Genomic DNA, 1,153,433 nt, shown 5'->3' with positions numbered 1-1,153,433 from the left:
CATTTTATTACATATTTTAAAACATTAAAAAACATTTTAAAACATTTAAAACATTTCACATTTTATTACATAAAGTGATGCTTTATATTTTGAGTTAAAATAATTATTTTTTGTAGTATAGAGTGTATGTGTATGTGTATGTGTGTAAGTAGGACTATGTTTGCCATAAACAATATTTAAATGTATGGACTGGAAAGACAGTACAGTGGGTAGGGCATTTGCCATGCACATGGCCAACCCGGGTTTGACTCCTGGCATTCCATATTGTCCCCTGAGCACTTCCAGGACTAATTCCCGGGTCAGAGACAGGAGTAACCCCTGAGCATCACAAACCCCAAAAAAGGGAGAAAAAAGGAAAGAAAAAGGAACAAAAAATTTAGATGTAAAGGAAAAAATCACTAATTACTATGAATATGTTATTACTTCTGATTAATCTTTTAAATTTTATTTAAAATACTTAAAAATATATCTTTTAAATTTTGTAAATAAAAATTAAAGTCATGCAAGATTTTTCATGCAAGAAAGTCATTTAGTTTTTCATTTTCTTTTTTAACTTTAGTTAGTATGATTTATCTTCCATCTAAGTAGTAATGTTCTTCTCCCAACTTAATTTAAAAAGGCATTTGGTTAATATTTTTCTTCAATGAAATTAGAGGATCATTAGTCTATTTCATTAGCTAAGTGTCATCAATTCGAGTCTTGACATCCTGGAAATCATAGGTGGCCTTTCCAAACCTCTTTCCTCCCCCGTAAAATGGAGAGGATAAGAAAAACAATATCAACATTATAAGAATTATGAGAAGGTATACTCCAAAATTACCAGTGTGATAAATGTACTTTCTAAACAATTTACTATTTTAGAGCCAAAGTAACCCCAGATAAAATAAATAGAAGGCATCAGGTTTCTAAACTATACTACAAACTGATTATAATAAAATTGTATTGCATTAGAAGAAACTGATTATATATAGATCAAAAGAGAGAATTGAGAACCCACCCTCCAACCCCCACAATCCACGTGTGCAGGGACACTTAATTTATTGGAAAGGAATTAAGAACATACAATACAATGCAATTTTTCAGGAAGTGTGCTGGGGAGACTTCACATTCAGTTGCAGAATAATTAAACTGGACTACTACTTAACACCACAAGCCAAAATTAAATTCAAAGTGGATTAATGACTTGTGTAATACACCTGAAACAATAAAATACGCGAAGAAAAGACATAGGCAAAACACTTCTTGATGTTCGCTTCAGACATGTCCCTGAGAACTCAACTCCAACGTCAACAGTAACAAAAGTAAAAATGGACAGGGTGGAACTAAGCCTAAAAAGTTTCAGCACCACAAAATAATCAGTAAAACAAAAAGAAAATTTTCATAGTTGAATAAAATATTTGCAACTCATATATCCAAGAAGGAGCACTAATATCCAAGATATTTAAAGAACCCATAAAACACAACAACAAAAAACAAATGATTCCACCAAAGAAATGGGCGTGTAAAATGAAATAATTTGCCAGAAAAGATTTATAAATGTCCAATAGCCACAGGAAAAAAATGTTTTATTATCACTTATTTTCAGGGCTGGAGTGATAGCACAGCGGGTAGGGTGTTCGCCTTACAAGCGGCCAACATGGCCAACCCGAGTTCGATTCCTCTGCCCCTCTCGGAGAGCCCGGCAAGCTACCGAGAGTATTAGATATGCCAGACACAGTAACAACAAAGTCTCCAATGGAGACGTTACTGGGCCCGCTCGAGCAAATCGATGATCAACGGGAGGGCCTTTACCTTTTACCTTTTTATTTTCAGGAAATGTAGACGAAAACTAATTAGATACCAATACACACCAATGAGAAAAGCCTATATCACAAAGATTAGAAACAAGTGTTGGGAGAGAGTCTACAGAAAAAGGTAACTTCATACATTGTGGAAGGGAATAAAAACTGGCCCACTCATCTTTCAAAACTGAGATGTAGGTTTTGCAAGATACTGAAAATAGATGTATTCAATACAGCAATCTATTTTCTGGGTAAAAGAATATAAAGCATATTCTCAGGGCTACAGAGAAGACTATTCAGCAGTCAGGGGTTATGATATGATATATGCGATGATATGCGATGGATGTTCAGGGTACCAAGTTCAAATTCAATCATTACATATATCCGGCAGAGGAACAAAGGCACACGGGTCCCGGGGCTGAGACCTTCAAGCCTACTTGGATCGGGGCTGAGCATCCTCCACCCAGATCCTCCAAATTCCAGTAGGCGGGGGTCACACCCACCAACTAGCGTCCTGGAGCCGTGTAATCCCATCAACAGCCAAGACTCAGAGACTATAAAACCCAGTTTCCGGAAGTGCGTGGTGGCATTCGCAGCAGTGTGACATCTTATCATCTCATTCCTACTTTGGACAAACTGGCAGGCTACCGAATGTAACCTGCCCACACGGCAGAGTCTGGCAAACTCCCGTGGCATAACCAATATGCCAAATACCAGTAACAATGAAGGGTCTCATTCTCCTAACTCTGAAAGAGCATTGAATATGGCACTTTTTAAAAAAAAAAAATCTCAGGGTAGGACGAAGGAGACGTTACTGGGGCCTGCTCGAGGCAATCGACGAATAACAGGATGGTCGTTGAGGCAATCGACATATATCCTTAGAACCTTTGGGTGTATGTAGCCTTGATGAGCCAAGCATCACTCCACTAGGGTGGCCCTAGTGCTCTCCAAGAACTCAAAGATGCAACTGCTACTGCATCACCAGGTCCAAGCATTGAACCAACCAGCCTGGTAGAGTAGACCAAGTATTGTTGTGCATAGATGCCAAGTGTCTGAGCACTTCTTTAGAGTCCCCTCCACGTCCCCAAAAAAGAAAACCACCTAGTTTTTGAAAGTGATATGTACAGTAGTCAAGGTGTAAATAATACAAGTGCCCATCAACAGAGGAATGAGTAAACATATGGAATGCAACACATGCCATTGCCTATATTCACAATGAACTGCTACTCAACTATAAAAAGCAGGAAATCCTGCCATTTATGGAACATGAATGGAATTGGAAGGCCAAATTATATGTTTCACAGTAGGGCATAAAGAAGCAAGCAAAGACAATGAATAGAGAAAAACAACCCAAAACTACTCTTGCATCTGGACCACAGAACTGAAGGGGCAAGCACTAAGTACACGGGTGAAGAGAGACCAAAGGGAGGAATTTCAGCACCTTAGTGGAAGAAATGGCTTCACAACTGGCTTTTGAAGAGGTGTGAAAAAGCACTCCTGAGACAAAAAATGATATTAACACCCTTACCTCAATAATAAAAAGGGAGAGAACAACATTTAAATAAAATACATTGTAATTTGATATTCAGATATATTTTTGTTTCATAAACCAAATCTCATTCTGAAATAAAATGTGCCAGGTTAAAAAAAAATCCTACAAATATCTGGTTTCTGCATTTTATTAAAAGTTGGCAGATGTAAAACAGGTGTCTGAAGAATTGAAATGAGATGAGGAAAAAGAATCTCCTAAAAGTGACTCTCTTATTTTTAAAAAAATCCAGTCTGGTTTGAGATCCAAATCAACTCTTATTGAGCATCAATGATCCCATACATATGTGTACAATATCTATTTCCTTAGATTGTCATATTATTAGTATCATATAAATTAACCATAATATTCTATAACACATATTTGTCAATAGATGTTTATTTAGTTCTCATCCTTAACTATCTTAATTGAAATATAATTGGCACATAACATATTAGCTCCAGGTGTACAATATAATGACTCAATAGCTTTATATATTGCAAAACGATCACTACAATAATTCTAGCTAAACATCAGTTATTATACATAATCTTTTTCTAATGATGAGAACTAACAACTTAAAAATATGCTACATATTACAGTCAAATACAGGCAGTATTCTATTTGTAATAGCCTCATGACATTTTAAAATTAGTGAACATCTTCACCTTTTTGCAGTATTGGGGCTCCTTCCAAGTTTAGGGAGTCTGAGGGTCACCTCTGGTGATACCTGATCAGTCAGACCAGAGAGCTCAATTGAAGGTCCAGAGAATGTGCTTCAGCTTGGGTCATAGTACCAGGAACCTCCTGGGCCACTGACACAGGCTCAAGGGCCATTAGCGCTCCCCTCAGCAAAGCTCAGGAAGGGCATCTGATGCTGAGGAGCAAAGTGGAGCTTATCTATCCTAAACTGACAAGCTAAAAATATTGACCCATTCTATTCCTCTTACTCTGCCTTATGTTCTTCATAATATTTTTATTTTTAAACATTCTATATAATTCACTTGATTACCATACATCTGTCTACACTGGCTAAGATGTAAACTCCTAAGACTTCTGTTTCTCCACAGCTCGGTGCCTGTCAGTCATTCAAAATATTTATTGAATGAGTAAATATTTAGCATGATGTGTAGCACACAGTAAATGCATAATAAATATTATGGCATTGCCATTATACTTTTTAAATTTATTTTTTCTCTCAAAATAGAATTTTTTTGAGGATGGTAATATTGAGAATAATGAAGATCTTCCTTTTCCTCTCTAGGAAAAAGAAACTAACTTATTATATCAACCTCCAAAAAAGATTTATACATAAATAAAACCTTACAGCAGATATTCCATAAACTAATCCATTATATTATCCATTAGATTATTTGGTCAACTAACTTAGTTGTTAAACAACTATACTCAATTACCCACATCAAATAATAATTTTCTAAGTTTGTCCCATATTTACCTATTTCAAGTATTTTATATAAATTTTTTTATTTTAAAGACTTACTTTTTACAATGATCAAATACCCATCCCTCCACCAGTGCCCATTTCCCACCACCACGGATCCCAGTACCTCATGGTGTCTCACTAATAAAAATTTTTTTAAAAAAGCGTAAACCAAAAAAGATGCCCACACACATAGAAAAAAAATCTAATAAAAATCAAGATAAAAATTTAAAAAAGACTTACTTTTTATTTCTCAAACTAAATAATTTTAAAGGTAATTTCTGCTATATAATAACCCTGACACTGAGTTGCTTACCCTGGAGTAGGCACACATCTTAACTGATTTGTTATCATTTAGAAATTTAGGGAGGAAATTAATGATGATAGTAAGTGTGATTAAGTCTAATTTATCTCAGCCAGTGCAGTAAACATAAATTCTCCCCAGTCAAAGTCAACATTTGTCATGCTGACCTACCTTGTCTTAGTTTCTGTGTGCTTCAGAAGCAAAGATATAGGAGTAATTTGTTGAGCAATAATGTAGTTAGTGAAGTACTAAACAGGACTTATGATCTTCTTAATGATAGAAGATACAGGTGGTAAAAACAAGGGGGAAGGATCATTACCTATATCTTATGAAAAATGGAAAAAACAACCACTTGGAGGAGAGCGCTCCCAGCACTGGGTGACATGATCAAGATCACACGTTAAAGTTAGGGAAATGAGGGCACCATAAACAAGTGAGTGGACTCCTGATAGTAGTTATTCCTTTGTAACTCTTTCTAACCAAAAGAATGTGCAGAATTTATCATCATGCACAAATTATGCTACTGCCAAGCTTGGCCATAAAGCTCTCCCTTCCCCCAAACAGCTCTCTGAGGTTCTTCCTTTTATGTCTGCAGAGGAATTATGAGAATCTTAGATATCATGCATTGATGATGGGATAATTATCCTCTACCTGCTTCTCCAATGACATCCAGTCACTCAACAAATACACACTGAGTGCTTCATTTATCCTAGGTGCTAAATGCTTCTAAGAACTTATAAAACTAAATTCCTTAATCAACCAAATGATAAAATATTAATTTAGCAGTGAATCATGCTACCTAATATGTGACTTCATAGCACATTTGATGATAGAGGAAATAAATACTATATAACTTAGGGGAGGCCACCAGCAAGGTTCAGGGGGGCAACGGGTTATCCATCTAACTCGGGCAACCAGTTCTGATGGTTTAATGCTAAGACCCAGTGATAAGGTGTGACTCAAGGCCAGTGTCATCAGAGCTTCCAGGCCTATACCTAGAGACCTCCATGGGCATATGTGCTCCCAGAAATAGGACTTGGATCCCTGTACATGAAACACATGTGACCCCTAACCCAAAACTATTTTCTGGGCCCTGAATGTGACATAATTCAAACTAAAAAATGCAAGACATAAAATGTTTCTATGGTTAAACCTAATTTGTCTGACAGTCTATGAACTATATAGGACCATTTTAACACTCCAACCATCTTCCACTGTAAAGATTAAAAATCTAAAAGTGGTATTCTTTAGTTCATACCCAGGTAAAAATCTTGAGTTCTTTCTTTGTTTTTGCAGAGACAGTGGGAGAGAGGAAGAGAGAGAAGTACACATCCTGATTACTGGTACAGATTAGGGCACTGCAGCAAGAAGTCACAGGGTAGAGCCATAGTCATAGAAAATCCCTGATCATGGCAACAGAGGAGTATTCTTGATCTTCTGTACTTTCAAGAAAACATTTTCAACTGAAGCTAATCAAAATTGTGTAGGTATACGTGTGTGAGTATATAACATTAGTTATGAATCCTCGGAGGAAAGATTTTTTTAAACAACGTTGGAGTTTAATTCATAAGCTCTTGTCAATTATGTAGATTTAACATAGGAAGCTTATTAAGCGTTCTGAAAATCAAGAGGCATGTGCTCAAGTAGCACTTACCGATGGTGCTTGGGAAGCCCTTGGGTATAAAAGATGGAATCCAAAAGCTCCCAAGCACCACTGGGAGTGATACAGGTATGACATCCACAACCATAAAAAAAAATCAGATGTTTTTAAGCCAGAGAAATGGCTCAAGGGTTAAACTACATACCTATTATATGGGAAGCCCTGAATTTAATTGCCACCACAGCAACCCTAAGCCACTACCAGTACCATCAGGAGCAGACCTCCTGGTCCCTAAGAACCATGGCTCAAGTACTGCACTGTCATCACTGAGCACCAAACCACGATGCTTTGTAAATGAAGCATCGCTGGGAGTCATCCCTATAACGACATTAATAAAAATAATGTAAGAATCAATTTAATAGAGGAAATTGCTATAATTCATGACACATAAATAGAACTAGAGTTGCATCTATCTACTACAATTCCTTTGCACTTGTTTAATATTCTAATATGGAGTATTATTTAGTTTGAACCCATCATTTTGCCGAGTACAATAGATTGCATGGTGGTGAGGGTGGTAAAAATTAGAGACCAAAGGACGAAGGGGGAGAAATATAATAAATAAGCAACAAGCAAATAAATATCCACTTGAAAGCTCAAATGCAGAAAGGATTTTGTAATAAAAAATAAAATGTTGGGGGCCAGAAAGATAGTGTAGGAGGCAAGGTGCTTTCCTGGCACATGGCTGACCTGGGTTCTAACCCTCTCCACCAATATGGTGTTCTAAGGCTGCCAGGAGTAAACTCTGAGCACAGTCGGGTGTGGCCCACAAATCAAAAAAAGCACTGTAGTACTGTAGCACTGTCCTCCCGTTGCTCATCGCCTTGCTCGAGCGGGCACCAGTAACACCTCCATTGTGAGATCTATTGTTACTGTTTTTGGCATATCGAATACACCACAGGGAACTTTCTAGGCTCTGCCATGCGGGTGGGATATACTCGGTAGCTTGCCAGGCTCTCCGAGAAGGATGGAGGAATCGAACCCAGGTCGGCCATGTGCAAGGCAAACGCCCAACCAGCTGTGCTATCAAAAAATGATAATTAAAAAATAAAAAATAAAAATACTGTGGTCTAGGAAGAGGGCTCAAAGGACTGGAGAATGTATTGTGCATACAAAAGCCTGAGTTCGATCCCTGGCACTGCCTGCTGCACTCAGAATTACCAGGTTAAAGCCAAAGGGGAGAAAAGATGTCAAGATAACCTCGAGTGTCAAGCACTGACTCTTGAGGGAAAATCCATCCAAGCAGAGACTTCTCAATGGGCAGGCAGCAATAGCACAAATATAAAAGGAAGCCCCACAAAAAGAATTGACCTTGAAGATGGTGGTGGTGCAGCAGAAACACTGGAGGAGCGGCAGCACTCTGAACAGCCGAGGGGGCCACAAAAGTTCTGCATAAGTGAACATGGGTGACCCTTGGATATTCTGGCTCGGGGAGCGTTCCATTAAACAAACTGGCTAGTAGCCCACTGTGGAACACAGGTCCAGCATGGGATACGTGCGAATGGCCCACAGCTCTCAGTGCTATGGGCAGCAGCAGAGTTTTGGTTTTTTTTTTCCTTTTAATTTTTTTGGGGGGGCTGGAGCAATAGCACAGCAGGTAGGGCATTTGCCTTGTACATGGCCAACCCAGGTTCGATTCCCAGCATGCCATATGGTCCTCCGAGCACTGACAGGAAAGATTCCTGAGTGCATGAACCAGGAGTAACTCCTGTGCATCACCGGGTGTGACCCAAAAAAATTTTTTTTATTTTATTGAATCACTGGGTTGGAGTGATAGCACAGAGGGTAGGGTATTTGCCTTGCATGCAACCGACCCAGGCTCAATTCCTCTGTCCCTCTTGGAGAGCCTGGCAAGCTACTGAGAATATCCTGCCCACAATGGAGAGCCTGAAAAGCTCCCCGTGGCATACTCAATATGCAAAAAAACAGTAACAATAAGTCTCGCGATGGAGACGTTACTGGTGCCCACTCGAACAAATCAATGAACAACGAGAGGACAGTGCTACAGTGCTATTGAATCATCATGAGATAGAGCATTGAAATTTGCCTATAATGCTGAGTGAAGTAAGCCAGGAGAGGGACAGACATAGAATGACCACATTCATTTGTGGGACATATAAAATATAGAATATGAAACTCATACTTAAGACCAGGGAAAATGGGCAAGAAGGACTGGTCAGAGGTTGTAAATTACCACAAAGGGCGTGAGGGGTAGAGGGTAGTCAAGACAGAGGAGGGTCCATTATGACTACATTAGTTGGAAATAATCACTCTGGGCAAGATATGAGTGTTGAAGGTAGGCAAAGTAGAGTTTTAAGGGGTCTGAACAGATTCTGCAGGTCCAGCTCAGCAATACTGCAGAGCACAGGTATTGAGGTCCCAGAGTTGAAGAAGCGCTCAGGGTCCCTACCACAGTCCTGAGAATTCATCATCAGTGGGACAACCACATCAATGTTTCCTCCTGGACCATCCTGCCCCACCCGCAACATATTATGGAAGAAAACTTCCCTGAGCACCAACTGTCCGGAGACCAAAGATGGGGGCATGTGCCCCTGGTCAGGTTCTGCTGGACTGGTGGCTGCAGCCCGCCCAGAGTGCCCAGGCCACATACTGTAGCAGCCCTGGACCCGGTCCTGGTCCCTGCCTGGTCCACTCCTGCTGTCACTACTGGGGCCCAGGAGATGTGACCCTTCCGGCAGGTCAACCTGGACCTATGGGGCAAGTACATCAGCAGCTTGAAGGTGCCTTCAGGCTTACTGACACCCCAAAATCAGCACTGTGCCTCTGACCAGACTCCAGTAACTCAGAATCAATTTTCCTGAGAAATTAAATCCTCCAAAGTTAAGTCTGTGGGAATCACACCCACAAACCACCTCTCGCTCAACCATACAAGCTCTTCCACTGGCCTTGCTTGAGAGACCCACACATCTCGAAAGAGATCAGAAGCTGCAATTAATCTTGGACCCGTGCAAGGCTGTACAAACAGGGTACATCCAATGCAGAGTGGGTCAGCGTGGTGCCTACCTAAGCAGATCCCTCCACACAGCCATTGCTTCCAAAATTGCTGCCATGCCCCTGGCCGCATGACACTGTTTTAGGACAGACCTCACCAAGATATTAATATGCTGAAAATTTGAGAATGCAGGTTTTGTGACTGAAATCTCCAGATTCGATCAGGGTTGGGATGGACTACCTCTCCCCACCTCCCTGTACTTCTGGAAACCCTAGGGTCACGTTCACAACCCAAAGTCAACATCCAGTTGCAAACAATAATGCAGAAAGAGAGAGAGAGAGAGAAAGAGAGAGAGAGAGAGAGAGCCTGCCATAAAGGCAGATGGGGAGAAAAGGGGGTGGGAGAGGAAACTGGGGATATTGGTGTTGGAACATTATATGACTAAAACTCGATCATGAATATCTTTATGATGTTCTATTTCATGGTGATTCAAAGCAAAAAAAGAATCAACCTCATGAAGTTTGTCAAATAAAATAGCTTGAAAATAAGATATTATTACTAAATCAGATTGGCATACGTGGCTATATATATATAGGTACATACATATATGGTTTAATATAGTTATTATAAAATTGATAATATGAACTACAATTTTTTCCAATTCAAACTGTTTAGCCTGCAAGAGGAAAGTAATTTTCCTTTTGCTTGTTTATAAGCTTACAGGATAGACTAGATAATATTCTAGTTGAAAACCAAAGCAAATTCTGCAGTTTGGCTTCTGACTCATGTACATGTTTCTGAGTGGAGAATGGGGCAGGCTAGTAGGAGCAGCAGAGGGACAAGATTCTTGATTTCCCTCACTCCAGCATCCAGGCAGTGAATGTTATCAGGAAGATGGTGTGGTGCATTGCATCCTGGCTCTGGAAAATTCCATGTAGAAGGACACAAGACACTTTTGCTCACATTTGTTTGATCACCAAAGGTAGTATGGTACAACTAATTCCATGTACCCTGTGAGAGAACAGAAAAAGCTTGGTGGTGAACTTGAATGAGACCAAATAATGAGAAAGGGAGAGGGTAGAAGTGAAAGGTAAAGGAACAGGATAGAAACTGATTCTGACTATCAGAAAAATCACACTTCAAAATATAATTCTAGGTATTTAATCCTAATGAGGATATACACATATATAGTTATATATATAGTTATAAAATACGATTAATGAAACTTCTCAGTACATTTCTGAAATCTTACTTTGCCAAATTCTTTAATAGCAATGATCTCATTTAATTGTGGATTAGCAAAGTTTATTTCACAGTAACTTCTCTTTCTGGACTCTTAAAAACTTCAGATAAGAGCAAATCAACATTGATACCATCTAATTAAAACTGCCTTTTTTCACTCAGTCTATACTTGCATTATGTTTTTGCCAAGGACCAATACTGTAATGCCTGTGATAGATTTACAGTGACTACTAATCCAAACATTTTCAGTGTATGCTAGGATAGTTGGAGCGGAGAGATAGCACAGTGGGCAGAGTGTTTGCCTTGCATGGGGCTGACACGAGTTCGATTCTTCCGTCCTTTACGGGGAGCCCGGCAAGCTATCAGGAGAGTATCCCGCCCGCATGGCAGAGCCTGGCAAGCTTCCCGTGGCATATTAAACATGCCCAAACCAGTAACAACAATTCTCACAATGGAGATATTACTGGTGCCCACTCGAGCAAAATGATGAACAACGGGAGGACAGTGCTACACTGCAGTGCTACAGTGCTAGGATAGTCACACACAGGTTTCATACAACACATAATTGTTTTCAGCACAATTTCCTTTTATTGTTCATTCCATATTCCACTTCTTGCTTTGATCAGAGCTGGTAAAAAATAACAAAGATAAGTCACTGATAGGTGAGTCTGTTTGTGCTCCACATCCATGACTGCTTTCAAGTACCCACTGTGTGGTCCAAGTACCCTGGGTGTCACGTGTTGTCTGCCAGCAGTCCCCAATCCAGAAGCCTCTGACTGAGGTCCACTTGCTCTGCTTCCCACCACTGCACTTTAGCCTGTCTCCTGAAACCTTTGTACGCTGTCATGAATGCATATATAAATGTCAGTAAAAATGAGTAAAAATATAACAATAGTGCATTTATAATGAACAATCTAAATTCATTTAGAATATAATTCAGTATCAGTGGGTTGTTTTTCTTTTACTATAGTAAGAAATTAAAAACTTTGTTGATCAATTAAATGGTGATAAATTTTTTTAAAGTGAAAATGTCTCTCTCTACATTTTTGTGATTGAGTATTTATTCTATTTGTTACAGAAAGAAATAAGCTCCCAGTACAATTATATTGCCCAGTTTTAATCAGAGTAAATGAAATAGTATAAACAGGTTTTCTAGACAATTCTCTATTAATAAAATATGTATATATTTTAATAAATAATTGTGACGTACTACTCATATTATTGTCATCACTTTTACGATTTAAAAAAGATTTAGTGGTGAAATTATTTCAGTACATATAGATGTTGGTGAATAATTATGCATGCACTAAATTTAAACTTATAGAAAATTATAATTCAATGTTATTTTAGTTAATTTTAGTTAAAATTTGGTTAGATTAATTAAAATGTCACATGCATAATTTAGGAAATTGAGATCAGTCAAGAGGATATGTTACAAGTTTTCCATTAGGTATCTAGTGTTATCTCTTTTTAATTTCCTTTATTAGGAAAAAAATCTCCAGTAAGAACCAATGATGGATTCCCCTTCTCTACCCTGCCCCAAAAAGAAGGCCAAGAGAGTACAAGTGGCATGTTTTTTTATACCACTACTTTTTTGCAGAGTAATGCAGCTGTGTAAATCTAATTTATTCAAATTGTCCAAGGGTCTATATATAGATTGACAAAGAGAACTTCATAAAACAGTCATAGTTGATGCACACAAGATAATATGGATGCAAGAAACACTAAAAGCCCCGAGTTTGTACAAGTACATAAATAACAACCTAAATCCAATTGCACAGCACCTGGGTTCACCTCAAGTATTCTTTATCCAAAAGAGAGAAGAAAGGAGTTTACAGGTGTGAGACACAGATTTAAAAAAAAAAAAAAGAAGTTCGCAGAAAAGGAATATTCTACTTCAGATGAGGAGATGAGGAAATACAAAAATGACGCTGAAATCTGGTACACCAGAGTATCCCTCACTGGAAAATCAAAAGAAAGGAGAGAAAGTGCATAAGGCCAAAAAGAGTAGCACTCTTGGGAAGTAAAACTTCTGTAATGACAAGTCCTGTTTACAACGGCCTGGGGTCAAGGAAAAGAAGGAAGCAAGATATTGAAGTCAAAATGCCTTTACAAATATAAGAGAAACACAGACTGAGAAAACACTGTACTCCACTTCCCCAAGAGGAAGAAACAAATGCAATCAATAAAAGAAAATTAATGCAACTATAAAAAACGAAATACTTGAATAAAGAAACTTAGTAAGTTACCCAAATCTATCATATTTGCTAAAATTTATCTTTGATTTAAGGAAAAATATAAAAAATTTAAATCCATCCATACAGCGCCATTGAATAGGGAGGTTAAAAATATTTTAACTAAAAGCTTCCTCTACAGTTTTTATTAAAAACTATAATAAAGAGAAGAAAACTGAATTAAAATTTCTTAAATGAGAATTTGCAAATAATTTTTCAACTTCAATAATAATTTTCAAACTCCAAAACAGAAATGTACAAAAGTATATCCAAAATATAGAAAACGGGGCTGGAGTGATAGCGCAGCGGGTAGGGCGTTTGCCTTGCACGCGGCTGACCCAGGTTCGATTCCCAGCATCCCATATGATCCCCTGAGCACTGCCAGGGGTGATTCCGGAGTGCAAAGCCAGGAGTAACCCCTGAGAATAGCCAGGTACAACCCGAAAAGCAAAATAAATTAATTAATTAATTAAATTAAATTAAATTTTAAAAAAAACAAAATATAGAAAACAAGATGGAAGGACTCAAACAAAAAGGCGTTTATAAGAGAACAAAAACTACTGTAATTGAAGGACTAATTCACAAGCTTCTTAGGAAGAACAAATTCAAGCACACTGTATCCTGCATTTCGCATACCCCCTTTATCTAGGGGTGGTGACCTTCTAACTTCGTCTTCACCAGGAAAATAAGAACAAAGAAGTGAACATGACTTCGTAACCTGCCACAAAAGTGCTTTGTACATCCTTGCTTGATTTTCATGAATCACAGTCATAAAGTGCAAACCACCCATTCTGGAAATCACAGAATAAAGAAGGGACCCAAATTGAATTTTTTACTAAAAAGGTAAAATTCACCACAAGTGACATGATAATGAATCACGTTCATGTAAATGATTTCAAAAGTGGGTGATCACGGTGTGTTAGACCCTCTATGTCACCACATCCCCTCCCCAGCCACAACAGTGTGTGATTCCTGACACCCCAACCAGTGTAACCCAAGCACTGTGCCAATAACACTAATAATTTCCTGGCTTACCATGTTACTGCTACAATGTTATTATAACATTCCGTATAAAATTTATTATGTCATTTTTAAAGCTTTTTAAGTAGACCTTATTTGGCCTTTTATTTTTAAGTTGTCTCAAATTTTTATAGTTTAAATATGGGTTAAAATTTATTATAAAATATAATATTTATTATAAAAATATTATAGAACCAAAATGAGACCAGAAAGCAAAGGCTGACAGGAGAATGACAAGTCTGACTTTTAAAACAATTTTGGAAGAAAGGATCTGCAGTACTCTTTTTAGCGGTATCAATATGAATGGCCAAACAGGATCATCTTAAAAGAAGAAATAATATTTGCTATGTACATTTCATAGATTGTTTTAAATAACTAGAGGAACTCCTAAGCAGTTCTCAGAGGGCCTGGGGACCACTACCAGTGATCCTCTGTCTAGTTGGTACAACGCATAGGCCCAGGCATTCTAGGAGTCAGCAGGGCCAGACCTAATGCTAATGGGAGGACTATATGCTGCCTGAGCTAAAACTCAGGGTCTCCATGTGCTAGGCATATTCTCCAGCTTCTTGAGCTATCTTCCTGGTCTCACTTACAATCTTTAAAGTAAGAAAAAGAACAAAAATAACAGCTTAAAAACATAATAAGAGGGGCCACAAAGATACCTCAGCAGGCTGCAGAGCATGTTTTGCATATGGGAGGTCCTTGGGTTGGTCCCAGTGACAGAGGTGACCCAATCACTGCTGGATGTGCCTCTCCCCAAGCTCCACCCCACACTCATCCTGCCCCCAACCACCACCACCAAAGAAAACACATCACGGTTACATTCACCAAAAAAAAAAAAAAAAGTACAGCTATGAATATAACTAAAAAGAGACTACTCTCGGATTTTTGGTTTCAATTTTTTTTTTTTTTTGCTATGCAAGTCTAGTATGGTTAGTTGATTGATCAAATGTATTGAAAGTCTAAGAGGAAAGCAATGAAAAAAATTTTAATGGACTTCTTCACACAGTCTATATTTCTTAGGGAGAGAGTATATACTATATTGGCTATCATACGGGAAACATAGGCATACACCTAACGTCTAGAGTAAAGAGAAGGGACCTATAGTTCTTAAATAGGTCACGATCATGATCACGATCATCCTGTTGTTTGTTGATTGCCTCGAGCAGGCACCAGTAATGTCTCCATCTTCCTAGTCCTGAGATTTTAAAAGAGCCATATTAAATGCTCTTTCAGGGCTAGGAAAATGAGACCTATCATTGTTACTGGTATTTGGCATATTGAGTACGACACGGGAAGTTTGCCAGACTCTGCCATGCAGGCAGGATACTTTTGGTAGTCTGCCAGGTTCTCCAAAGAACCAGATAATAAGATGTCACGCGGCCACTTGCTTCTGGGCGCTGGGTTTTATAGTCTCTGGGTCTTGGCCATTGATGGGACCACCTGGAGCCAGCAGCAGCTGATGGGTGCAATGCCTACCTACTGGAAGATGGGGAATCTGGTTGGAGAAGGCCGAGTCCCGGTCTGAGCAGCTTGGAGATCTCAGCCCTGGGACTCGCATGCCTGGGTTCCTCTGCCAGTTCCTTCATGCGTGAGGCTTGTCCAGACGTGTGGAGAGTGGTCTCAGCATGGCTGTGGCTAATTCTGGAGGTCTTCAGCTGCTGGGGCTCTGCTCGGGGCGGGGAGGGAAACTCAACCTGCCCCCCTCCAAGGGGCCCCGTTGAGGACAGCCAGGCATAGGGGCAGAAGACTCTGACTCTTTAAATAGGTAAAGTGTCATAAATGCTAAAACTAAAAGAGAAAGTTCAGTGTAACAGGAGAGGACAGGGTGATTGCTTTAATGCTTTTCTGAGGACAGTCAATAACAGAGATGAAAATTGTTTCATAGATGAGGTAAAGATTGGAAGTGAGAGAAGGATTATCAATTGAAGTGAGAGAATTTCCAAGCACATTAGAGAAAGGTAGCCAGAAAATATATATATATATATATATATATATATATATATATATAATGAGACTGAAAGAAAGAATACAAAAAATGCAAAGCACAGCACCCAGAACCATTGAAAAAAATTGAGCTCAATAAAAAAACATTTGAGTACCCAGCATGGAAAGCTTTGATGGACATGCTCGGGATTTTGACGTTTCTCTTTAGTGTTGAGAGCTTTGAGCAGAGAGTTATGGAACTGATTCATCAGTTCTGGTGACGCGATTCATCACGTGGTAGTTGAGGACATGGTGTCATTTCAACCTTAGGCATCATACTTTGCATTGACTTAGCACACTTGATGTCTAACTGGAAAATTTATCATACCTGTGAAAACATCTGAAAATGAAAGTCATAAATGTACTCTTACTGGATACAAGTATCCCTCATCATTTATCTGAGTACCCCAAGGTTCAGCAGAGCCTGGCAAGCTCCCCATGGTGTATTCAATATGCCAAAAACAGTAACAACAAGTCTCACAATGAAGACGTTACTGGCACCCCCTCGCACAAATCGATGAACAATGGAAGAACAGTGCTACAGTGCTACCCCACGGTTATCCAAGGCAATTATATGTATAATACATACTATACAACAATGATCGCAAAATCAACTCAAAGCATTATCAAACTAAATGTACAAATCAATGCTGAACAAAGAACCCAATTATTTTCTAAACAAATGTTGGCATAGCATAGATTAATTATAGGCATATAAATGAATCAGAAATCTTTTTATTATTAATGTCTGAATACAAAATAATCTCAGTCCAAAGTATTCTCAAGGTTCCAAAAATATTTTTGATAAGCCTAGCAAAGATATTCATTTCTCTGATGCTCCTTTGTCCTTTTCACTCACAGAGCTAAAGATAGAGTACTACATCAATAATCATAACTTTATTTGAAGCAAATGTGATTTTCTAGGACTTCTGGAAAGTATTGTACATTTAGTTGTTGTGTTTATAGGATTTCAATTTGAAACCCACATTTAAACGAATCTCCTTTGGTTGAACTGCTTTTAGCTTAAACCTTCTTTGCTTTATACAGAAAAAAAATCATGCGCTTAAGAAAGAGCCAAAGTCTCTGCACACAGTAGAGAAGTTGCACTATTGCTCCTGAGGACTAAGTTATAAGCTACCACAAACAGTGGATCTTGACTGAAGAGTAGTTGAGTTCTAGTCTCAATTTTGCCAGATTCAAACATTCATTCATCCATTCCTTTATTTACTCAATAAATATTTGTTGATTCTCCAAAGTGACAAATACTGTTCTAGATTTTTAAAGAAAAAGAGGTCAAGAATCTCACTAACTGCACCAGAGGAGAGAATCTAACGTACTTGAACTCAGCCTTCTCGAAAAATTTCTATGACTGACTACCTGCAGTCATAAACTCAAAATGCTTTAAGGGAACAAGTAAGGAATGATGAGAGTACAGTAAGCATGGTGAAAGATTGTTGTACTGTACAATCTATGCACTCACCCACTTGAAAGTATTCAAATTTCATCATTCAAAATAAAGCATATGGAAAGGAAACAATAAGACCTAGAAGGCTTTAGTTTCCTAGTAAATGGCTGGGGATAAGGCATTTGCCTTGCCTGTAACTGATTTACGTTCAATCTCTTTTACTGCATGATTCCCTAAGTACCACTAGGTGATCCCTGACCAAGTATAGAACCAGGAGTAAGCTCTGAGCAATGCCAGAGGTGCCCACTAATCCCCTATCAAGTACAAATAAATGTCATGGTGAATGCACAATGAATGTATTCTTTTTTTTTTTACAAATTGATTTCTGTTCAATTTTCTAGATGCACTCAAATTTTGGCCTGCAAATCTTCTAAAGGTTTTCTTAATAGAGAATGAAAAATCGACTTGCAGAAAGAGTACGTAAACAGAAAGGAAAAAGCACTGAGCTTATGTAGTATTTCTTCTTTAGGTTGACTATTCCTACATACTCTTCTATTTCTATATTCCTCAGAGCCAATAAAAGCCTTTTAATTTTTTCTCTCAGATAAAGGAATAGCTTATTTCAACTTGGTGCAAAATCAGATCCATTTTAAACCATATAAATTACTAAATAGTGTCTTGAACTTGGTAAGTATTCAGCAAATAAGATCTGTTAGTAGCCACATAGTATGTTTAAAGAGCTTACTGCAAAAGTCAGAATTTAGTTTGAAAATAGAATCCCCTTTTTATTAAATGGCTCAACCAGACATTCAGTTACCAAAAGTTTCATTTGCTCAAAGTACCTCCATATGCAATGTCATAAGATACAATAAGGTAAAATATGACACATATCCAGAATTTAGTAAATAATTTAAGGATCATTGGTCATTTTTTCATAATTCAGAGGAAAATCTATTTAAAACTTCTTATTTATATTTTTAGAATTTGATATGTGACTATCGACTTGGCTCAGGAGTAGAGGATATTCTCTGTATTTGTGGGGTTATGGGTTTGATCCCCAGAACCACAAAAAAATATTCTCAAAAAAGAAACCCCTTTATTTCAGCTGCTGGTATGATAAAGAGTTAAATCAACACTTGAAGTTTTATAAATCTAGTGAAAATCAAATGGTGAAAAAATCAATATCAAACTTAAGAAATTTTTTTTCAGAAGAAAGATCTACTTCAGGCACATTTTACACATCAGTGAAAATTCCAATCAATATTTCTGAAACTTGTTGGCTGACATAGATTTTCTTTATAGCTAGAAAACTACTCAATTAAATTGCGAACTGCTTAAACAAGGTAACAAAAGTCCTGCTTATATAAAAATAAATATTCACAACTTCAAAGTTGATCACTAACCTAAGGCCCTCATCGTTACTTTTATCTGAATCTAGAGAAATGAATTGCATCACTGTGAGTCCTATTCAAGTGCATGGAAAATTCACGTACTATTCATTTCAGAAATCAAGAACCATTTATTTTTCTGTATGTTGGCTAATGTTTTTACAAACACCTATTCAAAATAAAATTCTCTATTTTTAAACTGTACTTTCATTACTTAGAGACTTTTTAAAGCAAGACTGTACTTTATTCTTTGAACTGAGGTTTTTACAATAACACCGAGACTGGATTATCCTTTCCTCCACCCATATCCACAGCAATCATTTCTGTCCTTCAAAGCTATTTCTTTCATCAGTAGCATCTCTTCAACATACTATTTATCTGAACCTTAAAACTAAGCACTGGCACTAAAAATAATCCCTCAACTTTGAAAAAGAAAGATGCCATAATTCTGAGGGAAAAACCTTGATTCACCATGAATTTTATTTAACAACTATTCAGGGATATCTCTTTTCAAAACCAGAAATATTTCTCATTTGGCAATATTGTAACTAATGACTTTATATCAATTACATAATCCAGAAATAAACAAAAATAAATGAGATTAATGGGGGATAATACAACTGAATGACAGTCATTAACTATAGTTTTGCCGTATTAAGAAACCTCGCTCTGACTTTCATTCCACCAAGACACTTTTCTAATTACCTCAGTCTCATGTTGCAATTAATAACCTTATTTTCTTGTAAATAGTACTGAGTTTTAAATCGTAATTTCCAAGGAAAGAGTACAATCAAGAAAGGGGACCCCGTGTAGAATTTGTGGAAATGTGAGTGGAATAATCATGTTTCCTAAATGGTCTTGCAAATCAGACTTCCACAATGTTGTACCCCATTATAAGGGACGGGGAAAAATGAATGTTGGAGTTCAAATTCATATAATAATTAGAAGGGACATTTATTTCAAAATGTGGAGGGCTTGACAGTGAGAAAATGACAGAAATTCAGCTTCACAGTGAATTATAAATGTCAAATTACTGGTATGCATGTAAAAAAGTATGTAGCTATTAGAAATCCGATTCTGTATTCATGTGTAGTGCTTCTGCTTTTATCAGCTTCTTATATTCCTCTAAGGTGTTCTGTCATTCACTGTCAAATTTTTAGTGTAAGATTATAAGACATATGTCAGATCAGTGTCCAAAGCTTTCCAGGTTCTGGACACATCGATGCAGTCCTGTATTTTACACCATATTAAGTATATTAAATGGAAAAAGCTGCTCAGTTATTAGAAGTCAGTTATGGAGTGTACTCTAGCATGTGATATCATCTACTCTGAGAGATGTGAAGTGTGGGAGGTGGGAGCAGCATGGTTTTGTATTGTATGTGGACTCATGATGCTGTCAGAGTGTCAGCAGGATGAACAATGAAAAGGATGTTAACTAAATTTTGATGTGCAAGAACATGTGTTTAATTTGCAAGATGCTTTGTTTAATTAAAAGGTAAATACCATTTACAATTCCTCTTGCAGACAAATTTAGAGCGGGAACAACACCTACGGAGTGTTCAAATTGCCAGCAGAATTTCTTGGATGCATATGATCAATTAAAAGGGTACACATTAGGAGGAAAATAATTATTTTTTCCCATTTGTTTTCAAATAAAAATGGCTTTATTTTCCACAAACAGGTTATTCCTACAGTTTAATACCTAGCTAAGTATGGACTTAAAGACACAAAATTATATTATTATATACCCCATGCAGAGAAAATAAACCTGAAAACTAAGTTTCTCTCTATACTCAACCCAAGTATAGATAATTTTTTTCTTTCCTCTTTTTTCCTTTCTAAATTTCCCCTCTCACTCTCCTCCTCCTCTCTCCCTTCCTTACTTCCTTTTTTTTCAGTCTTCTATAGAAGATTAACAAGCAAAACAATGTCATTCACAAAGACCTTTCACCCCTCCAGAAAGATAATCTTAGTCATGTCTCCTGAAATTGTCAACACAATTGCTTGCTCAAATGTTTAACCATATCAAAAAGATCTCCCATTTCAAATTTTTCTCTTTTTCAGATTGGTACTTTTTCCAGTGATCATGGAGATGGGCATATGCTACATCAGCTCTACTGCAGGCCTGTGGCAGAAACCAAGTTGAAGGAGACACCAACTTATTTTAACTTCTCATCTTGGCACAGATAATAATTTCTTTTGGCTTTGCCCCCAGTTCAATACTTTGTGTAGTTGCAGTTTGCTTTCAGTTATGCTAAAAGACAGTACATCAAATCAAAGATTCTCCAAAAATGTAAGCGAAACTTGTCTTTGCTTGATACCAACTCAGAACATCCAGGAAACATGAAAGAGAAATTCTATAAGAGTTTGTCAAATAATTTACAATGCAGTGAATAAGACTTGGATAAGTCCCACTAAGAAATAGCCATCAAATGGTTTGTGTTAATCAATCCTACCAATCACATGAAAAAGATGTAGAATATTGCAATCTAAAATTATTTTATCATATACAGTTAGCTAATCTATATACCATTATACTAAGTTATTTATTGTAACTATTACATTCTTTTGTTGAATTTCTGGAACTCTGAATAAAGTACATTGGCAGTAAAGGAAACAAAAGAAATTTCAATGGGAAAGTGCAATTTCTCCCCTTCTTTTATTATATGTATGTGTGTGTATATCTACATATATACACTGTCTTTCTGTCCTCCCATTGTTCATCGATTTGCTCAAGCGGGCCCAGTAATGTCTCCATTTTGAGACTTCTTGGTACTGTGTTTGGCATATTGAATACAACACGGGTAACTTGCCAGCTTTGCCATGTGGTCGATATACTCTTGGTAGCTTGTCAGGCTCTCTGAGAGGGTGGAGGAGGAATCGAACCCGCTCGGCCGGGCTGGCTGCATGCAAGACAAACGCCCTATCGCTGTGCTATCACGCCAGCCCTCATATAGATAGATAGATAGATAGATAGATAGATAGATAGATAGATAGATAGATATAGATATATGTGTGTGTGTGTGTGTGTGTGTGTGTGTGTTCTTTATGACAGGAGATAGTAAAGGGAGTAAGGCTCTTGCCCTAACCCAGTTTGATCCCAGCACCACCAGAAGAGATCCCTAAGCACAGAGACAGGAGTAAATCACAGTTGAGTGCCCTCCCCAAATATATATAATCCCGACTTACACTCTCTTTCCTCCCTAGTTAACTGAAAATCCACTCTTTATATTTGTCAAGAGAGCTTCATTTCATTCCTAAGTTAGATACAGTAAAATGCTGCACAAAAGTTGCCTTTCACTAGTTTCAAATGTAGACCTAAGACAACTGGTCATTGGTCATCATTGTCCAAGCACTAACAGGCAAACATTCTGTGGGAGAAACAGCAGGGGAATTTTTTTTAGGAAGTTGCTGCAACCTAATCATTTGTTAGCTTTACACATCCAAGTCTAGTATGTGCTGTGTTGGTAACAGCCAGGTCCATTTTATGAAAAATAGTCTTTTTGATGACTCTAACATAATGAAACCTAAGATTTTAGAGAATAGAACTTTTTATACCTTTATTACCCAGTTATTCCATGGAGGTGAGGAGCACTTCCTGTGTAATATATTCTTAATGGGGCAGGTTGAATTACTCTTAAAAACCAATTGTAAGGGCCAGAGTGATAATACGGTGGACAGGGCATTTTTCTAGCATGAGGCCAATGAAGTTTCACTCTCCAGCCTCCCATATGGTCTCCCAAGCACCACCTCCATATGGTCTCCCAAGCACCACTCCTGAGTGCAGAGTCAGAATAACACCCTAAGCATTGCTGAGTGTGGCCCCAAACAAAAATCAACTATAACAGCCTGAGACTCCCACCTTAAACTTCAGTCTCCTGCTCTCCTTGCTCTCCAGGCCCTTTCATTCAGCTGTTAAGTCAATGTAATAAACATTCGAAATGTGTCCTTTTAAAAAAAAATCTTTTAAATAATTTCCTCCTTGTACTATTTATTCTTTATCTCAGCTCCTACATAAACCTGTGATTTCTTTTTACAGATGTTGAATTCCTATGTCACAAAAAAAAAAGATGGGAAAGAACTATCTCTGACCCACAAATGAGTCAACTGAAATAGGCCCTATTTACCTATTAAATTTTGCCAGGTTCATTTACTAATTTCCCATGAACATACTCATCAAATGGATATAGATTTGCCCAAATTTCTTTAAGAGGGAAGGTGATTGGGGAACAATATTAAGTCTTTACCTGCTCTGCTTGTTGTTTGTTTGTTTTTAGAAAAATGTCTTTATAACCACTTTTAAGACAGTATTTGATTTTTGTGTCCCACTAAAATGTAAGTTCCTACAGATTCAGGCTTTTCTCTAAATTGGTGTTTTTTTCTCTTTTGAAGTCGAAGATTCTTAGGATAGCTGTCAACTGATGAGTGAATGATTGAATTTGAGACAATCAAATGAATTTTAAAAAACATAATACTGTGGGAACATTGACCTTGGAACTTGAATACTGGAAATCTGGGTTCTATTCACATTTTTCCCCTAACTGGAAGGTGACCTTGAGAATTTCATATTATCCATCAGGACATCAGACTATTCATCAGAAAAAGAAAAGAAGAAAAGGAGAAAAGTCAATAAGCTCAAAGCACCCACCACATCTAAAAAGTCTAAGAAAATTTTTATAGTAGAAATTTACACAGACAAGCAAGTTCCATTGTACAACATAATAGTTCCAAACTGACATTGATAATAAGAGTTTTAATGAGAGGTAGGAGGGAGAAAATTCCAAACTTGACATCAACAATCATATTCAACTAAATTAAACCTTTGGAAAAATCACAGATCCCCAACATAACAGGAGGCCATGTGGACAAATGATCTGCACACAAATGACTGAGAAAGCAGAGACATAATGGGCTGCAGTCCAATCAGCAACTTAAGGCAGCTCATCTGGCTTTTCCGGAGAGTTAAGGGTCCTAATGAAAATGCAGAATTCTAAGTCCATTTTATGAATCACTTACTGTACCTGTTCCGACTTTACAACAGATTCAAGTCAGTTCTGCACAGTATACCTCAGTGTATTCTAAGTGTGCAGTAAAATATGGAGGGTTAGTCAAAAATCTTTTGCCAATTAATATTGCATATTTTTGCCATTAGTGTGGAGACTCCAGAAATGCCCTGACATTTTTACCATAACCATTCTTGTATGACCAAAAAAATGTAAAAATACAGGTGAAGAGAGATAAAAAGCACCAAGCTTTCTGAGTATTAAAACCCTTAGTAAAAAAAAAAAGCTAGATAAATGTAATTTCCTTCCTGGGATAAAGTAGGATGGGTCTTGGTGATGAGGCCTAAAATTTTACTGACCAGGCCTTTCATATATATTTTTTAACTGCTTTAACTACATTCTCAGTAAAGCTGATGTAGTTACTTTACTTTTGTCATTTTTATGCCACATAATTCAGCACTGAGATCATCACTATTTCAACATTTGCAGTTTTTCAGTCCAAAAAGATATTCACAGTTAAGATAAAAGGGAACGTTCTCACTGAAAAATACACACTCTACTATGCTATTAATGATTTGCTGTTTAGCATGTTGAGGAAATAAAATCAAAGATTGTTTTACATTTGGACATGATGGTTAATAAGAATGATTAGAAGAGCTGAAATGAGAAAATCTGGTATTAAACTTTGGCTCTGCACCTTGCTATGGTAACTGAATTGATTCACACTGGCAGTTGTAGCATCTGTAAAATGAAAATCAAAAATTGATAACAAGCATTTTTCTAAGCAAAAAGCCCCACTTTGTGAAATGTTTTCTTTTCAGAAAAAAAGGTATCTTTTCATTTTTCTGGGAAAGACTGAAAAAACACAGACCTGAAGTATTATTAGCTTACTATCCATCTGAATTCAGACAATCAGCATGATTTCTCCAGGCATCTTTTCTTACTGTCTACTTGCAGAACATCCTTGCTCATCTGCTTGCCAGCTGTAAATAAACATTTTTAAACTTCACTTTTCCATTCTATAACACGAGAAATTATAATCCTATCTTATCCGAAGGACTGCAATGAGAATTAAATGAGATAATGAAGGTAGCAAACACCTGGCAGTGAGTAAACACGAAATAGATGTTAGTTGTCATTATTTATAGCTGTTATTGTTATCGCCTAGAGGTTTACTCTCTCTGAGATCTCAGATCTCTGGATGGGTAAATACAAAAAAGAGATATATCAGATCCCACCCCATTTCCTTTCCTATAAAGAGTTCAAATATTCTGTCATCCACTTGAAAATATCAAATAAGAAAATATTGTAAGAACTGATACTATTGGAAACCTTGCCTACTAGAATCTGGGGCACTCAAAATCCCTTAGCTTCTTCCCCAGAAGGTCATGAGAAAAAGTAGAAGTAAAAGTAGAAGAAATAACTTACCAGATTCATTTGCCTAAATCTATTATAAACGATTTTAACTATGCTTCTTTTCTGGAGACAGTAAAGACAGACAGAAGCAAACGACATCACAAAAAGTTACAATAGTCAGATATTATGCCCATCTCTAACTCAAGGTCGCCTGCATAGAAAAAAAAACTGTGATTTCTAATAACCTTTACCTAAGCGCGGTGGGGGGAAAAAAATCCTGCCACTCAAAGCATATAGCCTACTTCAAGGTTAAACTAATTTGAAAGCGCCATACAGAACTAAACCATGAATTGACTAGATAAACAAAACAATCCTTTCTCCTGTTCTCTGGTAAAGAACTGGAGGAGGGGCACAGGTTCCTCATCCACGACCACCAGAATGGTTGAATCTCTCGCATCCTTCTCGGTATTGAGTATGAGAACTTTTCTTCCCCACTGGGACATCAGAACTGAAAGTGCGTGTCCTGTCCAGGTAGAGGCGGAAGGACTAAACTAAAAAGAATCTTCCTCTTCCCTCCCTTTTTCCCAAGCTACAGGATGATTGCTGTTGCCTACAACCTGACATATTAGTAAACATTTCCTCCCATAGCTTCTGAAATCCTTCCAAGTCTGTGCATCAGCAGTCCTGTTGGTAAGTGTGGGTTTGGTCCAGGAGGGTGGGGTGTGTGTGAGTGTGTGTGTGTGTGTGTGGTGTGTTTGTGTGTGTGTGTGTGTGCCTGTGCTCAAAGTGTGCATGTGTGTTCTTTCGTTCATTCTTCATGCTTGCAAAACGTGCTTTCAAAAGCAGCCATGATTTCTTTCTTTCTTTCTTTTTGGTGGGGGGTCCCTTTGTCTCCCCCAGACCTCAGCCCACAGGACCAGAGGGTCACAGAGGGCCATGGGAAAGGCTTACCTTTGAGCTGTAGACGGCGTGAGAGTGGATTTTGGAGCTGGCTTTGTTTTGTTTTGTTTTCTGTTAACGAGCCCCCAGGTGGGGATGCGGGAGGGTCCAGGTGGGTCCCGCGGGGCCGCGCCCCGGAGCGGAGGGAGCAGCGGGGAGCCGGGCCGGCGGCTGCCGCGTGCGGCCAGCAGGGGGCTCCTTCGCTCTGCCGAAGCCGCGCTCCGGCGGGCTCTGCGGGCTCTGCGGGCTCTCCCGGTTCTGCGGGCTCTGCGGGCCGGGCGCAGGCGGGGATCGGAGGGGGCGGACCGGGACGGCGCGCACTGCAGTGACCCCCGGGGCCGAGCCGCGCCGCCGGCGCCCACGCAGTCCTGGACGAGTCCCACGTCGGCAGGAGCCGGGGCCGAGCCTGCGTCTCACTCGGGCTGTCGGGGGCGCTCCGGGGAGAGGCGACGCCCCCGCGCCCGGGGGGCCTTTGCAGCCGTGCCGCGCTCTGACTGCCCCTCCCGACCGTCCCGGACGAGGCCCGCGTGCAGCAGCGCGGACGGGCGGAACGAAAGTCCCTGCGGCTCTCAAAGGAGATGGCTGGGCCGGGCTCCGGGGGTCCGAGTGAGGAGCCGCGGGGGCCCCGGGCCCAGCCCTCCGGACCCCGGCTGCAGCGGGCCTGGCGGGGCGCGACGCGCGACACTGCCCTCGACAGCTGGTCCCGCGCGCAGGCGACCCTCCGAGGGCTTCAGGAGACCCCGGCTTCCGAGGGTGGCTCACACCCAGGCTGCTCTGAATTGCCAGGGTGGTGCCGGCCTTGAAATTGTAGTTAATGCCCGAAACACCCTCTCCCCAAATCCCCCCTCCCTTGCACACACAGCTCCCACACAATTTGCATTTGAAAACCCCTGGAAACAGGCTTCAGGGATGAACCTACACACACACACACACCCTAACACATACACACTTACATATACCATGACCTGCCAAGTGGGAAGTGAATCTCACACACACACACAGACATACAGCCAGACATACAACCACACATACACACCCCTCAGCACACACTAGTAAACACACACACATACCACATACACACATCAGGACCTGCCAAAGAGGAAATGTGTTGAGTCACAAACACACAAATACACACCTTACCAAAGGCACACACATAACACCACACACACCAGGGCCTACCAAGTGAGAAATGAGTTGAGTCATAGGATCTGAATGAATAAAATTGGCCTTTCACTTCCGACGATAAGAATGTCTAATAAACAGGATCCCGGCAGGCAATCACAGAATTACAAGATTTCTGGAACCCAGTCTGGATCCTTTGAAAACAATTAAAACAAAGTGAAAGTAAAAGAAAGTGACCTGTATTTTCCAAGGCACTTGCCGACAACGTGCTGCAGAGTATATAAGAACTTTTAAAGTGTTTTCCTTAATTCAAACACACAAGTCAAAAAAGACACCATATCTCATGTTTGAGTGCTAAGTAAAACAACACTAGCAACGCATATTTATATCAAAATTGTTGAAATTTTATATTCAATAGCAATGTACTCATATACGTGAATAGCAATGTACTCATATACATGAATTGTGTGTCATCTTTTCACATGCATGATATATAAACTTGAAAGAGAGGTGAATTGTCTTGCATTTTAAAATGCTGTTCAAAGCCAAATGCCATTCGAAGGCACCTAGTCACTCTCTGCTACCATGATTGTGTAATTAATAGTTCTGCAACACAGCCCAAAGTCTCTCTTTGCTTAGAACAAGTGTCCTTTTGAAATTTAACAGCTTTACAAATGTCATAAGGCAAGGATAGGCATTCAGATTTTTATTGCCGTTCAGTTTTGATTTTCAAAATTTTTGAAAAATAGCCATACACAGTTCTTCTCCTATGCTTCTTTTCTGATAGATTTGAAAAAAGCATCAGTAGGGAAGGGTGAAAAGTTCTCACCCTTTTAGAGAAAGCCTGAAGTCTTGCGACTATCCTTTAGATAAGCCTTTTGTGAGCTGTTCAGAATAGTTCTAACAAAGCAAAAATGCATTTCTTTTTTCTAATTCTTTCAACACAATAAGAAAATAGTAACTTTAACACGTGACTGGGTAAAATTCCTATTGATTGCCAATTTGGCATTAGAATGAATGGGATTTTACATAACAATAGACCACTCCTCAGTGAGATGTATATTTAAATTACAGGGAAATACCACTCTAAGTTTCTTTACAACTTCACTCTGAGAAACCCTATTGACTTCTAAACTATGAAAGAATTTTCCCTTTAAAGTTTCCAAATTATTTCCATGAACCTTCTCTACTTTCTAATACTACAGAAAAGTTAATGTAATTCAATTTTCATCCTGTCAACAATAAATTTATTTAGGCTTGGCAAGGTGCCTCTTAGGAAAAGTTGATTGTAGCAAAGGATGAGATGGCAGGAGCACGGAGGTTAAAATAATGTTTCATTTTATAATCAAGAAAAATTGTACTATTTTCTCCCATCATATCAGCAGTAGGAAGAATCTGAGAGGGTTTGATTTGAATGTACTTTATTGAATCTACCAAGAGCACACTGACATCAAGTAGTAAATTACCCAGGATTATGTCTTTATTATTGAGAGATCATAATTCCAATTGAGTTGCGTTCATTTCTTGAGTTCTGATAGAGTTGGTAAAAGAAGGGCAAGAGAGGGTGGAAAAATTACAGTTAAGTATGTCACGGTAGCTCTCGCCTGACTATGGTGTCACATCCTGCTCTCTCCTGCAAAATTTTCAGAAGGAAAACTTAAAATCACCTATCTCCAAATCTCATTTTTAGGCCATTATTATCAATACGTAAATAAATCATTTAAATTTGAACATAAACAGACTGAAAGTTTAAAATCAACTCTACTTACATATTGGAGGAAACTCAAAAAGTATGACTACAGAAATTTCCTAGGGACTTGGCCAAATTCAGCCTGCACTTTCAGCCTAACCTGCAGGGGGCAATAGCTTGACACAAATGACAACAAAGGCTGCTGAGCTGTTAGACTTGGATTTCTGACTACGACCCTGGAATGTTGTGGAGGTTGGAAAGGGTGCTTAATTAATGTATATTGAAACAAAAGATCAGGTAAATTGTTTGATTTGTCTTCAAGCTACATTTTTAGACTAATCTAATTTATAACTGTTAGGTGGCTTTTTTTTCCTTGAAGCAATTATTAAAGTTTCAGGAGACATTCAGCTAGCTCAAGAATTATCCTAAATACTAATTGTTTACTATGAATATGTGTAATTTATATTCTCAGAAAAAGAAGTTTAAATGGACAGTTTTTGACATTCAAAAAGAAGGAAAAATCCAAAGAAATATAGATTATTAGAGAGAGAATAAAAGAAAGTCATATATCTGGCTAGTATTCTTTTTATCTAAAAATTAAAAATGGGTGCGGGGCAGCCACTTTATTCTTGTAACACATTTTATTTCCATCTATAAAACATTACTTTTGATATACTAATTTGCATTTTAAATATTATTGATGATTAGTAAATGGTCTCTTTTGTCACAGGATTCTACTTATTGCAGCTGGAGTAGTATTATCAATTAGCTATTGATAATCTAACCCCCCTTCCCCCACACCCTGTATCTCCACTGCCTCCCCATGCCTATTCCAGACCTATCAGTTGATCAGGAAAAACTGGAAATAGACCAAAAGGATTTGGGATAGAAGGAATAATTGTAGAATAAAAAGGAAAAATATAAAGCAAAAGAAAAAAATCACCATCATCTCACTGCAATCATGTTTAATGTTCATTATGTCAATTTTCAATGATGCAAAATGTCTTGCCCAAGAGGCACCCAGATTTCAGAAGTTAAAGGGTACCTGGCATTAAACATCCTGGAGTCAATCCTAGTGGGATTAACTGAGCTGAGTTTGTATATACAGCACATGCTGTGGGTCTACTTTGATCACTATAAAAAAATGAGAAAATAATAGATTTTTTTTACAATTGCTGTACTAGAGTGCTCTGTTTCATATATATGACAGACTTTAATCTTGATTTTTTTTAAAAAAAAAACCTTTTTAAAAGCATCCTTTTCCTCCCCCACTGTAAAGATACGGTATCTATTTTTGCTTTTCTTTAAGGAAAAAAGATGGGGATTGCTTACACACAGAAAGAAAATTTTATTCTCCAACACCCCCCCCCCATTCTACTAAACCGTTTTAGTCGACATATGTTTGTTATCAGAGAGAGGTGCTGTGAACACACAGCCATTTTCTTAGCAGCTTTTTGACTGTATGTTACCATAGTCCCACAAGGCATTGGTCCTTTCCCATTGGGAAGTCATGAATAAGAGACTATGAAGCTTGCACGTCAGATCTTCCTCAATTAATCCACCATTAGCATGTTTGGGATCCACTACTGGATGGTTAACAGCAGCTTTTGTAACTGTACGCCGACCATACCCAATTATGCTCTGCTAAAAATGAACTCTTTGCAGACCAACCCTCCCGGGCTGTCAGTGTTTTCCGTTTTCCTATTTTAACGTTTGTGTATAGTGGCAGGCGACAGATGGTGTAGATCAGATCGATTTGATTGCATTAGATGATTTTCCCCCTTCCCCACTCCTTTCTGGAAGCTCGCATCAGCTGAAGGCTATCGCCTGGGACTCCTTGGAAGCGTGAGCAAGCCGCCACCACGCGAAGGCACTGGGGTACAGCCAGCGCGAGGCACCGCGAGGTCCCTTCCCAGGGCTTGTTAACACTGTAACCCGGCACTCGGAGGGAAGCAGCTCCACTGCCCAGAGCCTACCTCTCCGTTCGTCAGAGGACTCCCTGGCTTCTACACACAGTTGGAGTTCCGCTTGAAACCTGGATTTAGAGGGTAAGCACTTCAATCGAGATGGATTTGTGACAGTTACTTTGCTATACCGAGAGCCAAATCTCAGCAAACGTAAAGGCTGTGAAACGCGTGGACGAGGGAGACTATGTTTACATCGAGAAATGTGTTTCTTTTTGTCTGAGAATGAGAGTATTATTTAGTAAAGATGTGTATAGTGTTTTTCCATTGATTGTAAGAGTCAACTACCACCCTCCTCCCGATTTTTTCCCTCTCCTTGGTGTTTCCCCTTTTCTACTTGAGAGGGAAGGAGAGAGGGAGCAGGAGGGAGGGAAGGGGAGGGAGGGAAGGGGAGAGAGGGAAGAGAGAGAGAGGGAGAGAGAGAGAGAGGGAGAGAGAGAGAGGGAGAGAGAGGGAGGGGGAAGGGGGAGGGGGAAGCATTTCTGCTTTAGCTTAATTGGCTTATTTCCTCAAACCGATCGCTTTGTCGCGTTTCTTTATGTATATCTGGTTGCAAATTACCAAGCATTTGACTGGGATGGGTGTTGGAGCATGGGGTACAGGGTAAGAAAGTAGTGGGGATTACAGTCAGTCGCGGTGGCCTTGAAAGATCAAAAGGTGCTGAAAGACCCCTGCCCACCAAACACTAGAATAACCTCTAGTTATTGGGGCGCGAGAGAAATGTAGATTCTAATAAACATGGCTTGCAGGAGTCGATGAACAAAGGTACTTAATGCGGACCTAAGCCTCGGTTGATATTGCTCCGCTAGCAGTATCTAAATATTCAAAAGCAAAGTGTAAGTTGATCAACAAACGCCCTGACGGTATTGGGCTTTTTGCCTTTTCTGTTTTTGTGTAGAGGGTGGAGAAGGGGGGAGGGTGGAAGGGTGGGGGAAATCCGACAGCTTAAGGAGGTTTGAATTGAATATGCACCCAGCGGCAGTGGTCTCGTAGGAAATGGTGTTCTCGTAAGTCAGGCTGCCCCGCTGAAGCATGAGAGAGCTTTGGTTAGAGCTCAGAGCGTCAGTTCTGCTGCGAGTGCTGCGGGCAGTCAGCCTGAGCTGAGCTGTCCACTGGTCCAGGTGCTGAAGCTGGTGCAACATTTGGGTAGGTAGGAAGAGGGCTGGCATTGGCTACTTGGTTAGAAAGCAAGCATATCAACTGCGTTGTTATAGTTTCTTAAAAGATGGGAGTCTGTGGGTCAGTGTGTGTGGTGTGTGTGTTTGTGATTTTAATTGTGAGAAGCAAAACTAAAGGCTGTTGAGAAGCTGTATGGATTTTTATTCTGGGGGTGTGATTTTGACATGCTGTGCATTGTTGTGTGTGTGTGTGTGTGTGTGTGTGTGTGTGTGCATGTCTTGATGATCCTATTTTAATTCAAAAGGAACATTACACTTACTAAATCAAAATCTATGGATAATGTATTTCTTGTTTTACTTCTAATGTTTGTTGAAATTTAAATGGAAGAGTTGAGGAGCAAATGTACACTTTGCTCATAGACTATTGCATTACTTTCCCTAAGGGCTTTTGTTTCTAGGAGTTCAGGCTGAAGAGAACCTGTCAGTTTTCTGTGTATGTGTGTGTATGTGTGTGTGAGTGTGTGTGCGCACGTGTGGTTGTAGCATCACCAGAGAAAATCTTCACTTTATAGCTATGTTAGGTAATGGCAGAAAATAGTGTTTGCTAATTTGTTTAATTGGCATGTCTTTTGTGAAAGGTGTACTTAAGAGTCATCTGAAAATACTGTGAAATAAGCTAATAATTTGGCAACACTCCCATTCTTTTGAGTTATTTTAGACATCAGACATTATATATTAAACAACTATTCATTAAAATCTAGAATTCATGTTGATTTTTCTATTTGTAAGTAGCATGTCAGAAAAGTGATGAGTTGGTGTATGTAGTGAAGTGATATATGTGTGTATATAAATATATATACACACACATCTTAAAAATAAGAACAAGCACATCATCCAAAGTGCCTTAAATTGCAACCAGGTCAGTTAAAGATGAGTTGTGGTAGTGGGAGAGATTCTGTTATATAATTACTGCTTGATGAAGAGCTATTTGCACTTACATAATTTGAGGAATCATAATGTCTATTGCTATGTTTCCACATCCTCTACCTAATTTCACTCACATAGATGTACTCCCATGTATAGGGAGTTAAAAAAAAAAGAAGCAAATTGAGAACTTTCTAATGGAGCCATATGTCTTGGGTGGTGATGTTGCACTTGCCCATTTTATTTCATGAACAATAAACCCCTATTATTAGAATATCATTCCAGGATCTTAAGACAAAGCTTTTCCAGTAAGAGCCATATTGATCATCAAAGAAACACAGAGATTCTCTCTGAAAGCCAAATTACAGTCACTTTGCACATTAGTTTTGGGCTTTTTTTATCTTCATGAAATAATTTTCATGAAGATAGAGCTTCAAGTTGTTTCTGTAAAGGTGTTCATGACTGCACAGTAGTGCAATTAGACTGTATGTTCAAAAGATGGACAACAGATTGCATGTTGTGTTACTACAAAACAATACCTAAATCATAAAAAAAATCCACCAGCTTGTCAAGTTAGTCAGTTCCGAATCTATGGAAAGCGAGTTTAATTATTTTGTGCTTTTTTCCCCCCTTTTAAAAAAATCATTGTGTCGTATAGCTCTAAGGCCTTCAATGGAGAGATGCCTATTTTTGTAGATCTATAAGTATTTGATTTCAAGTAGTAAATTGAATGAGTGTTTATTTTCTGTGATCTTGGGCTTGAGGAAATGCATTTCCAAACACACTGTTGAAAATTTCACCCATGCATGACCCTATCTTTATTTGAGTCTCACTACTTCTTAAAGCCGTCTAGGCAAATACATTTGTAATATTTGTGTGCTTAACTATGCATGTCTCTTACAGGGCTCTCGCACCGCCACGATACTCAATCAAAGCACCTACAGTGGGCTGACCGAGCCCAGAAGGTGTTGGATGCAGAGCAACTCCAGAGGAAGGCACCACGGAAAAAACACCAGGTAAAGTCGAGATTCCGTGTCACGCCCACCCCGTGCCTGAGGAGGCTTGCCACATCTTCCTTCCTCGAGAACACCCCACTCCGACGTTAAGTGCATGGTTTTGTGATTTGTCTTTCAGAACTGGAAGTAGAGCAGCCATTTGGATTTGGGCAGGAAGCAGCCGAGCACAGCTTTGGATCTTTCTTTAGGGAAATCGAGTTATGGATTTATAGTCCCGGTCAAGCTCAGCCCAGCCCCAGCCAGGGGCGGGCTCAGCAGCAAGAGTTCTGGTGGCGGCGGCGGCACAGCAGCGGCAGCGGTCGCAGCGGCAGCAGCAGCTTGGTCCTCTGACTCTCTTCGGTGACGGGTATTCTTGGGTGGATAATACGGATTACGTTGTTATTGCTTAAGAATACGCGTAGTCGAGGAGAGTACCAGCGGCAGGCGGGCAGCGGCCGCCCCTCCCAGCCCACCAACTGGCCTCTAAACGCCTGTGGTTGCCAAGGTAGCACTTTTTTTTTTAATCGTCTCTTTTCCTTGTCGTTTTCACTCTGGGTCGCGCGTGCTTTGCTTAGGTGCCTGCAAGACCAGCCCGGGGCGAGGCTGCGGGCGCCGCGCCTCTGCGACCCCGCCTGCAGAATGGGTGCGCGCCGGGGGCCGCGGGCGCAGGGCGGGGGCGCGGCGGAGTGGGGGTGGGGGGACGGGCACTGGGGTCTGGGCTCGGCTGAGCGGCTCTGACTTGCGTCTTTCCGACTCCTCTCCGCGGTGGGGTGCGGCGGAGGGGAGCGTCCTGGCAAGTTGGCCAGGCCGGGCGGGTCCCGCGCGCGGGCAGCTGCGACCCGGCGGAGAGGGGTCGCTGGGTGCTGCGTCTGCGGAAAGGGCGTGTCCGAGGGCCAAGGGGGCCCCCTCCAGCCTCAGGAGCTCGTGACTCCGCGCATGCCGGGGCGGGGCGGCTGGGCTGCGGGACCTGGCGGGCCGGACCCGGAGGGACCGGGAGGGGCGGGGGCCCGGGGTGGAGGGAGGATGGGGAGGGGCGCTCGGTCCCTTCGGAACTTCCTAGTACAAAGTGCGGCGGGTCTCTCCGGGACGCGTCTCTGCTCATCGGATGTTCGGCGGAGGGGAGGAGAAGCAGGCTGGGCAGCGGATTGGGAGCGGTGTGGCACACAACTGGAACCTTGGCTGAAAGTATTTGGGGCGGCCAGTGACTGGTGCGTGGTCCAATTTCTTTGGGGACATCGCGGCCGTGTCTTGCCTGAGTCTGCCTGGAGGACCATTCTCAAACAGCAGCGAACCCGGACCCTCACCTCCCCCTTGCCCCCCAGACACACCCCGCTGCAGATCTGCTGCGATGGGACCAGAGGAAGCGCGAGTCTTTCCTGCCGTCTATTTCCAGGTTTCTGAGTGTTTCCAATGAGATCGGATGATTAAAAAAAAAAAAAACCTACTGCAGCAAAACCCAAACAAACCCCAAACCAAAACAACAACTACAAACGCACAATGCGGATTTGCCCCTGCTAGCGAAGGGAGAGCGAGCAGTCACCCAGCCCCGGAGCACCTAGCACAGCAGAGCGCGCGCGAGGACCCCGGGACGTAGCCCGGAGCGGAGAGGCCCGAGGGGATGCTGGAAGAGATGACCCACCGTGGACGACGCGGGTCGATGCTCGTATGGGTGGCAGAGCACGTAGTTCTGCCAGGTGCTTCTGCCCCTTGCGGGACGCTAGGACCCGCCCCGTGGTCGCTTTTCCTACATGCACGGAGGAAATGCTGGAGATCAGAGCTTAGTACCAGATGCCCAGAAGGTTCCATCTGGCAAGAGATTCCTGAGATCCGGAGACCAACTAGGACCACAATTCCCCCCTGCGTGGTGACCATTAGTGGTGCACCTCCGAAGACTCAATTTCTAAGTGAAAGCTGCAGGAAAAGAGACAGGAGGGGTAAAAGCCCCCCCACCAAGCCACCCCTGTGGTGTCCAGAGCAGCTCTGTGCTGAGTTGTGCCCCAGACACCTTCTCCTTTAGAGGATGGCCCAGGGAGGACAGTCACCCAGGCTCTGGATTCTTGCTGCAGGAGCAGTTTGTAGTCCTGGTGGTGCCTTGAAGGAGGCGCGCACATTCCAAGTTTTCCGGTCTAGGTCTAGAGACTTATTTCTCCCCCCTCCCCTCCCCCGCCCCCGTAAATTGGAAATCTAGGGAAGGTACCGCCGCTGCTGTTCTCTCTCTTCCTCTGTCCATTGCTGTTCTCGGGGTATCAAGACACTCATAGTTTGGGGCGCCCAAGGAAAGTTTGCACAGGAAAAGTGTGGTCCCTTCTCAGAAACGCTCAGGACTGCGTCCATTTTAAGAATGAGTAGAAGTAGAGAAAAATCAGATGCTGTCTTTGTACTCAACATCCTCTCACCTAAAGAGAGACTATGTAACTACTGAGCGTTTCTTCTTTTTATCACGAATCACCTCTTCTCTCAAGGGATCTACCAGTTGGTGATTGAGGGATTTTAGGTACTGCACCTGTAATGAATTTAGCAAAATACAATATGTCTATCGGTGGCGTTGTTTTATTGAGAGAGTTTTTAAAAATAGAGAGAAGCTACCTACTCAAGGAAGTAGGTGAGCGTTGGTAGGCTGGTAGGCTCCACGAGTATATAAGGTTTGAAATACAGAAAGGGAATTTTGGGCCTAGTGATAGGGTTTGTGAGAAATGAACAATATGATACTCTGGTGTTCGTTAAAAGGGGAAGAACTTTAGAAATGTCAGCGATTTTATTCAGTTTTTTGCCTCTGGTACTTCCACTTATGGCTGCAGTTGCTTCATAAATGAATAATAATACATTTGATAGTGGAATAATTGTAATGCTCTTGATGAGATCCACAAAAACCTTTTCTCATGTCCTCGCCAACCAAAAAAAAAAAAGGTTTTTCTTGTTTTAAGTGGTTTAAATGCTTTCATTGCTTTCTTTTTCTTTGCAGAATTATTCTTTGCAGAATTATTTTCTTATAAAAGTTTCCATTAGGTGTCAGTCTGACTGAGCTAGTTTGTATTCACGTTTGAAAAAAAAAAGTGAGGGGGTGTTACTAGAGTGGGTCTTTTTCCACATGAAGGAGGATAAAAATCACCAGAACCTTAGCAAATTGAAATCACTGTAGTTAGTTGCTGATTTTATAACACAGACTTTCCTCAAAAATTATAATTTTGAATTACATCACTACTAGTCACTTATCTCTTCTGCCCTATCATTAACTAGAGAAAAGATTAAATAAGTGCGAAGTGATTGTTTGCATTTTTCACACTGAATTCAAGTTATATTAAGCAGTCATAATAGATTGCTTTTTAATTGTCCACATACAAGAATTGTACACATCCTTTTTCTAATATTTGCTTTGTTTTTCAAAAGTGATAAAATTTCTGAGAAAAACTGATGGATACAGATTCATTTGATAGTAATCTCAAATCAGAGTGGTGGAAAAGGAAGAAAACTTAGGAAAATTCTTTTTGTCTACTTTTTTTAAACTTTCTTTAAGCTTGCCTTAATACTTACTCTTTATAAAACCTTGTGGTTTATATATGGACGATTTTAAGTTTGTCATAGAAATCTTCTGTATCCATGAACACTCAACTTTGTACAGTGATATTTATTAATAGGTGTAAGAAATATCATCTAGTTTGATGGGTTGCTACTGAGTTTCAGGTAAGAAACTTAATGTAAATGATGTTTCACAAAGAATTGCCTAATTTTATGCTTTGTGTTTGTGAATCATGTGTTTTGACACTTTTGCTTGAAAAGAATTGCAGGGATGTTCAAGATTAAAGATCCACGAATCTGTAAGGATTGTGATACCTTCTACAGAAAATAGTGTTGGAATGATGAGTCTGAACTAAAGCCCTTTTTAATGTATAATCTTGTCCTGAATCTCCCTCTATATTAACTCTTAAATATACATATATTATATGTACATATCTTAAATACATATATATATATTTCAAGTAATGTGGTTACAATAGTGTTAAAGGTTATGGTTTTGATGTACAACATTACTGCACCCCACATTATCAAAGTGCCCCCGATCTGCCTCTATTCAAGTTTACTCTTAGGATTAGAATGATATGGTTGTTGATGTCACTGAGAACCAGAATCCAAGAGACATTCAATAAAAGCCCAGACAAAGAGACGAGCAAAGATGAGATAGCATTTTGATAGAAGGAAATACTATAAACCATATTATAATTTTTTTACTATAATCCACATATGATTCTTAAATATAAAATGCACATTTTAATGTGAAAGTGATGGTTATATTGAGGAATATTTTTACTTTTAAATAAATCAGAGAAGAGCCAAGGACATTGAAAAAAAGTATGATTATTCAGCTTTTCAATATGTGCAGTTTCAACTATCATCACTGAAATGATAGTAATGATATTATAGAAGAAGAAAATAGTGAAATCTGGATATAAAACTTACAATTTTAAAGTAAATTTCTTTTGATAAAATTTATAAATAAAGTGAGAGATAATATTAATGACATTAAGATACTTGGACTTTTTTATTATGAACTTGATCTAGTCTACTTAGTTATTGGTCATTATGTGCCTATAAATTTGATTGCAAGTACATTTTAAACAAATTATCTTTTAGTAAAGTTCATCTTCTTTTAATGTTTCAAAGATAGCACTACACATTTAACACTTTGTTATGACTTAGAACTCTTGAATTTCAAGTTACAAAACATTTTACACAAGTTTTATAATTCAGAAAAAGTTGCAATTTGACTCCAAATGGTAACTTAAAAGGTGTTTTGAAAATTTCCTATTATATTTACTACCTGATGATCACTTGAGTTTGTTGAGTGCAGTTTAGCAATAGAAACAACATATCCCTTTTTCTATTGTTCAGGTCACTATTATTGTGATTGCCTTCATCTTTTAAATTCTGAGTTCTGTTGTATTTTGGTTAAAAATACAAACAGTTAAGCAAGATAAAATCAGCAAAGTGTATTATATTATTATTCATACAAGTTTAAGGACAACTCTTTTTGCTAAAATGTCCTTTGAAACTAGTAATCCACAAGTAATCTACAATATCTCAGAATTTATACATATTCCAGTGAAAGCTAGAGTAAAAGTTTTTAAAAACTAAAAACAAACTTTGAACTTTAAAACTTTCCAAAGACACCAGAATCATAAAGGTAGTTTCTCAGGGAGGGACTCTCATTATCTTTACTGTATCCTAAGCCCTGAAATCCTCCCCAAAGTGTGGAGGATTTTACTGCATAATTTTTTTAAATTAAACATTCAATATAATTTCCAAAAATAAAACATTCAAAATGATTTTAAATAAGGTTAATAAATAATTTTATAAACAAGTCAGTACTAAATATTCAAATAAATTTATAACTAAAATATTTATATTCTTGTCATCTATTTTACTAATTTCTGTCTGATTAAAAGATGACTTAGATCATAGTATACTTATAAAAATCTTTTCACTTTTGAAGAACTATATTACGATTCATGTAATTGTATATTTTGAGCATAGTATCCTTTTAAGAAAAAAAATATTTTTCCTTAAGATAATGTTTCAAAGAAATTATTTTGTAACAATGATAGCTGCAAAATTAACATTTCTAGAAATTTGCTAGTAAATGTATACCCAACATTTACATATGTGAATTTATAAATAAAAGTGAATTTTTTTCACTTTTAATAGAATTCTTTTTAAATCTATTTTTATCTTTGTGCTGTTTAAGCTAATTCTTTTGAAATCTACTTTTAAGTTTAAGTGAATTCTTTTGAAATATATTTTTATCTTTGTGAAAAAATATAGCCAATAATTTCCAGGATAAGTTATTTACTTAAAATAATTTTTACCTGCTGAGATTCTCCAATAATTTTTAGTCTCCAAGCAGAATAAATGAATGCCGTGGTCAATCTTCTCTCAGAACATTCATGTAAAATAGATGTTTTCCTTTATTATGTATAGTATGGATTAGAATTAGCATTATAAAAATTACAGATTCTATGCAAGGGGATTGTATTTAGAGAACTATTACTATATGAGATCAATTTATGCATAATTATTTTCAAGGCTATTAATTTAAGTTTTCTTGGTGTGATGCCAGGGATCAAACCTAGGGTCTTACGCATGCAGGCCAAGGTCTCTACTGCTGAGCTACATGACTGTAATTTAAATGACAGACTATCATTTATGAAAATGGAGCAAATGAAACAACTGAGGCAGTTACATAGAAAAAAATTCAAATCTGATCTTTTCATTAACTGATACTTAAGGAAACGGTATATAACATATGGCCAAAATAATTTTGTAATAAAAGCCAGAAAATCTGACTTAAAAAACTGGACCCTAACCAACGATGACAATGAACCAACCACAGAATTCCTCTGACCCTTAGTTTTGTTCACTACAAACAAAGCTGGATTTACATTCTCTCAATCCTCTTGTCCACCTGTTTAGGATTCTATTTAAATAAATTCCCCACACCCTTTTCAAAAGGATCTGAATTCTATTCATTTCAGACAGAGATGGCATACAAATGGATGCCATAACTATGAAAGCAAGTTGTAAAAAGACCTAAAACTTTCAAAGTCTGATAGATTTTGACTTCAGATTTCTTAATTTCAAGCAAGAAACTGATTATTATATTTAATTAAAATATCATATATGGAAACATTTGTCACTTTTTGCCTTTTGCTTTTACTAGAGATTTTAATTTAAAAAAATTCCAAAAGTATGATGCACAGATTGTCTGGGAGATCTTCAAACCAGGAATCTATCTCAAAAGCATTTCCATTTAGAAAGACCAAATCATGAAAAATTCTTTTATAAAACATAGTATACGGTAGGAGTGGACAAAGAATATGCACTGGGGCTGGAATTGTGTTACAAGTGGTAGAGCACTTGCCCTGAATATTTGCGACACTGGGTTCTATCCCAAGTGCCACATGTCCCCAATCTAGAAAGTACCAAGTATGATCCACAACAATAAATAGTAATAAAATGCTTAAAAAAAAAGATGAAACACTGGGCCTTTTAAGGATGTTTAGATATTTTTTCTCTATGCAAATATTTATGTTACTATATTTGGTTACAATTTTCAGAGGAGTCAGAAATCACTAATTTTGTGATTAAGAAAAAAATGTGACTTTTACCTAGGATGTTAAATTCTAAACTAGCATAGCAATTACAACGCTCTTTAAAAACATTTTATCCAGGAGTCAGTGAGATAGTATAGTGGGGCAGGAGCTTGCCTTATACACAGCTGACCCAAGTTCAGTCTCTAGCAACACATTTTCTCTGACCTCTGCTAGGAGTGATCTCTTCTCATAGACCTAAGAACAAGTCCTAAGCACCACTGGGTGTGGCCCTAACTCCCCCAATCCTAAAAATAATAATAATAATAATAATCTTAAACAGAGTACAGGGAAAAGGTGCTTTGCTTGCATGCTGCAGACCCCGATTCAATACCCAGTATTGCAAATGGTCCCCAGAGCATCATCAGCAGTGACTGCTGAGCACAGAATGAGAAGCAGCCCTGAACACCCACTGGGTTCAAAAACAAAACTAAAATATATAAGATGAAATTAACTACTACTGTCAGAGACATGACAGGTCCTGAAAAATATTTATCAATTTAGTTAAAATGATATATTCAGGATATACGTGAATACATCATTTTATTTGTTTCCATATTAACTTTTCAAAAGTAGATATTATATAAAATTTATGTAGAATTACATATATTTAAGTTAAATTTTATGATAGTCTATTTTAATTCTAAATTTATTATAAGTAGTAGAGTTGATTCACTTTCTGATTCTCAGCTATAAAAATAGTTAAAAATTTGAGAGTTTAATTTCTTTATGCTGGAATTTTTGTAATCACAAGTAATTGAACTTAAATCTACAGGAATGTTTGATGTAGAAAATGTATCTGAACATTAAATTTACCAATCTTTTTAAAAGTTCATAATTTTACACAGGAAATCAATAGAAATGCATTTTATCAAATATAATAATTTCTGTGAGAAATATATTTTTTGAACTCAAGAGCCTGTGTAATGTTTTCATTTCTTATTAGCAGAGTAACCAGTTATGAAAATAATTAGATTTGCTTGCTTATAATCAAATTTAAACAATAAGCAAGATCAAATTATAATTTTATTTGAAAAGAATGATGCTTTTAGATGTTCCAAGTATAGTAAATATAATTTGACCCTTTAATCACAAAGAAATAGCCTCATTTTCTAAAAATTAAAATAGTATGGTGGACTATTGCTACATTCAGATAATTTGCATAATCTTTTATCCACAACCTAATGGTAGGTAAGATACATTATAACCATTTAAAACTTTGTGAATAGGTACAATACAACTTTCATAAATATTTCAAAGGCAATTGATTTCAAACATATTTCTAACAGTAGTACATGAGATTTGAAAGCCATTTATCTACTTATTTACTTATAAAAATATAATTTTTCTGTTGCTGAGTGTAATTTTTTGAAAGAGTTCTGAAGATATTTAATACTATATATTAGGAGAGAAGCAATATATGAGGATTTTTTTCCTTACTACTAATAACTGTGTTAATTGTGCTACAATACTAAAATGTGGGGTCAACGTCACAATTATTAGATGTATTCACATTTAGATCCAATGATTTGTGCAAAGTGAAGTTGGATTTGACAGAAGGGAAGGGAAATTATATCAAGTAACAGTATCACAGTATTACAGAGTGGACTTTTAAAGGACTCTCATTAGAGAGAGGAAAGAGAGCAGGGGGGAAGGTGTAATTCTTGTCATCGACCAGGTTGCACCACATATTCAGAATCTTGCATTGAACTGCTGGGCTGGGTGGCAGCAAAATGCAGAGAGAGTCCCCAGTGTGTCCTAAAGACATTTCCAGAGGATCCACACACACATATAAATAATAAATAAGAATTTTTATTTCTGTTAAAAACACAATAATGGCATATTTTAATGAGTATTTTATTGGCAGATCAGATAGCTAGTACTGACACAGATTGAGTAAACATCAATTTCAGGAAATTGGTAGAAAATATCAGAAAATACTCTGTTCTTTTTGTGGTGCGCTGTGTTCTAATTGTGATGGGAAAATATCACTACTGACTTTATATTCCTGTCTAGATAAGCAGAATTCTATTACCGTATACAAAAATGCTTGCTTTAATTTATGTCGAAAGTTAGACTTAAGTATAGAATTTTGAATCAAGTAGAAATAGTGAATGAGAAAATGGCCTAGCCTTTAGACAGAAAGTTTACAGACTTGAAATCTGTATGTTCCTCAAGACAAAGGAAAGATCATCTGTCTGAAAATAATTTTGTAAAATACTAAGCTTAAAGGGAACATGGTATAAAACTATCTTTCTTCGCATTTGGATATATGCTATATTTGAATTTTATACTTTTGAAATAAAGTAACCTAGGAGGATTTGTTTAACACTGTATCAGAAGTACTTTCCAATATACAGTACTGACACCTAAGAGTTTCGTTGTTGTTTTTCTGTTTTTTACTTATTCACAATAATAACTTAGATTTTAGAGCAGTGCACTATTTTTTAATTAACATGATAAAGATAAGAAGATTGACCTACTTGTTCTCTGACACAGTCTTTTTGTCAGAGCAAGATTCTCTACTTCATTGTTTGCTTTCTGCTGTTGGAATTATTTTCCAGTTTATTATTTTCATTGAATATATATTTTCATGCCTTTTCTTAATCTCATACTAAATTGATATATTTAATTGTCATGATTATTTTCTAGCTACAATTCAGTTATTTGATATATGTCCAGGACCTGCGCTTTATGTATAAAATCTTCAAAACTAAAGCCAATTAACTTCCCCATCTACATTCAGAAAATATCTAAAACCCATTTTATATGTTTCCCTTTTGATGTTTTCTAACACATCACATTTAAACTAAACTAAATATTGACTTTTCTTACAACTTGACTATGATTTCTGAAAATGATTCTTATGTTCTTAATATACAGTGATTCATCCAATTTTTAACCTTTATTAAGTTTGAATATTGTATATACAGATATGAATGTGTACAGTTATGTAATGTGCTTATAATTTGGGTTCTCCTTTAAATCTAGAGAAATGTTCTAGACCAAATTAACGTTAACGTAGAAATTAGCAAAACTCATAATTAAAGGAATAATTTGAATTGTCTACACAAACTACAAATAGTTTAGTAAAACAAGAAACAGTTTAAATTTGATAAACTCAATAAGCTATCAAATGAAAATTTTGGGTAAAATCTTGGAGTAAGAAATATTTATCATGCTGTATTTTCAATGGAAAAATTTAGAATGAGGAACTTAGACCCAATGATATTCATTCCACAAAACAGAAACAAAACCACAATTTAATATACCAATTTAAATTACATTTACCCCTCTTTAAAAAAAAAAGATTTTTAAAAACAACAATTAGCTCATATTATTACAGAGTCAAAATTTCAAAATTAAATCCTTAGCTTTCCTCAGCTTTCCCATGTTTGAAGTGCTGTTTATGAAAATGACCCGGTGGTCAGTCACCGGTGCGTTTGGGTCACTGTGAGAGACTGAGGGTGATTTCTCATGGTGTGATAAACCAACTTATCGATCAAAGCAACAGGCTTCTTATACTTGAAAGATTATAGTTCCCGATCAGACTTCTGTCAACAGAGACAAGGCATTAGAAAAACAGTTAGTTCATTAGAAAAAGAGATCTATCATTGTTCTATAATTCTCCAAACTACAAAAAATATTCTCCTTATCCGTTTTGACTCCATTAAAAACTACTTTTTTATTAACTGTAAACTACAGCTATTAAAGAAATTATACTCATTATTTCACTGTTTTAAAACAAAGTGTGTATATAATTCCAAGATAAATATGGATAGATAGGGAGAGTAGGGAGGGAGCAAAGGGACAGAGTGAAGAGGTGTGTGTGTGTGTGTGTGTGTGTGTGTGTGTGTGTGTGTGTGTGTGTGTGTTTGAGAGAGAGAGAGAGAGAGAGAGAGAGAGTTTCTTATCAGTTATTTTTGTGTTCAACTGAAGGTAATACAGTGACAAAAAGTGAGAAACCATGCCTAGAATAAATCGTTTTGTCCAGGAAAGATGACTTACAGATTCACATAATTTGATCAAGAGCAGAAGGCTTGAAAATGTATAAAGGATAGATTTTAATCCTCAAACCAGCTAATTAAACTTGTTCTGTACAGCATACAGTTTTAAGTTAACAGTAATTAATACAGCCAGCTTGGAACCTCAGGAAGCTAAAGCCAGCAAGTGCTTTTTGGTTCACTCGAGAGGATGCAGTTTGATTGCTGGCGCCAGAATACAGGTTGGGAATTGTCAACATTGTAATTAGCAGCAAGTTTCTGGATTCTCAGCCTGCCAGACTAGTGGGCTGATGCTTGGAGCAGTTGCCCCAGGGGGGAGAGGGAAAAACAAAGGAAGGGAATTTGAGCAACCTTGCAATGCTCTGCCAGCATATGCCACTGGACCAATGTTTTTCTTGGCAAGGGTCTATTTTAAGACATCTAGCAGTGATTTCTACAAAATATGAAACTCACCATAGCAACCAAAATGGCAAGCGTCTCTAGGAACCTTTCTTTGATTGGATATCAGATCAAATGGTGTTCATAGCTTTATTGCCTTGTGTACAGAGCACACTGTACTCTGTACAATGTGGTTATTAGCAGTCTGATTAAAATGGTTAAAATCTGGTTTTGGCAGCAACCCTAAAATACTCTGCTGAAAAGCTGTCAAAGAAAGGTTATGCAAACCTTATTAACCCTTAATGTAGTGCAAACAAAAAAGAAATGTCAACCATAATAGCACGAAGAATCCAATCTTCAGTTCTTAAATGATAATTTAAATGTAGTTTTCTTCATTTAATGGCATGTGATAGTTATAGAGAAAGGTTGTGATAAATTTTATTTAGAGACATTATTTACAAGGAACAGAGAGATAATATAGCAGATAAGGTGCTTATCTTGCATGTGACTGACCTGAAACCCCTCCGGGAATGGTCCTTGAGCAAAAAGACAAGAATAGGTCCAGAGCATTGGAGGGTGTGGCCCCCAAACCAACCAAACAAAAACAAACAAGAATTGCCTGCGATGCTTTTAAGAGTAAGGCTAACTAACAAAGTTGACCAGTAGTTGTAACACAACTGAACAAAAACTAGACTAGTATTTGGAACGTAGTAATAAATGTTTGTGCATGTAATATTATACCAATATTATACCAAAATTTGATCTGAAAACATAATACAGATACTCTGATTAGTTAAGAAACAACTACTAATTCCACTCACCTGGTGGTAAAAGAATAAAAAGGAAACACGTTATTGAAAGCAGCCCTGCAGTAAATTTATTTACCTTCTAGTCTAAAAGGTTGCTGAGCAAGGCAAAAAATATATATGTTAATTTTTCCCAAAAAAGTGCTTGGAGTTCTGTCAGGGATCTTCTTACTTTGTCTCTATCATTGCAAAAATTGGGGAAGGTTTCAAGAAGATAAACATGCAGAGAGACAAATAAATAACTTTCTTTACTATAAAAATACAAGTTTTCAAGTGAGCCTATTTGTTATATGAAGCAATTGCCATGTGATCATTTCTGCAGGTTAATTATCCAAAAAGTTGCCCCCCACCCCACCCCCTGACCACAAACAACGGCTGTGTAGATCTGGCACCCAGGTGTCTGCTGTTGCAGTTAGCAGACTCTTTTGTGGAGAAAAGGATTACTAATATTTGTTGGAGAGAATACAGTTCTCTAATCCTCCTCCACAACAGAATACATGTTGGAGGGGAGCAGCATCCTTCGCATCCATTCTCCTCTCCTTGGTGCTGAGGAATTCTTCTGAGTTATTGATTTTTTCACTAGAATGAGGTGGGTACAGGTGGCCTTATAATGTGCCTCCAGACGTACAACCTGCTGTAAATTTTTAAGTTCCATTAATTCAGCAGTCTGTTGTCTTATAGAAACTGTTAAGTTTATATGCGATGGTCCTTTTTACCATTATAGGCTTTTCTCTGCCCTTCTCTTTCTCTGATGTAAGTGCGCGATATTCGGTAGAAGCAGAGATGCTGGTGTGCTATCACGGCTGTGCCTTTTTATAGAATCAATGTCGGGTAGAGCAGCCAAAAGGCCTCAAAGTTGTGTGTCAGTGATTGGACTGGTATATTCAGTAACAACATTACAAATGGATAAAGAGCAGTAGTACTTCTCTTTATTTTCATTTCTTCCTTTTTATTTGTTTCATATAGAAGCCACACCAGGAATGCTCAGGGTCAGTTTCTCAGAGACCATCATCACTATACTCAACGAGAACAGAGGGTGATCATGGAACCACATAATGTGCAATGCAAGAGACCAACTTCAGGATTTTAAATATGCTAGGCCTGTGCTTCACCACTGGAGTTTTCCTTCTTTCCTTCCCTCTCTCTCTCCTCCCCCCTCATCTCTCTCTCTCATCTCTCTCCCTTCCTCTCTCTCTCACTCTCTTCTGTGTTAAAGTGTTTTATCTTTAATGTTTTTTTACAATATATTTGAAAATAAAGTCAGTCTTATAGAGACATTTTAGATTCATAAAACATTGTTGTAATTTCTCCCCTGAAACACACACACACATCCTATGTGCTATTATTATTTTTTCTGTTTTTCCTGGACGTTTTGGCTACCAGTCTGTGAAGAAAAAGAGGAAAATTCCTTTTTAAGTTTTGTCATTGGATTTCATTTTCTTCTTTTCTTTGATAATGGTAGAGTTTTCACTGATGTATGTAGGACTTCTTCGTTTATATTTTGGGGTAAAATGTTCAGAACTGATATAAAAAACAATGATAATATCTGAGTTAGCATACTTAGGGACAGAAATAAGATTACCATATTAGGGACATCAAAAAGATTTGTTTTAACTTCAGAATGTGACCATCACATATAAACTTAACCTAGTGATCGGTTATCAAGTTCTAAAAAACAACAAAAAAGGAAAATCAGGTTTCTACACTTCTAGTCTCATTAAAGCTAAAGTTCATACTGAAAATATCCAATGCACATATTTTAAATATATTATTTATGAGCTCAAAAACATATCTACATTATCAAAGCACAATAACTTTTTAATGTACTCATTTCGATTTAAATTTTATGTGTGATTTTGTTTTGGGACTATATACCAGAGGTACTCAGATATTACTCTTGATTCTGCCATTGGGGATCACTTCTGGTGTTGCTCAAACCATCATGTGCAGGGGATCCATCTACGGTTGCCTCTGTGACGAGCAAGCACCTTAACGTCTGTACTGGATCTATGGCCCCTAAATTTCTGGTGTTTTTAGGCCACACCTAGTTGTGCTCAGGGCTTAGTGTTGGTTCTGTGCACAGAGATTTCTTTTTTTTTTTTTTAATTTTTTCCCTTTATTATTTTTTTTTTTACAGTTGTAGATTTATAATTTTTTGTGCTTGGGTTTCGATTATACAATGATCAGATACCCATCCCTCCACCAGTGCCCATTTTCCACCACCATGGATAATAGCACAGAGATTTCTTATGGTAGTCTCGGAGGATCATATTAGGTACCAAGTTTGAACTGGAGTCAGATGCTTACAAGGTGAGCACTTCACTTGCTATACTCTCTCTGGCCCCGACCTCTAATTGTTTTGTTTTGTTTTGTTTTGTTTTTTGTTTTTTGTAGGAGACTTCCCTAGTAGTGCTGGGGACTATACTCAGTAACATTCAGGATCTGTACTATATATACAAGACTTTGTACATGTGTTTAATCCATGGCCACAGCATATTGGCTAGTTCTCTCAGCCATCTCTTCAGCCTGATACCTGCTTATATTGTAAATGCCCATAGCACAGACATGGAAAAATTGGTGGCCCAAGATCACTTTGACACATGAAATTATCTGCCTAATTGAGATATTTTTGCATATTCAAAAGACTTACTCAAAAATACCTATTATGCACACCCTCATATACTTTCATGAGGCTTGTATTCAGGTAAGTTAGGGGTTTTGGGGGGAGAGGGTGAGAGGGGTAAGGATATATACCAGCAGTGTTTTGAGGACTCAGAGGTCACCACCAGTCTATTTTGCCAACCAATCCAGCGCAGTTCAATAATAGGACCTGTTTGTGCAGTAGTGCATGGATTTATAGCTGCTGGAGGCCACGCAGGACCACTCTCAGAAATGCTCAAGGGCTTTCAGGGCTACACCAGTTGGTGCTCAAGGCAGTCACTATTTATTTTTCACTTGCTATACTTTTTTTTTGTGGGAAGCAAACCTAGCAATGCATGTGAATCACTCCTGAGTCTGAACTCAGGGATCGTTCCTGGTGGTGCTGAAGTACCATATGCCTGCCATAGATAAAACTGGGGTTGGCCACCTGCAGTGCAAGTGAGCTACCTCCTGTACTACCTCTCAAACTTGAACCACGACTGTATACTGAATGTTTTTCTTAATGCTCTAATGAAAAATTTTCTTAACATTCTCCTTCAAGCAGTCATACTCTGTAGTGCAGGCTATTATAAACTCAGTGGGAGATTCAAAAGAATATAAAGCAGCACCTCCCTGTCCACAGCCTTACTTTGTTCTATACCAGGTGACACCATATGAATAGAGCAAATAGTAAAATATTAAATTGTGTAAAAGAGAATGTTTACACAAACCACTATTGTTTTATCTGCTCCTCTGAAGATATTGACAAATCATGAATACAATAAAGTCTTTTCTACAAATGAATTTGCTACCCCTCCCCATATTGGAGTAGAAACAATCTTGGATATTCCAAAATAAAGCCCCTAATGGGAAAAAAATTAAATGCACATTTTTAATGTTTTAGCATAAGGCAAGGTGACTAAGCAATACCATTTCTAGGTTGCAAAAATCAGTAATAATTATACATAATTATATTAACTTAGGAAAATTTTTGTATTAGTGGTTATCAGAAACTTAATCTTAGTAACTGGAAAATGATACAAAATTCACAAAATTCCAAAATTTATTAATAATATTAGGTTACAGAATCCGTCTAAAGCGATAGCACAATGGGTAAGATGTTTGCCTTGCACAGGGGTGAGCCGGCCAACGCAGATTCGATTCCTCCACCCTTCTTGGAGAGCCCGGCAAGCTACCAAGAGTATCTTGTCCCCTTGGTAAAGCCTGGCAAGCTACCCATGACATATTCGATATGCCAAACACAGTAACAAGAAGTCTCACAATGGAGGCATTTCTGGGCCCACTTGAGCAAATCGATGAACAACGGGAAGACAGTGACAGGACAGTGACAGTGACAGGTTACATAGTCAACTCTGGATTATATGATCTAGAATAGTCCTCTGATCCAAGAAAATTGGCTGTTGTATTTAATAAACAACAATAATCTCAAGCCACCTTTAATTTTATCTTAGGGTAACAAATTGACAGTATAACCAACATTGTTCTGTCTAAAGTTTCCTAAGTAACATACATTATAAAATGTCAGAAAAGGTATGTCACTGCCACTGTCTTCCCGTTGTTCATTGATTTGCTCCATTGGGCCCAGTAACATTGTGAAACTTGTTACTGTGTTTGGCATATCGAATACATCACGGGTAGCTTGCCAGGCTTTGCCGCAGGGTCCAGATATTCTCAGTAGCTTGCCAGGCTCTCTGAAAGGGGCGGAGGAATCAAACTCGGGTTGGCCATGTTGGCTGCATGCAAGGCAAATGCCCTACCTGCTGTACTATTGCTCCAGTCCATTAGAAAAGGTAATAATGAATAATTATACTTCCTGGTAAAAAGATGTCACTGTCACTGTCACTGTCATCCCGTTAATCATCGATTACTCAAGCGGGTGCCAGTAGCATCTCCATTTGTCCCAGCCCTGAGAGTTTAGCATCATAAACTTTATACTCTCTCTTGGTGGATGCAGCACGCCAGCTGGAAGTCCTTGGGCATAATGGTGATGCACTTGGCGGGGAATGTGCAGAGGTTGGTGTCCTCAAAGAGCCCCACCAGGTAGGCCTCGCCCGCCTCCTGTAGCGCCATGACAGCCGAGCTCTGGGAGCGTAGGTCAGTCTTGAAGTCATGCATGATCTCTTGAACCAGTCGCTGGAACGGTAGCTAGCAGATCTCGCGTAGCACCATGGTATCGGGCCAGTAGCGGTGCGGCTTCTTCACACCACTCATGGCTGGTGTTGCTCTTGTGGGTCACCTTGGTGGCCAGCTGCTTGCAGGGCACCTTTCTGCCTGTTGACATGAGTGTCATTTGCTTAGTACAAACCCTCTTGTTCTTCCCAACTCAGCTGGAGACTCCTTCAGGGTTAGGGAAATGAGGTCGATTTTAGCCACTCTTATTGGCATATTTGGAACATCACTGGTGGCTTGTCAGGCTCTGCCGTGTGGGCTGGATACCCTCGGTAGCTTGCCAGGTTCTCCAGGGGGAAGATGAAGATTTTTGGGGGTAAAAAGATAACTTTTACTAATACATAAAAATGGAAGGTGATGGCCTGAGTATATTAAAAAAAAAAACCTAATAAAGAAAACGTGTACCAGTAACTTTGATTCATTAATGTATTCTATAAATTTTTTTCAATTATTGTCTTTTTCATAGCTGTTCCATTGCTTGAGACAATAATAGAATTTCTCTGAAAATATATTCTGACTAGAAGCACAGTACTGTAAATCCACTTTGGGATATATTTATTTTGTTTTTATTGTAGAGATAAGCAACACTGTCTGTACTTAAATATTAAAGTGAAGAGAGAGTCTCAGAGGCTGGAGAGATAGTATGATAAGGTGCTTGCCTTGTTTACAGCTGACTTGGGTTCAGTTTATCATATCGCATATGAAGCCCAGCCAGGAGTAGGCACTGAAATCTGGGTTTGGCCAAAATATGAGAAGAGAGAGAGAGAGAGAGAGAGAGAGAGAGAGAGAGAGAGAGAGACAGTGAGAGGCAGAGACAGAGACAAGAGAGGCAGAGACAGAGACAAGAGAGACAGAAAGGGAAACGAAGAAGGAGACTGTGCTGTGGAATAATTTATGAACATTCAGTTTAAGTACAATGACTGACAAAAGATATGTAGGAAATCTGTAATTTTCTTATGTAGAAAAATAAAAACCAGTTGTTTATTTTAACTGCTAGCATTTTTAAGATTAAGAATTTAATATTAACCAGAAAGAATAAGTGGAATCATTTCGGTAGACTTGTGTAGTTTGATGGATTTAATTATTTAATTAAATCAAACCTAATTTAAAGGTTGGCATTTCAAACCTCAAAGAACTTTGGACTATAAAAATGATGCAAAATAAGTACAAGATAGCATATACTTCGCAGAGATGCTTATACAAGGCAGAGAATGCACTTAAAATATAGAGATTTCAAATGTGTTTCTTTTACTTTTGCACTTCTATTATACACTTTTGTTTACTAATAGTGGTAGATAATAGGTTACATGGTGGAGTCATAGGTTTTCAGTTATTGTGCTTGATATGGCATATTCCTTTTAAGTAACAAATGTTACTTTAAAGATTTTATAAAGGATAAGTTTGAAGAAATAAATCATAGATAGCACAAATTTCAATATAGTATTTTTAAAAATAAGAACACAGATTTATTTGTAGCCACATCTAATTTATCTTAATGTGGTTGTATTTTTCAGATAGTATCACAGTCATGAGTTTATACTTAAATATACATTTGGATGTTGATAACTGGAAAAGTGTTCGGATGTCAGCCTATCAACATTAAAGCAGTTTAAACTTCTCACTTCTAGAATCCATGTGCTGCATAAGGACTGTCAATTATGTTGACCATTTTATTTGCAAGTTATGCTACTTAGAAACTTTTCCAACGTGCTTTAAAAATGGATCTATAAAGAGTATATTAAAAAATAATACACCTAAAATGTCATTTTATTATTTTGAAGTCCAATCTTAAACATAAAATTTATAGTACATAAAAGTTTACATTTAGGACAAATATCCTATTTACTTAAAATATTATTGAAAACATGGATTTTACAAGGAACTATTATCTAGATTATTATTTATAAAAGAAACTGTTGCAATTATAATTATATGGTAACAATACTCAAATTATCAATTATAACGTTAAAAATAATAGTAGGGGGTGGGGATGTGGCTCAGTAGTAGAGCAGTTGCATTGCATGCGATTAAATTTCTTGCCACTTCCATATAATAATTTTTTTATTTTTTAGACATAAATCTACTTAATTTTCTGGTTAAGTTTAGTTTCCTGGTTTGTGGCACAGAAGTTCACAAGCTTCCCTAATCTTAGATTATATTTTTTCTTAAAGCTCTCAATATATATGTAACATATATTTTACTCTAAAAAAGAAAACTTGAACACCTGGTTATACAGGGATATTTTATTGGAAATTGTGTTAAGAAAGTTAGAGTGAAAACATATATTGGTCAGGTATGAAATTCAGATTTTTAAAATGAGCATTCTCAGAAAATAATAGGTGCAGCATTGTTATTAAATAAAAGCACTTTTCTATACTTACTATTCTACTTTTTTGATACAAATCAGCATTTAATACCATTACTGTTTCACTAGTAAATATCAGGCAAGTTTATATTTAGCACCTTCCTCAAATTAAATGAAAATAAAATCCAAAAATGGCATTCTTTGACAAGCCCTGTTTTGTTGGATGAAAATGGATTGTTGCACATTATAAATGATAATCCCTGATGTTTTTGTAATGATTCATAAAACAATGGAGCTGACATTCTAGTGCAAAGATTTTCATTAAGTGCTAATAAGGCAGGAAAACTAATTTCACTATACTTCAAATCTATTTCTTTAGTTCTACTGCTGTCTTTAATGCTTTAAAATCTATAAAATTCTACCCAAAATTCCAAGTTAATGAGAATAGCACAGCGGGTAGGGCGTTTGCCTTGCACGCGGCCAACATGGCCGACCCGAGTTTGATTCCTCCACCCCTCTCGGAGAGCCCGGCAAGCTACCGAGAGTATTCGATATGCCAGACACGGTAACAACAAAGTCTCCAATGGAGACGTTACTGGGCCCGCTCAAGCAAATCGATGATCAACGGGAGGGCCAATGAGAATAAGTGTTATGAGTCAAAATTTATCCATGGCAAAAAAATTCACATAATAAATTTTTCCTTTTACATTTCTTAGAAAAATTTCACCATTGACAATGTATCTAGTCTTCTGGATAATTCAATATCTTAGCACATTGTAGAAAAATAATAAGACATAAAATTATATTTTACATCCTATTTAGATTATTATCTATTTTAATGAACCATATCAAATTTTAAATTTTGTTATTATTAAGTTTTATCCTAGCTAATCTGCTTCTTAGCCTTTCAAAAAAACAAACTAAAACTGTAAAAAAGAAAAAAACAGGAAAATACATATCACATATTTCATAGGCATATTATGAGTTATTTAATACTATTTCAATATATTTAAAATGTTAAATATTTTAATTAATTCTAACTTGTTAGCTGAATTGTTTTATTTGAAAAAAAAAACACAATTAGACCTGTTATGTCAAGGAAGTTGTACTCATTTTCAATCAAGAGATAAAAAACCAGTTAAACTTGAAAGATTTTTAAGTGATTTTCTATAATGAGGTTTAGTACATGGTGATTACTGTTTCATTTTCTTCTCTTTAGCATTACACGTTTATCAGCATAAGAGAACAATTATGTTAAAAGTCTTATAAAAATGGTTTTAAAAGAATTGGTCTCATTTTGAGATCTCTCAATTTTTCAGTAGAAGTATATTTGTCTGAATTAATTCTTTCACATTTATTATAATATGAAGTTACATTAATTTAAGTAATAAAGCTTATATTTAAACTAGGCATTTTGAGATAAGTATATAGTTAAGCAGTAGAGCATAAGTTTTTCATGTATGGGCTGCTGGGCTCAACACCAAACCTCCAGCACCAAAATACCTTTCCCCCCCCCCCCCTACAGTGCTAAAAAAGTGCAGGGGACACTCCCTTTGATATTTGTCCAACCTGATCAGGATGATGCAATACAAGGGCCTGTCTATATGGTATTGTTTGGGTCCAGTGGTGCTCAAAGGGCCATGTAATTCCAGGCATGGAATTTAGATTCTTGTGTGCTTTTGTCTGTTTTAGCTATCTCCCCAGTCATGAAAAGACTTTTTCTCTTCCCCTTCCCTCCCTTTCTCTTCCCTCCCCTTCTTTCCTTTCCCTCTCCCCTCTTTTCCTTTCCTTCCCCCCTCCTTTCCCTTCCCTCTCTTCCTTCTTCTTTTCTTCTTTTCTTCTTTTTCTTTTTTCCCTTTCATTTTCTCCTTCCTTCCTTCCCTGATATATATATATATGTGTATATATATGTATATATATATATATATATATATATATATATATATATCTTTTCGTTTTGTGTCCAGACTTACATGTCTGTATTTATTTCTGTATTTAAGTTGCTCAGTTGGTGTTTTTGGGGGAGGCCACACTCAGTGATGCTCAGCGGTTATTCCTGACTCTACACTCAGAAATAATTCCTGGTGGTGCTTTGGGGGACCATATGGGATATCATGGCATCCAGGTTGGCCACATGTAAGACAAGCACTCTACCTGCTGTAATATTTCTCAGGCCCAAAGGTCAATTTTTTTTAAAGCTATGTTTGTATATAGCAGCAACTGTTAAATGTACATAGCTACATTCCTATATATTTTATATAGGGCATTTATAATGTTCTTGATATGCCCGTACTATGATTATTATCATTTTCTCCAAGGTATCTAACATTAAATAAAACTCTAATCTGCCAGTGTGAATCTCTCGCCATAGCAATTTGAATTTTAATCTACACATAGAGGTAAATTAGAATACTCCTATTTAGTATTTAATATGATCTCAAATTCTGTGAATTTCATGCTCACTTATCCCTGTCATCACTTTAGCAAGTAGTGACTTCCTCATATGTTTTAACTGTAGGAGGATGAGAAAGTCTGCGAGTGCCCACCATCAGCATAAAGAGAGGCATTTTGAGCTCTACTGTGAAAAATGAAAGCATAATATTCACTCTAAAGGAGATTTAGAATTCTATTATCCTGTCAGTTTTAAAGGTTCTTTGACTTCTGGGTTAGGTTAAACAAAGGAAATTTGGAATGGAAGTCTCTTTAAAATTTTGCAAAATTGAAATCAAATCTTGAGAGTTGATGACCACTGAATGCTTTCACCTTCTGTTCCACATGATGCACTGATGGAGGATAATTTGTGATGTAATAACTCTTAAGTGTTAAGATCTATGTGCACTGAAAAGTTGACTGTATAATTTCGTTTACAGAACAGACACCAAGGGGGTGGGTGAGCACAGTGCAAATGATTTTTCCATCACTGGAAAATAGTGCAATTTTGCCTCTAGCCCTGAATTTGGGACTTCCTTTCGAAGTCAAAACAAGGTTTATGCTGTCCTGAAAGGTCAGGAACAAAATACTTTCTGATTATGAATGCAAACTTTCTCTGTTCAAGCCTAAATACTCTGATACTCTTAGTTGTTGAGTTTATCCATACATAGAACCACACAGGATGGCCTCTCTCCCCTCAAACTTCAGTCTTGGTGTATTCTTGGTTCATATAAAGAAGTAAGACTCTACCTTTAAATTGATAATATAATTGTTTTCAGTTCAATATTAGAAGAGACTTAAATGGCCATTTTTTATAATCCTTTGAATTTTAAACATAAAATCTTAGCTTTAAAGATATTATAATTTCCACTCTTCCTATGAGAGTGTTTTCCCCAGTAAAAGTCTTATGGATGGTAATAACTCCGAAGTCATTTAATTCACATCAAATTAAACACAATGTGGTTTATACATCAAGTTTCTGACATTATCATCACTATATTTATATAAAATTTATTATTACAAAAATATTTTTCCTCACACACAATTAATCCTGAGTGATACCAGAGCAGGTGATGCACATGGCCGACCTGGCTTCGATTCCTCCGCCCCTTTCAGAGAGCTCGGCAAGCTACCGCAAGTATCTTGCCCACATGGCAGAGCCTGGAAAGCTCCCCATGACGTATTTGATATGCCAAAAACAGTAACAACAAGTCTCACAATTTGTTGTGAGACGTTACTGATGCCTGCTTGAGAAAATCGATGAACAATGGGAGGACAGTGCTACAATGCTACAATTAATACTAATGTTCTCATTCTTTGCTCGCTTTATAATCTTATAAAAGTTAATTGACTTCCAAGATATATTTGAATGCATTAATTTGAAGTAGAAATATTGTTCAAACATTACATGATTAATTCTTCTCTGCCTCATAAAAGACACATAGAGATGGAAAAGGGCATATTTATGTCCAGAGAATATTGCTGTAAATATTTACGTTGACATAAAAAAGAATTGATTTTTATATTTAAATATCTTTTTATTGGTATTCACACAGTGGCACAAATCTCCTCCTTTTCTGTGTAAATCAGATTAAAGGGTTGTCCCAACCATCATTTTGCACACAAACTTTCTATTCCGTTTTGACAACAATCCTATTTATACAAGATCCTCAGGGTTGAACATTGGAAGTACCTAACCATTCCTGGGTATTCAATTATTTTTCTCCTCATAAAATTACAAATATGCCCCGAGAGCCAATTTCAGATTACCTTGGTTGAGTAGGACTAATTACTTCTAAACTGGGTACAGCCACCATCTGCCAAAACAATTCAGGATTCTTCCAATGTCAGCTTAGCTCTCCCACCCAGAGATTGTCTCATACTGTAGAATACCGTCAGTTTACTCATGCTTATAGTAGTGATTAACTCTAAGAAATGCTAATCACAGATCCTCCTAATGTGATACTTAAACATTATTTGAATGACTTCCATGTAGCAGAAACTATATGTAGTATCTTATTTCTGAAAATCATTTTATGTAACAGGTATTATTGTTGCAATAAATTAGAAAAACGACTTTCATGGGGTTGTCACATGCCCAGAGTCACACAAATGAAAATCACAAGGGCTTACAACCCCTTTGTATTAAAGCCCTTACTCAGTTCTTCCCTTTACACTGACACTTTCATGTTTTCTTAAAGCAATCAGTGAAGATGACTGAAAGCTGAGAACATAGTCTGGGAACTAGTAGAATTGGGTTCTATTCCTACTTGTACCACTAGCTAAAATGTGACCTGAGGCCAGCATTTTGCAGCTCATTTCCTTCATCTGCAGAATTTGATAGTAGGTCTCTGCGATTTTAAGTAATCTCTGAAAATGGTTTTTTTTTTGAGAAAGAAAATTGAAAAAAAATCTTTCACTGTAATAATAGCTTTGGACAATATTTCTCTAGTATTTCCAAGTTATCATCTGATTTCATGGCTTCAATCAAAGAACAGAATCACATAAAAGGGAGTCCATATTCTGACCAGACCAGTGAAGCATAGAGAAAAATGTGAAATTGACAGACCCTTACAAAGTTTGGATTTAGTGTTGTGACTTTATTATAATGCATATATGAAAAAAATTAAATGGATGATGTGAAGCAAGGTTGGAATAAAGTACAAAATGAAAAGATATTTACAATATGTGTGATGAAGCATAAAAATACATTTACCTCCTCAAAAAGCAAAATGTTGGGTATATTCAAATGAAATAACACCGTTGACTATATCAAGAACTCTGTACTCAAAATACACTTATGTGTCATTCATGTAAATATATTGACTTAATTGCAGCAGATCATGATTCATGAGAACCTGAAAATGGTCTATAGTAGATAAGCAAGTGATACTTTAATATAGAATAAAAGATACTTTAACACACTAACAATTTTAGATACACATACATACCATTTTGAAAATGTGTGCTTTTGAAATGCTATAGTTTCTTATGCATTTCTCATAGTGACACATCCATATTACATATACACTTTCCCAAACATATTGTATTTTTCTTAGAACATCAAACACCATTATGTCCTATGTCAATTTTGTAATATTTTGAAAGAACAAAATATGGTATAGCAAGCTAACATATTTTCCTTCTCTGAAATATTCTTTTGTGTGTAAACTCTTTACAGATTTTTCTCACCATTTTTTCCTTTTCTAAAGTTGACAAAAATGTAAATGATGGCAAAGTAAAAAGAACTATCACTTCTTTTAGCAGTTATTACTGTACTCTCACATTGCTACTGCATCAGTATTGGCATAATTCATTAATTATACTAACAATAATAAATAATTGTGCTATGTAATTTCCAAGTACATGGGGTACCTTAATAGAATATATTATTTTCATGCAAAAACAAATATCACACTAGGTTAATTGGAGCCGGTTGAAATTCTAAAACATGCACAAAAGTATACTTAAGTTTGATTTTACTCATTTATGTAATAAATATGTATTTATTGAATCCTAATGTTAAGTCAAACACTATTCAAGGCATTGGATTTCTGTCGCCAAAAATATAAAGTTGGAGCTTATCTGATATTCTTTTTAGAATGATAAAAGGAACCAAAAGCGATTAGACAGTCAAATAAAAATAATTACAAATTGAAGAAAAGTCTATAGATAACAGAAGATTTTATGAGTACAGTGAGATGAACTGTTGAGGCCAGTTAGGTGGAATAGGGTCTTTCTGAATCCTGAAAAATAGAATGAAATCAGTGCTTAATAAAAAGTATTTTGAACCAAGGCAATATATAGTGCAGAGAAATTTAGATGTATAAAAATATTCTAGAAAGGTATTGTCTTCTTTAGTTTTAAGTTTCACTGACTAGCATGAGTTTTAAGGAATAAGTAAGTCTGTGTACAAAGATTTGAGGATGAGAAAGGCATTTTTGAAAGTAGTAATTATAAAAGTAAGTAACTCTGATAAAACTACCTTAAGAGTGGGGATGGGTGAATTAATACTATTTTTTATGAATTATAATGCTATTCCTTACCACATAATGAATTATTTTGGAAAATAATATTTCAGAATAATGAATAGTGATCTTTTCATGATCTTCGAAAGGAAAAATTACATTTCTTATGGAATATAATACTATGAAAGTTTTTTCTACTTGGAATAGTAACTGCTTCTTATAATTTGTCTTTACCATGAATGCATTTAATTCTTTAAACATACATCATATATGGACAAAGAGAAAAACCTGAAAGTTTTCCAAACTAACAATATTTCCTATAAACTCAGAATTTCAGAATATATGTGACTTACTCAAATATTGATTTATTAAACTATACTGTAATCTATTAAATTATACATGGGGAGAGTTAGGAAGGTTTTTTCTTTCAATTATTTATCAGGAAACTCGTATTATAAGATGTGATGATCTAACAGGAGACTAAAGCTTGAAAGTCAAAACTTAATTCTGGTCCCATTCTAAAGGTTGTGAAATAAAGCTCTGAGGACCTACAGTGGGTACAGTATTGCACTGTTCAAGGCCAACCCAAGTTTGATCCCAGCATCCTAAATGGTGCCTTAAGCACCATCAAGAGTGAAATCTGAGCACAGAGCCAGGAGTGAATTCTGAGCATCGCTAGATAATAGCCCCCAAACCAAACAAACAAACAAACAAACAATTAAAATAAAGATTTGTTCGAGGATGAATAGATACCAAGTAAAAATCATGACATGCTTTCCATTTTTTTGTTTTTAGTATTTAAAAAGAGGGAATGATTAAAAATAAATTCGTCGTGTGAACACAGATATGGTCAATTAATGGTATGTTTCATTTAATTTAAGGATTTGCCTGTGAAGGTGTTAAGCCAGCCACAAATATTTCCAATTATACAATAAAAGGTGTCATTAAATAGCACTGTAGCACTGTCCTCCCTTTGTTCATCGATTTGCTTGAGCAGGCATCAGTTGCATCTCCATTGTGAGACTTGTTGTTATGGTTTTGACATATCGAATACACCACGGGGTGTTTACCAGGCTCCGCCGTGTGTGTAGGATACTATCAGTAGCTTCCCGGGCTTTCCGCAAGGGACAGAGGAATTGAACCCTGGTTAGATGTGTGCAAGGCAAACGCCCTACCTGCTGTGCTATTGCTCCAGCCCATATGGATAGTAATACAGTAAAATCTATCTTTCTGTATATTTTATGACATTCATTTATATTGTTTAAAAATTATTTATTAGTATCAAAATCATACATCGAGAAGCAGATTTTATTTTCCTCCATTCAGTTTTAAATGTCTAGGGTGGGATCAGGACGCCCCTGGCCATGCACAGAGCTTCCACCTGACTCTTCTCAGGAATGGTGCTCGACATGGCACAAGGTTCCATAGGAGGATAAAGCAAATATTTATGTTCAGATAATCATCCAGGAATGCAAAAAGCTATATTAATCTGAAATTTGCCTGGAAGTTAGGCACATTTCTGAATTTTCATATTTCCTTTTGAACAACTTATAATATTTGTCATACTTCAGTGCAATTATTGGTGTACATATCTCTCCCTTCTCATTTTGAGTTTCTGGAGTACATTTTGGTCCTCTACAAATTTCTTAATTTTTTTTTCTGGACCTCCAATATAAGCTCACAGAGAAATGAAGAAATAAGAAATAAATGAATGAGTGGAGATATTAGGTAATCAAGATAAAATTAAAATCAACTAAACATAAAAAAGATATAGTTTGGAGTCAACAAACTTATATTCCCATCCTATTTATAAAACCAGGATTAAAATGGAGAATGTTCAATGACAGAGTAAGAAATCATAAATTTTGGGTGCTCCAGAATTAATCTGAGTTGGCATATTTAGGTAGAAAAGGAAGTAGAACAGGTGCTAAATAAGCATGATATCCTTGAGGCATATTTATATTCTTATGCACTATAATGAACATTTTTTTATCACTAAACCTTTGCCTCATCTTTTCATCATTGTGGGTTACTATGATCTCATTTTATTTTAACAGATTAGTCCTTATTACTCTGTTGGTCTGCCTCATGGTTCTCAAAAAATTCAGTCTCATTTGCTTTTTTATTTCAATAGCCGTCCCTCAAGAAACAAAGTGGGTTTTGTATGTAAGAATGCTGTTCCCACTGAAATGTCATCTTAGCCAGTAGAAAAGCATAAAAATGGAAACAATTTTGAAAAACTAACACTATAAGAGTAGCCATCTGCTTCTCAGAAGATGTGAATATGTTTTCTTGTTTCTCTCCTTAAACTAATCCAAAGATTTCATCCCTAAAATTTAAGATTATGGTATTTCTCTAAATAAAATCTCTATTATTTATGACCAAGTAAACAACACAAAAACACCTTGGATGAACTTTAAATAACCCATCAAATGTTTTTGATGGATACTACGTAGAATGATCCAGCAGCCATCTGGAGACCCATTGGCCAATCAAGCTACCATTTTGCAGATTGAGAAAGCAATCAAAATGAGGAAAATGGGAAGAGTACCACACCAGATGGTATTCCAGCTGAACTATACAAGTGTGGGTACACAGCAAATAGTGAATATTTTCACTACTTGTTCAAAACCATATGGACATAGAAAGATGCAGATATTTAAGGGACACCTATTCCTAAAGGGAAAAAAAGAGAAACTAAATCAGGATACCAAAAACTACTGAGTTTACAGACTTAATTTTTGATAACCGAAATTTTGCTGTGATTTAAATATTGCAACTTTTTGTTACAGAAAAACATTTACTTTAGGATAGTATAATGATGACAATGTCCTTGAATATCAAAAATATCATTAATGACATAACAGAGTACGAATTCTTTGATCAATTTGAAATTGAGTTCATTTTATTTTTATTTACTTATTTTTGTTTTGGCATCCACACCCAATGATGTTCTGTCCTTACTTTTGCCTCTGAACGCGGGATCACTCTTAATGGGTTTGGGGAACAATATGTGATACTGAAGATAGAACCCAGTGTAAGCCAAATGCCCTAACCAGCTGTATTGTTTGTTGTTCTGACAGTTACAATTGTATTGATTTTAGCTGAATTAATTTTTCAACTCAAAGTTAATACAGATTTCATATTTCTTTATGATAAAGTTCTGCAACTTTAATCTCTTTGTGGTCATAGGTATTTATAAAAATTTCAATAAATAAAGCACCTTAAGGTCTGTAGACATAATACAGCTGGTAAAGTGCTTGTTTTGCGTGTGGCTGACCAGATTTTAATCCTCAGCATTCCATATCCCTGAGTACCTCAAGGAGTGATTCTTGAGCACTGCTGGTTAATGTCCCCAAACAAAACAAATAAAGCAACTTAAACAATTTAATATCTAGAATTATTTGTATCATCATATGAGATCACAGTTATATTCTATCACCAAGAATAATTTTCATCTGTAATACCAATTTACAGAGGGGATTTGAGATGGAGGGTCTGTGTGAAATAGATTGATTAATTAATTTTCTACCTATCACAGACTATCTCATGCCATTTATGACTAAGTAAACAACTGTATTCTGTATAGTTTTGATTTCTGTGTCATATCTCAACTCAAAAATTCACTGATTTTTCATCTAGCACAAATATTGGAAAGCATAGCCAGAACAATAGAATTCTGAAATAAATGTAAGTATAAATAGAAGATATAAGAGCATTTAAAAATTTTTCCTTATCTGTTTGATACTTTCCTATATATTTCTTTATTATAAAGCAGCTTGGAATGCTTACTCTCAATGGCGCATAAACAGAGATAATGACAATGATAATTGAAGCAATGCAACTGTTTAAATCCATGCTGACTTCTGCACACTATTTTAGATGTAATACTATACTTTATCACATCTACATTGGTATGGCATACAAGCTACAGGAAAAAGATAAGAGGCTTCTAGAGGTAATTTTAAAGATAGTATCTTAGAAACATGAATAAATAGAGGTTCAAATGCTATGTAAACAGCTGAAGTTACACATTCATGTATGCAGGGAAGTCAGAAATATATTCTCTCATAAACATTGCCAACATTTCTTAAAGCAATGCTTATTTGTAAATTGTAAGTAAATATTTCAATCTACACAGGCTTAAAACATACTAATTTATTCTTAAATACAACTACCTCATGTATAATGAAATCATTATTACTATATTAAAACAGTATTTTAAACATATTTAAAACATATTTTCTATGTCCCAGGTACAATGCTTAGCTTAAATGTGTTATTTTAGTTAGTTCTTACAATCAGGCATTATTATTTTTTGTGTTTTATGGATAGAATAGGGGCACAGATAGGTTAGGTCAACTGTCCAGCACAGAACACTAGCAATATCTGAGCAGGGTTTCTAAAAAAAACAACTTAACCGAAGAGCCTTTTTTTTAAAAAAAAAATTTATCCCTGTGTTACTTTGCTTCCTCAAGAATTTTCTACATAAAACATTTTGTTTCTTGTTATTTTTATAAATGAAGAAAAATCATATTTAAAGTAAGTAATAACTCTATTTGATAACTAACATTAATATTTAGTTGCTTCTAGATGAAATGTGATGTAACTTATTTTTTCTCTGTGTGTTTCATGTTGGCCGCATGCAAGGTAAACGGAGCGATAGCACAGCAGTAGGGTGTTTGCCTTGCACGCAGCCAACATGGACAACCCGAGTTCGATTCCTCCGCCCCTCTCCAAGAGCCCGGCAAGCTACTGAGAATATTTCACCCGCATGGCAGAGCCTGGCAAGCTACCCGTGATGTATTCGATATGCCAAACACAGTAACAACAAAGTCTCCAATGGACACGTCACTGGGCCCGCTCGAGCAATTCGATGAACAACGGGAGGATAGTGACAGTGACAGTGTTTCATGTAAGTAAAAATGCTAAGAATTCTTGATATATGTAAAATAATTTTGCCATTTCATTAATTAACTTTATTGTTATATTTACTTATAAACTGACCAGGGCTGGAGCGATAGCACAGTGGGTAAGGTGTTTGCCTTGTACACGGCCGACATGGCCGACCCGGCTACAATTTCTCCTCCCCTCTCGAAGAGCCCGTCAAGCTACTGAGAGTATCTTGCCTGCATGGCAAAACCTGACAAGCTCCCCGTGACATATTCCATACACCAAAAAACAGTAACAACAAATTTCACAATTTGTTGTAAGACGTTATTGGTGCCTGCTCGAGCAAAATCAATGAACAACTGGAGGACAGTGCTACAGTGCTACAAACTGACCCATAAGTCCTGAGCTATTTTTCCTTCACAGTAGTCTCTATTTATGTAAGCAATATTGATATCACTGAATTCTATGTGAATAACCCCTGTTAAAGATCTGGAAAAAGTTACTTCAAGCACAGATCCATTGAAGTCATGAATATTAATACAAGTAATAGCAATCTGACATGGTCTGAAAACAAAGCAGAATAAAGTGCCTCAGGAAAAATTCTCCTTAACACACATCCAGAAACAACTAAATACCTCATGCTACTTGCATTGGCTTATCACCAGAGAGATGCCTTATCAGTCTATACATCTACATATTGGAAGGTAGGTGGCCAGCAGCCTGTGGTGTTGGCATAATTAGGATAAAGAGGTTTGAAACCATATTCACTGCGATGGCAAAGTGGAAAATTCCCCCAGCAGAAAATGTGGTTTGTAGCCCAAACAAGGAGAGGGACAGGGAACACCCATAATTCCAGGATACCAGTAACCAGAAAGTGACACCCACATGGCTTCCCAAAGCTCTGTGCTGTGACCAGACACTGAATTGCAGTGATTTTTTTGTGTGTGTATGAAATTATTAAATAGGTCACTTAAGGTTTTTTCATACCCAAATGTCATAAAAATTGAAAAGTATATCTTTTGGATTTTATTAAAATCCCTTGAAATCACTTTTATATTTAACATAAGTCCTTCCTAATATCTTTCTTTAGAATGTGTTTTTCAGGGAGCCACAGATAACTCAGTGATATTTTAGCAGGGATGGCATTGAAAGCTGAGCTATATCCCCCTGACCCTAGTGACACAGACATGTGGTACGTGCCACCTCTGCCCGCAGTGACTACAGAAACCTGCTCTGCTGTTCAGACACCGCCCCGGAATTGCTATGAGGGAATAATTTGCAGGCCAATAGGGTAAGGGATCTTTGTAACACCTAAATCTTCAGGTCTCCAAAGAGCTCTTTGCAGAGAAGGATAAGAGCCAAAATTGTGCACACCAGACTCAAAATATTAGTGATTTTAGTCTGCATGACATAGCATGCCCCCCCAACCCCCCCGAATCCTTGGAAATGTAGGAAACTGTCTTTGAAGCAAATTGCTTCTGGCTGCAGATACCTGGAACTGAGCTGGAGGAGTGATCTGTAACCAAGATTTCTGTCTTGAGATTAGGAATAGCTTCAGTCATGAGAGGGCAAAAGCCAGTAAGAGACTTGTTACATAGGCCAGCCCTCCCTCCAAGCACCCCTTATTTCTAGAATGGTGATTGAGAACAGCCCCCTCTCTCCTCACAGACATGAGATCCTGGTGGAAAAAGATACAGAGAGGCCAGGGAGATTTTTCAGGGTCAGTGGTACATGCCCGTCAACATCAGGAGGTTGACCTTCATCACTCAGTACCCTTGAGTACCTCAGGGTCCAATCAACACCTCATCACTGGGGCCTGACATCAAACCATCTAACCTGCAGAACTGCAGATCTCTAAGAGTGACCCACCAGCTCTGCACTATAAGAAATATTGAAAGGTGAAGCTGGAGCAATAGAATAGCAGGTAGGGTGTTTGTCTTGCAACCTAGGTTCAACCCCTGGCATCCCATATCTGCTCTGAGCACAATAGGAGCAATTTCTGAGTGCTGTGGAGAGTAACCCCCGAGGGGCTGGAGTGAGAGCACAGCAGGTAGGGCGTTTGCCTTGCATGCTGCTGAGCCGGGTTCGATTCCTAACATCCCATATGGTCCCCCAAGCACTGCCAAGAGTAATTCTTGAGTGCATGAGCCAGGAGTAACCCTGTGCATCGCCGGGTGTGTCCCAAAAAGCAAAACAACAACCACAACGAATAAACAAGGGAAACCCCTGAACAGCACAAGGTGTGGCCCTCAAAAAAAACACAAACAGAACCAAGAAATATTGGTAGGTGGTTTTCTGCTTGTCCTTTGTTTTATTTAAGGGATGTGCATAGCTGGCTGGATTTAGGGTTTCTTCCAGCAGGGTGATCAGGCCTACAAGCAATGTCATAGATCAAAACAACTCCCCTCCCCTGCCCTAAATAAAGATATTATTCTTTTAAAAAAGTTTTTTTTTTTATGGGGCGCCATCTGGCAGTGCTCAGGGACTGCTCTTGGAGCATTGCTCTGGAGTCACCCTGGTGGTTCTGGTAGCAAAGGGGAAGGATGGAGAGCCAGGAATTAAACCTGGGATTCCTCCAGGCAAGGCTTTTGCACTAGCTGACTGAGCTATCTCTGGGTCCCTGAAAGGAATATTTTACACATGAAAAGGGGAAAAAAAACCAACATTAACAGGATCAGCAAGGTGAAAGATAAAATAGTAATACATAATCAGAAAGTAGAAAAGGAAAATAAGTAAAATAAATCTTAAATATTAAAGGAGAGGAAGAAAATACCGTCAACATTGGAATTTTTATCTAATGATGATGAGTTGATGTTTGTACAAGAAAATGATCTTAAACCCAGAAAGTCTGAAAAAATGTCTTAGTATTTATCCAATAAATAAAAATACTAATTCAAAATCCTATGTGCACTCCAGTATCATAGTATTACATATGTATGTGTGTCTGTATGTATACATAGCATTGTTTACACTAATAAAGAAATGGAGACAACCTAGTTTTCCAGTCACTGATGACTGAATAAACATATTGTAGTATAGATATTCAGTGGAATATTCACTACTAAGTTTAGTACTAGTACTAGCACTATCCTTCCATTGTTCATCGATTTGCTCGAGCAGGCCTAGCAACGTTTCCATTGTGAGACTTGTTACGTATTTGGCATATCTAATACATCTCGGGTAGCTTGCCAGGCTTTGCTGTGCTGGCGAGATACTAAGCTTATTTTTAAAAATGATAAAAATTTGTCTTTTGAATGAAAGTTTAGAGAAGAAGCAAAGTCAGAAAAGTAAAGGCAATTACCAGATGGTTTCTCACATATGTAGAATTTTTTTTATAAACTACTAAACCCAAAGAGCTAACAAATTATAGGGAAATTGCTCTTATATCCTGATGGTTACAAGAGTTGGAGGAGATGTGGGCTGAGAGGAAGAGTTGAGGAGGTCTATTTGATCATGGGGGTTGGTACTAGAACTTAGACAATGGATATGATGAGGAACGTATTCATATGCAGGCATGAAGCTATATTCCCAAAATTTATGTAGTGTTTTAAACTGATAGTAGATTAATAAAATATCAACTTAAATACTTTTAATCATGACTACATAAACCTTGAATTTGCTCTAAGTTTCTGAGATGTGACTCATATGATAGAAAAAAGTGCAAGGCTCCGGATTCAATCCTTAGGACCAAACCAAACCATACCTACCAATGGCTGTGGATGTTACAACAATAAAACATTAAAAAACAATAACTTATTCAAGTACCAGCTCTACTCTTTCACATACAGAACTAAGTACCAGCTGGTAGACATAAGTTGGATAAATTAAAATTAGTATTTTTTTTATTCTAGCATGGGCTGGAGCGATAGCACAGCAGGTAAGGTGTTTGCCTTACACGCAGCCAACACTGCCTACCCAAGTTTGATTCCTCCGCCCCTCTCTGTGAGCCCAGCAAGCTACCGAGAGTCTCTCACCTGCATGACAAAGCCTGGCAAGCTATGGTATATTCGATATGCCAAACACAGTAACAAGTCTCACAGTGTTACTGGGCCCACTCAAGCAAATAGATGAACAATGGGAGGACAGTGACAATGACAGTGACTCTGCTCACTGTAATCATATAATCACGTATTATTCTAGCATGATTTTATGCCACATAGAGTTGAAAAATTGACTTATAAGTGCCAGCTATGAAGGAATACATTTTTATTCATTTACAGAACCTCTCATAAGTTAAAAAAATTAGAACCACTTTTCTGTCATATCTAAAAATTTTGCTTAGGGATGTCAAAGGTCTGATACGTACTCATTTCAATTTGTGTGTGTATGTATATCCGCCATAGTCATTCATTGCAATTATTGCAAAGATGTTAGGCCTAATTTTTGCCTTATAACCTACAACCAATTAATTATCAGCAGGTAAAGTTACATAATAGTTACATTTAGGACATTTTCTCTCTCCCTTTTCTGATTTTTAAGCTTTTATTGTATATGAAAAGTATTTCACAAGATTCCATTGGAAAAAAATTCTTACATATTCTATGTTTATTTAATGATCTATTTTCCCTAATCTATATAAAAATTAAAAAAACTGCTTCCACGTAGGCAGTTCTTTCTTCCACTTCCCCATTATAAGGTAATAAAATTATCTTGTTAGTTACATAAATTATACACTATAAATTATTCTTGGCACCTATTTCCCTTCATGATTAACAAATAAATGTCTTTGTGATGCTTGACTGCTCTGTCTGATGGTATATAAATGCTTAACATGTACTGTCTACACTATCGATAAAGATTATGAATACACACAATCAACATCTGCCAGCGTCATGTAGATATACTTTGAAAAATTCTGAAACACATAGACTTAATGAAAGATTTACCAGTTTTCGATAAGTACACATTTCCTATTTCTAATCATTTAGCCTTAGAAGCCATTTCTGTGTCTAGTTTCCAATAATCCTCTTCTTCATTCTTCTATAATTTTGATTTAAAATAAATGACAAATTGCTTCAAACAATGTAAGTAAAGTAAAAAGTAAAAGCATATTATATTTAAAAAATAAAAGCAAAATAAAATTTGGGGGGTTGTTATTATTGGTTTTTGAGCCACCACAGCTGGCTTGTGTTTTGAACTGATTCCTGGTTTTTCCTCAGGGATCCTTCCTAGAGATGCTTAGAACTCCACATGTGGTTCCAGGGGTTAAAACTGGGTGGGGTATATCTGACATTCGGGTATTTTTGACAACTCACTGTTTAAAAAATGTTTAAACTATATGGCAAAATGCTTTTTTAAAATATAATATCATCATAATATATACAAATTTACTAGACTTGTCAACATATGATACAATATCATTAAATATAGAGACAATGTTAATAGAATTTATTACTCTTACATAGTGAAGTTTTATGCTTATTAATTAGCAATTCATCCTTTCTCCCTACCCCTAGCCTTTGGTAACCATTACAATGTTATGTGTTTCTAAGAGTTTCGCTGTTTTAGATAAATAAGATAAATAAAATTATGCGGAACTTGTCCTTGTATAGCTGCTAATATATATTGAATATACATCTATATCTCTATGTACTTTAGATTTATCCATTCTTGCATGTTACAAGAAAACTTGAAAACATTTTGTTGTGACATTTCCTTTATTCACTATTCTGGCCACTTATGTATTCTTAGATTGTCTGCATACTTTGGCTTTTGTGAATAGGGTTGTGTGTAAAAGCAGAAGTGATAACACTTCTTTGAGATCCTGACTTTTAATCTTTTTTGGTAGATACCCAGAGATGTCTGGATATTTCTGAGCCATATGATAATTTAACTTTAACATTTTTGAACCTGCATACTAATTTCCATATTGGGGTGTACCATATGAATTCCTATCACCAATACAGGAATTTTAATTTCTTCATATCTTCACTAACACTTTGTATTTTTTTAAGTAGCCATTCTAACAGATATTATTATAGATAACAATAATATGAGTTAGGATGGCTATTTTAATGAAATAGATGGAAGTAATGTGACTTTGATTTATATTCTCCTGATTATTTTTGAGATTGAGCTCCTTTAATAGACTTGTTATCCATTTCTATGTCTCTTTTGGAGAAATATTTATTCAAGGCCTCAACCCATTTTTAAAAATCAAGTAATGGTGCCAGAGCGATTGTACATTGGGTAGGACATTTGCCTTGCACGTGACTGATCCTGGTTCAATCCCCAGAACTCTATAGAGTCTCTTGAGCCCACCAGGATTGATCCCTGAGTGCAGAGCCAGGAGTCAGCCCTAAGCACTGCAAGATGTGACACAAAAACAAAGCAAAACAACCAACAACAACAATAAAAAAAATCAAGTTATTAGGTACATAGTAAACATAAGAGTTTCTTGTATTTATAAAATTAACCTCATAAGATTTACATTTGCCACAATGCAAAAACTTATGTAGAGGTAGTCTAGAGGGTGGGAAGCAAATGGGAGAAGGAGGGAGAGTTGGCGGAGGAAGGTAGACACTGGCTAACGGATAGGTGTGTGCCTGAAGCCTAATCATAAATCATTTTGTAATCTCACGGTGACTAAAAATTAAGAAAATAATTAATTTAAAAAAGGTTTATGTTTGCGAATACTTTATACTATCTAATAAATCATCTATTTACATTGTTAATTGTTGTTGCCTAAAGAGCACACTTATATACAACTAATAATGCTAATAAATAAATTAGCAAAGCTTTGAGAAACAAGATCAGCATATGGAAATTAATTGTGATTCAGTATGCTAACAATGAGTCATTGGTAAAAAAAAATTAGGAAAAGATTAATTTACTGTAGCACAAAAAAAGAGTGAAATACTAGGCCAGGGGGATGGTAGAGCAGGTAGAGCACTTGCCTGGGGCCGATCTACATCTGATTCCAGGCATACATATGGTGCCTCAGCCCACAAGAAGTGAATCCTGAGTGCAGAGCCAGCAGTAAGTCCTGAGCACCACAGGGTGTGACCCAAGAATTAAAACAACAACAAAAACAAACACAACCTTAGGACTCAGCATCATCTACTATGCATTCATCAAACATTCAATCTGACACAAATGCCTTTCCTTCTCTGCTGTCATGCAGTGTGCACAGACCTCTATATTTTATTGTGTGTGTGTGTGTGTGTGTCCATGTTTTTTGAGTCACACTCTGCGATGCACAGGGGTTACTCCTGGCATTGCACTCAGAAATTACTCCCAGTGGTGCCATATGAGATGTTGGGAATTGATCCTGGGTCAGCCGTGTGCAAGGCAAATGCCCTATCCGCTGTGCTATTACTCCAGCGCCAGACCTCTGTTTTTTAGGTGTTGCCATTTCCTGTGCTTGAGATAATCTTCGCTACTTACTAGATATAGAAGCCTGGGCATAGTAAATTATGGTTGTGTGACAGCCTTGTATTTTTCTCAGGATGTTATAGTACTTAACAATAGTATTTGGCATAAAATAATGTTATGTAAGCGATTAAATTTTATTTCCTTGGGTGGGTTATAGTTAAAAAATCTTAATTTATGTTAAATATATATCCTCAGATAAAGAAGAATATCTATACTCTTATTTATTTATTTTGTGATTTGTCATTGCAGAAGTTTCCTAATTTTAATATACAGTGTCTCCCTGGAAATTATTTTTAAAAAAAAATTAAAGAAACTTAGATCAAATTAAGTAAACATTTGTAGCACTGTAGCACTGTCCTCCCGTTGTTCATTGATTTGCTCAAGCGGGCGCCAATAATGTCTCCATTGTGAGACTTGTTGTTACTGTTTTTGGCATATCAAATATGCCACGGGGAGCTTGCCAGGCTCTGCCATGTGGGCGGGATACTCTTGGTAGCTTGCTGGGCTCTCCGAGAGGGACGAAGGAAACAAACCCAGGTTGGCCAGGTGCAAGGATTGTTTGTATCAGAAGACAGAAAATTAAATTTTTTCTGTGTTTTGTTTTTTTGAGGGGTGGGGGACGGTAGGGCACACCACATGATGCTCAGGACTTACTCGTGGTTTTCTGCTCAGGCATTACTCCTAGCAGTACTTGGAAGCACATGTTGCCCTATACCTGTCCAATCTAGGTATTGAACTGGTGTCAGACATGTACAAGGCAAGTACCTAAACCCTTTTATTATCTCTTTGATCATTAATACAAATATTTTAAAGTTGAATCAAAAGAGTAGAACTAGTCTGGGTTGGAGAGACTCGTGTAGCAGGTAGAGTGCTTGCCTTGCATGCAGCCTACTTAAATTCAACTCCTGGTTCCCTGGCATACCAGGATTAATCCCTGAGCAAGGAGTCAAGAATAAGCCCTGAATAGAGCAAAAACAAACAAATAAAATCCCAAACAAAAATAATAAAAAGAACAAGTCTAAATTTAATGTTTACTTTATTGTTTCATAAGATTTTCATAATTAGAGTAGCTTTCAAACTTTAAAGCTTTCAAGTTACATGATGTATCTCTTATTCAGTATTTAATAAAAGTACCCAAGAGCATTAAGATAATTACAAAGATCATAAGTAAACAGTAAACAGTCTCTCTTTTTGGCTCTACAGACACAATCAAAATGACATGTGGTTGCTTTGATATCACTCAAGAAGTGATTTTACTTGCATTTTTTAAAGTTTGAAACATTACTGGGTTATTCTGAATGTTTTGTTTCCTCTGGCTATAAAGCACATCTGTTTGGATCATTTTGACAAACACTGCCTGGTAGGCTCAGAATCAAATCCAATCTTCTGATCATTGAACAAATGGTCACTGTATTTCTTATATTTTATGCAGGCTTGTTCTGCAGTATAGGAAATCTTTTCTCATTTGGCAGTGTTCAGTCACCTCCCAATCCAGTGTGCTGGTGCCTGTTTATATTAAATACTACGGCACGTAGCATTTTCTTTCTACCAGGACATATTCATCTCATTGGATCATCTCATTTTCAGTTGTTTCTCCATAGCTCTCTTAAATGTATAGGAAGTTATGTCAGTTTACTAGGCACTTTGTTATATATTGGGGATACATGTTAATGAAAAGAGACAAACATATTAATCCATTTATAAATCAGTTATAGTGATGAAGTTGAGACAAACACTGAATGGAGATTGTTCGAAGAGGCTGGTCTAGAGAAGTGAGTAAATTCAAAGAAAGTTTCTAACTCTTCTCAGAAATATTTCTTGGAGAAACCTGAGCTCAATTTGGTAAAAACATAGTACTTAGGCATTGTGCCAAATTAAGAATAAAGAAAATGCATATGCGAAGTTATATCAGATTAAAAATGAGTATGAGTAATCAGAGGAACATCTGATCAGAAAAAGAAATGTCTTCAAATTGAGAGGGAAGAGATTTCATGGAAAGAGCTTCACCTGTAACAAAGCTTTGTTTTAATATCTGCAAATCAGAAAAAAAATGGAGAAGTTCTTATTGATTAAATTAAAAAAACTAAGGTTGCCTCTTAACAAACTCAAAACTGTTTATTGTGGTAAAGAATTAGTATTAAAGAGTTTACTGAAAGAATAGTTAATATTTTCTATTTAATTTCTGAAATATAAGTTTCTAATTTTTCAATCAGCAATATGCAGTGTCAGGCTGTTCTATGGACAATTTTTTTCACAAAAAGTTGATCACTTTTGTTCATGACTCAAAATGCTTCTCTGCTTTCAACAAAGAGACAGTTGTGATTTTTCAACACTTTGGAGAGTGTTTTGTATGCAGAAATTATTAGAGGACATCAGATAGCAAGACGCCTAGTGAATGACTTTCCAAATCACAAAAGTTGAAAAGAAAATAAATTTTGTTTCAGATAAAACAATTATTTTTATGCCATATATTTGGGAACTGTTTGTGAGTTGTCAAATTCCAAATTGTAAATCCACAAATGGAAAAGATCTGTATAAATGGTAACACATCTCTAGATTCATCCTAGGTTTGGTTCCCCAGTTACCTGCCTGGCAGACTGTTAAATTTTTAGTCTTAAAGATGGTTGAACCAGAAACCAAAGTCCTGAATCAGTCACCCTCTTTTTTGAGCTACCTTTGTTCAAGCTTCCATTAGGCTAAATATCCTAAATTTGACTTAATTGCAGTACCTAAAGGCAAGTTTCCAGTATGTGAAAGTGCTTTGGAAAAAATGAAGTGCTCTAATATTAGCAGGGCTGCTGAAAGATGAGTGACACATCAAAGAAATTTAAGCTGGCTTTTCCATGATAATTTTTAGGACTCAGAGTCCTCCTAATCAAATCAGTTTTCTAGTATATATTTTAGTCTAAGATTCAGCAAAATAGTAGGGATAGGAACTTAGTATTATATTTATTAACCAACACAATTAAACCCAAATATAGTTCGTTTTTCTTTCTCAGGAGGAAGTTTCTTTCTAAAGCTCTTATAGTACTGTATGGATTTAGTGTCACTAGGAATACGATAGCTTTCAGGCCATTTAATAATATTGTATCAACATCATTATCTTCACTTGACAGAAAATACTAGAATACCAGGAATAATAAAATGTGATAAGGTAAAATCCTTAAGCATTGATGATTTCTAGCTTATATTATTATTTCCAGTTAGTAAAAGAGTGATCCCTGAGAGCAGAGCCAGGAGTAATTCCTGAACACTGTAAGGTGTGGCAGTAAAACAAAAACAAAAGATGTTGGAGAGGTCCTATCTTAAAAAAAGTACTGTACTGTATAAATGGGCTGGACCGATAGCACAGCGGGTAGGGTGGTTGCCTTGCACATGGCTGACCTGCGTTCAATTCCTCTGCCCCTCTTAGAGAGCCCGGCAAGCTACCGAGAGCATCTCGCCCGCACTGCAAAGCCTGGCAAGCTACCGGTGAGGTATTTGCTATGCCAAACACAATAACAAGTCTCACAATGGAGACATTACTGGGCCCACTTGAGCAAACTGATGAACAACGGGAGGACAGTGACAGTGACAGTAACACATCAAAGGAAAATTGTGGGGCTGGGAATGTGGTTTTCCAATGGGATGCTTGTCTTTCATGGGTGATACTCAAGGTATAAACACTCAAAACAACACCATATGCCCCTACCCCAAGGAAAATTCATCCCAATACCATTCCCATGCTTCATCTTCCTTATGTTAATAAATACTTAAAATCACTTTTAATGTGGAAGCCTTATTCACTGAGAGAAAATCATGTTACTGAGTTTTATTTGTATAACCACAAAATACCTGAATTCTATGCTACTTTCTTACTAATATGGAACATATTTGTCTTGGACCAGTAGGACAGAATTTTACTCTTTTATTTATTCATTGTTAAACTGGTACAAATCCAAATGATTAATATGATATCTCCCACTTGCATAATTTCTTGGGAATACAAGCAGCCTCATTGACTATAGAGTAGTCCAGATGTCTATTCTGTACCATGTAAGAGATGTTTTTGTTGTCTTACATCGTAGCACATTTAAACTAAAAGTTTCCTATAAACTCTTCAGATAGCCAGGGTTACGAGTGCTAAGGGGAACTGGCAAGAACACTAACTATGTGAAACTGTTTGCTGGGAACTGTACTTAACTAAAAAGTACAAGTCTTGTGTAGAGGGAACAGCTGTGCTTCAGTTCTAGCCAATAGTTGCCTCATGAGATTACATGCCCAGTGTTGATAGCGCTTCCAGATTTTTGAGGAAGATGGAAACCTAGAAATTCATGTAAAATACAAATATCCTGGTATTTAAAAGCTGGCTTAAAATTAAAAAAAATATTATGCAAGAAACAGCACATTTATGGTCCAAATTCAGTCTGCTGGCTGACAAGTTGCAATTTCTGCTACCCATATATAATCACAATTCTGTTCATTTTATCTGCCGATTAGTTTATAGTTCACATGCTTCAGCATTGATTCAAATGTAACTACAAGTAGTCGCAGTCTGGATTAACACACTTCCATTTGTGTCAGCGATTTGCCATTGCTGCTGAGTGCTGGAAAAGTAATTTCCCCTTCATACCTTTGTTGTGGAGACATGCTTTATATTTATTTCAAATCCTAGCCTCACTTTGTTCAGATAAAGACTTCGTTGTCCAAATAATTCTTTTTTAAAGACTGACGATGGGATTCAATGATTAACTAAATTTATAAATCTTGATCTCCAGCATTAGGTAAATAAACCCTATCTGAGAAAATTAACACATCACTACCTTAACTCTGTTTTTCAGTTTTGATCAGTGAATCTAAAGCATTTGAAGTTGCTAGAAGCAGTATCATGTAGATCACTAAATGTTGTCAATTCAAATGTGGATACAATTTTCAAAAGCCAAAGTTTGAGTATTATTGGATATAAAATTATATAATAAAAGTTTTGTCTGTAAAGAGAACCTTGTCTTAAGATAGATGTATTTATGTGTCCATAGAATTATTTCAGATGATTCTTGATCTACCAAACAGACAAATATTTCTGCAAATAACACATTTTTTATTATTTTTGTCCTATTCTCAATATATTGTAAATCAATATAGTAGTGAAAATAAAACATTGTAGGTATTCAAATTATGGATTCTGATTAGATTCAGATTAGATCTGTACAGATAGATATTTTAAATGGAACAAGTTGTACACTTTTGAGGCCTCAGTTTGCTTACCTGTGAAATGAGAATGAAAATAGCATCTGCTCTATTATGCTCTCATGAGGTTTAGCCGAGACAAGCAACCTAAATGGTTATTGGCAGTTATTGGCTTTAGAAAACTAAGAAATATAGGGAAAGCAACAAGAGATTAGCATGCTATTTTATCTATTGGCAAAGTAATAGAAAACTTTTGGAGACAGAGTGATTCTTTGTACTTGAAAATGAATCAGGAAAAAAAAGAAAATGAATCAGGATAGATTCCCAAAGTTACTCCATTTCATCAGTGTCTTGAAGATAAGTAATTTTACCAAAAGAGGAGATAGAGAAGAACTTTTCAAAGTGCTACAGTAAGAATATGGGTAAAATTAAAGTGTGTCCGGCAAGCTTCGGAGAGCCCGGCAAGCTACCGAGAGTATTCGATATGCCAAACACAGTAACAACAAAGTCTCCAATGGAGACGTTACTGGGCCCGCTTGAGCAAATCGACGATCAACGGGAGGGCCTTTACCTTTACCTTTTTAAAGTGTGTTCAGAGAGTGGATGAGTCGTCAGTGGTTTGTGCAGTCTAATTCAATGGGGAGATTTGGGAATACATCTTTTGATGATGTGCTGGGAGCCAATCTATATAAGGCAAGTTTCCAAATTCACAATTTAACAACATAACTACTTGTAAAGAATTAATGTAAGCAATTAATCATCTGAGTTTTATTATAGGTGTATTTTGTGTGCTTCTTATAAAAAGGCTGTGTGTATATTATAAGGAATAGATAAAACAGTATATTGTGATTCTTTAGTAACATGAATTCTCAAACCCAGACATCTGAGAATGCATTTATTTGCCTAGATTTCAAGTTTTTCAGATCTATTAATATCTCACAATAAAAATATAAAAATGAAATATTGACCACTCTGGAAAAAATAAGTTATAAGTTGTTTGATATTTTTGTTTTTATGTTTCTCTACTTTCAGTCTTGTTTCTTTTTGTGACAGTCATTTAGAAATTGTTTCTAATAAAAATCAGCATGTGCTTGGAAAATAAAAGATTCATATATACTATGCTTTTCTCTAATTCAAGCCCTTCCTTTTTTGTAATCAGGTGGATTTTTAGATAATCAATGTTTATAAATTTAATTATATACTCTCTAATGCTTCTATAATACTCTATTTAGAAAATTTTTGAGATACTAAACTCTAGTAACAGTTGCTTTTGAATAGACTTGTTAAAAAATATAGGAAAGCAAGTGAAGTTTCTTCACAAAAATCAGAGGCTCTCAAGGCAGTAGATACATAACTGATTTCTCATTTTATTTAGATTATTACTTATAAAGCTCAGAAATAGAAACCTAGATTCTTTTTCTAACCCACCAGAGTCTGACACTTCTGAATTACTAAGCAATCATTGATCAAGATCTAGCAGGCATCTTAAAGCCTGTAATAGCTAGCAGGAAGTATAGCTATAGGCTATAGAGTTAGGGATTTAAAAATGTCAGCAACACTAATAATTCATGCATCCTGGGACCATAAAGCCAGCGGCATGTCAATAATAATGGCAGGCTCTTTTGGAAACAGGTAAAATTAGCATGCTAGAGTTGAAAGTTAAGAGAATATTATAAAATGATTTCTTTCACATGAAGGTATGTTACTTGATTATGCCTCCTTAGACATATAACCCAACACAGGACCACACGTATTGTCAGTTAACAAAGGGTCTGATGTAGCCTAATAGCAAAATTCATACGCAATAAAAAAAAAGAAAGAAATGTGCAAAATAAATATCAATATCTGAGTAAGTCAAGTGGGATAAAAAATTTTGACATTTCATAGGTAGGAAACATTTTTAAAAAGAGATAACAAAATTACAGAGTACCTTTGGAAAACAACACTTTTGTTAAAATAAATAAATTTTGTTAAGATTTATTATTGTTATTTTTTATTGTTTTTATGTAATCTGTTTTAGAAATAAGACTTCAATCTAATTTTTGAAAAGTTACCAGGTCTTTCAGAAACTCTTTTTCTTTTTTCTCTTTTTTTTTTTTTGTTCATGGTCTTTACTTTTGAAAGAGTTTTAAGAAACAGCTGCATTATAAGAGCAAGGGAAAGGGAATACTGGACACAGGAGGAAAAGGAAATGGAGTTTTATTGAGTGATTTTTTAATTACTATTCTGGGAACCAAAAAGAGTGACTATAGCTATTAAAATAAGTCTCCCTCAAAAAAATATCTTTAGATCAATCTTTAATGAGAAAGAAAGGGTGAAAAATATATTCATCCAGATCGTTCTTTTTTTATGCAAACAGCAGTGTTTCTTTTCCTAACCCTTCAATATACTCACGGTTCTTAAATTTAGTATTTGAATTAAATGCCCAGGAGCCTTGAATGACATTCATCCACCCATTAAAAGATATATAGATCAATTATATGCTGTTGATGAAATCCTTGATATGATTTGTGACCCTTTAACTAACCACATTTCCTCTAAAGTGACAAAATCACAACAAAACATAAAAAACAGTTCCTCATTACAAAGGAACCTGCCATACATTATTTAAATCTTTCCCTCTGAGAGAGCAAGAGCTAGAATGCATACTGAGTAACTGCTAGTCCAAAAAAAAATTCTTTTTTCATGTAACTCAGGATACTGATTTCTGACCAGTCACTGTGAAATAAACAAATCCCATCTGCAAATAATAATTAGAATGTAATACTGTTTAAGCTACTGAAAGCATAACATGTGTATATAGAAGCTCTGAAGCTAATAAAACTATAATGTAGATTACTTCAAAGCTTTTCACATTCGTATTGCTCAAACACTAATAAAATGAAACAGTGTCAAATTTTCACTTTCCTAAGTTCTATTTAAAAAAATCTCTTAGTTGAACCAAGAATGGTTCAGCTCACTTGAACTTACAGTCTAATTTTGGAAAATTGCATTTTTATGGCTTTTCTATTGACTTTTAGAAAATTTAAAACTGTCACTATCTGCCGATTTTACATGTCTGTGAATTTAAAAATTTCCATCGTATTTACATAGCATTGAGAAAATACTGTTTTGGTGTATTTTATTTTTAATACAGCTCTCCTTTTGAGGTTTATATTACTAGGTTGTTATCAGGAGGACACTTTGATGTCAGGCTCCATTGTAAAATACAATAAAATCTCATATTTAATTTTAATCAGCAATCACATACTGACTGAGAAATAGAACTATTTTTCATTTTCCTCCTTGTCCGCTTTCCTAAAAAAAAATTCAGTATTTCAATTTTTTTTGTGTGTTTTTGTTTTTCAACAAAATCCCCATATAGTATTCCTAGAAGTTTAATACTTTAAAAATATTTTCAAATAAATGCAGCATTATCTTCAAATTAGCTCAAGATCTAATTTCTTGCTTAACTTACTGGTAAAACTCCCACCAAAAGATTAGCATGTTTTTCATTTACTGCCATCCATAAAATCATGTATAAAATGCACATAAAATTCAAATCACGAGGCATTTGTTGAATGCAATACCATCAATTGTACTTTATTTCCCTATGATTTTAAAAATGATTTATTCAAAAGTAGGCTTAAGGAATATCAACACATATTGGTAAACATTAGTATGCCATATATTGTATCCATTAATATAAAAATAAGATTATTTTCTAACTCCTGTTGAATGTGATTTTTTTACTCAAATAGATATTCCAAACAAGAGCCATTTTAGTTTCAGTTGCTAAGCATTCATTAAATATGTAATAGTCACATGTGATGAAAGTCACATCACTATGGTAAAAATGAAATATGTATTCTTCATGCAAATTTTTCATGATTTCAGCTCTCCGTAGCCCAACATCAGTGGTCTATGTTTAATTTTATTGCAATATTGAAAAAACATTATAGCATTATTATTTAGGCATATAAGAATATTTCACTTTCCCGAGACTTGAATTATCTAAGTCCATTGCATTTTTCCTTTTATTTTCATTTACACAATTCCAAGTTTTTATTATATTGTTAAAATAAATCTTATATTATTTGTTTACGACTTAATGGTGGACTTTTAATTTCATTTTGTTTGTTTTGTATTACTTTTAATGCAAGATCTTTTAAGAAAAGTATATACTTTAATATTCAGTTTAGTTATCAGTTAAGGAAGCAAAAGTAATGAAGACAAGGTATCGGGCTTCTTAATACCTATTTTTTTTTCCTTATTCAGTATTCTTTTCAACTTGTTACTGTTATGTACAGAAAATTGTACTACTCTGACTCTGCTCCTGAATAAATATCATATGCACTAATTCAACTCAAGTAATGCCTAAACATTATCATCCATACAATAACACTATTATCAGTACATTAATGCACTGTTAGCACTGTTAGCACTGTCCTCCCGTTGTTCATAGATTTGCTCGAGTGTAGGCTAGAGTGAGCACATTGGGTAGGGCGTTTGCCTTGCACACAGCCCACCAGAGTTCGATTTCTCTGTCCCTCTCGGAGTACATTAATATCTATGCTTATGCTTATCTAATGATGCAATAATGGTGTCAGCTATGGTATTTATTTTAAAAATCATCTATCACCATTGTTTTTCCAAAAACTTTTATTATTGGGGCAAAAAAGCATTTATGTTGTTATTCTTGTCCTAAAGTAAAACATATATATATATATACATATATAGGTATATATATACTTACTAGTGTTGTAGAAAATGAGCAAAGTATAATTATTACTAGTACTAAGGCAACGGTCCTTTAACAAGTCCAAGACATGGCTCTGAACTACCTTAAATGAACTGATAAACTTCTGTTGGTTTAGAAACATTACGGATTCAAGATTTCTAATTCAAAATTGTTTTAAAAAACATACTTAAAGTATATACAGAAGCCATGTTTATAAGAAAATTGATTTTATAGTATATTTTTGAAGCTATAAGGATTTTTCTCTATGATTTTGTAGTTATTTCTTACTAGTTTCTATCATGGATTTAAAAACTCAACTTTTTGTTTTTCACTTGGAATAAAGGAAAAACTGAAATGTTACTATATATTCAGCCCACTTCCTCAATTCATAATAATTATGTGAAGCAAATTGTCAAGTATGTCTCAATTTGTCACCCACATATATATGATAAAGTTGATGGTGGTTTTTGTACTTGACCATGACACATAAGCTGATGAAGGACACTCATTCTGCTTTTATTAGCTGAGTCTTTTAAACTAACGTTTTGTGATTATAAAAATAATTTGATTTAAATTTCCTCAAATTATAGGAAGGTAAAAAATGAACAAAAAATGACCATTTTATTGTTTTCTGGAATATTGTTTTTTAGTTTGGCTTGGTTTTTATTCTGGGGGCCATTTCCGGTGGTACTCAGGGCACCATGCAGCATGGGGCTGGTTTCAGGGCCTTATTCACACAGGTAAGAGCTACGTCTATGACCTTTGAGATGCCTTTTAAATAAAACTAGGTAGAAATATGCATAACTCTACGCATTACATATGCAGATATGTTTCCTCACATATTTCTATAACGTTATTGTTTGTTCTTGAGCCACGTTCAAAAGTGCTCAGGGCTTATGCTGGTTATTCACTCAGAGTTCATTTCCGGTCACAGGTGCCAAAGATCAAACCCCAGCTGGCCTCCAGCAATACAATCACCTTAATCGCTGTACTATCTCTCTGCCTCCTGTGTAGCATTTTTCAAAGGTTATTTTTCTATCACCAATTTTTATTTTCGGTGTTTCTCAGATCATGAACAAAATTAAATCTAGGTTTACTTGTTTAAAATTCCTTTTCCTCATTTAGGTGTCTAGAACTCATTTACCTAGTTTCATTTTGTGGGTTATTTAAGTAATACTTTCGTATTTCCATATTACAAATATCATTATCATACAGTAAAATATTTAATTAATTCAATTTAGCATTCTACTTTTTTGGTTTTGTTTTGTTTTTGGGTCACACCTGGCTATGCACAGGGATTACTCCTGGCTCATGCACTCAGGAATTGCTCCTGGTGTGCTTGGGGGACCATATGGCATGCTGGGAATCGAACCAGGGTTGGCCACATACAAGGCAAATACCCTACCCATTGTGCTATCGCTCCAGCCCCTATTCTACTTTTCTTTATGACAAATTGCCAGAAACAAAATTTACTGCTTCATATGGTATATTTAAAGTCCCAAATTGATCTACCAAATTGATTTCCCTAGGGATTATCCATTATTCTCACTCTCTGTGTTCCCACTGTACTTAATATCATTTGTGTGTTTTAATTTCAGTAAGATGTTGTTAATTTTCTAACTTTGAAGTGGCCTCACGTATTGTTTGACTCGGTAGGGCGTTTGCCTTGCACGCAGCCAACCCAGGCCGAGCCGGAGTCGATTCCTTCGCTCCTGTTAAGAGAGCCCGGCAAGCTACCGAGAGTATCTCGATCAACAATGGGAGGACAGTGTTTTCTATTTACTGAAGAATCCAGAAATTCATTAAAGATATTACTCACAGCAGATGGTGGGCTCACACAAGTGATCCAACCTGCTAGAGTTCTCACAAATAAATGTGCAACTAAACTTTCAGGTGAAGTTCTGTCCCAGAGAACACTTCGAATATTCTACAGCACATTCTATGGCCTTGTTTTCCAAACAAATGATCTTGGGATAGAAAGAAAATTATTTCCCAAGCCCATAGTCCAATATAGCACACCTTGTTAAAAGCACCTTAGGTGTGACCCTAATGGACCCCAGAGCACTGCCAGACTAAAAGAAAATTACTTAAGGGAGAAAGTATGATAAAGTCCAAAAAGTATTTCAGTAAGTTCTTCAGAAAGATTTGACGTTCAACAGTTTTCTCTAAGTCATTTCAAGCACAAGAGCCATCATTAAGAAGCCTGAGACAAATAGTTATTGCCTGGGTATTTTTCTGTAATTGTAATTCACTTTCACTCTGGTTTTAAGGTTACAGAAGCTCAAAGGGTATTCCTGATCTATGATCTCAATCTCCAACAGATGAGACAAGCCCTGATGAGTATATGGTGCAATGATACTATCTTAAAAATTGAAGTGATCGTATGGAAGTATGAGGAGTATAATGTGTCGGGAAATATATGAAGGATTATTAATAAACCAAAATATGCATAGGAATCAATTGCTTAAGTTTCACAGTTTACTGACGTCATAATGATAATATACAACTTCATTTAGATTTTATTTTTGTTTTTAAAAGGTTTGAAAGAAATAAAAATTGACCTAATCTATCATGGATAGAGAGACACATGATCCTTTCGTCTGGAAAATAAGGCAGAAAAATTTTTTCTTTTTAATTTTCCACTATTGAACACAATTTCCAAAGTTTAAGGGTTGTAGAACAAGTGGAATAACTTTCATTTTATAGTTGTGTCAACACTACCCTATCTTGGTTGTAGAGTTAGTTATCCTTTAACTTCTCTTACACTCTTGGGCCCCTCTGCCCTCCAAGACATAAAAAGAAAAAATGAAGTTATATTGCAGTAGAAGAGATTAAACCTACATGGAACAATTTATAGACAGGAAAAATTGTTAAATTTTGAACACCCTAAGGGAGACTGATCAATTTCAATCTCTGTCCCTTCTCTATTCCCTTTAAAGACATTTATTTCTAAAGTTAAACTGGTTGGTATGCTTCTTTTAAAGACTGTCTTATTATTCCCAAGTTAAATAACTAACATAATTTAACTAAAAAGTAAGTTTGAAATAAAATAATTTAAAATTTATTTAAAATAAATTTGGAATAAAATAATCATAATATGAAATTTTATTTCCTCATAAAAATTAATAATCATTTCACTTAAGAAAAAGCGATGAGATCTTAATTTTCTACTTTACACCCAAATTTCTAAATAGAAGATTTTAGGGAAAATGGACAATCCTGCCTGGAGAGAGTTCAATGGGCTGAGAGGATTCTTCGCATGTAACAGGCCTTGATTCTCTCCCCACAACTGTATGGTGTGGCCTTGGAGCCCCAAGGGAAAGGTAGACCCCAAAGCAAACAAGCAAAATTCATTTTTTTCTTTTAAAAACAAATACAAGTTACTGTAAATAGATTTAGTTCTTTTTCTTCACTTGAGACATAAAGTAAAAATGTTTACCTAGCTTCATCACTTGGGACATCAAAAAAAAAAACTTTTAAAAAATTTCAACTGAAAACCAATGTATGAAATTCAGAAATGCATAGTGAGGTTTGAAGTTTAGGTTTGAAGATATTGTAGGATACAGCCCTGAAAGTCTCTTAAAACCACCGGGTGTGGCCCTGAGGTCCCCTATATTGCTGGGATTGCCTGGGTAATCTCCAGTACCACAGAGTTTGCAGCTCCGCAGTCTTGGGGCTGTTGCATTGAACTGCCAGCCTGGCTGGCAGAGAATCACAGTCGAGCCCAAGGCCTTTTGAATACTGCTTGAGTGACCCTCAAAATGAAATGAAATGAAATAAGCAAGTAGAATTTAGGATCACCCAGACTTTCCCTTTCTTTTAATTTCTGCAGGAAGACTATTTTTATCCTACGGTGCTAAACAAATAATATTTTCAATGAGTGCTATTGATATAGAAAATTTTAAGAAGCTCTGATGTACAATATACCATCTACTAGGTATATTGTACATAAGTGGGATTGTTGGGAATTATCATGCTTACAATGATAAATACACTAGTATGAGGCTTATAATACCCTAGAAAGAAGGGAGATATCTCCTTTTAAAAATTGCCAGTTTTTTAAACATATATATGTGTTTATATATGTTTATATATAATATATTTCAATATACATATATTGAAACACACACACATATATGTATATGTGTATATATATATATACATATATTTGAGCTGTCTTCAAAAGACCACAGGAAAGATGAATGGTAAAAACTTGGCTCTAAAAATTATAAGTTAATGATCAGTTAAACCTTATTCTGTCAGGTAAATAACATAAAATTTATGTTGACAACCTGATTTTCTATTTTCATAGTCCAATAGCATCATTCCTTGGATATGTAAAGCATTGTTAATGAACAGCATTTTTTTAGGTTGTATTTTTTGCAACTACAAGTGGAATTTTAGTATCCAAAGAATGGTAGTCCATTTGTTTTTTTTTTTTGAGGGTCTGTTATCTTTATGAGTTATATTTCTTCATTTCTGTTTAATGATGAATTTTTTTTTATTAGTGAAGCACCATGGGGTACAGTTGTAGATTTACAAATCTTTGTGCTTGGGTTTCGGTCATACAATGATCAAATACCCATCCTTCCACCAGTGCCCATTTTCCACCACCATGGATAATATCCCTCCCATCCCCCCCCACCCTGCCTCTGTGGCAATCCCTTGTGTTCTCTCTCTTCTTTTGGGTGTTGTGGTCTGCAAAAGAGGCATTGAGTGGCAAACATGTTCAGTCCATAGTCTACTTTCAACATGCATCTCCCCTCCTGGGAGGATCCTCCAAACACCCTTTATTTGGTGCTCCCTTCTCTATCTAAACTGCCCTTTCCCCTATAATACCCGGCTGGCCTCTAAGCTATGGAGTAATCCTCCTGGTGTTGATCTCAGCTATTCTTGGGTATTAATCTCATATTTTGTTACTTTATATTCCCCAGATGAATGCAATCTTTCTATTTCTATCCCTCTCTTTCTGACTCATTTCGCTTAGCATGATACTTTCCATATTGTACCAGTTGTATGTAAATTTCATGACTTCAATGATGAATTTTTTTTCTCCTGGATTTTGTACACATACCCATGCAAAAATTACCATGACATTCATAGGTTTTGATGAAAATTTTCCATTTCCCAGGCATTCATAAATTTTTAGTTTTTGTTATATATTTTTTAAATGTTTATATATCTTATTAGGTGAGGATAATATTTCATGCATGTGAAGATCAAATTTCATACATGCAAAGCATGTAATCATCTAGGCTCTATCTGCAGACCCTTGATTTCAGTTTTCATATGTACGTAGTTTGTTTTTAAATTAAAATTAATTTAATATTTTCTTTTAGTGTTATATTTAATCTAGCTCTATCAGATTTCATCTTTGAAAGAATTTTCTTGTGAAAATGTAGTAATTTAACTGTACATATCGTAATATGGTCTTGAAATGCAATAGTACAATAGAAAGATGAGATACCAAGAAGCTTAATCCTTGACTGCTAAATAGGATCTATGAGAAAACAGTAGTAGTAGAAAACATTTCTTGTATGTGGTTAATCATTTTAACTCACTGCATTGTACAAAAACATTGAATAATTTTAAAAAGTTGACAATATTTAAAAACACCTTCCAAATCCAGAAATAATTGTTTGCAAGACTTTTTATCCAACTCAAATCTATTTCTAACTATCCTATAAATGCAGGTAACTTACACACTAATTTTAATGCGCTATATATTTAGTGATAGTCTCTTAGTTTTGCATCTCACTTAATTCTACCACTTGTGATGTAGAAAGTATTCTCCCCATTTCATTATTGTGTCTGTATAGTTTGGATTACTAATGAAATTTCCCAAGTGGGCAGAAAAATATCAGTTTCAAAAGATAAAAATAAATGCTTCAGATTAATTTTTCTGCACTATGGAATTCATAGCAGAACCTTAAAACTTTTAAATTGATCAAATTTATATTTCCATGAAGCAACTCCAAAATCATGGGACCCAGATTACAATAGTAAAACTTAAAAATCTGTCAAAGAAGCAGGTTGGGGTGTGGGAGAAAATCTAGTGTCATTGGTAGAGAAATGTGCACTGGAGTTGGAGCAATGTGTGCCTGAGTCTCTATTGCCAACAGCTTTGTAAGTCGTGATGCTTAAAAAAAATGTAATAAGTATTTCTAATTGAAATGATAGGGTATTTAGTGATCTGAGACTCAGGACCTTGTTCCGGTGGAATTATCTCCTGGGACAGGATATAAATGGTATAAATGGGTTACATATTACGATAAGTGATGTCTGAGAACCTAAAATCAACTACTGTATCTTCAGAAGATATGACAACTTTGGGGAGAGTTTTCTGTCAGATTGGAAAACCTGGACACATTTTTTTAAATTTTTTTTTAAATTTTGGCACTATGATTTACAAAGGTATCCATAATAGAGCCTCAAAGCATGCAATGTTTAATTATTGAATATTGGGTCCTTTGCTTGTAATGTTGTTGATTCTGTGCTTTAAGTATACACACACTTCACATCTCCACAATGTGCACCAATGTATATACATGTGTTTTAGCAAAGATAATGATGGGCCTTTGAGCATGATCATTTGCAATTTGTCTGAGATCCAAGTGATTAGAAATAACTAGAGAGTTATAGAGGTTAACAGTGGTTGTGACAAATCCGCAAGAAGGGTGCAAAGATTGCCAAGTGTTCTGGTATTATCAGGAACACTAAACTTAAAATAGGAATTGGCACCCACTTGTTGATGGAAGAATCACATAATGAATAAACGAACTTGGAGATTAGAGCAGGATTTCCCTATAAACATTGAAAATAGGCCATGGCTGTTGATCTGGTGACTCTTGAATTCTGCTGCAGAATTGTCCAATTTGGATTACAAGAGTCATATTCATTTGTTCAATGGTGAGAAATTTATTTTCTTATATAAAATTTTATAGATGTTCAGAGATATACAGAGATTTTCAGCTCTATGGAACTATACCTATTTTTTCCTTCCTTTCTTTATGCTGTTTTTTTGTTTCAACAATGGGGTTAACACCCATGCCTGGTTATGTTACTTGCACATTTTATAGTGGTGCACATGTTGGGGGGGGGGAGTAAATTCTTGGTTATAGCAGGCTCACTTAGCTGCAGTGCTATTCACTGCAGGGCACATTCCTGGCCCCAATGCTTGAACAACATTTCAGTTGTAGTACTCACTGGGGGTCACGAGCACTTTTGTTATGGTATTAGCACACACCTGACAGTGTTTGCTGCCATGATTCTATACTCTGGTGATTCTGCTCTTAGAATGGAACCGGTGGGACCATGCTTGGCACATGAGGTCAGCACCAGATAGTGAACTTTTAGCCCACACTTTCGAGGTAGGTAGGTACTTTTATCCCCTGTGTCATCCCTGGGCAAATTGGAAGTGTTTTAAAGAAATATTTAATGAGAACCATTTATGGGTGCACGGAATGAGGGGTGGATAAAATTAGATGTCTCATCATATACTCCAGGAATGAAGTCTGTTTAAAACAATGTTGGAAAGGGCCAGGGTGATAGTTCAAGGGGCTGGAGAACATGTTTTACAAGCTGAAGCTCTAGATTCAAAACCTGGCAATACATGTACTCTGAGCACTGCCAGACAAGAACACTTGAGCATTAAGCTGGAAGTATCTCCTGCGTATTTCCTGGCATGGATCCATTACCAAAATCCATCATTCCTAGAAAAAAGAATAATATTGGAGGGCAGATTCATTGTAGACTGAAAGGCAAACATTGAAGAATTCTGGACAGGAATATGACATAATCAGATTTTTATGTTAAAAAGTTCACTCTGGGACTAAAGTGGGGTGGTGACATTTTCTTATGTCAAGTAAGCAGAAAACGATTTTGTGATCCAAATGAGAGCAATAATAGCATTCACTAGACAACCTTATAAAGCCTTAAATGAGGGAGGGTATTTGCATAAGATGATTTTCATTCAATTTTATTAAGAAATATTAGACTAAGACAATTACATTGGAAACAATATTAAAAAATAAATAGCAGGGTTTTGGTACAGATAAGGCAAGAAATTAAATTGTTTCAATATGCTAATTAAACCCTTGAAAATTTATAGTTGTGTTGGAGGTTCAAAAATATATAGAAAGAATAGGATAAAAATCCTGTTCTCAAGGACTTACTGTAAGCAAAAGAACCACAACTTTGCAGAGACAACTGCAATAATATAGTGTTTTAAATAAGGGTGATAATGTCACTGTTAAAAAATAGTGACATCACATTAGGGAGGAGACGCATTTAACATTTTAGAGTATTTTTATGTAGGAACATAATGAATAAACATTCCTTTCAAAAAGAGGCATTTCTTGCTTAGTCTTCTGTAAACCATAAAATGGTTTTACACATCTACGTACAACCCTCTTTATTTGAAGAGGAATGATAGATGGCAGGCTGACAGTGCTGGCAACAATAGACAGAGAGACATACAATCACAACAGTAAAATTAAATCCCTGAAAATCATAGAACTTCCCAGAATATTATTTACAAAAATCTACATGCTGTGAATCATGCTTCTATTTAAAATTGCTTTTTCATATTACTCTATTGAGGCTTCATACTTAATGAGATATCTGGCAGGAAAGATTCGGGGAACATTAATCCAAAATACAAGAATTGTTCTCCATTTTGCTAAAATTCTAGCAAGAGGCTTTGAATGTGGCAGCACATTTGGAAACATCATTGTCAAATTTCCCCTAAAGGAACAATGTGACTAGATAGTAAGAGAACAGTGAACCAGACTGTCAATTCTGAGTGTATGCTCCTGAGTTTCCACAAACTCAGTCCTCGTTTGGCAGTCATTTATCCAGTTTAGTGTTGAATTGCACTTTCCCAAATATTTCTCATGGGTTTTTAATATCATGGGCCTCTTTATCCAATCATTTATCATATTCTAACATTCATCTGATTCCTAAATAAGAAATTTAATTATTTTAACTTTTAACCAACCCAACATAAATGCTGAAAGTGAATTTTGGGGTGACTGGAAAGAGAGTAAAGCAGATGGAGTGTTTACCTTACATTGACCTAGATTGACCTAGGCTTGATCCTGCCATCCCTATGCACTGCCAAGAGTAACTCCTGAATGCAGAACTAGGAGCAACCCCTGATAATCACATTTGTGTCCTCCAACAAAAAATAAAATAAAAATAAAATAAAATAATAATTTTTTGGGAAAAAATCAAGATTTATTTGAAATTGAAGCAGAGATAATATGCATTATCTAACAGATTGGATTATCCATTAGATTAGGTGTTCACTAATGAATTGTCTCTACAGTGCTCTATCTGACCACATTGTATTTGTGTTCATTTATTACAACATCCAAACCATTTATCTTTTTTTGTGAAGGCAGGGATCCCCTAACTTATTTAGCCTATCAACCTTCAACAACAAGAAGAAAAATTACTTAACTTCCCCTGCCCCAGAAATCTAACTTTAAGTGATCAAAGAGAAAGCAGCTCCTAATTGCACTTGAGGTTATCCCCCTCTGCATGCCTCTCACCGGCCATTTGCCCTGCCCCAAACTTGCAGTACCTTGGGAAACACTGTGTCAAAGTGTATGTTTTTGGAGGAAACTTGCTATGTGTTAGTAATACTTTTCACCTTTGTATCTAAAGAAATTCCTGGCATAAAGTTAGGCTGTCTATAATTGTGTGATGGATGACGTATCGATCACCTAAGTGAATTACTGGAGGTCTCTGTTCTACTGCGATGTTGGGTCTTTGAGGATCTTTTTACGTTGCATAAATTATTCAGGATTTGTGTTAGAATCATACAATTGGATTGAAATTCTTTAAAATTATAGATGAGAGCTATAGAAAGAGATTGCAGCAGGGAAGGGACTTGCCTTGAATGTGTCACCACATATGGTCCTCCATGCGCCTCCAAGGGTGATCCCTAACTATAGAGCCAGGAGTAAGCCCTGATCTCAACGGGGCCTGATCCACCTCCCCTAAAATAATAACAATAAACTTACATATGAACTTAAAGCTAGGATATACAGCTAGTGTATGATTTTTTTCTATTATACATCATGAACAAATATATTAGCAGGTTCTTAAATTCATGAGTTTTGAATAGGTAACATTTATCTGAGTGCTTGAATACTCACGGAATATATTAAGCAGGACCAAAAAAATAATAAGCTTTTAGTTTGAAAAATTGTCATTAAAAATAGTAACCTAGAAGAAAAATATGTGAAGGTAAGAAAACAGTCACTGAGACTTCCATAAATAACATAATTATTCACTAATCCCTTTCATCCATTATTCCATTTGTTCAAATGCTTTGTCTTCCAATGTTCTCTGAAGGGCAATTAGGTAAATACTTAGCATTCTTATAATAATAATAATAATAATAAAGGTATTCTGTCACTCAGAGAAAATAAACAACCTAGCAAGGGAAAAATACTAAAGAAAATAATAGTCATGCCAGATCTAAAGGGAAAATGAGCATGAAAGGGCAGATAACATAACAAACTAAGATGTCAGAATATAAATAAGTGGAAAACAAAATTGTATTTTAATCTATAAATAAGACATATTTTAATCTATAAATAATCTATAATAAGCTCAGGAGAATTTTTTATTGTCTCCTCATTATCTCTGTTCCCATTTACAATGAATGTAGTGTAGTGCCATATGAAATGTCATTTGTATATGAAAGTGGCCCTATGACCCATCAGTAACAAATCTACAGAACGGTTTTTCCATGGTTGTTTCTAGAAGGAAAGTACAAGGAAGGGGGAACTACGGGGTGAAGGAACAATTGTGATGGTATGAGAAGCCATAACCCCAAACAATTACAATATTGTAGTCATGGTAAATAAAAGAATAGGTAAAGCATTATGTTGGGGGTGGAAAAGGGTTTGCAGTGAATTTATTTATGCTCCCTCATCTGCTGTTCTTGTGGATAATAATGTACACAGCCCGGCTTAAGTTAGTTACTGTCAGTAAGCTTAGCAATACAGGAAACCAAACCAAACCAAATCATCAAGTGAAAAAATCATTTTGGTCTTAATAATTGGTATATGGCAGCACTCAATGCTCTGATGTGACATCTTAGACAAAATTCAGACCAACTTAGTTAAATGATCCATACGAATATGTTTAATTAAAGGGTGCATCTATAATAATCTAGTTTTTACTTACTTTTTATAAATGTATGGGGTGGGTGTTTAAACCTCATCCAGAGGTCTTTAGGAGTTCTGTGCCAGGAGTCATTTCTAGCCATTCTTGAACACCATATAGGTGCAAGGGGTCTAACTCGGTTCAGCTCCATAAAAATGTTGTGCCCAAGTTTCAGATCCCCAACCTCAGAGAGACCCAGTTCCACTCACGATAACGCAAAAGCAAAGAAACTTTATTACTAGCCCGAGACAGCGCTAGCTCGAGCTAGGGTCCAAGTCTCATCCAACACAGAGGAGTCTTGACAGGGACCCCGACTCCAAATCACAAGCAGGTTCAGAGTTAAGTAACAATTTATATACTGGTCTATTTTTAGCATCGGCCCTATTACAATGGTGGTCAATGTAGGTCAATGATTAGTAACAGTTTCTAAGGAGGGTACAGTGACCCCTTCATGGCTGGCCAGACCCAACTGCCCAGTTCCTTATCTCGGCAAATTACTCAGGTGGGAATTTACCAAAAACTGCAAGTCCAGTTCCAGGGAAACAGAAACTGAGGCCTAGTTGAGACTTACTGTTAGCTGCAGCTTGTCATGACATTAGTTTTGCTGTCACAAAAAGTAGCTGCCTTAACTCCTGCACTTCTTACTCCTTAGCTTAATTTTTGAAAAAGGTGGTTGTATTATTATATCTTAATGAATCCTAAAAGCAGCTCAATTACTCCTCAGTTTATAGGTGTCTTTGTGTGCTTTATAAATAAAATGGCAGGCATCACTTTACACTATAATCATAAAAAATTAGTTAAAAAACCAAAACCTCTTTCACTGAAAAATCACAGTCCACATAGAATATAGAATATAGCACTGCTCTAAGGATGTATGCCGAGCATGTTCCAAATTGGGTTAAATTCTTGGCACTGAGACATGAGTAATAGTACAGTGGGCAGGTCACTTGCTTTTTACATGGTTCACCTGGATTCAATTCCCAGCACAACATATGGACCCCCGAAACCTCCAGAAGTGATCCCTGAGTGCAAGATCCAGGAGTAAGCCCTGGTCACTTCTGGGTGTGATGGGAATACTCTAATTCCTGGCACTGCATGTTGCCCTGAGTATTGCTGGATTGCAGCCTTGGGGGTCTTGAACTCCATCTGGGGCAGCCCTAAATGACTCCTGAGCACTGCCAAGTGTGATTGTGGAGGTTACCAGCACCTTCAGGGCGACCCCGGATGTCTCCAGTTCTGCAAGACCTAAGCAGCATCCTTGGACCCTTGCACTGAACTGACATCCCAGTTGGCTTTACATGGTGAAATTTATTCAATTCATTTTTTTATAGAAATTGGATATAACTACTTGACCTAAAAACTACAGTTTTAGGACATAGATTTTTGGATGACCATAATTTTCAATCAAGAGTTTTATAGATGCTGGATATGTTGACAGAAATGTCTTTATTTTATCAGTTATTTTAGTTGTTGTTTTCAAATAATCTTATTAGCCCAGTAAAATTCTTGAGTAGTTTCAGCTTTCCAGTGAGTCTAGTGTTTTAAGAGAGTGTTTATAACCCAGAAACAAAACATCTGTTCAGCTAAAAATAAAAGCAACTTTTTCATTAATTTTCTCTGAACGTTAAAGAATGTCATTATCACCATGGCCTGTCAAGATCCCTATAAAAGTATATAGCTTGACATTCTTTGTTTAAAGCCATGTATCCCGATTCTAGTCAATGTGATTTTAATTGCCATCCTCGGTGAGGATTTTATTTTTGAACAGACTTCAGAACTTCGTAGAAATTCAGGGGCCGGAAGATAGTGCAACAGTTAGAGCGCATGTGAAGCATGTCATCCCCACACTTTTTGAACCCCAGAATCCCATGGCCTCCTAAACATTGCTGGCTCAGTCCTGGAGGTGCCTCCAACACAGCCAGGTAGGTCACAGACTCCAGTGGGGCCAGAGTGACATCTCATTAGCAGGTCCTAGCAATGAACTCGGCTAGTTGGCCACGCCACATATCACAGGAGTATCCCAGAGCCTCCTTCCAGAGTACCACTCAGAATACTCCTCCCACTCCCACCCCCCCCCAAATGTTAGAAATTCAGAAAGAATAAACTGCCTACTACATATCTCTGTGTCTGCATGCAAACTATCACTAGGGGCATGTGCAAATGATTCACAGTGAGACAATCATTTTAAAACATTTTTGCAGGGTTTGTTTAATGATTTTTCTGCAGAACTCCCATGACTTACCTTTGGTTCTATTAAAATGATTACTATATTTCTTTGTACATCCTTTTTTTTCTCCATCCAGAGTGGAAAGAAATGTTGTAAGATCAGGGTCTTTTTTTCTTTGTTTGTGACCCTGGTGCATAACACAGTGCTGGGTTAATTGATTACTACCCAAATAAATAAACAAAATATCAGGTTGCCTGATAAAATCATCAATTCCAATCCAAGGCCGGGTATATGACTCTGTGATACAGTCCATTGTGGGCCTGCAGGAGCTCTGGTTAAACCCTAGCATGGCAGAAAAATTAAAATTAAAAATAGCTTTAATTCATGTTTGCAACTTTGAACAGATCTGCTTGCTTTCTACATAGCCTTGAGTCTTTGAAAATACATCTTTAGTTGATCCAGGCATAGTTTTTAGAGAAGAAAGTTCTATTTAATCAGGTATAGATGAAATGGAATTATTACTCAAAAGCAACAGGAGTCACCTCTAGTGCCCATGACAGAGGCTGAGAGGAAAGGACTGGCCTTGAATTCTAAGCCATTGTTGCATGCGGCTCCCTAGACAATAATACAAAGCTGGTAAAGTTTGTATTTAAGATGAACTTCAACCTCCAGGTTTTCAACTTCTTTGACCTTCTGCCTCTGTTCTCAGGCACCCAGAAGCTTTGGAAATGTGTTCTGACTGTCAAACTCTGGGGCTGTGGAACGCTTTGCCTCCATTCAAGCTAGGTAACAGACTTAGGTATGAGTTAATTCCTCTGACACAGTCCCTTTGGTGCAAATTAAATTTTCCCTGAAAAATTGCATGACATTACTATAATGTTCCTCAGGAAGAAATGGTGTAGGCCTCTATGAAAGAATTCAAATGAAACTGTTCTGTAAACTATAAAATAATAAACATATTTTATGTCGTTTGAAGCAATTGAGAAAACATTAAAATTCTCTTTGTCCTAAACTACCTTTGACCTAACTAACAATATTCTTTGCCCTGTTTAAGCTCCTATTTTTTTTTTATCAACTGTTGGATCTTAAACACATTATGATTGCTGCCTAAGTGTTTACATTAAGCTAAAGTATTTGAGAAATGTAAAACTTGCCTTAGATGAATGATTTCAGGGATGGAATTGTAAATCCATTTTTTAATGGAAATTGTTGGAGACAATCATTCATTTTCTAATCTGACTGCTAATCCCTAGCCTAAGAAATAAAGGAAGGCAGAAACCCTCAAAGAAATGATCATGCACCTAAATTTTAAGGATCCAACACATTAAGGGTGGTAATTTAATTCCCCCTAAATTAGCTCATATGAAAGAGTAATTAAAAGAAATGAAGACATAAAAATAGTTTTTATATCAAATATATAGAATGGTGATACTTAACTACTAGATGACTTATGTTTCCATAGTGATTGCTAAAACTATATTTATAGAAGAATTCAAGTGTAACCATTTTTGCAATATAGAAAGATATACTCTGAAAGGTAAAATTAAAATTAGGGGGGAAGGACCATTTATATTGGGTCATTATGACTCTGAATAAAAAAGATTATTGGTTCTGGTTAATAAAGCTGTCATCTAACATAAAATAGACATTAAGCTAAATTATATCACATTATCATTCTGTCATGCTAAAGAACTACTTAAAAATATATCCATTTGAAAATACAGTATTAAATTTTTCTACCTATTTTCAGGTACTTTTAATTAATAACCCAAAGAAGGAGTAAAAATAATATGATACAAAACACTGCTATTTCATAGTCTTTATGATCAAATACAAATTTCACATATTTTTAATGATCTAACTTTGATATCATTATTAATGAGGTCAGGATTAACCTTTCTCAAACTTTTACCTTATTATTCAGCTTTAGCTCATTATTACAAAATCTATTTTTGCCTACTGCTCCCTCTGCTTATTAAATCAAATACAATAATCAGACATATGTTTATCACTCCCATTTTTAAATGCAGTTACACTCAAGCAGTGTTTTCACAGTTATTTCTTTTAAATTTTTTTTATTAAAAACTGTTTTATTTGAAAGTTTTGGGGAAGGGAGGGAAAGAGAAAGTAAGAGAGAGTAACAAGCTCAAGAGAGAACACAGACTTCTCCAAAGACAGGGAGAGCCACAAGGTGGCTTCTTGTACTTTCAGAATTAAAATAACATATGTTGCAAAAATAGAGGTTTCTGGTTCTGAATCTGAAACTCTGTGACAGAGCCTGTCAATCAGCATTTTTATGTTCTTTTGAGGTGCCTCCTAATGAGTTTGGTTTGAGAAGAGTTGTTTGAACTAGTGGTGATTAAAACAAAATTGTATAGCACAGCGGGTAGGGCATTCGCCTTACAAGCGGCCAACATGGCCGACCCGAGTTCGATTCCTCCGCCCCTCTCGGAGAGCCCGGCAAGCTACCGAGAGTATTCGATATGCCAGACACAGTAACAACAAAATCTCCAATGGAGACGTTACTGGGCCCGCTCAAGCAAATCGACGATCAACGGGAGGGCCTTTACCTTTACCTTAAAATATAATGTTGCTGAGAGAGAGGACAGTGGTTAGGACACATGTCTAGCATCCACCCAACCGAGGGTCAGTTCTCAGCAACACCAGAGTGTAGCTCTGGAAGACCTCAGCACCACTGGAGTGCCCAGGTGTTCCCCAACATCTTCAGGCCGACCTGGTGACTGAGAATCCCTAGTGAGGCCCAGGTTCCCAAGAACCACTTGGGAGTCCCTTTCCAAAGTATAATAAAGTAGAATTTGGTTGCATTAATTTTTGATCCCAGTTAATACTATAAAAACTTCTTGGGGCTGGAAAGATAGCACAGCGGGTAGGGTGTTTGCCTTGCACGCGGCCAACACGGGTTCGATTCCCAGCATCCCATATGGTCACCTGAGTACCGCCAGGAGTGCAGAGTCAGGAGTAACCCCTGTGCATCGCCAGGTGTGACCCAATAAGCAAAAAAAAAAAAAAAATTCTCAAGAATTTACTATTTTCCTGGCTTCTTACTTGGGGAACATCTTTTCTTTCATGTATCTTTTAGCCTATATAGGCGGGTTCTCTGTGAAATTAGTAGCCCTGCACTGTAGTACCGTCCTCCCGTTGTTCATTGATTTCCTTGAACAGGCCCAACAACATCTCCATTGTGAGACTTGTTGCTATTGTGTTTAGCATATCGAATATGTCACAGGTACCTTGTCAGGCTTTGCTGTGTGGGTGAGATACTCCTGGTGGCTTGCTGGGCTCTCCAAGAGGGATGGAGGAATCGAACCTGGGTTGGCTGGGCGGGTCACATGCAAGGCAAATGCCCTACCGCTGTGCTATTGCTCCAGCCTATGAAATTAGTGCTATCGCAGCTGGAGCGATAGCACAGCGGGTAGGGCGTTCGCCTTACAAGCAGCCAACATGGCCGACCCGAGTTCGATTCCTCCGCCCCTCTCGGAGAGCCCGGCAAGCTACCGAGAGTATCTCGCCCGCACGGCAGAGCCTGGCAAGCTCCCCTTGACGTATTCGATATGCCAGACACAGTAACAACAAAGTCTCCAATGGAGACGTTACTGGGCCTGCTCGAGCAAATCGATGATCAACAGGAGGGCCTTTACCTTTACCTTTTATGAAATTAGTACATTATATTATAACATTGAGCTGGAGTGATAGCACAGTGGGTAGGGCGTTTGCCTTGCACGCAGCTGACCCGGGTTCGATTCCTCTGCCCCTCTTGGAGAGCCAGGCAAGCTACCGAGAGTATTCCGCCCACACGGCAAAACCTGGCAAGCTCCCAGTGACGTATTAGATATGCCAAAAACAAGTCTCACAATGAAGACATTACTGGGCCCACTCGAGCAAATCGATGAACAACGGGAGGACAGTGCTACAGTGCTATTATATATTTTTTCAATATATAAGACTCCTGAGTTCTCTGCACTCACAAGTATATACAAAAATGACTTGAATTAGCTAATGCGCTCACTGAAGTAATAAGGCAGATAAGACACATGTTCAAAACAGATGAAAAAAAATGAGCAAACTGGAATAGTGAAGAATCAAAAATATTTCACAAATAGGTTAAGAGAATTATTAAGTGGAACTCCAGCTATCTGGGGAAAAAAGAAATAAAAAATATTTCATATATGTCTAGTAAAAAATCCAGTAGGAAATAAAAGTCGTCATAGGAAAACAGAATATTTGAAATGAGGGCTGAAATTTTCTTAAATGGAAGACTTTGAGGCCTCAGAAAAGTTAGATTTTAGGGACTGGAGTACAACCGTTACAGCACTTGCCTTGCACGCTGCTAGCCCAATTTCCTTCCCTAACCCCCTATAAGGCCTTCAGAGCACTGCCAGGAAGAACAGCCAGACTGAAAGCAGATCTCAATGTTATTAGGAGAAGTTAAAAGAAAGGCGAGTCATGGCTTCGAAGTGCTGAGGAAATAACATTCAAAGTAATGTCAAATAGATAAGAAAATGTATAATAATAGAGATTAAAGCATATTTTATTATTAAATTCAGAAGAGTTTAATTCAGGATGAAACTGTACAAACAAATCTTTAAAATACATTTAAAGTGTAGGGTTTTAGATATAAATGACAATAATTTTTATAATTGCCTAATAAAAACCAAGCCCAAATTATAGCTAATGCAAATATTTTCATGACATAAATAGATTGTCAACAGGCAATTTTATAGATGACACTAATTTGAAGATTTATCAAGAGGCCCTTGAATTAACATTAAATGTGTAATCAAAATCACTTTATTTTCTTGCTCATTATCAATTTAACAGCAAGTTAACTCTATTTAAAATAAGATTTTAGTTTCACCAGTTTTATCTCGAAGAATTCTTTGTTTTTGATAACAATATCATGTAAATTTTGAACACATGAAATATGTCAAGCATATTCATTGTTGGGTGACCCTTCACAAAGAATAAAGTCCTCCATCTTAAAGCTATTTAAGTTACCAGAGATTTTCTGCTATTTCCAGTTACAGAAATTCAGAAGCATTAATGTTGTATTGATAAAGAGAAGGGCCATATGTGGCAGGAGAATAAAACAACTTGCTCATTATGTAATTTAGGATATTTCCTGTGGTGTGGGATTAATGTTCTGCAGATTAATAATTCACTTATTATTAAGCTGTACTTTTAAAATAATATTATTCCATTTCATCATTGACTATTCGTGTAGAATATTCCCCTAAATGTTTCAAAAGAAAAAAAATACTTGTTTTGAGTAACATAGTTCTTGTTAAAGTAAAGGAAGTAAAATTTTTTAATCTAAGATGCATTTGGCCTGTTTGCAAGATTATTTTCAAAAGAACAAAAATAAAATAAATATGTAACTTTATTTTTAATGAGAAATCCAAAGGACAGTCTTAGACTGGTATTTATTTTTCAAAATGTACTGGCATTACTGATATCAATACATCATTAGCTTAACTAGATATTATAAAATATTTGATTCACATAACCAAGAAAAATAGTCACTTCATTTGAAAAAACTCAAACACTTTTGGTACAAATAATGCTCCTAATCTTTTTGAATATGAATATAAAAATAAATAGCTGATTGATTAGTTTTTTTTTTGCTAAATGTTACAGGAATACAATTTTTATTTTCCCTTTTTTCTAAATTTTCTTACTACATTTCCATGTAATTAAGAAAATGATCCCCCTCACTTTTTTTCGCCACAATTAATGGGTGTGTTCCTCTCTCAGACTCCCTAATCTTCTATGCGTGATAAGCAACTCCTGGGTTATGCCACCATGACTTCCATTCTTAAGTGCAGGTTGTAATTATGAAACACGAAGATAGAAGTGTCCCTTTTATCCCTCATGCTGCAGTATTTGAGAATTCCCCCCACCCCAACAATTAAGGAGCTAGAAATACACTAAAAATGTCAACATGATTCAAAGAAAAACTACTATGAAAATATAAACATTTCACGCATAAAATTTAGAAAACAGAAACAAAAAATATTGGGGTTATTGAATTCTTTTTGCAGAACTAAAGGTTCACATTAAATAGTTTATATAAATAATCTAATTTAATAAAATAAATTGTGGGGAATTTTAGTGTGGTATAGGGTTTTATTTTGTGGGAGTAGCTAGATAAAGAACTATTGAAGAGAAACATTAGAAGGTTAGAGAACATAAAGCGAAAGTTAATAAAATGAATAGGTAAAGAAGCCAATGGTGATTTAAAAAAAATCTACTTAACTATGTATTTACATGATTACTTCTGCAGTGACTGAATTTATTAAACCTGTGACTTCCAAAATAAAATATTGGTATGTTTTTTTAAAAGAGTATTTCTTTAGATTTGAAATATTATTCTTTTTAATGTTACCACCACTTGTTAAATCTTGTATTCATGTATTTAATGTAAAACTAAAATCAAAGTCTACCACAGTCATATGGGGTGGAGCATGGGATTTTGGGGACACATCTAGCAGTGTTCAGGGAATATTTCTGGATCTTTGCTCAAGATTGACCTCAGAAGTTTTCGAAGGGAGTATATGTGGTATAAGAGATTTGAATATGTGTTGATAAAATGCGAAGAAGGCATCTTTTAACCCTGTACTATTTCTCTGGCCCAATATAATCATATTTTAAAAAGAAAATTTCAACAAATGTAATCAAATTTTTAGTTATTTATTTTTTATAGGAGTTTAATAGGATACTACCTTAGTAGAGGAAGCCTAGAAAGTATTCTAAAAGCCTTGACAAGAACTCTGTATGAATTTAAAAATTTTACATGAGCATGACTCATATTCTAGTCTGCTTTGGGGAAGTGGAGCACATTGGGTGATAGTAATGAATGACACTTGTTTTTCTGCAGAAGGATAATATTTGGTTGTCTCAGGAAACCATTGAGGGTGCTGGAGATAGAACAAAGGTTGTCTGTATGCCAGTTACCCTACCCACTGTGCTGTCTCTTGGGCCCTATCCTAGACAACTTAAATTGTTATGTTATTCTCATACTGAGATAAAAGGGAGAGAAGCCCTACATTTTTTTTTATTAGTGAAACACCATGAGGTACAGTTGTAGACTTACAGATTTTTGTGCTTGGGTTTCAGTTATACAATGAGTGCCCATCCCTCCACCAGTGCCCATTCCCCACCTCCAACGCTCCCGGAATCCCTCCCAGCCCCCCACCCTCCCATCCCACCTCACCCCTGTGGCAGGGCATTCCATTTTGTTCTCTCTCTCCTTTTGGGTGCTGTGGTTTGCAAAAGAGGCACTGAATATATCCTGTAGAGGCAAAAAAGTACAGTCGAAATGACATCTGCACCTCTATGTTCATTGCTGCACTATTCACAATAGCCAAAATCTGGAAAAAACCCAAGTGCCTGAGAACAGATGACTGGTTAAAGAAACTTTGGTCCATCTGCACAATGGAGTACTATGCAGCTGTTAGAAAAGATGAAGTCATGAAACTTACAAACAAGTGGTACTACATGCAAAGTATCATGCTAAGGGAAGCCCTACATTTTAAGCACTAAATTAGAAATATGTTTTGTGAACTTTCATTTATTTTGGTTTATGGGTCATACTAAGCTATGCCCAGACCTTCTCCTGTCTCTTCTGGCTCTGCACACAGGGATCACTCCTGGCAATGCTTACAGACCTTACGTGGTTCTAGTGATTGAACCTAGGTCAGCTGCATGCAAGGCCTATGTATAATATCATCTCTCTAGTCCCCTTTATTATAATAAAATAATAATAACTAATGATAGTAGTTAAAAATAATTAAACTAATAATTATAATAAAAACTGTTTCTTTTATTTAAAAATGCAGATACTAATTTTAGCATGAATTAAAAATGGTTTCTTCTGAAATACAAATCTAAAATACAGCAATGAGATATCACACAAGTAAGAATGGCACATATAAAATGGTCTAAAAACAGTCAATATTGGCGTTGTTATGGTAAGAAAGGAACCTTCATCCACTGTTGGTAGCAATGGCATCTGGTTAAGAATCTCTGGAAAGTAATATGAAGATATCTGCAAAAAGAAATAAAAGTACCATACAAACTGGGGATACCACTTCTTGGCATTTAGCCCTAAAGCAGAAAAACATTCATTCTATAGTATATGTATTCACCTATGTTTATTACCACACTTACTACAATAGCCAAGATATGGTAACAACCCAAATGCCCAAATAATGATGAATGGATCAAGAAATAGTAGTATATACTACACAATGGATACTATGCAGCTTGAAGAGAGAACAAATAATGCGATTTTCAGCAATAGGAATGAAACTAGAGGATATCATGCTGAGTGAAGTCAGTCAGAAAAAGTAAGGATAGAGAATGACCTCTTTCTCTCTTAAGAAAAATTTCTCTTGTATTTGGGATTTAAAGATTCACAGCAAGGTAGCAATAGTGTCCAAAAGCAACAAAGCAAGAGAAATGATCCACACAACTGAATTGTTCGTGGGAGGTGGGGTGGTCAAAATGAAGGGGTGGTGGGTCCTTGGGTCCTTGGATGAGGGAGGTGAGTAAACGGGTGATGCGTGTGGTGTTGGTATCATGTGATTGAGAAATATTTAAGGAAAATAATTAATGAAAAATTAATAAATTAATTAAAATAATACCAATAATGGCATTTAAATCACAAAAATCTTAATTATTAAGAATTGATTTTTAAAATTTTATTTGTTTGAAATGTTCCCTTATAAAAGAAGGTTTTGAATATGTATTCTTAGATCAATTTTAATTCAATGATTATGTATCTGACAAGTTCTCAGCATTTTTTATTAAATAATAAAAAATTTTGATGATGATTATAGTCAAATTTATTGACTTGTATTAACCCACTTTATTAGTCCCACAGTCAGAATAGGTGTTAATTTTTTTTGTCTGCCAGAGATGGAACCTAAATCCTCATACACTCAAGGGAAGCATCATTCCAATGAGCCATGTCTCTGGTTGCTTTTTATCAAACTGGAAATAGTATATTTATTAATTTGAAAATGTTTTTTGTACTTTGTACTAACTTTGCACCAAATTGTTTACTTCTGTAAGACTTTCCATTTTGATTTATGGGTACATGCTTTGAATCACTTCTTTTCTAGTCACATGCAAAATTTAATACTTTAAACAAGGTCAGATCAGAGTGAATGGTTGTGCAGGTTGTTCACTGCACGAGCCTGCATTTAAATATTTATTACAGCACATTTCTAGCAGATGACAGTAGAGTTTCTTGTTCTAATAAAATTAATTGATTTATAACAAATTACCTACAGGTGGGCATAAGTGTCATGGAGAAGTGTACCTTCTCCAAATTGCACAAAGATGTCATATGAATTAGTTATTGCTGGCCTTGTTAGATTGTTAAATCTGATCATCCAGATAATTTGGCAACAGATTCAGCAACAAAAATACTTTATATTTGTTATATAAATTATATGTAATATGTAGGTCTTTCACTATGACTAATATGAAATAAGCCCACTAAATAGAAAGAGACTTAATTAAGTGTAACAATACTAATTTAAAAATTAAGTCAATGAATACCTTGAAGATATTTGACACTTGTTTGTACTACTGTTACTGTGTCTGGCATATCGAATACTCTCAGTAGCTTGCCAGGCTCTCCGAGAGGGGCGGAGGAATCGAACTCGGGTCGGCCATGTTGGCCGCTTGTAAGGCGAACGCCCTACCCGCTGTGCTATCGCTCCAGCCCTAATTCATATTAATAAATATTCAGGTAAAATATGAATTTTCTCCTTACATCTAATTTTCAGGATAAATGCAGAAGTTACCATGTGCAGTTTGCTAAAAACAGGATATTGGTTTGATAATTCACAGCGGTAGGGCGTTTGCCTTGCACACAGCCAACATGGCCGACCCGAGTTCGATTCCTCCGCCCCTCTCAGAGAGCCCTGCAAGCTACCAAGAGTATCTCGCCAGCACAGCAGGGCCTGGAAAGCTTTCCGCAATGTATTCGATATGCCAAACACAGTAACAACAAGTCTCATGATGGAGACGTTACTGGGCCCGCTCGAGCAAATCGATGATCAACGGGAGGGCCTTTACTTTTACTTTACTTTTACTATGAGAAAACAGAAAAATTTCTTAGGAATCAGGGCATTAGTTCAAACTACAGGAGCACATGCCTTGTATCCATGAGGTCCTGAGTTCCATCCATGTCACCCCATGATCCCCATCTCTTGGGTGTTTCCTTGGAGTTCCCTGAGCACCGCTGGAGTGGCTCTAGTGGGCCCAGCACCACTGTACCTGAATAGCATTGCACTGCGAGACCCTAGCATTGGACAGTCCAGTCAGGTTGGCAGAGAATTGCTGGAACCGATTAGCGCTGAGCATTGCTAGGGAAACCCCGAACTTCCAAAAGAGAAATTTGAGAGTTTTAAGGTGACACTCACACTCAGCTCCCGGGAGAGAACAAGGCAGAGTCTCCTACCCTGTGCCTGACTGTCTCCACCAGGGCCCAACAGCTGAAGACCTCCAGGCCCCAGCCAAGGTCATGCTGGGACCACTCTCCACACACTTGGATGAGCCTCACGCATAAAAGAACTGGCAGAGGAACCCAGGTGTGTGGGACCCGGGGCTGAGATCTCCAAGCCTGCACGTTTTGGGACTGGACCTGCCAGTAGCTAGACAGTTACATCCACCAACTGCCGTGTAACCCCAACAACGGCCAGGATCCAGAGATTATCACACTCAGCTCCTGGAAGCTGAGACATCTTATCATCTCATTCCTACTTTGGACAAACTGGCAGGCTACCGAATGTAACCTGCCCACACGGCAGAGTCTGGCAAACTCCCTGTGGTATACCCAATATGCCAAATACCAGTAACAATGATGGGTCTCATTCTCCTAACCCTGAAAGAGCCTTGAATTTGGCACTTTTAAAAAAAAATCTCAGGGCTAGGACGAAGGAGACATTACTGGGGCCTGCTCGAGGCAATTGACAAACAACAGGATGCTCGTGATCGTGACTGTTCAATATGACATGATATGTTTGAAGGAAAAGTAAACTCCAGAATTTGAAATAACTGAGATAGAACTTGTTTTGTGTGTATGAAAATCTGAAGCAATCAAAATGCAGCTGAATATGGGTTAAATGAATAGATAAGTGCATAAGTAAATAGTAAATATAAATCTCAGGCACAGATTAAGATGATTTACTTCCTAACACTGTACATGCTCATTTTGAATAATTCAATCTCATATAATTATATATATATAAATTCTAAAAGTCTAATTTTCTATTAGTTCATTCTTATTTCTGTGTACAATTTTCATTAGCCATATATATATATATATATATATATATATATATTTTGCTTTTTGGGTCACACCCGGCAATGCACAGGGATTACTCCTGGCTCATACACTCAGGAATTACCCCTAGTGGTGCCCGGGGGACCATATGGGATGCTGGGAATCGAAGCCAGGTTGGCTGCGTGCAAGGCAAACGCCCTACCCGCTGTGCTATCACTCCAGCCCCATTAGCCATATATCTTTTAAGTTTAAATTCTTATACATAAATACTGTGAAAGCATTTATTTGAGTGTATTTGATTTTAATGTAAATATAGCCCGGCAAGCTACTGAGAGTATCTCGCCCACACAGCAAAGCCTGGCAAGCTATCTGTGACGTATTTGATATGTCAAACAGAGTAACAAGTCTCACAATGTTACTGGGCCTGCTCAAGCAAATCGATGAACAACGGGAGGACAGGACAGTGACAGTGATAGTATATAAAAATTAATATTATACCAAACTCAAAATTGAAATTTTCCTAGCCTATACTTAGCTTGTTTGATTCCTCTGCCCCTCTTGGAGAGCCCAGCAAGCTACCGAGAGTATCTCGCACGCATGGCAAAGCCTGGCAAGCTACTCGTGATGTATTCAATATGCCAAACACAGTAACAAGTCTCAAGAAAAATAGAGACGTTACTGGGCCTACTCGAGCAAATCGATGAATAACAGGAGTACAGTGCAATGCAGTACACTTAGCTCAAAAGTTTTCCTATTGGAAGCCACTGAATTATCTTAACTACTATGCTCTTTTTAGCAAACTACAATGATTACTTCAACATTTACTCTGGAAATTAGAGGTAAGAAGAAAGTTCATATTTTACTAAAACGTTTATTAATATGAGTTAGTACAAATGAGTGTAAATATCTTCTGGGTGTCCGTCAGATTATCTGGGAATTTTCAAAGTATTCATTGAAGCTCACCCAGGACTATCAGAGTGAAGAATTTGTATTACACAAACATTTTTCAGTAATTTCAACTGTAAAGTTTTCCTCAGGAGAATTATATTGCTATTCTGACATGTTCAAACTTTATGCCAAAAACTGTTTTTTTAAATTTTATTGAATCACCATGAGATAGTTACAAGCTTTCATGTTTGGGTTACAATCACACATATAACAGCATAACATGAGGCTGACACCTAAGTATAGTAGATACACTGGACAGATAGATTGCTCCATAGCTGGAAGCGTGCCTCATGAGCAAAGGAGAGAAGGCAGCTGGAATAGAGAAGGTATCACAAAGAAAATGATGGTTGGAGGAATCAGTTGGGATGGGAGATGTGTGAAGAAAGTAAATTGTCTTTCTTTAGTTTTGTTTGTGTGGGGAGAGGCAGGGAGAGTTGAGGGGTTGGGGATAGCAGTCACACACCCAGTAGTACCCAGAATTTACTGCTGGTTCTGTGCTCAGGAATCACTCCTAGTGGGACTCAGGGGATTGTATGTAGTATGAGATCAAATATGGAAAATGTGGGTCGATTGCATGCAAAGCAGAGATGCACCTGCTGTGCGGTTCCACGTTTGAAATTTAAAGAGGAAAAGATGGTGATCCAGAGATACTTCGTTTATTCAGCACAGAAACATATATTGTGATTCTTTTTTTTTCTTTCTCAGTCACACCCGGTGATTCACAGGTGTTACTCCTGGCTCTGTACTCAGGAATTCTGGCAGTTCCCAGGGAACTGTACGGGATGCCGGGGCTCGAACCCAGGTCAGCCGCGAGCAAGGCAAACGCCCTACCTGCCGCGCTATCTCTCCGGCCCTATACTGTGATCTTAAAACAAAGTGTTGGTGAACACCTGGGAAAACAAAGACAAATAATACAAGTTCTAGTTTCCAAGAACCTTTTCCTCTTATGAGTGAAAAAACACAAAGGGACTATATCTTAAAATATTCAGGATAAGAAAATAAGACTAGAGCAGGAGGAATAGCACGGGGGCCGAGCACTGCCTACTTCAAGAGCTCAAATCCCCACTTTCCCACCTGCACTGAGCATGGGTCTGTCAGTTCTGCTGTTTGATTCCAGCAGTTCTAAGCCCCATGCAAGCTGTTCCCACACAAGACAAGCGACACCTGGAAAGCCCTGTTCCTAAAAAGGTGTTTGTGCGTGATGGGCAAAATGTGCAACCTTTGATGTGCGGCTGCATAAGCAACACAGTGACCCTGCCAAGCACCATACTTTGCCTGATTCAAGTAGGACCTGTGACAAATCAGGTGTGCAAGCACCACAGCTACAGGAGTACAAATCACAGTGAACACTGCTGCCGAGTGTGAAAACACCACAATTGCTATGTGACCTTCCTATTCTAGTAAGCACTCCAGCTCAAATATAGGACAGTGCCTCAGCCTGGTATTTGTGCAACCCTGGTCATCTCAATAAATCCAGTGATACTATCAGGAAATCAGAATGCATTAGTTAGTTTTAAAGGCATAAAAAAGATCAAGCAGGTTTGGTCAACTAATGGTGTTTATAAATTTTTTTTTTAAATTGCAGTTCTCATAAAATGTTGGAGGTTTCTAAACATGTTTTTTTTGCAAGACAAATGGATAGTGTGCCAAGTTTTTTCATTATTTTGACACTTTGTATTGAAGTTAAATGAGAGAGTAAAACAGCAAATGAGAATACAGGAGAGATAACAGATGTTAGGAGTTGGTAATGTGGACTTAAAATCCACGTAATTTGCAATTTCAAGACATGTAGAAAGGAAGGTGGTGTTAGGAGTTATACATTAATCTGAGATTCAAGTCAGCTTTTCTAGGATTATGGTCCAACTATCCAAGCAGAAAATGGAGAGAGTGGAGAGTGATACTTCTGACATGTAGGATTTGAGGCTCATGTGAGCCGTGAGTCAGACTGATGTTCTGTAGGCAGCATGTGAGAGATAACATTTGGGGATTGAAGAGATTGAAGTTGGAGGGACAAGAGCTAAGTTGAGAGAAGTTTAACAAAACAAGAGTAGAAATTTATCCTTGGAATATATTTGCATTCTACAACCTAAAAACAGGGATTGTATCAGGAGAGTTACCTGAATTAATGGAAACAGATTAACACTTGGAAGATTTAAGATGACAGCAATTAATATAAGTTATTTTTACTAATAATGATAACAGGCATGGAACTATATTGTTATTTTTATTACTAATAATTCTAAAATGTGATACAGAATTATTTGGATAAACATAAATATGTTTGATAACTGAAGAATCTTATGAGTTTTAACAGAAAAGTTTGGATAGAGAGATAGTTCTAGGGCACTTTTGCTTGAGTGCTACCAACTGGTCCTTAGCACCATGGCATGGTAATGGATGCTGGCTATCTTTGAAGAAATGTACTCTTAAAAGGAAAAACTTTTTACAAATAATGTATATCATAGAACTATAATATGCTTTTTAATGGTATGAATAAAGCACATTTTTTTGGCAGAGGAATTGTGGAAAGGAGTAAGTGAAAAGAATAAGCTAGGAAAATCTAGCTGGCTGACAAAAATCACTTGTGAAGCATTTTCTCATCCTATCTGTTTCTTTAGAATCTTCAGTTAAAAATCAATTAATATTCTTTTAAAGATAAATACTTTAATTGGGCAGAGAATTAATAGTATGATAAGATGATAAGGTTGATTCTTTGGGTAGTTTATTTTAATATTGCTGAATAGAAATGGAAGGGGACAGCAGGAGAGATAGCAGAGCAGGTAGGGCTCTTGGCTTACTCATGGTCCACCTGGGTTCAACTTCTCGTGACACATATGGTGCACTGAGCACTGCCAGAACTGAAACCTGAGCACAGAGCCTGAAGACCTGAGTACCACCAGGTATGGCCACAAAGCAAACAACTATGACAAAAGCAAAGTTAAATATCCTGTACATTTCAAATGTGTATAGAAATATGTTAATAAGATATATAAAAACATTTTAAGTAAATTTAGGCTAAGTTCATATAACTCATTTTAATATCAATTACTAATCTATTTGATTAATAAAATTGGTCTTGTTAAAAAATGCTGGGAGACAGGTGTTAAAGCGTCTCTAAACCATGAGAAATGAGGAAATGAAGAAAACTTAATCACAAGACAAATTTAAGGCAAAATAATTTTTTGTTTGGTTTGCGATAGCACAGCAGTAGAGTGTTTGCCTTGCACGCAGCCAACATGGCCGACCCGAGTTCGATTCCTCCGCCCCTCTCAGAGTGCCTGGCAAGCTACCGAGAGTATTTGATATGCCAACACAGTAACAACAAAGTCTCCAATGGAGACGTTACTGGGCCCGCTCGAGCAAATCGATGATCAACGGGAGGGCCTTTATTATTTATTTATTGTGACATTAAGTGACAAAATGCCATTCAATTGTTCTAATGCAATGCTTCTAATTGCTGGATGAACTTTTCCATGTAGAATGATGGGTGAAGTTATATGTATTTCTACATATTCTATCTCAACTAATGCTAATTATTCTGATGATTTTAAGATTTATTTTGGGTTGGGGTACAGTTTAGCAGTAGAGCACAGACTATATGTGTGTGTCCCTGGGTTCAATCCTTGGCATTGCAAATAAAAGAAAGAAAGAAAAGGAAAAGCTAAAATAACTTAGAATCTCTTTGTTCCACTTTTGGAGGAGGAGGGAGGGAAACACTTTAAAAATATATTCAGGTTATAGTTTGGACTTCTCTTTTGTTTAAATATTTCTAGTTTGCCTTTTCCATCTTTAATTTTTGTTTGCCTTCCTGGGGAATCCTATACACACTTACCTCTCTCACTCTCAAATCTGTCTTATTTATATGACACCAGTGTAGGATTATTCTTGCAATTCAAGTTTATGGCACCATAGCGTGTTGGTTTATTATGTTAGGCAGTTATCTCCTTAGAATTATAAGGCATATTTTAGGTTTCTGTTTTGCACATATTAAACAATTAAATTGTAGATTTTAATTTTATTATGCAAAAATTTTCAGAGTAAAAACTAATATAATATTGTACCAATAAATTACTAGGAATTCATCACTTCATAGAGAGGTATGTGGAATCCAAAAATATTTTATTTAAATAATTAAACTATACTCTAAATGATATCATAGTTTTCATGTCTTAAAATAATGCATTTGCATTATATTGACTATTTTAAGTGAGGAATTATATGTGTGCTAGTTCAGTTTTACATAACACTAATATTCTACAGCTTAATTATTATGATGATATTGTAAGTAATAAAGTGGTGAATGTTATAAAATTTCTCATTAAGGGAGGCAGTTTTCCTGTCATTTGATGTTTTGTTCTTTACATTAGACGGTGGTACCATATGGCCACAGAAACGTATACTAATGTTTCTATAATTTTATTTGTATTCATTAATTGCTTTTGGTTTTTTATTTTGTTTTGCTTTTGTGTCACACCAGTGGTGCTTAGGGCTTACTCCTAGCTCTGCATTCAGGTATCCTGAGGGTCAAACCTAGGTTGGTCACATTCAAGACCTGCCCACTGTACTATCATTCAGGCCTCTATTGAATAGTATTTTTTTAGTTTTTATTTTATTTTATAGAATCGCCACCTAAGTACTATGATTTAGTTAAGGATTTCATTTGTTAAATTATTTCTAATTTGTAGCATTTCCATGAAATATATATGACTAATAATAAATGCCATATTTATCAAAAAAAATAATATATTGAGTCCCAGTTTAATCATTTTTAGTGCTGAGGATGGAATTCAGTGTTCCCACAGGCTAGGATGTGCTCTCTAATCACAAACTGAACTATATCCTTGGCCATATAATCCCTTGTGATTCTGATGATAAAATATACAAATGAAATATTGTTAGCTGTAATTTAATTTTTAGGATATTAATTTTTATTGATTTTCTGTTAATAATTTTGTTTTCTAACACCATTTTTTCTCTGCTTTCTCCTTCAATTTCTATTGAAATACTCACAAATAGTCACATAAATAGACATAGATGTTCTTACTCTGCACCTCTTCATAGTTTTGCTTTGCCTAAAATAAACTACCCTTTCCAAAAATCAATCAGTATTCAAGATATTGTGCAAATTTAAGCTCTTCTAAAATCCTCTCTATATAATTACCATAACCACCATAACATAAAATGAGTCCTCTATATCCTTTGAATTCTTCAGTTAATTATCACCAATTAATTCATTATCATTAATTAATTCTGGGGCTTGTCCCAAGTAGTGCTTAGGAGGCCCTGGAGAATGCAAATTCTCTTGAGGGCCAATGATACAATCCTGTTAGCTGTCCATAGTGCTAGAGACTTTTCCAAGCCTACACAGCTATGCTAGGGATCTCCAGAGCCACACTCCGGCAGTATTGGGGCACCAGAAACTGGATATGGGTCTGTACGTGCCTAGTTATACTATCTCCTAGCTTCTAATTTATCAAATATAATTGTATGGAGACGTTACTGGGCCCGCTCAAGTAAATCGATGAACAACGGGGGGACAGTACTACAGTGCTACAGTTCATGCATTCTATCATAGTTATCAGAATATCCTAATGCAGAAATGTTTTATTGAACTTTCATACATAATCAGCTAAGTTGTAAAATTGAGGTGCTTGTTCAGTAAGTCATTACCAATATGATCTCTATTTGCTTTTTGGCCAAAATTAACAAATACAATAATAATATTATCTATAGTTGCATTTAATATGGGAAATTAATGAACCAGAATTGATTTATTGAGGACACATTCCTCAACCTCCCAGACAATGTGTGTGTTGGTAGAGAAAGATTTTAATAATAGTGAAATACAGAAATTCTGATTAGCCTATTTTATCTTTTCACAACATATTCTTGAGTGCTATCTTTTGATTAATAATAAATTGGGAAGAAGAATGACAGCAATTATAGTCTCTTTGGTTTAGGAGCATTATAATTTGTCTATAAACATTTGGTCATTATTGCTTAGGGAAACACAGTGAGATTCGAGGAGTTAAGGCAGTCACTTTCATTTATCTGCAGTGAGAGACCCCACCTATTCCCAATCGGCCATTAACTGTTATTATCGGTTTTTGACCACATGCAGTAGTGTTGGGGCCTATTCCTGACCTCATTCTGGGAACCAAATGGGATTGAGGGGATTTAAGTGAGGTCAGCTGCATGCAAGGTATTCTTGACCCCCTCTACTATCTCTCTAGTCCAAATCTCTCAATGCCCTTTTCTTTCTTTCTTTCTTTCTTTCTTTCTTTCTTTCTTTCTTTCTTTCTTTCTTTCTTTCTTTCCTTCCTTCCTCCCTTCCTCCCTCCCTCCCTTCCTTCCTTCCGTCCTTTTTTTTGAGGCGGGTGGGGATGGGTGGGGGGTGAACACACCAGGGTGTGCTCAGGGCTTTTTCCTTACTCTTGTCTTCATGTTTAGAGATCACTTATGGCAATGCTCAGAGTCACTCATACGTGGCATAAATCTAAGCCAGCAGCATACAAGAAAAGTACCTTACCTGCTCTGTCTGCTTAACCCTTTTTTGACTCCTTTTTTTGGGGGGGGGGTCATATCCAGCAGAGGCAGAGATTACTTACTACTGGATTTGCGCCCAGGATCACTCCTGGTGAGGCTTGGGGGACCATATGAGGTTTCCTGGATAATCCGCATGCAAGGCAAGCACTTAACCTGCTACATTAACTCTCTGGCTGTTATTATTGCTTTAATTTTGAACCACACTCTGAGGTGCTATGGTGAGGGTAACACTGTCAGTGAGGTGCCTGGTGCTTGGAGCAACTACTGGAAATGCTCAAGAGACCTACTGTGTTAGGGTTTGAACCTGTTTGGACCATTGAGAAATCTTGACTCCTACTTTTTCTATAATTATTTATTGGAAATAGAATTTTATGAAAAATGGTGTATATAACACAAATCTAACTTTATTATATGATTCAATATGTATCAAATGACTTTATTAGTAATTTAGTAATTGTAAGAATTTTGAAAGGATTTTTGTCAATGGCTTTCTCAGTTTGGATAGGTAGCAAATAGTATATGGACCACCTCCATTGTCCGAACTATTCTTTGAATGTTGTGTTGGTCCTGATATCATCCTTCAAAGAGAATCAATCTCATCCGGAACATCTGTCAGTTAAGTAGCCCCCACTAGTCACATGTCTCTGCCTTCCACCGTTCACAGCTGATAGAACTGGGACCAACAAACTGGTCAACAGGCAATGAACTATGAACTATGAACTTGTTTGTTTTTTTCTTCTGGATTTAGAGCTAAAAAGTGAGGAAATAATTCTCTATTATATTTCAAAGGTTTGTAGTTCTTAAACTATGAGTTTGCAAATACCCAAGTTGAGTAAGTTGAACTGAGGCAGATAAATAAGTTGTGAAATAAAGCTGAATCATGTTAATAGTGGATCACTAAGAATTCAAAAACTGCTGATACCAAAATACGAAAAACTGCCTTATCACTAGAATTACCTTTTGACTTCAATATCCCTTAGCCTCAGGCAGGAAAAAAGCATTTTCTGTAAATCTCACACTTCTTGTACATAGATATATATATTTTTTTTATCTGACATAAATGTACCTCTGAATTATTCAAGAAATTTAGCTTATCTAAGACACAGTGCAAGGTTTTCCCTATTATATCAAATGAGGTTTTTTTCCCTTAAACAATAAATGCCATATTTGAAAAATGATTATTTATTAGCATTCACCTCTCGCATCTGCAATGACATCGTGAGACACACTGTTAGATTGGGCTAGTGGAACTATTTGTTATCTGTACTAGATGCATAATTGTTTGCTAGCTATGCATCTACTTTTTCATTTTTGATTTCAGTATACTCCCCTCTCTGAAGTTTTATTGCCACATTTCCCATAATTAGCTATATATGATTTTATCTGTGTTGCCTTAAAATTCCTAAATTTTTTCACTAGTAATTGAGTTCTCACAATTCACCTCTCTGTCCTCTCTAGATCTTTTACATATTGTCTAATAGGTATTTTTAGAACCAGCGCTTTTAGGCTGCTGTCTGCTACACTGGACCGATGCTGTTTGCAGTAATCCAGATAGAAATCATATGCTAGTGGTTTCTGTGATCACCTCAGAAATCAAAGGTGCAAGTTTGAGATGGATTAAAGGATAATTCATAAAACACGTTAGATCTGATGCTTGTTTTGTTATTTTATTTTTGAGTAAAAGTGTTTGGATTAGTTTAACTCCTAAAGTATTATAAATTAAAATGCCTTCTCAGTCGTTGAGAAGTATCTTTTAGTAGAAAGAAGTATCTTTTAGTAGAAGAATGTAAACATAACTCATATTATTCTCCAGCAAATTGTACATTTTAAATTATTGATAAATTAAATAGTTAATGTCAGAGGTTAGCAATATGGGGTCTTAGATTAAAACAAATTCCTTGTAATCTTATTGAACCAGTAGGTCACAGGAATGAGAAAATGTGTTTGAAACATAGGACAGAAGGGATACTGAATGAATCTGTGAAATACTTTATGTTTTAGTGTCTGCTGATTGATAGCAGAGATTCTCAGAAGGGTTCCAATATTATGCTTTTTAAAAGCTGGAGATTAGTGCAACCATGGTGAACAGCACAGCGACATTCTGGCAAAGAAAAAGGGTCAGGGCTGGCAAAGTGTGGCAGGTGTCAAAATAAAAGGTTAGGCTCTGTGCCTGGGGACCCATCTGTCAGATAGAAGTATGATAAGGTAATTAATGTATTTATTTATATTGCTCATGACAAACTGCACATTCTACAAAAGTGGTCAATTTAAGCATTCTCCATTGTTCTTTAGAAATCAGAATTAATGAAAATAAAATGTTCAAGATAAAAAAAATCAAGGTCTAAAAATTTAGGTTGATTATTAAAATAAAGATTTATGGAATTATAGTAGTCTATATTGAAGCTAATGAATATCACATATTGACAATTAATGCTTTTGTTAATTATCTACGAAATCAGTGTTTATGTTGCAAAATAATTATGTAACATTCCCTGTAAGTTCAAAATGCTTTATATTCAGAAGATTTTATAATTAGTAATAAAATGAAGCCACAAAAATTATAAGAAAAAAGACATTGAGAATTCCAGTGTTTGTATCTTGCATTTTCTTTAAACGTTTTGTTCACAATGTTGTCATTATTAGAGATTTCATTTTCACTTTGTGACTAATCCTCACTCCTTTTTATTTATTAGTCTGCTCATCACTTATTATTTAGTCTGCTCATCACTTCTGCTTTACAATATAATTGAACTAGAGGATATTTAGATTTAGTATCAATAATCATGCTTTTATTATATAATAAATTATCATAATATTTGTAAAGCATTATTCTATTGGTGAAAATTCATTTTAAAATTATGAGAAAAATGAGATTTACTACTTTCTTAAGTTTTCCCTAAAGAAACAGGTCCCTGTATTTTCGTTTCAATAAAGTTACAATTCTCAACTATCATTTCTTAATCAATGAAGCTGACTCCTAAATACCAAAATTTGAAAAGAATAAAGTGTTGGTGTGTAGTGTACTGTGCTATTCAGAGAGAAAATTCAAGTCCCTTCCTATTGTAGGGGAGAAAAAGCCAACGTAACTATGTTATGCGAAGCAGAACATTCTTTCTGCATTGAGATGAAACTTAATAATTAAAGCCTCTGGAATAATAAAGAGAACCATTTAGCTTTGAAAATAATAGAGATACTATGTTCAACGAATTTGTTTGCTTTATGTTGAAGAGCAAGTGATTTTCATCTATTACGAAGATATTGGTTAAACTTTAAGTCAAATTTTTCCCCCAATTCCCTATCAACACTGACATTATTACAGTTGCACACTATTACATCTGCTGTGTATTCCTATCTATTACAAAGATATTGGTTAAACTTTAAGTCAATTTTTTCTCCCCAGAATTCCCTTCTAATCCTGACAGTTTTATAGCCGCACATTGTCTTTTAGTGGTCATATGAAATAATTTTTTCTCAGTTTAAAACAATGTAGGAATTAAGAAAGGAAAAGTAAATAAAAATATACAAAATCCAAACGTTGTTGTATGTTCTTTTTACATGATTTGCAAATTATGCTGAAACTTAATTACAATTAACCACTATTTAAAGTCAAATTCACTCACGATTTTATTCAGAGTTCTCTGTATTCCTTTGGCTCATTTCATTTCATTAGAACTAGAATCTTCTGAATTAGCTCTGTTTTCCCTCTATTCATTTTCATTGCCCATTTCATTGTACATGAAATGCATCAGAAAGAAACAAAACTTAAAAATCCAAACCCTTTATTATACCATTCTATGTAATTCTACAAAACTCTGGGACATGCTACATAATAAATAATAATTTCAACAGAAATTCAAGATGTCATTCAATTTAGCTATGGATGTACCAAAATAAAACATCAAACATAAGGTAAGACTTTTGTTCTATTTCTTGATCTTGAAAATTAGTCATTGCATGTTAATGGTTTTGAAACATTTACTCTATCTTTTGTGGGAATAAGATATACAATGGTACTCATTTTACAGCAAGAAAAATATACTAAATTTTTACTTTTATTTTTCTACAGAAGTATATGAAAAAGATTTTTGTGGGTGTCCACTACTTCAACTATAAGGAGAAATTATAAAAATTCTGATGCATTTAAAAACTCATTAACTCTGGATAATGCAAACATGCACTGATTTATACCTACAGGTATGCTTTTTATAAATCTCCCATTATACAAGTTGATAACATTTAAATATACCATTTAATTTTATTTTAAAGTTTAACACAGGTAAGATTATTTTATAATTAACTTTTCATTTGTTAGTATTTCAATCCATGGTTATAATATATTTTAAGTACATTTCAGCAAAAGATTAAAAACATCATGAAGTTTGTGACAGGAAGAAAGTGCCCCAATACAATGTTATCACTTTCAAAAATTCTATTGTTTATAAGTATTTAAGATGTGTTGCTATCAAACACCAAATAATATTTTTGTTAATGTAAAATGATATTGGACAATATCAATGATCAAGGCATCATCTGTACTGCCATTTTAAGCACTCCATATTCATATATTTTATTTCTGAAGTGATACTTTTATCTTTTGAAATGATAAACCATTTGTACAACCCACAGTAAGTACTATGCTTTTATATTTATGGGAGAAAATACTCTGGCACTGGGAAGTTACAGTTTTTAAATTTTGATTTTTTTTTAAAATGATTAGTCTCCTAATCCTTGATTTACTTGCTCAAAGAATGCTAGAATTTGAACAAGAAGAATGGAAGTGTGAAAAATCGTGCCATAAGGTAAGAAGAAAAGACAACCCATTTGAAAATAGAATGCAAAACAAATGTAGCTGACAATCTGAAACAGCAAGAGAGTTTATTGGTGATCAAGCATAGAAATGTTTTAATTAAAAATTGCAATACAATATAAATAAGTAGTATGATAAGCAAATAGTATAAAAACTAATTGCTGCAAGGGCAGAGTAAAGAAAATGGTGAATGAAGAAAGATAGTTTTCCTCATCCATAACATACGGTTACATGCAGAATTTACTGATATTTGTTATTTTCAGACTCTTTTTAAACTATTTCCTGTAATCTTTTAAATGGAATGAAGAGATATGTATTTATCTAGAATAAAAAATGTTATTGACATTCATGTTTGTGACTTGTCAGAAGAATAACTTGTTATTTCAGAAGGAATTACAGAATGATGGTTTAAAGGATGGACTTTGTAGATAACCTGGCACTCAATCTCCATGCTCTCCTAATTCTTATTTTGTCTATGATCTTGGCAGTGGTATGTCAGAGCTATGTCCTACATGCGTGCAATGTTTCTGTGCATCTCCGCAAACACATGTTCAGTGACTTCACACTGGTTACTTGCAAACAACCCAGCTGACACATTTTGTAAGCCCCAAATTCACACACTATAAATTAGGGCTTATTCCCCATTACAAATAACATTGCATTGCACCATAAGGCTTGGACAAATTCCTAAGCATGGTGAGCTGTACTTAGCTAAGATTTTAATTTTTTAATCTAAAAATATATATATTTCAGGTTCATATAGGTTCTGCAGATCTTACGTGTATTTTTTACATGTATTTTACACGAAGCTTAGTACACATCAATAATGTTACCTACTCAAGTAACATGATTTAGAATATTACACAAAACACAAAACACGTTTCTTTTCTCCACACCAAAGAGCATTGCAATTCATTTATCAAAAGTCTAGGAGAGGATGATTTGTAAAAATTATTTAGTGACTTCACGGGTGAAATTATTTCTTCTATAGATTATTGGATTTTTATAAATAGGACAAACAATTACTACATAAAAGATTTTTTTTCTGTGTGGTTAGTTTAGAAAAACTTGTGTTTTCCACAGAGACTCACATTTATAGAATTAGATTAAATTCATGGCTTCAGTTCTTCAAAAATTCTTGATAAGTTAATACAAGAATTGATGCCGGCTATATACCCTACTGTTTATAAAGCTCTAGCAGAAAATGCTGAGCCCGAGGCAACTATGTCTATTACGATGACAGGCAGTATGTATATCTTGAAACTTTAATGGTAAGCACTGCAGGAAGTAAGGAATTTAAGACAGTCTGGAGATAACCTTGATGAGTTGCCTAGCTAACAGTTCTCTAATGCCGATAGTCTTCAATATAGATTATTTTATCTTGAGAATATTGAGATCCTTGGTTTTATTTACTTGACCAGAAATATAACAGTTGATAATATTTTAAAATACATGATACAAGTGTAATTTCCATTGTAGTTCCCTGAAAATAAAGATGAGTTAATCATTAAAATATTTTTGAAATTCATTTGAATAATGTTGCAGTAGTATGGAAAAAAATTCTAAAACTGACTTCAATTTTAAGTTATAATGCTTTGGCCTTCTGTTTCTTTCTTTCTTTTTTTTTAAATCAAAGATGACTGGATTTACTTTCCTCTGTCCCTGTGTGCTTTCACCTTATGGCCTTGCTATTTTTCTCATAAAGTAGTTTATTTCTCTACTCATTCGATCTTGATTTTATCAAGTAGCTAGTTTTGGCTAAAAGAACATTGACATATAAAGTGATAGCGGAGGTTCGACAAGCACTTTGAATATCAGATCTTGCTATTTTTGCTAGCCTAGACCACAATATGGAGAAGCTTGTACTAGCATCCTGGACTATGAAAGACCCCCCACTTGCAATGGAGGTGAATCATCAGCATTTGGATCAAGCTCCCTACCAAACTTCAGGCATAGAAGCAAAACCATTTTTGATGACTTACTCTCAGATTTCCTGCTGCTAATGATACAATTAATTTACCACCCCTTAGAATCATAAAGAAAATTTAAAGCATTTTTAAAACTAATGCTTCTAGGTTAAATCTAAGCCACCACATGCTTTTGAAAATCAAGACTATTACAACCACTGAAAGTTTGTAATATGACTGTCAAGTTGAAAGGCAGAGGTGGAGTGGGGGTTGGGATTGGGAGGAAATCTGGGAATACTGATGGAGGGAAGTTGACATTGGTGGAGGAATTGGTGTTGAATTATTATATGCTTAAAATGCAACTATCAGTAACTTTGTAAATCATGGCTCCTATTGTTCTTACATATTATTTTTTTTTTTTGGCTTTTTGGATCACAGCCGGCAATGCACAGGGCTTACTCCTGGCTCTTCACTCAGTAATTACTCCTGGCGGTGCTCGGGGGACCATAAGGGATGCTGGGAATCGAACTCGGGTCGGCCGTGTGCAAGGCAAATGCCCTACCCACTGTACTATCGCTCCAGCTAACATAACATTTTTAAAAAAGAAATCAAATCTATTAAAAATGACAATTCTGAAGTAGTAACTTCTATGAAGTGAATTTAAAGTTTAGTAAGAGGGAAAAATTGGGGGGGGGGCACAACTGACAATGCTCAAGGGTTACTCCTAACTCTGTGCTCAGGAATTACTCCTGGTAGTGCTTGGGGAACCACAAAGGGGTGCTGAGGATTGAACCTGGGTTGACCACATTCAAGGCAAATGCTGTACCAGCTGTACTATTACTCTGGCCCCAGAAGCAAATTAAAGCAACATAGGTCCAGAAAACAGTTAACAGTCTCATTGAATCAATAAATTAAACTCATTCTTTATAACTTAAAAGAAATCCCTTCATCTTACAGAGCTAATTTAGTGGGTGCTGTCTGTGTTTGGGAAGATGTAAAGAACAGAGGTTGTTTGAATCCTTATGCTAAAAGCACCATTATAGACCTGGAGGCAAAGTCAGGTCATTATCAGAACTTTCTTCTTTAAACAAGTAGCACACAAGTCAGGTGTGGGCTCCCCTGGTATACTCTCCTGACATTTTTTGCTTCCTCCTTTCTACAGGATCTATCACAACAGTCCCTGTCTTGTTTGAATCAGCACCTGGTTAGGGAGGAGGTAGACATTTTTCAACTGTAAAATGTCAAATTTTCTTTTGTGATTTATAAAGACACATACATTTGTTGGTGTATTATCTATTGTGCTTTCACACTTTAATGACATCATTTAATAGGAAACTATATGGCCTGCACATATGAATGGACTGTAAAATATTTACTATCTCTTTTACAGAAAACGTCTGATGATTCCTATTTTAAGTCACTAAATTCTAGGTGACTTGTTGAGTAGCAGTAGAAAAATGACACTCTTTTTTAAAATGTTTAGGGACGAGGAAGATAGCTAAAGTGGTAGAACATATGCCCAGCATGTGGAAGACTTTGAGAACAATCCTTGAGACCTTATGACCTCTGAGGCATTGCCAAGTGCAGCCCAAGCACCATAAACCAGTTGGGGCCAAACTCTACAGGATGTGGTCCCTCTTAAATAAAGCCACACACTGAAGTCCTAGATTAGGTTGCTAGCTCAAAGTGCTGAATGCATGCTTCACATATGGGTAACCTGCATTTGATCACTGGCACTGTGCTGTTCCCTCAATTCCTTTGGGAGTGACAAATCCCATGTGCAGAGTTCTGCAAATCACCCCCCCCCAAAAAAAAACCCTGAGTATGACACAAAGCAAACAAAATAGCAGCTAAATCCTATGTTGATATATAAAAAAAAAACTGTATGTATTTTTTCCCCAGAGTCTTCCATCTCTTTTATGAAAAAAGCAATACAATTCAACTTACATTTCTGTGCAGTTCTGGACACTGATAATAATACACCTATCTCTGTTCTTCCCTTTATTTTTATTAAAACAATTTGGTCTGAGCATCTCACCCGCTGCAGTCAGAGATTATGTTTCTGAGCCTTGTTCTCAATTATTTCTGAACACAGGACTGTCACTGTCACTGTCCTCCTGTTGTTCATCAATTTGCTCGAGCGGGCCCAGTAACATCTCCATTGGAGGCTTTCTTGTTACTGGGTTTGGCATATCGAATACATCATGGGTAGCTTGCCAGGCTCTGCCATGCGGGCGAGATACTCTCCGTAGCTTGCTGGGCTCTCTGAGAGAGGCTGAGAAATCGATCTCGGGTCGGCCATGTTGTCTGCGTACAAGGCAAACGCCCTACCGCTGTGCTATCGCTCTAGCCCTCTATACTATAATGCAAGAGATGCCTGCGTTTTTGGACCTTCTCCATACTCCTGTGACCTTCCTTACTAACTGCAATTTATAGCAACCTGATTTGTTGTGCAGAGAAGTAGAACTAACTGGAGAATGAAGGAGTTTACAATGGCAGGAGTCTTCATCATTTAAAAGCTACATGGAACAGAGCCACTCCCCCCCTCCCCCTTGGGGCAGACATCTGGGACTATTAATAATAAAGTTAATTTGAAGAATTATCAGTAGATTTTTTTTGGTGAAAGTTTACTCTTATCCTTTAACTAGAGTAGGAATTTATACATTATGCCATAAAATTATTGTTGGAAGAACATGGGATCTCAGATCAGAATTTCTAAGTACCTTGAGTAACTGCCCTAGTTCTATGAATTGGCCAGAGGCTAGTCACTTAGATAGTAGCTGGGAAATTGTTTCCCTGGATAAAAAATTAAGTGTTGTATAGATAGGCATGGATTTCTGGCCCTTCTAATTCCTACTTTCACCTTGTCACAGTGCCAAAATTGCTGGTGATTGCCCTAGGCATGTGTCATCGTTATCTTTCAAATTGCTTGTATACCAACAGTACCTGGAGTAATATAATGGGAAATAATCAAGGTGAATATTTGGCACTTGGATATCAAGGGATAATTTTGCCTTGAAAAGACACATACGTTCCACTTGAGGCAATTAGAAGAAAATTGAAGGAGAGAGTTTCAGCTACATTCTGTGGAGGCAGATGTGATAACTACTACACTATGGGGGAAAGTTTAGTTATATTTGAGTATTCTCTCAGTGATGGCAGTCACTAAATCTCAAGCTTTATTGTGCCAACAGGAAATTGCTTTAGCCTGCAAATTTGAGTTCTTTGTATTCCTCTCCCTACATGACCTGAGATGATATTTTCCTAGGACTTGAGTGGTTCCCTGTAATCTCCAAGGAAGCTACCTTAAGTGATTTTAAGATAGGGGGGTCAGTGACTCTTTGAGAAATGGCAGAAGTTAAATTCAGATATTAAGACTCAATTCTAGGAAGTACTAAAATAAGTATGTGGCAAATTCTGGAGAAAATGTTAAATAAATGTTTCCAACTGAAAAGCCGAGGAATTTTAAAATACTTTTGTTTCGTTCACAAATGATTTTCAGTCTAGTAAGGAAGAATTCCTGAGCAAGAATAAAAACAAGTTCATCTATTTTTCTCATGAGCTTTTCATTTAGCATTCAGTGTCCATTTTAAAAGCAAGTTCTGTAGGAATTTCTGTTACCTATCTATAGTACATAACGCTCTCAGGTTTTGAAATATGTGTGTTCCTTATTTGACTAAATGTGTTGCAGGAAATAGTCTCTTGCTCACCAATGTATTGTTAGAGTTTATTAGGATGCCACATTCATATCCAAGTGTTGAAGAAATGAACTCTGAATAAAATGTGCAGTTGATTTTCCAGCATAAGTAAGAGTCATGAACAATACTGAGCACAGGTATAAACTGCCTAAAGAATTTCTTATATCAAATAATAACGAATAGTATAGACCCAACAGGGGTATATCGAAAATATAATTTTACTATTCTATTTTTAAATTTTACTATTTTTGCTTTCGGGGCACACCCAGCAGTGTTCAGGTCTTCAATCTGGTTCTGTGCTGAGAGATCACTGCTGGCAGTGCTTGAAGTCTCATAATGATGCCAACAATCAAACCCGGGTCAGGTGTGTGCCAAGCAAGCACTTTACTAGCTGTAATACCTCTCTAGACCCAGAAGATTATTTTAAACCATACTCACTTCACAGTATTCTAGTTTGGAAAAAAGAGGGTGAAGGCATTGATTTTAGTATAGGACCAAGGATAAGAGATAAAAAATGCAAGACTAGAGAGATAGAACCGTGTGTAATACACTTTACTTGCAAATGACTGACCCTGTGTGAATCCCCAGCACCACCTATGGTCCCCTGAGCACCACCAGTGTCTTCCCCACTCCCCCGGCTTAACCCCCCCCCCCAAAAAAAAAACTCTTGTAAAGATCTATGTCTTTACAGGAACTATACAGAGCTTTGGGGAAAGGACTTTAAACCATTCTGACAATCTACTCTTCACTCTTCTCACAATTACTATGGCCGTTCTCACAATTACTATGGCCATTCTATGTTAATAAATATGCTTTTAGATAACATTAAGGATAGAGTATTTGGGGCTGGAATGGTAGTGCAATGAGTAAGGCACTTCCTTGCATGCAACTGACCAGGGTTCAATACCTGTCATCCCATATGGTCCCTTGTGCCCTGCCAAAAGTAAGCTCTGAGCACAGGGCCAAGAGAAATCCCTGAACACTATATGAGTATGGCCCCCAAACAAAAATCAAAACAACAACAAAACTTTAATGTAGGGTGTTTATAAGGAACTGAGTTGGTGCTTAAATTTCTTTACCATCAGGGAAGTGATAATTCCAGATATTTTTGCCTAAATTTGAGCAAATAAAAGCAAAACTCATATGTTGAATTCAAAAGTCACTCATAGTCCTAAGGAAAGGGGGTGTGTTTGTCAAATAATACAAATTTTCTATGTCAAATTACTTCAGCATGATGACAAAAGTTAGTAACACTGCATTATATACTTGAAATTTGCAGATCATGCATTCTCACTAATAAAAATAAATACTAGCAGTAATTCTATAATGATAGGTGCATTAATAACCTTGATTGTAGGGATTCACTCACAAAGTATATGTCACGATCACGGTCACGGTCCTCCCGTTGTTCATCGATTTGCTCGAGCGGGCCCAGTAACGTCTCCATCATGAGACTTGTTGTTACTGTGTTTGGCATATCGGATACATCATGGGTAGCTTGCCAGGCTCTGCCGTGCAGGCGAGATACTCTCGGTAGCTTGCCGGGCTCTCCGAGAGGAGCGGAGGAATCGAACTCGGGTAGGCCATGTTGGCCGCGCAAACGCCATACAATATTCCTTAACTATATCCAGGTTTTACCTGTCAATTATATAAAAAATAACTGAAGAAAAACAGGATATCTAACTTGAAATACAATTTGTTTCTCCATGGTTTTATTACTGATAGAATTATTTTAATGTAAAACATCATTTGCATCTATTAGATTTTAAAATATTTTAAAATTTTAAGCATCAAGAGTGAGTGGCAGAGTATCAGGATCAGAAATATTAATGCACTAAAAGAGGAAATGGAAAAACTTCTTGAAAAGCACAAATGCAGGCCAAAAGTTTGAGATCCAATCCTAGAAGCAGGTGGTCAGCAATGTAAGCTGGGAAAAATCACTTAACCTCTTTTTCTACCTGTATCTCATTAGTAAAATTAGGAAGAATGATGAAATAATTTATAAGGTTGCTATTAGTTTTAAAAATTTTATGAGTTCAGAGCCTTTAAAAACATGGTGTCTTCAGCAGAATACACCACAGTAATTTTTTTTTTTTGCATTCCTTTTACCTATAATGGAAACAAGTTAAAAATAATAGGCCTAATGTTTAAAAGTTCATTAAATATTTATAGGTTACTCTCTCAATGACCATTTTGATTCATGCATGGTATGTATAAATCATCAATATTTTCAATGTTCAAATATGTGCAGGAAGAAATTTTAGAGCATCTGTGATGACTTTAACTAAAGCATGATATACTTTTTGTTTGTGTAAGTGTTTTTGTGCTTGCCATTTGTAAGTCAAAATTCTAAGAATAATATTATAATTACATGCCAAGTGCTTAGTTTATCATAATTCTCCTAAAGTGGTATATACAAATCACCTATCCCTATGAAGATTTAGGTTAAATTATGTAACCTTTCTAAGGTTAGATTATATTATATAATTTACTTCAACATGTGCTCCTCATTTATTTCTTTCCCGTTTATTTATTTTTAATAAAATAATATTGCAATTTTTAATTATAATTTTTACAATTTTATGGCTACACCTAGATGTTCTCAGGGGCTGCTACCAGCTCTGTGCTTGGGGCTCACTCCCTATGGTGCTCAAAGAACCATGTAGTGCTGGGGATCAAATTGTGTCCTCTGGCATGAAAAAGCATGCACTCAGCCTTTTGAGTTCTCTCTCTCTCTCTCTCTCTCTCTCTCTCTCACACACACACACACACACACACACACACACACCCTGCCCCCCCCCCATTTATCTTTTAAATGTTAGTCTTATGGAAATAACCAAAAAGAAGCAACTTCTCCAACCATGTAGTATGCTAAAAACAGAAATGAAATGAGTGTTATTTTCCTTGAGGGAAATATAATTAAGTATAAAGAAGACATATGTATAGAATGAGGATATTTGCTCATATCTAAATAATGCATTAGGACTATATAACTCTGTACATTATTTTTCCTTGACTGGATTCAATGCTCCTACTATTTTTTAATATAATCACTCAAGCCTGGGGCCACTGCTGCCAAGGTTTGGCCTGGCAGTGCAGACCTGAGAGTCCAGTTCCCACGAGACAGCCAGCGCTGTTCAGGCAAATGTGTTCTGGGCCTTTGACACTGCAGCAAACTGAGCAGGGGATTAGAACAGAGGCTGAGAACTGAAATCAGGAATTTGCATGTGATAGTTATGTGTTCTACCACTTAAGTGATCTCATGGCCCCACAGTATTTCTGTTTTTTAAATTAAAAAATTACCTTTTTTTTCTTTATAATGATATACCACAATGATTGTATGTAAGTTTCCCAAATATTCATGAATGGTTCTTTGGGGATAAACATTGTCAGTGAATGTTAACTTATTCATCTTCTCCATATTTCTTCAACAGTTACCTTCCATCTCCACTGTGACAAATATTGGCAGTTGTCTATATTAACAGCCTTTCACTTCCAGTTCTTCTAGGAAGGGGCAGTGATGCAGTTGTGGCCAGTAAGACACAAGACAACATCTTCTAGGAAGATTTTTCCATATTCTTTAGATGAAGGAAGAGTTGCCATTTTTGCAATCTTTGAGAACTCCTGGGAGAAGCCTTCTAAGCCACCACAACTATCTAGGAAGACTGGGGAAAGTAATAGATGATGTGACTGGAAGATAAGAGATGTGAAAAACTTGGAGTTTGATTAAATTTATGAACTCCTGAATTAACCAATATTGTATCAGACCACATCTTTTCATTATGGAGAAGGAGTGTTAGGGCCATACTCAGTGGTGCTCAGGGCTTACTCGTGACTCTGTGCTCTGTACTCAGTCCTGGCTCCTGATATTGATTATGGGATCATATGTAATAGGGCACCTGTTTTGCATGTGATTGACTTCGGTTTGATCCTGACACTCCATATAGTCTCTGTTTTTTACTTTTTGGGTCACACCCAGCCATGCACAGGGGTTACTCCTGGCTCTGCACTCAGGAATTTTTCCTGGAGGTGCTTGGGGGACCATATGGGATTCTGGGAATCAAACTCTGGTTGATCACATGCAAGGCAAATGCCCTACCCGCTGTGCTATCACTCCAGCCACCTTATGGTCTCTCGAGCACTGCCTAGAGTGATCTCTGTGCACAGAGTTTGTAGTAAATCCTGAATCCTACTAAGTGTGATCCACAAACAAAAAATAAGATCTGTTTTGAATTGAAAGCCTTCATTTACCCTGGCCAGTTGCTGTGAACAGTCCGATTTTTTACTGCCCCATCCTACATTTTTTACTTCCTGAAAATTTCTGAGCTCTTTCTGATAAACAGAGTTAACAAATGTCCAACATAAAAATTCTGCCCCAGAATTTAGGCTCACTTAGAGGCAAAGATCATAAGAAATACCCGATGATGGCCAGACAAGGATCTTTTGAATCTTTACTTTATCTGTAACATTTGTGTCAACTGATAAATAGAAAAAGTCCTATTTTCATTAAAAGGCCCTACACAACAAACCCTTATCTTTAACTTCCCTGTATTCTCTGTAACACAAAGACCCAGTGTTCTTATAAAAAAAAGTCCACGAAAAAAAGCCATAGTTAACCAAGTCCTACATTAAATACTTCCCCACTCAGGGAGTTACTTTTCCTCTGTCTTCTACTTTCCAGTAGTTTTCTACTTTCTGAGTCTGAGCATTTTTATTACTCAATATTTTCATTATTAAAAATATTGAAGAACCTGAAGCCTTGGATGAACAGAGACCTGCCATCACCACTCCTGCATGAGAACTAGGTAGAAATCATTATTATATCTTAATATCTTTCATATTTAAGATAATAAATTACATAGGTATCTTTGGTAGCTAGCAGAAGTAAAATACAAACTAGTACATTCATATTTGTGTTATCTAACCTTATTACTTATATTATAGTTCTGTGCACCAATGACCTGTAGGTTTGAGAGTGGTTATATAGCAGCTATCTATACATATGCATATATATTCTTCATATCTGCACATAGCATAGATAACATATATATATATATCTTTGTATATGTACACAATATAGTAGCTAAAAAAAGAACATATAAATGATAGCCATCAGTGTTGGTATTTAACATTAAGACATTTTAAGGGTATGCATCAGTATTGTATTCTTTTATGTTGAGACTTTTTTAGGGGATTGGAGGCAGTATTGCAGGTAAGGCAATTGTCTTGCAAGCAAGGGACCCAATTTTGATGCCTGGTTTACGGTTCAGTTCCCAGAGCCCAATCAGGAGTGATCCCTGAGTTCATAGCTGGGCGTAAGCCCTGGATGCAGTTATGGTATGACCCCAAACAAACAAAAATATATATGGTATAAGACTTGCTTTTCTCACTGAAAACAATACTTCTTAAATTAATTATGTTGTTTGTGTAGTTATAATTTGTTAATTTTCATAGTTAAATATTTTGCTAACTTTGCAGCAGTTAATAAATTAAGTCAACTAAATAGTTTTGTCCAATCCAATTTTTTAGATTTCTTTTAGAAACATGGCAATTGTGTGTTCAAAATAATATAATTTTTCAAGGTTTTATTTTGTTTGTTTAATGTATTAATAACTGAAATAGGCAATCTTATTATGCTTGGGAATTTTTTACTTTGTTTCAGTCCTTTTGCTGTGTTTACTTTATAGGGTGTACACACTTTATAATTACTATATATTTTTAATAGATTTACTATTGCATCTTTACATATTTAGTCATTTTATTCCTAATTATTCTATCTAATTACTAACGTTTAGATGAAACTGTAATAAATTTTAATTAGTGTTAAATATTTTTCATTCATTGTAAAGCATCGCATGATAGTTTTCTACATTTCTTTCAACTTTTTCATCTCCATAGGTTTTCATGTTGTCCATTAATAAAAGGGAAACTAAAATTTCTTTTTTAGCTCATGTTAGTAAGTCTTAAATAAGCATTCCTAGAAAATAGAAATTAAGGAGAAATATTATATGCTGTGACTATGACATTCCAATCCCAAAGACATAGGCATAAATGAAAAACTAAGGTAAATAAGGAGTATACTTCTGACTGGTTCACAGTTTCTTATCACAGTTGATTATTAATTTCACAGAGAGCTATTTGAAACTGTCTGGAATGTTCCGTTGAGGAGAAGGAAACGCAAATAATCATTTGCTCCTTTTGTTGCCTACCTCTTTATAATTTGCCCTAGGCAGCGTTAGCTAACTAAATTTGGGGGTAAGATTAGCTGGCCCTTCCAGATTGATGGAGAGAAGCCAGAGTATATGTATATGTAAAATAGCTCATGTTTTATGATACGCAGTGTTTATGTTCATCAGCGCACTCGTTCAGGCACTAAATCTGTGATGATGGTGACTGCAGCACTATGAATTTGTCGGCTAAGGAGAGCATGTCTAGGCTCAAGCTTGTTTCTCTTCACTATATCACCAGTGAGAAACAGACACAACTGGTTTCAAGCATAACTCAGTTAAGCATGAATTAGATCAGAACTATGCATCCCTCCATCATTGTGATACAGTTGTGTTCCATGTCACCCAAGGATAAGTGTCCATGCCTTTTTCCCAAGATTCCAGGAGCATGTGCACTATATTTCGGAGTTAATAAAATAGAAGACATGGAACTCTTAGAGTGTTTCAACAAATCATGATTATAGTCTTATCCACTACAGGGCTATCGATCAAAGATTTAGATATGTAGTTCAGAGATCTAACAGATGAAGTAAGAGAAATTCAGAAAGTAAACGTAAGGATTGTGGCAGATTTAGAATATTTAAAACCTATGCAGGATATCAAATTCAGGGTGTTTGCTCACCCCTTGAAGGCCAGCGTTCAAAAGAAAAAAATGGTAGTGAGAGAAACAGTCTTAGGAGTCTAAGGAACAGTCTTAGGAATCTAAAATCCGTAGGTGACGGATTACTGATTCTACCCTCCATCCCTCACTCCACAATGGCTGGTTGGGAAAGTTAATAGAAAATTGTTTAAAGTGGGTCCCTGGGAGGAAGGACTCAGGAATCTTTTCAAAGAGCCTACTGGTCGCTCTTCTTTTCTCTTCCTGAGGCATCATCTGTAACTAAATCTAATTGACCTTCAAATACAGAATGCACATGAGCAGCCTTTAATATTGGGAGCCAGAAAGAAATCCAGAGAGTGAGAGATGATAAGTAACACACTGGGAGGAGCAGGATGGAGTCTCTAATGTTTGCTCGCTTGCATAAGACTCAGAAATGATATCATCTCTACTTTTTCTTTTATTTTCGTTATGCTTCCCACTAGCCAGATGTCAAAATCTTTTGCTTATTATGGAAGAGATCTTGTAGCTATGTGCCCCTTCATTAATATTTTTAGAATGGAGTATATATAATGGATTTATTCTGGGTCTCTCCAGCTCTGTTCAGGGTTTGGGGGCTACTCCTGCCAAACTTGGTCTGCACACATGGACTTGATGGTTCAGTTCAGTGTCACGTCCTGCTGAGGCAGAGTTGCCCAGACAGATGATATTGAGGGCCTCCAGGGCCACACCTGGGGAAAAAATATTTTTAAGTTCTCCCAAATATAGTGAGAATAGATTTTCTACTTTATTTTTTATTGCTTAGAAAGGTCACACCCAGTAGTGCTCAAAGAGTTATGTAGGGGCTGGAGCGATAGCAAAGTGGGTAGGGCGTTTGCCTTGCATGTGGCCGACCTGGGTTCGATTTCCAGCATTCCGTATGGTCCCCCAAACACTGCCAGGAGTGATTCCTGAGTTCAGAGCCAGGAGTGATTCCTGAGCATCTCCAGGTGTGACCAAAAAGAGCAAAAAAAAAAAAAAGAGTTATGCAGCAATGGGGATATAACTCAGGGAAGTATAGGTGCCAGACATGGGATTTATTGCTTAAACCATGTTCCTGGACCTTATAGTGAAATTGTCAAATTGATTCTACATCAGGGAAGTCAGCATGGCACCAAAATTTCAGGTAGATAAAGACAGTTGTTCTCTCCTCTGTTAGAAATGCTGTAAAATTAAAGCCACCATAAAATATGTAAAAACAACAAATAGCTCATTTTTGTAGATTTACCTACACTCTAGGTCACAGTTAGGGTGCGGGTTGGGACATACCTGGCAGTGCTCTTGGCTTCCTGCTCAGGGATCATTTTTGGCAGGACTCTGCAGGACATGCAGTGCTGGACTAGAACAAGGGTCGCTGCCTTCAAGGCAAACACTTTATCCTCTGTATCCTCTGTACTAGCTCTCTTGCACAAGATAACATATGTTTAGTTAAAAACAAAACAACTGCATAATTAACCAGAGTATGTTTTCTGGAGACAATTTGTTGGGACAGAAACAATTTATATCATAAGAGGGAAAAGAAAGCTAAATGAATTATAGAGTGAATTTAGTAGGAGAGGTGAGCACAGCATAGTAAGACAGAAATATAGCCACATATGTGGAAATATTTAAAGATTTGAATGCAATGAAGGAAGAAAGGAGATAGTAAAGGGGGAATAAAGCAAAACCTTGGGAGGATTTTGTCAAGTTTTTGGATGACACTCTACTGAGAAGCGTTGCAACACTGACTTGGAGGCAAGGTGTAGGCTTGAAAAGAAGGCTTCCAGTATCCAAACTTCTTCTCATCAGTGTCTAAAACATGTTAATTATGTTGACAATAAGGCATACTCAGAAGGAAATCAGGAAAATGATGAGTATATCTAGGATTAATTTTTGTAAATGAGGAAACTATCAGTGATAACAAAACTGACAGGACACTTAAAAAAGCAGTGCCCAAGCAATTAATATTACTCATTTCTTTGCCAGTTTACTATCAGCTCACTGAAGCCTTTATCCTGAGGGTAATTTCCTGATTGAAGTACTCTGATACTTACCTTCTAAGAATCAGGTGAAATTCATTCACAAACGGTATGATGCAGAGTTGAGAAAAATTTAGATTAAGATCCAAGTCCAAAGCAACTGTGATCAAGAAAAGTAATCAATTACCAACTCTTCAGGAATGATAGAACAAGATGTTGAAACTGAACCAAAACACAGATGAAGAATCTGGGAATAATGTGGAAAGGTTAATGAGAGCGTTTCTGGAATCAATGAACTGGGAAAATTTGCTTTAGGACTGAAGGTAGCTATTGGTTCAGAAGTCACGTAGCAAGTAAATAGTACTTTTAAATATTTTATTCTTTCCCAGTTAAGAAAGAAAGAAAAGGAAGGAAAAGAAAATTAAAGAATAGAAAAAGAAAAGAAAGGAAAGGAAAGAAAGGAAAGAAAAGAAAAGAGAAAAGAAAGAAAAGGAAAGGAAAGAAAAGAAAGAAAAAAAGAAAAGAAAAGAAAAGAAAAGAAAAGAAAAGAAAAAAATAATTCCTTCAGTGATTTTTTTTCTCTCTCTTTTTCTGGAGTTTTGTTTTTGGGCCACACCCAGAGATGCTCAGAGGATAGTCCTGGCTATCAGGACTTACTGGCTATCAGGAATTACTCCTGGCAGTGAACAGGGACCAAATGGGATACCAGGGAGTATTTTAGTATCTTCTCAGCACCAATTTTTCTAACGTTTTATCCTGATGTGTCTCAATGTTCTCTTTCTTTTTTCTTTTTTCTTTTTTTAATTTTATTGAATCACAGTGAGATAGTTACAAGCTTTCATGTTTGGGTTACAATCACACAATGATCAAACATCCATCTCTCCACCAGTGCACATTCCCCACCACCAATATCCCCGGTATACCCCCCCTTCCCCACCTTTCCCCTGCCTCCATGGCAGACATGATTCCCCATAAACTCTCTCTACTTTGGGGCATTATGATAGAGATTACACCTGGCAGTGCTCAGGGGTTACTTGTGGTGTGGTGCTCAGATATTACTCCTAGCTCTGTACTCCGGAATTACTTCTGACAGTGCCAGCGCCTTGGGGACCAAGGGGATAGGGGATGCTGAACATCAAATTCAGATCAGCTGCAAGGCAAATGCCCTCCTCGCTGTACTATTCAGGCCTCAGTTTGTCTCAAATTTTTATCTGTAGCCTCATCATAGCACAGCAGTAGGGTGTTTGCCTTGCATGCAGCCAACATGGCTGACCCGAGTTCGATTCCTCCGCCCCTCTCACAGAGCCCGGCAAGCTACCGAAAGTATCTCGCCCACAAGGCAAAGCCTGGCAAGCTACCCGTGACGCATTCGATATGCCAGACACAATAACAACAAAGTCTCCAATGGAGACATTACTGGGCCCATTCGAGCAAATCAATGAACAACAGGACAGTGACAGTGACAGCCTCATCATTGATTCTAAATTCCAGGTAGTTTTTCCATTTATATACCTAACATTTAATTTAGAGACACAGACTAAAAATAATAGTCATTTGGTGAAACACTAATAAAAATATAAAAAAATCCATCATCCTAAAAAAAATAATAATAGTCATTTGAACCAGAGAGACGAAACAGTAAGTAGGATATTTCCTTGCATGTGACTGACCCATATGGGACCCAGCATGACCAGTAGTGATTTCTGAGCACAGAATGAGGAATTAGTAATGAGTAATGTCAGGTATGACCTTCAGACAGTAATTTTTATAAAATTATGCATGTATATTACCGCAATAAAATGTATATCACTGCATATAAAGATATACATATATGTACATTAAATATATCTTTATATTATATATTAGATATACCTTTTACTATAGTCTTGGTTTTCATTCTATAATGTTGTTATTGATCAGCACATTCTTAATTTTAATGTAGTAAACCATGTTCCATATACATATTGTCATTTCTCATATTTCCCTTATGTAAAATTAATTATATCTTTATAGTAAATATTATTATAAATATTCATTATAATATACCTCTACCTCTTTATTTATTAATAAATCTTTACCTCTTTATTAATAAACCTTTACCTCATTCAACAGTAGATTGTATTTTCTGTATGTAAAATAAAATGTCTTAATATATTTTTATGATGCAGTACCTTACTGTACTTTTAAGCTTTTTTAACTTTTCTCAGCTGTAATATTTTGGTCTAAATTTCTCTGAAATTTACTTTTCTCGGTGGCAAAAGGAAGTTGTTGCATTTCTGTATACTAATAATGAAACATGAAAAATAAAAAAACTACCTCATACACAATGGGAGCAAAACAATAAAACATTTAAGAATAAATATGACTGAGATGTAAAAGATCTCTACCAACTATGAGTTTTGATAAAGAGAAATTGAGAAAGGCAGAAACAAATGAAAAACAGCCTGTGTCATGTGTAAGACAGTGTGTTTCAAAAGTTGCACTTTCACAAGCCAACTATTAATTCAACAAAATCGTTATCAAATCCATTGTTTTTTTTTACAGAAATCCAACAAATTATAGAATGTTAATGAATCGCAGAAGATCCCACAAAACCAAGAAATTCTGAGAAAAAAGAACCAGAGCAGATTCATGATAATTCTAGTTTTCAGACTTGTACAAGCTATAGTTATCAAAACATTATGGCACTATCATGAAACATACACATAGATGGAACAGATTCAGTAGGCCACAAATATATATTTACATGTACTATCAACTAATATTTGACAGGAAGACCAAGTATACTTAGTGAGAAAATGATATTGGGAGAGGTTGGAGTGATAGTACAATGGGTAGAGCATTTACCTTTTGCACAACTGACCCAGGTTTGATCCCCGATATTGCACATGATTCTTCAAGGCCCAGCAGAAATGATTCCTGAGCTTAGAGTAAGAATTAAGCCTTGAGCACTGCTGGCTTTCATCCAAAAACAAACCAACCAAATAAAAACAGTGATGCTGGGAAAGCTACATGACCACATACTGAAGATGAACTTAGACTTCACACTGAGATAACTTAAAAGAATTAACTCAAAATGGATGATTGACCCATAATATTCAAAAAAAATAATTAATTTAACCACAATATCCACTGTAAAACTTCTAAAAGAAAGCATGGAGGGAAATGTACTAGAGGTTGGACATGGAACATTTGTTTGGATATGATAGCAAAGTGCAACAAAATAAAAACAAATTAATAAGTGGAACTAAGGCAAATTAAGTTTTCTATGGATCAAACTAATCAACAAAATGTAGAATATTAAAGGAACATTTTAATTATACATTTTATGAGCTTTTAAGATCAAAATGAATGAAGAACTTACATGACTCATGAAAAAACAGTCCAATTTAAAAATGGATAGAGAAACTGAATGAATTCTTACAACACAGCCACACATACAAATAGGCAACAGATACTTGAACAGATTCTCAATATCACTAATCACTGGTTAAATGCAAATACAAATCACAGAGATATCAACTCAATCCCCTTAGAATTGCTATCATTAAATAGGTAAGAGATAATGAGTGTTGATGAGGCTGTGGAAAAATTGGAACTTGTGCATTGTCATTTAGAATGTAAATTCCAAATGGAAACCACTATGGCAACATATGGAGAACCCTCAAAAAATAAAACTTACCATCTAGAACTACAAGCTCACTTCTGAGTATACAAAGAGTAAAATCAGTATAAAACACATAATTCTTCTATCCCACAATGTTCATTTACAGAATTAATCCCAAGAACCCAAGTGCCTTTAAGTAGATGAATGGATCAAGAAAACGTGGTCAGTGTGATAAAGTGTTCAGTTTCAAGAAAGAAAGAAATCCTGTCATTTGTTAAAACATGGATGGATCTTGAGGCTATTTTTCTGCTTAAAAGAAGTCAGTTATAAGAAAGCAAATTTTTATGATTGATCTAACAGTGATATATGAGTGTCTAAAAATGGCAACCTCATAGAAACCCAGGGAAAAATGGTGACATGGCAGTCAAAAGGTATAAACTTACTTATGGTTATGAGTGATTATGATCTGAGATTTCATAAGTAGCATGGTGACTATGGCTAATAATACTTGAAAGTTTCTAAGAAACTTTCTGCAAAACTCTCATCTTAATATGAAATGGGAACTTTCTGATTTGATGGAGGTGTTAGCTATAGTGTCAGTCATCTTTCAGTTTTCAAGTGTATCAAATCAATAGGATGTACACCTTAAACATATGGAACATAATATCAAAGCTGAGGGCTGGAACTATAGCACAGGAGGAAGGGTATTTGCCTTGCACGTGGCCGACCCAGGCGACTTGGCTTTGATTCTTCTGCCCCTCTTGGAGAGCCCGTCAAGCTACCAAGAATATATCGCCTGCAAGGCAAAGCCTGGCAAGCTACCCGTGACATATTTGATATGCCAGACACAGTAACAAGTGTCATAATAGAGACATTACTGGGCCTGCTTGAGCAAATCGATGAACAACAGGAGGACGGTGACAGTGATCAAAGCTGAGGGGAAAATTATTATTTGTATGCATGAATATTCAAAATTGTCAGTATTTTTTTAATCCCCCAAACCTGTCACAAATAAAATTACCCCATGAGTGTAAATATGGTTTTGGCTTATCTATTATTTTGCCATATCATACAGTCTAAATTGCTTTAGTTTGGTAATAATACATAACTAATACTTGAAAGTTCTTTTATTTCATTATTTTATAAGATGTTATGAACAATAGTGTTTCTACATAAATTTTAGGAGAAGTTATTCAATTCCCAATAGGAAAAAAAAACTGCTACATGGACTTTGATTCAGAAAAATCAGTAGATTATCTTGGAGAGAATGTCAATATTCTAGAATATTATCTCATCAATTAATTTAGCATTAGAATTCTTTGTGTCATATCATTTATTATCTCTTTACTATATCACAACAACGTTTTGTAGTTTTCAGGATATAGTGGTTACATTTTATTTTTCTTATTTCTGGATTGCCTTATGCTATTGTTAAATTTATCTTTAAATTTTTATTGCATAATTTCTGATATATAATTAGTATATAGCTCTTTTATTTTAGTATATTGCCCTTATAATTGGTGATCTTATAAATCATTTAGTGTTTTAATAAATTTTAATGTTTAAATATGCTTTTTAGTTCACTATGTATATAATTACATAAGTTATAAGTAGCCTTTTCCCTTTAATTTGTCCCTTTCATATCTTTTCTTATTACTGGTATTTCCAGACTCGCTTGTTCCATTCCCAATTTCTGAAGAAAGATTTCAATAATTCCCCATTAACTACTATTTCTTGTGGATGCTTCATCAAAATTTCCGATCTTCAGCTGATTACATTCGTTACTAGCTCACCAAAAGTTTTTCTTAATTCAGTGGTATTTAGTTTTTTGTTATCTCTTGATATGATGATGTTTTTGTTCTTTCTGCTTGTCAGTTATATTTCTCAATTTTTTTTAAAACACAATTATAATGCACTAAAAATATTTACCCATTTTATAGATGTACCAAAGTTTCTTTAACCAGTCATCTGTTCTTGGGCATTCAGGTTTTCTCCAGTTTCTGGCTATTGTAAAGAGTGCTGCAATGAACAAACAAGTGCAGATGTCACTTCGACTATACATTTTTGCCTCTCTGGGATATATTCCCAGGAGTGGTATTGCTGGGTCAAATGGGAGCTCAATTTCTAATTTTTTGAGAATCGTCCATACTGTTTTCCAGAAGGGCTGAACCAGTGGACATTCCCACCAACAGTGAAGGAGTGTCCCTTTCTCGCCACATCCACGCCAGCATCGGTTGCTTTTGTTCTTTTGAATGTAGGCCAGTCTCTGAGGTGTGAGATGGTATCTCATTGTGGTTTTGATCTGCATCTCCCTGATGATTAATGATGAGAAAACCTGAATGCCCAAGAACAGATGACTGGTTAAAGAAACTTTGGTACATCTACACAATGGAGTACTATGTAGCTCTTAGAAAAGATGAAGTCATGAAATTTACATACAAGTGGTACAATATGGAAAGTATCATGCTAAGCGAAATGAGTCAGAAAGAGAGGGATAGACATAGAAAGATTGCATTCATCTGGGGGATATAAAGTAACAAAGTATGAGATTAATACCCAAGAATAGCTGAGATCAGCACCAGGAGGATTACTCCATAACTTAGAGGCCAGCCGGGTATCCTAGAGGAAAGGGCAGTTCAGAAAGAGAAGGGAGCACCAAATAAAGGATGTTTGGAGGATCCTCCCAGGAGGGGAGATGCATGTCGAAAGTAGACTATGGACTGAACATGTTTGCCACTCAATGCCTCTTTTGCAGACCACAACACCCAAAAGGAGAGAGAGAACACAGGGGATTGCCCTGCCACAGAGACAGGGGGGATGGAGGGATGGGGATGGGAGGGATATTATCCATGGTGGTGGAAAATGGGCACTGGTGGAGGGATGGGTATCTGATCATTGTATAATTGAAATCAAAGCACAAAAAATTGTAAATCTACAACTTTAAAAAAAATCAAATAAAATAAAGGGAAAAAAATATTTACCCATTTTAGGGGTCAGAGTTGCAGTTCAGTGAATTTATAGCAGACATGAATTGTGTCAGACCTAAGTTTCATGATTGTAACTACTAAACAAAAGAAAAGAAAAAGAAACATAACTTCCATGCTTCCTCCCCACATCTGTGACCAAAACCAAAAGCAAACAAAAATGCTCTTTTAAAATATGTTTTGATTTAGGATTTGTTCATCTGTTTTCTTTGGGGTTTTTGTTATTTAACTTTTTTTAATAATATAACCAGATTTTGTATCAAACTTATCAAGGCATCATTAAAGTAACTGTGAAGTGCTATAAATGTATTGTAGGATTGGCATTATTTCTTCCTAAATACTTAAAAAAATTCACCTTAAGCCAACTTGACATGTATCCATCCAATTTGGATATTATCCTTCTGTAAAATTTTGAGTAATGAGTTCAATTTTTAAAATAGAGATTATTCATTTTTTATGTTTTCTTGACAAGTTTGACGAGTTCTACATTTCCAAGTATTTGTCAATTTCACTTAAATTGTCAAACAAATCATGTTAAGTCATTCAAAATATTCTTTATTGTCTTTGAAACATCAGTAGTATCTATAGCGATGTGTTCATTTTGTTCCTGATATGTGTAATCTCTTTTACTTTTACCTGACTAGCCCTGACTTTATTCAAAATGAAAAAGAAAAAATTTCAGCGTATTTGTTTACTATGTCATTTATGCCTGTTTTATCTTTGACATTCAATAATATTTTTTGTATTTAATGTCTTTTTCTCTAGATTTTTATTTCAATCTACTCTTTTGGCACTTAGTATATTCTAACATGTTTTTGAGATAGAAACTTAGTTACTGAATATCAGTTTTTTTAAAGCAAGACTTTAGTGCTGATAATTGTCTCAGAAACTGATGTCACAGGAATGGAGCAAAAGCACAGTGGGTGGGGCATTTGCCTTGCACATGGCCAACCCAGGGTGATTCAGTATCCACCAGGGGTAATTCCTGAGTGCAGAACCAGAGATATCCCCTGTGCATCAAAAACAAGAAATTGATGTCACTACAATTTAAAATGTTTTACATGAAGTATTTTATCATTTATTTCATAAGATTTTGTAGTTCTTATTGCGATTTTTTACCTTTTAATTATGTATATTAAATTCATTGTATATATTATTATTAAATTATAATGGAAAATTTATATTATAGATGAAATATATACTTCAATTTATGACATGTATTTATTCTAATACTCTAGTCTACCTGTGTTATCAGGTTCAGCTGATGGTGAGATAAACTCCTTATTTTACTTTTGGATTTTTTAATATTTTATTCTTGTTTATTTTTCAATGTGTCACCTTTTCTTTTCTGTACTGTTAATGTATAGATGCAATAATAGTATGTGTAAGCAGTCATAACTATATTTTGTTATTGGTTTGATAGTTTATTCGTATGATATATAATATTTTCTTTAGAAAAACTTTCAGCTTAAAATTTTTATAATTTTAATAGAAATTTCACTTTACATTTGAATGATAACTGTTTTGTGAGGTTTTTTCATATGTTTAGTAATTTCTCTCTCTGTGTCCATACTTTGAAGGTGTACCTCTAGTTAAGCTAAATAAAAAATAAGCAAAATTTAAAAATCTTTTAGTAAGAATATTTAATTTTTAAGTCATGCATTAAGAATATGAAATATTCCAATATATAATATAATAAAAACTTGGGGTTAGTTGGCATTATAATACTATTTGTTTTCTATATAACTGTCCTGTATTATATCTTTGCCCATTTTAAATTTCTTTAGGATTAACTACCTTTTGTTATTTTATCTCCCCATGCCTTCAGTTTTATGCATATTATTTCCTTCTTTTTGTGATCACCATACATATTAAAACATGTATACTTAATATTAAGTTATTTCTTTCTTTATTACTTAGACAATACAAAGATCAAAAGATTTTACTCACTTATTCCATTCTTCCATTCAATGTGATTATTAACTTTTTACAGTATATTCCAGTAAATTGATTGCAATTATAATATATTTAATGCATATCACATATTTATTGTATAACGGTTTCAAGTTAATTATGATGTTACCTATGATGCATTTAATTTTAACTTGTAAATTTACCAAGATATTACTATTACTTTAGTACTACTGTCATCTGGTATCAAAATCCATTTATGATTACATATATACTAAACTGTTTTTTCTTTTTGGGTCACACCCCGCAATGCTCAGGGGTTATTCTTGGCTTTGCACTCAGGAATTACTCCTGGCAGTGCTTGGGGGACCATATGAGATGCCAGGGATTGAACCCGGGTGGGCCGCATACACTATCGCTCTGGTCCCTGTTTTGTTTTTTAATACTGGGGATTGTACCCAAGGCCTATGTACATATGCTCTACCACTAAGCCACATATCAGCCCCCAAAACTTTTCCTATTAAACATTTACCTCTGAGATTATTCTTTATCACTGTATCACTTTCATCCTGTTGTTCGTCAATTTACTTGAGCAGGAGCCAGTAACGTCTCTATCCCACCCAGCCCTGAGATTTTAGCAGCCTCTCTTTACTCAGCTTTCCCAACGATTGGAGGCTCTTTCAGGGTCAGAGGAATGAGACCTATTGTTACTGTTTTTGGCATATCTAATATGCCACGGGTTGGGTAGCTTGCCAGGCTCTGCCCGTGGAGGCGGGATACTCTCGGTAGCTTGCCAGGCTCTCTGATATATATATATATATATATATATATATAGATAGATAGATAGATAGATAGATATAGATATAGATATATCTGAACCCCATCATATCTGGTGTGGTAATTATGGAAAATGGGTAGAAGTGTCTTATGATGTGTCCGGAAAGCCACCTGGAGCATGGCGGCCATTGGGTAGTGGAGGTCGACTGTCGGGACTGGGTCCCTTGGGGCAGGGAGGGCTCTCACTAGCCCCACTCTGTGGCACCTGGAGTGAAAACAGCCTGGTGCAGATTTCTTTATAAAGACTCTCAATAGTATTTATTTGTCCAAAATATTTATTTGTGTGTCTAAAGGTTTGTTTCATTATATCATTTGGGGGAATTTTTCCTCTTGGCATGAAATTTTCTTTAGAACAAAAACTAAGATAGTTTCCTTTAATTTTTCTGGGTTTTATTATTTATTTTAATAATGCACTTTTGATTTTGCTCCTCTTGCTATAAAATAATATAGGGTTAAGGCATTTTTGCCTCATACATAGTTGACCCCCATTTCAATTTTTGGCACTTCCAGGAGTGATCCCTGAGTCCAGAGGCAGAAGTAAATCTTGCTTTTCTTATAAAGACAATGTTTCAATTATCTTGACTGCCTTTGTAATTTTTGTCTTTAAATTACGGCAGTTTTTAATTTGCTCTTCCTGGATGCCCTTTTGTTGTTCTGCACCCTTCCCTGATTTGGCAAAACTCTAAAGTCTATTCTAGATGTGTTCCATCATTTAAAAATGTTTTTAATAATATACTCAAACATTGCTGTTTATTTTTCTGCTACTCTTATGAGATCTAATTACCCATCAGTAAAATCATTTAGGGCGTTCGCCTTACAAGCGGCCAACATGGGCGACCCGAGTTCGATTCCTCCACCCCTCTCGGAGAGCCTGGCAAGCTACCGAGAGTATCTCGTTCCCACGGCAGAGCCTGGCAAGCTCCCCATGACGTATTCGATATGCCAAACACAGTAACAACAAAGTCTCCAATGGAGACGTTACTGGGCCTGCTCGAGTAAATCAACGAACAACGGGAGGGCCTTTACTTTAGGACTGGAGTGATAGCACAGCGGTAGGGCGTTTGCCTTGCACGCAGCCAACATGGCCGACCCGAGTTCGATTCCTCCGCCCCTCTCGGAGAGCCCGGCAAGCTACCAAGAGTATCTCGTCCACACGGCAGAGCCTGGCAAGCTCCCCGTGACGTATTCGATATGCCAAACACAGTAACAACAAAGTCTCCAATGGAGACGTTACTGGGCCCACTCGAGCAAATTGACAATCAATGGGAGGGCCTTTACCTTACCTTTACCTTATACATTTCTCTTATGTTTTTCTGATTTTTATATTCTTCTGTGATTTAGTTTGCATGATTGCATTAACTCATTTTGCAGTTTATTGGTCTCTATTATGTTGTATTTAGTCTCATAAAAGTTCTCTATCTTGAGTTCTAAAATTGTTATTTGTTTCTTTTCATTTTGCTGGGGATAAAGCCCAGGTATTGTACATGCCACATATTATCTTTATTGTTGAACCATATCCCTGGCATGAATTTTTTTGCATTTTATAATTCACTGGTGAAATGCTTAATATTTTGTCCACCTTTCTACTATTGATTTTTTCAACTATTAATTTTACAATATTGATAATTTTTACTTAAAATCTTGCCTCATCACTTCTAATACATTATCTGTTGTTCTTTTTCTCAGTTTTTCTTATACTTGCTCTTATTTTTACTTTTCTTTTTGTTCAATGGTACTCAGGGTTTATTCATTGCTCTGTGCTCAGGGATTACTCCTTATAGTGCTCAGGGGATCATATGCTATGCAAGGGATCACACCGGAGATTATCCACTTCCAAAACAAGTGTTTTAAACCTTATAATATAGTATAGCCTCTTTAATCAGTTTTTAAGCTTTTAAATTTTGATGTATATTGTCTTATATTTTCACATCAATAATTTATAATCGTATATTCTGGTACTGTAGAGTCACTATGTGATACTATTTTCCTGAAACAAGTTGCATATTTCTTTTTCCAGGAATATTAATAAATAATATATTTAATTAAGAGAGAACTGACTCAAATTGGATTGAAGTTTGGTAATGATTTTTTTCTCTTTGCTGCAATGCTTCCAGTGAGAGTATATATCTACTACTTTCGAACCAGAACTTATTTATAACTTATTTATAACTTATTTATTCACTTGGGTTGCTTTCCCTTGTATCTTGAAGTCTTATTTTTGTCTACCCATTTGGACAAGAATATCAATGCTGCCATTTCAGTTTTAATAAACTATTTAGCTTTTCAGCTCTTACCCATGCTGCTTAAGAATCTGATAAATGAGGAAAAGTTCTGTTGCAAATGTTAGCTTTCTACCCCTTCCTTCCATGAGAAACTCAATGCACATCATTTTCTGTATCTGTGTTCATTTTTGCAGGAGTAAAATCCTAAATTTCTTTTTTAGATCATTACCCTGACTTCAATATTGACAAATACCCTCTGGAAAAAAAATTCAAGTCTATGAACTTCTGACTTTAAATTTTCCCTCTGTCCAAAATCCTGTTTCTCTTATGATTCTGTTTGATTTTGCAGTTCTCTAGTGCCTTTTGATACATCTATTTTTAATGAAATTTATTTTTAGAGCAATTTTAGGTTTACAGAAAATTGAGCAAAAGTGCACAGAGGCCATATGCATTTTTAAATTTTAATTTTATTGTTGCTTTCAAGTGGAATGTAGATGTACTACCAGATATTCTAGCATACGAACAAGTAGATATTTCTTGAAGTAATCAATATAGTTAAAAGGGATATTTATTTAACAATACATGAAAAATCTTTAAATTATATACATGAATATGCATATATATGTATACATATATTGGGAGAGGGTTGAGCCATGCCCAGAAATGCTCAGGGCTTACTCCTGCTTCTGTGCCCATGGATTGTTCTTGGCAGTGCTCAAGAACCACATGCGATGGCAGGAATCTAACAGAAGCTGGCTGCCTGAAAAGCAACTGCTCAATCCTTGTACAATCTCTCGAGCCTTATATTTACATATTTAAATAGAAGGCCTGGGGAAAATCTTTAGCAACTGTTAAAAGAAAGGGTGACCACATTGGACAAAGAGCTTGTGGTAGTTGATAATTAAATAGAATAAAATTTATAAAAGGTTTTGTGGGATGGTAGATTTAATAGAACAATGGGAAAAGAGTTTCACTTTCAAAAATATAAATGAAAGTGGATGTGCCCATTAAATCAGTTCTGATTTCTGTTCGAAATTGCTTCCTAATAAATGCTGTTAAGTTTGATTTTGTCTTATGCTGAAAAATAGTGCCTTTAAAGGCTGCTAGTCCTACTTCAAGTACTGCTTGAAACTCCTGCGGCTCTACTCTGACCCACTAATGCATACCATGATTTTATTGTTAGAATTAGGCAAGTCTACGTTTACCACATCCTCTTCATACATATTGGGTTTCCTCACTGCTAGACTTGGCATTGGTCCTATAATCAAATCAATTCCCTTCTGCTTTAGCTTTGCATTCCTGACTTTATCCCACTCTTAGTCAAAGTCCTATTATTTCTAATATTTAATGACATATGGGTGCTTAAAGTCAAAGAAAGGTATTAGACTATGGTAGGAAAGCTGAAAAATTTAAAGAAAGCTCTTGCTCACACTTAGCAGTTTATATATTGTGACACATTCAATACCTTAGTGTATGTATATATATATATATATATATATGTACTATCACAAATTATTTAGAAAACTTGGAATGTGGTGTGTAAAATAAACAATTAAATTTTATTAACTTTATTATAATTGTTAGGTAATGTAAAATTTATAAATAATATTACAATAAAAACATGCAAGGATTTGAAAGGGTGTTGGAGAAAACTGATTTCTGCTTTTGGAATATGTTCCCTGCAAATATGAAAAGGAAGTATAGTCATCGTGATACTTTAAAAAATCTGAAAGATTTTTTTATTTGTTTAGTTTGGGGATTTGGGGGCTATGGCCAACTATTTTCAGGGCTTACTCCTGGCTCTGTGCTCATGGATCGCTCTTGGCAGTGCTCAGGGAACCATAAGATGTCTTGGGAATAAAACCCAGGTCACTGATGCAATGTAGGTGCCTTACCCCTTACTATATCTTCATCCTGTTAAAGAATTTTTTAAGTCAGTTGAAATAAGAGCAAAGTGACTTTCCTGAGATATAAAAAAAAATTATACCAAGTTATGTCTCCTTACACCAACCTGAATTCATCAAAAATAATCATTTTTGCATTCATCTGGGGGATATAAAGTAACAAAGTATGAGATTAATACCCAAGAATAGCTGAGATCAGCACCAGGAGGATTACTCCATAACTTAGAGGCCAGCCGGGTATCCTAGAGGAAAGGGCAGTTCAGATAGAGAAGGGAGCACCAAATAAAGAATGTTTGGAGGATCCTCCCAGTAGGGGAGATGCATGTCGAAAGTAGACTATGGACTGAACATGTTTGCCACTCAATGCCTCTTTTGCAGACCACAACACCCAAAAGGAGAGAGAGAACACAGGGGATTGCCCTGCCACAGAGACAGGGGGGATGGGGGGATGGGGGTGGGGGATATTATCCATGGTGGTGGAAAATGGGCACTGGTGGAGGGATGGGTATCTGATCATTGTATAATCGAAACCCAAGCACAAAAAATTGTAAATCTACAACTGTAAAAAAAAATAAAGGGAAAAAATTTAAAAAAAATAATCATTTTTATAGCAAACTGCTTTTCCAAAGAAGTAAAATATAACTATTGAGGACAATAAAATATGCAAAACAAATTTATTCAAATATATTCACTTTCATAAGATTCTTACAATAAAGTCTATCTGTTTTTATAATATTTTCAAAATAAGGACCTATTCTATAAAAATTAAAAAAGTGAAAATTAGTGACAAGAACATTAATTTTCAGAGGAGGCTGGCTAGCCCATCACCCTGTCATTTCCAACATGAGACTGAATAAACCTCTCGGAATCTCAGATTTGTTAACTTTTTCATGCAGCAATCCATCCATGTGGGATCATGAAGCTTCACAAAATGATAAAAAGTATTTAAGGTGCCTGGGTTTATAGCATGTGTTACAGTAACATCAGTTCCCTCCCCCCTTTTTTTGCAGATTTTGTTTTGTATTCCATCTTCTGAAATGAATTTTGCTGTTAAAACAGATTTATATATCAATTACTTCACATAAAAGAATCTTTTGTGGACCAGGGCCTATTAACTAATTAATAATTAAGATTTTGATCCTTTTATCAGATGCTTTACTAGTAACTGCTTTAGGTGATGGCATGTGTCTGTGATTGTTAATCTTCTTTCTATCTGTGCTTATAATCTCTCTTTCATACATAATGTAAGGGTTTGCATCTTCTTTTTTATTTACTGTATTTCCTGCAGTTTATCTCTTTTAATGATCTTTTGAAGAGATAGTAGTTACATTCATCATTCTACTATTTTTCCATTTATAAATTATTAATCTCTAATTCTTTTTATTAATTCTTCCATGCTTTATACTCATTTTTAAGAATTATTGTTAGCTTCTTCACATGAATGGTTAATTTATTTATGTTCATTCTATCTTGCTTAATATAATACAAGTTTTGCATTAAATTTTCCTCTAGTGTAGGTTTCACAGCATCCCACTAATTTTAAACCTTCTGTAACTGTATAATTTTTTGCATCTTTTGTTTGAATTAAGAATTTTTCCTTTTACATAGTTTAAGCTACGAGTTACTCCAGCATCTTAACAGATGTTAGCCTTTCCTTTTGGGTAATGCATTTTTTTAAGCTGAGTACTGAAGAATGAATCTGAACACTATTGCATCCTCGAATGCTTGTACTTACTTGTTGCCATGTAACTTAGTTTGATGAAATATCAAAGTGATGAAATGATAATGTAATGCAGACTCTCACTCTGAAAACGAAAGAGATTTTCTCCTTCTCAGTGCTTGAAATGTAGACATGAAGGAGTCAGAGCAGCTATTTTGCACCAGAATGAAAGCAAGACTGAGATGTGTGGAACAAATAAAAGACTCTGGATGCCTCATGCTGAGGAAATGCTTTACCTAATCTGATGATCAGTACAGAATTGTTTAGTGAGACTGTAATAAATTATTAAGTGAATACTAAAAACTGTTAAAATATGTTAAAAAAACTTCTGAAGGACTGTACACACAGCTTTAATTTTGTTACGAATAATAATATCTTGATATATGTCTATTTCTTTTGCATTCTTACAAAACTTCAAAATGTACCATTTTGTTCAGGAGTATGTTGGAATCACTCAGTTGTTTAATGTGATCAAATTTTATATGTTCTATGTTTTGTTGCTTTCAAAAGTGTCTATGTGTGTATTGTTATATTATACTTATATTCAACTTACCTAATAAATCTTATTATCACTGTCTATACTATGCTCTGTAAAATACTTTTCTATGAGACTTTTATAGGCTTACCTCAAAATAAAAAGTTTAATGGTCCCCATATACTCTGCCTTATGTCATTATTGTAGTGGTTAATAACATACATTCCAGACCTGGTTGTTTGTATCCAAGTTGCTCTAATTTTTATTATGGTGAACTTGGACAAAATATTTAACCCTATTTTTCCACAGTTTCTAAGTCAACTAAGTATAGGCAAGTCTTACACTTTCGATAGGATTATTAACAGAATTGCAAGATTGACATGCAGCACACTTATAAAAGAGCTTGGCAAAGCATTTTTGAAACAGCAAAGTATATATTGCACATAAAAAAGCTCTAAGAAGTAATGAACTCTGCTTAAGATTGTTTATCCTATCTGTTCCACGTTTACTTGAATGTGAGACACTTTTGTAACAAGCAGCTGTGGCAGAGAGAGGGATACCTTCCATGAAATACTATTTTTGAAAGTATTGAACTAAATTACTTAGATCTTTTGTATATTGAAAATTATTTACCTTAATTTTCAGAAAATGAATGCCATTTGGAAAGTCTATGAAGCTCCTGAAATTCAATTTGGTATGCATATACCTGTGTACAAATTTCTTGACAAAAAGACCTTATTCCCCAATATATTCCATATATATTTATGTTCGAACATAAATAGAACACAAAGTAACACAAAGAGATTCAAATATTAATTAATCCTATTTCATTATTTCCCTCTCTTACTGATCTTAATCTTACCCTCTGTATCCTCAATAAGTATACTTGAGCAACAATTGTTTTCTATCTTTCAATATAATTTTTAATTTCTTTACCAACTTTTTTGCTATTTCACCTAAACACTGTGTCTCTAAAAGACCACTCCTTGAATAAAATTTGCAATTCCTAGTATAAGAAATACTAGAAATTAGTAGAAATACTAGAAATATTGATATTGCTATTTTTTTGTATAATTTCCATCTGGCTCCTGCTGCATTTATTTTCAGTAAATAAAAAACATTTTGCTAGATAAATTCAAGTACTATATTCTTTCTATGCCTTTCTTTGTTACTTCATCTATTCAGATATGGTCTTTAAATTTTTTTATTATTGTTCTTTCCAGTTTTTTATTGAATCACCATGAGATACACAGTTACAAAGTTGTTCACCATTGGGTTTCAGACACAAAGTTTCAATATCCCTTTGCCAGTGTACTTTTCCCTCACCAATGCCCCCAGTTTCCCTCTATTTTTTGTTATTCTTAAACAAAATTAACACACTTAAAAGTGAGTTCATTTAGATAGGAAATATTCTTTTCCTGGCACAATATCTATAAATTTTCTAATATAAAGAAGTAGATAGAAATATATATTCATTTATATATATGCATGTAGAGACATACATGTACATAGATATATCAATATATTCATATATAATTTTATTCATTTCAAAATGTCTATTAACCTTTGCCTAAGTCCATGACTGATTCTCCAATACCCAAATATACCATGAATAGCTTAGTATGTTGCGATTAATCTCCTTATTCGTTGAAAGAAAGAAAATATTAGATAATATATCTTAAAAATATTGACTTACAAATCTGTAACAAGTGCAGGAAGGTTGTTTCATAATCTTGCTCCATTGTTCTAATATTAATTAATGTTGAATTTTTTGTTTGTTTTTTGTATTTTGCTTTTTGGGTCACGCCCTGCGATGCACAAGGGTTACTCCTGGTTCATGCACTCATGAATTACTCCTGGCAGTTCTCAAGGGACCATATGGTATAGCTGGGAATCAAACCCGGGTTGGCCTCATGCAAGGCAAATGCTGTGCTATCACTCCAGTCACATCATTAATGTTTTTTTAAAGGGGACACATTCCCAGTGGTGTTTGTGGTGCCAGGGTACATGGTGCAAGTGCTCCAAGTAGGACATGCTTGCACATGTATACACAACATAGTACCATGGTTGGTATGTGTGCTATGGTTTGTACATGCTTGTATATATGTACGTCATACCCCCAACTCCACTAACATTAGTAATTTTGCTTTGCAGTTCTCTCTAGATAGTTTTTTTTTTGCGTGTTTGTCTTTTGTGTTTGAGCCAAAAGCAGTTGTGCTCAGGGCTTACTCCTGTCTAAGCACTCAGGGATCACTCCTGGTGGACCATATGGGGTCCTTGGAATCAAAGCGTGGCCTCTTCCATGCAAGATAACAGCCTTCCCAGCATACTCTATATCTCTGGCTCCTCTAGATGAAATCTCACCTTGCTAAAATGTCATTTCTTTCTCCCCAGCTTGAATCTCCCTTCCTTGTAGCTCACATGCCTTTATGTTTCTAACACTGATTATATTTCTTTCTTCTATCATAACTCATTACAGCATTTATTGCTACATGCATTTGAGATACAACTAAATTGATAAGTTCTATTTTACTTCAGTAAGTTTCCTGAGGCTTTCTTGTAAAACTGTTATCAAACCCAAGAAATCGTCAAAGGGCCAAGGCCAGGAGATAGGATGCAGGGTGCTTGCCTTTCCCATAGCCAATCCAAGCTTGATCCTCAGAACCCCAGATGGTCCCCTGAGCGCTGTGGTGTGAGATGTTGTCTCATTGCTGTTTTTATTTTAATCTCTCTGATGGCCAGCATTATAGGGCATTTTTTTTGTCGATTTGGATTTTTTTTTTTTGAGGACGTTTCTCTTTGGATTTTTTTTCTTGTAGAGTTCTACCAGTCCCTTATATATCTTTGATATTAACCCCTTACCATTTGAGTATTGGGTAAATAATTTCCCCATAATATGTGTGGTTTTTTATACACCCCAAGTTCTGTAATTTTCTTGTCCAGTGAATAATAAAAGTATTTTTAAACTTTGGGTTAGTTCATAACTAACCTTACTTTCATTCCTGTTATCTGAGAACTATCTCCTTGCCCAACTCCAGACTGTAAGCAGCGACTCTTCTTACAGTAGAAGAATTGCTTCAATTTATACAACTATGTGGCAATTTTGAATCTTTAATAATAGTTTCTCAGGGCTAAGGTGGTAGCTCAATTGGTAAAGAAAAGGTCCAGTGTGTGCAAGATCCTGGGTTTAATTCTGGCATACTGTTTTCCAGGGTGCAGCCCTGGAGGTGCTTCCCAGAAGTGCAAAAGTTTAAAACAAACTGTTTAAAGAATTGTTCATTTAGTATATACACAACTCAGGACACTGGAAATATCTCTAAATTATGAGAAATATAATTTATTTTTTCACTTATTGCAAAAAAATGTGCAACACTAATTCAAATATATTTCAACTTATATAGACAGAAGCAAAAATACTTTTGCCTAATTTCTTATGCTGACCAGAAAATACTTGCCTTTAATTTGAGCTAATGTACCTTAAGAAATACCATTCTCAATATTTTGTTTAATATGTGCATTTTAACTCTTATTGTTCAGGATTGTTTTTAAAGACATCTCTTTAAACATAAAATTTTGTATACAAAACCAAAATTTTTAATACTTCCTGTGAAATGAAATATTATTTTTTCACTAGAAATAAAATGGTGAGTCATAATGCTACAAATTACAAATCTGCTTAATAAAATTATCAAGAATAGTCTCAGTATCTTTAATTCTCATAGCAGAGCGGGTAAGGCGTTTGCCTTGCACGCAGCCAACATGGCCGACCCGATTTTGATTCTTCCGCCCCTCTCGGAGAGCCAGGCAAGCTACCTAGAGTATCTCGCCCGCACGGCAGAGCCTGGCAAGCTCCCCGTGACGTATTCGATATGCCAAACACAGTAACAACAAAGTCTCCAATGGAGATATTACTGGGCCCGCTCGAGCAAATTGATGATCAATGGGAGGGCCTTTACTTTACTTACTTTACTTATAATCTATATGATAAAAAATTAAACTATAACTTTTATTAAATTCAAAAAGATGTTCAGACAATAAATTATCAATAAAAATAAATTAATTGAGCATAAATTTAAAAACTTTATTGGGTACCTACTATGTGCCAACCATTTTGCCATAGGATAGTGTTTTCTTGGTAAAATGTGCCAACAATTTCAGTTTAATTTTTTTTAAGTTTAATTTTAAAGAGAATACTATACTGTGAAAATGTAATCAATAATTTGTCTCTCAACCTCAGAACAATTAAGTTGTCCCTGTTTCCAAATACCCAATTGGAGAGTTTCCAACTTTCCTACATCTCTATTGTATTATGAATAATGTTTCTAGCTCACTAATTTTGCTGCTAATCAAACACTAAAAAGAGACTCTTTATAATTTCGGATATGCTTTTAAAAAAATCCTCCCAACATGTGCACAAGAGAATTAGAAGTTCATTAGTATACAGTTTTTCAAATCTTAGATTCATGGTTCATTATATTACCTTAGAGAGAAAACTACAATTTTATACTTATGTGGCAGTAAAAATAATTAGGATTAACATCTGATTGTGTTTTAATTTTGAAACTAATCTACACACTTCTCTAATATAAATCAGAAACTATCTTTAATGCATTATCACAAAAAATACTTAAAACAAAATCTGATCAATTTAATGTTTTCAAAGATGTAGTATTTCCAGATTTCAAAGAAACGTTGATAGTATAAAATGAGTTCTTAATGTAGAGAAACCTATAAAAGATGCAGACTCTGAATTTTAGAAATATAATGCTTTTTAGTTGATTCATTCTCTACTTAGTTAAAGTTTGTAGTTGACATGTCAAAAACAATTGCCAAGAAACCAGTGCTGTCGTATAACACTAAGTTGCAGAAGCACAAATCACATCAATTCTGGCCATAGAAAATGTCTTGTGCTGTTGTACTATGTCATCAAAGCCTAAATTAGCTGAGACAAATCCAGGAGTTTTAGCCAAACACTAAACCATCCTTTAAAAAGCTCTACCTAAATTGGAAATAGTTTAACTCATTTCTACAGTGTTGTACAGGACAGAATATATTGCTTTTCCTAGAAGAAATCCTAATTCAGTGCATTCTTCTGGGAATATAAATAGACAACATTTATAGAGCTACCTTTTCAGCACTAACATTGGCATAACTGGATACTGACAAGAGCTGCCACTGAATGGGATTGGTACAAACAAATTGTTTAGATGCAACATTTGCTAAAGTAGTAAGTTTTAAAAAATATATTTTTGTCTCTTTTTCTGTGATACTATATATATATAATTACAAATAAAAATATAAAAGTTTAGGTATATTTAACTATAGGATATTTTAAGAGATGCTTTGAATTGATTAGAGGCGATATTTTTCATTTTAATCTTTCCCCCTTTTTTCACTTTAGCCACTGTGTTTCATAAACCACACTATTACAATATTATCAGTGAGGCCCTAATGCACACAAGGTTCCTACACCACTTTGCCCGCCATGCTGTCTTTTTACATCCATCATTGTCTCAGGGTCTCCTCTATAGCCCTGCTGCCCTCTAACCCATCTCCCACCATGGTAAGCTTAGTTCTAAGACTGGTCTTGGATATTAGCTTTTGGCTTTTTTTTATTCCCTTACTATGATATTTTAGATATTCTGAATTATCCCTCTCCTTCTGGTTGGGTCCACTCAGTATAATCCCCTCCAGTTACATCCACATAGCTGTAAATTGCATGATTTCATTTTTTTTAAATTTGCAGCTATTTGGGTTGTCTCCAGATTTGGGCTACTGTAAAAATGCTGCAGTGAACACATGAGAGCAAATGTCCTTTCTAGATAGAGTTTGGGGACCCTTAAAGTAGATGTCAAGAAGTGGAAGGTCTGGATCATTTGAAAATCTAATTTTTTTTCCATATTGTTTTCCAAAAGAGTTGAGCCTGTCAATTGTTCCATCAGTCTCAGATTAGGTTTCATTTATTCTCACATCAACTCCAACATTGGTTGTTTTTGTTCTTTATGATGTATGCTACTCTAATTGGTATATATGATATCTCACTGTTGTTCTGTATAACTGATTTGCATTTGCTTATCAGTTATGCAGGGCATTTATTAATATGCCTATTGGCCATTTACAAATCTTCTTTGTGGAAGATTTTATTCATCTCTTTTCATTTTTTTGATGAGATTGATAGTTTTTCTTTTTATTAATTTTATTTTGCATCCTGACATAATTATAAATTTGTGCCTAATTCTTTGAACAGTATTTATCATCACAGGGAAACAGATTCATATTCATATTAGTAACATTTAAATATGCAAGAAAATTCTAAGCTACTAATGTTCACTTAAATTATTTTTAAAATTTCCATTTCTATGCTCTACATTAGACTGTAAGAATAAAAAGAGAAAAATACATAAATACATAATAAAAAGAGAAAAATACATAAATATATAATAAAATTGATGAGGAAAATTATTATAATTTATTCCAGATGCTAAAAGTTATGCTTGCAAACACTATACAAATCTTTATTTGAAATCATATAGGACATCCAAAGAGAGTCCTCAAAGTTATATAGTTTGAGAATTAAACTGTGAATCAAATATTTATGATAGTCTTTTAACAAGAAAGTGTTTGATTAGACTGTAAAAGGACATGGTCATTTATTGCAATTAATTTGTATTTTGTTTTTTAAAACCTCTTGAATATGGCTGAGAATACCAGATGCAACTAAGATAAGATTTCTCATGATATTTTGAAATCTCCACCTCTGGGGCTGGAGCAGTAGCACAGCAGATAGGGTGTTTGCCTTACACACCGCCAACCCTGGTTCGATTTATTTGTCCCTCTCGGAGAGTCCGACAAGCTATCGAGAGTATGCTACCTGCACGGCATAGCCTGGCAAGCTTCCCGTGGTGTATTCGATATGCCAAAAACAGTAACAATAAGTCTCACAATGGAGACATTACTGTTGCCTGCTCAAGTAAATCAATGAACAATGGGAAGACAGTGCTGCAGTGCTACAGTGCTCTCCACCTCGACTTTGTCCTGGCAATTGCTGCTAGATTCATGCTTCTAAACAATAGCTTAATCATAGGATTTTCTGGTTAAGCTACCTTTGGGCAAAATCTTTAAAATCCTCTTTACCCATCCAGGATAATTGCCAAGTTATACCAAATTCATATATACCCTTCTAAGATGGCAGTTTCCCCTCTGCTGCTGTGCTCTGAAGATATTGCATCTCATTTAGAAAGTATGTCCTGTTCTTCTTTGCCTGGATTATTCTAACTCTTTCCTTCTCATCAGTTGCTGATACCACAGTGCTTGTGTCTTTCTTGAATCACTCAGGCAGATCCAAATTTATCCCTTGCCTGAGTTACTGCAATAATTGGAAATTATACCTTGAAGGCTTGCTTGTGATGATATGGGTAACATCCAGTAAATTAATATGTTCAAAAGTTCATTTATGAGTTACATATTAAAAGCTAAAATTTCATTTTTGCACAAAAGTATAAGTTTAATTAATATTCACCTAAGTATAATTAATATTCCATCCTACCTTTTGGATTGTTTAAGTTGCAGCTAAAACATTACTAAAAAACATTTTTCCAAAAAAAATTCAGCGAGAAAATATATGCTATACTTCAGCTCAAACACTGGAACTTAGGTAAAATGAAATATCTCAAATAGCCAAATGTGGAGAACTAGAATGGAATGGCAGATATCAGGGATGTAAGAGTAATCAATAAACCCAAAGTTTCAGTTAGGCTAGATGACTAAGTTCAGAGATAAGATGCACAGTTTGTCTTCAATAATACAGCAAAGTATAATTTAAGAGTTCACATTTGATTATATTTCCTACCACCAAAACATTTGTTTTTAAACCTGGAAGTTAAACATACCCTACTCCATCTTCTAGTCTTTGTACTTCCTTGGCAAGCTGTGCTACGCCAGATATTCAATGGAAGCATTTTCTGGTAATTTAAAGTCTTGGCTAGCTTTAGGTTCTGATTCTTCTGCTGATGTCACCACTGGTAATTATTCTTGGACAATTCAGCCATTATGTCAGCTGTGGCTATCAGGGACGCTGCCAAAGCAATTCATTTCCCATGTCATCACAGGCCCTCTCTCCTGGCTACCTCTTCAAGTGTTCTTCCTAGAAACATAGTTTAACTTTTGTTTGGATGCTCAAGACTTCTTTAAGCAGAGAGTGAATGCTATTCTGCTTTCATTGATGTTTGATTGTTTTCTTAGTAGTGCCAGGTATTGAACCCAGATGTGCAAGACCAGTGCTCCATGGCTGAGCTACATCACTGAGTAGCTGTCAAACATTTTAAAGTATGAAGCTGGACCTGGAGGAGTGTCATTTTTTACTTACCCACATAATTTCTCCAGCCCAGATTCACGGGTGAGGAATGTATAAGAGAACAAACTCCAGGAGCCAGATTCATCACGGGTCATTAATAGAAGAAACTATCATATGACTTAATGACTATGTATTGAGTCGGCTGTCAGTTATACAGAACAATGTAATCTAGTCTCTAATCACTAAGGGGGAAATGACTTTAGCATTTTGGCAACCTGAAAATTTCAAGCATATGAAAATTGAATGCTTAGTATGTTCAGATTATAACTTAGTTTTACCTTTGACAAATTTCCACTTTACTACAATAGCAATCATAATTCCTACCAATGTAAATTGAAGAGAAAAGCTTTCAGTTTTTCAGTTAATATCTGGCTTATTATCTTTAATTCATTAGTGAAATATTAAGCACTTTGAAATAATGGACTATACAGTTTGAGCCAATTTGCAAAATATTCCTTCCCTCCACCACATATTTGATTTGAACGTTTTCATTTAATAATTTTAGGTGTCCTCAAAAGTCAGTTATTTGCAGTACATATAAAAATTTCATATAAAATTATTGAAAATAATTAGCATGTCAAGTTAATAGTGATACTAATTAGTTGTAATGTTTTCACTGCAGTGTAAATATTAAGTTAGCAGCTCATGAGTTCGAAGTAAACTTTAATTATCTTCTTCCAATTCTGCCCTCTCCATAACTTTAAAGAGGGAAAAAAATGCTATTTAATATCTGGATTTTACCCCCCACAGCTGGGTATTAAACCCAGGGTCTCATAAATGCGAGGCATGCACTCTGACAAAACTTTACCTAACTGAAACCCAAGCACAAAATTTGTAAGCCTATAACTGTACCTCATGGTTTTTCACTAATAAAAAAAAGAAAAAAAAACAAAACAAAAAAAAAAACTTTACCTACCAGAGAGAATTTGTTAGAATCTATCAATAGAAGAAAAGAGACACTATTAAATGTTAGGTAGTCAGAATTCACATGTTAGTATAAATAAAGAACACAGGAAACTCAAGAAACTCAGACTTCCTCCTATAAGGACTCTAGTACACATAGATCCAGAGATAACTGAAGTATCAAGACAGCCTTAGGGAAAAGATCTCACCACCTCTTAGTTTTCAGTTAACCATTATTTTCATTCCAAATTTGCTCTATTCACTTGTAGATTTCAAACTCTGCCCTTTACTTTTTTCAGTATTTTGGTTTTGCTGATTCAAATGCCTGGTTATGAGTACACAGTTGATACCTAAAACAAGGCAATGCTTAATTGTGCAACTCTTTCATGCAGTGCATAAGATTATGGGCCACTGATAAAATAAATGCCTGCAAGCACACACTGATTACTGTGACAACCAAAAGTACCCCAACACTTTGCCAAACTCCCCTAGAGGGCGATATCTCTCCTCCCCAGCTCAGGAGAAATAGGACAAGGCAATTGACTTTGCTTTTTCCTCTCCAGCAAAGGAGAGTACTTAACAAAGTTGTTGCATAAATTCCAGTTGCAATTTCTATCATTTATTATGACTAAATTATACTAATAAGATTATAGTTTTCTAGATATTTGCCAAATTGATTTCTAAACTGTGTTCATACAAAAAATCTCCACATGAAGCATGTGGAAAGATAAAATTTCCATTAGTTAATAGAAAGATGAAAATCTAGAAGTTGATAAGATATGACATGTTACATCTATAAGATGACCATAATTAAAAATAGTTAAAAGTATTAACGAGGTTGTGGAGAAAGCAAAGCTTTCAAATATTTCTGCTGGGAATTCAATGGGGGTATATCTGCTTTGAAGAAGTTTGGCAGTACCTCAAAGAGTTAAATATAGATTTACCACTTAATCCAGAAATTATAATCCTGGGCATATATCCAAGAGAAATGATTGTGTATGCTTATTAATTAAAGAAATGATAAGATAAAATGTATTATAGTCATATAATGCAATGTTAGTTAGATATGAAGATGAACTAATCGTGATCCATTCTAGAACATGATGGACTTTAAAAGTACTGTATATTATAAAGGCAGATGCAAAAGGAAATGTATTATATGATTTCACTTATTCGTAATCTCCAGAGAGGAAAATTTAGAGACAGAAATTAGATTGAAGGTTGTGAGGAATTGCATGCATCCCTGTATTCAGTAATTAAAGAGAAAAAAACTGACAAGCTATAGGAAAGTATATATGCATATTGCTAACTGAAGATGTCAGTATTAGAAGGATGCATATTCTCTGATTTCATTTGTATGATATCAGTATGATTTCATCTGTATGGCACTCTGAGAAAGGCAACCTATGGATTTGGCAAAGAGAATGGTAATTTCCAGAGGTTCTAGAAAAAGAAATACTTAGTAAATAAAATGTAGGAGATATTTTGTGGTAATTAAGTTATTATCCATAATGTGCTGGGGCTGATTGTTCATGCATGACAACATGAACTGGTATAACCTCTAGAAATTATTAGTGCAAATAATAATACATAAATATATTTAGAGTATATCATTTATAAAGCCAGAAGCCCCAGAAAGAAATACAAGCTTTGACAAAGGAACAGAAATATAACAGATAAAATGGCACAAGTTAAAAGAATAGAGGAAAAGTGGTTGAAAATTATAGTGTCAGTAATACTAAAGATAAAAGTAAATCTACACGAGCATCATAGAGTTGTTGATAAAGTTGCTTCCCACAGGGTTATAGATTAACAAGCTGGTACTTCTATTCATGTGCACTGAAACTGACCAATTAAGTAAATTGATGGTGGATCCTGGGAATCAGATTTCTCACTGTTGGAATAGGAAGTTACAAAACACAAAGAAAGGAGTTAAAATGATCAATGTGGTAATGGATTAAAGTTGGAGACATCTATATGAGCTCAGTATAGTGCAATATAGTAATAGGTGGATCTAAATGGAGACATTTATAAATAAGATGTATACTGGAGAGAGTATATAAAATATATTTTTATTCTATTAGTCTAGAAGATCTAGAAGTCATAGTAGTTCTAATCATACCTAATATTCTCTTTTTTTCTCTCATTTGCCTTTTTCTCTCAATATAGCAAGAAAATGGCCATTTATAAGCCAAGAATAAAATTCCTACTGAGTAGGTTAATGAGCTAGCCTTATGATTTTGGAATTCCCAGTCAAAAACTATAAAAACTGAAACATTAATTCATATTTTAAGCCATTCAGTCTATGCTGTTCTGTTATACAGCCGGAGCTGATCAATATTCAAAAATAATGCAATAATTTAGATTGATGAAATAAATATCTAAGCATATATAATTATTAATAAGTAATAATATAATTAAATAAATTGGGAGAATAAAATAAAGATCTCAAGCACAGTAGCTCCAAATAATTGTTTATAAAATACTCAACTTTTAAGAAGAAGTGTAATTTCGATCCACTGTTCCTTCAGACTGTCTAAATTTACTTCTATTTCAAATCACAAGTCAACCCCTACTTTTTTTATTTGGGGAGGGGGAAAGGGAGACATTACTGGCATTGTTCAAGTGGGACTAGGATAATTCAGTGATGTTCAGTCAAGTGGGCCAGAAGCGTGAAACGTCAATGATCTGGCTGTGCTTGGGGATCTACAGGGCTACACTTGGATTTGCTAAGAGCACCAGGCAAAACCAAAGTGAGAACTCAGGTCTCTACATTTGCAAGATACAGACTCCTCACCCTGGAGCCAGATCCTTAGCTCCAGAAACCACTTCTTTTTTGTCTTTTTCATGTGTTCTACAACTATTGATCTTTCAGTTTTCTTACTATTAAGTGCAGGATTTCTCATAGTGTCATATATATATATATATATACATATATATATAATGGGAGAGAGAGCATAAAAAGTAACTTCACAGTGGGGGAAGTTGGCTAACACTATCATACTCAAATGATCAGGTTTAATATCAGAACAGAAGTTGTGCTTTACTTACTATCAACACTCAGTTCTTGTCCAGAACGATCATTTCTAACTATTATTGTCATACTGAGTGTTAAAAGGGGGTAAAGGGATATACATGATAACCTTTCAGTATCTGTATTGCAAACCATAATGCCCAAACGGAAAGAGAGAGAGAGAGAGAGAGAGAGAGAGAGAGAGAGAGAGAGAGAGAGAGAGAGATATTGAGAGACAGAGACAGAAAGACAGAGACAGAGACAGAGGGGAGAGAGAGAAGTACCTGCCATAAAGGCAGGAAGTGTGGGGCTGGCGGGAGGGAAACTTAGGACATTGCTGGTGGGACGTGTACACTGGAGAAGATCCAGGTGTTGAAACAGATGTATGAATGAAATCCAACCATGATCAAATTTGTAACTATGTATCTCACTGAGATTCAATTTAAAAAATAAACAAAAATTGAAACAAACAGTAATGTTAGGGGTACTGTGATTGGAGAACATGCCTTGCATATTCCCATCCTTGGTTCAGTGTCTGGCACACATGGCCTCCTAAGCATAGCTAGGTGTGGTCTTAAAGACCTCCAAGCACCATCAGGTGGTGGTTATGGCCCCTACAACACAAAGTCCTACTGCATCCTCAAGCCCTGGCACTGAGTCACCAGCCCAGAAGGCTGTGCATTACTGAGAGGGACTCCCATGCCCTTTAGCACCACTTGGGATGTGCCCTAAGTGATATCATGTTGACAGTGTAAACTCTTGATATGATCCAGTGAAAATGGAACTTTATTTTTGCAATCTTTCTCCCAAATATTTACCCCGGAAAAGAAGCCGAGTAACATCAGAAAAATATTAAAGGATATTCTACAAAGTATCTGACCAATAGTCCTCAAAGTCATTGCATATTTTTAAAAAAATGAAATCTGAGAAACTACCAGAGCCAAGATGATTCCAGAGAGATGTGACAATCATTGTGGAATATTAGATAATGTTCTGCCAATACAGTACATTAAGGGAAACTAGGGAAATCTGGCCAGAATGAAATCCAAACACAGACCACTTGTTTTGCAAATATGAGTCACGGGATTCAATCTCCAGCATCATTAAAAACAAAACCAACAAAAATTACCTAGGGAAATCTGAATAAAGTATGCACTTTTGTTAATAGTAGTTGGTCTGTGATAGTTTATTAATTGTAGATGGGGCTGGAGCGATAGCACAGCGGTAGGGCGTTTGCCTTGCACGCAGCCAACATGGCCTACCCGAGTTCGATTCCTCCGCCCCTCTCGGAGAGCCCAGCAAGCTACTGAGAGTATCTCGCCCGCACGGCAGAGCCTGGCAAGCCACCCGTGACGTATTCGATATGCCAAACACAGTAACAATAAAGTCTCCAATGGAGACGTTACTGGGCCCGCTTGAGCAAATCGATGATCAACGGGAGGGCCTTTACTTTTTTACTTACTTTAGATGTGTATTTATCCTACTCATAAAAAGTTAGTAATGCAAAATAGATGTGAGATAGATGACAACTGTCTTTACTATCTTCCCACTTTCTATAAAATAAAATTATTGTAACATTTAAAAATTGAGAAAAAATAATTAGATCTAGGGAAATAGCAAAGAAATTAAGGCATTTGCTTTGCATTGGCGAACTCCAATTTTATCTCTATTCCACTTATGGTCCTCCGAGCACTTCCAGAAGTGATTCTTTAACACTGTCAGGTGTACACTCCTCAAAAAATGAAAGAAAAAGAAATTACTTAGAGTCTAGATAATGCCACTATTATGCTTTAAGTTCCTACCTTATGCTCTATACAATTATCATCAGGGTTCTTGTCAAGAAAGCCCAGTATCTTTTATCACTGAAACATTGACATCTACTGCTGGCTTGGTTGAGAGTGACCCATGCCATGGTCCTCAGCAAAGTGAAACTTCAAGCCCAGTCTGTTGCAGACTCCTGAAATCTCATTCTCCTCTTGTATCTCTCTCATGTCTAAAAATACATACAATAAATTCATAGAAATACATGAATTTTAATTAAAGTTATTATGGGAAAATTTGGACACAAAAATATAAAATAATTATTGGGAAGTCAGCTGTTATTAGGTAAAACAAATGCATGATGTAGGGTCTTGAGATAAAGCTCAGTGATAGTGTTTTTGCCTTCTATGTGTGAGGTCCTGGGTTCAATATCCAGCATCACAAAAGCAAAACGGATTGCCACCATCATTCATAAGCAAGAATTGGCCTGTAATATCACATAAATATAACTTTTCTGTCTTTCCACCATTTTGTTAAATAAAGTCTGAGTTGAATACTGAAGCATGGTACTTTGTTAGGGCAAACAATACATTGTGGTAGAATCTCAGGCAAATCTTTAGGTATGTAAGTAGAATGATCTAATCATAAAATGGTAGGGTTTGAAGCTTAAGAAAATAAACTATGAGGGCTAGAGTGATAATATAGTGGGTAGGGCACTTGCCTTGCATATGGCAGACCCGGGTTCAATTTCTGGCACTACTTATGGTCTCTTATTTCTCAATAAACAGTAGTTTCATTTTTTTACTAATAACTACCATTTAATACTCAAAACAGAAAGGGTATATAAGCTCAAGGTTTAGGGATCAGTGCAAAGTCATAGAGCTACATCAATTATTAGTAAACTTGAAAAATATTATTTGTGATAAGTACTTCACCAAGTACATGAAAATACAATCTATAGGAAAGTAGACCTTGAGAAGTAATCATTACTCAATTTTCCAAACAGGAATCCAGATGTACCTTTCGATCTCCATTTATGGCTGACAATTTTCATTACTTTGTCTTTTATCATTCAAGTGGATGAGAACCTTCCTGGTTATAAGTTTTGTGTTGACGACAGATAACAAAAGCTACCATAGAGAGGAGCATAAAAAGCATGTCAGTAGGTGATGTTTCTAGGTTATAGCATTAGGTAAGATATTGAATAAGGATATATATCCATATTAAATAACTGTACTAGAAGCTGGGGAAGGAGAAAATGAAAAGAAAGAGGGAAGACAGAGGAGTTCAAAAGAAATATCAGGAGACTGAAATTTGTTTCTCCATACTACAATTCAGGTAATTAGATATCAAATTCAGCAGTACTGTAGTAGCACTGTAGCACTATCCTCCCATTGTTCATTTATTTGCTCAAGCGGGCACCAGTAATGTCTCCATTGTGAGACTTGTTGTTACTGTTTTTGGCATATCGAAAATGCCATGGGGAGCTTGCCAGACTTTGCCATGTGGATGGGATACTCTTGGTAGCTTACCAGGCTCTCTGAGAGAAATGGAAGAATTGAACCCGGGTCAGTCGCGTGTGAGGCAAACACCCTACCTGCTGTGCTATCACTCCGCCCATCAAATTCAGTAATGAAAGAAAAGAAAAAGAAAATAGACTAAATCCAGGCATTGTTGGGAAGAGTATCAAGGAGAGTGAGAATAAATGAATTGAATGGTTTGAAGAACAAAGTTAGGCAATTACCAAAATAAAGGACAATCCTGGTGGAGGCAGTAGCATGAAACAATGAAGACTGAAATAAAAGAAGTCTGATTTGCATTTGTAATGATTATGCTATACTAATTTTGTCCTTATTAGTCTTATTCTCCCCTAGGCTTTTATACAGTGGGCGACTGAGAGTAACAGAAATAGCTGTGATGTGATAAATGGGTCTGACCACAAAGAAATGAGCTGGGGACCACAGACACAGTTCACATATGCTACAAACAACCGTCTCTAGCCAGTAAAGTAACCCTTCCGTGCCAGACTCAAACCGATAACCTTGAGGTGAAAGGTCCCATTATCATATTTCTGATCATCACGGTTTTTCATGTTTCCTAAACTCTTTCTTTAATATTCTACAGTGTATTTATTTTCATGGCAATAAAGCCATCCTCAGATTCGCAATGATATTTACTACTATATTGCAGAGTATTTTAACTGATGTTAGTTCAAATCAATTCTGGAGAAACTTTCCAGCCAAGGGAATTGCATGCTAGTTGGTTGACATTGGAGGTCAAATACTCCAGGGTATGGGTCTCAAATCACTTAATTCTTCACAGCAAATTAGAAATGGGACTCCAGCTGGTGCTAAAGAATAAGACAGACCCGCTATATAAGAACAAGCTGCTGCTTGGATTTAGAGTCTTTTTCACTCCTAAAATAAAAAATATGAGACTCCATTTCCCTCCCCCACCTCATCCTTTCAGAGCCAAAGCTTTCTTAACAACAGCAAAAATCTGGCCACCTGATTTCAATACATAAATCCTGCCAAAGTATAAAAATAAAATATGATTTAAACAGCAACCTGTAATCTCCTGTTGACGACCAGCTGTGCCTCCTATTAGTATTAATGGAAGTTACACAGGCATAATAAGAAGGAGGGGAAAATGCCACCTTATGCTTTTTGCACACCTTAACATTTTTACAGCAAGTCTGATTACAAGGGTTTACTTGAGCAGCAATTAAAGACTGATTGATTACTAAGTACAATTTGTATTCCAGGCAAAATGCAAATGGCAATGAAATTCTCAGATAGGGAATGGAATAAATTCTGCTCCCATTACAGAGGCTCATTTTTTAAACAAAATGTATTCTTATAGAGATAACAGAAGTTCACTCTTAGTTTTGTTAATAATTATTTTTTTACCCAAAGAGAATAAGTCTTGATTCATGTGATGAAGAATAAATGAAGTGACTTCTGCAAATTATACTTACATGTCATCTTCAGACTATATAGCTCTGTTCCCATGATAACAAACCATATAGGGCAAAGACTAATATTCAGTCACAAATATGCTTACTGTGGCTATAGTCACACCTATAAACAATATTTTTTCCATCAGATTTTGGCATTGCAGAAATAGAGTCAACTTTTAAATTAAAGTGGAGTGAAAGGTCAGTTTATCAAATGTCTATCATGTGCCAGACACAGTTTTGGGTGCAGGTAATATAGCAGGGAAGAAGAAAGCAAAAAAGCGCTTTATCACAGTATTCATGATATAGAAAGAGAAGCTGATAATAAACCTGCAGAGAAACACTGATAAAGGCTGGAGAGAAGGCTTAATGGACTGCAGCATATGCTTTGCACGAGGAAGCCTGGGTTCTCTCCCAGGCACTGTTTGGTCAACTCAAAACTGCTGGAAGAGACCCCCCAAAATAGGAAGTAGCCCCTAAGGATTGTCACACGTAGCCCCCAAACCAAAAATCAAACCAAAACAAAACAAAATCCGCCAGATGAAATGTCAGTGTAAGAAAATATCAAGGCAGGGTTGATAGTTCAAAGGGCTTTGGCACATTCCTGATTTGAGGAGGCCCATAACTAATAGCTCATGGTCTCAAGAGTACCACTGGGGTCATCTTGAAGCACTAGGAAGTGCTGGACACAAGCAGCACTGGGCTGAGCATCATTGGCAGAGGCCTCAGGAGCTCCTGAGCACTGCTGTGGAGAGGCCCTCCCCTCTCCCACCACTGCCAATGAGAGAAGATGTTGAGGAGAAAGAAGTAGAAATTGCTTTGAATATCTATGCATGTTCAGGAAAAAAATGGAGAAGCTATTTTTCTCTTTGTTTTGTAGAATATCTTTAACCAAGAGGATTGAGTGGCCATTTGCTCCACCTCATTTTGTTATTAATCCAAGGGCAAAAAATCTAAAGAGGCAAAAGGGATAATTCTTCTTGCTTGTCCGTTTTGAGGCCTCTTAAGTACTCAGAGGACCAGAGGATCACTTCCAGTGAACCTTGATGTTCAGTTACCGGATTAGACTGTTTTAAATTCAGTTCTTTGACCTGCGTGTGGCAGGGCAGTGGAGCCTGTTGTTGCAGGAGGCCACCTAGACTGACTACACCCAGCAGAGCTGAGGTGGGCACAAGATACTATGAGGCCCAAAAACAGGCTCCTCAGAAGCCATGATAGGCTGCAGATAACATTAAGTTTCAACTAGGTCAGTTTCTGTTCCCCCAGAGCTGGACTGCAGTTTCTGGTAAACTCCCAGTAGAGTAATTCACCTAGATAAGAAACTGGGCAGTTGGATCTAGTCAGTCATGAGGGATCGCTGCACCCTTCTTGGAAAGAACCCCAAACTGTTACTGGTACCTGCTGTCTAATTTCTGACCACTGTTGTAATAGGGCAGTGCTAAAATTATAACAGTATATAAACCGCTTCTTAACTGAACCCTATATAAACAGCTTGTGAGTTGGAGTCGGGATCCTTGTCATAACTCCACTACATTGGATGCGACTTGGACCCTATCTCGGGTTAGCGCTGGCTTGAGCTAGTAATAAAGTTCCTTTGCTTTTGCATTATTGTGTGCGGACTTGGTCTCTGCGAAATTGGGGATCTGAAACTTGGGTACAACAGTACTGGGTTCAAACACAGTGCCAAGATGTGCCATGCATGTGTCCCTGAAAGCTGAGCCACCTCTCAGCCCCTAAATTGGGTGAATATTGAGGTCAGCATGGTGGTGTCCTGGAGTGTGGCGATGGCTGGGTAGTGGAAGTGGTGTAGTAGCCACCACCATGCTGAGACCACTCTCCGCACACATGAAGGTACTGGCAGAGGGTCAAAGCCACGCGGGTTCCGGGGCCGAGATCTCCAAGCCTACTCGGATTGGAGTCGAGCATCCTCCACCCAGATCCTCCAAATTCCAGTAGGCGGGGGTCACACCCACCACCTGGCCCCCTGGCGCCGTGTAATCCCATCAATGGCCAAGACTCAGAGACTATAAAATCCAGCTCCCGGAACATCTTATCAGGACATCTCTTTATGACATCTTATTATCTCATTCCTACTTTGGACAAACTTGCAGGCTATCGAATGTACCCTGCCCACAGGGCAGAGTCTGGCAAACTCCCCGTGGCGTACCAAATATGCCAAATACCAGTAACATTGATGTGTCTCATTCTCCAAAAGAGCCTTGAATATAATCTCAGGGCTAGGATGAAAGAGACGTTACTGGGGCCTGCTCGAGGCAATCGACGATTGAGGTCAGAGTGTCTGAAAAGGCATGAACTGGAGAACAATTAGGAGACAACAGACTTTAGAGACTGGTGTTAGATTCCACCTTGTGCCTACGAAACTGAGACAGTCACTTTAATTCTAATAAGAAGCTATTGATAGTTTTATAGCATGGAACACTGTGGTTAAGAAGGTTTCAACTAATTATCTAAGAGCTGCACGTACATTAAAAGTTATATTATAAATGTGTTCTACCTTGGATCACATCTTTTTCTGGAAACACAGGCTGGTGTATCACTATTTTCCTTTACACAGAGGAACTGCAGTGAATAATCTTATTATCAATTTTATTTAAAAATAAATTCCATCAAATGTTGTTGCTCTTTAAGGTATTGTTTCATGAATGGCAAAAAAAAAAAAGAAAAGAAAAGAAAAGTAAAGAAAAAGTAACAGTGTCTATAAAACAAAATAATTAGAAAAGACTTCTTCAGAACCCCTTGTCCACGGATTCCTCACTTTTGGGCAGGGATAAATGGTTTGTTTATTTCTTTGTGCAGATTCTAGGTACAAAGGTTTCATATCTTCTTTAGTAGTCCAAGCTAATATTTTATCACATTGACAGAGGTTATTTTTCTTACAAACAATTAAATTCTCTCATAATTTGTTAAACCTGTTTCCTGATCTGATGTCAAAACAGAAAACAACTACTCATCATTCTTATAAATAGTCCATTTAAATACGTTCATTTATTCAAAAAATGACTGGCTTTACTTTTTCTAGAATAAAAGACCTTAATTTTTAAACTTGTATCTGTTTCTACTTTTCTACCCTAATTCTCACAGCCACATTTTAAAAATATGAATTGCATCATATAGCAATGTATTATTTGAGTTATTCGCAAATGTCATATATTTAATAGTTTATCTTAATTCGAACCATACGACGAGAACAACATAATAGTTAACATGATGCTTCCATGAAAATTTTTGATCCAAATCATTGTCAAGGTATGGATTTATTATATGTGTCAACCACAAATAGGATGCAGTCATGAATATTATTTACTACCATGTATTATTTACACATGTACACATTTATTTATAGTTGCACAACAGAAAAGTCATGATGTATGTATATATTATTACTCCCCCAACCTCAAGATCATGTGGGGTCACAAATATAGGACAAAGAAGCTAACAGTAGGTAGGAGATCACTCACTGCTGACACATCTGCTGACCCTGGAACCCTGGCTCGAACCTGTGTCATCTCTAGCATGGTCATCAGTAACAGCATGTGAATCTTACTTCCTGAACATCAAGTTCAGGGGTCCAGGACAGGAGGTGGATGTGTGGCAGCGACCAGGTGGGGCGCCACACCTCCCTGATGCTGGGGCAGGGGCTTGGTTGCTTTTGCTGTTGTTACTGCTATTGACTTAAGGACCACTGCTAGCTCTGTGATCTGAGGTCACTCCTAACAATTCTTGGGGACCCTGCAGTGCCAGAGATGAAAGCAAAGCCTAGGATGAGCCCAACAGTCCATCTGTCCTACCCCTGCTCAGGACACTCTCTGAAGGAAGAATCTGGGGTGAATGGAGACGATGCATCTACTTAGCGGACGGAGCCAGCCAGGGCTCACTGACTTGTGCTTGCCTGAGGCTGGGGTGTGGGCAGAGAAGGGGCCACAAACTGCTCAGCTGCCCCAATTGGTGATGCGTGACTTTGAGCAGAAGGAATAGCACAGCGTCCAGGCTTGAGCAGGATGAGCAGAGCAATGGAGGCTTGAGGTAGAGTCACAGGAAGAAGGAGTTAGCATCCCATTTAGGCCATAAAACCAGGTCTTTCGTAGAGAGTACCTGGGGACTGGTGTGGGGAGTCAGAGCCACTGTCTGGGCAGGAGGTAAAGCACGTCAGTGTGGAAAGATGGGGAGGGAGGTGGGCAGGGAGAAAAGGCAGGTGGGGGGGGGAGTCACCAAAAATTTGGCAACACTAAAAAGTTGTTGGGTGCACACTGCTCAAAAAAATAAAAAATAAAATGCATAATGAATCTGAGGTGTTTCTGGCAGGGATTGCCTGTTTTACTTCTCAGGTGAAAAGGGGAAGTGAGGGGCCAGTGCAATAGTACAGAAGGTAGGGCGTTTTCTTGCATGCAAGCAGCCTGGTTCAAACTCTGGCATCCCATACAGTCCCCTGAGCACTGCCAAGAGTGACTCCTTGAATGCAGAGTCAGGAGTAACCCCTGAGCACCACTGGGTATGGCCCCCAAACAAACAAAAAGAAAAGAAAAAGAGAGTAGAAAACATTTAAGGAACCCTGCCTAGCCCAGGGTTCCCCATACTGTGCTCTGCCATCTGCCACTACTCTGGGGTTTCACTGAGGTGACGTTAGGAGATTTTGGGCTTGTAGAACCTTGGCACAACTGGGGCTAGGAGAATTTTCATTTATCTGCTTAAATAAGATACATTTCCATTGAGCCTTGAGTGATTTCTTTTCTGAAAAGAGGTGGTAAGCTGGATAAATTTGGGACCCTCTAGTCTAAAGGAAGGTTACTTAGTGAAGGGTCACATGTTCTTGATACTCCTGATGTGTTGAAGAGTTCACCAAAACTGGAATGATTTCCTAGTCCTGAGTGCCTAGAGCTGCCAAGAACAGTTTCTCATGAATCGTTTCTGTCTGCAGAAACATCTTCCTTGACTTCAAAGTGCAGCAGGCTGAGTGTATGTAAGGTGATATTGAAGGGGTATGTGACTGCCAACGAATGGTTACTTAATATGCATCAAGTTGGAAATGAACTCATCCAGGAATCTCAGTCCATATCTAGCTCTAGAAAAAAGCCTTTATGCATGATGTTGCACAATCAAATCTGGGTTCTTTTCATCTGCAGTGGAATACCACTGTCACTGTCACTGCCCTCCGTTTTTCAGTCATTGATTTGCTAGAGTGGGCACAGTAACATTATGAGACTTGTTGTTACTGTGTTTGGCATATTGAATACATCATGGGTAGCTTGCCAGGCTTCGCTGTGCGGGCGAGATACTCTCAATAGCTTTCTGGGCTCTCCGAGAGGGGCGGAGGAATTGAACTTGGGTCGACAAGGTTGACCTCATGCAAGGCAAATGCCCTACCCGCTGTGCTATCGCTCCAGCCCAGTGGAATCTCACACATTCTAGAATTTGTTCTCAGTTGTCCAATCAACTTGAACCCTTGGCTGAACCCCTAGCCCAGATTCTCATTCATATGGTCGTATTCCTTGTATTCTTCAAACCTCCCAGTAGAGTGTTTACTAGACTCAGTATAGGGATCTCATGACTTATCTCTTATTTTATTAAAGTACCTGAAAAATCAAAGAAGAGGTGGGGAGATTGAAATTGGAAATTAAATATTTGACTACTCTGGGTTGTTTGGCACAGAAGTGCTCTTACAATCTTCCAGTAGATTTCAAATATTTCTTGAATTGAAAAAAAAAAGTTCAGCTTCCATTTTCCCTTTTCATCTACCTGAAAATTTGCAAAGTATCTTTGTTGTGACTCTAATTCTAGAGAAGTTCTACCTGATTTCAGATCAGTTTTCTCAGACATAACTCTTGAAGTAGGACTACTGTAGCTAAGCAAGAGCAATTTTCCTTTGAATTTTGATAGTTGAGGCTGGAGCAAGAGTACAACTAGTAAGGTAACTTGCCTTGCATGTTGTTGACCAGGGTTTGATCCCCAGCACCACATATAGTCCTGTGAATCCCACTGGGAGTAATGTGTGAGCACAGAGCAAAGAGTAAGTCCCAAGCACCACCAGATGTGGCCATAAAAACCACACACACACAAACCACGAGGTTCAGGCGGGTGTCACCAACTGTGGCTTCATTTTGGACAGTGCAATAAGGAAGGGCTAGCCACAGCAACTAGAATATTCCTTAAGTCTCTCAGAGGCAGGTGTATTCCAACATATGGATCATTCCTCAAGAATCACCCACCTTAAACAGTCCTAGCATTTAAGAAAGGATGTCCCAAGCATTTATAACATGTGAGTTCCTTTCTTTACACTCTGGGTTTTCAACCTCTCCCTTTTCTAGATGATTCTATTTTCTAGCTCCTTACCTTGTCTGACTCTACCTTAGTTTCTGAGGCATCAATGAACATCAGGATGCAGGCAAACAGATGAACAGTTCAAAAGGAACTTGGTCTTCAGACATGTGTCTGGCGAATAGCTGAGGATTTTTACTGTCTGATCAAACACTGGGATGAGTCTCCTGGATAAGCTTATCCTATTAAAGGATGATCTAGTTATTGCTCATGGTGATAAACTTCTTGTTGTATTGAAGAGAGATGAGTTAAAGCAAGCCAACTTGTTTAAAGGATTGGAATGTTGTGTTTGGAGGGCAGTGTTTTAGCATTGATCTTTAAACTTTTTTTTAACTTAAGCACTGTGTTTACAACACTGTCACTGTCACCAATAGCGGTTTAAGCTTACAATGTTCTACCTCCAATCTCACGATCAGTGTCAGCATCCCTTCACCAATGTTGCCAGGTTCCTTCCCAACTCCCCTCCCACCCAGATCCCCTTCTGTAGTTTTGTTCCCATGCTTACAGTTGTGTTGATACTAGTGGTCCTCTATGGTTCAGCCTCTATGTCAAATAGTACAGTACATTTCTTTAAATATGTAAAAAAGGAGTTTCCATATCATTCAGCAATTTCACTTCTTCATATCTAACTCTAAAATTAAAAAAAAATTACTCCATAAGACATAGGCTCACCTTTGTTCTTTGTTTCATTCTCTTTTTTAAAAAATTTTATTAGTGAAACATGAGGTACAGTTGTAGAGTTACAAATTTTTGTGCTTGGGTTTCAGTTATACAATGATCAAGTACCCATCCCTCCACCAGTGCCATTTTCCACAACCACGGATCCCAGTATCCCTCCCACTCCCCATCCCCTCCCATCCCACTCTGCCTCTGTGGCAGGGCATTTCCTTATGTTCTCTCTCTCCTTTTGGGTGTTGTGGTCTGCAAAAGTGGCATTGAGTGGCAATCATGTTCAGTCCATAGTCTACTTTCAACATGCATGTCCCATCCTGGGAGGATCCTCCAAACATCCTTTATTTGGTGCTCCTTTCTCTATCTGAGCTGCCCTTTCCCCTAGGATGCCTGGCTGGCCTCTAAGCCATGGAGTAATCCTCTTGGCATTGATCTCGGCTATTCTTGGGTATTAGTCTCCTAATTTGTTACTTTATGTCCCCCAGATGAATGCAATCTTTTTAAGTCTATCCCTCCCTCTCTGACTCATTTCGCTTAGCATGATACTTTCCATGTAGTACCACTTGTATGTAAATTTCGTGACTTCATCTTTTCTAAGAGCTACATAGTACTCCATTGTGTAGATGTACCAAAGTTTCTTTAACCAGTCATCTGTTCTTGGGCACCCAGGTTTTTTCCAGATTCTGGCTATTGTAAACAGTAATGAACAAACAAATGCAGATGTCACTTTGACAATATTTGTTTGCCTCTCTGGAATATATTCCCAGGAGTGGTATTGCTGGGTCAAATGGGAGCTCAATTTCTAATTTTTGGAGACTCGTCCATATTGTTTTCCAAAATGAACCAATCAGTTTTGCAAAATAAACCAATGATTTCCACCAGCAGTGAAGGAGGGTCCCTTTCTCGTCACCTCCGCGCCAGCACTGGTTGCTTTTGGTTTTTGAATGTGGGCCACTCTCTGTGGTATGCGATGATATCTCATTGTGGTTTTGATCTGCATCTTACTGATGATTAATGATGTAGAGCATTTTCTCATGTGCCTTTTTGCTATTCAAATTCTTCTTTGAGAAAGTTTCTGTTCATTTCATCAAGGAAACTGAAATGGTAATAAAAAGTCTCCCCAAGCACAAAAGTCCTGGCCCAGATGTATTCACTAGTGAATTCTTCTAAATCTTTAAAGAGGACTTACTCCCAATCCTCTTTAAGCTTTTCCATGAAATTGAAATATCAAATACACTTCTGAACAGTTTCTATCAAGCAAATATCACCCTGATACCAAAAGCAGACAGATACCACAAAGAAAGAGAATTACAGGCCAATATCCCTGATGAACGCAAACGCAAAGATCCTCAACAAACTATTAGCCAATAGAATCCAACGACTCATCAAAAAGATCAACCATGGCCAAGTAGGATTCATCCCTGGGATGCAAAGATGGTTTAACATTTGGAAATCGATCAACATAATCCATCACATCAACAAAAGAAAAGATAAAAAGCATATGATCATATCAGTAGATGGAGAGAAAGCATTTGACAAGATCCAGCACCCGTTTATGATGAAAACCCTTGCCAAAATGGGTATAGAGGGGACTTTTCTCAATATAGTTAAAGCTATCTACCACAAGCCTTTGTTTCATTATTAAAGGTTAACTTATTTTTAAGATTATAGGTAAAATCCTAAGACTCTAGGCAAGTTCTCCTCCCCCAACCAGCTCCAATTAGCTAACCACCCTCTTTAAATCTTGCTGGAAAATGAGAGTAACTACCTGTAGGGCCAGAATATGGTTAGGAAGGTAGATTACTGTGTTTGCTAGTAAAGATATCCAGAATATGCCTCCTGGGGTAGCCATTATCTTGAGCTGAAGACATTCAGATGGCTGACATAGCTGAAAGTAGATTTCCTGCTTTCAATTTACTTTCTGAAAGCAGATTCTTGTCCCCCAAATTCAATATTTAGAAATCCCCATTATTGATCTGAGAGACAGGTCAATATGTTGAGCATATGAATTGGCTTTGCATGCCAAAGGCAGGGGTTCAATTCCTGTCATTACAAAGCCTCCAGAGCACTAGGAGTTCTGCCTGAGCACTAATCTAGGAGTTACCCTTGAGCACCAGTGAGAATGACCCCATTGAGAAAGAAAGAGAGAGACATAGACAGAGAGAGAGAAAGAGAGAGAGAGAGAGAGAGAGAGAGAGATCCCCTTATTAGAGACTGTGTGTTTCCAAAGAAAAAGCATGGGCGAACAGGACTCAAGAGTGTGGTGGCCAAGAACTGTTCCCCACTGGCTGGCCCATCGTAATGGACAGACAAAGGATGGGGGAACAGAGAAACAGGGACTGGGCCCCAGGAAGATCACTTTTTTCTCTCTCTCCTCAGGATAGTTCGATCTCTCCCTCACTGCACAATTTTAGTCATAGTTTTGGTCTTAGTCCCAGTCATCATAGTTCCATCATCCTAGTCTCCTCATAGACCTTAAAGCCCTCTACTTGCTAGTTCTTCTCTTCATCATAGTCATGGTCATCATAGTCCCCAAAGTCTTAGTTCTCATAGTCACCTCTTTCCCCTTACAACATAGAGCAAAGTAATACATATATATATATATGTATATATGTATATATATATATATATATATATATATATATATATGAATCATGAAGGGTGAGGGTACACATAGGTGAGGCTGAACATTGTAATAACAACAAACAGTGGTAAAGCCTTCAGGGGATATTCTAGGGGATTAACTCAAGGACTAATTCTCATCTAAGGGTTCAGCACTCCAGATTACTACAAGATCTGCTCAAGAGTAAGATTCCATCCAGGATATATTGCTTTATCCTGTCCTCAGCTAGTAATCCATTTAAATAATAATAGCAAATTTACTTCTTATAATATTTCTAGTCATTTTGTATGAACACAGTAATGATATATTAAGCTTAAAGTTTGGCTCTTCCTGGGGACATCTCACTCTCTATTCCAGACTATGGTCCTCAGGTCAGGTTAATCTTTCCTAACCCCAGCAGGGTCCTTATTCAGTTTCTTATTCAGTTACTCATGACAGAGTTTGTCCCATGACCATGCTCTTAACTTACTATACTTAGTTTGTCCCCTTTAGATGCCAGGGTAGCTTAAAGCTTGCCCTGGGTCCATCCAGTCCCTTCTTCGGGACCCTCCTTTTGAGGGTGTTAGGAAGTAAGGGCAATTGTGGCTTAAGTAAAATAAATATGATGGATACCTAGGAGTAAATATTATTTGGAGTCAATTAACTCCCAAGTTACAAAAGCATAGCATCAACTGTCTGCCTGTGTCTATACAAAAAGGACATTGCTAAACCATGAAAATGACATAAACGAAAGAGAAAAGCAATATAGGATTATTAGTGCTTGATGGAATTGGATGTGCCTCAAGGGCACTGTTGTGGGAATAGCTCAATAAACCTAAGATCCTGTGGGAGGAGCAAGGACAACCCAATGTTATTCAACAAGGGACAGAGTAGGTAAGGCAAGTACTATCTAACCCAGGTTTGAGCCACAGACCACATATGGTCCCCTGAGCATTACCAGAAGTTATTCCTGGGAGCACAGCTAGAAGCCCTGAGCACCACCAGATGTGGCTCAAAAAAAAATTTAACCAAACAAAAAATTGAAAAAAGTACTTCCCTTTTAAAGTTTCCCAGAGCAGGGAACAAGGATGATTCCTGTCATCAGATATGAAAAACTAGATAAAGAGATTTTAATAAAATAAACCTCACCTTGCAGTCAAGAAAAAAAGGTTAGTACATTTTTTATGAAGAAATCTAAAATGCACCTGAGCATGATATAAATTACAATGCACTTAAGATAGAATCCACAATTTTATAGCATTGTTTTCAAAATTCCTACCACCAAAAAATCAGAAATCTCAATAAAATACAAAGGCATCAGTTTCTATATCTTTAATTTCATATTATTGTGATGATTAAGTCTGAAATTATATATGTGTCCTAGACATAAAATAGGTGATCAATAAGGCTGAGTATTTTTATTAGTTCTAAGTGAAATTAATGATTAAGCATGCATCCTTTGACAGAGGACACAACACAGCAATCGATGGTAGTTAAGACTAGTACAGATGGGCGGGTAGCTCTGTCCATATACTCAAGTCATTCATTATCTAGCTGCAAAGTGTGGGCCAGGAATATCTTTTCCTAGAACAATAGTAAATGCCAAGATCCTAACTGCTCAATACAGCCTCGCAGAAAGAAACATTTGGTGGCCTTTAAATAGATAGTATGGTGCCAAAGGAACATTTTTTATTCCATATTTTTTAATCTCCAAATTAAAATACTTATGTTAAAAATGTTTCTTGATTGAAAGATGTATTATATTCTTTAAGGGGCCAATGTCAATCCTGAAATATGTTAATGGTGTTCTATCCTAAAGGTTGGTGCTGAAGCGGACAAAAAAAATCATAAAACCCGTAAGAAACAAACGTGAGTGTGACACAGATGGTTGGAATAAATTATGGGACTAAATAAAAAGCAGTTCAATTTACTTAGTTTTAAACTCCATTTGGACACTTATCAAAGATCACATTGTGAAATGTGTTTGTGTTACTTGGAAGAGTCGTAGTAATCAATTTCCCACAGCCCCTATCTTCCCACCCTCCTTAGAAACAGAAATGGAAAAGCAAAATTCTTAAAGTTCTTTCAACTAAAGCTTAAAATAAATGAATTAAATTCCTAAGTTCAGTGATGACTCATCTTAAGAAATACATCGAAAAAAGTATACAGAATGATCCCACACACATACCCCAGAGAGTGTCACAAATGTTTGGATCATTTATTCTAAAAGAATGTTAAACCACTTTAGCAATGATTATTGAAGATGCAAACAAGGAAATGTTTCATTGCTTTCTGCAAATAGGATGCGATGGGGCGGGGTACAGGAGAAGAAAAGAAGAGAACATGGGCTGAGGATGTAGTTCAAGTGCTGGCACCACCTTCTCTATTAGATACTCTGGGTTCTATCTCACATACCCACATACCCACATATGTTAGCCCAACTGGAGTATCACAGTGGCCCTGAGCACAAGACAAAAATCATGCTCTAATAATTTCATATAAGATGGAGAAATCATTGATTTAAAATACTCGAAAAATTGAATGAAAATCTTTTATTGCGCTTAGGACATAATATAAGGAAATTAAAAAATATATTTCCAATTCATCATAAATACTAGCAGCTTCTTTAAATGAACCATTGTATTTAGAAATATCACCAAGAAATGGGAAACATGTTTCAGAATAAGGTCCTACAATAGTTTCTATGAATGACATCACACCTACAAATATAATACCAAATTAAAAAATGAAGTGTGCTGAGTGCTACTAAAAAAACTATACAAACTTATTTTTAATAGACTTATTAATAAAGTCAACATGTAAAAAAGTGTCCCAAAGATTCTGATGATATTGATACTTCAACTTGCTAGTTTCAATATAGCTTTATGTTTCATCCAGGCCTATATCAAAAATTATTTTCATAACATGGAAATGACTTTAAAAACTAAGAATAGAATGTATACTTAGGGTCTGCTTATTGCCCTGTGATCCCAATTATTGGCTTCTATCAGAAAAATACTCAGTTTTTGGCATCTACTCCCAAAACACAAAAAAGTCGAATAGATGTATGAACACCTGTGCTTATTGGTACTCAAAGGACAATGGCTATGGAAACAATAGAAAGTTATGGGAGTAAATAAATAGATATGTGAAAACCCAAAAGTCCATCAACAAATAAAAAGTTGTGGCATCTATACACAGTGGAATACTTTGCAGTTCTAAGGAAACATAAAATCTTGGATTTTATTTCAACTTGGATAGAACTTAAGGGTACCATATTAAGGGAAGTAAGTCAGGAGGAGAATAACAAATGACAAATGATCACACTCACCTCCGATATATATGGAAACGAAACAAAGGACTACAGAATATTGAGCAAGAACAAACCCTTTTGATTGTTAAACTGAGATTACCAAACACTGGGTGGAAGAGGAACGGAGGCAGGGAGGGGTGAAATAGAAGAGACATATGCACAAAGGTGGAGAGTTTAAGGTACTTTGGGTGTGGGAAAGATGCAATTACTTTGTTCATCAAAACCAGGAACAGCAACATCATTGTAACCAGGCTACAAAAGCTAAAATTTAAAAAAGTACATAAATGGTGCTGTGCAATATTATACATAATTTTGATCTTCAGTTTTCACATAAAATGCTTCATATAAATTACGGAATGTCTAACATATGCTGAGGAAGTAGGAGTAATAATCTTGCATGCATGTATATGTTTGTTTATGATTATAAAACTTATTTGTCTTTGGTATTTACTGAAATGCAATGGAGTTTTTAAAATGTGCACTTTTTCTATAATTAACAGATAGATTTTTGTTACCTATCCACGTGTATTTGCTCCCCAAAGATTTACATGTTTCTTGATACATTGTCAATATCTTTCTACAGCATTAAAGTTCTTTAACTTCATTTTTAAGCATATTTAAAGTTATATTAACTCAACATTGTAATAAGGTTTATAGAACATTTATTTGATACCTTTGTATTTTCACATAAACACTTGAATTAGTCATTTTTAGATAAATTGTACATGGATGCATAAATAAGACTAGTTTAAAAACTGTATTGTCTTCAGATATACAGATTCTAATCTCAACAACTGTGTGTTCACACTCTGTACACTATCAACTATCCAACCACTGTGCACAACCCACAAACCACCCTCTCCTAGATATTTCTGTCTCCAGCTTCCCCTTTGATAAGCACCATTCTGATGACAGACTATAAAGGGTTACTTCTCTTTCTGCTTTATTAGGCCATTTGATTTTTTCCTTGATATTTCATAAATAAGTGAAATAATTTTATTTCACTCAGTATTCTTGGACTTCTCCCCATTCCGACTTATTTCACTTAGCATAAACTCCTTATGATCTACCTACATTGTTGCAACTGGTCAAAACTATCAGACTAATAGTCCATTCTGTAAAATATATATCAGATCTTCTTTACCCAGTTATTTGCTGTAATAATTGTTAGTTTTTCCCATATTCTGTTGTGGTTTCCTATTTGTGAATAGGCATGCAATGAATATGGGGTTCACTACCAGGATCTCACCATTCTACAAAGAAGTGATCGTTGATGTCAAGAGAAGGGTACGGCAGGGTGATACCATTTCACCGAAATTCTTCAGTGCCACCCTCGAGAACATCATGCGACGACTGGAATGGGAAGGAATGGGAGTGAAGATAGATGGTCAGCAATTACACCACCTCCGCTTTGCTGATGACATTGTTTTAATAACACCAAACAACAGCCAAGCGGCACAAATGCTGGCCGACTTTGACCGTGAGTGTGGAAAGGTAGGACTACAGCTGAATCTTACGAAGACAATGTTTATGAAAAACAGCCTCGTTTCTGACGCCCCATTCGCTCTCAATGGAACGACCATCTCCGAATGCAACAGCTATGTGTACTTAGGTTGAGAAGTCAACATGACAAATGACCTGGCACCCGAGCTGCGCAGGAGGAAGAGAGCGGCTTGGAACGCCTTCAAGAACGTCAAAGAAATAGCTAAGAGGACGAAGAACCTCCGGCTCTGGGCACATCTCTTTGATTCCACTGTTCTTCTTGCATTAACATATGCCTCAGAGACCTGGGCCCTACGCAAACAAGATGAGAACGCCATTCAGGTCTCCCAAAGAAGAATAGAAAGAGCTATGCTTGGAATATCACGTTTCACTCAAATGAGAGAAAGAATCCGGAGTTCTGACATCCGTCGACGATCAAGAATCTGGAACGCTGTCTCATTTGCCAAGGTGTCGAAAATCAGATGGGCTGGTCACGTAATGAGATTTAAAGACGACCGCTGGACTAGAGCTGTTACTGACTGGATTCCACGGGATGTCAAAAGACCGTGTGGCCGCCCACCTACCAGATGGTCAGACTTCTTTGTCAAGATCATGAACGATGGGTTTGAGGCTCTTCATGTTCCCAGAGCGAACAGATGCCATTGGGCTACACTAGCACGCGACAGGGACAAATGGAGACGTTACTGGCGCCTGCTCGAGCAAATCGATGACTAACGGGAAGTTAAGTGATTAAGTGATACCTTTAAAAATCGCCCTCCATTCTCCCTCCCTTTCTCCCTCCCTCATCCATCCTTCCTTCCTTCCTTCCTTCCTTCCTTCCTTCCTTCCTTCCTTCCTTCCTTCCTTCCTTCCTTTCTTCCTCCCTCCCTCTCTCCCTCCTTTCCTTCCTTCTTCCTATCTTCCTTCCCTTCCTTCTTTATTTTTTTCCCCCTTGCTTTAGATTTTGGGCCATACTTGACTGTGTCCAAGGTTTACTTGAGGTTCTGTGCACAGGGATCACTCCTGGTGCTACTGAGAGTTCTCTGTCTGGTGCCAGGGACCTTCTAAATCATCCCCTTGCAGGGCAAGGACTTAAATCTCTGTAGTATCTCTATAACCCTTTCATTAGTTTTCTTACATTCTTCAGATAAATACTCAGAAGTCAGATTACTGGATCAGAGGATAGCTCTATTATTAACTTCTAAAATGCATTTCTACTTCTCCGGCCCAGATGAGACCCCGAGTTGCTGCCCACGAACTGCTCCTCGGCTCCTGAACGGCCATGGTCCTAGAAGCACACAAACCAATCTCTGAACCCAGCAGCTTTTGGCAGAAATTCCTCTGGACTTAATTACCAAAATACCAGATATCATATGCTCTCCATTATGAGCAATCGAAAACAAATGATCTAATAATGCCTTTTGGGCAGGTCTGATTGTTTGGGGGAAATTCCAAATAATATTAGTGCTCTTCTGTCGAAAAATTGAATGTAATGAAAGCAAAGAGAGAGTAAAGTGAAAATCACCTTCCACACAGATAGGGGGAGGGGTGGGATGGAGGTATACTGGGGTTCTTGGTGGTGGAACATGTGCACTGATGAAGGGATGGGTGTTTGATCATTGTATGACTGAGGCTTAAACCCGAAAGCTTTGTAACTGTTCTCATGGTGATTCAATAAAAAAATGCATTTCTATACTATTTTACACAGAAAAATGCATCATTACCACAATTATTGTCTTAGAACAAAGATGTAAGAAATGAAAATGTTGGGTTAAAGAAAACACATATTTGAAATTTTGCCATGTATTGCTAAACTGTTCTGCCTATGTATTTACCAAGTATTTATTCATCATCAAATTTTATGAGTCTGTTAATTTTCTTACTTGTTGATCACTCTTAAAATATTTTTTCCAGTTTAAGAAAAAACCTTACCTAATCACTTGATTAATAGTTTTTGATTACTAGTTTACTGAGTATAATTTTCCTTTTTCAGTCAACCACTCAATTTTTTGAAGCAGGGAAATAGATTATTATTGTCATTTATCAACTCATATTATCAATTATTTTTTCCTTAGGCTTCTATTCTCAATTTAATGTTTAGAAATAGATTATTTACCACAAATATTTATCTACTTATGATGAGGCACTGTGTTAGACATGAAGGGTGAGAGAATAAGATCAACTCAATGGGGTTGAGAGGTAGTTTAAATGTCTGGAATTCATGCCTAGCCTGCAGAGTGGCCTGAATTAATCTCTGCTGCCCCATGTTCTCTTACACATTGGTGTGAGTAACTGGGTAGATCCCAGATACGATGGAAGGTTCTAAACAGAAAAAAAAAGTCTGAAAAATGTGAGGACCTGCTCAAAAGCACAAAGAATCTCACAGTCTAGGAGAGGTGACCATTATAATAACAAACTAGAGTGAAATAATAGTAGATCACTCTTTATTCAAATGACTAAAATTGGATCATCATAGTAATGTATTGAAAAACAGAAGGAGAGTGGCTGATTGAAAAACAGAAAATTTTTTTTGGATTATAGGTTGCTGTTGTTTTCCCAGACAATAATGAAAAATACAGAGCTCTGCTTCCTAAGTTTTATAAAACACTAAGGGACTATAGCATTGATAAATGTTAGAAAATTTACTATTTTGGTTTCCAAAGATAATTAAAAATACAACCCAGGATAGCATGTGGAAATAACAACTAGGCCCATTCTCAGAAATCACTTGCTTTGGATAATTTTCACAGTTCGCACAAGAGAGTCTATGAATATGCAATCATACACACATTGCAATCAGAGTAAACTTCAAAACACGTATCATACCATTCCCCTGTTTAAAAAGAAGAAGCCAAGCTGGAGTGATAGTAGAATGGATGGTACACTTGCTTTGAACACTGCCAACCTGGGTTCCATCCACTACATAACACATAGTCCCCTGAGACCCACCTGGAGTGATCCCTAAGCACTGCTGTGTGTGCCCTGAAAGCAAATCAAATATAGAAAAAGAAAAAAAAGTCTTCATAGGTTTTCATATCTTATAGGATAAAATAAAATAACCTAATCTAAGATACCTCCATAACCTCACTCTGGATTACTGTTGCCCCATCTGTTTTAACTCTAAGAAGCTAGAAAAGCCTCTTTTCCATTCTATCAAGACATTGCAGGCTTTAAGCCTGTGAGAAGATTACATACTTATATAGAATGCCCTTCTTCTTTGCCTTCTTTACTTCTTTTGTCCTTTATATATGAACATCAAAGTCACTTCCTCTAAAAACCCTTCACTGATTTTTCAGGCCTCTTTGGTATAAAGAGTCTTAGTTTTCCTAGATCTGTTCTTCATAGCAAATAATTTTGTGTGTGATTATATGATGAATTTTGATCTCCCTAACTCATCTGCCAGCTTCCTGAACATAGAGTTAACTTCTGTTTTGTTTACCATGATACCTCTAGCAGTTTAAATTAACAGGAACACCATTAATTCTGATGTAAACAAATAAATGAAAGAAACCTAAGTATGTCTCAATCGAAGTGATGAGAATTTATTTTTAAAAATTATTTTATGACAATACATGAGGAAAACTAAATTCATTTCACATGTCATTGACCCTAAATGCACTGGTTTTACATGCCTGGGATTAACCAACTATAGTTAGAAAATACTTGTTTTGAGACTTGTTATACTTGTATATGCAGTGAGCATGCACAGACTTTGTTTTCTTGCATCATTATTTCCTAGGCAATACTGCATAACAATAGTTTACATGCCATTTACATTGTATTAAACTTTAGGAATAATGTGTAGGTCAGAGAAGGTCATGGTTGGTAAAAGGTTGAGAAATACCGATTTAAATTATATGAGAAGATGTACATTGGTTATATACAAATGTTACACTAAATGGTGATGAAACATTATATCCTCTGGAAAGTAGATTTTGTTATAGAATATGCACATTTTGGCATTTTACTTATTGGGAAATGCCATTTGGAAGCAGATGTGTGTGTGTGTGTGTGTGTGTGTGTGTGTGTGTGTAAAGTCGAATGAACATATGGAGATGTTCACACTATTGCAATTCTAAGGAGTGTTTCAGATTATTTCTTCAAAGACTTTTGAAGTTGGGATGACCCTTTCAAGATGCTTTAAAATGTGTAAATATTCTTGTAGCCCTATATTAACCAGTCATTGAATGTTCTTACCATTATTATGAATGGCTCTCTTTAGCTAAGAGTAATTTCCAGAGAAGGATTCAGAGTTGTTACCCACCAACAATTTCAGCAGCTTTGGGAAATGAATATGTCAGTCTTGAATGGACAGTGGAGAAGCCGGAATTCTGTGAAGCACAATACGGCACACTGCAGACGAACAAAGCTACTTATGACTTTATAGCAAGTTTCTGCTTCAATCCCAAATATACACACACTCAAAACTTTGAAAGAGCAAAATTCCAGCAGGAAGAGTTTTTAATGCCAGCTGTTAAAATTATGGTAATCTCTGATGGTTAGAGAGAAGCAACAACCCCCATGGGAAACAGAAAAGAAAAAGAAAACAAGGCCTTTAGATAACGAGGGGAATTTGGTGAATATTTCTTCTAAAGAATATATTTCTTTTGATGTTAAGTCAGGTAAGTCTACAAATATATTCACTACATCTTACCCAAAATGATTCATAGGTAATAAAAAATCAATAGCATATTTCTAGAGTATTAGCATTGGAGAATATATCTCTATTCTGCTCTCTCATATTACAAGGTAGTATATTTTTAACAAAATACTATCACTACATTTTGACATTTAACTCTCAAAGCCCGGCAAGCTACCGAGAGTATTCGATATGCCAGACACAGTAACAACAAATTCTCCAATGGAGACGTTACTGGGCCCGCTCGAGCAAATCGACGATCAACGGGAGGGCCTTTACCTTTACCTTAACTCTCAAAGTAATTCCATTTACTTGAACCATTACTCAAAATCGTTTTCTGATAGTGGGATTTAGAGTCAGTTTTTATGAACTAAAGATATATTCAAATTTATTGATTAGTTTAATTTCATCATTCTTAGTTACTTTAAACTTACTAGAGAGGTGGTATGGAGGGTAAGACACTTGCCTTTCAAGTGGCTGACCTCAATTTGATTTCTTAGCACCATATATGGTCCCCTGACTCCTCCCAGGAGAGATCCCCTGGGCACAGAAACTAAGGAGTAATTCCTGAGCATTGCTGGATGTGGCCCCAAGACAAAAAAACAAAGATGAGTACTTTAAAAGTTTAACTGACTTTTAAATACAATATTATATCATGAGGCTTACTAATGCCTAATTAATATCACTACCACTATCACTATCACTGTCATTATCACCCTATTGTTCATTGATTTGCTCGGGCAGGTGCCAGTAACATCTCCATTTGTCCCTGTCACGTGCTAGTATAGCCCGATGGCATATTGGGGGCTCTTTCAGGGTCAGGGGAATAAGGGCCATTCATTGTTACTGTTTCTGGCATATCGATCAAGTATGCCACGGGTAGCTTGCCAGGCTCTGCCAGGCAGGCGGGATACTTTCGGTAGCTTGCCAGGCTCTCCAAGAGGGATGGAGGTTTTTGTGGCAGCCTCTAATCACCTTTACAGGTATTCCCAGTCAGGAATATATGCAGGCAGGATACTCTCAGTAGCCTGCTGGGTTCTCTGAGAGTGAGAACTAGAGAATAAGCTTCCGGGAGCTTGGTTTTATAGTCTCTGGATCCTGGCCGTTGATGGGGTTACATGGCAGTTGGTGGGTGTAACTGTCTAGCTACTGGAAGATGGGGGATCTGGGTGGAGGAGGCTCAGTCCCAAGCAGAGCAGGAAGATCTCATTCATGGGTCCCGCACACCTGGGTTCCTCTGCTGGATCCTTCATGCGTGAGGCTCGTCCAAGTGTGGGGTAAATATAAATGCCTAATATTACCTGATATAAAGGCATTCAATAAATAATTGTTGCTTAAAGTTCCAAGAAGGCTTGGTAGTCTCTGTGTTATCTGTACTATTTATGACATTACATTGCATGCATATGCATAGCATCAATGACATATGTGTGCACTTAAATGGAATAATATGTAAATATATGATGTATAAGTATATATAAATATATATTCAAGCAAACTATAACAAGTTTATTCCATAATATGGACTATGCAGTATGATGTTTTGTGTAAAAGTACTGTAACTATTTGGATCAAACTGATTTTTAGTCATTATTTGCTTCATTAACGTATGAGTTTATCTGGCGTTAGAAAACCAGAAGAGGCAAAATCAGTTTTATAATCAATGAAATTCTCTGACCTTTTCTGGGAGAAAATCACCTTCCAAGGAGAGTTTGAAAAAAAATTGCTTAATGTTAAAATACAGAAAAAAAATGAAAACATATGGAAGTCTAAATTTTTGTTTCTAAATTTGTGATTCTAAGTGATTTTTCCGAAATGAAAGATGACTCATAAGTTTCAATCTAACAGTGATGGTAATCATCATCATAATAATAAAGTAATGTAAACTACATAATTGAAATACATTTTGGCAAATACTTATGATATTAGATGAGCTCTCTCTCAAGCCTACAAAAAACTGAAGTGGAGCACCTGATATTTGACTATGCTTCCAGATGGAGGGACAGCTTGACAAATGCCATCATAATTTACAACTTTTAAAAAGTGTGGTGCGAATGCATCTGCAGTAAGCTTTAAACAGCTTGGATTATTTACAGGTACAACTGTGTGTAACGTGGAATTTCAATGGATTGAAAATATTATTAGATTCAATCACTGATCACAGAGTAGAGGTGTGGCATATGAGCAATGTGCTTAGAAACCTTAATTAAATATCTTAGAATATTGCACCCGTGTTCTCCTAAACTCAAGGAGCGCCCCAGGAGCCAAGTAGGAGAGAAAGACAAGAAGCTCTATTTGCTCTCCCTGTACAGGGCGCAGTGGGTTGCGGCCTTAACCCTCAACAAATGCCTCGAGGACCACAATCACATGTATACCTGAACACTCCATTCTGGTGTGCCAATTAAGAGTATACAAGATTAACTGCAGTCTGTAGTCGAACAACGCATGACCCCAATCCTGTTGAGATGTGAGGGGACAAAGTTTGGCCTGGAATGTTCAGGGTCAGAGCTCATGCTCCCACAACTAAACAGGGAGTTAAGAGTGAGCATGGATGGGTGCCCATAAATCTCTGGGACAAACTTTGAACTTTTACTTGGCTATAGATTTTTTTTTACCAATTCAATATTACTGCAGTATCTAATTGGTTGGGGTATAATAAGAACAGGTGAATTCAGGAGATTTTAAGATGGCATTTGGATTTTATATTTGATGATTTACTTATTTTTTTAAATTTTCAGTGCAGTTTAAGATATACGGCACAATAGTGTTGTTAATGTTCATGCCTAGATGTACATAGTTACTGCACCTTTCCCGCCATATAAGCTGTCCAAGACCTCACACCATTGTCTTTATAGTTACTTCCTATTGGCTTCTTCCTTCTTCATGCCCTAATTTCACCTAGTACCCCACAGTTTGGTTATCTTTGTGTGTGTGCTGGTTGGGGGTAGCACCCATAGTGCTATACGTTCTTCCTTGCTCTGCACTCCAGGATCAGTCATGGTGGGCTCAGGGTGACATATGGGGTTCCAGTCTGCTGTCCAAGTGTTATGCAAAGGTCCTATTCACTATGTTATCTCTCTATCCCTGCCAAGAAAAGGTTGGAAATGAAGGCAAGGGCAAGTCAATCAGAGGTCACATAGTTTGTATTTTACCCTGTCTACAGTGATGAGTGGGTGCCTATGAAAAAATTACAGTCTGTTTGAATGTATGAAAGTCCACTAAAGACTATTTAATACTCAATAAATAGTTGGGAGTGCTGACGGGCAACAGTAGAAGCTGGAATGCTGGCATCTTAGTAGATGCAGTGAACATGGAAAGATAAACATTTCAACGTGTTTGAATCCAGAGAACTTGGGGTTGGATTAAATGTGGGGAAAAGGGGTAATCTAGAGTGATCTGAAATTTTCTAAGTATCTTTTTAGCTTGTCTGGATAACTACAGTTGATTCAAGACATGTATCCACATCTTGCTAAATTCTAGGATCAGGAGGACAATTTGATGTTTAGTTTAAAGAAGTCTTCTCCAGACACTCAGGGCACCTAACCCACACTCCTGGAACTGTCACTCCTATTCCTATTCAAAAAGGCACCACAGTCTGCTACTAGTAAAATTCATCAGAGGGGTGTCTGATGAACTTGTCCAAAAAAGACAAGTTTTGGGCACATTGAGAACGTTCAACACATATTTGCTGAATGAACTGATGAATTTACTTAATGAGAGACAAAAGGGAAAAGTGCTCACAATATAGCCAAGGGGGGATGAAAAGTGTGAAAGGGCCTGAATAGGGTAAACACAGTGTTGTGAGAGCCTGGGAGTAGTAGGTCTGGAGTACAGACCTACTCAAAGCCCACAAATACACACAAATTATACAGAAACTTTTTTGTTTTTATGGATTCCATCTTTTGATGAAATCATGATGGCTCCCCAAGCAGTTCTAGAACAAAGGATTAAAAAACCTTCTTCAACCGAGTTGCACCATTTAGAATAAGAATCTAGTAGAAAATCCGTGAGAAGGAACGGATTGTCCTGCAAAAGTACCGGATCCTACATAAAGTTCGGTATTTACTACTGGACGTTTCTGGGTGTGGACTTTCTTGTTGTTATTGTTTTTCTGGCCTCTCTACTCCCTCCGGATTTCCTTCTGGAACCGGCTGGTCGGGCCGGCTCCTGTCTGAGCCCCGCACCCCGAGTCGGGCCCGCAGCCCTGAGCTCCGGCGCGCTGCTCGCCTGGAGACGCGTCCACGCCGGGTTCCCGACTCCCGTGCCTGGAGATGGAGTTGCGGGAAAGGCGCGTTTGTGCCCCGCGCGGGTGCGTCGGGAGGCTGGGGAAAGCAACAAGGTGTCGGGGAGTCCCCGAGCGGGCCTGACTTGCATTGTTCCCCCTTCAGTCCTGGGCGTCCTCGGAGGCTCCGGGCCCACCGCGGCCCCCCCCCCTCCCCCCTCCCCCCGCAGCTCAGGGCGAGTGCCCCCCTCAGGCGAGCGCACCCTCTCCTGAGCGGGTGGGTCTCGGCGGGCGCGGGGGCGCGGGGGCGCGGGGGCGCGGGGCCGGGGAGGGCGCGGGGGGGCGCGGGGAGCGGGGACGCGCGGGAGGTGCGGGGGTCGGGGCGGCCGCGGTGGGCACGGGGCGCGGGAGGCGCGGGGCCGAGCGCGCAGCCCCGCCCCGGGGGCGTCTCCGCCCGCGCCCGCCCCGCCCCCGCGGGCCCCGCTCCCGCTAACTCCCCCCGCGCTCGGGCTGCCCGTCACTCGGCCGCGGGGCTGGCGCCGGAGGACGCGGGCACAGGCCGTCTCGGAGTGAGTCCAGCGCTCGCAGCCACCATGGCCCCGGTGCTCAGCAAGGACGCGGCGGACATCGAGGTACCCCGGGCGCCCCGGGAGGGCTGGCGGGGGGCCGTGGCCGAGGGGCGACGTGGGAAACTTTGCCGCGGCCGGACGGCTGCGGGGGTCGGCGGGGGCGCTAGGCTGCCGCGCGGGGGGCGTCCGGGGTGCACCCGGGGCTGAGCGCTCTGTTCGCTTCGGAGGGGATTAAGAAAGCCCGTCTTGGCCCGTCCGATTGGCAAGAGTGGAGGAGCGGAGTTCCGAGAGGTGCATTCTTGGAGCTGGTGCTTCTGCCAGCGTCCCCTTTCAACCCGCTGGGAGCCTTTCGGGACACCTGCCCGCTGGCCTCCGGTGGTTGAGTGTAGGGTATTTGCCAAGGAGGAATAGAGAAGTCAAGACCTGTGTGTCCGCTGCAGCAGACCACTCTGGTCGTAGGACTGTTGAAGGAGTAACTTGGCGCAGGGACGCATAGAGCCAAGTCTTGAGAACGTGAAAAAATGCAACGGGGCCCGGAAAGCCTCAACTATTTTTGGACTCCTCTCAATAGTTTTTAATTTCCTCTTGCACGTCTTTTCTGTCAAAAACAAAGTGTCCTCTTGTGAATAAGCTTCTGCCTAAAATGAACATTTCCTTAGAACTCTCCCCTGGACATTAATGCATGAGATGAGAAAGGTTTGATTTTAAGCTGTGATTTTTTTTTTCAGACAAAGTAACTCAAAGTCAGTATACTTATGAGCTAAAACAAATAAAATTGCCTTTTACTTTTGTTTGGGTTTCGGTTAGAGCATGCATATACGTAGGAATGCTTTCCTTTAATTTTTTTTTTTGTGATACTTTTCTTTCCTCTGTCTTTTCAGTGGCTTAAAACTTTAAAACCACCTGTTTGCAGAAAAGCCGTTTGTGCCACTTTTTGCCTCTGTCATCTATAGAGGAAATTTTGTGTTCTGTTTAAGGGATGGTAATTTTCTTCAGCTTCTATACATTGACTTTAAAAATCAATTTTAGTAACAAGAGCCGAAGTATATATGTGAAAACCTCCAGTTAATTTCTCGTGGTTTCTTTTGTGACTAATTCACTCTTTTTCATATTGATTAGTATGATGCATGTAACCCAGCATACATTCATGACTGAGCAAGATAACAGACATTTTATGCCTATCCCGTTTAATTTGGTCCTTGTGATTTTGCTTTTTGGGTCACACCCGGTGATGAACAGGGCTTACTCCTGGTTTACGCACTCAGGAATTACTCCTGGCAGTGCTCAGGGGACTATATGGGATGCTGGGAATCGAACCCGGGTCGGCCACGTGCAAGGCAAACAAACTACCAGCTGTGCTATGGCTCCAGTCCTGATCCTTGTGATTTTTGACATAAAAATTTATCCTCTCTATCTCTGTCTTTCTGTCTCACTGTCTCTGTCTCTGTTCTCTCTCTCTCTCTCTCTCTCTCTCTCTCTCTCTCTCTCTCTCTCTCTCTCATAGGTTAAATAGCATATTTTCCCAAAAGTCTTTAGGCAGTACTGATTTCAGAGATTCCGAGTGTTAGTAAGTATGTGATTTCTGGGTTCCCAAGTAGAACACCACTTCATTAGCTGAATGTCTTTCTGTATATTTCTCTCAAAATCAGTTTTTAACCATATTGAACTAAGGAAAAGCATGCCAGTGAATCATTGTCTGATTCCTGTTACTTGAAGAGGTTGTTTCAATATGATGATTTAAGATATCTCAATGTGCACACCTCCTCAACTCACTTTAACTTATCATATTAATGATAACCTGGAAAAGTAAGATTCAAACTTTTCAGCTATTATGCTGCTTGTATGTGCAACCTGAACTCCATTTACATCGGTAACATCTTTCATCACACACAGTACTGTACTTTTCTCTGAAAGTAATACCCATGATTCATGAGCTGGAGTACCATGAAAGAGCGTGAAATTAATCATTAAAATATAACGCAGTGAGAAAAAATACATTAAGCCTAGAGCAACACATTCAAGCCTAGATGTCTCAGCTGATCCTATTGACGCCAAAGTTCAATTTTGTTTGAAGAATCAGAATGAATTATGAAAGCTCCATTTTCTATAAAATTCAAATGCATACATTAGCTTTGCCTTCCTTGAATGAGTTCATTAAAACCATTGTCTAGAGATTTTTCTACTTGTGATTCTTGCCTTAGTGTCAAATACATGGAGAAGCAACTAGGCTTTAAAAATTCATTTGCGTGTTCACTTGATGAATGTGAAAAGAACAGAGATGTTATGGTGATATAGTATGGTGATATTCCACTATGATAGTAGTTTAATTTTCCTCATCAACTCTCTGTAGAGTGGCAGGTTTCAGGGAGGCAGCCATGAAATAGATTTTATTTTTTTCCTGAGGAAAAGTGTTATTGTTGTATGCAATTTTGTGTAATCCCACCGTTATTTTTAGTCTTAGTCCAGAATCATGTCCTTACTGGAAGGCTTAGGAGCATGAAAAGTAAGCTGAAAGTTACCAGGTCACCAAAGTTAGAATATTCCTGGAATGGTAGACAGACATAGCAAGAATGCTCTACTAGGTATAGATACAAGACGATAGAATTAGCTCATCTACTCAAACACTGTCCCCATTGTAATGGTAGAAGTTGCATGTGAAGTCAAGATTTGTTCTAGGTACATTAGTGTAGGTCAGAGTTGGGGTTCCTAGTTGTAGGTGAGGGTCTGAGTTTGAAGTCTAGGTTGACCCCTTTCATCTACTGAGTAATAATAACAATAATGATAATGAATAGGTGTTACAAGTTGACATCTTTTTTTTCCAGAAAAAAGTAAAACTATGTTAGATATTGAAAAAAAAAGTAAAAAAAAGAACCAGTTTAAAAATTAGTACTATGAGGTTTATCAGTGGTAGCTATAAACTATAAATTTTAGAAAAAAATTCTGTGGGCTTTTTGGATTGAACTGAATTTTCTCAAGTGGCTTTTAAAGACTTACACTTCTGAGAATATTTCAAAAATGGTGACTATCAGACATTGTTCCCTTTGCCTGAACTTCGCCATACATTAATAGGATTTGCTTTAGTCAGCATTGATAACTTGTAAATGTCAATGTTTTTACTTTTAAAAACAAATAAGAATGATTTTGGAAAAGTTCACTTTTGCTCATTTTCTGGTTCCCCCTGCCCCTCCCCCATAGGGCTGATTGTTAATAGACTCCAGAGGCCTAGCTAAATGGGCCATGGAAAGGATGCTCTACAACAGATGCGGGGAGATTCTATTACTAGTAATGTGATCAATATTTGCAGCCAGACGAAACTGTTGCCTACCATGCCTACTACTTCTACAATCAAAAGATTAGGTTCATCTTTAAATAATAAGCAATTAATGATAAGGGGTTCTAAGCTAATTTCAAATTTACCCTGAATTAAAAAAAAATATTTTAAGTCAGTGTCCACAAAATCATAATGTACTTTGAGACCAATAAAAGTTACTGTTGCAATCTTTATACTTGGAGAAGATAATAAAAAGAACCCTTTCCTTATAATTGGAGAAAATAAGATAAGAAAATAAGATAATGATGGAATTTGAAAATGGGAAGGAACATTTGAAAAATAAAAGGCATGGTACAGATGAAGATGAAGTTTTCAAGCACTCTTTATCTTAAGTAATTTCAACCCTGGGAAGGCACTTGGTCATGGATCCAAAACTCAAGAATGAGGATTCAGTTTTGCGGGTTATTTATTTATTTAACTCTATTAATCTTTTATGGAATGTGTCAATGATAACCACTACTTACCACCTTTTATTGGCTGGGCACTGCAGATTTAGAGTAATGTTATTTTCACTTGCTAATAAATATTTTTTTCTTTAATTTTGTTTCACTTTAAACTTGTGAGTTTTGATTTTTCTTCTTTAAACTCATAAGTTTGGGTTATGCAAAAATGCTCTCCTTCTGTGTTTTAATGCTTATACTAAGTTTTATATCAAATACTCAAGAGCTTTTCTCTTTTAAAAACTTGTTGTGCATTAGAAATGAGTCTGATTATATGACTTGGAGAGCAACTTATTTCCAGTGATAACTGGAATGTGATGCTAAAAATGAATTTATAGGTAGAAAATTTCTGTAGTTAAACTTCTGTTACCTTATAGTACATTTAAAACAAATTAGACCCCTTGTCCATGAAGTCAGAAAACCGGTTTTAGTTGTTTAATTAAAAACAGTGAGATTAATGTCTAATTATGAATTCATCACTGGGGAGAATTTTAGATTGGATCTGCTTTAATCTTAATCATAGCAGATAGTGTTGACTGATTGCCTCATTGTAGAAATGAGCTCGAATTCAGTAACCTCCTTATTTCAGTCTGAAAGAAAAACTCAGTTTTGGAACATTAAACATTAACAGTAAGGAACTCACACTGAGAAAATCTAATGTCAAAAAGATTTGATAATTGGATGGTCTTTAGCAATCATTATAAATTCTATGCATTAACAAGGAATACACAGAAACTGTAAAAAACAAAAAAAGAAAAAAATCACTTCCAATAAGGTCAATGTACCTGGCCAATGGGTGAGAATTTTAAGGAATACAAACTTAAATCAGAAAATTAGAAAAGCAAAAGTCAAAGAAACTAAAAAAATTAACTCGCAAAATTATGACTTAGAAAAATTTGACAAGACTTGATAGAGTTCAGTCCTCAAGTTAGCTAAAGAAGGGGCTTGACCAGTTAATTTTTCTTCCTTCTAGAAGTTGGAACATAGTGACAAATTTTGAGCTAAAACCTTCCCTTCCTAAAACTTCCTAAATTCAATAAGATCTAAGAAGACATTCTGAAATCTTGAATTTAACTATAGTCACAATTTTGGTTTTTATATGTGATGTGTTTATCTTCCGGGCTTCATTTGCTCTAATCCTACGCATCTAGGTAGAAGGTATTTCTTGTCCTCAAACATCAATAGTACAGGTATTTACAGATATCCTGGAACCAATTATACTACTGAGATAACTCTTAATAGGATTATGTCTTTTCGTGGTCTATAATTACTTCTCCTTTCAATGTTTTTAATGAAAATGTTACACTGGTATAAAGGAAGCATCTGTGTTCAACTCAACATATAATGTTTCTCTTAGTTTTTCCCAGATACTTTCCTTCTTTCTCTTTCTCTCTTTTTTTGGGGGGGGGGAGTGGGAGGGGAGGATGTTAGTGTTCAGGGCTTGCTTTTTCTGTACTCAGGAATTGTTCTTGGCAGAGCTTGGGGTACCATATGAGGTGCCAGGGATCAAACCCAGATTGATTGTGTGCAGAGCAAGTGCCCCACCCACCATACTATCTCCCTTCTGGTTACTTATTTGGTATTAAGAATTGCTTTTCTAGACTGGCCCACATCCAAAAGAACAAAAGCAACCGATGCTGGCGTGGATATGGCGAGAAAGGGAGAAAGGGACACTCCTTCACTGTTGGTGGGAATGCTGACTGGTTCAGCCCTTTTGGAAAACAATATGGACGATTCTCAAAAAAATTAGAACTTGAGCTCCCATTTGACCCAGCAATACCACTCCTGGGAATATATCCCAGAGAAGCAAAAATATATAGTCCAAGTGACATCTGCACTTGTTTGTTCATTGCAGCACTCTTTACATTAGCCTGAATCTGGAAAAAACCTGAGTACCCAACAACAGATGACTGGTTAAAGAAACTTTGGTACATCTACACAATGGAGTACTATGTAGCTCTTAGAAAATATGAAGTCATGAAATTTACATACAAGTGGTACTACATGGAAAGTATCATGCTTAGCGAAATGAATCAGAAAGGGAGGGATAGACTTAAAAAGATTGCATTCATCTGGGGGACATAAAGTAACAAAATAGGAGATTAATACAAAAGAATAGCCGAGATCAGTACCAGGAGGATTACTCCATGGCTTAGAGGCCAGCCAGGCATTCTAGGGGAAAGGGCAGCTCAGATAGAGAAGGGAGCACCAAATAAAGGGTGTTTGGAGGATCCTCCCAGGATGGGAGATGCATGTTGAAAGTAGACTATGGACTGAACATGATTGCCACTCAATGCCTCTTTTGCAGACCACAACACACAAAAGGGGAGAGAGAACAAAAGGGAATGCCCTGCCACAGAGGCAGGGTGGGATGGAGGGGGGTGTGGGAGTGGGTGGGATACTGGAATCCATGGTGGTGGAAAATGGGCACTTGTGGAGGGATGGGTATTTGATCATTGTATAATCGAAACCCAAGCACAAAAATTTGTAAGTCTACAACTGTACCTCATGGTGTTTCACTAATAAAAATCATAAAAAAAAGAATTGCTTTTCTATAAGGTTGCTCATTTTATATTACATAAAATTAAAAATGGTTAGTTGTTTATAAATTGTATTAAAATGGATGTGAATTTAAATCATAGACCTTATTATTATCATATTACTATATATTTTTGTGATTTGTCATTCCTGGAGTATTTATCCGTCCTCTTTAAATTAGAATAATTTTGATTTTTGAGTGCAGTAACTGTAAAAATTCATTGGAATCCTGTATATGTCTCAGAAAACATCTGTTACATAAAACAATGCCTTTCAAGAGGTAGTAGTTACTTAAAATTTTATTATTGCATATATCGTGTGTTATGTATCAAAATCTGCTAAAAATGTGAGAGGTAGAAGAGCTAATAAAATTTAAGAATTATAAGGAGGATTCTTACAGAGTAAAAAATGTTTCAAGTTTTAAGGCTGTAGAGACAGTCAAGAGGTCCAGGTTGGGCACAGATTTGATCCCAGGCATCACATATGTTTTCTTTGAGCTTGAGCACAGAGCCAGGAATAAGCCCCGACCACTGCTGGCTGTAGCCCCAGCACCCCCACCCCTGCAAATGAAAATAAAAATGCTGCATGTATTGCACATTGAGGTCATGGGTTCCATCCTTGGTAATAAAAGCAAAAATTGTAGATATGATTTATGATTTGTATGTAGATATTTAGATATGTAGATTTATATGTAGATATGATATATTATTTACTAATTGATATTTCATTAATATGGGGGAAGTTACTAACCTTTAGAATTAATGACACTTCGTTTCACTCTTTAACCTTAATATAGGGTTCACTCCTGTTTTCAATAATATTTAATAATATTTAGAATGAATTCATTATTATTTTTGAAAAAGAAATATTCATAGAGTAATAAAAAGAAAGTTGAACTCGGTGATCTTTTTGTACAAATGGGTCTAAGTTCATAATTTCTCTGAACAAACCTATTAATCCCAAAGTAGTTTTTTGAGATTAATAGTTTTTTCCCCCAAACCTCTAAGCACACTGCATTGTTTCATGAGTAGCTATTTTAATTCCAAGGAAATTAGGAAATCAGCCTGATTTGCATCAGGAAAAGGTAAAGGGTGACCTTTCTAAAACATGACTCGGATTATCGCATTTTCATCCTGGGCTATAGCTATTTTATTTCTTTGAGAAATTCATTGTGGTTGTACAATAGCATTCATGCCATCCTCTACCTCTGCTCATAATAATTAAAGAGACAGTCTGTGTCCCTACCTCCCAGGTGCTTGGAAATTGATATTATGAGTGCTTATGAATGTCCCCTTGGGGCACTCATGACTGGGCCACTTTGAAGAAAAATCTCTTCATCAATAATGAAGCCCTGAGGGCCGCTTCTCAGGGGACACACGCAAAATTACATGTCAACTCCAGACCTGATTTATACAGATGGCGCTCATGGATAGAGGCCCGACTACATCTGCCTTTCCCGCGTATACTTTATTACTCCGCACGATCTCCTGATCCCTTCCCCCAACTTCTGCCTCTTCCCCCAAACTTCATCCACCAAAGTTCAGCTTGTTTTGCTTTCTTAGGATTGATCATTTAAATTTATGCTTTCATTAATCCTTGTAAAATCATTTGAGTGATACTTTTTTTTAAAAAAAAACGGATGTTTGGATGTTTAAAATGTGTGTCTTATGTAAGGACCATATGAAAATCCTTAGGAAAAAAGTAGAAAATTAGATTACGTTAAATTTAATCCATGGAACTGGGGACAGATCTGTGAGCATGCTTATTTGATTCCTTGACAATGTATTAGGGTTCCCTGATCTCTGACTCCTGTGATATCTTTCATCTATGTGAAGAGTCTGCTGATTCCTTTGTGAGCATCTCGTTAATCAGTCTTTTAAGGATGTTTCATAATAAAATCATGGCAGTAGCAAACTTATTTGGAAATGGGATCTTTGGAACAACCAGATTAAGGAAATGCAGAGGTGGTAGTATCTTAGCTACTCTGATTTACGTGCTACATATGAGCAGATGTATTATGCACATTAGCTTTTTGGATTTTATATTTTTTGCTTTTTGGGTCACACTCGGCGATACACAGGGTTACTTCTGGCTCTGCACTCAGGATTTACTCCTGGCGGTGGTCAGGGGACCATATGGGATGCTGAGAACCGAACCCAGGCCAGTTGCATGCAAGGCAAATGCCCTATGCGCTGTGCTACCGGTCCAGCATCAGCTTTTTGGATTTTTATCTATGTTTTCTACTGATAACTTTTAAACTTTCTTTGTGCTGGTCAATCTCTTTGACTGCTTTTGTATAGCAAATGAGCATGCAAAATCTCCATCTTACACAGAAAAAAAGTTGATTCTTTTTTTTTTTATGACTGGAGTTCTGGAAGTGTGATCTAAAAGTAATACATAAATAATGTTCCATTTCATTTTTTGGATAAAGCAGAGTTTAACTGAAAATTCAGAGCAGAGTTTCCAAAGAGAAGATGGCCCTTTCCTCAGTTTCTACATGAGCTATGTCCGTCCGTGAATACCAGAATGCATATGGCAGGATCCCCAGCCCAATAAAGTCCCCAACCCAATAAAACAAGTTACTTTTCTGTCTCCTTGCTCTAAAAGCTCTACCATAGAAACTGGATAACCCTTAGACTTTTGTATACTCTTCTTTGACAAATGCGTTGAGTACAAAAGTTGAAATCCTTCATAATACAAAGAAAGACTTTTAGTTTACTTCATATGTCCTTGAGGTTCCTAGTATTTATCAGAGTGGGCCATTTACCCCCCACCAGGATGGGGACACAGGAGGAAAAGATGGCAATCTTGAGTGACTCTAGCTTCAGGTGCACTTGGAAGATGCTCTCTATTTGTTCCCTTAAAGAATGTAGATTTCCAAGGAGCATTGAGTATTTTTTTTCATGAAAAGAAAGCAGTAGGCTAGATACATTTAGGAACCTCTTGTTTAAAGTATGGAAACTTGCACAACAGTAAGTGTGTGTGTGTGTGTGTGTGTGTGTGTGTGTGTGTATCTGAAGATAATTTTTATTAAATGTTTTGTCTGCTTTATTTATTTATTTGTCCCACACTGGAAGTGCACAGGGCTTACTCCTAGTGGGGTGCTCTGCCTACTGGTTACTTCCTGCTCTGCTCAAGGGTTGCTCTCGGCTGTACTTGGAGGACCACACTGTGCCAGAGATTGAACACAGGCCTCCTGTGTTCAGTGGAAATTGTTTGCGCAACCTACTGAACTATCTCTCTGGCAAACAAAACATTACATGACTGAACTGAAAAAATATTTTTCACGATCCTTTCAGAAAATTTAAAATTAAAACCAAATGTAAAATATATTCGTCAATTGCCTCGAGCAGGCCCCAGTAACGTCTCTTTCATCCTAGCCCTGAGATTATATTCAAGGCTCTTTAGGAGAATGAGACCCATCATTGTTACTGGTATTTGGCATATTTGGTACGCCACGGGGAGTTTGCCAGACTCTGCCCTGTGGGCAGGGTACATTCGATAGCCTGCAAGTTTGTCCAAAGTAGGAATGAGATAATAAGATGTCATAAAAAGATGTCCTGATAAGATGTTCCGGGAGCTGGATTTTATAGTTTCTGAGTCTTGGCCGTTGATGGGATTACACGGCGCCAGGGGGCCAGGTGGTGGGTGTGACCCCCGCCTACTGGAATTTGGAGGATCTGGGTGGAGGATGCTCGACTCCAATCCGAGTAGGTTTGGAGATCTCGGCCCTGGAACCCGCGTGGCTTTGTCCCTCTGCCAGTACCTTTATGTGTGTGGAGAGTGGTCTCAGCATGGTGGTGGCTGGTCCTGGAGGTCTTCAGCTGCCGGAGCCCTGGTCGGGGCAGGGAGGAAAGCTCAACCCACTTCCCTCCAAGGGACCCCGGCGAGGAACAGCCAGGCGCAGGGGTAGGAGCCTACTCGGATTGGAGTCGAGCATCCTCCACCCAGATCCTTCAAATTCCAGTAGGCGGGGGGGTCACACCCACCACCTGGCCCCCTGGCGCCGTGTAATCCCATCAATCGCCAAGACTCAGAGACTATGAAATCCAGCTCCCGGACGAGACCAGTGCAGTAAAATATATATCAAATATCAAATGACTTTATTCACATAGCTATGTTGTTTGCATTTCAGACTTTCCTTTTATATGTATATATCCCCACTGGATAGTATACGTATGTTTCCCCACCGGATAGTTCTTTTTTGTTATTGGTCCACATCTAGCTTTGCTCAGGCATTGTTCCTGACTCTATATTTAGAAATCACACCTGTCAGTTCTTGGGACAATAATGATGTTCCAGGTATCTGAATCTGGGCTGGTAGTGTAGAAGGCCTGTGCTTTACCTGCTCTAGTATCTCTATAACCTACAGCTTCCCACCAAATACAATAAAACTTTCTATTATATTGACTTACATATCTTTTCAGAATGTAAGATACTTATATATCTTATATATTTCTCCCATTCTTAGGTACTTTTAAAAATAATTTGAAATGACTACATGGGTTCCAGAATCATGAAGATTAAATTGATCCAAGTCTGCCTTGTCTTAGTATATTCTTTGTTTTTAGTAGCAGTTTTAAGAATAATGCTTTAATCTTTTTTTTAATATATTGTAAGTTTAGAGTGTTGGCTTCACAGGTATAAAGTATATTTTAATTCTGCTCCTTCCAGCGATAGATTTCACCTGAATTCAGCATTTTAAAAGTGATGTTTAACTTGAGAAAAATTCTTTGCCTCCCAAGCGGTGCTCAGGACTTTGATTCATTCAGTGCCAGATCCAAAGATGCCTGCTTCTCAGCCCTGCAGTGCCCGGGATACTGGAACACCTGGTGTTGATGGGGGCTTCCGGGGCTACACCAGTGGTGATTAGGGCTTCTCTGGTGGCATTCAAAAGTGTTAGGGGGACCAGATGGTGGAGGGAATCAAGTAGACTTGGGTCTGTGCTAGCCTTGAGCTCTAACTAGTGTTCTATCTGCTGGCCTTTGAATGTATGTTTTGAGACTTTGAGGATGAGACTGATGGAAGAGCACATGTCTTGTGAGACCTTGGATTTGATCTATTCCCCTTATGCAGACAGTGACTACCATCACCACAATAACCATGTTAAAAGGCAAGGGAAAGGAGGGGAAACATGCAATCTGCAGCAACATGAATGCAACTAGAGGATATCATATTGAGTGAAGTCAGTCAGAATGAAAGGGATAGATACAGAATGATCTCTCTCATATATGGGACAGAAAGATTCACGGTAAAGTGACAACTAGGACCCGAAGGCAACGTGATCGAACTGATCCGCACAGTAGAGTTAGGGATGGGTGAGAGGCAGGAGGTGTGGTGTTCTTCGGCCTGGAGATAGGTGCGCTGGTGATGGGTGTGCACTGGGATTGTTGATAATTGTCAGTAATAGTTGGAATTATTGAAAAACCATTATTAATAGTACTGTAAGCCATAAGATAATTTTAGTAAGTGCAATAGACCTGTTATTGGGTGGAAGGAAAAAGAGGAACAAAATAAAATTGCAGCCAATTATCCACCTTTTTCATTGTCTTGCCACGTATTTTTCTTCCCTTATGCCTCTACCAATAGTGATCCATTTAATAAGGCAAAACATTCTTCTCTCTGAGGTGTGTTAATCAAAATATCCTTTAGTTCATTCTGTATTTTAAAAATTATTGCCAGGAAATACCAGAATTTTGAAGGGATAATGAAAGAGTCTCCTTTATAGGTTTCAGAGGGAATATGGTCCCTCCAATACTTTCAGAGGAAGTAGGAACACTGATACTTGTAGACTTCCAGCCTCAAGAACTTAGAATATTTCCTGGTGTTTTCAACCACCTGTTTGTGGTACATTTTTTATATAGCTCTAACAAAGGAATATAGATTTTTGTACAAATTGCAAAGAAGCTGTGATATTTGAGGATAGAAGGAAGGATGGAAGGAAGGAGGAAGGAAGGCTGGAAGATAATTTGGAAGTAGAGATAATGAGGCTCAGGCTATTTAATCTTCGTGAGAGATAGAATCTTCATTAAATTAGTAGTTTAAGGAAGTCATTAGGATTGAATTTTATACTATAAAGAGATCTAAATATAATTAAATCCTAGTTCTGTCATTTTTTTTCAATTTTGAGAGCATAATTTCCCCTTTCATTAAGATGGAGATCATGATACTTGTTCTCCTTCATTGTGTCAACAGAGAGAATAAAAGCAATTGCATGTGTTATATCATGAATCTATTTAACTTATAGGCATGTACAGCCAACACATAAGGGGAAATTGTTATTATCAAATATAACAAAAAGCAAAGTTTTCAAAATGAACACTCAAAACGAAATATAATTTCCCAGACTTTTACTTGTGAACATAATATATTCTACCTTAATTCAATTTGTAGGTAACTTTTAAGTAATATGTTCAAGGTATTACTTTAAGTGCTATGTTAGAACTGGTTAGAAAGATAAAAGCACCTCTCTTAAATGAGCTTATGATACCAGAATGGGGGATGCAGCAAATCTGTTAATTTATAGATAACTGTAAATCAAGACAGAAAGAGAAAATGCTTATGGGGTGTTGATTTAAAATCATGCTGTTAAAATTAAAATTATTTTAAATTCACATTCATGCAATCTAATGGTTTAGTTTTATATACTGACTTTGATTATATTTAATAAATATTAATAAATTCAAGTAACCTTTCTTACACTTTCCTCTCTTCTTCACTCTTAACTCCAAATAGTTTAGGGACCAAAAATGAGATACGTGTCCTTCAGAGAGGGTTGTCTTGGCTGATGGGGCTGAAATATAAGACAGGTGTTAATTTAGGAGCTGGCAAAGTTAGAGTTAACAAGAGTTAGTGTAAGTCTGTATATTTAACATTATACCTTTTTTTTTTTACTCTGCTGTCTTTCTTAAAAATATGTTTCCGGCTTTGTAAGGATGAATCAGTTTTAGAAATTGTGAAGCCAAGGGCATAGAAAAGTTAAATGGTTGATTAAAATCAGTTGTGAATTTGAAACTAAATTCCATGAATATGAGTCCAATTTTAAATTACTTTTTATTCAGACATTAAAATACATGGAAACAAGGAAACATGAAAATGAGAAATCAAATATAGAAATAGGAAGTCCTTCAAATATTATATATATATTTTTTCTCACTGTATGCACAGAATTTTTCATGAAGATATTAGATACTTGTTTCTTCAAGAAGCCTTTATAGGGAAAATGAAGCAAATTTTGAATGGGTTCTAAACCACAGGCCAGATGGCCACTGTGGAGGGGGCTGATGAGACACCATCAATCACTGCACAACATGGTGGCAACTGACTAGCATTGGTCTTGCCAGGATACTTTGACCTGGGACAGGATAGATTTTGTTGTTGTTGTTGTTGGGAAAATTAGTAAATACAGATAAGCCAAATGGCTTGAAAGATTTGAATTGGTTAGGAAATTCTGTGCATTCCTCTCCCACATTTATAGTAATATTTTAAAAAAAATTTTTATTAGTGAATCACCGTTAGGTACAATTACAGATTTACAAACTTTCATGCTTGTGTTTCAGTCATACAATGATCGAGTACCCGTCCCTCCACCAGTGCCCATTTTCCACCACCAATGGTCCCAGCATCCCTCCCACCACCCCACCCCACCTCCTCCACCTCAACCTGCCTCTGTGGCAGGTCATTTTAAGTTTTATATCACATTTAAACATATATTATAAACTGGTTCACTGTGCTTTTTGACTGAAGGGCATTTTCTTTTGTGTTCTACTTTAAAACATAAATGATGTCATTCTCAAGGCAATGAACCAAAAAAAAATTTTGAGGAATTACGCACACACAATTATGAGTTGAAGTCTAATTTGCTGTTAGAATACCTTTTGCACTTTTGGGGTGCTGTGCTTCAAGCTCCATGCAGAAAATAATGTTATTACAAGAGTATGTTCTATGGTTAATGTATAGTAGTATCATTCTTGCCCCTTTTGCAGCTTTAAAAACTGTAATATTTTTATTTATTTATTTATTATTTTTTGCTTTTTGGGTCATACCTGGCAATGCACAGGGGTTACTCCTGGCTCTGCACACAGGAATTACTCCCGGCGGTGCTCAGGGGACCATATGGGATGCTGGGAATCGAACCTGGGTCAGCCGCGTTCAAGGCAAACACCCAACCTGCTGTGCTATCGTTCCAGCTCCAAAACTGTAATAGTTTTAAATTATGCTTCATTATCAATATTTAGAGGCAGAATGACAAGTCTCAAAATGGAGACGTTACTGGGCCCGCTTGAGCAAATGAACGAACAAAGGGAGGATAGTGACAGTGACAATGACTCTGTAACTATATGCAGTAAATGTTGTAAAACTCAATGATTCTCAGTGATCTACATTAGAAATAAATCATGCATCCATCTTTAATTGCTAAGTTTTTCACGATCACGACCACCCTGTTGTTCGTCGATTGCCTCGAGCAGGTGCCAGTAACGTCTTCTTCGTCCTAGCCCTGAGATTTTTTTTTTTAAGTGCCATATTCAAGGCTTTTTCAGGGTTAGGAGAATGAGACCCATCATTGTTACTGGTATTTGGCATATTGGGTATACCACGGGGAGTTTGCCAGACTCTGCCGTGTGGGCATGTTACATTTGGTAGCCTGCCAGTTTGACCAAATTAGGAATGAGATGATAAGATGTCGCACGGCCGCGAATGCTTCCGGGAGCTGAGTGTGATGATCTCTGGATCCTGGCCGTTGTTGGAGTTACACGGCAGTTGGTGGGTGTAACTGTCTAGTTACTGGCAGGTCCAGTCCCAAACTGTGCAGGCTTGGAGATCTCAGCCCCGGGTCCCACACACCTGGGTTCCTCTGTCAGTTCTTTTATGCGTGAGGCTCATCCAAGTGTGTGGAGAGTGGTCCCAGCATGGCCTTGGCTGGGCCTTGGTGGTCTTCAGCTGTTGGGCCCAACTTTAAAATAATGTACTTTTATACAACTATGGTTTAAAAATAAATAAAAAACTTAGGTTGATAACTTTGATCCTTTGGGCCTTTTTGCTCTGGGGAAATTAAATTCCGTTGGCTTGCCTGTAAGTTCTCATGCTACCACTCAGACTCAGTGGAGCCTTTTAATACAAGGGAACTTGTGAGTTTACATGGAATTTTGTGTTTCTCCTATTATTTGTTAGTCTACTAATTGAAATATTATGATTAACTTGATGCTCAGTGAATGTGATGATGCAATCTCTGAATTGTCGTGTTATTTAATAATGGAATCGAAAAATAAATTTTAATCAGTATAATGAATTTACAAATTAAAAATAAGATAAAAAAATAAATATGTTTCCTCTGCTATTCCTTGCAGCCATAGGGGGAAGAAATTAAGAAAGTAGGAAAGATCTAATTTGTAGCATTTGCTCATGGGCATGGTTACATGTATCCTTTATGCAGCCTTCAAACCACACAGTGTGGCACTGCCAAAGTTCTTAGGGTCTGGGTCTGCATACTACTGACTTTGTGGGTCTCTTCCATTGTCTAGCTACATTTATAATTCCCCCCAGCACTCCAGAAATTTAAGCTATTTTTTGTTTTGAATTCATCTAGCAATAAGACTCAAATTCTATGCATTCATCAAGTTTTTGGACTTCCTTTGTCATTGACTTTTTGCTTGAAAGCTTCAGAAAAAAATTTGTTTAAAAGTATTATCTAAAACTTTATTTATTTTTATTTATTTATTTATTTTGCTTTTTGGGTCACACCCAGCTATGCACAGAGGTTACTCCTGGCTCATGCACTCAGGCATTACACCTGGCAGTGCTTGGGGGACCGTATGGGATGCTGGGAATCGAACCTGGGTCGGCCGCGTGCAAGGCAAATGCCCTACCCGCTGTGCTATTGCTCCAGCCCTATTATCTAAAATTTTAAATTAAAAATACTAGATACTTAGATTTCTGTGTTACATTAATTAATGCAGTTAGAACCAAATTAAGTGACCAAATCAAATTAAGTGACCAAATCAAATGTATGAAAGTTTAAATAGAAAATTTTTTTTTTTTGCTTTTTGGGTCACACCCAGCGATGTACAGGGGTTACTCCTGGTTCTGCACTCAGGAATTACCCCTGGCGGTGCTCAGGGGACCATATGGGATGCTGGGAATCGAACCTGGGTTGACCGCATGCAAGGCAAACGCCCTACCCACTGTGCTATTGCTCCAGCCCCTAAATAGAAAATTTTAATAGAATTTTAAGATAGTGTCAAGAGGGGAAGCAGGGTGATAGTATAATAGGAAGGGAACTTTCTTTTTATGCAGCTAGCCTTAATTTGATCCCTGGCATTCATGTGGTCCCCAGAGCTCTGCCACACATGATCATTGAGTATAGAGCCAGGAATAAACCTTGAAAACCAGCAGGTGTGGCCCCCCAAAACAAGTGCAGCATCCCCACCCCACAAGTAGTAGCAAGAAGTTTCCAATTTTTGAAAATATTAAAAAAATTTTAAATTATAAGCATATTACTATGTTAATACCAGACTTGTTTAAATTATGTCATTTGGTACCACTCCACAGTCTTGCCGTGCTAGTTAACTGCTTTTCTAGACTAATGTGTATTGCCTCTTTTATGATTTTGATTTTGACAGAAGCTCTACCTTGGAAAAGTTTCTATCTCATTGAAAGTGATGCTGATAATTTACTCATCTTGAGGTGAAGAGTATATAAGCATATATATATGTTTAAGTATTTATACATGTAAGTATATATATATATACACATGTACACACATACATATGTATCAAGTCATCAAATAATTCATCCTGTTCTATTTTTAAATAGTTCAATTTTTGGCTGTTGGGCTGGGAGTGACACACACTCAGAGACCAAGGCCACACTGAGTGATGCTCAGGGATCCAGGCTTTGCAGGGGTGGACACTCAGTGCCAGCAAAAGCCACTATGTCTCACGCAAAACCATGTGCTCTCCCACTTTGAGCCACATTCCTGACCCTTACATTTTACTTATTTTACTCTAATGAAACATTTCTGTCAATTTCATGAAAATATAGGGTATTTTGTAAGACTTGTTTTACTTTTGTAAAAGGGCAACCCATATTAAAGATAATGAAATATGGGATAGTGCATTCTTAGTGATATTGTTAAATGAAGTGTGTCTAGTCCTTTAAGTTTTAATTTTAATTCATAGTCAATACTACAAGAGATGTATTAATCATCTAACCTTTGCTTCCTTATGTTTTAACAAATGTGTAAATAGTTCAAAATGTTCACAATCAATCCACGTATGTAATTATATAGCAACCTTGTTAATTTCCATCACAGAGAGTCTTCCATTAAGTCAAATTCCCTTCTATGTCAGCACAATAACCTTAATTACAAACTAATATCCGTCATCCTTGAGAAAAATGTTTATACCTTTGAATAAGTTTAAGTGCTAGGGAGGCTTATAGAAACTGTAGTGATGGGAAGTGCCTTTTTCAGGCACCTGGAAATTATTACAGTTATTTAGATTGAAATGGAGAATAATAGCCGATTGTTACCTAGTGGTAGACCCAATTTAAGAAAAACCTTAAAGGGTAAATGGTTCTGTTTAGTACACCCCATTTACAAAGTATTCTATGAATAGAAGAATGAAGAACTCTCACTAGAAGCTGAATGCTGCTAATTTGATGAAATTATTACTCATTACACAGCACAGTAACTGTGCTTTAAACTTATTTTCAATTTGATCTGTAAAATGACAGCTGAAGTGTAAGAATCTTTCTTTTTATTTATTGAAAGTGATGGTGATAATTTACTTATCTTGAGGTGAAGAGTATATTAATGGCAACAGAAAACTTTTAAAAATTAAAAATATTTTAAATATATGAATCATGTCCTCTTTCCTGTAGAAATAAAGGAAATGTAGCTTCATCCAGTATATATCTAATCCTGAACTCATGACCCATTATGACTCTTTCTCAGGTCTTATTATTTGTTTATCTCTTGATTCTTGCTCTCATTCTACTTTGATACATGATTCTCTCAGAAATAGGATCACAGACAATATAAAATACTGGATAATCCTAAATATTTGAGATCATCTTTGTTGTAATGTTTTTTGCGTGAATGTAATAGAATGGAATTAGGAGACTTGTTCTGATCTTGACTGCCCAACTTGGGGTATTTGCATTACTAGGCTTATCTTCAAATGCACGTCCATTATGACACTTAACACTTTCAAGAAGTAGAATTAAATTAATTCGAAGCCTCCTTTATAGTATGACCTATACAAGATATTCAGGATACTGAGATGAATTTAACCAACCATTTTATTCAACAAACTCAAAATCTAGTGGGGCCGAGGGCACAAAAGTTGAAATTTTTAGACTGTGTGAATTAAATTTGTGTTATGTGATCTAATAATGTATGTAAATTTTGTAAGTTGGAAGTGTTAAACATATAACTTCTATTATAATAAAGTTGTGTTACTTGGCATTTCTAAGTTGTAAATTACATTTTTGGTAACAGAGCATCTGCGATTTCTTCACAATTAAGGAAAAATCTTAGCTTTTAAGATAAGATGTCTGGACCTAATTCAAATACAACCACTGAAAGGCTCTGGAAACATGCTATATTTTTCTGTCATATTTTTAAAGTCTCGATGTCACTTGTAAGATGACACCAATATTCAAATAATATGTTAAAATAAATGAACACTCTTTTTCTAAGTTAGTTCTCTTTTTTCCCCAAGGTTGTGTATTTGCAAAGAGTAATAGGTATCTAAACTATTACTTTTGGTGGTTATCATTCCCTTTGTAATCCTGAATTGTTGACATGGGATGTTTAGTTAATATTTTTTCTCTTTACAAACTATATTCATTGTTGTCAAGTCTGTTGAAGCTTAACAGTATTTCTAAGCTTTGTCTTTTTCTTGTCAATTAAACCAACACCAGATAAACATTGCTTGCCACACAGTTTGTTAGATGCTGCAGCTACATAGGCAGATGACAGACTTTTTTTAATTTCAGGTTTTGTTTACATTGTTATCTGCTCCAGGGCAAAACTGATTCCATTATTCACAAAGAATATACAGATATCCTGGTATTACGTACTTTAAAAAATGTATAAGATGCTAATATTATTGCTAGTTCTGAAGGAAGTACAGAGTAATGATTATCAGTAGAATTTGGGTTAATTACCTGTCACTTCCTGGGTAAGTTACTCAACCTTCTCAACTTCCTTGTCTGTAAACTAGTAATAACAGTATAAATATCTTTTTAGGATAGTTGTGAGAATGAACTTAGAAGCACATAGAAAGTTGCTTTTCATTCTACAATCCAGCCTTTCTCGTCAACTGTTGTAAACTGTCTTATGCTGCAAAAACTTGAAAAACATGTTTAATTTTTTTCTAACAAGATGGAGAATACGTTTTTGAGAAAGAGGAGTTCAAGTGCTGTGTATAGGGGATGTTTCCAGAAAATAGTTTAGAAAGAAACATTGGTAATTTGGGGTAATTTTTTATTCACATCATTGTGTCATATTGTAAAAAATTCATGTCAGTTAAATGGAGAAACCTATTAGCAGTCAATCAATGGAGATTAAAATGAATCATTTTTTTTCTGTGCTGGCACAACAAAATTTCCATTGATCATTTTTTGAAATGAGTAATTTTTGGTTTAGTATTTTTGACATCTTGATGGATTTCAAGAAAAAAACTAACTTATGCTGATATGATTTCCCATTTGTCATTTACGTACATAAGCCAAATGCTTTCATTTTGATGTTTATATATACTCTGGCTCTGAATACTTTCCCTTTTTGATTGGACTATCAGAGTTTCCCCCAGCCCGTCCCACATGGTTGCTGGAATCACATTGGAAGAACCAGATTGTGAGACATAGTTTAGGAAAAAAATCATTTGCACAAGAGACTAATGTTCTCTTGTTGTAAAGAAGTCAGATATGTTTATTACGAGACATACAGCACCTATTTTGGGGGTAATTAGCTTATGTCTTCCCATGTATGTCCTCAAGTCTACCTATTTTTCAGTTTGGAAACTTGAGCACCAAAAGTTGGGAAAGAAATGGAATAAAAAGGGCCCATGCGCCCCGTTATTAAGACTTCCTCAAAAGGGAACCCTTAAACAGGTGTTACTGGCTGGTATTTAGTTGAATAGAAATGTGAATGGGAAAATCACTTTACTGTCACTTTGAGAACTTTCCTTTATTTTTATTGTCAAAGTGTCAAAGTGCTAGACAAAAATTAAGCTGATTGAAAGGGAGTAGCTGTTAATAGAGACTGTTATTTCTAAATCCACTTGGGTTAATGGATTATATTTGTTTTTCCTGTCAGGCATATTGCTCTTCAGTTGCTCTTCACTCTTAAGCTCTTCAGTTCACTGCAAATGGTCAACCAAAAAGTTGTTATGTTCATGGTTATGTTTATTGCACTGAAAGAGCAATTGGAATCTATCAAGGAAATAAGAAAATCTGGAGAAAACCATGAACAAGCCTCCAATTGCTTTTCTTTCAGTGGATTGATATGAATTTTCCTATTTCCTCCAGTGAAAAACTATTGCCAACTCAAGGGTGCTTTACTTAAGAATTAATGTCAGGTTTTTTACTGGGCATTTTTCATAAAGGCATACAGTACTGCATAGTTTATTTAGTTACTCAAGTCCAAACCACAGGAGAAAACAGCAAATGTTCATCAGTAACCATATTTGAGGTTGAAGTGATCCAAGCTGGTAGAACCTGGTCAGTCCTGTAGCCTAAAGATTTCCACATTTATTAGGCCTCCGCCTCACTTTCAGGAAAACAAAATAAAACAAAATAAAAAATTACTCAGTGCCTTCCCTGTAAATTAACTTTTCTTCCTTTTTTTCTTTTTATTTTTTAAGGAACCATGATTGACAAGGTGATTCCTAGTTGAGTTTTTGGCATACTAAAACATTTTTTGACAGGCATGTTTTTGAGTTTGGTTGTTGTAGTTTGGATCTCTTGCTTTCACTGTTACTGACTCTTGAGATTTGGATCTATGGCAATACACCAACCACGTACTGAAGTTGTGACCCCTGCCCCCATGTGCTCTTCCCAGTTACTTTCATCTATCTCTTACTTCCTCCCTGAATTCCTTTCCTTTATTATCCCTCTCCTTCCTGTACTCTGGGATCAAGGGTGATCTAGGCATTGCCCCCTTCTGTATTGCATTTCTTCATCCACTTATTCTACCTGCCACATATAAGTGAGATCAACCTGTGTTTATATTTTTTCTGATTACCTTCACTTGTACAGTAGAACCTGGCAAGGTCTCCATGTTGTATTTGATATGCCAAAAACAGTAACAATAACGGGTCTCATTCCACTGACCCTGAAAGAGCCCCCAATACACCATTGGGCTACACTATCTCACAATAGGGACAAATGAAGACGTTACTGGTGCCTGCTTGAGCAAATCGATGAACAGGATGACAAGTGGACAAGTGACAAGTGACCTTCACTTGACCTACTATCTTCCAATGCCATACAAGATAACTTTCTTAAGCAAGTAGAAGAGTCTCCAGTTACACTTGAGGTGACTACTTTGTCAGTTACCAAAGTGGTTCCAGTAACACCTGGGGAGCAGTATGTTCCATTTTGGGAAACGCTGCTTTAGGCATTCAGAAACTTTCTTGTGAGACAGAGCATTCACAGCTTGTTTTCCAGCAATGAGTTAAGGGTATTTTGTGAAACCTAGCCATTTTTTAAATTTTGGGGGGGGAATGTGCAAGATTTTAGAAACTCAGGCATACTGGCAGATAAATCCTATTCTAACTTGAAATAAATCAAATAATGAATTTTAAGACTCTTACCACTGAAGCAATGAAAGATAGTGCCTGCAGAGAGATGGTGAACAAATGAGGAGACCAGTAGTATTTCCTCAAATTACTACCTGAAGGGAGTTTAGAGACTTATTCTTAGGATATGGGAACTGAGGTTGAGTCCAGCAAATCCTCTCAAGACAGAGCTGAGAGACCAAGAGATTAAGGCTGCTAGAATTTGTAGAAGAGTAAAAGGAGAGAGCTGCTGAGAGAAAAGTTCTGTGATTGTTTCATAGAGTAATAATGTGCATATGAATGTGAAGAAAACAACTTACCGGCGGTGAAGAAGAATCTGAGAGTTCTAGAAGCAATAGCACTGGGCATTCACACAGATGTGGGATGCTGTCTGGTCCCTCGATTAGACTGGAAAGTTAACTGAATTCCAGAGCTTCACATATTTAGAAGTTATTTGTTGCAGTTGGGGGAAATAGTTATCTTTTTTAGACAAAATGTTGTTTGCACACTAACAAATTATAAAACAAGCCTTGAAAGGGTCAGACTCTTTACATGTAACTCAATAAGTCATGAATATTTGTAAGAATATGAAAACATCCTATACCCCACAAGGTGAAAGACTGACATAGAATTAAATACTGCCAGTTGAATTAAAAAAACTAGGGAATTATTACCCATAATGAGGATAAAAACCAACAAATTGAAATAAATATCAATATAATCTCAAAACTGACACTGATGTTATTAGTAAAAGACATATAAATAGATTTTGTAACTATATTCTATGTGTTCAAAAATATTACTTAGAAGATGTAAATTGGACTTCTTCCATAAGTGGAAATATCCCATTTAATAAAATGTACTGGATGGTATTCAAAACAAATTATATTTGGCAGAAGACAAGAGAATGAGCTTGAAACAGCATTCATAAACATGCAAAATAAAACAAATGGGGAAAATCAGTTTTAGTAAGTTTTGTGACAACTTAAGGTGACCATAAATACATATAAAGATAATTCTCCAAAGAAAGGAGAGGTGGAGGGTGGAAAGACAAAAAAAAAAAATCCCATAAGTTCAAGAGGCCTAATGAAACCTAGTTAAGACAAATAGGAAGAAAGTATACCATGGCATATTATAATAAAAGTATTCAAAAACTCTAATAAGTCAGAAAGAGAGGGATAGACATAGAAAGATTGCATTCATCTGGGGGATATAAAGTAACAAAATAGGAGACTAACACCCAAGAATGGCCGAGATTAGTACCAGGAATTTTGCTCTATGGCTTAGAGGCCAGCTACACATGCTAGGGGAAAGGGGAGCTCAGATAGAGAAAGGAGCACCAAATAAAGGGTGTTGGGAGGATCCTCCTCCCAGGATGGGAGAAGCATGCTGAAAGTAGACTCTAGATTAAACATGATTGCCACTCAATGCCTCTTTTGCAAGCCACAACACCCAAAAGGGGAGAGAGAACAAAAGGGAATGCCCTGCCACAGAGGCAGGGTGGGATGGGGGGGATGGGGGGTGGGAGGGATACTGGGATCCATGGTGGTGGGAAATGGGCACTGGTGGAGGGATGGGTATTTGGTCATTGTATAATTGAAACCCAAGCACAAAAATTTGTAAGTCTACAACTGTGCCTCATGGTGAATCACTAATAAAAAATATAAAAAAAAACCTCTTGTAATTTTTAAGTAGAACCTATTTTTGTCAGTTACGTCTCAGTGGATCTAGCTTAAAATAATAGAAAACTTATAGAATCCAAGAGTAGATTGTGGATTTCCTGGATCTTGAAAATGGAGAAATCATAACTGATTGGTCACGAGTACATTTTTTTAAGAATTGAAATTTTCTCAAATTTATGATGATAAAAGGATATAGTAAAATTGGTGATGATGAAGATGATGATGATGATGATGATGATGATGATGATGATGATAATGATGTTGGTAGAGCTCTGAGAATAGTCATTTAATCATGCACTAATGGGTAAATAAAGAGAATTCTATCACATTAAAGCTATTATAACAGTTGATTAACAAGAAAAAGAAAAAAAACAAAATATATAAAAAAAAGTATATGACAGTAATAAAATAATGATTTGGGCAATGTGTTCATGAAAGACATGATAGAGCATTTCTGGTGTTGCTGGCAGTGGAAGCTTATTTGCAGTGACCGACTTATTTTAGTGGCAGAACATTTCTCTCTCTCTCTCTCTTTTTTTTTTTTTTTTTGCTTTTTGGGTCACACCCGGCGATGCTCAGGGGTTACTCCAGGCTCATGCACTCAGAAATTACTCCTGGCAGTGCTCAGGAGACCATATGGGATGCTGGGAATTGGACCTGGGTCGGCCATGTTGGCTGCGAGCAAGGCAAACGCCCTACATGCTGTGCTATCGCTCCAGCCCCACATTTCTCTTTTTACATTTTAATGGACATGGATTCCTTTCTCACTTGTCCACTCCCATTTCCTTTTTATTTTCTTTTATTACTCAGTCTGATCTCTCTAAGTAGAAATCCTTGACACTACTTTTTTTTTCATAAATTTGATACAATTGCCTTAGTGTTCAGAGTAGGGTTCCTGAATTAAGATAGGAGGAAAAAAAATCTCTAAAGTCCATTACAACTCCAGAATCTAAACCCAAGGACTAAGATCATCCCTATGAGGAAACTGGTTTAGGTCAAGCAGTCTTCGATGGTAATCAATTAATTTAATTATGACTGAAGATTAATAAGAGGCACCGATGCTTTATGTTTTGGTTTAGGTTATTTTAATATTGGCAAAGCCTGGCAAGCTCCCCATGATGTACTCAGTATGCCAAAAACAGTAACAACAAGTTTCACAATTTGTTGTGAGATTCTACTGGTGTCTGCTTGAGCAAATCGATGAACACCGGGAAGACAGTGCTACTGTGCTATTTTAATATAAAATTTAACTACATTTTTAATGAAATTTAAATAAGTTATTTTTAATAAATTAAAAATTAATTGAGGTTATTTGAAATTGAGATATTTGTCCCCCTAAATTGGAATTGCTGGGTCATGCTTGTTACAATATATTAACAAAAATTATCATATAATATATTGCATATTTTCTATTATTTTAACCTATTTAAAAATAGTGACCACGAGAACAGATAACTGGTTAAAGAAACTTTGGTACATATACACAATGGAGTATTTGTAGCTGTTAGAAAAGATGAAGTCATGAAATTTACATACAAATGGTAATACATGGAAAGTATAATGCTAAGTGAAATGAATCAGAAAGAGAGGGATAGACATAGAAAGATTGCATTCATCTGGGGGATATAAAGTAACAAAATAGGAGATTAATACCCAAGAATAGCAGAGATCAGTACCAGGAGGATTACTCCATGGCTTAGAGGCCAGCCGGGCATTCTAGGGGAAAGGGCAGCTCAGATAGAGAAGGGAGCACCAAATCAAGAGTGTTTGGAGGATCCTCCCAGGAGGGGAGATGCATGTGGAAAGTAGATGATGGACTGAACATGATTGCCACTCAATGCCTCTTTTGCAGACAACACCCAAAAGGAGAGAGAGAACAAAAGGAAATGCCCTGCCACAGAGGCAGAGTGGGATGGAGGGAGGTGGGGTGGGAGGGATACTGGGATCCGTGGTGGTGGATAATGGGCACTGGTGGAGGGATGGGTATTTGATCATTGTATAACTGAAACCCAGGCACAAGAATTTGTAAATCTACAACTGTACCTCATGGTGTTTCACTAATAAAAAAAAGGAAAAAAATAGTGACCATTTTATTGATGGCACTCAAACGGAAGCATTAAGAATACATGATACTGGGAACTGGGGAGAAAGTTCAAGGATATAACTCACTTCTGGCACAGCCAACCCATGTTCAAACCTGAGGACTACTAAAAGTGATCCCTGAGCACAGAGCAAGAAGTAAGCTCTGACCAGAGACGTGTGACCTCAGACCCGCCTAAAAAGATAAAGATAAAACAATAATTAACAGGAGAATGGTGGTTGAAACTTGGTGGCTATCAACTTGAGGTATATGATTTACAAAGATTTAATATACAAAACTGTACCGTTCTAATATAATTTTCCTTATTTCATATATAGATTTGATTTTTATCCTCTAAATGTTTTTTGTAACGATACTGTCTCTATATGTGTATATACATATATACATATATTTTTATACATGATTTTTGTTTGTTTTTGTGCCAGATCAAGTAAAGGAGTGCTTGGAACCTGCTCTTGCTTCGTTGCTCAGAAGTTTCCCCCTGTGTTTTTAGGGGGACTGTGCAGGGTGCCGATTTGAACCAGACCTTCTTTATATAGAGAATGCACACTATTCCTCTCAGCTGTTTCTGCAGCTATCAGCGTACTATGAAGATTTACTTATAAAAGAATGTAACATGTTACTTTCTGTGGATTAGCTTAGTGTAAGGATATAGGGCTAAGGAGATAGTCCAAAGGCCTGGAATGCTTATTTGGCAAGGAAAGGCCCTTAGTTCAACCCCCAGGACTGCATGCTCCCCAGACCACCTCTGGGTATATCCCTGGAGGCTCCTAAGCACTATGGGGTAGTTCCCTCCCACAACTATATAGTATACGTAATGAAATTTTGAAATTTTATAAAATATGTGGCATGTGATTGTGTAAGATTTCCAGTCAACATCAGGTTAATGTGCAGAGTTAAAAAGTATTGCTTAGTTTTTTGTTTAAAAAGGTTAGGTTTCAAGTCCAGCAGATAGGACACAGCCAACCTGGGTTCCGTCCCCGGTACCCCATATACCCCAAGATCCCCAGGATTGATCCCTGAGCACAGAGTCAGGGGTAAGACCTGCTCACCTCTGGGTGTTGCCACCAAAAAAAGTTTCTATTGATTGAAAACTGATGTAGTTTACAATAGTATTGATAATGGTTTTTCATGTACATAATTCCAATACCATGCCCATCAATAGTTGTACACCAGGAGTGCCCGCTACTCCTCAATCACATATTAGATGTCAACTGTATGTACATAAATCAAGACTAGATACATGAATTACCTACTGTATTTCAAGTTAAAAACTATAAATGTGCTTACAGTCTAGTCATTCCCAATCTCTCTCTCTTCAGATGTGCATTGCTCATGCACATGCATAAACAAAGTATTTTTGTATATTTTGAGTTGGTTTTCTCCAGTGGTGAGTGTTTTCTGTTTGAGGTTGGGATTGTCTTTTATGACTTGACAGTTGTGAAATAAAATCATGAGATTTCACCCTAGAACATTTTCAGCTCAGAGAGCAAGAGGTAAATCATTTAACTTGTCAGAACTTGTTGCTAACATCATATTGCCACAGATTGCAAAGTTCAGTCCAAAGGGTATCTGTTGTGGGTTGGTTTCATGATTAAACCTTAAGTGACTGACCTGCTATTTGGGAGTAGTTAAAGATTAAATGCATTAAAGCCATTTAACTGCTGACAAGTACTGAATGGTGTTGTACTTGTCCCCTGCAATAAAATGAACATCAAGAAGAAACAATTGTGTTTCTGGCATTAAATTTTTCCAGTTTTTAGTAGAAGTTTCTTGCTGCCTTTTGGAACCTTTTGTAAAGGATGTTTTTTTTTGTTTTTGTTTTTTGGTGTGTGCATTCACTACGGTAGTGTTACTCTGCTTTTAAGAGAGTAGATATAAGATATGTTTTTGACTTTGTAGATTTTACTGATCAAATTGTAGGAGAGTTATTAGATGTACCAAGGCACTGACAGTGACAGTAGATTCTCTTGATCAGGAATTCTTTTTTTTCACTTTTTTATATTTTTTTCCTGAGAACTTTTTTTTGTGTATGTATGTCCCCACAGATGGATCCTCACATATGTAAAATAGGTATAGCAATCAACATTTACTAAGACTAAATCATGAAGAAATAATGTATTTCAAATAAATTTTTCACAATATCTGCATTTATTTTTTTGACTCTATATGGGGTTTCCACAAGAGTCTTTACTCTAGAAGTTCTTGATTATAGTTTAACATACAGGAAGAGGCAGATCTTAGCAGGGTGGGGTCGGGGAGAGAGAAACAGAGAGAGAGAGAGAGAGAGAGAGAGAGAAAGAGAGAGACAGAGAGAGACAGAGGGAGACAGTGAGAGAGTGAGAGAGTTGACCCACACCACACCCTGGCTCCAAAGAGGAGTCTTAATGCTATGATATCAAGGAAATTAAAGCACATGCTTTAATGTGTAGAAGGAAAAATTAGAGTCATTGATTACCACATATAATTCATGAAGAGTTGAGAACTAAATTAAAGCTTATAGAACTTTAATAAAAATGATCCAATATTTCACTTTCCCAATGTACCATGTTCTCTTTACCACCACTTTGATCTCCCTTAAAAGAAAAAGCATATTATGATGCTTTCATCAATAATTAATATTAATAGGGTCTAAAAAGTTATAGGTCAGTTTTGTCATTTACATTTTTATTTATGATACACATCACTTTTTATCCTGTATATGGTTTCTGAAAGCAGTTAACCGTATATGTGAATAGCAAGTGTTAATATTTTATTTATTGCAATTTATGAAACTGGCTATTTGCTTAATGCATTTTTAACTTAAAAGTAATGTATTAAAATTATTGAAAAAACATTGGTTTACAAGAGTATTAAATTAATTAATTAATAAATGCCTTAAATTAAATGCCTTAGGGTTGTCATACACACCATCAAAATGCCAATATTCCTTCACTGCAGTCCATTGGACCATTTTCTTCTCCTTCCCTCTGTCTATTAAATACCTACAGTCCTGTCCTTGGTGTTTAAGTGTTTTTATTGGCCATTATATATGCCCTTGCTTTGCTTACAACCAAGGAGTGAGATCATTTGGTGCATCTGGTGGATCATCATTTTTCTCTCTTTTTCTGGATCTTTTTTGTTTAACATAATCTCCTATAGTACTATCCACATTGTAGCAGAAAGCAAGACTTCATCTTTTCATTCTTTTTGTATCTTACTGTACCTTTTTTAACCATTTATCTTTTGTTGGAAACTTGGATTGTTTCTAAATCTTGTCTCAAAAATAGCCCTACAATGAACATATGTTGCATATATCTTTTCTGAATTCTTGTTTTCTTGGGATAGATACCTAGAAGTGGAATCTATAGGTAATACTATAGTGATATTTTTAATTTGTTGAGAATTCTCAGTTTTATTTTCCATAGAAGTTGAATGTGCTTCCATTCCAACAACAATAAATGATAGTTTCTTTTTCTCTCTTTTCCTGTTACTATTTCTTCATGTGTTACATTTTATTTATTTTTTGATTTGAGTCATTCCCACTGGTTTTATCTAATAGCTTATTCTCACTTTGATTTGCATTTCCTGATAATTGATGATGACGAACAATTTTTCATGTGCCTGTTAGTCATCAGTGTTTCATTTTTGGAAAAGTTTCTGGTTAGTGCTTCTTCCATTTTTTCATGGGATTATTTGTCTAAATTGAGCCTAGGTCCTGCTTTCTTCTGTCACTTCAAGTATTATTTTCCAGATTTTCTGTTTATTGGAAAGTATTGCTTTACTGCTGTGATATATGTTTAAAATGACCCTTGACTTTGTGAACACAACTCTTTTGTGAGTTAACATAAATTTATACACAAAAGTTAGAGGGTTGAAGGTTAAAAAATATTATGACTTTATATATATATACACATATATATATATAGTAAAGCTCTCTAAGACCAATTTCACTTTGAGGTCAGTTTCTATAAAGTAAAATTTTAGATAAAATGACTTTTTTGAATGAATAAAGCATAAATTGTAGAATAATTTTAATTTTTTTTTAATAAATAAGGCATACATTCTATAATAAAAATTTTCTTAATTACTTAGGTAACTGGTGAATTTTTAGAGAGGTAATATATATCATTAGTTCTCTTCATAATTTTATTTTCTTTACGTAGAATTATACATAAATTCAACTCATGTTAATAAGTAGTCATCTTAATCCAAAGGTCAGGTTTTATTTCAATACATAATACAAGTAAAGGTAAAGGTATTATCTGCAATATTATATTAAATATAATTAAAGTAGTGAAAATTTGAAATAAGAACTGTATTGGTCTCTCATTTTATAATTAGGTATTATTTTAAAGTATATTTGATTCCTTTAAGAAATGAAGACAGCACTTAGGATAGAATAAATTTATGCTTGTCTATTGAAAGGGCCTCAAATATAAAAGAAGATATATAAGCAACTATTATTGTAATTTTATTGAGAATATTTCTATTTTTAAAATGTTAGTGACTATGATAAGTTATTTTGTTATTCTTGTTTCTTTTTAATAAAGTAAAAGTATCGCTCAGTTTTACACCATTAGCAGTAAAGTTTGAATTTTTTTTTAAATCATTATTTCCCCAAATGGGGAAATAATGTGCCTAGGTGATGTTGTAGGTCTGAAATGATCCAGAACAGAAACAGTAGCCTAGGGTACAATTGGGAGGCTATTTTATTCAATTCAGGAAAGTACATTTCCAGGGGAGTACAGGGTAAAATATTTTTCAGAAAATATTTAGCAGACCAAGTAAGATTGTAAATCTTTATTTTGAATGAATGCCAAATGTTAACATTTACATGGTTCCCAGAAAATTAGAATTCTTTTTCACAACTGTTATGAACTAAATATTTTTGTTCTTCAAAATTCACACATTGAAACTGTGATCTTGATGTGATGGTACTGCGAGATTGGATCTTTGAAAGTTACTGGGTTTAGATGATATCAAAAGCTTGGGACCCTCATGGTAGATTAGTGCCTTTATATGAAGAGACATGACAGTGTGAGGACATAGCTCTTTGCATTAGGGGTGCATCAGAGATGGTCTCACACTACACAATCAGTAGCACAGCACCTTTCTTTGGAATTCATAGTCACTGAAGCTATGAGAAGGAAATGTCTGCTGTTTAACTCAGTCTATGATATTGTATTTAGCAGCCATACTGATTTATTCATGAAGATTTATTTCTCACCTTTGGCTTCTGCTGTTCTATATTTATAATTGTGATGTTAGTGTTAGATGTAGAAGTTATGAGTCCTGCTTTTGAATTTTCAGTGCTCCTTGAAAGACAGTAATAAAACTTTTCCAGATTCAGAGCACTTAGATATCTGGTGAATGGTTTTATTCTAAAAATTGAAGGAGAGTCATACTTGACTTTGCAATTCCAGACAAAAATTGTTACAGCAGACTTTCACCTGTTGATCAGGGAAGTTCTGTGATGTAAAAAATTTAATTTTATTAGCTATTTTTTCCAATAGTGAGGGATCATACAGCCTAGACAGTCTGACTACATTACAAGGGGTTCCTTCATGTTCAGTTGTTAATTTTGAAAAAAAAAATTATAAATCACTTTAGTCTGATTCCTCTTTCTTAGGAAGGAGGTGAAATACAAATTAACCTAAACATATTAAGGTTAAAGATCTGTGAGTCACATATGATTGTATATATGAAAGAATAGTATCCAAGGGTTGCAGAATATCTCAATGGTTTTTAGTTCATGCTACAAACATACATACAGAATGCCTGATTCTGATCTTGGTTCCCGACCCACTGCTCCCGGTGTAGCCCTTGAGAACCAAGAGTTATGTCTTTTTGTCTCCTCCCCACAAATTATACCTAAATTGTTATTCTTGTCTCTTAGTATTGATGAGTTCTGCATTGGAAGGTTCGACCAACTCTGCATTCAACCAACTACAAATTTTAGGCTTATGGTAGATTTGTCCATACTGACCTGTATGAACCTTTCTTATTCTCTAAATAATACCAGGTAACAATAATTTTGAATTTACATTCTATTAGACACTGCAAATAATCTAGAGGTGTATTAAAATACAGGGTATGATGGAAGGGATAGGGCCAGAATTTCAAATTAGATATTATGTTTATGTTTTCTATGATGACGGCAAATCTCTAATCACACTTGGATTAATCAAAATAGAAACTCAGCTCAAGCCATGAGGAACAGAGAATTACCAGTGAGGGACCAAAGGACAGCCAGATGGGTTGAAGACAGAGACAACCTCACCAAGAAAGGACTGTCTTCAAATTACCGAACCCCCAGCCCCTTGCACCAGTGGAGCAAGAAAGTGCAGTTAGGAAGAAATTTCTGAAGAATAGAACATTGCCCCGGGGAGAAACAAAGTTTTGCACATAACAATTCTGTAATTCTATACCTATAATATTGCAACTGTTGATAAGAAACTATAGGGTGTAAAGATGTACGTACTGGAGTAACTGGCAGGCAATGTTAGAGCAACCTTTTCCATTTTTTGCTGCTAGTAGCACTGGTACCTGTTATATTAGGTATCACTTTCCATAGTAATAGACCTGAGAGTAAAGCAGGCTCTTAGCTCACCTGGTCTACCAGGAAAGTAGACCCAGCCTCTACTGGTCCTCATCTGGGTACTAGAAGTAAGCAAGCCATATATGCACCTCCCAAAACACACTCACTTAGCCAGACAGTCCCATTCCCTACTGTGCTTCCTTGGCTTCTCACAGCCAGTCTGATCCTAACAAGCCCTGTGACTTGTCTTCAATCTCCTCCTGATTCTGAGGCCTGCGCTTTCTTTTAAGTCCACCATGGCCCAGGGTTACCAGCTCTTGGTGTGGTTTATGTGACCGACGTAGCCTGGTGACTGCTGGGTACTAGCAACCTTGACCCCTGATAGTTGTTCAGGTCTTTCTAAACTCACAAATTCACAAAGGCAGTTTCAGTCTCAAACCTGCAGGCACTGGGACTATTTGAACTCGTTTGTCAAAGCAGGAGTTAGACGTTTGTGACTAAAAGTCCCAATTGCAAGGCAGGCATGCTTGGTGAATTCAGAGCCACAGGCCAGCGCCAGCCCCTATGACTGAATTCCTGTTCACTGCTCAGGCCCTTAGACCCAACCCAGGTCGGAAGAGAGCATCAGGCGTAGTGGGGAGGAGAAATCTCACCCACACTGATGGATTAAGGTTATAGCCAAGAAATAACTCCTTACATGACAGAGCCATTCAAGCTTCCTGAAGTAGGCATCAAAGCGGCTTTCCTCCAGCGGTGATAAATGGGAGTGAAATTTAATAAAGACAAAGTATGAGACAAAATATGAGAAACACCCCACAGAAATCATAAAGCTGAGAATAAAGTATCTGAAATGAAAAAACTCAATAGATGAGCTCTGTAAGCAGAATGGAGAAAGCCAAAAATGAAATAGTGAGCTTGAAGATAAAGTAGTACAAGCCATCCAAAACAAACAATTGAAAATAGTACTAAAAACCATCCAAAAATGCCAGGAAACAAAAACAGACAATAAAATAATTCTCTGACAAGTTTGAGGGATTCCTTCTGAATCTGGGTGTTTTTGCTTGGCTGCTGACTTCAGTGAGGCCCAAAGTTCATCAGTTTATCATTAACATTTTAAAAATAAATATGAAATATTTTGAAGAATTAAGAACTATATGGGACAGTGTCAAGATGAAGAATATTTTCATCTTTGGGGTTCCAATTGGGTAAGAGAGGAAAAGAGATCAAATTCTTAATTAAAAATGCAACAGCCAAGCACTTCATATGCCAAGAAAGGAGTTAGATATTCAGATTCGTAAACTTCCAGAATTATAAGCAAACTCAAATAGTTATACTCTAACACATTACCATTACAGCACTAAAAATTAAAGGTTGAGGGGTTGGAGTGATAGCACAGCCGGTAGGGCATTTGCCTTGCATGTGTCCAACCTGAGTTCGAGTCCCAGCATTCCATATGGTCCCTCAAGCACCACCAGGAGTAATTCCTGAGAGCAAAGCCAGGAGTGACCCCTGTGCATCGCTGGATGTGATAAAAAAAATTAAAGGTTGAGAATTCCAAATGCAGAGAGAAAAGAAAAAAATACTCACATATAAGGAACCCTTATAAGATCACAGACAGATTTCTCTAGAACCTTGATAGGTCAGGAAAAAGTGGCATGTAGTATCCTGAGTGCTAAATGGGAAAGACCAAACATTTTACCCGGATAGGCTATCACTGTGTGTTCCATTAGTCCCAGTGCCTGCAGGTTTGAGATTGCAACTGCCTTTGTGAATTTGTGAGTTTAAAAAGACCTAAACAACTATCAGGGGTCAAGGTTGCTAGTACCCAGCAGTCACCAGGCTATGTCAGTCACATAAACCACACCAAGAGCTGGTAACCCTGGGACATGGTGGACTTAAAAGAAAGCGCAGGCCTCAGAATCAGGAGGAGATTGAAGACAAGTCACAGGGCTTGCTAGGATCAGACTGGCTGTAAGAAGCCAAGGAAGCACAGTAGGGAATGGGACTGTCTGGCTAAGTGAGTGTGTTTTGGGAGGTGCATATATGACTTGCTTACTTCTAGTACCCAGATGAGGACCAGTAGAGGCTTTGTGTGTGTGTGTGTGTGTGTGTGTGTGTGTGTGTGTGTGTGTGTGTATTGAAGGTGAAATTCTCTTCTTTGCTCCCAGTCTAGAGAGAGATTGGTTATACCAGTTTTCAGGTTTTCCAAAATTGGCTAAGTTTGTAAATTCCTAATATTCTTAAGTCTTCCTGCACCATAATTAATGTATTCAGAGGGAAAAGTTGGATAAGTCACTGAAATTGGGACTTATAGGCATAAAACTATTAGGCAAATAACTACTGAAGAGTCCAACTCTCCATCAATTATGAAAGAGTGAGAAAAGCTTTAAGTACTTGCTTTTCAGTGATACAATGAACATAGGAGAGGGCTCAAAGATGATCCAGGATAAATTATCAAAGACAAAATTTAGGCCTATTTTAAAAAAAGACTGGAGCTGGGCTGGAGCGATAGCACAGCGGGTAGGGCATTCGCCTTACAAGCGGCCAACATGGCCGACCCGAGTTCGATTCCTCCGCCCCTCTCGGAGAGCCTGGCAAGCTACCGAGAGTATTTGATTATGCCAAACACAGTAACAACAAAGTCTCCAATGGAGACGTTACTGGGCCCGCTCGAGCAAATCGACGATCAACGGGAGGGCCTTTACCTTTACCTTTACCTTATTTTTAAAAAAGACAAATTTTATCAAGTTCAGGCAATATATATACATGTCAGTGTATATGTATTATTTAATGGTTCAGAATCATAATATAGTTCCCAGTATTATTTCTTTAGAACTTATTTATATTTTGAAATGCAGATGATGAAGGAACCTTGCTGGTGCGTTATGTTTGATAATAAAGTGATATAATCTTTAGACACATTTTTAGAAAGAGGTCTTATAAGCTGAATGGTTTTCTGCAGTTAGAACTCATGCTCTTATATAATACAATGCATTCGATATTTCAGGGTTAATCTTTAGTACTCTTATTTGTGTATTCAGGGACTGTGAGTGTAGTCAACCTGAATTCCTTTTGTACAGAAAGACCCAGATAATGTCTTTCTATCTATTTTGCATGTTATGGCATTTAAACTATTTCCCAGAAAAGTGACACACAGTACAATGGCGACATGTTAATTCCGATTTGATCTCATATATCCTTAACTCTGGATCATATGTCAGTATTTCTCAAACAAAATAAAATTAGTACACGAAAATGTGTTCAAATTATATTTTTCTGCCTCTGGAATAACCGGGACATTTTTATTGTGTAACTGAAAATGATTGGGAAAGCCAAAGGTCAATTTCTCTGCATGAGAGAAAATCTTCCTGGATAAGTAATACACCCTGTATCTGAAAGAGTTAACAGGCCTCTCAAACTGCTCAATTTATCCAGAGAGGACCCCTATGACCCCGTCAGGACCTGGCTTTGGTCATTTCTTGGGAAGAATGCAATTTAGAACCCTCCTGTATTATTCTGCCAGCTGCTTAGTTATTGATGATATTGACTTTTAGTTTTGAAAAGTCTTGCTTTTGAAAATTGTTTTTAACAGCTCTCAACCACTCATGTCCTGTATTTTTTATTTTATATCACTTTTCATTTGGGATATTATTAAGTCAAATCCTTGGTAACTGTTCTCTGCAATCCAATTTATTTTTACCCAAGATCCATTGAATTCTACTCACTGCCTTTTTTCAAAAGGTTAACCCAATATTTCATGTTGTGTTATACTTTCTACTTATGCTATGTAAAAGAAAAGTTACTGTGATAAGCAGCCAATAAATTGCATTCAGAATGTTTATTCTCAAAAGTTGCATTACTATGCCGGCATAGATAAACATAATCATTTATCACAATATGGTTTGTGGAAGGAAAAAATAAAATGCAGCCATAATTCTTGCAGGTTATCCAGATTGTATTATTTATTACTCTAAATTTTGGCCACAATAACGACAATTAGAAGATGCCACCTTCATTTTAAAAAAGGTTTTAATTAATGTGTGAAATCTAGTATTAGTTAATGATCGAATAGCTTGACAAAATATGGATTCATTTATAAGAAAATACTTTTAAATTTTTACAGCAAGTGAAAATTGGATGACATATTTTCTAATGTTGCTTCTGTTGTTGGTTTGCTATGTAATTATTTCTTCATAAGAAATAGATCATTTAGAAATTCCTTTATGGTGTTTGTTTTCCAGTAGACACAGACATCTAAGTTGATAGATTAAAGAAATATTATGTTTGTCATATATAAAAATTACTAACAATGACCTTTACATTGAATTTAATAATCCATAATATCTATTTAACTATTACTTAGACTTTTTCTAAATAAACAATGTAAATTTGAAAAAATGTTTATGTGTCTTTTTAATTTAAGGTGGGCTTCAGAGCCGTACCCTGTAGTCATCAGGACTTTACTTGTGGCTCTGTGGTCAGAGATCATTCCTGGTGGTGCTTAGGGGAACATATGTGGTTCTGGGATTGAACCAGGGTCATCCACATTCATGACAAGTTCCTTAAACTCTTTACTGTCTCTCCAGCCCTGAAATGTAATATTTTATTATTATTATTATTTATTTTTTATTAGTGAAACACCATGAGGTACAGTTGTAGACTTACAAATTTTTGTGCTTGGGTTTCATTTATACAATGATCAAATACCCATCCCTCCACCAGTGCCCATTTTCAACTACCGCGGGTCCCATAATCCCTCCCATCCCCTTCCCCGCCATCCCACCCTGCCTTTGTGGCAGGGCATTCCCTTTTGTTCTCTCTCCTTTTGGGTGTTTTGGTTTGCAAAAGAAACATTGAGTGGCAATAATGTTCGCTCTATAGTCTACTTTCAGCATGCTTCCCCCATCCTGGGAGGATTCTCCCAACACCCTTTATTTGGTGCTCCCTTCTCTATCTGAGTTGCCTTTTCCCCTAGCATGTGTGGCTGGCCTCCAAGCCATGGAGCAAACTTCCTGGTACTAATCTCGGCCACACTGGGGTGTTAGTCTCCTATTTTGTACTTTATGTTCCCCAGATGAATGCAATCTTTCTATGTCTATCCCTCTCTTTCTGACTCGTTTCTCTTAGCTTGATACTTTCCCTGTGGTACCACTTGTATGTAAATTTCATGATTTCATTTTTTCTAACTGCTACATAGTACTCCATTGTGTAAATGTACCAAAGTTTCTTTAACCAGTCATCTGTTCTCAGGCACTCAGGTTTTTTCCAGATTCTGGCTATTGTAAACAGTGCTGCAGTGAACAAACAAGTGCAGATGTCACTTCGGCTATACATTTTTGCCTCTCTGGGATATATTTCCAGGAGTGGTATTGCTGGGTCAAATGGGAGCTCAATTTCTAATTTTTGGAGAATCGTCCATACTGTTTTCCAAAAGGGTTGAACCAGTCGGCATTCCCATCAGCAGTGAAGGAGGGTTCCTTTCTCACCACATCTGTGCTAGTACAAGTTGCTTTTGTTCTTTTGGATGTGGGCCAGTCTCTGTGGTGTGAAATGATATCTCATTGTGGTTTTGATCTGCATCTCCCTGATGATTAATGATTTGGAGCATTTTCTCATGTGCCTTTTTGCCATTCAGATTTCTTCTTTGAGAAAGTTTATGTTCATTTCGTCGCTCCAGTTTTTGATGGGGTTGGATGTTTTCTTCTTGTGGAGTTCAACCAGTACTTTGTATATCCTTGATATCAAACCCTTGTCAGATATGTATTTGGTGAATATCCTTTCCCATTCTGTAGACTGTCTTTGTATTTTGGTCATTGTTTCCTTTGAGGTGCAGAAGCTTCTTAGTTTAAGATAGTCCCATTTGTCTATCTCTGTTTTCACTTGCTTGGCCAGTGACGTGACATCTTTGAAGATACCATTAGTTTCAATATCATGGAGGGTTTTGCCAACTTTGTCCTGAAATGTAATATTTTAAAGTAAAAGTTCCGGTGTGAGGTTTGCCATCATCAGTCAGCTTAGTTGACTTTTATCACCACTGAAAAAAACCCCATTTCTCCTTTAGCAGTCTCTTTCAATTTTCCCTGCCTCTGGAAACCACTAATTTACATTATATTTCTGGAGAATTGCCTATTCTGGATATTTTGTGTAAATGGAATAATATCTTATTCACAACTGACTTATTCAGCATAATGTTTCCTTTAGTCATGTATTGTGAATGTCTCAAATTCCTTTGTTATTAATATCTAACTTTATTTGATTATAGTTGGTGACCTACTCTGTATAATTTTGATCCCTTAAAATTGAGACTTTACAGAAGCATCAGGTATACAAAAAACATCGTGGAGAATATTTTATTTACTTGAGAAGTTATTCTCTGCTTTTGAGGCAGAATTGTCCTATAGGTGCCTGTTAGTTCTAGCTAGCTTACAATATTGGAGGCTTATGACAGCATTTCTAAACTTGGGGCCATGTAGTTTCCTTTCGGGACCCCAGAATATTTCTTGGGGGCCATAAGTGAAAAGTGTGTAAATAGCAGAGGGAGCACAGCAAGATACTGGGGTGTGAACTGGTAGTATGAGGGGACCACAAAAAAGAAAACAGTCCCAATGGTTACACTAGAAATAAAGGCCGAGAAACACAGGTTTATAGTGTTCAGACGTTTCTATTTTTTTATTATGTTTTTGCCAAGTGAAAAGGATTCTATATTGGCAAGTGTTTCTTGTAGAACTTTGAAAATCTTATCCTACTACTTCCTTGACACCTTTTGTTCCTGAGAAGTTAAACTTGTTGGTCTTCTCTTGTTCATGAGTCATTTTACTACTTAGAAGATTTTTCTCCTAAGTGTTGACTTTAAGAGTTTTTACTAATATATTTATCTTTCTTCACAGTTTTTGAGCATAATTGAGGCATAATTTAATTTATTTTTCTGTGTTAAAAATCAAGTTTGATAGGGTTTTATCCATTTTTCTTTTTATATATTTTCCTCATCTTTTCTTCTACTTCAAATATTTCTTCACAGTATTTTTATTGATAATGTGCCATTTGTCTTTGAGATGTTACTCTTATTTTATTCTTTATTGTCTCTTTGATAGCTCTTGATCTCTGTAGGTCTAAAATCTTTTTCTCTTTTGTTATTGAATCCCTCTAGCAATTTCAAATTTTCTGTTATTATAGTTTAAGTTCCAGAATGTGTGGTTTCTTTTTTCTATAATTTCTTTTTCTGTGAATAATCTCTATTTAATTGCTGTGATGACCATATCTAATTTGCAATGGCTCTTTTCAATACTTTTGTAAATTTGACATCTTGACTTCTGAAAACAAATTTCTGTGATTTCCTTTTTCTATTCATGGGTTACAAAATCCTGTTTTTTTTTAATTGAAAACTGAATAATTTAGAAATCATTGTGCTGATTCTGGATACTAATATTCCTCTTCCAGGCTTATTGTTTGCCTGTTTCTTTAGTGAATTGAGGAACTACTTTAGGTCGTATGTTTCCTCCACAGTGTGAACCTCTGAGAATAATTATATAGGGTGGAACCTTGAACTCAATGATCCTGGGGTAAAGGTTGGTTTATCAAAGCTCTTTAAGTCCCCGCTTTTCCTCCCTACCCCTGTTTTCTCTGTTGATTATCTATATGTGTTGGCACAATATCCAACTCAGACTCCACTTAGTGCTGGCCACGTTATTTCTGATAATGTCCTAGGCTGTAAATTACTCCACATTATGATGCTATTAAAGTAGAACCCGTTTTCTGGGTAGGTTTTAAGTTAATTATTGTTTTTGGGGCACACTCAGGCAGTATTCAGGGTTTACTCCTGGCTCTGTGCTCAGGTGGAGCTCAGGAGAAAGTATGTGGTGAAGGAATTGAACCTAGTGGGCTGCATGGAGGGTTGATGTCCAACCTCTCTGGCCCAACCAGGGTGATTTTTGATGTCAGTCACTGAATTTATTGATTTATGTTTTTGTGTGTGTAGGTGGAAACTGTTCTCAGTTGTCCTTGATTCTCTCTGGGAAAGAATATACTTTATAGTTTATTTAGTGTTGCTCTCCTGAAGTTTTCAAACTCCTCTTATGTGTCTTCTGAATCCATGTTGTAGGATGAGGGATGTGATTCGGAGGCAACCTGTATGCCTTGCATGCATGAGATCTGAATTTGATCTTTAGCACCACATGAAAATGGACAAACCAACCAATAAAACCCAACAGTTTTACAGTCTTTGACATTGTCTTTAGGCTTGAATTTCCCCCTGCATAAAAATTAATGTATAGTCAGTTCCTTGGGAGAGCTGCAGCCTCAACTGGAAATTGGGAACTAAGGATACTCTTGAGTGGACTCACTTAACAGCATTTCTGTCCCACTGTGCTGGTGTGGTGTGTGGGATAGGGTGGATTGTTGGTTCTTTAGATGCTTCAGTTCCATGTCACTTTACCACATTATAAAATATTTTTGATGGTCAGTATAAATTTATTTATGTAAGGTTAGATAGTTCTTGGGTGTACTGTGTCATATTTGAAAACAGTTTTCTTGTTTGTTATTTTCTTAAAATATTTTAGTTCTTCTCTCTCTTTCTTTATGTGAATTTTATTTTTGGTACCAGGATTTTCCCACACCAGATTTGGTTTATCACCAAGTCTATGATTTTTTAATTTGCCTACTTTAAAATCCCATCTTCACATTTTAGGATCATATGCCTAATTTGCTTAGCTCACATTAAATCATGTTTCTCATGTTCCCAAGGAGTTTTCTCTCCTACCTAAGTCTTTCTGTGAATTGTATATGGGGAATCATATGTAAAAATACTAATATATTTACATATACTTACATGTTATTTTCACCGTCTTTAGAGTATCCTGGCTTTAAACCCTCGAACACAAACTCATGCTACTTTACGTTCTACTTCGGCCAAGAAATTGGACAAGAAACATTGGAAAAGAAATCCTGATAAGAACTGTTTTGTAAGTAGCACTGATGCAAAATTTCATTATGAAAGTTATCTCATTTTACACATTTTAAGATAAAATTTTATATGCTTATAAAAAGAGTAAAGATGCAGATAACATGGCTGTATGTTTTTTATACTTTCAATAATTCACATTTGAATTAATCTAAAAGTGTATTATATTTTACAGATTCTAAATGATTAAAAATTAGCTTTAGTTTCATGCCAATTTTTGTTTTTTCTTCAAGAATCTGTAAAATTGCTCTTAGGTAGTGGGTGTGTTGTGATAACAAACATTTGAAGAGTTGTGAACCTTTACTCAAAAAACATATACAGTGTTGCTAATCATGATTACCTCAATACTTTTTTTGCCGTAACAATTTTTATGTAATGATATGATGGTACAGAAGTTTCCACATTTTTATATAAATAACTCAATTGAAGAATAATTTGGGATATATAAATTATGAAAATACATGTTTTGAAAATATGCATTTCAGATGCCCAATGTTCTTTTTGTTTGTTTGTTTTTTGCTTTTTGGGTCACACCTGGCAATGCTCAGGGTTGACTCCTGGCTCATATGTTCAGGAATTACTCCTGGCAGTGCTCGGGGTACCATATGGGATGCTGGGAATCGAGCCTGGGTTGGCCATGTGCAGGGCAAATGCTACCCCCTACCGCTCCAGCCCAAGATGCCCAGTATTAACATCTAATATTTCCAGGTTGGAGTGAAACACTATTTTTCTTAAATTGCTAAATTGATAAACTCTCCATTAAACTAGACCTATAATTTTTTTTGCAGAGCAGAACTCTGAGGTCTTACAAGGAGAATGAATATAATATAGGACCCAATGTTTAATTGGTGATCAAAAAGAGATAAAAATCTTAAAATTTAGTGGCCAACGAGATAGTTCAGTGGGCAGGACACTTACATTGCATATTTATGACTTAAGTTCGACCCTGGCACCCCATATGGTCTCCTGAGCCTCTCAGGGCTGCTCCCTGAGAGGAGATACAGGAGTAAGCCCTGAATCCAGACAGATATGGCCTCAAAACAATAATAAAATTCTTTGAATTTGAAGAGTAGTATTTTTTATTTAATGTATCAAAATTAATTTTGCAAAATTAATCAGTGAGATAATAGCATTAACATGTTTAATCTTAGCTTTCTCAAACATTTTGTATATATTGTCCAATATGATTTTTATATTAAAAATTTGAAATTCTTTGTGCTTTATTGCATATGACATTTTGGAGGAAGGGAATTGAGCATATTTATGTATTTGTATCTATGTTTATTTTATTTTTATTTTAATGATTCATTTATGAATTTATTTATTTACTTTTTGGGTCGCATTTGGTTCTGCTCATGGGTCATTCCTGGGTATGTGTTCAGGGACTATATATGGCACTTCTTGGGGACCATATATAGTACTTGGATTTGAATTCTGGTCTGCCTTGTGCAAGGCAATTGTCTTACCTATGTTCTATCTTCCTGGCCCTTGTTTTTTAACTTTTCTATCAGTGTAAACCCAGTAAATTTTTTGGAATGGGAAAAGCAAAACAAGTATGACTTGAGATGATCACACGTTTAATCACAGTAATGTCAGTAAGTTCAGTTATCTTGTTCCAGTTCTGATTTTTGTTTTTCACTATGACTCTTATAGTCGATACCTTTGGAAGGCCAGTCATGTTCAAACCAGATCAAGAAGGGACTGAAATTCAGAACCCTTAATAAGAAAACAATGAAACATATTGAATAAAGATACAACTAACTTAGAACTTGAAAAGCTCTTCTTAAGATCAAGTCTAAACTTTTCATCTGAAAGTATAAGAAGTGGTACCTTTGTGCTTTATTGCACAGTATAGCAGGTAGGGCACTTGTCTGGCACATGGCTAACCTGGATTCAATCCCCAGCACCCTGAAGGTGGTCCAGGAGCACTGCCAGGAGTGATCCCTGAGCACAGAGCCAGGAATAAGCCCTGTACACCACTGTACATGACCCCAGAACAAAACAAAAAGTGTGAGAAGGACCAGGGATGTGGTTCAGTGGTGTGCATTCATGAATCTAGGGGTTCAGGTCAGGTACCACAATCAAACAAAACAAGACAAAATAAAACAAAACATTGCGTGAAAACTATGATCCAAGTAAGTTAGGTACATTTGTGAAGGTCTTAGTTATAGATTATAAAACCATTTTTGGTAAAAAAAAAGTGTAGAGAAACTTTGATTGTTACAATTTTTGCTATTTTATTATTATTTTATGGACATTGATTTCTATGATGGTCTTCCCCAGTGATGCTGGGGGCTGGGGGCACCAGGACTGTACCTCCAGGGCTAAGAGGTCATGCGGCTGGAGATTAGACTCAGGTCCTGCCAGACATTGCTCCAACCCCTTGAACTATCTTCCTGAACTCTGGAAATCAGCATTTTAAACTCTGTAATATTATTCTGTAAATTGTCTTTATAATCATTTGCATTTTTGTAATTGTCAAATATCTGGTAAGAGAAATTGTCTTGGCATCAATTCCTACAAAAGCAATTTGACAATGTTTTTGAAGGCACTCATTAACAACACTTGTTAGTTTTATAGGGTTGCAATAACAGTGTACTGTGATTGAACAGACTTGAAAAAGTGAATTTGTTGTGGAGGGTTGCTTTCTTTTGTGGCCTCAGCCTCTGTATGACTGTACTATGTTTTCAATGAGCCTATCCATTATATGCCTGTGTTCAAATTTCTGCTTCTTACACTGATACTTCATTAGCGCCTCACCCATTATCTTTGTTTAATCTTAATGCTTCTTTTTGGTACTACTTCATTTTTATTAATAACAGAGTCTCCTCAAAGTAATGTCTGCCTTGGAAGTATTACATCATTATCACAGAATAGCTTTATGGTAAATTTATTTTTTTCTGTGTAGTCTTTATATTTCCTGGCATTAAAAGAAAGGCAATTATTATTATCATCAGAAGATGATGGAATGATTAATACTATGCAACTTTAAAAATGTGAAAATGAATTTTAGTTAATTATTTTGACTCAAGTGTAGGCAGCATGTTTACAATAATGTTAGAGTTTATGCTTATGGTGTATGAAGTTACACCGTAAGTCTGGAAAATGATTTGGGGAGTGGAAGTGCTGGCTCTGCAAACGTGAGGTGGCGAGTTCAAGTTCCACTGCACACGGTGAAAGGCAAGTCAATCCTGACACCCCAACTGTATGGCACCCCTGGGGAGGGAATGATTCAGAATGGTCAAAAGGTCACCTGCATCTTTCCCTTGGCTGGAGAGAGAGCTGGAGCACATGCTTCCATGCAGGAAATTTGGGCTCAGCACCATGTGATCCCGAGGGTACTGAAGGTGTAACACTTCTTTAAATGCCTCTGAGCACTGCTGGGGGAATACTCAAAGCCAAAAGTAAACCAACCCACCCCAAAACACCACCAAATCTTGCTCTTATCATCAGTACTTATTATTTGCAGTCTTTTTGTCCTTCCTGAAATATTTTTCATCTGACTTTTAGTAGACTAGATTCCTTACTTTTCTTTATTTCTCATTTACATCTCTTTCGTAGTTCCTTTGCTATTCCCCATTTATTATCCTTAAGTATTAGAATGTAGTATTCGATGATCTTATTCTGTTATGCCAAGTTTCAGATTCCCAGTTGCGGAGAGACCAGGTCCACACACGATAAGGCAAAAGCGAAGGAACTTTATTATTACTAGCCTGAGCCAGCGCTAGCTCAAGCTAGGGTCCAAGTCTCATCCAATACAGTGGAGTCTTGACAGGAACCCCGACTCCAAATCACAAGCAGTTTATATAGGGTTCAGTTAAGAAGATATTTATATAATGGTCTATTTTTAGCCTTGCTCTATTACAACAATGGTCAGCAATTAGACGGCAGTACAAGTAACGGTTTGGGGTTCTTTCCAAGAAGGTTGCGGCGACCCCGACCCCTCATGACTTGCCAGATCCAACTGCCCAGTTTTTTTTTTATCTAGGTGAATTACTCAATTGGGAGTTTACCAGAAATTGCAAGTTCAGCTCTTAGGAAACAGAAACTGAAGCCTAGTTGGGACCTAATGTTAGTTGCAGCCTGTTGTGACATCAGTTTTGCCCTCACAATTCTATCTCTCTCCTTTGTGGGAAAAGCTCCCCTGTGACTGAACCAATTCTTAAATTCTAGCTGTATATAGAGATCTCCCCAAGTGTCTACACATAGATGTCTAATCAACACCTCGGAATAAAAACATCAGATAAGTCAAGATACTGGGAAACATGTAATTTTTGGCATTGGTTCTCAGATTTGTATTGGCAGTCTTGTATCATTTTTGAAGATAGTCAAAGATGGTTTATTTTTTCCCCCAGCCAAGTCTTAGGCTACCAAATAAGAAGATGATTTCTGAAAATTTGCATTTATTTAGTTTGATTCTTTATTTTGCTTGGTTGCAATTTTCAGTTTTGATATGATGCAGTTAATCACTGTCATCGTTTTTACATATGAGGGAGGGGACTTTTCTTTGAAGTTTGAAAGTGTTTCTTTGGTAACTTTTCTTCCTCTTCATTTTTGAGGCTTTTAGGCACATCGTTCTTCATATTTTAAGCACTATATTAGATACTCAGAGATGAAATTCAACCTGCAAAATAACTGGTATAAATGATCTATTAAAATACGAAAAGATTGTATTATTTTATATGGTTTTGGGACACACATGGCAGTACCCCAGGCTTACTCCTGGCTCTGCACTCAGATATCACTTCTTGCAGAACTAGGGCATCTTATGTGGTACTGGTGATCAAACCTGTTCTGCTGCATGCAAGGTAAGCACTGTACCTGCTGTACTATTGCTCCAGCCCTCAAATATTAAAATTTGAAAGATAGACTTAGTATTGTTTATACTCTAAGAAGACTATACTTAGTTTATTAAAACCAAATCTTAATTTTTGGTTTTAATAGATTTAGAGTGGTCTTAAAAAGTAAGCATCAGGTTGACCTGTGAAGATGTCCTAAGGATGGCAGTTGTGAAATTTTCTATCCAAGGAATTTTTCTGTTGGCATTTTACACCATTATAGTACTAATTGGGAATTCTAAATTCTGTAGGGTATTTAAACTGGCAAATGTGTTTATACTGGTTAATGAAGCACGAAGCAGTTATTTCCAGTATTTTTTAAGCAGGTGTTCTATAACTGTTGTTTATTTTTGCCAGTCTTGAAAATGTTGAACTGTCCTAATTACATAAATATTTTGTACTCATTTGCTGTTAGCAGTTTTTTTAAGTTAAAAAAATGTTGCAAATCAGAAAATATAATCAGTAGAAAATTTGTTTTGGGCAATAAAATTAAAGACCCTCAATTACTAGATGTGATTTAAATAATTTTAGCACATTTTTTTAAGTTTTGTCCACAGAGTAGATCCTTACAGTAAAAAAAAAATAAATCGAAGTCATAGTGCAAATAGGAATTTACTAACGAGGGGTTGGAGTTAGTACAGCAGGTAGGACTCTTGCCATGCAGGTGGCTGACTCAGGACCAATCCTTGGCACCCCACACCCTGAGAATTTCTAGAAGTGATCCCTGGAAGCAGATCCAGGAGTAAGTCCCAAACACTGCCAGGTGTGGCCCTAAAACATAACAGGTTTTGTTGAACTATAGTTATATTTTGAATTGCCTTTTTTTTTTAAAAAAATGAAGTAGTTCATTTAAGTTTCAGAAGCACCTCCTATGGTAAATGTTCTGACTCCATTCCCAAATGAGGAAACAGCTTAGAAACATGTCAAAGTTTCCATAACTGGATAGTGGATTTAGAGGTCAAACCTATGCAATCTGGTACTGGAACTCTTTAAGTAAAACTTTAAGTTATTAAGTAAAACAAGCTATAGATTTTTTCTTCTGGCCAACAGAGAATGGTTGTATAATATACATAGTTATATATATATATAATTTATATATAATTTTTAATTTTTTTTTGTTTACTCTTGGGCAGTTTCTGGTGTACATGGGGGGTGACACCTGGCTCTGTGCTCAGGTGTCATTTTCCGTGAAGCTTAGGATAGTCACTCTGCAGTATCAGTAATCAGACCCAGGTCTCCTTCACACAAGCATGTTTGCATTTGGACTTGGATCCATGACCATTTTCTTCTCTGGTGTGAGCAACAGTATCAGCCACTACTTTGTTTTTGTATGTTGTGGTCTGTTTATCAATATCCAGACATGACTTCTCACACTGAAGAAAAGGTTAATACGATCCAGGCTTTTCAGTGAAGTTCTCAAAATCTCTTTTGAGGAAAGCAGAAATATCACTATAAAACTTCCTGAGGAAGTTACTTGAAAGAGTTGATCATCATGTGAAATGTTGAGATTTGGCATTAACTGAAGCAGACTGCATGGAATACTGATTGAGCAAGGTTGCTGGGAGACAGAGACTCAGGAGCTATCGCAGAAGACTGGAAGATAAATCAAGACCAGGAGCACCAAGGATGCCGGAAAGAGAGGCTTCATGTATATTTAGGAAGTATCTTAGTCTGTTTGGTTTACTATAACAAAAGTTCAGGGACTGGCTGTCTAAACAGTCACTTGTCATTTCTTGTCCCATTGTTCATCTATTTGCTCGAGCGGATGTCAGTAACGTCTCAATTCGTCCCTGTTGCATGATAGTGTAACCCAGTAGCATACTGGGAGCTCTTTCAGGATCAGGGGAATGAGACCCATTATGTTACTATTCGTGGTATATCAAATATGCCACAGGGAGCTTGCCAGTCTCTGCCACACTGGCAGGATACTCTTGGTAGCTTGCTGGGATCTCCAAGAGAGCCAGGAAATACTGTCTAAACAGTAAACATTCATTTGTCACAGTTCTCTTAGTGAAAATTTCCCATGCTAGTGGGTGGTTGTCCATGGGTTTGAAAAACCCAGGGGTCAGGATTGGAACTAATAAGAACAGGTTTATTTCTGTAAAACAAGCTAGAGAATCTGGAACACAAGTGTTGGTAACCATGGACTCTCAAGGTGAATGTTTGAAACTTTCTTGTTTCCAAACTAGGCAAAGACACTGAGGTTGGTCCTTGTTCGGCACCTTAGCCTTGTAAGGTAAACTGTGGGAGAGAGAGGATTAGTTTTGGTTCCGGAGTACTACACTGTCCAGAGTGGTGGAAAATGTTTAGAATTGGAAAAGCCTTTGTTGGCTTTTCTGCCCTGAAATTCCAGCCTGACTGTAGCACTGCACTGTAGAATTGTCCTCCCATTGTTCATCGATTTGCTTGAGCGGGCACCAGTAATGTCTCCATTGTGAGACTTGTTGTTACTATTTTTGGCATATCGAATACACCACAGGGAGCTTGCCAAGCTCTGCCGTGTGGGCAGGATACTCTCAGTAGCTTGTCGGGCTCTCCGAGAGGGCTGGAGGAATCGAACCCGAGTCAGCCCTGTGCAAGGCAAATGCCCTACCCGCTGTGCTATTGCTCCAGCCCGCCAGTCTGACTGATAGAGCTAAATGCCATGGTAGGAGTTGCTGCTCCAATCCAAAGAAGAAATTTTTCACTGACTTGATAAATGACTAAAGATATACAAAATGCGAATACTCAAAATTCTACAGAGTGGGAGTAGAAGAACCAGGCTCTGACAGACTTGGTGGATGTTCAAGACTGGCATTCTGGGTCACAAATAGATGATCTTTTGCTCTGTCCTCAGATGGTTACCTTACATGGTTTAGGTGCTTGCCTTTCACCTGCCGTCTCTGGCAGTGTACAATCCCTGGCAGTACATATGGTTTCTTGAGGGCCATCGGGATCACTCATAAGCACAGAACCAGGTATAATCTCCAAGAACCTCAGGATGTGACCCCAAAATCCAAAAAGCAAAAAGAAAAGAAAGAAAATTCTATGGAGCCCTGTGTAATGCACTAATGCCATTCATGCCGGAGTCAGATTCATGACCTGATTATCTCTGAGTATCATCACACTGCGTAATAGGATTTCAGCATGTGAATTTTGTGGGACATGAGCATTTTCTGCCTAGAAGAAGGTGAAATATAACTTAGAAGTTGACTTGAAGTGTGAAATCTGTTGTTGATAGTGATCCAGAGAAGTAGTGAATTCATTTTGGGATCTTTTGAATTTCTTTTACCTGTGGACTCTCTTTAATCACTAAAGTTGTAACTCAGTAAAGTGGTCATGTAGATGAAGAATTCTGGGCCACATATGTTATTAGAATTTACACACACACACACACATTGGTGAGAGAGCCCATACATATAAGGGCTCTCACCTGTGTCCATGCTACCTCAATGCCTGATCTCTGATGTCTCTACATGCCTAGATTCAGACCGGATTCTTTGCTTGCTCATTTATCTCACAGGTGAGGCTGACCTCCTAGCCCCAGGGCCTTTGAGGAGCAGGAAGCTGATTCCTCTCCCTCCCAGCTGGGTACCAGCCACCTCCACATCCCACTGCTGCCATTATCTGTGGGCCCACATCCAGACCCCAGGCCCTTTGCTTGCTCTTTCATCTACCAGTCCCAGATCCACATTCTGTGGACATAACTCTGTTCATTATTGCTTGTACCCTGAACCCTGTGTCCCTTTATGTGATTATATAATGCTTTACTTTCTCCATCTCACACTGTGTACTCTTGTACTTCCTGTCACCATCCCTGTGTGAGGCCGGGGTGGCGGGGGGGCGGGAGGGGGAGAGCATCATTCAGCCAAATCCTTCAGACAGGTCCCAATGGAGAGAAGTACAAATATTTACTTCAGATCACAGCAAACGCAGTAAGGAAGCTCTGTAGAAACCCACCATCCCAGTAAATGAAAATAATAGTAGGAAAAATCTCTACTAGTATCAACTGGCTTTGTAAATTCTCATAAAATGACCATAGAGGAGCCAGGATGATGCCAAGTGAGTTCCAAATAATGATAGTGCCGGCAGTCAGTAAAGCACAGAAAATTTGAGAAAAAAGGTGAGAAAACTACAATAAAAAGTGACTGACTGGACTTCAGGATATGGTAGGTGCAATAAAAAAAGAGGCTTAGGGAACTATCAGAGAGCTCCAAGAAGAGATGCAGAAAACTTCTAGAAACCAGCATCCGACAGAAAAAAAATCTGGAATGAAATGAACAAACACCAGAGGATTATTGGTTGAGGCCATGAAGAACAATATGAGAGTAATTCGAGTTTCTGAGAAATTGGAAAGTGTTTTTGACAAACAACTAATAGTCAGTGAAATCACCTCTAAGAATTGATCAGAATTGAAGAGTACAGGTCAACTGAGATCCAAGACATTTGAGGGGTTCTAGCAAAAACAGAACCACATAGAAAAAACTTCAAAACAAATTATAATCAGAATGACAAAAGCCAAAGACACTATAAACACACTGTCCTCCCATTGTTCATGTATTTACTTGAGTGGTAACATCTCCATTTTGAGACTTGTTACTGTGTTTGGCATATTGAATACATCACAGGTAGCTTGCCATGCTTTGCCACGTGGCCGAGATACTCTCGGTAGCTTGCTGGGCTCTTCGTGAGGGGCGGAGGAATCGAACCCGGCTTGGCCAGGCTGGCTGCGTGCAAGGCAAATGCCCTACCACTGTGCTATTGCTCCATCCCAAAAGCCAAAGACAAAGACTGAATATTGAAAGCGGCAATACCAAAGAGGAAACTTATGTATAAAGGAACTCTCATAAGAATCACAATAGATGTTTCACGTGAGACTCTATTGTCCAAAAGAGAATGGTGGCATATAGGAAACAAAATATTCGTGGAATAAACACCTCACAAGAATATTCTATCCAGTTTGATTACTATTCAGATTTGAAGAAATTATACAAAGCTTCATAGACAAATACGTTTATACAGTTCGCAGCCTTGAAACCAGTTTTTATGAAGCTATCTTTTATTTTACTTTTATTTGTCTGATACCAGTAGGGTGGGTCTTCTGGGTATAATCTCTGGGTTGCTGGAGATTGGTGGAAGCAGGCAGGGCAGGGTAGGGTGGGGCTTCTGGGTTTAATCCCTGGGTCACCAGAGATTGGTGGGAGCAGGCAGAGGATCTCTGTTCCCAGGTCCCATTGAGCCTGGATTCCAAGGTTGCAGAGTTCCGCTTACCTGGTTCTGTGGGGCTTCAGTTGTGTGTGTCTCGGCCCGAGCATCCAGAAAGTGTCCTGGAGCATGGCAGCGGCTGGGTAGTGGAGGTAGTGGAGGCAGAGCCTGGTAAGCTCCCCGTGGCGTATTCGATATGCCAAACATAGTAACAATAAGTCTCATGATGAAGACATTACTGGTGCCCACTCGAGCAAATTGATGAACAATGGGGCAACAGTGATAGTGACAGTGACATTTATTTATTTATTTATTTATTATTTCTTTTGCAGCACACTTTGTGGTGCTCAGGGCTTATATCTAGTTCTGCACTCAGGAATCACTCCTGGTGGGGTTCTGGGAACCATATGGATGCCAAAGTTTGAACTTGAGCTAGCCATGTATGAGGCAAATGTCCTACCCACTTTACTATTGCCCTGGCACCTATAATATTATTTTTCTAAAATATAAAACAAATCTTATATTTTCAGGCTAAAACACACCTTTGTACTTTTCTAGACTTATTCAGATTTTTCTTTAGATTTGTTTTACTTCTCTATTTCTCTCTCTGGCTAAATTGTATATTTGTAGGATTTATCTTTTTCATATACAGTTTAAAATGCATTAGCATAGAATTATCCATGGAACTAATTTAAAAATTTTTATGTTTATAATAAAATGATATACTATTTTTGGAAATTGTTTTATTAATTTACCATTAGTTTATAAAGCTGTGGAATGTCAGGAGTTTAGCTTTATTTATCTATATGTATGTAGTTTTCTCCTGTCTGCACAGTTAAAAAATAAAAGAAGATATAAAGAAGATGTGAGATATAAAGAAACATAGCGAGGTAACAGTAAATGGTGACAAAAGGCATCGGAACTGGAGAATTTATACAGAACTGGCTTGGTGGGGTTGGGGATTGAATGGGAAGTGTCTTTGGAATATTGGAGGGATGCAAGCACTCTGATAGTAGTAAGTGGTTTTAGAACAGTGTATGCATGAAACTACTATTAATAATATTGTAAATCATGGTACCTCAGTAAAAATGGAAAAGGAAAACAAAATAATTTACTAGCAATTGAAGGTGTGCAGATAGAGTTTCCCAGGAAGTGGGGAGAGAGTTGAGGTTAGACCTGGGGATTCTAGTGTAATGGTTAGGGAGGGGCTAGTGAGACACTGATCCCAGGCAAAAAATAATAATGGTGGGCCAGAAGCCACAGTAACACTGTAGCACTGTAGCTCCCGTTATTTATCGATTTGCTCGAGCAGGCCCAGTAACGTCTCATTGTAAGACTTGTTACTGTTTTTGGCATATTGAATACGTCACGCGTAGCTTGCCAGGCTTTGCCGTGCAGGCAAGATACTCTCGGTAGCTTGCTGGGCTCTTCGAGAGGGGCGGAGGAATCCAACCTGGGTCGGCCGGGTCAGCTGTGTGTAAGGCAAACGCCATACCCGCTGTGCTATCACTCTCACCCAAAAGCCATAGTAATCAAGATAAATGAAATAGAAATACATAAAGCATATGCATTCAGGCTCAATATCTTCTTTTCCTTTTTGGTGGTGGAGGTTCCCAGGCACTGCTCAGGAGGCCTGGGTGCCTACCAGTGATTCTTGGGCAACTAGTTGGCAGTTCAGTGTCGCTGCCTGAAGATGCCATGATGCAGAGGTCCGGAGGTTTGCGGATTACCTGGGCCAATCCAGAGATTCTAGGGAATACCGAGACTACCCAGCAATGCTCAGAGTACCAAGTGGTGCCAGGAATTAAAGTTGGTTGGGTATATGTCTACCATATACCCTAATCTTAGTACTATTTCCTGGGTCCCAACATATATTTTTCTTTTGGCATTAGATTTTAGTGCAGCTAATGATACTCTTGAGCACCAGCATGGCAAAGGTACAGAGAGGAGAATTTAGCTGAGAAACACATTGCAATGAGATAAGAAACCCAAGAGCATAGTGAGATATTGCCTACCAACAAGAGCTTTTCTTCTAATGCATAATTCCTAGTGTGGCAAATGTGGTACTTTTGTTCTTTGGAACATAGAGTGTGCCGTGGCTACTATATCTATTTTTTCCTTCTAAAATTTAATTGGCTACTAGATCTATTTTTTTCTTCTAAGGTTTAATTGGCCATTAATGAATGAGTCATTACTCATACACAGCAATAGCACTGTAGCACTGTCCTCCCCTTGTTCACTGACTTGCTAGAATGAGGCAGAGTCTCCTACCTGTGCACCAGGCTGTCTTCACCAGGGCCCCTCGGCAAGGGGCAGGTTGAGTTCGCCCCCTGCCCCTAGCAGAACCTTGGCAGCTGAAGACCTCCAGAACCCAGCCACAGCCATGCTCAAGGCCACTCTCCACACGCTTGAATGAGCCTCATGCATGAAGGAACCAGCAGAGGAACCCAGGTGTGCGGGACCTGGGGCTGAGATCTCCAAGCCTGCTCAGATCGGGACTGGGCCTCCTCCACCCAGATCCCCCATTTTCCAGTAGCTAGGCAGTTACACCCACAAACTGCCCCAGGCCGTGTAATCCCATCAATGGCCATGATCCAGTGACTATAAAACAAAGCTTCCAGAAGCTCCCTGCTGATTATAGTCTAGTTCTTCTTCTTGAGAACCCAGCAAGCTACTAAGAGTATCCTGCCTGCAAGGCAGAGCCTGTCAAGCTCCCGTAGCATATTTGATATTGCCAAAAAGAGTAACAATGATGTGTCTTACTCCCCTCACCCTGAAAGAGCCTCCATTGCAGCATTGTTGGGAAGGATGAGTAAAGAGAGGCTGGTAAAACCTCAGGGCTAGGACAAATGCAGACATTACTTGAGCAAATTGATGAATAACGGGATGACTGACAGTGATATACAGTGATTAATGATTGAGACCTACAAAGTTGGTCTCAGTCTTATTCAGAAACAGAATAAGGAGTCCCCCTGTGAAGACACTTGAACAATTACCCTGATTACACTTGAAAAAGATATTGGGCAAGTTCTAGCATAGGTACATAGAAAATTTATAGTTTGTAAGCCCAGTTTTAAATTCTAAAGCTAAAATAAGTATTTGACCAAGTTCACAGTAATAAAAGCAGCCACTCCTTTCCTTACACAGTGTATTTGAAAACAGTTTCTCTGTATTAATCTCACTTTCCTGATTGCATACAATGACTTTCTTCTGAAAAAAAAAAAACAACAACTCAGAGTTGTTTTGTATCTATGAGAAAAAAAATAAAGATGATTCAACTTAAAACAAATCCCTGACAAACAAAAAAACCCATCATGATGAAGATTATTTTCAACTAAATGCTTTATTTTCTGTGGATGAAATACCTATTAATTTGGTAGAGAGTATAAATATTAGACTAGAAACTCAAATACATATGGAATATGAGCTTAGTTTTTCCACAACTGAACTTAATTTTTATTTTGAGCTTCACCCTGAGAGGTAACTTGTCTTCGATTTTCAAATTATTTTTTTCCATGATTGCTATCTCAAAGCCACCGTTTCTTAGCACTAACATCTAAGTTTCTGTTGTTAGTGAGTTCCACTTTCCAAATTATTTTTTTTCCTAAGGTTGCTACCCTAGACCAATTTCTCTGCGCTAAATCCTGAGTTCCTGAGGATTTGGTTGTGTCAGGGGTGGTATGTGAGGTGATTTTAGGTGATCATGACATTTGTCCATTAACAAACATCCTGAGGGTTTGAACTCATCCTGAGTCCTGTTCTCCAGAGCCCTGCTTGCTCTCCATTTCTCTCCTACTGTGAAGGCATTCTTGACTGTCTGACAGTTCTCCTGTTCTAATCTACACTGGGGCTCAGTACACATCACAGTTCATTTGTCTCCTCCAGAAAGGAGTGTTCTCCATTTGGTGATTGATTATGTGCTTAGTAAGTAGCATGTTCTCCATTCGGTGATTTTTTGGGGTGTAGGACTCTAAAAAGTGATAAGGATGGGCCCCTGGCAACAGTTGGTCAAACACATAGTGGTTTAATGCTGTGGCTTGATGTTGGTTCCCAAGGATGTGGTCTGCTTAGGCTCTGTGTTACACAGATCTACCTAGATCCAGCCATGCTCAGGGAACTCATCTAGCAGTATTTAGAGCATCTAGTGATTTCTAGGTACTTGCTCAGTGTTTTCTATCTTTTATGTCTATCTCAAGAAGCTGGGTATTGGTCCTCTTTTTCTGTGATCCGCCAGTGTTGTCAAGGGGCTGGATTTGTGGAGCTGGGGAGGCAGCAGGAATTAGGGAGGACTTGGTAAGTTCCCGCTTGGTGCATGTGACTATCCTACTAGCAATACCAGGACAGAACTCAATCCACACTAAAGTCTGTTTGATCTTGGTAGCTAGTCCCAGGCACCCTGGATCCTGAGACTCAGGGAAGCTGCAGTAGATGAGTTGAGATTTTATGTTTTGGGGTCCTACATGAAAGAAGCAGTTGGCTTCAATTTAGAACCAAGTTCTTGGCTTTGTTGAGATGAATGTTCTTTATAAAGAAAAAAGATTTATTAAAGTAAAAGTACACACAGAATGAGTGAGCATGAGTGATCAAGATGTGCCTGCAGGGTTTAAATGATTTAAGTAAAAAAAATAATTTAAGTAAAGCATGAAATATTATTTATGAAATGGTTGGGTTGACATAGCATGATCTGCGTGATATTGAGGTTGGACATGTTATGGGATTACATGTTTGTTCATACAGTGAATGTAACTATCATCTCATTAGACAGCATGGGGATGTATCAATTGCTATGCATTTGTCTTAATGACAAAATGGTGCATATTCCAAGCCTGGTTCCATTTCAGTGCCTATCTTTATCACTGTCCAAAACTGTATCTTTGCAGAAACTCTTATCAGAGATTGTAGAGACCATTAAAATGTTTTATTTAAAGCACAAGAATTCTCACTCAGGGGATCAGCATGTCTCCCTGTTCAGGAAGTAGTATGAGTATTAGCAACAGTGAAAGTGATGATGTGCTTGTTAAGTTTATTGAAGTGTGTATTCTGGTTATCACTGTATCACTGTTTTACCGTCATTCCCGTTGATCATCGATTTGCTCAAGTGGGTGCCAGTAATGTCTCCTATCGTCGCAGCCCTGAGATTTTAGCAGCCTCTCCTTTCTCATCCTTCCCTACGCTGCCTTATTGGAGACTCTTTCGATTCTTTCAGGGCCAGGGGAATGAGACCCATTATTGTTACTGTTTTGGGCATGATGAATACGTCATGGGTAGCTTGCCAGGCTCTGCCGTGCAGGCAGGATACCCTCTATACCTTGTCAGGCTCTCTGAGAGGGACGGGGGTTTTTGAGGTGAATATATATTCAGATTATATTCTGGTTATACATTGAGAAACTTCTGTTATCTGATTAAGAGGTAGAACTTTTTCTACATGTCTTAGTTTTGTATATAATGTTTTCTGCTTTGAAGGTTCATGTTTTCAGGGGCTGAGGAGAAAGCACAGTTAAGGAAGGTGCTGGCTTTACATATGTTCAACACCTATTTGTATCCTTGGCACCTCTTTAGGTTTCTTTAGTAACACCATGGGGCACCTTTGAGTGCAGAGCCTAGTGTAGCTCCCAAGAACTCATGGGTCCTTCCCTCCCCCACCAGAAAAAAATTTCAGACAGCAAAAGAAAAGTATTTGTTTTCTTTTTTGCTTTATTCCACACATAGAATAGAGTTGTCAAGAGATTTATTCTCCAGGCAGAAATATGTAATAAAATGCTAATTGAGTAAGAGGAAGAAAAGTGTTAACTCTTGATTTCCTGAGGCTGTTGCAAAAAGCTTTGTATTAATTATTTATTTCAGACTGATCACAACTTTTTCCCTATTCCATGTGTCTCTCAAATTAAACTCATTTGTAATTGTCAGTTGTCAGCCCTTTAACTTTAATTTTGTTCTTTATTTAAAAAAAATACTGTAGTTAACTGGATGCTCTGGTGCTTGTGTTTATTTACCAAGTTTATTAGTTATTAGGAAGACTATAGTTTTAAATTAGGATTTAAGTGGAATCAGTAAAAAATTCCTCTCAGTAAGATGTGTTTCAGGTACATAGAAAAAGAAGTAATCATTTGTTAACTAAAATACCACTACAGCGTGGAGAAAGTGGGAAAAAAAAATTTTTATTTAGTCGTGAGTGATAGTACAGGGGGTAAGGCACTTATCTTGCATGAAACTGACCCATGTTCAACCCCAGTTTGATCCCAGTTAACACTACGATCCTGCAAGCACCTCTAGGAGTGATTCCTGATCACAGAACAGGAGTCAGCTCTGAGCACTGCAGAATGTGACTCCCAACTCCCTCTCTGTGTATATACATGTTCATATACAATAAATAAATATCTTTATATAATAACGTCAAATACCAAAAAATTTAAAAATCTCTGTATTTTAGTGTGTACATTGTGGGATGCTTGGTAGAAAAAGTCAACTTAGTTTATTTTGTTACTTCCCAGCCAGGCAGGTTCCAACTAATTGCAATGGATTTTTTCTTTTTTTTAATTATATTTTTAATGAATCACCATGAGTTACAAAGCTTTTGTGACCGAGTCCATCCCTCAACTGGTGTAAGTTTCCCAACACCAATATTCCTCATATCCTATCCCTCCTGTTATTTCTCTCCTCACCACACACACACACACACACACACACACACACACACACACACACACATACTCCAGCCTGCCTCTATGGTAGGCACATTTCTTCTCTCTCTCTCTCTCTCTCTCTCTCTCTCTCTCTCTTTCTCTCCCCTTTTTTGGGCATAATTGGCAATATAGATACTAAGAGGCCATGTTTGGTCCTTTACCCATTTTCAGCACACATGTCCCATCAGAGCAATCCCTTCCAACCATCATTGTCATAATGGTCTCTTCTTTATCCCAAATAACCTCTCCCCCAGCCCTTGAGGCAGGCTTCAAACCATGGACCATTTGTCCTAGCCTTTGTTTCTACTGTCCTTGGTGGCAGTCCATACTATGTTCTTTTTATACCCCATACATGATTGCAGTCATTATATATTTGTCCCTCTCCTTTTGACTTATTTCACTCACCATACTTTTCATGTCCATCCATTTATAAGTGAATTTCATGACTTCATTATTTTCTAACAGCTGTATAGTATTCCATTGTGTGGATGTACCATATTTTCTTTAACTAGTTGTCTGTGTTTGGACACTCAGGTTATTTCCAGTTTCTGGCTATTGTGAACAGTGCTACAATAAACGTGCAAGTGTAGATGTCATTTGTACCTATGTGTCTTTGTACCCTGGGGTTTTTTCCCAAGAAGTGGCATTGCAGGATCATGTGGAAGCTCAATTTCTAGGTTTTGAGAAGTGTCCATATTTTTTCCAAAAAGGCTGTACCAGTTGGCATTCCCACCAACAATGAATGAAAGTCTCTTTCTCCCGCATCAACACTGACACTGGTTTTCCTTGTTCCTTTAGAAGTGTGCCAGTCTCTATGTATGAGATGATATCTCACTGTTGTTTTGATTTTGTCTTCGTGATGATTAGTGATATAGAGCATATTTTCTTGTTCTTTTTGACTATTTGTATTTCTTTTTTGAGGAAGCTTCTATTTATTTCTTCTCCCTTTCTTTTGGTGGGATTGGTGTTTTTTTTCTTATAAAGTTCTACCAGTGACTTATGTATCTTGGATATTAACCCCATATCTAATGGGTATTGGGTGAATAAATTTTCCCATTCTGTGGGCTGTCTCTGTTTCTTTTGAGATGCAGAATCTTCTTAGCTTAATGTAGTCCCATTGTTAATTATTGCTTCCACTTGCTTGGTCAGTGATGTTAGATTTTTAGATGCCTTTAACTTCAGTGTCATGGAGGGTACTGCCTACGTAGTCCTGCATGTACCTGATGGGTACATGCAGTTCTGATAGTGAGGCCTTTAATTCATTTTGATCTGACTTTTATGCCTGGCATTAGACAGAGGTCTGAGTTCATTTTTTTTGCATGTGTCTGTCCAGTTTTCCCAGCACCACTTGTTGAAGAGACTTTCCTAACTCCACTTTACATTTCTTGCTCCATTGTCAAAGATTAAGTGATCATATATTTGAGAGTTTGTGTCAGGATATTCAACTCTATTCCATTGATCTGAGGGTCTGTCTCTATTCCAGTACCATTCTCTTTTAATATACTACAGCTTTGTAGTACAGTTCTGAAGTTGGAGAAGGTGATGCCACCCATCTTCTTTTTTGCAAGGATTGATTTGTCTGTTCATGGGGTTTATTGTTCCATATGAATTTCAGGAGTGTTTTGTCTATTTCTTTGAAAAATGTCATGGGTGTCCTTATAGGGACTTCATTAAATCTGTACAACGCTTTGGGGAATATTGCCATTTTGACAATGTTAATATTCCCAATCCATGAACAGGGGATGTATATGTATTTCCTTGTGTCCTCTTTTATTTCCTGAAGTAATGTTTTGTAGATTTCTTTGTACAGATCCTTCACCTCGGTAGTCAAGCTTATTCCAAGGTACTTGATTTTTTGAGGCACAATTGTGAATGGGATTGTTTTTAATATCACTTTCTTCTCTTTCATTGTTTGTAAATAGGAAAGCCATGGACTTTTGGGTATTGATTTTATAATCTACCACTTTACTAGACAAACCTATTGTTTGTAGGAGATTTTCTGGTAGAGTCTTGAAGATTTTCTACATATAGTATCATGGCATCTGCAAATAGTGATAACTTGACTTCTTCCTTTCCTATCTGGACATCCTTGATTATCTTTTTTTCTTGTTCAACTTTTGTGGCAAGTAATTCCAGTACTATATTGAATAGATGTGGCAAGAGTGGGCAACCTTTTCTTATCCCCAATCTTAGAGAGAAGGCTTTTAGATTTTTCCCGTTGGGGATAATTCTTGCTGGGGCTTGTGATAGATGGCTTTGACTATACCCAGGGAAGTTCCTTCCACTCCCATTTTGCTGAGAGCTTTAACCATAAATGGGTACTGAAGCTTGTCAAATGCCTTCTCTGCATCTATTGATATAATCATATGATTTTTATCATTTATTGATATGGTATATTATGTTGATTGAATTATGAGTGTTAAACCATCCTTACATCCCTGGGATGAATCTTACGTGGTTGTGATGTATGATATTTTTAAGGGATATTGGATTTTATTTAATAGAATTTTGCGAAGATTTTTGTGTCTATGTTCATCAGGAATATCAGTCTATAATTCTCTCTCTCTTTTTTTTGTGGTGTCAACTGTTCGGTATCAGGGTGATATTTGCCTCATAGAAACTGGATGTTTTTCTCTTTCTTCAATATCCTGGTTGAACAGGATTGGGAATAGATTATCTTTAAATGTTTAAAACAATTCACTGGTGAATCCATCTGGGCCAAGACTTTTGTGTTGGGGGAGACTTTTGATTACTGTTTCAATTTCCTTGATAGTGGTAGGTCTATTCAGATATTCCAAATCTTCTTGGATCAGCCTTGGGAGGTTATAAGAGTTCCAGGAATTTATCCATTTCTTTGAGGTTGTCTTGTTTTCATGGCATAAAGATTCTCTGATCCTTTGAATTATTGTGGTTTCTGTTGTGATCTTCCCTCTTTCATTTCTGATTCTGTTTATTAGGATTCTTTATTTTCTTTTTTTTTTTGGTGAGTCTTGCTAGTGGTTTATTCATCTTATTTTCCCAAAGAGCCATCTATTGATTTCATTAACTATCAAATTGTTCTTTGGGCTTCCAGAGCATTAATTCCTGCTCTAAGTTTTAATATTTCCTTTCTCTTTTCGTAATTTTGGCTCCTTTTGTAGGTCATTTTCCAAGATCTTAAACTGTGAGGTTAAATTCCTTATTTGGGTTCTTTCTTCCTTTCAGATGAATATTTGCAGAACTATAAATTTTCCTCTTAAGACTGCTTTTGCAATCCCCCAATAGTTCTGGTAACTCATGTCTTCATTCTCATTTGTTTCCAGGAATCTTTTGATTTCCTCTCCAAACCATGATTATTCAATAGTGAGCTATTTAATTTCTAGGTGTTTGATTTGATTCTTCATTTCTGTGTGTGATTGACTTCTGTTTTCATTGCATCTTGGTCTGAAAAGATTGTTGATACAATTTCTGTCCTCTTAATATGGAGGTATGTTTTGGGCCCAGCATGTTGTCTATCTTGGAGAAGGTCCCATGTGCACTGTGGAAGAGTATGTAATCAGCTTTTCAGAGATAAAATGACATATATGTTGTGTATAATATGTATTATATATGTATATGTGTATATATATGTGTGTATATATATGTGTATATATGTATGTGTATATATATGTATGTGTATATATATATATTAGCCTCGTCTCTTCCATTTATTCCCTCAGATATCCTTGCTGAACTTTAGTCTGTTTGATCTGTTGAGTTGTTATAAAGTAAAATCTTCAGCTATCATTGTGTTGCTCTCGTGTCTTTCTTCATGTCTATGAGCAGTTGTTTTAAGTATTTTACTGATTCCTCATTAGGTGCTTATATATTTAGGAGTATGAGTTCTTACTGATGTACAGATCCCTTGATCATTAAGAAATGACCTTCACTGTCTCTTAGAGTCTTTTTCAGTATCAAGTCTATGTGATCTGATACTAGTATGGCCATCCCAGCCTTTTGGAGGGAGTTTTTTGTTTGTAGAATTCCTTTTTTAAAGGCTTTTCACAACCAAAAGGCAAAGCTAAACTTTACTTTTTTCTTTATAAATATCTAACCTATCTCTGCTTTGTCCAATTTTATTCCAACACTTGGAAGTTATTTTTCTTATTCAAAGTTTTTATAGAGTTTTATGAAACGTGATTGAAAGACTGAAAGTTTGGTTAAACATGAGGTTCATAGATAAAAGAAATGGGCCTTGTAATTGGTTCTGCCACTTGGTCCTAGCAGCGTGACCATGAGTAAATATACTTATTCCATCTGGCTTCCAGTTTCTCTTCTATAGTCAAAATATTGTCTACCTATACACTTGTTGCCTGGATTGACTCAGCCAGTTTACATTCTAAAAACAATACCTGGCATAAATATATATGTAATCTCTGTTACCTTCTGTTTATCATTATTGATTGGTCGGTCCTTTAGAATATTTCTGTTACTTTTTTCTGTTAATATGTATTGCATGTGTGTATATATGTGTTCTGTTTTGTGTGTCTATGTGCATGCGCGTCCATTATGACACTGTATACCAACAAAGTAATTAAACATAAAAAGAACAAAATAATCATAGTAAAAACATTTCTCTATTGCCCAGAAATTTTGAGGCAACAAATTTTTCACGTGATGGATAGACAGAAGTAGAGGCAGAAAAACACTACAATGTTATTCTTTATTGTTTCATTAGCTCTAAAGCTGAAGTTTACCTTCATGTCTTTATCCACTCTAAAAAGTTCAGCAAGCTGCCTGGGCCCTCCCCTTTCATCAGTGTCTGTTGCTCTGTGTTTCACTAGGATTCTACCCTGGCTGTTACTCTTTCCTGTGAATCTCTACAGGGTACTAAGTGCCATCTTGCAATTCACTTAGATTGGCCAAAGTGAATCAATCCCTTGCATGTTTGGCAAAGAAATAAATCTTTGGAGAAGTTGTTCATATTGATTATATATTAATCCAATACTGTTGAGATGGAACTCAGAAGATCTGGAACCAAACTGATTTGATTTGTTTATACAGGAATGTTTTGCATAGTCATAAGTATTAGATTGGAATTGTGAGATGTATTGTAGGTTGATAAGTACTATATAATAAAACAGATGTGTGTTCAGACTATGTCTATATTAACAGAATGTGTGTATTTTAAAAGATATTAATGAAGCATATTACAGTATTTGCAAATAAGAAATATCTTTGCATGTGAAAAAATAAAATGCTGTGAACAAAAGAAATCAGTTAAATTGTTTTTAGCATCAAATGGTATATTTTACCTTTGCAAAACATTTATTTGGTGCTCATGGCAAATAAATATGCGAGTTTTGCTGTTTTCCGAATGGGTATACAATGGCAGCTGTCTCTCTAATTGCTCTCCTATTCAAGCACTAATCGGTGGAACCCACGTAGAATGCTAGAAGCCTGAATAGGTAGACAATGGCAGCAGCATTTTTAATCACAGTCCTATTCAAGTACTAATCAGAGTGATGATTAAAGGACATTAGTGGGAGCACTTTGACATCTGATCCTTTGAACTGATGTCTGTGCAGGCTGCACTCCACAGATCTCACTTGGCCAGACTGATTTCTTAAATAAAGTGCCATGATTTCCAGTGTAGGAAATATTATATTAAAGCCTGTTGAAATGATTAGGAATTGAGGAACATTTCTTTTAGTGAGTATTTGGTGTGTGCCTTGTGCTCAGAAAACTGAGAACATTAATATTTCATGCATTACTCTGAGTACCAGGGACTATAGAGAAATAGCATGAAAAAAAGAAGCTCCCATAGCCATGCATTGAATATGACAGAAAGGTGGAACTGTTGCTCTAATAAACCTCTGTTCCAGAAGTTTTTATTGCAAAAGTTTTGTTATTAATCTAATTTTCCCAAGAAATCCTTCATTGTGTTTTTATTTTGTTTTATTTTCTTTAAACTAGGATATTTTCAGTGTTATTCTTTCTTGAGTCATTTTAAGTTAAGAAAACGTTTTACCCTATTTACAGGGTCTTGTTTTGATTTAGTACTATTGACGAAGACAGGATGGACTCATTCATTTATTTTCCCTCTTAAAGTTTCTAATTGTTATTTAGACTTTACTGACCGATTTTCCAAAGCATGTTATGGAATTGGTCCTAAAAACAGATGTATCTGCATATGTATATGTGTATATATATGTGTAAAAACACATATATGTCTATATATGCACATACATACTCAACTTCAGCATAGAAAATCAGTATTTAACATTTAATTAACAACTTTTGAGGATATAGTTATCTTTCTTTCATCTATTATTTGCTTTCATCATCATCATCTATTTACTGCCTACTTACCTGTGTGCATTGTTGACAGATCTAAATGTCATTGCTATATAAAAGCAAAGGAGGAACTTTATAATCCAGAGTTAAGGTTGTGGGAGAGCTTGAGAAAAGCAAGCCAGTGCAAAGAGAGAGTTCTGGTTAGCTGCCTCTCCTGACTCACAATGTAAATACATGTCTGTATTTTGTTGTAACAGACAGCTGATCTTAATAGAATAAAAATGCACAGTATATAAACATTTTTAACTACTAAAGCATTTGCTGTGGAGTGCATGAGCTAATTTAAAAATATTTGCTGAACAAGAAAATTAATATTATTTTTATTATTATATTATAATTATTACAATTAATATCAGACATTGGGCTGGAGTGATAGCACAGCTGGTAGGGTTTTTGCCTTGCATGCGACCCACCTGGGTTTGATTACTCCGTTCCTCTCAGAGAGCCCGGCAAGCTACTGAGAGTATCCCGCTCGCATTGCAGAGCCTGGCAAGCAACCAGTGGTGTATTCGATATGCCAAAAACAGTAACAGTAAGTCTCACAATAGAGACGTTACTGGTGCCCGCTCGAGCAAATCAATGAACAACTGGAGGACAGTGCTACAGACAGTCGACAGTGCAATATCAGATATTAATTTTGAACTCAGAAAGTTGTTTTCTCTGAGGCAGAAAACTTTTTAGGTGTGGGGATGCAAACTAAGAGATAGCCCCATCACAGGAATTTTTTTATTGCATAGGTGTATGTTTGGCTCCATTCTTTATAGAGGCTCTGGATGGTAACTTGATTTTGATGCAGGAGGAACTGGGATATAGATGGGTGGGGAAGGAAGAGCTCTTCACGGCTGAAAGGGAAGGATCCGGTTCAGTTCATTCCCATAACTTCGTGAAAACCTCTGCAAAATTATTTCCTCTGTGCCTTGCCTTGCCAGTTTTGTTTTACAGTATTTATATGTAAAGGAGAAAAGAAGCATCATTTCTTTTAATCCTCCTGTGTTTGCAACCAAAGCCTTTGATTTAAATTGGAAATATATGTTAATGAGACAAAAGCACACCCATTTTATTTGATATTAGTGTTCTGATTTTCATTTAAACAGAGGCTTTCACAAACAGCAGAAAGAAGCAGTTTGAATTTGGGGCCATATGCCATTTTAACATAAGATGATAAATTTTGAAAAAGTTTTTACTGAACCCTGGTCAGTTTCTAATACTTATTTTAGATTTTACTGACCTTTGGAGTATTAAGTGCACAATATCAAAGGATTTGAGAAAAAAAAATTGGTAGGTGCTAGAAACCTAAAAAGGAAGTAGATCTTTTGCCCCCCCTCCCTCGCAAGCCCCCCCCCCCCCACCCATTTTTACTCCCAGGGTAGGAACAGGGATTAATATAGGACTGGTTTGGGAAAGTAAGTTATAAGAAATTTATGGTCATGAGCAGGGCAGAAGAGAGTCTTTCTAGAGAGAGCCCTTGCCAGTCTTGACTTCATTGGTTAATGAATTCTGGGAGATGGTGGTCATTTCCCAGTAAAACTTTAAGATAACTTGGCAAGCATCAGTCTCTCTGTAGCGGAGGCATGATAATTGTCAAGAATCTTTCCAAAGAACCTGGTGTTTACTCTTCCTCCCACATCCTTAATTGGATCTGGTTTATCATTATACATACAATGCAGGAGAAAATCTCTTAGGATTAAGAGGCAGGGCAAAGACCAAGACGAATTAAGAGTGTTCTAATAAGTAGGTATGTGAGTAACAAGGTGGAGTTTCTACTGCTTGTTCACTTACAAAGTGACCTAAAGGAAAATATATTAGAACTTAAAAGGGTAGTTAATTGTGGAGGTATAGACATATGGGGAAAGCTAATCCAATATAAAATGTTTTGTTTGTACGTAAGTCTAACAGTGTTACTTGGCCCACTTGAGCAAATCGATGAACAACGCGAGGACAGTGAAGTGACAGTGATCTTGCTGTTGTTTCTTTATGGTGAAAAGGGTATTTTCTTCCTGGTAAAGGAAAGGGGAACATCTTTATAAAGGAAAGTTTTGATTTATGGTTAGGCAAAAAGAGAAGAACAAAGAAGTATTTCTTGTGTTGACTACTTTTAATTCCCCTCCAGATCCAAATAATCTTTATGCCAATGGAGCACTTTTTCTAGCACGTTCTGATACCTTTCTTGTGGAACTTAGAATAAAGTTCCCTGTATTTTGTTTCTTAATTATATAATCGAACTCGGGTTGGCCATGTTGGCCGAGAGTATTCGATATGCCAAACACAGTAACAACAAAGTCTCCAATGGAGACGTTACTGGGCCCGCTCGAGCAAATCGACGATCAATGGGAGGGCCTTTACCTTTACGTTACCAGTTATATAATTCTTCTCTGCAGGGGAAAATATTTGATATTTAGGCAGAATAGAACTAAGGTGTATATATTTGGAATTGTCTTCCATCCCAAAGCAAAGGTGTAGATGTATGGGCCCTTGAAATTGTATTTGTACTGCCTTACTTTGATCCCAATTCTGGATATTTTAAAATCTGATTGAGAAAACTGATGCAAGCTGGGAAAATTATATTCTCTCACAGAACTCTGGGACAAGAGATTCTATGCAAAGAAAAATGAAATCTGTATACTCTGGCTAGTCTTTTTACACCTGACATTTATGTTAAAAAGCAGAAAAGTCGATGTGAGAAAAGAGAGGATTTAGGTAGCATGAGAAAAGAAATCTTACCATAGGAAGGGTCTTCCAACTTTGTCTGAGTCTTTTATTCAAATATAATTTTCCCTTTTGGGGGGTTGGCGGTGGGGGGGATGGGGAATAAAACAATTAAAGCAGGTTTTAGGCTTATATATAGAAAACTTAAATCTTGAAGAATATAGTGCCTTGAAATATTATTGGCATAGAAAATATGTTAGAAGTATAATTAAAAATGTAAATAAGGGGACCAAGGAGATCAAAGGTTTTCTGGATCCCTGGGTCTCTGACACTGAATGTCCCACTTGGAATTGGAACTTGGAATTGCTAGAACAAAAGCAGATTTTCCTCTGCTGGTGGGTTCTTGAGAACCATATGAAAGATTTGTGTACAAAACTCTCGGTAGATGAAAAGTTAATTATGCAGATTAAGGTAGAGAGTCCCAGTCCCTCCGCATATGTCCAAGCCTCTCCTTTACTCAGAATTGGCTTCCCTGTACTGTCCCATGCAATCTACTCACCTCCCGTGAAGGAAGTCACTGATCCTGTCCCATGCTGTGCTGTCCCATGAACGACTTCCCTGTGTAGTCCCTGATTCGCTCTCTCAATACTGTGTGAGCTTTCCTTATCTCCATCCACAGCTATGTGTGTGGGGGTGAGACTTCTGTGCTCAGTACCTTATCAGTACCTGGGCATCATATCCCTGCCTGAACCTGAACTTTCCTTTCCTGGCATCTGAGCCCTGATTGTACCTGCCCCTGTCTGGCCCTGAGTGGCCCCTGAACTAGGCCTCTCCTGTCTGGGAGTGCTGCTGCCCTACCTGATCCTGGAGGCTCTGGAAGGAGGAAGGGAAGGAAGGAGGGAGAGAGGAGAGAGAGAGAGAGACACTTTTTTTTTTCTGCTGTCAGATCCCACTCCCACACCTACCATTATCTATTCTGATTGCTACCTCTTCCATGTGGGGCTATTTAAAGTGAGCTGATGCTCCACACCTCAGCTTCTGGTGTATATCAGGATGATCTCTAGCACCTAGCTGAGTATCCCTGAGCACTGAAGGTGTGGTTCCCCCCCAAAAAAATGGGAATTAAGAAGAGAGAAGAGTAGGGATGTTTTAATTCTGTTTTCCAGTTGGCAGTAAGGTGTAATGTAATCAGTTCACACTTAGGCAGACTGCCTTTCACAAATCATGTTTCTACATTTACTAACTTGACCTTGGCTAAGGCTCTTCACCCAGAACAACTAGCTCCAAGTTCCTTTGTGAAAACGAAATGTTAATAACAGCAATCTCATTTTTATTCTATAATAATACAATTTTAAATTAATTTTCAATGGATATAGAACAAGGCTCTGGTAAATGCTCATGACATGGTATTTTATTATTTTTTTCCCAAGTGTAGAAAATAGTCATAGTTTGGTTGATGAAGTTATCTATATAGGATTTATTTTCCTACAGTCCGAGGACTTGAACCCAGAGCCTCGCTCATACAAGACACACATTCTAAAGCTGAGCTAATTCCCAGTTCTATACAGGATATTTTTTTGGGTGTGAATTTAAGGTATTAAAATTGAGGCAAATGCTAATGAATTTATTTATCTTGGTATGAATTTTTGTCATTCCATATACTTTTGATTTTAAAATTGAGTCAGTACAAAGTGATATATGCTTACATAATCATGACTGGATAGACCAGAAGTTTCAAAATTTGTTTGGTGTGCTGTTCCTTTTGGGAAAAATAAATCACTCATTGTTTTTATGGGAATCTACCTTCTTTAAACAATCTGAACTTGATCCTCAGTTGCACTGAAGGCAACAGTTTCCCTCTAGGTGATATACACAATTTGAGAAACACTGCAATAGACCTATTATTATAGTGTTCTTTCTTTCTATAAAACTTGGTTGGAATCTACAATTTTGTAATATTTCCAGTTAGCTTTATGTGAAACAACTATAGTTGATTATCTTGGAGTCCTTCCTTTTCATTCAGCTTAACTACATGAAGAATTCAGCTATGATTTCATCGCTTTATAATTTATGGTTCATTTTGTTTGTCAGTTTATGATTTATTATGTTTTCTTTTAATTTGCATTTAATGCTTCTGTAAAACAAAATCTATATACACATATACTAGATTTATCTATCTTTATGTCTTAATCTCAATATCTGAATCTATATGTCTTCATTGTTTCAGTGGTATCTTCCAGATTTATAGCTATCAGCTCTGTGACCTGTAAAAAATCTAATCTACCTAAATAATTTCCCCTACAACAATAAGAAAATTTGACAGTATTTCTGTTTTCTTTGTACAAAGTTGGAATAACCTTTCTATCATATTTAATACTTCTCATATTTTGTTTGATATATTTCAAGAGGTGAATTTTGTTTTGTGTTTATTTGTTTTTTGGACCACACCTGACATTGCTCAGAACTTACTCCTGGCTCTGCACTCAAATCTGTGCTGCAGAGATCATATGGGGTGCTGGGGATGGATGGAACCTGGGTCTGCCGCATACAAGTTTACTACCCATTGTACTGCTTCTCCAGGTCCTGAAGGGATAGATTTTAAAAGGTGAATAGAAGGAAGAAGACCAACATGGCTCTCTAGCAGAAGAATTTGTTTGAATGTGTTTGTTTGCAAACACACACACACACACATAAATATATATATGTTTGCAAGGAGAAATGTAGTAGATAATTCAGATTTGAGAAGGTTTTATTGTCTGAGAGCAATAGAAGAGATGTTGGGGTTCTGTGTTGTGCTTAAGGGACCACACGGTACCACACATTGAGCTTCCATAAATGGAGCATGTTCTCCAGCCCTTAGAACCATGTCCCTTGGTGCTGGAATGATAATACAATGGGTGAGGCATTTGACTTGCATATGGCCAACCAGGGGTTGATTCTTGTCACCCCATATGGTCCCTTGACCGCTGCCAGGAGTAATCCCTGAGCACAGAGCCAGGAGTAAGCTCTGAGCACTGCCGAATGTTCCCTGCTGTCACACACACACACACACACATGCACACACACACACACACACACACACACACACACGGACCATCTTCCTTGTCCAAAAAGAAAGTTGTTTTTTTTTAAAAGGAATTGATATTGAATTATGTAGATAATAAGACTATATTCATATTTTGAAATACATATGTAGGTCTCTTTGGGATTTCTGATTATAACAGTAAACTCATGATTTTGTTAAGAGTTATGCCATCAAAAATCAATATTTTTGAAGGAATGAATAGTTTTTTGAATATTGCTTTTGAAAGGACTTGTTTTTAGGGACAGCCATAAAAATGTTAGTTAAGAGCATGGTAAGAATGGGATGAAGAATTCTTCAGACATTGTAACAAATATTTATGAGAAATGGATAGTGCACTCTGTGGAGGAAAGAAATAAGAAAATAAAACAATGAACCATCACTTACCATTCAGTGAACATATATTGAGTACATAGTAATGCACCATCCTGATCTTTGCGGGAGAAGCAGACAACCATGGAATGAAATGCAGCTTTGACTGTCACAGAAAACTCGAGCTGTGTTGCCACGGTGGCCTGTTGTTCCCATAGCTGACATAAGTTCCTGAAAATGGTAACCACTCAAAAATCATTGGTGGGTATTAAGTTTGTGCTTGATATATATATCTGGTTACATTGCTGTTAGTATTTATTTTGTGCTATTATTGTTTTATTACAGACACAGGGCAACAGGATACTTAATATTTTTAAAAATTTTTATTAGTGAGACACCATGAGGTACAGTTGTAGACTTACAAGTTTTTGTGCTTTGGTTTCAATTATACAATGATCAAATACCCATCCCTCAACCAGTGCCCATTTCCCACCACCACGGATCCCAGTATCCCTCCCACCTCCCATCCCTCCCCATCCCACCTTGCCTCTGTGGCAGGGCATTGCCTTTTATTCTCTTTCTCCTTTTGGGTGCTGTGGTTTGCAAAAGAGGCATTGAGTGGCAATCATGTTTGATCTATAGTCTACTTTCAGCATGTTTCTCCCATCCTGGGAAGACAGGATACTTAATTTTTAAAATTCCTAGTATTATTTTAACTTCTGAGCTTCTGATTCTGACTACCAGAATTGCATCTATGCTGAGGTGAAAGATCAGCTAGTGAAAGGGAATCAGAAACAGACATTATTTTCATTTGTGGTTTCTTCATTTCTGCGCTCATATCCTCTTTTATTTTAGTGGCTATGCATTTCATTGTTTATTTGCACTCCTTATGCATCCTCAACGATTTCATTCTCAATTCCTTGAGAGCTAGATAGCTCATAACTCTGGGTTAGCCTCTCCGCTCACTAAGCTTGGTAGGTTTCTGCATTGCTTTCCCATTGTGACCTTTGTAGTTTGGATTTGTGTCATTGTGCTGTCAAGACCTACAGTTAGGATGTCTTTGTATATTTAATTTGACTTATGGAGAGGTGATGAAATGTGAAACTGTGGAATGCTGCTCTTCTCTGGCAGTGTTCAAACCTTACCTGGAGAGCAGAACAGGGCTCTTGAATTCAATTCCGAGAAACAGACTGAATTTAACACACCTCCAACTTCAGGATATATACATTGTAAAAGTTACTTATGTTATCAGATCTACTAAACTTTATTAGGTTTAAGATCATAACTGTGCAATATTTTCACTGCAGGGGTTTTTAAGAACAATCATATTCATTTGTAAAGCAATGCTATATTTTCCGCAACATTCATTTCATACATTCTGGTCAGGGGGGTGAGGACATAGTACACTTTATCCAGCACCAAAACAGTTTTATTTTAAATTAATTTCATCATAGTACCCCGCTTTTACTATTTTTCATGGAAATAGTACAAACCATTGAATAAATATTTTTTCAAGGAAAGCAGTAATGGAAATGAGGAAATATTAGATGTATTTTAAATTATTAAACAAATGATTAGATCTGATGATTAAAAAGATGAAAAGTAAAGACCAAGATAGACACTGTCAAACTTTTAAGATCACTACTTGATTATATGGGCTGGAGTGATAGCACAGCTGGTAAGGTGTTTGCCTTGCACGCAGCCCACCTGGCCCATCCAAGTTCGATTCCTCCACCTTCGATTCTTCCACCCCTCCCGGAGAGCCCGGTGAGCTACCAAGAGTATCTCACCCTCAGGGCAAAGCCTAGCAATCTACCCATGACATATACAATATGCCAAACACAGTGACAACCAGTTTCACAATGTTACTGGGAGCGATAGCACAGCGGGTAGGGCGTTCGCCTTACAAGCGGCCAACATGGCCGACCCGAGTTCGATTCCTCTGCCCCTCTCGGAGAGCCCGGCAAGCTACCGAGAGTATTCGATATGCCAGACACAGTAACAACAAAGTCTCCAATGGAGACGTTACTGGGCCCGCTCGAGCAAATCGACGATCAACGGGAGGGCCTTTACCTTTACCTTTACTGGGCCTGCTCGAGCAAATCGATGAACAACGGGAGGACAGTGACAGTGACAGTGACTTGATTAGATAATTCTAGAACATTGGATAATGCTGGATGTTTGATGTTTATTAAATAACTGACTGGTGTGCTAGGAGAGAATGAAGCTGATTCTTTGAGTGGATGATAGGTAATTGCATCATTTAGATGCAGCAGGACTTTAGCAGTAGGGAATGAAGTCAGAGGAACAGAGTAGAATAGCAGCTGCAGTCACAGTTTCCATGGACTGCTTGGAGCCCAGTATTATCAGAATAAATAGGATTAAAAGAACTAGCTCATGAAAGTCTAACTCCAAGTTTGTTTTATTTTGTGTTTTTGGAGTGCTCAGAGATGTTCCTAGCAGTGCTTGGCGACCATGCAATTCTGGGATAAAATCTAGGGTTCTTATCTGCAAAGCCAGAGCTTTATCTAGTATGCTGATCCATCTGCTCAGCCTCATTAGCCAGACTTTTAAAGTAGAAATTATGCAACGTTTATTTTATTTTCACAATAATTCAGTGATACAAATACCCATGCTAGCCCTTTTTTTTTGTTAAAAAAAAAAGTGATAGACTAGAAGAATAGTAAAGTTTGTTGTTCAAATCGTTCAGCTAGTGAGTGATATATTAACATCTGGGAAGAATTTTAGACTTTTGAAAATCCTATTGCATTTCAGCATACATAACATGTATTTATACAGGAACAAATAATAATGCTGATGAAAAAATTCCTGCTGAGACTTGCATTTATTTGAGTCTAACATTGGCCCTTTAACTCTACTTTTCTGTCAGTTAACACAAAGTTGGATTAGGAGAGAGCCTAGACAGACTGTGCTCTAAGAAATCCACTGAAAACAATCATAAATGTAATATCACGATTGCAATTCCAGTTTGCATTAATAGAATACTTTCCTACAAGGAACTCAAAACACTTGACATTCATCTTATCATCTTGGTGAAATATTTCTATGGTAGATATTATTGTTCTGTCATTCCTCTTAAGAGAAAATACCTGAAAAATGTCAGCAGTTGTTTTTCTTTTTTCAAACAGATACCTACACTTTTTTAAACAGCAACTAAGACTCAAAGGCAACTTGGTGAAGTTCATTCCTCTGGACTAAAACATTGAATACATGATCTCTCATTTTTCTCATTCAATATACCCAATCTACACTGTCTTTCTGGTCCCCAAAGAAATATTTAAATAATGCTTGAGTTTACATCAAACTTTTGAAATTATCAAATATTGGCATTTTTGGTCTTTTGCGCCACAGCTCGTCATTCTCAGGTCTTACTCATGTCTCTGGGCTTAGGTCATGCTTTGGGAGCCATATGTGGTGCAAACCCATGCCATACTTACTGTTCTGTCTGTCCCAGATATTAGATTTTTAACAAATTAGCTTATTTGCATATTACTTTTAGTTTTTACTTAAATAGTAAGGTAAAGATTCCTTAAGGTAAAACATGAATCTTTATCTTACTAGATATTCCAACAAATTTAATCTATATATGCAAACAAATTTTTAGACTAATATGGATTATCTAATTTTATTTTATGTGCAAACTTCGTGGTGATTATAAGTATTTTGGAATTATACATTAGAAAATAGAAGAAATGAGAGAATGTAATTTTGGCACTACTGGGATACGATACAAGAGGTCTTTAAACTATCAACAGAGAAATATTTTGAGTTTTTGTTGTGTATTTAGTAGCTTCTTAAGATCAAATACTTTTTTTATTCCAAAGCAGTTTTATCTCCTATGTGAGTAGGGACATAACTCACAATTATTCATGTGTGTCTACCTGTTTTGATATATAGGATAGGGGCAGCAAAAGTTTTAACACCAGAATGATTGGTTAAGATATTTAAATAGTTATGTTTACAGTACTGTCAATTCTTAGCACTAGTTTCAGAATGCAAGTAGCTGGAATTAGTTCTTTAATAATTTTTTATTCATATGTCTTTTTAAAATGTGGGAGATTTCCTTAGTGACACAAGTCTAAGAAAAATATTGAGCTTCATTATTTCTTGGATCTTCCTGTTTTTATACTTGTTTCCAGACATTAATAAAGTATTATTTTGTGTTGTTAAATAGAACATATCTTTTCATTGTCTTCCCATGTAATTCAGAATATAGGTTGGTCCTTATACCATCTACAACACTGTACATTATCTCCTGTTGCACCTCTAACCCAAGATTTATTGTCCTCTCAATAGTTTACTCTGTTCCGAACTCCTTAGTTATGAAGGCTATTAACATTTTAAAATTATTTTTGACATGCAAAATGATAATTTGATAAAAATAGGAAACCATTTAAGTGAAGAATTGGGATCAGAAATATACGGAAGAGAAAAAGGCAAGCTGTATTATCTCTAGGGCAGCTCTCCCTCTCGTTGCCCCCGTTCGGTGGGCTCGGGCTGCTCCCCCACCTGGGGAGGCCCAGTCCATGGGGCAGACAAAGGAGGAAACGAGGGCCACCAGGCTGGTTGATGATCAGTTGCCATTTTTTCCATTCTCCCCATGCGCCTGCTCCAGTCTCACTAAGCTCCCCATTCTAGTCTCACACTGCCCCTCATCCCCGTCTCCCGTCTCCTCCTGTCTCTCCCGCTCATCTCTCCACACTCCATCTTGCAGATTGGGTTCTCTCTCTTTCTCCACATGCCTGCTCCTGTATTCTTCTACATTCTTCTCCCTCTGCCCCCCTTGCTAGTCTGTCCGTGCTCCATCTTGTTGCCCTACTCTCTCTCACTCTCTCATCTCTCCCCACCTCCCCAGCACTGGGGGTAGAAGCTACACCCAGTCAGGTAGCAAAATCAACTTAAGAAAGCCCTTCCATTGCTCACAGGCAAAATACCACTTAAGGTGTTTTTCTCCTTTCCTTAGTCCAATAACTTAATTAACATCTTATTTCTACTTCTTAATAGTTATTTTGCATGGACACAGTAAGAGAGATGCTGAGTTTGTAGGTTGGGACATCTCGCCACAGACTCAGACTACAGTGCTCAGGCCAGATTAATCTTTCCTAACCCTAACAGGGTCCAAATCTAGTTATTACTATTTGGATCATGGCAGAATTTTTCCATGACCATGCTCTTAACTTTTAGTTAAGTATTATGGTGCTTTGGCCAGGCCCATTTTGATGCCAGGGTACATAGCTCACAGCTTGCCCTGGGTCCATCCAGTCCCTTGTTAGGACCCTGCTTTTGGGTGCTAGGATGTAAGGGCAACTGAGGCTTAAGTTGAGAAAACTGTCCAGCAGGTAAATATCACTCGGAGTCAGTTAACTCCCAAATTACAAAAGCATAGCATTAATTGTCTTCTTGTGCCCATAGGAAAAGGACATTGCTCTGAAGTAATTATGCAAAGGACTTAGGGAGAAGAGAAAAACAATATTTACAAGTCAACAGAACACAAAGAAAGAAGTTACAAATAAACACAGAGAAATGGGAGCATTGTGATGAGAGTAACCCAATAAAGGGTTAAGCTCCTGCCACAAAGCAGAAAGGACAAACTAATGTTATCCTACAGCAAGCAAAAGGAATTCAAGAACTGCTTGAGAATGTTCATGGAATGCTAGTGTGGTTAGTGAGTTATGAGAAAATCGAGAATGGAACAAACTGATCTAAAAGGTAGGAAAGAGTCAGCTTCTGTTAGTTATTAATAAAGTATTAGGAAGGATTTGTATTTTAATTGAATGCACCACTTCAAGATGAAATCCGTTCATTTTGAATTAGTAGTATTGCTGAACGACTATAAGCTGTACAAAGGTAAACCAAAACTACAACAAATGGAGGTCATTGTAGTGTGAAGAAATTCAGTTTGAAAAGATGTTAGGAATCAGAAGACAAAGTGGTACAGAGTAAGATTTCTGTTTGATGATTCCTGAGGGCTGGACACATTTAGCACATGTAAGTAATGGTGCTATGATGCTTTGGGTTCAGTGGTGTTGGGGGCTGCTTCAGGGTTGCTTATGCCAGGCCTGTGGTTCTCCCCTTTCTTTGGTCAATATCTCTGGCAACAGTATACTTTTAAGTAACATTATCTTTCCTCCAAGGTAGACGAGTACCATGGAATAATAAAACAAACTGCATATTTCCTTCTTGTTCTGTAAAGGTCTTGATATGATCTAACAAAATCACTTTGTGGAGAAAAGGATTCTTAGGTTATAAAAGCTGAAATAGAGGTATAGATCCGTACTGGGCTTTTGAATAAAAGAATGATCTTAGATCATTAAAATAAAATAATCTGATAGTTTAGTAGGTTGATGTGGCCTGTTATGGTGGGTGACTTTGATTTCGAATGGATTTATCTATTATATTTTTGATGAAGAACATGATATTTAAAAATGAATTTGTTTTGGAGGTAGGACACAGCCAACCATGTCTGGGTGTACTCCTAGCTGTGCACTGAGGGATCACTTCTCTTTGTGCCCTGCAGATCGTAGTTAGTGTTAGGGATTTCATTGGGGTCAGCCACATGCAAAGCTAGTGCTTTAAGCCCTGTACTACCTCACCAGATTTTTTAGGATGGAGCCCAAATGAAACTTGTAATAATGTTTGTTAAACTGATATACATGTGTTGGACATTTCCTGAAATTGTGAGGTCCTTGGATGCATTACTTATCATTTGGTTAATTTGGTTTCCATTAACCAAATAATAAATAATCATTAAAATTTTACAAGTAAAATAAATTTCTAATAAGAACACTGATTTTATTGCAAAAAATGGTTTTTCACTGCAAATTAACAAATTATTTAGTGAGGCACTTTCCAATTTTCCATCTTTTTTTGTTTTATAACAACAAGGCACATATAGAAATTAATAAGATTTTAATCCCATGCTGAGTTGCAAGGGGCATTTAGAAATTTACTCGAGTTTTATGAATTGTATCATTTAGTTTCCTTATATATGCGCATTTTGGAATATTTTTGGAATTATTTGATCAGAAAAATACAAGTATCTCTACATAAAGTATTCAGTTATAGGCTTTTTAAATTTTGACTTCTCACTAGTTGTCTTGTTATAGTTTACAATGTTATGGAATTTCAGAGGTCTGATTTCATACCCTCTCTATGTCACATGTCACTAGTCCTGTGACCAGAATCCTCAGTGTTAGTCCACCAACACCTACATTCCTTTTCTGTTTCTTCTGCGAATTGCCATTGTTTTCACAAGTCTAGCTTTGTTGTTTGCGGCTAATTTGTTTATTTTGTAATTTATATTCTACCTATGCTTAAAACCAGATAAATATCTTCAACTTCTTATTCCACTTAGCAAAATCACTGCAGTTTCTATAAATTTTTTCCCCAAAGACACAATTTTATCTTTTATTAGTGGCAGGTCAGATATGCCATTGCTTCTTTATCTGGCTATTGCTTGCTGAAGAGTTATGTCATATCCTACACCTGTTTATTGTAAACAATGCTGCTTTGAACACAGGAGTACAAATTTTCATTTATGTTTGTGTTATTGTAGGTTGGTAAATGCCTTGAAGTGGTGTTGAAAATCATATTGAAAACAATTTTCTCTGCCCCCACCCCCTTTGTTTTGGGTTTTGGGTAACACTGGACTGTGCTCAGGTTTCTTCTGGCTCTATGCTCAGGAATTATTTCTGGCAGGCTTGGGGGACCATACTGGGATACTGGGATCCTGGAATTGAACCTGGGCCTGCTATGTGCAAGCAATTGCCCTACCTTCTGTACTATCCCTTCAATCTGAAGCATTTTCATTTTTTAAGGATTTTCCATCCATTTTTGAATTTTGTTAATTTTGAATAAACCTTCATCAATTTTTATCATTCAGTATCTTCTGTACAACTCTAAAGCATTGTCAGAAGAATTAAGAGACTCTATTTGAGGGTCAGAAATCTAGTACAGTAGGCAAGGCACTTGACTTGCATGCAGCAGATCCATATTTGATTCTGGTACCTCATAGGTTCCCCTGAAAAGATTGCTAGGAATGCACCCCCACCACAAGCCACAGCAAGCCCTGAACACTACTACGCGTGGCCCCCAAACAGAAAAAAGAGTATGAAAAAGAAAAGAAAAAATTTGAACTTTAGAGTCATATGAATGATATAAATAAAGGTTTATTTGACATGTGATTTTGGAACTACTTCTTGAGGATTCCTCCCAGCTTTGAGTAAGGAAGTTCTCTGTGTGTCTGTATAATTGCAGTGACTGTTATCTCTTCTGTTATTATGTAAGAGGGGATTTGTACTTCTGGAAGTTGGGGATTATATCTTTGTCCTAGCTATCTCTATGACCATTTATAGTTCGATACTGGACACTACAGATGTTAACAGTTATTAACACATTTTAAATGTGTATCAATTATAATTATATTTATGCAAAACAATAGTTGTATATAATTTATGTAAATAATTTATAATTGTGTATATACAATTATCCCGCATGGCAAAGCCTGGCAAGCTACCCCTGACATATTCGATATATCAAACACAGTAACAAGTATCACAATGGAGACGTTTACTGGGCCTGCTTGAGCAAATTGATGAATAAAGGGAGGACAGTGACAGTGATATACAATTATGTTAATTGTTTTCTTGTATTAGAGTTCTTTAAAAGTCTGAAATTTGGGCGAAAGATGAGGGACATTTTGCTTGACTGTTTGACTGGAATAGCTGTTGCATACTTGCTTTGGTCTGACCTTAAAACCTCCTCTTCCTGGGCCAGAGCAACAGGTAGGGGGTTATCTTGCATAAGACTGACCCAGATTTGATCTCCGGCATCCCATATAGTCCCCCGAACACCATCAGCAGCAATTCCTGAGTGAAGAGCCAGGAATAACCCCTGTGTGTCACTGGGTGTGACCCCAAATCCAAAGCAACCCCTTCTCTTTATTATACTTGTTTTAGTATTGACACTTAATTGTATTTCTTTATAACAAGAGTGTCAATTACATTATAATAGTGAAATGTTTTACAATTAAAAGCTAGTTCTAAAGGTAAAAATGGTATATGCTTGTAGTTCAAGTGAGTTTTCTGCATTGATTTTTGTATTATGTATAAATTATAATGAAGTTAATATAATGCCATTTGACATACTAATTTTAATCTGTTTTAAAAAAATAAATATATTGTCTTTGAGTTAGCACATACTTAATGGATATTGGGGAAATGATGTAACTTTGTCAGTAATCTGAGTGATGAGAAAGACTCCAAGAAATCAGGACTAAGAGAATAGAATAAAAAAAAAAACCTGTGATAGAAATTCATTGGTAATTTTTCATCATATGAATGAATGAATGAATGCCCAGTTATCAATAAATTATGAATTTTACACCTAAATATTTCATATTCTTTCATATACATATTTTCAAATATTCCCCCAAAATATTTTGATACTTTCACAAATATTGCTCTACAGCAACCAAAAGCACAAAGTACATACAAGCTTGAGTACACCTGTGGAGAGAAAAACTAAATGCATTTCATGTGGCTCAGTGAACAGGCTTACTCTGCTTGTTAAAGCTGTTTATTTTTCTTTTCCTTTCAAATCCAAATAATAGACAGGCAAATCATTACCCCCACCAACTGGCATAAGTAATCTTATACTGTTTGATTCTCAAAGCTCCTAGTGAAAAAACCTGTAGGAGAAGCTGAGAAGCTGACAGGTACTGCACAGTACACATTTCCCCCTTCTTTAAGAGTTCCAAAGCCATATTTCCTCTTCCACATGAAAATATGTAGCTTAATTTTCTTGCTTGATGAAAATTCTTAAGCATACATGTTGAAACTTGGGGTACTAGTAGATATAACCAGATTGATTTCCTTCTCTCATCCAGACGTAGCCTCAAAACGTTGTCCGTTCTCTGGAAGTATCAAGGTCTTAACTCCTAAAGCCAACACTTACTTGTTCGTACCTCCCCTGCTTCATTGCAGCCACTCCAATCAGAATCACAAATGACCTTCATGTGGCTTAATATAGTCAACATATTTCCGCTTATTTTTCCCCATAGAACTCTCTGTATGATTTAAAATATATGAGAATCTCTGTAACAGTATATTCCTTCCATCTTACCTTCCTTCTCTCCTCCCTTTCTTTCTTTTTCATTCTTTTATTTATCATGTACTGAACCCTGCATAACCTCCAAGTACAGTAATTGCAAAACCAGACAATAATTTTTATAGAAATCAATTACACTTATATCTGTTTAAGCCATCTCTGTTCGTCCTCTGACCCAAACCATCTGGCAGCATATAAATATATCCACTCAATCTAATCTTGCCTTTTGGGTTTTAGCAAAAGTTTTATATCTTCTGAAAACCCTTTTTTAAAAATTATTTCTCTGCTCCACAGAGTCCTATACTTGTCTGTAATGTAATTTACCCTCCTTCTGTTCTGCTTTTTTCCTTTTTTAAAAATTCTTCTTTTTCTTTTTTAAATTAACCAACCAGTCTCTCCTAAGTACTTGTGCTTGACACTCTTAAAAGGAATGCAATTAAATTAATATTTGGGGTGGGAGGTGTTGCATTTGAAATGCTTTATCAGTTAGCAAAAATATTTCCTTCAAGGAGATAAAATTTACAAATAAGACCAAAGAGATAGTGCAGGGGACAAGGCACTTGCACTGCATGCTTACAACCCAGATTGAATCCCTGGCATCAACTATGGTTCCATGAGCACAGCCAGGAGTGATCCCTGAGCATAAGGCCGGAAGTAAGTACTAAGCACTGCAAGAGTGGGTATGGTCTAACCCACCCCACAATTTACAAAGAACTTATATCACCATTTAAAATGTTACCTTGTTAATCATTACAATATTTTTATTTTGAGGTTTTTTTTTTAGGGAATATTACTTGCTTAGTGACCAGGGGTTACTCCAGATGGTACTGATGGGGTGTTGGGGATCAAAGTTAGGTTGGCCACATGCAAAGCAAATGCCTTGTTCTACCTCCCTAGCCTCTGTTGTCTGTTGTATTATTTTTTTCCTCTTCTCAGTAATACTGTGTTTATTTACCTACTAAGTTCCTAGTATTTTATTCAGGTTTTAGATATTTTGAATCTGGAATGCACCTTTCTCACTAATTGGTATATATTCTTTCCAAATTAGACCAGTGTGCATTTTTATATTCCAGTCTTTTTTATAAATTATTCTTAGGCTAAGGCCATCATTATGAATTTCTAGGAATGTAAAGAGAAATTCTTACTGAACAGTTCCAAATTATTGTATTAGTTATATTGCTTTCTTTTTGTCTCAGTTTGGGGTTTTATCCTCTTATTGATTACTCTTCAGAAACTAATTACATATAATTGAATGCAATAGTGTAACATAATATTATAAAAATTCCTCATCAGGTTACAAGTTTTTAAAAGAGCCTGCTATTAGTTGCAACATATTATTACTGGACAGTACATATGACATATTTCATTCATTTTTATGGCTTCATAATATTCTGTTGCATGCATAAGTCATTATATATTTAATCATCGTTTTATTGCCGGGAAAAGAGTCCCTTCCACCTCTACCTAATGATGATTAAATATATAATATACTCAGAGATCATTTCTTATCATTTACCTTATTATTTACATGATAAGTTTTCAACTCTTACATGTAAAATGTATTGCATTAAATTTTATGCAATTGGTCCTTGTTGTAGTAATAATTACATTTTCCCTGTTTAGAACTTTAAAAAATTTTGTGCTAATATATTTTGGAGTTTATGAAGTAGATAAAGCCTGGAAATAAAAAACATTCAATGTAAATGAGACATTAATTAATTATGGAAATCCCTTTGCTAGTTAGGAGTAAACATACCTTTCTTTTCTTTTTCTTTTTGGGTCACACCCAGCAATGCTCAAGGGTTAGTCCTGGCTCTGCATTCAGAAATTACTCCTGGTGGTACTGGGGGGACCGTATGGGATGCTGGGAATTGAACCAAGTCGGCCATGTGCAAGGCAAACACCCTACCCTCTGTGCTATTGCTCCAGCATACCTTTCTTAATTTTGTAGAAGGAAACCATAAAAACCATGAGTGAGTGTCATACTAACTGGCACTTGCTGGGAATTTTGTCCTGTTCTTTAAAGAGGGACAAACTCAAAATTACAAAATGACATTACATGTCTTTTAATGTTTCTTATAAAACTGGTCACAGGGCTCTAAACTGTTGCAAGTCTATGGAACTCTTTCTAGTTCCCTCAAATCTGAATGATAATTAGCTGGTATTTTTGGTGAGGTGTTTATTTTGTTAAGCTTTTGTACTGTATTTCTCCATTTTCTTCTGGAACACAGGGTCTTATTTGAGAGATTTGCTGTGAAACTTATGGACTGCCCTTTGCATGCATGTTCCTTTCTTTATAGTCCTGCTTTTGATATTCTGCCTTTATTTTTGAATTTTGTAGTTTTGAGTTTTGGAGTTTTTCTAATTGAGTCTGTTTTTGCTAGAACCTATTGGTCTTTTGAATCAGTGACTGCATTCTTCAATCTGGGAAATTCTTATTTATGTGTTCTTTAATTGTTGTTTCTTCATCAAATTTATCTTCTTGTTCTTCAGGGACTCTGATGGTTCTTACATTGTGCCTTTTGAATACATTCCATAGTTGTGTGGTGTGCTGTTCATTTCCTTTCAGAATAATTTTCATCTTCTGTTGTTTTCTGTTGGTACTTTCCAGTAAAAATACTTCAGCATCTTAAATAAACAGTAAATAACATTTTAAATATGATTTTCCTAAAATATTTAAAATTTTGCACTCTCACACAGTTGAAGTCTAAAGCTATGTCATTAAATCAATTTTAAGAACATTGAAAAAAATTTAATTGTCACAGATATTGGTCTTGTAGAGCATACCTTTCTCATTTTTTTTAATACTTACCAAATAGAAGTTGAAGAGTTCCTAAAAAGTATATACATACCAGTGTGCAAACAAAGCTAATGGGTAGAATTCTTTATGCTGCTCTCTGGAAAAGTGAATGTTGTTGTTAGACAGTAAAGTAATACTTGACAGAATATTTTCTTTTAAGCTTTTTAGTTTTTGGTTCAGAAAGTGTCATTTGTTTAGTAATAATAAGTCCATATAAAACCAAATAATAAAATTATAATAGGATAATTAAATCACTTGATGTTTTATGAATAAAAAATTAATAGTCCAAAAGGGAAAATGATTAAAATTTACTGACAGAAAATAAACATAAGAATTAAATTAAGTTTAAAATATAAATAAAACCAGACATTATATATAAACCTTTATAAATTTATAGAACAATAGCAGAGCCTATTGTATTGTATCAAAGTTAAGAATAGTGCCACATAAATTTGTCAGATATGGTCTGCCTTGGGAATTAGTTGTACGTGTTCATTAAACATGCATTTGTTAGTATTGAAAGTATTTTGACAGCAGTGTAGCTTTTATAATTCTCAATTGTACTACTTCATAGTTATTTTTTTTTCTTTTGGGACCTCAGTGATACTTGGTGACTCCTGGCTTTGTAGTCTAGGTCACTTAAGGGGAATCAGGGGACCATAACTGTGTGGGGAACCTAACCTGAGTCATCTATGGTCAAGGCAAGTGCCCTATCTGCTGTATCTCTCTGATCCATTTATATGTATCTGCTGTATCTCTCTGGCCCACTTATATGTATTATTATTACCCCAACTCCTATATGCTTAGCTAGCTAAATTTTATTAAATCAAAAGTTTAAAAATAATCATTAATTTTATTGAAGCAACGATCATTTCAAGAGTGTAAATGATTTTAAGCTTTAGGGATAGATGTTAACCATCACATACCCATCACCAAACTTATGGTATCTCTGTGTTCTGCCCATAGGACTCTTGGTTATCTCAGTCCTATTGTTAAAGTCTAAAGTTTAAAACCAAAGTTTATTTTGGTAAACATATCAGTAACTTGGGGTTGGAGAGAAAGTACAATGGTAATTTATACTTGCAAGGCGCTGACCAGGGTACGGATCTGAGGAACATCACATATGGTCCCCTAAGCCTTGGAGCCAGGAGAAAGCTCCTCAGCCCCACCTTGCACACAAAAAAGAGACAACAAAAGAAGTACCACTCTCTTTAATATGTTCAGTTTTTTCATTAGTTACAGAAATAAAATTTGACTTTCAGTGGTCTCAAATGCAGTCTTTCCATAGTAAAAGTCTAACTATAATGTTTTAGAAGACTCGTTAAAATTGCAATATGGAAATACTTGTATGCTTAGAAACAAAAGAACAAAAAGCTTATACAGAATTAACTTTAAATTAACTACATTCATAAAAATCAGTCTCTTTAGGTTTGTAATCCTCTCAGATTTTTATAGTCACTTAAAAAGTCATCATGCCTGAGAACTCTGGATTCAGTGGACTGGGAACAGAGATCCTCTGCCGTATTCCCCCTCAGTCCCGCCCCACCAAATTACACCCCCGCCGCCCCCCCCCCCCCCACACACACTCACTCAGCACTCACGCCCATAAGCCACCCTTGGCTGGTGCTAGATATCTCATCATCTGTCACAATCCAGATAACTTATCCTCTCCTAGAAGGGAGCAACATGACGCTTGCTATAATCATAACCCACGCCAGGCTCTTTCACTCAGTGTGCCCCAGAGGGGGGCGGGTGAGACCTCCTCTCTGCCCCCAGGGACCCAGCCCCTGCAGCCCAAAACCTCCAGAAATCAACCACTGCCACGTTCACAGCCATCCTCCATATTCTTGGGCAGAGCCTTACCCATGAGTGAGCCTTTCCCTGGACTGAGCTGCCATGGGACACTTCATAGGACACACCCTACCCATAGACAAAGGGTACTGCACCACATTCGATGGAATTCAAAGTACAAGGCAACCAACTTTACAGGAAAATATTATATTATTTTGGTTCTGTTTTGGGGCAGGAATTGGGGCTCAGGATGGAAACACCCAAAGTATGGTGGTGAGAAATTATAATAGTGGTAGGATTGGTGTTTGAAAATTAAATGTAATCAAATTGTGTACTACTTTATAAAATAAAAAATTAAAAAAGAAGTTGTCATGAAACAAAAGAAAAGCAACTATTTTTGAAGGGCAAAAATACTTTTAAGTTTTCCTAAATTTTAGTGAATTTCACAACAAAAATTATGATACACTCAAAATCAAGATGGAAGCAATTTACATACACCATTCACACTTTAGTTATAAAATATTTTCATAGAACCCCGTTAAATCTGAATTTGCATCAGTATAAAGACCCTAGTGAAGAAATAAAGGTTTAGGAGAGAAAGCAAAAAAATGTTAGCTAGGGGGTCAGGGTCTCACCTTTTGGAAGGTGTATCAATTAAGAAATTAACTCACTTCATTTTCAGGCAGAATGGTTTGAAGATCATTTGGACCTGTGATAGAGAAATTTGTATTGCTTTTAAAAGATTCTATGTAAAGTCATCACGATTAACAAAATTGTTAAGGGTAGGATTTCATAATACAATATTTCTGCCCCACACCCTACAGCAGAGTATCTCTTCCGTCCACTGTTGCCCAGTGTTTATGCCACACACACTAACCCCTGTAAGCTTCCTTCAGTTTGTTTGCTTTTGGAATTTGTTGTTTCCTTACTGTGTTTCTTTATCTCACATATAGACTATTGTCATATAACAATATCGTCATATTGTTGTGTATGAGAATGATATCTCATTCTGTGTCTATCTTTCTTTCCTGACATTCTTCAGCATGACACCCCAGATATATCTAAGAAGCATGACTTCATCTTTTCGTATAGTTGAGTAATATTCCATGGTGAATATTTACCATATTTTGTTTATCCAGTCATCTTCTTGGACACTTGGGTGATTTTCAGTTTTTTGTTATAGTGCTGCAATGAACATAGGAGTGCAAATGTTTTTTCTGAAAATTTTTTTTTGGACTATTGAGGTAGATGTCAAGAAATAAAATTGCTGGGTCATATATGGAAGCTCAGTTCTAAGGATTTTTGTTTGTTTTGTTTTGGGCCACATCTTCTTGATGCTTAGACATGAACTCTTGGCTCTGCACTCAGAAATTACTCCTCAAGGTTCATGAGGGACCATATGCACCATAGATGCCATAAATCTAACCCAGGTCAGCCACATGCAAGGCAAACACTCACCCATTTCTCTAGACTCCCAATTCTTAGTTTTTGACCATCTTTTGTCTTCCTTGGGGAAATTTCTATTCATCAGTTTCCTCTATTTTTTTTTTTTTGATGGGACTGTCAGGGGATGCTCTGCCAGTACTCGCCCTTTGGACCTTTGTTACATTTAGCCTTCGATAAAACCATTGTTGTGCCCAACTTTCAGATACCCAATTGCAGAGAAACCAGGTACACACAAAGTAATGCAAACGCAAAGCAACTTTATTACTAGCCTGAGCCTGTGCTAGCCCGAGCTAGGGTCCAAGTCTGATCCAGCACAGTGTACACTTGACAAGGACCTCGAATTCAAAACACAAGCAGTTTTATATAGGGTTCAGTTAAGAAGCGGTTTATATACTGGTCTAATTTTAGCATTGCCCTATTACAACAGTGGTCAGCAATTAGATAGCAGGTACCAATAATGGTTTGGGCTTCTTTCCAAGAAAGATGCAGCGACCCCTCATGACTAGCCAGATCCAACCGCCCAGTTTCTTATCTAGGTGAATTACTCAGCTGGTAGTTTGCCAGAAACTGCACGTCCTGCTTCGGAAATGGAAACTGAGGCCTAGGGGAGACTTAATGTTAGCTGCACCTTGTCATGGCTTCTGAGGAGCCTGCTTTTGGACCTCATACTATAGGTTAGTCTCAGAGCAAGCAACCTCACATTAAATGGAAGACTTGAGTCCAAGAAAGTCCCAAAACATCTATCAACTCAGGAGCCCACCAGGGCAAGTTCACTTTAACTCCTCTGAGGATATTCTCAGAAATAGGTTGGCCTGAAGACAAGCATGGTTTCTTGTGACTCTATCTTAGGAGATTTGATACTGCACTTACACACACATTGATGTCCATCCTTCCTCCAAGGACTGATTTTCCAGAGGGTTTCCCAGTATATCTCTCTCATCTCTGGTGTGTTATTCTACTCAGAATAGCAAGGATAGCAAACAGCATTCAAAATATTTTCCTTCTTTCTCTTTATCTGGTGTCAGGGATTGATCCCAGGACTTCACAAATGAAAAACAAGTGTTGTACTGCCCAGCTACATCCCTGTTCCTGTAGCACTGTAGCAAGGTCCTCCCGTTGTTCATCGATTTGCTCAAGCGGGCACCAGTAATGTTTCCATTGTCAGACTTGTTGTTAATTGTTTTTGGGATATTAAATACGCCACAGGGAGCTTGCCAGGCTCTGCAGTGTGGGTGAGATACTCTCGTAGCTTCTTCAGCTCTCCAAGAGGGACGGAATAATCAAACCCGGGTAGGCCACGTACAAGGCAAATTCCCTACCCTCTGTGCTATCGCTCCAGCCCATCCCAGTTCCTATAAAACTAAAATTCTAAGTCTTTCTTCTGTTGTGTAGAAGTTTTGTTATCTTACATAATCAGGATTTCTCTTAAGTGGCAGAGCTTTCAAGATGTTATCTGACCTTTTTTTCTCATGAGAATTAGGCTGGTTTTGATAATAGCCAATTTTTTTCCAATTATTTCTAAAAGATTTGGTGATGATTTTATAGGTGGTCATTACTTCTCATGCATGACTAATATTTTTATCCTCTGTGGGAAGATTCTCCTCTCTCCAATATGCGGTGAATTCACTCTAAATTGGATATTTTATGAAAATATATTCAACTTTTAAAATTTTTATTCAGGAAGAATTTCGATTTTGTACCAGCACTTTTATCATCCTTTCTTGTGTGTGTGTGTGTGTGTGTGTGTGTGTGTGTGTGTGTGTGTCTGTGCATGCGCACAAGTTTGTTTCATTTACTGTTACAAGTCTTTCTGTCTTCTTTGAAGACATTTGGTATTATTTTTAATTCATTAATTTTCATTCTTCAGTTTATATAGGTTGGCTTTTTTGATTTTGGCTATAAAGAGTTTTCAAATAAGTAACTCAGTTCATCAGTTAGTTTCTTCCCAATGAGTTTTAATTCATTTTTCTGTGCACTTTCTTTTAAAAATGCATTATTTATAACAAGTTCATTTATATCATCCTGTCTAATTGCAATATCCCAATCTCTCATCTTTTTATAATGCTCACTTGAGGCTTCATCTGATACTCTTTATGGCTTACAATTTGTTTAGACACTCTTGTGTTTTCTGACATTTTACTCTTTGAATAATATTACTGCTTCTTGTGAATGAAGCCTTATTTCTCCTTGAAGACTGAACATTTTCCACCAGACAGGCTCAGGGCTTATTCCTGGATCTCTTTTCAGCGGTTATACTTGGGCAGGGGCAAACCATATGTGGTGCCTGAATCCAATACGGGTCAGCTGTTTGCAAGGCAAGCACCTTATTTGCTGTACTGTAAAGGCTTGAAGACTGCTTTTTATGCAATTCATCTTTCAGGGCTCTCAATGTAGTTAAAGACTGGGTTGTAGCCATGTGGAACTAATTTTGTTTTGGTTTGTCTTATAGAGAGTGAAATTTCCTCTAACTTAAACCACCAACTTAACTAATTTTAGATATTTTTAATAGTCTCTCACTAAGCCCAAGTAAAATGTTGGACATTTAAAGCTCTTTATTGAAGACCTCCTATGCATATTTTTGATGATGCTTTATATCTGATTTTTTGTAAAGTTTAATTAATGTCCTCCAAAATTTTTAGTAAAATTTGTTTTATAATTTAATTAGGATGAGGCAATGCACTCAGAAAAGTCATTCATCTTGATTTTTTCTCATTTATTATTATTTTTAATTATCATTTTTCAAAGACAGATTTGCATCAATTACGATCACGGTCACGACCATCCTGTTGTTTGTTGATTGCCTCGAGCAGGCTCCAGTAACGTCTCCTTCGTCCTAGCCCTGATATTTTTTAAAAAGTGCCATATTAAAGGTTCTTCCAGGGTTAGGAGAATGAGACCCATCATTGTTACTGGTATTTGGCATATTGGGTACATCACGGGGAGTTTGCCAGACTCTGCCGTTTGGGCAGGTTACATTCGGTAGCCTGCCATTTTGTCCAAAGTAAGAATGAGATAATAAGGTGTCGCGGCTGTGCGCTTCTAGGAGCTGGGTTTTATAGTCTCTGGGTTCTTGGCCGTTGATGGGATTACACGGCACCAGGGGGCCAGTTGGTGGGTGTGACCTCTGCCTACTGGAATTTGGAAGATCTGGGTGGAGGATGCTCAGCCCTGATCCGAGCAGGCTTGGAGATCTCAGCCCCAGGACCCGCATGCCTTTGTTCCTCTGCTGGCACCTTCATGCATGTGGAGAGTCTCATGTCCCCTTGCCTGTCTCTCCTCTCCGGGACCCCTTGGAGGGGAGCGGATTGAGTTTCCCTCCCCGCCCCAACCAGGGCTCCAGCAGCCGAAGACCTCCAGAACCAGCCACCACCGTTTGCATCAATATGGAATATTTATTAAACTATTATTGTAGAGTTTGTCCAATTAAAACAAAACAATATGACGCTGTAATGATAGTACCGTGTGTAGGGCACTTTCCTTCCACATATTTGGGTTTGACTCTGGGCCCACCAAGGAGTGATCTCTGAGCATAGAACTAGCAGTAAGTCCTGAGCACAGCCAGGTTCTGCACCAACCCCAATAAAACCAAACAAACAAAACCCAGAACAATACTGGAAATTGAAAGGGAACTATTCTAGTCATTTGACATTTGTTTGTAATCTAGTAATCACTTTTGTAATAATGGTGTCAATATGCACATAATTGAAGATGATTTGTAAAAAACTACTAAGTATTAAATCATGGTTTTCATTTACTTCCAGAGTTTAGTTTATTAACTATCATTTTCATTTGGTTGATATCTAAGTTATAAACTCTCTGCCATGTGTAATATTATATTATCATGTTTAAATAGGAAAAGTCATCAAACTTTTAGGTAATACTGAGTAACTCCATAAATGCTGTTGCTAATGTATATAGTCTTATATTTGGCAGCAGATTTTAAATTATTATTGTGAGAGTGGGTTATGCCATTCAGAAATAAGTATGAAGACTCAAAGAGTTCAGTTAGTCAAGATATTTAAATGGTTCATATAGAGAACAGCACAGATGTTTCTGGAGAGTAGATTTAAGATTAAGACAATTAGTGCAAGAGATAATATAAAGAGATATTGAATACCGACTCTGGACAAAGCTCTGCTGCTATCCACCAGCATTTTGCACTGGGTAGAATGTTTAGAATGGAGGATAAACCCTTCAATGGAGAACTTCAGGGCACTAAGGAAATAATCTGACAGGCAGTTATCAAGTACCAGTGAGTAATTTGTTGCAATCTTTAACCTAGAACAATTTTACAGGTATCAATAAGGGAAAACTCTTCTTTGAAGTGATGTGAAGGACACTTGGGATTTGGGTATTGGCAGCCAATCAGTTTTTATTAATAAATTGCTGAAGTTTTTCTGGGTGTACTATATCTTATGGTTCCTGTAAAAATAGCTTTCACTGTGTCCCCTCATTAATTCTTTATGAGTAAAGTAACTCTTTCATACAGAATACTTTCTTAGCTCTAAAAGCCATTTGTTGCCTGCATTTTTGTGTTTGAGTGAAATGAGTTATCAAATAAGCATCAGGCATCAGACATATGTCCTTTATTTAACCTGAAAATCAAAACCACAGGCAAATGAAACCCACTGAAAGTCAAATCATAATCAGGAGGTTTCTATATAAGTACTAAATTAGTCAAACTTGAGTAAGATCAGTTGAAAGTTGGCAATATACAAAGCAACTCGACAGTACAAATTATTTTAATATGAAAATGGTTCCATGCTCATTGACAGAATTCCAATTTTATAATTTGAATAACACTATAATGAATACAAAATAATTGTTATATTACTGTATTATCTGTGCTTCATTTGAAACAGATGAAATGAAGCTTAAAAATTACTAGTTGTTATCAGGCCATTTCAACTTCTAATGCTATTTCCTTCTCTACAAAAAGATAATACTGCTACAATTCATGTATTAGGGTGTATAATAATAAATAACTAAATATAATTTAACCTTTATTATGTATTCTATATGCTTATTTGATATATAACACAAATAAACTAAAATGTATACTTATATAATATGTAAACACAGTAGATTCTTACATAAGTATACATAAATTTAAGTACTAGTATGCATGTACAGTAAGAATATAGCTTGGCGCATAATAAACACATGTAAACTATAGCTAAAAAAATTGGCATTTTTTACAACTAAAAGTGAAGATTTATGAATTTAAGAATCTCACTAATGAAAGTTCAGTTAACTGAAATTCCCTAAAGCTTGTCTTTGAATTGTTAAAAAATAGCCTAATTTCCATTTATTTCTTCTGCTTCTTAATTTTTTCTTCTTCAATAATCATCTTAACAATATCTCTAGACTAGTTTAATGGTGAAAGCTTTAACAACTCAGCTTCTTTCTGACTAACTTGTATTAAATTTGGGCATACACTTTTCTTTATTCATAAATTCTTTGCAATTATAAAAACAGTTCATGTTTGTTTTTTTACTGTCCTCCTTTATATTTTATAATCTCCTGACGGCAGCATTAGGCACTATAGAAATCACAAAATTTAATGTGATCTGGTTGTGCTAGTTGCAGAGTTTTGAGGACTAGGAATATATTAAATATTCTAAACTAAAATTACCTACCTAATTTTAATTTAGTCATGAGTATTCAGTAGAATATTAATTGAAATCTTAATAAGACAACGTAAGGGAGATCCTAACAAATTGAAATATTTAATTTATACTTATTAGTTTTAAATTTACATATGTTAACTGATTCTCTTTCTTAACCTTTATTTATATGTAATATCTATATGTATATATAGTTCATATGCATTATCTAGATAGAATATTTAATTTACGAGAAAGTAGATAGTAAATTGATATACTGATTTGAAAATAGCGACCAGAGTTGTAATACAGGGTGTTAACACTTACTTGCTTGCTTGTGGGCCACTCTGCTTCACTCTTGGGCACTGCATATGGTACCCCAAACTCCGCTAGGAGTGCCAAGAACAGACCAGGAGTGAACCCTGTGCTGCTGGTGTGGGCCTTGCCCTCACAATAAGATGTTTCTTAATATAACTTCATAATTACCAGTGCTAAATAGGAATGTTAAGTAAAGTCAAAGAAATTATATATATTTAATTATATATATATTCCTATATATATGTTGGAATTAAGCAAATGAGCATTTGTGCTCAAAATGTAACAATATTTTAAAAAATATTAATTAATATGTCATCCAAGGGGCTGGAGAGACAGTGTGCTTGCCTTGCAGATGCCCCACTTGGGTTAGATCCCAATATCCCATGTTTCTCCTAAATTCCTGAGTGCAGAGCCAGGAGTGACCATTGAGCATTGTTGGTTGTGGCCCAAAAACTAAAAAAAAAAAAAATTATTGTCAACCCTTACACATCTTTCATAACACCGTGGATGCAGCTGTGTCCTTGCTATGTAAATGATAAAAAATACTGATACTTAGGAATCACCTAGTTTGTTTTTTAGTCAGTATTTTGCATAAAAAACTAAGAAAAATTCACTTTAATTCTTTAGGTTATATTATTGTTAATTTTATTGTTGCTGTGATCTCATGTGCTTTTTGATCTCTCATTATTGCATAATGCCCTTCATGTTATTCTTTTCTAATTTTTCTTCCTATTCAGTCACTAGTATTCTGCAGCTGAATTTTTAGGAATTTAGAACCTCATTCTGGTATAGAAAATCCATTTTCTCATAAAGAATTCATATGAAATACAAGAACTATTGAATCAGAGCACAAAAATAATTTGTTAAGGATTGTTGTAGAAGTGAATAGTGTTTTAATAAAGAAATTTGGACCTCATTTTCATAACTTTGAATTTAGTTAAGCATACCTTAATTTATTTCCTTAATTAATATCTTCTTTGGAAGTAACAGAAAGCTGGAAATATAACCTGTATTTTACATTTGTAAGCGGTGCAAAAATATTCTATACTAGTTGTAATTGTGCATGACTTTAATCAGATATTTGGAGACCTATTTCAATTGCCTCCAGTGTTAGCTATTCATACTTAAAATATTCTGTAAGATTTTCTTATAACTGGAAAACCAGATGACTCATTTCCCTTAGACAACTCAGCTTATGCAATTTTAGCTGTGGAGAATGAGCTGTCCATTACTCTTTATCACATTCTCTATTGAATGCAGTTGCACTTTCTTACTTTTAATTCTTGTGTTTGCTTATCTAATTTGGATTATTAGCATGCCATAATATTCTAAATTTTTTCCTTTTATTTATTTACTTTTCAGACAGGAAATTTCTAAGTGTTCCTAGGGATGACAACAACATGTGATTATTATTATTATTTTTCTCTTAGAGGAAAGTCACAAAATTAAAAGTTTGGAAGAGACCCAAGTCTTAGGAAAAGTCTTATTCAACATCGATGCATAATATTCACTCATGTTTTCCTGTATCCTGGCATAAAAGGAGATAAACTAATCTTTGTTTTAAATGTCAGGCATGGTAGATCTTAACTTCATCAAAATTTTTTAATTAAAAAAAATTGCCCACACCCTGTGATGCTTAGAGCTTACTCCTGGCTCTGTAATCAGATTATTCCTGTCAGGGTAGGGGGACCATACTTGGTGCTAGCTGTTGAACCCAAGGACAACCATGTGAAAGGCAAGTTCCCTACCCACTGTTCTATATCTTTGGGTTCATTTCCTTAATTTTTACTATTTAGCTATCACAGTTAAAATTGTTTAAAATTATATAAAAAAAAGCCCTTTAAGAAGATATGATTGCCAATAGAAACCTGAAAAAATTTTGTGCATCACTTACCAACAATGTAAATGTAAACAAAACAATAATGAGATACCATCTCACAAAAATGAAACTGGCACACATCACAAATAACAAAAATAAAAAAATGTTGGATAGGATGTGGGGAAAAGGAAACCCTATCCATAGCTGTGAGGATTTAACTGGCTCAATTGTACTGGGAAAAAATTTGAACACTTCTCAAAAAACTAAGAATTTAGTTTCCATATGACTCAGCAATTCCAATTTTTGCCATCTACCCTGAGGGCCCAAAAACCACCCAGAAAGGACATTGTGTTCCTAGGTTCATTGCAACACTATTCACAGTAGTCAAAATTTGGAAACAACCCAAATGTTGATGAATAGATGACTTGATAAAAAGACTGGTACATATAAACAGTCAATTTGGTTGGCAGAAAAGATGAAGTCATGAAATTTGTACCTACATGGATGAAAGGGGATCATGCTGAATGCAGTTAGTATTAAGGAGAGGAATAATTATGGAACTCTCTGTCTCTCTGTTTTTTTGTCGCTGTCTCTGTCTCTTGTCTCTGTCTATGTCTCTATCTCTGTCTCTCTTTCTCTCTCTCTCTGTCTCTCTCTCTCTCTGTTATGTGTGGTATAAAGAGGCATGGTAGAGAAATAACAAATGAACAAAAGCAACAGAACCTGAGAACTAAGCTGCATAACTAGTTTATCAGGATGAGATTTTAGGGCAAGGCTGTTGGATAAGGAGGAATCAGTGATAACGGTTTGTTTCAGACAGCCCGTGGGTAGTGTTGCAACACTGTATGTGTGGAGTTCTTTCATTGACAGTATTGTAAGTCACACAGCTAAAATAGCAGAGGGAGAGAATGGAGGGAGAAAGGAAGGAGGGAGAGAAGGAAGGTGGGGTGGAAGGAAGAAAGGAAGGAAGGAGGAATTCATTTATTTCTCAAGTGTTTAGAGGCTTTTGCTGGTCCTGGCAACAACCTAGAAATAGTCAAATCTAGGGTCCATCAGCTTCTACTCAAACAACCTTAGGAAAGTTGTATAAGTGTTGTGCCTCAGTTTCCTTCCCTTAAAATGACTGTAGTAATGATTTCTTATAGGATGACGGTAGAGTTTTGATGAATTCATAAAAAAGTATTTAGAACAATGAGTGATACATAGGAAGAATTCACCAAGATAGCTATTAAAGGCCTTCTTTTGTGATAATTTTAGCAAATATGTATAGGTACAAGAGAGAAAATGAAATCGTTTGTAAACCTACCATTCAGAAATGATTTACTAACAATCTGAAATGTTTTATTTCAATGAGCATCTGTGTTTTTATTACTGATGAAAAATTATAGAGTATATCTTACTTTGTAATCTCATTTTGTTCACTTAAATAGTATGCAGATATTTTATGTAACCACATGTTATACTACCTGTTCTTAAAGATCTTTTACATCAGGGTGAAATTTTTATGCGGAGTGCTTTTAGATTACTATTGTTGTAACATTTTATGTATTTTATCATTAAACGTCATGAAAGTCATCATTACATGTATCTGACAGTTCTTTGAATGTTAATTTGTCACTGAAGTTATAGGTATATATTATAATTTTGTCAGTTTTGAATAGAAACTATCATTTAATAAAGAATGTCACAATTTTATGTTCACTTTAAGTTGATCTATCTTAATGCCCATTGAACTCATGGGCCTCTGCTGTTTCATGTGTTTTCTTTCATTTTCCCTTAAATTACTTTATCCTTTTTATGAAAAAGTTATACACTGTATTTTGATTCTGTACTATGTAGCAGTATTCAGATTATTTGAATCAGATGATTTCTTTAATAAAACCAATAAATACCAGAGTAAATATCCTGTTTTGTTGTATATCTTAATTTTTATTTATTTGGTTTGGGGGCGATAGCACAGTGGTAGGGCGTTTGCCTTGCACATGACCGACCCAACTGGGTGACCCGGATTCAATTCCTCTGCCCCTCTGGGAGAGTCCGGCAAGCTACCGAGAGTATCTTGACCACATGGCAAAGCCTGACAAGCTACCTATGATGTATTTGTATGCAAAACACAGTAACAAGTCTCACAATGGAGATGTTACTGGGCCCGCTCAAGCAAATCGATGAACAACGGGAGGACAGTGACAGTGACAATGGTTTGGGAGGCACACCCAGTGGTGCTTAGGGCTTATTCCTGGCTCTGCACTCAGGTATCACTCTTGATGGGAATTGGGGGATCCTATGGGATGCTGGGGATTGAACCCAGTCAGTTGTGTACAAGTCAAGAGCCTTACCCTCAGTACGATCACCCCAGGTGATGCACCTTCATTTTATTTTATTTTTATTGAATCAGCATGAGATAGGTACAAAGCATTCATGATTGAGTTTCAATCATATAATGATCAAAAACTCATCCCTCCACCAGTGTACATTTCCCACCACCAATGTCCCCACTTCCCACCACCTGTACCCCACCCCACCCACTCCCTTTATGGCGGACACTTCCCTTTTCACTTTCTGTACTTTTGGCATTATATGTACCTTTTTAAAACTAAACATTTAGCTTCCACTTTTGCTGTCAAGCAGTCTATTCAGATGTCACTGTATTTCAAAAGTATTATATTGTTCTTTAGAGTAAACAAGTAGTAGTTAATAAAGAACAAAAAGTAATGTGATGTTTTTCCTAGTGATTTTTAAGAGCTTGATGCTAAATAATCATTTCCCTATGTAATTTGGACAAATAGAAAATTGCTTATCATATACAATCCACACTATATTATTATTTTATAGGTTTAATAGACTATTTCATAGTCTTGCATATTTAATTATATACCAAGCATATTCAGTATGATCTATTATATTAATACCAAGGTCCAAGTATACTAATTTTTGAGATGTTGAGATGTCTACCTTTTTAGTTTATCTTCCCTTTATGTGCTTTAATTATCATACTTTAGGTGCGCTCACATTCTTACTATCTTGTAATTAGTTCAGATCCTAGTAGTTATCTCAGGGTTTTTGCAATCCCTTTCTCCATTATCTTGACCTTAGAAAGACCAATACCTTGAGTGTATTGTTTTTAGGAGACCAACATCTTTCTCACTGTCATTCATTTATCATTCCACCACATCCCCAAAGGACTTAACACTAATAGAATATCATTGTTAAATGTTGGCATTGGAGTCTCTATATATTTGTCATACCTTACAGCACTGTAGGACTGTAGCACTGTCCTCCTGTTGTTTATCGATTTTGCTCTAGCAGGCCCAGTAACGTCTCCATTGTGAGACTTGTCACTGTGTTTGGCATATCGAATATGTCACGGGTAGCTTGCCAGTCTTTGTTGTGCAGATGAGAACATTTGAGTAGCTTGCCGGGCTCTCTGAGAGGGGCAGAGGAATCGAACCCAGGTCAGCCAGGTCGGCCACGTGCAAGGCAGACTCCCTACCCGAGGTATTTTAAAAATATATTTGTATCATATCTGTCTTTTCCATTAAACTAGAAGCTGTAGAAGGACATAGAGTTAAATTATTTAGAATAAATTATAAAACTATTACTAATTTATCTCTAGCAAATACATACAGATAAAATTCTTGTAAATGATTTATGTATGCAAATATTGTGGGGTGTCCATTTTAGTTATGGTTTACTCAATTAATGAACAGCTGACTTCTTAAGTAAAGAAATGTGATCATCATTTAATCTAGGTATTACACTAAGCAAAGTCAACTTAATTATAGGCTATACTAAGTATTTTAAAATCAAATTTACATTCATAGTTTGATTAAGAAACGAAAAGTGCTCAAGCAGAGCTAGTACATTGTTCTTTGGGAGTTGTCAGAAAGCTTCATAGACAATAGATTTTGGACCAAATGATAGATTTATTCACATGCACCTTATAATGGTATATGAATTGTTTTTCTGCTTTCTTTTGCTTAAATTCAGTTTATGTGCAATCAAATTATAAGGAAAATTACAATAAAATCTCCCTGACTATACTGAAGAAAAATCAGTTATCTGTTATTGAAGGAAAATAATTTTTGTCAATAAAGCTGGCTATTTTAGTGAGTCAAAGTGTCATTTAATTCCTAAGGACATCTAGAGGAGGGTTTGGGAAGGGAGTTTCTGCAATAGTGAGAAGTTATAAAAGTGCTTTTTGTGGTTAAAATTGGTTAAATGTATAGAAAAAAATTGATCAGATTCAATAGAAGGGAAGTTGATAAGCTGAAGTGGATTCATGAGATAATCATATGTATAAACTGAGAGTGAAAAACAAATCAGATGAAGAGACTAGATTTTTTAGGCTAGAGACTGGGAGAGTGAGAAGTTAATAACAGTGTTTAAAGATGAAGGATTCTTACAAAAGAATGATGACTATCTGTTTTCCATCTCTAGTGAGTATAGAACAAGAGGGTGGTATTTAACAAATATTTATTGAACATCTCCATTGAGTGGAGAACGAGAGGATGAGAATTGTAAAGACTACAGATTAAAATGAAAGAATATCCTGAGAGAACATATTAATTCCTTGAGAGGTTGTGAATTTGGCATTTTGGAAGTCTGTTAAACAGTATAGATTTTCACTTCATAACTCCCATCAATAGGCAGTAGTGTCAATTCAATTCAGCTAACATTTACTGCCTCTTTCAACCCCCTCCAGTTCAATGATTGTGGTAATCTGTCAATGAAAATACTTCTGACAGATCTTTGTAGTAGTAGTCAACATTTAAGCTATTCAAGATAATAACTATAATTTGTGTTAATTATAACAGCAATTGAGTAAAATTAATAAATTATGAATGTGAAAATATTAATAGTAGTATTTAGTAAGGAATCATATGAAGTGTTTCTACATGAAATGCAGGGCACATTAAATATTAGAACTTTTTAAATATATAGTTATCTCTTGATAAAATATATAGTAGTGAGAGAGAAATGATTGTTCTTTAAATATTTCCATTTGAAATTTAAGATGTAGAAGATTTTTTTCCTCTCTGCAGTATATCATACTGACAATTTAATTCTTTTTATACTTACTATTCTATTAATGGTTGCAGACATTATTTAATTATTATAACAAGGGTGTTAAGATAGCTGCCCACTTGATCAAGTTGAAATATTTAGTATGTTTAATAAAAATATTACTTGATATATAATTAATGGACATTAAAAATAAAATTAAGATTTGCTTATCATTGTTCACTCTAGGTCAATTTTAAAATACTGTATCAATAAAATAGTGCTTGTCAAAGAAGCTACTGAATGCAAGAAGGCCTCTATCATAATTGCTACAGAAAATGTGAAGTCTTTTTTTTAATCTGGAGATTGGATTAAATTATGAGGTTCTTCTGTCATATAATCATTTCAGCAGCAAAATGTGGTAGTATTTTGTGCTTTCTTTAGCCTTCACTTCTCACTTCACAACAGTGAGCTCTGTGGAGAAAGATACCTCGTTTCCTTTTTATTATTTACTAAGTTCAATGAAATAATTATAAATAAAAGATGTTTGTCTAATCATAGGCAGAATATAATATTTCTGGACTTCTTTGATGGAAATTTTCATAAGTTTGTTCATTAATGACAAGTAAAGCTACTTATACCTTATGATGGGTTCAAATAAATGTAGGAGCCAGTGATTTTTTGTTTAGTATTCTCTCTGTTTTTTTTTCTTTTCTCCTTGGGGGTGGGATGAGGTGGGGCAGGCCAGGGATTGCTCCTGACTCTTAGGTATCTTAGGTTCTTAGGTATCACTCATGTTGAGCTGGGGAGACTATAAGTGGTGCTGGGGATTGAGCCTGGGTTGTTCTTGTTCAAGGCAAGATTCCTTCTGTACTAGATAGCTGTAGTATCTTTGCTGCCCTTGATTAGTGTTATTTTGTCTCTGTGATAATCTCATAAAAGAATTAATTCACAGAATAAGGAAGGATGGTAGTATCATTAATTTAAAAACTGATAATGTGCTTTCTTCCTATGTAAATTAGCTGAGCCTTGCAATCTATATAATAAACTCTTCTTTCAATTTTCAAATTACAGTGTTTGACTAGGTATCCTAAATACAGTTTTCTTTCATTCTTTTTTGGGCCTCACCCTGTTAGGCTCAGGATTTAATAGTCCCTCTGTGCTCAGGGATCACTCCTGGAGGGGCTTGGGGGCCTGTTGGGGTGTCGGAAATGGAACCCAGGTCAGCCACATGCAAGGCCAGCTCCTGATCCACTGTAATATCTCTCCAACCACTGGTTCCTTTCTTATTTTCTTATTTGTTTTTTTTGTTACTGTGTCAGACACAGTAACAACAAAGTCTCCAATGGAGACGTTACTGGGCCTGCTCGAGCAAATCGACGATCAACGGGAGGACCTTTACCTTACCTTTACCTTTATTTATTTTTTTACAAATTATGTCCAAACTTGCAAAAATATTTAAGTTGCTATAATTTGCATATCTAATAATTTGAATATTAAGGTGAGCAGTAACTTTATATTGTTTTTCTTCATTTTAGTTTGCAATCTTTTTGGGTTACACCTGGCGATGCACAGGGATTACTCTGGCTCTGTACTCAGAAATTACTCCAGGCGGTGCTCAGGGACCTTATGGGATGCTGGGAATTGAACTCGGGTTGGCCGCCTGCAAGGCTAACACCCTACCCACTGTGCTATAGCTCCAGCCCCAGGACTTGTGCTTTTAATGACAAGCACACTAGAATAAGATTATATTAGGTTAGGTTTCTATCCTAATTTCCCAATTATTAAACCTTTACATAGCTTTTTAAAATATATTTATTTAATATAGTATCAGCTTTAATTTGAACACTTATTTAAAAAACATGATTTTGAATAAATATTCAAATTAAAAATACCAATCAGTTTATACTATGTGTAAATTTTAACATGTTTTTACTTGGGGGGGTGTATGTGAAGGAAGGGATACTTTATGATATTTATTACTACTGAAATATTTTTAAGCAAGTTGTGGAAAGATGCTGATGTATTTGAAGGAGAGTATTTGATCTGCTGACTGGTTTAACCAAATTAAAAAAAAATCCTGGTTTCTAAGACTACAAACATATTTTTCACTTTAGATTCCAAGAAGTTGCTGATTTCAGCTCTGCATCCTTTTGCCCAGGAAGAGTCTGTTAATTCGATGTGACTGAAGTTAATAATGTTAAATTCAGCAAAAATACTCATTTCTGTTGTTTATCTCTTAAATAGATAATTTTATTTTCTTTCAGATTTCAGGGAAAGGATAAATATTGACATCAATGATAAAAGTCCCCTAAATGGTTATTGTTGATAGAAATTTGAAATCTATTCTTAAAATGACTTTCATAAAAAGAGCTTTCACAGGAAAATTATTTTTTTCATTAGTTTTTTAATACTCAAAACTCTGAGCCGCGTACCTTTAACTAATATAAACATCCTCTAATGTGGATAAATTCAGAGTTGAAGTTTTTTATCTTTGCTAATTATGAAATGCTTTGTATGATGAAAAATGTATCAAATGAAGTGCTCTCTGACATAGGTATAGATTATTGTTTTTAGTATGGTTTAGAGTTTTGATTTTGATCATAATCACTGTATTTATGTCAAAATTTCACCTTTGTTATAATTTACTTAATCAGAATAATGACATCATTTATGATTAGTAGAAGAGAAAAGTGTGACAGAAATAGCATATATGTTGATAAAGAATTTGATATATTATTTAAACACATGAATTATTATATTTCATATGTCTCTGGTGTTGGAAATAAGTATGTTAAAAATTCTCTTCAAATATATACTTTCATGTGTCTACCACACTTTGTATTAGATTTACTTATTCAGTATGAAAAAATCTTTTAACCTCACTTAATAAGTAGGTTCCTTATCATGGAATGATATAAAACATGAATGCTGAATCTATGCATTCCATATTGATCTACTTATTATTAATACTTAAAATTTTAGAACTGATGATCACTTATTATTCTAGGGAATATGAATTATTTAATCACTTCCAAACTTTTGAAATAACTGTCTTGTGTTTTAGAAACCAGAAACAAAAATTTATAATAGGAATTTAGACTATAATATATTGCTGCAAGGATAATTATTAAGGGAAAACACAGCTGACATTTCTGATTTATGCACACAATCAGAGATGGAGTCCAAGGACTGTGACATAATTATCTTCATGCTAACAATTTTTGTAAATCTCTTGACAGAATTTTAGCTAATTTTAAAATGCCTTCTGAAGATTAGCACTTAAAATTGTTGGGGAAAATAGCACAATTTATTAGCAAGGGTATAATTGTAAACCTTCTAAATACTCATTGTGAATATCATTTAGACAGTAACTCCTGCTTTAGCAGCTGGTATATAAGACACCAGTTTATGGAGTCTTGAAACAACAGAGAGTGGAATCTAATTAAAGAGGATTACATGCCAAAGAAAAATTATTAAAAACAGACTAATAGACAATTGTTATGAATTTAGAAGCCTCTGCCAACTTCTCTTTTTGATACAAATTTATGTAGTAACTGTCAAGTACAAGTCTTTATCTTTTAACTTAAAAATGATGGCCTTTCTGAATTTTAACTTAACACAGGAACTTGAATGCTTCTTTCAATCTTTAGTTCCATAATGAAAACATGTATTTTTAAGGATAAATTATTATAAACACTGTTTTGTGTGTTCTTTTTAGGATTGTTGTTTTATGTCTTTCTAGTATCAAGCATTTTATAACTGTATTATTGAGGATATAGACATATGTTTCCTTTATAAACAGGAATCATCAGTGTTTAGATTATGTTTATTGAGTTTATAGTTTACATGTGTTTCTTTGTAATGTACATTTAAATTTTATAATGTAACTTAGTAATTCAAAATCTATTTGATTTTAGTATCATAGTTTCCTAAAATTTCTCTTTTATGCTTGAATGGACTCAGCCTTGCTTTAAATATCACACCCCTCCTGTCAAGGTATTCTGATCTGAACAAGAGAATTGGGAAAAATTAAAATTATGCATAGACTATAGCAAGATTTTACTTTTTAAAATAAAGTTTAAATACATTAAAATAGAAATAAAAATCTGTTCTTCCAGGGCCAGAGAAAAGATTATGCTCACAACTCTGAGGATACTTGGTTTCTAATTTTACATCACATAATATGTTGTGTTGTTGTCTGCATTTCATTATGTAGTCATACGTTCAAAGCTGGAGCGATAGCACAGCGGGTAGGGCATTTGCCTTGCAAGAAGCCAACAGTTTGCTGACTCGAGTTCGATTCCTCCGCTCCTCTTAGAGAGCCCGGCAAGCTACCCAGAGTATTTCGCCCACAGGGCAAAGCCTGGCAAGCTCCCCCGGATATGCCAAACACAGTAACAATTGTCACAATGGAGACATTACTGGGCCTGCTGGAGCAAATTGATGAAGGAGGACAGTGACAGTGAAACACATTAAAATTAATTGCTACATATTAAGGAAAGTGTGATTTTTATGTAATTAGTAAATATGTAAACATTCACATTGGATTTAATAAGTGAGATATTTGTTTGTTATTAAGTGTCCTAAAATAATTTTTGTATGAAAGTTTAACTAGCTAAAATTGTATTTGAGAGGTAGAGAAATATTACCTGTGCTAAGCATGGTAATAGTAGGATTATCTGAGCAGGACCTACATATTTTCCTCGTATGCTTTAGTTAGCATTTACTCCAGAAACATTTCATGCTGCTTCAGAGAGCAGCTCACTAAGTACACCAGATTATTTTAAGTTTAAAGCCTTCCAATTATATGCAGATGGAAAAAAATGGAATAGGCTTAAGATCCTGGAGAACAACTATGTACCTGTTATTTTCTAACAGTAGCAATTATTTTAGGGACTATAAGATTGATGCTAGTAAAAACAGTTAGCAAATAGCTTCTTTTTCCTTTTTCATTTGTGCAGAACCAGAGATAGAGCCAAGGGCTTCTTCACAGTGTGAGGCGGCCACTCTACTACTGAGTTCCAGGAGTTTCTTTTGAAGTTTCACATGATAAAGACAAATAGCTGTTGGATCATGTTTTTGATGGCCACTTGAATACAGATTTCTCATTACTGGGATCAGTCCTTCCTGTAATGAAAATGTCAGTCATTAAAGGACTTGGTCCAATGAATGTTATGAGTGTTAAGTAATAGAATTTAAGGACTGGAAAGATTGAATCTGACTGAAGATGCTTGCCTTGCATGTAACCAAACCCAATTCTTTTCCCAGCAAGAAATTTAATCTTCCAAAGAGCATCTAGAGTGATCACTAATCAAAGAGACAGAAAAAAGCCCTTAGCACCACAAGACGTGTCCTACATGCCCTCTTGCCACCCCCCCCGGCAGAAAAGAAAAAGAAAAAATATTAGGGGCCGGGAAGCTAACATGTGAGAGACCAGAATTTTGTCTGTAGAACTGCATGATTACCTGAGTACTGCCAAGCAATCCCTGAACACCAAGTTTGGAGTAGTTTTAAGCATTGCCACACCAAAAAAAAAAAAATAAAAACAAAACAAGAAAATAAAAAGAAAATTAATTTTACATTTCATTTTGATAAAAAAATTAATTTACATAGAAGTGATATATAATGCATGAAACTTTGTATTGTAGTTAAGTTCTAATCCTGGTATTAACTTTTCCCTATTGCCCTAATTTAGCACATCAGGGCTCAATCTATTCACAGAAGGGTCTTTGAGATACTGAAGTCCTCTCATTTATTTGAGGATTATATCAATCAATGAACTGCTTAGCAGGGTCTAAGCTGATGTACTGAAATCTCCCTTTCAACTGCTAACAGAAGTTCAGGGTGGGTTGGGTGGGTGAGGGATGGGAAATCCTATGGACAGTGATGGAGGAATACTGAGACTTTAGCAGGAGGTGTGAGTAGTAACATTGTGTTCCTAAAATTTAAATATTCATACTCTTGTAAACCATTGTTACCTTAATAAGGAAAAAATCATAAATTTTATAAAAATGATATAAATAAAAATTATAGCACTTCATGAGTTAGGATATTGAGTTATAGACTTTTAAATAATTCATAAGTCAAGTGATTAATTACCATGAAAACTCAAAATATTTTGATTACCTGAAAGATCATGAAAATAACTAATATGCCATGTTTTATTGCCTTAATTAAGGGTTGGGAACATGAACGTGCCTTTGTGACTAACCATTGAAAACTATAGATGTTTGTTTTGTGTGTTTTCTCTGTGCTTGTGTTGCACTTATAATAAAATCCAGAGGAATAAAATAAAGAATTTAAATGTAAGTGTACACATGTAAGCATTGGAGATGAATAAAATGGACAGAGCTTCCATTCCTTCAGTTACTTATGTCTGACTTTCACCAGGTCATTGAACATAAGAAGGTGAGTTTACTCAGTGGGTTTTTGCCATTCATAGAAAAAAAATAAGTATAAACATACTGTTTAGGGAATATCTAAAAACTGAACTGGAATGAGAGCGCTTAAATGAACTAGGAATTTAAGCAAAGTCTTAAGCACAGGATATGAATCTAAATTATTCTTTAAATCCAATTTCCTCTGGCATTTTTTTCTTATCAGGTAATATATATGTATATATACATCTATATTTACATATATCAGTACCATCAGGTTAGCTTCTGACTTTTTCATGTATTTATGTTAGCTTATTTTCCTTCATCCTTTTAGCAATTCATTTACACTAAGTGTTAAGTATAAGGAAATCTTTCTCTTGGAGTCAAAGAAATAGTGCAGCGAGTAGATCACTTTCCTTTCACATGGCCAACCTGGGTTTGATCCCGCGGTATCCAGTATTGTCCCCAAGCCCCTCCATGAGTGGTCCTTGAGCACAGAACTGGGAATAAGCCCTGATCGCCACTACAAAAGGTTTCTTTTCTCCCTATATGAGACTCACAAAGATTTTTCTCTTTGATTCACCATTTTTTCTTTGCATCCTAAAAATATTTCTTCATAGTCAGTGAGTTATATGATAAAAAATAGATTAAATAGATTAAAAGTATATGTAAAGGTTTTGGGAGATTAAACTAACACAGCTAGATTTGTTTGGGCTGTAAAATGTCCATCAGGAAGGCTTAGCTTTTTGGGTCACACCCAGCAATGCTCAGGGGTTACTCCTGGCTCATGCACTCAGGAATCACTCCTGGCGGTGCTTGGGGGACCAAATGGGATGCTGGGAATCGAACCTATATCGCCATGTTGGCTGTGTGCAAGGCAAACGCCCTACCCGCTGTGCTATTGCTCCAGCCCCAGGAAGGCTTATCTTTAGTCTCTTGGAGAGGATGAATTAGAGATCAACAATGACAGTGATTTTTTTTTTGAATGATGAAATGACCTCTCACTGAAGTGCACGAATGCTCTATGATGTCTTTTTTGAAGTAAACTTTTCAAAATCTTCTGATTTCTTTTGCTTATAAACTTTGTTCATTCATCAGCTTTTTATTTCATTAGATCTTCCACGTAGAGTTTTCTAAAATTTAAATGTTACTGATTATGTTATGATTTGCTCGAGCGGGCCCAGTAACGTCTCCATTGGAGACTTTGTTGTTACTGTGTCTGGCATATCCAATACTCTCGGTAGCTTGCCGGGCTCTCCGAGAGGGGCGGAGGAATCGAACTCGGGTCGGCCATGTTGGCCGCTTGTAAGGCGAACGCCCTACCCGCTGTGCTATCGCTCCAATAATAGGTTGGCCCATGTAATGGTTTCATCTAATGCATGAGTACATTTTCATTTTAGTTTTGTACATTTGTTTCCATTATCTTGAATATTGTCAGCCAGAACATGATAGACCCAGTCCTTGTCAGAAACTGATTTTGTTAACTTTTTTGGCAAGATAAAGGTACCAGATATGGACATCTGATATTATATTTACATTAAAATAAAGCTAAATGGAAGATATTTTGGAGCAAAGTTATCTAGCCTTTATTTTTTACTCTTAGTTGAAGTTAAAATCTGACTAAATATGTGACTAAGTGTGTGTAAAATTCTCTAGAACATTCATTCAATGACCTTCAAAGCTCAACTAGTATATAGCAGGAAATCCAGTAGTAAATAAAATAAAAAGCTTCTGACTTCATGGAATTTAGCACTGAATATATGATATACTGTAATATATGATATACAGTTAAATATCATACATGTTATGAAGAATGATAGTAAAGCAGAGCAAACGGGCAGAGAGTAGTGGTGTATACATTTTCAGTCACAAGATGAAAAAGTTGCAGTTAAATAGAGATCTAATGAGATGACAGAGTAAGTCTTATGAATATTGCAGGAACAGTATTTCAGGCAGAGGGAACAACCTGGGCAACGTTCCTGAGGAGAACAGGCTCTTCGTGTACAAGGAATAGTGAGTGGACCTTTTTGTAAAGAAACAGTAAGGAAACTGAGATAGGAAGATTGGTTAGAATGATACAGATTAGAACATACAGAGATTGAAGATGAGAGGACTTCCTCCATTAAAATAGGACATTGTAATTACTCATATTCTTTTCAAGTTCAATTGTGCTATTTAACTTTTGGGGGCACCTTCCAAGCTATGCTTTGGGGCCACCACCAGTGTTCAGCTGAAGTCCTCATATACACCAGCTGTGTTCCAGCCCTTCTATGCATCTCTCTGGCTTCTGGCTCTATATTCAACCTTCCTTAAGTCAAGAGTAAGTGAATAATTGAAAAAGCAAATAACAATGGTTTAAAAATATATTAAGGATTTCATAGTAATTAAATATTTGTAGTGCCTAGCATACACTACTATTTGTTAAAATAATGATGCTGTGTTTAATCTGATTATTCTATAAATTTATTTGGCCCACTGTTTCCTTTTCAGAAAAAAATCACTTGATGACTCCCTGTAAATATATAGACCTGCTTTAAACAAACAGAAAGTGACCCCTTCAGATTTGCACAGTGGTAAATTTCCTCAGATTGTGCCAAGGCCTGCCCTGCCCTGAGGATGCCACACTTGGAGCAACGTCGTTTCAAATGATGGGAGACTGAGTTAAAAATCTTTATCCATGTAAAAATATCCATTTTTAGTTAGAAATTAAGATCAAAGAGTAAATATCTAATCTTGAATTTTACTGAACTCCTTAGATAAGAAAGAATAACAGGCAGGATTCTGCAGATTTTATTTTGTGTGTGGGGAGGTGTGGGGGTCTAGGGATGGTGGTGGAGTGGGTGGCGTGGCTGTACTTAGGGGTTATTCCAGACTCTGTGTTCAGTGACCGCACCTGACAGTGCTCAGGGACTGTATGTGGTCCTGGAGATTGAACCCCTGTGGGCTGCTTGCAAGGCAAGTGCCTTAGTTGCTGTGCTGTCTCACTGACTCCAGAAAAATTGCTTTCAATTTTAATTTTTGCTCATATTGGAAAAGTAATAAAATACCACTGAATTCTTAACTTGAATAGAGTTGAAATATGAAATACTTCAAGGTAAATATAACTAAAATATATTTGAATTTACTATGAAACAGGGCATGAAATTTTTTCTTTTCACTTAAAATGTGTCTGTCCCTCTCTTTCTGACTCACTTCACTTAGCATGATACTTTCCATGTTGGGAGACAAACACCCAAGAATAGTTGAGATAAGTACTAGAAGGTCTGCTCCACAGCATGGAAGCTGGCTGCATGTGCTGGGGGAAAACGCAGCTCAGATAGAGAAGGGAATACCAAGGAAAGGGTGTTTGGAGGACTCGTCCGGGATGTGAGACACATGCTGAAAGTAGACTATAGACCGAACACAATGGCCACTCAATACCTCTATTGCAAACCACGACACCCTAAAGGAAAGAGAGAGCAAAAGGGAATGCACTGCCATAGAAGTGGGGCAGGGTGGAGGGGGTGGGGGAGTGGGATGGTTACTGGGTTCATTGGTGGTTTAGAATGGGCACTGGTGGAGATGGATGGGTACTTGATCATTGTATAATTGAAACACAAACACAAAAACATGTAAGTCTACAACTGTACCTCATGGTGTTTCACTAATAAAAAAATAAAAGTAAAAAAATAAAATGTATAATAGGATTTCAGCAGTGCTTTCTTGTTTATAATATATTTATATATATATAATCTCATTTAATGTGTCCTCATAACTCTTCATTACTATCTACATCTTTTTGAACACATTCATAATTACTTTGATCACCTTATCTGTATCTTCACATGATGAGGAATTATTTCTAGATTGAGATATTAAGCATTATTCATGGACTATCCTAGGAAGACAGACATTTAAGTTGCAAAGCTGGAACTTAACATTTCCTGTCTCTGTATCTCCTACTTCTCCTTCTAAATTATATTTCACTGTGAGTCATGTAAGATTCTCCCAGACAGGGCCTTATTGTAAGCTGGCCACCATTAGCGAAATGACATTAGTCAAATATGATTATGTCTTAATGTTCCCTGAAAGGATTAGACTAGTTAAGACATACCGAAGGGAAAAGCAATTATCTATTGAAATATAAACCTCATGATTAGAACTGGAAATTGTATTATTGGTATTAGAATGTTCGTCTGGAATTCTAAAAAAATTCTAAAATAATTATAGCCAATATTGCTTGATTTGTAAGGAACTTTGGTGGGGCTAGTTTTGAGGCTTTTTGTTGAATGCCTAGGTTAAGAAAATAATATCTTAATAAAAACGTTACTTAAGGAGTCATTATTTGGAGATATCCAAACCTTAGGAATTTTCTAATTACATGAAAAATAAATTCAATCTTTCTATTTTTTTCCCAAATTACTTATGGCCTAAAGTAAACATTTAATCAACATCAAATCACCATAGAGTAAGAGTTATAATTTGTAGTGTGCTATTTTATTTAAATTATTCACATCTTAAAATGTGAAATTTGCCTGAGCACAGGAGCTTAAGTAAGCTTTAAGCCCATATGAGGCCCCCAGACCAATAAATAAAATAAATGTGTAAAATGTGAATTGTTTTCCCTGAAATGTGTGTTCTACTTGATGATTTTCCCCAAGGATCTATTAAAATAGAGTGTGCAACAGATTTCTAACCACCTGAGGTTTGTAATGATTGTTATTAAATGACTAATATATGGCAAGTGGTTCTCCAATTGGACATGGAATATACTTGCCTAATAGAAATTCCCTCATGTATTGAATTTTTGTGTTTTTTTTAAATGAATCTTTAAAAAAAAAACACATCACTGCCATGATATTAAGCATAGTTCCTGACACTCATTGGATGTAAATAGATGTTAAATTAGTAAATGAGCGAATGAAATGACTTTCATTCCAAATTTGGCAACAGGATTGGCTTTATTGGTTTTGAGGCTATATCTAATGATGTTCAGGGTTGTTATCTGAACTTGTTTCTGCTGGCTTGTTACTGCTAGCTTGTTACTCTGGAGAACAAAATGAAATTTTATATGATACTTTAATAAGTAATTTGAAAGGTTCATCTTCAGCATCATGATAAAACAGCAGTTGAAATTTTCCAAATATTTTATCCCTTGTTTTTTTTTTTTAATTTTTAAAAAATATAGCACAGTGGGTAGGACGTTTGCCTTGCATGCAGCCAACATGGCTGACCCGAGTTCGATTCCTCCACCCCTCTCGGAGAGCCTGGCAAGCTACCCAGAGTATTTCGCCCCCGCGGCAGAGCCTGGCAAGCTCCCCGTGACGTATTCGATATGCCAGACACAGTAACAACAAAGTCTCCAATGGAGACGTTACTGGGCCCGCTGGAGCAAATCGATGAACAACGGGAGGACCGTGACTGTGATAGAACGCTTCACGAATTTGTGTGTCATCCTTGCGCAGGGACCATGCTAATCTTCTCTGTATCGTTCCAATTTTAGTATATGTGCTGCCAAAGCGAGCATTATCCCTTGCTTTTTGAACTGATTATATTTATAACTTCTACTTCTTTGCAAACTTGCTCCTTTCTTACCTTTTGTGATATTAAAGGTAAGAATAGAAATTGTGTCAAATATAGATTTCAGGGGTCCGCTAACCCATTTAAAGTACATATGAAAGTATATAATATGTTTTGTGATTTATTGTTTAAGAGGAAAACATCGCGATGTTCATTATATTATTAGTGGGAGCTTACAAACAAAAGGTTCAAAAAAATCTTTTTTTGCACAATAGTATGTTTTACTTTTGAATTCTTAGGCATCATCTAGATAGAATACAAAAATGACCTTTCTTTCCTCACTTCATAAAGTTGGACCCATCAAAATTGTGGTGGGTACTCTTCCTCTTCTTCCTCTTTAATTGTTCTGCTCTTGCAAAATTTATTGAAAACCTTCTGTAGATTCAATATACTAAGTGATTTACACATATTTTCTCATTTATTTCTGCTGACAGCCCTGGAAGGTAAGAATATTTCACTTAGAGGAAATTGGATTAAGTAACCTGCTTAAGGACACCTAGCTAGTAGGCATTCACTCTGATTCAGAGAATTTTTTTTCTACCTTAGCCTTTCCCCTCCTTAATCTGGAAAAATGTGACTCATTTTAAAGTCATTTGCAGAAGTAACAAACTCATAGGCCTCTCAGTTCTTGAAGAATTAATTCTACCCTCTTCTTGGTATACTGTAGATTTTGGTTAAGTTGGAGTCTTATCTTAATCACCTTTATTTCTCTAATCCTTAGTGTAAGGCCTGTAAATAACCTACAGGTGATCCTTGATTTTTTTTTCTGAATTTAAAATTTAAGTGATTAAATTGTATTTTAGTTATTTTATGATTCTGAAGCTTGTTCTATAGCTGTGCAGTTTACTTTCTGTGCCCTTAATAATATAGAATTGAATATACTTATTTATTATAGCACTGCACTGTCCTCCCATTGTTCATTGATTTGCTCAAGCAGTCCCAGTAATGTCTCTATTGTGAGACTTTTTGTTACTGTGTCTGAGAGGGACTCCATAAACACTCGTGTCACTACGATACCATAGTTTGGAATTCCTTCAAACAAATGCATGATAAAGTGAATATAATAATTCGATACTGTGTATCGAATACATCTCGGTAGCTTGCCTGGCATTGCCGTGCGGGCGAGATACTCTCAGTAGCTTGCCTGGCTCTCCAAGGGGGCGGAGGAATCGAACCTGGCTCAGCCAGGCCGGCGGCTTGCAAGGCAAATGCCCTATGGGTGTGCTATCGCTCCAGCCCTATTTATTATTGCTTTCCAAATTACTACATTTAGTCTAGTATATAAAATTTAGATTCACCCTATTTGGCTCTAACTTTAGGATTATCTCATAAAGATTTATTTTTTTCATTCAGTCCTATGGTAGTATTATGAATTCTTATATTTAATTTTGAAGTTTTCTAATGTTTTTGCTTCTTTCAAGCTTCATCTAGCATATGAATCAGTACAGTCGCTATTTGATAGAATATGAGATTGCCTGGTATAGTTAAGCAAAGATATCTCAGTGACATTACTTAAAATTCTTAGCATTCAGAATTCTCATGTTATTTTGCTCCCACATTGCGATTGATATTCTCCTCATTTGTTTTATTATACTTTTATTCAATCTGTAGCACAGATGAGATAAAAAAATATACTGTAAAATCTATCACAGTTAGAAATCTAGACCTTCCTTCAACCCGTGGGATTATATTTGGCAAGAGGCCACCAAAATCAGTTCTTTTTTTGATGCTTAGTTACTAGTTTGTACTTTAATTGCTGCCAAAATCAGAGCACTTGGGATTTTAATTGCTCATTATATTTGTCACGGTAGTGTCACAGACCCAAATAAAGACTGCTGCATGCAAAATATTTATGGATATTAACTTGGTCTAAACATATGCATATTGGATTCTTTATTTTTCTGCATTGTGATGTATAGTTTATCTAAATACAAATACAGGAGAACTCGGCAAGAATGTGTTCCTCTTTAGTACTTTATTACTTAACTATTATACATCCTTCTCATATCTAAATTTAATGACAAACACCTTGAGAAGGTTTAATTTTTTTAAAAAAAATTATTATATTCACTTTATCATGCATTTGTTTGAAGGAATTCCAAACTATGGGTATCGTAGTGACACGAGTGTTTATGGAGCCCCTCTCAAAGTTGACTTTTGGTTTCAGTTTACTCTGTCACACTCTGATAGGCAGCAACTGGATGTTTGTTATGTCTAACTTTTGTCACAGATTTGGGCGTATTTCTCTAGTTTGTGCAAGGACTTTATTTTTTTGCTTCTTGACTTATAAAAGTTTAATTTTTTTTTATTGAATCACCGAGATAAACAGTTACAAGTTGTTCATGATTATGTTTCGGTCATACAATGTTCCAACATCCATCCCTTTACCAATGTACATTTCCACCACCAATACACGCATTTCCCTCCCACAACGTGTCCCCACCACAGCCTGCCTCTATGGCAGGTGCTTCTCTCTCTCTCTCTCTCTCTCTCTCTCTCTCTCTTTTCTCTCTCACTTTCTCCCCCCCTCTTCCTTTCGCTCTCACTATCTACTCTTTGGGTATTTTTATGGTGCCCTGTATCTCAATGGTATTAAATAATTTGAGTAGCATCTGTTAAAATTAAGCTATATTGAAGGCTGAATGTAACAACTTACTGTATTTCATTTTGATTTTGTTAAATGTCTTTAATTTATTTTATTGCTTTATATTCATCCTTAGACCTATCTTTTGATATTCAATGGGAAAATAAACTGATAACAAAATTTTGTTGGACTCTTTGAAATGTGCATGAAAATATTCATGAATGAATTGACAGCTAATCAGAGTAGGTAGAACTCTTAATCACTAAAATACGGGTTATTAAAAAAATTAAGAAATATTGGAAAGGTAAGTCAGTTGACTGGCATGTCCTGACCTGGATTTCATCTCAGGCACCACATGTGGCTCCCACTGGAGTGATCCCAGAGAACAGAGACAGAAGGAAGCACCGTTGGGTGTGGTCGCAAAAACAATAAATGCAATATAATTGACATTGTGAAAAACCAAATTCGTCCCAAACTTAAAAAGATCTAGTTTATTTGTGAGTTATATTATGACAGTAATAGACATTAAATAGACATTAAAAGAAACTCAATTTGGGGGCTGGAGTGATAGCACAGCAGAAAGGGTGTTTGCTTTGCATGTGGCCGACTCAGGTTCGATTCCCAGCGTCCCATCTGGTCCCCTGAGCACCGCTAGGAGTAATCCCTGTGCATCACCGGGTGTGACCCCCCCCTCAAAGAAAATGAAGCTCAATTTATAATAAAAAATTGAAAGATCCTGGGGCTGGAGTGATAGCATAGCAGGTAGGGCTTTTGCCTTGCACACGGCCCAACCTGGTTTCGATTCCCAGCATCCCATATGGTTTCCCGAGCATGGCCAGGACTAATTCCTGAGTTCATGAACTAGGAGTAACCCCTGTATATCTCTGGGTGTGACCCCCCAAAAAGCAAGAACAAAACAAAACAAAAATTTAAAAGATCCTGAAAAATTGAAAAAGACACACCTTGTTTATGTAACATTTTGAGGCAATCTGAGTTATTATTTCTTTTCTAGTTTTTTTTTCACCAGGGCTGAACTCGCCAGTTTATTTATTTATTCATTTATTTTTTATTAGCAAAACACCATGTGGTACAGTTGTTGACCTTACAAGTTTTTGTCCTTGGGTTTTGGTCATACAGTGATCGAATACCCATCCCTCCACCAGTGCCCATTCTCAACTACCAATTGTCCCAGTAACCCTCCCGCCCCTTCCATACCCCCATCCCATCCCGCCTCTGTGGCAGGGCATTCCCCCTTGCTCTTTCTCTCATTTTGGATGCTAAGGTTTGCAAAAGAGGCATTGAGTGGCAAACATGTTCGGTCTATAGTCTACTTTCAACATGCATCTCCCATCCTGGGAAATCCTCCCAATACCCTTTGCTTGGTGTTCCCTTCGCCATTTAAGCTACCCTTTCCCATAGCACGTGCGGTTGGCCTTCAAGCCATGGAGTCAACCTCCTATAATTTATCTCGACTATTCTAGGATGTTTATCTCCTATTTTGTTATTTTATATTCCCCAGATGGATGCAATCTTTCTATGTCTGTCCCTCTCTGCTGGCATAACTGGACACCACATGCAAAAAAAATGGGCTTAGACCTTGACCTAACACCATGCACAAAATTCAGAACAAAATGGATTAAATATCTCAACATCAGGCCAAAATCCATAAGATACATCAAAGACAAGGTCGGCAAAACCCTCCAGGATATTGAGGCTAATGGCATCTTCAAAGACGACACTCCACTGACCAACCAACCAAGTGGAAACAGAGATAAACAAATGGGACTATCTTAAATTTTCTAGTTTTTTTTTTTATAAATTTGTTTTTTTCCTAATTGTGATCGTTTTGTACAATATATTCAGTTTTATAGTGTTCAAAAATATGATAAATGTTGTCTTTTTAAAAGATGTTCTCTCTGAAAAATTGGGATTTTCACTAAATATTTCATTAACATGAAAATGGTTGGAGTTACATTTACGAGCCTAAAAGGGAAATATATTTTGGTATAGATATGTGAAAGTTTTTAGTTATCTAAAGTGCAATACTATCTTTTACCCTACTTTGTCTGATTGTCATTAGTGTTCAGAAGGCAGGGCACCCTAGCAGTAATTCTCAGCAGGTCAGCATGCCAGGGTTGAAAGCAAGTTCTCTAGGATGCAATGCTGCCCAGGCCCTGGGGATACGCAGCTTACCCTGGTAATGCTGGGTGCCTTTATGACCACTCCCAGCAGTGCTCAGGAGGCATCCAGGACGGACTGCACTTGGTGACACTTGAGGGACCATGTGTTGGAATTGAAACCAGGTCTGTCGGGAACAGACTGATCATCTGTAACTGCTGTACTATATCCCACACCCAAAATTCATTTTACTTTAAAGGCTTAGACTAATTTTTAGTTTTTTTTTTTGTTTTTGGGGCCACTCTCAACAGTGCTTTGGGTTTATTCCTGGCTCTGCGTTTACGGATCACTGCTGGCAAGGCTGGGACCACTTGTGGGGCAGGAGATCAGAACCTGGGCTACCCAGGAGTAATGCAAGCGCATTATCTCCTGTACTATCTTTCCATCCCCTGAACTTACTTTTTGTTCCACAAGTAATGGAGAAGTGCTTTAAAAAGGTGCATGCAATTAAAATAATTTAGTCACTCATCATTGCAATTATAATGATATGTGATTCTTTAAGATTATTCTCTATATAGAGAAATGTTCATAATTTACTTAATGAAATATCAAAGGCTTATGGGAATAAGATGCAGTCACAAGAATTGGAATTTCTAACAGATATTATAATAATAAAATAGGGTCTTTTTCCTGTTAGTGTGAAGCTATCATTTACCATATCAACTTCTTTATATTCACTCTTAATTTTAATTGGTTGAAATTTGATAAAAATGGAATTCTTCTAAAATGTTTTCTTGCAGTGTATTTATACATGGAAAGAAAATGTCTTAAATAAACAGTTCCATGATTTTTCACAAAACGAATTAAAACAGTGATCTTGAAAGACCTTAAGAACCTTCTGAAGTCTGCAACATTATAAGATTTTAAAAGTAGTTACTTTTTGAGACATAGTTCACACACAATTCTTGGGTAATGTATATTTTATGAGACAAGATTCTGACATGAATCTTTAGTTTGTGACTATTCGGTTATTCCATTGTGGTTTGTTTAAAGTCTTGAATTGTCTTGACACCTTGTTAAAATTAAACTGACCACATGTGTTAAGTCTTTCTTTTATTCTTGATTTCTTTCTGTTGCTGCCTTCCCTTCTTACCCCACCCAATCTGGATTACTATAGGGTTGAATGAAGTATTGAAGTGTGGAAACCAGGGATCCATAATTTTTTTGCGGGGAAGGGCTCACACTAGCTCTGCTCAAAGTTTACTCCTGGCTTTGTGCTTAGGGATCACCATTAGTGGGAGCCAGGGATTCTGGAGTTCTAACCCTGAGGGATACAAGTAAGGAAAGTACCTTATCTTGTTTAGGCAATCTCTCTCAGGTCCCAGAATTCTTTTTTTTTTTTTTGTTCAAGGTTGTATTGTGGATTCTTGGCCCTTTGTATTTGTTCATAAATTTTACTCATTAGGTTTGTCAAATTTTTTAAAGAAAATAGTCGGAATTTTGATGAGAATTGTGTTGATTTTCAGTTCAGCCTGGCAGAATATCACTCAAACAAGATTAAGTCTTGCATGTACCTGATTCAAGTTCAATTCTGTTTACTGTGTTTGGTCCCTGGAACACTGCTCAGAGTACTTCTTTTGTTAAAGTATTCAACTGAATTTCACTGAATTTTTTTGTGTCTATACATGGGATTGCTTTTTTAATTTTAATTTTTGGGTTATTTATTTTAGCATTGTCTTGAATAGCATGTGAATGTGATATTTATTCATATGTACCCTTTTCTGTCAGATGAGCTCTATACTGTGTATTTGTGAGATGTGCTCCTTACTCCATGTAGTTGTATTAGTTGTGGTTTATTGTCACTGGCATGTAGTGTTTTCCTTGTCCTATATACTAAAATTTATGTAGTCCATGTTGTGTATTTGGGTTGTTTCTAGTTTTCAGCTTATTTCATGACTTTGCCTGGCTTTCTCCTTGGGGATTTCCTCCCAGCAGTGTCAAGAAACCATGTGATTATGGGGATTGAACCTGATCTTTGGTATCCAGAGCAGGCATTATAGCCCTCTGAGTTATCTTCCTGGGCCACTAGTTTGAACAGATTTTACTATGAACATTTCTGTATTTAACTTCTGGTGAACATGTACGTCTTTTCTATGTATATTTCTAGAGATACTGCTTAGGTCTTTGTTTGTTTTGGGTAACATCTGGCTGTGCTCAGTCATGATTCCTCGCTCTGTGCTGAGGGATCAATCCTGATGATGCTCAGGGGACCACCTGCCCTGCCAGGAATTGAACCTGGATTAGTCACGTGCAAAGCAAGAGCATTAACAACTGTACTCTTCCTCTGCCCACAGCTGTTCAGCTTTAGAAGTTTCTGTCAGATGTTCATGTTGAGCATCTTTTGCTTGAAAATGAATATTTGAATATTATTTCCATTCAGTGCTGATATATGGCTTTGTTCTCTTTTCATTCTTTTATATTTATTTGTCGAATTTATTTACTATTAATGTAAGTAAAGTTTACTATGATGTTGTATGGGAAATTAGATGTTTCCTATACTAGAATGAACATAGGCTCCTTTTATCAGATCATTGAATTTGTGAAACTGATTCATTTTCAGTGGAAAAATGATAATCTTCAAGTTGTACTAATTTATCTACCTATATACTGATTTTCTATATCATACTATGAATAAATATACTTTTCAAATAGATGTCCTGACTTTAGATTAAATGTAAAAAAGTAAATATTTGTGATTGAAGACAGGCAAAATTCATAATTATCTTGAGGAGCTCAAAGATTTCTTAAAGTAAACACAGAGAGCAATACTCTTCTAAACCAGCAGTTGTACTGAACCTTGTTATTTTCATGAAAAAAATTATAAAAATAAGACAAGTCATAAAAATAAGACAAGACATGGAACATGATATGATATTTGTAATGTACATTTCTGAAAGAGGATTTCAATTCAAGTTTTAATTCACAATTGAAATTTTATAGATACGTTATAGTTATTTTAAATATTATATTTTAATAGTATAATTATGCAGTTATGTTAAGGAGAATCTTTAAGTCCTTAATTTAATTTTACACTAAGTACTTAATGTGAAATATTACAGGTATTAATAAAATTTAATTCAATTACTTCTTGTACATGGACATTACCATAGGTTTTTATTCTCTGGCATATGTATTTATAATTAAATATGGAAATACATCAATATTTAAGATTATTAGTTGTTTTATTTGTTAAATTTACAGTTATCTACTTGTATATCCAGGATATACAAGACACTACTAGAATTGTGCAAGAAAAAAACCTCCAACCCCATCAAAAAATGGGGAGAAGAAATGAACAGAGGCTTCATCAAAAAAGAAATACAACTGGCCAAAAGCACATGAAAACATACTTGATATTGCTAATCATCAGGGAGATTGTTGCAAGTCAGAGCAACAATCTTACACCACAGAGACTGGCACATATCAAAAAGAACAAGAACAACCAGTGCTGGCACAGATGTGGAGAGAAAGGGACTCTCTTTCAATGTTGGTGAGAATGCCAACTGAGTCAGCCTTTTTGGAAAAGAATCTGGGCATTTTTTAAAAAACTAGAAATTGAGCTTCCATATGGCCCCACAATGCCACTTCTGGAACTATACATTGAGGGTACAAAAAAGCACAGCAGAAATGGCATCTGCACCTGTATGTTCATCGTGACTCTGTTCACAATAGCCAGAATCTGGAAACAACCTGAGTGCCCAAAAACAGATGACTGGTTTAAGAAACTTTGGATCATCTGCAGAATGGAATACTATGCAGCTGTTAGGAAAGATGAAATCATGAAATTTGCTTACAAGTGGATGGACATGGAGAGTCTTATGCTACGTGAAATGAGTCAGAAATAGAGGGACAGACATTGAATGACTGCACTCATTTATGAATATAAAATAACATTTTATGAGATTGACACCCAACGACAGTATACACAAGGGCTTGAAAGATTGCTCCATAGTTAGAAGCCGGCCTCATGAGCTGGGGGAGAAGGCAGCTGGAATAGAGAAGGGATCACTAAGTCAGTGATGATTGGAGGGATTGTTCGGGATGGGAGATAATGTGCTGAAAGTAGATAAAGGACCAAATATGATAGTCTTTCAGTATCTATATTGTAAACCATAATGCTCAAGAGTAGAGAACGAATATGGGGGAAATTGTGTACCACTGAGGCAGGTGGAGGGCTGGCATCTGGAGGTGGATACTGGGGACTTTAGTGGTGGAAAATGTGCACTGTTGGAGAGATAGGTGTTTGATCATTTTATGACTGAAATTCAAACATGAAAGCTTTGTAACTAACTGTATCTTACGGTGATTCATGTAAAAACATAAAATAAAAAAGAGCAGCTATTTGTATAAAAGTAGAACATAAAATGGTTTAAAGACAAAAAAAAAAGTAATACAGGTCTATGGGAAAAAAATTACGGTTATCACTAAAATGCCACTACACTATAAGAAATATAATTTGTCAAATATGGAAACCTCTTTGGGTTCATCTTTTAAAGTGTATTGAAGTAACATTGGTTCACAATAGTGTAAATGTTTGTATGTAAACGTTTGAAGGGCATCAACTTCCCGCAGCACCCCGTTTCCTCTGCTGCTCCTCCCAGCATTGCCCAATGGACCCCTTCCATTCCATTCCTTCCACAATTGAGTCCAAAATATTATATGTAATATTCTCAAAATTTATTAGCATTCCATAAGTTTAAGTTAGTTTTCATATATATAAAGTATAGTTACATTGTTGTAAAATTAATACTCTTAGCTAAGAAAATTTAGCCATGCTTAGAATCTGATATGATGTCACTTAGATATTGGAACTAGACTTATGCATTTTAAGATTTTTTTAGGACTCAATATTTTCACAGTTCATTTTAATTTCAAACTTATTTTCAGATATTTTTCTTTTGAATTTAAACTGGCTTTGATAGATTTGAAACTGTTTTAGAGAACTAATATCCCTCTCAAACTCTCCAAGTTGTACTACTTTAATATAAAATTCATTTCTTCCTTCTGCCTAATTTTGAAAAATTGATAAAAAAGACTTCTGAGACAGCAGTATCATCAGACGTTTTTATTTTGTTACTGTTGAATTCCCACTGTCAATTTTAATGAATCCTACCCAATTAAAGTGAGGTGCCTAGATTCCATGAGTACATAATCAATATAATCGATTCTATTTTTACATCATTGCATAGATATAATTTCATTTTAGGATGATGGAGGATTAATGTCTTTTTAAAAATAATATCTTGCAGAACTGCGAGAAGCTGGAAAATAATTTTGATGACATCAAGCACACGACTCTTGGTGAGCGAGGAGCTCTCCGAGAAGCAATGAGGTAAGTCTGAGTCACCATAGCAACAGTCACAGATGTGGTAAAGAAAAAGTCATTCTTCATTATTGGGGGAACAAATGAGTTCATTGCCACCATTCAGCTCTGTTCTCTAAGGTATTAATTTGTCAGTGGAGAGACTTCCCTTGAGGCTGTACTTTGGTTTTGAAGCTGCATAAATGTTAAGCCTCAGTGCACAGTAAAAAATGTAAATGTTTAATTTGTTACTTAAAATGCTTAAGGGGTGTCTTGTTTTATATTTATACTAAACTGTGTGATTTAATGGAAATATTGTTCATCTGAATTCTGCCTGTATATTAAAAATAAACAATACAATGGTGCTTATACTGAGTATTAGTTCTCCTAATTAATATTTAATTAAAAATGAGGTACTTGCAATTTCACATTCTATTAGATTTTATAAGATCATATCGGAGTATTTTAATACTGATTTACATCTTCACATTATTGCAAAGCATATAGAGGAACTTTCTTCAAATACAGTAGTTTATAATAAGCCTAATGTTTTCTTTTTTTCTTTTCCCCCCACATTTTAACACTACTGCTGTTTCTGAATATTTCACTAATATCTCCCCAAAGTTGATGCCTTTTAAAAAACTTTTAGGAGGCGTTCCTTAAATACATCCGGTCAGGATCAGGAATAAATTTTTGCTAGATAACAAATGTGTAAGGAATAAAAATTATCTTTATGATTAGAATAAGACAACATATTATTTTAATCTTAGAAGTTCTAGGTTTGAATCTTCAAGTGGGATACTTTTCACCGTCTTTGCACAGAGACATTTTATTTATTTAACCCATGAAGCTAAATTGATTTTTAAGATACCTTTTCTTCTAACAGTGATCATTTTTATGCAGCTTTAATCAAGACAGAAAACATCTTTAAAGAATAAACATGAGGTTTCCTAGAAGGGTAGTTGGATATGATTTTGTTATTGCTAGAACACAGTTACCATATACTTTAGTTTAGAAGCTTCTCTCATTTAGTAACCTCCCTTTTACCATGCAAGCAGCAGGGGAAAGTAATTAAATTTAATAGAAGCTGCCCTCATTTTGAAGCCACTTCTATTTAAAACCACAGGGGGAGGTAATTAAATTTAATGGAAACAGTAGCTTCTACACAAAGATACATGGTACTTCTGTATAGATGATTATGATGTCACAAAAAGAGGAATAATATATTACTAGTTCTGAGAAATTACCAGCTGGAGCAAGTGAGCCTATTTTATTGTTAATGTCTTTACTAATAAAAATAGGAGAAAAAAATGAAATAGAGCACACAATAGAGAATTTGAATCTTTATAAAAAGTTATTGAAAATAATGGTAAATTAACAATGAAGTATAAAGTATCCCATGGAAAAGACTGGTGCAAAAATTATGAATAAACTTCTTTTCCGGCATGGTCTTGCTTCTTTACCTTAAGCACCCTAAGTGATAGTTGAATACATCATTTTTATAGGTTTATTGTATTAATTTTAAATAGATCAATAATGTACTCCAATGTTTGTTTATAAACTACAGCTAGTCTTGGAATATATTTATTAAGTTTTAAGTAAACATGAAGATTCACCAGAAAACAAAGAGAATGCTAGCTCTCAAGTTTTTGGATAAAAGAACTGAAGGCCACCGCCATAGACAGAATTGCAAAGGGGCAATGTGAATGAAAATGAATGGGAGCGAGGGAACTGTAATGAACAAGGAAAGGACATGTAATTAGTATAGGGAATTCATCAAGAAAAAAATGAGTTTTGGGAGAACTGTGTCTGAAGAGATTATTATAATCTGTCAAATTTTGTAATACTTGTCATTTTAGAAAATACTAGGGAGTTGTTTATTTTTAAGAAAAGAGAGAACTACTAAGAAAAGCAAGTATTTTCTATGTAGTCACTTCTCAATCACCAATGCTGCAAAATAAAGCAGTATTGTAGATAATTTCAGCTAAATTAAATTATATGACTGTATATACTTTGTTGACATTGGCTACATATTTTACACACATTCACATATGCACATTCCTTGTAATGTTCAGATTCATTAACAATTAAAGCAGTCAATGACTAAAACCATTTAACTATCTTATATACTGTGGGCACATCACATTTTTGTTTTATGTATGCCTTTAGAAAATGGAGCAAAGGCTTATACTGTGTATGTGTGAAACAGAAAACCAAATGTGATAACGCCATGGGACTGAAAGAGTCAGAGAAAACACGGAGGGATAAAAGTAATTATTCGTTCAACTGCGGTCAAATTTTGCCCAAATTGAAGGATGTCTGGATCTAGGAGAACCTGGAGATGTGAGATCAGATCTTGTTTTGCATGTGGAGAGACTAGTTTTGAGTAAAGGCATGGAGACCTGTAATTGCATAGGCTGTTTCAAGAGCATGAAGTGGTCTGACATAGGACAAACATTTTCAAGTATCTATCAACATATGTTTTCTTACCAAACTTACACAGGCAGAATTTTTCAGCCAGTAATATCTCTTTTCAGTAATCCTTGCATAGAAATAGAGCAGTATAAGGTTGGCAGGTATGATAGAAACAGTTTAGAATGTCAACATGGAAGGGGATGGGATACAGAAAGACACACAGAAAAATTTCAGTTGGTCCAGTAATTGGTGTCTGAAGAGCTGGAAATATATATATATATATATATATATATATATATATATATATACAGATAGCACAGCGGTAGGGCGTTCGCCTTATAAGAGGCCAACATGGCCGAACCGAGTTCGATTCCTCCGCCCCTCTCGGAGAACCCGGCAAGCTATGGAGAGTATTCGATATGCCAGACACAGTAACAACAAAGTCTCCAATGGAGATGTTACTGGGCCCACTCGAGCAAATCGACGATCAACGGGAGGGCCTTTACCTTTACCTTTATATATAAATTATATATATATATATATATATATATATATATATATATGGGCTGGAGCAATAGCACAGCTGGTAGGGCATTTGCCTTGCATGCAGCCTACCTGGATTCAATTCCTCTATTCCTCTCAGAGAGCCTGGCAATCTACCAAGAGTATTGTGCCCACACAGCAGAGCCTGGCAAGCTACCCATGGCATATTCAATATGCCATGGACAGTAACAACAAGTTTCACAATGGAGATGTTACTGGCGCCCACTCAAGCAAATTCATAAACAACGGGAGGACAGTGCTGCAGTACTACAGTATGCATATATATGTTTACATACATACATACATACATACACACATATACACATATATACATACATATGTATGTGTATCTCTGGAGCAAGTAACAGGGACGAATGGAGACATTATTGGCTCATGCTCGAGCTTCGATGAGGAATGGGATGACAAGTGAGACAAGTGATATACATATTTTCTAGATATACGTATTTTCTAGAGGCTGGTTTCATAGAATATAGCTCACTTTGATAAAGAATTGAAATTATTTTAGGGAGACATTGAAGGTTTTGTAAAAGAAGAGGGTAACAAGTTTATATATAAAACAAAGAACTTTGTAGAATTCTAGCAGAAGATATAAGTCTATAGTTATCCATTTATTTAATAAACATTTACCGAGTTTCTCTAATATGCCAAGTGTGGAATCACAAACACCAGTGAATTGCAGTTGCTGCCCTCAAGGAGCTAACCTTCTACTCGGAGAGACAAGTAACAGAAACCAGCTGTTGAATGTGGAAATTCAGTGAACTTTTTCCCTGGGCCCAGAGCTCGTGGGCATTTTTCCTTGGGCCCACACTCCAAACTGTTGTTTATCAATGGGAACATCCTCTACTTTCTCAGGCTTCACCTCTGTAGCCTTCAGGTGGGCCCTGGCAACTTCATGGGTGATTCCACCCTGAGCCTGTGCAGGTAGGAGAAGCTGGAGCAGAAATGAGTCTCAATATTGACATTTGGTGATTGCTGTGTTTTGGGCCTGTTAACAAACTGGTCCTATGCCCTTGTTTACAAAGGGTTCACTATTTCTGTGAGCTTAGAATGCAAAAGAGAAGATTGCATCCTCGCTTTACCCTGTATGCCACATCTAGTTCCTTTATGTGGGCTGTTTTTTCAGAAGTCTCAAAGCTGTTCAAGAACTAAACTTGGGATTCGTTTTAGACCCCTCTGTGCTGCCCCTGATTTCCAGATTTGAGTCCATGACGCCAGAGATATAAAACAACGAGGAAGTTCAGCTTCTTCTGGAATCTGCTGGCTAAAAAATGCAGATATTTAATTAGGTTTTAGTTCACACCCATGATGGGGGAAAAAAGCAAGTACTTGTTTTGATAGCAGAGTAGAGGGTTCTAGTGAAAGAAATGAGAGTGCTAGAGCGATCAGTGACCCGTCAAGACAGAGGTCGGATGGTTGCAAATGTCAGTCGTGGTGTGTGCAGAAATTGAGAAATTTGCAAGTATTTTGAGTATAGATTTGAGGACACTTTGTAACTTAATAGCCTCAATAAATCATTCACTTGATTTATGTGTGATGTTCTGTTTAAAACCTTTTTAAAGTTTCTTATGCTTTTGAAATAAAATCTAATTTATATGTGTGTTCTCCTAGCTAGTAAATCCTGCCTAGGGCAGGATGACTGTGACTTGGAGCTTCTTCGTATCCTTAACTTTCCCTCAGATGTTCTCAGTAACTCTTTTTCCAATTATTGATGAAGGGAAAGGTAAGAAGAAGGAGAGCAGATAGGGCAGAGATGCCTCCAGACCCTGTGCCAGGGTGTGTCTCATATCTGGGGCACATCAGAATGGAGGGTTGAGCCTTCCACCCACCCAAACCGAGCCCTGACAGCCAAAAACTTCCAGAACCTAATCACGACCATGCTCATGGCCTTACTCCACAGGCTGGGATGAGCCTTATCTAGGGATGGATCTGTTGAAAACCTCGGGTATGCAGATTTTGTGACTGAAATCTCCAGTCTCTTATGGAGCTGGGGATGGGTGACCTCTTCCCATCCTCTTGTTCTTCCAGGAGCCTGGCAGTTATGCCCATGAACTGCCTCTGGCTCCATAGAAGCTCGTTAAGTGGCCATGATCCAGAGACTCATAAATAAATTTCAAAAGAAATCAGCAAGCCTTAGAGATGCTTCTGAACACCAAAATCACCATCTAGTTAAAAATTTAACTCCAGCTGTATGACCCAATCAAAATTTAAGAATTCTTGTAGCACACTACTACAGGACATCTCATACTATCCACCACTGATATATCAGGAATAGCACACCACATTGGATGGGATGTAAAGTAGTAGGCAACCAATCTCTATTAAGAAAAATATTAATACACAATGCTTAACCTGTAACTCCATGCTAGTAATCTCTTATACAAGGGCTTAATGGCTCTAGGGATACAACAATCTGCACATGCTTTCTTCTAAAAGATATCTTTCTTTGATCATTTTAGTGAAATTATTATAACAAGCAATACAAAATAAATTAATTAAGGCCTGTTATTGGGGCAGGCTTGGGTGGTGATTGGGAAAATATAATGTTGGTGGGAAGGTGAAACGGTGGTGTGATTGGTGTTGGAATGTAATCTTCATGAATAACTATAGAAAGAAATAAAATTCAAAAACAGAAGAAGGAGATCTATTCAATGTAATACGAAATTTTTATTTGAATATTTAACTCTAATCGAACTCGGTTTGGCCATATTGGCTGTGTGCAAGGCAAACGCCCTACTGTTGTGCTATCGCTCCTCCGCCCCTCTCGGAGAGTCCGGCAAGCTACCGGGAGTATCTCGCCCTCACGGCAGAGCCTGGCAAGCTCCCCGTGACGTATGCGTTATGCCAGACACAGTAACAACAACAACTCTAATAAGTTCTCACTGAAAATCCTCAAGAGTTCTTGGAAACTGTCACATTAAAGAAATTACTACAGTGGAACTGAATAGGCAAACTTAAACAAACATTTGTTAAATTACTACTACAGGGTCAGAGCAATAATACAGCTGGTAGGGCAGACACTTATCTTGTGCATGGCCCAGCCAAATTCAATCCTGGCATTCCATATGGTCCCCAGAGCACCATCAGGAATTATTCCTGAGTGCAGAACCAGGAGTAACCCTTGAGCATCACCAAACCCATTATAAAAGATTCAGATCACTTCTGATATCAGGTGGTAATTTGTGCTCATATTCTCATTCTGCTTATTCTGGTTCATGATGTTGATTCACCAGTCAATTCTAGTAGATAAGGTTTCAGAGCAGAAACAGACTATGGACTGGAAGGATCCCCTCCCGCTGCACCATATCTCACAGACACACTCACTTAGATGGGCTTTCTGGAGTGCCAGTGAACCTTAACATGCATATCTTTTGGATGTGGGAGAAAACCCAAGGAGAATACCAGGAGCAAACTCAGGCAGTGCAAACTTCACAGAGACACTGACTCCAACCCGGAGTTGGTCCTTTTGATCTCATCAATGTTACAATGAAACTATATTGAATTAAAGGAGTGTGAACAAAACAGTATTTGAAGACCTTCTGTAGACTGAGTGACATAGGGGGAGAGAGCAAAGAAGAGGATGAAGGTAGACGATTTTGATTTTCAATGAATTTTACATAATTATGGCGTACTTGTGTAAATTTGCAATAGAGGGTGGAAAATACAATTCTAAAACTGGGGAAAGGACTGGACTTGATGTGCACATTTGGGACTTGTTAGCATTTTGATACTTAGAACTAAAGGGAAACTTGTGATACCCTAGTTAGTGCCTGGAATCAGCAAGGAGAATCTAACCAGATACCTAAGAAAATATTGGGTTTAGAAAAATGTGTGTCATGGAGAAACCTTTTTGAGAATTTAAAGTTTTGCTATAGCTCTGTCCTATAGAGTAAGTTAGGAATATAGCATGTTTTACCAAGGAAGGAAGGAATCAATGGCTTTCTTGTCTAGGGCTCAGAGACACATGGACATATACAGTAGTATTGCCTATGGGAGAACTTCTTCGATAATAGAATGTTCTGTATCTGTGCTGTTCATTATGATACCCACTGGTCATATGTGGTTACTGAATGTGGCTAGTGTAACTGAAGATTGAATGTTTAATTTAATTTTTAATTTAAATGTAAATAGTTGCATGTGGTTAGTGGCTATGGTTTGGACAACTCACCCTAGAGGGATGTTTTTGAGTTGCTAATGTGACTTTCAACAGCCTCTCACTGAAGGAATTCTTTTTTAATGGAACCAGGAGGGAAAAGCTAAATTATGTTCACACACAGCACATATACTGTACATACATACTATTCAATAAATGTATGTAAAAAGTGGATTTATGAGATAATAATACATATAAAACCCAAAGTCCAAGCGATTTTTATATGCAGGACTTTTTTTCTCTAAAGTTGTGATGGAAATAAAGACCAAGAGAATTAACAACAGAAATACTAGTATTAATGAGAACTTCAGGAGCCAGAGAGATAATACAGAGTTAATGTACCTGCCTTGCATGTGACTAACCCTGGTTCTATATCTCCCCTGTCACCCCTGAACCACATATGTCCCCTGGCTACCTCCAGGACACTAGGAGTGATCCCTGAGTGCAGAGCAAGAGTAATCACAGGACACACATGAGGGAGAAAGATAGAGGGGGGGAAAGGAGGTCACATTGAATGTCAAGATCGAAATTCATGCAATTTTTTAATGTTTGGGGACGACATCCAGCAGAGCTTAGGACTTACTCCTCGCTCTGCCTTCAGGAATCACTCCTGGAAGCCTTGGGGAACCAATTGTGATGCTGGGGATCAAACCTGGCTTGGCCCCATGCAAGGCAAGTTCCCTGCCTGCAGTACTCTCACTCCAGTCCACGGTTTTATGGTTGTAATTGAGATTAAGTTCTATGAAGACCCTATGAATCTATTATGCAATAAAATACCTTCACTCATGCAGGAATGTTCACTTATTCACTATAATATTTAAATAGTTGTTTTTCTATTTGACCACATTAGATAAATGAGAAATAGTCTACTAGTTTTCAGAAATGACTTCTCAACGTTTGGATAGGTAAAAAATTATAAGTTAAAAGATAGTTGGAGAAAACACTTAACTTAGGCTTCCTAAAATATTTTACACATGGTAAAAAAGTATATGTATTGGAGCGATAGCACAGCAGTGGGGCGTTTGCCTCACGTGCAGCCAGCCCGGCCGAGCTGGGTTCTATTCCTCCGCCCCTCTCGGAGAGCCTGGCAAGCTACTGAGAGTATCTCGCCCTCACAGCAAAGCCTGGTAAGCTACCCGTAACATATTCAATGTGCCAAACACAGTAACAAGAAGTCTCAAAATGGAGATGTTACTGGACCCGCTCGAGCAAATAGATGGACAATGGGAGGACAGCGGTAAAAAAAAAAATCCAACATCAAAAGACAAATTTTGCATAATGAACTACAGTGTTTATGAAAGCATTAAAAATATTATGGGCTCAAAGAATAATTGGCCTAGTTGATTGAAAATATTCTTGTAAATAGTCAACTCTGATGGCCAACAAAATGTAAATTAAATAAAAACATACTCATTTCTTTTTAGTGGCATTATTTCAATTTAGTGAGAAGAAAATTCTTTTTTATTTTTGAAAGCAGTATGATTTACTCTTACTGATATATGTAAAAATCTCATCAAATTATGAGAGGAGCCATATAGGATATGGTTCATTAAGAAAAATAAAAAAACGCTATTTGAATTTTTCAGACAGTGATTTACTCTAGGAAAAGATACATTTACTTAGATTTGTGAATATACCTCTATGATTAGAACCTAAATTACAATTTCAGAGTTGCTGCTTTGTCAATAAAGGGTTAACATTTCCCTTTCACCTTGGGTTAACATTTTATATTCAGGGACATACCTTTGTATGGAGAATGTTATTGTTTACAGAAATGGATCACTGGGCATGTAGCTGAAATCCATTCTTTTTGTTTGACTTGTCACGTGTTAGGAATTCTGCCACTAGATGGCGATGTTGAGTTGCACAGTTTGTGTTTCTGACTTTTTTTCCGGTGTCTGTAGTAGTTATTGGTAGAAGTACTATAAACCCAGACTTTTGTACAGAGTTAAAAATTAAACTACTGTTGTATTCACTTGGAAAATAGTTTTAAGTTAAACAACAAAACTTGGAAAAGTTAAGCAACACCTTCTAAAACACTGAGCGAACATGGAAAATTTCTGTTTAAAAATGCTTGTTTCTTCATAGACTTAGCGTGGTAGCAGGATTATAAACAACACTCTAAATTTTCATTGAAATACTAAGTTCTGAAGAGACATAAAGATATTAAAAGAGGTCTTTTATTTTTCAGTTTCTCCCTTATAAATATAGTTTAAAATGTACGGCTTTAATCTGATTTCTCTCTTGACATTCATTGCTAAAATATCTGCCATCTGATTTAAAGACTGCGTTACCCTGGTATGTAGATTCTGTTACTTGTGGTATTTAGAGACTTTTAATGTATCATTGCCATAGTTGTGTTATTGTGTCCTCTGTTACAGTTGACTTACATAGTTATTTCTTTAACATTAGACTATCACAGTGGAGATTGTGTCCACTGAGTGACACTTGGATTAGGAATTTGGGGGCAGGGAACTTCCTGAGTAGTGTTTAAGGGGTTCAGGGATACATCTCTGCAGATCTTGGCCAGACTGCTGGCTTGTGTGAGGCCTGAGAGTATGATGCTGCTGGGCCCTGTGCTGCTAAGGAGTCCCTGGACCACCCTGGCAGTGCTAAGGGACCTCCAGCCTCATATCCAAGATTCTCCAGAACCACACAGTAGCTGGGATCAAAAGGGGATTAGCTGTGTACAAGGCATGCACCATAATACTTGGACTCATACTCCAGCCCCAAGAATTTTTATTATTTATTTTTAATATTTATTATATTTATTTTTATTATTCTACTTAATTTTGTTCTTGTAGATAAATGTGTCTGCATAGATTTTTATATGCAAATATATTTGTGTGTGTGTGTGTGTGTGTGTGTGTTTTCCTCCTTTCCTCTCTTGTCCCTTTCCCCTTTCTCATTAAAAAAAAAAAATCTTGCATTGGCTGGAGGTATAGTACAAGAATTAAGGTGCTTGTGCAGTCAGAGCAGTAGGATGGCCCCGTTAATGGTGTCTGCCTTGCTTGCTGCTAATCGGATCAATTCTGGCACCACCTATGGTCTCCTAGGTCCACCAGGAGTGCTCCCTGAGCACAAACCCTTTCTAGAAGTCCTGAACACTGATGGTTTGGCCCCAGAACTACAAACTAAACAATCAAACAACAACAATATAAAAAGAGTGAAGGTTTGCCTTGCATATGTCTGGGCTGAGTCCTGGGCTTGCATCTGACACTCCACAGGTCCATCCTAAGCACCACCATTAATCACTCCTGAGCAAAGTCAGGAAGAACCTCTGAGCACTGCTGGTTATGGTCCCTTGGAAAGAAGAGAAAATCGTGCAAAACACAATCAGCGTTGGAAATTTGGAAATCTGTTTCTAATGATGCAAATTTAATATCATAAAAACTATTAAAAAGGCTTGGTAGAATTCTTTTATAATAGTAAAAAAGCAGGGCAAGGTAACAAATATTTATGACTATTGAACTGATTAGCTTAAAATTGAATATAAAGCTATAAGAAAACTTAAAGTGAAAAAGCAATATAAAAGCATTGAAATACAAGACAAATAAACGAGTTGTTTAATAGTATAGAAAGTGATACTGTTAAAATATGCTGTTCTGTGTGATGAAATAAATCTTACATACACGTTAACTTTCGTAACATTTTTTAACATTTTATATTTTAAAATTTAAAAAAATGAACATACATTGATTTAAATAAATAATAAATGTATACACCTGCATATGTGTCTGTTTCCTCCTTTTTCCAGGGCTTGGGGGTTCGAATGGCAGTGCTCCGAGGCCTGGGGGCTAGTCTCAGTGATGAGAGAGCAGAGCGTGGGTCATTGCTGGGGCCTACCCCTGACAACGCTAGCACAGTGCTGCTGCAGAGGAGGGGTCTGAGGCCACACTGTGTGGTTCTTAGGCTCACTCAGGGTCTCTGTCTCCGTCGGGCTGGACGTGGGGGGCATGCGAGGCCATAGGGCCTTGGGTGTTTGAGGTGTGTGCCCGCTAGCCCTTACTGGAATGCGCTTGGGTGGACATGAGCTCAAAGGGATAACTTAAAGCCTTTGTCTGTTCTTTGCATGCTTTGCCTAAGTTTGTTTTGAGGGTCTTACCTAAAAACATGTGGTGCTCAGGACTTCCTCTTGGCTCTGTGCTCGGTTTTCTGACTCCTGACTCCGTGGTCACTCCTGCGGGGTGCTCAGGGAACATACGCAGTGCTAGGGACTTGAACTGGGGTCAATTGTAAGTGAGAAGAGTGCTTTAATGCCAGTACTATCTTCCAAGTCCCTTTCTGTGTGCTTTTCAGCATGCAATGTTTACTGTGAAACTGGATTCAGAAGAAATCTCTTACCTTTCTACTACAGTCAGATTTCTTCATTCTCTTATAATGATATTTCTTCCGATTTTCTTTCATGAGCTATATCAGCAGGGATCCCCTGATTCAGACTTTCCTTCCGCAGTCAGCAGATGACAACATTAAACTCTTTGCTGTTGTATAGAGAATAGTCATCTTACCTTTCCTGTTATAGAGAGACACATAAACAGAAACTCAGCCTTGCCTGCAGTATGTTCCCAGGCTGTTTTATGTGGTCTGATAGACATGCAACTGAGTATCTTTAGATTCCTGAAATCTGGAAACAAAAGTTCACCATCGCTTTTTTCTAGGCAGTGATGATTAGGCAGTTATTCTAGTAAACATATTTAGGATGGGCAAGATGCATCGGAGATAATTTAATTTTTATCATTCACTGGGAAGTCCATATTAATTCCTACTAATTTTTAATAGAAACCAAATATATGTTTTGCAAACAGTTCTGAATTGTTTGGTATTATATATTTGGTAGCAGTGGACATATGCGAATTTGGAACAAAGTCATGTATAGTCATTTCTATTAAATTTTAATTTAAACTTTAATGAAAGAAATATTGATTACTTATAAATTATATATTTTGTGAAAAATATCACAAATGATTTCAGGCATAAGGTTAATATAGTTATATTTTTATAAGTTTGCTAGATAGGAGATTAATCTAAGCACTGATTCATTCAGTTTGGTAGCTATAATGATTATTTAAAAGCAGTATTAAAATGAAAAATTAAATTGTCATGTCATGTCACTGTCCTCCCGTTGTTCCTCGATTTGCTCGAGCGGGCCCAGTAACTCTCCATCGGGACAATTGTTACTGTGTTTGGCATATCGAATACGTCACGGGTAGCTTGCCAGGCTTTTCCATGCAGGTGAGATACTCTCAGCAGCTTGCCAGGCTCTCTGAGAGGGGCAGAGGAATCGAACTCCTGTCGGCCATGTTGGCTGCTTGCAAGGCAAACGCCCTACCTGCTGTGCTATTGCTCCAGCCCGAAAAATAAAATTAATATTGTGAATGCAATTTTATCATAATTTGATACTTTAAATGATCAAAAAAGGAAAGCAAGTTTTAATTATTGGTATACAGGTATTGTTTAAAATAAGGTTGACAGCATTAATAGCACTTAGCTAAGTACTAATAAAATGAAATTTTTCCTTCAGTGACCAAATGTGTGTTGTTAAAGAATAGATAGAAAGGGATACAGCTTTTGTTTGACTAAGAAAGAGAAGTGCAGAGCTAAATCTTACTTTAGAATGCTTATCATTTTAGATACAGACTTTGAATGAGCAGCTAATAGCTAAAATTATTTAGGAGGGAAAAATTGGTACTGTGAGGATTAGCTTTAATTTTAAGTATCCATAATTGAAGTGCCACATTATGATTTTAATGTTATGATAATCTTGTTAACAAGCTGTTGTGTATATACTATCATATTTTAATGTAGTTGCAAAGCTTAAGTAAACCATAAAGTAAATTGCTTTTTGAATTAGGCTTTTACAAGTGGAAAATTAGTGGTTCACATGTTTTGAATACTTATTTTATAATTATATTTGTCATTTTCTACAACTTAAGAATAATAGAATAGGTTTATAGATAATACTATATTGTGTATAAGAAAATTGGCCTTTTTTGTTTTGCTATTCCTAATTAATTTGGGCTCATTCCATATCTACTGCAATATAATAGATTATTCTGTTTCTTCGGTAGTAATTTTCTAGAACATATACATTGTATCATAGTTATGACATTTTTCATCTTTACAATTATCAAGACATTATGTTTAAAAGAAAATTTGTAGTTTGTTTTCCAGCATTTTTATTATTTATTATGTCAAATACTAATTTCTACCCATTGAGAGAGATAGAGTTTGAGTGTGTGTGTGTGTGTGTGTGTATGTATGTATGTATATATGTATGTATGCATGTATGTACTATTTCTGGGAATGAGTGTCCCACTGATGGTTGAAAAAATAGTGAGTAAGTTTGATTACTTTTTTTTTCTAAATTTGTTGCTTCAGTTAATGTTTGATAATTCATTTATTTGTTTAGTTGTATTTATTTGTGGGTGGGGGGAGGTAGGTACACTTGGCAGTGTTCTGGAGGACTTGCTTCTGACTCTGTGCTCAGGCATCTCTCATGATAGTGTTTGTGGGACTATATTTGGTGCCAGGGATTGAACCTGGGTCAGCAGCCTATAGGGCAAATGCCCTACCTTGCTATACTGTCACTGAGGTCTAGTAATATGACAGTTCAATTTTTTTTTATGTAAGAGGCCAGATGATAGTGCTATTTAGCTTTCTACATAATATGAGGCCTGCACCAGAATGACCAAGTGGTTAAGTCATTGGACTTAAGATTGAATGGACCTATATGTCCATGGCCAACTCGGCTTCAATTCCTCTGTCCCTCGTGGAGAGCCCGACAAGCTGCCAAAAGTATCCTGCCTGCATGCCAGAGCCTATCAAGGTCCCTGTGGTGTATTTGATATACCAAAAACAGTAACAAGTCTCACAATGGAGACATTACTGGTGCCCGCTCTAGCAAATCAATGAACAACTGGAGGACAGTGCTACAGTTCTACAGTGCATATGATTTGCCTGTTACAGTTACTTCGTTGTGGAGATATGGTGAAAAACTCACAAGTAAACAAAATGTGAGTAAGTGGATGTTATTGCGTCCATGTTGATCTCTCTCCTTATGATTTTTATTAATGGAAATAGGTTGCTAGTTGGGTGACATCCTTTACTAAACGGAGTTCAAGAGCAAAACAGACTTGAGATAAGGGAGGTTAGGAAATTACATCTGAAATGATTATTTTATTATATATTATGAATTTGTGATTGTTTCAGAATATTAACATTTAAGATTTTAATGAACTTCTTCCAGTCATTTAATAAACACAATTGTAGAACATTTACTGGGATTCTTATCTCCCAGTATCCAGTGGTAATGTGTTAATTTCCTAAATTATTTGTTCAAGTAAGCAAGCATGATTTAGAATTAAATGACTAGTTGCAATAATAAAATTGCCAATATGCAACCAACATGAGGTATTGCTATCAATGTCACTGAGCTGATTAGCATTAATTTGTTAGATTCATAGCTTATAGTTAAAATACAGACTAACCACTGAAAACTCATCTATGTTATAAATATAATGCTAATCGTCAGGGTTTTTACCTATTAACCACAATAGACTGCAATAAAAATAAAAATGTCATTTTTAATCATTATTTGATAAAGAGTTAAAGAATAGTGGCATTTCTTAAGATACATGCTTAATGTCTGTTGTTGATTTAAAAGTGTTGTGATATTTTCTCTGGCCCACTATTTTAACTCCTTTAGAAGAATGTACCTGTAAGATTTTTAAAGGAATTCTTTGAATTAAAAAGGTAATCAATTAGTATTTAACAAATTATTAGATAATGGTTAAGTTTTCTTTGAGTCTAGAACGATTTTTTAAAAAAAATTTATTAGTGAAACACCATGAGGTACAGTTATAGACTTACAAATTTTTGTGTTTGGGTTTCAGTTATACAGTGATCGAATACCCATCCCTCCACCAGTGTCCATTCTACACCACCACTGATCCCAGTATCCCTCCCACCTCAGTATCCCTCCCACCCGCATACCCCCCATCCCACCTTTCCTCTGTGGCAGGGCATTCCCTTTTGTTGTCTCTCTCCTTTTGGGTGCTGTGGTTTGAAAAAGAGGCATTGAGTGTCAATTATTTTCGGTCCATAGTCTACTTTCAACATGCATCTCCCATCATGGAAGGATCTTCCCAACACCCTTTATTTGGTGCCTGTTTCTCTATCTGAGCTGCCTTTTCCCCTAGCATGTGCGGCAGGCCTCCAAGCCATGGAGTAAACCTCCTGGTACTTATGTCGGCTATTCTTGGATGTTAGTCTCCTATTTTGTTACTTTATGTTCCCCAGATGAATGCAATCTTTCTAAGTCTGTCCCTCTATTTCTGACTCATTTCGCTTAGCATGATACTTTCCATGTAGTACCACTTGTATGTAAATTTCATGACTTCATCTTTTCTAACAGCTGCATGGTAATCCATTGTGTAGATACACTAAGGTTTCTTTAACCAGTCATCTGTTCTCGGGCACTCAGGTTTTTTTTTTTCCAGATTCTAGCTATTGTAAAGAGTGCTGCAATGAAAAAACAAGTGCAGATGTCACTTTGACTATACTTTTTTGCCTCTTTGGGATATATTCCTTGGAGTGGTATTGCTGGGTCAAATGGGACCTCAATTTCTATTTTTTCGAGAATCATCCACACTGTTTTCCGAAAGGGCTGAACCATTTGGCATTTCCGCCAGCAATGAAGAAGGGTCCCTTTCTCGCCACATCCGCGCCAACACAGGTTGTTTTTGTTCTTGTGGGTGTGGGCCAGTCTCTGTGGTGTGAGATGATATCTCATTGTTGTTTTGATCTGCTTCTCCCTGATGATTAGTGATGTACAGTATTTTCTCATGTGCCTTTTAGCCATTCAGATTTCTTCTTTGAGAAAGTTTCTGTTCCTAGTGTCACTCCATTTTTTTTCATTTTTTTGAAATGTTATTGAAACAGCATGAAATAGTCACAAGCTTTCATGTTTGGGTTAAAATCACACAATTATTACCCCATTTTTTGATGAGGTTGGATGTTTTTTTCTTGTGGAGTTCAACCAGTACTTTACATATCCTTGATATCAACCCCTTGTCGGATGTGTATTGGGCGAATATCCTTCCCATTCCTTAGATTGGAAACACGATTTTTTTAAGGAGTGAATAAATGCCATGTAGTGATTCTCTGTACTCATTTTTAAAATTTCTTTGGTAATTTAATGTTTAATTTTCCAATGTCTTCTAAGAAACCTAAGAAATTTAGTTTAATTGAGTACATGTTATTTTAACCTGATCTAAGTGCCATTACTTTTACTGCAAAATTTAAAAAAAAAGTAGTTACTCTATTTAGTGAACTTTCATAACTAGACCAGAGAAGTAGTACTTTTACTTGATATCTGTGCTATGTTTACAAACTCTTATCTTTGAAAGTATCTTTTCTTTCAGGAGTTATCTTTTTTCTTTTTTGGATGGGAAAGAAAAATGATTTACAATAAGGTTAAATTACTTACTGGTATTATATTTGTCATTGTCATATTTTTCCTTCATATTTCATTTCTTCCTTCATCCCCTTAGATGTTGTTCTTAATTTCATATTCTGTGAAGGAATGTTGCTAGAGACATTTCTCACCCAGAGGTAAGAATTGTGTTGAAATTTAAACAGTTTGGATGCAAAAACTGTTTAGGGAATCCAACTTTTTTTTCTTTATAGTAAGACAAGGCTAAGAAATCTTTTCACTGTAAGGAACACAATTACTCTTTGATACTTAATTAAAATTAAATAAATTTCGCACATGGCTAAAACATATTAAATATTTTTAAACACATTGGTGGCTAGTTTTAGTTAGCCACCAGCAGTAACTGAAGCCCAAGAATCATTCCTAGAGTTGGGTCATTCCATTGAAATGAAAGACTTGTAATTTATTATTAATACAAGATGAGCCCTTCAGTTCTTATTGATATAGGATGAATTTACATGCCAGATATTGTTAGAAATGTGTTTTTCTTTCAGAAATTCAAACAAAATATATGCCGATTTTTACGGGGCATGACAAATATCTTTGTCACATTTACTTATTGAGATGTTGATGAATAAGTTATAGTTATCCCATAAATATCTTTATTATATAAATAGTAATTCTATTTGTAATCCTTGATTATGAGCAAGCAGATATTTCAACATGTCTAAATCACTGCATGCCTCTGAGCATTCTTTTTTCCATATATAACAACAAAATCATCTTATATTTGGTCACACATAGAAACAGTTTATGTAAACAACATTACATTTTGTTTAATTGTAGCTCAGAATAAATTTCTGTAAGGCAAGTTTTGGATATTATATCCTTATACGTATAGAACAGGGCAGATTAATTGGACTTAGCTAAATTCTGGTTATTATTATATTACTGTTAGACTGCTGAGTCTTTACAGTGCTTTTTAAAGAAAATAATGACACCTAATTTGCACCTGCTTGCGAATATTAAAATATTAAGCAAGCACATTAATTGCTATATATATTTATGTTGTATGATTATATATTCATGTATATCATGTGTATGATATATACTACACCCATTCCTTATAGTATGATTCAAATAAAATATCTATCTCCTAATGTTATATAGTATTCGAGATTTATCTTAATGCTATAGAAAGTGATTGCAGTTACCAAACCTGTTTACTAAAAACAAAAGGCAGTCAGCAAGTACTGTTTCTGTGTTTTATTTTTCAGTGTTCTCAGTTAGGGGGCCTGCCAAATATTCGACCCAAGGCTTGTGCAAGAGTGGCCTAGTGAGCTCTGCTTTCAAAGGGTCATGCCCAGGGTTGAATTTATTGGTTAAAGACTTGCCATTCTAAAATTGTTTAGATGTAAACTAGTGATGTCTGTAGAACTTTTCAGTCAATATTATGCTTTTAATAATTTTAAAAATTATGACAAAGGATGAATACAAAACGGATGGTGAGGAGCAATGGATGAAGTTGAAATCCTTGATAGAGTAATGGGGTAATTGACAAAGAAATAGGATATCTTGGAAAGGATGATTCCTTTATTTAAAATTTTTAACAAGTACTACTGATATACAAGGCTTTATTTTTAGAAATACAAATTTTCACATTTTCAAAATGTATGTTACTGTACCATTTCCAGTGCCAAAGATCTCCCATTAAAATAGGAGGAATAGCTGAAAGAGGACCTTTATCCAAGTGGTCAGCAGGCAAATAAAAAACTTCTCATTATCATTTATATCAGATAAATATAATTTAAAAAAGGTTGTGTGCTTATATTCATTGGAGTATCCTTTATTGTAGTGAAGTAATGAAACAATACAAGTCCTCAATAATAGATAAGTGAGTACAGAAGTTGTGCTATCTTATGCAGTAAAATTCTACTCAATTATATGATGAAATCTTGCCCTTTGCAGTAACATGGATGGAAGTGGATGCTATCATGCTAAGTAAAAAAAAAAATAGAAGAATAAAAGTCAAATTCTGAGTGGTCTCAGCCTTACGTGAAAAATAGAGAAAAAAGCATGGGAGTAGATACAATGAATTTTTGGTCTCTGTATTTTTTTAACTTCACTTTGTACTTAGTGATTTTTAAATATTAATATCATTTTATATCTATACATTAGGTTTTTGCTTGTTTTGGGGTTACACCCAGTGGTGCTGAAGGCTAACTGCTGACTCTCTGTTCTTAGGGGACAATATGTGATCCTGGGGAATCAGTCAAACTAAGCCATATGCAAGAAAAGTGCCCTTACCCATGTACTATCAATCCTGAGCAGTGTTTTATTTTTCTGAATGCAAGTAGCATTTCTGTCTAAAAGGATGACTCACACAATGGGTATAATAGAAAGTCACTGAAAACAAAGTGACATTGAAAGTTTGTGGAGATAGCCACTCTTCTACATTTTTATTCTCCAAATATTTATTGAGTTTTGAAATGTATAAATTTTAAGTCTGCACTAGAAGAGTATAGTTATGTGCATTTTTTAATGATTTTTACCCTCATAGTCTAATGGGAGTGAAGGTGAACATTTATCAGAAAACCATACAAATATATATATATACACAGTACATAATTTGTATATAACTTTGAATAGTTCTGTGTCACTAGTGTCATTGTACATACATACTATATCACATATAATTATAGATATATATAACATAAACCTTCTATGTAACATACCTATATAAAAACACTTTCTATATAACATATGCATCAATCAATTCTCCAAAGGATAGAAAATGTTGCTAAGAAGTGCTAAAATATCATGTTGCATTAAATAATGATTGAAGGTTTCCTAGGACCTTAATTGAACTGAGATCTCAAAGAAGACAGGAGGCTAAAGGCTAGAGACGAATCTATTGAGACACGTAGTTCTTGGTGAATGAATGTGGTATATGAAAGGAATCTCAGTCATCTACAACTACCTCATTACCCTTATTCACTTTTTAGAAGTTAGCCTAGATGAGACTTGGCCTTTTTTTTATTAGTGAAACACCATGAGGTACAAATGTAGACTTTCAAACTTTTGTGCTTGGGGCTCAGTTATACAATGATCAAGTACCCATCCCTCAATGAGTGCCAATTCTCCACCACCAATGATCCTAGTAGCCCACCCATCCCCAACCATTCCCCCCAGTCCCAACCCCACCTCTGTGGCAGGGTAGAACCTTTTGTTCAGTCTTTGCTTCAGGGTCTTGTAGTTCGCAATAGAGGTATTGAGTGGCCATAGTGTTCGGTCTGTGGTCTACTTTCAACATGCACCTTGCACCCCGAGCGAGTCTCCAAACATCCTTTACATCCAAACATCCTTGGTGTTCCATTCTCTATCTGAGCTGCCTTTTCCCCTAACATGTGCGGCAGGCTTCCAAGCCCTGGAGCACACCTCCTGGCACTTATCTCAAATATTTTTCCATGTTTGTCTCCCACTCTGTTACTTTATATTCCCCAGATGAGTGCAGTATTTCTATGTCTGTCCCTCTCTTTCTGGCTCATTTCACTTAGCATGATACCTTCCATGTAGTACCACTTTTATGTAAATTTCATAACTTCATCTTTTCTAACAGCTGCATAGTATTCCATTGTGTAGATGTACCAAAGTTTCTTTAACCAGTCATCTGTTCTCGGGCACTGAGTTTTTTTTTCCCAAATTTTGGCTATTGTGAAAAGTGCAGCAATGAACATAGAAGTACAGATGTCATTTCAACTGTACTTTTTTGCCTCTCCGGGATATATTCCTAGGAGTGGTATTGCTGGGTCAGATGGGAGCTCAATTTCTAATTTTTTGAGAATTGTCCATACCGTTTTCCAAAAGGGCTGAACCATTCGGCATTCCCACCAAAAGTGAAGGATGGTCCCTTTTTCGTGACATCTGTGCCAACACCACTTGTTTTTGTTGTTTTGGATGTGGGCCAGTCTCTGTGGTGTGAGATGATATCTCGTTGTTGTTTTGATCTACATCTCCCTGATGATTAGTGATGTAGAGCATTTTCTCATGTGCCTTTTTTCCATTCGGGTTTCTACTTTGAGAAAGTTTCTGTTAATTTCGTTGCCCCATTTTTTGATGGGGTTGTATGTTTTCTTATTGTAGAGTTTAATCAGTACTTTGTGTATCCTTGATATCAGCCCCTTGTCGGATGTGTATTGGGCGAATATCCTTTCCCATTCTGTAGACTGTCTTTGTATCTTGGTCACTGTTTCTTTTGAGGTGCAGAAGCTTCCCAATTTAAGATAATCCCATTTGTCTATCTCTGCTTTTACTTGCTTCACCAGTGGCTTGTCATCTTTGAAGATACCGTTAGTTTCAATGTCATGGAGGGTTTTGGCAACCTTGTCTTAAATGTGCCTTATAGATTCCGATCTGATGTTGAAGTTTTTAATCCATTTTGGTCTTACTTTTGTACATGGTATTAGATATAGATCTGAACCCATTTTTTTTGCATGTAGCTATTCAGTTTTGCCAGTACAATTTGTTATGAGGATTTCCTTGCTCCACTTCAAATTTCTTGCTCCCTTATCAAAGATTAGATGATCATATGTTTGGGGGGAGATGTCAGTATATTCAACTCTGTTTCATTGCTCTGCGGCTCTCCCTTTGTTATAATACCAGGCTGTTTTAATTATTACTGCTTTGTAGTAGAGTTTGAGTTTGGGGAGGTTGATTCCTCCCATTTTCTTTTTCCTAAGAATTGCTTTAGCTATTCTTTGGGGCTTATTTTTCCATATGAATTTCAGGAGAGTTTGCGCCATTTCTTTGAAGAGTGTCATGGGTATAGTTAATAGGGATTGCATTGAATTTGTACAATGCTTTGGAAAATATTGCCATTTTGACAATGTTAATACTCTTGATCCATTAGCAGGGGATATCTTTCCATTTTCTCGTGTTCTGTTTTATTTCCTGAAGTAGCATTTTGTAGTTTTCTTGTACAGGTCTTTTACATCCTTAGTTAAGCTGATTCCTAGGTACTTGGTTTTCTGGGGCTCAATTGTGAATGGGATTGTTTGTTTCATGTCACTTTCTTCTCTCTCATTATTTGAGTATAGGAAAGCCCCCCAATAAAACAAACAAAAACCATTTGCCTACAAGGTGAAATCCATTTTCTAGGACTGAATTAAATTAGTTATAGTAGGGAAAAGTTATGCACTGGAGTGCATAAGAAATAATTCTATATTCCTTCGCTTTATTCAAAGATGCAAAACTAGGGGTCAGAGTGATAGTACAGCGAGGCGGGTGTTTACCTTGAATGCGGCCAACCTGGGTTCGATCCATGGTATCTCATATGGTCCTCCAAGCACTGCCAGGAATAATTCCTGAGTGCAGAGCCAAGAATAACCCCTGAGCATCACTAGATGTGACCCCAGAAGCAAAATAAAAACAAAAATAAAACACCAAAAATTAAAAAAAAGAAGGGCAAATATTAAAGCAAGCATCAGCCATTTTTATGAGTAAAATAAATATTAAGAGCAAGTCCACATCTTAATCATATTGAAGAGACTCAGAAAACTCAGAAAAACTAAGTAATTTACAATTTACAATAAGGTTTCAGAACTGACAGAGATCCAAAACCTTTAACTAGGGTCCTGAAAGGTACATAAGTGCTGGGGCACAGACTCTGCACGTGAAAGCCCCTGGTTGAGAGATTTCCCCCCATGCAGCACCAGCACCAACTGTTGTGGGCTTTCTGATGCCAAACCAAACCAAACCACCCCGAATTCTATCCTAAAACTAAGGTTTATGTAAAAAGAGGAAAGACTTTTAGGGTAGCTAACATAGAAATGTAAATCAGAGATTTATGCAGGTTTAAATTTTGTCTTTAAATTTAAATTTAAATTTTGTCCAGATCCCCCCAGTGATGCCCTTAAAGATGGAGCTTCTGCTTAGAATCTGTTAATATCTTTTTCAAAAGCAAACTCACCAATAACTTCCTTGAAAAACTTTCTAAGAAATGTTTTCCACACCAGTTTTTTTTCTTAGTTTCAAACACCTATTGCAGTAAAGAAAATATGCAACTATCTTTAGTTCACTTAACATCAGAATTAACTAGTCTAACAATGGGTGATACTTTGGACTAGAAGTTCTCATTACAAAGCTATAAGGGGAAGCTCTACGGAACATTGGTTGTGATACAGTGACTTTACAATATGCACTGAAACCACAATTCTATCAGTTAACAAACAGTGGATAGAGGGGTGTAAGAAAATCCCTGTAGAGTTGACATAAAGCCATGGGTGCATGGGCACTTCTCTAGTGTGATGTGCAATATCTTTGTATGGGATAATATAAAGTTTAACTCTATTATAGCCTACTTAAACTGTACTTAATAATAATTAAAAAATAAGTAATTACTCTAATACTGATTTTCAGAACAATTGAGAATTTCTCCCAGTCATAACATTTTGCCAAAGATGTATTTCAGCTGTTTGATCTTTGTTTTCACACATATGCCTTTGAAATGTAATCTACATATTTTCCTTATAGTCAGTTTGTATACTAGTATTTCCTAATTCTGTTTTATCTTTCACATCACTTCCTTGTGTCCCCATGCTCATATTCTAAATGCTTACTTGTCATTTGAATATTCTGTGGTTCAGTCAGAACCAACTTGTGAAACCAGTTAATTTGCTTTATTTTACTAGGTTTTCAACATACTTAGAGCTAAATTTTGACCATGAAAAGTGACTAACACTTTTAGTAATCTGTTTAGTTTCTACAGGCCTCTATTTAAATCATTTTGCAATATATTTTAATTTAAGTGAATCAAAATGGAAGTCGGCCATTACTCAAAATTTTTATAAAAATATCAAATATTGAATTGGTGTTTATTTTTAAAACAAAATAGAATGCATTCCTTTAGCCACATTTCAATGATAAAATTCAGTACTTTGATAAGAATTAGTTTTTAATTGGTTTCCGTAATTGCTTCAAGCAATTAAGGAAAACTTTGTCCTCTCAACTCAGCTCAATGCTCAAAGGCATATAAGTTTACATATCCTGAGAGACAAATCTAAATTAGTTTTAATTGAGCTTTTTATATGACTATTTAAGCACTTACCTTTCCTAAACTATCTTATTTTATGTGTAAAATATTCAGTACATTATCATCTAGTATCGTGAGTTCTCTCTTCTTTTCTCAGAAGAAAATTCTATATCATTGAGTATACCACACCTGTTCCAATAAAATCAGAAGATATATATTTTGGTGTAAGATAAATATCAGTGAGATCTATAAGGGTAGACAATTTCAAATATACATTGTAAGAGGTATGTAATTAAAATGTTATGAAATGAATTATGCTTTTTAATCTTTGCTAATGAACTTCTAAAACATGAACACCTTTACAAAGATTTATTGGATCACGTATTAGGACTCGTGATAGGTTACAACTTGCAAAATTATACTTAATTCTTTTCTATATGCAGTTCTGTCATTCACAAATGGGTCGCTCAAAGAAAGTATGTGCTTTATTATGTGATATAAATTTTCTAGAATTCTTACAATCTTAACTTCAATAAATGCTTGTACTATCTAAGGAATGGGCGCTATTGTTTTAAACTTCAAATTAGATGTAATAATTCATTATAAAAACTCTTCTTGTTTCTTGAAAGATGCCTGTATTATATCACCATTAGGATTAAAAACCATTAAAATATTAACTATTTTCTCTAAATAGTTTGACAATATTTTAATTTCTAGAAATAAAATTTCATTCTTATGTAGCACAGTTTTTATAACATTACTCCAACTTAAAAACTCTTTATATAAATTTTACTACTTCAGTGACACTAACTTCATTAAAAATTATATCGTCTTTCAATATGGTCCTAATTGTGGGGTACAACATGACGTGGGATGTAGTTAGTTATCATATATTTTGAATTCATTTATGATATTTTTAGCACTTTCATAAAAGTTGTTTGTTGAAAGTTGTTTGTTGTGGTAAAATTAGCCATTGAACACATAATGCTACTCTGTTAGCGTAATGAATTTTAATGAGAGTGTTCAGATAGAAATATCCAGGTCACTTTGTATGTGATAACACATTATTCCCGGGGCTGGAGCAATAGCACAGTGGTTAGGGAGGGTGTTTGCTTTGCATGTGGTTGACCTGGGTTTTATTCCCAGCATCTCAATATGGTCCCTAGAACATGACCAGGAGTGATTCCTGAGTGCAGAGCCAGGAGCAACCCCTGTGCATCGCCGGATATGACCCAAAAAGAAAACAAAAATAAATAAATAAAAAGAACACATTATTCCCAGGTTGCACTTAAATAATTAAAAGGGGGGATATAAGAACTTATTAATGATAATACATTGATTATTAATCCATTAAAATAATTGTTGAAGATAGACTTCTAAAACTGTTTTATTTCTACTTATTTATTTTTGTTTTTTTGGGCCATACCCAGAGATGCTCAGGGTAACCCCTGGCTCTGCACTCAGGAATTCCTTCCTGGTGGTGCACAGTGGAGTTTCGGGAATGTCAGGAATCAAACCCAGTGTGGTCACATGCAAGGCAAACACCCTACCCACTGTACTATCTCTCCAGCCTCCAATATTTTTATTTCTACTTTTATATAGTTCAATTTCATAAGTATGTATCTGTACTATTGCTCCATCCCCTTCACAGATATTCTAATTATATCTGTCTGTCTGTCTGTCTATCTGTCTATCTATCTATCTATGTTTTTAAGTATGTATCCCTTATTGTTAGGAGCAATTGCTTCTTACAAGTTGCCCTAAAAGATCTGCCAATTAATCATAAATTTTAATGACTTAAATATTTTCTGCCATAATATATCATCCTGAATGTAAAATAATAATTCATAAATCCTTATAGATTTCTTAAGGAGGAGCACGAGGCAGGATTATTATAGAAATTCAGCATATTTTACAAAGGGGCATATTTCCTGTAGAGTAGTCCAATTACAAAATAATAAAACAGGAGCAAAACACAATAAAGTGTTTTTTTTTTCTTATTTGTTTCAGTAAGTTTAGCACAGCAGGAATGTGACATTTTCTCTTGCTGGTGTGTCAGATCTGCAGTTTGAAATGTAACTGCAAATGGGAGTTATTTTAAAGACATCATATATGAGCTAATAACCTTAACCATATAAATGAGATAATTATACAGCTTTTAATTTTTTAATTTGTTTTATTGTAATAATTCCATACCTCCAGTTTGGGAAAATAATGCATTTATTTGAAAATATTTAAAAAATGTATGTTTGAAAACATGTATTATATAAACTTTGAATCATTTCTCTGCTATATTTGCCTATATGGCTTTTTGCAGTTGTCTGTTTTCTTGATTATGTTTTGATGAATAGGTTCAATTTTACTTGAGCAAGAAATAGTACTGGTGGTTTAAATTTTTAAAAAATTAACAAAAGATACAGATTCCAATATAATTTTTTAAAAGTAATCAGAAATTATAACATTGAAGTCTTGCCTTGGATTATTGCACAAGAGAACAAAATATGTTCCTATATAGATGTGTTGAAATTTAAGTCATCAATATTTCATTTTAAGTGTTAAGAGGTCTAGCTTTGGAACTGTCAGCTAAGGTAAAATGGATACATAGGGGAGTTGATTCTCTAAACCCAAGCCTTTTAAATTGTGGTCTTCAACCTCATCTAGGTTCACTTCAAAATTTCATTTTAAAGTAAGTGTATTTATGGCTGGGAGGAGGGGTAGTGAGAAGATAGTACAGCAGGTAGGGTGTTTGGCTTGCTAGGTTCAATCTCTCTGTCCTCCCGTTGTTCATCGATTTGCTCGAGCGGGCCCAATAACATCTCCATTGGAGATTTTGTTGTTACTGTGTTTGGCATATCAAATACTTCACGGGTGGCTTGCCAGGCTCTGCCGTGCGGGCGAGATACTCTCGGTAGCTTGCCGGGCTCTCCAAGAGGGGCGGAGGAATCGAACTCGGGTTGGCCATGTTGGCTGCGTGCAAGGCAAACGCCCTACCGCTGTGCTATCGATAGTACCCCATATAGTCCTCAAGCCTACCAGGACTGATCCATGAACTCAGAGCCAGGAATAATCCTTGAACACTGCTGGGTGTGACTGAAAATCCAAACCCCTTTAAAAAATAATTATTGTTTGTTATCAGTAAATAATTGGTTTGTAGACCTGTGATATCCTTGGTGTCACAAAATTCTTGGGTGATGGAACTCGAGATAATCCAGCTCTTGTCTTTCATTCAGCCTACCTGGATTTAATTCTCAATGCACATATTAACTCCTCGAACCCCCTCAGCTATTATCTCTTAGCACAGAGCCAAGAATAAGCTTTATGCACCTCTGGATGTGGCCCCCAAGTCAAGCAAAATAAAAAATTCTTGGGTGAAAATGTTAAGATCCCTTTTCTAAACTTAGGAGAGTAAGATCGTAAGAGCCAGGGAACTGCAGTGACTCCAGCAAGGTCTAGCTAGGTTCTCGGAACAGAACTTTCTGAAGAAAAAGGTAGCGTTCTCAAGGGAAGTGGTTCTTTGAATAGTAATTATTGCTTCTGACTCATTGGTTCCCTATTGCAATATAAAGTTCTTGCTGGAGCAGAGGTAACTGCATCTATGTGAGAACTTGCTTGGCCATACCTAGTAGTACAGGGCATTGTAGAGTCTGAAAATGCAAAAACTGTGAAATGCATCAGGCAGAAACTTTTAGTCTTGCCCTCTGACATACTGGGAGTTCTTATTCAGGAAGAAGAACAATTTGTCTTAATTAAGACTGTGTTCATATGTTCATAATTAAATAGTTTTAAAAACCTGAAAGAATTCACTGAGAGCCAACTGTCAGAATTGTGCTATATCCAACTACAAATTTATCTGGAAGGCATTTTACTGCCAAGCTTTTGGAATATGTATTCTGAACAGCGTGACTCCATGCCTTTACCTCGCAGTCATACCTCAACCCACTACAATCTGGCTTTTTCGCATCCTCTTACTTTTTTTAAAGTCCTATTATTGCCCTTCATAAAGTAAAAACTCAGTTGTCATATTGGTTTACTTGAAATTGATTAATTTTACTACTCACCATAAATGCCCTGCTTACTTCCAAAAGAAATGGAAGGGGTATTAAATTAAGTTTGCCAGGAGATTGGACACTACCAGTGAAATCATAAAATAATCTTAACCCAATTAAAAAATAGGATGGTGGTTTGAAGAGATACTTACCCAAAGAGGACATACAGATGGCTGATAGGGATATGGAGAAAGACTCATCATTACTGACCATATGGGAAATGCAAATGATGACCATAATGAGATTCTGCCTTACACCTGGGAGAACGACTTACATCAGAAGCAGTCAGTAATGATTGTTGGAGAGTTTGTTGTGGACAAGAAACTCTCATGCTCCACTGATGGTAATGTAAATAGGTGCAACCATTTTGGAAAGTGCAGTAGACTTTCCTTGAGAAAATAAAGAACTACTGTCTGATCCAATAGCCTCACTTTCTGTCAACTATTTGAAAAATGTCAGTGCATTTACCTAATAATCTATTTTCATTGGAATGTTTATTGTAGAATTATTCACAATAGCTAACACATGAAATTCCTATTGCTAGTTGATTGGATAAAGAAGATGTGCTAAATTTGTAAAATGGAGTGCTAGGAAAGAGATAAAATTTTGCCATTCTCAACATAATGGAAAGAGCTTGAGGTAATCGTATGAAGCAACTAAATTAAGTCAGAAGTAAAAAGGACAGATACCGGATCATTTAATCCTATAAAATAGACGAATAAAGCAAATCAAAAAGAGAAACCATGGGCCCTGACGATAGCTCAAAGCACATGTTTTGCACTTGGACACCCCTCTTTTGATTCCAACAGCATGATCTCCCAAGCACTACCTCGTGTAGCTCACTGTCAGAACAAAAATGAAACATTAAAAAAAAAACAAAAGATTGTATATTACAATTGGAACCTCCAGAGCTACATCTAGAACTTATGCTTGTTCCTGGGATCAATTTCAGAGCCCTTCACAGGCAATGGAAGTATGCTTGATTTTGAGCTGTTCTTCTAGCCCTTCTTCTTCTGATTCTTTGACCAGTTTACATCACAGAGTATTCAGTGGTCTTCACAGTGTGATGTTAAATACCGAGAAGGGAATTTATCCAGCAAAACAGGATGCTAAGAGACTTGTCTTTGGAGTGTGAGATGTTTGAATTTAGTAAATTCTGAAGGAATGCACCTGAAGAAGACAATGGGGTTCTGGCCTTGGCATGTGAACACTTATTTTTCCCTGATCTACTCCATTGGAATAGTTTAACGCTGCAGGTATAAAATGCTCACACCTGCTGAAAATTATGTTTATCATATATCATTTTTAAAACATAGGAGTTTGGATAAGTCATTGACATCCTATGTATTTGTTATGGATTTTAAAGACACTGGATTAAAGTATTCTCAGTGAAAACTCCATAGGAGGCCATCCTGAGGTAACAATCTCAGTAAATGGGTCAGACTGAGATAAAAAATCAAAATCACAGAGTATCAACACAGTTTATTTTCACGTCATGATGGAGTACATAGTTTGTAGTTCACCTTTGTCATTTTAGATCACTATCATGGACTTTCAGAAACTGATCTTTTTCTCAGGGTGAGAACTTACTCATATGTATGCATTCACCTCTAGAAATTGGTGACATTTAGTAACTTCCATGAACATTTGCTGATTAATTCCACAGACAGAGCCATTTTATTTTTTTAGGCAAAGATAATCTTTATGTTTCCTAAAATTTATGAAAATTACTAATATTGTCAAACTTTGTGGGAACTTCATATTGATTCATGTAATGGAACAGAATAACCACTGTGTAAATTTTTGGTGCTCCTATATATCTTATCATGGATGAGGGAAAGTGTGTCACTGTGCAAAGTGTTTGTGATTCCATACATGCCATGACTAAAGAGTAGGAGGGATGTTTAAGGACTCTGGAGAATGCAGTGTGTGTATGGTTTGTGAAGGAATATTATTTCTCAGACAGTATAAGATCTTTTAAGCATGGGAAGAAATATATATCTTAACTTTGGGAGGGAGAGGTGGTGGTGGTGTGTGTTTTTAGCCACATCCAATGGTGTTCAGGAGCTATTCTTGGCTCAGTGCTCAGAGGTCACTCGTGGCAGTGCTGGGGGGACCATATGTGGTACCAGATATCAGATCAGAATCAGCTGCATGGAAGATAAGTACCTAACCTCTTGTACTATCTTACTGGTGCAGTCACATATTTTATTTTCTAAACATAGAGTAACCAAGTGCAGATATAAATATGCACTTGTTTGTAGATAATTAAAATTCACAAGTGTTCAGTCATTTGCAGGTGTCATCTGTTTTGGGATAGCTGTAACTTATTTGCTTGTCCACCTGATACTACATGTTGTTATTTTTTTAGTACTACCATTAGTTTCATGTCCATAGAAAATAATTTACCATTAAGGTTTTGAAACATATGTGGGCTATATGACAGAGCAGATATTGAAGTACATACTCAAGCTAATTTGAATGTTTTAGTTTGATAAGTGCAGTTGTTTATAGCCATCTTTCAGTTTTTCATTGTTTTCCTAATGATCATTGAGGGCAGTACCACTATTCCTATTTTTATGTGTAAAGAAACTAAGTTGCAGGCAAGTCAGGAACCTTGCATATGGACAGATAGTGAACAAGAAGTCAGTTCATAATAATAGAAACCAATTCACTACATCTTTGACCTCCCAAAAATTATTAAGTGTGGTTATTAGTGTAGCTTGTGGTTAGTTTAGGGGTAGTTAATAAAGTAGGACAACTTATAGTATTATGTAAATCACATTATCTGTGATTCTTTCCAATATAATTACAGAGAAACTATCCAAAAAACTAAATGAGGGAAGTGATTTTGGAGAAGCTTGGGATCCATCATGGATTAAGAATTCTTTACTATTTCATATTGTTATGTTTCTCATTTAAGTGTTTGCTTTCTACAATTTAATGCTGAAAAATAAATATAAATGTAACCTATTATCTTTTTTTGCCAGGTGTTCAGTGTTTAACTTATGTGACTTAACAGGTAGAACATTGTCTATAGATATAACAAATTTTCCTTCCTAAATAGATATCCTTAAGGAAAATTCGTTTTACAATATCACTTGTTCTTTTTCTGATACCTCAGGGTTGATTTGTTATAAGCTGCATGCATGAATTTTATTGAAATATATATTTTATATGTTTGTGCACTTTGTATTGCTTCTAATATCATAGCAGTAATTTCATAGAGAAAAGAAAGCAAGACAAATGTATTTCATTTTTAATTCTGTCTCCATGCAGTTTCAAAGATAAAGAAGTTTCTGATGCTAAATATAAACTAGTAATTTTATCATTATTTGCTATTTATTTGAATGACTATAGTCAACAGATAATGGACAGAGAACATTTGGTTAGCCATGTAGTTTTTCCAAGTGTGATTGCTATGCCCTGTGTATTTAGATAGAAGCTTTTGCCTGTATAATCAGCTTGCTACTGCCCATTTTACTGCCAAACATTCCTTCTCAATGGTAGCATAATACTGTTACCAAGGGAACAGCTATGGCCGACACTTACAGTAGTCCCACAAATTAATTTCACAGTTATCAGGATATAGGATGATAAGAGTAACATGAGCTACTGTGAAATTACCATTGTTCCCACAGAGTTGCAGTGTAATTATTACTTTTGTGGCAACTAAGCAAATAATTCACATCATTACAGCTGGGTGTTTATTCTGTCTTAGCTGTTTCTTCATCACTTTCTCCATCTTTTTGTGTTTCCCCTTCCTTTTCAATATGGGAAATGATTTTTCAGTTGGCATTGTGGGGATTCACTGAATGGGGGTGAAGAATTATTAGAGAAAATCATGTCCGTAATTAGGGTGTTCATTTACATCAAAAAATATATAAGCACTAAAACATTCTCCTGGTGAATTGATAATTAGGGGAATGAGAAATTACAACCCTGTTGTCATGGAAAGTCATATTGATAGTGGTTCTATTTAGTAATGTCTGAAAAAACAAAGTGAATGATACCAAATTTTATTATTAGTGATTTGACAAAAACAACTTCCTTCAGCCTCATTTCTGCCATAAATAAAATGGAGGTATAATATCTATTTACTATTATTTTTATATAAATTAAAAGGGTGGGCTGGAGTCATAGCACAGCAGTTAGGGCCTTTGCCTTGCATGTGACCAACCTGGGTTTGATTCCTCTGTCCCTCTTGGTGAGCCCAGCAAGCTACCGAGAGGATCCTGCCCGCACGGCAGAGCCTGGCAAGCTCCCCGTGGCGTATTCAATATGCCAAAAAGAGTAACAAGTCTCACAATGGAGATGTTACTGGTGCTCGCTTGAGCAAGTCAATGAACAACGGGAGGACAGTGCAGTGCTATAGAAATTAAAAGGGTTGTGAGGGATCTGAGATGTAGAACCGTAGAAAGCTCACTTGACTTGCATGTTGTTTTCTTGATTCTATTCCTGGAACTGCATATATTCTCCAGAAAGGCCAGGGTCATTCCTGAGAAAAGGGTGAGGGATAGCATCTGAGTACTGCTGGATGTGACCCCCAAACCCAAGATAAAATAAAGAACAAAATGGATATCACATTCACTGTCACTGTCACTGTCTTCCTATTGTTCATCGATTTGCTCGAGTGGGTCTGGTAACATTGTGAGGCTTATTACTGTGTTTGGCATATCGAATACGTCACCGGGAGCTTGCCAGGCTTTGCCGAAATACTGTCAGTAGCTTACCGGGCACTCCGAGAGGGGTGGAGTAATCGAACCCGGCTCGGCCAGGCTGGCTGCGCATAAAGCAAATGCCCTACCACTGTGCTGTCGCTCCAGCCCGGATACCACATTAAAAAATAAAAATATATATAATTAGATATAGTATATATAGTATTAAAAAGGATTTTCAGTTGTACAATACAATGAAATTTTAAACACGTTATCTTCATTCATGTCAAATAATGACATTTTTGTTAAATTATTGTCTTAGTAAGTGAAGATTTAGCGAGAAACTTTAATAGAAAAAAGTTAGTAGTTGTTTTTCATTACATTTTGTTAGAAAGGTAAATGATATTTAGTTATATCTATAGTCCCTCAAAATGAGACATGCAGTGATTATAATAGTAATTTTTAACTCATCTAGTACTTGAGAAATGCATTTTTATTTTGGCTTTTGAGCAGATATATGTTCAAGTTAAGCATTGAAGCAAATAATAACAAAGGAGTGAATATAAATTATTTATTATCATTATTATTATTATTTTGGTTTTTTGGGTCACACCTAGGGATGCTTAAGGGTTACTTCTGTCTCTACACTCAGGAATCACTCCTTGTGATACTTGGGGACAATATAGGATGCTGGGAATCGAACTGGAGTCAGCTGCATGCAAGGCAAACGCCCTAACCACTTTATTATTGCTCAGGACCTGCTTATTATTTTTTAAAAAATCTTCATGGGAGTCTTACACCCAAGAATAGTACAGATGAGTACCAGGAGGATTGCTCCATGGCTTGGAAGCCGGCCTCACATGCTGGGGGGAAAAGGCAACTCAGATAGAGAAGGGACCACCAAATAAAGGGTGCTTGGAGGGCCCACTCAGGATGGGGGATGCAAGCTGAAAGTAGTTTATAGACCGAACATGATGGACACTCAATACTTCTGCTGCAAGCCACATGTTGAGAGAGCAAAGGGGAATGCCCTGCCACAGAGGTGTGGTGGGGGGGATAGGGTGGGGGTGGTGGGAGGGATACTGGGATTATTGGTGGTGAAGAATGGGAACTGGTGGAGAGATGGGTACTCGATCATTGTAAGCCTGTAATGTAAACACGAAAGCTAGTAAGTCTGTATCTGTACCTCACGGTGATTCATTTAAAAATAAAAAAGTTAAATATTCAAAAAATAATAATAATAAAAATAAAAAAATAAAAAATCTTCAGAAAGCCAGAAACATAGGCCCTTGCTTTCCACAGGGCCACCGGGCTCTATTCCAGGTACTGCTAGGAGTAATCAGAGATTACCAGAGTCAGGGTTGTAAAACCTAAACTCAGCTGTGTGTGGCCACAAAGCAAACAGACAAATAAAAACCTCCCCCCAAGACACACCAGGGCCAGCATTTGGCTAAGGGGAAACACCTTGTATGTGTGAGCTGCTCATCCCAGCACTGGTTGGCTACCACCTGTGACCCTGGTTTCTGAGCACTATTGGCTGTGGTCCTGATAGCTGATAAGAGATAAAACCCACTGCAGTATATATGTGCATGATTTTAAATTGTTCACCCTTGTCAAAAAATGTAATTAAAAGTAATTGTATAAGTGAAAGTCAAATTTATGCAAAATGGTTTACAGAAATTTTACGTACATTAAGAATTTTATTTTCTTGTTTGCTGTGTAATATATTTTATATTGTATTACTAGGCTCCACAAAGGCTAAAGATAACATTTTATGAAATGTTCAGTAGTTTATTCCATACTAATTTATTATTTAAACCCTATAAATTATGCAGCCCAGGCACTGAGAAATTAATACGTAATAGAATAAATAACCTCAAAATTTATTTAAGTATATGTATAAGTGAATCAATGAATGATGGCATGCACATAATTGTTTCCAGATACTAGTCTATTATTTTCTATAATCTATATTTTAAGATATCCTTCTATAGAAAAATAAGTAGTTACAAATGGGAGCATTTGTTCTGCTGATACTCATTTTGAAGTTATCCAGCACTGGAAATTTATCCAAAAAAGCAGAACGTTAACTGACTTTTCTGCTTATCTCCTGCCTCATCACTGCTTTTTTGTATTGTTTTGAATGTTTCTTATGAGTGGTCTTCCGTTTATTATTACTGCCTATTGTTGTCATTAGTAAAGTGGAGATATTACTGCTGAAATGCTAGGAAGACCAGCACAATGTTATTTGTAAAGTATTTAGCAAATAAAGATCTGATACAGACTAACGACTTCTCCCTTTGTCTCTGGATGCCGGGCAAGGTTATATAACTAAATTGGTGACATTGCAGTATCTATGTATAGAATCTCACATTACAGATTTAACCTTAGAGTTCACAATTCCTGTGTCTAATGGGTATATAAACAAGTGTTAATGGACATATGTTCATTCTGAACTACATCACAAATAGCAGAGGTTAGCAAACGAAGGTTCTGTCTGAAATAGCCATTAAGAAACTTGAATCTATCCCCTCACTACATTTTATATTAGTAAGTTTTGTAAATCAGTTTTTTTAAACTCATAATAGCCGAGAATTGAGTTTTTTTTCTATTTTTGGTCCTCATTCAGTAGTGCTCAGGGTTTTACTATTGGCTCAGTGCTCAGGGAGTTCAGGCTCCATATGAGGTTCCAAGAATTGAACCCTGGTCATGCAAGGCAAACACTTTACCTACTATACTATCTCTCTTTCCCCCATTTTTCCTCTTTTTCAATTAGTAACTACCCTATATCCCAGCTTCTTTCTACACAATTTATTAAGACAAAGAAATATATCCTAAAATATTGGGGTGACTATACACCCCAATTTTAGTAGACACACAAATTGCATTGATAAGAATAAATATGAACAAATTGATAAAATACTTTTCCTATTATTCATAAATGTGGAATTCTGTAGGCACTTTGTGGTTGTCACAATGACAGGTTAATGCTTTGGCATTTGATAGAAAGATATCAGAGATACCAGACAACCCATAAAGGAGTTGTTTCTTGCCAAACAAAAGGGATATCTATTGAGAAATTTTTGTTATTATTGATCTAGTGTATCCAAAGTAACCAGAATTTATACATATAAAAATTCTGATTATAATATGTATAATACAAACTTACATATAAATATAATGTAGCACTGTCCTCCTGTTCATCGATTTGCTCGAGCAGGCCCAGTAATGTCTCCATTGTGAGACTCATTCTTATTGTGTTTGGCATATTGAGTACGTCACGGGTATCTTGCCAGGTTTTGCTATGTGGGTGAGATACTCTCAGTAGCTTGCCGGGCTCTCCGAGAGGGGTGGAAAAATCGCAGAGAAATCAAACTTGGCTCGACCGGCCGGCTGGCCACGCACAAGGCAAACACCCTACCGCTGTGCTATCATTCCAGCCCATAAATATAATATATATAAATAATTCTCGTTGCTCTGAATACATGTGTGTATATATATGTATATACATACATACATACATACATGTACTCCGAATGCATATATTTATGTGTATTTATATAGGACCAAAGAGGTAATGATACAGTAGGTATGGTGCTTGTGTTGCATGCAACCAGCCTGTGTTTGATCCCTGGCACTATTTATGGTTCCCCAAGTCCTGATAGGAATGATTCTTGAGCACAGAGCTAGGAAAAAGATCTGAGCATAGCTGGTGTGCTCCAAGTGCCAAAGAACAAAATAAAATAAATCAGATTAATTTTTTATTTAGTTGTACTTTAACGAAACAACCACCTATTTCTTGTTGAGTACGTACATATTAATAAAGTAACTCAAATTCATAGTAACTCAAAGTAGCTTACCTACCTGAAATATAATTTATAGATCACTACAAGTCTTTGCAGAATATACTAAAGAAAAGGAGATTTATAATGTGATAATTATAGATAACCATGCCTAAAACTGTGATTAAGTCTTTTACTGATACATTTTTTATTAAATATTTGAAGGCAAAACATCTTTTGTAGTAATTTAATTTTTTTCCTTATAATGACCTTACAATGAACCTAATCTTTCGAGGAACTCTAAAGAAAACATGAGGTATAAAGAGAGTAACAAAAAAATTCAAATGATAGAACATAGAATATAATCACTGTTTTATTTCCCAGTGTATGTTATTATCAACATTTTGCAGTTTAAATAGAAGGCAAGCTCTCTGAAACAATTGTCAAAAAAGTAAGCAAGTCATATAAATCACATTGTTGCAGAAATAGTTTTATTTGAAATGCACGGAATCTGTAGAAATTTCATTCTGCTAAATTATTATAAATGTATATTGAAATATATGTGTATACATAAGTTGTTGATATCAAATTTCTCCTGGCATTGTGCCACCCTTTCAATATGTTTACGAACAGATTTTCTTTTTTTTTTTTTTTTTTTTTTTTTTTTTTTTTTTTTATTTTTTTAATTTATTTATTGAATCACTGTGGGAAAGGTTACAAAGTTTTCAGGTTTATGTCTCAGTCATGCAAATATCAAACACATTTCCCTTTACCAATACTTATTTTTTCCCATGAAGAACCCCAATAAAACCCCACCCCCCACCCCTCCCCGTCCCTGTGAGGCAGATGAATTCTAGTTAACACTCTATCCGCTTTGATTAGATTGTTTCAATAAAAGATTCACCACTATTATTTAGAGTTTACCCCCCCCCCCCAAATCAGACATGCTGAAAAAGCATTGTGAAGTGATTTGCTTTCTCCAGCTGGGTTCAAGAATTAAATGTTGGTTTTGGATTTCTGCTATTTTACTTATTGACCCTGGAAGTATTTCTACTGAAAGTCAGATAGTTAAGAAATTGGTTTCTGTGTTCTGGAGTCGTGGCCGTGCTGGAGAGCCGCTCGTGGGGGGCAACTGGTGGCCTCGGTAGGGCGTGAAGGGCGGAGCGAAACGCCCCCCTTCCCATGAGGTTTTAGTCGCCCCCACACTCCCGGCTCATACCTGCTGTCCACAAGGCTCCCATGTGGCCGCCATCTTTCTTTCCAGAGAGGAGAGGGCGAATGGGGCAACACCCTTTCCCCTCCGGCAGACTTGATGGGCTGGGTCAATGCATAGTCCGTTCACTTTTCTGCTCCAAGCTGCTGGGTTCTGCATTAAGTCCTTGTGCTTCTGGGGCCATGGCCGTGCTGGAGAGCCGCTCGTGGGGGGCAACTGGTGACCTCGGTAGGGCGTGAAGGACGGACCGGAACGCCCCCCTTCCCATGAGGTTTTAGTCGCCCCCACTCCCCCGGCTCATACCTGCTGTCCACAAGGCTCCCATGTGGCCGCCATCTTTCTTTCCAGAGAGGAGAGGGCGAATGGGGCAACACCCTTTCCCCTCCGGCAGACTTGATGGCCTGGATCAATGCATAGTCCGTTCACTTTTCTGCTCCAAGCTGCTGGGTTCTGCATTAAGTCCTTGTGCTTCTGGGGCCGTGGCTGTGCTGGAGAGCCGCTCGTGGGGGGTGACTGGTGACCTCGGTAGGGCGTGAAGGACGGACCGGAACGCCCCCCTTCCCATGAGGTTTTTGTCGCCCCCACACCCCCGGCTCATACCTGCTGTCCACAAGGCTCCCATGTGGCCGCCATCTTTCTTTCCAGAGGGAGGAGGGCGGAAGGGAGCAACACCCTTTCCCCTCTGGGCAGAAATGATTGCCTGGATTAACGCATAGTCCTTTCACTTTTCTGCTCCAAGCTGCTGGGTTCTGCATTAAGCCCTTGTGCTTCTGGGGCTGTGGCCGTGCTGGAGAGCCGCTCGTGGGGGGCAACTGGTGACCTCGGTAGGGCGTGAAGGACGGACCGGAACGCCCCCCTTCCCATGAGGTTTTAGTCGCCCCCACACCCCCCGGCTCATACCTGCTGTCCACAAGGCTCCCATGTGGCCGCCATCTTTCTTTCCAGAGAGGAGAGGGCGAATGGGGCAACACCCTTTCCCCTCCGGCAGACTTGATGGCCTGGGTCAATGCATAGTCCGTTCACTTTTCTGCTCCAAGCTGCTGGGTTCTGCATTAAGTCCTTGTGCTTCTGGGGCCGTGGCTGTGCTGGAGAGCCGCTCGTGGGGGGTGACTGGTGACCTCGGTAGGGCGTGAAGGACGGACCGGATTGCCCCCCTTCCCATGAGGTTTTTGTCGCCCCCACACCCCCGGCTCATACCTGCTGTCCACAAGGCTCCCATGTGGCCGCCATCTTTCTTTCCAGAGGGAGGAGGGCGGAAGGGAGCAACACCCTTTCCCCTCTGGGCAGAAATGATTGCCTGGATTAACGCATAGTCCTTTCACTTTTCTGCTCCAAGCTGCTGGGTTCTGCATTAAGCCCTTGTGCTTCTGGGGCTGTGGCCGTGCTGGAGAGCCGCTCGTGGGGGGCAACTGGTGACCTCGGTAGGGCGTGAAGGACGGACCGGAACGCCCCCCTTCCCATGAGGTTTTAGTCGCCCCCACACCCCCGGCTCATACCTGCTGTCCACAAGGCTCCCATGTGGCCGCCATCCTTCTTTCCAGAGAAGAGAGGGCGAATGGGGCAACACCCTTTCCCCTCCGGCAGACTTGATGGCCTGGATTAACGCATAGTCCTTTCACTTTTCTGCTCTAAGCTGCTGGGTTCTGCATTAAGTCCTTGTGTTTCTGGGCTGTGGCCGTGCTCCAAACTTAACTCTGACTTTCAGGGAGAGAGATTGGGTGGTTTACTTCTCATTGATCACTTTGTATATAGAGAGATGTCGCGCGGCCGCGTAAGCGGCCGCGCGGTTTTGAGAAAAAGTCCTCGTTCCCGCATACTCGAGCTGTGTTTGTAGAGGCTTCTGGTCACCGGGGTTCCATCTGGGGAAGGCGAGATGCGGCGCCTACTCCATCTGGAACTTGCGGGTGAACTTGGCTCTTTTTGGAACCTGTTTTTTCTTTTTTTTTTTCCTCCGGGATCCCGCACGCTCCATGTGTTCTTTCTCTTATGCTTAAGGCTTCAAAGATGGCGCTGGGGGGCGGGCTGTGGGCATGACTTCCGGAATCAGAGGTTACCTGGGAGGTGTAGTTCGGCAGATTTGAGAAAAAGTCCTCGTTCCCGCATACTCGAGCTGTGTTTGTAGAGGCTTCTGGTCACCGGGGTTCCATCTGGGGAAGGCGAGATGCGGCGCCTACTCCATCTGGAACTTGCGGGTGAACTTGGCTCTTTTTGGAACCTGTTTTTTCTTTTTTTTTTTCCTCCGGGATCCCGCACGCTCCATGTGTTCTTTCTCTTATGCTTAAGGCTTCAAAGATGGCGCTGGGGGGCGGGCTGTGGGCATGACTTCCGGAATCAGAGGTTACCTGGGAGGTGTAGTTCGGCAGATTTGAGAAAAAGTCCTCGTTCCCGCATACTCGAGCTGTGTTTGTAGAGGCTTCTGGTCACCGGGGTTCCATCTGGGGAAGGCGAGATGCGGCGCCTACTCCATCTGGAACTTGCGGGTGAACTTGGCTCTTTTTGGAACCTGTTTTTTCTTTTTTTTTTTCCTCCGGGATCCCGCACGCTCCATGTGTTCTTTCTCTTATCAACGAACAGATTTTCAATCTACATTACTAATATCATTTCTCTCTTTCTTATGCAAGAGGAGTGACCTCTTCCTGCAACAACTTTTCTGTTTGTAAAGATCGTAATCTGAAAGTGCTGAGTCTACGAGTAATGTCCGGTGCCTGGGCCAACTCTGAGACAGAATACATCACTTATTTCTTTTGTTAGAAAGATTCCACTTGTAGAAATTGTTAGCTGGCAGAAATTGCTATAGATTTCCTAGGGCAGGTAATTGACACATTTGCAATGTAGGCTCTAACTTTCCGTTAGTTTTGTTGCGTATTCAAAGCTAACTACTACTTCCCATACATGCTCTTGCATGCTCTTTTGGTGTGGTCCTTCTCAGCTCTTTGATTTGATGTTTTCCTTGCCAACATGAAAGCCAGTCTTTAATCTGCAAATTCAACCATCTTTCAGGCAATGAAGTTAGAAGTGAAACTTTCTATCTTAAAGCTTTCTTGATAATAACTAGCTACTATCACTTCTACTCAGACCAACGATGTATTGCTTCTGGGAAAAGGAATTGAGTCATTTGTAGACTCAAAGACCTTTGGGATGTATCTGAGAAGCCCTCCCAGAGACTTTATGTTATATAGTATTTTGCATTTTAATGCAGGTTCCTAAGCATCATTTATAATATTTTCTAACATAGGAGTTGAAGTGATAGTACAGTGTATTGGAACCATGCTTTAACATGTTCTGTGTTATATCCTTTGGCACCCCATATTGTCCCCTGAGCAATGCCAGGAGGGCTCCCTCAGCACATAGTCAGGAGTAAGCTCTGAGCACTGCAGAGTGTGGTCCCAAAACCAAAAATTATTTTTTCTAACATAAAGTTAATAAATAATAAATAAATAAAGGCCCTCCCGTTGATCATCAATTTGCTCGAGCGAGCCCAGTAACGTCTCCATTGCAGACTTTGTTGTTACTGTGTTTGGCATATCGAATACGTCACGGGGAGCTTGCCAGGCTCTGCCGTGCGGGCGAGATACTATCGGTAGCTTGCCGGGCTCTCCGAGAGGGGCAGAGGAATCGAACTTGGGTCGGCCATGTTGGCTGCGTGCATGGCAAACGCCCTACCACTGTGCTATCGCTCTAGCCCTATAAAGTTAATATTCTCATTTTTAGGATAAAGCACACCTTTACACTTTTATAAGACTATTAGATTTTTCCTTTAAACATTTATTCAATTTTCCTTTCTTACACTTATTAACATATATTTGTACAACATATCTATTTCATGTAAATTTGTTAGCATAGAATTAGTCATACTATTTTAAAAATAATATACTTGTAAAGAATTTATATACTTGTTTAAAAGAATTTTTGCCAACAAATTTACAATTTTGTAAAATTTCGGGAGTTTAGCTTTATCTTTTTATAGGCACATTAAAATACAACAAAAAATAATAACAACAAAGACCTCTCATATGTAGGATATACAAAACTTAGTAAACCATAGTCATTGGGGCTGGAGATTTTGTCAATAGAACTGAGGTTAGGGGCTGGAATGATAACACAGCAGATAGGGCATTTGCCTTGAATGCGGCTGACCCGTGTTCGATCCCCAGAATCCCATATGGTCCCCTGAGCACTGCCAGGAGTAATTCCTGAATGCATGAGCCAGGAGTAACCCCTGTGCACTGTGCATCGCCGGGTGTGACCCAAAAAGAAAAAAAATAGAACTGAGGTTACATGAGGTCAGGCTGTTGGGGTCCTTGGTAAACTGATGGAGGGAAGTGGGTTCTGTGATTGTCAGTGTGATATTGGAAGTACGTATGCAGGGAAAATATAATTAACAGTACTGTAAATCCCACTACCTCAATAAAAATGCTGATTAAAAAATACTGTTTATACATGGCTTTTCTGGGGATTCAGAAAATTATAAAATGGTGAAAGGAACTCAGAGCAGCTCAAGATTTCATGGACTGAGAAAGAAGTGTAGGAGGAGAGAGAATTACAAAGAAAACAATGATGCTTTTAAAAACTTCTTAACATCTGTAATAGAGAAAATATAATTTATGGTTTTGGAAGAAAAATCTAAGCTTATAGTCATGCAGCATTTCTCAGAAATTAGATGGCCACAATTTACCTCATAAGGTTTTGTATCCTAGTGATTAAGAGTAGGCATGTGAGTAATAACTAATGCAGTTTTAAGAAAGAAGAAATGCAGTTCAGTGAAAGGTGCTCCCAGTATTGCGAGAAAGCATTTAAACCATCTTTCAGATAAAACACTTCTGCCAGAGGTCAGCTCAGATGGTCCAGTTGTATTTTTCTTGGAAATGTAATATACACATAGTACATTAAAAATCTTAGTACTAGAGCAAATTAATTGTATTATCTCCAATCAAAGTTATGATACTGGATCACTATGAATTTGTTACTGAATGTGAGTATGTATGTGCTCTACCAAATGGAGGTCATCTTTCGTGTGACTAAGTGAAGTTATATTCCAAGAATTGGTGCTATACTGGTACTGGAAATACGAGCTGTTTTCACTCATGTTTCTGGCAGTTGGGGCTGGCTATGGGTTGAGATGCTTTCATTCTTCCCTGATAACATCTCTTTGATTCCAACAGGGTCAAGTAACATCGTATAGCTGTTGTATTTTAAGAGAGCAAAAATGAAAATTGCCACGCTTCTTAGCCTGGTTTAAAACTGATGCAGCCTCACTTTAGCATCTATTTGTTTTATAGGTTAACTGGAAATCAACAAAATATATCAAGATTAAAAGTCAGAGGAAAGAGATTTATCTTATAATGTGGTATCCAATCCGAGGTTGGGAGGCGTAATTGTAATCTTTGGTAAAAATACTCCACATGTGGCAATAAAATAGTTGATATGGGTATTGCAGTTCTTATGCTCATTATTATTATATTTACCCATGTTATGTCATTTCCTTAGTGAAACTATTGTTAAACTTTGTCTCTCACTGAGGGCCAGATGATAGCCCAGTGGGTAGGGTGTTTGCCATACACAGAGTTAACCTGGCTTTGATCCCTAATATCCCATTTGGTTTCCCCTTGCACCGCCAGGAGTAATTCCTAAGTGCAGAGTCAGGAATAACTTCTGAGCATCGCTGGGTGTGATCCAAAAAGTCAACCCTCCCTCCAATAAAACTAACTTTGTCTCTCACATGTGTGAAAGTAGGTGACCAATAATTGTCTGTGGAAGAGTAGATATTGTGCAGATCCTACTGACAATTATAATACTAATGTTAATATTATAGCTTTATTCAACTGATGTGTTTGTTCACAATGCTCCCTAAGTCTTAGCACATTATTTAATTAATTGGGGAGGGCACACTTGGTGGTGCTCAGTGGTTAATTCTGGCTCTACACTCAGGAATCCCTCCAATGTGCGCTCAGGGACCAACCCAAGATGGGCCTTGTGCAAGGCAAACCTGCTATACTATCTATCCAGTTCAGCAGTTTTTTTAAAAGTAAAAAGCATCATAAAAATTACAGAATGATCATTATTTTGAACTTTATATCTTACTGTTTGAGTATTTGTCAAGAATTGTTCATTGAAGTGTTTGTTACTTCTCTGCCTAAGGATAGGTTGGACATTGTAAATAGACCTTTTTACTTAACTTCTTGAGTTTCAGACTAGCAGGGGAGCTTTGCCATGGAAGACTGCACTGCTGTAAATGAAGACTAGAAATTTAAGTTGCCAATTTAAGGCAGCAATTATGATAGAGTTTCATGGGACTTCTTTCTTTCCAAAGTGTCATCATTATGCTCATTTTCATTGTTTGGGATGAAACTCATGTATTCCATTTTACTTTACATATGAATATAGTTATGGGTTAGTGAGGTGTGGTCTGAAATATTTTCACTGTCTACATGAAGTATCCTACTGGGAAATCTGTGAAATGATAGGGAAGGCTTTATTTTCATCTAGAACTAGGTATTAATTTGTGTGTATTTATAACTTAAAAATTTTAGCAGTCTTTTCTGTAATTGAACAGAATGTACAATTTTCACATTTTGTTGTATGAAGAATAGAAGATGGCATGAATATTTTAAGAACTGCTCTTAGATCTCAGTGACCTGCATGTTTACCTCCCAAATTAAGGGAAATAAAGCATAAAAAATGAAGCTATGATGTAGTCCACAAGTTAGAAACTTTAATGCAGAAGGAGAATGTTTTATATAATTTTCTATCTCAGTACTTATGTTAGCATTAGCTTTAATTTTTATTTCTATTCCAGTACTTCTATATGTACTATAGTTTAATAAAAATTTTTCTCTGCAAAGTTTTGATAGTAAGGTAAAATAAATGGTAAATGCTTGATTCCAAGATGAATAAATTAGCTTATTGGTTTCAGAATGAGTATATTAATAGCATTCCTCAGAAATTAAAATGTTCAACCCAAAAAGAGTGCCACATTTTAGGTATAAACTTCAGGTATCTATTCTGTTTCATTCAAAGAGGAACTAAAATGACTAATATTAATATCTCCTCAGGTAGAGCCCTTATCTTGTCTGTGAGTACATTTCCAGGATAAGGAGGATGAATATTTAATGGATGTTCCTTCAGTATAAAATAAGATAATCTCTGGCAGATGGTGGTTTTAAATTAGGACATTACAATAATTCAGAGTGGACTGAGCTCGTTTTATTTTTATGCTTTATAAAAATCATTTACAAGGGTTATATTTTTTATATAAAAATAAAAGCTAATTATAATCACAGATGTACCTTTTTTCATATTTTATCCTGCTTTTCTTATTTGTATATTAAGAGAAGGCAAGGTTTCCTTAGAGACTTGATTAAAACATTTTAAATATCAAATATCTAGTTATTATTTGTAAATAGTTATTAACAATGAAAAAAAGAATGTTTTAAAAAAGGATTGATTTTATTAATTTTAAAATAATAAACTTAAAATGCCACTTCTATTTTGATTTTTGAAAATTAGGTATTTTTGTTGAAATGTTGAGTATTTTTTCAAATTTTTATTTTGTCTAAGGCATCACTTTGACCTAAGATTTAAAAGCTGAATTGGTACACATAATTTCAGTCAGGAGGCAGTGACCTATACAGAAAGGTCATCGTTCTTTTCAACTAACATAAGGATCTATTAATAAATACAGAGGGATGTGAAGTGCTTGGAACTTTCTGCGTGTTTAGGTTCTTTTAGTATTTAGAGAATTGCTGTAAAAGACATATGATATGAAAGATTGTTGAAGGACAGACAAGTGTCACTGCCTAAATGAATGATCTGAATCACAAATATGCATATTTATTTTCATCATTTGTAAACAACTAATCTAAATATTCAAACTGAATAGCATACTTAGCATAGACCACTGGTCCAAACCACTTTCTAGTAGTGAAAACATGTACTACTTATGTTGTTTACCAAAATGATGAACTTTGATCTTTACTATAAAAAGATCAGTGAATAAGAGAAAGAACACATGGAGCGTGCGGGATCCCGGAGGAAAAAAAAAAAGAAAAAACAGGTTCCAAAAAGAGCCAAGTTCACCCGCAAGTTCCAGATGGAGTAGGCGCCGCATCTCGCCTTCCCCAGATGGAACCCCGGTGACCAGAAGCCTCTACAAACACAGCTCGAGTATGCGGGAACGAGGACTTTTTCTCAAATCTGCCGAACTACACCTCCCAGGTAACCTCTGATTCCGGAAGTCATGCCCACAGCCCGCCCCCCAGCGCCATCTTTGAAGCCTTAAGCATAAGAGAAAGAACACATGGAGCGTGCGGGATCCCGGAGGAAAAAAAAAAAGAAAAAACAGGTTCCAAAAAGAGCCAAGTTCACCCGCAAGTTCCAGATGGAGTAGGCGCCGCATCTCGCCTTCCCCAGATGGAACCCCGGTGACCAGAAGCCTCTACAAACACAGCTCGAGTATGCGGGAACGAGGACTTTTTCTCAAATCTGCCGAACTACACCTCCCAGGTAACCTCTGATTCCGGAAGTCATGCCCACAGCCCGCCCCCCAGCGCCATCTTTGAAGCCTTAAGCATAAGAGAAAGAACACATGGAGCGTGCGGGATCCCGGAGGAAAAAAAAAAAGAAAAAACAGGTTCCAAAAAGAGCCAAGTTCACCCGCAAGTTCCAGATGGAGTAGGCGCCGCATCTCGCCTTCCCCAGATGGAACCCCGGTGACCAGAAGCCTCTACAAACACAGCTCGAGTATGCGGGAACGAGGACTTTTTCTCAAAACCGCGCGGCCGCTTACGCGGCCGCGCGACATCTCTCTATATACAAAGTGATCAATGAGAAGTAAACCACCCAATCTCTCTCCCTGAAAGTCAGAGTTAAGTTTGGAGCACGGCCACAGCCCAGAAACACAAGGACTTAATGCAGAACCCAGCAGCTTAGAGCAGAAAAGTGAAAGGACTATGCGTTAATCCAGGCCATCAAGTCTGCCGGAGGGGAAAGGGTGTTGCCCCATTCGCCCTCTCTTCTCTGGAAAGAAGGATGGCGGCCGCATGGGAGCCGTGTGGACAGCAGGTATGAGCCGGGGGTGTGGGGGCGACTAAAACCTCATGGGAAGGGGGGCGTTCCGGTCCGTCCTTCACGCCCTACCGAGGTCACCAGTTGCCCCCCACGAGCGGCTCTCCAGCACGGCCACAGCCCCAGAAGCACAAGGGCTTAATGCAGAACCCAGCAGCTTGGAGCAGAAAAGTGAAAGGACTATGCGTTAATCCAGGCAATCATTTCTGCCCAGAGGGGAAAGGGTGTTGCTCCCTTCCGCCCTCCTCCCTCTGGAAAGAAAGATGGCGGCCACATGGGAGCCTTGTGGACAGCAGGTATGAGCCGGGGGTGTGGGGACGACAAAAACCTCATGGGAAGGGGGGCGTTCCGGTCCGTCCTTCACGCCCTACCGAGGTCACCAGTCACCCCCCACGAGCGGCTCTCCAGCACAGCCACGGCCCCAGCCAGGCCATCAAGTCTGCCGGAGGGGAAAGGGTGTTGCCCCATTCGCCCTCTCCTCTCTGGAAAGAAAGATGGCGGCCACATGGGAGCCTTGTGGACAGCAGGTATGAGCCGGGGGAGTGGGGGCGACTAAAACCTCATGGGTCGGGGGGCGTTCCGGTCCGTCCTTCACGCCCTACCGAGGTCACCAGTTGCCCCCCACGAGCGGCTCTCCAGCACGGCCATGGCCCCAGAAGCACAAGGACTTAATGCAGAACCCAGCAGCTTGGAGCAGAAAAGTGAATGGACTATGCATTGATCCAGCCCATCAAGTCTGCCGGAGGGGAAAGGGTGTTGCCCCATTCGCCCTCTCCTCTCTGGAAAGAAAGATGGCGGCCACATGGGAGCCTTGTGGACAGCAGGTATGAGCCGGGAGTGTGGGGGCGACTAAAACCTCATGGGAAGGGGGGCGTTTCGCTCCGCCCTTCACGCCCTACCGAGGCCACCAGTTGCCCCCCACGAGCGGCTCTCCAGCACGGCCACGACTCCAGAACACAGAAACCAATTTCTTAACTATCTGACTTTCAGTAGAAATACTTCCAGGGTCAATAAGTAAAATAGCAGAAATCCAAAACCAACATTTAATTCTTGAACCCAGCTGGAGAAAGCAAATCACTTCACAATGCTTTTTCAGCATGTCTGATTTGTGGGGGGGGGGGTAAACTCTAAATAATAGTGGTGAATCTTTTATTGAAACAATCTAATCAAAGCGGATAGAGTGTTAACTAGAATTCATCTGCCTCACAGGGACGGGGAGGGGTGGGGGGTGGGGTTTTATTGGGGTTCTTCATGGGAAAAAATAAGTATTGGTAAAGGGAAATGTGTTTGATATTTGCATGACTGAGACATAAACCTGAAAGCTTTGTAACCTTTCCCACAGTGATTCAATAAATAAATAAAAAAAAAAAAAAAAAAAAAAAAAAAAAAAAGATCAGTGAAACCTTTTAAAATAGAAATGTTATCACAGTGATCAAAACATGAATATTCATTAGGGCTCTTAGTAGTCTTTACTGTTTTGAAAGTTGTGGGAAAGGATAATAATTTTGGTTGTCCTTGCTATTAATTACATTGAGTTTGCTGTATTCTCTTTAATGAATTTGCCAAACACATTGTAAATCTAATTTCTATTCAGCAACAGAAAAATTAATAAATGTGTTTGTATTTACTAAAATCAGAACACCACAAAATTATAAGCCATTATATTTTACAGAGGCCTTGTTGCTTTTGAACATAGTTATATATTGTTTTCTAACACAAAAGTTTCCAACATGGGTACCATTTTCAAGCTACTGTTTGTTGTTAAAATTCAAACCACAGCACAGAAAAGGAAAGAGAGAACAAAAGGGAATGCCCTGCCACAGAGGAAGAGTGGGATAGGGAGATGGGGGGTGGGAGGGATACTGGGATCAATGGTGGTGGAGAATGGGGACTGGTGGAGGGATGGATACTCAATCATTGTATAACTAAAACCCAAGCACAAAAATTTCTAAGTCTACAACTGTACCTTATGTTGTTTCACTAATAAAAATTAAAAAAATTTCCTCTGGGCATGCATTGTCTGTACTGGTTTCTTTTGTTGGTATGTACTTAGCACTAAGAGAAACAGAAACTCCTGTTTAGGTTACATGCCTCAGTCTAGTTAGTCTGATAATAAGAATTCCTCAGGAGTTTTTTTTCCTTCAGAAGTATTTAGAAAGATCATTCTGAAAGAGAAACTAAGGGAGGCTTGTTGTTTGAACATGGACACTGGGTAGGAATGCTTGTTTCCCTAGTCTCTCTCCCTTTTGAGGGGGATGGTTAGGGAGATGCCTGGCATAATTCAGCCTTACTCTTTGTTCTGTGCTCAGGGCTCACTTCTGGTAGTGCTTGGGGACCATAAGAGGTGCCAGGGAATGAACTCAGGTCAGTCCCATATAAGGATAGCATCTTACCCACTGTGCTATACCTCTGGTCCAATTCCTGGGTCCTTATGAAAAGCAAAAAATAAAATCGGGTGTTTTCTTACTTAATAGCCTATTTATTAGACAATTGTGTACTGCATTTCTTGTAGACAGTATGTTAGTTTGGTGAAATTGTATACATGTGCATTTCTCTTAAAATCTTCAACTTAAATACATTTTCTTGTTCTGTATTTTCTTAACTCAAAACTGATTTCACATCTTCCCTGGAAATTTTTTTCCAGGGAAATAGTTAACTGTAATTATACATATTAGTATGTAGAGCTGAAAACTTGGTTTTATTTATAAAATGGCAGTGCTAATTTTTTGAAGACAGTGCATGAACATATCTAGGAAAACATTAATGTTTGGAGATATCATGGTCATAGGAGTAAAGAGAAGACCAGTTGTACTATAACATGATTCATACCTCTTGCAAAATCTTCGTACAAAAGAGTGTACAGTTTAAAGAGATAATAATGTCAGCGAAGCCACACTGTTTATTGTTTCTACTCTGATTGTGGATCTCTTCAGATAACATTTGTTGCTGTAAGAAACATGATTTTACTGAAAGTTTGAAGGCGTATGGGGAAAAGCTGGTGTTTCCTATAGCCACAATATTTGAGGCCAGACTTAAAATTCAGAATATCTTACTATCATAGGACAGTTGTAATATTTCCCATCTATTTAAGAGTTGTGTTTTCAGAATCAAAAATTGCAACTGTGCTTTTATGTTGTGTAGCCTTGATTCTGTAAGAATTAAGAAGAGGCTCATTATTGCAAGATGGTTAGTATGAAAATTATATTAGTTGACATTTTATTAACATTTTGGGGTACTTCCAACAAATTCCTGGACCCCACACTCTGAGACATCTTCAGTACTTTCTGCGCCATTACACTTCTTTTGGACTGTGACTTCAGATGTTAACTCACCTTTTGTAATTTTTGAGTAGCAAAGAACACTGATGGTGCTGCCAGTTGATGTTCAGGGAATGTTTTATTAGTTTTATTTAATACAGACAAGTGTAGAAAAGGAGTTTTGTCCTTTATTCTGTTTTCCAGTTGTAGCAAAGAAAAAATTCTTATATTTACAAAGGACTTATGGCATTGGGATTAATTGTATTAATGGTTGAATATTTGTATATCAGTAGCGTGATCTGTTTCTGAGTGGTCCTTCCCCCCGTCCCCCACACACCACAACTCATCTTGCCTTTTCTCACCTTTGTTCTTTCTGTACTTTTGTTTGAAACTTAAAATGCAAAAGGCAAGTAAATAAAATTCATGTGTAGCTTATAGTGTGGGAGTGTGGGAGGGAAAGTGAATGTGTATAGGCATTGTACATGTGTCTAAAAATTTCCAGTGCAGGTATTATACCTACAGATGGTCAAGATATTGCTGGCAATTTCCAGAGATGAGAAGTCCCTGGAGACCATGCTCCCAGTAAGCTGTTGTGAATGCAGTCTTGTGTGTTGTGAACCATAAGAGCTATCCAGGGCCACAAAGGAAAATGGAATGGTAGATAGTTTAGGCAATTTATAGGGATAAGAGTTACCCATAGGACATTTCCTCACCAGTCTGTGGTGATTGCAGTCTTGTGTGTTGGGAGCCACAGGAGATTCCAAGGCTACAAAAGATAAAGGGATGGTAGGAAGTTTGAAAAGAAAGATGAAGTAAAATGATCTGTAGAGAAGCAAGGACTGCAGAGATAGTAGAGCTGCAGTTACATCTCCCACGAGAAGTTCTGTAAATCTCAGAAACCAAGCAATATGAGCAATGCCTCCTGTGTATTGTATGGATTACTGTGGCTTAATTGCATATTCATTAATAGGACAAAATGAGGAAAGGAATAAATAAGAAAACAGTGGTTGGATTTCCAACATGAAAAACTTAAATTTATTTTTTAATGTTTCTCTTACCCATGCAAAGTAAGACTTTTAAGTGATATTTTTTTCTGCCTAACATCCTTAGCAAGGAATTAAAGGCTAGAATGAGAGATAAATTTGATACAAACATGAGTCAGTTAGGTGTAAACACAATATCTCATTTGCTTATGATCTTATATCGCTTTGTTAACTTTTGCGAGGCTCAGCTTACTTAAGTGAAGTATTATGGAGTATCATGCGTCACTCAAGAGAGAGAAAGAATCCAGAGTTCTGACCTCCATTGACAATAGAGAATCAGGGATGCTGTGTCATTTACCAAGGCATCGAAAATCAGATGCGCTGGGCACATAATTTGATTTGGAGATGACCGCTGGACTAGAGCCATTACTGTCTGGATACCACGAGACATCAAAAGATTGCATGGCTGCCCACGTACAAGATGGTCAGACTTTTTCATCAAGACCCTGAACAATCAATTTAAGGCTCTTCATGTTCCTGGAGCAAGCAGATGCCATCAGGCTACACTAGCACGCAACAGGGATGAATGGAGATATTACTGGCTTCCGCTTGAGCAAATAGATGAGTAGCAGGATGTCAAGTGACCAAGTGATCAGTTGACTTAAATGTAGTATAAATATAAAGATAGCTATTTTAAATTTTTCTCACTTACATATTTTCTTATGATATTTATCTAAAAGTGGCTACCCATGATGAATTCAGTATGCAGCAAGTCTCACAACGTTACAGGGTCCGCTCGAGTAAATTGTTAAACAATGAGAGGACAGTGACAGTGACATTGACAGTGACAATGATCTACAATAAAACTGTTACAAAGCATATGTTCCTTTTATTAGGTATATTATCAGAAATAAATAAAAAGTGAATATGCAGGATCAAGTAAGTTTATTTTGTCTAATAAGCAATTCCCCCTAATATAAGTAAAAATTCTGTATGTCATAGAAAATATTAATATTCTGACACTTGATGGAAAAATTTGGTAATAGAAAACAAAAGCAGATGCAATAAAGGGAACTGTGTAGTCCAGTGAATAATATGGCCGTTGAATTAAAATTTTATGTGAAAATGTGAACATTTCAAAAGTGGGTAATGTTGATAAAATATTATTTAGTTTATTATCACATGAAGAAGTGTTATTGCTGGTATAGAAAATGGGAGTGACTTGTTAAATACATTTATGTAATCCTTGGGCTTTCTTTAGAATAGAAGCCAACGAATGTATTATTAGGAAATTTTTGGAAGAGAATTTGTAAGAAATATTATAAATGCTCATGTGTACTTTCTATACCAACTTTATTGGTAATTTCTCATATGTCACCATTAGAATATGGTATTTAAAGGAGAAAATTTGTGATGTAATTTAGGCTTTTGATACAAATCAAAATTTTCCTTCAGAAATGTTTAGACTTTTTTTCTAGACATATGCAAGACTCCATCTGTAAATGAGATGTTTAGTGATGTTGAAGGGATTATATCAGGTAAATAGAAATGCATGATTTATCTAGAAGTTATTCAACAAAAGTTATTCAACTTAAGGATTGATTAAAAGAGGATCACAATTTCAGTGCCCCCCTCAGAGAGAGAAAAGCTTGCACTTTAAATATGCAATAATTACCTAGGTCTAATATCATGAGAAGCTTAGAATTATAAGTAATATTTCATAGCAAAAATTCAAAGCAGAATTATCCATTTTTTATTTTTTATTAAATCTTGCCACAATGTATTGAGAATCATGGTAATTTCCCACAATGGATTGAAATAGAAGTGCTATAGGTTTTGGTTCAGCCATACTGGCACAGCTAGGACTGCTGTATCATGAATAATACAGCTTGTTTTCCATTTTTCTGTTGCTGTGTGCTCCAAGCAGATTGCACCATTAACTGTTGTGAGAGAACAGTAATCATGCTGTGGTCATCGTCATTCTGGACGTCATTAAGCTTCTAGAATTTTATTTTATTTCTTCATTCTGATACTCTGTTAAAGGAGCTATATATTCAATTTGTCTTGATTTTATTTTATTAAAGATGTGATATTATTGTTCCTTGGAATAGTGTAGCGAGCATCTTTTGTTTGCTTAAAATGCCAGTATAGTTATTCTGAAAATGGAGCAACCACATATTTAAAGCTTGAAGATACCGAGATCCACACAATACGATTTATAGTAATTCTTCATTTGCAATTTGACAAGTTGTATGTTTCCATCTGGCTTCTTTTCAGTTAAAAGAAGGGACAGAATGAGGTTTTGTGGAGTACCACTTGCTTGGGAGAACTTAGAATATACCTCCTTCTGAGTTGACAGCTGTTGCAGTATGTTCAAGAAGTATCCATGATTTCTTCCCTGTGGCGTCACCAGGTGCTTTAATGCCTAAAGGAGTTAAATGTGGCACTAACTTTTACAGATGTCTCCATTGTTATCCACATGTAAGAACTCTCTTGATTAAAACTTTGGGCAAACAGCAAATCAGTAATTAAACTAAGCAATATGTTAGTGTGAACCAATCTTTTTCTTATTGTGTTTCTTTAGTCTTGTGGCTTAAACAGTGAGAAAAAATTTAGAGAATAATCATTTTTTTGTTTGTTTTAATGCACCATTGTGTTTATTGCATTCTTTATTTTTAACCTTGTTTCTAATTGTTCTCCATTTATGATGAATTTCAGTAATCATTTCATTGAGATGTTTTTGTTAATCTGTCAGGTTCAAAAATAATGTAAGTAGACTGGAGAAATAGTGCAGCAGGTAAGGTGCTTGCCTTGCATGTAGCTAAGGCGGGCTCACTTACCACCACCACTGGGAATTGGCGTAAGTGGATAAGGAAGAAGCCCTGAGCACCTCCAGATGTGGTCCGCAACAAAAACTAAAAATAAATAAAACAAATAAAAATAGAATAAGTGATTATAAAGTACAATGTAACAGGTATAATTTTCCCCCCAATTTCAAATATATCACTAACTTAAAAACTGCTTTTGTGGGTGAGAACTACTACATTTAATAGAACTGAAAAGTAACAATTTGAGATGCCTTATAAATTAAAAAAAAAAAAAAGGACTGGAGCTATAGTACAGAGGGTAGAGTGTTTGCCTTGCAAAATGTTGTCTTGGATTTGATCCCTGGCAACCCATTTGGTCCCCTGTGCCCCACCAGAAGTGATCACTGAGTGCAGAGCAAGGAGAAACCATTGGGTGTGACCCCAAACACAAAAATAAGTAAGTGAAACAAAAATAAATAATAGTAAAAAGCTCAGGAATTAAATTCTGTAGGTAATCATTTTACGTATGTGTGCATTCAGTTCAAATCAAATGTTCGACATTCTGATGTTTTTTATCTAATCCTTTATAATTATTATGAAAGGAATACATTATTAGCCCCAATTAGTAGATGGCAGTGCCCGGCAAGCTACCGAGAGTATTCGATATGCCAGACACAGTAACAACAAAGTCTCCAATGGAGACGTTACTGGGCCTGCTTGAGCAAATCGATGATCAACGGATGGGCCTTTACTTTACTTACTTTACTAGTAGATGGCAGTGATAGCACAGCGGGTAGGGCGTTTGCCTTGCACGCGGCCGACCTGGTCAACCTGAGTTTGATTCCTCCGCCCCTCTCAGAGAGCCCGGCAAACTACCGAGAATATCTCGCCCGCATGGAAAAGCCTGGCAAGCTACCCGTGACATATTCGATATGCCAAACACAATAACAACAAGTTTCACAATGTTACTGGGCCCGCTTGAGCTAATCGATGAACAACGGGATGACAGTGACAGTGACAGTAGTAGATGGCAAAACTATTGTAATCCTCGAGATGAAGTAATCTGCCTGTATAGTTAGTAAAAATTTGGGCTGGTTCTTGTTCCACTTTCAAAATCCGTATTCTGTTTACAAAGTTTATACATACAAATGATAATAAATGGGGCTATTATAACAAAGCTAAGATAAGGTAAATAAATATGATGCGGGCAAAAGTGATAGTAAAGTACAAAATGCATGCAAGTGATTTCTTATATACTTGATAAATATGAAACATAAATTCATATGTAAATGCTTTAGCAACTAATGAAAAAAAAGGAAATGTAACCCATTAAAAACATAAATCACTGAATACATAGAAAAAAATAAACCATCTGCTGCATAAAAGCTTGATGTTTTCTGATACAGTAAAAATTTCTTTTATGGATACTCAAAAATATTTATGTATGTTATTACATACATTTTTAGAGTAGTAATTGTACTTGCAATATTTTATTAAAGTATTTGGTTTTTGATTCTATACAATTCACAGATTAACGTGCTTATTCATGTGTACAGTATTTTCTTAATTTTAATTTTTCTTTTCCGTTCCTTCCTTCCAATTTGATTCACTGCATTAGTAAAATTGTTAGGCTTTTTGTGTGCAAAAAGGGCAAATACTTTGGCTACACCATCTAAAACCATGATAGAAAAATAAGCTAAAAACATTAGGTCCATTGTCAACACATATTGGTTATAACTTTACTTCTTGAATTTAAAAATGCTTATCATCATGATATCAGCATTTTTTGTGTTACTAAAAATATAAAAATATTTTTGTGAATACGGTATTTTTCTCTAGGCAGCATTCAATAGAGCTAGTAATTTTAGTTATTTTTCAAATTTAGATAATTTTCTATTTTTATGGTCATATACTTGGAAAGCATTTATTTTGATATATTTCTCTGAAAATTAAGACATAAAAGGAATTGTCATAAGGTGGCAGTATATTTCAAAGATAATCATCAGTATAGAATGTCTCTATGTTACATCAAGTGGTTCCTTAGCCAGAGTTGAGCTGTGCATTGGATTTCACTGCCTTCAAGGTTTGTTGAGGAAAATTGAGCAGCTATATCTTAGCAGCTATTTGGAAATTTATCCAAATAGTACTCGTTAGTAATTAGCAAGATCATTAGGAAATAGATTTACTAATTATTCATTGCTACTCAAAGGAGAACTTTCCCTTCGGCTTTTCTGTGTTTACATACTGACTTGGCAGTGAAAAAAATGTCTTCTGTGATAATCATTGGCATGTGTTAGGGAGAAGTGATTTTTAAAAGTTTACATGTTTTAAGAACTAGATTGAGGCAATAGTCATTTTAAATAAACATGATAATAATTGTCTGTTGGCATTGAATATGAGAGTTTTTAGACATTTTATGTCGTAGGCAGCCTGTACAAAAGTACTAGAAAAAAATTAAGTTTTGAATAAAATGGACTTTAATTTTCTTGCCTTCCCATTCCTGCCTTAGCTTTAGAGCATGGAGCCTGTTACTTTACCACTTTTTTTGTATTAAAAAACATTTTTATTTTTAACGAACTGTGAGTGATTTCCAACGTTATTGACAGTTGAGTCTAAAGATAGAATGTTTTAGCACCAATAATACCACTAGTCTCAAATTCCCTTCATCTATGTTCCCAAGTTGGCTTCCACGTCCTCACCCTCCCCTCCCCACCCCTTCAGTTCCCACCTGCCACTTTGATAGTTTAGAGTTTGGTGGTTGTAGCTTGACTCTCATGTTTTCGGTGTTGTTCAGTCTGTGGTTTGGATATCTGGCACACCACTTCCTCATCTTACCAATGTACCAGGACTTTGATACAATGGTAATGTGGGAAAGACAGTTTACTGAATGGGAGAAGCTAAAGGACAGCTTACTAAATGGGGAAAAAAATATTTTCATTCAACACATCAGATAAAGAGTTGACATCCAGGATATGTAAGGCATTCAGAAAGATCTACCAAAACCAAAAATCTGTCCAAAAATGGCAAGAAGAAAAGAACAGTCACTTTTCAGATGAGAACAGGCAGATGGCCAGTAGGCACATGAAAAAAAAATGCTTATCATTTATCATTATGTGTGAGTGTCAAAAGAAAGGCGTGGGCACATAAGCATTTGGTGGCCAAGAGCTGTTACCCTGGCCGGCTCACAGAGATGGGGGGAATGGAGAAATGGGGGAAATGGGCCCCAGACTGGTTGGTAGTCAGGTTTTTTTCTTTCTCCCCAGCATAGTCCGATCTCTCCCCTTATAGCGCAATTGTAGTCGTAGTTTTGGTCATAGTTCCAGTCATCATAGTTCCCTCATCATTGTGCTCTTCCTCATAGTCATCCTCTTTCTAGTCTGATCCTTTTCTTTCTCCATACCGCATAGATATATAGGAATCATGAAGGGTGGGGGTACACATAGGTGGGGTTGCATGTTATCATAACAGTGTAAAGCCACTCCTTCAGGAGAAGTTCTTGGATAATTCAAGGACAAAATCTCGTCTGAGGGTTCAGCACTCTAGGTTACTAGGAGATCTGCTCAAGGGTAGGATTCCATCTAGGGTATATTGCTTTCTCCTTTCCTCAACTAGTAATCCATTTAAACAATCATAGTAAATTTACTTCTTACTATAATATTTCTGGTCATTTTGAGTAAACACAATAAGATATATACTAAACTTAAACGTTCTTCCTGGGGACATCTTGTTGTATATCCCAGACTACAGTTCTCAGGCCAGTTTAGTCTTTCCTAACCCATGAAGGATCCTTATTCAGTTACTTCTTTTTGGGTCATGACAGAGTTATATGAAAGTGCTCTTAACTTATTATATTTCTTATGGCACTTAGCTTGCCCCTTTCTTGATGCCAGGATAGCTTATATCTTGCCCTGGGTCCCTCTACTCCCTTCTTCTGGACCCTCCTTTTGGGGGTGTTAGGAAGTAAGACAACTGAAGTTTAAGTCAGGTAAATCTGATGGATGCTCAAGAGTAAATATTATCTGGAGTCAGTTAACTTCCATGTTACAAAGCATAACATGAACTCTCTTCCTGTGTCTATACAAAAAGGACATTGCTAAACTGTGCACATAATATAAAGAAAAGAGAAAAGCAACATAGGATTATTAGTGCTTGATGGAATTTGGTGTGCCTCAGGGGCATTGTTGTGGGATTGTGAGAGTAACACAATAAGCCTAAGCTCCTGTGGGAGGAGCAAGGACAGCCCAGTGTTATCCAGCAATTAGAGAAATCCAAATCAAGACAACAATGAGATATTAGCTCACACCAGGGAAAATGGCACATATCAAAAATAGGTGGAACAGTCTTTGTTGGTATTGATTAGGTGGGTTTTTAAATTATTAATATAAATGGATTGGAGTGATAGCACAGCAGCTAGGGCATTTGCCTTGCACCTAGTCAATATGGCCGATCCGAGTTCGATTCCTCCGCTCCTCTCGGAGAACCTGGCAAGCTACCGACAGTATCTTGCCCGCACAGCAAAGCCTGGCAAGCTCCCCGTGAGGTATTTGATATGCCAGACACAGTAACAAGTTTCACAATGTTACTGGGCCTGCTCGAGCAAATTGATGAGCAATGGGAGGATCGTGATCGTGATCATGATTAATATAAATTCTTACTAAATAAGACTACCGAAAGAGTAAATGAAATCTTATGATGTGCTAACTAAACAGATATTTTTAATTATTGGGAAATACCCATTTTTATATTTTTCATGTTACCTTATTTTGAGAGAAAAATGGGGTTTGTCACATTTACTTATTACATTATGTGCTATGATGCATAAGTTCTACTTAACCATGCAACCAAATTGTTGGACCAAACTCAAAACATGTCTTGCTTGTATAGTTCATATACAGTTTAAGGACTTTTCACTTCCAGGCAATACTATGAATGTGGAGGAAGTTGCTGTCATATAGCCTGCGTCCATATGTACCTTTACATTTAGCTATAAAATAAAACTGGAAAAGAAATGGGAAAACCTGAGTTCTAGTCTCAGGATTTCATTAGTTATCTTTGCAAGTTTGAATTTCTTTTTTATTTTCTGCTTCTTTTTTGGGTCACACCTGACAGTGCACTGGGGTTACTCCCAATAATTAAAAATATCTGTTTAGTTAGCACATCAGGAAGTTAATTGCCTCCAGATATATTTACTCTTGAGCATCCATCCAAGATATAAGCGGTCTGGAATTACTCCTGGCAGTGCTCAGGGGGCCATATGGGATGCTGGGAATAGAATCCGGGTCAGCCGCATGCAAGGCAAATGCCCTACCCGCTGTGCTATCACTCCAGCCCCTAAAACTTTGAATTCTTTATAATTCTTTACTCTCATTTGTAAATTGAACCTGAAAATTTGTTAAGTCCCTTCTGACAATTTTATCCAGTAATATATCAATTTTATACTGTGAATTTATGAATATTCAAGGACTATATTGCATCTTGGTGTGGGGCCATGCAATAGTTCTTCAATTAGAGGATAAATTAGCCTACATTTGAGTATTTGCAATATCTTTGATGCTGTTTTCAAAGAAGCCTTTGATTTGCTCAGAAACCAAAGGAAAATGACTTTACTGAATAAATTATTTTGCTATATATTGTTGGTGATAAAGCATACATCTGAAACAACAAAAAATTCCTGACTTTTTTTAATTACAAAATTACTTATGATTTAAATATTCTGAAAGAATGAAACAGATCATATTGGATTCTTGTGACCAGCTGGTAGGGGGCAAATAATGAGTATTGAGAATAAAAAACATTCAAGTAAATAATTGTAAAGTGAAGTTATGAACATTTTAAACATGGTAAATGGTATTCATACTTTACAAGATACTAATTAGGTCATTGCATATATGTATATCTATCCAAAACATCTTCAATAATTGTCTGATTAAAATATATGTGCAGCTTTTCTAACCTTTCTAAATTCTTAAGAAGATACACTTAAAACTTCAAACTATAAAAATAGTGACAGGCTGATGTAGTATTCAGTAATTGAAGAACTATATCCTATTTATGGGCTGGAGCGATAGCACAGCGGTAGGGCGTTTGCCTTGCACGCAGCCAACATGGCCGACCCGAGTTCGATTCCTCCGCCCCTCTCGGAGAGCCCGGCAAGCTACTGAGAGTATCTCGCCCGCACGGCAGAGCCTGGCAAGCTCCTCGTGACGTATTGGATATGCCAGACACAGTAACAACAAAGTCTCCAATGGAGACGTTACTGGGCCCGCTCGAGCAAATCGACGAACAACGGGAGGGCCTTTACCTTTACCTTTATCCTATTTATAAATCAAAGGGATTCTCCTAGGAAGATTTCAACCAGATTTCATTTTTTACTTTTGCATCATATTGGCATATAGATGTTATTGTATAATAAATTAAGACTGCCCTATACCTAGGGTGGAGGAAACTCTATGGATCTATCTCTGGCTTCTGTGTCAATGGCAGATGGAATTCGGTATCTGTACCCTTCTGGAATATAGAAGCCTTCTTGTTCAAGTATTCAATTCTGCATGTAGACAGGATTTGGAAACTGAGAAACTGGACAGAAAGTTGGTGGAAATGGAATGGGAGATAATCCAACAGTAACATTCCTAGCATGTGACCTGGGTTCTATCCCTGACACAGGATGGTTCCACTAGCATCTCTGGGTGTCCTTGGGTGCCCTGAATGCTGCTTGGATGGCCGGGGTAATTCAAGGATTTACAGGGCCTGCGTGGCACCATGTACCCAAGTCCTTGTATTGAATCAGTGGTTCAGTTGGTTGAGAACTGCAGAGGAGGGTGATAGCTCTCCCTCACACCCAGATAATAGTTTTTGGAAATGAATCAAGTCATAGTAATTTTTTGAAAGATCATCTAGGAATGAGGACCATGTGAATCCTGACAGAAATGCCTGTAACTGCTCCCTACTACCACATGAGTATGTAGTATACTATGAAAAGTATGTCTCAAGATTCCCGGTATATCCTATGGTCCCCTACGCATCCCCCAGGAGTGATTTCTGAGTGCAAAGCCGGGAGTTACCTCTGAACATTGCTTCATGTGGCTCAAAAACAAACAAACAAACAAAGATAATAGAGATTTTTTTCCCATAGTATTTTAACAAAACACATTGCTTTATATCAAGCTAAGATAATTCTCTCCGTACTTATGGATGCTATTCTTAAAAATTCACGTGTTCAGAATATATTTTACTTATCTAGTCTATAAGAAAAAACTTACATGGAAACAAAACTAAATGACAGAAATTGGGAAAACATAAATGGGGAATAAATATATTTTGTAAAATATAAAGTGCAAATACTCTTGCAAGAATAGATTATAAAATAAGTATGCCAATATAAATATTACAATCTCTATGTAAAACCTAGATAACTGATGAAGAATGAATAATCATAGATTGAGAGATTAAAGAAAGTAAACATATAAAAAAGTTACATCAAAGTCAAAATATCTAATTTTACTATTAACTGTCAGTGAAATGTAACATACTCTTTTATTATTTATGTTTTGTTAAAAAATAGCTAAAATGTTAATCTCAGATTACATGCTTGTAAAATTTTGGGGCAAAAAAGAAATTAATGTCCTGGGGCCAGAGTGATAGTACAGTGTGTATGATATTTGCCTTTCACGTGGCTGACCTGGGTTCAATCCTCAGAGTCCCATCATTGCCTGGTGTGACCCAAAAACAAACAAGAAAAAAAATGTTTTATGTACAAATTAACAGGCACTGCTATTTATGAGAAAAAATGGTAAAATGTGTGACAGGAACTCAATAGCATTGAATGGGATAGTAGTAGATGATAATCAGATTCTTTAGAAGCAGGTACACTATTAGCATTTATTAATTCACACATATATTTGCCATTTTCCCCTTTGTATGTAAATTGCTTTCATATATAACTAGTATGTAGTTAATATTCTTAGATATATGTGTACACACATGCACATTTAGATGTTAGCTGTATGTAGGATACAGTTATTTTTATCTATATAGTTCACTGCTGACTATATCGCAAATACTATTGTAAGGCTTCTGCCTTATGATTTTATCAATACCTTTATGAAATAGTGATTAGTATCATACACTTTACTGATCATAATGTGCATTGGTAATATGCATGATGATAATAGTTAAGCAACTTGCAAAGGTTCAAAATTATAAAATTTAAATTTATCAAAAACTTTGAAATAGAAAGCTAAGAATAAATTATGTTAGCCTAAAAAAATAGTAAAACATTTCAGAAAGCTATGCAATTTTAACAGAAGACTTGTAGAAATAGCATTTAATGGAACAGAATCAAAGATGCATATTTTGTGTTAGAAAATTATCAAAGGAAACTCCGAAAGGTGGAATATTCCATATTCAATTATGTATTGAAAGGTCCTTTTTGCTTAATTTTTTACAGTACTAAAACTGAACAAAGATTCGATTCACATGTTTAGTAGTTGAAAATTGTTCAAATCTTAATAAAATCATAAAAATAGGGTGAAGTGAGTTAGTATAGCAGGTAAGGTGCTTGCCATGCATAAAGTTGACTCGGATTTGGTTCCTGCCACTACGCGTGAGTCCTGAACCCTGTCAGGAGCGATCCTTCACTTAAGAAACAGTAGTAAGTCTGAGCACTGCTGGATGTAGTCCAAACTAAACTAAACTAAACGGAACTAAAATAAACAATGAACAAACAAGAAAGTTATAGAAATAATAAGTAACCTTAGAAAACGATAACATATATTCGTTACTGATCTGTAAAATATCCCGCTATACTGTGAGATATAGAAAGTCGATTTCAAAGCAGGAAAGATCATGCCTTTTTAAAATATAGATTTCTCACTACTTCCATTGGTTCTACTTGTAATTTTTCTTCATTATGATACTGAGGAAATTATCGGCATTCAGTGAAACCATACTTTAAGTTTTGAATCATCATCTTTTTCTGAGTTAGTGACCTATGATGTGAGAGTATCCCATGCTACTGTCTCCAGGTACCAGTAGCCCATGTGATAGAAAGGGTAAATATCATTGGTTTTTTTCAACTTTTTTTTTCAACATAGTATTCAGCAAGTGACATGAGATACTAAATAGTTTATTAAAAAACAGACTTGTCTTAGATGACTTTGCCCAAGTATAGACTAATGTAGGTATTCTGAACTGTCAAAGTAGGATAGCATCGCTGTGATGTTGTAGGTTAGCAGATATTAAGTGCATTTTCTGTGCAGTTAATTTTTTATTTACAGTTTTTTTTCACAAGAATGTAAATGTTTAAAAGTTGCAGGGTTAAGAGCCTTACTGAGTTATGATAGCTTTGTTTTGATGTAACTCCATGTTAAGTCAAGGAGGACTTGTCTATATGTATGTGACTAAGCTTTTAGTCAAACAGTAGAAAATGTGTACACAAGAACTCTGGCAAACATTAAGAATGATAACCAATGTAATGCTTCTTTGTGTCATTCTTATTTAAAGTGGCTGCAACTCTCTTTCTATAAAAATGGGGAGATGATTCAGCATGAGACTGACCCAGTTTGATTTCCAGCTGAATTCCTGGCCCTGCGTATGGCATCCTAGGCCCTACCAGTAGTCTGCCCTGAGCATAGAACTAAGAGTGAGCCTTGAGCACAGCTATGTGTAACACTAAAACAAAACTAAACAAACAAAAAAATTTAAAAAGCAACAACAGACCTAAAAACTTTTTTTGATTGTGCTTTTTAATTTTTTATTTTATTTTATTTTTGCTTTTTGGGTCACACCTGTTGATGGTCAGGGATTACTCCCGGCTTTGCACTCAGGAATTACTCCAGGCAGTGCTCGGGGGACCATATAGGATGGTGGGAATTGAACCTGGGCTGGTCGCGTGCAAGGCAAATGCTCTACCCGCTGTACAATCGCTCCAGCCCCACCCCCCTTATATGGCGGGGGGAGGGTAGTCACACCAACCGTGTCCAAGGCTTGCTACTGGCTCTGTGCATAGGAATCACTGCAGTCAGCACCTTGTAGGGTGCTTGAGATTGAACCCAGATTTTCTATGTGCAAAGAAAGTGCCCGGCAGTTCTCAGGACTTACTCCTGTTTCTATGCTCAAGGATCACTCCTGGCAAGACTTGAAGGACCATGCAGGGTGCCAGGGATCAAACCTGGATGGTCACATGCAGGACAAGCAGTCTCCCTGATATACTATCACTCTGGCTCCTGTAATGTTTTTAGAACAAAACCACTAATGGAGTCTCAAGTTTCAGTGTTTTGTCTTCATTTTTCCACTATACCTTGTGAAAAAGTGCTCAGTGGAGATTATCTATTTGTGATTAAGTCTGTGAGTTCTAGATTTAAATTTAAGTTATCCCGCTTGCTGGCTCAGTTGCCTTAGATGTTAAATGAAGTGATTCTGGTTCCAGCTGCCCAGGACTATTGTAAGAACATAGGTGATTCTCTATAAAGAAGGCACAGAATGAATGGGACAAATGAAAACTTAGTGTATATTTGTTTCATTCTTTTTGTGTACATATGTGCATGGGGTGGGTGTGGGGATGTGTGTTTGGGACCACATCCAGTGCTGCTCAGGGCTTACTCCTGGCTCTGTGTGCAGGGATCACTCCTGAGGGCACCAGTTGCAGAGCCAGCTATAGAATGCAGGTTAATTGCATTTAAGGCAAGCGCTTCTACCTGCTTTGGCCTCCAAAACAGATCTCGCCCTTTTTTATTTTTAAGTTTGTTTGTTTTGCCATACCTGACTCAGGGGTCAAGCCCAGGTCCACTGCATTCGAGGCAAATGCCATACCTCCTTTAGTGTCTTTCCTGCTCTTGGATGATGTTCTAGAGCTACCTTTTGGGTCAGAATAGATCCTTTCACTAGATTTTGGGGAAATTTTCAAAAGATAGCTAAAAATTCAAACAAACTATTTTACTAATTAGATTACTGGTTTCCCTATTGTCTTTGAAAAAGGATGTTCATTCTCCAAGAAAGTCTTCTTTGTAGGTAATAAACAATTTACTCAGGACCTCCTTATGCAAAGACCAGTCAATATTTTCAGAAAAATCAGTTCCCTCATCTGTTGCTATTACCTTAGTCAAAGAAATATTGATCTCTTTTCTGAATTTGATTTTTACAGTGCTTTCATAATTTTACCTTTAGGATCTAGAGCCTATCAATCAATCATGCTTTTCTGGTATTGTGGTTACATGTAATCCTCTTTCCCTTGTACTTACCAGTTTTCTTCCATTTAGAAACATGTGAATATATTATCTACTGAGAGTGTAATAGCTTGGCCATGCTTCATTCCTTTGTACTTGTCCTATTGATTGTCTGACAAGACAGAATATTTTTAATGAAGCTGTGTAAAGGCACCACATTTATTTCTTCATCAAATACTTCTTAGATCTAAAATTGCTCTTTTGCTTTCACATCTCTATTAAAATTATACTTTTGAAGATCAAAAGTTCTTTAAATTCAAGTAGCATTTCTGTCTCTATAGACACATGATGTTATAAAAGACAGAATACTGTTGGTATTAACTCTGAGTAGGCCAGCTGACAAACTTTTGTCTTCTTTTTTCTTTCCAATTTTTCCATATTTTATTGAGACACTGTGATTTACAATACTCTTAATGAATGTCAAGTATAGCAGGTACTGATACAACCCACTACTAGAGTATCAGTTTCTCTCCATAAGTTCTCCCTGGTCTCCACCAGTCCATCCACTAGTATACCCCTGCCACTTTATAAATTCAGTTCTGGATGCCAATTCTCAGGTTCTTTCACATTTGATTACTTGTTATTCCATTACTAAAGTCTTCTCTCCTAATAAAACCCAAAGGGATTGAACGTCTAAATTCTATTAAGTCAAATGTTGATTCATCTCTTTCAGTTCTGTGTGCCTAGACCTTTTGTTATTTTGAGCTTATGATAAAAACTTCCAAGAGGAATTTCCAGAACACTTTACTTCTCACATTTTCTTTAAATTTGTTAGTAAGAATGAAGACATGTAAAACTAGTTGAGAAACCTGTTGTATTTGCAGTTCTTGCAAATATTCTTTCTCCATCTTTCATAATGCCTGATTTTTTTAAATACCATCCAGACTTTGTTCATATATTGCAACCAAAGAAAATTCCAAATATTTAATTTGCATCAGGGCTTCTTAAACTTTTTATCATGTCACTTCTTTTCACATGAGGAAGTTTCACATGATGCTAGGCTTGCAGGGTTGTCTAAAATAGTCACAAAAAAAAAAAAAGAAAAATACTGATAATAAATTACAAAGAAACTCGTTTTGAAACAAATTCCTGTACATCAACATTGTTATGTACCTCCATTTGTTTCACAACCTATAGTTTAACAAAACCATGTTTGGTAATAACTCCCCCATTCCCAATAACCAGTTACTGTGTCTTTTCTGCTCGGTTGCATGTGTCTCTCCTTCCAGAATTTATAAGAAGAAGAATCACATTAATCAAGAATTGGGACATTTTGAAATAGAGGATGATAACTTCTAACACCCCTTTTTATTTTTATATGCACTGTTACTTCATAACTAACGTTACTTCATAACTAATGGTGAAATATGGTATTCACATATTTCTCCCATTCCCTTTCTTATATTGACCAATAGCATGACCAATGTTCTCTCATGTTATGTTTTGATTCTAGCACTCTTGATTATGTTGTATATCAACATCTGACCTGTGGTTGTGATACTTAAAAAGTTACAGGGGTCTCACACTGTAGTTGAGATTCTTGAACACTTGTCCATCTGAGATAAATTCTTTTGGTATTTTTTTTTTTCAGAAAAGTAAGTTTTTATTAAATGGAAATTACTTAGAAAGAGGTGAGGAAAATGAAAAAGAAGAATAACTGTGTGTTCCGAGGAAAATATGGGCTTGAAGAGAAATTTGTTATTTTTCATGCACATTCTGATTGTGGTGCTTGATGGAGTCATTGTGGCACTCAGTTCTGTACTTACTATGGGTCATATACCAGCTGTAGTGCTCATACATTTTTGTTTTGTTTTTTGGTTGCTCACAGGGGTTCATTCACTTTATTTGTGGTGCTCACGCACACCTGCATATGTATCAGAAAGCAAAATAGATTCAGACAAAGAATCACAGAGTGTGGCGCATGTGGCATCACCATGTTTCAAACTATTGACTTCACTTGTACACGGCAGGTGCTTTGGCCACAAAAGCATTAACAGATTTATGTTTGTATACTTAAACTATTATCTCAAGATATTAAACAATTTTAAAATTACATTTGCATTATATGTTGAAGTAGTTTTTTATAAAATATTTAGAGGAATAGATTTTTAATATATATGAAATTTTAATTTAGTATTAAATTTTTTAAAAATTATTTGCCAACATGGACATTAAGAAACAAACTTTTCTTAATATAATGATCCATTAGGTAGTGCCATACTCAGTGGAAGAGTGCATTTTTTTCTGACTGTGTGTATTTTTTAAAATTTTTATTAGTAAAACACCATGAGGTATGGTTGTTGACTTAACAAATTTTGTGCTTGGGTTTCAGTTATACAATGATCGAGTACTCATTTCTCCACCACTGCCCATTCTCCACCACCAATGATCCAAGTATCCCTCCCACCCCTTGATTTCCCACCCCCATCCCATCCCGCCTCTGTGGAAGGGCATTTCCTTTTTTTCTTTCTCTCCTTTTGGGTGCTGAGTTTTGAAAAATAGGCATTGAGTGGAAATCATGTTCGGTCTACAGTCTACTTTCAGCATGCATCTCCCATCTGGAAGTATCCTCCCAACACCCTTTACTTGGTGCTCCCTTTAATATCTGAGCTGCCTTTCCCCTAGCTTGTGCGACTGGTCTCCAAGCCATGGTGTGAACCTCCTGGAACTTATCTTGACTATTCTTGGGTGTCAGTCTCCTATTGTGTTACTTTATACTCCCCAGATGAATGCAGTCTTTCAATGTCTGTCCCTCTCTTTCTGACTCATTTCACTTAGCATGATACTTTCCATGTAGTACCACTTGTATGCAAATTTCGTGACTTCATCTTTTCTATCAGCTACATAGTACTCCATTGTGTAGATGTACCAAGTTTCTTTAACCAGTCATCTGTTCTCAGGCATTCAGGTTTTTTCCAGATTTTGGCTATTGTGAGCAGTGCAGCAGTGAACATAGAAGTGCAGATGTCATTTCAACTATACTTTTGTGCCCCTCTGGGATATATTCCCAGGAGTGGTATGCTGGGTCAAATATGAATTCAATTTCTAATTTTTTGAGAATAGTCCATATGGTTTTCCAAAAGGGTTGAACCAGTCAGCATTCTGTTGAACCAGCAGTGAAGGAGAGTCCCTTTCTTGCCACATCCGCACCAACACCAGTTGCTTTTGTTCTTTTGGAGGTGGGCCAGTCTTTGGTGTGAGATGATATCTCATTGTTGTTTTGATCTGCATCTCCCTGATGGTTAGTGATGTAGAGCACTTTCTCATGTGCCTTTTAGCCATTCGGATTTGTTTTTTGAGAAAATTTCTGTTCATTTTATCACCTCATTTTTTGATGCGGTTGGATGTTGTCTTCTTGTGGATTTCAACTAGTGCTTTGTATGTCTTTGATATCAACCCCTTATCAGATGGGTATTGGGTGAATATCCTTTCCCATTCTGTATACTGTTTGTATTTTGATCACTGTATCTTTTGAGGTGCAGAAGGTTCTTAAATTAATTCCATTTGTTTATCTCTATTTCCACTTGGTTGGTCAGTTGAGTGTGAGGCTTATTTACATAGTTCTGGAGCCCACAGGCCTGATACGGAATAGTGAGTCTCAGTAGCTAGCCACTGCATTGCTACCAAATCCATGAGGCCAGGGTTGCAGGAAAGGGAGCCTCTGAGCTCCGCTTGTTCCCATGAATCTGACCTGGGCTGACAGAGACCTTGCCAGAGAAGTGGGGGTACTATGAGAAGGATAGTTGTAAATGATCACTCTGGAAAAGGATTGAATGCTTAGAGTGGGTATGGGATAGACATGATAGCTCGCACTCTTTTGTATTGCAAACCATAATGTCCAGAATGAGAGACATGAGAGAGAGGGGAGGGAGAGAAGAGAAGGGAGAGAGAGAGAGAGAGAGAGAGAGAGAGAGAGAGAGAGAGAGAGAGAGAGAGAGAGAGAGAATGACAGCCTGGGGGGAGAGTAGCCCTGTTGAGATGGCAGAGATGCTTCAGGAACCCAGCTAGAAGGAATGGAAATCACCTTCTGGTTCCCAAAAGGCCCCATCAATGGCAGACAGGCAGTTATCCTCACCGGGGAGGTTTCAGGAGAAAGCAGAGAGTCTCTCTTAAAATATATTTGTCTCTTTTCCTTTTCTACACCCAGTGGTGCTCAGGAATCACTCCTGGTTCTGTGTTCAGGAATCACTCTTGAAGAGTCTGGGGTACCTTATGTGGTGCCGAAATTGGATGGGATGTGACACAAGTGCCTTAACCCCTGTACTCCTTCTCTGGCCCCTTTGAGAAATAGTTTTAAGATATTATGCCACACGTTAAAAATTTAGAAAGTGGTTTTTCTAATCTAAAATATCTTATGGATAGGGAAGCATTCACAGGGAACTTCATAGTGAAGACATCATCACAGAGCAAAATTTTCTACCATTGTGTGTTAAATGTTTTTTATAACTCAGATTTATGATGGGGTTTATTGAAGAAAGTAAAAAATTGAGTTTTTTAAGGTAAAGAAACCTATTACAACTTAGTCGAAAATTGCTCTTCTATTGCTTTAGAAAATTTTGTATAATTGTATCCTGCTCTTGTATTCTTTGAAAATGAAAATTGTTATACCAGAGAATACTTTATTCTTTCCAAAAAGTCTTTTTCCTCCTGGAAGAGTACTGCTAGTGAATGGAATCAAGGCAAGAATAGCAGTTTTTAGATAGTTTGTAAGAATCAGGGACATTCTGTGACAAGAAAGTTGAATAGCTATAGAAAGTTTTATTACATTATACCTTAATAAACAATTTTTGGTATTATCATATAAAAAGTAATTTGAGTTCTTACTTTTAAAATGTAATTCTCTTGGGATAAAATGATAGTACAGAGGGTAGGATGGTTACCTTGAATGTGTTTGGGACCCAGGGCTTGGTTCCTGGCATCATATAAGGTTCCCTTTCCTCAGCCAACTGTGGTCCCTGCAGAAGGAACAAGCCCTGAACTCTGCTGTGTGTGATCCCTGTAGCACTGTCTGTAGCAATGTCTGTAGCAATGTTCATTGACTTGCTCTAGCGGGCACCAATAATGTCTCCATTGTGAGACTTCTTATTACTGTTTTTGGGATATCGAATGTATCACAGGTAGTGATCCCTAAACAAAGAAAAACAACTATTCAATTCTCCATTTTCATCTTGAGAGATTAAATGATATACTCCAAATTATAAAATCATTTGCATATTCCATTCTTTTATCGATATAATGATATATATTTATTATATTTTAGGATTATATTTTGTGAAATTTATTGCTGTATTTGAAGGAATACAGGCCAGAGCAATAGCATAGTGGGTAGGGCGTTTGCCTTGCATGCGGCCGATCTGGGTTCAATTCCTTCGCCCCTGTCGGAAAGCCTGGCAAGCTACCAAGAGTATTCCACCCACACAGCAGAGCCTGGCAAGCTACCCCTGACATATTCGATACACTAAAAAAACTAACAAGTCTCACAATGGAGATGTTACTGGTGCCCTCTCTAGAAAATCGATGAACAATGAGAGGACAGTGCTACAGTGCAGTGCTATTTGAAGGAATTCATACTTACATGATAGACTGATGCGTATTTAAGAAATTAGGATAGTTATTTTGAAGTATACAATCCTTGCATGCTTGTAGTTTTTATTCACAGCAAAACAAATATTGAGAATTTATTCCTCTTTTAGCTGAAATTTTGTCCTAACTGAAACATTTTCATTCTTAAATGGTGATAATTGCTGAACATCCAATCTATTGAAAATGAGCTCTGACCTCCATTATACTTGTCTCTTTCCAAACAGTATAGTCCCACTCAACCCAGTACCACTGAAACTGTCACCTAACTCTAGAATCATTAATTCGAAGATTTCACAAACTAATAATAAGTTGATGGACTGGAGCAATAGCACAGCAGGTAGGGCATTTGCCTTGAATGCAGCCAACCTGGGTTCGAGAGGGATCCGTCCCTCTCGGAGAACTCGGCAAGCTACCGAGACTATCTAAACCACATGGCAGAGCCTGGCAAGCTCCCCATGGCATATTCGATATGCCAAAACACAGTAGCAACAAGTCTCACAATGGAGACATTACAAGTGCCCACTCAGGCAAATTGTCGAACAATGGGAGAACAGTGCTACAGTGCTACAATAATAAGTGGATTATTTGTTTTTTTAATGTGCACTTTGTAGTCACTGGTTCATAGTAATTCTGGAATTATGTTGGAGCATATTAGTAAGTCTTACAACTCCAAAAATGGGTAATAATTTTCTGGAAGTAAACATTCCAGTTCATTATTTAGCTCACTCTGGGTTCATTGCTCTGCCCCCTGTGATGTCTTTAATAATCTACTGCCTTTCTTGTCTTTAAGATTATATTGATTTTTTTTCAAGAGCATTTTTGACTAAGTACTGAAATGTCCTAAAAGATGCCATAACACCAGTGGGCATTCTAAGTACATAAGCAGAAAAACTTTCCTTCCAAGGTCAATACATTTATTAGTATATCGCCTATAAATTTAAGATTCCTGGTGAAAACAGTTTTTAATAAGCAGTACAATAGTGGATATACATTTTTATTTTTTTAAATTTTTATTAGTGAAACATCATGAGGTAGAGTTGTAGACTTACAAGTTTTTGTGCTTGATTTTCAGCTATACAATGATCGAGTACCATCCCTCCACCAGTGCCCATTTTCCACCACCATGGATCTCAGTATCCCTTCTCCCACCACACTCCCCCATCCTACCTATACATTTTTGCCTCTCTGGGATATATTCCCAGGAGTGGTATTGCTGGGTCAAATGGGAGCTCAATTTCTAGTTTTTTGAGAATCGTCCATACTGTTTTCCAATAGGACTGAACCAGTCGGCATTTCCACCAGCAGTGAAGGAGGGTCCCTTTCTCGCCACATCCGCGCCAACACAGGTTGCTTTTGTTCTTTTGGATGTGGGCCAGTCTCTGTGGTGTGAAATGATATCTCATTGTTGTTTTGATCTGCATCTCCCTGAGGATTAATGATGTAGAGCATTTTCTCGTGTGTCTTTTAGCCATTCAGATTTCTCCTTTGAGAAGTTTCTGTTCATTTCGTCGCCCCATTTTTTTGTTGGGGTCGGATGTTTTCTTCTTGTGGAGTTCAACCAGTATTTTGGTGGATATACTTTTTTAAAGCACCAGTAATAACTATATACTTTCCCACAGCATTTACAGATGTTTTACTTTCATTAGCTTTTGTGTTAATTAATTGCACTGCTTGTTGCCATCACATTATAGATCCAGTGTCACCTATTTTGCTCTTATTGTTTGTATATGACTATATTTTTAGGTATAGTTATTCTGTCCATGAGTTTTTGGAGCCCAACAAACTACTGTAGCTCATTGGTTCTGAACAATATACAAATGCCATTCTGTAGATTAGTAGAGAGGTTTATTGAGATTAATTTTAGTAAACTTATGCAACTATTCTCCTACTTATTTCCCCAGCCTATGAATGGTGTAAGATATTGACTTGACTGGATATAGAATTTATAATTCCTTTGGTAGGTTCATTGTACTGATTATGAAAGATGAGCGTGCTCCAGCTTCTGTTTTCTCTGTGTTTTATGCTGTGAATCACTCAGATATTTTGCTTTGTGCAGTAGTCGCAAGGGCAGTGGTTCTGATATGTTCCAGAGACCACCTTCCCACCTTCCCACCTTCCCACCTGCCCCTGCCTCTGGCTGTAGTCCATCTCTAGATCACTTATCACTTATCACTTAATCCCCGTTATTCATCGATTTATTCGAGCGGGTGCCAGTAACGTCTCCATTCATCCCGGTTGCATGCTAGCGTAGCCCAATTGTATCTGTTCGTTTTAGGAACATGTAGAGCCTCAAACCGATCATTTAGGGTCTTGACGAAGAAGTCTGACCATCTTATAGGTGGGCGTCCACGTGATCTTTTGATGTCTCGTGGAATCCAATCAGTAATGGCTCTAGTCCAGCGGTTGTCTGTAAACCTCATTACGTGTCCAGCCCATCTGATTTTTGATGTCTTGGCAAATGAGACAGCGTCCCTGATTCTTGAGCGTTGACGAAGATCAGAACTCCGGATTCTATCTCTCATTTGAGTGAATCGTGATATTCCAAGCATAGTTCTTTCGATTCCTCTTTGAGAGACCCGAATAGTGTTCTCATCCTGTTTTCGTAGGGTCCAGGTTTCTGAGGCATATGTTAATGCAGGAAGAATAGTGGAATCAAAGAGATGTGCTCGTAGCTGGAGGTTCTTTGTCCTTTTAGTTATTTCTTCAATGCTCTTGAAGGCATTCCAAGCCGCTCTCTTCCTCCTGCGTAACTCAGGTGCCAGGTCATTCATCATGTTGATTTCTCGATCTAGGTATATATAACTGTTGCATTCGGAGATGGTGGTTCCGTTGAGAGCGAATGGAGCGTCAGGAACAAGGCTGTTTCTCATAAACATTGTCTTCGTAAGATTCAGCTGTAGTCCGACCTTTCCACATTCACGGTCAAAGTCGTTCAGCATTTGTGCCGCTTGGTTGATGTTTGGTGTTATTAGAACGATGTCATCAGCAAAGCGGAGGTGGTGTAGTTGCCGACCATCTATCTTCACTCCCATGTTTTCCCATTCCAGTCGTCGCATGATGTTCTCGAGGGTGGCACTGAAGAGTTTTGGTGAAATGGTATCACCCTGCCGAACCCCTCTCTTGATATGGATGATTACTTCTTTGTAGAATGGTGAGATCTTGGTAGTGAATCCGCAATAGAGCTCACGAAGGATCCTGATGTATTGAGTTTGTACGCCCTGATTGGCTAGGGCTTCCATGACCACTTCCGTGTCAACAGAATCAAAGGCCTTCTTTAAATCAATGAATGTTAGACAGAGTGGCATCTTGAACTCCCGAGATACCTCAATGAGCTTGGTTATTGTGTGGATATGGTCGATGGTACTGAATCCTTTTCGGAATCCAGCTTGTTCACATGGTTGTCCTTCATCTAGTGTTCTGCTAATCCTATTCAGGATGACTCGAGTGAATAGTTTGTAGATGACAGACAATAGGCAGATTGGGCGATAGTTGCCAATGTCGTGGATGTCTCCTTTCTTGTATAGTAGTACAGTCCTGCTGGTTTTCCATTGGGATGGAACCTTGCATTCAGACAGGTAGCGTGTGAAGAGTTGAGCCAATGTATTGATGAGTACTGATGGTAAGTTCTTCAGGTGTTCAGGTCTGATCTTGTCTGGGCTAGGTGCTCTTTGTTTCTTTACCGACGAGATGGCATGTTTATCTCTAGATATAATTCATAAAATCTTCTTATCTCAAACTTTGAAGACATTTTGCTGACATATGATAAACTTAAACACTGAAACATAAGCTCCAAAATGTAATCCTTCCCACCAACTCTATAAAGAACTCTCACAAGTAGGTTATGACCATGAAAATGCTTGAAACTAAAAGAGTCTGAAGGTAAGTGTAGAACAACATTTAAATTTATACAGAATGGTGGGAAAATCAAGGCATTAAAACCTTAAAAATGTGAAAAGTTCTTTTACTATTTTGGGGCATTACAAAGTCATTGTGATCAAAAGATATACATATTAGCTAAGCAGTAATAGGACAGAATGGAAGAAGCAGAGGACAGTGTGTCAAACACGAAGAGATTAGTTCACATAGGAACTGTTCAAAGTATACTTAAGCTACAACATCTCATTGATTGACTCATTGACTCATTCAACAAACATTTGTTGAATGTATAAGCTTCTGGGACTTGTGCAATGAATAAGAGCTGCGGAATGGATTAGAATTAAAATTGCTTTCAAAGAATTTTTACTATAAGGACAAGAGAATGATACAAAATAAATCATACCCATAAACTAAAAGCATTCTCAAGTCAGTATTACAGGTCAAAGTTATATAAATATTCGCTCTTAAAATCATATTTCTAGAGTTTCATAATTGTTGTATATTAATTACAAATAGAACCAGTTTACTCCTTTGAAAGTAAAATTTAAAACTTAAAATTTTACAGAAAACATTTGGGGAAAGTGATTAGGCAAGCAATTTATTCTTTGGCTTGGAACTGAATGACAAATGTTGAAACATTTGCACTGTTATTAACTTGAACATGTAATGAATATGTAATGTCATCTTTTTGATAAACCAAACTCAGATTTAGATTACTGTAATCTAAATGAAGATTTTTTTCAAGGGGTTTTGGGATTGCACTGTATTTCTGTGTAGGGAGTAGACAAAATACTGAAAAAAAATGTGTTGGGAAGGCTGACTCATTTTGTCTTACACCAGATTTTAATTTTATAATGCAAACATTTTTAACATTTAAATGCCAAATAAATACCCTATTTGTCTGAAGTATTATATCCTGTCTATTCTTGAATCTCACTCTTACATGTCCTCTTTTTTTCTGTTTATTGCGTTACCAATGCTTTTTATTTTTTGTTTTCTTTTTACTTCTTTTTCAGTGTGGTCACTTTTTTTTTTGGCCTACAGTTTTTTTTCTTTTCTCATGCCTTTCTCTTTACCTCAAAGGATTCTGTCATCAGTATTCTCTTTAATGTTTTGTAAGTAATAATATCTTACTCTATGCTGATTATAAATTAGTAATGTGTATAGTAACTATTAGTATAAACAATCATAAAGTGACTGGTAAAAAGAGTAAAATCCTTGAGGATTTTTCACACACAATGAGTGTATGTTAATTACATTGGCATGAGCATTAATTTCAGAGAGAACTCAGACTCATAATAGATGTTTACATGAATATTGAGAATCTGAATAGCCTATTTGGATTTTCAATCCTTATTTTAAGTTCTCTGGAATAATCAAATTAGTAAATCATATTCATTTAAATATGCATTATTTTTCTATATGATGCATTTCACTGCTTTGTAAAACCTTTTCATTAAAAGGGAAGATAATTCAAGTCAGTTCAACATATTGTAGTTCCTACTACGTGTGAGAAACTAAACTACCAGACACAGATATGTGACTTGGTAGGATCCTTAAGATCCTTTTTCTTTCTCTCTTGATTGAAGAGTTAGGAGAAGGGATATGTAAATTTTGATGGACAAATGAAAAAGAGCAGTGAAAAAGGTTAATTGGGGAAAGAAAAAAAAGCTAAGGTGAATGAGAGAACAAAGGAGGAAAGCTATGTAAAGTTAACTTAATTGAGCAGCTTAAAAAAGGATCCACTGCCAGTAGGCCCCATCAGTAGAAGATAAATCAAACTTTGTCTACATTAATTTTTTCGTCTCACATTTATTAGGACTCTACAATTTGCTGGACACTGCAAGATCTAGAGTGATACAGAAGAAGGCTTTTACAGACATGTAGGGAGGAAGTTGTGTAAATAAGTTAGCTCAACGAAATATGTATTTCTCTAGAGCAGTATATTTCTATAGAGGAATATAAGGCATATACAAGTATTGGTCTTTTCTTAATCAGGAAGAGTAGAAAATGCTCTTTTTGCTGGGTAATGGTGGATCTGAGGAAACAACATTTATTGAATACTTACTTTATTTTAAATACAAGACTTTTCACATAATTAATCTCTAATAATTTGGCTGTATATCTTTATTAATAGAAGTTCTACTCTTGTCAGTAAGGAGAAGAAACAGAATTTATACCAAGTTATATTTAACTTTTACTTCAAGTAATTCTTATTTAAAGAGTTTGCATTTGATTGCACAGCTATTGGAGATTTTTTAAATTTCTATTTACAAAAAAACTTTGAAATGTGCTGCTGCTGCTGCTGCTGCTGATGTAGCAGAGGGGACAATGGAGATAGGAATAATGTGGACAAAGACAACCTGTGGCTAAGGAGAATAGTTAGAAAATAATGGAAATATTTTGAGGTTTTTTTTTTAACATTTAGCTGTTTTTAAAAATAGAAATTCACTGAATGAAACCAAGGTAAAGCCAGGGGAAATGCTGGGCTCATCATTTTTCCTACCACTCCTTTCTTATGATCTCATCATTGTTTTACAAGGAACCTAGAAATAACCTGTTGTTCATTTTTTATACTGCCACCAGAATTTTGTTTATAAGACATCCCTGAATAATTTGATAATGCCTTACTTTACAATGATGTCTCACATCCTTATCCCAAAATATGATATATTCATCTTTGTTATTCTGTACTTTTAATATGAATTCTATGGTACCATTATAGAACTGCTAGATTTATATCTTATACTGATATATCTGATATATCCCAATGCTGATATATCCCAATAATTCTATTTTTCAGTTTAATGGAAAAATTTTTCACTATCAAACTTCTGTCTAGTTTTAAATACCTTACTTTTTCTTTTTTTTCCCTTTTGCTTAGTAAAAACAAAGCAAAATAAAAGACAGACTCTAGTTTACTTTGCTTTATCATTTCATTGTGAATGTATTTTCTGTTTATTACGTTTACTTTTTTCCACATTTCGTGTTAAAGTGGTTCTTTTGAAAATTTATTTTTTTAAAAATTATTTACAAAAGTAGTCTTTAAAAAAAACTTATTTTTATTTATTTTCTAATACCTACCCCTTCAGCAGTGTACATTTCCGACCACCAAGGTCCCCAGTTTCCCGAGTCTCCTTGCAAAAAAAAACATAAGATGGATTTTTTTTGCCAAAAAAAAAAGAAAAAAGAAAAGATAAAAATAATCTTTTTTTTTTTTTTTGCCAAAAAGAGAGCCTTTTCTTGCAGAGAGAGGGTATTTCTGGGCCACACTCAGAGGAGCTTAGAGGCTACTGTGCTAGGTCCTACTACTGGTCTGGGTGCTCAGGGCTCTGTGCTTGGTTTTTCTCCTCGCATCGCTTAGAAACACGTGGTCAAAGAGCTCAAACTGATATAGGACATATGCCTATTAAGGCAAGTGCTTTAAACCCTGTACTATCTCCTCAGTCATTTAACCTAAGATTTTCATTATCTGTTTTTAAAACATATTATGTATCCATGCATCATGCATCTTCAGTATTGATTGTATTTAATTTTCCCTAGAGTTCTCTTTTCCAAATTTGCAGTCTGTGGCTGCTTTACAATTATGATCTCAATGTGCTTCATCTAGACTCTTGTACTACATATATGGCTCTGATCATAATTCATAGGCATATGGTCCATATATTTTACTTTTGGGGGCCACATAAGAGGCGTCTTGATCTAGGTTCCAATTTGTGTTGATTTCCTTCTCTTTTCGTATAGAACCTTTTTATTACAATTAGCTGAACTTTCAGTGTTCTTTAAACTGCTTTTCTAGGAAAGAGAGGCCCAAGTGTATTATTACAGCCCCCACCCTCGGTGGTATTGGCTGTGTTATTGTTTGATATTGTGGTATTAGTTGATATGTATAGCTATTTAGGAAATGCCTTATAAATATACAAACACTGGATGGGGCAGAGGGGTGGTAGGAGAGTTGTGTGATTTTTGCTTTGTTTTGTTTTCTGTTTGGCGACAGAAGCCCTTGTGGTCCTCAGAGCTTACTCCTGGATTTCCTGCTGTGACCCTCAGGGATCACTCCTGGAAGTCTTGGGGACCACATACAGCTCAGAGGCAAACATTTTATCTCTCCACCCTTCATGAATTCTAGTTATATCAAATGAATCAATTGAATAAACCAAATCAATGGGAATTTTGTCTTTTAAAAAATATTTCTAGTGGCTGGAGAGATAGCACAGCGGGATGGGCGTTTGCCTTGCACGCAGCCAACCAGGGTTCGATTCCCAGCATCCCATTTGGTCCCCTGAGCACCGCCAGGAGTATCTCCTGAGTGCAGAGCCAGGAGTAACCCCTGTGCAACGCCGGGTGTGACCCAAATAGCAAAAACTAAATAAATAAAAAAAATCTCCATTTACAAATGTGGGCTTAATAAAAAAAATGTGTGTTTTTAGACTGTAAAAATGCTACATAAAGTTTGTATCTCATAATTAATTATTCACAGTAAAATAGTATATAGTAGATTACATAAAATATCAAAAAAAATATAGTTCATTATTTGTTTTCTAAGAGGAATGTACAAATGCTATTTTAGATAAATGCTATGTTCACTGTTATATAACTTAATAGATAGGCATAAAAGGAAGTACTAAAGTTGTGAAGTTAGACGAAGCCAGATGAATAAATTTGTTGGATAACCTAAGAATAAATGAGCATAATAGATGAAAAGCCAAATGGGCAATTAGGACTGAAAATCCACCATAAGATGCATAGGCTGAAAACAGGGAGAGAGACAAGACTACAGGAATAAAATATCTGACCTAATTAGTAGTGAACAGATGCTATGGACATTTAGGGCCATAGGAAAGTTAGTAAAATATTTCTAAATAGCAATCCAGCAATTTTTATATCTGTGGGATTCAGTAGTGCTGGCATATAGCTTTGTCAGCAAGTAAATGAAATATAAGCCAGAGATTTAGCCTCCAACAGGCCTGTGCCAAGGTGTTGGAGGGTCGGCATGTACACCAGCAAGCAGAATATGAAAGTGAGTACATACATATGTGTTTTGAAAATCTGGCTGTGCACTGGCACCTCCATATGTTATTAAGATTCTAAAGTGATTATATTCTTATTTTTCACATGGAAAAATTTAGACATTGAAAACTTAGGGTGTGGTCCATCTAACCACCTAAGCTTCCAAGCAGCAACAGAATTCACCCCGATTTCCTAACCACACCCATTGTTCTGGTTATTCTGTGCTAGACACTCTAGAAATATACTTCATGTTTCCTAGGGCTAACTTGGAAAGAAGTGGAAAGCCATATCCTCATATTTGCAAAGGTCATTGTATGCTTTTTTAAAGGACTTAGACTAGAAAGAAATAATGAGAAATTAGAAACATTCTATATTCCCTTCACTGACTATAGCCAACCATCTTGGGCCCTATTTTCAAATATTTTACCATGGTTATAACTCTGGACTAGATTTATTTCACATTTTCCACATTTTTTAAAAATAAGAATTTCTGCACTGTTAATAAAATATTAGCTTCAAATAATTTTATTGAAAAATTTATTTCTCTCATATAAAGGAGATATTTGATTAAAATTTGGGGGTTATTCTGTTTTTTATTTCTTTTTCTTTTCCTTTTTTTTAGCTTTGTTTTGGGTCCATACCCAACAGTGCTCAGGCTTACTACTATAATTTTGGTGATTATGATTATAGTATTTTCCAAAACTATAAAAGTTAAATGTTGTTTTAATTTTTTTGTCTTTTATTGTAGTCTTTTTCTCAATTGTAGTGTCCTCATGTCCAGATATTTGAGAACTCTGTGAACAGGATTCCGATGAGATCAGAAAAGAACTAATCAGATTAAAGGAGTTTTTAAGGGTTATGTAATTTGTTAATCACAAACTAGGAGGCAGAAAAAAAAAACATTCTTTGTCCAGTGTTCTTTCAATGCCGAGGGGGCAATTATAGACTAGGGTCTCAAGTTTGTCTTCCCCTGAGAGTTTATTCTTAGCTATCTTTGCCTCCTGATTGAATCACTTTGTGATAGGAAATGTCTATAAATAAGATAATCATTGAGAGACAGGTGTCCTTTTCTCTTGGACATTATGCATTATGGGAATTCAGCGGGACCAACAAAGCTGGTTAGTGCCAAGCTTCCTTTTTTTGGCATTCATTTGGGAAGGCTATGTGGAAAACGAATGACCTCCCCTTTCCCACCAATAGAGTTACATTTACACCCCTTTGGAACCCACAGTGAAACTTTTAAAATATCATCTACATTTCCTTTGGAAGCAGATATTTTCAAACTTGCTGCATTGTATTTTATGCACTGTATTTGATACTGACATCATTCTCTACTTTAAACATGTGAAAAGAGCAAATATTAATATGACAAAGGTGACTGTAATAATAAGAAGTAAAATGTAAGAATTTTAATTTTCCCAAGCAAATGCATGGCCCTATTCTTCCTCATCTCCACCTGCATAGTCAGTAGAAATTTGTTGAGAACTAGGCATGTCTGACTGCTGGAGGTTCTAAACTCAGTCTTCTTGCTTAGTTATCAGCTTTCCCTCTCACTTCCTGCCCCAGGAACCAGGATCTTCCTTCAAAGTCTCCACCTGCTGAGTGTCTGCCATTTCCTTTCTTCTTCTCATTCTGGATCTTCTACTTATCATTGCGTTGGCAGAAAAACAGCCTTCATTCCCTTGCTCCCACTGCTTTCTATTTTCAGAATTTATTTTCATTCAAAATTGAATGTTTGTGTAATCCTCTGCCACAGAATAGGAAGTATCTCTGCATGTTTTTTCTTGTACCTAGCGAGTGCTCAACCAATATTTGCTGGAAGAATGACTGTCCTATAATCTCTCAGCTCTTGGTGGGATGCAATTACCTAGAACAATTGCGATAGGATAGTGTGTAAATGTGAATATACAAGATAATAAGTGAATAATCTTTAACTGGTGAGATGGGCTAGCTGAGAAAGTTTCTTAGGAGGAGATGCTGACCTTTGCTGGATCCTGAAGGATAACCAGTTTCATCCAGATAAGAAATCTGAGTAAGGAATCATACATTTTTGTACTGGGGAGAAAAGTAAGAGTAAAGACAAGAATATGAAAAAATATAGTATGTTTAACTGGAAACAGTGCTTTTATATTAGCATTACCAAAATCAATACTGTAATGTTGTCTTACATAGAAAACTTTAAAAACATCTCCAATAAAAAAGGATTTATGCACTCAGTAGACTTAGTGAACAGATTAATATCTTCCTTGCTTGCAAAGCAATTTTCTTTCCATGGATTATTCAGAAAAGTTTACCTTAAAAATATATCAAGAAGGGAGCAGGTGGGATATAACACAATTTGAATGGTAGTACAACACTTGAGAGAAGTTGGTTCTTTACAATTAATTTTTAAATATTTTTATGTTTTATCCTCTGTTTAATTGAAGAAGTTTAGATAGTATGTGAAATTCACTCATGCATCTGAAACATACCTACTTTTTTAAAATTTGGATAAATAAAGGATTGAAAACAAATTGTCTCTACCAGAGAGCTCTCCTTGACAAAAGAAGATTCATTTTCGTCACTTTTCTGACTACCCTAGGTTTCAATAGCATTTTTTCATTGATGTCATATAAAATTGCCTATACAAAGTAACCCAACACAGTACTAGTTAGTAATGTAGACTGATAAAAAAATCATTAATAATGAAGAAGAGATTATTTGGAGAAATGAGGTCATGTTACAATAATCACTGTATGACTCATCTCCTAGTGGGGATCATGTTATGTTTGGCCATGTGTTGTGACCAATTACTTTCACTATAAACTTATAGACACACATGATAATACTACAATTTGATCTTCATTCTCTTGTGATCTTTATGATCTCATAGTTGCACATTTTATTTTGACTTAAAGTAATTAGTACCACTTAACTTCTGGCTTCCACAAACTACCTTGACATGATTTGGAAAATTAAAATAGTTTTTGAACTTATTTATATATTCAGCAGTTGATATGAATTATGATTGTTGTGGGAATTCTTATTTTTATTTACCTCAGCTTTTATAGTAACCTCTGTGTTAGTTACTATTTCACAGTTTCACAGCAGCACTGTGCTTCTTAGTAACAATTGAAAAACATTACTAATTACTCCATTACATTCCCCATTGATCTTAATAATAATATAAATGACTTACAACAACAAGTTGCACCAATTACTTGGTGTATGGCAAAACTGTTTGTCTTGCATGCACTCATTTATTTAATTCTAAAGATGATATGGTTTCTATCCTATTATTATCATCATATATAAAGAAACCAGGGGCACAAAGAATTTAAGTAATTTACCAATCCACACATATTGTTGGATTGATATTGTCTTGTATTCCATTTTGTGGCAAAGAATTGTTGATGGTTTTTGGATTAAAATAGAGAAATCAGTTAGAGGAAGAGACAGTTTGTTTACAGTCAGTCTAAACATGGTCAGGGAGCTCAGTGTCACTTTTCACTATTACCAAATGTCAGTTGTTGCATACTTTCTGTGTCTTTTTCAAGCACTGTAACACTTACCCTGCCCACGGAACATACTAATACAAATATACACACACATACTCATACACTGTCCTTAATAAAAAAGTCCATTAATTGTGACTAAGTACTAGGTACTGGAAATAGAGAAGTGAATAAATAGGGACATCTCTAATCTCCACATCAGTCAATGCTCTTACCTCTTCTTAGACATCTTTTCATCATCTGATGGTGTATACATTTGTCCACTGCAAGGTTTTGGAGGACCGATATGTTTTTTTTTGTTTTTTGGGGGGGCATCACACCCGGAAATTCACAGGGACAGGGGTTACTCCTAGCTTTGCACCATATGGGCTGCTGGAATCAAACCTGGGTCGGCCGCGTGCAAGGCAAACACCTTACCTGCTGTACTACCATTCCAGCCCCTGAAGACCAATATCTTATTTATCTTTATTTTTTTTTTATGTAGGAGTACTGCTATTTATTCAGCCACTGATTAGCTGATTGAATTGGGCATGAACTCCACCTTATTATTTTTTTCATAGTTTTGTTTATTTTTCTTCTTATATTTATTTATTGAATCATTGTGGGAAAAATTACAAAGCTTTCAGGTTCAAGTCTTCGTCATACGATGATCAAACACCTTTCCCTTCACCAGTACTCATTTTTTACCACCAAGAACCCCAATATGACCCCCCTCTCACCCCTCCCAATGCCTGTGAGGCAGATGATTTCTACTTAACTCTTCTCTACATTGATCACATTCATTATTTCGACAAAAGATGCACCATTATTGTTTAGAATTTCCCCCCCAACAATCAGAATTGCTGAAAGGGCATTGTGAAATACTTTGTTTTCTATAGCTGGTATGAGATTCATATATTGCCACGAAAACAGCCACACAATTTTGAATTTCTGTAAAGAGCCAGATAATTACGAGATTAGTTTCTGTGCATCTGGTGTTATGGCTGTGCCGGAGAGTCACTCGTGGGGGGCAGATCGTGACCTCGGTAGGGCATGAAGGACAAGCCGGTACTGCTCCCCTTCCCATGAGACTGCAGTTGCCCCATCACCACCAGCTCATACCTGGCTTTCCTATAAGCTCTGAGGCGGCAGCCACCTTGCTACCAGAGGGGGGGGAGGGAACAACACCCTTTCTCTCCCAGGGAGGCATGGCACTGTAGTTTAACTCATGATCCATTCACTTTTCTGCCACAAGCTGCCGGGCTCTAGATTAAGTCCTTTTGCCTCTGGAACCCTGGCCGTGCCTGAGAGCCGCTCATGGGGGGCAACTCGTGACCTCGGTAGGGTGTGAAGGATGAGCCGGTACTGACCCCCTTCCCATGAGACCACAGTTGCCCCGTCACCGCCAGCTCTTACCTGGCTTTCCAATAATCTCTGAGGTGGCAGCCACCTTGTATGCGGTTCAGATAAATTTCTGCCAAAAGCTGCTGGGTTTTGAGATTTGTTTCTGAATCTCTGGGATTATGGCCATTAATCAGCTTGATCATGTGCCAGAGAGGCCATTTGTAGGCGGTAACTCGGGGTGTTATTGGGATGGAGAGGAAAGGGCTGGTTCCAGCCCCCCCCCCCCCCATCGTGTCTCGTCACTGCAGGCCCAAACCTGACTGTCCAATGGCCTCTGGAGGATGGTGGTCACCAGGCCGCCAGGGAGAACAGGCACAAAACCTATTCCCACCTGGAGTGGCCAGTAACCTACTGCAGGAACAGGACGCATTTCTGCCAAAAGCCTTTGGGTTTGGAGATTCATTTCTGAGTCTCTGGGATCATGGCCATAAAGCAGTTCGATCAGGAACCAGAGAGGCCTTACCTCCAAATATATAGCTGAGCCGGGGTGGTTTGTGGGTGTCTCCCACATACCTAACTTTTGGCCGTTTACTTTCTTGGTAAACTTTGCTCCAAGTTTTTGGGGTCTGGCCAAAGGCACAGCAGCAATTTTGGGGTATCTGAAAGTCTGACGGTACCATCAGGCTGCTGATGCACTCGCATCACAGGTACAGATTGACCTGCTGGCGGCACCATACCCCCTGTCTTACTTATCTTTAGTTTCTTCCGCACCTACCCAAGTCTTCTATAAATAACAAGTACTCTGTAGGTATTTGGTGATGCAAAAGGAGTGAAGAAATGAAAGAACAGGAGAAATAATGTGTTAAATTTCACGGAGCACAAACATATTTAACTTATATTACTTGAAATAATGTTTTTTTCTGTAACATTCTTAAATTTAATAATGAAGGGGGCATACTTTGACTTTATTGTTCATGTTTCAGTGCATGTAAATAGCAATTTAATTAATTATTAATATTAATATCTTAATAAGTTTAAGAATAAAATCAACAGAATTTTCCAATTTTACAAAAGTTTATGTTCATGTTACTGAGTTTAGAGCTTCAATCAGTGAGTTATAGTTAGTTGTGATGACTATGTTCTGGGTGTGTTTTCTTTTTTTGGCTTTTGTTTTGTGCCATGCCCAGTGGTACTTGGGGCTTATTCCTGCCTCTGTGCTTGAGGATCACTCCTGGCTGTGCTCAGAGTACAAAGCTCGAGATTGACTGGGGAGAGCCATGTGTAAGGCATTTGTCTTAACTCCAGTGCTACCTCTCTGTCCTGAAAGGTATTTTTTTCTGAGAATCAGGTCCTTTAGCTTCTTGTGTAATTTCTTTTCAAAACATTCTATTAATAACCAGATCTTTGGAACAGAGAGATAGCATAGCAAATCAGACATTTGCCTGGCATGCTGCTGCCCCTTTTTTGTTCTCTACTACTGCATATGATCCTTAAAGCCCCAGAAGAAGCAATCCTTGAGTATAGGGTTTGGAGTCGTCTCTGAACACTACCCTGGAGGGCTCCCAAACAAACTAGCAGACATCATAAACAAAAAAATCCCAAGACAGAAAAATTCAAAACTTTGTCTCATTATGTAGTTTTCTAATGCCATTTTCTGAAACATTGTATTGATAGTACAAAACCTTATTATTGATAATAATAAATACCTATAGTCTTATCTGCATATGTTGACTTATTAATAATATCTGTGATTTTTGGAAGTTCTTCATTTCATTTGTAATATCTGCCTTGATTCTTAGTTACTGAATTCTTTAGGACTGTGTTAGTGATTAAGTCACTTCAAATGAAACCTACTGGAAGTAATTTTGGTCTGCACTTTGCCTTTAATTTGGGTTTAGCTAATTTTTGTCAAATATATGTGATGTTCTGGATGCTGATGAAAGGCATTATTTTAGTTTTGTTATAATTATAAATATAGTGTATATTTGTAATCTATTATAGCTGATATTTGTGATATTTCTACAAATTATCTCTAATTGCTTTTGTTTAATATTTCTACATTGATCTTCTGTCACTGTCACTGTCCTCCCATTGTTCATCGATTTTCGAGCGGGCCCAGTAACGTCTCCATTGGAGACTTTGTTGTTACTGCGTTTGGCATATCGAATACATCACGGGTAGCTTGCCAGGCTCTGCCATGCGGGCGAGATACTCTCGGTAGCTTGCCGGGATCTCCGAGAGGGGTGGAGGAATCGAACTCGGTCAGCCATGTTGGCTGTGTGCAAGGCAAACGCCCAACCCGCTGTGCTATGGCTCTAGCCCATCTTAGGGAGTCTTAAAGTAATTTACATAGGAGTAGCTGGTGTTTTAAGTAATATTTATATGATCTTGAGTTATTGCTGCATATCTGATAAGGAAAAGGCTAAGCTTTGTTAGATTAATTTTCTAAAAAATTGTTTTATTTTTCATAAAATTGCTCACATTGATATATTACATTCAGTTTTCCAATACCAATTCCACCACCATTATACCTTCCCAACATTATTTCCTATTTTTTTCCAACCACCACCCAGGTCTTCCCCAATAACTGACCCTAAATGATTTATTTTGTATTGCTTGTTATAATTAATTCACTAAATATGGTCAAAACAGATTTTCTTAAAAGAAAGTGTGAAGATTATTGTATCTCAACCTGGAGCCATTAAACTCTTATACAAAATATTACTAACATGTTGTTCACAGGTTAAGCCTTGTGGTTGCCTTCTACTTTACATTCTATCATACATGATGTGCTACTCCTGGTATATCAGTGATGTGGAGTATGAGAGATACTGTGTACCCATGAAAGTGGTTATACACTCCAGGATTCTAAAATTTTGATGGGGGTTACAACTGGGGTTGAATTATTAACTGAATGGTGACTTTGGACCCCAGAAACATCTCTGCAGATTGGTGATTTGTTTATGAGTCTCTGGATCATGGCCAGTTAATGAGCTTATTTGGCAGCAGAGGCAGCTCATGGGCATGACGGCCAGGCTCCCAATAGAACAGAGAAATGAGGGGAGGTCGCCCATCCCGGACCTGGTGGAAGCCTGGAGGTTTCGCTCACAAAACCCACATACCTGAGTTTTTCAGCACATGCATTCATGCAAGAGACCCTCCTGAGCCTGTGGGGTCTGGCTCTGAGCATAGCTGTGATTGGGTTCTGAAGTTTATTGCTGCTTGGGGCCTTCAGGGGCAGGTGGAGGGCTCACCTGTCCCCTTCAGGGATACCCAGGATCTGAAATTCAGCCTGTCCTGGAGCTTGGTGGCATCTCCTGCAATTCAGAGTTCTGAGAGCTTCAACATCCCCTCCTGTGTGGCCTCTGCATCTGCACCTATGGCATCTTTGCTCCTCCTAGATTTCTCTTTAGACCAGGCATCATTAGGAGAGGTAGTACACTAATGACTATCATGTGAACGAGGGGCTGGGGGTCGGCCCAGTACACTGATTGCATTCTTTCCATGCTTTACCCAGCAATAACTTGAGCACTGCTGGTTGCAAGCCTCAAGTACTGAGTCAGGCATAGCCCTGAGCACCAAGGTGTAACCCCAGAGGACTTTAATGTATAATGTGAGAAAACGTTCTCAGATTCTTAGGATTACTAGTGATCTCTCAGAAAGCTACAGTAAAAATAAAGTGAGGATCCTCACACTCTCTATTTTGGAGCAAATTTGACCTGTAGAGAATCACGAATCTTTTACCTTTCACAAATTGTGGTAGACCCTCACATTATCAAAAGCTTTACAGTTTTTAGAATAAATATAAATTTCAGAGAAATCTGAGAATCTTGAATCCTTGAGAAATATTTATGATTTCTTTGAAGATTATTAGGAAATTGAAAATAGACAATAAATATTTTATATACAAACCATCAAAAATGATTGTATTCCTTTAAATTTTACAGTGATCATAGCAACAATGTCTCATTAGGTTGTTATAAAAATATAATGAGTTTATGGTTATGTCTATTTCATCAACTGATTATCAAGATTAAATGAAGTAGTGCTTGTAAAACACATAGAATAATGCTAGCATAGAATTATTTCTACATAAATATTTATTAAATTAAATACTATGCACATATTCTTAGTACAAGTGTATCTTGTTCACATAAGTTCAAGAGCAATTACTAAAAAATAATTTTCTTGAATATTAAAAGCACAAAAAAAGTGTTCTTACAATTCTGACTCTTAGATCTGACTTCAAATGGATCTATTCCTAAATTCAAAAGTAAGGACAAGGATCCAATAATTTATTATTACTTTTGGAAATAAGAGAGAGACGAGGAAAGTGATTCAGCTATTATTGGGCAATGTCTTAACCGCTTGACAAAGAAACCTTGCAGATTCGTTGCGTGTCAGAATGATGAGACCCAGTGAACTCCGTCCAGGAAAGAAGCAGTCTGAAAATATGGTTTGGAGTCGGTGTAAGAACAATTGGGATGCAAAGACTTTGAAAATGATTTGACTTACTCAAGGAACTGCAGGGCTAGTTCTAGCCCTCAGCACGTGTTGTAGCTGAAACTCCATAGAAATGAAACAGGCAAGTTTCCAAGGGCGTCTTGTTTTTGAAAGATTGCCTGTCTTGTGTAAAATTCTTTTTTTTTTTGAGAGCACTATGCAGATTCAACATAGTCCCTATGTATTAGAGACATAGACCAATTTTTGTCAAATGTATTTTGTTGTTAGTTTTTTTTTCATTTTTTTTCTTTTTTTATTAGTGAAAAACCATGAGGTACAGTTATAGGCTTACAAATTTTGTGCTTGGGTTTCAGTTATACAATGATCAAGTGCCCATCCCTCCACCAGTGCCCGTCATCCATCCCTACGGGTCCCAGCATCCACCCCCCAACCCTCATCCCCCCCCCCCCCCCCGTCCCATCCTGCCTCTGTGGCAGGGTATTCCCCCTTGTTCTCTCTCTCTTCTTTTGGGTACTGTGTTTTGCAAGAGAGGCTTTGAATGGCAATCATGTTTGGTCTATCGACTACTTTTAGCATGCTTCTCCCACCCTGGGAGGGCCCTCACAACACCCTTCATTTGGTACTCTCTTCTCTATCTGAGCTTCCTTTTCACCTAGAGCCTGTGGCTGGCCTTCCATTCATGGAGCAAAATTCCTGGTACTAATCTCAGCCATTCCTGGGTGTTACTCTCCCTTTTTGTTGCTTTATGTTCCCCAGATGAATGCAATCTTTCTGTGTCTATCCCGCTCTTTCTGACTCATTTCGCTTAACATGATACTTTCCATGTAGTACCACTTGTATGTAAATTTCATAACTTCATCTTTTCTAACAGCTACATAGTATTCCATTGTGTAAATGTACCAAAGTTTCTTTAACCAGTCATCTGTTCTTGGGCACTCAGGTTTTTTCCAGATTCTGGCTATTGTAAAGAGTGCTGCAATGAACAAACAATTGCAGATGTCACTTCGACTATACCTTTTTGCCTCTCTGGGATATATTCCCAGGAGTGCTATAGCTGGGTCAAATGGCAGATCAAATTCTAATTTTTTGAGAGTCGTCCATACTGTTTTCCAAAAGGGTTGGACCAGCCGGCATTCCCACCAGCAGTGAAGGAGGGTCCCTTTCTCGCCACATCCGCACCAGCACCGGTTGCTTTTGTTCTTGTGGATGTGGGTGTGGGTGTGTAAAATTGTGTAAAATTCTTTAGAAAATGTACTAGGCACAATTTCCATGGTAGAGTTGTGCCTTGTAGGTTTGGGGCCATTCCAACATGCCCAAATCCTCCCCCATGCCCAGTGAAATCATGGCTCTACTGATGTGATCCCTGGCACCACAAGGGGTTTAAGTCTCTAGTACTCCACATCAATAACATAAAAGGAAAAAGAAGGATAAAGGGATGTGAAAGTTCATATCATTTATATAGAGTGGATGGGCTGGAACGATAGCACAGTGGTAGGGCGTTTGCCTTGCACGCACTGGCCCTGCTGACCTGGGTTCGATTCCTCTGCCCCTCTCAGAGAGCCGGGCAAGTTACCGAGAGTATCTTGCCCGCACAGCAAAGCCTGCCAAGCTACCAGGGACGTATTCAATATGCCAAACACAGTAACAACAAGTCTTACTATGGAGAAGTTACTGGTCCCACTCGAGCAAATCAATGAACAATGGGAGTACAGTGCTACAGTGCAGTGCTTAGTGTCAGTGTGGGGTCGCACAAGAAAATCCAGAGCTCCCACAGGGAAAGAACAGAAATATGGCCATTGTGCCTCAACGATGCTTTTTCAACTCCTGAAATTACTGCAGTCTACAAAAAGGTAAATAATGTAGGCAGACACAAAACAAAACTCTTTTAGATGACATAAATGCAGTTGATTTAAGGATCATTTGACCAAGTAAGTTTCAGTAAATCTTCACTGTCACTAACTTGAAATATTCCTACTTTACTCTAATATCTCGATAGCTAAGATTTAGTTGTATGATAAATTCTATTATTGGTGAACCGTTTTTGCAGTTTGAAGGGCAAATATTTTCTCCAACTATTGTCTTTACTTAATTAATGATTTCCTCTTGCACTCTTTCTGCTGTCACTCACTCCTATCTCCTTGGACAAACCTAACCTTTGCTCTTTTAGCTTTGTGAACCACCCACTTCTCAGAAGTGTATTTATTTCATGTGGTCGTACTATTTAGTGTCTTACCGGGTTCCCTTTTCAGACATTTAGAATTTTTATAAGACATAATAAGAGGGCATGCGAGCCTTATGATTTGCTTTTACCTGGTCCCTTCTTATATCAGCCCTTCCAACTAAAAACTAAAACCCATAGGAAAACTTGATTTTTAGTTGGCAATCTCATTTTTAATTTGTGTTATACTTAGCTCATTGCAAAAACAAAGCATTTAGATACTATGACATAACTTCAGGTAATGTCTTTTGTTAATTTTAATGCATCTACTACTCATTTTGTTTATACAGCTAGAATGTATGCTTTTAAAAATAATTTTTCTATTTTTTAATATTGGTAATTTGTGAGACTGTGTATTTTTTCTTTTGCTTTTTGGGTCACACGTAGCCGATGCTCAGGGGTTACTCCTGGCTCTGCACTCAGGAATCACTCCTGGCAGTACTTGGGGAACCATATGGGATGCCGGAGATTGAACCCGGGTCCGCCACATGCAAGGCCTACCCATTGTACTATGGCTCCGGCCCAAGACTGCATATTTTTAAGGCTGAAATACCATACTTCTTCAAGCCATCTGGTATGAGACCATACCTACCACCAAATTACTAAAATCCTTCATGAAGTTTCACTGAAGATCTCCCACCTTTTTGCGAGGTTTGATTTCCTCTCCCTTTCTGGCTTGAGTCACCCCAATCTGCAATCAGAGAGCACAGGTTTATTTTTTTTTGTTACATTGAGTTTTTTTGTTTTGTTTTGTTTTGTTTTAGCATGACTGTGTGGCACAACTATATATTTTTTATAACTAGCATATAAATTCAGGGATTATGTATCAAAATTAATAGGTTATAGATGGAGTAAACTACTTGACTCATTTTTCTTTTACATCTTTATCATAAGTCAACAAAGTACATATGTCATTTCACTATTATTTATGAAATTGCCTTAAAACATAAATATCAGTACTGAAATGTGCTGAAAGCTAACTTTTAGAGTATCTCTGATTGATATTTATTAATGGAGGGGGTTCTGTCCTTCCTATTGGGACTTCACTGAAATTAATATAATCATACAACATACATTTTAAATTTTGAAAATTTTCCCAGAATATAAATATGCCATAAAAATAATGTATTTTATTCCAAAAAGCTTGGAAGCATTCACAATATAAATCAAAGACTTTATGACACTACTGGGAAAATGGTCCAGGTAAAGTAACTTTATTGAATAGTAGAAAAACTATAATAAAAACTGTCAGCACTGTCACCTCGATCTCTCTAAGGTCTGTAAAGGATCAAAAGTATATTGAGCATCATGTAACAGATGTCTAGAACATGAGGGGACCAATGGCAAGCAGCAATATCCAGGTTTGAAAAAAAGTACATATATCTTTGTGTAGTTAAATTAAAAATGAGGAGTGGGATGGTAAAATATACTTTGAAATTGGACTTTTGAAAATGACAACTTGCTTATTATGCTATTGATCTTTCTTATGGGTGAATGTGGGCATAGACACACAAACTCATTCAAAATTTAATGGCATATAAAATTTAGAGTAAACAGTTCATTGTAACCAATCACCTAAGGAAAGATTATACTTGTATATAGATAACACTTTACCAAAGGAAAGTGTCTTCAATCTATAAAGAGAGAGATATTCTCCATCACCTCTTACTAGGTGACCCCAATTAAAAAGGGGAGAAAGAAATAGGCTTAATGGTATATAAAAACAGAAGTGATAGGACGTAATGGGTGTTTCAGGAATAAAGGAAAGTATCTTTAAAACATGTATTCTCATATTTCTTTATCAAATCATTGAGATAACATGCATCATAAAGTTCATTTGTAATGTTTATTTCAACATAGTCATTTTAAAAATCATAAAGATTTATCTTCAATCTAACTCATTATTACATCATACTGTTAGCACGAAAAAAAAATCAAGGAAAAGTCCCAAGAAGAAAGAGTTCTATAAAAATAGCATCGGAAGTAGAAGTAGTAACTCCTCTGAGAAGGCTTTTCTGATTCTAAGAACATGTAAATATTTCATTGCTGGGAGGAAGAATAGTATTCTTCTCTTCCTCTTGAATCTTTCCGTCTTCCTAGTTCCATGAAGAAATCCAAGTCCCCACAATCCTAAGGAGGATGAAGAATGGCTTTTAAAGGGAATGTGACTAGTCAGACCTTCCCTCTAGGGCATAAATCAGAGTGTGTATCTATATTTTATTCAAGTCCTTTTAGAGTAAAATATACCCCTGGGAGCCTGAGAAATAGGAAATGGGTTAGGACACTTGCATTACTTGTCCCCTACCCTTGCTAGAATCTTGTTAGAATCTCTCCGGAGGAAATGATCCTGAGCACCACTGAGTATGACCCAGCCATGTACCTAGAACCACCAGGAAAATAATAACAATGAAATTATATGTATATATGTACATATACCCAGAAATATATATGCATATATATTGACATTTTTGGCATATTGAATACTCCACAGGTAGCTTGCAAGGCTGCCAAAAACTCTAACAGTAATGCGTATCTTTCTCCTGAACCTGAAAAAGCCTCCAATAAGGCAGTGTTGGGAAAGAGGAGTAAGGAAAGGCTGCTAAAATCTCAAGGCTGGGATGAATGGGGATGTTACTGGTGCCCGCTCGAGTAAATCTGTGAAAAGCGGGATGACAGTGATACAGTGATACAGTGATATATTGAACTGACAGGGCATCAATAAAATCAATAAGATAGCAGTACCTAGATGCTCATTGCCTTTAATAAATATTGAGCAGTGACTTTACTGTAACTAGAGAAAGGTGAATTTTAAAAGATACACACTTCTAATAGTTACAGTGTAACTACAGAATCTAACCTATTCTTTATTTTAACATTTCAGTTTGTTAGTCTCCATCTGTATTTTAAAAACAAGTTTGCAAGAGAGAGGAGTTGGACATGGGTACACTCTTCCTTTAGTGATGCCCACTGCAGTTACCTCATTTTCCCCATAATTATCCCCTTAAATATTAATGCCATTTATCTGATAAATGAGGCCATTTTCTTTATATGTTTTGGTACTGCTGTTTAGTACTGTTTTTTATATATCATGTGACTATTTAGTCTTTCTCTTTCAAGTGCCTTCATACACCATTAGATTTAAAAGCCCAAACTGTCTCTCAGCTTGAACTCACTCACTACTTTCAGTTTAACTCAGTACCTTTACGTGCCTGATTCATTCCTGGTTTTGGCAAGTATACACGATTTGTGTTTCTTTCAATGAATATCCTAGAGTTACTATTGTACACTAATTTCATCACATCATTTTTTGTTCTACCTGTGTTTTACCATAAAAGCATCTGTAAGTCCTATCTTTTGTTGTAAGAAAGGGAAAAATATAAATTAAAGAGTCATGTTCGTAAGATGCTTGTGATGATACTGACGTATTAAACTAGGAAGTATTTCTGTTTAATTTTTTTTCAGAAGATGAAATGTGTGGCTTTTATGTATAAAAACATACGCTATGTATATATCTTTATATACACATTATATATATATACACACATAAAATACATATAGCGTGCTTAATTAAAGGGCTGGAGTGATAGCACAGTGGTTAGGGCGTTTGCCTTGCACACAGCCAACCCAGTTCGATTCCCCTGCCCCTCTCGGAGAGCCCGGCAAGCTACCGAGAGTATCCCGCCCACAAGGCAGATCCTGGCAAGCTACCTGTGACAATTTCGAGATGCCAAAAAACAGTAACAACAAGTCTCACAATGGAGACGTTACTGATGCCCGCTTGAGCAAAATCGATGAACAATGGAAGGACAGTGCTACAGTGCTACAGTGCTTAATTAAAAAGAAGAATGTGCTACTAAAAATATCTTTCTCAGTTGGAGGGATTGCTAGGGCCGGAGAAATAGTAGAGTGGTAGGACATTTTTCTTGAACATCGCTGAATACTTCGCACCACATCTGATCTCTGAGCAATTCTAGGAGCACTGCTAGACGTGGCCACCAAGTGAACAAACAAAATAATAAAGTGGACAGACAGACTTATTTAAGATTTTATTACTCAGATGAGACAATTGTTATGAGAAAGTGAGGAGGAAGTGGGGATGAGGAAGAGAGGTGGGTACAATAAAGTGTGGTAAAATGTAATTGTACTTTGGTGGTGGTCATGACGTGGTAACATTTACTTTGAAGTGGCATGAAATTGTACATCTAACATGCATAGAGCCAAGGGAGTGTTGTCTCAATAAAAATAAGAAAATAAAATGTATTAAATTCACTTAATTAAAAATGATCCCTTGACAAATAATAATGTTTAAAATCTTTGAAATTGTTTAATAGTATAAAACCAAAAGGTTTTTCATCTTGAGTTAATAAACTTTTTGAAGAGATAGTCATGACTAATATTTATTTTTTTTATACTGAAATTTGGCCCAAAATGAGGATACCGCAGGCTTTTTCTAATGTCCTCTTAACTGTTTTTTTTCTCAGTCTTTAAATTCCTCTGGCAAAGAGGAACTAAGATTGTTAAGAGATAGCATCAGGAGAACATGACCATTAAAACTCTAACCCTTCTTCATATGAGAATCGATAAACCTGAGTGTAGACTGCTAAATGTGTTTTAGTAGTTTCTGCTATCTTAGCCACTATTCTCATTATCCTTCTGCTTTCTTAATTCTTCATTTATGCAATGGAGATAAATATAAATCTTACTATTTTTTTTTCCTTTTTGGATCACACCTGGCGATGGTCAGGGGTTACTCCTGGTTCATACACTCAGAAATTACTCCTAGCGGTGCTCGGGGAACCATATGGGATGCTGGGAATCGAACCCAGATTGGCCGCATGCAAGGCAAACTCCGTACCTACTGGGTTATCGCTCCAGCCCCAAATCTTACTAATTTTTTAAGATTAAGTTGCATAGTATGAAAAGAAAAAGATAATTTTAAATTTTAGTTAAGTCCCCTTATTTAATTCTAAATGTACAAAAATAAGAATGGTGTACCGCCTAAAAGATTGTAAGATTTATCTATTTTATGTAAACTCTAAAATACCATGAGTATCTTTCTATCTAAATAAATTTCTGTCTCATTAAAATACCAAAAAAATCTATTAACAATGAGTTTTACACGGTACCCTTTATATTTATGTAACTCTACAAAATATTTAGACTTTGAAAGTAATTTTTTGCTTTATAATTTTGTGATATTTCAGGAGATTATCTATATTCATCTATATTTTGTATGTGTCTCCACTTCCATCAAAAAATATAAAATGAAAATTTCCCTATATGTGATGAGAGGGGAAAAGAAATATACAGAACAACAAATGGTCAAAGTCATCAGAACTGAACATTTTTTTAATCAAACAGCTTTCCAGCTTTCATGAGGCTTGGCTGGAGGGGGTCCTTGGGACACTGGTGGAGGGAAACGGGTTCTCTGGTGATGGGTGTGGTGTTGGAATTATGTCTGCATGAAAAGTATGGTTAATGATACTGCAAATTCTGGTACCTCAACAAAAAGGCTTTTGAAAAACTGAGTTAATAGTATTGCTGTAACTTTTCAGACGAGCAAAATATTGAAACTTTTAGGAATGTTAGGAATGTTATTAGTTATTTTCAGCTAGCTTAATTTAGGAAGAGCCTGTGGTGAAATCAGAGACACAATCAGAAAATAGACAAAAGAAATGACAATGTCTAGATCAGATATCCATTTTAGAATTCAGAGAAATGCCAAATGCTTCTAACCTTTATTTCTTAGTTCCCACTCCTTCATTCATGAAGTAGATACTCATTTCTGCCCATTTTCATGGAAGTATTTCACTATCAGTAAAAGATATTGGACTACAGTTTTGCCTGCTCATCTGCTATCTTGGTACATTTAAGTTCTTTCAAATAAAAGTGCTAAATACTACATATATAAGAAAATTCTACATTAATATTGGGGAAAATTTTTAAGCTTTTAAGGTTATTGACTACTTTGCACTTTTATTACATATAAATACAAACAGTTTTTACATAGGCTGATGAAGAATCTCTGGCCTGATTGAATCAGTTTAACAAGGAAACACACATCTTGTAATCTATTTTAAAATTTCAAATACATTATGAGATTCAAATGTTTTATTAATTTGTTTATTATTGAGGTAATGTGATTTACGATGGTGCTTGATTATATTATTTTAGATACAAAATTACTACCCCTACAACTCGTTCAAGTTGGAATATTTTTAAAATTAATTATTTTTATTGTTTGATGTTCTATGGTTTACAACATTGCTATTGGTGGTTTCCCATGCACATAATTCAAAAACCACACCTATCACCATCATAGAATTTTTTTATTAACTGAGAAATAAATTGTGATTTAAACTTGTGGATTAGAAAATTCCATAGGCAAGAGAGGTTTGCTGTGGAATTTAACAATAAAATAAGCCAGGATCCATTTTCAGATATATCAAGAATAAAATGCTGCTCATTCATATAATATTTTTTGCTATTCTACAATGAAGTAATACTGGCTAACCTTACTGATATTTGAGAAAAGGATTCATGGTTTTCCTTTCTTAGAGAATATGGTGGTTACTTGTAGTAATTTTGTCTTTTAGGTAGCAGTTTTAAAGTTTTCGCACAATTTTAAGGTTATGTTGAATTCTGAAGGACTAACAAAATCAAGATCCTATATTTTGCTTTTAATAAAAATTCATTTTCATGCTCTGTGTTCATCAAGTAGATGTAATAAATCACAAGTAAATTTTTTTCAGATTTTTATTGCTTTAAAAATAATCTATTAATCTAAGTATAACTGTAATTATTAGGGGATAAATGTTGCATAATCGTTTATCGGAATTAATTTTTGTCTCTTAAAATACACTTAAAACTGAACTGCAATATGATACAGTAACTTTTAAACATAAAAAGAAATCAAATGACTGAAGATAAAAACAAGTGTAATTTAAATGTTACTTCTAAGAAAAAATTTATGTAGAAATGTGATTTACAATAATTGTTGACATATTCCCCTAAGTACTGTGTCTGTGGTTTTTCATTGTATCAATCATTTAAAGCAATTTAGGTAATAACATTCTGACATACGTTTCTGCTATTTTATTTACACCATTTGCCTAGATCATTGTAATGCAGTACCTTTCTGATTTGGTACAGTAAATGTACTCTGTAATATCTATTATGGCATGGTCAAAGGATAATTTATTGTCAAATAGAAAAATAGGTCAACATTAATGTCACTTGATGATCAACCCCCCCAAGTTTAATAAAACATCTCACCAGTATGCATTCCAGTGCAGTGGTTGATATTTTATTAGGACTACCTGGCTATAGCAGTAGTGTAATTACTGAGCTGTCAGAGTGATAAGTGGGATTAATGGCAGCCTGATGCACTTTAGTCTGCAGAGCGCTTAGAGAATTGCAAGATGGTATTATTATCAGAGTCTGCCCATTCTGGCATATTCATGGCACCAAAGAAAAAAGAATGCTACAATTCAGGTTTGCGTTGCCCTGCCTCATTAACATCTGACATTTCCAACAGCTGTTATTTGTGAACTAGCTCAATAATAAAAGGAGAATTATTTGGTAAAGAGGCTTAATAACCACAACTAAAAATCCTTATATTGTCAGGGCTGTTAAGTGAATCTGTTTATGTTGAATTTAAGATTTCTCTGGAAGAAAAGAAAAACACACTGCATTAATTTGACTAATTCATACCTGCTGACGTTATAACTTTATTTTTTAATTGCCTTATTATTCATGTGGGGTGTTAGAAGGAAGAATCAGAATATATATGTGACACACACACATACATATACACACATATATACACGAATATCTCTCTATGCAAGAGATACACACATACATAAAGCATATATATTTGTTGCTTTATTCCTGTGGATGGCAGATATTTTTAAACAGCTCAAATAATTTTGATGAATTATAAGATATTTGAGAGGACCTGTTATTTGTTAAATTTTAACTATTTTATTTTATCACATGATAGAACATTCTTTCTAATTACTATACTGTTCAATATATTTATCTATGTGTAGATAATATATATGTATATTAGAATAACATCTCATTGTAACATAAAGAACCCAATGGACATCTATTATGCTTTTTCACTTGTTGTATAGTCTGGTGCTACTGATTATACTTTCAAGAAACTCATTTTGAACTTAGTGATTGTATTTTAGAGGAAAATCATAAGAATAAGATGATAGGAACTCAACTAAATGACAGATGTGAATATAACAATGGCATTTAGAGAAATGATAGGGGAGAGGTTTAATGACTACATTTCAGAGAGGACAATTGATTATGAAAAGACTTCAGTACTCATTGTGTAAAATTTAATTTAGAGAGAAGGCTAAGGGCACAAACCAGAGAAAAGAGATCAGGTTTAAAAACAAGATATTAATTAGGTACTGAGAAATTGGTTCAGACAATGAAGAAGACTCTTCTACTCACAAGAAAGTGACAAGGAGACAGATATTGTTTTTTCAAAGGAAATGAATGCAACTCTTTACACGTGGAAGTGGATAGAAAATGAGTTTATAGTCACCTTTGTTACTGTGCACTGTCGGATTCATTCTCAGTGAAACTCTAGCGTTATGGTCTTCTAACAAATGTGATAGTGTTCTATCTTAAGTTTTAGATGACGAGATTAAATTTTCTCTACTCATATCTTTATGCCAGGTTAATTTCCGTTAGTTCCCCTGTCCTGTTATGTTCTTTTCTCCCCAGACCTTATCTCATACTCTTTCTGTCTTTGGGTCATTCTCTTGCACTGCAGATCCTGTAGTTTCTCTAACCTGTTCATTTTCAAACCTCCCTTTAATAAGTGCTACTCCTCCCATTCCACTTTCTCTCTCCTTTCTAGATCTGCTTGCTTCACATGCGACTCTCACATGTTTGCTTAACATGCCGTTTTCATGTAAGTTCATATTGACCACACAGACTGCCTCAGCTACTTCCTATATGCCTGTAATTTCTCCAAATTGCAAGATTTGTGAAAGGAGGACTATGATGGTACTCTTAGTATACTGGCTTTCTCATATCTTCGGTTGTGCTCTATAAAGCAGACTTATTAAATATTTATGAGGTTAATGGATATGTGAACAAACACACACATAAGTGAGGTGAGAATTAGTGACCATTCTAACCAGTGACTGAAGTTAGTCCTAAAGTAACAACTGAAGTTAGTCAGTTCATCCACTTGTATCCTCAGAAATATCTCCAAGTGTCCCTCCCCACAAATTCAGTCTTGAATAATTGAATTTCTGAATGACTCAGATTCTTGAGGGATTTCCTTTGTGAATGTAGACCTTTATGAATTGTCCTAGGTACTTGTTAGGCACAGTCAAATTTTGAGCATGTCTTAGATCACTTCCCTAGTAAGTAGACTCTGAGATAAGTGTGCTGAAAGTTTATTGAAAGACCAATGTATGTACAAGAGAAGAAGAATTAGAATTGCCCAGGCATAGCCACAAGCAAGGCTGCAGTGGATCCCTGCAGACTTGCTCCCCAATGGAGGACAGAGACTAGGTTTGTAACTCCCTCATTGACCTATAATTAGATGTATAATGTCTCTGGAAAAGGGGCATGACCTGTATGAGCTTATTCTCTTCAGCCAAGGGCACAGTAATTCAGGGAATAAAAGTTTCGGCCTAGAAGAGGGTTGGTTAAACCTATGTATTGAAACATCTACTAAAAGGTTCAATTGCCATGAGAATGTTGTATTTTAGGTTGGAAAACACAAACTTTTAGAGAGAAGGAGGGTTAATGAGGAGGAGGAGTGCTTGGAGGGAAGTGGATAAACTAGGGAGTAAGAAGAATATTAGCAGTGGAGAGAGAGAGAGATAGAGAGAGAGAGAATGTTTAAGCTTTGCATTTGTTAAATAGTGTGCTAGGAGACATAAATCTTTTTTATAATAAATATGATTGCATGATCTAACTACTGTTAGTATAGTGAGACTAACACATTACTGATGAGCAGACTTGTGAAGAAGGTATCAATAGTATAATTGTTTAAACAATAAAAGGGCAGTTTTTAGATAGAAGGTCTCTATTTTTACATTTGAGAAGATGTGTAAACCATGAAATATAGAGACATATTTACCTGTTACTTTAAAAAGTCTAATATCTAAAAATAGTACAATTTTATTTGTTTTTGCAATAAATTAGCCTCAAATAGGTATAGGGTAGAGAACATATGAATATTCTTTCAGTTACTGTGAGTTCCATAACCCAGTTATTTTATTCCTTAGATGCCTGAAGTGTGCAGATGCCCCCTGCCAGAAAAGCTGTCCAACGAATCTAGCTATCAAGTCATTCATCACAAGTATTGCAAACAAGGTAAATCTAGTCTTAACTCTGTAAATAATAACTAATGTATTTATTTGACCTTGATCTTGATAGACCATGATTAAAGTGTAAATTTTGTCTTAGTAAATTTGGCTATATGTATGTGTAACTATGGTAAATTTTAGTAATTTCTTCAAAGTTAGGACATGATTATCAAAAACATGAGTATCCACTATTATTGTCTTTTTCCCCATTAAATTTTTATTTATTTTTTTATTTTGGATATTTTAAAATTATTTTTATTGAATCACTGTGAGATATACAGTTACAGAACTGTTTTTGGTCAGGTTTTAGTCATACAATGTTCCAACACCCATCCCTCCACCAGTGTACATTTCCCACTACCAGTTGTCCCCAGTATCCCTCCTGCTACCCAACCTTCCACAGCCCGCCTCGATGGCAGGCACTTTTCTTCTTTCTGTCTCTACTTTTGGGCATTATGGTTTGCAGTACAGATCCTGAGTTGCCATCATGTTTGGTCCTTTACCCACTTTCAGCACACACATCCCATCCAAAATGATCCCTTCTAACTATCGATGTTGTGTAAGCACACACAAAAGGACGGGCAAAGGGAATGGCAGCGGCCTATCTCTCCGGCTGCCTGCGTTCAGTCGTCTCAGGCCATTTCCCCACTCCAAGGAGGTCGATGGCGATGGTCAGGCTAAGGAAGGAAATGAGGGTCAGGCTGGTTGGTCTTAGCAGCAGTTTATTACATGGAAGAAGTGTATATCATAGAGGCACCAGGATCTCTCAAGCACGTGCTCTCTGGTTCTCTCAGGCACGTGTTCCCAGGTTCTCTAAGGCACGTGCTCCCCAGAGAGCCCTGAAATCTCCCTTATATAGATCATGGTACCTCTAAAGGGTGCAATACAGTGATGTCATCAAAAGGAGTTACAGAAAGAACAATGAGATGGCAGAACATACATTGTTTCTTTACATCCACAGGCCAGTAATCTTGGCCTCACCTTTCACAAACTACAAGCACTTGGATTAGCATATCGAAGACCAGCCTGCTAGAGCTTGGAATCTACATCCCAAAGACTAGCCTGCCTCTTACAGTAAGGTTTCTGTGAGATAAGGGAAGCTGCCTCTCCACAGTAAGGTCTCTGTGAGATAAAGGAAGCTGCCTCTTACTTACTGAAGGCAGATGAAGGGGAGAAATGCTCAGTCTCATCCAAGCTAGTCAGGATACATGGGAAGGCTGCTTCTTGGACAGATTCTCATATAGCAGATCAACTCATACTAGAACAGAATTCCCTGGATGTGTTTCTCCTCTCCTTGTCTGACCAACATATAAACATACATAATATAAATCATTTTGTATGGACACAGTAAGAAATACTTGAAGCTTATAGAATTGCTCTCCTAGGACCATCTCGATCTCAGACTGCAGTGCTCAGGCTAGTTATCTTTTCTATACTTAGCAGCAGGGTCCTAGTCTCGTCGTTACTTTTGGATCATGGCAGCATTTGCCTATGATCAAACTCTTAACCTATATAGTTAAGAATCGTGGCACCTTGGCCTGACCCATCTCGATGCCAGGGTAGCACATACTTACCGGCTTGCCCTGGTTCCATCCAGTCCCACGTCAGGATCCTGCTTTTGAGGTGCTAGGAAGTGAGGGCAACTGAGGCTTAAGTTGAGAAAGCAGATGCCCAGGAGTGAATAATATTCAAGGCCAATTAAATCCTAAGTTACAAAGCATAATATTAATTGTCTTCCTGTATCTATTCAAAAAGGACATTGCATTAAACTAGTCAAAAGACATAAGGAAAGGAGAAAGGCAATATTAACTTACAGTACAAGTTCAGTGTCCTAAAAGGATGAGACCTTACAAATTGGTTGGGGAAGAGAGCATAGAAGTGGTTACAGACAAACAAAGTAATGGGAATGACTCGGGAGCACAGTGTTGGGTGCAACCTGAAAAACCTAAGACCCTTGTACACCAACAGATGTCACAATGGTGCCTGCTCTGTCTCAAATGCCGTCTCCCCCAACACTTGAGGCAGTATTCAGTTTTATTATCCCAACATTTAGTTTGCTTAAATCAGTGATTTTGTTTTAAGCAAAAGAATTTCTCGAAGAATTTTTTCTGATTTCATGTTGCTTATAGATATCATTGACATTAAAATTAATTTCAGATTTTTGAAATAACTATTGTGAAATATTCTTGGGTACTAAGTTTGACACATCAAGGCACATAGGGGAATGGACATTTCCCTTATAAGGAAAGCTAGTTTATTTTTTTAAATCGTTAAGTTAAAAGCTTTGCCATTTCTATATAAAATTAACAAAACCTAATTTTGTATAATTAACATATATTCCAGAAAGAAAAAACGTTTATTGCCTTCATAATGTCACAAATATGTATCATCACAGAATGTGATATATGTGAAAACAAGGAGCTAATTTTAAGTATATAAGAAAACTTGGTTGTTTATCAATGCCCCGATAAGAAAAGGAATAAACAAAATACTTGGGGCTGGAGCAATAACACAGTGGGTGGGCCTTGCACACGACCTGGATTCGATTCTCAGCATCCCATATGGTCCCCCGAGCACTGCCAGGAGTAATTTCTGAGTGAAGAGCCAGTAGTAACCACTGTGCATCGCTGGGTGTGATACAAAAAGAAAAAAAAAACCCTGTCAGTTTGAAGCATTTTGGCTAGATTATTATTCATGGTAGCATTCTTGACATCAAGCAGCAAGAGATATTAGAATTATATTAGACCTTTTTAAATGAAATACTATATATGTAAGTCCAAGGTCACAGAGTTCCGCTTCCCTGGTTCTGTAGGACTTTACTCGTGTGTGAGTCTCAGCCCAAGTATCTGGAAAGCATCCTGGAGCGTGGCAGCGGCTGGGTAGTGGGGGTCATGGGGGTAGTGGAGGTCTGCCGGGCTGCTGGGAGCAGGCAGAGGATCTCTGTTCCCAGGTCAATTGAACCAGGAGTCCATGGTCACAGAATTCTGTTTCCCTGGTTCTGTGGGGCTTCACTCGAGCGTGATTCTCGGCTCGAGTGTCCAAAAATGTCCTGGAAAGTGGCGGCAGCTGGGTCGTGGAGGTAGTAGAGGCAATGGAGGTCTACTGGGCCCACAAATTGGCCACAGGAAATGTCATAAAACACTTAATACAAGATTACCGCACCATATTTGATGGGATTTAAATCTGGTTTGAACCATAGGAACAACTGCAAGGACGATTAGAGGCCACCCCAAAAGTCTCCATCCCTCTCGGAGAGCCTGGCAAGCTACCGAGAGTGTCCTGCCTGCAGCAGAGCCTGGCAAGCTATCCGTGGTATATTCAATATGCAAAAACCAGTAAATACAATGAGTCTCATTCCCCTGACCCTGAAAGAGCCACCAATGTGGCAGCATTGAGAAGGATGAGGAAGGAGAGGCAGATAAAATCTCAGGGCCGAACTAGGCTACCAAAATGAAGAAGGACAGAAATGACTGTCTGTATTTTCAATGCACGTACACTGGCATCGGATGCATCCATCGACGACCTGATGGTGCAAATGCGAAAGATCAAGTACAACACCATTGGTCTGACTGAGAAGAGAAAGCATCAATCACATCATGCTGTTTTCGACACTGGGGAAGAACTGTTCCTTGGAACATGTGACAAAAGAGGTGTCAGTGGTGTCGGTGTCCTTGTCAACACGAGCTTGGCCATAAACATTGATTCATTCGAATGCCTAACAACCCTAATCAGATGATTACACTTGAATTGATGTGGCTCACTGCTGGCAGTTTCTGTCTTTGTTGTCTACGTACCAACATCCAATTATGATGAAGGAGAAATTGATAGGTTCTACATGGAGCTGGAAAAGTTCTATAAAGAAGACCACATCTTCTTCAAGATCATTGTTGGTGATTTTAATGCCAAGATAGGACTGAAAAGATCAGGTGAAGAACTCCACATCGGGACCCATGGCCTAGAATGGAATGAACGGGGTGAGAGTGTCTGAGTTCATCATGTCGACCAAGACCATCCATGGTAATTCACAATTCCAGAAGGCCGAATCTAAACGTTGGACATTGGAGTCTCCCGGTGGACGGTTCCACAACAAAATTGACCGCATCATATTTAATTGACAGTCTTGCCTAATTGATATCGCTATTGTCCCAAAATTCGAAACGGGATCGGACCAGCATCTCCTTCATGCAAAATTCTACTTCACAGAGTGGGGAGAAAGGGCTGCAAAATTTAAGAGAACTCCCAGAATGAACAACAACTGGGAGCTCTTTGGCACTACTGCGGCAACATGGGAAGATGCAGTCATTGACAACATTGACGAAGAATAAGATCGACTGGTTCAGCACCTCTATGATTGTGCGAAGAATGCCGAGAGAGAGATAGCCACAAAAAGATGCCTGTATTCGAAATTTCTCAAGCTCATTCGCTAATGTGGCTTGGTGCAAGCCTCAGGCAACCACAGGTGAATGATAACCAAGCTCATTGAGGTTTCTCGGGAGTTCAAGATGCCACTTTGTCTAAAGTTCATTGATTTAAAGAAGGCCTTTGATTCTGTTGAGATGGAAGTGGTCATCAAGGCCTTAGCCAAACAGGGCGTTCAGTACCTCAGGATCTTCCATGATCTGTATTGTGGATTCACTACCAGGATCTCACCATGCTACATGGAGGTGATCGTTGACATCAAGAGAGGGGTTCGGCAGAGTGATACCATTTCACTGAAACTCTTCAGTGCTACCCTCGAGAACATCATGCGATGACTGGAATGGGAAGGAATGGGGGTGAAGATGAAAGATTGGCAAATACACCACCTCCACTTCTCTGATGATATTGTTCTAATAACACCAAACATCAGCCAAGCAGCACAAATGCTGGCCGACTTCGACCGTGAGTGTGAAAAGGATGGACTACAGCTGAATCTCACGAAGACAATGTTTATGAGAAACAGTCTCGTTCCTGACGTTCCATTCACTGGCAACAGGACGGACATCTTCGAATGCAACAGTTATGTGTACTTAGGTCATCATATCAACATGACGAATGATCTAGCACCCTAGTTGTGCAGGAGGAAGAGAGCAGCTTGGAATGCCTTCAAGAGCGTCGAAAAAATAGCTAAGAGGACGAAGAACCTCTGGCTCTGGGCACATCTCTTTGATTTCACTGTTCTTCCTGCGTTAACATACGCCTCAGAGACCTGGGCCCTACGAAACCAGGATGAGACTGCTATTCTGGTTTCCCAAATATGAATTGAAAGAGCTGTACTTGGAGTATCATTCTTCACTTAAATGATAGAAAGGATCCAGAATTCCAACCTCTGTTGACGATCTAGAATCAGGTACGCTGTCTCGTTTGCCAAGGTGTTGAAAATCAGGTGGGCTGGACACTTAATGAGATTTGGAGATGGCTGCTGGACTAGAGCCATTACTGACTGGATTTCACGGAACTTCAAAAGATCGCCTGGCTGCGCGCCTATGAAATGATCAGACTTCTTCATCAAGACCCGGAACAATCAGTTTGAGGCTGTTCGTGTTCCTAGAGCAAGCAGACTCCATTGGGCTACATTAGCACGCGACAGGGATGAATAAAGACGTTACTGGCGCCCGCTCCAGCAAATCAATGAGTAGCGAGATGTCAAGTGATCAAGTGATATATGTAATTTCATGCCAACTAAAATTTTCCTGGATGTTTTCTATTTAGTAGATGTTTTCAGTTTTTGATTTTAGTACACTTTCTCCTTTCATTCAAATTCTACAAAAACTTTCAGAATAAAAAACAAATGAGAATGAATGGCACTTTTTGATGTTTCATAAAATGTCCAAAGAACATATTCTTCTCTATTTTGTACAAATTTTCTGTTTTATTAATTTGAAAGTTAAATTAATAAATCAGATATGGAACTTAGGTGTTTATTTCCACAGATCTCCCTATGAAGAGCTTTTTGAAGATTATTAAAATATAGTCTTTTAACAGACTTTTTAAAGGAACTCTTCTGAAAGTAGTGTTTTGTTGAAGAATCTCTGTAGTAATCATAAAGGTTAGATTCTTGTTCTTTAAAGCCAGCGGCTTTTTAGATATTTACCAGCTGTGTGCAACGTAAGCTATCCCACGTTGCTCTGCTATTGGACTTCAGCTCTGGAGGGGGGGTTCTTTCCAGGTTGAGAGGGTAATTGAATTGCCACACTCAATGAGCCTTGTGCCTCTTTGAGAAAAGGATGTCACTTGTGTTGTATTGTGTTAGGTTTCTGTGATTCACTGGAGTTTAGACCAATACTTCCATTCTTTATTTTCTTACAAACTGGATTACAGCTCTAGTTTCCAAAGGTACACTCAATTCTATTGTACAACCTCAGCCAGTTTTTCCTCCGTTTCATTTGTGCAGACTGTTTGCAATTGTATCTCTCAATTGGAAGTACAGGTTTCAGATTCATCAAACTGTGAATACTGGTTATAGTTTTTATAGCTTTCTCTTCAGGAAAAGCTATTTTGTATAATAGCGAATGATGTTAAAATTATAAACATAGAAAAACATTTAAAGTATTTTCAGTTTCATAATACTTTAATAGAATATTTTCTCTTAAATTTTTACATTAATTTGTAATGCATTGATTTTTCCATAAATTTTTATATTTTAAAGAGTCTGTGTACTAAGATTTGTTTGAGATGAATAAGTTCAATAATGTGCATTAAAGAAAATCTGACTCATATAAATGAACAATATAATACAAATATAAAATTATCAAAATTCCCAATATATAAAATAAAAGGCTTTCATGACAACCATATGACAATTAACCAGATTTTAGGGAATTAACAAAATGTAACATGTAGAATTTTTGGTAAATGCAATTGTTAACAGTATTTGTTTTAAAATAATTCAACTTTATATACATATATACACACACATATATATATGTCTTTATGTGTGTATAGCTATGTGTGTATATATATATTTGTATAGGTGAATAAAAGGTGTGCATAGTCGTTTGATATAAGTGTTAAATAGCAAAAGTGAAATCAATAGCTTTAGTACATCTTTCTATTAGATTGCTTTTTAATCTCAACCACTAAATGATTTACATTTCAAATAAAATCTGATTATTTTCAGAATAGTTTTTTAAAAGCATAGCTCTAATTCTATAACTCCCTTGCTCAAACAACCTTAGTTTCTCCCCAGTGCTGAAAACTAATATCTAAATAACTTAGCTACAGGTAAGGCCAGTTAAACTTTTGTCTACTCTTGTAATAAAGAACTATATGAAAAATGCTAAAGATTAATTAAAAATTATCCTGAATTTTAAAAATATGAATATTTTCTATGCGTAAAACAAAGCTAAAATAAATTTCATTTTTTAAGGGTGAATTTGGGCTTATTCCTTCATTCCTGTTGTTAAGGAAAACTGTCAGTATCTCTGTTCCAAAACGATTAACTTGCATAAGAGCACAAAATGATAATAAAAAAGTAATTTTCCTGTATATTCCTAAGCAAGTCATTATACTGTGAAGTTGAATATTTCAATTCATATAAACATGTACTTCTGAGCTGTTTCTGTTTCATTTGATTAGCTGCCAAGTTTTTAGTAATGTAAAAAAAAAATTAGAAGTTAATGTGCTCTTACTCTAAGTTTTAGAATGGATATATGTTTTGTCTTTATCATTTGACATGTTAATCTTAGTGGGCATTAAACAAGTGACATCAAATAAGATAGCACGATTTGAATTTCTCCTTAATATCTTATAAGCTTATGTTGTCTGTATATTCTATTCTTTTATAAATTGATGAGATAATCTTATTAACATGTTATGAGTTAATACTTAATTTTCTTGGCAGTCACATTTTTACTCATTTTCATCATTCCTTTTCTCAATTAAAAAAATATGTTGTATGTCTTTAGGGAAACGGTTTACTTTCCTTGGAGTAAATACTTTAAATTTCCATTCAGTATTGAAGGGCTTGGGCTGGAACCATAGCACAGCGGTAGGGTGTTTGCCTTGCACGCAGCCAATATGGCCGACCTGAGTTCGATTCCTCCACCCCTCTCAGAGAGCCCGGCAAGCTACGGAGAGTATCTCGCCCGCATGACAAAGCCTGGCAAGCTACCCATGATGTATTCGATATGCCAAACACAGTAACAACAAAGTCTCCAATGGAGACGTTACTGGGCCCGCTCAAGCAAATCGACGAACAATGGGAGGACCGTGAATGAAGGACTTTTGTCAAATTCCTAGTTTTGTTTTCATAATATATATAAATCAGGGTTGCCATTTACTTTTCTCTTTAGTGTCATAAAACATGTCATGCTAATGTCTTCTGATATTCATTACTGCTATTGACAAGACAACAGATGTCCAGTTATTGTCCATTCATGGTCATTGTGTTCTTAAAGGAAGATGATTTGAAGATCTTTGGCATTGAAATTTAGTTCTTCACCTAGGTCTGAATTTTGTTTTACTTATCCTATTTAGTTTCTATTAGAATTCTTGAATCTGTGGATTGATATCTTTCAGCATTTCAGGAACTTTGTTATAGTCTCCATCTGTGTTTCAACTTTTCCACTTAATTCTCCTAGATTCCTTTCTTTCAAGGCTGGGGATCTCTAGGTCTTTACCCAGTGATACTCAGGGGACCACATGGTGCCACATATCAAATCTAGGTCAGGTGCATGGTAACCACAGTACTTTCTCACTGTCATTCTTTTTAATATTTTCCAAAAAATTCTTTCTAGATAAACCTGTTATTTTCTTACAACACATAAATTTAATTTCCTTTGTACTATTGAGAATTCTACTGACCAAATTTTATATATTTTGATGTTGTAGACTCTGTTTATAAAGTAAAGTGCCTTTTATTTTTAAAATTATTTTTGCCTGGCTACTTGGCTTTTTAATTTGATTGTTTTGGAGATTTATCTGTGGAAGTTCTTGAGAATGTGTTTCTTTAGCAGGGATTTTCTGAAGTTTTTCCCATTCTCAGAGTGCTTGAATTCAACTGGTTTGGCAAAGGATTCTAAGATGATTCTACTTATTTCCCTGGCCTGCTGCCTTGTCATTTTCTTTTCTTGAACATGACAAGTAATGGATGCTATACAGTTGATTTGATATATTTTACCTGGGACCTAGGAGATAGCTCAAAGGATGGCATGGGTGCCTGGCATGGAGTGGATCCTGACTTTGATTCAGGCATATCATGGTGCCCAAAGATCCATTGGGTGACACGCTAACGGGGTTCCAGTACAACCTGACTGAGCAACCCTGAATTGTGGGATCTGAGCACAGAAACATCAGGCTCTGACCTTTCGGTCCAGTATACTGTAGAGGCCTTATCAAAAGTATTTTACCTGTTATTTGCATAACATTAGAATAATTATGGTAGGTACAAATAGAAGAGTGGAAGAAATACTTCCGGGCTGATAGGTAATCTAGATTGATTGAAGCAGAGGTTTTTATAACTAAATACTTGAAAGGTTATTGAGAAGATTTATGGGGGGTAAAAACTCTTTAAAATAGACAACATAATCTTCTACACCACATGCTGAAATTCTGTAGTGTTCCAACATAGCCAAATAATATAGTATTGGTTCTGAAGTGATGTTTCTGCAAGATATTAAAGTCTATAAATAGATCTAAGTAAATAGAAGAACATGATATTTACTGATGAGGACATATCAATTCTGTGGAAAAGTGATGGGTTCTTCGAAGAGTTGTTCTGGCATAATTGGACTGTACTTTTAGACAGCTTCACCAAGCCATCAAAAATAACTTTTAAATTGACTAAACTTTTAAGTATTAAAAGAAGTTTTGAAGAATTACTTTGTAACTATAAACTTTGTGAGAAAAATTTTTCTGTATACTTAAAAAAGTTGTTTTACAGTGAATACCAAACAACGTGAAGCTGAGTTATTATGCTATACATGTTGCTGTTGTGTCAACATTGTTTTTTTAAAATTCATATTCTTACTTGATAAATGGAATTACCCCATATTAAAAGAACTTCTATAGTAATAACTATTGTAGCCATTGTGGCATCATTCACATAGCAAAAAGTTGGAAAACTAAACAGTTATCAGGGAAATTGCTAAATTGATTAAGCCTTATTTATATTATATTTTCGTATGAGAACTGTTCTTAAAACACATTATTCTCTTAATTCTATAAGGGCATCCTGTTAAATGAATAAAAGTAATTTGAATACTAATATAATAGCATAACAGTATCTTTAGAAAAATCCCAATCCTGGTCTATACCAGTAAATAGTACAGCAAGAAGGCCTCTTGCATTGTATATAGCCAACCTTTATTTTATCTTTGGCACCAATTATGGTTCCCAGATCCTCTCCAGTATTCCTGAATGCAGAGTGGGGAGTATGTCCTGAGCACAGTCAGATATGGCCCAGAAAAAAAAAAAACCAAAACAAAAAGAAAAAGAAAGAAAAGGAAATAAATGAAAAGCAAAAAAGGGGAAAATTTCAGTTTATATATAACTTGAAAATGACATAAATGGGTGTAATTTCACTTAGTTTCTATAGTTATTTTAAGGTTGAAGAAGTGAAAGGAAAGTATAATATCTCCCTGTTGGATATTAACCCTAAGTATTTTAGGCTTCATCAGTGAATTGCCCCTTTTTCTCCTCCCAGAGAAGCTTTGTCCTTGCTAGCACCCCTAATTTAAAAGTTTATCTTTAATCTTTCCTTTATGTTTCAACTCTCATTGTCTCAGTTCCCCAAGTCAGTCTTGATTACTACAACTTTCTGGTAATTCTGAACTTTGTAACTGTACTGCATTGTATTTGAAGTGCTGTGTATTTATACTTACTTTTCTATTTCCCCCTATAGACTTTTTATATTTTACTATAGCACAATGTTCTTTGGTTAAACACAGAAAGACCATTAATGTTATACTCCTAGTATTTGGGAGTTAATAGACTCTGAAATATATATTCCCCTGGGCATAATTACTTGGTCATAATTACTTATTCAACTTTCAGTTTCTATAGGTCCTAACACCCCAAAAGGGAGGTCCTGCCTTGGGACTTGGGATAGGCCCAGTGTGAATGGCAAAGCTATCCTGGCATCAAATTGGGATATTCTAGAAGGCATAAATGCATGTTCTTGATGCCAGCTGTAATGAATTAAAAGACAGGATCTCCCTTCTATATCTGAGCTGCCTTTCCCCCTAGCATATGTGGCTGGCCTCCGAGCCATGGAGCAAAAATCCCAGCACTAATATCGGCCATTCTTGGGTGTTAGTCTTCTATTTTGTTACTTTATGTTCCCCAGATGAATGCAGTCTTTCTATGTCTATCCCTCTCTTTCCGACTCATTTCACTTAACATGATACTTTCCATGTAGTACCACTTGAATGTAAATTTCGTGACTTCATCTTTTCTAACTGCTACATAGTACTCCATTGTGTAAATGTACCAAAGTGTCTTTAACCAGTCATCTGTTCTCAGGCAGGAAGATCCTCCCAGGATTGGGGAAGCATGCTGAAAGTAGACTATAGACCAAACATGATTGCCACTCAGTGCCTCTTTTGCAAACCACAACACCCAAATGGAGAGAAAGCACAAAGGGGAATGCCCTGCCACAGAGGCAGGGTGGGATGAGGGTATGGGGAGTGGAAGGGATACTGGGATCCGTGGTGGTGGGAAATGGGCACTGCTGGAGGGATGGGTATTTGATCATTCTATAATTGAAACCCAAAACAAAATTGGTAAGTCTACAACTGTACCTCATGGTGTCTCTCTGATAAAAATTTAAAAAATAATAAATAAAAAAAAAAAGAGACGGGACCTCCATGGGGAAGGACAAGCTGAACTGTCCTGATGATTTCGTCTGAGATTTACGGTAAAGACCTTGCTTGCTCTCAGAGCCCTGAGAACTAAGTGTTGGGTTCCTTGTCTCTCACTATGTTTATCTGAACAACTCCAAGTATTGAAAATTTACACAATTAGGCTGAAAGATAAAAGCAATGCAGATGTCCCTGGGAGACAGAGTGTCTCCTTGAGTTAATCTCCTCAAAAGAATTTCCTCTGCCAAATGTTTATCTATGTAAATGATCAATCACACCTATGTCCTTACCTTAAATTCCCTCAGATGTTCTATAAGTATGCTGGTAGCTCTGCATTAAAAGGGCCATTTTCACCATCAGGCTGTAGTCCCCCTTCTCCTCTCTCTCTCTCTCTCTCTCTCTCTCTCTGTCTCTCTCTCTCTCTCTCTCTCTCTCTTTTGGGTGCCTCAGGGCTGCCTAATGCACATGCATCATTGTAGCAGTCCCCACATTTTACTTTGTAAACTCACATTGTCCTTGTAAATTTATTGTTTTACTTCTGGAATGAATATATTTTAAAATAATAAAATTCAGTAGTAAAATAAGAAAAAAATATTGTAGGGTAGCTTGTGACAATTCCTGTTTACATCTTTTATTTCAATGTGTGAATAAAACAGGTGTTTTTTTTTCTTAAATGACCAATCATTCCAAATGTATTTGATAAAATTTCACATTTGCCATATACTTAACTCTGTACTTAACTACTTTTCCCCCCACTCCCTTTACTTCCCCTTGGTCTTTGATAGGAGAAACATGTTTAAATCACTATTGTATAATACGTCTTATCAAGTGAGGCCATTCCCATAATGTTAACTTTTATTAATTTATTTATTAATGTGGGAGTACTGCTTTTATTCAGCCATTGATTAAGCTGAGTGAATTGGTCATGAATTCTACATTACGTTTTTTTAAAAACAAAGTTTTAATTTGATATCTGTGGGATAGACCATTACAAAGCTGTTCATAATTGGGTTTCAGTCATACAATGATCCAGCACCCATCCCTCCACCAGTGTACATTTCTCACCATCAGTGTCCCCTGTTTCCCCACCACCACCCACCATTCCCCAACACCCCCCCCCCCAACCTCCCCTCTATGGGAGGCACTTTCCTTCTTGCTCTTTCTCTCCTTTTCCTTTTGTGCATTGTGGTTTGCAATACAGGTGCTAAGAGGTCATGGTGTTTGTTCAGGGCATTCGGTATTTTTTATCAGGATGGTAAGGCTGGAGTAACTTTTTAATTGGGTCACCACTTTGGGGGTTGTGGATATTACTGCCAAGGCTTCTGGAAGTATAGGAAGGTAGGGGAAGATAGCCATCCTGACCCTGAGAAAACCCACGGACTAGAATTTTCAAGAGATTATGTCTTGGTGAAGTCCAACCTGAGAAGGTGGAGTCAGGTTAGGGGTATAGCAGCTGCTGGGGGTCTCTGCTTTGGCAAACCACCAGGCCAACCCTTTCCCTTCTGATTTACCCCATCTACTCAGTCATGTGTGGGTCCGAGATTAACTGTGGCTTTTGATCGTTTTTTGAAATTTATCTATGGATCTCTGAAATAAGGACAATAAATGAGCTTGTATAGCTACACAGAAGGTGGTTTGTGCATGAGGCTCCCACATACCTAACTTTTGACCATTTAGTTTCTTGATATACTTGGTCCCAAGTGTTTGGGGTTCAGCCAAAGGCACAGTGGCAATTTTTGGGTATCAGGCAGCCTGCAGGCATCATCAAGTTGCTGATATACTTGCCCTGCAGGAACAGGTTGACCTGCTGATGGCACCATACCCCTGTTAAGTTTACTTTTAGATGAATATAGTAATTTATCTCTGACTGAAAAAACTATTTTCATTAAATGAAAAAGCTCTCCAAAATTATTATTGTACAACAAAAAATGCTGTTATGTTGAGAAAATAATGAATGTTAATTTAAATTTATTATTGCAATTAAATTTCATCTTGCCTTAATGATTTATCAATTGATAAAAATAAACTGAATTTTCAAGAATTAAGCCTTTACTTTTAGCATATGACTTTCTTGTGCTTAATCTGGTGAATGATAAGATATTGAATTTACTGGTGCTAAATACAAGGGACTGGATATCATTTTTAAAATGTCATGTCTTTTAAAATATATTATGGAGAAAAATAAATGAATGGGGGTTGCAGTGATAGTACAGCAGGTAGGTCTCTGGCTTTGCATGAGACTCACCTAGGTTCAATTCTCAGCATCCCATATGGTCCGCCAGCATAGCTGAGAGTGATTCCTGAGTCCAGAGTCAGGAGTAACCCCTGACCATTGCCAGGTTGTGGCCCAAAACCAAAAAGAAAGAGAAAAAACAAGATTCTGAAATTATGGTTTAGGTCTCCTTGTATAAATAACGAAGGTTTCTATCACATAATTGTGTCATAATGTGATCACCATTCATTGCATTTTTGGTTTTGATATTATTGGGGTATGATTATTTAGAGTGTTAAATTTGAACTCTTTGGGTCCAGGGCCATAATACAGTGGGTAAATTGCTTGCCTTGCATGCAGGATACAGATTCAATCTCATATGAGCACACATCAGGAGTGATCCCTGAGCACATAGCCAGGAGTCAGCCCTGAGCACCATTGGGTGTGGCCCCCAAACCAAAAAAGATAATTCAAAAAAGGTATCTTGAGCTTTTAGCTATGTTTTATAAATTTGCTCTTCACGTATTTGTCATTGATTTGGCATAGGTCCAAATTTTGCTAACAATCTGATTTGAACTATTAACTTTTTTATAATGAATTATTTTTATAAACAGAAATCAAGCACTTCTAGTTTTTATGTATTGCAAACTACTAGCAATCACCATATTTTAAATTAAATCAGAATAATTCTTACCTTGTGAGTAAAGAAGAGTATATGCACTGTGCCTCTTTTAATATATAAAATCTTTTGTAAGAAGATGTAAAATGAAAACAAATATCATACAGAAAATCCGCCACCAGAGAGCTAGTACAGCGGTTAAAGCACTTGCCTTGTATGTTGTAAATGTGGATTTGATCCTGGCACTCCACGTAGTCTCCTGAGACACAAGTAGTGATCCCTTAGCACAATCACATGTGACAAAAGCAAAAAGGTATTGCAGAAATAAGTTTTTAAAAAATGTATATCTAGAAATTAAATTTCTTCTCTTAGACACCAAATAACTTTTTTTAGTATAAAGTGTATCTATATATTTTCCATTCAAATAAAAAATTTAATCTATACATTCTTTATGGGCTGGAGCGATAGCACAGTGCGTAGGGTGTTAGCCTTGCAAGTGGCCAACATGGCCGACCCGAGTTCGATTCCTCTGCCCCTCTCGGAGAGCCTGGCAAGCTTCCGAGAGTATCTTGCCTGCACGGCAAAGCCTGGCAAACTACCTGTGACGTATTTGATATGCCAAACACAGTAACAGTTGTCACAATCGAGACGTTACTGGACCCGCTCGAGCAAATCGATGAACAACGGGAGGACAGTGACAGTGATACATTCTTTATATTTTCAACCATATACATTCCTTTTTGGAAAACACCTCAAAAACAGATTTATAATTTGACAAATATTTTACCACTTCTATATGAATAAGAGTGATTACCAATATTTATCTTCAGTATTTATGAAATTAATACATTATTTACTTGAAACTTATAAAATATTCAGAACTCACAGTTAATTTTCCTTTTTTAGTTTGTTTCAATAATTATTGACTCCAACTTTTTCTGTATGTGTATTGGAGTTTGCTATAGAAGGTCACCCTGTCTCTATGAAGAAAATGATATAAACTATGATAAATTATTGCATGTAAAAAGATGCTAAAATGTATTTTTGCATACTTTTGTTTATCTGCTTGTTTCTTACTAACATACTTGATATTAAAAAATTATACCTTAATTATACCTCCGCAAATTTCTTATAAACAACTTTTAATTATTTTTTCTCTGTAAAGTGGGTGATAAAATTTTTATAGGAATTCACGTATTTGTTTTAAACATATATTTTGACATAGGTGAATACATGGTTTCATGTCCTTGTAATGCTCATTTATGAATATAAAACATTTTATTTTCATTATTTTTAATTGGGCTGGAGTGATAGCACAGCGGTAGGGCATTTGTCTTGTGTGCAGCCAGCCCCGATGAGCCAGATTCAATTCCTCCGCCCCTCTCAGAAAGCCCAGCAAGCTACCGAGAATATCTTGCCCACGTGGCAAAGCCTGGCAAGCTACCCATGACGTATTCAATATGCCAAACACAGTAACAACAAGTCTCAAAATAGAGATGTTACTGGGCCTGCTCGAGCAAATCGGTGAACAATGAGAGGACAGACAGTGTTATTTTTAATTAAAATTTTAAATTAAATGTTTACACTCATGTTAAGATTTATGCCCAATCATACTCGGCCACTGTACTTACTGTTCCCAGAACTTTAAGATTTTAATTTTTAATAATCAAAGATAATTGACTCAACTTTCTAGTAATAATACTGTTTTGTTCAGCATATACAAATACCTTTATTTAGCTTTTTTAAAAAAAATTACTGAATGTCTGTGAAAATTCAGTAAAAATTTTTACATTCAGTAAATATCAGATAGACTGTTACAAAGCAGTATAATTAGATTTTAGTCATACAATGATCCAAAACCTATCCCTATACCAGTGTACTTTTCCCACCAACAGAGTCCCCTGTTTCTCTATCACCACCCTCCAACACCACCCCCACCACCCTCAGCCTGCCTCTACGCAGGCACTTTTCTTCTTTCTCTCTCTCTCCTTTTGTGAATTATGGTTTGCCGTACAGGTACTAAGAAGACATTGTGTTTGTTCAGGGTGTTCAGTATCGTTATTGGGAAGGTAAGGCTGGAGTAGCTTTTTTAACTGGGTGGCAGCTTTGGGGTGTGGACGTGACTGCCAGGGCTTCCCAAAGTACCAGGAGATGTGGGGAGATAGCCCATCCTGTCCCCAAGAAATTTTGGAGATTTAAGTCACAAGACCCTCATACCAGTATTTTCAGAAGATTATACTTTAGTGAGGTCTGTCCCAAGAAGGTGGAGTCAGGATGGCTGTATCTGTATAGCAGCAATTTTGACTGTGAAAGCAAGCAGCTGCTGAATGCTCTGCTTGGGTGGGCACCAGACTGACCCACCCGCCCACCTTTGATTTACCCTTATCTGATCAGACTTGAGTGGGTCGGAGATTAACTGTGACTTTTGATCTCTTTAGAGACTTATTTATGGGTCTCTAAAGCATGGTCAGTACAAGAGTTTGCATAGTGGCGCAGGAGTTGGTTCATGGTGGTGACTGCAGGTGGTTCCAGTAGTATAGGGAAGTAGGGGGAGTAGCCCATCTAGACCCTGAGAAAACCTGGAGATTTTCAGCAGATTGTATCTCAGTGAGGTCGATCAAGAGGTGACAGAATCTGGCTGGGGTCGTGGCATGGTTTTGTATTATGGAAAGAAAAGTCTGCAGGAGGCTCTGCTTTGGGTGGGCACCAGGCTGACCCACACCCTCCTGGTCTGTTCATCCTTGCATGAGTCCAAGATTAGCTGCAGTTTTTGATATTTTTCAAGATTTACTTATAGGTCTCTGAAGCAAGGCCTATAAATGATTAGCTTGTATAGAAGAGCTGGAAATGGTTGGTGGGCATGGTTTCCTCATACCTAACTTTTGGCCCTTTAATTTCTCAAGAAACTTGGTCATGAAATGTTGGGGTCCTGACAGAATAATACTGTTTTTATAATCTGTTTATAGGTGTAAAGTAAAAATGGTCTCTAAATATAAAAAAATTATAAACGATAAAAAATACATCAAAAGACATCAGAAAAATAGGATCATAAAAAATACATATAGGTAACTGTAGAATTCTCTAGAAAGGATGTAGTAGAAGATAAGAACTTTCTGAACATTATCTTTGTGATTGAAAAGGATGAAAGATTAGTAATATTTTTAAATTAATTATTTTTTTTAGTTGTCAGGACTATGTTATTTGTTATTTGAGGCCAGATGTTTCAGAGACCATGCATTGCTGGAATCAGATCCAGGATCTTTTGTTTTCAAGAAAAGTGCCTTATCATTTTGACAACATACTGGACTACTAAAACTTCTCAAAGAAAATATTGTCCAAACAATGGTGTATAATGTGAAAAGAATTTTACTATAGATAAAATATTATTTCTAATTTTAAATACAACAATCTAGAGACATTAATATCTGTTCTGTAATGCAATTGGTGTTTCTAAAAAGATTTTATATAGTTAATATTTAAAGAATAATTGATCAGTACTTGATAGTGGGGTTGGGGTGATAGAACAGCGGTAGGGCGTTTGCCTTGCAGGCAGCCAACATGGTCGACCCGAGTTCGATTCCTCCGCCCTTCTCAGAGTGCCCGGCAAGCTATCGAGAGTATCTTGACCACGTGGCAAAGCTTGGCAAGCTCCTCATGACGTATTTGATATGCCAAACACAATAACAATAGGTCTCAAAATGGAAGACGTTACTGGGCCCGCTCAAGCAAATTGATGAACAACGGGAGGACAGTGACAGTGACAATGATTTGATAATGAATGTACTGAATCAGATATACATTAAATTAAGTAATAATAAGCAAAGCAGTATAGGTTTCAAAGTGTTTTCAGTGGATAAATGCAGTTAGTATGTAGAAAATAGGAAACAGAATTGATATTTGTAGGATAACATTGGTCTTTTCTTCCTAGCCAAGGGAGCGTGGGTTTATAGGATTACACTGATCACAGTGCTCATGAGGCATTCCTCAGTCTCCGTGTTCATTTGTACTCATACAGTTAACACATCATGAGGGCAGGGATTTTTGTGTGTTTTTTGTAGTATGTTCCAAATGTCCTGCGCCAATATTTAAAGACACATAGATAGTTTGTTGTGTGTGACTGGCAGTCATCTAGAGTTTTCTTAAGCTTAAATTCCCTACATGTGCTACTAGAGATGTTTTCTATTTAATTATTGTCTATTGTGAGTACATTCACCTTTTGATAGCTTAATCCAAAAATGTAAGTACTGTTAAGTCACCCTTCTCACATATGCAAACTGATTGAAGTTAGCCCAAGTATTTTTTAAATGAAACAGATTGGAGTTTATCTTGGAAGAATGCTTCCATCTGTGAAAACTGTCATTGGAAGAAGGAAGAACACTTTAAAATAAATTCACCAGCTGTATTGATAATCTTGTAGTGATATGAAGGACCAAATTTGATAGGACTATTTGTTAAATTAGTTGTACCATATGACAGAATAGCTGGATTATGGTTTTTTCATGTTTTTTGAGAAGGACTTACAAATCATTAAATTGTAGAAAAATGACACTAATGCAGTTGCGTGCTACAATTTTAAAATTTATAAAAAGAGTAAAAGCTTATTTTAAAATTAACTCATCAATGGCACATATTAACACTTTATAAAAAGTAGAAAATTGAATATCTCAAAATATGGCTAAATTAATAGGTTGAGAGTATTCAAAGCCTATATATTTGTGTTGATATGAATGTAACAGATATTTTAGACATTAGGGTCTTTTAGATATTTTGTTAAGGATTGAAATCCTTATGGTTTTGTGTTTATGAAAAAAACTGTGTGCTGAAATAAAGATATTTATTATTCTTACATAGACCTGCACGTTTATCTTCACATGATAAAGGACTGCGATGCTTGCAGCTGATTGAATAACTTGAAGTGGTTGTGTGTTTTCGAGGAGACTCCTGGGGTGTCTTTAAAGTGCTCTTCTAAATTTAAATTTTATAATCCTTACTTTTGGAAAGGTTGAAGAGCTCACAGAATAGGAGTCCAACCTCTTGTTTAGAAGGACTCAAGAAATCTTCCCACTTACTATCAGAGAAAAAAAAATTAGTATTGATCTTGAAGTTCTGAAGAGACGAGTTGAGGAGGTGTTCCATTTCAGATAGGCTTCTGAATGTCTTTGTCTCTGAGCACTCAGATTCTTACATTGTTTTTCCACCATTGCTTTAAAGTTATTTGTGAAAGGGAGATTACAAAGGTTACTTCTGAATCATTGCTGAATATTGACTCAGTTCTGTTTCAAAAATGTGCTTCTGTATTTTATAGAGAATAGGAACATTTTGTCTTTTAGGTATCATCATTGCATCTTTTCATAGTCTCAGCATTGTGGCTCTTCTTCTGATAATTTTTGTATCATATGCTCATTAATCCTCCAGGTAAATTTCTTCTATCGAGAAGCTTCTATTAAATACAAAATCTTTAAGTTGTCAGTCAAGTTCACCTAATGTGGTTCAATACCATTTTAAAGTATATCTTCTGATCAACTTTTATTGATTAAGCAAGTGAAGGCCACTTGCGAAAATTCCAAATCCTTCTTCCAATAAGTGTTCTAAACTTTGTTGAATGTTTACATGTATCAATTGTATGTCTCCTCTTTCCATCTCTCTCTCCTCTCTCAGTCCAGTCACCTCCAGATTAATCTTGACAGCAACCCATTAAATAAACACTGTAAGTACTGTTGGTCATCAATTTGCTCGAGCGGGCCCAGTAACATCTCCATTGTGAGACTTTGTTGTTACTGTGTTTGGCAAATTGAATATGTCACGGGTAGCTTGCCAAGCTTTGCCGTGTGGGTGAGATACTCTCGGTAGCTTGCTGGGCTCTTCAAGAGGGGCGGAGGAATCGAACTCGGGTCAGCCGGGCTGGCTGCATGCAAGGCAAACACCCTACAGCTGTGCTATCGCTCCAGCCATATATCAATCACCTTACTCTGAAATCTTTCTTATCCTCATGCCAAATCACCTTGATATCAGAGACCATATGTTTTTTTAGGGGTATTGGTAAAGGGTGTTGAGCACTATGTTGGTACACACCACCATCTATATACCAAGAGGGCTGGGCACACCACGACTGTGAAATTCAAGATTATTCTAAACAAATAATTGAAATGATCATAAATTAAAAGTAAAATATACACATATATCTATATAAAAATTTCTTTTAACATTACTTTTGCTTTGCTGGGAAATGAACCAGTATGTTATTCATGTAAGTAAAGTGCTTTAGTTTTGATCCATTATTCAAAGATCTCTATTAAAAACTCGTAGGACTGGAAAGATAGCTAAAAGGACTTGGCACCCATTTTGTAAGCTTGAGGCCTAGGTTTGATTCCTGATACTCATGGACTTCCTTGTGAGCACTACTGTGAGACTCCTGACACAGGGTCTCTAATAACCCACATCAGCATCACTAGGTGTGTCCCCAAAAATGAATTTTGAAAATATTACATAAAATGTAGAAGATTTTATTTAAGGAATTTCCAGTAATTCTTCTTTAACTAAAAATATTGCATCCTGTGTGTGTATGTGTGTATGTGTGTGTGTGTGTGTGTGTGTGTGTGTGTAAGTTATTAATTCTGTAGTCATGACCGTCTGTCAATGATTATGTGGTGAATAATAAGTTCTTGTCAATTTGACAGCAATAGCTTACATTGTGCGTGTGTATTGTTGTTGTGATTGTTGTTGTTTTGGGGCCACAGCCGGCATTGCTTAAGGTTTACTCCTGGCTCTGCCCTCATGGATCACTTCTGGCAACACTTGGGATCATATGGCTTGAAGAGGGTCAAACCTGGGTTGGAAGTGTGCAAAGCAAATGCCCTACTTGCTGTACTCTCTCTGATCCCAAGTGTGTGTTAATTTTTTATGTGTAATCTGTAACTCAGTTTGGCCTCATTGGATTATATTTTCATAAACATTTTAAAATTTTCAGATATCCCCAGATGTTATCTGCAATTGAGATTTCTTCCTCTGATTGTACAGTGTTTTTGTTTGCTTTGGTTTTAGTGGTGCCATGGTCAGCCCTACTCTGCCAGCAGTTCTGGCCTGAAGGTTTGGTGATCAGAGTTGTCACCAGAGCCATATCTAAGGTGCCTGGAGGACTAGACAGTGCTCTCAACCACTTGGCCTAATTCTCTGGCCCCTAAAGAGTTGTTTTTATAAAGTTATTATTCAGATAGTAATAATTATGCAACAGGAATTTTTAATCGATAAGTCTGCCAGTAAACATTTGTTAACAATTCACGCTGAATTTTCCTGAGTGATTCCTAAGATATTAAAGAGAAGGAAAAATTATGTATGACAATAACTGAGAATTTTCTTTCTAGAACTGTATAGCTATGTGTAGGTGCTGACTAAGAGGATCACTAGAATTAAGGAAGCAAACTGAGGGTGTTTGCTTAGGAATCAACCAATTAATTTTTAGTTAGTTCACTACACTTACTAAACGTATCATCCCAAACCAGAAAATAGAAAGCATCCAAAACCATTTAGATAAAATACATGGTAATACCTAAGTATTATTTAGATTTTTAGATGAAAGAACTGGTAGTTGATTCTGCTCTTGTTTTATATGTAAAAGATCAGACTATAAATTTCATCATAACTTACAGATTTGTTTAGAGATGCATATGATTTATTTTCAGTACAAAGTTAATTTTAAGCATTATGTTTCATTGCCCTCTAGTCTTTGTCTAGTTTTTGTAGCTAATCTTGCAATTTTACTAAAATATTACGTTATTAAGTTACATGTGTAGTTATCTACTTCTCAAGTGTGTCTTTCATAATGTATAAATTTTGTTGCAATGTTATTCACATCTCATACAGTATGCCAATGTAAAATGCAATCATTTTGTGTATATTTATGGGTTTATAAACCATACCACAATTAAATTAGGATATTTCTATCTTTCCCAAATGAAGTTTTCTATTAACAGACATTTTTTATTTGTTCTTGGATCGCCCGTTATACAGTTATAGGTAACTAAGTTTTGTATATTCTGGACATTTACTATGACCGAAATGATCATTTTTGGCTTTCTATAAATGGCTTTTTTTCACTTAGCACTATTTTAAATGTTCTGACAACATATATCATTATTCTTATTGTTGAATAACATACAATTATATGTTATGCTACCAGTTGTGTAGCCTTTCATAAATTATGTGAAGTTATATTATTTTTACATTGTAGTTGTTTGGAATAGTGTTCTTATAACCACTGGTATACAAAGGTTTGCATGGACATATGTTGTGAATTTTCTGTAGTATATGACAGAGAATGTATTTGTTAAGTCTTATGGTAACTGTTTTACCTTATGAGGAACTGTCAATCTATTTTCAAAACAGTTCCATTGTTTACATTCCTATTAAGCAGTATAGAGGTTTCCTGTTTAGAATCAAGTACCAGACCAGTTCCTATGTATAAATTATCAGCTTATATGGAAGTTACAGTGAGGTTTTGTATTAATAATTATTATAATTTGATTGATTTGATGATAAGACAACATTATAATATCTGAATCATTCATGCATGTTCCTCTTTAAACCCAGTTATCTAGGAGAAAAAGTTAGTTCTAATTTTAGTGTTTAGGGTACATTGTTGCATAATTGATGCTTACTTAAAATTGTTTTTGCAGAATTACTATGGAGCTGCTAAAATGATTTTTTCTGACAACCCACTCGGTCTGACTTGTGGAATGGTGTGCCCAACCTCTGATCTGTGCGTAGGTGGATGCAATTTATATGCCACTGAAGAGGGACCAATTAATATTGGAGGCCTACAGCAGTTTGCTACTGAGGTATGTAAGATACTGCATTGTTTTTCCGCCACGAAGCACAAAAATCTTAAACAAATTTAATCCTTGGTGCTTTGTTTATATCCAACATTTTTAGTGTAAGAGACAGCTGAATTGTCTCTTGTGCCATAAACAGTACATTGAAAAAGTTAGAAAAAAATAAATTTTACAAAATGATGTGTCAAATTCACTCAAAATTTGGCAAGTTATTAATATACTTGGACTAAAAGTTACATAAAGAGGGTATTCTCATAGCGTTTATTCAATAAATCACATTTCATTTGATGTTGGATTGTGACTAGAGAACCCATTATGAAAAAGCAATGTTGCTTAACTGATTTCTTTGTTTGAACCTTGCTCTAATCTTTAGATTAGCATAATGCATCTACATTATTTATTGATATTCTTTGAATACTAGAATGTAGAAAGTATTCACATACTCTAAAAATGAGTATTTGATGTTGTGATACTTTAGCATTAGATGTTCCAAATTTAACAGATATATATAATTTGTGTGCAATTTTACAATAAAATAAAGTGTTTTTCCCCCCACCCTTTCATAAATTTTGATCATGGTTTTCTCTTTTACGAACACTTCCTAAGTGACTTTGATTCCCTAGAACATCATATGTTCTTGGGGGTTTCCTATTTAGAGTCAAGTATCAGATCAGTTCCCATGTATCATTTAAATGATCAGCTTATATGAGCTTACAGTAAGATTTTGTAATCCTTGGAGTACAGTTGACTGGAAGGCCAAATTAAATACCTGTCAACACTGGATTTTTAGTTAATGACTTTCCTATCTGGTTTTGTCAACTTAAACACAACATATTCTTTCCTTTAAGGACCCTTACCATAATATCCCTCAAGCTTAAGTCTCACTCTGCTTTTAGTAATAAATCAGGGTTATTCCCTTCCTGCTTTCTGACAGGTTAATTCTAAGGAAAGACTCCTGGGAATGAGAAAATAGAAACAATTTGAGGTTGTGAGTTGTTGCAATAAATTCTTGGATTTAATTTCTTTTCTTACCAAATTCAAAATTGTTTTAGGCTTAGTTCAAGGTATGATCTTTACAACCTGAGAAAATCCTTACTTGATTGAGAAGATTCACTTGAATTATTCCACATCTTTCTTTAGGGACCCATTCCCTCTTCATTAAACCAGGCACGCTTGCAAGGATGTAGAAATTGAAGGTCAAGCAAAATATATATGGACTAATATGACCTTTATAAACAAAATGAGTTAAAATAATATTGTTAGTTTGTTGGTCACCTGGAAAAAAAGGAGAAGGGAATGGAGGGAGAAAGGTGAGAGAAAGGGAGAGAAAGAAAAAATGTAGTTTTCTGGAGAACGATCACATTCTTTTAAGGATGTTCCCACCACCCCTTTACAAAGCAATTTATTTAAGACTGTATATATTACAGTTACATTGAACATATTTTATTGAAACAAGGAGTTTAGAATAGGGATGCGTTTTTTTAATTCAATTATAGGTTTATATAACTGTGACCTCAAATATATCTATTAAATCATAAATAAAAGCCTCCCACTGGAACTGTGTAAAGAGCTTTCTATTCATTCTTTAAAAGTTGGTTTCAGTGGATAATTTATTTTAGAAAGTTTTACATTCCCCAAATCAAGGTATGGCTTGCTGAAATTTTTTTCACCTGTCAGGGTGGTTTGTAGCAAAGCTTGAGCAACAAATTAATTGCTCCTGTAAGACAAAAGTATGAAGTACAAAATACTAGAGAATGGTGGATATGGGTTTTTAAGTGAAAGTAGAACATGATGCAAATAACTTTATGTTTTGATTGTTTGATAAAGCAGTGATTGATTTTTGACCTTTAAAGAAATACAAATCTATTTTTCAAGCAAATTAAGCAAAGGTTAGGAAAGCAGAATAAAATAGTTTGTTATTTTTCAGAATTGTTTTTCCTATAATATATGTGATTTTAAAATATCAACTAGGTAGTGTTCTATTGTTAGATAAATCTATACCTTATACTTTTGCATTTGAACCTCGGCATGAAATCTGGAGGAACTGTAATAGAAAAGAAATAAATCACACAAAGGAATCACACAAATCACAGTAAAATCAGAAGACCAACTATTTTTTTTTCTTGTATTGTCATTATTATTCAGTCCTTTGCCTATCCCATATCTTCCCTGACCTTGCTTCAGACACTTTTGTTTGTGGGACAGAATTGGGGATGATTCTGATTCTCCCTACAAGGCAGTTTTTCCTAGTTCAATTATGTAAAACAATATTGCTTCAGTAAAAAGGTTGGAAATAATAGTTTGGTGTGGATTTACTTGTCAGTCTCATGAGGGCTTTAAAATTTCCTTACATATATATAACTCTTTGGTTTTTAATTTTAAAATGTGTTTATTGAGTAATATCTTATATACATTATATTTTATAGATTAACTAGACTCTTTGCTTTTAAAATTAAGCAGTTAATTTCTGGAAACAGAATAAAATGAGATTGGATAGTTCTCCCCATTTTCTAAAGTTTAGAAAATAGCTCTGAATAGATAAATAATGGTTTATCAAATAATTTTTCTTCTGCTGATATAAATGAGTTATAAAGGCAATTTAGAAAATTAAAATTTTCATTTCTGAGGCTTAAGATTAAATGTTAAAATAAATGTGATACATAGAATTGATTCTTATTGAGATTAAGAATTACTACCTTAATTATAAATGTTCAGGGTTATATTTTATTCTGAAGTTGGTACTAAACAGTAATTTTTTTCACAATAAGCATATGTTAAGATTATTTAATATCTACTACACACTATTTTAACATTTACTACATATTCTGTTTTGTCTGGCATATACTTTTTGTCACTATAATTTTAATTATCCTCCTTTACTTTCATTTAAGAATGACAATGCAAAAGAGAATTCCAAACTAAATAACCAGGTGACTCACTATCAAGAGAAATATCCTTTATATTTCAAAATATTATTCCTGTAGAAATTTACTATAGCTCCTTAGTTAATATTACTCAGTTTGTGTTCCACTATCATATAGTACTAATTTATTGTAATATCTTATTCTCTTTTATATATGTTACTTATATATGTTATAGGTATATATGTACTCATAACTTCAAGTTTAATTGAACAGTGCTTATAATGCAATGAACATACACTAATGCAATTCAGCTCACTAGGTATTATGGGAATACATTAAAGAATATTTTGCAATTGCTCAAATTATATCTATATTCATGTTTTATTTAGTTGCTACAATATGTAATTTAAAGAATTGTGAATGAAAAAGGAATAAGTTTGGTCAAGTTAGTGTATTTTAATAGGACAAATATGTCTCCCATAACTTTGTCTTAGACAATGAGACAAAAATTGAGCTTTAATTTTTATAATAATGAAAGCATTAAATAAAAGAATTAAATTTCTTCCATCTTACATGCCTATTAAAAAGTATAAAATTTTATTTTGTAATATTTATTTCATAATAAAATATTATTATTTTACTATAAAATAAGAATACTGTATATCTTTTTATAAATAATGTATTTTTGTGATTTATACCATCTATCAAATAGAAAACTTGAAACAAAAAAAACAGTTATGCCTCAAATTAAATGTGCATTTGTATATGTTTTGTGTATTATGCTGAGAAGTTTATAAATAAGATAATCAACTGACAGAGTTACTTTGAAATGTGAAGAAGGGCATTGTTCACATATTCTCATGCAGGAGATACAGATCAGCACTATACCAAACTGTTTGTGTGAACACAGAGTGTAATAAACTTACACTAGATAAGGGCTCAATTAATCAAACAAACATTGATTTAACATTGATTAGAACTAAGTTGTCTGTACACTGCACCTAAACTACAAGTCTAGGAAACATTTCAATTTCCCAGGAAATAATAAAAGCCATTCAATTTCATAATAAGATAAGCAGTCATATTAACATTCTTGGACCGAAAATCTAGTTTTCATCAATTTCTGTTACTTGGTTTCAGAGGTTATTAACTTTAAAGCAAAGGAAAGAATAAAAGTGGGGTGAAGGGAATGAAGAGATATTTGCACTGTACTTCAATACATTTTTTGTGATAGTTCACTTTGAAATGTTAAAAAATACAACCTTTAAGATTTGTAAACTAGAGACCATAGTTAGTATAGTGGGTAAAATGACTGCCTTCCATGTGACTCCTCCGGGTTTGATTTCTGCCTTTCTGTCTGGTGCCTGAGCCCACAAGGAGTAATTCCTGAGCACAATGTCAGGAGTATATTCAGAGCACTGCAGGTATGGCCCAGCTCCTTCCTCCCAAATTTGTAAACTAGGTAATATTTTTCCTATTTTATGCATGAACAAATTTAAGGATTAAAGTAACTGAAAATCATCGCTAACATAAAACAAATTTCTTTTGTCTTTTACAACATTTAATACTTCTTTTAAAATTTGATTAATGCTCAAAATAGATAGCACAGCGGGTAGGACGTATGCCTTGCTGACCCGGCTTTGATTCCTCCATCCCTCTCGGAGAGTCCAGCAAGCTTCCGAGTATATCTTGCCCGCACAACAAAGTCTGGCAAATTGATAAACAATGGGAGAACAGTGCTACAGTCCTCTTTGCATATTTAGTACAGAGAAAATCTAGGTCCACAATACAAAAATCTATCTTCTAATCTCTATGATTTCACCAATTTTTACTTGCTTGAATTAGTTATAAATCATTGATACAAATTCAGTGTAAATCCAAAATTTCATGTTCTACAAACTCTGGTAAACTCAAAATTTCATGCCCTGGGTTAACAACATTGTGCCTTGTTGGCTTAGCACAAATATGTTGCTTACCTCACAACACAAAACATAGTAAAGATGTCTGATGCCATGCACAAATGTGTATTCCACATGTATAACCTATTTATTTGTTTTATATTTCAAAGAAACTGAACTACATGATTACACCTATATAATTATGTGTTCATCATACATATATTGAATAGAAAAAAATCAGTATTGGTATTGTTACCATGATAAATATTGTTTTTGAGGATACAAATCTACCTGTTAATGGTTGATTTTTTTCCTTTATTGAAATCTTAATGCAGTGATTAATAGAAAGGAAGAATGTCTTCACAGATTTCATGAAATACATGACATTCCAAGAATCTGTAGTAAAATATTACAAATATTCCATCCTGACACAAAGATTGATAATAAAATTGTAGGAGTGGTTGAACTGCCAGATTATTTTCCTTGAAATATTTTACTTCATATCAAACCATACATTTTGTCTAAAGCTCTACATTTTTAAAAAAAGTAAGATATAGAGTTTGGGTAATATCTTTGACATTTACTGAAATTATATAGTTATAAAGATTATTTGCCATTAGTTTCTCTTCTGAATTTGCCTTTAAAAAGTACAACTATATATAGTCTTCTGGATCTTTTACACTTTAGAATGAAAAACATTTATAATTTTGAGTCTTTACGATGCTTGAAAATTTTAGAAACATATTATAAATGAATTATGGATTAAAGAGTATTGAAATAGAAGTCACAAAAAATAGACGTATATGACACCAGTTTTCATTGGCCATCTTTGAGATTCAGACAGGCATTTTTACATGAAAATAATGCCTGTTTTTTTACAACCAGAAACAGTTAACTCAAGGAGCTAGAAAGAGAACAAATGAGGAAGGGTGGATTTGTTGGTGGTGGGTTGGTAAATTCTAAAAGAATACAGAAATAATGATGGTCTACAAAAAATAGTTACTTTGAAAATAACATATTAATACTTTTCTGACTTATCATATAATGACTTATATCATGACTGCCTTTTAATTATTTCTCGTTATTTTGTAAATTTGCTTAGAGGTAGCCTACTGGCTCCATTGCTAATCATTTCTGCTATTTTTAGACAAATCAAATGAACACAGAACAACCACAAGAAGTTGATAAGATGTGAGAGGGCTTCTGAGCTTCATATGTCCATCTCTCTTTTGTCTCCATACGTTTGTTTCTCTGTTGGCAGTTTCAGTTTCTGTTCCAGTGTTGAACACAGACAAGAGGAGCTAACAAGGTTCTAGACAGTGTCTGGGTGCTGAGGATTTAGTGATGAACAAGATAGGAAAGAGAGTAGCCTTCAGGGAACTCATGCCTTGTATGAAAGAAAGACAGTTAAACCAGCAAATTACAGTGGAGTGCTGAGTACGAACAGAGAGACAGCAATATGGTAATCCAGTCGCTAGGAAACCTAATAGACAGCCTACCAGGAGGGGAGGTTGAGTTGAGAAAGTGAAATTTAAACTCATCCTGAAGGATGTTCAAGTGTAGCAAAGCCAAAGGCTGGGGTGGGCCTGTTGTATAGCAAGTTGTATAGCAAGAGCAGCTACTGAAGAAGACCAAGAGTTTGCAGTGCTGGTGTGAACCTGCCTATGATATTTGCTTAGTATAGCTGCTCATTACCAAAATTCAACCACCTCTAGTTTCAGACTATATACTTGAGGAGTTTAATTCATTTTCTTGCAGTATCAGATACACTGCATAGTTTCATGAAATAAAAACATTAACTCCACTGTTGCACTATCCTCTCATTGTTCATCAATTTGCTCGAGGGGGCACAAGTAACGTCTTCATTGTGTGACTTGTTGTTACTGTTTTTGCATATCGAATACGCCATAGGAAGCTTGCCAGGCTCTGCCATGCAGGCAGGATACTATCTGTAGCTTGCCAGGCTCTCCAAAAGGGATGGAGGAATTGAACCCAGTTTGATCAGGTGATAATAACAAATGTTCATTTTCATTGCCTATGGTATGAGTAGCTGTAACTAACTTTGAAGGTTATTAACTGTCACTATCACTGCCCTTCCATTGTTCATCGTTTTGCTCGAGCGGGCCCCAGTAACATCTCTATTGAGACACTTACTGTGTTTGGCATATTGAATACGTCACGGATAGCTTGCCAGGCTTTGCCATGCTGGCAAGATACTCTCAGTAGCTTGCTGGGCTTTCGAGATGGGCGGAGAAATCAAACATATGTCGGTCGGGTCGGCCGCATGCAAGGCAAACCCCCTACCCACTGTGCTATTGCTCCAGGCAGAGGTTATTAACACTTAGGATAAAATGATAGCAACCAGGAGAATGTCTTATAAGAGAAGGGGTATTAATCTCAAGAGATTGTCACTGATTCATCAATTGGAACTCTCAAAATTTTATTTTATTTGTAGTTGTGAAGGCCGTGCCCTGTGATACTGGGCTGGGCTGGATGGACAGTTTGGCTCCCAGAGGTGTTAAGAGAGGAGGGATGGAAAGCATGTGGCTCCAGGAATGAAAACCAGGACTTTACAGGTGCAAGACAAGGGCTTTGATGAGAGTTGATGAGAGTCACACCTTCAAATCCCTTTAAGCTTAGAAGGACATTTAGAGAGACATAATCGTCTTCTAGGAAGCATGTCATTTTTCAAATCAAAATCATGTAAATTATGCATTATCTTTTCTCCTTCTTGGGTTATTTATTTATTTATTTATTTATTGGTCACACACAGAAATGCACAGGCGTTATTCATGGCTCTGCATTCAGGAATCACTCCTGACAGTGTTCGGGAGACCATTTAGCATGGTGGGAATTGAACCCGGTTCGGCCTCCTACAAGGCAAACTCCCTACCTGCTGTGCTATAGCTCTAGCTCCTCTTAAGTTATTTTCTTTCATTGTCTCTAAGGACACTGCATCTAAAAATCAATGCTACATAAGACTGATTGCACACACAAATTTTTCTCTATTAAACCAGTTAACTACCCTCTTGTCCAGAAAAGTACTTACTGTAGTATTTATGATGTTTAACTAAAACTATTACAGAATACACTTATTTCATATTTCATGTTCACATCACGCCGTTTTCGACACTAGAGAAGAATTGTTCCTCAGAACATGCAATAAAAGAGGTGTCGGAGGTGTCTGTATTCTTGTCAACATGAACTTGGCCATGAACATTGATTCATTCAAATGCCAAACAATCTGAATCGGACATTTACACTTGAATAGATGTGGCTCACTGCTGGCAGTTTCTATCTTCGTTGTCTACGCACCAACATTCAATTATGATGAAGAAGAAATTGAGATATCCTACATGGAGCTGGAGAAGTTCTATAAAGAAGACCACACCTTCTACAAGATCATTGTCAGTGATTGTAATGCCAAGATAGGAACAAGAAGATCAGCCGAAGAACTTCACATCAGGACCCATGGCCTAGAATGGAATGAACAGTGTGGCAAACTGTCTGAGTTCATCATGTCGACCAAAACCATCCATGGTAACTCACAGTTCCAGAAGGCCGAATCTAAACGTTGGACATGGGAGTCTCCCGGTGGGCGGTTCCACAACAAAATAGACCACATCATATTCAAACAACAGTTTTGCCTTACCGATGTTGCTGTTGTCTCAAAATTCTAAACGGGATAGGACCATCGTCTCCTTATGCAAAATTCTGCTTCACAGAGCGGGGAGAAAGGGTGGAAAGTTTAAGAAGAGAACTCCCAGAATGACCACCAACTGGGAACTCTTTGGCACTATTGCTGCAACAGGGGAAGATGCCATTGTTGACAACATTGACAAGGAATACAATCGACTGGTTCAGCACCTCCATGATTGTGTGAGGAACGCCAAGAGAGAGTGACACACACACACACACACACAAACACACACACACACCTGTCTTCGAAAACTCTTGAGCTTATTTGCCAACGTGGTTTGGCACATGCCTCAGGCAACCGCAAGCAAACATCCAAGCTCGCAAAGCAGTGCAGAGATGCGATCAAGGAAGACATCAAAGAGAGAAGAGCAGAAGTGCTGGTAGATGCGGCAGAAGCCGGGAAAAGCATCCGTAACGCCTTCCTGTCCTTCGCCAACTATAGGACCAAGATGACTGCCCTCCAACGTCCCAATGGATCTATCACATCTTCCAGAAGGGCAATGGAGAAGATTATCCATGACTTCTACTCAGATCTCTTTGATAGCCATGTCCACCTGCTGACATACCAAATTCCGCAGGATGGATATGTTGTTCCCAATGTTCTCCCTTCCAAAATCCAACACACCATTTCCTTGGTTAAGAAATGAACAGCACCCAGCCCAGACAAGGTCACACCTGAACACCTGAAGAACCTGCCATCAGCACTCGTCAATATGCTGGCTCGACTCTTCACACACTACCTGTCTGAATGCAAGGTTCCGTCCCAATGGAAAACCAGCAGGACTGTACTACTGTACAAGAAGGGAGACATCCACAACATTGGCAATTATGGCCCAAACTGCCTATTTTCTGTCATTTACAAGCTTTTCATTGGAGTCATCCTCAATAGAATTGGCAGAACACTAGATGAAGAACAACCACGCGAGCAAGCCGGGTTCAAAAAGGATTCAGCAACATCGACCATATCCACACGATAACCAAGCTCATTGAGGTTTCTCGGGAGTTCAATATGCCGCTCTATCTAACGTTCATTGATTTAAAGAAGGCCTTTGATTCTGTTGAGACGGAAGTGGTCATTGACGCCCTAGCCAATCAGGGCATTCAAATTCAATACATCAGGATCCTCCATGAGCTCTATTACAGATTCACTACCAGGATTTCACCATTCTACAAAGAAGTGATCATTGATGTCAAGAGAGAGGTTCGGCAGGGTGATACCATTTCACCAAAACACTTCAGTGCCACCCTCGAGAACATCATGCGATGACTGGAATGGAAAGGAATGGGAGTGAAGGCACATGGTCGGCAACTATACCACCTCCGCTTTGCTGATGACATCGTTCTAATAACACTAAACATTAGCCAAGCAGCACAAATGCTGGCCAACTTCGACCGTGAGTATGGAAAGGTCAGATTACAGCTGAATCTCATGAAGACAGTGTTTACGGAAACAGCCTTGTTCCTGACGCTCCATTCGCTCTGAATGGAACGACCATCTCTGAACGCAACAGTTATGTTTACCTAGGTCGAGAAGTAAACATGATGAATGACCTGGTACCTGAGTTGTGCAGGAGGAAGAGAGCGGCTTGGAACGCCTTCAAGAGCGTCGAAAAAATAGCTAAGAGGACGAAGAACTTCCGGTTCCGGGCACATCTCTTCAATTCCACTGTTCTTCCTGCATTATTAACATACGCCTCAGAGAACAAGGCCCTATGCAAACAGGATGAGAACGCTATTTGGGTCTCCCAAAGAGGAATTGAAATAGCTATGCTTAGTTATCACGTTTCACTCAAATGAGAGAAAGAATCCAGAGTTCCAACCTCCATGGACAATCAAGAATCAGGGACGCTGTCTCATTTGCCAAGGTGTCAAAAATCAGATGGGCTGGACACGTAATAAGATTTGGAAACGACCGCTGGACTAGAGCTGTTACCAACTGGATTCCACGGGATGTCAAAAGACCACGTGGCCGCCCACCTACCAGATGGTCAGACTTCTTCATCAAGATCCTGAAAGATCAGTTTGAGGCTCTTTGTGTTCCTAGAACGAACAGATGCCATTGGGCTACACTAGCACGTGACAGGGACAAATGGAGGCGTTATTGGTGCCCGCTCCAGCAAATCGATGATTAACGGGAAGTCAAGTGATCAAGTGATGTTGACAATATATCACACTGTTGATTTCAGTAATAAAAGAAGAAAAAATCTTTGAAGTTACCCATGCATTAATAATTTTGACAACTGAATTTTTACTATAGCACAGTTTGTTTTTCCTTAATTTCTGATACCTATTAAACACAATTCCCATTTTTGTGTTCATTGTTTAGTTGTTGTGAGGAAATTTTTCAGGTGGGTAGCCCAAGAATTTTCTATCAAAGGATGAGTATAGTGAGCAATACGTCCACAGCATTTCCTTTGACTTCTTTCATAAAGGACATTACAGAGAAAATTACATAGAAGCATTTTCTAGAAGGCATGTAATTTGAGGTAACTTATTTCATGATGCACAAATAGCAGTGTTTTTCATCCAGTCATTCAAAAGGTAACCAGGCTGTCATACTGCTAATCAAGTCACTCAAAGAAACTGAAACCCAATGTATTATTTTTATTAAGATTTCTTTTATCTGTGCCGGTGAATAATAATTCTTTAGAAGCTGTGTCTTATTCTAAACTGAATAGGTAAATGCTTTAAAAATATGAAGCTCTTATGCAGAATAATTTTCTTGTTATAATTTATCCTTCAACTAATATATATATATTTAAATTTCTAAGAATGTTTTGTCATGATTTCTTCATAGTTTAGTTTTGTTAGTATTTGGTTAATAAGACAAAACCAAAGGATAATAAGACCCACCAAACATCTGTAATAATTTTATTATGTTCCATCACAAAATTCAAGGAGGATTAAAATAGTAAACATCTGCCCTCAAATTAGAATTGATAGTTATTCTCGTATTTGTTGTATTATGCCTGTACTTATTTAAAAGGTATTATATAATGATTGGAATATTATAATGGTTCTGTCTCTAGAATGTGAGAAAGCTTAGGGAAAATCCCATGGACCCTCTGGTTTTCAGCCTATTCATTTTTAAAATCAGGATAATCTCTCTCTTGCCTCAAAATAATGTAAAATTTTGGAGAAAATGCCCAAAAAAAGCTAATTTGGTGTGATGAAAGAAATGCACCATCTAGATGAATGAAAGGTTGGAAATAACAGGATGATTATGCAAAGAAATCTATTTTAAAATGATCCTTGGGTAGAATATTCACTTACAAATAATCATCCTTTCAAATCACTAAGGAAGAACTGTGTTTTCTTGGTGACTGCTGTTAATTTGCTATAGCCTAACCTTGGAGTCCAGGAATTCTTGAATTCATCAAAATTGGTTGGGTGCTCACTATCTGGTAGTATTTTGTTGTGTTCTGGGATTACTGATAGGAGGGAAATTATCACTGATTAGCTCTGTAGGGAAGGTCATAGTGTAAACTATTTTATTAAGTTGAAAAAAGAATGAAAAGCTAGCAAAGTACTTAGTAGATATTCAGTACTTGGTTATTGGTAGGGAAACATAATTTGAACAATAGTAAGCTAAGTAATAAGCTTTCAGCTAGTTTCTTCAGGGCTAGCTCAAGGCCTTTTTCAGTTTTACAGCAGTGTACTTAATATGTTGTAGGGGTCTGTAATTGTGTATAATGTGATATTACTGCAAAGAAAACTCACCTTAAGATCTTTTAAGTAAAACAGCTTTGATAGAGAAATCAGCAAATGGATATAGATATGGGCTTAGAATATATTTTGATTGGTAACAAGATCATAAACTCCTATTAATGAAGTTAAACACCTTGATTTCTCGGGTAAAAAAATTATATGTCAGGAAGCAAGAAGATAAGTGTTTTCAAGAGTTTAATGAACAATTATAAATATAATTTATTAAATATAATCACCAATTTAGTTGGTAATAGATTGACTTATATATGAATTTTATACAGAAAAGATAAGTTCATGTAATACATTTTTGGTTGATTCTTCACTATTAAAACGTGTGTGTTGCAACCGGTGCTGGCGTGGATGTGGCGAGAAAGGGACCCTCCTTCACTGCTGGTGGGAATGCCAAATGGTCCAACCCTTTTGGAAAACAGTATGGACGATTCTCAAAAATTTAGAATTTGAGCTCCCAGTTGACCCAGCAATACCACTCCTGGGAATATATCCCAGAGAGGCAAAAAAGTACAGTTGAAGTGACATCTGCTCTTTGTTCATTGCAGCACTCTTTACAATAGCCAGAATCTGGTAAACACCCGAGTGCCCGAGAACAGATGTCTGGTTAAAGAAAATTTGGTACATTTACAAAATGGAGTACTATGTAGCTATCAGAAAAGATGAAGTCATGAAATTTACATACAAGTGGTACTACATGGAAAGTATCATGTTAAGTGAAATGAGTCAGAAAGAGCGGGGTAGACACAGAAAGATTGCATTTATCTGGGGAACGTAAAGTAACATAATGGGAGACTAACACCCAGGAGTGGCTGAGACTAGTACCAGGAATTTTGCTCCAAGACTTGGAGGCCAGCCCCTCTTAATATGTGAACTAATCAATTTCCTTTCTTTGAAATAGAAACAATAATTGTTTTCATGCAATAGGTCTCTTGAAGACTAAATGAGAAATAAAGACTCAGCACCAAGTCTGGCATGTAGTATATACTTAGTAAATATCAATGTTTTCTTTATTGTGGGGAAATATATATTAGGCATGCCTTTCATGCAGCTTTAGGTATTTGAAGTCCCTTCCTCACATTGATTGAACTACTTGTTTAGAATATTACTTAGAAAAAGATAGCATCTTAGAAAACTAATCAGTAGACTGACAGCTGAAGTTTGTGTAAAATAAAGGAATCTTTTCTATATAATGAGTTGTTTTGGATTAAGGTTTTGTTTTATTTTGGGACAACAACAATAGTCCAAGAAAATGTACTAGAAAATATTCTTTTGGTAATTGAAATAATTACCAAACATAGCTTTGATATGCTCTTTTAAAAATTAAAACTTTATATATTATATATACATATATTTCCTTATATATGTTTTTTGGCAGTTCTCAGGGTGTGTTTCAGGTTCTGTGCTCAGGATCACTTCTGATGAGACTCAGTGGAACATATGGGATGCCAAAAATCAAACCTAGGTTAGCTGTGTGTGTAAGCCCTAACTGCTGTAGTATTTCTCCAGCCCACAAATATACAGTTTATATATGTCTTATTCTAATTGGTTATCAGATCTTAACTTTGCATTATACTATAAACTTTTCAACCTGTTTAATTTTTAATAAACTGCTTTAGACTCTCTTCTACTATTAGATATCAGTGATAAAAAATTCTTTAAACCATCATATTTTCTGCTTCTCATGTTTGTTAAAATAAACTTAATTTATGAATGATAGTAAATTTTAAATTTATGAAGTTAAGGTTTTTATTAGTAAAATATGTTGAGCACTCAACTGAATATGAAAGAAATTAAAATTATTAATCCTTAAATTAGCTGTAATGTTCCCTGATCATTTTAAATACATAATTTACATACTAATTTGTAAAATGTTTGTGCAGTCTTACTTTGAGAAAAACATGAGATGTTGCAAGTACATTGTATTAATGGTTGTGTAAAATAGTTCATTTACTTAAAATTAGAATTTGGTTATTTTTAGGAATCTTTTGAAAGAAATAAAATGTAATGTGTGTGTTATTCTAAAATAATATGAGAAAAAATAGCTTGGTTGCATATGAAGTAGTACTTATATATCTAAATGTGTAAAACACTGCAATTAAATTACTATATACCTATTTAAGACTCTTTGTTAACATACACATCACCTCTTATAAAGTCATACCAGAAATGAAAATATTCGTTCACAGGTAATGTTTGCTTTTGAGAATATTGTGGTCTCAGGAAAGAAACATAAATAAACCCACAAATATGATAAAGTATTGCTATAAAATGACAAAATGCCATTTATAATTATTATTTAGCTCACAGGGCTGAAGCGATAGCACAGCAGTAGAGCATTTGCCTTGTGTGCGGCTGGCATGGCCGAGCCAGGTTTGATTTCCCTACCCCCCACCCCCAGAATCTGGAAAGCTGCTGAGAGTATCTCACCCGCAAGGCAAAGCCTGGCAAGCTACCCTGAAGTATCCGAGATGCCAAACACAGTAACAACAAGTCTCACAATGGAGACGTTACTGGGCCCGAGAGAGCAAATTGATGAACAATGGGGAGGATAGTGCTAAAAGTGCTATTTAGCTCATACTGACACATTAGAACTTGTAAATCTTGTTGATTAGCCCTTTTGTAACTTTTGGTTTTGTTTTGTTTTGTGCCATACATGACTAGGCTGTGTGCAAGGCAAATGCCCTCCCTATTGTACACTCGCTCTGGCCTCAACACTTCTATACTTTTAAATTCTAATCCTTTATATTTTTAGACAGTTTGGCATGTATTATAGATCATTTGGTTAAGTATGTGAAAGAATTTCAAAAAGACATCATTGCCTTCCAATCCCAGTCCTTATTGCCAAGAATGCCTTTTAATCTCTTGATTTAGCTTGAGTTCTCATAAGAGAAAAATTTACTCCTTTGTCCTATTGTATATAATATTCTTCTGGGTTGCTTATTAATAAACAATAATAAATTTTAATACATATTTATTAGTTAAATATGAGCGATAAGATGCCAATGGGCTACACTAGCCCACGACAGGGACAAATGGACGAATGTTACTGGCGCTTGCTCATGCAAATCTATGATCAATGGGATGACAAGTGATACAAGGGACAACATGAATTTATGTAAAGACCACTTCTATTGATAGTCAAATTTTGGAGACCTTGAGACTATGTGGATTTTTTTTTCTACTTTCAGTTGTCAATTTTTAAACTGACAGATTTTGAAGTCATAATTTGTTATTTAATAGAAAATTTACTTCATTTATATTTCTTATATTGGTTCATATGTAGATATTTATATTCTGGTTTTCAGCTCCCCACTCTTTGACCAACTATTTACTTAATTTTATTCTTATATAGTTTCTTTTGTATTAGTAAAGCGTGTCTTAAATTCTATTCTCCACCCTATCAACAACTAATCTCGCTAATCTTTTAATAATCTTTTACTAATTAGTGTGGACTGGAGTGATAACACAGTGGGTAGGGCATTTTCTTTGTATGCGGCTGACCGGGGTTTGATTTTTCTGTCCCTCTCGGAGAGCCTGGCAAGCTACTGAGAGTATCCTGCCCACACGGCAGAGCCTGGCAAGCTACCCATGTCATATTTGATTTGCCAAAAATAGTAACAACAAGTCTCTCAATGGAGATGTTACTAGTGCCCACTCCAGCAAATTGATGAAAAATGGGAAGACAGTGCTATTAGTTAGTGTAGACATACACCCACACTCTGAACTAATTACAGGGAAATGAAGATTGGTAATTTCAACATTTCTAGTGTTGACCCCAAATTAATTAAGATCTGGATTTTTTTTTTATGAATTCAAAGAAAAATCACACTTTGCGCTTGGATTGGAAGAATTAAAAGAATGTTTCCCTAATCTTCTCTCAGAAGAAATTTGTATCAAGTTTGAACCCTTGACTGTAAATCTTTCGTTATAGTTACAAAGATGTTAGCATATGCCTCAGAGGACTAGAACACAGGAAATATATTGACCTCCTTGGTACCCACCAGTCTGCCTTGCCCTAAAATGTTTCTTCTTGCTTCTTTTGCTATATAAAGTTACTCCTGTGAGCACTCAGGGAATACGGCTTTCTTGAATGTGAATTTACCATCCTCCATCCTGCTGGTTTGTAGCTAATAAAGGTCTTTCTCTATCAGCAACCTTGTCTCTGGATTTATTGTACTCCTCAAGCCACAGTGGAACTGGACTGTTACAATTCTATTATGATCTAATACACTTGCCTTCAATTGAACTTCTCAGGCTTTTATTGCTTAGTCCACTTTTCTCCTACCTTAAACTCCATGTAACATTACTTTCTACCATTTCTATTATGTTCTACCACATGTTTATAATTTCAGTTTTCTGTATTTCTTCCTGGACGGCCTTCTTTTATTTTTTTGAAGACACCAAAAGTTTCTGTAAAACTGCCTTAAATAGTCTTTGTTATCTATTTTAAAACTCTTTTTAATAAATTATCTCTGTAAATGTCTATTTCACTTTCATATTTGAAAGATATTTTCCTTCTAAATAAAATTTTAGGTGAATATGTTCTTTCATTGCTCAGAAAGTATCATTTCTTTGTCTTATGACTTCCATCATTTCTTTTCTGTGGAAAGCTGTCAGAAATTTTTGTTAGTTGTTGACAGTAGCAAGTCTTTTTTTCTTTGATTATTTTCAGTCATTTTTTTCTTACTTTAGTTCATGGCAATTTTACTGTGATGTGCATAAATATAGGTTTCTTTGTACATACCTTATTTAATGTTTTAGAACTTCTTGAATCTGTACTTTGATGCTATTCATTAGTTTAGAGAATTTCTCTTCAAATATCACTCCTGTCTTATCCTGTGTCCTCTTATGTTAGATTCTGATTGTGCTGATTACATATATTCTATTATGGTATTTCTTTTTGGTATTATCCCAAAAAGGGATATTTTTGATCTCCTCTGTTCTTTTATATTTTTCCCTATTTTCTTTCCATGCTTCTGATCCTACTTCATTTCACCACTCTTCATTTACTCTCTTTTCTAATCTTTCATTGAATATATCTATTTAGTTTTGAATTCTAAGTATGCTCTTAATTTTATCTTATAAAATTATTCTTGCAAAAATTTCCCTGTTCAAACCCAGAGGCCCATAAAACTTATTTTTTAGTTTTGAAATATATTCATTAGAACTATTTTAGTTTCTGATAACTACATTGACTAGAAAATCTACACACTTTCTATTTTCTGTTCTTTGCTTATAGTAATTGATAGATCTTAATTTCTTATCAAAAGCAAGGCATTCTATATGAAACATTTTTAGAGACTATGTTAGAGCTACATCTTGCTCAGGTCTACTCTAGCATTTAAGATACAGTTCAGTGAAAAGTAATGATCTTCGTTCAGATTCATGGTTGAATTTGATTTAGGACTGTGACTGCCTTTACTGTGTTTGCTACACATGTGTAGGGTAGCTCAAAATAAATCCCAGCACTATGCTGATGTGTACTAGGACTTCTTTTTGGGTTTTTATTTGTTTTGGCTTTGATTTGGTTTTGGAGCCTCAGCCAGCTGTGTTCAGAGATTACTCTGTCTCAGCACTCTGGGTCATCTTTGGGGACCATATGGGGTGCTGGAAATTGAATCTAGGTCTGGCGTTCTACCTTCTGTACTATCTCTCAGGCCCCTATCTTTTTATTTTCTTATTATTGTGGTTACAGGGGATGCAAGATTGTTTATGTTTATACCTTTTGTGGTACTAAGTTAAGTCCTACCCAAAGCTTTTTTTTTTTTTCTCAAAGTGGCTGATACTGCCCCAGTGTGATAGGCAGAGGTTGGCAGTGGAACAATTGTCGCTGTGGGTGGGTGTGAACAGGCTAGCAGTAGTGGTCTCAGGGTAGTGGTCTCAGGGTACAATTAGAGATACGTTCTATTTGTTGCTATGAAGAAGGTAGATTTCCAAGGCACAAGTAGGGACCTGAAAAATACTGAATACTTATTGTGGAAGGGTGCAGATAGGCCAGGGGAACATCTGGATTAAAGTTTTAGGCTGCAGAAACCTTCCCTACACCTGAGATTTTTAGTTTTGATTCTTAATCTTCTGCTCTACCCAGTTTACGCATTTAGCTCACTTTCTGTACTTCCTTTTGTTTTCTAGATTCTGGCCTTTTATAATCCCCAGGCCCTCTGTTTATCTAATTCTACAAGACTCTTAAGTCTCTCCTTGCAGTCTCCTCTGAACTGTTTTTTGTCTTCATCCCTCTCTTAAGAATTCGCCGATTCCTTTAGGATAAAAGTAACTTTTGAACTGTCCACTCATTTCCCTGTTGATTCTTTTTCTCTGTCACTTTGTTTCCTCTATTCTGCTATACTTCATTAGCTTTCTAGTGCCTTAAACAGAATTTTTACGTCACTCTTCAAAAACTAATCAATCATAGTTATAAGCCAACATAAACGTCACTGTCTGCTATGGGCCAGGCTAAAGGCTAAACTGGTAGGGCAGGGGCAGTATGTTTTCAGAGTCCCTAAAATAAATTGTACACATGCCATATATACATATATATGTATATGTGTATATATGTATATGTATGTTTATCATGTTCACCAACTGAGGAATTAATATTATAACATGAAAATGTGATTTATAAAAACACTTGTTGCTGAGTGTTTATGTCAGAGGCATATTAACTGTGTTTGAGGAAAAACACTTCAACTGTCCTAAACATGGGTTAAAGAAAATGAGTCTTAGAATGCTTCTCTAGGAGGTGTGACCCTAGAAATGAATTTCAAAGAATTTCAAGCATAATTTGTTCCTTGTTTGACTCAATTTACCTTCTAAGTGTACCATCTTAATTACCAAAATATATGCTGCTTATTTCAATATAAAACACTGATGCCTTTCATAGATTAAAAAATACATTTGGTAAAATAAAAGTTATTTTGAATTATTTAACCATGGCTATTGATTTTTCTACAGGTATTCAAAGCAATGAATATCCCGCAGATCAGAAATCCATCACTGCCTCCCCCAGAAAAAATGCCTGAAGCTTATTCCACAAAGATTGCTCTTTTTGGTGCAGGACCAGCAAGTATCAGTTGTGCGTCTTTTTTGGCTCGATTAGGCTACTCTGACATCACTATATTTGAAAAACAAGAATATGCTGGTGGTTTAAGGTAATGCCTATGTTCATCTCATGTTCAAAGAATCAAAAATTATAAGGAAAAGCAATGATAAATACAATTAGTTCATAATCATATAGTAATATCAGACTGACCTAGTATTTAAATATTCCTTTCTAAATGTTTAGATTTTAATTTTATTATTAATTTTCCATCTCATTTTATTTGAGCAGCTTTTAGTTAAAAATTCCTCATTCTAGACCTGAGATTTTAAGAAAAATCTAAGCAAAATATTTCAGGGGTCAATCATAAAACAAATGATTTCATCACTGTAAATATGTTGTTCAATGGAGATCTATAAAAATTATGAAAATTAGAAATAGGATGAACTTAGCTCCCTGAAATATTGGATGATTCAACTGTAGTTTATGCAGACACGTTTTCTGAGTGCATCTTCTCAGGTTATAACCTGAGGTTTTGCATTTGACTAAACTATTGATAATCTGCTAACATGCTTTATTTTAATGCACATTTATGCAGCATTTATATCCTACTTTTTTTTTTCACTATTTGTCAGGGTTTTTACTATAAACCTGTTTTCATTCATAGACTTTTTTTACTTAAAGATTCATACATTACAGTGCAAAATGTTCACATTATATCAGTGACTTTCAGGTATCCATGCCACTTTAAAATGGGTGTAGTTATTATTATTTAAATATGTGGAATGATACAATGAACATACATTATATTTATGACGATAAGAACATAAGTTGAGTATATGCTCCTTAAAAATCTGATTAAAGTTGAGAAAAAATTTGTGTGGTATTTTATAATATTGGAAGTTTATTGTTGTCCCCACTGATTGTGTTCTCCTGCTTTAGAAAAATGACACACTATAAAATAGGACCACTTGACATTTCTGTTGCTGGAACTAGCTTTTAAGCTTTGAGGACCACAGAAATATGCTTTAAGCAACATATAATCACCAAGATACATTCAGTCAGCTTTTGACTAAATTTTATGCTCTTAAAAATATTTTATGGCTCTTGTGTAAACAGATATAAGTATATGTATAAATTTCAAGATTGTTCAGATAACAATATGTGAAACCCAAAACCACCTACCATTAGTATAAAAGGATTTCTATTCTCAAATAGAAATATCACCTAATAGAAATACACACCTAAAAGTATATAATGCATAAGCCAATTGTAAAAAAAAAATCATTATTTTTCTGTATTGATGTTTCACCACTAGGAGTAGCGCATATAGTCAGTTTTCTGGAAACTAACATACTATATTCTTTTGCTGGAGTGACTTAGCATTATAGTGCACAGTGTTTGAGGGCTCTCCCAGCTCTGAGCTTTTCAGTCTCTCCTGGCAGCTTTTTGGGGGGATTGTGCAGTACCAGGAATCAGTCGTGCCACCTTCCCCCCGGTCACGTGCAAAGCCTGAACTCAGCCCATTATGCTGTCTCTGACTAAGAAGATATTTTTTTCTTTTTTGATTTTGGGCTACATATGACTATGTTCAGGGCTAGCTATCCCTGGCTCTGTACTCAAGGATCTCTCCTGATGTGACTTGGGGGACCATATGGGATATCGGGTATTGAACCCAGATGAGCTGTGTGCAAGGCAAGCACCCTACCCACTGTACTATTACCCTGGCCCTGACACTATATTTTCTTAAAGGAAATTTAGCACAGCTTGGTTAATTAGGAAACATAACTTACAGGAAGCATATGGGTAAGCACTATGCCATTTTAAATTAGATATATTAGTTAAAATCATAAATGACCATGGGATCAGATTACAGGGGTTAAAGCATTTGTCTGGATGTGGCTGACCTTGGTTAGATCCCTGGCATGACATATAGTGTCCCATGCAAAACCAGGAGTAAGTCATGAGCACGTTCAGGTGTGGCCCCCAAACACATATGTATTTGTGAGTATGAGTTTATATGCATATATATGCATATAACCACACATGGATGCACACACTCACACACATATATAAGTGTATATATAAATATATATATATATGTATGAACTTAGAATTTGTGTATCTTAGTAGTATCACTTAATCACTTATCACTTAATCCCCGTGATTCATCGATTTATTCAAGCGGGTGCCAGTAACGTCTCCATTCATCCCGGTTGCGTGCTAGCGTAGCCCAATGGTATCTGTTCGTTCTAGGAACATGCAGAGCCTCAAACCGATCATTTAGGGTCTTGACGAAGAAGTCTGATCATCTTGTAGGTGGGCGTCCAAGTGATCTTTTGATGTCCTGATCTTAGTAGTATAGGAAGAAATATTTTATTTTCATGAGAAAGCTAAGATGGAATGGGTCCTGTTGGTGAACTATAGTATAGAAAATATTTATAGTTACATGAAAGTTTATTGTGCTGGATAGATAATTCTAAGTTAGGTGTAACCCCCCAAGCCATATGCATTTGTGTGTATACGTTTATATGCATATATATTGTGTTTATTGTGTTTATATAAGGTTTAAAGTTTATTGTGCTGGGTAGGTAATTCTAAGTCAGACACACATTAAAATTGTGTCTTTATGTACTTATTGAACATTTGATAGTGGGCAGATTCCTTTGATTAATGACCGGTTCTGAGTGTCTTTAAAAAATACTAAAAAATCATTTTATTTCCATTGCCTTAGAACCTTCTAGTGCCTAGGGACAATAGAAAGTTTTTAATCAGTCTCAATTGAATCATCTCATGGTAGAATCATATGTGTCATTATTGCAGGATTATAAAACCTGACACTGGAATTTAGCCAGAATTACAACCATAACACTTTACTGTTGATTTATTTTCTCACTTACAGATGCCATTTGTTCACTTGTATTTTCAGTGTCTAAAAAGATTAAATTAACTTTGTATTTGTAATCAATTGCTTAAAGAGGTGATGTCAAGTTTTATCTTCCCTTCTTTGCATCGAAACACATTCCTTCATCCCTTGTGGGATAGAATCTCAAGCACCGTTTTGGTAGATAATATCCAGGATTTAATCCTGACTGTATTGAATGCAATGTATTACTTTTTAGTCTGTAACAAATTTATAATACAATTAGATCTTTACTTCAACTCTTGCATTCTTTATAGGACATGAGTTTAAAGGTGTAAAATTCTTGATATTATATAACAAAGTTAAAGTCCTTATTAAAGAATGTAAGCATGCAAAGCAATTTTCTTTCTACTTGTAAAATTTAATCTACATTTTTTGTTGTGTAGGATATCTAGGTAATTTTTAATGGTAATTTTTACTTGAGCTCAGAGGTTGCAGTATTTTAATTATCTATTGTATTTCACTTTGATTGACACCACAACCAGTGGGATCAAAGTGGAAGTTACAGGAAATATTTTGAGAACATGTGTGAGGTAACAATTTAGAAGCCAGGTGTCTTAAGCAGACTTTATTAATATTTTTACAAAGTATACATGGATTCTGTTTGTAAAAGAATAGAGATACATTTTCATAGGAAAATTATTTACAAAAAAGACATGAACATAGAAGAAACATTCTTCCAGTTTATCTGACACTCCAGAGGTCTACTAAAGGATTTGCAGATTTAGAGTGGCCGCAAGCAAATTTTCATAAGCAAATCAAACTTGCAGAATAATTCTAATAAATTCCATTTCCTGTTTTTTGTTTTTAATTTCCTTTTTTTACCTCACAGTTCTTAGGGCAATTTCACTTATTTGCTTGATTTCTATTAATCTGTACATGAAAACTTAAAAAATAATGTGTCTACTCCAGCCTCTATCTTTCTTTTACGAACCTGGTGAAGGACATGGTACGGCGATGGTGATGTAATTTGGGATTTGAGAAATTTATAGAATCGAATTATTTAAGGACCAATGCTGGGATAGAGAAATCAAAGCTTTGCTTGAGACATGAGACCTTTGTGGTATTTAACTGTTCAAGTAAATAGAAATGTGTGGTATTTAATCCTGAAAAATAAAACAGTGCAACTCATTACTTATGGATGACCTTAAAAGTCAGGCTAGGAGGTGTTTACCAATCCCCAGAATGTCTGACAGCAGGCTGGCTGTGTTCCTCTAAGACCCTACTTACATGCCTTTGCTCAATTCCTATCCCCTGAGCAGATCCAGACAAATTTTAGCCAGTGATTTTCCTCTTGTTCCTTCTGTTTTTTATCTCCTTGCCATTTCCCCCACCCCATGATGCCTTCTTTGTTCTCCAAATATCTAAAAACTGATCAGTGTCATATTTCAGAGGCCCAGTTTTTGCACCCCATAATGGCCCTCCCCATTTAAATTTTCTTGTTTACACTGGGTATTTAATTTTATTGTATTTTGGCTTGAGGGGGTAATGACTTAACTCCTTGCAAAGCAGCCTAGCAAAGAAACCAGAATCTGGCATCCCATTTGCTCTGATATCCAATCATTTTTCAAATTTATACTTTCTCTATGCTCAGTCTTCATCACATTAATTTGGATCTCAATTCCCTATTTTTTTTCTAATTCATAGAACAGTTCTTTCTTTTTCCTGAATCTGCATTTTAATCACCTTTTCTTAAGGTAGAACCAGTGACCTAAACAAACATAATTCTTCTATTATACCATGCACTTATATATTGATTTCATAAAAATATGTATTAGAACTTAGTCAGAGATCTAATAGTTTGTGCATGTATTTTGAACCTCATTTTGCCATGGTTGACTTATTGAAATGGAATCTTTATCCACAATTCATTGTTTTTTTTTTTTTTTGATTTCCAGCCAAAGCTCAGAGGAACTTCATTAGAGCTCAATTTTAGTCCATTCTGAGTTTCCCTCCCACAGAGCCTGTGTCTATCAAGATTGAGTATCAGTATCCACATAAAAATCCCTAGTTTTTAAGAATCTTTGCTTAGCCTTAGGCTCATGCTACAAAATATACTGACTAAATAACTATTATTAATGATTTATGCAATATCTTAACAAAGAAGAATGCATTTGAAAAAGTGACAGGAAAATGCAAAGAAGTTTAGATGCAAAAAAAAAAATGAAAGCTAGGTGTGTGGAAGAAACTAAGACTAGAGAAGGGTTATTTATCAGGTTTTCTGAGTTCAAAGTATCTAAAGCTGTCTTCCGGTAAAGAAGAGAATTGCAAATACACACCTTTTTTTTTTTTTTTTTTTTTTTTTTTTTGCTTTTTGGCTCTTACCCGGCAATGCACAGTGGCTCCTCCTGGCTCTGCACTCAGGAATTACTTCTGGCAGTGCTCAGAGGACCATATGGGATGGTGAGAATTGAACCTAAGTTGGCCGTGTGCAAGGCAAACACTCTACCTGCTATGGTATCGCTCCAACCCCTGCAACTCAATATTTTACCTCACAATTAGTCATACAAAAAATAAATAAATAAATAAATAAATAAATAAATAATATATTTAATCCTCAACATATACCGCCCATTTGCTGCTCTAACACATTGGACATTTATTTGAGTTTAACATTTTTATGTTTACCTTTAATATTAGAAACCATTACAATATACTCTAATGTGATTATAGATGACCCTGTTTTATTGCTTGCATCTGTGTGTGTGTGTGTATTTGTGCATGCAGATAGCATGTTCTTACAGTTAGAGGCTTGCTGCAACTTTACATTGAGCAAGTCTATCAATATTATCCTTTCAAGCGCCATATGCTCATTGCGCATCTCTCTGTATCATAGTTTGGTAATTCTCATGGTATTTCAGATATTCTCATAATTATGTCTAATGGTTGTCTGGGATACGTAATCTTTAATGTTACTCTTGTAATTGTTTGGGGGCATCACAAAATGCACCCATCTGAAATGGCAAACTTAATCGATGAATGTTCTGTGTTCTGACTTCTCTACTGACAAATTGTTCCCCAATTTCTCTCAGGCATCCCTATTATCTGAGATAGACAATATTCAAACTAGGTCAGTTAAAAATCTTACAATGGTCTCTAAGTGTTCAAGTGAAAGGAAAAATTTCCTATCTTCCACTTTAAGGCAAGAGTTAGAAATGATTAAGCCGGGGCTGGTGTGATAGCACAGCGGGTAGGGCGTTTGCCTTGCATGCAGTCGACCCAGGTTCGATTCCCACCATCTCATATGGTCCCCCGAGCATTGTCAGGAGTAATTCCTGAGTGCATGAGCCAGGAGGAAACCCTCTGCATGGCCAGGTGTGACCCAAAAAGCCTTCCCCCCCAAAATAAAAGAAATGATTAAGCTTAGTGGAAAAGGCATTTTGAAAGTTGACATATGCTGAAAAATTTAGTCTTTTGCACCAGTTAGCCGAGTTGTAATGGTAAACGAAAAATTCTTGAAGGGGATATGAAGTACTACTTCAGGAAACACATGAAAGATAACAGTGGAACAGCCTTATTTCTAACATAAAGTTTTTGAAGATTGAAACACCTGCAATATTCTGTTAATCCCAAAATTAATGCACAGCTAGATCCTTTCAATTTTATAAAGACTGAGAGAGATGAGAAGGTTCCAGAAAAAAAATGATGAAGTTCATGTTTAACATAACAGATATTATTTTTGAGGCATAAATAAAGAAACCATCTCTATAACAAAACACAAGCAGAAACAGCCATGTTAGAAGTAGTCGTTGCAGTCAGTTATCAGGAAGATCAAGCTAGATGGTTGACACAGCAACTACATTCCACAACAAAATGTCCATATTGAAGAAACAAATAGATTAGAAGAAGATGCCACTCAATACATATACAGTGAAAGAGAAGAGGCCAGTGGCTGATTTCAAAGCTTCGATGAATAAAGTGACTTTATTAGGAGCTCATAAAACAAAAATCAAGCCAATGCTCAATTACTATTTCAAAATGTCTAGAGTTGATGTCAAGTCTTTTATGACTGTGCTTTGTAAGTGAAATACCAGATCCTATTCAAAATAGGTAATGCATATATTTATTCTAACAGAATATGGTTTATGGGCCATTTTCACCAAGTTCTTCTCAGGAAAACAGATAAATTTAAAATGTTGGTGTTCATTGACAATGCAGCTAATCACCCAAGAGATGAAGATACACAGAGATTCATGTTGTTGTTGTTCTTCCCCTCCCCCACCCCACCCCATGCCTGCTGTTGACCTTATACTCATTCTTCAGGCCATGGATTCAATTTTTAAAGTCATATTACTGAAGAAATAAAAGTTCATTAGGATAGAAGCTACTATAGATAAAGGTTTATCTGGTAGATATGAGCAGAGTGATTGGATGACTAGAAAGAATTCTACATTCGTGATTTCTTTTAGAACATCTGTGGTTCAAGCAGTTATCTGCACTGGCCCTATGCTAGTGGAAGGGAGGATCTGCTGTGCTTAGAACCTGTAATCCAGAGAGAAGGCAATCTGAGTTATGCTGAAAAATTCAGTGACATAAAAAAACAATGAGTGGGTGGAAACATTTTAAAGTAATTAGATACAATGAACAAAATGAATTGTCTCATGTAGACGTATCTTGTCACGTAAGGTTTTGATGAAGAGACAGAAATCTTAAATGGAATCTTGGAGGGAAACAGATGTAGATCAAGAAAATTTTGAGGACTGAACCGAATTCTGTGAGATCCTAAAATGCCAGATTTAGTAGAGAATGAGATGATTTTTTTTTTTTTGGTCTCCATCATTTAGAGCTCCTGGACACAGATCTGTCTTAATTTACATTACCTGTATTACATTACATTACCTTACAGGTGAGAAGAACCTGAGAGGATTAGAGGACTTCATGTCTTCTAAGGGATTTTCGTAAACCAGAACATCACACTTTGGAAACTGAAATATGATGCAGAGGCAAAAAAGTGTTCTGTGACGTTAACCACATGACCTAGATTATAAAGATCATAAGTCAGCAATAAAATTGAGAAAAATATTGAAAGTGTACAGCTTTGGCCTTAGAATATCCTGAGCCAGAAAAAACCAAAAAATATCCCACAAAGACAAATCTCAGTAAAGGTGTGATGGAGAAATCCAACAAGGCACAAATACAGATGGTCCCCAATGGGTTACCACACTGGGCACATAATTTCCATCTCTGATGGAAGCCTTTGACTGCAGTAAAGAATGATTTTTATTTTTTACCTTTTCTTTCTTTTTCACTCAGCATCTTTTTTTTTTCAAAGGGAAAAGTGGCTCTTTTAAACACTAGAAAACTCACAGTGAGAGTCACCATCTCTTTGAAAGTCAGAAACTCTCCCCAGCTCCCTCTGAAGGGGTTATATAGGCTGCCTTTTACTTTCTCTGTACTCTGGAGGTTTTTGCTACTCAAGCTTTTACTTGCTGCTAAGTCTTGTGGTTTGGGGGCACACTTCCCACTCAGTAGTATGAGATGGACTGATAATTACCTACCTTTCTGCCCATAAGTAAACAGACCGTACCTTTACCCAGCTCTCCCTAATCTCAGGCTTTCATGGTGAATTTTTTCTTTTCCACTGGGCTTTTTCAAACAACCTTACACCCATTTGTAACTCATAGCAAGCAGTCAAAAGAAACAGGAGCATGGATGGCATTGTTTCCAGTGCACATGGATGACTGTGGACCTCAAGAGTTCTATGGATGAAGTAATCCTAGATGTGGAAATTAGAAGTGAAGTCTTATTATGTGACTGAATTGCTCTGTTCTATTGATAAAATTTGAATGGAGGAATTCTTCTGTAAGAATGAATATAGAAAGTGAGGGTCTATTTCTGGTGAAGAAGCTTTGCACATTATTAAAAAGCCTACATAATGGTTTAAAGTACTTTATAATGAGGAAAGAGAGTGTACAGCTGGTAGGGTATTTGCTTTGCATGCAGGTAATCCAGGTTTGATCCCCATGTGGTCCCCCAAACATCACCAGGAGTGATGTCTGAGAGCAAAGTCAGGAATAAGCCTTGAGAGAGACTAAGACTGGCCCCAAACAAAAATAACAACAAACACAAAATCCAACATTTTAAAGCCTAGTTAATAAAGAAGTGGCTTGATTTGAAAGGGTTAATTCCAGTTTTGAAAGTCTACTGCAGGCATTAGGCTGTCAAATACAGTGACAAGTCACAGAGCTTTTTTTTTTGTGCGTCAAATGATGCAGCAAACTTCATTGTCTAATTTTAAGAAATTGCTACTCTCCGGTCTTCCTTCCACAACTACACCCAGATCAGTCAGCAGCCCTGAGCATCAAGGGAAAAGCTTCTGCCTTGCTGAAGGCTCACCCTGTTAACATTAACAACAACACATTTTTAATTGGGGATTGAAGTTTAAAAAAATATGTTTAAAATGGGGCTGTAGAGTAGGCAGGCTTTGCTCATTGCTGACCCATATTCAATCCCTGGGGCTGGAGCTATAGCACAGCGGTAGGGCGTTTGCCTTGCAGGCAGCCGGTATGGCCGACCCCAGTTCGATTCCTCCGCCCCTCTCGGAGAGCCCGGCAAGATACTGAGAGTATCTCGCCCGCACGGCAGAGCCTGGCAAGCTCCCCGTGACGTATTCGACATGCCAAACACAGTAACAACAAAGTCTCCAATGGAGGCGTTACTGGGCCCGCTCGAGCAAATCGATGATCAATGGGAGGGCCTTTACCTTTACCTTTACCTTTATTCAATCCCTGGTACCCCAGAGGCCCCCCGAGCCTTACCAGGAGTGATGCCTGAGTTCAGAGACAGGAGTAAGTTTTGAGAACCACCAGGTGTGGCCCTCAAAATAAACAAAATTTATAAAAGCAAAAAAATTAATTAACACTTATAAATTGTTTTCATGGGCTAGAGTGATAGCAGGTAGGGTGTTTGCCTTGCACAGGGCTGGCCCGGAGTTGATTCCTCTGTCCCTCTCAGAGATCCCAACAAGCTATTGAGAGTATCCTGCCTGCACAACAGAGCCTGGCAAGCTCCTCGGGGCATATTCGATATGCCAAAAACAGTAACAAGTCTCATAATGGAGACTTCACTGGTGCTCGCTCAAGCAAATCGATGAACAATGGGAAGACAGTGCTACAGTGCTGTGTTGTTTTTATAACAATGCTATTGCATGAATAACATACTACCTTATAGAATGGACAGTTGTATAGCTTTATATAACTTTTATGTGAACTGTAAAACAAAAACATTCATTTGAAAAATTTTATTGAACATTTGTTTCACTGATGTTGTTTGTAAACAAACCTGTGATATCTTGAGGTCCATTTATATATTTTAGTTTTTTCTCCATAAGTATTGACAATGAACATTGCTGTCAACTAGAACTATGATAATGCTGTATTATTGATCTTAATTAGAAAAACTTAGATATATTTGTAGAATATCATATACATTAGTATATTTCATGTGTACATTAAGACTAAGCTCTTAATTAATTTTTGAAATTTCATATTTAATTTGTAGAAATTCATAATTTTTTGTCAGGTAAATCAACTAAATAATGTTCACATGTAAACTTAAAAATTGGAATAATCTCTAAGTAAATTTAAAAATGGAATAATCTGATTTTGACTAATCTATTATGTTTTCCATTTTTATTTTAATTTCCACCAAAATATAATACATTTGTCATACATATAATACTTTGAATGTTCTCACACTCATACTATGTAATGTGAAAATACAGATAAAAGAGATATTTTTTCTTTAATACTAAGCAATGCAGATAAGATATGATATTGCTTTAGTCGGTGATTTTTTTTTCACAAATGCTAATTCTACTTTTTCTTCTTTTCAGCATTTCTGAAATCCCACAGTTTCGGCTGCCATATGATGTGGTAAATTTTGAGATTGAGCTTATGAAGGACCTTGGTGTAAAGGTAAATTAAAAACATAACACATGTGCTGTTGAAAAGAGTAATCTCTGTACCAACGATTAACAGAAAAATGTCACACATTTTAGGAGAGAACAATTAAAAGTTATACTCGGCAGAAGCAGAAAGATGCTTCTCCTTGCTTAGGGCATTTGTCTGTCTACTGTCTGAATGCCACTAGCCTGGAAAAGGGCGATCAATAGTTCTCATCTGGCACGCCTGCATGTGATTAATTGTCTGTAAGAAACAAATTCCTAAATTGCTTTAGGGGTTCAGTGCAGCTAATAGAAGGATTTGGTTTCTTTAATCACCCTTTTCCCATGTATGTTTTCTGCAATCCAAAACATTGGTATTTTACAATTTGAAACACAATTTCACACAGAGATTTATTTATTTATTATTTGTATCATATCAGTACTGTTACCGTGATAATCCTTCTTCAACGTAAGTGGTAAATCAGTGATGTAGAAAGCAAGAGCTTTCATTGTTTGCAAAATAAATATCCTGTTCTTTTAAGGGAAAAGTTGATACATTGTAGTTTCAGAATATACCTTTAGCTATTACTTTTCTTTTTGTAGTAGAGTATTAAAATCTGGCTATTTTCTTGGACATATTTAATATTTGTTGTAAAATGTTAATTTTCCATAATAGGTATGACACAATTTGCCAATAAAATACTGTGGTTTAGACATCACATTTCATTGTATAGAAATATTTCAAAAACAATTATTTCTTTTTTTTAAATTTATAAATAGAAAGTAAAAGGAGAAATCCTCAAAACAGCATTTGGTGATTTTACATATATTATTGCATATTACTGGGCTCATTGATGATATATTTGCATATAACCATTAAACAAAAATATCTTTTAGGATGTACTTAGTGCATCTATGCACGACTTTATTAAAACTAAACATCAGAAATAGTATCTGAAGGTCAATTATTTGCTCTTTACAAATATGCACTGTCTCACTGTCCTCCCGTTGTTCATCGATTTACTTGAGCAGGCCCAGTAACGTCTCTATTGTGAGACTTGTTGTTACTGTGTTTGGCATATTGAGTATGTCATGGGTAGCTTGCCAGGCTCTGCAGTGCAGGCGAGATACTCTTGGTAGCTTGCCGGGCTCTCCAAGAGGGGCAGAGGAATTGAACTCAGTTCGGCCGCATCGGCCGCGTGCAAGGCAAACGCCCTACCACTGTGCTATTGCTCAAATATATTCTTTAAATATTTTTTACTTAGAATGACGTAAAATACAAGTTTTTATCTGAATGTCATAAAAAAGGAAATGATTGAGACTTCAAAGTAATCCTTTAATTGTTACCAACTGAAGATGAATGGTAAATTATGGCACATTTCTAAATTAATTTCAACATTACATTTAATTTATATAGTACCAAATATATCACATAAATTCGGACACGTCTGTTTCTCTTACTAGAACATTCTTCAAAATTTTCTACTAGAAATATATACTGAGGACCAGAAGCTATACATTATACATTGTAGTTGTAATCATGCTATGTCCTATTTTCATAGTCAAATAGTTTTCACAAAGTTAAAGAATATTCTTACTCTTCTTACTCTTTTTTTTTGCTTTTTTTGGGTCACACCTGGCGAAGCACAGGGGTTCCTCTTGGCTCTGCACTCAGGAGTTACTCCTGGCGGTGCTCAGGAGACCATATGGGATGCTGGGAATGGAACTCGGGTTGGCCGCGTGCAAGGCAAACGCCCTACCCGCTGTGCTATCTCTCCAGCCCCACTCTGCTTACTCTTGATCCTTATGTTTTCAAAAGTAAAAGCATGGAGATACCATTACACACACACACACACACACACACACACACATATACCCACACACATATGTGGAGAGAGAGAGAGAGAGAGACAGAGAGAAAGAGGGAGAGGGAGAGAGAGAGAATTGCTGGAAAGATAAATAGATCTGCTAGCCTCATTCCCTTGAGAATGTGTAGGAAGGGTTTAATATTATATTTTGGACATGTGAATTTTAAACTAAAATTAATTTTATTTTCAAGAAATAATTACAGACTCAATTTAAAATGTTCATATTGTCTTGTTTATCTCTTAGGGGTATTTTTCTCCCAAGATAGAGCTAAGTCCTCAAATTTGCTTTTTAAATAATATCTTGTATATATAACTACTGACGAAAGGTGACAGTTATTCCTTTTTCCCTCCCTATTTATTTGCTTATTTGTTTTGAGAAGTGTTGAGAGGCCCAGGGTCTCTCAGGTAATTCTATACCAACCAGGGTGGCTTATCAGTGCTAGAACCTGAAATTGCCAGATTGCTCAGGCCCTTCCATTTTAGGGAATACTGGTCTACCTTGACAGTGAGTGGAGGTCTCCAAAGACACAACTATCAATGTTGGGAGTCTTCAGGGATGTACTGAATAATGCTTGTAGGTGGTGGTGATCCCAGGTGGTGCCAGGGATCAAACCTTGGCCAGGCACATGGCAGTCAAGCATTCTAAATTACTGTAATATCTCCTAGACCCTTTCCCCTCATTTAGTAGCTTTGCTTATAAAATAATTAAGTACTTATGGGAAATATATCTATAAATATAAATCATTGTAGGAAGCTTACTTTGACAAATATTGTGATGAGTATTTGACTAAAGGGTCTTATAAATAATCTGAAGATCTGGAATAAATGTTTTACATAGCATGTGGATGGCCTGATTTATATTCAGGATACCATAGGAGCAATATATACATATATAAACATAAACATATACAAATATATAAAACAAATACACTGTCTTGCTCAAGGATCACTTTTTTTTTAAGTTTTTTTTTTAATTTATTTATTTTTTAATAGTGAGAGACCATGAGGTACAGTTGTAGACCTACACATTTTTGTGCTTGGGTTTCAGTTATACAGTGATCAAACACCCATCCCTCCACCAGTGCGCATTTCCCACCACCACGGATCCCAGCATCCCCTCCCCCCCCAGCCCCCATCCCACCCTGCCTCTGTGGCAGGGCATTTCCTTCTCTCTCCTTTTGAGTGCCATGGTCTGCAAAAGAGGCATTGAGTGGCAATCATGCTCAGTCGACAGTCTACCCTCAGCATGCTCTCCCATCGTGGGTGGATTCTCCCAACACCCTTTATTTGGTGTTCTCTTCTCTTTCTGAGCTCCCTTTTCCCCTAACATGTGTGGTTGTCCTCCGGGTCATTGGGTAAAATTCCTGGTACTAATCTCTGCCATAATTGGGTGTTAGTTTCCTATTTTGTTACTTTATGTTACAAGGATCATGTTGGGACTGTGATAGCAGAGCAGGTACGGATTTTGCCTTGCACGTGGCCAACCCAGCATCTCATATGATCCCCCGAGCACCACCAGGAGGAATTCCTGAGTGCATGAGCCAGTAGTAACCCCTGGGCATCGCCGGGTGTGACCCCACACCAAAAAAAAAAAAAATAAAGTTTTATGTTAGGGATCAGTCCTGGGGTACAGGGCATGGGGCAGGTGGAGATCATATGAGGTGCCAAGATTTGAATCTGGATCACTTTACATGCAAGGCAAGCACCCAGGCCACTATCTCTCTGGCCCTCAAGTCAATTTGTTGACCACAACTTAAAGAAATCTTTAGAAGTTTAATTTTATAATACCAACTTAACTCTAGGCTGGAGGGATAGCACAGCGGGCAGGGCGATTGCCTTACAGGAGGCCAAGTGTGCCTACCCGAGTTTGATTCTTCTGCCTTCGATTCCTCCACCCTTCTCGGAAAGCCCAGCAAGAGAGTATCTCACCCGCATGGCAAAACCTGGCAAAGCCTGGCATTATGGCAGTGATGACTTAACTCTATTGCCAAAAATTCACACATATAATAACAAATATAAGTAAAGCAAAATTAAATAGGTTTTACATAGATTTAAACTCTGCAAGGTCAGCAACAGTATTTGTTATCTCCTGGTATATTTCCGGTTGTAATATTCACTGTATAAATAAGTGAATGCAAAAGAAAACTTTTAAAAGGATTACAAAACAAATACAATTCTGCATACACAAATATAACAAAATGATACAAAAATAGATATATAAAACAGAAATTCAATTTATTTATTAAAATCAATGTATTAACTGGACAGGAGTTTTTAAAAAGGGGAAATAAGCATTTTTCCCTTCTATCCACTGAAATAAGCAAAATTTTAGTGCTCAAATCAAGAAAATAATAAATCTTCCATAGAATTTAAAATTCTGTCTCATAGACGATGAACAAACATCATGTATTATCACTCACATTGTACTAGAGATTTTAGCCTATAATAGAGAGGAAGGATATACTATAATGGATAAGGAGCAGAAAGTATTTTTAATATTTTTTAATTTCCTTATTGTCCATCGTTTGACTGGAAAAATTCACTTTACAATAAATAAATAATAACCAAATTACCTAGATATTGGGCTGGAGCGATAGCACAGCGGGTAGGGCGTTCGCCTTACACGTGCCAACATGGCTGACCCGAGTTCGATTCCTCCGCCCCTCTCGGAGAGCCCAGCAAGCTACCGAGAGTATTCGATATGCCAGACACAGTAACAACAAAGTCTCCAATGGAGACGTTACTGGGCCCGCTCGAGCAAATCGACGATCAACGGGAGGGCCTTTACCTTTACCTTTACCTAGATATTAGATACAAAATAAGTTTAAAATGTTCAACCAGAAATCTAGCATAGTTGAGAGTGAAGAAGTTAAATTAAACTTGATTTAATATGCATTTCTGTTTTCTGATGTAATGTGTTTATAAAACTTCAACTGCCCCCAGTGCTGTGTTATCCCATCAACGGCCAAGACCCAAAGACTATAAAACCCAGCTCCCGGAAGAGAACAGCACAGAGTCTCCTGCCCCCATTCCTGCCTGTCCTCACCGGGGGCCCCTTGGAGTGGGGTGGGGTGGGTTGAGTTTCCCTCCCCACCCTGAGCAGAGCCCCGGCAGCCAAAGATCTCTGGAACCAGCCACAGCAGCCACGCAACATATTATTATCTACTTCTTAGAGCGATAGCACAGCGGGTAGGGCGTCTGCCTTGCACGCAGCCAACATGGCCGACCCGAGTTCAATTCCTCCACCCCTCTCGGAGAGCCCGGCAAGCTACCGAGAGTATTCGATATGCCAGACACAGTAACAACAAAGTCTCCAATGGAGACGTTACTGGGCCCGCTCGAGCAAATCGATGACCAACGGGAGGGCCTTTACTTACTTACTTACTGTCTACTTCTTACTCTTAGAGAACCCGGCAGGCTACTGAGAGTATCCTGCCCACACGGCAGAGTCTGGCAACTCCTTGTGGCATATTCGAATCTATAATATTTGGTTACATATTCCTAAAATTGTATGTGTTTCTAGAAATTCTTTTGATTAGACTATGTAGTGGTGTCTTTCTTAGGTTAATGCACTTTCTAGGAAATTCAGCACGGAGCATTTTGTTTTCTCTTTCACTAATTGCTTTGTGAATATTTTTATCTTTGATAATTCTTTATTCCTCTTATCTTTACATTAGTTACTCATTTTTTACCTCATAAGTTGCATACTTAATCTTCATTTCTCAAGTTTCAATAATGAAAACATCTTAAGCATTAATTTCTCTTAATAAACATCCCCAGCCCCCATATTTTTTCATTATTTTTTTCAAAAGTAATCATAATTTCATATATATTATTTACTCATGTATTATTTGGTTATAATTTAAATCTTTCCCCCTTAATAAAGTAGTAGGATATTCTCCATTTCTTATAAAGTGATAATATCAAATAAAATAAAATTACTTATTCCCTCCAAAAAATTAGTCTCAACATTTATGTTTTGTTTAAGCCACATTTTGCTTTTATATTAATATGTCAAGTACAGACCACTGCAAATTGCTTTTAACCTTAGATAGATTTTAATATGTCTCAGGTTATATTTGTGTCAGATGATTTTATCTTTTAGGTTAAATGCTTTTATTTTTGTATTGCAATTGCAATTGAGAATGTAGGCAAACATGCATTTTTGGTTTCACATTTTTCTGATATTCTTGACTCTTTTCATAAACAAATATAAATTTGCATACACATCTTCCTCAAATTTGGGAATTTTATTCTTGCTCTTTTTACTAAATTTTCTTTAGATTGTTTGGAACTATAGTTTTCCTTTGTGTCTGATCTTTTTTACTTTATATTGGTTATTAACATTATTAATTTTATATATTAAGAAGTAAAATTTTATTTTTCTGTATCATCAGAAGTGGCTTAATGAAATATTAAATTCTTTAAAATATTAATAAATTTAAGTTAAGGTAGATGAAAAGTCTAAAGCCTCACCTTTGGTTGTTGTTATTTGTTTGTTGGACCACTCCTTTCAGTGCTCAGGGCTTACTCTTGGCTCTGTGTTCATGGATTTCTCCTGATAAGATTTGGGGCATCCTAAGGGATGCCAGAATAACACCTAGGGAAATACCACATACAAGCAAACTCCCTCTTTGCTGTACTATCTCTTTGGCCCAGGATCTAAATTCATAATGTATTTAATAGGATCTAATTCTATTAATCATAGTAGTAGTGCATATTATAAGTTATTATTAAATGCTTTAGCAATACATCATCATTTTTGAGTTACAATGATCAGACATCCATCCCTCCACAAGTTCACATTCCCTATAACCAATATCCCCAGTATACCCCCACCTTTCCCACTCTCCCACTGTAACTCAAACATGAAAGCCTGTAACTATATCTCACGGTGAAACAATAAAATTTTTTAAAAAGTACATAATCATTTAATGTTGATTTTTATTCTATGATAGTTATTATGTTCCGACTTGTGGATATTAGTTATTGAGCTTACTTTGCTGTGCCCACCTTTAAAAATTTTGTCTAAATGTTTAAACAAAATACTTGGGTCACACCTTAGGGAGTTCTGTGCTCAGGAATCACTCCTGGTGGGCACTGAGGAACATATTGGTGCAGGGATCGACCCCAGCTGACTGTATGCAAGACAAACACCGTCCGGGATGTCCTGTCCCTTTGCTACCTTACCCACTACCATGAACTTTATACATTTAAATTGTGTTTATCTGCCAAAATAAAAATAGAATCCATATTTTCAGGGAAAACTATGACCCTCTGTGATGTACGTCTCCTCATCTCCCCCTTCTACTTTCTCTGTTCTTTGCATCTTTATGTGAGCGTTATCCCAAGCAGTGCTCAGAGGTTGCTGGGGCAACAGCTTATACATGACCCAGTTTTGTGAACATTGGGACCACCCTGGAAGTGTCCCAAGGCTTCCAGAGTTAACACTGGTGGTGCTTTGGATGAGCAAAAGTTCATCTCAGCTCTCGGGCATGTCTGGGCATGTGTGGCAGCTCGTTGTGCCCTCTGCCTGGGTCTTGCTTGCTCTTTAGACACCAGAGACATGATATTGCCAAAGGTCTCCACCTAGAATGTGATGCCCTATGTCTTTGAATAAGGAACCAATTCTATTCATCATTCTCCTTTTAATTTCAAGAGACATAAAAGACATAAAATGATAGGTATTAGATAGGCTGGTTCTGAAATTCAAATACCTTTATGTTTCTGATAAAAATTCTGATAATAATTGACCTTAGTTTTACCCTCTGTAAAGTGAGGATACTAAAAATACTTAACACTGATTATATGGAATAATATGTTTATATATGCATTATTTAGAAGAGCCCTGGTACATAAATTCTCTGTGGAGTCGTTGCACACACTGTTTTAGTTCTTCCTCTGTGACTCAGTTTAGACACTTGTTTTTAGGAACATGCTGTCCTTAGAACTCAGAGAGCCAAGCATTCTACTTTCTTATTTATGGTGATAAATGAGAACAAATTCAGAGCAAAATCTTTTACTTTAAAGAGGGTACACTGACCCACACCTGACACGTCGATTTCTAAATTGCACTCAAGTGTCTGGTTCCTGAACAGTAGAGGTTCATCTTCTGTTCTCTGGGGATCATCAGCCTATAAAGAGTCTCCAGCCTACTAGTCACCTCTTGGTTGATCTCTCTAGTCTACCTGAGGTTTTCAGTGTAATGGTTCACTGTGATATTCTGTGTATGATCAGGAGAAAAAGCGGAGTATTTGCACAAGAGAATTGATGTGATACTAAGGCAAAATTCTGAATGGATATTCTTATTTTTCCCCTTTTGAATGTGAACTATATCTATTCTGCTTTACGCAGAAACAGAATGGAACTGAATGTGTTCATCCAATTTATTACATCTATCTTTGGACTTATTAATCTGTTCTAGCATAATACCACATCTGTCACAGAACTGCTATCAGAACTACTCTTTGGTTAAGACTTCAGTAGTTTATAGTTACTGTCAAAGAATCTTTTGGCCTCAGAAAGGTGAATTAATTTCTGATGAATTAAAATGAAATCTAAAATGGAATTATTACCTTTTCCTCTTACCTTGCCGCTCCCAGGATAGGATGTTGTGTTTGATTTAGTTTCTAGTTCAGGGTTTCAGAAGTTTTCTTTCTTAGCTATTTTGGCTCTCATTTTGTAGAACATAGGTCCTATGTGTAATATTGTATTCTGCAATTTGAATACTTATGTGTTTCTGATTTAAAAAACTTCTGGATTCAATTGACCTTAGTTTTACCCTCTGTAAAATGAAAGTGGGATACTTTCATAAACTGAGAAGTATAAAAATTTTGATGATATACTTGGAGACGGAGGAGTATTTATTAATTGGTTCTATGATTAGTCTGGATCCAGTGTGCACTAGACTTTACCCAGGTTCAAATTTGAATTTTTCACCTCATTTCTCTAGGTATTCCCGATGTATCTCATAGCTTCTCTTGGTATCAATGGCAATGGAGAATTTGTGTCCAGTGTTCTTAAAACGAGTGAATTTCCCCCTCGCCCCTATGCACACTGGGGTATATGGTCACAATTCCCTTTAGAGAGAAACCAGAGGAACTGCTGGAGTTTTTATGTGACAGGATACTGCAGTCTGTCTTCTTAAGGTCCCGACTAACTCTGCATTCTTTAGGGTCTTGATCTGAAAATTGACTCATGTCTGAGAACCGAGTAAAGTATTGTGTCTTCTAATAGGGGTGACCACCCTTTGCTTTTTGACTTTATTCATCTTCCCTAGATAATGTCCTCTATCAAAATCCTATCCAATCTGTAAAAAGGACCTATTGAAATCTCTCTATTCCTTTATTCTAGTACTTATGACATTAGCTGGGCTGAATCTTTCCATCCTGAAATCCCAGATCAGTGTGTTTTGCACTGTTTCACATTAAACCTATTTATGTCGTAGTCTTCTGCTTAGATCCAGATATTGAGGCGGAAACGGTCTCATTTACCATTTTATTTTTAAAGTGCCTTATATAATGCCTTAAACACACTGTCAAAATTTACTGATTAGAAATCAGGCTGTCAGAATTTACTGATTAGGTTTTTAAATATATAAGCTTTTCTTCTGTTATAGTTTTAAAAGGTAAGACTAGGGACTGGAGCAATAGTACAGTGGGTAGGGTGCTTGTATTATATGTGCTAACCCAGGTTTGATCCCCAGCACTACATATGGTCCCCTGAACCCCCAGGAGAGATCCCCGAGTACAGAGCTGGGAGTAAGCCCTGGGCACTGCAGACTGTGACCCCCAAGTCAAAACAAATGAAAAATATATTATTAGCGCTTAAGTAAAACAAGTTAGTGTTCTACATATATACTGTTTTGTTTATGTAAAGTAGTTGCTTGAAGAAAATGGACTTTTACTTGCATGTGAAATGCATGTCTTGCTGAGTTTCTCTTTTCTGTTAAAAGTAAAGGATTGAAGTAGTCAAATGCCAATATGTAATTATTCAAATGTTCTTATAGATAATTTGTGGTAAAAGCCTTTCTGTGAATGAAATGACTCTGAGCACTTTGAAAGAAGAAGGGTACAAAGCTGCTTTCATTGGGATAGGTGAGTATGTTTGAATATTTTTTATTGTGATTTTTTTTTACCTTCTAGCGTCCTGCCACAATTCTCAAAAAATAACTGGCTTTAGACTTTTTTGCAATAGAACTTTTATCCATTTGAAGAAGAATAGACAAAAATGACTAGGGTCAGCAAATTAGGAGTCTTTTCAATTCTCTCAGCAAACCATACTCACCCACGGGGATCTTTCTTGATAGGTTCTAAATGCTCTACCGAAGCTCAGAATTTGGTCATAGAAGTGTTTAGAGTCTGTTTCTTATTTATTATGAAACAAATTGTCTAAGATTATAACACACTACTCCTTTCTGAGTATATTCAGTTTCTCAAAACTTCATAAGTTATTTTTGTATTGTCTAAAATTTAAAACAGTTTAATCGTATTTTTTAAAGTCACACGGACAATGTTCAGATACTAAGACACTGAATGTGTCTTGAGATTTTGTATTTTCCCAAAATGTGTCATGGATATTGAGTTTTCAGAGTTTTTTTATTTGCTTTCCATCAACTGAGATACCAATGAGAAGAATAAAAGGTGATTTAATTTAGCATCATGAATTTTGTATTTGTTTTCACATATTAACATACTTGAATAAGCATGGTATAAAAACCAAACTTGTCCTGTCTTCTGGTTTTGGATTTGGATGAATAAATGATAAACTTACATGTAAAGAAAGATGGTTCTGTCACTTTATGTGATTACACTGAATTTACAGTATATTTGTTTGAGGACTTTCTTTTCCATCGCATTTCTACAGTATTATCAGGAATTTCTTAGGAATTTCTATTTCAACTAATAAACTTTTCTTAATTGGAATGTTATATATTATGTTACTAAGTAATAAATACTGAGACTATCTTTATCACTTAATGTAAATGTTAAATTATTAAGAAAAAACTAAAGTTTTAATCATCTAGTTTCGTATATATGTATTTATCTTTCTTGAAAAGCATGAATGCTCATGTCACTGTTTCTTTTTATTATTTTCAATTAAATATAATTATAATATGTAGATCAGTTAAAAACTGCAAGAATAAGGGGCTGATATTTTCTGAACCTCAATTTTTAGAAGCAATATACCTGACTTAATTATATTTGCAAATAATCCATTTGTATGGATTTAACATAGAGAAATAAGATCACAATCTTTCAAGTATATTCTGTTAAGACCAGCATTATTGGATCAGTAAGTTGCTATTACTCTCAACAAACATATTTTCAAAATCTCTTGTTCAGACTTAAATGGAAATTTTAGTTTGGTAATAGACCTGAAATACAGGTGATTTCTTTAAATAGCTCTTTAAAATTCACAATTGTGTTTCCTATTGCGGAAGTGTATAAAAGATAATGTTTTCCATTAATGGAGTAGTATATGTTAATGCAGTTTCATCTGTCTCTATGAAGTGAGTCTGCTAAGAATCTTTATCCTGAGTATCCAAGATCTTGAAATATTTTCAGACTAATTGTTCAACCAGCAAATAATCACAAAAAAAATTTTTGTAAAAACTAAATGGTTTTAGCACTCTGAGTGGTTTTTGCTGTAACTATATCTTCCATCTGCAAGAATCAATAATGTTTCAGCTTTTTAAAGTTTCATTCCATTTAATCCCCTTACATATGTTATTTGATAATGTTACATTTGTTCACATTACTCTATTTGACTCTGCACTGAGGTGTGAATACCACATTTAAAATGTGGAGTCCTTTCATATTTATATGCTGTGCATTTTCACGCTGGGAAGTGAATCTTTTGACATTTTGGTGTACTGATGTGTAGAATGCAGTTATGTTCTATTTCAGTATTTTGTCTGAAATACATACCAGAAAGTTTCATCTTGTCAATAAAAAAAAAAAAACTTCTCTCTATTGAATACAAGTAGTCTCATCCTCCAAGAAACACTCATTTATTTGACACTCTTGATTGCTGAGTTGGTAATATATGACCTTTCTATTATTTAACTGCCTGTTACATGGACCACCTCATTTTTTTATATGCTTTTGTTCATTAACAATGCTTCTATATTCTATTTAAACTTCACTTAGCTTCCATTTGCTTTTTCCCACTCGGTTTGGAGAAGAAAATTTCGGAGTTGGAATTCTATACTCTAATTTGAGATTTAGTTTTGCACTTTAAGAAATGAAAATAATAGAAGCCTACCTGGGATGTAACTTTAATTCTGTTTCACCTGGCAGTGTGACCTATCCTCAGTATGTATATCTTTTGTCCTTAAATGGCCACTTCATTTCATTTCTACTAACAAATATGGGGCTGGAGCGATAGCACAGCGGTAGGGCATTTGCCTTGCACGCAGCCAACATGGCCGACCCGAGTTCGATTCCTCCGCCCCTCTCGGAGAGCCTGGCAAGCTACCGAGAGTATCTCGCCCGCACGGCAGAGCCTGGCAAGCTCCCTGTGATGTATTTAATATGCCAAACACAGTAACAACAAAGTCTCCAATGGAGATGTTACTGGGCCCACTCGAGCAAATCGATGATCAACGGGAGGGCCTTTACTTACTTTACTTAACAAATATGGGAAATATGTAGGGACTTCTTTCCTTATAAACTTATACCAAGAATGAGCATATATCCACTTTGTTTATAACTCATTGTTTCCAGCTAGACACATAAATATAGCTAAGCAGCAAAGGATGCTTGGAAGTTAGCTATGTGGACATATACCCGTTAAACTTCTATTATAATAGAGGGAATGAAAATAAATATATCCAGATACTGAGCAAACAGAGTTCCAGTCATAAGTATGCCTTGTTAGTTATATTTCACACATGAATACCTTATTGAAAAAGATCAATAAGTCAGTTAATAGCACAGAAAATACTCCTAGAACTTAGTGCTTCCATGTTGATTACACGAGTAAAATGAAAATGGGGTATTTTCTCTTTTGTAATTAAGCCTATATTAAAGACCTTTATTGGTTACCTATTACATATTTGTCTAAAGCAAGACTATTTTTTATTTCTTATGGTTTGTTAAGGATAGCTTAATAAACTCATTGCAGCAACAGAACTCTGGTCTTTTACGTCCTGATGTTTAATACTGTGTGGTAGTAAGAGTGAAAGTGTTTTACTGTTGGGTCTTTTTGAGTCGACTGAAGATATCTCATTGTCTGTAAGTCACTATGAACATTATGTCTTTTACCTATGAAAGATTTATTTTCTTTTAAATGAATAAAAGTCAGTGTTAAAAGGCTATGTCTTGATAAAACTGATGATATTGTCTTTGACAAATTGGGACTTTATAAAAACTATTTTTAAATATTTTTATTAAAATAAAAATACCTGTAGAAATATGTAACTGTCATTGTTTAGAAATAAAGTAACATGATCTATAGTATAAAACTTTTTAAAAGCATTGGGTGGTTTATGAGCATTATTTATTTCTTTGTTTTACAAAACAATGCTTAAAGATAAAATAATATGGAAGTGTGATGCACATGATTTGTGCAAAGTGATTATTATTTTTTAAATGTAATTTTTGTTTGGGGGAGATAGCTCAAGGGGGTCACACTCATGCCGTGTATGGAAGAGACCAGAGCTTAGTACTTGGCACTGCACTCACGCAGCACTGGGCAATGTCAGGAGCAGTCTCAGAGCAATGTGAACCTGAGATAAGCACTGGGATTATTAGCCCCGGAGCACTGCCATTTGTGACCCTGAAACCAAAACAATAACTTTCAATTCTGGGTATACTTGATGGATTAGAAAATATTAGATGCATTGTATGACTGAAGTATTTCAAGTTTTTATTATCCTTGTAGTTAAGGGAACATGTTTACAGTAATATTAATGCTTGTGCTACAGTTCCTGCACCTCTGTACCCACAAAATGACTAATATTTCATGCAAGTATTACCATGTTATTTCTACTCTAGCTCTTCATTACTGTGGCTGCATAGTGTTACATTGTTTACAAACACAAACACACAAACACAAACATATGGAGCAATAGCACAGTGGGTTTGATTCCTCTGCCCCTCTCGGAGAGCCCGGCAAGCTACTGAGAGTATCCAGCCCACACGGCAGAGCCTGCCAAGTTCCCTGTGGTGTATTTGATATGCCAAAAACAGTAGCAACAAGACTCAATGGACATGTTACTGGTGACTGCTCAAATTGATGAACAATGGGAGGACAGTGTTGCAGAGCTACATATAATGTGTTATACACATACATATGTGTATTTTTGTGTGTGTGTGTGTGTGTGTGTGTGTATGACAGACTTCATGATTTGTTCATCTGTCATTGGACATTTGGATTTTGGATTGCTTTTATAAAATATTTATTTATTTTAATTTATTTTTTGTAATGGATCCCTGTTAGGTACAGTTATAGACTTAAAAACTTTCGTGGTTACGTTTCAGTCATACAGTGTTTGAGGACTCCACCAGTGCCCATTCTCCACCACTAATGATCCTAGTGTGCCTCCCCAACCCACAACTCATCCCCACCACCCCGCCCTGCTTCTGTGGCAGGGCATACTCTTTTGCTCTCTCTCTCTCTCTCTCTCTCTCTCTCTCTCTCTCTCTCTCTCTCTTTCTCTCTCTCTCTCATTTTGGGTGTTGTGGTTTGCAATAAAGGTATTGAGTGGCCATCATATTCAGTCTATAGTCTCTTTCCAGAACACATCTCCCATCCCGAGTAGGCCTTCCAAGCACCCTTTACTTGGTGGTTCCTTATCTATCTGAGCTACCTTTTTCCCCCAGCGTGTGTTGGATTTCTTTTGTATCTTACCTAATGGCTGCTGTATTTTTTATGTATTTTTTATTATAGGCAGTATGATTTACAGTGTTTATTATAGGCTTTGTGTATAGAGTGTTTCAGTACCACACCCTCTACCAGAGTGTTTGCTTCCCTCTACCTCTGCCTCAGTGGGCTGCCATCCTATACCCCATGTAAAAATATGAACTCAGTTTCCTTCCTCACACTGTGCACTAAAGTCAGTTTGAAGTATATTAAAGACCTTAAAATAAGATCTGAATAAATTACATTGAGGGAAACATAGGCAAACCACTTCAAGATGTTAAATCTAGAGACATCTTCAATGATTTAATGAGATTGACACAGCAAGCAGAAGCAAAGATAAACAAATTGGACAGCATAAAAGTAAGAAACTTCCACATTTTCCACAAAAGAAACAATGACTAGAATGAAAGTGACGATCCAAGACTTGGAAAAATATTGACCACCACTCAGGTCACAAAGAATTATGGGATCGAGAGATAATATAGTGGGTAGATACTTGCCTTGCACGTAAACAATTCAACATTGATCTCCAGCACTATATATGATACCCTGAGCAATGCCAGAAGTGATCCCTGGGCACAGAGCAAGGACTTAGCCATGAACACAGCTGGGCATGGTCCAAAAACAAAACAAAACAAAAATAGAAGAAAAAAGGATTATTTTCCAAGATATATAAAAAAAAACTGGTAAAGTTTATCAAGACAAAAAAAAATCAAGCCAATCAGAAATGGAGAAAAGAGAAAATAAATCCCCACAAATAATGCAAATGACCAGTAAGTAGGACATGAAAAAATGCTTTTTGTCACTTATCATCAGACAGATGGAAATTAAAACAATGTAATATCATCTCGCACCAGTAAGGACTAAAATAGTTTTTAAACTTGACAATAGTCAGAGTTTGAAAAACCTCTGCCATACATCATGGAGACCCTAAAGTTTACCAACCCTTCCTAATGGCATTCCATCACTTATCAATAAAAAGCTGTTGAATTATTAAAATTGAATTTAATTACTATAATATTCTAGCCACTGTACTAAAAATTAAAAATATAAGTACCTCTGTATTCGGGTGTTAATTTAGTTTTAATTTGAATCAGAAATATTGTCAAAGATTCAAATAGAACTGCCATGTTCATTTTAAGGCATGGGATATGGTGGAGTAGTAAATGCACATAGTGTTTTTTTTAGCTATTTTTGAGTATTATATTCTGTAGTTTGGCTTAAGAAACACACTTCTAGGTCTGGAGAGAGAGTTCAGAGATTAAGACACATGCCTTGAACATGGCTAACCCTAATTGTCTGAGTGCCTCATTTGGTCCAGGATCCTCTGGTTGACTGGGAATGAGCACAGAGCCAGGACTAACTTCAGAGCACAGCCTGGTGTGCCGGGTCACACTCCCCCTTTCATGTGGGGTTGGGGGAATCTTTGTTCTAGGTAGTTGAAGAAAAGTGACCCCATTCTTTGCTCCAAAGGAAGCTATTTTATTTCCTTTTTTTTCTAGTCATCTATCTCATAGACTCTTGCAAGATATGGCAAGTTTGGAAAAGTAAAACAAAAACATGCGGAGGAAATAAATATATTAAAACACACCAGATAACTACTATTAATTTATAAATTCTCATGGCCAGGTATTTGTTTCTGATTTTTTAGTTTCAGTACTTGATGTAAGAATGAGCTATCAGGGAAACAGCTGTGATTTGATAAGTCACAGTAGACGTAAAGTTATCAAAAGATAGGATAGAGGTGAATAGTCACTGTCTCTGCCTAGTGTTTACTTGTTTCCACCTCAAAGAATTCTCTTTAATTCACTGTTCATTAACACCATTCTCTTCCTGTAATACTACTTCCCAATTACTGTGGCTTCATAAAACTATCTCCTTGGCCACTGTTAACCACATAGCAGGTATTTAATTCCATTAATTATTCCCTCATTTAAAACACACTCTTCCCTCCACACAATAGCATAGAGAAAAACCACTTTGAAAGTACATTCAAGACTTTTCATTATTTGATCACAGCTTATGTCTTCCCTCAGTCACAATTTTCATACTCTTTCAGATATTTGGCACTGTTTTCAATTTTACTTCAGCTCAATTTTTGTACCTCAGATTTTGGATATGAAACTTTTATTTTTTATTCATCTATTTGTTTTTCTTTTGGGGGACACAGCTGGCAGTGTTCAAGCCGTACTCTTAGGTCTGCACTCAGGGATCTCTCCTGGCAGGACTTAAGGTACCGGGGATTGAACCTAGGTTAGCAGCATGCAAAGCAAGTGCTCTACTTGCTGTGCTCTCACTCAAGCCTGAGTGTAGTATTCTTACCTATAATTTATCTCTTCAGAATGTGAGGAAATAGCCCAAAGAACTGGAGTTCAACCTTGGTTATGTGAGAGCCTCTGAGCTCTAACCTCACTCAGCATCCTGAGCACCATGAGGTACAGCTCTACTGGCCTTCAAGAACCACCTAGATCTAACCTTGGTGGCTAACAGGTGACTGAATAGGTCCTGGAGACCTCAGTCACCTCTGTAGATTTCTCCCCACACCCCAAAAACACAGCAAATTGTGAATGTGTTGCCCACTCTCTCCTGGCCTTTTGAATATTTTGTCAATAGACATGATCATAACCTACTTAGGGTACATATTTTGTATTTATTTATTTATTTACAGTATTAGCAGTCTTCAATTTTTTAAAAATTCATTTGCTTTATTTTTTACTTATTTTGTTTGCTTTTGTGGGTCACACCCAGCGATTCTCAGGGGTTCCTCCAGGCTCAGTAGTTACTCCTGGCGGTGCTCACGGTACCATGTGGGATGCCAAGGATTGAACCCGGATTGGACGTGTGCAAGGCAAATGCCCTACCTGCTGTGCTATCAGTCCAGACCCTTCGTGTTTTTTTTTTTTTTTAATTTTGGGATTACACCAAGCAGTGCTTCAGAGATTACTCCTGTCTCTACATTCACGAATTACTCCTGATGGTGCTGGCAGACTATATGGGATGCTGAAGATCAACCCCTGATAAGCCATGTGCAAGACAAACCCCCTAAATGCTGTACTATAATTCTGGCCCCAACAGTATTCAGTTTTTTAAAAAATATATAATTTAATTTTGACAATGGGCGTTTAGACAGTTATGGATAGTTATCCCTGATGACCTTATATCAAGGAGGTAAATCAAGGAGGTTTACCTTGCCAAGTTTTGTCTGTTGATATCATTTATTTCTGTCTATTAGACCTTCACATCTTAGGAATAGATCTTAAGAGTGTGTGGATTCATCCCTCCTGTTTTTTTTTTCTTAAAAAAAATTAAAATTCTTTTTTTTTTAACTGAATCAATGTGAGATACATAGTTTCAAGATAAGGTTTTATCATACAGTGTTCCAATACCCATCCCTAAACCAGTGTACATTTCCCACCACCAGTGCCCCAGTAACCCTCCTACTGCCCTTCCCCCCAGCCTGTCTCTATGGCCAGTGCTTGGTGCTTTCTCTGTCTCTGTCTCTGTCTCTGTCTCTCTCTTAATGTTATTGAATCACCGTGAGATAGTTACAAGCTTTAATGTTTGAGTTACAATCACACAATGATCAAACACCCATTTCTCCACCAGCATACATTCCCCACCGCCAATATCTCTGGTATACTCCCCCTTTCTCACCCTCCCCCTGCCTCCGTGGTAGACAATATTCCACATAATCTCTCTCTACTTTTGGGTATTATGACTTGCAATACAGACACTGAGAGGTTATCATGTTTGGTCATTTATTCACTTTCTGCACACATCTCCCATCCCGACCAATTCTTCCAGATATCATTTTCTTAGTGATCCCTTTTCTATTCCAACTGCCTTCTCTCCTTCACTCATGAGACAGGCTTCCAGCTTTGGAGCAGTCTACCTGTCCCATGTGTCTACTATCCTTAGGTGTCAGCCTCATCTTATGCTGTTTTATACTCTACAAATGAGTGCAGTTCTTCTATGTCTGCCCCTCTCTTTCTGACTCATTTCACTTAGCATGATACTCTCTATGTTTATCCATTTATAAACAAAGTTTATGACTTCATCTCTCCTGACTGCTGCATAGTATTCCATTGTGTAGATGTACCAAAGTTTCTTTAACCAGTCATCTGTTCTAGGGCACATGGGTTGTTTCCAGATTTTGGCTATTGTGAACAGTGCTGCAATGAACATATAGGTACAGATGTCATTTCTACGTGCTTTTTTGCATCCTTGGGATATATTCCCAGAAGTGGTATTGCGGGGTCATATGGAAGCTCAATTTCTAGTTTTTGAAGGACTGTCCATATTGTTTTCTAGAAAGGCAGAACTAGTGGGCATTCCCAACAACCATGATAGAGTGTCTCTTTTTCCCCGCCATGCAATCCACGCCAGCACTGATTGCTTTTGTTCTTTTGAATGTGTGCCAGTCTCTGTGGTGTGAGATGATATCTCATTGTTGTTTTGATTTGCATCTCCCTAATGGTTAGCGATGTGGAACATTTTTTCATGTGCCTTTTGGCCATTTGTATTTCCTCTTTGAGGAAACTTCTGTTCATTTCTTCTCCCCATTTTGTGATGGGGTTGGAGGATTTTTTCTTGTACAATTTTATCAGTGTCTTGTATAGACTGGATATTAATCCCTTATCAGATGGGTATTGGGTAAATATCCTTTCCCATTCTGTGGGCTCTTTCTGTATTTTTGTCACTGTTTCTTTTGAAATGCAGAAGCTTCAAAATGTAGTCCCATTTGTTTATGTTTACTTCTACTTGCATGGTCAGTGCTGTTTCATCCAGCTAAAGATGCTTTTAGCTTCAATATTGTGGAGAGTTCTGCCTACATTTTCCTCTATGTACCTTATGGATTCATGTCTTATATTGACGTCTTTAATCCACTTTGATCTGACTTTTGTGCCTGGAATTAGACAGAGGTCAGAGTTCATTTCTTTTCAGGTAGCTATCCAGTTTTCCCAGCATAACTTGTTGAAGAGGCTTTCCTTGTTCCACTTCACATTTCTTGCTCCTTTGTCAAAGATTAAGTGGTCATATCTTTGGGGATCTGTGACAAATATTCAACTATGTTCCATTGGTTTGCAGGTCTGTTTCTAGCCCGGTACCATGCTGTCTTAATTACTACTGCTTTATAGTACAGTTTGAAGTTGGGGAGGGTGATGCCACCCATCTTCTTTTTCCCAAGGATTGCTTTAGCTATTCTTGGGGGCTTATTGTTTCATATGAATTTCTGCAATGTTTTGTCTATTTCTTTGAAAAATGTCATGGGTATCCTGATAGGGACCGCATTAAATTTGTGTAGTGCTTTGAGCAGTATTGCCATTTTGATAATGTTAATTCCTCCTATGCAAGAGCAGGGGATGTGTCTCCATTTCTTAGTGTCCTCTTTTATTTATTGAAGTAATGTTTTGTAACTTTTCTTGTATAGGTCCTTCACCTCTTTGGTTAAGCTGATTCTGGGGTACTTGATTTTCTGAGGTACTATTGTGACCTGGATTATTTTATTAATGTCTCTTTCTTCTCTTTTGTTATTTGTATATAAGAAAGTCATGGAGTTTTGGGTGTTGATTTTGTAGCCTGCCACTTTATAAAACTGGCCTATTGTTTCTAGGAGCTTTTCTGAAGAGTCTTTAGGGTTTTCTAAGTATAGTATTATATTGTCTGCAAATACTGATAGCTTGACCTATTCCTTTTCTATCTGTATGCCCTTGTTACTATTCTCTTGCCTAACTGCAATGGCCAGGACTTCCAGTACTATATTGAATAGGAGTGGCAAAAGTGGGCAACCTTATCTTGTGCCCGATTTTAGAGGGAAGGCTTTTAGTTTTTCCCCCATTGAGAATGATACTTGCTGTAGGCTTGTTGTAGATGGTTTTGACTATGTTGAGGGAAGTTCCTTTGATGCCTATTTTGCTGAGAGGTTTCATCATAAACTGGTGCTGGATCTTGTCAAATGTTTTCTTTGTGTCTATTGATATAATCATATGGTTTTATCTTTTATTTTGTTGATATAATGGATTATATTGATAAATTTCCGAATGTTAAACCATCCCTGCATCTCTGGGATGATTCCTACTTGGTCATGGTATATGATCTTTTTGATAAGTTGTTGTATTCTATTCGCTAATAGTGTGTTGAGTATCTTTGCATCTGCTGCCTGCAAGAGACACATCTCAATATTCAAAGCAAACACAGGCTTAGAGTCAAAGGCTGGAAAACAATCCTACAGGCAAACAACTCCCATAAAAAAGCTAGGGTAGCCATCCAACTATCAGACGACATTGATTTCAGACTAAAGAAGATCACAAGAGACAATGAAGGCCATTTCTTATTGAACAAGGGATCTGTACAACAGGAAGAACTTACAATACTAAATGTATATGCACCTAATGAGGGACCAGCGGACTACTTAAAACAACTACTCATAGACTTGGAGAAAGACATTGATAGCAACACAATACTAGTGGGAAACTTCAACACCGCTTTATCACCTCTTGATAGATAGATCAACCAGACTCAAGCTGAGCAAGGACATACTTCATCTGAGGGAAAAAATAGAAGTAAGATATATACAAGACACTTCATCGTCAAAAAGCTGAATATACATTCTTCTCAAGTGTGCCTCAAGCATTCTCCAAGGTAGACCACATGCTAAGCCACAAAACATACCTCCATAAAATTAAGAAAATAGAGATGGTATCAACACATTCTCAGACCACAATATGCTGAAATTATAAGTAAGTAACACGCACAAACAGAAAACAAAATGAAACACCTGGAAATTAAACAGCTCACTATTGGACGAGTGTCTTAGAAAGGAAATCAAAGAGAAAATCAAAAGATTCCTGGAAATGAATGAAAATTGGGACATGAGTTACCAATACTTATGGGACACAGCAAAAGCTGTGTTAAGAGGAAAGTTTATAGCTCTACAAGCATTCCTCAGGAAGGAGGAGTGAGCCAACATAAGTAACCTAACCTCACAGCTTAAGAGCTTGGAGAATGACCAACAAAAGCAGCCTAATCCAAACAAGAGGAAGGAAATAATAAAACTCAGAGCAGAAATTAGCAAGACGTAAAAACAAAAATCAATCCAAAAGATCAATTAAACCAAGAGCTGGTTCTTCGAGAAAATAAACAAGATTGATAAGCCTCTGGCAAGACTTACAAAGAAAGGAAGAGAGAAAACCCCAATAAACCTAATCAGAAATGAAAAAGGGGAAATTATAACAAACTACAGAAATAAAAAGGTTCAATTTTCTAATCCATCCTGCCATTCTGTGTCTTTTAATTGGTGCGTTTAGCCCATTGACTTTGAGAGAGATTATTGTTAGGGGTTTTGTCCCATTTTTCGGTTGAAATTTGGTGTATTTGAGGGGCCTGTCTTGTCTTAAAGTCGCCCATTTAGTTGTTCTTGCAACCATGGTTTTGAGTCTATGAAGTTCCTGAGCTGTTGTTTGTCTGTGAACTGTGTGTTGTTCCTTCTTTTATAAATAAGGGTCTCGCTGGGTAAAGTATTTTTGGTGAGACATTTATTTCATTGAGTTTTTTTTTCTTTTTTTTTTTTTTACTATATCCCACCACTGTTTTCGGGCCATGAGGGTTTCGCCAGAGAAATCAGCTGTGAATCTTAAGGATACTCCTTTGTAGGAAATTTCTTTCTTTGATCTTGCTGCTTTCAGAATTTTGTCTCTATCTAAGGTATTGGTTAGTTTGACCAGGATGTGTCTTGGGGTATTTTTATTCGGGTTTCTTGCTGGTACCCTTCAGGCCTCCTGAATGTGGGTGCATGTTTTCTTCAGCTCTGGAAATGTAGCAATGATGTCTTTGACAATTTATTCTTCATCAGTGTTTTCTTCCTGTCCCTCTGGGACTCCAATAATTCTTACGTTACTCCTGTTGGCTTCGTCCCAATCTTCTCTTGCCATCTGTTCCCGGATTGTAAGTCTCTTTTCCATTTTCTGCTCTTTTCTGGAGAGTCTCTGGACTTCATCTTCAGGCTCACTGATTCTGTCCTCAGAAGTTGTTACTCTGCTGCTGAAGACTTCCACTTAGTTTTTCAAATTACCTACCAAGTTTTTCAGGTCTGACATTTCCGTTTGTAATTTTGTTTGCATTTTCCTCATTTCTACCTTCAAGTCCTCTTGCCTTTTATTGGCGTTGCATTCCATTGTTTCTTTTAGCTCCCTAAGCATCCTCAGTAGCTCCTTTCTAAATTCCTTGTCAGAGAGATTGTCTAGCACTTCATTACTGTTGGAGTCTTTTGGGCTAGCCTCTTCAATAAGTAAGCTTGGTGGGCTTCTGTGTTGCTTTACCATTGTAACCTGTGTGGTTTATACCATCACGCTCAGTGTTACTATTCTGCTTTTGATGCAGTATTAATTGAGGTGGACTTAATTAATTATTGGTAATGTTTCTGGTGGTTAAGCTAACCTAGTGAAAGTTCTATCAAAGAGGGTAACTTATGGTTCCTATGAGATATGTAGGAGGAAAATAACTCTGGGATAACCCTGGGGGGATAATAACCCTGGGCTCCAGGAAGGAGCCCAGCCTCTGGGCAGGTGCCTGGGTGAGATGAGCAGAGGGTGCCCAGAATTCAGCTTTGGTTGGGCATGATGTGCCTCAATCTCCATCCCCTGCAGATCAAGGATGAAAACCAGCCACTCTCCGGGGGTCTAGTTAGATGCGCAGCCCCTATCTCTCTCTCTTGCTCTGTCTTTCCTACCTTTTGGCAATAACTTTTCCAATCAGATATTGAGTGGGTTTCCTGCTTGTTCCTTTAACTATTTTCAGCGTGTAGTTCATTTCCAGAGTGGTCACTTACAACTATCTTTGTCATAGTGATTTCTTTTCTATTCCAACTGCCTTTTCCCACAGTTCTTGCAGAGGCTTCCAACTGTGGACCAATCCTCTTGGACCTTGTTTCTACTGTCCTTGGATATTAGTCTTATATTAGGTTTTTAAATATCCCTCAAGAGTTCTATTTCTCTCCTTCTGACTCATTTCACTCAGTGTAATACTCTCCATGCCTATCCATAAGCGAATTTCAATACTTCGTTTTCCTAACAGCTGCACAATATTGTATTCCATAGTTTCTTTAACCAGTTATCTGCCCTTTGGCACTTGAGTTGTTTTCAGATTCTTGCTATGGTGAATAGTGCTATACTGGACATAGACATAGAGATAGCATTTCTGCTGTGTGTTTTTGGGATCCCAAGGGTATATTTTCAGAAATGGTGTTGCTGGGTCATAAGGAAGCACAATTTCTAGCTTTTTGAGGAATTCCCATATTGTTTTCCAAAACGGCTGGACCAGTTGGCATTCCCACCAACAATGAAGGAGAGTCCCTATCTCCCCACATCTGCACCGGCATTGGTTGCTCTTGTTCTTTGGGATGAGTGTCAGTCTCTGTGGTGTGCTAGAGTCTGGAGCCGAGCAGAGCAGCTGGAGCAGAGCAGTGTGCTGTCTTTTCTCCTGTTGAGAAGCCTGCAGTGACCCAGAGACCAATATTTAGGCACGTTGTCTTCTTCGATCTCAAGCCTCACAGTGGGGACCCATCTCCACTGGGCCAGGGATTATATCCTGATGTTCTGAAGGGAGGTTAACACTGATGGCTTGGGGGAGTAACTCCACTTTTACAGTGTTTTAAAAATTACTGCACTAAAGTCAGAGCATCCAACCTGGTCTAGAACTTCTCTCATTCGGGCTCCCAGGGTATCCCAGTGTATGTGGCACTAACGCCAACCTATGTGTCCCACCCTTAGCTCTCTAATTATCCTTGTGGTAGCACAGCTCTTTGTCCTTTGTCTTAACAGTAATAGGACCTCCTTTTCACTGGTCATCCAACATCAGAGACAATTAGAGCTATCAACCTTCATAGAAGTACATGCTGGGCTGGAGAGATAGTTAAGATGGATGGTACTAGCCTTGCATATCAATAGCCCTAGTTTGATCCTTGGCATCACAAAAGGTCCCCTGAATAACCCCAGAAGTGATTCCTGAGCACAATCCAAATAGTGTGCTCTGAGCACTTTTGAGTGTGGCCTCCGAAACTAAACCAAAACAAAATGAACATGCTTGGACTGATCCAAGAAGCTTGGGTGATAAACTGATAGAAGTCCTATAAGAGATAGTTTATATCTCAGTGTGTGTTTTAAGGATTTTCTCTTCCAGGGTCTAATCTTCCATGTATTTTGGACTTCCTTTGAAAATACTTTTTGATTACTGATTTTTAATTAACTTTTTTTGGGGGGGGGGGGGGTCCAGCAGGCTACCGAGAGTATCTCACCCGCAGAGCAAAGCCTGGCAAACTACCCATGACATATTTGATATGCCAAACACAGTAATGAGTCTCACAATGTTACTGGGCCCACTCGAGCAAGTCAATGAACAACGGGAGGACAGTGATAGTGACAGTGACAGTGATTTTTGGGTCATACCCAATGATGCACAGTGGTTACTCCTGGCTCTGCACTCAGGAATTACCCATAGAGGTGCTCAGGGGACCATATGGGATCCTGGGAATTGAACCTGGGTCAGCCACTTGCAAGGCAAAAGCTCTACTCGCTGTGGTATTGCTCCAGCCCCCATAATGTAACTTTTTTGACATTGACTATGATACATTAGTAATATGTAAAACTATTTTAGCGTTTAGAGACATATTATTGACCAATCCCAGGGACTGGTCATTTTTATAAGGTTGGTATTATATTATGAAATAAATAAATAGAAATGGTGATACTTGTTCTAGGATCTGTCATTGCTAAATTATCAGATATTAGTTTCTGAATAATCAAACTAATTAATGCAAAATAATCTTGTGTGGGTAATAACTATTTTATGAACAAGGAAATAAGCATTAAATATGTGAAACTATTCATTGGAAGTAAAACAAAGTACATTTCATAGAAAAGGTAGATTAAGTTTAACAATGGTATTTTTATCCTACAATAAAAGAAAAAAATTAAGATTTACTGTTTGTAAGCCAACAAGTTACCTGATGACCTCTGCCCACATTGAAATGTCCAATTAAAAGATCTTGAGCAGTAGACTTCACACTAAGCAAGAATAACACATGTAGGAATTAGTCTGTTTAGGGCTACAGCAATAGTACAGTAATAAGGCACTAGTCTTGCTTGCTGCCAACCCAAGTTCAATTCCTGGAATCTTGTTTGGTCCCCGGAGCACCATTGGGATAATTCCTGAGTGCAGCCCAGAGTAACTGCTGAGCATTGCCAGATCTGGCTTCAAAACAAAAACACACAAAATATATTATTCTATTTAGTTTCACTTTTATTCCTGTCACTTTTATTCCTGTTAGAACAGAACATTTTCAATTTGATGATTTTCAAATATTAAAATAACTGAAGAAGACATAATTACAATTAAGAAAATCCATAGAGAAAGTGTGGTATTAAATTTGCTACAATGTGGCCTTCCATTAAATCTCTTGTGAGTTCTTGGAGCCAGCATTCTTGCCTGTAAAACTTATTCTTAATTAGTTTTTTAATCAAGAGTTTCTAAATTATACACAATCATGTGTATTTTATTTAATAGAACATTCAGTGAGGTTTTTGTACATTTTTTCTGTCCACAGATAGAAACTGAAGTTGTTTAGGGATTATACAGTTTTGCTTTTAGTTTATTTTAAAATAATAAACCTGACTTGATTGTTAGGAAGTAATAAGAGAAAAAAACATTTTGCCATTCCACTTTTTTAAAGTTTTTTATATTGTTTAATTTAGTGTCACTTATAAGTACTCGGGTATAATTGTGAGATGGCTCCCAAGAATTCAGAAATGAGGGGAAATAGAATTCCAGCTGAGAGTTCATTAAATCATCACTTAATGAGTTCAAGCAAAGCCCCTAGACAGAGACAAAATTAATGGAGAGTAATTATTCTTTGATCATATTAACATATCTATAGAAAGTGCATCTTAATTTGCAGAAGCAGCAAACAGGGATTGGTCATCTCTACAAGAAGAGAAAAAAAAAGTCAAGGAATTACCAGTTTCTCTTTAAGTGCAGCTAAATCAGTGAAACCTCAGGTGAAGTGCATTGAAATACTTAAAAAAAATGCAGCACATGTCCCTACCCAGAATTGCTTTACTAAAGTACAGGATAGGACTCTACCTCTTTATGAAGGAAACAAAATACATAGGGCTTAAGGTTTTAAGAGTATTTTTATTATCTTATAGAATACATGTCAATTCTTGTAGAACCCTTATAAACAAAATTTAAATTGTAAATTTTGTAAACTGTAAATTTTGTAAATTATAAATTGTAAAATTTAAATTGTATATTTGTTTATAAGGAACATATTTAAATTTTAATTATAAATACATTTAGAAAACTGATGATGTATTAATACATGCAATAAAACTTTAAGCATATATCTACAGTTTTTGGTGTATATAAAGTGCAGTCGTTACTATATTACATTTATATGCACAGATTCTTACATTAAATTAAAATTGTTATTTTTTAATTAATGTATAAGCATATGTGTATTTATAAATTATTTTACCATGGTCCTAGTATATATAAATGATTGCAATGATTGAGAAAATCACGATCACGATCATCCTGTTGTTCATCGATTTTCTCGAGCAGGCACCAGTAACATCTCCTTCTTCCTAGCCCTGAGATTTTAAAAGAGCCATTTTAATGCTCTGTCAGGATTAGGAGAATGAGACCCATCATCGTTACTGGTATTTGGCATATTGAGTACAACATGGGAAGTTTGCCAGACTCTACCGTGCGGGCAGGATACTTTTGAGACAATATGTCATACAAAATGTTTTGATTATCATATATGCCCATATATGTATATCAAAGATATTTTTGTAATTTGTCTTAATCATTATATGGCAATCGAATGAATGCATACATATGTGTATATATGTATGTGTATTTAAAAGAATATGTACTTAATACACTATATACAGGAATATATTACTGATCCGCATGGCAGAGCCTGGCAAGCTCCCTGTGACGTATTCAATATGCCAAACACAGTAACAACAAAGTCTCCAATGGAGACGTTAGTGGGCCCACTCGAGCAAATCGATGATCAACGGGAGGGCCTTTACTTTACTTATATTACTGAAACGTTAAATTTTTTTAATAATTTATTTATTTATTGAATCACTGTGGGAAAAGTTACAAAGCTTTCAGGTTTAGGTCTCAGTCATGCAAATATCAAACACATTTCCCTTTACCAATACTTACTTTTTATCACGAAGAACCCCAATAAAACCCCACCTCCCACCCCTCCCAATGCCTGTGAGGCAGATGAATTCTAGTTAACACTCTATCTACTTTGACTAAATTCATTGTTTCGATAAAATATGCACCATTATTATTTAGAGTTTACCCCCCCCCCCCCAAATCAGACATGCTGAAAAAAGCGTTGTGAAATGATTTGCTTTCTACAGTTGGGTTCAAGAATTAAATGTTGTCGCGCGGCCGTGATAGCATTTAAAATTAAAATTAAAATTAAAATGTAGCACATGTCCTTACCCAGAATTGCTTCTGGGTTTTGGATTTTTGCTATTTAACTTATTAACCCTGGAAGTATTTCTACTGAAAGTCAGATAATTAAGAGATTGCTTTCTGTGCTCTGGAGTCGTGGCCGTGTGGGAGAGCCGCTCGTGGGGGGAACTGGTGACCTCGGTAGGGCATGAAGGACGGGCTGGAACGCCCCCCTTCCCATGAGGTTTTAGTCACCCCCACACCCCCGGCTCATACCTGCTCTCCACAAGGCTCCCATGCAGCCACCATCTTTCTTTTCAGAGGGGGGAGGGCGGAAGGGAGCAACACCCTTTCCCCTCCGGGCAGGCATGACGTGGATTAACGCATAGTCCGTTCACTTTTCTGCTCCAAGCTGCTGCTTTCTGCATTAAGTCCTTGTGCTTCTGGGGCCGTGTCCGTGCTGGAGAGCCGCTCTTGGGGGGCAACTGGTGACCTCGGTAGGGCATGAAGGACAGGTGAAACGTTAAATTTTTTAAACACCATTTTAGAGAAATATATTTATATATCCATATATGCATGGAGTCTTTTAAGCACATCATTTGTACTACACACACACACACACACACATATATTTTGGTGGTGTGGAGGTTGTTTGAGTCCCATTAGCAGTGATGTTGTAAAGGGCTGCTCAGGATAAGCGTTTAGACTTTGCTTTTGATGGTACTTGAGGGACCAGGAGCTTTCTAGGTCAAACCCACGCCTCGCATAGACAAGGCATGCACTGCAGCAATTGGAGTTTTCTCTTCAGCCGTTCCCATTCAATAATATGTCCTTTAAATTTTAATTTTTGGTTTTCTTTACATATTTATTTTAATTTTAAGACTTTGCACTGTGATTTAAACTACTATTAATGAAAGGATTTCATGCATAACGCATTCTAGCACCACACCCTCCAATACTGCCTACTTCCCTCCATTATTGTCTCAGTCTGGCCTCATCCTATTCCTACCCACCTACACTTCTGCTGCAGTTCTCAGTTCCTGTTGCCTTTAGACATTTGTTCATTCCCCTTAAAAATTTATTGTATATTCCACACATATGATAGATCATTTCAGCCCTGCCCCTCTCTTAACTAAACCACTCAGCATGGTAGTCCCCAGATATAGAAATTGTAGCAAGGAATTACATGATTTCATATTTTATTGTAGTTTTTTTTTTAATTTCTTCTACAGTTTCTTTCTCAGTTAATAAGCTATTGAATGTATTCTCATTTCTTTATATTTAATTTTGCCTTCTTTGTCTATGGAATCAAATGATTAAAGATAACACGGGGACCATGTCATCAAGAGTTTTACCCATAATTTACTCATATTTTAAAGATTCATATTTAATAAAATGTTTTTACTCCATTTTGAGTTAATTTGTGGGTATGTTGGAGATTGTGGTCCAGTATCATTTTTTTAATTTTGTTTATGACTCACCAGCTTTATCAGCATTATTTAAGATGCTGCCTATTGTTCCTCTTTAATAAATTAACTGTCTATTAAAATTAAAATTAAAATAATATGTTTACTTTAGAACTTTCAATCCTATTCCTTTATTTTTATAGTTGCCTTTATTACAGTACCATACTTTTGATTACTGTAACTTTATAATATAGTTTAACCTCATGGAATGCAATACGTCCCATCATTTTTGCCCCCTTCAGGATTCCTTTGTCTGTTTCACAGATCCATAGAAATGTTAATTGTATTTCTATATTCTTGAAGAATGCCATTACATTTTTGATATGCATTTCATAAATCTGTATGATGTTTTTGATAAAATGGTCATTTTAACAATGCTAATTCTTCCAATCCATGAATATGAAGTATTCATTCTTTTTTTGTCTTCTAATAATATGTACTTATTTCAAGTCTTACCATTTTAATATATATCCCTAATTACTTACCTAAGTTCATTCCTTTGTACTTGATTATTTTCTTTCAAAATCATGATTCGTATTTTAAAATTTTCTCTCTGCTGCATTATTTTGGATATAAAATGCAACAAATTTTACTGTATTTAATTTTGTAGCTTTTCACTTTACTGTAAATATTTGTTACTAGAAATTTTATTTTAGTCTTCAGAGTGTGTGTGTGTATCATCTGTAAACAGTAATAGCTTAACTTCTTTTTCAAATTGAATTCCTTTAATTTATTTTCCTTGCACAATTGCTTTGGAAGCAACATTCAATGTTAAATTGAGATTAAACAGTGAATGTATGCATCCTTGCCTTGGAAGATCTTAGAGAAAATCTTTCAGATTTTTACTGCTAAGTATAACGTCAGCTATGTTTTTGTTGTATATGACCTTTACTATATTGATGTATGTTACTTCTCTTTCATTTTATTTCAGTAAAAAATGGGTGTTGAGTATTGTCAAAAGCTTCCTCTGTACAACTTACATATAATATATGTACATTATAATTTTATCATAATAAACAATTTTATTGTTATGTACCATTATTCATACAATTTTATTTTTACATTAGTGATCTCAACATGAGATTAGGAGGCATATTATTGCTTATATAGTCACTCTGTGTGCCACACTGCCCTACTTACCTTATTCTTTTGCAAATCACTACAATTGTAAATTTGAATTTTAAAATAGAATCCACAGTTTATAAAATGGACACATAAAAAAACCTTACAATGACAAGTTTTCTCAAAAGAGCCAGTTATTGGTATGTTCAAAGAAATCACATATGCTTTAGGCTTTTCTACAAATAACCTTTGCAATTTTTTTTTAAAAAACCAAGGCAAAGACAATGGAGAAACTGCAGGCCCATTTTATCTTAGTTACTATTTATTTTCAATGTATACAAACAGGTTAGCCTGTACTTCTTTTGGCTTGAAACATCAGATCATATAGATTCATCTTTTATTATACATAGCCGTTTTGAAGCAGTTTTTAAATCATTTTACACCAGTAGACCAGCAGCTGTCAGACTGATAGTTGAAATCCACTCTTCTAAGATAAGCCTATCACTTTTCAGATATTTCATTTAGACATCCTATTTTTAGAAAACTTGAGTTGAATTATTTTTTTTCTCCAGTTTAGTTTTTATTTGTATAAGAAATGTCTAGTTAAACTATGTTGTTGAAAATTTCTAAGGCTCTCCTGGGTAGCATAAATTTACTTAGAAGAGTAACTAGAAATTACTGGTGGAGAACCAAGTTTGATCACATTGGTCTTTTCAAGTTCTTAAGTTCTATTTTAGTATAAATTCTGTTATATAAGAAATAAACCAATGAGAGAGCAATAGTGCAACAGTGACTTATTTTATCATTAACATAATTTCTTATGTGCATTGTTAAGCTTTACTGTGGACTTTAAGGAAATTTTATATCAATTTTTTAAATTTATTTACTTTCTTACATATAAATGTAAGAAATTTTGATGTGTGCTATCTTCTGATTAACCAATCAATGCCACATGGCATGCAGATGGAAAGTACATTAGCCTTCACACCCAACCCCCTTTATACAAACTTATATGGCATAAAGTTAACATATGCTCATTTTTTGTATTACAGAGATAAAAAAGCATCCACCTCTTAATGTATAAGTTAAATTTTGAGAAAATAATCTTTTTACTTAGGTTAATATATTGGATTATGTGAATGCACCCAGTTTAGAGATAAATTTAAAAATTACATTTTGTGTTTGCACTTTTTTAAGGTACAAGTTGATTTTGTTGAATCTTGTTGAGCTACTATATTTGACTGCTTCCTTTTTCTGTAATAGAGAAGGACCATAAAGGAAAGATATCAAGGGGGGAGAAAGGGATGGGAATCGGAAGTAATGGGGCAACAGAGTTTGTGGCTTCAGTTATAACGATGGTGTGGAAAAGTGGTAATGTTATACAGCCAAAGTACAGATTCAGCAACACTGAAAAAAATGAGATCTAAGCTCAACCACCTAACTGTGAAATGTGCTTGTCAAAGTGATATGGGTGTGTGTGAGGAGATTGGGGATGGGGGGATAATGGTTATGTGGGGAAGATCATGGAGGGTGTTGAGATGCAGTAAGGGAATACCGGTAGGGAGAAGTTGACACTTAGAGGGTTTAGTGTTGAAATATTACATGCCTAAAATCATCTTTGCAAATGACATTTCTATAAGTAGAAATAAAATAATAAAATCAGCAGTGCTATTTGATTCACAGATGTTCAACTTCCCTCTTGGTTGAGAGAAAATAACTATCTTTTGATTTTATAAGTACCATCCAGAGTCAGGTACATTTGCACTGTTTTTACTCCTTTAGCTTTACCTTTTACATTTTAAGATACCTCTTGGTCCTGGGTATCTTAAATTCAAGACCTCATACATGCAAAGCATATGCTGTACTACTGAGTTCACATCTTTGCATAACATCTTCCACATTTTAAAGCATATTTTTGGACATCTACAGGTTTCTGGGAAGCTTACTAGGGAATATAGATTGAAAACTAAGTTGGAAAATTTGTGATATATGGAGTGATAGCACAGCGGTAGGGCATTTGCCTTGCGTGCAACTGGCTGGGCCAAGCCGGGTTCGATTCCTCCACCCCTCTTGGACAGCCCAGCAAGCTACTGAGAGTATCTCGCCCACACAGTAACAACAAGTCTCACGATGGAGACGTTACTGGACCCACTCAAGCAAATCTATGGATATATTTATAAAAACAATTATTTTAATATAGTGAATAATGTGCTGGAGTGATAGCACAGCGGGTAGGGCGTTTGCCTTGCACGCAGCCAACATGGCCGACCCGAGTTCGATTCCTCCGCCCTTCTTGGAGAGTCTGTCAAACTACCGAGAGTATCTCGCCCGCACGGCAGAGCCTGGCAAGCTCCCAATATGCCAAACACGGTAACAACCAAGTCTCACAATGGAAACGTTACTAGGCCCACTTGAGAAAATCGATGAACAACGGGAGGACAGTGACTGTGACAGTGATAGTGAATAATAATAATTTATCTCTAAGCATTGCTGGAGATACATGGTGCTTCCTGACACTGCCCATTTAGCAGCACCACGTTGCTAGTCTAGAGCCTTTAGCTCATTTGGAAATTGATCATATTTCATTAGAAACTTGAATGCTGCTTCCTGCATGCTGCTTGGCAGAACCTCCCCAAAGAAATTTTGTAAATAATATAAAATATAATATGGTAGCTAAAATTCTTAAAGTGTTGATGAAATTTCTTTTATAAATTATTTTAATAATTACTAGAAGTAATTTGTAATATTATCAATTCAACTATTTCACACATATATTTGTCAGAGTGTTTAGATTAGTTTTTCTAGAGTGTTTAGCTCCCATAACCATGCTACTGGATTCTGCTCCAGGCTGTTTTTGCTCAGGGCACTCCAGATGAGGGTGGGAGAGAGCTCTCACTGCCCCAAGGGACCCAAACCCAGCAGCAGACCTCCACTACCCAATTGCTGCCACGCTCCAGGTCGCTTTCCACATGCTCAGGGGGAGATTCACATACGAGTAAACATATTCCTGGACCACGAGGCCGCAACACATCATAAAACATTCTCTACCCTGCACTGCACTGTCCTCCTGTTGTTTATCGATTTTCTCGAGCAGGCACCAGTAATGTCTCCATTGTGAGACTTGTTGTTAATGTTTTTGGCATATCAAATACATCACAGGTAGCTTTCCAGGCTTCGCCGTGCAGGCAAGATACACTCTGCAGCTTGCCAGGCTCTCCAAGAGGGGCGCAGCAATCGAACCCAGGTCGGCTGCGTGTAAGGCAAATGCCCTACTTACTATGCTATTGCTCCGGCCCTAACTACCCATTTTCCATAATTACCACACCTTATTTGATGGGGTTCAGACAGTAGGCAACAAATCATAGAGGGTTATATATATATATATATATATATATATATGCCTCTCGGAGACCCAGCAAGATACAGCAGATATGCTGCCTGCACGGCAGAGACTAGCAAGCTAACCGTGGCATATTCAATATGTCAAAAACAGTAACAATAACGGATCTCATTTCCCTGACCCTGAACGAGCCACTAATATGGCAGTGTGGGGAAAGACAAGTAGGGTGAGGGTGCTAAAATCTCAGGGCTGGGACAGGTGGAGACGTTACTGACGCCCGTTTGAGTAAATTGATGAACAGCTGGATGACAGTGATGATAGTGTTTAGTTATTTTCATAGTGATACTGTATGGGCTGGTGCATTAGCACAGTGGGTAGGGCATTTGCCTTGCACGTGGCCAACCCTGCCCATCTGAGTTTGATTCCTTCGCCCCTCTCAGAGAGCCCGGCAATTTACTGAGAGTATCTCGCCTGCACGGCAAAGCCTGGCAAGCTCCCCATGATGTATTCCATATACCAAACACAGTACAACAAGTCTCAAAATGGAGCCGTTACTGGACCCGCTTGAGCAAATAGATTAACAACGGGAGGACAGTACTACAGTGCTACAGTATGGATTTCAACAGAATTCCTACTGAAACTCAAGTCTTACTTTTAAGTGATACTTTAAGGTGTTATTGTTTTAAATAATGAAATTTTGATATAGATTTATTTCCTGAGTTCATTTACATATGGTGGTAAAATGAACACAGCAAAATATGTTCTCTCTGATGATTAACGATGTATAGCGTTTTTTCATGTGGCTTTTGTGGCCTTATGAATTTATTTTTTTCAGGAAGCTTCCATTCATTCTTTCTCCCTGTTTTGGTGGGTTTGGGGGGTTTTTTCTTGTAAAGTTCACCCAGTATTTAGCTCCAGATGAGACCCTATCTGATGGATATTGGGTAAATAATTTTTCCTATTCCAAGGGCACTTTCTGTATTTTGGTTACTGATTCTTTTGAAGTGCAGAAGCTTCTTAGTTTAATGTAATCCCATTTGTTTATATTTGTTTCCACTGTCTTGGTCAGTGGTGTTTCATTCTTTAAGCTTCAGTAACACAGAGGGTTCTGCCTAGAGGTTTGAGTTCATTTTTTTTCCCCATGAGTAATTGTCCAGTTTTCCCAGCACCAGTTGTTGAAAAGGCTTCTCTTGCTTCACTTCACAGTTCTTACTCCTTTATCAAAGATTAAGTGATCATATACTTGAGAGGCTGTGTCAGGATATTCAACTCTGTTCCATTGGTCTGTGGGTCTGTTTATATTCCAATACCATGATGTTTTAATTACTACTGCTTTGTAGTACAGTTTGAAATTGAAGAAGGTGATACCACCCATCTCTTTTTCCCCCAAGGATTACTTTAGCTATTTGTGGAGGGTTATTGCTCCATATGAATTGCAGCTGAATCTCACCAAAACAATGTTCATGAAAAATGAACTAGTTCCTGATATTCCATTTGCTCTCAATGGAATGAACATCTCTGAATGCAGCAGTTATGTGTACCTGGGTTGAGAACTCAACATGCAGAACGACTTTGTGCCAGAACTGCGCAGGAGGAAAAGAGCGGAGTGGAATGCCTTCAAGAGCATAGAAGAAGTTGTTAAGAGGATGAAGAACCTCCGGCTCCGGGCACATCTTTTTGACTCCACCATTCTTCCTGCACTAACATACGCCTTAAAGACCTGGACCCTATGAAAACAGGATGAGAACGCTATTTGGGTATCCCAAAGAGGAATCGAAAGAGCTATGCTTGGAGTATCATGCTTCACTCAAGTGAGAGAAGGAATCCGGAGTTGCGACCTCCTTTGGTCCATGATTGAAGATCAGGGAGGCTGCCTTGTTTGCAGAGGTGTCAAAAATCTGATTGGCCAGACATGTAATGCGTTTTGGAGATGACTTCTGGACTAGAGCCATTACAGACTGGATTCCACGGGACGTCAAAAGAACACCTGGAGGCCCACCTATGAGATGGTTGGACTTCATTGTCAAGACCCTGAACAAATGATTTGATGCTCTTCGAGTTCCTGGAGTGAACAGATGTCATTAAGCTACATTATCATGCGACAGGGCCGATTGGAGACATTACTAGTGCCCGCTCAAGCAAATTGATGAATAATGGGATGACAAGTGATTACAAGTCATGAATTTCAGGAGTGTTTAGCTATTTCTTTGAAAAATGCCATGCATATCCTTATGGGTATTGTGTTGAATCTGTATAATACTTTGGGGAATATTGCCATTTTAACAATGTTAATCCTCCCCATCCATGAGCAGGGGATGTGTCTCCATTTCTTAGTGTCCTCTTTTATTTCTAGAAGTAGTGTTTTGGGGCTGGAGCGATAGCCCAGTGGGTAGGGTGTTTGCCTTGCACTTAGCCCACCTGGATTCAATTCCCCCATCCCTCTCAGAGAGCCTGGCAAGCTACCGAGAGTATCCCGCCCACATGGCAGAGCTTGGCAAGCTCCCTGTGGCATATTCTATATGTATGACAAAAACAGTAACAACAAGTCTCACAATGAAGATGTTACTGGTGCCCATTCAAGCAAATCGATGAACAAAGGGAGGACAGTGCTACCATGCTACAGTGTTTTGTAATTTTCTTTGTATAGGTCACTCACCTCTTTAGTTAAGCTGGTTCCAATGAATTGCTTTTCTGAGGCACTATTGTGAATGGAATTGTATTCTTAATATCTCTTCCTTTTCTTTCATTAATGTGTATAGGAAAACCATGGACTTTTACCTGTTTATTTTTTAACCTGCCACTTTTCTATATAGACCTATTGTTTCCAGGAGATTCTTGGTAGAGGCTTTAGGGTTCTCTAAGTATAGTGGCATGTCATCTGCAAATAGTGAGAACTAGATTTATTCCTTTTCTGTCTAGGTGGCTTTATGATATCTTTTTCTTGCCTAACAGCTATGGAAAGCACTTCCAGTACTATATTGAGTAGAATTGGTGAGAGTGGGCAACCTTGTCTTGTTTCTGATCTTAGAGGAAAGGCTTTTAGTTTTTCCCCATTGAGAAAAATGTTTGCTGTGGGCTTGTGGTAGATGGTTTTGACTCGAGCGGGCCCAGTAACGTCTCCATTGGAGATTTTGTTGTTACTGTGTTTGGCATATCGAATACTCTCGGTAGCTTGCCGGGCTCTCCGAGAGGGGCGGAGGAATCGAACTCGGGTCAGCCATGTTTGGCCGCTTGTAAGGCAAACGCCCTACCCGCTGTGCTATCGCTCCAGCCCATGGTTTTGACTATATTGAGGAAAGTTTCTTTGACCCCCATTTTTCTGAGAGTTTTTATTATAAATGGGTGCTGGATCTTGTCAAATGACTTCTCTGCATCTATTGACATGATCATATAGTTTTTATCTTTCCATTTATTGTTATGGTGTATTATGTTGATTGACTTGCAAATGTTAAACTATCCTTTTACCCCATGATGAATCCTACTTGGTCATGGTGTATGGTCTTTTTGATGAGTTGTTGTATTCTGTTTGCTAGTATTTTGTTTAGTATCTTTGTATCTGTATTAATTAGGGATATTTGCCTGTAATTCTCCTTTTTCATGATGTCTCTATCTGCTTCTGTTATGAGGGTGATATTTGTCTCATAGATACTGTTTGGAAGTATTTCTGTTTCTTCAATTTCTTGGAAGAGCTTGAACAGGATTGAAAGTAGGTCCTTTTTAGAAGCTTTGGAAGAATTCACTAGTGAATCCATCTGGGCCAGGACTTTTATTTTTTGGAAGTCTTTTGATTACCATTTCAATGTCCTGGATAGTGATTGGTATATTCAGGTATTCCAGGACTTCTTGGCTCAGCTTTGGGAGGTTATAGGATTATAGGAATTTATCCATTTCTTCGAGGCTGTCTTGTTTCGTGGCATAAAACTTCCCAGGGATACTGGGACCTGTGGTGGTGGGAAATGGGCACTGGTGGAAGGATGGGTATTTGATATTTGTATAATTGAAACCCAAGCACAGAATTTGTTAGTCTAAAACTGTACCTCATGGTGTCTCACTAATAAAAATTAAAAAAAAATACTTCCCAACGTAATCTCTGACTGTCCTTTGAATTTCTGTGGTTTCTTTTATGATGCCCCCCTTTTCATGTCTGATTATGTTTATTAGGGGTCTCTCTCTCTCTCTCTCTCTCTTTCCTTGCAAGTCTTGCTAGTGGTTTATCGATCTTGTTTATTTTATCAAAGAATCAGCTCTTGGTGTCATTGATCTTTCAAATTTTGGGGGGGCCTATATCATTAATTTCTGCTCTATGTTTTATTATTTCTTTTCTCTTGGCTGGTTTGGGCTCCTTTTGTTGGTCATTCTCCAAGATCTTAAGCTGTGAGGTTAACTTATTTATGTGGGCTCATTCTTCCTTCCTGAGGAATGCATTTAGAGGCTATAAGAATCTATAAACTTTCCTCTTAACACTGATTTTGCCATGTCCCATAGGTTCTGGTAACTTGTGTCTTCATTCTCATTCATTTCCAGGAATCTATTGATTTCCTCTTTGATTTCCTTTCTAAGCCGCTTATTGTTCAGTAGTGAGTTGTTTAATCTCTAGGTGTTCGATTTAAATTTCTGTTTCTGTGTGATTGACTTCAATTTTCAGTCCATCGTGGTCTGAAAGTATCATAGATATAATTGATATCCTCTTAGTTTTATGGAGGTATGTTTTGTGGCCCACCATGTGGTCTATCTTGGAGAATATCCCATGTGCACTTTAGAAGAATATGCATTCAGTTTTGGGCAAATGAAATATCCTTTTTCATCTCCAAAATATCTGTTAAACCCATGTCTTCCATTTCTTCCCTAAGATAAAGTATGTCCTTACTGAACTTGAGTCTGGTGGATCTATCAGAGGTGATAAGGCAATGTTGAAATCTCCAACAATTATTGTGCTGCTATCAATGCCTTTCTTCAAGTCTATGAGCAGTCATTTTAACTATTTTGCTGGTTCCTGATTAGGTGCATAGACATTTAAGAGTGTGAGTTCTTCTGATGTACAGTTTCTTTGATCATTAATAAATAACCTTCACTGTCTCTTGTGTAAACTTCTTCAGTCTGAAGTCTATGTGATCTGATATTGGTATGACCACTCAGCTGTTTTGAGGGAGGCATTTGCTTGTAGAATTGTTTTCCATCCTTTAACTCTGAGTTTTGTGTTTGTTCTGTCTGTTCAGATGTGTTTCCTGCAGGCAGCAGAATGTTGGGTTCAATTTCCGGATCCATCCTGTCACTCTGTGTCTTAATTGGCACATTTAGCCCATTGACATTGAGAGAGTTTATTGTTATGGGGTTTTGTCCCATCTTTAGGCCAAAGTTTGGTGTATTTGATTGACTTGTCTAAAAGTAGCCCTTTTAGTTGCTCTGGTAACCATGGTTTTGAGGCTATGAAGTTCCTGAGTTGTTTGTCTGTGAAGCTGTGTCTTGTTCCTTTTGATGTGAATGAGAGTCTGTTGGATAAAGCATTCTGGGGCGGGGGCATTTATTTCATTGAATTTGTTCAGTACATCCCACCATTGTCTTCGAGTTCTTAGGGTTTCATCAGATAGGTTCGCTGAGAATCCTAAGGATGCTCCTTCATAAGAAGTTTCTTTCTTTAATCATGCTTTTTTTCAGAACTTTATTTCTATGTTCCTTATCATTCAAATTATGATGGGATATTTTTATTTGGGTTTATTTTAGCTGGTACACTTCCGGCCTCCTGAATCTGATCGCATGTGCTTTTAAGCTCTGGGAATGTCGTAGAAATCATGTCTGTGACAGTTTGTACTTCGTCAGGGTTTTCTTCCTGTCCCTCTGTTACTCCAATGATTCTTATGTCATTCCTCTTGGCTTCAAACCAATTTTTTCATGACATACCTTGGTTTATTTTAGGTTATTTTCAATTTTCTGCTGCTTGGATATCCTCTGCACTTCATCTTGGAGCTCACTCATTCTGTCCTCAGAAGCTGTTACTCTGTTGCTGAGGCCTTCCACTCAGTTGTTTATTTCACCTACCAAGTTTTTCAGGTCTGTCACTTCTGCTTGTATTTTTGTTTGCATTTTCCTCACTTCTTCTCTCCTATTCTCTTGTAATTTATCAGATGTGTGTTCCATTGCTTCTTTGAGTTCCTTATATATCCTTACAAGCTCCATTTTAAATTCCTTATCTGAGAGGTTATATAGTTCATTGCTTGATTCATCTGGGCTAGCAACTTTAATCATTAAGCCTGGTGAGTTTCTGTGTTGTTTTACCATTGTAACCTTTGGTTTTGCAGTTTTTTCCCATGTTGTTGTATGTATTTGCTCCTGCAGTGGGGCTATCTATGTATGTTGTGGTGGCTTATTGATAGGTAAAGATATGTGAAGTCTGGGTTAACTAGTGCCTAATATGTGGGGTGTAGACACAGCAACTTCTTTTGTGGTTAGAGATTTTTAAGGTATGCCATGATAGGTAGATGCAGGGAGGCTACGCTAGGGGTCCACAGACTTGTTGGAGGAGTGGGTAGGTTTGATGCTCTGGGGGCAGTGACTGCCAGGGAGAGGTGGTTCCTTGCAAGATGCTGGGGGCAGGCATCTCACTTAAAGTGGGGATCTGGGGTTGAGGGTTCTGGGCTCAGCCAGGGGATCAACACACCTGTTGAAGGAGTGGGTGAATTTGGCGCTCTGGGGGTGGTGACTGGCAGACCAATGGGTCCTGTGAGATCTTATCTACCCTTTAATCTGTCAGTGAATACTTGCTTTGTTTCCTACCATTTTCAATTCTGAATAAAGCTGCTATGAATCTGAGTATGTTTTTCAACACCCTACTTTCAGTTTTTTTGAATGTATACCCAGAAGTGGAAATGTTTGATCATCTATATCATTTTTAATGATTTGAGGCTCTACCATATTTTTTTTTCCATAGCAAAGACACCAGCTTTAAAATCCTATCAGTAGGGCCCAGAGAGAGCAGTGAGTAAGGATCTTGCTTTGCATGTTCCTGAACCCCAAGTTCCATATTCAGCACTCTGTGTGGCCCCCAGAGCTCTGTAGAGTGATCTCTGAGTGTAGAGCCAGGATAAAGCCCAGGATACTGGTAGATGAGTTCCCCAAACAAAAAAATAATAATAAAATAAATCTCTGTTAGCACACACATATGTTTTGGCTTTTCCACATTCTTCATGACCCTTATTACTTTTGGTCTACATGAGGGTGATACACCTAAGGGCTGTGAAATGGTATCCAGTAACTTTTAATACTTCCATTTGTATACTGTCTAATAGCACCAAAACTTTCAGCGTGATAGATAATAAATGTTAAAATCGTATAGGTTAACTAGAGAATTAATCAACAGGATGGATTAGCAAATAAGTACTCTCAGTAAAAGTCAAAGTGCATTTATCATTTGTGATAGTGCCTTAGTTGTAGTATAGGCCCAAGGGATATAAAAAAAAGGTCAGTTTTTTTTTTTTTTATAAAATGTTCAGTTCAGCCAAATGATCAGATTAGTAGTGGCACATTATAAAGGAGAATAGTAATAGACAGAATAAAAGAGTTAAATGAATGGTGAAGCTTTCCTGTGAATAGTATAAATTTTAGGGTTTGTTGACCATATGGTCTTTGTTGCAAGATCTCACAAATCTGGCTTAATAAGTATAAAAAACAGAAATAATCGAGTATTTTGAACAAGTGATCATGCCTGAGTGCCAGTAAAACTGCCTTCTAGGTGGAATGCTAGATTTGGCAGCAAGCTTAGACACACGGAATTGCTTAGCAAAGCAGAATATATTTCCTAATAGTGTAGCAAGTAATAAAACAAAGCACTTTATAATTTAGTATCTGATCTACTATAAAATATATTCAATACTGATTAATTACATTTTTGTTTTTTTACTTACACTAGATTCATTATTTTTGTGATACTTAGAAAATATTAAAAGAAAAAAGACAAAAATAAATCTTATAAAGCTGCCCAGGATTAGTACTGAAAACATTCTATTTTCAAAGGTATAATCAGTTACCATATTAATTATGAACCTAGGGATATATATTTAAAGTTTTCTTTATTCACACATGCATATTTGTGTGATAGTGAGAGCATATTATACACATACATGTCTATCTCTCTCTATATGCCTATCTATATGTAAGCATACATGCGACATATAGTCTTGTGCCTGTACATATATGTATTTTAGAATTATGGAGTTTTATTTTTATTCTCTTATGGTGTGAGCTTGTTGACTGGTTTCTTTAGGTTCTGTTTCCAGCCTTTTGTAACTATAAATTAACTTCACAGAAGTGAATTCTTGAAGAGAATAGAGTGAGGAAAGAGTAATATATATAAAGTAATGCACTAAAAATTATTTTAATTTTGTGGCTATTCTTTTTTTTAGTGATAATTGTAAATGAGCTTATGAAAAAGCTAACCTGATTTGTAGATTCAAAAAATTTCTCACTACCAAAATTTCTAAGATCAAGAAAGAAAAGAAAGGAAAATGAGGCAGAGATTAATGGTGCTTTTGATTGATAACATTCAAATTAACTTGAATAGTTTAATATGCATTAGTGTAATTTTAACTTAATTGTGCCCATAATTTAAATATTCCTTGAAAATATATTTCTAAATTTTTCTTGCAGTACAGCAATGGCATTATTGACTGTATCAGCAGTCATCTATTTAAAATTAATATATAAATTACCTTCACTTATAATTTTTACTTGGCAAAGGCTCTCAGTGTCATTCTTAGTTATTTTAAGTTTATTTATTCAATAAAATAGTTTCTGGTAGATAAGTCTTATGACCTTGTTCTTGATTATTTTGCAATTACGAGTTGGAAATATAGAATACAAACATTTCCCATTGATTCTTTATGTAAAATAGCATCTAAACAGTTTACTTATTTATTTACGTACATTCTCTTAAGGCATTCTAAGCTATCAGCTTCTGTATGAAAAAGACAAATGAGGGTAAGATGGGGAATGGATGATGAGGAGATCATTTCAGTTCATGCATGACAGCTCCATATTATTGCTGAAACTTTACCTCCAGGGACAGCAAAATAGGGTCAAATAGTTTAAATGGTGCCAAACAGATACTGTGAGGTCAGCTTCTGAGGTATGAGCACATGTGGACAGTTTAGTTAGCAGGTTTACTTTTTACTGTCATAAAGAATTTTGATGTGTGAGGTAAGAGATTAGAAAGATTGCTTTGGTGGTAATAAAAAAAATTGGTAAATGGGCTGAGAAGAGCACAACAAGAAATTTGATTTTGCAATGTGACTATTACAAGAACTTAGAGAAGAAATTACAAAATCTGAAAAATGGTCTGTGAGAAGTGAATGCAAGGGACAAACAGAAGAAAATGTGATGAGAGGATAGTTTCTGGCTAGATCTGGGAGTGAAAATAGAGGCCCTGAAGGACCAAACTGGGTTGATAATGTGAGAAATATATACAAGCCAAGGATAGGTTCACCATTGAGTTAAAGTTAGGTGTATATAGCCCACAGTTGACAATTCACCAGTCAAATAAAATAAGAGAATGTTAGTGGGCTATGACCAGATCTGTATTTTAGGATTTCAGGTGTCAGTGAGTTCTGCCTGATTCTATCTGGAAGTCAGGGGAGATGTGTGTCAGGGGATCTAAATTTGGTTTTAGTTACTATATGCTTAGAGAAAAGAATATAACCACAAAGTTAGTTAAATTCAGTCAATATCTCATAATCCATAACTGCAGGGAGTAGTAGAACTTACACAAAATAACTTTTCTTTAAAATTGTCGTGTGGTAATATGATATTGTGATTCATAAGAGATTATTATTAATCATTCAGATAGCCAAAATATATTTCTCAGATTTATTTGACCCTTGTATATGGGTTTTGAGCATTTTATGGATCCAAAGAGCAGTAGTTTTTTTTGAAGATGGCTTCTTGAATCAATATTTTTTCTAGCTTGCTATACTTTATGTGTTACCAAACAAAGTACAGAGATAGTATATAATGGCACATTTAGAAATTATTTTAATTTTACGAGTATTGCATAGGTGTCTGAAAGAAACTTTTTGTTGGTTTCAAAGTTGAATATTCTATTTATTGCCCGTTTGATAAGGAAGCATGTATTTTTATATATTACAAAATGCTATATTTTCCATAGGTTTTCTTAATATAGGATAAATTATCAAGTGGTCTTCACTCTTCATTATAGAATAATTGGTACAAAAAAGTAAGGGGGACAGTTCAATCAGCTAATCAGTGGCTGAATAAATGGCAGTACTCCTACATAAAAAAGTAAGGGGGAGTGGGGCTTAGATTTATCAATGATCTCAATTTTCTCTTTATTCTCTTAAAATGATTTGCAACAGTGAATCATGTTATAACTTTAACTAATACATGTTTTACTTTAATGCATGTTAAATAAAATAAACATTGGTAACTGTTTAGAAGAAAAGCTTTTCTCCTCCTCCAGCATTGTAATATCTAGAATATGGTAGTAATGAAAAATGCTGTTTACCTATGTTATTTATTAAATGTGTTCAGTATTTTAAATGACACCAATATAAAATAATTAGCATTCTAAAATAATCAAACTTATTATTAGGATGATTTACCTTTTAGCTGAAAAGCAACAGCAACATGTATATTTCAATACATTGCTTTTGTGGTTACCACCTTTTTTATTTGTATAGAAAGCTAAAGGAATTTTAGGAACTTGTAGGAATTCTTACCATGTTCTCAATTACTTGCCTACCGATAAATTGAGTGGAAGGACACAGAATATTTAAAGCAAGCCTATTGTCAGCAAACGTGAGCTTTCCTTAAATGACTTCATTGCGAGGAAATACTCTGAGTCAGATTTTAGTTTAGAATTATAACACATATTATCTAAGTTAACAAATGATTCATAATAAATGATTCATGTAACTTTGAGATGCTGCCTTTTTATTGACTCCTGAATCTAAGTTGTGGAAGATACTTCTGTTAATTTTTGAAGAGTATCTCTCTATATTTGAGAAAAATAAGAAAAAAAACAATTATTCTAACAAGTGAAGTTGGTTAATTTGAGATTTTTAGTTTTCTTTTTTTTTTTTCTTCTTTTTTCTTTTTTGGTAATATGGATGAATGACACTAGCTCAAGCATCTGTGACAATATAAATGTTTTTGCTAAGTTTTCTAAATTCCTCCTATTCTTTAGGAGTATTGCACACATGATCTAATTTGATCTCACTCATAACTTATAATGAGATATTAGTCATTTCCATTTAAATGCTGATGACACTATGTGTGAGATAGATTAATGACTTGCCTAAGACCAATCAGGTTTTCAAGGATCATAGAGATTTTATAGGGGTAAAGTACTTGGGTTGCATATAGGCGATTCCAATTTCATCTCTGGCACTGCGTATGGTTTTACAGTAATGCCAGGAGTGATCTCTGAGCTCAGGGGCGGAATACTCTGAGCACTGCTGGGTGCAGTCCAGTAGTAATACGTAATACCTGAGCACAAAGGCAGGAATACTCTCGGCACTGTTGGGTGCAGCCCAGGAGTAATACTTGAGCACAGAGGGAAGAATAGCTCTGAGCACTGCATTTTGTGGCCAAACACTAGATGATGATGATGATGATGATGATGATGATGATGATGATGATGATAATGATGATGATGATGATGGTAGTATTCTCAAGGAAAGAACCTGAATTCCAGTTCTTTATTTTCTACCATTATTAAACCACTCATCTTCTAATCACAAGGAAGTATGATAGATGGTATAATAGCTTAAGGAAGAGAGGGAGGAGACGGTAGGACCGTTGTTTTAATAGAAAATTTGAGTTCATTATATATCAAGTTAGAAGTAAATGGAAAGCAAATTTTTGTGATGACATTCAAGTGGATGAAGAACAAAAATAAGAACATGGGATAGATATTTCTGAAATTCATACTGATACTTTTTCTTCAGTGATAGTTTTGTGGAGATAGAAAATTTCAGATATATTGGAGTTTACCAGCTATGGACATTCACTTTGCTATGATAGGTGGAATGAAGAGAATGAAAAATAAAAAATATATAACAAACTAAAGAAATATTATCAGAAAACAATTGTGATAACATATGAATTTATTGCCATTTGATGCCTGTTTACATTATGGGATGGAAAGAATTTTATTATAACAGCAAGGGCAATCAAAGATGTTGTTTTCATTGACTACTAGTTTTGTTACAATCTTAGAAAGTATATCTGACTTTTTGTCTGGAATGTGCTAGTTTTTCTTTGTCATCTATATGATAAAAAGTATATCTGACTTTTTGTCTGGAATGTGCTAGTTTTTCTTTGTCATCTATATGATAAACAACCTAATTTTAAAAAGGGGCACACTTTTTTTCACGAGCAAAATAATACATAACAATAGACTATAATGAAAGATGCTCAAGGTGAGATCCCAGGCTGTTAGTCTGTGAAAATGAAAGTGATTGAATCATTTTAAGTAGCAAGATCTCTCTGTATGAAGGTATAGCTTTGAGGTTAAGAATAATGAATATACAAAGACCATTTAACAGCGATTGTATAATCTGAGTGAAAAATGGTAAAGGTGAGGTAAAGGCCCTCCCGTTGATCATCGATTTGCTTGAGCGGGCCCAGTAACGTCTCCATTGGAGACTTTGTTGTTACTGTGTCTGGCATATCGAATACGTCACGGGGAGCTTGCCAGGCTCTGCCGAGCGGATGAGATACTCTCGGTTGCTTGCCGGGCTCTCCGAGAGGGGTGGAGGAATCGAACTCGGGTCGGCCATGTTGGCTGCGTGCGAGGCAAATGCCCTACCGCTGTGCTATGATTAGAAACAAAATTTTGGAAAAGGAAGAATCAAATCATTAATATTGAGCCTCAGTTATTAGGTATCTGTTCTTGTGACTTATAATCAGGAGCCTTAAAAAAAACACTGAAAAGTAAATTAGCAGTTAATAAGTAGTTATTAGACTTTAAAAAATGTCTTACTTCTAAATCCCAATGCTATCAGATTTTTGATATTGTATTGGTCTCTATATACATAGGATAAAATCTAAGATTACCTTAAAGTCAAATTCATTATTTCCAATTGAATAAAGCTATACTGTCTCATATTGACATTACTGAAATGCTATACTTTGAACAGCATTTGCAGATTACATAAGATTATTTCTATAATTGGTTTCAAAGCATTTTCACATACTTATATGCTTGAATATTAAAGCTCATTAGAAAATGTATATTTAGATATGTAGAGAAGATTAATTTATAAAACTAAAGTAAACATAACAACTAATTGATGTGCTTAATAGAGCATTTCCAGGAATTGAATTCCAGTATAACAAAAACAAAAAATATTTCCTTAATTTTTTGTGGTTTATTTAATCCAAACTGCAGGCACTATGTATAGAATAAAACTAACAAAATCATTTTATTGCAGACAAATAATTAAATTTATTTTAATTCTTTGGTTGTGGTATTATATATATGTTTTATATGTATGCTAATTAGTCTTAATTGGGAGCAATAGCAGAGTGGATAGGCATTTGCCTTACATGCAATTGACCCAGGGTTCCTCTGTCCCTCTCAGAGAGCCCCGAAAGCTACCGAGAGTATCCCGCTCGCAAGCGGAGCCTGGCAAGCTCCCTGTGGCAAATTCGATATGCCAGAAACAGTAACAAATCTCACAATGGAGACATTACTATTTATTAATAGACTTATTAATATTGACTTACCAATTTTTTTATAGAAGATTAGAAGAAAAGTACAGTGTAACTGGTTTTCACAGTGATCTTGTCTCTATGTAGAAAATTATTTTTTATCAGATCCATCTATAACAAGATAGATATTTTGTTTATCTATATGTGGTGCATTAAATAGTCAGAAATATCAAATCAATGTAATTTCATAGATTGATAGGAGCCCCGATACTTGAAAATATAATTTGCTTATGGTATATTTTCCACTAAAAGCTTTGATAATCATAAAATTAGAGAGATATTATTGGCACTTGCTTCATATGCAGACAAATCTGGTTTGATCTTTAGCATCATATGGTCTTTTGAGAACCACGGGGAATAAAGCCTGAGCACTGAGCCAGAAATATTCACCAAGCACTACTATGTGTGGTCTCAGCCTCCTCCAAATAAGATAAAAGTCATAAGAGCAAAGCAATTCAAAAACAAGATAGTATATGTTAAAATTTTGAAAATGAGGGCTAGTGAGATAGTTCAGGAGATAAGGTCAACATTGGTTCTATCTGTGGCACCAAATATGGTCCCCTGAGCATGAACAGGAATCACTTCTGAGGAGAGTCGGGAATAGTCCCTAAACTCCATCAGGTGGGATCCAACTTGTCATCCAAGTTAGAAATTTAAATTTAAAAATATCAATTCCTTTTTTTCCTTTCATTTTTTGTAGGAGTACTGATATTTATTCAGCCAATGATTAGGCTGATTGAATTGTGTATAAACTCCACTAAAATTGTAAATTTATTTATTTAAAAAAATTTTTATTAGTGAAACATCATGAGGTACAGTTGTAGACTTACAAATTTTTGTGCTGGAGTTTCAGTTATACAATGATCAAGTACCCATCCCTCCACTAGTGCCCATTTTCCATCACCACGGTTCCCAGTATCCCTCCCACCTCCCACTCTCCCCCATTCCACCCTGCCTCTGTGACAGGGCATTCCCTTTTGTTCTCTCTCTCTCTCCTTTTGGGTGTTGTGGTTTGCAAAAGAGGCATTGAGTGGCAATCATGTTTGGTCTATAGTCTACTTTCAGCATGCTTCTCCCATCCTGGGAGGATCCTCCCAACACCCTTTATTTGGTGCTCCCTTCTCTATCTGAGCTCCTTTTTCCCCTAGCATGTGTGACTGGCCTCCAAGCCATGGAGCAAAATTCCTGGTACTAATCTTGGCCACTCTTGGGTGTTAGTCTCCTATTTTGTTACTTTATGTTCCTCAGATGAATGCAATCTTTCTATATCTATCCCAAAATTGACTTTTTTTCATTCTGGAAAAGCCCATGTTCTCTCTTGAACATGTAATGTATTCTTTTCTCTCCTCTCACATTTCTCTAAACAAATTTCTTTCAATAAAAACTATTTTGCTTCACAAAAATATTAATACTCTTGAGAATTTCATATATTAATTATGTTTTAATTTGGTGAACAAAGCTGATCATCCTTGGAACCTATTTCTAGCTTTGTATTCAGGAATCAGTGCTCAGGGAACCATAAGGTTCCAGGGATTGATCCTAGTCTTGCCACCTGCAACACACTCTAAACACATTTAGCTTTATTGTTGGCCCCAACACTAGAATTTTAATGAATAACTGTGTACAAAAAGTTATGTATGACCTGTTTTATGATTTTTGTAGTTACTTATAGGTATGGGGCTGGAGCTATAGCACAGCGGGTAGGGTGTTTGCCTTGCACACGACGACCCGAGTTCGATTCCTCTGCCTCTCTCGGAGAGCCGGGCAAGCTACCAAGAGTATCTCACCCGCACTGCAGAGACTGGAAAGCTACCTGTAGCATATTCGATATGCAAAATACAGTAACAACAAGTCTCACAATTTCTTGTGAGATGTTACTGGTGCCTGCTCAAGTGAATCGATGAACAAAGGAGGACAGTGCTACAGTGCAGTGCTACTTACAGGTGTGATAATTTGAAAGTAAAAGGGTTAAAGAACACAATTATACGAAAGTATTCAAAAATTACTATTGAATTTAAGATCTAGCTGAAATTTAGCATAGAATATCGATCAAAGAAAGAAATTGCACCTAAAATTTGTAAGTCTTTTCAGCTTTTTGAAAAGAAAACATACAAGTACCTAATAAAGTTACAAAGCATTATATGAAAATTCCTATTTTTATAATAAAGTCTGCAATTTTTCTATTTAAAAAGTTCAAGTCAAGTCCAGCATATCCTCCTCTCCTATCCTAAATTGCCAATCAAAATTGCCAGACAAGTGAAATTTTTCAAATATTGCAAACACTAGAGGAAAGAGGAAATGACAATTAAACTTAGGATGTTGGAAAAAAGATGGCTTTATATGATTTGAGCAGTTTGGCCTAGGCATGAGACTTCTGAATAACATTCGAAAAGTATTAAGATTTACTAAAGTCTACCTTGAGTCACAGGGTTAGTGATAAATACTAAGTAATTGTGGAGGTGGGCAAATTCAAAGGAGGGAGACTTCCGAAGTATGGTGAATGGTAGATAGATCATTTGCTCTCTTGTCCTCTTTAAACATACATTTATTCAGTGGCGAGAATAAACCCAGTATCTAGAAAGGGTGGCACAGAACACAGAATATTCTAGCATCAGTGTCACTGTCACTGCCCTCCCATTGTTCATCGATTTGCTAGAACAGGCACCAGTAACGTCTCCATTGTGAGTCTTGTTGTTACTGTTTTTGGCAGATTGAATACGTTACAGATAGCTTGCCAGGCTTTGCTGGGCAGGCAAGATAATCTCGTTAGCTTGCTGGGCTCTCTTAGAGGGGCAGAGGAATCGAACCTGGGTCAACTGCATACAAGGCAAACCCCCTACCTGCTGTGCTATCGTTCCAGCCCATTCTAGCATCAAGAAGGGGAATAAGTAAAGTTTTGCACGTTAGAAGTTGAGAAATATCATCTCTCATTCAGCTCCCAGAGCCACTGACTTGTAGGCCAAATGTGACAATTTGGGGATGACGGGGGAGAGGGAGATTTGACAATTGGGCACGTTTTCATTGAAATAAGATATATAATGAAAAATGTAAGTATAATAGAACAGAGTGCATGAGGTGCTACTGTTTTAAAAACTTCTTAGGATCTTCTAAACCCATATTTTTACAGAAGAAATAATGTTAGCTCTTAGGTTTTATCAAAAACATTATTTGATATCCACGGATATTTCATAATGAATAAGGCACTTGTGGTGAATCTGGCTGACCTTGGTTGGATCCCTGACACCACATATGATCCCTGAGCATCACCAGGGGTGACCCCTGAGACCTGAACTCACCGTAGTGTATCTTAACCTCTAACCTTCAAATGAAAAAGTAAACAAGAAAAGAAGTTTGGGTTTATTAGATATGTTCTTCTCCTTTTAAGTCCTTTGTTCATGAAACAGCAGAAGTTAAATAGTTTTAAGTCTTTAATATTTCTATCAGTAAAATACAGTAAAATTTATATTGATTCTGTGTAAGTTTTAGAGTTTTATTTTCCTGGCAAGAATATCAGTACTTTGTATTTACACCTACACGTGTGTTATGCTCACTTAACTGCTTCTAGTATTGAAAATAATTTTAAATTATTTGAATTCCCATTAAACCACAGAATTTTAATTTTTCTCGTGCAACTTGAATTTTAAGAGTCAGCTTATTTAAACAAAAACCCAAAACTCTGAGACTCCATGAGAGATTACCTCTGTCACTTTGAAGTTGGGATGACTGGATTTGTTTCGGCTGGGAACATGGAAAGTAACTCACAGAATGCATCTTCTGAGAGCTAACAACAGCCTTTTCAAATGTGTCTCGCTCTGTTTGAGGTTTAACAGAGTAGTGGAGCTGAGCTTCCGAGACGCCATGTATTAGCCTCCGAGGAAAAAGAGATGCATACTTGTCTGTGAAAAAGCTGTGCAAAATCAAATTCATGACTCTTCCCTGAGAGACATCAGATTCTATTTCTAAAAGGTCTCACTATTAAATTGTCCAGATTGTTTTTCTTCATGAAATGCAAGTGTTCAAAGGCATTTGCATATATTCTAGTTGGTTGCAACATAAAAATATTTCTTTCATGTCACCCCACATTTGATTTTGATTATTCATAAGTTACTATTACTATTATCAGCCATTTAGTGGTAGTTTTAAATTCTTATATAAAATATAAGTTTGATATATTGGTGTCCTCAAGTTTTTCTTTATTAAAGAATGACTTTTGGGTTGGGGCTATAGTACAGCAGGTAGGGTGTTTGCCTTGCATGTGCCTGACTCAGTTTGATCCCTGTTGCCACAGATGGTCCACTGAGCACTGCCAGAAGTGTTCCCTTGTGCACAGAACCAAAAGTAAGCCTTGAGCACTGTGGGTGGGGTCAACACTCAAAATTTTAAAAAAATTAAAAAATAAAGGTAGACTTTCACTTCTGCATTTAAATAGTAAATACTAGATTCTGTAAATAAGATAGCTTTCATAAATAGAGAAAGCATAGAAATATAAAGTAATTATAATTCACTAGAATTTTCGAATATTGAATGGTCCCTCAGGAGTTTGTTAGGGAAGTTGAAGTAAGTCTATATTATTAGAACACAAGATGTTGTCTGCCATCCCTAGTTATGTGAAGAGATTTGAAAACTGAATTTGACAAAATACGGTATAGTACTGAGTCATGCTAAAAGATGACTATGAAAATGATAATCTGTGGGCCATGACATAGGGGATGAATACATTTTTATATAAGATAGGTATTCATGAAATTTGGATTGATCCCAGGGGCAATGGAGAAAAATGGGACTTACTGCATTGATGTCATTAGTGTATTTACTGCTTAATTCTCCAAGCTAAGAGTGTTGGCTATCATTCAAAATTTACTAATGTTACTTTTTTTTTCCTTCTGTCTTTACATTAGTATCCTGCAAGGTTAACTGTGACCTGAGTTAAATTATGTTACCATAATTTTATGTAGCTTTTTTATTGATTTGGAATCTGTCACATCTTGTCTTGAGAGTTATCTTGCAAAAATTTACATAACTTTTTATTATAAATGTACTGGGAAGGAGTCCATGTTTAAATAGCTCATCAAGTCATTATAAGATCAGATTTTGAAGTTGATTATTAACTGACTGAGTTTTCTCATTGTTTAGAATTTGTCAAAAGGATGTGTAATTGGAGGCTGTTTTCAAAGAGAAAATAAGTTATTGTTGCAATTATTTTTTTCTGGGCTATTTTGAAGGCAGGAAAGAAATACTATTTATATCAGTGTCTTTTCTTTAGGTTGCAAAGATGTTATAAGTTATCTTCGGGGACTCATAACTCTTAAGATCATCTATGATATTTTATACATATCACAATACATATCAATATAATAGAATACAATATACTATACATATATTATACAGTATACTATAAAATATAATGTACAGTATACTATATCAATACAATATATTGCTGTTGTATTATAAGATGGTCAAATTTCTTTCATGTATTACCATGGAGAAGAAATTAAATTTTTAATTTTCTTTAATTTTATTCTTTTTTTTTATTGTAGACCTAGATATCATCAGGTAGACAAATGGCCCTGTTTTGTTTTCTGGAAAGAAATAATTTAAACTTTTTTGAAAAGTGGCCGAGAATCTGTGCCGTAGAAATTTGTTGCAGTAATTATATTCCTAGAAACACAGATTATATTATCAAATGATGTTTTCATGGACTTAATTTCAAATGGATATTATGCCTCCTGTATTTGACATTTTAGATATGCAATTTAATTTAGTTTAGAATGAAACAATATGGAATTTTAAAAATATAATGCCATTTAAGAATATTTTGCTGGAAAATCTATTACCCCATAGGAGGTTTCACATTTCTAAAATGCAAGCAGTTAGTATTGTGGGGTCAGGGACTAACGACTGAATGAAAGTCAGAACTCAAAATGAAGTGCCTTTTCTGTTTAACACTGGGCACTGATGGAAACTGATAATGTTTGATTAATGAACGGCAGCCTTGCAGTGGGTGAAAACATCTGCAAAAAGTGATTTATTATTTCAAAGGTATTGGAAGCTTGCAGTATCTTGCAGATTTAAGTATGTGCCTGAATAAAATAAATGAGATGCAACATGTGAAAAATGAAAACACATTACTTGTAAAGGATGTGTCACAAGCAGGGTATTTTTGTTCAAGTACACTTTGTCATGGGGACTTTTAATGCTGTTCTGAATACAAATCATTTAACTGGTTCATAAAATCTCCTCAGTTGGAATTCTTGCATCTATCATCCAAGACATAAATGAGGGTTAAACTTAATGTGGTGTAACATCCCCTAAATGTTCAAATTTTGTGCCATATACAACTATTAAAATTGCACATATGTTTTATGTATCAAGAAGAATAAGTTGTAGATATTTAAAACAATAGTATACAAACAGAAACAAGGTTTGATGTTTTGAAGTCTTATTGAACACGTACCAAATATGCAGTTAAGAATTTTCATGTTAGCTATTGTAACTAGACATTTAAATAATATATAATTTTGTGAATGAAAAATTTTTAGTTAGGTGACATGCTCTGTGGTAAATAAGAGAATATAATAAAGAGAATGACACTGGTAGAAATGTAGATTTTGGACCTCCAGTGTGATGTGGTGTGTGTGTGTGTGTGTGCATTATGTGTGTATCTGTGTCTGTGTGCATTATGTGTGTGTATCTGTGTGTATGTGCATTGTTTGTATGCATATCTTGAACAATTCACTCCTGTCTTAGGTAAGAGCCATACTTTTGGTATAAATGTTAATTATATTTCATGCATGCTATAAATTTATATAAAATAAAATTTTAAGATTGGTGTTATTAGAACTATGTCATCAGTGAACTGGAGGTGGTATAGTTGCCGACCGTCTATCTTCACTCCCATTCCTTCCCATCCCAGTTGTCGTATGATGTTCTTGAGGGTGGCACTGAAGAGTTTCGGTGAAATGGTATCACCGCTTTGATGACCACTTCCGTCTTAATGGAATCAAAGGCCTTCTTTAAATCAAAGAAAATTAGACAGAGTGGCATCGTAAACTCCCGAGAAACCTCAATTAGTCAAGCGGCATAAATGCTGGCCAACTTCGACTGTGAGAGTGGAAAGGTCGGGCTGCAGCTGAATCACATGAAGACAATGTCTATCAGAAACAGACACATTCCTGACATTCCATTCATTCTCTATGGAATGAACATCTCCAAATGCAGCACTTATGTGTACCTAGGTCAAGAACTCAACATGATAAACGACCTGGCAACTGAGTTGTGCAGGAGGTGGAGAGTGATATGTAACACCTTCAAGAGCATCAAAGAAATAGCTAAGAGGACAAAGAACGTCCGGCTCTGGGCACGTTTTTTGATTCCACTGTTCTTCCTGCATTAGCATACGCCTCAGAGACCTGGACCCTATGAAAACAGGATGAGAATGCTATTCGGGTCTCCCAAAGAGGAATCGAAAGAGCTATGCTTGGAGTATCATGCTTCACTCAAATGAGAGAAAGAATCTGGAGTTCTGACCTCCATCGATGGTCAAGAATCAGGAACGCTGTATCATTTGCCAAGTCATTGAAAAATCAGATGGGCTGGACACATAATGCAAGATTTGGAGACGACCTCTGGACTAGAGCCATTACCCACTGGATTCCACAGGACATCAAAAGATTGCATGGCCGCCAACCTATGAGATGGTGAGATTTCTTCATCAAGACCCTGAATGATTTGAGGCTCTTCGTGTTCCTGGAGCAAGCAGATGCTATTGGGCTACACTAACACACAACAGGGACAGATGGAGACATTACTGGCACCCACTCGAGCAAATCGATGAGTAAGGGGATGTCAAGTGATTAAGTGATCAAGTGAAAATTTTCAGTTATTTCATGGACATAGTAATATATCAATCATCATACTGGATTATATACATGAAAAGCAATTTAAGGGGGTCAGAGAGAATATGTTACAGGTCAAGTGCTTGACTCGCGTGTGGTTGAGGTTTGATCCCTGGAATCACACATGGGACTCTGAACTCTGACAGTAATGATTCCTAGTATAGAATCACAAGTAAGCTTAGAACACCAGGAAATATGGGAAAACAAACAAACAAGGGGATTGGGGAACAAACAGAAAAACAGTCTAAAATTAAGTTTGATTGCCAGAGTGGAAGTACACCAGGTAGAGCACTTGCCTTGCATGCTGAAGATCTGGGCTTAATCCCCAGCAATTCCATATGGTTTCCTGAGCATTGCCAGGAGTACAGAACCAGGAGTAAGCTGAGTTCTGTAGCACTGTAGCACTGTCCACTGTCCTCCCGTTGTTCATCGATTTGCTCGAGCAGGCACCAGTAGCATCTCCATTGTGAGCTTTGTTGTTACTGTTTTTGGCATATTGAATACACCACAGGGAGCTTGCCAGGATCTGCCATGCCGGCTGGATACTCTTGGTAGCTTGTCAGGCTCTCTGAGAGTGATGGAGGAATCGAACCCGGGTCAGCCGTGTGCAAGGCAAACGCCTTACCTGCTGTGCTATGCTATAACTCCAGCCCAAGCTGAGTATTAGTGACTATAATGCAGATAAATAAATAAATAAATAAAATTGGGCCACTGACTATAATGCAGATAAATAGATACATAAATAAATCTGTGCCACTGTCATTTTATAGGAGGTAAATATTAATGCATATGGCATTGTCCTATCCTAGACCATATCCCTGGTGCCACATATGGTCCCCCTGTGGACTGCCAGAAGTGATCCCTGAGCCAAGTCAGAAGAAAACTGTGAGAGCAGATGGGTGTGGTTTAAAACCCACAAACAAACAAGCAAATAAACAAATCTACAGCAATCTGTAGGAGATATATGCCATGGAGAGTACTAATTCCTTCTTTCACTATTTGTGAGACTTGTGTTTAAGATACCCTATTTCAACGTACTTTGGGGATCAAAGGGTTTTTTAAATAACACTACCAAAACTAACTTGTATGAAAATAAAGGTTCTTTTGTAAAATATCTTGTAACTTCTATTTGCAGATGCAATTCTTAATTATGAGTTGACTTGGGGAAAGGCTTTTGCATCCCTAATGAGCAGAAACTAAATCCTTATTAAAAGTTTTGTTGAATAATTGAGTTAATGAAGTAATTTGTAATAGAGAAAAATTTTATGGCAGTTTTGCTCATTCAGTTAACAGAGTGATAGAGAATCTGATATATGCCAGGGAATATGTTGGGTTTGAAAATATAATCGTGCCGAGAACAGAAATATTTCCTGCTTTCAAGGAAGTCCTAGAATGATTGTAGGAAGGCTTATTAAATATGTTACATATAACATAGTGAAATATTTAGCACAACAGGTAGGGCGTTTACCTTGCATGCGGCCGACCTGTGTTCGATTCCTCCATCACTCTTGGAGAGCCCAGCAAGCTACTGAGAGTATCCTGCCTACAAGGCAGAGCCTGGAAAGCTCCCAGTGGCATACTCGAGATACCAAAAACAGTAACAAGTCTCACTTCGTGTTCCTGGAATGAGCAGATACCATTGGGCAACACTAACTTGTGACAGGGACGAATGGAGACATTACTACTGGTGCCTGCTCCAGCAAATCTATGAACAATGGGAGGATAGTGCTACAGATATGATGAAGTCTAATGGGCTTTGGGACTATGTTGCAAAAGCACTAAAAGAAGGAGTCTACCAGGGGATCATGCTAGCCTGCTAGCTGAGCAAGGATTAAATGAAGACTCAGGATACGATGGGCAGATGATACTAACTAGCTGAGTTAGACATGGGAAGTGATCTTATTTGCATTTAAAGTGCTCACTTTTGGCCACTGTGTAGAGGAAAAGAAGCTCTAGATATACAAACATGAAATTATAACATTAATTGCATCTACTCAGGAATACAAATCTCCGTCTCTATTGTAGTTTCAATATCTCCCTGTCTCCTTTCTTACTTTCTCTGTTTTCTGAGAGAGATCCTGCCTAAAAATGCAGGCCTTACACTTTTCTGTTTAGTGTCACCTATACTTCATTGTGAAGTTACCTTTAAATTATCAACTATATCCTATTATTTAAATTAAAAACACATGTAGACTTCCTCACTGAGCCTTTTTTCTCCCTTGAATATACATTTCACTTGGTGCTTCTGGTGTCTTTTTGTTTTGACTGCTCTGGAGGCATCCGTGTTCTTCTGTGAATGTGTATTTCCTCTTTTTCTCCCCCTTCAAATATTCCTAAGTTTCAATAAAACTCTCTCGATTCATTAAAAAAAAAAGAAAAATAGAAAATACAAGTAAATGGTGATAAGACCATTTACTAATAGAATTTTCTTGTGCTTTCAGATTTTTCTCAATTTTTAGTCTACATTTAGTCCAAAAATGTTTATAATATCTTTCTTGTTACCAAATAGTAATCCACAATTAATTGAATTTTGATCATATTTAAACACATTGTTATGTGTTATGTGTTTAAATGTTTATATGCCCAGCTACAGGATCATTAGGCATATAAAAAGAGATATTATGTTTTAAATAGTTGGTTCATGAAGCAATAAAAACTCTACTAGGGATAAGTGATATTAGAAAATCCAATAAAGGTTCATAGAAAGAATATATCTAACCTCTGTGTTTTCTAAAATTTGCCAGTCTTCACTGTCAGAAATATTTTGCTTATTTTTTTTTCATCTGTAAATTAGTCTTTAAATGGAAATAGGCTTGATCTTGAGAGCTTCTTATGTAGCTGAAAATCTTTAAATTGACTTCTCCAAGCTGAATAATTACAGTTCCAATTAATTAAAAGCTAAAAATTACTTCCTCAATTAAACTGAAATATGTAGGCAAACATATTAAAATATAAAACTGTAGATTTAGGAGTTTTCTAAGGTCTCCTAAGATGTCAAATATTAATATAGCCTAATACCCTTAACATCAAAGAACATACTGAAATTTGTTCTTCTTCTTAATTATGTAGATATTACATATGTAAAACAAACTTAAGATTCAGGGCATACTTAGTAAGAACACAGTAAGAATTTGGAACAAATATAGGATTCTGGTTTCTTGTTCTCTCTGTAGGTTATTTATAATTCACCAATAGACACAACTCTGATTCCAGAGTTTATCACTTTTGTCCTGGCTCAAAACCTGGTGCCCATTAGGTATAGAACTCAGCTCCACATATCCCATAAATGGGATAGCTCCTTGTCCTCTGAGTTCAAATGCTTGTCGGGAAGCCTCTAGATGTTCTCCATGAGGAATGGAGTCTGGGATCAGAAATGCCTTTCCCTTCACCATCAGGGAATCCTCCAGACAACCATGAAAACTTGGTGTGGTGCTTGTAAGGTTCACTTGAGCAAACTCCTTTTCTTCCTGGGGGCTCAAGTCTTGTCCCTTTTCTCCAGAATTTAATCTGTAAGCACACTGGGTGGGAGAGATGGTAATTTATTAGGGCAGGGAATATTCAAGGTGGTGCTCCCTGCTATGACTGGTTGCAGTGAATCTACTGACTGGTGCTCTTAAACTCCACATTGGGAAGGGGGCCTGCCTCTGGGAATGTCCCCTGATTTTGTGGGGCCTGGAGCTCACCCCCTTGCAGGTTTCCTGAATTGGAGTTACCAGCTGCATCAAAATTGAAACGACAATCTCTGGCCCAATGGTTTCCCTTCTTACACCAGGGACAAGGCCTGCGAGGTGCTTTCCTCTTATACCACACACAGAGCCAGGGTGGTGCTTTCAAAGAAGCAGGGTTCCTGCAATTCATTAGAAAGTGACCTGATTTCCCACAATTGAAACACCTTTCTGAGCTTGGCTCTGTACTACATAGGTCTCAACAGCATTATTCTACCTCCCTCCTTCTGTTTCCTTCTTTTTTCCTTCTTTTTTCTTCTTTTTTATTCTTTCTCTTCTTTTTACTCCTCCTTTTTCTTCATTTGTTGTCTTGTCTGATTATTTCCATACTTTTCCTCTGAACCTGTATTTTTTCTGTGAACTTTGGAGTTTCATTAAGCATGAAAGAGATTAAACTCCCCACTCCCACCCCCCAATCTATTCAGCTACTCTATACATTATATGGGAGTGTTTAGTCCATTGACAATCAGAGAGATTATTTAAAGGTTTGTGTTGCCATTTCTTTTGGATGGAATTTCATTGTTTTTGCTATTTATAGGAGGTCTTTGAGAAGTTATGAATAATGACTGCCTCTCAGTTGAGTCTAGAATACATTTCACCACTTAGCTACCTTACCACTACTTGCCAGTCGAAAATCATTCTTATTTACATTTAAACCTCCACATTGCAATACCTGCAATTAAACCTGGACCTGATAAATATAGATCACAATATGGTTGTTAATTAGCAATAATATCAATACAAAGTTTTAACAATAGCTTTTCATATATTTGCAAGGCAGTTGGCAAGTTAAAATATATTGGAAATATGATTTGGTCATCACTGTCACTGTCACTGTCCTCCCTTTGTTCAATGATTTGCTTGAGTGGGCCCAGTAATGTCTCCATTGTGACAATTGTTACTGTGTTTGGCATATTGAATACCTCACGGGTAGCTTGCCAGGCTTTTACCGTGTGGGCGAGATACTCTTGATAGCTTGCCGGGCTCTCCGAGAGGGGCAGAGGAATTGAACCTGGCTCGGCTGGGCTGGCTGTGCGCAAGGCAAACACCCTACTGCTGTGCTATCACTCCAGCCCATTATTTTCATAACAAATTTAAAATTTACTTACAAAATTATTTTGAAATATAACATGATCTGATAATAAATTTGAGGTAGTGTACATTGCTTCTTTCAGAGAAATTATAAAAATGTTGCATTATTGACCAAACATGCTCATTTTATTATATATTAGAATGCATGATTCCCTCTTGAAATGCGTGTGATTTGTGAATTTGAAGTTATCCAATTTGATTCTGTTGTGCTTTTCAGGGGCCATAGCCCCCTGTGCTCAGGGTTTACTCCTGGCTCTATACCCAGGTATCATGCCTATATAGCTTGAGGATGTATGGTGCCAGGGATGAAATCTGGATTGGCTACATGAAAGACAGGTGCCTTGCCCACTATACTATCTCTGCAACCCTGAGCTTTATCTGATTTTATTAATACTCATGTGCCGTATAACTTTTTTTTTTTTACTAGAAATAGAACTGTATATTGGACTGAGAGAGAGCTCAATCGATGGGTCTGATTTCATCCTCCCCAAAGCACTACTAGGGATGACCCCCAAGCACTGAGTCAGGAATATCCCCCAAGCAATGCTAGATATCACCAAGGGGGAAAAAAGAAGAAAAAAAGAAAAGAAAATAGTATTTTTATTTAGTCTTCTTGTTTTCCCTTGGTTCTCTCTATATATTTTAGATCCATTTGTAATTAAATTAAAATTTCTATATTCACTTCTCATCATTTTGCGATGTAAATATAAGATTTACTTAGAATAAATTTACAATTCCACATATACAGTTTAAGGATAAAGGATGTGAATTTATTTTTATTTATTGTAAAAAAGGGAACAAATGTTTATTCTATGGTAAGTTTGCTCATATTTGGTCTTAAAGTTAACAGAGTTAGCAGCAATGTTATAAAATATTCAAGCACATTTTTAGTAAAATCAGAAAATGAATATAATCCCAACGTAAATTAGGAATTACACATGCTGCATAAACCAAGTGTGAACCATAGAGGTGGAAGTAAAAACATGTGTTGTTACTTCTGGGAAACCCAGCAAAGTCATGCCTCAGATAATGTGAATTTTGCTTTCATAAATTAGTGTGAGGATTGGGAAAACAGTATTTGCAGCACAACTGGTAGCAAAACAACAGCCACAGCTTCTTGTTCTTGATTTTCCTCAGAAAATCATGGTAGGTAAAACTACACGAAATTCAAAACAAATTGGTTTTATTGGCGGGGAGCAGTTTGTCTCTGTCATAGTTTCAGAGGAGCAAATCTTTGGATTGGTAAGCTTGGAAGGCTACCTCATCACTCAGCCTTCCTTTTGAACTGTTCCTGCAGAAACATCCTAGTAATAACCGGTTTAATAGTGTAAACTCATTAGGTGGTGGAAAGAAATGTATTTGAATATTGAAACAAAATATTAGCAGAAAACATGTGAAACAAACTAAATTTATAAAAAAGAAATGCAAGTCGTCCAAAAATACTATAATAGAATACAGAAATTATTACAGGTTTTTTGTTTATTTAAAATAAGAAAAACTCTCTCTATAAAATTAATTAGAATTTTACCTAAATCATGGCCAAGTAGGAAAAATGTAGCTTCAAAAGCCTTCATCATCACTTCTACCACAAACAAAAATAAATAAATATATAAAATGAAAGAGTTTGCATTTTTGGACCAGAAAGCCAGGATAAAATCAGTCATTGATGAGTGATAAAAATGAGAGATATTAAATGAAGACAATCAGAAATTTATAAAGATAAATTTGAATAAAATATAGGTAAATAAAATAAGATTTTAAGATTTAGGGTTCAAAATTAGTGTACTGGAATCTGTAACTTTTATATGACCAGATAATAACCCAGTAGATATAAGGCAAGGATGATCATAAAAGAACAGAAGATATTAGAATCTATTAGAATAAAACAACATCATTTATCATTATTAGTTAAAATTATATGGTATTAGTGCACAAAAACATCAGCAGAAGAGATTTAGAATTGAGAAATAAATACATGCAGGATTTTAATATAGCTACATATGATGTCCCAAAGCAATGCTGGGAAACAAATTATCTATTGCATGCTACTGATATAATTGTTGATATATTTTTTCGGGCCTTGTTTCACATATAGCACTAGTACTCGGACTTTGTACATAAAAAGAAACAAAATGACCCTTAAACAATTGAAAAGATACTAAAATTCATTCATAATAAAATGAATGAAAATTAATACACCACTGAGGAACCATTTCATCGATCACTGTGGCACATTGCTGATGAGTCTGTAAGGAAACAGGCTCTCATTCAGTGCTTATGTAAAACCATCAATTTCGTTTCTGGGAGAGTATTTTACTCATGCGAAAGAATATGTCTACTAGCTTATTAACTGTAGTGTTGTTAATAACTACTCTAAATGCCCATCAAGAGAGACTAGTTAATAACTGATAAATAAAGACTAGTTAATAACTGATCTGTTCATACATTAGACTAATATGAAGTGTTAAAACATATTGAAAAAGCTCTTCAAACAATGGTAGAGTGAAACATCTCTGTAATGTATTGGTAAAATAAAACAATAATGAGGTGAAACATATATACCATCATTTGTGCAAGAAAATGTTGGTATATATATTCACTTGCATATGAATTCAAATCTATGTGTACTAAGCTACACCAAAAATCTTAAAAAAGGAACAAGAATGAGGAAACAGCATTCACAATATACCCTTTGTATCTTATTTCTGAACTGTGAGGATGTTTTACATGTTCCAAATGTAACTTAAAAATATTTTTTTTTAAGGGCTGGAGCGATAGTACAGCGGGTAGAGCGTTTGCCTTGCATGCAGCCCCTCTCAGAGAGTCCGGAAAGCTACCGAGAGTATCTCGCCTGCACTTTACACTTTATTTTGTTATATCTACCATCTAATGCATATCACATATACTTGCAGCCTGTAGAACTCTGATACTTAAGGTAGAAGTATAGTGAGACGATTTTTATACTTTTGGTGGTCATATAAAATTATATAGTTTTTCTTCTTAGGGAAAGATCTAGTCATATTTCCTAGTCCAACCCCCCTCTTTATAGAAATTGTTGTTCTCAATGATAGATTTTGCAGAAAATCACTGAAACTAGTTCAAGTCAAGGGTAGTTCATAGCAGATATAGAAGATGTTGCTAGATTTTATGGGAGCCGGGAAATATCAGGAAGAGAAGCATCAAAAATCTTGTATCAGGTCTACCTTTTTGTTTTTACTATTCCCATTCTTTCACTTCTATACTTTTGCATATGCTTTATCTCTTCAAATGGAGTTCTCGACCCCCTACCTCATGCATAAGAGTTTCAATTTTAACTCGAGAGAGTGTTTGGAGGTTAAATTGCACGTGTTGTATGAAGCCAACCCTATTTCAATCTCTTGCCCTTTATTGCACCCCAAGCATCTCCTGTGCAGCCTGGAAGCCCTCCTAGGAAACCTCAAGCACCTCAGGACCTGAGCATGTGTCACTCCTGGGTTCTTACATTGAGCCACCAGTTTGGTTGGCTAGAATTCCTGGAAGAGAGCCATGGGCCTCCTGAGTACTGCTTGGATGGCCCTGGAGGTGTGTGTTGGGCAGGGAAGGTGTAGGAGGATGCCAAGAATTCAAGCAAATTCTCCTACAGACTGTAAACTGCTCTTTGGTGGATTCAACAGCAATCATATGTCCAAGTAACATTTCCCCAAATGCAAGCCAGGGGCTTGCTAACAGTGCTGCACTAACTTTCCATCTATATGACAGCCACCCAGGCATACCCTGCTGTTGAGGAAGATAGGACAGTTAAAACTGCACTCTCTAATTGAAGAGCAAATGTAAAGCATGAGCCTCCTGATAAGAACTCTGTTTGAAGACCCTCCGCTGAGATCTATCTCTTTAAGGGGACTGACCTTATAAAGTCATATAGCAGGCAAGAGTGAACAAGGTATTTAAACTAACCTTAGACCCTAAGCTTAGAGCAACAGAGTCAGGCATGAGTCACACTTTTTCTGCTATCGCTGTTTTGGCCTCTGTGACTTTTCTATAAAAGTGACCACTTTATTCACCTAGAAAAAATTTCCATAATGCAGGCCTATGTAGAGTATCGGGAGCCTCAAGGCAGTGGTGACTGTTGTAGATGCAGACTGTCTCATCTACCAGGGAACCTCTCATGTGATTAGGCCATGGCATGTTTATATAATCGGTACCAGGAGAGGTTCAGATAATCTTCTAACAGAAAATAAAAATGTAAATAAAAATATTTCTGCAAGAGGCTGAAAGCAATACTAAAACAAATATTAAATGTGACAAGAGGATTTGAGAAAGCCGTTGTTCCTGCTTAGAACTTCCTTTTTCAAAACAAATCAAATAATTTGTACTTTTTAAATCCTGCAAGTCACTCTGCAACCTGATTTCATATCTATTTAAATATTTTGAGGAGTTGTCACTTATATATGCAGACTAGTTAAGAGAGATAGATTCTCTGCTGCCTGATTGCCCTTGGGTTGCTTTTGTTTTGATAGTTAACTCCTTAGTTGTGATGTTTCCACTGCTATGCTCCAATTAGGTTGAGTAGAATAAGAACCAGCCTTCACATGACTGTTGACCTCATCACTGTCACTCAGAGATCACAGGGGCTTGTATAGGAATGTGGATCATCATGTATTTGAGGATCTAATTTGGTAATTTTTTAAAGTATGTCTTAAACCTCCAGTTTGCTTCTTAAATTAACGAGTAGATAATTGGAATCAATGTCATAGCTGAAAATCTTATTTCTTTGTTGACCTACCAATTATATGAAATTAAATACACACACATATACGCCACTGAAACTGATGGACCCTGCTTCACAGACTATTTGTACGACTGCTGTCTTGTTTTTAATGAGATCATTGATTATTTGATATAGCACTTCACTTTAATGATCGTTAGAAAAGGGATTCTTAAATCGTCAAACTGTTTCTTTATACTTTAAGGAATGCACAATATTTGACATTTCTTTTGTCCAATATGTATATAATAGGTAAGAAAAAAACAGGGTATGAAGAAGCAGACAAACACAAATGCAGAAAGCAAGTTGCTATTGAGTACAATATAATCATTTATTCAGCATCTAAGTATGGAATAGCAAATAACTGAACATTAATTTTTAAATTCAGTACTGTATCTCTTCTACCAGGGAGCCTCTCATATAGCAAATTCTCCTGCAGACTGGTAAACTACTATTGGGGTGGATTGATCAGCAATTTTAAATTCAGTATACTCGAATTTATTTTTGCACTAATGACATTACTAATAAGGGGTAAGAAAAGAAGATTAATTTTTTATATATACAGTCTTACATAATGTCTTATGAAAGCATTGTATCAATCTCAAGAGCAGATGGCCTTATTTCTGACTTATAAATGAAGAGACCAGAGTGATAGTACAGTAGGTAGGATGCTTGCTTTTCACAAAGTTTACCTGGGTTTAATCCCTGGCACCACATTTTGTCCCATAAGATCTGCCAGGAGTGGTCCTTGAAGAACAAATCTGGGAGTATTTCCGGAGCACCAACAGGGTCTGCCTCTGCCTTTAAAAGAAAAACTCTAAATAAAGAGAAAAGTTTTAAATTAATTATTTAAAGAGATTCAATGTTTTCTAACTCTTTGTTAATTTAAATATTACTAAGTAGGGGAAAGCTGGTTCATTATAATTCAATGCCCATACACGTACTATTTCATACATCTCCTTGAGGTAAACTATGCCTTCCTAAACTAGTGAGATAGGATAACATAATCCATGGATAAGTCTCTGAATTTATATGTTGTATATATTGAATTTTGAATATATTGAATCCATTATGGCATAATTGTCCAATAGGAAAGTTATCCCTCACATGGTATCTGGAGTACTCTGCTTAAATCTTGAATTTTCTTAGCTACTGGGCCACATATCATCAGTCATAAAGATCAGTAAGTTTGTTCATTCATTCATTCATCATCCTGTTATTCGTCGATTGTCTCGAGCAGGCCCCAGTAACGTCTCTTTCATCCTAGCCCTGAGATTATATTCAAGGCTCTTTAGGAGAATGAGAATGAGAATTGTTACTGGTATTTGGCATATTTGGTACGCCACGGGGAGTTTGCCAGACTCTGCCCTGTGGGCAGGCTACATTCGATAGCCTGCAAGTTTGTCCAAAGTAGGAATGAGATAATAAGATGTCATAAAAGATGTCCTGATAAGATGTCACAAGGCCGCGAATTTTATAGCTGAATTTTATAGTCTCTGAGTCTTGGCCGTTGATGGGATTACACGGCGCCAGGGGGCCAGGTGGTGGGTGTGACCCCCGCCTACTGGAATTTGGAGGATCTGGGTGGAAGATGCTCGACTCCAATCCGAGTAGGCTTGGAGATCTCGGCCCCGGAACCCGCGTGGCTTTGTCCCTCTGCCAGTACCTTCATGTGTGCGGAGAGTGGTCTCAGCATGGTGGTGGCTGGTCCTGGAGGTCTTCGGCTGCCGGAGCCCTGGTCGGGGCGGGGAGGAAAGCTCAACCCGTTCCCCTCCAAGGGACCCCGGCGAGGAACAGCCAGGCGCGGGGGCAGAGGACTGCACTGTTCTCGTCCGGGAAGTTTGTTGATGGCCTTTAATAGAAGCAGCTTTTATTGCATGGTTAAAGCAGCTTTACTACCCAAACATGCAAAACACTTTTGCCTTTCTTTGTGACAGGCATACCTTCCTAGGACATAGGACTCAGTGAAAAGAAAATGTGAGCATAACTTAAGGGAAAATGGCAATTGCATATGTCAGTATTCCTCTGTTCTCTAGATGGACTGGATTTGGAGGTAAAGAGATATGTGCATTCTGACAAAAAGTAATCCACTTGTCTGGAAGGCTCTGACTTCTATACAGCCCCAAAACGCTGTTCTGTAGACTATCAAGATCTATGAGGGAGGCATGCAGCCCTTTTCCTGGTAGTACGATTAATATTACTATGTTATGTTCATTCCAAGAGTGAACACCAAGTGCTTGTGAAATAAGTATAGAGGAGAGGGATGACAATGGACACTATAAAAGTGTGTTGTCTATCCTAACAGAGGCTTGGTAGTGGGTCCCAAGTTGTGCTCTGGGGACCCATGGGCTACTAGTGGCAATGCTTGAGCAATTGGGCCACTTGTTCAGTGAGCTTCTGTGGTGCCAGGAACAGAACCGGGGTTGAGTGCATAAAAGACAGGTACCTAATCCCCCAGATATATTGCCAGGCCCTGAAAAGATTTTCTTAGTAAAGACATTTGTTTTCTCTATTCTGTACTTCATGCTTGAAAAATGATTTTTATCATGGATTTTCACAAAACAATCAGAATCTTCTTGAGGTGTTTGAACATACACACACACACACACACACTCACACACACACACATTATGTTCAGAAGCAATAGACAAATACTTTAAAAGCACAGTGGGCCTCACCTTTCTTATGATTTTCTTTGGTTTTCTGGCAAACTTACTTCATGAAACCAAATTCTAATTACCTTTTAAAAATTTATTTTTTTATGAGAAACTTCAGATAGAAGATACTTTCCTTTTTGATCTGTTTTTCTCTTCAAACAAAGGGGAGATAGATCCTCTTCCCGTTTCATGTCCTCACCATTGCCTCTCTTGGGAACTTGTCAACTTTTTAGAACACTTCATTTTGACAAATAAGTACAAGATCTCCTTTAATTTTTTAGGATTGTGAATATAGGCCAGAAAATTAAATTAACATAAAACAACAGAAGAATGGGAGAAAAATCTTTACTTATAAGTACCTGGGAGTCAACAAAACAAGGAGCTGAGCTCCAGTAATAAAGTTAAAAGCTTGTATGTGTAACATAACAAAGGCAAAGATTGGGGAAGGAAAGACTTCTAAGGGGAAAATATATTTCTTGCAGAGAGAAAAGGGTTTTAGGAGAAAACCTGGTGATTAGAGTGATAGACTCCCTTGAAAGAGAGTTTATTTTTGGTAGGTTATACTTTGACCTTTTTCTGGGAAGTTATCCCATTGAAGGAACATGCAGCTTCTTTTCCTAGATGGTCCTATTTTAAGTGAGATAAAGAAACATATTCTTTTGTTCTTTGTTCCTATTGTGATGGAGACTACTCTCAGCTCTGTTAAATTGGAGTGAGGAGAGGAAAGTATAGAGGTATGGAGCAAAAACCTCAAAACCTGAACATGTGCTCTACCACTTACACCTGGGCCCAAGATGTTTTTTCTTGACTTGAATCTCAAATGTCTTCAGCTTAAATCAATCTTTATATGAACCTTAGGATTCTGAGTGGGTCCTCACAGTATGCCCGCTGTTCCCTGGCATTTTGTAACATTGTGGGCCATCCGTCATGCCCACATGATTTCTTACAGATTTCACATCAGTTCATCAAGGCATTTCACTGGATAGACAATTCCCTCATCAAGAGGAGGTTTTATACCTACTGTTAAGATAACAAGAAAATCTGGGCTTGCTATAGAAATCAGAGATTTCAGACTTTGCTAGACAGTTACTGATGATCTTTGAGTAGGAAACAAATATTTGTTTATTTAAGAGCAGTGGTAGGTTAGGATTAGCAGAAGTTGAGATTTTGGGATGAAGATAATGATTAAAATGATAATATATATTTGGTGTCTTAATTTGTCCATGCTCACTTGCATAGAAGAACATTGGTGAAGTAATCATAAAAATATTATTGTAAAATCATACTCTAAATTTTTAGCATTATAACTGAATTTTATATAGTAGATTTTGAAAAATCCACATTTTAAGGATCTACAGGGATAGTACAGGAGGTAAAGTGTCTGCTTGCATGGTATTTACTCCAAATTAACCACGTAGGTTCCCCTGAGCACCACCAGAAGTGATCCCTGAGTTCAGAGTGAGGAATAAACCCTGGGCACCATTGGGTGTAGCCCTAAACCTCCTTTGTCATTAAAAAAAGAAACAAATAAAAAACACCAAAAATCACCTCATATTTTATTTATTAAAAACATACCTACAAAGATTAAGCGGGGAGTCAGAAGGGAATAGGGTATATGCTTTGCAGTATGATCCCCGGCTGGAGCGATAGCATAGTGGGCAGGTTGTTTGCTTGCAAGCGTTCCATATGGCCGACCCGAGTTTGATTCCTCTGCCCCTCTCGGAGAGCCCGGCAAGCTACCGAGAGTATCTCACCCGCACAGCAAAGCCTGGCAAGCTACCCGTGATGTATTCCATATGCCAAACACAGTAACCACAAGTCTCACGATGGAGACGTTACTGGGCCCGCTTGAGCAAATCGATGAACAACGGGAGGACGGTGACAGTGACAGTATGATCCCAAATATTGCAAGGTTCCCTAAATAAGTGTCTCTGAATACAGCCCTGATGACCTCGAGCACCACAGTGTTTGGATAACACCACACCCTTGGGCCTTCACATTCTGCCACCTAGTCTGGTTGTCTGAGAACTGTTATGGGTGACACTTGGAGCTCCTCATCACAGTTTGAGAGTTGCCCCTCTACTCTTAAAAATGTGATGTATCACCCTTAAAAAAGTATAGATAATGACCTGGAGAAGTGTCATTAGCAATAGAAATGCAAATGAAAAGATGAAAGGGTTCAATATTAATATCTGATTGGTACTATTTCTCATAGCATAATATATATTATACATATGTTTATATATATATATGCTGATATTAGTTGGTGACCGTTTTTGTAACTGCTAATGCTTGGAGTAAAGAAATAAGAATATAGCCAATAATTATGCAAAAAAAAAACACCCACTGCCTTATTGGTTATGTGACAGAAATTGAGAATCAGAGATCAGTTTCTAGAAGAAATGAATTTCGACCTGCACAGGCAGGTAAAGGGTAATATTAGTTTTATTTGAGGGCTGGAGTGATAGCACAGTGGTAGGGTGTTTGCCTTGCACCTAGCCAGCCCGGCCGAGCCAGATTCGATTCCTCCGCCCCTCTTGGAGAGCCGGGCAAGCTACTGAGAGTATCTCGCCCACATTCAATATGCCAAACACAGTAACAACAAGTCTCAAAATGGAGATGTTACTGGGCTCACTCTAGCAAATTGATGAACAATGGGAGGACAGTGACAGTGACAGTGACATTTATTTTGAAGACTTCGGTTTTTATAATGTAGACCCTATGGTACTCATTCTTAATGAACACATTTCTTTAAATATAAGCAAGATGAGACATACTTCTGTGTTTAATTACTAAAGAATGTTTGAAGAGCATTTGTAAGCAATTAAAAATCATTTTCGTTATTTTTTTTTGTAGCACCATGATTTACAGTACTGTGAGAAATATAATTTCAGGTATCTAATTTTCCAACTGCATCTATCAACAGTGGCAGCATCCACTCCCTACTATGTCTCAAGGTCTTTCCAACCTGCACTCTTTCAGGTAGAAACAGCACTGGTAATCTTAGTCTGTGCTAGCAGTTATGTTTTTCACCCATAATCCCACGAGGTAGGTCTGACAAAGTAAACAGTTTATCTCCCTTCCTAACAGCTGTATCTGAGCAGCCTCCCCAGTGTGTCTGGCAGTCACTTCACCCACAGGATACCCAAGAACTAGAGGACTAATTCAGGCCTGGGAAGGTGACTCAGACCCAGAAGGAAGGCAATCCCAGGTTCCTCCGTGGAAAGGTGATATGGACTCCAGCTGGGCACATAGTTAAGCTTCCAGTGGAATTCCTGTTTTTGTGGGGCACAGCCAAAGAATTGCTGGACCTTTGCCTTCAACCCCTGCAGTGCTTCCTGAAATCTGGAGACTGTACTTGAGGCAGCACTTTCCCTGTCTCTCTCCAGAACTGGGGCTCTCAATAGCATCTCCTCTGTGCTATCTTCACTTTTTGAACACTCCATCTAAGTAAACAGAGCGTGGAGGGAACACATTCTTTCTCCCTGGTTATTTGCATTTTAAGCCCTTTATCTCTAGCTATAGATCGAAAGGCTTTGTCTCTGGTTAAGGGAATTTCAGGCAATTGCAACTAGATGGAAGAGATTAGATTTGGTCCTGAGGGGCTTCTCTTTGTCCCTTAAAATCCAGCTCTCCTCCTTAAAATGTGTTCCCTGGCATGAATAGGCTTTGTTCTGCTCTGTTCTGTAAACCCTTTGGAAACAGGGATGAGCCCCCCCCACCCCACCCCCAACACACACACACTTTTTTTTTAGCAGTGTTAAATGTTGTGTTGTGTTCACCTACTATTTTTTTTCCGTATTGTGTTCTCTATTATTCCATCTTGGAAATCTGTTAGTCTTTCCTTAGTTTTTGCATTGTTACTTTCCTTTTTTCTCTGCCTCATGAATACTTCAGTGTTATCTTCAGAGCAAGAGTTACCATTTACTTAAATTTTGTTGGCTATATTTTAGTTCCAATATTTTCTAAAGGCTATTTTCTAAGATCTTGTTTCTTTTGTATGTCAAAAGTTGATAATATATTTTAAGCAAAGCCACTATGTCATTTTCCAGTCTGGAGCATCCTTGAGAGCCCAATTTAAATCTTTTATCTGGGTATCACTGTAGCACTGCCCTCCATCAGTTTGCACAAGCAGGCACCAGTAATGTCTCCATTGTGAGACTTGTTACTATTTTTGGCATATCAAATAGGACACAGGGACCTTGCCAGGCTCTGCCTTGAGGGTGAGATACTCTCCTCTCAGTAGCTCACTGGGATCTCCGAGAGGGACTGGGGAATTGAACCCGGGTTGGCGATGTGCAAGGCAAATGCCCTACCCCCTGTGCTATCGCTCCGGCCCCAGGGTATCACAGACAATTTAATTTGTTTTCTCATGGTTTACACATTGATTTAATTGGTTTAACCTAGTATATGATTTTTTAAAAACAAATCAAGTTTGAAACAGGTTTCAAACTTGATTTATTTTTTTCTAGTTTATTTTTCAAATGTTTAACAGCTATTAGATACATGTAATCCCTAGGTAAATACACAGAGCCCCTGACATAAATTCACCTGTAGCTCTTGATTCAATGTTGGGACCCCATTGTTATCATGCATATTACATGCAGTTGAAGTAGCATTACAAATACAATGTTAGGTACATTGTGTGAATTTCAGATGTGCGTCGCTACAAGTCAGCTCATGCTGGAACTGTATTAAGTTCACTTAATAAATTAATTTAGTAAGTTCTCCTCTTTTACCATATTTACGCTAAGCTCTTCTCTTACAAGGCCAGTTTTTAATAGAATTAAAAATGATGTGCTCCTGTAACCTTCATATCTCTCCATGTATATGTATATGTATATATATATGTATATGTATATGTATATGTATGTTATTCACTATTTGTTGGTTTTGTAAGTACCTCACTTATTTTTCCAGAATTGTAGAGGAGTTAGGTCTTTGAAAGGGATCAGAATATGCCTCTTTGGTATATGGATAGTTTTGAGTTGAAAATGACAAGAACCATAGATGCAGGGAAAGTCTCCTGCCTTCTCTTAAGTCTGCAGGCAGGGCACACTTTGTCCTCAATGAGGGCCCCTCACTGTTACCAACTGGAGACACGGCGTGCCTTTGACCACCAGAAGATACAACCATTATATCAGTTTGCATGAAATGATTTTATGAAAATAACCTTTCCTTAATTTCTATTCCGTAATCATAATGATTTCCTAGGTTTTGCCCCACAGTTTCTGACCCCTTGAGGAACAAATCCTCTTTTCTGTTAAATTTGCATAAACACCCAAATCAAGGCACTTCAGTTTTACTTTCTTTTTTGAAATTCTTTTCATGTAGAATTAATTAAAATTATGTCCTTTATCCTATTAATTTTCTTTTTGAAATTTAATTCACAAAGCCCAGTTTAACCAGAAATGGATAATCAGAAGGTGGAGCAGATATTTTTTTCTTTTTAACATCTTCATAAAGTGTAGGAATACCTTTATACAATAGTCTAATAACCAAAGTTGATCAATGACTTGGTCTAGTATTTTTGATGTTGTTTTTGTTTTTATTTTTATTTTTTGAGGGGGGGTGTTGGGTCACACCCAGTGATGCTCAGGGGTTACTTTTGGTTCGGCACTCAGGAATTACTACTGGCATTGCTGGGATTGGTGTGTGGGGACCATATAGGATGCTGGGGATCAAACCTGAGTTGGCTGCATGCAAGGCAAATGCCCTACTTGCTGTGCTATCATTGTGGCCTCATGACTCGGTCTAGTAAATAGTTGATTATTAACTTTTGATTGTCATGGTACTAGTTCTCAATATTTCTTGTTACTCTTCCCTATGAGGTTGTCCCTTCCACAGTCCCAGGTTTTTATGGAGAACCTGGTTCCATATGTACAGCTAGCTTGTTTCTTTTATAGGGCTTATAAAATGCTTTGCATTTTATATTTCTAATTTTCTGCTCCTAGGTCATCTTTATTTTATTTTTGATACTGAGCCTTTTCTTGGTTTTCCATTTAAAATTTAACTTATTCTTATTATGTCACATCTTGTCCCAAACTTCTACTTGTAAGCATGTTTGACTTCATATTTATTGTGTGTAGCTCAGTTTTTTTTCCTTAGATATTTTTAATCAAATGCCTAAAATTAGAAAGAAAACCTAAAAGGACCGTGTGGCTTGAGCAAAACTGAGTGTTGATAAAGCATGCCTGGCTATTTGGTGCTAAAATTACTTGTATTTTTGAAACCCGAGAAGAAGCTAGAGATGTTTTTCTTTGTAATGTGCATATTGTCTATTTACTTAGGCTTTAAAGACCAAAGTAAGATTAACCAGCCATTTTAGAAATGGTGACTACTCTGAAACTATTTTGTACATTTTGTGTTATGAAATAAAAAAGCCAAGCTTACTTATAAAGTTTAAAGAAATGGAAGTAATGATACCTGTTGGTGCATAAAAAAATTCGGGGAACATTGAATTGACTAGTTATTAACAAAGAACATACCTTCCAACTTTAGTATCTGTTTAACTTGCGGAATGTCAAATAGTACTGGGGCTTACTTAATTTGGCTGGAAATTTTACAGTTAGTGTCAAATATTAATGATGAATAGCAGTAGACGTGTATGACTAATATTCCAAGTGACTTCATTTTTTTTTCCTCAAAATATTTTTCTAACTTTACTCATGTCCATTTTTTTGAACAACTTTGTTAGGGTATTTGTATATTTGTAATGTATATAACTAATTATCTCTACATACATTTATCATTAAGTGAAACTCACCAGAGACAGCAAGATTGTTTACTTAAGCACTCTAATACAGGGGATGGTAGATTGCTCTAGAACACAGGATTCCGTTGTCAGAATGGCACTATTTATTAAGCTATGATAACGCTAATGTTCCTCTTTGATATATAGCATGTGCGACTTCAGCTGAACTTGTAGAGAGCCTTAAGGATGTTTCATTGAACATTTAGTATGGCAGCCAGCCAGAATACATTTAGCCTAAGCCCAGATGACGGGCTGGTAATGAGGTAGTGATTGATGACCACAGCTTCCTTATGAAAACCTGCTTGATATGCTGGGGGGGAAATGCATTGCTAGCTCTTTTCATTTCAGTCCCTGTTATACTAGTTATTTTTACTGTGGAAGAAGTTCCATGAGCTTGTGCTTATGCACTCTTGACATTACTTGTAGGTTACAATTAAGTGGTGGTGCGGAATTTTAGAAGTCTGACCCTGTGGCTATATTATGTATAATTCAAATCTCAATCTAAGAGAAGTATTTAAAAATCATTAAAAAAACCTTTAACTTCATTATTCCCTAAATACTCTAATATTCTTATTTTTCCTTAAAAAAATTAGTGCCCCCTAACACTTTTCATCCCCTTACTGTTTATGAAGAGATCTCTACAAAATTCTCTCCTCATTTCCTACAGTTTCTCTCCACATTTTCAAATTTAAGAATCAGACATCTGCCCCAAGTGACAAAATTTTTCAATAAAATTCTATTTAAATTTTTTGTTATTTTTACTGGTGTGGGGATATGCGTCCCTTTTCTTGCCAAATCATAGAACAAACCCCACACTTTACTTAGGTTTTCGTAGATGATATAGATGCTATTCCTTCAGCTTACTTCCAAACAGAAACTCCCTTAGAAAAACCTTTTGTGTTTTGTTTTTTTGTCTGTCGCTTTATTGCTTTATGCATTTGCTCTCTTAGTCTTTGTCAACATAAATCACTTCTCAGATTGGCTTCATATAAGCCCTTATGATTGCAAAATGCCACTTGCTAGAATGACCACATTGGTTGCCTGCTGACCTGGGACAAGGTGGAGCAAGGCCCAAGATTGACATTTCACCCTTAATAAATCTTGCTTGTTGAAATGCCAGCAACAAATAGGATTTGCTGAGATTGACAAAAGAAAATAAACTATGCTCTGAGCTAGATCGTGTTGGCTTGGCTTTCTATTTTTTTTCCGATTAGAAGAGAACTTGTACCCTTTGGTATCTTGCAGCTCATATCCCTTTGGGCTTGGAGTGATCAACACAACATCAAAACTCCTTGATTTCAGTTCCATCATTTGGACAGCTCAGATGATGACAATTTGAAGTGACTGGGAAATCCTTCTGGGGCCCCCATCCCCACCTTAGGTGTGATATCAGCAAAATGAGAATTGATAAGGAGCAGTGAGAAAGCTGTTACATCGTTCCTCTTGTTGTTTCAACGTCTCTATTTCTTCAATTATTTAAGTTATTAGAGAATCTAGAATGAAACATGTTGAGACAACAGGAGTATTAGTGTTCCATTGCGGTTTATTTTATCCCTTGAAGCGTTTGCTAATACAGCCAACTGACAGGCCTTGAAAGGGGCAGGAAGTTGTATTTCCACCTTAATTCTTTACTTTGCTGCTCCCTATCAGAAAAAAATAGTAGCAATATCACTGTTGTACCAAAGTGGAAGACTTATGCCTTTCTATTATAGAGCTTATCTTTTATTAATAAGTTGCTTACCACTATTGCCACCAAACCATACTTTCTTACTGGAGATAAAGAAACTTGTTATTTACTGGGAAAAGTTTCTGGTAGCAAAAACTTGACCTGAAATGAATTATTTACAAGTTTAGAAGAAAGACTTGGTAAGTCAATGCTACAGCTGAGAAATAAGCCAACACTTTCTCCAAAACAGCTTGAAGCTGACAAAACACTAAGCTCTGAGGTCCTAGAGAAGCAGCAGTTCAGGGTCTTGTTAGCTTCAAGCTGCAGGAGAGACGATCCTGGCAGAATGCTCAGAGGAAGGAACCAGCCCCCTAAGAGGAGGATGTGAAGGGAGCTAGAAATAAAATGACTGAGAAGTCCTGAGAAATAGAACACCACTAAATTAGACATGCACGATGGTAAGACATGTAAAGCATTGGAAGAGACTTGGGAAATAAACAACAGAACAAAGTAAATGGTTAAGAAACCAAAATGGGAAATAAACTACAAAAAACTAGAGGACAGAATATATTATAATACTAAATATAATAACATATTTTGATTATATTTATGAGATATGTATATTCTCTTATTCAGTTGATTTAGTCTTGTAACATTTACAAGACTTACAATTTTAAGTCTTGTTACTTACAATTGACTAGTAACACTTTTATTATCACCATTTAATAGGTGAAAAATAAAGAGCTGAATAAATCATCGTTCAGATCTAAATTATTCAAAATTGTTGATAGAATTGGTCAAATAGATGGTTATGGGACAAAGATTGCAAATAGTGAAAATTTTGTTTTTACCTAAAAAAAATCAGAGGGAAGTGGATAAATATAGATGATCTCACTCATCTATAGAGAGACAAACAAGAGGAGAGACATTGAATAATGAGCAGCATTCAACAATGACACACCCTTGACCTTGGATTATAAAACTGATAAGGGAACAGAGGACAAGGAAAAATGAAGCTCAGACTATAGATATAGGGATAACTGATGGAGGATCATGGACACTTTATTGGGGTGGGGTACAATAATTTTGTATTAGATGCCATACAGTTTAATGCTATTATAATTGTATTACCTAAACTATAATTTAAAATTTTACTTTTTAATGAGAGTGGGTGGGGCAATTTCAAATTGGATTACTGAAAGGTCAGCCAAAGAGTCATTTGAGGTAATTGAATTATATAACTGTCAGTCATACTGGATTTACTGCATTTGATAAAATAGGCTGTACCAATTGAAGAGGCCGGAATATGTCTCAGTGGAGAGGTGGGAGGCACTAGAAAAACTAATTCATCTGCAGTTTTTAAGAAATGATGTTTCTCAGTACCCCAATTTCCTGACTCTTGGGATGAATTGCCTAAGTTTGCTCCCAGAATTCTTAGCAGAGCTGAGGATTATTACCCATATGGCTTATTACCTATAGTGTTAACTTGCTTGAAACTATACTTCATTTACCTTCTTTTCCTGTATCATTTCATTATTCTGCAACTGGTGCTTCACGGAATCATCTCTCAAGAGCTATTTGCAATTGATTTTTTTTTCTCTCAGGCTCTGCTGCTTCTAGAAGAATCCAAACTAAGAGAGTGATGATTCAAAAAATCATATAATACATTTTAAATACTATCCTGTGATTTAGATTTGTGAGTGTGTGTGTGTGTGTGTGTGTGTGTGTGTGTGGGTGTGTGTGTGGTAAGGAGTCGGGGGTGGCAAGACCATTACTGTCCTTTTATTGTTGGGGTATAATGAAAACAGAAAATTCAAATGAATAAAGATGTGCTTAATTTTTAAAAGGTAACTTATGAGGAATCATAATAAACTTGAGCATTTCTGGGTCTTTGTTCGGTACAAGCACTACAACGAATGGTCATTATATGTATTTATAAAAAAAATAAAAGAAAGAAACAACAATGATATTCAATGTGGGTGAGAGTGTGCTAATTGCTAGGTGTTCTTATCTTGATTCACGAGTTATTCCTATACCCTGTCATTTGTGATTACCAGTTGAAAATTCGTCCTAAGACCTTCAATAATTATATAGATGCTGAACTTGAACCCAATGTCTGGTTTCAAGGTCTGAGCACATAACTGCTGTTCTTTCACATAGATAATAATAGAACCATAAAATTGCAAGCCATGTATTAGTTTTTAATAGGTCTGTTTATACAGAATGAAATGATAGTCTGGATTTCTCTTCTAAACATTTTATTTGCACCAGAAAGCCATTTTCTAAGTATAAGTAGGACTTGGCTATCATCTCACGAATCATGGCCTTATCTTTTAAAAATTATGGAGAGGTATTATTATTATCATTATTGTTATTATTGGCATGGTTTCTAAGTGGTCCTCGATTTTCTATAATTAACTGCTATTTGATACAATTGTTTGAGATTATTGTGAGCTTGATTGTATGACCTACAGCAGGCAAAATATATATGATGCCAAAGGCATTTTCACTTATTACTAGTTGATTTTCCAATAACAATTTATCTGTTCATGTTTGAGAATAGTTTCTCTTTTGTGTACAGATTAAGAATCACACTGCGTGCTAGGTGAATTCCATATGGGATATGTAGTCCTCAGAGTTTCCGATATTAATCAATAGTGAGTATAGGTAGTAAGTTAAAAGAAAATGTAAGAACATATTTCTAAAGAAAATTTCACCTAGATCATTTTTTTTGCAGGGGTAGCGGTATTTTTTTTTTAATTTTTTTTTATTAGTGAAAAACCATGAGGTACAGTTATAGGCTTACAAATTTTGTGCTTGGGTTTCAGTTATACAATGATCAAGTGCCCATCCCTCCACCAGTGCCCGTCATCCATCCCCACGGATCCCAGCATCTCCCCACCACCCCTCATCCCCCCCCCCCCGTCCCATCCTGCCTCTGTGGCAGGGTATTCCCCCTTGTTCTCTCTCTCTTCTTTTGGGTACTGTGTTTTGCAAGAGAGGCTTTGAGTGGCAATCATGTTTGGTCTATCGACTACTTTTAGCATGCTTCTGTGAGGGTCACACTCAGCAGTGCTCAGGGGTTACACCTGGCTCTCACTCAATAAATTAATCCTGACAGTGCTTAAGGAAACTTAGAGGATGCCAGGGATCAAATTTAGGTCGGCCATATGCAATGCAAATGCTCTTCTCACTGTACTATTGCTCTAGCACCTAAAAGAGCATTTTTGAGTGTGTTAGACCATCAGGATAGATAGGCAAAGAAACTGTGTGCAAATAAAGTTTTGGTCCATAAAAGTGATGAAGATTTTGAAGACTCTTTGCTCCTTCTCTGTCCATGTTCAGGCAGTTTATCCTAAAATGTCAAGTTTTAAATGTTCCTGAAATGGGTCTGTTAATTTTCATTTTTTTCCCATACATTTATCTTTTCACTGCAAGTTCTTACTCAACTTGCCAACAGTCTTTCTCAGGATTGTGTCTAAAGCCCTCAAAAGAGCTCTAAAAGACCTTTATAATTTTGTCACCTTGAACCTACTAACATTACAATTATAATATAGTTTATCTTTATGTATTGGAATTTTAATACATTAAAATCTATTTTATAATGTAAAATCTATTTTATAATATTAGCTATCTAATGGTAGTGCACAATCTTCCTACATTATCTGGGATGGAGGATTCAAGAATTCAGTTTTCTATTCAAGGGACGGTCTAACTGGGAAATTTAAAGAGTTGCAGGTTATGCAATAGGTAGTAACCTAAGTGAGTAGAGGTTTCCCAGTGCAGCTTCGTATGCCAGAAACCAAAGGGGCCTGAATCCTTTCATAACTGAAACCTGACAAATAACAGAAGGCTGATCTGGGGAGAACACCTGAAACTCTGAGTTGCTTACAGATGTTCCAAATGCTCTCTTTACAGCAAAACAAGCTGTAATTAGCCAGGTAACAGAGATTTACTTACTCAGAAGCAACAGTTCAAAACTAATATTTTATAATATTTAAAATATTGTTGTTAATGTTTACACATGAAAATGTTATTGACCCTGAAAGGCAGTATGACAAAATTAAATGTAGCAGGTTTTGAATCCAAATCCTAGATCTGCCTCTCAGTACATTTTACCAATGAATCATTGCCTGGGCAATGATTCTAATGATACTAATACTGATAGCTGATTTCACAGAGAGAGAGAGAGAGAGAGAGAGAGAGAGAGAGAGAGAGAGAGAGAATTTACTTACCTTTATAGAAAGTTATAATACAAATTGGAGAGTCATTCTTCAAAGCAGAAAATTGGGCATCAAAATGGAGGCAGAAAACATTAATTAAATTGACTAGATATGAGTTGAAGTTTGAAGGAAGGCTTCAGAAGACCTGATCACTCTATTTTGGGATCACTGTCACTGTATCACTGTAATCCTGTTGTTCATCAATTCCCTCGAGCAGGCCCTAGTAACGTCTCCTTTGTCCTAGCCCTGAGATTTTAAAAAGTGCCATGTTCGAGGCTCTTTCAGGGTCAGGAGAATGAGACCCATCATTATTACTGGTTTTTGGCATATTGAATACGCCATGGGGAGTTTGCCAGACTCTGCCGTGTGAGCAGGATACTTTTGTTAGCCTGCCAGGTTCTCCAGAGTAAGAACTAGATAATAATATGTCCGAGCAGAGCCCCGGCAGCTGAAGACCTCCAGTTCCAGCCACAGCCATGCTTAAAACCACTCTCCACACGTCTGGATGAGCCTCATGCATGAAGGAACCGGCAGAGGAACCCAGGAGTGTGGGACCCGGGGTGTAGATCCCCAAGCCTGCTCGGATTGGGACTGGGGCTTCCTCCACCTAGATCCCCCATTTTCCAGAATGTAGGTATTACATCTACCAACTGCAGCCCCTCCCCCCCCCCCCCCCCCCCGCCCCTGCGCGGTGTAATCCCATCAGTGGGCAAGACCCAGAGGCTATAAAACCCTGCTTCTGGAAGAGAACAGCGCAGTCTCCTGCCTCCGCACCTGGCTGTCCTCACTGAGGCCCCTTGGAGGAGGATGGGTTGAGTTCCCCCCCTATTTTGGAATAAGTAGGAATAAAAGAACAAAGCACAGTAGGTAGGGCGCTTGCCTTGCTAGAAGCCAACCTGGGCCAACTCGGGTTTGATTCCTCCGCCCCTCTCGGAAAGCCCAGCAAGCTTCCTAGAGTATCGCGCCTGCACAGCAAAGCCTTGCAAGCTACCTGTGACATATTCGATATGCAAAAAACAGTAACAAGTCTCACAATGGAGATGTTACTGGTGCCCACTCAAGCAAATCGCTGAACAACAGGACAGTGCTACAGTGATAGATACTAATGAAAGTCATAAAATTATGATCAGCATAGAAGCTATATATGGGTTTCGGGTCAAATTTGTAAAATTCTTAGCTATTTGAAACTTAATAGTGTTCACTGATTAGTTTACCTAATTGTGAGAATGTTATTTGAATATTGCTATTAATAGCCACCAAATTGTGGCTAGCTAAATATATGTGAATTGTGGCTAGTTAAATATATGTGCACAGACTGATGTGTGAATATATATGTGGTATGGTATCACTGACTCTTGGCAGAACTTTAAGGTTAAGGTCTGGTTCCAGGATATGGCCCAATCGTAGAGCAATTACCTTGTATGTGTGAGGCCTGGGTTTGTGTACATATGTGCTGGGCCCAGGTAGGGGAGACTCAGTGGCACAAAACACCTGTCCACATATCTTATAAGTATGAGACTATGAGTTTGATTTCTGGTGCCACCTGTGTGTGCTGAGCACTATTCCAGGAACTCTTGCTTCCTGGAACCTGTGACACTACAACTCAGTGTGTGGTTATTTGTACAATTGAAGAATGCAACCCCTGGTGAGCATGAGTGTGAGAACCACTGTCACATTCCCCCTTCACCCTGCAATGAGCACTAGAGTGAGAATGTGTTTGAGGGTCCAACTACTGTGAATGTGACCTTCCGTAAGCATTACAGCCAAATTTTGCATTCTCTGGAGAGTATCATGGTGAAAGCAGAACAACAATATTTGTGCAGAGTCTTATTAGAGCAAAAAGGGAAGGGTCGTGAAAGGGGGAACAAATATTAAACTCCTCTTTGTCCCCTAAGATATTGATGCACCCAAGTCTTGGTGAAATCCATTTTTCCAAGGCAATGATTGCAAAGTTCCTATAGTGGTTTCATTTTTTAAATTAAATTTATATTGTGTGTATGGGGGGGGGCGCGTCAATTTATAAAAAGAATGAATAAAAATGATTATGATAGAATTCAACAATTTTATATTTAAAATCATGAATAACAATCAATGATGTTTACATTTGATTTGATTTTCCCAAATCTACTTTTCAGTGTGAGGAAAAAGCTGTCAATCAGTAAGTACTAGTGCCACCGGAAATAGATAAAAAGGCTTTAAACCCAGATATTAATTTAAAATTATCTGTTAAAGCCGTCTTCAGATTTCTTTAAAAACTAAATAAAATTTTTGAATGTATAATATGAAAAAATTTCAAAGAATCTAAAAGTATAGAGGAAACCACAACTTTCCCAAAGGGAAAAGAATATGTATGTTAAATTCTTGATATTAGTCAGGTTTATATGACTAATTGATATTATGTAAATAATTGATATCTGACTGACTATTCATACTAGTCAGTTCTTTAAAAAAATCAATAAATGGTTTTAACATCAACATTAGTTATCTTCTCTTTCATTGATTAAAACGTGGAGACTCGATATATGTAATGCATTTAAGAGAAAAAATAATTATTTCAGCATTCTTACATGTTATTCTGAGCAATTAAGTATAAAATTGCACCTATTTCCAGTTTTATGGAAGGGAATTATCTTTCTTATGCTAAAATGAAATCAAACAGCATACCGGCAATATCCATTTTGATCATAAACCAGTAGTTTCCAGGTTCTTATAAACAGAGTGCTTGAATACAATTTGACTGAAATTGTCTAAAGTAGGAATAATTTTGATAGGCACATCTAGCAATTCTAAAAAAAGGTGACACATGTTATGAGTACCTAATCGTTTGAAACCAATTGAATGCAACTCTATAAATATTGGACTCTTCCTATTTTTTTCTTAGTTTTTATTTTTTTTATATTTTTATTTTCCTAGTTAATCTAGGGTTTATCACACACCAAATATTAAATGAATAAAAATAATAAATAATTATGAAAAATAAATATGAATATCTACATAACTTCTTATTGGTACTGAAGAATTGAGACACAGATATACATATGATGTATTCCAGCCATTATTATTTCTTCTCTATGGTTTGATCTAGGGCTTTGGCAGGACCTAAGAACTAGTCTAGAAGCAACACTGAACTGCCATCCAGGCTGTCTCCCTCTAGGTTACTGATAAGTGTGTGGTTGAGAGAGTGTTTCAGAGATTTGGAAATGCAGCTCCTCGGCGTTTAACATACTTTGCATGCATGGGTCCTTTTGTTTGGTCACTGGCACACAAAAATGAAAGCTCAAACCAACTATCACCAACAAAAAATACACGATTTAAAAAAAGAAAATATTGGTTCTGAAGCTATCTGGATTCGAAAGAAATCCTTCATTTCTTCTAGATGCATATGATTGCTGGGATTCCAGTTCCATTTGCTTGACAGCAGTGCCTCTAGTATTATAGTCACAGATTGGTACCAGTCTCTGAAAGAGTTGGTCCTCGACCATGAAGGAATTAGCCCACATACTGAATGAGAATGTTTAAAAATCTTGAACCAGCATAAGTAAACTTGTGGGTGATAAATCAAATTATAAAACACAAGCCCATTGATGTGTTAGCTCTTTAAAAACTAGTCTGTTTCTAATAACTTACTTTATTATGTTATTACAAAATAACATTTGAAGTAATTTGAATGAGGGGCTGGAAGATTGTGCAGTTAGTAAAGCACTTACTTTGCACATGATCAGTCCCTGACACCCCACATAGCCCTCTGAGTGGGCCAGGAGTGATGTCTGAGCACAGAGCCAGGAGAAAGCCCTGAGCATAGTCAGGTATGACCCAAACACAAACCAGAAAAAAGTGCATTGGAATGAAAGAAAACTGGTCCCTCACCATATAAGCTCACCAACACTGATCTAAAGCAACACTCAGACATGACTGTTTCTTCATGAGGAAAATGCTATACAAAGCAGAGCGGAATATTGTCTTCCTCCCACCCAAGTAGCTCAGGCAGCAGTCTGTTCTGACCTCTGGAAAATTCCTGCTCCATATACTTGTTCATTATTTGTTTATTTATTTGCTGTTCTGATAGGATATTCTATAAATATATTTGCTTAAAATCAACAAGCTATTGCCAGTGAAGCTCATCTAATTGTAAATTTGTTTATTGTTTTTGTCTCTAAAACTGACTTCTGTGACATTAGACTCTTATCTTACTGTTTTCATGAATAAAGTGTTTGTGTTGTAAACATGCATATTATGTAAATATTTTTCTTTGTAGTTGACTTCCTTTGTTAGTTAAGAAAGGGAAAAGGCAAGGTGGGGTGAGGAGAGGGAAGGGAAGAGTAGGAAGGTGAGGGAAGGGAATGTGTGGGAAGTGTGTATTTAATATTTTTATATAAAATATATAAAAATTATGTTTTTATATTTGTATTTTATATTTTGTGTAAATATCTAACCATTATATTATGTGTTTATAATTGAATAATATAAAATATACAATTATTATATCATGAAAATTCTTTTTACTGTTATGAAAGTTTTCTAAGCACTTAAGTCATTTAAGCTGGTAAGTGGTTCTAGACAGTTATTAATATATGTGATTATTAAAGTCATAATATCATCTTCTTTAAAATTATTTTTTGTGTACTATTGAAGTTATTTGTGAGAATAATTAAGTGGACAGTATCTAAACATTCAGGGTCTATGCATTGCCCTCTAGGCTTTTGAAAAGTATTGTCTATCTTGTTTCAAAAAGGTAATAGTTTGCATTTTCTCGAATGATAATGCTTCTTAATATCGTCCAGAAATTAAATTTGTAATCTTGGCTATTTAAGGAAAACTAATGATTCATGTATTTCATTTATATATGAAGGAACACTTCGTGGTGCTGGGAACAACTGATCAATGAACAAATAAAAACTGAATTAACCATTCCTTCTTTGAACTAGTATTTCTTAAATACCTATTGTGTATTGGCAGAAAAAACAATACAGAAAGCAGCAAAGTATAGACTTGTCCTTAAATAATTCATAGAATTATTTAGTGAAAAACCATGAAAAGTGAATTAGAGTGTAATGCAAAGAAAAACAAAGTGAACTGAGTTACCGATGTAATAAGAACAAAGATGGAAAACCAAGTGGAGGATTCTTACAGCTATCTAGGGAAGGGAGTGACACAACTTTGCAAATATATGTAGAGGAGAGTTTATTTATTTTTCTTTAAACACAAGGCAAGCTATGGCTAGGCAATGGTGGTTAGGGCATTTCAACCAGAGAGAATCACTAATTCATGGTGCAATATGAGATAATGCTAAGCTCACTCTACTCTATGATGTAATTTAAATTGGTTTATCAGAAGTGAAGAGTATTTGTTAGCAGAATGAGAGACATGAAGGGGTATTTTAAATAATGAAGGACTTTATGCTATGGGCACGAGGGTTTCCTTAATTGGTGATACGACTTTTTCAGAAAACAAGTTCACTGAAATGTGTTGGTGAATGAATTTTAGCAGAAATATAGAAATATAAGTATGGGAAGTTATATTTATCAGAATGAATATGAAAAGAGCCTGAACAAAAAGAAAAGAATAAAAAAAGGATCTTAAAAAAGAGCTTGAAGAAAATAGAGACTCAAAATTGATATTGAGATTGAGAAGGTTAATTAAGAGCCTATTAAATGAAAAGAATAGAATTTTGTGATTTGACACAAATGACAGTTCATGAAGAGGGGATGTATAAAGCATAGTTTTCTGCTAATCTGATAAGGTAGGTAATTGGTATGTATGTTACACTAGACATTCTTTTTCCTTTAATGTGAAGGTAGGAATCAGTTCCACCTTTGTTAATATAGATTCACAGCATTCAGCAGTGTCTGGCTTATTATCGCTATTCTATAACAATATTTTGTAAAAGTATATTCTTATTATTAATAAAAATGTCAATGTTGGACCTAGATTATGTTTGTAGAGGAAGATAATGGTCACATTTCAGATATATTCACTTTGATTTGTAAGTAGATCAACATCAAGGAATATTCAGAAAGCAATTGGATATATGAATATATGGTTTTATGCATTTTTATTTTTATTTATTTATTTTTTGCTTTTTGGGTCACACCTGGTGATGCATAGGGGTTACTCCTGGCTCTGCACTTGGGAGTTATACCTGGCAGTGCTCAGGGGACCATATGGAATACTGGGAATTGAACCCGGCTTGGTCACGTGCAAGGCAAATGCCCTAACTGCTGTGCCATCTCTCCAGGCCTAGTTTTATGCATTTTTAAATAATCATATCTTTGTCATTTTTTTCAACTCAACAGAGTAATGTTGTACAGATGTGATTAGTTAAATCATAGTTATCAGTATTTACATAATATTGCTGACATTAGCAGTTTAAACTAATTATTTTCACTGTCACTGTCACTGTCCTCCCATTGTTCATCGATTTGCTTGAGCGGGCCCAGTAACGTCTCCACTGGAGACTTTGTGGTTACTGTGTTTGATATATCGAATACATCACGGGTAGCTTGCCAGGCTCTGCCTTGCAGGCGAGATACTCTCAGTAGCTTGCCGGGCTCTCCGAGAGGGGCGGAGGAATCGAACTCGGGTTGGCCATGTTGGATGTGTGCAAGCAAACGCCCTATAGCTGTGCTATCGCTCCAGCCCTAATTATTTTAGGTATAAATAAAATATTAAAAATGGTCTGTCTTTAAGAGCATGAAAATTTATCCATTTATTCATTTATGATTTATTTATTCATTTAGTTATGGTTATGCAAGGCAAGCACCCTACCGGCTATACTATTGCTCTGTCCCCTTAAAACTGGTATTAATCAATACATAATGTATGTAATATGCCTATATATACAAGTATGTAAAAGTATGTTTTGGTGAGTGGAGTGCTTTTGATATTAAAGGAATTCTGCCAGTATTAATGAAAACAAAGTGATCTGAAAAATAACTGGGTTCAGGTCATAGCTTGTTCACTAATTACTGGACAAGCCATGTTCTTTCTAGAAACTAGCCAAGCTTGAAATACTTTTTATCACAGTTGTCAATGGTTTATATTTTTGTCCCCCAAAGTTGCTGTTTGATTTTACTCTGTTAGACTTACAAGGGAGCCATTTCACTATGCCTTAAATGTAATCTCAGTCACTGTTGATCTCCCAAAGGCAGAATGTAAGAACTCAGATTATCAATATAGTTTCATTATGTCATACCTAATCGCCAGACTCCAGCTCTAAATTCCATTACATCTTACCCATACTTCATTAATTCTTTGAAAGTAAAATCCCTCTTAGCTATCTAAATAAGTTTTAAATGTTTTTTTCGGTGCCTCCATTTGTTATAAAAGTTCCTTTTAATTAAACTTTACAGATCTGCCCCATTTAAACGTTTGTTAGATTTTAAATCACTATGTTTCAATATCATTGGACCTGAGTGAGTGTTGTATATCCTTTATCTGAATATCAGTTTCATGAGAGAAACTTCTGTTTATTAGCCAGAGAATTAGAGAAAGAAATGATCAAGTAATGAAATTCCAGGAAAATTGCATGTTTCCACAAAGGAAAATAATACAGTGTAACTACCACTCTCATGAATTCTCTTCTTCCCAATGAATCTAGATATTGACATTTCTTGATATGTAAAGATACACCTCTTTATCATACTTTTGTATCACATTCTTTGAGCACTAAATTATATAAATCAGTGCTATTAATTGTGTATATTTATATGCATAGCCTTTTCCTTACATTTGCAATGTTACTCTTTAGGTAGTAAATATATATTGAATTAAATCAACAGATTTAGACATGTGTTGGCAGGTGAGGCATCTGAATGAGATGTTTGCAACATCATCAGCACATCTCGGCCTGCCCTCTGCTCTTACTTCTGCTTAGGCACATCACTGAAAAATCAGACTGTGTCCTCCTCCAGCTGAGCCAATTACTCATCTGACCTACACAGTGAAAACCATTGTTCTTATTTGCCTATGGCTATTTAATGAGAAATTATATGTATCTGAACTTCCAGCACCTCTGTCTATTATCACTTGATCACTTGATTTCCCATTAATCGTTGATTTGCTCAAGCAGGCGCCAGTAATGTCTCCATTTGTCCCTGTTGCGTGCTAGTGTAGCCCAATGGTGTCTGTTCACTCTAGGAACATGAAGAGCCTCAAACAGATCTATCATGATCTTAATGAAGGAGTCTGACCATCTGGTAGGCGGGCAGCCACACGGTCTTTTGACATCCCGTGGAATCCAGTCCCTAACAGCTCTAGTCCAGAGGTCATCTTTAAATCTCATTACATGACCAGCCCATCTGACTTTTGACACCTTGGCAAATGAGACAGCATCCCTGATTCTTGATCGTCAACGGAGGTCGGAACTCCAGATTCTTTCTCTCATTTGAGTGAAACGTGATATTCCAAGCATAGCTCTTTCAGTTCCTCTTTGGGAGACCCAAATAGTGTTCTCATCCTGTTTGCATAGGGGCCAGGTCCCTGAGGCGTATGTTAATGCAGGAAGAACAGTGGAATCAAAGAGATGTGCCCAGAGCCAGAGGTTCTTCATCCTCTTAGCTATTTCTTTGAAGCTCTTGAAGGCATTCCAAGTCGCTCTCTTCCTCCTGCGCAGCTTAGGTGCCAGGTCATTTGTCATGTTGACTTCTCGACCTAGGTACACATAGCTGTTGCATTCGGAGATGGTTGTTCTGTTGAGAATGATGGGGCCTCAGGAACGAGGCTGTTTCTCATGAACATTGTCTTCATAAGGTTCAGCTGTAGTCAGACCTTACCACACTCACGGTCAAAGTCGGCCAGCGTTTGTGCCGCTTGGCTGATGTTTAGTGTTATTAAAACAATGTCATCAGCAAAGCGGAGGTGGTGTAGTTGCCGACCATCTATCTTCACTCCCATTCCTTCCCATTCCAGTTGTCACATGGCATTCTCGAGGGTGGCACTGAAGAGTTTCGGTGAAATGGTATCACCCTGCCGAACCCCTCTCTTGACATCAGTGATTACTTCTTCATAGAATGGTGAGATCCTGGTAGTGAATCTTTAATACAGCTCACGGAGGATCTTGATGTATTGAGCTTGAATGCCCTGATTGATTAGGGCTTCAATGACCGCTTCCGTCTCAACAGAATCAAAGGCCTTCTTTAAATCAATGAACGTTAGACAGAGCGGCATCTTGAACTCCCGAGAAACCTCAATGAGCTTGGTTATTGTGTGGATATGGTCGATGGTGCTGAATCCCTTGCAGAACCCGGCTTGCTCGCATCGTTGTCCTTCATCTAGTGTTCTGCCAATCTTATTTAGGATGACTCGAATGAACAACTTGTAGATGGCAGACAATAGGCAGATCGGGTGATAGTTGCCAATGTCGTGGATGTCTCCCTTCTTGCACAGTAATACAGTCCTGCTGGTTTTTCATTGGGATGGAACCTTGCATTCAGACAGGTAGTGTGTGAAGAGCCAAGCCAGCATATTAATGAGTACTGACGGCAGGTTCTTCAAGGTGTTCAGATCTGACCTTGTCTGGGCCAGGTGCTGTTTGTTTCTTTACTGACGAAATGGCGTGTCACATTTCGAAAGGGAGAACATTGGAAACGATATATCCATCCTGTGGAATTTGGTATGTCGGCAAGTGGACATGGCTATCAAAGAGATTTGAGTAGAAGGCATGGATAATCTTTTCCATTGCCATTCTGGAAGATGTGATAGATCCATCAGGACGTTGGAGGGCAGTCATCTTGGTCTTGTAGTTGGCAATGGACAGGCAGGCATTATGAATAGTTTTCCCAGCTTCTGCCGAATCTACCAGCACTTCTGCTCTTCTATCTTTGAGGTCTTCCTTGATCACATCTCTGCACTGCTTTGTGAGCTCGGGCATTCGCTTGCAGTTGCCTGAGGCATGCGCCAAACCACGCTGGTGAATAATCTCCAGAGTTTTCGAAGACAGGCGTTTTTTGTGGTTATCTCTCTCTTGGCATTCCTTGCACAATCATGGAGGTGCTGAACCAGTGTATCGTCAATGCTGTCAACAATAGCATCTTGCCATGTTGCCACAATACTGCCAAAGAGCTCCCAGTTGGTGGTTGTTCTGGGAGTTCTCTTTTTAAACTTTGCAGCCCTTTCTCCCTGCTCTGTGAAGTAGAATTTTGCACGAAGCAGACGGTGGTCTGATCCCATTTGGAATTTTGGGACAACAGCGACATTGGTCAGGCAAAACTGTCGATTGAATATGATGTGGTCTATTTCGTTGTGGAACCGTTCACCAGGAGACTCCCATGTCTAATGTTTAGATTCGGCCTTCTGGAACTGTGAGTTACCATGGATCGTCTTGTTCGACATGATGAACTCAGACAGTCTCTCACCCTGTTCATTACATTCTAGGCCATGGGTCCTGATGTGAATTTCTTCGGCTGATCTTCTCAGTCCTATCTTGGCATTAAAATCACCCACAATGATCTCGTAGAAGGCGTGGTCTTCTTTATAGAACTTCTCCAGCTCCATGTAGAACTTCTCAATTTCTCCTTCATCGTAATTAGATGTTGGTGCATAGACAACGAAGATAGAAACTGCCAGCAGTGAGCCACATCTATTCAAATGTAAACGTCTGATTCAGGTTGTTAGGCATTCGAATGAATCAATGCTCATGGCCAAGTTTGTGTTGACAAGGACACAGACGCCTCCGACACCTCTTTTTTTAAAATTTTTTTATTAGTGAAACACCATGAGGTACAGTTATAGACTTATAAATTTTTGTGCTTGGATTTCAGTTATACAATGATCAAGTACCCATCCCTCCACCAGTGCCCATCCTCCACCACCGCGGGTCCCAGCATCCCTCCCCCCCCCCCCCCAGGCCCACCCTACCTCTGTGGCAGGGCATTCCCCCTTATTCTCTCTCTCTTCTTTTGGGTACTGTGTTTTGCAAGAGAGGCATTGAGTGGCAATCATGTTTGGTCTATAGCCTACTTTTAGCATGCTTCTCCCACCCTGGGAGGGTCCTCTCAACACCCTTTATTTGGTGCTCTCTTCTCTATCTGAGCTTCCTTTTCACCTAGCACGTATGGCTGGTTTTCAAGTCATGGAGCAAAATTCCTGGTACTAATCTCAGCCATTCCTGGGTGTTAGTCTCCCCTTTTGTTGCTTTATGTTCCCCAGATGAATACAATCTTTCTGTGTCTATCCCGCTCTTTCTGACTAATTTCACTTAACATGATACTTTCCATGTAGTACCACCTCTTTTATCACGTGTTCCAAGGAAAAATTCTTCTCCAGTGTCGAAAACGGAATGATGAGATTGGTGCCTTCTTGTCTCAGTCAAACCAATGATGTCGTACTTGATCTTTCGCGCTTGTACCATCAGGTCCTAGATGGATGCATCTGATGCTAGCGTACGTGCTTTGAAAGTACAGACAATCATTTTTTGTATTCCTTACCACACTCACGGTCAAAGTCGGCCAGCATTTGTGCCGCTTGGCTAATGTTTGGTGTTATTATATATATATATATATATATATATATATATATATACATATATATGAATTTGTTGCATAAGTTTTATGTAAAATAGGTGATGTGCATTGGATTAACAGAGGATGGTAATGATTAAAATGTAGTATGTCGACCAACATGACCATTCTTTTCCAAATCATTTTCAGGGAACTATAAATTCTATAGGCATAGTGAACAAACTTTGTCCCTTGATTTTATCAATACATAAAATATTTTGCCTACTACAGAGGATTTTTAGACTTAAAGTATATCAACTATTGTTGACTAAAATTATGCTGTAAATATGCAGATAGATTTAACATTCAATTAGTTCATAGTTTATGCACATTTAAAGGTCTTTACCCCAAAACGACAGTGCACATAATTCTGTCTCCTCAATAAGTGCTTATCAAACGGAAGGAGAAATTAAGCGAAAGAGAGAAATAGGATGAGGAGTGGTAAATGAAGTAACATTGACCTAATTTGCCTCAGTTCCCTTTTTTCAAATATTTCACATTTAGTATGATGATGATGATCTAATCCATAGCAGTCATTAGTCAATTAAATTGTCATATTAATTGATAAGAAAATGTCAAAAAAATGAAACTTTTAAGGAAAAACAATGCTGGAGCAATAGCATAGTGGTAGGGCATTTGCCTTGCGCGCAGCCATCCCTGATGAGCCGGGTTCGATTCCTCCGCCCCTCTTGGAGAGCCCAGCAAGCTACTGAGAGTATCCCACCTGCATGGCAAAGCCTGGCAAGCTCCCTGTGATATATTTGATATGCCAAACACAGTAACAAGTCTCACAATAGAAACGTTACTGGTGCCCACTCGAGCAATTCATTGAACAATGGGAGGACAGTGCTACAGTGCTACAGAAGGAAAAACAGTATTTTCTTGGCCTTGATTGTCTCAGTCTTTCAGAGAAATGCTTGATCATAGAAAAGAAGCTTCGATTAAATTATAACCTTATTTAGCAAAGGGGACTAAACAGATTGTGAGGTAGCAAAAATAGGTCCTGATTGTCTTGGCATGATTTGTCATGTGTCTTGGAAGATATCTTTAAAATAATAATCAAAACTAAAATTTAAAGATACATTAATGTTAAAATTCAAGATAAAATTTACTGCTAGTAAGTGATATAGGTTTTGTAACTTCACAAAGGAGACTGTCTCCTTAATTCTTTCAGTCCCTGAAATTTTCAGTGAGCTGCATATTAACTGCAGAGATAATAGTGTTTCTATATGTTAATAATTTTGAATGAAAACCCTTGAGCTTGTTATTTCCCTAGCCACTTGGGAAGAATAATTTACATCCTTTAAGTCTCATTGTACCATTAACCCCTTCATTTGAGTAGAGTAGATGGCCAAATGTGAAGTATTAATTCTTTTCACATTAGTGCTAATAGCAAGTATTTTAGACCCACTGTTGTGAGAGGATTAAAAGCCACAACATTAGGCATGCACCAACATTTAGGAGATTAGTCCTTGTTAGAGCAACCTAGCAGGAGCATGTAACTTGATTTTCTGTTTATTGATCAGAAGCCTCTTGTTTCTTTTATCATGTGAAATGAAACTTTACAGAGACAGTATCTTATTGCACTAATATGGTGAATTAAAAAAAAGTCAACATGGTATTAAGTTGCTTCATTTTACCTTATCTACTCTTAATACCACTTACTGTACATGCAGGTTATTAAGGTGGACCTGTGTAAATAGGATACACCTTGTATATTTGTGATTATGGTCCACTTAATACTTAATTCATTCTTTCTTTTGTGGCCTTAAATTAATGTTTGAATTAAAATAAACCTCCGGGAATTTTTACTTCTATAATAAGGGTAGAACAAAGAATCTGTGAAAAATAGAATATTTTGAATGGATTATATATATATATATATATATTTCTTTTGAAAAGAAGAAACGATGTTGCTGTCTTTTCATCCCTTTGTTATGCCTATTTCTACTTCACATCACCCGTGTGTTTGCCATGTTAGCATAGAAAATATTTCCTGACATTTTATTCTAAAACTCAATTTAATTTGATAATATCCCAGAAATGGCATTTAAATAATTACCAATAAGAAAGTATAGATAGATAATTCAGGAGATACATTACCTGTAAATGACTTGAAGAATGACTCATTTGATTGAAAGATAATCTTGACTAAAAGATGTAGGGCTGGAGAGAGTAGAGACATTTAGTAGCTGTCTTACCAGGAGCTACCTCTGATTCCAGCCTGGAGCCTCCAAGTAATCTTTCTCAAGCCCACAACTTAGTCTGGTATGTTTTATTCCTAATTTTTAGCCTGTTTGTTTTAAAGAATACCTTGTATAATGTAAGTCAGTGGATTCTTAGTTTTCTATTCCACATGGCTTTTAGGAGAGAGGAGAGATAAGGAAGCTAGGGAATGAGAGTGGTCAGTTTACTTGAAACTGCTAGAGTCTTTTCCTTTTCTTTTCTTTCTTTTTTTTGGGGCGGGGGGGTTGTTCAGGACATATTACTGACAGTGCCTTCAGGGACCATTCCTGGCAAGGTTCCCAGTACTATACGGGGTGCTGGAAAGCAAATCCTGGTCGGCGGTCAGCAAGACAAGAGCCCTGCCTGCTTTATTATCTCTCCAGTCCCAAATTGTCTTTGATAATACTATTCTATGTTCACTTTTAATAAATGTTTTTGACCATGCAGGCACACATATTTATAAATACCGATCTTCTATATTGCTTTGAACATGTGTTCACACTCACTGTCACTGTCCTCCCATTGTTCAGCAATTTTCTCTAGCGGGCCCACTAACGTCTCCATCGTGAAACTTTGTTGTTACTGTGTTTGGTATATCAAATACGTCACGGGTAGCTTGCCAGGCTCTCCGAGAGGGACAGAGGAATCAAACATGACTTGGCCAGGCTGACTGTGCACAAGGCAAACGCCCTACGCGCTGTGCTATCAGTCCAGCCCCAACATGTGTTCAATAATATATAATAAATATTGTACATACTAAGCAGAGTCACAGCATGAGTTGGGTGTCCCAAAATTCTATATGCAGGTCGCATCTACAAATAATTACTGATTTATTCACTCATTTATTTTCTGACCCACACCATAGCATCCGTTCATCCATCAATCCATCCATCCAGTTCTTGATCCTTTAATTCCAAATCCAAATAGTTTTGGCTAATCACTATACATAGCTTAATTTTAAGACAGGCATTTCCCTGATTATCAGTTGTACATCGTAGTAGGCTTGTTTTATTTTGTTTTGTCTTGGAACCACACCCAGCAAGTGCTCAGGGCTTTTTCCTAGGTACATGCTTGTTAATCACTCCTGGTGGGCCCTTGGATGCCAGAGATGAAATACTGATCAGGCACATGTACGGCGATCATCTTACCCCCCTTAACTGCTGCAATTTCTGATCAGTGAAGTAGTATTTCAATAAAAATGCTTGCATCTTATACCAGTGAAGTAGTATTTCATTAAAAATGCTTGCATCTTATTTTTGATTTAAAGAAAACCACAGCACATTGGTATCCAGAATATGATTGCTTTTTCCTCAGCTTTGCTTCTTGACCCAGTTCCTACAACCAACACTTGATGCTTTCTTATCAAAGCTTGTTGAATAGCTGACACTTCCTTTTAGTAATGAGTAAGTGAATGAATTAGAATGTCTTTAAGTACACCTAACAGATACTATTTTGTGCCTCTGCAGTACCAAACACTTTTCTGTTGAAATTTATCTCATTTACTCCTTACAAAATCTTTCAAAGATTGCTTCCTATAATGATCCTGTACTTTATAGATGAGGGGCCTGTGGTAAAAGTGGTTAAAAAGCTGTTCAGGGATATACTGTTGAACAAAAGCTGTCAGCGACCTAACTTAAGCTTTGGCTTTGAGATCTGTGTTCTTCACCTCATACTGATTTGTTTTATTTTTGGTTTGGTTTTGATTTTTGTCTGGCCCAGTGAATAATCACCATGAATATTTCTCATCTTTTTGCATGGTCAGGGAGACAGCTCAGGGGTAGGAACCCATACCTTGTGAAAGTCCCTTGTTTGGTTCCCAGCACCACCTGGTCCCTGGAGTACCTCCAGGTGTGGCTCTGATAGCCTCTAGCACATCTGACTATAGAATACAGCATCACTAACTCTAGCATTGAGCTTTATGGCATGGTTGGCTAAGTATCACCAGGAATAGCCACCAGCTGTCTTGCTTGGGAGACCCTTCCAAAGAAATGAAAATAAAAATTTTAAGGGTCTCGTAGCAATGATAGTAATTATGTGGAGTGGGGCATTTGATTTGATGAAGTGAAAATCTGTCTTATAGTAATTATAGAATTTTGAAATTAAAATTGTATATATATACATTTTTCCTGTAAACCTTAAAACACCCTCATTCTTTCTACTTTTACTAATATTTTAAATTTTTCCTGTAAACATTAAAACACCCTCATTCTTTCTAATTTTAATATTTTTAAAAATCTTTTCTTCAAAGAAAAATAAAAATGTATCTTCTTTATGTGTGAATAATTATCATTTATGTACATACATACATGTATCTGCATCTGTATAATTGTAACGGTACAAAACCAATACTTAAACTGATAATTACATCAGAACCGGTTTGCATTTAAAAGCACCAAGAATTTACCAATATAACTAAGTATATATGAGTTTTGGAAATGAGTAATTATGGTTTTAGTAATTGCTTACAATTGAACATTTTGCCATGCAGTTTGGCACAAACCCTTAAGGGGAATTTGAGATAGGAAAAAATGTAAATCATAGAGTCACGGAACTGACAGTCTGTTTCTGTGATCATATATCTACAGGAAAACATTGTTTTTTTTTTAGCCCATTGCATTTACTTTTCAGAGAATATAGTTCTGTCAATAGAGGAAGCTGGAAGGAGTGGGAGTAATGAAGAAGAATGATACTTTAGATGTATTCCTTCCTGGAATGCCTGTTGAATTAAATCCTTCATTCCCACTGCAGACATACAAATCTATAATCTCCTTTAAAGATGAATCTAGAATCAGGAGTCTGCATTCTTTTATTTTCGGCCAGAAGATTAAAATTGATCACAGGCCACACAAGGGAGTCTGCGGTTGTATCACAGCTCAATGCGGTTAACGAGGACAGCACTTGCCTTCTGTTCTCCTTAACTGTGCACTTACAGGTACAAATATCATCAATTTCAGGGTCATCTGAGGCTGTGAGGAGGTTGTGTAATGTGACAATATTTTGCTGTTTTTAAGGAAGAAGAATTTTGGGTCCTGATAGCAACCAGAGCAGGGATAGTGTAAATTTGACAAATGAAGATTTATACTTTTTTGAGCTGGCAAAATCCTTCACGTAGAAACAATGAATGAAAATTTGATAGTTGATTTAACATAGGTCAGATGACATGCAGTGAAAGAATGAAAATAACACCTTAATTATTACCATTTCATCAAAATGAATTGATGATAGGTTTGTCATTGTAGATCTGTACTTCAAACAAATGAATAATACTTAGAAGATCCTTTTACAAGACATTTACTGTTAAGTAGGAATGGTTTACTTATAGTCACTTAAAATAGTGGAGGTGGGATGATATGTGAATCATTACCTACCAGTCTTTAAAAATGTGTCTTTCCTTTGTGAATAAAATACTGTATTAATACTTTTTAGAAAATTTAAGGTGCAATAGATCATTGAATGATAAATTTTTAATGGTTAAATTAAGGCTCCTTATTTTCACCTAATAAATGTTCTATGATCTCCTAAATATATGTCTAATGTATAAGATTAGCACAGCGGGTAGGGCATTTGCCTTGCACGCGGCCAGCATGGCCGACCCGAGTTCGATTCCTCCACCCCTCTCGGAGAGCCCGGCAAGCTACCGAGAGTATTCGATATGCCAGACACAGTAACAACAAAGTCTCCAATGGAGACGTTACTGGGCCCGCTCGAGCAAATCGATGATCAACGGGAGGGCCTTTACCTTTTACCTTTACTGGACCAAAGCAATGAGATTTTAGAAAACATTTTACTTCCTTAAACTTCAGTGTGCTAATTTTTAAATAGTCATGTAAATATGTATTTAGCGCACGGAGTTATTTGTTGTTTGCTTGTTTTGCTTTTACACTCCTTAGGGCTTCCTCCTGGTCCTTAGGGCTTTCTCCTGTTTCTGTACTAGGGGTGTTTTGGAATCAACCTTGGGTCAGCCTCATGTAAAGGGTTTACCATAACCTTATGTACTACACTATTATTTATCCTCATTCATGGAGTTTTTGTGAAGCTCAAATAGAAACAAGATATTTTAAGTAATATCATTTTATCCCCCAAAATTCCTCTGCCCCTCTTGGTGAGCTACCAAGGGTATCCCGCATGCATAGCAGAGACTGGCAAGCTACTTGTGACATAGGTAATATGCCCAAAACAAGGATATACAAAGTACTGGTTAAACTCCACAAGAAGAAAACATCCAACCCCTTCAAAAAATGGGGCAACAATATGAACAGACACTTTCTCAAAGAAGAAATCCGAATGGCAAATAGGCACATGAGAAAATGCTCTACATCATTAATCAACAGGGAGATGCAGACCAAAACAAAAATGAGATATCATCTCACACCACAGAGACTAACCCACATCCAAAAGAACAAAAGCAACCGGTGTTGGCACAGATGTAGTGAGAAAGGAACCTTCCTTCACTGCTAGTGGGAATGCCAACTGGTTCAGCCTTTTTGGAAAACAGTAGTGGACGATTCTTGAGAAATAAGAAATAAAAAAAAGAGTAATTAGAAATTGAGCTACCATTTGACCCAGCAATGCCACTCCTGGAAATATATCACAGAGAGGCAAAAATGTACAGTTGAAATGACATGTGCACTTCTATGTTCATTGCTACACTGTTCACAATAGACAAAATGTGGAAAAAACCCTAGTGCCCAAGAACTGATGACTGGTTAAAGAAACTTTGGTACATCTACACAATGGAGTACTATGCAGCTGTTAGAAAAGATGAATTTATGAAATTTACATACAAGTGGTTCTACATGGAAGGTATCATGCTAAGTGAAATGATTCAAAAAGAGGGGAGCAGACATAGAAAGATTGCATTCATGTGGGGAACATAAAGTAACAAAATAGGAGACTAACACCGGAGAATAGCCAAGGTAAGTACCAGGAAGTTCACTCTATGTCTTGGAGGCCAGTCGCACATGCTAGGGGAAAAGGCAGCTCAGATAGAGAAGGGAGCAAAGGGTGAGTAAAGGGTGTTGGGAGGATCCTCCCAGGATGGGAGACGCATGCTGAAAGTAGACTATAGACCGAACATGATTGTTACTCAATGCCTCTTTTGCAAACCATGGCACCCAAAAGGAGAGAGAGAACAGGGGGAATGCCCTGCCACAGAGGCAGAGTGGGATGGGGGGATGGGGGATGGGAGGGATACTGGGATTTGTGGTGGTGGAAAATGGGCACCGGTGGAGGGATGGGTACTTGATCATTGTATAACTGAAACCCAAGCACAAAAAATTTAAGTCTACAACGGCACCTCATGGTATTTCAGTAATAAAAATAAATAAATAAATAAATAAATAAAACTTGGAGAAAGAAAATAAATAAATGCTATCTTAAGAAAAAAGCAACTCGCTCTAAAACAATTCATTGAATTCAAATATCCTATACAGAATATTTTGAAGTATTTGCATTGTATCCCACAATGTTTCCATATTTCTCTGGTGGCTGGGGGGAGATCTTAGTAGTGTTCACGAAGATGCAGGGCCAATCCTGGTGATAATCAGACAGTCACCAATTGTGTGGTTCGGTGTGTGGACTACTTCTTGGGTCCAGAGTTGCTGGCGTACATGAAAGCCACACCTAGTGGTACCAAGTAGGGTTGTAAGATGCCAGAGATGAATTTAAGGACCTTGTATACCCAAGATGTATATCTGTAACCCCTGACTTTTTCCTGCCTCTTATACCTCCACATTTATCTTGATAAAGACCTTAATTTAAACCATTTATCTTTGAGTAAAATTGTTGACCCAGGAGAAGACAAGGCTGTGCTGTGGAGTCTCAGTGCATTGCCCTGTTCATGGAGGTTAACAGTAATCTAGGTCGAGAAGTTCAAGTGTTTCTTATCAGAATTTATGTAGTATCATTTTAGATTATTTACTTCTGTCATTCTCAGCACCTGAAAGTCAATTCCACAAACTGTTACCAATTTAACTTATTATATAATTTCTCTATCATGCCTGCCCCATGTAAAAATCTCAAAGCTGGGGGCTGGAGCAATAGCACAGTGGGTAGGGTGTTTGCCTTGCAGACAGCTGACCCGGGTTCGATTCCCAACATCCCATATGGTCCCCTGAGCACGGGCAGGAGTAATTCCTTAGTGCATGAGCCAGGAGTCACCCCTGGCATCACCGGGTGTGACCCAAAGAATGAAACAAAATCCCCAAACTTGTTATAACTTTCTAGGTTCTTGGTGATTTGAGGCTTGCCAGTCTGTTCTGTCCTATTTCAAATTTTGTTACTTGTTTGCTCCACTTTTCTCCTCTGACCAAAGCTCTGGTACTAGTCAGACTGAGCTATTTTCTCTTTTATGCCTTTGTGCATGTTGAGTATCCTCCTTTTTCACACCAGTGGTAACACTCAAAACTCAGCTTCAATAGCAGTCTTAGTCAAGAAGAGTGATTTGCAAAGGATCCTGTTTCCTTATATCAGCATCTCTTTATCATGCTAATTACCCAGCTCTATTCTAATCTTTTGATGACTTTTCTTTCACCTTCTGGATTGTAAGCTATTTATCAGTATATGCCTAACATCTAGATGTTAACACATAGTTGCCACCCAATAATATTAGTGAAGAAATTGCTAAATAAGTGAAGCATCTAAGATTGCTATTTCTAAATATTATCCATAATTAAAAATCACAGCTGGTATCCAAATCTTAAAATTGAACATGATGAACTCCATTTAGTTTTATTTGTGTAACAAGATGTTTGAAACTAGATATGTAACAATTGCACATAGAATTTCCTAAGTTTTATTGTAAAGGGTTTTTTTTAAAATCAATACTTATAGAAAAATTCAATTGGAACTAAGCTTTTTAAAGTATCTTTAGTTTTAGTTGATGTTACAGTATTTTCTATCACATTATTTATCAAGAAATATCAAGAAAAGTGCCAATCTGAAAATACTAGGATTTATAAAAATACACAAAATCCAATTTATTTATTGACATATTCTGTATCCAAGTCACTGATAAGTAATTCTGACTTTTAAAATGTATTATCTCAATTAATCTCTCTGAAAGGAAGTGATAACTTAGAGAAAAAAATGCAGAGACTTCAAATTTAAGATGTCACAGTAAAACAATTTTATAGTATCTAGTGAAATAGTGATAAGAACAAATAATATTTGCTCTCAGATTCCTTATTTTGGCCTAACATTTATTGTTCTAAAATTATATTCATAGTATTTATTACACGTCAGGTGTAAATAATATTTTGACACCCAAGACTGCACTCTGATTTTGGAATGACATTTGAATAAATAATATAAAGCAATTGATTTCATCTGAGTTGATTAATAATATTCTTTAACTATGTTTATTTCATTAAAAATAATAAAACACGTTCTCTCTGTAGAAAAATAATAAAATGCATGAATATACAAAGATCAGCTGTTTTGATAGTCTTGGAGCGATAGCACATTGGGTAGGGCATTTGCCTTGCACGCGTCTAACCTGGCAACCTGGCTGACCTGGCTGACCCAGGTTCGATTCCTTCGCCCCTCTTGGAGAGCCCAGCAAGCTACCGAGAGTATCTCGCCCACATAGCAAACCTTGGCAAGCTACCCGTGACATATTCGATATGCCAAACATGGTAACAAGTGTCACAATGGAGATGTTACTGGGCCGGCTCGAGCAAATTGATGAACAACAGGACAATCACAGTGACAGTGACAGATTCCTTGAAAAGTCGTGGCAATGTTTAAAACTCTCTTTCTAGACATTCTGCCTATTTTGTGGATGAACAAACTTAGTGTTACTAAGACCAACCATATGTTTCTCAAATTACTGCACAAGTTTACTCATCGATAATGACTTTCAGAAAGTTATTTCCTTGTGGAACTTTCTAGGTTCTTATGCATCAATGTTTTAGTAATTCTAAATGTATTACAAATATTTGCAAGCATTGGAATATTATAATATTCTTATATATAGTTTGCAACCTTTTACAGTAGTCTACTGAGATAAATTCTTTTTCTTTCAAGATCTATGAAATTATAGTTTTGGTTTAGACTGTAGCACTATAGCACTGTCCTCCCGTTGTTCATTGATTTACTCGAGCAGGCCCAGTAACATCTCTATTTTGAGACTTGTTACTCTGTTTGGCATATTGAATATGTCACGTGTAGCTTGCCAGGCTTTGCCATGTGGGCAAGATACTCTCAGTGGCTTGCCAGGCTCTCCAAGAGAGGTGGAGGAATTGAACCCAGCTTGGCGGGCTGGCTGAGAACAAGGCAGACACCCTACCGCTGTGCTATCACTCCAGCCCTTGTGGTTTAGACTAAGAGTAATTTTTAACTAAATTTATTGTTTGCTAAAGTTAAATACACACCTATAATAGAACGGCACTGAGTTTTCATTCACAGGATAAAATATATGACAACATAACAAATATCTATGATTATGAATTGAACTTTCTCCCGGTAACAGTTGTTTCAGCTATGTAGAATTATATTATGCTTTTGATCTGCACAGTATTTCTATGAGGAAATGCATAGTTTAAGTTCACTTTTCAAAGATGAGAAAACTTGGTTTTAAAGCTTGATAACTTGGTGTGAACTTATAGTTAGTAACTAATGTCATTAGTCTATAATATCTGATTATGTTTTTTGTTATTTTTTTAAATTTGATTTTGATTTGGGGGTCCCGGGGACTGAATTCAGTGCGCTGCATGCAGGGCAAGAACACTGCTATAGCTCTGGCCCCAACAGTGGTCTGATTTTATATTAAGTAGCATTTCATTGTTTACTGACATATTTAGAAATCCTTACATAGTCTCTCATTTATACTTGCATAAAGCTAGTTCTAAAGGCTGTGGGAGTCAGCAGCGGACACATGTGTTGAGGGAACTTTATTTTAGAGCCTGTCACTTGTTACATTATTTCACTTCCCAGAGTTCTGGAGGCTAGAGAGTCTTGTAGGTAACTCAAAATAATTCTTAGCTTTGAATCCATTACTCTTATTCTTACATTGGTTTTCACCTCTTTTTATTCCAGATAAGACTGGGTTCAAAGGAAATGATTTGGGGACAGAGCCATAGTACAGCAATTAGGACACACGCCTTGCACGCCACCATTGTGGGTGTGAGTTATATCCCTTATGATCCTCATATGATCCCCCAGTGATCCTTGAACATGGGCCAGGGAGTCAGGTGCATGCCCTGAGCACCACCCACCGAGTGTGCCCCCAAACAAAACCAAGCAAACATAAATAAAGAAATGGTTTAATCATGTTATCTAAATGTATCTAATGGTGAGATTTATTGAGGTTTTTGATATAAAGAATACTGTGGCCTCAATATAGTTATAAGATTCATTATTAGAACAATTATAAATAAAGAGGTTACCAGTGCCTGTATTTAAGAGTTTATTAGAATAAAAAATGTAGAAGTACAATTTTAAAAATACCTTGGAGAAAGTAACTAATACAATACAATGAATGTGTGGTACATTTGCTGGTGATTAACACATTAGTAATACTTTTGAGATTACATTTTTAAAGGGGTCTTCTCCCAGCTACAGAATGTGTGTTTATGGTGCCAGCTTTAATGCTGTTTCCTGCTGTGCAGTTCAATAGAGTATGTTTTTAGGTGGTTGGTTGAGGGTTTTTTTCCTTATGTATGTCGATGGAGATAAGTGTTTTAATTACTTTTTTAATGTCTGTGCTTTTGTATTTTTCTCCTCTCTTCCCTTTTATTTCCTGCTGTTGAGATTACTGCCACATCTCCACAGCAGGTGGCTGTTGCAAATTTGTTTTCTTTGTAAGCCTGGTAGATTTATTTTGCAATATAACTGTTCTTTTTAGTATTTCATTATTAATGATTTCTTTACTTTGGAATATAGTATACTTAGATAGTCCTAAATAGTAATATCCTAATGCCATCCAAGAATTTCTTTCATTAAGACAAAAAAAAAACTTGCTTGAGGCATACGGCATACTAAGTTTTTTTTTTTTTTGCATCTGCTTATTTTAGAATATGAGGATTAAAATTTAAGAAAACTGTTTTATAGCCAAGGCCAAATGAGAATGTGAAACAGAGGAAAAGAGAAGGAAAAGAAATAAAGATAACAGAAAGTCATAAGAAATAAGGCACACTTTAATAAATAATACCAAAAAAATCTAAAGGAAATGTAAGATTTTGTAACAGAAATAGGAAATTACTTGAATGTGTCTTATCTAGAGACGATACTTTTAATGAGATTCTGTGTTTATATTGAATTATTATTATTAAAATAAACTAATAGTAAGAAAACCTTGGAAATTTTGAAGGCATAAAGAAAGATATTCTATCTCTTTTTTGTCTAATTTTTTGTGTTTTTTTATTTTCTTTACATAGATAAGATTGATCCTGAATACAGAAATTTTTGTCAGAAAATTTATTAAAAAAACATGATAATACATGTTCATCTTTGAATTTGGGGGCATTATTTTATTAATTAAAATTAAGTCTATATTTTTCATATGTATGAAGAGAATAAAAAATATGAGCAAAAGTGAATGTTAATCCATATGTTCATTTATATAGGATTGCTGGTTATTTAATTATAGGTAACAGAACACTCTAGAAGTTTACTTAGATTCAGTTTATTTCTTATATGTTATGTCTAATGTGTTATACCTATAAATGCATTGCCTTTTTATATTTTTATAATGTTTACATTATTTCAAGCCAGTATATAATTTGAACTGGAGCCTGGTAGTAAGTCTAAAAACCAACCTAATTTGGAATGCCAGAATTAATGCATATTTTGGGAAAAATATAGAAAGAACCTGAAATATATTTACAACAACTTTGTAGAAATGATACTCTTTGATTCTTTTATTGTCATTGCTGCTTTATAAATCTCTCTGTTTTCTAATTTAAATATGAAAACATCACTTGGGAATCCATCAACACTCAAAACTGAGTGCTCGGTATCTATCTTGGTTCTGAACATCATTGTTATATATTTTTGTAGTAAAGAAACACTTTGTGTAGGGGGAAAAATAAAATTTGAGATAGTGACTTCATTCATTGCATTTTTAAGTCTCCATCTTGTTATGCTCTAACCAATTGTGTGACACACAATTAATGTGTGCAGTCACATTGAGAGACTAGACAGCAGTTATACGAACAGATGTTTAATGGGGATTTAAAAAATCAATGAAATGAATACTATTGTGATGCATGGTGATCTAATTTCATATGTGTTATATTGAACCACTCCATTCTTCCTGTATTCAGTCTGAGCACTGAGAACTAACCATATTTATGGTGGAACATAAGGGGAAAAGATGTGAAGTTTTATTGAGAAAAGCATCACAATAAGACACCATTGATCTTTTCCCTATCTAATCAATATATAGATTCTAGAATGATAATCCATATTGCACTGTTGTCCCTTAGAAATAAAATATAAATCCTTTGAGTCATATAAGTGATCTTTAAGTGCCATATAAAAATCTTCATAATCTATTGCGGAGTTGTGTACTGCTTAGAAATCTGGAAACAAATGTTTTACTTCCGTATTGTAACCCCAGCTGTTTTTCTTTACATAGGGATAGTTTCCTATTTCTAATATGTTTATAAACATACCTAACCACAGATAGGTTATTGTTTCAGACATACACTTATACAAACTTATAGATAATTCATTCAATTTGCTTCTTATGATTAATTGCATTGTTCCTGGTTGAGGTAGTGTTTACTTTAGATCTTTCATCATGTAAGCCTTTATTTTTGCAGCTTTCATATTTTTGTCTGACAGTTATAATAACTTGCATTTGAATGTTGTTTTAGTCTTTCCAGAGTGCTCTTATGTGCACTTTTCTACTTATTTTCAGAATAACCTGTACATCAGACTGCATTATCATCTATCTCAAAATCAAGGAATCTGAGAGCCATAGTATTAAGTAATTTTATCTATGTACAGCAAGAAAGGGAAAATGATGTGGCTAAAACCCAGTTCTCCAAAGTCCTAAGCCTATGCTTATTTTCTGTGACAAGACTTACTTCAGCTGCTTCAATTTGAATGACACATTAAACATTGGAGGACTTGATCTTACTTACTGCTTTGTTCTTTAAAAGAAATGTGGATTTAGTTCAGTTAGGATTCTAGAATGAATGAACTTAAATAGATATACTTGCCTGGCCATAGCCTTTCATTTTAACCAATCTATCCTATACTATTACACTTAACTTTGTAATAATATTATTTATGTACATTATAGATTAGATGAACATCTATCCAAATTTCAAAGATTTTAGTGAATGCAGAGATTTTTATGTCAGGAATGCAAATAAAAGGAAACATTTATTTTATGTCTATTCAAAGCATTCAACTTACAATGTTTTCATTTTATTTCCCTAACAAAGTTATTGCAAGGCTCTGCTAACCAAAAAAGAATAATTTACTTGCCCAAGGTTATACTAGCTAGAAGCAGATTCTCATGTATAAATTTTGACTTCAGAGCTTTTTCTCTTATTCGGTATACTCTTTTGACATATAATTATATTTGATGTTAACTTACTCTAAAACAGATTTAACAAAACTTATTTTTTAAAGCATTGGTAACAATGTGGAGTTTTATTGAGAAAAGCATCTTTTGGAGTCTTTTGTTTTCCAAAGAACAGGTGAATAGCTCTGGTGTATTACCCGCTGTCCTTAAGTTAGAGTTTGTTTAATGAATCCATGTTTAATCTGCCTTTAATCTTCAGTATAATAAAAGATTATGTTATTTTTCATCTAGCAGTTTCCCCAAACTAGGAAATCAGGATAGAGATCACACATCATACTTTCTCTTGAGAAAGAAAGGCACATCAGACACAAAGGCACTTAGAAAAGTTAAAATATTGATGGCATTTGTCTTCAACTACAGTTTTCTCCTCTTGGACTATAAACTTTAGGGTAGTGACATAATCAGTTGGACTTTGTGAACTAAACCTTTAGTCTGAGAGCACTAGTATGAAATAACAAGAATTGATGTATGTGTGGAGAGAGTTCAGAGTACTAGAGCAATGCCCATTTCTGTCTTTGTCCAGAGTTAACCTTTAATAACAGAACAGCAAGGTTAGCAGTGAGCCAAAATGACTTTATTCAGAAACAAGAAAGCATTGTACTTTGGGGAGGGCAGGTTTAGGTTTAAATCTCAAAGGTTTTCTAAGGAGGGGGGCCATAGGTTGGAGTGTTCTAAGAGAGAAATAAAGATGGAGAAGGTAATGGAAGGTTCAGTAATGGGTAAAGTAATTATTCATGTAAAGAAATAGCTAAGTGGGTAAAATTCTCTCTCTCTCTCTCTCACTCTCTCTCTCTCTTTCTCTCTCTCTCTCGGATTTCTTTTTGTTTGTTTGTTTTGTTTTGTTTTGTTTACCTTTGTCTTGAAGTCATATCCTCCAGTTCTCGGGGTTTACTCCTGGTTCTGTACTGAGGAACGAATCCTGGTAGGACCTGGGGGATTACTAGGGATGCCAGTGATCAAATTTGGGTAGGCCTCATGCGAGGCAAACACCCTACCTGGTGTGCTGTCTGATCCCGAGAGGCTTTCCTTTAAAGCAGTAGGTTCTCACTTTATACAGTATTTAGATGATGGTTGTTTGGATGATATCAGGTTTAAGGACAATGAAATCACAGCTTTTAATCCATGGTGACTTCTCTGATCATGTTATTTTATTTAACTTTGGTTTTGGGGGAGGGGGGGCGGTTCACACCTGGTAGTGCTCAGGACCACACCTGACTGTGTGCAGGGTACATCTCAAGCACCCCGAGCAAATGCCATCCAGCCCGTAGAGTTACCGCCCCAGCTCCTCTCCTCCTATTTTCATATGATTCTACTTTTCAGATAAAGAATCCAAGACAGTTTCTCAGTGTTCTTTGTTGTCTTCTCCACTTCTCTGGGATTTGTTTCCAGTGACAGATCTATCTAATCACCATGTTTCTCATGGAAGCTTAGCTGTCATTCAAGTGGAAGCCTCCAAGAAGGAGAAGTATCACACACATGCATGTTAAATTCAATTAACACTGAATGAGTGATCCGCGAAGTAGTACAGGCAGATATGATAAAGCCCAAGAGTTCTTGAGCACATCCTACCATCGCAATGAAGGCTGGCTTTAAAAGTCAGTCCTCATCTCTTACTGGATGGTAACATGAAACAGAATATCTAATATGTTGTTAATGTTAATTGAAGTTGTGCAGAACTTAATATGAGCACAGAGAAAGTACTGTATGCACTGCCCTTATTTATTCTGCAGTTGTTCCAGAGGGAGGTTCTTTGGGAAAAAGCAGATATACATATTTCAAAGAATATCAAATATTGAAAAATAACCAGCAGATACCCAAGGGGAATGCACTTAAGAAGGAAAACATTTCAAAAAGGAATTATACTACAGAAAATAATCACCAAGCAGAGAGGCAGCCTAGGAAGTAAGTGGTTTTTTCTCTGTTAGATTAGAACCTGGCTGCAGATACATACATTTGTGTACCTATGACTTTCCTGTGAAACTTAATACATGCTGATTAGGTATCTTGCATTATGCAATGCCACATTAAAAGAAGTCTCTGTTACAACCTTGTATGTGAAAAAAAACAAACAGACAAACAGCATTTTGAGGGTGAAACACAGAACTATACCCAGACTATCCAGGATAGTAATTGGCACTTCTAATTAGTTCTTTGATCTTCCAAAGTTCATCTCTGTGTGGCTCATTTTCCTGGCATTTTATATGAATACTAACTTCATCCTATATAGGTTTTATTTGGGAATTAGTTGGGTTAATACAAACCACTTATATGCCTTTCATTTAGATCCAGGTCTGTCGTAGATAAAATCGGTGCATTTTAAGTGACATTTTCTGTGCTTTGAGTAAAATGATACTGATTTTTTCCAGTGAATTAGAATTTTTTTTTTTTTGCTGAAGGGGTTGGGGTGCTTTAGGTCACCCTTGGCAGTGCTTGGAGAATATGCCCAGCTTGATGCTCAGAAGTTGCTCCTGGTGGTTTTAGGTGATTGAACTGGGGTCAACCATCCAAAGCAAGCACCTAAACACTTGTACTATCTGTCCAGTCCCTCAATAGTTCTTTTTTTTTTCTTTCTGGGTCATACCCGGTGATGCACAGGGGTTATTCCTGACTTTTCACTTAGGAAATAGTGCTCAGTTCTCAGGGGACCATATGGGGAGCTGGAATTCGAACCCAGGTCGGTCTTATGCAAGGCAAACGCCCTACTCGCTGTACTATCACTTCAGCCCCCCCTCAGTAGTTCTTAAGAATATATTTTTCAGGCTGCGAGATAGCACAGGGGTGAAGGTGCTTGTTTTGCATGTGATTGGTCTTTGTTAAATTCTAGCACATCATATGATCCCCTGAGCACCACCAGGAGTGATTCCTGAACACAAAGTACGAGGTAAGACCTAGGAGCTGGTATGCCATCCCACACACCCCCTCCCTCATCTGAAGAAGACATTAAAAGTGTTCCTTTAGGTAAATCATTCCAGAACCCCAAAAAACCTTCAGTCACTATTCTAGAAAAACAGAAAATCTATTTGCTCTTCTGAAAGGCAAAGGACACTATACATTACTAGACTGAGCTGTTTTGTTTGTCAGATCTTTGTCAAATCCTCCTTATTCATAAACCTCCTTCTTCCCACTGAAAGGTGAATTAAAAAGTCATTTCAGTGTCATTTTGAAATCATCCTGGTATAGACACATACCTTATTTATTAATATGCCACATACTCTCAGGGAAATCTTCCTTTGATAGATGGATATTTACAAGTTTCATTATCTTTCATATTTCATTTAAGGTTGCTTCATTTTTCTTTCTTTCTAGCACTTTTTTTAAATTTACTAAGGTTTAATACTTTGATTTAAGCTTTATTTGATGCTTTTTATTTTTTTGCCTTTAAGATGTTAAGATAGTAAATTTGAAAGAATTGATATGCTACAGAATAAATAAACTTTTTAATATTAATAAATACTGTTGGTACTAGGCATATAGAACAATTTTGCATGCATGTATTGTGTGTTCTTGGGCCTGTTTAGGTCCCCTTCACCATAAGGCAGCATCACTCAGTATCCTTTGATGTGGCCCCGGAGACTCTCAAGTACTTCTGAAATAGCCCAGGTGTGACTTCATTATGACAGAGTCCAAAGTATCTAACCTTAGACCCTAACATTATAACTTTATATCCCAGTTGGCCAAGAACAGCTGGGAGTGGTCCCTTGGTCCATGAGCACTTTTTGGGAAGATCTCACTCTCCAAACAATAGCTCATGATCATTGAGCATTCATCCTGTTCCAGGTCTCAATAGTTTGTTTTCATCTGTATCTAAGTGCACACACATAAATATGTATGCATATATATATAACATATATATGTGGGCATCTATATAGATCTTAAGTTTTGTGTATCTAAAAGTGTAATTATTATCTATATTTTAGAACCATAGTTATAGAAGATAATGAAGAGTAAATGATTACTTTAGTGTTCTTCAGAAACACCAAACCAATTGTGGTAGGTGCAAATCCAGCCTCTGTAGGACAAGTCATCAGGCAAAATTCCTTCTTCCTCAGGGAAACTTGTCTTGTTCTTGAGACATTTTGACTGAGTGGATAAAAACTTAAAGATAATCTTTATTCTAGTCAACTGACTGTAGATTTTAACCAACACTAAAAATGCCTTCAGAACAAGACCAGATTAGTACTGAATTAGACCTTATTTTATAGTTTAGCCAAGAAAATGTAAACTGCCGCAGAATTCAAGTAAGCTTACAGAGCTGGTGATTCAGAACAGACACACATAGAGTCTGTCTAAGACAGAGTATTCAAATCCCCTGGGCCTTTGTGGCTAGCAGAGGATGGGGCTGGCTGGTCCAGACTGTGAGGTGAGCTCAAGCCCCATGCACATGAGACCAAGAGATGATCTGTCACCCAAGAAGACTATTCTTTGGATTTTAGGATTTTATAAGAGTACATGTACAGGGCTGTGGATACATAGGACTCACAGATAATCCAATACAAAAGATTCTGTCCTGTTTGTAACTTAGTTTTTCCTTTCTTTATGTGTGGGGAGAGGGTCTCAAAGCTCAGTAGTTCCAGAAATGTACTGTTTGTGTCCAGTGATGTTAGTGACTACCAAGGCCACCCCAGTGTTGTAGAAATATGATCTCTGCATCCCACAGTGCTCAGGGGTGTCTTGTGGTGCCATTCATTGAACTCGGGGCCCCTTCCTGCAAAGCATTTACTCGAGTCCTTTGAACTATTTCCTCATCCCTATTTTTCACTTTCTTAAATCATTATCTATAAATCAAAACATTTAACTGATGCCTTTTGAGCATTTATAGGAATAATCTGACCCAATAAATGTGTATTTCATTTTATTGACAGATGCAGCGTGGGATAAAGGCACAGCAAACCCTATTTTATTTTTCAGTGCCTTGTTCCAATTGAGAAAACAAAATTTAAATTTCAGTAATGTTTTCTTTCTGTGAGAAAGAGAAAAAAATGTTTTTTTTTTCTGTCTGTGTGCATGGGGGTATAGAATAAGACATTTTTGACTTAAGTAATCAGTAGGTGTGTAGAAAATAGTCACAGATGTAAACTTAAGTCTCGACCTCAACCATGGCATGTAAGGAATCATCTCATATAAGGAGTTAGTAAAGGAAGGATTTTACATTTTATTGCCTGAGAAACACTCAGATCCACTGCTTGCATCCTCTCTGCCTAAAAGATGTTTTCTTATCATACCTGAAATTGACTAGCACATCATATTTTTTTTCTTGTGTGTGTTCTTTGCTAAATAAAAATTATGGACTCAAGAACAAATACTATTTCTATAATATAGTAATATGGATGGGGGATGACTTTGTATTTGAATATTAGAACACAGCTTACATGTATATGGATCAATCCCAGTGTAACTTAATCTATAATATTTTAATATCTTTTAGAAAATTATCTTGATCTTTCTCTTCAAGCCCTTGAACTTCCTTGAACACACCTCTTTTTCTTTACGTTCTACCTGTGTTCTCTCTTAAATGTTTCTCCTCTTTTCTCCACTCACATCTTTTTAAATAAGTTTCAGTAAAATTGTTTCCTCACTAAAACAAATTGTTAGTTACTTGTTAGACTTTTCAGTATGTATTTACTTATTTTTATATAATTATAACTAACCACCTGGACAATAATATACAGACAATAATAAACAATAATGTACAGAGGGGCAAGACACATACTGGGTGATCTCACTCATCTGAGCCTATTTCAAGGCTGTTTATGTCATCAATTGATGACAACCATTGGCCTTAGTTGAAGAGCTAAGATTTCCTAGCAGTGAATGGAGGAGGGTCGGAGGAAGAGATGGCCTAGAAGTGACACAAAGACAGTGGTGGAGGGTCTGAGGCACTTTGCTGGTGGAGAGGTGCTGTTCCTGTGTGCATTAATATTAATACTGTCGTGACCATAGTACCTAAAATACAATATGCAATAGAAATAAAATAATTTTGATAGCCACACACTCATATTATAGTTTCCATGTTAAAGCTAACTTAAGAATATATTTTTATTTCAAAATATGAGGAGGTAGTTTTCTTCCATTTTCTTGTTAGCAAAGTCAGAGGCAAGTCAAACGATTGTTTAGCTTTCTTAGCAAATGAAAATAGTTGTAAAATCAAAGTGTCTCAAATACTGGATGAACTCACAGATATGTGAGATATAAAGAGCAAAGCAGAGGGACAGACAAAACAAACAAACAGTCAAAAACCAACTCTTCCACTCTGACCACAAGACCGAGGCTACTAGCTAGGGAGGGGAGAGTTTTGTCATGATTGTGGTGGCTAGATTGTTTCTTTGATGGTGGGGGCTTGTGGGGCATGATGCTCCGCAACCATTTATTTATTTATTTATTATTTTTTCTTTTTGCTTTTTGGGTCACACCCAGCGATGCACAGGGGTTAATCCTGGCTCTGCACTCAGGAATTACTCCTGGTGGTGCTCGGGGGACCAAATAGGATGCTGGGAATCAAACCCGGTCGGCCACGTGCAAGGCAAATGCCCTACCTGATGTACCATTGCCCCAGCCCCAACATTTTAAAGAGGCATGAAGGTATACCCCTAAAACATAAACGTAGTCTTTATTAAAATATTAAATCCCCACCCTTCCCCTTGCTGCCTTTGTTACCTGATGGTTAGCAGTACCCAGCACATACCATTTAGTTACTAGTACTACTTAATTGAAACTGTAGTTGTGTTGCTTTCATACCTGCTTGTGCAGGCTCACACTATTTGTGTGCTGGTCATGGACACTCTGGTTGTTGAGTTCCCCGGGGAGGTCACTAGCATGCTAGCGCATGCTCTCATGGGGCCACAGTTTTATCCCCAGGGTTCTGACATCTCCTGGGAGTGTGTACCACACTTGCAAGGCTTGCAAACCCTGCCCGTGTTCCTGAGTGTGAAAACTATATCTTACGCGTGCAGGGAGGGATGCAAAGATGATGATGTGTTGTTGGCGGGCACTCAGGGCAGCTCTCTATAGTGCAGTAAACATTACCTCAATTAAAAAGAAACTTTTCGTATGGCCTTAAAATAATCAGAGAGCAGAGGACAAATCCTTGGTGGGAGGGAATGGAGTAAGTGCTGGGTACAAAAATAAATATTGGATATGATTTAAAAGGACAGCAGTGGTTTCCTGCTGGTTACACACTTGGTCTGGGAGTACCTTCAGCTTCCAGATCATATATGGTACCTTCCTTATCTCACCTGACAGTCATCAGTGGGCCATGCTAATTACTGCCTGTCCACCAGCAGCTGCCACCCACTGCCCTTCTTTTATCTATGAAATAATAAAATAAACTCCTACCTCTGTGGAATAAGTTTTGAATTTATTTCATTAAAAAAAACAACGAAACTCTATATTTCCTCCTTTGATTATGGAATAGGAATGAATTCATTCTTAACTTTCCTAGGAGTGTGATTGTTACAAGATTTGCTTCATTTGTACTTTGAAAAAGTATTTCTATTTACTATGTACTTTCCATTCAATATTTTGAAATTATTTTCTAATTATGAATTGATGGGTTTAGGGATATAATTTCAAATTATTTTCTTATCTCACAGTTGATAAACTTAGGCTATATATATTTTTGTTTTGTTGTGGGTAATGGGAACATTTGCAATCTGAATACCACCGGAACTGCATTATTGGCTTTATTAATATGTGTTCTTTACTTTTTTAAAATTTTTGAAATTAAATTTGAATCTTATAGTTTTATATTCTGCTAGTTCACTAAGCAGTATATTTGTCTAAATAAGACGTTTTTAAAATTTGTTTGTTTCACTTGCTCAATTTAATTCTGCTGTTTTGTTTTAGGTTCTTTCTTCTGTTTCACATCTATTCTGTTGACTTTTTCTCCTTCTTTCCCCACTCTCCTCCTTTTGAATTAACTACTGTTCTACATTAACTTTATTCACCCGTTTCCTTGGGATATATTCAAAACTATTTTTTTTAGAAATTGAGCACCACTGTATAAAATTACCAAAGACAGATCTCTTGCCACATGCCCAATTTTCTTAGACATTTTACTTTTAATGAAGGCATGCTTATATTCTCTTGTTTTTGTTTTCAGTTTTTAAATTACTGCTGGAGTAAATATTTTTGATGATTGTAAGCTGTTTATATGTACATTTATAGGGGCTACACTCCGGTGTCCTGGAGGTTACCAAGATATACCTTGAGACACTTAGAGTGAAGACTCCTCAGTGCTGGGACCAAACTCATGGATTCACATATGCTAGAAACATTTAAACCCTCCCTCCCCCCCACAAACACACACATGTGCCACACCTCGTCCCTAGGCTGTTTACGTTTTTTATTACCTAATTTTTATTACCTAATTTTTATTAACCTAAAATTTTGTTTTTATTAAAGGATCAAATGTTTCTTATTGAAATTGAAGAACTTATTCATTCAGTCAGAATATTTTATTCATTCAAATATTCTCCTGGTTAATCATTTTCTTTTTATTTATTGTAATGTTTTTTAAATGTTCAAGTTTCTGCAATTTGTAGTTAATATATATTTATCTTTTTTACTTTGAAGTTTTTATTTTTCTGTGCATGATCTCCACCTTCTGAGATAGATATTTATCTATATTTAACAATTAAATAATCTTAATGATTTTTATTTATGACATGAAAAAGCAATATAGTCAGATTCCCCCACTAATACTGTGTGTTTATATCTGTGTTTCTGCATGTGTTCATGAATGTGTACTTTTGTATACATTACTCCGTTATGTATATTATTTAATATTGATTTGCTTATAGATTCTGTTATTTAATGATTGCAGCTAATTAAAATATTTAGTAGTCCCTACTCTTGCTAATATTTTATAAACTTTTATTTCTTAGGTTTACCTGAACCCAATAAAGACAGCATCTTTGAAGGCTTGACACAGGACCAGGGATTTTACACATCCAAAGACTTTTTGCCACTTGTAGCCAAGAGCAGTAAAGCAGGTATAGTATTGTCTTCTATTTTTATATTTGTTTAAGTTATATTTATTATGAATTCATATTAAGTTCACATTCAGAAAGACATTGCTCGGATCAAAAGTTCAATCGTTTTGTTACACCAAAACCAAAACCAAAACAATGTGGCTGGAAGGATAATGAGTCAAGGATGCCTTCTAGGTGGCTGACCCCAGTTTGGTTCTTGGCACTTCATTTAGTCCCCGAGAACTAGTACATGATCTCTGATAACAGAGCCAGGAATAAGCCCGCACACAGTTGGGTTTGGTTCCAGATAGCTCACACCCATTACTTTTTTTTTTAAGTAAAGTTTGATGAGTGATAGTTGCCAGTTTATTTAATTCTTTTAATCAAAATCATCGCATAGGTCTATATAAGTCTCAACTAAAAGTCGTTCAAAGGAAAAGAATTACAAAGATGTTTTAAAATGTTCTTAAAGAAACCAGGAAGTAAGTTTTGGAATTTTAAAACATCTTCTAATTTTGCAATTTATCACATGTCTCGCATGATGTATATAAAATCTAGCATAAGGTTTTAGTCTCTTTCTGGACAGAGATATACTAAAGTTAAACACATAGCTACATGATCTAATCCATCCTCAGTGTAATACTATTTCATGCATTCCAGGAGGAAAACCATGAAGCTAATCCTGTTCTGGGATTTGGTTGGACTATTATCAATGTCTTTATGGGAAACTGTAACAATAATCTGCAAAAGCAGATTCTATAAATCATTTGAACATATACATTAACAAAATATGAGTTGCACATATTTAAGCATCTAGTTAGATATAGGGGAAAAAACTCAGTTTCCCCCAAATTAAGTACTAGACATTTTCAATTTGATTATTTTGCTGAAGTTTCCAGTATGTATTCTATCTTAATCGTTTTTCCCCCCAGGAGAATAAAATGCTTAGATGCGTGCAATACTATTAAAGGAAGATTGTAGTACACATAGTATATATTTGAGAATTTTAGAGGTCTGAATATGTAATCCAAACACAAACTTTTCCAAGCAAAATGATTATACTTACTGATCAGATAGGCTGACACTATGCATGGCATCATTTAAAAAATTATAGTAATTTATCTCATCGACATTTTAATTTAAACTTATTATACAGTGACACAGTGTATGGAGAGGAGGCTCTGGGCATGTGGTTTGAATCATAAAGCACATGCCCTGCATGTATGCTATCCTGGGTTCAATCTCCGTCACAGCATGTCCGCAGTCTTTTTCAGCACCATTGGAATCGGGCACCACAAAATAAGTAATGACCCAAATCTAAAGAACACCTGCATTGTATTAGTTTATAAGAAACTTCACATGTTCATCAAAACTTCATATTGATTCCCTTGAGATGCGGGAAATTTATTTAGAAAGTCATTATTTTATTGCTCAATTCTCTAAACAAAATAAGGAAAAGTAATTTTAAAAAAGACATGTTTATATTGGTTACTTCAAGAATTTAGTTCTTGGAAATTCTTCAGTTATATAAAGAATATTAGCATGTTGATTTTCAAAGTTGATCAGATGTACTTATATAGCAGTAATATCTGTTAGAAATACAATAAATAATATAAATAGCATTTCCAGGTTCCGTTAATGCAGATTGGAAAGATCTTTCTTCCAACAAACAATAATTTAATGACATAGCACTAAAAGTACTTATCATCACTTTGACAGAGAGGTTTATTTGATAGATTCCAGTTTGCAATGACCTAAACTCTTCAAACTGTTTTGCAGCAATCCTTCTAAAAGGAAAAAGGAAGTTAAAGGTACTGACTATGAAATTGCATATATGAGCATATTTTAAAAATGGGAATAAAACTGTCTTTCAATGAAGCAGAATAATTTGATAGTGACACTCCATCCTCAAGAACTGCAAGATGCAATTTTACACTGCTTTGAGTACAAGTATCTTTTGAGCTGTCATGCAGAAATGGTTTCTCTACTTGAAAATGGGGTTTTCCTTTCATCATTCAGGAATGTGCGCCTGTCACTCTCCATTGCCATCGATACAGGGAGCCGTGATTGTACTCGGAGCTGGAGACACTGCTTTCGACTGTGCTACATCCGCTTTACGTTGTGGAGCCCGCCGTGTGTTCGTCGTCTTCAGAAAAGGCTTTGTTAATATAAGAGCTGTCCCCGAGGAGGTAAAATGGAACCACCAGAAAATATGGAGTTGCAGGGCAACAAATTTGGGGAGATGAACCGATTAATATGCAGGCTCCTACTTGAAATCATAAAAATCTTGAAATTGAGAAATTTAAACATTTTAAGGTTATCTGGGGCTTTTGTTCCCCTCTCCAATTCAAACAAAAAGTCAAAGGAAATTATTGTATAGTAAAACAGTGGCATGTGCTGAGACTTTTTTTGTCCTGAACAATGGGTGCTCTTTACAAAACTGTATGGATAGTAAGAGAATGTAGAAATCGGAAATGTTTGGAAATTGCCATAAGCTGTTTACTGGATATATCCAGTGATATATGCCTTCATGATTGTTGATAGATGTTTAGTTCTCTGTGAAGCTAATAGAAAAAAAAATATTGCCACCTTTTTTAAAAGAGCTCTGTTTTAAGCGTTATTTAGAATTAATAATTAGTTAGCTTTCTAAAAATGACAGACTAAGACCATTTTATTTTCACAGTGACTGGTGACTAATCTTGGGCTAGGCACCAGCTGGGTTAATGTACCACAGATTTCTCTAATAATGCCTTATAAAGTATATTAGTTTTGAAAACAAGAGCCCCATGTATTTATAGAATGATAAATTACTCATTTGATCTAAATCAGTATTAGGAATTTTGATTTGCTTTAGAACCCCTGAACAGATTTGGAGCCTTCACACTGAGAAAAATTTATAAGTGTAGTCAATGGGTGATATGTAACATGTCATATAGCCACAATCCAGGTTGACTTTACTAAGCTCTGAGTCACCATGGTTCACAACTAGGTTCTTAATGTCAGCTTCATCCTCTGAGCATTTCTTTATCCAGTCTCCCCTCTAAACGTTTTTTCTCTCAAAAAATCTTCAAGATGAATATGGTCTTTTTCTGTACATTTATCTAGTCTTAGGCATCAATTAGTGTCATCTTATAATGTTACATTTTTTAAAGCAACACAGACATACTAAAGATAAGTTATTGCTTTAAATAAAAGAACAGGAGGTAATTTAATTCTCCCTTGTATACTCATGCATAACACAGGATCTTGGCAAAGAGTAAGTACTTGAGAAATATGTTTTCAAATAAATATTTTGCATATTGTTTTTCCTCATTCTGATATCAAAGAAATTTTCCATGCAGAAAATTGTATCTTGGAATGAATGGCAACGTCCATTTCCTTCACTTAATAGTATAGGCATCTTCCATTGGTAAGGGCAATTAGACATGAGTAGTGCTATTTCTTCTCTCTTAAGTAAGAAATGCAGTGGGAAAGGAGACTAACTGAGAATGTAAGAGATACTTGGTTTTTGGAGTTGGAAAGATAGTACAGCCCTTAAGGTGCTTGCCTTGAACAAAGCCAACCCTGCTTTAGTTCTTACCATCTGGTATGTTTCCCTGCACGTAGAGCCAGCAGTGACACCTGAGCAGTGCTAAGTGTGGTCTAAAACCCAAAAAGAAAAAAAAATTAAGATACTTTCTGTCAGTTTGCATATGCTGAGCACCAATATCTGCCTCTAATTGTTCCTGACAATCTGAAAATGGCAGTGAAAAAATCAGATGAATATTCTTGCCCTTGTGGATCTTGTACCTAGTGAGGAAGACAATAAAGAAGCAAATAGTCACAGAAATAGAAAAGAAAGGCAAGATTTTTCTATCCTAGAGTGGCCCAGGAAGACTCCTATAATAAGAAGACTTGGGACTACAGAGTGGATGCATGGAGGGAATGCCGCATGTAGCTTTACTGTTGTCATTTTTTAAAAATCCATTTACTGTTGATGAAGTGGGCTGGAGTGATAGCACAGTGGGTAGGGCATTTGCCTTGAATGCGGCCAATCTGGGCTCGATTCCTTCGCCCCTCTCGCAGAACCCGGCAGGCTACTGAGAGTATCCTGCCAGTACAGCAGAGCCTGGCAAGCTACCCGTGATGTGTTTAGTATGCCAAAAACAGTAACAACAAATCTCACAATTTGTTGTGAGATGTTACTTGTGCCTACTCAAGCAAATCGATGAACAACTGGAGGACAGTGCTATGGTGCTACGGTTGAAGAAATAAAACTGATTATTGGAAATATAAACCAGAACAAATGTAGATTTAAAAAAAAGCTAAAAAAATGAAAGGAAAAAAGGATTAGAAATCTGAAATATTATTGATATTCATTGATATTCTCCCGAAGATTGTGTATGTTAAATGTCTTAAGTGCACCTGTGTTCAATTGAATCATGTACACATAAGAGCAAATAAAATATCCATATGAGAACAAAAAAATAGGGAGAGAGGATGGGTGAAGCACGTTGAGAGAAGTATAGTAAGAATTCTTAGATCCATAGCTCTGTGTGTGTGTTTATGTGTGTGTGTTTGTGTGTGTGCATAAGCCTTTACCTGAGGTTCTTTTAAAAAAAATGAATCATAGTGAGGTACAGTTAGAGACTTACAAGCTTTTGTGCTTACGTTTCAGTCATACAATGATGGGGTATGTATGTACCAATTCCCATTTCCACGACCAATATTCCCAGTATCTCTCCTATCACCACATCCCACCCCCTCTCACAATCCCCCCCGCCCCCCACGCTGCCCTCTGTGGCACTCACATTCCATTTATTTTACTCTCTCTTTCCTTTAGGGTGTTGTGGTTTACAATGCAGGTATTAAGCAGCCATTATGTTCCGTCTATAGCCTACTTTCAGCACACATCTCCCATCCTGAGCGGACCTTCCAAGCATCCTTTACTTGGTGTTCCCTTCTCTATCTGAGCTGCCTTTTCTCCCAGCATGCGAGGCTGGCTTCCAAGCAGTGGAGCAATCCTCCTGGTCCTTATCTCTACTATCCTTGGGTGTTTGATTCCCAATCTGTCACTTTATATTCCACAAATGAGTGGAGTCCTTCTATGTCTGTCCCTCTCTTTATGACTCATTTCACTTAGCATGGTACTCTATGTTGATCCACTTATATGCACATTTCATGACTACATCTTTTCTGACAGCTGCATAGTGTTCCATTGTGCAGATGTACCAAAGATTCTATAACCAGTCATCTGTTCTAGAGCACTCTTACCTGAGGTTCTGAGGGAGCACAAGGGCCACTGCTGATACTTGGTCTATTTGGTGTATGGACCCAGTAAGGCCCAGAGACCACCAGAGCTATACCTGAAAGTATCAGGTGAAAAATATAGTGTTAGAGATTGATAAATATTTGAACACTATGAAGAATTTGCTATTGCAACTCAGTTCAGGGGTATTAGTTATATTTATTTTAGTTTTTGATCCCAAAGATACACAAACTATAGATATGCTTTAAAAATGATGAAAATTGAAATACTAAAATAATCAGCATTTACCTCAAATTTGTATTGTTTAATGGCACTGTACCTTTAGAATTTGGAGTACTGTGATGTCTCTTGATTAAAGGCCTTAATACTGGGCATACTGTCACTGTCACTCCTGTTGTTCATCATTTTACTTGAGCAGGACCAGTAACGTATCCATTGTGATACTTGTTACTATGTTTGGCATATTGAATACCTCACGGGTAGCTTGCCAGGCTTTGCCATATGGGCGAGATACTCTCGGTAGCTTTCCAGGCTCTCCGAGAAGGGTGGAGGAATCGAACCTGGGTCGGCCAGGTCGGCCTCCTGCAAGGCAAATGCCCTACCCACTGTGCTATTGTATCTATATCTAAATCTGCATTTCCATTCTTAGGTGGTTTTTGAGGGACAGAAACATAGCAATTTATGACTCTGTCACCGTTTAGTTATAAGTGTGAATACTTACAAAACCTATTTACATTTAACATGGAATTGTTTGAGAACACGTATGTCACATGGCTAGCAGCAAAGTATAAAGGAATGATGGATTTAGGATCTGGATCCCAAAATGCCTTAATCTACTTGAGGCACTCCCCACGTGCTTCTGCTGGGACAAACACATCCTGTTTCTCTAACTGAAAGTTCTCAAACTTTAGTATGCATCAAAATCACCTGGAGGGACAGTTTCACACTGCTTGCCAAGCCCGAGTTTCTGATTCAGTAGGTGTGGGCCTGAGAATTTGCATTGGAAACAGTTCCCCGGTGATGCTCAAGCTGCTGATCCAGTGCTCTCATGCATCATCCATATAGTCTCCAGCTGTCTAATTAGAGCCATACACAGAGTGCTGTTTTGAGGCACTTTCCATCAGAGTTAAGAAAGCATTAATGCTACAGGATATAGGTTTGATGAAATGAAGATGCAAAGATACTTAGGCATCATCAGCATATTGATGTAATTCTGATTCCAAATGTCTTTCAGTCTCCCTTGTGGCCTCACACACATGCTAAATAGGATGCTACTGACAAACTAGCACTTCTCAGCTCTGAGTCCTTAGGGAAACCAGCCAATCACTCAGCACTATCCTCTAAGAAGATGAGGGGAAATCTGTTAATAATTCCCTCCAGTACTTTCTGCAAGCTTAAATAGGTGAGATTAAATTTCACAGGATAACAGAATCCCCCAAAATGCTGGTATTAAAAGCTGTTGACAGATCAGATAGAACTGCAAGAATGCTTCAGGCAGTTGGGAATCCCTAGAAGGAGGCCTGAAGGTCAGGGATCAACACACTCGCTTGAGTTGATAAATGTAGAGGATAAAGTTGGGGAAGGACTTTGTAGCTCTTATTAATTATTACTGAGGTGAATATAATACCAAGTTATTTTAACAGCATAATTCCATACACAGATTGTTTTCAGAATCCATTATTCACACAGTCCCAGTGGTAGCAAACTTTATACATCGTTAATTCTGTAACAATTTAAACAGGCTTTCTATGCAATAATCTAGAGTCTCTTGAATTTGCCTATTCATATACCAGAATTATATATGGTTTAACTTTGATGTGGCTCTTTCCATACATTTCAGCTTCTCGGCCAACTATTTTTGATATCAAAATACCTTTTTTTAAAAATTTTATTGAATCACCATGAGATAGTTTCAAGTTTTCATGTTTGGGTTACAATCTCACAATGATCAGACACCCATCCCTCTACCAGTGCACATTCCCCACCACCAATATCCCTGGTATATCCTCTCCCTTCCCACCCTCCCCCTGCCTCCATGGCAGGCATGATTTCTCATAATCTCTCTCTACTTTTGGGCATTATGGTTTGCAGTATAGACACAGAGAGGTTATCATGTTTGGTCCTTTACCCACTTTCTGTACACATCTCCCATCTCGACCGATTCATTGAACCATCTTTTTTCTTAGCAATTCCTTCTCTATTCCAGCTGCCTTCTCCCCTTTGCTCATGAGGCAGGCTTCCAGCTATGGAGCAATCTATCTGTCCAGTGTACCTACTGTCCTTAGGTGTCAGCCTCATGTTATGTTGTTTTATACTCCACAAATGAATTCAGTCCTTCTATGTCTGTCCCTCTCTTTCTGACTCATTTTACTTAGCATGATACTCTCCATGTCTATCGATTTATAAGCAAAGTTCATGACTTCATCTCTTCTGACGGCTGCATAGTAAAATACCTTATTTTTAAAAATAATTAGATGTACCAATTTATCTGATTTGTAAGTCACATTTTTTAAAATATTACCAACACTCTGAAACAATGTTTCCTTTTGATTGAATATTTAGTTTACTAGAGTCCTTCCAATATTGCACAATACATATGTATCCTTCAGGTTTTTTTTTAAGTATCATATGATCAAGTTAAAGCTGCTGAAGCTGTATCCATATAGATTTTCCTTCTTTTTTAAAAAATTGTGGGGGTCTTCCAATCAGAGCCTGTGGCCCCGGGGCACCTTCTAGCAGTTCATAGCCATTTGAGCCAACGGTTCAACCAGCTGTCTGAGGATGAGGTGCTGCTCCAGCCCTCTAGAACCAGGGATTATCTGGGTCACCCTGGCAGTGCTCAGCGGCCTGCAGAGCTGTAGCTGGCAGTGCTTGGGGGAATAAGTGGTGCGAGGGATTAAAGAAGGTTTTGCTGCCTCATGTGCAAGGCATATACATTAACCCCTGTAATTACTTTTTGGCCCCCATAGATATTTTCATCTTTTACATCTTTCTGTCTCAATATGCATTTTCTACCGGTAACTGGTGACTTCCTAGTTTTTATTTAATTACAAGAAATATGAAACTGGGACTATTTTTAGAAAATAACCTCTATAAGCTGACAATTTTTACTTAGGAAGGATGATGCTTATAGCAGCTCTTCAACATTTGGCACCTGCACATCATTTGATTTGGTGTTCTTTACAGAAAGCAATCAGAGGCCTGTTAGCATGATTGTGAATAAGAGCTCTGCAAACAAATACACAGGGTTGTGTTTAGGAACACAAAGGTAATTAATAGTAGTTAGGGACTCCCCCTATACTAGATATTCAGTATATCTTCAATACTTAATGAAGACTGGGTATGGTGATCCAATTGGATCCATATATGTTTACATTTTTATACTGTTATGTGAGAAGATTAAATAGGACAGTTAGTTGAAAGGATTGTTTAAAAGTTGGAGTGCTTTGTTTGGAGGTTGTATATTTTAGTTTGAGTATACCTATCTTTAAAATGAGGGTTCTAGTTTATTCTTCTTAAAATGTCTTCTGTTTCCCAAATTCTATTTTGTACATTCAGAGAAAGAAAGGTAAATTATATACCAATCTCAACAGGCAGACTTTGTCTCCCCCTGGCATTGCAGTAATTCTGTAGTAAATTTTTTGACAATACTATAAATATTACACTTGAAAAAAAACTTGCAAATAGTGTATCCTCAGTCATTTGGTGAGGTAAAATATGCTGTATTCAAGGCACGGATATCAAGAATGCTGACAGGTAAAGTTGTCAGAATTCTATACTATGTGATGATTTAGAATGTGAGAAAGGGGTGGGGAACAGAGAGAAACTTAACAAGGAGCCAACACGTGAATGAGACTATCCCCATTCTATATTTCTTATTTTTAAAAAGTAATTTATTGATTAAAAACTTGAGTATTTTCAATAGTTCTAAGTGAATATCTAGATTTATATAAGAAAATATATAGAACTGAAATCTTTATTCTTTTTACAGAATTGTTCCCATCTTGAGTATCTACATATGTATGTACATGCGTGTCTGTAAACAGACATACATAAATACAGATAGATTAAAAGTACTCCCTAGGGGCTGGAGTGACAGCACAGTGGGTAAGGTGTTTGCCTTGCATGCGGCCAACCAGGGTTCGATTCCCAGCATCCCATATGGTGCCCCCGAGCACCGCCAGGAGTAATTCCTGAGTGTATGAGCTGTGAAGGTTTGAAGTCCCACTCTTGTTAATAATATGCATCTAAATTCTCCAATTACTTCTTGTCTTAAAATTTGGTAAGGTAAGGTAAAGGCCCTCCTGTTGATCGTCAATTTGCTCGAGCGGGCCCAGTAACGTCTCCATTGGAGACTTTGTTGTTACTGTGTTTGGCATATCGAATACTCTCGGTAGCTTGCCGGGCTCTCCGAGAGGGGCGGAGGAATCGAACCTGGGTCGGCCATGTTGGCCGCTTGTAAGGTGAACGCCCTACCCGCTGTGCTATCGCTTTAAAATTTAAAACTATTAAAATATTAAAAGTAATTTTATAACTAAATATACATATATTTAATGGCCAATGTGTGCAATTGAAATGAAAAAACGTAGACAGAAAAAATATTGCCATCTTTTTAAAAGTGATTTTATTCTTTCTAAAAAGTGAAATCATCCTTCAAGGTCTGTTGCAAATGTCATTTTCTCTTTGAAGGCTTCCTTAGTTCCCTTCAATTAGCCTTTTCCTCTTGTGAGATCATATAACTCTCTATGCTTCTTACATTATAGCATTTATCATATGTAGTGATTATTACTTTGTACTCATCCCACAAATTAAATAATAGACACTTTCAAATGCCTTGTATCATCCAGTTTGGCATCTTAATTATCTGATGCCATGTATAAAATAGTGCTTAAACTAAGGCAAGAGATGAGTGTGGTATGTTGAATAAACAAATAATTGTAGGGATGTTGAAATTTGTAAGAAGATTTTAAATGAATGGGAACTAATAAACATAGTTAACTTTTACCTCTATACAACCTAAATTTGTAAAATCATTTTTGATAACTTCTAAATGCACATGTATTATTTTTTTTCAAAAGCATGTTTTACCACCTTTCAATTTCATAATAACAGAAATAGGTTCAAAACTGTCATCATGTCTGGTCTTCTAGTCTATTCATAGATAGCTGTAAATTAAATATATGAAACCATAAAATTTACATGAAAATAAAAGTTAATAAAACATCACAGTAGAGGAGTAAAGGGATACAGAAGAAGGCAGACATTTCTAAATTTTGCAAAATGTACATAAGGAGTAATTTCAATATTGAAGAAAGTACTACAAAGATACTAGTTATAGAGCAGCTAATTTTTTGAGATACTCTAACAGCAACTAGACATACATGACTATAGCAATATCTAAGATGAGGAATAAAAAGCTAGTCAAATTTATGTCATCAATCATATGAGTAGTGTTTAAAAATATTCTCTTATTGTTTGAAAAGATGAATTTTTTTTTTTTTTTGCTTTTTGCAAGGACTTTTAAGCCTCAAAATAATTCCATGCATTGCATTTCCAACTTTTGCAGCTCAGTAGTCATACAAGAGAGTTAAGAGGCAACTACATTTTTCCAAGGTGTAGTACAACTTTCATAAAGAAATGTTTCTTTCTGTATAAGTTTCTTCCTTTCAAACAGTTAAAAATGAAAACAAAAAACAAAACCCTCTAACAGTAGAAATTTCCGAAGGAAGGTACTGCTATCTGTGTTTATCAGCAAATTTCCCCCCCCCCAGAATGATTTCAGAATTAGTATGGATATTCCAGAGAGTAAAATTGTATTTTAAGTACACAACATTTGTTCAGCATTCTACCACTGACTAAGTTTAAACAATCCAGAATAAACAGTGCCTGTTCAGAACTGTACACTTAATTAGCTGGGGCAATAGTACAATGGGTAGGGTTCTTGCCTTGAATGCAGCTGACCCAGGTTTGATTTTCAGCAACCCATATTGTACCCTGAACATCACCGGGAGTAATTCCAGAGTGCAGAGCCAGGAGTAGTCCTTGGGTGTGACTCAAAAATAAAACAAATCAATACACTTTTGATTCAATTAAACCAAAACACCCAAAATATTGGAAACTCACATAATTTAGAACTAAACTCTGTGTCAGTATTTATCATTAATTTCAGGTATTCAGCTAATCAATTCATATCAGTAGATATAGGGAGATACAGATACTAACATAGATATGGGCTTTTGCCCAGATTAATTTGAGGTCTCTAAGTAACACAGTACCCTCATCACTTGCACACTAAAAGGAATCTCTTTTAATTATGAAACTCCAGTGAATACTCAAATAGTTCATACTTCAGATGACTCCTCATAGAATTCCATACTCCATAAGCCCCAGGTAAATGTTTGGTTTTTTTTTTTACCATAATTATGTTTTACAAACAAGTGTATCTCTCTAAAAACATCCCAGAGATAAGGGCTCTTCTATTTGTAAATGATGATAGTTTTCCTGTACTAGGGGGTTTAACCAAGTCATTTTCGTTCTTTCTCTTATGAGATAAACTTCTTTACCCTTTTACATCATATCCCCCCAGCCCCCCACAAAGAAAGATAATCTCTTTTAGGCAAGACTTTCCTGGTAATTAATTATTATTCCTTCCTCAAGAACAGTTTATATAGCTCCATTTTTAGGCGTCCTTTTCTTGCTTTGCACTACTGCTGTGTAAAATGCCCTTTTATGTGCTGTGGAACCCACTGTGTTTTTATGTTATCACAGTGCACATAATTGCTGATTTGTCTGTCTGTATGAGATTCTTAAAAGTAGAAATTATTTCATTAACTATACATAATAGGTACATAATAAGTGGTAAATTTCTAAGTGAAATTTACTCTTATTATTTAGTTGTGAATGTTTGTTGTATATGCAATCACTTAATAGAGATAAAAAAATAAAAGATAGTGCTTTCTCACATGGTTACTAGCCAAAGCAGACTACTAAGCAATTTTGTTTTGAAATACCATTTCTGAATCCTCATTGTCATATAGAAGTTGTAAATGTCCAGCTATTAAAGGATAATCTTTAGAAAAGACATTATTTCATCATATTAGTTCTCAAACTTGGGCACATTAGGACTTAATGTGATCTGGTTTTGAGTTTTGCTCATTATGGTTTGTAACCTATGCTTTACTTTGCCTATATGCAATCTAAAAATGAGTTGATATCATGCTTTTAATTATAGTAAATTAAGTTGTTTCATAATTTCCACAGTATGATGCCTGTAATATTAATCAGACCAAATCATCACATTACATAAAGTTAATCATTAAAATGACGATCATTATTGCATGCAATGGCACTCTATTTTTATTTCACTCAGCGTCAATTGCATCTCTTCCTTGAATATGCAGGTAGAAATCAAAGCTAAGAAGGTGGATTTTTTTTAACTTTTATATGTGAAAAGACAGTAAGATTTTGATTTATTAGATCTCAAAATAGAACCTTATAGATGATTTTTTCTTTTTTCTCTGATTACTTTTTTTTGGAAATAAGGACAAGAGGAGTTTATATGAGTGCTGTATGTACCAATAGCCCTTCATGAGAACAAGTGTTGTGAAGCCAAAAGATAAATATGTGTGTCATGAACAGAAGTGTCAAATGCCAAATGTAGAGAGCACCTAATTATGAATTATCTCTAACTAGCTGGAGCGATAACAGAGTGGATAGGGCGTTTGCCTTGCACGCAGCCAACATGGCCAACCCAAGTTCGATTTTTCCACCTCTCTCGGAGAGCTCGGCAAGCTACCGAGAGTATCTCGCCGGTAGGGCAAAGCCTGGCAAGCTATCCGTGACGTATTCAACATGACAAAAACAGTAACAACAAGTCTCACAATTTGTTGTGAGATGTTACAGGTGCCCGCTCAAGCAAATAGATGAACAACGGGAGGACAGTGTTACAGTGCTACAGTTCTCTAACTAGCATTAGCTGTTAAAAATCAGTAAGAATAAGTAACACTGGTAACTGTCTACTTCTTAGATGACTGACTAATTGAATAATAAAATATTGAGGCCAGTGCATGAGATTAGACCACTAATTATTTGGTATTTTCTCCTGGCAGTATGATTGACAACTGAGAAGCACAAATTTGCTTTTCTGATTTTAGTCTTACAATATTATATCTTCTGTGCATGTAATATGCAATGCTTGGTGTTACATCAGAAAGAGTACATAGTAGCTATCTATCTTCTTTACAACCATTTGCTTAGTTTTTGTTAATCTAAATATCATCTCATTTTCTGTTTTTATTACTTATCTTTGTAAACAAATTCTTTTGCAAAGGTCTGATGTGTGTCATTTTGTGGACTTCAACAGATAAAATTCTTCCATGTGGGTTATTAGCTTGGATATATTCTTATTTGGCACTTAACTCTCATTGTACTCATCAGTTGTTAAATATGTGTATAGCAGTCTTGGTCTCTGGCATTTAAAAGTTAAATAAGATCTTTTTGTACTTAAAAGAGTTTTGTGAAAGAGTTTTCTGTCTAAGTAAAATTCTGTTACTACACCTCACCTTTTATCTGGACACAATGGTCATGCATTGTATGACTCTAAAATTCACATATAGAGGCCAGAGCAGTAGTACAGCAGGTAGGGCATTTGCCTTGCATTCGCCAACACAGGTTCAATCTCTGCACCCTATAGGGCCCCTGAGGCTGTCAGAGTTGACCCCTGAGCTCGGAGCAGGGAGTCAGCCTGAACACCACCAGATTTTGAACCCTACCCCCAATAAATTAAATTCACATAAAGAAGCAGTACTGCATTGTTATAAACTTAGCCTTTCAGTGACTCCAGGGAGTTCCTCATAATGATTTACAGTGCTGAGGTCATACATTTATTAGTTTCTTTTTTGTATCTATTAGTTTTCTATATTATCTCTAAACCTAGACTGACAGCATACATATCTTTCCAATAAGCACAGCTTTTATGCATTCAACCAACAATTTGCCTCTAATAATACTTTGACTGATCCTTTCCTACCAAACAACCTTGCTTTTTGATTCAGCAATTGGAATCAAATTATTATTCCTTAAGATATCTATGATGGTTATATTTTGGAAGTAATAGTGCACAGGATTTCAACTAAGCTTTGTTATTTCTTAACTGCCCTTGTTCCCTCTGACCACAGTTTCTCTTGCATAACAAGGAAATGATGCTTTCACTCTCATGAAGTGGATTGTAATGAGAGCAGGCAGCAGAGTGCCTGAGGTTGGGTGCTAGATTGAGGTGATAAACTGTACGTTACTGGGGCTATTGAGCCACCATATGGTAAAATATTGAAATTAAATGCTTGAAAAAATAATGACTATTGGTGTCCTAATATATAGCTTCTATCAGAATTAAAATAGTTAAATGGAAATAAGTCAAAAGAGCAATAGTTAAATGGAAATAAGTCAAAAGGAATATTTTATCTTTTGTGAAGTAAAATATTAATATAAATGTGATAATTTAGATAATACAGTATGATATAATATTTATAAAATAAAGGGGGAGAAAAACATTTTAATTAACATGATTTCATTTGCCATGATTTTTCATTTTTTACTTCTCATTTTCTATACTAGGTCTTATCATTTAAGTACTCTCTTCCAATATAATATTCAAAATTTTAAAGTAAATATACTTGATCAAATATGCTTATTCAAAACAGTTGCTAGTAAGTGTCAGTTATTTCCATCTTATATAAAGAAGAAAATCTAGCTAAAGACCAAAGTAGCAAGAAACATTGTAAATTGCATGTCAAATATTTTATAGCACTGTAGCACTGTAGCACTGTCCTCCATTGTTCATTGATTTGCTCGAGCGGACACCAGTAATGTCTCATTGTGAGGCTTGTTGTTACTGTTTTTGGCATATTGAATACGCCATGGGGAGATTGCCAGGCTCTGCTGTGCAAGTAAGATATCCTCAGTAGCTTCCCAAGCTCTCCGAGAGGAGCAGAGGAATTGAACCCAGGTCGCCTGCGTGCAAGGCAAGTGCCCTACCCTCTGTGCTATTGATTCAGCCCAATATTTTATAGAGTTAAAAAAAAATTCTAAAGTTTTACAATCAGAAATTCAGAGTAATTTCTTTAGAGACTGGTGCTCATATTTCCCAATTTAAGGTAATGTACAAAAATACTGTTTTTAAATTAACACCTCTAATGTTTATGAGTAACAATACCTAAGGATCCTCCATGAGCTGTATTGGGATCACACCATTCTACAAGGAAGTGATCACCCATGTCGAGAGGGATTCAGCAAGGTGATACCATTTTACTGACACTCTTCAGTGCCACCCTGGAGAACATCATGCGATGACTGGAATGGGAAGGAAAGGGAATGAAGATAGATGGTCAGCAACTACACCACCTTCGCTTTGTTGATAACTCATTCTAATAACATCAAACATTAGCCAAGTGGCACAAATGCATGTCGACTTCGACCATGAGTGTGCAAAGGTCAGACTACAGCTGAATCTCACAGAGACAATGCTTATGATAAACGGTCTCATTCCTGACATTGCATTTGCTCTTACTGGAACCAACATCTCCGAATGCAACAGTTATGTGTACCTAGGTCGAGAAGTCAACGTGACAAATGACCTGGCACCTGAGTTGCACAGGAGGAAGAGAGTCACTTGGAACGCCTTCAAGAGAGTTGAAGAAATAGCTAAGAAAATGAAGAACCTCCGGGTATGGACACATCTCTTCGACTCCACATTTCTTCCTGCATTAACATGCGCCTCAGAGACCTGGGCCCTACGAAAATGGAATGAGAATGCTATTCGGGTTTCCCAAAGAGGAATCAAAAGAACTATGCTTGGAGTATCACACTTCACTAAATGAGAGAAAGAATCCAGAATTCTGACCTCCATCAATGATCAAGAATCAGGGACGCTGTCTCATTTGCCAAGGTGTGGAAAATCAGATGGGCTGGACACACAATGAGATTTGGAAACAACTGCTGGACTAAAGCCATTACCGACTGGATTCCACAGGACGTCAAAAGATCACATGGCCACCCACCTACGAGATGGTCAGACTTTGTTGTCAAGATGCTGAAGGATCGGTTTGAGGCTCTTCGTGTTCCTTGGAGCGAGCAGATTCCATTGGGCTGCACTAGCACATGGCAGGGACAAATGGAGACGTTACTGGGACCCGCTTGAGCAACTAGATGAGTAACAGGATGCCAAGTGATCAATTGATCAAGTGAATGTTTATGAATCACAAGAATGTGTGACAGCTGAGTATATAGCCTGAGCTTAGTCTGTTCATGTTAATAAATATACTTGTTATAGCCCCTCAAAAGTCAAAATTATGCTAACCATACTCTTAAAACAGAGTTGTTTAGATGTTAAATTATTGATAATCTTTGTATTAACAATGATGTAACTTTTTTGTACAATTTCAAATTTTTAAATTTAATCCCACAATGTTCCCAAAGTCTGAGGCTATCTACATTTAGTGATAGTTACTTTCTAGCTATTATTTAGAAAAAAATAAAAGTAGAATGAAGAGAACAAGTTCAAAATTAGTCTGCAACATGATCTTAATATGTGCAATATAGTTTAATATTTTATTTTTGACATTCACAAAAAGTAGTAGGACTGTAAATATGCAACATGTACAGATTTATTCAAATCATAAACATTTGGCATTGTTTTTCAGTCAAGTGTGGCATTATCATTAAAATTTAGCATCACTTGACATTCTTGAAACACAATAAACTAGTTTATGTTGATGAGTTATAAGATACTATGTAATAGAAATGTGACAAAAATGACACTAACATATCTTACATACCAGAACCATATTTATTCTGTAATTTGAGTTATTCAGGGAGTAGTAAATCTTCCAGAAAGCATGAATTTTTATTTTGTATGAATTAAAGAGGTGTCTGTTAATCACCTTTGTCCCCCTCCCCCTTTTTTTTTCTTTTTTTGGTCACACTTGGCAAGTCACAGGGGTTACTCCTGGCTTGTGCACTCAGGAATTACTCCTGGCAGTGCTCAGGGGACCATATGGGATGCTGGGAATCGAACCCGGGTTGGCTGCATGCAAGGCAAACGCCCTACCCGCTGTGCTATCGCTCCAGCTTAGTCCCCCTCCTTTTTAACTTTTCCTTTTGCCCTAGCTTTTCATTGGAACCCTAATGTTGTAGCCAATGTTAATGAATTTTTTAAAGAATGATGAAAAGTGGGGAAGTACATTCAGAGAATTATAACTATAAATAAAAATAGAATGTATTTATACCTTTTTTTACTATTAGGTTCTGCTTTAGGCATTTTATATGTGTGAAATGCATTAAATAAATCATATCATATCCCTATTAATTAAATATTATTAGCATCTTACATATAAAAACATGACAGCAAAGAGATTTAGGGACTATCTCTAATAAATACTAGAAATAGGTTTGAAACTTTATTCAATTCCACTGACTTCTAATTTACCCTTTTGAATACAGTCATTTTAGATCCACTATATTATAATACCTCTATGCCCTGTATTTCACATTTCTATTGTTTTTGAGATTTCCAGTCTCTTATTTTTTGTAATGAAATGGGAACTACTATGCAATGTATGTAATCTAATTCTTAATTTAAGGCAATATTTTAAAAAATGCTAAAAATATTTCAACTGAATAGCTTCATTCTAATGCGTAATAATAACCAGTGTTTCTTTATTTTTCTTTTTTTCTTTTTTTAATGCCATGCATATAATTTTTATGTACTTCTTTGGGCTGAGGAAAGTAGCAAACTTATGAAACACATAGTATAGATCATCCTAAGTGTGGAGTTAGTTGGTTGTGATCTAAGACAGTGGCTTCTAAAATGTCCCCGGTGGACTTGCAGTATAGCATCACCAAGTGATTTGTTAGAAATGGCCGTTTTGGGGCTTTACCTAATCTTGTGGAATTATAAATTCATTGATTAGACATATGCAGCATGTGCTATTTTAAATTTCTGAGCCAATCCCAGAGATGCTTTGAGGACCAGTGCTTGTGGTGGCTATATGGTGCTAGGAATCACACCTTGAGCTTGTGTATGCAAAGCATACTCTCCACACGATTAAATTGCAGACCAAGCCCTGTTCAAGTTTTATTTTATTTTGTTGTCTAAAGGTAATTTTTTTTGTGTACTCCTGGCACTGCGGCCAACATGGCCAACCCGAGTTCGATTCCTCCACCCCTCTCGGAGAGCCCGGCAAGCTACCGAGAGTATTCGATATGCCAAACACAGTAACAACAAAGTCTCCAATGGAGACGTTACTGGGCCCGCTCGAGCAAATCGACGATCAACGGGAGGGCCTTTACCTTTTTTACCTTTACTCCTGGCACTGTGTTCAGATCACTCTTCCTAATGTTGGCTGGGATCATATGGTGCTGAGTCTGGGTCTTCTACTTGCAAAGCACATCCTCCAGGCGGCTTATATATCTGCCCCCTGACCTGATGCTAAGAGTTTTAACACATTCACATGTATGTCAGAGCTTGAATATACTACTTATTGATATAGCACTAAGATGGACCCATAACTTTATTACAACTGGAAAAGTTACTTAAGTCTTAGTTTTTCCACTGTTACATAACTCAAACAGATAACACTAAGCTCCTGGAAGAGAACAAAGTAGAGTCTCCTACCGCCGTGCCTGACTGTCCTCACCAGGGCCCGGCAGCTGAAGACCTCCAGGACCTAGCCAAAGCCATGCTGAGACCATTCTCCACACACTTGGATGAGCCTCATGCATAAAGGAACTGAAAGAGGAACCCAGGTGTACGGGACCTGGGGCTGAGATCTCCAAACTTGCATGGTTCGGGACTGGGCCTTCCAGTAGCTAATCAGTTACACCCACCAATTGCCGCGTAACCCCATCAACGGCTAGAATCCAGAGATTATAACACCAAGCTGCTGGAAGCTTTCGCAGCTGCGCGACTTCTTATTCTCTAATTCTTGCTCTCAGAGAACCCAGCAGGCTACTGAGAGTATCGTACCAGCACACATGCCAGAAAAGGAACACTCGTAAAGTTTATTTGTGTTTTCAGGCTACCGAGACTATCCCACCCACACGGCAGAGCCTGGCAAGCTATCTGTGTGTATTCGATATGCAAAATCCAGTAAATACAATGGGTCTCATTCCCCTGACCCTGAATACGGCAGTGTTGAGAAGGATGTGGAAGGAGAGGCTGATAAAATCTCAATGCCGAACTAGGCTGCCAAAATGAAGAAAGACAAAAATGACTGTCTGTACTTTCAATGCATGTATGCTGGCATCTGATGCATCCATCAAGGACCTGATGGTACAAGCATGAAAGATCAAGTACGACAACATTGGTCTGAATGAGACGAGAAGGCATCAATCACATGACGCCGTTTTTGACACTAGAGAAGAACTCTTCCTTGGAACATGCGACAAAAGAGGCGTCGGTGGTGTTGGTGTCCTTGTCAACACGAACTTGGCCATGAGCATTGATTCATTCGAATGCCTAACAACCCAAATCGAATGATTACACCTGAATAGATGAGGCTCGTTGCCAATAGTTTCTGTCTTTGTTGTCTACACAACAACATCCAATTATGGTGAAGGAGAAATTGGTAAGTTCTACATAGAGCTGGAGAAGTTCTATAAAGAAGACCACACCTTCTACAAGATCATTGTGGGTGATTTTAATGCCAAGATAGGACCGAGAAGATCAGTCGAAGAACTCCACATTGGGACCCATGGCCTAGAATGGAACGAATAGGGTGACAGACTGAATTCATCATATTGACCAAGACTATCCATGGTAACTCACAGTTCCAGAAGGCCGAATCTAAATGTTGGACATGAGAGTCGCCTGGTGGATGGCTCCACAACAAAATTGACCACATCATATTCAATCGATGGTTTTGCCTGACCGATGTTGCTGTTACCCCAAAATTTCTAACTGGTTTGGACCACCGTCTCCTTCATTCAAAATTCTACTCCACAGAGTGGGGAGAAAGGAATGCAAAGTTTAAGAAGAGAACTCCCACAGCCTGGTATTGGAACAAAGGCAGAGCTGTAGAACAGGGTTGAATGTACTGATGTCTCCCCCCAAGCATATGATCATCTAATCTTCGATAATGGGGCAAGAAAAGTGAAGTGGAGCAGGGAAAGCCTCTTTAATAAATTATGCTGGCAAAACTGGACAGCTAAATGCAAAAAAGTGGGCTCATATCTCTGCCTAATGCCATGTATAAAAATAAGATCAAAATGGATTAAATAATTCAATATCAGACCAGAAGCCATAAGGTTCATTGAAGACAAAGTTGGCCAAACCCTCCATGACATTGAAGCTAATGGTATCTTCAAAGACGTCACGCCACTGGCCAAGCGAGTGAAAACAGAGTTAGACAAATGGGACTATCTTAAACTAAGAAACTTCTGCACCTCAAAAGAAACAGTGACCAAAATACAAAGACAGTCCACAGAATGGGAAAGGATATTCACCCAATACACATACGACATGGGGTTGATATCAAGGATATACAAAGTACTGCTTGAACTCCTTAAGAAGAAAATATCCAATTCCATCAAAAAATGGGACGATGAAATGAACAGAAACTTTCTCAAAGAAGAAATCTGAATGACTAAAAGGCATATGAGAAAATTCTCTACATCATTAATCATCAGGGAGATGCAAATCAAATCAACAGTTAGATATCATTCCATACCACAGAGACTGGCCCACATTTAAAAGAACAAAAGTAACTGGTGCTGGTGGGGATGTGGTGAGAAAGGGATCCTCCTTCACTGCTGGTGGTAATGCTGACTGGTTCATCCCTTTTGCAAAACAGTATGGACGATTCTCAAAAAATTAGAAATTGAGCTCCCATTTGACCCAGCAATACCACTCCTGGGAATATATCCCAGATAGACAAAAAAGTATAGTCAAAGTGACATCTGTACTTCTTTGTTCATTGCAGCATTCTTTACAATAGCCAGAATCTGGTAAAACCCTGAGTGCCCGAGAACAGATGACTGGTTAAGGAGACTTTGGTACATTTACACAATGGAGTACTATATAGAAAAAGATGTTAGAAAAGATGAAGTCATGAAATTTACATACAGGTGGTACTACATGGAAAGTATCATGTTAAGAGAAATGAGTCAGAAAGAGAGGAATAGACACAGAAAGATTGCATTCATCTGGGGAACATAAAGTAACATAATGGGAGACTAACACCCAGGAGTGGCTGAGAATTTTATTCCATGACTTGGAGGCCAGTCACATGGGCCCTACAAAAACAGGATGAGAACCCTATTTGTGTCTCTCAAAGAGGAATAGAAAGAGCTATGCTTGGAGTATCACGTTTCACCCAAATGAGAGAAAGAATCCGGAGTTCCGACCTCTGTCACCGCTCAAGAATCAGGGACACTGTCTCATTTGCCAAGGCATCGAAAATCAGATGGGCTCGACACATAACGAGAGTTAGAGAAAACCACTGTATTAGAGCCATTACCAACTGGATTCCATGGGACGTCAAAAGATTGTGTGGCCACCCACCTATGAGATGGTCAGACTTCTTCATCAAGACCCTGAACGATTGCTTTAAGGCTCTTCATGTTCCTAGAATGAGCAGATGCCATTGGGCTACGCTAGCACGCAACAAGGATGGATGGAGATGTTACTGGTGCCCGCTCAAGCAAATCGATGAGTAACAGGATATCAAGTGATCAAGTGATATAACTCAAATAAATGGTGCTTCATTCAAAATCCTAGTCAGAATTTACATGTTTTCCACAGAGGAGAAACAGAATAAGACTTAATGTCACCTTATTATCATTTAGTAAGATGTCTTTATTTATAATTTTCAGAACTCCCTTTCATTTAATACATTAGTTGAATTGCTGGAGTGATAGCACAGCGGTAGGGTGTTTGCCTTGCACGCAGCCAACATGGCCGACCCAAGTTCGATTCCTCCGACCCTCTCGGAGAGCCCGGCAAGCTACCGAGAGTATCTCGCCCGCACGGCAGAGCCTGGCAAGTTACCCATGATGTATTCAATTTGCCAAACACAGTAACAACAATGTCTCCAATGGAGATGTTACTGGGCCCGCTCGAGCAAATCGATGAACAACGGGAGGACAGTGACAGTGACAGTTGAATTGCATTGACAGTGGATAATGGAAAAATGAGCAGAAAAGTGAACATTAAAATTCTATCCTGATAAGCATGAAAACAACAAAATCAAGGTGTACCTAACATATGCGACAAAATGGTTTATGCAAGCTATGTGGAGAAAAATGGGAGTTTATCACAAGTTTGCTTGTTAAAATTTGTATAGTATGTTTCTGTGTTTTACAGAAGTAAAAATATGTGCTGTTTCCACAGATTTCCTCCAGATTTCTTTTTCTCTTATCTACCATTCTATTTTTTTAAGTTTTTGAGCCACACCTGGCAGTGCTTAGGGTTTATCCTTGCTCTGTGCTCAGGGGTCTGTCCTGGTGGTACTCAGGACACCATGTGTGGTACTGGTGATCACACTTGGGTCAGCTGCATGCAAAGCAAGTGCCTTACCTCCTGTACTTTCTTTTGCCCTCCCCCCATTCTAATAATATTTTTGTGTAAATTAGCTTATCTAATTAGAGTTTTTCTGGTTTAGGTATATATATATAGCCTAGTAATGATTAGGAATATTTATTTTCCTATGTGATATGATTAAAAATAGAACTTAATCCATAGTAATGAAAGCATAATGGGTTATAATAATAATACTCAAATAGCATTAGCCTTAGTTCATGAAATGCATGCTCTTGGAAAATACCTTGTGATATCATGACTATCAGTGTCCACATAACAAACTCAGTACAAGAACCTTGACATAGTATTTTATGAAATATAAATTCATGAATCTCAATTCTGTTGAAAGAAACTTCATGTTATTTTAAGATTGAGCTTGTATAATTGAATTTAAAACCATGTATCAATGGAGGCCAAACACTTTCAAGTATTTTCTCTTTTTATTTTAGATGGAGCTCGCCAAGGAAGAAAAGTGCGAATTTTTGCCTTTCTTATCCCCACGCAAGGTTATAGTTAAAGGTGGGAGAATTGTTGCTATGCAGTTTGTTCGTACCGAGCAAGATGAAACTGGAACCTGGAAAGAAGATGAAGATCAGATCGTGCATCTGAAAGCAGATGTGGTCATCAGTGCTTTTGGTTCCATTCTGAGTGATCCTAAAGGTAAGAGTGCTCAGGAGCTGAAACATGTTGTATGATCGTCTATTACTTTAGGGCCATCATAGTTTGCAACTTTCAATACATTGTTTTTCATGGTGGCATTCATTCTGGTATAAGATTCAAGCAGTCTTGATTCAAAAGGTTTGGAAGTGATATTTAATAATTATATTCAATTACTTTTAAAGTGGCTTTTATGAGGTTGGAGCGATAGCACAGCTGGTAGGGCATTTTCCTTGCATGTGGCTGACCCGGGTTTGACTTCTCCATCCCTCTCGGAGAGGCTGGCAAACTACTGAGGATATCTTACCTGCACAGCAGAGACTGGAAAGCTCTCCATAGAGTATTTAATATGCCAAAAACAGTAAAAAGTCTCATAATGGAGACATTATTGGTGCCCGCTCGAGCAAATTGTTAAACAGTGAGAGGACAGTGCTACAGTGCTACAGTGCTACTTTCAACGTGATGAAAATTGAAAGGAACATTAATCTTTCTTTTAAACTGAATAATCAAAACACATGTTTGCTTTTGTAATAACTTACCTAGTTTCCTTCATGAGAACTTTTGTCTTCAATAAGACATACAAATAAGAAATGTGACAGAGAAGTTGAAACAGCTCATCTTCAGTGATTGATACAAATCTAGGTTTAATGAGTAGGCAAATAGAATATGTTTGCTTTTGTCTTCATGCCAAGACATGATTATAGACATCACAATTATCCTATTAGATATCTGGAAACCTTGCTATTTAATCTAGATAGCATAAATAGACATATTAAACAAGATAAAAATCCTTTAAAAGAGAAACAAATGTTGCATAGGATTTCAGTTGAACAAGTTCATCAGTTGATACTATATTGCATTACATTCCCTCACAAATAGTGTAACTGTGATCCACTGTAGGTGACAGCTACATAGCACCATGTTTTCACTCTGTAAAACCTTTTTTTGGTTCAGCACACTAGAAGTTATTATTAATTCTTACATACTAAATGGGGGAAAAACACAACTCTCTAGGTCAGAAATTATTAAGGTAAAGGTAAAGGTAAAGGCCCTCCCGTTGATCGTCGATTTGCTCGAGCGGGCCCAGTAACATCTCCATTGGAGACTTTGTTGTTACTGTGTCTGGCATATCGAATACTCTCGGTAGCTTGCCGGGCTCTCCGAGAGGGGTGGAGGAATCGAACTCGGGTCGGCCATGTTGGCCGCTTGTAAGGCGAACGCCCTACCCGCTGCGCTAAATTATTAAGTGTAGTAATCAAAGAAACCTAAACCTGATAGTTGCTCTCTATGACTTTCTATTCTGTCCATGTCAAAGTTGTATTTTTGTCTGAAATAGGAAGAGATATATTCATGCAAATGTGTATTTTTATGCAACAGATAAGTTTGAAAAAAATCACACAGCCAGTCATCAAGATGTTTTATCTGCAGGACATCAAACATCTTGGTATTTGGAAACATCCAGATGTTTAATGTCATCAAGATAAATGTTTTCAAATAGCTGGATGATGGCCTGAATTTGTCACTTTTCATCTAATTGTGTATGTAAAATGGAGACACAGTCACAGTATGTTTTGTTTATTTATTAACTAATTTCAGAAAGAAAAAGTGAACATTTATAAATTTCATTCTATTGATACAAAAAATACTGTTCCTTCTACTCTACATATCACCTCAAACTGAGTAAACAAACTGTTGGGTAACAGTAAAAAGTTGAATAATACTTAATAATTCTGTGGTTGACTCATATGTAAAATAGTTCAGTTTATCCATCTAGATTTATATCCCAGTCTATCTTTCTGTCTGAGAAGACATTTCATTCTATGCACAAGTCATAATTAATCTGTATTAAATGCCAAGTAAGGAGGATTTGAAGGAGTACAAAGATGAAGAGGTATTTCCTGTACTTAACATTTTTGATAACATGCTGAAGGCAGACCTGTATAAAAATAATTGTTTCATACACTGAAAAATAATACTTTAAGAGAAAAAGTAATCTTAGCAGATCTAAGTTATATCTATTCTCAGATATGCTACTATTAAAAATGGTATCAGGGGCTAGTGTGATAGTCCAGTGGATAGGGTGTTTGCTTTGCATGTGGCCAACCTGGGTTCAGTCCCCAGCCAATACCACATTGTCCCAAAAGCACCACCAGGAGTAATTCCTGATTGCAGAGTCCAGAGTAAGCCTTGAATCCATGATGGATTCTCTCAGAATGTTCTTCCTGATTCAAATTTATAATTCAATCGTTTCTTTTCATTCAATTCACCAGTGTTACTCTGATTTTAGGATTAAGTTCAACTTCCTTAACACTTGAAAAGTCTACTACCAAATGACTTTATATGTACAGTGTGTTAAACTTTATTTTCTACTCTTCCCTGTTGAATTATTCCTCCCAGTATTTATCATGGGTTTCCATAGTGGTAATTCAGATGAGATTCTAATGAACTTATTATATAAATATATGCTATGGGATTCAAGGAATGAAATATATTTGATATGGTATATAAAAACTACAGTGTCAAGTCATAATCTCAGCATTTTCTAAATATGGTGTTTTAAAGGAAAATACTTGAACATCTCAGTTATATCAGTAATATGTATTTGTAAAGGCAACTGAACTCAGAAATCTGAAGGAAAGTTTACATAGTGGAGGGGTTCTGTGTGTGTGTGCATGTGTGTGTGTGCATGTGTGTGTGTGTGTGTGCGTGTGTTCTTGGTTGGGGGTGACAGAAGTGCTCATAAGAGGTCCTCGGAAGGTTGGGGAGGGACCCCTCTCAGCTATCAGTGTTAAAATTGACAACTGAAAACTGTGGTGTTGCTTGCATCCCTTGGCACCAGGAATTTTCTGTGCAGTACTGGAGGCACTGTTGGGGTCCGGAGGCTCCCCAGGGGAGCTCACAGGGTCAGGATCCTGCAGTACTTCACGTAGATCTCAGGACCTCCTGCCTAAAGGATTTATAATCCGGTCCTTTGAGCTATCTCCCAAGCCTTAGACTGAATTTTCTTTCCTAAATCTCTTCATGTGTGTGTTTCACAAAGGAGAATATAAAGTGCCTCTATTTATATTAGGTCCTCATTACATCTATGTGATATTTCCCAGTGTAAAATGAGTAAATGCTATAGCAGCTTATGGAAAAGATAAGAACATCAAATTTACTTAAAACAAAGATCACATCATTTTCTTGGATATAGTTGCTCTCTGTTTTATTGCTACTTAAACTAATAATTATTATAGATTATAATTTTGCATAATTTTTGAGATATGGCAAATTGGAAACAAAAGACGACACATTTTGTATTCCTTTACATGAGCTCTGTGTGTGTGTGTGTGTATGCGGGTATTTGTATATGTATATATATGAACTTATAAACATGGCAATTTAATTGAACTTCTGTTGACTACTGTCAAAAAATTTTTTTGAATGTAAACATCATTTTTTTATTTTTAAAAACCCATTAGATGAAAATGGCACTGTAGCATGTCCTCCAATGCATTGTTCATCGATTTGCTTGAATGGGCACCAGTAACGTTTCCATTGTGAAACTTGTTACTGTTTTTGGCATATTGAATACACCACAGGTAGCTTGCCAGGCTCTGCTGTGTGGGCGGGATACTCTCAGTAGCTTGCCAGGCTCTCCGAGAGGGATGGAGGAATCAAACCCGGGTCAGTCATGTGCAAGGCAAATGCTTTTCCTGCTGTGCCATTGCTTCATGCCTAGATGAAAATACTGTCAAAAATTTAAAGTGTGCTGTCCACTTTATAATTTTATTGTGCTGTCAGTTTATAATTTTTCTTACCCTTATTTAACATGTTTTAATGGAATCCTCGAAATTGTTCCACCTTTTAAAAATTCTCAGTTGTTCCCTCTGTGTAAGATTCTAAAAGACATTAAATTTAGATTTATTGTTCTACACTCATTTAAAAGATAGCAGTAAATTAAGCATTGGCAATGTCATATTGTTTACTCTACACATATTTCTACAATTTAAAAAATTAAAAAACTTGATCCATTTTATTTAAAATTGGAATTTGGAAATTTATGAACATTTATTCACCATTAAGGTATACATTTTACAACATAGGAAATCTTGGCTAAACACCAGTGTCAAAGTTTATTAAATTTATCTCTCTTGATTTTTGTTGGACAGAGTGAATGTTAAGACTTTTGGTTTTGTCCTTATTTAAGAACTTATCTTTTTCTTTTTCTATCTGGATATAAACCACTAGTTCTGAAGGTGTGCATTTTTTTTTTAGTTTTGAATCCATAAGGAGAATCTAGTATCATTTTCACTTCCCCCAAAGTGACATTTTCCAACTGGGATAATAAGTGGTATCCTTGTCCTCCCTGTCCTAGGGGATCTTAATACCATAATATTTACCTATATCCTGGCTATGCTTTTAGAGAACTACTGGAAGACACAGTAGCCCATGCTGGGAGCCCTGTGCCTCTCCCATACATGGTACCTCAATCATCCTCCCAATCTTTTGAAATGGCCACTATGAAAAGAGTTATGTTCTGTCAACTTTCAGAACCTGTTGTAAGAATATCACTTAGGAGAACCTCTCTCAAATGGGAGGTTTCTGGCCTTTCCCTCCTGAATTCTTTTAAATAAAACCTTTGACTGAATTCTGAAAAATACAGTATGTTGTAAATTAAGATTAAATGGTAAACCCCAAGAGGAAAGAGAGTATATATTTTTGTAATGAGTTATCTTTCAAATATTGGCCAACTGATTAAAATGCACATACTAGATGCACACAATATTCTTATTTATGTGTCCTTTGTTTTAAGAATTTTGTATTAATATATTGAATTGAGTATACCTAGTTATTATTTATTTTCAGAGATGTGTGTGGAATTTCTCCCTCCTTTTGCATAAACTTTTGTATTTTTTATAATTGAATGATTTTTATAGTAAAAATTGAGTTTGAGTGCCATAGTAACTCAGAGCAGGACTCTGCCCAGCTAGAAAACTGTCTTTCTGCAATTAGCCTTTAAGAGAAATAGTCACAGAACCTACATTATAGAGTTAAAAAGTAAATCCATTTTATTTTATTTATTTTTATGAACACATTTTTTACTTTATTTAAACACCATGGTTTAGAAAATTGTTATTATACAGTTATGGTTCTTTATTATTTAGATTTTTATTAGTGAAACGCCATGAGGTACAGTTGTAGACTTACAGTTTTTTGTGCTTGGGTTTCAGTTATACAATGATCGAACACCCATCCCTCCACCAGTGCCCATTCTCCACCACCACTGATCCAAGTATCCCTCCCACCGCCCTCCCTCCCCATCCCACCCTGCCTCTGTGGCAGGGCATTCCCCATTGTCCTCTCTCTCCTTTTGGGTGCCATGGTTTGCAAAAGAGGCATCAAGTGGCAATCATGTTCAGTCTATAGTCTACTCTCAGCACGTATCTCCCATCCTGGGAGAATCCTTTCAACACCCTTTATTTGGTCCTCCCTTCTCTATCTGAGCTGCCTTTTCCCCCAGCGTGTCCAGCTGGCCTCCAAGCCATGGAGTAAACCTCCTGGTACTTGAAACCTGGTACTCTCCTATTCTTGGGTGTTTGTCTCCTATTTTGTTACTTTATGTTCCCTAGATGAATGCAATCTTTCTATGTCTGTCCCTCTTTTTCAGACTCATTTCTCTTAGCACATGATACTTTCCATGTAGTACCACTTGTAAATAAACTTCATGACTTCATTTTTTCTAACAGCTGCATAGTACTCCATTGCGTAGATGTACCAAAGTTTTTTTAACCAGTCATCTCTTCTTGGGCACTCAGTTTTTTTTTTTCAAATTCTGGCTATTGTAAACAGTGCTGCAATGAACAAACATGTGCAGACGTCACTTTGACTATACATTTTTTGCCTCTCTGGGATATATTCCCAGGAGTGGTATTGCTGGATCAAATGGGAGCTCAATTTCTAATTTTTGGAGAATCGTCCATACTGTTTTCCAAAAGGGCTGAATCAGTTGGCATTCCCACCAGCAATGAAGGAGAGTCCCTTTCTTGCACATCCATGCCAACACTGGTTGCTTTTGTTCTTTTCAATGTGGGCCAGTCTCTATATTGTGAAGTGATATCTCATTGTTGTTTTGATCTGCATCTCCCTGATGATTAATGATGTAGAGCATTTCCTCATGTGCCTTTTAGCCATTCAGTAAAAGCAAATCCATTTTAAAATGTAGATGTTAGGAACCTATCAAGATATATTACACATTGATGAGTTTTACATTTTGGATATACTACCCTTGTATAATATTTATTTATTAAAACATAGTAAATTTTTATTAACTTTGATAATTAAATTGAGTTATATTTCATCATTGGGATGGTTTGAATATTGCTAGAAATAAAAGCGTTTCAAAGTCAGGATTCCATAGTGTTTTTGAAACTCTACATGATTGTAAATCAGCGAGGCAGATATTCTTATATGTATAGCTTGTTGTTGTTGTTGTTTTATTTGGTTCACACCTGGAGTTGCTGATAGGTTACTCTTGGCTCCACACTTAGGAATTTCTCCTGGTGGTGCTCAGGTGACAATATGAAATGCTGGGAATAAACTCAGGTTGGCTGGGTGCATGGCAAATGCCTTACCCACAATACTGTTGTGCTGAAGTGCATTTATTATTTTTAAGTTTGAAAATGTATGATATATTTGGAATTTTTATTTGCAAAAATATCAACAGATCACAGTTTTTAACTGTTTCATATTATGTTTGACTATCAATCTGGATGTTTTATGTAGCGTTAAAAGAAATTTTATCTCAACTATTTTTTGGTACACCTTCCCAACCTGAATGTCCCCAAAAAGGCATTTTAAAGAGCAAATCATTTATAAATAATTTAAATATTGGAGCGATAGCACAGCGGTAGGGCGTTCGCCTTGCACGCGGCCAACATGGCCGACCCGAGTTCGATTCCTCCGCCCCTCTCGAGAGCCCGGCAAGCTACCGAGAGTGTCTCGCCCGCATGGCAGAGCCTGGCAAGCTCCCCGTGACGTATTCGATATGCCAAACACAGTAACAACAAAGTCTCCAATGGAGACGTTACTGGGCCGCTCGAGCAAATCGACGATCAATACGGGAGGGCCTTTACCTTACCTTTACCTAATATTATCCTCTAAACTTGGTGATATTTGCCCAACCATTTTGTTTTATTTAATCCTAGATGATTGTTGACTTGTATTTTAAGAAAGAAAGAGAAATGCACTTTTGAAGACATTGAGCTTGTGTTTTTAAAAACTTAAAAATTGTGGGAGCCTGTAACTAAGTTTAAAAACTATGTTAAGATAAATGGCAAGAGTAAAACTAATTCAGCATAATTATATATGACATTTCTTGGGAAAGCAAATGACAAGGTGACTTTTCAAGATTAAGGGAATACATAACCTTTTTCTAGGAAAGAAATTTATGTAATTTACTTCTGCTACATTGTTAATTTTTCTTTCTGGCCATTGCACTGCAGATAACAAGATAATACAAAGCCTAGGTTTTCTGAATCTTTAATAAAAACCCAGTCTCTTGGTGCAGTTAATTGCAATTAGTTCCTGGGAAGTATTTTTTGGGGGAGGGGGTGGAGTTTAAAATCACTTACTAGTACCTCTTTTTAGAAGAACTTAGTTAAGTTTTTAAAAGCCTCATGGGGTAAATCAAAGATTCTGTCAATAATTGCTTCAAGGGTAGCTTTAATTCACTTGCTCCCATACAGAGAAAAGGTGCTGGCCTTGGGTTAATTTGTCTTGTTTGGGCCTAAATCAGAGCTAAATTGATAAGCTGGAAATGCCTATCAGAGGCCCTGTTAATGCAGACATTTAGGAATTTTCCAAATGTGTCTACTTCTTCCCTCAATTATTTGGATGATAGAATAAATCTAGGGAAAATGTTTTAGTGTGAGCAGTAGATGAAATATGTAATGTGCCCCATAATAACACTTAATTGTGCATACTTATGCATGCTTTTGAGTGTGTGTGTGTGTGTGTGTGTGTGTGTGTGTGTGTGTGAGTGTGTGTTGGCAAACAATAAGCATGTACTTTGCACTAAGCTGTTTCCTGGCTAAAAATTATCTTTTTCTTCTTTCTAAATTGATTATATTTAAAGTAATATTTTTACTATAATTTGACCTCTAGTGTTGGTGGTTAAGTCATCACACTTCAACACCACCAAATTGTCCATGGCCCCTAACTCTTATTTTTACAGTCTCTTCCCCCTCCCCATTAATAATTTCTGCTATTTTAGGCAATACTTTAAATTCTGGGGATATAAAGCAATGAAGAAGAACATCCAAACAGTGCCTCAGGGATGCAGTTTAACAGGACAAACTCTTGGCTTCAATAAATTGTTCTGTGAGATTACCGTCCTCTGGAAGTACAAAGCACAATCTAAGAATTCAGAGAAACTTCCCAGAGGAAGTGGGTTGTAACTTGAAATCTGAGTGATGTGTAGGAGTTTCCAGGTGGAATGTGGGTGGAAGGGAGGGAGCCACAGAGAAATTATGCAACTTGCTTAACACCACACTGTTAGATTAAGTAGTCATTTTTCAGTCACTTAAAAAAAGCTATATAAATACGTAAAACCCTGTCTTCAGAAAATTGTCATCAGCCTACTTATATCATGCATGTTCTTATCTTTTAGAAGTGAAGGTTTGGGTTCCCATTTTATTTCTAAATTTTTATCTCTTATTTTATGATACTTATAATGATCTATTTTGTTATTTATCACGCACTGAATATTTCTTTACATGGCCAAAGGAGAGTTTTTGCTAGTCAGTTGCTCATAGGACAATAGGATAAGCAAGTTTGTAAAGACATTTTGATGCAGTTTACTAGTTTAAGATCGCATTTTGATTGGGTTTTAAAGCTTGCATAGGCATTTCCTAGTTAGAGGGAATGTGGTACACAAAAGTACACTTCTGTTTCCAAAGTGAGAATGGCATCATGTGACCACATAATGGTAAATTCTTTTCACTTGCAGCTTATGATTGTTGAAGGATCAGGATAATATATGGAAGGTTGGGAAAAAGAGATCAGAGAATTTGGCTAGAAATTAATATGGACTCAAGGCACTAATATAAATTTGGGATTTTGAATGTTATAAATATCTTGATTAGAGTTGAAGAAGTATGAGAGAAATTTTCGTCTGGGTGGTGCAGCATCTTCCATATCTCTTTTGGGTTTTTCAAGATTCTTATTATTTTTAATATTATGTGACTAGTTGGATTTAGGAATCACTAAGTCATCTTTGAGATAGTTCATATCAGAAAACATGTGTGACTTCTAATACAGAATGCCTTAATTAAGTAAAATCTTACTTAATTTCACCTAGCATTGCCTAAGAGCCATTATTGTATGTTTGCTGATAGGAAGGTCTCCGCATAATGGATTATGTTGATTGATTTCTGAATGTTAAACCATCCTTGCATCCCCGGAATGAATCTCACTTGGTCATGGTGTATGATCTTTTTGATGAGTTGTTGAATTCCATTTGCTAGTATGTTGTTGAGAATCTTCGCATCCGTGTTCATCAGGGATATAGGCCTGTAGGTTTTTTTTTTTTCTTGTGGTGTCTTTGTTTCCTTTTGGTATTAGAGAGATATGGGCTTCATAGAAACTGTTTGGGAGAGTTTCTGTTTTTTCAATTTCCTGGAAAAGCTTGAGAAGGACTGGCAGTAGGTCCTCTTTAAATGTTTGGAAAAATTGCTAGTGAACCCATCTGGATCTGGACTTTTGTTTATGGGAAGACTTTTGATTACAGTTTCAATTTCCTTGATGTTAATAGGTTTATTAAGGTACTCTAGATCTTCTTGATTCAGCTTTGGGAGATGATAGGAATCCAGGAATTTATCCATTTCTTCTAGGTTCTCTTGTTTTGTGGCATACAGACTTTCAAAGTAGTCTCTGATGATCTTTTGAATTTCTTTGTTTTCTGTTGTAATATTCCCCTTCTCATTTCTGATTCGATTTATTAGGGTTCTCTCTCTCTTTCTTTGTGAGTGTTGCTAGTGATTTATCTATCTTGCTTATTTTCTCGAAGAACCAGCTCTTGGTTTCATTGATCTTTCGGATTGTTTCTTTGGTTTCCATGTCATTGATTTCTGCTCTAAGTTTTATGATCTCTTTCCTTCTGCCTGATTTGGGCTCTTTCTGTTGATCCTTTTCTATGGTCTTGAGCTGTGAAGTCAAGTTGTTTAAGTGCATCCTTTCTTCTGTCCTGAGAAATGCTTGCAGAGCTATAAATTTTCCCCTTAATACGGCTTTCGCTGCATCCCATAAGTTCTGGTAGCTCGTGTCTTCATTCTCATTTGTTTCCAGGTATCTTTTGATTTCATCCTTGACTTCCTTCCTGACCCACTTATTGTTCAGCATTGAGTTGTTTAATTTCCAGGTGTTTGATTTGGTTCTCCGTGTCTGTGTATGATTCATTTCTATCCTCAGTGCATTGTGGTCTGAAAAGATGGTTGATACTATTTCTATCTTCCTGATTCTATTGAGGTATGTTTTGTGGCCTAGTACATGGTCTATTTTGGAAAATGTTCCATGTGCACTGGAGAAGAATGTGTATTCTTTATTTTTGGGATGTAAAGCTCTGATAGGTCTATAAGCCCTTTCTCTTTTATTTCTTCTTTCAAAGCCAATGTTTCCTTGTTGAGTTTTGTTCTTGTTGATCTATCCAGAGGTGATAAGGCGATGTTGAAGTCTCCGGCTACTATTGTGTTGTTAGCAATGTCCTCCTTAAAATTTGTTAGTAGTTGTTTTAAATATTTTGCTGTTCCCTCATTAGGTGCGTATACATTTAAGAGTGTAATTTCTTCCTGTTGTATGTATCCCTTGATGAAGAGAAAATGGCCTTCACTGTCCCTTCTAATCTTTTTCAACCTGAAATTGATGTTGTCGGATACTAGTATGGCCACCCCAGCTTTTTTGAGGGAGCTGTTTGCGTGAAGGATTGTTTTCCATCCTTTGACTTTGAGTCTGTGTTTGCTCTGACTGTTGAGATGAGTTTCTTATAGGCAGCAGAATGTTGGGTCCTGTTTCTGAATCCATTTTGCTACTTTGTGTCTCTTAATTGGTGAATTTAAACCATTGACATTGAGAGATACTATTGTTATGGGGTTTTGTGTCATCTTTCTGTAAGGGTCTGTTGTGCTTGTAGGGTTTGTCTTATCTTATAGTAGCCCCTTTAGCCCTTGTTTTAGGTTTGGTTTTGAGTGTATGAAGTTCCTGAGTTGCTGTTTATCTAGAAAATAGTGTACCATTCCTTCAAGTTTGAGCGAGAGTTTAGCCGGATAGAGTATTCTTGGTGAATCATTCATTTCAGTGAGTTTTTTCACTATATCCCACCATTGCTTTCGGGCTTGGAGGGTTTCCTCTGATAGGTGTCTGCTGTGAATCTAAGGGTTGTTCCTTTGTATGTGATTTCCTTCTTTGACCTTGCTGCTTGCAGTATTGTGTCTCATTGGCAGCATCGATCATTCTAACTATGATATGTCTTGGAGTGGTTTTGTTAGGGTCTCTTTTAGCTGGCACCCTTCGGGCTCCTTGAATCTGAATGGCTGCATTGTCAAATTCTGGGAATTTTTTAGCAATGATTTGTTTGACCATGGCTTTTTCATTGGGATTCTTTCCCTGATCTTCTGGGATTCCTATGATTCTAATGTTGTTCCTCTTGGAATCATCTCCTAGGACTCTGATTCACTCTCGAGCTATTTTGCAGTCCCTTGCCATTGTTTGTTGTTGCCTGTTGGCTTGATGCAGCTGATCTTCCAGCTGATTCTTTCTTCAGCTGTGGTCATTCTACTTTTGAGGGCACAGACTGAGTTTCTTATTTCATCTATGGAATCTATAATTTATGACATTTCTGTGCGTAACTTTCAAATTTCTACTCTCATTTCTTCCTTTATTTTCTCAATTGTGCGATCCATTATTTCTTTCATGTCCGCTTTCAATTTACTAGATAGCTGTCTGACTGTTTCATTGAGTTCATTGAACATCCTCATGACTTCATATCTGAATTCTTTGTCAGAAGTCCCTTAGGTGAAAGGCACCTACTGAGGCTTCTGTACTTTGCATTGTCCTCTCCATGTGGTGGGGATTTGCGTTGTTCCTTCATGTTGGTGTGTAGGTGTGGGAAGTAGATTTCTTGGTATGACCATGTTACCTGTGACCGCTGTCCTAAAATTAGGCCACGCCCACTTCTGAAGAGGCCACGCCCCCACCTGAACCAGGTGTCTGTGTGAGGGGTGAAGGCTGAGTTGGGGAGGAGACCTGCGGAGCAGCGTTGGGGGCGGGCGAGCAGGAAGGGGCTCAGGTCCGCTTTTGTTCCAGGGTCTGAGGGGACGCCTGGGCCTTTGCCGGGCGAAAGCCAAGTTCCGGACTTGAACGCTGGCGGGTGCACTCAATTAATTGAAATTATTGATGCATGGTAGCCATAGTAGGATATTTATTCTCTTTTGTTTCTTTTAGTGAGGTAACATATTAATCATATCATATTAATAGCTGTGTGTTTGAGACTTACAATGTTTGTGTACCACACCCACCAACACAGAGCCAATATCCCTCCATTCTCTCGAGGTTTCTTTTCATGCCTTTCCGCCCCTCCCCTCCAACTCCTTACCTTGCTCTCAGCTCTATCCACAGATTTGAGTTAGGTTTCATTTGCCATTACCTACTTACCAATTTCATCTTTTCCTGTACATTAATAATCTACCATAAAGAAATTTCTGATATTTGTTTCTCGCCTAACTCAGTTGCTTAATAGTTTATAATATACTATAAGAAGTTCTTTAAATTGTGATAAAATAGAATCTATGTGATGTTTCTTCTTGAAATTCAGAAGATATCATCTACCATATTATGACAAGTTTATTATCTTCTTTTCATATGGTAAATATCTGGAGAATGTGACACAAAGGATTGTTTTCTTTCATAATTTTCTACCTTTCCTTTATTATAATGCATATGATACCTTATGCAATAATTTTATCTTACAGTGTCTGAATAATAAAGCACTTATGTGCACTTTGTATTTGTTTGATCCAGTGTTGAGAATGTGGGCTTTTCTGTTTACCTGCATATTGCCTTACTTCAACTATTGGGCAAGGAATATTCTGAGAAACTGCACAAGTGAAAAAGTGTCCTAATTATCAGAAACCTCTTTTTTTCTTGGATGAAAGACTTATTGTTTTATTAATATAACATGTGTAAAATGAGAAAAAAAGTGACACAATTGAATGTAAGTACTGGCACTTATGCAAACTAACCACATTAAGTATATGTGGAATCTATGTACAGATTTTTTTTTTGAATTATTTTTCAGTGGTGGAAGTGATGAATATGAAGGCCACACTGATAAGTGTGCTGAAAGTGATTTGGAATCAACATCACACCACTTAGACATCCTTTTGAGGGACAGCATGATATTTCTGTATTTATTTTACTTCCTACTTTACTGCATAGGAAGAGGTGGTTTCCCCAATGAATAGTTCTGTTCAGAGCCTTCCCTTATCTTTATTTTCCAGGTTTCACTAGCGGTTGATATATGCGTTCTTACAGGAAGACGGTGGAGAAATCAGTAGTTTTCTATCAAATCAAAGGTTCCATACAAAAAGTAGAGCAGTGGTAACAAGGTTTGCTGGAGAAATGGTTGAAATTGGAAAAATAATAGTAATTTTAGAGAACAGAAATGATAAAACATAGTCAATACTAGTCATCTTATAATGAGTGCAATTGATGTCTTCAGCTTTATTGAGCATGGTCTATTATTCTTGCCTTCTAAATACTAACTAGATTATGGCTTACTGAAAGTTTATTCTGAAACTAAATATTATTTTGAAATGTAAAACTAGACTAAATTTTTATGAGATTAAGATTCAGTATGTAGAACTTACAAAAGAATGATGGCAATTATAACACTTCTAGTAAAATGCATTTTTATTGCATATTTTTATTTAAGTTAAAATTGTATTTTTTAATCAAAGATCAAAATTAACAGTGTAAGAGGCTAAAGAGTTAATACAGTAAGGAGCTTTTCTTGCATGGAGTCTACCTGGGTTCATTCCTGGACACTACGTATGTTCCCTGGGGCCTTGCCAGGAGTGATTCCGGAGCTCAGATCCAGGAGTAATTCGCACAACAAAACTCAAAATATCAATATATTTATTTAAGTAGCTTTTTTTTGGCTAAATTAAACATTGATATGCATCAATGTAAGTAATAATACTAAAAGTAAATGCTCCCAAATTAATGTATAATACTACAAGTAATTTATTAGATATTCAAAATATATGGGCATTATTGGAGGAGGAAGTCAACATTAACTTTAATATTCAATCAAAAAACTTTTCCAAACATTATGCAGTTTAATTTTATAACTAATCTCTTATCCCATGTTATCTGTGCTTCCAATATTAAATATTATGAAGAGTCATAAAGAATTTTCAAAAGGCTTTTTATTAACTAGTCATTTTCCCGTACATGTGCATTTTGTAGTGCATGTTTAGAAACATCTAAGGAATTGAGAAAGCCAAAAAAATGTTAACAATTTACATGACTTAAGGTGGCCCAATATCACCCCAAATATTTGTCCAATGATATCAAATAAACTTCCACATCACTAATATCTTTGCACTGGTCTCATATATTACAATCTAACAATTCTCCCCGATGATGGGATTAAAACCTAGTTTAATTTAAATTTGTTTTGTTTTGGACCACTCTCGGCAGGGTTTGCCCCTGACTCTCTGCTTAGAAATCCTCATGGCATACTAAGGAGAACACTGGGGTGCCAGGTTGGCTGCATGAAGGCAAGTGTCCTTCACACAGTCTCTGGTCCCTAAATATAATTTTGATACTCCTTCTAAATGTTCACTCTATTTACTTATTGGAGCTAATTCTCCATTCTTCTGAGTTTACTGGGTATACAAAATTCTGTGTTACGCTTCTGTGGTTATACACAAATGAATGGATTATCCTTGTGTACAGGAGCTTGCAGTCTAATAGAGGAACCAAATAGCACATAAATGTAACTGTCATTAGACTGTAAGGGAGTCAAGGAGAAGAATTTACTCTGGTATAGCATATAGGGTAGCAAGATGACTTCAAGCGTATGATGAAAGAACGTTTTATAGAGGCAGAACCATTTATAGTAGATATGGTAGCTGGATAAGTAATAAAAGGAGAGACTTGGAAAGTACATTTCAGCACAATAAATAGACTGTTTATATCATCGAGCATTTTCTTTCACTAGATCATAAGATACACATGAGAAATAATATAGTAGGTGTGAAAGAATATTTCTGAATTACAAAATATTTCTACTGTTGGGCCAAAATATCTAAATTTTATTCCAAATTTAATGAGCAATAGAAATATAAACTGGTGAGTTGATTCCTATCATCCAGTCATATGTAATATGTAATGGACATGTATGTCTTTTTATCTATTGATTTATTCTTATTTCCTGAATTTATCCTAATGTCAAGCATCACTTTGGCATTAAGATTACAGTGTAGTTTATTTATATTTGAATTAGAAATATCTAGCACTGACCCAGGCATTCACTGAGTGGATGGAAGAATTAATGAATAAATGAATTCAAGAGAAGAATAATTGTGGCTGGAGTGATAGCACAGTGGGTAGACATTTGCCTTGCACGCAGCTGACCCAGGTTTGATTCCCAGCATCCCAGATTGTCCACTGAGCACCGCCAGGGGTAATTCCTGAGTTCAGAGCCAGGAGTAACCCATGTGCATCACCGGGCGTGAGCCAAAAAGTGAAAAAAAAAAGAGAGAGAGACAAATAAGGATTGAGGTGGGAATGTTGGGTTGAAATGAATTAAATAATCAATTTATTCTAAATGTCACTGCAGAAACTTTGCAAAAGAGATGAGAGAATATGAAATTAGTACTTACTTGAGGTATCCTGAGGGCCATCAAGTTCCTCTACCATTGATGAAATGGTCAAATGCTGGATACTTTAACTTGCATTGAGAAATATAGCCTCATAACTGGTTGTCTGGTTTTGTCCGTGATTCTATATAATTGTACCAGGAGATGTTTTACAAATTGAAATTAAAGTATTTCACTGTTCCAAATCCTCCATTTTCCCTACTTTTATTAGAATGACATCCTTACTGCAGTGTAGAAAGTCCCTTTTAGTCGATCCTTTGCCTAATTCCTAGGTCTTGAAACCCTTACCTTGCTTGTTTCTTCCGACTCATATTCAAACCTTTCTTCTGTTTTTCACTTGCTTGTTTTTCTCTAGCTTCAGCCACAATTCTTCGTGCCTAGAATTATCTATATCGTAGTATTTGTGCACTGCTCATTTTATTTGAGTGTTTTGGGGCCACATGTGGTAGTGTTCAGAACTTACTCCTGGTTCTGTGCTTCGAGATCACCCATGGTGATGTCCAGAAGGCCATATGAGATGGCAGGAATTGAATCTGGATCAGCTGCGTGCGAGACAAGCACATTACCCAGTATGCTATCACTTTTAGCTCAAGCTGCTCATTTTTATTTTTCTTTATATTTAGATTTCTTTTCATCCAAAGTCCACTGTGGTCTTTTAATCCACCCTATGACTCTCAAGCACTCTCTGTCCCATTTCTCAACACCTTCCTTAAGACACTGTTCAATGTAACTCTCTTCAGGTTATGTTTGATTATCACATAATTCACTATTTACTGTTTACTTTTTATATTTTATCCTTGGTACACTAATATCCCACAGGAAAATGACCTTTGTCTGTGTTTTACTATAGTGACTATTATATAGGATAGCACTGCACTGTAGCACTGTCCTCCTGTTGTTCATCAATTTGCTTGAGTGGGCACCAGTAACGTCTCCATTGTGAGACTTGTTGTTGACAATAGGATAATCAATAAATATTTTCTAAATTAATAAAATAAAGCAGGTGCCTTAATTTTGTCCTTTGGAATTATTAAATTCTTAGGAAGAATATTTTACCAGCACTGCTTTGCCACGGTCTTTTTTTTTTCTCTCAGTCTTTTTTCCTCAGTCCTCATTTCTCTGCCTTTTACTCTCATTTACTTGCAAATGTCTTTTTGATTTTTTTACAACTTTTGATCTCAGATGGCTAAACTTAGTTGCCTACCTTGATGCTTGTCTTGTGCTTAAAACATCATCTTAAAATGATCCCTTTTATGGCGTGTATGACTCAGAAATAACTTTATTCAAATGAAGGTCTGATGATTCCTCATCACTTGTTTTCACTGTCATAAAAATAAATTATTTATTTTCTTTTTCAGCTTGAACTTTTTGTCTCTTTTAGGTACTTTATTCACCTTTATGACTGTATCTAAATTCCAAGTGCAGGATGTAAGAGTGTATCATGAAACTGAAGAGCTCCAGTTTTCCCCATTGGCAAAACTGTAGCTAACTTGTAATTTGACTCAAATTCTGAGATTGTAAACTTGGTACTTTACCCCGTCTCAGTTTTCTCAATGGTAAAATGAAAGTATTACTGATTCTATGAGGAACTAAAGAAAGAAAGTATATGATGCCTAGACCAGAACCTGTCACAAGTTTATGGATACAGTGAATGTTTGTCATTACTCTCATTGTGAATTATATTTAAAATACTCTTTGCCAACACTAAAGATAATTCTGATTTCATGTTAATATAACTTGTGTTCCATAAAAAGAAACTATACTTTTGAACTACACATTTACATATGTACTAAAATTGTTCTAAAAGAACTCTAGTGTGTGTTTTAAGTTTGCATTGAAGTATGCCTACAGCAGATTGACAAGCAAAAAAAAAGTCATAAGATGGATATCAAAAAATAACATTAATGAGCTGCTAAAGCTAAAATTACAGGAACTTATGAAATTGGTTAAACATAAAAACCATTAAACTGTTTACTGAAGCTTCACAGATATACTGCAGCTAATGAGCATTTCTGCTATTTAAATAAGCCCAAATTGAACACACATTACATGGATACATAATTAGTCATGGCAGTCAAACACACATAGACTTACTTTTAAAGCTCTATTTAGGGAATCTTTTCCATTTGATTTATTTTGTTAATTAAAATATTTTTCAGTATTCACTTATATTTTAATAATATTGTTTTCACAAGTAGTACAATTTACTACTGGCTTTCTATTTATTTTTATTTATGCCTTAAATGCAACAAATGGGAATTTTATATTAAACATTTTTCTTAGCCATTTTCTGCAGTTGCTTATATCACTTGGTGTTATCATTAAATGTTTTTAAAGTTCTTTTTCTGTGAAGTTAAAATAAAATATATCCATGGTCTTTCTATTTTTTTTTCAGTAGAAAGATCTAGAGGGTGGAGTGATAGCACAATGGTAGGGCATTTGCCTTGTGCGCAGCCCTCCTGCTGAGCTGGGTTCTATTCCTCCACCCCTCTCCGAGAGCCGGGCAAGCTACAGAGAGTATCTCGCCTGCACAGCAAAGCTTAGCAAGCTCCCTGTGAGGTATTCGATATGCCAAACACAGTAACAAGTCTCACAAAGGAGACTTTACTGGGCCTGCTCGAGCAAACGGATGACCAATGGGAGGACAGTGCTACAGTGCTACAGAAAGATCTAAAGATCTACTGATCAAGAAGTATTAAGGAACCAATATGCATAGAATTATGATGATTATAGTCCAGATCAGATTAAGGATGCTCTGTTCCTTCAGTGAGTTTGTGATTTTCAGTAGATGGTATCTTTGAATATGAATAAGCAAATAAAAGTGCAGCATTTGGGAATCCAGCAGAGAATTTGAAAACAATTCCCCTAAATTTTCTTCAATGACACAGACCTTCTTGAGGGACTTTATTTCTGATAAAATGAAATCAAATCTTCAAGGATTTTAGAGTTTTAAATAGATGGAATTACTGCAGAGAAATAAGCAAATCAAGGTGAAGTGCTTCAGCAGTTTTCTTTCCAAGTTGATTAGTTGGTCATTTTAGGAAACGAACAAGGGATTTCCCTATAGAATACAAGTAAAATAAAAGGAGCTGTGACAGGTTATCATTGACAGCCATCCCTTGTATCTAACTTGGGAAGCCTCAGTATGTCCTGAGTATTGAGGGGGAAAAATATTGCTGTACTTTTAAACTACCTGTATTCTAGATGACTCTTCAAACAACATTATTGTGCTGCAGGGAATTCAAATCATTAAATAAAGAAATTGACCAAGTGCCATTTATTCTCAACTCAGTGTGTTTGTCAATGCAGAAGCTTTTTATTAGTTCTTATTTCTCAATTATTACATGCATGTAAGTCAGGATGTATGTATTGATTTACTACCTTATAGGGACCATGCCCAGCAGTGTTCAAGGCCCTATGGCTGATCCCTGTGATACTGAACCCAGTTGTGGGTCTTGCCAGCTCTGTGTTACACAGCTAGGCATTGCAGGGGTAGAAGAAGCCTGAATTAGAGGGATGGAGCTCAGGTCCTCACCCTGGCAGGTTATGTGCACTGCCACCTGAGCCACATCCCTGGTCACCTGGAAACTCATTTTTAAAAGAACAAGTAAAATATTTGGGTTTTCTGTTTACAATGTTCAGGTTCTAATTGTGGAAATGAGACTTAGATGTAATTTAGTCAGTTGATGGATTAACAGGCCAGCTAAATCAATGGAAGAGATAACTTTTATACTTGCAACTTAAATCATGAATTGAGTTTCTCTAACATGCTAGCTGTTATGCTTTGTGTCGAGAAAGAACACATAAAGTGCCTAATCCCATAGAGTACTGGACTAAAGCAAATGCAATGTGTTACCAAGCAAAGCGTGCTTTACTTGTGGTTTCATCCCCCACTGAGAAGGGAGCACTACCCTTGTTGACCTAAAGTCACAGGGTTACCAGTGATCCCAGAGTAGTTGTGGTTATTGTCACAGATAGAGGAAAAGGGATTTTGTTGAAAAATATGACCTAAAGAAGCTGTGTGTAAATCTGGTCTTGACCAGAATTCTCTTCTGACTCTTCAGTTAGAATTGGCTTTTGTTTTTGGAGGAAAGGAGGAAGTTACTCCTATGGTCTCCCCAGCAATGTAATTCTGAAACTGCTGCTGTATCTGGATCCATCTTGTCCCCATACCAAAGGCCAGTATCAGGGAAAGCTATAGAGTTAGAGAAAAAAGGATTACTTGATACTGAATCTGCTACCTGTGGCTAACTGAATACTGATCTTAAATAGTTGTTTTGTGTTCTGAGTGAGATTTTGTGTTTGTAATGTTCAGTATCTTCCTCACTTTATATTAGGAATCAATAGGTGCTGGATTTTTTTTCCCTTATCATGTTTTAGTAGTATGTTTTATAATCTTTTTTTGATGCTTCCCAAACTGTAATAAAATAATCTAAGGATCCATCCCAGCAATTCTTAGCCAGCTGGGATGGAGATTTGATGCAGGGCTCAGGGATATGGTGCTACTCGACCCTGGAGTACCGAGAATCACCAAGCCACCCTAGAGTATCAAAGGATACCTGGGCCACTCCAGTGCTTTGGGGAACATCCAGGAATCAGCCCAGTAATGCTCTGGGGGACTATTTGTTGCTGTTTGAACTGGGGTTGGCTGTATTCAAGGTATACATCCTAACCCTTGTACCGTTTTACTGACTCCATAATGGGGAGTCAGAATTAGGCTGTAAGAAATAACTGGGAGAAAGTGTCTGTTGAGAAAATTGGTGGAACAAAGTAACTGAACCTTGAGGTAATGGAGAGAATAAATTAAAAGATGATAGTAATTTAAGTATACATTTGTAATTAATTTGAGAAAAGAGAATGGGAACAAACATCTAAGAACATTCAAGAACTATTATAGAGCCCTGTGGAAAAGATGGTGTTATTGAAGCCAACAATATGGAACTTCTATAAAAATGAACTGGTCATCTCTGGGTACTTTGTAAGATCAAGGTTGCTATAGGAGGATGACAAGTGAAATACCTACTTGCAAGATACTAAGTTTTAGAACAATCTTAAATTTTATTTATTTTTGGGGGGGGGGGAACTCAAACTCCTTATTCATGTCCTGTCCTGTAAGTAGCGATGACTACATCAAATCATTAGATTTCACATCTTTACATCTAATTAACATGTTAGCTGGAGAGTTTCATTGAAAGTTTGGGATTATAGGTCTGTAAAAGTTTAAAAATGAAATACTGCACAGGTCAGGGAAACATCTCCTTAGAGATGGTGGCTAATAATGTGAAGAGATAGCATCTGATTTAGGGAGCAAAATTCCTACATGTTAAGAAAACTCCTTTCTTTTTTTAAAAATTTTGATTAGTGAAGCACCACGAGGTACAGTTGTATGTAGACTTATAAAGTTTTGTTTTTGGGTTTCAGTTATACAATGTTCAAGTACCCATCCCTCCACTAGTGCCCATTTTCCACCACCACGAATCCCAGTATCCCTCCCATCCCCCATTCCCCCATCCCACTCTGCCTCTGTGGAAGGACATTCCCCCTTGTTCTCTCTCTCCTTTTGGGTGCCATGGTTTGCAAAAGAGGCATTGAGTGGCAATCATGTTTGGTCTATAGTCTACTTTCAGCATGCTTCTCCCATCCTGGGGGGATCCTCCCAATACCCTTTATTTGGTCCTCCCTTCTCTATCTGAGCTGCTTTTTCCCCTAGCATGTGTGGCTGGCTTTCTAGCCATGGAGTAAACCTCCTGGTACTTATCTCGGCTCTTCTTGGGTTTAGTCTCCTATTTTGTTACTTTATGTTCCCCAGATGAGTGCAATCTTTCTACGTCTGTCCCTCTCTTTCAGACTCATTTTGCTTAGCATGATACTTTCCATGTAGCACCACTTGTATGTAAATTTCATGACTTCATCTTTTCTAACAGCTACATAGTACTCCATTGTGTAGATGTACCAAAGTTTCTTTAACCAGTCATCTGTTCTCTGGCACTCAGGTTTTTCCCAGATTCTGGCTATTTAAAGAATGCTGCAATGAACAAACAGGTGCAGATATCACTCCGACTATACTTGTTTCCCTCTCTGGGATATATTTCCAGGAGTGGTTTTGCTGGGTCAAATGGGAGCTCGATTTCTAATTTTTTGAGAATCGTCCATACTGTTTTCAAAAGGGCTGAACCAGTCAGCATTCCCACCAGCATTGAGGTAGGGTCCCTTTCTTGCCACCAGCACTGGTTGCCTTTGTTCTTTTGGATGTGGGCCAGTCTCTGTGGTGTGAGATGATATCTCATTGTGGTTTTGATCTGCATCTCCCTGATAATTAATGATGTAGAGCATTTTCTCATGTGCCTTTTAGCCATTTGGATTTCTTCTTTGAGAAAGTTTCTGTTCATTTCGTCATCCCATTTTTTGATGGGGTTGGATGTTTTCTTCTTGTGGAGTTCGACCAAGAGAACTCCTTTCTTATGGCAATTAGGAGAGATTCACCTGTCATTGGAGGTAGAATTATTTGTTATAATAAGGACAATTGAGTGTGAACAGACCCATTGGGTTTGTAATTTGGGCAGTGAGAAGACAGTTTCCCATATGATAGCTTCTATATCCTTTTCAGGAGAGTAGACGAAGTATGAGTGGTGGGCACAATGGATAGGATAAACAAGATTACTTCATAAATCAAAAACTGGCATAAGAACCAGAAGATGGTATAAATTTGTTTGCAGAGAGATTACTTAGAAGGAATACCAGAAGATCTAGATGAAATCTTTCACAGGCAGATGTGCTAAAGTGAAAAAATGAATATAATTTTGAAGTTTTTTTTATAGAACTGATGTTAAAGACCCAAAGATGTTTATGCATTCTGTTACAGAGAGTTTTGGTAGTAGGGATTTAAACACTTGAATGTTTGGAAGAAGGCATAGGAATCCAAGTACATGCTAACGTGGGCCCAGTTAGAGTAGCATTTTAAAAGTTAGGAAGGAGATTTTCATTAGGGAGGTTATTGGAAAAAAGGTGAGTGATTAAAAAAAATTAGACAGTCATCATCCGTTACTCTAATAAATTCATTAAACATGTAGGAATGGTATTAAGAAAACAGTACCATGTGGAAAACCAAAAGTTGTCCAAAACACAAAATGAGAAGAGAGAATATGAGAGATACTTTTAAAAAATTATAGTTGATATTTTTAGTTCAAGAGGAACAGAAAGACACAGAATCAAGGTTAGCTTTTGAAGGGTTTACAGAAGGGAAGTTTGAATCTATGGGCTCCATTGTGTTGGGAACTGAATAGCAAATTGATTCAAATACAGAAAGAGGCAGAGGGAGATGGGAGATAAAGCTTATCCCACGTGACATCAGGACTTGGTATCCTTGATGAAGATATTTTCTGATTCTGATTTTTCCTTTTTCAGGTATTTCTGTTAAACGGGACTCTGAGATCTTGGTTCTAAAATTGGAATTTGTTTGTTTTGTGGGGATTTTGCTTTCAGCTATAAATTATCAAGATTATTGGCTCAGCTTTTTGTTTGTTTGTTTGCTTGTTTCATGGTACTTTGGTCCTACTGGATAATAGGTTCTGTGAAATTAAACAAGCACACAAATGAGTTTATCTATTTTCAATATAATATTTTATAACAAATGCTGAATTTTTTTAACCCCTGCCATTGTTTCATAACATATTAAACTCTTAAAAATACTAATAATACTTCACTGTGACTTCTACTGAATTGTTTTATGGTTTATGTTGAATTAATTTATATTTATGCACTAAAATATAACATTCTTGACATCTTTTTATAAATACTGAGAAATATACTTGTCATATGCTTCTGGGTTTCTCTTCTACATATATGACAGCACAGCTACATCAGTTTAATTGACCTTGGCAATCTGCATCTGCTAGTGATGTGTCCCTGAGGGACGGTTTCTGCCATTTTAAGCTGTGGCTTATTGAAGAACTTGTGTGTCACAATACAATTAAGTCTATATAAAAAAATCATTTCATGCATAACATTAAATTGACTAAAAGTTCCTATTTCACAACGATTTCTTGTTTTAAAGCTACCTCAGAGTGTCTTTGTTTTTTAAATAAGCTCATTTGAACATAGTAGTAATTAAAACAGACAATTAGCATAAATTTTGAATGTTTGGTATGAATTAAGGATGTTTTCATTCTTTTTAAAGACTGCATAAAATTATAGGCACCATATCATTTAACATATTTCTCTCCCATTTTCAGAATAATAGAGACTGTGAATAAGCATATTTGGGGTGGGGGGGTTCCCTTAGAAGATCTTTTTCTGTTCAGCTATGGAAATGCTAAGACATATGCTAGAGTTTCCTCCAATAAGGAATCTCATGGAAGACTAGGGAAATTGCATGATTATAACAGCATATCTCTCTCCCCAACCCCCATTATTTTGTGAACAAAAAATATTTAAGCCTTCTATTAATATTCATTTAATACTTCATAGGAAATGGCAAGCAGTTATTTGGTTTTCAAATGTAAATATACATTTTTTATCAACTTATCCTTTTTTCACTCCTTCCAAGTTTGATAAAGGCAGAGCAGAACATATGCGTCTGAGATTCATTTTTTTGTATTGCAATTTAGAGTATATCATCAGTGATGTAAGAGAATTACAAGGTGTTCATAGAAGAAGGATAATGTCTTCTTCAGGATAAGCACTCAATAAGCTATTTTCTATCAAATTATGAATAAAATTCACATGAAATTTTCCCCAACACTTGATTTTAGTTCTAAAATACTTTAGAACACAACCGTGTTTAAATAATAAAAATATTTACATTGTCAGCCATCATTAAAATCATTTAAAATGCTTTTATATCCATAATCTGTTGAATATAATAAAAAGTTTCAATGTAATTAATGTATTTTATGTAATATATACATATATGTAATATTTATTTATATATAATATTTTCTTAAACAGATTCTGTTTTCTATTATGCAGGCTCTAGGTACAGGGAAATATTTTACCCCTGATTTGAAGTAATTTAAATATATTACATCTTCTACTTATAGTACAAAGCTTATACAGTGTAGTGCTTATTTCCCCAGGAGACTGTTCTTGAACAGTTGATGTTCAAGTTGTGAAACATTCTGCCTTAACTGTTTAGTGTCACTGATAGAAAGCATTACTGACCTACTATGGCACTAATCAAACTTCTGCCTGTAATTTGTATATGTTCTACTCTTTCAGTTATTTTCTATAGAAATTGACTAGTTAAACCATTATATATCAAAGGAGAAAAATATTTTTATTGATGTAGCTATTGCTATGTTTACATCCTCATAATTAGGTGGTCTGCCTTTTAGAGTTATTTGTGTGGACCTGTTTAACATGAAGCCCTTTACAAAAACTAGGGAGGAAATTTAGCAGATAATTTTCAAAAAGGGCCTCTGATAATTTTTCATATGAAAGAAAATTCTTTCACATTTTGAAATTTATTATGAGCTATTTGTAAGTGGGGTTAGTTGCATAAAATAATTCAAGCATATACAAAGACTTCAAAATATAAATTGATTGAATACTGTCAAATAGTAGGATATTAATTTGTTTCTGCTGTTGTGGGGGTCAAACTGTAGTAATTGGTTGGCCATGTAGGTACAAGGATTGAATCTATGCACATGTGCATGAAAGATATTTTCCTCCAATTGAACACATAATTTTCCTGAAAGAGCATATTTTAAAAAAATTTAAATTTATCTTAATGTAGAAAAAAAGCCACAATTGTTGATACAATTCTATAATTAAATAATAAAATGTATTAGATAACAAACTTCAATACTAAAATAAAAATAAAAAATCAATTAATGTGAAAATTGTTATATATGACCGTGGGGTTTTTAAGTCCTTGACTAAGAATTTTAAGCTATTTGTTGCTAGTTCACTCTTCTATTTTTTGTTGTTGTTGTTGAGTTTAGTCATCTTTGATATTGCCTTTCTATCTAATTTAGTGTGCTCCTACTGGTATTTCAGTATTGAGGAATTTGGAGGTGTCAATTCTAAGACTTCAAGATCTGTGGTCTGGGCCATTGAGTTGACATGGTGGTGGCTGTGGGAGGTGGGTGTGTCTCCCATAAGTATGATGGAGAGGAGGTGGGGGTGCGAAAAAGGATGAAGGAATCTTCCTACCCAAACTCCAAAAAAGCACTCAAGTTCTCAGCCTGGGCACCAAAAACTGAAGAATAACTGGGATTATTGGAAGTTTGTATACTCTGCAGAGAATATTTGTGAAACAGTGGAGTTGAGCACTTGGTGTGGTTACAATGGTGGGGTGTGGGTGTAGGTGCTAGAGCTTTGACTGGAAGGGTATCAGCCTGTCCTTGAAAGAGCATATTTTAAGAAATGAACCTGAGTATAAATGAATGTATAGGACATAAAATGACATAATATGTATTCAGAGGAAAGACATATTAGTGGACTAGCATTTTTGTATTCACAAATAGATGCTCCCAAAATGGCTTTATTGGCAGCTATCTTATTTTAAAACATGCAAGAGTCTTTGTCTTTTGACTATTTATTAACTTAGATAAAGCTCTAATATTTAAGTGTAATTAGCTACAATTTGAAATGTTATACAGGTGGGACAGAGACTGGGAAAAAAGAATAAAATAAAAATACATTTCTCAAGAACTTCAGTTTAATTCAGTAAGCATTTTTTATTAATACCCACTAAATATAATTCATTTTAGTCAAGGGAAGGCTCAAGATCTGTGAGTCCTAAGCTTATATAATTAGAGGGATCTTCTACAAAAAAGATATTAAAAACTTAAAATTTGGCACATGACAGTCAAAGACCATGCAAGTGAGAGGCCGGCAAACTGTCAATAACTGCACACACACACACAAACACACACACACACAAACACATACATATACACACACACTCAGTTGCTATGGTAATGAGAAAACTAAGACATACTTTTTATGTACTTCAGATAGTTTGTTTTAATATTTAAGGACATTTCTATTAAATATTTCTATTATCCATGTCAAGAGAGGGGTTCTGCAGGAACGTCATGCGACGACTGGAATGGGAAGGAATGGGAGTGAAGATAGACAGTCGGCAAATATGCCACCTCCGCTACTCTGATGACATCATTCTAATAACACCAGACATTAGCCAAGCAGCACGAATGCATGCTGACTTTGACCACAATAGCCAAGAGGCACAAATGTATGCCAACTTTGACTGTGAGGTGTGGAAAGGTCAAACTACTTCTGAACCTCCCAAACACAGTGTTTATGAGAAATGGTCTCATGCCTGATGTTCCATTCGCTCTCAATGGAACAGACATCTCCAAATGCAACAGTTATGTGTACCTAGCTCAAGAAGTCAACACAATGAATGACCTGGCACCTGAGTTGAGCAGGAAGAAGAGAGCGGCTTGGAATGGCTTCAAGAGCGACGAAGAAATAGCTAAGAGGACAAAGAACCTCCGGCTCCGGGCTCATCTCTTCGATTCCACTGTTCTTCTTGCATTAACATATGCCTCTTAGATCTGGTCCTTACGTAAACAGGATGAGAGCACTAGTCGGGTCTCCCAAAGAGGAATCGAAAGAGCTATGCTTGGAGTATCATGCTTCATTCAAATGAGAGAAAGAATCCGGAGTTCCAACACCCATCGAAGATCAAGAATTAGGGATGCTGTCTCGTTTGCCAAGGCGTTGGACATCAGATGGGCTGGACACGTAATGCGATTTAGAGACAACTACTGGACTAGAGCCATTACTGACTGGATTTCACAGGACGTTTAAAGATCTCATGGCTGCCCACCTACAAAATGGTCAGAACTTCTTCGTCAAGACCCTGAATGATTGGTTTGAGGCTTTTTGTGTTCCTGGAGCGAGTAGACGCCATTGGGCTACACTAACACGCAACAGGGATGAATGGAGATGTTACTGGAACCCTCTTGAGCAAATCGATGAGTAACGGGATGTCCAGTGATAAGTGATCAACTGATCTATTAAACATGAAAAATATATATAAAATAGGTTGATCTCTTTATATAATTTTGAAGTATTTTCCATTAGAATTATTTATTGGACTGAGCATGTAGCTCCGTAGTAGAGTATTTGCTTGCATGTGTGTGAGGGTCTGAGTTCTGTTCTCATCACAGTACGGTTATATGGTTTACCCACCTACTGTTGAGTGCAAACCTTGAACTAAAAATATTGCCTAAGCACTTCTGGGTGTGGTAACCCTAGAAAACTAATATTTATTTCACATATTTATTTGATATCTTTGATATAGAAAGGTTTATTTCATATATCTATATTGGACAATGTGTTAACATATTGGAAAAGCAAGGTCATTTTTTGAATATGACAAATATACATATGTGTATCATTCCAATTTTAGTACATGAGCAATAGCACAGCAGGAGGGTGTTTGCCTTGAATGCGGCCGGCGTGGCTGACCCAGGTCGATTCCTCCACCCCTCTCGGATTGCCTGGCAAACTACCGAGAGTATCTTGCCTGCACGGCAAAGCCTGGCAAGCTCCCCGTGAGGTATTCAATATGCCAAACACAGTAACAACAAGTCTCACAATGGAGACGAAACTGGGCCCGCTTGAGCAGTGGGAGGACAGTGCTATAGTGCTACATGTATGTGTGTGTGTGTGTGTGTATATATGTATATATATACATAAATATGTCTCTACATACATACATATATAATACATATATGTGTGTATTCATATATCCCTTTGCCTAAGCCATTCAGTGATGATGATACACTACCTTTGCCATTATAATTGATTGAATTGACAAGCCATGTTTGCTATTGAGTTTCTTGCAACTCAGAGAACTGTCAACAGATGGTAGTGATGATCTGTTTTGCAGGGGGGAAAAAAGATTAAAGTCTCTTTCTGTAATCTGGCCCCTTGATGAAATACAACAATCTTGACACTCTTTCCTCTAAGAAAACTTTTTTGTAGCATCTTCAGTGGTTTTTTATAACAAACAATAAAAAATATATTGGTTCTACTTTGGGGCAGGGGTTGGGGTTTGGGATGGAAACACCCGAAATGTGGTGGGAAGGTGTGGGGTTGGTGTTTAAATATTAAATGTAATCAAATAATGTGTCCTACTTTATAAAATAAAAAAAATCTAAAAAAAGTCTAAGAGTGGTGTTCTACATTTAAAAAAACACATGAATATTTAATTTTGTTCTTGATGCAAGATAAAAGATTTCAACATCAAAGATATCAATAGAGGCCGATTTTTAAAGATAAAATCCTAAGAATGATAGCATTTATCAATCTATTTATTTGTTCTTTCATCTATTAATTCAAAAGTCTCCTATGCTTTCTAATAGAGTAAAGATCTGTGACATATTCTGTGTAGAATGGGTTCATCCCTGTCATGGAAACTATGTCTTGTAGAAAAAACAGGCAGTCAAGAATAACCCCTTAACAATTCTCTAAAATTGTAATTTTCTTTAAGTAGTAAGGTACAAATCCATACCAAGATTTTAAAGTATATACAGTTATGTTCTTGTACAGAATAATAAATATATTTGCTTAGGTCTTAGAAGGATAAATATTATGCTTTTTTATTTTATTATTAATTTGGGGTTGTTGAGTAGGCCACGCACAACGCTGTTTGTTGATCAGAGTAGGCTCCTAAAAGTGTTTGTGGAATCCAGTAGTTTCAAGATAAAATCCACACATCCTACTCACGAAACACGTGCTATAGTCCTTTAATTTACCTATTTCTTTTCCCATTATTTTGTTATTTTATGTTTCACTAATCCTTTCCTCCAGAAAATTGTTTTGTTTCAGAATCATCTAATCCATTTTAGTTTAATTTTTGTAATCAGTTTTTGATTAGACTAAAGCAGAGAGTTAATAGATTTTTCTGAAATAATGTACACAAATTCATGACCTGAGTATCTGGAGAGAACATCTGACCCTTGACAGTGCCCATTCTTGGTGGTTTTATTCATTCACTGCTACTCCTGATCAATCCTTCTCTAATTTACTTTATTTTTTCCTCTTACAAATGTCAGGATAACATGTCCAGGTTCCTTTCACTATTTTTTAGGAAAACTAATGTTCTGTGGAACCCAGATGAGGGTCACAGAAAATAAATTTGCCTTGTTTTACAGAGCACTCTTACTAAGGAAGTAATGATAAAGTTTGCAGTTGTTTTTTTTTTTTAAGATTTTAAATGAGCAAAATAAATGTGGGGTTAAATCTGATATATTCCAGGTCAATAAAATAGCTTAAATTTAAGGAACTGGGCAAAAAATGCACGGATTAAAGTGCATGCCCTGCATGTAGCAAAAACCATTTGACTCAAAGTACTGCATGATTCTCTTAACTTCACTAGATGCAGCCCAGAGGCCCCTAGGACCTGAGCAGTACCCATCAAAGACTTTACACTGAACCACTATCAGATTGACCAAATAATCACACTTGGACACTCTCAACTTCCAACCAAAAGATCATATTGCTTAAATTTAATAATGCCAAATTGTTGAAAATGTAGAAATCTGTTCTTTATTTTGATTATACAGCTTCTTATAAAAGGGAGAATTGTCTGTTGACCAAACCAACATTATTTATACATTTCACTCACAGGAGAAAATTTGGGATCATCTGAAGTACGATCACAGATAAACCTGTGAACCTATGATTATAGACAAATACATTTTGTAAAACTTTAAGAATTTTAAATGGATTTTATATACTTAAAATAGATAAATGGCTATAGTATTCTTCTTGATGGATGCATACTTCCTAGACATAAATACCAGATCAGAAATGTGACCCATATCTGTGGTTTGAAATTATATTTTGAGATGTCATATTTCAAATGTGTTAACTCATATATTTCATTGGTTTTCTGTTTTTATGGTTCATTTAATACAGTTGTTTGAATCCCTGGAATAATAATTAAATTGTAATTTTCTTAATTTTCATATTATTATTATGTGATACACATATTAGTCACCGCCTGTTGTTTCTCTTTCTTTTTTTTTCTAGTAAAGGAAGCCTTGAACCCTCTAAAATTTAACAGATGGGGTCTCCCAGAAGTAGATCCTGAAACTATGCAGACCAGTGAACCATGGGTGTTTGCAGGTGGTGATATTGTTGGTATGGCTAACACTACAGTGGAATCAGTGAATGATGGAAAGCAAGCCTCTTGGTACATTCACAAATATATACAGGTAGGAATTTTCCTTCAGTTTGAGTTAATTTTTCACCCAACAACTAATTACTTTATCATATATTTTACGCATTTATATGAATCTTTATAAGGTATATTATAACTACGTAAAATATGTCACCATTGACTTAGATAAAATTTCTAAAAATATGGGCAGAATGACAGTATTTTAACTGATTAAAAATTCATTGTGCATTTCTACCAATGGAATGTCATAAAGCCATTATTCCTGATCTGTTAGAAAAATGTATCTATAGGGCCTGACAGATGGTGGGAAAATGTATGCCTCGCACACAGATTACCTAGGTTTCATTCCTGGCACTACTTACTTATGGTTCCCGGAGTCCCATCAGAAATGATTCCAAAGTACAGATCCAGAGAAAGCTCTGAGTATAGAGTTGGGGGAACCCCTGAAAGCAACCAGGTATGATAATTTTCAATGTTTCTTTATTTAAGGACAGTACATTCATTAAGTATGGACGGGTTTTTAATATGCTATGAGATGGAATTTATATTCTTGATGTTATCATATAGTGGAGAAAAGTAAGTTATCTATTTGAATCAGATAACACCCTGTTCACTTTTGAAATCCGTGACAAAAAACAAATATTTTATAATTTCAGTTATAATTACTTTTCACTATTTAGTTTTATGATATGAATATAAAATGTAAAAATGACAAAACGCAAAGTTGAACATACTCTGCCACAATAACTCTGTAGTCTGGGGAAAAAAGTCATAACCACCAAGTCTCAGTTGTCTTACTTTTTGATTAAAAGTTCTGTTTTCATCTGGCTCTATAATTTAATTAAAAATAGACACAGTGGCCTAATTTGCATGACATCTTTCTGGAAGTGTTTGTTTTTATTAATAAAGTTCTACTCTTATTTCCTATTCAAGAAAGACTCTATTCTGTGTTTCCTGACTTCGTTCTTTAGGTTTCTTTTGTCTCTTGACATGATAAAAAAAGGAGTACATTTTTTCAGTGTTTCTTTAAATGTATTTCATTCTTGTACCTGAACATATATTCTGTTCTTTTTGTCCTGTCATTCTGATAGGGTGACATATTCATCTTATTTCAGTAGGTACTGGACTAGGCTGATATTTCATACATTTTTGTTTTCTGGATACCCACACTGAGCCTATGAGCAGTAGGACTTGAGATAAATCTGGATCATAAGCGGTATCACTGCCATTCAGTGTCTACCAGTCACTGCAACTCAACTATGTTTTATATAGATACTGAGGTGTGATATAAGAGGTAATGTTTTGGAGAGATGACAAATCCAACGTTTAGAATGTTTTACAAATCGTAAATTAAAAAGAGACAGGCATAATGAGGGACGTAAAGCAATTTTATTATTTATTAATTTAATTAAAATGTTATATTTTAGTGTCATATTATCAATCAGTTGTTTTCTAGACATCTTCATATACATGTCCAAAATGCATGTATATGAAACACATTCACTTTTGTTTCAGCCAGTCACTCCCTCCCAAACCTATTCTAATTCTAATACTGAACTTTTGTTTCCCTATTCAAATTCTTTCAACCAGTGGTCCTTAGCCTTCCAAATTAGGCAGAACTAATTAAATTTTCAAAATCAATTTGAAAATCAAGATTGGGCTAACAGTTTCTTATTTGACTGCACAACATTGAAACAAACACAAACACATAAAATTATAATATTTACTAAACGTTGACTGTTTCTGGGGAAAATAGTAGACAGCATAATTTTGGAACATTATACTTATAAAGCAGTTGAACATTTTAGGCTAGATTAGTCAGAGGCATATATCTTTCTTTTTTCTTTTTTATTTTATTGAATCACTGTGAGATACAGTTGCCAGCTTTCATGTCCGAGTTAAAATCACACAATGATTAAACATCCATCCCTCCACCAGCGCACATTCCCCACCACCAATTTCCTCAGTATACCTCCCTTTTTCCCACCCTCCCACTGCTCCCATGGCAGACAATATTCCCCATACTCTTTCTCTACTTTTGGGCATTATGGTTTGCAATGCAGACAATGAGAGGTTATCATGCTTGCTCCTTTATCTACTTTCAGCACACAGTTCTCATCCCAACAAATTCCTCCAATCTTCATTTTCTTAGTGATCCCTTCTCTATTCCAGCTGCCTTCTCCGACCGCCCCCCCCCCCCCCCCCCCCGCCCACCCGCTCATGAGGCAGGCTTCCAACTATGGAGCAATCTTCCTGGCCCTTGTATCTACTATCCTTGAGTGTCAGTCTTGTGTTATGCTATTTTATATTCCACAAATGAGTGCAGTTCTTCTATATCTGTCCCTCTCTTTCTGACTCATTTCACTTAGCATGATACTTTCCATGTTGGTCCATCTACAAGCAAATTTTACGACTTCATATGTTCTAACAGCTTCATAGTATTCCATTGTGTAGATGTACCAAAGTTTCTTTAACAAGTCTTCTGTTCTCAGTCGGGCACTTGGATTATTTCTGGGTTTTGGCTATTGTGAACAGTGCTGCAATGAACATATAGGTACAGATATCATTTCTACTGGAGGCACATATCTTTCAATATAAAACAGCAGTCCAGAAGCTGGGAAGTAATACATAATTTAGTGTGCAAGCCTGGCATGTGGCAATCCAGATTGAAGTCCTGGCTTCACATGGCAACCTGAGCAGCTTTCATTGTGGCCAGGTAATTGCCAGCACTGCAGAGCCAGAGCAGCGTTACATCCTAGCACCCTTGCATTAAACCACCTTGCATTAAATCTCTTGAGGAGTTTTTGGGCCTTCTAAGCACTACTTAGGAGCTACGCCCACCCCCACTAAAAAAAAAAAAAAAAAAAACAAGAATGCTGTACACATCTTTACTTATTGTCTATTTAGTTGCTTTCTATCTAGATTTCATTTTTTATATAAATATGTCATATATATATGAATTCATTCAAGTCACTGTTTGTAAATGCTTTTATACATTTATTAATACAGTTGAGTGTTTGGTTCATGAGGCATATAAATGACCAGCTTGTTAAACTCTTTAAGTATGAAGGTAGAGTCAGGTTATGGAGAGAGAAAAGGTTTCTTGAGTTAGGTCAGATGATATCCAGTGTATGTTTGAATTTAGTTTGAAACAGTGAAAATGTTGGAAAGACAGAGATGCTGAAGAGATTTGGAAAGGTGAAATTGAACATGGATTAGGGACAGGAGTTTTGGTTAATTTTTCTGAAGAGTTATACCAAATAAATTTATAACTGAAATTTGCACGGAGAACATATATCATATGTAATGTTGATCATAACAATTGCCACTCAAAAGGACTTTTAAACATGTTTTACTTTTGATTGCACTGTTACCTTTTTATGTCCCTGAATTTGATGTTTGTTGAAAAATTGAGCAACCATTTTGCTTAGTTCTGTATACAGATGAAAAAAGTGCCAGACTTTTAGGTGTGAATGAGAAAAGTAGTGCACGCATTTTAAAAAAACACATATTATTAGAAATGATAGTGATTGGAATATAAATTAAAAAATTGAGACCAGTAGGAGTTTTGAATCTGGCCAAAGAGCTCAGACTTGTCGAAGTGTTGTACTGCATTTTGAAAATGGAGTAGAAATAGAACGTAGGTAAAATTTCTGTCAAGTAAAATCAACACTTCCACTTTCCTGCCACATTGTTGGATGCAAAGTGCTAACCAGTGATAAGTCTAGAAAGGAGCATATAGACAAAGTGGGAATTTTCTCTCTTCCCACTGTCATTAACTTGATTCTGGCTTTTATCACCTTTTAAATTTGCCTCCACTTTCCCACTGTCAAATTCACTGCATCTACACCATAGCCAGAATCATATCTCATGAATACAAATTTGATTGCAATTTAATTTACAACTCTGTAGGGGCTCCTCTTTGCACTCAAGAAAAAGCCCAGCCTCTTTAAATGGCGATGCTTATTAAAATGTCTACCAACACAGTATTTCTCCAGAACCTATCCATTCTACTATGTCACTATATCGTCTCTCTGGATCCGAGTTGTACTTTAGGTTCCACATCTTCCTCCTTCTCTGTACTGTGATTTTTCTGGCGGTTCTATTGCACTTTGTTTCCCTGATTGAAGTCTGCTTACTGGTATCTCTGTCCACGAGTTAGTGACCAAGCTTATATATTGCTAAATCTATTTATATATAGAATAGAGTGTATCCATCTCTCAATTAGAAAAATACAAGAATTCACTTGAAAGACTATTAAGAGAAGTAACAAAACTGATGTGTAATGTAATTTAGTAGCATTGAAAAGAACTTGTATTCTTACTAATGCAGTAGCTTGCCGGGCTCTCTGAGAGGGGCGGAGAAATCCAACCCGGGGCGGAGGTTGTTGGCCATGTGCAAGGCAAATGCCCTTCCTGCTGGACTATCCCTCCAGCCCTTTTATGTGGTATACTGTATATTAATAGATGAGCCGTAATGATTGAAGTTGGTACCCTTTGGAATTTCAGGAAATGTTATATAAAAGAAATTATGGAACTGGTAAAATATCTGAGGTATAAATATTTTTGTTTGCATTAAATATGAGTTCTTAGAGATCATTCCTTTTGATTTATTACATTGGTATTCAAAAATTATTAAATAAGAGGTTTGCAAAGAAAAGTAATGTATATGAATTATAAAAGAGTACAGTTAATAGTCATTTTGGGTAATTAGAAAAACATTTAATTTACCGAATCATTTATTCATTCATGTATATTTGTTCATTTATCTGAATAGGCGAAACTGCAAGAATTCATTCATTGAGCAGCGTTCAAATAAAATTCTTTATACTATATTTTATATACAACACTAATAAGTACTTTTTTCAATATAAATTAAGTGAAGCTTTCCATTAATAACCTTACAATCTAGGAGGAATGACAATAATAGAAACATGAATCTAGTATAATATTATTAATGAGATCATTAAAAATGTAAAGGCATTGGTAGCATGGAAGAAATAATGATGGCTTTTGTTTGGATATTAGCATCTAAATATGGCTTCAGCAAAGATATCACAAAAATTAAGATATAAGTTGGAGGATGAGAACATTTGTAAGAATGCTGAGTGCTTTGAATTGTTAGAACTTGAAAGTACTGCTGGATAAAATTTTAGAGCTTTCTTTTTGTGCAGGAAGTTTCCAGATAAGGGTAGAACTGGATGAAATTCAGACCAAGCTACACTCACAAACAATGGAACCTTTTGTTGAACTGAGCAGATAGTGACCTTCCTTGAATTGACACAAAGTTGTTTACTTCTTACCCTTTAAACCTTGTACCTGTGCCAGAGCTTCTCTTTATTTCACCAAAAGTGTGAAATTTTAGAAGTTTTGAACATTGATGTTATAAAGAAAAGCAGCAGAAAATATATTTAATTATTTGAGGGTAAAGTTTGGTCAGTTTACCCAGTTTAGGATTATATAGTTTAGGATTTATGATGAATGTGGTAGTAATCACTGGAATATATATCTATATGAAATATGTATATATATTCATATCTGGTATTAATATGAAGACTTTTTTTTAACTTGTCAAAATTTCCCTTCTGAAAAGTGAACATATAATCATTTAAAATGTACTGTTCGGTACTTGTTTTAAGTGATCCAGTATACCTCACCTTAATTGATTATTTATACTAATCTTGTAGAGAGTTTAAGGCATATTTGAGTTTACTTTTTTCGCTTGAATAAAAGTTATTTTGTATCAAACATAATTTTGACAATATAATGAAAAGGAGTATGGAATTGAAGGAATGGCAAAATATATGTGTATATATAAAATATATAATAAAATATATCATTTAATCACTTAAATCACTTAACTTCCCGTTAGTCGTCGATTTGCTCCAGTGGGCGCCAGTAACATCTCCATTTCTCCCTGTCACGTGCTAGTGTAGCCCAATAGCATCTGTTCGCTCCGGGAATATGAAGGGCCTCAAACCGATCGTTCATGATCTTGACGAAGAAGTCTGACCATCTGGTAGGTGGGCGGCCACGCGGTCTTTTGACATCCCTTGGAATCCAGTCGGTAACAGCTCTAGTCCAGCGGTCGTCTTTAAATCTCATTACGTGACCAGCCCATCTGATTTTCAACACCTTAGCAAATGAGACAGCGTCCCTGATTCTTGATCGTCGACTGTTGTCGGAACTCCAGATTCTTTTTCTCATTTGAGTGAAACGTGATATTCCAAGCATAGCTCTTTCTATTCTTCTTTGGGAGACCTGAATAGCGTTCTCATCCTGTTTGCGTAGGGCCCAGGTCTCTGAGGCATATGTTAATGCAGGAAGAACAGTGGAATCAAAGAGATGTGCCTGGAGCCAGAGGTTCTTTGTTTTCTTAGCTATTTCTTCGACGTTCTTGAAGGCGTTCCAAGCCGCTCTCTTCCTCCTGCGCAGCTCGGGTGCCAGGTCATTTTTCATGTTGACTTCTCGACCTAGGTACACATAGCTGTTGCATTCAGAGATGGTCGTTCTGTTGAGAGCGAATGGGGCGTCAGGAACGAGGCTGTTTCTCATAAACATTGTCTTCCTAAGATTCAGCTGTAGTACGACCTTTTCACACTCACGGTCAAAGTCGGCCAGCATTTGTGCCTCTTGGCTAATGTTTGGTGTTATTAAAACAATGTCATCAGCAAAGCGGAGGTGGTGTAGTTGCTGACCATCTATCTTCACTCCCATTCCTTCCCATTCCAGTCGTCGCATGATGTTCTCGAGGGTGGCACTGAAGAGTTTCGGTGAAATGGTATCACCCTGCCGCACCCCTCTCTTGACATCAACGATCACTTCTTTGTAGAATGGTGAGATCCTGGTAGTGAATCCGCAATACAGCTCACAGAGGATCCTGATGTATTCGGCTTGAATGCCCTGATTGGCTAGGGCTTCAATGACCGCTTCCGTCTCAACAGAATCAAAGGTCTTCTTTAAATCAATGAACGTTAAACAGAGTGGCATCTTGAACTCCCGAGAAACCTCAATGAGCGTGGTTATCGTGTGGATATGGTCGATGGTGCTGAATCCTTTGTGGAACCCGGCTTGCTCTCATGGTTGTCCTTCATCTAGTGTTCTGCCAATCCTATTTAGGATGACTCGAGTGAACAACTTGTAGATGACAGACAATAGGCAGATTGGGCGATAGTTGCCAATGTCATGGATGTCTCTAAACGATGGACATGGGAGTCTCCCGGTGGACGATTCCACAACGAAATAGACCACATCATATTCAATCGACGGTTTTGCCTGACCGAAGTCGCTGTTGTCCCAAAATTTCGAACGGGATCGGACCACCGTCTCCTTCGTGCAAAATTCTACTTCACAGAGCGGGGAGAAAGGGCTGCAAAGTTCAAAAATAGAACTCCCAGAATGACCACCAACTGGGAACTCTTTGGTACTATTGTGGCAACATGGGAAGATGCCATTGTTGACAACATTGACGAGGAATACGATCGACTGGTTCAGCACCTCCATGAACGTGCAAGGAACGCCAAGAGAGAGATAGCCACAAAAAATCGCCTATCTTCGAAAACTCTTGAGCTAATTCACCAGCGTGGTTTGGCGCATGCCTCAGGCAACCGCAAGCTAACGTCCGAGCTCGCAAAGCAGTGCAGAGATGTGATCAAGGAAGACCTCAAAGAGAGAAGAGCAGAAGTACTGGTAGATGTGGCAGAAGCCGGGAAAAGTATTCGTAACGCCCGCCTGTCCTTCGCCAACTACAAGACCAAGATGACTGCCCTCCGACGTCCTGATGGATCCATCACATCCTCCAGAACGGCAATGGAGAAGATTATCCATGACTTCTACTCAAATCTCTTCGACAGCCATGTCCACTTGCCGACATACCAAATTCCACAGGATGGATATGTTGTTCCCAACGTTCTCCCTTCCGAAATCCGACACGCCATTTCGTCGGTAAAGAAACAAACAGCACCCGGTCCAGACAAGGTCAGACCTGAACACCTGAAAAACCTGCTGTCAGTACTCATCAATACACTGGCTCGGCTCTTCACTCACTACCTGTCTGAATGCAAGGTTCCGTCCCAATGGAATAAAATATATATAAAATTTAAAGTGCAGTTTTATGGCCCACCATGTGATCTATCTTGGAGAGTGTCTCAGGTATACCAAAGAAGAATGTACATTTGGCTTTGGGTGATTAAAAGCCCTGAATATATCTACTAGCCCCCTCTCTTCTCATTTCATCCTTCAAAGCCAGTATATCTTTGCTGAGTTTTAGCCCTGTTGATATATTAAGAGGTGACAAGGCAGTTTTGAAGTTTCCAACTAGTATTGTATTGCTTCCAATATCTTTCCTCAAGTCTATTAGCAGTTGTTTTAAGTATTTTGCTGTTCCCTCATTTGGTGCATATACATTTAAGAGTGTAATTTCTTAATGTATGTATCCCTTGATTATTAAGAAATGATCTCCACTGTCTCTTGTAACCTTTTTCCTAGATATGTTGTCAGGTACTAATATAATCCAAACTGGCTTTTTTTGAAGGGGTTGATTACTTGAGGAATTATTTTCCAGCCTTTGAGTCTGAGGTTGCTCTGACTACTCAAATGTGTTTGTAAGCAGCAGAATGTTGGATTCCATTATTTAATCCATTTTGCCACCCTGTGTATTTTGTTTTATTTATTTTTTAAATATTTTAATGTTATTGAACCATTGTGAGATGAGCATTACAGAGTTGTTCATGATTGGGTTTCAGTCATACAATGTTACAACACCCATCCTTCCACTGGTGTAATTTCCCAGCACCATTGTCCTCAGTTTCCCTCTCAAAGACCTCAAACTACCCCCATCCCCCAACCTGCCTCTCTAGCAGACATGTCTCTTCTCTCTCTCACTTTATCTCTCTATAATTTTAGGCATTATGATTGTCAATACAGTTTCTGAAAGGTTATCATGAATATTCCTTTACCTACTTTTAATACTCACTTCTTGTCCACAGTGATCATGTTCTAATGTTGTCATAATGGACACTCATCTATCTTAACTACCCTTGACCCTCCACACTCTTGTGGCAATTTCCATTGGCCAGTCCTCGTGGACCATTTTCCCTGGCTTTCATAAAATTAAAAGGATGGAAATAGTATCAACTACCTTTTCAGACCATGAGGCACTGAAATTAGAAGTTAATCACACATGGAAATAGAGAATCAAATAAAACACCTGGAAGTTAAACAACTCACTACTGAACAACCAGTGGGTTAGAGAGATTAAACAGGAAGTCAAAAGATTTCTGGAAACAAATGAGAGTAAGGACATGAACTACCAGAACTTATGGGACATACCAAAAGCAGTTTTAAATTCATAGCTCTGCAAGCATTCAGTAGGCAGGAACAAAGGGTCCACATGAATAACCTAACCACTTAAGATCTTGGAAAATGACCAAAAGAAGGAGCCCAAACTAGACAGGAGGAAGGAAATAATAAGATTTAGAGCAGAAATTAACTGAGATTCAAAAAAACAATTCAAATAATCAATGAAAGAGCTGATTCTTCGAAAAAGTAAACAAGATTGATAAACCACAAAGAAGAGAGAGAAACCTTAATAAAATGAATCAGAAATGAAAGAGGGGGACTTCATAACAGAAACAGGGGAAATTCATAGGACCATCAGAAATTGATTTGTGAATTTTTATTTACAAAACAAGAAAACCTCAAAGAAATGGACAAATTCCTGGATTCCTAAAATCTCCCAAAGTCTGAACCAAGATTTGGAAGTATTTGAAATACCTGAACAGAAGGGTTAAAGGAAGGAATGAGGGAGGAAGATGGAGAGAGAGAGAGAGGGAGAGAGGGAGACAGAGAGAGAGAGACAGAGAGAGAGACAGAGAGAGATGCATAGAGGCAGGTGGTGGTTGGGGGCAGAAGGGAAACTAGGGACATTGGCCATTGGCAGGGGAACTGTACACTAGTGAAGGGATTGGTGTTAGGACTTTTTTTTAAACTATAGTACACTTTTATTGTCTTCTTTTAGGATAAATAAGTGTGTGTGCCTAAATAGTTATACACATTAAACCATGAACCTTAATTTTCTTAAATAACTTATAATGATTTGTAAATTTGAAATATTCATGTCAAATAGTGCAAAAATAGAAAACATAATGACAATTATATTACAACTAATATGTGATGAAGAGTTCAAGGAGCAAAGATCAATGTTGAATAAAATTAGTAGAGAAAACTTACAAAATAAATGATATATATACATATTCGGAGAGCCTGGCAAGCTACCGAGAGTATTCGATATGCCAAACACAGTAACAACAAAGTCTCCAATGGAGACGTTACTGGGCCCGCTCGAGCAAATCGACGATCAACGGGAGGGCCTTTACCTTTACCTTTACCTTTATATATACATATATATATTTTTAATTGGGCTGGAGCGATAGCACAGCAGGTAGGGCATTTGCCTTGCATGCGGCTGACCCAGGTTTGATTCCCAGCATCCCATATGGTACCCTGAGAACCGCCAGGAGTAATTCCTGAATGCATGAGCCAGGAGTAGCACCTATGCATCAGTGGGTGTGACCGAAAAAGGAAAAAAAGATATATTATTTTTATCCTCTTTAGAATATGCTTCTTATATTCACTTGTCCATCATGGGTAATGATTGCTACTGATTGTCTCACTTAAAAAAAGAAACCTTTTATTTTTGTTACATCCCCTATTTAAAGGGTATCTTTATGCTGTGTGGGAATACTACATGCATAAAACTATCATAAATAATCTTGTACGTTTCAGTACCTCAAATAAAAGATAAGAATAAAGACATAATAAATCTGTGCTATAATTTTTAAAAGGCTGGATTATAAATAAATCTAATTAAAATAAATATCTTGCCAATAGAGAAGTCAGAATTAGAATGTATGTCTGTCTATTATTTTTCCCTGTATTGAATAACTTCTCTGGCACTTTTTATTATGGATTCTTATTCTTGCCAATTCAGAAAAGTCCTTGAATTCTTCTCTATATTACATGTTAAAAATTTCACACAATTTGGGGGCTGGAGAGATAGCACAGCGGGTAGGGCATTTGCCTTGCATGTGGCCAACCCGGGTTCGATTCCCAGCATCCTATATGGTCCTCTGAGAACCGCCAGGAGTAACTCCTGAGTGCAGAGCTAGGAGTAACCCCTGTGCATCGCCAGGTGTGACCCAAAACGCAAAAAAAAAAAAAATCCATACAATTTGTTAGAACTTTCCCGGGGTATCCCTTGTTTGAAGGTGACATGAAAAGATTTGAATTGGATCCTATAGCTTGGGTATAACTTAGTTATGATATAAAATTCCTTTGCCAGTATAACTGAATGAATAGAAAATTTACAAGTTTATAAACTAGTCATGTCTTCAATAAAATAGAGGAACAACTAACTCATCTTGTATATTGAAGACCTAAGATAATTAAATGAAGGCCAAAATAAGATATTTAACTTACGAAGGTAAATTCACAGCATCATTGTAAAGAAGTGGGTTAAATCTAAAACGTTATTTTTAAAACAATGAAAAAGGTAAAATAGACAACTGTAAATAATATAGTGTCTTACTAGATCTAATGTATTTCCTAATCCTATAAGTTCACAGAGCATAGCTATCTTTAAGTTTTGCTTCTGTACTGGTTTTCATCTAATGTAAATCACATAGGATATTTTAATTAATTTCTCCAATAGTTACTGTGATTCACTTCAGTTGTATATATATCGTAAATGGATATATTTTGAAGTAGATGTTATTAAATTTGTTCTAAACTATTGTGAATTTCTTGCATTCGATGGCCTAATTTTTATACTGCTTAATGTTTCTGTGTATTTTCTCTGGTTCTGTTGAGGCACAAAAGAATCACTAGTTGATGGGTAACTAGTATCTCAAGGGATTATTAATGAGATACAGAGCCTTTAACCTCTTGGTCACTACTTCAAATCGGACCCAGGACTAGAGTGACAGGAAGTCATTACCATTTGAAGTCAGTTCAATAGTGTATATGAAACAGACTTGTGATTTCAGCACAAGTAGAAAGAGACTCATGTTATAATTCTTACCACAAAGTTGAATGAGTACAAAATGCTACTTGTGATTTGAATTGAAGAGAAATGAGAAGCGCAATTGTGAATCACTGTTCCATTTTCTGCCTGTAAGCTGAAATTCTTTTCGATGGATTTGTCAATGGAATAATATGGTCAAGTTAGGCTTGTGGTTATGTTGGTTTGGATTTGGGGCCTTGAGATGCACATCTATAGGGATTTCTGTTTGTCAGTCTTGCTAATCAGGTACAATTTAGCATCACAAAATTGACTTTTTAAAAGTGATTTCTGACCCAGATGGTGATTAATTCAAGATTGAAAGTTGCATCAGTCATGTCTCCTGTTTCTTCGGTGCCCTTCTGATGTACCTTGAAATGTTTTATTTTCCATTTTAATCATATTATTAGTTTTATCTACACTTGGACATATGACTGAACATTTAGAGATGCCTATTCATTCTTATCAGACTTTAAATTGAGATACTGAGTTAACAAACAAGAACAAAAAATTGTAAGGACGTTGTGGTGATGTGGAATTCAAAGTAGAGTGGTGCAAAGGATCATTCCATCAAGCTAATTTTGAATTATGTGTATTTATATCAGTTGAATTCTTTCACCGTCTGTCAGTTTTAGGGTTTGAATTTATGTGAGGCATTTTGTCTTTCTAATATATTTAATGAATAGTTTGATTATTAAAACTTATTTATTGGGAGTTTCTTTAGGAAGAACTGTCTTCCTAAAGAGAAGCGGAAGGGTGTCATTAGTTTGAAAGATTTAAAATGTCACAGAATTTTTTTAAGAGTGCAGAATTAACAGTTTAATTTTAACTGGGCTCAGCAATAATAAAAATAAAATCACATTGTTGTATCATAATAATTTTAAAACTATGAGTTTTTTAGAAAGAGAAAATATAATCTAAAGAATGGCAGTAACTTTGCCTTCTATTAAAGAGTTCTATTTTGGACAAAGATAAAAGATGCTGAAAATATATCAGTTTGAGCTCTTAGCAAACAAACTTCGAAGAATTTATCTCTCTGTTAGTCTGCTGCTTATCCAGCCTTCAGTGCCAACTTTAAATTTAAAAAAATTCTTGTTATCATTATCATTGCTTAAAATATTACTTTAATTTCCACATCTTCAAAGGTATCCTATGTCTCTAGAATATTCCAGTGGTTTCTATAATATCTGAAGAATTACAATTTGAGAATTAGAAATTTAAATTGCACAGACTTAATATTAGAGTATTTCCGTTACCCTTTGCAGGTTTTGAGGCAGCTTATTCGACCTTACAATCTCACCAGGAAGCTAATGGGAAAGCCTTGCAGCAATCTTCACAGGAAAGTTTCCAAATGTCAAGTGTCATCTTTCCAGCTGTTAGATGAATGGGTAGCCAAGAGGCATTTATTTGGGTGTGCAGCCCCTGTGAAATCTGGGTGAGGCAGGGGGAAAGACTGTAATTTGGTGGTTAGTTTACCAGCATTTGGTATAGTTGCAAATCTTCCAGCCAAGCAAAGGACTTCTTTTCATGGTTTGATGACTGGCAGCCAACTTCAGTTGTCTTGCACTTAAGGGGTTCAAAACATAAGAAAACAAAAACAAAAACCAAGCCATTATCAATATGTCATACTAATTTCTGAATTCCCCAATGCTTTAGATAAAACTATTCTTATCAACAGAACTAGCATCTTCTTCTCAATACTCTTCTGTATTGAAATCTTGAGACTTATTGAAAATGTGTCCTTCAATTTAAGATATATTGAAAACTCTTTAATTCATATGTTAAGAGAAGATTGATATAAATCATTGGTAACTGTCAAGTTGAAAAACAATGAATATCAGTAAAAGAACAGTTTTAAATCATAATAAATTCACTTTGAGATAGTGATAACCTAAAAATATATATATATATTGAAGTCTGTCATGGCTTAAATGCTGTTTCCATGCTGCGTTTTTCCACTTGGCCAGGTTGACAGTATTGAGATGACTTAAACCCAATTTTTTATTGGGAAGCTGGACCTCTAGGGGAACTAGAGAAAAAGAAAAAAATGCATGTGATCTCATTTTTATCCCTTTCCATGGAAAGTGGTCATCTCTTATTTGCTCACAGTCACTGTAAAATGAAATCCATTTCAGTTTCTCATAAATAAGCATTGAATAAGCCCTAAAATATGTTTAATAGAATTTTCTCTTTATTGATACATTCGTGTTGAATATAAATGTAATTCCGAGATAATATTTAATTTTGTACTTTTCTACTAAATTAATTTTAGTACATGTTTTGATTTTGAAGGATTTATTTTTATGACACGTGCACACATATATAGTAAAAAGAAGTCAAGAAAGATTGAGAAATGAATCTATATGTAATGGAGCTATCAAAACAAAACAATCTAGTTGGTCAGAGAAGAAAATACCATGACTAATAAGTAATTTTAATGCTTCTTATTGGCTTTTTATAGAATTCCAAACTTTTATTAAATGGCAGTGTTTGACCTGAAAAGTAATTTAAAATAAAATTGTCTCCATAAAGGCTGAATATTTTCTTACCAAGATAACAGTAGATTGCTACTTCAGGCAGATAAGAATGGGTAGGGGAAAAGAAAAAAACATAAACTTCTGATCCATAGAGAACCTGAAATTATTGTATTCTGATGGAGCGGGAACTATATTAGGCACCATAGTGTTTCTTAGTAAAAATAGACTATCCATGTGTGTTAATAATGTTATGCTAAATCTCTAGTTCCTGATGACAGGCACTCTTAATGCTAATTACACTATCCTAGTAGAATGAAGCATCTGATGCTTTAGTCTTCTAAAAAAAATCTAAATAAAAAATAACTCAATGAAAAATTTTTAGTAGAATTGTGTCCTCTGCATTCAGTGAGATAGTTAAGTTGCAAGTAATAAAATGTCAGACTGAAAAATAGCTAGACACAGGCATGCTGGAAACTTAAAAGTCAATAAACCTGGATTCAAATCCTGACTTAATTGTTAATTATGCCTGTAGACCCCAGGGAATTGGTTATATTGCCTTTCGATATTATCATTTGTGATCTGGAGAAAACACAGTGTGTTTGCAGAGGTAGATTACCCAACTCACAGACTTAAACACTCTTGGAGGTGTTGTCATAAACCTAATTATATTCACAAAAAAACTAGCATTATAATTTATGGTTCTGAAATTTAAATATATTTATAAGATAAGTATATGATTCCAAATAAAATATGGAACCTATCTTACTAACAATTTTATGTACTTACTATATTTTGGAAGGGACAAAATCAAATTTACTTAAAATTACCACTGGAATAACCATGTCTCCCTATTTTACAAATTAGAAAACTTACAGTGATATAGAATGAGTTAATAAAGGCCCTTAAAATGACTAATTCAAACAGTTAACATATGGGTCAGGACACAGAGAAACATACTTTGATTTATTTTTTACTTGCAGTGCTCAGGGCTTATTCCTAGCCCTTCGCTTCATGGACCACTCTTGGCGAGGCTTGGGAACACCAGGAGTGCCGGATGTTGTACCTGGGTCAGCACCCTACCCACTATAGTACCTCTTTATCCTTAGAGAAACAAAACCAGATTCAGAGAGATAGTACAAAGATTAAGGTGCTTGACTTGCATGCACCTGATGCCAGTTAAATCACCACTTCCAGATACGGTCCCTTGGGTATTGCCTGGAAGAGACCTTGAGTTCAACAGTTGTGGTCCCCAAACAAAACAACAAAAATCTCAAATAATGGAGAATTCATTCAGAAGAAAACTACTCTAATATACTCTGAGAGATATTTTGAAATACAAATATATGTTGAGGATTCAAAGAAGGGAAAAATCACACAGGAATATTAATCTGTCACTGTCACTGTCACTGTACTCCCGTTGTTCATTGATTTGCTCAAGCAGGCCCAGTAACGTCTACATTGGAGACTTTGTTGTTACTGTGTTTGGCATATAGAATACAACACGTGTAGCTTGCGAGGCTCTGCCATGCGGGCGAGATACTCTCGGTATCTTGCTAGGCTCTTCGAGAGGGGCGGAGGAATCGAACTCGGGTGGGCCATGTTGGCTGCGTGCAAGGCAAACGCCCTACTGCTGTGCTATCACTCTAGCCCCCAGGAATATTAATCATGCCAAACAATGGGGGTTTATGTGCTAGAAAATAGTTGAAGATCAGTTAGTAGTTTAACAGAGTCGCAATACTACCAGTATTTGATAACTCAGTTGCATGCAACATGTTCTTATTTCTTTTTTGAATCACAACTCAAATGTCACCTACTCAGAATATGTTGGTCAAGGACCCCACAAATATAGCCTTTAAATGGTCTATTCCCCCCTATAGTGTATATTCTTGGTGCCTAAATCGGTGTTTATTTCATAACCTGGGGCTGACCAACAAAACATCTTTCATAAAATATGTGCTTAGTAAGTGTGATGGCAAAAAAATGGAATGTTCTGAGGAAATGATTTATTTTATGGGGCACATGAGGTTTAGAAAGCAGCTTACTGGTAACAGGCCCTGACTTTGAATGCACAAAAATAGCAGGGGAGGGAGGTTATGCAGATTTCATGGAAACACAGGATATAATCGAGCATATAATTGCACTATAGTATTTTTTCATTTCATCCTTACAATGAAATGAGGCCTAAGTGACTTTTGTAGGAACACAAAGTGACCTGTGAACTACAACATTGATTTTCTTTCTGCATCGCCACCAGTTCCAGAAATGCATGAGTTAAATAGAACAAGAGTTAACATAGAAATAAGTATCACTGCCTGGTAGCTTGTTGACTTTTAGTTCCAAGTTTTTATGCCAAGTCTTAATATTTAACATCAGTGTTGTCACCTTTCTGAAATGTCAGCTGCTTTTATTTGGCATCATCATTCTTACCTTGATTGTACGGGCTGCTTTGTGAGACAAGGATTTGCTGTCAGGCGCCACCCTGTGCTGGTCACCAGGCTTTTCTTTCACTAGTCAGTGACATCTTGTCAACAGTGCCACCACCTTTGCCCCTGGGCCTGTGAGCATGGCAATTGTTACATTCTTGATGGACACTTTTGAGAATTTGTCAACATGTTATTTATGATTTGGGAGGAGGAGATTCTTGGCTAACTTGCAAACTATTTCTTAAAGTTAGATGACTGTTTTTATTATTTTAGTGTACCTTTGGACTGCAGGAAGTAGAGATTTTGACTAAGAGTCTATCTGTGTTTCTTAACACAGGATTTGGATTAATTGAAGTCTAAAGAAAGCCGTGTTAAGTAACAAAATAGGAGACTAACACCCAAGAATGTCCGAGATTAGTACCAGGAATTTTACTCCTTGGCTTGGAGGCCAACCACACATGCTAGAGGAAAACGCAGCTCTGATAGAGAAGGGGGCACCAAATAAAGGGTGTTGGGAGGATCCTCCCAGGATAGGAGAAGCATGCTGAAAGTAGACTATAGACCAAACATTATTGCCACCATTGCCTCTTTTGCAAACCACAACACTCAATAGGAGAGAGAGAACAAAAGGGGATGCCCTGCCACAGAGGCAGGGTAGGATGGGAGGGGGTAGGAGGTGGGAGGGATATTGGGATCCGTGGTTGTGGGAAATGGGCACTGGTGGAGGGATGGGTATTTGATCATTGTATAATTGAAACCCAAGCAAAAAAATTGTAAGTATACAACTGTACCTCATGGTGTCTCACTAATAATATAATAAATAAATAAATAAATACATGAGGGGAGTTATGAAAAACAAAAAAAGAAAGCAGTGTTATTGCTGTTATCCAGTTGGTAAATTGAACCAATCACACTAAAACTAAAGTGTATAGTAGAATTTGTTGGATATGTATGAGCTTCTTTGCTCACCTGTATCTGGTGTCTGCTCATAAGTCATCTGTCTCCATAGCTAACAGAAGGAATCCTTCCAAGGCCTCAGCCACATGCCTTCTAACTCAAACGTTCAACCTTCTTTTCCTGAGAAGTTTCTGAGTCTCTCTCTCTCTTTCTGTCTCTCTCTAACACACAGACTTCTATGTTTTGTTTTTATCTTTTATCCCATCATCACTGTATGATGAAGATTTATGAGATCTGAAAACATAATTTGTTTACTGCTGTGTTTCTAGCACCTGGCCTTGTGGCTATTATATAGAAGCACTTCATAAATATTGTTGAAAAATTAATATGCCATAGAAACATTTTAGATCATGGGACACATGAGATTTGGGGAAGTACATTTAGCAAATTTGCTTAGCTCTGTTGGATTACCTTAGGTTGAAATTTTAGTTGCTGAGCTGTCACAACAAAATACCATACATGAAGTCACTTCTATACCATAAACTTAGTGTGTCTCACTTTTGGAAGCTAAAACTGTGAGGTCAAATTACAAAATTAGAGAGGTTGATGACTTTCTCTTCCTAATTGATAATGGGCTTCCTTCTTGCTGTGCCCTCAGAGGAAGGAGAAAGAATTGTTTGGGTGTTCTTTGAAGGGCACTAATCTCATTAGGAGAATCTCACCCCATCATCTCATCTATCTATAACTCATAAGGACCTCAACTCCCAAAATCTTCACTTTAAAGGAGATAATAGGATGCTAGAACTGGACTGTGGGAATAAAGATTAGATAGAAATAGATTAATAAAAGGTGAGAAAGAAAGACTAGCAATTGCAAACACAGAAAGTCAGAGTTCAATGAATACGATCTGTGACTGTTACGTTTATTTTTGTAGAGTGGAATAAGAGAGTTTGGATCAAATCATGAAGGGTTTAATAAAGATTTAAACGGACTGCAGTGAAAAACAATTAAAGCTTAAAGCAGACAAAATTGTGGTTTTCAAAGTCTTCCTTGATGTATAGTAAGGAGTGGACTCCAGTACTTGCTGAGGAAATATAAGACATTGTCTCAGTGACAAATAGTGGTGGTAAAGAAAAGGAATAGAAGTTCCCAGATTGAGGGCTTGAAGATAATACAGTAGGCAAAACATTCGCCTTGCCTGTGAACAATACCATTTCAATCCTTGTCACCCTTCATGGCCCCTGAGCACTTCTAGGACTTATCTGTGTGTTCAGAGCCAGAGTTAACCCAGAGCACTGCTGTGTGTGGCCCCCAAATTTTAAAAACATATACATTTTTCATAGATACATGTTTTGAAGAGTTACTAGATTTGCTGATGGAGAAGGAAGGGGAATGAAAGAGCAAAGATATCAAGAATGAAATGGACTTTTGGATTAAGCTGGATGAATGGTCACTGTCATTGTCCTCCCGTTGTTCATTGATTTGATCAAACAGACCCAGTAACATCTCCATTGTGTGAGATTTATTTATTTATTATTTATTATCTATTTATTACCGTGTTTGGTATATCGAATACATCACGGGGAGCTTGCCAGGCTTTGCCATGCAGGCGAGATACTCTCGGTAGCTTGCTGGGCTCTCCGAGAGGGGCCGAGGAATCGAACTTGGTTTGGCCATGTTGGCTGCGTGCAAGGCAGATGCCCTACCCACTATGCTATCACTCCAGCCTGGATGAATAGTAATATCATAAAATAAGAGGAAAACAGAAGTGGAGGGGGAGGGCTAGGCCTTTTTCTTTCAAGTGCAGAGGGATTCTTCCCTGCTATTACTTTACTGTGCTAAAAAGCTGTAAGTTGTAGATGGGAGTTAGTTTAGATGGAGACAAGAATATCACTTAGATTATGGTTAATATTCTTTCATCCATTTCATTCTGTAGTCATATTCTATATGCAGCTTCCAAATAACTTAAGAGCAATATAGATATAATCTTTCAGAGGAGAGAATAAATTGAGTCATTATTTTTTCAAAACTTTTCTATAGCCTTTATATCTTTTCTCAAAATTTTATTACAAATATTAATCTTCCAAAATGAAGCGAAATCTGATATTTTATATTGCAGTTGTAATCATTGTATTTACACCTTTGCAACATGGAAGTAGCTAATCTAAATTAATTTCTGCATTACAAGTTTTTGTCTTCAATGATATTTTTTTCAAAATGCAGAGTAACTGAGTTGAAGATAATTAATTCATTAATCCAGTCTATGAATTAATCTCACCATAGGTAGCTTCAAAATGTTATTTATTCTTTCCCTTAAAATAATCTCAGAATGGATGCTTCTAATGCAGCTGTACCCCAAGATAGGTGCCATCAGTAGTTATAACCCAATGACATATAAGTAAAATGAGTAAGTCAATACTATTTGATGATTTTTAATTGGCTGAAACTAGCAGTGTTATTTTCTCCTCTGCCGTCAAACACTTAATTACCAGTAGTGTAGTTTTTAAGTCTGTCTAAAAATTTCTTCCTAGAAAATCAAATTAGGAAAGAATGCAGTTGGGCTACACAGTTACGATGTGATATGTGTGATTTGTTTTTACTAAACCACATAACTACTATTCATACAAATGTCTCTATGTACAGTCCTTGACAAAGCCAGGTAAAATGTAATAATACAAGAGGTAGCAAGTATTAATAGGATTATAAAATACTAGTCCATTATAGCCAAATATTGTATTTGACTTATATTTCTATTCTCACATGAAATAAATTGTTTATTTTATTAATATCTAGTTTAAAATATAAATTAATATATAAAATTTAATTTTTGATTTTGAAAATTTCAGTGTATTTTTATATATGTGCTATTGAATAAATGTTCAATTGAGTCATTGTAAATAAATTTTAGTTCTTTTTCTATTTTGAAGATATATATAATAGAGAAATATACTTATGTAAATGGGGCAGCTTGATAACACAGCTATTTTAATCTCTGATTTTTAATATTGCTCTACTTATCTGCAGCTTATTTTGGAACAGGTTGTTTGCTTTCATTGAACCTTGTTTTTCTATCATCAATGGAGAAAAACTTCTAATTTGAATAGCTGTGATCAAAAAGAGAAAATAAGTGCAAAATATTTTTTCACTGAATTTGGTAAAATATTTCCAAATAGACAAGCATCTTCTGATTTTCAGAATAAAGTCAGTGTCCTGTTTTGCAATAGATGCTGGATTTGGACAATGTATGGATTATTGTTAGATTTTAATACCTTAAAAGTTTATAAAGGTCTCCATTTGCACACCATTTTGAGTATCTGTACAGCTAATAATATTATTTTATTCTCTTGAATAGGGCCTTCCTTCATAGTTGTTGAATTGAATATGGTCAACACATTGTGTGATAATAAATGAGCTCAGATAGAGAAGGGAGCACCAAATAAAGGGTGTTGGGAGGATCCTACCAGGATGGGAGAAGCATGCTGAAAGTAGACTCTAAACCAAACATGATTGCCTCTCAATGCCTCTTTTGCAAACCACAACAACCAAAAGGAGAGATAGAACAAAAGGGAATGCCCTGCCACAGAGGCAGGGTGGGATGGGGGAGATGGGGGGTGGGAAGGATACTGGGATTTGTGGTGGTGGGAAATGGGCACTGGTGGAGGGATGGGTATTTGATTATTGTATAATTGAAACCCAAGCACAAAATTTGTCAGTCTACAGCTGTACCTCCTGGTGTCTCACTAATAAAAACAAAACAAAACAAAACAAAACAAAAACTTAGGCTAAAAATATCGATTATCAGCCTCGAAAGAGAGTAGGAAGGAGGGTCCTATTTAGTTTGCTGCAAGGTTGCCCAGTTCTTCCTGGGAGCTCCTACCTTCGTGCCTGAATATTCTGAGTATCTGTCCTGCCTGACAGATTTCTTCAGTAATCTGATACTTGCTTTCCATCTGAAGCTAGTTTCTTTTAGCTATCATTTATTTGTTTGTTTTTGTTTGTTTGTTTGTTTTGTTTTCTTTTGGAGCCTCATTCTGGTGCTCAGGGATTACTGATAGCTCTGTGCTCAGGGATCACTTCTGTAGAGGCTCTTGGGACCATATGCAATGCCAGAAGTCAAACTAGGGTTGGACAAGTGCTCTATCCACTGAAGAACAATGCTCGTCTCCAGTCCTAAATCTAGCTTCTGATACTTAAAAAAAAGTCTATTCTGAGCTGGGATCTAAAAATCATGGAAATCAGAAAAAAATCTGTATTTTGATCTGAAACAGTGTGAAGTGCAGAACACTGTGTTCATTTATAGGATCGGATTTTAGAATCTGTAAGTTTACATAGTGATTTTCTTACCCAGATCTGTCCTTTACTACTCCCACTAGGTGAGCTTTCCAGAGTTTCAATCTTTGAGAAAGATGAGTTAAATGTTGTCTCCATCTGCCTCATAGAAGGTTGAACCTTATTTATTTAATTTAGAAAATTTATTTATTTTTTGGCTTTTTGGGTCACATGGGAAATACTCAGGAATTACCACTGGCAGTCCTCAGGAACTATATGGGATACTGGGAATCAAACTTGGGTGGGCCACATGCAAGGTTAATATCCTAATCTGATGTACTATCACTCCAGCACTTGATTACTAAACCTAATAATGTGGTTGAGTAATAATGTAATAATGGTGTATACAACAGTCCTCAAGAGCCATCTACTGTTGGGGCTCAAACTTAGGGTGCCATGTATGCCAGGCAGAAACTCCAGCTATGTGAGGTATCTCTTCATCTCAAAATGATTGACTTTCAATTCTTTAGACTAACCTTTCTCCACCTTTTTCCAACTGTGGTCCTGCATTCCTTCTGAACTAATTTTCATCCTGCCTCCCATCCTACCATTTGATGCCTGGTCTCATGCTCTGTACAATCATTTCTGTGATTTTTTCACCTGTGATCAACTTAAGTATCCTTTGGGCTTGCAAGGAACTATCTCTGCCCTGGCTGATAAATGCTGATCTAGAACATAGTTGATTATTTCATGCAAAAATTAATATTTTTGATGGAAATTCTCATTTTCCGATAAATGATATTAATAAAGAGACAAATTACTCAAAACAAGTCTGATGAATTTAACATATACTTTTAATATTTTTATGCCCAATTATATGCTAAGTACTAAAGTTGGATTAAGTAAGACATATGCACATCCATGGGCCAGAGAGTTAGTGCAGAGGCAATGTACCTTACTTTTATGTGTTCAACTCCAGTTTGAATCCTGCACATTACTTATGGTTCCAGAGCACTGTCAGGGATAGCCTTGAGCACGGTCATGAATATTCCCTGGGCACTATGGGGTGTGGCCTAAAACTCACCCCACCCCACCCCCAACTAAAAGAAAAGAAGACATATTAGTTTATAAGCTGATACGTATAGGATAAAATAAGAAGTCAGTTTGATTTGGGGGAGTCAGAAATTTTCCAGATGTAGATGAAAATAGTTCTAGCTATTCAAGGATAGGTTGGAATTTTCAAAGTTGAAAACCCAACAGGAAGGATTTTTTAAATTTAATTTTTAAAATATTTTTTATTTTATAAATTAGCTCACAATATTTGATAACATTAAATATTCAAACACCAATCCCACCACCATTATACCTTCCCACCACCATATTTTGGGTGTTTCCATCCTGAACCCCAATCCCAGCCTGAAAGTAGAACTGAAATAATATATTTTGTATTGTTTGTTATGAAAGACCACAAAAGATGCTACAAAAAAAGTTTCCTTAGAGGAAAAGAGGGTGAGGATTGTTGTATTCCACCCAGGGGTCATAAGCCCTTCTATAAGAGATCACTGACATGTTGTTAGAAGTGGAGCCTTAAGTGCTTTCATATGTTAAATCAATATGCCAAAAACCAGTAACAATGATGGGTCTCATTCTCCTGACCCTGAATGAGCCTCCAATGTTGCACTTTTTAAAATCTCAGGGCTAGGACGAAGGAGATATTACTGGGGCATGCCCGAGGCAATCGATGAACAACAGGATGACAGTGATACAGTGCTATATATAAATATATATATATACATATATCAATATTTTTCTCTAAGATTTGCTGCCTCCTACTTTGAACCCCATCAAATGTGGTACGGTAGTCTTGGAGTGTGGGTTAGGTATGTAGTATGAAGTGTTGCAGGGCTACCTGTGATCCAATAATAGGTTCACTTGTGGGTGAGTGAATATATTCACCTGGGCCCCCCAAGTGAAATAGCCTGGCATGGAGTCTGGCAGCATGGTTATGGCAAGTGACATGTTTAGCTCCCTTCCGGGAGAGAAGGATGTGCAATCTGGATGGCAGCCGATGACGAGATTATCTGGTGCCAGCCAAATGTGGTTTATGGGCATGACTGCTGAGTCACCAATAACAAGTGATATGGGCAGAGGATCTCCATTCCTGATCCCGTTTAACCCGGAGTTCTCAGTCACAAAGTCCTGCATACCTGGGTTTCCCGGGGTTTCCTTCATATGTGAGGAAGGAATAATTTAGGTAAAAAATAAAAATCAAGTCAAATGCATAGATGGATTTATGAATTCTACTGTTTGTTTTGAAAAAAGATAATTTCATAAATTGAAGCAGAATATGTGATTAGCATTAGTAGGGGAGAGTAGAAAGCTTGCCACATGGGATCAGAGATAGGGAAGAGAGAAAGCCCAGCCCTGAACTAGGATTATATAACACTGATGAGTTCCTGCAGCATTCTTTGGGTAGAAAGTCATGAAGATTTTATATGTGCAAATGAAATAATAAATTTTAAGTGCAACCCATATAAATCTGGTACTCTTAGAGTCAATGCATGTTATGAAGTTATTTTTCAGTTGAATTTTTAGTAACAGAAATCTTTATTTTTTCTACCCTAAAAATTCTGAGTGGAGCAAAGTGAACTTAAAAAGAAGCCATCTTGGGGCCAGAGCGATAGTACAGCAGGTAGGGCATTTGCCCTGCACATGGTCAACCCAGGTTCGATCCCAGCATCCCATACGATCAGCCAAGCACTCCAGGAGTAATTCCTAAGTGCAAAGCCAGGAGTAACCCCTGAGCATCGCTGGGTGTGATCCAAAAGAAAAAACAAAAAGCATGTTGGGCAGGTGCTGTGCTTAAAGTGCATAATTTGCTAATCCCAGCACAAGTGGTCGGATCACCAACACCACGAGCTCCCCTAAAAATCTCCAACTGTTTATCTGAGACCCCTAAGTACCACTCTGGCAGGCCAGACAATCCTGCAGCACCCAAGCCGCAGCATCTTCAGGGGGTTAAATCTAATGACTTGTCTGCTTGACTGAGTATTTCTGGGAACCTCCAGCCCTCAGAGTGTTTCTGGGAGCAACCTAGCCGCTGGGCTTGGGATACACCCAGAAAAAGATTTAAAAAGAAAAAGATCATCATCTTTAAACAACCTATTTTTGGATGTGTCAATGGCTGAGATGTTGTCTAAAAGAGATGTATGTTTCGTACCTTTTGTACTTAAAAATATGCAGAATATCTAACCGTCCTTAAGCTCTGTTTTCGTTTGTTTGTTTTTTGGCCTTTCAGGTCACATCTGGCATTGCTCTGGGGTTAGTCCTGGCTCTGAGGAATTACTCTTGATGGTGCTTGGCGGACAATATGTGATGCCAGTGTTCTAACCTGGGTCAGTTGCGTGCAAAGCAAATGCCTGCCCCACTGAACTATCGCTCCTGACCCTTAAAATCTACTTTAATTCTCCCTTCTATCCTTACCTAAGTTCATTGCTTCCTATGTTGACCCTAGTTTTCTTATCATGTTTTAAGTCTATTTTGAAGAACCAGATAGTGCTATTAAAATTATAAGTTAAATCTCACTTTAGAAGTGAAAAGGGGGGCTGTAGCGATAGCATAGCAGGTAGGGCATTTGTCTTGCATGCTGCTGACCAAGGTTTGATTCTCAGCATCCCATATGGTTTCCCTGATCACCGCCAGGAGTAATTCCTGAGAGCAGGAGATAGGAACAACTGCTATGCAACGCCGGGTGTGACCCAAAAAGAAAAAAAAAATGGAAAGGAAAGCAGAAATGCAAGTTTTTATTTACAAATCTTCCAATAATGTTAGGTGTTTCTTCAACTTCAGAGCATACAAAATAAAAGAGATATAAGGACAACAAGAACATTGTATGTTAACAATGATTATGAGACTGAAGAGACAGTAAAACAAATAAGATGCTTGCTTGTAAGCAAGACATATATATATATGATGTAACATGCATTAGTTATAATATATACCTGTATAAATAATTTTAATGATACGGATAATGATTACTCTTTAACATACACTCTATTCTAAGTGGAAACCAACATGTACACCCCGTGTGATTACCACTGAGTTTGAGGCATATTTTAAATTATAAATAGCAGAGAGAGAGTCAGACAAGCTTGTGAAGTATATTAAGGAAATGTCTCAGGAAGCACATACTTGATTGAATAAACTGAATTTTGAAGGATGATTAGGAGTTCAATGGACAAAGAAAATGTTAGATTGTATTTTAGGGCAGAGGAAATATATTGGATAATGCATGGAGCTGAGGGTTATGATAAAGTCTGATTTTAATCTTGTGTTTGGGTAGCTATTGTGTGACTTTATTTACTATCATCTTGATGTAAATAAACTCCAGTGACCTTGTATGTTTTGTTCACATCTATATTCCCCCCAGGTCTCACTTTCTGCTAAATAAATTCTTGAATGAAAATAGTTTTAGATGAATACTAAGAGTTGTGCCAACTTTGATGATAGGCGTGCCATAGTAAATTGTATCTCTGAAGCATAAATGTATTTACTCTTATAAACCAGTGTTACCCCAATTAAAAATAGATTAAAAGAAAAATAGAATGGGACATAAAACTCAAGAGCTGAATACATTGTTTGCATGTGGGAGTGGTAAATTTGATTCCAGAGCACCTTATTGTCCCCAGAGCACTCTTGGGAGTGAATCCTGACCACAGGGATATGAGTAGTCTCTGAGTACGATGTGAAAAGAAAAGTTTGGCTTTAGCTATACTTATGTTCAAATGCACAAGAATGCTGCCTGGGGCCTGGAGCTATAGTACAGCAGGTAGAGTGCTTGTCTTGCAGGTGGCCGACATGGGTTAGATCCCCAAAATCCCATTTGTTCCTCTGATGACTGCCAGGAGTAATTATGAGTAATGCAGGTAGACCCAGGAGTAAGACAGAATCAGTGCCAGGTATGGCCCCCAAACAAAACAAAACAAAAACAAAGAAACAAAAACAAAACTGTCTATTGACTGGGATTATGAATCGAAGGGTTTGAACTCATGCATTGTGTGTGGGATCCCCAAAATAGACCCTGATCACCATATCTGGAATCATACTCCCAGCACTGCCAGCTGTGGCTCCAGAGCAAATCATTTTTCAAAATATATGCCCATATAAAGAAATTTTAATGTGGGTTTTTCTAAAGTTATGGGGAAGTTAAGCATACCGCTGCTTCAACTGATAGTCAAATGTTTTCAAATTAATTAGTAAGTTAAGAGAACTATTTTTTAAATTTCCTTAGCCTATAGAAAGTCACTTATTTATAGAATCTAAGTAGTAAGTTAAGAGAACTATTTTTTAAATTTCCTTAGCCTATAGAAAGTCATTTATTTATAGAATCTAAGAAGGACATTAGGCTGGGTTATTTTTTAATATGTGGAGAAGAAAGTTCTGAATGTGAGAAATTTCAGAATTAGCAAGGCACCGAATATTTCTGAGGAGTAATGATTGGAACATTTTATCTTAGGGATAAACACTTTAAGGATGGCTAAGGTAGTGTAAAGAAGATTAGCTAACAAAACATTATCTTGTTTTATGTGCTGTTCCCACCTAGTAGCTCACAGGTATTCAATCTACTTTGACTTTTGTGATCATTTCATTGTTATATTTCTAACTAGTTTTAAGTAAAAAGTAAAGTAAAGGCCCTCCCATTGATCATCGATTTGTTCGAGCGGGCCCAGTAACGTCTCCATTGGAGACTTTGTTGTTACTGTGTCTGGCATATCGAATACTCTCGGTAGCTTGCTGGGCTCTCCGAGAGAGGCGGAGGAATCGAACTCGGGTTGGCCATGTTGGCTGCATGCAAGGCAGACGCCCTACCCACTGTGCTATCGCTCCAGCCTAACTAGTTTTAAGTTTTATAAATAACAAATAAAAGGGGGGGATGTTGACATTGGGTACCATGAAGAAAACGAGAGTAGTCTTTAGTTTTTGATCTTTAATTAGAGTATTTTCAGTGCTTTTTTTTTTTTAAATGCTACCTTTATATGCTACCTGTAATTTTGTTTGTTTCACTCACTGTATCCCTGTCATCCCGTTGATCATCAAATTACTTGAGTGGGCACCAGTAATGTCTCTATTCCTCCCAGCCCTGAGATTTTTAGCAGCCTCTTCTTACTCATCTTTTCCCAATGAATGTAGGCTCTTTCAGGGTCAGGGGAATGAGACCTGTTGTCCTTACTGTTTGTTTAATATAAAATAGGTCACTGTCCTCCTGTTGTTCATAGATTTGCTCGAGCGGGCCCAGTAACGTCTCCATTGGAGACTTTGTTGTTACTGTGTCTGGCATATCGAATACGTCAAGGGGAGCTTGCCAGGCTCTGCCGTGCGGGCGAGATACTCTCAGTAGCTTGCCGGGCTCTCCGAGAGGGGCGGAGGAATCGAACTCGGGTCGGCCATGTTGGCTGCGTGCAAGGCAAACACCCTACCGCTGTGCTATTGCTCCAGCCCATAAATTTGCTAATTATTGAAAATTAGAAAATTAATAAAATTAGACATTTTAAAAATAAAGGTCATCTAAAATCCCAAGTTTGAGATATAACTGATTTTTATGTTCTTGCTTACTTTTTTAAATAGGTGGACTAATTAAGAGATATATAATACATTTAGAAGTGAAGATTTACTAGAAGCTCTGAATTCATGTCTGTTGCTAACGCATTCTTTTTTTTTTTAAACTTGGAGACTAAATACTCCTTCATATCAATGTGTTCTTTTTTCATTCTGTATCATTCCTAAGGCTGACATAACAATCTTTTGTGCAGAAATATCTTTGAGTTGCTAATCCTCATTCTTCAACCTGTTTTATGACTGTTTCTCATATCTGTTATTTACTAACACTATTTGATGATTGTGTAATTTTTTAAATCTATATAACATTTTTTAAAAGAAAATATGCATTGTGAAGGACTTGAGTTTGAACTCAGAGCAAAGAATCCATATCCAAAGTTCTTGGAATCTCTTGGTAATTTAGTTTGGAGATGGCTGTTTACTCTTGAGAGTAATTACCCGCTGGCAGAGCAGAAATTTGAGATGCTTGAGTTCCCTTAGTTAGGAGGCTAAGGGGAACAATTGTCAAGACCCAGAAAAGAGGGGAACCTCAGGGTGTGAATGTAATTTGAGGATCAAGGGACTGAGTAGCTATAGCACCACACTGTGGCAAAAAGACACAGATAAAAACCAAAATAGCCCTGTATATACACAATATGAAAAATGACTCCTGTTACTGGTAAGACAGGCAATGATTTAAGTTACATCATACACCTATATATGTCAACGATGGTTGTTTTTTGGTCAAAAAAGAAAAAAAATATTTTATAAAGAAGTTGTACTTGAGTTTTGCACGTGTGTTTATCTTTTGATATTGGAGGTTTGCTCTGGTCTGTTTATTTTTTAGTTTTTTATTTTGAATTTAAGAAATATCTTAGAAAATTGATCTAGATCATTTTCATAAGGTAATTCATGCTCAAGAATTTCAGGGACACACTTTAGAAGAGAATTTATAAGTCTGTAAATGCAAATGTAATCACATAAATGTTATATATGTATATATATATATACTTGTCTTTTTAGATTGTTGCCAAGTGTCATTTGTAATTGTAATTATTAACAAGGTAAATTCATCTATAAGATAAAGATATAAAATACTTTAGTTTAAAACTGCAAATGAGATGAAAACTTGAAGTGACATTCATGTCACCTACTAAGGCATATGGGGTCATACGTATTTTTGTGATCAGCATTAGATCCTAATTTCTTGAAGTTTTTAAGATTCCTCAGATGTGAAAAGTGCTTCTGTTTTTTTTTTCTGAGAATCCCTTGTATCAGAAATCATTTGTAGCCATATGTAAAACTTGACTCTATTTGAATTTTAGTTATATAGTGCTAAGAAAATCTCATCAAAAGATGTGTTTGCTTCTTCATATATCTTTGTAAACAGGCACATTCACACATAATACACACATGTACATAACCGCATGCAATACCCCTCGAATTAACATGCATCAAATAATCTCCCACTTACCAATATTATAGACTTTGCCTTTGCTGAGGATTCTGTTCATAGTATTGCAATCCCATGTTTTGACAGGAGAAAGTATTTTTACAACAGGACTGTCTAATATTTAGAAATATACCTTGAAACCAGAACATTCAATGGCAAATGATGACTGTCATAACTGAAGCCCAGATGCCATCAGAATACTCTTGGCTGGTCTCAGAGCCACTTCATTCTTTCAGTTGATGAGTTTGATGCCTTTACTCCATATAAAGTGAACTTCACTTTGCATTCTAAATGGTGGAAGGCCAGAAATAATTTTTATGCAAGTCATGGCCATCTTTATCTACCCAAGACACATGCCTGTAAAATTAAAGTTCTGCTCAAATAACTTCTTTTGAGTGATGATTCACAAGAGAAAGAAATTCTTACTTGGGAATTAATGAGCCCTCTTCATTCAGAAACAACTTTGGCAGAGAAAAATCCATTCTTTTCATTTTGTTAGTATTTATTTTCAGAGAAAGTGAGAAAGGAAGGGAGGGAGGGAAGAGGAGAGAGAGATAGAGAGAGAGAAAGAGAGAGAAGAGAGGAGAGCAGAGAGAGATGGAGAAACAGACTTTAAAAACATTAGGTGTTCTGTGATCCTTAATAACCTCTAGGCCAAAAAGAATATGAAAGCTTTTGCAGGACTTCAGTATGCCATGCACTTTGCACAAGTATTTTCATTAAATTTTCCTAACAATGCAAGTAATATAATTAAAATGATAAGTTAACAAAAATGAAATATCTAGCTTTGAGAGCCATCTTAATATCTTTGAATGAAGTTATTTTAGTGACTTTGTTTGTTGTGGGTTGGAAAAATCAAATTCCCTAAGGCATAGATATACATTACCCACTTCTTAAATGAGATGTCTCCCTGTACATGATGCTCTACCGTGCTTTGCAGTATCCAAGTTGGGTAGGAAATTAGGCTACCACCAGCCTTTCTTCTACTCTACTGAAACTGGTAGAGTAGAAAAGGCATGGCCGTATTAGGTGTTGTTCCTATAACCTCTGAAACAGTAGTGAGATTACTAGCAATTAAATTTAGGCCTTCTACCTTCTTGTGTCCCACATATCTAAGCACTAAACATTTCCACAAATTAAGTACCCCCCAAACAAGGTTAATGATATCATGAAGATAAATTCTGAAGTGATTCTCTTTTGGGTTTGAATCTTTGCATGCTTTATATAGAGATCTTGTTTTATTTAATTATTTTTATTCTATTAACACATGCTGTACTGCCTTTCAAATTAGAAAATGAGGGTATATGAATGTCACTTGCTGCTAACTGACTTTTTTGCCAGTTTTCATCTGTATTAAAAGGCCAATTAAATCTAGACCAATCCAAATGTTGTGAAGTGCTTTACTGTCAAGTTATCATTTGTAAAAAATAAGATTAAATGCACAAATAATGTTGTGCTGTTTGTTTTTTGCAGTCACAACATGGAGCTTCAGTTTCTTCCCAGCCTGAGCTACCCCTGTTTTATACTCCTATTGATCTGGTGGACATTAGCGTGGAAATGGCTGGATTGAAGTTCATCAATCCTTTTGGTCTTGCGAGTGCAACCCCAGCTACTAGCACATCAATGATTCGAAGAGCTTTTGAAGCAGGTTGGGGCTTCGCCCTGACTAAAACTTTCTCTCTTGATAAGGTAAGAAAACATTGTGAAGGCATGGTTAGATGTTTGTCATGCATTATAATCAGGGTATGAAATTATTAAGGAAATATATTTTGATAAAGAAGTGTTAGTTATTAAACCATTGGACATGCCTTTGACTGTACATTAGCCTTTGATTTCTTTTATTCCTCTGTTTCAGGGAGAAGAGGGGAGGGCATATATATATATATATTTTAAATTTATTTTGCTTTGATTAGGGAGCATCAAAAATACAGGTAGTACACAGATGAATAATTTACTAATCCCAAATACATGAATTCTTACCTTATATTATTATTTTATGATTTCTTGGTAAATGTGAATTGAGACTCTGACTTAAGTCATATTTAGCAAGATAGAGGTTTTGATTTGCATATTATCCTAAGATCTCTTTGAAGTTGGAAAGATCCCTTCAGCATAACTCATGATCCGGGAGCAAATAAGATGATTTTGAAATTTTTAATACAGAAACTTTCTCCAAAATACACATTTTTTAGTTTAATTTGACACTTTTATTTGCACTCACACTGTTAAGGGGGCACAGTTAGTAGAAAATAAATTACATATTAAAGTTGAGATTGATTCTTTAAAAGTACACAAAGCATATACATGCATGATTTAAGAGTGGGATAATTTATGCAGTAGAGTGTTGCATCCTTATGTGCTTTTTAATTAGAAAAGAGCAACAAAATATAACATTTATCAGACTCTTGATTGAGAAAATTTTAAATGTTAAACCTATTGATGTGTTTAGTCCTAACTGGTGGTTAGTAATAATTAATGTATAAGAATGTGTGAGAACCCAGTGACTAAGAAAAGAGGATCATTATTGAAATCACCCTTATCCTTAGGCAACGAAAATAATAGAGAGCAAATATGCCCCATTAAGCACATTCTCTCCTTCTTTCTCCTTTTCCTAGAATCAATAGCTGGCATATTATGGCTAAAACATTATGGCTGTCTTATTCTGACAGCTTTACAAGAAGCTGTGTGCAACTGTGGTCAGGAAAATACAGGGAATCCTCAAAAGTTAGGAAAACCAATGCATTAAAAAAGCACATTTATTTAAATAGCTAAAGGGAAGTTTACATCTTTCAAGTACACTGGCTAAATATTTAGTAGTACTTTGGTTAAACAAGGTGTAAAAATAAATAGAACATGCTGGGTTCAGCTTTATAATGTAATTCATCAATTGTTTACAAGCCTGTAGACTATTGATAGTATATTTTTCATTGTTTCAATTCATTTAAAAAATATTCAGAACTGTAATCAAACACTTTAACCTACTGGGGAAAACTGAGTCTTCGATAGAATATAATAACTACATTAGCTATGTTATTTTTAAAAATTATATGTAAACAGAAGTCAGCTACCAGTCAAGAATTATAGGAAACAGTCTTTGCTTTGAATTAGCTGTTTTCTTTGCTTGAAAAAATTGAATTCTGATTAATCAGCGACATCTGCCTTTACTCTCGAGGTGACATACATTGATTTGTGATGCAGCCTCCCTGAGTAACCTAGGAGCAGTTTCCTTTATTAGAATCACCAGCAGAAAGAGATGGAAGCTAACTTCTTTCTAAACCTTCAATTTAAATTTAATCTATCAATTCAGGAGTCTGTGATGCTGGTTCAAAAGGAGAGTTATGAACAAATGCAAATTAAATTTGGCACATAAAACATAATGACGCGGGTTTAAGAAGCTCTGTTTTACCTACTTTGATGCTAGTTTCAACAAAATATTTGTGAAAGGCCTATTTTATTCATATATGTGCAGATTATAATAGGAAATAAAGCCACCTTGGATTTTTATTGCCATTTTTAAAAAATGATTATATAACACATGAATTTTCAAAGCAGAGAGCTACTTTCTGTGCTCTCTTATTTTACCCTTAATTAATGATTAAGTCTGTCATGACTATATCATTGTCTTATGAACTTCTGTGTTTCCTAACCAATGAAATTAATATAAAAGTCACTAGATAAAACAAATTTTCCTCAGAGCCTCTTACTAAAGACAAAGTTAAAATATTATATGCACTATACAGCAGCATGATATTATAGCATAGCAGCTTATATTAGCTTTATTATAATTTCTACTTCAATTCTAGAATCTGCTTAAAATATATTGAAATTCACAATCTTGACATTTTTAAATCTGTGTGATTTTACCATGATACAGGTTATTCTATGGAGTTTTGTTATTATATGAAATATTAATATTTCACAATACAGTTTTGATGAAGTACAGTTTGCCAAGCCTGCATATGATAGAGAAATTAAATGCTTATCAAGGGAGTTCAGTAAAGATTAGAGCCCTGACTGAACATCTGCTGGAAATTTTATTATCCTGTCCTACTGACATGTGACTCCCTCGTTGTTTTTCTGGATTGACAGCTGAATATTGCACTGATTTCTGCAGCAAATATGTTTAGGTGAACTTTGTTTCCCTTTTTTTTATTTTTTGGGAGTTTGGAACATGCGTTTGATTTTCATTCTATATATATTTTTTATACTCTTGACATTTGTAGATGCCAGATTGAGGTCTAATATGCTGTAGCAACGATAGACCATTGACTTACAGTGAAATGCCAGTTGATATCTCAGTAAACAGAAATATTATTATTCTTTACTGTGCGGTTTGTAGAAAAGCTGTATGTGCTTTCTTTAGGGAGGCAAATGATCATATTTTAATGTCAAATATAAAAATATCTATGTTTGCTTTTTTGTTAAATGACATCAAAGATGGCTTTTATTAACTCTATTCGTCTTTTTCAAATCAGTCTTTCCTAGTATGCCTAAAAAATACCACGGTTGCTTTTTTAAAGATTGTTTACATTTTATAAAGATGATATTTAAAGTATCATCATAAATTATTTAAGACACAATTATGAATTATTTTTCTGTGTAAATATATGTTGAATTCAAGTTAAATAAAGAAAGATGGGAGGGAAATCAATCTGCCAAGCTTAATTAAAGCTAAACGATCATGACAAAACAAAGAGTGCTCCTTTTATCTGGGAATATTAAAATTTGTTTAGTGTTCACATAGAATAACCTTCTGGTCTGTATTCCCATTTTGCTGATAAGGTATATATTTTAAGTGGTACAAACTTGTCTTATAGTGTTAGTTTGCAACCTTTCTACATGTAGGATTCACCCTCCTTTCCAAGATATCCAAAATGTCATCAAATTGTGATATTAGGTTAAATATGCATGAGCTCCATCAGACATAAATGCATCTGTAGCGGCCGGTATCCATCTTATTTTTAGCCAGGATTCTGTGAAATAGACAAGTTGGCTGGCTATCCTCCATCTGGCCATCATAAAATGATATAATAAAGAGAATCACAGGGTGTACTGAAACCAAAGAAATGGAAGAAATATAGACAGGCATCACATGTCCATAGCAATTTTGAAATTTAGTTGAGCATATAATATCAAGGTGCCTTTCTTCATTACAGGGCATGTACCTTGATTCTGATCAATCCCTGCTCCATGGAGGTGGTTTTATAGTCCAGCATTCCTAAGTATATTGTTAAGAAGCCATAGGGCTTATCCCCCCACCCCCATATTGAATTGTCTTCTTTTAGTCCTGGTCCATATTGATGTTGTCATGAAACTTTCTTAATATTTATGCGTGTTATATTTTTTTAGATGGACCGCCTGTCCCAAAGTCACATCCCTTATTCCTTTTTAGGTTATTTCACTCCAATTTGGATATACTTTGCTGCTGTGGCTCAATGGCCTTGAGAAGTTAGGTTCAATGTCTGATCCAGCAAGTCCAAAGGCCTTTTGTTCAACATTTTTTTAGAAAATTAAACATATCCTTAATTTAACTCTTTGATTTTTCTCTTATAGCCCATTTTTTCTTTTATTATTTTTCAGTTAAAATAGTCAGCTGACAACTTAAATATTCTGTCTAGAGATTTCCTGAGATCCACAATGCATCCTGTCCATTCTTACCAATAGTACTGTCACTAAATAAAACAGCCCACTCTTTTAAGTCTCTATCAGCAATTTACACAAAGCATCTTAAGTACTCCTCAACAGTTTCTTTTCAATTCCTCCAGCCTTTGCCTACAGCCTACTCTTGATGTGGTGGAACCTTTGCCTGTCTCTTATTTTGAAACCCAGTGACATATTTTAGATTCTGTTGTGCAAACAAGTATTTCTGGCTCTTTTATATATTGTTGTTGCATATCCGGTTATACTACCATTTTGATGACTCAAAACGTTTTTTTTTTCTTTTTGGGTCATATCCGGTGATGCACAGGGGTTACCTGTGGCTCATGCACTCAGGAATTATTCCTGGCGGTGCTCAGGGGACCATATGGGATCTTGGAAATCAAACCCGTGTCAGCCGTGTGCAAGGCAAACCCCCTATGCTAACCCACTATGCTAACGCTCCAACACAGCTCCTTAAAACAATTATTAATCTGCCGTTAGTCTATAGTCTTTGGCAATTTGGTCAGGGCTAAGCTGGGTTTACCTGTCTTTCTTCTAGTTGTTTTTCACTTGTGCATTTCTGGTTAGTTGATTGACAATTTGGTGATAGAGTGGTCCTTTGTCTTCATCCTTAATGCTTGTGTCCAGGGTGGCATGGTTGGGACTGAATACACTTGCACTTTTAGTTTCAAACCCTACCCTGGATTTCACAGATGGCAATGCAATTTAAAAACTATGCAAATTAAATTTTAGCAAGAGAGGTGAGGGACATTATGAGACTGATGGTTTTTAATCATGTTGTCTAATTTTCATAGTTTTCTGAAGATTAAAGTAACAAAAGGCCAAACTAAAACCCACAAGCATAGACATGATTCCTTTCATTCAAGGTTCTCATTTGCTAGTTTAGGATTTGAACCAAAATTTATTTGAGATCATCCAGGATATTTCTCCAATATCATGATATTTTCTAATTTGTATTCTCTAAATCCATTACTTTATACCTACAATGAAGGTAGTTTGGTGTCATCACTTTTAGGCAGAGATCTGGAGTTGAATTTAGTAAATATCCTGAAAGCTCGCCACTTTCTACTTCAAACAGAATGGTATGCATAGTTTGATTTCATTTTGCAGTATATGTACAATTTGGGAGCGCAATGGAGATCAGTACAGAGAAAGGGGGCCAGAAAGGTGCAGAGGGAAAAGAGAGAGAAAGAGAGAAAGAAGAGAGAGAGAAAGAGAGAGAGAGATAGGAGAGATACGAGGTAGAGAGACATAGACAGAGAGGTATAAAATATTTATTCTTTAATCAAAAACTTTCTGAGAAGGCCAGAGAGAAAGTATAGAGAAAAGACATTTCCCTTGCATGTGGCCAAGTCAGGTTCCAAACCCTAGCCCTGCATATGATTCCTTGAGTGCCACCAGGGATGATCCCTGAATACTTTCAATGGGACTAAAAATACGCAACATAAACAAAATGAAATTAAAAAATGACAAAGAGAAAAAACGGATATAGCACTGTAGCACTGTCATCCCATTGTTCATTGATTTGCTCGAGTGGACACCAGTAACATCTCCATTGTAAGACTTGTTGTTTCTATTTTTGGCATACTGAATATGCCACGGGGAGCTTGCCAGCCTCTGCCATGCGGGCGGGATACTCTCCTACTCTCGTAGCTTTTCCAGGCTCTCTGAGAGGGACGGAGGAATCAATCCGAGTTGGCCACATGCAAAGCAAACGCCCTACCTGCTGTGCTCTCACTCTGGATATTAACAAACAAAAACCCCTTTCAGAGACTCCACTGTAATCCAAGGCCGGTATTTTATGTCATCCAGCCTGTACCAAGTCCTCCAGCATGCTGAGATATGCTGGAGGGATATCTATCTCAGGGAGCACTTTGCTTAGATTTGCTCTGTCCCCAGTACTTTGCCCTCAGATCCTTCTGTAACTGTTCTTATTTGCCATTAAATTCTCACATACAAAAACTACCTCGTTCAAGAAGTCATTACTGACCACTCGGTCTCACTGTGCCACATTTCCCCAAATTTTCTCTCCACTGCACTTAACAACATATGAATTACCATACTTTTCATTTGTATCTGTTTTTCTTGTTTCTTTTTTATTTTAACCAATTGAATTAGGCTCCTTGAGAATAAACAGTCTTTCTTGTTCACTACTTTATGCCCAGTGTAAGAATCAGGTCTGGCAAATAGGAAGCATGAAAAATGTACTTGTTATGTGCACAAATAATTATGGAATTCTAATTTGAACCACAATTCCACATGACAGCTCTTCAGTTACTTTGAGACAGCTCTTATGCATTATCCAGAAGCTCCCACCCCCCACCCTCACTAAATAGTTCTGTTTTCTTTCCGGTAATAAGGTTTGCAGACTTTTTACCATGTTAAGTTGTCTGACTCCCATGTGGGTTTCAAGATTTCTTTCAATTGACATTACATTAATTGAGAGGAAGTTGCCTACATTTGCAGAGATTGCTAGCACCTATCAACCAGACAATAATTTTGGAATAAATCTGTCAAGGTACTAAATACTAAAAATAATATTTAGAGTCATAAAAATATTTTAAATAGGTTACATAAGATTTTAAGTTCTGGATTTTTAGATCACAATAAACATAATAAAAATTCACGATGGTCACTTATTTTGGCAGGTCTTGTTATAAATAAGTATCTGGATTTAAAAAATATCAGATAGAGTCTTTATTATTATTACTATATTGCTTCATTGTGAAGATATCTGAGATGGTAAATAAATAATAGTCTGCTGCATTATTTTCATTGTGATAGTCAAGCTTCAAGTTTGGTATATACATCATTATTTCTATTTTTTATGTTTTCTCTCACTGTACACCTACATATTAAAAATTAACAGAATCATTAATATGAACCAATATAAATAATTTAATATAAAGCCTAATATATTTTGATAATGAAAACTATAAATGGTTTCTACATGCTAATCGTTTTATTTCTGCAGACTTGCATTATTTATTTATATTAATTGTGTTGCATTTTCTGAAAGTGACTCTTCTTCAAATTATAAAGGACAATACAGTCAGAGAGCTAGTACAGCAGGTCAGGCACTTTACTTGCATGTGGCTGATCCAGGTTTGATCCCTGGGAACTCATTTAGTCCTCCAAACTTGCCAGAAATGACTCTTGATTACAGAGCCAGAAGTAAGCCCTAAACACAGCCAGGTGGGGCTCCCAGAATCCAAAATTAAATTAAGTAGAGATTTACTTAAAAACTGTAATTCATATGTAGTAGTATTCTTGGAAATCTTACCCTAATGTTCATCAAAATGGGTTACTCTTTCTTCTGTAATATTTTCAACAACAAAATCATTTGTGAGTCTACTTATCCATATCTGAATATTGCAAAATCTAAAAATGATAATTTAGTCTCTTTCCAAAGTCCTAAGTTCACAAGTTCCAAATTTCTGTCTACTCCAGACTTAGTTTGATTAATACAAAATATAGGTACTTCTAAATGATGATGCTTTTAAGAGTATGATTATACTCATACTTCAAGCATAAATGTAAATCTATTCATTCTTAACAGGTCCATTCATAGTTCTTTAAAATGTTCTAGATCTTTTTAACTTTCATTTTGCAATTTGGGCTAGTTGACTATGGAGCAGACCAATCAATTTTCCAATATAATTACATCTTCACCTTTTTTCCATTTCAGGCTGTGATTTCACACTTGTTAATTAGTTAATCATTTTGGTAGAATAGACAAGGTGAGACTCAAATAGACTTTTTAATAATATAAATTGATGTGTGCAGTTTTGATTTTGGTTAGCTGGTGAAAGAACCTAACCTGTTATGGAAAATAACCTCTTATTCGGTTCCATTTTTCTAAGCAAATGGTGCCAAGGTTAATGGAAAATTTTTATAATTATGGATAATAGAAATTTCCTTAAAGCATAGTCGTGCTATTAGAGAAATCAATTTCATTCTTATTCTGACTCACTTCATTCCTTCTTCATATTTTAAGTTTAGCTAGTTTAGAATATTCATATGTTTGGGTAGTATTTTTCATGTCATTGGTTGAAATTAATATGGATTGAATCCTGTTACACCATTTGCAATTCGTTTATTGATTTTTTTATGTGACATAATCATTGATGTTTAGGTATAATACTCAATACTTCACTAAAATACTTTAGGTATAAAATCCACGAATAACTACTGTAATTTGTTGAAGACAGTACTATTTTAAAATTGAACTTTTCATTGCACTCCTTTTCCCTGTATAATTTGCATTATTGTTTATATACAGGTACTACTGTTTCCAAAAAAAAATGTGATTAGATACACTCTAACCATTTAACTCAGCAAATCTTCCTTTTTTGTATGCTGTTTTCCTTCATTTTCCAATCTGCATTCATTACTTCAGTTAGGCCCTTTTCTCCTGTTCTATTCACTCATTTTCACATTTTCCTACAAAATATCGTATATGTATGGAAGAGTACTCATGCCAAATTCATCCTTAATTAAAGTTAAAAATGTGTAAAAAATGCTATCAAATTAAATGTCATTATTAGGTGTAATATAAACACACCTAACATATATACACTTATAATACATATATGTATAATATATAATACATGATATGTGATAACACAGTGGGTAGGGCGTTTGTCTTGCATGTGGCTGACTCGCGTTTAATTCCTCTACCCCTCTGAGAGAGCCTGGCAAGATACCAAGAGTATCCCGTTGGCACAGTAGAGCCTGACAAGCTAACTATGACGTATTTGATATGTCAAAAACAGTATGCCAAAAACAGTAACAACAAATCTCACAATGGAGATGTTACTGATGCCAACTTGAGCAAATTGATGAACAGGAGGATAGTGCTACAATATACCTGTATACATATATGTGTATAATACATATATAGACAAAATTAGAAAAATACAGAGGAATTTTATTGCTATTATATATATGATATATATTTAACATAATAAATGTATTGCTATAGTTTGGTGGTCATCTTTCAATAAATTTACTTTCAATAAATTATTAAATTTCTATAAACCTTATGTCTTTTTCATTTACAAAATAATACGGATTTGTCTTTTAAATGTATTTTTGTTATACTGTATTTTTTAAAGATGGTTTCTTCTTCATGTTCATGTTCTCTCTTGAACTCTTATCTGTCTTGCTTGTCTCTATGTCTCCTTCCTTGCTTTTACCAATATGAATAAGCCTTTGTTCTCTGTTGAACATTATTTTCTCTGTTTCTGTCCCCTCACATGTTTATAAATAAGTGTCTTCAACTAAAAAGAATATTGTGGAAAAATAAAGAGGAAGGAAGAAAGGAAGGGACAGAGGAAAGGAAGGAAGAAAGGAAGAGAGGGAGGGAATGAGGGAGAGAGGGAGGAGGGAGTGAGGGAGAGAGGGAGGGAGGGAGGGAGATAATTCAGAAACAGGGTTCTTGACTTGCATGCAGCTGACCCCAGTTCAGTAATCCCTAGAACTGCATTTATGTTCCCCTGAGCACTTTTTGTAAGCTAAAAAACTACATAAGTAAGTTTTCAGTAATTCTTCAACACTGCTGGGTGTCACTCCCAAAACTAAAGCAAAAATAAAAACCAAAATGTAGGTGCACACAAACTCAAAATAAAACATGTACCAGTTCTTTGTTTGTAAAATGCCATATCACAAGAAAAAATGTAATCCTTGTCACCATGATCTGTATATCCCACTCAAGTATTAATAGCTGTCTAATCATTTATTGAAGTAGAAAATTTGGAGGTTTTTTTTTAATCACTAATGCACATTTCTTCACTAATGCTACCCAATTCCAAACTCTCATAATTTCTCACTAAAGGCAGTAGCAGTCTCCTACAAGGTCATCCCTACTTCCTTTCTCTCCAGCCCTGTGTTCCAGCCTTCACAGAGGAATGCAAATTAAATCCTATCATGCTTTTTCTTTGCTTAAAATATCCAAATGATGGCCCATAGCCTTTATAATAAGATGAAATATTCTTATACAAACAATTTTATCTTAAGCCTCCTGCGTGTTGCTCAGATCTCGTCTCATTTTAATTTTGCTCTGAGTCCTGTGCCAATTAAGCTACAGGCAGAATATCCCTCACTGGGTCCCTTCAAGAGTCAGCCTTATTCTCACCTAGGACCTAATTCACCAACTGCCATTCCTGACCTGCAATTGCTTGGCCCTTAGATTAGAGAAAACCAAGAGAAAACTGTTCATTTGAGAAAGTGTAAATAATAGAGGGTTATTCTGAAATTTATATTTATTATAACTTATTTGAGAACAGAAATTTTAGGTGGAAACCACCTAAAATTATTCTTCAGATCAGTAATGCCCTTTTTTCCCCTTCGTGGTCCGTTATATTAGCACAAAATTTGATTTTAATCATTTAACAAAATTCATCTGTTTCTTTTATATTTCTGAAAAGGACAAAAAGGTAAATGATTCTTCTTCTAGCTGTTAGAATCTCATTAGTTACCTATGACCGGGTTCCAGAAATGGCAGGTGTTTCTGTACGGTTCAGAAGTTGCACTGCCAAGAGTCCTCTGCATTATTTGACCCACGTGAGCTCAAAGGAAGCATTCTTAAATGTTCCCTTTTTCCAATTAAAATGAATAAGAGTCCATGTACATGCTGAAATACCAAGTTAGTTTGTGTGGGTATCAAAACCTTCTCAATTCACTGAAAGAAAACTACCTAAATATGTTTTCCAACTTAAAGCACCATATGGGGGTGGGGTGGGACACAGGGAGCCATACTCAGTGGTGCTGGGACATTCCTGGCTCTGTGCTGGAGTCGGAGTTGGTCCAGTGCTGCTTGTAGGACAATGCGGGGCCAGGGAGTTGGGCATAGAGCCTGCACTGTGTCCCTCTGAGTACACTCCGGTTAGAGAATCTTATATCAGTACACGTGGGTTTGATCTCTATAACTGCTGTTAACATTAATGGAATTTAATTGAGTAGGTCCTTATATCCGCATCCGAAAATGTACTCAAATTACTTTAGGCTTAACGAGTCAGGAAGTATGATCCACAGTACATGCTATGTAAGGCATTTGACACTGAAACATGAAGCAGTACATGTGAGAAGTTGGTTCTCTAGCCATGTTTGGAGTAGGTACTTAGTATCCTTAATAGTTGACTTCCAGTATTAAATAAAAGACACATTTATAAACAGTTCAATAATTGGACAGGCTGCATATTGATTTTTTTCTTTTGTTATATAATATTACCCACTCCTCCATCCGGAGCCACGTTGCACAGAGTTGAAGAGTGCTGGAAACGTGGTCGCTGTGTGTATTGGAATGTAGAGAGACGGAAGAGCTGTCACAGCAGTCAATAAGATCTGAGAGGTGTTGACTAATTGCCTGCTAATTACACAGTAAATTGTCTAATTAAGCTGATGGTTAATTAGGGTACGCTTGCACAGCAGTCTTGTGGAATTTGTGTCTGATGTCTGGGAAGCAGCTTGTGTAATTGGCAAACTGGTAAGGACTGGCAGAGAACATGACTAGAAAGCTCACTGCCAGTGGATGACAAAATAAGGATTTAGTGGAAGCAAAAGGGTTGTCATTTTTATACAGAAGGTTTTGTTTCAGCTCTGCAACTACTCTGCAGTGAGCAATTGAGAAATACATCTGAAGCCTAAATTACATGAGTTAAAGATGGCTTAAAACGTGCTTCAAGTAAAATATGCTGCTTGCTTGCCATGCATCAGCTCTGATACACTATATGATGTTATATTAATATACACATTGTGTCCTGACAGTTCTTTTTAACATATGCTATTTTGTTGCCCTGTGGGGGAAAAATGATAATAATATGCCTTTATAAAAATATGCAAAGGCAACAATAAGACTCTATGGAAAATATTTAAAATGTTAATTATGAGACACCATTTAATTTAAAAATGCATGTATCACTATAGGTAAAGGTAAGGTAAAGGCCCTCCCGTTGATCGTCGATTTGCTCGAGCGGGCCCAGTAACGTCTCCATTGGAGACTTTGTTGTTACTGTGTCTGGCATATCGAATACTCTCGGTAGCTCCATGCAATATTAGACATAATACAAATATATGTTTTGATAATTCTTTACATAAAAAAAGAATGAGACAATTTTAGTTTCATTATTCATAGTTATACCATAAAATGGACTATGTTTATAAGTTAGTATACATTAAGAACAGAATATTTCAGTACCTAATTAAGCGCATTTCATTTAAGACTGAATGCAAACCTTGTTTGATGGATTATCTGAAAAAAATGAGGAGCTATTAAAATAAAAGACCTAGGGGCCAGAAAGTGTACATTGGTCAGTGCCTGCCTTACACATGACCAACCTGTGTTCAATTCTTGGCACCATATGTGATCCCCCATACCTGTGAATAGAGATCCTTGAGCTCAGAACAGAGATTTATTTTTGTTCTTTTTTATAGTTTAGTTTTTTTTTCATGTCAAAAAGTCATTTACTGTACAAATGCAATTTGAAAGTTTTCCTATAAACAAATTAATCTCATATGTATTCATATGTTCATTTATTTGTTTAGTAAGTTACGTTTGGGGTGCCATACATGGTAGACCTGAGGGGTTACTCCTGACTTAGAAGGCAGAGGTTACTCCTGACTGTGCTTTCTACTATGAGGTACCATGGAGTTGAATATATTCTCTTTGTGAAGCATTTGGTTTAGTCCTTTGATTGGTCCCAGAAAACAATTACTTTATGAGGGGCTAGAGTGATAGCATAGCGGGTAGGGTGTTTGCCTTGCAAGCGGCCAACCCAGGTTCGAATCCCAGCATCCCATATGGTCCCCTGAGCACTGCCAGGAGTAAATCTGAGAGCAGATCCAGGAGCAACCCCTGCGCATTGCCGGGTGTGACCCAAAAAGCAAATAAAAAATTACTTTATGAACAAAATTAAACATGCGCGTCACCATGTTTTAGAAAACTTGTATAAAAATGATCATTTCTGCTACCATTTTCTATTCTGATTTGAAAATCTATAAATATTATTTTGAATAGAATATAGGTTGCAACTGAAACAAGTAGCTAAAATTTTTCATAATTGTAATTTGGAAAGAGAAAAGTTTCAGAATTTCAAAGCTAGCTTTCTGCAAGGTGAACCACAGTTAAAGTATTTTTCTATTCTAAATATACTTTCTGTTTGGATATGATTAGATGGGTTTTTATGTTAGTTATTCCTACTATTTTCTATGAAGAATCTGAAGCTGCATGTTTGCTTATTTTTTAAGTAGAAAGAGAATACATATTATTTACTTTTTAAATTGTATTTGTTTAGCCTTGGACATATCTTCAGGGTGAATAAAAATATTTACTATCTTAACACAAAAGATATTTTCACTTATTTTAAATTAGTACTTTAAAATGTTAAGTCACAGATACAAATGTGTAAAATAAAAATATTATTTCAAAAATTAAAAAAAAATCTTATTCTGTTTTTCATTTATCCGTGGATATTGTAGTAAATTTTATAAAGAAGCTATGCAAAATAGAATAAAAAGGTGAATTTATAAAGAACTACAAGTCTAAAGATTAAAATTGCTTAAAGAAATATCTCCTTTGGGATATAAAGATTAAATAGAGGTCAGTGTTGAGAATATAGTTCAACTATTCTATGTTGTTTGTTTTTTATCCACTCATTTCTTGCATTTTATTTGTATTAAGTGTTAGGAAATGTATAAAAAGAAATGAAGTAATTCTGTCTTCCATTGGAGCGATAGCACAGCGGTAGGGCGTTTGCCTTGCGTGCAGCCAGCCAGGCCGAGCTGGGTTCGATTCCTCCACCCCTCTTGGAGAGCCTGGCAAGCTACCGAGAGTATTCAATATGCCAAACACAGTAACAAGAAGTCTCACAATGGAGACGTTACTGGGCCCGCTCAAGCAAATCGATGAACAACGAGAGGACAGTGACAGTGACACATAGATTTCAATGTGTCTTTATCAAGTAAATATTTAGGTGTTTTTCAGTAGTATGTAGGTATCCCAAAAGAAAACTCATAGACCATATACTAATAGATTATAGATAATATACTAACTTACTGAAACATCCTTATAGTACTTTTATTTTTAAAAAATATATACACATGTAACATGTGTATGTGTACTGCAATCTCCGTTTCTTTTTAACTTTCTAGAAATTTTATTCCTGAAATTTTATTCCTGAAATTTGAATAATTTATAATTTTATAATTTTATAATTTATAATAATTTATAATAAATAAGTACCCTTACCGAATAATTCTGTACTTCCTGTATTCTTTTATACTTTTACTCCAAAGCTCACACTTAAACAATTTTGTGGTTTTTAGTATATTTTCTGAATTGTGTAATTATCACCACCTAATTAGTTTTAGAACATTCTCTCACTAAAAAATAAATCCTAGATTCACTATAAATAACTTTCATTCCCCTTATTCTCCAATCCCGGAAAACTATCTGTTTAAGACATTGGTATAAATGGAATTATATAACATATAACCTTTTGGTCTGACTGCTTTCTCTTAGCATATTATTTTCTGAGATCATTTATGCTGAAAACTTTTAAGTTTTTGAGTCACACCCATCAGTGCTCCTGGTGTTACTCCTGGCTCTACACTCAGCAATTAACTTCTGGCAGTGCTTGGAGGCGTGTATGAAATGATGGGAATTGAACCTTGGTTGGGTGCATTCAAGGCAAACGCCTTACCACAGTACTATCCCTCCAGCCTCTGAAAACCTTATTTTTTAGCCTATATTTTATACATTTTGGACCCATTTGCAGTGGATTTTTATTTACAACATTTTTTCTTATATTGTTTTCTTCAACATTAATTTGTAGAGTTTTTAGTGGAGAAAGTAAAGGCCCTCCCGTTGATCATCAATTTGCTCGAGCGGGCCCAGTAACGTCTCCATTGGAGACTTTGTTGTTACTGTGTCTAGCATATCGAATACTCTCGGTCGCTTGCCGGGCTCTCCGAGAGGGGCGGAGGAATCGAACTCGGGTCGACCATGTTGGCTGCGTGCAAGGCAAATGCCCTACCCACTGTGCTATCTCCCTTGAGCATACGCATTAAAGTAGAATTACCAGGTGGCGTGGTAACAATAGGTTTAACATTTTTGTTTTTGTTTGGTTTGGTTTAATTTTTTTCTTAGGGCCATCCCTGCTGGTGTTCAGGTCCATTCCTGGCTAGGTATTCAGGGGTCCCTCCTCATGGCACTCAAGGACTATGCAGTGCCAAGAACTGTACGTGGGCTTACAATAGCAAAGCATGTGCTCCCACACTCTGAGTATTTTCCCAGTTCTCTATTTATTTTTTTGTCTTTTTGGGTCACACCTGGAGATGCACAGGGGTTACTCCTCGCTATGCACTCAGGAATTACTGCTGACAGTGCTTAGGGGACCATATGGTAAGCTGGGAATCAAACCTGGGTTGCCGGTAAGGAAGGCAGACATCCTCCTCACTGTGCTGTTACTCCAGGCGCCTGTCTGATTTTTTGACGAGTTGGTCAGACTGCTCTCCAAGTTGATGTGCCATGTTTTCCTTTGCACCAGCATCGTGTGAGATCTCCAATAGATATCATTGTTCACTGACAGCTAGCATTGTTTTCTATTATTTTGATCAGAGGTGCTATAATGACTGAGAAGTTATAGCACTGTAGCACTGCCCTCCCATTGTTCATAGATTTGCTCGAGTGGGCACCAGTAACATCTCCATTGTGAAATGTGTTACTGTTTTTGGCATACTGCATACATCACGGGTAGCTTGCCAGGCACTGCCAAGCAGGTGGGATACTCTCGGTAGCTTACCGGACTCCCTGAGAAGGGCGGAGGAGGAGGAATCAACCCGGGTCAGCACGTTCAAGGCAAATGCCGTACCCACTTTGCTATCGCTCCAACCTGAGAAGTTATGTAACTATATAATTTATAATTAAAATGGCAAAATATATGAAAGTGTAAGAATCACCTTCATATTCTGGAGAACATGTGAGTGTGACAAATAATTGATAAAATTAGTGATTTAACATAGCTGGCAATTTTTGTTATCTTTTATAATATTGAAGAAATTTTGGTTTTCAATGACCTGTTTCTAATGAAGGCAAAACAAAACAGCAAACCTGGACATTGTGGTAGAGCAGGAGTGTGGTAAAAGCAAGCTTTGAGAATAACTGGTTTGTATGGATTCTGAATTTGGAGCCAAGTTTAAGAGCATGGCTGTTCAAAAACATACTCTCCTGTACCTCATGGTTTTTCACTAATAAAAAAAGAAAAAAAAACAAACATACTCTCCCACTATATGGGATTTGGAAAGAAAATTTCTTTACTAGAATCTCAGATTTCGGGAAATCAGGATCACATAGGTGATTGCTTGGTAGCAGGGATTTAAACTCAGGACTTCACACTTGCCTGAGCCTTTGACTGCATTCCAGATCTTTCCTCTCCTTTCTCCTCCGCTCCTACTGTTCCCCTCCTCTCTCCCTTCCTCCACTCCCCTCTCCCCCTTTCCTTGGGAAGTGGCACATCGAGCAGTGCTTGGAACTTACACTGGCACTATGCTCATGGATCATTCCCGGTGGTGTTAGGAAACCAAATGTGGTGCCGGGTTCAATTCAGGGGGAGGCACTTGCAAGGTGTCTTACTTTCTCTACTTTTTGTTTGCCCATAGGCCTTTTTCTTTTTTTTTCTTTTCTTTTCTTTCCTTTTCTTTTCTTTTCTTTCCTTTTTTCTTTTCTTTTCCTTTTCTTTCATTTCTTTTTTCTTATTTTTTTTTTGTGGGGAAGTTCTTGGGGGCTAAACTCGGCAGTATTCAAAGCTTGCTTCTGACCACTCCTGAAGGGGATCAGGAAACTATACACAGTGTCAGGGATCAAAGCTATGTCAGCCATATGCAAGAAGAGTGCCTTACCTGTTGTGGTTTCTCTCTGGTCCGCCAGGTTCTTTCTTTCCAGGGATACCTAACAGCTGAGCTGTCAGCATCACCTCATCTTGTTCAGATGCTCTAGAGCTTAAACTTAAAATCTTACATTTATCAAGCACTTTAAGCCACTTTAGGACTTGGCGTCATCTCTCAGGCTTCTGTAATCTTCATTATATTTTATAGCTGAGGAAAATTAATGAATGTTACAGGTTAATTTTTGACATAATATAAGGTTGGAGGTAGAATAGTTAATATTTTGCAATACCACAGATAAACGGCATTATTCTAGAAATCAGAATGAGTTCTTCCCTTTTCTCTGCTCATCTGCTTGGTAGTTTTATTGTTCTAGATCCAGATCATGAAAGGTAAAAAGTTCTGTTATCTAAGAGTTCCCTCCATTTAGGTGTTTGGAAACAGTATAAATTTACTATTTTGTCAAGTAAATTTTAGATGATAACTTTGCTAAGTTATTTTAGATGATGATAAGGTCTTCTCAAGCTACATGCTTAGCAGTCGCCGGGGTATCTTTTATAGTATTTTCTCAACTCTATGCTTCTTGTTTCATTTTTTATGGTCCATATATTGTAAAGCTATCGCACCATCCTTACTCTTAGAGAACAGAAATCTGGTGATGAGATACACCAGTAGTCAATTAGTGTTCTTTGGAAAACATGCTCTAGGAGAAAATATATGGAACTATAAAAACAAGAAAGAGGTATCAGACTGAGCTGAAAGCAAGAGATGTTATCAGAGAAAAGATAATTTCTGTTAGGAGTCTTAGATACAACATTTGGAAAAAAGAAGGATATTGGGATCAGAGTTATGGGCTAAGTCAGACAGGGGAAAAGAGCCCAGAGCAAATGGGAGTTTCACATCACTTGGAGCTTGGTGTAGTGAGAAAAGGAAGAGTTAGACTGGAATCAGATAATCAAGAACTGTGTATGGAGCAGAGCTCATAGCTTATGTTAAAGCAAGATGGGTAGAGTCAACTTTATAAAAAAGGACAAGGCTGGATCAGATGCGCATTTTTAAAAGGTTCCTCATGCTATTAAAATAGGTATACAAGAGTGGAAGGTTAACAGATTCCACAGCATTGTTAGAATTGTTATTTAACAAACTGCATGCTTGGGAACTGAGGTAGAGAGGCAAAGAGCATCTTCATACAACTTACAGGTACAGAGTACCAGAGAATTGATATTGGCTTACACTGTGGATAAAGTGATCCTGTTTAAAATGTATAAAGGAGGGGGCTGGAGTGATAGCACAGCGATTAGGGCATTTCCCTTGCACACGGCTGACCTGGGTTTGAGTCCCAGCATCCCATATGGTCCCCCGAGCACCGCTGGGAGTAATTCCTGAGTGCAAAGCCAGAAGTAACTCCTGTGCATCACTGGCTGTGACCCAAAAAGCAAAATAAACAAATAAAATAAAATTGTATAAAGGAGACTAAAAGTAGTTGATCGATTGTGTTAGGCTAGAGTGGATAAGAAAGATATAGAGGGAGACTCTGGAATCTCTAACTTGGCAACTATTTAAGGTTGTTTCATTTGCAAAAGAAGTTGAGTACAGGTGGAGGTTTCTAGGTCCAAAGCCAGTCATAAAAGCAGACATCTTTTTTAATATGGAAAGAAAGCTTTCAATGGTCACTTTGCTTCTCCAACTGTAATTACTTCAAATGTTTGGAAGGAAAAGGTCATTCTAATAGAGTAAATGCAATTATTAAAATGGAATAAAAAAAGTAAAAAACTTTTCAGTAAGGTATAGGGACTCAGAGGTAGATTTCTGGAGTCTGAAGTCAATTTAATTATTCTAAGATTAGATTTAAAACTCACATCTAAAGGAGAAAAGTTAAATAACAGAACAGGATGTTAAATCAATAAGATTAATTACCTTGGTATAAATAACTTGAGTATTGCTATGTTTATCTGTAAATCATTTATCATGATACCAGCTGTAAAAGAAAATCTTAATAATAATGATAATGATGTGTGTCATCCTTCCACCCAGCAGAGGTGTCATGACAAATTGTTAACAAACTGTCTTCCAGCACTTCACAGATTCAAATGCTAATGTAATAATAAGATAATCAATAATAATAAAACAGCAATGCAACAAATATTTTTTATGCCTGGCAAAGGAAAATATGCTAACACTTTTAGTTCACATGTGGGACACACAACCAAAACACAAGTTCACTCAGTGTAGTCAATATTTAATTTTTTTAAACTTTCTTCTCAGGGATATAGGTAGGTAAGTAGATAGATAGATAGATAGATAGATAGATAGATAGATAGATAGACAGACAGACAGACAGGCATATATACATGTATATCTACCTACATATTTTTAACTCCCTGACAGTTACATCCTTATATGTATTCAGTGGCTACTGGCTGACAGCTTGTGAAAGTAAGTTGTCACATGACAGATATCACTAAAGTTCCTCTAAAACCTTCTACAAAACCTCTCCACTTTTTCTGCCCCTGTATCATCCCATCATAGAACCTCAATCCATAGTCTGAATCTAAGTATGTGGGGTTGTTTGTGTTTCATCCCCCTGTCTCTTTGCTTTGTTTCTTTATATTCCATATATGACATCATCTGATTGGGTTCTCATTCTGATTTATTTTACTTAGCCTTGTTGCAGCCTCCCAGTTTATTTACAACACCACAAGTGGAACGACTTTATCATTTCTTATCACCAAGTAGCATTCCATTGTGTATAGCACAGCGGTAGGGCGTTTGCCTTGCACGCAGCCAACATGGCCGACCCGAGTTCGATTCCTCCACCCAGCTCGGAGAGCCCGGCAAGCTACCGAGAGTATCTCACCCGCATGGCAGGGCCTGGCAAGCTCCCTGTGACGTATTCGATATGCCAAACACAGTAACAACAAAGTTTCCAATGGAGACGTTACTGGGCCCGCTCGAGCAAATCGATGATCAACGGGAGGGCCTTTACTTTACTTTACTTACCTTATCCACACATTTCTCATTGAGCACAGGTTGTTTTTATATGCTGGATATTGTAATTAGAACTGAAATAAATGTCAAAGTATTGAGTTCATTTTAAACTGGTACTTTTAATATATTTTTAAATGGATACTTAAAAGTGGCATTACCTACTTGTCTGGCAAGTCTATTTTTAGCTATTTGAGAAACTCTTATATGATTTTCAAATAGAGCAGTTTAAACTCCCACTAATTAATTTTGAGAGAACCTTTCCTCCTGCAACCTCACCAAACATTGTTGTTCTCATATTTGTGGTATCAACATGCTTCACAGCATGCATTATAATTTTATTTGCATTTTTCAGATTATATCCAGCATTTCTTCATGTGTCTCTTGGCCATTTCTGTTTCTTCTTTGGACAAGCATTCAATCATCTCTTTTGCCTATCTCTGGTGTAATTGTTTTTTTGGTTCATGTTACTGAGGATTATTAGATTATTATATACCTTAGATGAAATACAAATAAATTCTATCTCTCTATCAAATGTATTTTAACTTGACTGATTTTCTTTAGTGTGCAAAAGGTTTTAAGTTTTATGTAGTACAAATTATTTAGTTTGCTTTTTTGACTCTTGCTGTTGTAATCAAGTTTTGTTTTATTTTGTTTTGTTTGTGTCTTTAGAGATACCACTGAAGCCAATATCACATTTTGTTTTGATTTTTATCAACAATTTCTTTATGCATTTTGTAGATTCAAACTTGACTATGAACTTTGAGGGAAAGAAAGAACACAGAAGAAGCAAGAGAAACATTTATATAATTTATTGTATGAGGAAACAGATCTCTCTTCAATACTACATTATGTCTTTTTTTCCCACTTTTACTACTAGAACTCACTATTGTAGGTATTACAGTCCTCACTACATAGATAAAAAGATGCTAAACAATTTATGATTTTCTATTTTTTTATGCCCCCAACAGTCACAAGTCTTTGCCATAAAGGCAGTAGATACTAAAGGTTTAATTCATCTCTACTATTTCGTGTTATGATTTTTTTCTTCCAAATGGAAATATGAAGTGAGTTATCCTGTGAGAGAAGTTTGTTAGTAATATTTTTAGTATTATTTGACCACAAGTTAAATTTAGGATACTTAAGGTTATTTTTTAGGAAAAAATGAGAATCTTGTTAAAAGTTTTGTTATGGGCATACTTTTAACTATTTTACTTTACAGGGAAAGTTTTCCCCCTGCAAAGTTCCAGATCATGTGACCATGTTAGACATGCAGTCGTATACATAGTTTTATAAGCTTTATCTCCCTAGTCATCTGTTCTAATAAGCTATCTCACAAACCACATGTCACAATTTTCAGTTCTTAGACAAAAGTGACTCTGATTCACTGTTCATCAAGTAAACTTATAAGACTATTTATTAAATAAAGTAGGTCAAATCCAGGTTCCTGACAGGGCATAGAATGATTTTGAATGTACCTTCATTTCTTCATCCTTTGAACCCTCCGCATAATTTCAAAGGCAAGGGAAAAGTTTCTTATGAATTGAGCACCAATTTCTCAACTTTATGGCTTCCTTTATTGCTTGTGTTTTAGTTCAGGGTATGAATATGAAAACTGGTAGGACTCCAGGATTATCTTCTCCCTAGTGCTCTGGGCAATATTTTAAAGGTGTCTCAATATTAGAGATTATGCTGAAATAATACAGCATCCTTGGTATTACATTCTGTGCTCATATTTACAATAAAATGCCTTGCTAGAGCACATTCCTTAACTTCCTATAGAGAAGCATGTAATGTACAACTGAGAAGTGCATATTTTAGAAACGCTGAAAAGAAAGTTGTTGATTTTAAAAGACATTTTGTCACAGATGAGTGAGGTAGAAAGAGATCAAACCAGCAAGTCTGGCCAATCCAAGGTTTCGTTCATGCATCTCTTCTGCTTAGAGCTTTTCCCCTTCGGTATCATTAGCATTTTCATTTCGAAAAATGACAGTCTGCAGTAGAAGCAGTAACAATGTTCAACCTGTGGTTTAAATTATTGATTTTTTAGAATATTGAAGCAGTATTTCAAATGAATTTTGTTAGAGATTCTTCTGAGTGTGTGTGTGTCTGTCTGTGTGTGTGCATGTGTGTGTATTGGTGGTAGGGGCTTCAAAGGTAATTTGATATCCAAAAGCCTGTATATTTCAAAGACTTTCCGTTCTTTGAATTTCTTTAGACTCTGGTTGATTGGATAAAATGTTGATTGTCTTCAGGATTATAAGTAGCATACCATTGTTGCTTGAATGTGAGCCATGTATGGTACAGACTATACTCTTGTGATTTATGTTATATGTTCAGAAGATGATCAATTGGCAAAATATATCTTCATCTGGAAATGAAAAATGATTTTAAAAATGAAGGAAAACGTACTATGAGTGCATGAATAGGAGGCCAGTGGTCCAATTGATATCTGATTTATTGTGATAAAACATGCAAGGTGTGGCATTAGAAGAATGTATTCTAATGAAGCGCTTCAAAGTCTATTATGCTAATCGTTAGTAGAGTGTGGCTAAAGAGATTTTCTTTAAAATCTTTTTGAGTCTCTCACCACAGTCAACACGCTCACACAGGAACAGAAACTGTTTTGACAAGGAGCTGGATTGCTGACTGCTGTGTATATGCTGTGCAGGTGGTTTGCTATTCCCAGCATGTTTCTACTTATGGAGAAAAGCTACTTAAAAAATTACATTATATCAAAATGGCCTGATCTGCAATCATTCTACAAGTCAAAGTCCCGTTGAAGTCAATAAGGGCTTCCAGGGCAAATTTATGAATGTATCAGCTTAATATGTGGAGTGTTGCATCATATTTTGTGATGTCAAGTATCACACAGCAATGAGATGACACAAACCCTTTTTTAGATATGTCAGAAGAATCTTATACCAATTTTAAGTTGCCTCTCTGGTTTTTGTGGCAGTTTCCTTTGCAATGTAGAGACTTTAAAATTTTATATACTCTGTTTATTTATTCTTTCTTTTGTTTCACTCGCCAATGGAGTTGAAACTTTGAGTACATCTTTCATATTCAGGTCCTGATGGGCATCACTTATATTTTCTTTCATTTATCCTATGGTTTGGGGCCTAATATTCAGTTATTTAATGCATTTTATGTTAATTTTGTTGTATAGAGTTAATTTGTTATACATTATTTTGTACTGTTTTGTTTTTAGTTGTATATGCCTGTCCAGTGTCAAAAACACTATTTGTTGAAGAGATTTTCCACTGAAAGTTCATTGTATGATTTTGGTTCCTATATTATAGTTTAAGTGCACATTTATGGATAGATTTATTTTTCACTTTTCTGTCCTATTACATTGAGCAATTTACCTGTTTTTATTTCAATATCAAGCTATTTAGATTACCATTACTTTGTAATATAGCTATAAATCAGTGTGAGGACTTATTTTCCTTACTTTTTCTCTCACAATTCTTTTCACTGTTTAGGGTCTTTGTGGTTCCATACAAATTTTATGATTTATTTTCAACATTATTAAAGTGGCCTATTTAGATAGTTACTCTATTGAATATGTATATATGATCACATTAATATTTATTCTTTCATTCATAAACATGGGATGGATTTTCATTTATTAATGTCTTCTGTGATTTTAGTAATGACCTTTTAGAAAATAGGTCCTTTACCTTCTTTGTTATATTTATTGCCATGTATTTTATTTTTCTAATGCAATTGTAAGTAGGGTAGTTTTCTTAATTTTTCTTTCCTCTCATACTTTTATATAGGAGTACAACAGATTTATATATATTGAATACATAACTGAATTCTGCCACTTTATTGAACCCATAAATTATTTTTAGCAGTTCATATGTATTCTGTCATAGCAATTGCAAAAATGATTTTATTGCTTTTCTTATTTGGACACCTATTAGGTATTTTTTTTTTTTGCCTAATTCTCTGGCTGGGCTGCTCAAATCTGTGAATGGCAGTGGTAACAGTGGGCGTCCTTGTTGTGTTTGTACTTAGGGTAAAAACTTGAAGATTTTAAACATTAAGTATAATTTTTGCTGTAAGTTTGAAATATGTAACCTCTGTTATGTGGTAGTATGATTTTATGAGTTTTATCTTTATTTTTATTGAACTTTCATTTTACATTGTTTTTTTTATGTATATACAAAACAATTGTTTCAGCTCTGTATTCAATCTCACTTGGTCATAATTTTTTTTGAGATGATGTTGCATTTGATTTGCCAAGATTTTATATAATATTTTTGGATTTATGTATACCAGACAATTTGCTTATAGTTTTTTGTGTTTTTTTATAATTTTTATTTTGACACTAAAATTAACAAAGTTGTTTATTATAGTGCTTCAGGCCAACAATGTTCCAACTTCAATTTCATCACCCTGGGTCTCTATCTCTCCATCAGTGAACTCGGATTCCTTCCAAACTCTGAATCTGACTCCTTGACATATACATATTTAAGTTTAATTATTGTCACTTGGGTCCCATAATTTTAGTAAAGCTTGGTCTGTGTTTTAGATTTATCAGGACATTTTGCCACAGATGAGCCCAGAGCGCATGATCCCTGATCCTGTTACTTCCTGCTCTCTTTTCATTTGCTTCACCCCTTCATTTCTCTCCAACTTTGATATTTTTGTTTCTGTATTCTAGAGTCAATGTTTTTTCTCACCTTTCATATCGCTCTTTTTCTAGTCATGTTAATATACATATACCACAGATTAGTGAGAACATCAGTATCCACTACCTCCCCTACCCAGGCGCCGCCATACTCCAGGACACTTTCTGGACTGTGCGGCCACAAAGTGGCCGCACCACACACTATAAGACACTAAATACCCATCTTCCAGAATTGTCGTACCATATTTGATAGGGTTCAAATATGGTTTGAACCATGGGAACACCTACAAGGGCGATTAGAGGCCACCCCAAAAGTCTCTATCCCTCTCGGAGAGCCTGGCAAGCTACCGAGAGTATTCTGCCTGCATAGCAGAGCCTCGCAAGCTATCCGTTGTGTATTTGATATGCCAAAACCAGTAATTACAATGGGTCTTGTTCCCCTGACCCTGAAGACATCACCAATATGGCAGTGTTGAGAAGGATGAGAAAGGAGAGGCCGATAAAATCTCAAGGCCGAACTAGGCTGCCACAATGAAGAAAGACAAAAACGATCATCTGTACTTTCAATGCATGTATGCTAGCATCAGATACATCCATGGAGGACTGTTGGTACAAGCGCGGAAGATGAAGTACGACATCATTGATCTGACCGAGACAAGAAGGCACCAATTTCATCATGCCGTTTTCGACACTGGAGAAGAATTGTTCCTCAGAATATGCGATAAAAGAGGTGTCGGAGGCGTCGGTGTCCTTGTCAACACAAACTTGGCCATGAGCATTGATTCATTCGAATGCCTAACAACCTGAACCGGACGTTTACATTTGAATAGATGCGGCTCACTGCCGGCAGTTTCTATCTTCGTTGTCTACGCACCAACATCTAATTATGATGAAGGAGAAATTTAGAAGTTCTACATGGAGCTGGAGAAGTTCTATAAAGAAGACCACACCTTCTACAAGATCATTGTGGGTGATTTTAATGCCAAGATAGGACCGAGAAGATCAACCAAAGAAATTCACATCGGGATCCATGGCCTAGAATGGAATGAACAGGGTGAGAGACTGTCTGAGTTCATCATGTCGATCAAGACCATCCATGGTAACTCACAGTTCCAGAAGGCCGAATCTAAACGTTGGACATGGGAGTCTCCCGATGAATGATTTCACAATGAAATAGACCACATCATACTCAATCGACAGTTTTGACTGACCGATGTCCCTGTTGTCCAAAATTCCAAACGGGATTGGACCACCATCTCCTTCATGTAAAATTCTATTTCACAGAGCAGGGAGGAAGGGCTGCAAAGTTTAAGAAGAGAACTCCCAGAACGACCACCTACTGGGAGCTCTTTGGCACTATTGTGGCAACATGGGAAGATGCCATTGTTGACAACATTGACGAGGAATACATTTAACCGGTTCAGCAACTCCATGATTATGCGAAGGAATGCCAAGAGAGAGATCACGATCAAGACCATCCTGTTGTTCGTCAATTGCCTTGAGCAGGCCCCATAACGTTTCCTTCGTCCTAGCCCTGAGATTTTTTTTTAAAGTGCCATATTCAAGGCTTTTTCAAGAGAGAGATAGCTACAAAAAAACTCCTGTCTTCGAAAACTCTTGAGCTTATTCGCCAATGTGGTTTGGCACGTGCCTCAGGCAACCGCAAGTGAAGGTCCAGGCTTGCAAAGCAGTGCAGAGATGCGATCAAGGAAGACCTCAAAGAGTGAAGAGCAGAAGTGCTGGTAGATGTGGGAGAAGCCAGGAAAAGTATTCGTAATGCCAGCCTTTCCTTTGCCAACTACAAGTCCAAGATGACTGCCCTTCTACATCCTGATGGATCTATCACATCTTCCAGAAGGGCATTGGAGAAGATTATCCGTGACTTCTACTCAAATCTCTTCAATAGCCATGTCCATCTGCCTACATACCAAATTCCACAGGATGGATATGTCGTTCCCAATGTTCTCCCTTCCGAAATCCGACACGCCATTTTGTCAGTAAAGAAACGAACAGCACCCGGCCCAGACAAGGTCAGACCTGAACACCTGAAGAACCTGCCATCAGCACTCATCAATACACTGGCTGGCTCGGCTCTTCATACGCTACCTGTCTGAATGCAAGTTTCTGTCCCAATGGAAAACCAGCAGTACTGTACTACTGTACAAGAAGGGAGACATCCAAGACGTTGGCAACTATCGCCCAATCTGCCTATTGTCTGCCATCTACAAGTTGTTCACTCAAGTCATCCTGAATAGGATTGACAGAACACTAGATGAAGGACAACCATGCGAGCAAGCCAGGTTCCACAAAGAATTCAGCACCATCGACCATATCCACACGATAACCAAGCTTATTGAGGTTTTTCGAGAGTTCAAGATGCCACTTTGTCTAACTTTCATTGATTTAAAGAAGGCCTTTGATTCTGTTGAGACAGAAGCGGTCTTGGAAGCCGTAGCCAATAAGGGCATTCAAACTCAGTACATCAGGATCATCCGTGAGCTCTATTACGGATTCACTACCAGGATCTCACCATTCTACAAAGAAGTAATCATTGATGTCAAGAGAGAGGTTCTGCAGGGTGATACCATTTCACTGAAACTCTTCTGTGCCACCCTCGAGAACATCATGCAATGACTGGAATGGGAAGGAATGGGAGTGAAGATAGATGGTCGGCAACTACACCACCTCCGCTTTGCTGATGACATTGTTTTAATAACACCAAACATTAGCCAAGTGGCAGAAGTGCTGGCCGACTTCGACCGTGAGTGTGGAAAGGTCGGATTACAGCTGAATCTCATGAAGACAATGTTTATGAGAAACAGCATCGTTCCTGACACCCCATTCACTCTCAACAAATGACCATCTCCGAATGCAACAGTTATGTGTACCTAGGTTGAGAAGTCAACATGACAAATGTCCTGGCACCTGAACTGCGCAGGAAGAAGAGAGCAGCTTGGATCGCCTTCAAGAGCATCAAAGAAATAGGTAAGAGGACAAAAAACTCTGGCTCCAGGCACATCTCTTTGATTCCACTGTTCTTCCTGCATTAACATACGCTTCAGAGACTTGGGCCCTATGCAAACAGGATGGGAATGCTATTAGGGTCTACCAAAGAGGAAATGAAAGAGCTATGATTGGAATATCACGTTTCACTCAAATGAGAGAAAGAATCTGTAGTTTCAACCTCCGTGGAAGATCAAGAATCAGGGACGCTGTCTCATTTGCCAAGGCATCAAATATCAGATGGGCTGGTCACGTAATGAGATTTAGAGATGACTACTGGACTAAAGCCAGTACTGACTGGATTCCATGGGATGTCAAAAGACCGTGTGGCTGCTCACCTACCAGATGGTCAGATTTCTTCACCAAGATCATGAACGATAGGTTTGAGGCTCTTCGTATTCCTCGAGCGAACAGACACCATTGGGCTACAATAGCACGCGATAGGGACAAATGGAGACGTTACTGGCTCCTGCTCGAGCAAATCGAAGATTAGTGATCAGTATTTGACCCTATCCTTCTGACTTATTTCATTTAACATAAAATCCTCCAGTTCTTTTCAAGTTGCAGTGAATTGCATGGTTCCATTATTGTAGCTGCACCCATTATTATAGTACCACTTTATTATCTACTCTTCTGCTATTGCACACCTGCATTTTTCCATACCCTGAGTTTCTCACTAAAAGCTACAATGAATATATATGTATATGCGTATATATATATATATATATATACACACACACACACACACACACACACACACACACACACATATATATAGATTTGGATTTGATGTTTTTGGGTCTTTTGGGATAGATACCAAGCAAGTGGGATCTTTGGGTGAAAGCTGGTCTTAGTATTTTTGAGATTTTGTACTACTCTTATAATGAATTGTCTTTTTTTGTTAGGGAATCAGAGTAATATTGAATTTGTAGAATATGTTTGAGCATGTTCCTGCTTCTGGAAATTATTGATTTGGGATGCTGATTGCTGGTTTAATTTCTGTAATTATTAGTCTATTCAAGTTCTCTATTTCTTCCTGGTTCAGTCTTGGAACTTCGTATGACTTTGCAGATTTATCTCTCATTCTGGATTACTTGACTTATTTGCCTGTGAATTAGAACCATTTCTTATGATCTTTGGTACGTTTGCACTGTTCATTTGTACCATCATCATTAATTTCTGATTCTTCATCAAGGTTTTATTGTCAGCCTAGTGAAGGTTGTATAAATTTTGTTGATCCTTACAAATATCTTTGAATTTTCATTTTGGTTTCTTTTTATTGTTTCTCTACATTTTTATTCTTTTCCTTCTGGTGATACCTGGTTTTGTTTGTTTTCCTTTTATCTAGTTTCTTCAAGTGTAAGATTAGTTTGTTTGAGACTATTCTTATTTTTAGTGTGAGCTCTATTGTGGTGAACTTCCCTTTTAATTTGAACTTTGCTATATCCCATAGGACTTGTGGTAACATTTCTTAATATGCTGGCTCTCCAGACAGATTTAAAAAATTTTTTTCTCCTTTGATTTGTTTACCCAAGTCTTATCTAGAAGTACTTAGTCTCTAGTTTTTCAAGTTTTCTTTTTTATTTTATATTGTCAAACATTTATCAGCAGAAAATCTGTCTAATATAGTTTCAATGGGTCTGGAGTGATAGCACAGCGGGTAGGGCGTTCGCCTTACATGCGGCCAACATGGCCGACCCGAGTTCGATTCCTCCGCCCCTCTCGGAGAGCCTGGCAAGCTACCGAGAGTATTCGATATGCCAGACACAGTAACAACAAAGTCTCCAATGGAGACGTTACTGGGCCCGCTCGAGCAAATCGACGATCAACGGGAGGGCCTTTACCTTTACCTTATAGTTTCAATATTCAGATTTTTATTAAGGCTGTTTTTTTGTGTAAGCATAAAACCAAACTGTAAAACTCTTCCTTATACAACTAAAAAAGTGCATATTTTTGGTGATTGGAAATTTCTGTAATTATCTTTCAAATACATTTCATTAATTATTTCACTTAAAGCCATTTTTTCCTTGTTAAATTTCTGTGAATGAGCTCTCTTGTTTCTCTAAATGATTTTGAGGAAAGAACTCAAAATAACCAGATAATAAATGTTATCATGAGGTACAGAGATCACAATAATCAAACACTGAAATAGTAAGTAATTAGTATAAAGTAATTACAAGGAGCAGAGAAATAAAAATTATCATTCCAAAACTGTACCAATATTAGAAGTTTAAAATCATGGTTACAGAAAGAAGATGTGTTAGAATATAGAATAGTGAAGATAAAGTTAGAATATCTACCAGATAATATATTAAAACAGCAAAATTAAAAGAGAGAAAGAGAAAAAATTGTATGTATATATGTATATGAACACAAAAGAATGTGGCAAATAGACTCAATATTCCAAGAGCAGAGATTTTTTTCATGGAGAAGTCAAACAGTGGTGTTTTAAATATATATAATATAAAACAATGTTCCAGATATTAAGAACTTAGGGTCACTAGAGCACAGGGAAATAAGTCCACATTAATGTTCATTATTATAAAATTTCTGAATATGGAATTAGGAAGATTTTAAGAGAATCCAGAGGGGAAATAAGAAAGTCATATATTAAGGAAAGAGAATCTCAGAAAATAACAATGGAAATTAGAATACAATGTATTTTTAAAAGCCGAAGGGAATTGATCTTAATATTGAATTCTACACCAATCAAAATATCAATCAGATATAAAGGAAGACAATACTTTCACTTCCATGAGCTTATTTTCAGGAAGCCACTGGAGAGTATGCTGTCTGTGGCATCCAAATGGGAATTGCATAAAGAAAATCAACACTAAACTGAAGAGAAAAGGAATTTCCTTTATGTTTACAAAGGAAAACTTCAAGATGTGTGCAGTACTTCTGTGATGATACTCAAGCATTGAGTCAGGTGAAAACCCTGAGCACCAATGGTCGTGGACCCCAAACAAACTAAAAATCAATCAATAACTGAATAAATAAATAAATAATCAATAAAACGTATAATAGAACTTGAGAATAATCTAAAATCAAACTGGCAAGAGCTTCTAGGAGGAACTTCTTGGTAAACAGACAAAATGGCCAGGATTAACTCTAAGAAATCAGATTTTTTTGTTCATTTTGAGAAGTATTATGGGATATGATACAAGTGTATTGATTCATAAAATCCAAGCTAATGAAAAAAATACAATTTAACTTTAAGTAGGAGTTTTATGAAAAAGCTACAAAATAAAAGAAAGTAGATTGAGGACTACCAGGAGTGGGCTCCATAAATAACCAGTATTTACACAGTCATAAGCATCAAAATGCTGATTGCAAATTTAACCAAGAGCATTCAGAACTATTACGGCATTGGTGGAGAATAAATTTGTGTGATATAGTTTCTAAAAGAACTACAAACCTTAGCTTCTGTAATAGGTATTTAGAGAGAAGGCAGAGATGTGTTGTGGACTTCATTTTGCCCTCAACATAGAAATGTGTACTTTTCCATCAATTTTGCATCTTTTCTCATTAGAAGATCTAAATTTGCTTCTTGTTTTCACATGGAGGATAACACTGTTTTGTTACACCCATCCCGGTGCTCCCGAGTCACTCCCATTTATCTGTTTCTCTTTAAACTCTTCTCTGTGCTTTCCTCCTCAGCCAGTTAATCATCTTATGTCTTTTTGCATAGTTTACCTTAAAGCAATGTCTTTTCTGTATGGACACAGGAAGACAGTTAATATTATGCTTTGTAACTTGGGAGTTGATTGACTCCAATAATATTTACTGCTGGGCATCTCTTTCTTGACTCAGTTATCCTTAGTTCCTAACACCCCAGAACCAGGGTCACAACGAGGGATTGAATGGCCCTAGGGCAAGCTGTGAGCTACCCTGGCATCGAAATGGGCCAGGCCAAAGCGCCACAATATTCAACTATGAGTTGAGGGCATGATCATGGACAAATGCTGTCATGATCCAAAAGTAAGTAACGAAGAGACTAGGACCCTGCTGGAACTAGGAAGACTAACCTGGCTTTAGGACTGCGGAATGTATAGTGAGATGTTCATATCTCTTACTGTGCTCACACAGAATGACATTGCTAGAAATATTAGAAGTAGATTTACTACAACTATTTAAGTATATTACTAGCTGAGGAAAGAACACACCCTTGTTAGGATCCCACTCTTAAGCGGATCTCCTAGTTATCTGGAGTAATCTCTTTAGATGAGATTTTATCCTTGAGTTAATCTCCTGGAGGAGTGGTCTTACCTCTCTTTATTGATTTGTTAATGTTCAACCCACCTTTGTTTTACCTCCTTACTTGATTGCTATATAAACTAAGACTGTAGGTTTGAGAGAGAGAGATCCAGAGTCAGAGCGAGAGGGGCTCAATCTTGAGAAAGAGAACAGCCGTCCTGATCCAGGCCACACATAGTGGCTCAAGAGCACTGAATGCAGGCGGTGAGACACAGCCGTCCAGAGACCCCGCAAACACACAACCTTAAGCATGCATAGTTTTTACAATAAAAGAATTTCCCTTTTCATCCCTAATGATACTGTTCTTCACATAGCCTCCCTCCCCCAGCCCCACCCCAAAAATTGTGTTAGTGATATGTATCTAAATTTGGTCCAGCTGTTATGAGAAGAAAAAAAAATGTAGGATTGAAGTGAATATTTTCTATTAGAGTAGTCACATGGAAACAGTATCTTTGCCTCAAATTCTTTACCCTAAATAATCTAATAATGTCAGTCAATACTTATAGAATTGTAGCAATCTTAACTCTAACACAGAAAGAAAAATAGGGGTGTCTACGAGGTGTACATTGATTTTTATCAGTTCCTTCTTAGTTGAAAATGTAACTGAATATGGGTTCAGGTGGATAACACCACTTTAAGGGAGGACTAAGAGAGTACAATGTAGTGGGAAGAGCTGAATATATCCACATATTTAATAGCTGCATAGTTCACTGATTGCAAATTCTTATTTACAGTGTTTGTAATAGTCCCAGACTTCTCCCTTAACAATAGCTCTATGTTTCTTCTAAAGTTGGCAAGTTGACATGTAATATATCTTTTATAATATTTACAATTAATGATAGACATTTCCTTCTCGCTTGCCCACAGATGATACAGTAATGCATATCTCTTAAGCAAAATGGAAGAAAAAACCTAGTTCGGTGGTTTATATTCCACTATGAGTGCTTCATATAATTCTCAAGGTGTCTCTATATATATACTTCTCTGTGTATTTTTATAAACATGCAAATATGAAGACAAAGGGAGAAAGTGGAACTCATATAATCTTCCAAAAGGAGATTGTAATTTAAAATATCAATTTGTTTGATAAATTCAATTTCCAATATAATTATCAATTAGTTGAATATAAAAACTCTATGGATTTTTAAGATGTCTTAGTTTAAAATTTTAAGATAAAAGTGAAATTAACACAATTGGCTTATCAGATTATTGTCTGTCGTTCATAAGATAATCCACATAAAAGTGAGTGTTTTATTGGTACTATTCATTTATTTTTTAAAATGTCTCAGTAATTCTTAGGTAAAGGTAAAGGTAAAGGCCCTCCCGTTGATCGTCGATTTGCTCGAGCGGGCCCAGTAACGTCTCCATTGGAGACTTTGTTGTTACTGTGTCTGGCATATCGAATACTCTCGGTAGCTTGCCAGGCTCTCCGAGAGGGGCGGAGGAATCGAACTCGGGTCGGCCATGTTGGCCGCGTGCAAGGCAAACGCCCTACCCGCTGTGCAATACATAGCTTAATATACTAGAGTTTTTTTTTTTTGCTTTTGGATCATGCCCAGCAATGCATAGGGGTTACTCCTCGCTCTGCATTCCGGAATCACTCCTGGAAGTGCTCAGGGGACCATATGGGATGCTGGGAATTGAACCCAGGTCGGCCATGTGCAAGGCAAATGCCCTACCCAGTGTACTATCGCTCCAGCCCCATTGACTCTTTTCTTGATGTACAGTTGAATTTTATTACGTTCTGTCCCTATAATATGTTTGCATTTGATGTATTGTGCTCTTAATAATTATGCATTCCTAATAAGTAATACTGATTAACAAATATATAAAACATTAAGTACTATATAGATATCTAGAATACATATATAAATACCATTATATGCATCTATATATGCACATATAATGATTACGTATTTACAAATGACTATTAGACACATTATCATCAATAAGTACTGTCAGATCTTTAAAACTTATTGCACTATTGCAAAATCTTTGAGCAAAGAAATATATCTTCTGGCTCTTATGTGCATTTTTGCAACTTTTAGTAAAGGCTGAACACTTTTTATTAATTCCATCCCCTCTCTGAGTATATTATTTGTGCAGTGAGTAGAGTTTATTAGCAAACTCCAGAAGGCTCTTCTAGTCTTCATTTAATGAAAGCTGTACATCAGATCTGGCTGGAAATTTGGGGAAGAGGAGAAGTGAAGATTAAATCCTCAGAGGTGGGAGATAATCTGAAGTGACTTCAAGGCTAGGATGTCTGGAGCCCAGGTACTGCTTTCATTGGGGGGAGAATTTCAACCCCTCCCCCACAAGCTAGAAGAGGCAAGAGTCACTCGAAGTGGAATAATTATCACAGGGGAACAAGAGACTCAATTCTGGACACCTTTTTAATATTGGTGCTGCTTATTTGCTTTTCTTAGTCTATGAAATGACTGTGCCCGTCATTTAAATACTGTTCTTTTACTGTTAAGTGAAATTTCAGCAAATCTCTTGGAAGTCCTCCAGAGGCCAGAGTTTTGCCAGCATATTAGTGCATATATACTATTTATCTGAAAAAAAAACATAACACCCAGCATTAATAAAGATAAGTGACATGTCAGCATCATATTGCATATATTAAAGCTATAGAGAGGATAAAAACTATGATCACAGAAGAGTACGGAAGTATTCATCACACACTCTTCTAAGCATCTCACTGCCCCTTGCTTTAGCTCATAGAAGATAACTCATTTTATTTCATCAGTGTACCATATCACCTTCCTATCACCTTTTTTAACAGAAAGTTGACACAAGTGCGTAAGTTGGTTGGGTAGTCAGTGATCTTTATTTTTATCTATGGTCTTTTGTGCAGCATCTCTCAACCTGTTACCATATAAACTTTGTGGGCCCCCAGCATAGTGCAAGGGGGCCATAAGTAAAAATTTAGTAAAGTGGAGCATGGCATGAGACTAATATGAGAGGTTTATTAAAAGGAGAAAATATGAGAAGGGAGCTATGGTCAGTGAAAAGGTAGAGAAATGTTTCAGTGCAAAGAACTACCTTTCAATAATTGCTCTTAGTACTATCAGTATATTTAATGACTATCTCTCTGCATTGTCTATCCTCTGCTGTTGTGCAGCTATCAATTGGCTATTTATAACAGTGCTGAATATATGGCTAGAGGTAAATTCCTTTTGTATATTAAAATGCTCTTTCCACATGAATAAGCTATCTTCTTGGCAGTATTTTTCAATCTTATGTAAGGAAGAAAGCAGTTGCCTTGATTTTTATGGTTCATATACCTGGAGTATTCAGTCTCTCTTAATATTAGATATGTAACCATATCCAAAGGAAAATTTGATTATTTTCAAATTACTTCCATTAGAAAATTGATTCAAGACATTGTAATTCAATTATAATTTCATAACATGTGCTATGGTAAATATCTGAAGTCTAAGATGTGAACCTTTAGGAGAGCTAATTTTGTTTAAGAAACAAACATCAATATGCTAGTAAATTAATTTCAGTATTATTTTCTATTGCAAGTATTAGACATTGGTGCTTGATTTGTTTTTATTTTGAACTGTCAAAAAATCGTTAATGATATATATTTTTAAATAAATCAACCATAACCCAAAAGGTCTTTGAGGTACTGGTGGTATTTTATTTAGCTCTCTTTTATCTTTTCAATTTTAGCTTCCCCTTAGGGCTGTTTAAGCAGATAAGTTGTACTACTGTGGGCCTGAACTGTATAAATTACTTATTCTTTAGCCCTTGGTAATCAGAACTATGAGGTTTTATTACATTTAAATTTATTGGATAAAAAAACTCATGGAGATCTATGATGTTTATATGACCCTCACCTAAACTTGAAAATAATTATATGTAGTGCTGTGAAACATTTCAGATTATTAGCACTGCATTTTGCTCCTAATGAGACTGATATATTAAAAGGCAATTTCTTTAAACTTTCTTTCAAAAACAATTCCTGCTGATAAACATTAGTACTGACTTCACAGAGGAACATAATGCCTATGGAGCCAACTCTGATTAATTTTAGACTTTCTTGGAAATTTTTCTAAAACATCAATTTTTGAAAAGTATTTGAAATACCTCCTGTATAAATTTATATTTTTTCAATAGGTCATTATATTGGTTAATGCTTTATTGTTATTATCTATATTCAAACAGTTATATATCTCTTGTTCTGATCTCTTGAGAAAATATTTTATGAATTAATATTTTTCATACTTGGGTCTTAGTTGGAAAAACAAAAATGATATTTTACTCTATCCTCTGTAACCACCTTTGACTCACATTTTAATCTTCCTCTCTACACAGGAGACAGAATGTCTACAAACTACACTTAACTGGCCAAAACTAACTCCCACGTGATTCTGTAGTGAAGAATTATTTCTTAGATTTTTTTTGGTTATTGGGTAAAATAAAAATTTAGCACTTGTGGCATTTGAACATCATATGAAATTTGTGTTGGCAGCAGCAAGAAATAAGCAGCTATCCAATACATACCATATAAAATTCAAAAGTTCCATGCCCATTAATTTAATGTCTTCAAGTAATAGAAAAGTTAATTTGTTAGATTTGCCAGCAGTTGTTTTAAGCAACAATGGCGCTTGAATAGTTGAGTGATTAGTTGAGTATTTGAGTCTGTTGCTTGTTGCCTGCAAACCAACTGACACTTTAGTTTTCCTTTATTTAAGACGGAATTTTTAAGCTTACCGAACTCTGCTCAGGACAGTTTTTCTCCTACAATTATTCTAAGGCAGATTTTTGGCTTCTTATCTTTACAGATCTATCTTCATTTTGTACTCAAAATAGATCTTTTTTCAACAATAACCTGTTCTTTATGGGTTCAAATATTATAAAGCTTTGGTATATTCAAGAATGAATGCAAATAATTATGGACCTAAGATTGTACAGAGGGTAAAGCTCTTGTGTTGAACATAGAAAACCAAAGGTTTATCCCTGGCATCACTCATGATTCCCTGGGCACTTCTAGGAGTGATCCTTGAGTACAGAGTAGGTGTAAGTCCTGAGAACCACCAGGTGTGGCCCTAAAAAAAACAAAAAGTGAAAAATAAAAAAGTAAAAAATAAATAGAATAGAACTATTATGTATAAGTGCAAAATAGATATTTGTGTAGGAATATCTACAAAAGAATTTGTTTCTGGTAGAAGATGCTGCAACCAGAATCTCATGATCCTTTTTGATTAAGGTATTGATTTGACATTTTCTCATTAATTTGCTGGAATGATTTTGAAAATCATTAGATGACCCCCAAATAACAAAAGGGGTCAGTTTTCCTTTGGATTTTAGTCACATTTGAATCTTAAGTATATTCAAAATTAATTAACATCAGTAACAATAATATGTACATTTTAAGTAGCAAGGGATTGATTCTTGTTGATGCTTTTATAAATGCCCAGATTGATAAGAACATATTCAAATGACAGCTTACATTTGTAAAATTCTCTATCATCTCTGCATTCATATATATTAAATATAACACTGAAACATCCTTCGAAATGACAATTTTCAAGAGTGTCTTCTGAGATAATTTTTTTAAAAAATGGATAGGAAGTTCTATGGACACATTTTATCTTTCATTTTTTTGGATTTTTTTTTAGCCAAATCAGTGTTGCTCAGGGTTAAGTCTTGGCTCTGTGGTCAGGAATCATTCTCAAAGGAATCAGGGGATGATGCAGGGTGCTGGTGATTGACTCTGAGTTGGCCATATGCAAGCCATATGTTACCTGTACTACTGCTCTAACTCCCAACATAATTTTAAGAAACACCAAGAAATAGTTTGCGTTGGGCATCTAGGATATACTTAAGCATATTAAAAGCCTTGAGACATTCACTATTAAGCCTACCTTCCTGCCAAACTTTTTTTATTACCCGTTATTCAGAAATCTGTTGCACTAGTAGTTTTTTTTAATATATTATAATTTAATATTGTAGCAGAATGATTAAATTTATAGTAAATAGATTATGACACATAGGGAAGACAGTAATCTACCCAAATTTTCATGTTCTACAGCCTTCAACCCACAATTTTCTGATTAAGCAAGAAAAATGCTCCTCTTTGTGGTTTGCATTTGTGGTCACATAACATTTTCAATCTCTACAACACTGACATCCTGGTAGTAGATTGGATGGGCATGTAACTTAGAAGCCAAATGATCTCCACTAATAAAACTGTTAACACAGGATACTGAGTTCACAACAACAGCTTAGTAAAGTCTCACACAAGGACTTAATGTCCCTATGGTGAGCTACAATTTTCACAAATTTCCTTTTACTAAAGTCTATATTTTTTATCATTCCTTTAGTCTTTTAGTGGTAACAAGCAATGTAAAATAAATTATTGTGGGCCTGCTATGGAGGCAGGCTTTAGGGGTGATTGGGCAAATAGAGAAAATGGAGGCAGGATGATGACAGTGGCAGTGGGATTTTTTTGGTGTTGGAATATTGAGTGCCTGTAACAAATCACCAAAAACAGTTTTGTAAACAACAGTGTTTAAAGAAAGTCGGGGACAGGGGGAATGCTTATCATTTGTCTCTCCCCTATCAGTCTGCTGTCTCTTCCTAGTCACCTCTTGCTCCTTGTCACCATCAGTCTTCACTATGTCTTCACCTGACTTTGGAACCATCTACATATACATATGTGTGTATGTGTAGAAAAATGTACATGCATATATATCAATATACATATGAATACATGTGTATATGTTGTGTATCCTCACCCCATAGCTGTCTTTGCCATCTGATTGGTTATGATTGTATAAATGAGACTTTGGGATGACCAATTGGAAGTCATGATTATCTGGCTCTTTTCTTTTCCCTCTTAACTTCCTCCATAACATTTTGTGTCTCATTTGTCTCTGCTCCTTTTCAAGTAATATTGCCAAGTATATCACCAAGACTAATAATTCCCTTCAGCTATGTCTAATATTTACCTCAACCTATCAACTTTCGTTTCCCCCAAGTATTATCACTTTAATTTCTAGAAATGTCTGTTTGCATTTCAAAATGTCATGGTGCATTTCAAATTTCTTACTCTTTAAATAAATAAACAGCTCTATTTTTTTCAAGTTATACTGAATATTGATAATCTTAGTATTTCTAGTTTTTGTAGACCTGATAGTACATATTTCTGTGTGTTCTCAAAAAATGGATGTGGGCACTTTCTATGTGCATTTGGTGGCTGTGATCTGCTTCCACACCCCAGCTTGCCACCATTGATAGACACATGAAGGAGAGAACAAGGCTGCCAAGCTGGTTGTTGATCAGTCACCGTTTGTTCCAATCTAATCTTCCTCTGCCTCCTTCCAGTCTCTCTCACTGCCTGAATTCTTTCTACTTTCCCCCATGCGAGTCTTACTGCATCCAATCTAACAGCCTTCGCCAAGGGCCCACCCTCCAAGGTTGAGGGTAGCAGCTACAACCAGGTCAGAGAGCACAATCAATATATGTAAAGCCCTTCCTTCAGGGAAGATCTTCTAAGGCAAAGATCTCATCCTGCCAGGAGATCCACTCAAGGGTGGAATTTCATCCAAGGGCATATTTTTTTTCCTTAGTCCATAACCCTTAACCAGTCATCTTAAATTTACTTCTTAATAATATTTCTAGTCTTTTTGTATGGACACAGTAAGAGATATATTAAGATTAAAAGGTGGCTCCCCTGGGAACATTTCCCTATAAATCCTAGACTGTAGTCCTCAGGCCAGATTAGTCCTTTCTAATCCTAGCAGGGTCGTTGTCCAGTCACTTCTCTTTGGATCATGACAGAATTTGCCCATGACCGTGCTCTTAAAAGTTTTATGGCACTAGTCCTATCCCATTTCACTGCCAGGGTTGTTCACAGCTTGCCCTGGGTCCATCCAATTCCCTTCACCAGGACCCTGCTTTGGGGGTGCTAGGAACTAAGGGCAACCGAGGCTTAAATTGAGTAAATATGATAGATGCCCAGGAGTAAATATTATTCGAAGTCAATTTACTCCCAAGTTACAAATCATAGAATTAACTATCTTCTGTGTCTATACAAAAAGGACATTTCTCTAAATTTAACTATGAGGAGGACATAAGAAAAAGAGAAAAGCAATATTTCACTTACAAATAGAAAATCCAGAGTCCTTAGAAGGATCTTACCTTCCAAGTCACAGGGTCTGATTTAGGGATATAAGTGATTAACACAGGAGAAGCAGAGTACAGAGGAGAAGTTAAAGATAAACACAGAGGAATGGGAGCACCTCAGGACCACTGTGATGAGTATAAATTCCTTGTGGCAGAGGAGAAAGTGTAGAGGAGAAAGGACAAAATAATTTTGGTTTTTTGCTTTTTGGGTCACACCTGGCGATGTACAGCAGTTACTCCTGGCATTGCACTCAGGAGTTACTCCTGGCGTTGCTCAGGGGACCACATGGGATGCTGGGAATCGAACCCGGTTCGGCCGCGTGCAAGGCAAACACCCTATCCGGTGTGCTATCTCTCCAGCCCCAGGACAAAATAATTTTATCCTACATATTTCTATTGTTGTTTTCAATCACACTCCCCCCCCCCCTTAGGAAATTTCTTATACTGGGAGTTCCCATTGCAGGGAAATTTATTTGGGAGGGAATTTTAGATGCATTTTATAAATATTCCTTTAGATCCAGAATGTTCCTACATAGGTTAAGGAATTTTCCTTGTATCCCACCAACACTGTTTCAAACATATGGCGCCGCTTATGATTCTCCAAGCATTGTTAGCGGTCACTCTGCTCCCAGAGCAAGGCAGAGCACCCATACACCACTGGGTATGAGGGAAAGAACAACAAAAATGATTCCTCCAGAGAATGTTTAAGATTGTATCTCCTTATTTTTTTCTAGTTACCATAAACAGTAGACACTTTTAAACAAAATTTTGAATTTAATATTTTGGTACCTACTTAGGTATTTATTCTTAGGAAGACATTCTTTTCGTTGAAGAGAGTGCCCCAGGAGCCCGAGCGTGGGACTGCTTCTGAAGATGCCAAACCCAGCTCTGAACACTGGGGGTTCAATGCTTGTACATTCAGGAGCTGCCGGTCTTTGCCAAGCTGGGTTCAGTGATCACCAAGACCTCATCAGTGATGCTCAGAATCTAAGCTATGCCAGGAATGAAATGCAGGGCCTAATCCATGCACGTGATTTATTTTCTTTTAAACTCTTATAATTAAAGCTAAACTGAACATGCACTTCAGGTTGCTCTCTCATCATTTATAGAACTCAAATTGAAAGGATAACTTTTTCGTGGCCCTACTGTTCTCTTTTCCATCCATGTCACTATACCTGATCGGTGACTTTATCTGACCGGTCAGGTATTTGTAAGCGTTAAAACTCAGTTTCAGCTTACTAAGAACTGGCAGAAAGGACCTTGAGTGCAAATACCACACTACAATGATTTTGTCCCTGTGCATCTCTGCTTTTTTGTCATTTATAATCACTGGGAAAATTTCTTAGTTTGATAAAAGCATAGTTGTGCATATATTATTAAGTCTGTTCAGTACCTGTCAGTACACACACACACATACACACACACATACATACACACACACACACACATATATATATGAATTTTTATTAGTGAAACACCATGAGACCATGAGGTATAGTTGTAGACTTACACGTTTTTGTGCTTGGGTTTCAGTTATACAATGATCGAGTACCCATTCCTCCACCAGTGACCATTCTCCACCACCACTGATCCCAGTATCCCTCCCACTCCCCATACCCCCTCATCCCACCCTGCCTCTGTGGCAGGGCATTACCTTTTGTTCTCTCTCTCCTTTTGCGTGCTGTGGTTTGCAAAAGAGGCATTGAATGACAGTCGTGTTCGGACTATAGTCTACTTTCAACATGCATCTCCCATCCTGGGAGGATACTCCCAACACCCTTTACTTCATGCTCCCTTCTCTATCTTAGCTGCTTTATCCCCTAGCATGTGCAGCTGGCCTCCAAGCCATGGGATGAACCTCCTGGTACTTATCTCAACTATTCTTGAGTGTTAGTCTCGAATTTATAACTTTATATCCCCCAAATGAATTCAGTCTTTCTATGTCTGTCCCTCTCTTTCTGATTCATTTCACTTAGCATGATACTTTCCATGTAGTAACACTTGTATGTAAATTTCATGACTTCATCTTTTCTAACAGCTACATAGTACTCCATTGTGTAGATGTACCAAAGTTTCTTTAACCAGTCAAATGTTCTTCCCTCTAAGATCAGGGGCGAGACAAGAATGCCCACTCTCTCCACTGCTGTTCAATATAGTACTGGAAGTACTTGCAGTAGAATTTGGCAAGAAAAAGATATTAATGGCATTCAGGTAGGAAAAGAAGAAATCAAGCTCTCACTATTTTCAGATGATATGATACTATACTTAGAGAACCCTAAAACCTCTCCCAAGAATCTCTTAGATACAATAGACTTGCATAGTAAAGATGCAGGCTATAAAATCAATACCCAAAAGTCCATAGCTTTCCTATATGCAAATAGTGAGAGAGAATAAAGTAACATGAAAAAAACAAACCCATTCACAATTGTGCCCCAGAAAATTGAGTACCTAGGAATCAGCTTAATTTAGGAAGTAAAAGTCCTGTAAAAAGAAAGCTATAAAAAATGCTACTTAAGGAAATAAAAGAGGACACGAGAAAATGGAAAAATATCCCCTGTTCATGTATTGGTAGAATTAACATTGTCAAAATGTCAATACTCCCCAAAGCACTGTACAAATTGAAGGCCATCCCTATAACGATACATATGACGTTCTTCAAAGACATAGAGCAAACACTTCTGAAATTCATATTGAACAATTAAGTCCCCACGAATAGCTAAAATAATTCTTGGGAAAAAGAAAATGGGAGGAATCAGCTCCCCAAACTTAAACTCTATTACAAAGCAGTAATAATTAAAACAGCTTGGTACTGGAACAAAGGCAGAGCTGCAGACCAATGGAACAGGGTTGAATATACTGACATCTATCCCCAAACATATCTTCATCTAATCTTTGATAAGAGAGCAATAAATGTGAAGTGGAGCAAGGAAAGCCTCTTTAACAAATTGTGCTGGCAAAACTGAACTGCTACATGCAAAAAATGGGCTCAGATGTCTGCCTAAAGCCATGTATAAAAGTAAGATCAAAATGGATTAAAGACCTCAACATCAGACAACATCAACAACATCCATAAGGTACATTGAAGACAAGGTTGTCAAAACCCTCTATGACATTGAAGCGAATGGTATATTCAAAGATGAGATGCCTGACTATAGACTGAACATGATTGCCACTCAATGCCTCTTTTGCAGACCACAACAAAAGGAGAGATAGAATAAAAGGGAATGCCCTGCCACAGAGGCAGGGTGGGATGGGGAGGCTGGGGGTGGGAGGGATACTGGGATCCATGGTGATGGAAAATGGGCACTGGTGGAGGGATTGGTATTTGATCTAATCGAAACCCCAGCACAAAAATGTGTAAGTCTACAACTGTACCTCATGATGTTTCACTAATAAAAATAAAAAAAAAAGATGACATGCCTCTGGCCAAGCAAGTGAAAACAGGAATAGACAAATGGGACTATCTTAAACTAAGAAGCTTTTGCACCTCGAAAGAAACAGTGACCAAAATACAAAAACCTGTCAGTATATTTAAGGAACTATATTGTAAGTGCCCCCCCATTATCTGTTCAGTTTATTGCAGAAATTGAAAACTCTTACCTGATAATTTTAGATGTTTTCTTCCTTCAGTAAAATCACTTCCTTTATAGTATCTTCTAGAAGGAATCCAGGTAATATGTTAATTTCCTAAAAAGTTAAAGTTTAAAAAAGATATATCATTTTCACCAAAAATTCTGCTATAGTACTTGAGATAATTAATAATTATTAGAACTGACTCATGCCTATTCCTTCACAGCTGCTATTCTGGACCTTAAAAGATTTCTTCAAAGAATATCACATGATCATATTATAAGCAGGCCAGCAGAAATTTCTAAGTTAATTACAGTTTGGAAGAGTGTATCCAAAACCTCTTATCTGAACACTGAACCCAATAATTTAATCAGTCTGTCTGTTGATTAATCACGTTCTAATCCATCTGATATCAGCACTGAAAGAGCTCTTCATCTGTTTCTTGTAAAACTTATCTCTAAAAATGTACAGCTGCTGTGAGCTATTGGTATTAATAACTTGAATAGGATACAGAAAACAATAGAACCTTTTAAAGGTTCTTTTTAAAGGTTGCAGAAAAAGTTTAATCTCCTTAAACTATTTAAAACAGTCACTGAAGAGTCTATAATCTGAGCCAGAAAGATAGTATATGGGTTAAGCTGCTTGCCTTGCACGTGGCTGACCCTGGTTCAAATCCCTGGCATTGAATATGTTCCCTCCCCCAGGCACAGACAGGAGTGATCCCTGAGCATAGCTGAGTGTAGCTCAAAAACTAAAATATAAAAATCTATATTCTGACCCAACCCCATATGTGCTTTCCATTCTCATACTCAGTTGCTTACCCAACTCCGCCTTAGTTCTCATTTTTGATAGTAACCTCACTTTCTACTATTTTGACTATTTCTAAACCTAGCAAATTGATGGAAGAATAAATATAGATTTATTAAATACCACATGTCAGATATCTGACATATCATTTCACTGTTATCCTACATCTCTGTAATGATGAGTTAAAGTTGACTAATGAGAAAAATCAAAGAGCAAAACCACTAATGTTTCTAGTGTCCTGTTTGCAAAGACATAACTGTTAGCAAAATAACAAGGTAAAAAAAATTGACTGGACAAGTCTGTGAACCAGAATTTTGTTTCAAACAAAAATAAAATTAAAAATCCTAATCTATACTTCCTCAGTCTGAGACCGTATATGTTCTGGATGCTACTTTTTTGGGGGGTGTGTTGCACACCTAGTTGTGCTCAGAGCATACTCCTGAATCTGTGCTTATTGATCACTGCAGGTGGAAATTGGGGTGCTAAAATTGAACCCTGCAGGGCTTTGTGCAAGATAGTCACCCTACCTGCTGTACTCTCACTCAGGTCTAGAACCTAGCTTTTAAGCTAGAATATTTTAAGCATGTTTTTAAATATATTTATGGTTTATTTATCAGTTAAAGTTTAAATTTTATAATTATTTTAATACCAATATACACCAGGGTGTGTAAAATTTCTGACAAAAAGTTAGTGGAAAAAGTGTGAGGAGTTCTTCTCTAGATGTTTGACACTATCCCAAGAGGAGAGGACATATAACCCAAGGTGGGTATTAAAGTGTTCGTCAATAAAATTTCTTCTTTAGTGTAGAGTGTATAGATCCAGTATATTCTTGGTATAGAGTATAAGTACCTTATAATCAGTTTTCATTGTTCATTCCAAGCATGTATTTTTTTTGGTGTGAGGGGCGTGGTTGGGCACACATGGTAATATGGTGCCAAGGCTTGAACCCAGGCTGACCCTTTGGCAAGGTCATCCCCCTCACCCATAACACTGTTTCTCTGAGCACAGTTTACTTAAAGAAAGCCAATCTTTAAAGCTATCAGATTATAGCTGTTTTTCTTGTTAATTCTAGATCTCAGATTGTAGTGTTTGTGATTTATTTCCCTTTATTTATATTTACTATTTTCCACTTATTACATGGAGTTTAAGTTCTCTCAGTTCATTCCTGCCCAAGTCACATTGAGTATAAGATGGATCATTTCTATTGACATGAAATTGGAATTATATTATCTCAATGTAGACTAAATCATGGAAAGTTATCAAAGGCCTTACAAGTTGTATCTCGTAAAGTTTTGAGGCACAGAAATAGAATTGCAACTGATTCAAGACTGTGGACAAAGCTTACTTTCATTGTAAGTTAATTATTTTATCCGATTATAGTTATTTTCTTAATCTATTGCGCTTTATCAATGCCCATATGATTTTTTTCTTTTTAGTATCTTTTAGATGAACCTTCACAGATTCATCTTGGTGGTAGAATTCTTGAAAATGATCCACTGTGTTTTTCTCATGTGCTTACAAAAGCATCTACTTGAATTTAATCAATTCAACACTAAGTATTATTCGTTTAGACAAGGGATGATTTACCACCCCAAGTTAATCCTGCCCTATTCTCTGCCATCTATATTGGAATCAGGCCTAAAATTTTCAAGTTTTGGCAGTGATAATGTGGGCCCTGTTAGCAGCTCTATAATGGCATATGAACTGAAGCAGGGAGAGCCCTCTATGAAGACTGAAGAGTGTTGGAGGCTGGGGGGTAAACTAAGGGAACCTGGGAACATTAGTGGTGGGAAATATACACTGTTAAAAGGGCAGGTTTTGAAACATTGAATAACCAAAACCCAATCATAAACAACTTTCTAACTGTGAGGAAAAAAAGGAGAGAGAAAAAAGTGCAGAAATAATGCCAAAAGAAGCAGAGAATACACCTGTGTCATCAACTACATTTCTCTATGCATTTATTTCCTTCACTGCTTATATAAAGCATTCATTTTCTTTAAACTAAACACACCACATCCTATTAAAAAAAACACTTGTGTTCATGGGGCTGGAGAGGTAATACAGTGCTTAGGGTACTTACCTTGCACACCAACAATCCAGATTCTATCCCGGTATCACATATGGTCCCCCGAGCTTGACAGAAATGATTCTTGACTGTGTAGGAGCCAGGAGTAAACCATTAATGCTACTGAGTGCCCCTCCCCCACCCGAAAATGTGTCTTGTTCAAGTTGATTGACTTTTCTGGCAACTAAACCCCAAATATGATCTCATCATACATGATTCATACAGAAGTCTAAATAATAGCATTGTTTCTAATATCTGTTCGAGCACTAACATTGTACTAGTAACTAACTTTTTAGAGCTCCAATTTTAGCATTAATGGCTAAATGATAAAGTTCTGAAGATCAAACAAGATGATATGTGTGAAAAATCTGTGTTATAAAAATCTGAATTATGTTTTTGTAACTTCAGTGCCACTGTTTCTCTAACAATTTATCTTATACTTTTAGGGTAACATTGGTTTTCTTGTTCACTGTGGAGAGGCAGATCTAAGATTCCTAATGGTGGTGCTCTAGAGACAGTACAGTGTATAGGGCACTTGCCTTGCAATAAGGCTGACCCAATTTTGATCCCTGGCATCCCATATTGTCCCTTGCAGAACCATGAGTAATCCCTAAGTACCACAAGGTGTGGCCCAAAAACAAGCAAAAATGTTTTATTTAGGGGACCAATCAGATATTATTATATTTAGTTCGTAAGGAAAAATGAATTAAATTTTTTTCTTTCCATGGTAGCAGTATGCCAAATTTATAGTGATAGAATAATGTTATATGCAAAATATTTATTGTTTTATTCTTAGTGATTCTTCTTTTTGATTCAATGATGTATAGTTAAACATCCTTTAGTGATGTATTCTAGAAAGCAATTTAACTAAGAATGCATTTCAGTTTTGAAATTCTAACCTAAAAATAATTAAAATATCTATAAGACAAACCAATCAGTTTACAGCAGAACCTTGGGAATTAAATAAGAATGGACTAGTATTTATATGATTTAAATTAGAATATTGTAATAAATCAAGAAAACTTTTTATATAACATTTAAAATTATAACTACATTAATGGCAGTGCTCATTAAGTAGATTTCTCATTCTGCTGTTTTCCTGCAGGCCAGGAATAAAACTATTTAAACTTATATATCAGTAATATCTTACAAAATCATCCTTTCTTCCTATTACTAATTTTTCCCTAGTACTTCAAGAACTACTCTCCTGGATCACAGCAATAGTACAATGAGTAGGGTGCTTGCCTTGCATGTAGCCATCCAAAGTTTGATTCTAGACGTCTCATGTGGTTATCCAAGCTCCAGCAAGAGTGGTACCTGAGCACAATTACAGGAGTAAGTCTGGAGTATTGCTGGGTGTGATTCCCATAAAAAAAAAAACCTTGTAAAAAACCTGCTCTCCTAAGGAATTTTGCAATTATCGTAATTTTATTTATATTCTGTTACATAAATGCACTTTACTAAACAATGAATTGATTTGTTTGTTGCAGATATTATATTCAGTTGTTTTTATCGTGGTTGTTAGAGTCACACCTGATGATGCTCAGAGGTTAATCACTGTTCTGTGCTCAAGGTTTCTCCTGGTAGTGCCTGGGATATCATGATATGTTGGAAATTGAACAGGGCCTTCTGTTATCAAGCATGTGGTTCAACCTGTTGAGCTCTTGCTCTGGCCATCAATAACTTGCCATTTAGTTCACTCAACATTTATTTCTAAAATCATTTGTTATGGTATAGTGACTATGGTTTACTTTAGAAGTGTTCTTTCTATTTTAATTTCCATCTAACTTTCTAGATCCCCAATGCTTTTCCTGGTTTCTTGAAAAATCATTTCTGAGTCTGGAGCCATAGTAGGGTAAGGTAGGGCATTTGCTTATATGCTGCTGACCCTAGCAACCCAAATGGACTCTCAAACCTGCTAGGTGTGATTCCTGAGTGCAGAGCCAAACATAAATTCTAAACATTCCTGTGTGTGCCCCCAGGACAAAGCAAAAAGTCATCTCTGAGGTTTATTTTTTTTATTCATTGAGGACATTGTGACTACCTTAATCCAGTTGTCATGGAAACGCAATAGTTGTTTTTAGAATGAGAGAGGTCAAGTAAATGAACTTAAGCAAATATACAAATATAATCAGTCTGTTTACCATTTACATCTCTTTACTAATGCTTAAAAAATCATTATCATCACTTCAAATGTTAAGAGGTCACTAATACTGGGTTTTATAATAATGGTTACAGTAGCACACAAAGCAGAACCATGACTAAAACCCCTTATCTTATAAAAATCTATTGTTTAAAATCTGAATATTGTTAATGCACTGAAGATTAAAACTACAGTAATTCATCTTCTTTGTTACAGAGAATAAACCCTAATCTGCATTCTATTCTTGAATGTTTATTTGATTATACTAACTCCCTTAAGCAATGCTAATATGATTTACCTAGTAAATATTAAAGCAAAATATTATCTTATAAAATAATGCTCAAATTCCAGTATTCCCAGGTCAAAAGTTTTAGTAAGTTATTGTCCAATTATTGCAGCACCAACTCTGATTATATAACCAAGGATAATTTGTTGACCCAAGTTTTTCATTTCTCTTTCACCTTCATTCTAAGAAGCCTCAAGTAATTGGAAAAGATTATTTGACAAGTAGATAATATGTTCCAGATTTCTTTTTTGGCTGGGGAGGAAGCCTAGAATGCAGGTTCTTTTACCATTTTTTATCTGTATGACCATTTTAGAATTTTGTTCAATTTGTAATATGCTATAAATTTTAATTGCTATGATAGTAACAGTTGACTGATAATTGACAAGTTCTACAGAGGAAGTTTCTTTAATTTGGTACTTTTATTGACAAACTCTTTTTTTGCTTTTAGGAAATAGGAAAAAGAGTAAGTTTAGAACATTGTTTCTCAGTGGAGCCATATGGCCTGGTGGGGGTGCCAAGGATATTCTAAGAGGGACTTAGATTAGAAACACATAAATGGGGGCCATGGCATGAAACTAGTAGGCTAACCTGTTGAACAGGTGAGTGAGAGGAAGAAAAGAAGGTCTGAAGGGTCCATCATCAGAAAAGAGTTGAAAAATACTGGTTTAGAGAAACATTCAACACTAAGTCAACATAAAAGAATAAACAAACTCAAGAAGGAGGTAAAATTTCAATTTGAATTGCTTTCAGTTCTGATCAGTCATAGCTAATGAGATCATTGATAATCCACCATCATATATTTAAAGTTGATATACAGGATCCTAGGTAGATAACATAAAACTCACAGCTCTGAAGGAAAATCCTTACTGTGGAAGTGGAGAGTAAGGTGGAGGAGGAAATGAGGCTTGCATTTTTAGAAAGAAGACTTTAGAAGCATTTGTCTAACTGTTCTCCAGGTAAACCTTGCCAGTATATATTGACTCTTCGGAATATTTAGGATTGCTGACGATGGACCACCTCCAACAGAAAAGCATGAGATTTGGATTGTAAATAAATAGGGCAGTTCAATTTGGACCCCCGAAATCAGACAACTAAGTACTAGGACCAGACACTAAGGAGTTGCAAGAAAACAGTATAGTGGTTAGGGCCATGCCTGGCATATGCTCAGCCCAGATTCATCCTTGACACCATCACAGACATCCTTAGAGTATCACTGATTGCAGTCCTGGAGACCCTGTGCATGCCAGGATGATCTGAGAGACCCCTGGTACCACAGGACTCAAACAGCATCATACCTTAAAGCCTTAGCATTCAGCCACCCCACAAGAATTGCAAGTGGGATTACTGAGCTTCTTGAGCATTGCTGCGGAAAATCTTCCTCAGGGCAGGGAGCAGGGAGATAGTGCAGTGAGTAAAGTACTTGCAATGCATATGGCACAGAGTTTTACAAACACTTCGAGGAGTGATGTCTAAGCATAGAACCAGAAGTGACCCATGAGCACACCTAGGTGTGATCCCTCACAAAAAAATTAAGACTAAGAAACAGTAGACTGATGAAGTTTGAATATAGATATCATTTAGGAGTAACCTCTATAGTTGTCTGCTCTGGGTAGAATTGGAGAAATAAGCAATTTATATCACAACTTGCTTGTCAGTACCAGCCTCTGGTCATACTAGGAGTTGATGGTTCCTGAGGAATGGAAAGAAAACAAGAACCCAGTCCCAGTAATAAACTAGTGGGGAGGACTCTAAGCAAAATGAGCACCTGGATTTTTAATAGACACCTAAATTCACCTTTACGAACAGAATTTGATGAAAAATAGATATATTCAATTCCCTTTGTCTCCGGTTCTGATAAGTAAAAGTAAGGTAAAGGCCCTCCCGTTGATCATCGATTTGCTCGAGAGGGCCCAGTAACGTCTCCATTGGAGACTTTGTTGTTGCTGTGTTTAGCATATTGAATACGTCACGGGGAGCTTGCCAGGCTCTGCCGTGTGGGCGAGATACTCTCGGTAGCTTGCCGGGCTCTCCGAGAGGGGCGGAGGAATCGAACTCGGGTCGGCCATGTTGGCTGCGTGCAAGGCAAACGCCCTACTGCTGTGCTATCGCTCCAGCCCAGGTTCTGATATCATGGGTATATTATAGGCTCCATCTATGCTCTTTCATAAAGCATATTCGAACACCTACTAAAGAAAAGGTTCGAAAAGGGGCATGTAATTGTTTTTAACTTTCAAAAATGTGCACTCTTGTGAAAGGTACAGACAAGAAAATAAGACAACATAGTCATAAAAATGCCAGATGAGTGAATGTATGTGTGTGTGTGTGTTGTGCTGTTGTGTTGTTATGGTGATCTCATAGTATAGTTTAAAGTTGAGGAAAGAGAAGCCCTATCTTTTCTCTTCCTAGGATTACGTTAGCCATTCAGGGGGTTCTATAACCCCACATATATTCTAGTGGTAGTAGAGTCCAGAGCAATAGTACTGTTAATAGTCGGCTTGCCTTGCACATGAACAACCTGGATTTGATCCCTGGTATCCATATGTTCTCCCAGTACCTTTAACAGTGATCCTTAAGCACAGCCAGAAGTAACCCTGAGCACTGTAGGCCATCACCTAAAAGACCAAAAAAAGAAAAACAAACACTTCAATGTCAGTAGTGTTTGGCTTATGCAAAAAAAAAAATGCCATGGATACTTTTATAGGGACTGCATTGAATATATACAATTCACAATCACGATCATCCTGTTGTTCGTTGATTGCCTCGGGCAGGCATCAGTAACGTCTCCTTTGTCCTAGCCCTGAGATTATAAAAAGTGCTAAATTCAAGACTCTTTCAGGGTTAGGAGAATGAGACCCAATCATTGTTACCGATATTTGGCATATGGGGCACACCACGGGGAGTTTGCCAGACTTTGCAGCGTGGGCAGGCTACACTTGATAGCCTGCCAGGATGTCAAAGCAAGAATGAGATAATAAGATGTCGTGGGGCCGCGAATGTGGCTGTGCGCTTCCAGGAGCTGGGTTTCATAGTCTCTGGGTCTTGGCTGTTGATGAGATTATAAATTAATTAAATTTATGTAATTATAAATGGGAGTAGTGTCATTTTGGCAATACTAATCCTTGCAATCCACAAACAGGATATATGTTTTCATTTCTTTCTGTCCACTTTTATTTCTTTTAGTGGCATTTCATACTTTTCTTTGTATGCCTTTCATCTCTTTTGTTATGCTAATGTCTAGATACTTGATTTGCCTGAGATACAATTGTTTATTAACTAAAAACTACCTCTCCCAGTCATTATTGCATATAGAGGAGCATGGATTTCTGTGCATTGATTTGTTAGCCTGCCACTTTACTATACAGGTCTTTTGTTTTGAGGGCCCTTTTTTGGTCTTTGGGTTTCCTTAGTATGAAGTCATCTGCATGTAGTGAGAGTTTTACTTCTTTTCAGATATGTAAGCCCTTAATATCTTTCTTTTGCTAAATTGATATGGCAAGACCTTCCAATTCTGAATTAGAAAGTACTGGCGAGAGTGAGCAAGCTGATCTTTTGCCTGATTGTAGAGGGAAAGTTTAAGTTTTTCACAATTAAATATGGTTGCTGTGTGCTTGTAATAATTGGCTTTAAGGATGCAGAGGAAGTTCCTTTTACCTCTGTTTCAAGAGTTTTTTTTTAATCACAAATTGATAATTGGGTCTCATCAGATGCCATCTTTGCATCAAATTATATGAGCATATTACTTTTATCTTTCCTTATATTGATCTGATGTATCATATTGATCAACTTGCATACATTAAGTTATCCTTGTATCTGGAATGAAACCTATTTCGTCATGGTAAATAATCTTTTGTACATATTATTTAATTTGGTTTGCTAATTTTGTCAAGAATCTTTGAGATTATCAGACATAGGTCTGTAGTTTTCTTTTTTGTGATGTCTCTGGCTAATTTTGGTATCAGGGTGATACTTACTTCATAGAAAATGGAACGATTCCTGTCTCCTCAACTTTCTGAGTCTAAAAAGGATCAGGAGTAGTGATTTTTTTTCTTTAGGGTACAGAAATCATTGGTAAACCCATCTGGGCCTGGAATTCTGTATTTGGGGAAACTTTTGATTACACTTCAATTTAGTTGATAGGAATTGTTCTGTTCAGGTGCTCTGTTTTCTCTGGATTCCAGTTTTGCAGGTTACAGGAGTCAAAACATTAATTTTTCTAGATTTTGTAGTTTTATGACAATTTTTTTCAAAGTAATTCTGGATGATTCTTTGAATTTTGATGGTGTCTGAATGGGTTTACTATAGTCTTTTCCTCTTTGTTTTTCGTTAAAAATAATCTGTTTTATGTTATTAAGCATTATAATTTACATCACATGCCCCAAGGCAACAGAAATGGAGAACTGGTCTTTAATAGGAAACTCAACACAGGTGGGGGTTAGGGTGGGGGTGTTGGATGGTGGAGGAAAGTGGGCACTCTGGTGTGGGGGTTTAAGCTGGAATAGTTAAGCAAGAATCCCTACCATAAACAGTATTTTAGATCTTGATGCCTAAAATAAAATCACTATAACACTGTCACTGTCATCCCATTGTTCATCAATTTGCTTGAGCAGGCACCAGTAACATCTCCATTTCTCCCAGCCTTGAGATTTTAGCAGCTTCTCCTTACTCATCCTTCCTAATGGTGCCGTATTGGAGGCTCTTTCAGGGTCAGGGAAATGAGACCCATTAAGTTAAAAAAAAAAAGACAAGAAAAAAGAAAAGCTGTCTTATTAGGCTTAATCACTGATAACATCAGTAAGTTTTCCCAAAGAAAATGAAGTAAACAATTAGAACTGAAAACCAGATAGGAACAAAGACACTGTTAGTGCATGAATTACATTTGTTGACAAAACAAATTGTCACTTTGGGGAAAATTCATAACAAAAGAGTCTTTTCTTTTTGTCCCATAACTGGTGGTTCTCAGGTCTTACTGCTGGCACTGAACTCAGAGATCACTCCTGATGGTGCTCAGGGAACCATCTGGGCCACCAGGTGAACCCAGGACTATCATGTGCAAGACAAGCATCTAACCACTGTACTACTGCTCTGGCACAACCTAATCATCTAAAACAGGGCCCCCTTTATCGGTAGAACTACCCAGTGTCAGTGCATAGGATTTAATGTACTGTCTGGATTCATCACTTTCTTGGTCAATTCTCTCAGCGATACAGCTGGCTTAGATTGAAACACTAGGAATATTTAAGGTAGGAGTTAGAATAGAGGATAGAAGGAATTCAGGATTTTGCAGTATGACTCTTGAAACTTAGGACACAGAAAATTCTAACTGTGGCAGTGTGAGAATATAGTGGGTGTGAGCTCAAAAACCACATCCAGGGATACAGAGCACACATAGAAGCTTTTGCCAAGAGACAAATTTGTCCCACAAGGTGTGAGCTTCCTGGAGTGCATCCGCTTGTCATTTTACCCATTAAGATGGTATAACATGGTTTCACAATAGCAAATCAAAGGAAGGCTAGAGATGTTGCCCACAAATACAATAGAAGTAGAATGGCTTAATTAGTAAAACATTAACTGGCAGGATTCCTATAAGTAAAAATGTACATATTTAAGGAGGCTTATTGTAACATTTATACCATTTATTTTATAATATACTAATTCAAATGTAAAAGTGGATGTAAATTACCAGAAATTAACATGCAACGTGAAGAAAAGTCCTTTTATCCTCTCTGCAACTGTAGCATTTGGCAGATTCAGGAATAAATAATCTTTTGTGGCAAGGGTATGCCTTATCAAACATATGCAGATCAGCACTAATTAATGCTAATTAAGGTTTCCTGTCTATCTAGTTGGAAAAACGTCCAAATGTTATGAAATCCAGTTAGTATGCCTATTACGCTAATTGTTTTATATGGGGTGGTTCTTAATTAAAATATGTAAATTGACCTTAATTGCTATATACTAATGGGGGTTCATGTTATCTCACTAAAAGTGACAAGATGGTGAGGAGGGGTACTTAAATGGCTAATTCTGATAAATCCTTAACTAAATGACCTTTACTCAAAATTAATTTTAATTGGAAGTTGGCTAAAGGAACATATCCCTTCTTTGTTTCTTTTTTAGTTTTTAGGAATGTAAGAATGTTATTCTTTTTGTTCATACAGCCTTAGAAGCAGTTCTAGATTGTTAATTATACTTAACAAGCAAGTTAATTTGACTGTTTACTGTTTATACTTATCAGGAAGTTTTTGATATCCTCATCTTAGCCTTGGGAAGAGTGAGTTCTCATTGAATGAATTGAAGTTAGTATTTAAACGATTTAGTTTGTGAGAATATGGTTGAAAAGTGATGAGCTGTTAATAATACTAGTACATTTATCTTGGCCAATTTACATTAAATTACTTTTAGGAAAATATTTTTCTTTAAATAAACATTAACTCTAAATTGGAGTAAAAATTTGATTGAAAATACTTATATTAAGTAGACTGGAATAATATTATTACGTTCTACTTATGCTTTTATTTATTATTTAATTGTAAACAAATTAAAATGTGTGTACACAAACCAGTGTAAACTAATTTACATATTTTTATATTTTAGTTCACTAATTTTAGAGTTGCATAATATAATTTAAATAAAGCTAACAAATATTTGCTTTTGCTATTTCATGTGAAAATTTACGTTTTAATAGATTAAAAGGTTTTTTTTTATAAAGATGTAAGAAGAACTTGGCAAATGTCATTATATGGAAATGAGCATGAAATAGAGATCATATTTTTTTCTTTATCCTAATAGATCTAATGTTTTTCCTTTTTCACCAGGACATTGTGACAAATGTTTCACCCAGAATCATTCGGGGTACCACCTCTGGCCCCATGTATGGCCCTGGACAGAGTTCCTTCCTGAATATTGAGCTCATCAGTGAAAAAACAGCAGCATATTGGTGTCAAAGTGTCACTGAACTAAAGGCTGACTTTCCAGACAATGTAAGTGTGATTTAACATCTAAAACAAAAGAATTGGCATAAGTTGGAAAATGTTTATTTAAACATCCAATTCATAGGCTTATAAATATTAATGTGCATAATATATTTTATTAAAGAATCTGCCAGTTGCTTTGCTGATGCATAGAAAGATAAAAAAAGAAAGAAAAGCCCAAGAACTCATAAAATCTGCACAATGAGAGGCTTTGTTATAAATGGGTGCCATGTAGATGGAAGAAGTATCTACATAAGCAGGGGGAAGAGAAATGAAATACTCATTTTATTGGGTTGATTTTCACTGTATATGGCTAGTATTTATGAAGGTGATGACCTTAGGAAAAAAAATGTAGACTATAAATCATATAAAATTGAAACCTGAGGCAGGATCAGAATGTCTTTGTGTACTATTTCCTTATATTTTTCACTAGGAAATACTTTACCAAATGTTTTTAATACTCTTACACAAATAAGTAAACTGTTTTTATAAAACATGTTTTCTTTTCAAGATCTAGGCATAGATTATAAGTTTAAGCTTACATACATAATATACCCTTTCTTTGTGTGTGTTTTTTGTTACTAGCAAATTTTTTTTAAATAGATAATACTTTTACTCCAGTAGCTCATTAGAATTATCCTTTTTGTCATTCACTCACTTTTTATTTTTCTCTTTTCTCATCTTTTTCACCTCTTCTCACACTGGAACATATAAGCGTGTGCGCGCGCACACACACACACACACACACACACACACACACACACACACCTTCTCTTTATCTCAGAAAGATCAGGTTATGGTAAATTGAGGTTGACATTTGATATTTGTGTATGTGTTTATGTTGTAAAAATATTTTTCTGTGTTAATCCTTCAGACATAAAAGAGCATTTTAATTGAAATTTACATGATAATTAGAATTCATATGAAACTTATGAATTTTAACCCACACATATTAAATCAGAAAATCCTGCTAAAGCACATGAAGTTTTCTTTTTTCTCTGTTTTAGATAGCTTATTTCAAACTTTTCTCTTACATTAGAAACAAAATATAAGTTCAATATATAATTGTCTGCCTTAGGTCTTTTTTTTAAAAAAAATTTTATTAGTGAGACACCATGAGGTACAGTTGTACCTTACAAATTTTATGCTTGAGTTTCAATTATACAGTGATCAAATACCCATCCCTCCACCAATGCCCATTTCCCACCACCATGGATCCGAGTATCCCTCCCATCCCCCATCGCCCTTCCACCCCACCCTGCCTCTGTGGCAGGGCATTCTCCTTTGTTATCTCTCTCCTTTTGGGTGTTGTGATTTGCAAAAGAGGCATTGAGTGCAATCATGTTTGGTTTAACTTAAACTTAAGTTTGAGTTTAAGTTAAACTCATTATGTTTGGTTTACAGTCTACTTTCAGCATGCTTCTCCAATCCTGGGAGGATCCTCCCAATACCCTTTGTTTGGTGCTCCCTTCTCTATCTGAGCTGCCTTTTCCCCTAGCATGTGTGGCTGGTCTCCAAGCCATGGAGCAGACCTCCTGGTATTAATCTCATCCACTCTTGGGTGTTAGTCTCCCATTTTGTTACTTTATGTTCCCCAGATGAATGCAATCTTTCTATGCCTATTCCTCTCTTTCTGACTCATTTCGCTTAGCACAGTACTTTCCATGTAGTACCACTTGTATGTAAATTTCATGACTTCATCTTTTCTAACAGCTACATAGCACTCCATTGTGTAAATGTTCCAAAGTTTCTTTAACCAGTCATCTGTTCTCGGGCACTCAGGTTTTTTCCAGATTCTGGCTATTGTAAAGATTGCTGCAATGAACAAACAAGTGCAGATGTCCCTTCAACTGTACTTTTTTGCCTCTCTGGGATATATTCCCAGCAGTGGTATTGCTGGGTCAAATGGGAGCTCAATTTCTAATTTTTTGAGAATCATTCATACTGTTTTGCAAAAGGACTGAACCAGTTGGCATACCCACCAGCAGTGAAGGAGGGTCCCTTTCTCTCCACATCCCCACCAGCACTGGTTGCTTTTGTTCTTGTGGATGTGGGTCAGTTTCTGTGGTGTGAAATGATATCTCATTGTGGTTTTGATCTGCATCTCCCTGATTATTAATGATGTGGAGCATTTTCTCATGGGCCTTTTTGTCATTTGGATTTCTTCTTTGAGAAAGTTTCTGTTTATTTCATTGCCCCATTTTTGATGGGATTGGATGTTTTCTTCTTGTAGAGTTCATCCAGTACTTTGTATATCCTTGATATCAACCCCTTGTTGGATGTGTATTCAGCAAATATCCTTTCCCATTCTGTAGACTGTCTTTGTATTTTTGTCACTGTTCTTTTGAGGTGCAGAAGCTTCTTAGTTTAATATAGTCCTATTTGTCTATCTCTGTTTTCACTTGCTTGGCCAGTGGTGAGACATATTTGAAGATACCATTAGCTTCAATGTTATGGAGGTTTTGCCAACTTTTTCTTCAATGTACCTTATGGATTCCAGTCTGATGTTGAGGTCTTTAATCCACTTTGATATTACTTTTGTACATGGCGTTAGGCAGAGATCTGAGCCCACTTTTTTGCATGTGTGCTTTGGGTCTTTCATTTAGATGTAAGGGAATTATCTATAACTTCTACTTAGTAGTACTTTATGTTTTTTTTTTACTTTCTAACTATAGTGTTGCATTTTTCTTTTAGTATTATATAATCAACTCTAGTAACTTTATGTATGAAACTATTTGTTTTTTTAGAGAACACATGTCACTTGAAACACTTAGAATCACTAAAAAAGAAGAGGTAGTCACAAATAGAATCTTTGGAGTCAAAGAGAGTGCTCAACGGCTTAGTACATGCTTTCCATGTGGGAGGTCCAGGATTTATTGGTTTGCAGGATCCCCCAAACAATGCCAGAGGCAACTTACTAGTACAGAACCAAAAGTATGCTAAATGGTACCCCAAAACAAAGTAACAACCACAAATAATATACTTAATTTAGTAATTAGTTTACAATGATAAGTACTAAGTACTAATCTGGTATAAAACCATAATAAGTATAAGCATTCATACTCAATTCAGTCGATGATTGTACAGTTATAAATGCTGTTTATTTAAACAATCACGAATCACGACCATCCTGTTATTCATCGATTGCCTCGAGCAGGCCCCAGTAACGTCTCCTTCATCCTAGCCCTGAGATTTTTAAGAAAGTGCTATATTCAAGGCTCTTTAGGACAATGAGACCCATCATTGTTACTGGTATTTGGCATATTGGGTGCGCCACGGGGAGTTTGCCAGACTCTGCTGTGTGGACAGGTTACATTCGGTAGCCTGCCAGTTTGTCCAAAGTAGGAATGAGATAATAAGATGTCATAATAAGATGTTGCGTGGCCGCGAGGCGGGGAGGAAAGCTCAACCCTCTCCCCTCCAAGGGGCCCCGGCGAGGACAGCCAGGCGCGGGGACAGGAGACTGCGCTGTTCTCTTCCTGGAGCTGGGTTTTATAGTCTCTGAGTCTTGGCCGTTGATGGGATTATTACATGGCGCCAGGGGGCCAGTTGGTGGGTGTGACCCCCGCCTACTGGAATTCAGAGGATCTGGGTGGAGGATGCTCAGCCCCGATCCGAGTAGGCTTGGAGATCTCAGCCTGGGGACCCGCTTGCCTTTGTTCCTCTTCCGGTACCTTCATGTGTGCAGAGAGTGGTCTCAGCATGGTGGTGGCTGGTTCTGGAGGTCTTCGGCTGCCGGAGCCCTGGTCGGGGCGGGAAGGGAAGCTCAACCCAATCCCCTCCAAGGGACCCTGGCGAGGACAGCCAGGCGCGGGGGCAGGAGACTGCACTGTTCTCTTCCTGGAGCTGGGTTTTATAGTCTCTGAGTCTTGGCCGTTGATGGGATTACACGGCGTCAGGGGGCCAATTGGTGGATTGTTTATTTAGACAATCATTTAAACAAAAGTTATAAATGTTGTTTGTTTATTAAACTCTATTAATTATACTTAATTTTCAATAAACTATTAATTTTCTATAATCTTGTGTTGACACTATGGTTTTGACTTGACAGATGATCAAATTAAGTATCACAGTGGTTAAGAACAGCCAAGGGTTACACAACTATTATATGGTAAAAACAGAATTTAAACTTGAAATTTGTTCTTAGCAACGTGCTCAGGTTTAATAATAGCGTTCTGTTGTATAATTTCTCACATTGCAGCATTATTTCAAACCGTTACAGGATCAGTTTTAGCTTTTTAAAATCCATTCTAAGCACTATATAGCATGCAATTTCCCACTTATTGTTTCAGTGGTATTTAAATTAGCCAGTTTAGCTGAAAAATAAAATAACTTTTCCTGGACAAATACTCTCACCAATGGCTGGTCTAAAACTCATATGATATTTTCTATCTTCTATTATGCAGAAGATAAAAGGTCACAGTATTGATTCCTACAGATTGACCAAAGTAGACAAAAATGCTGAGCTGAAATCTTTGCCCTGTGATTCCATAGCCAAGTAGAAAGAACAGCCACTTGTAAATGTGCTTTTTAGTTTCTCTAGAAACAACTTCCTTTTCCTTTGCTAAAGCAATGTGTGTTTTTCTTGTTTCTAATTTGTTCATCATTTAGACTGCTTCCATTATTAGTACCTTTTGCATTTTTAGGAATATTTATTAATATTTTACTCTCCAAACCAAGGATAACATTTTAAATACAATTAAAATGGCATTCCCATTTTAACCCATAAGAATAATGAGCATGCACCTATATATTACCATGCTGAGAGTAGAATGTCCCCCACTGTTTTAGAATTACTCTCATGCCAAACCCAATGAGCTGAATAAAAGAAGGTGACCCTTCATTTTCCAAGTTTAATTATCACTCTCACTGGATTTTTCCCACATCATTCTCACGTGCATGGCTGCCACCTTTAATGACAGGGATCAGATAATTCCAGCTACTGTGGCAGCCTCTAAGCAAGGGCTAACTTTTCTAAAAGAAAGAAACTGTGCTGAGGGACATTTAGATTAGTTAATATCAGAAGCTAGTATTCTGTTTCTAGAAATATTGGTCATCTTTTATGTTCCATCATGTGTCTTCAAACACAAGAAGACAAGGCATCCTGAAATATACTGTACAGATTTGTTTCTTAACTATCAATATAGTTCTTCAACTAAGCTCGTAGTTTTGTTAGACTTTTATTTGAGTTTTTGGATGTCCTTTTTTTGGCTTTCTTTTTGGTTACTCCTGGCTCTGCACTCAGGAATTACTCCTGGTGGTGCTCAGGGGACCATATGGGATGCTGGAAATTGAACCCGGATCAGCCGCATGCAAGGCGAACACCCTACCCCCTGTGCTATCTCTCCAGCCCCAAGTTTTAGGATGTCCTTTTATGGGAATCAGATGTAGCATGCTGATCATAGTAATGGCACTTCACTACTAAGTTATTCTTTATTTGTTCATTAAGATTTTGTTATTCTCATTATGATGTGTACTCATTAATTAGGGCTTACCCAACTCAATTTTAAGTGAATCCTTTCATCTCACTGCAAAAACTGCAGAAATTATATAATTCAGGATTGGAAAAAAGTTTTTTGCCAAAAATCTCATTCTACATTTTGTCTTCATGCCCCAAGTTAAAAAATTAAAACATATATATATACACATATATATATGTGTATATATATATTGATTTTCTCGAGCAGGCCCAGTAACGTCTCCATTGGAGACTTTGTTGTTACCATGTTTTGCATATCGAATATATCTCGGGTAGCTTTCCAGGCTCTGCCATGCGGGTGAGATACTCTTTGTAGCTTGCCGGGCTCTCCGAGAGGGGCAGAGGAATCAAACTCCGGTCGGCCATGTTGGCTGCGTGCAAGGCAAACGCCCTACCACTGTGCTATCGCTCCAGTCCCAGAATATATACATATATATAAAATATATATGTTATTTACTGCCACAAATGTGAATTTGGCAACAGAATATCTCTTAATCAAAAATGAAATCAGCTTGTGAAGATAGAAAGGAAGTGATGACTTTTTATCAAAAATTATTTAATAAAAAAGATGAATATGTAAATATAGTTCTGATATGCAACTCACCTCATCTCTACTTAAACAGCCTGTCAGTTCATTGTTAGCTTAGCAGATAACATACTGCTCACATTCAAGTTAAATGACGATATTAAAGTGCTTCTTCCTCAGCATTTCTGTTTTGTTTTTGCTTTTTTTTTTGGGGGGGGACCACATCTGACAGTGCTCAGGGCTTACTGTTCACTCTGCACTCAGGAATTAGACCTGGCAGTGTTCAGCACACCATAAGGGATGCTAGGGATCTGCTCCAGTTGGCTGCATGAAAGGCAAGTGCTCTACTTGTTCTACTATTGCTCAGGACCAGTTATCAGCATTCCTGATGGTAATCTCCTGATCAGTAACTTCCAGAGATAGAGTTCTTACCTTAATGAACCAGGAGCTCCCTTGGATGATTCTTATGTACATGAGCCTATAAACAGTGCCCAAAGAGGGCACTATTACCCCCTGAAGGATGGTGGGGGAAGATGGACCAACAGGAGGGCAGTAGTATCCCCAAAAATAGTTGGACAAATATTTGTTCACTAAAAAAAAATGTTGATTTTTCAGGGCTGAAGAAATAGTACAGTGAGTAGGACGCTTGCCTTGACAGGGCTAACCCAGGTCATTACTGGCAACCTCAAACCCCTCACTGCTGAGTCAAAAAACTATGGTACATCTACACAGTGGAATACTATACAGCTGTTAGGAAAAAAATGAACTCATGAAGTTTTCTTATAAATGAATGTACATGGAGAGTATCATGCTGAGTGAAGGAAGTCAGAAGGAGAGAGACAGACATAGAATGGCTAGTTTGTGGGATATAATAAATAAACTAGATTATGAGACTAATAACCCAGGACAGTAGAAATAAGGGCCAAGAGTATTGTTCCATGCTTGGAAACCTGCCTCAAGCTGGAGGATAGGGAAGTTGGGATAAAGAAGGAACCTTAGGACAGTGATGGTTGGAAGGTATCCCTCTGGATGGGAGATGTGTGCTGAAAGTGGGTAAAGGACCAAACATGATGGCCTCTCAATATCTGTATTGCAAACCATAATGCCCAGCAGTAGAGAGGTAGAGAGAAACAAAAAAAGAGAAGTGCCTTTCAAACCCTATCATGAAGGCTTTGTAGCTGTATATCACAGTGATTCAATTAAATATAAAAATAATTTTAAAAGATAAAATAGAATTAAGAAAATAAAAATTAAATAGAGTAATGCCTGAATGCAGAGCCAGGAATAGAGGCTTGAAAAATAATGGGAGTGTCAACTCCTACCCTCTCTCCACTCCATACACAAACAATAAAAAATAAAAAGATATCTTTATTATTATTATCATTATTATTAATAGAGGCATTAAGTAACTGGTTATTTGGTTTTGGTTTAGTTCTTATTCCTTCCAAATAGAGAGGCAGTACACCAGGGTATGTCTGATTCAGAATGTGTTTAAATGCATACAACAAAATTCAATAATTTAAAAAGAATTACTGTAATATGAAAAAATACTTTGAAAATACAGTATAATAATGGCTATCTCCAGTAAATTACTAATTGGAGTTCTAGAAACTGCACTTTTATACAATATTGTCATTGAGATATCTGCAGCAAGTCTACACAATTTACTTTGTTATTTGTTGGAACAAAGTTATTGAGAGTCAAAACAAGATCTTAAAAGAACAGCGAGTAGGGCGCTTGCCTTGCACGCTGCAGACCTAGGTTTGGCCCTCAGTACCACATGAGGTCCTGGAACTCAACAGAAGTAATTCCTGAGAAGAGCAAGGAATAAGCCCTCAACACTGCTGGGGGTGACTCAAAGACATAATCAACGTTAGTGGCATTAATCTTGCTGCTATGATTTGTTGCTTTGTGTTAAGAAAGTCTCATAATTTGTTTGGAGCTCAGTAAAACAGATCTAATTATATTCCATCCAAGTTTTTGAGTCTGTCATCTGGCAAGGGTTGGATTGATTTAGACGAAAATCCTGTATCCAGTGGTTTTCAATTCTGAATATATATTACAATCCTCCTGGAAGATTTAAACAGCATACATGAGGCTCATTATGATTTCATAGTTTCAGAAATGATGCCATGGAACTGTGTGTGTGTGTGTGTGTGTGTATTTTTTAAAACTCGATGACCAGTACAAGGTAAAATTCATTAGAGCCAGACTGTCCCAGCCTCCTCCCCTCCCCCGCCTCTTTCCTCACCCCCCCTCCCAGTCCCCCTAGTGGGCGATGCAATGATCCCCAGCACCATGGCCATTTTGTTCCCTGCCCAGATTTGTGTTCCTCTGAGCCTTCCCAACCTGCCCTACACGTCCAAGCCACCTTCTCAGATCCAGACTATCCCAGCCCCCTATCCACGGCCACCCTAGTGGACAGCAAGCAGATCCCCAGCACCATTGCCACTTTGTTCCCCACCCAGGTGTTGTGAGCCTCCCCTATCCCAGCTCCCCAGCTACAGGGATTCAAAGGGTGTGGCCTCTGCCATCTGGGGGGGGCATTGCATATGCAGAGTGGGCATGGCCTATGTGGGGGCCACGGCCCCTCACAGGGTCACAGTTCTTTTACCCATACCCAGGAATCTGGTGTCACATCTCAATCTCCATATCACCCCCCCACAACATGAAGAAACAGCACAAAAGGATGGGTACTCAATCATTGTATAACTAAAACCCAAGCACTAAAGTTTGTAAGTCTACATCTGCACCTTGTGGTGTTTTACTGATAAAAGAAATGGGGAAAAAAAGCATTTCCTTAGAATTCTGCACTGAAAGGACACCTACTTTGTTCCTTCTGAATTCTTTTAGCTTATTGAATTTCTGATTCCGTCCATTTTTTACTTATTCCCATGCTGATTTATTTAAAATAAATTATGAAACTGTAAGAACAAATGTTGTAAAGTTTAGTATCTCCCAAGGAAAACTTTTCCCTTCTTTTTAAAAAAGTTCAAATAGTGATTTCCTAATAGCACTCAGGAATTCTAGAGGATGTAGATACTTTATTTCCTTTTTTCTTCATTGGTCTTTTTAAAGGTTCATTTAGCATACACAAAATAAAAGTTAAAATTGATCATAACTGACAAAATTTTTTGAAGATTTTGTGAATAAGTGTAAAATCAAAATAATTAATAAGGTAGAAGATTATTAGTCACAGTGGATTTGCATCTTAGCTTTTTCTCTGCTTTGCTCTTCCATAACAACGCTTGTATCAACATCCTAATCTATGTCATAACTTAGATATTAGATAACTTTAATATTTGTGACTACCTCTAAACAATATGTTCTATGTTAGAGGTAGTCACAAATATTAAATGGAATACTATGTATATATATATATATTACTTTACAGTCTGTATATGTTATATTGTAAGTATATAACTTACACATATATAACTTACGTTAACATGTAAAGGTACATTATATGTAGCTATCAATATAAAATTATAATGTATAAAATTTATATTGGGCTGGAGTGATAGCACAGAGGGTAGGACATTTGCCTTGGAAGCGACCGACCCAGGTTAGATTCCTCTATCCCTCTTGGGGAGCCCGGCAAGCTACCGATAGGATCCCACCCTCACAGTAGACTCTGGCAAGCTTCCTGTGGTGTATTCAATATGCCAAAAACAGTAACAGTAACGACAAGTTTCACAATGGAGACTTTACTGGTGCCCACACTAGCAAATCAATGAACAACAGGAGGACAGTGCTACAATGCTAATTTATATTGACACCTAAAATTATACTGTGCAAGTTACTTTTTTGCATTTGGCTTTCATTCTCAAGAAAAAACAAAATTTATATTCACATAACAATCTGAGTTGTACAAATCAAAGGTAAAAATAATTTTTTTGGATTTTATTGGCCAGTAAATTTTCAAAATATTTGTTTTCTAAAGTTAATTTGAAATACACTATTTTATGAATAATTACCAATTAAAAATTAAAGACAAACTCCCTGTGCCTTTTGGTGATTCTTCTCAACCTGAATTCATTATGTCAAATAGCATGTAAGGTCAAATGTTTTATTCATTATACTTTCCTGCTTTCAAATTATTATTTCATTCGACTTAACATCTTCCAATTAAAATAAAACTTTAAATAATGACAGTAATTATCTTCATATAAGTACAGGAGTAAAGAAAAATTAAAATGTGTTGAATTCTGCAAAACAAGTCAGAAAAAAAATCAGTTGGAATTCAACATATAGCTCATACTTATAAAATGGATTTCTATCTTCATGTTGTGAAATATTTTCTTAAGATATCCCTAATTTTTTAAACATTTGATACAACCTAGGTGTGTTTCTGATAAGATTACAATCCCACTTAAAGCAGTCACATCCAAAGTCTTATTTATTTATTTATTTATTATAAATTTAAGTGTAGGATTACTTCTATTTATTCATCCACTTATTAAACTGACCGATGCAGCATGAACTCCACGTCCCTTTTAAAAAAAAATCATGAATATCAGTGAGATAGACCATTACAAAGCTATCCATGATTGGGTTTCATTCATACAATGATCCAACACCCATCCATCCACCAGTGTACATTTCCCTCCATCTGTGTCCCTTGTTTCCCTCCCACCATCCCTCAACACCAAACTCTATCAATCCTAGCCTCCTTCTGTGGCAGGCTCTTTTCTTCTTTCTCTCTTTCCTTTTCCTTTTGTGCATTACGGTTTGCAATACAGGTACTAAGAGGTCATCGTGTTCATTCAGGACATTTAGTATTTTTATTGGGAAGGTAAGGCTTCAGTAGCATTTTAGACTGGGTGACAGCTTTGGTGTGTAGACATGTTGACTGCAGAGGAATCCAGAAGTGCAGGGAGGTGGGGGGGAAGTAGCCCACCTTGCCCCAGAGAAAGCCTGGTGATTTCAGTCACAAAACTCACCTCTCCAAATTCTCAACAGGTTAATATCTGGGTGATGTCTATCTTGAGATGATGGCATCTGGCTGGGGACATAGCAGAGATTTTGGATTGTGAGAGCAAGTGGTTGCCAGGGTCTTTGCTTGTGCGGGCACCAGGATAACCCCCTTTAACCAATTTACCCTGGTCTATTCAGCCTTGTGACATCGTCTATTAACTGCAGCTTTTTATCTCTTTTGTGATTATTTGTGGGTCTTTGAAGCAAGACTGAAAGATGAGCATGTATAGCAGAGCCAGAGGTGGTTTTTGGGTGTCACTCCCAGCTCCCACATACCTAACTTTTGGCAGTTTAATTTCTCAAGAAACTTGGTCCAGAGATGTTGGTGTCCGGCCAGAGGCACAGCGACAGTTTTAGAGAATCAGGAAATCTGAAGACACCATCAGGCTGCTGATGCACTCACCCCACGGGTACAGGTTGACCTACTGGCAGCATAAAACCCTCATCAAAAGTATTATTACAGGGGCTGGAGTGATAGCACAGTGAATAGGGTGTTTGCCTTGCACGCGGTTGATCCGGGTTCCCAGCATCCCTTATGGTCCTCTGAGCACCGCCAGGAGTAATCCCTGAGTGCAGAGCCAGGAGTAACCCCTGTGCATAGCCGGGTGTGACCCAAGAAGCAAAAAAACAATTAAATAAATAAAAATTAAAAAATCTTATTACAAATAAAACAATCTAAGACCTAGAATTTCAGTCATTGAAGACAGATATTTTATGTTTGATATGGTCATTGATAGATAAAGTGATTTTTCTCTATGATTGACCCCAGAAAGTTTTTAAGTCACATTACAGGAAACAGAAGTCAGGCAGAACCCAGGTTCTCCCTTAGTTGAGAAGACAGAGTTGAGTCTAGAGAGAATAAGGTGGCAAGAATACACTAGAATAGAAAATCCCAGAGATGTTCAGAGAACCTCTTTAGTGTTTAGCAGAATATATTAGTGCATGCATTCATATTGAAGAACATTGCAATAAGTTGGTAAAGACTACATAAAGAATTTTGTGAATGAATGCAGGGACACATTTTTTTAGTTACTACAGAAGTCTGGGACACTGACTCTTCCTTCCAGGCAGAATAAAGTACTTCATGGTTCACAATCAGCTCTAGGCTCTGCAATGCAAGATTATGTTCAACAAATCTTAAAAAGCTAGAGGGGTAGGGTTAAAAAATTTCCAAGTAATACAACTGAAACCCAGAATAAAACTCAAGAATATTTATAGGAATATATACCAAAGCAGATAAATTTCACATCTAACATCCAATTGAAATTATTTAGCATGTGAAGAAATAGAAAATAACTCTATCCTCAGATTAGAGGAAAGATAATCAATTCAAACTGGAGCTGACGTATAGTTAGTAAGCTGACTGTCTTGGATGCAGTTATACCTGGGTTATATTCCTGGCACCATATATGGTCCTTCAGGTCCCACCAGGAGATCACTGATCTCAAATCCAAGAATAAGTTCTGAGCATTGCCAGGTATGCCCCCCCATACCAAAATAATAATAATAATAATAATAATAATAATAATAATAATAGCACTGTAGCACTGTCCTCCCATTGTTCATCGATTTGCTCGAGCAGGCCCAGTAACGTCTCCATAGTGAGACTTGTTGTTACTGTGTTTGGCATATTGAATATGTCACAGGTAGCTTGCCAGGCTTTGTCATGCGGGCGAAACAAAGTAGCTTGGAGGCTTGCCTGGCTCATGGAGAGGGGCGGAGGAATCAAACTTGTCTCGGCCGCATGGTCTGAGTGCAAGGCAAACACCCTACCCGCTGTGCTTTCACTCCAGCACAATAATAATAATAAATTTAAAAAATTAAAAAAATAAAACTCTGCCAGACTAATACAATATTAGAATTAGCAGTATGTCACATTAAAAGTTTATTGCAAATGTTTCAAATGTTCATAAAAATGATATTCCAAATTTTCAAAATATTAAAAATAAGCTAAGACATGGACTATAAATAAAATACAATAAACTACAAGTTATTAATAGTATTTTTTTGGGGGGGATCTATACCCAGCTTTACTCAGAACTCAGTTCCTGACTCTGCACTCATTGATAATACCTGGCAAGACTGTGGGAAACCTGTGTGGTGTCAGGTATCAAACCTGGGTGTGTTTCTTGAAAGGCAAGTGATAGGAACAGTATTTTAATATCACTACTGCTGTTAGTTAAATAGTATTTTAATATCACTACCACTAATATTATACAGTATTTTAATATCAATACTTTACCTGCTCTGACATTAATAGTATTTTAAAGTTCTGCATAATAAATGGTTAATAAACTTAAAAATAAATTAGTAAGAACGACCGAATGTGAATAAGAGAGAAATAACAAACCATCACTGGACTGAAGACAACTTCAAGTAGTGTAACATGTTGGAATTTTCAAAATTTAAAGAAATAGTGGCCCAAACTTTTCCAATTTTACTTGAGTCTACCAGCCTTACCCCCTGTCAAACCAAACCAAATACATACACACACACACACACACACACACACACACAATCTACAAAATGTAATTCCATGCTTTAACCAGAAAAAAAAGTATTTATTTTATTTTTGTTGTTACTTTTGTTGAGCTACACCCAGCACTGCTTACAGCTTACTCCTTACTGAGTGATCAGGGTTCACTCCTGTTAGTGCTTGGAGAATCAGATGCAGTGTGGGGAATCAAACCCAGGCTGGCTGTGCACATCGCAAGCACCTTACCCACTATGATATCTTGCCAGCCTAATAGAAAAAATAATAAATTATGACACAAACAGAAATAAATGAAGCAGTGGAAAAATAAAATAAAATCTCATTATATTAGCAACAGTATTCATAGATATCAAAGCTAAGAACACAGTTATAACAGAAAAAAAACTTAACAAAATAACTCAGCTATTACTGTATCCAGAAATCATAACAATCAATGCTTACAAGCTTAGTGATGAAACTTCAGTATGCATAAAGCAAATATTGAATAGAACTATACCATCTCCATGAGGATAGATTTTACATACCAATAATTAATAAAACAATAGACTAATGAAAATTTGAAAAATTATCCAGTTGTCTAATTATCTAATCATCACTTATAGGATATGACATTTTCTAATGAGAACACACCATCTTTTAAAATGCACATATAAAAAAGTAATTTCAGAGAATTCAGGTCTTCCAAAATATGTATATTGACCATGATGAAATAAAATAGTAATCATTCACAAAAAACATGTTTGAAAAATTTCAAATAGTTAATAGACACATATATTTACACATATATTACATTATATTAAATTTCAAATAGTTAATAGACACATATATTTACACATATATTACATTGTGTAAAAACACAAAAAATGTTTAAAGAACCCTTGACTCAAAGAAGAAATTTCAAGAAAACTTGAAAATCACTTTGAACATAATAAAAAGTAAAATACATTTTATAGTAATATGTGGTTTGCTACAAAAGCAATACTGATAAGAAAGTGCATTTTAACAAATATGCACAGCGGGTAGGGCATTTGTCTTGCACGTGGCTGACCCAGGCGACCCGGGTTCGATTTCTCCAACCCTCTTGGAAAGCCCGGCAAGCAACCAAGAGTATCTCGCCCGCACGACAAAGCCTGGCAAGCTACCCGTGACATATTCAATATGCCAAACACAGTAACAACAAGTCTCACAATGCAGATGTTACTGGGCCCGCTCGAGCAACTCAATGAACAATGGGAGGACGGTGCTACAGTGCTCTGTATATAATAAGTGAAGAAATTCACCAAGTTAAGTACCACAAGTTCAATAAGCAATATACGAAGAATACAGTGAATCATAATGAAAAAAATTCTGCCAAAGAATTCCAGGAACATTTGAAAATATGCAATTCATGTGTTACAAACTAAATACCAACAGCCCTCCCGTTGATCGTCAATTTGCTCGAGCGGGCCCAGTAACGTCTCCATTGGAGACTTTGTCGTTACTGTGTTTGGCATATCGAATACTCTCGGTAGCTTGCCGGGCAAGAGATATTAATTATATGACCATCTTTATAAACCAAACAGAAGGAAACAAGATTTGAAAGAGACCCAAAACAGATTCCTAAATTTAAAGTAACATCATCAAACTAAGCGTAGTGTGTGTGTGTGTGTGTGTGTGTGTGTGTGTGTGTGTGTGTGTGTGTGTGTGCTTGGAATAAAACCCAGGGCTTTGATCTGATGATAGGCTTAAAAACCAGAGAACAAACCCTATATCTACCATCAAAATTAATGGTGAAAGACTGAATGTTTTCTTACATTAATGTGATAAGCATAAATTTTCACCTTTTTTCCACATTGTATTTGATTGTTCAATTAAGGAGAAAGAAAATGAATGAAATAAAATATGTGCAAAATGCAGTGAAGAAATAAAACTGTCCTTATTCACAGGTTACATGAAGCATATGTAGAAAATCTAATGAAGCAGGGGGCAAGTATAAAATAGAGAAATGAAATATAATTTATATAATAAATATAATTAAATGTATCAGTGAAAACCATTTGATTTTAAAATACAGGTCACAAACCTGTAAATCCTGATTCTATTCATGGCACCATATGTGGTCCCGTGAGCACCACCAGTAGTGATTCCTGAACCAGATCTAAGAGTAAGCCTTGAAAGCCTCTGGATATTACCCATAAACAAAAGTTATTTGTACTTTTCATATATGCTAGCAACATTTAAGCTAAAATAACTATAGTATACCAATAGTCAAAAATATAGGGATAAATATGACAAAATAAAAGATGTGAGCACCCAAAAATATAATATGTTGTTAATAGAAATGAAACAAAGCATAAATAAATCAAAATCTATACCACATTCAATGACCAGAAAGGTCACTGTAAATTAAAATGTCAAGGTTCCTCATGTTTCTATCAATCTGTGATAAATATAATAGCATCAAAATTAGAATTTTTTTGGATAGCATTAAACAAAATAATTCTAAAATTCTTATGAGAATACAAATCTATTTAGAAGAAACAACTGTTTGATTACACAAGATTTAAAAAGAACAATACTCTGATTACAAGGTATATATAAAAATTACAGTAATGAGAATATAGTGGTACTGACTTAAGATAGATAGAGAAAGATGAATGGAGTAAGTGTCCTGTTGGAGAATTACCCACAAGATAGTTTTATATATAATACATTTTTTGACAAAGGTTAAAAAGGAAATTCAGTAACAAACATATGGTGTTTTCCATTAACAGTACTAAAAAAACAATGTAAGTGAAAAAGTAAATATTAACTTGTATCTTATATGATATACAAAAATCAATTGAGAACACTTGTAAACCCATACTAAATAAAAAATAAAATTATGGAATTTCTTCATGAAGATAGAGGATAAAGAAACTTCTAAATCTAGGCTAGGAAAAATGCTTTCCAGATATATACCAAAGGTACAGTTATTACAACTTTAAAATGGTCACTTTTCCAAATTAAAACTCATCATTCACAAAATAAAAATATGAGCCACAAATTTAAAGATAATATTTGCAAATAATGAATTTGATAAAGTAATTATGCTTAGAATATTTAAAGATTTTTAAAACCCCAGTATGAATAAATAATCCTTCCCTCTTTGAGCATAAAATTTGAAGAAACACCTCACCAAGGAATATTATGAATGATAAGTGAGAGCATCAAACTGTGTTCATCATCATTAGTCATAATAGAAATGAAAATTGAAACCAAGGTGAGATGCCATTTTATACATATTAGAATGTCTAAATTTTAAAGGACAGATACGAAGTATAGCAAGGATATAGAGCTATGAAAACTTTCATACATTTGTTGTTGATCAAATCACTTTGAAAATATTTTGGGAGTTAAAAAAGTTCAACGTACACATAATAAGTGGTCCACATCACTTAATCACTTAACTTCCCGTTAGTCGTTGATTTGCTTGAGCGGGCGCCAGTAACGTCTCCATTTGTCCCTGTCGCGTGCTAGTGTAGCCCAATGGCATCTCTTCGCTCCGGGAACATGGAGGGCCTCAAACCGATCGTTCATGATCTTGACAAAGAAGTCTGACCATCTGGTAGGTGGGTGGCCACGCGGTCTCTTGACATCCCGTGGAATCCAATCAGTAACAGCTCTAGTCCAACGGTCGTCTTTAAATCTCATTACGTGACCAGCCCATCTGATTTTCGACACCTTGGCATATGAGACAGCGTCCCTGATCCTTGATCGTCGACGGATGTCAGATGTGAGAAAAAGCACATTGTTTGTCTATTCAAGAACCTTTTACAAGGTATAGTCGAAGTGACATCTGCAATTGTTTGTTCATTGCAGCACTCTTTACAATAGCCATAATCTGGAAAAAAACGAGTGCCCGAGAACAGATGACTGGTTAAAGAAACTTTGGTACATTTACACAATGGAGTACTATGTAGTTATCAGAAAAGATGAAGTCATGAAATTTACATACAAGTGGTACTACATGGAAAGTATCATGTTAAGCGAAATGAGTCAGAAAGAGCGGGATAGACACAGAAAGATTGCATTCATCTGGGGAACATAAAGCAACAAAACGGGAGACTAACACCCACGAATAGCTGAGATTAGTACCAGGAATTTTGCTCCATGACTTGAAGGCCAGCCACATGTGCTAGATGAAAAGGAAGCTCAGATAGAGAAGAGAGCACCAAATAAAGGGTATTGTGAAGACCCTCCCAGGGTGGGAGAGACATGCTAAAAGTAGTCTATAGACCAAACATGATTGCCACTCAATGCCTCTCTTGCAAAGCACAGTACCCAAAAGAAGAGAGAGAGAACAAGGGGGAATGCCCTGCCACAGTGGCAGGGTGGAACGGGGGGGGGGGGGGGGGGTGTGGTTGGGGCGTGGGAGAGATGCTAGGACCCGTGGTGGGGGAGGATGGGCACTGGTGGAGGGATGGGTACTCGATCATTGTATAACTGAAACCCAAGCACAAAAATTTATAAGTCTAAAAAAATAAAGAACCTTTTACAGAACGGTTTTCCAGCAGTCTCACAATGTCACACAATTATGAATTCAAATATCCACCAACAGTTTAATAGTAAACACATACTGGACATACTGGTATACATGTAGAATGAAATATCACTTAGCATTAAAGAGGATGATTTTTTTATAAATACAATAGTGTGTATTAATCTCAAATTACTGTAGCACTGTACTCACGTTGTTCATTGAATTGCTTGAGTGGGCACTACTAACGTCTCCATTGTGAGACTTGTTGTTACTGTTTTTGGCATGTCAAATATGCCACGGGGAGCATGCCAGGCTCTGTCGTGCAGGTGGGATACTCTCAGTAGCTTGCTGGGCTCTCTCTCTGAGAGGGGCGGAAGAATTGAACCCTGATCGGCTGCGTACAGGGTTAATGCCCTACCCGCTATGCTATCGCTCAAATTACTCAGTAAAAGAAGACAGACAAGATAATTTTTAAATTTTAGAAACTGTAAGAAAATGCTAACTTCTTGTGACAAAAAAGTAGATTCCTGGCACCTTGAGGGCAGATATAGGAGTTTGAGAAAACGATTATCAAGAGTAAAATGGGAATGTTAGGTTGTAATACATATGTTCGTGATTCTTGATTGTGAAGTTCTCATAGTTTATACATGTCAAAATTAAAATTTGTAAGCTTTAAGTAAAGTTTGTTGCTCATTATGCTTCATATAACATTAACATACAGCAGATATACAACTATCATTCAACAAATCTTTTTAAATAGTTCACTTTAAAGTTTTAATAATTTTTAAATGGGGTCTAGCCATAATTCCAGTTTGTTTTGAATACCTAACCACCTGTTATCCTACTCTTCATCCCCAGTTTCATATTTGGAGCCACTAACCAATTATTATCTTTCATAAAATTGTGCTGCTTAAAATAAAAGTCCCATTCTTTTTTATACTGAACTATGGAAGTTAATTTCAGAGAAAATATTGTGTAATCCAGTTTTTGAAAAATGGAAGTGTTGGTTGGATTTTCCCAGGTTCTTTGTGGGAGATTTAAAGTTCAGTAAAGGAAGAATCGTAAGAAAATGCATCAAACCTTTTTAAATGGCCATATTAGAGAAGCATTAACTGCTTACAGCATACTTTTTCTTAAATTTCCCTTAATGCTGTAATTTGTCAGGTTACCTTTCAGGCAACAATACTGCCTCTCTAATTTGAAGTAAAGCATGGAACACACTGAACCATGTTGAAAGAGACTCTGGGGATGATGATGCATTGAATGTAGGTCCCTTCTTGCTCAGGAGAGAGGCAATGAAATCTGTTTATGAACTGTATATGTTTGCTACCTAATCACACCAGGTCATAAAAAAAAGCAAGTTCATGCTCAATTCGTGGAAAGGGTTGCTCAGTGCTCTCTCTTCAGATCAAGCTGGTACTATTACATACGGCTCAAGTTGTTTTTTTTTGTGTGTGTGTGTGAAGAGATCAACTCTAATGCAAATTTCTCCCAAGTATTAGAGAGAGCAGAAAAGAGAAAGCATTAGGTAAAAACTCCAGTCGTCTAACAGTACCCACGAAGTTTCAAGCTGATATTTTAAGGTTCTGTTTAATTTATTAGTTTAAATACAATATCAGGTGGGAAAAAAACCCCTCTGGTTTAAAATGATATTATAAATAGGAAACAATATATATTATATAAATGTTATGTAACAGGAAATACAATAGGTATAAATTACATTAACTTTGCTCTAAAGTACTTATGCCCACTTTTGTTTGTGGGCAGGTCATACTGAAAAGAACAGCCTTTTGCTTATATATTTGGCCACATCAGTAAGTGCTTAGTGCAGTGCTCGGGGAGCATATGGGGTTCCAGGATTGAACCCGGTTTGACCACATGCAGGCAAGCACTCTGCCCACTATACTATCTCTGTGGTTTTTGAGGACAACTTGTTTTCCTCCTAGGCCAGCTTCTTTTCTTTCCTGCAAGGAATTTTATTCTTTTACATTCTATCCAATACAAAATATTCCAGAGATTTATTTTTCACAATAAATCATTTTTTATTCTTTCTTTCAGATATTGCCTTTAAATCATTCTCTTTCTCTGTTAATATGTTCTAAAATAATATTATCTTCATCTATTAATATAAAATAATTCTTAAAATATTAAAATAAAAACAATTAAAAATAATACTTAACAATATTCTTTTAAAAGTTTGTGGGATGGAGGTCTAATTAAGTAAACCACACACTCAAAAAATTTCTTCTGGCCCTGGGTTTTTTAATTAGCAAAGTAAACATATTCTAAAATTTCAGAAATCATACAAATTTTGATAGAAAAACATGTATACAAAGAATATGCTATTTTACAAAAAATATTCTCTATGGGTTATGTATTCATTTTTAAGAACAAGAGGTATGGGCACACACTTTAGAACAAGGATCATTTTGGTAAGAATATATAGGCAAGTTTTGGTTCTTCATTGTAAGCGTATACAGGGAACATTAAAAATACAGCCATAATTTTACAAATTAATTTGACTTTTCTGCAGAGCGAATTTTATAACCATGTTAAAAAGAGAAGAATTTCAAAAGAAGAAATTAAGAAAAATGTAAAACCATGTTTTTTACCAGGGTTTTATCAGGGCAAAATCTAAATCTTACCTAAAGTAAAAGAAGCAAGAACTAACAAAGATGTCCTAGGAATTTAAAAGCATAAAGATAATTTTATAGCCATTTACAGTAAACACATTATTATTTTTCTCTGCTGGTCTCACAGCATTCTTGTAATGAATGTATGATTATAAATAATTTCCACAGAAATCTTGTATTTAGATGAAGATAAGAAATGTACTAGCTTTTTTTCTCAGACTGTAAGTGGTGTAATTCCAATTGACAGCAAGCATTATGTAACTTAAACATGCAATAGAGATAAACATGACTTTTCCATATGTGATGCTACTAGCAAAATCAAACCTCGATTTCACACATGTAAGGCTGAGCTCTATGTCTTGCTTATATCCCTGGCCCATTTTTAAAAGTTAAACATTGTTGCTTTTAAGAATATCCATATGTGGTTTACTTTTTCTTTTCACCTGGATTTTCTTCCTTTCTGGTAAAGGTACTAATGAGAAGAGAAATGGGAAGGTAATCAGCCAGAGGGAAGAGAAGAATCAAAGACCTAGATAATTCACAAGCTGGAAAATGAGTTCCTAACTAAGACTGGATTGTAAATAGGATAGAAAGATTTTATGCATGCCTGGTATTGGCCTGAATAGCAGTTGTACCCAATCCAAGGAAAGTCTTTGTGAATTTCACAGTGGGTTATTTTTTTTCTCCTTTTGAGATTTTTCCTGAACTAATTATCTATTATATACATAAAACAAAGAAATAACTTATCATTAAAATCATTTAAGGGAATATTTCACTCTGTATGTTGTTAAAATGCCCAGAGCATTCATAAGAATGACTTAAATTTATTAACATTGCTCCTTTGAAGAGTTTCTGATCTCTCTATTCATCACCCAAAAGGAATTTTTCTGCAATATTTTAGTTGTGCAGAATTTGGAAAGTAACTAGATTGACTAATCTTTCCACAATAAATAATTTAATTTAATTTTGTGCTGCAGTTTGCATTTTAATTCTGTAAAACCTGAAATATTGAAATGATCAGTGACTATTTTGTGATTGAATTAGTTTAAATAGTAAATTTATTTAACTCTTGAATAGAAGGCGGGTGGAATGGGTGTCTTTATATGGGGAAAAAAATGTACTCACAGGCTAGAAAGGCTATGTGTACAGTAAGTTTTTAAATGAATTTATTGAGGACTCTAGGACCCCCCATTTTTGTTAAAGACTTGTAACACAAATGAGAGTAATGAATCCTGCAAGCCAGGCTATAATTATACCTCAAATACTCTACACATATATTCATAAATACTGTTCTAACTCCAAGGTTTTGTAATCCATCATATGACTCAGGCTTATTGCTTTATCTCTACTTAACACATCCCAAACCTGAGTAGATATGGTTAAATTATGATTTTGAAATTTAGGCAGAATTTCTGCATTTAGCTAGGATATAGAGTTTGGTAGCATTCTACTGGAAACAAGTCATGTAAGTGTAAAACTATTTGAAAAAAAAAAACATTTTAGAGCCAGAGCTGTAGCATAGTGGGTAAAACACTTGACATTTAGTCCGTCCAGATTTGATTCCTGGTACTAAATATTGGCCCCTGAACACTGCCAGGAGTGAACCTTGAACACAAAACCAGGACTAAGCCCTGAGCACTGTCAGGTGTTGCCCTCCTCCCCCCCCAAAAAAAGAAACAAACACAGACTTTGGGATTCTGAGACCACAAAAATCTTTCTGAACTAACCGGTAGGCTCTGCTTTGCTCCTTGGTGGAGACTAAGAAGGAAAGGAAAACCTCACAGAGAAACCGTCATAGCTCTTATCTTTGTGGATGGTTGGGGTGGCCTGTTGTATGAGAACCCTAAGGAATTCAAGCAAACACTCTGCAGCATTTACCAACCAGCTCTTTCCTATAAGATTGCACTGAGTGGTCTATTCATTGTGCAGTCAGGGGTACAACATTGAGGAAATCCTCTCTAAGGAAAGCAGGACTTTCTCCAGTTAAAAGCCTAAGTACTGGGGCAGGAAAGAAGCCATTAGAGAAACAAATTCTTTCAAGGCATTTTAATCCCTTATCAGCCTCTGGATCCTTTGAAGTCTTGAGGAAGGCACACTCAGCAGTGAGATATTCTGAAGCATGTAAAGGCACTGCGGTACTAGATAGAAAGCAATGAGAACTCCAACTTCACAAAAAAAAAGCAGTGGGTGTGTGAGCAATGAGAAAACCCCATGATTTAGAATGTTGGTAGCTAGGCTCATTATCATAAAAAGATTCAGGCGTCTCCCTTAGCTTTGGTTTCCAAATCCTGCTGAAAAGGCATCTCTGAATCCAAACATGTGAAGCCAATGGAGAATTGATTAGGTTTAAAGCCAAAACAAATTCATCATTAATTACACATTTGATCAATTTGATTCTTGAATTGGCAGCTAATAATTGAACAAATACACTGTCTTCTAGAGGTAATGTCACACACTAATGTTTATGTAACTCTATAATGTTTTTCTGTTCAAACTATTTGGCATTCTCATGGTAAGACATGGCAAAACACACACACACACACACACACACACACACAAAGTGGCTTTGAGTTTAGAGTTTTCTTGTGAGTTTTCTGTAGAAGTTGAACCAAAGATAAAAGTAGAATGCAGATAATTTAAAATTACGTGATAGGCATGAGGGAAAAAAGAATTTTGTGGGAAGACATTTGTTAAAATCTGTAGCATTTTCTGAGGCATCAGCAAGTTATTTTTTTTTGGGGGGGGGGCGAGGGTTTTGGGCCACACCCAGTAATGTTCAGGGGTGACTCCTGACTCTACATACTGGGATTACTCCTGGCAGGCTCAGATGATGCATGGGATGCCAAGGATCAAACCAGGGAGTGGTTAGAAAATTATTTAAAACATTAAATGAAAATAAGCAAAGAATATTCTATCAAAATGATTTTTTTTGGCTAGAATTGAGAGAAATTGGTCAGACCATAGGGAAGAATCAGTGAAGTTTAAGAAAAAGTAACAGAAACAGACCAAACTGAAGAGTCAAAGAAAAACATGGGATAGCGCCATATCTCTGTGGAACAGTATCAGATGTTCTGTTTATATAATCAAATTTTTACGACGGAGACTTGGACAGAGTTATTTATTGAAATAAAACCTTCTTACAGTAGCCTTTACTTACCATTCTACAGACAATACTCGCCTATCTCAATCCAGAATAGTATTTGTTAGTATAGAAATTGTTGCTTTATTAATTTATTCAATTGATGACAAATAAGTATATACTCAGTACTATGCAGCATTTTAAAATATAATATTTTGAGCTAGAAAAAAAGTCATTTATTTCAGCAAACGTTTCTTTTTCTAGCATTTTCATTTGAACAAAGAGATAAGTACATCAGGTGGGGCACTCTTCTTGCAGGAGGTGCTGAAAGATAGCACAGTGGGTAAAGCACTCGTCTTGCACAACAACAACCCAAGTTTCATCCCAGACACCCCACATGGTTTCCTGAGACCCACCAATTGTTATCCTTGAACTCAAAGCCAGGAATAAGCCCTGAGAACTACTGGCTGAGACTAAAAAACAAAACAACAGAAAATGAATTACCAAGAATTAGTAAGGACTTTCCATCCCTCCCAAATTAGTCTGAATGACATCTCCTAGAAGCTTAACTAGTGCATAATAGAACCTAAATTTATATTTCCTAGAAAAAATAAACAGTAATGGGTCAACTTTAAGGTCTTATTATATATTTTTCTTTGAAAATTTTATGGAAGAAACTTTTATTTGCTACTATTACTTCTATTTTTATGTCTTTCTGCATTCTCAAGAGGATTGACTTAGCATAGAGGCATTTTTTTTAGATACATTAAAGCATATGGATGTAAATTACATTTTGATAAGAGGACCAGGTGTGGGAAGAATAGCCACATTTCTACTAATGCATGTGTCTGTATATTTCTGTATTTTAAATAGAGTTTTTTTCCCTCTAGATAAGGTCTCTTGGTATACCTAGAACCAAGCCTAGGTAAATTGCTTCTGTTTAATATATAACTCCATAATGTTTCATTTAATTTAATGTCAAAATGCTTATTATTTTAATTTTCCATTATGTATTTAAATAAACCACATATAGAATCTGTTCACTCTGGTGATGCTTCATCAATAAAGCAGAGCAATGATAAACTATCTTAGATACAGAGAGTCTGATACAATTCCAGTTGCAGCTGCGGAAAAAAACTTAGGATTAGATTAATTTACTTGAAGGAAAAGGTGAAGAATTTGATAGAATCACTATTGCAAAATGATCCAAATAGTCACATAAGAGAAAAAATGAAAATTTGCAGAATCACTGAGGAATTAATTCTTGCCTTGATGTAAGATTTGTCAAAATCTCTCCAAGTTGTTGTGTTTCTGCTAATGCTTCTCTTTAGAACTGCTAGTAATAATGGTTTACATATATATATAGCATATCTAATACATAACATTTGTGTAAAATGTTATATACATATATAGCAGATGCATGCATGTTTCACATGTGTATACAGATATATATGAATATGGCACATATTTGTTTTATATATGTGTATTAATGGCATATATAGTTAAATTTTTCCCTTTGATCATCATATAGTATCTGTTTTTGTCTCTTATAACTTAACTTTTGACAGTCTATTCTTTATTAGATATGAGAGTGCTACCTACTGCCTTTCTTCTGCACTAATGACTTGAAATAGCTTACTCCAAGCTTTGATTATCAGTATATGCTTGTCTTTTGATTCGGTGTGGATATCTTTTGTATAATATGGATAGATTCTGCTGTTTTATTTATCTGACTATTCTGTGATTGGTAAAGTCGTACCATTAACATTTATGGCGATTATTGATATATGAGGCTAATTATCGCTATTCTATCCTTTTTTTCTGTTTGTTTCATGTTTCTAGTCTTGAATTTTTATCTACCTTCCATTTGCATTATTTACTTGATGATTTAATCACAAATGATTAAATCTTTCAAAGTCTATCTATTTTTAATAACAATGTTTTTTAATAACAGATATCAAGTCACACACAGATATTCTCCAAGTGGAATATTTTATATTTTTATTGTTCCTAAAGAACTATGAAATTTCTCTATTTATCTGCTGGGGAGTTGTCTAATTTATATTATGATTTACTCCCTATCAACAAAGCAACATCATGGAATTTTTTTTTAATGTAGGAGTATTGGTATTTATTCAGCCATTGATCAGGCTTATTGAATTGGACATGAACTCCACTTTTCTTTTACATTCTGGAAATGTTAGAGAAAAATTTAATAACAATAGAAAAAAATAGAGTGCCCATTGTTAGCATTTTAAATAAACTGAACTGAACTGTAGTCATGTAATGCCACAGAATATTCAAATGATTATCAAGCATCATCTGCTTCAATCTGTCATATTACTAGGAAAAATTTCAAGATTTGATGTTTTTATCCTAAAATTGTATAAAATACCATTCATTTTCCTCACATGTATCAATGCTTGATTTGGTTAGAGCTAATTCTTCTCTTCCATCCCATAAAATAAAACACTCAAAAAATAGAATTAAATCCCTGGTGGTTTACTTTCTTTTAGTAATGGTGTAATAATTAATTATGACCAAATTCAGTAGAATAATAGTAGCAGCAATACTCATAATTGTACCTGTCGCTATTTGAGGGTATGTACATTTTAGTATCCTCATAACAGTTTCAAACACTAGGTACTAATCCCCAAAACTTGAAAGTAACCTTCTGAAATAAAAGCTTAAAAGAAAGGTGGCAATACCAAAAATTAAGCTCCAAAATTGACTATCTTCTGTGTACAACTCATTCAATTAATGTCTGCCTAGTTATAGTTGCAGCCAAGAGAGAAAGACTGAGAGAGACAGAGACAGAGAAAAAGAAAAAGGGGATCGGGGGAACTACACCAGTGTGATATATTTTAGTTTAGGATTAAGACAGTTACTCTTTATTTTAAATTTATTTCTTATATGAAAACACTTTGGCACTATATTACTGATTTACTAAAATTTTAATAAGCTTACAAGTTGATTAGGTAAAATATAAAATCAAACTGAACTAAAACAAATTGTAAGGCATATCAGTCTTTTGAGTCATGCATGTAGGATAGTTGTACTGTCTTCATTAGCTCAGATTTATCAATCTACATGTCATAATCCATTTTATTAATTTAGTTATATTTAAAAGTCACATAGTAATTCATATCAATTTTCCTAAAGCTCAAATTGGTATCTTATATAAGCTTCAAAGAGTTGCTCACTCGTTTAATACCTGAGCTCTTAAATTTTCCTCAGCTGATATTTTGATGTCATTTACACCTTTATAAGATTTCGAAATGCTATAGAAAGTTTAAAGGACTAAGGATGTAACTCAGTGATAAGGGTCACTCTTTACTTGCTTGAGGCTCTGGGGTTAATTCCCAGCCCCACATCAAAGCACTGGAGCCAGACCAAACCTCATGGCTAAGTGCCTGCCTTGCAAGCAAGAAGCCTTGAATTCCTTCCCTATTGCCACGGTCACTGATCACAATCCTGTCAACTGCTACTTGTGTCCAAGAGTCTGACATCTCAGATCCCCGGGCTTTTGCCTCCAGCCACTCTTGCTCACCCCGCAGCCAGGTGTGTGCACAGAAAAATAAAGGGCGAGACTCCAAACCAGTACCATAGACTAAAAAGATATATGAGTGATGTGGCCAGCAGTGTGGTCCCTGGCCAGCGTGTGTGAGCACTGTAGGGAGCCTCCGAGAGCACTCTATCAGGATGTGCAAGAGCATCACAACTAAAGAGTGTGGTCTAGTAGGTGTGGTCACACCACAAGCTGAGATGTCACCTACCATGTCCGACATACTTGCAACCCTACCATCACAAGAGAGAAAAGAAGGGGCTAGTCTAATACTCCACTTACCTAACATTCTGTTAAAATCTATCATTTTCCCATTGAAATCAATATTGCAGTATAATTGTATACACATTATTGAAAGAAAATTATTGATATTCTCATTAATATACTTAAAACACCAATCACGATCACGATCATCCTGTTGTTCGTCGATTGTCTCGAGCAGGCCCCAGTAACGTCTATTCGTCCTAGCCCTGAGATTTTAAAAAAATGCCATATATCAAGGCTCTTTCAGGATTAGGAGAATGAGACCCATCATTGTTACTGTACTTGGCATATTGGGAACACCACGGGGAGTTTGCTAGACTCTGTCATGTGGGCAGGTAACATTTGGTAACCTGTCAGACACCTACATAGACTCAAAAATATTAAGATTTGATGGATTTGGGAAGTGTTCATTCTCAAAGTCACTGTCACTGTTACTATCCTCCCGTTGTTAATAGATTTGCTCGAGCGGGCATCAGTAACGTCTGACAACAAATTGTGAGACTTGTTGTTACTGTGTTTGGCATATTGAATATGTCGCGGGTAGCTTGCCAGGCTTTGCCATGCAGGCGGGATACTCTTGGTAGCTTGCCGGGCTCTCCGAGAGGGGTGGAGGAATAGAACCGGGTCGGCTGCATGCAAGGCAGCCTCCCTACCTGCTGTGCTATCGCTCCGTTCTCAAAGTATGAGTCATTTATTCATATAAGAGATAGTACAAACATTACTTTTTTAAACTCCTCTGGGAGCTTTTGTTGTTTAGCCTTTACTGTTTCTTTGAGAGTGGATTAGTCTAGCTGCCTGCCAACCTGTGATCTCTTTTCTGCTAAATTATGAACACAAACTCTGGAATTTACACAGAATAAAACTTAAGGCCATCCTACCTCTACTGTTTTCAGTCAAGTTGTGGTCCCCTAGATAAGCCTTTATTGTTTATCAACTTTTGCAATCTTTTATGTTTAGAAGCTGAAGAATGTGTCTAAAATAATTTCATTTACATATTATGGCAGTTGCAGTTAAAAAAGGGGAGAAGGAAGAATGAGTGTGTGAGAAATTATGGATTTTTTTGGAAATAAATGAATTCTGGACAAGGTCTAGGAGAGCTACCATCAGAGCTCTGTGCCTATGTGAATCTGGCCAAGTCTCTATAAACAAAGCATTTGGATCAAGTTCAAATCAGTTGGACCAAGCACTGCTCAAAAGACACTATAGTTCTGACAATGATTTGATTAAATGGCTTTCTCACTGAGGCTGAGAAATCACTTTCGTAGCATATAACATACATGGCACTAGTATTTGTTGCAGTGGCTATTGAATAGTAGAAGAAAAACCTTTTACATTTTAACTGAACCATAAATACTAAGTCACTTTTAGGCAACTTTGAATTGTTCATAAGAGAAGCCAGTGAGATCTCATGCTCAGAAAATATATGAGATCATTTCAGAGGTGAATACATACTATTTTCTATTCCCTGCTCCATTTTAGCCATATGTAATGAAATGGTTTGATGGGAGCAACATAGAAAATTACCAAGAATTTTTATATTCTCAAGTTCTTTGACTATTGGCTGAGTGGGCAAAGGGGCAGGATTAATATCTATTTCTGGAAAAAAATTTTAAATGAAGGTACATTTTCAGAGAGAAATTTTTTTTTCTTCTTGCATCATTGGACAAGAAAGCTTTATCTTGTTCTGTGAGGTTAACTATGGGAACAGGCCACTGCTGGGAGCTGGGAACACACGATGGAGAGAGGAAGGGAGAGAATGCTCTGTTAGTTTCCTGGCTAGACAGGTCACATTGCACTTTGGGGGATGAAGATGAGGGTAAGAGTTTTAAATCAGCTGTGAAATTATATTGGTACCTAGTGCAGAGCGAAGGATTGGGGTTATGTTTTCTTAGTAATTTCCTAGAATAGGCAAACAGGAGTTTGTATTATAGCTTATATGTGATGAAGGGTTATATTTGGGGGCCCACAAGAGTCAGTCATTTGTCCAAGCTGAGATAGGAATGAGTTTATATTGATTCTTAAAATAATGAATCAGAAAAAAATCAAGGTCGTTTTTGCCTAGTCTCAAGACTTTCAATGTCAGAAAATTTATATTTTGGTTGACTAGATAGACAATTAACATCAGAGTATAAAAAAGACACATCCATTGCTATATTCCCTTCTTTTTGTGCTATAGTATCACCAGGTTAGTCAGGTTAGTGTTTTTTGATAGGAAATTTACCAAATAATGTGCTAGAGATTAAATCGGAATTACTGCAAGATCAAAACAACTAAATTCAAGAACTAAAGCAGTACTATAGCACGTAGGATACTTGCTTTGCATGCAGATGACTGTGGTTTGATCCTCACTACCCCATAAGATTTCTGAGCACTGCCAGGAGTAGTTACTGAGCACAAAGATAGAAGTAAACCCTGAGCACTGCCAGGTGTGGCTCCAAATGCCAAAATATCAAAATAGAACAAACCAACAGCTAAATTCTTATGTAGGGGCTGGAGCAGTAGCACAGAGGGTAGGGCATTTGCCTTGCATGCGGCCAACCCGGGTTCAATTCCCAGCATCCCATATGGTCCCCTGAGCACTGTCAGGGGTAATTCCTGAGCGCAGAGCCAGGAGTAGCCCCTGTGCATCGCTGGGTGTGACCCAAAAAGTAAAAATAAATAAGTAATAAATTCATACGTAAATGTTGCATAAATACTAAGTGTACTTCTGTCAACTCTGAATCTGAAATCTTTCATATTGTAGGACATTTTAGAAACATTGATAAGCATGTTTCTAGTTTATTCTAAATAGTGGCATCAACTGATTTAGCTCTTTATCTTTGCTAAATGTGGGTTTCTTCTAATCTCTTATCACCCACCCAGCAGGCTTTAATAGCATTATCATGGTAGTTTGGTGCCTTCCTTTTACCTACCTTGTCCTATAAAACTCTTGTCTCAAAACTCTTGTCTCATAGCTTATCCTCATAATTTTAATATTTTCCTGGATTCTTGTATCTCCTTTATTTTAACTAAAGACAGTCTCTCTCCCTTTAAAAGTAGATTTTTTCTTCAAAATAGAGGTTACTTCTTTCTGATTCCCTCCGTCCTTTTGCCCTTTGACCTCCAGTTATAAGCCATATCTGTTCTACACCTGTAGGTGCATCCAGAACTTTCCTGTTTATTTAGCCAACCATGCCTTATGATTGAGTGATGGTCCATGAGATTAAAGCACACACTGTCTCTCCATGGTCTCATGGGTCATTGCACTGCCTTCCCTTATCTTCTCTCTCTCAACTTAAAATATTCATGAGAACTTTAGCATATGCCTTTCAGTTTTCATCTGCCTTCAGCCTAGATAAATTTATCAAAATCTGTGACCTCTGTGGACATGTATAACTTCTAAACCTGTGGTCACCTTGATATTTGTGTCGCACTATCTTTCTTCCATAGGCAACTAGTTTTTGTTCTAGTTTCCCAAAGAACTATGCCATCTGTTATCTTGAAAGTTCAGCTCCTGTTTTTAGACTAGAAATAACTTCTGTGACCCCACTACAAGTTCTTTTGGATGTGCCCATAAAATCTTGCCTCTAAATTCCTCTATATTCTTTCTATCTCTCAGGGCACTTCTTGTAGTTCATTCTTCCTTTGTCCAGTCTATGGTCAGAAAACACTAATTTCAATGAATAATTTTATTTTAATTTTGGAAATGACATTTATAGAAAATAGTATAGCAACATCTTTGCATAACACTCATCTATTAAGATTTGTGTATATTGACTAGGTTATTTGACTATAGCTGTAAAGAAATCATAAGGTGCAGTTTTAATTTTAATGAACTGAGTCAACATGTACAACATGTATGAAATTGTGAAGTTAATATGCAAACAAGAAATAAAGCTGCTTGGGGTAATGAATAAAAGAATGTTAGCAACGGTTCAAGGTATAATATGTTTTAGATACTATGCAGGAAGATTTGAGGAGCAGAGTTGGGTGATCGGGGTGAAGCCATTGTGTGCTTAGATGATAACAATTTTTGGAAATGTAAAATTTGTGTTTTTATCTCAATTCAAGTTTACCTGTCATGTAGATGTATAATTATGTATAAGACCTCACTCAATAGGAACGGGTTTCTACTAAATGTCTGTTCTAAATTTTACTCTAGCATAAAAAAGCTGGATCATTGAGGGATATTGGAGTTTTTTTAAAAAAATTGTTGTCGTGATAAGGCCCGACAGATGGTATTATAGCAGACAGGGCACTTGCCTTACGTGTGGCTGACCCAAGCTCTATCTCCCATATCCCATATGGTTTCCCGATCGCAGCCAGGAGCACTCCAGGAGTGATCCTGAGTGCACAGCCCTGAACATCACTAGGTGTAGCCCATAAACAAATAAACAAAGAAAACTGTAGTCATGAAAGGAGAGAAGAAATCTCTAATTTTACATTTTTGTAATATTTTTTTTAGTAACAAAATATTTCTGGCTGATAATTAATGAGACAGTAGAATAATTTTTCAATCTACTTTAATAATGATTTCTTTTAAGGAATTCTTATTTTTTGAAATATCCAAGTTTATGTAATTATAGTCTTCCCTAAGAACATAAATAGGCAAAGCTATATGTTAAAAAAGTTTTATAATTTATTGTATTGTTTAAGGAAAAAGCCAGATATTTTGCATTTACCTTTCTTGAGTTGAAATATTTTGGTAACATCCAGTAATTCTACTTGGTTTAATCTATACTTAATAAAAACTAATGTGTATCCCAAAGTATATATATTTGTTGTATTTTGATGTAAAAATAATGAATTCGTTACAAAAAAATTTCAACAGTTTTTCAGAATGTAGTACCCTAAACATAGTCATATGCCTTAAAATTTCTAGGGAAGCCTGTTTTTCTATGTAATTTATATTCAATAATTGTAGTTATATTATTGTCACTTTGTTTTTTAATTTATCAAACATGTCTAATCTGAAAGAGTGGATTATTTAACCTATACTCTCATAACATATTAGAAAAATAGTAATGTGGGAAGCTGGCAATGATCATTTCAGGAACTTAAGTTCTTGAGTTTGTATATTATAGAAAATTCTAGATATAATATTTGTAAAGCTAGCATTTGGAAAGAACCTATTTTGTTTACTATGTGCACACAATTATAGAACATAATTATTAAAGGTTTAATAGCTCGTGTACTAATATCAGTGGTGGAAAGGGGGAATTTTCTTTAGTATTGATTTACAAAATCAACAGAGCGTTCTTTAGAATAATTGGGTTCCAACTCTGTATTAATGTTATAGAGGATTTTATTATAAATATTTCTAGTATAAATAATATACAGGTACTATAATAAAATTTCCTTTTCTCTTTATCATGACTCACAATACAAGTTTTATCAGTGGGGGCAATGGGTTATTCATTTACAGTTTGGCAGATCTTGTTTTTATACTGTATATTTCTTCCTTATCTGAGCATTATTTCTGTGTTGCTAGTACTATTCTGATATAACTCCTACTAAATTTTACACTCAGTAATGAAAATACACTTTTCATCTTTTTTTAATTTAGTATCAGCATAAATTATTCTTGAATTTCTGGAGTTTCCACATGTAACCACTGCCTCCCATTATTATAGGGAACACTTTCCCACATGTTATTTTTTACCTGATATTATTATTTTCACCATTTTTTTATTTTATCAACTACTTTGGATTCTGTGCAAAAGTATTAACAGATACAAAATCATATTGGGGTACTGAAAGAATGAAAATTTTAGAATCAGAATCAGCTGAATTTCTGACTAGTTTTATTGCAAGCAGTGTTCATGGTTAAAAGAAAGTCAAGAAACAATGTGTTATTTTAAAATCAGTGCCAAAGATTTTCAGTGCAATATGACTGAAAAGAAATGAAGAGGGAGTAAAGGGCACATTAAGCTGGAACCTGAAGTGACAGTGCTCTGTCATTGCGGAGATTCTACAATATGTCAGAGGATTGGCGATTTAATTGTCTGAATGCATGATTTGGTGAGTCAGTTTAGACTAGAACGAACTGGACCTGTCACTGCAATCACAATGGATAAAAATGGACCTATTCATTCAGCCTCTCAATACCCCAAATTCTTCCCAGTTGTAAATTAGAGCCACTGGACAATGCCTTAACTCATTCGGGTCACCAGGGTACAGTGTCAGCTCAGTGCTCACAATTGCCCATGACCAATTCTGCACTCTCCCCAGCAGGAGGGATGCAATGCCATTTTGTGCTTGCTTCTTTAGGATAACATTAGATCTGAAAGAAAAGGAACAAAAGACATTGCTGCTTTCATTCCACCCATTTCTGCTTAGCCATAATCATACCCTCCTCCCACTTGACCAGACTACAAACCAGACAGAGAAGGAACTTAGAGTGTGGGTTTCTGGTTTACCTACCAACGTGAATAAGATCAAGAATTCAGTTCTGTTCAATTCCATCCTTGAGTCAAAGTTGACAGCATCCAGACAGCATGAAACAGTTCAATATACTTCAAGTTGATTCCCATGTTGTAAAATGATCACAATATGGAGTCTCTTCCTAGAACCAACAATTTTCCATGGCAACCATCTACTTCTCTGAGAGCATCTCATTCTTTTTCTTCCTTGGTTATTACCATACAGCAACTCTAACTCTCTTTTACATATTTAAATATGCCTAATTCTTACTGCATTTATGTCTTGATGTATGAAATTTACTTTATTTAAATTCCCATTCTTCACCCAAGGAATTCCAATTTGTTTAAGAATCCTGCTTACAAGTAACTTCTATGGGAATCAACTTCTGAAAGAATAGTCTACATGAAATTCCTTTCAATTAATCAGTTAATTTGGAAACTTTTTATAGTGCTTTTTATAGTCTCTATTCACATACCATTTGTTATGTTCGTTTGTTTCTCATTTTCACTTAGCAAACACTTAAAGTGTTTGTATTCATTCTGTTTTTTTCACTACTAGTACCACTACCTAGAACAAAGCATATGTAGTAGGTGACTAGTGAATTAAATATAAAAACCTAACTTCCTGTCATGTTCTCTGGTTCTTCATTATATATGTGGGATCTAAGAGAATGCTGTTTATCCAGTATTCCCTTAGATCTTCTGTTCTGTAATTTTCATTGTCCCTGGATAAGGACTAAACAGTTAGACTTTGAAAGCTCACTTTAATGGAAAGTATGTCCTTAATGGATGCATTACTTACTTTCCGTGTACATTTTCTAAACTGAAAATAATTCGATATTCAGAAATTTATAACTTTATTCATAATACAATTAAAATTCTATATTTTGTTGACTCAGTGACATTTAAAATTAATGATGAGGATAATTTCACAACTCTTGTTTTCACAGTGGTTAAACAAGAAAAATGGTCTGAATTATAACTTCAGGGATATTTGCTTCAGACTCAGTATTAATGTATAATTATCACCAGTACTGCTTCTATTCTATATGTTCTTGGTCCTTTTTTCAGGAATTAGTGTTTTAAATATGTGACCACTTCTTTCTTACTATGTTAGAACTTCACTTAAGAACTTCACAGAAGTATCCTTGCTTTTGTTCTTGAAAGCTTTCTTGCTATTGAATATTCAAACTTGAAGAAGCATTTCTTATCAGAGATAGAGTCTTTAAACCTTTGAAAGTGTGGCCAATTTTTTTTTTGTATGGACTGTTTCCAACCATGGAAGAGTCATTCCCCCTGGCTCAGGCATGCTACGAATTGTATGATGAAAATAACTTACAAAATTTTATCTTTCTAGTTCTTGATCACCCAGAGCAATACAATTTTTTTTCAAAAATTATCAATTTGATATACCTTAGGAGTTTTAGGGTTGGCACAAAACTTTTTCACATTTCTCCAGATAAATATTCAGGACTTTCATGGAATTAGTTTCCCCGAATCTCTTGGAAATAGGATGGCTGGTGGCTTGATAGAATCCATACATTCTGGAGTTTAAAAAGTTAATGGCTAATATTTGAGTGTTCCTTATTAGGCATAGTGATTGGCAAGGTTAAAAATTCTTTTGTATCTCACAGTAATATTAAATGGAGAAACTATACTCTCACCCAGTTTGCAATTTAAAATAAAATCAGAGAAATTAGGGACTTTATCCAATACACATTAATCCTTATTCAGTCCTTAGGAGTTGAGGATATAATTTTTCCTTATTATGGGCTAAAATTATTAAATTTAAAGGTTGTACAAGCAATGTAAGACACCAGATTTTCTAGGCAATTCAGCAATATTTTAGCTACCCAATTGATCCCTTTATTTATCCTTGTTATATTGTATTTATGTATCAAGAAGATATTTATTAATTTCTACTACAAATATTTGAATGAAATATTAAACTTTTTTCTTTTTACTCATATATTCTCATGGAAAAATATATTACACTTATAAGAAAATACATTCCTCTGAATTAAAATTAGATGCAGTTTTAACACAGAATATTAAAAGTACACTTCTTTCATAGAAACTTTGTCAGAGCAAACAGTTGAATCAATGTCATATATTCTTTCTACATCATTGTAAAATTATTCATACTTCCTTCCTCTAAAAGCTTAAAAATTCATTTTCTTCTAAGTTATTTTAGAGGGGAAAAAGAGGAAGAAGATAATTTGTTATATTGTTTATTAACCTTTCATCTGAAGATTTGTTTTAAATGAAGGGATTATAAGTCAGTAATGTCAAGATATTCTTCACGATTGTCTTTATCAAAATAAGGAATCTTTTTTTATTACAGCATCCCAGAAAGGGTAGATTTATGGATTGAAGGGAGTATGTTCAATATGTCCGTATCCATTTAGATTGACAGTTCTCACAGACATGAATTTCCCCAGAGAGACAGTGTTACTGGTGTCAGTGGATGGCATCATTTACTTCAATGTTCCATTATTAAATTGATAACAAGATAATTCCTCTGCTTCTCAGAGACATGACAGGGTTTACAATGGTTAACACTCTTATTGCATGGGATTTGATGTTCTAGGTAGTTTTTAATAAGAATCATATTTGTATTTCAATATTGAAAAAAATGAAGTGAAAACAACATAAAATAGAATAGAAATCAGATATGCCAGACAACGCAGTGAGGCTATTTAAGGAATAATCTACTCATTCTATCTCACTATGTTTTTTTAAAAAAAAATTGCGTCTTATATTTTCTTCAGTCAGTCTACTAACAGAGTTCAGCTAAAGGCATACAGTGCAGTATGTTATTTGGTGAAATTGAAATTTACATATTTGAGTTAATATTTGATGTAAGAACTAAGTATTATGTTTTAAGTTTTTATTAGTGAAACACCATGAGGCATAGTTGTAGACTTACAAATGTTTGTGCTTGGGTTTCAATTATAATAAGTATTGTTTTTAATTGACTAAGTATTATTTATAATTGACTACAGATGCGTCAATTAAAGGTATTAGCTAATTTATGCCTAGTGTTTAAACACTTGGGTGGTGATAGAGGTATAGCAAATTTCTAAACCCAAAGCATAGAGAGTAACACTATTACAACCACATCATCTCAATAATAAATTACCAAAAAATTAGCTAAAATAATATGCCGAACACAGTAACAAGTCTCAAAATGGAGACATTACTGGGCCTGCCCGAGCAAATCAATGAACAATGGGAAAACAGTGACAATGACAGTGAATTATTTTGTTGAGATGATAATTATAGAAAATATTATCTGGCTTGGGGCTGGAGCGATAGCACAGCGGGTAGGGCATTCGCCTTACAAGCGGCCAACATGGCCGACCCGAGTTCGATTCCTCCGCCCCTCTCAGAGAGCGCGGCAAGCTACCGAGAGTATTCGATATGCCAGACACAGTAACAACAAAGTCTCCAATGGAGACGTTACTGGGTCCGCTCGAGCAAATCGACGATCAACGGGAGGGCCTTTACCTTTTATTATCTGGCTTAATTAGATATCTATGATTTCAATTGCACTAGTTTAAATAAAGCAGTTTTTAAAGTATATGAGGTAACATATGCCAGAGTACTGGAGTGAAGTAGTATTCCTTGGGGCCAACCTCAGTTCAATCCCTGACTATTACATATGGTCATATCATTCCCAGATCACTGCCAAACATAGAGACAGGAGAAACCAATAAATATCATAACCCATGAATAGCACCAGGTTTTGCTCCCAAACACACACATCGTTATATATATGTATATATGTATATATATGGTTTAATAGTAATATATGTATCATATATGTTACATATGTAACATATATACATATATGTGATTTAATATTAATTTAGTTTAACAGTGATTTTCTCATCTTGGAAAACCGACTTCTTCAAAAGTGAAAGAAAGAGTGATGATGACATAACAGTCTTCCTTTCATAAAGGAAATGTTTGAGGTAGGAGAGATAGCACAGTGGATAGGATGTTTGCCTTGCACATGACAGATTCAGGTTTGATCCCCAGCATCCTCTATTGTGCCCTGAGCCCGCCAGGGTGATTCTTGAGTGCAGAGCCAGGAGTAAGCCCTGAGCAAAGCCAGCTGTGGGAGGACAAAAAAGTTAATGATTTTGTTAAAGATAATGGGATGTCAAGTCTAATACAGATTATTTTGTATGCTCTAAAACATACTCAGATACAAATTATTTTGATAAAGTAACCAAAAAAAGAAGTCGGCTGTTCAGACCAGACTTAAAGTCAAAATAGACCTTTGAAAGTTATTCAGTACCACTTGCTGTTTCAAAACTTAATAAGATACTTATTGTAAACTAGGATACTTGTCGTTTTGAAAAACTTGAGATATAGCTACAGCATTTTCAATTCAGAATAAAACCTCCTTGACAAGTAAAGGGGCAGTGAGAAATGAAGAAGGCAGGGTAATTCTATATTAGAGGGAAAAATGCATGAGTAGTTTTAAGGCATGAGTACTTTTGGAATATTAATATAAGTATTTTAACTAGAACTTAAAGAGCCAAGTTAATTTTCTACTCTGGGACCGTTTTAATGAATATTAGAAACATGTTATTATGAAACCAACACAGATCAATACTGTACATGCATACCCTTTACTGTGTGAAATGTAGCCATCATTTTAGTTTGAATCCATTTTTCTCAGTAATTCTTAAATAAGGTAATGATAAGACAAGTAACTCCTCATATAAAGAATTTAGCACCGCAGCACTGTCCTCCCATTGTTCATCGATTTGCTCAAGTGGGCACCAGTAACGTCTCCATAGTGAGACTTGTTGTTACTGTTTTTGGCATATTGAATATGCCATGGGGAGCTTGCCAGGCTCTGCCGTGCAGGTGGAATATTCTCGGTAGCTTGCCGGGCTCTCCGAGAGGGATGGAGGAATCGTACCCGGGTTGGCCAAGTGCAAGGCAAATGCCCTAGCCACTGTGCTAGACTTTAAAGCACCTGAAATTTATTTGGCTATGGTATTGTTAAAGTTGAGTCCTTTAATAGAAATTGCATATAAAAATTAACCAAAGTTGATAACCAGTTGATAGAAAGATAAGTTGTAATAAACTGCAGCTTGTAAAGGAATTTGGCTGAATGGGACAAAATATTTAAGGATAAATTTGTAGGCTATAAAATTTCCCTCTAATTTATAGAATTCTTAGTATATATGGGTCTGAGTAATTAATCTCATAGACATCTGTTTCAGTGTAGAATAATTGGAATAGAGTGTTGTATATGCACATATGTAATCTAGATACAATTTGTACTATTGTTCTATTGTTTACATGCATAATTTGGAAGAATATATTTTACATTGAGCATATCTTGAAGGAGGAACAACAATCTCTACCAAATAACTATATGCTGTATTGCAAATTCTTCCTAAAATAGCAAAACTCCCTATTACTTTGAAAGTATATGGAAGAAAATATTTAATGCTATACTATAGCAGTCTACTTGGTAGAAACACATATCTTTTAACACACTTGTGCCTACCCTTCTTCATTCAACACTTCAGTCTCAGGAAAGAATAAAATGTCAAGAGAAGTTTCCACTCACTCATTATAATGTGCTTTCATTTATTGTTTTTTAGTAAGATGGTAAGAAGACAAAAATATGAATATCATTTTTGTGCATTTTGTTCCAAATACAAAACCAGGGACTCCTTCCCCTTTGTTAGTGATGGCTGAAAAATGTAGCATATGATAAACATTCACATCGAATAGATATTCACGATCATGGATGTGAAAAAGATGTAGAACTATTTGTGAGATATGCGGTGACATGGCAGCATATAAGACTAAAGCCTTCATCACAAGCCTTTATAGTTTTCTACTATATCATTTCTTTGGTAAGGAGGAAACTCTTTTCCCTTACTAAATGATTAAACAATTGGAGGTGGTTATAAATAAATTAGAAGCATCTGAATCAGAATTTGTTTTTTAAATCAAATTTTTCTAAAGGCTATTCTTTGCCTTATTATAACTAATTAAAATAATCAGTGTTGTAGGCTTTATAATACTCATTGAAAATATACAGTAATTATCAAAACAGAAAGGATTAGATGACCCAAAATTGCGGTTTTATATGCTTTCCCTAACTCATAATTGTATCTCTTTATATGGTAATTCCTAGAACAAGTTTATACTTATAAATTTATTTTTAAGCAAACTTTAAAATGGAAAATCTCATGTAGTAGCATAAATATTTAATTTACTCTAATTTAGAGAACTACCAACCCCAGCTGTACAATTACTTCATTTTAAAAGGCTACTTTTCTTTCACTTGCTTTGAAAGTTTCAAAGACTATATAATTATATATGGAAGACAGAAGAGAGAATATTACCAAACAAACACCTCATTGAGGTTGCTTAAAAACAGCACAGATGTCAACATGTGTGCTTTATGAGCCAGCCAGAAAGTATGAACAATGAGAAGGTACTATTTTTTTAAAGAAAGTTTTTGTTTTTAAACTTTCAACGTATTGTGAAAAACCAAAGAATACTAAAACTACACTGAAAACATCCTTCTATGTTTGCTTTAAAATATATCTGCCAATGAATTGATTATAGTAAGATATAAAACTAGCTCAGTAGTTAAAATAGCTAATATTTATATTTTAAAAAAATTTATGGACCAATTGAATGAAAGAAATTTAAGGATACCCCCTCTAGGATACTTAATGAGGTAGATACCCTTTCCATGCATTTTGTATTATTGGTGCATAGATATTTTCTTAGAAGGATGTAAGTATGCTTTAATGCCATTGGTTTGTTTTAATTAGGTTACATTGACTTTTGAATATCTTTATTTAATATGTAAGGTGAATTTAACAGGCACTTTGTTGTACACTTTTATTTTTATAGTATGCAAATAAGGACCAAATGCCAACATATTCATTATATTGTGTAAAGTTTATACCAGAAAAACCCAATCACTATGAAAAAGGTCTTGTCATTATTTCTGTTGTAAATCACTATACCAGTCAGGAATATTGTGAACTAAAATTTGGAATATAGATGAAATGCAAAGATTTTTACAAAAGGTGGGAAATATCTACTGTTGATTCTGGATTATCAAAGCCTATTAAGGCAAGGGTATAATTTTCAATATTCAGTTATACAAAAAATGTTTTATTAGTTGAGTTTCATTCTTCATTATACTAGAAAATTAAACATATTAAAGGTTTTGCTTCAGTCGCCGCTTAGCAGGGTGCCTATTGTTGGCAGATGCAGCTGCTGAAAATGGAAGAGGGTCTTGTGAAAGCCAACATGTAAACATTTCCCTGGACAGAAAGGCTTAGTTGAGGTGCAGACACACGTGGATGGGAGAGGGATACAATGAAGGGGAATTAAAAATTTGAAGTTGAGATCATTTGTGCAAGAAGAGTTTACAGGATCATTATTATATTCACTAATACAGTGTTCATTCAACTTATCTGTGTCTGTCTAAATGCATGGTACAGAAGCAAGTAATTTCAGGTGATCTAGTTGGTGAGTACTTATAAGTGGGCATAGGAGAAATAAAAGTACAACAGAATATTTTGTTTCGGGGCTACACCTGGCAATGCCCAGGGGCTACTACTGGCTTTGTACTCAGGAATAGCACCTGGCAGTGTTTGGGGCACCATATGGGATGTCAGGGATCGAATCTGGATTAGTCATGTGCAAGGCAAATGCCCTGCTATACCATCTCTCTGACCCTCAATGGTGGCAATATTTATGTCTCATGCTGAGCACGGAGGAGAGAATAAGCTTCTAGCTTTGTGATTTAGAATACTTAGACTTTTCAGGAAGAAGATAATAATTCTTAACTCCGATCAAATCTTTATTCCTCTTTTGCCTTCCACTGCATCCTGTTCCAGCACACTGCTCCTCCAAGCTAGGGAAGAACACGAGTATGAGGCTGAAAATTCTTAGATATTGGTCTGTTTGTTTTCTTAGTAATAGAAAAAATTTTAAAAAATCAATTCTGATAAAGCAATGCAAACTAGAAAACAAACAATATAAAAGGTCCTAGGTATGAATGGATTTCTAGCATTTTGATAAAGACTAATATACTTCTAAATATTTGTAAGATTTTAATCTATAAAATTAAAATCTTAATTTGATTCTATAAATCCACCTTTTAATTAATTTACAAATATAATGCACCCACAATCTGATGCTACTGAAAGATTACAGGAGCTTATAAAGATGATGCCTTTTACCCTTTTCAGTGACATATTTTTAAAAGTCTCATCTGTGAATTTTAAAACCCAAGTATTGCTCTATTTCAAAATGTCATTGTTTGCACTCTAAATTGTAGAAAATGGCAAATCTGAATATGACATTATTTTCTTAGTCATAAAAACAATCATTGGATTTCCTTGAAAAACACTTCATGTCAAATGTATAATGCCATGTAATTCCCAGAATAGTCCATATAAAATGCGTGTGGTAAAATAAATCATTTCTATTTTTTAGATCAGGTATCTGATACAGAAAGACATTTAAATGATATGTTAGTATCATGATAGGAAATTTACTATTTGCCAGAACCATTTTGAATACAGCAGGAAGATTCATTTTTGTTTAAGCGAAAGGGTGAACTGCATTTAATATCTTAAATTTAAAATTATGTATTGGAAAATTCCAAGGCAATGAAAGAGAGCTGGGTGGATAGGATTTGCAATCTCTGTGGAGTGACGCTAAGTCAATGATATTTGAGCACAGTGGAAGGAGGCATGAAGAGAATCTGTGGCTATCTGGGGAAGAATAGGCAAAATTGGGACCTACAAAGGTAGTGCATCTGGTGCAGATGCTAGAGGCCAGGGTTCTATCCCTGATATCACATGGTCCCAGAGCTCCACAGGGAATACTACCTAAGTATGAAGACTGATATAGCTACTGAGCACTGCTCAGTATGTTCCAAAAATAAATCACCAAAAGATTATGTGAAATTGAACAGGCAGCTGGGCAGTCACCACAGAGCACACAATGTATTCTTCAGGGAATTGCCTTTAAACTTTCTTTCAGAACTTTTGTAAGCTGATGAATTATAATTACTACTTATATAAAACGCTCAGAGGGGGGCGGGTGAGAGCCCTCCCTGCCCCAAGGGACCCAGCCCTGGCAGCTGTCCTCCACTTCCTAGGTACCCAGACATTGCTGCTGCCATGCTCCAGGTCACTTTCCAGACACTCGGACCTAGCTTCACATATGAGTGAACATATTCCAGTACCATGCGGTTGTGAAAGCCGCCAACAAATCATAAGACACTCCCTACCCATTTTCCATAATTACCACACCATATTTGATGGGGTTCAGGCAATAGGCAACAAATCATAGCACTGTAGCACTGTCCTCCCATTGTTCATCGATTTGCTTGAGCAGGCACCAGTAACGTCTCCATTGTGAGACTTGTTGTTACTATTTTGGGCATATCGAATATGCCATGGGTAGCTTGCCAGGCTCTGCTCTGCAGCCAGGATACTCTCGGTAGCTTACTGGGCTCTTCGAGAGGGGCAGAGGAATTGAACCCGGGTTGGCTGTGTGCCCCTAACAAATCATAGAGGGTGTGTGTGTGTGTGTGTGTGTGTGTGTGTGTGTGTGTGTATCTATATCTATTATCTATCTATCTATCTGTCTGTCTGTCTGTCTGTCTGTCTATCTATATATCCAGAAGAGCCCAGTAAACTACTGAGAATATCCCATCTGCACGGAAGAGCCTGGCAAGCTACCCGTGGCATATTTGATATGCCAAAAACAGTAATTATAAAGGGTCTCATTCCCCTGACCCTGAAAGAGCCTTCAATACGGCACCACTGTGAAAGACAAGTAAGGAGAGGCTGCTAAAATCTCAGGGTTGGGATAAATAGAGACGTTACTGGTGTCTGCTCGAGTAGATTGATGAACAACGTGATGACAGTGATACTTATTTAAAACACTGCATTTAGCAAGTATTTAAATAAATTATTTAAACTATTTTGGGTAAAAACCATGGCTTAACATATTGCATAGGTTTCAAGTGCATATATATATATTATATATATATACAATTTGGCATCTTTTGTCCATTTTACCTACCCTCCTTCCTCTGTCCTTCTGTTGATTTCTCCTTTGTTTCTTAGTCTAAGATATTGTGAATGATTTGTTTATAGATTTTATTAATCTACCACCTGTGAATGAAATCATACACTGTCTTTCTTTGACTTAATTTAATTTAGTTTATGTCCTGCAGGATCCATTCATGTGCTTGCAAATGGCAGGGCTTCATATATTGTTTTTATAGCTGAGTAGTATTTCATTTTATACTATATATTATCTTTTTATTTGAGGACTTATTATTAGCCCTTCTCATGTATTAGATGCATCAGTAAACAGAACATCCAATACCAGCCCACAAGTGGTATGTATAAACTACGAAAAAAGATCCATCTGGTGTCCTTCAGAAATTTACCATCCAGTTTTTAAAGCACAGTACCTCAAACTTATATTACAAGATGATCTGATTTGATGGAAATTAAACATAATGGTTAGTGATATCAAAGGAGTAACATCATATAAAATAAATATAATAACCATATTGCTTAATATGGTTTTTATTTGAGAATTTAAGGTATTTGCGGAAAGTATTTCAATAATCTTTACAGCACCTTGGTGATATGCATATGTTGTTGGAAGAAATACCCAAGTTATTTCATATAGTGACCTGATTTTTACTATAATTTAATCTCTACTGTTTTCAAATTCCTATATCGCATTTTAACACTATAGTTTTTTTTTTACTACTTTGTAGAGGAAGTTCAATAAGTGGCTATTTGTTCTAGACAGTAAATTAAAATTTTTTAAAATTAGAATACAAACTGGACACTACATATTTCATATCAGCCTATTCATGAACTTTTGAAAGCCTTCTGTGTCCCTAAATGAATCACGTCAATACAGAAAACATTTCATGACCTTTCAAATGAAATCAAAATCAAATTTCTAACATCGGTTTTGTATAGGAAACACACTTTTTCTTGTGTGCAGAAAATTCAAACCTTGTGACTTCAGTTGACTTACTACAATCTCAGTGAAGGGTCAACAGTGATAGAACAACAATCCAATTCCAGTTAGACATCATAGATTAAAGTCAGTGCCAGAGTCGCACTAGGAAAATGCTAAATGGCTTATGGATATAAAATCATATAGTTCTTATGGCAATATCACATACTTTACTTTTTTTTCCTCTATACTTATAGCAAATACTACAGAGATGAGCCAGAAAAATATATTAAAATAATACAATACAGGAAACTTGTTCTTTATGTACTAAATGCACATTAGATGCCATTCTATAGTGTTGACATATATGGTAAGAAAATGATTAAAATCCACTTTGATCTGACTTTTGTGCCTGGCATTAGACAGAGGTCAGAGTTCATTTTTTTGCAGGTAGCTATCCAGTTTTCCCTGCACTACTTGTTGAAGAAACTTACCTTGTTCCTCTTCACATTTCTTGCTCCTTTGTCAGAGATTAAGTGGTCATATATTTGGGGGTCTGTGTCAGAATATTCAACTCTGTTCCATTGTTCTGCAGGTCTGTTTCTATCACAGTGCCGTGCTGTCTTAATTACTACTGCTTTGTAGTACAGTTTGAAGTTGGGGAGGGTGATGCCACCCATCTTCTTTTTCCCAAGAATTATTTTAGCTATTTGTGGGGTTTTATTGTTCCATATGAATTTCAGGAGTGTTTTGTCTATTTCTTTGAAAAATGCCATGGGTATCCTGAGAGGGACCACATTAAATTTGTATAGTGCTTTGGGCAGTATTGCCATTTTGATAATGTTAATCCTCCCTATCCATCAGCAGGGGATGTGTCTCCATTTCCTAGTGTCCTCTTTTATTTCTTGAAGTAGTGTTTATAATTTTCCTTGTATAGGTCCTTCGCCTCTTTGTTTAAGCTGATTCTGAGGTACTTGATTTTCTGAGGTACTATTGTGAACGGTATTATTTTAATGTCTCTTCTCTTTCATTACTTGTATATAAGAAACCAGCCTATTGTTTCTAGGAGCTTTTCTGCAGAGTCTTTAGGGTTTTCTAAGTATAGTATCATATCTTTGCAAATAGTGATAGCTTGACCTTTTCCTTTCCTATCTGTATGCCCTTTCTCTTACCTACCTGCAATAGCCAGGACTTCCAGTACAATATTGAATAGGAGTGGCGAAAGTGGGCAACCTTGTCTTGTGCCCAATCTTAGAGGGAAGGCTTTTAGTTTTTCCCCATTGAGAATGATACTTTCTGTGGACTTGTGGTAGATGGCTTTGACTATACTGAGGAAAGTTCCTTCAATGCCTATTTTGATAAGAGTTTTCATCATAAACGGGTGCTGGATCTTGTCAAATGCTTTCTCTGCATCTATCGATATGATCTTTTTTTATCTTTCATTTTGTTGATATGAAGTCAGATCAAAGTGGATTTAAGACCTCAATATCAGACATGAATCCATAAGGTACATAGAGGAAAATGTAGGCAGGACTCTCCACGACATTGAAACTAAAAGTAATTTTAAGGATGAAACAGCACTGACCATGCAAGTGGAAGCAAACGTAAACAAATGGGACTACATCAAACTTGGCTGGAGTGATAGCCCAGTGGGTAGGGCATTTGCCTTGCAAGCAGCCAACATGGCCAACCCGAGTTTGATTCCTCCACCCCTCTCGGAGAGCCCGGCAAGCTACTGAGAGTATCTCACCCACACAGCAAAGCCTGGCAAGTTACCCGTGACGTATTCGATATGCCAAACACAGTAACAATTGTCATAATGGAGACAAAACTCGGACTGCTCGAGCAAATCGATGAACAATCGGAGGACAGTGACAGTGTGACAGTGACATCAAAATAAGAAGCTTCTGCCTTCAAAAGAAACAGTGACCAAAATGCAGAAAGAGCCCACAGAATAGGAAAGAATATTTACCCAATACTCATCTGATAAGGGATTAATATTCAGGATATACAAGACACTAGTAGAATTGTAAAAGAAAAAAAAAACCTAAAATCCCATCAAAAAATGGGGAGGAGAAATGAACATAAGTTTCCTCAAAAAAGAAAACAACTGGCCAGAAGTCACATGAAAAAATTCTCCACATCTCTAGCCATCAGGAAGATGCAGATCAAAACAACAATGAGATATCATCTCACACCACAGATACTGGCACACATTCAAAAGAACAAAAGCAGCCAGTGCTGGCATATCTTTTTCCCCACATCCATGCCAGCATTGGTTGCTTTTGTTCTTTTGAATGTGTGCCAGTCTCTCTTGGTCGGAATGCCCTCTAGTCCAGACGTTCTGGAAAACAATATGAACAGTCCTTGAAAAACTAGAAATTGAGCTTCCATATGACCCCACAATACCACTTATGGTAATATATCTCGAGGATGCAAAAAAAGTACATCTGTACCTAAAATGACATCTGTACCTATATGTTCATTGCAGCACTGTTCATAATAGCCAAAATCTGGTAACAACTCAAGTGCCCTAGAACAGATGGCTGGTTAAAGAAACATTGGTACATCTACATAATGGAATACTATGCAGCTGTCAGGAGAGATGAAGTCATGAACTTTGCTTATAAATGATAGACATGGGGAGTATCATGCTAAGTGAAATGAATCAGAAAGAGGGGGACAGACATAGAAGGACTCCACTCATTTGTGGAGTATAAAACAACATAACACAAGGCTGACATCTAAGGACAGTAGATACATGGGATATAGCTGGAAGCCTGCCTCATGAGCAAAGGGAAGAAGGCAGCTGGAACAGAGAGGAGATCACGGTCATGGTCCTCCTGTTGTTCATCGATTTGCTCGAGCAGGCCCAGTAACGTCTCCATCATGAGACTTGTTGTTACTGTGTTTGGCATATCCAGTACGTCACGGGGAGCTTGCCAGTCTCTGCCGTCGAGATACTCTCGGTAGCTTGCCGGGTTCTCCGAGAGGGGCGGAGGAATAGAACTCGAGTCAGTCATGTTGGCTGCATGCAAGGCAAACGCGCTCCCGCTGTGCTATCGCTAGAACCTCCAAACCTCCTTTCTAAAGAAAAATATGGGCTGGAAGAATTGGTCGGGATGGGAGATGTGTGCAGAAAATAGATAAAAGACCAAACACGATAACCTCTCTGTGTCTGTATTGCAAACTATAATGCCCAGAAGTAGAGACAGAGTATAGGGAATATCGTCTGCCATGGAGGCAGGGGGAGGGAGGGGAAAGGGGGATATACCGGGGATATTGCTGGTGGGGAATGTGCACTGGTGGAGGGATGGGTGTCTGATCATTGTATGATTGTAACCCAAATATGAAAACTTGTAACTATCTCAAGGTGATTCAATAGGTAAAGGTAAAAGGTAAAGGCCCTCCCGTTGATCGTGGATTTGCTCGAGCGGGCCCAGTAACGTCTCCATTGGAGACTTTGTTGTTACTGTGTTTGGCATATCGAATACTCTCGGTAGCTTGAATTAAAAAATAAAATGATTAAAATATTTTAGGCCACATGTGTATAAAATAAGATAAAATAAGATAATGCAATGGTGTAAAGACATCTATGATGCAGTGTCAGAGGAACTGGAGCCATTTTGCCTCACATTCAAATAACAGCTAATTTTACATATAATAGAATGGAAGCTTACTGTTTAAAATAAGGGACAACAGTATTATTTTAGGACAAATTATAAAGGATTATAAACCTTAGAGAATGAATTAAACAAAACTTGGTGCACATTATATAAAATCTACCATGTGTAAAATTCATATATTTTGTATAAATTATGAATAAGGAGAACAGTAAGTGATCTGTAGATTAAAATAGTGCAAAAAATTCAAGATTAGTATCTATTTTTATCAGCTAAATGCTTATGATTAGTTAATGGGCCTGAAATATTGTGGTTTTAGCTATAAAATGGGACTTATAAAGTGTTTGCTAGCTAGTTCTCAGGATCAGAGATAATATAGAATTTTTTGGTAGTTGTTGTTAAGGAGTTTGTCTTCCATGAGGCCAAGCTCCCACTTTTATTCTGGTTCATCACACAGGGCCAACTCCAGAGTGATCCCTGAGCAGAACCAGGAAAAGGCCCTGAGAACTTCTGGGCATGGTCCCCCCAAAATTAAAACAAGTTAGTAATAGGGCTAGGGAGATGCTCAATGGGGTGAGCACATGGTTTGTCTAGAGAGGCCTGAGTTGGATCCCTGGTGCTGCACCCACTCCCAAGTACCAGTCCTCAAGTATGGACCTAACATAAGCTCAGAAGCACTATCAGATATGGAGCATGTTCAAAAAGTGCCAATCCTACCCATGCTACAGTGACAGTATCAGTGAGGAAGAGGAAAGAGGAGGAAAGAACCCAAGAATATAAAAATCTCCAAACATTTCGTAAGGAAAAATCATACTATATTCAGCCAATGAAGATGACATAAAGTATATTTTAGTAAAAACACTCTTACAATGTTTAAATAAAGGCTATTTGCATTTTTAATTCTGCAGCTGCTCTGACATAAGGGTTTTGGGTGCCAGTGGAACAAGCCCCACTGTGCTCTTGAGACACGTGTGGGCTGTGTTGCCTTCTGTGAGGGTCCTTGTGGCAACTTCAGGGGCTGGATTCTTGTCAAGTATTTAACCACTTTCAGCTTTGCAGTCACTGAAGGGATATTCCTGTGAACTTCAGGTGTGTTTGCTTTTTCTAATCCAAGTATCTTTATCACATCTTTTCCCCAGTCTGGACATCTTTTTGTAGTTTTTATTTGGGTAACAATATGCAATTTATGAGGGTGCTGTGGATCTCTGCCAAATTTTTCATGATCTGCTGGTGAAGGCTAAAACACTTCATCAGGAATTCTCGACTTGGTAAATTTGTGATTTAATCCAATCTGAACACAAGAGTGACTCCACATCTTTTGTTAGAATCTGTAGTTGGCCCGGGGTTTGGTCTGCAGAGTTCGGAATACCTGCCATAGTCCCTGGGCTGTTCCCCAGAGACAAAAAATTTCCAGATGGTGCCCCATCTCCACCTACTCCTGGGTCTTTCTGAGGTCACAGGCCCAAACCACTCACAGATAGTGTAGATTAAATACATAGCATGATGCTTAATACATTAAGCATATAACATAAGGTAGTTCTTATTGACATTACTGATTTCCTTAATTGATATTAGCTTGGAGTATATAATATAAACCAAATTCATTGCACTGAAGTAACTGCTAATTTAATTAAAAACTTTGATAGCTTTTTGTTCTTCTTGTCCCAATGTATCACTTCATCTATGGTCAACGTCTAGGTAGGTTAGAGAACTACTGGGCCTTAATGGTTCTACTGAAGTGGTTCGTCGTGGTGTCAATGATATTTTGACCGACAATTCCAACTTGGATCATATTACTATGAATGATTTCAAGAGAGTAAGCAGAAAGGAACAAATCCTCTTCATGCTTTGGTTCATCACTGGCATAACATCATTGCTACTAAATTCTCTTGCTTAAAATGTTAAAAGTCAGCCCATATTCCCCAGGGGTAAACAATTGTCCACTTAATGGCAGTTACTACAGAGATAAATTGCAAAGGGACATGAATACGGAGAGCAGAAAACTATTTTCCCCCAAATCATCTGCCACAAGGATATGAGGATGCAAAACCAATTAGAATCTTTAATGAAAATTGAATGGATAGGAAATCAATATGGCATAGTCTTTATGTAGTAGAGAAGAACTTGAAGTTCAAAGACCCAAGCTTAATCCTTGCCTTTGCTATTGATTATTTTGACCCTGGTAAAATAACTTAAATTTTCTGTGCTCCCTATTCTAATTATACAATTTTCTATAGTACTAGTTATTGTGTGGAATAAATGTAATAGTATATGTGAAAATGTGCACTAAACGTAAATATATAAACAAATACAATGGGATATTGTTCTCGAACATAGATTATACTTTCTAAATTATAAGTGACCCTTACGTCACATGTACCCTATCACCCACCTGTCCTGATTTTCTCTAAAAAGTATATAAAATATTCTTACATTTGGATATTGGGAATGGTAAGAAAAAAATGTGTTTATGTTATAGTTTCTTAGGTTGCACCTTAATATTTATTTGATTCAAATATTCTTTGAATCTCAATTACAAAGTACAGTATTAAGTGCTAGAGATAAATGAAAAATTGGATCCTGTTACTAAACTCCAACTATCATTTAAAAGATGTACCAACAACATTGAACACCTTACTAGGAATTATGACATAGATATTTAAAAAAATGTTCTGAGATCTCAGAAAATAGGTGCCTAAGAAGAGTCAAGAGAGAAAAAAAAGCAAATGGGAAAGAGGGAAAGGGCAGAAATGTACTAATTAGAAAAATTTAAAATCCAATGTCAGAGACTAGAGAAAGAATCAAGCACTTTCTTTTTTGGTTGTTGTTGTTAATGATATTTTTTTTTATTTACTTTGCGTTTTTACACACACTTTTTTTTTTTTATTGAGGTAACATGGTTTACAAGAGTGTTATTTTTTTCAAGTAGTAAAATGTTAAACAATACCAGGTGGGTCTGCTAAGCCGCAGTATCTATCTTTCTCCCAAGGTCCATATACCTGCATGGGCCGACTCCCAGGTACTCAGCCCCTGGAAACTTTAGTTTCATAGTTAGAGTCTAAGACTTTGTTTTCATTGCACACTATTCATTGCTTTCTTTCATTATACACTACATGGGAGTGAGATCATCTAGTATTTTTCTTTCTGATTTATTTTACTTAGCAAAACCCCCTCTAGTTCCATCCAGGATTTAGCAAAGGCGGGTTTTATTTTAAGTAGGGGAATAGATACATTTAAGGTCTTTTTATTTAGGGAGAGGAACTAACATCTTGGACTTCAACATTTTTTTATGGGGGGGGGTCGGGATGGGGAGTACACACTTGGTAATGCTCAGAGTTTGCTCCTGGCTCTGCATTCAGTAATTACTCCTGGCAGTGCTCGAGGACCCTATGGGATGTTGGGGATCAAACCAGAGTTGGCCACGTGCATGGCAAAAGCCCTAAGTGCTATATACCCTTGCTCCAGGCCCAGGACATTCACTTTTTTGTAAATGTAGGAGTACTGGTATTTATTCAGCCATTGATTAAGCTAATTGAATTGGACATAAACGCCACATTATTTTTTTTAATCACCGTGAGATACAGTTACAAACTTTCATTTTTGAGATTCAGCCGTACAATGATTGAACACCCATCACTCCACCAGTGCACATTTTCCATCACTGGATGTCCCCAGTAACCCCCCGCCAAACACACACACACACCATCCCAGTCCTCACCCTGCCTCCATGGCAGGAAATTTCCCCAGTACTCTACTTTTGGTCATTATGTTTTGTTCGAATTTCCCTACCACTATTCAAGCCTGCCTGCCAGGGGCAGATGCTAGATCATTTATTGCCCAGTGCTCATTTTGAGTATCATGGGTGCCTCATCCATGTCCTTCTGTCCTTCTGGAATCCTAGGTTTAAATGGTTCGGTTCCAGAGACATTTCTGTAGGGCACTAATCGATTTTGGGATCCAATTGAACGTCTCTGGACGAGGGCTGTTTGGTGTGCTATGATGGAGCCTGGAGGCACATTGTGAGGGTGACAACCAGAACAACCAGCAGGTGGGGAGCCAGGGAAGGACAGCCCAGCAACTCAGCACCTCTGCTGCCATGCGGCATGTAGATTGAGTCCTAGAACCTGCACACCTGGGCCTTGCCTGTGGAAGCTCTTGGTTGCTGGGATTCCATCTGGCGTAGGCTGGGAGACTACACCTGCTCCATCTGGGGTGCCCTGGTGAAATTGGCTCAGTATGGGGGCAGAGAGATCTCTCTGGTTCTGTAGTGTCTTCCAGGACTCATTGATGTGTCTTTGACTTTTGATCCCTTTTGAGATTTATTTATGGGTCTCTGAAGCAAGGCCAGTAATAGAGTTTACATGGTGGTACTGGAGTTGGTTCGTGTGGGTGACTGCCAGTGCTTCCATGTGTATCAGGAAGTGGGAGGAGGTAGTCCACCCCAACTCCTTGAAACCTGGAGATTTCAGACACAAAATCTGCATACCTGAATTTTCAGCAGATTGTATCTTGGTGCGGTCCGTCCTGAGACAGTGGAATTAGGCCAGAGTATGGTGGTGATTTTGGATTGTGGAAGCAAGCAGCTTCTTGGGGCTCTGCTTGGGCAGGCACAGGCCAACCTGCCCCCTCCAATTGACCCTAGTCTTTTCCGCCATGCGCTGGTCTGAGATTAACTGTGGCTTTTGGTCTCTTTCAAAATTTGTCTAAGGGTCACTGAGATAAGACCAATAAATGAGCTTGTATAGGTGAGGCAGAGGTGGTTTGTGGGCATGGCTCCCACATAGCTAACTTGGCCGTTTAATGTCTTGGTAAACTCGATCCCAAGTTGTTGGGGTCCAGCCAAAGGCACAGCAGCGATTTTGGAGTGTCAGGAAGCCTGAAGACACCATCAGACTGCTGAGTACTCTCCTTGAAGGTACATGTTTACCTGTTGGCAGATTCATACCCTCAAATCAGGCACTTTTTTTTTCTTTTTGGGTCACACCCAGTGATGCTCAGGGTTTATTCCTGACTCTCCATTCAGGAATTACACCTGGCGGTGCTTGGAGGAACATATGGGATGTTGGGAATCGAACTCAGGTTGGCTGTGTGCAAGGCAAATGCCTTCACCACTTTACTATTACTCTGGCCTGAATCAAGCACTTTCAAAAGTGATCCCTGAGCACAGAGAGGATAGTGTGGCCCAAATCCCTCCCACAAATAAATCAAGAGAATAAACTAAAATACAGAGTCAAATGTTCAGCTGATTAAAAATCATTATTTTTGCCTGTGCCTAAAACATCCTGGTTCCTATTTTTACACCCAGTCTCATTGCTAAGAAGTAGAACCATTCATTTTACTTAAAAAGTTAAAATAAGCAACTTGAGGTTTCTTAGAACAGAATATGTTGGGTGTATGGGGAAGATGCAGATATATAGTATAGTGGTTAGGGCATTTGGCTCAAAGGAATCTGACCCAGGTTTGATCCTGGTACCCCATATATTCCCACAAGAAGCCCCAGGAGTTATCTCTGAGCACAGATCCAGGAGTAAGATCTGAGAAACAGTAGCTGTCATTCCCAAACAAAAACAAAACAAACAAGAATATTTCTGGTGCCGGAGAGCTAGTAAAGCAGGTAAGGTGCTTGCCTCTCTCCAGTCCAGGTTCTATCCCTGGTACACATGTGGTTCGCCAACCCCCTCCCCCAAAAGCGATCCCCATGTTCAGATCTAGGGTAAGCCCTGAGCTCTGCTGGGTGTGGCCCCCAAATTAGAACAACACCAACAACATAATATTCCTTTAAAAAACAGCATTGTGGGGACTGGAGCAATAGCACAGAGGTATGCCGTTTGCCTTGCACACAGCCAACCTGGGTTCGATTCCCAGCATCCCATATGATCCGCCAAGCACCACCAGGAGTTATTCCTGAGTGCAGAGTCAGGAGTAACCCCTGAGCATCGCAGGGTGTGACCCAAAAAGCAAATAAATAAATAAATAAATAAATAAATATAAAGAGAGTCTGTAAAAGGTTTTTTAAAAAAAAAAGCATTGTGCATCATTGCTCCTGCTGTGGAGCAACTCTGCCCAGAATACTCTTTTATTTTAAATTTGTTTTCAATAAATAAGCATGGATGATATTAAAATCAGTCAAGTCATTCATTTCATCCTTCCCTGATACATACAGGTGCAAATGATCTTCTTTTCCTTTATGCTCTCAAACTGTCCTAGTTCATATATGTTAGCTATTTGTTATGAGTTTGCATATACATCTTTTATCATACCAGATGCTCCGTGAGCTCAGGGACCAGTTTTACTTATTCAGTCCAGAATGAAGAATGCATGTTCCATTCAGAAAGGGAAGCATTTCAGTGTGGTTGGAGCAAAAGTTGTGTCACATTCTTGAGTAGCATATTTAAAAACTTAGATTTTATCCTGAAGTTGGATGTGAAGCAGAAATGTAATATGATTCAATTTGTTTCTTTAGAAGAACTTAGAAAATGACATAAGATGAAATCAGAGATAAGAAAAATAATGAGTCTACTTAAGTAATCAGGGAAGGAATAGTGAAGATCTGAATTATGCCATGAAGCAGAGCACATGAGCATTCGAAGAGATATTTGTGAAGCTGACTTGAGCAATACTTCTCAAACTTTCAAATTAGAGGAACTTGTATGTTCTTGGACAAGCCTTAATATCGTCACCCAACTAAATACAAATTGACCCCAAATCCTTGGAGTTATTTATTAATTAGTGTATTTGTAATTTTTAGGAGAGTGTAATGCTAAATTGGGGGAAATCATTACTATTAATTAAATAGTTATTTAATATAATTATTAATTAAACAAATATTTGACACTAATAAAGCAAGTTTCAACCTTTTTATTTATTTTTGACCTCTCAAAAACAACTATTTTTATTTTATTTTATTGATTCACCATGAGATACACAGTTACAAGGCAGTTCATGATTGGTTTCATTAACACAATGTTCCAACACACATCCATCCTCCATCAGCATACATTTCCCACCTCAAATCCCCCCCCAATTTCCTCTCACCCTGCCCCACCACACCCACCCACCATGTCTTTCCTCTCACCTTGCCCCACCACACCCACCCACCATGTCCCTATGGCAGGCACTTTCTCTCTCTCTCTCTCTCTCTCTCTCTCTCTCTCTCTGTCTCTCTCTCTCTCATACTGAGAGGTCATCATGTTTGTTCTTTTACTTACTTTCAGCACTGAGTGATCATTTTTAACTATCTTTGGAAATGATCATAGTTGTCCCTTCTGTATATCAACTGTCTTCTCCCCAAGCCCTGGAAGTAGGCTTTCTGTTGTGGAGCATCCTCCTTGCCCTTGCCCTTATTTCTACTGTCCTTGGGTATTAGTCTCATATAATGTTTTCTTCCACCTCACATATGAATGAAGTCATCTTATGTCTGTCCTTTTCCTTCTAAACCATTTCATTTAGCATGATCCTTTCCATGTCTATCCATTTACAAGCGAATTTCATAACATCATTTTTTTAACAGTCACCTAGTATCCCATTACTTTATTTAACCAGTAATTTGTTCTCAGGCAATTGGGTCCTGTTTCCAGATTCTGACTGCTGTGACTAATGCTGCAATAACATAGAAGTAAATATGACATTTCTGTTGTGTGTTTTGGGGCCCCTAGAGTATATTCCCAGAAGTGGTATTTCTGTGTGGGATGTAAACTCAATTTCTTGAAATTGAGGAATACCCATATTGTTTTCAAAAAGGCTGAATCAGTTAGTCTTCCCACCAACAGTGAAGGAGAGTCCCTTTTACCCCATACCCATGCCAACACTGGTTGTTCTTGTTCTTTTGAATGTGTGCAAGTCTCTGTGTGAGATGATATCTCGCTGTTTTCTTATTTACATCTCTCTGATGATTAGCAATGTAGAACATTTTTTCAGGTGTCTTTTGGCCATTTGTATTTCTTCTTTGATGAAGTTTATGTCCATTTCTCCACATTCTTTGATAGGGTTGGATTTTTTTTCCTTTTAAATTCTTTAAATTTCCTTTTAAATTCCTTTAAATTTTAAACCAGTGCCTTATGCAGGTCAGTTGTGTAAATGTTAAGTACCAAATCCACTGTACTATCTCTCTGCTCCCTGCATAGTTTGAATTTTATACATATATGTTCTATTTGAAAACATTATGTGTCTTGTAGATCCTGAGGGCAGATCCCAAGCTGGCCAGAGGTAGAAGAGCAATAAAAATATTCAGCTAGAGTTAAAGGGATAGTATAGGAGTTAAGCCACGTGACTTGAAAACTATGGTCCCAGCAACATATGTAGTTCCCCCACATGGGCAGGACTCATGCCTGAAAATAAAGCCAATAATAGTCCTCAAATACCACAAAAACAAACAACAGAAAGACACCAAAAAATAGGAAAATTGGCTCTCAGTAATAGTACAGTGGTGAAGACACTCTCTTGCCTTTCATGCAGCTGATTCTGGTTTGATCCCAGGCATCTCACGGAGCATTTCTGACTGCCACCAGGACTGACTCATGACCATAGAGATAGGAGTAAGCCCTGAATACCACTGGCATGGTCCAGCAAAAAATATAAAAGACAGCAAAAAAATTAAGAGTATCTGAAAAAAATTGGGCTGGAGTGATAGCACAGTGAGTAGAATGTTTGCCTTGCACACGGCCAACCAGGCCAACCCAAGTTCGATTCCTCTGCCCCTCTCAAACCGGCAAGCTTCTGAGAGTATTCTGCCCGCATGGCAGAGCCTGGCAAACTACCCGTGACGTATTTGATATGCCAAATACAGTAACAAGTCTCACAATGGAGATGTTACTGGGCCCGCTCGAGCAAATCGATGAATAACAGGAGAATAGTGCAGACAGTGCTAAGAAAAAAAAAAAAGAAAAACAAAAAACATTCATAAAATTTGGTCTCAGGAAAGCAGAAGCAGTTAATAGTTTATGTGCTAAAGAGAGTTCCAATTAAATTGTAAGAGATTTCCAATAAAACTTTAAACTGAACAATATCTGTTTTGTTTGACAAGGGCACTTATGAGCTAGTTACTAGGCAGAGTACTGGCAAAAATTGATTAAACAATAAATATAGGAATGGTCAAAGCAGTGAAACACACTGATATTATCATTCTTGAGTAGTCTAACTGATGGTTTTCTGTTATCGAGATAAATTATGTTCATATTACTTAACTTTAAATATGGATTTCTCTATAGGAATATTGTATAGCAAGATAGTTATTAGTCTCCAAGTAAATGCTAATATTATAAATTTTAATATTATATAAAAAGACAATAACAGAAAATCATTCCAATTTTCACCCATCAAATAATCAATGATCATATAATATCTGGAGAGTTTATGAGGTTTTGTTGTTTTTTGTTTTTTGTTTTCCTACTAGCATTGTGTGCATTTCAGGAAACTAAGACCAATCTAACTTGCTACTAAGGCATAAAGTACATTCAAAATTTGAATGTTGTACAATTAATTAATATTTAATAAACATATTTTAGTTGAAATATCTTTGAATAGCACATGCTCCATGTCTTGCCATCTTCTTAATATAATCCCAGTAGTATTAGGAATCATTTTGTTAAATTGTTTGACAAAACCTAACTCAGCTACTTGTAATTTACAGTTGTTCACCTTTGTCACTTTGCAGTTTTTCCCTACTGAAAAATTTAGGTTGTCTTGAAGCTGAATTGTTGACTGAATTTACAATGTAGTTCACACTATGGCTAGAGCATACAAAAATAGTGTTGCCAAGGCACATTTTAAGCACTTTATGTTTTAAGCACAGACTCTAAGCAAATGAAAATTGATACAATAGCCTGAGTATTGCCAGTTAGAAGTTTTATGTTGTCCTTGCCTTAGTTGCTTTTGTTTTATTTATATTTATATTATATTGTTTGTTTAGGGGCCACACCCAAAGGCTTATTTCTGACTTATTCCTGTACTCTTGGATCAAGCCAGGAGTTACTCATGGGACATATGGGGTGCCAGGGATTAACAACCCCTGTCGGCTGTGATTAAGACAAGCACCTTACCCTCTGTATTGTCTCTCAGCCCCAGTTCCTTCATTTCTGATTTGAAAACTCTATTGTAATTGAATTTTAACAATACTTTATAAAGTCATTCTCTCCCTAAAAAAATGTAATTATAAGAAAAATTGACCAAGAAACATTATTATTCCATTTAAAATTTTGGAAGGATAAAATTGGAAGTCATATAACAAAATTTTTCTTTTTATTTTTATTTTTTTTAATTTGAAAGCAGTCGTTTATTAACTAACCAGATTATAAAAAATATGGTACATACCTTAGTTCATCCATCTAATTAGCCAGTTGATCTGGTCTTCTCTGTTGCCAGCATCTCCACCTTCTACTAAATGGGTGGTCTTTTTCTTTATCTCACACCGGGGAGAAGATAATTTGAAGGGCCAGAGGAAGTTGTTTGTCTCTTTGAAGCGCTTTCCCACAGTATAGATCTCATGAATCAGATCCTCCACGTAGATGATGCCGTATTTACCCAGAGTTCCTGCAATCAGTGCATTATCCGTTAGGGCAATTCACTTCTTGTGGATTTTTCCATAACCACAATTGTAGATCAGTTCATTTACTGACTTCAGGTTTGGGAACCCCCATGCAATATAGGGTTCCATGATCCTCAGCATGTTAATTGAAACCTTGTTGAGTTTAATAAAGGTACCATTGAAGATCTGACGAAGTCGGAGAAGCTGCAGCACCTTTCGGACCTTGGGGCAAACACCATTCTGATTCTGATGACAAAAGCCAATTTGGATTCTGCAGGGACATAAAAGTTGCCAGCTTTTCTCGCCATCCTAGCCATGCAAATCTCTGTCTTGTACATTTTTCTATACTCCTTGTGAAAATGCTTAGCTTTTTAATAGATCAGCTTCCTCCTCGTCTTTCAAAGCATCTTTTGAGCAAACTTCTTTCTCAGGTGCTTGATCTTCAGCTCTGCAAAATTCTTTCGCTTTTTCTTCAGGGTTTCTGCTAAGCGTTTGCCACTGGTTGTGCTTGGGGACCCTATGTGGCGTATGTATTGAACAGAGACCAGCCAGGTGCAAGGCAACCACCATTACCTTTATACCATCTCTCACTATTGTTTTGGTAGAAATTTTGTATAACATATAACTATTCACTTTTGATTCATTCATTATATGTCATACTTACTTCTGTAACACTCATTTCACTGAACCCCTTGTTGAAAAAGTGGTCAATGATTTTACATTTTCATTTTTTTCATTTCATCATCCTGTTAATCGTCGATTGCCTCGAGCAGGCCCCAGTAACGTCTCTTTCATCCTAGCCCTGAGATTATATTCAGGGCTCTTTAGGAGAATGAGACCCATCATTGTTACTGGTATTTGGCATATTTGGTAGGCCACGGGGAGTTTGCCAGACTCTGCCCTGTGGGCAGGCTACATTCGACAGCCTGCAAGTTTGTCCAAAGTAGGAATGAGATAATAAGATGTCCCCCGCCTACTGGAATAATAAGATGACCCCCGCCTACTGGAATTTGGAGGATCTGGGTGGAAGATGCTCGACTCCAATTCGAGTAGGCTTGGAGGTCTCGGCCCCGGAACCCGCGTGGCTTTGTCCCTCTGCCAGTACCTTCAGGTGTGCGGAGAGTGGTCTCAGCATGGTGGTGGCTGGTCCTGGAGGTCTCCGGCTGCCGTAGCCCTGGCCGGGGCGGGGAGGAAAGCTCAACCCGCTCCCCTCCAAGGGACTCCGGGAAGGAACACCAAGGCGCGGGGGCAGAGACTGCACTGCTCTCGTCCGGGATCTGGATTTTATAGTCTCTGTAATCCCATCAGCGGCCAAGACTCAGAGACTATAAAATCCAGATTTTACATTGCCAAATTCAATTGTCTTTTGTTACTGTTCTTTTTCACATACTGTTGGGATCGGGAGTTCCCTAGCCCTGGGAGGCATGGAGAGACCAGATAGACACAATTCCTGCAGGAGTAAAAACGGGGTTTATTTAGACCAGCATGCTGGGGCTCCACAGCATAGCCCAGTGTGGACAGTGGCTGAGGGCCCCGAGCTTCTTCAAAAGGGATCTTATATAGGCCTTCACTGGCCATTACAGCAAAGCCCGCGCATTCCACAGCCAATAGATTTGTAACAACATATACTTTCTTAACCAATCCATTTAAAAGTACATCACTCCTTAGCCTATAGATTCAAAGATCAGCATTTACTACATCAATTGTCAACACAAGCAAGGTTATAGCCGGAATCATTAAGCCTTAGGTAATCTCCCTTGACCATCCTCATCTTGAGTTACCCAAGTCTGCAGGGTGCTTTAGTGAGACAATACACTCCAGGAAAGGGCAATTTCCCCCAACCACCCGCATCCTGAGTTATCCTTTACCCAAGTCTGCAGGGTGCCTTACTGAGACAATACATTTCAGGAACAGTAAATACACCTGAATCCTGTCACACTTGGTTTAGAAAGAAGTTATGCCCTGTTCACTCTCCAAGTCCCCTCTCCCCCAGGTGCAAAGCAGCCAAGCAGTTTTACAGAAAGTAATGTTGAAAGTTAGCTGAAGCACGCAAAAATTTGATGCCCTAATATGGATTCTTTCAATACCATCAGCACTATTGGCTCATAATTGATTGCTTCTTCATTTGGGGATATTTAGCTTATCCCTGGAAGAGTGACTCCACATTCTTCAAGTAGTATAAGTTAGTCACAAGCCCTTTCAGTTAGTCACAAGCCCTTGTTTATGTTTTCTTTTTCCTTTATGAAGTCACGGTGACTTTATATTTGAGGTCCCTTTGATTGACATCTTCATTCCTAATCCCTTCAGTGAATTCTAGATTCATGTACTTGGTGGCATAAGCAAGGTGTTCAGTGTATGAGGCACATTATATGTGCCACAACACCCAGCCCAGACAAGGTCAGACCCAAACACCTGAAGAATCTGCTTCAGTACTCATCAATACACTGGTTCGGCTCTTCACATACTACCTCTCTGAATGCAAGGTTCCATCCCAATGGAAAACTAGTAGGACCATTCTACTGTACAAGAAGGGAGACATCCATGACATTGGCAACTATTGCCAGATCTGCCTGTTGTATCTTGTTTACAAGTTGTTCACTCAAGTCATCCTGAATAGAATAAACAGAACACTATTCACACAGTAACCAAGCTCATTGAGTTTTCTTGGAAATTCAAGATGCCACTCTGTCTAATGTTCATCGATTTAAAGAAGGCCTTTGATTCTGTTGAGACTGAAGCTGTCATCGAAGCCCTAGCCAAACAGGGCGTTCAAACTCAATACATCAGGATCCTCTGTGAGCTGTATTATAGATTCACTACCAGAATCTCACCATTCTACAAGGAAGTGATCGTCAACATAAAGAGAGGGGTTCAGCAGGGCCATACCATTCCACGAAACTCTTCAGTGCCACCCTTGAGAACGTCACAAGACAACTGGAATGGGAAGGAATGGGAGTGAAGTTGACAGTCGGCAACTACACTACGTCTGCTTTGATGATGACATCGTTCTAATAACAGCAAACATTAGCCAAGTGGCACAAATGCTGGCCCACATCAACCGTGAGTGTGGAAAGGTCAGAATGCAGCTGAATCTCACTAAGACAATGTTCGTGAAAAACGGACTTGTTCTTGATATTCCATTTGCTCTCAACAGAACACACATCTCTGAATGTAGCAGTTATGTGTACCTAGGTCGAGAACTCAACATGATGAATGACCTGGCACCTCTGCTACACAGGAGGAAGAGAGCAGTGTGGAATGCCTTCAAGAGAATCGAAGAAATAGCTAAGAGGATGAAGAACCTCCTGCTCTGGGCACATCTTTTTGACTCCACCATTATCCCTGCACTAACATATGCCTTTGAGACCTGGGCCCTACGAAAACAGGATGAGACCATCATTCGAGTCTTCCAAAGAGAAATTGACAGAACTATGCCTGGAGTATCACGCTTCACTCAAGTGAGAGAAGGAATCCAGAGTTCCGACCTCTGCCAACAATTGAGAATCAGGGATATGGTCTTGTTTGCCAAGGCGTCGAAAATCAGATGGGCTGAACACATAATGCAATTTGAAGACGACCACTGGACTAGAGCTATTACCAACTGGATTCCATGAGACGTAAAATGAACACGTGGCCGCCCACCTACAAGATTATCAGACTTCTTCGTAAAGACCCTGCATGAATGGTTTGAGGTTCTTTATGTTCCTGGAGTGAGCAGACACCATTGGGCTCCCCTAGCATGTGACAGGGGTGAATGGAGACATTACTGGCACCCATTTGAGCAAATCAATGAGTAACGGGATGTCAAGTGATCAAGTGATCATTTCCAAATAACTAGACGCTTCGTTTTCACCTTGAAATCTTATTACAGTACCTATTGACTAATTAGAGAACATTTTTTTTCTTTTCCTTGTCTTCTTTTCCTTTCAGGCCCTAAGTGGAAAATTTGGGTGGAATGTGAATTTTAGGTAGAAGAAACTATGTTGCAAAGCCTTCAGGATAGATATGATTATGGAATTGGTTCAGCAGACAGAATGCTTGCCTTGCATGTGGCTGAGACAAGTTCAATTCCTGCCATCCCATTGATCCCTGAGCACCACCAGGAGCAGTTCCTGAGTGGAGATCCAGGACTAACTCCAGGACATTGCCTGTTTTGGCACCAAAACAAACAAACAAAAAAGAAATATTAATCAGGGTATTTCCAAAAAAATGTGGATGGGGTTTTGTTAAAGGCCAAAAATGAATGAGTTGTGAGAAAGAATTGGGTAAATGAATCTTTCTTTTGGAAAATGAATTCTGTAATATTTGAGGGTTTATTATAGACATAATGAGTAGAGTGTCACAGACAGTAAGGAGGAGGATGATAAATAAAAATATCTGATTTATATTTGGAAGAAATTACGTCTTGATAGGGACAGGAGAATTAGAACAAAGGTTAAGGTGCTTGCTTTACATGCAGCCAACACTTGTTCACTTCTAGGATCTGAATATGGTACCTCAACTATGTACAAGAGTGATCCCTGAGCAGAGACATGAGTAAGCTCCAAACACAACTGCGTGTGTGCCTTCAAAAAATAAAAATTAAATAAAATGATAGTAGTTGAAGGTTGAGGAATACACAAAGACTCCAAGTCAATGCATCAACTTCTATTTGAATGCTTTTTAACACTACACAGGTGCTCAATTTTCTTATGAATTAATTGACTAATTGTTTTTCTATCCCAACAAGCTACCATGAAGTGGAGTTGTAATTCAACTAGTATATAGAATTTAGCTTTGACATATAAATTCACCCAATAGTGTTTTAAAATATGATTCATAAAATATGAAGCACTAGAAGTGTCATAAAGTGAAATAAAGGGGAAAGGTACTCACTTAAAATATATTTCACAAGTCACTCATTCCTAGTAACATGCATGTTTTTTCACAATATAAAATACCCATCAATATTCTTTTTCCATAGGAAAAATATTGCCTGTCCTCTCTTGCTTGATTAAAAACCAAGCACAGCAAAAACACTTGAGGGGCTTTCTAATCATCAAAGATTCAGTTTTGTCTTGTATCCTTTTAGTGTTAGTATCGCTCATCCCAATTCTTGAAAAATTCTAATCTCTTTTAATAAAGGATAAAACTATGTGGGGGTCATTTTTATACCTCTGAAACAGAGTGCTGCTATATATTTTTAAGAATCTTTCCTAGTTTTAGATGAAAACCTTCAGATTACTTAGACCATTTACCATCTTTAGTGTATCAAGTTATTTTTCCTTAAATTTACTTAACTACTAAAGAATTTCTCAAGAAGTGACTTCAAAAACAGTAATTTTCATTTTGCAGTTTGTAATAATCAAGACTGTGCCTGGCAGAAATTGGACTCTAGCTTGATGTAATAGCTCACATGTGAAGGCATGTGAGTGGCACACCTGACTTAAAGTGGCTGCTATGTTGATACTTCCCATCATGCATCTCTCCTTTCTCCTATCTCTGCTCTACTTTTCCCTAGAACACTATTGTTGAAGAGAGCTATGAGGCTGGAAATGAGAAGAATAAGTTAGTGGTCACCAGCTATTCTGTCACTGCGGCTTTGGAACCAGTCAGAGCAAAAGCTTTTATCTTTTTAGTTCTAGTGATGGATTTGAATGTGAGCTCAATAATATGATTAACCCTACCTGCAATAGTTGCTCAGTTTTTTGAGCAAAAAAATGTTTTTAGAAAATTGTGGAGGGAGAATAAGATCATGTGTCTTCTTAGCACACAAATAACACCTGCCTCTACTTTACCTTATGTCTCTCTCTCCTCCTGGATATGCCCCCCTCCCAACCCTCCCGTAACTGAGAACATAACTCAGATCCTCTCTGTCTCTGCATCCCCAGGCATTTGGTGGCACTGAGACTCTGATGCTCTGGATATTCAGTGCAATTCTCTGGGTGATATTTATTTCTCTTCATCAAGCTCAATTTGAGCTCTTCATGACCCCTAGGACCTATAGAGCAAATGATGATTTTAACCAACCCTGGCACAATCAATACATATTTGAAGCAAAAACAGCTTTATCAAAATTAAAAGTGCCATTTAGTAAAAAGGAACCATGTTAGTTTAGTTGAGAGCATGTATCATAGCCTGCTGTCAGTGCTGTTAAATCTTACTCCCTGGCATTGGATTTCTTTTGTCAGCCCTGCAGCCCCACTTCATCCTGAAACAAGAGATATCTCTTTTTTTCATCTTTTTCGGTGCTCTGGGAGGAGGACCAGGAGGCAAGCATGACACAGTGACAATCTTGTATCTCCTCCATATGTGTTTATGTTAATGTGAACTTGGGAATTATTTTGTCATGCTTAGGCGTTGTTCTTTAGTGTGTTGGTTTTGTCTATTCTTATTTCGAGCCATAAAAACTAAGTCAAAAACTCACAAAATCTTATTTTAGACCTTTGATTATCCCTTTCACTTCAGAAATAACATTTTTTTTAAAGTCTGAATCTTTGATCTGGTCCTGCCCTGAAGTTTTGCCAACAAAACCTGATGTGGGGTTGGAATAGGTCTGCCCATTTAAGAAATCCTAAGATTAGTAATCTTAAATCGTGTACTTGTGGGGTCTGATTGATAATACAGTAGGTAAGATGCTTGCCTTACATGTGACAACCCAGGTTCAATCCATGAGTCCCCTGAGCCCCTCCAGAAGTGGTCCCTGAGCACAGAGACGGGAGTCATGTTTGAGCACAGCCTGGTGTGCCCCCACCCTTAAATAATGTTTATTTCTTTTTGTTTTATTTGTTTTTATTTGATTCAGACTGAGACAATGAAGACAAATAGAATCCACTTCCCAGTTTCAGGTTTCCATGGATTTTCCTTTAATGGAGTTTTGTCTGCTTATTTCATGAAAAGATTACTCACCAAGTGGCATTTCTGTCCCAACCTTAATCTGGTTGTTCCAAGGTTGTATTTCTCCCAGTCCCCTTTTAAAACTAATGTTACTCTACGAGTAAACTGAGGGAGAATCAAATGTTCAAAATAAGTTAATTCTAGAATAGTAGGGGAATTACCATTGGGAGAATATATGCTGGCCCAAACTGTAGGAGATTTTATGGAAAGCTTGGATTTTGGTCCTACTGTACTTGAGTATAAGGAGAACAAACAGAAATAAAACTAACTCAGTCCAAGCAGTAAATCCATTGACCTGACATGAGAGATATTCTTAAGAAGATTCTCACGGCTGGAGCCATAGCACAGTGGGTAGGGCGTTTGCCTTGCTTGCAGCCGACCTGAGTTTGATTCCTAGCATCCCATATGGTCCCCTGAGCACCTCCAGGAGTAATTCCTCAGTGCAGAGTCAGGAATAACCCTTGTGCATCGCCAGGTGTGACCCCCCCTCCAAATAAAGAAGATGCTTATTAGGTGGAGGGAATTTTTGATTCTCTGTAAATCATACATGTATGGGAAATCAGTCTTGGTCTGCAGTTCTGTTCTTCTGAGGTCGCATGTTTGATTCCCCAGTTCCTTCCTCTAGTTCCATCTTAGAATAATTTTTTTTCTCTGTTATGTTGGTGTAAAACGTCCCAGAGGGATTAGATCACATGGTAGTGGCAGAAAGAAGGTGCCTACTTGCAACAGTGTAAGCTTGCCATCTGATGTTTCATTTTCTTATGTCCCTAGAGAAAAGACCATGAAGCATTTTTACGTTTTTTTCTCCTAAGCTCAGAAAAGCTCCATCTCCACTGTACACAAAGATTGAATTCTGGACTCAATGTGAAGACAGCTAGGCATTTTTTACTTTCCTCCTCTGTCCACCTACTTTATCATTTCTTCGTTGCTCTCAAGAGTGATACATCTGCCCAGTTCAGACAGCCTAATCAATGGCTGAATAAATAGCAATACTCCTACAAAAAAAAAAGTAGTGATGCATCTGAATCTATGTATCCTCCTTTCCTCCCCCACCCACTTGTCTCCCATTACCCTTCTTACTGTGCTTGTAAGAACAAGGGCACACATACTCCTCATTGCTATGCTCACTGGAGCTCACATGTCTGGGAGTGGTGCTCACATATGTTCTGGTTGTAATGCTTGCTTGGGGTTCTGCACTTTATGTTACAGTGCTTGTGTGCATGCTTACTAAGGGTTGTGCACTCTTTATCCTGTGATACACACCTGATCACCAGGTGTGACTCATTGTTCATGGTGCTCACTCATTTGTGGTCATCAGTGGCTACACACTTTAGTCATAGTGCTCATTCAGACCTTGCTGCAGTATCCTGGAGATCACACATTCTCTTGTGGCACTGGGGACCCACTCAGCCATGACGCTGGGGCTGTTCTTGCAGTATGTGGGCAGCAGTGGGGATAGAACTCTTGGCCTCATGCTTTCTGCTAGTGAGCCATTCCAAGACCAACTGCCTGTATTTTGTATTTCTTTTGTCTGATTTATAGTCTGTAGTTTCTTGGTCACTCAGATTCAGATGCTCAGATCTTTTGATTTCCTCTGGTAAAAAAGTAATTATTCAGAAACACTGTTTTATTATAAGTTCAGGTATACAACATTGTAAAACAACATCTTATATATTGGGTTCTGTTCACCTTCAAAAGTCTGACTTTTGCACTTCATCTATATACTGGTTTTACCCTGTCTTTTCCTGTATACACTATTTTGTTTGTACCTTAAATATTTGGCTTATTTGCTTGTTTATTCTTTAGTTGTGTTTCTTTCCCTCCCATACATTAGCAAAATGAGTGTTTGTCTTTGTCTTATTTAACTAAGAATAATGCCATTTAAGCTGATCTCTATTATGTCAAGTGGCAGGAATTAATCTTTTTATGTAGCAGATATTTCATCGTGCATATAACCCACTCAGCCACCAGTGGCCACTTAGGTTGTTTCTAGTTACTGAACAGTGTGCTTAATACTCTGATATACATGGGGCTGCATATATATTTTTGAATAGTTATTTTCCTGTCTTAAATACCCCAATGAGGGTACCATATCAGATGGATTTCCCCCCTTGCTGGTTGTGCCAGACTGCAGGGCTGTCAAAGTCACCTCAGCAAAAGGTTAAACTCTCAGTCTTATGCTTGCCTGGGTGCTCTAAGCCACTAAGCCAAATTATGGTAGAGCCCACTAGATTGTCTCTTTTTATATTGTCACCATTAGGATTTGAACTTAGAGCTTCATGCTTGCCATGATTGCACTTTAAGCCACTGGAACCTCTTTGATACTCCCCAATTTTTATTTTTACCATTTTTGAGTACTCTTTATATGATTTGTCATAATGACTACACTTTGGTTCCCTGATGTAAATCATTTTTTCTAGTGCACCAGCCCTTTGTATTTTAATATAAGACCATCTTTTTTTTTACCCACTACACCCCTGATAGGTCTTTATTCCAGTTCATCATAATTATTGCCAACAATTTGCACCGACACTTTATTTTCCCTTCTCTAACTCATGATATGAATTTCTGCTTAGTCTTTTTTTTTATTCTGTTTTGTTTGGGAGCCACACCCAGTGATGCTTTGAGGTTACTCCTGGCTCTGCACTCAGGAAATCACTCCTACTGGTGCTTGGGGGACCATATGGGATGCTGAGGATGAAACCTGAACTGGCCACATCCAAGGCAAATGCTCTATACATTGTACTATTTCTACGACCCCAAAGAACAGGTTCTAGGTAACCCTATCTAGGTCTGATTTTGGGTTCTGCTTCTTATAAGCCATGTGCTCTTTATGGCCTATAGTCCCCGTGTCTTTCTACATAATGGGGAGAATAATATTGAGGGTGACTAAGTCATTGAAACAAAAGCCAATAAATCAGTGCCTACCACATTGTTAGACTGTGTGACTTTAGCAATTTCTATTACTAATTTCTAAGTGGGTAATGATATCAATCCATATTTAACCAATGAAGAAACTAAATGTCTTGCCCAGGGATCAGAAAAGTTAAGCAATGTATTCAAATGTTCAAAGAGAGCAAATGAGAGTGTCTCTACTGTGAATCTGAAGCCCTACACTTAATCATTTATTTTCACTCTAAGATCCTGCTGTTTTTAAAAATCAATTGGTTTCAGCAGTTTACAATCAATTTTAGTAATATAATATACTATTATAAACATATGTATATAAATATTTATACACCTTTAAGTATGAAGGCATTGCTATACTAACTGAGATTCTTTTCTTTTTCATTTTGAAGATTGTGATTGCCAGCATCATGTGCACTTACAACAAAAATGACTGGATGGAACTCTCCAAAAAGGCTGAGGTAATGATTTATTTATTGTATATTTATTTTATTTCTTCTCTTCTTTTTTTTATTAGTTTTAAATAAAGTGCTGCCATCAAAAATAGCACAGTAGAAATAAAATTGAATGGAAAATGTAACTTAAAATATTTCTATTATAATTTGTTTACCCTGTGTTTTCATTAAAATGATGGAAATGTAAATTTAAAAGGAATATACTCTATTAAAGTGGTCCCTTGGATTTCACACACTACCTAAAAACCTTTTATTTTCTATATCCATATATTCTTGATTTGCATATTAAGCCAACTGTATATTATGATAGATGTCATGATAAAATTTAATTCTACCTTTGAGAGTCTTACTCGATCTTACCTTGCCTTTAGGCAAACTAGTTTGACAGTGAGAGAAGAAATTTTGAATATAAAGCTCTTGAATATTTAAAATATAAAAGGTTCATTTAATACTATTCTGGTTTGAATATAGACATGCATAAAATGGTAGGACAGAGTGCTCCTGTATATGGAACACTAGTCAGCAGGTTTTCTGTAATATAAATCGAATCCTGCACAAATGCAAACAACTAACCATGCTCCTAAAATTTATTTTTCAAACAGAAAAATACATAGTTAAAAATGTGCACTTATGTCCATCATGCTGTCATGAAAAATAATCTAGAAAGACTTAGTTAGGGTTTCTTGAAAGCCTCTCAGAAATAAATATAGAAGACTAAATGAGACAACACTTATGAACTAATGACTCTCCATTATAAAATACTATAAAGCTTTTTATGTGTCTAAAAGTATTGTTCATACATCTTACCTGGATATTTTAAAACTGTGAGGCAAAGAAATCACTTATGGAATTTAAGGGGCTGGAATTAAAGATGATCAGTAATTGGTTTCTTGATCTTTGGTGCTGGGTCCATTTTATACATGTATTTACCTAATTGAGCGTGAAATCTTCAACAGAGTCCATGCTTGGCATGAGCTTTGCCAATTTTAAGCTGACTTTGATAAATGACTTCATCACATTGTTTGCTTCTCTGTATATCTGTAGCATAAAATACTTTCAACTATTTTTTTCAGTAACAATGGTAATTTTTTTAAATACTTTGATATGTTTCTTAAAAAAAATTGGTTACAATATGTCTGCTGACAGGTTTTTTTTTCACGTTTCTCATATTCTGTATCTATTTCTTCACCTGTAGTTTTTTTTTAATCAATATCACTATAGTAAGTGCTGATAGAAAAATAATAGGGAGGGGAGGAAATTAAAAAAATAAAGGAAGAAGAAAGATATGCTTTTCTTTCAATCAAAATAGACTGTGGGATGTCTGCACAGAAAAGCAATCTACATATCAAGAAGGTCAATCTGTAAATCAGTGGTTTTTTAACCTTTTTACTTCTGTGGACCAGCAAAGGTCAGTGGAGCAGCAGCTGAAAACCACTGTCAGTTCCGAGGCACTAACTTTTCAGATTAGCACAAGTCTGCTTTTACAAGAATAAAAACTATTCTTATAAATGGTGTTAATGAAAGCAAACCCAAAATTATTCCCTCTCCTCATAAAATATGGACCACCTCAGTGCTAGGACATGAAGAAACTGTCCTCAGGCCTTCGTGCCCCACTGACATGGCATTCAGTGCCAGGATCCCATCACAGCTGCCTCCAGATAATGCCCTAGCACAGTGAATACTGGGCTTTTTTTATGAGCACATTCTTCAAAACCAATTAAAACAGATGTTCTTCAAATGGAAGAGCCCACATTATCTGAAACAAACAGAAGTAACATTTCAGTGCACAACTACTCAGGACTGGTGATGGTGATCTGGGCTGTATCTGATTCACTCTTGTTTTGGCTGATCAGGACCTATTCACACAGTAAATTTTTTTTATAAATATGTGTTGTGTGGAACTGAAATAGTCTATCAGTATGCCAGAAAGGTAGGAGTTTTTCTTCAACTACTGAACAAAAAAAAGAGAGAGAGAGAGAGAGAGAGAAATCTAAGAATGTTACTAATTTGACACATAATTGTAGAAAATTTCCCAGAGGTTTCCTCTCTGTCTCTGTCTCTGTCCCTCTCTGTCTCTGTTTCTCTCTGATGGTGCACAATAAACAAATAAAATTAAGTCATTGAGAAATGCATAAAAGAAGGGTTTAGTGGGTGGTGGATTCTATTGTTAAACTGAAAAGAAAGATTTCAGTTCAGTGTGGTTTATTTCCAGGGAAAAACTTTGTTTTCTGAAAAATATGTGAATAATAAAGAAGATAAGTTGATTATTCATTCAATTTAAAAGCATCAGTTACTTGAATTTAGCCTAATTTAAAACTGCACCCAGGTTCTATTTATTTTAGTGACCTGTATAGTTTTTTATGTTTTTTGAAATAGTGAAACAAGAACCTGGAGAGACAGTGCAAAGGATAGGACTACACCCCTCAGCACAACATATTGTCCCTTGAGCTCACCAAAAGTAATTTCTGAGCTTAGAGCAAGGAGTAAATCTGTAGCATTACCAGTGTGGCACAAAATTTATTTTTAAAAATCGTATATACTATTAGCATACATAAATAACCTCTAAAAATAAGCACTATATTCATTTTAGTTTTTCCTAACCCCATCAGGATCCTTATTCAGTTACTTCTTTCTGTTCTTTATGGGTCATGAAATAATTTGTTCCATGACCATGCTCTTAACTTATTGTATGTTTTATGGTGCTTATCCTGTCCCTTTTTGATGCTAGGATAGCTTATAGCTTGCCCGGGGTTTGCCCAAGTCCCTTGCCAGTGCCCTCCTTTTGGGGTGCTAGGAGCTAAGGGCAACTGAGGCTTAAGTCAAGTAAACATGACAGATGCCAAGGAGTAAATATTACTCTGAATCAATTAACTCCAAATTTACAAAAGCATAGCATTACTGTTATCCTGTGTCTATACAAAAAGGACATTGCTCTAAAGGTCATAAACTATGCAAAAGACATAAAAGAAAGAGAAAAACAATATTTCACTTGCATATACAAAATCCAGAGTCCTCAGAGGAATATGACTTTACAGATTACAGGGTCTGATTTGGGAATATAGTATTGAACAGATCGAGCAAAGCAGAGCAAAGAGGAGAAGTTAAAGATGAACACAGGAAAGGGAGTGCCTCGGGAGCACTGTGATGGTGATGGGGGTAACTCAATAAACTTAAGCTCCCTGCAGGGAAAGAAAGGACAAATCAATGTTAGACCTAAAATGTTTGGAACTATAATCTAACATGAAATCAGCCCTCCTTGGCTTCCCTGGGCTAATCTCAGACCTATCCCTGAATCCTTCCTGGAGTACTGAAAACAGTCCATCAGTATCATGTTGAGTGAAGTGATTCAGAGAAGAAGTGATTCAGAGAAGAAAGACAAACACAGGATGCTCTGTCTTATTTGTTACGGTATATAGAATCCTGGATGAGGAAATGTATTGTAGTAAAGGGGGGATGCCTAGCTCACCCTTGGCCCCAGAGTTTACAGAGGAGAATGACAGAGAAGGAAAGAAATCAGGTGGAAAGAAGAGAACAGGAAGTAGTGTTGCACAGGGGTCAGGACTTCAGTTATACTGGTGATATGGGTGAGTGGTACAGCCATGGATCCAAAACACAGACTCAACAACATGGAAAGCATAAGATCTAAGCTGCAACCACTGGACCTTTGTAATGTGCCTGTCAGGATGACAGGAGGGGATGGCAGGTGGGGACAGAATATGGAACAGGTGGAGGCAAGTTGACACTGGTGCCGGGTTTGCTGTTGAAATATCATATGCCTAAAACTCAATATCAAAAACTTTGTAAATTAAATTCTTTAATAAAATTAAAAATTACTAAAACAATAAAAAAAAAAAACCCAGTCAGGAGAAATGTTGTTTACCTGAGGCACTTCAACTGACTTATCAAGGAAGGGAAGGGTCAGAAGTCTTCAGTCAGTGCAAGTCTCAACAAAGAAGCGAGTTCCTGAGGGCAGCTGTTCCTCAGGCAGGAAATGAGATTGGGATGTAAGCCGAGCATTCACACTGCAGTGGGTAGGCCTTGCCCTGTTTGGGGATCAAGGTCTTGAGGATCTGGGCCCTGAGCTCTGTGTGCTGGCCCAGACACAAAGGATGTTGCAAGCACAGTACATGTATGGGATAGAGAAGACCCGTGATTAGTGATCCTATTAAGATAATATTAGTGTTAATATGGGCTAGAGCGATAGCACTGCGGGTAGGGTGTTTGCCTTGCACAAAGCCAACATGGCCGACCCAAGTTCCATTCCTCCTCCCATCTCGGAGAGACTGGCAAGCTACCGAGAGTATCTTGCCCGCACGGCAAAGCCTGGCAAGCTCCCCATGGCATAGTTGATATGCCAAATACAGTAACAACAAAGTCTCACAATGGAGACATTACTGGGCCTGCTCGAGAATATCGATGAACAATGGGAGGACAGTGACAGTGATGAATTTCAGGATTGTTTTGAAAACTTTCATGGGTATCCTGATAGGGACCACATTGATCTTGTATAGTGCTAATAAGCATTACTTTCCATTATTTTTTAGATCAAAGCTAGGGATTGTCCAGTTGGATTTTTTATTTGAAAAGAACGATGGATGGATAAATAGTACTTTTAAAATATGTATTTTCTCTAGTCCAGATACTATTCTCAGTCATGTTTTAGCAAACTTATTTAGGATTTATAAAAATAAAAGTATGAGTTTTATTAGTTTCTTCTTTCAATGAGGAGCAGACCACCCAATTCTTGGGGACTGCTCCTAGTGCATTTGTACTCCTGGAGTGCTCTTCAGATCAAGTGGTGTTGGGGATTGAACCCAAGGCTGCCATATGCAATGCTTCTGGCCCAAACTTAAGGTATCTCCTGTTTTTGTTAGAGATGAGGAAACTAGACAATATATAGCTAAATAAAATGTGCAATTCAACATCTGTCACATAAATGTAAATGAGATTCAAAGCCATAAAATCTGGCTCAAAAGTCTACTGTACATAATTTACACTTTGTAATAGGTAAATGGTTAATAAATCGATAATGTATGATACTAGAAACTTCAAATTTTCTGTCACTGCATTTTATTGTGTAATTATTTAGGTCAGGTAGAATAAACTTTGGACTAAGTGACTAAACTAAAAAGCTTGTGAACAACAGGAATCAGAATGCATGCCCAGTTTCAATTAATTTAACATTTCATGCTAATTCAGCACCTAAGACTTTTGAATGTCTTTAGTTGTTTGGAAGTAGAGTTAACTGCCTTTGAAGGTGGTGTACATCAGTGATGGGATTTTTTAAACAGAAGCTAAATAAATGTTCTGATCTTTTTGTGTTATCATGAACAGGATTATCTCAGGGTTTTAATTTAAAGACTAGGATTTTTTCGTAACCTTTTCAGGTGTTTTGGTGAATTGATGCTTGTACAACATTGGGGGAATTTTTAATAATTCATCACTGACTTGATATTGATTTGGTGGTTGCATAAGATTTTAAGTTTTACATCAAGTGTAAGACTGTTAAGTCATGATTTTCTTAACATATAGTAACTACACATATAGAGTAAGTGATTTCTAGTAAGGAAGTTTCTAGTAAGTAGGAATGTTTTTCTCTACATTCAACATTTTAGGATATAAGATTTTAGTCTCATTTATAAGTTATGGGACATTGGGTAATCACTACTTCTATACTCAGTTTATCAGTTGTAGAACGGAAATCATGATATATCTACTACAGAGAGATAACACTATGTGTGCAGCCTAGTGGAAGTGACCAATAAATGTTAATTATTGTTAACTATAGTCATAAATAATTGTAGACTCACATTTACATTTTTTAAAGAAATGGGCTGGAGCGATAGCACAGCGGGTAGGGCGTTCGCCTTACAAGCGGCCAACATGGCCGACCCGAGTTCAATTCCTCCGCCCCTCTCGGAGAACCCGGCAAGCTACCGAGAGTATTCGATATGCCAGACACAGTAACAACAAAGTCTCCAATGGAGACGTTACTGGGCCGGCTCGAGCAAATCGACGATCAACGGGAGGGCCTTTACCTTTACCTTTTTTTAAAGAAATGTATACAAATGTTACCCAAATCTTCTTTAATCAAAACATTATTGAAGCAGCTTGCTATTAATTGTTCTTTTTCATCTAAATTAAGAAATCTATGTAAAATATTTGAAATCACTGAGAAATGATAAGAAAAGTACAATATTGTTTGTAATTGTTATGTATAATCTTTTAATTAAACTGCTAATGCCCACGTGACCTGGCTTTGAAACAGGTCATATTATCTGCAGTTTGCACTTGAGCCCATAGAGGCAAAGAGGTTAACTGACTTGCCCATGCTCCACAGTCCCTTAGCAGACCTAGGATTAAAACTCAGAGTTCACTGGCTTGTGCTTTGTCAATGTTCATTGTCAAATCAGCAGAGGAAAAAAGTTGCATAATTCATGGTAATTCTCAAATTATATGATGTATTTTATAACTAAATTAGCGAAGGAAAAACCATAAGGTAACTGTGTTATAAAACAGATTGGTAATCAAATTAACTTTCACAAATGTGCAGTAAAAATCCAGACTCACTAATGAATGAAGATGGGCAAGAAAATTGATCATGAAATGGCTAACAGGAATTGTGAGTTTATTTAAAGTTATACTGAAAATTCACTAAGGAAGAAAAACAACAACAATCTTAAAATCCTTTCAAGCAAAAAGGAGAAATTACTGTTGAAGTTCTAATATTCTTGGAAGACAGGGATATTTTTAAGTCTTCACATACTCTATAAAGGGCTTTCACATGGCCATATTAGCTTGTTACTAAAACTGTTTGAAGCTTCCAATTGATCTTACTTTAAGAAAAAATGCAAGGTCAAGGTCCTAGGAGGTGCTGCCAGGATAAAGGCTCAAGCCTTACATGCTGCAGATCTGGCTTAATTCCCAGCTTCTTTGACTCCCTAGCACTGTCCAGCATTTCTTGGCATAGACCCGGATCACGGTTCCCTGAGCACCTTTGGTTTGTACAAGGCTGTTGCTAGCATCTCAGGGCCCAAGCCACAAACCATCTATAGGCTTCTGCATTGAACAGAGGCTTGGTTGGCCAAGTATCACCGGGAGTGGCCTTCGGGCCCCTGAAACTCTATTTGGGAGCACTTCCCAAAGAGTCATTTACTTTAATCCTCCAACCTTCAAACTAATACATTAAATTATTGATGTAAAGTGCTTTTCTTTAACTAGGAGAGATAGCTCAAGAGGCTAGAGTACATGCACTACATGTGTGAGCTCCAGGTTTGATCTCTGGCACTGCATGGTTCCCCAAAGAATACCAGAAGTAATTTCTAGCCACTGAGCTGAAACCTCCAAGTAGCACTAGATGTGGCCCCCAAACAAGAATAAGAATAATAATGAAACATAAAAATATCTTTTCTATTCTTAGTTTTTTTTTTATCATGTTTTGCTTTTTACTGACGGTAACTCGAGAGATTCTCCAGATTTTCTAAGAATATTTGGAATGAGCTATTTTTGTTCACTTTTTGTAGGAATCATTTATCAACTAACAAATTGCTGAATTAAATAAGGAAGGTTTACTTTTAGTTATAAAAGTAAGACAGAACTATCATTACCTCGGTTCTTATCATGAGTTTTTGAATCAATAAAGTTGTTCAGTTAATAACATTTAAAGTTTTATTTTATTCATTCTGGCAAGCTAGTTATATTTTTCTTTGCTCTCCTGTTTTTATTATCAATTATCCAGAATTAGTAAGATTTGTCTCTATAAAAATAGGAGCCGTGGGTAGATAAATGTGATGTCAAACATATCTGAATTATAATCTCTGCCTTGTCACTAAATAACCAGGCTTATTATTTAACTGCTGCATGTTGCAGTTTCCTTGTCTATAATATTGGTATCATAATAATCCAAGATTATGAGGTAAAGAGAGAGAAAGCACTTCAAATTTGGAGTGCACCTTATAAGCACGCAATAAATATTTATTGTTGTGATAGCCATTGCTTTTGTTGTACACAGTCTAACTATAGAGTCAGAATACATCTCACAAGATAGCTGTGATGAGGAAAACAGAACTGTTAAAATTTGATAAATGTGACCTAGGTGAAAATGTCAGTGGTGAAAGCCTATCAGCACACAACTAATACTTTGCTTTTTCTTTCATTTCCCTTCCACGTCTTGAAGGCTTCTGGAGCAGATGCCCTGGAGTTAAATTTATCGTGTCCACATGGCATGGGAGAAAGAGGAATGGGCCTGGCCTGCGGGCAGGTAAGGACCACGCCAGCTGCTCCCGTGCATGCCTGTGTCCTAGAAGAGCCTCCCATTTGGCTAGTTAGTGTACCTTAGGCAAGGAGATGTGAGGCTCAGATGACTGGATGGAGACTTCCAGGTCTGCATTGTTTAAATATTTAGTGCTTAAAAAGTGGAAAATGAGGGAAGCTGAAATGATGGCAACTGTTTAGTTTTATTGAGGAAAATATCACATTATGTGCTTGACAGGAAGTAATATCATAACAAATAGTTTTTCAAAGCGCTGAAGCAGAATTAGCTGATTTCCAATGCAATGTTCTTTATTCATTCCTGATGCTGATCCAGTTTCCCTGGAGCAATATACTGTACAAAATGCATTGTTCGTAGTGATTTTGTAGTAAATGGGGCACAGCACAAATTGCATTTTACATTTTTTAGCATATGATCATTATTCCCTAACTGTGTTTTGGAAGTTGCAAAAAGACGTTAATGCTATTTTTATTTTGGGGGTACAATAAATGGAACCTACATGTGAAAATACTTTCAAGAGCCTAATGAATAAAATGCGAAAAGATATGTTAATGTGTAGAAATATTGCACCTCGATGTAATGAGATACAGTGTTGTATGTTAAGGAGCAATGTAAAAGCTTAATGCTAAAAAGGTGAATGCTCTGCATCTAATTTAGCTTTCCATCCCAGAGGAAAAAGGTGTGAATTAACTAATATGAAATGTTAAAATTTATGACAAATTTCCTAGTAGCAGAAAGTTTACTTTTATCTCCATATCAGGCATAGGGTTCTCTCTGTCTAGTTAATCCCCAACTGTTTCTCCTTCCCCAAGTCTTTGAATTGATTGGAATTAAACTCGGGAGTCCTTAATTTGGAAAGGCAAAAAAAAAAAAAAACCCATTTATTTAAATGAACATAGGCTGCTATTTTCATATTACCTTAGCATGCAGGGAGGATTTTAAAGTACCTTGTAAATATTTAATTAACATTCAGAATAGATCTGTGACTTATGAAGAAAACATTCTTTTCGAGCATCAGGAGAGAGCAGTCTAGTCAAATGTTTTCAAGCATAACCCATGTTCTACTTACAACTAGTTACACAAAAGAATGATCAGGAAGTTGGTAAAGAAACCAAACCCCAGATTTGTCCTATGGAGAGGAAAAACGTTAAGTCATGGCTTTAATGAAATGCATCATGTGATGTTAGTATGTCAATTTATTTATTTTATTTTATTTTATTTGCTTTTTGGGTCACACCCAGCGATGTACAGGGGTTACTCCTGGCTCTGCGCTCAGGAATTACCCCTGGCGGTGCTCGGGGGACATATGGGATGCGGGGAATCGAACCTGGGTCGACCACGTGCAAGGCAAATGCCCTACCCACTGTGCTATTGCTCCAGCCTCTCAGTATGTCAATTTAATGTAAAGACAAATATGAGGAAAAATCCTAAAAAGACATCCAGAGCAGGGTCAGAGGAAGTCTCTTTTCTCATCCATTCATTCTCGAGATTTTTTTAGTTACATAGATTAAAAGTTAAACTGTCATTTATTCTGAAAACGTTGCCCAATTCCCACTCTCAGTTTTGATTTTTTTTACTTTTGTTTCTTTTTGGGTCATACCCAGCAATGCACAGGGGTTACTCCTGGCACATGCACTCAGGAATTACTTCCTGGCGGTGATCGGGGGACCATATGGAATGCTGGGAATCAAACCCAGGTCAGCGATGTGCAAGGCAAACGCCGCGCCCGCTGTGCTATGGCTCCAGCAACCCAGTTTTGATTTTTAAGAGTTGACTTCCTTTCTGTGAACCCAATCTAGCTGTTAAGCGTGTTAGATGTTTTGTCTCCAAAGAGTCACTTTAGGCCAGGATAAAATTTTGCACAACTTTTTTAGCTGAATTATAATCCCAAGTGTTACAATTTTGAAGTCAAACTCACCATTAAGATCTTGGAGCCATACTGTGGCAGGCAGGGTGTTTGCCTGGCATGCAGCAGACCTGGGTTCAATTGCTGAGTTCCAGCTGCCCTGCTAGCAGTGTGCTCTTAATGCAGAGCCAGAGGTAAACCCTGAACACCACCAGGTATAGCACCAAAAGCAGAAAAAATTCGGAAACATGTGTGATTACTTTGGACCTGTGAATGTTTAATATTTTTAAATGGTAGAAAGTGCATAAGTTAATTTAAGGTGGTGGGTGGCTGGGGTTTGGGGCGACGGTAAGGAAAACTTTTCTATTATTGATTCTCGGACGAGGACAAAATTTCTGGGATTGAATCATTTTCCTTATTTCATTCATTTTCTAATTTTATTTTTCTTTAATTTTGGTGCCACAACAAGTAGGAGTCCTCAGGGGCTTACTCCTGGCTCTGTACTCAGGAATCACTCCTGACAAGCTCAGGGGACAATATGGGTGCCAGGGATTGAACCTGAGCCAGCCACATGCAAGACTAAAACCATACCTGCTATTATCTCTCAAGCTCCTCTATTTTTGTTTTTGTCTTCATTCATTGTTACTCACTTCCTAAAATTCAGTCCTACAGGGTCTAGTCTCACACCACTTTTAAGTGTGTGGGCCAAGAATTTATAGGCAGTATTGAGGGTTGGTTGCCATTTTAGTTCCTGATCCTCAATGAATTATAGAGTTTGAAAGGCCCTTATGCAACTACAGAACTTGTGTGCATTACCAGTCTGGTAAATGTTTCATGAATTAGAACAATTCACAATAGTTCCATGGCTAGAACATGTCTTCCTTAGAAGGCTCCTAGATTTTTGCTGCTTCTGATGTTTCTAGGAACCCATAATAATCTACTTCCTTATAAGAGGTAGAGGAACATAGAAATAACTTGGTGGCTAAAAGCACTTGTCTTGCAAGTGTGAGACCCTGAGTTTGATTGCTCTTACCACCCATATGCACTGAATAGAGATCTGCTATTTGGAACAGAACACCCATGGGAATACAACATTTAAGAGTTGACTTTCTTTCTGTGAACCCAATCTAGATGTTAAGCGCCTTAGGTGTTTTGTCTCCAAAGAGTCAACATATGCTTATCTGTTTATCTGCTGCACAACTTGGTTTTGCCACCGTCACACCTGAAAACGTGCAATTGATGATGAGCAACACTCCAAAAATATGTGATCACCTCAGCTAAAAATGTTTGAGCAGGGGCAAGAGCAATAGTACAGCAAGGCGGGCATCTGCCTGACATAGGGCTGACTGAGGTTCGTTCCCCAGTATCACAATATTGTTCTCCAAGCACCATCAGGAGTAATTTCTAAGTGCAGAGCCAGGAGTAACCCCTGCATGTCATCAGGTGTGACCCAAAAGGCAAAAAAAAAATATTTAAAGTAAAGATAAGAAAAACTGTGAGCATCTCAGCTAAGAGTGTGACTGTTAGCAACACATGTATGAGCAACACAGTGACCCCTTAGGAGCACTCCACTGAGAGTGTTGGAGTACCAAAATTTAAAAAGTGCTGCCTTGAAAAGTATATGAGAATCATCACTAATATGTTTGACCACATGTCATCTCAAAATAGTACCTAGAAAGCAGCACTGTAACACTGTCTCAGTGCCGTCCAGTTGTTCATGGATTTGCTGGAGCGGGCACCAGTAATGTCTCCATTGTGAGACTTGTTACTTTTTTGGCATTTTGAATACGCCACAGGGAACTTGCCAGGCTCTGCCATACAAGCGGGATACCGGTAGCTTGCTGGGCACTTCAAGAGGGACGAAAGAATAGAACCCTGTTTGGCCGAGGGCAAGGCAAACGCCCTACCCATGGTGCTATTGCTTCAACCCCTGAAATTGAGAATTTGAGTTGCATTAGTTGTTTGCAAAGTGAAACCATGTAATCTACTAACCTCTGGATACAGCTGAGTGTGTAAATTCAGTTTCATTCTTTTTGCTTTTTCTACGACCACCAATATTACTCTATCTAGCCACTTCCCTCCTAAAATATTAGTTTCTATTTCCAAACCATGGAAATGAGATAAATGATGTTTGAATCCACTTCCAGCTTTAGTATTTTGTGAATATTAGCATAAATAACAAGCTATTATGTACTTTTAAAACTTCCTGTAAAGAGCATTGATAAAACCAAAACAAGGGAAATATATTGTAAGAATGAATATATATATATATGAATAATACATATTATGTTGTTCTTTTCAAATTTTAAAAATCTACCAGATGTTTCTGTGTTAGTTGATGGGACCCCTACTAACCTTCCTTTTGCAAAAGTGAAGATGTGGTCTAGTTTCACTGTGGACATTCCAAAGAGGAGTCAGAGTTTCATCACATAAGACATAAATAGGTTTATATGTCTTTTTCCTTTAATCTGTTTTTTTTCCCATTTTAATCTGAACTCTCTTGACAAACAAGCAAATAAAACTGTTTTCTATATATCACAGACCACAAACTGTGTCAGCTGCAACCATAGTCTGAACTTTAACTGGCCAGAAAACCTGAATATAGAGAAAGTGAAAATCAAGTGCAAGGCCAAACTTTGACGTTTTATAGTCATAAATTCTCTTTCTTGAAATGTGTAAAAATATAAGCAAATCAGCACCTATTCTTAAAGAATTTGTCTCTGGTATTAAAGGAATATCTCTGATGTTATAACATTCAGATTTAAACTTGTCTACATGAAGTCTCTAGTAAAACATTTCCTATGATAGAGTAGTATTTTATGAAGAGTTAGTTTATAAGGAGTTCTAGAAAATCCAGCTTAAAATATACTAACATCTACTTTACATCTCCTTTTCCTAAATGTTTACTAGTCTTATGCCATTGAGTGAATAACCCTCTTTTATACTGGTGTAGTTAAAATGAGCATTTTTATTTCCATCTGAATGAATATTTTCTAACCCACACTTATTTGAGATTATAGTAAATCTTAAATTTATTTTTTTCGGTTTAGAAGTTATTATCAACCCTTTAAAAGTAGGAGGATTTTGCAAAAAGGTCTGCTTCTTTCTTCTCTTGAAAGAATTAGATGTGGCCACAGTTGACCTGTGCTGCCTCATAATGAAGAACTAGAGCTTAATTAAGCTACTTTAAAATTTTTATCTGATTCACGGAAGTAGCAGCAAACATTTGACTGAGGATAAGTACAAGTACAAGTTTTATGAGTGTGTGCTTTTATGATTCCGCCTATATCCCAGATTTCTTTCTGACCCTTGGGAACCTTGAAGAATCACTGGCTGCTTCCTTCAATTAATACAACCTCTAAGTCTTAGACCCTCCCCCAGCTACCAAAAGAAATCAACAGGCCACATGCTCTTTTTTTAAAGCAAGTGACAATATGCACCATGGGACTTCTCAGTATTAGTTATGTAATCCTCTTAAAATGATTTTCTCCTGCCATCAGAAAACATAAATGTTTAAAGCCTTTTCTTAAGCTGTTTGCTTCCTTGTTTTGAGTTGATGATTTGGCATAATGAGACACAGATTTTTATTTATTTTTTTTAAAAATTTATTAGTGAAACACCATGAGGTACAGTTGTAGACTTACAAATTTTTATGCTTGGGTTTCAATTATACAATGATCGAAATACTCATCCCTCCACCAGTGTCCATTCTCCACCACCAATGATCCCAGTATCCTTCCCACCCCTCACCCCCCACCGCCATCCCACCCTACCTCTGTGGCAGGGCATTCCCTTTTGTATCTCTCTCCTTTTGAGTGCTGTGGTTTGCAAAAGAGACATTGAGTGGCAATCATGTTTGGTCTATAGTCTACTCTTACCATGCATCTCCCATCGTGGAAGGAACCTCCCAACACCCTTTATTTGGTGCTCCCTTCTCTATCTGAGCTGCCTTTTCCCCTAGGAAGACACAGATTTTTAAAACACAATGGAAACCTCTAGAGTTTTCCAAATCATTTTTCTTACATAAAGACAAGGAATCAGGAACTAGGAAGACGGACAATTTACCTTTGCTGAGGACACCAAAGAAGAAGACCCAGGGACTTTGCTGAATCACTGACCCTCACCTAAATCTCTGTCCATTATCTCTCGCAGTGTCATTTGGATGCAGCACCGTTCCTAGGAAACTGAGTAACTCAGCACAGTGACCCAGGGACTCTAGGTTCTATACCTGTTTGTATACTATTATTTCCTCAGTCTGGAATTTATGTTTCCAGTGGAAATTATCCAAATTGAAATTACCTGGGTAAATAGTCCAATGGACAGATCTTATACTTTTTTGCAGAAGGCCTGGGTTCAATTCCTGGCATCATCTATGGTCCCATAAGCACCTCCAGGAGTGACCCTCGAGATCACTAAGAAAATGATGGTTGGAAAGATCGGTCAGCATGGGAAATGGGTGCTGAAATTAGATAATGGACCAAAAGTGATGGCTCTCGGTATCTTTGTTGCAAATCATAGTGGCCAAAAGTAGATAAAAGGTATGTGGGAAAATGCCTGTCAGGAAGTCAGAGAGAGAGTGGGTAAAGGGGGGGGGGTAAACTGGGGAGACTGGTGGTGGGGAATGTGCACTGGTGGAGAGATGGGTGTTTAAATATTGTGTGATTGTAACTCAAACATGAAAGCTTGTAACTGTATCTCACGGTGATTCAATAAAATACAATTTAAAATAAAAAGCAGAAATGACCCTAGGGCTCCAAGCCAACAGCACTACGGTGCATAGTTTCAAGACAAAATAGGAAACAAAGAAAGCACCTGCTTCATTCTATCTCAAATGACATCTACTGTTTAAGTCTTACCAGTCAACCAGCCATACTTTTCTTGAGAAAATAAAAAGAATATATTAACAGATAAACAGATAAAGATTATGCCATAATAAATCTGGATTACTTTCCTCAGCAATTTTAATTGGGGGGGGGGGGGAGCACACCTTCACTATTCCTAGCTCTGTGCTCGAAGTGATCCCAGGAGACGCGCAGGTGACCATATGTGGTAACAGGGACTCAAACAAAGATAGTGACCTAGCCACATACAAAGCAAGTGTCTTTCCTCCTTTGCTATCTGCTTGGCCCTCCCTAGCAGTTTTAGGAGACTGTGAGGATCCTGACTGTTAGACCCCTGACCCTTGATCCTTGTAGGATTTTCAGTGTTCATTGAATAGCTCTATCCAATGATAAGTGTGATTGCTGAATAGTGCACAACTATTTATAAGTAATGACTTTTTAATGGAAAATTCCAGCACGGGAGTATAATTGGAGGTGGGAAGTACTTATGCTTTCCTAGTAAAAGCCATGCCATGAATAAAGATGATGATGATGCAGTTATCATCGGCAACATCTCACTAGCTTCCATCCGCTGTGTTTATTTATATACATGCTCTGCATCAGATTTATAAGAAGAGAAATGTTCAATTCAAACAGTATTACCATTAATTTTTATCGTGGCTAAATACATATACAGTCCAGCTTTCATCAGTATTTCTGCAAAAACAGATTTGAAAGAGGTAAATGTTCAGTGATCTTTAGAAACTATTGACTTAAATTAAGATTGTCCAAAAGAATACTTGGATACTTCCTTCAAGAGCTCGTCTCTGTGTCCAAATTCAATTTATATAAACTCTGTGTGTTTGTTTTTTAAAAAAATAGAGAAGCACTTGTTTCTGTTAAAGCTTGCCAACATTTTTCATAAAACATTAACCACAGATTATTACTTTTACCCTTGCCAGAGAGCAGATGTCTGTCACAGTAAGAGAATCCAAAACCAAGTGTGAGGACCACATTACCCCAGATGTGCTAGCACTTCCCTTGGGAAATAAAACCTCCCTCTAGCAGCTGGTTTAACCAAACCTCATTCTCATCTGCAATTCAGGATCCAGGAAGCAATGACCACAGCCTTCCCTAGATGGAGTTCCCATTAGGTGACTGTGGAGGGGACAATGATTGTATTTTAAATCTAAAACAACTGGCAAGTAGTAGTTTTTCTTATATTCCCCAATGGGTGAAATTCAAGAATTCAGGAATATGAGATTTCAGTGATAGAGAAACATAGGAACCCCATTAATGGAAAATACAAGGAAACCACAGTGATTAGGGAGAGTCTTAAATAAGGATCACTGAGTTGGATTTGCATTGTAAATAGTGGCCCCTATGTTTCCTTAAGATACAAGCATAGTAAAATACTACACTGCCCTGAATATAGTGCTTAATCATGTTCTGATCTGCATAGATCAATTTCATTCCAGAAAGCAACTTGAGATTTGTGAATTTACTGGGCATATGTAGGATAGATGAGGTTAATTTCAGTGTGTTGAGCCCCATTTACAGATGTGGAAAGTAATGAACTGAAAGATAACATTAATCTGTCAAGAGGTATGACAAATAGCTGCATCGTATATGATCCTGAAAAGCGGGCTGAAACATAGTATTAATACACATTTGAATTTTCCTATTACTCATCTTTTCAAATGGAATGTTTTTCAATTATATTGTATTTATTTTTAGAATTATAATTTTAGTAATGGTTTAAAATGATCTTATTTATAGAAAAAATATATAACTAAAAAAGAAGTACTTTTCTTTATTGTATCATACTGGCCAACTTTTAGTGGATTTTGGTTCTCTGCCATAAACATGGAAAAGGGGTTGAGTAGATAACTGTAGGAGAATTATAAGTAGTATTATATAATTGCCAATATTTTGCCATGAGCTATTTTTTCAATGAGTTTTTAAAATTTTAGTTACTAGTTTGGTTAAAAACATGTGCTATAACACAGTGGTTAAGGCATTTGCCTTTCACGTGGCCAACCCGGCCGACCCAGGTACGATTCCTTCGCCCCTCTTGGAGAGCCCGGCAAGCTACCAAGAGTATCTCACCCTCATGGCAAAGCCTGGCAAGCTACCCGTGACGTATTCAATATGCCAAACATAGTAACAAGTCTCACAATGGAGACGTTACTGGGCCCGCTTGAGCAAATCGATCAACAACAGGAGGACAGTGCTACAGTGCTACCGTAATTATCATATTCCCCACATATATATCCTCTCAGAGAGCCCAGCAAGCTTTGGAGAGTATCCCACCCACATGGCAGAGCCTGGCAAGCTAGCCATTGCATATTTGATATGCCAAAAACCATAATAATAACAGGTCTCATTCATTCCCCTGACCCTAAAAGAGCCTCCAATATGTTGGAATGACGAGTGAGGAGAACCTGCTAAAATCTCAGGACTGGGATGAATGGAGACATTACTGGCACCCGCTCGAGTAAATAGAACAATGGGATGGCAGTGATACAGTGATATTCCCCACATAAAGCAGCAATTACGTATTAAGTGCTCTTAAACATTCTCAAATGATCACATAATATTAAATTTGAAAAATTTAATTTTTTCATAGTATGACCGTTGACTGTAACATAATCATGAATGAAAATTGTCTTTCTTCCACATGGCAATGCACGTGGCAATGAGGTAGGGAGAAGCCATGGCTATTGACTATAATACTATGAAGAAATTCAATAGCATTATGTCATGCCAAGTAATCAGCATCATCTTTGCAGTCATTAAGTTGGAAACCCAAATATTAAGATATAAATATTGGTTTATCTTTATATAAATATAAAAGTTAAATCACAGGTAGAGGATATAGTATGGGATCCAACTGGATTAGAGTATTTGGAAAACCAGGAAAGGTAAAAAGGTAAAGGCCCTCCCGTTGATCGTCGATTTGCTCGAGCGGGCCCAGTAACGTCTCCATTGGAGACTTTGTTGTTACTGTGTCTGGCATATCGAATACTCTCGGTAGCTTGCCGGGCTCTCCGAGAGGGGCGGAGGAATCGAACTCGGGTCGGCCATGTTGGCCGCTTGTAAGGCGAACGCCCTACCGCTGTGCTATCACTCCAGCCCAGGAAAAGTAGACAAAATCAAAGATTTCGTCTTGGGAAAGATTCAAGAAAGATTCAGCAGTCAAAGGCTGTACATGTAAGACTAGAAAACAAGATCAGTCCTGAAATCTATGAGCACCCAGTTAGACTACAAGCAGCAGAGCTAAGGCATGAGATGGGACCATGAGTAAGACAAAGCTAGGGAAGGCAAAAGAATCACCTTTCAGGCGGACCTTAAAATTAAAGCAACTTCTGAAAAATGTTTTACTAGAATCCTCCTGAAGACAGTCTTTCAGAGCAGCATTTCCCAAACAGGCCATTTGACCACTTTTTAACCCCCAAGTTATTTCGCAGAAGCTATTGGCAAAAATCACAAAAATGCTGGGGCTGGTTGGGAAGAGACTATGGGACAATCAATAGGACAAGAGCAGAGTTGGGAGATACCTGAATGAAATGAGAATGCAAGTCAGAAAAGGTGTCCTGTTTCAACATCTATTCATTTAAGGCTTCTGAAAAGGAGTTGATGAGTCATGCAGGAAGGAGGCACATTTTCTGCAAAGAAGGAAATATTTCCATTACCTTTCAAAAATTAGTTAAGGAAAATAAAATAATCACAATCATGGCTTTTAATGTCTAGCTATCTTGATTTAATATGGAATATTCGGTGGCTTTTGTCTTCATCATTTTGCAGCCCCATGACCATGTTCATGAGGTTGTGCCATTAGCAATCACCAGGTCATTTGTACTGATATTGATGATGGAGCCGGGATCTAATAACAAGTATGCTTTGTAGTTAACTTTACTTTTGTTGTTCTTTCACTAATAGGTCACATTATTAATAGCTATGTGATTAAGAAATATGTTCTTTAGAAAAATTTTCAAGGGGAAATAAGTTTAAAACATGAATTTCAATTTCTGCCACTATGAGATGTCAGAAGTATCTTTGCATCTTTTCTCATACTAGTTATTCTTTATTTTCTACCTTGAAAGTTTAAGTGTTCACTCTTCTTCCTCTTTTACCACTGGGTGGATTCAGTTTGCAAAGTCCTCAGTTGTAAATACATTTCCATTTCATGAGCCAGCCATAAAAAATAAGAAAATATTTTTTTCTTATTTATAAGTGTTCTAGGTCACTATCAGTAGAGCACTGTAGCACTGTTCTACCTTTGTTCATCAATTTGCTGGAGTGAACACCAGTAATATCTCCATTGTGAGACTTGTTACTGTTTTGGTCATATTGAATACGCCACAGGGAGCTTGCCAGGCTCTGCTGTGTGGGCGGGATACTCTCGGTAGCTTGCTGGGCTCTCCATGAGGGACGGAGGAATTGAACCCGGGTCAGCCACATGCAAGGCAAACACCCTACCCACTGTGCTACCGCTCCAGCCCTGATCACTATCAAAGAAACAAAATTATCTGCTGAATATTCTCCTTTGCCACCATTATTTTGACAAAAACCATAAAATTGTGTGGTGATATCATGGGCAGGTCACATTGTTTTTCTCTGAATATTTTCACTGTATTTTTTAATATGGAAGAAATTATTTGGAGGAATAATTGGATACCTTCATTTCTAGTGCTTATTTTCTATTCCTCCATCCTCTGTTCATTCTTGATTTTCTTCTTATATATTTTTAATCTAGTTTTGAGAGACTTTTAGTGAATATTCATCTCATTATTTTAGAAATAGGAGCTATATGTCTTGTGTATGTATACATTATGCTGCCAAAACTATAAAAAGTTCTCTACTTTTATTCAATTAAAAATATTTAGGAGTATCTGCAATGTGCCAAGAATTGAATGAAATAATAATAATAATAATAAAAAGAATTGTATGAAATACTAGGAACTTAATGATGGGAAACAATGACTACCGTCTGTCCTCACTACCGTCTGTCCTCACTTTTATCATCTTTATGATGTGTTGGATAACTTATTTCCTAGGTTGACTAGATGGTTACTGAACAACGTACTCCATGATAAATATATATAACTGGCATAATAATAATGAAGTCACGGTTTATTGTACTTGAAAAACGTAAAAAGCTTCTGCCACATTCTGAAGGATTATTTAGATAAATGATGTTTGAACTGATAACTAAAATATTTAGATGTGTTTTTGCTGACTTAACTAGGATGGCTTAGAACTCCTCTGCAAATATAGAAGCAGCGGCCTTGTAGTTGAAATGAAGTATATTGAAGAGTAGAAAGAATAAGGTGATAAGAGGAGATAAACATGGCATAAGATGACATTAGAGAGAGAGGGATTAGTTTAAATATGTGAGACTACTCATGCAAGAACTTGTTATGTATTTCAATCTTATTGAAAATGCAGTGGGACTCTTTCTTGAAGTATCATCTATATGCATCAATATAGTGTGCGTGGACATAGACGAGTGAGTGATGCATGGAATGGCGGGAATTAAATGACTTTTTAGAAAGCTTTTGGAAGTTGGGATCTTGTCTAAGGAATTTCAGGATACTCAGGGTCCCTATCAGTGCTTATTGGCCACCATCCAGCAATTCAATGCAAAGCTCTGAGGATGAGATACTTCTTGGGTCTATAATACTTGGATGAATGGAATAGCCTGGTCATGGCCCAAGGCTGTACCCAGTAGCTCCCCAGGAGACCGTGTGGTGCTCAGAATTGAACCTATGTCAGGCTTATGCTAGACCTGTACCCTATTAGCTGAACTATCTTCTGGTCCTTTTTTATTCATGTTGAGAGACGAGAGAATAGAGAACAGGGCTATATGAGTAGATTTGAAATTCCCAGTAAAAATCCCTTGTAGTATTCTATCTAAAGAATCATGATGGGTTCTAGCTTTGATTTGGAGTAAGATGATGGAAGTAAAGAAATGAACATGGCATTCGAGTATATCCAAAAGTAGTTAAGGATAGATTTGATTAAGGTTTTAAAGAAGAAGCATGTATCAAGATGGCTATTAATTCTCCATTATTAACAGATGGATCAAAATTCTAAACTTCTATAATCAAGAGCTAATGTATTAGCTCACATAATGAAAGAAAATGGTTGAAATTAACTTCATGATTACCTAACATACTGTCGTCAGCATCACCATTCTTTCTAGCTTTGTCTTTTTGGCTCTATTATGCTGTGGATGACTCATTCTTGCCTATGACAAATAAGTATTCTTTTTTTTTTTTTTTTTTTTTTTTTTTTTTTATTTTTTTTTTCCCTTTATTTTATTTTATTTTTTTTAAAGTTGTAGATTTACAATTTTTTGTGCTTTGGTTTCAATTATACAATGATCAGATACCCATCCCTCCACCAGTGCCCATTTTCCACCACCATGGATAATATCCCTCCCACCCCCATCCCCCCATCCCCCCGTCTCTGTGGCAGGGCAATCCCCTGTGTTCTCTCTCTCCTTTTGGGTGTTTTGGTCTGCAAAAGAGGCATTGAGTGGCAAACATGTTCAGTCCATAGTCTACTTTCGACATGCATCTCCCCTCCTGGGAGGATCCTCCAAACATCCTTTATTTGGTGCTCCCTTCTCTATCTGAATAGCCCTTTCCTCTAGGATACCCGGCTGGCCTCTAAGTTATGGAGTAATCCTCCTGGTGCTGATCTCAGCTATTCTTGGGTATTAATCTCATACTTTGTTACTTTATATCCCCCAGATGAATGCAATCTTTCTATGTCTATCCCTCTCTTTCTGACTCATTTCGCTTAGCATGATACTTTCCATATTGTACCACTTGTATGTAAATTTCATGACTTCATCTTTTCTAAGAGCTACATAGTACTCCATTGTGTAGATGTACCAAAGTTTCTTTAACCAGTCATCTGTTCTTGGGCATTCAGGTTTCTTCCAGTTTCTGGCTATTGTAAAGAGGGCTGCAATGAACAAACAAGTGCAGATGTCACTTCGACTATACATTTTTGCCTCTCTGGGATATATTCCCAGGAGTGGTATTGCTGGGTCAAATGGGAGCTCAATTTCTAATTTTTTGAGAATCGTCCATACTGTTTTCCAGAAGGGCTGAACCAGTGGACATTCCCACCAACAGTGAAGGAGTGTCCCTTTCTCGCCACATCCACGCCAGCATCGGTTGCTTTTGTTCTTTTTGATGTGGGCCAGTCTCTGAGGTGTGAGATGGTATCTCATTGTGGTTTTGATCTGCATCTCCCTGATGATTAATGATGTAGAGCATTTTCTCATGTGCTTTTTTGCCATTCGGATTTCTTCTTTGAGAAAGTTTCTGTTCATTTCATTGCCCCATTTTTGGATGGGGTTGGATGTTTTCTTCTTGTGGAGTTTAACCAGTATTTTGTATATCCTGGATATCAACCCCTTGTCAGATGTGTATTCGGTGAATATCCTTTCCCATTCTGTAGACTGTCTTTGTATTTTGGTCACTGTTTCTTTGGAGGTGCAGAAGCTTCTTAGTTTAAGATAGTCCCATTTATCTATCTCTGTTTTCACTTGCTCGGCCAGTGGCGTGGCATCTTTGAAGATACCATTAGCTTCAATGTCATGGAGAGTTTTGCCAACTTTATCTTCAATGTACCTTATGGTTTCTGGTCTGATGTTGAGGTCTTTAATCCATTTTGATCTTACTTTTGTACATGGTGTTAGGCAGAGTTCTGAGCCTATTTTTTTGCATGTAGCCGTCCAGTGATGCCAACACAATTTATTAAAGAGGCTTTCCTTACTCCACTTCACATTACTTGCACCTTTATCAAAGATTAGATGAGCATATGATTGAGGAGAGATGTCAGTGTATTCAACCCTGTTCCATTGGTCTGCAGTTCTGCCTTTGTTCCAGTACCATGCTGTTTTAATTATTACTGCTTTGTAGTACAGTTTGAAGTTCGGGAGGTTGATTCCTCCCATTTTCTTTTTCCCAAGAATTGCTTTAGCTATTCGTGGGGGCTTATTGTTCCATATAAATTTCAAGAGTGTTTGCTCCATTTCTTTGAAGAATGTCATGGGTATCCTTATAGGGATTGCATTGAATTTATACAATGCTTTCGGTAGTATTGCCATTTTGACAATGTTAAGTCTCCCGACCCATGAGCAGGGGATATCTTTCCATTTCCTCATGTCCTCTTTTATTTCCTGAAGTAGCGTTTTGTAGTTTTCTTTGTACAGGTCCTTTACTTCCTTAGTTAAGCTGATTCCTAGGTACTTGATTTTCTGGGGCACAATTGTGAATGGGATTGTTTTTTTCATGTTGCTTTCTTCTCTCTCACTGTTTGCGTATAGGAAAGCCATGGACTTTTGGGTATTGATTTTATAACCTGCAACTTTACTATACGAGTCTATTGTTTCTAAGAGTTTTTTGGTGGAAGTTATTGGGTTCTCTAAGTAGAGTATCATATCATCTGCGAATAGTGAGAGCTTGATTTCTTCCTTTCCTACCTGAATGCCCTTAATATCTTTTTCCTGCCGAATCGCTATTGCAAGTACTTCCAGTGCTATATTGAACAGCAGTGGAGAGAGTGGGCATCCCTGTCTCGTCCCTGATCTTAGAGGGAAGGCTCTCAGTTTTTCCCCATTGAGGATGATGCTTGCTGTAGGCTTGTGGTAGATGGCTTTAATTATGTTGAGGAAGGTCCCCTCTATACCCATTTTGGCTAGGGATTTCATCATAAAGGGGTGCTGGATCTTATCAAATGCTTTCTCTGCATCTATTGATATGATCATATGCTTTTTATCTTTTCTTTTGTTGATATGGTGGATTATGTTGATTGATTTCCGAATGTTGAACCATCCTTGCATCCCTGGGATGAATCCTACTTGGTCATGGTGTATGATCTTTTTGATGAGTAGTTGGATTCTATTTGCTAGTAGTTTGTTGAGGATCTTTGCATCTGTGTTCATCAGGGATATCGGCCTGTAATTCTCTTTCTTTGTGGTATCTCTGTCTGGTTTTGGTATCAGTGTGATATTTGCTTCGTAGAAACTGTTTGGAAGTGTTTTTGATATTTCAATTTCGTGGAAAAGCTTAAAGAGCATTGGGAGTAAGTCCTCTTTAAAGATTTGGAAGAATTCACTAGTGAATCCATCCGGGCCAGGACTTTTGTGCTTGGGGAGACTTTTTATTACCATTTCAATTTCCTTGATGGTGATAGGTCTGTTCAGGTATTCCAGGTCTTCTTGGTTCAGCCTTGGGAGTCTGTAGGAGTCTAGGAATTTATCCATTTCCTCGAGGTTTTGATGTTCCGTGGCATAAAGCTTCTCAAAGTACTCCCTGAGGATCCTCTGAATTTCTGTGGTTTCTGTTGTAATGACCCCCTTTTCATTTCTGATTCGGTTTATTAGGGTTTTCTCTCTCCCTTTCTTTGTGGGTTTTGCTAGAGGCTTATCGATCTTGTTAATTTTCTCGAAGAACCAGCTCTTGGTTTCATTGATCTTTCGGATTGTTTTTTGGGTTTCCATCTCGTTAATCTCTGCTCTGAGTTTTATTATTTCCTTTCTCCTGTTCGGGTTGTGCTCCTTTTTTTGGTCCTTCTCCAAGCTCTTAAGCTGTGAGGTTAGGTTACTTATGTGTGCTCGCTCCTCCTTCCTGAGGAATGCTTGTAGAGCTATAAACTTTCCTCTTAACACAGCCTTTGCTGTGTCCCATAAGTTTTGGTAACTCGTGTTCTCATTTTCATTCGTTTCTAGGAATCTTTTGATTTCCTCTTTGATTTCCTGTCTAATCCACTCGTTGTTCAATAGTGCACTGATTAATTTCCAGGTGTTTGATTTAGTTTTCTGTTTTTGTGTGTGATTTACTTCTAATTTCAGCGCATTATGGTCTGAGAAGATTGTTGATACAATCTCTACCTTCTTAATTTTATGGAGGCATGTTTTGTGGCTCAGCATGTGGTCTATCTTGGAGAATGTTCCATGTACGCTTGAGAAGAATGTGTATTCAGCTTTTTGTGGATGAAGTGTCCTGTATATATCTACTAAGTCCCTTTCTTCCATTGTTTCCCTCAAATGAAGTATGTCCTTGCTAAGCTTGAGTCTGGTTGATCTATCAAGAGGTGACAAAGCAGTGTTGAAGTCTCCCACTAGTATTGTGTTGCTATTGATGTCTTTTTCCAAATCTATGAGTAGTTGTTTTAAGTACTTTGCTGGTCTCTCATTAGGTGCATATACATTTATTATTGTAAGTTCTTCCTGTTGTACAGATCCTCTGATCAATAAGTAATGGCCTTCACTGTCTCTTATGACCTTCCTCACTCTGAAATCAATGTGGTCTGATATAAGGATGGCTACCCCAGCTTTTTTATGGGAGCTGTTTGCCTGTAGGATTGTTTTCCAGCCTTTGACTCTGAGTCTGTGTTTGCTTTGACTATTGAGATGCGTTTCTTGCAGGCAGCAGAATGTTGGGTTCAATTTTCTAATCCATCCTGCCACTCTATGTCTTTTAATTGGTGCGTTTAGCCCATTGACATTGAGAGAGATTATTGTTATGGGATTTTGTCCCATTGTTATGTTAAAATTGGGTGTATTTGAGGGGCCTTTCTTGCCTTAAAGTAGCCGATTTAGTTGTTCTTGTAACCATGGTTTTGAGTCTATGAAGTTCCTGAGCTGTTGTTTGTCTGTGAAGCTGTGTGTTGTTCCTTCTATTATGAATGAGAGTCTTGCTGGGAAAAGTATTTTGGGGGAGGCATTTATTTCATTGAGTTTTTTTACTATGTCCCACCACTGTTTTCGGGCCATGAGGGTTTCATCAGAAAAATCAGCTGTGAATTTTAAGGATGCTCCTTTGTAAGAGATTTCTTTCTTCGATCTTGCTGCTTTCAGAATTTTGTCTCTGTCTAAGGTTTTGGTCATTTTGATCAGAATGTGTCTTGGGGTATTTTTATTCGGATTTCTTCTAGCTGGTACCCTCTGGGCCTCCTGAATGTGGTCACAAGTTTTCTTCAGCTCTGGAAATGTTGTAGCAATGATGTCTTTGACAGTTTCTTCTTCATCGAGGTTTTCTTCCTGTCCCTCTGGGACTCCAATAATTCTTATGTTACCCCTCTTGGCTTCATCACGATCTTCTCTTGCCATCTGTTCCCGAATTGTGAGTCTCTTTTCCATTTTCTGCTCTTTTCGGGAGAGTCTCTGAACTTCATCTTCGAGCTCACTGATTCTGTTCTCAGCCGCTGTTACTCTGCTGCTGAGGCCTTCCACTGAGCTTTTCAATTCGCCTACGAGATTTTTCAGGTCTGACATTTCTGATTGCATTTTCCTCATTTCTGCCTTCAGATCCTCTTGTCTTCTATTGGCATTGGTTTCCATTGTTTCTTTTAATTCCCTAAGCATCCTAAGTAGCTCCCTTCTGAATTCCTTGTCAGAGAGGTTGTCTAACACTACAGTACTGTTGGTGTCATCTGGGCTAGACTCTTCAATATGAATGTTTGGTGGGCTTTTGCGTTGCTTTACCATTGTGAGAGGTGTGGTATAGTCCTTCACGTTCAGTGTTACTATTCTGCTTGATATGCAGTGTGAGTTAAGATAGGCTTATGAGTTATTGGCAACTGTATTTCTAGTGGCTGAGCTAAAATAGAGAAGTTTCCATCTAAGAAGTTAGCTTATGGTTCCTATGGCATATGTAGTGGGAAAATATTTCGCGGCCGCGTTAGCGGCCGCGGCTCCGGAAAGAGTCCCTGGCACTGGGCGAGGAGTTGGGAATGTCTCCTGTTTGGAATTGGAGCCGTTCAGCTTTGTTGCCCAGAGCTGGGCCTCTGTGCCCGTCCCACGCGGCTCAGGGGTTGAAAACCGGCTGTCTCGGGGCTGTTTCTAGCTCCGCGTGCCCAGAGAGGAACCCAGGCCCTTGGGGGCGGGCTGTACCTGTTGTAATTGGAGCCGTTCAGCTTTGTTGCCCAGAGCTGGGCCTCTGTGCCCGTCCCACGTGGCTCAGGGGTTGAAAACCGGCTGTCTCGGGGCTGTTTCTAGCTGCGCGTGCCCAGAGAGGAACCCAGGCCCTTGGGGGCGGGCTGTACCTGTTGTAATTGGAGCCGTTCAGCTTTGTTGCCCAGAGCTGGGCCTCTGTGCCCGTCCCACGCGGCTCAGGGGTTGAAAACCGGCTGTCTCGGGGCTGTTTCTAGCTCCGCGTGCCCAGAGAGGAACCCAGGCCCTTGGGGGCGGGCTGTACCTGTTGTAATTGGAGCCGTTCAGCTTTGTTGCCCAGAGCTGGGCCTCTGTGCCCGTCCCACGTGGCTCAGGGGTTGAAAACCGGCTGTCTCGGGGCTGTTTCTAGCTGCGCGTGCCCAGAGAGGAACCCAGGCCCTTGGGGGCGGGCTGTACCTGTTGTAATTGGAGCCGTTCAGCTTTGTTGCCCAGAGCTGGGCCTCTGTGCCCGTCCCACGCGGCTCAGGGGTTGAAAACCGGCTGTCTCGGGGCTGTTTCTAGCTGCGCGTGCCCAGAGAGGAACCCAGGCCCTTGGGGGCGGGCTGTACCTGTTGTAATTGGAGCCGTTCAGCTTTGTTGCCCAGAGCTGGGCCTCTGTGCCCGTCCCACGTGGCTCAGGGGTTGAAAACCGGCTGTCTCGGGGCTGTTTCTAGCTGCGCGTGCCCAGAGAGGAACCCAGGCCCTTGGGGGCGGGCTGTACCTGTTGTAATTGGAGCCGTTCAGCTTTGTTGCCCAGAGCTGGGCCTCTGTGCCCGTCCCACGCGGCTCAGGGGTTGAAAACCGGCTGTCTCGGGGCTGTTTCTAGCTGCGCGTGCCCAGAGAGGAACCCAGGCCCTTGGGGGCGGGCTGTACCTGTTGTAATTGGAGCCGTTCAGCTTTGTTGCCCAGAGCTGGGCCTCTGTGCCCGTCCCACGTGGCTCAGGGGTTGAAAACCGGCTGTCTCGGGGCTGTTTCTAGCTGCGCGTGCCCAGAGAGGAACCCAGGCCCTTGGGGGCGGGCTGTACCTGTTGTAATTGGAGCCGTTCAGCTTTGTTGCCCAGAGCTGGGCCTCTGTGCCCGTCCCACGCGGCTCAGGGGTTGAAAACCGGCTGTCTCGGGGCTGTTTCTAGCTGCGCGTGCCCAGAGAGGAACCCAGGCCCTTGGGGGCGGGCTGTACCTGTTGGAATTGGAGCCGTTCAGCTTTGTTGCCCAGAGCTGGGCCTCTGTGCCCGTCCCACGCGGCTCAGGGGTTGAAAACCGGCTGTCTCGGGGCTGTTTCTAGCTCCGCGTGCCCAGAGAGGAACCCAGGCCCTTGGGGGCGGGCTGTACCTGTTGTAATTGGAGCCGTTCAGCTTTGTTGCCCAGAGCTGGGCCTCTGTGCCCGTCCCACGTGGCTCAGGGGTTGAAAACCGGCTGTCTCGGGGCTGTTTCTAGCTGCGCGTGCCCAGAGAGGAACCCAGGCCCTTGGGGGCGGGCTGTACCTGTTGTAATTGGAGCCGTTCAGCTTTGTTGCCCAGAGCTGGGCCTCTGTGCCCGTCCCACGCGGCTCAGGGGTTGAAAACCGGCTGTCTCGGGGCTGTTTCTAGCTGCGCGTGCCCAGAGAGGAACCCAGGCCCTTGGGGGCGGGCTGTACCTGTTGTAATTGGAGCCGTTCAGCTTTGTTGCCCAGAGCTGGGCCTCTGTGCCCGTCCCACGTGGCTCAGGGGTTGAAAACCGGCTGTCTCGGGGCTGTTTCTAGCTGCGCGTGCCCAGAGAGGAACCCAGGCCCTTGGGGGCGGGCTGTACCTGTTGTAATTGGAGCCGTTCAGCTTTGTTGCCCAGAGCTGGGCCTCTGTGCCCGTCCCACGCGGCTCAGGGGTTGAAAACCGGCTGTCTCGGGGCTGTTTCTAGCTGCGCGTGCCCAGAGAGGAACCCAGGCCCTTGGGGGCGGGCTGTACCTGTTGGAATTGGAGCCGTTCAGCTTTGTTGCCCAGAGCTGGGCCTCTGTGCCCGTCCCACGTGGCTCAGGGGTTGAAAACCGGCTGTCTCGGGGCTGTTTCTAGCTGCGCGTGCCCAGAGAGGAACCCAGGCCCTTGGGGGCGGGCTGTACCTGTTGTAATTGGAGCCGTTCAGCTTTGTTGCCCAGAGCTGGGCCTCTGTGCCCGTCCCACGCGGCTCAGGGGTTGAAAACCGGCTGTCTCGGGGCTGTTTCTAGCTGCGCGTGCCCAGAGAGGAACCCAGGCCCTTGGGGGCGGGCTGTACCTGTTGGAATTGGAGCCGTTCAGCTTTGTTGCCCAGAGCTGGGCCTCTGTGCCCGTCCCACGCGGCTCAGGGGTTGAAAACCGGCTGTCTCGGGGCTGTTTCTAGCTCCGCGTGCCCAGAGAGGAACCCAGGCCCTTGGGGGCGGGCTGTACCTGTTGTAATTGGAGCCGTTCAGCTTTGTTGCCCAGAGCTGGGCCTCTGTGCCCGTCCCACGTGGCTCAGGGGTTGAAAACCGGCTGTCTCGGGGCTGTTTCTAGCTGCGCGTGCCCAGAGAGGAACCCAGGCCCTTGGGGGCGGGCTGTACCTGTTGTAATTGGAGCCGTTCAGCTTTGTTGCCCAGAGCTGGGCCTCTGTGCCCGTCCCACGCGGCTCAGGGGTTGAAAACCGGCTGTCTCGGGGCTGTTTCTAGCTGCGCGTGCCCAGAGAGGAACCCAGGCCCTTGGGGGCGGGCTGTACCTGTTGTAATTGGAGCCGTTCAGCTTTGTTGCCCAGAGCTGGGCCTCTGTGCCCGTCCCACGTGGCTCAGGGGTTGAAAACCGGCTGTCTCGGGGCTGTTTCTAGCTGCGCGTGCCCAGAGAGGAACCCAGGCCCTTGGGGGCGGGCTGTACCTGTTGTAATTGGAGCCGTTCAGCTTTGTTGCCCAGAGCTGGGCCTCTGTGCCCGTCCCACGCGGCTCAGGGGTTGAAAACCGGCTGTCTCGGGGCTGTTTCTAGCTGCGCGTGCCCAGAGAGGAACCCAGGCCCTTGGGGGCGGGCTGTACCTGTTGGAATTGGAGCCGTTCAGCTTTGTTGCCCAGAGCTGGGCCTCTGTGCCCGTCCCACGCGGCTCAGGGGTTGAAAACCGGCTGTCTCGGGGCTGTTTCTAGCTCCGCGTGCCCAGAGAGGAACCCAGGCCCTTGGGGGCGGGCTGTACCTGTTGTAATTGGAGCCGTTCAGCTTTGTTGCCCAGAGCTGGGCCTCTGTGCCCGTCCCACGTGGCTCAGGGGTTGAAAACCGGCTGTCTCGGGGCTGTTTCTAGCTGCGCGTGCCCAGAGAGGAACCCAGGCCCTTGGGGGCGGGCTGTACCTGTTGTAATTGGAGCCGTTCAGCTTTGTTGCCCAGAGCTGGGCCTCTGTGCCCGTCCCACGCGGCTCAGGGGTTGAAAACCGGCTGTCTCGGGGCTGTTTCTAGCTGCGCGTGCCCAGAGAGGAACCCAGGCCCTTGGGGGCGGGCTGTACCTGTTGTAATTGGAGCCGTTCAGCTTTGTTGCCCAGAGCTGGGCCTCTGTGCCCGTCCCACGTGGCTCAGGGGTTGAAAACCGGCTGTCTCGGGGCTGTTTCTAGCTGCGCGTGCCCAGAGAGGAACCCAGGCCCTTGGGGGCGGGCTGTACCTGTTGTAATTGGAGCCGTTCAGCTTTGTTGCCCAGAGCTGGGCCTCTGTGCCCGTCCCACGCGGCTCAGGGGTTGAAAACCGGCTGTCTCGGGGCTGTTTCTAGCTGCGCGTGCCCAGAGAGGAACCCAGGCCCTTGGGGGCGGGCTGTACCTGTTGGAATTGGAGCCGTTCAGCTTTGTTGCCCAGAGCTGGGCCTCTGTGCCCGTCCCACGTGGCTCAGGGGTTGAAAACCGGCTGTCTCGGGGCTGTTTCTAGCTGCGCGTGCCCAGAGAGGAACCCAGGCCCTTGGGGGCGGGCTGTACCTGTTGTAATTGGAGCCGTTCAGCTTTGTTGCCCAGAGCTGGGCCTCTGTGCCCGTCCCACGCGGCTCAGGGGTTGAAAACCGGCTGTCTCGGGGCTGTTTCTAGCTGCGCGTGCCCAGAGAGGAACCCAGGCCCTTGGGGGCGGGCTGTACCTGTTGGAATTGGAGCCGTTCAGCTTTGTTGCCCAGAGCTGGGCCTCTGTGCCCGTCCCACGCGGCTCAGGGGTTGAAAACCGGCTGTCTCGGGGCTGTTTCTAGCTCCGCGTGCCCAGAGAGGAACCCAGGCCCTTGGGGGCGGGCTGTACCTGTTGTAATTGGAGCCGTTCAGCTTTGTTGCCCAGAGCTGGGCCTCTGTGCCCGTCCCACGTGGCTCAGGGGTTGAAAACCGGCTGTCTCGGGGCTGTTTCTAGCTGCGCGTGCCCAGAGAGGAACCCAGGCCCTTGGGGGCGGGCTGTACCTGTTGTAATTGGAGCCGTTCAGCTTTGTTGCCCAGAGCTGGGCCTCTGTGCCCGTCCCACGCGGCTCAGGGGTTGAAAACCGGCTGTCTCGGGGCTGTTTCTAGCTGCGCGTGCCCAGAGAGGAACCCAGGCCCTTGGGGGCGGGCTGTACCTGTTGGAATTGGAGCCGTTCAGCTTTGTTGCCCAGAGCTGGGCCTCTGTGCCCGTCCCACGTGGCTCAGGGGTTGAAAACCGGCTGTCTCGGGGCTGTTTCTAGCTGCGCGTGCCCAGAGAGGAACCCAGGCCCTTGGGGGCGGGCTGTACCTGTTGTAATTGGAGCCGTTCAGCTTTGTTGCCCAGAGCTGGGCCTCTGTGCCCGTCCCACGCGGCTCAGGGGTTGAAAACCGGCTGTCTCGGGGCTGTTTCTAGCTGCGCGTGCCCAGAGAGGAACCCAGGCCCTTGGGGGCGGGCTGTACCTGTTGGAATTGGAGCCGTTCAGCTTTGTTGCCCAGAGCTGGGCCTCTGTGCCCGTCCCACGCGGCTCAGGGGTTGAAAACCGGCTGTCTCGGGGCTGTTTCTAGCTGCGCGTGCCCAGAGAGGAACCCAGGCCCTTGGGGGCGGGCTGTACCTGTTGTAATTGGAGCCGTTCAGCTTTGTTGCCCAGAGCTGGGCCTCTGTGCCCGTCCCACGCGGCTCAGGGGTTGAAAACCGGCTGTCTCGGGGCTGTTTCTAGCTGCGCGTGCCCAGAGAGGAACCCAGGCCCTTGGGGGCGGGCTGTACCTGTTGTAATTGGAGCCGTTCAGCTTTGTTGCCCAGAGCTGGGCCTCTGTGCCCGTCCCACGCGGCTCAGGGGTTGAAAACCGGCTGTCTCGGGGCTGTTTCTAGCTGCGCGTGCCCAGAGAGGAACCCAGGCCCTTGGGGGCGGGCTGTACCTGTTGGAATTGGAGCCGTTCAGCTTTGTTGCCCAGAGCTGGGCCTCTGTGCCCGTCCCACGCGGCTCAGGGGTTGAAAACCGGCTGTCTCGGGGCTGTTTCTAGCTGCGCGTGCCCAGAGAGGAACCCAGGCCCTTGGGGGCGGGCTGTACCTGTTGGAATTGGAGCCGTTCAGCTTTGTTGCCCAGAGCTGGGCCTCTGTGCCCGTCCCACGCGGCTCAGGGGTTGAAAACCGGCCGTCTCGGGGCTGTTTCTAGCTGCGCGTGCCCAGAGAGGAACCCAGGCCCTTGGGGGCGGGCTGTACCTGTTGGAATTGGAGCCGTTCAGCTTTGTTGCCCAGAGCTGGGCCTCTGTGCCCGTCCCACGCGGCTCAGGGGTTGAAAACCGGCTGTCTCGGGGCTGTTTCTAGCTGCGCGTGCCCAGAGAGGGACCCAGGCCCTTGGGGGCGGGCTGTACCTGTTGGAATTGGAGCCGTTCAGCTTTGTTGCCCAGAGCTGGGCCTCTGTGCCCGTCCCACGCGGCTCAGGGGTTGAAAACCGGCTGTCTCGGGGCTGTTTCTAGCTGCGCGTGCCCAGAGAGGAACCCAGGCCCTGTTGGAATTGGAGCCGTTCAGCTTTGTTGCCCAGAGCTGGGCCTCTGTGCCCGTCCCACGCGGCTCAGGGGTTGAAAACCGGCCGTCTCGGGGCTGTTTCTAGCTGCGCGTGCCCAGAGAGGAACCCAGGCCCTTGGGGGCGGGCTGTACCAATAAGTATTCTTTATCCATCTGATAACCTAACCTCAGACAGATCCACAGTTCCTGCTTCCTTTCCCCAGTGTATTTCCACCTTCCCTCCACTGTTTGCTGTCCTTTATGACTCTGGTATTTTAGCATACTTCCAATATTTACCACTTGGTAAAACCTTTTTTTCCCCCATTGAGTGTTCCTTAAACAGTACAATGTGTGTTTAGTGGTGGCCACAGAGTCTAAAGTGACTAAAGAGCTTATGGGTTTGATTCCTGCACTGTGTGGTCCTGAGGATCACCTCCAAGTGAAGGCTCTGACCAGCAACATCACTAAATGAGATCGTCAGCTTATGCATTTTCACACACACACACACACACACACACACACACACACACACACACACACACATTTGACTTTCAAACATACTATACTCCCATTATCCCATTATATTTACAGAGGTGATAGATTTAGGGGAAATAAAGTGAAATACAGTTCTCCCAGTAGATAATAATAGGATTTATATTATAGCCTAGGGAAGAAGTATAGATACTACTGTGATAGAGATTTATCCCAAGATGGTAAAAGTCCTAAAAGATTTTTATGGAGAATAGAAATTTAATTCATTAATTTATGCCCATTGTATCCTGGGCATTCTACACGTGGAATCACATTGACTTCTCACTATTTCTCAGGGGGAAAGATAGAATAATATTCTTATTATAGATAAAGAAAACGGGCTATAGTTGCTTCATATTGAGTCTGCAGAAAGAAATGTATTCTCTTACATTGAAGGTCCTATAAACAAATTTTGGAATTGGAGGTGAGAATCAACGAATGAAACCGTACGATGTGTCATTTTGTGTCAGTAAGGGAATTTTTAATTTTTTTTTTTGTAAATTGAGAACTTTTCAAATAACTTTTCTTCCCTTAAATACTTGTTCCAGATTTTGGTTATATTTCTTTGTTAGCTATTTTTGGTTTTGTGGGTCTTATTTCTCTACGTATTCTTTTGAATCCATTCTAAACATGTTTGTTCAGAACTCATATATGAATTTTACTCCCAATTCCTTATTCTTGTAAAGAAATCTATTTTCATTTCAAATATTCCATTCTGGGGGAAGTAAATCATCCCCACCCCCCGCACACACTAAGAATCAACACTTTTCACGTGTAGTTTAGAAGAGAAGGGGTTCATTATAGGACAGACTATGACTTCTTTCATAAACTTGCCATTCTATGTTTTTATATCTGTGTTTGTTTTTATTTTACTTTGGGTACCACACCTGGCTGTGCTCAATGCCTACACCTACCTCTGTATTTAGGAATAATTCCTGGTTGTGTTTGTGGGACTATGCATGCTGTCAGGGATTAAATCGAGCTCAGCCACATGCAAGGCAAAACCTGAACCCCTGTACTATCTCTCAGTCCTATTAACAATGTCTTCTCTCAGTGATGAATGGAGTGAAAAGATTATACCTGGTCTCAAACTGGCTTCCAGTGATTAAAGACATTGTTGTTAGCTGTCTCCATGACTACTTAAGGGCAAACATTTCTGGATTATGAACAGCCCCTTAATTTCTCTCACCCATTGTTTGAGAGGCAGTGATAGCTCACCCTACTCTGATTTCCCGTTTGTCAGTCTCTGATCCAAGGCCGAATTCATCACACAGTTCTCATCCAGTTCTTTAATGTGCTATTGATATCCTCATATTATCCCTCCAAAACTCAATGACGACAAGTGTATCCTGCCACGACAAGTGTACCTTGCGTACAAGGAAGTAGCAGCCTCAGCATCCAGATCTACCAGTTTGGGGGCTGGAGCAATAATAGCCCAGAGGGTATGGTGTTTGCCTTGCATGCGGCCAACCCGGTTCGATTCCCAGCATCCCATATGGTCCCCTTAGCACTGCCAGGGGTAATTCCTGAGTGCAGAGCCAGGACTAACCCCTGTGCATCACCGAGTGTGACCCAAAAAGCAAAAAAAATAATCTACCAATTTTGTTCTAGTTTAGAAGACTGTGCTCCTAATCCATGGTTCTGTTGTTTTTCAACTAACTTTAAAAAATTAACTATCAAATTTATCTCCACATATCTTAATGATGTATATCTGTTTGGAAACATTGTTAATTGTGGAATTAATGAAAGCAATTTTATAGACATACCATGGGAAAGTCTAAGTTCCTGAAAATAGTTGTTAAAAGTATCTCAATAAGATACTTTTACTGTTCTGTTTTACAATTTTACTGTTCTGTTTCTAAATTCATTTCTATAGAGAAATGTATCAAAGTATTTGAAACATCCAATCATGATCAAATATGACAAGGTCTGAATTTATTTTAAATTTTCACTTCTTGTTGTACAAATGGGATGTTCAACCTTCCTTCAAGGAGGCAATGTGTGGTGTTGAGTATTCATAATTCTTCCTGATAATTTGGTGATTGTTCTGGAGAAGCTGAAGAGGAGTGAAAAATTCCGCAGAGGGTTTCTGAGAGTTAATCCAATTTTTCAACAACTGGTGGAGAGAACTAAATATGCAGAGAGCATTCCAGTCCTCCTGAGTACTTCCATCCTTCCTTACCAATCCACAGCCCTGCTCCTCCATAAGGGTAGATCATTAAGCCACCCAGCGGTGGGGAGTATTATAAAGTATATATAAAGGGTGCTGCTGCCCTTTCTAGCAGCCTGATTGTGAGTGACCATAATAAATTATGCACTGCTCTGTAAGACCATGACACAATACACTCGTGCAACAGCAGGGGTGTTAGAAAATCCATTACTTAAAATTTAGGTTTCTTATTCTTACCAGATTGCATGCCTCTCCTTTCCTGTCATCTTGCCCCTGTCCCCAGCCCCCCTCCACTATCTATTATTTGGAGGGTTTTGTGTCTGACAGTTCTTTTCTGCTGTGTGCTTTGTCCTTTTTGTTGCCTTGTTTCTGCCTTTGTGGGCTCCCCACTCCCCCTTTCTTGGGCCTGTGTGTTCTGAGCCTTGTTCTCCTTTTCTGGCATGTAGTTATTTGCTTCACTTTTCTTTCCTTTTCTATGTATTGTCTCATAGAAAGAAACATCAAGTAAAATAAAATAAATTCTTTTTGTTGACTTTTTTTTACATGGTGTTGTATGGTTGTCATTTTCCCTTCAGGATAGCTATGCTTTTCCATGGGCACGTCTCATTTTGGTTCCAAGAATCCCAGACATGTGTCCTGAATAGTGCCAAGGATGATGGCAATGAAAAGCACTCACAACGAACAGTGAAATTATTAGTAACAGCTCCATTTCTTTCCTGTAGATCATTTTACATAGAGCATGTGAGTTTCTCTCTCCTGATTTCAGATTATTAAATGTGTCATTTTTTTCTCCAAGTGTAGGTTAGCTCCAAAGTGTTTTGTTGTGACACTCTTCCTTGCAAATTTATCTTGTTTTTTTTTAACCTTTAGTGATTTCCTATTGATGAACACAGCCTCTTAAGATAGTTGTCGTAGCTGCAATATCCGCGGATTCAGTTCAGTCACTTATTATTAATTGAGCAACTACTATGTGACCAGAATCTTACAGATGTTAGGGACATTTAGCATAATCAATTTTGCCTTGCTTTTTTGGATTCTGTAGCTCCTTATTCTTATTTTTTTTTCCTTTTCGGTTGACATATTTATTGCCCTGCTATCTTACGTTTTTAAATCACTTTGGATCTAGCACTTCTGTTTTTATTTAGACAATTTCTGAAGGAATTTCAATTTTTCTACGTAAATTTACATTAGTGCACTAGAAAGATCATATCTTGGCAGTGAAATCCAACATTGTGACAGATTCTTCATTTCAACTTTTGGGTTGCAATTAAAAATATAATAGAAACAGCAATCTCAGTTCTGCTAATAGTATAGACTTTTGTAATATTTGCAGTAATTGAATTTATATTAATGTTTACTTAACAACCATCAGTGAATTGAGTAAAAGTCCACAATTGCACTATTTTCTTCCGATATCTAGTTCTTTGTTACTTTTAAATGTTTTCCTTTCACTTTTATTTTATTTGGAATTTGTATGAGAGAGAGAGAGAGAGAGAGGGAGAGAGAGAGAGAGAGATTGGAGAGAGAGAGCACAGGCAGTAGGGCGTTTGCCTTGTGTGCAGCCAGCCAGGCCCAGCCGGGTTCAATTCCTCTGCCCCTCTCAGAGAGCCAGGCAAGCTACCAAGTATCTTGCCCACAGGGCAAAGCCTGGCATCCTACCCGTGGCATATTCAATATGCCAAACACAGTAACAGCAAGTCTCATGATGGAGACGTTACTGGGCCCGCTCGAGCAAATTGATGAACAACGGGAGGACAGTGACAGATTCTTTTTATAAACTTTTTTCTTCTTTTAATCCTGTTTCTCCTGGATCATCTATGATTTTGTTTCTATATGTTATTTTATATTTTCGTTATATTTTTAATTAATTTACTTATTATATCCAGTTATTGCTATTTGGGCAGTTTTGTTATTTTCATTAGTGGTGCTAGGACAATTAATATGTTACACATTTCTCCCACTCAAAGGAGGTCTCCTGCCTTAGGCACCCCTAAGCACAGAGCCAGATATAAAGTCTTGGTGCCTCTGCGAGTAACACAAAAACAAATAAACAAAAATGCTGTCTCCTATATTTACACTTCTTTTGCTCTCATATTTAAAATTTATCATTCTTCCTCAGGTCCCAAAATTTCAGGTGAAGTTTTTTTAAATTGTATTTTAAGACTTTTTCTTTCTGTTCTTGCCTCTTAATTTTTGAGCACAGAACCAGGAGTAACCTCTGAACACTGCCAGGTATGGCCTAAAAGCCTATAAATAAATAAATAAATAAATAAATAAATAAATGTAGACATGGTAAGTAAAGTACTTGTGATCTTATCTCTCACAGGAAAAAAAAATGTGGATGCAACAGAATAGAAGCGAGGCATTTACACAACCTCCCACAGATTCATTTATAAAGGGCAGGACTTTTACACCTGATTCCATAAAACAAAAGGGAGTTCTGAGTTTACCTAGTTCAAAGGTTTTATTCATGTTATTCCTAACTGTTTCTGACTTGATAAAACCACTGCTACTAGTTCCTTTGCCTTTGCTGTATTTGAAGAGTTCTCAGTATTGATCTGTTGTGAATTTTCTATTCCTTTACTTATAAACCAAATTCATTTTAAACAACAATAACAACAACAAAAAAAACTAAAACCTGTCACTGTCACTGTCACTGTCTTCAAGTTGGTCTATGAGACCATCTCAAATAATCATGAATCACTCTCCTGACTTAGTGATCTATTATATCTTTACTTTATTTGGAGCTTAATTTTTTTTTCTGTCTTGATTGGTATAAATTTTAGTATAAAATGTGTCATCTTTAAAAACAAAATGTTGGGGCTAGAGAGATAGCACAGACGTTAATGTTATTGCTTGCATGCACTGACATTTGTTCAATCTCTGGCTCCACATATAACTCCAAGCACCACAGGGAGTGATTCCTGAACAGAGTCAAGAGTGAGCCCTGAGCACTGCCAGGTATAGCCCCAGCCAATTACAGTTTAATCACTTAATCACTTAACTTCCCGTTAGTCGTTGATTTGCTCGAGCGGGCGCCAGTAATGTCTCCATTTGTCCCTGTCACGTGCTAGTGTAGCCCAATGGCATCTGTTCGCTCCGGGAACATGAAGGGCCTCAAACCGATCGTTCATGATCTTGATGAAGAAGTCTGACCATCTGGAAGGTGGGCGGCCATGCGGTCTTTTGACATCCCGTGGAATCCAGTCGGTAACAGCTCTAGTCCAGCGGTCATCTTTAAATCTCATTTAGTGACCAGCCCATCTGATTTTCGACACCTTGGCAAATGAGACAGCGACCCTGATTCTTGATCGTCGACGGATGTCAGAACTCCGGATTCGTTCTCTCATTTGAGTGAAACGTGATATTCCAAGCATAGCTCTTTCTCTTCTTCTTTGGGAGACCTGAATAGCGTTCTCATCTTGTTTGCGTAGGGCCCAGGTCTCTGAGGCATATGTTAATGCAGGAAGAACAGTGGAATCAAAGAGATGTGCCCAGAGCCGGAGGTTCTTCATCCTCTTAGCTATTTCTTCGACGTTCTTGAAAACATTCTAAGCCGCTCTCTTCCTCCTGCGCAGCTCGGGTGCCAGGTCATTTGTCATGTTTACCTCTCGACCTAGGTACACATAGCTGTTGCATTCGGAGATGGTTGTTTCGTTGAGAGCGAATGGGGCGTCAGGAACGAGGCTGTTTCTCATAAACATTGTCTTCGTAAGATTCAGCTGTAGTCCTACCTTTCCACACTCACGATCAAAGTAGGCCAGCATCTACACTACTTCCACTACCCAGCCGTCGCCACACTTCAGGACGCTTTCTGGACCCGCGCGGCCGATTTGCGGCCACGTGACACATCATAAGACACTAAATACCCATCTTCCGGAATTGTCGTACCGTATTTGATAGGGTTCAAATATGGTAACACCTACAAGGGTGATTAGAGGTCGCCCCAAAACCCTCTATCCCTCTCGGAAAGACTGGCAAGCTACCGAGAGTATTCCGCCCGCACGGAAGAGCCTGGCAAGCTATCCGTTGTGTATTCGATATGCCAAAACCAGTAACTACAACTGGTCTCAATTACAATTTAAAAAAATAGAAACATTTTTTTATTAATCTGTTATACAAAATCTTGTTATACAAAACAAGCCATTTTCCCTTTACCCCAAGTTTAAATTAGCTCAGAAGTTCCTACAAAAGTCGCACAGTTTATTTTATTAATTTAATCTGAGGAGTTAGGAGGCCAGGCACAGTTGGGCTAAGGGTTTATTCCTGACTCTGTGTTCAAGAATCACACCTGGCAGTACTCAGAGGACCATATATGTTGGTACATTGCAGTATACACTATGAACCTAAAAAGTGAAGTAGGCAAATTTGGAGGGCTAGGTTAATTTTAGAAATTGATTGTACACTGTGAGAATCTTTGAATCAAATATTATGACTTGAAGAGAAAATTTCTACCTTTTCACCAATTTCAGCTCAGTTGATTTTATAATGAAGTTTTGTTTTATTGATTTAAGGTTTCAGTTTCCTTATGAGTTTCTTTCTCCCCTCTTTTCTCTGGCTATCTCTGTCATTCTTGTTTGTTAGTTTGTTGATCTGGGGGTCATGCCCAGCAGTGCCCAGGGCTTATTTCTGGCTCTGACATCAGGGATAAGTTTTGGAAGGTCAAGGGGGACTGTGTGGGATGATGAGGATCGAACCACGTGCAAGCCAAGAGCCCTACCCACTGTACTCTCACTCCCTTTACTCTTTGTCATACTTAATTCTCTTAGTTCTTGGGAGCAGTAGCCTTCAGGTTTGTGACTATATTTTACTGAAGGAAATATCCTAAAAGTTTTTTAGAATGTTAGATTTTTATTACTTTTAAATTAAAAAAATGAGTGACTAAAATATATGAATTTGTATTTTTATATCTATAATTATATATGCCTTCTCTTTCACTTGTGTGGTATTATTTTCTTATTTAATCTACCTTTGGTTTATGATTGTCTTCAAGAGTATGTAAGGTTGGCTTACAGTACTTCTAGCGACAGCTCTTGTGCTTGTAGAGCTTATTACATGTTGGGGAACGTGCCAATATATTAGGGAGAGATTATATTATTTAGCTCTCAAACAATCCCCTGAGCTAACTCTACCATCATCCTCATGCTTGCAGATAAAGAAACCAGGCATTGAGATTTTAAACAGCTTGTCAGAAATTTCACAGTCATGATAGAGAGCGTCTGACCACAAACCTGCACAATTTACCTCTCCTATATGCCTGCAAATCATGCTGGGTTCAATCATTATTTCTTAGTGTTTTTCTTTCTTTTTTTTTGGTGGTGGTGGGGGATGAAATCATAAGCAGTAATCCTGATTATGTTCAGCCAGCTCTGCCTATGGTTGAATGTAAGGGCCCAAGAATGTGGTTCAGATCCACCTGGCAGCCCTGCAAAGTCCAGAGAACCATATTTGGTGCTGGGAATCCAACCAGGGTCGGCCATATGCAAGGCATGTAACTTAACACTTGCTCTACTATTCTGGCCCCTGTACCAGTTTTTTTTTTTTTAAAATTTTATGTTGTTTCTTATTTGAGGCACTGTAATTTAAAATATTGCTTAAGACAGGGTCTCTCTACCAGAGTTTTGCCCTAGGTCCCCTCCCATTCACACCTCTTCCTTGACCCATGTACCCCTGTCACCCAGCCATAGAAATTCAGTTCTTATAGAAAAAGTTCTCAGGTTCTTTTGCCTTTGGTATTCTCATCACCTTACTATGTTTCTCCCCTACATTAAGGTCTATTATGTATCCGTTCCTCTCCTTCTAGCTGATTTCACTCAGCATATCACTTAGCAGCAAATTGCATGATTTTATCTTTTATTATAGCCAAGTAGTATTTTATTATGTGTATATTAAGTGCTTTTATTTATTCAATTAATATGTTCCTGGTCATATTCTGCTTATGACAAATAGTGCCTGTATGAACATAGAGTGGTTTCAGACTTTGGGGATAGATACCAAAAAGTAGAATTGCTAGGTACTATGGAAGCTTATTTCTTAGATTTTTGAAAAGTGTACATAATATTTGCTAAGGTATTTGGAACATGGTGGAAGAATAGGTGATTTTCTCACTGTGTTTTTTCTCATACTTCTGATAAGAGCACAATTACATCAAAATGATGTAAACACCACTTATATTAGGTTATCTTCTGGATCTTTTTGCTGTAGAAATTCCTCTCTGCATGGCATGAGTTTGTCGTACATAATAGTAACTTATGTCCTGACTCTATTAGTAGAGTAAATAATTTTTTAAGTGTAAAATTTGCTCTTTACATATCTGTCACATTGCCCTGATTGTTAATAGTTTCCAGATGGAAGGCCAGTTATAGATAGTGGCACATGACCTTGCTCAGGCATTTCAGTTGTTCATTGTTCAAATTACAACAAATGTTTTTGTTTGTTTGTTTGATTGATTTTTTACAATTCAGAAGGAAAAAGGAGGAAATACATCACCATTCCTTTGATGGAGGCTAGAGATATCTTGCAGACCCTTCATAAATGGTATCGTTTGCTAAAAATTTATTCAGCTTCACAGATTCATTTTTCTTATTCATAGAATCGAATACCACAGAGGAAGAGGAAGCAGGATAACTTAGTTAAGTAGTATACAGTTTATTTTCTAGAATCCAAAAATCTCAGACACTTGGAAAGGTTTTGTAGAATTTTTCATAAATACTCCCAAAGAGCTTATGTTTTTATTTTGAATTACAGTTCAACAACATTTAATCCCTTGTTATTGCTTTGTAACTTTTAATTGAATTATTCAAAACATGAAACAAAAGGAAAGAATTGTAGATAGCATGGCAGTATTAGCAGAATTACCAGAGTGCTGAGAATTATTAAGGAGGACATTATGTTTGTTAATCGGGCATTTAATTTTGCTTCTTTTTGTTGATGGAAAACATTCTCTTGGAAATGATTTTTTAAATGATTTTTTTCAAAAATATTAATTGTGACAATGCCTTCTTAACATCCATGAATTATATAAAGTAAAAGCAGTTTGAAACCTAATTAGTCAAAAAATATTCCTAACTTTCATTTTAACTCTAAAATGACTGACCAACATTAGAGTCAGATTGGTCTTGAGTGCATAGGGAACATCAGACCTTCCAAAGATCTTTTTACAAAATCATAATTGCTGGAGAAAAGATTAAAAATACTTGGATAGTAATGAAACAGGAATGCCACCATAACTCATTTTATAAAGTAGGCATAACCCTTATATTGAAATAAAAGATTACATATTGAATCAGCATCACATAAAGTTGAATTTGCCATATACCATGTGTAGTTTATCTCAATAAAATATTAAAAGCCGTTTCAAACCAAAAAACAAAAACAAGAACCTCATTATTTAACAGATAAAAGGAAAAAATAATATGATCACCTAAAATACAGATTTATTTTACAAATTTTAATATCTATAATTTTCTTTCTTTTTTTACTTTTTAAGGTCATACCCAGTGGATGCTCAGAGTTTACTCATGGCTTTGCACTCAGGAATCACTCCTGGCAGTGCTGAGGGGGCCATATGGGATGCCGGGAATCAAACCCAGGTTGTCCGCGTGCAAGGCAAACCCCCTACCTGCTGTAATATCGCTCCAGTCCCAATAGCTGTAACGTTCAAAACCACTATTAATAGGAAGGGATTTTATTAAGTTGTCAACCATGCAAAATGAATACAGAATATATCAGTTTTAATGGGAAAAAATATAGACATGCCTTTAAGACAAGTAGAGGGGCCATAGAGATAGTACAGTGGGTAGGGCATTTGCCTGTACATGACCGACCCAGGTTTGATCCCTGTCATCTCATATGATCCCCCATGCACCGCCAGGAGGAATTCCTGAGTACAGAACCAGGAGTAACCCCTGAGCTTTGCTGAGTGTGGCCCAAATGGCAAAAAAAAAATGTACAACTATATGTTCATACCTACTCTATATATGAATCCCTGTATTTAATATATAATATGAAGATTTCCATTTTTATCACATTGATCTCTAGATTTATTGCAAATCCAAATAAAACCCCAGGAGAATAGAATTATGTATTTATTATATATTTGAAATCAACCAATTTAATCTAAAATTTATATGTATGATAAAGAGATAAGACTAGTCATTGTATTAATTTATATAGTGATGCCTTTAATAAATATTCACATGGCATTTGTTCTGTGTTAGACATTGTTTTTATCACTTATGTAATTTGATATTGTCTTAACTGGTATCAGCAATACTTATAAATTGTTAGAAGTGGTTTTGGCAGAGGCTTAAATTGGGCAAAATTGGAGTATACAGTGTTTGTAATTGCCAACAAGCACAGCCATGTTAAACTAATAATTAAACATTCTGTGAAAATTGTCATATAAGCAAAAAGTCAAATACAAGTAGTTCAATCTTCAAATGTGATAAGTAATGTTATAAACATTTAGAAAACAGTGTTGGAGAATTTGTTCTTAACAAATTCAAAAGCTGCCAACATTGTTTCAACAAGGCAGAAAAGCACAATCAGAAAGGAAAAGATAGATAAGAAAAGAATAAGGAAATCAGATATTTTCTTATTTGTGATTTTTTTCAACAAACCACAGTTAAAGGAATAATAAATATTTCTAAAGCATGCCTTTCTTCAAGCTAAAAAAATGTGAATAGAAAAGTGGGTAAAAACATCTGACAGCAATGTGGCTTGAGAGAAATTACAGCAGGCAAGGCACTTGCCTTGTATGCACCTGACCCAGGGTCAATTTACATTAAAAAAGTTACAGTACACACTCATGTGTTGAATTTTAATATTCAGTGACAATGAATTACATATACAACTATGATTCCTATAGACTAGTGTATTGCCTAGGAATCTAGTAGAATGTGTCATCACATCTTTTGTAACTGTGATGTTTTGCCAGAATCCCTTAGTGACACCTTTCTGAAAATATATTCTGTTTAGAGACACATGAGTATGATTATGTAGCGGAATACTATGCAATATTAAAAGGAATGGTACATAGCTTCATTCTTAGGGGTTGTGTGTGTGTGTGTGTGTGTGTGTGTGTACACACACACATATATACTGTATGTATGTCTATATAATTAATATAAGGAACATGATGCTTAGGAAAATGAAATACCTTAGAGAAAAGAGGCGTTATTCAATATGCAATATAAAATTATTTCATGTTAAATTATAATTTTTGGAGATATAAATATATACGCAGTAAACTTTCATAAAACAAGGAATGACAAATATAAGAATTTAATATCAAAATTTTGTAAATATTCAATTTGTTTTTTCTGTCCCTATAATGAAAAAAATTTCTACAATGTGTTGGTGGGGAGGGAAGGTATCTGGAAGGATATTATTCAAATAGCTTACAGCTTAAATGCAAATCATTCATAGCTTTATACTTTCCCTAAACAGGTTTCACAATTACTAAAAGAATAGGTTCCACAACTATATCACTTGATTCAAGCTTTGTGCATTCTTATGTTGGATATATTTGTGTTGTGCTGGTATACACACATACACATACATATATTTTACACGAATAACATAATTATTTTCTCCTGTATAAAATGTGAATCCTGTAATTAATAGGATTCTTCCAAGTATTTTAATAAATTGAAATACATGGAACATATTTTTTTAAATAGAGTCTATTTGCACATCCAAGTGTTTTTGAGGTACCATTGTTTTTGCCCTGATTTTTTCTTGTCAATGGAAAGGTATTTTCACACTCACACGTTCTTCATGATCCAGTTCTGACTGAGCAGTTTCGCTGTAATTTCATTCTTATTCTGAGCATCCAAGGTCAATTTTTACTTGTGAAAGGATATCAGTTTTTCCTCAAATTTCCATTTTATCTTGATTAAAGTGCTAAAACTATAGTTGTGAATGAACATTTAAAGGTACAGTAACATGTAAAGCCCAGATAGTTGAATGATGTGAAGCAGTGATAATAAAGAATGGAGAAATAATTTTACATCCTCATTGTTATTACTAAGAGAATAAAAATAGGTAGAAAGTTGGTACGAAAATAGGTAGAAAGTTCTCTGTAGGCAGAAATTTAGGGGATTTTCATCTTCTTTTGGCCTATACATAATTTCTAATAATGAGCATGTATTATCTATATTAGTAGAAAAAATTAGAAAACTATTTCTAGCTATTTGATAAAAAATACAAATAGCTCAATAAAAGATAAATATGGTTTTCCATGAAGCATGAAGCAGAATTTTTATATGTTGAGTAAACAAGAAATGACATTCAACCCAGCTGGTCAGCATAGAAATAAAAGTTAAAGAGAGATCAGTAGTCTTATTTTAACTCAAGTTTTCACAAAATAAACTGGCAAAGGGTGATAACTTTCTATGCTATCTATGATAAGCAGGCATGTCCACATTAAAACCTAATAATCATTGGTAAAATAATTTGCCCATCTTAGTAAATATCAGAGAATAAATATGTCCACTGACTATACCTAAGAATCTGTTCTATACAAATTATAATATCTGCACATGCATGTGTAGTTCACTTTAGTGGAACCCTTGTTGTAATAACACAAATACTGAAAACATAGTGTTCATTTTGAACTAAAAAGATTGAATAAGTTGTAAATGTTTAGACACAGTATAGTATGCCACCCTTTGAAAGGATAATTATACATCTTAATCAAGGGGAAAGTTAAAAAATCACAAACAGTATATGATGTGTGTTTGATTCTGACTATGTATGTGATAAATATATCAATTATACCAATAACTAAGATTGGAAAGGACTTCGCTTTTGTTTGACTCATACTTTGTGTGCTTAGGGCTTGTTTTTGGTGAGTGCTGAGAGAACCATAAGCAATGCCAGAGATCAAGCTTAGATTAGCTGCTTGCAACGCAGTGACCTTAATTGCTGTAATATCTCTTCAGTCCTTTTAAAATACATTTTTGTAGTAAAGCTCACAGGATAATACTCCACAGTTAAGATCATATTCTTTAATTATTATACAATGTGAAATGTTATTATGTGATATGAATTTAAGTCCAAATGTTGATCTGTTCATTCAAATTATAAATCATGTTTATTTGGAATTATATTGCCCCACAACCATAATTCCTTAGAATACTTCTTGAAAGTAGAGGTTAAATTTTTTGAAGTCATTCTTTGATTTTTTTCTTAGAAATAATGATCATATGCTTAGAAATAATGATCGGTAATATTTACATCAATTGACTTACTCTAAATTTCCTTTCTAGGATATAGCTCCAAAATAGTTTCATCTATTGAGAAGCACAATCTTAAAGTCTTCTATAAATATGAAATGATAAAGTATTTATCAATAATAATTAAAATTATAGGGGAAATTTTTAAAAGTACCTCTTAAAATTTTTATAGTAATTCTAGCACATGAAACTTTACTTACCACTTACCAATAGGACAAATAAGTAGTAAATAATGATAAAAGTACAAACAAGTTGAAATTATAAAGACTTGTAGACTTTTAAAATTTGCCATTGCTTTTGTAAAGATTTATAATATCTCACCAGCTATTTTCTGCCTATTTATTATAGTAAAGGGACTTGTTTTCTCCCATACCTGCCCATGAGAGAAAGCCATTTGCAGCTTCAGCACTCATATATTAAAGAAGTTCTATGCTTTCCTTTAAAATTTCTCATGGAAGACATAAACCTAATCAAACCTTTCTTCCCTCTAGCTGGTAACCTCTGAATGAACTAAAGGGTTGAAATATTGTTTAATCATGCTACATACCACTTTTTACAGTTATGAGAAACATTATTTTACTGCAATAGAGGCAACAAAACGAAATGTTTTTACTCTGTGCAACAAGAAGTATATTTTTAAATTATTTATTATTTTAAATGGCATGATTTCTTATGAAACTACATTTTCTTTTCCAGGATTTCAAATATTACCTTTGGGAAAAGACACTTTTTTTTAATGATGATAATGTACATGTAATCTGGGGAGCATAGACCCTAACACTAACGTTTGGAGTCAAGAGAAATAACGTGCTAATTTCAGTTGGCAATCTTTACTTGATTTCTTCAGTCCAACTCAACTATTATTAACCTTTGTTTGTGACAATTGAAGAGAATAATGGTTGAATTTGGGGCCTTTAATGTCACATTGAAATCAATAGCTGTAAATGGTAGTTGCCAGAGTTCTAACTGATCTGTCACATTCAAACAAAAGAAGGCCTTTCTCAGTTCATAGAAGGTAGCAGAGAAAATTAAACACACACACACACACACACATACACACACACACACACATCATCATCTCAGACCTATATGGTATTAAGGAAATGTGCTAACTCGGGATAATTTGGGGGCTTGGACTTGTTTGTTTTAATGGTGTTTTTCTGTAAGTCAAATACAGGACAGATAGCTGAATTCATTCAACCTTCGGAAACTGATCTCTGTCATAAAAATAAATTGAATTGTCCTTAGAGAAGTGGTGAGAGTTAGTGGTAGGGGGACTGATGATAAGTCCCTTCATGAGCTGGCAAGAACAGTAATTGCAAAGGCCAAAAGCAACTTAAAACCTTCCCAGCCAGACTCCACATGTTCTGACAACCCTCTTATCAGTATTTCAACTCTCAACACAAATCCATCTTTTAGACTTCTGCACATCCATCAGTGTTCAACTTACACTGCTGGTTTTTGACCTTGTCTTTGCCTTTATTATTTTTCTGGATATATTTTGGATGCAAATGAAGGTATTTCAGTTCATGTTCCTACACATGATTCTGATAAGCATATTTGCCAGCTCTGAACCTAAGGTTGGCTATAATCTGCCGGACATTGATTAATTCCATTAAGAACTTAAGTCTGCTTCTGCTTAGGAGTGTCAAATTGTATGCAGTAATAAGAATGTTTTAGTAGTTTATCAGGAATAAAAATCCTGGCTAAAATATTTCTTTATATAATCAGAGGTCTCCAAGTTTTATTAGGGCATAATATGAAAAATCCTTATTCACTGAAATGCCATTCCAACATTCCTTTGAAAATTCAATTAGTTGTTCTTGGAAGTAGAAATGAGAAAGATTCAGTACTATGAAAATATAGGAGACTAAAAGCAAGGCAGACAAGATCATGTTTTACCTCTACTTAAGCAAAAGGACATTATATTCCTTATCTTATGAATTTATAAGTTTTATTTTTATTCTTATAAATATATAATTTTATTAACATTTACCCAATTATTAATTTAAAGATCTTGTGACTTTTGAAAATTAAACTTCTATTTATTTTTTTTTTGGCGGGGGAAGGGGTTGTCTGGAAATCTCTGTTAAGGCTTCAGTGGTCATGTAGTATTTGAACCTGGGACCCATACATGCAAAACATGCACTCAGTCCATTGTTATCTCCCTAACTGAAACTCATATATCTTTAAAGTAAAGTAATTTACTCAAGAGAAGTATAATCAAATCTTTGTTTCTTTGTTTTATGCCATGCCCAACAGTGCTCAGGGTTTACCCCTAGCTCTGTACTAAGTAATCACTTCTGGCTGGACTCAGGGGACCAGGGGTAAAACCCAAACTGAGGTTATCCACATGCAAGGAAATCATCCTACCCATTGTGCCATCTCTCCAGCCCCACCCCCCAAAGGAATGTGAATGTAATCAGATCCTAATGGGACTTTATCTAGTTCATTTATTCCCACTAGAGTATGTGATACTGGACTATCAAGTCAACTCTTTGGGACCAAAATTAGTAATCACTTGATCACTTGACTCCCGTTACTTATCTGTTTGCTTGAGCAGGCGCCAGTAACGTCTCCATTCGTCCCTGTCACATGCTAGTGTAGCCCAATGGCGTCTGCTCATTCTAGGAACACGGAGAGCCTCAAACTGATCTTTCAGGGTCTTAATAAAGAAGTCTGACCATCTCATAGGTGGGCAGCCTAGCGATCTTTTGACATTCCATGGAATCCAGTCAGTAATGGCTCTAGTCCAGCAGTCGTCTCCAAATCTCATAACGTGTCCAGCCCATCTGATTTTTGACACCTTGGTAAATGATACAGCGTCTCTGATTCTTGACCGTCAATAGAGGTTGTAATTCCAGATTCTTTCTCTCACTTAAGTGAAACATGATACTCCAAGCGTAGCTCTTTTGATTCCTCTTTGGGAGACCCGGATAGCATTCTCATCCTGTTTTCCTAGGGCCCAGGTCTCTGAGGCATATGATAATGCAGGAAGAACAGTGGAATCAAAGAGATGTGCCCAAAGGCAAAGGTTCTTTATTATCTTAGCTATTTCTTAGATGCTCTTGAAGGCGTTCCAAACTGCTCTCTTCCTCCTGTGCAACTCAGGTGCCAGGTCATTCATCAAGTTGACTTCTCGACTCAGGTATACATAACTGTTGCATTCGGAGATTCAGAGATGGTCATTCTGGTGCAAGCGAATAGTATGTCAGGAACGAGACTGTTTCTCATAAACATTGTCTTTGTGAGATTGAACTGCATTCCGACCTTTCCACACTCATGGTCGAAGTCGGCATGTATTTGTGCCATTTGGCTAATGTTTGCTGTTATTACAAAGCAGAGGTGGTGTAATTGCCAATCGTCTATCTTCACTCCCATTCCTTCCCATTCCAGTCATCACATGACATTCTCAAGGGTGGCACTGAAGAGTTTCACCCTGGTATCACCCTGCCAAACCCCTCTCTTGACATGGATGATCACTTCCTTGTAGAATGGTGTGATCCTGGTAGTGAATCCATAATACAGCTCACAAAGGATCCTGATGTATTGAGTTTGAACGCCCTGTTTGGCTAGGGCTTCGGTGACTGCTTCACTCTCAATAGAATCAAAGGCCTTCTTTAAATCAATGAACATTAGAAAGAGCAGTGTCTTGAACTTCCAAGAAACCTCAATGAGCTTGGTTATTGTGTGGATATGGTTGATTGTGCTGAATCCTTTTCAGAACCTGGCTTGCTCGCATGTTTGATGGTTGTCCTTCATCTAGTGTTCTGCCAATCCTATTCAGGATCACTTGAGTGAACAGTTTGTAGACGACAGACAACAGGCTTATTGGGCCATAGTTACCAATTTCATGGATGTCTCCCTTCTTATATAGAAGTACGGTCTTGCTAGTTTTCCATTAGGACAGAACCTTGCATTCAGACAGGTAGCATGTGAAGAGCCGAGCCAGTGTATTGATGAGTACTGACTCCAGGTTCTTAAGATGTTCGGGTCTGACTTGTCTGGGCCGTGTGCTGTTCTCTTCTTTACCAACAAAATGGCGTGTTGGATTTCGGAAGGGAGAAGTTTGGGAATGGCATATCCATCCTGCAGAATTTGGTATGTGGGCAAGTGGACATGTCTATCAAAGAGATCCAAGTAGAATTCATGGATAATCTCCATTGCCCTTCTGTAAGATGTGATAGATCCATCAGGACGTCGGAGGGCAGTCATCTTGGTCTCGTACTTGGCTAAGGACAGGCAGGTGTTGCAAATGCTTTTCTTGGCTTCTGCCACATCTGCAAGCACTGCTGCTCTTCTCTCTTTGAGGTCTTCCTTTATTGCTTCTCTGCACAGCTTTGTGAGCTCAGATGTTTGCTTGTGGCTGCCTGATGCTTGCGCCAAGCCAAGGTGGCAAATGAGCTTGAGAGTTTTCGAAGACAACAACAACAGCAACAACAAAAATGACTTTCTGTACTTTCAATGCACATACGCTAGCATCAATACATCCATCGAGGACCTGATGGTACAAGCACGAAAGATCAAGTACAACACCATTGATCTGACTGAGAGGAGAAGGCATCAATTGCATCATGTCATTTTTGACACTGGAGAACATGCGACAAAAGAGGCGTCGGTGGTGTCAGTGTCCTTGTCAACATGAACTTGGTCATGAGCATCGATTCATTTGAATGCCTAATGACCCGAATCAGATGATTACACTTGAATAGATGTGGCTCACTGCTGACAGTTTCTATTTTTGTTGTCTATGCACCAACATCCAATTATGATGAAGGAGAAATTGAGAAGTTCTACATGGAGCTGGAGAAGTTCTATAAAGAAGACCACACCTTCTAAAAGATCATTGTCAGTGATTTTAATGCCAAGATAGGACTGAGAAGATCAGCCGAAGAACTCCACATCAGGATCCATGTCCTAGAATGGAACGAACAGGGTGAGAGACTGTCTGAGTTCATCATGTAGACCAAGAGCATCCATGGTAACTCACAATTCCAGAAGGCCGAATCTAAACGTTGGACATGGGAGTCTCCTGGTGGATGGTTCCACAACAAAACTGACCACATCATATTCAATCGAAGGTTTTGCCTGACTGATGTTGTTATTTTCCCAAAATTCCAAACGGGATCAGATCAACATATCCTTCATGCAAAATTCTACTTCACAGATTGTGGAGAAAGGGCTGCAAATTTTAAGAAGAGAACTCTGAGAACGACCACTAACTGGGAGCTCTTTGGCACTATTATAGCAACATGGGAAGATGCCGTCGTTGACAACATAGACGAAGAATACGATCAACTGGTTCAGCACTTCCATGATTGTGTAGGGGAATGGCAAGAAACAGGTAGCCACAAAAAGACACCTGTCTTGGAAAATTAATAATATGCTAAGAAAAGGTTGTTTGGAAAGTGTACACATATGCAGAGTACACACAAGCACAAAAAACAGGATAAGCAATAGTAATTACATATAAAGACCACAAAAACTAATACTTGTGTAACTGGGGATAATTTAGTAGTGTTCTCATGAATTTGTGCTGTGGAATATAAACTCCTGATTTGTTACATTTACAGTTTTGTTCTTACCATGGCTAAATTCAAACTTCAGCCTCAAGTCACTGAATGTAACATTGTTTTCAGTTCACCAACTAGAATATAATTAGGTTGCATCTATGAAGGACTTGGTTCTGCAGCTTCTCCTTGTACTCGAACAGAAAAGAATGTGCCAGTATTTATCAATGAGAACAGTATAGTATAATAGAGTAGCTGTCCAGGGAATCCGGTGTTCTTATCAAAACTTTATGCTCTTCTACTTTGAGATAAAGGGAAGGAGAACCAGTAAGTTCTTAGATAAAGGGAAAATCCTTTAAGGTAAATTTCACATATTTAAGTGAAAGACAGAGAATTCAAATAGGCATCATCAACTCTTTAATTTGTGTTCAGTAAAACTACTTAGACACTTTAAAAGTCTCTGGGTTGGAATGTATATTCTTTACTGAAAATAATTTTTCTTTAAATTGTACTATTTGGGAGAAGAGAAGGGTTTGTGATAAAAATTTAACTTGTCCAATGTATATAAGGTTTTATATGTCTAAAAGTATCAGCCTGCAGGTAGAGCCTGCAGTTCATCATGACTTAACTGCAGACTGCAGGTGTTTATATAAGTGAGAGAGAGTGAGAGACAGACAGAGAGAGAACACCTTGAACTACTTGGACCTTTTATGTGGGGGCTTATAATATAAAAAGTTTGACTAAAGTGGATGAGGGAAGTTGTTGACTTCAGCCATGCTTCAGTTGAGTCAGGAAAAGGTAATACAGGAGTCTGATGCGTCAATACCATCTCATTCCATTGAACTAAATTCTCTCTTTGATTGTCACTTTCCTGAAAATATCAGCAGTAGAAGAAGGAACCAAGTAGACTATATGTTTGGTGAGTGGATGCTTTAATTTATTGTATTCTAGTAAAAAAAAAATTCTCCTTCTCGGAAAACCCAGCAAGCTAACGAGAGTATCCCACCTACACAGGGCAGAGCCTGGCAAGTTCCCTGTAGCATGTTCAGTATGCCAAAAACTGTAACAATAATGTTTCTCATTCCCCTGACCCTGAAAGAGCCTCAAATGTGGCACCATTGGGAAGGACTACTAAGGAAAGGCTGCTAAAATCTCAGGGCTAGCACAAATGCAGACATTACCGGTGCCTGTTTTAGCAAATCGATGAGTAACGGGATAACAGTGTGATACAGTGTGTGATACAGTAAAAAAAAAAAAAATCCAGTGATTAAGAAACCATTTGGGGCAGGAGATGAACAACTAAAATGTTCTTAGTGTGGCCCATTGGATGTCCAGTATATAAGGAGTATACAAGAAGACTGCATGTACTACATGAGTAAGTAAGAGAGTCCAGCAATTGTCTACATAATTAGACTTGTTAATGGTAGTCTTCACATTATCTAGGAGTTTGTTTCCTCCAATTGTAAGCCTTAGACTTTGAAATCATGTTTAGTTCTTACCTGGTTTGCTATATAGTGTTGGGAATTGTGTTTGTTAGTTTATATTACTTTTTATTAATTTTGATCCAAATATTTGCTCTTAACATTAAATTGCAACTACTAGTTCAATTTTATTCTATTTCAGCTATTTGATTTTCAGAATATAATCTGTATGCCTTTTTAAAAAAATATAGGCGATTTGGGGCTTGTGCGATAGCACAGCGGGTAGGACATTTGCCTTGCACACAGCCGACACGGGTTCAATTCCCACCATCCCATATGGTCCCCTGAGCACCGCCAGGAGTAACTCCTGAGTGCAGAGCCAGGAGTAACCCCTGTGCATCGCCAGGTGTGACCCAAAAAGAAAAAAAAATAGGTGATTTAATTTATACAATCAAAAGTAATGTTTTTGATATTATTTTATTTGTCTCATGAGTATTTTGTTGGATTTTCTTCTTTTTCTGTTAATTTTTACTCCATTAATATGAATAATTTAATATGCTGCTCATAATTATAGGTAAACAAAAATTCCATAGAATTATGATGGCGGCCTACAAAAGCAGCTACTAGGCGCTGCTAGGTTCCATTCTTCTAGCTTATTTACGCTAATCCCTCCTCATGGTTCTTTGGTTCTTTGAGAGTTTTAGGTTCACTCCTTCAAAAATCCCACAGCTTTCTTCCCTGCATATTCCCTATTGTTGAATAGTTTTGTAGAATAGTTAATCTTTTTACTCTCAGATTTTTACCAAAATTTATTGCTGATAGGTAGATGGTAGTTGGGTAGATAGATAATTTCTCCATATTATTCTTTTAATTATAAAAACCTTGTTTTAAAATTTCAAATTCTTAGCTAAAGAATTGTTGTCAAACAAATTAAAACAAATTGCTTAAGACTATTGATTGTGATTTTCTTTCCCCTTCTTAGGAAGAGATTTGCTTCTGATTGAATTTTTATGAGGTTGGGAGTACTTCCTTGAGTATTTGCTTCAGATAAAATATCAGTACATGGGTGGCACATTTTTCTGAATCCTTGCTTGTTGAGAGCCATTGTACTTTCGTCTTAACATTTGAGTATTATATTGGCTGGAATAAAGATTCTTGGATCATAGTCCTTTTCTTTTAATAGCATAGTCTGATAATCTTCCTTTTGTAAGAAAACTATTTTTTGTTCTGGTTAGAAGAAAGAATTTTTCATTAGCATTGGAGGTCAGACGTTTCTCCTGATTATGTCTAGGTGTGTGGCTTTTTGTAAAATTAATCCTGTCTGAGTCTTAGCAAGTCCATTCAATCAGCAAGCACAAGGCTTTCTTTAGTACAGGGACTTTTTATTCCATTATTCTCTTGATTATCACTTCCATCCCATGCTGAATTTCTCCCATCTAAAATTCTGCTTCTTTGCATATTATGTCACCTAGACCTTCATCTGAGTCTCTTATTTTATTACTTATTTTCCTCCATCCCCTTTAAAGATGCTATTTCATACATCTCATTCAGTTCTCAGCAGTGGCTATTCTCCTTTCAATTCTTCTACTTGATTTTGTACTCTGAAAATTATTATTTTCCATTCAAGTAACTATTATTCATATTTTATAATTGTTCTCCTTGAGATTACTCATTACATTTAAATTAACATTCACTGTTTGATTCATTAGCTCTTCTTAAACAGTAGCTACTTTTCAGCTTGACTTTCTTCCTGCAATTTACACAATAGGTAATATTTTTTCTTAGATTTATTTGTAATATAGGTTTTGTCACATAAATGCTAACTATATATAAAGGTTCTGGGAATGTGATTTGGTAATAGACTACATGACCTTAGTATAATAAAATAAATAATAAAAACAAATAAAAAACTAATAAAGCCAAAACCAGACTATGATTTGAGGTTCTCTTAAATATGGTAAACTGGAGGCTTGTATATAACGCCACAGTTTTGTCTTCTGGGCTGGGACTTATGCACTGCCATACCTTACTTCTCTCTCTTGAGAGTATGAGAGCAAGTCCTAAGACTTTCTTGGTGTAGGTGGAAGAAAGTCAGCTTCTCCAAAAATATTAATACTTGGTATCTATCTGTGGCCCACCTTTACAGCATCCTCCAACTTTGCTAGAGTTTTCTACCTCAGCATAATTAATTAACCATCCCAGGGGACTCTATGCAAGGCTTAGGTATTCTTCTCCACATGATTGGGGCACTCTGCAAATGTTGACTGAGTTCTCTCCAGTCGCAATGAATCCGGCATAATAGTATCAGACCTGCTGGGATCATTGCTCTTCTTCCATCCCCCATATTAATGAGGCCTCATTTGTGTTCTCTTCTCTGAGGAACTAGAAGCCTAATAAACTGTGGTTGTGTTCCTTAGATTTTTGAGTTATAGAAACGGTGTTTGATCTTCCCAGAATCGATTTTCTTATTAAAATAGTATGATAGCATATAAAAGGCTAGTCTTACAGTTTTTCACTTTCACCTTTTATTATGTTTGGGTTATTTCTCCCAAATCTCATCTTCTGTTTCAGCAGATTATATTTGGGTTGAGATAAAATATATAAACAATGGAAATGTGGAGTCCTGCTTCCTTGTTTACAAAATTCTGTAACATGTGGGCTAGACCGTAATAAACATACTGACAAACAGGAATGGACCTATTTCTAATTTAGAAAAGGAGAAGGAGGAAATTGGTGTTTAGTTATCCACAATAGAGACTGAATTCTAAGTGTCGGGGACATAGTGACATGCCAAAATAAATTGGAAAAATTTTGTAGGGGTGTTTTGAAACATAACAATATTTTAGGGGCTAGAGGAGTGATAGCACAGCGGGTAGGGCATTTGCTCTGCACGCGGCTGACCTGGGTTCAATCCTCAGCATCCCATATGATTCTCCAAGCATGACCATAATTAATTCCTGAGTGCAAAGCCAGGAGTAACCCCTGTGAATCACTGTGTGTGACCCAAAAAGTAAAAAAAAATGTTTTAAAGTCATACTCAAAGCATCCCCTCAGTATGTTGAGCTATCTTCCTGCTCTCTTTCCAGCACTTCAGTAACTTTCTAACTTAGAAACCAGTTCTTAGACAGATGTTGCTTTATAAGCTTCACTTTAGATTGAATTAGTAGTTTCTCAGAAAGAGGCCGAGGAGGTCAGGGCATCAAGGATGTCTTAAGAAGCAGTGGGAGACAATCTGCTTTAGGGGGACCTAATACGACAAATACATCATCCTACGAAGTGGGGCCTGTGCATGATAGCCTGGTAGGAGACAATTAGTACTTGACTTTGAAAAGGGTAAAACAGGAATTATTTGGTAGAATCCTGAGGTATTCAGATTCTTCATTCTCCTGACTTTTCTAAAAATGTTTCTCATCGGTACTATCCTTCAGCATTAGGATCATACAGATTCCTTGTTTTTCTAAGACAAACATGCCTGCTCATGTGCTTAATCTAACCATCTCTTTCTCACATCTTTCTCTCCTCCACATCTTTTATGTCTTTATTTCCTCTCCTTCAGACCTCCCAGACGCCCAATCAAAATCTTAAATTCTTGCTTTCAGCCTACCACCCTCTCAATAAGCATATTCATTTTTCTCATCCTCCAGAGACAATTATAAATTGTCTTCTCTTCTTCACCCTTCAACTCCCCAAATCCCTTGTATTTTTCTCCCATCCTGCTTCAGAACACTAAAATTGTCACTAATACGTTTTTCGCAATCTTCTACCCTCTTCTCTCATACACACATTTTGACCTTATTTATTATCTCTTGTGGAAATTATTTATGATCTCTTTAAAATTGGACTTTTATGGTTTATTTCCTATCTCTCTGAGCACTTGTCAGAGCCTCCTTTCTAGTTCCATTTTCATCTTATTTCTGAGTCAGAAATAGAGCAAGGGCATCTTACTCCTCCCATTCAGTTCTGTCTCTTTGAATTTATTTTAGTATATTTACACATTGAGGCACCTACTTGGGATCAACTCCAGCAGGTTTAATTACTACTCATGTTATGGTCCTTGGTTCTTTAAATACCTTTATGTTGCTTTGAGAATACTCCTGTAGAGTGTTTCAATTGATTTAGACAATTCACTAAGCCTACTTTTATGATCAGGCTTTGAATGAGTTGCAATATGTGACTTTCTACCTTGTACCATAGGGTTCACTTACCCACTGTTACTAAGTTATTCTTAAGGTCGACATAGTTATTTTGTTGCTTTTGTAGCTTTTTTTAAAATGTGAATTTTTTATAAGAAAACCTTAGTGACAAACTTAACACCAGTTCACAGAGACAGACAGGGAAAGGGGAAAGAGAGAGAGAGAGAGAGAGAAAGAGAGAGAGAGAGAGAGAGAGAGAGAGATAATGAGATGGCATGTTATAAACTGATAAAAAAATAACTCATGGTAGACAGAGAGGGAGAGAGACAAAGAGAAATATGAAATGTGCCTGCTTTAGAGACAGGGGACAGTGGAAGGGAAACTGGGAACATGAGTGGTGCAAAATGTACACTGGTGAAAGGACTGGAGTTGGAAAGTCACATGACCGAAACCCAATCATGAACAACTTTGTAACTGTGTATCTCACTGTGGTTCAATAAAATTATCTGTCTCTGTCTAAAAGAGGAGGGAAGTCAAAGTAGCTGCTGGGATGAATATGGAGGGATGAAAAATGGAAGAATGAAAGAGAAGATAGAATTGCTTGAAATAATATGACTTGGTGTAGAGTACATGCTGGATTATGTGAAGTCTTGTGTTTCATCTCTGGCATACACACATGCACACACAGACATGCATACATACATGCACACACAAGCACACATACACACACAATCACACACACATACACACAAATGGAGTCAGTTGTCTTTGCCTTGAAAAAGCATGTGATCTCCACTGAGGTAATGAATTAGCTGTACATTGTGTTTTCCAATATGTTATTTTAATATGTAATAAATTTAGATTGATCCTTAGAGTCATTTGTTGAATTGGTCCATTGAGAAGGTAATGCAGAAGGCCAGGGACCAAAGGGAGGCACAGGAAGCTCTTGCACTGAGCAGTGGCTTCTTTATAATTAGGATCATATGGTAGCATATTTATTTAATGAGAAGTGTGCAAGGGGAAGCAAGGTTATTATCATATCTGAACAGTTTAGTTTGTCTTCCACCTTGTTTTAAAGAATTGCTAAGAATAATGTGAGCTCCGAACCTGGGACTTGGCTTTCCCTGCGAACGCATTCCAGGCGTCCTTTAGGATGCTGGGACGCTCTCATACCTGAGCCTCTTCCTGTTCATACCCAACGCTGTACCCCATCTTCTTCCACCTCCAGGTCAGTGACTTGAACACGTGACTTGGCTTTCCCTGCGAATGTGTCCTAGGCGTCCTCTAGGGCCCTGTGATGCTCTTACTCCTGAGCCTCTTCCAGTTCATCCCCAACACTGCGCCCCGTCTGTTTTCACCCCCAGGTTGTACCCCCCACAGACACCTGGTACCCACAGGGGGCATGGTCTCTGTAGAAGTGGGCGTGGCCACCTCAAAGTAGGCGTGGCCTCCTCAGAAGTGGGCGTGGGCTAATTTTTTTGCGGGCCACAGGTAGTTGATCCATAACTAGCAATATTGTGTAACATCTCGGTCACCATACCTCCATACGAACATGAAGAAACAACGCAAATCTCCACCATGAGGGGAGGATGATGAAGAGTCCAGAAACCTCACTAGGTGCTACTCACCTAAGGGACCTCTCTGAGAAAGAATTCAGATATGAAGTAATAAAGATGTTCAATGAACTCAGTGAAACACTGAGACAGATGTCCAGTAAATTGAAGGAGGACATGAAAGAAACAATGAATTGGACAATCAAGAAAATCTGGGAAGAAATGAGAGCAGAAATTGGAAAGCTACGCACAGAAATGTCACGAATAAAAATGCAGTCTTTGCCCTCAACAGTAGAATGGCCAAACTGAAGACAGAATCAGTGACCTGGAAGATCAGCTGAACCAAACCTATGGGTAACAAAAAACAATGGCAAAGGACCTCAAAATAGCTCTAGAATGAGTCAGAGTCCTAGGAAATGATTCCAAGAGGAACAGCATTAGAATCATTGGAGTACCAAAAGGTCAGGGAAACAATCTCAATGAAAAAGTCACCGTTAAAGAAATAATTTCTGAAAAGTTCCCAGAGCTGGACAATGCAGACATTCAGATTCAAGGAGCCCGAAGTGTGCCAGCTAAAAGAAACTCTAACAAAAATACTCCAAAACATATAATTAGAATGATGGATGCCATGGATAGAGACAAAATACTGCAAGCAGCAAGGTCAAAGAAGGAAACTGCATACAAAGGAGCACCCCTTAGATTCACAGCAGACCTATCAGAGGAAACTCTCCAAGCAAGAAAGCAATGAGGATATAGTGAAAAACTCACTGAAATGAATGTTTCACCAAGAATACTCTATCCCGCTAAATTCCCACTCAAACTCGAAGGAATGGTGCACTATTTTGTGGATAAACAGCAGCTCAGGAACTTCATAGACTCAAAACCAAACCTAAAAGAATAGCTAAAGGGGCCACTACAAGACAAGACAAGCCCTACAAGCACAACAAACCCTTACAGAAAGAGGACACAAAACCCCATAACAATAATCTCTCTCAGCATCAATGGTCTAAGTTCATCAAAGACACAGTGTGGCAAAATGTAATCAGAAACAGAACCCGACATTCTGCTGCCTACAATAAACTCATCTCAACAGTCAGAGCAAACACAGATTCAGTTAAAAATGGAAAACAATTTGGCAAGCAAATAGCTCCCTCAAAAAAGCTGGGGTGGCCATACTAGTATCTGACAATATCAATTTCAGGTTGAAAAAGATTAGAAGGGACAGTGAAGGCCATTTTCTATTCATCAAGTATATGTACAATAGGAAGAAATCACACTCTTAAATGTATACACACCTAATGAGAGAACAGCTAAATATATAAAACAACTGCTAACAGATTTTAAGGAGGACATTGTTAGCAACACAATAGTAGCTGGAGACATCAGCGTCGCTTTATCACCTCTGGATAGATCAACAAGAACGAAATTCAGCAAAGAAACAATGGCTTTGAAGGAAGATATAGAAGAGAGAGGTCTTACAGACCTATACAGGGCTTTACACCTCACAAAGAAAGAATACATATTCTTCTCCAGTGCACATGGAACATTTTCCAAAATAGACTATGTGCTAGACCACAAAACGTACCTCAACAGAATCAGGAAGAGAGAAATAGTATCAACAATCTTTTCAGACCACAATGCACTGAGAATAGAAATGAATCACACACAGACACGGAGAACCAAATAAAACACCTGAAAATTAAACAACTCAATGTTGAACAACGAGTGGGTCAGGGAGTAAGTCAAGGATGAAATCAAATGATACCTGGAAACAAATGAGAATGAAGACATGAGCTACCAGAACCAGTGGGACACAGCTAAAGCCGTGTTAAGGGGAAAATTTATAGCTCTGCAAGCATTTCTCAGGAAGGAATAAAGGGCTCACATAAACAACTTGACTTCACAAGTCAAGATCATAGAAAAAGACCAAAAAAAAAAAAAGAATCCCAAAAGGGGAGAAGGAAAGAGAACATAAAGCTTACAGCAGAAACAACGACATGGATACCAGAAAAAAATCCGAAAGATCAATGAAACCAAGAGCTGGTTCTTCAAGAAAATAAACAAGATAGATAAACCAAGAGCAACACTCATATAGAAAGAGAGAGAGAGAGAGAGAGAGAGAGAGAGAGAGAGAGAGAAACGTAATAAAACGAATTAATGAGAATGGGGATATCACAACAGAAACCAAAGAAATTCAAAAGATGATCAGAGACTCCTTTGAAAGTCTGTATGCCATGAAACAAGAGAACCTAGAAGAAATAGAAAAATTCCTGGATTTCTATAGTATCCAAATGTGAATCAAGAAGATCTAGAGTACCTGAATAGTCCTTTTAACATTGAGGAAATTGAAACTGTAATCAAAAGTCTTCCCAAAAACAAAAGCCCAGGTCCAGATGGATTGACTAGTGAATTTTTCCAAACATTTAATGAGGAACTATTGCCAGTCCTTCTCAAGCTTTTCCAGGAAATTGAAGAAACAGAAACTCTCCCAAATAGTTTCTTTGAAGCCCATATCTCTCTAATACCAAAAGGGAAAAAAAAGACACCACAAGAAAACTACAGGCCGATATCCCTGATGAACACGGATACGAAGATTCTCAACAAAATACTAGCAAATACAGTTCAACAACTCATCAAAAAAATCATACACCATGACCAAGTGGGATTCATCCCAAGGATGCAAGGCTGGTTTAACACTCAGAAATCAATCAACATAATCCACTATATCAACAAAAGAAAAGATAAAATCCATATGATTATATCAATAGATGCAGAGAAAGCGTTTGACAAGATCCAGCACCCGTTTATGATGAAAACCCTTGCCAAAATGGGTATAGAGGGAACTTTCCTTCTATAGTTAAAGCCATCTAACACAAGCCTACAGCAAGCATCATCCTCAGTGAGGAAAAACTGAGAGCCTTCCCCCTAAGATCAGGGACGAGACAAGGATGCCCACTCTCTCCATTGCTGTTCAATATAGTACCGGAAGTACTTGCAATAGCAGGTAGGCAAGAAAAAGATATTAAAGGCATTCACGTAGGAAAGAAAGAAATCAAGCTCTCACTATTAGCAGATGATATGATACTATACTGAGAGAACCCTCAAACCTCTACCAAGAAACTTGTAGAAACAATAGACTTGTATAGTAAATTTGCAGGCTATAAAATCAATACCCAAAAGTCCATGGCTTTCCTATACGCAAATAAGTAGAGAGAAGAAAGTGACATTAAAAAAAACACAATCCTGTTCAAAATTGTGTCCCAGAAAATCAAGTACTTAGAAATTACCTTAACTAAGGAAGAGACAAGTACAAAGAAAGCTAGAAAACCCTACTTAAGGAAATAAAAGAGAACACATGGAAATGGAAAGATATCCCCTGCTCATGGATTGGGAGAATTAACATTGTAAAAATGGCATACGCCCCAAAGCATTGTACAAATTCAATGTGATCCCTATAATGATACCCATAACATTCTTCAAAGAAATGGAGCAAACACTCCTGAAATTCAAATGGAACAATAAGCCCCAACGAATAGCTAAAGCAATTCTTGGGAAAAAGAAAATGTGAGGAATCAACCTCCCCAACCTCAAACTGTACTACAAAGCAGTAATAATTAAAACAGCATAGTACTGGAACAAAGACAGAGCTACAGACCAATGGAACAGGTTGAATATACTGACATCTCTCCCCAAACATATGATCATCTAATCTTGGCAAAGGAACAAGAAATGTGAAGTGGAGTAAGGAAAGCCTCTTTAACAAATTATGTTGGCAAAACTGGACAGCTACATGCAAAAAAAATGGGCTCAGATCTCTGCCTAACACCATGTACAAAAGAAAGATCAAAATAGATTAAAGACCTCAACATCATAACAAAATCCATAAGGTACATTGAAGACAAGGTTGGCAAAACCCTCCACGTCATTGAAGCTAATGATATCTTCAAAGATTACACAACATTGACCAAACAAGTTTAAGCAGAGATAGACAGATGTGACTATCTTAAACTAAGAAGGTTCTGCACTTCAAAAGAAACAGTGACAAAAATACAGAGACAGTCTACAGAATGGGAAAGGATATTCGCCCAATACCCATCTGATAAGGGGTTGATATCAAGGATATACAAAGCACTGGTTGAACTCCACAAGAAGAAATCATCCAACCCCGTAAAAAATTGTGGTGACGAAGTGAACAGAAACTTTCTCAAAAAAGAAATCCAAATGGCAAAGAGGCACATAAGAAAATGCTCTAAATCACTAATCATCAGGGATATGCAGATCAAAACAACAATGAGCTATCATCTCACACCACAGAGATTGACCCACATCCAGCCCACATCCAAAAGAACAAAAGCAACCAGTGTTAGTGAGGATGTGGCAAGACAGGGACCCTCCTTCACTGCTGGTCGGAATGCCGACTGGTTCAGCCCTTTTGCAAAACAGTATGAACGATCTCAAAAAATTAGAAATTGAGCTCCCATTTGACCCAGCAATACCACTCCCTCCTGGGAATATATTCCAGAGAGGCAAAAAAGTACAGTCGAAATGACATCTGCACTTCTTTGTTCATTGCTACACTATTCACAATAGCCAAAATCTGGGGGGAAAAACCGGAGTGCCCAAAAACAGATAACTGGTTACAGAAACTTTGGTACATCTACACAATGAAGTACTATGTAGCTGTTAGAAAAGATGAGGTCATGAAATTTACACATAAGTGGCACTACCATGGAAAGTATGCTAAGCAAAATGAGTTACAAAGAGAGGGATAGACATAGAAAGATTGCATTCATCTGGGGAACATAAAGTAACAAAATAGGAGACTAACACCCAAGAATAGTCAAGATATGTACCAGGAGGTTCACTCCATGGCTTGGAGGCCAGCAGCACATGCAAGGGGAAAAGGCAGGTCAGATAGAGGAGAGAGCACCATCTAAAGTGTGTTGGGAGGATCCTCCCAGGATGGGAGATGCATGCTGAAAGTAGATTATAGACCGAACATGATTGTCACCTAATGCCTCTTTTGCAAACCACAGCACCCAAAGTGAGAGATAGAACAAAAGTGAATGCCCTGTCACAGAGGCAGGGTGGGATTGTGGGATGGGGGGTAGGAGGGATACTTGGATTAGTGGTGGTGGAGAATGGGCACTGGTGGAGGGATGGGTACTCGATCATTCTATAACTGAAACCCAAGCACAAAATCTTGTAAGTCCGCAACTGTACCTCTTGGTGTTTCACTAATAAAAATTTTTTTAAAAAAGAATAATGTGAGCTCGAGGCCCTCCCGTTGATCATCAATTTGCTCGAGCGGGCCCAGTAACGTCTCCATTAGAGACTTTGTTGTTACTGTGTTTGGCATATCGAATACATCATGGGTAGCTTGCCAGGCTCTGCCATGCGGGCGAGATACTCTCGGTAACTTGCCGGGCTCTCCGAGAGGGGCGGAGGAATCGAACTCGGGTCGGCCATGTTGGCTGCATGCAAGGCAAGCACCCTACCACTGTGCTATCGCTCAGTTTCTGAAGGAATTATCTGGGAAGTTTGTTTTTTTGTTTTATTATGATTTTGGACTACACCTAACAGTGCTCAGAGCTTACTCCTGATTCTGCATTCCAAGGACCACTACTGGAGAGGCTTGTGGGTCTATTTAGGGTGCTGGGGATCTAACTCAGGTTGACCTTGGATAAGGTAAAGACCTTATCTGCTGCACCTTACCCACTATACTGTCCCTCTCTGGTCTCAAGTGAAGCTCTTCTTTAAAATCTACGTACATCCCCCTCTTCCCTGAGAATATATAGGAATCCAGGTCCCTTGGTCCTTGGTGTGTGTGTGTGTGTGTGTGTGTGTGTGTGTGTGTGTGTGTGTGTTGGTGTGCATGTGTGTGTATTGTATAACTTCCTTGCTGATCATAATGTTCAGGCAGTCTGGATAATTTGATGGAAACAAGTTGGAAATTTGATGAGCAGAGTTTGATTTGATAAACCGCAACCAGGTAGAGAGGAGAAGGCTTTGCTTCCACATTACAAGGCAGATATTTAATAATATAATTTCATGTTTTAATTAAATAAAAGAAGCACTCTCTACAAAACCTGGTGTCAAAGTTTCTCATTTGGGCTGCAAAGGAAAGAACAAAAATCCAGGAATTACTCTCTCTAGAAGCTTATCACTGACAAGCATTGTTTTTCTTTAAAACAAACCTGCAGTTTTGGAAGCAAACAGATAGTTGAATGGACAGTGCATGCAGAAGGCCCAGGTTCAATCCCTGGACTGTCTGGTCCTCGGAGCAACCTCAGGATCACCTCCAATCCCTGAGCACTGCTGGGTATAAACTAAAAATGAGTGAATAAATAAATAAAAATAATAAAATAATAAAAATTAAAACATCTGGTTTTGAACCAGGAAGAAAGTTCTGAGTTATGGTGTAGGAGTGCACACAGAGTCCTTAGATTAAGCCCCAGAATGGCTAGGACCTAACTCTAGGGAGTGTCCCTTGGGTCCTCCCAAGCAGCAGACAGAATCAGGAAAAAAAAATAAAAATCCTGCAGTTTGGGAATGATTTCTTCCCATCACTCTAGAAAAAGCACTGTGTTGGGACATTTAACCTTGTTTTCCCATTATGTACCAGATTGCCTCATTCCCATAGTTTCTTCGTTCATGTGTGGGTGGAGTACAGATTTTCCTTCAATATCTGCCCTTTCAAGAGCTCATTTGTTGTTCTTCAAGGATTTGAGTATTTCTACTCACCACTGCTGTCCAAAGTAACCTATCTTTTCTCTAAGTTTTATAGTCATGTATTCTGCTTATCTATCTTGAAGCTATACTTTTATTTTTAAAAGCTACTATCTTTAAAAGTATATGCTAGAGACCTAGAATATATTTGATAAGTGACAGAACTCAGTGATCTTAATCCTGTGTATATGTGTGTGTTTATGTGTGTATTTAATTATGCCATACATGATTCCTACATATACTATGATTACTTGGATCTTCCTTAGATTATAAACTATGTATAGGCACAGATCACCTAATATGCCTGTTAGACATTCTATAATTCCTATTGTGGTGTTCAAAGTGGATAAAGTAATAACCAAGGAGTGCTGTTAGATATGGTACTTGGTCAGGTATTCACATGCACATGGCTGAGTCAGTTTGATCAGCCAGGAAAGAAAGCTCTGAGAACTACTGAGTGTGCCCCTCCCCTTCCTAAACTAACAAACAAACAAAAACACAAATAGCAGCAAAGCCCAAGCAGCTGCTGAGAGTTTATCTTTTACATGCCCTTGGTCTCTTGGGCATCTGGGGAGGCTGCTTTATTAATATTTCTTGAATCCTGGATTTTCATGCTCTGTACCATCAAACTTAACAATAACACGCAAAAAGGTGCATTTTCAAAATGAGATGTATGATAAGCTGAGTAAGCCAAATTTTGTTAATTACTGAAGAATTAACAAGAAAGTAAAGAGGAAAACTAAATTTACTAGTGCCAAGTCTTAGATATTCATGAGGGATCTGTCCCAAGACCTTCTCAAATCCCTAAGTAGCACTGTAATATATAATTTCCTCATAAAAAGCATTAAAGTATAACTGAAATATTTAAATAATCCCTGTAGACCCCTAATGATTCTATAGAAATAGATTGAAGTCATTTATAATGCTATTAACATAAATTCTGAATTGAGAATTAGCTGAAACATTTTCAAACATCACTTCTTCTTGATTCCCTTATAGAGCATATGGTGCACTCATTTTTGTTTGAGTCACCACCAAATTTATCCAGAATGTCTCTTTTCTAAGATCCATCATTTTTTAAAAACTACTTCATTTTTTCTTAATTACAATCATTTTGAATTAGCAATTGACTTTCTTCGGAGGTCATTTTTTTAAAAAGACATTTTTGATTAGTTCAAAATATTTTATACTTTCAAGTCAGTAAAAAAGGTCAGTGCTGCAATGCAATGTGGGTGAAAAATAGGAAACTTTGGCATAGCTTGAGCCAAGTGAGCAATAGCAACCTTACTACCTGATCCAGATTTCTTAAAAATTCATATATTAATATGTGCTAATGGCCCAGGAATGGCTCAGTGTCAAATAGCATCTGCTGGGTAGGCATAAAGCCTTGATTTTGATCTCCAGAGTTTCCCACAGGGACCAAGTATGGTCCGAACATGGCGCCTTAACATTACAGCCCAAACGTGGACTCTAGAGCATGGTGACCAGGTATGTGCATCAAAACTAATGTCAAGGTCTGGAAAGATAGTACAGTGGCTAAGGCACTTTCCTTGCAAGCATCTGACCAGCGTTTGATCCCCAGCACCCCTATTGGTCCTGCCATGAGTGATCCCTGAGCAAAGAGCCAGGAGTATGCTCTGAGCATAGCTGATTGAAACTAACATAGCAGGCAAAAAAGCAAACAAACAAACAAAAATACAGTATCAGACCCCTAGTGAGCCTCATAGTTAAAAATGTGTAAACAGTAATACACCTTGCACTTGGACTACCCAGTTTCAGTCCCCGGAACCCTATCTAGTCCACTCGGCTTGCCAGAGTGATTAGAGTGATTCCAGTGCATAGAGGCAGGAATAAGCCCTGAACACTGCCAGGTTCTTTAAAAAAAAAAAAGTGTAGCGTTGATGCCAAGAACACAATCCCTGGAGCATGTGAGCCCATGCACATTACAACAAAAATCATACAGTACCTAGCAACCACCACAACATAAGCACCACAATCATATTCCTAACCCCACAACTGAGAGGGCAGTATTCACATTCAAGTATGTGTGTGACCCTGAGTCATCACAGCAGCAACAACAAGGAAAGGGGATAAAACCAGAGTTAGACGTGTTCTCAACAGAGGTCCTCAAATACATTTTGGCATGATATTCCTTTTACAGAAAAAAAATGCTCAGCACCCTCACCCCCAATCTTTCTTTTTAAAGTCAACAAATACAAAATAGACCTCAATTGTACCTGAGGCAACCACCACACCACTGGATTGTTCCAGCAACCCTTTGGAGGTAGTATTGGCAGTTTGGCAAAATTATTCTCAAAAATCAGTCACAAATAGTTGGAATGGTAAATGTATAGTTAATATTATAAAGTTATTAATTTTTGGTTTGGGGCCATATCCAGCAGTGCTCATGGCTTACTTCTTGCTCCATGTTCAGAGATCGCTTCTGGCAGTGCTGTAGGGACCATTTGTGGTACTGGGGATCAAACTCAGGTCAGCTGTGTGGAAGACAACTAACATACCTGCTAAATTAACTCTCCAGCCCCTGATTTTATAAATTGATTATAATTAAAGCTTTCTTTAGCATGTATATGTTTTAGTATCAATAATTATAATAAATTATCTATTGACTAATAATTTCAGTTTACTTTCCCAGAGCTTCTGATTCATAATACTGTTTATAGTATCCTGGGCATTCAATAAATAATAAATATTTAGTCTCTTAACAAAGGATGTGCCACCAGCACCATATCTTGATAAGTACTCTGAGTTATATCCCTGCTAAAACATGGAGTATTTGGCTTAGAGCAAAATAATCAATTTCTCCAGGACAGAATTTAAAGTAAAAAAATTTGTTTACATTGATACTATTTCTAGTCTTACATTTCTATTACTACTCTAAGATACTTACTAAATATGTATGTTTGTGTAAATATCAGGTATGTATATACATATATTTATGTATAATTTTTAAAAATTATCTTATATAATTTGCAAGCATATATGGAAACATTCACACATGTACATATTTTTGTGCATATATACACTGTATACCCAAATCAGATACACTGAACACACCCATAGTTTAAACTTACTGAATACGTGATACATAAAATATATAAATTTTATGTTATATATTGGGCTGGAGCGATAGCACAGCGGGTAGGGCGTCAGCCTTACAAGCGGCCAACATGGCCGACCCGAGTTCGATTCCTCCGCCCCTCTCGGAGAGCCCGGCAAGCTACCGAGAGTATTCGATATGCCAGACACAGTAACAACAAAGTCTCCAATGGAGACGTTACTGGGCCCGCTCGAGCAAATCGACAATCAACGGGAGGGCCTTTACCTTTTTTATGTTATATATTAACAATTTTATGTATCTCCCTACAGAGATGTCTCTGGACCCCAACCATTTACATTTTCTTTTCTTTTTTGGGTTACTCCTGGCTCTGCACCCAGGAATCACTCCTGGCGGTGCTCACGGGACCATATGGAATTCCTCTGTCCTTCTCAGATTGCCCAGCAACCTACCAAGAGTATCCCGCCTGCACGGCAGAGCCTGGCAAGCTCCTCATGGTGTATTTGATATGCCAAAAACAGTAACAATAAGTCTCACAATGGAGACGTTACTGGTGCCTGCCCGAGAAAATTGATGAACCACAGAAGGACAGTTCTACAGTGCTACAGTGCTACATTTTTATTTAGTTATAATTTGTTTAAATTGTTTGAGTCTCATACAGCAGTGCCCCAGGCTTAGTTCCCAGGATGCTCAGAGAATAGGTGGTGCCAGGGATCTATCCAAGGTCAGCCAGGTGAAAAGCAAGCAGTTTAATCAATTCATGCACTATCTCTCCTACCCTTTTTCAAATTATTGAAAGTCCTTTTAAAATGTGTAACTTGAAAAATGTAAGCATTACAATTAACCGATAAGCCTCATAAACAAATAGAATGTGATGTTATTTTAAGAAAGTTGCTCAGATCCCAAAGCCCCAAATAGCAGTGCAGTGATTCTCAACAGTAGATTCAGATAGAGAAACTCCACATACATTCTTAGTATGTGCACAATTAGAAGGCAATTAGCAATAATTGCCTCATATATTTTAGAAATTAAAAAGGACCTGGAACTATAAACCCTGAAGAGAAGAGAAATAAAAATACCTTTATTCTAATGTAAATGTTACTAGACAACAGTGCTATTGTAACAAAAATATTCCACTGATGCTATGGAATTGTATTTCTTCTGTAACAGAAGCATTAGATAACTAACTAGAAATGTAATTACAGTTCTTTTCTTAATAAAGTGCAGACAATGAATTATGGTTATATTATCCCATATATCTATATCTGAAAAAAAGTGTCCATTATTCTTAAGACACTCTAAACAGATGGCAGTATCATTTTGTTTGTAACAAAAACGAAATGTCATAATGTTTTGGAGGATTTAATTGAGGTTGGTAGTTCTCTTATTCTTTAGTAGCTACCTCTCTTCCTTTCTTCCCTTCCTCTTTTAGGAAAAAACCTAACTACCTTCCCATGGCCCATTTGACCATGAGTGTAAACATTTACAGTTTCAACTAGCATTGGTTCTCCTCATCTGAAATATAGTAATGCATTGTGTTTCAAGAGATTTGAGTTGCACAATGAGGTTGTTGTAACAAAATAATTTTTCTAAAAATTAGCCCCACTTTTATAAACTTTCTAACAGATAACACCTGAATTTTAATTTCCTGTTACTGTTACATATAAAACGGGAAAATAAAAACATAAAAAACATATAAAACATACTACAGCACTTGCTCTGAAGTTACATTTCATTTTAATTAAGTCTTACTTAAAGTTGGTATCTAGTCAAAGATTAATACACCTATTGTGACAGTAGCATACCAGTATTATGCAATTGTAAATGTTCTTATAGATGATATTGTAAGATGATAATAAAAATGGTCTCTGACTTTGAATAACTCAGATTCGGTGAGGGTGGGTGATAATTACCTACATGAAATAAATACTTTTTGTTTTTTGCTTGGGGGTCACAACTGTTGGTGCTTGGGGCTACTACTAGCTCTGTGCTTGGGGGCTCAGTCTCTAGCAGTACTTGTAAGACTTATTTGTCAGGAATCAAACCCAATGCCTCTGGATACCAGGAGTGCACCCTAGCCTTTGGAGCTATCTCTCTGGAAAAATTAAAATAATGTTAAGACTCTCTAAAAGCAAGTAGTTGTTTTGTGCTTACATAGAGTATTGATGGGACTATTGACTGTGTTACTGAGTTGAACATGATTTCATCAGACTTAACCCAACCAACTTACCTCCAGTGCTCTACCCACACATCTCATTTGCTTGTTCTCTACTGATCCCCTTATTCTGTACTTTCAATTATGTACTTGAAATTGAACTGCGTATATATTCATTTTTTTCTTTATTGTGTTTTACATTTGACTGAGAACTCCCTGAGAACATCAATTTTATTTTACTATTACAGACCTAGCACCAAAGGTAGCGGTTGTATGTAGATGTTGGTTGCATGAATAATTTAATGAATAAAAAAAAATCATAAACTGACTAAGCAGCGTGCAGTCACTACTATTCAAAAGGTTTGACTGATGATGCCTTGTTCTTTACCGTGACACAGATTCTAGTTGCTCTATAAGCATAGACATTTATGAAGTAACAACAACAATGAACAACCACACAAATTAGAAAAATTAGACATGATTTTATAGAATTATACATTTGTAAAATTATATAATGTTATAAATTTATAACATTATATAATTATTTTTATAAATTTATAAAATTATATAATTATTTAAAAGCATATAAATTATATAACAGTAATACAGACTGCTATTTACTTATTGACATGAAACTGATTTTGTTTTATATCTAAGTAAATAAAATATACATTTTATACTTATCCTGATGAATTAAATATATTTAATATATGGAAGTTGTTCATTCCCTAATAGGAAAAGGCTGAGGTAATAGAGCACCTCCAGCATGCATAATGCCCTGAGCTTGAGCCACAGTGCTGCATGGGGTCCAGTCCCCATCATGGTCACCTGGTGGCCCCCAGCACTGCAATGCCCCAAGTACCATAGCACGAGGCACTGAGTAGTCAGGTCCCACCTTGAAGCTAAATATGGCCAGGAGTGGTCTCTGGGCACTGCTGAGCATGGTTTCTGCTTTTCAAAGAAAGCTATGGAACTATAAATAAAATGTTCATTTAGTAAGACTTCTTGATTATATAAAATAATTATACAGAATATTGTACTATAGCTTTTTTAAAGTGGGGTGCATACCTGGTGGTGCTCAGGGGTTACCCCTGGCTCTGAACTCAGGAATAACTCCTGGCCTAGCTCAGAGGACCATATGTGACGCCAGGAATCTAATCCTGGATAGCCATATGCAAGGCAAAGCTGTGGTACTATCACTCCAGCTCCTGGACTTGCACTTTTCAATAAATCGAAGTATATTGTTAAATATTCTTCAAATACATGTTATAAATTTAGTTTGGGGAAAGTTATGGGAAATAGGTAAAATGTCAGAAATTGAATATTCTTCCATAAATGTTAATATTGATCAAAATCACAGGTATACTTAGAGATCATTTTATGGTATCTTTTGAATGTGTGTATTTGTGTTTTAAGTATAAAGTAAGATATTTATCCAATGATTATGCAAAGAACTTTATTCTTTTTAAATATAGTTTATTCAACAGAAAGCTTATCAAGTATTGCTTTAATCCAGGATTGAAAACCAGAAATAGCGAAGGTTAAAAGTGTGTATTTTCAGTCCTGATTACATCCCAAAGAGAAATATATTTGATTATGAATGTGCTAATAATAGAAATGGCTCTTAACCACTCTAATATGTATAATTCAGAGTTAATGGCATAACTATAAAATGAATTTATTCAGGAAACAAATTAGCAGCAATTCCAGATCCTAAGATATATTTTTGTTAATGCTCATTTCTCTTCATGCAGTCATAACAAAATTCTGATTTGCTACCATTTTTCATCTTCTTTACATTTCTTTAATAACCCCTTTAAGAATATTACATTCATTCTACAAAATTGCCCAGAAATGTAGAAAGTAATATTCTGAAGTTGTCTCCCACTCACCTTGAGAAACATTTTATCTAATTTGTTACACTCTAAACAAATTGTTAGCTTTCATTTAATGTGATGTAAAAGATATAAACTAAAAATCTACTTGTAAAGAACTGTGCGAGAAGATTATTAAATTCACAAATGAGAGCTCTTTCACATAATGATTGATAATAATAATAAGATTTCAGCCATCTTTAAATAAAGTTAATTATATAGAAGTAAATATATGACTCAGATTATTAGTAAGACATTGCATGAGGATTCTTTATACAAGTAAACTTAAGCACAGGGAGTTGGCAAAGACTTGGGTTGAGTGTAGCCACCACCTCAGCAACAGAACAAGAGTAACCTCTAAACTGTGTCAGGTGCGTCCTCTCAAAAAATATAAAAAATATTAGTAAAACGGTATTTATTGTTGTTTGACCTTTAAACTGAATCATACATTGTTCTGTTATCTTTTTCAATTAGTGTTGTTTTGGAAATGTTGATGTGCTTCAGATATTTTGTGTCTTACTCTCCAGTTCTATAATGAATTAATTTTTATTTAATATATTTTTATTGAAAATCAAAATAGAAGTATATATAAAATCCATGGGAGAATAAATGAGAAATTTAATTAATGCTCTCTAGGACTGGAGTTATTGTGTAATATAATTGGGGAAGGAGATTATAGATGGAGGAAAGAATAAATCCTGTTCTAGTAAGGAAACATAAGCATGCTAGCATCATTGTTTGAACATTTCATGATGGTCATTTGACTACATGCCAGAGTTTATATGTATAGTCTATGTTGCTGTCTGTTTTTTCATTACTTAGAAGCAACTATGGTTGCAGAATAATAGCGTTATCACATTTTCCCTTAAGAGGATCTCTGTATCATACAAAGTCCAGAGGACAGGGGTAAAATCTATTACCAACATTTTAGTCCTCATCCTACATTATTTCTCTGAAATGCTTTGTATCTAGATCTATTAGTTATCTCCAATAAATAACTTATTTATTGGAGTTTCTCTTCTCCCTTGTATTTTCCGATGTGTTTTCTTTCTGATTATTCAAAGATTTTATGCCTTAGTGTAAATGATCTCAAGATTTAAGTCTTTTTCTTTCCATCTTATCAGTGACAAGACCTCATCTACCTGTGAACAACTCTTTAATCTTTATTTACAAGACTTCTCCAATGATCTGAATTCCTATGAACATCAACAGGATTAAATTAAAAGTCTACAGTGACCTTAAACTCACAGATAAAAATGTTCCCCAAATGTGAATATCTTCAGTTTTCTCACTCAGTAAATGAAATTGTTGATCCCCACCCCGAAATGGCACAGTGCAGAATTGTTTTCTTCATTCTCCTATCCCTTTTCCAATTTGTCCTAACCTTAGGTTTTAGTTTGGATTTGTTGGTGCGGAGGAAGAGAGGTAGCCTTGAGAGAAGAGTGCCCCCACCTCTCTCTCGACTCACCTTGGCCACCTAGAGAAATACCCTAGTATGATCATGACTAGCAAAGTCTGCTGCAAGCACCATACCATGGATGCATAAATTTTGCTAGCCCCACACGGCAGCTGCCAAGTTGGAACTGAGTCCCCTTGTTCTGCAGAGCATAGGAGAGGGTCCCTGCCTCGTGACTTCTTGGAGAGCTCTGGGCTGTCACCAGAACAAGAATTGCTAATTGCAGAAAAGGAAAGTCAGTCCTAACCTCGCAGACGTATCCCAGGCCTTCCATTGAAACAAAGAGTTTCCGAAGGAGGCAAAGTAGTGAAAAAATAGATTTTATAAAAATATTTATTGAGGGACTGGAATGATAATAGACAGAGGGTTGGGCAATGCTTTGCACATGGCTGACCTGGGTTGGATCCCTGGCATCCCATATGGTCTCCTGCACACCACCAGAAGTAACTCCATAGTGCAGAGCCAGGAATAACTTTGAGCATTGCCAGGTGTGGAAAGGAAGGAAGGAAGGAAGGAAGGAAGGAAGGAAGGGAGGGAGGGAGGGAGGGAGGGAGGGAGGGAGAAAGAAAGAGAAAGAAGAAAGAAAGAAAGAAAGAAAGAAAGAAAGAAAGAAAGAAAGAAAGAAAGAAAGAGGAAGGAAGGAAGGAAGGAAGGAAGGAAGGAAGGAAGGAAGGAAGGAAGGAAGGAAGGAAGGAAGGAAGGAAGGAAGGAAGAAAGAGCAAAAAATTCAGTGATATGTGAAGGTAGAGAAAGAGATTTGTGCTCAGGAAAAGACGTGTTCTCTAAAGCGGAAAAAGCAGAAAGAGAAATACCTATTCAGGAGAGAATAGGGGCTTGAAAAACAATTCCTCCAAATTGATTGGTCTTGGTCTGGAACTAGAAGTGAGAAGACTAGGAAAATTGGGGGTTGGGGGTGTGGGTTGGGTATTGTCAGAGTGAATGCCTTGCTCTGTCGATAGTTCTTTCATACATTTTTTTCCTTGAGCTTTGAGCACACCCCATCTGACAGGGCTTGTGGAACCATATGAGGTTCCCTACCCTCTGTACTATCTATCCAGCTCCTCCTTTCAGAATCTTGTTATAATATTTAGATTGTTCTATAGCTTCTCTTTTTCTTAAGGGTCTACTGTTTTTCTTGGATTCTGCATTTGGGTGTTTTTAGGCTTCATATTTAAAGAGCTCAGGAATTGCATATCCAAGGGAAGTGGCCTGCATGCCTTTTGACCACTTCTGGCTGGAAAATTTTTATGCCCCCCACCTCCTATCAGTAGCAAGCCATTGTTCTGAATATTCCTATCCACTTAAATTTCCTTGTTGTAGACAGATAGGTAGAGGAACCCTAGTAATGTACTCTGGTAAATAATTAAATGAATTAAAGCCTAGCTCTGAAGTAACCCAAAGACATGAAAGCCACATCTATTTGACTTGCAATTCCTGAATTCTTTGGAGAGGCACCATTCAGCTGCAGAAATCCAAGACCCCACCCGGAGATGCCCTGTGGAGCCTCAGAAAAGAAGTTACAGAAGAATCTATGAGATTATGAAAAGCCCTTCTACAGTGCAACAAGACTTTCCATAATAGGCCCTTTTTTTTTTCCGTGTCACACCCAGCAGTGCACAGGAGTTACTCCTGGCTTTGCACTCAGGAATTACCCCTGGCAGTGCTCAGGGGACCATATGGGATGCTGGGATTCAAATCGAGGTCAGCTGCAAGCAAGGCAAATATCCTATTGCTGTGCTATAGTTCCAGCCCCCCCCCCCCCCCACATAATAGGCTGTTTTAAAGGAAAAAACATTTGCAGAAGTCTGTTACTGTTATTGCCATTGCTTCATTGTTTTGGTAACACACCCAGTGGTGTTCAGGGCTTACTCCTGGCTGGGCTCTGGGGACCTGGAATCAAATCCAGGCTAGCATGCACAGGTCAAGTGCCATACATATTATGTTATCTCTCCAGCCCCTTATAAAATTTGAAACTGTCTAAATTTAGTATTCATTTGGGAACATTGTATTTGTTAAGCACTGCAAAAGTAAATACCCATCTGTTTTTTAGTAATAATATGATTTTATGTTATCAAGCAGTTTGAAGATTTCTCCCTCATGCAAGCTTCATCAACTGTTTTATCAACAATGTATGCTTTAGGCATTTCCTGTATAGTTGAGTTGGGATAAATGAAAGATCCTTGTCGGATTGGTAATCATACAGGTATACAGTGTGAATGGGAGATCATATTATAATTTAATTTCAGTGCCTCAAGATATTTTTCTTGTGGGCTATATTACCATTCTCATTTACATATCCCATTTTTAAGAAATCATAGCTAATCTTAATGCTTTTTCAAATCAAGCAATCCTGGATTGAGGTGAGAAGTCTTGTGTGTGTGTGCGTGTGTGTGTGCATGTATATATATAAAAAAAAATCCTTGCAGAAAGAAAGAATATATATATATATTAGTTTCAGCAAGGATTTTTTGAATAATATGATAGTATGCTCGTTTTTCATTCAAATGCTAAATAATTTACAGATAAAAGTGGATATATTTGGGGTATGGTGCCGCCAGAGGGTCAATATGTACCTGTGAGGCAAGTGCATCAGCAGCCTGATGGTGCCTTCAAATACCCTTCAAATACTTTAGATACCCCCAAATTGCTGCTGTGCCTTTGGCCAGACCCCAAGAAATGTAGCTAAGTTTACCAAGAAAGTAAATGACCAAAAGTTAGGTATGTGGGAAACAGACTCACAAACCACCTCTGGCTCAGCTGTATACTTGGAGACAAGTCTCTCTGCCTAACCAAACTTCTTAACGGCCATCATCCCAGACTCAGAACCAGTATATCTAAACCCCGCAGATTTTGGCAGAAAAGTGTCTGGTCCCCGCAGTAGGTTACCAGTGCCAGACCACCCCGGGGGAAAAGGGTGCTGTCCCTCCACCTGAACCCTCTTTGGGGCTCGGTGGCCACCATCCTTGAGAGTCCATCGGACAGTCAGGTTTGGGGCGTCAGTGACGAGACACGTTGGGCCTCATGGGATGGGGGTGGAGCCAGCCCTTTTCTCCCCGCCTCAACGAGACCCCGAGTCGCTGCCCACAAACAGCCTCTCTGCCTCCTGATTAAGCTGCTTAACAGTTATGATCCCAGAGACTCAGGAACACAGTTCGGAACCCAGCAGGTTTTGGCAGAAATCCCTCCAGATTTAATTGTTAAAATTTCGGAATTCCAAAATTGCACTATAGCCATGCGACATCATATGTTATTCATAACAGCAATAGAAAATAAGTTGTCTATGGTTGCCTTTTCAGCATTATCTGAGTGTTGGGGTAAAATCCCAAATAATAATGGTGGGCCTGGTGTCGAAATATTGAATGTAATCAAAATATAGAGTAATGTGGAAATCATCTGCCCCACGAGTAAGGGGAGGGTGTGGGATGTGGGATATACTGGGGTTTTGGTGGTGGAAAATGGGCACTGGTGAAGGAAGGAACGGGTGTTTCATCATTGTATGACTGAGACTTGAACCCAAAAGCTTTGTAACTGCTCTCACAGTGATTCAATAGATAAATTTATGGGGAAAAAAAAGTAAAGTAGAGTTTTTGCCCCATTCAATCAACCTAATAAATGGCTGAATAAATAGCAATACTCCTACATTAAAAAAGTGGGTTTATTATATAATTGGATGTTGGTGCATAGACAACGAAGATAGAAACTGCCAGCAATGAGCCACATCTATTCAAGTGTAATCATCCGATTCGGGTTGTTAGGTATTCGAATGAATCAATGCTCATGACCAAGTTTGTGTTGACAAGGACATCAACACCACGGATGCCTCTTTTGTTGTATGTTCTAAGGAATTCTCAGTTTCGAAAACAGCATGATGTGATTGATGCTTTCTTGTCTCGTTCACACCAATGATTCCATACTTGATCTTTCACAGTTGCACCATCAGGTCCTCAGTAGATGCATCTGATGTCAGCATACATGCATTGAAAATACAGACAGTCATTTTTGTCCTTTTTCATTTTGACAGTCTAGTTCGGCCCTGAGATTTTATTAGCCTCTCCTTTCTCATTCTTCTTAACGCTGCCATATTGGTGACTCTTTCAGTGTCAAGGGAATGAGACTCATTATATTTACTGGTTTTGGCATATCGAGTACACCATGGATAGCTTGCCAGGCTCTGCCATGCGGGCGTACACTCTCAATAGCTTGCCAGGCTTTCCGAGAGGGATAGAGGCTTTTAGGGCGGCCTCTAATCATCCTTGCAGGTGTTCTCATGGTTCAAACCATATTTGAACCCCATCAAATATGATGCGGTAATCTTGTATTAAGTGTTTTATGATATGTCACGCGGCTGCAAACCATTCGGAAAGTGTCCTGAAGTGTGGCAGCGGCTGGGTATTGGAGGTAGTGGAGGTCCGCCAGGCTGCTGGGAGCAAGCAGAGAATCTCTGTTCCTAGGTTCATTGAGCCTGGAGTCCAAGGTCACAGAGTTTCACTTCCCTTGTTCTGTGGGGTTTCACTCGTGAATGATTCATGGCCCAAGTGTATAGAAAGCATCCTGGAGCATGACGGCGGCTGGGTAGTGGAGCTACTGGAGGTAGCAGAGGTCTGCCAGGCTGCTGGGAGCTATATATATATATATATATAGCTATATATATATATATATATAGTTTGGGGTTATAATATATCCACTTTATTCATCTATGCATCTATATATATGTGTATATATACATATATATGTAAAATCCCTGACAAGTTTGAGTGCCCTAAGTGGTTATAATTTGATAATAATTTTTTGAGGACAAAGCTGATGCTGTACTTATTATGATTCCTGCATTTCATGGGAAGTTTCAGGGTAATTATTACATGTTAACCAACACTTCACATTCTCTTACTAGCAAACATGAAGCAAAAAAATCTGTCATCCCCCAAATTTCCTTTAAACATAAAGTGTCCAGAGACAACATATTTTATACAAGCTGCCACAGAAGCATCTGTCCTTGGTACCTTGACCAAAATGTTGTATCTTGTGCAGAAAGTAACCACCTGTAGCCACAGAAAGAGGTGAGCATGTCAGGTTGATGCCTCAAATAAGGATGTAAGGTTACACCACAGTAAGAGGTAGTCAAATAATGTTAAATATTTTGGAGTGTTGTAATTTCTGTAAACTATCTGTGTTTCTCACAATCCATGTTTGTGCTATATTACTTAGCAGTTACAGCTGCAAATAACTGAAACTGATTATTTCTGTCATAAGTTAAAAGGAAATTTAACAAGCAGGACAGATGTCTTACAGAATCAGGAATGGCAGGAAGATGCAGTTTGGGAAAGGATCAGAAAGCAAAGGGCTCAAGACAATGGACAGAAAATCAGTCAACTAACACTCACCTTCTTCCAATACCTGCCACTGGAGACTTGTGCCATGTACCACTAGAAATTAGAAGTTGGAGAGAATTTTGCCTTGCCCAGTTTTGCTATGAGTTTTGCCATGCCCAGGCTCAGGGCTTATTCATGGCTCTGAGCTCAGGAATGATTTATGGAGATGTCAGCAAGCCTATACGTAATGTTAGAAATCAAACCAGTGTCAGCTATGTACAAAACTTGTGCCTTAGCTTTTGTACTATCTCTCCATTCCCACAAATACATTTTCATCTCTTTTCTGTTTCTAAGATTATTTTTTTAGTTGAAGCTTCAGTTAGTCATACCTTGGTTTAAGTGCCTGTGTCATGGTTGCGAGAGAATTGAGAGAGGAAAAGTCTCTCCCCTGGGCTACAAAGTGAGGCTAATGTTTCTTCTGCTGGGAATTGCTCATTAAATAAGAAGTGCCCAACGGACAAAAAAAAAGAAAGAAAGAAAAAAAGAAACTAAGGAAAAAAATAAAAAGGTGAAAAGGGAAAAATAAATGACAATGAAATCACGATCACGACCACCCTGTTGTTCGTCGATTGCCTCGAGCAGGTGCCAGTAACGTCTTCTTCGTCCTAGCCCTGAGATTTTTTTTTAAGTGCCATATTCAAGGCTTTTTCAGGGTTAGGAGAATGAGACCCATCATTGTTACTGGTATTTGGCATATTGGGCATACCACGGGGAGTTTGCCAGACTCTGCCGTGTGGGCAAGTTACATTTGGTAGCCTGCCAGTTTGACCAAATTAGGAATGAGATGATAACATCACTCTGGGAGCTGAGTGTGATGATCTCTGGATCCTGGCCATTGTTGGAGTTACACGGCAGTTGGTGGGTGTAACTGTCTAGTTACTGGCAGGTCCAGTCCCAAACTGTGCAGGCTTGGAGATCTCAGCCCCGGGTCCCACACACCTGGGTTCCTCTGTCAGTTCTTTTATGCGTGAGGCTCATCCAAGAGTGTGGAGAGTGGTCCCAGCATGGCCTTGGCTGGGCCTCGGTGGTCTTCACCTGTTGGGCCCTGGTGGAGACAGTCAGGCATAGGGTAGGAGACTCTGCCTTGTTCTCTCCCAGGAGCTGAGTGTGATGATCTCTGGATCCTGGCCGTTGTTGGAGTTACACGGCAGTTGGTGGGTGTAACTGTCTAGTTACTGGCAGGTCCAGTCCCAAACTGTGCAGGCTTGGAGATCTCAGCCCCGGGTCCCACACACCTGGGTTCCTCTGTCAGTTCTTCCATGCGTGAGGCTCATCCAAGTGTGTGGAGAGTGGTCCCAGCATGGCCTTGGCTGGGCCTCGGTGGTCTTCAGCTGTTGGGCCCTGGTGGAGACAGTCAGGCATAGGGTAGGAGACTCTGTCTTGTTCTCTCCCAGGAGCTGAGTGTGATGATCTCAATGAAATGTCAGCAAAAAATTAATGATTATTATTTTTGTGTCTGCTCACTTTATGCATTTGATTATGAAGCATATAAATTCTATCGTAGATGGTAGAGAAATTGGAGAACCAGTAAGGCCATATAGGAAAGGATAGAGTGAGAAAGGGAAAAGAGATGCTGAGAATTAATTAGTTAGTGTCATAGAGTTTTGAATACTTAAAACACAGACACCAACGCTCAAAAGAGCAACAAGAAAGTAAGAGAAGCTCATTGTCACCTGCTTCAGTGACTTGACAGAGCTGTTATATTCATTCCACACAATAAATCTTAGACTCTCCATATCCTAGAGTACTAGCTTTCCTTTACCAAACTTATTTTCTTACTTTTCCTTGTATATTAATAATAAGCCCCTAATGAGGAATATCCTAGTTATGGGTCTTTTCTTTGATATTCCAAAGTCCTTTAAAATAGAGAACCCTCATTTTTTATCCAGACACAGACATGGACATAATATTTCTTATCTCTCGTACCAAGTACTGCAAAGATGTGAATGAGTTAACTGATAAAGTTTGATTCAGATTACTCAAAATTTGGGGTGAAATCTAGCATCATTGAATGATTGCGCTTGCCAAAGGTCATGTTTAATATCTGCCTCACCAAACATTTTCAAACAAAAACTTTTCAATAAAGTTGCCCTGGTCTTACCATCTCCAAATCCTTTTCAGCTCAAAGAGGGAAAGCAGTCCACAGAGTTGGCGAAGCAAACAAAGGCATAGATATTTCTTTCTAGCTCTTACAGTGGGGGAAGAAATCCCTAAAGGAACTGTACCAACGAGTTATGGATGAGTTCTCCTTAGCTGAAACCATTTACTTTTGAGCATTTCCTTGCTGCGTTATTTAAAATCACCTCAGCGGTGATTCTTTCTTGCTTGGATTTCATGAAACTCCCAAGAGAGATACACGACTTCCGTAGATTTTCTTCATCCTAAATGTGGGCACTTTAGGGCAGAGGGCTGTTATACTATTTCTCCTCATGGGGGTTAATCATTCACACCAATTTGGGATTATAAAGATAACAAGATTTTAGGTTTGTGGTAGTTTTCAAACCTGAGCACTGGAAAATAAAGATGAAGTGACTAGGCGAAAATATGTATAGAATATCTATGGTTACATTGGTTTGTTTTGTTTTTTAATTTAATTTACTTAAATTTTATTTAAATACTTTCACTTAATCACTTAACTTCCCGTTAGTCGTCGATTTGCTCGAGCAGGCGCCAGTAACGTCTCCATTTGTCCCTGTCGCATGCTAGTGTAGCCCAATGGCATCTGATACTTTGATTTACAATAATGATAATGGCTGTTTCAAGAAAGACATAATTTATTAACTTATTTTTTAATGAATCATCGTGAGATACAGTTACAGACTTACAAATTTTGGGGATTATGTTTCAATCAATGTTCCAGTACTCATCCTGCCACCAGTGCCCATTCTCCACCATCAGTGTTCCCAGTGTCCCTCCCCCAACTCCACCACTTTCCACCTCCTGCCTCTGTGGCAAACACATTTCCTCTTACTCTCTCTTTCCTTTGGGTGTTATGGTTTGTAGTATAGGCCCTAAGCAGCCATCATGTTTGTTCCATAGCCTACTTTCAACATGCATCTACCACCCTGGTTACAATGTTTACAAAAATGATTTTTATTAAGAAAACAAATGCCAAATTGTCTAAAAAGAATAAAACCTACTTATTTTTTCCTGTTCCCTGTAACCCCCCGCCCCCACCAGTCACAGCCAGCAATGCCAAGTTACTCCTGACTCTGCACTCAGGAATTAATTCCTAGTGGTGCTCTGGGCACTATATGGGATGGCAGGGTTTGAACCCAGGCGGGCTGCATGGAAGGCAAATGCCCAGCATGCTGTACTACCGCTCAAACCCCAAGAATAAAATTTCCTTATCATACATTAAATACTCACACATATCTGTAATAAATCCAAAGAAAAAGTGACGGTCTTCATTTCAATATGCACTTCACTCTTCTTTAGTGGGTTCTGAGTAGTTATGAGCAACCTAATGATCTTCAGTTTGGCTCAGCTGACTGTACTTTTGAACGTCTACTGATGATGTCAGTAAACCATGTGCATACCCTAGTTTTTCCTATATTTAGATATTCTAGGTTATACTACATAGCCTGATTAGTAGACAAACTGGACAGCATGGTAGGTAATGCCATCATTTGAATGAACACATGGATAGCATGGCACATTTAAGGAGAGATCAAGGTCTTACAGGGAACCCAGTATAAAAAATGCTAAAAAGACTAGTCTGTTTTAGAAAATAAATGTCAAATATTTTGGAGTGTTGTAATTTCTGTAAACTATACGTGTTTCTTACAATCCATGTTTGTGCCTGTGAGGAAAATAAAGATGATGAAAATTAAAAAAAGGAAATAGAAACATATATATAGCAACCGCAAAGTAAAATCATTATGATACAGAAATAAATGAATGCCTATACGTGATCACCAACAAATATAAGCCAAGAAAGCGTTAGCCACATATCAACAGGTATGAAGACTCACTGGCATCCAGATCAGGTAAGAAGTGGTTAGAAGATAAAAGCAAAGGCAGACATGAAATGGGGTATTAAAAACTAATACATCTGGGAAAATGTTACCTTTTTTATGTTTTTATGAGTTTTCATTAATTGGTTGTATTCAGAAAAGGCATGTAACTGGAATAAGGATTAGCATATACATTGATTTGCCTAGCCATTCTCCTTGTTAGGTATAACTGATTCGAAGACAATAAGTTGAGTCTCATTTGGGGATCATTATATGAGTTCCTGGAATGGAAACTTATGACAATTTACACAACAAGACAGCAGTTCCATTGTTCAGTCTCTCTAATATATTCATTAGGCAACAAATAAAATTGTGAGCAGATGATATCTGTTGAACTATTGAATTAGACAGGTGTATCTTCAAATTTATTACAAAGCCAAAGAGTTCATTAAGTTCTCAACTGGGATTAACTGATACAAAAGGGACAATCCTAGGAATATACATCTGGGACAGACTATGTAAGGGAAGACTTGAAATTGGAGTCATTTTCATAAGTGAAACCCTCCATTAGTCACTTGGAAGTAGAGAAGGGAGCTGTTGAAGTAGCTGGAGAATTAGAAGCCATAAAATAATGACTCAAAGAAAACATGATAGTGAGGAATTAACTAAGCAGTGAGTGCATAAAATGTTTAAACATCTGACACTATGTATGTGGGGATAGAGGAAAACCCATGAGAAGATTGTCAGAGAAATAATATGCTGGGGAAATGCTATCTGAAAGTAAGGAAAACAATATCATATTCATAGGAAATGGTATTTAAAAATATAAAAATAAATAAATGCAAGTTTCCATTAGCTGCTAAAAAAAGTGAACAACTTTCATCATGCTAAGCGAAATGAGTCAGAAAGAGAGGGATAGACATAGAAAGATTGCATTCATCTGGGGAATATAAAGAAACAAAATATGAGATTAATACCCAAGAATAGCTGAGATCAGCACCAGGAGGATTACTCCATAGTTTAGAGGCCAGCCGGGCATTCTAGGGGAAAGGGCAGCTCAGATAGAGAAGGGAGCACCAAATAAAGGGTGTTTGGAGGATCCTCCCAGGAGGGGAGATGCATGTTGAAAGTAGACTATGGACTGAACATGTTTGCCACGCAAAGACTCTTTTGCAGACCACAACACTCAAAAGGAGAGAGAGAACACAAGGGATTGCCCTGCCACAGAGGCAGGGTGAGATGGGAGGGATGGGGGTGGGAGGGATATTACCCATGGTGGTAGAAAATGGGCACTGGTGGAGGTATGGGTATTTGGTCATTGTGTAATCGAAACCCAAGCACAAAAAATTGTAAATCTACAACTATACCTCATGGTGTTTTACTACAAATATAAATAAATAAATAAATAAAAAGTGAACAACTTTCCTGAACAGAATCCAGAGATCAAAGACAAAGTGTGAAAGCAGGTTTAAGGGGAATAACTGACTTTCTTGGACCCAGACCATCCCAGCCCCACCTGATGGCCGCCCTGGTGGGTGGCAAGCTGATCCTAGCACCTCTGCCATTTTGTTCCCCTCCCAGGTTTGTGGAGCCTTCGCAACCCACCCTTCCCATGTCCCAGCCACCTTTTCAGACCCAGACCATCCCAGCCCCCACCCCACATGTCCGCCCTAGTGGGTGGCACACAGATCCCCACCACTGCCACCATTTCTTTTCCTCTCAGGTTTGTGTCAGCCTTCCCATCCCAGCTCCCCAGCTACAGTGCTGCAGAGGGTGTGGCCTCTGCCACAGGGAGTGTGGTCTCTGCAGAAGTGGGCATGGCCTATTTGGGGGCTGTATCCAGAGTTATTTTACCCATACCCAGCAATATGGTGTTACATCTCAGTCTCCATATCACCACAACAACATGAAGAAATAGTGCAAATCCCCAACACGAGGAGAGGATGACGAAAAGAGTCCAGAAGCCTCAATAGGCGCTATTCACAAATATGAGTTCTCCACTAAAGGATTCAGTGATGTACTATTGAAGATGTTCAATGAACTCAAAGAAACAGTGGCACCGATATCCAGTAAATTAAAGGAGGACATGAAAGAAACAATGGATTGGACAATCGAGAAATTACAGGACAAAATGAGAACAGAAATTGATTAGCTACACACAGAAGTGTCACAAATAAAGGATTCGGTAGAGGAAATAAAAATCTCAGTGTGAGCCCTGAACTGTAGAATATCTAAAGTCAAAGACAGAATCAGTGAGCTTGAAGATGGACTGCAGGAAACCTACAGGCAACAAGACACAATGGGAAGAGACCTCAAAATAGCTCTAGGACGAATCAGAGCACTAGGGGATAATTTCAAGAGGAACAATATTAGAATCAGAGTACCAGAAGGACAGGGAAACAATCCCAATGAAAAGGCCGCAGTTAAAGAAATCATTGCTGAAAAGTTCCCCAAACTGGAGAATGCAGGCATTCAGATTCAAGGAGCCCGAAGGGAGCCAGCTAAAAGAGACCCTCACAAAAACACTCCAAGACATATCATAATTAGAATGATAGATGCCAAGGATAAAGACACAATACTACAAGCAGCAAGGTCAAAGAAGAAAATCACATATAAAGGAGCACTCCTTAGATTTACAGCAGACCTATCAGAGGAAACTCTCCAATCCAGAAGGAAATGGTGAGGTATAGTGAAAAAAAACTCACTTAATTGAAAGCTTCAGCAAGAATACTTTACCTGGCTAAACTCTCATTCAAACTCAAAGGAATGGTACACTATTTTGTGGATAAACAAAAGCTTAGAAACTTCATAGACTCAAAACCAAACCTAAAACGATCAATGAAACCAAGAGCTGGTTTTTCGAGATAATAAACAAGACTGATAAACTACTAGTAAGACTCACAAAAGAGAGAGAGAGAGAGAGAGAGAGAGAGAGAGAGAGAGAGAGAGAGAGAGAGAGAGAACCCTAGTAAGGCGAATCAGAAATGAAAAGGGGATATCACAATAGAGACCACAGAAATTCAAAAGATCATCAGAGACTACTTTGAAAGTCTGTATGTTATGAAACAAGAAAACCTAGAAGAAATGGATAAATTCCTGGATTCCTCTAATCTCTGAAGGCTGATACAAGAAGATATAGAATACCTGACTAGTCCTATTAATATCAAGCAAATTTAAACTGTAATCGAAATTCTTCCCCAAAACAAAAGCCCAAGTCCAGATAGATTCACTAGCAAATTTTCCAAACATTTTTTTGGGGGGTTCACACCCAGCTATGCACAGGGTTACTCCTGGCTCATAGACTCAGGAATTACACATGGCAGTGCTTGGGGGACCATATGAAATGCTGGGATCTAACCTGGGTCAGCAACATGTAAGGCAAACACCCTCCCCGCTTGTGCTATCTCTCCAGCCCCTTTGCAAACATTTAAAGAGGACCTATTGCCAGTTCTTCTCAAGCTTTTCTAAGAAATTGCAGAAAAAGAAACTCTCACAGTTTCTATGATGCTTTTATATCCCTGTAATACCAAAATGAAACAAAGGCACTGCAAGGAAAGAAAACTACAGTCCAATATCCTTGATAAACACAGATGTGAAAATTCTCAACAAAATACTAACAAATAGAATTCAAAAACTTGTCAAAAAGATCATATACCACGAGCAAGTGGAATTCATCCTGTGGATGCAAGGATGGTTTAACTTTTGGAAATCAATCAACATAATCCATTATATCAACAAAAGAAAAGATAAAAACCATATGATCATATCAGTAGATGCAGAGAAAGCATTTGACAGGATCCAGCACCCAATTATGATGTAAACCCTTGCTAAAATGCGTATATAAAGGACTTTTTTCAATATAGTCAAAGCCATCTACCACAAGCCTATGGCAAACATCATCCTCAATGAGGAAAATCTAAGAGACAAGGATGCCCACTCTCTCCATTTCTGTTCAATATTGTACTGGAAGTGCTTGAAGTAGCAGTTAGGCAAGAAAAATATATTAAGCGTATTCATATAAGAAAGAAAAAATTCATGCTCTCACTATTTGCAGATGATGTAATACTTTCCATAGAGAACCCTAAAACCTCTACCAAGAAACTCCTAGAAACAATAGACTTGTATAGTAAAGTTGCAGGCTATAAAATCAGTACCCCAAAGTCCATGGTTTTCCTATACACAAATAATGAAAGAGAAGAAAGTGACATGAAAAAAGCAATCCTGTTCACGGTCGTTCCTCAGAAAATCAAGTATCTAAGAAGCAGCTTAACTAAGGATGTAAAAGACCTGTACAAAAAAAAAAAACTAAAAAACGCTACTTCAGGAAATAAAAGAGAACACAAGGAATTGGAATGATATCCCCTGCTCATGGAGTGGTAGAATTAACATTGTCAAAATGGGAATACTCCCCAAAGCATTGTACAAATGCAATGTGATCCTTATAACTGTACCCATGACATTCTTCAAAGAAATGGAGCAAACACTCCTGAAATTAATATGGAACAATAAGCCCCCACGAATACCTAATGCAATTCTTGGAAAAAAGAAAATGGGAGGAATCAACCTCCCCAACCTCAAACTCTAGTACAAAGCAGTAATAATTAAAACAGCATGTACTGGAACAAAGGCATAGCTGCAGACCAATGGAACAGGGTTGAATACATTGACACCCCCCCAAAATATATGAGCATCTAATCTTTGATATAAGAGCAAGAAATGTTAAGTGAAGCAAGAAAAGCCTTTTTAATAAATTGTGCTGGCAAAACTGGAGAGCTATATGCAAAAAAAATGGACTCAGATCTCTACCTAACTCCATGTACAAAAGTAAAATCAAAATGGCTCAAAGACCTCAACATCAGACTGGAATTTTAGGGTACATTGAAGACAAGGTTGGCAAAACCCTCCACGACATTGAAGCTAACAGTATCTTCAAAGATGACACGTCATTGGCCAAACAAGTGAAAACAGAGATATACAAATGGGAGTATCTTAAACTAAGCAGCTTCTGCACCTCTAAAGAAACACTGACCAAAATACAAAGACAGTCTACAGAATTGGAAAGGATATTCGCTCAATACCCATCTGATAAGGGGTTGATATCAAGGATATACAAAGCACTGGTAGAACTCCACAAGAAGAAAATATCCAACCTCATCAAAAAATGGTGTGTTGAAATGAACAGAAACTTTCTCAAAGAAGAAATCCGAATGGCATATCGGCACATGAGAAAATGCTCTTCATCACTAATCTTTAGGGAGATGCAGATCAAATCAGCAATGAAATATCATCTCACACCACAGAGACTGGCACACATCCAAAGGAACAAAAGCAACCCGTGTTGTTGCTTTTGTAGGGAGAAACGAACTCTCCTTCACTGCTGGTGGGAATGCCGACTGGTGCAGCCCTTTTGGAAAACAGTATGGACGATTCTCAAAAAATTAGAAATTGAGCTCCCATTTGACCCAGCAATACCACTCCTGGGAATATATTCCAGAGAGGCAAAAAATTGCAGTTGAAATAACATCTACACTTCTATGTTCATTGCTGCACTGTTCACAATAGCCAAAATCTGGAAAAAGCCCAAGTGCTCAAGAACAGATGACTGGTTAAAGAAACTTTGGTGCATCTACATAATGGAATACTACGCAGCTGTTAGAAAAGATGAAGTCACGAAATTTACATGCACGTGTTTCTACATGGAAAGTATCATGCTAAGTGAAATGAGTCAGAAAGAGAGGAACAGACATAGAAAGACTGTACTCATCTGGGGAATGTAAAGTAACAGAGTGGGAGATGAACACACAAGAATATTTGAGATAAGTACCAGAAGGTCTGCTCCACGGCTTGAAGCTGGCAGCACATGCTGTGGGAAAGGGGATCTCAGGTAGAGAAGAGAACACCATGCAAAGTGTGATTGGAGGATTTATTCAGGATGCGAGATGTATGCTGAAAGTAGACTATAGACTGAACACTATGGCCACTCAATACCTCTATTGCAAATCACAACACCCTAAAGGAAAGAGAGAGCAAAAGGGAATGCCCTACTACAGAGCAGGGATGGGATAGAGGGGATGAAGTGGGTGGTGGGAAGACTACAGGGATTTTTGGTGATAGAGAATGTGCACTGGTGGAGGGATGGGAACTCGATCATTGTACAATTGAAACCCAAGCACAGAAATTTGTAAGTCCACAACTGTACCTTATGCTGTTTCACTGTCCTATAATCTCTGAGGTGGTGGCCACTGTGCTGCAGTGGGGGGAGGGGAGTTCATCGATTTGCTCGAGCGAGCCCAGTAACATCTCCATCGTGAGACTTGTTGTTACTGTGTTTGGTATATCGAATACGTCATGGGGAGCTTGCCAGGCTTTGTCGTGCGGGCAGAATACTCTCCGTAGCTTGCCAGCCTCTTTGGGAGGGGCAGAGGAATCGAACCCAGCTCGGCCTGGCTGGCCACATGCAAGGCAAACGCCCTGCAAAGAAAGAAAGAAAGAAAGAAAGAAAGAAAGAAAGAAAGAAAGAAAGAAAGAACAACCTATCAATTCTAAAATAAGAAGTACTGAAAAAAGGGGGCTCCACTGAGATGACGAGTTGCCCCCCATGAGTGGCTCTTGGGTAGCCATGGCTCCAGAGGCACACAGACCTAATTCGAAACCCAACAGCTTTTGGCAGAAATGTGATGGACTATGCATTAAGCTATGGCGCCATGCCCCCAGGAGGGAAAGGGCGTCTGTCTCTTTTGCCTTTCCCCCCTCCCCCCACTGCAGCACAGTGGCCACCACCTCAGAGATTATTGGACAGCCAGGTATGAGCCGGTGGTGGTGACAGACCAACTGTGGCCTCATTAGATGGGGGGGCGGGGGGGGTGCAGAACCAGCACGTCCTTCTTGCCCTGCTGAGATCACGAGTTATCCCTTACAAGTGGCTCTCCAGCATGACCATGGACCCAGATGTACACAAACCAATCTCGGAACTATGCGGCTTTTGGCAGAAATCCCTCCAGACTTAATTAGTAAAATATCAGAAGTCCAAAATCGGACATCATATGGTCTTCAGAATCAGCAATAGAAAACAAATTATTTCACAATGCCTTTTCAGTAGATTTGATTGTTGGAGGAAAATTCCAAATAATAATGGTGCATCTTTTGTTGAAATAATGAATGTAATCAAAGTAGAGAGAGAGTTAAGTGGAAATCATCTGCCTCACAGGCGTAGGGAGAGGGTGGATGGGAGGGTATGTGGGGGTTCTTGGTGGTGGAAAATATGCATTGGTGAAGAGATGGGTGTTTGATCATTATATGACCAAGACTTAAACCTGAAAGCTTTGTAACTGTTCTCATGGTGATTCAATAAATGAAAATTGTTTTTAAAAAGGGGGGTGGTACTAAATGGAAAACCTAAAGATTCCAACAAAAGTTGTTTTGTTTAACTTTTAAGAATAGGGTTAGAATAGTGGCAATCATTAAATCCCTCCTGTTTAACGTGATGACTAGTTCTTAATTGAATACAGTTATTTAAGTAAATAGAAATAAGGCAGGGTTAATTTGTACAATAAGAGCCCTATCGAATCAAATTTTATTTTGAATTCCTCCTGTGTGCCAAGCCTTAGGACACATGTTCTAAAATAATCTAAAATGATAAAGTATCACAGTTACATGATAAAAAAAATCTTTTTTTATACTTTGTATTTTATTTTTGTGACTATCTTGTATTTTCTGAAAGACTAGTCAAGATTTCTCACTTCCTAAATTTAGAATCTAGCACAGACAAATATGAATCTCTTGTGGTCAGAAAATATTTGTTGAAAGAATAAACACTACATTACTTGATATGTAACAGTACTTCTTCTTAATACATATATTTAGTATATTTTTAACTATAAATGAAATTTTTAGCATGATGACTATTTACATCTAAAATTTTATGTATTCTGGCAAATGTTTACACCTAGACAATCATAGCCATGATGTAAATATAGGATATTTCCATTTTCTTGGAAAAAATTTGTGCATCTTCCTACTTTATTTCTCCATGCCACCCAAAAAACATATTTCATAACCAATGCCTTCTTTCCAATATCATTTTTCCTTTGTGGAATTTTTTCATGTTTAGAGAGCATATAAATTTTTATGTATATATTTCTTAAAGCAGTGAAATGTTTTATTATTTCCAAGTTGTTGAATGATGCTTGAATTTCTTTTTATTTTGAATGTTAGTTTATTATGGAGATAAACCATAATTAACTCTATTTTCATATATTAATAAGTATTTGGCCTATTTCTCATATCGGGGATTTTTACAGTTGCTTTTAAGTCTTTGTGTTGATATGTTTCGATATGTTTCCTTGTTTCTTGGTAAAAGTAAAATTTTCACCTAAAAGTAGAACTTGTGAGTTCATTGGCAAGTGTATGTTTACCTTGATGTAAGGATTCTCCAAAGTGATTTTTGGTAGGATTCACAGAAAAGCTAATACATAAACAACACATGCTAAAGCATAAATTAATTAAAAATTTTTTATTTGAGCAGCTGGAGAGATGGTAGAGCAGATTAATTGCTTACCTTGAATGTACCCAACCCAAGTTCACCCTCCAAACACTTCACTGGGCCCCCTTGACCCCTACCAGGAGAGATTCCTGAGCACAGAACCATGAGTAATCCTTTAACACAACCAAATTGGGCCCCAACATAAAAATAATAAAATCTCCATTCTTGTTCACAATCTTCGCATTTACTAATAACTGTACCTACAGTATTTAACTGCCTTGCACAGTTGACACTTTCCTTTTTTTTTATTGGCATATAAGAATAAGATCATCACCTAAGCTTATTACCATGAAACTACATTTAATCTTATAGGTATAAATAAAGTAGATTCCTTTTATAGTTGTAGTTTACAACTGATAGCTGAATTTCACTTTAGGGCGCAATTTTGGTAGAGATGAAAATGGGAAAGAGAATTAAGAAGGGGAAATGGGTGCTCAGATTGATCTTTTGGACCATACTTGTCTCTATCGGAAAAGTGGACATAATAAAAATGCTGGTTGTTTCATGGTGTGTTGCGTGAATTAAGATTTAAGTGTACCTTAGTGGAAAGCATTTTATAACAGGTAAAAATTTTCAGTGGATTCATTGAAATGCCACCTTCTAGAAAAACTATTTTGAATAGAAATGTACTGAGTGAAAATTACCAAGTAAATTGAAGAGAAATGTTTCTTAAAGTCAAAATTTTACTTGCAATTTAGCTTATCAAGAAATCCTCACAGTCTCATTTTATAGATCTTGTTCCTTTGAACAGGGCTTGAAAACAAAGAGCTTTGATGCCCTAGGCAATTGGTTGAAATGTCTTTCCTACAATGGAGATATTATTTTAGGGCCTCAAATCAGCAAGGAATCTTATTTGTAGAGTCCCCTCAATGTGCAACCAGAGTTAGCAGAATTAAGATGATCAGTTCATTCCTGATGCTGTACCATATTTCCCTCAGAGAAAAATCCCAAGTTCTTCTTTAAACTTATTTTGGTGATGATATAAATGTAAAAGAAAGAACTAACAGGTATTAAAGATTCACACACATAAATATACAGAAAAAGTTGCTGCTTAGAGAGATAAACGTTATTTTTACTGGGGGTGGGGGTGGAAGGTTAAGGAAGGTGGCACCACCAGCAGTGCTCAGAAATTATCCCTGGCTCTGTGTACAAGAGTGACTCCTAATGGTGCTCAGGCCACCATTCACATGTGATACCTGCGATTCTAACCAGTAGGCAGCATCCAATGTTCTATGCAGTCACATGCCTGACACCATGTACCATGTCTCTAGCCCAGAGATGAAAATTATTAATACAAATAAGACTAGAAGTAGAAAACTTAGTGATACAAGTGTACTTTTTGTGAATTTAGACTGTTAAACACATGTTAAGTTCTTTTTGTGTGTAATCATCTATAATTTTCTTGGGAATTGTCCCATGTTTTGTAAAGAAATTTTCTTGTATTTTTAAGCTTTAAAAATGCTCTGTACTTAAATATATCCAAGTTTTTCTTAAACCTAGACATTGTCTATATTTTTATGTATATTAAAGTGTGGCATTTTCATTCTTCAATTTTGTGCTTTAAAATGTTGTGTGCCTAGAATAGTATAACAGCCCAAAGATGTCTTTTTTTTTTTACTCTTTGTGGGAATGGATTATGCTAATGTTCCTATTTTTCTAGGAAATGATATCTTTCTATAATATATTAGGTTTTGAGGATTTGGGGTTAATTTGACATTTTCTACAATTGATTTCAGTAAGATTCTAAAACTGACTTGTTTTTTAAGATAGGTAGTGTCATGCATTGCTGTCAGTAGAAAAGGAGAAGGTCAAGATGCAGACAGTATCAATTGCTTTTAGATTTTAAACTCATATTAAAATTGTGGGGAAACTAGAAAACTGAGAAGTTATAGTTTCTCCTCTACTTCCCACAGTATAAAAATTAAATTTATCATGTTATTTGTTTCACCTGGGCTGGAGCGATAGCACAGCGGGTAGGGCGTTTGCCTTGCACACAGCCAACGTGGCTGACCCACATTTGATTCCTCCACTCCTTTTGGAGAGCCCGGCAAGCAACTGAGAGTTATCTCGCCCGCATGGCAAAGCTTGGCAAGCTACCCGTGATGTATTCTATATGCCAAACACAGTAACAAGTCTCACAATGTTACTGGGCCTGCTCGAGCAAATCAGTCAACAACGGGAGGACAGTGTCAGTGACAGTGATTAGTTTCACCAGTTTTTTAGTTGATTTAAAGTAACCCCCTTTTATGACTGTCAGAGAAAACTTTAAAATTTATAGGACAATCATTAATGATCACATTAGTGCAAGTTAAAAGTTTTTAAGACTCACAGGTAATCTAATTGTGTTTCATCTAGATATACTATTAGTCAGCAACAAACGACTGCATAGGAAGATGAGAGTATTTTTATATTTCTACCCTACTAACCTTATGCATAGAAATTCAGGTATCTCAAAATAGATATAGATGGTCCAAGTAACAAATAGTAGCCAAGGGGCAGCATCTCTTTTTTGTGGTTGAAAAACTTCAAACAAATTCTAAATTGTTAAATAATGGTTAACAACTGTTAAATAAAATCCATTCATTTCTAACTGATGACCACCAAAAAAAAAGTATGATAAACATTCAGAGTAACTTAGGATGACATGCTTACTATTAGTTTTGAAAAGCACTGGAATCCTAGATCAGGCTACTACTGTTTACTCCATTGGAATCAAGTAATCTTTTAAATTCATTTTACTAATTCTTATCAGGCAACTTGTATTATGCAGTTCAAGTGATCTTTAAATTATTGTCAAATTCTACCTTAAAGAGAGCTTTCACAAAGGACATGCAATTCATATCATCTAGAGTTACTGTCATTTCTAGGCTAAGTCCCATGGAAATTCATAACTTAAAAATGAAAGTCACAAAGATGCAACTGCCTTCATAATGCCAATGCAGTGGTTATAAATATTTCATGAACATTGCATGGGCAGGGGCAGATCTCCATTTTCATGAGTTAGAATTTGTACAGCTAAGTCTCCAGATTTTACTATTCATAATGCACTGTATGCCCTGTAGAGCATTCCATATAGTGCTTTTTTAATATTTATGTTTAATGAAGAAATTACTGCTCTGAAAAGAGAACAAGCCAAGCCAAAGATTCTTGTTAAAATTGTTAGTTTTGCTGAATGAAGACAATAATGATCAACAGAAATTACCTCATTGTAATATCTTACAAATGCCTCACTTGTAGATTAATACAAAATGACAGATCAAGACACATTACAACTAAGTGAAAAGGTTCTTTCTAAAGGTTATAACTTTAGAAATCTCACCTTAAAAGAATTTCAAAGGTTAAAATGCAAGAAGCAACTTTATTACATATGAAAATACTAATTACAAATAATATACTTGCCTACCGTTTCATCATTTGAATATGTCTATATTTTTCTGGCTTTTTCTTTTATTCAAAAAACATTTTAACTTTCTCAGATAACATTACCATGTTCAATAATGAATTGCTGTTGCATATTTTAAGGTAATTTATCAAAGTGCATTATCAGTACCTGTCAGAATAAATTTTGAACTAAAAGTAATGAAAAAAAAAGAAGGACTATTGTATGTGTTAAAAAGCAAAGAACATTACTACAGCTAAGTTATTTTCAATGGAAAAGATATGATTGCCCTCTAAATGATACTTATCCCATGTGGAAACAGAAGCCTGAAAAATCACAAGAAACAAGAGCAGGAAAATGTCTGTTCCTTGCTTTTGAAAATGAGCATTTGATATTTTATTTGTCATTTGATCAATTCTCTCAAGTAGATGAATGTTGAAAAATGTTGCATAGATCAAGGTAACATTTCTAAAAGTAAGGTAAAATTACTGATCAGTTACTACAACACTGCATTACTACATATTAGCATATAAACTATATGTCATAATTATATTTAATAAGAAGTTGAAAGTTTTCTTTTGAATATATTTTAATAATATTGATTCTTCCAATAATGAAAACAACAGGCTACAGATGTGATACAGTTCTGTCCAAAGTCACAGTAGTTTGAAATATTTTTTATTGGGCTCTACCAAGGAGTTCACTAGAAATTCTGTAATGCTTTCTGAACTTAGCACCAAAAGTTTATATTTTATTTCTGATATTATTTAATTGGAAGTGAGAAACATTTTCTTCCATTTAGCTCTTTGTAATTTCATTTTCCAAAGACTCCCTTGAGGAATTTAACCTTTATGTGATGAATTTGCAGTTCACTTGAAGTGTGTTAACCTTAGTTCCCTAATGAGTCTAGGTGTAATACTGAAGAAGAATTTGAGAAATATATCATGTAACTCATTGTCAAGTTGGATTTGTCTTGCACATCTCTAACTTTGCTGTTGTTCCAGTACACATGTGATCACAATTCTTTAATTATGTTCTATATTTAACTGACTTATTTGAACAGGATCCAGAGCTGGTGCGCAACATCTGCCGCTGGGTTAGGCAAGCTGTTCGGATTCCTTTTTTTGCCAAGTTGACCCCAAATGTCACTGATATCGTCAGCATCGCAAAGGCTGCAAAGGAAGGTAAGAGGAAATCATGCTTCTAAGCTTCTTTAAATTGGTGGGTTCCTGATTTATGTAGTCATACATGCCCAGTATTTTTATCCACATATGTCTGGACATGTCTGCTTAGACTATTATATTCAGTATTAAACAGTATTAAATGGAGAACATACTTTCACAAATGCACTAGGTTCATACCTGTACTGAAGTTAGTAATTGGGCTTGACATTTTAGTCTGGAAAAAGAACATTTATAATTTCTCTGACTAAGTAACTAAAATACATAAAAACTGTTAAACACCAGCACAGTCACAACAAACCACCACCCAATAAAGGACCTCATAGAGTTCATCAAAAGCACTTGTTGTCGTCTATCAGTAACAATTAAGACTTTTTGTTATTGCAGCTTTTGTTTGTTTTATGGGAGGCCATGCCCAGGGGTGCTCAGGGATAACTCCTTGCTCTATGCTCAGTGGTCATCATGGCAGGACTTGGGGGATTATATGGGATACTAGGATTCAACTGGGTAGGCACAGCAGACACCCTACCCCCTGCACTATTGCCCTGAAAGGTTTTTTTCTTTAATTTTACTGAATCAGCGTGAGATAGTCACAAGCTTTCATGTTTGGGTTACAGTCACACCATGATCAAACATGCAACCCTCCACCAGTACACATTCCCCACCACCAATCTCCCAAGTATACCCCCTTTCCCCTCCATCCCCCTGCCTCCATGGGCACCATGGTTTTCAGTACTGACACTGAGAGGTTATCATGTTTGGTCCATTATCTACTTTCAGCACACATCTCCCATCCCAACAGATTCCTCCAGCCATTATTTTCTTAGTGGTCCTTTCTCTATTCCATCTGCCTTCTCCCCTCTGCTCATGAGGCAGGCTTCCAGCTATGTGCCCCTGAAAGTTTTAATAAAGTGAAAATGATAGCAGTTTCCACAACGTGAAATATCTTCTGAGTTCATTTGCTATTTAATAGTCCGGAGTCTGGTACTCTGCCTTAAACATATTCTCAGAAAATATCTATTAGATGGATAATAATGCTGTCATAGTGTGAATTTACAGATCATCATATTGTTTGTATGTATTCAATAGAAATTGCATACTGATTTGTAAAGATACTGTAAATTGGGGCTGGAGCGATAGCACAGCGGGTAGGGCGTTCGTCTTACAAGCAGCCAACATGGCCGACCCGAGTTCGATTCCTCCGCCCCTCTCGGAGAGCCCGGCAAGCTACCGAGAGTATTCAATATGCCAGACACAGTAACAACAAAGTCTCCAATGGAGACGTTACTGGGCCCGCTCAAGCAAATCGACGATCAACGGGAGGGCCTTTACCTTTACTGTAAATTACCTGAAAAATTACCCTATAGGAACATATTTAAAAAGTACAAATCTGCATAATAATCGAAAAAAGTGGTGGCAATTAGAAGCCTTTATGTCTAAATTTTAAACATAATTGTAGGAAAGAAATTAGTGAATGCATTTGAGTGGTAGCAAATGTTCACACGGTTATTTTGTTTGTTGGTTTGGTTTCAGCTTTTAAAAAAAACTGGGGTGTTGGGGGTTTGTTGGATTCTAACCATTGTGCCCTTAAGAGCTACAGGTAAATGTTGATGTATTTTCCATAGGAGGTGCTGATGGTGTTACAGCCACTAACACTGTCTCAGGCCTGATGGGATTAAAAGCTGATGGTACACCCTGGCCAGCAGTAGGCATTGGCAAGAGAACTACTTATGGAGGAGTGTCTGGTAGGTGCTATCCAATCCTTGAAGTCTACTGAAAAACTTGGAGGTTATGTTGCAAGCTAAAATAATTTATAGTCTCATTTTCTTACAGTTTATTTTCGTTCAACATTTTGAATAGTTATACCAAATTTAACAGGTTAAATATGAAATACCCAAATAACTGGTAGTACAATATAATAAGATTCCAAAGGTAAGGTTGTACATGAATTCTATTCTCTTGTGATTCTTTCTTACTTCAGAATTTCTCATTGTCACAATTGTCTTCTCACTAGTAAAGGCTAGTAGCAGGGATTTGGAAGAGGAAAAGAGGAGCCCCCTGCTTGTGATCTCTTCTTTCATAGTCTGAATCAGTTCCCACTCTTCCTGGAGTCTTGACATCTACCTTTCAGAAGAAATGATTGCTTTCACAGCTGTTTGGACCAAGCCATTAAAACATCAATTTATAGCTTCAACAGCTATTGCAGACCTCACACCTTGGCAGTCTGTTCATCAAACAGTAGCATTTAAAACAAAAGGAGTTTTAATCCCAAAGACCCCTTCAGCAATTTTGCCCTGCACACTTTGTTACTGTGATAACATGAACTTGGTCTTGCAGAGACAATGCAGTGAGGTTCTTGACTTTACTGGTATGGGGATTAGTTTCCTTGGTGACAGAGACAGTGGTAAATATACATAACATAGCAGTATCCCACTGTTCAGGAAAAGTATCAATGAATCAAACCAAACTCTGCATTTGGGTGAGACTGTGTAGACACAAATAAAGCAACTGTCCATGCTGCAGAGTTGAATTTTGAGAGCATGAGATGTGTCTATGAACCATGAGTAATTAAAACAATAAAAAGATGAAACTCAGCTTTTAATCGAATGTCATTCCCACAATGTCAAAAAGAGAAAAGCTGATGATGAGAAACTACTCAGGATGTAGATGCAGCTCTCTTTTATCAGGAGCTATCAAATGGGGCCTTAAATAATATTATAATGCAGAATAATGGGTGGCTGTGTTAGTATTGCTGCAGAAATGGAGTGGAGAGACTCCATTTGGACTGTAACGTGCACTATGTTTTCTGTCAGCCCATTTCAATTTTTCCAGCCTGCCATGTTGACAGCAAGAGAATAAAGGAGGTCACAGAGGGTGCTGAACATTAAAAATTAATAAAAGAACTATTGCAGTAGTATTTTATATAAGTAACACCATTCACATTTTCTCATTTAAGCTGCAATTTCTGAATATTCTCCCATACTATAACTCAGTCTAATAAAACTACAAAATTACAGCATTAGAAAAAAAAGTGTTTTGTGTTGCCGTCTTTAAGCATACACACACTGGAAATTATAGCCATACCTGAAAACAAGTCCAGCTACACCTCAGGGCCTGTTAACATTTCCATAAAACTCCATTTCTAAGATTTATAAATTCACATATAAATATTCACTTGGGCTATAAGCTCAGCTAATCTTGGGTGAAACTTTCATTTTTAACAACAAAAAGTCCCTAACACTTTTAAGAGCCTGTGCCTCATTTCTAATGGGTATAAAATGAAGTCTTTTTACATTAAACAGTCTGTTTTAAAAATAGCCTTTCTTGATATTGACAAAAATGAATAGTTTTTTTTAAGTCATGTTTATTTTAACTCAAAGTAGTAGAATCTGAAAAATGGTTTAAACAGACAGTGTAATATATTTTAGAGCAGAGCAAATTCTATAATGAAGTACCTTCAGAATGAGTTAGAGTAAAACCTAGCCTAGGAAAATTGTATTAAATAATAATGGATTCAAATGTTAGGAGTTATGAAAATATCAAAATGGCTAAATGCCATTCCTAGTTCTATCAAAATTTTTTTAATGTGAAAACTAAATTGGGTTGGAGAGATATCACAGCAGGTAGGATGTTTGCCTTGCACTGCCGACCTGGCCATCCCAGGTTCGATTCCTCTGCCCCTCTCAGAGAGCCCAGGAAGCTACCGAGAGTGTCTCGCTCAAACGGCAAAGCCTGACAAGCTAACTGTGACATATTCCATATGCCAGAATAACAAGTGTCACAATGGAGACGTTACTGGGCCCGCTTGTGCAAATCAATGAACAAGGGAGGACAGTGACAGTGTAAATTGAATTGAATTTTAGATTGTAATACAGCACATACTTTTCATTGCCAGGAAATGTCAGTTTCCCCCTTTTCAGTCTTCTTTAGTTTTTTTTCTTTATTTTTTTCTCTCCTCAGTATAAAATCTCTACTATTTGAGCCATGCTGCTTTATTAAAATAGAAATAGTGAGATACTTTGGTAGAACAATCAGTCTAAAAAAAGTTATCACAGAATGCAATAATAATCTTTTAAAATGTTTTAGCTCATAAGGGGGCATAAACTGCCATCAGAGACATAGAGCCTGTACTAAAAACGTCATTTGAGTTATTTCAGATGTCATTAGCCCAAATTCTGAAACATTGTAAAGCAACGTTTTTCAAATTTTAGTTCCTGATCATGAGTGTACAATGAACTTAAGTAAACAGATCAACCCGTTGTATTTTTTAAAAAAATTTAAATAGAATTAATTGCCAGAATGCCTTCCACACAAATTGGGATAAATATTGTTTAGTACACATACTTTTCAGGTATCTATTTAATAATTTAATGAACTTTGAGGTAAAATGTGCTTTGTCAAGTAAATCACCAAAAGAAAAAATTCTGTAACAACACTTTAAGATTTATACATGAGGGGAGTTAGGAACCTCCTTCCAATTAGTCATTCTAAGCTTTGTTATTTTAGAACTGAAATTTTGCGACTCACCGATAGATAATTAGAATCTTAGAGTAAGGTATAATATATAAACCTGGATTTCAATTGTGGGAGAAACAGCCTGATAATAAAGGGTGAATTAGAGAATTAAAAGTGATTTCGTAGTCATAACATCAGATGGAACTTGTTCAATATAAGGAATATTTTCATGTAACAAAAATTCCTAATTAACTTCTATACTATAGATTTCCTTCTACATTGACTAGAAAATCAACATATCAACATAGTTTACCTTTAGACAGGAAAGACTGTGTAGCACTTAGTTACTGTTTAAAAACTCCTTTCTTGGGTGAGTAAATCATTTTTTCATGCTTCCATTTATTTTGGTAGCAGCCACTTGGCAGCAGCAAGTGTGTGGGGACGTTCCCATACCCATACTCTGCTATTGTTCAAATATTCAACTCAGTTCTCATTAACTCGGATGCCTCCAAGTAAAAAAAGCATCAGGTTCCACAATGAAAGGGACCAGTGTCCCAACATCATCCTCTTCTTAGATGCCATCCACAAACTCAGCTCTTTCCTGGGTTTCTGATCAATTAACCAACTGCAGAGTAGAGATTCTCAGAACCTCCTCTTCAAATTTCAGGTGCAAGCTGTATACTTCTGTTTTGTTTGTTTGTGTGGTTTGGTTTTGTTTAAGATTAGGCATCTTCAGGATCCCTTCCTCAGGTTTGATGATGACGTGAAATGACTTACAGGACCCAGGGAACAAGTCTATTCACTAGTTTAGTCATCTATTATAAAGGATGATTCAGAAACAATCAGTGGATGAAAGACACAGGGCTAGGTTTGGGGGAAAGGAGGAGAAATTTCAACCTCTCTTCAAAGCATCTTTCTCCCTAATTCTGCATTTGTTTATTCACCTGAAAGCTCTACAGACACAATCTTCTGCCTTACCAACTAGTTACCTCAGATATTTCTCTAATATCTCCCCACTAACTTCCTTGAGATAGCATTGTCATTCTCAACACTTAGGAAATTTCTGAGTGAATGAGCCAGGAGTGCATCACCAAAATGAAAAAAAAAGAGAAATAATATAACAATCATAGTTCATTTTGGTTAAAATATAGTTCTTATAAGTCACAATATTAGTATCACAGATACAACATGTGAGTTTTTACCACCTGCCTTTTCTTTTTCTAGAATCCATCCAGAATAATTGTTAAAGTCAAACAGCAAATTAGTTCATATGTCACCCCACAGTTAAGTTGACTGTTATATATTTTATTTTTGGTGTGCATTGTGTGTGTGGGAGGGAGTGGATTCTTCACTTATTTTTTTTGTAATGTAGGAGCACTGCTATTTATTCAAACATTAATTAAGCTGATTGAATTGGGCATGAACTCCACATTACTTTTTTAAAATTTTTTTAATTTTTTACGTTAGTTCACAATGTTTAATTACATTCAATATTCAAACACCAATCCCACCACCATTACACCTTCCCACCACCAAATTCAAGATGTTTCCATCCCAAACCCCAATCCCTGTCCCAAAACACAACCAAAGTAACATAGTTCATATTTTCTGTTATGAATAACTGCTGAACATGCCTACAAAAAGTATTCATATAGGAAACAGTATCTTCACTTAATTTTATTGCAAGAAACATTAATTTCATTGGTATCAATATTTACTGTTTAAAAACTCCATCCATGGGTGAGTAAATCATTTTTTCATGCCTCCATTTATTTTAGTAGATTTCAGTTTAAAATTTTAAACTATTTCCTAACAGTTTTCCCTAAATAATAAGGATATCTTAAGATAGTCCTGCCGTAATTAATATCACCTATCTGAATATTGTTATCTGGCTGTCATATGACATTTTCATCTGAAGTTCTTCCTGTGGATATTATTCTTCTAGTAATGTTAAAGAATAAGTCCTGCATAGCATAACTAAAGACTTGTCTTTACTATGGTTTATTTTATGACGATAACCTTTATTTATTTATAGACAGTTTCAAGAGACTCGGAAATCAAATAACTTCCAAAGGGGTAAACTCATTTAAAGGAGGTTTTGTTGTTTTTCCTTATCATGTTTTTTTTTTCTTTCATTAGTAAGAATGGTCAAATACTTTTGGTTTCTTAGGTTATTTATTGCCTGGTATATGTTTGTTTTATACACACACACACACACACACACACTCTACCTCCCACACACACACCAACACACAAGAAAAGTTCTGGAATTTCTGCACAGAAGGCATATTTATTGAAATGATAAGCACTTTTTTCTTGGAGTGTCAGGAAGATATAAGGCCTCACTCTGTGCTCAAGGCTCTTTTCTGGCAGCCTCTGCTAGCCATATGGGGTTCCAGGTACTGAACCCAGGTCCACTGCATGCAAGGCAAATACCTTATCTCCTATACTATGTCTCTGTCCCCCAAGTGATAAATACTTTAGATTGAATATAATTTGTTTTCTATAAGCTTGAACTATCAACTAATTTTTTTAAATTTATTTTGTTTGCTATTTTTTTTCTCTTTGGTCAAATGACAAAATTCTGATTCTCAGTTCAGTTTCAAGTTTTGGATAGTTGTGTGAAATTATTAACTATCATCTTTTCAGAGTATACATATTTTCATTAGTAATACTTAAAAACTATATCACTGACTTCTAAAAAAATCATCAAAGTTGTCCTTCAATATTTGATCTCTATGTCAGGAACCCAAATTTTATAATCAGGTGTTAGATGATACTGAATAAGAATAAATAATCATGTATTTGTTACATGTGCTATAAATCCCCCTTCATTCCACAAATAACTAATCAGTGGTCTGAAATTTAGCAGCCTGTGATACCCTAAACTTGAATTCCAATTGAGCTATTATAGTTACATGACTCCTGGAGATGTTTTCACTGTAAAATCAACTTGGCAAATACCAATAAAAGACAAAAGGATAGAAATTTGCTATTTGTTGTTAACTATGTATCAGAATGGTGTAGGAAATGACTATAAAGTTCATAATTTGGAAAACTTACACAACTGTGAATCAGTGTAGCAGCTTTAAAGAGGAATAATAAGCATTACCTCCCCACTGCATTTTTAAAAATAATTAAACATGAATTATAGGAACTATGCAATGATGTAGGGGGTTAGTCTCATATTCTCAGATAAGTATAAATCCAATACAACATCCTTCAGTCATAAATTTTAATACATTTTTATGTTTCTGTTAGTGACTGTGAATAATGAGTATGGTTACAATACAGACAATAGATTAGAAACTTGGAAGTTTCAGTTACATTTTCTTTGAATAACTATTTTCATATATGTAAGCAACTAAAGATTTGGTCGGAATTGATTTAAGTTCTTACATGATGCTTTGCAATTACATAATATAAAAGCACTCTTGGTATTTTTTCAGTAAAATGTAGTTCCTAATGGGATGGATTTTGTTATGTCAGTCACATAATTATTGATGCATAAAATCCTTTTGGAAAATCACGCCTACTCCCTGTCAAATTTTCAGTTATCTATTGTAATAATTTTTATCAATAAGAGCTTAGGTTTAATATTTAATACTTAAATGTCTATAATAACCTGACAGATAATATTTAAGAGAATAAAAAATCAGCTATAAATCATGCCAGAAAATAATTAAATAATTTCATACTCAAACCTTTTCTTTTTTTGTAAGTACCAAAAGAATGCAAAAAATCTAGTCTGTTATTTACATATGTAAAAACATTCTTAGACTATCATAATTTTAAGTGATCAAATTATTAATGATCTTGTTATATAAATATATGTTCTTTATTTGCATAACATTCAAAAGTAGGCATATCAAATAAAGTTGCTGAATTATAATTTTCATTATAAATTATCAGTTTGGTTGAGAGAAGCTCACCATTAGAACTATTCTCATTTAAATCATGCTCATTTGAATATATTCATGTACAGATTGACAAAGAATCCCCTTTTGCATTCTGTTGCCTTTCCTGGAGTTCTAGTTTCTCAGTGTTTGGCCATCGTTGGCTGTGCAGGAGATCAGAGCCCTAATAATAGATTTTTGACAGTAAGCTCGCCTGCTACCTGCCCTACACAAATCCTCACTGTTCATGTTTGCTTCATGGCAACAAAGCAGACAGAAGGAAAATGCCAAGTGCTGAGTTTGAGGTACAGCCTTGCCTTGGCTTGACATTTCAGCAGAATAGCAGTTTATGAGATGCATAATTTTTCATCTGGGACTCAGCTGCCATATTCATAGATGCATACAGCTCATCGATGGACTGGAGCAAGGGCAAAGGTTTAAAGCATAGATCAAGGTCTGCATCCTTTCCTTAGGGATTTTAAAATAACTATTGTCCTGCAGATAAATGACAAAATCAAATAGTATTTAAGAGCCAAAAAGAGAAAATTCACGCCTACCTGGATGCTATATGTGTTTTCTTTCATTCACAATTAGGAAAATAAATTAATGTTTGTACCAGCTCTTAACAAAATATTTGATAGACTTAGTAAACCAAAGGACTCTGACAGGCATATTAAGAAAACTTACCTTTGCAGCAGTGGTAATGAATTATTAAATTTCTTTCTTCTGTGTGTATGTGTGTGTGCGTGCATGTGTTTCATAAAGAATGATCTCAGGCTTGAAATTAATCAAAAATGTTCTATTATGAAAGTAAAACTAGAGAGTATTGTGTCACTGTTTCAGCTTGAATTTAAATATTCACAGATTCATGCATATCTACTGTGCTAAAAAAATCATTGTAGGTACACATCAGTGGCTGTTTAATTTAGAACTACACATCTCTGTAAGCTTCAGAAACAGTTCACCATGTCACAGTCTCATACAGAACAATGGTACAGTACATTGGATTAATTAAAGAAGCCTTGCAGAGAACTGAGTTCTCAGTATGTCAAGATTTCAGTTTTATGTTAAATATTTTCTAAAGGCCAGACCCTTAAATCTCAGGGGCTGAACCAAGCAGTGAGCTGTGAATTTAACCATAGGCTAACTGCTAATGATAAGGAAAAGAGCCCTAGTTGAGGCAGCTGTAATACAGTCATTGGATTAGGCTATCAATCACTTGGCTCCCTGAGGAAAAGAGGAAGAAGACCAAATAGTGAAAAGTGAAATTAGGAAAGGAGGGCATGACTAGAATGAGATTCCTCACCTTCTTTATCCATCCATCCGTTTAAATCCCTAAGCATCACACCTAACTCTCCAGTGTGATTCTGACTATACAGTCAACACATTCGTTCCTATCATCTAGAGAATTATCAAAAAGTCATTGGCTCTCAGTAGCTGAAGGCACTGATACCCCAGAAGCAAGTGTGTCGTTCCATAATAAAAATTAGAATAGCCCTTAATTCGGAGATTAAAAATTTAATGATGGTTTATGTGTCAGAATTCATGTATATTAGTTAAAGGAAATATCTTTACTTAATTTCTAAACTGTAGCCAGTTTTTACCAGTGTCCTTTGAGTAATGTGAGAGTTCAGGAGATTGGTGCTTTGCCCACTTTAGTGTGCACCAAAATCTGGAAGATTCATTCAAATCCAAATGAGGAACACCTGTACCAAATTTTTCTGCTACATAATTCTGGATGGCATAGAGGCCTGCTAGGGGGTCGAGGAGTGTGGATGGGGGCATGAGGGTCGCAGGAGGGAAAGAGGGAACATTGGTGGTGAGAAATAAATGCTCATGAAGGGAAAAGTGTTGAAACATTGTATGACTAAAACCCAACCATGAACAACATTGTAACTTTGGATCTCAGGTGATTAACAGATGCCTAAATCGGAAAAGCCTAAAGATATGCATTGAATGGTAGATGAAGAAAAAAATCATGTTGTTAAAACATTTGACTTAAATAACATTTCCACAATAATGTTAAAGGTTTTAATATATGGTAAAATCAAAGAATTCTGGCATTTATACATAAATGCAAGTTCTGCCCACAGTTCAGTGTCTGAAACAAATTATAGTAAAGGGGATCAGAATTCATTCTTAGAAGTCATATAGCGCAGTGTTTGAGGTCTCAATAGAAAGAGTATGTAACTCAAGAGTATGTCACTCAAGTCCCACCAAAATGCAGAGCCAGGACCCTAAGCACAGTCAGTTATGGCCCTTACACAAGAAAATACGAAAGTTACTCCATTAATGCTTAAGTGCAGAATGCAAGCAATTCTTTATGCAAAGCTTATCCATTCTGAGTGTCACTAAAGACAGTTTATGGAGATTAGCAATTCTTTGAAAAGGAAATAGGTAGCAGGAAAGACAGAGTAAAATTAAGCTCATGATTGGGAATTTTTTCACTCTGTGAAAATTCTAATTTATATAGATTAATAATAGCTCTTCCAGGACAAACATTTCAATATGAATGAACCTAGATATTTCCTCAAACTTTAAAATATGGGATAAGTAGTAGCCTCTTGCTCCTCTCTCTTTATTTGCTTCTTTCTTGTCATTTTCCTTCAGTTTTTCTTTCTATTTTCCTTAGCCAATAGAAGCAGAAAGGTCATCTTTATGAGGGGTTAGGTGTGTAAAAACAAAAAAAAAGGACGGGCAAGGGGGCGGCAGAGGCCTATCTCTCCCGCCGCCCACGTTCTGTAGTCTCAGGCCGTTTCCCCACTCCAGGGAGGTCGATGGCGATGGCTAGGCGGAGGAAGAAAATGAGGGCCAGGCTGGTTGGTCTTAGCAGCAGTTTATTACAGGGAAGAGATGTATGTCATGGAGGCCCCAGGATCTCTCAAGCACATGCGCCCTTGTTCTTTCAGCTTCTGTCCTCAGCCCCACCTTCCCAGGTTCTCTGACGCACGCGTCCCCCAGAGAGCCCTGAAATATCCCTTGTATAGATCATAGAACCTATAAAGGGCGCAATATAGTGATGTCATCAAAAGGAGTTACAGAAAGAACACTGAGGAGGCAAACCATACATTGTTTCTTTACATCCAAATTGTTTCTTTACATCTGTAGGACAGTAATCCTGGCCTCACCTTTTACAAACTACAAGCACTTGGATTAGCACAACAAAGACCAGTCTGCTAGAGCTTGGAATATACATCTCCAAAATCAGCCTGCCTGGAGCCAGGCATCTACATCCCAAAGATCAGGCCTGGTTTAGCACCTGGGATCTGCATACCTGAAACCTGCTAGGTTCCTGTGAGATAAGGGAAACTGCCTCAATATACTGAAATCATTTACTGAAGGCAGTTTGAAGGGGAGAAAAGTTCAGTCTGATCCAAGCTAGTCAGGACACACAGGAAAATTGATTCTAGGACAGATTTTTATTTAGCTGATCAACCCACCCCAGAACAGATTTCCCTGGATGTGTTTCTTCTCTCCTTGTCCGAGCTACATATAAGCATACATAATATAAATCATTTTGTATGGACACTGTAAGAAATATGAGCTTATAGAATTGCTCTCCTAGGGCCATCTCGATCTCAGACTGCAGTCCTCAGGCCAGATATCTTTCCTATTCCTAGCAGCAGGGTCCTAGTCTCATCATTACTTTTGGATCATGACAGCATTTGCCTATGATCAAACTCTTAACCTACAGTTAAGAATCGTGGCACCTTGGTCTGGCCCATCGCGATGCCAGGGTAGCACATAATTTACCAGCTTGCCCTGGTTCCATCCAGTCCCATGTCGGGACCCTGCCCTTGGGAAGTGAGGGCAACTGAGGCTTAAGTTGAGAAAGCAGATGCCCGGGAGTGAATAATATTCAAAGCCAATTAAGTCCTAAGTTATAAAGCATAGTATTAATTGCCTTCCTGTATCTGTACAAAAACGGCATTGATTCAAACTATTCAAAAGACATAAAGAGAGTAGAAAGGCAATATTAACTTGTAGTACAAGTTCAGTGTCTTAGAAGGATGAAACCTTACAAATTGGTTGGGGAAAAGAGCATAGAAGTAGTTACAGACAAACAAAGTAATGGGAGTGACTCTGGAGCACTGTGATAGGTGCAACCTGATAAACCTAAGCTCCTTGTACTCCAACAGTTAGGTTGTTTCAATATACACTATTTCTACCTGTAGCACATTTACACTTTGCCCTAAGAAACTTTCCAAGTCATGCTTGTAGTCAATTTAGGATTCTTTTCATTAAAAATGCAAGATACCTGCAACCTTCCTCTGAGAGGAATGTCCTGGTGGCCAGCCTACACCGATCAATACCATACAAAGCCTGATAACAACTTATACATCATATCCAAGGAAACTTTTCATTGTGACTGTAATGAAACACAGTTATGTAGCATTTTTGCATCATTGCCAAAATGATAAGAGATGATGACATAGATAAAGGATTGGAATAGATGAGGCAAATGCATCTGTTCAGGGCTGCGCAGATCCACTCACTATGATTCTGCAGAGCTCCACACAGAACCAAGTCCAAAGCAAAAAGTGTTGGATCAGAAAACTGAGTAAGGGTTTTATGTATTAAGAAAGTGAGATCTAAAAAAAAAAAGTGAGATTTTTAAATGTATATGCTCACCCCCAAAAAATTAGTAAATGAAACTATGTATGCTTTAACCATATTAAGCTGATATAAAAAGTGTTAGTCATGAGTTTACATGCAAACTATATGGTCACGTATATTCTGTAAATGATTTTTTATAAAGTGCTATCAGATAAGCCTAATAAAGTCTACATTAGAGAGTTTATACTCATCATCATTCATTTAATGGCACATAAATAAGCTCAAAATAATACTTGGGAGTGTCATATCATTGTTTCCTTGAACTAGTATTTCCAATCAACCACCTCACCATTTTATTTCTATTGTGTGTGTGTGTGCATGTGTGTGTGTGTGTAGATATGTGGTTTGAGAATTTACACACTTGTTGCATTGACAGGGTTACTCTTGGCTATGGTGCCCTGGGAGTTGCATACTTATTTTGCAGCATCAATTATCATGCTTGTCATGACACTAGAGAGCACCTCTAGTATTGTGAGTGTTGGAGATAACTCTATGTAAAATGTAGAAGAGCTAAGGATCACCTTGGAAGACAAGAGTCCCATAAGTGAGCCCCATCCCACAGCCCCTGTTTTGATAGCATTTTAAACTTGGATATCTATTACAGAACCTATGGGACTTATCTTTAACAGTGTATGTGTATATTTTTTAAATAATTTTTTGATTTGAAAGTCACACTAGCAGTGCCCAGGACTTACTCCAAGCTCTGCGCTCAGGAATTTCTCTTGGATGCTGAGAGATCATAGAGAAGGTGCTGCTAATCAAACCCAAGTTAGCCATTGGCAAAGCAAGGATTCTGCCCATTGTACTATCTCTCCAGTCTCAACAGTATGTAGCACTGTCCTGTAGCACTGTCCTCCCGTTGTTCATCAATTTGCTTGAGCGAGCACCAGTAACATCTTCATTGTGAGACTTGTTGTTACTGTTTTTAGCATATCGAATGCCCCACAGGGAGCTTACCAGGCTCTGCCATGCAGGCAGGATACTCTCGGTAGCTTGCCGAGCTCTCCGAGAGGGACAGAGGAATTGAACCCGGATGGGTCATGTGCAAGGCACTCTACCCGCTGTGCTATTGCTCCACTTACAACAGTAAATATTTATAAATTAACACTCAAAAAGTAATTATGAGATAAGGTTTTAAATGGTAAAAATTTTATTCTGTATTACTAAAAACTCTTAGCTATGATTTATGATATATGCAAATATTATATTGAGTATAAAATTTTATTAGAATCATGTTTCTTTGGGCGGAGGCATTTCTCCAGTGCTGTCCAGGCCAGGGGCTCACTTCCATCTGCATGCTGGATGATTACATGCCCCAGCCCAGTAGGATGGAAATAGGTTTTTATTGTGAAAAATATGGCTTTTAAACATTATTTGCCATGTATTCATCGATGTGTGTTAATTCTAAGCATATTAAGGTCCAATATCATTTCATTTTATTATTCTTAGATTACTAACTGAAATTGCTTGTTCACTTAAATCAGTGTTCCTCAAAGTGGGTGGTACAGCCCCACTGATGGGTCACTAGGATAAAGAGGACAGTAGTATCCTTGGGAAGAATTGGAAGAGTTTTTTGTCTGATTGCTCAAAGAAGGAAGATTGCTAGGTGAGGGACTAAATATTTTTTCTCCTTAAAAGTGGGAAAATCTCTGATTTAATAAATAAAGGAAATTGGAGAGAATTTTTATTATAGATATTTCACTCAGATATTTTATACTTTCCACATAACAAGTTAAAAACTTACATCTTTCACTTTTTGTGAAGCAGTAGCTTGAAAAACACCTAATTTGCAATAAATATTAGTTACTCAATAATAATCCTACTCCTTAAAACCAATACTAATATTCTAAATTATCATTTTGCTTAGTTACCCCAGAATATTTACACAGTGGGGTGATATGTCATCATTATATTTCAGATGCTTGAAAAATACTCCTTTTATTCTAAGGTGGAAAGAACTTTGAGAGGCAGGAATTGGAAACAGAGAAACAGCATGATACCTGATTGCACTCTTTTTCTGGCAAATAAAAATTACAAAATAATACATATGGAAATTAGTGATCCATAAAATAATTCTCTTAAAATTGATTTGTCCATGGTTTACCTGTATAAGTGTGGTGTAGCATTGAGAATTATGCTTTTTGTTGAAAAATACTAGCTTATTTCATCTCATCTTTGCACTACTTTATAAAAAAAAGTACCATGTTTTGTTTTAGTTTTTTTTTTAACATAAATTTGACCATGTCTCTTAAACTAGCACCAGCAATTTTAAGAAAATTTTCACAGCTGGATTAATAATCTCATTGTTTAAATTAATGTGTGCTAGTGCTGGTTTTGAAATTTTATTTTGCAAGGTTTATGCCTTACAAGCAGAATTGGTTAGCATAGCTACATACATCAGTACTGGCTGTTTAAATTGAGGGTCTGCCATTCCTTTGAAAATAAAACCTTTATGTGGCCAGTAATTTATTGAAAACTTTAAGTTTTTTTCTATAAATAACTCTTGTAAGTGGATATCATTGAGCCCATTTTGCAGACTTAGAAACTCAAGTGATAGCTGGCTAAGCAACTTACCAGAGTTTACACAGCCAGATCATACAATGGTCTGGACACCAAATGAGATCTGTTCCAGTAAAGGAACTACTAGGCATTTTATCAATTATTTTAATTTATGTCTGTCATGGTAAATTGTAAATTATGGAATTTCTTACTAAAATCTAACTTGCTATAGTTATTACTTGCTAATGTACTGATTGTGTTGTCTGGATTTGAAAATCTGTGAAACTCTCTGTGTCTGTTGTCAAAATTATTGTCTCTTATTTTCTTTATCACCGACTCCTTGTTGGAAAAGTGAATCATGAGTACATTTGAGGAAAACAAAAACATTGAATTCATTCTAAGGAACAATAAATGGCAAGATACATTTGAGTATTTTTTTATCTTTAAACTGTAAACACACAGGGTTAGCGTGAAATGAAACTGTCATCAATATAGCAATAAATAACCTAATCTCTTACTGACTTAGATAAACTGTCCAAGAGCTTAGTTCAGTTCTGATGCTGAAAACAAACTTTGCGTGTCTTTCTTAATTTCTTCTTCATAATCTTCGGTCAGTTACAAATGACCATGTGTTCCTGCAACTGTCTCACCTTCATTTTGGAAGATCCATCTTTTTGGCCAGCAGCGGTATCATCTCCTTTATAATTTCAACTGAGCTTGCAAAAAGCACTACTAAGTGATTCAGAAACACTAGTTTTTCATTAGGTGGGAGAAAGAGAAGGGCATTTTGAAGGTGTCTCCGTGGAAAAGAAATTGGGTCAAAAAGTTATGTTAAGTCCTTTCTGAAAGTGAGCAGGGAAATGATACCATTTATCAGTTTCTCTGGTTCAAAATGAGATAAAATATAAATTAAATTAAATTAAAAGAAGATGAACCTTTCTTAGCACATTTCAGGTATAAGCAGTATAATAGATAGTGTGAATTAATTTATTTTTTAAATGTGCATGGATCAGAGTTAGGAGTTTAAGAAATTTTCTCAAATCACCCCAAGATCATTTAGCACACCTGGTTAAAGATTGACTTGTTTGGATTATAAACTTGTAAAAGTTGGAGCTGTTACTGATGCTGTTTGATCCCCTCCTCGAAAGCCTAGGCAAGTTAAAGGCTTCTGGGAGACTTGAAAGAAACATCATTGTGTTCTTCATGCTTGGCTGTGTGCAGTTCAGAAGTTTATGGAAATCAGTTGCCACCTTGGTTTGCTGGTGAGCACTTGGAAACACTAAGACATTCTGATTTTAGGTCACCATGTTATACTCCAGCCATGAAGAAGTTTTCATATGTATTGTGGACTGGAGCGAAACAGTGGGTAGGTCGTTTGCCTTACTCACCGCCAGCCTGGGTTCAATTCCTCCGTCCCTCTTGGAGAGCCCGGCAAGCTACTGAAAGTATCCCCAGCAGAGCCTGGCAAGCTCCCCAAGGGGTATTCACTGTGCCAAAAGCAGTTAACAAGTCTTACATTGGAGATATTACTGGTGCCCACTTGAACAAATGGATGAAAAATGGGAGGACAGTGATATTTTCATCTAGTCAAATCTTGTTTTATGTATAGGAATTTATATTTTTAATATGTAGACCCTCAAATGATCATTCAAAAATTCTAACTATAATAAAGAGAGAAACTATGATAAAAAATTAAAAGAACAACAGAAGGTTGATTTGACTTTTAGAGCTTAATTGTGCTACAGTTTTCACTTTCTCTTTAGTGAGCTTTAATTGCAAATATTAAGTTTTGATAAGAAAAAGCATTAGAATATTCTTTGTCTGTCCCTAATTTCGGATCAGGTATTTCTGAGATTGTGTATATGGTAGTTTATATCAAAAGAATTATTATTACAGTTAAAAATATTTTAAATAATTTCTCCAGTATTTTTTTTTTCTGGATTAGGAGTAGAAAATAATGAAAGCTAAATATTTAGTTCTTATAAAACCTACTTAACGGCAAGCAGGATTGTGGGTGTTCCAGTGCCTTAAAAGAAATTCAGGAAAGACTGAAGATTTCTTATCTCTTTTTCAATGAGGGGTAGCAAGATGTAGCTGGAGGCAATGCCTAATGTTTAAGAGCTCTAATCCTCATAAGCTAAAATCTTCAAGTAGAAGTAGAGACTTTAAGATTTCCAGTATCTGTTCACTGGGAATTATGTAGTTTCATATGTATTCCATCTTTATAGTGTGTCAGAGATCAAGTCAAAGAGGAAATGATAGAACTTTCCCACTTTATTCTCACAGAGTCCCATGGTCTGGAAGATTCTGCCAATTTGGCTTTGAACTACAAACATCGGTGTTATGTCTATCTTTAGTCCTGAAGAGGGGATTTGCCAGCCAACTAGACACAATACATACGGGCAGTTCACACTGAACTGAGATGAAGATGCAAAATAGATAGATATGGAAATAGGCCAAAAAAGGGGAAAACAAAAAAAGCAAAAGTATAGACACATACATAAAATCTCAGTTGCTATTACGACAAAATAAAATTGAATCCAGGAGGACTTGCATTAGTGTTGAATGGATAGCCTTAGAAATATTTACTAAAATGTAGAGAATTAAAACAGAGAAATCAAAACAATGAAAGAGAAGGCAATGGGCCTATAGACAATGCAGAAAAGAATTCATGATTAAAATAGCACAGCAGTGGGGCAGCAGATAACTAAAGAAAAATATAAGTATTACCTGACATTTAGTGAACACTTGTCATGTACCAGACTCTGTTCTATCTTCCCAAATCATTTTTTTTTCTCTTTTAATGCACGTCTTTTGTATGTCAACTTATAATGAAAAGCATAGACTGAAAAAAAAAGTCAGAACTTTCTGAATCCAGGAAAATGTAGGATGATTAGGGAGGAAAAAAAGGAGTACAGAGACTTTCAACTCTGTGAAGCAAGAATAGATCAAACTATCCAAGATATTGTCTCAACAACAGTAGGTAGAAAAAAACAAAATGATATGCATATATATTTTTTATTTTATTTTGGGGGTGCATAGGGTGCATTAGAGGCTACTGCTTACTCCTTGCCCAGGGGTCACTTGGATCTTAACTCCTGATCTCTCTCCAGCCTTCTGGGTTCTAGGGGATGATCGGGAGTTTGGAGAAAGAGTAATCACACAACCAGGTAAATATTAAATATCAATTTGAAAGGAAAATTCTCAAGTACGCAAAGGCTGAAGAGATGTAGCATATATTTTTTAAATGGTATTACTAAAGATAGATAAATCCAATAACTGAGTGATACATTACAATAGTGGTTTTCAAATTATGACTTCTAGACTGGCTGCAGGCATCACCTGGGAACTTATTAGAAGTGGAAAATTTTCAGGTGCAATCTCAGACTTTCTAAATCTGATACTCTGAAGTGCTGGACCAAGCAGTCTGTTATAACAAGTCCTCCAGATAACTGCAATGCACACTAACATATGAGAACCACTGAATTGCATTAATGAATTTAAGAATTAGTAGGGCATTGCATAAATATTAAACTTTTTTAAAAAGTAGTTATATATTTATATTTAAATAGATTTAAGAAATTAAAATTTGAAACAGTATCTATGTAAAAATTAATACAAAAAAGGAAACAAAATTATTAACAGGTATTAACAAAAAAAATTAAAGTAAATAACACATCTCAGTCTTGATTATTTTAGCTAAGAATAATTATGAGCGGGACTGGAGCACAGCGGGTAGGGCATTTGCCTTGCACATGGCCGACCCAGGTTCAATTCCCAGCATCCCATATGGTCCCCTGAGCACTGCCAGGAGTAATTCCTGAGTGCAGAGCCAGGAGTAACCCCTGGGCATCGCTGGGTGTGACCCAAAGAGCCAAAAAAAAAAAAGAATAATTATGAGCAATAACAAAGATCAGTGGGTGGGGATTCAGCTGTGCAAAACTTCTTATAAAAAATAGAATTTTTTTTTAAGTTGCATTCTTGATTTAGGTAATTTAAAGATGTAGATTGAACAGACTTGGGGAAAACAAGAATGGCTGTTAGTTGAAATAACGTTTTAAAAAGTTGGGGATAACTCTTTAAAGCAGTGAAATTTTTTTTAAAAAGTGAAAAATTTTAAAAGCAACATCCTATATATTTTAATTTTGTATTAATTCTCCATCCTTTTTAATATCGTAGACTCTGCAGATATTATCCTCTTTCATTTCTGATATTTTTTATTTGTTTATTCTCTTTTTTCTGTATAAGATTTATGGAAAGTTAATAATTTTACTCATCTTTTCAAACAACTTGCCTTAGGCATGATTTTCTATAGCTTTTATTCATTTTAATCTTTTTATTCAATTCTGTTATTTCCCTCTTTCTATTTCTATAATTTGCTCCTCTATTGCTTCCTATGATAGAGAGTGGAGATAGAGCTAATTAAACTTTCAACTTTTTATGTTTAATATCAAATAGTAAATTATACTTTTTCCCCAAGTATTATAAAAATAGATAAAGTTAGCTACAATTCATAATTATATGATTTACTTCTTATGTTCCTAGTACTGCTTGTACTCCCTGAAGTGTGAATTTCCCAGGTGGAGATTAGTTTTACTGCTTTTCTAACATATATCTCCTGTTTCGAAGTGGGCCCCATAGGGACTATTGAATGGATGACTTCAGCATTGGGGTCTGACAAAAAAAATGGTGGTCTAGTAATTAGAAAATAATACTTAGAAAGTCAGGGTAAGCTGCATAATGGTGAAATTAACGACATTTGAACTGGTATGCCTGAGACCTTGGGAAACTTTATTGATATTGTCTTCCTGACTTTCCTTATCTGTTTAATAGAATAATGGTGTCATCAGGGTATTTTTGATGTGTTCAAGCTAAATAATACATATTACAAATAGATAACATTTATATAATGTTTCCTATTTCCAGTACTACAAAAATATCCCCCCAGAATATTGCTGGAAAGGAAATGTCACTATAGAACTAGCTTGCTACAGTTATTTTCTAGAAAGCACTAAATAGAAGTTTTAGATCAATTCAACTTATGAATATAAATGTATATTTTTTGCTGGAAAATTAATTCAATAATATGTTAAAATAGTTATCTATTCTGAGCAAATAGTGTACATTTTAGGAATGCAAGCATGCCTTGTTTTTTTTACATAATTCTACATAATTATGCCAAATGTAAAAAAAAATTGTCTCATAGGATTCTGAGCATGCTTTGTATAATCATGTAGGTAGTATTTTTTGCCAGAAAATCTCATAAAACTAAAAATGGTTTACAATGAACTTTAAGTATAATGACCAAGAATACAGATAATAATTCAGAAGTATACATCATATTTAATTGTTTAACATTAAAAACAGCCATAAACCTAAGGGATAAGACAGTAATACACATCAACATTATTAATACTTTTCTAGATATTACCTGTAACATATAACCTAAAAGAGGATGTATATATATATAATATATATATACATTTTTAGAAAATACAATTATCTGGAGATGATCATATACCTTACAAATGTAAACAAAATATAAAAATATGTGAGTTGCCTCATATTTAGAGGCTCCTGAGTACAGAATACTGGACCAAACAACCTTTACAAATAATTATTTAATATGTGACAAAATTGTACAAAAATCTCAGTTGGATTGTTCTTTGAGGCTAGGTCTTGTTAATGACAAAGCCTATTCTTATATGGCAGCAGTACCTGCATTGTGGATCAAACATAAAACATGAGTTGCTTTCCTGCACTCCAGAACTCATACTCTGGTAGGAAAGAAAATGCATCAGATATCTGTTATTAATTCAGAACAGAAAAAAGCAGCAAATTGCAATATGGAAAAGCAAATTTGAATAAATGACAAAAAACAGTCTGTTCTTATGGTAAAAGCATCATTGTAAAAACGATTAATTCTATTTTGTTATTGGTAAAAGTAATTACAAAATTACAGTGAGCTTTTTTTCTAAATCAAACAAAACTATTTTAAAGTTCAGAAGCAGACTCCTATAATCTCCCAAAGCTGAATCAAGAGGATCTAGAGTATCTGAATAGACCTATTAACATCAACGAAATTGAAACTGTAGTCAAAAGTCTTCCCAAAAACAAAAGCCCAGGTCCAGATGGATTCACTAGTGAATTTTTCCAAACATTTAAAGAGGACCTACTGCCAGTCCTTCTAAAGCTTTTCCAGGAAATTGAAAAAATGGAAACTCTCCCAAACAGTTTCTATGAAGCCCATATCTCTCTAATACAAAAAGGAAACAAAGACACCACGAGAAAAGAAAATTACAGGCCGATATCCCTGATAAACATGGATGCGAAGATTCTCAACAAAATTCTAGCAAATAGAATTCAACTACTCATCAAAAAGATCATACACCAGGACCAAGTAGGATTTATCCCTGGGATGCAAGGCTGGTTTAACACTCGGAAATCAACCAACATAAATCTATCGTATCAACAAAAGAAAAGATAAAAAACATATGATCATATTAATAGATGCAGAGAAAGCATCTGACAAGATCCAGCACCCATTCATGATGAAAACCATAGCCCAAATGGGAATAGAGGGGACTTTCCTCAATATAGTTAATGCCATCTACCACAAGCCTACAGCAAGCATCATCCTAAATGGGGAAAAACTGAGAGCCTTCCCCCTAAGATCAGAGATGAGACAAGTATGTCCACTCTCTCCATTGCTGTTCAATATAGTACTGGAAGTACTAGCAATAGCGATTAGGCAAGAAAAAGATATTAAGGGCATCCAGGTAGGAAAGGAAGATATCAGCTCTCACTATTCGCAGACGATATGATACTATACTTAGAGAACCCTAAAACCTCTGCCAAGAAACACCTAGAAATGATAGGCTTGTATAGTAATGTTGCAGGCTATAAAATCAATACCCAAAAGTCCATGGCTTTCCTATATGCAAATAGTGAAAGAGAAGAAATTGACATGAAGAAAACAATCCCGTTTACAATTGTGCCCCAGAAGATCAAGTACCTAGGAATCAGCTTAACTAAGGAAGTAAAGGACCTGTACAAAGAAAACTACAAAATGCTACTTCAGGAAATAAAAGAGGATATGAGGAAATGGAAAAATATCCCCTGTTCATAGATCAGGAAAATTAATATTGTCAAAATGGCAATACTTCCCAAAGCACTGTATAAATTCAACGCAATCCCTATTAGGATACACATGACATACTTCAGAGAAATGGAGCAAACACTCCTGAAATTTATATGGAACAATAAGCCCCCACGAATAGCTAAAGCAATTCTTGGGATAAAGAAAATGGGAGGAATCAACCTGCCTAACTTCAAGTTCTACTACAAAGCAGTAATAATTAAAACAGCATGGTACTGTAACAAAGGCAGAGCTGTAGACCAATGGAACAGGGTTGAATATACTGACATCTCCTCCCAAGCATACGAGCATCTACTCTTTGATAAGGGGGGCAAGAAAAGTGAAGTGGAGAAGGGAAAGCCTCTTTAACAAATTGTGCTGGCAAAACTGGATGGCTATATGCAAAAATGTGGCTCAGAACTTTGCCTAACTCCATGTACAAAAGTAAGATCAAAGTGGATTAAAGACCTCAGCATCAGACCGGAATCCATAAGGTATATTGAGGAAAAAGTTGGCAAAACCCTCCATGACATCGAAGCTAATGGTGTCTTCAAAGATGTCACGCCACTGGCCAAGCAAGTGAAAACAGAGATAGACAAATGGGACTATCTTAAACTAAGAAGCTTCTACACCTCCAAAGAAACTTAATCACTTATCACTTAATCCCCGTTATTCATCGATTTATTCGAGCGGGTACCAGTAACGTCTCCGTTCATCCCGGTTGCGTGCTAGCGTAGCCCAATGGTATCTGTTCGTTTTAGGAACATGTAGAGCCTCAAACCGATCATTTAGGGTCTTGACGAAGAAGTCTGACCATCTTATAGGTGGGCGTCCATGTGATCTTTTGATGTCTCATGGAATCCAATCAGTAATGGCTCTAGTCCAACGGTTGTCTGTAAACCTCATTACGTGTCCAGCCCATCTGATTTTTGATGTCTTGGCAAATGAGACAGCGTCCCTGATTTTTGAGCGTTGACGAAGATCAGAACTCCGGATTCTATCTCTCATTTGAGTGAATCGTGATATTCCAAGCATAGTTCTTTCGATTCCTCTTTGAGAGACCCGAATAGTGTTCTCATCCTGTTTTCGTAGGGTCCAGGTCTCTGAGGCATATGTTAATGCAGGAAGAATAGTGGAATCAAAGAGATGTGCTCGTAGCTGGAGGTTCTTTGTCCTTTTAGTTATTTCTTCAATGCTCTTGAAGGCATTCCAAGCCGCTCTCTTCCTCCTGCGCAACTCAGGTGCCAGGTCATTCATCATGTTGATTTCTCGACCTAGGTATATATAACTGTTGCATTCGGAGATGGTGGTTCCGTTGAGAGTGAATGGAGCGTCAGGAACAAGGCTGTTTCTCTTAAACATTGTCTTCGTAAGATTCAGCTGTAGTCCGACCTTTCCACGCTCACGGTCAAAGTCGTTCAGCATTTGTGCCGCTTGGTTGATGTTTGGTGTTATTAGAACGATGTCATCAGCAAAGCGGAGGTGGTGTAGTTGCCGACCATCTATCTTCACTCCCATGTTTTCCCATTCCAGTCGTCGCATGATGTTCTCGAGGGTGGCACTGAAGAGTTTTGGTGAAATGGTATCACCCTGCCGAACCCCTCTCTTGATATGGATGATTACTTCTTTGTAGAATGGTGAGATCTTGGTAGTGAATCCGCAATAGAGCTCACGAAGGATCCTGATGTATTGAGTTTGTACGCCCTGATTGGCTAGGGCTTCCATGACCGCTTCCGTCTCAATAGAATCAAAGGCCTTCTTTAAATCAATGAACGTTAGACAGAGCGGCATCTTGAACTCCCAAGATACCTCAATGAGCTTGGTTATTGTGTGGATATGGTCAATGGTACTGAATCCTTTTCGGAATCCAGCTTGTTCACGTGGTTGTCCTTCATCTAGTGTTCTGCTAATCCTATTCAGGATGACTCGAGTGAATAGTTTGTAGATAACAGACAATAGGCAGTGACAGACAAGAAACAGTGACCAAAATACAAAGACAGTCTACAGAATGGGTGCTGGCGCGGATGTGGCGAGAAAGGGACCCTCCTTCACTGTTGGTGGGAATGCCGACTGGTTCAACCCTTTTGGAAAACAGTATGGATGATTCTCAAAAAATTAGAAATAGAGCTCCCATTTGAACCAGCAATACCACTCCTGGGATTTTATCCCAGAGAGGCAAAAAAGTATAGTCGAAGTGACATCTGCAATTGTTTGTTCATTGCAGCACTCTTTACAGTAGCCAGAATCTGGAAAAAACCTGAGTGCCCAAGTACAGATGACTGGTTAAAGAAATTTTGGTACATCTACACAATGGAGTACTATGTAGCTGTTAGAAAAGACGAAATCATGAAATTTCATACAAGTGGTACTACATGGAAAGTATCATGTTAAGCTAAATGACTCAGAAAGAAAGCAATAGACATAGAAAGATTGCATTCATCTGGGGAACATAAAGTAACAAAATAGGAGACTAACACTCAAGAATGGCCAACATTAGTACCAGGAATTTTATTCCATGGCTTGGAGGCCAACCACACATGCAAGGGGAAAAGGAGCTCAGATAGAAAAGGGAACACCAAATAAAGGTGTTGGGAGGATCCTCCCAGGATGGGAGAAGCATGATGAAAGTAGACTATACACCAAATAATATTGTCACCCATTGCCTCTTTTGCAAACCACAACACCCAACAGGAGAGAACAAAAGGGAATGCCCTGCCACAGAGGCAGGGTGGAATGAGGGGGATAGGGGGTGGGAGGGATACTGGGATCCGTGGTGGTGGGAAATGGACACTGGTGGAGGGATGGGCATTTGATCATTGTATAATTGAAACCCAAGCACAAAAATTTGTAAGTCTACAACTGTACCTCATATGTATCACTAATAAAAAAATTTAAAAAATAACATAAATAAAGTTCAGAGGCAAGAGAAAAATGGGAGGAAAATTATGATTTTTTGAGTTAGAAGGAAGAAAGAAACCAAAATATGCAATCTATAATGTAAACCAATTTCAAAATCATGATAATCAAAGCAATATTTGCTGGCACAAGAGTCAGAATACAAACTAATGGAACTTAATAGAGAATCCTCACATCACAACTGTCACAATGTCCTCCCGTTATTCATTGATTTGCTCGAGCGGGCCCAGTAACGGCTCCATTTTGAGACTTATTGTTACTGTGTGTTGCATATCAAATACGTCACGGGGAGCTTGCCATGCTTTACCATGCGGGCGAGCTACTCTCGGTAGCTTGCGGGGCTCTCTGAAAGGGGCAGAGGAATCGAACCTGGCTTGGCCGGGCTGGCTGCAAGGCAAATGCCTTGCCGTTGTGCTATGGCTCCAGTCCTCATTCCTCACATAGACTTTGTAATTTCAAGAATGCAACATATTATAAACAAGAACTTTCAGTTGTGAAAAAGACTTTTTTATTAAGTCTGTAATGAATGTATAAATTAGACCTGGTAAAATGCATATTGTTTCATTATAGTGTAAAGCAACACACATTATAGATTGATACTTAAAGAATGTAATATTCTATGTAAAGCTTTTTTTTTCAAAAAGAGATATCTAAATCTATTTGAATAGTAAAAGAAAAACTTTTCAAAAGAAATTAAAAAGTGAATAAAACTATCACAAGATAGACATTGAATGCCTTCAACTGCACATAATTTTTGGGTGATCTTAAGTCAAAAACCCTGAGCAAACTTAAAGGATAGGGATGACTGTGAAAGTAAAGCAGTGTTCATTATGTAGCGCAGTTGCTTCATATCTGGTTGAGTGACTTTCTCAAATTTTATTTTGGTGTCATACCTGGTAGTTTTCATGGCTGATTCCTAGGTTGGTGCTCGGGAACACTCCTGGAAGTGCTCAGGAGATAAGTTTCCTGGAGACTGAACCAGGAGCTCTGCTTGTACAGCTTGTGCTCAGCTTGTTGAATTTTCTTCCCAACCCAAGAGAATACCGTGAAATATAATATCCATGTCGTCAGTAACAGCTTTGCACCAAAAAAAAAACCACCTCAGTTCCTATCCTAATATCAAGAGTAGATCAATTCAGATATCCCTTTGCTAGTCTAACTTAAAGATATTTTTTTTAAAGTTCTTTGGCTAGTGGATGATAAAGAGACAATACTTTAAAGACAAACAAACAACCAAACAAAAAAACTGTAAAAACTGTGTAACAGTGAACTGTTTTCGAATATTAAACTGGTAAATAATATTAAAGGAAATGCTTGATTCAAAAAGACCCATATGCCTACTATATCATTTGGGGACGTTCCTTAACTTTCTACATGTAATAGATTATCTATTTTGAGTCCTTGGGATCTTAATTTCTATACTTTTTTCTAGATTTAGCTTGAGTAAATTCTGAGAAGTTTTATGTAAAAGTTTCAATTTATGCATAATTAGAATGCTTTATTCTGTCTTCATACTTCATAGGGTGAATCACAAACTGTCCTATTTGGTGGGGCTCATGAATGTTGAAATTAACCCGTTTCTCAGGAAAAGAATCCCCCTTTCATAAAGGTTTACATCTTTCTTCTTATGGAAAGGAGAATCATGGTGAATGATAGTCTCAGAATTCAGTACACAGGTTTCCATGTTATTTCTTTATTTCCATCATTCAGTTACAGTTTCCATTTGTTTTGATAGCTTGTGCATTTATTGCACACTTCATCAAAATAAATATTTGATCTTTAGTAGCCTATTAGAAACCTTACTGCACAGGGTGGGAGAGTGATCTAAGATCTTGTTGATTCTGTTTGCCAATCTTCTAGCAGTGCTCCTCTTTCTAGCCTCTTGTGATTCTGTTATTCTAAGCTCTCCTGTGTTTCATAGCTCTTAGGCTTTGAGGGAGTTCTGTGACCTGGAGAGCTTCTAGTTAGATACTAAGTGAGTTGCCACTTGTCAATCCACTTTCTCTTTTCCGTGTTCCTAATGTACAGAAAATGTTTTTGTGACATAATGGTACTAGAACAAGTTTGTAATGAGTTTGTATTCTTTATGCAAGGGCAAACTATCCATGGCTGGGGGAGTTTAGTGCCTTGCCAGCTGAGGAACGCTGTAGAGAGAATAAGGGGTCAAGTGAAAGTAGCATGATTGGCCAGGGACTCAGAACTTTCCATAGAAACTGGTAGATTCTGTCTTTCAGGGTCAAGAAAACCATCTTCAGCTGATGGGGAGGACTATCTATGTTTAATGTCCTCTCAGTCACACTGTCAGTTACAGACTGCCCTTTCAGTTACAGACAGAGAGTTCATTGTCAGCTGTTTCTTAGTAAGTACTGGCTGACTTTGGTTTAGATTTTTGACATAAGGCTGGGCTGGGGTGGGTTGTGGTGACCTCTATCATGTGGGTTCTGGTCAGTGTAACTGTCTTCCTGTTTTTCATCAATTTGCTCGAGCGGGACCAGTAACATTGTGAGACTTGTTACTGTGTTTGGCATATTGAATATGTCACGGGTAGCTTGCTAGGCATTGCCATGCAGGCGAGATACTCTCCGTAGCTTGCTAGGCTCTCTGAGAGGGGCGGAGGAATCGAACTCTGGTCGGCCCCGTGTAGGCTGCTTGCAAGGCAAATGCCTTACCTGCTGTGCTATGGGTTCTAGTATATGATCAGATTTATCACCATTCTAACTCTGTCTTCATTCATTTTTACTGATATTTCTTTAACATTTGCTTAGTGTAATTCAGGTGGGATTTTTAATGAAGAAGTATATAGTAGGGAGAACCTACAATGTTTTAATTAAAATATTTAATACATGTGATACAATCACATGATTTTTTGTCTGTTTTTGTTTTTGAGCCACACCTGCCGGTGGTTAGGACTCACCCCTGGATCACTTCTGTTAGTGCTCTAGGGGGTGCCAGCGATTGAAATCAGGTCAGCCACATTCAAGGCAAGAACCTTACCCACTGTACTATCTCTGTTGTCCCCCCCTTTTTAAATCACTCTAATACACTTGATCTTTTAGAGTGTCAATATAGCAGGTATTATTTTGGAAGTAAATCCTTGCTATTTTCAGCGTCTACCAAGAACTATGGACAACGAATTTTGATAAAATGGCCTTGTTTTAACAAAATATAATGTATAAGTATGCATGCAATATAGGTATATGGTTTGTGTCTATGTATATACACATACACACCCCTAATTAAATTAAAATCAATGACTAATAGTTAATTTCATTGTGCAAGAGAAAGCTTTTTTTTGCATTCTGAGAATTCAGGATTTTAGATTTCATAAGTTCTTGTATTATTGTCACAGACATGAAACATTGTTTCACTCTTCAGTGATGACTACTTTCCAATTATATAAAACAAATCAGCCCTTTTAGTTGTCTTCATTTTCCTCCACACGACTTTGAAATCTTAGAGTGGAGCAACAGCAAAAGCCTGCTGGGAGTTAGTAATACCGTCAGGTAATTGAGCAGCACTGCAGCACCGCTCTGTGACATTCCAAATCGAGGCACTACGTTATGAACATTGAGACATACTTAACTAGCACAGTTTCATTGCAGGATAGCGAGCGATCAACAACAATTGCAAATCTCTTTTTCCTCTCTACTTACCTCTGAAGGTTCTGGTTGTCCTGACCCATCTGTAATATGACTAAGGCCATAAATGCAATTTTTTAAAAATTGGAACTTCAAAGAACACTCTCAGTCACAGACTGACATATCACTTTTGACCTTTTCTTTATTTTTTTTAAATCTAAAATGAAGTCCCTGAGTAGGCACACTTAAACTGACATTACTGGTTATTAGGTACTATTCCAGATGTAGAGAAAACTGCCTCTGAATATGAAAGAAATGCTAAGCCACAATCAGAAATAGATAACTTTTTTTTTGCATTTCCTGGAATAAGCTGAGTCATGAGATGAATTATGGTAAACACTTAAATGGCACAGTAGTCAGAGCTTGTTGCAAATGGTGAACTGGATGATCACAAACTAAATTAGAAATCAGTACTGCTTACAGAAAATGAATTATAGAAAGTACTTTAGAGTGGAAACCTGGGAGGTAAGCTCCTAACTATAAATGTTCAATTATATTACAAAGAAAATATAACTGAATAGAAAGAAAATCCAGGGTCTGGAAGAATGATGCAAAGAACTGGAGTGCATGCTTTGCATGAGAGAGCTCCATACTCAATCTCAGGTATTACAGATGCTACCCCTGAGCACCATGCAAAGATGTGTCTCCCTCAGTACCACCCCCCCCAAAAAAGAAAGCAGTTAAAAATGAACTTTATAGGGGCCAGAGCAATAGGACAGCGGGTAGGACATTTGCCTTGCACGTGACCAACCCTGGTCAATTGCCGACATCCCATTTGGTCCTCCAACCCCTGCCAGGAGAAATCGCTGAGTGCAGAGCCAGGAGTAACCCCTGAACATCACTGGGTATGACACAATAAGCAAAGAAAAAAAAGATTCTTATCAAAATGCATTCAAATGCTAAATTGATCCACTAACTTGAAACATTATTCAAATATCAATGGTTCTGATTCTATTATCTTTTAAATATTTTTTTCAAGGTGTAGTAAGTCTGCTCTCCCAGTGACTTGAGAAAATAAAACTGAACAAAGTAGATCAGTTCTCTGCCATCATTCAGGGAAACATACTAAGAGGAGAGAGAGAATATACTAACAGGAACAGAATATACTAACAGGAAAAGAAGGAGGGATGATAGAGGAATACATGCACGGGTCAAGAAATAATGCAATGTAATGATAAGCTCTATAAGGAGATGATTAGATGAGGCACAAAATAGAACTATGTTCAGTGTTTTCTAAAATATGGTCAGGAAAATCATGAATGAAGTGTGAGCAAAATCATTTTTCTAACTAAAGAGAAGAGTACAGCATGGAGGCCCTTGGATCTCCGGGGGAGCAGAAGGGATAGCTAATCCAGAGTGAGGGAGGAGAAAGAACAGGGGTAGATAATGAGATTGCAGAGGTTACAGAAAAACATGGATTCTCTGTGAATTTTAGATTTTATTGTGATTTTTGGGGGGTTTGGTAAATTACCTGGTTTCTATTGCTAAATAAAAGGGCACAGTGGCAATTGTGCAGTTAAGAGAGTAGAATACCTAAGAATGAAACCAGGGATATTATTGTGAATGCAACACAGGAATCCAGGCACAAGATGAAAGAGGTTTTGACAAATGTGGTAGCCATTGTGCTACCCCTGAGCCTCCGGCCATACCAGGACCTCAGAGCCACGCTTTTCTCTTTAGGAATAAACATGATTGTGCTCACACTTTGTTCATGGTTTACTTGACAATATTTCCTAAAACATGTAAGAATGACAGTCTTGGAGTATAAAGTATTATTGTCCAGAATTTTTTTATTTTTTAGTATTATAAAAGCATCATCCTTCACGATCCTGTCCTATAGTGTTTCTCTTAAGATGTCTGACCTGGCACTTTTGTATTTTTTTCTCCAGTAACTTTCAATTTCTTTATTAGTGACTTCCAATAATTTAGTAATTTATATAACTTTGTATAGGTCATTTAAATTTATTTGGCTTTTCTTTCTCAGAATCTTGAACATTTGTTATTAGTTTTTAGGTCTGGAAATTTTTGGGTTTTTTTCTTTAATATGATCTACACACTCCCTTCATTTTCTCTATATATTAATCCTTCCAGTTCCATTTCTTATGAATATAACATGTCTCAGTTTCTTTATTTTCCCAAAGTCCTTGGTTCTCTCTCCTCTTTTATTTGAGCCGTTGCTGTAATTTTATCTTTAATTTTATAATCTTTTTTTTCTCTGCAAGATTGAGCTTTTTTTTTTTTGCTTTCCATAATAGATTGTGTTGCATTCATTGTGTTCTTTATACATAACATCTTTGGAAATTTTAGAATCTTCATTATCTTTGGTGAAGCACTCCTTGTGCGTCTGTGTACTTCTCTTTTTTCAATAACTTGGTAGTGCTAAATTGAGATTCTCTAACTTTAAGTTTTCTTATTTTTTTCTAAATTCTTTGCCTTTAATATCCTCCAGTTCTATGTCTTTAAAACCCCCACCCCCAAGGTCCTAGATTAGTCATTGTCTTTAGGAATTCCATCTTCTTTCTTTTAGAATTCACTTCTGAATTTTTCTCCTACAGCACCTAGGTGACCCTCTGTTCTCCTGTAGGTGGGGCTGTGGCTTTAGGACTGGAATCCTCTTTTGCATATATCGGGGTTGGAGAGATAGTAAGAGGACAAACACTCATTGCAGTGTTGCTCACAAAGAGCACAGCTATAAGTGGACCAAACCAGGGTCAGAGTTTGATGTGCAAATTTGTTTTTGTGACCGGACACATGTATCCATTTCTGTGCTAAAAGCCTTTATTCTTGGTCTCTATCTCTTGATCCTAAAAAGACTTTGACCTAGTCAATTCCCAGAGGATTTGGGATAGGACCCAATGACTCAGCTGCCACCAGCCTAAATTACCAAGACTCTATTTCTGTTACCATAGGCTCAGTCCCCACCAGTAGGGTAGCATTTCACTCCCAGGTAAAGTTTTATTGATCGTAGGGACCAGTAGTCTTCGTTCTCCCATTGTAAGAATGGGTTGGCCATTCTCAATGACTGCTTCCACCATGATGATATTCATATGCCTTCAATTCTAAGTTTTATAGTCCCACCCTTCAAATTCACAAATGTGTTGGTCACTCAATTCAGACTACGAACTGGTGATATTTTCTAGAAATTATGAGTGATTTGGGTTGCGCTTTAAAAGGGAATGTTGCCTGCTATAGTCTTCTCTATTGTGTCTCAAAAAAAAAAAAAAAACATAGAACACCTATTTACTCTTTAAAATTTTAAAGTAAACATCCACCTTAACTTCATGGCATATAAAGTCTCTAGAGAGTAGTAAAGGTAAAGGTAAAGGCCCTCCCGTTGTTCGTCAATTTGCTCGAGCGGGCCCAGTAACGTCTCCATTGGAGACTTTGTTGTTACTGTGTTTGGCATATCGAATACGTCGCGGGGAGCTTGCCAGGCTCTGCCGTGCAGGCGAGATACTCTCGGTAGCTTGCTGGGCTCTCCGAGAGGGGCGGAGGAATCGAACTCGGGTCAGCCATGTTGGCCGCTTGTAAGGCAAATGCCCTACCGCTGTGCTATCGCTCCAGCCCTCAAATAATAATTTACAGGCTATGATAATGATAATTTAGTCTTACACTTCCTTCAAAATAGGTATTTTCTCCAGTTTTACCTGTGAAATTAAGAAAAATTCAAATGATAGCTTATAAATTTGTTGCATTTATTTCATTAGATATTACTGTATCTTTCAACTATTATTAATAAATAATTTTGTTCCAAAATTGTGCAGACATCAAGAGATTTTAGAACTGCAGGGTTTCAAATAATGCAAATGACATATCTGAAAGCAAGACACCTGCATTTTAATAAGTGTGAATTCATACAAAATAGAGAATAGGATTGGAAAAATATCTTAAAAAATGTCTTATGGAAAAAATATGTATATATATCCTCTAGTACAGTACAGGAAAACTAGTACAATAACTTAATCACATATTGACAATATCTTATGGCCCTAGATAAGTGCAAAAGACTTTCCAGTTTCCAAATAGTTTGCCACCTACCCAAGTCCTCTCCAACACTTTTAAAGTCCTGTTAGTAAATGCACAATAGTAAACTGTCATTTTGTAGTCATGATAGATGTAATTGTACTTTATTGAAAAAGCTTTATCAGAGCAGGGGAGATGGTTCAAAGGACTGGAATGTACATTTTGCATATGAAAACTCTGAGTTTGATTCACAGAAACTCATGGTTTCACTCCCAAGCACGGAGTGCGGCTCCCAAAATTAAAAACTAAATTAAAAAACAGTATGTTGTGAAACGTGATAGTAAAGATATAGTGATGAATTTCAGTGGTGTTCCATGAGATGTTTATAAATTTCTGGGTGCATTTTCAACATTTTCTTTTTGCAAATGCTTCAGGAGATAGAATTGGCTTAATTAGTCCCTTGGCAAAACGAGTCATAAATATCTTTAATATTACATTTCTAGGCTTTGCTCTTCAAACCTGTTTTCTCCCTTGCTTGTCTGTTTCTATGCTTGCTTGTTTCCATTCTGGAGAAGCCTGTGTTCTCTCTTGAACATGTATTTCTCCTCTTTCCCTTCACATGCTACTAAGTAAGTTTCTGTTAAAACTATCATGGTAGCTGTGACTGGGGAGGCATCCACCCATGGCTACCAGATATACTGAGATTGTAACAGCATTTTTACTTTCTGCACAACAAAGCTTTCTAAATAAAATCTTAACATTTTGGGGGGGAAAAATACTAACGTGCTTCAGTATTTCACCTCTTCCTAGAATTCTTTTCTATGAGGAAAGGCAATGGACCTGAAATGCTTTGCCGAGGTCAGAACTGACTTTCCTTTCAAAGAGCAGTTCTTCATTCCAGCCTGAGTCCACGGCTCCCCAAGAATTCCAATGACTGAGATCAATCCCCACACCTGCAGAACAAGGACACTCCAGCTGCAGCTTGATGGCTGCCTCATGGTCTGACAGGGCAAATGCCTGTGTCTTGTAGATAGATGCTTGTGGCAGACTATGCCAGTCCCATCTCATTCATTTTCATGGCTCTGGTGGCTGAGGTGAATTGAGCAGAGAAGGAAGAAACCCTCTGTCCTCACATCTAACATCTATTTCCTTTGCTCCCCATTTTCCTGACTACTGGCAACAGGACCATCAAAAGTACAGTCTAACAATGTTCCAGCATCTGTCCCTTTACCAGAGTATTCCCTCCCACTCGCCCACTTTCCTTCTCTCTCTCTCTCTCCTTTTACAACATTAAATGACTGAAAACCAATCATGAACAACTTTGTAATTCAATAAAAGAAGAAGAAGAAAGCAGGCTGGGGTGGGGGAGGACCTAGGGACAGGTGTGGAGGTTACGTTGACAGTGATGGAATAGATGTTGGAATCGTATATGACTGAAACTTTCATTATGAACAACTTTGTAAATCACAGTGTTTAATAAAAAATAAAAATAAAAAAAAAGAGTACAGGATTTCCCTATGACAGTACCCAGATTAATTTCCATGTATGTTGGATATTCTAGACCAAGATTATTTGCAGAACTTGAGTGTAATTCTTTCCCAGAAACTATTCTAGGCTTTTTCCCCCCCTTCTGGCAAACCCCTTTCTGGAACATATATCTCTCTCTCCTCACATTTCTGTAGTAATGTACTTAAAGCTACTTTACTCACAAACACAGACGCACACACTTATATATCTAAAATTTTTATCTGTTGGACACAATAAATTCATTTTTGTTTATTTGTTTGGGGACCATGCGTCACCAGTTCTTGAGAGTCATTCTCAATGATGCTTGAGAACCATGTATTAGGCAAAGAAAGGTACACTCAAGCCAAATGCCTTAATACCTATTTGTGTCTCTACCCCTCTCCCTAACCTAGTCTTGTTTGTTTGTTTATGGGTAACACTTAACTGTGCATGGGGCTTACTCCTGGCTTTGCACTGAGGGATCACTACAGGCCTGGCTCAAAAGACCGTAAGTGGTAAGAATAGAACCTGGGTTAGCTGCATGCAAGACAAGCACCCTACCTTAGGAAGAATTGCTCTGGCAGCAAACTATTAAGTATTTTTGTTTGTTTGGGGACCATAATCAAGTGTGCTCAGGGGTTACTCCTGCCTGTGTTCAGGCATCACTCCTTCTGCGGTTCAGGGAATGATTCAAGGTGCTCAAGACTTTGAATATATGCAAGGCTAGTAGTGCCTTACCCACTATCCTATATCTATACTACATTTATTTATTTGTTTGTTTATTTATTTACTTATTTGCTTTTTCGGTCACACCCAGTGAGGCCCAGGGGTTACTCCTGGCTCGTCACTCAGGAATTACTCCTGGCGGTGCTGGGGGACCATATGGGATGCTGGGAATAGAACCCGGGTTGGCCACGTGCAAAGCAAATGCCCTACCCGCTGTGCTATCACTCCAGCCCCTATACTACTTTAATAGCCACTATACCATCTCTCCAGCACACTTGTTTGTATTTTTGTAAGAGTATGTTATGAAAGAAAATGTCCCACATTTTTGTTCTGTTTTTGTAATAAAACATTTAAAATTCCCCATTTCTTACTCTTCCAAGTAACTTTAGAGTTGAAAATGTGCACACTGGCTTCAATTCAAATATTGATTTTTCAATTGCCACTTTTCTTCAAAAACTGAAAAAAGTGTATTTTTTTGCATGGCTGAAAAGAAATAACAATAATAGTCCATCTTCTTTTCTTTTTTTATCTCAGTGATACTTTATATCAGAAAGTTCAAAGTGCTGATTTTTAAATTAGAGAAATTATTACTTTTATCTGGTATAAGAGAATTGCTGGAGAGTATCTTCATTCAAAAAAGCTTGAATGGGGTAAAGATCACTATATCATTAATCTACTCAAAGATTAACCTTTTAAACAGCCAAGATTTGTAACTTACTTGTTCTTATTCAAAGTTCAATTGTGTTCGGCACCATGGAAAGTTTTATGATTGAATATATGTAATTACAGTATATAAAGATTTAAAAATAGCTCAAGGGATTGAACAAAGTTTTTCAGTAGTTAATCATTAACGAACATCTAAAATCTGTGCTTTAAATACAGACAAAACAGTAATAATGATCTCATTAGTGCCTTATTAAGGTTATCTATTTTAGTATTTGTCAGGAGAATTCAGATGGAAATGAACTCAACATATTAAGAAAGGGTTGTTGATCATTTACTTAGATAAAAGATATACCACAGCTGATTAATTGTTGTGTAAATAAAGATTTAAGCTAGAACATACTTCTAGCTAAATGTATCCCTTTCAAATAATAAGCTCCTATGGGTGAGTTCTTTTCCACGGCTTTGTTTGTATTAAGTTATTTAGCCCAGAAATATTTAGGAGAAGTTGAAAAAAAAGTAGAGAAAATAAATAAGCATGTCTGTGAGTAGACTCCCAAGATTTGACTGAATGTCAGTTTGAAAACCCATTTTGTTCCATGGTACTGGGAGGTGAATCCAGGGCTTTCCACATTCAAGACAAGTGTTTTGCCACTGACCTACATTCCCAGGTGAAAGTCAAATTGAATGAGAATCTTTCATATACATTCAAAACTTGACTTCTTTAATGAGAAATAAAAATAGTTTTGTTTTAATAGAATATGTTGTCCCAAGCTCAAGTTAAAATAAAAAAAAATAATTTTCAAAGAGATCCACAATCATCTCAAGATTTCACTTTGCACTTGTAAAGGAATTCTGAGGCCAGGAAGTGAGTAGAGTGAGAGGTTTGAAGCAGGTTCTTATGTCCAGCATTGCGTCAGTATCTCACCACCGCAACAGCACTGGGTGTGGCCCTCCAATGTGACCTTTATAGTCCCCAATACATAAGGTTGAAGAAAGCATAATGGTTAGCTGAGTATAAATGGAAGTAACCTCCAGTCTCCTGGGCACTGCCTGGGATAACACCCCACAGTCCCACCCCAAACTATTGTGACTAGAATGATGAAAGAGAGTAGAAATACTATAATTTAATTAAGTAGAAAGTGGTGCTGGGAGGAACTATTAAGTTAGCTGTTGCTGTTCCTTTCATGAGTTTCTACATAGTTTTCATGTGCTTCTATCAAAGGACAGTCATTTTGTGTCCTTGTCATTTGTTTGCATATCTTTCTTGCTAGTCTGAAAATTCAGTATGGAAAAGCTTTGTTCATATTTTATTTCTTTAATGTCCCCATTAACAAAGTCTATAGTATAAAATAGTAGGCATGCAGTAAATTCTCAGGGAACCAAACACAAGAGGCAGATATTTTTAAAAAGAGGAGAACTCTTTCTGACTAAAATTGTTCAAAATATACCGAAGAGTCTGAATGTACTTATATAACTAAATTGCCATTAAATTTTCAGAATAGATGGGGCTGATCCTGGAAGTATATAAAGTTTAACTTTTTCCTTCTCACTTTGCCTCCTCATTTATCAGACAGATTCCCAGTCTATATTGCCTGCCTTTGTTTGAGCAAAATATTTGTTAACTAAGCCCCATTTTTTGATAGCATTTGTTTTTTTTACAAATATTTTTTGGGCCTACAGCAGAAAATACCTGCCCTATTTTTATTCCCTTTGAGCCTTCATAATTTAGGTCTCTGTGAATGAGAAATGGTGTCAATGATGTAGTTAATGAACTTCCGAAGAGAGTGTGTGTACACTTTAATTAGATTCTTCTGGAAAGCTATGATTTAACTCAAAGAAATAGCTCAAGGAGGAATGTCAGCTTCAGATATACACAAAGGAAGATTTGAGGAAAGAGAAAAATCAAGAATGCCATAGTCAGTAGGTATTTCACTGCAGTATACCATGTTGTCTTTCAACACCATGACACAGATCCTTTCTCTAAGAGGGCTAAACCTCTCTTCATTAGTCATGAACTTGGTTGCCTAGGGGTGAATTTTATATTGTTGAGCAAGTCTGTTGCCTTTTCAACTACTTTTCTATCCTTCATTATTTTTAAATGAATATTGAGTTACAATATATAAGCCAGGCAGTCTGCAGGAATGAATTGTTGAAGGAAATATATATATGACTGCAGGCCTTTAAGGTGTTTATAATCTAAAAGAGGAATGACTCACACATTTAGTAGATAATTGCTATTGTGCTAGATGCTATAAAGAAAACTATCATTTAGATGAGTATCTCTCTCTATCATGTCAATGTTTAAACATGGAATTAGTGTTAAATACTATTTTGTATGTAGTATACATATGACAATTCTTGAGGATTGAGTGTCTATCATATGGTGGTAGTTTATGTGCCTCCAATTATAAAGCAATACATTTTTCAGGACAAAGAATAACAGGTATCTCACGCATTTGAATAAATTTTTTAAATGTGAAAAAAATTCAGATAGAGTTATCAGTTTAAGATGTTTAATATCTTAAACTCCTTGCCTCTTCATACATAAATTATATTGTTTGCTTGTCAATAATACTTTCCCCTGTTCATTTTATGAATTATTTCATTCACAACCTCATGCACATCACTGGCACGTAATTTCTCATCAGTGAAGCTACTGTTTAAATTCTCCAGTGCAGTTTTCTCAGAGACATTTTTATTTCCATCTATTTGTGATAACATGATTATTAAAATCATATGTGATTCATCAGTAAGAATTTTATATTGTCTGTAAATACCAATTTACCTCAATTTGAACTTTTCCTTACTCATTTATCATATAAATTTACATTAATAATCTTGGCCTTTAAATTTTAAATGGACTCTATGTAAGCCTTTTCAGTTGTTTTGCAATTTCTCACCTTGCAAGAATAATGATAAAATTGACTTTATTTGCCTGTTTATTAAAAATAATTTGATCATATAATAATGAAATATCTAAGCATCAGCATTAAGTTAGTTTTTTTTTCATAATAAGTTTATTGGGAGAGGGGCTGGAAAGATAATACAGTGGGCAGGACGCTGTGATGCATATGACTGATTTGGGTTCGATTTCTTGGTACCACATACCGTTCCCTGAACACCACCAGGAATCATCCCTGAGCACAGAGCCAGGACTAAGCCCTGACCATCACTGGGTGTGGTCCCACCAACAAATAAATAAGTAAAGAAGCTTAGTGTAAGAGTACTAAAAAATTGAACAAAACTTACTAAGAGCTTAAATGTAAGGTCATTCTTTTCTTTGGAGGGAGATGTTGTGGGGAACTATAGCTCATCTTAAATGTGATTATGAATTTATTAACTAAGGAATTAATTATGTTCACCCAAAATTAACTTGAATTTAATGAAGCCTAACCCCTAGTGTATTTGAATATAGAACTTGTCAATAATCAACACTGGATAAGTTGTCATAAATCTAGGGTCAATTCTTTTAAGAAATTCTAAGAAAAGAAGTAAGATAGTAGGTCAGAAAGGGAGTAAAGTGAGTAAGGCATTTGCCTTGTGTGTGGCCAAACTGGGTTTGATCCCCAGAACTCCATATGGTCCCCCAAGCATCACCAGGCATGATTCCTGAATATTGAGCCAGGAGAAGCTATCATTAGAACCATGGCACATTCAATGATGTAGTCTGAAGAATAAGTAAAGAACCATTCATAGTTGTTCACTAAGAGAGACTAAAAGTGGCATTTCTCAAGGAAAATTTGACACTGGGTCACGTAGTCTGTTTGGTGTGTTCCTTACCCAAAACATATTCCAAGTTCCCCAACAACTAGTAGGGATTATATGCTCAGTATACTTAATTAGCAAAAAGGTGCTTCCTGTGCTTCTCATATCACCCACAGTTTCATGTTTTTTCTCTCATCCTGTGACCACTTCATGATAAGAGAAGCAAGATTTAAAGAGGAAACTTGATTTGCCATCTATGCTAACAAGGGTGAAAAGAAAAATACAGTGATGTGATGAGCAGTGCTATCTTTTCTTTTTAAATTATTTTTTATTGAATCATTAAGATATATACAGTTACAAAGCTGTTCATGATCAGGTTTCAGTCACAGAAAGTTCCGACACCTGTATCGTCACCAGTGTATATTTGCTATCACCACTATGCTCAGTTTTCGTCCTGCCACCCCCAACACTTTTGTTCTTTGTCTCTGTCCCTGTTTCTGTCTTTCTGTCTCTGTCTCTCTGTCTCTGTCTCTGTCTCTTGGTCTCTCCTCTCTCTCTCTCCTCTCTCTCTCTCTCTCTCTCTCTCTCTCTCTCTCTCTCTCTCTCTCTCTCTCTCTCTCTCTCTCTCTTTCTCTCTCCTTTTGCACATTATGGTTTTCAGATACTGAAAGAAACTGTCTGGTCTATAACCACTTTCAGCATGCATGTTCCATCCAGAGTGATGACTTCCTAACATCTTCGTCAGAGTGGTTCCTTCTTTATCCCAACTGCACTGTCCACCAGCACTTGATTCCAACCATAGTCCCATCTTCATGGACCATGTTTCTACATTCATCTCATACTATTTGTTATTTTTAACATCCCACAAATGAGTGAAATCATTCTATGTCTGTCCCTCTCTGACTCATTTCACTCAGCCTGATACTCTCCATGTCCATCATTTTATAAGCGAATTCCATGACTTCAAATTTCCTAATAATCCATTGTGTAGATGCAACATCCTTGTTTTTCTTTCAGCCAGTCAACTTTTATCAGGCACACTTAGGTTTTTCCAGATTCTGGCTATTAAGAACAGTGCTGCAATGAATATAGAAGTGCAAACAGCATTTCTGCTGTGTGTTTTTGCACCCCCAGGATATACTCCCAGAAGGATTATTGCTGGGTCATATAGATGCTCAATTTCTGCTTTTGAGGAATATTGTTTTCCAAAAAGGCTAGACCAGCCGATATTCTCTTTCTCCTTGCATCCATGGCAGCACTGGTTATTCTTGTATTTTTTTTATGTATGCCAGTCTCTATGGTGTGAGATGACATCTCATTGTTGTTTTGATTCGCATCTCTCTCCTGAAATTCATATATAACAATAAACCCACATGAATAACTAAATCAATTCCTGGGGGGATGAAGGGGGGAGAATTACCTGCCTCAACTTCAAACTGTACTACAAAACAGTAGTAATTTAAACATCATGGTGTTGGAATAAAGACAAACCCACAGACCAATGGAAAAGTGTTGAATATCCTGACACAGACCCTCAATGGGTAATATATGATCACTTAATCTTTGATAAAGGAGCAAGAAATGTGAAGTGGAACAAGGAAAGCCTCTTCAACAAGTAGTGCTGAGAAAACCGGGCAGCTACATGCAAAAAGAAAAGAAAAGAAAAGAAAAGAAAAGAAAAGAAAAGAAAAGAAAAGAAAAGAAAAACAGAACTCATACCTCTCTCTAATGCCAGGCACAAAAGTCAGATCAAAATGAATTAAAGACCTCAATATCAGACCTGAATCCATAAGGTACATGGGATAAGTGTAGGCAGAACCCTCAATGACACTGAAGTTAAAGGCATCTTTAAAGATGAAACACCACTGACCAACCAAGTGGAAGCAAAGATAAACAAATGGGATTACATTAAACTAAGATGCTTGGCACGTCAAAAGAAACAGTGACCAAGATACAGAGACAGCCCACAGAATGGGAAAAATTATTTACCCAATACACATCAGATAAGGAGTTAATATCTAAAATATATAAAGACACTGGTAGAATTTTACAATTTAGAAAAAAAAGTAAGCCAACCGCATCAAAAAATGAGGAGAAGAAATGAACAGAAACTGACTCAAAGAAGAAATACAAATGGCCGAAAGACACATGAAAAATGCAGTACAATGCTTTCTAGCTAGCAGTAAAGCTTTTCCTTGGTAACTTAGCAGAAAGCCTATTGCTGAAACAAATGCAGCACCTCATCTTTCAGACTGGCTATAGAGTCCCATGAAGTTGGATTCTGACTCGTCTCTTATGCAGACATGAAATCAGACCTTAAACCTTCTTATACTTACCAATATTGAAAAATGATCTGGAATAGTAATCTTTTGCCACCTACAATAGCAGACTGTCTTGAAGTTTGTTCTTTCTCAAAAAAGAAAAATGTTGTGTTCCTGACTCGATACTGTCTTTTAAAGTCAGAATTAGAACCGAGATTTTCAGCTTTCAGGAATTTTCTGCTCTGAGTCAGATACATTACAGTTACATAAATAAGTCTGTTGTTTCTCACTAATATACAAAGGGATATACAGATCTAAATGACATAGTACTCATTTGAAACAAACTTGATTTCTCTTATCCACTGGTGATAAATGCCAAGATCCCTGGGGAATGACCGAAATAGGGAACAGTAAATACTATGATTTTTTTCCTTATATATTGATAAATTTTAACTTGTAAATTAATAGACTATTGTAATTAATATACAGTAAGAAATAATAATTATAAATTAGTAAGAAGTTGACAACAATAAGTAATAAAATACAGCAGCTATAATGATAATCAGTAATAAAATTTATGCCAATATGCTCTCTCACTGTCTCTAAAATTATGAAGATAATTTTTGATGAACTCAAATCACCAGAGTTCATTTGATCAGTATAATGAAATGTTGAACTCAATTGCATAGCAGAGGCAAAAGCCCAGGAAGGACCCCAAACTGTATGTCAGAGCAAACTTCTTTACTCTGTATTAGGCTTGTGCTTCTTTCTGCCTTTCATGTATTTTACTCATGATAGAGAAATTTCTTCTAATATTTGAGCATTCTGAGCATAGCTCTGCTATTTGTATCTCCTAGCTAATATTTTCTCTTAGCATGTTAAACTAAGTCGATGTTGTTGCCTGGGAACGTGGGATATTCATTAATACCCATCTCGGGGCAAAGGGTATTCATATAAGTATTATATAAGTATTCATATAAGTATAAGGGTAATCATATAAGTATTATGGCATAGGACATTCCAGAAATTTTTATTCTAAAATTACTATGAGTTAAATTTTGGGAAACGGATTTTATTTCTTGATATATCCAATTTTACCTAGTAAAATCAGGTAATTTGTAATAAATTTTTCAGTAGAGCTATATATGGAAATTCATATGATTCAGAATGTTTTTCACTTTTACTTAAAGCACAATGTGTTACTTTGTTCAGTAAAAAAATGTAAACTGCAGCTAATTTGTACTTTAATTTGTGAAATTCTTAGTGGAGAAATCAAACTTGCACTATGTAACTCTATAATAAAAAAAACTGGGTTTCTTTTTAGAACATTGATCAGCAAGTGGGGAAGAGATCATCCATACAGAATATTAAAGTTTTCTGACTTTTGAGAAGTAAGTTACATGTCTGAAATTGATCAAGTCAGGAGACTTGGAATTATTAAAGAAAAATTATTTTTGAGTTTAGCGAGAAGTTTAAAGGGTTAGGTTTATCTTATAATTAGTATTGATGTAAAAATTCTCCACATAACAGAAGATGGATGCTGAGCTGTTTTATAAATTGTGGTGACACAAATTATACTGTATTTAATTCTCTAGATGTGGTCTTAAAATAATTTTTAAGATATGTCATTGATAGGAAAGAGATTTTTACACAACTATTTGACTCAATTTGTGTATTTAGTTGCTAGCCTTTTGTGAACCACACCTGATGGCACTTGGAAATTATGAATTGCTAAAGCAATCCTTGAGGCGAAAAATGATGGAAGGTATCACCTTCCCTAAACTCCTGCAGCTGTAGTGGGGGTATGGAATAGGTGCCGAGGACTGAATCCAGAGCTTTGCACATTCAAGGCATATATGCTGCTACTTGAGTAACATTCTCAGTCTCTCTTTTAAAGTCATACCTTATTTTATTGTACTTAATTTCATTATTTGAAGTATATATTGTGCTTCTTATAAATTAAATGTCAGTGGCATATCTAAATCAAGCAAATTTGTTGGCAGCATTTTTCCAGAAGTGTGTGTACACTTCTCATCTGTCACATATTGACCATTTATGATCTTTCCACTTTTCATTGCTATTAAATTCATTATAGAAATTATGTTCAGTGATCTTAATACTACTTTTGTAACTGTTTTGAGGTACTATGAACCATGTCCATAAAAAGAGGTGAATCTGATCCATAAATGTTGTGTGGGTTCTGACAGCTCCACAAACTAGCCCTTTCTTATTCTTCTCTTTATATCTTTGGACCTCCGCATATTTTGAGACACAGTAATGAAATGCAATCATTATGGCTCCTAGATTTCTATTGAAAGGAAGAATCATATAATGCTCACTTTAAATCAAAAGCTAGAATTGACTGAGCTTAGTGTGGAATACCTGTCAAAAGCTAGGATAGCGGCACTTTCTCAGTCCTAACTACCTTCTTCCCCAGCACCTGAGGAGGCAGGTTTCCAATCCTCCTGGCCCATGTTTCTAGTATCTTTGGGCATTAATCTTATACTTTTTTTTAATGTCCCACAAATAAATGCAGTCATTCTTTGTCTGTCTGTCTCCTTCTGATTCATTTCATTCAGTATGATACTTTCCAAAGTCCATCCATTTATCAGCAATTTCATACTTCATTTTCCTAACAGTCGTGTAGTGTTCCATTGTGTAGATATACCATAGTTTCTTTAACCAATAGTCTGTTCTTGGGCATTTGAGTTATTTCCAAATTCTGCTACTGTGAACAGTGCTGCTATAAATATAAATATAGAAGTGCAAGAGGATTTGTCTGCTGTGTGTTTTTGCAACCACAAGTTATATTCCCAGAAGTGATATTGCTGGGTCATAAGGAAACTCAGGTACTTGGTTTTTGAGTAATGCCTGTATTGTTTTCCAAAAGGACCACTCTGCATTCCCACCAACAGTGAATGAGAGTCCCTTTCTTCCTGCCTTTCTCCTGAAATCCATACTGATACTGGTGGTTCTTGTACTTTTTGAAGTGTGCCAGTCTCTGTGGTGTGAGATGACATCTCACGGTTTTTTTGATTAGTGTCTCCCTAATGATTAGAGATGTAGAGACTTTTTTTCAAGTACTTTTTGACTATTTGTAGTTCTTCTCTGAGGAAGTTTCTGTTCATTTCCTCTTCCCATTTCTTTATGGTGTTGGAACAACTATAGCAATGATAGTTGAAAATGATCACTCTGGATAAGAACTGAGTGCTAAGAATAGGTAAAGGACAAAACATGATAACCTCTCAATGTCTCTATTGCAAGCTGTAATGCCCGAAAGGCGAGATAGAGAGAGAGAGAGAGAGAGAGAGAGAGAGAGAGAGAGAGAGAGAGAGAAAAGAAAAGTGCCTGACATAGAGGCAAGTGCATTACCCATTGAACTGTCTCTTCCAGTCCCATTTTTAATTACATATATAATTCATCAATTAATTTTCTTGATCTATATAATCTGATCTTACCATGTTAAGAGGATAAGTATTCAAGGCTTCATACTTTTTTTAATCATAATTCTCCTCATACCTAGTCTCACAAAATGTTTTGTCAGGCTCTATAAAAGAGGGCAGTATAGATTTATAAATCCTGCATATTAAACCAGGACATTAGATAACCAAGAAAATGTATTTATTTGTGAATACTGACTTTCTTGTTATTCTTAATAGCTTAAGTAGATGTAGGTTTTCTCATTATGAAATTAGTCCTCCTCCTATATATCATAATTGTATGAATAATAACTAGAGTGTAGAAATTCTAAAACACCATTGTAACAGAAGATTCTAGACTTAGAAATGTTAAAAATGCAGATTATTTACTTTTCAAGTTTATAGAAATAATTACTCATTATTGCGTCTATTACATTTGTTTCTTAATAGATATTAATGGTTTTTCAAGGGTTTTTTTCTATATTTTAATCATTGGCAGAGCAAATAGTATTGCAAATCCCAGATAAAAGCCTTAGAGTGATTTTATGTGACAGAATTTTATCTGGGTTTCAAGAGACTCAAGTAACAGCATTTACAATTCATCTATTTTATTTCTCCACTTCTTGTTACTGTACAAGTATGGAAAACACGTTCCTGGTTTTAAAAGCTAAAAGAAAAAAATCAGCAGTTTAATCTGAGTGTTAGGAAAAGGATCACAAATCCTGCTATAGTATTTTGTATTTAAGCTAGTTTCTGTAAAGGCCCATGACATGCCCCCTGGTAGCTAAATATTGACAAGCATGCTTCGGCAATCAAGATCAAGCTTGTTGAATTAACACAGCTCAAGTCTTGCATTGACACTGTAACCCAAGACTGAGAACTCTTATCTTACCCCATTTATTTTGACTTTATAGGTGATACTGTATACTTGAATTAGGAATTTTCACTGTATCTCAAATGCTACAACTATGGATTAATTTGATTTGAGAATATACTAGTTCTTATCATGTTCACAGTGGAAATTATAAATGAAGTGTAACATTTATTGTTTTCCCACCCAGCATGTATCCTGAATGAAACTGACTGATTGCCTATGTCTCATATTATCTTTGCACTAGAGAAATGTCATAATTTCCATCTCCTAAGAGGGAAAGAAAAATCATGATTTTATTTCTTTTTGCATTTCTACAGTAAAAATAAATATATCAGTAGTTGCTAATTATCTGAAACTTTGTTCAAATATTAAGATAAAGAAAATAGTGATTGATTAAATTTAATATGACTCTAAAAGCTCAAATCTGCAATCTTCCAATGGTGATTGAATGATTACAAGTTTTACTGTTATTTGTTTTTAGAGCACTCCTGAATGTGCTCAGGGCCTACTGCTGGCAGTGTGATAGGGACCATATGTGGTGCCCAGGATCAAATCTAGTTGGCTGCATGGAAGGCATGCATCCTATCCACAGTACTAGACCCTAGTGATTATATTCATGAAGATTAAAATCAATTACATTGTTTTGGAAGAAAATGAAATTATTTTTATCTCTCATGCAAGTGATGACTGGATTTTAGTGAATGACAGAAATGATGATGTGGTAATAGTGGTGGTGAAAACTTAGATTCAGAGCCTGGGGGTTTGCGGGTGGTGCTGGTGAGATAGCACAAAGCTTAGGACAGCTCCGCTTTGATTCCCTGTACCATATGACTCCTGAGCATCCCCAGAGGCTTCCAAATACTGCTGGGTGTGGTTCTAGTGGCACTGCATGACTGAGTAGCACCACATGCTTGGACCTTCACATTAAACCACAGTTCCAGATATCTGATAATTTCTGAGCTCTGCTTTTCAAGCATCTATTTTCCACCAACAAACAAACCAAAACTAAAAAAAAAAAAAAACCAAAACTTCACTAAGGACTTCCTGTGTATCATAATCTACATGGGACATTTATCTGCAATTTATTTTTCATTCTATAGGTAGATGCTTACATTTGCCCCATTTAGCATATGAGAATCAAACTCAAAAGAACTTAATGGATTTGTGTTGTGTAAACGTTGGGTTAGGCAGTCAGAGGCACTGAGACAAGGAACACAGAAGAAATTAATGTTCATGGAGGATCACAAGACTCGCTCAGATCTTGCGACCAAGAGCAGCCTTTTCAGCCTCCTTTTATTTGCTGGCATATTATAATCACATCTAGTGAAATTCAACAGCATAGGAAGAATCACCAATGAAATTCAGCAAGTAGGAAGGATCAAAACAAAGAACCAGAGTTAATGGAAAACATGGTCAGTTGCAGTAACAGAAACATAATCAGTTACAGTTACAGAAAATCATGTATCATGACCTCCTCACACCTGGGGTCTGTGATAAACAGAAGAGAATTTTGACATCCGAAGTTTAGCTAGGTCTGAGATATGTGAGAAGGGGAAGCTGCTATTTTGTGCTGCAGGAATTCGCTGGCCACAGAGGGTTAGTTTTGCCTTTTCCATAACAGACACTCAAGCTTAGGCTCGCCCACTTAGTACAAGCGTGATCCTGGTTCTGCTTCCTTCTTGCGGGGCAGCATCCAAGGACTCATCTTTATGATCTGGTTGGGCATCAACAGATTTGTCTGCCTATGTCCGATAATTTCTTAGTGATTACCCTTTTATTCTTCACCATAGCATGCCCTCAGTTAAGGCAACTGGATATTTTCTCAACTTTTCAAAATTAAGCTTTTTTTTTGCTTTTTGGGTCACACCCGGCAATGCACAGGGAGTTACTCCTGGCTCATACACTCAGAATTATTCTTGGTGGTGCTCGGGGGACCATATGGGATGCTGGGAATTGAACCCAGGTCGGCCTGCTGTGCTATCGCTCCAGTCCCTATTTTTTTTTCTGTGAATTACCGTGAGGTAGAGTTACACACTTACCAACTTTTGTACTTGCATTTTAGTCACCCACCGATCTAGTACCCATTCCTCCACCAGTACCCATTCTCCACCAGCAATGGTCCTAGTATCCCTCCCACCAGCCCCTCCACCCCCCCCACCCCCTTCCGCACCCTGCCTATGTGGCAGGGCATTCTCTTTTGTTCTCTCTTTCCTTTTGGGTGTTGTAGTTTGCAATAGAGGCATTGAGTGACCACTGTGTTCGATCTATAGTCTACGTTTGGCACGCATCTCCCAACCTGAGCGGGTCCTCCAAACACCCTTTACTTGGTGTTCCCTTCTCTGTCTGAGCTGCCTTTTTCCCCAGCAATTGAGCCAGCTTCCAAGCTGTGGAGTAAACCTCCTGATCCTTGTCTCTACTATTCTTGGGTGTTAGTTTCCCATTCTGTTACTTTATATTCTACAGATGAGTGCAATCTTTCTATGTCTGTCCCTCTCTTTCTGATTCACTTCACTTAACATGATACTTTCCATGTTGATCCACTTATATCCAAATTTCGTGACTTCATTTTTTCTAATAACTGCATAGTATTCCATTGTGTAGATGTACCAGAATTTCTTTAACCATATATCTGTTCTTGGACAATCTGGTTTTTTTTTAGATTTTGGCTATTGTAAACAGTGTAGCAATGAACATACAAGTGCAGATGTTATTTCTACTATACTCTTTTACCTCTCTGGGATACATTCCCAGAAGTGGTATTGCTGGGTCAAATGAGAGCTCAATTCTAATTTTTTGAGAATCATCCATACTGTTATCCAAAAGAACTGAACCAGTCGACATTCCTAGCAGCAGTGAAGAAGAGTCCCTTTCTCCCCACAGCAACACCGGTTGCTTTTGTTCTTTTGAATGTGGGCCAGTCTTTGTGGTGTGAGATGATAATCTCATTGCTGTTTTGATCTGCAGCTCCCTGATGATTAGTGATGAAGCACATTTTTTCATGTGCCTTTTGCCATTTGGATTTCTTCTTTTCAGAAAGTTTCTGTTCATTTCATCGCCCCATTTTCTGATGTGGTTGGATGTTTCTTTTTGTAGAGTTCAACCAGAGCCGTGTATAACAACTGGATACTTCTTGTGGGTATAACTGTCATTCAAAATAATGTCCCACTAGCTAAACAGAAAGCAAGGAACGTAGTGATTGAAGAGATTAAAAAAAACTCACACAAAATCTAATATTTTATAGGAACCTTAAAAAGGAGAGTAGAAATTGAAAATGTTTTAGGCAGTGAGAATAGCAAGAGAAGCAATATGGAACATGAGGCGAAATCATAGCCTTACCTCAGAACCTGCCGATACTCGATTGATTAGGAGTGACTAGGTGGAGACTATTGTGAATTGTGCAAAGAACTTAGTAAGTTTAGGTGTCAGAATCTGATGACTAACCAGCTGCTGATGACAGTACCTTTTTCAAGAACTGAAGATGATAGCCAAAATCAGGTCTTACAGGCTGTTATGAGGAAATAGCCACAATCAGATCTGACATTGGTGTTTGAGGAATAATTGAGACAATGCATGTCAAATGCTCAACTATCCTTATTTTTCAATTTTATATTCTTAGAATTGTGATTTCTCAGTGGAGAATTCTCAATTTTAAGAACAGTTTTTATCTTCTCAACTTAATCTGTATGCTTTTCAACCTTTGGTACAATTTCCATTCTCATTTTCTTCCTTCCTCTAGCAAGTTAAGAGAGAAACAAATTGTCTTTTTCTTGACATTCCTGTTCTTTCATCTTTTGCTTTAAGAGGTCATTATAACTTCATCCCACAAGCAAGGTCATTTAGTACTTATCTCGTATTCGTGCCACTGGATATCCAAAATAATCTTGAATTGATGTAATTTTATACACAAATATGAAAAAAGGTAAATTGTAGCATAGCATATTTAAAGTCAAAGCAATACCTCCTCATTCCCAGCATGCAGAGTGTCTTAGTTAATTTTCATTTTCTTTCCCTTCACCTTAACATTAAAATTCCCTTCAAAATTTACTCAGTAGGCTACATTAAAAGAAAGCTATGTGTGTTTAGCACATGACTTCTTTTTCAGTGCTCTGTTATTGTTTATAACGTTTCCACAAATTAGCAACTAGACACACACCAACTTATATACCAGTGACAGTGCATACTGTCAAGATAAATGGACATTTATCTCCTATTTCTGTAAAAATAGTATATGCATCCTCACTTCACATCTTACAAATTTTTCTGGTATGGAATATCTAAAATTCCTTTAACTGATTTTTCCATGTTTTTGATCACCTTCTCAAAGCATTTACTGAAATGTTGAATTATATTTCCAAACATTTTAAGAAGTAACATTAGTTTGTCCTCTCCTGCCCCCCTCCCCAAAAGGAGCTTAGGTTTATGAGTTACACCCACAACAATGCTCCTGAGGCTCATCTAATTCCATCAGGCACTTCAATCCTCTGTGTTTGTGTTTAACCTCTCCTTTGTGCTCTTCTATCCCTATATATTAATCACAGATATCTCCAATTCAGACACTGTAAATCGTAACGTCAAATCTTCTGAGGGCTCTGGGTTTTGTGTATGTAAGTGAAATATTGGTTTTCTCTTTCCATTATGTCTTTTGCATATTTTATTTTAGAGCAATGTCCTTTTTGTATAGACATAGAAAGACAGTTATTGCTATATTTTATAACATGGGAATTAATTGACTCTGAATAATATTTACTGGAGCAATAGCATAATCGTAGGGCATTTGCCTTGCACGCGTCCAATGCAGCCAACCTGAGTTTCATTCCTCCGCCCCTCTCGGAGAGCCCAGCAAACTACGGAGAGTATCTCGCTCGCAAGGCAGAGCCTGGACAGTCACCTGTGACATATTCAATATGCCACACACAGTAACAACAAGTCTCAGATGGAGACAAGACTGGGCCTGCTCGAGCAAATTGATGACCAACGGGCGAACAGTGCTGCAGTGCTAATATTTACTCCAGGGTATCTATCATATTTACTTAAGCTCAATAGCCCTTAGTTCCTAACATTCCACAAAAGGGTAACACTGAGGAACTTGGATGGACCCAAGGCAACCCTGGCTTTAAGAAGTGACAAGGTAAGCACCATAAGAAGTTTAATAAATTAAGCATGATCATGGAACAAACTCTGTTATGATCCAAAAAGAAGCAAGTGATTAAGAACCCTAGTGGGGTTAAAAAACAAAAATCTAACCTGAGACCTGAGGACTGTAGTCTGGGATATATACAGATGTCCCCAGGAAGAACCACTTAGTATATTCTTACTGTGTTCATACAAAATGATTAGAAATATTATTAAGAAGTACACTTAATATGATACTAGCAAAGAAAAGGAGAATGCAGTACAGCCTTATATAGAATTCCACCCTTGGATGGATCTCCTAGTAGGAATCTAGAGTGCTAGAGCCCCTATATGGGATTCCATCCTTGGATGGATCTCTGAGAAAAACTTCTCCTGATGGAAGGGCTTTGCATCTATTCATTGTTTATGATAATGTTCAGCCACACTGTGTAATTTTGTTATACCAACGCTTCTTAATTTCTCTATAATTAATGCCGTGAGACTTGAATAAATGGCCACTGATTATCAACCAGCCTGGTGGCCCCTATTCTTTCATCCATTGTCAGACTGCCAGAGGGAGAGGTGGTGATCAGACCCGGATGCATGAAGGGGAAGGAGACCTCAGGTCAGGTGACCCAGAAGAAAACTGAAACTCCTCTGTCCTCTAAACTTCTTTGATACTATCCACTCTGCTTAGATATATTATATACTTTTATTCATGCTAAAAAGTCCCTCTCCATGAAAACCTAACTATTTAGGTTAGGGGTCTAATTAATCTATATATTCAACACAAAATTAAAATCTGCTTCTAACATTAAAGTACATCATGCTATTGCTTAAATGGCATACTCAATAAATAAATAAATAAATGTATAATTTCATAAATTGTTTAAACATTTTAAAACCAGGGAGATTTATCAGTGGTCAGTTACCATACTTTGTTTATATAGAACCAGAGTTCAATCCTTGGCACCATTTAGTGCTGCATTCTTGGGTCTCAGCATTGAACCATCTTGCCAAATTGGCATAATATCCTCAGGAGTAACCCCTGCTCACCCTGAGTACTGCTAGGAAGTTCCCAAAATGTCTTAAAATATTTTAACTTAAAATAATTATGCGATGTATCCTTAACATTATTCTGTATTTTTTCAATAAATTAAAATTCTCTAAAACTAAAATGTTAGTAATGATTTAAATGACATACTCTCAACTGACCCAGAACCACTACAACTGTCCAGAGTTTTCACTGTAGCCCTTGAATTGCATATACTTGGGTGTGTTCTCTGTGTGTGTACATATGTGTATTAATGCTCAAAATCGTTTTATTTAGAAAATTTATAGAGGGGAGAAAGAAGAGAAAATTCCATAGGGAAAAAAAGAGATTGCACACACACATTGGTGTGCAGGTGACCCCAGACCCGGGGAGTGTTTTCAATACATTTTTATATATTCCTTGTTTATCTGATATGATCTCATTATCAATGAGAAAGAGAAACCTGGAAAATCAAATACTTAGAAACTGGTGTATCCAGTTATAAAACCATAATTACATAAGTGTTTTTATAACATGAAGTTTTCAGGCTAACTTCCACTGTTTTAGTGCCTCTGGTACTTAATAGCTGACTATTTCTATTATTACTATTCTAACAGTGACTGCTGTTCTTGAAACTGATTGATGTTTAGGAATAAAGCACATTTATTACATGTTGCCAACTTTACAGGAGCAATCTTATAACCTACAGCTCTTTTTGAGAAACGATGATACCTTATATTTCTGTAACTAATCACTGCTAAAGAAAGTTAAAGGATGAAAATGTATTTTTTTTTCCTGTGAGGACCTTTCATTGCATTCTATGTCATTCCCATATAAAATGATTATAGTGTTTTAACCGCAATAATGGCAGTGGTGAAAGATAATGTTATAAATATGTAGAGAGATGTGTACGTATCTGTTTTTCTGTGTGTGTTCTTTTCTCCATCATCTCCCAGCTTCAGTTTTTCTAGCCTAATCTGATAAAGATGCCAGAAGGATAAGACTAACATACAAAAATTCAATCCTTTATTGAATTTTTGTTCAGTTGGTTGGTTGTTTGGTTTGTTGCTTTGTTGTTTTGCCATTCTGGCGATTGAACTCAGGATCTCACATGTGAGTCCAGTGATTTATCATTGTATCTCATCCTTAGCGTTTTGTTGTTTTATTTTCATCAAAAATTGATGGCAGTGGTAGAGATATAGTACAGCAGATTAGACACTTGCATGTGGCTAACCCGGGTTCCATCTCTGGCCACATATGGTCTGCTGAGCCCCGCAGGAGTGATCGCTGTGGCTTGTTCTTCAAAAACATGTTCCCTTGAATATGTGTCTCGCTTGCTTGTCTCTGTTCTTTGCTTGCTTATTTTCACTCTGAAGAAGCCTGTGTTCTCTCTCAAAATTTTTCTTCCTTTTTCTTTCCTCCTTTTTTTAAAAAAAAATTAAATCACTATGAGATACAGAGTAACAAAGCTATTCATGGCCAGGTTTCAGTTATACAGTGTTCCAACACCCATCCCCCCACCACCAATTTCCCACCACCAATGATCCCCACTTAATGATCCCCAGTTTCCCTCCCTGCACCCTCTGCCCAGCCTGTCTCTATGGTAGCAGACACCTCTCTATCTCTCTCTCTGGCTCTCTCTCTCCCTCTCTTTCTCCTCCCCCTCCTCCCCCTCCTCTCCCCATCTCTCCTCTCTCTCTCTCTCTCTCTCTCTCTCTCTCTCCTTCCCTCCCTCCCTCTCTCACTCTTTCTCTCTCTCTCCCTCCTTCCCTCCCTCCCTCCCTCCTTCTCTCCCTCCCTCCCTCCCTCCCTCCCTCCCTCCCTCCCTCTTTCCCTCCTTCCCCTCACCTCCCCTCACTTCTTGGGTATTATGGTTTGCAATACAGATACTGAGAAGTTATCATGTTTGTTCCTTTACCTATTTATAACATTTATTGCTTATCCAAATCATTTCCTATTGTCTTTGTCGCAGTAACTTCTCCCTTTTACTATACTCACATCTGTCCACATAAATTTCAATAAAACCTACTTCACAAAAACAATACAAGGAGTGATCCCTTTGTGCTGAGTGCAGAGCCAGGAGTAAAGAGAATGTGCACAGAAATGTGGCCTAAAAATAAAATATTAGTAAAATTATGGTATTATTATATTATGTCTGCCAAATAATAATTGATCAGTGTTGACAAGATTTTAAAGTCTTTTTCTTCCATTATACCAACATAACTTAATGCACTGATCTGTATCAATTGTTGCACTAGGTCTCACTCACTGACCTTTTTTTGCCATTTTGCTTAGCTTATATGCTAACACCATCATTAAACTTACCTTCATCATAACATCATGTTATATATTTCTCAATTTTCAAAGATTTTTTTTAATTGTGTAGTAACCGATACTATATAAAACACTGTTTCAGCACCATATCAGGATTTTATTTCTTTCTTCGAACCTAAAGAGATATAGGTATTAGCTTTAGTTTTAAAGTTATCCCGTGGGCTGGAGCGATAGCACAGTGGGTAGGGTGTTTGCTTTGCACGCAGCTGTCCCGGGTTTGATTCCCAGCATCCCATATGGTCCCCTGAGCACCACCAGGAGTAATTTTTGAGTGCATGAAACAGGGGTAACCCCTGTACATTGCTGGGTGTGACCCAAAAAGCAAAATGAATAAATAAACAAAAAAACAAAAAAAGTTATCCAAATCCAGCTCTTGGTAGGTATTCAGTCAAAAGCAAAGTTACTTATAGAATTTTTTGACTCGAAAGTCCACACATGGTTTGTAGTTAGAAATAATTTTAGCAAATGCTTTCTACTCGTCAACACTGTCACAGCCCCACTCAGCTGTAGTTTACTATTCGTGAATGAGACTTTCACAGAATTCTAATTACACAGTACACATGGCAAGTCAAAATATAAATATTGGGCTAGACTTCATGTTAAGCATGTCAGATGTTTTCCACCTAGACAACCTCAGCTGTATATTCAAATAACATACGTACTACCCTCTACTAGCCGTAAAAATTATCATGGTTAATCATATTAACCTCTGAATTAATATCATTCTCTTGATGCCTCCTCTACTTTATTCTATGTATTTAATTAATTACAACATCCTGTATTCTCCTTCTTTGAATGTGTCTAAACTCATTTACCTAATTTTTAATCTCTATGTCTTTGATTTAGTTCAAGTCCATGTACTTGCAGCTTAATTCTTAAGTGATCACTTAATAATTTCTTCTTCACTTTTGTCTCCTCTTCCTAACACAACTATGGCCACTACCATTTGTAAGGCCACTGCCTTCTCAGTATTTCAAGGCCCATAACTATGATCTGTGACCTTAAAACAGACTCTCAGACTGGTTTTTGTTTCTACTTTGCTTCATATTCCCTTTTCCTTAAGGCAGAGGCCTTAAGAAATGGCCCTTGTGAAAGGTATCTTATTAGAGCCTTTGTTCGCTATTGCTCATCAACCCTTCCTTGAAGGTTGTTGTTAGGGACCATTAACTCCTTCACTTGTATGGGTGCAGTTATACAGGTTTTGTGTCAGTAGAGTTCCTTGATAGCACAGCAGTAGGGCATTTTTCTTGCATGCAGCCAGCCCAGCCGAACCGGGTTTATTCCTCCGCCCCTCTTGGAGAGCCCGGCAAGCTACCAAGAGTATCTCACCCTCACGGCAAAGCCTGGCAAGCTACCTGTGATGTATTTGATATGCCAAACACAGTGATAACAAGTCTCAAAATGGAGACATTACTGGGCCCACTAGAGCAAAATCGATGAACAACAGGAGGACAGTGACAGACAGTGGCAGAGCCCCTGAGACACAAAGTAGAAAGAAACCTAGCAAAACATGAAGTAGAACGCTGCCTCCTTGGGCCTAGTTAGAGCTGGCAAAAAATGTCCATAATACCTATGAAATCAAAGGAATGAGATGTGGCTGCCTCATTTTCTATTCATAGTGCTCCCTCTCTTCTCTGCAATCCACCCTTTTTTGTTAAGCTGGTGTTCCCACTACTTCCTGATCTTTTTGCACAACACTCCAATTCCTATCTTATCTCCTAAGTTATCCTTTTTTAATTTTTTTAAAGAACTATGATTTACAGTTATTGATAGTTGAGTGATAGCACAGAGGTTAGGGCATTTGCCTTGCTCTCGGCCAACCTGGATTCAATTCCTCCACCCTGTCAGAGAGCATGGCATGCTACCGAGAGTATTCCACTCACAGGGCAGAGCCCGGCAAGCTCCCCATGGTGTATTTGATATGCCAAAAACAGTAACAACAAGTCTCACAATGGAAACGTTACTGGTGCCTGCTCGAATAAATTGATGAACAACGGGTGGACAGTGTTACAGTGCTAATATTTCAACACCTATCCTACCACCAGTGTTAACTTCCCTCCACCAGTGTCCCCATAGTTCTTCCCCAACCCAACCCCCACCCTATCTCCATCTGTCAACTTGACAGACATATTACAAGGCTCTAGTGGTTGCAGCTTAGTAACAGGTTTTCAGTGTTGTCGAATCTGTGTTTTGGATATACGGCTACACTTATCCATATCACCAGTATATCACCATCACCAAGTCCTGATGCCTGTTCACCCATTACTGTTCCTACTCTTCTTCCCCACTAGATTTCTTTCCCTCTCTGTATTTCTCCTCTCTAAACACTGATGAATACTCTCACTTATCTTTTAAGACTTAGCTCATAGCCTATGCAATTAAAGATGACCTAATCTGGCAACATCCCCTACACCTTCCTCTGAACTGTCATGGTCAATTGCTCAGGCTTTACTTGCATCATTAGCATGTATTACATGCTAATGTATATGGCTCCCTCTTAATGTAATCATTACTTTCTACTTAGCATTGAACAAGATTCTGTTGACTTACAGGATGGAAATATTGAAATAATTTAAATTTATTATAAAATTTATTTTCAATGCTAGTAGATATTTATTACTAATAGCAAATAAATTGTGTAATAGCAATCCTTACATTTTAGACCTTATCAGTAAAAATAGGTTAAACTAGTAAATATGTAGTATATGGTACAGGATCTCTAAAGTCAGGCTACCTAAATTAATTACATTTCAATAATGTATCACATACTTAGTTTTTTTAAACAAAACCAGAAAAATGGATAAACAACTGCTAGTCATTTGTCAATAATAATTTTATATAAAACACATCATTATTATTTTACTGGGATCCTGTTCATAAAGAGTAAAGATTTCACCGTTTTGGACTAGCCCTACCCAAATAACTGATGAAATTCACAACTTCTGAAGTCTCCTGAGCTTCTAGATCAGTATCACCAAGCCATTTTCACTGTGGTTGTCTTCCAACTTATTTTCATTTCTGGATTTCCCTTTTCTACCATCTCCTCCACCCTCATCTGTAATTTTCTTTTCTCTTGTGGCCCTTTGGAATTCTAAGGATTCACACGAAGGCAAATGACCCCTAATTGAGAAGTGCTATTCCAGAACATGAGAAAAAATGTCCCACATTCCAAATTCTAAATGACAATCACCTAGTTGAGGGGTGGTGTGAAAAGTTGGATTTGGGCGCAGGGGGCAAATAATTGGACTGTGGAGCTAATTTTTTGAAGTAAAATTCAAGATGGATGCTATTACTTACTTAGTCATGAGTATCTGTTATCTGAAAACAATGACAATAAAAAAAAATGGTAGAGTGCCTACCTCTCTACGCACTCTATATTGTGAGAATTAAATCAGATAATACTTACTCAGCATTTTATACAAGATGGGCCTTTAAGAAGCCCTATGTAGGGGTCGAGTGCCATAGTACAGTGGGTAGGGCATTTGCCTTGCATGCAGCCAACCCGGGTTCAACCCCTAGCAACCCATATGGTCCCCCAGCACTGCCAGGAGTGAATTCTGAGTGCAGAACCAGGAATAATCCCTGAGCATTACCAGATGTGACCCAAAAAGCAAAAATAAATAAATAAATAAATAAATAAGGAAAAGCCCTATGTAAGAGAATATTCTTATCTTGCTTTCTGAAATGCTACCTTAATTATTGGAAGCCTTGTTTCCTGAAAAATGTGGACTATGTGGATCCTTGTAATAAATGTAGAGATGAAGTGAGACCTATGTTTTCATAGTATAAACACCCAAACAGTACATTTCATTGGTAATTGGATGTTCAGACTTGTCCTGAAGTCTCAACATTTGTTAAAATAAAAAAGTTATACGTAAAATAACCCAGTGTAGGTGGCGCTGGCATGAGCTTGGAGAAGTATCAGCTTATACCTGATACTTCCAACCTCCTGGCTGCTTTGACTTCTGAGCCCAGCTTCTCCATATCCAGTGCTCTCATGTCAATCCTGAGTTTAGCCTTGTTTTGGCCCCCTGACATTGTAGCAAATGAATTCTTTCCTTTTTGTCTGGTTGAGACTTCTGAAGAGGAAAGTGTTGAAATAAATGGCTTATGACATGTATAGTGTTGAAATAAACGTTTATTTTAACACTTCATAAGTCATGAGCCATTTATTTTAACACTTTTCACTTGAAGTGTTTAAATAATAGGTTTTATACAGGAATGTGTCATCTACTCTGTTTAATGTAAAAGCGAATATGTAAATATATCCATCTATCTAATCTCGATTTTACACCCTTTGACTGCCAAACAGCCTCGTTGCCATAGTTTCTCGAGTAACCTGAAATTAAATGTTCTGCTCTTTCTTTTTCAGTTGATAGGTAATTTGATGATGCGTAAGTTGATTGGGCATTACTCCATTAATAGAGAAATGGTTAAAGACTTTTTTTTCTCTCCCAGAAATCTCAAGTGTCAGTGAAGACTAGAGTTGACAGTAAAGTGCTTTCATAACTGGAACAGATTTTACAAGAACATGTCAAGATTTTTGCTTTTGTTTTTAGGACTAATAGCAACTTGTTTTCATGGTTATTTCTGAACACTTCGGCAAATATATAACACCAGTTTCTGGAATAGTAACTGGTAGGAACATAAGTATATACAAATATTAACTATTTTAAGGGAGTCAATTTGTGAAGCAGCATTGATTTGGTGTAGAATATGAGGTCTCTTGGTTACTATTATATGGACAAAGTAATTATTTTGAGTATCAAAAGAAATATCTCTTGGGGATTTTTCAAAATTTAAATGAAATTGCATAGGTAAAAGCCTTAATAGAGCACTTTATATCCGTTTGACTATTCAATAAAAGATAACTATCATCAATGCTATTTTTTTATCAGAAAAGACCATGTCATATAAATAGCTACAAATGCTGCCTTTAAAAAAAGTTATTTGAAATATTTACAATTTTGTTTTTGTCTCTCCGAAGTAATGTAGACACTGTGGCACTGTAGCACTGTCCTCCTGTTGTTCATCGTTTTGCTAGAGCTGGATCAGTAACGTCTCCATTGTGAGACTTGTTGTTACTGTGTTTGGCACATTGAATATGTCACGGGTAGCTTGCCAGGCTTTGCCATGCGGGCAAGATACTCTTGGTAGCTTGCGGGGCTCTCTGACAATTGATATTTTATTAACTATATTTTACTTTAATAATTTTGGATAATAGCATTAATGGTTACATTTTTTAAGTTTTGCTAATAGTATTGTTAGTCATAATTTCAAGTATTGTGTAAGAGACATGCATATATTTTAAATATATTTTTGTTTTTAGAATCATTTTAAATTAAAAGCTAAGCTGAAAGATAGTAATGGCAATTTCTATGTAGTTTTCCACCCAACCTCTTCTAATTAGAAGTATATTTTTTTTGGTGGAGTTTTTGTGCCAAAGCCTTTATTTTAATGACTAACAAAGAGGGATTATAAGTGAAGGGAACAAAAACATTATGAAATAGGAGGTTTAGGAGGGTAGAAGGGAGGATGACTAAAAGAAACTATATTAATTAAAGAGGCAACACCTAGATCTTCTTTATTGTAAGATCTAGTGTTCCTATGTTTAAAACACAGGAAATCTAAATCTTTTGAGGAACTTAAATGACAACCATAAATTTATTTTAAAATCTAATTGATATACAATTAGATGTACAAGTGACAGAATGTGCTGCTTTCATGTCATAGAAAATCTTTTAAGTAATAATTAAAATTTGAGTAATAAATTTTTCCAGAAGAAAATACAAATACCAGCATTTATTTTTCATCTGACATTTTCCAATGACTATAAATGTTATTGATTTCAAATTTGAATTATCTCACTTCTGAACATGTCTTGTAGAATTATAACAATGCTATTTGTGTGGGCTTGTAATTATTGATTGCAACATTATACTCTCCATAAATGTGCCATTGGTGAATAATTAAACTTGTTAGAATTTTGTTTGCCTACAATCTTTGAGCCCTAGACCATTTTGGCAGTCACAGACATGTTTCTCTAGTTAAGTCTATGCTAGCTATGGGACACATATCACTTCTTCCCAAGACTTTTTAATGCTTTGCCATTTAAAGTGTCATATTTCAAAAACTGCCTTATTACAGTTTATCATTTAGTAAATAAGAATGATGGGAATCTTAATATTTCTATTCTGGCGTTTATAAATAAATGATTATTTAGAATGCAAACATGAAACGTTTTTCTTTTTTAAGTAAAAAAATTATATTCCAAAAATGTAAGGAATGTCAGAGAGTATGTATCACAAATAGTGTTGTAAACAGCAGAGAATGTGCAGAGACTGTTTTCAAAACACTTAATGCCTATAATCATCTGACTTTTCCACACCATTATTCTTCACGCCCAAAGTAAAATAATTCTAGTGTCAACCAAAAATAATAATAATGCATTATTACTACTGGCCCTATTTGTACCCTTTGCATATATATTTGAAAATATTTTTAAAGACTGACATAGTCTAATTTAATTTCTGTAAGCTTCTATGCATTTATAAGGAATTATAAATTTTGGCAAAGATTACTAAAAATGTCTCTCCCCTTGAGGCACAGAAATCACAGTTCAGCAATGTCTCTATAACTGGATTTAGTACATCTGTGATACTCATTGCCCAGTCTTGAATAGTCCAAAGTTATTTGGAATCATTATGCACAATTTAGGCATTTGGATGGTGAAACATTTATGACGATATAAATTGAATGGGCAACTATGAATGAAGAAAAACATATGCATCACATTTCTGCTTAGGTATGTGCATTGGATACTATGTTTCCTTTTTTCTCACTAACTTGATCCTGACAATAGGTTTCTCTTTTTCAGGCATGCAGAAGTTAGCTAAATGCCACTTGGCAGGCAGTTCAATTACCCAGGGCTGCAGACTTGCCAATTCAGCCTAAAATTCTATGCCAATCAACAAATTTACACTCTCAATTTGACAAAAGTCTGATATGATATCAGAAAACATTCAAGACCGAAAAATTAGCAAGTAGGGGAGAATATTTTGAGGCACACCCATCTTAGACATAAGCTATAAGCCAAATATTCCTTAAAGATTCAATTGGGATGGTAAGTTTATGATCACAATATTTTTATTCACAATAATACCCTCGAGTACTTACTCTCATGTTTTTTGAGAGGTAAAGACATACTCAAATAGCAATTTGAGCAGAAAGTACAGAAACAGAAACTTTTGTTATATGCTAATAATATTTATGATCAGTTGATGACTTTTTTTAGAAATTTGGCTCTGGGGTCTTGGTACGATAGTCAGGAAAGGGCCAAACTGCTTTTGCAGCTTTCTGGAGCTGTGCCTTTATACACAGAGTGGTTCTTTACACGCCTGGATAATTCAGGAATTATAACATAGATCTATAATCCAATCATAATATCTGTCTTTTTTACTTGCATCATTTTTGTACTCTGTGTGTCCTTATTCTTAACATTCAGTCATTTATCATTGACCATGTATAAGTGTGTATGTGCAAACTTCTGTGATATATGATGCTTCTTTAAAAGCATTGCTTTTGAGAAAATTTTATGGAGATTACAAACTTTGAAAAGGCCAACAATATCAAAACAAGTACTCCCCATGAATAAGATAGTTTTCCAAATTTATCTTCCACGATGTACTTGTGGTGATGAGCTTTAGCCTTGTTTTTAACCTTTGAAATATGAGCTCACAGGGCTAGAGAAATCCAAGGATTGAGATTCTTGCCTTGCATGCAGTTTAGGATATTTCTTCCCATTGTTTCTCTCCATATCTGGATGGGATTAATTTTTCTTCTTTGTTGTTGTTAAGTTTTATGCATGCTTTATATATCTTGAATATCATATGAGTGGTGGGTATGTATTTTCTCCCAGTCTGTGGGCTATATTTTGCTATTCTTCTCATTTTTTTTGTGGTATAGAAACATGTAAATTTGATGTAGTCCCATTTGTTTATCATTGCTTCCATTGACTTGGCCAATGGCATTGAGACACTGGTTATGACTCTAGATTCTATGTCATGAAAGTCTCTGCCTATGTTTTACTTAATATAATTTATGGATTCAAATATGATATTGAGACTTTTATTTCATTTCGAGCTGACTTTTGTTCATGGTGTGATAAGGGTCTGAGTTCATTTTTCTTCACTGATCAATTTTCCCAGCAATATTCTATTTTACTAAACTATTTTATTAAACAAGAGTCTTTTCTTGTTGTGGTCAATAAGTGAAGATTTTTTTGTTGTAAATTGGCTATATGTATACCTGATAATCTGCTCTCAGTTCTTTCTCATTGGTCTGATAGAATGTCTTTATTCCAGTGCCATATTGCCCTGATTAAAATTTCATTCAAAAACAGCACTTATGATCCTGTATTCATTGCATTTATATTTGTATCTTTGGAAAATGTCTCTTCAGCTTTTCACGCCTTTGTTTTTTCTTTTATTACTGTTGAGTTTTGTGAGTGCTTTATATATCTCGTAGATTAGCCCTTTTCATGGTATATGGTGTGTATTTTCTCCACTGTGTAAGGTACGTATTTGTTTTAATAGTAGTATTTTTTTTCTACTAAGTTTTTAGTTTTGATGTCTTTACACTTTTGGAGCTGTAATTGTTTCTTGCTTATTATGTTAGTTTTTTGGTTTTGAGTTCTTTTGTTTTTGTTTTTGTTTTTTTTTTCTCGGCCCACAGAGCAGAGTCATTGAAGACACCACAATAGCCAATATCATAGAAGATCTAACCAATTACATCTTCTATTTATTTTATAGATTCAGGTCTAAAGCATATATATTTATTATATTTTGAGTTAACTTTTGTGCATTAAGTAAGATACTGATTTAATCCCACTACTTTGCATGTGGTTATCTAACTTTCCCAATATTATTTGTTGAAACATCACTTCTCTATTTTTTTTCTTATTCTTTTTTCTCTCCTTTTCTTTTCTTAACTTTTCTTTTCTTTTCTTTTCTTTTTGGACTATAGCTGGTTGGGCTCAGGCCTTACTAATAACTCTGCTCTCATAGATCTCTCCTGGCACGGTCAGGGGACCACATGCAGTTCCAAGAATTTATCCCAGGTTGACCCCAAAGCAAGCATGTTGTCAGTTCCACTCTCTTCAACCTACCAAGCTTCTATTTACATCCATTAGAAGCTCTTCCCTACACCAATTGCAATCCAAACAGTTATTAGTTTCTAACCACCTACTTGTTGAGGAAATCTTAGTTTGTGAACCCAAAACCTAAACTATCAAGGACTTGTGGGGGGTGAAGGATTAATACTATTATGCACAGACTGAGGTTAGATAAGTCGTTTGGGTTGATGACTTATATGGTAGAAGAGGTTGGCAAATTGATGCTTTGAAATAAGGTGCAGAGCTGAAAGAAAGCACCTTTATGCTTTAGGTGATCTTGTCTGGAGTAACAGAAAGTTGTCCTTCTCCTCTTCCTGATTTCCTCAATGAGTGTGCTCTGTTTTAGGCATGCTGCACATTTCTATGGTACTTACAATGTTAATTAAAAGTTTAAATGCACAAATAAAAATGAAGATTTGTTTCATTGGCAAGAAGTCATGAATGGTTGAACAGAGTAGAACTTGTATTTTCTTCCATTATATGAACTTTCTAATTGTGAAAAAGAGAATCATCCAGTCTGATATGTAACCCTCATCTCTTCTGTCTGATAAAAATATTTTCCATCAGAGTAAATAGAACCTTACAGTATATAGAAAAGGACATGTAGAATAAATAAATATATATTCTGTTTAATTTTTTCCTGAGGAAAAAATTGTCGTGTGGGTGGAGAATATTTTGCTAGGATATTTCATATGCAGTCCTACTAATAACAGTTTGTAAAACACAGTGTCCAAAATAAAACTTTTAAGTTATTGATACTAAAATAAATTTAGATTTCTTTCATTTTATATTATCTTTTGATTGGATTGACAATAAAGATACCCAAAGGAAAAACAGACAATAAAATTTCAGAAGGAGGAGAAATCTTAATTTTCTAAAGAAAGGATTAGTAGGATTAATAGAATACAGGAAAATGTGGAGTGTTTTTTTAAAAAAATTTCTTCAGAAAGGAAATCTTACTTCTAATTATCTTGGTCCTCCAAGGGTAAAATGTGGTTATGGCATTATCATCATTATTATAATATTGATCTTTCTTTAAAATGCAATTTTTGAATGCATATACACTGGTGAGATTTTATGTGTATAATAATGTTTGCCCTTAAGCAAAATCACACATGAAATATTTATATACCATGTCCACTGAATCTGTCATGGTTCAGAATTTCTTGGTTAAGGGTGTGTGTGTGTGTGTGTGTGTGTGTGTGTGTGTGTGTGTGTGTATGTGTGTGTGTGTGTGTAACAGTGACTACAGACGTTTAAGTGGCTAAAGAGCTTATGGGTTTGATCTCTGCCTTGTGTGGTCCTGAGGATCACCTCCTAGTGAAGGTTCTTACCAGCAGCATCACTAAATGAGGTCCTCAGCATATACACCAAAAAGCTAAGTGACCTAGATTAGTACCACAGTGCAAGAACACCTGCTTTGGATACTTTGAGTACAGGAGGAGCCTAATCCAGCACCAAGACACGTAACTAATGAAGTGACTTGACACCATTGGGTACAATTCCTGTTCCCAGAGTATGACCACAAAGCACCATGATAAAGTGGGTGGCCCTCAGCATACAACAGCCAAATGTGCAAACACCACAACCAAATCGGCAACCCTAATGCAACAGAAATAAATTCAGGTATTTGAGGTTGACTTCATTAACATTTCAAAGTTAAGCAAGCTGCTTTGAAGTACTTATTTGGGAAGGTCAGGCATATCATAATGAGAAAATGCAGGAAAGCCCTCAAATTCAAGCCCAGCAAAAAATTTACTGTCACATAATTGTTTTTATTGTTGCATTACATTCTTTTCCAGTGTAATCATGTTATTGGGGGACAGTAAGGGCTATTCTGGCCATGGGAGGGGCTGCTTCTGGCTCTGTGTTTAGAAGTGACACTTGGCAGTACTCAGAGGAGCATATGTGATGCTGGGGATTTGAACCTGGGCATGCTGCATGCAAGACAAACACCCTACCTCTTTTCGTCCCTCTGTACCCATGCCTTTCCAGTGTACCCCACTATTAATCTCTTTGTGTCTGGACTTTCACATCTGTACAAGGGCAGTAATGCATATGTGAATTTGAAGATAAAAATTATGGGTGAATTATTTGGAGCAGAATGACTGTTATATTCAGTGGGCTCTAAAAATAATTTTAGCCATAAAATGGCATTGCCATTTGAATTCTAGTTCTATTAATCATATAGAGAATAACTAAAATTTTTAAAAACGTATAATGTAAAAGAATTTTATTAGAGGCAAATTAGAAATACTGTATAAGCCCTTATCAATAAGTTTTATTCGAATAGGGTCTAAATAGCATAAACTGAGAACTAGAATCTAGTCCATTTAAAATGGAGGAGATGGTGCTGAAAGTTGGTAAAGTGTTATATATGAGACCCTCTCAGCAAAAGCACTGTAAACCACAGTGCCCCTTTGTAGGGACTGACTGGTAGGTGGGAGGCAAGTGGGGGTGTTAGGAGAGAAGTGGGCACCGGTGAAGGAAACGGTGTTGGAACAGTGTATTCCTGAAATCAAATCATGAATAATCCATGTAATCTCATGGTGATCAAAGTTTAATAAATAAATAAATAAATAAATAAATATTAGCTAAGTTCTAGTAGCCATCAATAGATTTCCTTGATAATTTTTATTTGGCTAATTTTACTATTTTGTAAGTAACATCATAGATAAATATTTAAAATAGAAATTTTCACTTGTTTTTTCCTGTGCGAGGGTTACTGAACAGATAGCACAGTGTGTATAATTTGCATATTCATGGATTCATAAGATTTTAATTTACACCAGCCAATTACACAAATCAATTTAAAAAACTGCACAGTCTTTTCTGAATAAAATATGTTGTAGAGAGCTAAACCAAGATTGAAATAGCAATAACAAAATAATTTGAATTTTTTTTTGGTTGTGTGTCAGGTCTTTGCGTAAAGTTGTCTGCGTTCTGGATTTCTATCTAAATATGAATGTCTTCTCTGACCATGTTGAAAAATGTGCTTACTGTACTATTTCATTAAACTGCTGTGTTATCGGGTAATTGTTTAAACATAATGCCATAGCACTATCAAAAGGAAAGGTGAACTAATGGCATTTGCAAATGTCAGGGATTATCTTAACACTTTTATTATAGTTTATAAAAAAAAGTAGGTTCAGGGCATTTCGTGGCAATTATTTCTACAGAAATTGGTTATTTAAATAAATTGCTAATTATCTGAAGATGACAGATTTGAAAATGCTACTAATGAGTTGTTTAATAAGTATAGCTTGTGGTGGCCACCTACAGGTTGAAAATAGAAAGAACATATATACATTATGCCTAGATATCACTTGCGAAGCTTATATATTTTCTCTCTAGCAACAAATTAAAAAAAATTATCTTTTCAGCATCTTAAATAGTAGTTTTAAGGTTCTTTGTAGTTGTAATTTTGTTCTCAATCAAATATCACAGTTTTCGCCTTAATTATGTTTGTCTCACAATTTCTGGATTAATTAGCATTCAAACTGGAATCATTTTAGAGTCGAGGATGCTATTTATAACTTTATCATAGCTGCAAATAAATATCAGTACAATAAACTGGACTTTCCCTGACGGCCTTAGTTTTATGGTTCCTCTTTGGTACAGCAATTACTAATTACTGTAACTTTAATTCCTAGTGTTGTGGCTAAGTTTAAGAACATGCTATTGGAAACCAGGAAAACCTGGATTCAATACTGAACCCACACTTTATAAATGAAGATCTTGAGGGTGACATATTTTTCTCTGCAGAGTTTTGTTTGAACATCTACAGAACTGGAGACAAATTTTCATAGCATTATCATTAGAACAGTGTCCACAAACATTTAGAAAAAGACCTGTCAATTCAAATCTGATAAAAATAAGCATCTTTATATTAAATATTTTTGTTGTTAGAGTGTTAGTTTTATTTTAACTTATACTTGACTCTTTGCCAAGATAAATTTACCACAGCCACCTCTTGGGTAATCACAGTACTCATAAAATTGCTCCTTCAAGTTCTATGACAAAGTTCATAGTATCCTTAAATTTTGAATTAAAATAAATTCATCAATTCCAAAATACCCGATAGCTCAGAGGTATTTCTATTCTGCCCTACCTGGCTAGTATCAAATTAGGTTCAAGGAATAGGAATGCTCCAATAAGTTTACTTCTGTTGCTTAATTTATAACAAATTAATAATAATAGTAATAATAAAATCAACAATGAGTTCTTTATCATTGGTTCCAATTATCTTTTGAGAAAGATGGAGTTGAAGCCTTTTGTTTTTCAGCCACACCTGTGTTGTTCAGGATTGCTTTGGCCTCTGTACTCAGGTGACCCATGACTTCTTGGTGAACCATATATGGAATTGGGGTTCAAATTGAAATTGGCCACATGTAAGGCAAGCACCATAAGAAGTACTTTATGGAACATTATTTTGCATAATATCTTTCTGTGTATGAAATATTTAAAATAAATTAATCAAAGTGTAGTTTCTGGATAAACTTAATATACTTCATATTGCAACTGCATTACAAATTTAATAAATATTCACATGAATATATGCATTCACAATCATAGGTTTTTTTTAAAAAAATGAAATGTGAATTATAAATATTTACAAATTTGTTATGAAGGAGATTGACAACCTCTATGTATTACCCTTGTATTTTTATACTCATATGTTTTTAGGTGAATATATAGAATATATATTTTTCTGATCAGCTTTTTCTTGCTTTCACAGTAGTGTTAGCTGATGCATACTATGAACTGGGCACTGTGCCAAATGCTTTCCATGATTTGTATCATTTAATACTCCCTAAGTAGCCATGTTATTATTGTTAACTCTATTTCACAAATAGGGTATAGTGGTATTTTTAGGAAGTTTGCTTAAGTCACAATTATGTAAAGTAATCGAGCTGACACACCAAATTGGTTGGACTTAAGAAGACGTGCTCTTAGCATTATTATGTCAAAAACAGTGTTTATATTGGTTTTATTAGGCAAAAAAAAACAATAAGAAGATAAGTTAACAGTTTCAGCACTGTCATATCTCAGTAACAGCTGCAGAGTATGAACTTTTATGTCACAGAAACTTGGTCTTTGATCTCAGCCTATCACTTTTAAACAGAAGTCTCCTTTTCCCATATCTCTATATCTGGTAAATGGAAATCGTCCCCTGAATGTGCCTTCCTGCTCTTCCACTAACAGCAGCTGACACTTCGAGGCAAGAAAGTGATTCCTTCACTGGTGAATCATATTAATTCTAGTTTTCTAAAATATACCAGGCACATGTTAGGTACTGTTATTGAATATCAATTGACTAAGAACCTCTGAATTGTTATGAAGCAAATTAGTACAGTGATAAAGATACAAAGATGTGGAGAGGGAGGAATCTTGAAATGGCTTACTAAAATTAAACATATGCAGAAGTAAAATTTCAGGTTTCTCAATAAGACTAACAGAACACATAAAGTGATTGATTTTCTTTTGCCCATTTCTTTTCTTAGTCATTCATTTTATGGTTGAATTATGCTCATTTCCTCAGACGACTTTAATCCATGTGTAAAGATATATTTTAAAATACCTGTTTTTGCTGGTTCAGGGACACGGACCTGGTGATGGATTTAAAGTTGGAATATTTTATTTTTGAAACTCTGTTATTAACATTTTTGTGAAACTCAGTGTCTTGTTAAAAAGTTAACCCATAAATAAGCAATTAAATAATTGTTACTCATTTACCAGTATACTGAGCCCTTTAACATTCAAAGCTTGTTTTGGTAAAGTATACTTTTTGCTGCTTTATTTTCATGTATTTTATAAAAATCATTTTCTCAAATCCTAGATCCCTAATATTCTTGACTTGGTAGTGTTTTCTTTCTTCTGATGATGTAACAGTACCATTAATGATTAGACAGCCAAAGTTCAATTTCTAATGAATTTGTTATCTGCTTAATTCATTATATTTTAATTAATGTAAACAAATTAAAACTACATTTTCTTTTTGTATACACAGTGAGCACAAGTGAGTATTATAACCCAATTTCTGTTTTATTGCCAGCTAGAGCTATTATCAGGGAGTTTATTGTGGACTTAGCTCTAACAATTAATTGTATAACAGTAGCAATCCTAGGAGTCAAATGATTAAGGGAAAAATAAACAGAATTAAACTCAACTATTCAAAATTCCAGTTATCCAAAATTAGCATATGTTCAACATTATCTTGCCCATTAAGAGTTCCTTTTCTCTAGTCACATAAAGTCTGCCTCTTTTTAACCAATAAACATGAATTTTGATGTTGTTATTCAAATCCTTCTACTTTGGTTCAGTGTATGGATCTTGGAATTTCAAAGAGAAATAATATATTGATGTCTCATTTGATATTTTTGTCTTTGGAGTCAGTTAATCTTAGCAACTGCTAAATGAGAGCTGAGAAGTATGTTTGTATGGTTTTCCTAAGGTGTCAGGATAGAATGATCTATCACCCTAAGTATTATGTTTTTATTTCCAATTTATGCCTTATTGTATTAGTGTACTCACAGTGATAAAATAGAATTCACTTGCAAAGTGAGCTAAATAAACACTCACTCTGTAGTTATTGTGCATAATGCAGATAAGTCCAATTTTATTTTGAGCTACCCTTCATATGTATTAAAACATTTAATCCTTAAAAGCATATTAAGTTTTTAGTATAAACTTTTAATTTATAGATCACAGAGCAGAGTGGGATGAGGATAATTATACAAAGTTACATGATTTATACTTTGTGGAGGTGGAATATGAACATAACATTTGACTCTGTTGTCTGATATAACTATTTTATCTTTTAATAGTCTTCTTTCTAGAATTATATGAATTATACAAGTGATTAATGTTTATATGACTCTAAGTTTTACCTAATAAAACACATATACAGTGTCAATAATTGAATGACTATTAAGATCTTAAGATGTCTTAGTACCATGAGGGCTTAATGCCATTGATATTTACCCTGGGTGACAGTATGGATTAAAAACACAAAATGCTTACCTAAGATTGCTCTTTTAAGCTTTTTAATTCTGATACAACTGGATTTTTTCAACAAATAATTTCTTAATAAACATTTCTTTGCTAAGTGGACAAATGAATGGTTTAGTATGGACTGATCAGGGATCTAGACTAACTCATAATACATCAATTCTTAAATATCAGGACATTGTGTTTCGCAGCATTTTTGATAATTGACAGTTGATAACTGTTAGTTAATAAACTTTTTAAAAATTTATATGAATTTAAGCATCACACACAACAGTGTCTCTTATTGTTGCTGTTGCTGTTGTTGTACAGAGGAGCACACTCAACAGTACTGGGGTTGGGAACTCAAAGTGACAGTTGTTAAATCCTCACAGTTGCAAAACATATACTCTGCTATTTGAGTATATTCCCAGCTCTACAGTATCATTTTCTTTAAAAAAAAAAAATTCAAAATAAGACTTGTTAACTAAATTTCTTAAAAATCCCAACTTAAAATCTTTCTAGGATATTAATCAATCCAAACTGAAGTTTGTCATAGAAAATCTCTGAATTCAACACACTGATTTGCATTTTTTTATTGAGATCTTTTTTTCCAACTAGCTTCTAGATGTTATTTCATAATTTTCAGTTTCAATTCAATAAGTTTTGTTTTTAATTTTTGTTGATGGCTTCCTTTTTCCAATTTTAAATTTTTATTAATATTTTTATTGAAATAACATCAATTTGCAGCACTGTACAAAAGTCAAGCATACAGCTTCGCATCTCAACTAATGTATATAACACCAACTAGGCCACCAACAAAAGTCTAGTAACCAACCAACACTATTAAATGACATGGTAGATTTCCTTTTTCTCCTACATCTTCCTACTGGGATAAAAGGGTTTGTTTTTGTTTTGTTTGCTGCTACATATGAATGAAATCATACAGTATTTGTCTTTTTATGACTCACTTCACTTAACATGATCCTCTCAAGATTCATGCATTTGTTGCAAATGGAAAGATTGCATCTTTTTTAAAAATAGCAGAGTAGTATTCCATTATGCTTATATCACCAAATCTTTGTCTGCTGTTAGACTGATAGTGTGTAAATTCTGGGTGGCAAGGGAAATCCTCACATGGTTCTCTCTCTCGATACCTGAGTCCAGTGGTCTCAGGCCACTTGCTCACCTGGGATGGCCAACGCCATGGGTGGGCAAAGGAGGTAATGGGGGCCACCAGGCTGGTTGGTGATCAGTTGGCATTTATCCCATTCTCCACAAACACCTGTCCCAGTCTCACTAAGCTCCTCATTCTAGTATCACACTGTCTCTCATTCCCATCTCCTCCTGTGTCTCCTGCTCATCTCTCCAATCTTCCTTTCGCATCCTGGTCTCTCTTTCCACACACCTGCTCGTGCATTCTTCCTCTACATTCTTCTCCCTCTGTCCCCCTTGCTAGTCTCTCCATGCTCCATCTTGCTACCCTGGTTTCTCTCTAATCTCTCCCCAACTCCCTTAAATTGGGGTAGACAACATACACTGTCAGGTAGCATAATCAGCATATCAAAAGTCCTACCTGATCACCTATCAGGCACAAGGGAGGGAAATACCAAATAGGGGTGTTTCTTCTCTCCTTAGTCCATCTTAATTAACATCTAAATTAACATCATAATTAACATCTTAATTCTACTTCTTGATGTTATTTTATGTGGACACAGTAAGAGAAACATTGAGCTTGTAGGGTGGCTCTCCTGGGGACATCTCACTATAGATATCAGACTGCAGTGCTCAGGCCAGATTAATCTTTCCTAACCTTAGCAGGTTCCTAATTGAGATGTTACTTTTTCGATCATGATAGAATTTGCCCATGACCATGCTCTTAAGTTATAGGTAAGTATATTATGCCGCTTTGGCCAGGCCCGTTTTAATGCCAGATTAGCTCACTGCTTTCCCTGGGTTCATCCAGTCCCTCTCCGGGCCACTGATTTGGGGGTGCTAGGAAATTAGGGCAACTGAGGCATAAGTTGAGAGAACAGATGCCCAAGAGTGGATAGCATTTGGAATCAATTAACTCCCAGTTTATAAAAGCACAGCATTAACTGTCTTCCTGTGTCTATACAAAAAGGACAATGCTCTGAATTAGCTATGCAAAGGACTTAAGGAAAAGAGAAAAACAATATATACAAGTCAACAGAGTCAAAGGTAATTGACAGGTTGGGGGAACAATCAACAAATCCAAGCACCCTGTGGCCAGGGAGGAAGGGCAAACCAATGTTATCCTACAGGATAGACTAACTGATAGACTGATAGACTTAGTAAAAATGACTTTTTAAACACAATGTAAGTTTTCCACTTGGATCCATAAAACTGGTAGCATCAAGAAAACACACACACACACACACACACACACACACACACACACACAAATTAGCTCATTCCAGCAATTATTGAAACTAGAAACAGTTGCTCTTATCAACTGTAACTGCATAAAGGACTACAGTGATGTAGCCACCAAGAGAACACATAATTGTACTTAGAGAGTTTAAATCAGAGGAGGAAGTTGAGGTGTTAAGTACTATTGCCCTGATTTTCTCTGTGCATCATCATCGTTATCATCATCATCATTATCACTTGGATAATTACATAAAGTACAAAGTCTTGGGATTTCCTCTCCAGACCCCTCCCACCAATACACATACTTTCCCAAGGTCTACTGAATGAATCAGAAACTTGGGGAACAGGACACATCAAAATATCACAATCTATATTAGGTGATCAAATTTTAGAAATGCTAGACTAGGGTTACCTAGAGAACAGCCATCTACGCAAAAAGGAATTCAATCCACATAATCCAGTAGTGTGGACTAGTGGAATTGAAGACATTCAACTGAACTTAGATTTAGGTTATGTTGGACTGGAGGGAGAGCTGAAAGGACTAAACTTAGGCCAGATTTGGTTGTGGAGACACAAGAATCACTTTACTGTGGTTGCCACTGTAAGAATATGTTACTTTCTTTATACCAAAAGTTTTATATTTATTTTGAACAGCACTTTAACAAAATTTTCATCATTTTCTTAATTACCTGCAATTTCCTTACAGAAATCTGCTATAGTAAATGAAAATCATAAGAAATTATTCACTCTAAACTATATTGAAAACTGGTAGATTATATTTCATATTAAATCTGTTGCTTTACAAAGGAATCCAATCAAATGAAATTTATAATGAAAATTAAAAAATGAATTTACTCTTATGTAGCACCAGAAGAATTCAATTCTTCATTTTTAATTATATTTTCACAAAGAACATAATAATTACTCTAAATTTTAAAAGGTACTTTTATTAGTCTGAAAGCTTTTCATGTTCATTAGGTAGATTAGCCACGTTTTAGAAAAGAAAGAAAAACATGAAATAGTAAATGTCTTATTGACCTAATTGAACATCTTCAAATGCCACTGCAGACTTGCTGATATTTTTTAACACCTGTGTAATAATGTTGCCCTTTAAATGTAACTGGTTAAAATTTCAAAGCTGTGCTCTGGGATTTTGCCATTTGATGTCCATTAATTTCAATTGGAATGTGTGGCCAAATCCCTGTGTACCACTTTGAAATTTTACCCCTTAGTGTTAATGATAGTCTTCTAACGGTGCAGTTAGAAATAAATTATTTATCTGCCTCGCTCAAATTTCCTTTGCTCTCCAGGGTCAAATAAAAAAAATCTTTATTACTTCAAAGTAACATGTATGTAAAGAAGCTATCAGTTATAAGTATTGCGCATGTCTGTTATGCTGATAGCCCTGTATCACTCTAAAATATTTGTTATGAATTTCTTTTATCTTCTATTCTTGGCAAGACTTCTTTTAGCATCACTAAAGTTGTGTGTGTATATCATGTATGTGACACCTTCTCCTATCCACTATATTAACATTTCTTATTAAAACATTCCACTGATAGGTGCTTTGAAATAGAAGTAGAATCTTGTCGTTCAATTTCAAGTTGTTTCTAACTTATTACCTTGTACTGTAAACATTAGGTATGAAATTCTGAAGTGTCAGCATTGAACACTCCTCATTAATATCCAGAAAAAGCTTTTTTCAGTATTGAAACAATAACTGGACACTTATGCAAGCAGTTGTTCTTGGTGTTTAGTTTAAAAGCATCAATAACACAAATATGATTTAATCAAAAATGGACATGAATGGAATATGAAAAAAAAAGCTGCTGGTTTTAAGGAAGGCTCTTTGTACTTCCTCCAAGGGAGCCTTTTGTAAACACATACTGATAATACGGTGAGGATATTTGTGGTAGTAAAATGATAATGTTACCACATGAGACTGATTTTGCCAGTAATTTATTTGTGGTGCGTTGAGTTGAGGCTGTGTCTAATTCTTGCTCAAATGCTCAAATTGCTCAAAATCAAACTATTTTTAATTTAGAAAATGCCTTTAAAGAATTGACTTATGTGTGTGCATAAGAAATATCACATTTTATTGCTGTTATGAATGCATCAATTTACTTCTGTATGTTTTAGCCACTGATATTCAAAAACAACTTTGGTAAAATGTAACCATTTTAAAACAATGTTTTATCTACATATGCAGTTTTAATTATGGTTATCAAGTAAGATTTTAGTAGTATCTGACAGATGAGTTTACATGTTTTCTTTTTTAAAAAGCACTTCCTTTCTACTGAACTTTACTAAATTTTCTTTAATGTGATTAAAACTTCAAGTGTATAAAAAATAGGTAGGCTCACTACATTTTATCAAATTGTGGGAAATGCATGTAAAATGCAATATGGAATCTGTACATTCATCAGCACCTTACTTGTTTTTACAGTGTCTCTATTCACACCAGATGCTTTATACTTACCAGAAACACAACAGAGCTGTATGTCTATTTATGCACTGTATACGATTGTTTTCTTTTTCGAAATCTGCTATTCCTTATTCTTCTTAAAACAGATGCTTAAATGTTTCATATGATGTTTTACATTTTACCATATATCAAGTTATAATATGCATGATTTTATTCTAGACTGCTAAAGTTGCTATACTCACTTGCATAACAAGCCTGCATGCAATAATAGTATCACAGTACTTAAAATAAATATACATTCATTTAAAAATGAACATACTTTGAAACATAATATAGTTTGTATATCACATATGAATGTGTCTTAAATAGAATTAAAAATGGAACAAATTTTTGTGTAGTGTGCCACAGCCCTCACATAGTGGTAGTCATAAGGCACAGTGCTTACTTAGGTGGCCAGTGTGCTGACCATTGATCATTTTTATTTTCTAAAGGCACAGCCATTAGACCCATTGCTTTGAGAGCTGTGACAGCGATTGCTCGTGCTTTGCCTGGATTTCCCATCTTGGCCACTGGTGGAATTGACTCAGCTGAAAGTGGTCTTCAATTTCTTCACAGTGGAGCTTCGGTTCTTCAGGTAGGTCTTGATTTTTGTCTGTCCCTTCAAAATGTTCCCTCTAAAAAATGCAGTGTGTGTTAAATATTTTAACAAATATATTTTTATAGGGTCTCTTAAAAAAGAGGCAGTGTGAGATCAAAATGGCAGCACTCATTAAGTTCTTGCTATGAGACAAGATCAAACCCAAGGTTCATTTCCTGTACTCCTGAGGGCTTATAAACTCTTTTTGAAAAATGTTCATTTATCTGTTTCTAACATAAATGAGATCAGATACTAAAATGAGAACTGCTCTCCTAGATGAAAACCACAAACATGATGACATCTGAGGAAAAAATATAATGAAGTCAATGATAAGAGCAGTATACCCAGTCATAAAGTACTAGAAGCATTAGAAAACTAACTTAAGTAACAAGTAATCAAAGTCAGGAAATTATTATTTCATAGGTTTTAAAATATGAAAATTAATTGATTATTCAGCTTCTTATGGTACAAGGGCTAGAGCGATAGCACAGCAGTAGGGCGTTTGCCTTGCATGCAGCCAACATGGCCGACCCGAGTTCGATTCCTCCGCCTCTCTCAGAGAGCCTGGCAAGCTGCCGAGAGTATCTCGCCCGCACGGCAGAGCCTGGCAAGCTCCCCGTGACGTATTCGATATGCCAAACACAGTAACAACAAAGTCTCCAATGGAGACGTTACTGGGCCCGCTCGAGCATGGTACAAAGTTGAGGGAAAGTTTTCCATTGTCTTCTGTAAAGAGGTATTGTAAGAGGTAGTGCATTGTACTCTTAATTGCATCCCTACATAAAGATAACTTAATTTGCATGCCAGGCAGTTGCTCAAGCATTAGAGCACATGCAAATCCCTTATCTCTGGCACCATATGACCCCCCGACCTAAATGTTGCAAATTGTGAACCCTATAAAAAACTTAAATTACTCTTGGGGCCAGAGTGATAGTATTGTAGGTAGGGCACTTACCTTGCACATGGCCAACCTAAATTCCATCCCCGTGGTTTCCCAAGCCAATGAGGAGTAATTCCCAAGTGTAGAGCCAAGAGTAACACCTGAGTATTATTGGGTTTCACACCCAAAAACAAAGCAAAGAATAAATAAATTAATTTTGAGGGAGAGAGAGAGAGAGAGAGAGAGAGAGAGAGAGAGAGAGAGAGAGAGAGAATACAGGGACCAAGAAGCTTAACCTTGTATGCAGTTGACCCCAGTTTGATCCCTGGTACCACTTACACAGCCAGGCTGAAGCCCTGAGCACAGCTGATTGTAGGCCCAGAACAACAAAATTTATAATACTTAATTTTTGATAATTATGTGCTTTTTTAAAAAGTAACATTATTTAGCATCAGAGGGACTGGAGAGTTAGTACAGTGGCTAGGGCGCTTGCATTGTACACTGCCAATCTGCATTCCCTATCCCCAGCACCTCCTATAGTTCCCAGAACCCTGCGAGATAACCTCCTAAAATAAAAAAAAAAAAGGAATGGGTATGAGTTCCCAAACCTACTTTTTCTTGCCAAAACAAAAACAGGGAAAGGGCAGCCTAGCAAGACAGAAAGTGTTTAGACTCTAAATGCCATAATGTCGCTAAACACCAGAGACTGAAATACCTCTGTCCCAGAGTCAGAGAGTACTACAGCAGGCCTGGTGCTTGTCTTACGTGCAGCCAGCCAGGATTTGATCCCCAGAATTCAATAAAGTTCCGAGTCCCACCACATGTGATCTCTGAGCATGAAGCAAGTTGTAACCATGAGCTCCTCAGGGTGTGGTAAATAAATAAACAAACATTCTCCTTTTTTTTTTTTAACTTAGGCACTGTGAGATTGCAAGATTATTCATGGTTGGGTTTCAGACATACATCCTTTCAACACCAATCCCTTCTCCATTGCCCACTTTCCTCTACCAATTTTCCTCCTCCCCATCTGCCTCTCACCCACCAATCTGCTTCTACAAGGAGCACTTTTTTAATATATAAGTTTCTACACTGTGATTTATGGTGCTGTTGCTGAAAGAGTTTCATACGTAAAACTTTACCACTTTTCAGCACCACCTCCTTCCGCAGGTTGAGCGTTTCCCTCCACCACAGACATTGCTCCCTCCCTGTCCTATCCCACAACCCTCTCAGGCTGTATGTTTCCTACTAAATACAGTTTCCATCTCTGTTTCCATTGTCTTTGGGTGTTTGTTATTTGCTGATTATAAAAAGCGTGTACCTGCACTCATACACAAGGAAAGGACTTAAATATCTTAGACTTCTTCCACCCTCAAGGGCTGTAGGAAGGCCACTTAACCTTTCCTCTGAGAAAGAGTTGGCTGATTTTATTTATTTATTTATTTATTTATTATTTATTATTTGTTTTTTAAAGTATTCCCAAGAACTTTATTTATTTATGCTATTTGGGTCACACCCGGCGATGCACAGGGTTGACTACTGGCTTTGTACTCAGGAATTACTCCTGGCCCTGCTTGGGGGACCCTATGGGATGCTGGGAATCAAAACCAGGTTGGCCACATGGAAGGTAAACACCCTATCTGCCGGGCTATCGCTTTGGCCCCAGTTGGCTGATTTTAGAAGTGGGATTTCCAACTCACTCAGTAATTTGCTGTAGCTTCTTCTACACATGAGGTAGTGTCAAGTCCAGGGGTAAGTAAGGATTTTTATTACACTCCAGAAATGACAAAGCCAGTCTACCTTTTACTCAATCCATTCTTTAGTATCTGTGATTGTTTTCATGGGAAACCACAGTCCCCCAGATCCAGAAACTAAAACAAAAAATTTCAGGAAGAAATTATAATTACTTAATGCAAAACTCAGCTGACTGTTTCAAAAGAAAAAAAGAGAGAATAGAAAATAAAATCAGTGAACTGGAAGGTAGAGCACTAGAAATTAACCAATCTGAATGGATGATTGGAAAAAGACAAAATAAAATGAATAGAACCTCGAGGCCTCTTTATAACTGAAAATCTAATAACCATAAAGGCCAGAGGGGAAATTGGAGAAGAAAACAAAAATAATGTCTGAATATTATAAATATACTTAACATTTAAATATGTTCCTTATAAACAAAATTATAATTTAAATTTTATAATTTATAATTTACAAAATTTACAATTTACAAAATTCAGTGATATTGAGACCACAGAGTCAAGTCATTTGACATGGATTTATTTATTCAGCTGAACCCAGTTCAATTCTTGAAACTTCATAACACCACCAGGGGTTATCCTTTGCACAATGCCAGGAATAGCCCCTGAGCACTACAGGGCCTGCCCAACCTTCACCTATCCTACTCTCTCAAAAAATTAGAAATAAAAAAAAATACCATTGTGTAAGCTCCAAAGGTAGCTGATACCTTTATATAGGTATCAGTAGATTTATCTTTGGATAAATCTACTGATACCTATATAAAAACTCCCATTATAGTTAAAATTCTTTAAAAAAAATTCCAACCCTTCCAAAATGGGGGTGAACCTTGAGTACAAGAAAGAAATAACATCTCACTTAAAGGAAAGAGTCATTCTAATAACAGTTAAGGGGTTTTTTGTTGTTGTTTTTGTTTGTTTGTTTTTATTTTTACCAGAAATGCTAAAGTCTAGAAAGCACAGCAACATTTTTCAATTGTTGAAAGAAAAGTACTGTCAACCTTGAGTCCCTAGTCTTTCAAGAGTGAAGGAGAAATCACAGCATTTTTAGGTGAAGATATTAAAATAGCATATTGCTAGATGATGATAACAAGAAGAAAAGGAAAGAAGGGAAGAGACAGGAAGGGACCCTGTGACTAAGAACAGCTCAGATACTTTCTAACCATGCAAAATATTAGTTTCCAACTGATTTTAATGAGGTATTACCTGTACTATGAAAAGGAAGGGATGGGAGGTGAAGGGAAGAGAGGGGAGGGGAAGCGTGGGAGGGGAGGGGAGGGACATGGCTGTGGGTTGGGATTATAGTTTAAGCGTAAAACCTTGATTTGTGAGGCCCTAAATTTAGTGCCAAGTATTCACTCCACTCAGTGTCACCACTGGTTACATATCTTCAAACAGTTTCTTTTTATTTTTAAATAAGCTGAGTTTCTAAAGAAGAAAAGGAATGATTCAAGGGCATACTCAGGATATCAGGCAGGATAAAAGAAAACGATGTATTGTCTTCAGGAGAATTCTGAGTGGCCAAGTTTACATGTCCCCTGAATTTATTTTTATGAAAACAAAAAAAAATGCAGACACTTTCATATTATAAATGGTTTCCAGAAAAGACTCTTACACATTTCTGTACATGTGATCTTGAGTGAGCTACAAAGTAGAGTGAAAATTGTCAATTGTCAAACCTGGTTTGCTGTTTCCAGCTATTGTTGGGTAGACTGAAATGCCTTATGCTTCTCTGACATCATTCGGGACTTGGATAATGAAATTAGCATAGTCAGACTCATGTGATAGTAGCAGAGCTACAGCCAGAATCACCACGAAACCAGTATTTCTGCAAGTGATCATACAGACTCTCCTTCCCAGTGCCTATAATGTAAGAATTTGGGTGTTAAGCAGGACTTGCCTACTTACGTAAAAACTAAATAGCTCATGTCACAGCTACTTCTTACAGCCTATCATCTTTATTATGGGTATTACTGTGTCAGTTTCATCCCTTTGTTTATCGATTTGCTCGAGCGGGTGTCAGTAACGTCTCCATTCACCCCTGTCACGTGCTAGTGTAGCCCAATGGCATCTGCTCACTCAAGGAACAGGAAGAGCATGTTGTTGTTACTGTTTTTGGCATATCAGATAAGTCACAGGTAGCTTGTCTGGCTCTGACATACCAATGGGATATCCTTGGTAGCTTGCCAGGCTCTCTGAGAGGGGCGGAGGCTTTGAGCTTATATATCTGAGCTGGAGATGGTTTGTGGGTGTGACTCCCACATACCTAAGTTTTGGCTGTTTAATTTCTTTGTAAACTTGGCCCCAAGTTGTTGGGGTCTGGCCAAAGGCATAACAGCAATTTGGGAGTATCTGGAAGTCTGAAAGCACCTTCGACTGCTGATGCACTAGCCCCACAGGTACAGGTACAGGTTGACCTGCTGGCGGCACCATACCTTTCTGGTATGGTATTATTATGGGTAGCACTGTAGCACTGTCCTCCCATTGTTCATCAATTTGCTTGAGCGGGCATCAGTAAGGTCTCCATCGTGAGACTTGTTGTTACTGTTTTTGGCATATTGAATATGCCATGGGGAGCTTGCCAGGCTCTGCTGTGTAGGCGGGATACTCTCAGTAGCGTGTCAGGCTCTCCGAGAGGGACAGAGGACTCGAACCCGGGTTGGCCGTGTGCAAGGCAAACGATCTACCCACTGTGATATCGCTCCAGCCTATTATCATTATTATAGTTCCTGCAAGAAATTGGCAAAGGTAAAATACTTAGAAGGCTTAATCACTAAAACAGTTCAAAAATCAGATGCATAATGAATCTTATTTGTTTGACAAAATTCACCTGTGTTATCTATTGATTGAAAAGGATTTTGAGTAGGAAAAGTTTAAGCCCTGCTTTAGAAAAGGGATTCAAAGGAGAGAACAAATGTCAAAATAGAGTACACTTAGTCAATATGCTATAATCCAAGCAGAGCTAGATACTCAAGGTATGACCTGTACTATGAAAATATATGTAGGATATTTTGTGTCCTCATAAAAATATGCAGTAAGTTATCTTTCAAATTGTACTATCTCCCTAGACTCATTTTACTCTAGAAGCAAGGTTCACTCTCACTACATGTAGAAAATTAAGTTTATTGTAATTTGTTCATGGGTGGCAACCAGTACTGCATCTGGAACACATGCCAGTGGAGCAGAGCCTTCTTTATCTCTGTTTTGTGAGCTGTGTGATTTTTTCCCTTGAAGAAAATTATACTCTGACTACTCTCTCCCCAAGAATTGCTCCTTAAATCTGCCTCCCTCATGACTCTTGGACCCATTCCACATAGAGTCTTTCAGCTAAAAGTTCTACATGAGATGACTCACTAGTTAATAATCTGTAAACATAGATTTCCAAAGACAATCTCTGTGTGACTCAATTTATCTTTTAATTCCATGCCCCATCACAAAACACTGATCCCTAATGAATCAATGAACACACTAAATATTTATTGAATACATTTGTTAAATGAATGCATTTGAGCTGAGCTTTATTTTTTTCTCCCAGATTGTGAGAGGGGGATGAAAAAGCATTAATATAGTATAGAAAGTAATTGCCAAACAATCATCCCTTCATTTCTAGCTTGGAACAGTTCAGATACTTTCGAACGATGCAAAATATTGGCTTCCAAATGATTTTGTTACAAACTGCCAAGTTGTATATACTGACTTTTACTAGAAGAAAATTACAGATTATGTATCATTTCTATCATTAGCTTGATTGCAGAAAATAGTTTTAAATAAATTTGAACTACATTGTGAATTAGAGTTATTATTAAGGTACACTTATGATATTCATGAGTGGGAAAAATGTTGAATTTAGAAATTTGGCTTGACATTGAATGGGATAGAGAAGATAAACTATCTCCATCTCTGTTCCATTATAATTGAATATCACCCTGTTTTATTCCCTAATCCTGGTTTAATATAACCTTCTATTTTTTGTTCTTATGGGATGTTGGTTATTATTGGATAAATTCAGTGACTTTCCAATTGGACTTAGACCAAATTCACAGTGTTTAATGTCACCTGGGTCTTGGGTGCTAGTCAACATCCATTTTTATATATGTCTTTAAGCATTCTATCACATTCTCTATAGGATTTAGTTCAAATCTTTCCCCACCACTTTAATGCTCTTAAACCAGCATTTCTCATCTATGGACCATGTGGCCTCCTACCAACCACAAGATTTTCCAAGGAGGCCACAGTGAAAATTGCATAAGTGGAGTCTATGGCAGTTACTAGGGTGTCACAGTCAGGAAAAATTTGAGAAACACTGCTCTAAATCATCATAGCCTTCCAATTTCTCTGATATCATTTGTTCTCTCGCTCTTCTACCCAACCCAGTCCCAATCCTCTTTTCTGGTTCTTTTGTTTTCCTTGAAGAGCTCATTCATATCATCAAGTATAGTAATATGAAATCTACTCTTATATTTTCACTCAGAAATCAAGAATGTACCAAATGATGTGTTTTTGCAAGAGATGATAAGAGAATTGAACTATATTTAAATGTCACAGTGATGATGTTAGTGTACTGAAGTGCACAAACAGGAATTAGTATAGAAATAGCATGTTCTTATTTCAATTTCTTGATATACAAATAGACTATGTAGGTACGTGAATTTACTACTGCAAAATACAAAGTATTTCAAACTCAACTGTAAATGAATTTATGACCTTTTTTATACTTGGAAATTTAGCCATAGGACTTATAAAAAATGAAAAACTAATTTTTCTGTAATTATTGTTATTTGGGCCACACCTGTCAATGCCCAGGGGTTACTCCTCACTCTGTACTCAGAAATTACTCCTAGCAGTACAACAGGGACCATATGGGATACCAGGAATCTAGAGCTGGTCAACTGCTTACAGGGCAAATTCCTTATTATTTCTGAAGCCCAGAAAACTGATTTTTTATAAGATAAATGAAATGAAACATCCCTTTCTTTCACTCAGTATGCAGCCCTACATACTTGTTCACTTTTATTCCTTTATTCGTTCAACAAATATTATTGAGAGCCCACTCTATGCTCAACATTGTTAAAATAAGTCTGTGAATAGGATAGACAAAGGTCTATTACCTCATAGGGCTTACGTTCTAGTGAGGGGAAAGATACGTAGTGCATATAAAATATAAAGTTTGTTACATGGTATGTGATATAGATGATTAATGCTGTAAAATAAGTAGCTTGAATTGAAAATGCATCATTTGTATAAATTGAAGGTGATGAACCAGGGGAATTTTTTTTTTCTTTTTGGGTCGCACCCAGTGATGCTCAAGGATTGCTCCTGGCTCATGCACTCAGAATCACTCCTGGCGGTGCTCGGGGTACCATATGGGATGCTGGGAATCGAACCTGTGTCAGCCATGTTGGCTGCATGCAAGGCAAACGCCCTACCCGCTGTGCTATCACTCCAGCCCCAAACCAGGGGAATTTTTAATGAAGGAAAATGCTGTAGCCTCTCTTAAATGTTTGCTAATGAAGAATTTAAATGAAGTATAAAATGCATGAAATGTTGTATACCACCTTGAAGTTTATAAATGGAAATTCATTTTCTGGTTTTGTGCATTGCAATAAGTAATGTTTTACTTTTTTAAGTCTTTTTACCATTTCTAGTAATGTACCATTTTGTGGTGGCATTGTTTATTTTTATTATACTATAACTTGCTTTGACAAGGATGTTAACATTTCAGTGATAAAACATCCAACATCTTAAAATGCTAAAGTAAATGTTGAATATAAAAACCAAGAAATTAGCTAGATAGTAGTTTGGATATTACTAAATCATTTCCTAGTGCAGCTGTAGAGTAAAAATAACTATTGTGCCAGAACCAGATATAACACAATGGCCACTTAATTTGGTTCAAAGCTAATTATTTGTCCATATTCTTGGGTAGCTGCTCTTACAACTTTGTCAGTCAACTCAAGTGACTTCTAATTTATGCTGGAGTCTTTGAAATATGCTTTTTCCCCCTTTATGTTATACAATAGAAGCTTTTTATGAAATTATGTAAAAGCAAAGTATAACTCAAAGCAATAGAACATCTGACCCATATGTCCAAGGCCCAAGAATCTAATCCAGCAATAGCCATGGGTATAGCCCTGATGATTCCCAGGCAGGGACAACTCCAGTCACAGCACCACAGGGAGTGGCTCTGAGTCCTCAAATACTACCAGATGTGATCTTTGATGAAACATAAGATGGATAGATTAAAATTATTATAAATTTTCTACTCTAAAATTCAGTAATTTTTAATACTGCCACTTAAAGGATACAAAGGCTTACAGTAATACCTTTAAAAAAAACTATTCTCACACTCTTAATAGACCCCTGAGATCTTAAATATTTAGATCGGGAAGATGCTCCGAAGAAGTCTGCAGATGGTTGTTCATGAAGAATTAAATACATACAGACATACATACTATATACATCTATATGCAAATAAAATTTCCTTGAAAACAGTTTGGAGAATATCAATAAATTGAAATAGTTACAAAGTTTTAGTTGCTGATACCAAATATAGCCTTACTAGTGAGCCTGTGGCTCCTTATCCTAATAAAAAGAGTCTCAAGTCTGTGCTAATGGAAGGACTGATCAAAAGTTGCTCAATAGCGTAGTAGTTGGAGGGTAGTTAAGATAGAGGAGGATCCATTATGACAATATTAGTTGGAAACGATCACTCTAGATAAGAACTGACTGTTGAAAGCAGGTAAAGGGATATAGATGATAACCTTTATGCATCTGTATTACAAAATGCTTAAAATGAGAAAGAAAGAGATGAGAGAGAGAGAAAGAGAGAGCGTGAGAGAGATAGAGACAGACAGAGAGAGAGAGAGAGAGAGAGAGAAGAGAGGTGCCCTCCATAGAGGGAAATTGGGGTTGGGGTTGGCTTTAAGTGGTAGGAGGGAAACTGGGGACACTGGTGCTGGAAAATTACACTGGAGAAGGAATGGGTGTTAGAAAATTGTAAGACTGAAACACAATCATGAACAATTTTGTAATCATCTATCTCACGGTGATTCAATTAAAAAGGAGTATCTAATTTCTCTTAAAGCAATACAAAATATTTAATGATTGCAACCAAATCCCAGACTGTGTCAATGGCTTTTAGTGGTAAATTTCATGACAAAATGTTCTTCCTTCTCTGTTATATGTAAGTAGAGAATATATAATAGCTTTAAGCTTTTGTAGTTTTATTTAATGATCTTCCCATTGCAATTCAACCTCTTCAAAATTTTGATTTAGTGTCAGAGAGCTTAAAGTACTGAGTGCATGTTTCACTGAGCACAGAATACCAGCAGAAGCAACTCCCAGGTACCACCTGGTTTATGCCAAAAACCAAAACCAGCAAACCCCAAACACAATCTATGATTAAGAATATTGGAAATTACAGGAAGCCATCAGTTTGCATGTGTAGAATAATAACCTGTGAATTCATTGAAATTGAAACTGTGTTTTGTTTAATTCAATTCTTTTATATGAGCTTGTCACTGAACTTAACAGAATATCCTGAAATACAGCCAACTAGCAGACATTTGCTATGAAGATTCACAGAATGATTACTCATTCAACTTTGATAACCAAACTGATTGACAAGAATTAAAGTTGCTCCAATGGGGATAGTCAATATAAGTGGACTTTTTTAAATATGACTAGGAGATGTATCATGCTGCTAAACAGAGAAAAAGAAATTATTGAGTCAACATAATGCTCTGGTCTCCATTCAAGTGCAGTTTTCTTGCTAATAGTCTCCCCTGCTCATAAAGCACATGAGTACTGAATTGATTCTTTAGACAATATCTTAAAATTTTCTAATATCTTATTAGGTAGGTAGAACAATAATTAATTTTTTTACTTAAAGTCACAAAATATGACTGTAATATATAAATAAAGAATAACCAACATTATACAGTTAATTTTTGTATAATCTAGGCTTTAGGATCTCACCCAGCAAGACTTTTGGTTCTACACTCTGATCACTCTTGGTAGGGCTTGGGGGATCCATTATGGTGCTGGGGATTGAACCCACGTTGGCTGCATGCAAGAGAAGCACTTCATCCACTTTATTATCTCTCTGGCCCCATACAAAGTTGTTTTAAATGGAATTAGAACTATTTTATATAGATAGTTACAGAATCTCACAAAGGCATATTTTTTCCTATGATGCATTCCTTCTTTTCTAGCTTTATTGAGTGTTTCATATATAATTTTAAGAAAGATTTGAAAATGGGTACTTAAAAACATAGTACTTCCATATTCTTAGCAAAACGTATAATAAAACATGTGCTCTTAGTATCCATTCAATGAAATTTCAATTACTACATCAATTATTTTATTATTTTAAATTACTTTAATGGAAGGTTACTTTAATGGAAAAGGTTTCAATTTTTGAGAAATGTCTTAATTTCAGTGGAATAATGTTGTTTATAAGCAAATAGAGGATTAAATGGAAATCTGTCAGGCTTTCAAGTTATTACACACTCTACTTGAAAGATTAACACCTAAATTTAAAGGAAATTAAATCTAATCTCTTTGATTAGATAATTTTAGAACAAGAAAAAACTAATGGGTCTGTTTTATGATGTCTTTTTATGTTAGAAAGTAACTGTAAGTTAGCTAAAATGTTTGTCAACACAAATATATAAAGTTTCTAAACTTATATAAACTTCATTAGCCAATTTTTTCTTAATTCAGTTCAGATATTTTGTTATCTGTTCTGTTACGTATGTATTCAGAGATATGTTTATCTGCTAGTTTAACTTTTTGTCATAGAATATGATAGTGATCATGATCTTAAAATGATTTGCCTTTTTATACTCCAGCATAAAAAATTCTAGTTTTAATATATTCTTTATATATATATATGTATATATATATTTTGCTTTTGATTTTTGGGTCACACCCACCCAGTAATGCTCAGGGGTTATTCCTGGCTCTGTACTTAGGAATTACTCCTGGTGGTGCTCAAAGGATCATATGGGATGCTGGGAATCAAACCCGAGTCGGCCCCAGGCAAGACAAACACCCTACCTCTGTGCTATCACGCTAGTCCCTATATATTATTTTCTTAACATTATATTTTCTCTTTTGCTTTTCTTTGAATCATTTTAGTTTATCATTAACATTATAGCTTAAAATGAGTTGTGATTGAACATAATTAATTTTTTAAATAGCCATCATATAACTTGTACATCTAAGTGACTAAGTAAAGTCACTTTAGGAGGAAGTGTAGTTGGAAGTGTAGTTGTAGTTTTTTTGTAGGTTTTTTTTAATGAAAATGTATTTTTTATAACATTGTAACTACTTTTCATACTAAGAATTGGGCAGAGTGATATTACAGTTGGTAGGACATTTGTCTTTCACACAGTCAACCTGAGTATATCCCCAACATCCCGTGTGGTCCCTTGAACATTGCCAGGAGTAATTCCTGAGTGCAGTCAGGAATAACCCCTGAGCATCACTGGATGTGGAAAAAATTTTAAAAAAATAATTAAATTAAAAAATTAATAGATTTTATTTCCTGTGAACAAAGTTAAAGAGAGCAAAGTTGAATGAATAAAATTTCTTGGTGACTTGAATGATTGAATGAGAGAAAAAATTCATGTATTTTCCTCTCGGTTCTTAAGTTAACATTGATAAATACTTTTAAGATAAACTAGTTCACAGTTCTGGTGTACATTTCCAACACCAAGCAAGGTTATTATATTGAAAAGGAAATATTCATTGGATATATAAAATTTGATTTTTTTTTAAAATTAGGGCTGGAGTGATAGCACAGCTGGTAGGGTATTTGCCTTGCATGTGGCTGACCTGGGTTCGATTCCTCTTTCCCTCTCAGAGAACCTGGCTAGCTACCGAGAGTATCCCACCTGCAAGCAGAGCCTGGCAAGCTCCTAGTGGCATATTTGATATGTAACAACAAGTCTCACAATGGAGACTTTACTGGTGCACACTCGAGAAAACGGATGAACAACGGGAGGACGGTGCTATAGTGCTACAATTTTAAAATTCACCTTTGTATATTATAGACACTTAAGTTGGGATTAGAAAGTTGAGGCCACAACCAATTCATTGTAAAGATTACAAAATTATTTTTTAATTAATACATTGGATTCAAACAAAACTATCATTTTATATGCAATCTTTTAAATTTTTATTGTAAGTTTGCTCAAGCCGGCCCAGTAACGTCTCCATTGGAGACTTTGTTGTTACTGTGTTTGGCATATTGAATACTCTCGGTAGCTTGCTGGGCTCTCCGAGAGGGGCGTTAGGTAATGCAATATCTGGTTATGCTAATGTTAATATTCATGGTTTTAATATGTAGTTATTCCATCTTTACCACCACCACCGAAGTACTCAAGACTATTCACTACTGTCCTTTGTTACTTCTAGTTCATCTGTTCTTTCTCTCTCCTCTCCTAGACTGCTTGGATTACAGTTTTGTAAACCAAGACCAAAGGTTTGCCATCATTCAATTCTGTCTGTTCCTTGTCCCCTCTATGTGTCACAAATGAGTGAGATTATCTGGTATTTGTCTGTCTCCCACTCACTTATTTCTTCCACTCATTCTACTCCCATATAAACTGAAGCAAACTGCAAGATTTTATAGTTTCTTATCCCTACATAATATTCAGTCATATGTATTTATACAACGAATTAGCCATTCATTTGACATTGGACATTTGGATTGTTTCCTATATATTGTATTTAGTGCTATAGTGAACACAAATGTGCATTTATATAAATATATATTTGATTTTTTATATTTCGGGGATTACATGCCAAGAAATAAAATCAGTTTCTTACTCTTTTAAAGAAATCCTGAAACTTTTTTCATAAAGCTGAACCAAATGGCATTCCCACCAACCATGAATCACAGTATCCTCACCCCATGCAACACAGGTTGTTGGTTGTTAACAGTCTTTTTGATATATGCCTTTTTCATTGACATAATGTGATATCTCATTGTCATTTTTATTTGCATTTCCTGATAATAAGTGACAACTAATCGTTTTTGATATCAGTATGTATTCATATGTACTCTTCAAGGAAGTGTTTGTTTATTTTCTCTCCCTGTATTTTGGTATTTTGGAATGGTTACTGACTTCCTTATATTGGTGAGTGTTTTATGTATTTTAATAGTAAATCACTTAATTAGAATTCAGGAGGCCCACCATCAATTCTCATTTGACCGAACAAGCAGCCAAGTTGAAGTGGCTAAAGATGTATTGCTTCTTAGGTCATGAAAGGGCCAGAGATCACCTGAGCCACTCTTGGGGTAATTTCTTTTGCCATAAACAAAATATTTTTAGTTAGAGTTAGAAAAAATGAACATATGCTAATTTATGTTTTGTTATCTTTGCAATGGAATCAAATTACTGAAGATACCCCTAAAACTGGATCCTGAGAACTGTATCTATGTTTTTCTCTGTATTTTGTAGAATTTTTTCACTAGTCTTGAGGTTTTAAATTCATTTAGAACTAATTTTGTGTATAATGTGAGATATGGGTCCGGTTACATTTGCCTGTTTGTGTGTGTGTGTGTGTATGTGTGTGTATGTGTGTTGACTCTCCAGTTTCTGAGCATCATTTGTTGGTAGGCATTTCTTTCTTCTACTTCATATTTAGCTTTTTAATCACAGATTAACTATCCATATATCTCAGTTCTTTAACTCTGCGTTCTCAATTCTGTTCCATTGGCTTGAGAATAGGACTTTATTCTAATTCCACAGTTTTGTTTACTGAAGCTTTGTTGTATAATTTAGTTAGGAGATAGAAAAGTTCCCTGTCTTTTTTCTTTTCAGAATAGACTAGGCTACTTGGGAATTTTGTGATTCCATACAAATTTTAGCAAAGTTTATTGTAAACCCTTAAAGAATATCATCAGAACCTCGATGGGGTCTACATTAAATCAATAGAATTTTGGGAATAGGATGATAATTTTGACAATTAACATCTATGATTTTGAAATATTTTTTCAATTTTTTGGTATTATCTTCTATTTTTTAAATATCTAGAGTGTTTCATATACATCTCTCACATCTTGATTCCTAGATATTTGATAGTTTTAAGTAGTATTTTTTTAATCATTTTTTCAGACCATACAAGTTTGTATTCTGGGCTTACTCCTGGCATTGCACTCAGAGATTATTTCTGGCAGGGACTGAACCTAGGTCTATACCTAGCTTGGATTCATATGTTGGGACCAAATGAGGTTCCAGGGATTAAGCATTGGTCAACTACGTGCAAAACAAGTGCCTTACTGGCTTACTATCTTTCCTTTTATGGATATTTTAAATGGCATTGCCTATTTTTTCTCGTATAGTTCATTGTTTGGACCTAGAAATGGAGCTGATTTCTATGTATTCTGAAACTTGCTACTTTTTAATTGTTTTGTTGGCTTTAAGAGTGTTTTTAGCTGTATCTTTAGCGCTATCTCTGCATGTTATCATGACATATGCAAATAGGAAGAGCTTATTGTCTTCTTTTTCTAATTTGAATAACTCTGATTTCTTGTCTATTTTGATGAGCCCTTCTGAAATTATATTGAATAATAAGGGAGAAAGAAAACACCATACTTCATGCCCAGTCTCAGAGAGAAGTTTTTAGTTTTACATCATTATGATGTTGACCATGGTTTTGTTGTATTTTGGTTGTTAAATATCTAAAGTTACATTCCTTCTGTTCCTATTTTGTTGAGGATTTTTATCATATCAAAGAAATTGAACTGGTAATCAAAATTCTTCCCCAAAACAAAAGCCCAGGCCCAGAAGGATTCACTAGTAAATTCTTCCAAACACTTAAAGAAGACCTTTTGCCAGTTCTCCTCAAGCTTTTCCAGAAAATTGAAAAAAACAGGAAGTCTCCCAAACAGCTTCTATGAGGCACATATCTCCCTAATAACAAAAGCAAACAAAGACACCACCAACAAAGAAAACTATAGGCCAGTATCTCTGATGAACACGAATGTGAAGATCCTCAACAAAATATTAGCAAATAGAATCCAACAACTCATCAAAAAGATCCTATACCACGATCCCGGAGATGCAAGGATGGTTTAACATTTGGAAATCAATCAACATAATCCATCATATCAACAAAAGTAAAGATAAAAACCATATGATCATATTATATTTTTATTTCAGTATCATAAGATTTCAGATCCAATTTATGTTATTTCCTTCTACTTATATGAGATTTATCTGTTGTTCTTTCACTAGTTTCTTTTACTCTCTAACTGTGAGATTGTTATTTATTTGAGCTTTATATTTCTATGAACTTCATCCTCACTCAGTCCATTGGTTTTGATTATTTGTAATTTCTGTATCTTCACATTTTTCTTTTGTGGGCCATATCTGACAGTGTTCAGGGTTTACTCCTTGCTTTATGCTTTGGGATTGTTCCTATCAGTGCACTGGTATCCGTGTGTGATGTTAGGAATTGAACCAGGGTCAGCTGTGTGTGAGGCAGGTGCCTTAACCCATGTACTATCTCTGTGGCCCCATTCTTACTTGTTTTGATGAATCTTTTATTTTTTCTTTGATTTCTGCTTAACAGCAGTTATTTAACAATATGTTATTTAATAGTATGTTGCTAGTTTCCAGATGTTGAAACTTTCTCTACTTTCCTTTCATAGTTAATTTCTACCTTCATGTCACTGTGGTCTGAAAAGATACTTGATAAAAATTTCTGTTTTAGTGATTTTATGGACACTTGTGTCCCACCATGTGGTCTATCATGCAAAATGTTCCATGTGCACTAGAGAATAATGTGTATTATTTTTAGGGCATGGAGGATCATGTATATGTCTATTAGTCTCAGTTCTACCAATACCTTATTAGGGCTCTTGTTTCCTCATTGATGGTCTGTTTGGTTCTTTCCAGTGGCAAGAGTGGTGATTAAAATATACCACCAATATTGTGTTATTGTCAACAGAATTTCTTAGATCTGTTAGAAGTTGCTTTGTAAACTTTGCTCCTCCTTCAATTTTTGCATACATGTTGATATTTGTTAAGTTCTCCAGATACAATGATACCTTAACCATTTTATAATGTCTACTGTATCTTATTATTATTTTAGCTTTAAAGCTGACTGTTTTGATACAGCCCCTGCCCTTTTTTAGTTCACTGTTACCCTGTATGATTGTTTCCCAAACTTTCACTCTGTTTTTATCATGAAAGTTCGAGTGTATCTCTTGCTAAAGATTGATGTTTGTTTCTTGATCTGTCCCCTCACCCTGTGGCTTTTGACAAGAGATTCAACCCATTGACCTTTAAAGAAATTACTGATATGAAGGAATTTTTGTCACTTTTCTACAAGGATTTTGGTTGCTTTGCCATTCAACATTCGTTTATTTTATAAGGAGCAAGTCAGTTATTTCTTGCAGAGCTAGTTTAAAAGCAACAGATGCCGTTAGCTGTTGTTTGTTCAAAATTTTGTTATCACTCCCTCAAATCTGAATAATGACCTTGCAGAGAAGATTTGGTTGGATGTTTTTTCACTCAGCACTTTGACTATATCTTTCACTCAGTTTCATCTGTGAAAGCTGATGTAAATTTTATGCTGTTTCCCTCGTATGTAAGAATTGGCTTCTCTCCTGCTGTTTTAGGGCACCTATTTACTCTTTGGTTCTTACCATTTTGATTACAGTGTCTCTTGGTTTAGCTTCTGTGAGTTATTTGGAAGTATTTGGACTTCCTGGGTCAGTGCTCAAGTCAGCCTCCTCAAATTAGGAAAGTTCTTAGCTATTAACCCTTCCACCAGTTGTTTTTCCCCATTCTCTCTTTCCTCTGGAATCCTATGATGTGGAGGTTGACCCCCTTTAATATTGTTGTTACTCTCCATTTTAAAAAGTTTTCTTTTGTATTACATTATTATTGAAGATATTCTGTGTCTTGTCTTCAAATTCACTGATTTGACTTTAAGCTTTAGCCATTCTACTGCTTAGTTCTGGTATGATATATTTTGGTTCATTCATTTCTGTTCAAAGAATTTATTTTTTATCATTATTTTTAAGTTTATTGATACACTCTTCCGGTGATTTTTCTCAGGTCAGTGAACAATAAGAGAGTTGTTTCTCTGCAGTCCTCTCAGGGATTGTTTAATGTTTTGTTGGAAGTGAAGACTTTCCTGAACTTCTATTTCAAATTGTTTTTGCAGCTGAATTCCCTTATTTTTTATATTTTTTCTTGATTTGATATAGCTAATGGTGAAGCTCTGTATTCCTTGCTGAGCAGCAATTCATTGTTTCTCTTCACAAGAGCAGGCTATTGCCTATGACTACTGATTTCTAGCAGATACATGTCTTGTGAGAATTTCTTAAATGTTTGTAAAATCAAACCAGTCTCTTCGAGTTATGTGTGCTTGGATAATAACTGACGGTTATGGTACCCATGTTTATATAGCACCAAGGTCTTGCTGGCCTTGGCTCTGGCCCAGGGTTCACAGTTGCTGGCCTCTAGCAATTGATACAAAGTCACCATCAACCAGATTTGGGTAGAGACTGAATAGCTGTGACCCATGTACCCAATCCCAGCTCTTTAATATGCTGTTCCCTGCTGTGGTTAAGAGGACAGCATCTCCAAGTTGTGGCTTCGGAAACAGTTGTTCCCAGATGTGTCCTGGCCAGTTGTACCCTGTCTGTGCTGTGTACTGCCAGTTCCCAATTTCTTTTGGACAGGGAAAGCACGGGTACAATACTGGACTTCTGTGGAAACTTTGTGGTTTGTTGTCCTCAGTCTTAAGTTGGGATTAAGTCTGGTACACCCACCCTGGGGATGCTTCTTCTGATTCTGAGACAACTGGGGTGACAATCCCCTTAGATTGTACAACAGCTTGAACTATAGATGCACTCAAAGGTGTGACCCTATGAGAAAGGTTTTGAGGCTGTGACCCAGCTGGGCAGGACTCACTCTATGAATGTTGCTCCAGCTTGGGCCAGATATGAATGCACGCTTTTGTTAGGTTTCTCAAGTTCCGAGCATTCTTGAGACACAGTGAGTTCCAGTGCAATACTGAATTCTGTAAAAGCCGTAAGTGCTCAGCATCCTTAGTGGAAACAGGTGGGTCAGAAACATGCTAGGTCAAGTGTCAGAGTTTTCTGTGCAAAGCTGGTACTGCCACATTTTTGAGTTTGATTCATCTCAGGAATAGCTGCTCTCAACTTTCGCCGGTCATAGCCCAGTTCACAGGCTTCAATAAGACCCAAGTCTCTTTTTGATTACAGGGTGTTGATATTAAGCAGAATCTCTCTAAGACCTTTGTGTACAGTGCCCTCATACTTCAGTTGGCATTTTTATGTTTGGTACCAGTTTTCTGGTCCAATTTCTACATCTCTCCTCTCCCCACCCAGAACGCACTCCTTGGCTCTGAACTTCTCATAAGTTCAGTGTTTCTCAGTGTTGAGATTCTCCAAGGTGATGACCAGTGAATTTTCTTAGCAAGACCTCCTGTGGAGGTTGTGATCTATTGTTTTCATGTGTTCTTTATGCTGATGCTCACAGAATTGTTCCTTTTCAGTCCTCTTGGCCTCCGCCTCCTAAGCAATAATTTTTAGTTCATTTTACAGATTTTAATTTTTTCTTTTCTGGAAATCTCCCCATGTCATATTAGATGTGCCATAAACAGTAACAACAAGTCTCACAATGGAGACGTTACCGGTGCCCTCTTGAGCAAATCGATGAACAACAGGAAGACAGTGCTACAGTGCTATAGTGCTACAGTTTCCTTGAGTTTATTTCAGTGGTTGAGTTCCCAGTAGAACTAGCAACCATGATCCCTTATTTCTACTCCATGATGCATTTCTGTATTCTATACTTTTCCTGTTACTTTGCCAAGAGATTCACTAACAAAATAAAGTTGAAATTCATAATAACACACATGTGAATATTTGATCTGTTGGTCTGTTCTCTACTTATTTACTGATAATTCTCAATTCTTGAACCTACCTGTGCATAGTTTGTTCATCCCAATCTTTAAATTTCATAGATAAATGTTCTTTCTTCAATAATTTACTTATACATGACTTCCATTTCCAAATTTATTTTGAACTCTGATGAATTTTGCATGTATTGTGTCAAGGAAATTTTGAAATTCTTAAGACTTACTGCCCTGGATCTCCTGAATTTTACCTGTAAAAATCTGCATAATCAAATTTTTCAGTGGTTTCAAGTATGAATGCAGTATAAACTACAAGGTAGACTTAGGGAGAGCAATAGACACATGCACAATTGATATAATGGAAAAAAATAAAATTGATTATTATTTTAAAAAGATACCAAATTTTAGATACAAAACATTGATTAAACATCTAAATAGAGTATAAATATACATCTCTAACCAGAGCTAAGAGAAAATTTTATGAAAAGCCATGGAAGGATTTTATAGCAATGTGGTCAAAATAGGAGCATATTTTTAATGCTTTCCCTAAAATAAATGATAGACTTTACATGTATCTAGGGGAAAAAAGTAAAGAGAGAAATGAAATCCTCAGTATATTCTTGTGCTATGGCAGTGTCTTCAACACCTATAAGGTGCCACTGTGTGCTACGTTCTAGCCCAAATAACCATACCATCACAGACAACAGAGAATGCACACAGACATTGTGTGTGGTTGAAGCTCCCTCAAAGAAGTGATAAAATAATTGAGCACATATTTGAAAGAATTTTTTTAAAAGTCAACTTTTCAACCATACAGAAGTCGAGGAGAAAAGTGTTTCCTTTGACAAAAAGTAAAAATAAAGAGCATAATATAAAGGCCTGAACTCACAAGGATGAGCGCAGTATTTGCCCATTTCAGAACTGCAAGATACAGCAGAGGTGAGAGATGAAGAGGCAGTTGCAAGAAGAGGTGGATCTTGAGGGCATTGTAGGGCATGGTTAAGACCTTAGATGTTATTCAGCGTTCACTTGGAATCTACTGAAGAGTTAGAAGATCTTTACATTTTCACAGACTGACCCCACACCCCTTCCCACTCTCCTCAGATCTCAGATCCAATGCTCAGTGAGTCCTTTCTGCTTTGTAGTTTTATGGTATCTTACTCACTATTAATGCACTTTTCTTTAAAAGCCCCATGATTTCAGTTCTACCTTCTAGTACTGCCACCATTTTCCTTGGTTAACTGCCTTGTGTAGAAGTTTAAAAGATCCCAAAAATATTAGTCCCCATAATGTGACTTTATCAACATATATTCAATACCTTAAGAAGAGACAAACCTCCAAATGCATTTGTTATGATAGATTATAGTCCACAGTGTTCTAAACAGAGAAACATGTCATTTAATGTTAATGCAAAAATTAGATTAATACATATCACTGTATCACTGCCATCCCGCTGTTTATCAATTTCCTCGAGCAGGCACCAGTAACATCTCCATTCGTCCTAGCCCTGAGATTTTAGCAAGTGCCACATTGGAGGCTCTTTCAGAGTTAGAGGAATGAGACCCATCATTGTTACTGGGTTTTGTCATATTGAATACGTCACGGGGAGCTTGCCAGACTCTGCCATGTGGGCAGGAAACTCTCATTAGCCTGCCAGGTTCTCTGAGAGCGAGAACTAGACAATAAGAGGTCTATAACATTCCTGGCTGTGTGCATCGGGAAACTTGGTTTTATAGTCTCTGGATATTGATCATTGATGAGATTACATGGCATGGGGGGGTGGGGTGGCAGTTGGTGGGGGTAGCGCCTCGCTACTGGAAGATGAGGAATCTGGGTGGAGGAGGCCCAGTCACAATCTGAGCAGCCTTGGAGATCTCAGTTGCGGGTTCCGCACCCCTGGGTTCCTCTGCCCGGTTCCTTCATGCTTTAGGCTTGTCCGAGTATGTGGAGAGTGGTATTAAGCATGGCTGCGGCTGGTTCCAGAGGTCTTCGGCTGTCAGGGCTCTGCTCAGGATGGGGAAGGAAACTCTACTCGCCCCCCTCCAAGGGGCCCTGGTGAGGACAGCCAGGTGCAGAGACAGGAGACTGAGTTGTTAAATATTTTCCAGAATTATTCCATGTGTCATACAATTAATATATTTGGGTTTTCTCCCTAAGCTTTCAGATATAAGTGGATTGTACTATTCTAAATATTTCTCATGCAAGCAAATAAAATGAAAATACAGTTCACAAAAAGTCATTTGAAACTAGTTGCTTCTAAGTGTCTACCTTAAGAGTTTCCAATCATGACATTCAGTTTTGTGCCCACTTTTTGCTTTGTATATGCTGTCTCAATTTCTATCACTTTTATTAATTATATTTTTAAATGACACCAAATTATCTCATTACAATAATGATGTCCCTGTGTTATGGCCATTCTTCTTTTCAGACAACTCCTTTCTCTGTCTTCTGATTACAGTCTTTATTCTAATCGGTACAAAACAGATGAAGATGTTTTGCCAGGCTATTTTTAAGACTGCTTTGATATTTTAAATGTATCTTAACATTTTAGAACAGAAATTTCTCTTTATAAAACAACAGACTGAGCTTTCCAGTCTCCTTCACCTATACGATGTCTGTGAATGTATTTACACAGTTCTCTGTCATCAGCCCCTATTTGATCATCACCACTACAATGTCATCACAGCCAACTGAGTTTTGAAGTTACCTTTGTCTGGAAAAAATTTCATTTAAGTTATGATGCATTATTTCATTCCAGCTTTTTTTTCTCTTGATTTTATTCCTGATTTTATTCCTAGCTCATTTCTTATAGACTAGAATTGAAAAGATCCTATTTTCTACCCATCATCAAAGATTAGAAAATGTGAATTTTATTTATTCCCTTTTTGATTTTGATCTAGGGTGTATTAAAGGAGGCAGAGTGGAATAGTAGAGAAGGGAGGAAGACAATGTTCAACAGAGGCTGCCCTACAGAATGCCTAGGGCTCTGAACTAAAAATACAGATGAGCTCAGAGAAGTGCTTTATAAAGGCAAGGGTATTTCTTTTTCATGAGGTAAAATGAAACTAAATAATTCTGTTTTATGTATTTGTATTAGTGCTCAATACATGTTTTTGAATATTTTTTTCTTGTTTTTCCTGCAAATCAATAGTTTCAGTTCCCTGTTTTTAAGTTGTGCATTTAAAATGTCTTGTTGTGGGTCCCTAGTGCTTTGCAAAAATCTCCACTTGTTCTAGCCCTGAAGACTCTTGACTGTATTTGTGTGGCATTGTTATATATTCACATGTGATTCGATTCTGTTGTCATGCAGAGTTCCATAGTTGGGAGAAACAAGCTTTGAAGTTTCACATCTTTTAGTTCAACTCCTGCCTTCACTGTTTAGTAGCTTGTAAATGCCAGCTAATTATTTAACTTCTGTAAACTTTTGGTTTTTGAACCAGAGGAATAAAATCCCCAGCTCCTCTGATTTATTCACAGGCTGGTTAAGTAACCGAAGAACCTCAGACAAATTAGCTAAGGAAATTTTTATTTAGTATCATACATTTGAAGAATTTGGATGGCAGAAAATTCTAAAGAAAAAATAAAGCATACCTGCCATATTTATCCTTTGCTTGAGAGATCAAGAGGAGTGGGAGAGTCCAACTAATAAGGCAAGGGATTAATTGCTTCATCTTTTCTCTGAGGGTAAAAAAATGAGTTTTCCAGATAAAGTATCCTGTTTACTGAAAAATTTATTGGAGTGACTGATATCTCCAAACTAACATTCTTCTAGGTCATAAGGGGAGGAGGAGGGAGCAGTGATTGCCTCTCTACTAGGAAAAAGGGCAAAAGACTGAGATGGGGCAAGTGCTTCTTCTAAGCCTTCCAGGCCTTCATTGCTCTAAATTTAAATTAATCCTCATTCCTACAAAACGGTAACATTTCTCAAGGCCTGCAGGGGTTCAGTTGACCCTTATTTCTCCATCCAAAGTAGCGTTTCATGAAAGAGTCCACTTCAGGTAAATTGAGAATAGCCCATTTAAGCCCTTTAAAGAAACAGATTCCACATTTTATGGATAAAATTAAAATATACAGTACAATGTTTTCTGTGTATTTATTTATTGCATCCCAAGCATTGCTCAGGAGGTTTCGGAGCACTGCTGGACATCATCAGCCAACCAGACTGGTAGGATGTGGAGTGTTCCAGAGTCAAATTCTGGACCACTAGCTTTTACAAAGTTGATCTCTTCTGAGATACCTAGCCTTGTGACTTTCTATGTAGATAAAAGTCCCATTGCTAAGATGTTGTGAAAGAAAAAGGACTTTGAACTTTTAGTGTTATTGTGCTTTAATACTCTTATCCCCCCCCCCCAATTTTATTATATTAAAGAACTGTGAGTTACAAGTTATTCATAGTTGGGTTTTTGACATACTATGTTTCATCATCGATTCCATCACAAATGTCAAGTTCCTTCCACCAGTGTTCCCTGCTTCCCTGCCCCCATCTTCCCTCGCCCTGCCTCTGCCCAATCCTGTCATCTTGGCAGGAACCTTTTAAGCTTGGTTATTCTAATTTGGTTCTTTCGATTTTCATGTTGTTAATTCTGTGGTTTGGATATTTGACTTGATCATTCCTGCACACCATCAATGTACCAGGATCCCCTTGGCCCCTGCCCCCCCCATTGTTTTTATCTATATCTTCTCCCCTTCCCTTTTCCCCCTTCCCTTTCACTCTGTTTCTTTCCTTGTACTTCCTATATTCTGGGGCCAATGGGTGATCTAGATATCTCCCACTTAAACCATTGCATTTTCTCATCCTGTTACTCTAAATATGGCACTGATACTATTCAGACTCTTTTCAGACATTGATCTCTGCATCTCCTAAAGAGATCCAGCCTTCATGCTTTTGCACTAATAAAAGTGGTGATGACAAAGTAACCTCTTATTTCAATCACATCTTGGGTTATTACCTCCAGAAATTTATTGCCAAGGGCCCCCTTTTTGATGACCTCAAATTTTTATCAATTGCATAATGGAATTTTAATTTTGTCATAGGTAGTCTTTGCATTTATGTTTAAATAATTAGTGAATTTTTACATCTTCCTCTTACAGTTTTATTCTCTAAAATATTTATCTCTGAAATAAACTACTTATATTTTGAAAGTTTAACCTAGGGGAAAAAATCAAATCTTCGGTGCTCCCAAGTAAAAAGCTTTTAGAGGTAGCTTGAAAGTTTTCTTGCAGTTCTTTCAACAATTACAGCTTCAGATAGAGACCCAAATGGATTTCTGTTTCATACTAGTTTTTAGGAAAAAAAGTTACCCATGAGATGGGATCTTTAGAAATATGTATTTGTGCAACATGTCTGTGGTTTATGGCATCAAAGTTACAATGCGTTAGATTTCCAAAGGCTTATGAGACACACATGAATTTTTACAGATTTTAATTACAAGTTAGAAGTCATCTCACTGCAGGAAATTAAAAATGGAGACAATTAGAGAAAATTCCAGTTGAAAGAAAAATGTGTTATGGAAAAAGCAATAAAAGCACACACACACACAAAGAAAATAAAATCACTTCTCAGTAGCCTCTATGATTCAATTGTAGATCAATAGTGTGTAGTTAATGCATTACCAGGAGAGCATTAATTTGCAATTACCACAGGTGATCTGATCCCTCTCTGTTCTGTCCATTGACACAAATGACCTTTTGCTGAAAAAGATTCAGTAGTCATTATTTTAAGTAAGAGCAACAGAGAAGAAAGGGAAAGTATAAGTCACTTCCAGTCTTAAGTATCTTATACCAAAGTGGAAGTCCTTGCCATATAGCCCCAAGTAATAAGTAATCACCTTCTGGGCAGAGTAAGGGCATGTCCCTTTGTGTAAAGAATGGAGATATTATGCACTGTATGATGATGGATAAAAACTGCTCAAGCTGAAATTACAAATACTCTGGATTAAGCACAAATAAGTTAAACTGTTCATAATTATGCATAATAAGAAATGATATGGGAGCTTTTTTTTAAGTTAACTAAGGATATGTTTGCATTGCTTAATTTAAACATTCAATCTTAGTAGCCTGAGAGGTCGAGAGCTTAAGAGGTAGAAACCACACATTCATGAAATACTGTGGACTTCAGCACTCCAGAGATCACAGTCTCATCAGAAATAGGATGACAAGAACCCAGGTAACATTCTCCAGAGTTTGCTTCACAGGCAGTAGTAGTAGATCAACCTCAGAACTGCAAACTCAGCACAGGAAGCTTCAGATAGCATCTTATTGAAGAATGCTTCAGGATGCAAATCTGTGGCATTGATTGAAGAATGCGAATATATGGGACTGCTTGAGGTGAAATGCTAGCTCTGCTGCTCACACTACATGACCCTGGTCTTATTAGATGGGTGAGATTTGTATTTCATTTTGCTATCTGTAAAGTAGAGATATTGATAGCATACACACCTCTCAGGATAGTTGTGAGGATCATTTGGGTAGCATTTACAATAGTACTTCAATCACAGTACTTCAATGATGTTTGATTCTAGCTATTATTATATTACCAAATTATTTTTGTGCATTAATAAAAATCCTGAGAGATTTACAGCAAATTAGCAAAGACGGGTGATGCGACTCAGTGGTAGAGTGCGTGCCTTACATGTATGAAACCCTGGCTTTAAAAAAAAAAAAGCAAATTTGCAGCCCTCCACTCTGCTTTTGGTAAACATATATCTTAGTTTAGGATGATTGAAAATAAGCCCCAAGGAAGGGGTTAAGTGCTAATGTTAACAGAAAAATGGGATTTGAATACAAGGTGATACAATACTGAATGGGCTACTTATGGCTTAAAAATCTGCTAAAAGATGCAGTCAGTTGGCCATATGGAACATCTCCAGAATGACTAGATAGAAAACAGTGCCTCGGGACAATCCATCACAGGGGAAAATAGAATGAAAACTTATCTGCCATTTCCCTCTGGCCTTATCTCACCCATTGGTTGAAGGTCATCCTTCGGAGAGTTAACTCTTCTATCCCTCTGGTTTTTAGCACTTGATGAAAGTTTTCTTCCATGCTCATTTCTTTTACCCCTTGTGGCATTTTATTCAAAATATAAATCTCCTTACATACCTGGTTTCCAAGCCTATATAGTCATAGTGACAGATAACATCACATGCAATTTATTGAGTTAAAATTTACAAGCAAATTCTGCTTTACAGTGTCAAAAACTTCATGTATCTTTTATCTATTGACCATACTTTTTTTTTCTATAGGATTTGTTTGGCTTTGGTTTTTTAAGACACCATGGTTTACAAAACTGTTCTTAATAGAATTGTTTCAGACTTATAATGTTGCAACACAATAGCCACCACTAGTGTTCCCAGGGTACCTGCCATCCCCTAGCCTGCTTTCTTGGCAAATATATATATATATACATATATATATATACATATATATGATATATATGTGTATATATGGTAATCATCATATCTTTTCTCCTGCTCCCCCACCTCTCTGCCATCCCTCTTGGCAGGCATATAACAAGTTTATTTCATATTATTGGTACAAAGAACTAAAAAGAATGACATATAGAATTATTAGAAAATAAATTAATGAAAGTTAATTTGTGATGATTAATTGCTATATGTTCTTAACCTTTCTTAATTTAGTAGAGGACAACCATATACACCATTAGGGAATGCCTTATTCAATACTACATGATAGGGAGTTTCTCCTGCCCTTAAAAGGAGCTCTTTTAACACATCTTTTTAAAACTAGAAAGATTAAATCTATGCTAAAAATATAAAAGCATAGAATTTAAGGTGCTGAAATGTTGTCAACACAGAAAGAGTTAAATATCATTCTTTCATTGTTCTATCCTTGCATTTGATTTTAAGTGATAGCACAGTTATTGGAAATACAGTACAATGTTATATTATCCCATACTATACACTAATTGCTTCTCTCCAAGAATGAGACACAGAAGGCTATGAACTTGTACAGTGTCAAGCAAAATTTGCTTGCTATTGTATAATTAAATAGATGCCCCAGGACTTCCTGGAACCTGGAGAAACTAGAAAAGCAGTAAACCAGGTTTAGAAATGTGATCCTTAAGTTGGAACCCAAATGATGTTCTTGGAAATGCTTTTAATTAAAGGATTAAAATATTAAGCATCCTCTAAATTTACTCTGCTATTTTTATTTCTTTTTAATTATTTCCCTATCTTTATATATCTAATAAGCAGAAGGGACATATATGCACCTTTCTAGAATTATGTCTAAATTCTGTGTTGTGGTTGGAAAGGAAGAAACATCATCCTTGAATTCTTTCTACATTCATTCCTTATTCAGAAGCAGCAGTGTCCCATTATTCACCCAAATATTCAAGGAGAGGAAAAAGAGAACAAGGAAGTGTGTAAATGGGTAAGAAAAAAGGAGGAATGATTCTAATGATCAAATAATTGAAAACTGAATGCTTCTTTTAATAAAGAAGAACACTTATTTAAACTAGTTTTCAATCTCCCCTCTATGTGGTATGTTTTATAAATAAGTTAAACTACTTCTACATAATTTTGAAGTAACCTGATAAGCCTCTCTGATCATCTGGAGTCTTACTCATTTTAATTACATGTAAGATCCATAGTTTGATATTTTTGTAGTACCTGACATTATAGTTCCTTTATATAATGGTGACTAACTATATATAAGAAATTTGTATTATATCAATTTAATGTTATATAAGAAATTGATTACTAAGAGAATATAAACTGCTTCCCAAAGTCAAACTGTATGATCCACAATCTGGCTATAGGTACATTATAACTTAGCAGATAACTATTTTAAAAGCTATTTTAGGAACTGGAGCAATAGTACAGTTTGTCTAGTGCTTGCTTTGCATGAGGCTAAACAAGGTCCAATCCCTGGCACTCCATATGGCTCCCCAAGTTCCCCCAGGAATGACCTGTGAACAGAGTCAGCAGTGAACACATACAGGTGTGACCCTCACCAAAGTGTAATAGCTATTTCCATGGTGAATTCTTATAAAATTTATAATGTGCCAAATACAATTGTTAATTAAAATCACATTAATTTATTAGTTCATCAATCCTCTGAGATATATTATATCAGTATTCACCAACCCTAAAGATGCCAAACAGGAGAATATTAAGTGGTTTAAATGGTAGAATAGGGATCTGAACTCAGACAACTTAGCCTTTCATTTGTGATGATTCCAATTGGCATGGGTATACCACAACTGGAAATCTTAGGGGAATCTCTTGGCTTGGTGCTCAGTGATCACTTCAAGTGATTCTCAAGATCATGCAGTGCTGGGTATTGAATCCCGAGTCCCCACCACTATATACTCAGCAGCACTTTGAGTCATCTTCCTGGCCCATGTCTCTGTTTTGTTTTTGTTTATGTGGGCAACCTCAGCAGTGCTGGGAGCCTCCACACACACCTGTCATCTCTGATCTTCTGGAACCACTATATTTATACTGACAGTTATTCCATTAGAATGATTATTATTTAAAAACCAACAATAATAGTTGGTAAACATGTAGAGAAATTTGGAACCCTCTTGTATTACTTGTGGAAATGTAAAATGCTGCAACTACTTTGGAAAACATTTTATCAGCTTCTTCAGAAATTAAACAAATGTACCAAGCAACATAGAAATTCACTCCTAGATTTCTATCAGATAATTAAAAGCATATATTCACAAAATAACTTGTGCAGAGATAACCATAGTAGCACTCACTATGCAGTCTCCCAAATTCTCATCATCCAGTGAATGTGAAAGCTCACGATGGTACACCTATTCAATAGAGTAGAATTCAGCAGTAAAGTCAACTGTGATCATAGTAGTGTAGTTTAGCTAGCATAGAAAGCTAAGTTATGCTCTGTGAAGACAAATAGACACAATAATATATAAATCTTATAATTGCATTTTTATGAAGTCATCAGAAGTGGAAAATCTATGGGGACAATAGATCAGTAGTGTGGGAGTGGCTTTCAGGCACACAAAGGAATGCTTGGGTAATGGAAATATCTTTAAAGTGTGTTGTGATAATTACCCAATTGCATAAGCTCAAAAAAGTCACTTGTACACTTACAATGGATAGATTTTACAGTATTAAGGCATAATTTAATAATTCCTTTTAAAAAATCCATGTATTCAAAAATAAATAGCTTTATACAAAATATTAAAATATTCTTAAGTAATTGGAGGCAGAGAGAGATTAGTATAAGGATTAACGTCCTTGCCTTGTATGCGGTCAATCACAGTTTGATGACTGAAATCACATATGGTTGCCCAAGAATTGCCAGGAATAAACCTGGGCACCATCAGGTAAGGCCCAAAAGGCAAACAAAAAGTTATTTTATGTTAAAGGTGTTAAACTGGATTAAGTTATTTCATAGTGAGAAAATGAAAAGATAAATCAGTGATAATTAAGAATTTTATTTTAAATTTTTATTTAAAACATGAAATTGTTTTATAGTAATGATGATATATGTATTATAATGTATATATTTAGTTTTTCTATCTAGTGTGTAAATAAATGACCTGGGAGAGAGTCCAAAATAACAAGAGATTATTTACATCTCAAATGTACCAAGATAGTAGAAATGTTCATGGATACAGCCAAATTTTAAAATGCCACAAAAAAAATCTGACCAATAAATACATTCTTGGCTAAGATATTTGTAGATTTTTCAATGTTTTCTATGCATTTAAGTATAAGTGAATTTTATTTGTAACAAAATAAAATGGGTGTAGATTCATTTTATGTCTGATTAAAGAATTTTATTTTTAAAACATTATTTAGAAGAAAAAGGTTCAGAATGCAAGGAGAAATATACCTTAATAGTATTAATAATTAATGTCTGTTAAGACTATCAGTCTTGCCATTTTCAGCCTTATGTAGAGTTGCATAGTAGTTACAGTCATTCAGCAAATAGTCGAATGGCATTCACTGTTGAATGTCATTCAACAAATTGTTGTTGAGTATCTAATAAGCACAGTAGTAAGAAACAAACATACAAGAAAAATGACAAATAGTATTAATTGCTATGAAGAGAATTTAAACAAGACAATTTGATTGTGACAGGGTGGTTGGATTGTCACAATCCAACCTCCATGGAGAGGTGACATTTAAGCAGAGATCTGAATAAGCAGCACAAGTCCAGCCATGTGAAAATATAGAAATGGATATTATAGGCAGACAGGGAAAAACCCATGAGAAAAAAGAATATGTTGCAGCTTCAAAACTGCCACATCAGGGCCAAAGAGATAGTATATCAGGTAGAGTATCTGATTTGCCCCGCATCCCTTATGGTCACCTTAGCCCTGCCAAGCATGGTCCCTGAGCACTAAGCTAAGAGTAATCTCTGCGCATAGTTGAGTGTGACCCAAACTAACAAACAAAAAAGTCACTGTGACTGGAGCATAGTGGACACAAGAGGCAGCCATCACAGCGTGTCTCAGTGTTAATGCCAGGCGTTCATTTCCTCTTTCCTTTTCCCTCTTCCCTCCCTGGTGGTTGTTAACATAACTGGGTCGCACCTACACTTGATTGTGGTATGCTCCAAGGTTATGGTGACTGCACACTCAGCTGCAATGTTGACCAGGTTCCTCACTCTTAAGTCAGTCACATTCTGGTGTTCGCATTCCATGCAAATGGCTGTGGGGCTTACTCATGAGCCGGCAAAGATATTGTGTTCCAATCACAGTTCTTGCACTTCTTAGATATGGTGCTTTCCAGTGTCACATATCACATCACAATGCTTGAACACAGTTCAGGGCCTTGGGCCCCATGAGTGCCAAGGCTGGAGACTGATTGGATAGGATCAAAACCAGTGCTTATAGGTGGCATTGGTGAAGTCACAGACTCACACTTTCAAGGAAGTAGATATATTTTGCCACTGAATTGGCTCCGCTCTGCATTCACTCTGCCCCCCCCCGAATACACACACACACACACACACACATACACATACACACACTCCTACACCATTGTTTTCAAAGAAAGGTAAGATTTGTTGGTGTTAAATCTGATGATACATTTATGTATATTTTTAGTCATTCTAGTTATTGTGTAAATAATTGACGTTGAGAGTTCAAATTAACAAGTAAAAAACTAGTGTAATCAACAAATTGAGAAATGGGAATGTATTTAAGCAAGGGCAAACAACAGATAACAAGGGAAACTGACAGATTCACACTATGTGTATCAGGAACTGCAACGGGATTAGTTGAGAAATGGTAATTTTATGGACAAGAAAAGAAAGGAATAAAGAATGATCCCTAGATGCTTTGACGATTGAAGAAGAAGTTATGGGGGAGGAGAATTTTTTTTCATATTTTTATTTATATATTTATTTTAATTTTATTGAATCACTAAGAGACAGTTATAAGCTTTAATATTTGGGTAACAATCACGCAATGATTAAACACCTATCCCTCCACCAGTGCACATTCCCCACCACCAATATCCCTGGTATAGGTAAAGGTAAAAGGTAAAGGCCCTCCCGTTGATCGTCGATTTGCTCGAGCGGGCCCAGTAACGTCTTCCATTGGAGACTTTGTTGTTACTGTGTCTGGCATATCGAATACTCTCGGTAGCTTGCCGGGCTCTCCGAGAGGGGCAGAGGAATCCCTGGTATACTCCCCCTTTTCCACCATCCCTCTGCCTACAAGGCAGACATGATTCCTCATAATCTCTCTCTCCTTTTGGGCATTTTGGTTTGCAACACAGATACTGAGAGGTTATCATGTTTGGTCCTTTGTCTACTTTCTGCACACATCTTCTATCCCAGCCAATTCCTCCAGCCATCTCTTTCTTAGAGATCCCTTCTCTAGGGTGTTAGTCTCCTATTTTGTTACTTTATGATTCCCAGATGAATGAAATCTTTCTCTGTCTGTCCCTTTCTTTCTAACTCATTTCACTTAACATGATACTTTCCATGTAGTACCACTTGTATGTAAATTCCAGGACTTCATCTTTTCTAACAGCTACATAGTAATTCATTGTCTAGATCTACAAAGTTTCTTTAACCAGTCATCTGTTCTCAGGAACTCAGGTATTTTCCAGATTCTAGCTATTGTAAACAGTGCCGCAATGAACAAACAAGTGCTGATGTCACTATGACTATACATTTTTGCCTCTCTGGGATATTTTTCCAGGAGTGGTATTGCTGGATCAAATTTCTAATTTTTGCTGGAGCTCAATTTCTAATTTTTTGAGAATTGTCAATACTGTTTTGCAAAAGGGCTGACTAGTTGGCATTCCCACCAGCAATGAAGGACTGTCCCTTTCTCACCACATTCATGCCAACACCAGTTGCTTTTGTTATTTTGGATGTGGGCCAGTCTCGGTGGTGTGAGATGATATCTCATTGCTGTTTTGATCTGCATCTCCCTCATGATTAGGGATGTAGAGCATTTTGTCATGTGCCTTTTAGCCATTCTGATTTTTTATTTGAGGACGTTTCTGTTCATTTCGTCGCCCCATTTTTTGATGGGGTTGGATGATTTCTTTTTTGTGGAATTGAATCAGTACTTTTCATATCCTTGATATCAACTCCTTGTCAGATGAGTATTGAGTGAATATCCTTTCCCATTCTATAGTCTGTCTTTGGATTTTGGTCACTGTTTCTTTTTAGTTGCAGAAGCTTCCTAGTTTAAGATAGTCCAATTTGTCTATCTCTGTTTTCAATTGCTTGGCCAGTGGTGTGACACCTTTGAAGATACCATTAGCTTCAATGTCATGGAGAGTTTTGCCAACCTTGTCTTCAATGTACCTTATGGTTTCCGGTCTGATGTTGAAGTCTTTAATCTATTTTTATCTTACTTTTGTACATGGTGTTATGCAGAGATTTGAGCCCATTTTTTTGCCTGTAGCTGTCCATTTTTTCCAGCACAATTTGTTAAAGAGGCTTTCATTAAAGAGGCTCCACTTCATATTTCTTGCTACCTTATCAAAGACAATCATATGCTTGGGGGGAGATGTCAATATATTCAACCCGTTTCCATTGGTCTACAGGTCTGCTGTTGATTCAGTACCATGCTGTTTTAATTATTATTGATTGTAGTATAGTTTGAAGTTAGGGAGGTTGATTCCCCCAGTTTTCTTTTTCCTAAGAATTGCTTTAGCTATTCTTGGGGGCTTATAGTTTCATATGAATTTCAGGAGTGTTTGCTCCATTTCTTTGAAGAATGTCATGGGTATCCTAATAGGGATTGCGTTGAATTTGTACAGTGCTTTGGAAAGTATTGCCATTTTGACAATGTTAGTTCTCCCGATCCATGAGTAGGGGATATCTTTCCATTTCCGCATGTCCTCTTTTATTACCTGAAGTAGATTTTTGTAGTTTTCTTTGTACAGGTCCTTTACTTCCTTAGTTAATCTAATTCCTAGGTAGGTTATTTTCTTTTTTTTTTTTTCATTTTTTTCCCTTTATTTTATTTTTTTTACAGTTGTAGATTTACAATTTTTGTGCTTGGGGAGGTAGGTTATTTTCTGGGGCACAATTGTGAATGGGATTATTTTTTCATGTCACTTTTTTCTCTCTATTTGTGTATAGGAAAGCCATGGACTTTTGGGTATTGATTTTATAGCCTGCAACTTTACTATACAAGTCTATTCTAGGAGTTTCTTGGTAGAGGTTTGAGGGTTCTCTAAGTGTAGTATCATATCATCTACGAATAGTGAGAGCTTTATTTCTTCCTTTCCTACATGAAAGCCTTTGATATCTTTTTCTTGCCTAATGGTATTACGAGTACTTCCAGTACTATATTGAACAGCAGTGGGGGGGAGTTGGCATTCTTGTCTAGTCCCTGATGTTAGGGGGGAGGATCTAAGCTTTTCCTCATAGAGGATGATGCTTGCTGTAGGCTTGTGGTAGATGGTTATAACTATATTGAGGAAAGTCCCCTCTATACCCATTTTGGGAAGGGTTTTCATCATAAACGGGTGCTGGATATTGTCAAATGCTTTCTCTGCATCTATTGATATGATCATATGGTTTTTATCTTTTGTTGATATGATGGATTATGTTGATTGATTTCTGAATGTTAAACCATCCTTTCATCCCCAGGATGAATCCCACTTGGTCATGGTGTATGATCTTTTTGATGAGTTGTTGAATTCTATTTACCAGTATTTTATTGAGAATCTCCGCATTCGTGTTCATTAGGGATATTGGCTGTATTATGCTTTTCTGGTGGTGTATTTTTTCCTTTTTATATTAAGAAACATGGGCTTCATAGAAACTGTTTGGGAGAGTTTCTGTTTCTTCAAATTCCTGGAAAATCTTGAGAAGAACTGGCAATAGGTCCTCTTTAAATGTTTGGAAAAATTCGCTAGTGAATCCATTTGGACCTGGACTTTTGTTTTTGGGAAGACTTGATTACGGTTTCAATTTTCTTGATGTCAGTAGGTCTATTCAGGTACTCTTAATTCAGCCTTGGGAAATTATAGAAATGCGGGAATTTATCCATTTCTTCTATGCTCTCTTGTTTTGTGGCCTACAGGCTTTCAAAGGAGTCTCTGATGACCTTTCGAATTTCTTTGATTTCTATTGTGATATTCCCATTCTTATTTCTGATTCGAATTACTAGGGTTCTCTCTCTTTCTTTGTGAGTATTGCTAGTGGTTTATCTCTCTTATTTATTTTCTCGATGAACCAGCTCTTGGTTTCATTGAACTTTCGGATTGTTTTTTGGTTTCCATGTCATTGATTTCTGCTCTAATTTTTCTGATCTCTTTCCTTCTGCCTGATTTGGGCTCCATTTTTGGTCCTTTTCTAAGATATTGAGCTGTGAGGTCAAGTTGTTATGTGGGCCCTTTCTTCCTGCCTGAGAAATGCTTGCAGAGCTATAAATTTTCCCCTTAACGCATCTTTAGCTGCATCCCATAGGTTCTGGTAGCTAGTGTCTTCATTCTCATTTGCTTCCAGGTATCTTTTGCTTTCGTCCTTGACTCCTTCCTGATTCACTCATTGTTCAACATTGAGTTGTTTAATTTCCAGATGTTTGATTTGGTTCTCCGTGTCTTCCATTCTCGGTGCATCGTGGTCTAAAAAGATTGTTGATACTATTTCTATCTTCCTGATTCTATTGAGGTATGTTTTGTGGCCTAGCACATGGTCTATTTTGGAAAATGTTCCATGTGCACTGGAGAATAATGTGTATTCTTTCTTTTGGGGGTGTAAAGTCCTGTATAGGTCTAGAAGCCCTTTTTCTACTATTTCCTCTTTCAAAGCCAATGTCTGCTTGCTGAGTTTTGTTCTTGTTGATCTATCCAGAAGTGATAAGTTGATGTTGATGTTGATGTTGATGTCCAGCTACTATTGTGTTGCTGGCAGTGTCCTCCTTAAAATCTGTTAGCAGTTGTTTTAAATATTTAGCTGTTCCCTCATTAGGTGTGTATACATTTAAGAGTATGATTTCTTTCTGTTGTACGTATCCCTTCATGAATATAAAATAGCCTTTGCTGTCCCTTCTAATCTTTTTCAACCTCAAATTGATGTTGTCGGATACTACTATCACCACCTCAGTTTTTCTGAGGGAGCTGTTTGCTTGCAGGATTGTTTTCCATCCTTTAACTTTGAGTCTGTGTTTGCTCTGACTATTAAGATGAGTTTATTGTAGGCAGCAGAAGATTGGGTTCTTTCTCTGAATTTATTTTGCCATTCTATGTCTCTTAATTGGTGAATTTATACCATTGACATTGAGATAGATTATCGTTATGGTTTTTTTGTCATCTTTCTGTAAGGGTTTATTGTGATTGTAAGGTTTGTCTTGTGTTATAGTAGCCCCTTTAGCCCTTGTTTTAGGTTTGGTTTTGAGTCTATGAAGTTCCTGAGCTGCTGTTTTTCTGAAGAATAGTGTACCATTCCTTTGAGTTTGAGTGAGAATTTAACTGGATAAAGTATTCTTGGTGAAGCATTTCAGTGAGTTTTTTCACTATATTCCACCGTTGCCTTTGGGCTTGGAGGGTTTTCTCTGATTGGTCTGGTGTGAATCTAAGGGGTGCTCCTTTGTATGTGATTTCCTTCTTTGACCTTGCTGCTTGTAGTATTGTATCTCCATCGGTGGCATCAATCATTCTAACTATGATATGACTTAAAGGTTTTTGTCAGGGTCTCTTTTATCTGGCACCTTCGGGCTCCTTGAATCTTTATGGCTGCATTGTCCAGCTCTGGGAATTTTTCATCAATGATTTGTTTAACCATGGCTTTTTCATTTGGATAGTTTCCCTGTGCTTCTGGTACTCCAATGATTCTAATGTTGTTTCTCTTGGATTATCTCCTAAGACTGATTTGCTCTCGAGTTATTTTGAGGTCTCTTGCCAATTGTCTGTTGGCTTAGTGCAGCTGATCTTCCAGCTCACTGATTCTCTCTTCAGCTGTGGTCATTCTACTGTTAAGGGAACAGACTGAGGTTTTTATTTCATCTACCAAATCTTTTATTCATAACATCTCTGCTCTCATTTCTTGCCATAATTTCTCGATTTTTGTTCTGCCATGTTATTGGGTATCTGTCTGACTGTTTCAATGAGTTCATTGAACATCTTCATTACTTAATATCTGAATTCTTTCTCAGAGAGGTTCTTTAGGTGAGTAGCACCTACTGAGGCTTCTGGGCTCTTTTCATCGCCATTCCCACATTGTGGGGATTTGCGTTGTTTCTTCATGCTTGTGTGTAGGTATGGGAAGTGATATGTTACACTAGATTTCTGAGTAAACTATAGCTCAGAATTAGTCCACGCCTACTTCTGCAGAAGCCACGCCCATTCTGAAGAGGCCACACCCCACGGGAAGCTGGTGTGTGTGGGGAATACTAGCTGGGAGGGGAAGAAGACCTTCACAGCATTGGGGACTAAGAGGAAGAGGCTCAGGTCTGCTTTTGTCCCAGGGTCCTAGAGGATGCCTGGGGCACTTGCATGGTGAAAGTCAAGTCCCAGGTTTGAATACTGGCGGGTTAAGTCTGTCCCTCTCTTTCTGACTCATTTCACTTTGCATGATACTCTCCATGTCTACCCATGTCTATCCATATATAAGCAAAGTTCATGACTTCATCTCTCCTGACAGCTGCATAGTGTTTCATTGTGTAGATGTACCAAAGTTTCTTTAAACAGTTATCTGTTCTAGGATACTTGGGTTGTAATCAGATTTTGGCTATTGTGAACAGTGCTACAATGAATATATAGGTACAGATGTCATTTCTATTGTGTGTTTTTTTTGCATCCTCTGTATATATTCCCAGAACTGGTATTGCGGGGTCATATGGAAGCTCAATTTTAAGATTTTGAAGTACTGTCCATATTGTTTTCCAGAAAGGTTTTACTCTCACCATCAGTGAAAGTTTCCACGAAGCAAATATCACCCTGATACCAAAAGTAGACAGAGATACCACAAAGAAAGAGAATTACAGGGCGATATCACTGATGAACACAGATGCAAAGGTCCTCAACAAACAATTAGCAAATAGAATCCAACGACTCATCAAAAAGATCATACACCATGACCAAGTAGGATTCATCCCAGGGATGCAAGGATGGTTTAACATTCAGAAAACGATCAACATAATCCATCATATCAACAAAAGAAAAGATAAAAACCATATGGTCATATCAAAAGATGCAGAGAAAGCATTTGACAGGATCCAGTACCTGTTTATGATGAAAACTCTTAGCAAAATAGATATTGAAGGATGGAAATTTTAAAAAAAATTTTATGACTGCCTTCAGATACCTAGAGCTCTCAGCATGAATGTGAAGAGGCAATCGTATTTCCTTTTTTCCTATCCTACTTTGCACCAATCCTGAAAATATGCATGTCATAATGCTAACAAGTATGTCTTGACCCCAGATCCGTTGTATATTTTTTGCCATTCTGATGAAGATCTCATGATTAAAGAATAGTAAGTACAGTGTAGCTACATGGATATAAGCTTGTGGACAAAGGCTGATGAATCCATGTCGATGAATTAGATAGACATCTAGTTCAGTGAATGTTTGTAAGTAGACAATAAACATTGTAATTTTGGACAGTTCAGAAGAAAGTTTCAGTAGTCCCTTCTTTTCAAAGATACATTCCTGAACCTGGGTGTTGAAGATCCTGAGACCTAGAGAAAAAGATGAAAAAATAGCATTTGGGGACTGGAGTGATAGTATAGCGGGTAGGGCATTTGCCTTGCACGTGGTCAACCTGGGTCAATTCCCAGCATTTCATATGGTCCCCTGAGCACTGCCAGGAATAATTGCTGAGTGCAGCTAGGAGTAACCTCTAAGCATTGCTGGGTGTGTCTCAAAAAAGCAATAAATAAATAAATAAATAAATAAAAATAAAAATAAAAAAATAACATTTGTATTTTTTTTCTTGGTTTGGGTCACATATGGCTCAAGGCTTCTTGCTCAGTGCTCAGGAGTGGCTCTGCAACTAGATACAGTACTGGTAATTGGACTACAGATGAGTTTGTGCAAGACAGGACCCTGCCACTGTAGCATCTCTTGAACCCACAAATGTGTTTCTTAAGTAAAGCAGAAATAAGATATAGAAGGCATTTTCATCCAGACCTCCCTTTGCAAAAATCTAAATGCCTTTGAAAATATGCTAACTTATTTCCCTAACCTATCTTCAGATATTCAGGAAATATGACTTCTCTATTGCATTTAAGTGGTCAGCTTTCTCAATGGTAATGTTTCATGACTCAGAAGTCTGAAAACTTTTAGACTAAATTCTACTAAGTTGAAATATAAGTATTCCTAGTTAATCAGAGTAAAGAAAGGCGATGGTTACTATTGGTTTTTGTTTGTTTGTGTAGCTGAGATATCTGAACGAAGAGCAACTAAAACCTTCTTGAAATTAAAATTTGTGCATGCAAATATAAACCTCATTACCCTCAAATTATGCTGTATTTGTCATACCAAAGTAAATAATATTTATGAATTAAAATATCAGGACTTGGTTTTACATACTGGATTAATCCAGTAGTGACAGACATGCCCGGTACTACAATATTTAGCATATTTCCTCATGTGGAAAATGATAGGATTTGGGATGTGATGCTTTAAGGATATGAGCCATAATCTCATTATCATGTCCCTAAGTCAGTCATTGCATCATGGATATTAACTCTCTTTTGATGATGCCAGAGATAATATATAGTATGGTGAGAGTTAAGTTCTGTGACTTGTTGTTGGGCCTGAAACAACAATTAAAGCTAGAAGTCAATTTAATCACTGGTGAATTCAGTATGACCAAATACATACACTGCCTGTGACAGGTCTTACAGCTAAATTAATAATAATGCTGTATTATTATTAATATCGCAAAACAGAAAGAGTATCTCCAAAACAGGGAAGTAAATGTGAGAAATTTAAAGATTTTTTAAAATGCTAGTTCTGTTCCATGTTACAGCAGTGTATAATTAGGAAGTGTCTTGTAATGATTTAGAAAATAAAAATTAATTTATAGCATGATATTTTATAGACAGTACCAACATTTGATTTATCTTTTTTATTCATATTTGTGCTCTAACTTAAATTTAATTTTAGTTTATATTAAGTAGTTTAAAGAACATAGTAATAGATCTGTGGGGAAGGGAGCAGATGATAATCATATTTTAGTTTATGTTTTCAAAGCATGACAATTGAAATTAATTCATTTCCTGGTTTCAACATCCTATCTTATATGTTCATCTTTGTGTGATAAGATAATTGTTTACAGCATAATGTGATAATTTTGGTCCTGGGGCTTGAAGCAGCAACATAGAAATTAATCACAATGGTGAAAAAAAAAACACAAAAGGTACTATTTTCACACTATGATACATAATAAGAATTTGTATAGTTATTCTTAACTCAAAAAGAAGACCCAGTCAGGCTTATACCAAGGAAACCTTCCTGGTAAATAGTATTTTATAATTCATTTCTCATTAAGTTCTCCAAACAGCTTTTCAAGGAAGGTACAATTCTGACAGATCTATGACAAGCAATATAACCCCAGGCTGCTGCTTTCTTTGTTAATAATATTTGAAGGTAAACCGGGATTATTTCTGGTTCATAAATTCATATCTGCTGAATGAAAGGATAAATGAATAAGTGGGTAATTTTTGAATAACAGAGAAAATGTTTGTTGTTGTTTAATAAATATAACCAAAAATTGCTCTTTATGGCCCAAATTCTTAATGATCTAAAAAACAGTCATGGTTACACTCTCAGGAGGAAGGAAGGAAGGAAGGAAGGAAGGAAGGAAGGAAGGAAGGAAGGAAGGAAAGAAGGAAGGGTTGATTTTACTGGCCATATGTGACATAGTTCTTTCCTAATTAAGGGAAGAAAAAATTTTCAGATGTTATTGTTGACACTTTATTCATAGGTAAAGTTTATTTAGCTTGAACTATTTAAACTGTTGCCTCTATAAACTTTATAAATTTGGAAAAATTGGGTTGGGGCGATAGCACAGCAGGTAGGGCATCTGTCTTGCAAGCTGCCAACATGGCTGACCCGAGTTCAATTCCTCCGCCCCTCTCGGAGAGCCCGGCAAGCTACCGAGAGTATCTCGCCCGCATGGCAAAGCCTGGCAAGCTACCCGTGACGTATTCGATATGCCAAACACATTAACAATTGTCACAATGGAGATGTTACTGGCCCGCTCCAGCAAATCAATGAACAACAGAAGGACAGTGACAGTGACAGTGACAGTTGGAAAAATTGAAGATTGATACATATTTAAAATGGAATTATTTTTCCTGTTCCAAGGAGACATCAGACTGATTCCAGTATGTCTCTGTGTGACACAGTAATAAAAAAATTAAAATAGGAAAATCTATACCCTAAATAAGATAAATATCTTTGCCTTTGCTTCTCCTGGTTCTCTTGTATATGACTTCTTTGAAGATAGAATTTAGACTGCTATATGTGAATTTTATCATCTATATGTGTGTATGTGAAAAATAATAGTTTACAACATTGCAAATAGCATACTTGATACCATGAGGTCAATCATTGTTAAATGATCTGTATAAAATTTTGAATTGGATATTTCTTTACTTGTTATCAAAGGGAACAATCAAAAAGAGAATAACAGATGGCAGTTCGCTGTCAAGATTCAGGTATCCAAACTGGGAATATTAGATAACCTATGATTCATAAGCTGTCTTTATCAAGCAATAGTTATAACAAATGGTACTCTGAATATGAAAAAGATTGCTGAAGAATTTTAGCTGTTGCTTTACATGAAAAGACAGAATTGTTTCATTAATGTGTCCACTCACTATTCACAAAACATATCACATACCTGTCACAGATTTTTATGCACTATATACTGGGTATGGTATTATGGACAAAGTCCCTGCCCACTTCACTTTATATTTGAATGAGTGATACCCAGACAATAATATTTAACAAAATAAGCTGAAAATATAGATACATTTTTATTTTATATAGAGAGAAAAATAGAAATAGATCTATAGATAGATACATCTATTGCATACATATGTATGTGTGTGACGTGGATATATACATATATCAATTTTGCACATGAAATCCAGGTACCTTTGTAGTGATTTTAAGCAGAAAATTAAGATTACACAGCAGTTATAAGAAAGGTTTCTGGGAAACAGATTGAACCTGGATTTGAATCCTCATTCTGCTATTTATTGGTTCTATGATCATAGTCAAAGTTTTGTTTGACTGGTCTGTTCCACCAGCTGTTAGTTGAAGACAATGATAATATATTCCTCCTGCAGCTTTGTGAGGTTGAAATGTACTGCTCAATGTGATCATATTTCATCCATGGGTTAGACCATAAGTGAATTTTAGTTGGAGTGTTGCCTATAAAAGAATTTTGATTAAACTCAAAAGAAATGATAGATTTTTCAAAAAGAATAGACAAAGCCCTCAAACTCAAAGGGCCTGAGTTTGATCCCAAACATTGAATAGTCTGCTGGGCACTCCTTCGAATAACCTGGTGGCCCCAGCACTGCTGGACCCGATCAGATCATTTTTGTGATGTTGAGTGCTGAACTGTCGTGCTGCACAGGTCTGGGGTCACCAAAAACCCTGAGCATGCCTTCAGAGTACATGATACACCATCATACATAAGCAAAGTACCTGATATGTATCTATGCCCTTAGGATGGTTTTGTGGTACTTCCGAGATTCAGATTTGCTTTAGGTCTCCGCCTTTCCTCTTCTTGATCTTGCAAGGCCATTGGATATAAGAATAACCCTCACAATGTAGGGTGATCTAAAACACGTGAGGTCTCTGAGCTTCTCAGTCCTTACCTAATCAATAAGGTTTTGTTAACTTTATTCCCTTGTTAATATTTCTATATCGGGGTAAATTCAGGAATAGTCAAAATAGTAAACCAAATGAAAAGTGATGACATTTTAAAGGTGTGCCATAAAAGCAAGTAACGGTGTTCTATAGATCTTTTATTGGTTTGGTTTTGGGGGTCACACGCAGCAGTGGTCAGGGTTTACTCCTGATTATGCAGAGAGGAATCACTTCTGATGGGTCTCAGAGAACCATATGTGGTGCAAGAGATTGAATCTAGATTGGCATCATGCAAGGCAAACACTCTACTCCCTGCTAACCCTCCTGTCCCATCCCTGGAATCCTAAATTGAAATTGGATGACCTTTAATAAATGAGAAGATCATGATCTATTTTTGTTCAGGACATTTTCATTTTATATTGATTGTCCTGATATTTTCATTAGTAATATTCCTATTTTGTTCTGAAGCTTCATGACTTATACTGTAAGTGACATGATCACCTTTAAGCACCCATTCTTAAGTTTCTCTATCTGGAACTTTTACTGGTGTTTGTATTTTTTTCATGTTAATATACTCCAAATCATAAAATACATCCCCTTATAGCACGAAGAGCATAAATACAATTATGTCTTTTGTCATTGCATTCATCCATCTGTAACATATCCCAGCAATAAATATTTGGACCCAGAAGGACAGGCATTTTATTATTAGGTCCTTCATTTTCATAACGAAAGAATATAACGAAAACATGTAGTGTTCGACTTTAAATCCCTTGTTTTCTTTTCCACAAAATCACCAACTGTGTGAGCCTCACATTTTCTACCTCTAAAGGAATTTAGAACACGTCATAATAATTTTGATTATTTGTTTTTGTTCTGGAGTCATACCCAAAAGTGCTCAGGAATCTCTTCTAGTTCTTCTAGTGGGGCTCGGGACTATAACTGTTGCTGGGGTTGGAAACTGGGTGAGGCTCACACAAGGCAGTTGCCCTACCTTCTGTACTATCTCTCTAGTCGTATATTTTTAAAGCACTATATTAAAACTACAAAGCTTTTTATTTTGCCTCTAAACACAGGCTTTGCACTGAACTCTCAGTTTATAAGTTTGAACAATGGTTGTCTTTTTTGTCTACAGTATTTAATATTCACATAGACTATTCACGCTTACTCAACTGAACTATCCATAATTTTTGTGACCCAGACTATATTGACAACTCAGTCAAGATTATTGATTTATTAAATGACAGCCACATTCTACTCCACAAACTTGTGGGTTTTTTGTTTTTTGTTTCTTTTTCAATAATAAAACCCTCAAGTAATTGTAAATGATTTGACTTTAAAAATGGTTGATAGGTCTGGAGAGATAGCACAGCGGGTAGGGTGTTTGCCTTGCACATGGCCGACCCGGGTTCAATTCCCAGCATTCCATATGGTCCCCTGAGCACTGCCAGGAGTAACTCCTGAATGCAGAGCCAGGAGGAACCCCTGTGCATCGCCAAGTGTGGCCCAAAAAGCAAAAAAAGAAAAAAAATGGTTGATAGTCTTACTCAGGGTGCTTTTACATGGTTGCAACATTTTTTCTTATGTGAGCAAATTCAGTCTCCCTGGAATGTTATATGTCTGCTTGTATCTTTGAATAACCACATGTCTTTATCAGTCTTTAAGGCCCAGAAAAAAATTTTTCCGTAGGTTATTTTGCCTCAATAAACTTTCATCTCCATGCTTTTTGGCTTCTTCTTATGTCATCCAACCCCATGTGGTATTTAAGTAAACAATATTGTAAATCAAGTTTTCCCAGCTGTGTTGACTCTGTTGAAGAGAAATTGCCTAAAATTATGGATTAAAGTCATCCAGTCACTATTGTTTAGATGTTTAGTTTCTTTTTCTTGGCCCACTTTGATAGTGCGAGGTGCTGAGCTTGCACAATGCTGCATGTAAACCCTTACACCACCACCTGGGTTACTGCAGAGTAATTGAAAATTACACTGCAGTAACTCATTCTGTATCACAGCATTAGCCCAGGATGTTTTTTTAGTGGAAAATTCCCACTGCCTTTAGAGCAAAAGTGGCTAAGTATTCTCAAACAGTATCCACAGACAACCCATTTCCAAAGAATGGGCTGCATGGAGTGTAGTGTACAAAAGTCTCTAGGTCTTGCCTCAGTATTTATAGACTTGTGGTGATTAATGGGGGGAAGTGGGATCATCAATGCAATGTCTTTGAAGAGATAGGGTCGAAATTTCATTCTTTGCACTTACCTTTATAACTTCTTCACCCTTTTAATTTCTTCCCCTTCATACAAGGCAGGAAATTGCTGTGTCTCAGTGTTTTTATTATTATTGCTACCATTTTCTTGATTCAGGTAATGAGTGAAATGTAAATCCACTTGGAGCTGACTTTGTGAAGGATACACACAAGCAATGGAATGAGGCCATCTTCCCGCAGGGCACATTTGGCCCATCAGGCCAGGAAATCTTCAGAGAAGTGTGTCGCCCTTGACATACAACATAGATCAGTTCCAAAGGGCTCTTCTGAATAGTAGTAGTGGTAGTCATCGTTATCGTCATCAGGTGTGTGGCTGCCTTGGAGAAAATGCTGTGAGAATGGCTCATTCTCTGGGCAAAATGTGATCTGAATCCTACAAAAAAGTATTTTGGAAACAGTTTTTCTCTTTAATCTGTTTTCAGCTGAACTTGGGCTTAGAAATTAATCAGATGGAGAATAACCACATATGGACTTTGAAAAATAGCCTTTCAATGTCCATAAAATCCCTTTTTTTATTGGGTCAATTGGGGAATTTATATATTTGGAATTTGAAAGATAATATAAAATTAAAAGGATAGAAAATAGACAACTATGCTTGACAAATATATGATTAAAATACAAAATAAGCGAATCCTGTGCCCTTGGATTTTTATCAATGAGTAAAAATCAAATGACAACTTTAAAAAAAAAAGTAGTAAGAAGAGCAGGTGATCCGTTATGGTTTTTGTTAACTGAACCTTTGAATATAACATCTGTGGGACTATTGGTTTCCCCTCTGCTCCCCCCAATCCAATTTCCCATGGTCAGAACATAATAAACTGTACTTGAAGTCAGATTTCTTAATAAGATAGTATTTGGACAACTATTTTACTTAGTGATCCTATGCAGTTTAGTAGCAAAGCCGAAATAAGCCCTCTCCTTTTGGGAGAAACAAGATGGTATTCTGCTGAATGCTAGAATTTTATCACTTTGGGAGGGAAAAAGCAGCTTGAGAGACCTAAGAGTATAAAAGCATTTGAGATCTCAGAAGGAGTTTAAATCAATGCACTGCCACAGTTACAGAGCAGATGAAAGGGCCTGCTGTCTGAATTGCCAGGAAACTACTTAGACACTCTCACTTTGATTTCTTCACGTAGTCCGTTACATTACTGCTAAATGCAATATATAGGGACATCACGACTTTGATGTTGTACAGCCCCAACAAATGGAGTCTAATATGGTAGAAATACCAAGATTTGTAGTTTTATCTGGATATACAAATATATCCCCATCTAGTTCCCTATGCGCTATGTATTTCCGGGGGCTATCTTTTCACCTCTCTCTTTATAGAATTATAATCAGGATGTTTTATTCATAAATTCTAGTGAGCAGTGCCATTTTTATGTAGAACCAAAAGCACATAGGGAACTATTGCTATAATAACATTATGCAATGTACACCAGTTTCAGTACTGGTCAGAATTCAATTCAATGAGGAATTTTTGAATTTATGTCTCAGGGAATCTGATGGTTTTAATCAATGGGTCTAGACAGATGGGTTCAGAGACCGCATTTCCACCCAGCAACTGAGGTTTGCATTTTAGTTTTAGTAGTAAAACGTTATGGTTATTCTATTAGTAATTTTTTGCTTTAAAAAAAAGTCCATGTGTTTCTGCTGCTATTCACGAAATAAATTTTAAATAATGAACTTTGATAACTCTTCCAGAAGTAAGCATATATTTATAATTTGTATAAAACTATATCAAATATTAAGTAAAGTAAGTACTTTACTTAATAAGTAAAGTAAGTACTTTACTTAATATTTGATATAGTTTTATACAAATTATAAATATATGCTTACTTCTGGAAGAGTTATCAAAGTTCAGTTTGGAAATTTAGTGGAATAAGAGAAGGAATAAAAAGAGGAAAAAGAACACAGCTCAGAAGATCTGAGTCTGACCAATAGGTCTAGATTTACTAATCTTTTGTATTGGAGCACAGAATTTGAGGTTTAGTTATGATTTCCTTGCTTACTAAGCAATTGAGATCACCTTCTATGTCTTCCTTTCAGAACTGCTAATTGGGCTGAGATGATAATTGAGAGGCGGTGCTGTAGTAAACTGAGCTTCACACCAGTCATGGAGATTAACACTGCCTCCAATTTGCTACCTGTCCATGGACAGATCATTCAATCTCTCCAATCTCCTAATGTGTGAAATAAGGAGGCCAATTTAAAACAATGTATTTTTTTATCTTTTGCATTATTTTTCAGGTTACTTTGAAAAGTGTAAATCATAAGGATGTGGGGTTAGCACAAGTGGTTAAGTACATGTCCTGCATGTATAAGGATCTGGATTGAAAATTTAGTGTTGTGTGACCCTGAATAAACCCTGACACACCCCAGCACCATTGGATGTGGCCCCTAAGCACAACAATCTAATTTTTAAACCCGCAAGTAACTACATAAATATTTCCTATTTTGAAGGCATGCTATGAAAGCTATAAATCACTACATAAAATATAATGGATGTTTTACATAGTTTAAACAATTTAACTCTGTCAAAATAGAGTAGTAAGGTGGATATTAAAGTCATTTTGTGATTTTTTCTGGAACTACTTTAAAAATAGGATGGATAATTCTCCTTATTCAGTTTTTTATCTTTGTATCTTGTTCATGAGAAAACCTTTTAGCTACTCCCAGTTATATAAAAAAAAAAGAGTTACTACCCTTTATTACCCTTGAGTAAGGAGCTCTTCCCAAACACACACACACCTTTTCTTAAATGTGGTTTCTTTCCCATGTTCCTTTTACTAATGAATCACAAAAAATTTTGAGATTTATTTTGGACTTAAGTTGTAAACCTATATTTACTTGATATAGCAGAAGGGACTCAGTTTTAAACTCTGTAGTAATATTTGTCCAAATAGAAATGAAAAAATATAATTAGGCTCATGAGTTTATCTGATTTTCTCTGGTGGTGCAAGATTCCTATTTTAAAAACATGCCAGAATTTTTTTAAAGTGAAATATGCACTACATTATTACATATAAACAAATGTCGGGCCCAGGGTTGTCTGCTTCTGTGGAATTCAAATCCGGGTCAGCTGTGTGCAAGGCAAGTGCATGCCCGTTACATTGTCCCTCTGCTCCTCCATCCCACCTTTGATCTGTTTTTAAATGAAACAAGCTATCCATACTATCACAACTAAGAGATAGTTTTAAAATTTTCCTGCTTACCTTCCGGCTGCATTCCTCTAACCTCTAAACTCTCCTGCTTGAATTGATGTAAAATAACTGGATTTGAATTTGAGAAATAGTTTTTCAAGTTCAAGTGTTTTGCATTTTTATATAAACATACTAGCCTGTCTTCTGCCAATCTCATATGTTGATTCTGTAGCTTGAGGGGGCCCAGTAACATTGTGAGACTTGTTACTATGTTTGGCATATCGAATATTCATGGGTAGCTTGCCAGGCTTTGCCACCTGGGCAAGATACTCTCGGTAGCTTGCCGGGCTCTCCAAGAGGGGCGGAGGAATCGAACTCGGGTTGGTCATGTTGGCTGTGTGCAAGGCAAACGCTCAACCCACTGTGCTATGGCTCCAGCCCATGTTGATTCTAAGTATTAAAAAAATGTATGTAAGGGATATTTTTAATGTAAATTACCATGGATAGGCGATTGAATGTTAATGTGGTTAATCTCACTTAATGAGAAAGGAGTAGTACCTTTCTTAGCCCTCACTTCCTAGGAATTTTGATAGTTGCTTTGCACAGACAGGCTTGGATTGAATGTATCTGCATCTAAAATGAAAAGTTAAGTCACTATGTCAGACCTCTGGAGTAGATTATTTAGTGGCAACAGGAGCTTTATGACACACCCCAAATCCTGCTTCATAGGGGCCTACCACCAACCCTGTACCTGCACATGGCTGATCCTACTGAGAATCCAGGGGTCCCTGTTTCAAGTAGCTTGCTATATAGGGTTATGCATGCTTATGGAAATAATTAATGGTGGCAATGATCCTTATAATGACACCTGATGCCCTGCTGTGAAGGCAGATAAACCAGCCCTCACCATAAAGAACTTACAAATTATACTAAGCAAACATGTTAACAGCTATTAAGAGTCCCAATCAGAGCCATTAAACAAACAATTAAGAGATGTCATATAAAATGCACCCATTTAGGAATAGCAGCTACATGTTCCAAGTCTTAAAAGGAACCATTTACCTTTGAGCTAAAGTCCAATGCAGAGTGTAAAGTTTAGGCAATCACAAGCCACTTTTCTGAGCAAATCTGTTTTCTGAGCATCAGATCCCCTGGACAAAACTCTGTTCCCAGTGGTATGCTAACATTCCAAGGTTTATTTTTAGCTTAATTACTCGGAGACCCCGGCAAGCTACCGAGAGTATTCGATATGCCAAACACAGTAACGACAAAATCTCCAATGGAGATGTTACTGGGCCCGCTCGAGCAAATCGACGATCAACGGGAGGGCCACTATTTAATTTAAAAAAAAAACTATCATCATTTCTTTAGACGTACCAATTAAAAAAAAAAAAACAGAAACAGTGGTACTTTCCCTAACGGGGCATAAAAGTGTTGCTTACTATCTAATAGTAAAACTCCAGAAAAAAATTATTTGTCTGAAAGGGATTTGCTTTGCAGACAGCATTTCAAGAAAAGTGAGATTCATTCCTACCGGTGCTTAAAACCCTGCTGCTGTTCTAAGTGTGACCCAGCAACATCAGCACCACCTGGGAGCTTGTCACAAATCCACAGAGTCACAGTCTGCATTTTAATAAGCCCCTTGGATAATTTATGTGCACATTAAAGTTTTAAAGAAAACATAAATGTGCAAAGTTCCCATTATCAGAAATTCTATCAGGAAAATTGATGTTTAATCTTATCCGAAAAGTAGATATTAAAGTATTCACTTTAGGAAGGTAAATAGTATGCATTTGCTTTATGATGAAACATATTTTAAATGGTCCAACCATGTCTTACTGTAGCTTTCAGGGTTTCTAGCTTAATGCAGCAATCTAGCTTCTATTTTCAAGTTGCTTTTTCTTCAGGTCCATATCCAGTTCACGTGCTCAATGTGACTCTTACTAACATTTCAGACTAAAGAGCACTGGAAAGGGTAGGAAAGAGCTCATCTTTTTAGCCATAAACCCCATAGCGGTGTTCTTTGGTTGAAATATACCAGGTGCTATTTTGCTTGCTTGAGCATTACTGAACTGATTCTACCATCTGCCAATTGTGCCACATTTGTGAATTCAAAGAATGAGTGAGGTTTGTATCTTTTTATTGGAAGAATCAGGGATTCTTAAGCTTTGCTATATATATATATATATATATATATATATATATATATATATATATAGCACAGCGGGTAGGGCGTTCGCCTTACACGCAGCCAACATGACCGACCTGAGTTCGATTCCTCCGCCCCTCTCGGAGAGCCCAGCGAGCTACCGAGAGTATTCGATATGCCAGACACAGTAACAACAAAGTCTCCAATGGAGACGTTACTGGGCCCGCTCGAGCAAATCGACGATCAATGGGAGGGCCTTTACCTTTATATGTATATATATATTGCAAAATATCTATATTTCTTTTATCAGTAGAGCTTTACAACAGTTATGAACATTCCATAAAGCATGTTACATGATGTGATATTTCAAACTGTAATTTCTTATGTTTATACAGAGAACTATTTTTGATATTGTAGTCAAGTATACTCATAAGCATGCACTACAAAAATAAAGAAATAAATAAAATAATCTCACAGTGAACAAAGAGGTTTAAATAAAGCATCAGGTGACTACATAGTTAAAAAAAAATCCTCTGAAGGAAACTATAGTGATATTTTTATAATTGTTCCAGAAAAAAAGTTAACTCCAAGAAAATAGTAACAGGCCTAATAAATACTCAAATTGTTTCTCCTAAGAAAAGGATTTTTTTAAGTGTTGTATAATAGGATTTATAAGAAATATCTGAATTTAGTGGTTATTCAGTATTCTTTCCTACACCGTAGTAGCATACAACATTTCAAAACAGGAAATGACAGGATTTTGTTTCTGCTTGTTTAATGTGAGTTTGTTGTTCTCACAGTACTATATAAGAAAGAATGGAAGCATTGAGTTTTCATCTAGCAGTATAGATTATTCGGAACAGTACGTGCATTTAGACTTAAGATAATTTTATATTTTAACTCATTTTATTTACATATTTTGTTTGTAGTTTTTGCTCCACCCTGTAGTGCTAAGGGACAACTCCTGTCTTGTTGCTTGGGTTCATTCCTGTTGGGTGCATGGGAGACATATGTGATATTGGGTATTGAACCTGGACCACCTGTATCTAATATATGTACTATGCAGTCTAACCTATTGAGCTGTTCCAGTTTCATCTTTTGTAAAAATGTATATGTTTAGTTCATGGGATGGCTGGAAGAAAAGGTATTTTTCATTTCATTTTTTTTAAATCTTGTTTTACCGCACCAGCAGTACTCAGAGGCCATTCCTGACTATATTTGAGAGTTTCTTGAGGTACCATGTGGTGCAGAACCCTGGCTTCCCTCATGCAAATTATGTGCTATCTCCCAAGCTCCTTAAAGAAAACTTTAATTTCATTTCCTTTATAAAGTATTTTCCTCTAACAATATCATCTCTTAGTCATATTAAACTGTCTGATCATGAATCCTGGCTTCCCTTTCTAACCATATGGCTTAGGTAGGGCAAATCATTTAGCGTTTCTAAGATTTGGTTTTCTTATCTGCTCAACAGGGCTAAAACTTAAGACTACATAAGTATTATTTTGAAGATATAAAAGAGATGATGCATTAAAATGTGTTTAATTGAGTACCTGGCCAAAATAAGAACATGGATTGTGTTATATAATATATAGAACATCGTTTTATTCTGATCACAGTATCATTCAGCCAGTTTTGACAGAAATGTAATATGGAGCCTGTTGTGGTCTATTTTGAAGCAGAGCTATTATCATTCTTAAAAAAGAAATAAAAAAGATACAAAATCATCCTACCTATACCCCCATCTCTCTTCTTTCTCTTACTGGAGCCAAAATTCCTCTAAGAGCAATCTGTCACTACATCTTAAGATACTCAATTCTCATCCATCTGTTGCAGTACTTCTTCCATATAAATGCACATTATCTGTTGCTGTCTTGATTTCTAAATCCAGTGATCACTTTTTCAGCTCTGATATTACTGGTTTTCATGAAGAATTTGACAGCTTTCTTGAGTACTCCTTGGATTTCTTCTGATTAGCATTCGTTGTGATCTTATACCTCGATCTTCATATATTCATTTTTAATACTTATGTTCCCAGGATTATATGTCTCCTTTTACCAACACTTCCCAAAGTTATGACACATTTTTGTTGATAACTCTAAGTATATGCGTATATATGTATTTTTCTATCTTCTTTATATATGTATATATGTGTGTGTATGTATCTAGAGTCAAATATATATATGTATACACACACATATATATATATAATTTTCTAGAATCCCTTTGTGCTTTTGCTGTTAAATGTCTTAACTAATGTATCAATATCTAGATATTAGGTGGCATGCTAGACATAAGGACTATAATGAAATTTTTTAAATACTCACCAAGTTTTAAAGGACCCTGAAATACAGTCAGTTTTACTCTCTTTTTTTAAGGCATTTTATCATTTTCATTCATGTATGTTGTGTTTTTTCTTTGTCGGTTATCATTGTGAGATTCCATGGATTTTGCTGAGAATTGAGCATTTGGGTAAACAGGATCGAAAGCTTAGTTTTACTTGTTTACTTGGTTTTGATGGCTGCCTCTTTGGGTTCATCTGGAAGACAGATGGAGAAATTTGTTGAATTCTATATTGTGAATTTAAAATTTTTAAATAATGGTGGACAATATGGGGAAGTGCTCCTATCAGCAGTTGTAGATGAATCTCTGGAGTCAACATGATTCAAGCTCAGAGTGATGCTTGGATACTCAACCAAAAAGCATTTCTCTAAATTCAAATTCTTAAAACTAACCAAGGTTTTTACACAGATACTGAAAAATATTGGTATTGGAAAAGCCCCAATTTATTGGGTTAAACTTTGATTAAAAGATTCCATTTCAAATTTCTAAATATGTCACTAAACTTAAAAAATATCTCTTCTAAAAGATCCATCCATTCAAAATAGATGGAGAGCAGAACCAATGGCATGTTCTGGGAGATAATATAGTGACTGAGATAAACATGGGTTCTTTTCTTCTGAAGCTACGATCTATTTGAAAATGAGCTATCAATCAAGTAATTGTACAAAAGTTTTCAAAAATATGTAAATATGTAAATTTGCAGTTTTTGTATATGGCTCTGTAGTAGAACATATCCCTTGCATATGTGGTACTGGGTTTGATCCGTGATATGTCCTACACACCACACACACACACACACACACACACACACACACACACACATTTTAGGCAGGGAAGATCTAATGAAAATTTCTTGGCAGCTTTGAGGAAAAGAGGATAAGATATGAATATTTGGAATGCAGTGACAAAAACATAGAACCATAGTAGATGAAGCTGATGAGGTAAGGAGGGATAAATTATAAGTGAGTTCAATGGTGATCAATACCCTAGCCCCTGCGTGACTGACATCTTTAGGCATGAGAACTGCCTTCAGGTATTACATCTAGGAAAGTGGAGAATTGTAAAGATCTTCCTTCTGTTAGAAATTCAACTGATTGGCTCTATTGTAAAGAGTTCTCTTGTGGTCCCCCTAACATAAAATAAACTGTGTCTATTTGGTGTACAATTTGGTAAGTTTCATAATGTACATCCACCTGTGATGATATTTCCATATCATCGAGTTTTGAGTTGTTTATTGTCCCTGAAAATTTCCCTGCGCCCCTTTGCAGTTCTTCCTCACCACTCTGATCCACAGATGATGATTGATTTGTATTAACTAGAACAGTGCCAGGTACATTTTATGTATTTTTTGAATAAATGAAACTTGAATACATTTGGAGGATTAGCTATGCCCATGACTGTTTGTTTTTCCACCTTTTATAGGTCTGCAGTGCTGTCCAGAATCAGGATTTCACTGTAATTGAAGACTACTGCACCGGCCTCAAAGCCCTGCTTTATCTGAAAAGCATCGAGGAACTACAAGACTGGGATGGGCAGAGTCCAGCTACTGTAAGACATCAGAAAGGAAAACCGGTTCCTCACATTGCTGAACTGACTGGAAAGGTATGTGCCTGCCTGCCTTTCTGCAACTCTCACAGAGAACTGCTTTGATCCCTTCCTGTTTCTGGTCTGGTTTGTCTCCTACCATCTCGCTCATAGGAAATAGTACCTACTGGATATGATTTCTATAGTAGAGTCATTTTGAAGTAAGCTTGATTAGTGCTACATGATGGGACTGTGAGTTGCATTTTTATAAAACCAATATAACCCAAGGTCATATAGATGAAAATGATTGAAGTTTGTAGTATAAAACACCTCCAAATTCTTGCTTACTGTGGTGATGACTGGCATTCTTTCCAGTGGGAGGTTGGAGAATTCTTTATTCTTTAACAAGCTCTGGAAATTATAACATTACCTTTCTATTTTCAAGACAATCAAATCACTGGAGCCCTGAATAATATGATGAAGTTTTTTTTAAAAATTAAAATCCAATCAGTATCTTTTGTAACTGCTTCTGCTGTGTGGTTAAACCTGGGCTCGAAAGGTTATGTCCCAACTTTCTCACTAACTGCTATTTTCAGAGAAATATACACTACATTTACATTTTGTATAATACAGTGATTTTAGCAAATCTTTTCTAAAACAACATTCAGCATTTTGCCTTTGTATTTCCTTTGTATTATTCTAAATAGACAACCATTGTCAGAAGACGTTTCTTTAGTCCTGAATGAGGAGAGGAAAAAATTATAATTTCTAGTCTTTTCAGCTTGTCACTACATCAATAATTAACTTTTAAAAAAGGAGAGGCAAGTATAAAAAGATTCTTTAAGGAAGCATTTAATAATTCAAATGAATCTTAACTTGAAACAGGTCACATGAAAAAGAATGGAAAACAAAAACCCTGGATACTCTGCCTTAGATGACAGGGTTGGAGACAAAGAAAGAGTTAAGAGAAATGTCATATAACTGACTTATGTTTGGCTAGTTATGATGGAAAATATCACTTTCATCTTTTAACGGATAGTCAAAAGTAAAAAGTTCATGAAGAATAACATATGTGATCGTAAATCCAGCAATGGAAAACAAAAAAGAAAAAAATTCAAATTTGGCAGCATGAATTCCAAGAAAAAAAAAGTACTGATGAATGACTCTATGAGTGGCAATCACACAGAAAGACCTGGTAACATTAATATTTATAATATTGTAATTAGCAAGACTGTGCCTAAGCAGCACTATTAATGTAACTAATCATATTATCATAAACTGAGTCTGCAGTCTTGCCTTTACCAGTGACCAACAATTTCCTAAGATTGTCCATAGCTAAAAAACAATTTCATAAATAATGTTACATTCATTCCATTTAAATTCTCATTGAAATACTTTTTGATGTGATAGTTTATGGTCATCCATAAAAGCATTGTGTCAAATGTGAGTTGTCATTATGCAAACAGAAAGAAAGGTGGCTGCAGCTCACTGCACCGTTTTGTCTTTAAAGGACTTCCCCACTCATTCAGAACTTACTTATTCCAATAAGAGAAGGATAATGATGGAGACACTTGTGTCAATGACATAAGTGGAAGTTGATTTTCTGATAGTTTGAATCTAGATTCATATTTTATTTTGGCAAGTCCAGTCTTCATCAAGACCTTAAGTATAATTTTCAACATGATCACTTGCTGAAAAAAATTATTTTTGTCCCTGTGATTATATTAGTGATTCATTTCTAAAACACTAAAGTACAGAACAGCAGATGGCTCAATAATCAACTATTGCTCCTACATTCTCTGCTGCAAGAGGGCTTGACTAAAACAATAGGTGACTATGCTGGTTAGGTTAATATTTTTGGTAGTGAATCAAAACACTCTGGATCCAGGATCCAGAGGAGTCCCTAATTGCACCATCCTAGTGTTGCTGGTATATGTGTGAGCATGTGTGTGTGTGTGTGTGTGTGTGTGTGTGTGCGCACTCATGTGCTTGTATTTGTATACATGTGCTTGAAAAAAAAACTCATGTTATATTCATCTTAAAGGATGATTATTTTTTATTAGTGCTTCCAAGCAGTAGAGAGAACAAAAGGTATGGGCTTTTGTTTAGAAAAAGCCACTAAAAGTAATCACTTCCTTAAACACACAAGATTTATTTGGAAAGTAAAGTTGTTACTCTGTTTAATCTTTCACTCAGAGGTCAGACTAGAATAAATTAGAGTTGAAATTTAGAAGAAAACCAATTACAATTCAGTGTTTGAAGATGGAGAGAGAATTAGGCGTTAGTCATGGAAACATGGATTTGCCCAAATTAGTCATGTTATCTTTTAAGTAATTAATATATTTAATATACCCTCCCTATGCATGCCTCACTTGTTAATTGATTAAACTTCCCAAGCAATGTTTCTTCAGGTGGCTTTGTTAGGGCAAGAAGTCACGGATTTATAGTTTATTCTTGTCTTATGGGTCAAGTTGTATAAATATACCTACAAATGTGAGAGTAAATCCCATCGGAAGCACAATTGTGAGCTTTGTCACACAAAGAGCTGTTGGTTTCTAACTGTTTGTACTTAAAAACCATGCGGTACAGTCGTGGAAAAATGTGTATGCCCAGGTCCTCTGACAAAGATCTAAATTTATGTTGGTCAGAGCTGGATCCAGGAATATGCATATTTTTAGCATCATGATTCTGGTGGAGTGAGTTCAATAAGTCACATTGCCAAAAGGGATAAAGATGTTAAAATTACAGATAAATCGGAGATTGAGAAGTTAGCAATGAGCATCACCCCAGTTTATCTTGATGAAATAAATGATTGTGAGTTCAAAAGGGAGTGATATTGAAAGAGAGTCAGGAGAAGAAAGCTAGGGAAGCAGTAGAGTGGGCTTTGAAAGACTGTACATTGAAAATTTGGGGGAAAGAGAATTTGTGTGAGAAGTTGGGTCAAAGACAAATAGTTCGAAATAAGTGTAAGAAAGAGACACTGTACAATGAGAGAACTGACATCCAGAATTCTAATAGACAGCAGTGAAGAAGACGCTGTTGAAGAACAGAATGATGCATTGGCCAGTTCATTTATGATATAAAGGAAAAGGATCATAGCAAAACACTGCTATTTTAGACTTCGTTTTCTGACTTCCTGTTATCGCTAATGAAAATCAAGACAGCTCAATAAAAGTAAAGTAATTGATGTTGCATATAAGACAGTGGTAAGGAGCAGAGTTCAGAGTAAGCCTGTTAGGTTCATATAATGCTTCATTAGTAAGAGCTAGGAAACTTGAGCAAATTAATTAATCTCTCTAAACCTGTTTTCAAAATGATGAAATGAAGATAATCACAATACAAACTCACAATCACTCATTAACGACTCTGAAATTCAAAAAGCTCCAAACCAAATGTTTCACATAACTCATTTGGCAGCAAACCTGGTCTGAACTAATACAAGGCTATTTATAATCTTTATGCATTCCTTTTAAAGTAAGCATTTAACTGTTTACTGCAGAGAAACTAATGTGTTTGTGTACTGATTACTACCCCATACGTTGCTGGAGGTACTGTGTAAAACATGTTGTGAACAATTTTTTTTTATGTTCAAAAAATAATTAAGAATTCTGAGATACATTTGGCACAAAAATTTTAAATAAGAGACTGCAAAGAATACTTAGATGAAGATATAATTGCAGTCTTATCTGCATATTCTTCTTTAGAGGTAGAAAAAAGATAGGTGATATTAAAATTAAATTACTACTATTTGTCATGTTACATGCAGTAAACAAGAATTAGATTGAGAAATTTTTCTTGAGAAACACAAAAATAAAGTAGGCGCACCAATATTAGAACAAAATGATAATAGATCAGAAAAACATGAAAGAAAATGTATTCACTTTTTTATGCTTGGGATAAAAGCACAATTCCTAAACAGCCCTTAAAAGGAAATAGCACAGGCCCAAACTACCAATTTCCTGGGATCTGCATGCACTTTCACATCTTGTTTTCTATATATGTTGTGTCTTTTTCAGTTTACTAATGTGAAATTCTCAAGTATCCCTTTCTGTATGATTCATTGTCTGACCTCTACACCACAATTAATTCCCCCTACTTTTCTTCAACCTCAGTTTTAACGCGGTTCACATAGGCTTTGAATTTTTATTTCTCTCTAGTAGGCATTAATGCTCACTTTCCTTATTCATTATATCCCAGTCCCTTGGACACCCACTGATAGACAGTAGGACCTTAATCACTTTTGTTTGAGTAGATAAATGAATAAATAGCAAAAATGATAAGTGGAAGCATTAAAAATTAGTAAACACTTGACTTACTAAGCCATTATTTTCTCCGTCATGTAAGAAATAAAAAGAATGTAATAAAAAATAAATTGCTGCAGTGAATATAAAGCCCCCATTCATGTATGATATTATAAAAATGAGATCAAAGAAACTAAAATGAAAAGAGTAAAGTGGACAGAAGCTCAATTTCCTTCCTTCTAAAGATGACAACTTGTACCCTAGACCTGAGTGAATTCAGAGATTTGACTACCCGCTAGATGCCAGACCAGACACAAAGTCTACCATGCAGAAGTGGTGGCTTGGTAGCTGAATTGCTGAGTGAATTTGTCAATCACTCACATATTTTTTTAAAAATATTAAATGTAATTTCATTCAGGAAGCCTTCTGTAACTCTCTTACTCTTCCCCCAAAAGAGAACTCTTTCTCAGTCTCCCAGAATTCTTTGTTCCTATAACTACTATTGCAGTTATATTATCCTCTTGTCCATCACTGGAGCTCATTATGAGCATCTTGAAAACAGAGATCATGTCTTATTTATACTTGAATTTTCAACAACGAACACGAAGCTGTATGTTTATAGAATTAAATTGCACAGTCTATGTGTGCTTCTTTAGAAGAAAAAGAGGAAGCGAATTTATAATTAACATTCCAACCAGACCCTTTCACAATGAAGCAATCATTTTATAAGAAAACGTTAAGTGTGCCAAATTAATTTTGGTAGGTATTAAAACATGATGAAATATATATCCATGATATTAATGAGTAAATATGATCAGTGTTTATTAAAAATCTTTCATAAGGATAAAATCAGAAAAACTCTCATAGTGCTTATATAGAAATTCCTAAGTCAAGATAGTTCTGAGGATAGAAGCCAAAATTGCTCCATCCATTTGACCAAATGCAACATTATCATATTAATTCAATACTAAAAGTAGTACCATTTTATAAGCTCCTGCTCCCTAGTTTTGAATATTTGGCTAGCATCTAGGTGTCTAACCCTGTGTATCCAACAGAAATAAAAAACTGTGTCTATATATATATTATATATTATATATATGTATATATATAATATCTTGAGCATGACATTTTTAAAAAGGCCCAATTAATAAGTATATTACCAGAAGATGAGACTTTTTTCTCTTTTTGTAACTTAAAAAGTTCAGTCTTCCATGAATTTTACTTTTCCAAATTGGGATATAATTTTTACAAAGAATAGTGTACATCATCAATGCATTACTTGGAAAATTTGACAAGTACGTCCATGAAATCTTCACTACACTCTAAATATGAGACCTGTTGGAACCACAGATGATTCTCTCTATAGTTTCCCTGCCAATATATATCCTGACTCCCAGTCCAATTTCTATCATCATGGTTTGTTGCTATTGGTTAACATACATGTTAAGATTCACAGAATGTATGTTTATATGCTATAGTTATTATCACACTTGCACAATGTTTTGGGGGTTCAGCCATGAAGTTCATGTTAATTTATTCCTTTGTATTGCTAATATTCTCATATTAGTCCACCACATTTTAATTATTCATAAGAATTATATTTAACCTGCTTTTATTTGCAATAGTATAAATATGTTTGAAGTGCTCATAACTGTTTCATGAAAACATATTTTTATTTTTCTTGGATAATGTCTAGGAGTGTAATACCTGGACCATAAGGTGATTTTTAAAAAGTATGTATTTTTGATGTTTAACATTAAAGGTAAAGGTAAAGGTAAAGGCCCTCCCGTTGATCGTCGATTTGCTCGAGCGGGCCCAGTAACGTCTCCATTGGAGACTTTGTTGTTACTGTGTTTGGCATATCGAATACTCTCGGTAGCTTGCCGGGCTCTCCGAGAGGGGCGGAGGAATCGAACTCGGGTCGGCCATGTTGGCCGCTTGTAAAGCAGACGCCCTACCCGCTGTGCTATCGCTCCATTTAACATGTGGAGTTCATGCCCAATTCAATCTGATAATCAGTGGCTGAATAAATAGCAGTACTCCTACATAACAAAAAAAAATTAACCTTTTGGGGCTGGAGCGATAGCACAGTGAGGAGAGCATTTGCCTTGCACGTGGCTGACCTGGGTTTGATTCCCAGCATCCCATGTGGTTCCCTGAGCACAGTCAGGAGTAATACCTGAGTGCAGAGTCAAGAGTAACCCCTGAGCATCACCAGGTATGACCGAAAAGCAAAAATAAATAAATAAATAGTAAACAAAAGTTAACCTTTCCATTTAAAATATACAGATATGTTTGCTCGAGCGGGCCCAGTAACGTCTCCATTGGAGACTTTGTTGTTACTGTGTCTGGCATTTTATATTTAAAAATACAAAACATAGTTCCAAAGCAGTTGACCAGTTTATCATACCAGATGTAGATGGGCACTTCAGTGTTTTTGCATTTAAGTCAAGATTTTTATATTCTTAGTCTTTAATTTTAGTTATTTAGGTATATGTAAACTGGAAGTTTTTTGTAATCTAGTTTTCACCTTCTTGAAAACTAATAGTGTTAAACATTTTATTCCTGTTCTTATTAACTATCTCTCTTTGAGGTGCCTATATAAATTCCTTGTCAAACTTTAAATTGACATTATAATTTGTTCAATGTAAGAACATACTCATATATTCTTCGTTTTAGTCCTTGTATGCAAGAAAGCATTTGACCAAATCCACCATTTGTTCATAAGAGAATATGTAAGTTTAATATCATGCAGTCAGTGTATAGTGATAAAAAGTAACTTCTGCAGCACCACTTTCTATTTCAGGAATTATCAAGTAACTTATAGAAACATAAAAAATGTTCTCTGGAACTTTTCTAAGAATATGGTGTATTAAACTAAAGCCCTTGTACTCAAAGAAAACTCCCTCATTCTAATAAAGAGCACACTATCTGTAGCTCATGTGGCACCTACTGGTATAAAAATATTTTTTTTTCCAAAAATAAAAAACTAGACATGATTTTTCATTTAATAAGCTCTACTTAAGTGTTATAGTAGAGTTTCTAATAAATGCAAGAAGAATAAAGAAAGAATGAAATCACATACAGAATACAAACAAAGGAACTAAGACTTATTTGTAGATAATGATGTTAATATACACTGAAACTCCTAGAGAATCTATTAAGGTCAATATCTGAACAAATTAAGTACAAACAATGTCCACACACTAAAAACTGTGATTGCTGAAACTCAATGAAGAGTAATCAATGGACAGATGTATAACTAGGTCAATCCTCTTCAAATTGATCTCTAATTATATCATAGATCCAACCAAAATTCCCAGTATCATTATGTAGAAGTTGATAGGCTGATTCTAAATTTTACATTGTAATAAAAGGAGCTATTAACAAAGGAGTGAGACATTGTTGAAAAGAACAAGTTAGAGAATTTGACCTATGCTCCATCAAGATTTTCTGTAAATCTACATTTAGCAAATTGTTTTAGGATCCAGCTCTACAGATAGATCAATGGGACAAATAGAAAGTCTAGAAATAGACCCATACACATACACTGAATTGAGTTTTGACAAAGGTACCAAAATAATACAGCAGAGAAAGGAAGGTCATCTCAATAAATGATACGGAGTTAATGGATACATATACATATATGATGTTTTATACATATGTTAACAAAAAGGAATCTTGTACTTTCTTCAAGTAGGATATAAAGGAAACTTAATATATCATGAACATAAAGTGAAAGGTAAGACTATAAAATTTCACAAGAAAATTATATATTCATAACCTTCAGAACAGAGGAAAAATTAGCCAGAATACACTGTCCTCCCATTGTTCATCGATTTGCTTGAGCGGGCCCAGTAATGTCTCCATTGTGAGACTTTGTTGTTACTGTGTTTGGCATATTGAATATGTCACAGGTAGCTTGGCAGGCTTTGCCATATGGGCGAGATACTTTCGGTAGCTTGCCTGGCTCTCCGAGAGGGGAGGAGGAATCAAACTTGGGTTGGCCGAGTAGGCTGCATGCAAGGCAAAAATGCCCTAACACTGTGCTGTCTCTCCAGCCCAGCCATAAAGAGTAAACAAAAAAGATAATTGTACATAATCACAATTAACTTCTACTCAGCAAACATCACAGTCAAGAAAATGAAACCTCAAATAACAGAATGGGAGAAATTATTTTTAATACTTTTATCTTACAAGGAAGTCTGACCAGAATAGATGTGTTATATATTAATAAGTGTATTATACTTTTAAAATGTAAATTGGGACCAAATTATTTAAAAGTATTAATTTAATCACATAAGGAAGTATATGGTTTCTTTCAGTATGAATAAATGGTGAGATTCTTACTTGTCTTACTTGCAACTGACCCCTCTCCAGCTACCACAACTTTTTTTTCCAAGCTTAGCTCTTATTTGCAGAGCTAACCCAGAAAAAAAAAAAAGAAATAGGAGAAAAGGGAAAGCTATTTCCCTTCAAGTTCATCATAGTGTCCTATGTACTTTACTCCAATTTCAGCTTTGTCCCTGTAGTTATTCTCCTTCTTCGGGGCTTTAGTACAATACATCACATTCTTAGAAAAGTACCTGAGAATACTTTTATGTTTCTATAAGTAACTTTGATAATTACTGAAATAGAAAGTGGTGTTGCTGAAGTTACCTTTTATGACTATACTAAGATTGCATGAAACTAAATTTAATTGCTCAATCCATTACTTTGGACATAAAAAAGCACCAGATCCTGGAAATTCAAAATTTCCAAAGTTACTAAATCAGCATCTACTCAATAGATAACTAAATACCATAGGTAAAATACTTAAATCTCAAGTATCTATTAAGAATAAAACAGACACCTGTTTTATAAAAGGTTATTATTTCTAATTAGAAGCAAATAATATATGGTTTTAATAGCCCTTTCTTGTAGATATGTGTGTTTTATCTTATGAATGTATAATGATCTCACAGAAAAATTAATGCTCTGTACTGAGAGAAATATACTGTTTGGTATATTTGGGTTTGGGTTTAGATCCAGGTTCAGTATCTTATTATTAAATCAACTCTGTCCAGTTATATAAATTTCTCACCCTTCATTTTCAAAATGCAAACTGAGATAATGATACCTATTTTACAGATATGTTGTAAAGAATAAATCATTCACATAAAGTGTATAGCTCATAGCAGGCATTTAACATGTGCAGTTACTATAATTAACTCAGATTAATTAATAGATGATGGACAGATGCACAGATAGATATTAAAGTAATTAGATAAAATATATTAATTATCTTCTAGAACATGTATATAAAAGGTCCAAAATACCATTTAATTGATGAGTTGATTTATTCTATATTTTGTGTATACTCTCCAACCAACAGTTCACACATTTTGTATTTTCTTTATCTTCTATTAAATTGTAACATTATCTTAGTTGTTTCTTTATTTTAATCTGGTCAAATGCCTATCCTTTGAAACACTCATTTTACACACACAGAGCTTGCAAGCCATTCAAAAGTCCTCACTTTTTGGGTAAAAATAGAGATAAAACTGATCATGTTAGGTTTGTCAGTAAACTAGTGTGAGCATGCATCATTAGTCCTTAATTAAAGGAAAAGTAAGGGGATAGTGAGTCTTTCACAAATCAGAAATAACCTTATAAGAATTTACCATCAATTGTGAGGAAAGGTACTGGTAGAACATCTTATGGAGAGATGTAATTAAAGCATCATTACTAGAGTAGTTTATCCCAGTCTACGCTTCCAAGCTTGTTTTCTCTCCCATCTTAGGGTAATGAGTGTTATTTCACAGGCCAACTCCAATAATTGATAGCAATTGCCAAAAGTACTATGTAGAGGAGGAATATGACTAAAAATGAAGTCACTGTTGGTCTGTGATCATTTGGCAATGTCTGCATAGTCATACACAGAAGGCAAGACATTGATACTTGACTTCCCATTTCTGTGTGTGCAACAAGAACTTGACAGGTATAAGAATTGGGGCAGTACTGAGGTTTAGAATTTGAAACCATTTCAGCTGCCTCATTGAAGACCACCTCTGCATGGCTGAAATAAAATATAAACTATGCATTTTACTATTTTGCCAGCATCCCATCATACTTTGTCTTTATCTGTCAGAATTTTTAAAAGTGTGATTCCAAATTTCTTCTCACTCTTAAAATTGACAACTAAAGCACAGGTATAATTACTTTTTTTATCACATTCATGAAAGTAAATGGGTTAAGTATAATTTCTCATACTTCATTACATACGCTACTTTAATCAGAATACACCTTATTAATATTAATTATATGATTAGAATTTGTGCAAAAGTACTTTTCATCTTTAATACAATATTCCCAAATCAGTCCTGGTGTCTCTTTTAAGTCAGAGAAAAAACGAATTTTTCTCTTGTTCTGAATGGGACTGGAAATTTATAAAGAAGCCATTATTATAAGCATGTAAGTTAAAATTTGAATTCCAATACTATGCTTGAACTTCTCCTCTATTGTTCCTCCCAAGAACACTATAAATTCAGTGAGCATTTACTGCAAACCAGTTAGCTTTGTTCCTAATCCTGATTTTATGAAGTAAGTTAAAATTCTCTCTGTAATTATAAGATATGCCCTTGGGAATTCTTCCTGAGGGGAAAAATTTGTATTTTCTATATATTGACGCCCATCTGCCCACTTGAATAAAGGGAGTGCTAGATAAAAGATATAATTTTCTGGTAATTAAATGAGTCAAAGGAGTCATTTTGATAATGTAAAGAGTCAACAGAAATTCTAATTATATTTGGCTTTATGCCAATTTATACTGATCTGAGATTGGAGGAAAAAATGAAATGTCTGATATTTTAAATATCAATGGAGATATCATGTCCTGCTTAAAGATAATAAAATAAAACATAATTTTTAACTTTTAAATGATATATGTCCTAACTGCTTTTGAATATCTTTATCAGAATCCAGAATTGTGGAAGTTTAGGAAATAGAGACCAACATATCTTCAGTAACTCTGAATAATTAACAATCGCATGGTTAACCAAATTAGTTTAGACATGCATATGAAAGATTCAGCCATTTCCCCTAGAAATCTGAAACCTCATTGGTTATTTATATTGATCTAGATAAACACAGAAACTCTAATACCTCTCATTTGTTGCTGTGTAGATGATGGAAGATATTTTTACTTGTGTCTCAAATCAATCACCTCTAATAGCCTTTGCTTCATAGTCAAAGTGGGTGTGTGACTATAACCTGTACAAAGAATGTGACTAAAGCTGCACAGAGAATCTTTTTACTGGCAGTTCTAGGTGTAGTTTGAGAAGTTTCATCATAAACTGGAAGTGCTTTGAAGCCCTCACTCCTCGCTCCTCACATCATGCTGACCAATACGCCTAGGACCTTCCCAGTGAAACACATCAAAACCACATGTTTTGAAGAGTTATTGTGTTAGAACTTTAAGACCATTTGCTTGTCTTCCCTGCTGGAAGTTATTCTCCACATGTGCTCAATCTAAAAAAGTTGCAGAATCTTTCCTCTTTAGAATCTCAATGTTACCGGGTGATTTTTTCTATTTAACCTAAATCTCAAGTGAAACTCATGGAAGTAAGCATGACATTAGTGGTAATCTAGGTCTCCCAGGAAAACTAGCATGTTCTAGTATTAGTTCTTGCCTACAATCTTCAATAAGATACATAACTCTGCAAGACAATCCTGTGTTCATGCCTATGACGTTGCTGCAGGAGTTGTTGATGCTTACTGCTGTTCCCTGTTCCTTGGTCCTTCAAGGTTTGTTAGGAAAAGAAAATATCTTTTGCTTTTGGATGTTCTCTAAAATTAGGTGAAAATATGGCCATTCCTCTCCACAATGACATGTGAATGAGGTATGAAATGTGATTATGGGTGGATTCAGGAGTATTAAGGTAAAGGTAAGGTAAAGGTAAAGGCCCTCCCGTTGATCGTCGATTTGCTCGAGCGGGCCCAGTAACGTCTCCATTGGAGACTTTGTTGTTACTGTGTTTGGCATATCGAATACTCTCGGTAGCTTGCCAGGCTCTCCGAGAGGGGTGGAGGAATCGAACTCGGGTCGGCCATGTTGGCCGCTTGTAAGGCGAACGCCCTACTGCTGTGCTAAAGAACATCTAATCATTGACAGTTCCCCCACATGCTTTTTTCTTGCCAGAAGAAAGGTTGAAGTTTCAGGCTGACAAAGCAGAAGCATAGAATAATGGCCTCTTTATGGCCTTGCAACATCTCCATTCTATACCATTGATGAACCAGGAATAGCACACCATATTGGAGTGGATGTACAGTAGAAAGCAACCAATCTTGATTAACAAAATATAAACACACAAGGCTTAACCTGTAGAACATGTTAGTAATTTCTTCTACGAAGACATAATGGTTCCATGGTGAGATACAACAATATTCATATAGTTTCTTCTTTTTTTTTTTTTTTTCCCTCCCGTTGATCATCGATTTGCTCGAGCGGGCCCAGTAACGTCTCCATTAGAGACTTTGTTGTTACTGTGTCTGGCATATCGAATACTCTCGGTAGCTTGCCGGGCTCTCCGAGAGGGGCGGAGGAATCGAACTCGGGTCGGCCATGTTGGCTGCGTGCAAGGCAGACGCCCTACCCGCTGTGCTATCGCTCCAGCCTTCTAAGGAAATATTTTTTGAGCATTTTTAGAAATTATAACAAGCAATCCAAGATAAATTATTCAGAGCCTGCTATAGGGGCAGGCTTGATGGGTGTTTGGGGAAACTGGAAAGAATGGTGGTACGAAGGTGCAATGGCAGGAGATTGGTGTTGGGATATTGAATGTAACAAATAAAGCTTCCACTAATCTTAATAAATAAGCTTCTACTAATCTTCAATGATCTTTACTTGCTTTTTTATATCTTTTGCATGTTCTAGCAGGTAATACCAAAGTGTAGTTTCCTTACATCATCATTCCAAATCATCTCTGATCTCTTTGTTGCATATAAAAATTACCAGATCACCTTTTACCGTAGACCATTCAGCAAAATCATTTCTCATATCTTTGTTTAAGTACATTATTGAGAATATTTCCACCACTTGGCATAATCCAACTAAGGAAACCAAACAGATACCTTATACATATCCTCTTTCTTTCCATCACAAATTAACTTGGGTAATATACATACTTCCTCTTCACTTTCATTTTCTCACCCAAACACTTGGTGTAGTGCTCTCTATGTCACATGATTGCTAAGAAAAATAAGCAACATGAACTGAACTCTTCCTATCACAGATGATGTTCTAGAAAACATTTCTTCTCCTCATTGTCTCCTATCCTAGATTTGCTTTTATATTTTGAATACATCAAATTAGATTTCTAATCATCCCTATCCATACAGTCACTAAATTTCCTGGTACTAAAATTATGAGACACAGTGATCTCCAAATCCAGTAATTACCTAGTCTCTAATAGATCGTGTCATCCTCAGCAATGGACTTATCCATCACATTTGAAATTTCTTTTTTGACTTTTGTTAAAGTAACTACACCCAGTAATACTGACAGCCACTCAGTCCACCATGAGGGTGCTCAGGGTGATATGCTCAAGCTACATACAGTGGTGCTGTTGGAGGAGGGCAGAGGGCGAGTACACAGTACCAGCGATCAAACTCAGGACCTCACACATGCTAGATATGCTCTACCACTGGATCTTGGCCCAGTCCTCTTTGATTCCTTCCCCATCCCCACACTCTTTCCTTTTACTTTTTTCCCCCACATTCTTTTCTCCTGGTTTCTCTCTATTTTTTTTTAAATTGAACAATCATTAGCACCTACATGTGCCAGGCATTGTAGAGACCTATATTAAAAATCACATAATTCCTCTTTTAAAAGGACTATAGATCAGCATGACAATTAAAGAGTTATTGATAATAAAGTATGAAATTACAGTGATACAGAGAGATACATAGAATAGCAGGATGAGAGAGAATTTGAGAATGACTTCCAGAATAATCTGAAATATAAACTCTGATAAATATAGATTATGGCAGAGGTCTAGGGAACTCACCAGTTTCTAGTGTGGACAGAATTCTGTGAGTGAATAAAACTTTCCTGTACCTGATCTTTTAGGACTTGCACCCCTTTCATTTTGGCTCTGACGAGCTAGTGTTCCCCTTTTTGTGGTGCTTTTATTACTGCATGTGCTCAGCCTCCCCCTTTTCCTCTCCTGGTTGTTATCTTCCCAACTGCTTTCTTCCCAAAGACCTCCCTCTGGATCTTCCACACACATGGAGTCAGCTTCCCTGAAAACCTTTGCACCCAGCATCCCAGTTCAGTGCTCTTCCTGCACCCTAGGACTAAAACAGCAGTACTGATTATCTCTACAATTATATAAGCACTTTATAATTTACAAAGCACTTTGGCATACATTATCTCACCAGCTGCTTCATTAATGTAATAGCAGCAGCGGGCAAAAAACCGTGTCACTGCCGACAGAGCTTGCCTGACCTTGCTTTCCCAGCCCCACCTACTAAAAACATGAGAACAGCTGGATGGGCACTGATTAGAGGCTGGAAGCTGACCTTGTTTGGGGACCAGGGAAGTGTGACAGCAGTAGCTGCCACCTACACCTTCTCCATCTCTGTAGGGGCAATAGAGCAAGCCAGAGGTTTTGTGGCAAAATGTGAAGCTGTACAGAGCAACAAGGCTTCTCCTGGGCCGCCTGAGCACTGACTGAGGGTGGCAGGTGTCAGCCTGTGGGAGGTAAAGCACTTATCTACCCCCCCCACCACACACACACACACACACACACACACACGCACACACGCACACACGCACACGCACACACGCACACACGCGCGCGACCACTTTTCTGATTTCTCATTTCTTCCATGCATTAACTATCGTTTTGAAAGTTTCAGTAGGTTAATTAAATTCTTCAGTGTTGATGCTAAGAAAGCTGAAACATTTTCAACTGAGATTGACACTCCTCCAGACATAGACTTCACTGATGTTTGTTCAGTAACACTCCAATATGTCACAGGATTGCTGCAAGAACATCTGAGAGCTATAATGAGCTAAAAGTCAAGTACAAGGGAAAATGTGTTCCAGACTGCTGCAGATGTTCTTAAATCAAATCAGTTTTTGCAAAATGCTATATTGAATATTCAGTGGTTGAAGGATGCAACCAAAAAAGGACAGTTCAATTGATTCATACTGTTTTAAAATTTTATGTTACCAAAATTATATGAAATATGGTTCGTCTCATCTTCAACCATTAATAATAGGTTACCTTGAATCAAATATTTTTTAAATATAATTTTCTTGGGCTAAGAGGAATTATATTTACTGATTTAATTTGGAGTTAAATCAGAGAAAACAACCAAGGTAAAAAGAAAATACGGTATAGTTTCACTCTAGCATACTCACACCTTCACCGGTATGCCTTCACTCTACCTTTAGCACTGAGATTGTGCAGGTGTTTAATATTCACAGAGATTCTGATGTTTCTATCTGAACTGCGATTATACTGGCAATTTATGCTACCCCTCCTAAGAAACTCAAAAGATGCTCACTTATCAGAAGAGAGGTCTAAAAAAATCTTTGAGAAGATAAATCTTTTGACATCTTCAACTTAAGTGATGAAAACGGCCTTGCACATCATCATAGTTTAGCTTGACCTCTGACCTATGATTTGGCATGATAATTTCTTAAATGAAGGACACAGTGGGTTAAGTACTGACAGACTAGAGATAGAGCAGCATGTAAGGCTTTGCTTTGCACATGGCCCACCCAGGTTCCATCCACAGCATGCCATATGATCCTCTGAGCAAAGTCAGGGGTAATCCCTGAGTACGGTGGGACGTGGCCCAAAATAGAAAAGAATTGACAAACTCAGCCACAGAAAAACTGCGAAAAACATTAGAAAGTGCCGCAAAACACTACAATGAAATACCACATCACTGTACTCTAATGGCTAAAATAAAAAAGTCTGACAACATCAAAAGTTGGCAAGAATATAGAACTGGAACTCTTATACTTTGCCAATAAGCAAACAAAATGCTACATCCACTCAGAAGTTTTTTTCATACTTTGTTTTAAGATCCCAAAATTTCACCCCCAGGTATTTATCCTAGAGAAAAAGATCTATATCTTCATAAAATTAGAGACTGATGAGTTAAAAAATCATCATGTTTATTAACAGAAAAAAGCCAGGTACAAGAGAATATAAACGAAATAATAAATGCCCTTTATATGGAATTTAAAGATGGTGAATAAGTCCACGGAGATTAAGTGTTTGTGTTGCACACAGCTGTCTCTGGTGTGATCCCCACATTGCATATGGTCCCACAAGCACTCTCAAAAGTGATTCCTGATTGTTGGAACATTTTATGACTGAGAACTAACAATTAGTTACTTTGTAAATGAGATTCCCTATCTACTTTGTCACAAATATTTAATAAAATATTTTTAAAATAAAAAAAGTGATTCCTGAGCACAGATCCAAGGGTAAACTCTGAGCACTACGAAATAAAATTAAAAGTAAAATATAGAAAACATAAATACATGTTATTTGAAATAAGAACAGCAAAAAGTAAAATTGGCCGGAGAAGATGGAGAATTTCGTTGAGTGATAAAAATTTTCGGTGAAGGTTTTACGGATGTAGTTCATTTATTAAAAACTCCAGCTGTATATTTACAATCTGTACTGTTTACAGTGTACACAGATACAATATTTTAATACACATTTACCTTAAATTTAGAAAAAATCTAGACGACAAGCTTCAAGTAATACTTTAGGAACAAAGGAACATAAAAGAAAAACTAACTTTTTTTCTTCTTTTAAGGTCCAAATTACTTTTAATCAGATAGCCTTTGGGAGCTAAAAGCCTTATGAATTTAACCACTGGTAAAGAATAACTAGAACGTAGATAAAAATCTTGGCTGGAAACAGCTTAAAGAAAATGGATAGCTGGGGGCATAAACAAATGTATTTCCCTCTGTCTACTTGCCAGCAGCTGGGTGTAGAATTGGAATTCTTTAAGGCGTTGCACATCAGGGAGGATAGCTGGGGCATAGAAATCAAGAAGAGAAACATCTGGCTCCTTGAGGAGTGATGCAGGTAAGGAATATGACATCATGATGCAAATGAGAAGCTGTTTCTTCAAGATGGAAATTTTGATTAGGCCCTTTGGTAGGCCTTCAACTAGCTCTGCTTTGTGGATCAGCCAATGCCTGCAGCCTCTGTTAACAAAAGCTAGCCTTGCCTGAGGCCACAGATCCCAGAACAGACCCTTCAATTGATTACTGATAGAGGGATACATGCAGCCTGGATGCTTTGTGCCCTGATATCCTACTCACTGTCATATAAACAAATTTAGAAATTGTTCAGAATTTTTTTATAAATATGCTTCTAATGCATAATATATATATATACATATATATATACCTCCCACACACATATGTGTATATATATATATGCACAATCATTTTGGCAGACTTTGCACTATTAATGGAAAATAAAATCATGACATTCATAGAAATAAAGATAAAACTCTTGAATTTGAATTTCCATTCATTCATTTGTGGGCCTTGCTTTTGAAACACTATATTTCAATGCTGATGTTTGTGTTTTTCCCCTCAAAGTTCCTACTTTAATACATTGGTCCCAAAAAATTTTAATAAAATAATTTTATTTTATAGATAAAATATAAATAAACTTAAAATATAAATAAGCTACTTTATTCTGAACTTAGTTTTTGTGATAATTTTGATTTTAAATGTAGCACTGGAGCACTGTCCTCCCGTTGTTCATCCATTTGCTCGAGCAGGCACCAGTAACATCTCACAACAAATTGTGAAACTTGTTGTTACTATTTTTGTCATTTTGAATACGTCACAGGTAGCTTGCCAGGCTTTGCTGTGCCGGCGATACACTCTCGGTCGTTTGTTGGGCTCTCCAAGAGGGGCGGAGGAATCAAACCCGGGTAGGCTGCGTGCAAGGCAAACGCCCTATCCACCTTGCTATCACTACAGCACTTAGGTGGACAAATGCAGCATACCTATATGAGTTATCATTTTGTTAAAAACAAATCAAATTCTAATTCATTCCACAGAACTTACAAAATAACAGTAGTTCTCTTATGAAATTAAAAAGAAAATAAATCAAGCAGTATACCTTCCACTGTGGTGGCTAAAGTTAGGTGAAGCTGAGGAAATGCTGTTCTGTAGAGTGATGTCAGTATGGCAGAGGGTATTGGTAGTGGTGGGGGGCAAGTGTGCACCATGAACAGGAGAAGATATCAAAAGAAAATGGAGCATAATAATAGTGCAATTTATCCTTTATCCACGTGCAATTGAAATATCTTACATATATTTTCCTTTATCATTGAGTTTGGATTTGAATTATTTAAACAGATCTATTCATCCATCAAATGTTGAGTATCTAATAAATACCAAATATTGTAATAGATATAAACAAGATTGATCTTTTGTTATTAAAGTATGGCCACTTGCAAAAAAAATCAGAGTACAACTAAGCAGTTTAAAGCTTTGCATAATTTTATACATACACTGCTTACATACATGTAATCCATAATTCATATAAACATATTATGTACCTCCACACCTTCCAAAGGTGAAAACTGAGGCTTAAAGAGGCTTATTTCTTTAGTGATAAGAGAAGGATGTCAATCAAATTATATTTATTATTTAAAAAATATTTGCTCTTTACTACATAGCTACACTTCCTTTCACTATAACTGCTATTATAATACCAATTACACAAGTTATAATTAGTTATAAGACTTGTCTTATAACTTTTTTTGACTTAACCTGGATATCAGGAGCAGTTGTGTAGAGAATGAATTATGTCTTGAGGGATAAAAATAGTTTAAGGTTTATGTAAATACTTTCATTAATTCCAATCTATAGGCAGTGACCGGGCCAAGTGATCACTGGTGAAAGTTGCTACATTTTTATTTATAGAGGAAAAAATTTACAAATCTGTTAGATAATTAGTTCCCTCCTCTGATGGGGCAGAGGCCTCATTCTTAGTTTGTGCTTTTGGGTGCTGTTATATTTTAGCATAAATCCCATCAAATCTTTCTTGAGTTTTGCTTTTACATTCCCTTCATCTGTGACGAGAAGATTCTATTAGCAACCCTGGCACCTTCCATTAAAGTCTACAACTTCCAACTGCCAGGAAGGGATAATGAAGTGATAAATTTAATTTGCTACCAAAGTATGTAAGACAGAGTTATCTAAGTGAATTTATAGCATTAGCTATGTCTTTCCTCTTAGCATTAACAAAAGTTTTATGGCAGGTTATCAAAATCAGTGCGACAAAACAAATTTATATGAATTTTCACACTTAGAACTCAGGTCTATTACTCTGTATCAAAGCCTGCCATTTGCTCTTAGCTTTTCTAGGCTCATCAAAACTTAATAAAATGATTTTTAAAGTATTTTATTAATTGAAGTATGATCAAAAAATTGTTAGCTGAACCTAGGAAACAATTTTTTGCTCAGCAATAGATGTACTCTGGGGTGTATGAGGGTATATGAAATTTGACTACCTTTCTCTTTAATGGTTATGAAGGAAGAATGCTCACATCATTTATCTTTATAATCACAGGGTGCTTCACATACTTTGGGACATAAAATCTATGATGAGAACAACTTGTTTGTTTGTTGATCTGTTTGGGGAGCACACCTAGCAATGCTTAGAGCTTGCTCCTGACTTTGTGCTCAGGTTTTACTCCAGGTGGTACCTGGTGGATTATATGCAGTACCAGGGATAGAACTGGGGTTGGCCATGAGCAGGAGAAGTACCTTACCCATATATTACAATTTCCTCAGTCCATCTTATTAACACTGTGCAGTGGTCATCAACCACAATAATTCCTTTATTTATTTTCTTATTAATTATTTTTTAGTGGTTCTTTTTATTTTGAAATCTTTGTTACACTCTGGGCTGGAGTGATAGCATAGCAGGTAGAGCATTCGCCTTGCATACAGCTGACCTGGGTTCAATTCCTCTGCCCCTCTCAGAGAGTCCAGCAAGCTACTGAGAGTATTCCGCCCACGAGGCAAAATCTGGCAAGCTACCTGTGACGTATTCAAAATGCCAAAAACAGTAACAACAAGGCTCACAATGGAGATGTTACTGGTACCTGCTCAAGAAAATCGATGAACAATGGGAGGACAGTGCTACACTGCTATTACACTCTAACATATTATATTTAATGTATTCTCTCTTGAAAGATTCCTTTGTTTCAAGGAACTTGATTTTACAGGGTCATCTTATACTGTGCCTTGGTATTAGGGCAAGTCTTAGTCCAGACAGTCACTGATTGCTCAGTCAGGCTAAATTCGGTTTCTGCTAAGTCAGGCTAAATTCTGTTTCTACTAGTGAGAGATTTCCATCCATTTTGTAAAGTTAGAGTCAGTCCATGGCTTCAAGGTTATTTTCCCCCAAAGTGTAGAGTTATTAAGTATGATGATGATAATAAAGTACCTTGTAACTAACTAATGTTCATGTAACATTATTTTGAGGCCACCTTCTGTACTTGTAACAATAACCCTTTCATGTTTGACTCATTACCTTTTGTTATTATTAAGAATAGTAAGACTTTAAGGGCAAGGACATGTGTTTGAATCTCCACAGTAGTGAGAATTCTCTACTCTGCTCACAAAATTTGCTCTCTGCCTCCTAGACTATACTGCCTATACTTACCCAGCTCAAAGGATCATTGGTTCGAATGCTTTATATATGATTTTGAGTTGACAGCAGATTAGATTTTCTATTTATAGTGAACTCTCAACCCCTCTTCAATGATCTGTAGCAGCTGATTGTACTGGGTATAATGTGACACCTGTTTACTTACTTGGTTTCATTGAATTCAGGATAAATTATTACAGTTGCAGACATGTCATCTCCTTTGCTCAGGACCTTCAGCGCTGACATCAAAAGGCACTTTGACATTCTGCCAACTTGGCTGAGTCTCACCATCTACTCTCTGTTTACTGGCAAAAATCATAGGCTTCCTCCTTCTGATATCCCTTTAGTTTTGGTTACTTTACTATTAGCTCCTCTGCAATAAGCCTAGTTTAAGTTATGAATTCATGTATTTATTTGTATGTCTATATTTTCTCCAATATTTGCCTTAAAGAACCTTCTCCTTCTGCTTAACTAATTCATGCCTTTGAAAGTTTTTAAGATTAAAAAGAGGAGGGTAAAGCCTTTAGACAATAGGCAAAGCCTGCTTCCTAAGGTCTTCTTAGACCTCCCACTGGCTTCTTTGTCTGCCCCTGCACTGGGCCCCCTGTGGCAGCTGCAGTGCCTGTCTCCATGTGTGGATGTCTGGCTGTGTGCCCAGCCCAACTTTTGATGTCTTCTTTCTCTCTCAAGTCACTGCATCTTATGTAAAATCAGACTTGCTGAAAGTAAGTGGCTATTTTAATGGTCTTTGGACTGTTCTATGGTAAGCACTCACTTAATGGCAAGTCAAATCTTAGGACACACCTGACAGACATTAGAGGTCTTTTTTACTATTTCAGTTGAAATGTCCACTTAATCACCCTTATTCAGGTGGCCTGTGCAGATCTTCAGAGATCCAAAATAGTTTATAAGTCTGAAAATACTCTAGAGGTGTATGTTACTATTCTCCCCTATCTTTACAATTTTGCATTTCTTGTATATAGCCCTATGTGTATCTCTTTGGTAGCTCCTAGGGACACCTGTCCTTACTTACATAACTGAGTCAAAGAAAATTTTCTATTTATGAATTATTTTTTAATAAATAAAGGCCCTCCCGTTGATCATCGATTTGCTCGAGCGGGCCCAGTAACGTCTCCATTGGAGACTTTGTTGTTACTGTGTCTGGCATATCGAATACTCTCGGTAGCTTGCCGGGCTCTCCAAGAGGGGCGGAGGAATCGAACTCGGGTCGGCCATGTTGGCTGCGTGCAAGGCAGACGCCCTACCCGCTGTGCTAGTGGAACAAGATGTAAATTGTCAGATCTGGGAGAGGTGAAGAGGACTTGTAGCAGGAGTTGCGGGTCTATAATGCAGTGATTTCACCAAAGGGAGAAAATGTGAATTCTGAAATCTCCTGATTATTAAAGTTGAATTGGGTTCGCTAGAAAATATTTAAGCTAAACATCCATATACATTAAATATTAATATACAATATTAATATATACTATGTATTTGTGGACTGGAAAGACAGCACAGTGGGTAGGGCATTTGCCTTGTATGCTTCTGACCTGGATTCAATTCCTCTGTCTCTCTCAGAGTGCCGGGCAAGCTACCGAGAGTATCCCGCCCACACAGCAGAGCCTGGCAAGCTCCCCGTGGCATATCCGATATGCCAAAAACAGTAACAACAAGTTTCACAATGGAGACGTTACTGGTGCCCACTGAAGCAAATTGATGAAGAATGAGAGGATAGTGCTGCAGTGCTATTTGTGTATATTTTATGAAGGATTAATTATATATAATGTAATTTGTGACAAGTAATGTATTTTCTTTTTTGCTTATTTTTTCCATAGAAGGCTAGGCAGTAGATAACAATTTTTAACTTTCTCCTGGCTTTTACTAAATACCATCTACTGGGCTAAGTGCCTTACTCTCATTACCTTATTTAACTATCAAAGCAAGAGATGAGTAACAGAGACAAGGGCTGGAAAATAATTGAGCGAGGTTTTGAATCCTGATAAGAAGAGATTGTAATACAAATCCAGAACCATTCTGTATTCCTCTCACAAGAACTTCATGAACAACATGTATCTGGGTGTTCAAACAATTTTGCTAGCTAATTGTAATAGTCTGTTAGACACTCTGGAATAGACTGTCACAGAGATATATTAGTTTAAACCTTATAATTTTCTTTTTTCCCTATGAGAAACTTAATTTACATTTGGAAGATATCGAATTTTGAATTAGAATCCATGAATCAATTATTGAAAGAACTTTCGCTTTATCTCTTCTATTGATTGATACCTGTCATCCAAAATTGAAAGCATGACTCTATCAAGATATGATAGTATTTCATTAATGTGATATATTAGTAAATATTAAATAGATGAAAGATCTAGAATTTTCCCAAAGACTAGCAAAAACACAAACCTATAAATTTAAGTTTTAATTAATTTTATTTAAAGATGTTTAGTCATTATAAGCATTAATATACATTTATACTGCAATATAAGAGACCTATTTTTAAGCAAATTATTGTATAGACACATTTGAAGAAACTGTTTAACCTACTTAAGACAATTAACAGTTTTTAACTGTCCTTCAAAATTCATATGAAAACCAGCAATAAGATGTTGTTTTAAATGAGCATCTGTAAGCAATTCATTCCAATGGATGTACCTGAAAATGCATTTCTTTCCCAATACTCTATAATTCAGATTTTTTATCACTTCAAAAGAACTTCTCAAACAATTCATCCAAATTAGTGAGCTTTTTCTGCAGACTTTTATGGAATGGAGAGAATGCTGTTGTCCCTGTGGATATAATTTGATCTCAGATATGTAGTCATTGTCTTGTTCTATCTGCTTCTACCAGGAATCTTTCATTACTTGCTTACTGATCTTACTCTAGAGACCCAAAGTAATTATGTCCAAGAATTATACATTGTCAAGAAGTGGTAACTTACAGGAAGTAGAGTGATGAGTGCTTTAGTTTTTAAATCAAATACTGGGATATTAAATCAATTCAATGAGAAAGAGTTCACAGAATATACACACAGCAACTATATGCATTTTTTCTGTGGTCAAAATGATCTTGAGTTCTAATGAGCAGTAAAACTTTTGGCATGTGTAAACATTAGATATTCTCTCAAAGGAAAATAAAAATATTCTCCACAATAAAAACTTCATATATATAAACCTGTTTAGAAAATCCTCATATAGAGATGCTTCTGGACCTGGCATATCTGTGGCAGCCCAGAGATGGTGGAAGAGCCCACCACCCACCCAAACAGACTGGTATGCAGGTTTTATGACCAAAATCTTCAGGTTGTCATGGACTTAGAATGGGATACCTACCACCATCCTCCTGTTCTTCCAGGAACCTGGCAATCACAACATTGAATTGCCTCTCGGCAATAATCCTAAGACTCATAAATAAATCTTGAAGAGATCAACAAGCTCTAGAGGTGCTTCTGCACCCCAAAGTCACCAGCCAGTCAAAAATTTTACTGCAACTCTACCACCCCATTCAAAATTTTTGAATTCCTGGAGCACGGCCACATTTGCTGCTATGTGACATCTCAAACTTTACACCACTGATATACCAGTAGTAGCAGATCATATTAGACTGAATGTAAAGTAGAAGGTCAATCAATCAAGAATCAAGACACTCCCGTTGTTCATCGATTTGCTCGAGCGGGCCCAGTAACGTCTCCATTGGAGACTTTGTTGTTACTGTGTCTGGCATATCGAATATGTCACGGGGAGCTTGCCAGGCTCTGCCATGTAGAGGGTAACCAACATCAATTAAGAAAATATTAACAAACAAGCTTTAACTTGTATCAACATTTTAGTAATCTCTTAAACAAGAGCTTAATGCCTTCAGAGTGAGATATAACAACCTTCACATAATTCTTTCTAAGAAAATATTTTTTGATCACTTTAGCAAATTATTCATAACAAGTAGCACTGTAACACTATCCTCCTGTTGCTCATCGATTTGTTTGAACGGGCCCAGTCATGTCTCCATTGTGAGACTTGTTGCTACTGTGTTTGGCATATTGAACACGTCACGGGTAGCTTGCCAGCCTTTGCCGTGTGGGCGAGAAATGCTCAGCAGCTTGCCAGGCTCTCCGAGAGGGGCAGAGAATCAAATTTGGGTCAGTAGCACAGCGGGTTGACTTGCATGTAGCCAATATGGCTGACCCCAGTTTGATTCCTCTGCCCCTCTCTCGAAGAGCCCGGCAAGCTACCAAGAGTACCTTGCCAGCTCAGGAAAGCTGGCAAGCTCCCAATGACGTATTCGATATGCCAAACACAGTAAAAAGAAGTCTCACAATGAAGACATTACTGGGCCCACTCGAGCAAATCGATGAACAATAGGAGTACAGTGACAGTGATTCATAGCAATGTAATCACTTGATCACTTGACTTCCTGTTAATCATCAATTTGCTTGAGCGGGCACCAGTAACGTCTTCATTTGTCCCTGTCGCATGCTAGTGTAGCCCAATGGCGTCTGTTTGCTCTAGGAACTTGAAGAGCCTCAAACCGATCGTTCATGATCTTGATGAAGAAGACTGACCATCTGGTAGGTTGGTGGCCACGTGGTCTTTTGACATCCCGTGGAATCCAGTCGGTAACAGCTCTAGTCCAACGGTGGTCTTTAAATCTCTTTATGTGACCAGCCCATCTTATTTTTGACACCTCGGCAAACGAGACAGCGTCCTGATTCTTGATTGTCGACAGAGGTCTGAACTCCGGATTCTTTCTCTCATTTGAGGGAAACGTGATATTCCAAGCATAGCTCTTTCAATTCCTCTTTGGGAGACCCGAATAGCGTTCTCATCCTGTTTGCATAGGGCCCAGGTCTTTGAGGCGTATGTTAATGTAGGAAGAACAGTGGAATCAAAGAGATGTGCCAGAGCCAGAGGTTCTTCGTCCTCTTAGCTATTTCTTCAACGCTCTTGAAGGTGTTCCAAGCCACTCTCTTCCTCCTGCGCAGCTCGGGTGCCAGGTCATTTGTCATGTTGACTTCTCGACCTAGGTACACATAGCTGTTGCATTCGGAGATGGTCGTTCCATTGAGAGTGAATGGGGTGTCAGGAACGAGGCTGTTTCTCATAAACATTGTCTTCATAAGATTCAGCTGTAGTCCAACCTTTCCACACTCACAGTCAAAGTCAGCCAGCATTTGTGTCGCTTGGCTGATGTTTGGTGTTATTAAAACAATGTATCAGCAAAGCGGAGGTGGTGTAGTTGCCGACCATCTATCTTCACTCCCATTCCTTCCCATTCCAGTCGTCGCATAATGTTCTCGAGGGTGGCACTGAAGAGTTTCGGTGAAATGGTATCACCCTGCCGAACCCCTCTCTTGACATCAATGATCACTTCTTTGTAGAATGGTGAAATCCTGGTAGTGAATCCGTAATACAGCTCAACGGAGGATCTTGTTGTATTGAGCTTGAATGCCCTGATTGGCTAGGGCTTCAATGACCGCTTCTTTGTTGTTGTTGTTGTTGATTCAACAATGTAATATAAAACAAATTATGAAGTGGTTGCTATTGGGGCAGGCTTGAGTGGTGGTTGGGAAAATTGGAAATATTGGTGATGGGAAGATGCAATGGTGGTGGGATTGGTGTTGTAATATTGAATGCAATAAACCATCATGATCTAATTTATAAAAATTTTAAAAAATTAGATGTATACAAAAAAGAAAATTCTCACATAAAGTACAATTCCATACATTTGTAAGTCTCATATTTTGCTATTCAAAATATCATTCTCTAATTTAGTATTATTGTACCCTCTCAAGTGATTAAAAGCTTTAGTGATTATAAAACTATTGAAAATAAAATATGAAGCTATTTTCCAAAACAGTTAATTAGTAAAGTAATTAGAGAGTATTCTGTTTTCAATACTTTATATGTGTCTATGTGTATGTGTGTATGCATGCGTGCATGTGTGTATGTGTGTGTGTGTTTGTGTGTGCGTGTGCGTGTGTATGTGTATGTGTATGTGTTTTAAAGCAAGTATTGTCCCATCTGGCAAATTGGGGAATCTTGTTTAGTCTGGAGACTTCTTAATACACTGTAATTTCTTGCAAGAAGTTTAACTTCTGGTACCTTTGAAATGGGTTGAAGCGATAGCACAGTGGGTAGGGTGTTTGCCTTGCATTTGGCCAACCTGGGTTCAATCTCTCCATCCCTCTCTGAGAGCCTGGCAAACTACCGAGAGTATACCGCCCGCACGACAGAGCCTGGCAAGCTCCCCATGGCATATTCGATATGCCAAAAACAGAAACAAGTCTCACAATAGAGACTGGTGCCCGCTTGAGCAAATTGATGAATAACAGGAGGATAGTGCTACAGTGCTACCTTTGAAATGAGAGATAAAGAAAGTTTGGAAAGAGGAGAAAGCCTAGCTAGTTCCCTGGAGAATTCAGGTAAATCACCACTTCTCTATAAAGAAACTATTCTTTTAATACAAAGTAGACCTGTGTAGATAGTGTAGTGCAGCTTTGTTTACATGAAGTCTCAGTTGTCTCAAAATTACTTTATTTTTCGCCCTGACACTTTTTCTTAAGAAACTCAATGGTGGCCAGAAAGATAGTACAGCAGCTAGGTCTTGCCTTGTGTGTGTTCAACATGGATTTGATCCCTGGAACCCCATAAGGTTCTCCAAGAACTGAGCACAGCTATATGTGGTCCTAATCCCCGCCCTCTCCCACCCCACCAAAAAAATATACACATAAAAAAAAAAAGAATTAAACTCTATGAATTAGGAGTAAGTACATAGCACAGTATCTCCTCTCAACCTTATTTGTAATAAAGGAATATCAGAATTGCTCAAGATTCAATGTATTAAAACTGTAATGTTGTATTAAAAATGGAGAATGCTTGTGTAGATTCTAAATATGTTTCCTTTGATTTTGTTTTTGCTTTTTTTGCTTTTTGGTTCATATCCGACAATGCACAGGCATTACTCCTGGCTTTGCACTCAGGAATTACTCCTAGCAGTGCTCAGGATACCATATGGGATGCTGAGGATTGAATCCGTGTCAGCCAAGTGCAAGGCAAACACCCTACCCACTGTACCATCACTCCAGCCCCTAAATATGTTGTTCTTTATTGATAAGATTAGAAATGCTTTCAGATCCCTCTTGACTACTGGTGCTTTCAGAAACTGAGAGTTCTAGTTTATATTCTAAATGTAATGGAACATCAATAATGTCATTTTTTATGGTTATATCAATATAGTAGAAAAATGGTGAAATATCCCCACAGAGTTTACAGTATGTTTTCTGTAACTGAACTACTGAGATTAAAAATGAAAGTATTCAAAGATAGTGGTGTATTATACAGCAGAGCAGTTTGAGATGTTCCCTGCAGCTGTGTAGAAAAGATGCTTTATTTAAGGAAAAATCCTTGGAGAAATTAATTGATATGAGCCAGAAGTTGTTCAGCCAATTTAAACTGCTAATCTGCGGTTGTTTCTAAATTGCATGAGATACAGAAGGAAGAATGCCTGCCTCCAAATCAGCCAATTCAAGCTATGAACACAGTATAGAATTTAGGCCACTATATGCTAAAATGCTTGCCTGAAATTAAACAAGCATTTTCTTTTGGTGGGGGTGAGCAAGAGATTGGCCAAGTTGTTAAACATGCTAATTTACTTCAGAGGGCATTTTGCCAAGTTAGCTAAAGCTATCCTGGAGCTATTTGAAGAATTAACTGGAGAACAAACAATGACCAAGTCCAAATTTTTGTTTTTTAAAATATGTTAAAAACTAGGTTTAAAAAAAAGAAATAAAAGTAATAATTAAAGTAAGGCTTTTATTTCAATATAGTATTATTAAATCACAGTAATGATCTTGTAGGCAAAGTAAATAATAATGTGGGCCCTTTCTAGCACTTACTGATGTTATGTGAAAGGCTGTGTTCTTCTCTTTGAAATTCAGATATATAAAGTATGTGAAACAAAGAGAAAATTGAGAATGTAATTGCGTTAAAATCTTGAGAAATAAAGGGAGGAGATAAATCTCATATTGTCTTTCTCTCCTAAAGAGTTTGATTATCTCTCTCAATCAGACACCCCATAGCTTGGTCTTCAAAGATTCTGCTAAGCTCTTTTTTTATTTCACCTCCTTTAAATGGTTAATTCCAATGAAGGAAATTTTTCAATACTTGTATCATACTTTTCGGATCTGCAGTGTCATTCTGTGGCTCATTTGATAGCATTTTTCAAGTTTTGAGGGTTTGTTAAACATCATTTACTGCCAGTGTTTTTTTTTCTTCTTTACTAGTTAAACTTATAAGGAAAGAGGTAGCTATAACTACCTCCAATTCTAATATCTGAATCATCTCAGGATTGATATCCACTGATATTCCTTTGTCTTGAAATGTTCATAATTTTGTGCTTTCTTTATGTCCAGGAAGACTTCGTTATTTCTGGCCAGTGTCAGTGATAACTTGTAGAGAGAATCTATTTAATTAAAATAGAATTACATGCCATCTAAGATCTGACTTTTGTTTATCTTAGCAGTTAACTTCTCTGAGCAGCTATTGATATATATTTTTTAGTTATTTTATTCTTAATGTGGGATGTTTGGAGTCTGGCAAGCACAATCAAAGCTCCGGAGTTAACCATAGATTTTGAAACATTCAGAATCTGGTATATGTCTTTTATAACTTTTCCCTTTCACAGAAAGACTAATAGATTCTCAGTGCTTTCATGGTTCTGTATTCTAGTTTCACAACCAGCAAGACTATGGATCTCTCGCTGAATCTCAGCCTTCCTGAATTATACTAACCTGGACAGGAAGGTTGAAAAGAGAGACTATTCCCTTCTTCAGGGCTTTTTTTCTTTTCCCTCTAGTTTCTGTCTTACTTGGAATATTCTTCAAAGCCTTCAAGGATGTATGTGTGTATGTGTATGTGTTTGTGTGGTCATCAGTAGAAATCTAACACAAGATACTCTACCATTATCAGAAGTGAAATTCCTCAAAAATCACTTACATTAAATAACAGCATGAAGAATCCTCATAAAAAGAACATTCACCTGGATACAAAACTTGGTGAAATTGCAAATTTGTACTATTTAAAGCCTTAAGTGTTTTCTGCTTTTGTTGTTCTTAGATTTTCATCCTATCTATGTACTGCCATCTCTGAATCAGAGCAATGAATTCAGTGGTTGTGAGCAACTTGACATGATTTGTAGAAGCACAAAAGGCCCTGGGGAATTGGACTTGGTATTGCTCACTTTTAAGCTAATAAAGAGAAAACCCTACAATCAAATGCAGTGAAGGGTATAATTGGTGCAATACTGCTTGCTATCATTGTACTTTTCAGGGTCATTTTTGTTAACTGAGGAGTGAAGTCAAACATTTTTAACCACCTAGCACTTCAATAAGAATATATGTGGTTACCCTGAGCAGTCAAGTCCAAATATGTGATGCCTGATTATAATAGAAGCACCTATTCAATCCTGCTCATTGTAGAGAAACTTTTTCCCTAGCTGCAAATATATATCACCTGAAATCAAACCATGTCCAGAAAAATATATCACTTTTATCTCCATGTACCATTAAGGATGAATAAAAATGTCAAAAGTAAGGAGAGCTTATACACATATTATAGGTATGGGAACTCTTGTACAACTTGAAAATATATCTATCAAGATGTGTGGGCAGTTTTCAAAGAAAGTGAAATATTTCTTAAGTGATTCTTCTTTCTGTGCCAAGGGATACATATTTCCCGGGCCTGAAAATTTTTCAGTTCATCTTATTTCTGTCTCTTATGTTCTCACTGTCTCTTTATAATCACTTTTTATAATTCAGTCAACATGGAAATGAGAAGAACTTTGTTGTCCTGAATAGAGAAATAACAATAATAGAAATTGTAGCACTGTAGCACTGTCCTCCTGTTGTTCATCGATTTGCTTGAGCGGACCCAGTAACATCTCCATTGTGAGACTTGTTGTTACTGTGTTTGGCATATCGAATATGTCACGGGTAGCTTGCCAGGCTTTGCCATGCGGACGAGATACTCTCGGTAGCTCTCTAAGACAATAATAGGAAACTGAAGAAAAATTGGTCATTCCTCTCCTTCAAAGGTCAGTTTTGAAAGCTTCCTTATTTGTGGAATAAAGTTCTAAAAATTATATATCTTTCCAGTAATCAAAATACTTAATGATAGTAATACAATGAATGTGAATCTCAAAATTCCAGTGACTTTAGGATGGGCAAAACTTAAATTTAGCTATGTCTACAGGCAGACAATAATGGGTAACGTATATTATCATCAAGAAAGGATTTAGAGAAATGAGAGAGAGAGAGAGAGAGAGAGAGAGAGAGAGAAAGTAATATTTTCAAGAGAAAACATGGGCTTCTTCAGAGGGGAAAAGCCTGAGCATAAGCATTTCAAAGTGATGTGTAGACCAGTCTTCAGATTGTAGAATGAGTAGTGTTAGGTCTTATAGAAGTGAGATTCTTCTTTTAATTTAAAGTTAATTCATGCACTTCCAAAAGTGAGAATTCTAAAACTTCTTGTTTAAAATAAGAATATTTTCTTAAAATTGTATCTTAAATAAATTATGTTATTTGCATGAACTGAAATTTTCCATATTAATGCTATTCAAAGCAGTAACATTAGCAACATCATCTTGTTTGCTATCAGGAAACTCAAGTCTAACTCCAGATCTATGATGAATCTCAACCTGCATTCCAACCAGATTTTTAGGTGATTGATATGTGTGTGAAAGTTTTATAAGTACTAATATATTTTTTAAAAATACACTAAAACTGAATAAAAGAAATAACTCATATGTGGTACTTAATATCACTGGGAAGTGAGGTTAAACAAACACAAAGAAAATTTATAGATGGTTTTAATTTGGGAACTACTTTCAATTCCCGTAAAAAGACAACTCTCACAAAAGAATCTAAAGAGATTATAAATAAGAAAGAAGAAATGAAACCTGGGTAAATGTGAGATATGAATCTGTGAAATAATAATGCCAAATAAGACATTTAATAGACACAATTTAGAAAGCACTATTATCAGGAGGCCTAAAGCTGGGATGAATGTGAAGAACAAATTACAGTAAAATCAGGCTTTCAATGTATTAGGATAGTAAAAACAACTAATGCAATTTGGGACCTCCTACCCAGAGACAAATCATGGAAGAGACAGATAATAGTTATTATTTTAATAACTCAGGTGAAAAATTCAAAGAGAATATTTGGTCACAAAAATAGAAAAACTTTTTCATAAAGGATTCAGAGAAAACTGGTTATATAGTTTGATAGATGAAAAGAACCATGAATGGTTTAAATGATAAATCCAACATCAGATATATGGCAACACATAAAAATCTGAAGTGGATAAGACTTTAATTTGGGGGAGCATGAAATTCTAAGTATCATGGTAAAATCAAATAGAAAAATATGTTTCAAATATTAACACCCAGCCCCTATACCTAACAGAACCCAGTCTAAGTAAGCATGCTCAACTGCCCCTTTGTGGGACATATAATAGGACTTAGAACTTTCTGCTCCATTACCAAGTTTTAAGAAAACCTCTAATTCAGTTCCAGGCAGCTCCAATTTTACGCTGATGCAGGCAAAGCAGATTGGCTTGCTTAGAACAAGGCTATGGACTGTATCAGTTACTTAGACATTTGCTCTTTGTCCATCCGTGCTATGTAGTGTAGCATCAAGCCACACCTCAATTCACATGTCGTCTCAATCTTGTTCATGAACAGTGTGGTAAAGGTAGAGAACTAGGAGTTGCATATAACTATTGTCTTTTTCACTTCAACTGAAACTATATCCTGTTCTTTGGGATAATGACTTCTGCTCATTGGGCTCAAAGTGACTTTTGTTATGGTAGTAAAATTTAAGTCAGGATGTTTTCAGTTGTCATCAGATTAAGCTACAGAACATATTCTGGCTTGATTTAAAAAAAAGAGTTTCTCTACTATATGTAAATCAGTAGTTAAATCACAAATAAATAAATGGCTGATTACAAAAGATTTTCTCACATTTCAGAAGACTTCTCCATAGGGTTCCTTTTAAAAAATGACTCCGCTAATGTTTTTAAGTGTTTTACAGATCATTAAGTACATAGCAGAGGGGCAATGAGGAGGATTTCTAAATTTAATGAACTAAGAAGCACTCAAATTGAGGACAGATAAAAATAAGACATTATATTTAAAATTCTACTTTATTAGTGGTAAAACACAAGAAAAATTGTCTAAACATAAACTCAGAAAAGTATCCATTTCTCATTTATGCTTTACCTGAGAAACAGCAACATATTAAAAGTATATGTACATTATTTTATATATTTGTAGCTAATATGTATAATATCTGTTATCATTTTCATGCCTGTGCACATATTATGCAATATATAGATATTTATCTATTAAATGTTAGTGTTTTTATATATTTAGATTATAATGAACCTTGATTTAATACAGATAATGGTTACTAAATAAGCATATCTATATATACAAGTCACTGTCACTGCTCTCCATTGTTCATCAATTTGCTCGAGCGGACCCAGTAACGTCTCCATTTTGAGAATTGTTACTGTGTTTGGCATATCAGATACACCACGGGTAGCTTGCCAGGCTTTACCATGCGGGCGAGATACTCTCGGTCACTTACCGGGCTCTCCGAGAGGGGTTGAGGAATCGAACTCGGGTCGGCCATGTTGGCTGTGTATAAGGCAAACACCCTACCCACTGTGCTATCACTCCAGCCCATATATACAAGTATTCATATAATATAATATATATTTACACATATATCTGTGAGATGAGATAGTCACTATTCAATGAAGTGGAAATATTCATACTTCCCACCTTTGCATTTTACACCTGAATTTGTTACTGACATGGATCATACAAGTCTCATTATTCTAATATAACCAAAACACATATATACGCTTAATATTTTAACTTTTAAATCTCATATTTTAGGTCAGAAAATAAATCAGCCACTTTCGTGGACAATTTGGCTAAAATTTCATAAGGTATTTTCCACCAAAAATACTTAAAATACTTCCTATGAAGCAAGTCCCTTATAAATTTATCAGAAGAAATTTACTGGAAATTTGATGGGAAATCAGGAAGTCATCAGCTCTTGATGACTAAATCAGCTAGAAATAGTTCTTAACTATTAATATTAATTTGATATAACTGTTCTCAATGGGTAAAGACTAAAGAGTGATCAGTAATAATACTGTAAAACTTTTTGTTGATTTAAAGTTTTACTATTAAGTTCTCTTAAATAATAATGTTTATTATAATAGTTTAAATCTAAATGCATATTTATATCTGTTGTTTTTATAAAACATGAATGAATAAAAGAAATATGAATCTGAAGATTTGTTTTCTGAATATGCTGTTAGCTGATTGCTTGTTTATATGTAACCAATTCTTTGCTTTTATTTTCTCTTTTAAAAAATGAAGATAATTAAAATTAACACTCAAGATATTAAATATTTAGAAAAGATTAAGTATATAAAATAGAACATAGATGAAAAAGGGGACTATATGAACATACGTAAAGCCTTGTGATATTTTTGATAGTGTTCAATTTATAAAGGAATATATTCATAGATGAATTTTATAAAACTAATTATTTCTCATTTTGAGGGTATGATATCAATTTGATATTAATGTTATTTTTCTGTATGGATATTGACTGAGTTCTGCTTATTTTATGCATGAGGCCACAATGTTAGGATAGATTTATTTCATTTACTTTATTACTTTCTCAACAATAATAATGATACTTTTACTGTTTTAGACCAACAGCAAAAATGTTGAACATAATACAATAGGCATTACTATGAAAAATGCTGGTAATAAAATGCTACAATTCCAGGAAGATACAATATACCCAGTTTGTGCATAGTTTACCAACAACTTTAGTTCTATTTAAAGCCAAAGGTGTATAAGGTGAAGAATTTCTTGTAATAAAATATGAAAAAGAGAAAAACCCAGAAAGAGACATAATATTTCAGTCCATCTAGAGGACATGACAGTAGACAATGTGATAATATCCTTAGTTTGTATAACTCATAGTCCTGTTTCTGTGCTGGAGAGATAGCACAGCGGGTAGGGCGTTGGCCTTGCAGACGGCCGACCCAGGTTTGTTTTCTCCCTCCCTTTCGGAGAGCCCTGGAAGCTACTGAAAGTATCCTGCCCCCACGGCAGAGCCTGGCAAGCTCCCCAGGGCATATTTGATATGCCAAAAATAGTAACAACAAGTCTCACAATGGAGATGTTACTGGTGCCTGCTCCAGCAGATGTATGAACAATGGGATTACAGTGCTAGAGTAATAGTCCTGTTTGTATAAAAGAAATATTAATACATATGTTTCTCCTTGTAAAGTAACTTCTTCACGAGAGCAGAATACAGGGTATGGTAGCACCCCACTCCTGATGCCAGAGTGAGCTTGTTATATTTTTGGTTGCCTAAGAAAATCATATCTTAGATTTATGAGAAAGTCATGTAAGAATATGAGAGAATGAGAAAAATGTAACTTTCATGACTCATTCATTCAATAAACTCATTAATTCCACAGTTTTCATAAGAGTCTGCTGTAAGCTAGGTGCTTAAGACAACTTGTTCTACTATGTTGAATAAGACAGAGAGGGAAGAAAAGTGCCTTTAATAGAGACAGCATGGGGGATGGGTGGAGAACTGGAGACATTGGTGGTGGGAAGCATACACTGATGGAGGGATCATTGTTGGAACATTTTATGACTGAAAGGGGACCATGAATAGCTTTATAACTCTGTATCTCATGGTAATTCTATTAAAAAAAATAGACAGCTTGCTTTCTTCTTGGAAACTACAGTCATATGATGGAGAAAACCCCATTTTGGTTCAAACCGGCAAGTGCTCAGAGGCTATTCCTGGTCTGTGCTCAGAATTGACCTGACACCTGCTGGTGCACAGAGGATTGTATAAGGTGCTACAAAATCAAATCAGGTTAGCAGGGTGCCAGGCAAGTATCTTACCTTGATACTGTTTCACTAGAATTGAAAAACTTTTATATTCTTCAGTTACAGTTTATAATAATTGTCATGAAAGAGAAAAGGGACTGGAGCGATAGTACAGCGGTAGGGTGTTTGCCTTGCATGCAGCCAACATGGCCGACCTGAGTTCGATTCCTCCGCCCCTCTCGGAGAGCCCGGCAAGCTAAAATGAATTTCTTGGAGAATAATGGTGAACATGTAACTATTTTAGGTTGGCTGTCAGGAAAAGGTTCTGTTGTGAGTCGGATTGGAAATGAGATATGAAAAAAAGAGACGGGACAAAGGAAAAGCATTCTTCTAGAATGGAATGGCATTTGTGCATTAGCCTGAAAAGCTTATATAGCCAAAGTTAGAGAAAATTTGTCAAAGTGAAACCACATCAAGTTAGAGGTTGGCAGTAGTTACGTAAATCGTCACTTTTAAAAGGGGGATAAAGATGTCACTTCGACTATACATTTTTGCCTCTCTGGGATATATTCCCAGGAGTGGTATTGCTGGGTCAAATGGGAGCTCAATTTCTAATTTTTTGAGAATCGTCCATACTGTTTTCCAGAAGGGCTGAACCAGTGGACATTCCCACCAACAGTGAAGGAGTGTCCCTTTCTCGCCACATCCACGCCAGCATCGGTTGCTTTTGTTCTTTTGAATGTGGGCCAGTCTCTGAGGTGTGAGATGGTATCTCATTGTGGTTTTGATCTGCATCTCCCTGATGATTAATGATGTAGAGCATTTTCTCATGTGCTTTTTTGCCATTCGGATTTCTTCTTTGAGAAAGTTTCTGTTCATTTCATTGCCCCATTTTTGGATGGGGTTGGATGTTTTCTTCTTGTGGAGTTTAACCAGTATTTTGTATATCCTGGATATCAACCCCTTGTCAGATGTGTATTCGGTGAATATCCTTTCCCATTCTGTAGACTGTCTTTGTATTTTGGTCACTGTTTCTTTGGAGGTGCAGAAGCTTCTTAGTTTAAGATAGTCCCATTTATCTATCTCTGTTTTCACTTGCTCGGCCAGTGGCGTGGCATCTTTGAAGATACCATTAGCTTCAATGTCATGGAGGGTTTTGCCAACTTTATCTTCAATGTACCTTATGGTTTCTGGTCTGATGTTGAGGTCTTTAATCCATTTTGATCTTACTTTTGTACATGGTGTTAGGCAGAGTTCTGAGCCCAGTTTTTTGCATGTAGCCGTCCAGTGATGCCAACACAATTTATTAAAGAGGCTTTCCTTACTCCACTTCACATTACTTTCACCTGCACTTGTTTGTTCATTGCAGCACTCTTTACAATAGCCAGAAACTGGAAGAAACCTGAATGCCCAAGAACAGATGACTGGTTAAAGAAACTTTGGTACATCTACACAATGGAGTACTATGTAGCTCTTAGAAAAGATGAAGTCATGAAATTTACATACAAGTGGTACAATATGGAAAGTATCATGCTAAGCGAAATGAGTCAGAAAGAGAGGGATAGACATAGAAAGATTGCATTCATCTGGGGGATATAAAGTAACAAAGTATGAGATTAATACCCAAGAATAGCTGAGATCAGCACCAGGAGGATTACTCCATAACTTAGAGGCCAGCCGGGTATCCTAGAGGAAAGGGCAGTTCAGATAGAGAAGGGAGCACCAAATAAAGGATGTTTGGAGGATCCTCCCAGGAGGGGAGATGCATGTCGAAAGTAGACTATGGACTGAACATGTTTGCCACTCAATGCCTCTTTTGCAGACCACAACACCCAAAAGGAGAGAGAGAACACAGGGGATTGCCCTGCCACAGAGACAGGGGGGATGGGGGTATAGGGGTGGGGGGATATTATCCATGGTGGTGGAAAATGGGCACTGGTGGAGGGATGGGTATCTGATCATTGTATAATTGAAACCAAAGCACAAAAAATTGTAAATCTACAACTTTAAAAAAAAATAAAATAAAATAAAGGGGAAAATAAAAAGGGGGATAAAGGGTTATGTTAATGTGTCCAGGGAAGCTGTCAGGTTTTTTTTTTTTTTTTTGCATAAGAACAGTGGTCTCTAAATTTAATTTTAAATGCATCTTCATACCACTATGTGAAAGTAGGCAGAAAATATATAGAAGTAAGATCAAAGAAACCATTTTGGGGACTTTTTGCCAGGGCCACCATCGTGAGTTGACCCATCCAGCCTCATAAGTCTTCCCTGTTTAATAGGGTCCTGCTCTTAGTTTAATGTTGTCCTGACCTCAACTTGAAGTTATTAATAAGTTGATATAAAGGTCCTGCAATCCTTTCTGAACTGCTCCATCCCCAGCATACAGCTGGTATAACTATTAATGAAATATAGTTACAAGATGATATTCCAGTAGACTTGGATAATGGCATGTTATCTATAAGTGAATTTCCCCAAATTCAAAAGATTTAGAATTATCTTTCCATTACACTAATATTTATTGAGCCCAAAAGCACTTGAAAGGTTCTAATGCTGTAAAGTTGGAGTGATGGAGGTATTATCTATTAAGGACGTATAAGTAAATTGAGAGATAACACAAATAACTACAATTCAAGGAAGAAGATACAAGAATGCAAAAAAATATAAGCAATGCACTATAATAGGATTTCATTTGTTTAGAAGTATCATTGTAAGTTTTAATAAATGTTTCTCTTTTTTTAATGAGCACTCAAAGTTTTGTCATGATGTAAGAATGTGGCATGGTATAGCATTTTATATTAATTGAAACTAGATATTTCCAGGGGCTGGAGCAATAGCACAGCGGGTAGGGCATTTGCCTTGCATGCAGCTGACCCAGCTGACCGGAGTTCAATTTGTCCGCCCCTCTCGGAGAGCCCTGCAAGCTACCAAGAGTATCTTGCCTGCTAGGCAAAGCCTGGCGAGCTACCCGTGATGTATTCGATATGCCAAACACAGTAACAACAAGTCTCACAATGTCCCGCTCAAGCATATCGATGAACAATGGGAGGACAGTGACAGTGACAGTGACAGATATTTACAGATATTCCATTCCATGTAAAGTATTTTCCAATATGTAGGAATCTATTAGACTGACCTATTATATTTGATGTTTTTGTTTAGAAGATAAATATTAGAATGTCTTCAAAGAAAAAAATTTTCCTACAAATTGAAATAGTTACAAATAGCATTATACTTTGTATTTATATTCAGGGTTAAAAAACTTATCAAGAATTTTGACCAGTTAATCTAATGAAATTAAAAGAGAAACATAAGCATTCTAGTTTCTGTATGGCAGATCTATCTTAAGTTTAACCAGTTACACAAACTACAAATAAATGCAGGTGTTTTCTTTTTAGTATGACACTGTCACCTGCAAAGAGCCTCATTTTGTGACCAGACTTAAAAGTTAATGTCCCAAAGGAAAGCAACAGACACACATGCACACACACACACATACACATGCACACAGACACACACTCACACGTAGGCAATGGAGGGATGTATCAATGCACCAGAGACTAAGACCTTTGCCACTGAAGAGGTTTACTTGTCATGCATCACAGCTTCAATACTCCAGTCAGTGCATCCCAGAACATTTGTTTTACTTTCAGGCTTCCATGATTCATCTGTGGCCAGAATTCTTAGCTTATATCTCCTGAGCCAGATTTAGAATTCTCATTCTCCTTGCATTTACCTTGCATTTCAAACGTACGGGAAAATTTTATATTCTTAAAGTGCTCATACTTTTAAAAAATAAGGGGAAAAAAGAGAAATGTCTACTGATGAAGGCTATATCGAGCCATGTACATAGACTTGGTCTTGCACATTCTCAAAATAGATCAAGAGTTATCACCACTCTTCAGTCATTGAGTTTGAGATATATCAGAAAAGCTGGACATAAAGATGATAGACTTTAGTTCTTAGTTCATAGACAATGGGAAGATATTACAAAACATGGGGAACATATGTAAAGTTATATTTCCAGAAATATAAGAGCACTTTGAGCAGCCCTATGCAGCCAATGCAAATATCTATATCTAGTTTAAGTTTTTTGTCTTGCTCTTGCTCTCACCTCTTTTACATGATACCACCTGCTTATTCTTCTTGAATCTCTGTGTCCTGGTCAGAATATTCTGTTTCACAATTTGGTCAAGATAGACAAGAAATTTTTTCATTTAGCATTCAAGGCTTTCTGTGAACTCACTGCATCATTTCTTTTCCAAACATACTCTTGTGTCTTTTTACATGTGTTATCTTTGAGTCAAGTAGCCCCGTAGTATCCGCGTTCTTTCTTATAACAACCCCAGTGTCTTACATTATACACTTCCTCAAATTCAATCTTCTTGGCTATTCAAATTCTATATTTCTTCAAAGTGTCATTACTTCCGCCAGAAAGTTCTTTTTATTTTTCTCCACCAGATAGAACTTTTCATCTGGACTAAAATAACATCTTGCTTTTTTATCTATGTCAACAATAAAGAGGCCAGAGAGATAGTACCTTGGGCAGTGTATTTGCATTGTACACAAGCAGACCCGGGTTTGATCCTTGGAACCCTGTATGTCCCCCTGCGCACTGTAAAAGGGATCTCTGAGAGTAGAGCCAGGAGAAAGCCCTGAGAACCACTGAATGTGGCTCCAAAACAAAACAAAAAATAAATTACTATGTGCATACCTGTTTGACTGAGCTCAACATTGAATTGGCATTTCCCACCTTTTTGCATCCAGACTTGATTGTAATCATTACAAAGACCATACTTTTGTATCTCTCTATACATCTTAGTGCTTTCTGACCTTAAAGCAAAATAAGATTTGCTTAATGACTAACTGGAATAAAAGGAGAAAGTGGATTCTTCTTCCTGTTCTGTATTGTGTTCCACAATTGCTGTTTTGCCTTGTTTTTTAAAGCCATACTTTATGAAGAACCATAGGCTACAAGCAAAACAAACAACAAAAATGCTAAATGCTTAACACAAACTGCCTAAAATAGCAGAGTATATTATGCTGCCTTTGGTTATAATGTACTTCCCTCACTTTTTTCTAATCCAAGAACCTATGGTAACCTTAATCATATTGGACAGTTTGCAGGTTACCATCCTGATTTGTATGCCTGGAGGGAACACCCTGATTATTGATGCACCCTCCCTTTCATTAAAAACGTCCTGATTTAGGTGCTAAATGATATGCTCACTTTCCTAAGGCCAGTTTTAAGAACAAGTGTAAAGTCTCACTTTACATAATTATTATTTTATTAGTTTTCTTGTACAACCTGTTATAGAAATAGAATGGGTTCATCCCATTCAGTTCTTCCAAGACCCATGTTCAACTGAAAATCAGCCCATTGAATAACACACACACACACACACACACACACACACACACACACATATACATTAAACAGTAACAATAACAGCAACAAAATGTCCCCAGAGCCAAGGCTTTTGAAGGATAAAACATAAGATGCAAACCTCATTGGAGCAGATTTTCTTACCCTTTTTTTATCTTTTGTCTCCAAGGAATTTTTCATTAGACTCAGTTTAAGCCTTGAGTTTGAGAGTTTGTATTCTCAGTTGGTAAGCACACCTATTAAAAAGCAATGTATTCCTGTTAGCAGTCTGGCACATGTAGGCTCTGTGTATTAACCACTAGCAGTAGCCACCATGCCAGGAGCACCTGACTCCCGGTGCAAAAGGGCTCTTTTTAAAAATCGATGCCCCCCCAAAAAACCAAAATGCTTAATTCTTTTCCATACTCAGTGGTTTGTTTTACTTAGGAAAGGGGCCTGGTTTTCCCCTGCAGCTTGCATTCATTACAGTGATCTTTGGCTGGCAGATGTAGAGTAATAGGATGCATATTTTAGTGCTTATTATAATACCCTGTCCAAAAACAACTTGACAAATTTGTGATTTCGACAATATCTCATTTTGCTGGCTGCAGTGCTCTGTGATTGTCTGGCCCACGTGGCTTCCAGATTATGCATACCACCAATACTTCTCATTAAAATGGCCACAGTTCACCAGTTTCGGTAGCTTGGAATGAACTTGGAATGAATTATTATACAACAAAGAGGCTGCTGTCATGCAGAACAAAAGACAAGCAAAAGAGAGCTTTGGCTTAATGAGGCTAAGTGAGTGTCTCCCCTGCATCACAGCTACTTGACGGCCTTTGAGCATGGGTTTTTTTCTCCACAGGCCAAAACCTTTGGTCTATTATTTTGTGTTTATGCACCTTGAGGCTAATATACATTTTAATATGCTGCACATGGAAAAAAATCAGCCATTAGATTAGAACATGTGCACTCCCTGTTAAATTAATGACAACCGAACATAGAGATAAATTTAGGTTTTCATATTTAATTATAGCACACTGCAGTACGTTTAGCAAGGATAAATTGCACTATTATTATGCTTCATTTTTTTTGACATCTTCTCCTGTTAATGGTGTACACTTGCCCCCCACCACTACTAATACCCTCTGCCATACTAACATCACTCTACAGAACAGTGTTTCCTCAACTTCACCCAATCTTAGCCACCACTGTGGAAGGTATACTGCTTGATTTATTTTCTTTTTAATTTCAGAACCATTGCAGTTTTGTGAGTTCTGTAGAACAAAATGATAACTCATATAGGTATGTTGCATTGTCCCCCTTAGTGCTGTAGCAATAGCATAGTGGGTAGGATGTTTGCTTGCACGCAGCCTACCCGGGTTCAATTCTTCCACCCCTCTCAGAGAGCCTGGCAAGCTACCGAGAGTATTCCGCCCACACAGCAAAGCCTGGCAAGCTACCCTTGCTGTATTCGATATGCCAAAAAATAGTAACAAGAACAAAAAATAGTAACGTCTCACAATGGAGATATTACTGGTACCCACTCGAGCAAATCGATGAGCAACGGGAGGATAGTGTTACACTGCTATAGTGCTGTATCTGATTATAGTGATGGAATGAAGTTTTCTGTTTTTTGATCTACCAAACATTTACAGCACAGCATGTAACACTTAATAGTTGACGTTTCACCATGATTCAAATGACCTGTGTATAATGAAGTAATCATAACAACCTCAAGGAATCTCTTCACTCTTTGCAACTTTCCTCTGTTGATTTTAATCTGTCTGTTGATGTGATAACACTTCAAGTGCAGAGAGTTGTGGTAGGGTTTCAAATATTCAGTTGCCTTCAAAAACATCAACAATGATTTGGAGAGTCATTTCTTTCTTCTGAGGCCAACAAAGCAAGAACAGATTGTTAATAAAACAGAAATTTTTAAAAATAAGACATTTTTGTTGAAAAGAACTTTTAGTACTTTCTATTTGGGGGTTGTGGCATTGCCTTACTTTATTTGTTCTCTATTACATCTGGAACATATACTTTAGTTTCATCATATAGCACTTAATAGAGTGCTGGCTTTGCAGAATATAGAATTTGCTTCTACAATATTTGTGTAAAGCAGAAAGAAAATAATTTCCCTGTATGTCCATATTAAGGAAAGAAATACTTGTTTCCTTTCCTATGACTTTAAAAAGTCACTTGAATTAGCATGAACCTTCATATCACAGAATATTTTGCAGAAGCTGCTATTCAATATCTAGTGCTAGTCCCGGGGTTATTATGAGATGGTCCTTTGCTTGATATTGTTTCATGCTGGGATTTGATGAGCATGGCATCAGAGCAAAGGTAATTATCATCTGAGGAAGGTGATCAGTTAGAGTCCCTGCTTCACGGCTCTTTGTGGTAACTCAGAAAAAAACAGTCTTTACACATTGTGGGAGAACAGCTACCTTCTGATCATTGTTCTTGGCTCAAGAATCACTCCCCAAGATATTCAGACTTATGGTATGGCCCTAATGTCTAGGTGATTAGGCATGGAGGTAGATGATGGCTACCAGGACCGCACCAAGGAGTGACAGAGAGAAGATCATCAGTGCTGAGGATTCAGCTCAACACCTTGTCAGGCATTCCATCTCTTTGAGCAATGTTTTCAGTCTCTTATCCTTTTCTTTTTAATGCAGGTAACATGAGTAGTACTGGTGGAAGTAGAGACACACCCAGTGATGCTCAGTCTGATCTTGGAGCAGCATCGCCAAGGTCATACCTAGCAATGCTTAGGGGAAGTCTACTTCATCCTCTGAACCCCATCTTGGAAAACTAAAATTATAGTGCTTCCCCAAAAAGATGTCTTATGGGTGAATAACTGAATGAGTTTATATTTTAAAATATTTTTATAAAGTAAAAAACTTATCAGCTTATCAGATGTCAAGAAATATTCTTATATGAGTTTGTAATATGGTGCTGAAGATTGAACTCACATGTGTTAGACATATTCTTTTTCATTCCAACTATCTCTCTACGTTTTAATACAAATTTGATAAATCATTCTCTTTGCCCAAGTTTGAAATCAGTAGGCCAATAACAAGAAATGCCCTGATAATGATGGGTTGTAAAATTTATTTAAAAATGCTGGGGTTTTATTTGGCTGAAAATTTTATTCACTCATGAGTAACTATTAGTCTGGTCACATGCTATATAGCAAAAAAGTCTCAAGGTTCAAGGGAACTGTTGTTTATGCTTCAAGTGCATGGCAATGTTTAATTATAAGAAATCCCATGTGTAAATGGATGAAGATTATATTGACTATTTTATAGATGTTGAAACTGAGTGACTAGATAAAAGGAACTACCTAATTGATACAGTCACTGGACAATACTCAAAGTCCTTACTCATGAGACCCACTCATTTCTGAAGTTTCTTTCCATCTGTAAGAAAGACATTTAGACATTTAAATCAATAATAGTTACAGGTCACCAGGTCATTCTTATGGCATTTATTAATTTTGATGTTCAAAGAATTTGTTCTGTTTTGTTGGCTCTTCAAAGTCTCAAACACTTTGACCATTTGACATTCCCACGTGTCTATTGAATATGCCGAGATACCCACATTTTATCTGACTTTTCTAGCAATCAGGATTTCAAAACTATATTGGGGTGATGATATTACTACTGCGTACCAAATAAGTACCTATTTCAGAGCAAGCCAGAATTTTTTTTTTCTTTCGCTAATTCACTAAGTACCTTTTCTTTTTTAGATAAAGCTCTGGACAGATCTCAGTGCCTGTCTGGTCACTTTCAGGAACATCCTAGGTAGTAAGGAGCACTACCAGTAAATTTCTAGCTTTCTCCCTGTTTATAGTCTCAGCTTTAAGTTTGAATTCTGTATCCGAAGTAGGGCAAGATGTTGCTGATGCTTAGGTTATCTATGATGTTTCTACCTCTCTCTTCCATGCCACCTGTTCTTTCTGTTCTCTGTCTCCTCCAATATACCAGGAAGGGAAATTCAGACAAAAGGTGTGTTATTGATGTTAATCCAGAGGGAAAGGTGGTCAAATGCCATGTCTTCTTCTTATGGAATACTATTGTAGGGTTTTTAGAGGTTCCTCTCCATTTCTTTATACCTAGTAATAATAACCTGCCTTTACCCACTATGATTCTCTTTGCTTCAGCATTTTTAAATCACAAGCTTGCTCTTCCAGGGTCATTTCTTCTAGGCAATATCTCAGTTTTATCACATCATCCTTCTATGTTGGACCCCAAACAAACTTCTGTTTCTTGCCATGGTGGCAGCAGAGGTTGCTTAGATCAGTAATCACCCTATTCTCAGGGAATCCTGACAGCCAGCTTCTCATCTGTAGATCATTTTTAAGACATAGTCAGTCCCTATTCTCCTTATTTTTACTCTCCTTTGGCTAAAAATATGCTGGATTGTTTTCCGCCAAAGCAGAGTAAAAATAATGATGTCCAAGATGAGGTCAAGGTATCTCTATTGGAATTTAGGAAGTTGGCCTCTGAAGGCAGAATGTTGCAACTAGTAAATATGTAGTCTGAAGTTAAAAAAAAATGGCATCACCTATTTGGACAAGCTTTCCACTCTTGAGTGTTTCTTTACTGGACTCAGTCACTTTATTTTAAGTCACACTAATTTGCAAGGGAGCAGAGAAATAGGTATAATAATTTTTCTAGGTCTACAAAAATAATTCTATTTTCTGTAGTTTCTTCTCTCAGTCAATCATTAAAGCAGGCAAGGCATAGGTCATGCTGCAAGATCTTGGGCCTATGAGTGTGAGTCATCCCAATCCTCTTTCAAAAGAAGGAACTTTATGCACCTTATCTTTTGGGCTTCAACTAAGAATAAAAAACATCTTGTATATTCGTATTACAATGGTGACATTAAGTTTGTTTTCAGTCTGTGATTTTACCTTCAATCTGTTGCTTATAAACATTTTTTTAGAAAATAGGCTAGAAATATCAATTTAGCTTGATAATAACATTAAGGTCAGGGATATAGTGATGCCTCAATTGGTTAATGAAAATCATCTGGAAAAAAATTTTATATACCAGCATCTATTTGTTTTGGATTCGTATATAAAAACAAGTCTTTGGGTTTGACATTACCTTATCATTCTCCTGAATATCAGAGTTGTTTTATTAAGTTTTTCATAATGACCTTCTTTCTTTAAAAGGTGCATCTTGTGAAACCATTGTGAAACCATTCTGAGAATACATATTTTTACTTTTATGAATTATTTTCTCAGAAGAATGAGAAGCATTTGCAGTAGCCTAAAAATTTAACTCACTTAATACTGTTGTAACTGGAGAGATCCTGCTGTCAGATCATAAATGAGGAAGAAGGCTCTGAAGCACCATGCCCCATTCCACACTGATGAACTGGAGCCGGCATGGATGGATCAAAGTAGGAAGAATGAAATTCCCAGATTCCTGGTTTAGAACTGTCTCAGGAAACTAGTCTAATTTTTTAAATTTTTTTAATGAATCACGTGAGATACAGTTACAGATTTAGTCCATGTTTTAAATAAGAGTCCATGTTTTTACTCCACAAAGCTTATGAAGAAATAGGCAGTTGTGGCATATTTCTTATTCTTTAGAGTATTGTTATGCTATGGCAACAATTTCTAAATTCCGGGGAGAGGGGCAGAGTGGAATTGTCTTCATGTTGGATTTCAATGATTAATGCAGTATTACTGACCACAAGTCTTTGTTATGAGAGTGGAATGTATCTCACCAAGTCAGCCATGTGATTACAATCAGTGAAAGCTGGACACTGCTACTGCTTAATAACCCACCAGCAGTCATAAAGCCAGACGAGCTCACGGCTCTTTAAATCCATGGAAAATGCATTGCCTTAATTAGCAGACACCAACTTGAGTGACTCCCCAGAGACTCCCAATTAACTAAGCTTCTAGACTAGCATCATTAATGTTTCACTCATATGTTTCACTCATATTAGTACACTTTCCCAATGTACTTAAAAGCATGTATATGTGTGTCTGTATACATGCATATACATGTATACACACACACACACACACTATAATCAAAAACTCTCAGCGCTTTGTCACACTAAAGTCAACATGTATGAACATTTTCTGAGAATAAAGTATGAAAGAATGAAAGAAATGCAGTTTATTAAGCAAATCATCTTAGAAGCAGCCCAGGACACAATTGATTGCTCCCCCCCCCCCCCCAAGTTTACCAGATTCTAGTTCCTGCTGTTTTCAGTGACTTCTATTATACTTCTAACCAGATGAACTCACCATGCCCCCTACTGCTTAGGGGCAATACTACCACAGCGCAGCACAACGCAACTCACTCTCTCTGGTATTCTCTAGAGATTTATTCCTGGCCATATGCTATCTTTCAGAATGATTGTTGAACAACGATGTTTGTCCCCCTCTGGTCACCAATGCCAGGATAAATCTGTGGCGTCACGCTGGCAGGAGAAATGGCCTCCAATCGGCAACAACAAACAAGTTCCTTATTACTGACCCTGCCATCTGTCCCTGTTCCACATGCCATCTTCACATTGGAACAGGTTTCAGCCAGGCCAGGTTCAGTGTGCCGCCAATTTCCACCAGGAGGATCAGCCTGAATAGCCAGATTGCATCTCTGATTAGCCCTCTACCTAACTAATAACCTTCATCCAGGCAGGAAAGGGGTCGATGGACACTGAATGAACCTTTGAAAACTCTGCTGCTGCTAATAGATGCACTCACTGACATCTGGGATTGGGGATGTATACATAGTGGTACTATCAATCTCTGAGGGACACAAGAAGGATGTAGGTGGAGTTAGTTTCTTTTATGTTAAGATATGTACCTCCCACTACTGCTCTCTTCATCATCAATGAAAAAAAGGGGTGTTGCTGATTACTGAATTATCAGACTCTTTTAAAAATATATATAAAATAGACAGACCTATTCCCTAAATGAAGTCATTTCTTAAAAGCTCACTTCAAAAAAGAGGTGTGATCCCGTATGCCCTGCCATTGTTATTTCAATATAAATAAACGTGTCTCTGTCATGCAGTGCATCTTGAGTGTTCAAAATACCACATTTGGTGGCAGGAACAAAAAAGACAGTGCTCTCAAACCAGCAGTACTGAAGTACTAGTGCCAAGAGCATATTATGGGGCAAAAAAAAAAAATAGAGAGAGTGTCAACCAGAGCTACAGAGAAGCACAGTGAGAGAAATTATTTTCTCCTGTTAATACCATTATGAGAAAGCTTACGGAAAAGTTGTCCTATTAGGCGTTTGCGTTTTAAAACCTATTTTGCCCTCTGGAATTTAATGTTACACAGTGTACTAAGTAGTCAAACTTCAAGAGAGATGATAAACCTTGAAGAATTACATTACTACCCAAAGTATTGGTCATTGTACAGTGATTTAAAATTTAACAGCCGCATTAAACAACATGCTGAATCAATAGTCATATTTTCTCTGTCTCCAAGGCAGAGGACTGAAAATACAAAAATCATCACGGGCTTATATGGCTCAGTTTAAGCTGAGCCATGTATCAGTGAGGCTGGCACCTAGTATAATGGGCTAAGAAGATACCAAACAGTATTCTCAGAAGACCTGCTATGTTACAGCTACAAAAGATTCACAAGTACTATACAGTACTACAGTCAGTAGCAGCAGTACAGTAAATATGGATCAATTATTGCTTAAGGGCCATTAGAAAATTCAATAGCAAATACCACAATCAAGGATTAAAGATCATTGTTAACCAAGAGTTTGTTATTTTATGTTTTATATATATTGTTATATAATATAGTATATATTATATTGTTGATTATCCTTTTCTTTCTAATGCCAGAAAATCTACCAGAGTTGTTTCCAGTGTCAAGGATGGAATAAAAATGAAAGTTCCCAACTGCACTGGATTTAAACTTCCTTTGTTTGCCTTATCAGCTTACATCCCTACCCTCTTCCAAAGCATTCATTAGTTGCAGTATTTTATTTTCAGTAACACTCTTTGGTGGTACTCAAACTTCTTGATTTGTCTAAAAATATGTTTTCTTGGATTCCAACACTGTTTATAATTTTTCAGTTCAGAAATAATGGATATTAACGCCCCCTTTTTTTCTTTTTTGTTACCATGCCGATAGCACAGTGATAGGGCATTTGCCTTGCGCACAATCAACCCAGCAGAGCCGGGTTTGATTCCTCTGCCCCTCTCGGAGAGCCTGGCAAGCTACCGAGAGTATCTCGCCCACACGGCAAAGGCAAGCTACCTGTGACATATTCAGTATGCCAAATATGGTAACAAGAAGTCTCAAAATGGAGATGTTACTGGGCCTGCTCGAGCAAAATCGATGAACAACGGGAGGACAGTGTTTGTGTTTTGTTATCATGCCAGAGATCAAAGCAGGTCCTCACACATAAGACTGTTCTTTACCTTTGATTCATATCTTGACCCACTATATTCCTGTTTTGATGGTAAGGAAGTTTCTGGGAAAAAAGGTCTAAGTGAATTTAGACATTAATAATTTTATTAGAAGAATAAATAGGTCACTCAATTTTGCTTGGAAAACAAATTTTATAAATCCCCAAAAGAAGCACGTGTTTGCATGCTAATAGATTTTGTAAGGCAGTTTTTATAGTTATTCAGAATTCAGTTTAACTCTAGTGTTAAGAATATGGATTTTAACTACTGACATGCATCCGAACCCTGCAGTAAGTTACTGTAGCTGGGCCACCCCGGAGGGAAAGGGTGCTGTCCCTCCTCCTGATCCCCCTGGGCGACTCAGTGGCCGCCATCCTCCAGAGGCCATTGGACAGTAAGGTCTGGGTCCTCAATGACAAGACACATGGGACCTCAAAGGATGAGGATGGAGGCAGCCCTTTCCTCCCCATCCCAACGAGACCCTGAGTCACCACCCACAAACGGCCTTTGTGGCTCCTGATCAAGTTGCGTGAAGGCTATGATCCCAGAGACTCAGGAACAAATCTCAGAATCCACCAGGTTTTGGTAGAAATCCCTCCAGATTTAATTGTTAAAATTTCGGAATTTCAAAATCCCGCGGCAACTACTGCAGCCATGCCACATCATATGTTATTCATAACCAGCAATAGAAAACAAATTGTCTGCTGTTGCTTTTTCAGCAGATCTGTTTGGGTAAAATTCCAAATAATAATGGTGGGTCTGGTGTCAAAATATTGGAATGTAATCAAAGTAGAGGAAGAGTAATGTGGAAATCATCCGCCCCACAGGTAGGGGGAGGGTGTGGGATGGGGGTTTTTGGTGGTGGAGAATGGGCACTGGTGAAGGTATGGGTGTTTCATTGTATGGCCGAGACTTAAACCCGAAAGCTTTCTAGTTGCACTCATGGTGATTCAATAAATAAAATTATAAACATAAAATAAACAAAAGTAAGATGGAGTTTATGCCCAATAGAAGCAGCTAATCAGTGGTTTATTAATACCAGTATTCCTACATAAAAAATGAATATGGATCTGCTACTGATTTTCTCTTCTGTAAAAGGGGAATAATATTACCTCAAGGGGTTATTTTGAGGATTATGTGGAATAATAAAACATAATTAGCAAAGGATCTAGCTTAGGATTTTTATTTTTTATGAGCCCTTGTAGTTTTCAAGCTTAAGGTTTTATGAGTGAAGTTTTTTTTATCTTGAATCATGCTAGATTTCATGCCTTGAAAACTATACAAGTCATTCACATTATGTGAATGCAGATAGTTAAAAAAAATGGATTGACCTCGGATTGCCCAGGTAGAAAATCCAGAACATAATTTCAGTCTTGACCTAATTACTCAGCATGCAACCTGTGCCGATGATATAATTCCACTACATCTTTCTTGGTTTTCTAATCTGACACCGGAAGCTGAACTTCATTAGAATCCCTTCTAATGTAAAGAACAATGGTTCTGGCACCATTGTGGAATAATCTGGATATATTAAAACATGAGGGAAGCTCAGTATAGTTATTTCATCCTTTTTTTAATCTATCATTGAAAATCATGTCTAGATATCCTCTGAAAAACAGCTGTCACTATCACTGTCCTCCCATTGTTCATTGATTTGCTCGAGTGGGCCCAGTTATCAATCAACCAAATTATCCGTTGAGTATCTATCAGTAATAGAATGATATCACAAAATGTCCTTTCCTTCTAAGAAACATTGAAATTCTTGGGATAAACACCATTTGAAAAATTAACATTCAATAAAAATCAAATGAGGAAGATAGACAAAAGTTTTGTTACTCTTGTTTCTACATAGCTTTTAAAACAATTTACTATTTGAGGAAACTGGAGAGATATTAGAGTAAGTAGGGTGCTTGCCTTGCAAGTGGCTGACCCACTTTCAGTACCCTGTATGGTCTCCTGAACCCGCCAAGAGTGATCCTTGAGTACAGAGCCTGGAGTAAGCCCAATCACCACCAGATGTGATGCAAAATCTCCCCTCTCCAAAGAAAAACAATTTACAGGTTTTAAATACTTAAGACTATGCAATTTTTAAATTTAAATGAGATTAGGAATAATTCAGAAATTAAGAAGGGCTAAATCAAAAACCTACAATAGCTGTATTAGTAAGAAGCCTAAGTTAAATTTAACATATTAGTAACCGAAATACTGAAGAATAGTAGCCTTTATAGCTCAGATAGTCCAACAAAATGAAAAATCTAGGTTCAATTTAAGAATAATCTTGGATCTTATCACTAAATATTGAAAACATTTTGCTACCTGTATTTGTATTCAAGAAACACTTATTAATATTATTTGCAATGTCTACAACTGATGTTTTGTGAAACATACAAAAATGTCCTTCAAATGGCTTTAAGTGAATTATTATTTCTAAATGAAAGCTTAGCATTGTCAAAATCACTAGAAGTTTACTGATGCAAAGCTAAGATTTTTGATCATTTGTTTTAGTGAAGCAAAAGGGTTTTATTGAAAAAAATTATTTAGAGAGATGTTACTCTCTACATGTCAAGAGAGAACAACTGGCTCTACAGAGAGGGGAAAAAAACAAATACACATTTAAGGATGGGTGTATGAACCATTTTGCCATACTGAAGTAAGAAAGTCCGCATCTCAGGCAAGTGCAGGTCAAAGAGGCAAAACTAGAAAAGTATCTCAAGAGACCATTGTCTCATGCTGGGCAAACTTAATGCTTAGAGACCCTCACTAAAAATTGTGGCCTAATCTGCAAGTTAGACTGGGTTTTTAAAAATGGCAATTTTTGAGACACTTATAAAATTAAATAATTATAATATCCTGCCTAGAAGAAATCCCATGTATTTCAGCTTTGATCAAACTAGTCCCTCAAATTCTTTACCAGTTATACTCTCAACTGGGGTACTCTCAACATCCTACTTCCACTGAGAGATTAGGGTCAGTGACTGCATTAACATGTTTCATTTTTAGACCTAACAATATTTAAAAATAAAAATTGCCCACACCAGTACCTTTTGCATATTTGCAATAAAATGTACCTGCTAAATTGGTAGCTACCAAATGTAGGGGCTTGTGTAAAAATAGAAAATTAAAATAGTAAACATCTACTTCTATTTTAAGATTTAACTATAGGGAGCTTTTATTGACTTCCGCTTCTCCCTCCAAAACTAGGTAGAGTAACGTAGAGTAATGTAAATATTCATTTAACTCTTGTAACCACCCTAGGAGATAATGACTATTATTGTTGTCAGTTTAAATTTGAGAAAAGAAGTGGCAAAGAGATTAAGTAATTGCCCCAAACTACTCAGCCTGTCAGTAGCAGACTAGAGAACTAACCGCAGGCTTCCGAATCTGGGCTCACAAATATTACAATACAAAAGTTAGCTTCATTTTAAACTGATCATTGTGCTAAAAAAGTGAAAAACAATTAAACTCATATTTAGTTGAAAGCTTTTAGTTTGAAAATAGGATAACTTATTAGAAAAATATAAAGCAATACATCATTGTCACTGTCAATGTCCTCCCATTGTTCATCAATTTGCTTGAGCGGGCCCAGTAACGTATCCATTGTGACAATTATTACTGTGTTTGGCATATCGAATACGTCATGGGTAGCTTGCCAGGATTTGCCGTGCTTTGCCAGGCTTTGCCGTGCAGGCGAGATACTCTCAGTAGCTTGCCAGGCTCTCCGAGAGGGGCAGAGGAATGGAACTAGGGTCGACCATGTTGGCCGCTTGCAAGGCAAACACCCTACCCATTGTGCTATCGCTCCATCCCAAGTGATATATCATTTCTAGAAAATTTGGTTGAAGTAGAGTCAGCTCTATCTATCTAGTCTCATTTCAGTTATTGGTCATAACCAAAAAAAAAAAATCTTCTACTCAAGATCTAAATGATAAACTATTATTAGTGTGATATTTACCCTCCTAATTATGTTGATTATTAGTGTCATAATTCCAAACCAATAGCTTCCATCTAGTATAATTAGAAAATAAATTTAAATAAAAACCAGAATGTAGTGTGTATTATAATACAAAATATACCATAGAAAATTTCATACAGCAGTAGAAATTTTATCTTAATTAAAATGTATTGTATAATAATTGTAATTACAGAGAAAATTAAATATCTCAGACCATATATAAAAGCAAATACCAAGCAGATTAAATAGATATATATATAAAAACAAAACAAAAAAATTAGAATGGAATATTTTTTGATTTTTAAATCAATTTTAGAAAATCACAAAAGGGATCAAAGCAAGTATGTTTCTTTGCATGTGTATGCTATCAATCAACCTTCAAAAGCAACTTTAAAACAAAATAAAAATATGGCTAGCAATTATCAAATCTAACTTTAAAATTTATCAGCTTAAGTCTGAAGAAGATAGAAATATATTTATGGAAAGTATATTTAATATAAAGTTATCTTTTCATTAAGCATTCAGTGAAATGTTAAGAAAAATGTCTTGATATATCTTTAGTCAGATAATTTATAAACAAGAAATACAGCTACTAAAAATTTAGAAAACTTTTCATGTTTACTACTTATAAATAATTTTTAAGTAGTATAATAATTATTAAAATTTTTTTATCATGTACCATAAAGTCATAAAGTTATATTTATGTAAATATAAAATCAGGTATTGGGTTGAAACTCGTGATCTCATACATATTGATGACTTGGGAAATGATTTCAGTCTTTGCAAAATAAATCCTATATTCTAAAGCCTTTGAATAAATCCTAAGGAAATATTTCAATATATCTATTTTTGAAACATGTACACAGAAGTTCACTTCATTATTCTTTAATAATCAAATGATACTAACTGTAAGAACTCAGAAGTCATAGCAAAATCCAGAAACTGTATGGAGAAAAGTTGATTAAATTATGGTGCATCATTGGATGGAGTATTTCAATTTCTAGACAGCAATCTGGCACATTACACAAGATAAAGTGCAAAATGAGAAAACATAATCTGAGTCATTTTGTGATGATTTACACATGAAAAGTATGAGAGGAGAATCTATGGAAATGATAAAAACGTTTCGAGTGCTGGATTCATGTATGAGTGTATAATGTGTTGAGCAATAATTTTTTTCAGTGTCCAGTTTTTCTATAATATCATTTTACCTTTATAATTAAAAACATAGAAATAAAATTTTGTATCACTAAATCTTATTTCATGTATTAAATTATAATTTGGAATGTATAAAATAGAAAATATGAAGCTGTGATAATTACCTTTTTTTCCTTTTCACTAAATGCAAGTATAAGCAATAAACATAGAATAGACTAAACAATGACAATACTTTATTATTTTTATTAGTAACAATAACTATTTTGAAGTATTAATCTCAACAGGAAGTTCCTATTGATGAAAACATTAGAAGTGATTTCTCAAATTGACTTAAGAATGCAAAGATTTAAGAAAGTCTAATGAGGATAATAAGGAAATTAGATTTTTTTAAAGTATTTTCTTATTTCAAAACAATGTTTTGCTTTTCTTTTTTTCCCATGATCTTTTAAATTTTATGTTCAATTTTATTATCATGGAAACTGAAGTTCAAAGAAATTCTTTCAAATAAATTTTAAATTGTAGATAACTATATTTCTTCTTTGAAAATCCTTAAACAAAGAAAAATAACATTCTTTGTTTTTAAAAATAAATAGTAACTTTGCCATAAACCTAAAATTATTTTATTATTTTAAATGATCTTTTCCTCATTACTAGTCCATCTGAGCATAATATGAAAAGTTTATGGATTTCCTTCCTGTAAGCCTAAGACCTGGGACTCTAGCTTATAGCAGTTTTATTCTTCAGTAGTTTGTACTTTGAACTTCTCAATAGGGGCATCTTGATTTCACCTCTGTATTGAGTCACATGTGATCAGGTCATGAAGACTGACATTTGTACTCAGGTTTCTTCAGATCCTGTGAACGTTCACATACACACAAATAGTTGTCTCTTCAATTTCCACGGCTCTTGACCTTCTCGGTGTATTTCAGCTGTCTTGCTCTGACATATAGCTGGGACCAGCAATCTGTGCTCCTTGCCCTTCCTCTTGTGCACATCCCAGAGCAGTAATGTTTCTCAGGTGGCGGTAAGAGAGAAATTGATTGTGTGATTGTATGTATGTGTATGTGTGGGTGGGTGTATGTTGATTGCTTTCTAACAGAGTTGACTAGTTAGCTAATGTAGCAGTTAAAAGTACCATTATTTTTCAGGTCTTCTACGAGAAGAGTAGGGAAAATTAATACACATACAGCCTCTCTCTTTTTACCTGCAGTTGTGATATCTCAGTCACACCAAGAATATATGAAAGCAAATTATTATGAATAACATGTTGTTGTGTTTGACTTAGATTAAACCCCTATCTGAATTCCTTCAGAAGACTGATTACCATAGATTATTCTTCCTGGGATTTTTCAGTGCTTTTAAATTCTTTGGGTTATATCAGTGGACTTCTTTAGAATCTTCTATATTAAAAGTTCTATCTTAGGTACTTTATATGAAATAGAAATTACTATAACTTTGATTTCAAAGTCCTCTTTTTAAATGATTTTCAGTAAGTATGTAATAACTGGTAATAGATAATAGGTAGTGATAGGAAAAGTTATCAGGTGGAAATCATTAAAATGAGGAAAGTAAAATGGCCAGGATCCAAAGATTATCACAACAAGCTCCCGGGAGAGCACAAGGCAGAGTCTCCTACCCTGTGTCTGACTATCCTCGCCAGGGCCCAACAGCTGAAGACTTCCAGGCCCCAACCAAGGCCTTACTGGAGCCACTCTCCACACACTTGGATAAGCCTCAGACATAACCGAACTGGCAGAGGAACCCAGGTGTGTGGGACCCGGGACTGAGATCTCTAAGCCTGCACGGTTTGGGACTGGACCTGTCAGTAGCTAAACAGTTACACCCTCCAACTGCCGTGTAACCCCAACAAAGGCCAGGATCCAAAGATTATCACAACAAGCTCCCGGGAGAGCACAAGGCAGAGTCTCCTACCCTGTGTCTGACTATCCTCGCCAGGGCCCAACAGCTGAAGACTTCCAGGCCCCAACCAAGGCCTTACTGGAGCCACTCTCCACACACTTGGATAAGCCTCAGACATAACCGAACTGACAGAGGAACCCAGGTGTGTGGGACCCGGGACTGAGATCTCTAAGCCTACACGGTTTGGGACTGGACCTGTCAGTAGCTAAACAGTTACACCCTCCAACTGCCGTGTAACCCCAACAAAGGCCAGGATCCAAAGATTATCACAACAAGCTCCCGGGAGCGTGCGGCCGCGAATTTATTTAATAATTTTCAGGATACCTTAAATATCCTTAAATATCCAACCCACACGGCAGAGCCTGGCAAGCTATCCGTGATCTATGCCAAATAGACCAAATTGATATGCCAAATCCAGTAATAAATGGATCTCATTTCCCTAACCCTGATTATGCAGAGTCGAGAAGGATATGGAAGGAGAAGCTGATAAAACACCAAGGCAGACATGGGCTGCCAAAACGCAGAAAAACAAAAATGATTGTCTGTACTTTTAATGCTCGTACGCTGGCATCTGCTGCATCCATTGAAGACCTTATGGTACAAGCACGAAAGATCAAGTACGACATCATTGGTCTGACCGAAACGAGAAGACATCAATCCCATCATGCTGTTTTCGACACTGGAGAAGAACTATTCCTTGGAACATGTGATAAAAGAGGCGTCGGTGGTGTCGGTATCCTTGTCAACACAAACTTAGTCACAAGCATTGATTCATTTGAATGCCTAACAACCCGAATCGGACGATTACACTTGAATAAATGTGGCTCACTACCGGCAGTTTCTATCTTTGTTGTCTACGCACCAACATCCAGTTATGGTGAAAAAGAAACTGAGAAATTCTACATGGAGCTGGAGAAATTCTATAAAGAAGATCACACCTTCTACAAGATCATTGTCGGTGATTTTAATGCCAAGATAGGACCAAGAAGATCAGTCGATGAACTCCACATCGGAACCCATGGCCTGGAATGGAACGAACAAGGTGACAGACTGTCTGAGTTCATCATGTCAACCAAAACCTTCCATGGTAACTCACAATTCCAAAAGGCTGAATCTAACCGTTGGACATGGGAGTCTCCCGATGGACGGTTCCACAATGAAATAGACCACATCATATTCAATCGGCGGTTTTGCCTAACCGATGTTGCTGTTGTCCCAAAATTCCAAACGGGATCAGACCACCGTCTTCTTCGTGCAAAATTCTACCTCACAGAACGAGGAGAAAAGAATGCAAGGTTTAAGAAGAAGACTCCCAGAACAACCACCAACTGGGAACTCTTTGGCTCTGTTGCAGCAACATGGGAAGATGCCGTCATTGACAACATTGATGAGGAATACGATCGAATGATTCAGCACCTCCATGATTGTGCAAGGAATGCCAAGAGAGAGATAACCACAAAAAACCGTCTTTCTTCGAACACTCTTGAACTTATTCGCCAACGTGGCGTGGCACGTGCCTCAGGCAACCACAAGCAAACGTCCGAACTGGCAAAACAGTGCAGAAAAGCCATCAAGGATGACCTCAAAAACAGGAGAGCAGCAGTACTGGTAGATGCAGCAGAAGCTGGGAAAAACATTCGTAATGCCCGCCTGTCCTTCACCAACTACAAAACCAAGATGACTGCCCTCCAACATCATGATGGATCTATCACATCTTCCAGAAGGGCAATGGAGAAGATTATTCATGAATTCTACTCAGATCTCTTTAATAGCCACATCCACTTGCCCACATACCACATACCACATGATGGATATGTCGTTCCCAATGTTCTCCCTTCCGAAATCCAACATGCCATCTCGTCGGTAAAGAAACAAAAAGCACCTGGCCCAGACAAGATCAGACCTGAACACCTGAAGAACTTACCATCAGTACTCATCAATACATTAGCTCGACTCTTCACACGCTACCTGTCTGAATGCAAGGTTCCATCCCAATGGAAAACCAGCAAGACTGTACTACTATACAAGAAAGGAGACATCCACAACATTGGCAACTATCGCCCAATCTGCCTATTGTCTGTCATCTACAAACTATTCATTCGAGTCATCCTGAATAGGATTAGCAGAACACTAGATGAAGGACAACCATGTGAACAAGCTGGATTCCGAAAAGGATTCAGTACCATCGACCATATCCACACAATAACCAAGCTCATTGAGGTATCTCGGGAGTTCAAGATGCCGCTCTGTCTAACGTTCATTGATTTAAAGAAGGCCTTTGATTCTGTTGAGACGGAAGCGGTCATGGAAGCCCTAGCCAATCAGGGCGTACAAACTCAATACATCAGGATCCTTCGTGAGCTCTATTGCGGATTCACTACCAAGATCTCACCATTCTACAAAGAAGTAATCATCCATATCAAGAGAGGGGTTCGGCAGGGTGATACCATTTCACCAAAACTCTTCAGTGCCACCCTCGAGAACATCATGCGACGACTAGAATGGGAAAACATGGGAGTGAAGATAGATGGTCGGCAACTACACCACCTCCGCTTTGCTGATGACATCGTTCTAATAACACCAAACATCAGCCAAGCGGCACAAATGCTTGCGGACTTTGACCGTGAGTGTGGAAAGGTCGGACTACAGCTGAATCTTACGAAGACAATGTTTATGAGAAACAGCCTTGTTCCTGACGCTCCATTCGCTCTCAACGGAACCACCATCTCCGAATGCAACAGTTATATATACTTAGGTCGAGAAATCAACATGATGAATGACCTGGCACCTGAGTTACGCAGGAGGAAGAGAGCGGCTTGGAATGCCTTCAAGAGCATTGAAGAAATAACTAAAAGGACAAAGAACCTCCAACTACGAGCACATCTCTTTGATTCCACTATTCTTCCTGCATTAACATATGCCTCAGAGACCTGGACCCTACGAAAACAGGATGAGAACACTATTCGGGTCTCTCAAAGAGGAATCGAAAGAACTATGCTTGGAATATCACGATTCACTCAAATGAGAGATAGAATCCGGAGTTCTGATCTTCGTCAACGCTCAAGAATCAGAGACGCTGTCTCATTTGCCAAGACATCAAAAATCAGATGGGCTGGACATGTAATGAGGTTTACAGACAACCGCTGGACTAGAGCCATTACTGATTGGATTCCATGAGACATCAAAAGATCACGTGGACGCCCACCTATAAGATGGTCAGACTTCTTCGTCAAGACCCTAAATGATCGGTTTGAGGCTCTACATATTCCTAAAACGAACAGATACCATTGGGCTACGCTAGCACGCAACCGGGATGAATGGAGACGTTACTGGCACCCGCTCGAATAAATCGATGAATAACGGGGATTAAGTGATTAAGTGATTAAAATGGCGGTGAAATTACATTAGTAGCCAAAACCCTACATATCTTAACAAAAGAACATTAAAAAGACTTCAAGTGGTTAGTAACTAATGCAAAATATGTAACAATCACATATGCAATTTATTTATTTAGGACTACATATATAAACCAACAGGAAATAAGCATAGCTTTTCTTGGTGGGAATGCCTCAAGAAATGCCTGAAATAAAAGAAGATATAATGTCCTAGAGTCACGTCTTCAATATAAATGCAATCATCAGTTTCAAAAATTAAGCTCTTTATGCTGTCTTTCCCAGTGGTAGGGACAAGAATTTTACCAAGGACTGTCCATTAAATCAGTCTCTAAAGTTTAAATTTAGAACAACTAGAAGTAAAATTTAGAAAACCCAGGGGAAAAACTGGACTCTGCATATCATTCTTCAGTATTTATTTTTAATTCTTTTTGCTCATCACTGGTTAGCAGGGAAAGGTAATCTCATCTTTCCTCCAGGGAAGACTCCTCTTGTTGCTGACTAAGGCAGTCCCAGACCTTCCTTTCAGTGAGTTATCTGCAGTGAGATAGAAACGAGGGGAATTCGCATGAACAGAGCCAAGGTTTTGTGCAAAGGTAATTCTGGATCCACTTAAACACACTATAGAGATTGAACCTGAGCTGGAATAAACAAGTTTGTTCTCAAAACAGGCACAACTACCATCCAGTTGCCAACACCACCATGATGGTGGAGCATCATGGAGACTTATGATTTAAAGGAACCAGAAAAATATTTATCAGAGGTTTCAGATTTGAAAGTATAAATGATAGTTTAAGAGAACGTTTTGAGAAATGGGACACACAGATTGCTTGGTGATGAGCGACCCCCAAGTAAATCATTCCAGAAGATTTGGCTTTGTTACTCAAGTGTTGAAGAGGTGGATGCAATAATGTGCACCTGACCAGATAAAGTTGATGGCAGACAGTGGAACCAGAGAGAGCTGTTTTTAGAGAAGATTCTGTAAAGCTTGGTACACATCTAACAGTGAAGAAAATTTGTGTTGGTTGTATTAAAGAAGATATAGAGGAATATAATTTGAGAGTCTACTTTGAATAATCTGGCAAAATTGAGACCACGTGTCATGGAATACATGCAAAGTGGGAAAAAGAGGATTTCCTTTTATAACTTTTGATGATCATGATACAGTTGATAAAATTGTTACTTAGAAAAAACACACTATTAATGACCATAATTGTGAAGTGCAAAAGGACCTTTCTAAATAATGAATGCAGTCTGTTGGAGCACAGGTTCTTGGAGGTAGATCTGGTAAGTTTATGGGTCCTGGAGGCAATTTTGGAGGTAGTGGAGGAAATTTTGCCATGGTGGAAACTTTGGTAGAGAAGGAGGCTATGGTGGTGAAGGTGGTGACAGCAGAGGTAGCTATGGAGGAGTTTATGGTGTATATAAAGGATTTGGAGGTGATGATGGCAGCTATAGTGAGGTTCTAGTTATAGTAGTAGAGGAGGCTATGGAGGTGGAAGACCAGGATATGGAAACCAAGGTGGTAGATGTGGTGGAGGATATGATGGCCACAATGAGGGGAAATTTTGGTTTTAACTACAGTGGTGGTGGGGAAAATAATGATTTTGAAAATTATAGTGGACAACAGCAACCAAATTATGTATCCATGAAAAGAGACACTCGTGGTGGAAGAAACTCTGGCAGTCCCTTTGATGGTAGCTGTAGATCTCGTAGTGAAAGTGCTGACTATGGTAACAGAAAGTTCTCAATATTCACCTGAAAAGGACTAGTTCTTAGCAGGAAAGTTAGTGAGGTGTTGTCAGGAAAACTGCAGGTGACACTGAGACAGTTTTCCCAAATCCATTAGAGCAACTGTAAAAATCTGCCTCAGAAGGAGCAATGATTCATAGTCAGAAATTACTGCAACTTAAACAGGAAACTCTTCTTGTTCATTATTACCATAGACATACTTTGCAAAAGTGCACTATTGATTGATACAATGTAGTGACAATTAGATGTACATTCCTGAGGTTTTTATCTATCATAGCTTTGTCTCTTTTTTATTACATCAAGTATACTGCCCTGTAAATTGTGGTAGTGGTACTATGAAGAAAAAAAATTAAGGAATTTAAAAAACACTATAGAAAGGCTAAGTGGGACAAAATATAGATAAAAACGCAATTTTTACCACCAGGTACCACGGGAATTAAAGTTACAGACTATAATAAAAAGCAGGATAAATCTATTGTAATAGAGATGCAATAAGTGGTGTGTCAAGAGAAAGAAGAGGGAATTTTATTTTAATTTGTGAAATCCAAGAGTATATATGAGAGCCTCTGGACACAATTTTATAAAAGAGCCATATTTCAGAGACTTATGAGGTTAAAGAAGATTCAAGGTTGAACATATTGTGCAGAAGACCACAAGTTAATATAGGACAGTGGAAACAAGTGGTGTCTGAATTAGTTATGATGAATTTCAAAATGAATAATTGAGCTGGTAAAGAAATTTTAAACATAGGCAAGCAACCTGTGACTTGGTAGACAGAAGGTAAGGGGTGTGCTATTTAGTTATTGTACAGTTGAAGTCTTTCTTAAGGAAATTAAACCCCATTAATAGTGTTGTTAATCATGGTGTCTAAATGAAAAAATAATTATAATATATAACAAGTAAAAATAATTAAATTAGACCCTAAGAGATAACAATTAATACTTGAAATTGAGGGAAAACAATGAAGTGAAGAAAAACAATAGCGAAAAATGGAGGGAAGAAGTGTCTACAATTGGTATCCATTAGGTTGGTTATTCATTCTAAAAGAATTATCAGAGACTTTGTGATGATTTCAAGTTTATCTTCATTTATATCCAGAATTATTACAAGAAGAGTGACTAGGAAATGTGATTAGAAGCAGCTAAAAGTTTGAAACCAGAGATCAACAAGTAAGGCATTACCTTTCAGTATAAGGTATGTAAGCTTATAAGAATGATTTGGGAAGTAACAGTTCTGAAAAAATTCTTGCTGGTTCTGGCCTGGATATATTGCAAATGATCTCTAATAAGAGAAGGCAGTAAAATTGCATGTGGTGCCACCCACATTCTATTTTATTTTTATTTTTTTAATTTTACTGAATCACCGTGAGAAAGTTACAAGCTGTCATATTTGGATTACAATCACACAATGATCAAACACCCATCCCTTCACCAGTGCACATTCCCCACCACCAATATCCCCAGTATAGCCCACTTTCCCACCCTCCTCCTGCCTCCATGGCAGACGATATTCCCCATATTCTCTCTATTCCCCATATTCTCTCTCTCTCTCTCTCTCTCTCTCTCTCTCTCTCTCTCTCTCTCTCTCTCTCTCTCTCCTGTTTTGGACATATGGTTAACAATACAGACACTGAGAGGTCATCATGTTTGGTCCATTATCTACTTTCTGCACACATCTCCCATCCCAACTAATTCCTCCAGCCATCATTTGCGTAGTGATTTCTTCTCTATTCTAGCTGCCTTCTCCCCTCCACTCATGAGGCAGGCTTCCAGCTATGGGACAATCCTCCTGGCCCTTGTATCTACTGTACTTGGGTGTCAACCTCATGTTATATTATTCTATACTCCACAAATGAGTGCAGTTCTTCTATGTCTGTCCCTCTTTTTCTGACTCATTTCACTTAGCATGATAATCTCCATGTCTATCCACTTATAAGCAAATTTCCTCCTATCAGCTGCATAGTATTCCACTGTGTAGATGTACCAAAGTTTCTTTAACCAGTCATCTGTTTTAGGGTACTTGGGTTGTTTCCAGATTTTGGCTATTGTGAACAGCGCTGCAATGAACATATAGGTACAAATGTCATTTCTATTGTGCTTTTTTGCATCCTCAGGATATATTCCCAGAAGTGATATTTCAGGATCATAGGGAAGCTCAGTTTCTAGTTTTTGAAGGACTGTCTATATTGTTTTCAAGAAAGGCTGGACCAGTTGGCATTCCCACCAACAGTGAAAGACATCTTTTTTCCCCACATCCACGCTAGCACTGGTTGCTTTTGTTCTTTTGAAAATGTGTCAGTCTCTGTGGTGTGAAATGATATGCCATTGTTGTTTTGATTTGAATCTCCCTGATGGCTAGCGATATGGAGCACTTTTTCATGTTCCTTTTAGCTATTCATATTTCTTTTTTGAGGAAACTTCTGTTCATTTTTTCTCATTTTTTGATGGGGTTGGAGGCTTTTTCTTGTGCAGTTCTACTAATGTCTCGTATATCCTGGATATTAATCCCTTATCAGATGGGTATTGGGTAAAGTCACCCACATTCTAAATTTCATTCCTTACCCCACACCTGCAGATTAATAATGAATAATGGATATTATGAATTCACATTATTTCAGAAACTATAAATTTTAGTCTTCACCAGGAAGTCCGAACTTAAAGCCTCAAAATTGGCATAGTCTGGTCACAGACTTGCATCCATTGCTGAAACAGAAGCTTCAGTTCATGTTGCAGGAGTCTGATCTACTGCATCGCTCCTGCCGCACCGGCAGACAGCCATCTCCCCGAGTCCCATAAGAGCACTTTACATTTTCTTCTCATCTTTCAGCTCATAAACATGTTTCTCTTCAGAACACACACCATATGCCATTGGAAAAGGGTTGTAAAATTTTATAGATATATTTCAGAGTATTATAAGAGTATAATAAAGCAAAATAATGCAAAGGAATGGGAATTATTGAACAATGGAATTAAAATATTAGGCATGGATAAATCTAACAACATTAAGCTTCTATGTGTTTGTGCAAGTAATAAAAACACAGAATTCTTGTTCAGTTCAAAGATATAAAGCCCCTGACTTAGGATTTTTTAAAAAAATCAACAATGGCTCTACTTTTATTGAAAATAGAGGCCGACCATCAGTAAATGAGAGCTAAAAAGTGTATTGCAGTAACCAAAATCCCATAAATTAAGCTCTGTGTATTTTTGAGAGGAGAAAATGTTTTTTCTTTTACATTTTCATTGATATTTTTCCATATGACTTTCCTTATATGAAAGATTAACTGTGTTTATTTAATTAGCAGTTATTGAATGTCTGTACCAATAAGAGTAGATGAAAATATAGATATAAAAACTGTTTTTGTTCCTGAATAACATATTCATTAAGTAATCATTAAGTTCCTGCTATTATTCTTGATTCATACAAGAACAGCAGTACTTGAACAATTTAGTGCCACAATATATCAGAGCTTGAGTAGGGATTAATTTCTGTTCAGTCTACTGTTTCCATAATCCAAGGGAATTTGGCCAGGAGTTGATTTTTTTAAAAAAGAGAGACATCAGAAATGTATTTAATATAAGAAAATGACTCTAGAAATGGAGAAGTTGGAGAAAATATTTCACAAGACTAGGAAAATGTATAGTACCTAAATTAGAATTGGAAGAATGCCAGTAGGAAATCACAGAAGAAATAAATTTGAGATGTTGAAACTGATGTTCTTAATAAAGCTTTAGTGGGTTGGAGTGGGGAGGTAAAGCACAAGGGATGAAAAGGTTTAGCAAAGGGGCTGGAGCCATAGTACAGCAGGTACAGCAGGTAGGGCGTTTGCCTTGCATGTAGCCGGCCCGAGTTTGATCCCCAGCATCCCATATGGTCCCCCCAGCACCACCTGGAGTAACTCCTGAGTGCAGATCCCACACTAATGGTTGAGCATCACAGGTTGTGAGCCAAAAAGCAAAAAAATAAAAATAAAAATAAAAAGTTTGGCAAGAATGACCTCGCTAGCAGCTTTGTTGTTGGTGTTGTTGTTGTTTTAAATGACTTATCTATTGTATCTGAAAATGATAAGAAAATGAAACCTGAATGGGATGAGAAAGCTGTATCTAAAGGTTTTTAGGGAAAAAGTCAGATGCAGAAACATTGTTTAGGAAGATGAAGCAAGAGCCAAACCTGAGAAATTTTCAGATCTGCACCTATGCTTCTTTAGTTCCCCTTGTCTACCAAATAACTAACTGCATCTTAGCCACTAAAAATCTACACTGTCTAGTGACAGCCTTCCATTTCCATATGCTTTTTGAGTCTTTTAATTTGTTCATAAACTGTAAACTTCAAGTAGGCGTTCTCTGAAGTTGACAGGTTATCTATTTTCCTTTGCCTTCTTTGCACATACTATCTTATCACTTGTATCTTGTATCTGTAGGTAATGACGTCTAGACTCTTCACACATGTTAAGTCCTCATTCATATATAGGATAGTTTTTTTTTTAAACTCCTTAATTGGATATATAATTTCCCCTCAATTACCATTTTCCTACTTTGATGAAAGTTTTCTTGATGCCCGTATTCTCTTCTCTGTAAGTCTGTAAACCCATTGAGGCAAGAACTAAGTATGGTTCTTTAGTAACGACTAAAATTCAGAAAATTTGAAAATTTCATATCAGAATACATAAATTATTTTTACACAGAGTAAGGCATAAAGTACCTCCTATTACAATTTGAGAAAATTTCAAGATATCCTTTCTACGAGATTGAAAAGAACTTAAATGGAAAAATCATGTACAGAAAGCACATTAAAGAAAAGATGATGTTGCACTATGCATTGTTGCATTCATTTACACGAGAAATGGACTTGTGTGACTCGATGACCACTGTAATTCCAAACATAGCATTGAGTCTTTGATCTTCAACTAACTACCCCAAGGAAAAGCCAAATGCTCACTATTTGCAATAAAATAATATAAATAGTCTGGTTTATTTCTTTCTCACTCTACTTAAAGAATCATTTTAAGGGATTCAATATCAAGGCTGAAACAGTATTATGAGAAGTTGTGGTTTTAAGTTCTTTCCTTCCAGATGTTCCTCGGGGAATTAGAGTTCTTTCACACTCACCAGAAAGAGTAAGAACTCTCTAAGTTCCCCCATAGAGCAGCAGGTTCTTACACATGCATATGGTCCCTCATACTTAACAGATAAAATGAATAAATGACAACAAAATTCTTAACAAAGTCTTAATAAAAATAGGGCAAATACTTATTTCCCAACAAGTCACGAAGAGATAATCAAATGAAATATTCCTTCTTGTAGATGTACACGTATTTGGTAGAGGAAAACAATGGGAGTGGATAATCAGAGTATCCATAGATATAGACAAATTTCAGGAGCATCCAACTTTTTTGTGGACTTCTGTCCATTAAAACCAAAGAGTTAATCCATAATATCTGTCAAAATTAGAGTGATAGATTACAAATAAACCACAGAAATATACCATTTCATCCTATGTTGACCTAACCATATTCTTAAAGATCATACAAAATGTAAAACAAAATCTGATACTGCTCTATGGAACATATAATTGGAATTAATCTAGCTCTTTTGTTTCTCTGGGATAATTATACTTCTCTATATTTTTTAAATTGCTCAGAGAAGTTACTAAGCCTATAATATTTAAGTGCTACACACGGTTATAATGACTTTGTTTTTTCTCATAATAAAGTATAAATAAAAAGGTAGCCTTTAGGTGATTTATGATGTATTAAATTTTGGTCATATGAACAGCACATTAAAATCAAAAATCTGTGCTATTTGGAGCAGAACAGAGAGCCATTTTCTTTGACAAAGTGCCAAACAAGAAGTTCCTTAGAATATTTTCCTGTGGTTCTTACATTCCAAACTCCAGAACCATTGATTGATCAGTTTCACTCATGCAGAAATCAAGAGTAAAAAATAATGTTTCCAAAGTTGATTGTAGCACTGTAGCACTGTCTCCCATTGTTCATCAATTTGCTCGAGCAGGCACCTGTAACGGGTCAAAACAAATTGTGAGACTGGTTGTTACTGTTTCTGGCATATCAAATACGTCATGGGTAGCTTGCCAGGATCTCTGAGAGGGGCAGAGGAATCGAACCCAGGTCTTCCACGTGCAAGGCAAATGCCCTACCTGCTGTGCTATTGCTACAACCCACAAAGTTGATTAATTTAAAAACAAAAAAAAATCAAGTAGCTGGAGAGGTAGTATAGGGGTTAGTGTGCTTGCCTTGCATGCAGCTGACCTGGACTTTATCTCTGTCATCCAGTTGGTTCCCCAAGCACCACCAGGAATAATTCCTCAGTGCAAAGCTAGGAGTAACCCCTGAGCATTGCCAATCTGTGACCCAAAAAACTAAAATATAAAATAATAAAAAATTCAAGGAAAATTGGAATGTGAAAAACTCCATTACAATTTTATTTGCAGGGCTGGAACTTAGAAATGGTAGAGTATACTTGGCAGGCAGCCAGCTTTGTTATTTCCATTGCCTGAGTAACCCAGGCTACTTCTGTATGCTGTAGGGCTTGGGACCTGAAAGTACTGACAGCTCAATAAAGGTGTCTGCCTAAGTACAGCAATAGCTAAATAAGAATTAGAATGGCTGTATGTTTTAATGAAGCTTTAAAAGAAATTTCTAAAAGGTTTGATAAAATAATAGGGAAAGATGAATGAATAAAAACATAAAAGTAAATGTTAAATTGCATTCATATATATTTCACTGCTCTGTAAATGCTCTTATCAATTCTAAAGCATCTTAGCTGTTGATTTTCTTACATTCAAAGGCCCAATAAAGAAAAATTTCATAAATAACTTTATATAAATGTGATGTCAATGAGCATATGTATTTTTCTTCATATATTAACTTTGTTTATTATATTTAAAAAGTAGCAGAGTCCTCTGGGCTACTGATGGTACTATAATTCAAACACTATTGAGTTGAATTTTACAGCTTTTTCTTAAATTCATTCAATAGTACCAATTTCAGAGGACAATAAAGAACCAAATATAAATGAACCGGCCAAAAACTAACGTTAATATTGGAAATAGAATTTATCAGACATATTTTATCTGCAGGAAATGTGTTAAGCTCTTTGTATGCATCTTAGTGCTGACTGATATGCAAAACAGATACATTTCTAATTTATAAAAGAAATCCAATATTCATAATTCAAATTTAGTATCATTGTTAACATAAAAAATTTCAATCTACATTTTATGAAGTGAAAACAAATTTTACTTCGAAATGCTAAATAAATTTGTGGAGATCATACTTCAGTATTCTCTGGTCATGTGATGGTTAAACTTTATTTTGAGGATAATAGAGGATGGTCTGATCTTCCTAGATCTAAGTAAAGAAAAATATATCTAAGAGTGTAGGCAGCCTTATTCTTAATTTGACTAATCAAATCAGTGCAATTTAAGACTAAAGAGTCAATCAATGACATTAAAGTCACAAATATGGTTTTACTATCAAACTTCAAGAAAGAAATATAAAGAAGAGCAAAAAGATCTAAGGAAAATTTTTTTCTAACTCAAGAGAGAAAGCAAGTGATAAAGATTAAAGCTACAGGGTTTATAGAGTATAAATTAATTTTACAACATTTCCTTTCCTTTTCCTTCCAGACACATATAGCAGGCTCATTTTGATAATGCCACATCTCTGTTCTCTGCACATGTATATAGGGTGAAAGTTAAATCAGATACAGTTAGTTATAATAAATACTTAAAAGTTTTGTTTAGGGGCTGAAGTGATAGCACAGTGGGTAGGGCCAGTTTGATTCCCAGCATCCCATATGGTCCCCTGAGCACTGCCAGGAGTAATTCCTGAGTGCAGAGCCAGGAGTAACCCCTGTACATTGCCAGTTGTTACCCAAAATGCAAAAAAATAAAAAATAAAAAAATTGTTTACAAATAAGCTTTTCTGAGCAGTGGAGTCTGACCAGGAGCATGGTGGTGATTGTGGAGTGTGGAAGTTTTCAGCTGCCAGGACTCTGTTGGGTTCAGCTGCCAGAACTCTGATAGGTTCATGCCTCTTCAAGGGTGCGCTGGACGAATCAGCTTGGCACAGGGTCTGGAAACATCTCTGCAACTTGCGTATCTCTTTCAAGATTTATTTATGAATCTCTTAATCATGGCCAATTAATGAGATAACTTGGCATCAGAAGCAGTTCCTGGGTGTGACTGACCAGCTCTCAGATGTACAAGAGGTGGGGTAGGTTGCCAATCCCTGACTCTATGAAAGCTTGGAGATTTCAGTCACAAAATCTGCATAACTGAGTTTTTCCACAGATTAATTTCAGGATAAGGCTCGTTCCAAGCATTGGAGTTTAGCCGTGAGCATGGCAGCAGTTATGGAATGTGGAGATTTTCGGCTGCCCAGGATCTGTTTGCATGGGTGTTGGGCTCACTGGCCCCCCTCCCAGGTGCCCCGGAAAACTCATTCTGATTTATTTATTTTTTCTTTTTGGGTCACATCTGGCAATGCACAGAGATTACTCCTGGCTATGCACTCAGGAATTATTCCTGACGGTGCTCAGGGGACCATATGAGATGCTGGGAATTGAACCCGGGTCGGCCGTGTGCAAGGCAAACACCCTACCCACTGTGCTATTGTTCCAGCCCCAACGGAAAGCTCATTCTGGTGCAGGTTTTGGAAGCATCTCTGCAACTTGGTTGGGAACATTGGAAATAATGGTGATGCGAAGGTACAATGGTAATAAATAAATAAAGCATAAAAACTTAAAAAAATAAATAAAACCAATGTGTTTCTTGCTTAAAAATATAGAAATAAGCATTTCTTAATGATTAAGATTGATGAACAACAATGCCACGTCTCTGTCTGAAAGGCATATGAAAAGCAGCATTTGACTATTTTATAATACTTGATTTTTGTTGCTTAAAGGGTGGAAGTTGGATGGATTCCATAGATCTTGGGTGTAATAGTTCAGAATTTACGAATATTCCTTTACTAATTCTGTTTACCACATTTATCATCCAAAATATATATACCCTGTCTAAATCATAGACTTCCAATTAAACTATTGGTGGTTCTACAATAAAATAGGTATGTAAAATCGAATCTCCCTTTCTAGAATTGTCTGTCTTTTAGCCAGTAAATATGTTTATAAGGTAGATTATAGAAAGCTATTTGCAATTCTTTAAATATTTTTTGTTTCTTTTAACACCATCCCCATTACTCTTCATGCCTTTTATCTTATCTATAATTATGAAATCATTGTAATCCTTCAAGATTCAAGTGAATATATCCCATGACCTGTACAGAGTTTAAAACACATGCTAACCAATCTGGATCATAAACTACTGACCACCTCAGCTGGGTGATCTCAGCCCTGTGGCCTAGCATGGCACCTATTGTCATCATAGTCCTCAGCACTTTGCTTCTTATGGTCACAGTAGTTGAGCCATTATATAGAACTCAAAACAGCTAGATCTTTATACAGAACACACAAATCTGAAATATTTTAGATTAATTCAATGTTGTTGGGTTTTAATCTCATTTAATTTTTTAACGTTATTTATTTTTGGTTTTTTATATTATTGGGATGGAGTGATAGCAGAGCAGGGAGGGAGTTTGCAGTGCACATGACCGAGCAGGATTCGATTCCTCTGTCCCTCTCAGAGAGCACAGAAAGCTACCAAGAGTGTCCTGCCCACATGGCAGAGCCTGGCAAGCTCCTCCTGGCATATTCGATATGCCAAAAACAGTAACAACAAGTCTCACAATGGAGACATTACTGGTGCCTGCTTGAGCAAATCAATAAACAACAGGATGACAGTGCTATAGTGCTATTATATTATTATTATTATTAATTATTTAGGTGACATGGTCACAATTATATTAACTTTTATGGCTTATTCATGACCACCCTATTCCCCAAGACCCTAAGATGCCCCACCACTCTCCTTATGTTACTTGTTTTGGTTTTAGCATTATACTTTTTATTTTCAAACATAGGGATTGTATGAGTCGACCTCCAATACCCCCTCCACACACTGGGGCGACATTAGTTTCCCTTCTATCATTCTTGAACCCGGAGACAATTTGGCAGATAAGGCCTGATAACATTTCCTTGTATAATATATTTATTGAGCACCTCCAATGTGCCATGAAGGTAATTCAGTGAACAAATGATCCAAGCACCTGCATTTCACTTGAATTAAAATATAGTGGAGCCAGAGAAATAAAACAGTGGGTAAAAGTCCTGCATATGGACCCCACATCACCATATGTAATCCCTAAACACAGAGCCAAGAGTAAGCCCTGAGCAGCAATGGAAGTGACTCCGAAATGAAACGCCAAAAAATATAAAAAATATACAATGAAGAAAATAAGTAAATTAGAAAGTAAGGTGGGAAATCCTCAGTGCTAAAGGAAAAAGACAAAAAGAAAAACATTTGCAAGAGGTTGGACTGGGAAGTATCAAGAAGCAAAAACGTGAATAAATAAAATAAAATTAAAACAGAATGGCTGGGAGAGCTCGTACCAAGAAATTAATTTGAACAAAGGCAAACAGTTGCTTTGGCAAAATCCTGTTGAGGTGACAGCAGAATTTTCTTCCCCAATGGAAGAAGCTCTTCCCCCCATGGCTTCATGGCACAGGGTTGCCTTGCGTGTTGCTCTGGCCTCAGTGACAACACTCAACTATGACCCCGAAGGCACTCTCGTGTTCAGAGCCGTGTGAGCTTTCATTGGTGGCATATTTTCAGGTTATGAAATAGAAAAGAAAGAAACAGTCATTTTAGAGTACCCTGACAGAAAGCACAATATGGTCATGGCTTTTGATTGCTCCCCAGAGATTAATCATGATGTAAAAGCCCTAGTTGACTTTAAATGATCAGCCATCACCATCAGATACACACTTCAGACACTTGGCTTCCCATTTGTTTAAGGTTTCACATGTGTCCTCAGCAAACCTAACCACAAAGGTAGGCTCATCTTTTTTTCTTTCCTCCCCAGAGACTACACATTTCTCCAACTTGCTGCATTCCCATTGATTTCAAAAGAAGCATTGCACTCCCAAGAAAAACACAGAGGGCTTATTACGTGACCCATGGCTTTTATAGCTACACACTTAAACAGAAGAAGAAGAAATGCAAAGCCTTTTCACACTGATAGCAATTGGCTGTTTTGACAAGGGAAAGTCATGGCATAGGATTTTTTAGATAAATTAACAGAATGCAAGTGCTAAATTAAAATTGCTACATTGATTTCCTTTTTAGCTCAGCTGTGCATTATATAAAAGGGTCAGAGGAAGGATTTATTATGGGCGATGAGTCTCTGTCATCCACTCAGAGTGACTAGTGTATAAAATAAAGTTGTCCATTTCAGACACCCTTTGTCTTCAAGGAAAGCTGTCGAGGGGGCCCACGGGTGGCAAAGGCACTGAAAGGAAATGGAAATTGATAATCAGTCCTGTTAGGCTGATTCTCTGCATGTTCAATTCATATCCCTTTGAAAAGAAGAGATTAAGATGAAACCTCATTGAGGAATACACATTTTGAAGAAAATAGAAACAAAGGTACTGCAAGGCTATTTCAGTTGGTGTCAAATGTGAGAACAAGGCGACATAAACTTATATGAAGAAAGGGCATTAACAAAATCCCCAGACAAAGCAGGAGCTAATAGCAAATATATGCAGCCGTCTTTGTGGATGCTCGCAGGAGAAGTGGTACAACTTGATTTACAAAGGACCTGGATAATTATTTGTTACTTGGAGCCAACCCTGCTTCTCCCTCTGCAGAGGGCAGGCACTGACCATCTGCGTGTCTCAGTTTTGCTTTTGTATGGATGAGAATGAGCCACATTTTTGTGTCTGGTAAGCTTTGCATGAAGAGATGTTTGAAGCACTGGCTTTGTTTTGTTTTAAATCTTTAAACTGCTCCCTCGGCCTCGGTGAGGGGATTATTGCACATCTAACCACAAATAAATTGAAATATCAGCCAAAGAGAGCGCATGTTGCTCACGGGTGGAATAATGGACGGCAGGTGGTAGAGGGTTTTGTTTTCAGAAAAGCACAGGAGGCGAGAAGTGACAAGAGTGATTTTGTGAGCGGGCTGGAACTGTCAGGATGAAGTCATGGGGGTCAGTAGTTCCTGAGCTGACCTTTTTAAACAAACCCCGAGAAGACCTTTCCCTGGCGCCTCACAGCAGTCGAGCACACATGCCCTGAAAGGCGACCCCTCCCTCTTGATGGGGAGAATTTGGACGAAAAAAAAGCATAGTTTCCATGATAGGGGCCGTGTTTAGCGCTCCACTGTCAGGGTCACCCAGAACTCCCACTCCTGTCAGAGGGTGACACATGAGCCTAACTGCTCCCCTGCTCCAACACACACCCTAGCATTTGAGAACTCTCCTAACACCTTTGGAGGCCTGGGACAGCATCTTCCTGTCACCTCATGGAAATCAAGGTGATTGGGCTGAACGTGGGACTCTCTGTGTGGTAATTTCCATGTCATTGCCTTGGACGGTTTTCTGGCATGGAGCTATTACGCAGAACTATTGCCTGACTTCTGGGGACACTTGGAAGGGCTGAGATGTGTTGTCAGTGGCAAGAAATTCACTTCCTCTGAAGGTTTGTGAGCCAGAGTAATCAAATGCATGGCACAGGGATTTTTGATTTTTCTTTCCAGGGTGAATGATCTATTTTATCTTTTCATATGTCAGTCCAGGTTACCAGTCTGTGTGGGCATATGAATATATGGTTATAACAGTATTTGAAAGGATCTTTCTCTTTTTTTTTTTCAAATACTGTTGTAACCCGGCAAGCTACCAAGAGTATCTTGCTTGCATATATTCAATATGCCAAACACAGTAACAACAAGTCTCAAAATGGAGACGTTACTGGGCCCACTCAAGCAAATCGATGAACAATGGGAGGACGGACGGTGTTTGCTGTTGTATCATGATATTATCATAAATAATGCACCCAATAATGCTTTATAGGAAAGCCTTTTTGGTTAAAACCATTAGTGCCTGAAGGAAAAGTGATTAATTTCTGACATCACCATGAAACAATGTTCTATTCTCTCGTCATTCAAATTTTTAAAAATAAATGCTAGGATTTACTTGTCTTATGTACATAACCTGCTATGGTACATGTGTCCTTTCCTCAAGTAAACATGCATATAATAGGCATATCCTAGATTCAGAGATCGTCAAAGCTATGAACATAATTTTGAAGCTGCCATTGAAAATTGCCATTTTGACCTGGCACAGTAATTCTCTCAGTAACCTTCAACTCTCTGGTGACCAGGCTCAAAGTACTGAAATGTGAATCATTAAAGCACGTGTGTCTGAAAAGTTTTGAAGCAGATTCAAGTATTGTTGACTTATTACTAGAAACGTTTTGCGGGGGCTGGGGTTGTCACCCTTTCACCCAATCTTCTGAGAAGATAATGAGGAAAATTTAGTGAAAGATACTTGTAAGAGATAACTTTCATGAAACTGGAAGAAAAATTAACAAGAATTCAGAATCTTTATCTCTCTTTTTTTTATTAGTGAATCACCATGAGGTACAGTTACAAACTTACAAACTTTCGTGTTTGCATTTCAGTCATACAATGATCATTAACCCATCCCTCCACCAGCACCCATTCTCCATTAATGTTCCCAGAATCCCTCCCACCTCTGCGGCAGGGCATTCTCTCTCTCTCTCTCTCTCTCTCTCTCTCTCTCTCTCTCTCTCTCTCTCTCTCTCCTTTTGGGTGTTGTGGTTTGCAATAGAGGTATTGAGTGGCCATCGTGTTCAGTCTATAGTCTACTTTTGGCATGCATCTTTCAACGCGAATGGGTCCTCCCGACATCTTTTATCTCTTAATCTCAAATGTAGTCTCATTACTCCCTATCTCTGCCCCTTAGCAGAAATTGAGAAACATAAATTTTATTTTATTCTAATCTCTTATTGCCTTTTACACATGTGTGTTTATATAGGTAGTATGCTGGGAAACTAGTTTCTTATTTGAAAGAGAAAGTTAAATACTGAAGGAGAGCAGTAAAACCACACAGAAGATTAAGAACAGGAAAGAAATAAAAGAGAAAAAGCAAAGGAGCATTTTCACGTGAGACTGTGTATTAGAAAAAAGAGCTCGGACCTCCCAAAAAAAGGGAGGATATTTGGTCTAGGAGAAAATAAATTAACCAAACTGGAATAGTCACTTCTCTTGGTAGGTGAGCAAGATTTGTTTGGGAATAACCAAAAAGAATAAAAGATTTTTTAATGTCATTCAGAAAAAAGACCAAAAAGAATAAAAGATATTTTAAATGACACTAGAAAAAAGACCATTGAATAAAATTATTTCATTAGGAAATGAAAGTACATTCTTATAAAAGTGAAAACAGAATTATAACCTCAGATACAAAAGAATTAAGGAATAATTTAGTGTTCTGTATATACTTTGGCAGTAAAATCTAGTGGGAAAAGTTCATTTTATACCAAACATAAACTAAAATCATTTTCTAAAAGTCATAATCATCTATGGAATTTGAAGGAAAAGTTTAATTTTATAATTAAAAGCGTATCTAGAACAAATTATTTTGCTACTGAAAAACTCATAGTTCTGTTAGAGTTTCTATTATTTAAGCAATCCTCACTTCAAGGAAGATACAGAAAGTTCCCCACTTAATTTATGAACATTGATCAACTTTATTGTCCAGACCAAGCCATTGTATAGTTTAAACTATATGGCCCATTGTATACTTGTGATCACACAAAACATTAAACAGTGTATAAATATCATAATGCCAAACATCTTTGACATGATGAGACTTAAATACCTATGCAATATCTATGTAATGTATTAATTTTTACATCTAATCTTCTGTATTTGTAGAATGAATAAACCACATTATATCAGGTGAATTAACATATGAGAAAGATGATAGCAGTGTTTGACCTAGTTTCACCTAAGTGTCCTCTGCAATTATACATCAATAATAAAGGTTTAGCCTATGGTTTTGAAGTGATCCTTTTTTGAACATTATTCAAGTCTGCTAATCCATACATTCATATATATTTGAAAGACATCAGATAAATGAGTGTATCTTGACACTCATTTATGATGTGTCGATGTGTCGATGATATGGTAGGTGTTCAATCATTAAAGATTTTATTTTGGAAGCCTGGAGTGTTAGCACATTTATTTTGTCAGGTGTTTTAGTTGAAGATAACTTGAATTGCTTGTATTAACATCTGCTAGGTTAGTCTTTGAAGACAATAATGAAAATCAGTAAGATCATCTGTGATATAAAATATTATAGTAAGTGATTGTATATAGAAATGCATTTGTTGGGGGAAAAACTATTTTGTGTAATTCTTTTTCCCCATAATTTTATTTACTTATTATTTTTTCTTCTTATATTTATTTATTGAATCACTGTGGGAAAAGTTGCTAAGCTTTCAGGTTTAAGTCTCGGTCATACAATGGTTAAACACCTCTCCCTTCACCAGTATTCATTTTTCACCACCAAGAACCCCAATATATCTCCCTCCCATCCCTCCCAATGCCTGTGGGGCAGATGACTTCCTCTTAACTCTTCTCTACACTGATTACATTCACTGTTTTGACTAAAGATGCACCATTATTGCTTAGAATTCCCCCCACCACCACCATCAATCAGAATTGCTGAAAAGGCATTGTGAAATACTTTATTTTCTATCGCTGGGTATGAGAATCATATAATCTTGCCTGGCTGCAATAGTGGCCTCGTTTCTGTGCATCTGGTGTTATGGCAGTGCCGGAGAGCTGCTCGCAGGGACAATTCGTGACCTCGGTAGGGCTAGCCAGTACCTCCTCCCTTCCCATGAGACTGCAGTTGCCCCATCACTGCGGGCTCATACCTGGCTTTCCAATAAGCTCTGGGGCTATGACCACCTTGATGCTGGGGCAGGAGGGAGGGAAAAGGCAGAAGGAAGCAACACCCTTTCCCTCCTGGGGAGGCATGGCACCGTAGTTTAACGCATGGTCCATTCACTTTTCTGCTGCAAGCTGCCAGGCTCTGGATTAAGTCCTTTTGCCTCTGGAGCCATGGCTGTGCCTGAGAGCCACTTGTGGGGGGCAACTCATGACCTCGGTAGGGCGTGAAGGACGAGGCGGTACCTCCCCCCCTTCCCATGAGGCTGCAGTTGCCCGTCACCGCCAGCTCATACCTGGCTTTCCAATAAGCTCTGAGGCAGTGACCACCTTGTATGCGGTCCAGATGCATTTCTGACAAAAGCCACTGGGTTTCGAGATTTGTTTCCAAGTCTTTGGGATCATGGCCATAAGTTAGCTTGATCAGGAGCCAAAAAGGCCATTTGTAGGCAGCAACTCGGGGTCTCGCTGGGATGGGGAGGAAAGGTAGCCAGTTCTACCTCCATCTGGTGAGGCCCCGCGTGTCTCGTCACTGCAGGCCCAAACCTGACTGTCCAGTGTCCTCTGGAGGATGACAGTCACTGGGCTGCCAGGGGGAACAGGCCAAAGCACGAAACCTATTCCCACCTGGAGTGTCCCAGCATCAGTAACCTACTTCAGGAACAGCATGCATTTCTGCCAAAAGCCTTTGAGTTCCGAGATTTGTTTTTGAGTCTCTGGGATCATGGCTATTAAGCAATTCGTTCAGGAACCAGAGAGGCCATGTTTCCAATTATATAACTGAGCTGGAGGTGGTTTGTGGGTGTGTCTCTGACATACCTAGCTTTTGGCCGTTTAATTTCTTGGTAAACTTTGCTCCAAGTTTTTGAGGTCTGGCCAAAGGCACAGCAGCAATTTTGGGGCATCTGAAAGTCTGACGGTGCCATCAGGCTGCTGATGCACTCACCTCACAGATAGATTCACCTGCTGGCGGCACCCTACCCCCTATTTTGTGTAATTCTAGAGTAGATTCATGATTTGTGACTTTATACCAGAGATAATATGCATATGTAATATACATATATATGCAATGTGTGTGTGTGTGTGTGTGTGTGTGTGTGTGTGTGTAACTCTAAAACAGAGGAGTTGATAGAAAACCAGTTTGGGTCTCCTCATTAAATAATGAGTTAGCTGGAGAAATCAATACCTAAAAAATTTGTACATGCTGAGAAGGTTTTAATTTAACTTGATGAATCATTTAGACAGAATAGTTCATGTGGTCAAATCACTTCACATGATTCAGCATCTACATGTATCACCACAGTTACTTTTTATGAAATGTACTACATATATGTTGGAAAATCAGTGTTTCAGTATGTCAGTATTTTCCATCATTTACCTTTTAAAAAAATTACTTGAAGAAATTCAATTTTCTTTTGTCTATATTTTCTTGTTTTTAGAAAAATGAAGTTTATTTAACAATGGCTTTCCTTCCTTGTATGTTTTTGGATGTGTTTGATATGCAATTATATTGTAATACATGTGTTTTATATAACATGGAGCAGGCCTTAGTGAGCTATGGATGCCTATTTTTAAATACTCGTGAAGTAGGCATTACACTTTGCCCTTCAAAGCTTAAAAATTCCATCCTTCATTCTCATCAGCTGTCCTTTATAGATCCTCTAACTCTTTACTTAGCCTACTTCTTCCAATGTTAATGTATTTCTTCCTACTTTTTTCTAGCCTTAATAGAGTCTTTGTTTCACCTATTCACAAAGTGGTTTTATTATTCTATTGAAATTTAACCCATATTTAACTTCTACATAAAAAGATAATCCTACAAAAGACATCACCAGCCAATCAAAAGTGTTCCTTTAGCCCAAAAAGGGAGCAGTCAGAGCTTAGTATGAGGTGACTTGTTCTCTGACTTAACTTTGTTCATTTTATATCGAAGTGCAGGTGATATTTGCTACCAAAGATTCTTGGGTATACGCAGTACTTTTACACTCGGGAACATTTAAGAAATAACAGTTTAGGATCAGCATTCTTCAGCCTCTACTCAGCAGACTGGTGCTGATCTGCTTGTGTAGAAGAGTTGAAAACCACTGGTCTCTCACATCAGTTATAATTGATAGTTCATGGGCCATTATATGCAGTACAGGTGCAATTTACAGGTATAGAAAGGTTGAAGAATGCGGGTAACTTACCTTGGAAGGACCAAGTTTTATTCTGTGTATTTCAGTATGCCTTTCTTTAATGTTTATCTGTCTAACTTTTATTGTCTTTTCAAAATATAAAAGGAATACAACTCAAAAACTCACATTAGAGTTTTGATTCTTGAAAAGTTTATGATATGTTTTAATATTGCACATACACTTATGTAGAATAGAAATTAATCATACAAACAGAAAGTACTCAGAAAAATCTATAACTAAAATGTATCTATGTCTTGTTGAAATTATTTCTGCATGGCAAGCACCTTCTCTCTCTGTACTGTCTATCTGGCCATCTCTCCGGAACTTTAGATAAAAAATTCCAAGTTAGTCAGTCTGCTCTTCTTTCACCATACGGAAGAAGCATGAAGTGGAGATGAGACCAGAGTCCTTACACAGTCCCCATTCAGTGTTCAGATTTGAAACATGGAGAAAGACAAGTGAGCAATGAAGCTCTGCAGGATTGCCATATGATCAGTAAAAGTCCCAGACCACTGTAGACTCTGTAATAGTTTTTTTTTTTTGCCATAAGTCAAAGACAGCCTATTTACACTAGCCTTTTTCAATAGTGAATAGATCAAATTTAAATTATAAACTTGGAAAGGAGAGGTTAAGGGATTACTGAATATAAGAGATGAGTGAAGAAAAGCAGTAAAGCCTTTATGATCAGAAAGATAAGTCTCACAGTTCATCTGACATAAGAGATGGATTACAGTGGCTCTGAAGTGGAGGATGGTTTACTTAGGAATTTAGCAGTGATTTGCATTTAAGGAATCTGTTAGTGCAGTCACATACACAGTTTTCTCATTGGGTGTCTAATAAGAATATGTGGTATTAATTTTTATTTTATTGATTCCAACGTTATATTTTTGAATCATTATTATTCAGGGTAATTCTGCTTTCTTAGAATTGTTGACTGACATCATCTATGTAGTCATTAAATGGTATAATGGTGCTGTATCCTTAGACATTGTATTGTGTATCTTTCTCCCTGTGGTTCATTCTACCCCTTCATTCTAAGGGACAGTGTTAGAATAAATTCGCACATGCCAACCAACAGAAATTTCTTCTAGAAATAACTAAGTGTGATGACTTCAGATATTCACCTCATGCAAAGACATTCTTACATAAATTAAAGAGGTAAATCTTTCCCTTGAAAACTTATCAGACATCATGGTTTTCTTTGCGGGGACAATGATTCTTATTATATTTTCTCCTTGAACTCATATTAGAAAGATATGAGTACACATAGTGCATTTTTTAAATGTATAAAGAACTTTGGTATTAACTACCAATATATAAAAAATATCTGGTAAATAGATTTTAAGAAACAGAATATACCTGTATCAGAAACATTTAGAGCTGTACTTAATCAAAAAGTCCCATCGGGTTCATTCTCCCTTATCTCCTTCAGGTGCTGTTTTCTGGTATAAAATTGGGAGTAGAACAATATTTGTCCTTGTTTTTCTATGATGATATTTTTTCTGTTTTATACTTTCAAAATGTGAACTCTAATTATAAATAGAAGTTTAGTAATGCTATAATTCATATACCATCAATCCAGGAATAATTAAACCAACATTATCTCTAGTAACAGTGATAAGAAAGAATAGCAACATAAAGTCTTTTATCCAGCCTAACACACTTGTATTTTTTTTATGTATTACTATCTCTTAATAATGGTTTCTTGCAATTAATTGGTGGCATCTTCAAGTAGCAAACTCAGAAAATGTAAGAAATGTTTAGTGATATTTGAAACAATTTATTGTAGGGTTTTCCTCCCTTACTATGTGTTTTAAAATGAAATATGTGAACATCTTTAAAGTGATGAAATGCAGTATTATATTTCCAATTTGTAATAGTAAAGATTACAAATCTTTACTGGAGCGATAGCACAGCAGATAGGGAATTTGCCTTGCACGTGGCCAACCAGGCTGACCCGAATTAGATTCCTCCGCCCCTCTCAGAGAGTCTGGCAAGCTACTGAGAGTATCTCACCGGCACAACAAAGCCTGGCAAGCTACCCGCGATGCATTCGATATGCCAAACACAGAAACAAGTCTCACATTGAGACGTTACTGGGCCCGCTCAAGCAAATCGATGAACAGGAGGACAGGACAATAGTAAAGATTATTCACTCACTTGAAGTACTTATGGCTGGAATTAGAAAGCATGGCCTCAAACTCCAAATCCCTTAGACAGAGAAAAACATGTTCATCCTGAAAGATTTTCTACTGAAGTTCATTCTGAATATCATCCTTATTCTGTTTAGGTCACTTTAAAAAATCTAGTGGGACATGGGATCAGGGTTAATTAATGAATCCTATAGAAAAATTCCTAAAACTCTATTTATTCATTTAATTTGCCTCTTCCTCTACGATTTTCCTGAAATGTATAAGCACCCAAATTAATTAGTTTGGGGTTTTTGTTGTGTTTGTTTTTAGTTTGGGGGCCACATACAGTTATGCTCAGGAGTTACTCCTGGCTTTGACTCAGAAATTACTCCTGATAGTGCTCAGAGGACCATATGGAATTCCAGAGATTGAGCCGGGTCAGGCTCTCACATGCCTTACTCACTGTACTATCTCAGAAAGCCCCAAACTAAGTTGCTGCCAATCCTTATCTTTCCTTTCTGATAGTTCAAAACAAAAACAATCTGAATTCAAAGAGAACCCACACAGTGTCCCAGATAATTCTTAAATAAAACTAAATAAAAGAGTCTGCCATTTTAGCTATTTCTATGCAATTTACAAAATTATACTAGAATATGAATGTTTATACACATGAGTGATTGTGTGTGAATATACACAATTATCACATTCAACTACAATTAGATATAGTTTTGTGTGTTAAAAAAACTTTGGCCATAATGTTCTAAAATAACTATTAAGAAGATTAGAATATACATGGTGAAGTTTCTTTCTCAGTTCATAGTTTTAAAGGGAAAGTTATTGGGAATTGTAAATTTATTTTAATCAAATTCTTTTTAAAAAATACCCACTGACCTACATTTTCTGAAAGAAAAAAACAGTCAACTACAGTTGTAATTGTTAGCCTGTCAGGTATTTATTAATAGACAGGCTGCTGTCATCTTTGTTAAAATGCTCTAAGTTGACAGAATTTAATTTACATAAATGGGTGGAAAGTCCTTTTCTTACTTGTCCAACAAACTGGAGACAAAGTGCCTGCCAATATTTTAATTTCTTTTTCATGTTCTGGTTAGAGAGTGAGAAGAATGCTTTCACTCCACAGTGTCATGAATATGATAATCTATGGAAATCGTGGAAAGCAGGTACTTAAATGTAGCATATACTGTACTATGGGAATCCCTGATGAATTCAAGTCTCTTCTGTTTAGAGAAGATGTTGTTGCCTGTGAAGTGACAGACTGCCAGATGTTCATGAAGTAGTACGGTAATGGGCTCAGAAGCATCTTCCCCCAACCCCCAAAGATGACAGCATATTCTTTAGACTACAGAGTGGTCTTATCTTCATTCTTTACACACTAGTGTTTACATTTAGTTTCCAACTATCAAATCAAAATTTTCTTAATTTTACTTATTTAAAAACATGTATAAGACAAAATTATGTAACTGTATGAACTATCCCAATTTGATAGCATTTATGCAATCTAAATGTTAGATTCTCTGTCATGTAAATCAGGTTTAATCCAATTAATTCTCTTATGTGAGGTAAAAAGTGGTTTACTGGATGGAAGGGGAATGTTTTACTCTAGCATGATATTAAGTGCATACCAAAATATGCTAGAGTATATGTAAGTTAATAGTGTAAATCTATAATACATTCCTAGGCTTTATACAATAATGATATTGATGATAGGGCAAACATTTATTAGTGCCTGTTTTGTACCCAACTCTGGCTTCATTTTATGTAATGTATACAAATCATAGTACAACCATGTAAGATATCATTTCTGTTTTCTGAAAAAAGTAACTGAGATCTTAGGAAAGATAGCCAAATTCTGAGCATGTCAAAAAACCTAGTGAGTAATGGAACCAGAATCAGAAGCCAAGGTAAATTTAAGGAATACAACATTTATCCTTAATATACTGCTACCCAGTATAGTCATTATTTGAGGTTTTGAGGGAATTTTAGTGAGAAAAAAATGTTGAATACTGGAACTGGAAGAATACTTAGCTAGGATTCAACTAGACACCATAATGTCTCGTACACATTGCCAGAAGCAGCCCTGGAGGAACCTAAAAAATTGAACCCTGGTGGCTTCTAAACTTAGGAGAAACCTACTGTTCCCTGAGTTACATGGGTAATCCACAACACCTGCAGAATCAAGCACTACATCCTTGGGGCCTTGTGTTGAACCACTGGCCATTTGACCAGAAAACCACCAGGAAGGCTCCTGAGGTCTGTGAACACCACTTAAGAGCTCTGCCCCAAAGAACAACAGCAAAACATTGATGATCATTGCCTTTACTTCTCAAGAGGATAGAAATACAAAACTAATGAAATAAAATGATGACTATTATTTAAAAGGATTTAATGATATTGAAGGACAGACAGGATTAAATCACTTGGAAAAACTATGCTATCAGATGAGGAAAAGAGTGTCCAGAGCTGAACCTTCTTTATTCTAAATTGTAGATTTCACTGAGAAAGATTGACTCAGCTAAGGAGGTACAGAATGAAGTATCAATGTATCACTGTTATCCCGTTGTTCATCAATTTACTCAGGTGGGAGCCAGTAACGTTTCCATTTGCCCCAATCCTGAGATTTTAGCAGCCTCTCCTTACTCATCTTTCCTAACACTCCCACTGCCATATTGTAGGCTCTTTCAGGGTCAAGGGAATGAGGCCCATTATTGTTACTGATTTGGGCATATCAAATACACCATGGGTAGCTTGCCAGGCTCTGCCATGCAGGCAGGATACTCTCGGTAGCTTGTAGGGCTCTCTGAGATTATATATATATATTTTTTTTTTTCCTCTATGCTTTGTTGCCTACTGTCTGAACCTCATCAAATATGGTGTAGTAATTATGGAAAATGGGTAAGGAGTTACTGTGTCTGGCATATCGAATACATCACGGGGAGCTTGCCAGGCTCTGCCGTGCGGGCGAGATACTCTCGGTAGCTTGCTGGGCTCTCTGAGAGGGGCGGAGGAATCGAACTCGGGTCGGCCATGTTGGCCGCTTGTAAGGTGAACGCCCTACCGCTGTGTGTCTTATGATGTGTCCAGGAATATGTTCACTCATATGTGAGGCTTGGCCTGAGCATGTGGAAAGTGGCCTGGAGCGTGGCTGTGGTTGGGTAGTGAAGGTCGACTTCTAGGGCTGGGTCCCTTGGGGGAGGGCTCTCACCTGCCCCCCTCTGGGGCACCCCAAATGAAAATAGCCTGGTTTTGAGTCTGGTGGCATGGTTATGGGGGCCTCATTGCATGCACCCTTCTAGGAGAAATAGCCAAGAGTTCTGGAGGATGGTCAATGAGGATTGTATATTAAGAGAATTGTACATTAAGAAGGTAGAAGAAGTTAATCTCATTGAATGATCTGATAAATACAGATGACCAAAAAATCACTTGATCACTTCACATCCCGATACTCATTGATTTGCTCAAGAGGGCACCAGTAACATCTCCATTAGTCCCTGTCACATGCTAGTGTAACCCAATGGTATCCTGTTTTGGACATATCAAATACACCATGGGTAGTTTGCCACCATGGGTAGCTCATTCTAGGAACATGAACAGCCTAAAACCGATCGTTCAGGGTCTTGATGAAGAAGTCTGACCATTTCTTAGGTGGGCAGCCACGTGGTCTTTTGACGTCCTGTGAAATTCAGTCAGTAATGGCCCTCTTATCTATTTCTTCAATGCTCTTGAAGGTGTTCCAAGCGTCTTTCTTCCTCCTGTGCAACTCAGGTGCCAGGTCATTTGTCATGTTGACTTCTCGACCTAGGTACACATAACTGTTGCATTCAAAGATGTTCATCATATTGAGGGCAAACAGAACGTCAAAAATGAGACCATTTCTCAAAAACATTGTCTTTGTGAGATTCAGCTGTAGTCCGACCTTCAGTCTCAGCAAAATCAAAGGCCTTCTTTAAATCAATGAATGTTAGGCAGAGTGACATCTTGAACTCCCGAGAAACCTCAATGAGATTGGTTACTGTGTGGATATGGTCGATTGTGCTGAATCCTTTTCAGAAACCCACTTGCTCACATGGTTGTCCTTAATCTAGTGTTCTCCCAATCCTATTCAGGATGACTTAAGTGAACACCTTGTAGACAACAAACAAAAGGCAGATCGGGCGATAGTTACTAATGTCGTGAATGTCTCCCCTCTTGTACAGTAGTACAGTCCTGCTGGTTTTCCACTAGGACAGAACCTTGCATTCAGACAGGTAGCGTGTGAAGAGCTGAGCCAGTGTATTGATGAGTACTGATGGAAGGTTCTTCAGGTGTTCAGGTCTGACCTAGTCTTTGCCAGGTGCTGTTCGTTTCTTTACCAACAAAATGGTGTGTCGGATTTTGAAAGGGAGAATGCTGGGAACGACATATCCATCCTGTGGAATTTGGTATGTGGTCAGGTGGACATGGCTATTGAAGAGATCCCAGTAGAACTCATGGATAATCTTCTCCATTGCCCTTCTGGAAGATGTGATAGATCAATCAGGACATCGGAGGGCAGTCATCTTGGTTTTGTAGTTGGCGAAGGACAGGCAGGCGTTGCAAATGCTTTTCTCAGTTTCTGCTGAATCTGCCAGCACTGCTGCTCTTCTCCCTTTGAGATCTTCCTTTATCGCTTCTCTGCACTCCTTTGGGAGCTTGGACATTCACTTGCAGTTGCCTGAGGCTTGCGTCAAGCCTTGTTGGTGAATGAGCTTGAGAGTTTTCAAAGACAGGTGTCTTTTTGTGGTTATCTCTCTCTCAGTGTTCCTTGCACAATCATGGGAGGTGCTGAACCTGTCGTTCCTATTCCTTGTCAATGTTGTCAATGATGATGTCTTCCCATATTACCACAGTAGTGCCAAAGAGCTCCCAGCTGGTGTCGTCCTGGGAGTTCTCTACTTAAACTTTGCAGCCCTTTCTCCCTGCTCTGTGAAGTAGAATTTTGCACAAAGGAGACGGTGGTCTGATCACTTTTGGAATTTTGGGACAACAACGACATCGGTCAGGCAAGACAATCGATTGAATATGATGTGGTCAAAATATATGATCCTATTATTTGCAAAATGAAGGTTATTGTTAACCCGCTTACCAAAACAAATTCCTGAGCAGAAAATATTGAGGAATGAAGTGGGAGGGGGAAGTAGTGTGATGATAAAACAACAGTGCTTAAGAGAGTTTTAAAAGATGTTGGTGAATGATAACTTCATATGGCTATAAAGTCAAAGGTATTATTTTATGTATATAAATTTAGTAAGGAAAAGATTATGGCACAATTGTGTGTTAGGCATAATTTCAAAAATTAATATAAATCGCAAGATGATAATAAATAAGAATTACTGAAGCATCTTCAGGTGACTGGATCTGTGTGAGGTAAACTCTCAGTGGATCCTTTGAAATAGCCCATCATAGCAGAATTAAAGATGAAAGATGATAGTACAGATGAGGCAAACTTACACAAATAACTTAAACATTTTTAACCAAAAATGTGAGTTAAGATCAACTGAAAGGAATGGCCTTTTAGACTTTAGGAGAAAGAAGGTGAAAATGTTTTGTTGTAGATGGAAAAGCTGAAAATGACAGAGGTCACCTAGCAGGGCTTGTTGGGCAGTAGGAGTTGTCCATTGAGATTTTAGTTCTGAATTTTAAGAAAAGAGATGCTAAGATTCAAATTTCCACCTATATTCAGTTTCCATGTTTACAAACTGGAGTAATTAGATGGGTAGGTTAAATGTGTGTTAAGATATTACCTGCTGAATACAACAAAGGGCTATAGCACAGGACCTTAACTGATTAGATAAACATATATCATTGAAATTATATTGAGTGATATATATGTTTAGAAGATGGTATATGTTTAATCTTATTTCATTAGAAGCTACTACAAACTCTTTAAGAATAGGGATTGTAACAGTTTACCCTTTGTTCTATAATCAGTTCCTATCTGTGCCTCTCACAAGCATAGATTTTATTTGATTTTCTTTTTGGTATCTTCTCCTAACACACACACACACACACACACACACACACACACACACACACTCCTTATTGAATCTTTAGATTAAATAATAGCCAAAAGTTCAGGAATGACATGGCTATACACTGTAGAAGAATCCTGATCTGGGAGTTTGGAGACTTGAATGTTAGTTTACCTTGTCCTTAACTAATATGTGGACCACATATGTGGACCTTAGATTTCATCATTGTAGTAATTATGTTATTGTGGAAATTAAATGTGATAAAATGCAAAAACATTTCTACAACTTCAAATACAGTGCACACATTATTTATTTCACAGTTGGTGCTTATGTCTCTTAAAAAAGGATATTTAGCAACTGGCTAGTGTCTAATGAAGGTCAGTAAGTAATTATAGAGATCCTTAAATAATGTTTAACATCATTTTGTTATAATGTAGATGAAAATGGAAAAAAATCATTTCTAGTGAGGGTCACTGTCTTTATGGAGTTTTCATGTTTTCCAGCTTTGCCCTGCAAAATGGACATATTTGTTTCATTAGCACCTCTAACTTGTCTCCCTCAGAGTAAATGTCGTGTGGATAAGTATGGCTTTGAAGGGGGGGTATACAGACCATGGTGGGTTCCCTCCTGTGCCTTTGAATGGCACCAAGTATTCATGACTATGAATTAAAACCAGTGGCCTATCTCCACTACTGTTCAATATAGTACTGGAAGTACTTGCAATAGCGATGAGACAAGAAAAAGAGATTACAGGCATCCAAGTAGGAAAGGAAGAAATCAAGCTCTCACTATTCGCAGATGATATGACACTATACTTAGAGAACCCTAAAACCTCTACCAAGAAACTCCTAGAAACAATAGATCTGTATAGTAAAGTTGCAGGCTATAAAATCAATACCCAAAAGTCCATGGCTTTCCTATATACAAATAGTAAGAGAGAAGAAAACAACATGAAGAAAACAATCCCGTTCACAACTGTGCCCCAGAAATTCAACTACCTAGGAAGTGGCTCAACTAAAGAAGTAAAGGACCTGACAAAGAAAACTACAAAATGCTGCTTCAGGAAATAAAAGAGGACACAAGGAAATGGAAAAATATCCCCTGTACATGGATTGGGAGGATTAACATTGTCAAAATGGCAATATTTCCCAAAGCACTATACAAATTCAACACAATCCCTATCAGGATACCCATGACATTCTTCAAAGAACTGAAGCAAACACTCCTGAAATTTATATGGAACAATAAGCCCCCACATATAGCTAAAGCAATTCTTGGGAAAAAGAAAATGGGAGGAATCAACCTCCCTAACTTCAAACTGTACTACAAAGCAGTAATAATTAAAACAGCATGGTACTGGAACAAAGGCAGAACAGCAGACCAATGGAACAGAGTAGAACATACTGACATCTCCCCCCAAATATATGATCACCTAATCTTTGATCAAGAAGCAAGAAATGTGAAGTGGAGTAAGGAAAGCCTTTTTAACAAATGTTGCTGGCAAAACTGGACAGCTACATGCAAAAAAAGGGGCTCAGATCTCTGCATAACACCATGTACAAAAGAAGATCAAAATAGATTAAAGACCTCAACATCATACCGGAATCCATAAGGCACATTGAAGACAAAGTCGGCAAAACCCTCCATGATATTGAAGCTAATGATGTCTTCAAAGATGTCACGCCACTGGCTAAGCAAGTGAAAACAGAGATAGACAAATGGGACTATATTAAACTAAGAAGCTTCTGCACCTCAAAAGAAACAGTGATCAAAATACAAAGACAGCCCACAGAATGGGAAATGATATTCACCAAATACACATGCGACAAGGGGCTGATATCAAGGATATACAAAGTACTGGTTGAACTCTACAAAAAGAATACATCCAACCCTATCAGAAAATGGGGCAACGAAATGAACAGACACTTCATCAAAGATGAAATTCGAATGGCTAAAAGACACATGAGAAAATGCTCTCCATCATTAATCATCAGGGAGATGCAGATCAAAACAACAATGAGATATCATTTCATACCACAGAGACTGGCCCACATCCACAAGAACAAAAGCAACAGGTGCTGGCGTGGATGTGGCGAAAAAAGGGACACTCCTTCACTGCTGGTGGGAATGCCGACTGGTTCAGCCCTTCTGGAAAACAGTATGGACTATTCTCAAAAAACTAGAAATTGAGCTCCCGTTTGACCCAGCAATTCCACTCCTGGGAATATACCCTGGAGAGGCAAAAAAGTATAAGTCGAAGTGACATCTGCAGTTGTCTGTTCATTGCAGCACTGTTTACAATAGCTAGAATCTGGAAAAAACCTGAGTTCCCTAGAACAGATGACTGGTTAAAGAAGCTTTGGTACATCTACACAATGGAATACTATGTAGCTGTGAGAAAGGATGAAGTCATGAAATTTACATACAAGTTGTACTACATGGAAAGTATCATGTTAAGTGAAATGAGTCAGAAAGAGAGGGATAGACATAGAAAGATTGCATTCATCTGGGTAACATAAAGTAACAAAATAGGAGACTAACATCCAAGAATAGCCGAGATAATTACCAGGTGGATTACTCCATGGCTTTGAGGACAGCTGCACACACTAGGGGAAAAGGCAGCTCAGATAGAGAAGGGAGCACCAAATAAAGAGTGTTGGGAGGTTCCTCTCAGGATGGGAAATGCGTGATGAGAGAAGACTATAGTTCGAACAAGATTGCCACTCAATATCTCTTTTGCAAACCACAGCACTCAAAAGGAGAGAGATAACAATAGGGAATGCCCTGCCACAGTGGTAGGGTGGGATGGGGGAAGGGAGGAAGAAGGGTGGGAGGGATACTGGGACTGGTGGGGTGGAAAATGGGCACTGGTGGAGAGATGGGTATTCGATCATTGTATAACTGAAACCCAAGCACAAAAATTTGTAAGTCTACAACTGTACATCATGGTGTTTCACTAATAAAAATTTAAGGAAAAAAAAGACAGTGGCCTAGAACATTAATGAAGGCAGGCAAATTAGTGTGTAACATTAGAACAGTATTGGGTCTTAGTTTAGATTTTCAGTGTTTCTGTGACCAGGAAGAGGTCAGAGCAACTGACCTCCTCTTTGTGTCCCCTAGCCAGTGGTAAAACTGATTTTGTTGTAGTCCTTTCACTCCAAGTCACAGCTATGTTTTGTTTTACTGTAGTTTAGGCACTGTGGTTACATTAGTTAACTGCATCTTTAACATCACCAAAGTGCCTGAAGTCAGTTTTAAAGAGTCTATTAATGACTTCAAGTGAATATTTACTATATAGATTATTTTTCAATTCTGTACAGATTATTCTTCAACTACAGTGACTGGTTTCTTGACCACTGTTTTCAATTTATGGCATTAGATATTACTGGATATTAGGTTCATCTCTATTATATACTGTGTCTGCCAAGAGAAGTGAGAATCCAAAGACCAGCAGCATGAACAATATAGCCACATGACCCTGTGACACCACAAAATCAAGTGGATCAAAGTTTTCTGAAGCTATTTTGACGAATTCAATAATTACCTTGATCCAGAATTACATGAAGTTCAATAAAATGATTTTATAATGACTGTAGTCTGATATTTTTACTTCTGTGTGATAAGGAAAGAAGATGAACTTGTTATTCATTATTATTTCCCTCATAAAGAATTTCAAGCAAATATCTAGAAATAACATATAAATTATTAGTATTTTGGGAGGAGTAGCTACACCCAATTGTGCTCAGGGCTTACTCCTGGCTATGTGTTCAAAGATCACTCTTGATGGTGCTTGAAGGAAATATAAGGGATGCTGGGGATCAAACTTGGATTGACTGCATGCAAGGCAAGGTAGGGTGTTTGCCTTGCATGTGGCTGACCCTGGTTCAATCCCGAGCATCCCATATGGTCCCCCAAGCACCACCAGGAGTGATTTCTGAATGCAGAGCCAGGAGTAACCCCTGAGCCTAGCCAGGTGTGACCCCAAATGCCCCCAAAAATGTTTATTTTCTAATCAGAATGGTAGAGAACAAATTGAATAAATTTAGTGTAGTTTAAGAGGTAATGAAGAAGCAAGAAAGAGGAAAATCCAGATCTGTAAGACAAGACACTAGATGTCTGCAGTTATGACCCCAGTTCGGAGAGAAATCCTTTCTTTTGGATATTGGCTGGGGTTTCTATACTTTCTTGTGAAAGCTTTTGCTTATACAGCACTTGCTAAATATAAAACAATTATTTCTATTTAAGTATATCATGAAATAATTTGACACTTAGTTTTCTTAGAAAATTTCTTTTAAGAGTTTAAGAATTTCTAAGAATTCTAAAAATGTTCTTTTCATATCCCATTCAATATTAATTTGCTAAGCTGAAACTTTGTAGGCTGAAAACTTTCAAAATGATGATTATTTTTCCTATTATATCTGAATTATAACTCCAAATTAGGTTTAGGTTTCTGAGTGGATAAAAGCTTTGTTTTATGCTCTGTGTCCTACCCATGTAGGTAAATGGCTTAAAACAGTCATCTAGATGTTTTCACATAGATGCTCTATTAGGTAAATGTGGTAAAGATAGATCAATCAATGAGTGACTGCGTCTCCAAATATAGACCAAATCCTGCATTTTTTTCATATTGAAAGCAGCTTATTTCTTCATCTCCCAGTTTTTCTGTTTTCCTTTCATTTCTCCCCATTGTATGCTGTAATTTGTATTTAATATGTTTTCCTTATTTTTAGCCCTTTACATTCTTTGCAATACTTAGCTAAGAAAGAAGTTAGCATTTTGAAGCTCTATTTCAAAACCAAGTTACTTCATTCAAGTCCTCTGAAGGGATTGAAAGGTCTATATGGTCTTTACCTGTAGCTAATCTTTTGTGACATTTTATTATTTGTAATACCTTCATCTTTATATCATTGATTAAATTATTTCAAGCATATATCGTATTGATGCTCAATATAATAAAATGGCACCTGGGTTGTTTATTGCTGTATAGTTCTCAAAATATTAAAGCTTTTTTTTAAATTTACTGCCTTCCTTCTGATCATTATTGTTTATATTTTACACAGATGAGAAGTGAGAAACTGAGACTCATGGAAAGTGACTTGTTTTAGAAACTGATGTAACCTTTCTGTGCTGAGTGATCATTCTCTGTATTGCAAAGCTTTAGTAAATGGCTCTATTTTTTTCCCTAGTATGATAGCACACAACGGGTAAAGCAAACGCTTTACCTAGCAAGCCTAGCAAGCAACCTAGGAAGCAACCAACATGGCCAATCCAGGTTCGATTCCTCTGACCCTCTCAGAGAGCCCGGCAAGCTACTGAGAGTATCTCCCCCCTACGGCAAAGCCTGGCAAGCTACCCATAATGTATTCAATATGCCAAACACAGTAACAATAAGTGTCACAATGGAGATATTGCTGGGCCCACTCGAGCAAATCGATGAAAAACGGAATGACAGTGCTACAGTGCTACAGTAGAAGTTTATATGTATTAAGATATATATGCTTGTGGTTTCATTTACATTTGGTGAATATTATAACTGTAGGAGGAAAATAGATCCTTCAACAAAGCAGTAATATATTTTATATATGTATATTTGTATATGATTTTTGGAAATTTCATGCCTGGTTTTATTTATATCCACTTATAATAGTGTGTGGCTGATTTTACAATAGAATGTATCTCGGGTGAGTTTGTAACTAAAAATCAAATGTAAAAATAATAACAGCATAGTGTTTGTTTTGATCTGTATAAATTTCTCAATTCATATAGATTATAATAGCTTTTGCTTTTAATTGTTTCCATTTATATTAATTATCTATAGAGCTTTATTTAATAGAGATAAAATGCCTAGGATATCTGTGGTTATACTTTCCACCAGTGAAGCCTAAAGAAGTTTATCCGTTCATCCAATCTTATGGGTGTAGTAAAAGTTACCCACATTATCTACATTTTACAACTTAAATAGACCTAGGGTTTTTGATACTTAAATAGGAAGACAATGGCTATAAATTATGATTCAATGATACATTTTATCCAGTAACAATGTAATGCCACCTGGCATAAATCATGATGCTTTCTTACTGTGAATTTGAAAACAAGACAAAACATCGTAGGAAAGAGCCTTATAAATTATCTGTTCCAGCATATCTCATTTATAGATGAGAAAACTTAGAGGGAGTCACAAACAGAGCTGATCACGGATGAGTTCACAGCCCCTTCTCCTAACACTCAATTGTTTACTGGGTCCAGTAGACCACTTACATCCCTTTGGAAGATGCTTCCTGTGGGACATTGCTTTCTGAGAATGAAGTTTATTAAATTCACATTTGGTTGCTAATCATTTTCTCAGCAGCTCTATGGTATTTCATTAACTACTGCATGTAAAATTCTGGCCTTTCACCTGTATTAACTTGAGCTCATTAAACTTGAAGCCAGTAATAAACAGGACTAAACTAGTACAGATATTTTGCATGGTATGGGTTCAGTATTTATTTAATGGTCTCTACTATGTGAAACATTTTTCCTTTCACTGCTTGTAAGATGAGAAGGACAAGAGGTTATAGATTTTAAGGATTGGAGTCATCAATGTAGTATGTTTCATACTCTTATCAAATATATTAAATGCTTATCATATTCTAAGCTTTGCTTGGACTACAAGAGTGAGAATGTGCATAGTTTATCTGGATGACTAGAATTTGAATCCTTGCCGTGGTATTCAATAATATTAGAAATGGAGCAAGTTTTCTGAACCTCATTTTTTCTCATCTGTAAATGGGGACAAGAATAAGAAACATCTAACTGGGCTAAAATAAAGAACAGATGATGTACTCTTATGCTTTGCAGTGTTCTTAGTAAAGTACTGATTTTGCTGTAGAAGATAATGAAGTCCTTTCTTCATTCCTTCGTAGATTTAACTATCACCTCTCAGTACAGGTATTGCTGAGGAAGTTGATTTTCTTCAGTTCTTCTCCCGGGTACTTTATCATTGCAATAGAATGCAACTATGGGGTCCCCAGAGCATGAGGAACTAGAGCTATTCCATCATACCCCTCCCAGATTTCACCAACATTGTTTTAGATTCATTCTGACTGAGAAACCTCGTCTATAGTTTACAATCTAATGAAACAAAATCCTTGGAAATTTTGAAAATATCTGAGATTCTGAGAGCAGTGGATGGTGAGAGTTGGGGTGATTTAAAAAAAAAAAACACAAGCAGCAAAGAAGTCTACCAAAGAGGTACTGGGTTCCAAAAAAGTGGAATTTGGTATAGTTTCACATAGGAGTTCCTGTCATATTATGGTTGTAACAGTCAGGCAAAGTGAATATTAGTCTTGTATTGTTAGTGTTGGGATAGGTATTTAGTATTGATTCTCTATTTTACAGAATACGGTAGAACTTTTTTTTTAAAAATTCAAATAGGTCTCACTGGAGTGATAGTACAGTAGGTAGGGTGCTTGCCTGCATGTGGCAGACCCAGTTTCAATTCCTGGCAACATATAGGTCATCTGTTTTGCCTTCTTGCTAATACTGAAATATATCAAACATACTTTGTACTTTCCTTCTTACTTGATAGTAGAACTATGAAGGCACCTGCCTTGCTAGGTTCTGAGCCTGGTTTGATCCCTAGAGCCACATATGATCCCCTGAACACCATCAGGAATAATCCCTGAGCACAGTGACAAGAGTAAGACATCAGCACTGCTAAGGATAGGCCCCAAAAGCAAAATAATAATTATAATAAATAAATTTCTTCTTTCTGCAACAATCCTACCTTGAACGTGCTCTGTAAATTTCTTCTTTTTGCCACAAATATCCACCCCGACCCACCTTTCTTTCTGCTAACCTAAGAATCTAATCATCTATTCTCTAATACCTTGTGTCTTTTTTTTCCCATATGCAAGATTATTAGAACTTTTCCCAGATTTGAAAAAGCTCCATAGATTTTCAACTTTATGCACTACTCTCTTCCCCAAGCATTTGCTGTATTTTTGCCACTTAAGAATGAGCTTATGTTGTAGTTTTAATTTTTATCCTTAGTAATCCATTTATTTACCTCTTTTCCATTTCCTATACCATACTCTTTTTTTTAAATTTTCATAATAATTTTAATTTTTCTACTCTAGAGCTTTTCTAAATTTTTTTGCAATTAATTGTTGCAATTAATTGTTCATTGAATTTTGGTTATGTTATACTGTGCACCTCTTTTTCTACTTATCCCATTCTTCCTGTTTTTTTACACTAATCCCTTAATCACCAAATGTAACACAGATGACAATTGAGATTATCCATTTCTATCCTTATGTAGAGTACTGCCTCTCAGAGAGCCCGGAAAGCTATTGAGAGTATCCTGCCCGCACAGGCAGAGCCTGGCAAGCTCCCCGTGGCATATTCGATATGCCAAAAACAGTAATGATAACAGGTCTCATTCCCCTGACCCTTAAAGAGCCTCCAATCGTTGGGAAAGATGAGTAAGGAGAAGCTGCTAAAATCTCAGGGCTTGGAGGAACAAGGACATTACTGGCACCCACTTGAGTAAATCAACAAATAACGGAATGACAGTGATACAGTGATGTAGAGTACTAAAATCTCTAAAATTTATATTTTTAGGCCACTTCTGGATTTAAATTCATATTCTCTCTGAATGTTCCTGAAGTCTTACTTTTGTGGTTTTTTTCTGTTAGGTTCTCTTCTTTGAGATAGATTGCAAACCCAACCATGGAACCTAATGAGTCTTCCTTATTTTCTTCTATATTTCTCTCCAAATCATGTAAGTGTGTGGAAAGTATACTTAAAGTTTTGGAAATCAAAGAAGAGGATCTAGACTGTGATACCATCAGTAGCCTGTTACTGATGATTCACTTTTCGTCTTTGTAAAAGTCCTGCAAGCCGTTAGACCATCCAAATCTGTTGACTCTATCCTTTGTTCTTTCTTATCGTTCAACTCTTCCCTTCCTCTCTTCTCTGTTCTTCTTTTGCTTCAAAATTATCTGCGTAGTTATCAGACTGACCCTTTTGTTTGTTTTTCTCAAATCATGACATTAGCAATTAATTGCTCAAAATTGGAGCTTAAGACATTGCTTTAAAATGTACTGCTTTGGGACTCAAAATAGTACAGTGCTTAGGATACATGGCTGGCATGTTCCTGATGTAGGTTGAATCCTGGCAACACATGGATCCCAGAGCATCATTTGGTGCAGCCTGGAGGACCCTGGCATTACTGGGTTGGCCTGGGTATCTCGAACAGTGCAGGGCCCAACCAGGATTATATCCTTGGAGTCCTGAACTGAGCCAGTGGCCCAGTTCACTGAGAATCTTTGGTGGGGCCCCTGGATTGCCTGAGCTGTGCTGGAAATCCTCAGCTCCCCCCAAAAAACAATTATTGCTTTGCACAGTAAAACTTTTTTCCTTATGAGGCTATGATTTATGTGATTTAAAATAGTACTTCAGGGGGCAAGAAAAGTGAAGTGGAGCAGGGAAAGCCTCTTTAAAAAATTCTGCTGGCAAAACTGGAGCCCCAAAAAATTGGCTCAGATCGCTGCCTAACTCCATGTAAAAAAGTAAGATCTAAGTGGATTAAAGACCTCAACATCAGACTGGAATCCATAAGGTACATTGAGGAAAAAGTTGGCAAAACCCTCCATGACATAGAAGCTAATGGTGTCTTCAAAGATGTCACACTGCTGGCCAAGCAAGTGAAAACAGAGATAGACAAATGGGACTATCTTAAACTAAGAACCTTCTACCCTCAAAAGAAACAGTGACCAAAATACAAAGACAGTCTACAGAATGGGAAAGGATATTCGCCAAATACACATCCGACAAGGGGTTAATGTCAAGGATATACAAAGTACTGGTTGAACTCCACAAAAAGAAAACATTCAACCCCATCAAAAAATGGGGAGAGGAAATGAATGGAAATTTTCACAAAGAAGAAATCAGAATGACTAAAAGGCACATGAGAAAACGCTCCACATCATTAATCATCAGGGAGATGCAGATCAAAACCACAATGAGATACCATCTCACACCTCAGAGACTGGCCCACATCCAAAAGAACAAAAGCAATCGATGCTGGCACGGATGTGGCGAGAAAGGGACACTCCTTCACTGTTGGTGGGAATGCTGACTGGTTCAGCCCTTTTGGAAAACAGTATGGACGATTCTCAAAAAATTAGAAATTGAGCTCCCATTTGATCCAGCAATACCACTCCTGGGAATATATCCCAGAGAGGCAAAAAAGTATAGTCGAAGTGACATCTGCAATTGTCTATTCATTGCAGTACTCTTTACAATAGCCAAAATCTGGAAAAAACCTGAGTGCCCGAGAACAGATGAGTGGTTAAAGAAACTTTGGTACATTTACACAATGGAGTACTATGTAGCTGTTAGAAAAGACAATGTCACGAAATTTACATATAAGTGGTTCTACATGGAAAGTATCATGTTAAGCGAAATGACTCAGAAAGAAAGGGATACACATAGAAAGATTGCATTCATCTGGGGAACATAAAGTAACAAAATAGGAGACTAACACCCAAGAATGGCGAGATTAGTACCAGGAATTTTACTCCATGGCTTGGAGGCCAACCACATATACTAGGGGAAAAGGGATCTCAGATAGAGAAGGGAACACCAAATAAAGGTGTTGGGAGGATCCTCCCAGGATGGGAGAAGCATGCGGAAAGTAAACCATAGACTAAACATGATTGTCACCCATTGCCTCTTTTGCAAACTACAACACCCAATAAGAGAGAGAGAACAAAAGGGAATGCCTTGCCACAGAGGCAGGGTGGGATGGGGGGAATGAGGGGGGGGAGGGATACTGGGATCCGTGGTGGTGGGAAATGGGCACTGGTGGAGGGATGGGTATTTGATCATTGTATAACTGAAACCCAAGCACAAAAATGTGTAAGTCTGCAACTGTACCTCATGATGTCTCACTATTAAAACATTTGTTAATATATAAAAAAACACTACGAAAGAAAAAAATAAAATAATACTTCAACATAACATAATTTTATGTTAATTTGGTTTCTGCTATTATGGCTCAGTCTTCCACAGGAGGTCATAAACTGCTTTAGGGAAGCAGCTTATTTTCATGGAATTAGCACCTATTTTTTGGACTTCCTCTTTTATGATATTCCATCATGTTAGGTTTTCTTCTCTTGACTGACACTCTTCCCAACATACATTTCAACTTTGTCACTTCACAGGAAAATGTGTTCTCTTTCAGAGAGGGAAGCTCCACACCTATTTCACTTTATTAAACATGGACAAAAAGTTATTGACTTGTTGGCATCCCATTACCTCATAGAGAGTGTCACCCTTCTTCCTCTGGCGTCACCCTTCTTCCTCTTCCTTTCACCTGGAGGATTTTCTTCCCCTTTCCTGACACTCACACCTCCTCCTTTACTACTTGCCAACAACCTTCACTTTTTCCATCAGAATTTAGCTCAAATATCAACTTGTCCAGAAGCACCCTGACCACTCAGCCCAGGTTGTGCACACTCTCATGCTCTGTTTAACATTCTACGTTTTCTCTGCCACAGACCTGGCTCAGGATGCTACAAATGGTATTTGCTATAGGCTCTTTAAGGTCATATATTGCAAACTTTTACATAAGTTGCAATTTTATGGCACTCAAAATACTTTTTTGAGTTTATGAGTTTTTAAGTTTATGAGTTTTACATTATTTTAACATTCAAAATAAATTGTAAATCAATTTTGTTTCATAGGAAAATTATTGCTTTTAATTGTCTCCCATTTCAAAAAGTCAACAGAATATTTTAAAAGACTTTAAAGATCTTCATTAAATCATTCATTAAGTCTTGAGGGGCAAAAGTAGTAAGTGCTTTTAATGTCCTGGATCAAAACACTGTTTTAGACCTCAAGTAGGGAAAAATGGAGGCATGGGATCATAATGCTAAGGTGGAACAATAAAAGCAAGGATCAGTATATGCTTAGAAAATTCTAGAACATTGTGAGTGGCCTCTGATAGTGGTAAGGGAGCTGTTATATAGGTCCTATAAGCACCAAACTAAAACTAAAATATCAAATCGGCATGTGTCGGATGAAAGAGACAGGGAGGGAACATTCCTCCCAGAAGAAATCCATGGGCAAATGTGGAGATACAGAGCATGAGACACTATGCAGTATAAGCACTTAGGCTTATGGGAATAAATTGGCAGGCATGCACTTTCCAAACATTATTCTATTTAATGCTTATACCAATACCGTGAGTTAGATAGTGTCATTCTCATTTCATTGATAAAGAAAATTAGTAGCAGAATGGTTGAGTAATTGGCTCATAGTCACACAGCTAATGAGCATAAAACTGATTTTGATGCAAATTTGACTTCTAAAGCTGTACCCTAACCACTCTGTAAATGTTGGCTCTTTATTTTCACTCTGAAACATGAACTCACATTGCTTTTGGTTGATAGAGACGTCTGCTTTTTGCTTTTTTAACCAGTAGTGATATGCTTGAATTATAAGGCTAAAGCTAATAAACTTTATTAAGTTAATATATTTTTCATATACAACTCATTTCAGTTTGCACCATTGCACACTACATAGGATGATAACAAAATATATATGTGATACTTTTATTTTTGTCTTCTTATTGTTTTCCACTATCCAAATTTTATCATATCATAAGAAATTACTTGTGATTACTTACCACATGTCAGTCAACACACTGGGAAAATTTGAGTTTCTAAATCTAAACCATGCCAAAATGAATTTTGAAGCAAAAATCAGGGTCAAATGCAAGCAATTATTTGTGGTCAGAATTGAGGAAGAAAGGTAGTAACTGAATCCAAACAGAACAGAGACTTCTCAACTTTTTCTACCATGCTACCTTACATCATGCTGAGTGCAGTATGATTGCAATTAGGGTGTGTGAAAAATGCACTCAGAGAACCTTTGCTGACAGCCATTGTGCCCCACATTTTTTACTTTAGATAGCCAAAAAGGACTCGATTGCCTTCCTGAGGTTTTTAAAGATCAACAAGTTTCTGCAGTCTTATTTTTCTTTCTTCTCTCCTATACTTGGCCATTTAATTGCATTTTCAAAGAAGTTTAGTATATCATGCAATAACAGATATATCAATACATAAAATAATCCTACACTATATTCTAATGAATAACAAAAGGAATTTTATACAATTAATAATAGTATTAAATATATATATATAACAGATAAAAATTAGTTAACCTTTAATGTAGTTTAGGATTCTGATCCAAGTTAAGCATTAGATCTATTGAATATAATAGATGAGAATACAACAGGCAAGAGATGACTAACTATATAAGAACAAGCAGAGTCTTGGGGAAAAAATCAGTTCTGATAGTTGTGAAATATACATTCTTTACAACTAACTTATTCTTTTATCATTTTTTTAGACATGAAAGGATAAAGATCTTATGTATGTATACAAATTTTACTCAGTGAATATTCAAGCATATATGTGGGCAGTGTATTATACTTAGTATAAACCTAAAATAATTTTGTTAAACATTTGCTCTTTGAATATCGAAGTAATTAATTTTATTGTTATTATTGTTACCAATAAGATAAGAAAGTATAATCAGGAAAAGAGAATTGAGCCATTAGAACAGTGTGAGCCAATGCTGTCAGCCAATGTGCTGCCATCCTCACAAAACTTATGCAGTTTTACTCAAAAGATACCAGCACTGACTTCTATTAGAAACAAGAACCTTTTCCTACTTCATAATATGCTCAATTACATGTAGATTGGTCCATGAATAAATTATAATGCAGATAGACTTCTTTACCTTAAAGCTTTGCTGGCTTAAGGTATCATTGTTGATTCATTATGTTGTCACTTTTCTATCGGCAATGTAATGCTTTTTATATCTGGATAGAGACAGTTTTAGTGTGAGATACTGTTATCTTTAAATGAGTAGGATTTAGCTTTTCTGGTGAGAACAAATTCATCAATGATGAATCCCTGGAGAAACTATTGAAATAAAAATCACACCATTTCTGAGCTTTGTTCAGTTCATCAGTTACAAAGCAGCTTTTCATAGGCCTAAGAACTTTTTCCTTTGTTTAAAAAATATAGCATGACGCTTGAAACCTTTCACTTTGAGTTACCGCAGGCTACAACTTTTCTGTGAGAAAATAATGAATGAAGAGGAAAAACTCCTGCTGCTGGCTCTGTCAGACCCTGCTGCTTCTCCTCCTGCAACAGCAAATCAGTTAACTATATGTTCAGACAGAGATTTGAACTAAATGCTTTATTAATTATTACTGATTACACACACACACATACACATGCACACACACAAACACACAATGGCCAACTATACATGCATATCCACTCTCTTAGTTTTGCTTTGGTTTAGTATGTTTTTTTAACAAGATCAAAACACAAGCATAAGCCTAAGTGTTTATGTATGTGAAAGGTGATCCTCTGGTACAAGGGAAAAACTGAGCTTTTGCACTTCTGATGATTTTTTGTAAATGTTTGGTAACCTGAAATTTTAGAAGACACTTAACACAGACAGCATAATTTTTTGAAGACACATAGCTTTCCAAGATAGAAAGGAGAGTGTCAGTGGCAAACTTGCACATTTAGAGGCTGGTACTAGGCCCCTAGCCAATGGGATTACCAGGTAGAGGTGAGAAACTACACAAAAATACACTTTATTTGATTTGGAGATGAACAGTGGAAGGTTGAGATAATGACCACTGATAATTTATAGGTATGTACTTTCAGCTGATAGAAAAAAATTGGAGTATAGAAATCTTTCTATGTCTGATTCTTCTTACATATACACAGATAAAATTATGTAATCATTTTGTTAAAATCAGAACCTTAAGACTTATGACTAAATATAAAGATGAGCATAACAAAACGACTAAATAAAAGGCTGCCGCAGGGATGGGGTGTTAAGTTAGGGAAGGAAACACTAGGACAATGTGGGAGGACAAAAGTGCCTGTACAAAGATAGGCTGGGATCCGGAGGGAAATTGAGGGCATGGGTAGTGAGCGCTGGTGAAGGGGTTGATGTTCGAACAATATATGCCTGGAACTCAATTATAATTTAAAAAACCAAAAAGATGAGCACATTAAAACTACAATACTGTTAGCCATAGTAAATGTGGTAAATTATTATCAAAACGTAATGGAAAATATGACCTGTCTATACCTTTTCAAGGTCATACTATTTAGCCCCCAGGAATTTATCCTCCTCTTCCTGCTCTTCCTCTACATATTATTGTTGTTGCTATTAATCACCACTGGAACAATTTAAAGTCATTGTAGTTTCCTTTAACTACAGATTATGGTGTAACACCCCAATTTGTGGTGTTTCAACTTGTTTGTTTTTTCACACTGTTATTATGATGTGGAAATGATATGCATTCAGTAGAAACTGTACTTAGAGTTCTGAAATTTGATATTTTCCTAATCTAGTAATATGCATTTCAATACTCACTTGTGATTCTGGGTAGCAGCAGTGAGTGTGATTTCCCTTAAGCCCACCATCATGAAGGAAAACAGCTGATAGAGTGATGTTACTTTCAATATATTACATGAAATGCTCAGAACTGTATCATAAACACATGCTTTGTGTTAGTTAAGAGCCCTCCATATTTATCTGACCTACTATTCTCTTTCCAGAATTAAAATTGCTCAGTTCCCAACCCCAACCCACTCCCAAGCTACATTCTTCAAGTATCACTTATCATCACTTAATCACTTAATCCCCGTTATTCATCGATTTATTTGAGCGGGTGCCAGTAACATCTCCATTCATCCCGGTTGCGTGCTAGCGTAGCCCAATGGTATCTGTTCGTTTTAGGAACATGTAGAGCCTCAAACCGATCATTTAGGGTCTTGACGAAGAAGTCTGACCATCTTATAGGTGGGCGTCCACGTGATCTTTTGATGTCTCGTGGAATCCAATCAGTAATGGCTCTAGTCCAGCGGTTGTCTGTAAACCTCATTACATGTCCAGCCCATCTGATTTTTGATGTCTTGGCAAATGAGACAGCGTCTCTGATTCTTGAGCGTTGACGAAGATCAGAACTCCGGATTCTATCTCTCATTTGAGTGAATCGTGATATTCCAAGCATAGTTCTTTCGATTCCTCTTTGAGAGACCCGAATAGTGTTCTCATCCTGTTTTCGTAGGGTCCAGGTCTCTGAGGCATATGTTAATGCAGGAAGAATAGTGGAATCAAAGAGATGGGCTCGTAGTTGGAGGTTCTTTGTCCTTTTAGTTATTTCTTCAATGCTCTTGAAGGCATTCCAAGCCGCTCTCTTCCTCCTGCGTAACTCAGGTGCCAGGTCATTCATCATGTTGATTTCTCGACCTAAGTATATATAACTGTTGCATTCGGAGATGGTGGTTCCGTTGAGAGCGAATGGAGCGTCAGGAACAAGGCTGTTTCTCATAAACATTGTCTTCGTAAGATTCAGCTGTAGTCCAACCTTTCCACACTCACGGTCAAAGTCCGCAAGCATTTGTGCCGCTTGGCTGATGTTTGGTGTTATTAGAACGATGTCATCAGCAAAGCGGAGGTGGTGTAGTTGCCGACCATCTATCTTCACTCCCATGTTTTCCCATTCTAGTCGTCGCATGATGTTCTCGAGGGTGGCACTGAAGAGTTTTGGTGAAATGGTATCACCCTGCCGAACCCCTCTCTTGATATGGATGATTACTTCTTTGTAGAATGGTGAGATCTTGGTAGTGAATCCGCAATAGAGCTCACGAAGGATCCTGATGTATTGAGTTTGTACTCCCTGATTGGCTAGGGCTTCCATGACCGCTTCCGTCTCAACAGAATCAAAGGCCTTCTTTAAATCAATGAACGTTAGACAGAGCGGCATCTTGAACTCCCGAGATACCTCAATGAGCTTGGTTATTGTGTGGATATGGTCGATGGTACTGAATCCTTTTCGGAATCCAGCTTGTTCACATGGTTGTCCTTCATCTAGTGTTCTGTTAATCCTATTCAGGATGACTCGAGTGAATAGTTTGTAGATGACAGACAATAGGCAGATTGGGCGATAGTTGCCAATGTCGTGGATGTCTCCTTTCTTGTATAGTAGTACAGTCTTGCTGGTTTTCCATTGGGATGGAACCTTGCATTCAGACAGGTAGCGTGTGAAGAGTCGAGCTAATGTATTGATGAGTACTGATGGTAAGTTCTTCAGGTGTTCAGGTCTGATCTTGTCTGGGCCAGGTGCTTTTTGTTTCTTTACCGACGAGATGGCATGTTGGATTTCGGAAGGGAGAACATTGGGAACGACATATCCATCATGTGGTATGTGGTATGTGGGCAAGTGGATGTGGCTATTAAAGAGATCTGAGTAGAATTCATGAATAATCTTCTCCATTGCCCTTCTGGAAGATGTGATAGATCCATCATGATGTCGGAGGGCAGTCATCTTGGTTTTGTAGTTGGTGAAGGACAGGCGGGCATTACGAATGTTTTTCCCAGCTTCTGCTGCATCTACCAGTACTGCTGCTCTCCTGTTTTTGAGGTCATCCTTGATGGCTTTTCTGCACTGTTTTGCCAGTTCGGACGTTCGCTTGTGGTTGCCTGAGGCACGTGCCACGCCACGTTGGCAAATAAGTTCAAGAGTGTTCGAAGAAAGACGGTTTTTTGTGGTTATCTCTCTCTTGGCATTCCTTGCACAATCATGGAGGTGCTGAATCATTCGATCGTATTCCTCATCAATGTTGTCAATGACGGCATCTTCCCATGTTTCTGCAACAGAGCCAAAGAGTTCCCAGTTGGTGGTTGTTCTGGGAGTCTTCTTCTTAAACCTTGCATTCTTTTCTCCTCGTTCTGTGAGGTAGAATTTTGCACGAAGAAGACGGTGGTCTGTTTACTCTTCAAGTAAACAAAGAAAAATGCTCTCCAATAGCATAGAAGGCTACTGACCCTACCCCAACCATTGAAGTGTGGTGTGTGTGTGTGTGTGTGTGTGTGTGTGTGTGTGTGTGTGTGTGTAGGGGCTAAGGGATGTCAATTACTGTTCTGGGAAACACTATTAAATAACTGTTTTCAACTTGGGACCAATATAAGTTATTCTGAACTTCTTTAGGGTGAGCTCAGCTAATGTCTGTTGGTCCATAGGTCTGGTATATGAAATGCATTTTCAATATATATTTTCAGCTTATAATGGGTTTATCAGGGCCTTAAATCAGAATAGGAATCAGGGTTGCTTATTGGGTTATTGTCTTTTTCTTTGGAGCAAAAAATAGTATAAATGGGAAAAAATTCGATGGCCTTTGTGTGAAAGAAGGTAAATTTTAAAATTCCAAGAATAATTTTGTTCTGAAAACCTTTATTAAGCTCTTAGGAATAATTAGTTGGTGCCAAGGTCAAAGACGCAATTCAGGAATCGTGGTACTGGATTAGATTGTGTTAGAGCTGGCTGCCGCAAGGAGTTTGAAAGAGCCAGAGGTCACATGTTTCAACACTACCACTTTTGATCATCTTTGAGAATATAATATTAGGATTTAGGTGTCCTTGATATAGAAGAGAAATATCTTATATAGAAGAGAGTGGTATTCTGACAAGAATTCTATCTTGTGAACATGCGCTCACTACCTTATGAAGTGTTATCAGGATCCCAGGGGTATTTCTTTGGCACCAAATGTAATCCCTATCAACTTATCTGCTTCAGGAAATAGTCATTTCATAGGAGAACTTGTCAAACCAAGATTATTTTTCTATGTTGAGGAACATGTGTATGTGTTAGTATTGAATATTTTTAATAGTATTTTTAACAAGAGAGCTATAAAACAGATGCACTATAATTTCTTGCATGATTATATTTTGTATTCTTCAAGTATTAAATGTGGTACTTCAAGAAAGCATAAAGGTGTAATATTAAGTATATAACTATTTCATTTCTATTTAAATTAATTTGGTATTCATAGCATTGTTTCCATTGGCTTGCCATGACATAATTGCAGTACATTGATAATGGAAGTAACAATCAGTATTTCTGTGTAAATATGTTCTGCTAATATAAATTTGCGTTACAAATGGCTTAATTTGGAACTTGGTTTAAGTTTAGCTAACAAACACCACAAGCTTTTCTAAACAACCAGAAAATTCATTTTCCTGTGGTCATTATGCAACCCTGCAAGTGGACACCAGTGTTTTGGAACAAGTGTTATTTTTTACCAAAGTACTTGCAAGGTCAGAGATCAGAATGACCTTGGAGTGCTGTATTTTTCCAAACCTCCATCAGCTAGATTAAATAGATCTTATTCTTTAGGAGAGGCAGAAGGTGTTTTCACAGTCTTAGAAAAGATACAGAAATTCCAGGTTACAAGCAGGCACAGAACGTTTGGAATTCAGTGGTGTCTATCATTGGCAGTATATGTCAGGAAAAGTGAAGATCAACAGTTCTAGAAGAAAAGGACAAAGTGAAGAAGGTATAATTGTAGGATAATGAAGAATATGAGAAAATTTTTGAATTACCTTGAAACCGATTAGTGTTTTTTTTTTCCATGAAGCCTATGTATCTTCCTAAATGAACTTCATAAAGTACAATTGAATAACCTTGAAACATAATAAAAGCCTATGATGTTATTTTAAATACTGATGAAGTTTTGTTAAGCACTGGGATATTTTCTTGGTTTTTCATTTTTATTTTTTGTGTCCTTCATGCAAAATAAAATTTATTTTCTGTACAGAGAAATCAATATTTTTGCAGTTTTCTTTTTCAGCTATTCTAGTAAATCGCAATCAGCATTACTTACAGTTTTTAAAGATATCTAGCAAGAATTTGAGGATAATAAAATAAAGATACAGATTAAAACTTTGGCAAAGTACCTTTGCTATTGACAAAAACATTTGTCAGGGACTATAGCTGTATCTAAATTGTGCTAAAAACTTGATGAAGAGGGGGGAATGCATCAATATGTTTCAACTCTACATAAACCAAGTAAATGATCTAACTAACAGCTATTGTTTTAAGTGTATGGATTTGTTTTACCATTATGAATTTTATTCCACCCAGAAAGATGCTTTTGCTAATATCTGTGTATGTAACACATACATACATATTTGTAAAATGTATGCTCTTATGATCTTGTAAATAACTTAAGGAATCTGATACGAGAAGACTAGTGGCCCAAGAATGAATGAAAGCTTTATTATAGTATACATGAACCAATTTCAAAACATACTTATTTGTTAATAAGTTAATTAATGATTTTATATCCTCATATTTTTTTCTTTTATGAACTAACATGATTTCTTAATTGCGTGTTTTTCTTTTAGAAACTGCCAAGTTTTGGACCTTATCTTGAGCAACGCAAGAAAATCATAGCAGAGAACAAGATTAAATTGAAAGAAAGAAATGCAGCTTTGCCACCTCTCACAAGAAACTGTTTCATTCCCAAAAAGCCGATTCCTGCCATCAAGGTAAATATTAAGTTGAGTATATATAAAAAGGTCTATTTAAACATACAATGTAGCTCAAATGTTTATTTACTTAAAGGTATTGCTTATTTTGTTTAAAAAGTATGCTGATCTCTTAAAACACACACACACACACACACACACACACACACACACACACACACACATTTTACACATTTTAGAACACAGGCAAGCCAGTATCAGTTCATGAGAATTTTTGTATTAGACGTGCCTGGAAATATTAGTGAATTCTTTGTCTTCTCATAGTAATTTAAAAATTATTTTAATTTAACATTAAAATCTATATAGTATGTTATGTAATACTAAATAATCAGTATGTAACAGCAGTATCAATAGGTGATACCAAATATTTTGAACCCAGTTTTCTGATTTGGCCTCTGAAAAGCCTATACATTTATATGGCTCTCAAGAGACCATTTTCTGGATTATAGCAAAAATCAGTATTAAGATAGGGTCTTATATCTTTCTCATTTTAATTATACTTTTATTGGGAGAGATGTATAGATTCACATATAATTACAAGAAGTAATAGAGTCCTTTACCATGTTTTCATAGTGGAAACATATTGTAAAACTGGACAATCATACTGATCCAGCATACAACTGATCTTCAGACTTTTCCAGATTTACTTCTACAGACATACATAGATTTTCATGTATGGGTGTCTGGTCCTCTGCAATTCCATCACAAATATAGGTTCATGCATAGTTTCATCAGCACAAAGACCCTTGAGTTGCTCTTTTCATTGTTCTACGTCCTGCCCCCCCGCCACCACCTACACAGGATGGGATAGTTTTAAAGCTGTCATAATGAAAACTCCAAGTTCATGTTCTCTATGGACTCACCATCACTTAATGTGAACCTCAATTCAAGAGAAAGTCTTCTCTTTTGAGTGATAATATTCTCACATCTTCATTTTCTGTTTTAAGCACAAGCTAAAATCTTGCTTGTAGGAGGTTTTTGATGAATCTCCCTCAGGTCATCGAAATGACTTCTAAAAAATCTCTACATATGAGGATGGAAAATGTGTCCTATGCTTAAAAAATGGTTTTTAGACTTGATGGTGCAAAATTTAAGTAATTTGGTTTTTTAAACAAAATATGAAAGTGTCTTGGTTCTGTAATGAAGTATGAAAATGGATGAGCACAAACTGTAGCAGCATCATGGTGCCCTAATTCCAAAATAGACTCTTAACAGCATGCTCACTTCTATCACTTGTATCACTTGTCATCCTGTTGCTCATTGATTTGCTCAAGCAGGCGCCAGCAACATCTCCATTTGTCTCTGTCGAGTGCTAGTGCAGCCCAATGGTGTCTGCTCACTGTAGGAATACAAAGAGTCTCAAACTGTTTACTAATAGCATGCTATCCCCTTGTAATCTGTTGGGCTATTCCCTTTAAATTACATATTTGTTACAAAAGTATGAACTGAGCACTGATTGCAAATAGGAGGCAGATCCTTAGAGTTTTCACAAACCTTCCTAATACCTCATGATTCAGTATGATTAGTATATGATTTGTAATTAAGTGGGAATGATCATAGAAGTATCTCTTTTCTTAATTAGAATTAAATGTAAATGTATAAATTAAATCTTCGTATTTTCCTAATGTATAAAAATTTTAAAGGAATGCTTTATATTTGAAATTTTTTAAAGTGTCAGGTAATACTAAAAGCATTTTTATTTTATTCCTTTAGGAAATATACAGATAACCTAAAAGCAAAACAACTGTGAATGAACAAAAACCTAAACTGGTCTTTCACCAATCCAAATAAAATATCAAACTCAGTAGCATTAAATAAATCACAGAAAAGTGAAGTCAGGAAAGTCTTCACTTTTTAGAATATGAAGGCGAATTGTGGTATCCTATTTAAAATTTTTCAGCATTTCATTTCCCTTCTAAGCTGTCTCTTTTAGATATTGGCCCTACTGAAATATCTCTGGTATTACATGTTACATAAACATGCGTCATAATGTGGTGGATACCATCTTCTCTGCACCTAAAACCCAAAATGTGCCCGCACATTAAAGAGTCTATTATGGTTAATTTTCTCAAAGCCAATGTTAGATTATTTTACTAGCTTGATCTTTTGTCCTTACCAATATTACCTATCAATATTCCTGGAAAGATAATATGCCCTGTGATAAAGCATGATATGGTGGGGAATTGTGGTGGGGGAGGAGTCATTTTTACTAGTTTTAAGTACAACTATCTCTTTTAATAATGGGGCATTATATTTGTTATAGCAGTGACCACTCCCTTCATCTTCTTTAGAATAGAGGAAAACGTGTTTGAGAGGAAGAACGATAGAGACATTCTTGTCTCTAGAAATATCCTAATGCCTTGCCATCTTGACTTCAAATGAGGTTGGATCTACCGAATAAAGAGATATGTAATTAAGATGTACAGATGGAGATGTATGATTGTACTAATTAAAGACGTTATCTTCTAAATCCACTTTAACTCAATATAAATATGATTTATTACTTTCCAAAGTTAATTTATCTCTTTAAAAGTGCTGTTATGGAAGGCAACTAAGAGTTGAATGTGCCTGTATAATGTTCCATATATAATGTGCATATATAGTGCTCTATATGTATGTAGTATGTGTAGAGAGGACAATGAACAGTGCATACTCCACATGCAGGATGCAGCCCCCCTTGGTTCCCTGAGCACCACCAGGAGCAACTCCAAAACATAAAGCTGGGAGTAGACCCCGAGCTCCACCAGGTGTGACTCAAAACAAACAAAAAGCTATAAATGGTTTTTGTTTGGTGAGTTGTTACTTATTGATTGATTGATTGATTGATTTGTGGGCCACACCCAGATATACTCAGGACTCACTTCTGACTCTGTGTACAGAGCTGACTCAGAGGTCAATGTGGGCTTCTCTATGGAAGTGGCATATGAGAAACCCAGTAGAGAGCAGGAATTACAAGGATGAGAGGGAAAATTAGTGTTCATCATAACCCTTAGTGTGGCCCTGGTATGGGTGAGTGGTCATGCTTACGCAGACAGAGGCAAAGATGACTTTGAAAAAGGCTTGATACTTTTTCTGAAACTTAGATATTCTCATTATATACTGATGTTTAAGGGATAAGAGGGAATTGAGAGTAGGGTACAAAGATAATTAGATTTTTGATGATCCTACTAGCTGTTACAGAAAATATAAAAGATAATGAATCATTGTTTGTCCTCAGTGTTTTTAAGTTTAATTTTTAAATTTGGATTAAAAAATAGATTCAAGCATAGAGAAATGAATATAGATTTGTACTACTGGATATAAAGTAAAAAAAAACTCTTCTTTGACTGCACACTGTGCTAGACCTAAGATAAAAGATATGAGTGGATATTCTAATATGCTACTTATCCTAACAATCCATAAGGGAGTAGAAAATCCCGAGGAAGCACATGAGAAGAATTTAAAATAAAATAGAATAACCAGAAGAATATGAAGAAATTGGAGGAAGCAAAAATAGGGATGTCTTAAGAATGAAGTAGTCTTGGGGTCAGAGCTCTGTTCATTTCAGCAGCAACACCCTTCATCATTCATCATTCTCTCCTTCACATATAATCACCAAAATTCCTGCTTTCACTTTGCAGAACTTTACCTTGTTCACCCATGATCTGTTTCCTTACTCATCTAGCAATTATGAATATGCTTCACTAAGTTCCAGTACTTGACTTAGTCACAAGTAACACAGTAGTGAATGGAACGAAAGTTCAGCTGTCATCTTGTTAACGCTTTATAAGGAGAAGCTAACAATAAATGAGTATACTTATTTATACTTATTTATACATTTTATAAATTTTAGAACACAGGCAAGCAAGTATTGGTTTATGAGAATTCTTGTATTAGACATGCCTGTACATATTATCTATACTCTGCATATGTCCACAGTGTTGAGGAGAAAATATACCACCTGGGCTGGAGAGATAGCACAGCAGGTAAGGCGTTTGCCTTGCACGCAGCCAACATGGCCAACACAGGTTCGACTCCCAGCATCCCATATGGTCCCCCGAGCACCGCCAGGAGCAATTCCTGAGTGCATGAGCCAGGAGTAACCCCTGAGCCTCGCCGGGTGTGACCCAAAAAGAAAATATACCACCATTCTGGGAGTAGGAAATACTGTAAAGCTTGATCACTAAATGTTTCAATTAAATAGCATTTTAGTAAAACTTTTTAAAAAATTAGAGATGGAAGTACGTGAATATCCAGTTTCATTCAGAAGTAAGAGAAAATGAAAAGACCTAGAAGTAGGAAAGTCCTTGGCAGGAAACCATTGAGACTTTTTATTTATTTATTTATTTATTTATTTATCTATTTTATTTGGGAGGGGAGAGTGTGGGGCTATACCAGGCAGTGCTCAGGGCTTAACTCCTAACTCCGTGCTCACAGGTCATTCCTGGTGGGCTCTAGGGTCCGTATGGGTGCCAGGGATTGAACTCAGGTTGGCCACATACAAGCCAGATGCCCTACCCACTGTACTATCACTATGGTTCCCTATGAAACTTCTAAAAAGAAATAATGTCACAATCTGACTTGATTTTTGAAAAGATCTTTCTGACTGTTACACTGATCTGAGATTCTAGACGAGCAACAGAAGCAGAATGATAAATTAGATGACTACTTAATAATCTAGGCAAAAGATTAGTAGGCAGGCGAATAAATACTAGTTACTTTCAGAAGGACTCAAGTCCATTGTTTCTAATGGAATGATGTGTATAAAGTATTGTGTACAGTGCAGTTCTATTCAAATGTACAGAGCCATGGTTATTGTCACTTTTCATATGACTCTCCTTTCCCTTTGCCCATTATTTCAGATCCCATCTGGATGATTTGTGTGTGGTTGTTCAGCTCCCACTGAAATGAATAGCCACATTCCCTTTAAGATTACTGTGTCTCTGCATATGAATCAAACACTTTGTAATTTTCTTATTTCATTCTAGCACACACAGCCAGGCACACTACGTACTTTTCTCGGATGCTTTATTAATACTTTCATATTTTCCCTCCAGTGATACTTCTGTTCTTGTCATACCATTTGTCCTTCTTTCTTTTTTCCTGGAGGGCCTAGATTGCATGTTTGCATGCTTAATATTTTCTCTGTCCACCCATCTGTTTATTTTAGCTTGTTTTCTTCCCTTCTCTCTGCTGGCCTCTTTATAGATTCCTCTGTTCGGTAGTTTAAACTCCATGACACTGCTTTGTTTATCCTCTGAGCTAGCAAAGATTATTATTCCCCATCTGCTAGAAAAGGCCCTAGTGCCCCACAAAGTTAACTAAGTCCCTCTTGTCTGAACAAGTTTTTCAGTCATGCATTCGAGTTTCTAATCGCCCCATCTTCCCTGGTTATGAGTGTGACAATATTATTTCTAAGCAAGCCATGCTCAATAAATCTCATCTTTTGTCCTTTTTCCTTTTCAAATGCCTCAGATAAGTGGTTTAATGGTTTGTTGCTCCAGAGGTAGGCAGTTTCAATATCAGTCACTCAGTAAGTGTTTATTGAGTATTTGCTATGTGACCAGCAGTGTGCTGAGGACTGGATCAGCGTTCAAAGGCATATAAGAGATGTTCTCAGACTTGGATTTTTCCCATCTCAGTGGAAATGTAGCACTAACATATATTTATTATGCGCTCAACAGCAACCCAGGAATTGTGCTAGAAACTAGGAATACAACATGAATTTTAAAAAGAAAGAAATCTATCCTTATGGAACTCATATTCTAACAAGGGAGAAAGACACATGTTAAAAATTATTTACAGTTCAATCAAATATGTACAAAATGCTCTGGGAAAACAGAGGAGTGAAAGGGATTAGTTCTGCCTCGGGTAATTGTGGAAAGCTTCACAGAGATGGTGATATTTAACATGGAGTTTAATAAATTAGTGTTAATTAAGCAGAGAATTAATAATGAAAGCTAATATTTATTGAGTACTTATGAGGTTTCAGGCACTGTTTTACGTGATTATGAACTAACACATCTAATCCTGATAGTAACCCTATCAGATACCCATATTTTCCTTATTTTACTGATTAATTGATAGACAGAAAGGTTAAATAACTTGACCAAGGTCACACAGCTAGAAAAATGTCAAAATTTAATTTCAAAATCTGGCATTAAAACTTGAGCAATTCAGCCCTCTTTTCTTCCATTCCCCATAATAAAAAAAAAAAACTAAAGGAGAGGAGGTGGCATTTTAAGCAAATCAGTGTTTGCAAAGACTAGCGTTCATACAACATTTGGGCTAATAAGCAGTCATGGGACCTTAAATCCAATATATAATCTATGGATAAACTAGACAGTGAGTCAAACTGTTAAGCTCATTATTTTTCTATAGGAATTCACAAAGAGCTAAGAGGCAATAATGAGGAAATGAATTCAGTCTTCTTCATCAGTCTTAGCTACAAGATGTAAAATGGCAAGAGAATCTACTGATTAAACTAAGAATTTCAGTTAACACATCTAGAGTGGTGATTCACAATGTCAATGCTATGCATAGGAGTCCATGAGAATCAAAAGTCCTTGGTAATCAACATGCTATCCAGATTCATCTTGCCTACTTAGAAGCTCAAAGGTGAACTAAGGGCCCCTGCTCTATCAATTGTTCTGGGGCTTTGGGACAAGCTGGTATCCAATTGAAGTTTTCTTTCTTAGCCCCCATACCTTAGTTTCCTTTTTGCAAAGGTTACCCCATGCCTATTGCATAGTAAAGGATGGATGGCATCTCTATCCTTTACAGAATGGAGCTGCCTATTCTGTAAAGGAAATAGAAAGAAAGAATTCAGAAGTAGAAAGGTATACAGTCACACAGTTATCAGAACTGAAGGGGAAGAATAACATAAAACAAGAAACCCTCCTGCAATAATGTTAAAGCTCTCCTTCTATAAAATGAGCCAGGACCTTCTGAAGAAGCATCTGACATATGCCACAGGTGCATTTGTACTAGAGAAAAGAAACCAAATAGGAGGCAGTTTTGTCTCTTCATTGAGCATAACTGAGAGTGTGCTCATTTGGCCCAGCTCAATGAGAAACGTGCTTTATTCCTAGACAGCTTATAATAGAGACTTGAAAGTCAGCCAAGACTTATAAAGTCCCCTGAATGCTTCCCACTTCGGTTGATATATATGAGAATGAATTCTCATTCTCTTTATGAAGCCAGGAATGTATCTCTAGCGTCTTTGAATTTCTGGGTAGGAAAATGAATGGTTTAGGAACACTAGTGATGTTTTCATCTCTTTTCCCTGCTGCTTCTAGTAAGAGATGGACTGTATCTCATAAGACTGGCAAGACAGTGTTGGCAGGAGACCAGTCAGCCTGATCGAGTGGTTTATTATTTCAATTGAATTGTAAGAGGAAGGAGGAAAGTACTCAGATAAAACTGTAAGAACATATTAGATACTATGGAGCATAAAAGGAATGGCACAGAAAGAAAAATAGTGGAACACTTTCTCAGCAGATCTGAGCTGGTACCAGAGAAATGGGCTGGAGGGGGCAACATTATTATTGTCCAATGTCTATAGATCAGTAAATAACAGGAGAAATATTGTCAAATTTAGTTTAAAATCATGATTAGAAATTGGTAAAAATTATCTCTGATTTCTTCTGGGGATTTTTTTGACATACAATTCCTGGACTTTGGTCATGTAAGGGTATATCTTGTTTGGAATGAATAGATTTAATCAAAAAGCTGGGGGAGGAGCAGTATATGTCAAAAAGATATACAAATGTGTAGAAATCTACAAGCCTGAAGGCGAAGCATGGAGGAAGCAGCTGCAAGAAAGTGAAAAGAAAGTAAAACAGAAATGTTGTGTGGGAACCACATCAGAGACCTCATAGCCAGTTGGCTTAAATACAGTCAGACAAGAAAGAGGAACACTTGTAAACCTTCACGGGCCTTTGATGAAAATCCCCCTCCAGTAAGAAGTAAACATCTTACAAATTATTCAATTGCCATGTTGCAAATTAAACTCGAAAAATTGGGGGGGGGAGCAATGATGGGGACTTGCTCCATTTGTTTATTTGTGATTTCTTATAAAAGTCTCTTTGGGGAAAATTACAGCTAGAAAGATCTTAAAGATAAGTTAACATTTCATAATATCTTCAAGTATTGAGCAATGAGAAGGAACCTGAGCTTAGACATATAAATATCCAAACTTTGGTGAAACTAACTCTAAATATTTCAGTGAAAACAACAAAAACATAATCCTGTAGACAGAGACTCGAATCCAAAAATCGATAAAGATGGGACTGGAGAGATAGCACAGCAGGTAGGGTGTTTGCCTTGTACATGGCCGACCCGGGTTCAATCCCCGGCACCCCATATGATCCCCCAAGCACCGCCAGGAGTAATTCCTGAGTGCAGAGCCAGGAGTGACCCCTGAGCATCTCTGGGTGTGATCCAAATAGGCAGAAAAAAAAAATCGATTAAGAAAGCGAAGCATTGGGAGGCTATAGGAATGTAGGAATTTATCCATTTCCTGAGGTTCTCATGTTTCATGACATGAAAGCTTGTAACTATGTCACAGTGATTCAATCACACTGTCACTGTCCTGTTATTCATCGATTTGCTCGAGCGGGCCCAGTAACATCTCCATTTTGAGACTTGTTGTTACTGTGTTTGGCATATTGAATACGTCACAGGTAGCTTGTCAGGCTTTGCCATGATGAAAGAAAGAAAGAAAGAAAGAAAGAAAGAAAGAAAGAAAGAAAGAAAGAAAGAAAGAAAGAAAGAAAGGTGGCCAAATCAGAATTTGATGATCGATTCACCGTTTCAAAAAAATTAGGAAGAGATTAATTAAGAATGTATTGTTAATCATGTTACCTTAATAATAATTAAATATAATTAAAAAATAAAATTTGGGTAACATAATATTCAGTGCTGTTATCCAAAGTACAGATCATTTTGCTTAAGATAATAAAAAAAGATTGATGTTAAGACTTACGGATGGATCAGAAGTACCAAAGCCTCAAATTTTCTGAACTTGGAAATAATTATAGGGAAAAAATAGAAGTCTATTTTATCTGCTAAAAGGGCTGGAGTGATAGCACAGCGGGTAAGGCATTTGCCTGGCACACGGCTGACCCGAGTTTGATTCCTCCGCCCCTCTCTGAGAGCCCAGCAAGCTACCAAGAGTATCTCGACCGCACGGCAAAGCCTAGCAAGCTCCTTGTGATGTATTCGATATGCCAAAAATAGTAACAACAAGTCTCACAATTTGTTGTGAGACATTACTGGTGCCTGCTCGAGCCAATTGATGAACAATGGGAGGACAGTGCTACAGTGCTACAATGCTATCTGTTGAAAGTAAAAAAATAAAAAAAAAAAGTTGAGAAATAAGCCTACTTAAGAAAGATTGTAGAGTTAACTTAAAATTAGAGAGAACTGTCAACTCTTGTTATCTTTCCAGCATCTCTATAGAGAGTGCTCTTAGAACTGAAAAGAACAGGGAAAACTTTTGAATATTGAAGCCTGTGGTAGGTAAAGACATAGTAAAAATACATCACATTTAACTTCATTAAATGAATTAAAAATACAAAGTATAAAGGCAAGAATTTTCTAGTTAGCAAAATCTCCCGACCAAAGCCAGGCTTTCTTTCACTGGGGCACCTTGAGGGCAGGCGGGTTGAGTTTCTCTCCCCACTCCAAGCAGAGCCCCGGCAGCCAAAAACCTCCAGAACCCAGCCAAAGCCATGCTCAAGGCCACTCTCCACATGCTCAGATGAGCCTTACGCATGAAGGAACTGACAGAGGAACCCAGGTATGAAGGACCCGTGACTGATATCTCCAAGCCTGCTCAGATTGAGACTGGGCCTCCTCCACCCAGGTCCCATTTTCCAGTAGCTTGGCAGTCACATCCACAAACTGCTCCCCCCTCCCCAGCGCCATGTAATCTCATCAGTGATCAAGATCCAGAGAGTATAAAATAAAGCTCCCAGAAGAGAGCGATTCAGTATTTCCCGGAGCTGGAGACCTCTTATACTCTAGCCCACTGAAATACCTAAAGTAGCATTCACGTGTTTGGTTTTAACATAAGTATGCTTGTATTCTTGTATATACAGGCTTAAATGGCCCCAGAATGAAATACAACAACCTTCACACACTTTCCTTTCATTGTGGTGGGAAGATATTCACTGGTTGGGTGGGTGTTTGAATATTATCATGAACTACTGTGAACTACTTTAAGAAAATAAAAATGTATAAAAATCGTAAAAAATTTAAAAAAAGAATTTGCTAAAGTTTGAGCCCAACAATCAAAAGTATACAGTGACCTGGGTCACAAAGCTGTACTTTCCCAATCATTCTCAAATCCAAACCTCACCACATGTCTCTCTTACTCATTATGATGCTCCTTCCTAGTCTTTTCTCTCTTACCCAACTCCATTCTATGATTCTAACTTGCTTCTAGCCTGTGCTCTCACCTCCACAATATACTACTTTTTCCCTGATCATTTCCTGATCTCTGCCCTAGCATCTTTGTATACTTACTCTAAATCCTTAATTATCTGAGTTCAACCAAATTTAAATTATAGACCTTCTCTGTTTACTCTACAGTCCCTATTCCCAGTCTAGGAGCTCAGATAGCATTATGTAGGATGTCAAAAATAAATTACCTGGCTTATTTTTGAAAACTATTTTTGTTTGGAATGGCTGTGATACACTGCTGAAAAGTAAATGCTGCCTATGTTTATTTACTTTTTCTAAAGAAAAGGTGAATGTGGTAAGAGAAGAAAATAAATATAGGCCAGAAAGTTTGAGATCTATCCCCCAGTGAAATTCTGGCAAGATCATTAAACTTTTAACTTGAAAGCATTGAATCCCTGACTCAGCATAAAACAAAAGAAAACAAATTATTTTGTTCTCTATTTTGATATTCTATTAGGCCAGTAGCAAACTTGGTGTAAAAGATATGAACATGTGACAATGTCAATAGTAAACACAAGAAAATGGTAAAGTGATTAAATAAATACACTCAATTCAAGAATCAGATCCCTTTGAGGTAAAATCATCGTGATTGCATTGTTTACTGTCCTTGTCATTGTTATTTCAGTGGCATTTATTTGCATGAATTGCACAAATTAAACTAATCAGGTATATGGTTGTCTTAAAATGAGAATATACAGTTGCATGCCAGATAACAATCATAATTTAAAAATAGGCTAAGATGAATGAAGTCATACTAAGCATGTGGATTATGTATGTTATTACAGATATGAGACTGTACTTTCTCACTTTTTCCTCCTAAACTTTATCAAGCAGAAACGTTAACTGAGATTGCTTTTTCAAAAATGCTTTTGATAATCCTGGGCCAAAGAGATAGTATCGTAGGGATGGCAGTTACCTTGTACACGACTCACCCAGGCTCAATCCTCTACCACCCCATCGGGTCCACTGAACCCACTGGACTAGATCCCTCAGTACAGAGCCAAGAGTAAACCCAAACAAACTAACAAACAAAACTGCTTTTGATAATGAGGTCTTGGGTTCAAACTGTGGCATAAATAAAAAAATCTTAACGCTTATTTGGTGAATATTATTGTCACTGTCACTATCATTGTCCTCCCGTTTTTCATCGATTTGCTCGAGTGGGCACCAGTAACGTCTCCATTGTGACACTTGTTACTGTGTTTGGCATATCAAATATGTCACGGGGAGCTTGCCAGGTTTTGCCATGTGGGCGAGTTACTATCGGTAGCAAAGCAAACGCCTTACCCGCTGTGCTAAAATGTACAATCTATACTTCAAAAAATTGTATTACTTTTCCCATACCCACATCCACACACAAGCTTTGCACTTAGCAGAGATCTGCTACAGCACATCACTTGGCCTTTGTGCGTACACACCCTGCAGGGAATAAATGTAATTTCTCTAATCTCCATAGACGTACCTCTACGATCATCTAAACTAGACATTTGTGTTTTACTGATTATTTATGTCTCTTAACAATTCCAAATTCCAGAATGAGAATTCCAAGGTTTTTACAAGTTGACAGTAATATCCCTGAATCTTGGGGTCTCAAACAAACATCCATATTACCAACCAAGCTGAATGGTAGTTTATTCTCTTTGATAATCATTCCAAAAATTATTTCAAATAGTTTTGACTTTTAATCCCCTTCCAGATAAAAAAGAATATATACAATTTCCTAAGGATTATGATGAATGAGGGGTAACAATTTAATTCATTGTGCTAATAATTTCTAGAGGCTCCAAGAACCTTGCTTTATTTAATTACATATTATACAATTATCTTTAAAAATTTCAACAGTAAACCTGCAATATAGGACAGAAAGCCTATTTTATATACACAGATGTGTGCATGCCTCAGAAGAAAACTACTTAGAGATATGCTTTACTTCTTTTTAATAAGCTTTATAAGTGTGACGACTTTCTAGTGAATTTTCTGTTTAATCATCTTTCAAACACTTACTGGTGATTTCAGTCCTGTAGTATAATTCATTGAAACCACTGATTTCCTTGTATTTTAAATGATGTTAAAAATTTATTTTTCCTACAAAGAGCATTTTATGGCCAAATATTTATTGTCGGAAAATATTCAATATATCCATGTATATTGAATATGACCATTTTCATTTGATGTTCAAGTCTTTCTGATATTAGCAAATGTGTATCAAATCAATAAGTAGTAGCAGCTGTGTTCCTAACATCATGCTTTATGTCATAGATAAATGAAATATATCTATTTTAACAAATATTTGAGTACCCCATAAAATGTTCTACGTAAGAGCAAGATATACCACACAAATCATAATAATAAGTACCAGGATTCTGTATCTAGGAAACTGAGTAGAAAATATCTTTAACGTGACTTAAATTAGGCTACCAAAGTAAGTAATAGAAGTCAGCGCAACTGTGTGTTTATGTTTTCTAATCCTTGCTTCAGCATTTACTTTTTTTACCTTAAGTATCAGCCACCTTATTGACGATAAAAACATAAGATTTAAATGAGGAACTGCTTATAAATCGCAGCACTGGCCTTGATACATAGCAAGAATTCAAACATAATAGATAAAACCTAGTAGTTCATCAAAGAAGTAAAGAGAAGGTGAAAGGGAACAGGAAATTGGGAATGTGGCAGGAGAGGGAAGAAAGGAAGCAAGAGGAAGAGTGACAGAGATGATTTTTGGTGAGGAAAGCAATGAGTATTGAGGAAATTCTTTGCAGGGTAGATATGAAAAGGAAGGGTATTTTGGACATAAAGGCCCTAAAGTAAAGGCCCTCCCGTTGATCGTCGATTTGCTCGAGCGGGCCCAGTAACGTCTCCATTGGAGACTTTGTTGTTACTGTGTCTGGCATTTTGGACATAGGTTTTAATTTAAAATAAAATGCCATAGATCCTCTATTCATATACCTGAACCTCACAATCTTTGTTAACAAGATATGATTAAAGATATGTTGATAGAGATCTTTGAATTTTAGCTTAGTAAGACTTTTCACAGGTTTGTGTTCAAGTGGTGAGAAATTTTGTCTGTGCTGTATGGACAATATTTGTATAGGCTAGGGTTGGAAGACTCTGCCGTGTGGTAGAGCCTGGCAAGCTACCCGTGGCATATTAATATGCCAAAAGCAGTAACAATAATGGTCTCATTCCCTTGACCCTGAAAGAGCCTCCAACATGGCAACATTGGGAAGTAAGAGTAAAGAGAGGCTGCTAAAATCTCAGGGCTGGGATTAATGGAGACATTACTGGCGCCCACTCAAGTAAATCGAAGAACAACGGGATGACAGTGATACAGTGACAGGGTTGGAAACAAAAATTATGGGTCTTACATAAATAAAATAAGACCTTAGAATTGCATTGAAAGTAATGTGGTGGGGGGGGGGGGGTGTGTGGGGAGTGGCAGGAAAATTGCTTCAAGAAGGAGGGCACCCCCAACCTGGCATGCAAAGACCTGTGTTACCAGCCTTACCTAGTTTCCCAAGCATTGGACCTATCCAACTCAGCCAGGCTGAGATTAGCAGAAAATGACTCCTGACCTCCTGAGCAGACCCCAATTCCAAGTAATGAAAGAATTAATAATAATTAATAGTTGTAGTAGACATGGAAAGAGCTTCGAAAGATAACGCACATCTAGAACTCAGAATACTTGGCAACAGATAAGATGTTTAAGAAGGAAAATAATGTAGAGTGAAATAAAACTAAAATTCTGGGCCTCAGGGACTGAAGATGTTTTCATGCTTTTTACCAAACTAAGAAATCAAATGGAAGATCTAGGTTTTAGGTTCTGATAAGTTCAGTGAATGATGCGTTTGAGTTACCAATTTCAAGTGTCAGTGCTCATCATGCAGCAGATGCCAATGTAGAACTTGAGTTTGTAAGAATAGCTTAGAATAGAGATATTTATTTGTACCTACAAAAGCAGCACTGTAGTTGAAATTATACCTTCAATACATTGAAAAGAAAATAGCGAAGATAGTACTTCAAGTTCTGTATCATCCTTCTTGAGAGGTGCACAGATGAAATATGGTAATAATGTAAAATTTGTTTCCTTTTTAAAGCTCAAAATCAGGAGCATATTGTTGTTTGGAGCAAAAACAAGTGGGAAATGTAAGCGTGATGGTTAAAAGATAACCAAGGTCAGGAAAAAAAAATAAACACCAAAGAGAATATATGAAGATGGCTTTAAATAGAATTGAGTTCTACTGAAGCATAGACCTTGAATGTAGACAAAAGATTCTCTTGTTAAATGTTAAAAACAAAAGCAGAAAATCTTGACAGCATACTAATTTGACAAACATTGTTACATCTCCTCTGTTTTGTTTTATGAAACTATTTCTTATTGTTGATGAATCATGGGCCATGCCTCACATATTAAGCATATTTCCAATTAATGTGAAGAACAAAGCAATGTGTAACCACATGAAAAATCTTCAATGATGAATGAAGAAAATCCTAATTCTTTAAAAATAAAAAAGCATCTTATTTAGCTATTAGTTCAATTAATTAGCATAAATTAGAGTTTTAATAATAAAATATCATCTTCAAGACATAACAGGTAGGTATACTATCAAAGCAATTTTATAAATAAAAATCTAGAATTCAAATGCAGTAATGTAAATGCATGGCCTTCATGTTTTTATTCCCCACATTTCCAGCAATCTAAAGTTTTCTAGTGTAAATGCATTACTCTTTGTCACACTTTTTTTCATTGTTGGATCCCTTAAAATCCAAAATTGAGAAGAAATAAACCACAACTACTGGAGAGGGTATCATTTTCTCTTTCTATCCTCAGAACCATCATCTTAGATTATCTAGTAGAAAATGTATCAAGTGCAGTTAATTAGGTCTTTTGTTCCTAAACTATGCATACACACACACACACACACACACACACACACACACACACACATTGTTAAAACAGAAATATTTATCCTACAACTGTGAAAAGTACCTCCATGAGAACTACAATCGCTGAACTTCAATACCTATATTTTAGGATGTCATTGGAAAAACTCTGAAATATCTTGGAGCATATGGTGAACTAAGCAACATCGAACACGTTGTGGCTTTGATTGATGAAGAAATGTGTATCAACTGTGGTAAATGTTACATGACCTGCAATGATTCTGGCTATCAGGTAAGAATTATGCTGTAATTATGCTACTGTAGGATATGTCTTTTGATTTTAGCCGAAAGCATCTTATGTAACTAAATGTACATTTCAAAGCAGAAGTGCCAAATATTACTCCTAAAATTGGAAGGTAAAATCTAACCCTCCACACCCCAATATTTTTAAGACCCTTATAGTCATTAAGTATCCTTAATGCAGAAGAAAATAAAAAAGAGCCATCATTTGGGGCTGGAGAGATATATAGCAGATCAGGCTCTTACCTTAAAAGCAATAGCCACAGGCTCAATCCCTAACACCATGTATGGTCCCCCAAGCTCTGCCAGGAGAGATCCCTGAGCATAGACAGAGCCAAGATTAAGCCCTAAACAATACTAAATGTGGCCTAACAACAAGCAGCAGAGCTACCGTTTATGTTCATTACCCTGAATGGACTTGATTTCTTCTACAAAGTGAGATTTTCTTCCATACAATATGCATTGGGCTTGAATTAGAGATAGAGAGAAAGACACATTGCCTATCAACTAGTTGTGCAAATTGGGACCAGAAAATTCTCTGTAGCTGGAAAATCCAATGAAGTGTATTCATGTCAAAGTAAGCCCTAAATTCATCCTAGCTCGCACCTCACCATTCAACTGAGAGTCTGCCATTGGCCAATATAGAAAAGATGGGGATCCACACCAAGCTGCTGAATAGTGTCATTTTCCTTAATTTCTCAAGCTATAAAGGAAAAGAAGGTAAAGGTAAAGGTAAAGGCCCTCCCGTTGATCGTCGATTTGCTCGAGCGGGCCCAGTAATGTCTCCATTGGAGACTTTGTTGTTACTGTGTCTGGCATATCGAATACTCTCGGTAGCTTGCCGGGCTCTCCGAGAGGGGCGGAGGAATCGAACTCGGGTCGGCCATGTTGGCTGCGTGCAAGGCAGACGCCCTACCCGCTGTGCTATCGCTCCAGCCCAAGGAAAAGAAGAATGTAGACCATTTCTTTCAATATGATTAATGGAATTTTCAAGATAGAAGGTGCCATTTTAAAAACCTACTTTCAATTCAGGGCATGTCCATTGCTTGGTACCACCATGGGATTTTGTACATTCTGACTGTAGAAATATAACTGATTTGGGGGCTAGAGGCTGACACACCTAGCAGTGTTCGGGGGGCTACTCCTTTCTCTGTGCTTGAGAATTACTCCTGTCCATGCTCAGAGGCACCAAAAAGTGATAGGTTTCATTTATGGAAACCATTTGCTACAGTACATTGAGTTATCTCTCCAGCCAAGATGTTTAGTTTTTTAAAAACTCTCCTCTTCCTTGTTTTGACATTATTTTTAGACCAAATTTTACCAAGTGTGCCACTATTTTAAACTGGAAGTTGTCCTAAAAGTTACTTTATTTCATGGTTCCTCTAATTAACCAGAGGTAGGACAAGTTTTATCACTAAAACCAATGCATCAGGATTCTAATATTTTGAAGTTTCAGAAGTAATGATTTCACCTTGGAATTTTAGCCTGAGTACAACTCCCATAAAAATAATTCTGTAAATTGTAGGGGGAGGGGAAGGAGATTCACAATTATGCCTTTAAACATTTTTTTTTTTTGGAATCTGTATAATGCTTTGGGTAGTATTTCCATTTTTTCCCCCCTCAAGACAACTTCTCTCCTGTTTTATTTTATTTATTTTTTTCCTTAAATTTTTATTAGTGAAACACCATGAAATACGGTTGTAGACTTACAAATTTTTGTGCTTGGGTTTCAGTTATACAATGATCGAATACCCATCCCTCCACCAGTGCCCATTCTCCACCACCACTAATCGCAGTATCCCTCCCACCCCACCTCCCCCCATCCCACCCTACCTCTGTGGCAGGGAATTCCCTTTTGTTTTATCTCTCCTTTTGAGTGCTGTGGTTTGCAAAAGAGACATTGAGTGGCAATCTTGTTCGGTCTATAGTCTACTCTCATCACGCATTTCCCATCCCGAGAGGAACCTCCCAACACCCTTTATTTGGTGCTCTCTTCTCTATCTGAGCTGCCTTTTCCCCCTAACATGCAATACCTTTTCACCAGATAATCTCAAGACAAGTAAAAATAGATCAAAATTGCCAGCCCTTTGAACTAATATTAAAATGTTAGCACAAAGGCCTGGATCACATGCTTTGCATGCTGGAACACAAAGATAGATCCCCTATATCACATATTCTTCTGCTCACTCCCTGGAACAACTCCCAAGCACCAAACTGAAAGTAGCCACTGAGCACTGCCAGAAGTATCTCAAAAACAAAACCCAAAAGAATAATCAATCAAAATTTTCAACTAAGTGTAAAGTTATATTTGTTTGAAAACTTCCAAAGTCTAATTCTTTAAGACCCACATATTGTTTTTGTCTCATCGTTTTTGGCTTTCTATTTGTGAAAATGGCAGGCATATAAGGAAAAAACTTATTTCCCTCTTCCAGTGGCCTAAAATGCTATTTTTAAAAATATGGCAAAAGTAGCATGGACCAGCTTTCTTACAGTGTGTTTTTAGTGACAGTTCTCATTCAGATAGACTGTTACTTCCTTAAACATCAAATTTTCATAATATTTAGCAGTCCAGGGCTAGAGAGAGAGTACAGCAACAGAGAGATTTCTTTACATATGCCTCAACAGGGTTCAGTTCACCAACACCATCTATTCTCTTAAGACCCTCCAGGCGTGGTCCTGAGCACAGAGCCAGGAGTAAGTCCTAAACACCCCTTGCTATAACCCCCAAACAAACAAACAAACAAGAAAAACGAAGTTTAACATGATTTACTCTAACAAGACTACTTTAATTAGTTTGCACAAGAGGAAGGATTTATATATGTAAGCTAGGGAGAGAAGAATTTTTAATGACTTATTTTGAATTAGATTAAAAATGTTGAATAGAACACAGGGAAAAAAATCAAATACAATAATTAAAAATGCTGTCATTTGCAGATCTGGCTCAAAGACTGGGGGACCATGGGAAGACTTAATGTCCCTCATAATTTCCCTCATCCTTTCAAACTAGGGCCTTGTGAGTTAAAATACAGCATTTGTTCTATAATGAAACTAATCCCTCCTGCCTTCACCGAGTTGTCTGGAAGTCTCTCCTGAATTTGAAACCCTTGCATGTTGTTTTCACTGCTGAAATGTTCCTTTTAAAGTGGCAAATAATCATCAGAACTTCCAATTAAAATCTCTCACAATGACTTCTTGTAGATTGCATCATGTTGGGCAGGGTATGGGGCGAGAACCCTGGAAGAGACATGGAGAGAGAGAGAGAAGGAGGGAGGGTGGGAGTCTGGAAGGAAAAGAAGGGGAAGATCAAATGTCTCCAATTCTGGACAGTTTCTTTAAGCTGGAGAGAGACCTTGTCCTGCATCTCATCGTCTGTCATTTGGGCAGGATGGGAAGCCAGATAGTTCTTGGAGCTTTCTCCTTCTCCCTGCGACTGAGTGCCCAGGAGCAGCTTAGGAAATCCTCGGGTCTCAAAGGTAGCACCGATGCACTCCCCTAACACCACACATTAAGTGGAAATCCAAGCAAGTGAACAAGTATACTCCTTGCCCCACATGTCAGTGACACTTTTCCACCATTGAGGACAGCTTGTGTGAGGAGGGAACGGAGACCGTGTGGAGCCATTGTGACACCACCCACATTTCTCAGGTAGAAGATTAGAAGATGCCCCAGCCACATACAACTGGGAGGCCCTCTGCACAGAGCAAAGAAAACTGGAGAGTTCCTAAGTGGTGAGATGAAGGCCTCACACAAGGGCCTTGGAAAATAAACCACAAAGGAATTTTAAACTTTGTGCATCATTTTACAGAATTTCTGTGTTCTCCCTCCTGGCTTGCAGCACCACAATGGCTAGAGCTGTCTGTCAGTTTGGGTTATCTCCCAGACGTCTTCACTGGTGGGGGGAGGCGTTGATGCTAACACGGGGACATTCTTGACCTTGGTAAGCCCTGACTGGAACCCTGTTTCTATTTTCAGGCCATCCAGTTTGACCCCGAAACCCACCTGCCAACCGTTACTGACGCTTGTACAGGCTGTACTCTGTGTTTCAGCGTCTGCCCTATTATCGACTGCATCAAGATGGTTTCCAGGACAACACCTTATGAACCAAAAAGAGGCTTGCCCTTAGCTGTGAATCAGGAGGGTTAAGGTGATTTGTGAAACAGTTACTGTGAACTTGCAGGTCACCCACAGAGGCTAATCTTGTTTTTAATTGTGAACATTCTGTTCGGCTCTTTTTAAATTAAAACAAATAGATCACTTTGAAGTCAATTTCAGAATCAAAAATACAATTTCTTCACAAATTTCTAAATTAAAAATAAAAGTCGAATGCCAGTGGCCATTCAATTAATGATCATAAAAGAGAATAATTTTCTGAGGAGAGTTGTTAAATAACTGTGTAGCAGTTAATTGGATGTTCATCGTCAGTTGTCTATTGTGAAAAATAATAACTGTTTTTGTGGCAATTAATGCGACAATTTCCAAATTGCCCTATGCTGTGCTCTGTCTTTGATTTCTAATTGTAAGTGAAATTAAGTATTTTAGAACAAAGTACAATTTAACATACAAGAAAATGTTTCCAAGGAAACATTTTATAATTAAAAATTGCATTTAATTTTAACACTGTTTCTCAGCCAATTTAATTAGCTCCATAAAGCACAAACAAAGAAAGTCAAATAACCATTTACTATGGGAAGGGGGAAAAGCCAAAGAGGGTTCGCAAAACTTTTTTAAGACCTCCACACTGAAATAGCTGCTTTTTGGTACTAGATACTGAAAGCAAGTGTTTTTAGTAGCCATTCATATCAGTCTGTGCTATTCACCATTCATTTCTGAGATGCATGCCCAAATTCTACCTGTGAATCAACATGACATATTCTTTAATATGTAAACTATCTTCCTAACAAAGTAAGATGTTAGGATGGAGCTCTAGTTAAGCCACTTTTTCCAGTGATCCTCTCTATCTGTTTTTAGTAATTATCTTTGTGATTATAGCAATTACTATCCAGCAAAGTTGAATTATACAGCAGAGGGTCATGTGCTTTGTGAACAATAATATATAGTCTTGGTGATATATATTAAATGTGCAAACCCAATTTTACTATTCTTCATTTTAGTGTCTATGTTTAATTTCAAAAGCAATGCCTTAAAAAAGAAATATGTATTCTGCTCTTGTCAATTAATATTGTGTATTTCTCTATTTTCATAATTAGCAAATTCTTCATATATAAAATTAATTGATCTCACCTCTAGCATTTTTCAATATGAATTGTAACTAGTAAATCATTAACAATTGTGTCACATTTCTATGTCAAACACAAACTCTAGAAAAATGTTTGATTAGGCACTTTTAATAATGCACACATGTTTACCACAAAGTCTATAAGTTAGAATCAAACCAAATAAAGTTTCATAAAGATTTTAAACAATCTCTGCTGCCTTTTTTTGCATAGTCTCAAGTCAAACATTTTGACTTATGAGGTGGGATAGTTTGGGGTTAGCTCTACAGTGATCTGCTTGCACCCACCAACCACAGGTGACAAAAGCTCTACAGTGAATTCCAGATAAATGTCTATATAATATGAGTTCAAGTCTAATGAGAACAATGACAGCGTGTGTGTGTGTGTGTGTGTGTGTGTTATATTCCATTTCTTGCTTGATTTACTCAGATTTCTCTGCTGAAATCAGTTCTGCACTGACATGATCCATCTTTCTATGGCTGCAGGCAAGATCTTCTGCAATGGCCTACACCCAAGAATACAAAATGGCACCTGCCTATCCTGAAGGTGCCATCTGCACTCAGAGAACAGAAATGTCAATTATTACATCTCAGATAATTGTGAGCTATTAAGGACTCATCTCCACTAATTCCATTTTTGTGCCTGTACTTTACAGCATCCAAATCCTCCTCTGAGGATTCAAGTTGACTCAGTGCTTTAATCCTCTTTTCAACTATTTTGGACCCATGGGTGACCAGGGCCGTGAAAAGTTTTGATTTTACACTAGTTTGTTCCCCACATGCACATTTTTCTCCTGTGCCCATGTTCCGCTTTTTAATAAGAAGCTTTACTATCCATGCTATTTATAGGAAACATAATCTAATTTTACATGTATACTTTGCAGTCTCTGAATAGAGGAAGAAAGAAAAATCACATTATTCCATTTCATAAGAAACCATGAGTCATTGGCCCTAGCACATATTTTTAAAACTCCTGATATTCAGCATGAGAAAATACTTAGTAATTGACCAAGGAGTTTGATTAGTGAGTATTTTGTAGGTATAAAAAGCCGTACTAAATGTGCTACGCATGTGATTTTTATGCCTTAACTATTGTTGGGAAGCAGAATCCAGAATGCTGGAACCCAGGATGGAATGCTGCCCTGTAGTGTTCCTCTGGCAGCAGGTCTCCTAAAAGAATTTCCCCTGAAGGAGGCCCTTTGCATCTACATTTATGTTTAACACCCTTAGATATGTAAAAGTCTTATCCAACTAAAGAATGTTTGTTGTTCTCCTGATGTTTACTGCCTTTCAGCAACAAATACAAGTAAGTTGAGGACAGTCAAAGCTTTCAGTCCAAGAGGCTGTTAGTCCCTTTATCTCAAGCATTTTCTCTCTTATTTCTGTTTCTTTAAAAAAAATTATTGAATCACTGTGAGATAGACCGTTACAAAGCTGTTTATGGTTGGATTTCAGTCATATGGTATTCCAACATCCAGCCCTCCACCAGTGTCCCCAATACCAATGTCCCCAGGTTCCCTCCCATCACTCATCACCCCCACCCCCAGCCTTCCACACACACTTGTGGTTAGTTCCAACCATTGACCATCCTCCTAACCCCTGTTTTCCCTGGCTATGGATGTTAGTCATATATATATATATATATATGAATGCAGTCATTTTATATCTGTCCCTCTCCTTTTGACTCATTTCACTCAGCATGATACTCTCCATGACCATCCATTTATAGGCAAAGTTCATGACTTCATTTTCCTAACAACTGCATAGTATTCCATTGTATAGATGTGTAGATGTAGTTTCTTATCCATTCATCTGTTCTTAAGATCTCAGGTTTTTTCCAGATACTGGCTATGGTGTATAGTGCTGCAAGAACATAGGAGTTCAGATGGAGTTTATGCTGTGTGTTTTTGGACCCCCAGACTATATTCCCAGAAGTGGTATTGCTGGATCAAATGGGAACTCAATTTCTAGTTTTTGAGAAATATCCACATTGTTTTTCAAAAAGGCTGGAACAGTCAGTATTTCCACCAATAATGAAGGAAAGTCCTTTTCTCCCCACATCCATGCCAACACTTGCTTTTGTTGCTTTTGGTCCGAAGAATGTGAGTTATTGTTAATCGGTCTCTTTTTTTAATCGTCATGGTGCCCCTGCTTCAGACCTGTTTACCTTGGGCTAACCCCTAGCAAACTGTACTGGGTTATGGTACCCAGCTTTACTTGATTAGTAATAAAGATGGATGTAAACGGATTTAAATTACACTCTGTACATTACAGTCTGTAATGTGGGTATGCTGCCTCTGATAAATTGAAGTCCTTCATAGAACAAAAAGATGACTACCCTGAGCAGGAGGGAATTCCTTAGCAGATGACCTTTATTATTCCTTGGTAACATCAACTCCTGGTGCTACAGCAGTTTGTCTTTAGACTTTCTTTCCTGAATTCCCAGTTGGTTAGTTTCCCTAATCAGAATTTGCATTTGTCCAATATCTTGAATCACACAAGGCAACTAACTTAAAATGAAAGTCATTGAGGGCAATAGAAATAATATAGTGGTTTAGGGACTTGCCTTGCATATGGCAGAGCCCAGTTTGATTCCTGGCACTCCACATATTCCCATAGGCACTACCAGGGGTAATCCCTGAGAACTACTTTGTATGGCCCAACTTCTACTCCCATAAAAAATAATTTTTTTACACAAAAACATACACAAAATGTGCTTTGTGTTCATATTGGTTTCTTCTTGATACTGTTTCTCTGGAGAACTCTCACAAACATAATAGCTAAGTGTGTGAGAACTCATGAGTGAGGGGTCTCTTCCTCCTGGGTCAATAAGCAATTGCTGGTAGGAGAATAACCATGTACCTACTGGCCCTGATCTTGCTTCTGTACCACATAGGCCTCAACAGTCTTTATTTGCACCTTATGTTTAACAGAATCAACATTAGGATTCACTTTCAAGTACCCCCTTTTGTCTTTTTTTTCTTTAATGGGTCATAATAGCCTGGCAGTCTTCGTTAGCATTTTCAAAGGCCAGTTGTTTTGACAAATGCTCCTGAGTTTCCTTACCCTTAACCTGTATTTAAGTGGCTTCCATTAACCTCCCTATAAAGTTTGCATAAGGCTCTCTGGACAGTCTCTGTAAAACTTCCCTTAAATTTGGCTTCTGCAACAATCTTCTCTCAGGCGCACAGGGCTGCCTCGTCCACATGAGCAAAAACAGCATGGTCAAGCTGACTTGCCTTTCTGGGTAGTGCCATTTCCTTTCACCTATTAACATCTCATAAATCAATTTAATCCCTAAATATTTTCGTCCAGCATGGCGAATGGCCTGAAGTTTTGCCTTGGCCTCATCACTGAACCACATCCTCCACTGCATGTACTGAGAAGGGCTTAAGCGCATCTTAGCAACCACATGAAAATCTTGAGGTACCCAATGAGCTTTTTTTCTCCAGCTTGTAAGATACTCCCTGCAGTATGGAGATGTAGGTCTATACAAGGCCTTTTTGAAATGACTGAGTGAATCCATTTTTAACCCTAGATAAAACGGAGGTAGCTTCTCCTCCACCTGGAGTGCACAATTGGGAGCATATC

General features: G+C 36.9%; 1 protein-coding gene, 1 non-coding gene and 2 pseudogenes across 2 annotated transcripts; 2 read left to right on the top strand and 2 right to left on the bottom strand.

The window, feature by feature from the left end:
* Window positions 1-189,900: 189,900 nt before the first annotated feature.
* DPYD (dihydropyrimidine dehydrogenase) lies at window positions 189,901-1,150,032 on the top strand. The gene is made up of 23 exons (XM_056139087.1): window positions 189,901-190,000; window positions 231,181-231,291; window positions 311,210-311,292; window positions 412,125-412,212; window positions 435,489-435,650; window positions 454,777-454,973; window positions 465,619-465,700; window positions 475,546-475,633; window positions 581,368-581,475; window positions 583,474-583,643; window positions 604,724-604,934; window positions 635,864-636,048; window positions 667,658-667,873; window positions 723,440-723,604; window positions 792,845-792,913; window positions 801,084-801,167; window positions 889,832-889,952; window positions 891,575-891,694; window positions 966,177-966,319; window positions 1,020,433-1,020,612; window positions 1,128,839-1,128,982; window positions 1,144,461-1,144,601; window positions 1,148,582-1,150,032. The coding sequence occupies exons 1-23, from the start codon at window positions 189,962-189,964 to the stop codon at window positions 1,148,750-1,148,752; spliced, it is 3,078 nt and encodes a 1,025-aa protein (XP_055995062.1). The 5' UTR covers window positions 189,901-189,961; the 3' UTR covers window positions 1,148,753-1,150,032.
* On the bottom strand, window positions 301,039-301,145 carry LOC130015849 (U6 spliceosomal RNA). The gene has a single exon (XR_008791170.1). It is a non-coding gene; the product is annotated as a U6 spliceosomal RNA (small nuclear RNA).
* LOC130046172 (60S ribosomal protein L7-like) lies at window positions 782,457-783,145 on the bottom strand (annotated as a pseudogene).
* LOC130046063 (heterogeneous nuclear ribonucleoprotein A3-like) lies at window positions 1,081,176-1,082,369 on the top strand (annotated as a pseudogene).
* Window positions 1,150,033-1,153,433: the final 3,401 nt, after the last annotated feature.

This window comes from Sorex fumeus, unplaced genomic scaffold (genome assembly GCF_029834395.1).
Source record: "Sorex fumeus unplaced genomic scaffold, SorFum_2.1 ptg000131l, whole genome shotgun sequence".
Lineage (NCBI taxonomy): Eukaryota > Metazoa > Chordata > Mammalia > Eulipotyphla > Soricidae > Sorex > Sorex fumeus.
Note: the sequence above shows the minus strand (reverse complement) of the source record. Positions and strands in the feature narration are given on the sequence as shown.

Excerpts from the sequence above, each read along its gene's own strand:
- DPYD (XM_056139087.1), top strand. The coding sequence starts at position 189,962 with ATGGCCCCGGTGCTCAGCAAGGACGCGGCGGACATCGAG. Across the intron at positions 231,292-311,209 it reads ATCCTGATAAGAACTGTTTT|AACTGCGAGAAGCTGGAAAA; the intron begins GTAAGTAGCACT and ends AATATCTTGCAG. Across the intron at positions 1,144,602-1,148,581 it reads GCAATGATTCTGGCTATCAG|GCCATCCAGTTTGACCCCGA; the intron begins GTAAGAATTATG and ends TTCTATTTTCAG.